The 1,068,982-nt window shown below is 48.0% G+C and overlaps 3 protein-coding genes, 4 long non-coding RNA genes and 50 other non-coding genes across 63 annotated transcripts; 7 read left to right on the top strand and 50 right to left on the bottom strand.

Annotated features, from left to right (window-relative positions):
- Positions 1-7,245: 7,245 nt before the first annotated feature.
- On the bottom strand, positions 7,246-42,119 carry LOC140410238 (uncharacterized). Of its 2 annotated transcripts, none has more exons than XM_072498200.1 (3): positions 41,980-42,119; positions 17,681-17,796; positions 7,246-13,149 (listed from the first exon to the last, which is right to left on the bottom strand). In XM_072498200.1, the coding sequence occupies exons 2-3, from the start codon at positions 17,778-17,780 to the stop codon at positions 10,133-10,135; spliced, it is 3,117 nt and encodes a 1,038-aa protein (XP_072354301.1). In that variant the 5' UTR covers positions 17,781-17,796; positions 41,980-42,119; the 3' UTR covers positions 7,246-10,132. The 2 variants fall into 2 exon arrangements, with proteins under 2 accessions (XP_072354301.1, XP_072354300.1); XM_072498199.1 differs by lacking the exon at positions 41,980-42,119 and adding an exon at positions 22,858-23,000.
- Positions 42,120-155,059: 112,940 nt separating this feature from the next.
- Positions 155,060-1,012,248, bottom strand: LOC140410244 (uncharacterized). Its single transcript, XR_011940588.1, has 2 exons — positions 1,012,063-1,012,248; positions 155,060-155,206 (listed from the first exon to the last, which is right to left on the bottom strand). It is a non-coding gene; the product is annotated as an uncharacterized lncRNA (long non-coding RNA).
- LOC140410237 (NACHT, LRR and PYD domains-containing protein 3-like) lies at positions 307,250-398,860 on the top strand. 6 transcript variants are annotated; one of them, XM_072498196.1, is made up of 15 exons: positions 307,250-307,411; positions 325,756-325,920; positions 327,822-328,031; positions 338,741-338,836; positions 351,180-351,346; positions 358,016-358,187; positions 358,291-358,356; positions 368,345-370,073; positions 374,990-375,037; positions 379,618-379,704; positions 388,853-389,023; positions 394,463-394,633; positions 395,448-395,618; positions 395,752-395,916; positions 396,053-398,860. In XM_072498196.1, exons 3-15 carry the CDS (start codon positions 327,971-327,973, stop codon positions 396,159-396,161), a joined length of 3,213 nt encoding a protein of 1,070 aa, XP_072354297.1. In that variant the 5' UTR covers positions 307,250-307,411; positions 325,756-325,920; positions 327,822-327,970; the 3' UTR covers positions 396,162-398,860. The 6 variants fall into 6 exon arrangements, with proteins under 6 accessions (XP_072354297.1, XP_072354293.1, XP_072354298.1 ...); XM_072498192.1 differs by having other exon boundaries at positions 327,819-328,031; XM_072498195.1 differs by having other exon boundaries at positions 307,261-307,411; positions 325,759-325,920; positions 327,819-328,031.
- On the bottom strand, positions 493,642-493,715 carry trnat-agu (transfer RNA threonine (anticodon AGU)). The gene has a single exon. It is a non-coding gene; the product is annotated as a tRNA-Thr (tRNA).
- Positions 495,300-495,373, bottom strand: trnat-agu (transfer RNA threonine (anticodon AGU)). The gene has a single exon. It is a non-coding gene; the product is annotated as a tRNA-Thr (tRNA).
- Positions 500,330-500,403, top strand: trnat-agu (transfer RNA threonine (anticodon AGU)). Its single transcript has one exon. It is a non-coding gene; the product is annotated as a tRNA-Thr (tRNA).
- trnat-agu (transfer RNA threonine (anticodon AGU)) lies at positions 508,540-508,613 on the top strand. Its single transcript has one exon. It is a non-coding gene; the product is annotated as a tRNA-Thr (tRNA).
- trnat-agu (transfer RNA threonine (anticodon AGU)) lies at positions 509,340-509,413 on the bottom strand. Its single transcript has one exon. It is a non-coding gene; the product is annotated as a tRNA-Thr (tRNA).
- trnat-agu (transfer RNA threonine (anticodon AGU)) lies at positions 522,030-522,103 on the bottom strand. The gene has a single exon. It is a non-coding gene; the product is annotated as a tRNA-Thr (tRNA).
- Positions 523,698-523,771, bottom strand: trnat-agu (transfer RNA threonine (anticodon AGU)). Its single transcript has one exon. It is a non-coding gene; the product is annotated as a tRNA-Thr (tRNA).
- trnat-agu (transfer RNA threonine (anticodon AGU)) lies at positions 525,345-525,418 on the bottom strand. Its single transcript has one exon. It is a non-coding gene; the product is annotated as a tRNA-Thr (tRNA).
- On the bottom strand, positions 527,011-527,084 carry trnat-agu (transfer RNA threonine (anticodon AGU)). The gene has a single exon. It is a non-coding gene; the product is annotated as a tRNA-Thr (tRNA).
- Positions 528,680-528,753, bottom strand: trnat-agu (transfer RNA threonine (anticodon AGU)). Its single transcript has one exon. It is a non-coding gene; the product is annotated as a tRNA-Thr (tRNA).
- On the bottom strand, positions 530,327-530,400 carry trnat-agu (transfer RNA threonine (anticodon AGU)). Its single transcript has one exon. It is a non-coding gene; the product is annotated as a tRNA-Thr (tRNA).
- On the bottom strand, positions 547,721-547,794 carry trnat-agu (transfer RNA threonine (anticodon AGU)). The gene has a single exon. It is a non-coding gene; the product is annotated as a tRNA-Thr (tRNA).
- On the bottom strand, positions 551,040-551,113 carry trnas-acu (transfer RNA serine (anticodon ACU)). Its single transcript has one exon. It is a non-coding gene; the product is annotated as a tRNA-Ser (tRNA).
- Positions 552,706-552,779, bottom strand: trnas-acu (transfer RNA serine (anticodon ACU)). Its single transcript has one exon. It is a non-coding gene; the product is annotated as a tRNA-Ser (tRNA).
- On the bottom strand, positions 557,670-557,743 carry trnat-agu (transfer RNA threonine (anticodon AGU)). The gene has a single exon. It is a non-coding gene; the product is annotated as a tRNA-Thr (tRNA).
- On the bottom strand, positions 560,989-561,062 carry trnas-acu (transfer RNA serine (anticodon ACU)). The gene has a single exon. It is a non-coding gene; the product is annotated as a tRNA-Ser (tRNA).
- trnas-acu (transfer RNA serine (anticodon ACU)) lies at positions 562,655-562,728 on the bottom strand. The gene has a single exon. It is a non-coding gene; the product is annotated as a tRNA-Ser (tRNA).
- On the bottom strand, positions 567,619-567,692 carry trnat-agu (transfer RNA threonine (anticodon AGU)). The gene has a single exon. It is a non-coding gene; the product is annotated as a tRNA-Thr (tRNA).
- trnas-acu (transfer RNA serine (anticodon ACU)) lies at positions 570,938-571,011 on the bottom strand. Its single transcript has one exon. It is a non-coding gene; the product is annotated as a tRNA-Ser (tRNA).
- Positions 575,902-575,975, bottom strand: trnat-agu (transfer RNA threonine (anticodon AGU)). Its single transcript has one exon. It is a non-coding gene; the product is annotated as a tRNA-Thr (tRNA).
- On the bottom strand, positions 580,869-580,942 carry trnat-agu (transfer RNA threonine (anticodon AGU)). Its single transcript has one exon. It is a non-coding gene; the product is annotated as a tRNA-Thr (tRNA).
- On the bottom strand, positions 582,522-582,595 carry trnat-agu (transfer RNA threonine (anticodon AGU)). Its single transcript has one exon. It is a non-coding gene; the product is annotated as a tRNA-Thr (tRNA).
- Positions 584,189-584,262, bottom strand: trnat-agu (transfer RNA threonine (anticodon AGU)). Its single transcript has one exon. It is a non-coding gene; the product is annotated as a tRNA-Thr (tRNA).
- trnat-agu (transfer RNA threonine (anticodon AGU)) lies at positions 585,835-585,908 on the bottom strand. The gene has a single exon. It is a non-coding gene; the product is annotated as a tRNA-Thr (tRNA).
- Positions 587,488-587,561, bottom strand: trnat-agu (transfer RNA threonine (anticodon AGU)). Its single transcript has one exon. It is a non-coding gene; the product is annotated as a tRNA-Thr (tRNA).
- On the bottom strand, positions 598,458-598,531 carry trnat-agu (transfer RNA threonine (anticodon AGU)). The gene has a single exon. It is a non-coding gene; the product is annotated as a tRNA-Thr (tRNA).
- Positions 601,776-601,849, bottom strand: trnat-agu (transfer RNA threonine (anticodon AGU)). The gene has a single exon. It is a non-coding gene; the product is annotated as a tRNA-Thr (tRNA).
- Positions 608,369-608,442, bottom strand: trnat-agu (transfer RNA threonine (anticodon AGU)). The gene has a single exon. It is a non-coding gene; the product is annotated as a tRNA-Thr (tRNA).
- Positions 649,134-649,207, bottom strand: trnat-agu (transfer RNA threonine (anticodon AGU)). Its single transcript has one exon. It is a non-coding gene; the product is annotated as a tRNA-Thr (tRNA).
- Positions 656,930-657,003, bottom strand: trnat-agu (transfer RNA threonine (anticodon AGU)). Its single transcript has one exon. It is a non-coding gene; the product is annotated as a tRNA-Thr (tRNA).
- Positions 669,182-669,255, bottom strand: trnat-agu (transfer RNA threonine (anticodon AGU)). Its single transcript has one exon. It is a non-coding gene; the product is annotated as a tRNA-Thr (tRNA).
- Positions 670,835-670,908, bottom strand: trnat-agu (transfer RNA threonine (anticodon AGU)). Its single transcript has one exon. It is a non-coding gene; the product is annotated as a tRNA-Thr (tRNA).
- trnat-ugu (transfer RNA threonine (anticodon UGU)) lies at positions 686,953-687,026 on the bottom strand. Its single transcript has one exon. It is a non-coding gene; the product is annotated as a tRNA-Thr (tRNA).
- trnat-agu (transfer RNA threonine (anticodon AGU)) lies at positions 688,619-688,692 on the bottom strand. The gene has a single exon. It is a non-coding gene; the product is annotated as a tRNA-Thr (tRNA).
- trnat-agu (transfer RNA threonine (anticodon AGU)) lies at positions 690,272-690,345 on the bottom strand. The gene has a single exon. It is a non-coding gene; the product is annotated as a tRNA-Thr (tRNA).
- On the top strand, positions 691,506-691,587 carry trnas-aga (transfer RNA serine (anticodon AGA)). The gene has a single exon. It is a non-coding gene; the product is annotated as a tRNA-Ser (tRNA).
- trnat-agu (transfer RNA threonine (anticodon AGU)) lies at positions 692,362-692,435 on the bottom strand. Its single transcript has one exon. It is a non-coding gene; the product is annotated as a tRNA-Thr (tRNA).
- trnat-agu (transfer RNA threonine (anticodon AGU)) lies at positions 702,235-702,308 on the bottom strand. Its single transcript has one exon. It is a non-coding gene; the product is annotated as a tRNA-Thr (tRNA).
- trnai-aau (transfer RNA isoleucine (anticodon AAU)) lies at positions 705,542-705,615 on the bottom strand. Its single transcript has one exon. It is a non-coding gene; the product is annotated as a tRNA-Ile (tRNA).
- trnat-cgu (transfer RNA threonine (anticodon CGU)) lies at positions 707,208-707,281 on the bottom strand. The gene has a single exon. It is a non-coding gene; the product is annotated as a tRNA-Thr (tRNA).
- trnat-agu (transfer RNA threonine (anticodon AGU)) lies at positions 708,862-708,935 on the bottom strand. The gene has a single exon. It is a non-coding gene; the product is annotated as a tRNA-Thr (tRNA).
- trnat-cgu (transfer RNA threonine (anticodon CGU)) lies at positions 719,881-719,954 on the bottom strand. The gene has a single exon. It is a non-coding gene; the product is annotated as a tRNA-Thr (tRNA).
- trnat-agu (transfer RNA threonine (anticodon AGU)) lies at positions 721,538-721,611 on the bottom strand. Its single transcript has one exon. It is a non-coding gene; the product is annotated as a tRNA-Thr (tRNA).
- Positions 723,199-723,272, bottom strand: trnat-agu (transfer RNA threonine (anticodon AGU)). Its single transcript has one exon. It is a non-coding gene; the product is annotated as a tRNA-Thr (tRNA).
- Positions 724,854-724,927, bottom strand: trnat-agu (transfer RNA threonine (anticodon AGU)). The gene has a single exon. It is a non-coding gene; the product is annotated as a tRNA-Thr (tRNA).
- On the bottom strand, positions 726,515-726,588 carry trnat-agu (transfer RNA threonine (anticodon AGU)). Its single transcript has one exon. It is a non-coding gene; the product is annotated as a tRNA-Thr (tRNA).
- trnat-cgu (transfer RNA threonine (anticodon CGU)) lies at positions 737,545-737,618 on the bottom strand. The gene has a single exon. It is a non-coding gene; the product is annotated as a tRNA-Thr (tRNA).
- On the bottom strand, positions 739,202-739,275 carry trnat-agu (transfer RNA threonine (anticodon AGU)). Its single transcript has one exon. It is a non-coding gene; the product is annotated as a tRNA-Thr (tRNA).
- On the bottom strand, positions 740,853-740,926 carry trnai-aau (transfer RNA isoleucine (anticodon AAU)). The gene has a single exon. It is a non-coding gene; the product is annotated as a tRNA-Ile (tRNA).
- Positions 742,507-742,580, bottom strand: trnai-aau (transfer RNA isoleucine (anticodon AAU)). Its single transcript has one exon. It is a non-coding gene; the product is annotated as a tRNA-Ile (tRNA).
- Positions 754,804-763,497, top strand: LOC140411031 (probable G-protein coupled receptor 139). The gene is made up of 2 exons (XM_072500000.1): positions 754,804-754,936; positions 762,602-763,497. Exons 1-2 carry the CDS (start codon positions 754,804-754,806, stop codon positions 763,495-763,497), a joined length of 1,029 nt encoding a protein of 342 aa, XP_072356101.1.
- A 139-nt stretch (positions 1,012,249-1,012,387) lies between the features above and the next one.
- On the top strand, positions 1,012,388-1,027,705 carry LOC140410245 (uncharacterized). Its single transcript, XR_011940589.1, has 3 exons — positions 1,012,388-1,012,552; positions 1,025,955-1,026,090; positions 1,026,803-1,027,705. It is a non-coding gene; the product is annotated as an uncharacterized lncRNA (long non-coding RNA).
- On the bottom strand, positions 1,019,078-1,020,313 carry LOC140410231 (uncharacterized). Its single transcript, XR_011940586.1, has 2 exons — positions 1,019,821-1,020,313; positions 1,019,078-1,019,626 (listed from the first exon to the last, which is right to left on the bottom strand). It is a non-coding gene; the product is annotated as an uncharacterized lncRNA (long non-coding RNA).
- Positions 1,027,706-1,048,172: 20,467 nt separating the features above from the next.
- Positions 1,048,173-1,051,193, top strand: LOC140410230 (uncharacterized). Its single transcript, XR_011940585.1, has 2 exons — positions 1,048,173-1,050,341; positions 1,050,451-1,051,193. It is a non-coding gene; the product is annotated as an uncharacterized lncRNA (long non-coding RNA).
- Positions 1,051,194-1,068,982: the final 17,789 nt, after the last annotated feature.

The raw sequence follows: 1,068,982 nt of genomic DNA, 5'->3' as shown, positions 1-1,068,982 counted from the left end.
ACGCCCTTCCAAAATTCCTCCAGCGCTGGGCATGCCCAGAACCTATGGGTGTGATTTGCTGGGCTCCGAGCACCGAACACACCTGTCCTCACCCCCAAAAAACCGGCTCATCCTTGTCCCGGTCATGTGTGCCCTGTGCAGCACCTTAAACTGTATGAGGCTTGGGCTCGCACACGATGAGGAAGAGTTCACCCTCCCTAGGGCATCTGCCCACGTCCCTTCCTCAATCTCCTCTCCCAAATCCTCCTCCCACTTACCTTTCACCTCCACCACCGAGGCCTCCTCCTCCTCCTGCATCACCTGGTAAGTTTCCGAGATCTTCCCCAATCCCACCCACCCCCCAAGAGCACCCTGTCCTGTACTATGTGTGGTAGAAGCCACAGGAATTCCACCACCTGCCGTCTGGCAAACACCCTTACCTGTAAGTACCTGAAGGTGTTCCCCGGGGGGAGCCCGTACTTCTCCTCCAGCTCACCCAGGCTCGCGAACTTCCCGTCCACAAACAGGTCCCCCAACTTTCGTATCCCTGCCCTGTGCCACCCCGAAACCCCTCCACCTATTCTCCCTGGGGCGAACCAGTGGTACCCCCCTATTGGGGTCCACGCCGAGGCCCCAATTTCCCCCCATGCCGCCTCCACTGCCCCAAATTTTGAGGGCAGCCGCCATCACTGGGCTCGTGGTATACCTCCTTGGAGGGAGCGGCAGCAGCGCCATTGCCAGCGCCCCCAGACTCGTACCCACACAAGACACCGTCTCCAGCCTCTTCCATGCAGCCCCCTTCCCCTCCATCACCCACTTGCGCACCATCGTCGCATTGGCGGCCCAGTAGTACCCACAGAGTTTGGGCAGCGCCAGTCCCCCCCTATCTCTACTCCACTCCAGGAACACCTTTCTCACCCTCGGAGTCCCTCGCGCCCACACAAACCCCATTATACTCCTTTTAACCCGCGTAAAAAAAGCCTTCGGGATAAACACGGGGAGGCACTGGAACAGGAACAAAAACCTTGGGAGCACCGTCATTTTGATTGACTGCACCCTACCCACCAAGGACAGCGGCAACGCGTCCCACCTCTTGAACTCTTCCTCCATTTGCTCCACCAGCCTTGTAAAATTAAGCGTATGCAGGGGCCCCCAGCTCCTGGCCACCTGGACCCCCAAATACCTGAAGCTCCTCTCTGCCCTTTTTAGTGGGAGGTCGCCAATCCCCCTCTCCTGATCCCCTGGGTGAACCACGAACAGCTCGCTCTTCCCCATGTTGAGGTTGTCCCCTGAAAAGTCCCCGAAATCCCTAAGAATCCTCATTACCTCCAGCATTCCCCCCACCGGGTCCGCCTCATACAGCAGCAGGTCGTCCACATAGAGCGACACCCTATGCTCCTCCCACCCCGCACCAACCCCCTCCAGTTCCTTGACTCCCTCAGTGCCATAGCCAGGGCTTCAATCGCCAGTGCGAAGAGCAGGGGGGACAGGGGACACCCCTGCCTCATTCCTCGGTGCAACCGTAAGTATTCGGACCTCCTCCTGTTTGTGGCCACACTCGCCATCGGGACCTCATGCAACAGCCTAACCCACCTGACAAACCCCTCCCCAAACCCGAACCTCTTCAGCACCTCCCACAGGTACCCCACTCTACCCAATCGAAGGCTTTCTCAGCGTCCATCGCCACCACTATCTCCGCCTCCCCCTCCCTCGCCAGCATCATGATAACGTTCAAAAGCCTCCGCACATTCGCGTTCAACTGTCTCCCCTTCACAAACCCCGTCTGGTCTTCATGGATGATCTGCGGCACACAATCCTCAATCCTCGTGGCTAAGACCTTCGCCAGCACCTTGGCATCTACATTTAGCAAGGAAATCGGTCTGTAAGACCCACACTGCAGGGGATCCTTGTCCCGCTTCAGGATCAAGGAGATCAGTGCCTGGGACATCGTCGGGGGGCAAGGCCCCCCCTTCCCTTGCCTCATTGAAGGTCCTGACTAGCAACAGGCCCAACAGGTCCATATATTTTTTATAGAATTCGACCGGGAAACCGTCCGGCCCCGGTGCCTTCCCCGCCTGCATGCTTCCTATCCCTTTGATCAGCTCCTCCAGCCCAATCGGGGCCCCCAATCCCGCCACCAGTCCCTCTTCCACCTTTGGAAACCTCAATTGGTCCAGGGAGCGGCCCATCCCTCCCTCCCTTGGGGGCTCGGATCGGTACAATTCCTCGTAAAAGTCCCTGAAGACCCCATCGATGCCAACCCCACTCCGCACCACGCTCCCTCCCGTCCTTAACTCCCCCGATCTCCCTAGCTGAGTCCCGCTTCCGAAGCTGATGTGCCAGCATCCGGCTTGCCTTTCCCTCATACTCGTAAATCGCCCCCTGGGCCTTCCTCCACTGCACCTCCGCCTTCCTGGTAGTCACCAGGTCGAATTTGGCTTGGAGGCTGCGCCTCTTCCTCAACAATCCTTCCTCGGGCACCTCCGCATACCTCCTGTCTACCCTCACCATCTCCCCCACCAGCCTCTCACTCTCCCCCCGCTCCTTGTGGGCCCTATTGGACATTCACCAAGACCACCCGCACCCCCTGCAGCTTACCGCTCACCATCACGTACCTACCTCCATTGTCTGCCACGATGCTCAGCACCTCAAAATACACCCGCTTCCCCACCAAAATCGCCACCCCTCGATTCTTTGCGTCCAACCCCGAATGAAAAACCTGCCCTACCCACCCCTTTCTCAGCGTAACCTGGTCTGCCACCCTCAAATGCGTGTCCTGGAGCATGACCACATCTGCCTTCATTCCCTTCAGGTGCGCGAACACACGGGCCCTCTTGACCGGCCCATCCAGGCCTCTCACATTCCAAGTTATCAGCCGGATCATGGGGCATCAGTCGGATCGGGGGCATCAGCCGGATCAGGGGGCAGCCCCCCCCCCCCCCCCGCCCCCCCCCCCCCCACCCCCCTGCCGATTAGCCATCTCCCTTTCTAGGCCAGCCACATGCCCGCGCCTCCCGCACTCTCCGTTCCCCCCAGCCCCAACTCTCTCTTCAGGCACCAGCTCCCCTTTGGCCAATGCAGCAGCAACCCAGTACCCCCCTCCCCACTAGGTCCCCCCTAGATGCGTTGCTCCCCCATAGCACTCCCGTAAGTCAGCTGACTCCTGCTGACCCCAGCCGCTCCCGCCACTCCATCGACCCCCCCTCAGAGTGAGAATCTCCTCCCCCTGCCCCCCCTCCTGTCCATCAGCGGGCGCTCCTCTCCAGCACCACCCTGACCCCGCCCCCTTCCTTCCCTAGCGCGGGAAAAAGCCCGCGCTTTCCACCAATTTGGCCCCGCCCCCTCTGCGCAGCTCCCTTTCGCGGCCTGATCCCAGCTCCCCCACCTCAGGCTTCCCCTCTCCCCTCCCCCCCCCCCCAATGGGGCCCCCTCTTCCAACCATCGACCCCCACACTCTCACCAAACCCCCAATACGAACCATTTCACTCTACCCCACCCAGCACCCAAAAAAAACCAGTACCAAACAGAACAGAACATCCCTCCCCAAAACACAACAATCACATCAATCCCCTCTCGACATCCCCTCGCAACCAACCCTCAATCCGAGTCCAACGTTTCGGCCTGGATAAAGGTCCACGCCTCCTCCGGCGTCTCAAAGTAGTGGTGGCAGTCCTTGAAAGTGACCCACAGTCGCGCCGCCTGCAACATTCCAAATTTCACCCCCTTCCGATGCAGAGCCGCCTTAGCCCGATTGTACCCGGCCCTCTTCTTGGCCACCTCCGCGCTCCAGACCTGGTATATCCGGACCTCTGCATTCTCCCACCTGCTGCTCCGCTCCCTCTTTGCCCACCTTAGGACACACTCCCTGTCCACAAAGCGATGGAACCGCACCAGCACCGCCCGCAGCGGCTCGTTGGGCCTGGGCCTCCTCGTCAGGACTCAGTGGGCCCCCTCCAGCTCCAGGGGCCCCGGCCAGGCCCCCGCGCCCATCAACGTGTTCAGCATCGTGACCACGTATGCTCCAGCATCCGACCCCTCCACTCCCCCTGGGAGACCCAGAATCCGCAGGTTCTTCCTCCTCGACCGATTCTCCATGTCCTCGAACTTCTCCTGCCATTTCTTATGCAGCGCCCCGTGTGCCTCTACCTTCACCGCCAGGCCCAAGATCTTGTCCTCGTTCTCCGAGGCCTTTTGCCGCACACCCCGGATCGCCGCCCCTTGGGCCTTCTGGGTCTCGAGCAGCTTGTCTATCGAAGCCTTCATGGGCTCCAACAGCACTGCCTTCAATTCCGTGAAGCAGCGCTGGAGAAACGCCTGCTGTTCCTGCGACCACTGCCCCCAAGCTGCCTGGTCTCCACCCGCCGCCATCTTGGTTTTCCTTCCTCGCACTTTACGCTGCTCCAAAACTACTTTTTTCACCGCTCCACTCCTGGTCCAATCCATACAGTGCCGGGGAAATGTTACTGTCACCTTCCCACACTGGGAACCGTCGAACAAATGCCGCTGGGGGCCCTAAAAAGAGCCCAAAAGTCCGTTTCTGGCGGGAGCTGCCGAACGTGCGACTTAGCTCCGCACAGCTGCAACCGAAAGTCATCCTTTTATTTCTAGCATCATGGCATGTGGCACGGGGAGTAATCCCGGGGTTACATCCCTAGAGGTCCTGGGCAGGATTCTCCGACTGCTCTTGCTGAAATTGCGTTTGGCGATCAGCCGGAGAATCCCTGTTTACGCCGAAATCGGAGGCGGCGCTGTTTTTCCCAGACTCCGCCCCTTCTGGAAGGAATACTCGAGGAGCACGCCGCATAACGTTGGGACGACCTCAGGACTTGAGCTGAGGCCCTCCCCTGATGCTCCGCCCCCGATGGGCCGGCTTTCCGATGGCATCGGTCGTGTGTCCTCTCAACGTTCGTAATCCTGGCATGGCGGCCGCGGACTGTGTCCATCGCGCCACAGTCGGGGTGGGGGGCAGCCATTCTGCTGGCCAAGGGGGGTTTCGGTGGGGGCTGGGGGGACTGGTGGAGCGTGGTCAAGGGTAGCAAAGGGGGGTTACAGGGAGGGGTAGATTTGGGCAGGCCGGGGCCGCGCACTGCCGGCGCCATGTTGTATGACGTGGCGGTGGCCACGGACCCGGCCTTCCTGAGTCCGTATCGGCAGGTAAAGCCGGGGGCATTACGTGCCACGGCTGCTAGTCCCCCACTGGACGGAGCATCGGTGCAGGGGCGCCGCCGATTTTTTGGTCGTAAGACCAAATGCATCCTGCAGACATAGCCGCATAGTCCCTGCTCCCGTCTTCTCCATGTCTTTTATCAATAATATTGAATACCCGACGCTTCGTCGAGTGACTTCGACTCACGGAATCTTTTCCCTATTTACTCTCTCCAAACCTCTCATCAATTATGTTCGTATGTCCCCAGCAACCCCTCAAAGATTAAGTAGGTCATCTTTGAAAACCTCTCAGTAAAAGTCTACTATCCCCTTTCTAATGGATTTGTTGAAGTTTGGTGATCAGCATTAACCACAAGAATTCTACTGATGTCAAACTGCAGTTCTTAACCTTCCAGCATGATCAAGATGTCTTTCTACTATTCCTCGACTGATAAACACAAATAATCAATGTGATCATCTGAACATTGGAGATCAATGGGCAGGATTCTCTGATCGTGGGGCTAATTGTTGATGCCGTCGTAAACGCCGGATCGTTTTACGACGGCGTCACCTGGCCCCTAGGATCAGCGATCGTGCACCGCACAGGGGGCCAGCACGGCACTGGAAATGAAATGAAATGAAAATCGCTGATTGTCACAAGTAGGCTTCAAATGAAGTTACTGTGAAAAGCCCCTAGTCGCCACATTCCGGCGCCTGTTCGGGGAGGCTGGTACGGGAATCGAACCGTGCTGCTGGCCTGCCTTGGTCTGCTTTCAAAGCCAGCGATTTAGCCCTGTGCTAAACCAGCCCCTGATGGGAGCCTCACGCTGCTCCAGCTGCCGATACGGGTGTCAGAACAGGCGGCGCGGGTCCGCGCATGCGTGCCACGGCTCACGTGAGTTCAGCATGCGCCCTTCGGCCGGCGCGAGTTTGTGCATGCGCGTGGGTTGCCTTCTCCATGCCGGCCCTGACACAACATGGTGGAGAGCTACAGGTGCCCTGCGCGGAGGAACATAGGCCCCCACCGGGATAAGCCCACCCGCCGATCGGTAGGGCCCGATCGCGAGCCAGGCCACCGTGGAGGCCCCCCTCCCCCCGGGGGTCAGATCCCCCCTCCCCCACACCAGGCTTCTCCCCCGCAACATGAACGCCGAGGTCCCGCCGGGTAGGACCATACGAGAACGGCGGCGGGACTCGGACTAACTCGGCGGGCACGCGGCTCATCGCGCGGGTAGAATCGCCGGGGCTTCGAACGGGCCCCGCCGGCGCCAATGGCACCGATTCTCCGGTCACTGGCGAATCGGCGAACTGGCAGCGAAGAGGCGTTGCGTGAATCGGGCCCCCCCCACCCCCCGCCGATTCTCCGACCCGGCGCAGGGTCGAAGAATCCCGCCCAATGTCTCTCTGACCATCTTCGCTTCATAAAAGTATCGCATTTGCAGTGTAACAACTTTCCATCATAAAGTTCATAATTTCACATCTTTCTTGCTTGTGTTGATCTTTTTTCTATTTTGGCGTATTTATCTTATTATGCTTGGCTTTCTGAACTCACTTCTGTGCGGGTCTTAGAAATGTATTTTTTAATAATTAATGTGTTAATGTCTAACCTTTGTGGGTGTGCGTGTAATTTTGTGAATGAGATGAGTGATTGAGGTATCGCTTGCAAATATCCAGCGCCAGGGCCCAGGTTCGATTCCCGACTCGGGTCACTGTCTGTGCGGAGCCTGCGCATTCTCCCCGTGTCTGCGTGGGTTTCCTCCGGGAGCTCCGGTTTCCTCCCACAAGTCCCAAAAGACGTGCTGTTCGGTGAATTGGACATTCTGAATTCTTCCTCTGTGTACTCGAACAGGCGCTGGAATGTGGTGACCAGGGGTTTTCACAGTAACTTCATTGCAGTGTTAATGTGAACCTACTTGTGACAATAATTAAGATTATTATTATATCCAGGGCATGTTTGTGTGGTAATTAGCAAATTACAAAATGTTGCTTGTGGATTATTTTTCATTCAAGTGCGTACTACTCTGAGGGTAAGGTAATATACATAGCTTACTGACAAATATCCTGGTGCACAAAATTCTTTCTGGAGCACCATTCAGTCCTTGGTCTTAATACACAGGAACATTTGATTTTGATTTGATTTTATTGTCACATGTATCAAAGTACAGTGAAAAGTACTTTTCTGCGGCCAAGGGAACATACACAGTACATACATAGCAGACAAAAAAAGAATAATCAACAGAGTACATTGACAAATTCTACATCGACAAACAGTGATTGGTTACAGAGCGGAACAAGGGGCCAAACAAAGCAAATACATGAGCAAGAGCAGCATAGGGTGTCGTGAATAGTGTTCTTACAGGGAACAGATCAGTCTGAGGGGGAGCCATTGAGGAGTCTAGTAGCTGTGGGGAAGAAGCTGTTCCTATGTCTGGATGTGCGGGTCTCTCCGCGTTCTCTCCGCACCAATCCACGGCTTGGACACATCTGTACTCTACCCTAAACATTAGCACTGGTTCATGGCTACCTACAGGGGCTTTGAGTTGTAGCGTTACAGTGGAATCACTTGTCCCAATAATCTGTGGAATATCAGATTTTTGGGGCTCGAATGCCTTATTTAGGGATCGGGGTTATCAGGAGAATGGGGATTAGAAAATATCAGCCATGATTGAATGGCGGAGCAGACTCGATGGGCCGAGTGGCCTAATTCTGCTCCTATGTCTTGTGGTCTTATCAACATTCCCTGTCCATACAGGAAAATTGATGCCCCAGTAAAGATTTTTCATTTTTTGAAACAATTGCCATTTTGCAGATTTGCAGCCGTTAACTTGACTGTCAGCACTATGTTATGACTTTTCGTGGTGTTCATTTCACTCTCCCAAGTACACTTTTCTTTAAGTAATTGGTTGTTTTGTGTTTTTAGTTGATCAGTTTGTGATCTTAACAGTTGAGCTGTGGAATCCGTTTCTGATTTTAACTGTTGCAATTCACCAATTTGGAATGATAATTGTTGAACTTTGAAGGTTTCATTTTCTAGTAACGTTTTAGTTTGTTCACATTTTTCAAGCTTCGATTTTGTAGCTCCTAATTGGTCAATGACTGCCACTAGTTTTCCTTTGGCAGATTTAAGTTTGCAATTGTGTTTTGTGTTTGTGATTGTTTCTTGCTGCTTATGGAGCTGTGCCATTACTGCAAAAGACCATTTCATATGTTTCCCTCTGGTCAAACGTGTGGTTTTTTCCCCAAGCCTTTTTGCTGTCGTCAAGGGACCACTGTCCTTTGGGGATATCATATTTTGATTCAATTTTTGTGGATGCTTTAGACAGTCCAAAATGTCTATAAATTGAAGATTTAAGGTCACCCAATGTATTGTCAACAGAGACTTCTGGTACAGCACGACCTCCCCTTGAAGTTGTGGGAAACTTTCTCTACCCTTTGAAGGAACCAGGTCTATTTTAGGACTTTTGTCCACCATAAATCCTGCTTTAAAACCAAATTTTTTTGGTCATAAACGGTTGTGTAATTTGACGATTACTCGACAACTTTTTCAGTCGTTTTGGGTTTAGTTATACGACCTGCACCCGATTGAATAGTTGTGTCTTAAAAGGTCCTTTCTAGAGGGGTCGAAGCACTAGCCGGTGTGGCTTTAAGACTTTTAATGGGTGAAAAAAGATTTTCTTACCCCAGTCTAGCCGTTTTTTGGATAGATGTCTTTGGGTCTTCCGTCCTTCTGGTCTTTCCGCTAACGGTACGATCTTCGGTCTTCCGATTTCCTCCGACTCCGTGCTCCTCCACTTTTGCCGTACTACGCCAATTGTAGAAATCTACTTTCGAAGTCTGCCCTTGGTTGTGTGTAGTCTCGTATACACTCAACAAAGTAGAAATTTAACCACACGTCTCGGATGCTTAATGAAATCTTTATTGTCTCTATTGATTATAATTGAGAGTTTGAAATCTTCTTGTGGTTACCAATCAAATGTTCTCAGACAAGCTCCTGCCAGCAGAAGACTCTTAAAAGATATAATTAGCTTAATGACTTACAAACGAATTGAACTTTTAAAAATACAGTAATGCTTTCTTGCTCAAAGCCAAACAGCTTGCACAGACTTGAGAGTTGGAGTAGAAATAGAAATAGGAAAATAAGAAATAAGGATAGCAAGTAGTTAGGTAAATAAAATAGGGTGATTCGTGAATGAAAATGGCTGCCCGGACCTTTATCTTTAAGGAAAATGTTATCAGTCTGATTCCATCTATCCCTACCCTTGTAATGTGCTGATTGGCTTGGATGAGTCTCAAATGTATTTGATTGGATGGTTAGTTGTCAATCATCAATATGCAACATAGCTGTGAATATGTTGCACCTTTGGATGTTTGTTGTATATTGGAATGTGATTTACACTTTTAATCAGTTCTGGTTTCTACTGGTTTTTGCTATACTTTTTCACATTTTGTACAATGGCAGATTCATGTTATCCATGTTAACTTATTGTGACCTTCGTTGAATTGTTTCATTCGCTTCGAGTTAGACCGTAGATTTATAAATGTTTCATATCCCTGCTTTCATTATTGCAAGCTGTACACTTTATAATCTGAAATTGTGTTTGCAGTCTTATGATGGAGTTCATTTTCAAAAGTGAATTTTGACATGGGCTTTTGTATTTACATTAAAATGGCTAAATCAATGATCCTTTTACCTATCAGAAATAGCTGGTTCCCTTCAGAGGCCATTCAATCTCTCTCCTACACATGACGAGGAGGCCATTCGGCTCCTTGAGTCCATCTCATTGAATGGGTTGCATCATTCATTTAAATCATTATTAATTTACATCTTGCCAGCATTAAACATTCAAATAAAATACCTTATCTTTATTTGCCCTATCATATCTAACCATACTGATGTAACACCTTGATTCAAAAGCCCGTGATCTCGTATGCTGGATGAAATATCAATGTAATCGATGATGTGCTCATAATTAAATTCCTTAGCACCAGTTCGAAGCATTCTCCTACTTTATCCACTCCAAGTCTGTGATGAATTTAATTCAAGGAGGAAGCTTTTGAGGCTGTCCTTGGTCATGTCCCACAGGAGTCTCTTCAGTTTATCATTCCATGCACCGGTTCCACACCCACTAACAACTGTGGCAGCTCTCCCAGCACCAGGCCCGTCCCTCGTCTGTCCGCTGCCCTCTGCACAAGGGGAGCTGGCAGAGAATAAGCTCGAAAAGTTAAATTTGAAGTGAATGGGAACGCCTTGGCCATCTCTGGGAAAGTCCATTTTCAAATTCTGAAGTGCCGCCAGTATAGTTGGCGTTTGACCATCGCAGGAAGTGATCATGAGCTGGGGGATGACGCTGCGATTCTCAAAGAATGGTCTAATATAATTGAGGTTAACATTCTCCAGCACAGAAACTGCTGCCGATTCCGCCACCACACACAAACAATTACATTGTCTAAGATTGGGGTGCTTTATCAATAATTTGTCGAACCAGAACATTAACTGTTCATGAAACTCCACAATGGTGAGAGAGTATGGGACACGGAAACCCACTTGGTGATTGATTTCATATCGAACTATTGAGTACTGATTCTCGCTTCCGACACTGCTTTCCACACAGCTTTCAGCTAACTGGAACCTGAACTGATCGGTCCACTCCACGCCCAGGATGTAATTGATCAGCCCATTGATCAGATCATATTTCCCGGATTCTTCATTCCCAATGACAATGATGGTCCTTGAATTGGCCGAGTCCCTATCTTCACCAAAAATGGACTTCCTCCAGTATTTCACCCTCGGCGACTCTATCAGATTGATTATGCCATTGTTACCGAAAGGGAACGCATCTGCAACCGGGGAGGATGGACGGAAAGGGAGTAGGTACTCTTCCTCCATTTCCTCTTTCAGAGGGAGCTGGTAGACTTCTGGACACCCAGCATTTAAAAGTTTGCTCATTTTCTGAGCACGTTCTGCCAATTCGTTCGGAGTCTTCTCGCTGGAGGTCACAACCACTTTGTCCTGACTTGGAGTACCTCTGCCTGCTTCCCCACAAACAGCGGAAACCCAGACCCTGTAGGAAGTGCCAACGTCCAGGTTGCCCAATGTCCATGCACAAACCGAATCATCGGTCCTTTGCTCAGCCCACGTGTCCTCCTGGCTACTGCATTTCTGATAGTTGATTAAGTAATGTCCAATGTTGACACCATCACCGACCCGTACTGGGGCGGTCCAGGTAATGGTGAGTGAGTTGGGTTGAACATTGGAGACTGAAACCTCACCAGGAGGAGCAGCAGGAAGAGTGAGAATACTTGCAGTGGGATCGCTGAACAATCTCGCCCAAGACTTACACACATAGGTCGACCTGAACTGGTACTGATGGTGTGGTTGCAATCCAGAAACTATAAAGGTCTCGGCAGCATCCCGTGTGTTCTCTCCGCACCAATTCACGTCTTGGACACATCTGTACTCTACCCTAAACATTAGCACTGGTTCATGGCTACCGACAGGGGCCTTGAGTTGTAGCGTTACAGTGGAATCACTTGTCCCAATAATCTGTGGAATATCAGCTTTTTGTGGCTCGAATGCCGTATTTATCAACATTCCCTGCTCATACAGGAAAATTGATGCCCCAGTAAAGCTTTTGTCATCTACGGACACGATTGCCATTTTGCAGTTCTCGGTGAGCGTATTTTCCCCACGGGACTTGTTGGATTTGGTGAATTGCAGGAACAGTCTCGCCAGTTTTCTCATTTGTTGGGAGACTGATACGGCATCGAACCAATCCTCACTCGGTTGCCTTGTGTCACCTTGCAGTTTGTAGCCTGGTTCTCTTGAGAGCGCTGAGGCGTTGAGGTAGTTGGACATCTCCTGTAGATAGGTATCTTCATCGCACAATGAGGTGAAGGTAAAGCAGGCAACGTGTTCAACCATTGGATTCACCAAAAGACTGTCCAACTCGCTCCTTGTCAGAATGTCCACTCCTTGCAACATAGCCAGATATGCTCCCACTGTGTTCATTTCCTTCTCTCTCTTCCCAATCCAAGTGGTTAGAGTATGATTGCTAAACGGAGATCGCTCTTTGTGATACAATATATCGGCCAGACCACTTTCCTCATGTCCTGTTCCACGGATGGATGGCAGAATTTTCCCCAGATCTTTCTGAAACACTGTTTGGTATTCCAGGCACATTGCCTTGAATGCTTGAATTTTCGTCTTTAACTCGGGAAATTCTTTGGCAGCAGTAGTTTTGATGAGATCATTGCATCTTATTTCTATGTCATGGAGCTGGTCCAAGAGTAGTTGGCACCGATTGACCAGTCCAATACTGACCTCCCTCACTATTTGAGCAGCTTTCGAATCTAACATCTTCAGGGGGTACAACCATACTCTGAGGGGCACAGCTTTTTCCCCGTTTTCGCCCAATAACTTGGGTAGTGTTGAGTAAACGTAGAAAGCATCCTGGTAGCTCACCGGATTAGTATTGAGTAGGAAATCTCCATGAAATGTGCAACTGAATTTCTCGGATATTTTCCTTTCATCATCGGAAAGATTCAGGGAACCTTTTCCCGCGATGTTCAAGAGTGGGATCTTTTTGATCATCACCTCTAGGCTGCCCTCGATTTCCTGCTTATTGTCACTGGAAGAATATTCTCGATCGAACACGAAGAAGGCCTGTGCTCCATACATCACGGCAGTGACAACGTGAGTTGCGGAGCCCTGGTCAAAGACGCAAGGGTAAGTGATATTCTTGGGTCCTAGTTGACTCATAGTCAGTTGCTCGAACCGGGTTGTGGCTCGGTAGTTGAGGGTGACCCGGGCTTGCTGCTTCGATTTCTTGCTGTCATTCAGATATTTGGCAGAACCGCTCACCTCCACCAGCCCCCCCAGAAAACTGGCCTTCAGCGAGGCTTCTACATCCAAGTAGGACGCCTTTTCCTCAATGGTGTCTGAGCAAATGATGCTAAAGTTGGTGTTCGGTTTGGGCTGAGTGTCGAGGTTCTTCAGGAGCTCATCCAAATCCCATAAGGTGACGCCTGAAAAATAGAATAGATTAGAAGTTAAAATAGAAGTGCTACACTGGCTAATGAGCACCACTGGTGGAGGGCGGTATTGTTGCATGGGCTGTACAGAGTGGATACTGCACCGTCTGACCGGCAGCATTGGAGAGAGTGGTGTACTGAAAGAAGGGTAGTTCTGATGGAGTGCTGAGCATTACTGAGAGTGCAGTGGACTTCCGAAGGGTCACTACTGGTGCAGTTTTACACTGTTGGAGGGAGTGCAATGACATAGTTCTGCATTGTTACGGGGCTGTAAACTGTAGTACTGAAATGTCAGGAAACACTATACTGGATGGTGTCAACAATCAGAAGGGTTGCATTTGGAGTGAAACTACTGAGCGGGCACTCTTCTTCATTCTTGGGGGATAATACCATTATTTCTGGGATGATTGCAACTAGAAATTTTAGGTTATTTTAGTATTAGCAAATGATAAACATGATCAATGCTAGAAACAACTGCACATAGCTAATCATGTCACAATTTAGAATTTTCTCCATAGGCAACAGTGATTGACTCGGCTTGCTGGAACCTGAGCTATTAGAATGCAGTGGGTTAGCGGTAGTCTTAAGCTCGAGAATGAGTGCAGTGGGACCAAACACTTAACTGTGGATATTCTGTAAGTGACGGAGAAGGTGCAGTGAGGGTGGACTGCTGCCATGACATGTTACAATTTAATAGCGACCCAAGAGATGTAGCAAAAGAACATTTATTCTTTTTTTAAAATTTAGAGTACCCAATTATTTATTTTTTTCAATTAAGGGGCAATTTAGCGTGGCCAATCCACCTAACCTGCATATCTTTGGGTTGTGGGGGTGAAACCCACACAGACACGGGAAGAATGTGCAAACTCCACAAGGACAGTGACGCAGGAACGGGATTCAAACCCAGGAAATATTGATATCTCTCAGAAACGAATATATTCCATCGGGAAATATTGAACAGAAAGATGCACCATCTGTGGCTGACTAAGGAGCCTGAGGATGAAACAACAGGATATAGATATATTGGAGACTTGGGCACAGAAATAGAAGATGGATTTTAACCCAGACAAATGTGATGTGATGCCTTTGGGATGAACAAATCTAGGTATGAATTCTACTGAAAATGGCAGAACCCTTAGGAACATTAACATAAAGAGGAATCTGGGCATGCAAGTCTACAGTTCCCTAAACGTGGCAACACAGGTGGCCAAGGTGATTAAGAAGGCATGGCATGGTTGCCTTCATTAGTCAGGGCATTGATTACAGTTCTTTGTTCTTTGTTATCAAATTAAAAGCAAAGATGTACAATTTTGCAAGGCATGATGGTAGCCCAGAAGATTTGAACACTCTTAGATACAGAAAGGCGAAATAATAGGGAAAAAGGTGAAAAAATATATATCACTATGGAAACCTGGCCAGAAAAATAAAGACAAGCAGCAAAATATTTATGTTCATGAATCCAAGGGACATGGACTTTGCGAGACCAGCATTCACTGCACATCCCTAACTGTGGTGGTGCGCTGCCTTTTCGAGCCCCAGCAGTCACTGTGGTGTACATGCAATGACAGACTCGTAAGGAAGGAAGTCGCAGGATTTTGACCCAACAACAATGAAGGAACGATAATTCATGAACATAAATATTTTGGAGAGGACATTCCAGGTAATGGGGTTCCCCATGTATTTGCTGTCACTGCCTTTCTGGGTGGTAGTAGTAATAGGTTTGGACGGGTTGTGTCAAAGGCGGCGTGGTGAGTTCCTGCAGTGCATCTTGTAGATAGTACACATTACAGCTACGTTGCATTGGTGGTGGGGGAAGTAAACCTTTGTGCAACGGTTGTCAAACAAGCAGTCTGCTTTGTCTTGGATAGTGTCGGGCTTCAGGAGTGTTGATGGAGCTGCACTCATCCAGGCAGGTGGCGAGTATTCTCCCTTATCCTTTTTTTAAAAAAAATTTAGAGCACCCAATTCATTTTTTCCAATTAAGGGGCAATTTAGCTCAGCCAATCAACATCCTTGGGGGTGAAACCCAGGCAAACACGGGGAGAATGTGCAAACTCCACACGGACAGTGACCCAGAGCCGGGATCGAACCTGCAACCTCGGCACCGTCAGGCAGCAGTGCTATCCACTGCGCCACCGTGCTGCCCATTCCATCACAATCCTGACTTCAGCCTTGTCGGTTGTGGACAGACTTATTCCTCGTCTCTGAACTGCTCTTGTGGCAACAATACTTATCTGGGTCGTTCAGTTCAGATTCTGGTCAAGGATAATCACGAGGACATTAAAAAATATATCAAAAGTGAGCATTTGATGCGACAGGGCAACTAATATAGAGGAACAAGAAAATTGCAGAGATTTAGAACTTGTCAAATGATCACAACAAATTATAATCGAGGTGGAAATGGCTGCTGATTGATTTGCAAGTCAACTAAATATGGGCCGAATGGTTGCCATGGAGCAAGCAGCGTGCTTAAAACACAGCCTCTGTTTCTGGATAATTCAAAATGCACAAGACCTGAGCATTTTCCCTACACATGCATGCCGCTTCTCCCAAGCATAAATGAGCCATGTGAAGAGGGGCACTGATGAGATTAAATTGGTTGTTAGTAGACCTGTGAGCGCACTCAGTGTTGTTCAGCAAATGCTGTCTAATCACAGAATCATAACTAACTGTAGACATTTTGTTTTGTAGTTTTCAAGGATTGTCTGGTTATGTACAGACGGTATTCTGACTATTACGAACAACTGAAAGGACGTGCTGTTAGAATCAATCAGACAATTGTTCTGATGTACGGTTAATGCACAAGGAATTGTGCTGGAACTGAAATTCATGCACGACTTTGCTCAATAGTATTGTAGCATGACCACTTTTTGGACTGTTGGCAGCACCCAGTTACTAGGAAATTTGAGTGTTATTGCAACTGCAGAGTAACAAGAGTACTGCAGATACTCTCTCGGGCAGCGAACAACACCCACCCAAACAACCAATGAAAATGCACATGGGCACCAGGAAGAGAGTTGACATTTTTTACGTTTTTGTATGCAATGCAAGAACAGAAACTGATGAGACATAGAAAAAGTTTGGGGATGATGGATGTACAGTGGTTAACTTGCATAATTGACATTTACATTTGATAATGCATGCAAATGTGTATTTTGGTCTTAATGATAAGGGGGTTAATTGGTATTGAATGCGGTTATGTATTAAAGGTCATACATGGCTTGCCGTAGTCATATGTCCTTTATTACAAATAGTTCCAACCAAGACATTGTCCTGATAGCAACGCAATTTTGACCTCTTAGCAGGGATTAATCTGCGGGGGGGGGGGGGGGGGGGATGGGGGGGGGGGGGGGGGGGAGAGAACGGGCAGAGGGGAAAGGGGATGGTGGGGAAGTGGAGAGCGGGCGGGGATGGGGAATATAGCAGATATGGAGGGGAGGCTGAGCAGGGAGCTGGGGGAAGAGAAAAGTCGGGGTGAAGCAAAAAATGAGCAGAGAGGGGAAGGAGGGGCAGGGGTAATTGCAAAGCAGCAATTGCAGAGGGAGCAGATGTTGAGCCAGGAGAAACGTGGATGAGCGGTTTTCCAAGAGTGGGGGGGATGGCCATTGAGGAGTGAAGGTGTTGAATGTAATTTACCATTGCCACACTCCAGATTTTATCTACTTTTCCTTTTTGTCCACAATTGAGCAGCGCCATCTTTCTGACAGACCTTACACGTCACTGGCAGACCTTACACGTCACTGACAGACCTTACACGTCACTGACAGACCTTACACGTCACTGGCATTGCATTTGCGCCACCTAGTGGTATTCTTGCCAATAAGCGGAGTATTTAAATTTTCTCATCTGATTCTCAGTTCCCTCGCTTCAGAAATATTCCAACATAATTCTCACTGGCTGTTAGTTGCACTTACATCCTGTTTTTACTGTCATTTGCCACTCTTTTTAATTCTCTGCTCTGGCTCTCATTTCTAAATATTCTCCAGAAAACCTGCTATTCACAAGTCAGCTCAAGCTCTCCAAACCAGAAGTTATTATTTAATATCAGAGTAATAGTCTGGATTTTAATGAAATGAAATGAAAATTGCTTATTGTCACAAGTAGGCTTCACATGAAGTTACTGTGAAAAGCCCCTAGTCGCCACATTCTGGCGCCTGTTCGGGGAGGCTGTTACGGGAATCGAACCGTGCTGCTGGCCTGCCTTGGTCTGCTTTAAAAGCCAGCGATTTAGCCCTGTGCTAAAGCAGCCCCTATTAACTCATGTTTAGTTGTAACATCATATCTTGGAGGGATTGAGTATTCCGGGATGAAATTTGTTTTACTTTCTGGATAACTATTGGTGTTATATCGTTTACGATTGTAGAATTTTCTCTTGCATAGCATTGAGTTTTTGCATAGCATTGAGTTTATGTCCTGGGTAACATTTTATATATACCGTGGATGATCTTTGAGTTATATCTTGGGTGATATTGGGATTATTTGATGAATCACATTCAGGTTACATCCTGGCTAACATTAGTATTACCTGGGATAAAGGTGTCGCTCCGTCGGTCATATAGCATCCCTACGCGAAGGGGTCTCCCAAGAGTTGGCATTTCAAATATGTCATTGCTTCCTTCAGCCATTGTAGCAGATGGGTCACTGAAATGAGGAAGAAAAGTGGCTCTCGCACATACAATTCTATTGATTACTTAAAACAAAACAACACCAATTGCGAGGTGTAACCCTGCTCGCAATTATTTAAGGGCATAATCATGCCGTTTGACTATCATAGAATCACATTATTGTTAATGCGAAGGCCAGTTGGCCCATTGTGTTAGCACCAGCCCTTCCAACGAGCACCTTGACTTTGTGATATTTACCGATCTTTTCCCCATACCCCTGCACATTGTTTCTATTCAAGTGGCACAGTGGAAGAGTAGTTAGCACTGCTGCCTTAATTCCATATACCTGCCTTCTGGGTTCAAGTCCGGCCTTAGGCGACTGTCTGTGTAGAGTTTGTAAATTCCTCGTGTCTGCATGGGTTTTCTCCGGATGCTCCGGTTTTCTGCCACAGTCCAAAGGTTAGGTGACTTGGCATGCTAAATTGCCCTTAGTGCCCAGGGGCGTGCAGGTTAGACTCCGAGGTTATGGGAATAGGGCGGGGTGGACATATGGAGAGTGCTCATCCGAAGGATTGCTGCAGACTCGATGGGCCGAATGACCTCATTCTGCATTGTAGGGATTCTAAGTAATCATCTAATGCCCCCTTGAATGTCTCGATTGAACCGGCCTCCGCCATACTTCCACGCAGTGCATTCCTGATCCGAACCACTCGTTGTGGAGAAAAACGTTTATTTTCTTGCATCGTAATTGCTTCATTTGCATATCACTCTAAATCTGTGTTCATTCTTTCTTGCTCCTTTTCTGAGAGGGAGCTGTTTCTCCCTATTTACTCTGTCCAGCCCTCTGGCGATTTTTAAAATAATAATCTTTATTGTCACAAGTAGGCTTACATTAATACTGCAATGAAGTATTACGGTTTGAACATCTGTTCCAAATATTCCCTCAGAGGTTGAACTGTTTCCCTTGGAGAGAGGAACGCTGAGATGTAACCTCATAACTGAAGTTACTCATCCCTGGGGACATTCTTGTAAACCTATTCTGCACTCTCTCCAATGCACCAATATACCTTCCTATCGTGTGGGGCCCAGAACTGTACACAATATTCCATCTAGGTTCTAACTACTGTCTTGCACAAGTTAAGGACGGCATCCTTGCTCTTGTACTCTATTCCCCTATTTTAAAAAACCTTAAATATTGTATGGTTTTGATGGCTCGCTACACCGTTCCTGCCACTTTCAATTATCTAAGTGCATATCCACTCAGGACGCTTTGTGTCCTGCACCACTTTTAGATTTGACCCCTTATTTTCTATTGTCTCTCCATTTTTCTCCTACCAAAATGCAGCAACTCACACTTCTCTGTATTCAGCTTCCTCTGACATCCAACTGCCCATTCCACCAAGTTATAGGTTCATCGGAACACGAGTAGGCCATTCAGACCTTGGAGCTTATTCCACCATCTAATGAGATCATGGCTGATCTGTGGCTTAATTCTATATACCTGCCTGTGGCCCATATTCCTTAATATCTTTGCTTAACAAATATCTCTCTATCTCAGATTTTAAATGTACAACTGTTCTAGATTCAACGCTCTTTATGGGAGGGAGTTCCAAACATCTACCACCATTTGAGCGAACAAGTGCCTCCCTACAGACGTCCTGAAGGATCTAGTCCTAATTTTTCGTCTATGCCCCCAAGTTTCAGAATCGCCAACCATGGAAATAATTTATATTTATCTACCCTGTTTTGCTCTGTTGGTATCATGAATACTTCAATCAATTCACCCCTTAACCGTCTAAATTCTAGGGAAAACAGGCCTAATTTGTGTAATCTTTCCTCATAACTTAACTCCAGTAGCCCGGTATCATATTGTAAACCTAAGTTGCACTCCTTCCAAGGTCAAAATATCCTTCCTCAGGTGTGTGTTATAACCTGCCTGCTTACCATTGGCTGGGGACTAATGGCAATCCACAATCCTTTGGGAATACGAGCTTCCCCAATGAGGGGGGGCGGAGAAAACATTAGCAGATTCCCTGCATAATTAAAACTGGCCAGTTTGGAATCGGCTAGAGGAGAGTGAGCAGCAAGGGAGTTGCTGCTGCTGTTGTGTGTATATATATATGTTATTGTAAATAAATGTTATTTCTTTCTATCCTTCAACTCGTGCTGGATTCTTCGTGGCCCTCACAAAAGTGTGGTGCCCAGAACTGCTCACAATACTCCAATTGGGGTCCAACCAGTGTTTTGTATAGCTCTAACATAACTTCTGTGCCTTCATACACCAATCCCCTCGATATAAAGGCTAGCATTCTATTCGCATTTTTGATTATTTTCTGCACTTGGTCAAGGCATTTTAAGGATCTAGAGCCGAAAGTCTCTTCGAACATCCACTGTATTTAACTTCTTTACATTTAGAAAGTACTCTGTTCTCTCCTTTTTTGGTCCAAAATTGATAAACTCACATTTGCATACATTTAATTCCATCTGCCACAAATGTGTCCATTCACCTAACCTGTCAATATCTCCATGCAATTCTATGCTATCATCTAAAATGTCTACAATGCTAACTTGGCCACATAACTTTATATCATCATCATTTTTGGATATATGGCTTTCTATGCCATCATCCTAGTCATTAATGAATATTGTGAATAATTGAGGCCCCAACACAGATTCCTGTGGTACACAACTAATCACATTGTGCCAATGAGAGTCATTACACATTATCCCCAATCTCTGTCGCCTGCAATTTCCTAGCCATGTCAATAATTTGCCCTCAACTCTGTGGGCTTCCGTCTTAGTTAACAGCCTCTAATGTGGGACTTTATCAAATACCTTCTGGAAATCCATATGAATAACATCCATAGACATTTCCCTGTACATTACCTTAGTCACCTCTTCAAAATATTCAATAAGATTAGTAAAGGCATTACCTTCCCTTCACGAATCCATGTTGGTTCTCCCTGATCGAGCAATTTCCTGAAGTGTTCAGTTACCCCCATCACTGATTATAAGCTCCAGCAATTTCCCCACCACAGATGTTAGGCTAACCACACTGTAATTCCTTAGTTTTCCACTCTCACCCTTCTAAAAAGTGGAGTGACATGTGCAATTTTGCAGTCCAGAGGGATTATAACTGAACCTAGGGAATTCTAAAATATTATAGGTAGGACATCTACAATGTGCTCCCCTAATCTTTAACACCCTCGGATGGAAACCTGGGGTTCTGGGGATTTGTCACTCTTTAGTTCCATTACTTTCCTGATTACCAATGCTGTACTTAAGTTAATTGTATTAAGTCCCTGTCCCCTATCGACTATTTATTTGTTTGGCATTACCAGCAAGTCATCATCTTTTTTAACTGTAAATATTGAGACAAAGCAATTGTTCAACATTTCCCCATTGTTACTGACAATATCTCCATTCTTATTGATTATGGTGTCCCTTGCAAGTTTCCTTTCACAGTCCATTTTAGTAGCTCTTATAGCTGCTTTGTGGCCCTTTGCTGGTCTTTGTATCTATCCCATTCGTCCGGATCTGTGCTTTGTCTTGCATTTTTGTAATCCCCTTCTTTTAGTTATATGCTGTCCCTCACCTCTTTAGTTGTCCATGGCTCTTTTACTTTTGGAAGTGGAGACTGTTGCTCTCAGGGGTATATGCTCGCTCTGTATCTCGTTAAATGTTTCTTTAAATATTCTTCACTGATCTTCCGTTGTTTGACCCATTAACAGATCTTCCCAGTTTACCGTCGTCAGCCTCTGTCTCATCCCGCTAAAGTCAGCCGTACCAAAACTAAAATCGTGGTATCTGAATCGTGCTTTTCACTTTCAAACGCTACATTTAATTCAATCATGCTTTGATCACTATTTCATAAATATCTGTAAAGATTTAATCACCTGCTAATGGTCGCATTCCAAGCATTGTTTGGCATCTTTGAATTTGTCTACATATATGTTTCTGGAACATACCTCTTCATTCACCTGAGGAAGGAGCAGCGCTCCGAATCCTAGTGACATCGAAACAAACCTGTTGGAGTTTAACCTGGTGTTGTAAGACTTCGTACTATTTCATAAATGTTCATGCACAGTTAGGTTACTAATTAAATTGGGCGCGTTATTCATAACTAAATCTAATAATGCCGGTCCCCTTGTTGCAACTCGAACATATTGCTGCAGGAAACTATCCTGGAAACATTGAAGAAACTCACTACCTTTTCTAATAGGTGCTCCTCACCCAATCTATGTGCGAGTTAAAAGCTACTCTGCCTAATTTCTGCATATATACAATCTAACACCTCGGGCGCGATTCTCCACTCCCACGCCGAAGTGGCCGCGCTGTCGTGAACGCCGTCGAGGTTCACGACGGAACGGCCCCGGTCCCGACCGATTCAGGCCCTGGCAATGGGCCAGTATCGGGGCCGCGTCATCTACCCGCGCCAGGCCTTGTCGCCCGCGTAAAAGCGGTGGCGAATAGATGACGCGGCCAGCGCCGCATAACGGACGTCATCCGCGCATGCGTGGTTGCCGTCCTGTCCAAATCCGCCCCGCAAGAAGATGGGGGACGGATCTTGCGGGGCCGCGGAAGGAAGGAGTTCCTCCTTCAGAGAGGACGGCCCGACGATCGGTGGGCACCGATCGCGGGCCACCCCACATTCAAGGTGAAGCCCGGTGCAGGATCCCCCCTCGCCCCCCCGCAGGCCGCCCCCCCCAGCGTTCACGCACCACCCACGACTGTAGCGACCAGGTGTGGACGGCGCCGGGGGGAACCCGCCGGTTTGGCCTGGCCGCTCGGCCCATCCGGGCCTCAGAATCGCGGGGGTGCCGGAGAATCGCCATTTTGGGGGTCTCCGCCAATTCTCCGGCCTGCGGCCCACAAAACTCGACCGGCCCGTTCCCGCCGCTTGGGAGAATCGCGGGAGGGCGTTGGAACGGCGTCCCCGGAAATTCTGGCGGCCCAACCGGCGTGGGAGTGGAGAATCGCACCCCTCAGACCTGCTACAAGGGGGTCAATACATAACCCCTTTACAGTTTAAAAAAATCCTTTGTTCCTCAGATTCACGCCAGACTTTCAATAAAAATATTTACAGCGATTTTCCTACCTGCAGGGGGCTGGCAGGGCCCCGGAGTTCTTCTCGCACCTTCAGCTGCGTGAACGGGTCCCCGCACCTCCGGTTGCGAGCCCGCGCATGCGGACGGCAGCGGCCTCCAGCGGCTGAGCCGAACGCAATGGCAGACTCAGCCGGCGGACCTGGACCAACAAAGAAGATCCCAATGATCTGCCCCGCGCTGCTCCATCTATCCCCCCCCCCCCCCCCCCCCCCCCCCCGGCTACCCATAAGGCTCACCCCCGGTATTTAATCCCACCCCCCCCCACAAGGGGGGAATCCCGACCGGCTGGTCGTGGTTAGAATCACGCCGTCGGGAATTCGGCCAGTCGGGACTGGAGCATCTGGCAATGGCCCCCCCAACCGCGCCGCGTAACACGGGAGCGGCGCCGGGCCCTATCCTGTTGTAAAAATGGATTCTCCGCCCCCGTGCCAAACGCTATTTCTCCACTGGATGCTTTGCCTTCATTATATCCTCCCTCACCATTCCAGTGATAGTAGTTCAAATCATAAGGCTGCTCCATCCTCTCTGCCATCTGCACTGTCCCTCCTGTGAACTTTATAACCAGGTATATTTAGTTTCCAGTTCCGACCATCCTGCAGCCATGTCTCCATAATAGTTACTACATCCTAATCTTCAATTTGGATTTGCACCTGCAGTCCATCTAGTTTATTCCTTACACTCTGTGCATCGGTATATGGCGGTCCTTTTAAAAATAAATTTAGAGTACCCAATTCATTTTTTCCAATTAACGGGCAATTTAGCGTGGCCAATCCACCTACCCTGGACATCATTGGGTTGTGGGGGCGAAATCCCTGCAAACACGGGGAGAATGTGCAAACTCCACACGGACAGTGACCTCGAGCCGGGATCGAACCTGGGACCTCGGCGCAGTGAGGCAGCAGTGCTAACCACTGCGCCACCTTGTTGCCACTGTACGGAACTCTTAATTGTGCTATTACCCGTGACCTGCCCCTCAGCACTGATGTTTTATTCTCTTGTTTATTATTTTTCTCTTCTGGTTTAACCAGTATACCCTTGTTGTTTTGCCAGCACCTGCATTTCCAGAAGTTGGTTTCCTAACTATTTCATTACTCTCTGCCCTGCTATTTGTTTTTTGGAACTGTACTGACTTCCCCTGAGGCCTTCCCGCTTCCTGCTATTTGCTGTCTTAAAGTCCTTGTGGCCACACAATTTATCCTTTCCGCTGAGACACTGGTCCCAGATCGTTTCAGGTGGAGACCATCCCAACAATATAGCTCCCTCCTGTCTCAATATTGATACCAGAGCCGGATGTAATGGAGCTCCTCTTACCTACCCCACTCCTTTAGCCACAAGTTTACTTCCCTAATTTTCTCCACCCTTTACCAATTTTGGCGTGTCGTGGGTAATAATCCCGAGATTATAACCATTGAACGCCTGTTCTTTAATTCTGTTCTCAGTTCCTGATATTCCTCAAACGGATCCTCTTTCCTATTCTTGTCTATGCTGTTTTTCCCAATGTGGACCATAACAACTGGATCCTCCCCGTTCCTCATCAGTATCCTTTCAAGCCAGTTAGAGATCACCCGGTGCTGCGTAGGCGACATAGCGCCATAGGCACCATCCTGCTCACAAAGGATGCTATCAGGACCCTTCATTGTGGAATTCCCTATCACTGCCACTTTGCGTTTGGCTCCCCTGCTTGATTGGCCGCCTGTATCACGCTGCAGTTGTCAGCTTGCTCATCCTCCCTGCAGTCCTTTTCCTCATCCACACAGGGAGAAAATACCTCGTACCTGATGGACAAGGTCAAGAGCTGAGGCTCCTCCATTTTTGAATCCAGGATTCCTCTACCTTCCTCACTTGAAGTCACACCCAGTTGTCTGTGGCCGAATTTGAGATACTTAATTTACGGGGTGTAACTGCCTCCTTACCCATAGCATCCAGGTAACTGTCCTTCGCCCTGATGTGCAACAGTGTCCGAAGCTCAGACACCAGGTCATCAACTCCGAGCCGAAATTCCTCGAATTGCAAAGACTTGCTATCAAGGTGGTCACGGCAGCCGGCAATGGGATCTACCAGCTCCCACATCATGAAGCTACGGCATCGCATGCTCAGCCATCTCTACTTTGCTTAGTTAAATGTTTTTTCAACAACAGTGCAGATCCCATACCAGTCAATCAGGACATGGTTTTCCTGTGACTTCACATTTTTAAAATGTTCATTTTCAGCAGAGTTCCCAAATTAAGTTATTTATATTTACAGTTGTGATGCTCCATCGCTCTGGGTCAGCTCCATCTCCACTGCCTGGCGACGAGACTGCGAATCCCCAACGAAAGTCATTTCTACACACAGCTCCAATACTCTGCCAGCTCTACTCACCAGTCATTAGGCCGTGAATCCCCATGTTCAGGTTTTTATACTACCAATGCTCTGCCCCAGTGGGTCCACCCCACGTCTGTTCCCTGATTACTGGCTGCAAATCCACGAGGTAATTAATTTTTGCTCACAGCTCTGATGCTATGCTCCTCCATATCTGCTCTACCTCCATGCGCTGGTGACTAGGCCGCAAATCCCCAACGTAAGTAATATATGCTCACAACTATGATGCTCCATCCATTTGGGGGTTGCTCGAGCTCCGCTCACCGCTGACTATGCTGTGAATCCCGTGGTAAGCGAGGGTCCTGTGGGGGGTTGGTCAAGTAACCGGGGGGCGAGTAGGCGTGTTCCGTAGGGGATGATAGGGGGATGTCGCTACTGTAGATAACAATGAGATAGAAGTAGTTTCAAATCTCATATCCATTCCGGAGTAACTAACACTTTTGGACGGTCAAAACTATTTGAAATCTATGATTTAAACTGGAATATTGGATGGTTCCCAGTGTAGGGTAATTTTCCCTTGATGTCTGGAAGTTGCCATGCAGATTCCATGCAAACGATATACATTAACCATCTGGAAGAAGGAACTGAGGGCATTGATGCTACGTTTGCATATGGTACAAAGGCATGTAGAGGGACAGGTAAAGTTGAGGAAGCAGGCAGAATGCAGAAGGACTGGAACAGGCTAGGAGTGTGAGCAAAGAAGTGGCAGATGGAATACAATTTGGAAAAGTGTGAGGTTATGCACTTTGTTCGGAATAATAGAGGCATAGACTATTTTCTAAATGGGAAAAAGGCTTCGGAAATCAGAAGCACAAAGGGACTTGGGAGTCCTAGTTCAGGATTCTCTTAAGGTTAACACGCAGGTTCAGTTGGCAGCTCGAAAGGCAAATGCAATGTTGTCATTCATGTCGAGAGAGCTGGGATGCTCTGTTGAGGCGTTTTAAGGCTCTGGTCAGATCCAGTAGGAATATTGAGAGCAGTTTGGGCCCCGTATTTAAGGAAGAATGAGCAGGCCTTGGAGAGGGTCCAGAGGAGGTTCACAAGAATGATCCCTGGAATGAAGGACTTTTCAACTGAGGAGCGGATGAGAACTCCTGGTCTGTACTCGATGGAGTTTAGAAGGATGAGGGGGGATCTTATTGAAACTTACAGAATACTGAAGGCCTAGATAGAGTGGACGTGGAGAGCATATTTCCACTAGTAGGAGAAACTGGAACTATTGGTCACAACCTCAGACTGAAGGGACGATCGTTTAAAACAGAGATGAGGAGGATGAGAAAAATATCAGCCATGATTGAATGGCGGAGCAGACACAGTGGGATGAATGGCCGAATTATGCTCCTATATCTTCTGGTCTATGATCTAATCCTTCTTTGGATATTTCAGGCGCCGGGGACCCGGAGTACACGTTTGGAGTACATTATCGGTACGACTCCCTGGATCTGGATCTGTTCGATTGAAAGCTTTTCTCATTTTAAATACTGCTTTAACCACTCGCTTTCCTCGCTTAGACTCCTCGCTTTCCAAGAGAAGATATCTTGTAATCACTCATTTTCCAAGAGAAAATAGCTTTTACGTTCCTTTGCAATATTTATACTGATGTCTTTTTGGTATTATCCTCGTGAATCTTCTCTCCATGTTGTCTCGTGTCCCTATATCCATTGTATAGTGTAGCATTCTGAATCACATACAGTACTCTAAATGTGCTGTAACCAAGGTATGATTACAACTTCCTTCTTGTCAAATCTATGAATCCAGAAATAAGGCCTGGTATTGGCTTACTCTTGTGATATTGCCCTTGTAACATCTGGCACAACTTAATTGAATGATATATTCATACTCTAAAATTGCTTTGCTCCTCAACTAGTTAAACTTAAACCTTCTAGGTAATAAATAACTTCCATATCCGCCCTGTTAAAGTGTACTGTGTCATGTCCTTCTCTATTGAACTCCAATTACTGGTCACTAGACCATTCCGCGCGTTAATTAATGTCCTAGTTGATTTCTTTGGAGCCCTTTGTATTAGTGATGTCATCAAAATGTAGTTGTGCAACTTTTTATCCCAATGTCCAAATCCTTAAAGTAAATTGAGAGCTATAGTGGCCCTAACAAGAGTTCTTGTGGAACATCACTTCCCACAATTCCCACTGATTTGCTACACCCTTTACTCCCAACCTGTGCATTCTATTTAGAAGCTGGCCTCAAATCCATTCTTCCAGTTGCTGACTCATTATTGTAAGACAGTCTGGGAAAGTTGTGATTTGTGCCGCAATATCTGATGGCTCCCATTACAGCGCAATGGAAGTTTGAATTTCTTGGGTAATTGCAATGCAATCTTTATCTATGGAGTTCCGTGGTATGGGTTCTGGCTGGGATGTCCCCAGCACACCGTTGGAATCCCTCCAGTTAGAATGCCACAGAGGGGTATCAGCCCAAATTAAATCAAGTTACGAGGAAACTGCATAAAACATTGGTTCAGCTTCAAGAAGGAGGAAAGTGTGGAATAAAGGGCGCAGAACTTCTGAAATGACGAAATAGCTTCAGAGTGGGTGAAGAAATTATTCATGAAAATGGTCCCAGGGCTGATTGACGTTAGTTACATTGATGGGTTTTGGGACATGGAAAAGAGGGGTTGAGAGACGGTTTCAAGAGATGTTTTAAAGAATTAACGGTTTAGACAGAGGAAGGACAGATAAACCGTTACTTTGCTGGAAGAATTGAATATCTTTCTACCCAATTTCACCGAGTTTTCCCAAGAAAACCAAAAGATATTTGATGAAAACAGGGCTCAGGGAAGACGGGATAGTGGGACTAAAGGACTCATGTTGCAGTGCCCGGCAGGGACTTGCTGACCACCTTCAGTGTTGTCAACTTTTCCATGAATCCACTACACAAAAAGCCACGTTGGCTCAGGTTTTCACTATTAAAACACTATAATGGTGGTTAATACATTCCGGGCTCCTACCTTGAGCTGTGGTTCCTGGTTCTGGTTCCAGAGAGTCTCGATAAATTAGTGCAATGGTTCAGAGGTTTGTTGAACACACCTTGAGTAAAGATCAGTTACACATCACAGTCATAAACAAGACCTTTAATCTAGTTAGTGCAATCTCTCGCCCACTTTGTCCACATTTACAGCTGGATCTGAAAGCTTGCCACAAACAGGTCCAGGCAGCGGGCGGCCGAGGGGATCATTCGACCGGACTGTCTGACTCTCTTCCGCGGCTTCATTCGCGGCAGGATGTCCCTGGAGAGGGAGCATGCAGTGTCCACGGGCACACTTGAGACAGTGCTCGGTGGGCACTGGAGGGGTTGGACTGTTTCATTGACCCCAGTTTTCACATTTCGATTTAATCTTTTTAAGTTTCCGTTCCTCTTCGTTCTTTCTGGGTTGTGCTCCGTTTGTCATTTAGGAGCGGCCCCTTTTAATTTATCCCTCAGTTAATTTCCGTTCTTCTATTTAGTTCATTGGGCCCTAAAATACAACAGCTGGATCTGAATTAGACACAGTTTCATGTGTATCGAATTGTTATGACGAATCACTGATTCATTTAGACAAAGTCGTTTGTTCCATGGGAGGGATTCTCCGAAATGGAGGCAGAGTATTCGCGCCGTCGTGAACGCCGTTGAGGTTCACAGCGGCGTGAAACGGCCCCTATCCCGACCGATTATCCAAGGGCCCAATAATGGGCTAGGAGCGGGGCCGCGTCATTTACGCGCGCCTGGCCTTGGCGCCGCGTAAAGGCGGCGCTGCATAGATGACGCGGCCGGCGCCGCATAACTGGCGTCACCCGCGCATGGATTCTAAGGCTTCCCTTCTTGCGATTTATCACACCGTGAATTTTTGTGTCATCTACAAACTTACTGATCAAACAGCAAGGGTCCCAGCACCGATCCCTGCGGTACACCACTGGACACGGCCTTCCATTCACAAAAACAACCTTCGGCCATCCCTGTGCCCACAAAGCCAAATTTGGATTCAATTTTCCAAATTATCATGGATCCAATGGGCTCCTAGATTCTTGACTAGTTTCCCAAACTGAGCCTCCCTTTTTTTGTAAGTTCAATGTTTATGGCCTCAATTGAGGACATTTCTAAGAAACCCCCCTTGCTCTTCACTGTGCGAGGCGGTGGCGCAGTGGTATTGTCAGTGGACCAGAAATCCAGGGTAGTGCTCTGGGGTCTAGGGTTCGAATCCCAACATGGCAGATGCTGAAATCTGGAATTAACCAATGATTGATTGTCGTAATGTTGATTGTCTTGAAAACCCATCGGGTTCACTAATGCCCTTTAGGGAAGGAAATCTGCCCTCCTTGCCTAGTCTGCCCTACATTTGACTCTGGAACCACACAACAAAGTGGTTGATTCTTAATAACCCCCACGACAGTTCAAGGAAACTAGGGATGGGCAACAAATGTTGGCTCAGCCAACTCCACCCACATCCCATGAACGAATAAAGAAAAGTAGTTAACTCCTCGATAATTATGCAAAATTGCCCATTTGTTTACATGTGCTGCCTCGCATGATAACCCATAATATTGAGCTAAGAACGCTACCACTCCCTCAACCATGCCTTTAAAGGAGAGATTCAGCGATCATAATACAGTTGAATGAAAATTAGTGATTGTCAGATCCTCTCTTTTTGGATATGTGCATTGCCTGGTAATTACCCCTATCAGTCTGAACTCGCTTCAGGGGATAGTCTGATTCCTGTAGTCTCTGGATTTCAACCCGAGTGAATGTTACTTGCCACTTGTCAGCCCAACCTTGGATACTGTCCATTTGGATGCATTTGGACACGGACTGCTTCGGTATCTGAGGAATTGCACATTATGCTGAATATTGTGAAGCCATCAATGAATATCCCCGCTTCGATTTTATGATGGAAGTAAGACCATTAATGAAGTAGCAAGGGGCGGCATGTGGGGCAGTCGTTAGCACTGGGACTACGGCGCTGAGGGCCCACTCGAATCCCGGCCCTGGGTCACTGCCCGTGTGGAGTTTGCACAATCTCCCCGTGTCTGCGTGGGTTTCGCCCCCACTACCCAGAGATGCGCAGGGTAGGTGGATTGGCCGAGCTAAATTGCCCCTTAATTGGAAAAAAATAATTGGGTACTCTGAATTTATTTATTTTTTAAATTTAAAAAAAATTTGATGAAGTAGCTGGAGGTTTTGGGGCCTAGGACACAGCCCAGATGAGCTCCTGCAGTGATGCCCTGGAGCTGAAATGATCAACCTACAATATCCATAACCATCTTCCTTTGTGTCAGATATAATTCCAAGAAGCAGTGTGTTTCCCTCTGATTTCCACTGACTCCTGTTTTCTGAGTGATGGTCGATGCCAAACTCGGTCAAATGCACCATTGATGTCAAGGTCAATCACTCTGCCCTCAGCTCTGGAGCTCAGAACATTTGATCATCCTTGACCATGGCTGGAATGAGGTCAGGAGCAGAGTGAGCCCGGAGGAACCCAAGCTGAGCATCAGTAAGCTGGCCATTGGTGAGTAAGTGTTGCTTGATACCTGTTGATGACCACTTCGATCACTCTACTTGGATATGTCCTGATTCTTGTGAACAGCACATAAATGGCCAATTTTCCACATTGCTGGTTTGATGAAGGTGTTGTAAACATAAGGCAACAAATATGCCAGGAGTACGGCAAGTTCTGATACATGTCTTCAGTACTAATGCTGGAATATGGTCAGAGCCCATTGTGTTTGCAGTATTCCCTGCCTTCTGCCGTCACTTGATATCACGTAGATTGAATCCACCGATTACAAATCTTACTCTTTGTTTGTTTCTTCACCCACATCACAGCTTTCTCTGTCGGTTCCATTGATTTAAAAATATTTTGCTAGTTGCTTATTATATACCTGAAGCTCATATACTTAATTCTGGCTTTTAATAAGGGTGGGTTAAATTGGTAGGCTGGCAGCCTGGTTATCAAGACAGGTGAGAAACAGTCTGTAACATGCCACAGGCCCCGATCAGTCTGAACTATGAACATGCTTCAGAGGGTAGTGTAAGTCTGATTCCTGTATTGCCTGGAATCCAACCCAAGTGTGGTTTCCAAACACGGGCCTGTAATTTATCCAAATTCTATCCCAGGACATGGACTGAGTCTAGCCGTGTCCGGGATTGGGTGGAGTAGAGACCTAAGGTTGGGATGGGCCAGGTTGAGGGGAGGAAATGTTTGCTATATCAGAAGGTATTCTGAGTCTCATAAAGGACATTCTACTAGAATACCGCGTGCGACTATCCTAGGAATGACGCGAGTTCAGAGAGAGGGAGAACACAGCAATAGGGATAAAGATACAAGAATTTTTATACTGGCTGTTGGAGATTATAGGGTAATATAGGTTTGTGTGGTTTTGGTAGGGTACAGATATAAGACAATTTTCTACGTTCAGGAGGTGTTTCGAGATGTAGGGTGAGATTCTCCGAAATCCCGGCCATGTGTTGACGCCGGCGTCAAAACGGGCATGGGCGATGCGGGCGTCAACGGGCCTCGAAGCCCAGGCATTCACCCCTTCCTTGGGTGTTAGAACGGCGCCTGAGTGCTGTGCGCTACTCCGGCGACGAAAGCCGGCCCGCCCCGGCCGGCCGAGTCCGCGCCACGCCCAACTCCACGCTGGCCCCCGGGCAATATGGCCGAGCCCTACAGGGGCCTGGCGCGGATGAGCATAGGCCCCCTCGGAATGAGCACGCCCGCTGATCGGTTGCCCCCGATTGCGGGCATGGCTACCGTAGAGGCCCCCCCCCTCCCCGAGTCGATTCCCCCTGCCCCCCATCAGGACCCAGCGCGGGATCGTAGAATCCCGGACGTAATGTTTGCATTGGAAGAATTTGCAAAGATCGGGAGTGTGCTGGGAATGTGCAATGTTAGTGAGATATGGTGTGTGATTGGGTCTGGAGGAGAAAACAAAGTTTCGGATTAGTGTAGTTTTGCCTGCCCCATACCAACTGCATGTTTATCATGGTGCTACACTTCCAGGCCCTTTAATTCCAGGCCTCGGGTAGAGGACTTGGATTTACCCACTGTACCTTTGAACTGCGGTCAGTTCTTTTGTTTATGAACAAATTGTATGATTGCTGTAAACGGATATTTCACCGCCCTCTTCAACTGCTCTCTGAACTTGGACTGTGTCGCCACATAAATAAAGGTGTTGGTGCAGCAACTTAAATTCCGCAGCATGTATGCAACTTTTGAAAAGGTGTAAGCACCATCCTTGCTTAAGTATTCTGACACATCAAAGAAATGCAGAAGATATACGAACCACAGAATTATGAAATTGCCCGATATTGCAAAGAGTAAAATTATAGATTTCTTTCTGTTCTCCATTTCCGGGTCACTGCAGGTCGGTCCCTCCCTCTGACCCCTTAGCCCCTGACGCACTCGACTAGCCACTAAAATATGTTGGACTGTCAGAGCATTGAGCAATAAAATTAAAACGAAAGGCAATAATGGTGTTAGAACCTTTTCAAACATTCTAAATCCAATCCACGCAGGGTCAGTAAAATAGTTTGGATTATTTGAACAGGACCACGGAACATTGTCAATTATCTTTCTCGGTTTAAATCTAAAGTACATTGGAATGTTTTTTAAACAGAGCAGAACGCCACTTGTTGCTAGAACCACAGTCGCAGTTTTCCCGGTGCAATATTTTGTTTTCAGTTTCTGACAACAAATGGCGACAAATCGGTCGAAAGAGAATGCAACAGTGAACCAGACAGAACAGTCTATGGATGCACGCACTAGTACGTAGTCTACACTGCACACGGGGGTGAGGCCCAGGAAGGACCTTGAAAAATAATAAGATTTCATCCGGTTCAGTATAACATCAGTGATAATGAACAATAGATCCGCCGTTGCCATTGCCACCAAGTAGCGAGTGGTGCATGTGGAGAGACCACACTTTCCCCGTGACAGGATCACAATCGATAATAAATTTACTGTAAGAGAGGGAAGATAAAATTGACATGAAATTAATTTTGAAAACATGTTATTATGTGCTATCATTCAATGGATTTGGGCGTTGCTGTCAATGTTCGCATTTGTTGTCCACCCCTAATTGTCGACCTAGTCTCAGAATGAACCATATAGCTGTGGTTGAAAACACACAGCGAGGGCAAACCAGATAAGAATGGCTGTTTTTTTTTTTTCTTCCCTAAAGGACACTCGTGAACCACCTGTGACTTCACAAAAACTAGATGGCGATTCCATGGCATTCTTGGAAGGGCTAGCATTATATTCCATTTTTCAAAATGAATTAAATTTAAGTTCCACGAACCATTGTTGTTTGTGTGTAAGCACATAAAATGTGGGGTAGATATTTGTTTGCGTTTGGGTCAGAGGATAAAGGATTCAAACCACGTTTTGAACCCATCACCAACCCATCCGCTTCTATGTTCGACAGGGACAGGGCATGGATCAAGTAGCAGATCCATCCCGGCAGGCTGGTCGGCATTTAACATATTTCAATAAATTAAAAAGAAACAGGTGAGTCGGTGACCCTTTCCATCCAGCCGGCAACTCATCCTATGACTCCGAACATTTCCCCAGGTTACGATACCTCACCCCCACCCCCCACCCCCAATCTGGGAAAATTCCCAGGAATAGGAGTCCCACAGACTCATACTAATATACAATAAAGTTACCAGGCTTGCTCTTGGCTCGATTCATTTGCCGACCAGTAGAGCATTTTCCCTGACACAGAACAATCTATGAAACAAAATACCATAGACTCGGTTATTCCCCAGACTCGGTAAGGTAAAGTCGTCATAGTGCCAGGTGACCAGAGGCTGCTTTCCCTTGTGAGGGGGAGAGCTGCCTGGTGGTTGTTCAAGCTGAGGATCGCCTCACCTCAGGTGAGAGACACGTTTGAGGAGATGGGCGTTCAAGAATCACAGATTAATCCTCGGTTAGTGGGCCACTGTACAGGGCAGGACACTCCTCTTCTACACGCGGACCAATCCCCCAAATAAGATACGTCCCTTAGCCAACACCACCCCATGTAGCCCTGCAATGCACGTATAAAAAGAAGGTGACGCGGTGTCAGTACACAATAAGAAGTCTTACAACACCAGGTTAAAGTCCAACAGGTTTGTTTCAAACACTAGCTTTCGGAGCACTGCTCCTCCCTCAGGTGACGGAGCAGTGCTCCGAAAGCTGGTGTTTGAAACAAACCTGTTGGACTTTAACCTGGTGTTGTCAGACTTCTTACTGTCCAATGTCGGCATCTCCACATCATCAGTCCACAATGGTGGAGGAGAGCATTTGACATATATCATTCTGCAGGACAGGATATCATTGCATGGAATTGGTCGAATCCTGGATTGGAGATTTATTTTCTGAGCTCTGAGCATCCCCAGAAAATAGCCGACCCCAATCTACATTCCCCCCCACCACTTCACCACCCCAACCCCACTCCCCATAATACTGCCCAGTGCAGGAATTCTCCAGATTTGGACCAATTCCTAAGGTGGGTGTCACTCCTGGATTCTGAACATACCCCACATGAACCGTGGACTGCTCCCTGGGCCGAGAGACACTTCCAGACTCGGAAACTCTCAGTTTGAAATCCCCATTTTTATCCACCAACCCCAAGGAAAGGAAACTGTCCAGTCCTCTGTTAGTGCCCGGGATCGGAGATTGCTCTGCTCCCGGCATTGTTATTCCGACACTCCTGTAGCCAGGAAGGACTCCGCCTATCTCACGCATGCACCACGATTTTCAGACATATGTAGCCCTGCAGCAGGCTCCAGATTTGATCCTTGCCCAAATGGACGTCAAGCCGGTGAATCAGGCTGACATCTAGCGGTGAAAATGGGTATGAGAAAACCATCCTCCTGCTGCAAACTCCACAGTGTGTGGGGAAAGGCACTGTTCAAAACTCCAGCTGCCAACCACTGTTAATATCCCCCTGGAGGAATTTGGGGGAAATTGAACACTGAGCCTCAGCAAAACCTGGTAAAAACAGAAAACTGCAAACCAGCAGGTCAGGCCACATCTGTTGAGAGAAAAACATAATTAAAGTTTCACATCGGCAACTTTCTAGGGGCTGGTTTAGCACACTGGGCTAAATAGCTGGCTTTTGAAGCAGACCACGGCAGGTCAGCAGCACGGTTCAATTCCCGTACCAGCACGATTAATTGGACAAAAGACGATAGTTGAATCCAACTGAGGCTTTATTGCTATCAGATGTGTGGCCTCCCACAGCAGCTGGCGAAATGGCTGTTGGCTGGAGGACACGCATATTTATACAGGCAGGGACTACCGGCGAATCTGTAGTACAGATCCGACCGTACATCACCTAATACAGGTGCAACAGCGGTTTACCACATTCACCCCCTGTTAAAATTGAGTCCGGCGGGATGGTGGATAACTATATACAGCAATGAGTTAATATTTATAAGATTTGAGCAAACAAATTTCCTTTTATGTTCGGTGGACCAGTCACAGGTTTAGCCAGTCTGTGGCCGTGATGTTCCTGTGGGAGCGACGCAGTGGTGTCGGCGATGTTGGTGCTGATCTGGTCGATGGTGACTCCGGGAGCATGCCGAAATCCTCTTCATCGTCGGGCGTGGGCAGGAGGGGGACGGATGGTCCTGGGGGGGGGGGATGCTGTTGGGAGCAACGGGAGAGGGGAGGGTGGCGCCGGGGGCAGACGGGGTGGAACCTGCTGGTGCCAGGTCCCTGAGGGAGACAGTATCCTGGCGGCCGTCGGGGAACGCCACATAGGCGTAGTGGGGAGTTTGCGTGGAGCAAGTGCACCCTCTCCACCAACGGGTCTGCCTTGTGGAGTCGGACGTGCTTACAGAGAAGCACGGTTCCCGGAGCTGCGAGCCAAGTCGGGAGCTACACCTCGGATGTGGACTTCCTGGGAAAGGCAAAAAGACGTTCATGGGGTGTATTGTTCGTGGCAGTGCAGAGTAATGAGCAAATGGAGGGGAGTGCATCAGGGAGGACCTCCTGCCAGCGGGAGGCCAGGAGGTTTCTGGAACGTAGGGCCAGCTGGACGGCCCTCCATACCGTCCCATTCTCCCTTTCTACCTGTCCCTTTCCCCGGGGGTTATAGCTTTTCGTTCTGCTGGAGGCGATACCCCTGCTGAGCAGGAACTGACACAACCGGAGTCAGTTTACCTGTGCGTTGGCACATGTACCTCGGGATAGGGCGTCTGGAGGTTCGTTGAGTTTGCGGAGGCGATACATAATCTCATAATTATAGATGGAGAGCTCGATTCTCCACCGCAAGATTTTATCATAGAATTATCATCATAGAATTTACAGTGCAGAAGGAGGCCATTCGGCCCATCAAGTCTGCACCGGCTCTTGGAAAGAGCACCCTACCCAATGTCAACACCTACACCCTATCCCCATAACCCAGTAACCCCACCCAACACTAAGGGCAATTTTGGACACTGACGGCAATTTATCATGGCCAATCCACCTAACCTGCACATCTTTGGACTGTGGGAGGAAACCGGAGCACCCGAAGGAAACCCACGCACACACGGGGAGGATGTGCAGACTCCGCACAGACAGTGACCCAAGCCGGGATCGAACCTGGGACCCTGGAGCTGTGAAGCAATTGTGCTAACCACCATGTTACCGTGCTGCCCATAATCATTTTTGATCTTGCCCCGTTGTGTGTTGTTGAACATGAAGGCTACCGACCATTGGTCAGTGAGGAGAGTGAATCTCCTGCCGGCCAAATAATGCCTGCAATGCCGCACAGCTTCAACGATAGCTTGGGCCTCCTTTTCGACAGATGAGTGCCGAATTTCTGAGGCATGAAGGGTGCGGGAAAAGAATGCCACAGGCCTGCCTGTATGATTGAGGGTGGCGGCAAGGCTGACGTCTGATGCGTCACTTTCTACTTGGAAGGGCAGTGTCCCATCTACAGTGTGCATCGTGGCCTTGGCAATATCAGCTCTGATCCGGGCGAAGGCCTGTTGGGCCTTGGCCGTCAGGGGAAACTGGGTGGACTGTATGAGTGAGCGGTCCTTGTCCGCATAGTTTGGGACCCACTGAGTGTAGTACGAAAAGAACCCCAGGCAGCGTTTGAGGGCCTTGGGGCAGTGGGGGAGGGGGAGCTCCATGAGGGGGCACATGCGGTCGGGATCAGACCCCAGAACTCTGTTCTGGACCACATAGCCGAGGATGGCTAAGCGGTTTGTGCTGAACAAGCACTTCTCCTTGTTGTAAGTGAGGTTTAGGAGAGTAGCGGTGTGGAGAAATTTAGCAAGATTGGCGTCGTGGTCCTGCTGATCATGGCCGCAGATGGTGACATTGTCTCGGTACGGAAAGGTGGCCCGCAAGCCGTACCGGTCGACCATTCGGTCCATCTCCCTTTGGAAGACCAAGACCCCGTTTGTGACGCCGAAGGGGACCCTAAGGAAGCGGTATAGGCGGCCATCTGCCTCGAAGGCGGTGTATGGGCATTCCGATTTACTGGTGGTAGGCGGATTTCAGGTCTACCATTGAGAAGACCCGGTACTGCGCAATCTGGTTAACCATGTCAGATATGCGTGGGAGGCGGTATGCGTCGAGCTGAGACCGGTTGATGGTCTGGCTGTAGTCCAGTAGTCCACAACCATCCTGTTTTTCTCCCTGGTTTTCACCACTACCACTTGAGCTCTCCCGGGGCTGTTGCTGGCCTCGATGATGCCTTCCCAAAGCAGCCGCTGGACTTCCGACCTGATGAGGGTCCTGTCCTATGCTGTACCGTCTGCTCCTGGTGGCGAAGGGTTTGCAATCTAGAGTTAGATTGGCAAAGAGGGAAGGTGGGTCGACCTTTAGGGTCATGAGGCCGCACACAGTAAGGGGTGATAAGGGCCTGCCGAATTTCAGAGTTAGTCTCTGGAGGTTGCACTGGAAGTCCAGGCCGAGGATTAGAGCAGCGCAGAGGTTAGGGAGGATGTAGAGGTGGAAGCTGCTGAATTCTATGCCCTGGACCGTGAGCGTGACCGTACAGTACCCCCGGATCGCTATGCAATGGGATCCGGAGGCCAGGGAGATTTTTTGGTTGGCGGGGTGTATCATGAGGGAGCAACGCCTTACCGTATCCATGTGTATGAAGCTCTCGGTGCTCCCGGAGTCCAGCAGGCAGGAGGTTACATGTCCGTCAACTTTCACGCTAGTGGATGCGTTGGTCAGGTTATGCGGACGAGACTGGTCGATTGACATGGAGGCGAGTCTTGGTTGGTCGTCGGGTAATGGGCGGCTGGTGAGTCCGGGTCCTGGAACACTGGTGGTGTCCATGTGCTGAGGGGAAGACAAGATGGCGGCACCCGAAGATCTTGAGGGTTACAAAATGGCGGCGCCCATGAAACGCACGTGTTGCGCGGAGGAGAAGATGGCGGCGCCCACTGGCCGCACGTGGTCTGAGGGGGGGGATGGCGGCGCCATTGTCCGTGATAGAGGGGGTGGGGGGGGCGATAGCGGCTACTGAGCGGGCCTGGCACACCGCGACGAAGTGCCCCTTCTTCCCGCAGGCTTTACAAAGAGCAGTGTGGGCCGGGCAGCGTTGGCGGGGGTGCTTCTGTTGGCCGCAAAAATAGCATTGGGGGCCCCCGCGTTCGCTGGCTGGTATTCAGCGCAGGCGTATTGGGTGGGCAGCGCCCCCACAGCGGCGGCTGTCTGTGGGGTCCACAAAGAGTAGGAGGGGTGGGCGCGCGGTTGGGGGTGTAGGACTGGACATTGCGCAGGGCGACCGTCAAGAAGAGCGCTAACATTTTAGTCTCTGCGAGGTCGCTGCCGTATGAGATCTGACCCAATTCCAGTCACAAAAGCGTCCTGCATAAGGAGGTCTGAGTGTTCCGTGGCCGTAATGGACTGACAGTCACAGTCCCGGACTAGTGGGATTAGGACCCGCCAGAAGTCTTCTGTGGACTCACCAGGGAGTTGAGAGCGAGTGGCGAGTGTGTACCTGGCGAAGAGCGTGTTCGTTTCTGTGCGTAGTTGTCCTTGAGAAGCGTCTTGGCTTCGGCGTAGTTCGGCGCGTCCTAGATTAACGGAAAGACTTTGGAGCTCAGACTGGAATATAAAATCTGAATCTTCTGAGCCTCTGGAACAGGGGTTGGTGCCGCGTTGATATACGCTTCGAAGCAAGCTAGCCAGTGCTGTAAGTCCTTTCTGGCACCGCTTGAGTGTGGATCCGGCTGCAGGCGATCCGGTTTGATACGGAGGTCCATCCTTAGAAACTGATAGCAATAAATTGAGGCACGGTCAATTGGACAAAAGACGATAGTTGAATCCAACTGAGGCTTTATTGCTATCAGATGTGTGGCCTCCCACAGCAGCTGGCGAAGTGGCTGCTGGCTGGAGGACACGCATATTTATACAGGCAGGGATTACCGGCGATCCTACCATACATCACCTAATACAGGTGCAACAGTGGTTTACCACACCAGCCTCCCCGAACAGGTGCCGGAATGTGGCGACTAGGGGCTTTTCAGAGTAACTTCATTGAAGCCTACTTGTGACAATAAGCCATTTTCACCGAAACTGAAAAAGACTGGGGTTGAACTGTTCCAAAATATCGCGAGAGGGAGAAAAATGTCAGGGACACGGAAGGAAAGAACCAAATGGAAGACCTGCGATCAGGTGGAGATTTGGTGGAGGCAGAGGTCCGAAACGCTTTTAAAAAGTACCTGCATCTGCACCAGATGTGCTGTAAGATGCAGGGCTATGGGCCGTGGGCAGGAAGACAGGATGAGAAAGGGCACCTAGGTGTCTTTGAGTCGGCATGGAGAAGATGGGCCGAATGTCATGTATCATTTGTTGGTTCTATTTCAATGACATCATGTAAGGCCCTAAAAGCACAAACACATTAGAAGTAATAGACCATTTCTGCCATTAAACCTTCTCCTTCATTCAGTTTGGTCCTAATTGATTTGGTTGTGGCCTGAACTCTACTTTCTTGCCTGTCCTCGGCAACGTGTGAGCCCCTTGTCAATCAGCAAATCACACTCTCTCAATCTTTCATCAATTCAAAGATCCAAAGTGCATAGGGGCCGAAGAAAATGTGTCTATTGCCCTTCAGGGATAAGACTTTCCTCCCCATCTATGTCTTACATGGGAGAGCGTGTGTTTTTATTTTGACGCAGAATACTATGCGCAGTATTGGCATGTTTTATTTCTCGAAGGATGTATATCCGTTGGAGGCGGTTCAGAAAAGGTTTACTGGGTTGACAGCTGGGTTGATAGCGGTGTTGCTATGGGTAAAGGTTGGACAACATGGATGTGTTCCATTGGAGTTCAGAAGAGTGAGGGGTGACTTGATTGAAGTATGTAAAATCCTGAACCCCACTGACAAGTAAATGCCTAAATGATGTTGCCTCTTCTGGATGTGTCCAGAACTCGGGGGCACTGCTTGAAAATGAGGGGTTGCTCTTCTGAGACAGGAGTTTTCTCTCCCGAAGCGGTGTGTCTCTCTGGGTTCCCGGAGCGGAGAAACTATGACATCTTCTTCGCAGCCTTCAACACGTCATCAACGTAGATGAACATCTTGCCAAGGTCATCCCCACACCCCCACTACTTGCCTTCAAACAACCGCGCAACCTCAAACAAACCATTGTTTGCAGCAAACTACCCAGCCTTCAGAACAGTGACCACGACACCACACAACCCTGTCATGGCAATCTCTGCAAGACGTGCCAGATCATCGACATGGATACCACCATTACACGTGAGAACACCACCCACCAGGTAAGCGGTACATACTCGTGCGACTCGGCCAACGTTGTCTACCTCATACGCTGCAGGAAAGGATGTCCCAAAGCGTGGTACATTGGCGAAACCATGCAGACTTAATGACCTGCAAATGCTCACATTCAAAGCATTGTCTTGCACCTTTGACTTTGTCTATATATATGTTTCTGGAACATACCTCTTCATTCACCTGAGGAAGGAGCAGTGCTCCGAAAACTAGTGATTTGAAACAAACCTGTTGGACTTTAACCTAGTGTTGTAAGACTTCTTACTGTGCTCACCCCAGTCCAAGGGCGGCATATTCACATCATGATTCCCATTGAAACAGCAACCCAATCCCCTTCAGTACCGCTATCACTGCTTTCACCATCCTCTTGTGTAAGAGAATGCCGTTTGAGAAAATAAGAGTGATGGTTTAAATCTGAATCTGACATGAGGAGGAATTACCTCATTCAAGGGGTCATGAATCTGTGGAATTCTCTACCCCAGAGTTCAGTGGACGCTGGGACACTAAACAAGTTGAAGGCGGAGGCAGATAGGTTTTTAATTAGTAGTGGGATGAAGCGTTATAGGGAGCAGGTAGGAAGGTGGAGATCAATGATCGTATTGAATGGTAGAGCAGGTTCGAGGGGCTGAATTGCCTCCCCCTGCTCCTGGTTGTTGTAATCTTATGTTATGTTCTATGTGACAGATACTCCCTACTCCCACTAATACACATTCATTGGGACCAGGATTTCTACTCCGGACTCCCAGCAAGATGGTTAGGCAGACTGTTGCCTGGTCACAAAGCTGATTCAGCAGTACACGAGATTCTGCTAAATGCAAGAATTTTCGATCACACAGAACCTTCTCGAAACAGTTAAAGCAACAGAATCAAACGACACGGGCATGTTAGGGAATTTAACTTAATGGCATTACTGATTGCATTACTGTATAACGGCGAGCATCGATCCAGCCTGTATCATAAACTATCGCCCAGCAAAAGGAAAGACCCGTTTATGCACAGATTTAGACAAAGTTATTGGTAATCGAAACTTACCAGGAACACCGACGATAGCAAGGATCGTGTAGAATACTTTTCTGGCCAATTGAATTGGCAGATGCATTTTGTCTGAATTGATGAGTCCCTTCGTGCCCGAGGCAATATCCTGAATGTAACTCTGAGGAGTCACGTTCAAGGTTTCCTCAGTTTATACTTTCCAGCATCTCCACAGGGATAGTGCAATTGCAAAATTGCCGACCTTGTTTTTGTTTCGAACTTTGAACAAACACATTGCAGTAGCTGAGGTAGCTGTACCCTTGATGGTACAGAATTAGCTCTAAAGTTGAACTGGACCCACCCTCAAAAGCTCGATCTGTCAGGTCACATAAAGTACCCAATGGTGTTTGAAACAGCAATGGAGACATTCTGTCGAACAACATTAGCCCCATCTCTAGATTTTTGTCGTATTTCAGTGATGTTTTACATTTAGTGTTGATTCAAACGATGGCTAATGTCACCAAGTTGTCACAGCGCGGGAGCAGATCTTTGGAATACCACCAGAACCAAAGCTGCTGGAAATACATTCAGCCGGCCTGGCAGCATCGGTGGAGAGAGAAAGAGGGTTATCCTGCAGAGTGTCTGTGACTCCTTCATGAGACAGAATGAGAGTCACAGGGACTCGGAACGATAAGGCGCTTTCCCCCCACACATGCTGCCAGCCCTGCTGTCATTTTCCAGCAACTTCTGATTGTTTTTAATTCCAGCATCGAAAACATATTGTTTTTTTTAATCAAAAAAGAAATCTCATATCTGTGTCGGATCCTTGCAGAAACAGCTGACCCCCATTGCGAGCACAGCAATGCAATACCTTCCCCGAACGTCAGTGGCTTATTCAGTTTTCGTCCAGTTGAAATTGAATTCACAGTAATTTTAAACTGTCAATTTCAAAACCTAACCACGCTCTGTGTAAAAAAATAACCTGCCACAGTTTCAAATACTAATCAGACCACGTGTACAAAAATTAAAATGTTAACAAAGCACTGTGTACACAGTTCTATGTCCAAACCAAATGCAAACCATGCACTGGCTACAATATTTGAACCCTAACCATTCACTGTGGACATAATCCTACATCCCAACCACGCACTGTGTACATGGTGTTATATTTTAACTACGCAATGTGTACACGGCCTTAATCCTAACCTCGCACTGTATACACAGCCTTAATCCTAACCTCACACTATGTACATGGTCCTAATCCTAACCTCGCACCGTGTACATGGTTTTAATCCTAACCTCGCACCGTGTACATGGTCTTAATCCTAACCTCGCACTGTGTACATGGTCTTAATCCTAACCTCGCACTGTGTACATGGTCTTAATCCTAACCTCGCACTGGGTACATGGTCTCAATCCTAACCGCGCACTGTGTACATGGTCTTAATCCTAACCTCGCACTGGGTACATGGTCTTAATCCTAACCTCGCACTGTTACACGGCCTTAATCCTAACCTCACACTGTTACACGGCCTTAATCCTAACCTCACACTGTTACACGGCCTTAATCCTAACCTCGCACTGTGTACATGGTCTTAATCCTAACCTTGCACTGTGTACACGGCCTTAATATTAACCTCACACTGTGTACATGGTCTTAATCCTAACGTCGCACTGTGTACATGGTCTTAATCCTAACCTCGCACTGTGTACATGGTCTTAATCCTAACCTCGTACTGTGTACATGGTCTTAATCCGAACCTCACACTATGTACACGATCTTAATCCTTACCTCGCACTGTGCACACAATCTTAATCCTAACCATGCACTGTATACACGGTCTTAATACTAACCTCGCACTGTGTACATGGTCTTAATCCGAACCTCGCACTATGTACACGGTTTTATATCCTACCTATGCAATGTACATGGTCTTATATCATAACTACGTAATGTGTACAATGTCTTATATCCGAACCATGGCATGTGTACAGGATCTTATATCCTAACCACGCACTGTACACACGGTTTCAAATCCAAACCATGCATTGTGTGCATGGCTTCAAATCGTAGTATCTAACTGAGTATAATATTCCGAATCCTAAATAAGTACTGTGTTCTACATTACAAATCCTTACTGACACAATCGGTACAAATCTCCAAATCCTAACCACACACTAGGTACACACTTCAAATATTAATGCGGCACAATGTACAAAATTCAAATCCACAACGAGTTACAATGTAGAAAAAACAATCCTAACGCAACACTAGTATTCATCTTTGCCGCACTCTGTCCCGTTTCCAGTTGAAATTTTGCACATTGTGCAGCATTAATATTTGAAGTTTGTGCATAGATTGAAATTCTAACAACGCACTGTGTATACAGTATCAAATTCTAACAACAAACTGTGTATACAGTATCAAATTCTAACAACAAACTGTGTATACAGTATCAAATTCTAACAACGCACTGTGTATACAGTATCAAATTCTAACAACAAACTGTGTACACAGTTCCAAATTCTAACAATGCACTGGTGTGTACACAGTTTCAAATTCTAACAATGCATTGTTTCCCCGGTTTCAAATTCTAACAATGCACTGTGTACACAGTTCCAAATTCTAACAACACACTGTGTACACAGTTCCAAATTCTAACAACGCACTGTGTACACAGTTCCAAATTCTAACAACGCACTGTGTACACAGTTCCAAATACTAACAACGCACTGTGTACACAATTCCAAATTCTAACAACTAACTGTACACAGTTCCAAATCCTAACAACGCACTGTGTACACAATTCCAAATTCTAACAACACACTGCATACACAGTTCCAAATTCTAACAACGCACTGTGTACACAGTTCCAAATCCTAACAACGCACTGAGTACACAATTCTAAATTCTAACAACAAACTGTGTACACAGTTCCAAATTCTAACAATACACTGTGTACACAGTTCCAAATTCTAACAATGCACTGTGTACACAGTTCCAAATTCTAACAATGCACTGTGTACACAGTTCCAAATTCTAACAATGCACTGTGTACACAGTTCCAAATTCTAGCAACGCACTGTGTACACAATTCCAAATTCTAACAATGCACTGTGTACACAGTTCCAAATTCTAACAATGCACTCTGTACAGTTCCAATTTCGAACAATACACTGCATACACAGTTCCAAATTCTAACAACGCACTGTGTACACAGTTCCAAATTCTAACAATGCACTCTGTACAGTTCCAATTTCGAACAATACACTGCATACACAGTTCCAAATTCTAACAACGCACTGTGTACACAATTCCAAATTCTAAACGCACTCTGAACACAATTTCAAATTCTAACAACACAGTTTCAAATTCTAACAACACAGTGTACACATTTACACATTCTAACAACAAACTGTGTATACAGTTTCAAATTCTAACAACGCACTGTAAACACAGTTTCAAGTTCTAACAACATACTGTGTACACATTTTCAAATTCTAACAACAAACTGTGTACACATTTTCAAATTCTAACAACAAACTGTGTACTGTTCCAAATTCTAACAATGCACTGTGTACACTTTTTCAAATTCTAACAACACACTGTGTACAGAGTTTCAAATTCTAACAACACACTGTGTGCACCGTTTCAAATTCAAGCAGAGTACTGTGTACTCAGTTTCAAATTCTAATAACATACTGTGTACAGTTTCAAATTCTAACAATGCACTGTGTACACAGTTTCAAATCCTAACAACGCACTGTCTACACAGTTTCAAATTTTAACAACCCACTGTGTGCACCGTTTCAAATTCAAGCAGAGTACTGTGTACTCAGTTTCAAATTCTAATAACATACTGTGTACAGTTTCAAATTCTAAAAATGCACTGTGTACACAGTTTCAAATTCTAACAACACTGTGAACACAATTTCAAAGTCTAACAACGAACAGTGTACTCAGTTTCAAAGTCCAACAACAAACTGTGTTTGCAGTTTCAAATTCTGTGTACATAGTTTCAAATTCTAACAACAAACCATGTACATGGTTTCAAATTCTAACAACGCACTGTATACACATTTTCAAATTCTAACAACAAACTGCACACAGTTTCAAATTCGAGCAACGTACTGTGTACACTGTTTCAAAATCTAACAATGCACTGTGTACACGGTTTAAAATTCTAACAGCGCACTGTGTGCACAGTTTGAAATTCTAACAACACACTGTGTACCTGCAGGACATTGTTATCATTGCTCTACTGTTACTTGGAAAATAAGCTATGATGGAAACTACAAATTCAGGGCAGCAAAACCTGTTAAATATGACAGAAGCTTGGATACCGAGAACGACTGAGCCACGATTCAAAAATATCACATTTACTCAGTTAGAACTGGAGCAAAATTAGAGAGAAAAATCTCGTAATCGAAAGCAAAGTAATCGAGCTCAGTGTTTCCTTCTCTGTTGTGAAGGGATGCATTTTGGGAGAACTAACAAGGCAAGGAAATATGCAATGAACAGTAAGAGACTAGAAAGTACAGAGGATCAGAGGTTATTTGGGGTACATGCCCAAAGATCCTTGTAGGGAGCAGGACAGATAGATAACGTGGTTAAAAAAGCATATGGGCAACGTGTCCTTATTAGCTGAGGCATAGAATATATGAGTAGGAACGTCATAATGGAGCTGTATAAAATTCCTGTTTGACCACAGCTAGAATACTGTGTGTATTTCTGTTTGCCGCACTATAGGAAGGGTGCAAAAGGGTGCAGAGAAGATTCAGCAGTATGTTGCCTGGGCTGGAGTATTCCAGCTATGAAGAGAGGCTGATTAGGCTGGGGTTGTTTTGTTCGAGCACAGAATGCTGATGGGGAACCTCATACAGTTATATAAATTTATAAAGGATATAGATAGGGTAAATAGGGTGGAAACAGTCCTCTTAATAGAGGGGTCAATAACCAGGGACAATAGATTTAAGACAAGGAGAAGGAGATTTAGAGGGGATTTGAGGACAAACTATTTGACCCAGAGGGTGGTGGGAATCTGGAATTCACTGTCTGACAAGGTGGTAGAGGCGGGAACGCTCACGACATACAAGAAGCATTTAGATGGGCACTTAAACGCTATATCATATAAAGCCGCGGACCAAGTGCTAGAAAATCGGATTAGAGTAGATTAGTGTTTGATGGCCGGCACAGGCACAATGGGCCGAGTGGTCTCACTATATTACTTTATGTTTCTGAACTCAAGAAATGAACAATGGTCTTTGCACTTGCTCCCTCTAGTCTTTTTTTAGAGTTAAATAATAAAGAAGTTGTTTATTGGGTAATAAAATGAGGAAAACATCAGATCCAGCTACTACATATAGTTTCTGAGGGTCTGATGATCCTCATGTGAAAGAGTCGAGGAAAGGCAGTCACTATCAACAGTCACAATACATTAATGACTTTGTCTAAATGATCAGTGATTAATCAGAACTATTCAGTAAACATAAATGAAATGAAAATCGCTTATTGTCACAAATAGGCTTCAAATGAAGTTACTGTGAAAAGCCCCTAGTCGCCACATTCCGACACCTGTTTGCGGATGCTGGTACGGGAATTGAACTGTGCTGCTGGCCTGCCTTGGTCTGCTTTCAAAGCCAGCGATTTAGCCTTGTGCTAAACCAGCCCCTGATGAGGGTTATAGATAAGGTAGATAGTCGACATCTTTTCCCAAAGGTAGAGGAGTCTAGAACGTGAGGGCATATGTTTAAGGTGAGAGGGGAGAGATATGAAAGAGAGCAGAGGGGAAATTTCTTCACACAGAGGGTGGTGAGCATCTGGAACAGGCTGCCAGAGGCAGTGGTCGAGACGGGTACGATTGTGTCTTTTAAAAAGCAGTTAGACATGGGCAGGGTTGGGCGGCATGGACAAGCTGGGCTGAAGGGCCTGTTTCCATGCGTAAACATCTATGACTCTATGTAACTTTGTGAAATTTACATCCAGCTCTAAATGAGGATAAAGTGGTGCGAGGGACTGTCCGGATCAGGCACAATGTCTTTATTATGACTGCGATGTGTAGCTGATCTTCACCCAAAATGTGTTCAATCATTCGTTGAAACCACTGTACTAATATTTCCGGACATCCTGGAATCAAAATCAGGAGCCGCAGCACAAGATAAGGACCCAGACTATATTGACCGCCATTATGTTGTATTAATCAAGAAACCTGAACCAGAGTGGCTTTTTCTGTCATAGTGCAATTGTTTCATTGACTAGTTAGAGCAGTGAAGGAGTTCAGCAAGTCTGTAAGGACACCAAAACATCAATCCTTCAATTTCCACTATCCCATCCTCTTTGGTGCTCTCTTTCCTTCTATTATCTGTTTGCTTTATTTGGAAAATCTCAGTGAAATTGGATAAAAAAGATTGTTGTGGGAAGGCAAATGATTAGGGTGTACTAACAGCAAGCTATTGGGCAACTAACAATTATTCTTCAGGATTTTGAATTTATATAGTGTACGACAGAACACTGAAGCAAAAAAAAAACAATTCAACAACAATGACAGCTACGAGCTAAAAGCTGACGTGGCATCATCTGCAGCAGCCAGCATAAGGGGCAAGCAACATGCTTCCAGTTTAACTGGTTCTTAGTGACCTTAACGGCATGTTCTTGAGACACAATCTTCAAATAGTGAGGATAAAGATGACCGACATGTTTTCCTAAATTGACCTGAGGACCAGACACATCTGTCGGGTCTGGCACCACGTAGAGAGGTTAGCGGGTTTGGGGAGGAATTCATAGCAAGATGAAGGGTAGATAAGGGTAGATGACACTCATTCTTCCTGGTTGCACGTATGTAACAGGACGCGCGACAACGCAGGATCGCCGAGCAGAAGCTTCTTGCCAAGTTCCGCACACATGAGTGCGGCCTCAACCGGGACCTGGGATTCATGTCGCATTACATTCATCCCCCACCATCTGGCCTGCGAAATCCTACCAACTGTCCTTGCTTGACACAATTCACACCTCTTTAACCTGGGGTTACCCCATCTCTGGATATGTAAAGATTTAATCACCTGCTAATGCTCGCATTCCAAGCATTGTCTGGCATCTTTGAATCTGTCTATATATATGTTTCTGGAACATACTTCTTCATTCACCTGAGGAAGGAGCAGTGCTCCGAAAGCTAGTGACATCGAAACAAACCTGTTGGACTTTAACCTGGTGTTGTAAGACTTCTTACTGTGCTCACCCCAGTCCAACACCGGCATCGCCACATCTTGTTTAATGTAAAGTGCGAAACAGATTTGATCAAATATAAACAATATTATTGCCTACGTAATCAGCACTGTATAAATTATACTTGCTTTCAACCACAACAAAGATTCTCAATGCTTCCCACAGTGGCAAGTTTCTCTGTACTTACTCTGTCCACACTGTTAATTATTTTAAACATCTCTTGAAACTTTTTCTCAACCTCGCTTCTCCATGTTCCTAAACCTACTCATGTAACCTACATCCCTCATGCCTGGTACAATTTCCATAAATACTCTCTTCATTCCCCTTGTCACACTTCCCATTAACTGAAGATGTTACGTATTTTCCTAAGCATGAGGTAAATTTTTCGATACATTATTCCTGCTTGAAACTGAACGAATGTTTTGTGAAGTTTCATCGCAACCTCATAGAATGTGAGTTCTGGGGCCTCCTAACGCGTGATACCCCAGAAATGTTCTGGGGGACACCCCGGTATTCCACGGGTCAGAATTGCATGGCAATTTCCTGGTAATTTCACATTTCCATTGGGCCGTTGCCCTGAAATGGAACCATCAGATACTGTGATATAAATCACAAACTTCCATGATTGTCTTACAATAATGGTCACACCGAGGATGTTAGAAGAATTAAAATCACTTCACATTTCTGGGCAACTAAAGTACTGAAACACTCTTCGACCCTCCTGGGGAATCACCCCACCCACCGACCACGTTCCAGCATTAAATAACTCCCCCATAACCACAGACTATCCCCAACCACACCATCGGAAGCCTTGACTGCCCATTCAGCACCGCCCCCGTGGGGCACCCCGCCTTACCCCCACGAGGATCCATGAGACGCCATGAATGACCTCCTTATCCCTGACTAGGGCACCACAGTAGCATAGTGGTTAGCACATTTGCTTCACAGCTCCAGGATCCCAGGTTCGATTCCTGGCTTGGGTCACTGTCTGTGCGGAGTCTGTACGTTCTCCCCGTGTCTGCGGGGGTTTTCTCCGGGTGCTCCGGTTTCCTCCCACAGTTCAAAGATGTGCGGTTAGGTGGATTGGCTATGCTAAATTGCCTTTAGTGTCCAAAAAGGTTAGGTGGGGTTAGTGGGTTACGGGGATAGGGTGGAGGTGTGGGCTTGGGTAGGGTGCGCTTTTCAAGGGGCGGTGCAGACTTGATGGGCCAAATGGCCTCCTTCAGCACTGTAAATTGTATGACTGCACCCTTGCCCGTCTCTGCCCACCTTCCCATGGCACATTGCAGATGTCCTCCCGACCAAACAACTATCCCACCTCCGAACTTCCAAGTGATCCATCGACTACTATCAGATTCACAGAGGGCTCCTGACTATCGGTCTCACCGTGTGGTCCCCACAAGTACACCGCTGACTATCCTACAACCCCCAAGAGCTCTGATGTGTTCCCTCGATTAACCTTGCAGATGAACCTCCCTTTCCCCATGACAGGTACAACCCCCTTCTCCCCCGTATTGCCTAACCCCCACTAAACAACACCATTCACTGACCACCAACCCCACTGATCATCCATATCTTTGACCACCTACCCTTCTCACTGCAAACCCCTCATTACACCATTAACATCGTCTGTCCCCCTGATCCTCCTACTAACCCCCTCCCCCACCCCCACCACTGCCATCCAAATTCCTGATTGTTCCATTGGCCACTCTGACTGACCGTCTGTCTTACACCCCATAATCTCCTTATTCTCTATCTTGCACAAGACTACAATCCTGACTCCCAGTAAGTCTCACCTCCCACTGACGACCCACAGAAGTGCCCTTCCCTGTGATCAGCTAGCCACCTGACCAATCCGCTGGCCAGCAAACTGCCTGACCGTACCCATGGTGCCCTCTCTACACCCCAACCCCAACCCCATAGGTCTCCCTGAGTAACACTTTGACATCCGTGGGATCACATGGCTGCCCCCACCCCACGGTTACTCCCAAGATCTACAGCAGGGCAACATAACTGCCCTACCCAGTTGTCGACTACCCCCCTGCCCTGCCCACAGCACTCACAACTGAGGGATCCTACGTATTACCATCAGATCTCTCACAGGACTCGGGACTGTCTTCCACAGTCTAACCAAAACGAGAACCCCTGGAACCCCTCATTACACTGCCATGCCCAACTGCAACCTCTTACTATCATCTCCGTGTCTACTCTCCAATACTAAGCCCGCATATTACCACTCACCCCCCATGACTACTCCCTGAATGCCCACTGGCCACACCCCTAACTATCAGCCCTCACACATATGAGCCTCCAAAATTGATGAATGGCTCCACTGTCCACCCCTTGCATCGATCCCTGACCTTCCCAATGACCCTCCCCTCACTGACCATTTGCATTTCCCCCTACCTGAACAACTGGCCCTTCAACTGTCCTACATTGATAATCTCACAACTGATCTCACACAATGACCATCCCACAGCGACCATCTCTCAAGTAGCCTTCAGCCTCACCTGACATCACTCATCCATTTAAATATCCCCCTCGTCACCGACCGCTCCGATTACCACCAATACGATTACCCACAATGAACACCTCACCACTGAACACAAGACCTCCCTGCCCATACCGCCCTCCTTTCCCTCCCCGCCATCCGACCCACACACACACGTACGCTTCTCCATGTCTTGTTCAAGTGACTGTACCTGAAAACGTACTTGATTTATTGAGGTCTTTCAACGCTAGGTTAAAGTCCAAAAGGTTTGTTTCAAATCACTAGCTTTCAGAGCACAGCTCCTTCATTTCCTGATTCGAAACAAAGCTTTTGGACTTTAACATGATGTTGTAAGACTTCTTACTATACCCACCCCAGTCCAACGCTGGCATCTCCACATCATGATTTATGGAAACCAAGTACCTGAGACAAGGCCTCTGGAACCCGTTAGACTCCAAATTTCCATCCAGCCCTGGTTGCAAGTTCGGGTGGGAAATGAATGATTAGATTTCAAGGCAAAAAACAAGGAGAGGATTGGCAAACTGACCATAAATTTCCTGAACAATCCTGACTAATACTGATTTCCTTCAGTTCCTCCTTCTCAATAAATCCTGTGTTCCCCAACATTCCAAATGTTCACCAGCATCCCTTGTTCATGGCAAATGGGGATATTGGAATCTATTGAAGACTGGCGACAGTGATGTTAAAAACTTCAGGATGAGGCCATGCTGGTTCACCCACTGGCACATATGCCTCATGCTACACCCCACATGCCCTTTTGAACACGTTGTTGAAACAATCTTGATGCCCTCTTTTGACAGTGATAGCAAAATGGGTAATACGATGACGTTACAGTTCTTTACTGCATACAATTGTGTTCTTGATCATAGACAACATCACCTCATAGATGTCCAAACTTGAGTTGAAAGACCTGCTCAAAATCTATACCATATAGGACGGTGGTATTGCCACACAACACGATAGAGGATATGTTCTATGTATAGTGGGGAATTATTCCCCACTAGTTCTGAGTGGAGGTCATTGCTTCCAATACGATCGCGAAAAGATCTACCTGCAACTGGCAGGTTGGTGGCAACGTGCTTAAGTAGCCCTTTCTTTCTCTCTTGTTTACCTCACCGGCAGTTGCAGTTCATCTCTGGAAACTCTGGCCGTTAGGACCTGACAACAAGGATAATAGTGCTGCTGCCCAGTCACTGTTGGAATTCAATTGACATTGAGATGCCCCCAGCAGAGTAGATTCTGCCACCTTGTCAACCTCAGTGATGTTTAACATGGAGAAGTGTGGATTGCGGCGGAATGGCGGGAGAATCAGATGGTAATGAGCAGCATGGTGACTTGCCCAGGTTTATCCCGATGTCATGGACGTCACTGGGGCCCACAGTCAATGGTGAAAACTCGTAACAACTCCCTCCTGACCACTGTGTCGGCACGTCTGGTCGATTTGTCTTGTTGGTGGGACAACTACTTGCTGATTCCATCCCACATGAAGTAAATCCATCCCGCAAGCAGCATCACAAAATATTGCCAGAAAATGTTTATGATACGTCTAATTACGGCTTAGATGGTTCCTTATTAACTGCAGACTATCTCCACGGGACTATAACCGCGGTTCTGCCGTTAATGATTAACCAGCCTATTATGGAAAATGTAAACATACTGGGCAGTAGAATCCGGTTAATATTATGGAACGCTGTATATTTAGATGAATAGAGCTAAAATACAAATAGATTACATACAGGGAATTGAGACAAAAAAGCTACTGATCGAATGCAAAGCTGATTCAGCTCGAGAGCACTTTGTGTGCTTCCCTCTGGCGTCTGGACCCAATAAATGAAAAATGGTCTTTGTACCCAGCACTCACCAGTATGTTATAGGCAATAATAAATAGGTTATACAGTAGGCAATAACGTAAGGACAAAATCCGGCAGCATATGTTTTCTCGGTAGTGCCAACTGAATCTTGCATTAAAGTCCCAGGAAAAAATATTCACTGTCACCAGCCACAGAGTCAATGACTTTACCTAAAACCATCAGTGATTAAACATAACAATTCAATTTAAATGTGTGCGTGTAATTCAGATCGAGCTGTAATTGAGATATAACAATGTGGCGAGCGATTGCGCTCATCCGCTAAAGGTCTTGTTTATGACTGTGATCTGTAACTAACCTTTACCCATGGTGTGTTCAGTAAACTGCTGAAGCTGTTACACTAATTGATCCAGACTCTCTGGAAACAGAATCGGGGACCGAAGCAGAAGGTAAGGATCCAGAATATAGAGAGAATTATTCGAGTGTTTTAATATAGAGAAAGTGACCCATCGTGTTTTGTTTTTGTGGCGTGGTTCAATCGGCCGATACAATGCTGGACAATGCTGAAGGAGGTCAACAAGGCCCTTCCGGGCCCTCTGAGATCATTCTTGCCAGTCTTACTACCCCTTGTAGCCCTATAAGTCTCCGTTCTGTTGGAAAATGTTGGTGAAATTGGATACAAAGGTTTTTAATCCTTTCCGTAAAGAAAGCAGCTCCTGTCTATTTACCTCTATAGACTATTGATTATTGTGAACAACTCTTCAACCCTTCTATCATCCTCTCTTTAAATATAACCATTCCAGCTTCTGAAATCTCGTTCCCGTAACAGCCTCCCCGAACAGGCGCCGGAATGTGGCTAGTCGCACAGTAGGGCTTTTCACAGTAACTTCATTTGAAGCCTACTTGTGACAATAAGCGATTTTCATTTCATTTCATTTCATCTATCCTTCTACCTGAACTTCCTCATCCCCGCTACCATTCTGCTCTACATCTGAAATTGTTACATCTTTCCTTAAGGCTTGTGCTAAAACAACACGATACCAGGGTTCTAGAAATGCTCATCAATCGCTTTTCTCATGTTGCCACACCAGCATCAACTATTTGCGCACATATCTTTCCCGTTTAGAATTGCATACTTCATTTTATATTGTCGCTCACCCGCCCTATCCCGTAAACCCACCTAACCTGCACAATTTTGGACATTCAGGGGCAAGTTTTACCATGGCCAATCCATCTCACCTGCAAATGGTTGGACTGTGGGAGGAAATCGGAGCACCCAAAGGAAACCCACGCAGACACGGGGAGAAAGTGCAGACTCAAGGCCCGAATGAAACTCGGGTCCCTGTGCTGTGAGGCAGCAGTGCTAGCCACTGTGTCGCCCCATTCACCGTGTCATTCTCTTCATGATTACACACTTTTTTCACGGGTTTGATAGCATAATCGTCCTTGGTTGATTCAGGTGAAATGTCTTTCTCTGGCATATCAGTCATGGCCTGTTTCATGTGTCGATCTTCTTTATGACCCTAATCTCACAGTCCCTCATCCTGTTTATTATTTTGCAATTTGTAATTGCGATGTCAGCTTTTCAAAACAGATGCCTATCGGCATTTTAGAAGTGATAGTCATAATCTTTCAATTCTTGTTTGATTCAATATTTCTGCTTTAATCTGGAAAGTCTCCTCATTGCATTCTTTAAAATGTGAGATAGAGGAACAAGATAATTACAGGGCTCTCAATTTAATTTAGGATGGAGGGAAACTACCAATGAATTACATTTTACTTGACGTGAAACAGGCTGTTTGTCTTCCAGACCTCACCCACTACCCTCCCGAATATTTACTGTTTAGTGCTTCTTAGAGTTGCGTGTCGGTTATAAAATTATACTGAAACCTAAGTCCAGGGCACTAAGGTATATCCGCAGAAAGGGTAGTCCCAACACCAATCCCTGAGGGAACAACTACAAAATTGCTACCTGCGTATAACAACAACTGTTGCCACTGCTGCTTTCCTTTTGTTACCGACCAATTCGTTATCCACCAAGGCACGTGTCATGATATTCAAACACACACATCATGATGGACACACTAACAGGCAAATCAGAGTACACAACACCACAACCAATCACAGACAAGAACACCAACCATATAAAAAGCACGAGCACGACACCTGGTGGTCAGTAGGTCTGGGGAGAAGGGAACAAGAAAGAGCTGTTAAAACACCACAAGCAGGGAACCCCCCACGTGCAGAGTGCAAAGACCAAACTGTAAATAGTAAGTTTAAATAAAGAAGCGTTGTACCATATGCAACTGTGTTGGCTCATCTGTGTGTCAGAACACCCAACACCAAATGGTACAGGAGTGGATCGATACCTGCCTACTAACCTGCCATTCTGGACATGGACCACACCGGCAAACCGCAGCCGATGCAAGTCACGGGGAACCTAGGTACCAACTGGAAGCTCTACAGGCAGCGATTTGACCTGTACATCCGTGCCACCGAAAAACAGAATGTCTCGGATGTTCGACGATTGCAATGCTCCTCTTCTACGCAGGTCCGCACGCAACCGACGTCTTCAACTCACTGGTGTTCGAAGAAGGCGAAAGCCAAGCCAAATATGACACGGTCATCCTCAAACTGGACCAGCACTTTCAAGTTGAAGTAAATGAAAGTTTTGAAAGATACCTCTTTCAGCAACGCCTGCAAGGTAAGGAGGAGCTTTTTCAACCCTTTTTGACGCACCTCCGGATTCTAGCGCAGTCCTGCGGTTACGGCACCACCACAGAGTCCATGATCAGGGACCAGATTGTTTTTGGCGTTGCCTCTAGTGGCCTACGCCAGCAGCTTCTTAAAATGAAAAGCCTCACCTTAGCGTCTGCTGTGGAAGCCTGTGTCCTCCACGAAAATGCTACCTGCCGTTTTGCCCGATTTCAGGCGTCCGAGTTGGCACGGAGGGGGTCCCCAGCCGTCGAATCGGCAAGCCAGGCCGCCCACGACGTCGAACGCATCCAGGCCGTCGATTACTTCCCGACCCACGGCCCGGACGACAGCGGCCGCTTCCCGCGCTTTTCGCGGTCTCCCGCGCAGGTGCGCGCCAAAAATAACGGCCACAACGAGGGACGCACTGCGCAGGCGCGCCCACCGCAAGATCGCACTGCGCATGCACAGTGGCGCAACGAACGCCGTGACGTCATGACGTGCGGCAATTGTGGAGCTCTACATTTAAAAGGGCAATGTCCTGCAAAAAACCGACAGTGCCTCAGATGTGGCAAGATGGGCCACTACGCAGCCCACTGTCGTTCGGCTCAACCCATGGATCCGGCTCATCCTCGACAACCTCGCAGACGAGTCAGGACCGTCCAGCCCACGCATCAAGACTTCCAGTTAAGTGATGCAGATGACCAGGATGCCTTCCGAGTTTCCGTCATTGATGTCAACAAGGTCAATGCCATCAATCCAGCCGATGAGTGGTGTGCCACCCTGACGGTCAACCGATCTCGCGTCGCCTTCCGTCTGGACACCGGCGCATCCGCCAACCTGATTGCTTACTCTGCAGTCCAGGCCATGAAGGTCAAACCACCCATCACGCCATCCCGGCTCAAGATGGTTGACTATAACGGGAACGTCATCCCGTCCATAGGATCTTGCCAGCTACAGGTGACTCACAAGAGGTACACGGCCACACTCCCCTTCGAAGTTGTCGGCTCATCAAAGGACTAGTTACTGGGCGCACAGGCGTGTAAGGTCCTTCACCTGGTACAGCGCATTATGTCTCTCTCTCCAGATGAGACATCCGACTTCCCGGATGCTGAGTTCCACGCAAATCTCCATTCCCTCCTTGCTCACAACCAGGAGGTTTTTGAAGGCATGGGGACATTGCCATACACGTACAAGATTCGACTCAGACCGGACGCCATCCCTGTCGTTCACGCACCTCGCAGGGTTCCTGCGCCACTCAAAGACCGCCTCAAGGCACAACTGCAGATTCTTCAGGACCAAGGGGTCCTATCCAGGGTCACGGAGCCCACGCCATGGGTCAGCTCCATGGTCTGTGTAAAGAAGCCCTCTGGCGAGCTCCGTATATGTATAGATCCAAAAGATCTGAATAACAATATCATGCGGGAACACTATCCCATCCCGAAACGAGAAGACCTCACCAGCGAGATGGCGCGAGCCAAAATATTCACTAAATTGGATGCGTCCAAAGGATTCTGGCAGATCCAACTGGACCCGGCCAGCCGAAGACTATGCACATTCAACACCCCTTTTGGCAGATTCTGCTACAACCGGATGCCATTCGGCATCATTTCGGCATCTGAAGTATTCCACCGCATTATGGAGCAGATGATGGAAGGCATCGAAGGGGTACGTGTATATGTGGACGATATCATCATTTGGTCCACCACTCCGCAGGAACACATGCATCGTCTACGACGTGTCTTTACCCGCATACGACAAAATGGCCTGCGTCTCAACCGTGCGAAGTGTGCCTTCGGCCAGACGGAGCTGAAATTCCTCGGGGACCACATCTCAAGGTCAGGGGTCCGTCCCGATGCAGACAAGGTTAGCGCCATCACAGCCATGCCACGACCGGCTGACAAGAAGGCTGTCTTAAGATTCCTGGGCATGGTCAACTTCCTTGGGAAGTTCATTCCCAACCTGGCTTCTCATACAACAAATATGCGCCATCTCGTAAAAAAATCGACAGAATTCAACTGGCACCAATCGCATCAGCGGGAATGGGAGGAGCTCAAGCACAAACTGGTCACGGCACCAGTGCTGGCCTTCTTTGACACGACTCGCCCTACAAAGATCTCAACAGACGCCAGCCAATCTGGTATTGGAGCGGTACTCCTGCAAAAAGACAGCACGCCATCATGGGCCCCGGTTGCGTATGCCTCACGAGCCATGACCCCTACCGAACAGCGCTACGCGCAAATCGAAAAAGAATGCCTGGGCTTGTTAACTGGACTGGACAAGTTCCACGACTATGTGTATGGCCTGCCACGATTTACGGTCGAAACTGACCACCGCCCCCTGGTCAACATCATTAACAAAGACCTGAACGACATGACTCCTCGCCTCCAGCGCATCTTACTCAAACTCAGGAGGTACGATTTTGAACTGATCTACACTCCGGGGAAGGAACTCATCGTGGCGGACACTCTTTCCCGAGCAGTGAGCACACCACCAGATGCGGAGGGGTTCGTGCGTCAAATTGAGGCACACGTAACTCTGACAGCAGCAAATCTGCCAGCTGATGATCCTAGTCTGGCCCACATACGCGCAGAGACGGCGACTGACCCCCTTCTGCAGCGAGTGATGCGCCACATGACGGAAGGGTGGCTAAAAGGGCAGTGCCCCCAGTTTTATAATGTGCAAGATGATCTCACCAACATAGACGGGGTCCTTATGAAATCACACAGGATCGTTATTCCGCACAGCGTGCGCCAGATGATTCTTCATCAACTACACGAAGGCCATTTGGGCGTCGAAAAATGCAGACGAAGGGCCCGGGAGGCGGTATATTGGCCGGGTATTAATGAAGACATAGCCAACATGGTGCTCAACTGCACAACCTGTCAGAGGTTTCAGCCGGCGCAACCTCCGGAAACACTTCTACCACACGAGATGGTGACGTCCCCCTGGGCGAAGGTGGGTGTTGACCTATTTCACGCGCTCGGCAGAGATTACATTGTTATTATAGACTACTTCTCAAACTACCCGGAAGTCATGCCTCTCCATGATCTGACGTCGTCCGCAGTCATTGGGGCCTGCAAGGAAACATTTGCTCGCTATGGCATTCCAAGGACTGTCATGTCAGACAATGGACCTTGTTTTGCCAGCCGTGAATGGTCGTCCTTTGCCGCAGCATATGGTTTCACTCATGTGACATCCAGCCCTCTGCATCCACAATCGAACGGGAAGGCTGAAAAGGGTGTCCACATCGCCAAGCGGCTCCTGTGCAAGGCGGCTGCTGCCGGATCGGACTTTAACCTTGCCTTGCTGGCCTATCGATCGGCCCCGTTATCCACGGGTCTCTCGCCAGCGCAGCTACTAATGGGTCGCTCCCTCAGGACGACGGTACCGTCCATCCTGGCACCAACGACAGACCATGAGGCGGTTCTTCGGAACATGCAACTGCAGCGTGATCGCCAGAAAAGTCGGTACGACACACGAGTGACGGACCTGCCCCCCCTGTCCTCCGGAGACAAAGTACGCGTCCATCAACCGTATGGTGGCTGGTCAGCACCGGCCGAAGTCCTCCGACAGGTGGCTCCCCGCTCGTTCCTGTTTCGCATGCCGGATGGTTCCGTGCGTCGCCGCAATCGGCGCGCCCTTCGCCGACTTCCACGCTCACAGCCACACAGCACGCACACGCCAGATCCTCAACAGGCTTCCGAGGATGACTTTGTGGAGCTGCCGCACATCACGCCCTTTCCATCGCCACCCATGGCCAGGCCTGCACAGCAGCCGGTGGTTCTTGATCCACCCTTGAGGCGGTCAACCCGAACTCGTCGCAAGCCCATTAGACTGGACTTATAATACCGTTCATATGTTTAACAAGTTGCACAATTTTACATGATAACCTGTTGTTGTTTATCGTTCCAGAGGTCGTCTGAGTGGACAACTGTTCAAGTTTTTTTTTCTTCTTCTCTCGTTCGCATTTATGTTATGTTATGGTACAACTTGGCTCATGTGACGCACCCGACATCGCCCCATGTACATAGTTCCGTCATATGCACATGCTGCGCACGACACACACACACTCCTAGATGCACTCACGACACGATCATATTTATCACCACGTAGGCACATATCTTTGTAAAAAGGGGGGATGTCATGATATTCAAACACACACATCATGATGGACACACTAACAGGCAAATCAGAGTACACAACACCACAACCAATCACAGACAAGAACACCAACCATATAAAAAGCACGAGCACGACACCTGGTGGTCAGTAGGTCTGGGGAGAAGGGAACAAGAAAGAGCTGTTAAAACACCACAAGCAGGGAACCCCCCACGTGCAGAGTGCAAAGACCAAACTGTAAATAGTAAGTTTAAATAAAGAAGCGTTGTACCATATGCAACTGTGTTGGCTCATCTGTGTGTCAGAACACCCAACACCACAGCACGTAGTCAAAGCAAGTTCAATATTGCTCATATGGATGTTACGTTGTATTTTATCGAACATTGAATAAGGTTTCACGGACACAACTTTTGGTTACTCTGAAATAATCCAATATCTCCGTTATTTCATAAATCAAGTCCATTATGTTCGTTCGATACGAAACTATTTTTAACAAGCATTGACTTTGCAATTATTAATCACATTGGAGCTAATTCATTTCAGCATTGCTTCACGTTGCCGATATTTTTCCCAAACTGGGCTTTAAACTGTTGGACCTGTCATTTCCTGGTGTACCATTGAAAACTTCCTTTGAACAAAATGTTAGTATCAGCATTGTTCCAGCCCGTTGGCAGCAGTCTTCAATCCAAGGAGAATTGGCAAAATGAAGTCCAATAGTCTGTAAAATCCGCCCTCATTTCTTCCCATATCTGATCCCACAAAGATCAAGTACATTTTCTAATTTGAGCAATGCAAACTATTTAAGTGACGCTACCTCTATTTTCATCCTGTCCAATCGCTATATTACATTTACCTTCATTGCAACATTTGAAGAATCTCGTTATTCACCAGAGGTAGATGTAAGTTATTTGACTGTTCTCAAACTACTTTAGCATACTTTCTGTTTAAAAAAAAGAATATATTCTTATTAAGTTTTCAATTCGATGCTGTGAGTTCTTTATGAGTATTTATTTACTCCTGAATATTTAACTCTTTTTCATTTATCAAAAGGCCCTATCCAATGAGATATTTTAATTTCTACATATTTAGTCATCCAGGGACAATGAACTCTGGTTGACTTTATTTTCTCATTTTCTGGACAGTCGCCAAGTCTAAATCCCCTTGAACGCATCACCTTTCAAATTTATTATTCAAAGAACCCATTGATGATTCAATCTGGGCTAAAATCCTGTTCAACAGGATTTGTCCACCGTTCAGATAAACATTTTAATACACCATGTCCAGAGTCAGGAGAAAATTGCTCAGGGAGATCAAAGAGAATTGTAACTCAGGAAGATAGATTCAGTGGGATTGGAAAATGTGCAAACTTGGGAGGATGGAGCCAGTGGATCGGAGAGTGTGCAACCTAGTGTCAGGACTGCATACGCGAATCACAACAATTTGCAATCTGTAAGATTGTGAGGGAAGACTACTAAACCACAGGAGTCATACCACTGACCAATTTTTTTATGGTAAAACAAACGTTAATCTTCAAGCACAAATTAACGAGATTAAAAACAATGCAATAGTTTTAAAATGAACAACTTTAACAGTTGTTAAATAAAAAGGATCTGGGTAGCACAGTGGCATAGTGGTTAGCACGGTTTCTTCACAGCTGCAGGGTCCCAGGTTTGATTCCGGGCTTGGGTCACTGTCTGTGTGGAGTCCGCACGTTCTCTCCGTGTCTGTGTGGGTTTCCTCCGGTTTCCTCCCACAAGTCCCGAAAGATGCGAAAGATGTGCTGTTAGGTAATTTGGACATTCTGAATTCTCCCTCTGTGTACCCGAACAGGCGCCGGAATGTGGCGACATGGGGCTTTTCACAGTAAATTCATTGCAGTGTTAATGTAAGCCTACTTGTGACAATAAAGATTATTATTTAAAAAAATACTTATAACCAACAACTGGCACTATCTATTCCAATTCGGTAATCAATTAAGTGGAATTTAAAATTCTACTTAAATATATATAAAGTTAACCATCATGTTTACTTGCTGTTCTGTGCAGACCTTTGCAGAGAGACCTTTTCAGGACCAACCTGTCTTATCAGACTAATATCCCATGGCAAACTGTAAAACTACAGACAAACCTAGCTCCTTCCATTAAATACTGCACAATCTTGATTCAAAGCAATCACCAGTCTCCTCCCACTAACATTTCCCATGACCTGCTTAGCTCAGACTAAACATAATCCCGCAAAAATAATCTATACTCCAGGGAATCTCCTAAACAATATTCCATTTGCCTTCTATATGTAAAGCCGTAAATGGTTAAAATCAATGTTTACCTTGCTTTTAACGACTCCGTAATCTCATTTTAGCTGACATGTATTTCAAGCCAAGACTTTTAATAGCATTATTGCAACAGATATAAAATATAATATCTCTCAATTTCTTACATCACTCTCACCTCGCCCCCTTAAAAATGAACCAGCAATATGACAAGATGACTGCATTGGCCAAATCCTTTTCAACTTTAAATACTGCTCATTACTAAATAATATTATTGCATTGTAAGAAATGTATCTCATCATATTCATGCATTAAAATTGAAATATCAGCACGGTCAAGTTCAGTCTTTCTTTCCCAACTTTGATTATTCCATTTTTCTCACGCCTCAAATTCGTGATAAAGCATCTGTAATTATGTTTACTCTTCCTTCCACCATGGTAACACAGTGGTTAGCACTGTTGCTTCACAGCATCAGGGTCTCAGGTTTGATTCCCGGCTTGGGTCACTGTCTGTGCGGAGTCTGCATGTTCTTCCCGTGTCTGTGTGGGTTTCCTCTGGGTGCTCCGGTTTCTTCCTACAAGTCTCCCTCTGTGTACCCGAACAGGTGCCCGAATGTGATGATCAGAGGCTTTTCACAGTGACTTCTTTGTAGTGTTAATGTAAGCCTACTTGTGACAATAAAGATCATTATTATTTGCCACCTGTATAATTTCCAAGTTAAATGATCACAGCACTGAACTCTATTGAAAACATCTTGCAATTTGATCTGTACACTTCTCGAGGAACCTCGATGGATCATGTTCTGTATAAACAATTGCGTCTTATGATTTGTCAGCAACATTAATGTCAAAATGTTGGAGCGTCAATACCAAACTCAACGTCTCCTTTTCTGTAATCAAAGAGATCTTTTGATGAAAAGTTTAGTTTTCTGGAAAAATAACCAACAGGTCTTTCTATACCGTTCTCCTCTGCTTGTAATAGTGCAACACCAAGGCACACTTGCACAAATAGCCACCTTCAATTTCTTGGCATTAGAACATAAGAACTAGGAGCAGGAGTAGGCTATCTGGCCCTTCAAGCCTGCTCTGCCATTCAATGAGATCATGGCTGATCTTTTGTGGACTCAGCTCCACTTTCCCGCCCGAACACCTTTATTCCTTTATTCTTCAAAAAACTATCTGTCTTTATCTTGAAAACATTTAATGAAGGAGTCAATTCTGCTTCACTTATCAGGGAATTCCATAGATTCACAACCCTTTGAGTGAAGAGGTTCCTCCTAAGCTCAGTCCTAAATCAACTTCACCTTATTTTGAGGCTATGCCCCCTAGTTCTGCTTTCACCCGCCAGTGGAAACAACCTGCCCGCATCTATCCTATCTATTCCCTTCATAATTTTGTATGTTTCTATAAGATCCCCCCCCCCCACCGCATCCTTCTAAATTCCAACGAGTACAGTCATAATTCAGTGTTATCAAAACCGGTGGGTTGGTTAACATAGTTTACAGACTGTGAAACGTCCCCTGACATTCTGATGTCTAATGACATTTCCTGTGCTTTTTTAGAAATACATTCGATGGGGCAACTAAACTGCTAAAATCTTGTCCGAACTTTCTGTAAAAAACACTCATGTGCAGACTCCCAAAACCAGACTTCTCAGGGACTGTTCAGGCAGCACGCTGAGTTGGAAAAATACAGTTCAATACTGATGTCACAATAATGCGGTAAACTGAGTGGTCTGTGAGTGACTGATGTCCAGGACTGTTACAGAGCTGAAACTCAAATAATTGAATATGGCAACAGTTAGGAACAGTTACTGCAAGTTTATATCCCCCAAGGTAAGCAAAACAGCTGAATGCGTGCAGTTCTATATTACATAGGTATTCTATCATATATGCTATAATAAAAGGGGTAGTGAAGAAGGGCTGTGGTTAATATTAGTTAATACGAGTTAATATTGTTCGATGTCAAAAGATTAATTTAACTTAAAGGGGTCTGACATAGTAACAGAGCTCAAAGCCATGGTGTGCTCTTCTTGCTCCATGTGGGAGACCAGAAACGTTTCCAGTTCCCAGGACCAGCATGTGCGGGGTATGTCTCAAGCTGCATCCCTGGAAGCACAAATTTAAGAGTTGGAGTGATGCCTGGAGACACTGTGGAGCATCCTCGAGGCTCAGATTATTGTGGATAGCACGTATAGAGAGGTGGTAACACCGCAGGCTCAGACTCCAGAGGCAGGAAGGGAATGGGTCAAGACCAGACAGAGCAAGAGGGCCAGGCCAGGCAGGCAGTTCAGGAATCTCCTGTGGCTATTCCCCTGTAAAACAGAAATACCGTTTTGGATACTGTTTGGGGAGATGACCTCTCAGAGGAAAGCAGCAGCCAATTCTGTGGCACCACAGTTGTCTTTGCTGGACAGCACGGGAGGAAAAGGGCAAAGCAAGCTATTGTGGTGGGGAATTAAATACTGAGGAAAGATGATAGGCCATGAGCACATCTCCTGAATGGTTTGTTGCCTTACTGGTGCTAGGATCAGCGATGTCATGGAGCAGTACAGGACATTCGGAAAGGGGAGGGTGATCAGCCAGAGCTCATAGTACAGGTTGGTACAAATGACATAGATAACGTGAAATTAGGGAGTCAGGCAGAAAGTTTAGAAAAATGGCATCTAATGCTGTGATATCGGGATTACTTCCTGTGCCACGGCCGACTGAGTGTAGCAATAGGAAGATAGGTCAGATAAACATGTGGATTGAGGGATGGTGCATGAGGGAGGGCTTTAAATACTTGAACCATTAGGATCATATCCGGGGCAGATGCGATTGTATGGAAGGCTACGGAGCAAGTGCTGGAAAATGGGATTGGAATAGTTAGTTGCTAATGGCCGGTGCGGATGCGACGGTATGCAGGTTCTCATGCTGTGCTGTAAAACACTATGCTCTTCTTGTTGTTGATATTGGGAATATAGAAACATTGAAACATAGAAAATAGGAGCAGGAGGAGGCCATTCAGCCCTTCGAGCCTGCTCCACCATTCATTATGATCATGGCTGATCATCCAACTCAATAGTTTAATTTGGCTTTCCACACATATCCTTTGATCCCCTTCTCCCTAAATGCTATATCTAACTTTCTTGAAAACATGCAATGTTTTGGCCTCAGCTACTTCCTGTGGTAACAAATTCCACAGACTGACCATTCTTTTCCTAGGTGCTCTCACGTACAGCTTTACCTGACTCTAACAGCTCTTCCAGATGACTCTGATTTTCCTCCGGAAGGTAACTCAGTAATTTATCCAAATTTCATCTTTGTTTCATCATTGTCCAATCTAATTTGCGGAATGTCAAATTCGAAACCATCTGGATTTATCACTTCTCCGTGAGTTATAACAAGGAACACATCCTCCTGCTTTTCTTCCCTATAAAAATGACTTTTCAGAATATTAACATGACACTCTATGTCAGTTTTCCTTCGATCCATTGTCTAATTTACCTTGCTAAATTTCCTTTTGATTTGATAGGGCCCAATAAATTTCACTTTTAATGGTTAACTACCACTGAACAATATTAATACTTTCTCCTCACTAATGAAACTCGAGTTTTGTATTGCGTATACGCCTCTTATTTCATTATATGATGTGACAATTTGAAATGCGTTCCAGCCAACTCGTTGCCCCAAATTAATCTCTCCCTAAATCTGACACATAATCCAATAATATCGATTTAGACTGGCCAAGTTCTCCTTAATCAATTTAAGTGGTCCACTTACGTCATAATAATAAAGCAAATGGAACGGACTTTAGTTAATACATTATGTGCATCCCTAATTGCAAATAGTACAAATGGAACACCTTTATCCCTACCCTCTGGATAATCTTCACCATAGGTCCTGAACATGGTTTTGAAAGTGGAGTACCACCTTTCTATTCCCGCTGTGATTGTGGATGATGCACAGTTGATTTAAATTGGTTTACTCCTAAGCTATCCATAATTCCCTGAATAACTTTGACATAAAATTGGATCCTTGATCTGATTGGTTTACTTTTGCTAGCCCATATCTGGTTAAAAAAATAGTTAACTGCTGTACAACCCTCTTAACTGTAATATCCCGTAATGGAATGGCCATGGAATGGATAAACTGATCCAGTATGGTCAAGAAATACAGTTCACATATTTTGTTTAAGGAAGGGGTCCCACGCAATGAATTAGGAAGCTAGTAAAAGATTCCTGAAATGACGGAATGGGTATTGAGGGTGCTGGCTTGACTACTACTTGATATTTTCCTATCAGTTGATGTGTATCAAAAAAATGAATAAGGAAATCAATGAGAGGACATGAAAAAAGATTATAGAAAGCAAAGTTAAAGAAAGCTCAAAGATGTTTTGCCAATGTATTAATGGTAAAAGATTAGTTAGGGAGAAAGTGGGACCCATCAGAGATGAAGAAGGGAACTTTTGTGTAGATGCAGAGGCTGTGGGACGGGTTTTAAATTAATATTTTGTCTCCGTGTTTACAAAGGCAATGGATTATGCAGATATAGAAGTCGAGGAGGACCCCTCTGAAATATTGGATGGTATAATCATAAAGAGAGAGGAAGTATTTGAAGGGTTAGAATCCTCGAAAGTTGATAAGTCGCCAGGGCCAGATGGAATGTTTCTAAGTTTACTAAAGGAGGTCAGGGTCGAGATAGCAGATGCTCTGAGGATGAATTTTCAATCCTCATTAGATACTGGGGAGGTACCGGAGGACTGGAGAGATGCAAACGTGGTTCCGTTGTTTCAAAATGGATTGAAAGAAATGGCAAATGGCCAGTTAGTCTGATGTTGATGGTGGGCAAATTAGTAGAATCAATCCTGAGAGACAGGGTTAACTGTCAGATAGAAAGGCACGGACTAGTCAGGGATAGTCAGCATGGATTTCTGAAAGGATGGTCTTGCCTCACAAATTTGATTGAATTATTTGAGGAAGTGACAAGAAGGGTTGATGAAGGGTGTGAAGTCAATAGTGTGTACATGGATATTAGCAAGGCGTTTGACAAATCCAACTTGGCAGATTGGTTAAAAAAATAAAAGTCCATGGGATACAGTGCAATGTGGAAAACTGGATAAAAAGTTGGATTGGAGACAGGAACCAAAGGTCGATGGCTGTCCTTGAAAATGGAAAGTTGTTTGAAGTGGTGTTCCACAGGGTTCGGTGTTTGGAGCTTACAGTTTGTGTAATATATATTAACTATTTATATGTGAATGTGGGGAGTAGGATTCAGAAACATTTGCAGATGACACAAAGATTGGCCAAGTGGTGGACAATGTAGAGGATAGTTATAATCTCCTAAATATTATAGAACGATTGGTGAAGTGGGCAATAATGTGGCAGATGGAATCTACCACAGAAAACTGTCAGGTCATGTATTTAGGGAGGTCAAAGAGTTATAAGGAGTACACAATAAATGGGATTACACTAAGAGGGATAGATGAAGTGATACGTTTTGGCATAGAGGTACACAGGTCCCTAAAAGCAGCAGTTCAAGTAGACAAGGCTGTAAACAATGTACATGTAATGCTCTCCTTCACTGGCAGAGGTATAGAATGTAAAGTAAATATATAACGTTGGAATTGTATAAAACACTGGTGAGGCCACAACTGGAATATTGTGTGCAGTTCTGGTCGCCACATTACAGGAAGGACGTAATTACTCTGGACAGAGTGCAGAGGAGGTTTACAAGAATGTTGCCAGGGCTAGAAAAGTGTAACTACGAGGTGAGATTGGATAGGTTGGGGTTATTTTCTTTGGACTAAAGAAGGCAGAGGGGTGATTTAATTGAGGTGTACAAAATTATATCGGGAAGTTATGAAGTGAACAGGTGAATATTGTTACCCTTGGTGGAGAATTGTAGTACGAGGGGCCATACATTCAAGATAAGTGGCAGAAAAGTGGCAGACGGTGTAGAGGGAACATGAGGAAATACTTTTTTATGCAGATGGTAGTGGGATTCTGGAATTTTCTGCTCGAGTTGGTGGTGGAGGCAGGGACTCCAAACTACTGCACCTTAAGTGCTGTAAGCTACAGGGCTATGAACCTGGTGCAGGATGGTGTGATTAGAAAAGGCTCCTGGGTGTTCTCGGGCTGTCATGGACAAGATGGGCTCAATGGCGTCCTTCTGTTCTGTCACTTTTCTATGGTTCGATAGTTTCTATGGTGTGACATGCACGGCAATATTCATCTACATCCTTATTCAGTCCATGCCTTTAACAATGTTTTTGTATTTTTGCTTGGCTCTTTCTTACTCTAAAATAGCACACTAAAATTTTGACTAGGAGGGTTTCCTCCTCTCGCTGAAGTTTCCTCAAATTCTGCCTTTATCTGCAACATTTTAAGTTGATATATTTATCCCTTTCCGACTCCCTCACCTACAGTTCTCTTTTCCATTGTTAAAATTTGCTCTCTGCCTTCTTGTTTTCCTTTTCTTCTGCCGTGCCTATCTTTACTTTTCCCGTTCTTCTGCCAAAGCTGCTCTCTCTTAATCATTTCCCTTCTCTTTATCATGGTCCAATGTTTCATTTGTAACTGTGTCCTAGCTAATCCCGATGATTCACTGTGTGTTGCTTTCTAATTTTAATGCTGAGCTTCCTCACCCCTGCAGGTAAAGACAGAGGCAACGTTTCTGCCAAATCCAAAACCTTTGCTTTAACCACACTTTGCAAACCGTCCAGAGTAATTTCTTCAAAACCCAGAAAACTCTAAGCCACTGAAAGAAAGCAGCAACTCCCACATTCGCTGTGTTTAAATTCAATAATCCCAAGCCAATCAAGGAATTATGTTGTTTAAAACACTGGCAAAGGGCCAGCAATTTTTGTTAAGATCCCGTACTAGAATGCCAACAATTTGTAATTGTCAGACAGTGGGGGAGACTACTACACCACAGGTGTGATAACACTGACCGATGGGTATATTTTATGGTAAAACAAACCACATTAACAACAAATAAATAGTTTTAAAATTAACAGTTAAAACAGTTCTTAAATAAAGGGAAAAAACTTTAATTTGCTATCCACAGCTGGCACTATATATACAAGTAAGCAACACAATATAGTTCAAATGCCACTTCTAAATAAAGTTAGCAATTAGGTTTACTTGCTGTTCTATGCAGAAGCTTGAAGAGAGATGCTTTCATGAACGATCCGTCTTGTCAGACTAAAACCTTGTGGCAAACTGAAAAATACAAACAGACCTGGCTTCTCCAATTAATTACATCATCTGTATCACCATGATAAAATATTCTCCAGTCTCCTCGCATTAAGATGCACCATTACCTGCTTAGCTAGGAAAAAATACAATCCATCACGAATTACCCACACAGCAGGGAACCCTGATCCATGAGCCATTTATATGTAAACAGGTAAATGTTTAAATCAATGCTTATAGCACCTCTACGACCACTTAATCACATATTTAGCAGACATACTGATTATTTCAAAGCATTATTTCAATCACATTACAGGAAAAAAATATATAAAATATAAAATGTAAACATGTATTGCATTCATCACATCGTGGAGGTTGGAGCCAGTGAGATTCGACAGTGTATAATCCAGGAAGGATGGAGCCAATTAGATTTGACACTGTGTTACCCGGGGAGGATGGAGCCAGTGAGATCAGACAGTGTATAACCCGGGGAGGATGGAGCCAGTGAGATCAGACAGTGTGTAACCCGGGGAGGATGGAGCCAGTGAGATCAGACAGTGTGTAACCCAGGCAGCATGGAGTCAGTGAGATCAGACAGTGTGTAACCCGGGCAGGATGGAGTCAGTGAGATCAGACGGTGTGTAACCCGGGGAGGATGGAGTCAGTGAGATCAGACAGTGTGTAACCCGGGGAGGATGTAGCCAGTGAGATCAGACAGTGTGTAACCCGGGGAGGATGGAGCCAGTGAGATCAGACTGTGTGTAACCCGGGGAGGATGGAGCCAGTGAGATCAGACCGTGTGTAACCCAGGCAGGATGGAGCCAGTGAGATCAGACAGTGTGTAACCCGGGGAGGATGGAGCCAGTGAGATCAGACAGTGTGTATCCCGGGGAGGATGGAGCCAGTGAGATCAGACAGTGTGTAACCCGGGGAGGATGGAACCAGTGAGATCAGACCGTGTGTAACCCAGGCAGGATGGAGCCAGTGAGATCAGACAGTGTGTAACCCGGGGAGGATGGAGCCAGTGAGATCAGACAGTGTGTATCCCGGGGAGGATGGAGCCAGTGAGATCAGACAGTGTGTAACCCGGGGAGGATGGAGCCAGTGAGATCAGACAGTGTGTAACCCGGGGAGGATGGAGCCAATGAGATCAGACAGTGTGTAACGCGGGGAGGATGGAGCCAGTGAGATCAGACAGTGTGTAACCCGGGGAGGATGGAGCCAGTGAGATCAGACAGTGTGTAACCCGGGGAGGATGGAGCCAGTGAGATCAGACAGTGTGTAACCCAGGGAGGATGGAGCCAGTGAGGTCAGAGAGTGTGTAACCCGGGGAGGATGGAGCCAGTGAGATCAGACAGTGTGTAACCCGGGGAGGATGGAGCCAGTGAGATCAGACAGTGTGTAACCCGGGGAGGATGGAGCCAGTGAGGTCAGACAGTGTGTAACCCGGGGAGGATGGAGCCAGTGAGATCAGACAGTGTGTAACCCGGGGAGGATGGAGTCAGTGAGATCAGACAGTGTGTAACCCGGGGAGGATGGAGTCAGTGAGATCAGACAGTGTGTAACCCGGGGAGGATGGAGCCAGTGAGATCAGACTGTGTGTAACCCGGGGAGGATGGAGCCAGTGAGATCAGACAGTGTGTAACCCAGGGAGGATGGAGCCAGTGAGGTCAGAGAGTGTGTAACCCGGGGAGGATGGAGCCAGTGAGATCAGACAGTGTGTAACCCGGGGAGGATGGAGTCAGTGAGATCAGACAGTGTGTAACCCAGGGAGGATGGAGCCAGTGAGGTCAGAGAGTGTGTAACCCGGGGAGGATGGAGCCAGTGAGATCAGACAGTGTGTAACCCGGGGAGGATGGAGCCAGTGAGATCAGACAGTGTGTAACCCGGGGAGGATGGAGCCAGTGAGATCAGATAGTGTATAATCCGGGGAGGATGGAGCCAGTGAGATCAGACAGTGTGTAACCCGGGGAGGATGGAATCAGTGAGATCAGACAGTGTGTAACCCGGGGAGGATGGAGCCAGTGAGATCAGACAGTATGTAACCCGGGGAGGATGGAATCAGGGAGATCAGACAGTATGTAACCCGGGGAGGATGGAGCCAGTGAGATCAGACAGTGTGTAACCCGGGGAGGATGGAATCAGGGAGATCAGACAGTATGTAACCCGGGGAGGATGGAGCCAGTGAGATCAGACAGTATGTAACCCGGGGAGGATGGAGTCAGTGAGATCAGACAGTGTGTAACCCGGGGAGGATGGAGTCAGTGAGATCAGACAGTGTGTAACCCGGGGAGGATGGTGTCAGTGAGATCAGACAGTGTGTAACCCGGGGAGGATGGAGTCAGTGAGATCAGACAGTGTGTAACCCGGGGAGGATGGAGTCAGTGAGATCAGACAGTGTGTAACCCCGGGAGGATGGAGCCGGTGAGATCAGACAGTGTGTAACCCGGGGAGGATGGAGCCAGTGAGATCAGACAGTGTGTATTCCGGGGAGGATGGAGTCAGTGAGATCAGACAGTGTGTAACCCGGGGAGGATGGAGCCAGTGAGATCAGACAGTGTGTAACCCGGGGAGGATGGAGCCAGTGAGATCAGACAGTGTGTAACCCGGGGAGGATGGAGCCAGTGAGATCAGACAGTGTGTAACCCGGGGAGGATGGAGCCAGTGAGATCAGACAGTGTGTAACCCGGGGAGGATGGAGCCAGTGAGGTCAGACAGTGTGTAACCCGGGGAGGATGGAGTCAGTGAGATCAGACAGTGTGTAACCCGGGGAGTATTGGAGCCAGTGAGATCGGACAGTGTGTAACCCGGGGAGGATGGAGTCAGTGAGATCAGACAGTGTGTAACCCGGGGAGGATGGAGCCAGTGAGATCAGACAGTGTGTAACCCGGGGAGGATGGAGCCAGTGAGATCAGACAGTGTGTAACCCGGGGAGGATGGAGCCAGTGAGATCAGACAGTGTGTAACCTGGGGAGGATGGAGCCAGTGAGATCAGACAGTGTGTAACCCGGGGAGGATGGAGCCAGTGAGATATAAAATAGTTACTTTAGAGTTACTAGTTAATGTAATGTAGAAATAAGCCACTTTGATTTTTGCAGTTAGGGACAAAGGAATTTGAGACCGCATGGAAAAAGCAGGAAGAGGTGTGTCTATGAGGGTGATGCTTCATTGATAGGGGCCAGAGAAAGGGATTGGAAGTGAGCCAATCAGAGTAGATCGAACAGGTCAGGAGGGACATAGGCTGACCTATGTCCGTCGAGTATGTGAAACTTGATACCATTTGAATTGATTTTGCAGAGATCCCTTTGTCTTTTAGTTCAGTCGTTTTCTGGAGTGTAAGAGGCAGGATGTCTCTTACATTTCTGTAAGATGATTCAAGCTTGCAAGCTAAATAAATAACTTCTGTTTACGTGCGAATCCGTCTCAACTTTTATTGAGGCCAGACTGACAGGGAAAGAAATTTGGAGATCAACATTTGGTGCCGAAAACCGGGATTTCTCTGGGCGATCCTGATCCAACTGCGAAATCAGAATTAGACTGATTATGAACAGGAGGACGGGAACAAAGGGCCCTCAATGTAGAAATGGAAAACGACCAGCATTGATTGTTCCCCTCTTCTTATCGTCTGATTAGTCTGGTCACTCGCGGTTGGCACAGAAAGACCGCCTCGACGAAATCACAGGTCAGTCTGGGGATTAGCACTTTAATTGATGGGATTTCATATTGTTGTTTCGGCTTGGGTTAGGGTTTTGGGCTGATGGGACTTTAAATAATAAAGGTTCAGTCTATTATCAGGGTTCAGAGGCTGATGTGACTTAAATAATAAAGGTTCAGTCTATTATCAGGGTTCAGAGGCTGATGTGACTTAAATAATAAAGGTTCAGTCTATTATCAGGGTTCAGAGGCTGATGTGACTTAAATAATAAAGGTTCAGTCCAGTATAACTTTTTAAATCTGAAGATGGTTCAACTCTATGTGTGAGTGTTTTAAATATATAGTTGATTAAGCTAAAATTGTCTCCTTGGACTGTAAAGTTCCGAGGTCTAGTTGAGATTGTGAGGTTGAAGCAGAAGTCTCTCAAAGGGTTAACAGCAGCAGGCGGAGTTGAAAACAGACAGTGCTTCTCACTCAGGCCTTGAGATAACAGCACCAGTCTGCAGTGTAATCGGATACCTTTCCTTTGAGTCAGTGAACACCAGCAAAGTTACGTTTTGAATTAATTAAAGGAAACCAGTGGGTTTCTCCACCTCTTTGATAAAAGTTATTATTTTCGAAAGCAATTGATTGAAATTGCCAGAATCTTAAATTTTACTTACTTGAAATAAGGTTTATCTCATTTTATCTGGAGATTAATAGAAACTTAAAGAAGATCATGGACACCATTTTAAAAAGTGTCAATCTGGAGATGATAATTGATTTTGCTAATACTTATGATAGTTGATTTTGCTAATACTTATGTGTATGTAACAGAAAAAAAACTTGTTAAAAGAAAAATTGTTAAGATAAAGAAATAATTAAGTTGTAAATGTTATACAAGTTTGTGTTAAGCAAATTGTAAATTTAGTTCTGAGTTGAGATCAGAGCTAAGCTTGCAAGTTGCAGTAATTCAATTTGAATTTTCAAACATTTTTAAGTTTTAAAAAAAAAAAGAGAGCAAATAGAGAAAAGAAGGACACAGATCTTGAATGCGTTGAATAGCACATTTCAAAGGCCCATAAATCTTTCTGTTATCTTAGACCTAAAACCTAGGAAGATTGACGAGCCATAGGAATGTCTGGGGCGTTTTAATGAAATCTACCGGGGGCAGTCAGGCGATTTGCTGTATCAAAATGGTCAGAATTCCCCTCAATACTGTGCTATGTTAATGCATTGCCTACCACCTTCTGTGGTTACTGCTGTGAAATGTAATAACATGAATTGGACAGAGAACGACCCTTCCCAGATGGCAAGGGCAGTCAGATTTTACTGGAAGGAGGGTGTAGGCCAAGAAGGAGGCTCAGTTACAAAGGTTAAGACTGAGTATGTAATGAAAAAGGATGATCTGCGATCCCAACAAGCGGCAGAAATGGTAGTTTACCAGCAGGAGCTCCAATATAGTGACTTTGGGTGGGTGGATCAGCGAAGAGGAGGATGAGACAACAGTGCTATATTTCTATCACCCCCCAGTGGTGGACGTTAGACATTGAACAGTCACTGCATCACGTTACCCTGGCCTATGACAGAACTGGACGAAACAGGGAGTTGGAGGACAAATACCGGCCATTACTTGAGACCGAATGGCCAGTCAAGGTTACAGCCACAGTCACGGGAAAAGAAGGTACAGCCGATTTTGTTACAATATCACCACATTTATGGCCACAGTCAGCTTCGGTAAGCCCTCATATTACACGTCAGGTCCATGACCAGTACCATGCCAGGGATATGGGGCGAATGGTCAGCATCTTACCGCAGCTCGTCAGAATAGGTATGAGATATACCTTTTGAACAATCCACGTCTGACATTTAAATACTGTACCACTATCAATCCAGCCTGTTTTCTTAGTGGTCCCCCTGTCCATGAAGACGCACCTGGCCACGACTGTTTAGCCTTGATTCAGGAAACTACCACAATAAGGGGCGATTTGAGTGACATTTCGTCAGAACAACCTGACATGATTATGTGTGGTCAAATATCCCACCGGGGTTTGGTTAATGACCTACTGCAGGCCCTCCTTCTGCCAGGGCAGATTTCCGTTATTAAATGCGCTGCCCACACGAATGGTACAACCCCAGTTGACGTTGGTAATGAACGAGCAGATTGTGCAGCGCGCACAGCCGCACAAATTCAGCAAGTGATGGTGCCTAAAATGTTAAGTCAGACTAAACGATCTACTATGAATGTGTCTGCTTCTGACAAGCCAATGCCAACCATCCAAGACGTCATAAGGTTACAGGAGGACGCTCCTGAGAGTGATAAACAAATGTGGAAACGGTTAGGTTGTACATATGATTCTGTTTCCTCTTTATGGACCACGCCTGCACATCAGACTTGTATGTCTGATGTACTGGCTTTATGGGTCATCGAATGTGTACACTTTGCAACTCATTGTGGGGCTCGAGGGACTAGTGATTTGTTGCTGGACACTTGGTGGCACCCTAAAATGCAGGGGTTGGCCCAAAGTATCAGTAATCGGTGTTTGATTTGTCAGCAATATAACACCGGAAAAGGTATCCCTTGTGGGAAGGGGCAAACCCCGTTGCCCAGTGGTCCCTTTGAGACGCTCCAAATGGATTACATTGAGTTGGAAAGGTGTCAATGTTACAAATATGTTTTGGTCATTGTGGATGTGTTCAGCAGATGGGTCGAGGCGTATCCGACTATCTATAGTAAAGCTGCTACTGTGGTTAAAGTCTTGATGAGGGAAATCATTCCCCGGTACGGTATACCAGCTCAGTTAAGTTCTGATAATGGGTCTCATTTTATTGGACAAATTAACAAGGAGTTTTGCTCCCAGTTGGGCATACGCCAGCAGTTACACTGTGCTTACAGACCGCAGGCAGCCGGGTTGGTTGAAAGACACAATCAGACCCTCAAAACTAAATTGGCTAAATTAAGAGCAGACACGGGACTGACATGGCTTAAGTTGCTCCCCGTTGCCCTCTTCCAGCTGCGGGTTACACCTGCGGGACCAGCCCGGCTCTCTCCCGCCGAGATTCTCTATGGCAGGCCTCTTAGAACTCCTTGGAGCCTGCAGGTTCCCAGACGGGTTCAGTTTCATCAGATGACTGAAGAAATGACCACCTATGTTCTAGCCCTTACGCAAGTGCTCAAGGAACTCCATGGCCCAGTCCGTGCGGCTCACCAGCCATTGCCCCAGTACCTAGCTCACTTTCAGTCCAGCCCGGTAGTTATGTCATGGTCAAAAATTGGACTAGGAAGGGGTCGGAGCCGCAATGGGATGGGCCCTTCCAAGTTCTCCTTACCACCCCCACAGCAGTTAAAGTGGAGGGGCGAAGTGCTTGGGTCCACCTACATCACTGTAAATTGAGTCCATCTCCACTACTGTAAAAGGTCGGATACTAACCTGCCTCCCTTCTCCAGTGCTATTTTACAGGTGTGGAGCATGATGGAGTGGCTACGCATCGTCTGTCTGATATTTGGCCTCACTTCGCTTGGCGTGTTATTGGCGATGGACATGGAAAAGGGGAATATTATGTATCTGTGTAGCCCCAACCAATCTACAAGGATACATCACCTATGCAAAGGTGATGTTCTTCACTGCCCCCATATACGAGGACATGGTATCGACTCATGGAAGGTCATCAAAGTTAAGGAGAATGCGGGAGTCATGAAGCAGCTGCACCGGTCCCGGCGATGGGAAGGGAACATTATATGGACATTGCCTTGTTTTTGGAATACATGTAAATTTGATTTTGGATGTGTTAAAAGTGGTACAATAAAGGTAAAATCAGGCTGTCAGAAGAGTGTAGGAAGAGACCATGAGAAAGAGAAAGGGACTAGAGAGAGGACGGGGCGTGTGAGAAGGGAAGTACAGCTAGAACGTAGGTTACCGGGAGATGCACTTAAGTTAATTAAAGGCCAAACTGAGGAAAACCCGGGTAGTATGAATCTCTTCTACCAGATTTACACCGTCTGTATGGCCAGGGACGGGTTGTCTGCTACCCAAACCCCGCAGCGGTGTCTAGGTTATTTTCTGTTTCACCGCTTTGGGGCACTCCCCAAACGGTGGTTCATTGTCAGCGTTCCGAGCCATTGCCCGAGCACGTCACTCTTCCTTACGATCCGGATTCAGCACCACCGGCTATTTGCCTTCCCCTTCCTCGGGGTAATCCCCACTCACAGTACGATAGGCTGCGACGGTGGAGGGCGTACATACCTAGCCACTTCACTCCCAATAGGGATTCCCGGTCGTACGAGAATTGCTTCAGCAGTGAAGGGTACGGCTGTTTGCTGGTAGAGGTGGACACAAATATAACATGTCTGTTTCCCACCTGTACGGACAGGAGGTGCCATATCACCCAGGCGTCTGGCCAATGCGTTTGTTACAACATCACTTGCGTTCCATTGAACGCTGGCCTCCAGCTCCTTTGTGGCTGGGCGAATGTCTCTCATATCACTGTTGGGAATAGGGCTTTCTGCACTGCTGGGCGGCCCGAATGGGCATTTCAAAATTGGATAAACTGGGCTACTGGGAGGTCCTTACGCAACCGATATGCTGATTGTGATGCTAGTCTCCACACGGAACAAGGATACTACTTTTTATTTAATGGTACGGCGACCAACGTTTTGTCACCCCATTTCCCCGCCGAATTGTTATTGGGACTCTAGTCCCTACCACAGTCCCCTGCCCCTCGGCGTGGATGCTGCATAATCAGTTAGCATGCCGGGCAGTCTCAGCTGAATTTTGCGAGAACTGGAAAAAACCTCAGGTTCTCGCACCCAACCGGGGCCACTCAGCCGGGTGGGGCATTCTGAGCGTATTGACACTGGGAGGTGTGGGGGGTTCCTTGGCTGTTAGTGATCGGAATTATTTTATTTGCGGCCTTACCATCTTGGGAAATGAAACCTTGGGAGCCCTCGGGGCAATAACCAAGGAGTTGTCTCAGCTACGGTTGTTTGCAATGCAGAACCGGTATGCTCTTGACTATCTTCTGGCCCGTGAGGGTGGGGTATGCGCCATAGTACAGGGCAAGTGGATCATGGGTGTTCAGGACTTGACCGCTAACATTACTACATTTATGGATCGCATACGGGATCACTTGGACGGGATGCAGGATCCTGACTCTTGGGGTAACTGGGGATCTGGAGGATGGAAGGACTGGTTGATAAATATGGCCATGTATCTAGTGGTAGCTATCGGCTGCATCTTTGTGGGCCTGGCCATCCTTAAATGTGTGATGGGTAGAATGCGGGGTGCACTAGATCAGATCACCGCCCCAATCACCGAGAAAAAAAATTTAACTGTTAAAATCCATGAGGGTGAGGCAGATGAAGGGGGGCTAAGACAGGAATTGGAAATGCAGCGACGGATCTTTTTAGATGAGGAACCGTAGCTATAGATTGGATAGTTCGGTTATCATGGAATGATAAAAGGAGGGAATGACAAATGTGATATAAAATAGTTACTTTAGAGTTACTAGTTAATGTAATGTAGAAATAAGCCACTTTGATTTTTGCAGTTAGGGACAAAGGAATTTGAGACCGCATGGAAAAAGCAGGAAGAGGTGTGTCTATGAGAGTGATGCTTCATTGATAGGGGCCAGAGAAAGGGATTGGAAGTGAGCCAATCAGAATAGATCAAACAGGTCAGGAGGGACATAGGCTGACCTATGTCCGTCGAGTATGTGAAACTTGATACCATTTGAATTGATTTTGCAGAGATCCCTTTGTCTTTTAGTTCAGTCGTTTTCTGGAGTGTAAGAGGCAGGATGTCCTGTTACATTTCTGTAAGATGATTCAAGCTTGCAAGCTAAATAAATAACTTCTGTTTACGTGCGAATCCGTCTCAACTTTTATTGAGGCCAGACTGACAGGGAAAGAAATTTGGAGATCTACAAGACAGTGTGTAACCCGGGGAGGATGGAGCCAGTGAGATCAGACAGTGTGTAACCCGGGGAGGATGGAGCCAGTGAGATCAGACAGTGTGTAACCCGGGGGGGATGGAGCCAGTGAGATCAGACAGTGTGTAACCCGGGGAGGATGGAGCCAGTGAGATCAGACAGTGTGTAACCCGGGGAGGATGGAGCCAGTGAGATCAGACAGTGTGTAACCCGGGGAGGATGGAGCCAGTGAGATCAGACAGTGTGTAACCCGGGGAGGATGGAGCCAGTGAGATCAGACAGTGTGTAACCCGGGGAGGATGGAGCCAGTGAGATCAGACAGTGTGTAACCCGGGGAGGATGGAGTCAGTGAGATCAGACAGTGTGTAACCCGGGGAGGATGGAGCCAGTGAGATCAGACAGTGTGTAACCCGGGGAGGATGGAGCCAGTGAGATCAGACAGTGTGTCACCCGGGGAGGATGGAGTCAGTGAGATCAGACAGTGTGTAACCCGGGAGGATGGTGCCAGTGAGATCAGACAGTGTGTAACTCGGGGAGGATGGAGTCAGTGAGATCAGACAGTGTGTAACCCGGGGAGAATGGAGCCAGTGACATCAGACAGTGTTTGTAATAGTGGGTGTGAGTGAGTGTATGAGTGAGTGAGTGTGTAAGAGTGTGTGTGTGTGAGGGAATGTGTAAGAGTGAGTGATGGACTGAGTGAGTGTGCAAGTGAGTGTTTGTGAGAGAATGTGAGTGTGTGTAAGACTGAGTGAGTGGTGTGAATGTGTAAGTGAGAGGAAGTGAGTGTGTAATAATGAGTGAGTGTGTAGGAATAAGTGAGTTTCAGTGTGTAAGTGAGTGTGCATGAGTGAGTGAGTGCAATAGTGAGTGAGTGTGAGTCAGGGTGTGTAAGAGTGAGTTAGTTATTAAGTGCGTGATAGTGTGTGTTCATGAGTGAGTGTGTAAGAGTGAGTTAAATCTAACCCCTCGATTTGATTCCAGTCTGTAACTCACTCCTGGGTATCTGTTATTCTATATATAAACCATCCTGAACCCCTCGATTAGATTCCAGTCTGTAACTCACTCCCGGGTATCTGTTATTCTATATATAAACCATCCTGAACCCCTCGATTAGATTCCAGTCTGTAACTCACTCCTGGGTATCTGTTATTCTATATATAAACTGTCCTGAACCCCTCGATTAGATACCAGTCTGTGACTCACTCCCGGGTATCTGTTATTCTATATATAAACTATCCTGAACCCCTCGATTAGATTCCAGTCTGTAACTCACTCCCGGGTATCTGTTATTCTATATATAAACTATCCTGAACCCCTCGATTAGATTCCAGTCTGTAACTCACTCCTGGGTATCTGTTATTCTATATATAAACTATCATGAACACCTCGATTAAATTCCAGTCTGTAACTCACTCCCGGGTATCTGTTATTCTATATATAAACCATCCTGAACCCCTCGATTAAATTCCAGTCTGTAACTCACTCCCGGGTATCTGTTATTCTATATATAAACTATCCTGAACCCCTCGATTAGATTCCAGTCTGTAACTCACTCCCGGGTTTCTGTTATTCTATATATAAACCATCCTGAACCCCTCATTTAAATTACAGTCTGTAACTCACTCCCGGGTATCTGTTATTCTATATATAAACCATCCTGAACCCCTCAATTAAATTACAGTCTGTAACTCACTCCCGGGTATCTGTTATTCTATATATAAACTATCCTGAACTCCTGTCTGTCTGCGTGTGTGTGTGTCTGCGTGTGTCTGTCTGTGTGTGTCTGTCTGTGTGTGTGTCTGTCTGTGTGTGTGTGTCTGTGTGTGTCTGTCTGTGTCTGTCTGTGTGTGTCTGTGTGTGTGTGTGTCTGCGTGTCTGTCTGTGTGTGTGTGTCAGTGTGTGTGTGTGTGTGTGTGTGTCTGTGTGTGTCTGTGTGTGTGTGTGTCTGCGTGTCTCTGTGTGTGTGTGTGTCTGCGTGTCTGTGTGTGTGTGTGTGTCTGTCTGTCTGTCTGTCTCAGTTTGACTTTATTTAGTAACGATTGAAGATAATCAGAGAGAAAGTTTGCCACAGAGCACACACATTGGCAGCCTTGTAGGTGCAAACAATAATGACAGAGACATTGTGAACCCTGAAGAGAGCGCCATACCTAGGCCCAATCCCCTCCCCCGTCGCTGTCACCCCACCTGACCTCAACATTTTTAGATACTATCGGCAATTTTCATTTTGCACGGCCAATCCACCTAACCTGCACATCTGTGGACTGTGGGAGGAAACCGGAGCACCCGGAGGAAACCCACGTAGACACGGGGAGGACGTGTAGACTCCGCACAGACAGTGACCCAAGCCGGGAATCGAACCCGGGACCCTGGAGCTGTGAGGCCGCAGTGCTAACCACTGTAGCGCCGTGCCGCCCTCAGTGCATTCCCTCACACCCAGGTCCCCATCCTATATCCCTTCACAACTCCTCCTCACACTTCTGCTTGATCCTTTTCACCAATGTCTTGCCCTGCTCTCCCAGCCCCCAATATATATCCCCAGTGTGTAATAGTGAGCGAGTATGAGACAGGGTGTGTAAGAGTGAGTTAGTGAGTGAGAGTGTGTGTTAGTGCGTGATTGTGTAAGAGTGTGAGCGAGTGTGTACGAGTATGTGTGTAAGTGTGCGCGCGAGTGTGTAAGAGTATGTGTGTAAGGGTGTGTGCGAGTGTGTGAGAGTATGTGTGTAAGTGTGTGCGCGAGTGTGTAAGAGTGTGTTGAGTGAGTGCAATCTAACCCCTCAATTAGATTGCACACTGTGTCGCACTCCAGTGTATCTGTTAACAGTGAGTGTGTGTTTGGGTGACTGTGTGTAAGAGTGAGCGAGTCAGTGTGTGAATATGTCAGTGTGAGTGATTGTGTAAGTGAGTTTGAGTGTGTGAGTGAGATAGTGTGTAAGAATGGGTGAGTGTGCGCGTGCGTGTTTGTAATAGTGGGTGTGAGGGAGTGTATGAGTGAGTGAGTGTGTAAGAGTGAGTGTGTGTGAGGGAATGTGTAAGAGTGAGTGATGGACTGAGTGAGTGTGCAAGTGAGTGTTTTTGAGAGAATGTGAGTCTGTGTAAGACTGAGTGAGTGGTGTGAATGTGTAAGTGAGAGGAAGTGAGTGTGTAATAATGAGTGAGTGTGTAGGAATAAGTGAGTTTCAGTGTGTAAGTGAGTGTGCATGAGTGAGTGAGTGCAATAGTGAGTGAGTGTGAGTCAGGGTGTGTAAGAGTGAGTTAGTTATTAAGTGCGTGATAGTGTGTGTTCATGAGTGAGTGTGTAAGAGTGAGTTAAATCTAACCCCTCGATTTGATTCCAGTCTGTAACTCACTCCTGGGTATCTGTTATTCTATATATAAACTGTCCTGAACCCCTCGATTAGATACCAGTCTGTGACTCACTCCCGGGTATCTGTTATTCTATATATAAACTATCCTGAACCCCTCGATTAGATTCCAGTCTGTAACTCACTCCCGGGTATCTGTTATTCTATATATAAACCATCCTGAACCCCTCAATTAAATTACAGTCTGTAACTCACTCCCGGGTATCTGTTATTCTATATATAAACTATCCTGAACTCCTCAATTAGATTCCAGTCTGTAACTCACTCCTGGGTATCTGTTATTCTATATATAAACCATCCTGAACCCTTCGATTAAATTCCAGTCTGTAACTCACTCCTGGGTATCTGTTATTCCATATATAAACTATCCTGAACCCCTCGATTAGATTCCAGTCTGTAACTCACTCCCGAGTATCTGTTATTCCATATATAAACTATCCTGAACACCTCGATTAGAGTCCAGTCTGTAACTCACTCCCGGGTATCTGTTATTCCATATATAAACTATCCTGAACCCCTCGATTAGAGTCGAGTCTGTAACTCACTCCCGAGTATCTGTTATTCTATATATAATCTATCCTGAACCCCTCGATTAGATTCATGTCTGTAACTCACTCCCGGGTATCTGTTATTCTATATATAAACTATCCTGAACCCCTCGATTAGATTGCAGTCTATAATTCATTCCCGGGTATCTTGTATTCTATATATAAACTATCCTGAACCCCTCGATTAGATTGCAGTCTGTAACTCACTCCCGTGTATCTGTTATTCTATATATAAACCATTGTGAACCCCTCGATTAGATTCCAGTCTGTAACTCACTCCCGGGTATCTGTTATTCTATATATAAACTATCCTGAACCCCTCGATTAGATTCCAGTCTGTAACTCACTCCCGGGTACCTGTTATCCTGTATATAATCTATCCTGAACCCCTCGATTAGATTGCAGTCTATAATTCATTCCCAGATATCATTTCTTGTATGTATTAACCAACGATATGCCGGACTGAGATGAGGAGGAATTTTGTCACTCAGATGGTGGTGAATTCTGGGAATTCTCTATCCCAGAGGGATGTGGAGACTCCGTCATTGAACCGGCTCTAGACTGCGATTGATGGGTCAGCAAGAGGCACGGGGATAGGGCAGGAACACGGGGTTGAAATGGAAGAATCTCCATGATCATATTGACTGGTGGAGTGAGTTCAAAGGGCTGAATGGTTCAGTCCTGCTCCTATTCCTTGTGGTCTGTTATTGCTAATTATTTCTATGTTTATCTATTTAAGATTACCCGGAAAAGTGGGATGGGAAGGGCAGCACGGTAGCATTGTGGATAGCACAATTGCTTCACAGCTACAGGGTCCCAGGTTCGATTCCGGCTTGGGTCTGTGCGGAGTCTGCACATTCTCCCCGAGACTGCGTGGGTTTCCTCCGGGTGCTCCGGTTTCCTCCCACAGTCCAAAGATGTGCAGGTTAGGTGGATTGGTCATGATAAATTGCCCATAGTGTCCAAAATTGCCCTTAGTGTTGGGTCGGGTTACTGGGTTATGGGGACAGGGTGGAGGTGTTGACCTTGGGTAGGGTGCTCTTTCCAAGAGAAGGTGCAGACTCGATGGGCCGAATGGCCTCCTTCTGCACTGTAAATTCTATGAATTTGATGAATCTCTCTGTTTCTGCTTCTCTTTCTGTCTGTCTGGGAATATTGTCAAAACAAAATCCACGATCAGCAGTCAGCCATTTTAAGTTACTTAATGGTGGCCATTTTAGGTGAGCACAGCACAGTCATTTCTGACATTTGCACACGTTGGTATAACAAAATACTGATGGAAAGCGTCTGATTTAAACAGTGATTTGTTGGGGAATGTGGATGTAGAAAGGGAGCTGGCTGTCCTTGTACACCAGTCACTGAAAGTGGAGAGGGGGGTGCAGCAAGCAGTTAAGAAGGCCAATGATATGTTGGCTTTCATTGAAAGAGGGATTTGAGTTCAGAAGTGGAGATGTCTTACTGCAGTTACACAAGGCCTTGGTGAGAGCACACCTGGAGTATTGCGTACAGTTTTGGTCGCCCTAACTAAGAAAGGAGAGAGTTGCCAGAGAGGGAGTGCAGCGGAGGGTCAATCGGCTGATAGGGAGGTTGCCGGACTGTCCTACAAGGAGAGATTGGTTTGACTGTGGCACAGTGGTTAGCACTGCTGCCTCACAGTGCCAGTGACCCCGGTTAAATTCCGGCCTTGTGTGACTGATTATGTGGAGTTGGCAGTTTCTCCCCGTGTGTGCGTGGGTTTCCTCCGGGTGCTCCGGTTTCCTTCCACAGTCCAAAGATGTGCAGGCCAGGTGGAATGGTCCTGCTAAATTACCCCTTAGTGTCCAAGAAAGATTGTTTAGATTAGGTTAAGGAGTTATTGGGATAGGGCGGGTGACTGAGCTTACATAGAATGCTGTGTCAGAGGGTTGGTGTAGATTCGATGGGCAGAATGGCCTCCCTCTGCATTGTAGGGATTCTATGATTGTGCCTGTATTCACCAGAGCCGAGAAGGATGAGAGGAGATGTTGGCCCTGCTAAATTGCCCCTTAGTGGCCCAAAGGTTAGGTGGTGTTACTGGGGTTATTTGGAGAGGCTGGAGGCGTGGGCTTGGGTAGGGTGCTCTCTCCGAGGGCCAGTGCAGACTCGATGGGCCAAATGGCCTACTCCTGCAATGTATATTCTATGATTCTGTGAGCTCTGATTGAAATGTATTACATTCCGACAGCGCTGTTCAGACTATACACAGGGATGGTGATTTCCACGTTGTACTGCCTCTGCCATGTCTTGGGAGTGATCATGGAGACAGTGTAGAGGAAACTTTACCCAGTATCTAACCCCATGCTGTACCTGTCCTGGGAGTGTTTGATGGGGACAGTGTGGAGGGAGCTTTACTCTGTATCTAACCCCATGCTGTACCTGTCCTGGGAGTGTTTGATGGGGACAGTGTAGAGGGAGCTTTACTCTGTATCTAACCCCGTGCTGTACCTGTCCTGGGAGTGTTTGATGGGGACAGTGTGGAGGAAACCTTCGCCTGTATCTAACCCAGACGGCGCCCTCCCGTCCCGTCCCGACCATCCCATCCCGTATCAGCTCCCCCTTACCCTCAGCAGCAGCAACCCAGTTAATCCCCCCCACCCCCCTTCCTTCCTGCGCCCACTTTTCCCGCCGCAATTTCCATAGCGCGGGAAACAACCTGCGCTTCCCTCTCGGCCCCGCCCCTAGTGGCGCAGCTCCCTCTCCCCTTCCCTGTCCCCTTCCCCACCGGCACCCACATTTCTTTGTGTGTCCCCCCCTCAGGGGGAGTCCTGAGGGGTCCCCCTCCACTTCCTGTCCCCCTCCACTTCCAGGGGGCCCGTCGGGGCCTCAGTTCCCATTAAAATATAGTAACATCCCATCCCGTATCAGCTCCCCCTCTCCCCCCTTTACATTTCTTTGCCACCACCTCGCTACTTCTTTCCAAACATCAATTCCTCAAATCTAGTCCAACTTCTCTTCTTGAATAAATGTCCACGCCTCCTCTGCCGTCTCGAGGTAGTGGTGTTTGCTCTGGTGTGTAACCCACAGTCTTGACGGCTGCAGCATTCCAAATTTTACTTTCTTCCTGTGGAGCACCGCCTTGGCCCGATTGAAACTCGCCCTCCTTCTCGCCACCTCCGCAGTCCAATCTTGATACACGCGGATCACCGCGTTCTCCCACCTGCTACTCCGTGTCTTCTTAGCCCATCTCAGGACCATCTCCCTGTCCTTGTAGCGGTGGAACCTCACCACTATTGCTCGCGGTATTTCCCCTGCCTTTGGTCTTCTCACGAGGACCCGGTATGCTCCCTCCACTTCCAGGGGGCCCGTCGGGGCCTCAGCTCCCATTAAGGTATGGAGCATCGTACTCACATACGCCCCAACATCAGCTCCCTCTGTCCCTTCGGGAAGACCCAAAATGTAGTGCCTCGTGCATCTCCGTCTTCACCACCAAGCCCTGTATCTCGTCTTCATTCTCGGCTGCCTTTGCCTTCACTCCACGGAGCTCCATCGCCTGGGTCTTTTGCGTCTCCTTCAATCCCTCGATTGCCAGCAACATCGGCGCAGAACCTCTTTCTTGAGCTCCTCCACACATCGTCGGAGGAACTCCTGCTGTTCCGGACCCCAGACCATCTGGGCTCCCTCAGCCGCCATCTTGCTTCTCCCTTCTCTTCTCTGCCGCTGCTCCAGAGGATCCTCCGCAATCTGGCCACTACTATCGCTTCTTTCCATCCACACCCGGGGGGACTCCTTCCTTTGTCGCCTCACACTGGGTTTGGCCGTAAAAAATTTCCGTTGGGGCTCCCGATAAGAGCCCAAAAGTCCGTTAAAACGGGAGGTGCCGAAACGTGCGACTTAGCTGGTCATCGCCACAACCGAAGTCTTACGAGTAGATTCCTGGCCACAAGATCAAAGCTCATTGCAAAGTTTCACTTCATATTTTACTTGTCGTTCACAGACAGATTTCTTTAATGAGCTGCGCTATAAATTTGGATTCGATTTGATTTCTCACTGTGAGATGTAAAGTTTATTCCTGAATCAATACACGGTCATTGGTGTGGTAGTATGTATTGGGGGTCATGTGGAACTGGAAGCCCTAATGTCATTGGCTGACAGATCCCGGGTCCTGGTTGGCCGTTGACCTCATACTCCGCCCTGAAGGCGAAGTATAAGAAGCCGGTGCCTTCCCCCGCAGGCCAGTTTACTATCGGGCTGCTGGGGAACAGACACGCTTAATAAAGCCTCATCGACTTCACTCTGTTTGTCTCACGGAGTCTTTGTGCGCCACAATTTATTAAGCGTGTCTGTTCCCCAGCAGCCCGATAGTAAACTGGCAGACTTGCTTTGAGGCCTACATCACATCGACCACAGGCCGAGTCTCAGATGAACAAAAACTGCAGGTCCTGCACTCGAGGGTGAGCACGGAGATTTTCACCCTCATTGAAGACACCCGCGATTTCCAGACGGCGTTCGCAGCACTGAGAAGTCTCTACGTTCGCCCAGTTAACCAAATCTACGCTCGCTACCAGCTCGCGACGAGACGGCAAGCTCCCGGAGAATCGATGGACGAGTTCTACGCCGCGCTGCTGATTTTGGGAAGAGCCTGCAGCTGCCCGTCGGTGAATGCAAACGAACATACGGACATTTTAATGCGCGATGCTTTTGTTGCAGGTATACAATCCTCCCAAATCCGCCAAAGACTTCTAGAAAAAGAGTCACTAGGACTCTCAGAGGCACGGGCCCTGGCAGCCTCGCTGGACGTAGCCGCGCGTAATACCCGCGCCTACGGCCCCGACCGCGCGGCAGGCCATTGGGCCCCGTACGTACCCGCCGCACCAAACCCCCTACCCCCCCCCCCCCGGACACCCCACAGGCTTGCGCAGTCCAAACGCCGAGTCGCACCGGGGGCGCCCGCTGTTATTTCTGCGGCCAGGCGAAGCACCCCCGACAACGCTGTCCGGCCCGCGCAGCCATCTGCAAAAGCTGCGGGAAAAAGGGCCAGTATGCGGTGGTGTGCCGATCCCGCGTGGTCGCCGCCGTCCCGGGAGAACAGGGAGCCCTACAGGCAGTCTATGCCTCCCAACCCCCCCAGCACGCCATGTGCGACCCCCAGGCGCCGCCATTTTGGGTCCCGACCACCGCGGCCCCGGGAGAACTGGGAGCCCTGCACGCCGCCTACGCTCCCCAACCCCCCTCCCCGCAGCCCATGTATGACCCGCCGACCTGGGCCCTCGCCCCCGTCCCGCGCCCCACGCCTGACCCGCCGACCTGGGCCCTCGCCCCCGTCCCGCGCCCCACGCCTGACCCGCCGGAGCCGCCGACCTGGGCCCTCGCCCCCGTCCCGCGCCCCACGCCTGACCCGCCAACGCCGCCGACCTGGTCCCTCACCCCCGTCCCGCGCCCCACGCCTGACCCGCCGGCAATACAACTCACCTGGACCCCGACCTCCGTCCCCGGCGAGGGACCTCCTCACTGTCCCAGCGCTCGCACTGACCTGCCGGTCCCCAGCGAGGGAGCTCCGCGCGGTCCTAGCGCCCGCGGCCCTGGAGCTCGCACCAAAGGAACTCCGCGCGGTCCTAGCGCCCGCGGCCCGGGAACTCCGCGCGGTCCTAGCGCCCCCCAGACCCCCCAGCACTCAATGTGCGACCCGCAGACGCCGCCATTTTGGGTCCCGACCACCACGAGGGGAGGAGGGGACCCGCCATCTTGGACCGCCCCCGACCTGTACGACGCATGGGGGCGGCCATTTTGTCCACCCCCGACGCCATCTTGTGACCCCTCATCTACGGGCGAGGTATGGGGGCGGCCATTTTATCCATCCCCGACGTCCTCTTGGACGGCAACAACGGACCCCACCCCACTACTACAACCACGGCTCGCTTCGGTTACGCTCGATCAGGCTCGGCCCCGGACTCTCCAGACGACGACGACAACGGTCCAAATTAACGGCCACGAGACGCCATGCCTAGTCAACTCCGGGAGCACGGAAAGTTTTATACATCCCGACACGGTAAGACGCTGTTCCTTAACTACCTTCCCCAGCGCACAAAAGATTTGCCTAGCCGCAGGATCCCACTCCGTACAGATCCAGGGATTCTGCATAGTTACCCTAACGGTACAGGGGAGGGAATTCAAAAACTACAAACTTAACGTCCTTCCCCAACTCTGTGCCCCCACCTTGCTGGGCTTAGATTTTCAATGTAACCTACAGAGCCTTACGTTTAAATTCGGCGGCCCCATACCCCCACTCACTATCTGCGGCCTCGCCACCCTCAAGGTGCAACCCCCGTCCTTGTTTGCGAACCTCACCCCGGATTGCAAACCCGTCGCCACTAGGAGCAGACGGTACAGCGCCCAGGACCGGACCTTCACTCGCTCCGAAGTCCAGCGGCTACTAAAGGAGGGCATAATCCAGGCCAGCAATAGTCCCTGGAGAGCGCAGGTGGTAGTAGTGAAGACAGGGGAGAAACAAAGGATGGTCATTGACTATAGCCAGACCATCAACAGGTACACACAACTAGACGCGTACCCTCTCCCCCGCATATCCGATATGGTCAATCGGATTGCCCAGTATAAAGTCTTCTCCACCGTGGACCTCAAGTCCGCCTACCATCAGCTCCCCATCCGCCCAAGTGACCGCAAGTACACAGCCTTCGAGGCAGACGGGCGATTATACCACTTCCTAAGGGTCCCTTTTGGCGTCACAAACGGCGTCTCGGTCTTCCAACGGGAAATGGACCGAATGGTTGATCAACATGGGTTACGGGCCACGTTCCTGTACCTCGACAATGTAACCATCTGCGGCCACGATCAGCAGGACCACGACGCCAACCTCCAAAAATTCCTCCAGACTGCCAAAGCCTTGAACCTCACGTACAATGAGGACAAGTGCGTTTTTAGCACCGATCGGCTAGCCATTCTGGGCTACATAGTGCGCAATGGGATAATAGGCCCCGACCCCGAACGTATGCGCGCACTCATGGAATTTCCCCTCCCGCACTGCCCAAAAGCCCTGAAACGCTGCCTGGGGTTCTTTTCATACTACGCCCAGTGGGTCCCCCAGTACGCAGACAAGGCCCGCCCCCTAATACAGACCACGGCTTTCCCGCTGTCGACAGAGGCTTGCCAGGCTTTCAGCCGCATCAAAGCGGACATCACAAAGGCCACGATGCGCGCCATCGACGAGTCCCTCCCCTTCCAGGTCGAGAGCGACGCCTCCGACGTAGCTCTCGCGGCTACCCTTAACCAAGCGGGCCGACCCGTGGCCTTTTTCTCCCGAACCCTCCACGCCTCAGAAATCCGCCACTCCTCAGTGGAAAAGGAAGCCCAAGCCATAGTGGAGGCTGTGCGACATTGGAGGCATTACCTGGCCGGCAGGAGATTCACTCTCCTCACTGACCAACGGTCGGTTGCCTTCATGTTCGATAATGCACAGCGGGGCAAGATCAAGAACGACAAGATCTTGCGGTGGAGGATCGAGCTCTCCACCTTCAACTATGAGATCTTGTACCGGCCCGGAAAGCTGAACGAGCCGTCTGATGCCCTATCCCGCGGGACATGTGCCAACGCACAAATTGACCGCCTCCAAGCCCTCCACGAGGACCTCTGCCACCCGGGGGTCACTCGGTTTTACCACTTCATCAAGTCCCGCAATCTCCCCTACTCCTTAGAGGAGGTCCGTACAGTCACAAGAGACTGCCACATCTGCGCAGAATGCAAACCGCATTTTTTCAGGCCAGATGGAGCGCACCTGATTAAGGCTTCCCGTCCCTTTGAACGCCTCAGTCTCGATTTCAAAGGGCCCCTCCCCTCCACCGACCGCAACGCGTATTTCCTTAATGTAGTGGACGAATACTCCCGCTTCCCTTTTGCCATTCCCTGCTCCGACATGACCGTGGCCACAGTCATTAAAGCCCTGAACAGCATATTCACACTGTTCGGTTACCCCGCATACGTCCACAGCGACAGGGGGTCCTCTTTCATGAGTGACGAGCTGCGCCAGTTCCTGCTCAGCAAGGGTATAGCTTCAAGCAGGACGACCAGCTACAACCCCCGGGGGAACGGGCAAGTAGAAAGGGAGAACGGCACGGTCTGGAAGGCCGTCCTACTGGCTCTACGGTCCAGGGATCTCCCAGTTTCACGGTGGCAGGAGGTCCTCCCGGACGCTCTCCATTCCATCCGGTCGTTATTATGTACAAGCACTAATCAAACGCCTCACGAGCGTCTCCTTGTCTTCCCTAGGAGGTCCTCCTCTGGAACGTCGCTGCCGACCTGGCTGGCGGCCCCAGGACCCATCCTGCTCCGAAAGCACGTGCGGGCACATAAGGCGGACCCGTTGGTCGAAAGGGTTCACCTCCTCCACGCAAACCCCCAGTACGCCTACGTGGAGTACCCCGACGGCCGACAGGACACGGTCTCCCTGCGGGATCTGGACCCCGCCGGCACCACGCACACACCCCCGGCACCATCAACCCAACCGCCCCCCTTCCTGCCACCGCCGCACCCCGCGACCGCCCCCTTCCCAGGAGGATCAGCCCCCCTCCCCTTTGCACCGACAGCTAAAACCGTGGGGTTCCCGGAGGCGACAACGCTGGTACAAGCACTACCACCACCGCCGGGGCCGAGGCGATCGACACGGACGACCAGACCGCCCGACCGACTCGTGGCGTCGATGTAAAACAAAGATGGACTGTCCAATGAACATTTTGTTTTCATATATCCTCTGTAAATAGTTGTAACAGGACGATACTGTCCAATACGGTCCTACCATGTAACTGTTCTCTCCTCCCAGGACCAGTACTGTAAACCCTTACCACCATACGAAGCATCACCCCGCCGGGTTCATTTTTGACACGGGGTGAATGTGGTAGTATGTATTGGGGGTCATGTGGGACTGGAAGCCCTAATGTCATTGGCTGACAGATCCCGGGTCCTGGTTGGCCGTTGACCTCATACTCCGCCCTGAAGGCGAAGTATAAGAAGCCGGTGCCTTCCCCCGCAGGCCAGTTTACTATCGGGCTGCTGGGGAACAGACACGCTTAATAAAGCCTCATCGACTTCACTCTGTTTGTCTCACGGAGTCTTTGTGCGCCACAATTGGCAACAACATCATTTTATTAGACAAGGGGGTTCAATCCTCTGATGCCAATTCCTGAGATTGGAATTAATAATGAATCAATTTGGATTCAGTGAAAACGGTTAGTTTGGTAACCCCAACTGCTTTCTGTTAACTCGCCCCTCACTCTCCTCACCTTGTTTTTAATTTGGGGAATTCTGCAGGCAGCTTGTGCACAGGAAGAGCCCAAAAATGGGGCACTTTCAAAATTAAGTTCAGAGTCTCTGAAGATGGATTTCTTTCTCTCTTTCTACTTGAACATGTACAAACTGACAGCGGGCATATTGATTGCACAGTAAGATTCCACAATCTGGGGCGCGTTTCTCCGACCCCCCACCGACCGGCATGAATCCCGCCCCCGCCGTGTCGCGGATTCTCCGCCACCAGAGATTCGGCGGGGGTGGGAGTCGCACCGCGCCGGTCGGCAGGAACCCCCCGGCGATTCTCCGGTCCGCGATGGGCCGAAGTCCCGCTGCTGTCAACCCATGCCAGCCGGCGTGGATTGAACCACCTTTGGGACGGCGGCGCAGGCAGGCTCCGGGGTCCTGGGGGGGGGGGGCGCGGGGCGATCTGGCCCCGCAGGGTGCCCCCACGGTGGCCTGGCCCGCGATCGGGGCCCACTGATCCGCGAGCGGGCCTGTGCCGTGGGGGCACTATTTTCCTTCCGCCTTTGCCATGGTCTCCACCATGGCGGAGGCGGAAGAGACCCCCTCCACTGCGCATGCGCGGGAATGCCGTGAGCGGCCGCTGACATTCCCACGCATGCGCCGCCTGGCAAAGTCATTTCCCTGCCAGCTGGCGGGGCACCAAAGGCCTTTCCCGCCAGCTGGCGGGGTAGAAATCAATCCGGCGCGGGCCTAGCCCCTCGAGATGTGGGCTCGGCCCCTCACGATGTGGAGACTTCCGCACCTTTGGGGCGGCGCGATGCTGGACTGATTCGTGCCGTTTTTGGCGCCGGTCGGCGGACATCGCGCCGATATCGGAGAATCCCGCCCCAGAAATGTGATCATGGTGGAAAATTCCCCCACGTCCCCTGTGGAAAGGATGAATTAACTCCCTCATTCCCACGTTTAAGTTTAAGACTTTTAACTCATGACCTTCAAACCCATTCTGCAGTCAGAGAGCTACTTTTTAAAAAGTGTGGTCACTGTTGCTGTGTTTTTTGAAAATATTTTCATTCCGATGAGGACGGACATAACAACATACAAACATTCAGTCAGTCACAACACAAACAAAATACTATTCTCCTCATTTGAGATTTATTCCTTTATTTCCATTAAACCTTTCCTCTCTTCCCTCCCCTTGCCCACTGGTAACAAACAGATCTGCAAATAGAGACAAGAACAGCTTCCATCTCGTCCAGAAACCCCCATCTGAGCCACAAAGGGCTAACTTTACTTTCTCAAGTTTAAGGAATTCCGCAATATCCCTCAACCATGTCGATATTTTTGGTGGATCTTCTGACTTCCCTTCCAATAAAATTAGCCTCCGGGCGATCAATGTGGCAAAGGCCACCACATCGGCCCCGTCCCCATCTATTAGTCCCGGTACTTCCGACACCCCAGAAATTGCCTCATGTGATCCCAGTAATATTTCCACCTCCACAACTTTTGTTTGTGTTTTAAGTAGCGAGAGCCAGAAGCCCACTAATCGTGGACGTGACCAGACGATGTGGACATGATTCACTGGTCCTCCTTTACACTCTCACATTTATCTTCTTCCTCTGTGAGAATCTGCTCATTCGTTCCTGTGTCATATGGGCCCCTGTGTACATCCTTGAATTGTATCAAGCCCATCCGAGCACATGAAGATGTCGCATTGACCCTGTGTATAATCTCACCCCATAGTCCCCATTCCAACTCCACATCCAACTCTTCCTTCCACTTTTGTTTCATCTCTTCAATCGCTGCTTTCTTTCTGTCCATCAGCCACCTGTAAATGTTAGTAATTCTCCCATCACCAACTCAGCTGGGAGGAGCAATTTCTCCAGCAGCTTGTTCTCTGGTAGGCAAACGAAAGAGGACAACTCCTTTTTCACCAAGTTTCATCATTGAAGATAATTAAACTTCACATCCCTCTGCATTTTATGTTTCTCCCTCAATTCTTCAAATCTATTTTAAAACAACAAGTCTTTAACCTGTCTCAACCCAGCTTTATGCCACTGTGATAATATTGTATCAAACTTGCCGCCAGGGTGAATCGGTGGTTTCCATAATGGAAAGGGCAAGGTGTTGGCGATATACCAGGAGATGAAAGAAGATGAAAGAGATGAAAGAAGAGGTGGAGGCTTTGGTAGAGGAGCTGAAGGGTAAATGGGAAGAGGAGCTGGGGGAGGAGATTGAGGAGGGGCTGTGGGGTGATGCCCTAAGTAGGGTTAATTCATCTTCCTCGTGTGTCAGGCTCAGCCTGATACAGTTTAAGGTAGTTCACAGAGCGCACATTACGGGGCGAGGCTGAGTAGGTTCTTTGGGGTGGAGGACAGATGTGGGAGGTGCTCAGGAAGCCCGGCGAACCATGTCCATATGTTTTGGTCATGCCTGGCACTGGAGGGGAGATGCGAGAACAGTATCTAAGGTGGTGAAAGTCCGGGTCAAGCCAAGCTGGGAGCTAGCACGATTTGGAGTAGCGGACAAGCCGGGAGTGCAGGAGGCGAAAGAGGTCGGTATTCTGGCCTTTGCGTCCCTAGTAGCCCGGCGAAGGATCTTGTTAATGTAGAAAGGGGCAAAGCCCCCCAGCGTGGAGGCCTGGATAAATGATATGGCAGGGTTTATCAAGTTGAAGAGGATAAAGTTTGCCTTGAGAGGGTCTGCGCAGGGGTTCTACAGGCGGTGGCAACCGTTCCTAGACTATCTCGCGGAGCGTTAGATGAAGGTCGGACAGCAGCAGCAGCAACCCAGGGGGGGAGGAGGAGGGGGGGATATCTTTCGTGGAGGCGGGGGGGGGGTTTCTGGGGGGCATTTGAGCAAGAAAATACATGAATGATCCGGAAAACTGAAACGTACGGGAGGAATCCAATGTACAAAGGTCTGTATCATATTGACTTGCCGTGTTCATGTCTTGCTATGCGAGCTTTCTTTCTTTTGTGTTACGGTGGGGGGGGGGGTTTGTTTGTAAGGTTGAAAATTTTGTTTAAAAATTCTTAATAAATATATATAGTTTTTTAAAAATTATGTCCCCTTGTAATGGTTTGTTCCACCCGGGGAAAAAGTCTCTGACTGTCTACTCTATCTATTCCCCTGATCATCTTATAAACCTCTATCAAGTCGCCCCTCATCCTTCTCCGTTCTAATGAGAAAAGGCCTAGCACCCTCAACCTTTCCTCGTAAGACCTACTCTCCATTCCAGGCAACATCCTGGTAAATCTCCTTTGCACCTTTTCCAAAGCTTCCACATCCTGCCTAAAATGAGGCGACCAGAACTGTACACTACTCCAAATGTGGCCTTACCAAAGTTTTGTACAGCTGCATCATCACCTCACGGCTCTTAAATTCAATCCCTCTGTTAATGAACGCGAGCACACCATAGGCCTTCTTCACAGCTCTATCCACTTGAGTGGCAACTTTCAAAGATGTATGAACATAGACCCCAAGATCTCTCTGCTCCTCCACATTGCCAAGAACTCTACTGTTAACCCTGTATTCCGCATTCATATTTGTCCTTCCAAAATGGACAACCTCACACTTTTCAGGGTTAAACTCTATCTGCCACTTCTCAGCCCAGCTCTGCATCCTATCTATGTCTATTTTCAGCCAACAACAGCCCTCCTCACTATCCACAACTCCACCAATCTTCGTATCGTCTGCAAATTTACTGACCCACCCTTCAACTCCCTCATCCAAGTCATTCATGAAAATCACAAACAGCAGAGGACCCAGAACTGATCCCTGCAGTACGCCACTGGTAACTGGGATCCAGGCTGAATATTTGCCATCCACCACCACTCTCTGACTTCTATCGGTTAGCCAGTTCGTTATCCAACTGGCCAAATTTCCCACTATCCCATGCCTCCTTACTTTCTGCAGAAGCCTACCATGGGGAACCTTACCAAATGCCTTACTAAAATCCATGTACACTACAACCACTGCTTTACCTTCATCCACATGCTTGGTCACCTCCTCAAAAAATTCAATAAGACTTGTAAGGCAAGACCTACCCCTCACAAATCCGTGCTGACTATCCCTAATCAAGCAGTGTCTTTCCAGATGCTCAGAAATCCTATCCTTCAGTACCCTTTCCATGATTTTGCCTACCACCGAAGTAAGACTAACTGGCTTGTAATTCCCAGGGTTATCCCTAGTCCCTTTTTTGAACAAGGGCATGACATTCGCCACTCTCCAATCCCCTGCTATCACCCCTGTTGACAGTGAGGACGAAAAGATCATTGCCAACGGCTCTGCAATTTCATCTCTTGCTTCCCATAGAATCCTTGGATATATCCCGTCAGGCCCGGGGGACTTGTCTATCCTCAAGTTTTTCAAAATGCCCAACACATCTTCCTTCCAAACAAGTATTTCCTCGAGCTTACCAGTCTGTTTCACACTGTCCTCTCCAACAATATGGCCCCTCTCATTTGTAAATACAGAAGAAAAGTACTCGTTCAAGACCTCTTCTATCTCTTCAGACTCAATACACAATCTCCCGCTACTGTCCTTGATCGGACCTACCCTCGCTCTAGTCATTCTCATATTTCTCACATAATGTGTAAAAGGCCTTGGGGTTTTCCTTGATCCTACCCGCCAAAGATTGTTCATGCCCTGCCTTAGCTCTCCTAATCCCTTTCTTCAGTTCCCTCCTGGCTATCTTGTATCCCTCCAACGCCCAGTCTGAACCTTGTTTCCTCAGCCTTATATAAGTCTCCTTTTTCCTCTTAACAAGACATTGAACCTCTCTTGTCAACCATGGTTCCCTCACTCGACCACCTCTTCCCTGCCTGACAGGGACATACATATCAAGGACAAGTAGTACCTGTTGCTTGAACAAGTTCCACATTTCACTTGTGTCCTTCCCTGACAGCCTATATTCCGAACTTATGCATTTCAATTCTTGTCTGACAACATCGTATTTACCCTTCCCCCAATTGTAAACCTTGCCCTGCTGCACGCACCTATCCCTCTCCATTACTAAAGTGAAAGTCACAGAATTGTGGTCACTATCTCCAAAATGCTCCCCCACTAACAAATCTATCACTTGCCCTGGTTCATTACCAAGTACTAAATCCAATCCCTCCTCTGGTCGAACAATCTACATACTGTGTTAGAAAAGCTTCCTGGACACACTGCACAAACACCACCCCATCCAAACTATTTGATCTAAAGAGTTTCCACTCAATGTTTGGGAAGTTAAAGTCACCCATGACTATTACCCTGTGACTTCTGCACCTTTCCAAAATCTGTTTCCCAATCTGTTCCTCCACATCTCTGCTACTATTGGGGGGGCCTATAGAAAACTCCTAACAAGGTGACTGCTCCTTTCCTATTTCTGACTTCAACCCATACTACCTCAGTCGGCTGATACTCCTCGAACTGGCTTTCTGCAGCTGTTATACTATCTCTAATTAACAATGCCACCCACCCCCCACCTCTTTTACCACCCTCCCTAATCTTATTGAAACATCTATAACCAGGGACCTCCAACAACCATTTCTGCCCCTCTTCTATCCAAGTTTCCGTGATGGCCACCACATCGCAGTCCCAAGTACCGATCCATGCCTTAAGTTGACCCACCTTATTCCTGATGCTTCTTGCGTTGAAGTATACACACTTCAACCCATCTCCGTGCCTGCAAGTACTCTCCTTTGTCAGTGTTCCCTTCCCCACTGCCTCATTACATGCTTTGGCGTCCTGAATATCGGCTACCTTAGTTGCTGGACTACACATCCGGTTCCCATTCCCCTGCCAAATTAGTTTAAACCCTCCCGAAGAGTACTAGAAAATCTCCCTCCCAGGATATTGGTGCCCCTCTGGTTCAGATGCAACCCGTCCTGCTTGTACAGGTCCCACCTTCACTAGAATGCGCTCCAATTATCCAAATACCTGAAGCCCTCCCTTCTACAACATTCCTGCAGCCACGTGTTCAGCTGCACTCTCTCCCTATTCCTAGCCTCGCTATCACGTGGCACCGGCAACAAACCAGAGATGACAACGCTGTCTGTCCTGGCTTTTAACTTCCAGCCTAACTCCTTAAACTCGTTTATTACCTCCACACCCCTTTTCCTACCTACGTCGTTGGTACCAATGTGCACCACGACTTCTGGCTACTCACTCTCCCCCTTAAGGATCCTGAAGACACAATCCGAGACATCCCTGGCCCTGGCACCCGGGAGGCAACATACGTTCCGGGAGTCTCGCTCGCGACCACAGAATCTCCTATCTATTCCCCTAACCATTGAATCTGCTACAACTATTGCTTTTCTATTCTCCCTCCTTCCCTTCTGAACCCCAGAGCCAGACTCAGTGCCAGAGACCTGGCCGCTAGGGCCTTCCCCCAGTAGGTCATCCCCCCCAACAGCATCCAAAACGGTATACTTGTTTTGAAGGGGAACGGCCACGAGGGATCCCTGCTCTGCCTGTTTTTTTTTTCCCCCCGACTGTAACCCAGCTATTCTTGTCCTGTACCTTGGGTGTGGTTACCTCCCTGTAACTCTTCTCAATCACCCCCTCTGCCTCCCGGATGATCCGAAGTTCATCCAGCTTCAGCTCCAGTTCCCTAACACAGTCTTTGAGGAGCTGGAGTTGGGTGCACTTCCCGCAGGTATAGTCAGCGGGGACACCGGTGGTATCCTTCACCACCCACATCCTACAGGAGCATGCAACTGGCCTAGCCTCCATCCCCTCTTACCTTACAGAATGTAGCTGCCCTGTGGACCAACTGGATCTCCGCCCTCCAGCTCTGCTCCCAGTCAGCTGCACTCTCTGTAAACTCCTGGCTCTCTTCTCACTCTTTGCGGAAATGTAGGAAACAAAATGAAAGGAGCACCTTACTCCCTCCTCACCTAACTCCCTCAGTCACCAAACTCTCACTATAGCACTCAAATGTACCACATTCAGCATTCCCTCAGTCACCAAACTCTCACTATAGCACTCAAATTCAGCACTCAGTGCAAACAAAGTCTGCACTGTAGGGGATCACTTTTATACTGTGAATCTAGCCTCTGAAAACTGGCCTAATCCAATTAACTAATTAACAAGCTCCAGCTGCAAGTGCCTACAAGTAGAAGCTTTGTTTAAAGCTGATTGAAAATTCACCTTCTTCTAAACCAAACAGCAACTTTTAAGTTAATTAACTAAATAAAAGAAAGACTAGACTTTAGATAAAAATGAAGCCCTTATACTCCCTCAGTCACCAAACTCTCAGTATAGCACTCAAATTCAGCACTTTATGGCCAGAGCAAACAGTAATGGGGAGAGAGGGGAGCCTTGCCTCGTCCCTCGTTGTAGTTTAAAATACCCCGACCTCAGCCGGATCGTACGCACACTCGCTACTGGTGCCTGATAGAGCAACCGCACCCAGTCAATAAAGCCCTCACCAAACCCAAACCTTCCCAGAGCCTCCCACAGGTAATTCCACTCCACCTGGTCAAAAGCCTTCTCCACATCCATTGCTATCGCCACCTCCACCTCCTCTCCTTCTGAGGGCATCATAATAACATTCAAAAAAGCCTTCGAACATTGGCCTTGAGTTGCCTGCCCTTTACAAATCCTGTCTGGTCTTCCCCTCTCACCCCCAGGACACAGTCCTCTATCCTTGTGGCTCGTATCTTAGTCAGCAGTTTGGTGTCCACATCCAATAGAAAAATTGGCCTGTTTGACCCGCATTGCTCCGGATCCTTCTCCCATTTCAGGATCAATGAAATTGAGGCCTGCAACATTGTTTGGGGGAGGACTCCCTTCTCTCTTGCTTCATTAAATGTCCTCACCAGCAGTGGGCTCAATATCTTTGAAAACCTCTTATAGAATTCCACCGGGTAGCCGTCAGGCCCCGGGGCCTTGCCCGACTGCATGCCCTCCAGCCCCTTGATTATTTCCTCAATCACAATTGGGGCTCCCAGCCCATCCATCAGATCCTCATCTACCCTCGGAAACCTCAACTGATCCAAAAACTGCCTCATCCCCTCCACCCCTGCCGGGGGTTCCGACTCATATAATTTACTATAGAAGTCCTTAAACACCTTGTTCACCCCCGCTGGGTCCAGGACAGTATTCCCACCTCTACTCTTTACTTTACCTATCTCCCTGGCCGCCTCCCTTTTCCTGAGCTGGTGCGCCAACATTCTGCTTGCCTTTTCCTCGTACTCATAAATCGCCCCCCCCCCCCCTTGCCTTCCTCAACTGTTCCACCGCTTTTCCTGTGGTCAACAACCCAAACGCCGCCTGTAACCTCCGCAGCTCCCTCAGTAGCCCTGCATCCGGGGCCTCTGAGTATCTCCTGTCCACCTGGAGTATCTCCTCCACTAACCTATCCCTCTCAGCCCGTTCCGTATTTTCTCTGTGGGCCCGTATCGAGATTAATTCCCCTCTGACCACTGCCTTCAGAGCTTCCCAAACCGTCGCTGCGGAGACCTCCCCCGTATCATTTGTTTCCAAGTAGTTTTGGATGGACTTGTTAACCCGCCCACAGATCGCTTCGTCCGCTAGCAACCCCACATCCAGTCTCTACAGCAGGCGTTGCCCTCTCTCCACACTAACCCGTAGATCCACCCAATACGGGGCATGATCTGACACTGCGATTGTCGAGTACTCAGTATCCACCACCTCCGGTAATAGCGCCCTGCTCAGAACAAAAATATCGATGCGAGAGTATACCTTGTGGACATGTGAGAAAAAGGAAAACTCCTTCGCCCTTGGCAGTGCAAACCTCCATGGGTTTACTTCCCCCATCTGTTCCATATACCCTTCAATTCCTTTGCCGCAGCCGGCCTCCTCCCTGTCCTGGATTTTGACAGGTCCAAGTCTGGATCAATGACTGTATTAAAGTCTCCTCCCATGATCAGGTTATGTGACTCTATGTCTGGGATCTTACCTAAAACCCGCCTCATAAATTCCACATCATCCCAACTCGGAGCATATATGTTCACGAGTACCACCCGAGTACCACGAGCCCCTCCAGCTTCCCACTCACCATTATGTACCTACCCCCCTTGTCTGACACGATTCTCCCTGCCTCGAATGTCACTCATTTGTTGATCAAGATCACTATCCCCTGGTCTTTGAGTCCAGCCCTGAGTGGGATTCTTGGCTAACCCACCCTTTTCTCAATCTCGTCTGGTCTGTAACCTTTAGGTGTGTCTCTTGTAGCAGCCTTCAGCCCCCTCAAATGCGCAAACACACAAGTCCTCTTGACTGGCCCATTCAGCTCTCTGACGTTCCATGTAAGCAACCTGGTCGGGGGCTTCCAGCAGCAGCCCCCCCCCCCCACCCCCACCGCCGACAAACCATCACCCTTTTTAGGCTAGCATCTAGCTCGCGCCCTCCGCCTCTTCAAGCCCCCCCCCCTCGGGCATTCGCCGATCCTGACCTCCCATTTGTCCCCTAGTAACAGTTCCTCTCCTGTCAGCAAAGCAGCTCCCTCCCCTCCCTCCCCCCCTAGCAACAACACTAGAAACCCAACACCCAAGTCAAGCTCCAGCTTAACACTTGCTCACCCCCCACTTTGCTTCCGAGAGTCAGCTGACCCATGTTGACTTGATAGCGCCCGCCCCTGGCACCAAGCAGTCTGTCTCACCATTGTTCTCTCACATCTCCCCCCACTTGGACAAACATGTTAAACGCATCAGATTCCCCAGTAAACAAACATCAGGAAACAGCCACTTTAGAAAGAAAAAAGCAGATCCAACCCCAAAGACCATCCTCACTCTAACCAGCTCCCTGCAAGACAAAGTTACCTTTAGCCATTCAAACAGCCCTTTATTACACATAGCACCACTTATACTTATACCGCCCGACACAACAAATAGCCGCCACAGTACTTCTTCAAAGCTTCAGTGTCTATTAATTTGCCTCCAGCCTATTTTCTTTAAAAGTCCATACTTCATCTGGTGTTTCGAAGTAGAAGTCCCGTTCCTCATGTGTGACCCACAGACAGGTTGGGTACAGCATCCCAAACTACATCCCCTTCTTAAAGAGGGCCGTTTTTGCCCGATTAAACCCAGCTCGCCTCTTGGCCAGATCTGGGCCCAGGTCCTGATAAATGCGCAGCTCACAATTCTCCCACTTGCTGCTCCGTTCCTTCTTGGCTCACTGCAGAACGTGTTCCTTGTCCAGGAATCGGTGAAAGCGTACCACCATCGCCCTGTGGCTCGTTCGCTCGGTGTTTTTAGTACCGTGGACATTGCCTTAGCAAAACCCTGCCAAAACCCTCGAAGATACTTAGCATCCTTGAACGTGGATAAACCACCAAACCTGGATGAAATGCATCCCAGGCTGCCAAGATGAACAAGGGAATAAACAGTAGAAGCTTTAACCATCACTTTTCAGTGTTCTTTGGCTACAGCGTAATGTCACCAGATTGGAGAACTGCTAATGTTGCACAGTTGTTTCAAAAGGCAGCAAGGGATAGATTGAGTAATCACAGGTCAGTCAGTCTGATCTCAATGGGCAAATTCTTTAAATAAATTCTGACAGGCCGTATAAGTCATATCGAAAGAATCATAATCATATAGAATCACATAGGTAAGGTGATATCTGACTAACCTCACTGATTGTTTTGAGAATAGAGTCACTGAGGGTAGCATCTGATGTGTCTATATGGATTTTACTGAGAGTTTTTGATATGGTCCCATGTGACAAGCGGTCAGAAAAGTAAAAGCCCACCGATTCAAGGGAAAAAAAGTGGCCATTTGGATTAAAAATTGGCTCAGTGGCTGGAATCAAAATGCAAAGGCGGATGGATATTTTCGTGATTGAAAGACTTTCCAGTGGGGTTTCACAGGGCCCAGTACTCGGTGCCTTGCTGTTTGTGGTAAATATCAATGATTCAGACATAAATACAGTAGTGATCAGTCCAAAAGAATGTCAGGTATGTATGGGGTTTCAGAGTGTATCAGGATCCTGCCAGGTGTGTACGGGGTTTCAGAGTGTATCAGGATCCTGCCAGGTGTGTACGGGGTTTCAGAGTGTAACAGGATCCTGCCAGGTGTGTACGGGGTTTCAGAGTGTATCAGGATCCTGCCAGGTGTGTACGGGGTTTCACAGTGTATCAGGATCCTGCCAGGTGTGTACGGGGTTTCAGAGTGTATCAGGATCCTGCCAGGTGTGTACGGGGTTTCACAGTGTATCAGGATCCTGCCAGGTGTGTACAGGGTTTCACAGAGTATCAGGATCCTGCCAGGTGTGAACAGGGTTTCAATGTATCAGGATCCTGCCAGGTGTGTACAGGGTGTCACAGTGTATCAGGATCCTACCAGGTGTGTACGGGGTTTCAGAGTGTATCAGGATCCTGCCAGGTGTGTACGGGGTTTCACAGTGCATCTGGATCCTGCCAGGTGTGAACAGGGTTTCAATGTATCAGGATCCTGCCAGGTGTGTACAGGGTGTCACAGTGTATCAGGATCCTGCCAGGTGTGTACGGGGTTTCAGAGTGTATCAGGATCCTGCCAGGTGTGTACAGGGTTTCACAGAGTATCAGGATCCTGCCAGGTGTGAACAGGGTTTCAATGTATCAGGATCCTGCCAGGTGTGTACAGGGTGTCACAGTGTATCAGGATCCTGCCAGGTGTGTACAGGGTTTCACAGAGTATCAGGATCCTGCCAGGTGTGAACAGGGTTTCAATGTATCAGGATCCTGCCAGCTGTGGACAGGGTTTCACAGTGTATCAGGGTCCTGCCAGGTGTGTACGGGGTTTCACAGTGTATCAGGATCCTGCCAGGTGTGTACGGGGTTTCAGAGTGTATCAGGATCCTGCCAGGTGTGTACGGGGTTTCAGAGTGTATCAGGATCCTGCCAGGTGTGTACGGGGTTTCAGAGTGTATCAGGATCCTGCCAGGTGTGTACGGGGTTTCACAGTGTATCAGGATCCTGCCAGGTGTGTACAGGGTTTCAGTGTATCAGGTTCCTGCCCGGTGTGTACGGGGTTTCACAGTGTATCAGGAACCTGCCAGGTGTGTGCGGGGTTTCACAGTGTATCAGGATCCTGCCAGGTGTGTACGGGGTTTCACACTGTATCAGGATCCTGCCAGGTGTGTACAGGGTTTCAGGAACCTGCCAGGTGTGTACAGGGTTTCACAGTGTATCAGGATCCTGCCAGGTGTGTACAGGGTTTCAGGAACCTGCTAGGTGTGTACAGGGTTTCACAGTGTATCAGGATCCTGCCAGGTGTGTACAGGGTTTCACAGTGTATCAGGATCCTGCCAGGTGTGTAGAGGGTTGCACAGTGTATCAGGATCCTGCCAGGTGTGTACAGGGTTTCACAGTGTATCAGGTTCCTGCTAGGCGTTTACAGGGTTTCACAGTGTATCAGGATCCTGCCAGGTATGTACAGGGTTTCACAGTGTATCAGGATCCTGCCAGGTATGTACAGGGTTTCACAGTGTATCAGGATCCTGCCAGGTGTGTACAGGGTTTCACAGTGTATCAGGATCCTGCCAGGTGTGTACGGGGTTTCACAGTGTATCAGGATCCTGCCAGGTGTGTACAGGGTTTCACAGTGTATCAGGATCCTGCCAGGTGTGTACGGGGTTTCAGTGTATCAGGATCCTGCCAGGTGTGTACAGGGTTTCAGTGCATCAGGATCCTGCCAGGTGTGTACGGGGTTTCAGTGTATCAGGATCCTGCCAGGTGTGTACGGGGTTTCAGTGTATCAGGAACCTGCCAGGTGTGTACAGGTTTTCACAGTGTATCAGGATCCTGCCAGGTGTGTACAGGGTTTCAGTGTATCAGGATCCTGCCAGGTGTGTATGAGGTTTCAGTGTATCAGGATCCTGCCAGGTGTGTACAGGGTTTCACAGTGTATCAGGATCCTGCCAGGTGTGTACAGGGTTTCACAGTGTATCAGGAACCTGCCAGGTGTGTACAGGGTTTCACAGTGTATCAGGAACCTGCCAGGTGTGTACAGGGTTTCAGGAACCTGCCAGGTGTGTACGGGGTTTCACAGTGTATCAGGAACCTGCCAGGTGTGTACAGGGTTTCAGGAACCTGCCAGGTGTGTACGGGGTTTCACAGTGTATCAGGAACCTGCCAGGTGTGTACAGGGTTTCAGGAACCTGCCAGGTGTGTACAGGGTTTCAGGAACCTGCCAGGTGTGTACGGGGTTTCACAGTGTATCAGGAACCTGCCAGGTGTGTACTGGGTTTCACAGTGTATCAGGATCCTGCCAGGTGTGTACTGGGTTTCACAGTGTATCAGGAACCTGCCAGGTGTGTACTGGGTTTCACAGTGTATCAGGATCCTGCCAGGTGTGTACTGGGTTTCACAGTGTATCAGGATCCTGCCAGGTGTGTACTGGGTTTCACAGTGTATCAGGAACCTGCCAGGTGTGTACGGGGTTTCACAGTGTATTTGATTGGATTAGTTTATTGTCACGTGTACCAAGGTACAGTGAAAAGTATTTTTCTGCGAGCAGCTCAACAGATCATTAAGTACATGAGAAGAAAAGGGAATAAAATAAAATACATAATATGGCAACACAAGGTATACAATGTAACTACATAAGCACCGGCATCGGATGAAGCATACAGGGTGTAGTGTTAATGAGGTCAGTGCATAAGAGGGTCATTTAGGAGTCTGGTGACAGTGGGGAAGAAGCTGTTTTTGAGTCTGTTCGTGCGTGTTCTCAGACTTCTGTATCTCCTGCCCGATGGAAGACGTTGGAAGAGTGAGTAAGCCGGGTGGGAGGGATCTTTGAATTTGCTGCCCGCTTTCCCCAGGCAGCGGGCGGTGTAGATGGAGTCAATGGATGGGAGGCAGGTTCGTGTGATGGACTGGGCGGTGTTCACGACTCTCTGAAGTTTCTTGCGGTCCTGGGCCGAGCAGTTGCCATACCAGGCTGTGATGCAGCCCGATAGGATGCTTTCTATGATGCATCTGTAAAAGTTGGTAAGGGTTAATGTGGACATGCCAAATTTCCTTAGTTTCCTGAGGAAGTATCGGTGCTGTTGTGCTATCTTGGTGGTAGCGTCGATGTGGGTGGACCAGGACAGATTTTTGGAGATGTGCACCCCTAGAAATTTGAAACTGCTAACCATCTCCACCTCGGCCCCGTTGATGCTGACAGGGGTGTGTACAGTACTTTGCTTCCTGAAGTCAATTACCAGCTCTTTAGTTTTGCTGGCATTGAGGGAGAGATTGTTGTTGCTACACCACTCCACTAGGTTCTCTATCTCCCTCCTGTATTCGGACTCATCGCTATTCGAGATCCAGCCCACTATGGTCGTATCGTCAGCAAACTTGTAGATGGAGTTGGAACCAAGTTTTGCCACGCAGTCGTGTGTGTACAGGAAGTAGAGTAGGGGGCTAAGTATGCAGCCTTGCGGGGCGCCGGTGTTGAGGACTATTGTGGAGGAGGTGTTGTTCTTCATTCTTATTGATTGTGGTCTGTTGATCAGAAAATCGAGGATCCAGTTGCAGAGTGGGGAGCCAAGTCCTATGTTTTGGAGCTTTGATATGAGCTTGGCTGGGATTATGGTGTTGAAGGCGGAGCTGTAGTCAATAAATAGGAGTCTGATGTAGGAGTCCTTGTTTTCGAGATGCTCTAGGGATGAGTGTAGGGCCAGGGAAATGGTATCTGATGTGGACCGGTTGCAGCGGTATACGAATTGCAGTGGATCAAGGCGTTCTGGGAGTATGGAGGTGATGCGCTTCATGATCAACCTCTCGAAGCACTTCATTACGACTGGAGTCAGGGCTACTGGTCTGTAGTCATTGAGGCACGTTGCCTGGTTCTTCTTTGGTACCGGTATGATGGTGGTCTTCTTGAAGCAGGTGGGGACCTCGGAGTGGAGTAGGGACAGGTTAAAGATGTCCGTGAATACCTCTGCCAGCTGGTCCCCGCAGGCTCTGAGTGCACGACCAGGGATCCCATCCGGGCCCGTCGCCTTCCGAGGGTTCACTTTCAGGAAGGCCAATCTGACTTTGGAAGCTGTGATGGTGGGTATGGGTGAATTATGGGCTGCTGGGGCACTCGACAGCGGATTGTTGGTTACCTGCTCGAACCGAGCATAGAATGCATCAAGTTCATCGGGGAGGGGTGCGCTGCTGCCAGAGATACTGTTCGGCTTCGCTTTGTAGCCCGTTATGTTGTTTAGTCCTTGCCACAACCGCCGAGAATCTGTCTGTGACTCTAGCTTGGTTTGATATTCTCTCTTGGCATCTCTGGTGGCTTTGCGGAGGTCGTACCTCGATTTCTTGTGTAGGTCAGGGTCGTCTGCCTTGAACGCCTCAGATCTGTCCTTCAGTAGGGAGTCAATCTCGCGATTGAGCCGTGGTTTCCGGTTGGGGTACGCACGTACTGCTTTCTTTGGCACGCAGTCGTCCACACATTTGCTGATGAAGTCTGTGACGGTGGTGGCATACTCATTTAAGTTGGTCGCTGCAGTCCCCTGTCTCTAAGCAGTCACATAAGAGCTCTTCAGTCTCCTCGGACCAGCACTGCACAACCTTCTTAGCTGGATTCTCCCGCTTGAGTTTCTGCTTGTATGCCTGGAGAAGGAGCACCGTCTTATGGTCTGATTTCCCAAAGTGCGGTCGGGGGATGGAACGGTAAGCGCCCTTGATTTTTGAGTAGCAGTGGTCAAGAGTGTTGTCGCCTCTGGTGGGACAGGAGATGTGCTGGTGGAATTTTGGCAGTACACTCTTGAGGTTGGCCTTGTTGAAGTCCCCGGCCACGATGAACAAGGCCTCCGGGTGTTCTGTTTTGTAGTTGTTTATTACTGTGTATAGTTCGTCCAGTGCCTTCCTCACTTCTGCCTGGGGTGGGATGTAGACCGCCGTGATGATGGCTGAAGTGAACTCACGTGGAAGATAATATGGGCGGCACTTCACGGTCAGGTATTCCAGGTCTGGGAGCAGTAGGTCGCCAGAGTTGCCACATCCAAGCACCAGGAGGAGTTGATGAGGAGACAAACCCCTCCACCCTTCGCTTTGCCTGATGATGCCGTGCGGTCCACCCGGTGAATTGAGAAGCCTTCAGGTTGTATGGCACAGTCCGGTGAGGCGGGGGTGAGCCATGTCTCGATGAAACAGAGCACACCGCAGTCTCTTACTTCCCTCTGAGAGGTAAGTCTGGCGTTAAGTTCATCCAGCTTGTTTTCGATCGCTTGGACGTTTGCCAGGAGTATGCTGGGGAGAGGGGTCTTGAAACCACGTTGCTTCAGTCTAACCTGCAGACCGCCAAGTTTCCCTCGGTCGGCGGATGCTGCTGGATGATCCGGGGATCCGATGGGAGATGTCAGCTCTTGTGGAAGGTAGGTGGTTGCGTCTGGCGGGGTCCAGGGCGCTGACGGGGACCAGGGCGCTGTTTACGTATCTGGGGTCGCGTCTGGCAGGGTCCCGGGCGCTGGTTGAGGTAGAGGGGTTGCTAGGGGGGCATGTTTGCGATCTGGATGGGTCCCGGCGTTCTGCGGGAATACCTTGCAGTGCGTTTGGGTGCTCACGCGGGGTCTCCGCCGTTTTGGGGGTCCTGGGTCGTGGGCAGGGGCTTCCTGAGGCAGGTTGGGCTGGATCCCGTGGTCTGTTCCCTCCCTGGGCGCTCCTGGGGTTGGATCTTGAAGTAGGCCCGGTCGGGCCTCCACGTGGATTTTTCTTTCTTCCATCTCCAGGTAGGTCTGGTTGTTGGGCGGGCCTCTCCGGGTCGGGTCGCTGGGCGGGTCTCTGGGGGTCGCGTTGGGCCGGGTCCTGCTGTCGGGGGTCGGGTCGGGAGCTCCGGGGACTGGGCAAAGCGATTCGGGGGCTGGCGTCGGTAGTTAGGCCGGGTTGGGAGCTCCGAGGTCCGGGTTGGCTCCAAATCGAGGTCGGGGCTTCACTTCCGGTTTGGGCCCGATCTTCTTCCAGGTCGCGGAGGTCAGGTCGGATCGGGTCAAAAGGTCTCCAAGGGCCTCGGAGGATGTTCAAGCCTGCAAGAGGATAAAAGAGAGAGGTTAGTATTAACACACATGCGCGCACACACACACCTACTAGTTCCAAACTGGCCAGCTTTCTTTATACAGGGAGTCTGCTAATGATTTATCCGCCCCCCCTCATTGGGGAAGCTCATACTCCCACAGGATTGTGGGATTGTCATTAGTCCCCAGCCAATGGTAAGCAGGCAGGTTATAACAGAGGCACTTTTTGTTCATTCGCAGGTTCATCAAAGGTAACGTTGCAGGGGATTTTCCAGAGTGTTTGTGTTACTGTCCCCTAGGAAGGCACTGAAATGTTTGGTCCTCCCACTGATGCTGGAGCGTGCAATTCGCAACGTTATTGATGGAGTTTCTCTTGTATTCTTATATGTCGCTGCAATTAAAAATCAAATGAAGACCATGAAACCACTGTCGATTGTTGTAAAAATCTATCTGGTTAGTTCATGTCCTTTAGGGAAGGAAATCTGTCGTCCTGCAGGTGACTCCAGATCCACAGCAATGTGGTTGACTGAAATGGCCAAGCGAACCAGTCAGTTCAAGGGTCACTCAGGGATGGTCAATAAATCCTGCACCAGCCAGAGAGTCATCAAGACTGAATTTTAAAAAGTGACAGAAAGACTTCGTTTTTTTAAAATGCAACAGTCTCCCTTGAAATAAAATCAATATTCAGTGTCCTTCCGAACCGCTTACTGTACCTGTGTGTTAACTGGGTGTGAATCATGCCTCGGGACACCAGATCCCTCTGCACTGCAGCACGCGGCAGCCTCTCGGTTCACGTCACTCCGATTCTGCTTCACGCGCCTCGGCCGTTGAACCGCTCGGGCGCGCGGCGGACGGCGCCAGAGAGAAGCCGCAGCCCTGCACTGCGCATGTGCACAATTTCACCAGCACCTCAGGTCGAAGAGGAGTGCCTGCTCCCAGTGCGCACGCGCCGGGCTGAATTCTGAGCGCGCGCGGATTCAGTTTGGAATGTTCTGGTGCATCCTCGACGGTGAGGAATAATTTAAATGTTGACCATTATAATCGTGACATAGAAACAGTTTGTAACCCGGGGGAGATGGAGCTTGTCAAGACAGTGAGGGAAACACTGCAGCAATATATAACAGATTGTAACAGCTTAGAAATATATTCAAATGAAGAGTGGCTAAAGTGAGCATTGGAGAGAGAGACTGGGGATTAATGTGGCAGCTCCCACAGGCACTCACCTCCTCAACTACCCACCTACCCATTAACTCAACCTTGACTAACATTAAAACTGCACGTTGAAACTTTTCATATGGTAAGTGGCACCTTAAAAAGGCGAGTCCATGACATTGGTCATGGGATGTGGGCGTTGCAGGCGGTGTCAGCATTTGTTGCCCATCCTTATGCCCTTGAAGGGGAAATTAAGAGTCAACCACATTGCCGTGGGCCTGGAGTCACCTGTAGGCCAGACCAGGTAAGGACGGCAAAATCCTTCCCTAAAGGACATTAGCGAATCAGATGGAGTTTCCCGACAGTCAGCAATGGATTCATGGTCACCATTTGACATTTCTTAATTTCAGATTTTTATTGAATTCAAAGGTCGCCACCTGCATCGGCAGGATTAGAACAAGCATTCCTCTAGGTCTCTGGTTTACTAGGCAAGTGACAATACCTCGATGCCGCTTCCTTCCCAACTTCCACGACTACCCCAATCCAATGGTGTTCTCCAATGTATACGGACGGCACTGTGCATTTCTGTCAGAACTGGGCTCGCAAAAACCCTGTCGATAATGCTCAGGAACATCAAATTGGGAGAATTTATGGACACAGTATCAATCCCACAATCGTTGCTGCTGCTCGCAAGATCCAGGCCCTGATCACTAGATAAAAAAGTAATGAGAATACGAATGGAACTGAAGGCTGTGAGGAGTTTACAAAGGATTGTGGACAGGTTGAGTGAGTGGGCACAGTTTGGCAAGACATCTAATGTTTCTGGCTATTTTATTTTACAAGATGTGGGTTTTGATGCCTTGGCCAGCATTTGTTGCCCATCGTTGATTGCCCTTGAGAAGGTGGTGGTGAGCTGCCTTGGACCGCAGCAGAACATATGGTATAGGTGCACCTACTGTGCAATAAGGGAAGGAGTTCCAGGATTTTGAGAGCGAAGGACACAGAGAGCGAGGGACACAGAGAGCGAGGGACACAGAGAGCGAGGGACACAGAGAGCGAGGGACACAGAGAGCGAGGGACACAGAGAGCGAGGGACACAGCGGGAGCGAGGGACACAGCGAGAGAGATGGACACAGCGAGTGAGAGGGACACAGCGAGAGAGAGAGGGACACAGCGAGAGAGAGAGGGACACAGCGAGAGAGAGAGGGACACAGCGAGAGAGAGAGGGTCACAGCGAGAGAGCGAGGGACGCACAGAGAGAGAGAGGGACACAGCATGTGAGAGAGGGACACAACGAGAGAGAGAGGGACACAGCGAGAGAGAGAGGGCCACAGCGAGAGAGAGGGGGACACAGCGAGAGAGAGAGGGACACTGCGAGAGAGAGAGGGACACAGCGAGAGAGAGAGGGACACAGCGAGAGAGAGAGGGACACAGCGAGAGAGAGAGGGACACAGCGAGAGAGAGAGGGACACAGCGAGAGAGAGGGACACAGCGAGAGAGTGAGGGACACAGCGAGAGAGAGAGGGACACAGCGAGAGAGAGAGCGACACAGCGAGAGAGAGAGGGACACAGTGAGAGAGAGAGGGTCACAGTGAGAGAGAGAGGGACACAGCGAGAGAGAGAGGGTCACAGCGAGAGAGAGAGGGACACAGTGAGAGAGAGAGGGACGCAGCGAGAGAGGGGCGCAGCGAAAGATAGAGGGACGCAGCGAGAGAGAGAGGGACGCAGCGAGAGAGAGAGGGACGCAGCGAGAGAGCCAGAGAGCGAGGGACACATCGAGAGCGAGGGACACATCGAGAGCGAGGGACACATCGAGAGCGAGGGACACGGAGATCGAGGGACACGGCGAGAGCGAGGGACACAGCGAGAGCGAGGGACACAGCGAGAGCGAGGGACACAGCGAGAGCGAGGGACACAGAGAGCGAGGGACACAGCGAGAGCGAGGGACACAGCGAGAGCGAGGGACACAGCGAGAGCGAGGGACACAACGAGAGCGAGGGACACACGCAGAACGAGGGAGGCACGCAGAGCGAGGGAGGCCCGCAGAGCGAGGGAGGCTCACAGAGCGAGGGAGGCGCACAGAGCGAGGGAGGCGCACAGAGCGAGGGAGGCGCACAGAGCGAGGGAGGGGCACAGAGCGAGGGAGGCGCACAGAACGAGGGAGGCGCACAGAGCGAGGGAGGCGCACAGAGCGAGGGAGGCGCACAGAGCGAGGGAGGCGCACAGAGCGAGGGAGGCGCACAGAGCGAGGGAGGCGCACAGAGCGAGGGAGGCGCACTGAGCGAGGGAGGCGCACAGAGCGAGGGAGGCGCACAGAGCGAGGCAGGCGCACAGAGCGAGGCAGGCGCACAGAGCGAGTGAGGCGCACAGAGCGAGGGAGGCGCACAGAGCGAGGGAGGCGCACAGAGCGAGGGAGGGACACAGCGAGAGAGGGACACAGCGAGAGAGGGACACGGCGAGAGAGGCAGAGAGAGGGATACAGCGAGAGCGAGGGACACAGCCAGAGAGAGGGACACATAGTGGGAGAGGGACACAGAGCGAGTGACACCGATAGAAAGAGGTACGCAGTGAAAGAGAGGGATAGAGTGAGATAGGAGGACTCAGCGAGAGAGCGGGACACAGAGGGAGAGAGGGATACAGAGAGGAACAGAGAGAGGCGGGCACACGGAGAGAGAGAGGGACACACACAGAAAGAGGTACACAGCGGGTCTGAATCAGAGGTTTCGGGGACGTGAGTGGGTCAGGATGTGAGGGTTAGGGGACATGAAGGTGTGATGGTGTGAGGGTGCCAGGACGTGAGGCAGTCAGGACATTGGGGTTATCAAAATGACCGTTTTCATTGAATCCAAATTGTTTCTTTATAAATTCCAATCTCAGGAATTGACATCAGAGGATTTCAGTGAAAAATCCCATTGAACCCCCTTGTCTAATAAAATGACCGTGTATTGATTCAGGAATAAACTTTACATCTCACAGTGTGAAAAAGTCAAATTGAATCCAAATTTATAGAGCAGCTCATTGAAGAAATCTGTCTGTGAACAACACGTAAAATATGAAGTGAAACTTTGCAATGAGCTTTGTTTATGTGGCCAGGAATCTTCTCTTAAAATGGAGGCAGAAATGAAGTTGTGTTTAACTCACATTCTGTGATTTCTTGCTGGTTTTTACTCATTCTATGGAAAGCCTTCCTAAGGCGACAGACGAATGGTTATTCCAAACAGGTCAGAAACTCAGAGGGAAACATTTGTCAAACAAAGACAGAAATAATGACAGGACATTGCTGAATCTCTTGTTGACTGCTGAATTAACATAACCATAGACAGGACAAGTGTCTTCCTTAGCAGACACAGGAACCACACCGAGGGGGACATTCCTGACAGAACGTCGGGGGTGGGGTCTGTACACAGGTCACTGAGGAGATCTCAGTCCAAATTGTTTCCAATCATTTCCCAAACGTTTGACGTTTGTTGCTCTTCCAAAATTTAAGATACTTTGCTGTCTCTATTCTGTGAATCCAGCTGTGAAATATCTTCACTGCAATGTCTTTTCCCCAACACTATCCCCATGTCCCTTTATGTCAATGGGATTTAGAAATCAGTCAATCTCTGCTTTAAACTTGGTCAATATCTTTCCATCTTTGAGAGTGGAGAAATCACCAGGAATGTGGGATTTGATCTCCAGGGTTAGGTTGGAGAAACAGGGCTCGTTCAGGCCCTATTGAACCAATCTCTCCTCCTAGGACAGTCCGGCAATCTCACTATCAGCCAATTGACCCTCCGCTGCACCCCCCTCTCCACTTTCAGTGACTGGTGTACAAGCTACCTTTGTACATCCACATTGCCCAACATATCACCATTTAAATTTGACTCTTTCCTTCAGTTTTTGTTTGACACTAACTTGGACAACTGTCCGAATTGTCTCAGTGTTGTGCTCACATAAAATGGCCACCATTAAGTAACTTAAAATGGCTGACTGCTGATCGTGGATTTGTTTAGACAGATTCCCAGAGAGAGAGATAGAGAGATGCAGAGACAGAGAAGATGGGGAGAATACAGAATACATTAATTCAATATTCAGAATCTCCATCAAACACTGTTAGCAAAAGTACATCATGGGGTTAGATACAGATTACACATCCCTCTACACTGTCCCCATTCCCAGGGCAGCTACAGTACGATGATGTATACAGAGCAAAGCTCCCTCTACACTGTCCCCATCAAACACTCCCAGGACAGGTACAGCATGGGGTTAGATACTGGGTAAAGTTTCCTCTACACTGTCTCCATGATCACTCCCAAGACATGGCAGAGGCAGTACAACGTGGAAATCACCATCCCTGTGTATAGTCTGAACAGCGCTGTCGGAATGTAATACATTTCAATCAGAGCTCACAGAATCATAGAATATACATTGCAGGAGTAGGCCATTTGGCCCATCGAGTCTGCACTGGCCCTCGGAGAGAGCACCCTACCTATGCCCACGCCTCCAGCCTCTCCAAATAACCCCAGTAACACCACCTAACCTTTGGGTCACTAAGGGGCAATTTAGCACGGCCAACATCTCCTCTCATCCTTCTCGGCTCTCGTGAATTCAGGCACAATCATAGAATCCCTACAATGCAGAAGGAGGCCATTCTGCCCATCGAATCTACACCAACCCTCTGACACAGCATTCTATGTAAACTCAGTCACCCGCCCTATCCCAATAACTCCTTAACCTAATCTAAACAATCTTTCTTGGACACTAAGGGGTAATTTAGCAGGACCATTCCACCTGGCCTGCACATCTTTGGACTGTGGAAGGAAACCGGAGCACCCGGAGGAAACCCACGCACACACGGGGAGAAACTGCCAACTCCACATAATCAGTCACACAAGGCCGGAATTTAACCCGGGTCACTGGCACTGTGAGGCAGCAGTGCTAACCACTGTGCCACAGTCAAACCAATCTCTCCTTGTAGGACAGTCCGGTAACATCCCTATCAGCCGATTGACCCTCCGCTGCACTCCCTCTCTGGCAACTCTCTCCTTTCTTAGTTAGGGCGACCGAAACTGTACGCAATACTCCAGGTATGCTCTCACCAAGGCCTTGTGTAACTGCAGTAAGACATCTCCACTTATGAACTCAAATCCCTCTTTCAATGAAGGCCAACATATCATTGGCCTTCTTAACTGCTTGCTGCACCCCCCTCTCCACTTTCAGTGACTGGTGTACAAGGACAACCAGCTCCCTTTCTATATCCACATTCCCCAACAAATCACTGTTTAAATCAGACACTTTCCATCAGTATTTTGTTATACCAATGTGTACAAATGTCAGAAATGACTGTGCTGTGCTCACCTAAAATGGCCACCATTAAGTAACTTAAAATGGCTGACTGCTGATCGTGGATTTTGTTTTGACAATATTCCCAGGCAGACAGAGAGAGAAGCAGAAACAGAGAGATGGAGAAACTAATAGAAGACATTTATTTGAGATTTTGAAATTCCGTCAAACACGACCAGCAAAGGTACATCATGGGGTTAGACACAGATTCCTCTACACTGTCCCTGGCAAACACTCCCAGGACAGGTACAGCACAGGGTTAGATACAGAGTAAAGCTCCCTGTATACTCTCCCCATCAAACACTCCCAGGACAGGTACAGCACGGGGTTAGATACAGAGTAAAGCTCCCTCTACACTGCCCCATCAACCACTCCCAGGAGAGGTACATAGGAACAGTAATGGGCCATTCAGCTGATCGAGCCTGCCTTAGCGACTAGACCACCTTAATCAATAACCTATTTTAATAATCCGATACAAAGCCCTGGATCAATTTATTTCCTGGCAGCATCAGTTGCTGTAAATGCTGCTCTACACTATGTCTGAAATATTATTGCATTAGAGAATGTCATTGTGAATATTATCTTGTAATATATAACCGTTCTCATCTCTATTTAAACACATTAGCTCCTTTCCCAGTGATCACTGCAGTTAACCCAGTCACTGTTTATACTATAAGCTCTTGTCCCAGTTAATACTACATTACACCATACTGCTGTGGACACTACAATTAACCCTTTTGGAGAGCTGACTACCATGTAGCCAGGGTAAGAGCCTGTGGGACTACCATGTATAATAAGCTTTATTGTCACAAGTAGGCTTACATTAACACTGCAATGAGGTTACTGTGAAAAGCCCCTAGTCGCCACATTCCGCCGCCTGTTCGGGTACACGGAGGGAGAATTCAGAATGCCCAAATTACCCAACAGCACGTCGTTCAGACTTGTGGGAGCAAACCGGAGCTCCCGGAGGAAACCCACGCAGACACAGGGAGAACGTGCCAGGAATCGAACCCGGGACCCTGGAGCTGCGAAGCCACAGTGCTACCCACTGTGCTATCGTGCCGCACAAAGAGTCACACAAACAACCCCCCCCCCACCCCAGACACACAAACACGTATACAGACAAACACAAACTCACACACAGACACAAACTCAGGCAGGCTGGGTCAATACATCTTTCAAATACATCTTTCAGGGCAGCACGGTAGCATTGTGGATAGCACAATTGCTTCACAGCTCCAGGGTTCGATTCCGGCTTGGGTCACTGTCTGTGCGGAGTCTGCACATCCTCCCCGTGTCTGCATGGGTTTCCTCTGGGTGCTCCGGTTTCGTCCCACAGTCCAAAGATGTGCGGGTTAGGTGGATTGGCCATGATAAATTGCCCTTAGTGTTCAAAATTGCCCTTGGTGTTGGGTGGGGTTACTGGGTTATGGGGATAGGGTGGAGGTGTTGACCTTGGGTAGGGTGCTCTTTCCAAGAGCCGGTGCAACTTAATGGGCCGAATGGCCTCCTTCTGCACGGTGACAGCCTCCCCGAACAGGCGCCGGAATGTGGCGACTAGGGGCTTTTCACAGTAACTTCATTTGAAGCCTACTTGTGACAATAAGTGATTTTCATTTCATTTTTTCATTTTCATTTTTCAAATTCGATGATGATCTATGAAATGGAGCGAGATCCATTCTCCACCTTTAACTTGGAGAGGTGTATCTGGCCTGTGTGTGACCCAAGTCACACGCTGACTCTGAACATCCTCACAACAGCTTGCGGACAGACTTTTCTAAAGCACTTTTCATAACCTTTGGGTATCACAAACTGCTACACAGGCAATGGAACCCTTTTGAAATCTAGTCAGTGGTTATTTAGGAAATGGACCAGCTAATTTCAGAGAGAGAGAGACACACAGAAACAGGATGAGATTGTGCTGTGCATGTTTCACAGCTGACACTGAGACACACACGAGACGTACAATATCAATTATTGTTCTGAAGCATGTGATTAAATCACCCCTTAAACTAAATTCCAGTGTTTCAGAGTGAAGCTTCTTCTATACTGTCCATCAAACACTCACAACCCAAATACTGTCTGGGCTTAAATACAGAGTCAAAATCCCTCTGTCCTGTCCAAGGAATTTTTCATTGCAGATAGTTATTTTTATTTTTTGGAAAAACAGAACTCAAATTGCACCGAATCCCAGGGTGGACTCATGTTTATTTCAGCCCTTCACATTTAAACATGAAGTTTAAGCTCCGATTACAGGTGTCTGCTTGTCTCTGTTTGTATATTCTCTGTTACTGTTGTTTTGTTACTTGACTGAAGTATTTGAATAATAGGCCTTGGTTAATCAATCCTTTTTCTCAGCACATGGAAGTTGTGAATCTTCAAGGCTGTCAGTCTGATGAAGATAACAAAAAACGACATGCTTTGATCATCAATCCATTCCCCAACCCTAAATAGACCTCACACATTTCCATAATGCAGGATTATCTCCATCAAAACTTCTAATCAGTTCCCAATACTCTTGTTAACACTTGCCTGTATAACCTAAATTCCACTGACAGATTCCAAAAGCTGCACAGAAAAATGACAGGTTATTTTAAACTTTGAAACAAAACTATTTGAACTTATGCTTCAATCCTATTATACAGAAATGTTGTCCTGTGGGCTGACAGTTTCTCAGTAAGACTGAAACATTGAGGTACGCCTTGCACTGCACTGGACAACATTTGTGGCACTTCCAAAATCTACGACACATTGCTGTCTGTATTGTGTGAATCCAGCTGTGAAATATCTGTCCAGTTTAAACTTCCACTGTTTCTGTCTTCTCATCATTTATAAAGATCACGGTTCTATTCTTTTTAAGTCTAAAATACATCATCTTACATTTCCCGACACAGAAACACGTCCACAGTTCAGTCAACTGCCAAAACGATAATATTTCCCTGCAATTTGATGTTTCCAGCTGTGCTGTTTACAACGCTGTCTAATGTTTGGTGTCATCGGCAAACTAGGATGTGTAGCATTCTATCAAATTGTCTTAAATGGCTAATATATATGTGTCTATGCACGCATGTGTGTGTGTGTGTGTATGTATCTGTTGCCGTGTATGTATCAGTCAGTGTGTGCACGCGCATGTGTGTGTGTATCTGTGAACTTGTGTCTGTGTACGCATTTAAGTCTCAAAGGAAAATATGAGCAGGTGTAGGCGATTTGGCCCATCGAGTCTGCTCCACCATTCAAACAGATCCTGGCACGCACAGACGCACGCACACTCACACACACATTCCTATTTTATTATACACAGTCGAGTTGTGTCTGGAACATGCTCAACAATTGAGCTTCCACAACCCTCTGGATCAGAGAATTCCAAAGATTCTCCACCCTCTGAATTAAGAAATTCCCCCTCATCTCAGTCTGCAATGGTCCACTCCTGATTCTGAGCATTCGCGTCAAGAGGGTGACAATACAAGACCGGGGATGTACTTCTGAGGCTGTATAAGGCTCTGGTCAGACCCCATTTGGAGTATTGTGAGCAGTTTTGGGCCCGGTATCTAAGGAAGGATGTGCTGGCCTTGGAAAGGGTCCAGAGGAGGTTCACAAGAATGATCCCTGGAATGAAGAACTTGTCGTATGAGGAATGGTTGAGGACACTGGGTCTGTACTCGTTGGAGTTTAGAAGGATGAGGGGGGGATCTTATTGAAACTTACAGGATACTGCAAGGCCTGGATAGAGTGGACATGGAGAGGATGTTTCCACTAGTAGGAAAAACTAGAAGCAGAGGACACCATCTCAGAGTAAAGGGACGATCCTTTAAAACAGAGATGAGGAATTTCTTCAGCCAGAGGATGGTGAATCTGTGGAACTCTTTGCCGCAGAAGGGTGTGGAGGCCAAATCACTGAGTATCTCAAAGACAGAGATAGATAGGTTCTTGATCAATAAGGGGATATGGGGTTATGGAGAGAAGACAGGAGAATGGGAATTAGAAAAATATTTCATAGAATTTACAGTGCAGAAGGAGGCCACCCGGCCCATCGAGTCTGCACCAGCTCCTGGAAAGAGCACCACACCCAAGGTCAACACCTCCACCCTATCCCCATAACCCAGTAACCCCACCCAACACTAAGGGCAATTTTGAACACTAAGGGCAATTTATCATGGTCAATCCACCTAACCTGCACATCTTTGGACTGTGGGAGGAAACCGGAGCACCCGGAGGAAACCCACGCACACACGGGAGGATGTGCAGACTCCGCACAGACAGTGACCCAAGCCGGAATCGAACCTGGGACCCTGGAGCTGTGAAGCATTTGTGCTATCCACAAGGCTACCGTGCTGCCCTAATTCTGGCATATCAGCCATGATTGAATGGCGGAGCAGACTCGATGGGCCGAGTGGCCTAATTCTGCTTCTATGTTTATGGTCTTATGGTTTGAGACTGTGCCCCCTCCCCCTGGTTCTAATCTCACCAGTCGGAGATCATCCAACCGACATCTATCTTGTGATGCCCCGTGTGAATTGTGTATGTTTCAAGATCACCTCTCATTTTTCGGCACTCTCGGGAACACAGGTACATTTTCCTCAATCTCTCCTCATCAGACAACTTCACCATCCCAGGGATTCGTCTGGTGAATCTCCGTTACACTCCTTCTACAGCAAGTATATCCTTCCTTAGATATGGAGAACAAAACTCTACACAATGGTCCAGGTGTGTTGTGACCAAGGCTCTGTACAATTGCAGCAAGTCATCTTAAACCCTGTACTAATAACCCCGAGCGATGAAAGTTAACGTACCATTGGCCTTCCTGATTGCTTAATGGACCCACACGCTAGCGTTTAGTGACCCATGAATAAGGAGTTAGATACAGAGTAAAGCTCCCTCTACACTGTCCCCATCAAACACTCCCAGGACAGGTACAGCACGGGGCGAGATACAGAGTAAAGCTCCCTCTACACTGTCCCCATCAAACACTCCCAGGACAGGTACAGCACGGGGTTAGATACAGAGTAAAGCTCCCTCTACACTGTCCCTATCAAACACTCCCAGGACAGGTACAGCGTGGGGTTACAAATGGAATAAATGTTCCTCTACAATTTCCACAACAGAAGCTGCCAGGATATTTACAGCAAGTAGAGGGAATGAGGCAATGTTTCCAAAGGAAGGGTTTAATTTTTAAAGAAGATAGGGAATTATCAACATAACAGAACTTACCCCAAATGATGATTATTCCAATATCCAAATCAAAAACGATGCAGAATTCATTCGCATCCCACTTTTCCGGATAATCTTAAATAGATAAACATAGAAATAATTAGCAATAACAGACCACAAGGAAGAGGAGCAGGCCTGAACCATTCAGCCCTTCCAGCTCGCTCCACCAGTCAATATGATCATGGAGCTTCTTCCATTTCAACACCGTGTTCCTGCCCTATCCCCGTGCCTCTTACTGACCCATCAATTGCAGTCTAGAGCCGGCTCAATGACGGAGTCTCCACATCCCTCTGGGATAGAGAATTCCCAGGATTCACCACCATCTGAGTGACAAAATTCCTCCTCATCTCAGTCCGGCATATCGTTGGTGAATACACAGATTAAATTATATCTGGGAATGAATTATAGACTGCAATCTAATGGAGGGCTTCGGGATAGATTATATACAGAATAAGAGATACCCAGGAGTGAGTTACAGATTGCAATCTAATCGAGGGGTTCAGGATAGTTTATATATAGAATAACAGATACCCAGGAGTGAGTTACAGACTGGAATCTAATCGAGGGGTTCAGGATAGTTTATATATAGAATAACAGATACCCGGGAGTGAGTTACAGACTGGAATCTAATCGAGGGGTTCAGGATGGTTTATATATAGAATAACAGATACCCAGGAGTGAGTTACAGACTGGAATCTAATCGAGGGGTTCAGGATAGTTTATATATAGAATAACAGATACCCGGGAGTGAGTTACAGACTGGAATCTAATCGAGGGGTTCAGGATGGTTTATATATAGAATAACAGATACCCAGGAGTGAGTTACAGACTGGAATCTAATCGAGGGGTTCAGGATAGTTTATATATAGAATAACAGATACCCGGGAGTGAGTTACAGACTGGAATCTAATCGAGGGGTTCAGGATGGTTTATATATAGAATAACAGATACCCGGGAGTGAGTTACAGACTGGAATCTAATGGAGGGCTTCGGGATAGATTATATACAGAGTAACAGATACCCAAGAGTGAGTTACAGACTGGAATCTAATCGAGGGATTCAGGATAGTTTATATATAGAATAACAGATACCCGGGAGTGAGTTACAGACTGGAATCTAATCGAGGGGTTCAGGATAGTTTATATATAGAATAACAGATACCCGGGAGTGAGTTACAGACTGGAATCTAATCGAGGGGTTCAGGATGGTTTATATATAGAATAACAGATACCCGGGAGTGAGTAACAGACTGGAATCTAATTGAGGGGTTCAGGATGGTTTATATATAGAATAACAGATACCCGGGAGTGAGTTACAGACTGGAATCTAATCGAGGGGTTCAGGATGGTTTATATATAGAATAACAGATACCCGGGAGTGAGTTACAGACTGGAATCTAATCGAGGGGTTCAGGATGGTTTATATATAGAATAACAGATACCCGGGAGTGAGTTACAGACTGGAATCTAATCGAGGGGTTCAGGATGGTTTATATATAGAATAACAGATACCCGGGAGTGAGTTACAGACTGGAATCTAATCGAGGGGTTAGATTTAACTCACTCATACACACTCACTCACACTCTTACAAATATACTCTTACGCACTCACTCACTCTTACACAATCACTCACTCACACACACTCACTCACACTTACACACCCTCATTCACTCTTACACACTCACCTGTACACAGAAACTCACTCGTACACAGGCACTCACTCATTCCTACACTCCCTCAGTCTCCCACTCACTCACACTCTTCCACACTCACTCACACTTAAACACTCACTCTTACACATTCGCTCACACACACTCACTCTTACATACTCTTACTCACCTTCACACTCACTCACATGCACTGTCACTCACACACTCATTCACTCACTCTGATACACTCACTCCCATACGCTAACACACACTCACTCTCAGATATTCACTCACTCACTTACACATTCAGTTACTCACACTTACATGCCCACTCACACACTAACTCGCTCACTCTTACACACTCACTCAGGCTCACTCACTGATTCAAACTCACTCTTCCACACACACTCACACTAACACATACTCACTATAATTCACACTCACACTTACACACTTCCACACTCAGTCACTCTTATACTCACTCTTACGCACACATTTTCACACATTCACTCTCACTCTTACACTCACCTACTCTCACTTTTGGACACACATACTCACTCGCACACTCGTACTCACTAAATCTCACTCTTACACTCACTCAATTACACACTGACTCTGTCACACACATCCTTACACACACTCACTAACTCATTCACTCACACTCATGCACTAACTCGAACACTCACTACCTCATGCTCACTCAATCACACACTCAATGGCACACACTCATTCATGCACACCGTCTCCCTCTTACAAACTCACTCTCTTACCCACTCACATACTCAACCACACACTAAATCACTTACTCTTCCACACACACTCTTACACTCACACAGACTTAATCACTCATTCACACTCTTACACAATCACTCACTAACACACTCTCACTCACTTACTAACTAACTGACCCTGACTCACACTCGCTCACTATTATACAGTTACTCACTCATACACACTCATTTACACACTGAAACTCACTTATTCCTACACACTCACTCATTATTAAACACTCACTCTCACACTTAAACATCACTCGCACACTCACTCACACTCCTGCACTCACTCTTACACATTCAATCACACACACTCGCCCTCTTACACACTCACTCACGTGCACACTTATTCTTATACATTCACTCACACACACTCCTACACTCGCACTCACACTCCCTCACACACTCACACACTCACTCACTCTTACAAAATCACTCACACCCACTCTTGCACACACACTTGCACACTCACTCACCTACTCACTCATTCTTACACACTAACTCGCTCACACACTCAAACTCACTTACACAGTCACTCACATTGACATACTCACACACTGACTCGCTCACTCTTAGAGACACTCACCCTTACACACACTCGCCGTTTACAGATACACTGCAGTGCGATACAATGTGCAATCTTATCGAGGGGTTAGATTTAACTCATTCTTACACACTCACTGCAGAATTCACGAAATAACGATAGTGTGGTCACTTTTAAAATGAATCCATTGACTGTAAAGTAATCTCGATTGCCCAGAATTAAAGTCCCTTAACTTGAAGCGGGTTTAATTCTGGAATGAAGCCTGTGTTTTAGGCCAAGACATAAATATGGAGGGTGAAATTAAATTCGCAGGAGGTCATTTGAATTCAGTTTGAATTCACTCACTCTCACTCACACACAGACTGACTCACTCATTCACACTCACTTACACACAATTACTCACTCACTCTTACACACTCTCTCACTCACACTCACTCACTCTTACACACTCTCTCACTCACACATACTCAGACACTCACATCCTCACTCATACACTCACACGCTCACTCACTCTTACACATTCACACACACTCACTCTTACACATTCACACACACTCACTCTTACACACTAACTTACACACAATTACTCACTCACTCTTACACACTCTCTCACTCACACTCACTCACTCTTACACACTCTCTCACTCACACTCACTCACACATACTCAGACACTCACTTCCTCACTCACACACTCACACGCTCACTCACTCTTACACATTCACACGCTAACTCACTCTTACACGCTCAATCACTCTCTCTCAGACAGACACAATCATTCACACTCATTTACACACAATTACTCACTCACTCACGCTTACACACTCCTCTTACACTCACACTTACACAAACACTCACTCATTCTTACACACTGACTCACACACATGATCTGACACACTCACACTTACATACTCACACCCTCACTCACACTCACTATTACTCACACATTCTTACATACGCACACACTCTTACACACACACTCACTCACTTTTACACATTAACTCACTCACTGTTGCACACTCACCCACACTTGCAATCACTCACACTCACATACACACTCCCACACTCACTCCCACAGACTCACACTCATTCACATTCACTCACACGCTCAGTCTTACACACTCAGTCACTCTTATACAAACACACTGTTCACACACTCACTCGTACTCACTCACTCTCACTCTTACACTCACACACACTCGTTCTCACTCTTACACTTACTCTATGACACACTCATTCACTGCTTTACACATTCACTCACAGAGTGAGGGAGGTGCACAGAGCGAGGGAGGCGTGCAGAGCGAGGGACGCAGCGAGAGAGCCAGAGAGCGAGGGACACATCGAGAGCGAGGGACACGGAGATCGAGGGACACGGCGAGAGCGAGGGACAGGGCGAGAGCGAGGGACACACAAAGCGAGGGACAGGGCGAGAGCGAGGGACAGGGCGAGAGCGAGGGACAGGGCGAGAGCGAGGGACACACAGAGCGAGGGACAGGGCGAGAGCGAGGGACAGGGCGAGAGCGAGGGACAGGGCGAGAGCGAGGGACAGGGCGAGAGCGAGGGACAGGGCGAGGGCGAGAGTGAGGGACAGGGCGAGAGCGAGGGACAGGGCGAGAGCGAGGGACAGGGCGAGAGCGAGGGACAGGGCGAGAGCGAGGGACAGGGCGAGAGCGAGGGACAGGGCGAGAGCGAGGGACAGGGCGAGAGCGAGGGACAGGGCGAGAGCGAGGGACAGGGCGAGAGCGAGGGACAGGGCGAGAGCGAGGGACAGGGCGAGAGCGAGGGACAGGGCGAGAGCGAGGGACAGGGCGAGAGCGAGGGACAGGGCGAGAGCGAGGGACAGGGCGAAAGCGAGGGACACACAGAGCGAGGGACACACAGAGCGAGGGACACACAGAGCGAGGGACACACAGAGCGAGGGACACACAGAGCGAGGGACACACAGAGCGAGGGACACACAGAGCGAGGGACACACAGAGCGAGGGACACACAGAGCGAGGGACACACAGAGCGAGGGACACACAGAGCGAGGGAAACACAGAGCGAGGGACACACTGAGCGAGGGACACACAGAGCGAGGGACACAGCGAGAGCGAGGGACACAGCGAGAGCGAGGGTCACAGCGAGAGCGAGGGACACAGCGAGAGCGAGGGACACAGCGAGAGCGAGGGACACAGCGAGAGCGAGGGACACAGCGAGAGCGAGGGACACAGCGAGAGCGAGGGACACAGCGAGAGCGAGGGACACAGCGGGAGCGAGGGACACAGCGGGAGCGAGGGACACAGAGGGAGCGAGGGACACAGAGGGAGCGAGGGACACAGAGGGAGCGAGGGACACAGAGGGAGCGAGGGACACAGAGGGAGCGAGGGACACAGAGGGAGCGAGGGACACAGAGGGAGCGAGGGACACAGAGGGAGCGAGGGACACACAGGGAGCGAGGGACACAGAGGGAGCGAGGGACACAGAGGGAGCGAGGGACACAGAGAGCGAGGGACACAGAGAGCGACACAGAGAGAGCGACACAGAGAGAGCGACACAGAGAGAGGGACACAGAGAGAGGGACACAGAGAGAGGGACACAGAGAGAGGGACACAGAGCGAGGGACACAGAGCGAGGGACACAGAGCGAGGGACACAGAGCGAGGGACACAGAGAGCGAGGGACACAGAGAGAGAGGGACACAGAGAGAGAGGGACACAGAGAGCGAGGGACACAGAGAGCGAGGGACACAGAGAGCGAAGGACACAGAGAGCGAGGGACACAGAGAGCGAGGGGCACAGAGAGCGAGGGACACAGAGAGCGAGGGACACAGAGAGCGAGGGACACAGAGAGCGAGGGACACAGAGAGCGACACAGAGAGAGCGACACAGAGAGAGCGACACAGAGAGAGGGACACAGAGAGTGAGGGGCACAGAGAGCGAGGGACACAGAGAGCGAGGGACACAGAGAGCGAGGGACACAGAGAGCGACACAGAGAGAGCGACACAGAGAGAGCGACACAGAGAGAGGGACGCACAGAGAGCGAGGGACACAGCGAGAGCGAGGGACACAGCGAGAGCGAGGGACACAGCGAGAGCGAGGGACACAGCGAGAGCGAGGGACAGAGCGGGAGCGAGGGACACAGCGGGAGCGAGGGACACAGCGGGAGCGAGGGACACAGCGGGAGCGAGGGACACAGTGGGAGCGAGGGACACAGAGCGCGAGGGACAGTGAGAGCGAGGGACGCACACAGAGCGAGGGACACAGCGAGAGCGAGGGACACAGCGAGAGCGAGGGACACAGCGAGAGCGAGGGACACAGCGAGAGCGAGGGACACAGCGAGAGCGAGGGACACAGCGAGAGCGAGGGACACAGCGAGAGCGAGGGACAGAGAGAGCGAGGGACTCACAGAGAGCGAGGGACGCAAAGGGAGCGAGGTACACACAGAGAGCGAGGGACGCACAGAGAGCGAGGGACACAGCGAGAGAGCGAGGGACACAGCGAGAGAGAGAGAGGGACACAGCGAGAGAGAGAGAGGGACACAGCGAGAGAGAGAGGGTCACAGCGCGAGAGAGAGGGACACAGCGAGAGAGAGAGGGTCACAGCGAGAGAGAGAGGGACACAGCGAGAGAGAGGGACACCGAGAGAGAGAGGGACACAGCGAGAGAGAGAGGGACACAGCGAGAGAGGGGCTCAGCGAGAGAGAGTGGGACGCAGCGAAAGATAGAGGGACGCAGCGAAAGAGCCAGAGAGCGAGGGACACATCGAGAGCGAGGGACACATCGAGAGCGAGGGACATGGAGATCGAGGGACACGGCGAGAGCGAGGGACACGGCGAGAGCGAGGGACACAGCGAGAGCGAGGGACACAGCGAGAGCGAGGAACACAGCGAGAGCAAGCAACACAGCGAGAGCGAGGGACACAGAGAGCGAGGGACACAGAGAGCGAGGGACACAGAGAGCGAGGGACACAGAGAGCGAGGGACACAGAGAGCGAGGGACACAGAGAGCGGGGGACACAGAGAGCGAGGGACACAGAGCGAGGGACACAGAGCGAGGGACACAGCGAGAGCGAGGGACACATCGAGAGCGAGGGACACATCGAGTGCGAGGGACACGGAGATCGAGGGACACGGCGAGAGCGAGGGACACAGCGAGAGCGAGGAACACAGCGAGAGCGAGGGACACAGAGAGCGAGCGACACAGAGAGCGAGGGACACAGAGAGCGAGGGACACAGCGAGAGCGAGGGACACAGCGAGAGCGAGGGACACAGCGAGAGCGAGGGACACAGCGAGAGCGAGGGACACAGCGAGAGCGAGGGACACAGAGCGCAAGGGACAGAGAGAGCGAGGGACTCACAGAGAGCGAGGGACGCAAAGGGAGCGAGGTACGCACAGAGAGCGAGGGACGCACAGAGAGCGAGGGACACAGCGAGAGAGCGAGGGACACAGCGAGAGAGAGAGAGGGACACAGCGAGAGAGAGAGGGTCACAGCGCGAGAGAGAGGGACACAGCGAGAGAGAGAGGGTCACAGCGAGAGAGAGAGGGACACAGCGAGAGAGAGGGACACCGAGAGAGAGAGGGACGCAGCGAGAGAGAGAGGGACACAGCGAGAGAGGGGCGCAGCGAGAGAGAGTGGGACGCAGCGAAAGATAGAGGGACGCAGCGAAAGAGCCAGAGAGCGAGGGACACATCGAGAGCGAGGGACACATCGAGAGCGAGGGACACATCGAGAGCGAGGGACACGGAGATCGAGGGACACGGCGAGAGCGAGGGACACAGAGAGAGCGAGGGACACAGCGAGAGCGAGGAACACAGCGAGAGCAAGCAACACAGCGAGAGCGAGGGACACAGAGAGCGAGGGACACAGAGAGCGAGGGACACAGAGAGCGAGGGACACAGAGAGCGAGGGACACAGAGAGCGAGGGACACAGAGAGCGAGGGACACAGAGAGCGAGGGACACAGAGAGCGAGGGACACAGAGAGCGGGGGACACAGAGAGCGAGGGACACAGAGAGCGAGGGACACAGAGAGCGAGGGACACAGAGCGAGGGACACAGAGCGAGGGACACAGCGAGAGCGAGGGACACATCGAGAGCGAGGGACACATCGAGTGCGAGGGACACGGAGATCGAGGGACACGGCGAGAGCGAGGGACACAGCGAGAGCGAGGAACACAGCGAGAGCGAGGGACACAGAGAGCGAGCGACACAGAGAGCGAGGGACACAGAGAGCGAGGGACACAGAGAGCGAGGGACACAGACAGCGAGGGACACAGAGATCGAGGGACACAGAGAGTGAGAGACACAGAGAGCGAGGGACACAGTGAGAGCGAGGAACACAGCGAGAGCGAGGGACACAGAGAGCGCGAGGGACACAGAGAGCGAGGGACACAGCGAGAGCGAGGGACACAGCGAGAGCGAGGGACACAGCGAGAGCGAGGGACACAGCGAGAGCGAGGGACACAGAGAGCGAGGGACACAGAGAGCGAGGGACACAGCGAGAGCGAGGGACACAGAGAGAGCCAGGGACACAGAGAGAGCGAGGGACAAAGAGCGCAAGGGACAGAGAGAGCGAGGGACTCACAGAGAGCGAGGGACGCAAAGGGAGCGAGGTACGCACAGAGAGCGAGGGACGCACAGAGAGCGAGGGACACAGCGAGAGAGCGAGGGACACAGCGAGAGAGAGAGAGGGACACAGCGAGAGAGAGAGGGTCACAGCGCGAGAGAGAGGGACACAGCGAGAGAGAGAGGGTCACAGCGAGAGAGAGAGGGACACAGCGAGAGAGAGGGACACCGAGAGAGAGAGGGACGCAGCGAGAGAGAGAGGGACACAGCGAGAGAGGGGCGCAGCGAGAGAGAGTGGGACGCAGCGAAAGATAGAGGGACGCAGCGAAAGAGCCAGAGAGCGAGGGACACATCGAGAGCGAGGGACACATCGAGAGCGAGGGACACATCGAGAGCGATGGACACGGAGATCGAGGGACACGGCGAGAGCGAGGGACACAGCGAGAGCGAGGGACACAGCGAGAGCGAGGAACACAGCGAGAGCAAGCAACACAGCGAGAGCGAGGGACACAGAGAGCGAGGGACACAGAGAGCGAGGGACACAGAGAGCGAGGGACACAGAGAGCGAGGGACACAGAGAGCGAGGGACACAGAGAGCGGGGGACACAGAGAGCGAGGGACACAGAGAGCGAGGGACACAGAGCGAGGGACACAGCGAGAGCGAGGGACACATCGAGAGCGAGGGACACATCGAGTGCGAGGGACACGGAGATCGAGGGACACGGCGAGAGCGAGGGACACAGCGAGAGCGAGGAACACAGCGAGAGCGAGGGACACAGAGAGCGAGCGACACAGAGAGCGAGGGACACAGAGAGCGAGGGACACAGAGAGCGAGGGACACAGAGAGCGAGGGACACAGAGAGCGAGGGACACAGAGAGCGAGGGACACAGAGCGAGGGACACAGAGCGAGGGACACAGAGCGAGGGACACAGAGCGAGGGACACAGAGCGAGGGACACAGAGCGAGGGACACAGAGCGAGGGACACAGAGCGAGGGACACAGCGAGAGCGAGGGACACAGCGAGAGCGAGGGACACAGCGAGAGCGAGGGACACAGAGATCGAGGGACACAGAGATCGAGGGACACAGAGAGTGAGAGACACAGAGAGCGAGGGACACAGGGAGAGCGAGGAACACAGCGAGAGCGAGGGACACAGAGAGCGCGAGGGACACAGAGAGCGAGGGACAGCGAGAGCGAGGGACACAGCGAGAGCGAGGGACACAGCGAGAGCGAGGGACACAGCGAGAGCGAGGGACACAGAGAGCGAGGGACACAGAGAGCGAGGGACACAGCGAGAGCGAGGGACACAGAGAGAGCCAGGGACACAGAGAGAGCGAGGGACAAAGAGAGAGAGGGACAGAGAGAGCGAGGGACACAGCGAGAGCGAGGGACACAGCGAGAGCGAGGGACACACAGCTAGGGACACACCGAACGAGGGACACACAGAGCGAGGGACACACAGAGCGAGGGACACACAGAGCGAGGGACACACAGAGCGAGGGACACACAGAGCGAGGGACACACAGAGCGAGGGACACACAGAGCGAGGGACACAGAGCGAAGGACACAGCGAGAGCGAGGGACACAGCGAGAGAGAATGGGACACAGCGAGAGAGAGGGGAACACAGCGAGAGAGAGGGGGACACAGCGAGAGAGAGAGCGGGACACAGCGAGAGAGAGAGAGCGGGACACAGCGAGAGAGAGGGGGACACAGCGAGAGAGAGCGGGACACCACGAGTGAGAGGGGGACACAGCGAGAGAGAGGGGGACACAGCGAGAGAGAGGGGGACACAGCGAGAGAGAGGGGGACACAGCGAGAGCGAGGGACACAGCGAGAGCGAGGGACACAGCGAGAGCGAGGGACACAGCGAGAGCGAGGGACACAGAGCGCGAGGGACAGAGAGAGTGAGGGACGCACAGAGAGCGAGGGACACAGCGAGAGCGAGGGACACAGCGAGAGCGAGGGACACAGCGAGAGCGAGGGACACAGCGAGAGCGAGGGACACAGAGCGCAAGGGACAGAGAGAGCGAGGGACTCACAGAGAGCGAGGGACGCAAAGGGAGCGAGGTACGCACAGAGAGCGAGGGACGCACAGAGAGCGAGGGACACAGCGAGAGAGAGAGAGGGACACAGCGAGAGAGAGACGGTCACAGCGCGAGAGAGAGGGACACAGCGAGAGAGAGAGGGCCACAGCGAGAGAGAGAGGGACACAGCGAGAGAGAGGGACACCGAGAGAGAGAGGGACGCAGCGAGAGAGAGAGGGACACAGCGAGAGAGGGGCGCAGCGAGAGAGAGTGGGACGCAGCGAAAGATAGAGGGACGCAGCGAAAGAGCCAGAGAGCGAGGGACACATCGAGAGCGAGGGACACATCGAGAGCGAGGGACACAGCGAGAGCGAGGGACACAGCGAGAGCGAGGAACACAGCGAGAGCAAGCAACACAGCGAGAGCGAGGGACACAGAGAGCGAGGGACACAGAGAGCGAGGGACACAGAGAGCGAGGGACACAGAGAGCGAGGGACACAGAGAGCGGGGGACACAGAGAGCGGGGGACACAGAGAGCGAGGGACACAGAGCGAGGGACACAGAGCGAGGGACACAGCGAGAGCGAGGGACACATCGAGAGCGAGGGACACATCGAGTGCGAGGGACACGGAGATCGAGGGACACGGCGAGAGCGAGGGACACAGCGAGAGCGAGGAACACAGAGAGCGAGGGACACAGAGAGCGAGGGACACAGAGAGCGAGGGACACAGAGAGCGAGGGACACAGAGAGCGAGGGACACAGAGAGCGAGGGACACAGAGCGAGGGACACAGAGCGAGGGACACAGCGAGAGCGAGGGACACAGCGAGAGCGAGGGACACAGCGAGAGCGAGGGACACAGAGATCGAGGGACACAGAGATCGAGGGACACAGAGAGTGAGAGACACAGAGAGCGAGGGACACAGTGAGAGCGAGGAACACAGCGAGAGCGAGGGACACAGAGAGCGCGAGGGACACAGAGAGCGAGGGACAGCGAGAGCGAGGGACACAGCGAGAGCGAGGGACACAGCGAGAGCGAGGGACACAGCGAGAGCGAGGGACACAGAGAGCGAGGGACACAGAGAGCGAGGGACACAGCGAGAACGAGGGACACAGAGAGAGCCAGGGACACAGAGAGAGCGAGGGACAAAGAGAGAGAGGGACAGAGAGAGCGAGGGACACAGCGAGAGCGAGGGACACACAGCGAGGGACACACAGAACGAGGGACACACAGAACGAGGGACACACAGAGCGAGGGACACACAGAGCGAGGGACACACAGAGCGAGGGACACACAGAGCGAGGGACACACAGAGCGAGGGACACACAGAGCGAGGGACACAGAGCGAAGGACACAGCGAGAGCGAGGGACACAGCGAGAGAGAATGGGACACAGCGAGAGAGAGGGGAACACAGCGAGAGAGAGGGGGACACAGCGAGAGACAGAGCGGGACACAGCGAGAGAGAGAGAGCGGGACACAGCGAGAGAGAGGGGGACACAGCGAGAGAGAGCGGGACACCGCGAGTGAGAGGGGGACACAGCGAGAGAGAGGGGGACACAGCGAGATATAGGGGACACAGCGAGAGAGAGGGGGACACAGCGAGAGAGAGGGGGACACAGCGAGAGAGGGGGACACAGCGAGATAGAGGGGGACACAGCGAGAGAGAGGGGGTCACAGCGAGAGAGAGGGGGACACTGCGAGAGAGAGGGGGACACAGCGCGAGAGAGAGGGACACAGCTCGAGAGTGAGGGACACAGCTCGAGAGTGACACAGCGCTAGAGAGAGGGACACAGCGCTAGAGAGAGGGACACAGCGCGAAGAGAGGGACACAGCGCGAAGAGAGGGACACAGCGCGAAGAGAGGGACACAGCGCGAGAGAGAGGGACACAGCGCGAGAGAGAGGGACACAGCGCAAGAGAGAGGGACACAGCGCTAGAGAGAGGGACACAGCGCTAGAGAGAGGGACACAGCGAGAGCGAGGGACACACAGCTAGGGACACACCGAGCGAGGGACACACAGAGCGAGGGACACACAGAGCGAGGGACACACAGAGCGAGGGACACACAGAGCGAGGGACACACAGAGCGAGGGACACACAGAGCGAGGGACACACAGAGCGAGGGACACAGAGCGAAGGACACAGCGAGAGCGAGGGACACAGCGAGAGAGAATGGGACACAGCGAGAGAGAGGGGAACACAGCGAGAGAGAGGGGGACACAGCGAGAGAGAGAGCGGGACACAGCGAGAGAGAGAGAGCGGGACACAGCGAGAGAGAGGGGGACACAGCGAGAGAGAGCGGGACACCACGAGTGAGAGGGGGACACAGCGAGAGAGAGGGGGACACAGCGAGAGAGAGGGGGACACAGCGAGAGAGAGGGGGACACAGCGAGAGCGAGGGACACAGCGAGAGCGAGGGACACAGCGAGAGCGAGGGACACAGCGAGAGCGAGGGACACAGAGCGCGAGGGACAGAGAGAGTGAGGGACGCACAGAGAGCGAGGGACACAGCGAGAGCGAGGGACACAGCGAGAGCGAGGGACACAGCGAGAGCGAGGGACACAGCGAGAGCGAGGGACACAGAGCGCAAGGGACAGAGAGAGCGAGGGACTCACAGAGAGCGAGGGACGCAAAGGGAGCGAGGTACGCACAGAGAGCGAGGGACGCACAGAGAGCGAGGGACACAGCGAGAGAGAGAGAGGGACACAGCGAGAGAGAGAGGGTCACAGCGCGAGAGAGAGGGACACAGCGAGAGAGAGAGGGCCACAGCGAGAGAGAGAGGGACACAGCGAGAGAGAGGGACACCGAGAGAGAGAGGGACGCAGCGAGAGAGAGAGGGACACAGCGAGAGAGGGGCGCAGCGAGAGAGAGTGGGACGCAGCGAAAGATAGAGGGACGCAGCGAAAGAGCCAGAGAGCGAGGGACACATCGAGAGCGAGGGACACATCGAGAGCGAGGGACACAGCGAGAGCGAGGGACACAGCGAGAGCGAGGAACACAGCGAGAGCAAGCAACACAGCGAGAGCGAGGGACACAGAGAGCGAGGGACACAGAGAGCGAGGGACACAGAGAGCGAGGGACACAGAGAGCGAGGGACACAGAGAGCGGGGGACACAGAGAGCGGGGGACACAGAGAGCGGGGGACACAGAGAGCGAGGGACACAGAGCGAGGGACACAGAGCGAGGGACACAGCGAGAGCGAGGGACACATCGAGAGCGAGGGACACATCGAGTGCGAGGGACACGGAGATCGAGGGACACGGCGAGAGCGAGGGACACAGCGAGAGCGAGGAACACAGAGAGCGAGCGACACAGAGAGCGAGGGACACAGAGAGCGAGGGACACAGAGAGCGAGGGACACAGAGAGCGAGGGACACAGAGAGCGAGGGACACAGAGCGAAGGACACAGAGCGAGGGACACAGCGAGAGCGAGGGACACAGCGAGAGCGAGGGACACAGCGAGAGCGAGGGACACAGAGATCGAGGGACACAGAGATCGAGGGACACAGAGAGTGAGAGACACAGAGAGCGAGGGACACAGTGAGAGCGAGGAACACAGCGAGAGCGAGGGACACAGAGAGCGCGAGGGACACAGAGAGCGAGGGACAGCGAGAGCGAGGGACACAGCGAGAGCGAGGGACACAGCGAGAGCGAGGGACACAGCGAGAGCGAGGGACACAGAGAGCGAGGGACACAGAGAGCGAGGGACACAGCGAGAGCGAGGGACACAGAGAGAGCCAGGGACACAGAGAGAGCGAGGGACAAAGAGAGAGAGGGACAGAGAGAGCGAGGGACACAGCGAGAGCGAGGGACACACAGCGAGGGACACACAGAACGAGGGACACACAGAACGAGGGACACACAGAGCGAGGGACACACAGAGCGAGGGACACACAGAGCGAGGGACACACAGAGCGAGGGACACACAGAGCGAGGGACACAGAGCGAAGGACACAGCGAGAGCGAGGGACACAGCGAGAGAGAATGGGACACAGCGAGAGAGAGGGGAACACAGCGAGAGAGAGGGGGACACAGCGAGAGAGAGGGGGACACAGCGAGATATAGGGGACACAGCGAGAGAGAGGGGGACACAGCGAGAGAGAGGGGGACACAGCGAGAGAGGGGGACACAGCGAGATAGAGGGGGACACAGCGAGAGAGAGGGGGACACAGCGAGAGAGAGGGGGACACAGCGAGAGAGAGGGGGACACAGCGAGAGAGAGGGGGACACAGCGCGAGAGAGAGGGACACAGCTCGAGAGTGAGGGACACAGCTCGAGAGTGACACAGCGCTAGAGAGAGGGACACAGCGCTAGAGAGAGGGACACAGCGCGAAGAGAGGGACACAGCGCGAAGAGAGGGACACAGCGCGAAGAGAGGGACACAGCGCGAGAGAGAGGGACACAGCGCAAGAGAGAGGGACACAGCGCAAGAGAGAGGGACACAGCGCTAGAGAGAGGGACACAGCGCTAGAGAGAGGGACACAGCGCGAGAAGAGGGACACAGCGCGAGAAGAGGGACACAGCGCGAGAGAGAGGGACACAGCGCGAGAGAGAGGGACACAGCAAGAGAGAGAGGGACACAGCACGAGAGAGAGGGACACAGCACGAGAGAGAGGGACACAGCACGAGAGAGAGGGACACAGCGCGAGAGAGAGGGACACAGCGAGAGAGACAGTGAGAGGGGGACACGGAGAGGGACCCAGAGAGAGTGACACAGATAGAAAGAGGTACGCAGTGAAAGAGAGGGATAGAGTGAGATAAAAGGACACAGAGAGAGACAGGGACACAGAGGGAGAGAGGGATACAGAGAGGGACAGAGAGAGGCGGGCACACAGAGAGAGTGACGGACACACACAGAGAAAGAGGTACACAGCGGGTCAGGATGTGAGGGTTAGGGGACATGAGGGTGTGATGGTGCCAGGACGTGAGGCAGTCAAGACATTGGGGTTATCAAACTGACCGTTTTCATTGAATCCAGATTGTTTCATTATAAATTCTAATCTCAGGAATTGACTTCAGAGGATTTCAGTGAAAAATCCCATTGAACCTCCTTGTCTAATAAAATGATGTTGTTGCCGGTGACCGTGTATTGATTCAGGAATAAACTTTACATCTCACAGTGAGGAAAAAATCAAATTGAATCCAAATTTATAGAGCAGCTCATTGAAGAAATCTGTCTGTGAACAACATGTAAAATATGAAGTGAAACTTTGCAATGAGCTTTGTTTTTGTGGCCAGGAATCTTCTCTTAAAATGGAGGCAGAAATGAAGTTGTGTTTAACGCACATTCTGTGATTTCTTGCTGGTTTTTGCTCATTCTATGGAAAGCCTTCCTAAGGCGACAGACGAATGGTCATTCCAAACATTTCAGAAATTCAGAGGGAAACAAATGTTAAACCAAAGACAGAAATAATGACAGGACATTGCTGAATCTCTTGTTGACTGCTGAATTAACATAACCATAGACAGGACAAGTGTCTTCCTTAGCAGACACAGGAACCACACCGAGGGGGACATTCCTGACAGAACGTCGGGGGTGGGGTCTGCACACAGGTCACTGAGGAGTTCTCAGTCCAAACTGTTTCCAATCATTTCCAATACTATTTTAAATTAGGATTCAATCCTATCGGAGGGGAGTGAGTGAGTGAGGTATGGCAGATGCAGTATAACGTGGATAAATGTGAGGTTATCCACTTGGGTAGAAAAAAATAACAAAGTCCCTGTCTAATAATTAATTTAATCCAATTTTTTCAGGCCTGCTCAGCGAACAACACTGGTGTGGGGAAGGCCAAGGTTTGGCTGAAGTCACATTCTGTGTGTGTGGGTCTGAGCAGCAAGGAGATCAGTATCTCTTGTCAGTCATTTACATGTCAATAGAGAGCTGTCCTCTGAGACACACATTCCACACATGGCAGAGACTAGGGGTGGAGTCTGCTCACAGCTCACTGAGGATATATCTGTGTCTGAGGGACTTCAGTTCACAAACCAAAAACCCACTACACTGAAAACATTACCCCTCTGCTTCAGTGTGTGTGTGTGTGTCGCTGGGTGTGTCAATCTGTCTGTTTTGAGCTGTGCATTTTGGGTGTTGACATGTTACTGATTGACTCGAGATTGGAAATGTTGGACTCCTGTTGTGCTGTTTTGTATATATTATTAAAATGTCCCTGTTATTACCTTTATAATCAATTTTATCTCCTTTTTTTCTCCAGAGGCATTTTTATTTGGAAAACTGGAAGGAGGTTAGGAATCCAGTGAGGAGGACGAGGGAGTGTGAATTCTTCCCGAGGGAGCGCTGGCTGAGGCCTGTTCCGCAGGCTTCACCCGGGTTATTACCCTGACTGAGGTTTAATTTTAATATTGGAGGGATCAAAGAGAGGGACGGAGGGAGACATAAATATGTATAAGAGGGATAGAGAGACAGCGAGAAATACAAGAGAAGGGGATTTTCACAATAACTTCATTGCAGTATTAATGTAAGCCTAATTGTGACAATAAAAAGATTTTGAGTATTAATTGTCTCTCAATCGTTTTTAACCTCTGGTTGAAAGCTGTGACTTATTTGTATTTGGATGTTGCTGAGGGGTTGTAAAACTGAAAAGGGCACCCTGGGCTCTCGCTGTATTAAATAGTTTCAATCTTTTCCTGTGGTTCAGTAAATTTTCTCCCCCTTTTCCCCAGGAATTTGAATTTTGAAGACTGCAACGCGACAGGAATCTTTGGACAAGGTATGTTCTCCAGAGGACAAGTGGATGGACTGAGGCCGACTCCACAGGCCGCACTCATGTGAGTTGTCTCTTTATTGCCGCCCCGGCCTTGCACTTAGACACAAACACATTAAACCTTTGGTGGGCGGCAAAGAGTAAAATACAAATCTGGAATATGAAGCTGTCTAATTTTGTTCCAAAATAACAGGGGTTATATTAATTCTGAGCGTCCCAGGGGTGGGGGTGGGGGTGGGGGGTGCGTTGGGGGGGGGACATTTCACTGTTTCAGCCACTCTGCAATCTGGTAGAGAGAGAGAGAGAGAGAGAAATCTCAGATCAGAAACTCTGAACTCAATTTTGAACGTGGTCATCATTTGTTGGGCTCTCCCTGTGCCCAGGTTGCCTGCAGAATTCACAAAATTAACGATAGTGGGGTCACTTTTAAAATGAATCCATTGACTGTAAAGTAATCTCGATTGCCTGGAATTGAAGTCCCTTAACTTGAAGCGGGTATAATTCTGGAATGAAGCCTGTGTTTTTGGCCAACTATCAGGGTGAAATTAAATTCGCAGGAGGTCATTTGAATTCAGTTTCCTGTGGTTGTGAATGTTGGATTCCTGTGTGTGACCCTGTCTCTCTCTCTTTCTCCTTGCCAACTATTAGAATGATAGAGAGAGAGAGAGAGAAGTACAGAAAGAGTGTGGGGCTTGGGGGGGTAATGGAGATTAGAGAGAGGGAGAGGAGAAAGACAGAGGGTGGAGGGAGAGGGAGGTCGTGAAAAAGAGAGGCTTTCTCTCCCTTTCTGTCTTCTTTCCATACTTGCCTCTCTCTCTCTCTCTCTGTCTCCCCAGCTTTCTGCCGCTATCTGTCCATTTCTCTCCAGCTTTTTAGTGTCTCTTTAAACCGTTAATCTCAGAAAACCACCCCACAAACTGCAACGGGGAGTCTCATCACATCTTTCTGGGGAGACCCTGATTAGGGAAATAAATAGAAATAAATGCTGGGAAGGTGATGAGGGATAACGAGGGAGACAGAAATATGAATGAGAGGGATAGAGACCGAATGAGATAGCGAGAGAGAGAGAAAGAGAAACACAAGGGAAGCGGGAACTGTCTCTCAATCTTTTTTATTCTGTGGTTTATAACTGAGATTATTGTAGGTGGATGTTGCTGAGAGTGTGTGTAACTGAGAGGGGGAATCTTGGCCTCTTGCTGTGCGACAAGTTTAAACATTTTCCTGCGTTTTAGTTAATTTCCTCCCTCTTTTCCCCAGGAATTTGAACTTTGAAGACTGCTATGCAACCAGGAATCTTTGGACAAAGGCTATTCTCCAGAGGACAAGTGGATGGACTGAGGCCTACTCCACAGGCTGCGCTCACGTGAGTTGTCTCTTTATTGCTGCCCCGGCCTTGCACTTAGACACAAACACATTAAACCTTTGGTGGGTGACAAAGAGTAAAATACAAATCTGGAATATGAAGCTGTCTAATTTTGTTCCAAAATAACAGGGGTTATATTAATTCTGAGCATCCCGGGTATGTGTGGTGGGAGGGGGGGGGGGGGGGGGGGATTTCACTGTCTCAGCCACTCTCTGCAACCTGGTAGCAAATGTGAACGACACTCAACACTGCCGACTGCACCTTCTGGGATCTTTCTGTGCGCCAATGGATTTCATTTTAAAAAGGTTTTTCTTCGTTTTCAGAGGCTGTTTTACTCTTTCAGAAACTGAAGGGACTTCTCCAGGGATGTTCCAATCCACACATGACACATGGCAGTGGGGGTGGGGTTGTTAGGTGCAGTGGGGAATGGGGCTCCCAGCAGGAGTGAGGGGGGAGGGGTGGGGGGAGGAAGGACAGTGTCCCATCTGGTTACGTCCAGATTGCTGCTGCTGTGGGATCTTGCTGTTCACTCACAGGCCTGTGGCCTTTGCCCGCGCAGCAACAGTGACCACAACTCTTAAAATAAAATAGCTCTCTCCCAGTGTTTGCGTGGGTTTCGTCCCCACAACCCAAAGATGTGCAGGCTAGGTGGATTGGCCACGTGAAATTCTCCCTTAATTGGAAAAAATGAATTAGGTACTGTAAATTTATAAAAATAAATAAATAAATAAAGAGTACCTACTTCTTTAAACAAACAATGAAATAGCTCACGGACTGCAAAGTGGGTTCGAAGGTCTCGAATTTTAAAGTCTTAAACTTGAGGGATTGGGAACGAGGGAGTTAATGAACCCTTTCTGCATGCACTGACGGGATATTCAGCCATGATCTCATCGCTGCTGAGAGAGAAATCCACCATCAGAAACTCTGAACTCAATTTGGAAAGTGTCACCATTTTTGGGATCTCCCCGTGCACAAGTTGCCTGCAGAATTCTTGAAATGAACCAACAGTGGGGTCACTTTAATAGTGAATCCATCGACTGTAAAGTAATCTCGAATTATAGTCCCTTAACTTGAAGCGGGTATAATTCTGGAATAAAACCTGTGTTTTAGGCCGAGACTTAAATGTGAGGGTGAAATGAAATTGACAGGGGGCCATTTGAATTCAGTTTGCTGTGGTCGTGATTGTTGGATTCCTGTGTGTGACCCTCTCTCTCTCTCTCTTCTTCCCAACTACTGTGATGAGAGAGAGAGTAGAGAAAGAGTGGGGGCGTGGGGGGCAGGGGTGGGGGAGGGGGGGTAAGAGGGAGATGTGAGAGAGAGAGGTTGGAGGGAGAGGGAGATAGTGAAAAAGAGAGGCTTTCTCTCCCTTTCTGCCTTTCCATTCTTGCCTCTCTCTCTGTCTCTGTTTTCCCAGCGTTCTGCCACTATCTGTCCATCTCTCCAGCTTTTTAGTGTCTCTTTAAACCTTTCATCAATGAAACCTTCCCACAAACTGCAATGGGGAGTCTCATCACTTCTTTCTGGGGAGACCCTGATTTGGGAAATAAACAGAAATAAATGCTGGGAGGGTGATTGTAAAAAGTCTCCTGACGGACCCGGCAGCTGGTTTCCCAGTTTAAAGAGGGAAGTGTAACTCTTTCTGGGGACAGTGGATGTGTTTCCAGACTCCGAATACCCGTGGTGTTCAGGGGTGGGGGTATTTGGGGGGTAGGGGATGGAAGATAGAATATAGCAGGCAAGGGAAGGAATATGTCCCTCCCCCCATCACCTCCTGCCTGGCCCACCCTGCCAGGATCACATTGCTGGTTGTGGGATCCTGCTGTGCGTCAGTGGCCTGCAGCCTTTCCTGAACTGTCAACTTAGTGACCACGCACAATTTAAAATTAAACTGGCTCACTGAGTGTGAAGCAGTCGGGAGGGGGTGAGGGAGTGGGTCTGAAATGAATAGGCCGCAGCCTGGGTACAGGTTTGTCCTCAATGGTGGTGTTTGTGTTTTAGACAGGGCGGTGGGATAGGAAGGATTTCTGAGGGGGTTTGGGGTTAAATGTCCCTGCCTCAGTCACTCCAGCTTTCTATCTCTCCCTCTCTCTCTCTCCCACTTTGCAGCCATTTCTTTCTACATTTCATCTTGTACTAAATGTAATAGAGAACCCCAATGTGATTTGTCGAGAGATTAGAGAGAGTGGAGGGAGAGAGAGGGTGAAAAAGAGAGGGGGGGAGAGAGAAAGAGAGAGAGAATGGAGGGAGAGATGTGGGGTGGGGTGAGGGGGTGATCAGGCACAGGGTCTGGGGGTGGGGGTTCTGCTGTGCACAGTCACGGCCCAGTTACAGTATCTTTTAGAAGTGCGATTTTACACAATCCTGAGACAGTCGATGTGTAAATGCCCTGAGACAGCCCTGTCCTGTCCTGAGACAGTCAATTTGAAAATGTCCTGAGACAGCCCTGTCCTGTCCTGAGACAGTCGATTTGAAAATGTCCTGAGACAGCCCTGTCCTGTCCTGAGACGGTCGATTTGAAAATGCCTTGAGACAGCCCTGTCCTTTCCTGAGACAGTCGATTTGAAAATGTCCCGAGACAGCCCTGTCCTGTTCTGAGACAGTCGATTTGAAAATGTCCCGAGACAGCCCTGTCCTGTTCTGAGACGAGTCGATTTGAAAATGTCCCGAGACAGCCCTGTCCTGTTCTGAGACAGTCGATTTGAAAATGTCCCGAGACAGCCCTGTCCTGTCCTGAGACAGTCGATTTGAAAATGTCCTGAGACAGCCCTGTCCTGTCCTGAGACAGTCGATTTGAAAATGTCCCGAGACAGCCCTGTCCTGTTCTGAGACGAGTCGATTTGAAAATGTCCCGAGACAGCCCTGTCCTGCCCTGAGACAGTCGATTTGAAAATGTCCTGAGACAGCCCTGTCCTGTTCTGAGACAGTCGATTTGAAAATGTCCCGAGACAGCCCTGTCCTGTCCTGAGACAGTCGATTTGAAAATGCCCTGAGACAGCCCTGTCCTGTCCTGAGACAGTCGATTTGAAAATGTCCCGAGACAGCCCTGTCCTGTTCTGAGACAGTCGATTTGAAAATGTCCCGAGACAGCCCTGTCCTGTCCTGAGACAGTCGATTTGAATATGTCCCGAGACAGCCCTGTCCTGTCCTGAGACAGTCGATTTGAATATGTCCCGAGACAGCCCTGTCCTGTCCTGAGACGAGTCGATTTGAAAATGCCTCCAGAGGGAAAGAAGCCCTGAGAGAGAAAGAGAGGGGGGGTGGGAGAAATTGCCTGTCTCACTCTTCCCCACCGCATCCCCCTCCCCTCACCGAGCCTCTCTCTCCAGCTATTTCCCTCTATATTTCCTCTTCCAATAAAATGATAAAAACACCGATGTGATTTGTCGTTATTTGAATGGGGAGGCTGGTGGGGGTGGGGAATGTGTGTGTGTGTGGGTGGGGGGTGTGGAGGGGGGCGGTTGAGTGGGAGGTTGTTAAGAAAGATGCAGGATATGGACTGGGCTCCTGTATCCATCATGTTTATTTTCTGTGGGATCCTGCTGTGCACACTGCAACATGTAAACATGAACGCATCGACTTTCATAATGTTGCCGAGGTGCTGGAATTGAATTTGTAAATGTGAGGCTGTGTAAGGGATTGTTTCTGATCCCAGAATATCTCCTGTGCTGAAGAAGGACAGATTAGTAAAGTGTTGGTGATGGGGAGGGGGGGGTGATGTGGGGAGAGAGGAGGGGGGGTTAATTCAGCTTACTGAGTTCTCCAAAGTTTCCAGGCTTCCCCCCACTCACCTCCCCCCCCCCCCCCGGCCCCACTGTCAGTTTTAAAGAGGGGCTTCTATTTAATCAGACAATTTCCCAATCGCACAGTGCCCGTGTTGTACTGTGATTAATGTCACGGTTCCTTGTGAAAGCCCAGGGGACCGTTTGAATCGACTTTTACTGAGTTTCTGCTTGTCACATTCTCAGTCTCTCACAGTCTCCATCGTTCTCCCAGAATGAGATAAATTGTTAAAGAGAGAGAGAGAGAGAGAGAGAAAAAGGGGAGAGCGAGGGAAACAGGACTAGACGGCAGAATAGAGGTGGAGTTTGGTGGGTGGGCCGAGGGAGGTGTGTGGCGGGGGGTTAGAGAGACAGTATCTGGGGGTCTCCAGTGTGAAGTCAGTGCCCAGCTCCCAGTCCCAGGCATGGGGGTGGGGGTGGGGGGGGGCTCTGTCACACCCTGTGGGGATTCCCTGATTTGGGAATAGAAATAAATTCTGGGGGGGCGATTTTAAAAAGTCTCCTAAAGGAATTGGCGGCTGATTCCCCCAGTGTAAAGAGGGCAGTGACGTGATGACTTTGCATTTGTCTCTGTGTCTGTCGCTCTCTCTGTCGCTCTGTGTCTGCGTCATTTTCTCGTTCTGTCGATACCTCTCTGACTGCCTAACTCTGTCTCTCTCTTTACCTCTCTCTCTCCCTCTGTCTCTGTGCCAGTTTCTCATTCTGTCTCTCTCTGACTGCCTGACTCTGTCTGTCTCTCTCTCTCTGCCTCTATCTTCTGTCTGTCTCTCTCTCCCTGTCGGTCTGTCTCTACCTCTCTCTGACTGCCTGACTCTGTCTGTCTCTCTCTCTCTGCCTCTATCTTCTGTCTGTCTCTCTCTCCCTGTCGGTCTGTCTCTACCTCTCTCTGACTGCCTGACTCTGTCTGTCTCTCTCTCTCTGCCTCTATCTTCTGTCTGTCTCTCTCTCCCTGTCGGTCTGTCTCTACCTCTCTCTGACTGCCTGACTCTGTCTGTCTCTCTCTCTCTGCCTCTATCTTCTGTCTGTCTCTCTCTCTCCCCGTCGGTCTGTCTCTACCTCTCTCTGACTGCCTGACTCTGTCTGTCTGTCTCTCTCCCTGTCGGTCTGTCTCTACCTCTCTCTGACTGCCTGATTCTGTCTCTCTCTCTCTGCCTCTATCTTCTGTCTGTCTGTCTCTCTCTCTCCCTGTCGGTCTGTCTCTACCTCTCTCTGACTGCCTGACTCTGTCTCTCTCTCTCTGCCTCTATCTTCTGTCTGTCTGTCTCTCTCTCTCCCTGTCGGTCTGTCTCTACCTCTCTCTGACTGCCTGACTCTGTCTCTCTCTCTCTGCCTCTATCTTCTGTCTGTCTGTCTCTCTCTCTCCCTGTCGGTCTGTCTCTACCTCTCTCTGACTGCCTGACTCTGTCTGTCTGTCTCTCTCTGCCTCTATCTTCTGTCTCTCTCTCTCCCCCCGTCGGTCTGTCTCTACCTCTCTCTGACTGCCTGACTCTGTCTCTCTCTCTCTGCCTCTATCTTCTGTCTCTCTCTCTCCCCCCGTCGGTCTGTCTCTACCTCTCTCTGACTGCCTGACTCTGTCTCTCTCTCTCTGCCTCTATCTTCTGCCTCTGTCTGTCTCTCTCTCCCTGTCGGTCTGTCTCTACCTCTCTCTGACTGCCTGACTCTGTCTGTCTCTCTCTCTCTGCCTCTATCTTCTGTCTCTCTCTCTCTCCCCCTGTCGGTCTGTCTCTACCTCTCTCTGACTGCCTGACTCTGTCTGTCTCTCTCTGCCTCTATCTTCTGTCTGTCTGTCTCTCTCTCCCTGTCGGTCTGTCTCTACCTCTCTCTGACTGCCTGACTCTGTCTCTCTCTCTCCGCCTCTATCTTCTGTCTGTCTCTCTCTCCCTGTCGGTCTGTCTCTACCTCTCTCTGACTGCCTGACTCTGTCTGTCTGTCTCTCTGCCTCTATCTTCTGTCTCTCTCTCTCCCCCTGTCGGTCTGTCTCTACCTCTCTCTGACTGCCTGACTCTGTCTCTCTCTCTCTGCCTCTATCTTCTGTCTCTCTCTCTCCCCCTGTCGGTCTGTCTCTACCTCTCTCTGACTGCCTGACTCTGTCTCTCTCTCTCTGCCTCTATCTTCTGTCTGTCTGTCTCTCTCTCCCCCTGTCGGTCTGTCTCTACCTCTCTCTGACTGCCTGACTCTGTCTGTCTCTCTCTCTCTGCCTCTATCTTCTGCCTCTGTCTGTCTCTCTCTCCCTGTCAGTCTGTCTCTACCTCTCTCTGACTGCCTGACTCTGTCTCTCTCTCTCTGCCTCTATCTTCTGCCTCTGTCTGTCTCTCTCTCCCTGTCGGTCTGTCTCCACCTCTCTTTGACTACCTGTCTCTCTCACTTCTCTCTCACTCCCTCTGTCTCTGCCTGCCTGTCTGTGTGTCGTTGTGTCACTCTCTTTCTCTTTCTGTCTGTCTCATGGTTTAAAGTGCTCAACACAGCTGACATTGCAATAAATCCAGGTTCGAGTTAAATGCACAGGAAATATTTGGATTTGAGTTTTAGTGATGTACTGACTTTGCATTTTTCCCTTCTCTCTGTCTGTTTCTGTCTCTGTCTGTTTCTCTCTCTCCCTCCCATCTTTGTCTTCAGCTTGTGAAGTATCAGAGAGAGACAGAGAGAGAGAGACGGAGACAGAGAGAGAGAGTCAGAGAGAGAGAGTCAGAGAGAGAGAGAGAGTCAGAGACAGAGAGAGAGACAGAGAGAGACAGAGTCAGAGAGACAGAGTCAGAGACAGAGAGAGAGACAGAGAGAGAGACAGAGAGACAGAGAGTCAGAGAGAGAGTCAGAGAGAGAGACAGAGAGAGAGACAGAGAGAGAGAGACAGAATCAGAGAGACAGAGAGTCAGAGAGAGAGACAGAGAGAGAGAGACAGAGAGAGAGACACACAGAGAGACAGAGAGAGAGAGAGAGACACAGAGAGAGTCAGAGAGAGAGACAGAGAGAGAGAGAGAAGCCAGAGGGGCAGGGAGCGGGAAGAGGAGATTTTTGGATGAGGGTCTCTGCTGCACAGCCAGGGCAGACCCCCACCTCCCCCCCCATATTCCTCACCCCGCCATGGTGTCCACACTGTAAACCTAAATAGACGGAGGGAAAGGGCGGGGGGAGAAACAGGGTGAGGGAGAACCAAACTGAGAGGGGGTGGGGAACATTGGGGACTCAGTGGGGGAAATCGATGCTGGATCTTGGAGCGGTTGAGTCCTCCTCCGTTGTGGGGCTGCCCGTGGGATCCTGCTGTGCAGAATGGTCTTCATTGTAACTTTAGTCATTAGTACATTGACTGGTGGGGGTGGGGGGTGGGGGGAGGAAGGTTTTGGGTTTTAGTTCTGTAATCATGAAAATTAAACATGTCCAGTGTGATGGGAAAGGAGAGAGAGAGAATGGGAAAGGAGAGAGAGAATGGGAAAGGAGAGAGAGAAAGGAAAAGGAGAGAGAGAAAGGAAAAGGAGAGAATATGGTAAAGGGGGAGGAGGGAGAGAGAGAAGGGGACGGAGATTGGTAACGGTGCCTTGGAGTCTTGCTGGGCAGAGATGACCTCCCGGAAAGTGCCTCCCTAAAGAAGCAGCCGCTGGGTTTTAAATCCATCCTCCACTTGTGAAGCTGGTGGGAGAGGGACGGGAATTGAAAGTTGTTTACGGTGAAGTTTTATTCCTGGATAATTCTGCTGCCAGTTTTCCCCATACGGGGATGAATTGAGGGATTCAGTGCAATGTGCAGGAAGCATTTTGAGTTTATTGAGGTGTTGACTGGATTTCTCTCTCTCTGTCTGCCTGTCCACATTTTGGACCATCTGTGAATTTTGTGTTTATACAGATCCACCCTGGATAATGTTGCTGTCCAGCTTGTTTTAAAGAAGGATACAGCTCTGGGGAGGATCAAAGGATGTGGGGGGGGGGACGGACAGGTTACTGAGTTGGATGGTCAGCCGTGATAATGAATGGCAGAGCAGGTTGGAAGGGCCGAATGGCCTGCTCCTGGTTTCCGTGTTTAAATTGTTCCCCTGTCCGTGAGCAGGTTGTGTGTGTGTGTGGAATCGTGCTGTGTACTCGCCTGGTCTGGCTCCCTATTACTTACAAACACCCGCGAGCTCACTGTAAATGTAAAAGATTGAGGGATAGAGGGAGGCTGGGAGAAGGAGAGGCAGACACAGAGAGAGATAGATAGGGAAATGGAGGGAGGGAAGGGCAGCTGAACAGGGAGGGGCTGGGAGGGGGTGTGTGAGGGGCTCAGGAAGGGTAGTGGAAAAAGAAAGAGTGTAAGGAGGGGGGGGATGTCCACCTCTGCCGTGGGACTGTTACTGGGATCTTGCTGTGCGGAACTGCCTTCATTGCGACTGTAATCGATTCATTGACTGGAGAGGGTTTGGGATGTGATTGTGGAATGTTAAACATTAAAACATGTCCAGTGTAGCGGGACTTTATGAAAATGAAAACCGCTTATTGTCACAAGTAGGCTTCAATGAAGTTACTGTGAAAAGCCCCTAGTCGCCACATTCCGGCGCCTGTTCAGGGAGGCTGGTACAGGATGATAAGACATGAACATTTCGAAGGACATTTCGATCGAGCGTTGACAAGGGCCTGGAATGTAAAAGGCGGTGACTGGAAGCGGGCTTAAATTGCCAATCAGAACGTTAGTAATGTCACATTTACATGGAAAAGGCCAGGGACCATTTTAATTCACTTTACTGAGTTTCTGAGTGCAGAATGTTCTTGTCTCTCTGTCTCTTCCAGATTTCTCTCTGTTGGAGAGAATTGGGCGGTTGCGACACCCAACGTGTGGTGACATTCAAGGCTCTGGGCCTAGTGCTGGGCAGAGGGATGAGAGCAGATTAGAGTATTTACACTTGTCTCTCCAGGCTTGGTGGGTGGAAGGGCCTGTTCTGTACGGTCTGATTCTGTGGAGATCCGGCTCAGAGAGGGATAGGGAGAGAGAGAAATGAAATGAGAGAGAGGGAGAGAAATGAAATGAGAGGGAGGGAGAGAAATGAAATGAGAGGGAGGGAGGGAGAGAAATGAAATGAGAGAGAAATGAAATGGGAGAGAAAGAGAGAGATGGAGGCAGAGGTAAGTGATGGAAGTTGAAGGCTGGGGATGTGAAGGGGATCTGGAGGGCTGGGGGAGAGAGATAGAGAGTGTGGGAGGGGTGTCCTGCACCATCGTGGTACTGCCAGTGGGATCTTGCTGTGTAGAATTGCCTTCATTGCTCATGTACACTGACTGGAGGGGTGATTGGATCTGATTGTGCAATTAGGACGGAGATAGGGGAGAGTGCAAAGCCAGAGGGAGAGGAAAGAGAGACAAGAGTCATGGATGGGGGTTCCTGGTGTAGAGTCAGGGTCCAGCGCACCCGCCCCCCCCTTGCGCCCACTCAACCCACCCCATATTCCTTGCACGGCGACAATGTCCACACTGGGGGGTGGGGGATGTTGGGGGCTGTGTGGGTGAAAGAGAGCCAATGAGGCGATGGGGTGGGAGGTGGGAGGGGGTATCCAGAGACAGCAAAGCAGAGGTGGACATTGGTTGGTGGGTCAAGGGAGGGGGTGATTAAGACACAGAATCTGACGGTCTCCAGTGTGGGATCTTGCTGTGTGAGGCTGAGGGAAATATTGACGTGGGGCGGTGGGACCACTTGGGAGAGGCGAGCTTTGATCAGAAATAGTCAGCGTGGCAGAGGGAGGCCGTGCTGAACCAATGGGACTGAATTATTTGAGGAGGTGACCAGATGAGGGTGGTGCAGTTGATGTAGTTTATCTGGATTGCAGCCAAGCCTCTGACAAGGTCCCACATGGGAGACTGATAAAGAAGTTAAATGCACATGGGAGATGGGGTAACTTGGAAGTAGAACTGAGTTAGTGATAGGAGACAGAGGGTGGTGGGAGAAGCCTGTTTGTGTGACTGGACGCCTGTCGAAAATGAAAATCGCTTATTGTCACAAGTAGGCTTGAAATGAAGTTACTGTGAAAAGCCCCTAGTCGCCACATTCCGGTGCCTGTTCGGCGAGGCTGGTACGGGAATTGAACCATGCTTCTGGCCTGCCTTGGTCTGCTTTCAAAGCCAGCAATTTAGCCCTGTGCTAAACCAGCCCAGTCATAAAGTTAAAGATGTTTACAGCATGGAAACTGGCCCTTCGGCCCAGCGTGTCCATGCTGCCCTGTTTCTATCACTAAGCTAGTCCCACTTGCCTGCATTTGGCCCATATCCCTCTGTACCCACCCTGCCCATGGATGGGAGGGTTCCTGCCCCCCTAGACCCCGCCCCACATTCCTCACCTAACAACTGCGGCACTTCTCACCTCAAACCCTTTTTTATCAAATCCGGCCGATACCACATTGCAGTGTGTGTGTGGGATCCTGCTGTGCGAGGATGAGGGACATATTGAAGTGGAGTAAGAGGGGGTAGTTTGTTTGGAGAGAGGTAAATGTTCTCGGGTGTTTGTGGGATCGGACTGTGCACTGCCACTGTACCATGGAATATACTGACTTCCAAGTGTTTGTGAGAGAGGGAGAGGCGACTGATGGAAGGGGAAGCGTCAGTATTAATACTGAATGAGGAAACAGCAGCAATCCTGGAGCACTGGCTCGGGAGACATTATCTTTGACCTTAATGATTTTGACAGTAAAATTCTCTCGTCCCACATTGTTGTAATGAAGTAAAGATGCTCCATCTGTGCAGTAATTGAGTAGCAGGTGCTACATCGGTGTTGTAATTGGTTAGCAGGTGCCCCATCAGTGCCGTAATTAATAATTGTGCTCGCTCAGTGTTGTAATTGTTTATCGGGTACTCCCTCAGTATCAGTGTTGTAATTGGGTATCGGGTTCTCCGTCAGTGTTGTAATTGGTTAACGGGTGCTCCCTCAGTGTTGTAATTGGTTATCGGGTGCTCCGTCAGTGTTGTAATTGGTTAACGGGTGCTCCCTCAGTGTTGTAATTGGGTTATCGGGTGCTCCCTCAGTGTTGTAATTGTTTACCGGGTGCTCCCTCAGTGTTGTAATTGTTTATCGGGTGCTCCGTCAGTGTTGTAATTGTTTATCGGGTGCTCCCTCAGTGTTGTAATTGTTTACCGGGTGCTCCGTCAGTGTTGTAATTGTTTATCGGGTGCTCCGTCAGTGTTGTAATTGGGTATCAGGTGCTCCGTCAGTGTTGTAATTGTTTATCGGGTGCTCCGTCAGTGTTGTAATTGTTTATCGGGTGCTCCGTCAGTGTTGTAATTGGGTATCGGGTGCTCCCTCAGTGTTGTAATTGTTTATCGGGTGCTCCGTCAGTGTTGTAATTGTTTATCGGGTGCTCCGTCAGTGTTGTAATTGGGTATCAGGTGCTCCGTCAGTGTTGTAATTGTTTATCGGGTGCTCCGTCAGTGTTGTAATTGTTTATCGGGTGCTCCGTCAGTGTTGTAATTGGGTATCGGGTGCTCCGTCAGTGTTGTAATTGTTTATCGGGTGCTCCGTCAGTGTTGTAATTGGGTATCGGGTGCTCCGTCAGTGTTGTAATTGTTTATCGGGTGCTCCGTCAGTGTTGTAATTGGGTATCGGGTGCTCCGTCAGTGTTGTAATTGGGTATCGGGTGCTCCGTCAGTGTTGTAACAGTTTATCGGGTGCTCCGTCAGTGTTGTAATTGGGTATCGGGTGCTCCCTCAGTGTTGTAATTGGGTATCAGGTGCTCCGTCAGTGTTGTAATTGTTTATCAGGTGCTCCGTCAGTGTTGTAATTGGGTATCGGGTGCTCCGTCAGTGTTGTAATTGGGTATCGGGTGCTCCGTCAGTGTTGTAATAGTTTATCGGGTGCTCCGTCAGTGTTGTAATTGGGTGTCGGGTGCTCCGTCAGTGTTGTAATAGTTTATCGGGTGCTCCGTCAGTGATGTAATTGGTTATCGGGTGCACCCTCAGTGTTGTAATTGGTTATCGGGTGCTCCCTCAGTTTTGTAATTGGTTATCGGGTGCTCCGTCAGTGTTGTAATTGGTTATCGGGCGCTCCGTCAGTGTTGTAATTGGTTATCGGGTGCACCCTCAGTGTTGTAATTGGTTATCGGGTGCTCCCTCAGTTTTGTAATTGGTTATCGGGTGCTCCGTCAGTGTTGTAATTGGTTATCGGGTGCTCCGTCAGTGCTGTAATTGGTTATCGGGTGCTCCCTCAGTGTTGTAATTGTTTATCGGGTGCTCCACCAGTGTTGTAATTGTTGATCGGGTGCTCCGTCAGTGTTGTAATTGTTTATCGGGTGCTCTCTCAGTGTTGTAATTGTTTATCGGGTGCTCCATCAGTGTTGTAGTTGTTTATCGGGTGCTCCCTCAGTGTTGTAATTGTTTATCGGGTGCTCCACCAGTGTTGTAATTGTTTATCGGGTGCTCCCTCAGTGTTGTAATTGTTTATCGGGTGCTCCGTCAGTGTTGTAATTGGGTATCGGGTGCACCATCAGTATTGTAATTGTTTATCGGGTGCTCCCTCAGTGTTGTAACTGGTTATCGGGTGCTCTCTCAGTGTTGTAATTGGTTATCGGGTGCTCCATCAGTGTTGTAATTGTTTATCGGGTGCTCGCTCAGTGTTGTAATTGGGTTATCGTTTGCTCCCCGAGCGTTGTAATTGGTTTTCGGGTGCTCCCTCAGTTTGTTATTGACTATCTGGTGCTCCGTCAATGTTGTAATTGGTTATCGGGTGCTCCGTCAATGTTGTAATTGGTTATCGGGTGCTCCGTCAGTGTTGTAATTGTTTATCGGGTGCTCCGTCAGTGTTGTAATTGTTTATCGGGTGCTCCGTCAGTGTTGTAATTGATTATCGGGTGCTCCGTCAGTGTTGTAATTGGTTATCGGGTGCTCTCTCAGTGTTGTAATTTGTAATCGGGTGCTCCATCAGTGTTGTAACTGGTTATCGGGTGCTCTCTCAGTGTTGTAATTGGTTATCGGGTGCTCCGTCAGTGTTGTAATTGTTTATCGGGTGCTCCGTCAGTGTTGTAATTGTTTATCGGGTGCTCCCTCAGTGTTGTAACTGGTTATTGGGTGCTCCGTCAGTGTTGTAAATGTTTATCGGGTGCTCCCTCAGTGTTGTAACTGGTTATCGGGTTCTCCCTCAGTGTTGTAACTGGTTATCGGGTGCTCCGTCAGTGTTGTAAATGTTTATCCGGTGCTCCCTCAGTGTTGTAACTGGTTATCGGGTTCTCCCTCAGTGTTGTAATTGGGTATCGGGTGCTCCGTCAGTGTTGTAATTGGGTATCCGGTTTCCCTCAGTGTTGTAATTGACTATCGGGTGCTCAGTCAGTGTTGTAATTGGTTGCTCCCCGAGCGTTGTAATTGACTATCGGGTGCTCCGTCAGTGTTGTAATTGGGTGCTCCCCGAGCGTTGTAATTGGTTTTCGGGTGCTCCGTCAGTGTTGTAATTGGGTATCGGGTGCTCCCTCAGTGTTGTAATTGACTATCGGGTGCTCCGTCAGTGTTGTAATTGGGTATCGGGTGCTCCCTCAGTGTTGTAATTGCAAAGCAGTGGGGCTGAAAGGGTCGCAGTCCTCAGCAACGGCAGGGAGCTGGATTGACACGATAGGTACAGCTGCTTCAGGAGGGACAGAGGTGCAGGAAAGGGGAGTTGCCTTTTTGATTAAGGGGAACGCCACGGCAGTAGTCAAGAGATGAAATAACCGAGGAATCATCCAGCAATGTTTTGTGGGTGGAACTAAGGATGGGATGGTGACCTCATTGGGATTGTACCCAAATAGTCAACAGGAATTAGAAGATGAAATGTGCAGGGAGATTGGGAAAACTTGCAGGAGTAATGGGGTGGTCACACTGGGGGATTTTAATTTTCATAATATAGTCTCGGTCAAGGTTGGGGGTGAGGGAAAGAGTGAGTGTGCAAGAGGGTAGGGGGAGTCTGAGGGGGAGAGGGCGGGAGGAGTCTGAGGGGGAGTGGGTGGGAGGAGCCTGAGGGGGAGAGGATGGGGGGGAGAAAGAGGGGAAGAGGGTGGGGGGGGGGGGGGGAGTCTGAGGGGGAGAGGGGTGGGGGGAGACAGAGGGGGAGAGGGTGGGGGGAGACAGAGGGGGAGAGGGTGGGGGGAGACAGAGGGGGAGAGGGTGGGGGGAGACAGAGGGGGAGAGGGTGGGGGGGAGTCTGAGGGGGAGAGGGTGGGGGGGGGAGTCTGAGGGGGAGAGGGTGGGGGGGGGGAGTCTGAGGGGGAGAGGGTGGGGGGGGAGAGGGTGGGGGGGGGAGTCTGAGGGGGAGAGGTGGGGGGGGGGGAGTCTGAGGGGGAGAGGGTGGGGGGGGAGTCTGAGGGGGAGAGGGTGGGGGAGACAGAGGGGGAGAGGGTGGGGGGGGGAGACAGAGGGTGGGTGGGAGACAGAGGGGGAGAGGGTGGGTGGGAGACAGAGGGGGAGAGGGTGGGGGGAGACAAAGGGGGAGAGGGTGGGGGGAGACAAAGGGGGAGAGGGTGGGGGAGACAAAGGGGGAGGGTGGGGGAGAGGGTGGGGGGGGAGACAGAGGGCGGGGAGAGACAGAGGGGGAGAGGGTGGGGGAGGTGACAGAGGGGCAGATGTGGGAGGCGGGGAGAGACAGAGTCTAAACACCAGTCCTGGAGTGAGCAGGGAGAGTGGGGGAGGGGAAAGTGTCAGATATTTATCAGGATTTGTTGGAGGCAAAGGAAGACAGAGGGGAAGAGGGTGGGGGGGGAGACAGAGGGTGGGGGGAGACAGAGGGGGAGAGGGTGGGGGGAGACAGAGGGGCAGATGTGGGAGGCGGGGGAGAGACAGAGACTAAACACCAGTCCTGGAGTGAGCAGGGAGAGTGGGGGAAGGGAAAGTGTCAGATATTTATCAGGATTAGTTGGAGGTGGAGGAACTGAAGGGCAAGTGGGAGGAGTTAGGTGGAGAGTTAGAGGCGGGTCTGCGGGCAGACACCCTAAGCAGGGTTAATTCCTCCTCACCATGTGCCAGGCTCAGCCTAATCCAGTTTAAAGTGGTACACCGGGCACACATGGCAGCGGCGAGGATGAGCAAGTTTTTTGGGTAGAAGATAGATGTGCGAGGTGTGCGGGAAGCCCAGCAAACCACGTCCACATGTTTTGGGCATGTCCGAAGCTCAGAGGGTTTTGCTGAAGCAATGTCCAGGGTGCTAGACATGTGGGTGGTGACGAATGCGGAGAGGCAGCGATCTTTGGAGTGTCAGAAGACCCGGGAGTTCAGGGAGTGAAGGAGGCCGACGTTCTGGCCTTTGCCTCCCTGGTAGGCCGTAGATGGATCCTTTTAACGTGGAGGGACTCGGAGCTCCCCCGAGTGTGGAGACTTGGCTCAGTGACATGGCTGGGTTTCTCCAGCTGGAGAAAATAAAGTTTGCCTCGAGGGGGTCAATGCTGGGGTTCTCTCGGAGGAGGCAGCCGTTCGTCGAGTTTCTCGGGGAAAATTAATGTCAGCAGAAGCAGCATTGTGAAGAGGGGGGAGGAGAGGTGCAATATGGTTAAGGGATGTACAGAAGGGGTTGGGTGGGAAATGTCTAGTCTACCATGTTGATGGTTATGTTATTATTGCTTTTGTTATTGTTATAAAAATTATGCAAGTACTTCAATAAAATGTTTTTTTAAAACAACTAAATTGTAGCATCGTCTGGCCGTGTTTATAAAATGGGTTTTATTAAACAGATTGAGGGCAGTCCAGAATGTTGCTGTGCCTTTATTATTTCAATAACGCTTGGCTTTAATCAATTTCCAGCTTTCTCTCCCCGAGGAGAGTTGATTTTGAAGCTTGGACGACGCAAAGAGAATCTTTCCTCGGCGAGGATTTCCTCAGACAGGAGTTCTAACCTGAGAGAAACAGAATAAATGTCAATGTGTGTTTGTCCGGCATTATTGGGGTTTCATTATTCTGATCGGCACTCAAGCGTTGGGCTCGATTTTGTTTTTTTTGGGAGGTGTGGGCTGGAGTCTCAGTGTCTCTGGGGGTGAGTGGGGGGGGGGGGGGGGGGCGGGGAGAAGAGGCAGGAGTCAGTGTCTCTGGGGGGAGTGGGAGACCGGTGACATTTGCACACCAAGGGTTGGGTGAGTTATTCCAGTGAACAAGATGTCGTGTGGGAGCTGGAGGGAACGCAGCCTCAGGAGGGGATTAAGGAGGTGGAGGTTGGGAGCAGGAGGGAACGCAGCCTCAGGAGGGGATTAAGGAGGTGGAGGTTGGGAGCAGGAGGGAACGCAGCCTCAGGAGGGGATTAAGGAGGTGGAGGTTGGGAGCAGGAGGGAACGCAGCCTCAGGAGGTGATTAAGGAGGTGGAGTGTGGGAGCAGGAGGGAACGCAGCCTCAGGAGAGGATTAAGGAGGTGGAGTGTGGGAGCAGGAGGGAACGCAGCCTCAGGAGAGGATTCAGGAGGTGGAGAGTGGGAGCAGGAGGGAACGCAGCCTCAGGAGAGGATTAAGGAGGTGGAGAGTGGGAGCAGGAGGGAACGCAGCCTCAGGAGGGGATTAAGGAGGTGGAGAGTGGGAGCAGGAGGGGAACGCAGCCTCAGGAGGGGATTAAGGAGGTGGAGAGTGGAGCAGGAGGGAACGCAGCCTCAGGAGAGGATTAAGGAGGTGGAGAGTGGGAGCAGGAGGGAACGCAGCCTCAGGAGGGGATTAAGGAGGTGGAGAGTGGGAGCAGGAGGGAACGCAGCCTCAGGAGGGGATTAAGGAGGTGGAGGTTGGGAGCAGGAGGGAACGCAGCCTCAGGAGGGGATTAAGGAGGTGGAGTGTGGGAGCAGGAGGGAACGCAGGAGGGGTCTGATGTGTTTTAATAAATTAAATAGTGGATTTGCACCTTCATTTCATTTGAACTCTCCCAGTGTTGGTCAGGGTTTTGTAAGGGGGGGGGCCCAACCCCCCCCCCAACCCAACCCCCCCCCCCCCAACCCAACCCCCCCCCCCAACCCAACCCCCCCCCCCAACCCAACCCCCCCCCCCCCCAACCCAACCCCCCCCCCCCCCCCAACCCCTCCAACCCCCCCCCCCCCACCCAGCTCTGTATCCACATTGGCAATAAAATGTGTAAACAACCAACCTGACCTGAGGATTGTTTTTTTTCCCAGGGGGGGATTATATTTGGGGGGGGAAAATATTTGGAGGGGGGGAAATAATTGCAGGAAAACGTTTTTGGGTTGTAAAAAAATTTGAGGGGGGGTGGGAATAGTTGGCGGGGGGGGGGGCAAAATAGAGGGGGGGGGAAACCAGTTGGGGGGGGGGAAACAGTTGGGGGGGGGAAACAGTTGGGGGGGGGAAACAGTTGGGGGGGGGGGAAACAGTTGGGGGGGGGGGGGAAACAGTTGGGGGGGGGGGGGAAACAGTTGGGGGGGGGGGAAACAGTTGGGGGGGGGGGGGAAACAGTTGGGGGGGGGGGAAACAGTTGGGGGGGGGGGGAAACAGTTGGGGGGGGGGGGGAAACAGTTGGGGGGGGGGGGGAAAGTTGGGGGGGGGGAAACAGTTGGGGGGGGGGGAAACAGTTGGGGGGGGGAAACAGTTGGGGGGGGGGGAAACAGTTGGGGGGGGGAAACAGTTGGGGGGGGGAAACAGTTGGGGGGGGGGGAAACAGTTGGGGGGGGGAAACAGTTGGGGGGGGGGGAAACAGTTGGGGGGGGGGGGGGGGACAGTCGGGGGGGGGGACAGTCGGGGGGGGGGGACAGTCGGGGGGGGGACAGTCGGGGGGGGGAGACAGTCGGGGGGGGGAGGACAGTCGGGGGGGGGGAGACAGTCGGGGGGGGGGGAGACAGTCGGGGGGGGGGAGACAGTCGGGGGGGGGGAAACAGTTGGGGGGGGAAACAGTTGGGGGGGGGGGGGAAACAGTTGGGGGGGGGAAACAGTTGGGGGGGGGAAACAGTTGGGGGGGGGAAACAGTTGGGGGGGGGGGAAACAGTTGGGGGGGGGAAACAGTTGGGGGGGGAAACAGTTGGGGGGGGGGGAAACAGTTGGGGGGGGGGACAGTCGGGGGGGGGGGGGGACAGTCGGGGGGGGGGGGGCAGACACGGGGGGGGACAGTCGGGGGGGGGGACAGTCGGGGGGGGACAGTCGGGGGGGGGACAGTCGGGGGGGGGGGGACAGTCGGGGGGGGGGGAGACAGTCGGGGGGGGGGAGACAGTCGGGGGGGGGGGAGACAGTCGGGGGGGGGAGACAGTCGGGGGGGGGGAGACAGTCGGGGGGGGGGGGGGACAGTCGGGGGGGGGGACGGGAGTCGGGGGGGGGGACAGTCGGGGGGGGGACAGTCGGGGGGGGGGGAGGGGGGGGGGGGGACAGTCGGGGGGGGGGGGCGGGGGGACAGTCGGGGGCGGGGGGGACAGTCGGGGGGCGGGGGGGGACAGTCGGGGGGGGGGGGGACAGTCGGGGGGGCGGGGGGACAGTCGGGGGGCGGGGGGGACAGTCGGGGGGGGGACAGTCGGGGGGGGGGACAGTCGGGGGGGGGGGACAGTCGGGGGGGGGGGGGGGACAGTCGGGGGGGGGGGGACAGTCGGGGGGGGGGACAGACACGGGGGGGGGGACAGACACGGGGGGGGGACAGACACGGGGGGGGGGGGACAGACACGGGGGGGGGGGGACAGACACGGGGGGACAGACAGTTATCCTGTCCCTCTGAAACAATCCATGGAGTAAAGAGAATGCCAGTTCTGCCATCCTGTCCCTCATGAACAATGTTAACAGGATGTTAGGATGGGGAAAACAACTTAAGATTGACATAAAGCTTTTTGTAAACACAGGTGACAGGATGAGGCTCAATCATGGGTTGATGGCAATTTTATTGGATAGGTTTGGACATGAAGCTTCAGGGATTGGATCGAGTCCAACGGGGTGGGCTATTGATTTCAGGAAATTGTATAATTGATGTGTTTTTATCAGTAGATAGATCTTGGCAAGCATCAAGATCTCATCTCTCGTGTACATGAACTCAAGCTTTGGAAAATAAAACCGTCTTATCCAGATTGTTGATGTGTCTGTTGCTCTCTGTACTGAGTTGAGCCACAGGGAAGAACCCCACGTGAAAGCTGACTCAATACACAGATCTTTAAACCGCTCCTACAATTTTTGGCGCAGCGAGCATTGTCGTCCACAGGATTCTGGCAGAATGATATGCCTCCTATACGGGTGAGTACATTTTAATTTACCACCCAGTCGATAGAGGAGTTGCGTATCAGACGGTCGGATCTATAAGTTGTGCGACCCGAACAAGGGGTGAAAGTTGCGAGTAGGTAGCGGCAGACACAAACAACACTAATATTGGGTCGGCAAAGACGGACTTTTGTACACCAAGGAGCAGTGCAGGATAAACCGCCACGCGTTAAAAAAGACTGGAAAGGGTAGGGCCCCGCGACGATTTCATGGAGCCCAAATCAGGTAACCCCCAGTGGGGACCTGATGGCAGTATGATACAAACCACTGTTATTGAGCATAGGAAGTTGATCAAAAAGATGGTTGAAAAAGGGTATGATTCAGAAGCACTCGAAGCTGAGCAAAAGGCTTGGCGGCTAGGGCAGACTAAAAATAAGTCAGAGATGGCAGTTTTATATTCGCTGCCATGATGAAAAATCGCCTCAAAACTGAGGCAGAGCAGAAACAAGCAGCCTGTATAAGAAAAGCGCAGGGGACTTCCGGTGGATTTGTAGATGGACCACCAAAGTGGCTCGGGATATGGGACAAAGGCACGGATAGGATGTATACGAGGAAGGAGTGGAGGTGATGCGAATGATATAATACTAATTGAGCGCCGGAAGGTGTTTCTTTATACTCATAGGATTCTGTTGCCAGCACACTTTGAGGCTCCACTTCATCTCTGGTTGCAGCCATCAACATCGACCACCTCGCCATGGACACGGGAAGGAGCCGGACATTGCTGAAACAAAAAACAATGATCACATGTATACTAATGTCAAGTGGGTGCGTCGGGATGCTGTAAATGTTATGAGAGCTACAAAGGGGAAGAGTGGTATCGGTTTTTATTATCATGGGACTCAGGATGTATGCACAAATGGGACTCTATACGTCCCTGCAGAGCAGCTTATATGAATTACATGCAATTCCAAAATACATAGGCCCTATATCAGTTGGGAACCCAAGATCAAGGGAATTACAGGTGATATGGAAAGCTGGGAGAGAGGACCTTTGCCCCCAGGCAAGATGACATTGTTTTTTGAAATGACCGATCAGAGAACGTTAAATGCCATCGATGGCCCAAATCGCCCGATTATAGGGGACCGTCTGGAAAGTCACTGCATAGATCCCTGCCAGGCACCTAACTGTACTGAAAATCATGAGATGATATGTGATAGATTAACAGCTTTGTATCAGGGAAGTGTGGTAGGCAGCCAGTCGGCACAGGAGCCCGAGAATCGGGTGGGATATTGTAGGAAGCAAGGACCCCACCGGATAAGGGTGGGGACCAGGCAGAAGCCTACCATCCCACCACTGTGACACCGGTGAGTTCCGGCTCGGTTACAACCATGAGTCCAAGGACAAAGCCCAAGCCCGAATGTGATAAGCATATCACTAGCCACACTATGGGACACGGTTTAGTTCTGACCCCACTGATGACTCAGTGACGATTGTACCAGGATATGAACATGTAAAAGTTATGATTAATCTCGCCAGCCTACACTTACCAGCCTATTGCTGTGGTCAAGGATTGTTTGTAGCCTTGGACAGGGAGATTTTGGATGGGAGTGGATTGAAAACAAGTAAGCGACAACATAGAGACATAGTGGAACTAGCGGTTGGAGGATATGGGGCAGGAGTTTCGACTGTCAACGCCCTTGACATTGCAGAGATAAGTGAAGAGATTGAGGTTATGAAAGGGCAAATGAGAGCTGCATATACCAGGATGTCGAAATGGCTACAGGCCTTAGCCAGCAAGTCAATTAGCTCATGTGGAAAGAATTTAAACAGTTGCAGCCATATTGACAACAATTAATGAGTTCATTGATAGACAGAGTGCTATTTCGAAGGAAGTGTAGGCATTTAATATGTATGCAACACACTTATTACAAAGCCTTCAGGCCAATCTCCTCCAGCTGGATGCACACCGAGTACCTAATTGGGTGAGCAATGGTCAATTGAAGGCTTGGATAAAAACGACCCAACAAGCTCCTGAATGCCGAAGGAGTTGACATTGGACAGTCGTGCTTCCTTTGCCAATGATAATCACACTTTCCTAGTGTGATCAGTAAGCAAGTTTTTATCATTGGCCCCCAATATCCTCTGGAAGTGAAAAGGAAGCCACTTTTGATATCCTGGCTCTCTGAAACAATCCATGGAGTAAAAAGGATGCGAGCTCTGCCATTCTGTCGCTCATGAACAATGAGGATGCTAAGATGGGGAAAACAACTTAAGATTGACGTAAAGCCATTTGTAAACACAGGTCACAGGATGAGGCTCAATCATGGGTTGATCGCTATTTTATTGGATAAAGTTTAAACATGACAGCTTCAGGGATTGGAGCGAGTCCAACTAGGGTGGGCGATTGATTTTTTGAAATTGTATAATTGATGTGTTTTTATCAGTGTTTAGTAGATCGATCTTGGCATTATCCAGGTCTATCTCCGTGTACACGAAACCAAGTTTGGGAAAATAAAAAACGTCTTATCCAGATTGTTGATGTGTCTGTTGCTCCCTGCACTGAGTTGAGCCACAGGGAAGAACCCCACGTGGAAGCTGACTCAATACACAGGTCTTGAAACCGTTCTTACAGGCCCCCGAGGACAATTCTGAATTTGACATTCCTCAAATTAAATTGGACAATGAGGAAGCATTCAAAAATTGGGATAAATTATTGAGTTACCTTCCAGAGGCAAATCAAAATGACCGGAACAAGTTATTGCAGTCACATGGAGCTGTATGTGGGAATAACTTGACAATTACACATGATGTAAATATCGGAAATGCCTTTCCCAGTTAACAGCACCCGTATAGGCTCAATCCACTAAAGTTAACACGGGTGCAAAGGGAGATCGACAACATGCTTAAAGATTGTATTACCAAAGTGAGTTGCAGTGATTGGAGTTCACTGACGGTACCAAAACTGGATGGAACACACCGCTTGTGTATGGACCATAGAAAGATCAATGCAGTTACAAAGTCAGATTTATACCTTATTCCTCGATAGGAAGACAGTGTTGAAAATGTGGCACAAGAACGTTTTATTACCAAACTTGACTTACTGAAAGGATATTGGCAACATAGGAAGCTAGGGATTAGGAGCAGAAGTAGGCAACTCAGCCCTTTGAGCATACTCCGCCATTCAATCCGATCTTGGCTGATCTTTTCCCGGTCTCAAATCCACCTCCCTACCTGTTCCCCATATCCCTTTAACCTGGCATACGCGGAAGCCAAACATAAACAGCGGAAGGAGAATGCAGAATTCAGAACCATGTCATCAAACACCACCGGCCAAACCTGTGGCAGAGTCTGTGGATCCAGGATTGGGGGCTGAGCTGAGCGGGAGAAAACCGTAGAGCAGCCTGGGAAGGTAAGTGATATAAATAACATACCTCGGAGATCTGCTGACTTCACATCAGGAGCTGCGCTGCGCGGGGAAAGAGAGAGCAGCCTGGGAAGGTAAGTGAGACTCTGAGTGATAAGAAAAACTGAAAATTAACATCAAAGGAAGGCTGTGGCTTGATTAGCTAATTGGGAATATGTGCTAAATTTGAAATCCATTTTAATTTACTCATTATTAGTTGCTTTAGATTGACGTAATAAGGAGATACAAAAAAGTTATAATTTTTTTTAAACAAATTAAAAACTATTTAAATAAAATAAGGATGGAGGGCACAGTGAGGTGTTGCTCCTGCATGATGTGGGAGCTGGTGGACCCCATTGTGGTGCCCAATGACCACACTTTATAAAACCACAGGGCCATGAACTGTGAGGGCTTCTTCCATAGTAGAGTAACTGCACTGTACGCTTGTTCTGTTGCATTGAATCTTTTTCCTGTTGATTCAACCTGTTTAGCTTGGTGTGGACTACTTTCCGGACCTTATAATACTGGTGACGAGTAGTAAACTCTGGTCTCTGGTCAACACTGCAGCCTTTGACCTCTGCCACCTCTGATGCCCAGAGTTGCAATTGGGTGCTTCCGTGCCCCAAGATGTCATTGTTTGGTCGGTTGGATCATTTGAGGCAGCTCGGGAGAGTTTGGTCCACTACTCTGAGCGCGTTCGAGAATGAGTGGCAGGTGGTGGTGTTCCTCACCACAGTGGGGGCGGAGTTTACAGTCTGATCTGATACTTGGTTTTTGCCGCTGCCCCTGATTCCCGCACCTCGAACAGCTGATCCAAGGTGGTCAGCAGCCATTTTAGCCCGCCTCCTTCAGTAATAATGCAGCGGTACAACACCGTTCGCAATCCAGGAGTCATTTGACCCAAGTTTCGAGTAGTTCTGAGGAATATAGGAACACCTTTGTGAGCCGCAATCGTGTATTTCAATTCTGTTTATTTGTTTCATTCTAGAAATGCGATCACCACATAAGGGCGAATGTAGCAGGGGGTAAATGCATCAATGGCAGGCTCGAGTCTCTTTGAATGGGCACAGGGATTGCTGCTAGCTGTCACTACATTGAGTTAACCAGCGCCAAGTGAAACATTCCTGTTTTAGATGGGATGGTGGCATGCTGTCCTTCACTGATGACTCTGAAGAATGTCAGATCCTCTTGGGATCAAAGGACGATGTAAAAACAAAAACTATATTGACACAGAGCCACTTGTAGCCCTGAGGGAAATGCTCTCCTCCAAGGAAAACCAGCCATGGAAACTAAAGAGGTAGGATATAAACTAAAATGAAACAAAAAACATAAAGGACACAGGTCCCGGTTAACAGGAAAGATGCAAAGAAAAAAGGGGCAAGATCTGTTGATTAGGCGAATAAAATATAAACTTGCAACAGTTATTAATATGAAACAGAAAGACTTTCATAATTACATTGGTGTAAAAATAATACAGCCAAAAGCAAATTAAGACATCGCAGATGTCTTAAATCTATTTTGAAATAGAAGAGCAGTACGGTGGCGTTGTGGTTAGCACTGCTGCCTCACCGCGCCGAGGACCCAGGTTCAATCCTGGCCACGGGTCACTGTCCTTGTGGAGTTTACACATTCTTCCCATAATTGCGTGGGTTCACCCCCGCAACCCAAAGATGTGGGGCGGCACAGTGGTTACCACTGCTGCCTCGCGGCACCATCACCCGGGTTCAATAGCGGCCCCGGGTCACTGTCCATTGGAGTTTGCGCATTCTCCCCTTGTTTGTGTGGCTCTCATCCCAATAACCCAAAGATGTGCAGGCTCTCCGTGGATTGGCCACGCTAAATTGCCCCTTAATTGGAAAAAAAGAATTGGGTAGTCTAAATTCATATTTTTAAAAATGAAATAGAAAATACTGAAAATATTTGTCAGTTCCGGCAGCATCTATTGAGAATGAAACCAACGGGGCTTCAGTGCGAAATTACCGAGAGGCTTTTGAATTTTAAATTTGCATTTACCCTCTGCTAGGGGTCTTCGTAACCAGACTGTCTCAAAGAGATTGGAATTAGAAACAGTTACACATAGAAGCATTGGCTTCTCAAACTCAGGTTATGGTTGCTTCCAAGTGGCATTTACTTTGTTCCGGATATGTTTCAAAGTAATTAACAATTTCTGAGTCCAAAGCACAGCGCCTGTGAAGACATTATGAAGCAGCAAATATTTTTGGCATAGCCACCAGCTGACTGTCAATTCAGATATTTGTTGATGAATATTCTTTGCTGAAGTCAGCAGCATTTGTGTGAAATTGCTGGGACACGAGTTATTAATGGAGAGGGCTGTTGATACTTTTAATACTTTAAGGTAGGCTGGAATGATCTGTGAGACTGGCTGTTGCAGGACCGTCTCCAGTCAGTTTTCCGGTAACATTGCAGTGAACAAGAGAGATGGGAATAGTTCACCGCAATGTCACTGCTCGTTTGCAAGTGTTCCGCTGTCGAGCAACTAATGTTTAACCACAGGTCACCCACAGACTTGTGGCACAGAGGTTTTGAGAGAAGAATGCTGTTCTCAAAAGAAGAGTCTGAAATTTTCAAGAAACAATAGCTATGACAAAGCAACCCTGCGACGGGAGCACGTGTTCCTGGTGTGACATTAAAAGCATTTCAGCGATTACATTTGTAATAACCCTCAGGAGAGACACGGGGACTCCCGGTGGGGCTCGTGGAACACAAGCTCCCCCGTTGATGGACAGAGGCCCATCAGCTGGGGCTAATAGAATCAACCCTTAAATGATACACCTGACTCAAAGCGGGTTTGGCTTGCTAGCCTTAGCGATTTCCATTGCCCCAATTCAGTCCAGCAGTGAGTGGAGAATTCAGCATCTGAGAAGAACATAAGCACTGGAGTAGATAATTCAGCCCCTCAAGCCTGCTCCGCCATTCAATAAGATCATGGCTGATCTCATCTCGGACCTCAACTCCACTTTCCTGTCCGTTCGCCATAATCCTTCAACCTATTACGAATTAAAACCTGTCCAAATCCTCCTTAAATTTACTCAATGTGCTGGTACCAACCGCAGTCTGCGGCACTGAATTTCAAAGATTCACGACCTTTGAGAGAAGTAATTTCTCTCATCTCCGTTTTAAATTTGTTAACTTTTATCCCAAAGCTATGATCTCTCATTCCAGATTGCCCACAAGAGGAAGCATCTGCTCTACTTCTACTTTGTCAATACATTTACCATCTTGTATACCTCAATTAGATCTTCTATCATTCTTCTAAACTCTAGAGAGTATAGGTCTAAACTGCTCAATCTCTCTTCATAAGACAAACCCCTCATCTCCGGAATCAATCAACTGAACCTCTTCTGAACTGCCTCGAATGCAACTACATCCTTCCTTAAATAAGGGGAACAAAGCTCTAGACAGAGAGGTCTCACCAATGCCTTGTATAGTTGCAGCAACACTCCCCTACTTTAATACTCTATTCCTTTAGCCATAAATGGCAAAATTCCATTTGCCTCCCTATGTCTATAGCAGCCCCTGTCTAAACCAGGCAGGCCAGCAGCGAGGGTTCAATTCCCGTACCAGCCTCCCCGAACAGGTGCCAGAATGTGGCGACTAGGGGCTTTTCACAGTAACTTCATTTGAAGCCTACTTGTGACAATAAGCGATTTTCATTTTTCATTTCATTTTCATATTACCAGCATTCGAGTTTTCAGCATTTCATGCACGAGGATATTCTGAAGTTTCTCACCATTTAGATAATAAGTTACCCTTCCATTTTTTGGACCAAAATGGATAACCTCACACCTGTCCACATTAAACTCCATCAGCCAAATTTTGGCCCACTCTCCCAACTTACCTATATTTATTGTAAATTTATTATTTCATTATTGCAACTTACCATTCCACCTATTTTAGTGTCATCTGAAAATTTGGCTACAGTACCTTCTATCCCGGCATCCAAGCCATTACTATATATTGTAAATAGTTGGGGCTCGAGAACCGAACCCGGTGGCATCCCACGAGTTACTTCTTGCCAACCAGAAAAAGACCCATTTATCCAGACTCTCTGACTTCTGTTGGTTAGCCAAGCATCTATCCAAGTTAATAAATTACCCAACCCCATGTGATCTTACCTTTTGTATTAATCTTTTGTGGGGCACCTTATCAAATGTTTTCTGGAAGACTAGATATATTACTCTCCAGGATACCCCTTATCCACTTAGCTGGTTACATCTTCAATGAACTCTCACAAATTAGTCAAACATGATTTACTCTCCATATAATAATGCTGACTCAGATGGATCCCATTTTGACTTTCAAAATGTCCTGTTATTACTTCCTTAATAATGGATTCTAACAATTTCCCAATGACAGGTGTTAAATTAGCTGGTCTATAATTTCCCATGTTCTGATTCCCTCCCTTTTTGAATAAGGGTGTACATTAGCATTTTTCCAATCCACTGGAACCTTTCCCGCATCCAGAGAACTTTGGAATATTATAAGCAATGGATCCATTATCTCCGCTGCCACTTTCTTAAGACTCTAGGATGTAGGTCATCAGCCCTGGGAACGTGTTTGCCTTCAATCCCAACAGTTTGTTCAGTACTTTTTCCCAATGATGGTTGGTCTAAGTTCCTCCCTTTCTCTTACCTCTGTATTTCCTGTTAATATTGGGATGGTATTAGTGACCATGAACGGAGGCAAGATATTGATTTAGCATCTCATCCATTTCTGCGTTTCCCACTATTAACTCCCTGGTATCATCCCCCAAGGGACCAACATTCACTTTAGCTACTCTTTTCTGTTTTGTTTACTTGTGGGAGCTTTTGCTATCCTTGCTTTATATTTTGTCCTAATTTTCTTTCATAATTTACATTTGCTGTTTTTATTACTTTTCTTAGAACCTTTTGTTGATCTTTAAACGTTTCCCAATCTTCCAACCATCCACTGGCCTTTGCTATATGGTATGCCTTAGTCATGTCTTTATGTTATATTTAGCTTGCTTGCTTAGCCATGGATGTTTCTTTTCCCCCTCTTAATCTTTCTTCCTCACTGGAATATATTTTAGTTGGGAGGAATTGAATATTTCATTAAACAACTGGCACTGCTCATCAACTGTCCTAACTTTTGGTCTTCCTTCCAAGTCCTCTATGGCCAGACCTGTCCTCATGCCTGTGTAATTATCTTTGCTTAACTCCAGAATGCTAGTGTGGGACTCCCGTTTCTCACCCTCAAACTGAATTTGAGATTCTATCATGCTATGATCACTCTTCCCGAGAATATCCTTAACTATGGGGTCATTAATTACTCCTTTCTCATTGCACAATACCAAATCCAGAATTGCCTGCTTTGTGGTTGGTTCCCAAAAAATATTGGTCCTAGAAACCAGTGGTTAGCACTATTGCTTCACAGCGCCAGGGACCCGGATTCAATCACTGTCTGTGCGGAGCCTGCACGTGTGTGTGCGTGGGTTTCCTCCTGGCGCTCCGGTTTCCTCCCACAAGTCCCTAAAGACATGCTGTTAGGTGAATTGGATATTTTGAATTCTCCCTCAGTGTACCAGAGTGTGGGGACTAGAAGATTTTCACAGTAACTTCATTGCAGTGTTAATATAAGCCTACTTAAAATCACAGAATTCTTAACAGTGCAGAAGGAGGCCATTCGGCCGATCGTGTCTGCACCAGCCCTCTGAAAGAGTACTTCACGCAAGCTCACTCCCCCACCCAGTCCCATTAACCCCATAATCTAACCTACACATCTTTTTTGACACTAAGGGGCAATTTAGCATAGCCAATCTCTCTAACCTGCACATCTTTGGACTGTGGGAGGAAACCGGAGTACCCAGAAGAAACGCAGGCAGGCACGGGGAGAAAGTGCAAACTCCACACTCCCCAAGTCGTGGTCCACATAGGTACCAACGACATAGGTAGGAAAAGGGAGAGGGATGTAAGGCAGGAATTCAGGGAGCTAGGGTGGAAACTTAGATCTAGGACAAACAGAGTTATTATCTCTGGGTTGTTACCCATGCCACATGATAGCGAGACGAGGAATAGGGAGAGAGAGGAGTTGAACACGTGACTACAGGGATGGTGCAGGAGGGAGGGTTTCAGATTTCTGGATAATTGGGGCTCATTCTGGGGTCGGTGGGACCTCTACAAACGGGATTGTCTACACCTGGACCAGAGGGGTACCAATATCCTGGGGGGGAATTTGCTAATGCTCTTCGGGAGGGTTTAAACTAGTTCAGCAGGGGCTTGGGAACCTGAATTGTAGCTCCAGTATACAGGAGGTTGAGAGTAATGAGGTCATGAGTAAGGTTTCAAAGTTGCAGGAATGTACCGGCAGGCAGGAAGGTGGTTTAAAGTGTGTCTTCTTCAATGCCAGGAGCATCCGGAATAAGGTGGGTGAACTTGCGGCATGGGTTGGTACCTGGGACTTCGATGTTGTGGCCATTTCGGAGACATGGATAGAGCAGGGACAGGAATGGTTGTTGCAAGTACGGGGTTTAGATATTTCAGTAAGCTCAGGGAAGGTGGTAAAAGATGGGGGAAGGGTGGCATTGTTAGTCAAGGACAGTATTACGGTGGCAGAAAGGACGTTTGATGAGGACTCATCTACTGAGGTAGTATGGGCTGAGATTAGAAACAGGAGAGAGGTCACCCTGTTAGGGGTTTTCTATAGGCCTCCGAAAAGTTCCAGAGATGTAGAGGAAATGATTGCAAAGTTGATTCTGGATAGGATCGAAAGCAACAGGGTAGTTGTTATGGGGGACTGTAACTTTTCAAATATTGACTGGAAACGCGATAGTTCGAGTACTTTAGATGGATCCGTTTTTGTCCAATGTGTACAGGAGGGTTTCCTGACACAGTATGTAGATAGGCCAACGAGAGGCGAGGCCATATTGGATTTGGTACTGGGTAATGAACCAGGACAGGTGTTAGATTTGGAGGTAGGTGAGCACTTTGGTGATAGTGACCACAATTCCATTACGTTTACTTTAGTGATGGAAAGGGATAGGTATATACCGCAGGGCAAGAGTTATATCTGGGGGAAAGGCAATTATGATGCGATGAGGCAACACTTAGGATCCATCGTATGGAGAGGAAAGCTGCAGGGGATGGGCACAATGGAAATGTGGAGCTTGTTCAAGGAACAGCTACTGCGTGTCCTTGATAAGTATGTACCTGTCAGGCAGGGAGGAAGTGGTCGAGCAAGGGAACCGTGGTTTACTAAAGCAGTCGAAACACTTGTCAAGAGGAAGAAGGAGGCTTATGTAAAGATGAGACATGAAGGTTCAGTTCGGGCGATCGAGAGTTACAAGTTAGCTAGGAAGGACCTAAAGAGAGAGCTAAGGAGAGCCAGGAGGGGACATGAGAAGTCTTTGGCAGGTAGGATCAAGGATAACCCTCAAGCTTTCTATAGATATGCCAAGAATAAAAGAATGACTAGGGTAAGAGTAGGGCCAGTCAAGGACAGCAGTGGGAAGTTGTGCTTGGAGTCCAAGGAGATAGGAGAGGTGCTAAATGAATATTTTTCATCAGTATTCACATAGGAAAAAGCCAGTGTTGTCGAGGAGAATACTGAGATTCAGGCTACTAGACTAGAAGGGCTTGAGGTTCATATGGAGGAGGTGTTAGCAATTCTGGAAAGTGTGAAAATAGATAAGTCCCCTGGGCCGGATGGGATTTCTCTTAGGATTCTCTGGGCAGCTAGGGAGGAGATTGCTGAGCCTTTGGCTTTGATCTTTAAGTCATCTTTGTCTACAGGAATAGTGCCAGAAGACTGGAGGATAGCAAATGTTGTCCCCTTGTTCAAGAAGGGGAGTAGAGACAACCCCGGTAACTATACTTACTTCTGTTGTGGGCAAAGTCTTGGAAAGGTTTATAAGAGATAGGATGTATAATCATCTGGAAAGGAATAATTTGATTAGAGATAGTCAACACGGTTTTGTGAAGGGTAGGTCGTGCCTCACAAATCTTATTGAGTTCTTTGAGAAGGTGACCAAACAGGTGAATGAGGGTAAAGCAGTTGATGTGGTGTATATGGATTTCAGTAAAGCATTTGATAAGGTTCCCCACGATAGGCTACTGCAGAAAATACCGAAGCATGGGATTCAGGGTGATTTAACAGTTTGGATCATAAATTGGCTAGCTGGAAGACGACAAAGGGTGGTGGTTGATGGGAAATGTTCAGACTGGAGTCCAGTTACTAGTGGTGTACCACAAAGATCTGTTTTGGGGACACTGCTGTTTGCCATTTTTATAAATGACCTGGAGGAGGGCGTAGAAGGATGGGTGAGTAAATTTGCAGATGACACTAAAGTCGGTGGAGCTATGGACAGTGCGGAAGGGTGTTCCAAGTTACAGAGGGACATAGATAAGCTGCAGCGCTGGGTTGAGAGGTGGCAAATGGAGTTTAATGCAGAAAAGTGTGAGGTGATTCATTTTGGAAGGAATAACAGGAAGACAGAGTATTGGGCTAATGGTAAGATTCTTGGCAGTGTGGATGAGCAGAGAGATCTCGGTGTCCATGTACATAGATCCCTGAAAGTTGCCACCCAGGTTGAGAGGGTTGTTAAGAAGGCGTATGGTGTGTTAGTTTTTATTGGTAGAGGGATTGAGTTTCGAAGCCATGAGATCATGTTGCAGCTGTACAAAACTCCGGTGCGGCTGCATTTGGAGTATTGCGTGCAATTCTGGTCGCCGCATTATAGGAAGGATGTGAAGCATTGGAAAGGGTACAGATGAGATTTACCAGAATGTTGCCTGGTATGGAGGGAAGATCTTATGAGGAAAGGCTGAGGGACTTGAGGCTGTTTTCATTAGAGAGAAGAAGGTTAAGAGGTGACTTAATTGAGGCATACAAGATGATCAGAGGATTGGATAGGGTGGACAGTGAGAGCCTTTTTCCTCGGATGGTGATGTCTAGCACGAGGGGACATAGCTTTAAATTGAGGGGAGATAGATATAGGACAGATGTCAGGGGTAGGTTCTTTACTCAGAGAGTAGTAAGGGCGTGGAATGCTCTGCCTGCAACAGTAGTGGACTCGCCAACACTAAGGGCATTCAAATGGTCATTGGATAGACATATGGACGATAAGGGAATAGTGTAGATGGGCTATAGAGTGGTTTCACAGGTCGGCGCAACATCGAGGGCCGAAGGGCCTGTACTGCGCTGTAATGTTCTATGTTCCACACAGACAGTGACCCAAGGCCGGAATTGAACCCGGGTCTCTGGCGCTGAGAGCCAGCAGTGCTAACCACTTGTGACACTAATAAAAATTATTATTACTATAATACATTCAATGAACTCTCCCTCGAGGCGACACTTGTCAATTTGATTAATCCAGTCTATATGCATATTAAAATCACCGATCCTTTCTTACAAACCCCCAGTAATTCTTGCTCATACTGTGCCCCACTGTGGAACTACTGTTTATGAACCTATAGATTACTCCCACCAGGGGCTTCTTTCCTTTGCTATTTCTTATTTCTTCCAGACTAATTCCAGACGTCTTGATCTCCAGTGCCTATATCATTTCTCACTACAACACTGATCCCTTCCTTTGCCAGCTAAGCTGCACCACCTCCTTTTCCTTTCTGTTTGTCCTGCTGCAATACTGAGTACCCTTGGATATTCATCTCCCAGACCTGGTCTCATTGAAACCATGTCTCAGTAATCACCACCAAATCACACTCCTTTGTTTCTAGTTGCATGGTTAATTCATTGATTTTGTTGTGAAAGCTTTGTGGATTCAGACACAAAGCCTTTGTTTGTTCTGTTATCAAATTTCCCTACTCTTGTATGACTTATTGGTGCAATATGACATTAACATGTTCTATCCATTCCTTTTATGTTATAGTCACAATCCACCTAAAAATAATACTCTTTATTATTGTCACAAGTAGGCTTCCATTAACACTGCAATGAAGTTACTGTGAAAAGCCCCTAGTTGCCACACTACAGAGCCTGTTCGGGTACACTGAGGAAGAATTCAGAATGTCCAATTCACCAAACAAGAACGTCATTCGGGACTTGCGTGAGAAAACCGTTTTTTAAAAATCAATTTTAAGTAACCAGTTCTTTCTTTTTCTAATTAAGGGGCAATTTAGTGTGGCCAATCCACCTACCCTGCACATATTTGGGTTGTGGGGGTGAAACCCACACAGACACGGGGAATATGTGTGAACTCCACACGGAAAGTATCCCGGGGCCGGGATCGAACCCGAGTCCTCAGCATCGTGAGACAGCAGTGCTAACCACTCAGAAAACAAATTAGAATAGGTAGTGCAAATTAGCAGTAACTTACCAGCCAATTAATTTGCTGCTTTCCTGTGACGTCACTCCTGAATGGTTTTTCAAAATCAGTCTGCTGCCCGAGTTGAGGTGGCCCCCGCAGGTCCGGCTGTCTCCACTTCCGGAAGGTAATTGAAGGCCCCAAGCCTGGAGCTGTATTTATCTTTTGCCCGAGTAGAGGTGTTCTCCCACAGGTCCGGCTGGCTCCACTGCCGAAAGGTAAGTGAAGGCCCAGAGCCTCGCACTGTATTTATCTTCTGCCCGAGTAGAGGTGTCTGTCACAGGTCCGGTTGTCTGCGCTCCCAGAAGGTAAGTGAAGGCCCAGAGCCTCGCGCTGTATTTATCCTCTGCCTGAATAGAGGTGTCCCCCGCAGGTCCAGCTGTCTCAGCTCCAGGAAGGTGAGTGAAAGGGGCAATCTCACAACTGGGACTATACCATAGACCCCCAGTCAGAAGGAGGTCAAAGAGCAGAAGTGCTGAAACAATATGGTAGTGAGCAAAGTGGATTTCAACTATCCCAATATTAACTGAGATAAATTCAGTGCAATGAGGAGCAGGTGGTAAAGAATAACTGAAATGTATTTTCCAACAAAATACTTTGTTCATAAGGTTTATAAAAGTACATTACAAGACCGTTTAAAGTTGACAGTAGACAAAGTGCAAAACAAATCAGTTTCTTCCAATTCTGTATGTTACTCCATTGCAACCACAGTCAATATCTGCCATATACATCACTTTCAAACATGTAACCGAGGATTTTTTTTCAGTTTCCATCCCCTCAACCCTCAATGTGCTATGGCTGAGGGGTCTTAAGCAGCAACCTTTCCTCTTTGTGGCAGCTGCCCTAAGCTTTAGATATGCAGCATGCTTTTAAAAAAATACATTTTTATTAAGGTTTTTGAAAATTTCTATAATAACATTAACAATGACATCAACATGGTATAATAAACATTCCCCCCCCCCCACCCCCCCACCCATCATCCCAATCTTCACACACCCCAACCATAAAACAACAATCCGGCCCTCTCTCCACCCCCTCTACCCGCCCCCTTGGAATACTGCATCTGCTGACATTTTAATTTTCCCTGAGAAAGTCGACAAACGGCTGCCACCTCCGGGTGAATCCAACCATTGACCCTCTTAAGACGAACATTATCTTCTCGAAACTGAGAAACCCAGCCATGTCACTAACCCAGGTCGCTACACTCGGGGGCTTTGAGTCCCTCCACATTAACAAGATCCGTCTCCGGGCTACCAGGGAGGCAAAGGCCAAGACTTCAGTCTCTTTCACCCCCTGAACTCCCGGCTCTTCCGACACTACAAAGATCGCTACCTCCGGACTCGGCACCACCCGTGTTTTTAGTACCGTGGACATTGCCTTAGCAAAACCCTGCCAAAACCCTCGAAGATACTTAGCATCCTTGAACGTGGATAAACCACCAAACCTGGATGAAATGCATCCCAGGCTGCCAAGATGAACAAGGGAATAAACAGTAGAAGCTTTAACCATCACTTTCCAGTGTTCTTTGGCTACAGCGTAATGTCACCAGATTGGAGAACTGCTAATGTTGCACAGTTGTTTAAAAAGGCAGCAAGGGATAGATTGAGTAATCACAGGTCAGTCAGTCTGATCTCAATGAGCAAATTCTTTAAATAAATTCTGACAGGCCGTATAAGTCATATCGAAAGAATCATACAGAATCATATAGAATCACATAGGTAAGGTGTGTACAGGGTTTCACAGTGTATCAGGATCCTGCCAGGTGTGTACTGGGTTTCACAGTGTATCAGGAACCTGCCAGGTGTGTACGGGGTTTCACAATGTATCAGGAACCTGCCAGGTGTGTACAGGGTTTCACAGTGTATCAGGAACCTGCCAGGTGTGTACAGGGTTTCACAGTGTATCAGGAACCTGCCAGGTGTGCACAGGGTTTCACAGTGTATCAGGATCCTGCCAGGTGTGTACGGGGTTTCACAGTGTATCAGGAACCTGCCAGGTGTGTACGGGGTTTCACAGTGTATCAGGATCCTGCCAGGTGTGTACAGGGTTTCACAGTGTATCAGGATCCTGCCAGGTGTGTTGGGGGTTTCACAGTGTATCAGGATCCTGTCAGGTCTGTACGGGGTTTCACAGTGTATCAGGAACCTGCCAGGTGTGTACGGGGTTTCACAGTGTATCACTATCCTGTCAGGTCTGTACGGGGTTTCACAGTGTATCAGGAACCTGCCAGGTGTGTACGGGGTTTCACAGTGTATCACTATCCTGTCAGGTCTGTACGGGGTTTCACAGTGTATCAGGATCCTGCCAGGTGTGTACGGGGTTTCACAGTGTATCAGGATCCTGCCAGGTGTGTTGGGGGTTTCACAGTGTATCAGGATCCTGCCAGGTGTGTACGGGGTTTCACAGTGTATCAGGATCCTGCCAGGTGTGTACAGGGTTTCACAGTGTATCAGGAACCTGCCAGGTGTGTACAGGGTTTCACAGTGTATCAGGATCCTGCCAGGTGTGTACGGGGTTTCACAGTGTGTCAGGATCCTGCCAGGTGTGTACAGGGTTTCACAGTGTATCAGGATCCTGCCAGGTGTGTACAGGGTTTCACAGTGTATTGGATTGGATTTGTTTATTGTCACGTGTACCGAGGTACAGTGAAAGTTATTTTTCTGCGAGCAGCTCAACAAATCATTAAGTACATGAGAAGAAAAGGGAATAAAATAAAATACATAATAGGGCAACACAACATATACAATGTAACTACATAAGCACTAGCATCGGATGAAGCATACAGGGTGTAGTGTTAATGAGGTCAGTCCATAAGAGGGTCATTTAGGAGTCTGGTGACAGTGGGGAAGAAGCTGTTTTTGAGTCTGTTCGTGCGTATTCACAGACTCCTGTATCTCCTGCCCGATGGAAGAAGTTGGAAGAGTGAGTAAGCCAGGTGGGTGGGATCTTTGATTATGCTGCCCGCTTTCCCCAGGCAGCGGGAGGTGTAGATAGATTCAATGGATGGGAGGCAGGTTCGTGTGATGGACTGGGCGGTGTTCACGACTCTCTGAAGTTTCTTGCGGTCCTGGGCCGAGCAGTTGCCATACCAGGCTGTGATGCAGCCCGATAGGATGCTTTCTATGGTGCATCTGTAAAAGTTGGTAAGGGTTAATGTGGACATGCGAAATTTCCTTAGTTTCCTGAGGAAGTATAGGCGCTGTTGTGCTTTCTTGGTGGTAGCGTCGACGTGGGTGGACCAGGACAGATTTTTGGAGATGTGCACCCCTAGGAATTTGAAACTGCTAACCGTCTCCACCTCGGCCCCGTTGATGCTGACAGGGGTGTGTACAGTACCTTGCTTCCTGAAGTCAATTAATAGCTCTTTAGTTTTGCTGGCATTGAGGGAGAGATTGTTGTCGCTACACCACTCCACTAGATTCTCTATCTCCCTCCTGTATTCAGACTCGTCGTTATTCGAGATCCGGCCCACTATGGTCGTATCGTCAGCAAACGTGTAGATGGAGTTGGAACCAAGTTTTGCCACGCAGTCGTGTGTATACAGGGAGTAGAGTAGGGGGCTAAGTATGTAGCCTTGCGGGGCGCCGGTGTTGAGGACTATTGTGGAGGAGGTGTTGTTCTTCATTCTTACTGATTGTGGTCTGTTGGTCAGAAAATCGAGGATCCAGTTGCAGAGTGGGGAGCCAAGTCCTAGGTTTTGGAGCTTTGATATGAGCTTGGCTGGGATTATGGTGTTGAAGGCGGAGCTGTAGTCAATAAATAGGAGTCTGATGTAGGAGTCCTTGTTTTCGAGATGCTCTAGGGATGAGTGTAGGGCCAGGGAAATGGTATCTGATGTGGACCGGTTGTAGCGGTATGCGAATTGCAGTGGATCAAGGCGTTCTGGGAGTATGGAAGTGATGCGCTTCATGATCAACCTCTCGAAGCACTTCATTACGACTGGAGTCAGGGCCACTGGGTCGGTAGTCATTGAGGCACGTTGCCTGGTTCTTCTTTGGTACCGGTATGATGGTGGTCTTCTTGAAGCAGGTGGGGACCTCGGAGTGGAGTAGGGACAAGTTAAAGATGTCCGCAAATACCTCTGCCAGCTGGTCCGCGCAGACTCTGAGTGCACGACCAGGGATCCCGTCCGGGCCCGTCGCCTTCCGAGGGTTCACTTTCAGGAAGGCCAATCTGACTTCGGAAGCTGTGATGGTGGGTATGGGTGAATTATGGGCTGCTGGGGCACTCGACAGCGGATTGTTGGTTACCTGCTCGAATCGAGCATAGAATGCATTGAGTTCATCGGGGAGGGGTGCGCTGCTGCCAGAGATACTGTTCGGCTTCGCTTTTGTAGCCCGTTATGTTGTTTAGTCCTTGCCACAACCGCCGAGAGTCTGTCTGTGTCTCTAGCTTGGTTTGATATTCTCTGTTGGCATCTCTGATGGCTTTACGGAGGTCGTACCTGGATTTCTTGTGTAGGTCAGGGTCGTCTGCCTTGAACGCCTCAGATCTATCCTTCAGTAGGGAGTCAATCTCGCGATTGAGCCATGGTTTCCGGTTGGGGAACGTACGTACCGCTTTCTTTGGAAGGCAGTCGTCCACACATTTGCTGATGAAGTCTGTGATGGTGGTGGCATACTCATTTAAGTTGGTCGCTGAGCTCTTAAATGTGGACCAGTCCCCTGTCTCTAAGCAGTCACGTAAGAGCTCTTCGGTCTCCTCGGACCAGCACTGCACAACCTTCTTAGCTGGATTCTCCCGCTTGAGTTTCTGCTTGTATGCCGGGAGAAGGAGCACCGTCTTATGGTCTGATTTCCCAAAGTGCGGTCGGGGGATGGAACGGTCGGCGCCCTTGATTTTTGAGTAGCAGTGGTCAAGAGTGTTGTCGCCTCTGGTGGGACAGGAGATGTGCTGGTGGAATTTTGGCAGTACACTCTTGAGGTTGGCCTTGTTTAAGTCTCCGGCCACGATGAACAAGGCCTCCGGGTGTTCTGTTTCATAGTTGTTTATTACTATGTATAGTTCGTCCAGCGCCTTCCTCACTTCTGCCTGGGGTGGGATGTAGACCGCTGTGATAATAGCTGAAGTGAACTCACGTGGAAGATAATATGGGCGGCACTTCACGGTCAGGTATTCCAGGTCTGGGGAGTAGTAGGTCGCCAGAGTCGCCACATCCAAGCACCAGGAGGAGTTGATGAGGAGGCAAACCCCTCCACCCTTCGCTTTGCCTGATGATGCCGTGCGGTCCACCCGGTGAATTGAGAAGCCTTCAGGTTGTATGGCACAGTCCGGTGAGGCGGGGGTGAGCCATGTCTCGATGAAACAGAGCACACAGCAGTCTCTTACTTCCCTCTGAGAGGTAAGTCTGGCGTTAAGTTCATACAGCTTGTTTTCGATCGCTTGGACGTTTGCCAGGAGTATGCTGGGGAGAGGGGTCTTGAAACCACGTTGCTTCAGTCTAACCTGTAGACCGCCACGTTTCCCTCGCTTCCTCGGTCGGCGGCTGCTGCTGGATGATCCGGGGATCCGATGGGAGATGTCAGCTCTTGTGGAAGGTAGGTGGTTGCGTCTGGCGGGGTCCAGGGCGCTGGCAGGCACCAGGGCGCTGTTTACGTATCTGGGGTCGCGTCTGGCAGGGTCCCGGGCGCTGGTTGAGGTAGAGGGGTTGCTAGGGGGGCATGTTTGCGATCTGGATGGGTCCCAGCGTTCTGCGGGAATACCTTGCAGTGCGTTTGGGTGCTCGCGCGGGGTCTCCGCCGTTTCGGGGGTCCTGGGTCATGGGCAGGGGCTTCCTGAGGCAGGTTGGGCTGGATCCCGTGGTCTGTTCCCTCCCTGGGCGCTCCTGGGGTTGGATCTTGAAGTAGGCCCGGTCGGGCCTCCACGTGGATTTTTCTTTCTTCCATCTCCAGGTAGGTCTGGTTGTTGGGCGGGCCTCTCCGGGTCGGGTCGCTGGGCGGGTCTCTGGGGGTCGCGTTGGGCCGGGTCCTGCTGTCAGGGGTCGGGTCGGGAGCTCCGGGGACTGGGCAAAGCGATCCGGGGGCTGGCGTCGGTAGTTAGGCCAGGTTGGGAGCTCCGAGGTCCGGGTTGGCTCCAAATCAAGGTCGGGGCTTCACTTCCGGTTTGGGCCCGATCTTCTTCCAGGTCGCGGAGGTCAGGTCGGATCGGGTCAAAAGGTCTCCAAGGGCCTCGGAGGATGTTCAAGCCTGCAAGAGGATAAAAGAGAGAGGTTAGTATTAACACACATGCGCGCACATACACACCTACTAGTTCCAAACTGGCCAGCTTTCTTTATACAGGGAGTCTGCTAATGATTTATCCGCCCCCCTCATTGGGGAAGCTCATACTCCCACAGGATTGTGGGATTGTCATTAGTCCCCAGCCAATGGTAAGCAGGCAGGTTATAACAGAGGCACTTTTTGTTCATTAGCAGGTTCATCAAAGGTAATGTTGCAGGGGATTTTCCAGAGTGTTTGTGTTACTGTCCCCTAGGAAGGCACTGAAATGTTTGGTCCTCCCACTGATGTTGGAGCGTGCAATTCGCAACGTTATTGATGGAGTTTCTCTTGTATTCTTATATGTCGCTGGAATTAAACATCAAATGAAGACCATGAAACCACTGTCGATTGTTGTAAAAATCTATCTGGTTAGTTCATGTCCTTTAGGGAAGGAAATCTGTCATCCTGCAGGTGACTCCAGATCCACAGCAATGTGGTTGACTGAAATGGCCAAGCGAACCAGTCAGTTCAAGGGTCACTCAGGGATGGACAATAAATCCTGCACCAGCCAGAGAGTCACCAACATTGAATTTTAAAAAGTGACAGAAAGACTTCGTTTTTTTAAAATGCAACAGTCTCCCTTAAAATAAAGTCAATATTCAGTGTCGTCCCGAACTGCTTACTGTACCTGTGTGTTAACTGGGTGTGAATCACGCCTCAGGACACCAGATCCCTCTGCACTGCAGCACGCGGCAGCCTCTCTGTCCACGTCACTCCGATTCTGCTTCACGCGCCTCGGCCGTTGAACCGCTCGGGCGCGAGGCGGACGGCGCCAGAGAGAAGCCGCAGCCCTGCACTGCGCATGTGCACAATTTCACCAGCGCCTCCGCTCGAAGGGGAGCGGCTGCTCCCAGTGCGCACGCGCCGGGCTGAATTCTGAGCGCGCGCGGATTCAGTTTGGAATGTTCTGGTGCGTCCTCGACGGTGAGAAATAATTTAAATGTTGACCATTATCATCGTGACAGAGAAACAGTTTGTAACCCGGGGGAGATGGAGCCGGTCAAGACAGTGAGGGAAACACTGCAGCAACATATAACAGATTGTAACCCGGGGGAGATGGAGCCGGTCAAGACAGTGAGGGAAACACTGCAGCAACATATAACAGATTGTAACAGCTTAGAAATATATTCAAATGAAGAGTGGCTAAAGTGAGCATTGGAGAGAGAGAGTGGGGATTAATGTGCAGCTCCCACAGGCACTCACCTCCTCAACTACCCACCTACCCATTAACTCAACCTTGACTAACATTAAAACTGCACCTTGAAACTTTTCATATGGTAAGTGGCACCTGAAAAAGGCGAGTCCATGACATTGGTCATGGGATGTGGGCGTTGCAGGCGGTGTCAGCATTTGTTGCCCATCCTTATGCCCTTGAAGGGGAAATTAAGAGTCAACCACATTGCCGTGGGCCTGGAGTCACCTGTAGGCCAGACCAGGTAAGGACGGCAAATATCCTTCCCTAAAGGACATTAGCGAATCAGATGGGGTTTCCCGACAGTCAGCAATGGATTCATGGTCACCATTTGACATTTCTTAAATTTCAGATTTTTATTGAATTCAAAGGTCGCCACCTGCATCGGCAGGATTAGAACAAGCATTCCTCTAGGTCTCTGGTTTACTAGGCAAGTGACAATACCTCGATGCCGCTTCCTTCCCAACTTCCACGACTACCCCAATCCAATGGTGTTCTCCAATGTATACGGACGGCACTGTGCATTTCTGTCAGAACTGGGCTCGCAAAAACCCTGTCGTTAATGCTCAGGAACATCAAATTGGGAGAATTTATGGACACAGTATCAATCCCACAATCGTTGCTGCTGCTCGCAAGATCCAGGCCATGATCACTAGATTAAAAAGTAATGAGAATACGAATGGAACTGAAGGCTGTGAGGAGTTTACAAAGGATTGTGGACAGGTTGAGTGAGTGGGCACAGTTTGGCAAGACATCTAATGTTTCTGGCTATTTTATTTTACAAGATGTGGGTTTTGATGCCTTGGCCAGCATTTGTTGCCCATCGTTGATTGCCCTTGAGAAGGTGGTGGTGAGCTGCCTTCTTGGACCGCAGCAGAACATATGGTATAGGTACACCTACTGTGCAATAAGGGAAGGAGTTCCAGGATTTTGACCCAGTGACATTGAATGAACGGCGATATATTTCCAAGTCAGGATTGTGAGTGAATTGAAGGGGAACCTCCATGTTACCATGGTGTTCCCATGTAACTGCTGCCGACGGTAGTGGTCGTGTGTTTGGAAGGTGCTGCCTTGGTGAATTCCTGCAGTGCATCTTGTAGATTGTACACACTGCCGCTAATGTGTGTCGGTAGTAGAGCTAGGTGAGGAGTTGGAAGCGGGCCTGTGGGCAGAGGTCCTGGGCAGGGTTAATTCCTCATCATCATGTGCCAGGCTCAGTCTAATTCAATTTAAGGTGGTCCACCGGGCACACATGACGGCAGCGAGAATGAGCAAGTTTTTTGGGGTAGAAGACAGTTGTATGAGGTGCAAGGGCAGCCCTGCAAACCGTGTCCACCTGTTTTGGGCATGCCTGGAGCTTAGCGAGTTCTGGCAAGGGTTTGCGAGGGCAATGTCCAAGGTGCTTAACACACGGGTAGTGCCGAGTCCAGAGATAGCGATCTTTGGAGTGTCAGAAGACCCGGGAGTTCAGGGGGCGAAAGAGGCCGACGTCTTGGCCTTTGCCTCTAGTAGCCCGGAGATGGATTTTATTAATGTGGAGGGATTCGAAATCCCCGAGTGTAGAGACTTGGGTGAACGACATGGCTGGGTTTCTCAGCCTCAAGAAAATAAAGTTTGCCTTAAGAGGGTCTACGCTAGGGTTCTCTCGGAGGTGGCAGCTGTTCGTCGACTTTCTCGGGGGAAATTAAAATGTCAGCAGCAGCAATCCGTAGGAGGGGGGGTGCGGTGGGTCGGGTGAGTGCTTCATTGGGATGGTGTGGGAAGACTGAGTCGCGTGGGGTAATGTCTATTTAATTGTTATTGTATATTCTCATTTTGCACTATGTTAATGTTCACTCTAGTTTGTTTTGTTATTATTGTTACTACTGTTTTATTATGAAAAATTCTGCAAAACCTTAATAAAAATACTTTTTTTTTAAAAATGTGTCGATAGTGCAGGGAGGAAATGCTTGTGGACGATGAGCCAGTCAAGCGGCCTGCTTTGTCCTGGATAGTTATGAAATTCTTGAATGTTGTTGGAGCTGCACTCATCCAGGCAAATGGGGAGTGTTCCACCACACTTCTGACTTGTGCTTGGAGGTGGTAGACAGGTTTGGGGGAGTCAGGAGGTGAGTTACACATCACAGTATTCCTAGCCTCTGACCTGCTCCTGTAGCCACAGTATTTAAATGGCTAATCCAGTTCAGTTTATGGTCAATAGTAACCCGCCAGGATGTTGATAGTGGTGCATTCAGTGATGGTAATGCCATTAAATGTCAAGGGGTGATTGTTTGATTTTCTCTTGTTGGAGATGGTCTTGCATGCCGCGAATGTTACTTGTCACTTGGCAGCCCAAGCCTGAATATTCTCCAGGTCTTGATTCATTTGTACATTGATTCCTTCAGTGTCTGAGGAGTCGTGAATGGTGCTGAACATTGTGCAATCATCAGCGAACATCCCCACAACTCACCTTATGTTGGAAAGAAGGTCATTGATGAAACAGCTGAAGATGGTTGGGCCTAGAACCACTATCCTGAGGAACTCCTGCAGTGATGTCCCGGGACTGAGATGACTGACCTCCAACCACCACAACCATCTTCCTTTGTGCTAGGTAGACGCCAACCAGTGGAGTCTCCCCCTGATTCCCATTGACTTCACTTTTGCTCGGGCACCATGATGCCGTACTCGACCAAATGCTGCCTTGATATCAAGGGCAGTCACTCACCTCACCTTTGGAGTTCTGTCTTTTGTTCTTTTTGAACCAAGGCTGTAATGAGGTTAGGAACTGAGTGAACCTGGTGGAACCCAAACTGAGCATCCGTGAGAAGATTATTGCGAATTAGTGCCGCTTGATAGACGGTTGATGACCCCTTCCATCACTTCACTTCACTGATGATTGAGAGTAAACTGATACAGTGGTAATTAGCTGGGTTGGATTTGTCCTGCTTTTTGTATACAGGACATATCTGAGCAATTTTCCACATTGCCGGGTTGTAGCTTTACTGGGGCGCGGCAAATTCTGGAACACAGGTCTTCAGTACTATTGCCGGAATATTGTCAGGGCCCATAACCTTTACAGTATCAATTGCATTCAGATGTCTTTTGATATCACGTGGAGTGAATCATATTGGCTGAAGACTGACAACTGTGATGTTAGGGACCTCCAGAGGAGACTGAGATAGATCATCCATTCAGCACTTCTGGCTGAAGATTGTTGCGAATGCTGCAGCCTTTTCTTTTGCCCAGATGTGCTGGGCTTCTCCATCATTAAGGATGAGAATATTTGAGGAGCCTCCTCCTCCGCTGAGTTGTTTATTTGTTCACCACCATTCACTGCTGGATGTGGTAGGACTGCAGAGCTTAGATCTGATCCGTTGATTGTGGGATCGCTTAGCCCTGTCAATCACTTGCTGATTATGTTGTTTGGCATGCAAGTAGTCCTGTGTTGTAGCTTCACCAGGTTCACACCTCATTTAGAAATATATATTTTTATAAATTTAGAGTACCCAACTCATTTATCCAATTAAGGGGCAATTGAGCGTGGCCAGTCCACCTACTGTGCACATCTTTGAGTTGTGGGGCGAAACCCATGCAAACATGGGGAGAATGTGACACCTCATTTTTCGGTATGCCTGGTGCTACTCCTGTATACCCTCCTGCACTCTTCATTGAACCAGGGTTAATCCCCAGGTCTGGTGGTAATGGTAGAGTGGAGGATATGCTGGGCCATGAGGTTACAAATTGCAGTTGAGTACAATTCTGCTGCAGCTAAAGGTTCACAGCCCTCATGGATGCCCAGTCTTGAGTTGCTAGATCTGTTCTGTATCGATCCAATTTTGCAGTACCATAGTGCCACACAACACGATGGACAGTATCCTCAACGTGAAGATGAGACTTCGTCTCCACAAGGACTGTGCAGTGGTCACTACTACTGATACTGTCATGGGCAGATGCATCTGAGGCAGGCAGGTTGGTGTGCATGACGTCTAGTATGTTTTTCCTTCTTGTTGGTTCCCTCACCACCTGTGGTAGACCCAGTCTAGACATTATGTCCTTCGTGACTCGACCAGCCCAGTCAGGAGTGGTGCTACCGAGCCACACTTGGTGATTGACATTGAAGTCCCACACCCAGAGTACATTCTGTGCCTTTGCTACCCTCAGTGCTTTCTACAAGTGTTGTTCAACATGGAGGAGTGCTGATTCATCAGCTGAGGGTGGACGGTACGTGGTAATCAGTAAGAAGCTTCCTTGCCCAAGTTTTACCTGAGACTTCAGGAGTCGAAGTTGAGGACTCCCACGTCAACTCCCTCCAACTGTATGCCACTGTGCCACTACCTCTGCTGGGTCTGTCCTGTTAGTGGGACAGGACATGGTGATAGTGGTGTCTGGGATGTTATCTATAAAGTATGATTCTGTGAATATGACTATGTCAGACTGTTGCTTGACTAGTTTATGAGACAGCTCTCCCAATTTTGGCACAACCCCCAGATGTTGGCAAGGAAAACTTGACAGGATCGACAGAGCTGGGTTTGCCATTGTTTCCAGTGCCGAGGTCAATGCCGGATGGTCCATCTGGTTTCCTTTTTGTTGTTTGATGAAACTGAGTGGCTTACTAGGCCATTTCAGATGGGCATTTAAGAGTCAACCACATTGCTGTGGATCTGGACCTACATGAGGCCAAATTAGGTGAGGACTGTACTTTTCCTTCCCAAAAGTGAATCAGCTGGGTTTTGTATGACAATCGACAATGGTCTTATGGTCATGATTAGACTTTTGACTCCAGATATTTATTGGATTCAATTTCAACGATCTGCCATAGAAGGATTCGAACCCAGGTCCTCAAAGTATTATCCTGGGCTCTGAATGACCAGTCCAGTGACAATACCACTACGTCACCGCCTCTCCTGGGAAAATGTGTGGTTGTTTACTTTAGCGGGAAGGACAGAAATGATTTACATTGGATTGGATTAGTTTATTGTCACGTGTACCGAGGTACAGTGAAAAGTATTTTTCTGCGAGCAGCTCAACAGATCATTGAGTACATGGGAAGAAAAGGGAATAAAAGAAAATACATAATAGGGCAACACAAGGTATACAATGTAACTACATAAGCACCGGCATCGGATGAAGCATACAGGGTGTAGTGTTAATGGGGTCAGTCCATAAAAGGGTCATGTAGGAGTCTGGTAACAGCTGGGAAGAAGCTGTTTTTGAGTCTGCTTGTGCGTGTTCTCAGACTTCTGTATCCCCTGCCCGATGGAAGAAGTTTGATGAGTGAGTAAGCCGGGTGGGAGGGGTCTTTGATTATGCTGCCCGCTTTCCCCAGGCAGTGGGAGGTGTACATGGAGTCAATGGATGGGAGGCAGGTTTGTGTGATGGACTGGGCGGTGTTCACGACTCTCTGAAGTTTCTTGCGGTCCTGGGCTGAGCAGTTGCCATACCAGGCTGTGATACAGCCAGATAGGATGCTTTCTATGGTGCATCTGTAAAAGTTGGTAAGGGTTAATGTGGACATGCCGAATTTCCTTAGTTTCCGGAGACACATGGGGAGAGACTCAATGTTGTGGTGTGAAGGAATCTGGATGTTCTTCTATATGAATCACAAATAGTTAGCATCCGGGTAAAGCAAGTAATTGGGAAAGTAATTTGAATGTTGGCCTTTATTAAAAAGAGGATGAAATTTAAAAGTAGGAAAACTTTGCTACAACTATACAGGGCATTGGTGAGATCACGTACAGTTTTGTTTCCTTTACTTAAGGCAGGAGAAACTTGCATTGGAATCAGTTTAGAGAAGATTCCTGGGATGAAAGGTTTGTCTTTATGCAGGAAGGTTGAGCAGGTTGGGCCTATGCTCATCGGAGTTTCGTTGAATAAGCGTTGATCATATTGAAACTCTAAGAGGTGGATTGATGCGGTCGATGCTGAGAGAATGTTTCCCTTCATGGAAGAATATTGAAGTCGTGGGCACAGTATAAAATAAGGGTTCTCCCATTTTAGAGAGAAGGAGGAATTTCTTGAGAATTCTCATTCTCAAAGAACAGTGGAGACTGGACCATTGAATACACTCGTGGCTGAGTTAAACAAGTTGAGCTGGGGAGCAGGCAGGAAAATGGAGTTGAGGCCATATGCAGAATAGCCAAGATCCTATTGAATGATGGGCTCAATGGCCTACTCCTGTTCCTGTTTCTTATGATTATCAATGTCACGTTCCTTTAGCAACTCCTCAAAAATCATGAAGTAGTCTGTACCTGCATGAAGGAAGACCTGGGAACATTCAGGATTGAGTTGATAAATGACAAGAAACATTCATGCCACACGAGTGCCAGGTAATGACCATCTTCTGGAAGAAAGTCTATCCACCTTCTCTTGATATTCAACAGCATTTAGTTGCTGACTCATTGGCCATCAACACCCCGGGGGTTACTGTTATTCAGAAACTTAAACAGTCACCTGATTACTGTCGCTACAAGAACTATTCAGAGGCTGGTAATTTAAAGATCTGTAAATTACCCTCCTGCCTCATTGGAGTCTTTCCACCATCAGCAAAGCACAAGTCAGGAGTGTGATGAAATATTCTCCACTTGCCAGGATGAGTGCAGCTCCAACATATTCAAGCAACTCGGTACCATGCAGCATAAAGCAACACTTTTGATTGGTACCCCATCCATCAACTTAAATGTTGAGCTTCTTCACCACCAGTGACTGTGACAGCAATGTGAACCACGACAAGGTGAAGTGTATCAACTCTCCAACCCTTCTTCAACAACACTTTCCAAACCTGCAATCTCTACCTCTTATAAAAGCAAAGGCAGCAGAGGCACGGGGACATCGCCACCTGCAAGTTTCTTCTGGGTCACACACAATCCGGTCTTGGAGATATATCGGAGTACCTTCACTGTTGCTGGGTCAAAATCTGGAACTGCCTCCTGAATAGCACTGTGGCCGTATTGACAAGACGAGGACTGGGCTGTTAAAGAAAGTGGCTCATCACCACCTTCTCAAAGGTCAATCATGGATGGACAACAACTTCCATGAGCAATTTTTGAAAAAGAGGAAAGTTAGTATGATCAAACTGTCGGGATTGAAAGCCTGATGCTGCGCAGGGTTTATTCTGCCCCCATATCAGTCTGGTTCAATTCCAACTTCAGCAGAGGCACAGTTTGGATGCTGGGACTTGTTGTGGGACATTAATCCACGAGAGAGCACTTTTGGAGATTCTTTTAATCAGCAGGTTTCCTATTCGATTGATGCCCTTCAAAATCCCATCACGTCCAATCCCAACCTCTTCTTTAATATCCTTTAAAGTGTATAACCCGTAATCAGTGGTTGTTCCCTTGAGGGTGAAGCCAGGATTTGTCTCCAAGATCCATGTGGTGATCACTCCCAGCACAAGGGACATAATTCTGATTGACTTTCAGGTCTGATGACTGATTAAGATTTTGTGAAATGCCTGTTTAAGCTGCAGCAATACAACTTTGGGAATGTAAGTTGTTGAAAGTTCAGTAACTGTTTCTGTATTCAACAGGACTGAGAGATTCAATCTCTCAGCAAATCCTTCCCTTCTCATTCTCAGTGTTTATCTTTTACTTCGCTCCTCAATATGTTCATTATTATTCTATACAGACCATCACTGAGCTCATGAAGAAGGGAAACCGTACAGACATTTCCAAACTTCTACGAAATCTGATGTTGGAGAAAGACTCTCGGGACCCAAAGGGTGAGGTGGGAATCCTCTGTGGAAAAGCACCATGAGGTACACAGGACAGGATATTGATTCGATAAAATCACAGTGAATTCAATTGCAGGCTCAAACACTGCAGATTTTACTATGATATTGCAGAGTTGATTTCATGAAAGCTGATCGTTTTGAACAGGTTGTGATCCAATTGAGTATCTGAACATCGCACAAGGTTTATCTGAAGTACAAGAGGAAATAGAGATTTTGAAACATTTTCGGGGAACAGGCCTGAGAATGAAAAGGTCTGTTTTACTGTTACTGTTTAGGGTTACAGTTACTGTTTTGTTATAAATCAGAATCTGTGAATCAGAAAGTCAAAGAACACTGCAAAAGGAATGAATGTTGTTTGAATTTGCCCAAATCTATCAATTATTCTGCCTAGATTCAAGTTACAATTCATATAATTTCTCACACTTTTTGTAAATATGTAGATTTTATGTTATTTCACCTTCTCCAGCTGCTGACCCTAACAATTGTGAAGTCTTCAATCTGACAGCATTCGGGTGAACTGGAAACCCGTACACACCTGGTACAAACACAATCCTGTTTAAATCTCTAATCAACCACTTGTTGAGCAGTCGGGCGCTTGACACACACACAAATAAACTGGTTGGAACAGGAAGGCTTTATATGTACATTGCATTGGCTAATGAGAAGGACTGCACTGTATCTGTCGCTCACACACAGAAAAACAACATTCTGAACAAGTGTTATCTTGTCCTGCCAGGTGGGTGGAGGAGAACCACTGGAATTCCTGACTGAGGTGGAGACTCTGAAATGGTGCCAAAGAGCACCCAACACTGAATGTTTATTAATTTAGCAATAAGATTATTTTATCTTCTGGAAGGGATTAGTGTTTGAATTCCAGAATCCTGGACACATCGGTTCAGCTTCTGGATAGGTGATAAATCAACTATTTCAGTATCTTTATCATTAAAATCTTGAAATACAGCAGCTGTTATTCGGAACTTTTGGCCAACTCATTGTTCATTTTGAGCTTCAATGTTTAACTTGATTAAACACAGGACGTTGCATTTAGTGTGCCTTTACTAAATAAAATTTACAAAGTTTTCCCAAACCCATTATTTGATCTTCATCATCCTGGAATTCTGTGAAGTTCACAAAAGATACCATTCAGCCTGAACTAAAAAAGGCCCGTGACGTCCAGTTAAAGGGAATGTTCAAACCTTCCGGTACTGAAGTGATTGCTCAGAAACTCCGGTTGGCTTTAGAATTAATAAATGTTTAAGTTCATTATTCAGCCCATGTTTAAATGCGGGATTGTAGGAACACAAGGCTGCCGTTCAACCCTTTGAGTCCATTTCTCCACTTAATTCAGTTATGCCTGGTATCTATTTAAACTCCACCTACCATAGCCCCAAAATAGAAAGGAAAATGATAGGCATCCTATAATGGTTCGCAGGAAATAGACTGGAGGTTAAAAAGCTGGAACTCTGCTTCAGTATCTCTGGGTCAATCCCAGAGCAAGTGGTTATTGGAAGAGTAGAATAACCCTGCAGGTTAATGCAGGGTTCGAAAAATAATGTAGCAGGGAGTATTTCTGATTCTTGTGGCACTGAGATCAGTAAGGCAGGAGGGTTGCATAGGTTGTAACTCAGTAGAAGTGGGACTAATATCATCATGGATTGGTTAACAAGTTTTGTAGGGGAGGGTTTTAACTGATCTGGCATGAGAGATGGACCAGTACGAATGAATAGATGGAAGAAATAAGCTGCAAAGAAGAGTGGACAAGGTGACTATCACATGTAAAGCATAGTTCAGAAATATGAGCGACCAGAGCAAATGCAATGTTGTCTAAAATGGGTTTGAAGTTAATTTACATAAATAAAGGGATTGTTGTAAAGCTGTTGGTGAGCTGCATGCAAAGGTTGCCACACGCTGGGACTGATTATAGAGCAAGAACAATACAGCACAGGAACAGGCCCTTCGGCCCCCCAAGCCTGCACCGGTCATAATACCATCCTTGGCCAAAACCCTCAGCATATCCTAGTGCCGTATCCCTCTATACCCATCCTATCTGTGTATTTGTCGAGATGCCTTTTGAACGCCAGCAATTTATCTGCTTCCACAACCTCCCCTGGCAACACGTTCCAGGCACTCACCACACTCTGTTTAAAAAAACCTGCCTCGCACATTCCTCTAAACTTTGCCTTACAAATGATAATAACAGACCTAACTGAACGAGAGCATTGGGAACTTAATATTTCTGGCCACAAGATATTCAGAAAAGATAGTCAAAGAGAAAACAAGACATGGGCGCGGCACTATTGATTAAATAACTATTTACAGCTGCAAAGAAGGCTGATGTCGTTCAGATGTAAAAGATTAAAGTTGAATTTATTAGAATTTTTTTATTTTTAATGTTTTTATTCTTTTTCACATTTTCCTTGAAAATGTACACCCCACCAACAGGCAGCAAACGGTAACAATTACAAAGTCAATACCCTTAACATCAACAACGATCCCATCCTACCACCACCCCACCCAACTGTCAATATATGCCTCAAATAAAACAAACCCTCCCACGGTGGGAAAAAAAACAAAGGCGAAAAAGAGAAAGGAGTCCGGAATCGCCCATGGCCACCATTAACCTATCGAGTCCCGTCCCGTCTCCCCCCCCTACCCCCACGACGACGACACTCAATGCCATCCAACCACCAAAAGAGTACTGCAAATGACACCCAAGAGTTGTAAACCCGCCCCCCCCATTCCCCAACTCCTCCCCTCCACTTCCTCTTGTAAAACTCCTCCCCCCCAATCTCGGTTCCTTCCCCCCAACTTTCCACCCCGGCTAGACCCCTCGGACCCTGTTCTGCCAGGCTCCGATGGCCGCAGCCCCTCCCCCCACCTCACCCCCGTAGCCGGCCAGCGTGGAGGCCCCCACCCGGGTCACTTTCCCCCTTGCACGGCCCCAGAAAAAAACCCAGAAGTCCCCTTTAGCACACAAACCCCGCATACACACCCACACCCCAAAGAACCCTCATTCCGACTGAAAGTCCCATTTCTTCCCTTGTCCAAATATACACAATGTTGGCTCCTATAGCCCATACACCAGCACGCAGTGAAACAAAAAAGAAAAAAATACAGTCATGAGGCTACATCGGTGCATGACCATTTCTCAATTCTGCCACAGTCCTTCTGCCTTCGCAAACTCCTCCGCTGCTTCCGTCGTCCCAAAATAAAAGTCCTTGAACTTGTAGGTCACCCTCAGCTTCGCTGGATATACAATGCTGCACTGCACCCTGCTAACGTACAGTGCCCTCTTCACCCGGTTGAAGGCAGCTCGCCAGCTCCACCGTAAAGTCCTGGTATACCGTAAAGCTCCAGCCCACTGCACCACCCACTTCTGCTTAGCCCAGCACAGGACCTTCTCCTTTACACTGTACCTACGGAAGCACAGAGTCACTACTCTTGGCGGCTCACTTGCCTTTGGTACAGGCCTCCATGACCGATGTGCCTGATCCAGCTCATATCGGGAGGGATGCTCCCCCTCCCCCAATAGTTTCGCCAACATCGTGGCAAAATACTCAGTCGGCCTCGGTCCTTCATCTCCTTCGGGCAGCCCCACAATCCTCAGATTCTGTCGCCTGGATCTGTTTTCCAGGTCTTCCATTTTGCCTCGCCGATCCTTGTTGATCTCCATCACCTTCCGCATCTCCTTCCCCATCGAGGTAAGTTGACCAGTGTGCTGCAGTACTGTCTCTTCCACTTCCTTCAGCGCCTCGCCTTGCTCCCGCACCTCCGCCACTGCGCTCGCCACCGCCGTCCTCACCGGGGAATCGCCTCCTCCACCAGCACTTTCAAAATCGCCCCCATCTCCTTCCTCATTGCCTCCATATGTTTCGTAAACTGCCTTTCGAATTCCAGGCTATCACATTAATTATTTCTTCAGCCGTAAGCAATGCGGCCTCCCCTGGTGCTCCAGCCTCCATTTTCTTTACTGACCCCGCAGTGACCTTTCCACTCCCCGATGGACTTTCAGCCGCTTTTTTCACAGCCATTTTTTTGCCGGTCTTCGACATTTCCCTTCTTTGTGCTATCTCCCGACTTTCACTGCCTTCGCTGGCCCTAGGACCGGGCGTTAAACCCCGACAATGGCGTTCCCAAACGGGAGCCCTCCAACGCACGACTGCCTCCCGAATTGATTAGAATTAAGGAACAATATGGAGCTGCTACACTAGACAGTGGGTGCAATAGGTCACCAAATTATGGGGAGGAGCAAAGTCAGTGGGCGCAATTCTCCGATCGGGAGATTAAGTCTCGACGCCGGAGTGAAAACCGGAGTGTTTCACTCCGGCGTCGGAGGTCGCTCTCAGCCCCCTATTCTCCCAGCCCCGGGGGGCTAGGAGCGGCGCCGCGTCATCTATGCACGCCGGACCCTGGCACCGCATAAAAGCGGCGCCGCGTAAATGACGCGGCATGCGCCATGTGAATGACCCCAGGCTGCCCCGCAAGTAGATGTCGAATTGATTTTACGGGGCAGCGGAGGAAAGGAGGTCCTCCTTCAGAGAGGCCGGCCCAGCGATCGGTGGCCACCGATCGCGGGCCAGATCCCCTTTGAGGCCCCCCCCGGTCCAGGAACCCCCCACCACAGGCCGCCCCCCAGCATTCTCGCGCTGTTCCCGCCGCCACCGACCAGGTGTGGACGGCACCGGCGGGAACCTGTCATGTTGGGCCAGCCGTGAATCTCGCCGCGCCAGTTGAGGGGGGGGGTGGGAGGATCGGGTGCCGGGGCGGCGTGGCGGGACTCGCCCGGCGCCCTGGTGATTCTCCCACACGACGTGGGGGGTGGAGAATTCCGCCCAGTAAATATGAGGAGACGCATAAACAGCAGAGTAGTGATCATGGTGGACTTCAGTTATCCTAATATAGACAGGAATAGCAACAATGTAAAAGGCCAAAGAGCGAGAGGAATTCCTGATGAGCAAGAGAACCTTTTTGGTCAGTGTATTTCTCTTCCAATGGTGAAGGAAGCTGTACTGGAACATGTTCTGGGGGATGAAATAGCGGATGTTTCAGTGAGAACTTTTGGGAAGAGTGATCAGAATATCATTAGGTTTGAATAGTTGCAATCAGTTTTGAATCTCACCAACACCTTTAAATTGAAACTCTCAGTCAGATTTAAATCCTTTCAGAATACCATTCCTCTCGGTTTGAGTAATCTCTAGATGAACAATTTCCCAACTCCAAGCTATCTTTGTTCCTCCAACACTGGCCTGATGTGCATTTCATTCTCCTTACCATTCTGGGTGCCCCTAATCCCTGCTATGCAGTTCCCCAACCAACCCACCCCACACTCCCTCTTCCTTTCAGAACCTCCAAAGACTTAGTTCTTTGGCCTGTTTTTGAATCACCCTTCCTTCTTCCTGATTCTTTATTCAACGCCAATCTTTACCTGATTCAGCTTCTCTGAAGCCCATTTGGCATCAAAGTGCTGTGGAAGTGCAAGTTGATTATTTATTAAACCAGTGTCAGAGAGTTGAAACAGCAGGTAACTGAATTTTATGTGTCTCAGATGTAGTTATAAATTAATGGAGGGGAAATACTTTAACCATGGATTGCTGAAAAAGAGATGCCGTTGAAGCTTTTTATCTTGCACTCATCAGGATAGATACAAGAGTGCCAAATTTCAAAGGGAACAACAAATTATACTGCATGAGGTTGGCAAGTTGGCTCTGATTGATGGAGGGATTGCCAAGGAGAATGCACCAGGAAGCTATTGACCCCATGTTTTTGTTTATTTCAAAAAAGGCTCAATGCCCGGACATTTTTCAGTTTCTTGACAGGGACTTGTCCCTGCATATGAAAATATATAGTTTCTAGCAAGCTGAAGTGAGCCACGCTGCAAGTTATTAAAGTAATTCTTAGCATATACAAAATTGTTCAGCAAGTGTTGCCCAGTCGTGGAATCACATCTAATCTTGGGCTAGTTGAGTGCAGTCAGTACTCTGTCTACCGTGAACAACTGGAGGGATGTGCTCTTTGATATATAGTCTACCTGTCTGGCATTGCACCGGCATTGAAATTTATGTACCATAATACTCATTTGTGTGTGAGGCAGAATGTCTTTTTGCTTTGATGACAGCATCCCACAGTAAGTGGAAAATACCACACTTGTTGCTTCTGAATTGTTGCAGCATGTAATGGCTAGCTTCAACCTTTCTCAAATTTTTGAGATGCCTCACTCTCGAGGTAGACTGTGCACTTCTCTGGTCTGAAACTGCTGGAACTCACCCGGCAGGGGCAGATTAATGGAGCCAGAAAATTTGTTTTGACCCACCTCAAAGTTTATCAGTTGAACAGGAATATTGTGGCAAGAGAAAGATGTAATTGCCAGTCTAGTTGTGTGAGGACCCTTGGGGATGAGCGATCATAATATGGAGAGTGACGTGGTTCAGTGTTTTTCAAAATGCAGGTCGCGTCCTGCGGGTGGGTCGCGAGAGGGTCACGGTCACAGGATCGTGATCACAGGTGAAACGTCTGTGGCCACTCTCGACATTTGAAATGACAATGATGGCCATGACTGGATTTAAAGGAGAACAAAATGAGGCTGTGTGCAGTCTTCTGGCTATAAGCATCATGCACCCTGCATGTTCACTTGACGTCAAGCACTCTGCACATAGGTGTCCTACGCACAATATCACGGAGAAGAGCTTCTTCCATTTTTGAGTTGCTAGCAATCAAGGAACTTGGACTATTAAAATGGATAATTTTGCTGTAAGAAAGATATGGCACAGACACAAATAGGCAGTGCACCTACTGGCCAAAATCTCTCATCTGAATTTGTTGCACAGGAGAGTCCACATCATGACAGAGCATTGCTAGTGTTAACGCTGTACAAAGCTCCAGGGCCTCCAGTGAACAAGCTGCAAAGAAAAAAATTAAATTGGGAACAGAGCAGCATGAAGATGATTTCTTGATCTGGTTTTGTTAATGGTGACAGTGCAAATCGGGATGTAAAACCTATGTGTGTTATATGCAGGAAAGTACTGTGAATGAGAGTTTAATACCCTCAAAATCTCAAAGGTGAATTTGTGGACAAACCTCTTGATTTCTTTTCAAAGGTTGCAACAAGAACTTAAATCATTAGCTAAAGTCCTTAGTGGAAATATAACATTGGATGACAAAGCACAATTAGCATCTTATATGGTAGCTTACCGTGGAGCGAAAGAAAAATGCCCCACACTATAGCGGAGCGATTAATTCTCCCTGCACCATTAGGCATGGCTCGTATGGTCTCAGATGAGAGGTTAGTTGAAAAATTGGTATGCATTGAGTGACAATACAGTGGCTCACGGAATTTATGATATTGCTGAGAATTTAAAAGTCTAACTTATTTCTCATTGAAAGTCAGCACAGGACTTTTCAATGCAATTGGATGAAAAGGCAGGCATTTCAGATTGTACAACTTTGCTAGTTTACAATAGGTATATTTGACACAATGAATTTGTTGAGAATGTGTTGTGCTGCCTGACAATGTCCACCAGCATGACTGGCACAGAGATTTCTGAAGCGTTGAGTAGTTACGTGGTTGTGGGCTTGACTGGATCCATTGCAGAGGAATCACAAGCGATGGGGCCGCAAACATAACTGGGAAAACAGCAGACATAAAAAGGATTAATGAGGCAGCTGGTCCGGATATTGTTTGGAATCATTGCTTTATTCATTGTGAGACATTGTGAGTGAAAGGATTTCTATCCGATATTGAAGTGAAAGGAACTGCGAAAGTTGTGAATTTCATTGAATACTGCGCACTCAACGCCAGGCTTTTTGAGACTTTGTGTTTCGATATGGGATACACGTATGTATTGTTCCATATAGAGGTACGTTGGCTGTCAAGGTTGAGTACTTGGCAGTACTTGGTTGAGACCTAGTTGCGGATGATTAAATGTCAGAAGAAAGTGTTAAGAACCCCGCTGGTGTTACCTGCGAGTGTCTCAAACCCCGAAGGATAATTGAAATATTGGTCCAAAAAAGGTACATCACTTAAGATACAATGTGAGGAACAATGGGCAGGATTCTCTCAGCCCAGGCCTGGCCGGAGAATCGCCAGGACGGGCGCGTATTGTGTGATGTCGGTCCACCGATTCTCCGGAGAGCGGAGAATTGGCGCCATTGGCGTCGGTCGGGGCCTGCTCTACGCGGCCCACCCGGCGATTCTCCGCCCGGGAAGGGCCGAGCGGCCACGCAAAAAATCCACGTCCCGCCTGCGCCATTCACATCTAGTCTTACCCGGCGGGGCCTCGGCGTGCATGCATCCGGGGGTGGCCTGGTGGGGAGGGGGAGGGGAGGGGGGTCCGACCCTGGGGGGGGCCTCCGCTGTGGCTTGGCCCGCGATTGGGGCCTATCAATCGGCGGGCCGGCCTCTTGGGCTCGGGGCCTCTTTTGTTCCGTGCCGGCCCCTGTAGCCCTATGCCATGTTGCGTTGGGGCAGACGCAGAGAAGGGAGCCAATGCACATGCACGCATTGGCGCCAGTCCCACTGAGCATGCGCAGCCCTCCCATCTGACGCTGGGATCGGCAGCTGAAGCGGCGTGGGTCGCTCCAGTGCCGTTTTGGCCCCCTGTAGGGGTCAGAATCGCTGCTCCTGAGGCCATGTTGACGCCGTCGAGAAATGCGACGGCGTTTACGACGGCGTCAACACTTAGCCTCAGGATCAGAGAATCCCCCCCCAATGTATAACCCATTGAAGAACCAGTCCAGTCGTTGTGCAGCAATTAGTAAAGAATATTTATTAAAGTAGAAGAAAATTAAAAAAGCACGACAAAGACTAATATACATTATGACACTTAAGTATATGAATAATTAAAAACCGTGTTATCTGAAGTTACCCCTTGTTCCCAAAACATATCCAGGTTCCCTGAACTTACTGGGACACTATTTTTCCCAGCAACATCAATTTTAGTAACGACAGGTCAAATCCAGTGAATAGTTCTGACACAATACATTTAGGTGACTAAGTTTGGGAAAACATCTCTTAAGGGTTCAGCGAAGGCAAAGAACTGCGTCTTTTAGGAGGAAAATATCTGTAATCTGCCATGGCTTTAAATGTTAGCTGGAACAGGAATCTATGCTCAGATCATAGATAGATTTCGCCTGTCTGGATGTTGGGTGGAGAACTATCCCCAAGAAGGGCATTAGCAGTTATACTGTTCAGTCTCTTTGATATTCCATTCTATGGATTATGCTGGCTACTTTCAAATTCCTTGCCTTTAGAAGTTATTATTTGTATGGCCCCACTGACCTCTGGTAAACAATGTTTCTGATATGGCCATACACACCTCAATGTCTAGACTCCTGCTAATCTTGTTACTGGGTGAATTGCATCTGATTATTCTTCTAGGTGCCTGCTAGTCTTATATCCTCAAAACCTTCAGTTACAGGTTGAGCATCTCTTATATGAAATGCTTGGAGCCGAATGTACATCGGATTTTGGAATTTTTAGGATTTCAGAATATTATGTTCGAGGGGGCAAAATATGTTTTGTATTTACCAAAGAACATTTTCAATGCAATAATCACAGCGAGCAATATAATTTAATGCACTAAAGTCTAGCTATGATGAGGTTTTGGTGCCAAAACAGTCGACCTAGGGCTTATAACCGTGTGCGGCACGGTAGGATCTGCACAAAGCCCGGGAACCTTCCCAGAACCTTGTGGGAATTCCCATCATTACGTCATGTTGCCGCTCAATAAAAAGTACGGATATCGGAGCTTTTTGAATTTCGGTAAGGGATGCTCAAACTGTATTTTATTTTCATCTCCAGTTCACTGTTAATCTCGTTAACTTCCCACATTCCTAAACAAAAGGACCAGGAGAAGGTCATTCTGCCTCTCGCGTCATTTGTCCATTTAATTAAATTATGGCGGATCAGTATCAAAATTCCATCCACATGCATTTGATTTGTAAGTTTTAAGTTAGTTCCCTCACTCACATGGGGCGGGATTCTGCGACCTCACGCCAGGTCGGAGAATCGCCGGGGGCTGGCGTGAATCCCGCCCCCGCCGTGTTCCGAAGTCTCCGCCACCAGAGATTCGGCGGGGGCGGGAATTGCGCCGCGCCGGTCGGGGGGGGGGGGGGGGGCCGGGAATCGCACAGCGCTGGTCGGCGGGCCCACCCCCACCGATTCTCCAGCCCGTGATGGGCCGAAGTCCCGCTGCTGGAATGCCTGTCCCGCCAGCGTGGATTAAACCACCTTTTGAACGGCGGGACAAGGGGTCCTGGGGTGGGGCGCGGGGCGATCTGGACCCAGGGGATGCCCCCACGGTGGCCTGGCCCGCGATCGGGGCCCACCGATCCGCGGGCGAGCCTGTGCCGTGGGGGCACTCTTTTTCTTCCGCCTTTGCCATGGTCTTCACAATGGCAGAGGCGGAAGAGACCCCCTCCCTGCGGACGCGCGGGGTTGACGTCAGCAGCCGCTGACGCTCCCGCGCATGCGCCGATCCGCTTCGCCCGGCCAAGACCTTTCGGCCTCGGTTGGCGTGGCGCCAAAGGCCTTTCCTGCCAGCCGGTGGAGCGCAAACTGCTCCGGCGCAGGCCTAGCCCCTCAAAGTGAAGGCTTGGCCCCTAAAGGCGTGGAGACTTCCGCACCATTGGGGTGGCCCGACGCCGGAGTGGTTCCCGCCACTCCATTGCGCTGGAACCCCTCCCGCCCCGCCGGGTAGGGGAGAATTCCGCCCATGGTTCTGGATTCTCCTACCGGATGAGCTGTTTCTCGTCTCTGTTTACCAAATCCTTTTAGCATTTTAAATGCTTCAATTAATGCACACCAGCTGTATGCATTTGTGCCATTTACCTGAATTGCTGAAAACAGAAAATCTCAACCTAAAATAACAAAAAATTGAAAGAAAGTAAATGGTTTGTGATGGGAGAAGGTTTGTTTGGGGCTGTTGCATCAGCTCTGCCTTCACAGGGTTGAATCCTTAATCCTGGTCTAAAAGCAGAAGAAAGGAGAAAAAACAAATATTGCATATTACCCTAGGATTCAACTTCATAATCTGTCCTCACATGTTTTCTCTCTTTGGACACTCTTGTCCTGGGGAGGGGACTGTTATTATTTATGACAGCCACCCTGAAAATGAGGTAAACCTAGCCATAATCACAACTAACACACAGAAATTACCTTTTTAATATCTAACAATGCAGCAGGTATATCTGAAGACACACCTTGTAAAATGTAACTTCACAAAAATATCAGAATTATTCTCCAAATTCTTATACGCCGCAATAGCTGAAATGACTGCAGCTCAGTGTTAGTTAATTTACTGGTTAATCGATTCATGTCCTCACACACAGAAACAGTCTACCCCTCAACTTTCCTCACAACTGCACTCAATCTACTTTTATGTTTCTGTCGTGAAAGGAGCACAGGGCAACCCAGGCATCCCACCCACCACTCCTCTAACCGCCATCTGCCCCACCTGTGACAGAGGTCATGCATTGACCTCCTGAGACACCTGCGACCATATTTATTTTAATGTGGAAGCAAGTCATCCTCAACTCTGAGGGATGGCGTAAGATGTTTAATTAGTATTGACAGTCTTCGATATCGCCAGTTCAGAATGTTGTTCATTTAGGTTGCCTCTTTCAAGTGCTTTCAGAGCCTGTGCTGCTCTTTCATGCTCCCAGATCCAAATATTCCTTTTCCCTTTGAACAGCCCTGTTCTCCTTTTGCCATGATGAGCAATACCCAAAGTACTGAAATCTCCAGGATCTGCACTGCTCTCTTCTGCCAGACCGAAACAGTCCGTCCTGCTATTTGACACCATCCTGCCCACTGTTCCTCATCCCTGGCTAGAGAGAACTGGATATAAGATCAGATTTATACTGCTGTTGGGGCGTGGAATGGTGGGCTAGATAGGGGGTCAGCGATAATGGAAAGCAAAGAAGATGGACAGGGCAAAACGGACAAATGGAAATCCTGTCGGAGAGAAGAGCAGTATTTCGAGGAACAAGGAAATGGCAGTGTAATTAAATAACTATTTCAGTTTAACTTCACGGAGGAAGACACAAGTAAGCTCACAGAAATGGTAAGGTCTAATGAGAAGGAGGAATTAAAGGAAATTAGTATTACGAGAAAAATGGCGCTGGAGAAATTAATGCGACTGAAAGCCGATAATACCCCAGAGCTTGATAATTTGCAGACCAGGGTACTAAAGGAGTTGGCGATAGAAATAGTGGATGCGTTGGTTGTCATCTTCCAAAACTTGGTAGATTCGGGTATAGTCCTGGCAGATTTTGGGATGGTAAATGTAACCCCGCTATTTAAAAAAGGAGGGAGGGAGAAAACAGGGAAATACAGACCGGTTAGCCTAACATCAGTTGTTGGGAAAATACTAGAGTCTATTATAAAGGATACAATTACAGGAAACATCAATGGAATTAGAGAAAGTTAACATGGATTTATGAAAGCAAAGTGTTTTTTGTCAACAGGGTGTAACTGGTAGAATAGATAAGGGTGAACCAGTGGATGTGGAATATTTGGATTTTCAGAAAGCTTTTGGTACGGTCCCACATAAGAGTTTAGCGTGCAAAATTACAGCCATGGAATTGGGGTAATATATTGGCATGGATTGAGAATTGGTTAGCGGACAAGAAACGTAGAAATAAATGGATCTTTTTTGAAGTGACAGGCAGCAACTAGTAGGGCCCCATAAGGATCTGTGCTTGGGCCCAGCTATTTACAACATACATCAATGATTTGGATCAGGGAACCAAAAGTAATATTTCCAACTTTTGTGACGACACAAAACTTTGTGAGAATGTGAGAAGGATGTTAAGAGGCTTTAAGGTGATTTGGACAAGTTGACTGTGTGGGCAAATACATGGCAGATGCAGCATAATGTTAATAAATGTGAAGTTATCCATTTCGGACAGAGAAACAGAATGGCAGAGTATTATTTAAATAGTGATATTTTTGGTAATATTGACGTACAAAGAGATCTAGTACACCAGTCACTGAAAGCTAGCCTGCAGCAATACCAAGCAGTAAGAAAGGCAATGGTATGTTGGCCTTAATTGCAAGAGGATTTGAGTACATGAGCAAGGATGTATTACTACAGCTCTACAGGACCTTGGTGAAACAACACGTGGAATATCATGTGCAGTTTTGGTCTCCAAATCTAAGAAAGGATTTACTTGCTATGGAGGGAGTGCAGCAAAGGTACCCGAAACCGATTCCTGGGATGGCAGGAATGTCTTATGAGGAGAAATTGGATCGACTGGGCCTATAGTCACTAGAATTCAGAAGAATGAGAGGGGTTCTAATTGAAAAGTCTAACATTCTGACATGGCTGGAAAACTGGATGCAGGGATATTGTTTCCTCTTTTGTGTGTGTGTGGGGGGGGGGGTTCTTGAACAGTGTTTTTCTAACTTTTTTTGCCCGGGATCCATTTTTACCAACCGCCCGAACTTCACGACCCATGCTGCCTGACCTTTACGACCCAGGCCGCCTGGGCTTCATGACCCACCATTTTTGCACATTTTTTTATGTGACGGGTGAAATGTTTGGTCCTCATGATCTCACTTGCTTTGTCATTTAATGTTACAATTCTGCTGAGGACTTCAGCTGATGATTTAAGATCTCACTGCATCTGTTGAAAAAACTCAAGAGGCTTGTCTCAAAATGCCTTTGATGCTTTGAGGATTTAAATCTTCATTTGCCAGTACTTCCCTGCATACAACACACATGAACATTGCATCCTGGTTTGCAGTGGGACAATTAATAAACCCATACCTCAAGAAATCAATCTTTATGCTGCTTTGTTCCTGTTTCAGCTTCTTCATGGATTGTTCACCAGAAGCCCTGGAGTTCACACCAGCACTGCTGGCAGCTACAAAATGGAGGAATCTCTTTCGCGCCCAGAGCATGTGACATCAGTGTATGGGGTACGTAATCTGCTTTCTACTGCCGCTTCTGGAGAGAAGACTCCATCGTTTTTTCAAAAAAGAATCTGCTCCTGGGTCAACGCTGTTGCTAATTGTGTTTCTCTTTATTTGGCTCTGAAGATGGCGGCCCATATGGTCGCCTTCCTTAATTCTAATTACGTTTGCTCTAGAGTCGCCAGGTATCTTTCGATACCCCCACAAGGTTCAAACTGAATACTGATCAAAGACTCGATACACCAGTTAGTTAGTTCAAAGTCAAATGCTTATTTATTTACACACACAGTTAAATGTACTCATGCACAAATACTACAGACTAAACTATCACTACTGCGATAGCCTATACTTAGCTTCGGGCGCCCACTCAGTCAGAGGAACAATGGCCGTTGTTCGGTTCTGAGGCTGCTGGGGTCGAAGTGGTAAAGGGGAACAGCTAAGGTTGTCTGTCTGGTAGTGTGCGTTGACCTTGGACTTACTTGTTCTGGTGCAGCTGTTGGGCAGGTCTCTCCTCGGTGAGAGCCGGAGCCAAGAGAACGATTCTCTCTTGGGAGATCCTTATACCCAAAAGGGGCTTCGCACGCTTTTGGGCGGGCCTTGAACTTGGCCCCAATCAATTGGGCCGTTTCTCGATCCTTCCTATCGATTTCCTCCAATAAAGGGGTGGGTGCCCTGATGGCTGGGCATGTCCTGGGTGGCCGTTGGCCTGCTTTGTTCTGGTCTCCTCTGGCGCCGGGGTGTCTGCCTTAGTATCGGTTACTCAAATGTTACTCTTTTGTTCCCAGAGATGGGCCATTAGTATGCTAATGGGTTTACAGTTTTGGTCCTGTCTGGGAGCTGCGGCTCCAATATGCAGACAAACCCTGAACCTGCTTGTTTTCACAGTATTGTCCATTTTGTAATCGGGACGTGGCCATCCTAGATAGCTACAACGCTGACGTCAGGAGGAGGCGGTCTGCCTCGCTGTGTTCTGTGCCTACGCGCTGCTGAGGGGACACAAATGCGCGCGGGATGGCCGGCATTCTGAAAGCCGATTGCAGCCGGCAGTTTTAAAAGCTGATCGTGGCCGTTGGGCCCAAGATCAGGAACGCCATGACCAATGGCCCCGCGCCCGTCCCGACACCCACCCGCAGGTCGCTACCCTGACCTTGAAAATGTCTGGTCCCAATGAGGTCACAGTCTTGGGCCATTTAGGACTGAGATGAGACGTTTCTTCACTCTGAGGGTGGTGAACACATGGAATTGTCTACCACAGAAGGCTGTGGAGGCCAAATACTAAATATACTTAAAATAATAAACAGATTTCTGGAATCTAAAGGTGTCAAGGCGTATGGGGAAAGCACAGGAAGTTGGTGTTGAGATATGGATCAGCCATGATCATATTGAATGGGATGGAGCAGGATCGATGGGCCAAATGGCTTTCTCCCCCTGCTATTTTCTATATTTCTAAACACTGGGCTGGATTCCCAGCTGCGTTTTTCTTGGCCTTGTGCCATTTCTATCTTCTATCTTTGAGATTCTATCTTCCCACCGCTTGTCAATAGGATTTCCCATTGAAACTACCTTGCGTCGCTGCAAAACCTGCAGGCGGGTGAGGCTGCCAGCGCGAGAAATGAATCCCGATGACCGGAGAATTCTGGTCCCTTTGGATAAGCTTCCAAATTGTGCCAGTCCGTAAGACCATAAGGTATAGGAACAGGATTAGGCCATTCGGCCCAACGAGTCTGCTCCGCCATTAGATCATGGCTGATATTTTTCTCATCCCCATTCTCCTGCCTTCTCCCCATAACCCCGGATTCCTTTATTGATCAAGAACCTATCTATCTCTGTCTTAAAGTGTTGCTAACTTGCTGATGTCTCTTAATTTGGCTCTGTTTAATTACGTTTGCTCAAGAGTCACCAGATATCTTTCGATACCGCCACAAGGTTCAAAACCAAATACTGATGAAAGACGCGATACACCAGTGAGTAAGTTCCTCTCTTGGGGAGTCCTTTTTATACTCAAAAGGGCTTGGCACGCTTTTGGGTGGGCCTTGAACTTGGCCCCAATTAATTGGGCCGTTTCCCAATCGTTCCTATCGATTTTCCTCCAATAGAGGGGATGTCTGTCTTGGCATTGTTTACCTAAATGTTCCCTTTTGCTCCCGGGGATGGCTCATTAGTATGTAGATGGTTCTGCAGTACCGGTCCTGTCTGAGAGCTCCAGCTCCAGTCAACAGACAGACCTTGCACCTGCTTGCTTTTTCGGTATTGTCCAATTTTCCCTGCATTCTTTGCAAGTGTCCATTTTGTAATCGGGACGTGGCCATCCCAGATGGCTACAAAAGACACTCAGATTTGGCCTCCACAGCCTTCTACAGCAAAGAGTTCCACAAATTCACCACACTCTGGCTGAATAAATTCCTCCTCATCACAGTTTTACAGGATCAGCCCTTCAATCTGAGGCTGTGCCCTCGGGTTCTAGTTTCTCTAGACCTTTTCCAAGGCCAGCACATCCTTCCTTAGATATGGGGCTCAAAATTGCACAGAATATACTAAATGGGGCCTGACCAGAGCCTTATACAGCCTCAGCAATACACCCCTGCTCTTGTATTCTAGCCCTCGGGAAATGAATGCTAACATCGCATTTGCCTTCCTAACTACTGACTGAACCGGCAAGAGAATCTTGAACTAGGACTCCTAAATCCCTTTGTGCTTCAGATTGCTGAAGCCGATTCCCATTTAGAGAACAGTGTATGGCTCTATTCTTCCTACCAAAGTGCATAACTTCACTTTTCCACATTGTATTCCATCTGCCACTCCTTTGCCCACTCCTAGCCTGTCCTAGTCAATCTGCAGCCTCCCTGCTTCCTCAGCACTACCTGTCCTTTTACACATCTTTGCATCATCTGGAAACTTAGCAACAATGTCCTCAGTTCCCTCTTCCAGGTCATTCATAAATATCGTGAATAGCTGTGGACTCAACACTGACCCCATGGAACACCGCTAGTCACCGGTTGCCATCCTTGATCCCCACTCTCTGCCTTCTACCAGTCAGCCAATCCTCCATCTATGCCAGTACCTTGCACCTAACACCATGGGCCCCTTATGTTATTTAGCAGCCTCCTGTATGGCACTTTGTCAAAGGCCTTCTGGAAATCTAAATAGATCACGTCCACTGGCTCTCCTTTGCCTAACTTCCTCGTTACATCCTCCAAAGAATTCATACAGAATTGGCAGTCATGCTAAGGGGAGGACAAGGCTCCTATATTACCATACACTTCTAAGTACTCTGCAATCTTGCAGCTTCTTGATTGGTGCTGTGGCTTAGGTGGCAAAAGCGCCTGTCTAGTAAACAGCGGTGTCTTCATACTTTTAGGTCAAAGCAACTTGCTTGGGAAAAAATGCTCCCAGTTTCATGTTGAAAGCAGAAAATGTTGGCAAAATCTCAGCACCAACCTTGAAGTTGGGTTGCACAGTGGGGTTAGCACTGCTGCCTCATAGCTCCAGGTTCCCAGGTTCAATTCTGGCCTCGGGTGATTGTGGAGTTTGCAGTTTCTCCTCATGTCTGTGTGGGTTTTCTCCGGGTGCTCTGGTTTCCTTCCACAGTCCAAAGATGTGCAGGTTAGGTGTATTGGCTATGCTAAATTGCCCCTTAGTGTCCAAAAGGTTAGGTGGGGTTACGGGGATAGTGTGGAGAAGTGGGCTTAAGCTGGGTGCTCTTTCCAAGGCCGGTGTAGACTCGATGGGTCGAATGGCCTCCTTCTGCACTGTAAATACTATGATTCTATGATCTCGTCCTTGATATACTTTAAAATCTTACCAATGACCGAAGCCAGGCTTTAATTCTCCGTCTTCTGCCTCCCTTCCTTTATAAACAGGGGTGTTACATTAGCCACTTTCCAGTCTTCTGCGACCATCCCTGACTCCAGTAATTCCAGAAAGATCACGACCAATGCCTCCATAATCTCCTCAGCTATCTCCTTCAGAACTGTGGGGTGCAGTCCATCTGGTCAATTCCCAGTCCTCTGGGGCGCTCCGTGACTCCAGTAATTCCAGAAAGATCACGACCAATGCCTCCACAATCTCCTCAGCTATCTCCTTCAGAACTCTTATCTTTTATATATTGGAAAAAAACTTTTATATTACTAGCTAGCTTACACTCCTATTTCATCATTTCCCCCTTATTGGGTCTTTTGTTGTCCAGTGTGTAGTATCCGAAGGAAGTGACTTCATGGAAAGTACAGTTGGCTCGACGAGAACAAGGTTTATTATCACTATACCTAATTACAACACTACAACTCCTCATCCCGAAGGGACACCCTCCCCGATCTGCTCCCAGGCTAAGGTTTATATACTGTGAAGCTCCTCCCAGTGAGGGGGGAGGCTCCGCCACCTCAATTCCTGGGGGAGTTCATATTCCATGATGGAGGAGAGGAATTGGATACAACATAGTGCTTGGCCCCTGAGGGGATTGTAACACCCGAAATGCTTTCCAATCCTCTGGCTTCCCACTAATCCTCGCCACTTTGGATGCTTTTTCTTTAGCTTTTATGCTGTCCTTGATTTCCCAAGTCAGCTGGTTGCCTCGTCCTCCCCATAGCATGTTTTCTCATCCTTGGGATGAATTTCTGTTGTGCCTCCCGAATAACCCCCAAAAACTCCTGCCATTGCTGTTCCACTGTCTTCCCTGCTGGGCTTCCCGTCCAACCAAAATGGCCCAGCCCCTCCCTCATGCCTTTATAGTTACCTTTACTCAATTGTAATACCGTCACATCTGATTCCAGCCCCTCCTTCTCAAATTGCAGGGTGAATTCTATCATGTTGTGGTTACTGGCCCCTAAAGGTTCCTTCACCTTAAGATCCTTGAACAAATCTGCCTGATTAGACATCACCAAACCCAGAATTGCCTGTTCCCTAGTGGGCTCTACCACAAGCTGCTCCAAAAAACTATATAGTAGACATTCCACAAATTCCTTTTCTTGGGATCTGCTACCAAACTGATTTTCCCAGTCCACCTGCATATTGACATCCTCCTTGATTATTGTAATATTGCCTTTGTTATATGCCTTTTTTATCTCCTGATTTATTTTCCGCCCCACGTCGTGACTACTGCTCTGGGGCCTGTACATCAGTCCCATCAGTCTTTTTCTGTGCCTTTGACTCTATATCGCTTCTTACTATCGATTTAATTTCATTTCTTACTAACAATGCAACCCCGCTCCATCTGCCTGTCCTTTCGATAGGACACATATCCTTGGATATTTAGATCCCAGCCCTGATTTCCTTGCAGCCACGTCTCTGTGATGTCCACAGCATCGTACCGGCAACAAGCTCATTTACCTTGCTTTGTGTACTGCGTGCATTTAGGTACAACACTCTCAGTCCTGCATTGACTGCCCCCCTTTTCATAGTTATCCCTTATTTTGCTCTGCCTGAAGTTAGTTTCCTGCCACTTTCCATACTCTGTTCTATTACTTGTTCTGGAAGCATACCTCTCCTGAGCCCACCCCACTTTAAGTAGTTTAAAGTCCTCATCGTTAACCTGCACACCTACCTTCTCCTTTAACTTTGATTTTCTAATTTTCTGTACGACTGAACGCCACCCCACTCCCTTCCCCCCGTCCCATAAGAACAGCTTCCTCCTTCGCCAACACTGGCGCCAATGCCCCATGAATTCAAACCCATTTCTGCCACACCAACATTTGAGCTATGCAACTACCTCTTTAATCTTATTGACCTGTGCCAATTAGCTTGTGGTTCAGGTTGTAATCCGGAGATGATTACAGTTTTGGTTCTGCTTCTTAATTTAGACCCTAGGTTTTCATATTCCTTCAGCAGAACCTCTATCCTTGTTCTACCCATCTCGTTGATACCAACACTTGCCACAGCAATTGGATCTTTGCCCTCCCACTCCAAGTTCCTACAAATATATAAAACGAAAAAGAATGGCTACGGTCAACATTGGTCCTTTAGAGGATGTGAAGGAGGATTTAATAATGGGAAATGAGAAAATGGCCGAGACATTGAACAGATATTTTGTGTCAGTCTTCACAGTGGAAGACACAAATAACATGCCAATAATTGATGACAAAGAGGCTATGGCAGGTGAGGACATAGAAATGATCATTATCGCTAAGGAGCTTGTGTTGGGTAAGCTAATGGGGCTAAAGGTAAACAAGCCTTCTGGTCCTGCTGGAATGCATCCCAGGGTACTAAAAGCGATGGCGAGGGAAATAGCAAATGCACTCATGGTAATTTACCAAATTTCACTGGCCTCTCAGCTAGTTCCGGCAGATTAGAGGAACTTATTCACCCAAAGGGTTGTGAATCTGGAATTCACTGGCAGTGCAGTTGAGGCTATCAAGTTAAATGTTTTCAAGGCAAAGATAGATAGGATTTTGAACAGTAAAGGAATTAGGGTTGTAGTGAACGGGCGGGTAAGTGGAGCTGAGTCCACAAAAAGATCAGCCATGATCTTATTGAACGACAGAGCAGGCTCGAGGAGCCAGATGGCACACTGCTGTTCCTAGTTCTTATATTCTTTAGGGAAGGAAATCTGGCCTACATGTGACAACAGGTTCACAGCAATGTGATTAGTTCCTAAATGCCGCCTGGAATGGCCTAGAAAGCCATTTGGTTGTATTCAACCATTACAAAAACACAAATAGGGAATAAAACCGGACGTACCACCCACTGTCGACCTTACTAACGTCTGGGCCAAAGTTGGGAGAGCTGTCTCACAGACTAGTCAAGCAACAACCTGGTATTATCATACTCACAGAATCATACCTTACAGATAATGTCCCAGACACCACTATCGCTGTTCCTGGGTATGTCCTGTCTCACCGGCAGGACAGACGCAGCAGAGGTAGTGGCACAGTGGTATACAGTCGGGAGGGAGTTGCCCTGGGAGTCCTCAAAGTCGACTCTGGACCACATGAAGTCTCATGGCTTCAGGTTAGACATGGGAAAGGAAACCTCCTGCTGATGACCATGTACCAGCCACCATCAGCTGATGAATCAGTACTCCTCAATGTTGAACACCACTTGGAGGAAGCAGTGAAGGTGCCAAGGGCACAGAATACGCTCAGGGTGGGGTGGCTTCACCATCCACTCAAGTCTGGGCATCCATGAGACACTATGAGTCATCAGCAGCAGCAGAATTGTTTTCAACCACAATTTGCAACCTCATGGCCCGGCATATCCCCCAGAATTACTCCAGAATTACCACCAAGCCAGGGGATCAACCCTGCTTCAATGAAGAGTGCAGGAGAGCATAATGGAGCAACACCAGGCCTACTGAAAAATGAGGTTTCAACCTGGTGACGCTACAACACAGGACTACTTGTATGCCAAACAGCATAAGCAGCAAGTAATAGATAGAGCTAAGTGAATCCACAACAAACGCATCAGATCTAAGCTTTGCCATCCTGCCACATCTAGTCGTGAATGGTGGTGGGCAATTAAACAACTCACTGGAAGAGGAGGCTTCACAAATATCCCCATCTTCGATGATAGATGAACTGAACACATATGTGCAAAAGTAAAGGCTGAAGCATTCACAACAATCTGCAGCCAGAAGTGCTGAGTGGATGATCCATCTCGGTCTCTTAGGTCCCCAGCATCGCAGCTGTCAGTCTTGAGCCAATGCGATTCACTCCATGTGATATCAAGAAACAGCTGAAGGAACTAAATACTGCAACGGCTATGGGCCCTGACAATATCCCAGCAATAGTACTGAAGACTTGTGCTCCAAAATTTGCCGCACCCCTAGCCAAGCTGTTCCAGTACCGCTACAACACTGGCATTTACCCGGTAACGTGGAAAATTGCCCAGGTGTGTGCTGTACACAAGAAACAAGACAAATCCAACCCAACCAATCCTGTGAAAGTGTACAAACTCAGCAATAGCATGATGGGAAAAATAGCCAACTTATGTAACCAAGTATAAGAAAGCTGTGTCAGCTAAGTGCCAAGACCAGACCCTGACAAACTAGACAAAGCTAAGAATCCACGTAATCGTATCATACAAGGCCAGAAGAGGGAAAATAGTGCCTGACCTTAGTAAAACCTGATAACAAAGCCACGATCTAGGAATGTCCTAATAACACAACCTCCTCATGACCTAGGTCCATCTGCGTCAAGGCATCATGAGGGCAGAGGTGAAGCAAAATAGGACCACGTCTCTAAAGACAAAATACTGCAAATAAGTATACAGGGTCTTTCCATGACAACATATTTGATCAGAAGTTATGACTCCTCTCCCCTTCCTCGGCTAACCCTGGGGACTGTCTCCTCTCCCCTTCCTCGGCTAACCCTGGGACTGTCTCCTCTCCCCTTCCTCGGCTAACCCTGGGGACTGTCTCCTCTCCCCTTCCTCGGCTAACCCTGGGACTGTCTCCTCTCCCCTTCCTCGGCTAACCCTGGGACTGTCTCCTCTCCCCTTCCTCGGCTAACCCTGGGGACTGTCTCCTCTCCCCTTCCTCGGCTAACACTGGGACTGTCTCCTCTCCCCTTCCTCGGATAACCCTGGGGACTTTCTCCTCTCCCCTTCCTCGGCTAACCCTGGGACTGTCTCCTCTCCCCTTCCTCGGCTAACCCTAGGGACTGTCTCCTCTCCCCTTCCTCGGCTAACCCTGGGACTGTCTCCTCGTCACTTCCTCGGCTAACCCTGGGACTCTCTCTCCTTTCCCCTTCCTTGGCTAACCCTGGGGACTGTCTCCTCTCCCCTTCCTCGGCTAACCGTGGGACTGTCTCTCCTCTCCCCTTCCTCGGCTAACCCTGGGGACTGTCTCCTCTCCCCTTCCTAGGCTAACCCTGGGACTGTCTCCTCTCCCCTTCCTCGGATAACCCTGGGGACTATCTCAACAAAGAACAAAGAACAAAGAAATGTACAGCACAGGAACAGGCCCTTCGGCCCTCCAAGCCCGTGCCGACCATACTGCCCGACTAAACTACAATCTTCTACACTTCCTGGGTCCGTATCCTTCTATTCCCATCCTATTCATATATTTGTCAAGATGCCCCTTAAATGTCCCTATCGTCCCTGCCTCCACTACCTCCTCCGGTAGTGAGTTCCAGGCACCCACTACCCTCTGCGTAAAAAAACTTGCCTCGTACATCTACTCTAAACTTTGCCCCTCTCACCTTAAACCTATGCCCCCTAGTAATTGACCCCTCTACCCTGGGGAAAAGCCTCTGACTATCCACTCTGTCTATGCCCCTCATAATTTTGTATACCTCTATCAGGTCGCCCCTCAACCTCCTTCGTTCCAGTGAGAACAAACCGAGTTTATTCAATCGCTCCTCATAGCTTATGCCCTCCATACCAGGCAACATTCTGGTAAATCTCTTCTGCACCCTCTCTAAAGCCTCCACATCCTTCTGGTAGTGTGGCGACCAGAATTGAACACTATACTCCAAGTGTGGCCTAACTAAGGTTCTATACAGCTGCAACATGACTTGCCAATTCTTATACTCAATGCCCCGGCCAATGAAGGCAAGCATGCCGTATGCCTTCTTGACTACCTTCTCCACCTGTGTAGCCCCTTTCAGTGATCTGTGGACCTGTACTCCTAGATCTCTTTGACTTTCAATACTCTTGAGGGTTCTACCATTCACTGTATATTCCCTACCTGCATTAGCCCTTCCAAAATGCATTACCTCACATTTGTCCAGGTTAAACTCCATCTGCCATCTCTCCGCCCAAGTCTCCAGACAATCTAAATCCTGCTGTATCCTCAGACAGTCCTCATCGCTATCCGCAATTCCACCAACCTTTGTGTCGTCTGCAAACTTACTAATCAGACCAGTTACATTTTCCTCCAAATCATTTATATATACTACAAAGAGCAAAGGTCCCAGCACTGATCCCTGTGGAACACCACTGGTCACAGCCCTCCAATTAGAAAAGCATCCCTCCATTGCTACCCTCTGCCTTCTATGGCCTAGCCAGTTCTGTATCCACCTTGCCAGTTCACCCCTGATCCCGTGTGACTTCACCTTTTGTACTAGTCTACCATGAGGGACCTTGTCAAAGGCCTTACTGAAGTCCATATAGACAACATCTACTGCCCTACCTGCATCAATCATCTTAGTGACCTCCTCGAAAAACTCTATCAAGTTAGTGAGACACGACCTCCCCTTCACAAAACCGTGCTGCCTCTCACTAATACGTCCATTTGCTTCCAAATGGGAGTAGATCCTGTCTCGAAGAATTCTCTCCAGTAATTTCCCTACCACTGAAGTAAGGCTCACCGGCCTGTAGTTCCCGGGATTATCCCTGCCACCCTTCTTAAACAGAGGAACAACATTGGCTATTCTCCAGTCCTCCGGGACATCCCCTGAAGACAGCGAGGATCCAAAGATTTCTGTCAAGGCCTCAGCAATTTCCTCTCCAGCCTCCTTCAGTATTCTGGGGTAGATCCCATCCGGCCCTGGGGACTTATCTACCTTAATATTTTTTAAGACACCCAACACCTCGTCTTTTTGGATCACAATGTGACCCAGGCTATCTACACCCCCTTCTCCAGACTCAACATCTACCAATTCCTTCTCTTTGGTGAATACTGATGCAAAGTATTCATTTAGTACCTCGCCCATTTCCTCTGGCTCCACACATAGATTCCCTTGCCTATCCTTCAGTGGGCCAACCCTTTCCCTGGCTACCCTCTTGCTTTTTATGTAAGTGTAAAAAGCCTTGGGATTTTCCTTAACCCTATTTGCCAATGACTTTTCATGACCCCTTCTAGCCCTCCTGACACCTTGCTTAAGTTCCTTCCTACTTTCCTTATATGCCACACAGGCTTCGTCTGTTCCCAGCCTTTTAGCCCTGACAAATGCCTCCTTTTTCTTTTTGACGAGGCCTACAATATCACTCGTCATCCAAGGTTCCCGAAAATTGCCGTATTTATCTTTCTTCCTCACAGGAACATGCCTGTCCTGTATTCCTTTCAACTGACACTTGAAAGCCTCCCACATGTCAGATGTTGATTTGCCCTCAAACATCCGCCCCCAATCTATGTTCTTCAGTTCCCGCCTAATATTGTTATAATTAGCCTTCCCCCAATTTAGCACATTCATCCTCGGACCACTCTTATCCTTGTCCACCAGTACTTTAAAACTTACTGAATTGTGGTCACTGTTACCGAAATGCTCCCCTACTGAAACATCTACCACCTGGCCGGGCTCATTCCCCAATACCAGGTCCAGTACCGCCCCTTCCCTAGTTGGACTGTTTACATATTGTTTTAAGAAGCCCTCCTGGATGCTCCTTACAAACTCTGCCCCGTCTAAGCCCCTGGCACTAAGTGAGTCCCAGTCAATATTGGGGAAGTTGAAGTCTCCCATCACCACAACCCTGTTGTTTTTACTCTTTTCCAAAATCTGTCTACCTATCTGCTCCTCTATCTCCCGCTGGCTGTTGGGAGGCCTGTAGTATACCCCCAACATTGTGACTGCACCCTTCTTATTCCTGATCTCTACCCATATAGCCTCACTGCCCTCTGAGGTGTCCTCTCGCTGTATAGCTGTGATACTCTCCTGAACAAGTAGCGCAACTCCGCCTCCCCTTTTACATCCCCCTCTATCCCGCCTGAAACATCTAAATCCTGGAACGTTTAGCTGCCAATCCTGCCCTTCCCTCAACCAGGTCTCTGTAATGGCAACAACATCATAGTTCCAAGTAGTAATCCAAGCTCTAAGTTCATCTGCCTTACCCGTAATGCTCCTTGCATGAAAACATATGCACTTCAGGCCACCAGACCCGCTGTGTTCAGCAACTTCTCCCCGTCTGCTCTGCCTCAGAGCCACACTGTCCCTATTCCCTAGTTCTCCCTCAATGCTCTCACCTTCTGACCTATTGCTCCCATGCCCACCCCCTGCCATACTAGTTTAAACCCTCCCGTGTGACACTAGCAAACCTCGCGGCCAGGATATTTATGCCTCTCCGGTTTAGATGCAACCCGTCCATCTTATACAGGTCACACCTGCCCCGGAAGAGCTCCCAGTGGTCCAGATAACAGAAACCCTCCCTCCTACACCAGCTGTTTAGCCACGTGTTTGTCTGCTCTATCTTCCTATTTCTAGCCTCACTGGCACGTGGCACAGGGAGTAATCCCGAGATTACAACCCTCGAGGTCCTGTCTTTTAACTTTCTGCCTAGCTCCCTGAACTCCTGCTGCAGGACCTCATGCCCCTTCCTGCCTATGTCGTTAGTACCAATATGTACAACGACCTCTGCCTGTTTGCCCTCCCCCTTCAGGATTCCCTCTACCCGTTCGGAGACATCCTGGACCCTGGCACCAGGGAGGCAACATACCATCCTGGAGTCTCTTTCACGTCCACAGAAGCGCCTATCTGTGCCCCTGACTATAGAGTCCCCTATTACTATTACTCTTCTGCGCTTTGACCCTCCCTTCTGAACATCAGAGCCAGCCGTGGTGCCACTGCTCTGGCTGCTGCTGTTTTCCCCTGATAGGCTATCCCCCCCGACAGTATCCAAAGGGGTATATCTGTTCGAGAGGGGAACAACCACAGGGGATTCCTGCACTGACTGCCTGCCCTTTCGGGTGGTCACCCATTTCTCTGCCTGCACCTTGGGTGTGACCACACTTACATAACTGCGATCTATGACGCTTTCCGCCACCTGCATGCTCCTAAGTGCATCCAATTGCTGCTCCAACCGAACCATGCGGTCTGTGAGGAGCTGCAGTTGGGTGCACTTTCTGCAGATGAAGCCATCCGGGACGCTGGAAGCCTCCCGGACCTGCCACATCTCACAGTCAGAGCACAGCACCCCTCTAACTGACATTGCGTCAATTAATTAAAATTAAAATTTGTCTTTTTTTTTTTAAATACTTTTTTTTTTAATTACAAAGTTACTGTCAACTATCTGTTTCCTAGCACTAGATTTCTAATAGAAATGCGATAGCTAACTATAATATTCTCCGATCTCTGGCTTAGATATCCTCTAAATTATAATTAAGTTATTATGTTTAATTAGTTCCCAAATACTCAAAAAAATTTGGGTTAGAATCCCAACCAGCCACTCAGGTCACAGCTTTTCTGTGATGTCACTTCAGTTTCCCCCCGACACACACAATTTGAAAAAAAGGTATAAAAGTAAAAATCACTTGCTTACCTTCTGAGATGTTCTCAGGTTCTCTCGCTGACAGAGACTGCTCCTCCACCTCCAATCCTTGACCTGCACAATGCTAATAATATAATAATATAATATGGCACTTACCTTACACCAATGGGTCTTATTATTAGGTTAGAGGAGGAGGGTGGGTGGGAGACACTACACGTGTAGTGTCTCGGGTTTCCTCTCCACCAGAATTTATTGGTTGGGGGGGCGGGGGGGGGGGGGGGCGGAAGTTGCCAGAGGTCGAACTTCCGGTTCCCGCCGAAATCCAAAGGGCTGCTCCTGTAAAGGTAAGTGGTTTTAAAGTCGCTACTCACCTCCAAGAAGGCCTCTGCGCACCGCTGCCGCCGAAATCCAAAGGGCTGCTCCTGTAAAGGTAAGTGGTTTTAAAGTCGCTACTCACCTCCCAGAAGGCCCCTGCGCACCTCTGCCGCCGAAATCCAAAGGGCTGCTCCTGTAAAGGTAAGTGGTTTTAAAGTCGCTACTCACCTCCAAGAAGGCCCCTGCGCACCGCTGCCGCCGAAATCCAAAGGGCTGCTCCTGTAAAGGTAAGTGGTTTTAAAGTCGCTACTCACCTCCCAGAAGGCCCCTGCGCACCGCTGCCGCCGAAATCCAAAGGGCTGCTCCTGTAAAGGTAAGTGGTTTTGAAGTCGCTACTCACCTCCAAGAAGGCCCCTGCGCACCGCTGCCGCCGAAATCCAAAGGGAATCCAAATCTCCTCTCCCCTTCCTCGGCTAACACTGGGACTGTCTCCTCTCCCCTTCCTCAGCTAACCCTGGGACTCTCTCTCCTCTCCCCTTCCTCGGCTAACCCTAGGACTGTCTCCTCGCCACTTCCTCGGCGAACCCTAGGACTGTCTCTCCTCTCCCCTTCCTCGGCTAACCCTGGGACTGTCTCTCCTTTCCCCTTCCTCGGCTAACCCTGGGGACTGTCTCCTCTCCCCTCCCTCGACTAATCCTGGGACTGTCTCCTCTCCCCTTCCTCGGCTAACCCTGGGACTGTCTCCTCTCCCCTCCCTCAGCTAACCCTGGGACTGTCTCCTCTCCCCTCCCTAGGCTAACCCTGGGACTGTCTCCTCTCCCCTTCCTCAGCTAACCCTGGGACTGTCTCCTCTCCCCTCCCTGAGCTAACCCTGGGATTGTCTCCTCTCCCCTTCCTCGGCTAACCCTGGGACTTTCTCCTCTCCCCTTCCTCGGCTAACCCTGGGGACTGTCTCCTCTCCCCTTCCTCGGCTAACCCTGGGACTGTCTCCTCTCCCCTTCCTCGGCTAACCCTGGGGACTGTCTACTCTCCCCTCCCTCGGCTAATCCTGGGACTGTCTCCTCTCCCCTTCCTCGGCTAACCCTGGGACTGTCTCCTCTCCCCTCCCTCAGCTAACCCTGGGACTGTCTCCTCTCCCCTCCCTAGGCTAACCCTGGGACTGTCTCCTCTCCCCTTCCTCAGCTAACCCTGGGACTGTCTCCTCTCCCCTCCCTCAGCTAACCCTGGGATTGTCTCCTCTCCCCTTCCTCGGCTAACCCTGGGACTTTCTCCTCTCCCCTTCCTCGGCTAACCCTGGGGACTGTCTCCTCTCCCCTTCCTCGGCTAACCCTGGGACTGTCTCCTCTCCCCTTCCTCGGCTAACCCAGGGGACTGTCTCCTTTCCCCTTCCTCAGCAAACCCTGGGACGGTCTCCTCTCCCCTTCCTCGGCTAACCCTGGGACTGTCTCTCCTCTCCCCTTCCTCGGCTAATCCTGGGACTGTCTCCTCTCCCCTTCCTCGGCTAACCCTGGGGACTGTCTCCTCTCCCCTTCCTCGGCTAACCCTGGGACTGTCTCCTCTCCCCTTCCTCGGCTAACCCTGGGACTGTCTCCTCTCCCCTTCCTCGGCTAACCCTGGGACTGTCTCCTCTCCCCTTCCTCGGATAATCCTGGGACTGTCTCCTCTCCCCTTCCTCGGATAACACTGGGGACTGTCTCCTCTCCCCTTCCTCGGCTAACCCTGGGGACTGTCTCCTCTCCCCTTCCTCGGCTAACCCTGGGACTGTCTCCTCTCCCCTTCCTCGGCTAACCCTGGGACTGTCTCCTCTCCCCTTCCTCGGCTAACCCTGGGACTGTCTCCTCTCCCCTTCCTCGGCTAACCCTGGGGACTGTCCCTTCTCCCCTTCCTCGGCTAACCCTGGGGACTGTCTCCGCTCCCCTTCCTCGGCTAACCCTGGGGACTGTCTCCTCTCCCCTTCCTCGGCTAACCCTGGGACTGTCTCCTCTCCCCTTCCTCGGCTAACCCTGGGACAGTCTCCTCTCCTCTTCCTCGGTTAACCCTGGGGACTGTCTCCTCTCCCCTTCCTCGGATAACCCTGGGGACTGTCTCCTCTCCCCTTCCTCGGCTAACCCTGGGGACTGTCTCCTCTCCCCTTCCTCGGCTAACCCTGGGGACTGTCTCCTCTCCCCTTCCTCGGCTAACCCTGGGGACTGTCTCCTCTCCCCTTCCTCGGCTAACCCTGGGACTGTCTCCTCTCCCCTTCCTCGGCTAACCCTGGGGACTGTCTCCTCTCCCCTTCCTCGGCTAACCCTGGGACTGTTTCCTCTCCCCTTGCTCGGCTAACCCTGGGACTTTCTCCTCTCCCCTTCCTCGGCTAACCCTGGGGACTGTCTCCTCTCCCCTTCCTCGGCTAACACTGGGACTGTCTCCTCTCCCCTTCCTCGGATAACCCTGGGGACTTTCTCCTCTCCCCTTCCTCGGCTAACCCTGGGACTGTCTCCTCTCCCCTTCCTCGGCTAACCCTGGGGACTGTATCCTCTCCCCTTCCTCGGCTAACCCTGGGACTGTCTCCTCTCCCCTTACTCGGCTAACCCTGTACTGTCTCCTCTCCCCTTCCTCGGCTAACCCTGGGACTGTCTCCTCTCCCCTCCCTCGGCTAACCCTGTACTGTCTCCTCTCCCCTTCCTCGGCTAACCCTAGGACTGTCTCTCCTCTCCCCTTCCTCGGCTAACCCTGGGACTGTCTCTCCTTTCCCCTTCCTTGGCTAACCCTGGGGACTGTCTCCTCTCCCCTCCCTCGGCTAACCCTGGGGACTGTCTCCTCTCCCCTTCCTCGGCTAACCCTGGGACTGTCTCCTCTCCCCTCCCTCAGCTAACCCTGGGGACTGTCTCCTTTCCCCTTCCTCAGCAAACCCTGGGACGGTCTCCTCTCCCCTTCCTCGGCTAACCCTGGGACTGTCTCTCCTCTCCCCTTCCTCGGCTAATCCTGGGACTGTCTCCTCTCCCCTTCCTCGGCTAACCCTGGGGACTGTCTCCTCTCCCCATCCTCGGCTAACCCTGGGACTGTTTTCTCTCCCCTTCCTCGGCTAACCCTGGGGACTGTCTCCTCTCCCCTTCCTCGGCTAACCATGTGGACTGTCTCCTCTCCCCTTCCTCGGCTAACCCTGGGGACTGTCCCTTCTCCCCTTCCTCGGCTAACCCTGGGGACTGTCCCTTCTCCCCTTCCTCGGCTAACCCTGGGGACTGTCCCTTCTCCCCTTCCTCGGCTAACCCTGGGGACTGTCTCCTCTCCCCTTCCTCGGCTAACCATGTGGACTGTCTCCTCTCCCCTTCCTCGGCTAACCCTGGGGACTGTCCCTTCTCCCCTTCCTCGGCTAACCCTGGGGACTGTCCCTTCTCCCCTTCCTCGGCTAACCCAGGGGACTGTCCCTTCTCCCCTTCCTCGGCTAACCCTGGGGACTGTCTCCTCTCCCCTTCCTCGGCTAACCCTGTGGACTGTCTCCTCGCCCCTTCCTCGGCTAACCCTGGGGACTGTCTCTTCTCCCCTTCCTCGGCTAACCCTGGGGACTGTCTCTTCTCCCCTTCCTCGGCTAACCCTGGGGACTGTCTCCTCTCCCCTTCCTCGGCTAACCCTGGGACTGTCTCCTCTCCCCTTCCTCGGCTAATCCTGGGACTGTCTCCTCTCCCCTTCCTCGGATAACACTGGGGACTGTCTCCTCTCCCCTTCCTTGGCTAACCCTGGGGACTGTCTCCTCTTCCCTTCCTCGGCTAACCCTGGGACTGTCTCCTCTCCCCTTCCTCGGCTAACCCTGGGACTGTCTCCTCTCCCCTACCTCGGCTAACCCTGGGACTGTCTCCTCTCCCCTTCCTCGGCTAACCCTGGGGACTGTCTCCTCTCCCCTTCCTCGGCTAACCCTGGGGACTGTCTCCTCTCCCCTTCCTCGGCTAACCCTGGGACTGTCTCCTCTCCCCTTCCTCGGCTAACCCTGTACTGTCTCCTCTCCCCTTCCTCGGCTAACCCTGGGACTGTCTCCTCTCCCCTCCCTCGGCTAACCCTGTACTGTCTCCTCTCCCCTTCCTCGGCTAACCCTGGGACTGTCTCCTCTCCCCTTCCTCGGCTAACCCTGGGACTGTCTCCTCTCCCCTTCCTCGGCTAACCCTGGGGACTGTCTCCTCTCCCCTTCCTCGGCTAACCCTGGGACTTTCTCCTCTCCCCTTCCTCGGCTAACCCTAGGACTGTCTCCTCTCCCCTTCCTCGGCTAACCCTAGACCTGTCTCCTCGCCACTTCCTCGGCAAACCCTGGGGACATTCTCCTCTCCCCTTCCTCTGCTAACCCTGGGGACTGTCTCCTCTCCCCTTCCTCGGCTAACCCTGGGACTGTCTCCTCTCCCCTTCCTCGGCTAACCCTGGGACTTTCTCCTCTCCCCTTCCTCGGCTAACCCTGGGACTGTCTCCCCTCCCCTTCCTCGGATAACCCTGGGACTGTCTCCTCTCCCCTTCCTCGGCTAACCCTGGGACTGTCTCCTCTCCCCTCCCTCTGCTAACCCTGGGGACTGTCTCCTTTCCCTTTCCTCGGCAAACCATGGGACGGTCTCCTCTCCCCTTCCTCGGCTAACCCTGGGACTGTCTCTCCTCTCCCCTTCCTCGGCTAATCCTGGGACTGTCTCCTCTCCCCTTCCTCGGCTAACCCTGGGGACTGTCTCCTCTCCCCTCCCTCGGATAACCCTGGGACTGTCTCCTCGCCACTTCCTCGGCAAACCCTGGGGACTTTCTCCTCTCCCCTTCCTCGGCTAACCGTGTGGACTGTCTCCTCTCCCCTTCCTCGGCTAACCCTGGGACTGTCTCCTCTCCCCTTCCTCGGCTAACCCTGGGACTGTCTCCTCTCCCCTTCCTCGGCTAACCCTGGGACTGTCTCCTCTCCCCTTCCTCGGCTAATCCTGGGACTGTCTCCTCTCCCCTTCCTCGGATAACACTGGGGACTGTCTCCTCTCCCCTTCCTCGGCTAACCCTGGGGACTATCTCCTCTCCCCTTCCTCGGCTAACCCTGGGGACTGTCTCTTCTCCCCTTCCTCGGCTAACCCTGGGGACTGTCTCTTCTCCCCTTCCTCGGCTAACCCTGGGGACTGTCTCCTCTCCCCTTCCTCGGCTAACCCTGGGACTGTCTCCCCTCCCCTTCCTCGGCTAACCCTGGGGACTGTCTCGTCTCCCCTCCCTCGGATAACCCTGGGACTGTCTCCTCTCCCCTTCCTCGGCTAGCCCTGGGGACTGTCTCCTCGCCACTTCCTCGGCAAACCCTGGGGACTTTCTCCTCTCCCCTTCCTCGGCTAACCGTGTGGACTGTCTCCTCTCCCCTTCCTCGGCTAACCCTGGGACTGTCTCCTCTCCCCTTCCTCGGCTAACCCTGGGACTGTCTCCTCTCCCCTTCCTCGGCTAACCCTGGGACTGTCTCCTCTCCCCTTCCTCGGCTAATCCTGGGACTGTCTCCTCTCCCCTTCCTCGGATAACACTGGGGACTGTCTCCTCTCCCCTTCCTCGGCTAACCCTGGGGACTGTCTCCTCTCCCCTTCCTCGGCTAACCCTGGGACTGTCCTCTCCCCTTCCTCGGCTAACCCTGGGACTGTCTCCTCTCCCCTTCCTCGGCTAACCCTGGGACTGTCTCCTCTCCCCTTCCTCGGCTAACCCTGGGGACTGTCTCCTCTCCCCTTCCTTGGCTAACCCTGGGGACTCTCTCCTCTCCCCTTCCTCGGCTAACCCTGGGACTGTCTCCTCTCCCCTTCCTCGGCTAACCCTGTACTATCTCCTCTCCCCTTCCTCGGCTAACCCTGGGACTGTCTCCTCTCCCCTCCCTCGGCTAACCCTGTACTGTCTCCTCTCCCCTTCCTCGGCTAACCCTGGGACTGTCTCCTCTCCCCTTCCTCGGCTAACCCTGGGACTGTCTCCTCTCCCCTTCCTCGGTTAACCCTGGGGACTGTCTCCTCTCCCCTTCCTCGGCTAACCCTGGGAGAGAGGGTTTCGGTTATCTGGACCACTGGGAGCTCTTCCGGGGCAGGTGTGACCTGTATAAGATGGACGGGTTGCATCTAAACCGGAGAGGCATAAATATCCTGGCCGCGAGATTTGCTAGTGTCACACGGGAGGGTTTAAACTAGTATGGCAGGGGGGTGGGCACTGGAGCAATAGGTCAGAAGGTGAGAGCGTTGAGGGAGAACTAGGGAATATGGACAGTGTGGCTCTGAGGCAGAGCAGACGGGGAGAAGTTGCTGAACACAGCGGGTCTGGTGGCCTGAAGTGCATATGTTTTAATGCAAGGAGCATTACGGGTAAGGCAGATGAACTTAGAGCTTGGATTACTACTTGGAACTATGATGTTGTTGCCATTACAGAGACCTGGTTGAGGGAAGGGCAGGATTGGCAGCTAAACGTTCCAGGTTTTAGATGTTTCAGGCGGGATAGAGGGGGATGTAAAAGGGGAGGCGGAGTTGCGCTACTTGTTCAGGAGAGTATCACAGCTATACAGCGAGAGGACACCTCAGAGGGCAGTGAGGCTATATGGGTAGAGATCAGGAATAAGAAGGGTGCAGTCACAATGTTGGGGGTATACTACAGGCCTCCCAACAGCCAGCGGGAGATAGAGGAGCAGATAGGTAGACAGATTTTGGAAAAGAGTAAAAACAACAGGGTTGTGGTGATGGGAGACTTCAACTTCCCCAATATTGACTGGGACTCACTTAGTGCCAGGGGCTTAGACGGGGCAGAGTTTGTAAGGAGCATCCAGGAGGGCTTCTTAAAACAATATGTAAACAGTCCAACTAGGGAAGAGGCGGTACTGGACCTGGTATTGGGGAATGAGCCCGGCCAGGTGGTAGATGTTTCAGTAGGGGAGCATTTCGGTAACAGTGACCACAATTCAGTAAGTTTTAAAGTACTGGTGGACAAGGATAAGAGTGGTCCGTGGATGAATGTGCTAAATTGGGGGAAGGCTAATTATAACAATATTAGGCGGGAACTGAAGAGCATAGATTGGGGGCGGATGTTTGAGGGCAAATCAACATCTGACATGTGGGAGGCTTTCAAGTGTCAGTTGATAGGAATACAGGACAGGCATGTTCCTGTGAGGAAGAAAGACAAATACGGCAATTTTCGGGAACCTTGGATGACGAATGACATTGTAGGCCTCGTCAAAAAGAAAAAGGAGGCATTTGTCAGGGCTAAAAGGCTGGGAACAGACGAAGCCTGTGTGACATATAAGGAAAGTAGGAAGGAACTTAAGCAGGGAGTCAGGAGGGCTAGAAGGGGTCATGAAAAGTCATTGGCAAATAGGGTTAAGGAAAATCCCAAGGCTTTTTACACTTACATAAAAAGCAAGAGGGTAGCCAGGGAAAGGGTTGGCCCACTGAAGGATAGGCAAGGGAATCTATGTGTGGAGCCAGAGGAAATGGGCGAGGTACTAAATGAATACTTTGCATCAGTATTCACCAAAGAGAAGGAATTGGTAGATGTTGAGTCTGGAGAAGGGGGTGTAGATAGCCTGGGTCACATTGTGATCCAAAAAGACGAGGTGTTGGGTGTCTTAAAAAATATTAAGGTAGATAAGTCCCCAGGGCCGGATGGGATCTACCCCAGAATACTGAAGGAGGCTGGAGAGGAAATTGCTGAGGCCTTGACAGAAATCTTTGGATCCTCGCTGTCTTCAGGGGATGTCCCGGAGGACTGGAGAATAGCCAATGTTGTTCCTCTGTTTAAGAAGGGTGGCAGGGATAATCCCGGGAACTACAGGCCGGTGAGCCTTACTTCAGTGGTAGGGAAATTACTGGAGAGAATTCTTCGAGACAGGATCTACTCCCATTTGGAAGCAAATGGACGTATTAGTGAGAGGCAGCACGGTTTTGTGAAGGGGAGGTCGTGTCTCACTAACTTGATAGAGTTTTTCGAAGAGGTCACTAAGATGATTGATGCAGGTAGGGCAGTAGATGTTGTCTATATGGACTTCAGTAAGGCCTTTGACAAGGTCCCTCATGGTAGACTAGTACAAAAGGTGAAGTCACACGGGATCAGGGGTGAACTGGCAAGGTGGATACAGAACTGGCTAGGCCATAGAAGGCAGAGGGTAGCAATGGAGGGATGCTTTTCTAATTGGAGGGCTGTGACCAGTGGTGTTCCACAGGGATCAGTGCTGGGACCTTTGCTCTTTGTAGTATATATAAATGATTTGGAGGAAAATGTAACTGGTCTGATTAGTAAGTTTGCAGACGACACAAAGGTTGGTGGAATTGCGGATAGCGATGAGGACTGTCTGAGGATACAGCAGGATTTAGATTGTCTGGAGACTTGGGCGGAGAGATGGCAGATGGAGTTTAACCTGGACAAATGTGAGGTAATGCATTTTGGAAGGGCTAATGCAGGTAGGGAATATACAGTGAATGGTAGAACCCTCAAGAGTATTGAAAGTCAAAGAGATCTAGGAGTACAGGTCCACAGATCACTGAAAGGGGCTACACAGGTGGAGAAGGTAGTCAAGAAGGCATACGGCATGCTTGCCTTCATTGGCCGGGGCATTGAGTATAAGAATTGGCAAGTCATGTTGCAGCTGTATAGAACCTTAGTTAGGCCACACTTGGAGTATAGTGTTCAATTCTGGTCGCCACACTACCAGAAGGATGTGGAGGCTTTAGAGAGGGTGCAGAAGAGATTTACCAGAATGTTGCCTGGTATGGAGGGCATAAGCTATGAGGAGCGATTGAATAAACTCGGTTTGTTCTCACTGGAACGAAGGAGGTTGAGCGGCGACCTGATAGAGGTATACAAAATTATGAGGGGCATAGACAGAGTGGATAGTCAGAGGCTTTTCCCCAGGGTAGAGGGGTCAATTACTAGGGGGCATAGGTTTAAGGTGAGAGGGGCAAAGTTTAGAGTAGATGTACGAGGCAAGTTTTTTACGCAGAGGGTAGTGGGTGCCTGGAACTCACTACCGGAGGAGGTAGTGGAGGCAGGGACGATAGGGACATTTAAGGGGCATCTTGACAAATATATGAATAGGATGGGAATAGAAGGATACGGACCCAGGAAGTGTAGAAGATTGTAGTTTAGTCGGGCAGTATGGTCGGCACGGGCTTGGAGGGCCGAAGGGCCTGTTCCTGTGCTGTACATTTCTTTGTTCTTTGTTGTTTGTCTCCTCTCCCCTTCTTCGGCTAACCCTGGGACTGTCTCCTCTCCCCTCCCTCTGCTAACCCTGGGGACTGTCACCTTTCCCCTTCCTCAGCAAACCCTGGGACGGTCTCCTCTCCCCTTCCTCGGCTAACCCTGGGACTGTCTCTCCTCTCCCCTTCCTCGGCTAACCCTGGGACTGTCTCCTCTCCCCTTCCTCGGCTAACCCTGGGGACTGTCTCCTCTCCCCTTCCTCGGCTAACCCTGGGGACTGTCTCCCCTCCCCTTCCTCGGCTAACCCTAGGGACTGTCTCCTCTCCCCATCCTCGGCTAACCCTGGGACTGTCTCCTCTCCCCTTCCTCGGCTAACCCTGGGACTGTCTCCTCTCCCCTCCCTCGGCTAACCCTGGGGACTGTCTCTCCTCTCCCCTTCCTCGGCTAACCCTGGGACTGTCTCCTCTCCCCTTCCTCGGCTAACCCTGGGGCTGTCTCTGCTCCCCTTCCTCGGCTAACCCTGGGGACTGTCTCCTCTCCCCTTCCTCGGCTAACCCTGGGGCTGTCTCTGCTCCCCTTCCTCGGCTAACCCTGGGGACTGTCTCCTCTCCCCTTCCTCGGCTAACCCTGGGGCTGTCTCTGCTCCCCTTCCTCAGCTAACCCTGGGACTGTCTCCTCTCCCCTTCCTCGGCTAACCCTGGGACTGTCTCCTCTCCCCTTCCTCGGCTAACCCTGGGAACTGTCTCCTCTCCCCTTCCTCGGCTAACCCTGGGGACTGTCTCCTCTCCCCTTCCTCGGCTAACCCTGGGACTGTCTCCTCTCCCCTTCCTCGGCTAATCCTGGGACTGTCTCCTCTCCCCTTCCTCGGATAACACTGGGGACTGTCTCCTCTCCCCTTCCTCGGCTAACCCTGGGGACTGTCTCCTCTCCCCTTCCTCGGCTAACCCTGGGACTGTCTCCTCTCCCCTTCCTCGGCTAACCCTGGGACTGTCTCCTCTCCCCTTCCTCGGCTAACCCTGGGGACTGTCTCCTCTCCCCTTCCTCGGCTAACCCTGGGGACTGTCTCCTCTCCCCTTCCTCGGCTAACCCTGGGACTGTCTCCTCTCCCCTTCCTCGGCTAACCCTGTACTGTCTCCTCTCCCCTTCCTCGGCTAACCCTGGGACTGTCTCCTCTCCCCTCCCTCGGCTAACCCTGTACTGTCTCCTCTCCCCTTCCTCGGCTAACCCTGGGACTGTCTCCTCTCCCCTTCCTCGGCTAACCCTGGGACTGTCTCCTCTCCCCTTCCTCGGCTAACCCTGGGGACTGTCTCCTCTCCCCTTCCTCGGCTAACCCTGGGACTTTCTCCTCTCCCCTTCCTCGGCTAACCCTGGGACTGTCTCCTCTCCCCTCCCTCTGCTAACCCTGGGGACTGTCTCCTTTCCCCTTCCTCGGCAAACCATGGGACTGTCTCTCCTCTCCCCTTCCTCGGCTAATCCTGGGACTGTCTCCTCTCCCCTTCCTCGGCTAACCCTGGGGACTGTCTCCTCTCCCCTTCCTCGGCTAACCCTGGGACTGTCTCCCCTCCCCTTCCTCGGCTAACCCTGGGGACTGTCTCCTCTCCCCTCCCTCGGATAACCCTGGGACTGTCTCCTCTCCCCTTCCTCGGCTAACCCTGGGGACTGTCTCCTCGCCACTTCCTCGGCAAACCCTGGGGACTTTCTCCTCTCCCCTTCCTCGGCTAACCGTGTGGACTGTCTCCTCTCCCCTTCCTCGGCTAACCCTGGGACTGTCTCCTCTCCCCTTCCTCGGCTAACCCTGGGACTGTCTCCTCTCCCCTTCCTCGGCTAACCCTGGGACTGTCTCCTCTCCCCTTCCTCGGCTAATCCTGGGACTGTCTCCTCTCCCCTTCCTCGGATAACACTGGGGACTGTCTCCTCTCCCCTTCCTCGGCTAACCCTGGGGACTGTCTCCTCTCCCCTTCCTCGGCTAACCCTGGGACTGTCTCCTCTCCCCTTCCTCGGCTAACCCTGGGACTGTCTCCTCTCCCCTTCCTCGGCTAACCCTGGGACTGTCTCCTCTCCCCTTCCTCGGCTAACCCTGGGGACTGTCTCCTCTCCCCTTCCTCGGCTAACCCTGGGGACTGTCTCCTCTCCCCTTCCTCGGCTAACCCTGGGACTGTCTCCTCTCCCCTTCCTCGGCTAACCCTGTACTGTCTCCTCTCCCCTTCCTCGGCTAACCCTGGGACTGTCTCCTCTCCCCTCCCTCGGCCAACCCTGGGGACTGTCTCCCCTCCCCTTCCTCGGCTAACCCTGGGGACTGTCTCCTCTCCCCTTCCTCGGCTAACCCTGGGACTGTCTCCTCTCCCCTTCCTCGGCTAACCCTGGGGCTGTCTCTGCTCCCCTTCCTCGGCTAACCCTGGGGACTGTCTCCTCTCCCCTTCCTCGGCTAACCCTGGGGCTGTCTCTGCTCCCCTTCCTCAGCTAACCCTGGGACTGTCTCCTCTCCCCTTCCTCGGCTAACCCTGGGACTGTCTCCTCTCCCCTTCCTCGGCTAACCCTGGGGACTGTCTCCTCTCCCCTTCCTCGGCTAACCCTGGGACTGTCTCCTCTCCCCTTCCTCGGCTAACCCTGGGGACTGTCTCCTCTCCCCTTCCTCGGCTAACCCTGGGACTTTCTCCTCTCCCCTTCCTCGGCTAACCCTAGGACTGTCTCCTCTCCCCTTCCTCGGCTAACCCTAGAACTGTCTCCTCGCCACTTCCTCGGCAAACCCTGGGGACATTCTCCTCTCCCCTTCCTCGGGTAACCCTGGGGACTGTCTCCTCTCCCCTTCCTCGGCTAACCCTGGGACTTTCTCCTCTCCCCTTCCTCGGCTAACCCTGGGACTTTCTCCTCTCCCCTTCCTCGGCTAACCCTGGGACTGTCTCCCCTCCCCTTCCTCGGATAACCCTGGGACTGTCTCCTCTACCCTTCCTCGGCTAACCCTGGGACTGTCTCCTCTCCCCTCCCTCTGCTAACCCTGGGGACTGTCTCCTTTCCCCTTCCTCGGCAAACCCTGGGACGGTCTCCTCTCCCCTTCCTCGGCTAACCCTGGGACTATCTCTCCTCTCCCCTTCCTCGGCTAATCCTGGGACTGTCTCCTCTCCCCTTCCTCGGCTAACCCTGGGGACTGTCTCCTCTCCCCTTCCTCGGCTAACCCTGGGACTGTCTCCCCTCCCCTTTCTCGGCTAACCTTGGGGACTGTCTCCTCTCCCCTCCCTCGGATAACCCTGGGACTGTCTCCTCTCCCCTTCCTCGGCTAACCCTGGGGACTGTCTCCTCGCCACTTCCTCGGCAAACCCTGGGGACTTTCTCCTCTCCCCTTCCTCGGCTAACCGTGTGGACTGTCTCCTCTCCCCTTCCTCGGCTAACCCTGGGACTGTCTCCTCTCCCCTTCCTCGGCTAACCCTGGGACTGTCTCCTCTCCCCTTCCTCGGCTAACCCTGGGACTGTCTCCTCTCCCCTTCCTCGGCTAATCCTGGGACTGTCTCCTCTCCCCTTGCTCGGATAACACTGGGGACTGTCTCCTCTCCCCTTCCTCGGCTAACCCTGGGACTGTCTCCTCTCCCCTTCTTCGGCTAACCCTGGGACTGTCTCCTCTCCCCTTCCTCGGCTAACCCTGGGGACTGTCTCCTCTCCCCTTCCTCGGCTAACCCTGGGAACTGTCTCCTCTCCCCTTCCTCGGCTAACCCTGGGACTGTCTCCTCTCCCCTTCCTCGGCTAACCCTGTACTGTCTCCTCTCCCCTTCCTCGGCTAACCCTGGGACTGTCTCCTCTCCCCTCCCTCGGCTAACCCTGTACTGTCTCCTCTCCCCTTCCTCGGCTAACCCTGGGACTGTCTCCTCTCCCCTTCCTCGGCTAACCCTGGGACTGTCTCCTCTCCCCTTCCTCGGCTAACCCTGGGGACTGTCTCCTCTCCCCTTCCTCGGTTAACCCTGGGGACTGTCTCCCCTCCCCTTCCTCGGCTAACCCTAGGGACTGTCTCCTCTCCCCATCCTCGGCTAAACCTGGGACTGTCTCCTCTCCCCTTCCTCGGCTAACCCTGGGACTGTCTCCTCTCCCCTCCCTCGGCTAACCCTGGGGACTGTCTCTCCTCTCCCCTTCCTCGGCTAACCCTGGGACTGTCTCCTCTCCCCTTCCTCGGCTAACCCTGGGGCTGTCTCTGCTCCCCTTCCTCGGCTAACCCTGGGGACTGTCTCCTCTCCCCTTCCTCGGTTAACCCTGGGGCTGTCTCTGCTCCCCTTCCTCAGCTAACCCTGGGACTGTCTCCTCTCCCCTTCCTCGGCTAACCCTGGGACTGTCTCCTCTCCCCTTCCTCGGCTAACCCTGGGGACTGTCTCCTCTCCCCTTCCTCGGCTAACCCTGGGACTGTCTCCTCTCCCCTTCCTCGGCTAACCCTGGCGCTGTCTCCTCTCCCCTTCCTCGGCTAACCCTGGGGACTGTCTCCTCTCCCCTTCATTGGCTAACCCTGGGACTGTCTCCTCTCCCCTTCCTTGTCTAACCCTGGGACTGTCTCCTCTCCCCTTCCTCGGCTAACCCTGGGACTGTCTCCTCTCCCCTTCCTCGGCTAACCCTGGGGACTGTCTCCTCTCCCCTTCCTCGGCTAACCCTGGGACTGTCTCCTCTCCCCTTCCTCGGCTAACCCTGGGACTGTCTCCTCTCCCCTTCCTCGGCTAACCCTGGGGACTGTCTCCTCTCCCCTTCATCGGCTAACCCTGGGACTGTCTCCTCTCCCCTTCCTTGGCTAACCCTGTACTATCTCCTCTCCCCTTCCTCGGCTAACCCTGGGACTGTCTCCTCTCCCCTCCCTCGGCTAACCCTGTACTGTCTCCTCTCCCCTTCCTCGGCTAACCCTGGGACTGTCTCCTCTCCCCTTCCTCGGCTAACCCTGGGACTGTCTCCTCTCCCCTTCCTCGGCTAACCCTGTACTGTCTCCTCTCCCCTTCCTCGGCTAACCCTGGGACTGTCTCCTCTCCCCTCCCTCGGCTAACCCTGTACTGTCTCCTCTCCCCTTCCTCGGCTAACCCTGGGACTGTCTCCTCTCCCCTTCCTCGGCTAACCCTGGGACTGTCTCCTCTCCCCTTCCTCGGCTAACCCTGGGGACTGTCTCCTCTCCCCTTCCTCGGCTAACCCTGGGACTGTCTCCTCTCCCCTTCTTCGGCTAACCCTGGGACTGTCTCCTCTCCCCTCCCTCTGCTAACCCTGGGGACTGTCACCTCTCCCCTTCCTCAGCAAACCCTGGGACGGTCTCCTCTCCCCTTCCTCGGCTAACCCTGGGACTGTCTCTCCTCTCCCCTTCCTCGGCTAATCCTGGGACTGTCTCCTCTCCCCTTACTCGGCTAACCCTGGGAACTGTCTCCTCTCCCCTTCCTCGGCTAACCCTGGGAACTGTCTCCCCTCCCCTTCCTCGGCTAACCCTAGGGACTATCTCCTCTCCCCATCCTCGGCTAAACCTGGGACTGTCTCCTCTCCCCTTCCTCGGCTAACCCTGGGACTGTCTCCTCTCCCCTCCCTCGGCTAACCCTGGGGACTGTCTCCTATCCCCTTCCTCGGTTAACCCTGGGGCTGTCTCTGCTCCCCTTCCTCAGCTAACCCTGGGACTGTCTCCTCTCCCCTTCCTCGGCAAACCCTGGGACTGTCTCCTGTCCCCTTCCTCGGCTAACCCTGGGGACTGTCTCCTCTCCCCTTCCTCGGCTAACTATGGGACTGTCTCCTCTCCCCTTCCTCGGCTAACCCTGGGGCTGTCTCCTCTCCCCTTCCGCGGCTAACCCTGGGGTCTGTCTCCTCTCCCCTTCATCGGCTAACCCTGGGACTGTCTCCTCTCCCCTTCCTTGGCTAACCCTGGGACTGTCTCCTCTCCCCTTCCTCGGCTAACCCTGGGACTGTCTCCTCTCCCCTTCCTCGGCTAACCCTGGGGACTGTCTCCTCTCCCCTTCCTCGGCTAACCCTGGGACTGTCTCCTCTCCCCTTCCTCGGCTAACCCTGGGACTGTCTCCTCTCCCCTTCCTCGGCTAACCCTGGGGACTGTCTCCTCTCCCCTTCATCGGCTAACCCTGGGACTGTCTCCTCTCCCCTTCCTTGGCTAACCCTGTACTATCTCCTCTCCCCTTCCTCGGCTAACCCTGGGACTGTCTCCTCTCCCCTCCCTCGGCTAACCCTGTACTGTCTCCTCTCCCCTTCCTCGGCTAACCCTGGGACTGTCTCCTCTCCCCTTCCTCGGCTAACCCTGGGGACAGTCTCCTCTCCTCTTCCTCGGCTAACCCTGGGACTGTCTCCTCTCCCCTTCTTCGGCTAACCCTGGGATTGTCTCCTCTCCCCTCCCTCTGCTAACCCTGGGGACTGTCTCCTTTCCCCTTCCTCAGCAAACCCTGGTACGGTCTCCTCTCCCCTTCCTCGGCTAACCCTGGGACTCTCTCTCCTCTCCCCTTCCTCGGCTAATCCTGGGACTGTCTCCTCTCCCCTTCCTCGGCTAACCCTGGGGACTGTCTCCTCTCCCCTTCCTCGGCTAACCCTGGGGACTGTCTCCTCTCCCCTTCCTCGGCAAACCCTGGGGACTGTCTCCCCTAGCTCGGCTAACCCTAGGGACTGTCTCCTCTCCCCTTCCTCGGCTAACCCTGGGACTGTCTCCTCTCCCCTCCCTCGGCTAACCCTGTACTGTCTCCTCTCCCCTTCCTTGGCTAACCCTGGGACTGTCTCCTCTCCCCTTCCTCGGCTAACCCTGGGACTGTCTCCTCTCCCCTTCCTCGGCTAACCCTGGGGACTGTCTCCTCTCCCCTTCCTCGGCTAACCCTGGGACTGTCTCCTCTCCCCTTCTTCGGCTAACCCTGGGACTGTCTCCTCTCCCCTCCCTCGGCTAACCCTGGGGACTGTCACCTTTCCCCTTCCTCAGCAAACCCTGGGACGGTCTCCTCTCCCCTTTCTCGGCTAACCCTGGGACTGTCTCTCCTCTCCCCTTCCTCGGCTAATCCTGGGACTGTCTCCTCTCCCCTTCCTCGGCTAACCCTGGGGACTGTCTCCTCTCCCCTTCCTCGGCTAACCCTGGGGACTGTCTCCCCTCCCCTTCCTCGGCTAACCCTAGGGACTGTCTCCTCTCCCCATCCTCGGCTAAACCTGGGACTGTCTCCTCTCCCCTTCCTCGGCTAACCCTGGGACTGTCTCCTCTCCCCTCCCTCGGCTAACCCTGGGGACTGTCTCTCCTCTCCCCTTCCTCGGCTAACCCTGGGACTGTCTCCTCTCCCCTTCCTCGGCTAACCCTGGGGCTGTCTCCGCTCCCCTTCCTCGGCCATCCCTGGGGACTGTCTCCTCTCCCCTTCCTCGGATCCCCCTGGGGCTGTCTCTGCTCCCCTTCCTCAGCTAACCCTGGGACTGTCTCCTCTCCCCTTCCTCGGCTAACCCTGGGACTGTCTCCTCTCCCCTTCCTCGGCTAACCCTGGGGACTGTCTCCTCTCCCCTTCCTCGGCTAACCCTGGGACTGTCTCCTCTCCCCTTCCTCGGCTAACCCTGGGACTGTCTCCTCTCCCCTTCCTCGGCTAACCCTGTACTGTCTCCTCTCCCCTTCCTCGGCTAACCCTGGGACTGTCTCCTCTCCCCTCCCTCGGCTAACCCTGTACTGTCTCCTCTCCCCTTCCTCGGCTAACCCTGGGACTGTCTCCTCTCCCGTTCCTCGGCTAACCCTGGGACTGTCTCCTCTCCCCTTCCTCGGCTAACCCTGGGGACTGTCTCCTCTCCCCTTCCTCGGCTAACCCTGGGACTTTCTCCTCTCCCCTTCCTCGGCTAACCCTAGGACTGTCTCCTCTCCCCTTCCTTGGCTAACCCTAGAACTGTCTCCTCGCCACTTCCTCGGCAAACCCTGGGGACATTCTCCTCTCCCCTTCCTCGGCTAACCCTGGGGACTGTCTCCTCTCCCCTTCCTCGGCTAACCCTGGGACTGTCTCCTCTCCCCTTCCTCGGCTAACCCTGGGACTTTCTCCTCTCCCCTTCCTCGGCTAACCCTGGGACTTTCTCCTCTCCCCTTCCTCGGCTAACCCTGGGACTGTCTCCCCTCCCCTTCCTCGGATAACCCTGGGACTGTCTCCTCTCCCCTTCCTCGGCTAACCCTGGGACTGTCTCCTCTCCCCTTCTTCTGCTAACCCTGGGGACTGTCTCCTTTCCCCTTCCTCGGCAAACCATGGGACGGTCTCCTCTCCCCTTCCTCGGCTAACCCTGGGACTGTCTCTCCTCTCCCCTTCCTCGGCTAATCCTGGGACTGTCTCCTCTCCCCTTCCTCGGCTAACCCTGGGGACTGTCTTCTCTCCCCTTCCTCGGCTACCCCTGGGACTGTCTCCCCTCCCCTTCCTCGGCTAACCCTGGGGACTGTCTCCTCTCCCCTCCCTCGGATAACACTGGGACTGTCTCCTCTCCCCTTCCTCGGCTAACCCTGGGGACTGTCTCCTCGCCACTTCCTCGGCAAACCCTGGGGACTTTCTCCTCTCCCCTTCCTCGGCTAACCGTGTGGACTGTCTCCTCTCCCCTTCCTCGGCTAACCCTGGGACTGTCTCCTCTCCCCTTCCTCGGCTAACCCTGGGACTGTCTCCTCTCCCCTTCCTTGGCTAACCCTGGGACTGTCTCCTCTCCCCTTCCTCGGCTAATCCTGGGACTGTCTCCTCTCCCCTTCCTCGGATAACACTGGGGACTGTCTCCTCTCCCCTTCCTCGGCTAACCCTGGGGACTGTCTCCTCTCCCCTTCCTCGGCTAACCCTGGGACTGTCTCCTCTCCCCTTCCTCGGCTAACCCTGGGACTGTCTCCTCTCCCCTTCCTCGGCTAACCCTGGGACTGTCTCCTCTCCCCTTCCTCGGCTAACCCTGGGGACTGTCTCCTCTCCCCTTCCTCGGCTAACCCTGGGGACTGTCTCCTCTCCCCTTCCTCGGCTAACCCTGGGACTGTCTCCTCTCCCCTTCCTCGGCTAACCCTGTACTGTCTCCTCTCCCCTTCCTCGGCTAACCCTGGGACTGTCTCCTCTCCCCTCCCTCGGCTAACCCTGTACTGTCTCCTCTCCCCTTCCTCGGCTAACCCTGGGACTGTCTCCTCTCCCCTTCCTCGGCTAACCCTGGGACTGTCTCCTCTCCCCTTCCTCGGCTAACCCTGGGGACTGTCTCCTCTCCCCTTCCTCGGCTAACCCTGGGACTGTCTCCTCTCCCCTTCTTCGGCTAACCCTGGGACTGTCTCCACTCCCCTTCTTCGGCTAACCCTGGGACTGTCTCCTCTCCCCTCCCTCTGCTAACCCTGGGGACTGTCTCTCCTCTCCCCTTCCTCGGCTAACCCTGGGACTGTCTCCTCTCCCCTTCCTCGGCTAACCCTGGGGCTGTGTCTGCTCCTCTTCCTCGGCTAACCCTGGGGACTGTCTCCTCTCCCCTTCCTCGGCTAACCATGGGGCTGTCTCTGCTCCCCTTCCTCAGCTAACCCTGGGACTGTCTCCTCTCCCCTTCCTCGGCTAACCCTGGGGACTGTCTCCCCTCCCCTTCCTCGGCTAACCCTAGGGACTGTCTCCTCTCCCCATCCTCGGCTAACCCTGGGACTGTCTCCTCTCCCCTTCCTCGGCTAACCCTGGGACTGTCTCCTCTCCCCTCCCTCGGCTAACCCTGGGGACTGTCTCTCCTCTCCCCTTCCTCGGCTAACCCTGGGACTGTCTCCTCTCGCCTTCCTCGGCTAACCCTGGGGCTGTCTCTGCTCCCCTTCCTCGGCTAACCCTGGGGACTGTCTCCTCTCCCCTTCCTCGGCTAACCCTGGGGTTGTCTCTGCTCCCCTTCCTCAGCTAACCCTGGGACTGTCTCCTCTCCCCTTCCTCGGCTAACCCTGGGACTGTCTCCTCTCCCCTTCCTCGGCTAACCCTGGGGACTGTCTCCTCTCCCCTTCCTCGGCTAACCCTGGGACTGTCTCCTCTCCCCTTCCTCGGCTAACCCTGGGGACTGTCTCCTCTCCCCTTCCTCGGCTAACCCTGGGACTTTCTCCTCTCCCCTTCCTCGGCTAACCCTAGGACTGTCTCCTCTCCCCTTCCTCGGCTAACCCTAGAACTGTCTCCTCGCCACTTCCTCGGCAAACCCTGGGGACATTCTCCTCTCCCGTTCCTCGGCTAACCCTGGGGACTGTCTCCTCTCCCCTTCCTCCGCTAACCCTGGGACTGTCTCCTCTCCCCTTCCTCGGCTAACCCTGGGACTTTCTCCTCTCCCCTTCCTCGGCTAACCCTGGGACTTTCTCCTCTCCCCTTCCTCGGCTAACCCTGGGACTGTCTCCCCTCCCCTTCCTCGGATAACCCTGGGACTGTCTCCCCTCCCCTTCCTCGGATAACCCTGGGACTGTCTCCTCTACCCTTCCTCGGCAAACCCTGGGACGGTCTCCTCTCCCCTTCCTCGGCTAACCCTGGGACTGTCTCTCCTCTCCCCTTCCTCGGCTAATCCTGGGACTGTCTCCTCTCCCCTTCCTCGGCTAACCCTGGGGACTGTCTCCTCTCCCCTTCCTCGGCTAACCCTGGGACTGTCTCCCCTCCCCTTCCTCTGCTAACCCTGGGGACTGTCTCCTCTCCCCTCCCTCGGATAACCCTGGGACTGTCTCCTCTCCCCTTCCTCGGCTAACCCTGGGGACTGTCTCCTCGCCACTTCCTCGGCAAACCCTGGGGACTGTCTCCTCTCCCCTTCCTCGGCTAACCCTGGGGTTGTCTCTGCTCCCCTTCCTCAGCTAACCCTGGGACTGTCTCCTCTCCCCTTCCTCGGCTAACCCTGGGACTGTCTCCTCTCCCCTTCCTCGGCTAACCCTGGGGACTGTCTCCTCTCCCCTTCCTCGGCTAACCCTGGGACTGTCTCCTCTCCCCTTCCTCGGCTAACCCTGGGGACTGTCTCCTCTCCCCTTCCTCGGCTAACCCTGGGACTTTCTCCTCTCCCCTTCCTCGGCTAACCCTAGGACTGTCTCCTCTCCCCTTCCTCGGCTAACCCTAGAACTGTCTCCTCGCCCCTTCCTCGGCAAACCCTGGGGACATTCTCCTCTCCCCTTCCTCGGCTAACCCTGGGGACTGTCTCCTCTCCCCTTCCTCGGCTAACCCTGGGACTGTCTCCTCTCCCCTTCCTCGGCTAACCCTGGGACTTTCTCCTCTCCCCTTCCTCGGCTAACCCTGGGACTGTCTCCTCTCCCCTCCCTCTGCTAACCCTGGGGACTGTCTCCTTTCCCCTTCCTCGGCAAACCCTGGGACGGTCTCCTCTCCCCTTCCTCGGCAAACCCTGGGACTGTCTCTCCTCTCCCCTTCCTCGGCTAATCCTGGGACTGTCTCCTCTCCCCTTCCTCGGCTAACCCTGGGGACTGTCTCCTCTCCCCTTCCTCGGCTAACCCTGGGACTGTCTCCCCTCCCCTTCCTCTGCTAACCCTGGGGACTGTCTCCTCTCCCCTCACTCGGATAACCCTGGGACTGTCTCCTCTCCCCTTCCTCGGCTAACCCTGGGGACTGTCTCCTCGCCACTTCCTCGGCAAACCCTGGGGACTTTCTCCTCTCCCCTTCCTCGGCTAACCGTGTGGACTGTCTCCTCTCCCCTTCCTCGGCTAACCCTGGGACTGTCTCCTCTCCCCTTCCTCGGCTAACCCTGGGACTGTTTCCTCTCCCCTTCCTCGGCTAACCCTGGGACTGTCTCCTCTCCCCTTCCTCGGCTAATCCTGGGACTGTCTCCTCTCCCCTTCCTCGGATAACACTGGGGACTGTCTCCTCTCCCCTTCCTCGGCTAACCCTGGGGACTGTCTCCTCTCCCCTTCCTCGGCTAACCCTGGGACTGTCTCCTCTCCCCTTCCTCGGCTAACCCTGGGACTGTCTCCTCTCCCCTTCCTCGGCTAACCCTGGGGACTGTCTCCTCTCCCCTTCCTCGGCTAACCCTGGGGACTGTCTCCTCTCCCCTTCCTCGGCTAACCCTGGGACTGTCTCCTCTCCCCTTCCTCGGCTAACCCTATACTGTCTCCTCTCCCCTTCCTCGGCTAACCCTGGGACTGTCTCCTCTCCCCTCCCTCGGCTAACCCTGTACTGTCTCCTCTCCCCTTCCTCGGCTAACCCTGGGACTGTCTCCTCTCCCCTTCCTCGGCTAACCCTGGGACTGTCTCCTCTCCCCTTCCTCGGCTAACCCTGGGGACTGTCTCCTCTCCCCTTCCTCGGCTAACCCTGGGACTGTCTCCTCTCCCCTTCTTCGGCTAACCCTGGGACTGTCTCCTCTCCCCTCCCTCTGCTAACCCTGGGGACTGTCACCTTTCCCCTTCCTCAGCAAACCCTGGGACGGTCTCCTCTCCCCTTCCTCGGCTAACCCTGGGACTGTCTCTCCTCTCCCCTTCCTCGGCTAATCCTGGGACTGTCTCCTCTCCCCTTCCTCGGCTAACCCTGGGGACTGTCTCCTCTCCCCTTCCTCGGCTAACCCTGGGGACTGTCTCCCCTCCCCTTCCTCGGCTAACCCTAGGGACTGTCTCCTCTCCCCATCCTCGGCTAAACCTGGGACTGTCTCCTCTCCCCTTCCTCGGCTAACCCTGGGACTGTCTCCTCTCCCCTCCCTCGGCTAACCCTGGTGACTGTCTCTCCTCTCCCCTTCCTCGGCTAACCCTGGGACTGTCTCCTCTCCCCTTCCTCGGCTAACCCTGGGACTGTCTCCTCTCCCCTTCCTCGGCTAACCCTGGGGCTGTCCCTGCTCCCCTTCCTCGGCTAACCCTGGGGACTGTCTCCTCTCCCCTTCCTCGGCTAACCCTGGGGACTGTCTCCTCTCCCCTTCATCGGCTAACCCTGGGACTGTCTCCTCTCCCCTTCCTTGGCTAACCCTGTACTATCTCCTGTCCCCTTCCTCGGCTAACCCTGGGACTGTCTCCTCTCCCCTCCCTCGGCTAACCCTGTACTGTCTCCTCTCCCCTTCCTCGGCTAACCCTGGGACTGTCTCCTCTCCCCTTCCTCGGCTAACCCTGGGACTGTCTCCTCTCCCCTTCCTCGGCTAACCCAGGGGACTGTCTTCTCTCCTCTTCCTCGGCTAACCCTGGGACTGTCTCCTCTCCCCTTCTTCGGCTAACCCTGGGATTGTCTCCTCTCCCCTCCCTCTGCTAACCCTGGGGACTGTCTCCTTTCTCCTTCCTCAGCAAACCCTGGTACGGTCTCCTCTCCCCTTCCTCGGCTAACCCTGGAACTCTCTCTCCTCTCCCCTTCCTCGGCTAATCCTGGGACTGTCTCCTCTCCCCTTCCTCGGCTAACCCTGGGGACTGTCTCCTCTCCACTTCCACGGCTAACCCTGGGGACTGTCTCCTCTCCCCTTCCTCGGCAAACCCTGGGGACTGTCTCCCCTCCCTCGGCTAACCCTAGGGACTGTCTCCTCTCCCCTTCCTCGGCTAACCCTGGGACTGTCTCCTCTCCCCTCCCTCGGCTAACCCTGTACTGTCTCCTCTCCCCTTCCTCGGCTAACCCTGGGTCTGTCTCCTCTCCCCTTCCTCGGCTAACCCTGGGACTGTCTCCTCTCCCCTTCCTCGGCTAACCCTGGGGACTGTCTCCTCTCCCCTTCCTCGGCTAACCCTGGGACTGTCTCCTCTCCCCTTCTTCGGCTAACCCTGGGACTGTCTCCTCTCCCCTCCCTCTGCTAACCCTGGGGACTGTCACCTTTCCCCTTCCTCAGCAAACCCTGGGACGGTCTCCTCTCCCCTTCCTCGGCTAACCCTGGGACTGTCTCTCCTGTCCCCTTCCTCGGCTAATCCTGGGACTGTCTCCCCTCCCCTTCCTCGGCTAACCCTAGGGACTGTCTCCTCTCCCCATCCTCGGCTAAACCTGGGACTGTCTCCTCTCCCCATCCTCGGCTAAACCTGGGACTGTCTCCTCCCCCCTTCCTCGGCTAACCCTGGGACTGTCTCCTCTCCCCTCCCTCGGCTAACCCTGGGGACTGTCTCTCCTCTCCCCTTCCTCGGCTAACCCTGGGACTGTCTCCTCTCCCCTTCCTCGGCTAACCCTGGGGCTGTCTCTGCTCCCCTTCCTCGGCTAACCCTGGGGACTGTCTCCTCTCCCCTTCCTCGGATAACCCTGGGGCTGTCTCTGCTCCCCTTCCTCAGCTAACCCTGGGACTGTCTCCTCTCCCCTTCCTCGGCTAACCCTGGGATTGTCTCCTCTCCCCTTCCTCGGCTTACCCTGGGGACTGTCTCCTCTCCCCTTCCTCGGCTAACCCTGGGACTGTCTCCTCTCCCCTTCCTCGGCTAACCCTGGGGACTGTCTCCTCTCCCCTTCATCGGCTAACCCTGGGACTGTCTCCTCTCCCCTTCCTTGGCTAACCCTGTACTATCTCCTCTCCCCTTCCTCGGCTATCCCTGGGACTGTCTCCTCTCCCCTCCCTCGGCTAACCCTGTACTGTCTCCTCTCCCCTTCCTCGGCTAACCCTGGGACTGTCTCCTCTCCCCTTCCTCGGCTAACCCTGGGACTGTCTCCTCTCCCCTTCCTCGGCTAACCCTGGGGACTGTCTCCTCTCCCCTTCCTCGGCTAACCCTGGGACTGTCTCTCCTCTCCCCTTCCTCGGCTAACCCTGGGACTGTCTCCCCTCTCCCCTTCCTCGGCTAACCCTGGGACTGTCTCCTCTCCCATTCCTCGGCTAGCCCTGGGACTTTCTCCTCTCCCCTTCCTCGGCTAACCCTGGGACTGTCTCTCCTCTCCCCTTCCTCGGCTAACCCTGGGACTGTCTCTCCTCTCCCCTTCCTCGGCTAACCCTGGGACTGTCTCCTCTCCCATTCCTCGGCTAACCCTGGGACTGTCTCCTCTCCCCTCCCTCGGCTAACCCTGGGACTGTCTCTCCTCTCCCCTTCCTCGGCTAACCCTGGGGACTGTCTCCTCTCCCCTTCCTCGGCTAACCCTGGGACTGGCTCCTCTCCCCTTCCTCGGCTAACCCTGGGACTGTCTCCTCTCCCCTTCCTCGGCTAACCCTGGGGACTGTCTCCTCTCCCCATGCTCTCCCCTTCCTCGGCTAACCCTGGGACTGTCTCCTCTCCCCTTCCTCGGCTAACCCTGGGACTGTCTCCTCTCCCCTTCCTCGGCTAACCCTGGGACTGTCTCCTCTCCCCTTCCTCGGCTAACCCTGGGACTGTCTCCTCTCCCCGTCCTCGGCTAACCCTGGGGACTGTCTCCTCTCCCCTTCCTCGGCTAACCCTGGGGACTGTCTCCTCTCCCCTTCCTCGGCTAACCCTGGGACTGTCTCCTCTCCCCTTCCTCGGCTAACCCTGGGACTGTCTCCTCTCCCCTTCCTCGGCTAACCCTGGGACTGTCTCCTCTCCCCTTCCTCGGCTAACCCTGGGACTGTATCCTCTCCCATTCCTCGGCTAGCCCTGGGACTGTCTCCTCTCCCCTTCCTCGGCTAACCCTGGGACTGTCTCTCCTCTCCCCTTCCTCGGCTAACCCTGGGACTGTCTCTCCTCTCCCCTTCCTCGGCTAACCCTGGGACTGTCTCTCCTCTCCCCTTCCTCGGCTAACCCTGGGACTGTCTCCTCTCCCCTTCCTCGGCTAACCCTGGGACTGTCTCCTCTCCCCTTCCTCGGCTAACCCTGGGGACTGTCTCCTCTCCCCTTGCTCTCCCCTTCCTCGGCTAACCCTGGGACTGTCTCCTCTCCCCTTCCTCGGCTAACCCTGGGACTGTCTCCTCTCCCCTTCCTCGGCTAACCCTCGGACTGTCTCCTCTCCCCTTGCTTGGCTAACCCTGGGACTGTCTCCTCTCCCCTTCCTCGGCTAACCCTGGGACTGTCTCCTCTCCCCTTCCTCGGCTAACCCTGGGACTGTCTCCTCTCCCCTTCCTCGGCTAACCCTGGGACTGTCTCCTCTCCCATTCCTCGGCTAGCCCTGGGACTGTCTCCTCTCCCCTTCCTCGGCTAACCCTGGGACTGTCTCTCCTCTCCCCTTCCTCGGCTAACCCTGGGACTGTCTCTCCTCTCCCCTTCCTCGGCTAACCCTGGGACTTTCTCCTCTCCCCTTCCTCGGCTAACCCTAGGACTGTCTCCTGTCCCCTTCCTCGGCTAACCCTGGAACTGTCTCCTCGCCACTTCCTCGGCAAACCCTGGGGACATTCTCCTCTCCCCTTCTTCGGCTAACCCTGGGGACTGTCTCCTCTCCCCTTCCTCGGCTAACCCTGGGACTGTCTCCTCTCCCCTTCCTCGACTAACCCTGGGACTTTGTCCTCTACCCTTCCTCGGCTAACCCTGGGACTGTCTCCCCTCCCCTTCCTCGGATAACCCTGGGACTGTCTCCTCTCCCCTTCCTCGGCTAACCCTGGGACTGTCTCCTCTCCCCTCCCTCTGGTAACCCTGGGGACTGTCTCCTTTCCCTTTCCTCAGCAAACCCTGGGACGGTCTCCTCTCCCCTTCCTCGGCTAACCCTGGAACTGTCTCTCCTCTCCCCTTCCTCGGCTAATCCTGGGACTGTCTCCTCTCCCCTTCCTCGGCTAACCCTGGGGACTGTCTACTCTCCCCTTCCTCGGCTAACCCTGGGACTGTCTCCCCTCCCCTTCCTCGGCTAACCCTGGGGACTGTCTCCTCTCCCCTCCCTCGGATAACCCTGGGACTGTCTCCTCTCCCCTTCCTTGGCTAACCCTGGGGACTGTCTCCTTGCCACTTCCTCGGCAAACCCTGGGGTCTTTCTCCTCTCCCCTTCCTCGGCTAACCGTGTGGACTGTCTCCTCTCCCCATCCTCGGCTAACCCTGGGACTGTCTCCTCTCCCCTTCCTCGGCTAACCCTGGGACTGACTCCTCTCCCCTCCCTCGGCTAACCCGGGGGACTGTCTCTCCTCTCCCCTTCCTCGGCTAACCCTGGGACTGTCTCCTCTCCCCTTCCTCGGCAAACCCTGGGGCTGTCTCTGCTCCCCTTCCTCGGCTAACCCTGGGGACTGTCTCCTCTCCCCTTCCTCGGCTAACCCTGGGGTTGTCTCTGCTCCCCTTCCTCAGCTAACCCTGGGACTGTCTCCTCTCCCCTTCCTCGGCTAACCCTGGGACTGTCTCCTCTCCCCTTCCTCGGCTAACCCTGGGGACTGTCTCCTCTCCCCTTCCTCGGCTAACCCTGGGACTGTCTCCTCTCCCCTTCCTCGGCTAACCCTGGGGACTGTCTCCTCTCCCCTTCCTCGGCTAACCCTAGGACTTTCTCCTCTCCCCTTCCTCGGCTAACCCTAGGACTGTCTCCTCTCCCCTTCCTCGGCTAACCCTAGAACTGTCTCCTCGCCACTTCCTCGGCAAACCCTGGGGACATTCTCCTCTCCCCTTCCTCGGCTAACCCTGGGGACTGTCTCCTCTCCCCTTCCTCGGCTAACCCTGGGACTGGCTCCTCTCCCCTTCCTCGGCTAACCCTGGGAATTTCTCCTCTCCCCTTCCTCGGCTAACCCTGGGACTTTCTCCTCTCCCCTTCCTCGGCTAACCCTGGGACTGTCTCCCCTCCCCTTCCTCGGATAACCCTGGGACTGTCTCCTCTACCCTTCCTCGGCTAACCCTGGGACTGTCTCCTCTCCCCTCCCTCTGCTAACCCTGGGGACTGTCTCCTTTCCCCTTCCTCGGCAAACCCCGGGACGGTCTCCTCTCCCCTTCCTCGGCTAACCCTGGGACTGTCTCTCCTCTCCCCTTCCTCGGCTAATCCTGGGACTGTCTCCTCTCCCCTTCCTCGGCTAACCCTGGGGACTGTCTCCTCTCCCCTTCCTCGGCTAACCCTGGGACTGTCTCCCCTCCCCTTCCTCTGCTAACCCTGGGGACTGTCTCCTCTCCCCTCCCTCGGATAACCCTGGGACTGTCTCCTCTCCCCTTCCTCGGCTAACCCTGGGGACTGTCTCCTCGCCACTTCCTCGGCAAACCCTGGGGACTTTCTCCTCTCCCCTTCCTCGGCTAACCGTGTGGACTGTCTCCTCTCCCCTTCCTCGGCTAACCCTGGGACTGTCTCCTCTCCCCTTCCTCGGCTAACCCTGGGACTGTCTCCTCTCCCCTTCCTCGGCTAACCCTGGGACTGTCTCCTCTCCCCTTCCTCGGCTAATCCTGGGACTGTCTCCTCTCCCCTTCCTCGGATAACACTGGGGACTGTCTCCTCTCCCCTTCCTCGGCTAACCCTGGGGACTGTCTCCTCTCCCCTTCCTCGGCTAACCCTGGGACTGTCTCCTCTCCCCTTCCTCGGCTAACCCTGGGACTGTCTCCTCTCCCCTTCCTCGGCTAACCCTGGGACTGTCTCCTCTCCCCTTCCTCGGCTAACCCTGGGGACTGTCTCCTCTCCCCTTCCTCGGCTAACCCTGGGGACTGTCTCCTCTCCCCTTCCTCGGCTAACCCTGGGACTGTCTCCTCTCCCCTTCCTCGGCTAACCCTGTACTGTCTCCTCTCCCCTTCCTCGGCTAACCCTGGGACTGTCTCCTCTCCCCTCCCTCGGCTAACCCTGTACTGTCTCCTCTCCCCTTCCTCGGCTAACCCTGGGACTGTCTCCTCTCCCCTTCCTCGGCTAACCCTGGGACTGTCTCCTCTCCCCTTCCTCGGCTAACCCTGGGGACTGTCTCCTCTCCCCTTCCTCGGCTAACCCTGGGACTGTCTCCTCTCCCCTTCTTCGGCTAACCCTGGGACTGTCTCCTCTCCCCTCCCTCTGCTAACCCTGGGGACTGTCACCTTTCCCCTTCCTCAGCAAACCCTGGGACGGTCTCCTCTCCCCTTCCTCGGCTAACCCTGGGACTGTCTCTCCTCTCCCCTTCCTCGGCTAATCCTGGGACTGTCTCCTCTCCCCTTCCTCGGCTAACCCTGGGACTGTCTCTCCTCTCCCCTTCCTCGGCTAATCCTGGGACTGTCTCCTCTCCCCTTCCTCGGCTAACCCTGGGGACTGTCTCCTCTCCCCTTCCTCGGCTAACCCTGGGGACTGTCTCCCCTCCCCTTCCTCGGCTAACCCTAGGGACTGTCTCCTCTCCCCATCCTCGGCTAAACCTGGGACTGTCTCCTCTCCCCTTCCTCGGCTAACCCTGGGACTGTCTCCTCTCCCCTCCCTCGGCTAACCCTGGGGACTGTCTCTCCTCTCCCATTCCTCGGCTAACCCTGGGACTGTCTCCTCTCCCCTTCCTCGGCTAACCCTGGGGCTGTCTCTGCTCCCCTTCCTCGGCTAACCCTGGGGACTGTCTCCTCTGCCCTTCCTCGGCTAACCCTGGGGACTGTCTCCTCTCCCCTTCATCGGCTAACCCTGGGACTGTCTCCTCTCCCCTTCCTTGGCTAACCCTGTACTATCTCCTCTCCCCTTCCTCGGCTAACCCTGGGACTGTCTCCTCTCCCCTCCCTCGGCTAACCCTGTACTGTCTCCTCTCCCCTTCCTCGGCTAACCCTGGGACTGTCTCCTCTCCCCTTCCTCGGCTAACCCTTGGAATGTCTCCTCTCCCCTTCCTCGGCTAACCCTGGGGACTGTCTCCTCTCCTCTTCCTCGGCTAACCCTGGGACTGTCTCCTCTCCCCTTCTTCGGCTAACCCTGGGATTGTCTCCTCCCCCCTCCCTCTGCTAACCCTGGGGACTGTCTCCTTTCCCCTTCCTCAGCAAACCCTGGTACGGTCTCCTCTCCCCTTCCTCGGCTAACCCTGGGACTCTCTCTCATCTCCCCTTCCTCGGCTAATCCTGGGACTGTCTCCTCTCCCCTTCCTCGGCTAACCCTGGGGACTGTCTCCTCTCCACTTCCACGGCTAACCCTGGGGACTGTCTCCTCTCCCCTTCCTCGGCAAACCCTGGGGACTGTCTCCCCTCCCTCGGCTAACCCTAGGGACTGTCTCCTCTCCCCTTCCTCGGCTAACCCTGGGACTGTCTCCTCTCCCCTCCCTCGGCTAACCCTGTACTGTCTCCTCTCCCCTTCCTCGGCTAACCCTGGGACTGTCTCCTCTCCCCTTCCTCGGCTAACCCTGGGACTGTCTCCTCTCCCCTTCCTCGGCTAACCCTGGGGACTGTCTCCTCTCCCCTTCCTCGGCTAACCCTGGGACTGTCTCCTCTCCCCTTCTTCGGCTAACCCTGGGACTGTCTCCTCTCCCCTCCCTCTGCTAACCCTGGGGACTGTCACCTTTCCCCTTCCTCAGCAAACCCTGGGACGGTCTCCTCTCCCCTTCCTCGGCTAACCCTGGGACTGTCTCTCCTCTCCCCTTCCTCGGCTAATCCTGGGACTGTCTCCCCTCCCCTTCCTCGGCTAACCCTAGGGACTGTCTCCTCTCCCCATCCTCGGCTAAACCTGGGACTGTCTCCTCTCCCCTTCCTCGGCTAACCCTGGGACTGTCTCCTCTCCCCTCCCTCGGCTAACCCTGGGGACTGTCTCTCCTCCCCCCTTCCTCGGCTAACCCTGGGACTGTCTCCTCTCCCCTTCCTCGGCTAACCCTGGGGCTGTCTCTGCTCCCCTTCCTCGGCAAACCCTGGGGACTGTCTCCCCTCCCTCGGCTAACCCTAGGGACTGTCTCCTCTCCCCTTCCTCGGCTAACCCTGGGACTGTCTCCTCTCCCCTCCCTCGGCTAACCCTGTACTGTCTCCTCTCCCCTTCCTCGGCTAACCCTGGGACTGTCTCCTCTCCCCTTCCTCGGCTAACCCTGGGACTGTCTCCTCTCCCCTTCCTCGGCTAACCCTGTGGACTGTCTCCTCTCCCCTTCCTCGGCTAACCCTGGGACTGTCTCCTCTCCCCTTCTTCGGCTAACCCTGGGACTGTCTCCTCTCCCCTCCCTCTGCTAACCCTGGGGACTGTCACCTTTCCCCTTCCTCAGCAAACCCTGGGACGGTCTCCTCTCCCCTTCCTCGGCTAACCCTGGGACTGTCTCTCCTCTCCCCTTCCTCGGCTAATCCTGGGACTGTCTCCCCTCCCCTTCCTCGGCTAACCCTAGGGACTGTCTCCTCTCCCCATCCTCGGCTAAACCTGGGACTGTCTCCTCTCCCCTTCCTCGGCTAACCCTGGGACTGTCTCCTCTCCCCTCCCTCGGCTAACCCTGGGGACTGTCTCTCCTCCCCCCTTCCTCGGCTAACCCTGGGACTGTCTCCTCTCCCCTTCCTCGGCTAACCCTGGGGCTGTCTCTGCTCCCCTTCCTCGGCTAACCCTGGGGACTGTCTCCTCTCCCCTTCCTCGGATAACCCTGGGGCTGTCTCTGCTCCCCTTCCTCAGCTAACCCTGGGACTGTCTCCTCTCCCCTTCCTCGGCAAACCCTGGGGACTGTCTCCCCTCCCTCGGCTAACCCTAGGGACTGTCTCCTCTCCCCTTCCTCGGCTAACCCTGGGACTGTCTCCTCTCCCCTCCCTCGGCTAACCCTGTACTGTCTCCTCTCCCCTTCCTCGGCTAACCCTGGGACTGTCTCCTCTCCCCTTCCTCGGCTAACCCTGGGACTGTCTCCTCTCCCCTTCCTCGGCTAACCCTGGGGACTGTCTCCTCTCCCCTTCCTCGGCTAACCCTGGGACTGTCTCCTCTCCCCTTCTTCGGCTAACCCTGGGACTGTCTCCTCTCCCCTCCCTCTGCTAACCCTGGGGACTGTCACCTTTCCCCTTCCTCAGCAAACCCTGGGACGGTCTCCTCTCCCCTTCCTCGGCTAACCCTGGGACTGTCTCTCCTCTCCCCTTCCTCGGCTAATCCTGGGACTGTCTCCCCTCCCCTTCCTCGGCTAACCCTAGGGACTGTCTCCTCTCCCCATCCTCGGCTAAACCTGGGACTGTCTCCTCTCCCCTTCCTCGGCTAACCCTGGGACTGTCTCCTCTCCCCTCCCTCGGCTAACCCTGGGGACTGTCTCTCCTCCCCCCTTCCTCGGCTAACCCTGGGACTGTCTCCTCTCCCCTTCCTCGGCTAACCCTGGGGCTGTCTCTGCTCCCCTTCCTCGGCTAACCCTGGGGACTGTCTCCTCTCCCCTTCCTCGGATAACCCTGGGGCTGTCTCTGCTCCCCTTCCTCAGCTAACCCTGGGACTGTCTCCTCTCCCCTTCCTCGGCTAACCCTGGGACTGTCTCCTCTCCCCTTCCTCGGCTAACCCTGGGGACTGTCTCCTCTCCCCTTCCTCGGCTAACCCTGGGACTGTCTCCTCTCCCCTTCTTCGGCTAACCCTGGGACTGTCTCCTCTCCCCTTCCTCGGCTAACCCTGGGGACTGTCTCCTCTCCCCTTCCTCGGCTAACCCTGGGACTGTCTCCTCTCCCCTTCCTTGGCTAACCCTGTACTATCTCCTCTCCCCTTCCTCGGCTAACCCTGGGACTGTCTCCTCTCCCCTCCCTCGGCTAACCCTGTACTGTCTCCTCTACCCTTCCTCGGCTAACCCTGGGACTGTCTCCTCTCCCCTTCCTCGGCTAACCCTGGGATTGTCTCCTCTCCCCTTCCTCGGCTAACCCTGGGGACTGTCTCCTCTCCTCTTCCTCGGCTAACCCTGGGACTGTCTCCTCTCCCCTTCTTCGGCTAACCCTGGGATTGTCTCCTCTCCCCTCCCTCTGCTAACCCTGGGGACTGTCTCCTTTCCCCTTCCTCAGCAAACCCTGGTACGGTCTCCTCCCCTTCCTCGGCTAACCCTGGGGACTGTCTCCTCTCCCCTTCATCGGCAAACCCTGGGGACTGTCTCCCCTCCCTCGGCTAACCCTAGGGACTGTCTCCTCTCCCCTTCCTCGGCTAACCCTGGGACTGTCTCCTCTCCCCTTCCTCGGCTAACCCTGGGACTGTCTCCTCTCCCCTTCCTCGGCTAACCCTGGGACTGTCTCCTCTCCCCTTCCTCGGCTAACCCTGGGACTGTCTCCTCTCCCCGTCCTCGGCTAACCCTGGGGACTGTTTCCTCTCCCCTTCCTCGGCTAACCCTGGGGACTGTCTCCTCTCCCCTTCCTCGGCTAACCCTGGGACTGTCTCCTCTCCCCTTCCTCGGCTAACCCTGGGACTGTCTCCTCTCCCCTTCCTCAGCTAACCCTGGGACTGTCTCCTCTCCCCTTCCTCGGCTAACCCTGGGACTGTATCCTCTCCCCTTCCTCGGCTAACCCTGGGGACTGTCTCCTCTCCCCTTCCTCGGCTAACCCTGGGACTGTCTCTCCTCTCCCCTTCCTCGGCTAACCCTGGGACTGACTCTCCTCTCCCCTTCCTCGGCTAACCCTGGGACTGTCTCCTCTCCCATTCCTCGGCTAGCCCTGGGACTGTCTCCTCTCCCCTTCCTCGGCTAACCCTGGGACTGTCTCTCCTCTCCCCTTCCTCGGCTAACCCTGGGACTGTCTCTCCTCTCCCCTTCCTCGGCTAACCCTGGGACTGTCTCTCCTCTCCCCTTCCTCGGCTAACCCTGGGACTTTCTCCTCTCCCCTTCCTCGGCTAACCCTAGGACTGTCTCCTGTCCCCTTCCTCGGCTAACCCTAGAACTGTCTCCTCGCCACTTCCTCGGCAAACCCTGGGGACATTCTCCTCTCCCCTTCTTCGGCTAACCCTGGGGACTGTCTCCTCTCCCCTTCCTCGGCTAACCCTGGGACTGTCTCCTCTCCCCTTCCTCGACTAACCCTGGGACTTTCTCCTCTCCCCTTCCTCGGCTAACCCTGGGACTGTCTCCCCTCCCCTTCCTCGGATAACCCTGGGACTGTCTCCTCTCCCCTTCCTCGGCTAACCCTGGGACTGTCTCTCCTCTCCCCTTCCTCGGCTAATCCTGGGACTGTCTCCTCTCCCCTTCCTCGGCTAACCCTGGGGACTGTCTACTCTCCCCTTCCTCGGCTAACCCTGGGACTGTCTCCCCTCCCCTTCCTCGGCTAACCCTGGGGACTGTCTCCTCTCCCCTCCCTCGGATAACCCTGGGACTGTCTCCTCTCCCCTTCCTTGGCTAACCCTGGGGACTGTCTCCTTGCCACTTCCTCGGCAAACCCTGGGGTCTTTCTCCTCTCCCCTTCCTCGGCTAACCGTGTGGACTGTCTCCTCTCCCCTTCCTCGGCTAACCCTGGGACTGTCTCCTCTCCCCTTCCTCGGCTAACCCTGGGACTGTCTCCTCTCCCCTTCCTCGGCTAATCCTGGGACTGTCTCCTCTCCCCTTCCTCGGATAACACTGGGGACTGTCTCCTCTCCCCTTCCTCGGCTAACCCTGGGGACTGTCTCCTCTCCCCTTCCTCGGCTAACCCTGGGACTGTCTCCTCTCCCCTACCTCGGCTAACCCTGGGACTGTCTCCTCTCCCCTTCCTCGGCTAACCCTGGGACTGTCTCCTCTCCCCTTCCTCGGCTAACCCTGGGGACGGTCCCTTCTCCCCTTCCTCGGCTAACCCTGGGGACTGTCTCCGCTCCCCTTCCTCGGCTAACCCTGGGGACTGTCTCCTCTCCCCTTCCTCGGCTAACCCTGGGACAGTCTCCTCTCCTCTTCCTCGGCTAACCCTGGGGACTGTCTCCTCTCCCCTTCCTCGGATAACCCTGGGGACTGTCTCCTCTCCCCTTCCTCGGCTAACCCTGGGGACTGTCTCCTCTCCCCTTCCTCGGCTAACCCTGGGGACTGTCTCCTCTCCCCTTCCTCGGCTAACCCTGCGGACTGTCTCCTCTCCCCTTCCTCGGCTAACCCTGGGACTGTCTCCTCTCCCCTTCCTCGGCTAACCCTGGGGACTGTCTCCTCTCCCCTTCCTCGGCTAACCCTGGGACTGTCTCCTCTCCCCTTCCTCGGCTAACCCTGGGACTGTCTCCTCTCCCCTTCCTCGGCTAACCCTGGGGACTGTCTCCTCTCCCCTTCCTCGGCTAACCCTGGGACTGTCTCCTCTCCCCTTCCTCGGCTAACCCTGGGGACTGTCTCCTCTCCCCTTCCTCGGCTAACCCTGGGACTGTCTCCTCTCCCCTTCCTCGGCTAACCCTGTACTGTCTCCTCTCCCCTTCCTCGGCTAACCCTGGGACTGTCTCCTCTCCCCTCCCTCGGCTAACCCTGTACTGTCTCCTCTCCCCTTCCTCGGCTAACCCTGGGACTGTCTCCTCTCCCCTTCCTCGGCTAACCCTGGGACTGTCTCCTCTCCCCTTCCTCGGCTAACCCTGGGACATTCTCTCCTCTCCCCTTCCTCGGCTAACCCTGGGACTGTCTCTCCTCTCCCCTTCCTCGGCTAACCCTGGGACTGTCTCTCCTCTCCCCTTCCTCGGCTAACCCTGGGACTGTCTCCTCTCCCCTTCCTCGGCTAACCCTGGGACTGTCTCCTCTCCCCTTCCTCGGCTAACCCTGGGGACTGTCTCCTCTCCCCTTGCTCTCCCCTTCCTCGGCTAACCCTGGGACTGTCTCCTCTCCCCTTCCTCGGCTAACCCTGGGACTGTCTCCTCTCCCCTTCCTCGGCTAACCCTCTGACTGTCTCCTCTCCCCTTCCTCGGCTAACCCTGGGACTGTCTCCTCTCCCCTTCCTCGGCTAACCCTGGGACTGTCTCCTCTCCCCTTCCTCGGCTAACCCTGGGACTGTCTCCTCTCCCCTTCCTCGGCTAACCCTGGGACTGTCTCCTCTCCCATTCCTCGGCTAGCCCTGGGACTGTCTCCTCTCCCCTTCCTCGGCTAACCCTGGGACTGTCTCTCCTCTCCCCTTCCTCGGCTAACCCTGGGACTGTCTCTCCTCTCCCCTTCCTCGGCTAACCCTGGGACTTTCTCCTCTCCCCTTCCTCGGCTAACCCTGGGGACTGTCTACTCTCCCCTTCCTCGGCTAACCCTGGGACTGTCTCCCCTCCCCTTCCTCGGCTAACCCTGGGGACTGTCTCCTCTCCCCTCCCTCGGATAACCCTGGGACTGTCTCCTCTCCCCTTCCTTGGCTAACCCTGGGGACTGTCTCCTTGCCACTTCCTCGGCAAACCCTGGGGTCTTTCTCCTCTCCCCTTCCTCGGCTAACCGTGTGGACTGTCTCCTCTGCCCTTCCTCGGCTAACCCTGGGACTGTCTCCTCTCCCCTTCCTCGGCTAACCCTGGGACTGTCTCCTCTCCCCTTCCTCGGCTAATCCTGGGACTGTCTCCTCTCCCCTTCCTCGGATAACACTGGGGACTGTCTCCTCTCCCCTTCCTCGGCTAACCCTGGGGACTGTCTCCTCTCCCCTTCCTCGGCTAACCCTGGGACTGTCTCCTCTCCCCTTCCTCGGCTAACCCTGGGACTGTCTCCTCTCCCCTTCCTCGGCTTACCCTGGGACTGTCTCCTCTCCCCTTCCTCGGCTAACCCTGGGGACGGTCCCTTCTCCCCTTCCTCGGCTAACCCTGGGGACTGTCTCCGCTCCCCTTCCTCGGCTAACCCTGGGGACTGTCTCCTCTCCCCTTCCTCGGCTAATCCTGGGACTGTCTCCTCTCCCCTTCCTCGGCTAACCCTGGGACTGTCTCCTCTCCCCTTCCTCGGCTAACCCTGGGGACTGTCTCCTCTCCCCTTCCTCGGCTAACCCTGTGACTGTCTCCTCTCCCCTTCCTCGGCTAACCCTGGGGACTGTCTCCTCTCCCCTTCCTCGGCTAACCCTGGGACTGTCTCCTCTCCCCTTCCTCGGCTAACCCTGGGGACTGTCTCCTCTCCCCTTCCTCGGCTAACCCTGGGACTGTCTCCTCTCCCCTTCCTCGGCTAACCCTGTACTGTCTCCTCTCCCCTTCCTCGGCTAACCCTGGGACTGTCTCCTCTCCCCTCCCTCGGCTAACCCTGTACTGTCTCCTCTCCCCTTCCTCGGCTAACCCTGGGACTGTCTCCTCTCCCCTTCCTCGGCTAACCCTGGGACTGTCTCCTCTCCCCTTCCTCGGCTAACCCTGGGACTGTCTCTCCTCTCCCCTTCCTCGGCTAACCCTGGGACTGTCTCTCCTCTCCCCTTCCTCGGCTAACCCTGGCACTGTCTCTCCTCTCCCCTTCCTCGGCTAACCCTGGGACTGTCTCCTCTCCCCTTCCTCGGCTAACCCTGGGACTGTCTCCTCTCCCCTTCCTCGGCTAACCCTGGGGACTGTCTCCTCTCCCCTTGCTCTCCCCTTCCTCGGCTAACCCTGGGACTGTCTCCTCTCCCCTTCCTCGGCTAACCCTGGGACTGTCTCCTCTCCCCTTCCTCGGCTAACCCTCGGACTGTCTCCTCTCCCCTTCCTCGGCTAACCCTGGGACTGTCTCCTCTCCCCTTCCTCGGCTAACCCTGGGACTGTCTCCTCTCCCCTTCCTCGGCTAACCCTGGGACTGTCTCCTCTCCCCTTCCTCGGCTAACCCTGGGACTGTCTCCTCTCCCATTCCTCGGCTAGCCCTGGGACTGTCTCCTCTCCCCTTCCTCGGCTAACCCTGGGACTGTCTCTCCTCTCCCCTTCCTCGGCTAACCCTGGGACTGTCTCCTCTCCCCTTCCTCGGCTAACCCTGGGACTTTCTCCTCTCCCCTTCCTCGGCTAACCCTAGGACTGTCTCCTGTCCCCTTCCTCGGCTAACCCTAGAACTGTCTCCTCGCCACTTCCTCTGGTAACCCTGGGGACTGTCTCCTTTCCCCTTCCTCAGCAAACCCTGGGACGGTCTCCTCTCCCCTTCCTCGGCTAACCCTGGGACTGTCTCTCCTTTCCCCTTCCTCGGCTAATACTGGGACTGTCTCCTCTCCCCTTCCTCGGCTAACCCTGGGGACTGTCTCCTCTCCCCTTCCTCGGCTAACCCTGGGACTGTCTCCCCTCCCCTTCCTCGGCTAACCCTGGGGACTGTCTCCTCTCCCCTCCCTCGGATAACCCTGGGACTGCCTCCTCTCCCCTTCCTTGGCTAACCCTGGGGACTGTCTCCTTGCCACTTCCTCGGCAAACCCTGGGGTCTTTCTCCTCTCCCCTTCCTCGGCTAACCGTGTGGACTGTCTCCTCTCCCCTTCCTCGGCTAACCCTGGGACTGTCTCCTCTCCCCTTCCTCGGCTAACCCTGGGACTGTCTCCTCTCCCCTTCCTCGGCTAATCCTGGGACTGTCTCCTCTCCCCTTCCTCGGATAACACTGGGGACTGTCTCCTCTCCCCTTCCTCGGCTAACCCTGGGGACTGTCTCCTCTCCCCTTCCTCGGCTAACCCTGGGACTGTCTCCTCTCCCCTTCCTCGGCTAACCCTGGGACTGTCTCCTCTCCCCTTCCTCGGCTAACCCTGGGACAGTCTCCTCTCCTCTTCCTCGGCTAACCCTGGGGACTGTCTCCTCTCCCCTTCCTCGGATAACCCTGGGAACTGTCTCCTCTCCCCTTCCTCGGCTAACCCTGGGGACTGTCTCCTCTCCCCTTCCTCGGCTAACCCTGGGGACTGTCTCCTCTCCCCATCCTCGGCTAACCCTGCGGACTGTCTCCTCTCCCCTTCCTCTGCTAACCCTGGGACTGTCTCCTCTCCCCTTCCTCGGCTAACCCTGGGGACTGTCTCCTCTCCCCTTCCTCGGCTAACCCTGGGACTGTCTCCTCTCCCCTTCCTCGGCTAACCCTGGGACTGTCTCCTCTCCCCTTCCTCGGCTAACCCTGGGGACTGTCCCCTCTCCCCTTCCTCGGCTAACCCTGGGACTGTCTCCTCTCCCCTTCCTCGTCTAACCCTGTCCTGTCTCCTCTCCCCTTCCTCGGCTAACCCTGGGACTGTCTCCTCTCCCCTTCCTCGGCTAACCCTGGGGACTGTCTCCTCTCCCCTTGCTCTCCCCTTCCTCGGCTAACCCTGGGACTGTCTCCTCTCCCCTTCCTCGGCTAACCCTGGGACTGTCTCCTCTCCCCTTCCTCGGCTAACCCTCGGACTGTCTCCTCTCCCCTTCCTCGGCTAACCCTGGGACTGTCTCCTCTCCCCTTCCTCGGCTAACCCTGGGACTGTCTCCTCTCCCCTTCCTCGGCTAACCCTGGGACTGTCTCCTCTCCCCTTCCTCGGCTAACCCTGGGACTGTCTCCTCTCCCATTCCTCGGCTAGCCGTGGGACTGTCTCCTCTCCCCTTCCTCGGCTAACCCTGGGGACTGTCTACTCTCCCCTTCCTCGGCTAACCCTGGGACTGTCTCCCCTCCCCTTCCTCGGCTAACCCTGGGGACTGTCTCCTCTCCCCTCCCTCGGATAACCCTGGGACTGTCTCCTCTCCCCTTCCTTGGCTAACCCTGGGGACTGTCTCCTTGCCACTTCCTCGGCAAACCCTGGGGTCTTTCTCCTCTCCCCTTCCTCGGCTAACCGTGTGGACTGTCTCCTCTCCCCTTCCTCGGCTAACCCTGGGACTGTCTCCTCTCCCCTTCCTCGGCTAATCCTGGGACTGTCTCCTCTCCCCTTCCTCGGATAACACTGGGGACTGTCTCCTCTCCCCTTCCTCGGCTAACCCTGGGGACTGTCTCCTCTCCCCTTCCTCGGCTAACCCTGGGACTGTCTCCTCTCCCCTTCCTCGGCTAACCCTGGGACTGTGTCCTCTCCCCTTCCTCGGCTAACCCTGGGACTGTCTCCTCTCCCCTTCCTCGGCTAACCCTGGGGACGGTCCCTTCTCCCCTTCCTCGGCTAACCCTGGGGACTGTCTCCGCTCCCCTTCCTCGGCTAACCCTGGGGACTGTCTCCTCTCCCCTTCCTCGGCTAACCCTGGGACTGTCTCCTCTCCCCTTCCTCGGCTAACCCTGGGACAGTCTCCTCTCCTCTTCCTCGGCTAACCCTGGGGACTGTCTCCTCTCCCCTTCCTCGGATAACCCTGGGGACTGTCTCCTCTCCCCTTCCTCGGCTAACCCTGGGGACTGTCTCCTCTCCCCTTCCTCGGCTAACCCTGGGGACTGTCTCCTCTCCCCTTCCTCGGCTAACCCTGCGGACTGTCTTCTCTCCCCTTCCTCAGCTAACACTGGGACTGTCTCCTCTCCCCTTCCTCGGCTAACCCTGGGGACTGTCTCCTCTCCCCTTCCTCGGCTAACCCTGGGACTGTCTCCTCTCCCCTTCCTCGGCTAACCCTGGGACTGTCTCCTCTCCCCTTCCTCGGCTAACCCTGGGGACTGTCTCCTCTCCCCTTCCTCGGCTAACCCTGGGACTGTCTCCTCTCCCCTTCCTCGGCTAACCCTGGGGACTGTCTCCTCTCCCCTTCCTCGGCTAACCCTGGGACTGTCTCCTCTCCCCTTCCTCGGCTAACCCTGGGACTGTCTCCTCTCCCCTCCCTCGGCTAACCCTGTACTGTCTCCTCTCCCCTTCCTCGGCTAACCCTGGGACTGTCTCCTCTCCCCTTCCTCGGCTAACCCTGGGACTGTCTCCTCTCCCCTTCCTCGGCTAACCCTGGGACTGTCTCTCCTCTCCCCTTCCTCGGCTAACCCTGGGACTGTCTCTCCTCTCCCCTTCCTCGGCTAACCCTAGCACAGTCTCTCCTCTCCCCTTCCTCGGCTAACCCTGGGACTGTCTCCTCTCCCCTTCCTCGGCTAACCCTGGGACTGTCTCCTCTCCCCTTCCTCGGCTAACCCTGGGACTGTCTCCTCTCCCCTTCCTCGGCTAACCCTCGGACTGTCTCCTCTCCCCTTCCTCGGCTAACCCTGGGACTGTCTCCTCTCCCCTTCCTCGGCTAACCCTGGGACTGTCTCCTCTCCCCTTCCTCGGCTAACCCTGGGACTGTCTCCTCTCCCCTTCCTCGGCTAACCCTGGGACTGTCTCCTCTCCCCTTCCTCGGCTAGCCCTGGGACTGTCTCCTCTCCCCTTCCTCGGCTAACCCTGGGACTGTCTCTCCTCTCCCCTTCCTCGGCTAACCCTGGGACTGTCTCTCCTCTCCCCTTCCTCGGCTAACCCTGGGACTTTCTCCTCTCCCCTTCCTCGGCTAACCCTAGGACTGTCTCCTGTCCCCTTCCTCGGCTAACCCTAGAACTGTCTCCTCGCCACTTCCTCGGCAAACCCTGGGGACATTCTCCTCTCCCCTTCCTCGGCTAACCCTGGGGACTGTCTCCTCTCCCCTTCCTCGGCTAACCCTGGGACTGTCTCCTCTCCCCTTCCTCGACTAACCCTGGGACTTTCTCCTCTCCCCTTCCTCGGCTAACCCTGGGACTGTCTCCCCTCCCCTTCCTCGGATAACCCTGGGACTGTCTCCTCTCCCCTTCCTCGGCTAACCCTGGGACTGTCTCCTCTCCCCTCCCTCTGGTAACCCTGGGGACTGTCTCCTTTCCCCTTCCTCAGCAAACCCTGGGACGGTCTCCTCTCCCCTTCCTCGGGTAACCCTGGGACTGTCTCTCCTCTCCCCTTCCTCGGCTAATCCTGGGACTGTCTCCTCTCCCCTTCCTCGGCTAACCCTGGGGACTGTCTCCTCTCCCCTTCCTCGGCTAACCCTGGGACTGTCTCTCCTCCCCTTCCTCGGCTAACACTGGGGACTGTCTCCTCTCCCCTCCCTCGGATAACCCTGGGACTATCTCCTCTCCCCTTCCTTGGCTAACCCTGGGGACTGTCTCCTTGCCACTTCCTCGGCAAACCCTGGGGTCTTTCTCCTCTCCCCTTCCTCGGCTAACCGTGTGGACTGTCTCCTCTCCCCTTCCTCGGCTAACCCTGGGACTGTCTCCTCTCCCCTTCCTCGGCTAACCCTGGGACTGTCTCCTCTCCCCTTCCTCGGCTAATCCTGGGACTGTCTCCTCTCCCCTTCCTCGGATAACACTGGGGACTGTCTCCTCTCCCCTTCCTCGGCTAACCCTGGGGACTGTCTCCTCTCCCCTTCCTCGGCTAACCCTGGGACTGTCTCCTCTCCGCTTCCTCGGCTAACCCTGGGACTGTCTCCTCTCCCCTTCCTCGGCTAACCCTGGGACTGTCTCCTCTCCCCTTCCTCGGCTAACCCTGGGGACGGTCCCTTCTCCCCTTCCTCGGCTAACCCTGGGGACTGTCTCCGCTCCCCTTCCTCGGCTAACCCTGGGGACTGTCTCCTCTCCCCTTCCTCTGCTAACCCTGGGACTGTCTCCTCTCCCCTTCCTCGGCTAACCCTGGGGACTGTCTCCTCTCCCCTTCCTCGGCTAACCCTGGGACTGTCTCCTCTCCCCTTCCTCGGCTAACCCTGGGACTGTCTCCTCTCCCCTTCCTCGGCTAACCCTGGGGACTGTCCCCTCTCCCCTTCCTCGGCTAACCCTGGGACTGTCTCCTCTCCCCTTCCTCGTCTAACCCTGTCCTGTCTCCTCTCCCCTTCCTCGGCTAACCCTGGGACTGTCTCCTCTCCCCTTCCTCGGCTAACCCTGGGGACTGTCTCCTCTCCCCTTGCTCTCCCCTTCCTCGGCTAACCCTGGGACTGTCTCCTCTCCCCTTCCTCGGCTAACCCTGGGACTGTCTCCTCTCCCCTTCCTCGGCTAACCCTCGGACTGTCTCCTCTCCCCTTCCTCGGCTAACCCTGGGACTGTCTCCTCTCCCCTTCCTCGGCTAACCCTGGGACTGTCTCCTCTCCCCTTCCTCGGCTAACCCTGGGACTGTCTCCTCTCCCCTTCCTCGGCTAACCCTGGGACTGTCTCCTCTCCCATTCCTCGGCTAGCCGTGGGACTGTCTCCTCTCCCCTTCCTCGGCTAACCCTGGGGACTGTCTACTCTCCCCTTCCTCGGCTAACCCTGGGACTGTCTCCCCTCCCCTTCCTCGGCTAACCCTGGGGACTGTCTCCTCTCCCCTCCCTCGGATAACCCTGGGACTGTCTCCTCTCCCCTTCCTTGGCTAACCCTGGGGACTGTCTCCTTGCCACTTCCTCGGCAAACCCTGGGGTCTTTCTCCTCTCCCCTTCCTCGGCTAACCGTGTGGACTGTCTCCTCTCCCCTTCCTCGGCTAACCCTGGGACTGTCTCCTCTCCCCTTCCTCGGCTAATCCTGGGACTGTCTCCTCTCCCCTTCCTCGGATAACACTGGGGACTGTCTCCTCTCCCCTTCCTCGGCTAACCCTGGGGACTGTCTCCTCTCCCCTTCCTCGGCTAACCCTGGGACTGTCTCCTCTCCCCTTCCTCGGCTAACCCTGGGACTGTGTCCTCTCCCCTTCCTCGGCTAACCCTGGGACTGTCTCCTCTCCCCTTCCTCGGCTAACCCTGGGGACGGTCCCTTCTCCCCTTCCTCGGCTAACCCTGGGGACTGTCTCCGCTCCCCTTCCTCGGCTAACCCTGGGGACTGTCTCCGCTCCCCTTCCTCGGCTAACCCTGGGGACTGTCTCCTCTCCCCTTCCTCGGCTAACCCTGGGACTGTCTCCTCTCCCCTTCCTCGGCTAACCCTGGGACAGTCTCCTCTCCTCTTCCTCGGCTAACCCTGGGGACTGTCTCCTCTCCCCTTCCTCGGATAACCCTGGGGACTGTCTCCTCTCCCCTTCCTCGGCTAACCCTGGGGACTGTCTCCTCTCCCCTTCCTCGGCTAACCCTGCGGACTGTCTTCTCTCCCCTTCCTCAGCTAACCCTGGGACTGTCTCCTCTCCCCTTCCTCGGCTAACCCTGGGGACTGTCTCCTCTCCCCTTCCTCGGCTAACCCTGGGACTGTCTCCTCTCCCCTTCCTCGGCTAACCCTGGGACTGTCTCCTCTCCCCTTCCTCGGCTAACCCTGGGGACTGTCTCCTCTCCCCTTCCTCGGCTAACCCTGGGACTGTCTCCTCTCCCCTTCCTCGGCTAACCCTGGGGACTGTCTCCTCTCCCCTTCCTCGGCTAACCCTGGGACTGTCTCCTCTCCCCTTCCTCGGCTAACCCTGGGACTGTCTCCTCTCCCCTCCCTCGGCTAACCCTGTACTGTCTCCTCTCCCCTTCCTCGGCTAACCCTGGGACTGTCTCCTCTCCCCTTCCTCGGCTAACCCTGGGACTGTCTCCTCTCCCCTTCCTCGGCTAACCCTGGGACTGTCTCTCCTCTCCCCTTCCTCGGCTAACCCTGGGACTGTCTCTCCTCTCCCCTTCCTCGGCTAACCCTAGCACAGTCTCTCCTCTCCCCTTCCTCGGCTAACCCTGGGACTGTCTCCTCTCCCCTTCCTCGGCTAACCCTGGGACTGTCTCCTCTCCCCTTCCTCGGCTAACCCTGGGACTGTCTCCTCTCCCCTTCCTCGGCTAACCCTCGGACTGTCTCCTCTCCCCTTCCTCGGCTAACCCTGGGACTGTCTCCTCTCCCCTTCCTCGGCTAACCCTGGGACTGTCTCCTCTCCCCTTCCTCGGCTAACCCTGGGACTGTCTCCTCTCCCCTTCCTCGGCTAACCCTGGGACTGTCTCCTCTCCCCTTCCTCGGCTAGCCCTGGGACTGTCTCCTCTCCCCTTCCTCGGCTAACCCTGGGACTGTCTCTCCTCTCCCCTTCCTCGGCTAACCCTGGGACTGTCTCTCCTCTCCCCTTCCTCGGCTAACCCTGGGACTTTCTCCTCTCCCCTTCCTCGGCTAACCCTAGGACTGTCTCCTGTCCCCTTCCTCGGCTAACCCTAGAACTGTCTCCTCGCCACTTCCTCGGCAAACCCTGGGGACATTCTCCTCTCCCCTTCCTCGGCTAACCCTGGGGACTGTCTCCTCTCCCCTTCCTCGGCTAACCCTGGGACTGTCTCCTCTCCCCTTCCTCGACTAACCCTGGGACTTTCTCCTCTCCCCTTCCTCGGCTAACCCTGGGACTGTCTCCCCTCCCCTTCCTCGGATAACCCTGGGACTGTCTCCTCTCCCCTTCCTCGGCTAACCCTGGGACTGTCTCCTCTCCCCTCCCTCTGGTAACCCTGGGGACTGTCTCCTTTCCCCTTCCTCAGCAAACCCTGGGACGGTCTCCTCTCCCCTTCCTCGGGTAACCCTGGGACTGTCTCTCCTCTCCCCTTCCTCGGCTAATCCTGGGACTGTCTCCTCTCCCCTTCCTCGGCTAACCCTGGGGACTGTCTCCTCTCCCCTTCCTCGGCTAACCCTGGGACTGTCTCTCCTCCCCTTCCTCGGCTAACACTGGGGACTGTCTCCTCTCCCCTCCCTCGGATAACCCTGGGACTATCTCCTCTCCCCTTCCTTGGCTAACCCTGGGGACTGTCTCCTTGCCACTTCCTCGGCAAACCCTGGGGTCTTTCTCCTCTCCCCTTCCTCGGCTAACCGTGTGGACTGTCTCCTCTCCCCTTCCTCGGCTAACCCTGGGACTGTCTCCTCTCCCCTTCCTCGGCTAACCCTGGGACTGTCTCCTCTCCCCTTCCTCGGCTAATCCTGGGACTGTCTCCCCTTCCTCGGATAACACTGGGGACTGTCTCCTCTCCCCTTCCTCGGCTAACCCTGGGGACTGTCTCCTCTCCCCTTCCTCGGCTAACCCTGGGACTGTCTCCTCTCCGCTTCCTCGGCTAACCCTGGGACTGTCTCCTCTCCCCTTCCTCGGCTAACCCTGGGACTGTCTCCTCTCCCCTTCCTCGGCTAACCCTGGGGACGGTCCCTTCTCCCCTTCCTCGGCTAACCCTGGGGACTGTCTCCGCTCCCCTTCCTCGGCTAACCCTGGGGACTGTCTCCTCTCCCCTTCCTCGGCTAACCCTGGGACTGTCTCCTCTCCCCTTCCTCGGCTAACCCTGGGACAGTCTCCTCTCCTCTTCCTCGGCTAACCCTGAGTACTGTCTCCTCTCCCCTTCCTCGGATAACCCTGGGGACTGTCTCCTCTCCCCTTCCTCGGCTAACCCTGGGGACTGTCTCCTCTCCCCTTCCTCGGCTAACCCTGGGGACTGTCTCCTCTCCCCATCCTCGGCTAACCCTGCGGATTGTCTCCTCTCCCCTTCCTCGGCTAACCCTGGGACTGTCTCCTCTCCCCTTCCTCGGCTAACCCTGGGGACTGTCTCCTCTCCCCTTCCTCGGCTAACCCTGGGACTGTCTCTGCTCCCCTTCCTCGGCTAACCCTGGGGACTGTCTCTCCTCTCCCCTTCCTCGGCTAACCCTGGGGACTGTCCCCTCTCCCCTTCCTCGGCTAACCCTGGGGCTGTCTCCTCTCCCCTTCCTCGGCTAACCCTGTCCTGTCTCCTCTCCCCTTCCTCGGCTAACCCTGGGACTGTCTCCTCTCCCCTTCCTCGGCTAACCCTGGGGACTGTCTCCTCTACCCTTCCTCGGCTAACCCTGGGACTGTCTCCTCTCCCCTTCTTCGGCTAACCCTGGGACTGTCTCCTCTCCCCTCCCTCTGCTAACCCTGGGGACTGTCTCCTTTCCCCTTCCTCAGTAAACCCTGGGACGGTCTCCTCTCCCCTTCCTCGGCTAACCCTGGGACTGTCTCTCCTCTCCCCTTCCTCGGCTAATCCTGGGACTGTCTCCTCTCCCCTTCCTCGGCTAACCCTGGGGACTGTCTCCTCTTCCCTTCCTCGGCTAAGACTGGGGACTGTCTCCCCTCCCCTTCCTCGGCTAACCCTAGGGACTGTCTCCTCTCCCCTTCCTCGGCTAACCCTGGGACTGTCTCCTCTCCCCTTCCTCGGCTAACCCTGGGACTGTCTCCTCTCCCCTCCCTCGGCTAACCCTGGGGACTGTCTCCTCTCGCCTTCCTCGGCAAACCCTGGGGACTGTCTCCACTTCCCTTCCATGGCTAACCCTGGGGACTGTCTCCTCTCCCCTTCCTCGGCTAACCCTGGGGACTGTCTCCTCTCCCCTTCCTCGGCTAACTCTGGGGACTGTCTCCCCTCCCCTTCCTCGGCTAACCCTGGGGACTGTCTCCTCTCCCCTTCCTCGGCTAACCCTGTACTGTCTCCCCTCCCCTTCCTCGGCTAACCCTGGGGACTGTCTCCTCTCCCCTTCCTCGGCTAACCCTGGGACTGTCTCTGCTCCCCTTCCTCGGCTAACCCTGGGGACTGTCTCTCCTCTCCCCTTCCTCGGCTAACCCTGGGACTGTCTCCTCTCCCCTTCCTCGGCTAACCCTGGGGCTGTCTCTGCTCCCCTTCCTCGGCTAACCCTGGGGACTGTCTCCTCTCCCCTTCCTCGGCTAACCCTGGGGCTGTCTCTGCTCCCCTTCCTCGGCTAACCCTGGGGACTGTCTCCTCTCCCCTTCCTCGGCTAACCCTGGGGCTGTCTCTGCTCCCCTTCCTCAGCTAACCCTGGGACTGTCTCCTCTCCCCTTCCTCGGCTAACCCTGGGACTGTCTCCTCTCCCCTTCCTCGGCTAACCCTGGGGACTGTCTCCTCTCCCCTTCCTCGGCTAACCCTGGGACTGTCTCCTCTCCCCTTCCTCGGCTAACCCTGGGACTGTCTCCTCTCCCCTTCCTCGGCTAACCCGGGGGACTGTCTCCCCTCCCCTTCCTCGGCTAACCCTGGGGACTGTCTCCTCTCCCCTTCCTCGGCTAACCCTGGGACTGTCTCCTCTCCCCTTCCTCGGCTAACCCTGGGACTGTCTCCTCTCCCCTCCCTCGGCTAACCCTGGGACTGTCTCTCCTCTCCCCTTCCTCGGCTAACCCTGGGGACTGTCTCCTCTCCCCTTCCTCGGCTAACCCTGGGACTGTCTCCTCTCCCCTTCCTCGGCTAACCCTGGGACTGTCTCCTCTCCCCTTCCTCGGCTAACCCTGGGACTGTCTCCTCTCCCCTTCCTCGGCTAACCCTGGGACTGTCTCCTCTCCCCTTCCTCGGCTAACCCTGGGGACTGTCTCCTCTCCCCTTCCTCGGCTAACCCTGGGGACTGTCTCCTCTCCCCTTCCTCGGCTAACCCTGGGACTGTCTCCTCTCCCCTTCCTCGGCTAACCCTGTCCTGTCTCCTCTCCCCTTCCTCGGCTAACCCTGGGACTGTCTCCTCCCCCCTCCCTCGGCTAACCCTGTACTGTCTCCTCTCCCCTTCCTCGGCTAACCCTGGGACTGTCTCCTCTCCCCTTCCTCGGCTAACCCTGGGACTGTCTCCTCTCCCCTTCCTCGGCTAACCCTGGGGACTGTCTCCTCTCCCCTTCCTCGGCTAACCCTGGGGACGGTCCCTTCTCCCCTTCCTCGGCTAACCCTGGGGACTGTCTCCGCTCCCCTTCCTCGGCTAACCCTGGGGACTGTCTCCTCTCCCCTTCCTCGGCTAACCCTGGGACTGTCTCCTCTCCCCTTCCTCGGCTAACCCTGGGACAGTCTCCTCTCCTCTTCCTCGGCTAACCCTGAGTACTGTCTCCTCTCCCCTTCCTCGGATAACCCTGGGGACTGTCTCCTCTCCCCTTCCTCGGCTAACCCTGGGGACTGTCTCCTCTCCCCTTCCTCGGCTAACCCTGGGTACTGTCTCCTCTCCCCATCCTCGGCTAACCCTGCGGACTGTCTCCTCTCCCCTTCCTCGGCTAACCCTGGGACTGTCTCCTCTCCCCTTCCTCGGCTAACCCTGGGGACTGTCTCCTCTCCCCTTCCTCGGCTAACCCTGGGACTGTCTCTGCTCCCCTTCCTCGGCTAACCCTGGGGACTGTCTCTCCTCTCCCCTTCCTCGGCTAACCCTGGGGACTGTCCCCTCTCCCCTTCCTCGGCTAACCCTGGGGCTGTCTCCTCTCCCCTTCCTCGGCTAACCCTGTCCTGTCTCCTCTCCCCTTCCTCGGCTAACCCTGGGACTGTCTCCTCTCCCCTTCCTCGGCTAACCCTGGGGACTGTCTCCTCTACCCTTCCTCGGCTAACCCTGGGACTGTCTCCTCTCCCCTTCTTCGGCTAACCCTGGGACTGTCTCCTCTCCCCTCCCTCTGCTAACCCTGGGGACTGTCTCCTTTCCCCTTCCTCAGTAAACCCTGGGACGGTCTCCTCTCCCCTTCCTCGGCTAACCCTGGGACTGTCTCTCCTCTCCCCTTCCTCGGCTAATCCTGGGACTGTCTCCTCTCCCCTTCCTCGGCTAACCCTGGGGACTGTCTCCTCTTCCCTTCCTCGGCTAAGACTGGGGACTGTCTCCCCTCCCCTTCCTCGGCTAACCCTAGGGACTGTCTCCTCTCCCCTTCCTCGGCTAACCCTGGGACTGTCTCCTCTCCCCTTCCTCGGCTAACCCTGGGACTGTCTCCTCTCCCCTCCCTCGGCTAACCCTGGGGACTGTCTCCTCTCGCCTTCCTCGGCTAACCCTGGGGACTGTCTCCTCTCCCCTTCCTCGGCAAACCCTGGGGACTGTCTCCACTTCCCTTCCATGGCTAACCCTGGGGACTGTCTCCTCTCCCCTTCCTCGGCTAACCCTGGGGACTGTCTCCTCTCCCCTTCCTCGGCTAACTCTGGGGACTGTCTCCCCTCCCCTTCCTCGGCTAACCCTGGGGACTGTCTCCTCTCCCCTTCCTCGGCTAACCCTGGGACTGTCTCCTCTCCCCTTCCTCGGCTAACCCTGGGACTGTCTCCTCTCCCCTTCCTCGGCTAACCCTGGGGACTGTCTCATCTCCCCTTCCTCGGCTAACCCTGGGACTGTCTCCTCTCCCCTTCCTCGGCTAACCCTGGGACTGTCTCTCCACTCCCCTTCCTCGGCTAACCCTGGGACTGTCTCTCCTCTTCCTCGGCTAACCCTGGGACTGTCTCTCCTCTCCCCTTCCTCGGCTATCCCTGGGACTGTCTCCTCTCCTCTTCCTCGGCTAACCCTGGGACTGTCTCCTCTCCCCTCCCTCGGCTAACCCTGGGACTGTCTCTCCTCTCCCCTTCCTCGGCTAACCCTAGGGACTGTCTCCTCTCCCCTTCCTCGGCTAACCCTGGGACTGTCTCCTCTCCCCTTCCTCGGCTAACCCTGGGACTGTCTCCTCTCCCCTTCCTCGGCTAACCCTGGGACTGTCTCCTCTCCCCTTCCTCGGCTAACCCTGGGACTGTCTCCTCTCCCCTTCCTCGGCTAACCCTGGGGACTGTCTCCTCTCCCCTTCCTCGGCTAACCCTGGGGACTGTCTCCTCTCCCCTTCCTCGGCTAACCCTGGGACTGTCTCCTCTCCCCTTCTTCGGCTAACCCTGGGACTGTCTCCTCTCCCCTCCCTCTGCTAACCCTGGGGACTGTCTCCTTTCCCCTTCCTCAGCAAACCCTGGGACGGTCTCCTCTCCCCTTCCTCGGCTAACCCTGGGACTGTCTCTCCTCTCCCCTTCCTCGGCTAATCCTGGGACTGTCTCCTCTCCCCTTCCTCGGCTAACCCTGGGACTGTCTCCTCTCCCCTCCCTCGGCTAACCCTGGGGACTGTCTCCTCTCGCCTTCCTCGGCTAACCCTGGGGACTGTCTCCTCTCCCCTTCCTCGGCAAACCCTGGGGACTGTCTCCACTTCCCTTCCATGGCTAACCCTGGGGACTGTCTCCTCTCCCCTTCCTCGGCTAACCCTGGGGACTGTCTCCCCTCCCCTTCCTCGGCTAACCCTGGGGACTGTCTCCCCTCCCCTTCCTCGGCTAACCCTGTACTGTCTCCCCTCCCCTTCCTCGGATAACCCTGGGGACTGTCTCCTCTCCCCTTCCTCGGCTAACCCTGGGACTGTCTCTGCTCCCCTTCCTCGGCTAACCCTGGGGACTGTCTCTCCTCTCCCCTTCCTCGGCTAACCCTGGGACTGTCTCCTCTCCCCTTCCTCGGCTAACCCTGGGGCTGTCTCTGCTCCCCTTCCTCGGCTAACCCTGGGGACTGTCTCCTCTCCCCTTCCTCGGCTAACCCTGGGGCTGTCTCTGCTCCCCTTCCTCAGCTAACCCTGGGACTGTCTCCTCTCCCCTTCCTCGGCTAACCCGGGGGACTGTCTCCCCTCCCCTTCCTCGGCTAACCCTGGGGACTGTCTCCTCTCCCCTTCCTCGGCTCACTCTGGGGACTGTCTCCCCTCCCCTTCCTCGGCTAACCCTGGGGACTGTCTCCTCTCCCCTTCCTCGGCTAACCCTGTACTGTTCCCCTCCCCTTCCTCGACTAACCCTGGGGACTGTCTCCTCTCCCCTTCCTCGGCTAACCCTGGGGACTGTCTCCTCTCCCCTTCCTCGGCTAACCCTGGGACTGTCTCCTCTCCCCTTCCTCGGCTAACCCTGGGACTGTCTCCTCTCCCCTCCCTCGGCTAACCCTGGGGACTGTCTCCCCTCCCCTTCCTCGGCTAACCCTGTACTGTCTCCCCTCCCCTTCCTCGGATAACCCTGGGGACTGTCTCCTCTCCCCTTCCTCGGCTAACCCTGGGACTGTCTCTGCTCCCCTTCCTCGGCTAACCCTGGGGACTGTCTCTCCTCTCCCCTTCCTCGGCTAACCCTGGGACTGTCTCCTCTCCCCTTCCTCGGCTAACCCTGGGGCTGTCTCTGCTCCCCTTCCTCGGCTAACCCTGGGGACTGTCTCCTCTCCCCTTCCTCGGCTAACCCTGGGGCTGTCTCTGCTCCCCTTCCTCAGCTAACCCTGGGACTGTCTCCTCTCCCCTTCCTCGGCTAACCCGGGGGACTGTCTCCCCTCCCCTTCCTCGGCTAACCCTGGGGACTGTCTCCTCTCCCCTTCCTCGGCTCACTCTGGGGACTGTCTCCCCTCCCCTTCCTCGGCTAACCCTGGGGACTGTCTCCTCTCCCCTTCCTCGGCTAACCCTGTACTGTCTCCCCTCCCCTTCCTCGGCTAATCCTTGGGACTGTCTCCTCTCCCCTTCCTCGGCTAACCCTGGGGACTGTCTCCTCTCCCCTTCCTCGGCTAACCCTGGGACTGTCTCTGCTCCCCTTCCTCGGCTAACCCTGGGGACTGTCTCTCCTCTCGCCTTCCTCGGCTAACCCTGGGGACTGTCTCCTCTCCCCTTCCTCGGCAAACCCTGGGGACTGTCTCCACTTCCCTTCCATGGCTAACCCTGGGGACTGTCTCCTCTCCCCTTCCTCGGCTAACCCTGGGGACTGTCTCCTCTCCCCTTCCTCGGCTAACTCTGGGGACTGTCTCCCCTCCCCTTCCTCGGCTAACCCTGGGGACTGTCTCCTCTCCCCTTCCTCGGCTAACCCTGTACTGTCTCCCCTCCCCTTCCTCGACTAACCCTGGGGACTGTCTCCTCTCCCCTTCCTCGGCTAACCCTGGGGACTGTCTCCTCTCCCCTTCCTCGGCTAACCCTGGGACTGTCTCTGCTCCCCTTCCTCGGCTAACCCTGGGGACTGTCTCTCCTCTCCCCTTCCTCGGCTAACCCTGGGACTGTCTCCTCTCCCCTTCCTCGGCTAACCCTGGGGCTGTCTCTGCTCCCCTTCCTCGGCTAACCCTGGGGACTGTCTCCTCTCCCCTTCCTCGGCTAACCCTGGGGCTGTCTCTGCTCCCCTTCCTCGGCTAACCCTGGGGACTGTCTCCTCTCCCCTTCCTCGGCTAACCCTGGGGCTGTCTCTGCTCCCCTTCCTCAGCTAACCCCGGGACTGTCTCCTCTCCCCTTCCTCGGCTAACCCTGGGACTGTCTCCTCTCCCCTTCCTCGGCTAACCCTGGGACTGTCTCCTCTCCCCTTCCTCGGCAAACCCTGGGACTGTCTCCTCTCCCCTTCCTCGGCTAACCCTGGGACTGTCTCCTCTCCCCTCCCTCTGCTAACCCTGGGGACTGTCTCCTTTCCCCTTCCTCAGCAAACCCTGGGACGGTCTCCTCTCCCCTTCCTCGGCTAACCCTGGGACTGTCTCTCCTCTCCCCTTCCTCGGCTAATCCTGGGACTGTCTCCTCTCCCCTTCCTCGGCTAACCCTGGGGACTGTCTCCTCTTCCCTTCCTCGGCTAACCCTGGGGACTGTCTCCCCTCCCCTTCCTCGGCTCACCCTAGGGACTGTCTCCTCTCCCCTTCCTCGGCTAACCCTAGGGACTGTCTCCTCTCCCCTTCCTCGGCTAACCCTGGGACTGTCTCCTCTCCCCTTCCTCGGCTAACCCTGGGACTGTCTCCTCTCCCCTTCCTCGGCTAACCCTGGGGACTGTCTCCTCTCCCCTTCCTCGGCTAACCCTGGGACTGTCTCCTCTCCCCTTCCTCCTTCCTCGGCTAACCCTGGGACTGTCTCCTCTCCCCTTCCTCGGCAAACCCTGGGACTGTCTCCTCTCCCCTTCCTCGGCTAACCCTGGGGACTGTCTCCTTTCCCCTTCCTCAGCAAACCCTGGGACGGTCTCGTCTCCCCTTCCTCGGCTAACCCTGGGACTGTCTCTCCTCTCCCCTTCCTCGGCTAATCCTGGGACTGTCTCCTCTCCCCTTCCTCGGCTAACCCTGGGGACTGTCTCCTCTTCCCTTCCTCGGCTAACCCTGGGGACTGTCTCCCCTCCCCTTCCTCGGCTAACCCTAGGGACTGTCTCCTCTCCCCTTCCTCGGCTAACCCTGGGACTGTCTCCTCTCCGCTTCCTCGGCTAACCCTGGGACTGTCTCCTCTCCCCTCCCTCGGCTAACCCTGGGGACTGTCTCCTCTCGCCTTCCTCGGCTAACCCTGGGGATTGTCTCCTCTCCCCTTCCTCGGCAAACCCTGGGGACTGTCTCCACTTCCCTTCCATGGCTAACCCTGGGGACTGTCTCCTCTCCCCTTCCTCGGCTAACCCTGGGGACTGTCTCCTCTCCCCTTCCTCGGCTAACTCTGGGGACTGTCTCCCCTCCCCTTCCTCGGCTAACCCTGGGGACTGTCTCCTCTCCCCTTCCTCGGCTAACCCTGTACTGTCTCCCCTCCCCTTCCTCGACTAACCCTGGGGACTGTCTCCTCTCCCCTTCCTCGGCTAACCCTGGGGACTGTCTCCTCTCCCCTTCCTCGGCTAACCCTGGGACTGTCTCTGCTCCCCTTCCTCGGCTAACCCTGGGGACTGTCTCTCCTCTCCCCTTCCTCGGCTAACCCTGGGACTGTCTCCTCTCCCCTTCCTCGGCTAACCCTGGGGCTGTCTCTGCTCCCCTTCCTCGGCTAACCCTGGGGACTGTCTCCTCTCCCCTTCCTCGGCTAACCCTGGGGCTGTCTCTGCTCCCCTTCCTCGGCTAACCCTGGGGACTGTCTCCTCTCCCCTTCCTCGGCTAACCCTGGGGCTGTCTCTGCTCCCCTTCCTCAGCTAACCCTGGGACTGTCTCCTCTCCCCTTCCTCGGCTAACCCTGGGACTGTCTCCTCTCCCCTTCCTCGGCTAACCCTGGGGACTGTCTCCTCTCCCCTTCCTCGGCTAACCCTGGGACTGTCTCCTCTCCCCTTCCTCGGCTAACCCTGGGACTGTCTCCTCTCCCCTTCCTCGGCTAACCCGGGGGACTGTCTCCCCTCCCCTTCCTCGGCTAACCCTGGGGACTGTCTCCTCTCCCCTTCCTCGGCTAACCCTGTACTGTCTCCCCTCCCCTTCCTCGACTAACCCTGGGACTGTCTCCTCTCCCCTTCCTCGGCTAACCCTGGGGACTGTCTCCTCTCCCCTTCCTCGGCTAACCCTGGGACTGTCTCCTCTCCCCTTCCTCGGCAAACCCTGGGACTGTCTCCTCTCCCCTTCCTCGGCTAACCCTGGGACTGTCTCCTCTCCCCTTCCTCGGCTAACCCTGGGGACTGTCTCCTCTCCCCTTCCTCGGCTAACCCTGGGACTGTCTCCTCTCCCCTTCCTCGGCTAACCCTGGGACTGTCTCTCCACTCCCCTTCCTCGGCTAACCCTGGGACTGTCTCTCCTCTTCCTCGGCTAACCCTGGGACTGTCTCTCCTCTCCCCTTCCTCGGCTAACCCTGGGACTGTCTCCTCTCCCCTTCCTCGGCTAACCCTGGGACTGTCTCCTCTCCCCTCCCTCGGCTAACCCTGGGACTGTCTCTCCTCTCCCCTTCCTCGGCTAACCCTGGGGACTGTCTCCTCTCCCCTTCCTCGGCTAACCCTGGGACTGTCTCCTCTCCCCTTCCTCGGCTAACCCTGGGACTGTCTCCTCTCCCCTTCCTCGGCTAACCCTGGGACTGTCTCCTCTCCCCTTCCTCGGCTAACCCTGGGACTGTCTCCTCTCCCCTTCCTCGGCTAACCCTGGGGACTGTCTCCTCTCCCCTTCCTCGGCTAACCCTGGGGACTGTCTCCTCTCCCCTTCCTCGGCTAACCCTGGGACTGTCTCCTCTCCCCTTCCTCGGCTAACCCTGTACTGTCTCCTCTCCCCTTCCTCGGCTAACCCTGGGACTGTCTCCTCTCCCCTCCCTCGGCTCACCCTGTACTGTCTCCTCTCCCCTTCCTCGGCTAACCCTGGGGACTGTCTCCTCTCCACTTCCTCGGCTAACCCTGGGACTGTCTCCTCTCCCCTTCCTCGGCTAACCCTGGGGACTGTCTCCTCTCCCCTTCCTCGGCTAACCCTGTCCTGTCTCCTCTCCCCTTCCTCGGCTAACCCTGGGACTGTCTCCTCTCCCCTCCCTCGGCTAACCCTGTACTGTCTCCTCTCCCCTTCCTCGGCTAACCCTGGGACTGTCTCCTCTCCCCTTCCTCGGCTAACCCTGGGACTGTCTCCTCTCCCCTTCCTCGGCTAACCCTGGGGACTGTCTCCTCTCCCCTTCCTCGGCTTACCCTGGGGACTGTCTCCTCTCCCCTTCCTCGGCTAACCCTGGGACTGTCTCCTCTCCCCTTTTTCGGCTAACCCTGGGACTGTCTCCTCTCCGCTCCCTCTGCTAACCCTGGGGACTGTCTCCTTTCCCCTTCCTCAGCAAACCCTGGGACGGTCTCCTCTCCCCTTCCTCGGCTAACCCTGGGACTGTCTCTCCTCTCCCCTTCCTCGGCTAATCCTGGGACTGTCTCCTCTCCCCTTCCTCGGCTAACCCTGGGGACTGTCTCCTCTTCCCTTCCTCGGCTAACCCTGGGGACTGTCTCCCCTCCCCTTGCTCGGCTAACCCTAGGGACTGTCTCCTCTCCCCTTCCTCGGCTAACCCTAGGGACTGTCTCCTCTGCCCTTCCTCGGCTAACCCTGGGACTGTCTCCTCTCCCCTTCCTCGGCTAACCCTGGGACTGTCTCCTCTCCCCTTCCTCGGCTAACCCTGGGGACTGTCTCCTCTCCCCTTCCTCGGCTAACCCTGGGACTGTCTCCTCTCCCCTTCCTCGGCTAACCCTGGGACTGTCTCCTCTCCCCTTCCTCGGCAAACCCTGGGACTGTCTCCTCTCCCCTTCCTCGGCTAACCCTGGGGACTGTCTCCTCTCCCCTTCCTCGGCTAACCCTGGGATTGTCTCCTCTCCCCTTCCTCGGCTAACCCTGGGACTGTCTCCTCTCCCCTTCCTCGGCTAACCCTGGGACTGTCTCCTCTCCCCTTCCTCGGCTAACCCTGGGACTGTCTCCTCTCCCCTTCCTCGGCTAACCCTGGGACTGTCTCCTCTCCCCTTCCTCGGCTAACCCTGGGACTGTCTCCTCTCCCCTTCCTCGGCTAACCCTGGGACTGTCTCCTCTCCCCTTCCTCGGCTAACCCTGGGGACTGTCTCCTCTCCCCTTCCTCGGCTAACCCTGGGACTGTCTCCTCTCCCCTTCCTCGGCTAACCCTGGGACTGTCTCCTCTCCCCTTCCTCGGCTAACCCTGGGGACTGTCTCCTCTCCCCTTCCTCGGCTAACCCTGGGACTGTCTCCTCTCCCCTTCCTCGGCTAACCCTGGGACTGTCTCCTCTCCCCTTCCTCGGCTAACCCTGGGACTGTCTCCTCTTCCCTTCCTCGGCTAACCCTGGGACTGTCTCCTCTCCCCTTCCTCGGCTAACCCTGGGACTGTCTCCCCTCCCCTTCCTCGGCTAACCCTGGGGACTGTCTCCTCTCCCCTTCCTCGGCTAACCCTGGGACTGTCTCCTCTCCCCTTCCTCGGCTAACCCTGGGGACTGTCTCCTCTCCCCTTCCTCGGCTAACCCTGGGGCTGTCTCTGCTCCCCTTCCTCAGCTAACCCTGGGACTGTCTCCTCTCCCCTTCCTCGGCTAACCCTGGGACTGTCTCCTCTCCCCTTCCTCGGCTAACCCTGGGACTGTCTCCTCTCCCCTTCCTCGGCAAACCCTGGGACTGTCTCCTCTCCCCTTCCTCGGCTAACCCTGGGACTGTCTCCTCTCCCCTCCCTCTGCTAACCCTGGGGACTGTCTCCTTTCCCCTTCCTCAGCAAACCCTGGGACGGTCTCCTCTCCCCTTCCTCGGCTAACCCTGGGACTGTCTCTCCTCTCCCCTTCCTCGGCTAATCCTGGGACTGTCTCCTCTCCCCTTCCTCGGCTAACCCTGGGGACTGTCTCCTCTTCCCTTCCTCGGCTAACCCTGGGGACTGTCTCCCCTCCCCTTCCTCGGCTAACCCTAGGGACTGTCTCCTCTCCCCTTCCTCGGCTAACCCTAGGGACTGTCTCCTCTCCCCTTCCTCGGCTAACCCTGGGACTGTCTCCTCTCCCCTTCCTCGGCTAACCCTGGGACTGTCTCCTCTCCCCTTCCTCGGCTAACCCTGGGGACTGTCTCCTCTCCCCTTCCTCGGCTAACCCTGGGACTGTCTCCTCTCCCCTTCCTCGGCTAACCCTGGGACTGTCTCCTCTCCCCTTCCTCGGCAAACCCTGGGACTGTCTCCTCTCCCCTTCCTCGGCTAACCCTGGGGACTGTCTCCTCTCCCCTTCCTTGGCTAACCCTGGGGACTGTCTCCTCTCCCCTTCCTCGGCTAACCCTGGGACTGTCTCCTCTCCCCTTCCTCGGCAAACCCTGGGACTGTCTCCTCACCCCTTCCTCGGCTAACCCTGGGGACTGTCTCCTCGCCACTTCCTCGGCTAACCCTGGGGACTGTCTCCTCTCCCCTTCCTCGGCTAACCCTGGGGACTGTCTCCTCTCCCCTTCCTCGGCTAACCCTGGGACTGTCTCCTCTCCCCTTCCTCGGCAAACCCTGGGACTGTCTCCTCTCCCCTTCCTCGGCTAACCCTGGGACTGTCTCCTCTCCCCTTCCTCGGCTAACCCTGGGACTGTTTCCTCTCCTCTTCCTCGGCTAACCCTGGGGACTGTCTCCTCTCCCCTTCCTCGGCTAACCCTGGGGACTGTCTCCACTCCCCTTCCTTGGCTAACCCTGGGATTGTCTCCTCTCCCCTTCCTCGGCTAACCCTGGGACTGTCTCCTCTCCCCTTCCTCGGCTAACCCTGGGATTGTCTCCTCTCCCCTTCCTCGGCTAACCCTGGGACTGTCTCCTCTCCCCTTCCTCGGCTAACCCTGGGACTGTCTCCTCTCCTCTTCCTCGGCTAACCCTGGGACTGTCTCCTCTCCCCTTCCTCGGCTAACCCTGGGACTGTCTCCTCTCCCCTTCCTCGGCTAACCCTGGGGACTGTCTCCTCTCCCCTTCCTCGGCTAACCCTGGGACTGTCTCCTCTCCCCTTCCTCGGCTAACCCTGGGACTGTCTCCTCTCCCCTTCCTCGGCTAACCCTGGGGACTGTCTCCTCTCCCCTTCCTCGGCTAACCCTGGGACTGTCTCCTCTCCCCTTCCTCGGCTAACCCTGGGACTGTCTCCTCTCCCCTTCCTCGGCTAACCCTGGGACTGTCTCCTCTCCCCTTCCTCGGCTAACCCTGGGACTGTCTCCTCTCCCCTTCCTCGGCTAACCCTGGGACTGTCTCCCCTCCCCTTCCTCGGCTAACCCTGGGGACTGTCTCCTCTCCCCTTCCTCGGCTAACCCTGGGACTGTCTCCTCTCCCCTTCCTCGGCTAACCCTGGGGACTGTCTCCTCTCCCCTTCCTCGGCTAACCCTGGGACTGTCTCCCCTCCCCTTCCTCGGCTAATCCTTGGGACTGTCTCCTCTCCCCTTCCTCGGCTAATCCTGGGGACTGTCTCCTCTCCCCTTCCTCGGCTAACCCTGGGACTGTCTCCTCTCCCCTTCCTCGGCTAACCCTGGGACTGTCTCCTCTCCCCTTCCTCGGCTAACCCTGGGACTGTCTCCTCTCCCCTTCCTCGGCTAACCCTGGGACTGTCTCCTCTCCCCTTCCTCGGCTAACCCTGGGACTGTCTCCCCTCCCCTTCCTCGGCTAACCCTGGGGACTGTCTCCTCTCCCCTTCCTCGGCTAACCCTGGGACTGTCTCCTCTCCCCTTCCTCGGCTAACCCTGGGGACTGTCTCCTCTCCCCTTCCTCGGCTAACCCTGGGACTGTCTCCCCTCCCCTTCCTCGGCTAATCCTTGGGACTGTCTCCTCTCCCCTTCCTCGGCTAATCCTGGGGACTGTCTCCTCTCCCCTTCCTCGGCTAACCCTGGGACTGTCTCCTCTCCCCTTCCTCGGCTAACCCTGGGGACTGTCTCCCCTCCCCTTCCTCGGCTAACCCTGGGGACTGTCTCCTCTCCCCTTCCTCGGCTAACCCTGGGACTGTCTCCCCTCCCCTTCCTCGGCTAACCCTGGGACTGTCTCCCCTCCCCTTCCTCGGCTAACCCTGGGACTGTCTCTCCACTCCCCTCCCTCGGCTAATCCTGGGGACTGTCTCCTCTCCCCTTCCTCGGCTAACCCTGGGACTGTCTCCTCTCCCCTCCCTCGGCTAACCCTGGGGACTGTCTCCTCTCGCCTTCCTCGGCTAACCCTGGGGACTGTCTCCTCTCCCCTTCCTCGGCAAACCCTGGGGACTGTCTCCACTTCCCTTCCATGGCTAACCCTGGGGACTGTCTCCTCTCCCCTTCCTCGGCTAACCCTGGGGACTGTCTCCTCTCCCCTTCCTCGGCTAACTCTGGGGACTGTCTCCCCTCCCCTTCCTCGGCTAACCCTGGGGACTGTCTCCTCTCCCCTTCCTCGGCTAACCCTGTACTGTCTTCCCTCCCCTTCCTCGACTAACCCTGGGGACTGTCTCCTCTCCCCTTCCTCGGCTAACCCTGGGGACTGTCTCCTCTCCCCTTCCTCGGCTAACCCTGGGACTGTCTCTGCTCCCCTTCCTCGGCTAACCCTGGGGACTGTCTCTCCTCTCCCCTTCCTCGGCTAACCCTGGGACTGTCTCCTCTCCCCTTCCTCGGCTAACCCTGGGGCTGTCTCTGCTCCCCTTCCTCGGCTAACCCTGGGGACTGTCTCCTCTCCCCTTCCTCGGCTAACCCTGGGGCTGTCTCTGCTCCCCTTCCTCGGCTAACCCTGGGGACTGTCTCCTCTCCCCTTCCTCGGCTAACCCTGGGGCTGTCTCTGCTCCCCTTCCTCAGCTAACCCTGGGACTGTCTCCTCTCCCCTTCCTCGGCTAACCCTGGGACTGTCTCCTCTCCCCTTCCTCGGCTAACCCTGGGACTGTCTCCTCTCCCCTTCCTCGGCAAACCCTGGGACTGTCTCCTCTCCCCTTCCTCGGCTAACCCAGGGACTGTCTCCTCTCCCCTCCCTCTGCTAACCCTGGGGACTGTCTCCTTTCCCCTTCCTCAGCAAACCCTGGGACGGTCTCCTCTCCCCTTCCTCGGCTAACCCTGGGACTGTCTCTCCTCTCCCCTTCCTCGGCTAATCCTGGGACTGTCTCCTCTCCCCTTCCTCGGCTAACCCTGGGGACTGTCTCCTCTTCCCTTCCTCGGCTAACCCTGGGGACTGTCTCCCCTCCCCTTCCTCGGCTAACCCTAGGGACTGTCTCCTCTCCCCTTCCTCGGCTAACCCTAGGGACTGTCTCCTCTCCCCTTCCTCGGCTAACCCTGGGACTGTCTCCTCTCCCCTTCCTCGGCTAACCCTGGGACTGTCTCCTCTCCCCTTCCTCGGCTAACCCTGGGGACTGTCTCCTCTCCCCTTCCTCGGCTAACCCTGGGACTGTCTCCTCTCCCCTTCCTCGGCTAACCCTGGGACTGTCTCCTCTCCCCTTCCTCGGCAAACCCTGGGACTGTCTCCTCTCCCCTTCCTCGGCTAACCCTGGGGACTGTCTCCTCTCCCCTTCCTTGGCTAACCCTGGGGACTGTCTCCTCTCCCCTTCCTCGGCTAACCCTGGGACTGTCTCCTCTCCCCTTCCTCGGCAAACCCTGGGACTGTCTCCTCTCCCCTTCCTCGGCTAACCCTGGGGACTGTCTCCTCGCCACTTCCTCGGCTAACCCTGGGGACTGTCTCCTCTCCCCTTCCTCGGCTAACCCTGGGGACTGTCTCCTCTCCCCTTCCTCGGCTAACCCTGGGACTGTCTCCTCTCCCCTTCCTCGGCAAACCCTGGGACTGTCTCCTCTCCCCTTCCTCGGCTAACCCTGGGACTGTCTCCTCTCCCCTTCCTCGGCTAACCCTGGGACTGTCTCCTCTCCCCTTCCTCGGCTAACCCTGGGACTGTCTCCTCTCCCCTTCCTCGGCTAACCCTGGGACTGTCTCCTCTCCCCTTCCTCGGCTAACCCTGGGATTGTCTCCTCTCCCCTTCCTCGGCTAACCCTGGGACTGTCTCCTCTCCCCTTCCTCGGCTAACCCTGGGACTGTCTCCTCTCCCCTTCCTCGGCTAACCCTGGGACTGTCTCCTCTCCCCTTCCTCGGCTAACCCTGGGACTGTCTCCTCTCCCCTTCCTCGGCTAACCCTGGGACTGTCTCCTCTCCCCTTCCTCGGCTAACCCTGGGACTGTCTCCTCTCCCCTTCCTCGGCTAACCCTGGGGACTGTCTCCTCTCCCCTTCCTCGGCTAACCCTGGGACTGTCTCCTCTCCCCTTCCTCGGCTAACCCTGGGACTGTCTCCTCTCCCCTTCCTCGGCTAACCCTGGGGACTGTCTCCTCTCCCCTTCCTCGGCTAACCCTGGGACTGTCTCCTCTCCCCTTCCTCGGCTAACCCTGGGACTGTCTCCTCTCCCCTTCCTCGGCTAACCCTGGGACTGTCTCCTCTCCCCTTCCTCGGCTAACCCTGGGACTGTCTCCTCTCCCCTTCCTCGGCTAACCCTGGGACTGTCTCCCCTCCCCTTCCTCGGCTAACCCTGGGGACTGTCTCCTCTCCCCTTCCTCGGCTAACCCTGGGACTGTCTCCTCTCCCCTTCCTCGGCTAACCCTGGGGACTGTCTCCTCTCCCCTTCCTCGGCTAACCCTGGGACTGTCTCCCCTCCCCTTCCTCGGCTAATCCTTGGGACTGTCTCCTCTCCCCTTCCTCGGCTAATCCTGGGGACTGTCTCCTCTCCCCTTCCTCGGCTAACCCTGGGGACTTTCTCCCCTCCCCTTCCTCGGCTAACCCTGGGGACTGTCTCCTCTCCCCTTCCTCGGCTAACCCTGGGACTGTCTCCCCTCCCCTTCCTCGGCTAACCCTGGGACTGTCTCCCCTCCCCTTCCTCGGCTAACCCTGGGACTGTCTCTCCACTCCCCTCCCTCGGCTAATCCTGGGGACTGTCTCCTCTCCCCTTCCTCGGCTAACCCTGGGACTGTCTCCTCTCCCCTCCCTCGGCTAACCCTGGGGACTATCTCCTCTCGCCTTCCTCGGCTAACCCTGGGGACTGTCTCCTCTCCCCTTCCTCGGCAAACCCTGGGGACTGTCTCCACTTCCCTTCCATGGCTAACCCTGGGGACTGTCTCCTCTCCCCTTCCTCGGCTAACCCTGGGGACTGTCTCCTCTCCCCTTCCTCGGCTAACTCTGGGGACTGTCTCCCCTCCCCTTCCTCGGCTAACCCTGGGGACTGTCTCCTCTCCCCTTCCTCGGCTAACCCTGTACTGTCTCCCCTCCCCTTCCTCGACTAACCCTGGGGACTGTCTCCTCTCCCCTTCCTCGGCTAACCCTGGGGACTGTCTCCTCTCCCCTTCCTCGGCTAACCCTGGGACTGTCTCTGCTCCCCTTCCTCGGCTAACCCTGGGGACTGTCTCTCCTCTCCCCTTCCTCGGCTAACCCTGGGACTGTCTCCTCTCCCCTTCCTCGGCTAACCCTGGGGCTGTCTCTGCTCCCCTTCCTCGGCTAACCCTGGGGACTGTCTCCTCTCCCCTTCCTCGGCTAACCCTGGGGCTGTCTCTGCTCCCCTTCCTCGGCTAACCCTGGGGACTGTCTCCTCTCCCCTTCCTCGGCTAACCCTGGGGCTGTCTCTGCTCCCCTTCCTCAGCTAACCCTGGGACTGTCTCCTCTCCCCTTCCTCGGCTAACCCTGGGACTGTCTCCTCTCCCCTTCCTCGGCTAACCCTGGGACTGTCTCCTCTCCCCTTCCTCGGCAAACCCTGGGACTGTCTCCTCTCCCCTTCCTCGGCTAACCCTGGGACTGTCTCCTCTCCCCTTCCTCGGCTAACCCTGGGGACTGTCTCCTCTCCCCCTCCTCGGCTAACCCTGGGACTGTCTCCTCTCCCCTTCCTCGGCTAACCCTGGGACTGTCTCTCCACTCCCCTTCCTCGGCTAACCCTGGGACTGTCTCTCCTCTTCCTCGGCTAACCCTGGGACTGTCTCTCCTCTCCCCTTCCTCGGCTAACCCTGGGACTGTCTCCTCTCCCCTTCCTCGGCTAACCCTGGGTCTGTCTCCTCTCCCCTCCCTCGGCTAACCCTGGGACTGTCTCTCCTCTCCCCTTCCTCGGCTAACCCTGGGGACTGTCTCCTCTCCCCTTCCTCGGCTAACCCTGGGACTGTCTCCTCTCCCCTTCCTCGGCTAACCCTGGGACTGTCTCCTCTCCCCTTCCTCGGCTAACCCTGGGACTGTCTCCTCTCCCCTTCCTCGGCTAACCCTGGGACTGTCTCCTCTCCTCTTCCTCGGCTAACACTGGGGACTGTCTCCTCTCCCCTTCCTCGGCTAACCCTGGGGACTGTCTCCTCTCCCCTTCCTTGGCTAACCCTGGGACTGTCTCCCCTCCCCTTCCTCGGCTAACCCTGGGACTGTCTCCCCTCCCCTTCCTCGGCTAACCCTGGGACTGTCTCCCCTCCCCTTCCTCGGCTAACCCTGGGACTGTCTCTCCTCTCCCCTCCCTCGGCTAACCCTGGGGACTGTCTCCTCTCCCCTTCCTCGGCTAACCCTGGGACTGTCTCCCCTCCCCTTCCTCGGCTAACCCTGGGACTGTCTCCCCTCCCCTTCCTCGGCTAACCCTGGGACTGTCTCTCCACTCCCCTCCCTCGGCTAATCCTGGGGACTGTCTCCTCTCCCCTTCCTCGGCTAACCCTGGGGACTGTCTCCTCTCCCCTTCCTCGGCTAACCCTGGGACTGTCTCTCCTCTCCCCTCCCTCGGCTAATCCTGGGGACTGTCTCCTCTCCCCTTCCTCGGCTCACCCTGGGACTGTCTCCCCTCCCCTTCCTCGGATAACACTGGGGACTGTCTCCTCTCCCCTCCCTCGGCTAACCCTGGGACTGTCTCCTCTCCCCTTCCTCGGCTAATCCTGGGACTGTCTCCTCTCCCCTTCCTCGGCTAACCCTGGGACTGTCTCCTCTCCCCTTCCTCGGCTAATCCTGGGACTGTCTCCTCTCCCCTTCCTCGGCTAATCCTGGGACTGTCTCCTCTCCCCTTCCTCGGCTAACACTGGGGACTGTCTCCTCTCCCCTTCCTCGGCTAATCCTGGGACTGTCTCCTCTCCCCTTCCTCGGCTAATCCTGGGACTGTCTCCTCTCCCCTTCCTCGGCTAATCCTGGGGACTGTCTCCTCTCCCCTTCCTCGGCTAACACTGGGACTGTCTCCTCTCCCCTTCCTCGGCTAATCCTGGGGACTGTCTCCTCTCCCCTTCCTCGGCTAATCCTGGGACTGTCTCCTCTCCCCTTTCTCGGCTAACCCTGGGACTGTCTCCTCTCCCCTTCCTCGGCTAATCCTGGGACTGTCTCCTCGCCACTTCCTCGGCTAACCCTGGGACTGTCTCCTCTCCCCTTCCTTGGCTAACCCTGGGACTGTCTCCTCTCCCATTCCTCGGCTAACCCTGGGACTGTCTCCTCTCCCCTCCCTCGGCTAACCCTGGGACTGTCTCTCCTCTCCCCTTCCTCGGCTAACCCTGGGGACTGTCTCCTCTCCCCTTCCTCGGCTAACCCTGGGGACTGTCTCCTCTCCCCTTCCTCGGCTAACCCTGGGACTGTCTCCTCTCCCCTTCCTCGGCTAACCCTGGGGACTGTCTCCTCTCCCCTTCCTCGTCTAACCCTGGGACTGTCTCCTCTCCCCTTCCTCGGCAAACCCTGGGACTGTCTCCTCTCCCCTTCCTCGGCTAACCCTGGGGACTGTCTCCTCTCCCCTTCCTTGGCTAACCCTGGGGACTGTCTCCTCTCCCCTTCCTCGGCTAACCCTGGGACTGTCTCCTCTCCCCTTCCTCGGCAAACCCTGGGACTGTCTCCTCTCCCCTTCCTCGGCTAACCCTGGGGACTGTCTCCTCGCCACTTCCTCGGCTAACCCTGGGGACTGTCTCCTCTCCCCTTCCTCGGCTAACCCTGGGGACTGTCTCCTCTCCCCTTCCTCGGCTAACCCTGGGACTGTCTCCTCTCCCCTTCCTCGGCAAACCCTGGGACTGTCTCCTCTCCCCTTCCTCGGCTAACCCTGGGACTGTCTCCTCTCCCCTTCCTCGGCTAACCCTGGGACTGTCTCCTCTCCTCTTCCTCGGCTATCCCTGGGGACTGTCTCCTCTCCCCTTCCTCGGCTAACCCTGGGGACTGTCTCCACTCCCCTTCCTTGGCTAACCCTTGGGACTGTCTCCTCTCCCCTCCCTCGGCAAACCCTGGGGACTGTCTCCTCTCCCCTCCCTCGGCAAACCCTGGGGACTGTCTCCTCTCCCCTTCCTCGGCTAACCCTGGGACTGTCTCCTCTCCCCTTTCTCGGCTAACCCTGGGACTGTCTCCTCTCCCCTTCCTCGGCTAACCCTGGGACTGTCTCCTCTCCCCTTCCTCGGCTAACCCTGGGATTGTCTCCTCTCCCCTTCCTCGGCTAACCCTGGGACTGTCTCCTCTCCCCTTCCTCGGCTAACCCTGGGACTGTCTCCTCTCCCCTTCCTCGGCTAACCCTGGGACTGTCTCCTCTCCCCTTCCTCGGCTAACCCTGGGGACTGTCTCCTCTCCCCTTCCTCGGCTAACCCTGGGACTGTCTCCTCTCCCCTTCCTCGGCTAACCCTGGGACTGTCTCCTCTCCCCTTCCTCGGCTAACCCTGGGGACTGTCTCCTCTCCCCTTCCTCGGCTAACCCTGGGGACTGTCTCCTCTCCCCTTCCTCGGCTAACCCTGGGACTGTCTCCTCTCCCCTTCCTCGGCTAACCCTGGGGACTGTCTCCTCTCCCCTCCCTCGGCAAACCCTGGGGACTGTCTCCTCTCCCCTTCCTCGGCTAACCCTGGGGACTGTCTCCTCTCCTCTTCCTCGGCTAACCCTGGGGACTGTCTCCTCTCCCCTTCCTCGGCTAACCCTGGGGACTGTCTCCACTCCCCTTCCTCGGCTAACCCTGGGGACTGTCTCCTCTCCCCTTCCTCGGCTAACCCTGGGACTGTCTCCCCTCCCCTTCCTCGGCTAACCCTGGGACTGTCTCCCCTCCCCTTCCTCGGCTAACCCTGGGACTGTCTCTCCACTCCCCTCCCTCGGCTAATCCTGGGGACTGTCTCCTCTCCCCTTCCTCGGCTAACCCTGGGACTGTCTCCTCTCCCCTCCCTCGGCTAACCCTGGGGACTATCTCCTCTCGCCTTCCTCGGCTAACCCTGGGGACTGTCTCCTCTCCCCTTCCTCGGCAAACCCTGGGGACTGTCTCCACTTCCCTTCCATGGCTAACCCTGGGGACTGTCTCCTCTCCCCTTCCTCGGCTAACCCTGGGGACTGTCTCCTCTCCCCTTCCTCGGCTAACTCTGGGGACTGTCTCCCCTCCCCTTCCTCGGCTAACCCTGGGGACTGTCTCCTCTCCCCTTCCTCGGCTAACCCTGTACTGTCTCCCCTCCCCTTCCTCGACTAACCCTGGGGACTGTCTCCTCTCCCCTTCCTCGGCTAACCCTGGGGACTGTCTCCTCTCCCCTTCCTCGGCTAACCCTGGGACTGTCTCTGCTCCCCTTCCTCGGCTAACCCTGGGGACTGTCTCTCCTCTCCCCTTCCTCGGCTAACCCTGGGACTGTCTCCTCTCCCCTTCCTCGGCTAACCCTGGGGCTGTCTCTGCTCCCCTTCCTCGGCTAACCCTGGGGACTGTCTCCTCTCCCCTTCCTCGGCTAACCCTGGGGCTGTCTCTGCTCCCCTTCCTCGGCTAACCCTGGGGACTGTCTCCTCTCCCCTTCCTCGGCTAACCCTGGGGCTGTCTCTGCTCCCCTTCCTCAGCTAACCCTGGGACTGTCTCCTCTCCCCTTCCTCGGCTAACCCTGGGACTGTCTCCTCTCCCCTTCCTCGGCTAACCCTGGGACTGTCTCCTCTCCCCTTCCTCGGCAAACCCTGGGACTGTCTCCTCTCCCCTTCCTCGGCTAACCCTGGGACTGTCTCCTCTCCCCTTCCTCGGCTAACCCTGGGGACTGTCTCCTCTCCCCCTCCTCGGCTAACCCTGGGACTGTCTCCTCTCCCCTTCCTCGGCTAACCCTGGGACTGTCTCTCCACTCCCCTTCCTCGGCTAACCCTGGGACTGTCTCTCCTCTTCCTCGGCTAACCCTGGGACTGTCTCTCCTCTCCCCTTCCTCGGCTAACCCTGGGACTGTCTCCTCTCCCCTTCCTCGGCTAACCCTGGGTCTGTCTCCTCTCCCCTCCCTCGGCTAACCCTGGGACTGTCTCTCCTCTCCCCTTCCTCGGCTAACCCTGGGGACTGTCTCCTCTCCCCTTCCTCGGCTAACCCTGGGACTGTCTCCTCTCCCCTTCCTCGGCTAACCCTGGGACTGTCTCCTCTCCCCTTCCTCGGCTAACCCTGGGACTGTCTCCTCTCCCCTTCCTCGGCTAACCCTGGGACTGTCTCCTCTCCTCTTCCTCGGCTAACACTGGGGACTGTCTCCTCTCCCCTTCCTCGGCTAACCCTGGGGACTGTCTCCTCTCCCCTTCCTCGGCTAACCCTGGGACTGTCTCCCCTCCCCTTCCTCGGCTAACCCTGGGACTGTCTCCCCTCCCCTTCCTCGGCTAACCCTGGGACTGTCTCCCCTCCCCTTCCTCGGCTAACCCTGGGACTGTCTCTCGTCTCCCCTTCCTCGGCAAACCCTGGGACTGTCTCCTCTCCCCTTCCTCGGCTAACCCTGGGGACTGTCTCCTCGCCACTTCCTCGGCTAACCCTGGGGACTGTCTCCTCTCCCCTTCCTCGGCTAACCCTGGGGACTGTCTCCTCTCCCCTTCCTCGGCTAACCCTGGGACTGTCTCCTCTCCCCTTCCTCGGCAAACCCTGGGACTGTCTCCTCTCCCCTTCCTCGGCTAACCCTGGGACTGTCTCCTCTCCCCTTCCTCGGCTAACCCTGGGACTGTTTCCTCTCCTCTTCCTCGGCTAACCCTGGGGACTGTCTCCTCTCCCCTTCCTCGGCTAACCCTGGGGACTGTCTCCACTCCCCTTCCTTGGCTAACCCTGGGATTGTCTCCTCTCCCCTTCCTCGGCTAACCCTGGGACTGTCTCCTCTCCCCTTCCTCGGCTAACCCTGGGATTGTCTCCTCTCCCCTTCCTCGGCTAACCCTGGGACTGTCTCCTCTCCCCTTCCTCGGCTAACCCTGGGACTGTCTCCTCTCCTCTTCCTCGGCTAACCCTGGGACTGTCTCCTCTCCCCTTCCTCGGCTAACCCTGGGACTGTCTCCTCTCCCCTTCCTCGGCTAACCCTGGGGACTGTCTCCTCTCCCCTTCCTCGGCTAACCCTGGGACTGTCTCCTCTCCCCTTCCTCGGCTAACCCTGGGACTGTCTCCTCTCCCCTTCCTCGGCTAACCCTGGGGACTGTCTCCTCTCCCCTTCCTCGGCTAACCCTGGGACTGTCTCCTCTCCCCTTCCTCGGCTAACCCTGGGACTGTCTCCTCTCCCCTTCCTCGGCTAACCCTGGGACTGTCTCCTCTCCCCTTCCTCGGCTAACCCTGGGACTGTCTCCTCTCCCCTTCCTCGGCTAACCCTGGGACTGTCTCCCCTCCCCTTCCTCGGCTAACCCTGGGGACTGTCTCCTCTCCCCTTCCTCGGCTAACCCTGGGACTGTCTCCTCTCCCCTTCCTCGGCTAACCCTGGGGACTGTCTCCTCTCCCCTTCCTCGGCTAACCCTGGGACTGTCTCCCCTCCCCTTCCTCGGCTAATCCTTGGGACTGTCTCCTCTCCCCTTCCTCGGCTAATCCTGGGGACTGTCTCCTCTCCCCTTCCTCGGCTAACCCTGGGACTGTCTCCTCTCCCCTTCCTCGGCTAACCCTGGGACTGTCTCCTCTCCCCTTCCTCGGCTAACCCTGGGACTGTCTCCTCTCCCCTTCCTCGGCTAACCCTGGGACTGTCTCCTCTCCCCTTCCTCGGCTAACCCTGGGACTGTCTCCCCTCCCCTTCCTCGGCTAACCCTGGGGACTGTCTCCTCTCCCCTTCCTCGGCTAACCCTGGGACTGTCTCCTCTCCCCTTCCTCGGCTAACCCTGGGGACTGTCTCCTCTCCCCTTCCTCGGCTAACCCTGGGACTGTCTCCCCTCCCCTTCCTCGGCTAATCCTTGGGACTGTCTCCTCTCCCCTTCCTCGGCTAATCCTGGGGACTGTCTCCTCTCCCCTTCCTCGGCTAACCCTGGGACTGTCTCCTCTCCCCTTCCTCGGCTAACCCTGGGGACTGTCTCCCCTCCCCTTCCTCGGCTAACCCTGGGGACTGTCTCCTCTCCCCTTCCTCGGCTAACCCTGGGACTGTCTCCCCTCCCCTTCCTCGGCTAACCCTGGGACTGTCTCCCCTCCCCTTCCTCGGCTAACCCTGGGACTGTCTCTCCACTCCCCTCCCTCGGCTAATCCTGGGGACTGTCTCCTCTCCCCTTCCTCGGCTAACCCTGGGACTGTCTCCTCTCCCCTCCCTCGGCTAACCCTGGGGACTGTCTCCTCTCGCCTTCCTCGGCTAACCCTGGGGACTGTCTCCTCTCCCCTTCCTCGGCAAACCCTGGGGACTGTCTCCACTTCCCTTCCATGGCTAACCCTGGGGACTGTCTCCTCTCCCCTTCCTCGGCTAACCCTGGGGACTGTCTCCTCTCCCCTTCCTCGGCTAACTCTGGGGACTGTCTCCCCTCCCCTTCCTCGGCTAACCCTGGGGACTGTCTCCTCTCCCCTTCCTCGGCTAACCCTGTACTGTCTTCCCTCCCCTTCCTCGACTAACCCTGGGGACTGTCTCCTCTCCCCTTCCTCGGCTAACCCTGGGGACTGTCTCCTCTCCCCTTCCTCGGCTAACCCTGGGACTGTCTCTGCTCCCCTTCCTCGGCTAACCCTGGGGACTGTCTCTCCTCTCCCCTTCCTCGGCTAACCCTGGGACTGTCTCCTCTCCCCTTCCTCGGCTAACCCTGGGGCTGTCTCTGCTCCCCTTCCTCGGCTAACCCTGGGGACTGTCTCCTCTCCCCTTCCTCGGCTAACCCTGGGGCTGTCTCTGCTCCCCTTCCTCGGCTAACCCTGGGGACTGTCTCCTCTCCCCTTCCTCGGCTAACCCTGGGGCTGTCTCTGCTCCCCTTCCTCAGCTAACCCTGGGACTGTCTCCTCTCCCCTTCCTCGGCTAACCCTGGGACTGTCTCCTCTCCCCTTCCTCGGCTAACCCTGGGACTGTCTCCTCTCCCCTTCCTCGGCAAACCCTGGGACTGTCTCCTCTCCCCTTCCTCGGCTAACCCAGGGACTGTCTCCTCTCCCCTCCCTCTGCTAACCCTGGGGACTGTCTCCTTTCCCCTTCCTCAGCAAACCCTGGGACGGTCTCCTCTCCCCTTCCTCGGCTAACCCTGGGACTGTCTCTCCTCTCCCCTTCCTCGGCTAATCCTGGGACTGTCTCCTCTCCCCTTCCTCGGCTAACCCTGGGGACTGTCTCCTCTTCCCTTCCTCGGCTAACCCTGGGGACTGTCTCCCCTCCCCTTCCTCGGCTAACCCTAGGGACTGTCTCCTCTCCCCTTCCTCGGCTAACCCTAGGGACTGTCTCCTCTCCCCTTCCTCGGCTAACCCTGGGACTGTCTCCTCTCCCCTTCCTCGGCTAACCCTGGGACTGTCTCCTCTCCCCTTCCTCGGCTAACCCTGGGGACTGTCTCCTCTCCCCTTCCTCGGCTAACCCTGGGACTGTCTCCTCTCCCCTTCCTCGGCTAACCCTGGGACTGTCTCCTCTCCCCTTCCTCGGCAAACCCTGGGACTGTCTCCTCTCCCCTTCCTCGGCTAACCCTGGGGACTGTCTCCTCTCCCCTTCCTTGGCTAACCCTGGGGACTGTCTCCTCTCCCCTTCCTCGGCTAACCCTGGGACTGTCTCCTCTCCCCTTCCTCGGCAAACCCTGGGACTGTCTCCTCTCCCCTTCCTCGGCTAACCCTGGGGACTGTCTCCTCGCCACTTCCTCGGCTAACCCTGGGGACTGTCTCCTCTCCCCTTCCTCGGCTAACCCTGGGGACTGTCTCCTCTCCCCTTCCTCGGCTAACCCTGGGACTGTCTCCTCTCCCCTTCCTCGGCAAACCCTGGGACTGTCTCCTCTCCCCTTCCTCGGCTAACCCTGGGACTGTCTCCTCTCCCCTTCCTCGGCTAACCCTGGGACTGTCTCCTCTCCCCCTCCTCGGCTAACCCTGGGATTGTCTCCTCTCCCCTTCCTCGGCTAACCCTGGGACTGTCTCCTCTCCCCTTCCTCGGCTAACCCTGGGATTGTCTCCTCTCCCCTTCCTCGGCTAACCCTGGGACTGTCTCCTCTCCCCTTCCTCGGCTAACCCTGGGACTGTCTCCTCTCCCCTTCCTCGGCTAACCCTGGGACTGTCTCCTCTCCCCTTCCTCGGCTAACCCTGGGACTGTCTCCTCTCCCCTTCCTCGGCTAACCCTGGGACTGTCTCCTCTCCCCTTCCTCGGCTAACCCTGGGACTGTCTCCTCTCCCCTTCCTCGGCTAACCCTGGGGACTGTCTCCTCTCCCCTTCCTCGGCTAACCCTGGGACTGTCTCCTCTCCCCTTCCTCGGCTAACCCTGGGACTGTCTCCTCTCCCCTTCCTCGGCTAACCCTGGGGACTGTCTCCTCTCCCCTTCCTCGGCTAACCCTGGGACTGTCTCCTCTCCCCTTCCTCGGCTAACCCTGGGACTGTCTCCTCTCCCCTTCCTCGGCTAACCCTGGGACTGTCTCCTCTCCCCTTCCTCGGCTAACCCTGGGACTGTCTCCTCTCCCCTTCCTCGGCTAACCCTGGGACTGTCTCCCCTCCCCTTCCTCGGCTAACCCTGGGGACTGTCTCCTCTCCCCTTCCTCGGCTAACCCTGGGACTGTCTCCCCTCCCCTTCCTCGGCTAATCCTTGGGACTGTCTCCTCTCCCCTTCCTCGGCTAATCCTGGGGACTGTCTCCTCTCCCCTTCCTCGGCTAACCCTGGGACTGTCTCCTCTCCCCTTCCTCGGCTAACCCTGGGGACTGTCTCCCCTCCCCTTCCTCGGCTAACCCTGGGGACTGTCTCCTCTCCCCTTCCTCGGCTAACCCTGGGACTGTCTCCCCTCCCCTTCCTCGGCTAACCCTGGGACTGTCTCCCCTCCCCTTCCTCGGCTAACCCTGGGACTGTCTCTCCACTCCCCTCCCTCGGCTAATCCTGGGGACTGTCTCCTCTCCCCTTCCTCGGCTAACCCTGGGACTGTCTCCTCTCCCCTCCCTCGGCTAACCCTGGGGACTATCTCCTCTCGCCTTCCTCGGCTAACCCTGGGGACTGTCTCCTCTCCCCTTCCTCGGCAAACCCTGGGGACTGTCTCCACTTCCCTTCCATGGCTAACCCTGGGGACTGTCTCCTCTCCCCTTCCTCGGCTAACCCTGGGGACTGTCTCCTCTCCCCTTCCTCGGCTAACTCTGGGGACTGTCTCCCCTCCCCTTCCTCGGCTAACCCTGGGGACTGTCTCCTCTCCCCTTCCTCGGCTAACCCTGTACTGTCTCCCCTCCCCTTCCTCGACTAACCCTGGGGACTGTCTCCTCTCCCCTTCCTCGGCTAACCCTGGGGACTGTCTCCTCTCCCCTTCCTCGGCTAACCCTGGGACTGTCTCTGCTCCCCTTCCTCGGCTAACCCTGGGGACTGTCTCTCCTCTCCCCTTCCTCGGCTAACCCTGGGACTGTCTCCTCTCCCCTTCCTCGGCTAACCCTGGGGCTGTCTCTGCTCCCCTTCCTCGGCTAACCCTGGGGACTGTCTCCTCTCCCCTTCCTCGGCTAACCCTGGGGCTGTCTCTGCTCCCCTTCCTCGGCTAACCCTGGGGACTGTCTCCTCTCCCCTTCCTCGGCTAACCCTGGGGCTGTCTCTGCTCCCCTTCCTCAGCTAACCCTGGGACTGTCTCCTCTCCCCTTCCTCGGCTAACCCTGGGACTGTCTCCTCTCCCCTTCCTCGGCTAACCCTGGGACTGTCTCCTCTCCCCTTCCTCGGCAAACCCTGGGACTGTCTCCTCTCCCCTTCCTCGGCTAACCCTGGGACTGTCTCCTCTCCCCTTCCTCGGCTAACCCTGGGGACTGTCTCCTCTCCCCCTCCTCGGCTAACCCTGGGACTGTCTCCTCTCCCCTTCCTCGGCTAACCCTGGGACTGTCTCTCCACTCCCCTTCCTCGGCTAACCCTGGGACTGTCTCTCCTCTTCCTCGGCTAACCCTGGGACTGTCTCTCCTCTCCCCTTCCTCGGCTAACCCTGGGACTGTCTCCTCTCCCCTTCCTCGGCTAACCCTGGGTCTGTCTCCTCTCCCCTCCCTCGGCTAACCCTGGGACTGTCTCTCCTCTCCCCTTCCTCGGCTAACCCTGGGGACTGTCTCCTCTCCCCTTCCTCGGCTAACCCTGGGACTGTCTCCTCTCCCCTTCCTCGGCTAACCCTGGGACTGTCTCCTCTCCCCTTCCTCGGCTAACCCTGGGACTGTCTCCTCTCCCCTTCCTCGGCTAACCCTGGGACTGTCTCCTCTCCTCTTCCTCGGCTAACACTGGGGACTGTCTCCTCTCCCCTTCCTCGGCTAACCCTGGGGACTGTCTCCTCTCCCCTTCCTCGGCTAACCCTGGGACTGTCTCCCCTCCCCTTCCTCGGCTAACCCTGGGACTGTCTCCCCTCCCCTTCCTCGGCTAACCCTGGGACTGTCTCCCCTCCCCTTCCTCGGCTAACCCTGGGACTGTCTCTCCTCTCCCCTCCCTCGGCTAACCCTGGGGACTGTCTCCTCTCCCCTTCCTCGGCTAACCCTGGGACTGTCTCCCCTCCCCTTCCTCGGCTAACCCTGGGACTGTCTCCCCTCCCCTTCCTCGGCTAACCCTGGGACTGTCTCTCCACTCCCCTCCCTCGGCTAATCCTGGGGACTGTCTCCTCTCCCCTTCCTCGGCTAACCCTGGGGACTGTCTCCTCTCCCCTTCCTCGGCTAACCCTGGGACTGTCTCTCCTCTCCCCTCCCTCGGCTAATCCTGGGGACTGTCTCCTCTCCCCTTCCTCGGCTCACCCTGGGACTGTCTCCCCTCCCCTTCCTCGGATAACACTGGGGACTGTCTCCTCTCCCCTTCCTCGGCTAACCCTGGGACTGTCTCCTCTCCCCTTCCTCGGCTAATCCTGGGACTGTCTCCTCTCCCCTTCCTCGGCTAACCCTGGGACTGTCTCCTCTCCCCTTCCTCGGCTAATCCTGGGACTGTCTCCTCTCCCCTTCCTCGGCTAATCCTGGGACTGTCTCCTCTCCCCTTCCTCGGCTAACACTGGGGACTGTCTCCTCTCCCCTTCCTCGGCTAATCCTGGGACTGTCTCCTCTCCCCTTCCTCGGCTAATCCTGGGACTGTCTCCTCTCCCCTTCCTCGGCTAATCCTGGGGACTGTCTCCTCTCCCCTTCCTCGGCTAACACTGGGACTGTCTCCTCTCCCCTTCCTCGGCTAATCCTGGGGACTGTCTCCTCTCCCCTTCCTCGGCTAATCCTGGGACTGTCTCCTCTCCCCTTTCTCGGCTAACCCTGGGACTGTCTCCTCTCCCCTTCCTCGGCTAATCCTGGGACTGTCTCCTCGCCACTTCCTCGGCTAACCCTGGGACTGTCTCCTCTCCCCTTCCTTGGCTAACCCTGGGACTGTCTCCTCTCCCATTCCTCGGCTAACCCTGGGACTGTCTCCTCTCCCCTCCCTCGGCTAACCCTGGGACTGTCTCTCCTCTCCCCTTCCTCGGCTAACCCTGGGGTCTGTCTCCTCTCCCCTTCCTCGGCTAACCCTGGGGACTGTCTCCTCTCCCCTTCCTCGGCTAACCCTGGGACTGTCTCCTCTCCCCTTCCTCGGCTAACCCTGGGACTGTCTCCTCTCCCCTTCCTCGGCAAACCCTGGGACTGTCTCCTCTCCCCTTCCTCGGCTAACCCTGGGGACTGTCTCCTCGCCACTTCCTCGGCTAACCCTGGGGACTGTCTCCTCTCCTCTTCCTCGGCTAACCCTGGGGACTGTCTCCTCTCCCCTTCCTCGGCTAACCCTGGGACTGTCTCCTCTCCCCTTCCGCGGCAAACCCTGGGACTGTCTCCTCTCCCCTTCCTCGGCTAACCCTGGGACTGTCTCCTCTCCCCTTCCTCGGCTAACCCTGGGACTGTCTCCTCTCCTCTTCCTCGGCTATCCCTGGGGACTGTCTCCTCTCCCCTTCCTCGGCTAACCCTGGGGACTGTCTCCACTCCCCTTCCTTGGCTAACCCTTGGGACTGTCTCCTCTCCCCTCCCTCGGCAAACCCTGGGGACTGTCTCCTCTCCCCTCCCTCGGCAAACCCTGGGGACTGTCTCCTCTCCCCTTCCTCGGCTAACCCTGGGACTGTCTCCTCTCCCCTTTCTCGGCTAACCCTGGGACTGTCTCCTCTCCCCTTCCTCGGCTAACCCTGGGACTGTCTCCTCTCCCCTTCCTCGGCTAACCCTGGGATTGTCTCCTCTCCCCTTCCTCGGCTAACCCTGGGACTGTCTCCTCTCCCCTTCCTCGGCTAACCCTGGGACTGTCTCCTCTCCCCTTCCTCGGCTAACCCTGGGACTGTCTCCTCTCCCCTTCCTCGGCTAACCCTGGGGACTGTCTCCTCTCCCCTTCCTCGGCTAACCCTGGGACTGTCTCCTCTCCCCTTCCTCGGCTAACCCTGGGACTGTCTCCTCTCCCCTTCCTCGGCTAACCCTGGGGACTGTCTCCTCTCCCCTTCCTCGGCTAACCCTGGGGACTGTCTCCTCTCCCCTTCCTCGGCTAACCCTGGGACTGTCTCCTCTCCCCTTCCTCGGCTAACCCTGGGGACTGTCTCCTCTCCCCTCCCTCGGCAAACCCTGGGGACTGTCTCCTCTCCCCTTCCTCGGCTAACCCTGGGGACTGTCTCCTCTCCTCTTCCTCGGCTAACCCTGGGGACTGTCTCCTCTCCCCTTCCTCGGCTAACCCTGGGGACTGTCTCCACTCCCCTTCCTCGGCTAACCCTGGGGACTGTCTCCTCTCCCCTTCCTCGGCTAACCCTGGGACTGTCTCCCCTCCCCTTCCTCGGCTAACCCTGGGACTGTCTCCCCTCCCCTTCCTCGGCTAACCCTGGGACTGTCTCTCCACTCCCCTCCCTCGGCTAATCCTGGGGACTGTCTCCTCTCCCCTTCCTCGGCTAACCCTGGGACTGTCTCCTCTCCCCTCCCTCGGCTAACCCTGGGGACTATCTCCTCTCGCCTTCCTCGGCTAACCCTGGGGACTGTCTCCTCTCCCCTTCCTCGGCAAACCCTGGGGACTGTCTCCACTTCCCTTCCATGGCTAACCCTGGGGACTGTCTCCTCTCCCCTTCCTCGGCTAACCCTGGGGACTGTCTCCTCTCCCCTTCCTCGGCTAACTCTGGGGACTGTCTCCCCTCCCCTTCCTCGGCTAACCCTGGGGACTGTCTCCTCTCCCCTTCCTCGGCTAACCCTGTACTGTCTCCCCTCCCCTTCCTCGACTAACCCTGGGGACTGTCTCCTCTCCCCTTCCTCGGCTAACCCTGGGGACTGTCTCCTCTCCCCTTCCTCGGCTAACCCTGGGACTGTCTCTGCTCCCCTTCCTCGGCTAACCCTGGGGACTGTCTCTCCTCTCCCCTTCCTCGGCTAACCCTGGGACTGTCTCCTCTCCCCTTCCTCGGCTAACCCTGGGGCTGTCTCTGCTCCCCTTCCTCGGCTAACCCTGGGGACTGTCTCCTCTCCCCTTCCTCGGCTAACCCTGGGGCTGTCTCTGCTCCCCTTCCTCGGCTAACCCTGGGGACTGTCTCCTCTTCCCTTCCTCGGCTAACCCTGGGGCTGTCTCTGCTCCCCTTCCTCAGCTAACCCTGGGACTGTCTCCTCTCCCCTTCCTCGGCTAACCCTGGGACTGTCTCCTCTCCCCTTCCTCGGCTAACCCTGGGACTGTCTCCTCTCCCCTTCCTCGGCAAACCCTGGGACTGTCTCCTCTCCCCTCCCTCGGCTAACCCTGGGACTGTCTCCTCTCCCCTTCCTCGGCTAACCCTGGGGACTGTCTCCTCTCCCCTTCCTCGGCTAACCCTGGGGACTGTCTCCTCTCCCCTTCCTCGGCTAACCCTGGGACTGTCTCCTCTCCCCTTCCTCGGCTAACCCTGGGACTGTCTCCTCTCCCCTTCCTCGGCAAACCCTGGGACTGTCTCCTCTCCCCTTCCTCGGCTAACCCTGGGGACTGTCTCCTCGCCACTTCCTCGGCTAACCCTGGGGACTGTCTCCTCTCCTCTTCCTCGGCTAACCCTGGGGACTGTCTCCTCTCCCCTTCCTCGGCTAACCCTGGGACTGTCTCCTCTCCCCTTCCGCGGCAAACCCTGGGACTGTCTCCTCTCCCCTTCCTCGGCTAACCCTGGGACTGTCTCCTCTCCCCTTCCTCGGCTAACCCTGGGACTGTCTCCTCTCCTCTTCCTCGGCTATCCCTGGGGACTGTCTCCTCTCCCCTTCCTCGGCTAACCCTGGGGACTGTCTCCACTCCCCTTCCTTGGCTAACCCTTGGGACTGTCTCCTCTCCCCTCCCTCGGCAAACCCTGGGGACTGTCTCCTCTCCCCTCCCTCGGCAAACCCTGGGGACTGTCTCCTCTCCCCTTCCTCGGCTAACCCTGGGACTGTCTCCTCTCCCCTTTCTCGGCTAACCCTGGGACTGTCTCCTCTCCCCTTCCTCGGCTAACCCTGGGACTGTCTCCTCTCCCCTTCCTCGGCTAACCCTGGGATTGTCTCCTCTCCCCTTCCTCGGCTAACCCTGGGACTGTCTCCTCTCCCCTTCCTCGGCTAACCCTGGGACTGTCTCCTCTCCCCTTCCTCGGCTAACCCTGGGACTGTCTCCTCTCCCCTTCCTCGGCTAACCCTGGGGACTGTCTCCTCTCCCCTTCCTCGGCTAACCCTGGGACTGTCTCCTCTCCCCTTCCTCGGCTAACCCTGGGACTGTCTCCTCTCCCCTTCCTCGGCTAACCCTGGGGACTGTCTCCTCTCCCCTTCCTCGGCTAACCCTGGGGACTGTCTCCTCTCCCCTTCCTCGGCTAACCCTGGGACTGTCTCCTCTCCCCTTCCTCGGCTAACCCTGGGGACTGTCTCCTCTCCCCTCCCTCGGCAAACCCTGGGGACTGTCTCCTCTCCCCTTCCTCGGCTAACCCTGGGGACTGTCTCCTCTCCTCTTCCTCGGCTAACCCTGGGGACTGTCTCCTCTCCCCTTCCTCGGCTAACCCTGGGGACTGTCTCCACTCCCCTTCCTCGGCTAACCCTGGGGACTGTCTCCTCTCCCCTTCCTCGGCTAACCCTGGGACTGTCTCCCCTCCCCTTCCTCGGCTAACCCTGGGACTGTCTCCCCTCCCCTTCCTCGGCTAACCCTGGGACTGTCTCTCCACTCCCCTCCCTCGGCTAATCCTGGGGACTGTCTCCTCTCCCCTTCCTCGGCTAACCCTGGGACTGTCTCCTCTCCCCTCCCTCGGCTAACCCTGGGGACTATCTCCTCTCGCCTTCCTCGGCTAACCCTGGGGACTGTCTCCTCTCCCCTTCCTCGGCAAACCCTGGGGACTGTCTCCACTTCCCTTCCATGGCTAACCCTGGGGACTGTCTCCTCTCCCCTTCCTCGGCTAACCCTGGGGACTGTCTCCTCTCCCCTTCCTCGGCTAACTCTGGGGACTGTCTCCCCTCCCCTTCCTCGGCTAACCCTGGGGACTGTCTCCTCTCCCCTTCCTCGGCTAACCCTGTACTGTCTCCCCTCCCCTTCCTCGACTAACCCTGGGGACTGTCTCCTCTCCCCTTCCTCGGCTAACCCTGGGGACTGTCTCCTCTCCCCTTCCTCGGCTAACCCTGGGACTGTCTCTGCTCCCCTTCCTCGGCTAACCCTGGGGACTGTCTCTCCTCTCCCCTTCCTCGGCTAACCCTGGGACTGTCTCCTCTCCCCTTCCTCGGCTAACCCTGGGGCTGTCTCTGCTCCCCTTCCTCGGCTAACCCTGGGGACTGTCTCCTCTCCCCTTCCTCGGCTAACCCTGGGGCTGTCTCTGCTCCCCTTCCTCGGCTAACCCTGGGGACTGTCTCCTCTTCCCTTCCTCGGCTAACCCTGGGGCTGTCTCTGCTCCCCTTCCTCAGCTAACCCTGGGACTGTCTCCTCTCCCCTTCCTCGGCTAACCCTGGGACTGTCTCCTCTCCCCTTCCTCGGCTAACCCTGGGACTGTCTCCTCTCCCCTTCCTCGGCAAACCCTGGGACTGTCTCCTCTCCCCTTCCTCGGCTAACCCTGGGACTGTCTCCTCTCCCCTTCCTCGGCTAACCCTGGGGACTGTCTCCTCTCCCCCTCCTCGGCTAACCCTGGGACTGTCTCCTCTCCCCTTCCTCGGCTAACCCTGGGACTGTCTCTCCACTCCCCTTCCTCGGCTAACCCTGGGACTGTCTCTCCTCTTCCTCGGCTAACCCTGGGACTGTCTCTCCTCTCCCCTTCCTCGGCTAACCCTGGGACTGTCTCCTCTCCCCTTCCTCGGCTAACCCTGGGTCTGTCTCCTCTCCCCTCCCTCGGCTAACCCTGGGACTGTCTCTCCTCTCCCCTTCCTCGGCTAACCCTGGGGACTGTCTCCTCTCCCCTTCCTCGGCTAACCCTGGGACTGTCTCCTCTCCCCTTCCTCGGCTAACCCTGGGACTGTCTCCTCTCCCCTTCCTCGGCTAACCCTGGGACTGTCTCCTCTCCCCTTCCTCGGCTAACCCTGGGACTGTCTCCTCTCCTCTTCCTCGGCTAACACTGGGGACTGTCTCCTCTCCCCTTCCTCGGCTAACCCTGGGGACTGTCTCCTCTCCCCTTCCTCGGCTAACCCTGGGACTGTCTCCCCTCCCCTTCCTCGGCTAACCCTGGGACTGTCTCCCCTCCCCTTCCTCGGCTAACCCTGGGACTGTCTCCCCTCCCCTTCCTCGGCTAACCCTGGGACTGTCTCTCCTCTCCCCTCCCTCGGCTAACCCTGGGGACTGTCTCCTCTCCCCTTCCTCGGCTAACCCTGGGACTGTCTCCCCTCCCCTTCCTCGGCTAACCCTGGGACTGTCTCCCCTCCCCTTCCTCGGCTAACCCTGGGACTGTCTCTCCACTCCCCTCCCTCGGCTAATCCTGGGGACTGTCTCCTCTCCCCTTCCTCGGCTAACCCTGGGGACTGTCTCCTCTCCCCTTCCTCGGCTAACCCTGGGACTGTCTCTCCTCTCCCCTCCCTCGGCTAATCCTGGGGACTGTCTCCTCTCCCCTTCCTCGGCTCACCCTGGGACTGTCTCCCCTCCCCTTCCTCGGATAACACTGGGGACTGTCTCCTCTCCCCTTCCTCGGCTAACCCTGGGACTGTCTCCTCTCCCCTTCCTCGGCTAATCCTGGGACTGTCTCCTCTCCCCTTCCTCGGCTAACCCTGGGACTGTCTCCTCTCCCCTTCCTCGGCTAATCCTGGGACTGTCTCCTCTCCCCTTCCTCGGCTAATCCTGGGACTGTCTCCTCTCCCCTTCCTCGGCTAACACTGGGGACTGTCTCCTCTCCCCTTCCTCGGCTAATCCTGGGACTGTCTCCTCTCCCCTTCCTCGGCTAATCCTGGGACTGTCTCCTCTCCCCTTCCTCGGCTAATCCTGGGGACTGTCTCCTCTCCCCTTCCTCGGCTAACACTGGGACTGTCTCCTCTCCCCTTCCTCGGCTAATCCTGAGGACTGTCTCCTCTCCCCTTCCTCGGCTAATCCTGGGACTGTCTCCTCTCCCCTTCCTCGGCTAACCCTGGGACTGTCTCCTCTCCCCTTCCTCGGCTAATCCTGGGACTGTCTCCTCGCCACTTCCTCGGCTAACCCTGGGACTGTCTCCTCTCCCCTTCCTTGGCTAACCCTGGGACTGTCTCCTCTCCCATTCCTCGGCTAACCCTGGGACTGTCTCCTCTCCCCTCCCTCGGCTAACCCTGGGACTGTCTCTCCTCTCCCCTTCCTCGGCTAACCCTGGGGACTGTCTCCTCTCCCCTTCCTCGGCTAACCCTGGGGACTGTCTCCTCTCCCCTTCCTCGGCTAACCCTGGGACTGTCTCCTCTCCCCTTCCTCGGCTAACCCTGGGGACTGTCTCCTCTCCCCTTCCTCGGCTAACCCTGGGACTGTCTCCTCTCCCCTTCCTCGGCAAACCCTGGGACTGTCTCCTCTCCCCTTCCTCGGCTAACCCTGGGGACTGTCTCCTCTCCCCTTCCTCGGCTAACCCTGGGGACTGTCTCCTCTCCCCTTCCTCGGCTAACCCTGGGACTGTCTCCTCTCCCCTTCCTCGGCAAACCCTGGGACTGTCTCCTCTCCCCTTCCTCGGCTAACCCTGGGGACTGTCTCCTCGCCACTTCCTCGGCTAACCCTGGGGACTGTCTCCTCTCCCCTTCCTCGGCTAACCCTGGGGACTGTCTCCTCTCCCCTTCCTCGGCTAACCCTGGGACTGTCTCCTCTCCCCTTCCTCGGCAAACCCTGGGACTGTCTCCTCTCCCCTTCCTCGGCTAACCCTGGGACTGTCTCCTCTCCCCTTCCTCGGCTAACCCTGGGACTGTCTCCTCTCCTCTTCCTCGGCTATCCCTGGGGACTGTCTCCTCTCCCCTTCCTCGGCTAACCCTGGGGACTGTCTCCACTCCCCTTCCTTGGCTAACCCTGGGGACTGTCTCCTCTCCCCTCCCTCGGCAAACCCTGGGGACTGTCTCCTCTCCCCTCCCTCGGCAAACCCTGGGGACTGTCTCCTCTCCCCTTCCTCGGCTAACCCTGGGACTGTCTCCTCTCCCCTTTCTCGGCTAACCCTGGGACTGTCTCCTCTCCCCTTCCTCGGCTAACCCTGGGACTGTCTCCTCTCCCCTTCCTCGGCTAACCCTGGGATTGTCTCCTCTCCCCTTCCTCGGCTAACCCTGGGACTGTCTCCTCTCCCCTTCCTCGGCTAACCCTGGGACTGTCTCCTCTCCCCTTCCTCGGCTAACCCTGGGACTGTCTCCTCTCCCCTTCCTCGGCTAACCCTGGGGACTGTCTCCTCTCCCCTTCCTCGGCTAACCCTGGGACTGTCTCCTCTCCCCTTCCTCGGCTAACCCTGGGACTGTCTCCTCTCCCCTTCCTCGGCTAACCCTGGGGACTGTCTCCTCTCCCCTTCCTCGGCTAACCCTGGGGACTGTCTCCTCTCCCCTTCCTCGGCTAACCCTGGGACTGTCTCCTCTCCCCTTCCTCGGCTAACCCTGGGGACTGTCTCCTCTCCCCTCCCTCGGCAAACCCTGGGGACTGTCTCCTCTCCCCTTCCTCGGCTAACCCTGGGGACTGTCTCCTCTCCTCTTCCTCGGCTAACCCTGGGGACTGTCTCCTCTCCCCTTCCTCGGCTAACCCTGGGGACTGTCTCCACTCCCCTTCCTCGGTTAACCCTGGGGACTGTCTCCTCTCCCCTTCCTCGGCTAACCCTGGGACTGTCTCCTCTCCCCTTCCTCGGCTAACCCTGGGACTGTCTCCTCTCCCCTTCCTCGGCTAACCCTGGGGACTGTCTCCTCTCCCCTTCCTCGGCTAACCCTGGGGACTGTCTCCTCTCCCCTTCCTCGGCTAACCCTGGGACTGTCTCCTCTCCCCTTCCTCGGCTAACCCTGGGGACTGTCTCCACTCCCCTTCCTTGGCTAACCCTGGGGACTGTCTCCTCTCCCCTCCCTCGGCAAACCCTGGGGACTGTCTCCTCTCCCCTTCCTCGGCTAACCCTGGGGACTGTCTCCTCTCCCCTTCCTCGGCTAACCCTGGGACTGTCTCTGCTCCCCTTCCTCGGCTAACCCTGGGGACTGTCTCTCCTCTCCCCTTCCTCGGCTAACCCTGGGACTGTCTCCTCTCCCCTTCCTCGGCTAACCCTGGGGCTGTCTCTGCTCCCCTTCCTCGGCTAACCCTGGGGACTGTCTCCTCTCCCCTTCCTCGGCTAACCCTGGGGCTGTCTCTGCTCCCCTTCCTCGGCTAACCCTGGGGACTGTCTCCTCTCCCCTTCCTCGGCTAACCCTGGGGCTGTCTCTGCTCCCCTTCCTCAGCTAACCCTGGGACTGTCTCCTCTCCCCTTCCTCGGCTAACCCTGGGACTGTCTCCTCTCCCCTTCCTCGGCTAACCCTGGGACTGTCTCCTCTCCCCTTCCTCGGCTAACCCTGGGACTGTCTCCTCTCCCCTTCCTCGGCTAACCCTGGGACTGTCTCCTCTCCCCTTCCTCGGCTAACCCTGGGGACTGTCTCCTCTCCCCTTCCTCGGCTAACCCTGGGGACTGTCTCCTCTCCCCTTCCTCGGCTAACCCTGGGACTGTCTCCTCTCCCCTTCCTCGGCTAACCCTGGGGACTGTCTCCACTCCCCTTCCTTGGCTAACCCTGGCGACTGTCTCCTCTCCCCTCCCTCGGCAAACCCTGGGGACTGTCTCCTCTCCCCTTCCTCGGCTAACCCTGGGGACTGTCTCCTCTCCCCTTCCTCGGCTAACCCTGGGACTGTCTCTGCTCCCCTTCCTCGGCTAACCCTGGGGACTGTCTCTCCTCTCCCCTTCCTCGGCTAACCCTGGGGACTGTCTCTCCTCTCCCCTTCCTCGGCTAACCCTGGGACTGTCTCCTCTCCCCTTCCTCGGCTAACCCTGGGGCTGTCTCTGCTCCCCTTCCTCGGCTAACCCTGGGGACTGTCTCCTCTCCCCTTCCTCGGCTAACCCTGGGGCTGTCTCTGCTCCCCTTCCTCGGCTAACCCTGGGGACTGTCTCCTCTCCCCTTCCTCGGCTAACCCTGGGGCTGTCTCTGCTCCCCTTCCTCAGCTAACCCTGGGACTGTCTCCTCTCCCCTTCCTCGGCTAACCCTGGGACTGTCTCCTCTCCCCTTCCTCGGCTAACCCTGGGACTGTCTCCTCTCCCCTTCCTCGGCAAACCCTGGGACTGTCTCCTCTCCCCTTCCTCGGCTAACCCTGGGACTGTCTCCTCTCCCCTCCCTCTGCTAACCCTGGGGACTGTCTCCTTTCCCCTTCCTCAGCAAACCCTGGGACGGTCTCCTCTCCCCTTCCTCGGCTAACCCTGGGACTGTCTCTCCTCTCCCCTTCCTCGGCTAATCCTGGGACTGTCTCCTCTCCCCTTCCTCGGCTAACCCTGGGGACTGTCTCCTCTTCCCTTCCTCGGCTAACCCTGGGGACTGTCTCCCCTCCCCTTCCTCGGCTAACCCTAGGGACTGTCTCCTCTCCCCTTCCTCGGCTAACCCTAGGGACTGTCTCCTCTCCCCTTCCTCGGCTAACCCTGGGACTGTCTCCTCTCCCCTTCCTCGGCTAACCCTGGGACTGTCTCCTCTCCCCTTCCTCGGCTAACCCTGGGACTGTCTCCTCTCCCCTTCCTCGGCTAACCCTGGGGACTGTCTCCTCTCCCCTTCCTCGGCTAACCCTGGGACTGTCTCCTCTCCCCTTCCTCGGCTAACCCTGGGACTGTCTCCTCTCCCCTTCCTCGGCAAACCCTGGGACTGTCTCCTCTCCCCTTCCTCGGCTAACCCTGGGACTGTCTCCTCTCCCCTTCCTCGGCTAACCCTGGGGACTGTCTCCTCTCCCCTTCCTTGGCAAACCCTGGGGACTGTCTCCTCTCCCCTTCCTCGGCTAACCCTGGGACTGTCTCCTCTCCCCTTCCTCGGCAAACCCTGGGACTGTCTCCTCTCCCCTTCCTCGGCTAACCCTGGGGACTGTCTCCTCGCCACTTCCTCGGCTAACCCTGGGGACTGTCTCCTCTCCCCTTCCTCGGCTAACCCTGGGACTGTCTCTCCACTCCCCTCCCTCGGCTAATCCTGGGGACTGTCTCCTCTCCCCTTCCTCGGCTAACCCTGGGGACTGTCTCCTCTCCCCTTCCTCGGCTAACCCTGGGACTGTCTCTCCTCTCCCCTCCCTCGGCTAATCCTGGGGACTGTCTCCTCTCCCCTTCCTCGGCTCACCCTGGGACTGTCTCCCCTCCCCTTCCTCGGATAACACTGGGGACTGTCTCCCCTCCCCTTCCTCGGATAACACTGGGGACTGTCTCCTCTCCCCTTCCTCGGCTAACCCTGGGACTGTCTCCTCTCCCCTTCCTCGGCTAATCCTGGGACTGTCTCCTCTCCCCTTCCTCGGCTAACCCTGGGACTGTCTCCTCTCCCCTTCCTCGGCTAATTCTGGGACTGTCTCCTCTCCCCTTCCTCGGCTAATCCTGGGACTGTCTCCTCTCCCCTTCCTCGGCTAACACTGGGGACTGTCTCCTCTCCCCTTCCTCGGCTAATCCTGGGACTGTCTCCTCTCCCCTTCCTCGGCTAATCCTGGGACTGTCTCCTCTCCCCTTCCTCGGCTAATCCTGGGGACTGTCTCCTCTCCCCTTCCTCGGCTAACACTGGGACTGTCTCCTCTCCCCTTCCTCGGCTAATCCTGGGGACTGTCTCCTCTCCCCTTCCTCGGCTAATCCTGGGACTGTCTCCTCTCCCCTTCCTCGGCTAACCCTGGGACTGTCTCCTCTCCCCTTCCTCGGCTAATCCTGGGACTGTCTCCTCGCCACTTCCTCGGCTAACCCTGGGACTGTCTCCTCTCCCCTTCCTTGGCTAACCCTGGGACTGTCTCCTCTCCCATTCCTCGGCTAACCCTGGGACTGTCTCCTCTCCCCTCCCTCGGCTAACCCTGGGACTGTCTCTCCTCTCCCCTTCCTCGGCTAACCCTGGGGACTGTCTCCTCTCCCCTTCCTCGGCTAACCCTGGGGACTGTCTCCTCTCCCCTTCCTCGGCTAACCCTGGGACTGTCTCCTCTCCCCTTCCTCGGCTAACCCTGGGACTGTCTCCTCTCCCCTTCCTCGGCTAATCCTGGGACTGTCTCCTCTCCCCTTCCTCGGCTAATCCTGGGACTGTCTCCTCTCCCCTTCCTCGGCTAATCCTGGGGACTGTCTCCTCTCCCCTTCCTCGGCTAACACTGGGACTGTCTCCTCTCCCCTTCCTCGGCTAATCCTGGGGACTGTCTCCTCTCCCCTTCCTCGGCTAATCCTGGGACTGTCTCCTCTCCCCTTCCTCGGCTAACCCTGGGACTGTCTCCTCTCCCCTTCCTCGGCTAATCCTGGGACTGTCTCCTCGCCACTTCCTCGGCTAACCCTGGGACTGTCTCCTCTCCCCTTCCTTGGCTAACCCTGGGACTGTCTCCTCTCCCATTCCTCGGCTAACCCTGGGACTGTCTCCTCTCCCCTCCCTCGGCTAACCCTGGGACTGTCTCTCCTCTCCCCTTCCTCGGCTAACCCTGGGGACTGTCTCCTCTCCCCTTCCTCGGCTAACCCTGGGGACTGTCTCCTCTCCCCTTCCTCGGCTAACCCTGGGACTGTCTCCTCTCCCCTTCCTCGGCTAACCCTGGGGACTGTCTCCTCTCCCCTTCCTCGGCTAACCCTGGGACTGTCTCCTCTCCCCTTCCTCGGCAAACCCTGGGACTGTCTCCTCTCCCCTTCCTCGGCTAACCCTGGGGACTGTCTCCTCTCCCCTTCCTTGGCTAACCCTGGGGACTGTCTCCTCTCCCCTTCCTCGGCTAACCCTGGGACTGTCTCCTCTCCCCTTCCTCGGCAAACCCTGGGACTGTCTCCTCTCCCCTTCCTCGGCTAACCCTGGGGACTGTCTCCTCGCCACTTCCTCGGCTAACCCTGGGGACTGTCTCCTCTCCCCTTCCTCGGCTAACCCTGGGGACTGTCTCCTCTCCCCTTCCTCGGCTAACCCTGGGACTGTCTCCTCTCCCCTTCCTCGGCAAACCCTGGGACTGTCTCCTCTCCCCTTCCTCGGCTAACCCTGGGACTGTCTCCTCTCCCCTTCCTCGGCTAACCCTGGGACTGTCTCCTCTCCTCTTCCTCGGCTATCCCTGGGGACTGTCTCCTCTCCCCTTCCTCGGCTAACCCTGGGGACTGTCTCCACTCCCCTTCCTTGGCTAACCCTGGGGACTGTCTCCTCTCCCCTCCCTCGGCAAACCCTGGGGACTGTCTCCTCTCCCCTCCCTCGGCAAACCCTGGGGACTGTCTCCTCTCCCCTTCCTCGGCTAACCCTGGGACTGTCTCCTCTCCCCTTTCTCGGCTAACCCTGGGACTGTCTCCTCTCCCCTTCCTCGGCTAACCCTGGGACTGTCTCCTCTCCCCTTCCTCGGCTAACCCTGGGATTGTCTCCTCTCCCCTTCCTCGGCTAACCCTGGGACTGTCTCCTCTCCCCTTCCTCGGCTAACCCTGGGACTGTCTCCTCTCCCCTTCCTCGGCTAACCCTGGGACTGTCTCCTCTCCCCTTCCTCGGCTAACCCTGGGGACTGTCTCCTCTCCCCTTCCTCGGCTAACCCTGGGACTGTCTCCTCTCCCCTTCCTCGGCTAACCCTGGGACTGTCTCCTCTCCCCTTCCTCGGCTAACCCTGGGGACTGTCTCCTCTCCCCTTCCTCGGCTAACCCTGGGGACTGTCTCCTCTCCCCTTCCTCGGCTAACCCTGGGACTGTCTCCTCTCCCCTTCCTCGGCTAACCCTGGGGACTGTCTCCTCTCCCCTCCCTCGGCAAACCCTGGGGACTGTCTCCTCTCCCCTTCCTCGGCTAACCCTGGGGACTGTCTCCTCTCCTCTTCCTCGGCTAACCCTGGGGACTGTCTCCTCTCCCCTTCCTCGGCTAACCCTGGGGACTGTCTCCACTCCCCTTCCTCGGCTAACCCTGGGGACTGTCTCCTCTCCCCTTCCTCGGCTAACCCTGGGACTGTCTCCTCTCCCCTTCCTCGGCTAACCCTGGGACTGTCTCCTCTCCCCTTCCTCGGCTAACCCTGGGGACTGTCTCCTCTCCCCTTCCTCGGCTAACCCTGGGGACTGTCTCCTCTCCCCTTCCTCGGCTAACCCTGGGACTGTCTCCTCTCCCCTTCCTCGGCTAACCCTGGGGACTGTCTCCACTCCCCTTCCTTGGCTAACCCTGGGGACTGTCTCCTCTCCCCTCCCTCGGCAAACCCTGGGGACTGTCTCCTCTCCCCTTCCTCGGCTAACCCTGGGGACTGTCTCCTCTCCCCTTCCTCGGCTAACCCTGGGACTGTCTCTGCTCCCCTTCCTCGGCTAACCCTGGGGACTGTCTCTCCTCTCCCCTTCCTCGGCTAACCCTGGGACTGTCTCCTCTCCCCTTCCTCGGCTAACCCTGGGGCTGTCTCTGCTCCCCTTCCTCGGCTAACCCTGGGGACTGTCTCCTCTCCCCTTCCTCGGCTAACCCTGGGGCTGTCTCTGCTCCCCTTCCTCGGCTAACCCTGGGGACTGTCTCCTCTCCCCTTCCTCGGCTAACCCTGGGGCTGTCTCTGCTCCCCTTCCTCAGCTAACCCTGGGACTGTCTCCTCTCCCCTTCCTCGGCTAACCCTGGGACTGTCTCCTCTCCCCTTCCTCGGCTAACCCTGGGACTGTCTCCTCTCCCCTTCCTCGGCTAACCCTGGGACTGTCTCCTCTCCCCTTCCTCGGCTAACCCTGGGACTGTCTCCTCTCCCCTTCCTCGGCTAACCCTGGGGACTGTCTCCTCTCCCCTTCCTCGGCTAACCCTGGGGACTGTCTCCTCTCCCCTTCCTCGGCTAACCCTGGGACTGTCTCCTCTCCCCTTCCTCGGCTAACCCTGGGGACTGTCTCCACTCCCCTTCCTTGGCTAACCCTGGCGACTGTCTCCTCTCCCCTCCCTCGGCAAACCCTGGGGACTGTCTCCTCTCCCCTTCCTCGGCTAACCCAGGGGACTGTCTCCTCTCCCCTTCCTCGGCTAACCCTGGGACTGTCTCTGCTCCCCTTCCTCGGCTAACCCTGGGGACTGTCTCTCCTCTCCCCTTCCTCGGCTAACCCTGGGACTGTCTCCTCTCCCCTTCCTCGGCTAACCCTGGGGCTGTCTCTGCTCCCCTTCCTCGGCTAACCCTGGGGACTGTCTCCTCTCCCCTTCCTCGGCTAACCCTGGGGCTGTCTCTGCTCCCCTTCCTCGGCTAACCCTGGGGACTGTCTCCTCTCCCCTTCCTCGGCTAACCCTGGGGCTGTCTCTGCTCCCCTTCCTCAGCTAACCCTGGGACTGTCTCCTCTCCCCTTCCTCGGCTAACCCTGGGACTGTCTCCTCTCCCCTTCCTCGGCTAACCCTGGGACTGTCTCCTCTCCCCTTCCTCGGCTAACCCTGGGACTGTCTCCTCTCCCCTTCCTCGGCAAACCCTGGGACTGTCTCCTCTCCCCTTCCTCGGCTAACCCTGGGACTGTCTCCTCTCCCCTCCCTCTGCTAACCCTGGGGACTGTCTCCTTTCCCCTTCCTCAGCAAACCCTGGGACGGTCTCCTCTCCCCTTCCTCGGCTAACCCTGGGACTGTCTCTCCTCTCCCCTTCCTCGGCTAATCCTGGGACTGTCTCCTCTCCCCTTCCTCGGCTAACCCTGGGGACTGTCTCCTCTTCCTTCCTCGGCTAACCCTGGGGACTGTCTCCCCTCCCCTTCCTCGGCTAACCCTAGGGACTGTCTCCTCTCCCCTTCCTCGGCTAACCCTAGGGACTGTCTCCTCTCCCCTTCCTCGGCTAACCCTGGGACTGTCTCCTCTCCCCTTCCTCGGCTAACCCTGGGACTGTCTCCTCTCCCCTTCCTCGGCTAACCCTGGGACTGTCTCCTCTCCCCTTCCTCGGCTAACCCTGGGGACTGTCTCCTCTCCCCTTCCTCGGCTAACCCTGGGACTGTCTCCTCTCCCCTTCCTCGGCTAACCCTGGGACTGTCTCCTCTCCCCTTCCTCGGCAAACCCTGGGACTGTCTCCTCTCCCCTTCCTCGGCTAACCCTGGGACTGTCTCCTCTCCCCTTCCTCGGCTAACCCTGGGGACTGTCTCCTCTCCACTTCCTTGGCAAACCCTGGGGACTGTCTCCTCTCCCCTTCCTCGGCTAACCCTGGGACTGTCTCCTCTCCCCTTCCTCGGCAAACCCTGGGACTGTCTCCTCTCCCCTTCCTCGGCTAACCCTGGGGACTGTCTCCTCGCCACTTCCTCGGCTAACCCTGGGGACTGTCTCCTCTCCCCTTCCTCGGCTAACCCTGGGACTGTCTCTCCACTCCCCTCCCTCGGCTAATCCTGGGGACTGTCTCCTCTCCCCTTCCTCGGCTAACCCTGGGGACTGTCTCCTCTCCCCTTCCTCGGCTAACCCTGGGACTGTCTCTCCTCTCCCCTCCCTCGGCTAATCCTGGGGACTGTCTCCTCTCCCCTTCCTCGGCTCACCCTGGGACTGTCTCCCCTCCCCTTCCTCGGATAACACTGGGGACTGTCTCCCCTCCCCTTCCTCGGATAACACTGGGGACTGTCTCCTCTCCCCTTCCTCGGCTAACCCTGGGACTGTCTCCTCTCCCCTTCCTCGGCTAATCCTGGGACTGTCTCCTCTCCCCTTCCTCGGCTAACCCTGGGACTGTCTCCTCTCCCCTTCCTCGGCTAATTCTGGGACTGTCTCCTCTCCCCTTCCTCGGCTAATCCTGGGACTGTCTCCTCTCCCCTTCCTCGGCTAACACTGGGGACTGTCTCCTCTCCCCTTCCTCGGCTAATCCTGGGACTGTCTCCTCTCCCCTTCCTCGGCTAATCCTGGGACTGTCTCCTCTCCCCTTCCTCGGCTAATCCTGGGGACTGTCTCCTCTCCCCTTCCTCGGCTAACACTGGGACTGTCTCCTCTCCCCTTCCTCGGCTAATCCTGGGGACTGTCTCCTCTCCCCTTCCTCGGCTAATCCTGGGACTGTCTCCTCTCCCCTTCCTCGGCTAACCCTGGGACTGTCTCCTCTCCCCTTCCTCGGCTAATCCTGGGACTGTCTCCTCGCCACTTCCTCGGCTAACCCTGGGACTGTCTCCTCTCCCCTTCCTTGGCTAACCCTGGGACTGTCTCCTCTCCCATTCCTCGGCTAACCCTGGGACTGTCTCCTCTCCCCTCCCTCGGCTAACCCTGGGACTGTCTCCTCTCCCCTTCCTCGGCTAACCCTGGGGACTGTCTCCTCTCCCCTTCCTCGGCTAACCCTGGGACTGTCTCCTCTCCCCTTCCTCGGCTAACCCTGGGGACTGTCTCCTCTCCCCTTCCTCGGCTAACCCTGGGACTGTCTCCTCTCCCCTTCCTCGGCAAACCCTGGGACTGTCTCCTCTCCCCTTCCTCGGCTAACCCTGGGGACTGTCTCCTCTCCCCTTCCTTGGCTAACCCTGGGGACTGTCTCCTCTCCCCTTCCTCGGCTAACCCTGGGACTGTCTCCTCTCCCCTTCCTCGGCAAACCCTGGGACTGTCTCCTCTCCCCTTCCTCGGCTAACCCTGGGGACTGTCTCCTCGCCACTTCCTCGGCTAACCCTGGGGACTGTCTCCTCTCCCCTTCCTCGGCTAACCCTGGGGACTGTCTCCTCTCCCCTTCCTCGGCTAACCCTGGGACTGTCTCCTCTCCCCTTCCTCGGCAAACCCTGGGACTGTCTCCTCTCCCCTTCCTCGGCTAACCCTGGGACTGTCTCCTCTCCCCTTCCTCGGCTAACCCTGGGACTGTCTCCTCTCCTCTTCCTCGGCTAACCCTGGGGACTGTCTCCTCTCCCCTTCCTCGGCTAACCCTGGGGACTGTCTCCACTCCCCTTCCTTGGCTAACCCTGGGGACTGTCTCCTCTCCCCTCCCTCGGCAAACCCTGGGGACTGTCTCCTCTCCCCTTCCTCGGCTAACCCTGGGACTGTCTCCTCTCCCCTTTCTCGGCTAACCCTGGGATTGTCTCCTCTCCCCTTCCTCGGCTAACCCTGGGACTGTCTCCTCTCCCCTTCCTCGGCTAACCCTGGGACTGTCTCCTCTCCCCTTCCTCGGCTAACCCTGGGATTGTCTCCTCTCCCCTTCCTCGGCTAACCCTGGGATTGTCTCCTCTCCCCTTCCTCGGCTAACCCTGGGACTGTCTCCTCTCCCCTTCCTCGGCTAACCCTGGGACTGTCTCCTCTCCCCTTCCTCGGCTAACCCTGGGGACTGTCTCCTCTCCCCTTCCTCGGCTAACCCTGGGGACTGTCTCCTCTCCCCTTCCTCGGCTAACCCTGGGGACTGTCTCCTCTCCCCTTCCTCGGCTAACCCTGGGACTGTCTCCTCTCCCCTTCCTCGGCTAACCCTGGGGACTGTCTCCTCTCCCCTCCCTCGGCAAACCCTGGGGACTGTCTCCTCTCCCCTTCCTCGGCTAACCCTGGGGACTGTCTCCTCTCCTCTTCCTCGGCTAACCCTGGGGACTGTCTCCTCTCCCCTTCCTCGGCTAACCCTGGGGACTGTCTCCACTCCCCTTCCTCGGCTAACCCTGGGGACTGTCTCCTCTCCCCTTCCTCGGCTAACCCTGGGACTGTCTCCTCTCCCCTTCCTCGGCTAACCCTGGGACTGTCTCCTCTCCCCTTCCTCGGCTAACCCTGGGGACTGTCTCCTCTCCCCTTCCTCGGCTAACCCTGGGGACTGTCTCCTCTCCCCTTCCTCGGCTAACCCTGGGACTGTCTCCTCTCCCCTTCCTCGGCTAACCCTGGGGACTGTCTCCTCTCCCCTTCCTCGGCTAACCCTGGGGACTGTCTCCACTCCCCTTCCTTGGCTAACCCTGGGACTGTCTCCTCTCCCCTTCCTCGGCGAACCCTGGGACTGTCTCCTCTCCCCTTCCTCGGCTAACCCTGGGACTGTCTCCTCTCCCCTTCCTCGGCTAACCCTGGGACTGTCTCCTCTCCCCTTCCTCGGCTAACCCTGGGACTGTCTCCTCTCCCCTTCCTCGGCTAACCCTGGGACTGTCTCCTCTCCCCTTCCTCGGCTAACCCTGGGACTGTCTCCTCTCCCCTTCCTCGGCTAACCCTGGGACTGTCTCCTCTCCCCTTCCTCGGCTAACCCTGTACTGTCTCCTCTCCCCTTCCTCGGCTAACCCTGGGACTGTCTCCTCTCCCCTTCTTCGGCTAACCCTGGGACTGTCTCCTCTCCCCTTCCTCGGCTAACCCTGGGACTGTCTCCTCTCCCCTTCCTCGGCTAACCCTGGGACTGTCTCCTCTCCCCTTCCTCGGCTAACCCTGGGGACTGTCTCCTCTCCCCTTCCTCGGCTAACCCTGGGGACTGTCTCCTCTCCTCTTCCTCGGCTAACCCTGTACTGTCTCCTCTCCCCTTCCTCGGCTAACCCTGGGACTGTCTCCTCTCCCCTTCCTCGGCTAACCCTGGGACTGTCTCCTCTCCCCTTCCTCGGCTAACCCTGGGGACTGTCTCCTCTCCCCTTCTTCGGCTAACCCTGTACTGTCTCCTCTCCCCTTCCTCGGCTAACCCTGGGACTGTCTCCTCTCCCCTTCCTCGGCTAACCCTGGGACTGTCTCCTCTCCCCTTCCTCGGCTAACCCTGGGACTGTCTCCTCTCCCCTTCCTCGGCTAACCCTGGGGACTGTCTCCTCTCCCCTTCCTCGGTTAACCCTGGGGACTGTCTGGAATACTTTTAACTCTCTGACACCTCTCACTTTCCCGATTCTGATGAAATCTCCAATCCCTGATCAAGATAACTCTCTTCCCCGGTCCACAAAGATCTGGACCACAATTGTTGCTCTGGACTGAGTACAATTAACCCTGCAGGACGGCAGCCCCACTGACTGCTGGTGGATTTCCCCCATTCCCCAGGAGGGATGAAGAGGCGCCGCCCACTGCGTGACCTTCTGCGCGGGGATTGGGAGGGGTCGGGGGGTCATGTGACTGTGACAGGAGCAACCGCCTCCTGGATCTGAGCAATGCGACCAGTTGGGGGTCAATCAGCGCACCTGCGCGCGATGGAACGGAGGCCATTGACAGTTGGGCGGAGGAGCAGCGCGCCTGCGCCGGTTTCAACAGTGGCCTTTTGGGGTGGGGGGGCGGCGCGGAGATGTAATGGACAGCGCGCCTGCGCCGGATTGATCAGTGTCCATTTTGTTGTGTTGTGGGGTTGGGTCGGGTTCGGCGTGGAGGGGAGAGCGCCTGCGCCGGATTGAACGGCGGTCAGGTGAACAGCAAGTCACGTGAACAGCAAGTCAAGCCGCGCAGGCGCATTGATGATTTCGGTTGTGAAGCCGGACGTTTGTGAGCGACGGCCTTGAGCGGTTTGTAAATAAAGGTAAGAAAGTTACAGCTTAAATATTTCATAATAATATTTATTATTGTCGCGAGTAGGCTTACGTTAACACTGCAATGAGGTTACTGTGAAAAGCCCCTAGTCACCACATTCCGCCGCCTGTTCGGGTACACGGAGGGAGAATTCAGAATGCCCAAATTACCCAACAGCACGTCTTTCAGACTTGTGGGAGCAAACCGGAGCTCCCGGAGGAAACCCACGCAGACACAGGGAGAACGTGCCGGGAATCGAACCCGGGACCCTGGAGCTGTGAAGCAACAGAGCTAACCACGGAGACCGTGCCGCCCAATACAGGCGTAAATATATGAAACTTATAGTGTTCGTATAGTCGGAATATATTGTACTGCGGGTATACTATTAATAGACGGAGAAGTTGAATGAGTTTGAAAACAAAATGGCTAATTTCCACTTTTCACTTGAAATCAAACCCGGGGAGGATGGAGCCAGTGAGATCAGACAGTGTGTAACCCGGGGAGGATGGAGCCAGTGAGATCAGACAGTGTGTAACCCGGGGAGGATGGAGCCAGTGAGATCAGACAGTGTGTAACCCGGGGAGGATGGAGCCAGTGAGATCAGACAGTGTGTAACCCGGGGAGGATGTAGCCAGTGAGATCAGACAGTGTGTAACCCGGGGAGGATGGAGTCAGTGAGATCAGACAGTGTGTAACCCGGGGAGGATGGAGTCAGTGAGATCAGACAGTGTGTCACTCGGGGAGGATGGAGCCAGTGAGATCAGACAGTGTGTAACCCGGGGAGGATGGAGTCAGCGAGATCAGACAGTGTATAACCCGGGGAGGATGGAGCCAGTAAGATCAGACAGTGTGTAACCCGGGGAGGATGGAGACAGTGAGATCAGACAGTGTGTAACCCGGGGAGGATGGAGTCAGCGAGATCAGACAGTGTATAACCCGGGGAGGATGGAGCCAGTAAGATCAGACAGTGTGTAACCCGGGGAGGATGGAGACAGTGAGATCAGACAGTGTGTAACCCGGGGAGGATGGAGCCAGTGAGATCAGACAGTCTGTAACCCGGGGAGGATGAAGTCAGTGAGATCAGACAGTGTGTAACCCGGGGAGGATGGAGCCAGTAAGATCAGACAGTGTGTAACCCGGGGAGGATGGAGCCAGTGAGATCAGACAGTGTGTAACCCGGGGAGGATGGAGCCAGTGAGATCGGACAGTGTGTAACCCGGGGAGGATGGAGTCAGTGAGATCAGACAGTGTGTAACCCGGGGAGGATGGAGTCAGTGAGATCAGACAGTGTGTAACCCGGGGAGGATGGAGCCAGTGAGATCGGACAGTGTGTAACCCGGGGAGGATGGAGCCAGTGAGATCAGACAGTGTGTAGCCCGGGGAGGATGGAGTCAGTGAGATCAGACAGTGTGTAACCCGGGGAGGATGGAGCCAATGAGATCAGACAGTGTGTAACCCGGGGAGGATGGAGCCAGTGAGATCGGACAGTGTGTAACCCGGGGAGGATGGAGCCAGTGACATCAGACAGTGTGTAACCCGGGGAGGATGGAGCCAGTGAGATCAGACAGTGTGTAACCCGGGGAGGATGGAGCCAGTGAGATCAGACAGTGTGTAATCCGGGGAGGATGGAGCCAGTGAGATCAGACAGTGTGTAATCCGGGGAGGATGGAGCCAGTGAGATCAGACAGTGTGTAACCCGGGGAGGATGGAGCCAGTGAGATCAGACAGTGTGTAACCCGGGGAGGATGGAGCCAGTGAGATCAGACAGTGTGTAACCCGGGGAGGATGGAGCCAATGAGATCAGACAGTGTGTAACCCGGGGAGGATGGAGCCAGTGAGATCAGACAGTGTGTAACCCGGGGAGGATGGAGACAGTGAGATCGGACAGTGTGTAACCCGGGGAGGATGGAGCCAGTGAGATCAGACAGTGTGTAACCCGGGGAGGATGGCGCCAGTGAGATCGGACAGTGTGTAACCCGGGGAAGATGGAGCCAGTGAGATCAGACAGTGTGTAACCCGGGGAGGATGGAGCCAATGAGATCAGACAGTGTGTAACCCGGGGAGGATGGAGCCAGTGAGATCGGACAGTGTGTAACCCGGGGAGGATGGAGCCAGTGAGATCGGACAGTGTGTAACCCGGGGAGGATGGCGCCAGTGAGATCGGACAGTGTGTAACCCGGGGAGGATGGAGCCTGTGAGATCAGACAGTGTGTAACCCGGGGAGGATGGAGCCAGTGAGATCGGACAGTATGTAACCCGGGGTGGATGGAGCCAGTGAGATCGGACAGTGTGTAACCCGGGGAGGATGGAGCCAGTGAGATCAGACAGTGTGTAACCCGGGGAGGATGGAGCCAGTGAGATCAGACAGTGTGTAACCCGGGGAGGATGGAGCCAGTGAGATCAGACAGTGTGTAACCCGGGTAGGATGGAGCCAGTGAGATCAGACAGTGTGTAACCCGGGGAGGATGGAGCCAGTGAGATCGGACAGTGTGTAACCCGGGGAGGATGGAGCCAGTGAGATCAGACAGTGTGTAGCCCGGGGAGGATGGAGCCAGTGAGATCAGACAGTGTGTAACCCTGGGAGGATGGAGTCAGTGAGATCAGACAGTGTGTAACCCGGGGAGGATGGAGCCAGTGAGATCAGACAGTGTGTAACCCGGGGAGGATGGAGCCAGTGAGATCAGACAGTGTGTAACCCGGGGAGGATGGAGCCAATGAGATCAGACAGTGTGTAACCCGGGGAGGATGGAGCCAGTGAGATCGGACAGTGTGTAACCCGGGGAGGATGGAGCCAGTGAGATCAGACAGTGTGTAACCCGGGGAGGATGGCGCCAGTGAGATCGGACAGTGTGTAACCCGGGGAGGATGGAGCCAGTGAGATCAGACAGTGTGTAACCCGGGGAGGATGGAGCCAATGAGATCAGACAGTGTGTAACCCGGGGAGGATGGAGCCAGTGAGATCGGACAGTGTGTAACCCGGGGAGGATGGAGCCAGTGAGATCAGACAGTGTGTTTAACCCGGGGAGGATGGAGCCTGTGAGATCAGACAGTGTGTAACCCAGGGAGGATGGAGCCAGTGAGATCAGACAGTGTGTAACCCAGGGAGGATGGAGCCAGTGAGATCAGACAGTGTGTAACCCAGGGAGGATGGAGCCAGTGAGATCAGACCGTGTGTAACCCGGGGAGGATGGAGTCAGTGAGATCAGACAGTGTGTAACCCGGGGAGGATTGAGCCAATGAGATCAGACAATGTGTAACCCAGGGAGGATGGAGCCAGTGAGATCAGACAGTGTGTAACCCGGGGAGGATGGAGTCAGTGAGATCAGACAGTGTGTAACCCGGGGAGGATGGAGCCAGTGAGATCAGACAGTGTGTAACCCGGGGAGGATGGAGCCAGTGAGATCAGACAGTGTGTAACCCGGGTAGGATGGAGCCAGTGAGATCAGACAGTGTGTAACCCGGGGAGGATGGAGCCAGTGAGATCGGACAGTGTGTAACCCGGGGAGGATGGAGCCAGTGAGATCGGACAGTGTGTAACCCGGGGAGGATGGAGCCAGTGAGATCAGACAGTGTGTAACCCGGGGAGGATGGAGCCAGTGAGATCAGACAGTGTGTAACCCGGGGAGGATGGAGCCAGTGAGATCAGACAGTGTGTAACCCGGGGAGGATGGAGTCAGTGAGATCGGACAGTGTGTAACCCGGGGAGGATGGAGCCAGTGAGATCAGACAGTGTGTAACCCGGGGAGGATGGAGTCAGTGAGATCGGACAGTGTGTAACCCGGGGAGGATGGAGCCAGTGAGATCAGACAGTGTGTAACCCGGGGAGGATGGAGTCAGTGAGATCAGACAGTGTGTTACCCGGGGAGGATGGAGCCAGTGAGATCAGACAGTGTGTAACCCGGGGAGGATGGAGCCAGTGAGATCAGACAGTGTGTAACCCGGGGAGGATGGAGCCAGTGAGATCGGACAGTGTGTAACCCGGGGAGGATGGAGCCAGTGAGATCAGACCGTGTGTAACCCGGGGAGGATGGAGCCAGTGAGATCAGACCGTGTGTCACCCAGGGATGATGGAGCCAACATTCAAATGGTTAAAGATGGGTGAGTAGTCAAAGATTTGCAGAAAATCTGTTGTGTGGGGCCTATTTGATTGTGCAGTTGAGTCTGAAAAATAGAAAATTAAACAATTTATGTATTCTCCATCATGCTGTGCTGTGAAGGAATCCTGATTCACTTCTACAGGAATCACAATTTGTTGGAAGCAGGAATGGGAAGTAAATGGAATAAAAACAGGAAGTTCTGTACAAACGCAGTAGGTCTGGCAGCATCTGTGGCGAGAGAAACAGAGTTAACTGGTGAGAATTTGCACCACCCTGTGGCATGTTTCATGGCGGCAGCCTGCCATCGGCTGACGGTAGGATCTTCCAGTCTCCACACTGACAACAGCATTTCCTGTTGTTCGCACTCCCCATGTCTGGGTAACTCCATCAGCCGGTCCTGTTGGCTGGAATGGTCGGATAGACCCTCCTTATTCCCTCCTAATCGGGCGGCACAGTAGCACAGTGGTTAGCATTGTTGCTTCACAGCTCCAGGGTCCCAGGTTCGATTCCTGCTTGGGTCACTGTCATTGCGGAGTCTGCACATTCTCTCCGTGCCTGTGTGGGTTTTCTCCGGGTGCTCCGGTTTCTTCCCACAAGTCCTGAAAGACGTGCTTGTTTGGTGAATTGGACATTCTGAATTGTCACTCTGTGTACCCGAACAGGCGCTGGAGTGTGGCGACTCGGACTTTTCACAGTAACTTCATTGCAGTGTTAATGTAAGCCTACTTGTGACAATAATATAGATTATTATAAATTTTCCGAGTACCTATGACTCTTATGACATGTTTTGCAATTATTTGTTAGGAATCAGGGAGTTGAAACAAATGGGACTGTTTTGAATTGGCAGGCAATGATAGTAGGGTCCCACATGGATTAGTGCTTGGGGCCCAGCTATTTACAACGTACATTGATGATTTGAATGAGGGGAGCAAAAGTAATATTTACAAGGTTCCTGGCGGCAACAACAAGTGGGATTGTGAGTGGTGAGGAGTATGTAGAGAATCTTCAATTTGATTGAGACAAATTCAATCAGTGTGCAAATGCATGGTAGATGCAGTGTAATATGGATTACAGGGTTATCCAGTTTGGACAGAGAAACAGAATGGCAGAGTATTATTTAAATATTCGTAGATTGGCTAATATTGGCATACAAAGGGACCAGGTGTCCGAATACACAGTCATTGAAAGGAAGCATGTAGGTATAGTAAGCAGTTCGGAAGGCAAATGGTATGCTGGGCTTTATTGCAAGAGGACTTGAGAACAGGAGCAGGGATGTATTACTGCAGCTGTAAGGGCCGTGACGAGACCACATCTGGACTATTGTGTGCAGCTTTGGTTTCCTTATCTCAGAAATGATATACTTGCACAGAGGGCGTGCAGCGAAGGTTCACCAGACTAATTCCTGGAATGGCAGGGTTATCCTATGATGAGAGATTGTGTTGCCTGGAATTTTTGAAGAATGAGAGGGGATCTAATGGAAAGGTATAAACTCTGGCAGTAGTAGACAGACTATATGCAGATATTCAGAATACCTAAAAAGGGAATATGTAGATTTCTAGATTGTAAAGCTGTCAAGGGGTATGTGAGGGGCTTGGGAGTATGGTGTTGAGGTAGAGGATCAGCCATGATCACATTGCATTTCGCTGCAGACTCCGAGGGCTGAATGGCCGACTCATGTTAATTTTTCGGTTACTATGACACCCTGTACACACCTGGCAGGATCCTGATACACTGTGAAACCCCGTACACACCTGGCAGGATCCTGATACACTGTGAAACCCCGTACACACCTGGCAGGATCCTGATACACTGTGAAACCCCGAACACACCTGGCAGGATCCTGATACACTGTGAAACCATGTCCACACCTGGCAGGATCCTGATACACTGAAACCCTGTACACACCTGGCAGGATCCTGATGAACACTGAAACCCGTACACACCTGGCAGAATCCTGACACACTGTGAAACCATGTCCACACCTGGCAGGATCCTGACACACTGAAACCCAGTACACATCTGGCAGGATCCTGATACACTGTGAAAGCCCGTACACACCTGGCAGGATCCTGATACACTGAAATCCTGTACACACTTGGCAGGATCCTGATACACTGTGAAAGCCCGTACACACCTGGCAGGATCCTGATACACTGTGACACCCCGTACACACCTGGCAGGATCCTAATACACTGTGAAATCCTGTACACACCTGGCAGGATCCTGATACACTGTGAAACCCCGTACACACCTGGCAGGATCCTGATGCACTGTGAAACCCTGTACACATCTGGGAGGATCCTGATACACTGTGAAACCCTGTACGCACCTGGGAGGATACTGATACACTGTGAAACCCCGTACACACCTGGCAGGGTCCTGATACACTGTGAAACCCAGTACACATCTGGCAGGATCCTGATACACTGTGAAAGCCCGTACACACCTGGCAGGATCCTGATACACTCTGAAACCCCGTACACACCTGGCAGGATCCTGATACACTGTGAAATCCTGTACACACCTGGCAGGATCCTGATACACTGTGAAAGCCCGTACACACCTGGCAGGATCCTGATACACTGTGACACCCCGTACACACCTGGCAGGATCCTAATACACTGTGAAATCCTGTACACACCTGGCAGGATCCTGATACACTGTGAAACCCCGTACACACCTGACAGGATCCTGATGCACTGTGAAACCCTGTACACATCTGGGAGGATCCTGATACACTGTGAAACCCTGTACACACCTGGGAGGATACTGATACACTGTGAAACCCCGTACACACCTGGCAGGGTCCTGATACACTGTGAAACCATGTCCACACCTGGCAGGATCCTGATACACTGTGAAACCCTGCACACACCTGGCAGGAATAGGGTTCAGGATTGTGTTTATAGACCGTTGAGAAGATTGAACCTACTGGACTTTTTTATGTAGCATGTTTTTAGGGCTAAAATTTCTCAGTGTATTTGTTTTCATTATTGAACTGCTAAAGTGTAACGAAAAAGTGAGGCTAGAAAGGAGAGGAAGGAAATATCAGGAAAGCGCAGGCCTTGAAACTCTCCTGCAGAGTCAGATTAATGCCGAAGTTTGTCTAAATACTGGTCTGTACAGTGGTGTCTTTAACATTTCACAGATGAAATGATCAGAGCAGATGTTGATTCCCAAATTTCTTTCTCTGTCAGTCTGGCCTCAATAAAAGTTGAGATGGATTCGCACGTAAAAAGAAGTTATTTATTTAGCTTGCAAGCTTGATTCATTTCATAGAAATATAAGAGACATCCAGTTTCCTATATCCCAGAAAGCGAATGAACAAAGAAACAAAGGGATCTCTGCAAATCAATTCAAATGGTATCAAGTTTCACATACTCGACGCCCATAGGTCAACCTATATCCCTCCTGACCTGTTTGATCTATTCTGATTGGCTCACTTCCAATCCCTTTCTCCGGCCCCTATCAATGCAGCATCACTCTCATAGACACACCTCTTCCTGCTTTTTCCATGCGGTCTCAAATCCCTTTCTCCCTAACTGCCAGAATCAAAGTGGCTTATTTCTACATTACATTAACTAGTATCTCTAAAGTAACTATTTTATATCACATTCGTCACAGAGAGTCTGAATTTATTCATCATAGTGGTTAAAATCTTTGAGAAGCTACACCATACCTGTGACTCACTCTGAGAAACCACATTCCAAGCCAGGGTTCTGTTGTTCTTTACTGGGTGGGGGGAATTGCTGGATCTCACCTGGAAGCTGCTAATGTACGTCCTGTTCCAACCTGTCTCAACATTCATTGACACAGCAACAGGATTACTATTTGGGCTACACGGTTGCACAGTGGTTAGCACTATTGCTTCACAGCACCAGGGTCCCAGGTTCGATTCCCGGCTTGGGTTACTGTGCGGAGTCTGCACGTTCTCCCCGTGTCTGCGTGGGTTTTCTCTGGGTGCTCCGGTTTCCCCTCAAGTCTCAAAAGACGTGCTATGAGGTAATTTGGACGTTCTAAATTCTCCCTCTGTGTACCTGAAGAAGTGCCACAATGTGGCGACTCGGGGATTTTCACAGTAACTTCATTGCAGTGTTTATGTAAGCCTACTTGTGACAATAACGATTATTATTATTTTTTTACCTCATAGGAGGGGTTGTTTTTGGGGTCCAAAAATGTGCAGGTTAGCCGTACTATATTGCTCTTTCGTGTTCAAATGATGTGCCGGTTGGGTGGGGGGGTTACGGAGATAGGGCAGTGCATACCCGATGGGCTGAATTGACTCCTGCACTGTGGGACTTCTATGGATTACGAAATTAACTCATTGAACAGCTTCTGGGTAGGTCATAAATCAATTTCAGAATATTTAAAATTAAAATCTCGAGCTTTTCAAGCACTCTGAAAATTCAGAGTTTCAAAGTTTGACCGAACTAAACTCAGACAGAATATTTGTTTTGTTGTTACTAAATCGTGCTTTTAGAAGTTTTCTCTGCTTGACTAATTTTCTGATCGTCACTGACCTGGATTAAGTAGACCAATGCTATCTGTTAAACGGGGTGTTCAAGCCCTCCAATGCCAAATTGTTGTCCAGAAACTCTGGTTAAACTTTACATTCACCAAATGCTGAAATCCGTTATTGAAACTATGTTTAAATATAAGAGCGATGGAATGGTACTCAACCCATTCAGCCATTCTTCTATTTAATTAAATTATTCCTGATGTATATCTCTATCGACATGATTATAGGGACAGTGTTCACGTCCTACAATCAGGAATATGGAGGTCTGTTTTTCAATATATCTGCACACTTTATTTTCCTTTGTGAAAGTTGGGGGGGGGCGGGGTGGGTGGAGTAATCACTGGATTCTTCCTTGTCCCTTATGCAAAAGTAGAATAAAACGGGTTAATGCAGGCTGGCGACATTTTGGGCGAGGGAAATATTCAGATTGATGCAGCATTGGGAGCAGATCCAAGGAAGTATTTACGATTTGATGTGAAGGGTTCAATCTGGAGCAAGAACCTGCAGCAAACACCGGAAGGGAAACAGGACCCCGGCTGATGGAAAGAGGGAAGTGAGTGATGGAAGTGGGTGGGATCTGTTTCAGAGACCAAGTGTTGATACCAGGACAGAATTGGTGGATTTCTACGACAGCAAAATTGGCGCCGCTCCCAGAGCAATTCAACAACAGTTAACAGGCTAACATCGGCGCCACATGGAACCCAAAGGATTCCAGTGGAAAACGGTGTTGGACTCGCTGGGGTTGGGAGGATGACCAGCTGCAGCCGCATATTAGCACTCCACCTCCCAGCCAACAAGATGGTATTAGGGTGAGTGGCACCCCAGTTTTCAGACGTGGGGCTGGGGACCATGCTGGATCCCGTGGAGGAGAGGAGGGCTACTCTGTACCCCGGGGTGGGCAGGAGGATGCCACATGCTGCCGAGCACCAGGCCTGGGCTCAGGTGGCAGAGCAAGTGAGACTCCTCTCTTGCAGTTCCCCATGCCATGTCACCAATCTGACCTAACCCCCACTGCCACCCCAACCCGCGCTCCAATCATGCATCTTGTGTCTTGCAGGATCACCTGGCGATGAGGAGGGCACTTCTGGTGACCCCCGACCCCAACTGCAATCCCAACCCCAACCCTGAACGGACAGCAGCGAGGAAGAGGACATGGACAGCGACGGCAGCCCTCGAATCGCAATCCGGGGATGACACTGACTTCCTGACACAGCTGTCTCCAACGCCTTCCACCAATCCCAGAGGCACTCACCTCGGTTGGGCACTTTAGTGAAAAGGCATCTGGGGCACTATCTGGTGCATACCACACACGTGATGTGGTACGTCAGGAACCCCCGAGGGGCGGACGATCCCAGGGACGAGCTGCCGTCTAGACTGGTTTGGGGCTTTTGGAAAGGGCTGTCCTATCGATAGTGGCGATGCAGGCGCAGAGCCAGGGACTGCATGAGGGATTTTCAGCAACCATTGAGCATCTGCAGTTGGGGAGTCCAAAACCATCTACAAAGACAGGAGGTAGTGCCGACCATGCATGTCACCCAAGCCCACATCGTACAGGTGGTGTCCGTGGTAGAGGTCTTGGGGATGGGGGGGGGGCGAAGGTATCGGCCATGGGTCAAGATATCCAAGGCCTGGAGCACTCTGTGCATGGGGCCTGTGCAGGTGGTGGATGAGGACAATGATAGGGCTGCCCTCTCAGAGCCATCTGGACATTGCAGCGGCGCTCCAGAGTGTGGCCCACTCACAGAGGGTCATAGCTGAGGACATTGGTGGCATTGCCTGGGCACTGGCTGACCTGGACTAGTCACAGAGGGAGGTGACACAGCCACTGGGTGATGTGGCACAGACCCAGAGGGAGCTGGTCGAATCCCTGTGCTCCGAGGCCGTGAGCATTGAGACTCTGGTCACGACGTGAGCAGGCCTCCAGGACTCGCAGCGCCAGCTGGCGGGAAAGCCTCGGGGGTTTGCTCTGCTCCCGTCTCGAGTAGTAGCCCGGGGTCATCGGGCACCTCGAGGCAGGAGGAGGTCATGGGGCCTGTGCCAGTGACACCCGCAGGGGTGGTGCCAGAACATCTACAGTGCCTCGGACTTATACCCCCCCCTCCCCCGGTGCATCTCATCAGCAGCGGGCGGAACAGGTGGCACTAAGCCACGTGGGACACCTGAGCAGCAGCTGGACCCATTCAGGCCCAGTCGCTCCGGAAAACGGCCGCCATGTCACAGGGTGGGAACTGCAACAGGCTGCCTCCATTCCTGATGTACCGCCTAGGGATCCACCTAGATGTAGTGTTCGGGCCTGGAAAGCCAGAATGGTAGACAACAGGTTGCAGAACCCAGTATAGGGCTAGGGCACAGACTTGCACATATATGTTCGTCATTTCGCAATAAACACCTGTTCACAATGTATCAACCTGCCTCGGGGCTCTGTCAGAAGGGTGTGAGGGATAGCCTGGGCAGGGCTGACTGCAGAGGGGGTGCTGGGGTGTGCTCAGGAGATGGGCGGATATTGGGGTCTTGGCATTCAGACAGTGCTCATCGCTCCAGAGGGATGGGATGTCTGTGCTGCTGATCAGGCCCCCTAGTCGGTGAACCTGCAGGCGATTAGAGCATCGTGTGCGTGCCAGCCCAGCTGCACACTTTGTGTGGCCTTGTGTGTCTGCTCGGGCCCCATGCACTGCCCATCCTCACGTTCCCCCACTTCCTCCTCGTCGGACGAGGCCTGGTGTTCATCCTCCTCCTCCTCCAGCACGTTGCCCCTCTGCTGTGCGATATTGTGAGGGATGCAGCAAGCCTCCCAGCACTGTACTGGTGTCCCAGGAGCCATCCCCTCAGCCGGGAGTCGGCCTCAAAGAGGTCAAGAACCATTGAGTGTGCCAGGATGCAGGCAGCGTGCACACTGCCCGGGTGTAGGGCGCAGATGTGCATCTCATGGTCACACACCAGCTGCACGTTCATCAAGTGGAACCCAGTCCGGTTTGTGAAGACTGGTCTATCATGGGCTGGTGTTTGTGGGTGACATGCATCCCATCGATCACCCCCTGGGCCCAGGCATCTTGGAGATTGGCGACAAACCAGATGCCCAGGTATCTGGCGCCTTGGACCACATTGAATTTGATATATTCTGCTGACCCGGCATATAGACCTGTGATGGAGTGGATGCACTGATTCTGATAGCCATTCTCTGAAGGGCGGTGAAAGTCAGACATTTTAACATGGTGTGTGTACCCCTGCCTAACCAGGTCTAATGGGCTACATGGTGGCCCCAGTCTGTCCTGCAGACCCTTCCCCCGCATGTCCCCCTTCCCTCCTACCCCATCACCACACCCACCCCCAGCCGTACCCCCTAGCATTCTGCCCTCCGCAACTCTGGCCCCAACCATGGGTTGCCTCTGGCCTGGCACCTGTCCCTGCTGCCAGGGGTACCGTTGGCTGGCACTACACATGCCAGCTGTCCACTCCGCAGCCCCTGTCTGGCGCCCTCCTGCAGGGACTACTGTGGACATTGCCGTTGGGTGGGCTGTGTGCTGCAACATTGGAGCGTGGCCGCCGGTTGGGTGGGGGGCCAGTTGGTGGCATTGGGGGCGAGGGCTGGATTGCGTGTGTGGTGGTTGGTCTGCTGGTATGGTAGGGTGGGGTTGGGGCACCCGTATGGTCCCGGGACTGGCAGATGACCCCCCCCCTTCCAACCAGCCCTGCAGGTGACCAGTAGCCCACGGTCGTGCCTCTGCTTGTCCTGCCTCCCCTCAACAGCCACCGTGTCTGTTTCCCGCTTTTTGAAACCAAAAGTGGAACACGCAGTCGGTGATTCCGCCAGGTGATGGCAGAGCATCGCTCAGCCTGTTTAAAGATATGCGGATGGCGATTATGGTACGTGCTGAGTAGAATGCATTGGCGCCACTGTTGAGGCACTGGAGCATGGTATTCCGGTGGGCGCCTGGCGAAGGGCCAAAATTTTGGCTTCACTACCGATTCTCTGCCAACGGCGAATCCTGCCCAGTGACTCAGAACAGGGTCCTCTTGAGTGTAACAGTGTGACACCAGGAAACAGAATGCCCTCCTTCGTGGAGTGGGGATGAGTGTGTGTGTGTGAGAGAGAGGGGGTGAGTGTGTGAGTTTGTGAGAGAGGGGTTGAATGTGTGTGAGAGGGATTGAGTGTGTGTGTGTGTGTGTGTGTGAGAGAGAGGGATTGAATGTGTGTGTGTGTGAGAGAGGGATTGAGTGTGTGAGAGAGGGGTGTTGAGTGTGAGTGTGAGGGGGGGATGAGTGTGAGGGGGGGATGAGTGTGAGGGGGGGGATGAGTGTGAGGGGGGGATGAGTGTGAGGGGGGGATGAGTGTGAGGGGGGGATGAGTGTGAGGGGGGGGATGAGTGTGAGGGGGGGGATGAGTGCGAGGGGGGGATGAGTGCGAGGGGGGGATGAGTGCGAGGGGGGGGGTGAGTGCGAGGGGGGGGATGAGTGCGAGGGGGGGGATGAGTGCGAGGGGGGGATGAGTGCGAGGGGGGGATGAGTGCGAGGGGGGGATGAGTGCGAGGGGGGGATGAGTGCGAGGGGGGTGATGAGTGAGGGGGGTGATGAGTGAGGGGGTGATGAGTGAGGGGGGGATGAGTGTGAGGGGGGGATGAGTGTGAGGGGGGGATGAGTGTGAGGGGGGGGGATGAGTGTGAGGGGGGGGATGAGTGTGAGGGGGGGATGAGTGTGAGGGGGGGATGAGTGTGAGGGGGGGGGATGAGTGTGAGGGGGGGATGAGTGTGAGGGGGGGAGATGAGTGAGGGGGAGATGAGTGTGAAGGGGGAGATGAGTGTGTAGGGGGGAGATGAGTGTGTAGGGGGGAGATGAGTGTGTGGGGGGGATGAGTGTGTAGGGGGGGATGAGTGTGTAGGGGGGGATGAGTGTGTAGGGGGGGATGAGTGTGTGAGGGGGGGATGAGTGTGAGGGGGGGATGAGTGTGAGGGGGGGATGAGTGAGGGGGGGATGAGTGTGAGGGGGGGATGAGTGTGAGGGGGGGAATGAGTGTGAGGGGGGAATGAGTGTGAGGGGGTGAGCGCGTGTGTGTGAGAGAGAGGTAGAGTGTGTGTGTGTGTGAGAGAGAGAGAGGTAGAGGGTGTGTGTGAGAGAGAGGGGTAGAGTGTGTGTGTGTGTGAGAGAGGGGTGGAGTGTGTGTGTGTGAGAGAGAGGGGTAGAGTGTGTGAGAGAGAGGGGTAGAGTGTGTGTGTGAGAGGGGTAGAGTGTGAGAGAGGGGGGTAGAGTGTGAGAGAGGGGGGTAGAGTGTGAGAGAGGGGGGGTAGAGTGTGAGAGAGGGGGGTAGAGTGTGAGAGAGGGGGGTAGAGTGTGAGAGAGGGGGGTAGAGTGTGAGAGAGGGGGGTAGAGTGTGAGAGAGGGGGGTAGAGTGTGAGAGAGGGGGGTAGAGTGTGAGAGAGGGGGGGTAGAGTGTGAGAGAGGGGGGGTAGAGTGTGAGAGAGGGGGGTAGAGTGTGAGAGAGGGGGGGTAGAGTGTGAGAGAGGGGGGTAGAGTGTGAGAGGGGGGTAGAGTGTGAGAGAGGGGGGTAGAGTGTGAGAGAGGGGGGTAGAGTGTGAGAGAGGGGGGTAGAGTGTGAGAGAGGGGGGTAGAGTGTGAGAGAGGGGGGTAGAGTGTGAGAGAGGGGGGTAGAGTGTGAGAGAGGGGGGGTAGAGTGTGAGAGAGGGGGGTAGAGTGTGAGAGAGGGGGGTAGAGTGTGAGAGAGGGGGGGTAGAGTGTGAGAGAGGGGGGGTAGAGTGTGAGAGAGAGGGGGGTAGAGTGTGAGAGAGAGGGGGTAGAGTGTGAGAGAGAGGGGGGTAGAGTGTGAGAGAGAGGGGGGTAGAGTGTGAGAGAGAGGGGGGGTAGTGTGAGAGAGAGGGGGGTAGAGTGTGAGAGAGAGGGGGGTAGAGTGTGAGAGAGAGGGGGGTAGTGTGTGAGAGTGAGGGGGGGTAGAGTGTGAGAGAGAGGGGGGTAGAGTGTGAGAGAGAGGGGGGGTAGAGTGTGAGAGAGAGGGGGGTAGAGTGTGAGAGAGAGGGGGGTAGAGTGTGAGAGAGAGGGGGGGTAGAGTGTGAGAGAGAGGGGGGTAGAGTGTGAGAGAGAGGGGGGTAGAGTGTGAGAGAGAGGGGGGTAGAGTGTGAGAGAGAGGGGGGGTAGAGTGTGAGAGAGAGGGGGGTAGAGTGTGAGAGAGAGGGGGGGTAGAGTGTGAGAGAGAGGGGGGTAGAGTGTGAGAGAGAGGGGGGGTAGAGTGTGAGAGAGAGGGGGGTAGAGTGTGAGAGAGAGGGGGGTAGAGTGTGAGAGAGAGGGGGGTAGAGTGTGAGAGAGGGGGGTAGAGTGTGAGAGAGGGGGGGTAGAGTGTGAGAGAGGGGGGTAGAGTGTGAGAGAGAGGGGTAGAGTGTGAGAGAGAGGGGGGTGTAGAGTGTGAGAGAGAGGGGGGTAGAGTGTGAGAGAGGGGGGTAGAGTGTGAGAGAGAGGGGGGGTAGAGTGTGAGAGAGAGGGGGGAAGAGTGAGAGAGGGGGGTAGAGTGTGAGAGGGGGGGTAGAGTGTGAGGTGTGTGTGAGAGAGGGGGGTAGAGTGTGAGGTGTGTGTGAGAGAGGGGGGTAGAGTGTGAGGTGTGTGTGAGAGAGGGGGGTAGGGTGTGAGGTGTGTGTGAGAGAGGGGGGTAGAGTGTGAGGTGTGTGAGAGAGGGGGGTAGAGTGTGAGGTGTGTGTGAGAGAGGGGGGTAGAGTGTGAGGTGTGTGAGAGAGGGGGGTAGAGTGTGAGGTGTGTGTGAGAGAGGGGTAGAGTGTGTGTGTGAGTGTGTGATAGAGGGGTAGAGTGTGAGAGAGGGATTCAAAGTGGGCTGCTGACATTATGAGAAAGCTTGGGATTCCCTGATAGGCTATGAAGGTCACTCGGGTATCCACCGCTCAACCCTGTAATAAATGATTCCTGGACAGCACAGTGCAAAAACAACCTTTCATTTCACCCCTTTCATAATGTAAAATCTCCTCGAGTGCTTCACAGTAACGTTATCAAACACAATTTGACACTGAGTCACATCGAGAGAGATTAGGGCAGGAACGAAAATCTGGTTAAATGTCCGGTTTTAAGGACGAGACTGAACATTGTTCCAGGGTGATATAGATTCCATATGTACATAGTTCAGTAATAAAAGTGGAAATGGCAGAATATCGGGTCTGTTTTGCAGCTCAGTATGTAGGGCTGGCGTGAGATAGATGTGGAACTGGGAAAAACTAGTTGTGAAGGATGAAGCTTTGGGAAAATACAAAATATTTGTTTTTGTTTGTAAAATAGATGATGGGAGTGAAAGAGTTGGTGGAATAGAGGAGGATGTGTGACCATAAATAAAAGTAACTGAAGAAATGTTTTTAATGATAAAAAATAATTTCAATCTGAACAACATAGCTGAGGATAAGTCATTCGATGGAGAGATAACATACCTCAGGTTGTTAAAGGGCATCTCGAGCAAGGCCAGCATTTGTTGTTCATCCACAATTTGCTGTCCATCCACAATTGACCTTGAACTGGGCTGCCTGTTGGGCCATTTCAGAGAGCAGGTAAAAGTCAGCCACATTGCTGTGGATCTGGAGTCACACGTTGTTCAGACTGTGTAAGGATGGCAGACTTTGGTGAGCTGGATGGAATTTTAACCACAATCTGTGGGGATCAAAAGCTTCATGGTCACGATTACTGAGATTAGCTTGCAATTTCAGATGTTAATAATTGAATTTTAAGTTCCACTGTCATGGTGAGTTTTGAACCCGTGGCCAGAGTTTTACGTTGCCCGGATGGGCTCGCGCATGACCAGAAGCGGGTGAAATCACGGGAGAAGCTGTGGGCGCGAAAACCAATGTCATCAAGCACCCGTGCAGTATTTTGGTTGGTGGGTGTACGCAAGAGTTGGTAGCGTGCCCGCCGACAATTAAGCAGGCAGTTTAGACCATTGAAGGGGCAATTGAATGGAACTTTACATGGCCCGTCTGTTTGACTGGTGGACTGATTGGCCAGGCGGTCTTTATGTTTTAGGCGCAACCTGGATGGAATGAACTGTCAGGGCTGAATGTATCTCTGGACTGAGTATCTGTGTATCTGCCTAGACATCATGGCTTAGTTTTGTCATCAATATTTATTTGTCACGGGTCAGCAGCTCTCTGAGTGGCTGTCCCCCTGAGGGAGCAGATGAGAAACGCCAACCCCACTCTCCCTGTTCTGGGCACCTGCTTTCCCCCAGTCCTTCCCAGCAGTGCTCAGCTTCTCCCAGCACACCTTTCACGCTGGGTGACGGTTAATTGGCCCGCCAGCCTGAAGTAGCTCTTCGAGGCCAAGCACAGCTGCATTCCGGCCCGCTGAGTGCCCATGCTCGATGGGCTAAAAATCCAAGCCCATGTCTCCAGACCATTAACCTGAGTTTCTATATTACTGATGATGTGGAGATGCCAGCGTTGGACTGGGGTGAGCACAGTAAGAAGTCTTACAACACCAGGTTAAAGTCCAACAGGTTGGTTTCGATTCACTAGCTTTCGGAGCACTGCTCCTTCCTCAGGTGAATGAAGAGGTGGGTTCCAGAAACATATATATATATTATATATATAGACAAAGTCAAAGGTGCAATACAATACTTTGAATGTGAGTCTTTGCAGGTAATTAAGTCTACAGGTCCAGACGGAGCAACTGGAGAGAGGGATCATCACAGGTTAAAGAGGTGTGAATTGTCTCAAGCCAGGACAGTTGGTAGGATTTCGCAAGCCCATGCCAGATGGTGGGGGTTTAGGCCGTACTCATGTGTGCGGAACTTAGCTAAAAGTTTCTGCTTGGCGATTCTGCATTTTCGCGCGTCCTGAAGGCCACCTTGGAGAACGCTTACCCGAAGATCAGAGAATGAATGCCCTTGACTGCTATAACGCAGAATCGCCGAGCAGAAACATATAGCCAAGGTTCGCACACATGAGTACGGCCTCAACCGGGACCTTGTATTCATGTTGCATTACATTCATCCCCCACCATCTGGCTTGGGCTTGCGAATTCCTACCAACTGTCCTGGCTTGAGACAATTGACACCTGTTTAACCTGCGATGATACTTCTCCCCAGTTGCTCCGTCTGGATCTGTAAAGACTTAATTCCCTGCAAAGACTCGCATTCAAAGTATCGTCTTGCATCTTTGACTTTGTCTATATATATGTTTCTGGAACATACCTCTTCATTCCTCTGAGGAAGGAGCAGTGCTCCAAAAGCTAGCGATTCGAAACAAACCTGTTGGGACTTTAACCTTGTGTTGTCAGACTTCTTTCTATATTACTGGTCCAGTGATCACCATATCACCGTCTTCCCCGAAAAACGTCAATCTTCATTTAATATCGCAAATATACAGGTGGACTGAAGGGATCTAAACAAATGATTGCAAACCCCACAAATTTCCGTATTTTCAATGTTTCTGCCAATCCTATTTACAAATTTGAAACTATTGACCTGAGTAAGAATCATAGAATTTGTATAGGTTACAAGGAGGCTATCTGGCCCATTGTGTTTGCACTGGCTGCCCGAATGAGCAACTCATTTAATTCCAATCTCCCGCCTTCTTGCCGTATTCATGCACATTCTTCCTTTTTAGCTGAGAGACAATTGAATACTTCAATTGAACCTGTTCCACCACACTGTCAAGCAGAACAGTCCAGCACTTAATGAATTGTTTAGTTTGTTCCTAGTTAAGAGAGTTATTGAACTGGTTTGAATTTCTGTTTTGTGTGCAGCAGTTTCCATTCGGAGGGTGGAGAGGCGAGACAAATCTCAGTTACAAAGATCAGCCCAGTTACTAACCCGTGTTTTGCGGAAAGGAAACTAGGAACAAACTGAGGATAGATGCCAAGTTTACAAGGATAGAACTCCACACGGAAACTGAGAACCTGCAGAGCAAGGTAAGGTTTCCAAAATTGTGTTCTGTGCCTATTTTAAATCTTCCTTTTGACATATCTGCTGTGATTATAGTACACAGTTTAGTGCATTTCTTTGTGGCTAAGGGGCCTTTGCTAAACATTTGTGTAAACTCTTAACGGTCTGTTCACATGCTTTTGTTAATTTCGTCTCAATTTCTCTTTTCTCATACTTCCTTAATTTTCTTTAATTGTTGCACAATGGCTACTTTGACAAGTTGAGGTGTAATTTTCCCAACACTTACCTGAATTCTAACATGATTACATGAACTGCGGAGACTCTAAAGATACACCACTAGCTGCTGTGTCTCTGATGTTTCTGTCAACCTTGTTCAATTTGCAGTGGTAACCCTGCCCGCCTGCCAGCTCCCGACTTGGTTCTTTTCCGTTTAGCTGCACAGTGGTTGGGTTCACAGGCACAGATCCTGCTCATGTGCATTGTTTCCTGCTCATTCACTCTGCTGCTTGCAGCAATACACACAGCTCAAATTCAACAGGCCGTGCAAGTCAGTGAAAGGTTAAGACTGGCTAGAAAACCCTTCGCTGTTGAGGTGCCACACATGAGGCTTCAACACCAATGTTCATTTGCAGTGGCGGCACGATGGTGCAGTGGTTAGCACTGCTGCCTCACAGTGCTGAGGACCTGGGTTAAATTCCGACCCTGGGTCACTGTCCATGTGGAGTTTGCACATTCTCCCCGTGTCTGTGGGGGTCTCACCCCCACAGACCCAAAAAAGATGAGCAGGGTAGGTGAATTGGTCACGCTAAATTGCCTTTGATTGGAAAAAAAATGAATTGAATGCTCTAAATTTATTTAAAAAAAGAATTGTTCATTTGCATAGCTCCATTAAAATTATAAAATGTCCCAAGTCCTTCACTGGAACATAATCAGATATATACGACACTGTCGCACGTAAGAAATATTAGCAAAGATGAGTAAATGATTGGACAAGGAGGTAAATTGAAAACATATCTTATAAGAGGAGGATTGGGAGGCAATGAGGTTTAGAGAATAAACTCTGGAGCTCAGGGTCTCGGCAGCTGAAGACGAGGCTTTCAATTGAGGGGTGAAGAAAATGAGGGATGTAGAAGAATTGGGGGAGCGCAGAAATCTTGGAGGATGGTGGGATTGGAGGAGGTTACAGACGTAGGAAGAGCAACGGCCATTGAAGGAATTGAATACGGTGTTAAGAACTTTAAAACCGAGGTGTTGCTGCGCTGGGCCCCAATGTAGATCAATGAGCAACGGGTGAAGGACTAGCAGGCAGCTGGAGTGAATATGATCCTGGTGCAAAAAGGCCCGAGCATGGGGAAATAGCTTTCTCTCCGTTCAACAGTATTTTCATTCAGCATTTAAATGGTTACGGTGCTTGTCTTTCAAGACACAAATACCTCACTGGAGCACCAGAAACCGGTTAGGAGGTGTTGGATTGAAATTCCAAACATCAGGGAATTGGAGAAGTGCTTGAAAACAGTTTTGGATTGAAACATAACAATTCATTTTTTGCTAAAAGCAAATTACCGCAGAAGCTGGAAACTGAAACCGAAACAAAATGCTGGCCAATTGCAGCAGGTGTGACAACATCTGTAGGGAGCTAATGTTTCGAGTCTGAGTGACTCTAGGTCAAAGCTAGAGAGCACTGGAAATGGGTTGAGATTTACACTGTTTCATACACTGTGTGTGTTTGTGTGTGTGTGTGTTGGGGGGAGGAGTGGGGGGGGGGGGGGGGGGGGTGCGGGTGCTGCTGTGGAGCAGTGGGCCTGGATGGAGAGCCAACGATGGATGGCTGTGAGGCAGTAGTTAGCAACTAATTGTTTGCAGCTAATATTGTTCATAGCTGAAGGAGTTGTTAAACCAATCTGACTGTGTACTTTATAAACAGCAGCTTCCAGTCAAAGGGCGGAGACTGAGTCAGAGCCATTTCAGCATAGCAGGAGACTATTCAACCCATCAGGATGTGACACATGTTACAAAGATCAGCACCAACTGTGATTTGCTCAAAGAAAACCAGGAGCAACCTCAGGATTAGCGGCAATGAGTTTACAAAGACAGGACAGGGAGACTCCAGAGCAAAAAGAACAATCTGTGGAACCAGGTAAGGTTAATATTGTTTCTGAGCCTATATATCTGGCCAGAATGCTCGGGCCAGCATGGGGCCAATGGAACACAATTGCACATGGTCCATCTGCTTTTTACTCTTGGCAGGAGGGCCAATTGGTCAGATGGCCTTTACATTTTAGCTGCAATCTCAATCCGGGGCAGGATGAACTGTCAGGCCTGAAATAAAATGGAAAATGTGTCTTTGGACTGAGTGTATGATTTGTGTTGCCGAGGCATGTGGAATCGATTTGACGTCAGTATTTATTTTTCACAGTTCAGGAGCTCCCTGAGACTGCTCTGCAGTGGTTGGCCCCCTGAGGGAGCACATTAGAAACGGCAATCCGCACTTTTCCTGCTCTGCATGCCCACCCTCTTCCCGCTCTCTCTGGCAGTGCTCAATCTTTCACAGAGCACATTACAGGCTGGGTGGCCGATAATTGGCCAGCCACTGTGAAACGTCACTCCGGGGCCGACCATGGCCGAAATGCATTTCACGTCTGCGTCCAGACCCTCCGGGTGCACATGCCCAATAGGCAAAAAATTCAGCTCTATTTCTTTACTTCATCTTACCTGTTAAAGGCATGTTTTCCCCCAGTGAGATTATGTTGCTCAGTCTGTTGTAACCATTCCTTTTCCATGTAGTTATATTCAGTGACCCTGTCTGTTCTCATACAGTGATAAAGGATGATCTGTTTAACAGTGAAGTCCCAGAAGCAGCCTGCTCCTGTTCTTGCATTTCATTTTTAAGAGGTACAGAGTGAGATGAATCATCCTAGCCAGTTCAGACAGGACTGGGCCCCAGACCTTGCCTTCATATATATCTATCTGGGTGATTACCTTTTGGGGAAGCTTTTATTTTTGGAATTACTGTGCAGGGAAGATTGGCCTTGCTGAGTGCTTCATTATTTTTGATGTTGTCCTGAATATCGAAGACGGGGGGGGGGGGGGGAGATTCTCCGCCGGCGTGATTTGCCGTTTTGCCGATGCCCGGGGGTTTCCCGACGGCGTGGGGCTGCCCCATAATGGGGAAACCCCATTGATCGGCCGGCGTAACGGAGAATCCCGCCGGCGGGTCGGGGCAGAAATGTGGCGCGGCGGAGAATCCAGCCCAGGGTTGTTCCTTACCGCCCACATGAATACCAAGCCAGGTTTCTCAGTAACACTGATATCTTCAACGTTTTCTCCTCCACCTCTGCACCAGATGATTCTCATTCTTAGTGATTTTAAACTCTGCTTTTAATCATCCACAATCCCTTCTCCGAGTTCACTTTTCTCCTTTCCTCCACCTACTAATAACCATGGACTTCCCATTGACGTGATCATCTCCAGCGGTCTCGCTATTCCCGTTGTATTGAACACAGATAAGGTCAGATTTGAACACTTATTTCTTTTACTTCAAAAACATTTCCCTGAAAAAGGAAAAAACTCTCCTAGCTCACAGACCGTTGCATTTTCAAATCGCCAGCTGTCTTAACATTTGGTCATCCATTTATCCGAATATTTCTGTAACTGTTGATTTGCTCAGTCACACCCTCTGCTCCACCTTTGGAGCCTCTGTGTCTATTAAAACCATTACTGTTTCTCACCCTGGTCATCAACTGCTTTTCCTGATTTCCATTCCCTTAAGCCTGTGGAACACTGATTTGAAAGTCTGAGGCAGATAACTGGCTGTGCCAGATCTCTTTGAACCACATAAACACTATCAGGTCCTGGTCCCCTTTTGATTTGATTTGATTTATTGTCACATGTACCGAAGTACAGTGAAAAGTATTTTTCTGCAGCCAAGGGAACGTATACAGTAAGTACATAGTAGACAAAAAGAATAATCAACAGAGCACATTGACAAATGGTACATCAACAAACAGTGATTGGTTACAGTTCGGAACAAGGGGCCAAACAAAGCAAATACATGAGCAAATACGTGAATAGTGTTCTTACAGGGAACAGATCAGTCCAAGGGGGAGTCGTTGAGTCTTGTAGCTGTGGGGAAGTAGCTATTCCTATGTCTGGATGTGCGGGTCTTCAGACTTCTGTACCGTTTGCCTGATGGAAGGGTCTGGAAGAAGGCAATGCCTGGGTGGGAGGGGTCTCTGATAATGCTGTCTGCGTTCCTGAGGCAGCGGGAGGTGTATCGGCTGCCCATAAATCAAAGGTCACATTGGATTCCTAAGATAACCCAAGGCTTCTGCTTCCCACACAAACTACCTTCCTTGCATTCTCCACACTCCTCTCAGTGATACCACTGAGGTACTCATGGAATTTTGTTCTAAAAATAGAACAAGACTGTTCAGCTTCCTCTGCTAAACTGCCCTTCTCCTAGCCCAACTGGTCAAACTTCTTTTAATGTTCCCTGCTGCCCTGGAGCAGAGGGGATGATTCAATAGACGGGTAGCTGCAAAAATATCGCAATAAATGGTCAAATGCTACACAGTTGAGAATTTGAAAATGTAGTTGTCTGATCTCATCTGATTCTGGAGCCTATCTTAACGTTGATCACTCTATCTCTGAGCTCGGCATATCAATGGAAGCAACCACCTGGCCCATCATCGTATTCCCACCAAACTTGATCATCTAACTTGCTTTCTTGGCTCTTGTTATTTGATATTGTCAACAGTTTCAAATTTTCTACTATAACTCCTCTCCTCAGAAAACCCACCCTTGACCCCTCTGTGTTTAGTTAGGTTTGTGCATGTGGATTGGGGACTTGATCAGTGGGGTACAGAGTTCGGGGCTCTATCAGTGGAGTGCAGCCACGGGGCTGGGTCAATGGGACGCAGGTTCCGGGCTGGATCCGTGGGATGCAGGTGTGGGGCTGGATCAGTAGGGTGTGGGTCTTGGTTGCGGGTCGGTCAGTGGGGTACGGAACTCAGTTGCGGGTGTGGGTCTGGGTCAGTGGACGCGGATGCAGGGCTAGGCTAGTGGATGGCAGCCACGGGCTGGGTCAATGGGGTGCATGGCTGGGTCAGTGCTACTGGGTGTGGTTGTTGGGTCAGTGATTACAGGACTCCTAGATTATCATAGATATTCATAGAATTTACAGTGCAGAAGGAGGCCATTCGGCCCATCGAGTCTGCACCGGCTCTTGGAAAGAGCACCCTACCCAAGGTCAACACCTCCACCCTATCCCCAAAACCCAGTAACCCCACCCAACTAAGGGCAATTTTTGGATCAGGTTTGTAATGATGGAGTGCAGGAATGTTGATTGCATCAAGCACTGTGGTATATTACATGGATAGGAAATGAGGGACCATGGATAGATTTGAAAATCTAAGTTGCGGTTTTTCTAATTGATGTATTGTCAGACTGTGAGGCAGCGTGGGTCAGTGAGCACAGATGATAAGAATAATCTTTATTAGTGTCACAAATAGGCTTACATTAACACTGCAATTAAGTTATTGTGAAAATCCCCTAGTTGCCACATTCTGGCACCTGTTCGGGTACACCGAAGGAGAATTCAGAATGTCCAATTTACCTAACAAGCACGTCTTTCAGGACTTGTGGGAGGAAACCGGTGCACCCGGAGGAAACCCAGACAGACACTGGGAGAACGCGCAGACTCCACACAGACAGTGACTCAAGCCAGATGGAAGGAGACTTGGTGTATGTTAGAATATAGGAATGAGAGTTTCAGAGCAATTATGAAATAAAGCTGGGTGTCATCACCTTACATACGGAACATGATGCCAGGTTGCTGAAGGGCAGCGTGTTAATAAGAAAAATAAAAGAACCAACAATATGTAATTGAAGCATTCCAGAGATGACGATGTAGGAAACCATGCCAGTGATTTCTTTTGGTGTGATTTAATAGATGGAAATTGAGCTGGTTATCATTGGTGCATTTCCACCCAACTGGGCAACTGTGGAGAGATGTTGGAGATGGTTAACTGCATCAAAAACTGTTGACCGGTTGAAAAAGGAGAAGCTGCTCCAATTATCCCTGTTGGAGTCAGCTAGGATATTATTTGCGACTTTGATAACAGCAGTTTTGGAACTGTGAAAGGGTTAAAACCTGATTGGAGGGATGCACAAATGGAATTCCAGGAAAGGCAAGGGCATAGATTTGGGAGAGAACGGCAATTTCAATGATTATGGAGAATGGAGGGGAGGCTGTAGATGGAGCAAAGGTTTGCAAGGACAAAAGAGGTCCAGGGTAGATTTAATGAGGAAAGGGATGAGGACGGCTAAGGCATTGTGAAACTGTTGTCAAAACGTTCACTTGTGTCACCATGGCTTTGTGAGTTTATAAAATCCCCAAAGACATCCCAGAACTTAGTGCTATTACGGACCCCTGGTCAGATCCCAAAAGTGGCTAAGATACTGGACAAGACTACAACTGTTTTTATTTTTAATACTGTGCGGAAAGGTCAATTCGCTCGAGGTGTGATTTCATAAGAAATGGGGCTTGGTTATTTTTAACAAATAAAACTTTATTAAAACAAAACAGAAACAATATTTAAACTTTTAAATTCAAATCTAATAAGAACAGCTTACATGAATCTCTGAACCCTAACACACACTTTCCCATTAAACAGCACGTACCATGAACATACAGCTCCATCCTCCACTTACACAGACTGACAGAAATGATACTTGCGTTCACCGAACATACACCTGCTGTTAGTGCAGCTCTTTCAGCCCCTTTTGGAAAAGCCTGTCTCTGTGGCGGCTTTTCATGACCTCTCCCGGTCGCTTTCCAAATACTTCTGCTTCCCACCTATTCGAACAGGATTATTTTTCTCTCTTATGAGCTCTGCCCAGCCCCTCAAACAATGGTTCTGTCCTGGAGTGTCCAGACTTGAACTCATCATCACTATCTGGGCTTTTGATTGCCCACTCCCGTTTACACAGAAGAACAGGGCCATGCTACAAATATGCAATTAACCTCCAATTTATACACAAAAGAGGCCATCAAATTCTGTCCTGGGCTAATTGCTAGCAGATCAGGATGTTCCGGAGGACAATGAATCTTTAAAAAATGTATATTTTTATTAAACATTTTTTAAGAAATACAAAACCATAAAACAAAACAAACAGCCAAACACAGGAGCATCAACCCCCCGCCCCCCCCCTTAACAGCTGATGGTGACTAGATCTTTAGAGAACACAATAAAAAGCTGTCATCTTTTGTCGAATCCCTCAGTTGCACCCCTTAATGCATATTTAACTTTCTCACGCTGCAAAAACTCTCAGATACCTCAACCACACCGAGGCGCTGGGTGGAGAAGCTGACCTCCACTACAACAGAATCCGCCTGTGAGCGATCAACGAAGCGAAGGCTAAGACGTCCTACCCCGCACCGGTCTGCAACACCAGCAGGTCTGACACGCCAAATATGGCTGCTAGGGCACAGGGCTCCAAATCCATCTGGAAAACCTCTTGACATGGTGCTGAACAAGAAGATCCAAAATCTCACGAGCGTAGGACATGCGCAGAAAATGTGCACATGGTTTGCCGAGCACATCCCACAGCGCTCACACTTATTTTCCACCGCCTCAAACAACCAACTCAACCTCGCCCTAGTTAAGTGTGTCCGGTGCACTACCTTCAAATGTATCAACCCCAGTGTCGTGCAGAAAAAAAGTGGCATTCGCCCTACGCAAGGCCCCGCACCATACCCCTCCTCCAATGCCACTCCCAACTCCGCCTCACAGTTGACCTTAATCCTCACCATGGATACAGTATACTCCGCCATTATCCTCCCACAAATTCCCGAGGTACTCCCCTCTTCCAGCCCCGCTAACGTCTAAACCTTTCCAACTGGGGGGATGGCAGCGCTACTGGAAATGTGAAAACCTCCCACACAAAGCCCCTTCCCTTCAGATATCTAAAGTTTTCCGCCTGCGAAAACCCGAAATGCTCTGACATCTCATCCAGGCTCACGAACCACCCCTCCAAAAACAAGTGTTGCACACCATCCAGCCCCTTATCCACCCAGCCCCTGACATCCAGTCTTGCCGGCTCAAACATATGGTTAACATAAATCAGCGCCCGCTTCGACATCCTAACTAATTTAAATGCTGCCAAAATTTATGCCAGATTTTCAAACGTCACAATCGCCACCAGATAACCTTAAAACTTCCCTGGAGAGAACGGCGATGAGGCCATCGCCACACCCGCAGACCCGTCCCTTTAAATGAGCCCGACTCCATCCTCACCCACACTGCCTCCTGATCCCAACACCTTCTCCGCGTTCGCCCAATAATATTACATCAAACTTGGCAGCGGCAAACACCCTGATTTCCGGTCCCTTTGCAGGACCGTTCGACGAATCCTAGCAACCCTACCTACACAAATAAAGGTTAAAATCAGTCTCTCCACCTCCGGAAAAAACACCTTTTGGCAAAAAAACCAGTGCGCATTGGAATAGGATCTGAAATCGTGGCAAAATGTTAATCTTCACGGCCTGTCAAGGACAGAGGGAGGCTATCCCGCCTCTGCACATCTGCCTTAACCCTACCCACCAGAGGTTACTAAGCCAAGCCCAATCCCGCACTACCTGCACCCCTAAATACCTAAAATGAGTGCCTGTCAAACGAAAGGGCAACACCTCCAAATTAGTTCTCTTCTCTTTCTCTGGTGTGGTAACCGATAAACACTCACTCAGCCCCAGGTTTAACTTGTACTCCGATGATGCCCCAAACAGCTTCAACAATGCCATTCAACAATTATAGCCCCCACTGCAGGGAACTGTCCAGAAATGAACAGTAACCAATCATCAGCATGCAGGGGCACTGAGGTCCCAGGTTCGATCCCGGCTCTGGATCACTGTCCGTGTGGAGTTTGCACATTCTCCCCGTGTTTGCGTGAGTTTCGCCCCCTCAACCCAAAAATGTGCAGGCTAGGTGGATTGGCCATGCTAAATTGCCCCTTAATGGGGAAAAAAAAGAATTGGGTACTCTAAATTTCAAAAAAACCTATGAAGACTGAATGTTCAATCCAGTGCACATTCCCATTATGAACAATGGACATTTGAGCACCGTAGGAAGATTCATTGTCAGTGAGAGATGCATATCTGTCTAAATTTGTACATAATCACCTAGAAAAGTAAGAGTTCCTGGTCAAGGCTCTTCAACAAATTATTTCATCTTCACAAATAGTTTATCTACAAAACCACCAAAAGGAAGTGTGACAAAATCATTGGTGATCCACATGTTTGGTACCTGAGTAGATAATAGAAACATTATGATGTTCTTCTTGCTTTGTTTTGGCAATCCAACTCCTACACTAAAACCAATGACAAAATGTTCTTTTATAACAACAAAACTTTCATCTAATATCAACTTCAACATTGTTGCTAAGGCAGCCCAGTGGTTTGCACCTCACAGCTCCAAGGACCCAGGTTCAATTCCGGCTTCGGGTGCCTGTGTGGAGTTTGCACTTTCTCCTGGCGTGGGTTGCTTCTGGGTGTTCCGGATTCCTCCTACAGTCCAAAGATGTGAAGGTTAGGTGGATTGACCATGCTAAATTACCCCTTAGAGTCCAAAAGATTAGGTAAGGGTACGGGGATATGGTGGAGGTGTGGGCTTAAGTAGAGTGCACTTTCCAAGGGCTGGTGCTGACTCGATGGGCCAAATGGCCTCTTTCTGCACTGCAGTAATTCTATGATTGTATAAAACAAAGAAACTACAAAACACATAGCCCTCCAACAGCCCCCCCCCCCCCCCCCCCCCCCCCCCCCCCCCCCCGCTTCACAACAAAGTCCCCCTTCCATCATTCTCAGTTCAGTCCGAAGCCCTCTGCCTTTACGAACGCTTCTGCATTTTCGAAAAAGTGAACCCATGAGTTGTGCGTGACCCTCAGCTTTGCCGGGTATGTTATATACTGTGTCACGGCCGTGGTAAAGATCTACACAGAACATCTAGATGGTTCTTTGACTAGTAAGATAGTTTATTAACAAGATGAACATGTGGAAAAATAACTAATGGACTAAATACGAACGGTAACTAATGATTGAATTCAGTGAATTCTCCTGGAGCTACTTCGAGTGCAACTACCCTCTAATATGACTTATTACCAACTGCCAGATATCTCGAGTCACATGGTGGATCTCCATCACCACCTGCGGGTCGGAGGTCGTACCGATAACTATATACATTGATAGCTAAATATATACATTGCTGTGCACATGCATATCACCACATCTCCCTTCCTTGGAAGTGTTAACATTTACAAATGGAGCTGTGCTTTACAAAACATGATATGCATGATGACTTTAAAAATGTATTGTAAAGAGTTCACTACAAATTCAGTCACTCAAGTTTATGAATGCAATCTGGTTGATCTCCTGAGCAGTGGCTGAATAGACTATTGTGTTCCACCTTAATTTCTTGTTGGTGTTCCTGCTTGTTCTTTGTTCTGTGTTTATTGCTGCGGATGTTTCTCTGATCGCCGGCTCTGATGGGTGGTCTGTATCCTCTTCAAGTGTTTTGGGATTACATACCAACTCTTCTGTTCGACTCAAAAGTAAAGGGCGTTGAACTTTCAACAGTGCTCTTGAGTATCTTCGCAAGACTGAGCCATCCTCCGTGATGAGAAGAAACGAATGTGGACCTGCCTGTTGCAGTACTTTTGCAAGCCTTGACCACCCGTTTCCTTTGGCAGCCTTCAGTCTAACCGTGCCACCTGGATGCAGTGGCTGGAGCTTCCTTGCGGATCTGTCGTAGAACTCCCCTGCCTCCTTTCTGAAGAAGCAGTTTACGCTCCAGTCCCCGATCCACAGGGTGAGTTGCCATGGAAGGCAGGGCCGTTTGTAGCTGACTATTCATTCGCAGCTGGGCTGGTGGCAGCCCATTGAGAAGTGGTGCCGGACGTTAGCTCAAAAGTTCCAGATACATGTCTTCCGGGCTGTCAATAGCTTTCTTTAGCAGCTGTTTAATGTTGTGCACGCCCTTTTCTGCCTTCCCGTTTGACTGAGGGTATAATGTGCTTAAAGGCATTATGAAGGCAAACTCAGTCCACTCATGGTTTTTGACGCAGGGACCATTGTCAGACATGATGGTGCTTGGTGTGCCATGCTGGGCAGAAATCTCTTCAGCAGTCGGGTTCGCTAACTGTGCTATCTCCAGGTAATTAGAGAAGTAGTCAATGACCAGAAGGTAGTCTTTTCCATTGAAGTGAAAAAGATCCATGCCCATCTTCTGCCAAGGAGTTTTAATGATTTCACCCATTTGCATCGGCTCTTTGCTCTACTTGCCCTAGAACTTCTGGCAAGTGTCACAGTTGTCAACCATGACTGCAATGTCTTGGATGATGCCTGACGAATAAACTGTATCCCTGGCCCTGCGCTTGCACTTCTCAATGCCCAGGTGCCCTTCATTGAGCCTGAGCACGAGTGGCCTTCCAGGAATGCAGAATCAGTAGGAGGCCATTCGCCTCACTCAACTCTGCCCTCACATTGTAATAACCTGAGCAGGAACCCTTAGGCCATCCCTCGTGGAGATACTTTATTACTTTTTGCAGGACTATATCCTTGGCTGATTCTTCCTTTATTCGGCGCAACTTCTCATCAGAGACTGCAAGAGATGCAGTGACGAGATTCACATAGACTTGAACGTCCTCATCAACCAGGTGTACCTCTTTAATGCCCGTGGCTCGTGATAGTGTGTCAACAACAATGAGGTGCTTGCCTCGTGTGTAGATTAGGTCGAAATCGCTGCGTTGGAGCTTCATCAACATGCGTTGGATCCCCGGGGACATTTTGCACAAATTCTTCTGTACAATTAAGACGAGTGGCCTGAGGTCAGTCTCCACAAGAAACGTCGGAAGACCATACGCATAATCATGGAACTTGTCCAAAGCATTGACTAACCTGAGGCATTGTTTTTCAGTTTGTGCATACCTGCGCTCCGTCTCTGACATTGCTCTGGATGGAGAGCCTGTCTCCGAAAAAGGTCATGCTGTCAATCCAAATTTGACACTTTGCTTTATGAAGCTTCAGGCCATTATTCTTTATCCTTTGTACGACCCTGAGAAGCCTTCTATCATGCTCGTCGGGTATAGACCCCCAGATCATTATGCCATCCACACGGATTTGGATGCCTGGTAACCCTTCAATTATGTGCTCCATGGCACGATGGAAAATTTCTGACACCGAAATTATGCCAAGTGGCATCTTCAGGCGACAAGAGCGCCCAAAGGGTGTATTAAACGCGCACAGATTTGTGCTCGCTTTGTCCAGCTTGAGCTGCCAGAAGCCTTGTGACGCATCCAATCTGCTGAAACATGTCGCTCCAGCCATCGCGCATGTTATTTTCTCCCTCTTCGGGAATCGGGTAGTGTTCTCTCTTGATGTTAAGGTCCAGGTCATGGGGTCCATGCATATCTGTAGGTCATTATTCTGCTTTTTGACACAGACCATAAGAGTTAACCCAGTCTGTAGGTTCCTCTATGCGTCTGATGACTTCTCGCGCCGTCATTCTGTCTAACTCAGCCTCAGAGAGGGTAGGTGTGCCCTCGATGGGCCAAATGGCCGCCTTCTGCATTGTCGTGATTCTATGATACACCTCTGACTCCGTGCTAGCAGTTTACCCTCAGTCTGTTAACTCCTGAATTGCCCACAACATCTTCAATCCAATTTCCAGAACCAATTTCCTAACATCTCCCTATTGTAACAGTGATGTACTTCACCTCACTGAAGCTCTCAATGTTCCTTTCTCATTTTAATATTGACGCTTAATTCCCCCATTAATATTGTATTTCCTACAGAACATCTGAATCTTGGAATGCCTGTCAACATCATGGTTGAAGGTTCAAATAGGCAAGCAGATCCAGTACCTTCAAAAAGATTGCGAATGGACACAGGTTGGTTCAAAACAGATTTGGAATATAATTGTCTTTTTTAAAAAAATCTTTTTATTGGCATTTTCAAAAAAATTGCCGTTCGTTTTCAGTTATTATACATTGTAAAATGGCTTTGCCTTGCGTTTCTTTATTTTCAATTTGTTGCCGTCTAGTTCGGCATGTCTCCCCTGTGCGTCCTCAATGTTCCTCCTTGACTTTTTGTTTTTTATTTTCCCTTTCTAATCCTTCCAGTTTCCCCCTCTGTTGACTGTTGTTGGCCTTGAACAGGTTTTGGAACAGACCAACAAATTGCCCCCATGCAGTAAGGAAGCCTTCCTCCGACCATCGGATGGCGTATTTGATATTCTCCAGGTGGAGAAATTCCGAAAGGTCAGCGAGCCAGTCTGCAGCTGTGAATGGTGCTCCTGATCGCCAGCCAAGCAGGATTCTCCTGCGTGGGATTAGGGAAGCGAAAGTGAGGGCGTCGGCCCTCTTTCCCCATGTGTAGCTCTGGCTGCTCCGATACCCCGAAGATTGCCACAATTGGGCATGGCTCCACCCTCACCCACACAACCTTGGACATTGCCTCGGAGAGGGCTGTCCAGAACCTAGCAAGTTTGAGACAAGCCCAGAACATGTGGGTGTGGTTGGCCGGGCCCCGCTGGCACCGTTCACATTTGTCCTCTACTTCCGGGAAGAACCTGTTCATTCGGGTTCTGGTCAGTTGTGCTCTGTACACCACTTTGAACTGCATTAGGCTGAGCCTTGTGCAGGAGGAGGTGGGCTTGGCCCTGCTCAGTGCTTAGCCCCAGAGTCCCCACTCCACTTCTGTCCCCAGTTCATCCTCCCATTACTGTCTGGTCTCGTCCAGTGGTATCCAGTAGCTGTCCGTATATTTTTCCACCAGAGTCCCCCTTCCTTATTGTCCGTGTTCATCAGGTCCTCTAATAGTGTGGTCTCCAGGACCCAGGGATATCCTACTGTCTCTTTGCGGAGGAAGTATTTTATTTGCAAGTGTCTAATTTCTTGTCCTGTCGGCAATTCCCATTCCTCCGTCAGTTCGTTCAACGTTACTAGTCTGTGTCCTAAGTAGAAGACCCTCACTGTCAACTTCCCCGTCCTGTCTCCATTTAAAAGTTGGGTCTAGCATGGCTGGTGGGAATCTGTGGTTACTGCAGATGGGGGCCACGGGGACATCTTGGTCAGCCCGAAGTGCTGTCTTAATTGGCCCCTCGTTTTCAGTGTGGTTGCTATGACTAGGCTCGATGTGTGTTTCGCCGAGGGGGATGAGCGTGCTGCTGTGGCTAGGGCCTGGAGGGTCGTTCCCTTGCAGGAGGCCTCCTCCATCTGCACCCACTCCGAGTTGGGTTCGTGTACCCATTCCCTCAGTATTTCTGAACGTGGATGCAAAAATACTCTCAAAGGTCGTGATTAAAAGGCTGGAGAACTGTGTACCAGAGGTGGTGGCTAAAGACCAAACGGGCTTTGTCAAGAGTTGGCAACTCCCCCCCCCCCCCCCCCCCCCCCCCCCCCCCGCCCCAGGGAGAGAACACCAGAGGTGATTGTCCCCCTGGACGCAGAAAAGGCCTTCGACAGAGTCGAATGGAAGTACTTGCTTGAGGTACTGGAACGGTTTGGGCTAGGAGCATCCACATTCAGCAGTGAAATGGGTCTATATGACCCACATTCCATCGGGTCTTTTAGTACATCCAGCTCCCTGGAATATAATTTATGCTCTGATAGTGAGACCATGGGCGGAATTCTCTCTTCCCCCCCCCCCCCCCCCCCCAAAACGCCGGGGGGGGGGGGGGGGGAATAATTGCCGGGGCGCCGCGTGAGTCCCGCCACGCCGTCTCGGCACCCGCACGCGATTCTCCCACCTCCCCCCAAACCGGCGCAGCGAGAATCACGGCTGGCCGCTGGGAGAATCGCCGCTCGCCATTCTCCGGCCCGGATGGGCCGAGCGGCCTGCCCAACGCGACGGGTTCCCGCCACCGCCGTCCACACCTGGTCGCTGCCGGCGGGAACAGTGCGGGAATGCTGGGGGGGGGGCGGCCTGTGGGGGGAGGAGGGGGGGTCCCTGCACCGGGGGAGGGGGGTTCCTGCACCGGGGGGGCCTCAAAAAGCGGTCTGGCCCGCAATCGGTGCCCACCGATCGGCGGGCTGGCCTCTCCGAAAGAGGTCCTCCTTTCCTCTGCCGCCCCGCAAGATCCATCCAACATCTTCTTGCGGGGCGGCCTCGGGGAGGAAGGCAACCGCGCATGCGCAGGTGACGTCATTCACGCGCCGCCAAGGCTCGGCGCGCGTAAATGACGCGACGCCGCTCGTAGCCCCCCGGGGGCGGGAGAATAGGGGGCTGGGAGCGGCCTCCGACGCTGGAGTGAAACACCCCGGTTTTCACTCTGGCGTTGGGACTTAGTCTCCCGATGGGAGAATTGCGCCCCATATCTTGTACAGGATCTCACAACTCACAGGAAAAGGGAACACACCAGGGACTGAGTAGGAAGAGGGAAGTGAGTGATCATCTCCGGGAGGGAGGGGGGGATCACAGTCCCAAGTGGAGGGAGCCCTTGAGCATTTGATCTGTTCCATAGATGGCACAGTGGTTAGCACTGCTGCCTCACAGCACCAGGAACCCGGGTTCAATTCCGACATCTGGTAATTCTGTATGGAGTTTGCAATTTCTCCCCGTGTCTGCGCGGGTTTCCTCCCAAAGCTAAATTGCCCCTTAGGATTGGGTTTAGGTAGGGTTTTTGAAGTGTCGCTGCAGACTTGATGGGCCGAATGGCCTCTTGCTGCTCTGTAGGGATTCTATGATACCTGGTATTACTGTAAGGTGGATAGAGACAGTGACTGAAAGCAGGCTCTTCCTGAACAATAGTGCAGCATCGCAGAGCAGGAGACCACCCTGAGTGGGGCAGGGGTGAGAGGTAGATGGGAGATGAGAATTGGGGAACAATGGTGGTGGAAGATTATATAGTCAGGGGAATACAGAGACTCTTCTACAGCCCTGAGCAGGCTCTGAACGGGAAGTGTCCGAAGCAAACGCATTTTGAAATGGGTGAGACTATCTCTGAGAAGGAATGGCGACCAGAAATTACCCATGGTCAGATCCAGAAACACAGATCGAAATATGTTCATCGAGGGAATGTTAAGATTGAGACACTGGAAGAAAAAAATAGTCCTCAGATTTGTGGTATCTTAGTCTCCCTCTCTCTAGCTGGGTGAGTGCAGTCGGTAAAGATGAATATCCTACCAAGGTTTTTGTTTTTTTGCCGTGCTTTCCGATGTTTCTGCCTAAGGTTTTCTTTGTGAGGGTGGAGCGGATTATTTTGTCATTCATTTGGCCGGGTAAGGTGGCGAGCATTCGGAAGGTGGTCCTGAAGAGGGACTGGCAGTCACGGGGTTTGGCGTTGCCGGACCCGATTTATGATTACTGTGTGGTGAACATGGACAAGGCATTGAGTGGTATGAGTGTCAGGAGGAAATCTGGATGAAGATGGATTCTAGGTCTTGCAAGGGGACAGCGTTGCGGGCACTAATGACCGGCCCGCTTCCATTCTCTCCAGAGGAATTTTCAGGGAATCCGGTAATGGTGGCCACGTTAAAAATATGTTGGCAATGAAGCAGCATTTTAAATTAGGGCAGGGTCGAAGATGGCTCCGATTCGCGCTAACCACCTGTTTGAGCCTGCAAGATTAGACGCCAGGTTTAGAGATTGGGAGGATAAAGGTGTGTTATTGGGGGATTTATTCCGGAAGGGGCGGTTTCCACGTTTGGAGGAGCCAGCGGAGAAGTATAGTTTCACGCAGTCTGAAATGTTTGGATACTTGCAGTTTAGGGATTTTGCTAAGAGGGTTTTTTGGAGTTCTCCGCTGATGCCGACATCATCATTGTTGGAGGGGTCCTGTCGTGGCGGGGGTGGAGGAGGGGAGTATTTCGGGAATTTCTGGGAGGATTCTGGCGGAGGATGTTGCGTCGTTTGGGGGGCGGGGGGGGTGCGGGAATTGAGGTCAAATGGGAGGAAGAGTTGCGAGGGGTGGTGGAGGAGGGGGTGCGGTGTGAAGCCCCGTGGAGGGTCAATGTCACGTCACCCTGTGCGAGGCTCGGGCTCAAACAGTTAAAAGTGGTTCACCGGGCACACCGTAAGAGGGCAAGGATGAGTTGGGTGTTTGAAGGAGTAGAAGACAAGTGTGAGCGGTGTGAGAGGAGCCCTGCAAATCATGTACATATGTCCTGGGCATGTCCTCAGATGGTGAACGTATGGGGCTCCTTCATCAGCACCATGTCGGCCATCTTACAAATGGAATTAGAACTGGTCCTCCAGAGGCCATTTTCAGGGCATTAGACTGGCTGGAGCTGCAGACGGGGGCGGGGCAGATGTTTTGGCCTTCGCGCCGTTGATTGCTCGCAGGCTGGTTTTGTTGGAGTGGAGGTCAGCTTCTCCACCCTGTGCCTCGGTGTGGCTGGGGAATCTCCTGGAATTGTTCTACCATGAGAAAATTAAACATGCGCTGAGAGGCTCAATTGGGAGGTTTAATATGAGATGGCAGCCATTTGTCATGTATTTCAAGGAACTGGTCAATGTTCAGATGTTGGGAGGGGTCGGGGAAGGGGTGTGAAAAGGGTTGGGGAGCGTTTTTCTTTCTTTTAAGGAGTTTATTTGTTTTGTACATGCTAAAATTGTTCAATAAAAATATAAAAAAGAGATTTTTGGTACTTCTGTTGTTTAGTACTGGATCAAAGAAGGAAATATGAGGCTGGTCAATGTGCACCTGCAAGGCTGGAGTGGGAGGAAAGGCACGCACACGCACACGCACACGCACACACACACACACACACACACACACACGCGCACCAGCCCTGTACGAGCACACACCAGCCCTGTGCGCCACACACACATCAGCCCTCTGCGCGCGCACACCAGCCCTGTGCATGCAAACAGACACACCAGCCCTGTGCACGCACACGCCAGCCCTGTGCGTGTGCGTGCACACACACACACCAGCCCTGTGCACAAACACACACACACACACACACCAGCCCTGTGCGCACTCACCCACACACACACCAGCCCTGAATGGAGGATACGGAGAAAAGAGAGGGCTCAGGGCACGACCAGAACAAAGTGCAAGTGTGGGTTGTACATGTGTCCAGAGTCCAGAATTATAAGTATATTGGAATGATTCCTCTGAGGAGAGGTTGAATTAATGTATTATTCGGTCTTTCAGGAGCAAAACCTCCACAATGTGACTGTTTAGTCTTGGAGGCAAATGTTCCAATGTTCCAGAAGTTGGTAGGTTTTTCTTTTGGACAAACATTTTATTAAGGCATTTATGGTTTTATAACAACAAAATATACAAATACAAATGTAAACATAATTCAGTGCATAGCACACCCCTCCATCTCCCACTGATCCCGCCTAAGCTAGACAAAAATAACCAAACTCCCCCTGACCCCTTACTCCCTAACCCCCCTTATTGAGTCTGCTAACCGTTTAGTTTTCCCAGAAGAAATCGATAAACGGCTGTCACCTCTGAACGAACCCTGACACTGATCCTCTCAGAGCAAACTTAATTTTCTCAAGCCTGAGAAATCCAGCCATGTCTCTAACCCATACCCCCGATTTTGGGGGCGCCGAGTCCCTCCACGCTAATAAGATCCGTCTTCGGGCTACCAAGAACAGGTACATCGCCCTCGGCAGCTCATTCATCTGCGGCTTCCTCACAAACGCTCAGTGCGCCTTGTCCACCTCCAAGGGCCGAGTAAAAACACCTTCCCCCAGCAGCTTCTCGAACATATGCGCCACATATGCCCCTGCATCTGATCCCTTGCATCCCTCCGGGAGGCCAACAATCCCCAGGTTCTGTCTGCGCGATCTGTTCGCCAGATCCTCCACCTTCTCTTGCAGCCTTTTCTGGTGGTCCCGCATCAGCCCCATCTCCGCTGCCGTCGCGGTTAGCTGCCCCTCGTGCTCAGCAACCGCCTCTTCCACCTTCTGGATCACCTGGCCCTGGGCTTCCAATCTTTGCTCTCCCTGGTCAAGCCCCGTCTTAATCGGGTCCAGGTACTCCTGTCTTTGCTTGGTGAAGCTCTCCTGAAGGAATTCCACCAGTTGTTACATTGACCACTGGGCCAGCAATCCCAGCCCCTGAGCCTCTGCTATGTTTTGCTGTGCTGCAAATTCCACTTCCTTCTTTGCCCAACAATCGCTCCTTTGCAGACCACTTCTGGTCCACGATTCCATAAACTGGTGGGGAATTCTTCTCCTCTACCTCACCAGTCTCCAATTTTACCGATCAAATCCCCCATAAGTTGGGGAAGAAGGTCTCAAAGGTCCACAATGAGCGGGAGCTACCAAATAAGTGACCACTCACTCCATGGCCGCCAACGGAAGTCCAGTTGGTAGTTTTGATGAGGCCAGATTTCTTTCTGCTGGCACCTACAGCAGAGGCTGTTGCCGAGTGTTTGGTTCACGTTGGATCAAACAATAACTGCCTGAGTTCAGTTCCAGTGGACAATATTACAGTGCAGCGTGGGGAGGGGTCGTCATGTGACATACCTCCCACCACCACTGCTCGATGTTGGGCAAAGGATAGATATTCCTGCGGCTGGAATCTTGAAGTGTTTAATTGGAGTCAGGGTTCCTTTTGCTCTTGGAGACAATGGTTTTGGGTTGATTAAGTGTGCTCCTCTTGTCAAAATGATTGCGTCAGAACAGTTAATGCTTCGGCCATTAGCACCGTTATTGGAGGATTCGGACTTGCACAAGACTTGAACAAAGGATTTGCCTTTGTTCGGAATAGGCTGTGTATGACTTCTCAGCTGTTAGGCATTGTGTTAGCTTGGCTGAATGTCTATGGAATGCAAGGATTATTACATTCCAGATGTTTGAGACGTTAGCATTTATTACTTTGAAACTGCTCAGAAACGCCCCGCGGCCAGCATTCGACCAGCTGGAGCCATCCTGTCAGCTCCGCAATTGTCCATTTTGAAAGCACAAAACAAATGACGTAGGTGATTGTTTTTGACCGGCATAGCGTGGGCTTAAGGGTCTTTTCTGTGCTGCAGACGTGTATGATTCTATAAAGTAATTTAGCTGATGAATATTTGTTTTTTTCACTTCTCGACCCTGAAAAAATAAACAAAAAATAGAAGGTGGGATGTGCTCCCGTTGTCATTGGCGGGGAGGGGTTTAGACGGTGACGATGGTTCTTGTTTGTTTTCCAGAGCCTTCCAATCTTTATCCCCAAGGTGTTTTCAGGAAAATAAATGTGGCGATCTCGGGGTTTGTGCACGGGTGAAGAAGGTGCTGCTGGAGCGGGATCGAAGGGGGAGGGGGAGGGTGGCTGGCCCGTCCGAACTTTCTAAATTATTATTGGGCGGCAAACATAGTGATGGTCAGGAAATGGGTAATGGGGGAGGGGTTGGTGTGCATTTGTTCGTGCAGTGTGGTTTGTTTTGGGGGGCGGCGCGGTGGGGGGGTTGGATGGGGGTGGCAGCACGCGGGGATCGAGCGGTTTGGGTATTTGTTTATAGACGGGGGATTTCCGTCTTTGGAAGAGTTAGAGGAGGGGTTTGAGCTGCCAGATGGGAATGGGTTCTGCTATATGCAGGTGAGGGACTTTGTGCGGAGACAGTGCTGACTTTCCTGCACCTACCGCCCCCTGGGCTACAGGATAAGGGAGTGTCGAAAACGGGAGTAGGGGAGGGGAAGGTATCGGAGATTTATAAGGAGCTGATGGAATGGGAGGGAGCCCCGATAGGGGGGGTGAAGCAGAAATGTGAGGAAGAGCTGGTGGGAAGCTGGAGGCTGGGTTGTGGGAGGATGCTGCGAGGCAAGTCAATGCACCTCGTTGTGTGCCAGGCTTAGCTTGATAAAATTTAAGGAGGTCCACAGGGCGCATATGACTGGCCTGGATGAGCAGGTTCTTTGTAGGGGTGGAGGATCAGTGTGGGTGGTGCGATTGGGGGGTCTGGCAAGTCATGTCCATATGTTTTGGGCATGTCTGAAGCTTTGTGGATTTTCCAGGGGTTTGCTGACGTCATGTGGAGGTGCTGAGGGTAAGGGTGGTGCCGAGTCCAGAGGTGGCGATTTTTGGCGTGTCAGAGGACCCGGGAGTCCAGGGGGCGAGAGAGGCTGCTGTCTTGGGCTTTGCCTCCCTGGTAGCCCGAAGATGGAGTTTATTGACATGGAGGGACTCGGAACCCCCGAAGTCGGGGGTGTGGGTTATTGACATGGCTGGGTTTCTCCGGCTCGAGAAGATTATGTTCGCTCTGAGGGGATCGATGCTAGGGTTTGCCTGGAGCTGACAGACATTTATCAACTTCTTTGGGAAGAATTAAGCTATCAGCAGTGGAGGGGGGGGGGGGGGGGGGGGGGGGGCGGCGGGGGGGGCGGGGGGTGGAGGGGAGAGTTGGGTAAGGTGGGGGAAGGCTAGTGCGGAATTGGGATTGGGGAGTCATTTATGTAAGCCTTGTTGGCTGGGTCTTGTTGGTTGGGTAAGGTGGTTGTTTATTTTGTTGTCTTGTTAAAAATATAATATAAATGCCTGAACAAAAATATTTTTCAAAACTGAGCAGCAAAACTCAAAACTCAAAAGGGCAGCACGGTAGCATTGTGGATAGCACAATTGCTTTACAGCTCCAGGGTCCCAGGTTCGATTCCGGCTTGGGTCACTGTCTGTGCGGAGTCTGCACATCCTCCCCGTGTGTGCGTGGGTTTCCTCCGGGTGCTCCGGTTTCCTCCCACAGTCCAAAGATGTGCAGGTTAGGTGGATTGACCAATGATAAATTGCCCTTAGTGACCAAAATTGCCCTTGGTGTTGGGTGGGGTTACTGGGTTATGGGGATAGGGTGGAGGTGTTGACCTTGGGTAGGGTGCTCTTTCCAGGAGCCGGTGCAGACTCGATGGGCCGAATGGCCTCCTTCTGCACTGTAAATTCTATGATCTATGATATTGAAAACAGAGATGGGATCAAGCTAAATTACCTTGCATCAGTATTTCCAGTAGAGAACAGAATAACATGCCAGATATCTCCATTGATCTGATATTAAATCAGGGATAGGGGCTGAATAAAATTGATGTGATCAAAGTAAGTGTTTAAGAAAATAATGGTATTGAGGAGGGATAGGCCCCAGGACCAGATGCACTGCAGTCCAGGGCTTTAAACAAAATAAATGAGACCCTTTTTCTTATATTCAATATTGTTATGGGCTAGGGCTCAGAAACTCCAAAGTGTTTTATGAAGTTCACCTGATCTATATACAAGAACACACAACAGCTGCAGCAATCTATATTATATATGTGTATATATATATATATATAACGCTTGATGTAAACCCCTTAGTACCTGTTCCAATTCAATACAAAATCCAATAAACCAAAACCCCGATCAAGGGCGTGGCCCAGCACACTGTCATCTCACTATAATGGGACTGGTCCTTTCCCAGAAATTCTGGTCCAAACTCCTTCTGGTCAAAACTCCTTCCTGAAAGCAACCCGATCTTTAAAGTTACCACGGCAGTTTGCCACACCCAATGTGCTTTCAATTCTCTGGAACAGCTTTAAAATGAAAACAGGGAAACACATGCTTTTTGTCTTCTGCAGTCCAAAGCAATAAACTGAAACCCCGGCACTAAACCCCCTCTCACCTGACAGCCACAGCCCAGCTCCACCCACAAATGACATCACTGAAGCCGTGCAACAAGTCATGTGGTAAGACCAAACCTTTCTTCAAGGGACACTCACATGACAATATAGCCATGTATGCATAAGGCCAGCACTTATCCATCATTGTGAAACGTCTTGAACTGCTGCAGGTACACAGTACATTAAGGGAGGGAGGTCTAGGTCTTTCACCCAGTGACAGTGAAGGAACAACAATTCTAGTTCCAAGTCAGGATAGTGCATGACATGGAGGGGATCTTGAAGGTGATGGTGTTTCCAGGTGTCTGCTGCCTTCTTGTGTTTGGAAGGTGCTGTCAAAGGACCCTTTGTACGATCTTGTAGATGGTACCGATTGCAATATCTGTATACATTTAAGGGGATGTGGTGGTGCAGTGGTATTGACCACTAGTAATCCCCATACTGAGGGTAATGCTCTGGGGACCGGGGTTTGAATCTCACCACAACAGATGGTGGAATTTGAAAGGGCAGCACGGTGGCACAGTTGTTAGCACTGCTGCCTCACAGCACCAGGGACCCAGTTTTGATTCCAACCTTGAGTGACTGTGTGGAGTTTGCACATTCTTCCCGTGCCTGCGTGGGTTTCCTCTCGGTGCTCCAATTTCCTCCCACAGTCCAAGGAATTGCAGGTTAGGTGGGGCGATGGGGATAGGGTGGGGAGAGTGGACGTCGGTAAGGTTCCTTTTCCAAGGGTTAGTGCAGACTTGATGGGCTGAATGGCCTCCTTTAACACTGTACAGTTTCTCTGGGGTCTTTGGTTGTGGATCAAATCCGAGTTTAAGCTATTGGAAGGGATGCTATTGGAATCTCACCTGTGTTGAGATTCTTGCATGCTGTTGAAGCTGAACTCATCCAGACAAATCGAGGATATTACGTCACACTCCTGACTTATGCCGAGTAGAACAGATTGTCGAAGAGTCTAGAGGTGAGTCACTGTAGAATTCCCAGCCTCTGACCTGCTCCACAGTATTTAAACAGCTAATCCAGTTTAGTTTCTGGACAATAGTGAGTCTTCAGAATGTTGGGGATTCAGCGATTGCAACGCTGCTGAATGTCATGGGGGATAATTAGGTTCTCCCTCGTTGGGGATGGTCATTGCCTGGCATTTGTCTGGCGCAAATGTTACTTCCACATTTCAGCCCAAGCTTCAATATTGTCCATGTGTTGAATATTGGAATGGACTGCTTCAGCGGAGTCACAAATGGAACAAAACATTGTGCAATCAGTGGTGAGCAGCCCTGCTCTGACCTTATGTCAGGGGAAAAGCCATTGATAGAACAACTGACTATAATTGGCCCTAGGACACTATCTGAAGAACTCTTGTGATGTCTCCAGCTTTCATTTGCTGGTCGGACTCAAACCAGAGCAGATTTCCCCCCAATTCCCATTGACTTCAGTTTTACCAGTCTCCGTGATTCCACACTCCACCAAATGCTGCCAAGGGCTGTCACTCTAACCTCAACACTGGCATCTATTGGCAATTTGTAGAAGAGAGTTCCTGTGTCTAGAAGCTTTTCCTAATTTCATTCCTGAAAGATCTGGCTGTAAATGTTTCATTCTGTCCGCTAGTCACAGAGGCAGAGACTTGACCTGGCACTCCCCAGTGTAAAAATTTGGAGCATGCCTCCATGTGGCTGGGAACCCTCGAGGCAAATGAACGGCTGTGGAGGCACTCATTGGCTCAGGGTGAGACTTAATTCATCACTGGAAGGATGCCCACCTCCAAGAGTGGCCAACTAATCAAATGGAAAGTTACGTTTTTGCCACACAGGTGCCAGGAAATCACCATCTCCAACAAGACTGAATCTCACCTTCGCCTCTTGACATTCAATGGCATTAGATTCACTGAATCCCCCACCATCAAAACCCCAAGCATTATCGTTGCTCAGAAACTGAACTGGACTAGCTGTGTAAATACTGTGGCTACAAGAGCAGGTAGGTGGCTTGGAATTCTGATGGGAACCTCACCTCCTGGCTGCCCACAATCTACCCACCATCAACAAGACACAATTCTGGAGCGTGATGGAATATTCTCACTGACTGATTCCAGTGAAGCTCTACACCATCCAGAACAAAGTAGCTCCTTGACAGGCACTTATCCACCACCTTAACAGTCACCTTCCACCACCAAACCACTGAGGCAGCAATATGCACCATCTGCAGGATGCACTGCGGCAACTCAGGAAGGCTCCTTCAATAGCGCCTTCCAGACACCATGACCTCCGCTACCTACAAGGATCAGGGCAGCAGATACATACGAATGCCACCATTTGGAAGTGCCCCTCGGAGCTACATACCATCCTGACATAGAACGGCGCCGCTGTTTCTGGGCCAAAAAGCTGAAACACCATGGCCAACAGCACTGTGGGTATACCTGCACCAGCTGCGTTGCAGCAATTAGAAAAGGTGGCTCACCACCATCTTCTCAAGGGCAAATACACATGGACAACGAACGCTGGCATTGGCAGTGACCGCCACATGCCAAAAAAGATTTTAAATCTGAAATCTTAGAAGCCATGTTATTAAGGAATTTTGGGCAAAGGTGCGAATATGGATTTGGTTCACAAATCTACGATCACTTTCACTTTATGTTTCAGAAGTTGTTTAAAAATGTGGCTCACAGGAGGATAGAAACTTGATGAATTTTTTTTTTTTTTTTTTCATTTTTATTTGCAGATCTAAACCCCATACTCACTGAGTTCTTGACAAAGTGCGATGATTTCCAGCTGTTCCAGTTGACACAATTCTACCGGGACAGACTAGAACAGGCGATTAAGGAAGGGGTGGATGGACTCAGCTCATTGTTAACATACGAGAGGATTTTCAATGGACAAGAACATCGGGTAAGTGGGAGGGACACAGAATTAGTTTGGATTATTTAAACATTACAGAACATGCAGGATATTTTCACAAAGGATTATAAACGACACAAGTTCTGTCTCGACCATCGTCCATCATCCGGCAATCGCATGCTGCACTGGCAATGGAGTTAGCTGTTGACTAATCGATCACAAGGAATTAGTCTACACCAGACTCTGGCTGAAATTCAAGGCCTCTTGTCAGCCATGGTGAGCAAAGCCTGAGAGGTGGAGAACTTTGGGAACCGTAGATCCACACCAGTTCTTTCAAGCATGCAATACTGGCTACGTCCAGGTTCCGCAGCATAGTGATTGTTATTTGATCAGCAACCTCGAGATCCGTATTCAAAATCCAGAAACCTGAGCTTAGATCTCACTGTGGCAGTTTGTGATTTTGCATTCAGTTAGTTAAATCGTATTGGATTGCCGTCCAAACCCAACTGGTTCATATAGGGGAAGAAACCCTCCATCCTCACTCCTGCTGAAGTCTACGGTATTTTGTATGGCTCACCCGCACAGCCTCCAGGGAACCTAACATGGGGCAGGTGATTTTGGCAACACCGGAAGATCCCACCGACAGGAAGGGTTAGAAAATCTTGCCCATAGCTGACTCTCCACTGCCCTTTGAATTGGCCTAGAAAACCACATTAAAACAGCTACAAAAGCGAGTCACAAGAATAAAACCAGGAAGACCACCTCGCATTGGATTCAGCCACACAGCCCAGTCAACCCTGCTGAGTCCTCATTAACATTTGTTGTCTTGTAACAAATTTGACAGAACTCATCCCACAGACTCATCAAACAAACCTGACCGAGGAATGATCCTTACTGTAAGACCATCCAGCAACTTCCCTGACTCCTCAGTTACTACTCATGGTAATGTCCTTTCCCACAATGGAACCACCAGAGAATATAACAATGTATTATTTTCACAAGTAGGCTTATATTAACACTGCAATGACGTTACTGTGAAAATCCCCTAGTCGCCACATTCCGGCGCCTGTTCGGGTATACGGAGGGAGAATTCAGAATGCCCAAATTGCCTAACAGCACATCTTTTGGGACTTGTGGGAGGAAACCGGAGCACCCAGAGGAAACCCGCGAAGACACCGGGGAGAACGTGCAGACTCCACACAGACAGTGACCCAAGCTGGGAATCGAACCTGGGACCCTGGCGCTGTGAAGCTACAGTGCTAACCACTGCTATCATATGCGCCCTGTTGACTACTTTAAATTGAATGAGGCCAAACCTAGTGCATGAAGAGGATGCATTCACCCTTCTTCGAGCCTCCTCCCATAACCCAGCCTCCAGCACCCTCCCCAGCTCTTCCTCACACTTCTGCTTAACTTCTCCTATTGGGGCGCCCTCCCAGTCCATTAATTCTTTGTAAATCTCCGACACCCTGCCCTCACCAACCCCTGTTTTGACACCACTTTGTGCTGCAACCCCGGGGGCGGCAGGTCAGGAAAGGATGGCACCTGTTTCCTCACATAATCCCGAACCTGGAAGTACTGGAACCCATTCCCGCTGGGCAGTTCATACTTCTATGCCAACCCCATTAAGCTCGAAATGTTGCCTCCACAAACAGGTCATCAAACCGCTCAATCCCCGCGTCCAGCCTCCCGGAACAAACCTGTGATTCCCACAAATCGGAGCCCAAACCTTGGCCCGCTCCAGGCTCAGGTGCTGCCGCCACCACTACGGGACTTGTGGAATACCTGGCCGGTGAGAACAACAGAGGCACTGTCAACAGTGCTCCCAAGCTAGTGCTGTTACACGATGCTGCCTCTATCAGCTCCCATACCGACCCCTCCCCCACTACCCACTTCCTTACCATGGCTGGATTTGCTGCCCAGTCATAGTTCATTACGTTCGGCAAGATTAGCCCGCTGCCCCCCCCACTCCACGTCCCCACTCCAACAGCACTGTTTTCATCCGTGGGGCTTTCCCCACCCACTCAAACCCCGAGCACAATGCATTGATCTTACTGAAGAAGGCCTTTGAAATAAAAATCGGAAGGTTCTGAAACCTGAATAGAAACCTCGGGAGTACTGAGATCTTCACGGACTGCACCTGCTCCGCCGTCTTAAAATCCATCTTCATTTGCTCCACCAACCGGGCCAAATTCAATTTATGTAATTGCTTCCATCCCCCGCCACCTGGATACCCAGATACCTGAAACTCGCCCCCACTACCTTAAACGGCAGCTTGCCCAACCTCCTCTCCTGTCCTGATCGGAAAGACCTCACTCTTACCCATGTTTAACTTATACCAAAAAAACCGGCCGAATTCCACCAAAATGGCCATGGTACCTCCAATACCTTCCAATGGGTCCGATGTGTAGAGTAGCAGGGTCGTCCGCATATAATGAGACCCGATGCTCCACGCTCCCCCTGCCAACCCCTTGTTGCTCTAAGCGCCATTGCCAGTGGCTCTATCTCCAAGGCAAAGAGCAATGGGGAAGTGGGCAGCCCTGCCTCGTTCAAAATGCAACCTAAAATACCCACACTCACCTGGTTCGTCCTTACACATGCCTGATGCGCCTGATACAACAACAGGACCCAGTCCACAAACCCCTGCCTGAACCCAATCTGCCCCAGAACCTCCCTCAAATATTCCCATTCTACCTGATCAAAGGCCTTCTCCGCGTCCAAAGCGACCGCCACCTCCACATTCCGTCCCCCCGAGGGCATCATTATAGCGTTCAACAGATGTCTAACCTTAGCCGACAGGTGCCTCCCCTTTACATACCCCGTCTGGTCTTCCCCTATCACCCCCGGCACACAGTCCTCAATCCGCAAGGCCAAGATCTTTGCCAACAACTTGGCGCCTACTTTCATCAGTGATATCGGGTGGTAGAACCCACACTGCTTCAGATCCTTATCCTTATTCAAAATAAAGATATTGAGACATGTGATAACGTTGGGGGGGGGAGTTGCTCCCACTTCTCCCGCGCCTCATTGAATGCCCTTGCCAGCAGGGCCCCCAGGTCACCCAAAAACATTCTATAAAATTCTACTGGAAAACCATCTGGGCCTCGGGCCTTCTCTGCCTGCATTGCCCCCATACCCTTCATCACTTCCACCAGCCAAATGGGTGCTCCCACCCCCTCTACCAGGTCCTCTTCCACATTGGCACTGCCCCCCCCCCCCCCCCCCAGGCTGGGTCTCCGATTTACGAAGCCTCCTGTAAAACTTCTCATTTACCCCCACCAGGTCCAATACCATTCCACCTTTACCATCCATCACCTTCTGATTAGGGGCTGGTTTAGCACAGGGCTAAATAGCTGGCTTTTAAAGCAGACCAAGGCAGGCCAGCTGCACGGTTCAATTCCCGCACCAGCCTCCCTGAACAGTCGCCGGAATGTGGTGACTAGGGGCTTTTCAAAGTAACTTTCATGAAGCCTACTTGTGACAATAAGCAATTTTCATTTCATTTTTCATTTTTTTTCATCTCCCTCGCCACCTCCTGCTTCCTGAGTTGGTGGGCTTGCATCTTACTAGCCTTTTTTCCCGTACTGATACACTGCCTCTCTGGCCCTTCGCCTTCTTTGTGAACACCAGCCCAAACTCCATCTGAAGCTTCTGCCACTCCTTTAACAATGCTGCCTCCGGGGCCTCCGAATATCTCCTGTCCACCCGCCGAATCTCGTCCATCAGCCTTGCCATCTCTGCCTGCTCCTCCTTCTCCCTGTGCACTCAGATCGATATGAACTCGACCCTTTACCCTCCGCCATTTTGACCTGGGTCGCACGAAGATTCTCTTGCTCCAACTGCTCCCTTCTCGACCCACTTCTGGTCCGTGGATCCATCCTCCAGCCCCACCAGTGGAGTTCAATTTTTCTCTGTCACCCCTGCACCTTTTTGCAAAAGATCCACCCTACAAACGGGGAAAAGGTCCAAAAAAACAACCTCAAGCCGCCAAATGAGCGACCACTCACAACATGGCCGCCACCGGAAGTCTGAAGTGGAAGTTTTAAGTTTAATTTCCTATACAAGGTCAGGATTTGAACGAGTGAACGTGAATTTGGTAAAACTAATATTGAGACTGGGCGGGATTCTCTGCTTGCCGACGGCGATTTCGTAATCGGCGATCGGGCGGAGAATCCCTTTTTGCGACCGAATCGGCGCGGCGCCTGTTTTAGGATACTCTGCCCCCTCCAAAATGACGTCATCGAGGAGTACGCTGCACGCTGTTGGGACGGCCTCAGGCGTTACCTGAAGATCCGCCCACGATGGGCCGAGTTCACTTGTGCTCTCAGTTTTCGTGAACCCGATGTGGCGGCTGTGGACTGTGCCCTGAGCTGCCAAAGTCGGGGGGGAGGGGGGGGAGCCGTGCCTATGGCCAGGGGGGCTTCGGCGAGGGCTGGGGGGACTGGTGGGGGGATGGTCCGGCGGTGGTGAGGGGGTGACACCCCGTCTGGCAGGCTGGGTCTGCGCGTGGCCGACGCCATGTTGTATGGCGCGACTGTTGCAGGCCATTTCCAAAGTAACTATGGAGTATCTATTGTTAATGTGGCATGGATATTTATATATCTAAATGACTCTCTCCATCATTGTATCTAAATGACTCTGCTCCATTCTCAAATCTGTTGTGCCACCAAAGTTCTCCGTTGCTCTTAATCTGGCCTTTTGTGCAGTCCTTCCTTCACACCACCAAGAGTAACTAGGTATTGTCATGAGAGTGTCCCTTTAAGAAAGGTTTTTGTCTTATCACATGGCTTCAGTGATGTCATTGTGTGAGTGGAGCTGGGCTGTGGCTCTGTGAGCTGTTTTTGGTTTCGCTTTCACATTTTTGGCTGCTGTGGACTCAGACAGAGAACAGAAGTGTTTTCGTCTGTCTCTCTCTATTTTCAGTTTAAATATCTGTTCCAGTAAAAACCCATTGGTTATAGCTGCTTGCTGTTTTGGTAACTTAAAAGATATAGTTTGCTTTCCGGAAGGGTTTAAACCTGCTGGTGAGACGGGGTCAGAATCTCAGGAAAAGCCAGTCTTAATCAAGTGAGAATGCAGAGTGCTGGGCCACGCCCTTGAAAATGGTTTCTTAGTTTATGGGATTTTGTTTTTGAATTGGAGCAGTTAAGGGGGAATTCATTAAGTGTAATACATAAATTACTGTAGCTGTGGGGTATCTTTGTTTGTAATTGATAAAAATGTTTGCTGTGTGTTTATATAAACGATACTAAGTTCTTAGAATAAAGTTTATTTTGATTAAATTGTCTAGGAAGACTTGAATCATACTTGAAGTGAAGGCTCTTAAGTTAATTCTAGCCAAAATCAACAAAAAGTTATAGGGCAGGTGAACTCCATCATACACTTCGGAGTTTTAAAATCCTGGCCCATAACAGTATTCAGTTAACTTGTGTCCCACTTTCTGAAACTCATTCCTGAGATCTGTTTACCTCCCCTTTCCTGACCCAGTTTTCTAGTAAATTTGCAAAAACAATGGACTGGATTATCCTTTTTGGAGACAAAGTCCTCATGCTGGCGTGAAAACGCCCACCGCTTCCCCGTTTTGCTGGGGCTAGCAGACAGGCAGCGCAGAGCTCGCAGCTCTAGCTGACGATACGGCCCTCAGCACTTTGGTTCCTAGGCTGCGCATGCGCACGGCGGTGGCCTGCAGACGCCGTGTCAGGCTCCATGGCGTACTCAGCCCGCGGATCTGGACCGCCAAAGTAGTGCCCACCTTCGGCCGCTCACGGGCCCCGGACCGCCCGCCCACAGTGTCCCCAGCCCCGAATTAAGCCCCCACCCCTCCCCCTGCCCGCGGATCGGTCCTCCCCCGTCTGTGGCAACCCCGGACTGAGTCCGCAGCTGCCACGTCGAGTTCACGAATGGTGTGAGCACACACAACCCACGCCGTCGGGAACTTGGCCGGTCGGGGACGTAGCGTCGCGGGGCGGGCCTCAGGCAATGGCCTGAGGCCGTGGATAATCGGCCCAGCGTACCCCTAGACTACACCGCTTTTCAAGGGCCGGAGAATTCAAAAACCGGCTTTGCTCTCGATTTTGGCGCCAAAACGGATTCTCTGCCCCATTGCCGAACGCGATTTCAGCGTCGGAGAGCGGAATATCCAGCCCGGTATCTGAGTTTCCACGGTTTCAGTTACAGACAGGAAAGATTATTGGAGTGATTGCATTTTTCACCATTATAATTGGTAGATTTGCCTGACAGACATATCGACAATGAATATTTGGATTAGTCGGTGGTAATTCCTTGGCCAGCTCTCAGTGTAAAATTCCCTTTCTTCTCTTTAAATAATTTCATGACCAAAATCCTCTTTCCAGCCACCTGAATCGGTTTTATTCCTGAGTAAATCACAAAGCTTGACTGCAGAAAGTAAGGGTGAGAAACAAGTGGATTGTATTGTCAATCAGTAATCTGGTGTCACGTTGGACACTGAAGGACAAAGAAAAAGAAGCACATTAAAATGACTGCAGATTCTCAGTGATTCCTTGCTCTTCTCAAAATATGTTTTTTTATTTGTGGTTCAGTTTATTACATTTTTTTTACTGACTGAAATAGGAGATGTGAAGAGAATTTTCGGTCCATGCTCACTGGGAAATCCCATCACTGAGCAGAACCTTTCCTTCTCATTCTCAGTGTTTATCTATCACTATGCATCTCATCATTATTCATTATTATCCTTTACAGAAAGTCACTGAGCTGGTGGAGAAGGGAAACCGGGCAGACAGTTCCAAACTTCTCCTAAATCTGGTGATGGAGAAGGGCTCTCGGGCCCGAAGGGTGATGTGGGAATCCTTTGTGAAAATGCGTCATGGGGTCCCAAAGCTGGATAAAATACTAAAAGAAATACAGGAACTTGGTATGGTAAAATCATAGTGAATTCAATTTCTAATTGAAACAGAACAGATTTTACTGCAATATTATACAGATTTGATTTAATGGAAGTTAATTGTTTTAAACAGGTTCTGATCCTTTTGGGTACATGAACATCACAGAAGGTTTACCTGAATTACCCAGTAACCTGAAAGGTGAGATAATGGAAATTTAAAACAACTTTTGAGACTCTGAATGATTTTTTGAGAGGTTGTCAGATTCTGCGAATCAGAAAATCAAACATTAGGAAACCGCGTTGAACATGATTAGAATTTGTCATTGGTCCTCAACTAAGCATTGATTCAAGTTGTGACTTAAATGATATGATTTTTGTCATATTCCATAAGTATTTTAACATTACATTTTTCTCTTAATCCAGCTGCTATCACAATTTCTTTTGATGTCTTATACAGATATGCAGAATTCTTCTACGCTGTGAATCTTAATAGAAACTTTCTACATGGTGCACAGACACTCTAGTTCAGAGTAAAGAGCAGGGCATTGAGCCAGATGTTCAGGGTTTCCTGCACCATGAGATATTATTTGTAAAAAAAAATCAAAATGAAGAACAGGAACATGCCATAAGAAGCCAATCCCAGGGCTTAATCATCATGGCTGAACACTTTTTCCCAAATCTGCCTCCTATTCCCCTATCCTGCCATCTTCCAGGATCATACAACCTTCTGGTAGAGGCAAAAATTAACCACTTGCTGCATGAAAAGATTTCTCTTCCAGTGTCCATTGCTTTTTTTGTCAATTATCTGAAATCAGTAGAAGGCTGTGGAGGCCAAATCACTGAGTGTCTTTAAGACAGAGATAGATAGATCATAGAATCATAGAAGTTTACAGCATGGAAACAGGCCCTTCGGCCCAACCAGTCCATGCCGCCCAGTTTTTACCATTAAGCTAGTCCCAGTTGCCCGCACTTGGCCCATAACCCTCTATACCCATCTTACCCATGTAACCATCTAAATGCTTTTTGAAAGACACAATTGTACCCGCCTCTACTACTACCTCTGGCAGCCCATTCCAGACACTCACTACCCTCTGAGTGAAGAAATTGCCCCTCTGGGCCCTTCTGAATCTCTCCCCTCTCACCTTAAACCTATGCCCTCTAGTTTTAGACTCCCCTACCTTTGGGAAAAGATGTTGACTATCTACCTTATCTATGCCCCTCATTATTTTATAGACCTCTATAAGATCACCCCTAAGCCTCCTACGCTCCAGGGAAAAAAGTCCCAGTCTATCCAGCCTCTCCTTATAACTCAAACCATCAAGTCCCGGCAACATCCCAGTAAATCTTTTCTGCACTCTTTCTAGTTTAATAATATCCTTATTAGGTTCTTGTTTTTAATCAAGATAGGTTCTTGATTAATAAGGGGATCAGGGGTTATGGGGAGAAGGCAGGAGAATGGGAATTAGAAAAATATCAGCCATGATTGAATGGTGGAGTAGACTTGATGGGCTGAGTGGCCTAATTCTGCTCCTATGTCTTATGGTCTAGTACCCTGTCATTTTTGATCTTTCCCATTAATTTTCCCGCTTGCAAGGAAAACAGTGCCAAATTTTCCAAACTGTCTATGTAACTGAGGTTTCTCATCACGGGGTCATTCTTGTGAATCTTTTTTTACAATCTAGAATGCATTCACGGTTTTATTGTAGTGTGTTGCCTAGGACTGAATGCAAGACTCCAAAACCATTGTTTTATACAAGATTATGATAACTCATGTGCTCTTGCACTCATTACCCCCATGAATAAAGCCTTGGATACTGTTTACTTTCGTTTACTAATCGCTCTCTCCACCTGTCCTGCCATCCTCAATGTCTCATGTACATATGCATACTGACAGTCCATCTGCTCCTGAACCCTCTTTTGAATTTTATCCTTCATTTTACATTGTCTCTCTTTACTCTTTCTACCAAAATGAATCACTAAACACCTCTCTGCATTGAGTTCCATCTGCCGTTTTTCTGAGCATTTCACCGACCCGTCAGTACCCCATTGGAGTTTTACACTATTTTCCTCACTGTTCACAAAGCTTCCAGGTTTCGCCTCATCTGTAACTTTTGAAATGGCTTCGAGTGGGAACCCCAGGGAAGCTTCAGATACAGCCACCAATGGTAGAGCAGTGAAAATTGAGAATGTGCGTGAGACCCAAATTGCAGGAATACAGATTTCTTGGAGAGCTGGAGGAGATAAAGCAGTGGAGTGACGAGGCTGTGTATTTGTAAAGAATAATTAAACTTTTTAAACAGATATGGGATTGTCTGTGGGGCAGGAATTCAATTTAGATCAACAAGCACAGAGGTGGTGGATGAACAGAAGATAAGAACTAGGAGCAGGAGTAGGTGGCCCCTTGAGCCTGCTCCGCTATTCAATAAGATCACGGCTGACCTTTTTGTGGACTCAGCTCCACTCACCCGTGAGCTCACCATAACCCTTTACTGTTCAAAAATCTACCTTTACCGTAAAAACATTTAACGAGGTAGCCTCAACTGCTTTACTGGGCAGGGAATTCCACAGATTCACAACTCTTTGGGTGAAGAAGTTCCTCCTCAACTCAGTCCTAAATCTACTTCCCCTTAATTTGAGGCTATGCCCCCTAGTTCTAATTTCACCCGCCAGTGGAAACAACCTCCCTGCTTCTAGCCTATCTATTCCCTTCATAATTTTATGCTTTTATAAGATTCCTCCCTCATTCTTCTAAATTCCAATGAGTATGGTCACAGTTTCTCCTCATAGGCCAATCCTCTCAACTCCGGAATCAACCAAGTGAATCTCCTCTGCACCCACTCCAGTGCCAGTACATCCTTTCTCAAGTAAGGAGACCAAAACTGCACACACTACTCCAGGTGTGGCCTCACCAGCACCTACTTCAGCTGCAACATAATCCCCCCCCCCCCCCCCCTGTTTTTAAATTCCATCCCTCTAGCAATGAAGGACAAAATTCCATTTGCCTTCTTAATTATCTGCTGCATCTGCAAACCAACTTTTGCGATTCATGCAGAAGAACACCCAGGTCCCTCTGCATAGCGGCATGCTGTAATATTTTTACCATTTAAATAATAGTCCATTTTGCTGTTACTCCTACCAAAATGGATGACCTCAACATTTACCAACATTGGACTCTATCTGCCAGACCCTTGCCCACTCACTTAAACTATCTGTATCCCTCTGCAGACTTTCAGTGTCCTCTGTACACTTTGCTATATCATTCATCTTGGTGTCATCTGTGAACTTTGATACATTACAATTGGTCTCCCACTCTAGATAATCTATGTAAGATGTAAACAATTGCGGACCCAACACTGATCCCTGAGGCACACCACTAGTCACTGATTGACGAACAGAAAAACACCCATTTATCCCCACTTTCTGCTTTCTGTCAGCTAACCAATCCTCTATCCATGCTCATTCATTACCTTCAACGCCATGCACCTTTATCTTATGCGGCAGCCTTTGTGTGGCACCTTGTTGAATGCCTTCTGGAAATCCAGATACACCACATCCATCGGTTCACTGTTGTCCACCACGCTCGTAATTTCCTCAAAGAATTCCAGTAAATTAGTTAAACATGACCTGACTTTCATTAACCGATGCTGTGTCTACCCAATGAGACAATTTCTATCCAGATGTCTTGCTATTTCTTCCTTGATGATCGAGTCAAGCATTCTCCCCACTACAGAAGGTAAGCTAACCAGCTTACAGTTACCCGCCTTTTGCCCATCTCCTTTTTAAACAGTGGGGTCACATTTGCTGTTTTCCAATCTGCCGGAACCGCCCCAGATTCAAGCAAATTTTGGTAAATTATCACAAGCGCATTTGCAATTTCCCCCGCGGCCTCTTTTGTCACCTGGGATGCATTCCATCAAGGCCCGGAGACTTGTCTACCTTTACCTCCATTAGCTAGCCCAACACTATCTCCTCAGTGATAATGATCGTTTCTAGGTCCTCACCTGTCATAGCCTCCTTGCCATCAATTACTGGCATGTTATTTGTGTCTCCCACTGTGAAGACTGACACCAAATATCTGTTCAATGTCTCGGCCGTTTTCTCATTTCCCATTATTAAATCCCCCTTTGAATCCTCTAAAGGACCAATGTTGATCGTAGCCTCTCTTTTTCGTTTTATATATCTGTACAAACCTTTGCTATCTATTTTTATATTCTGAGCTAGTTTAGTCTCATAATCTGTCTTACTTAACTTTGTAGCTTTTTTTCGTGGCTTTCTGTTGACTTGAAAATTTCCCAATCCTCTAGTTTCCCACTAAACTTTGCCACTTTGTACGCATTTTCTTTCACAATTTGATACCCTCCTTTATTTCCTTAGGTAGCCATGGCTGATTATCCCTTTTCCTGCAGTCCTTCCTTTTCACTGTTAGATACTTTTACTGAGCACTGTGAAAAATCGCTTTGAAAGTCCTCCATTGTTCCTCAATTGTCCCACGATAAAGTCTTTGCTCCCAGTCTACCCTCATCTCATTGTAGTCTTCTTTGTTTAAGCACATGACAGTGGTATTGGATTTTACCTTCTCACGCTCCATCTGTACTTTAAATTCAACCATACTGTGATCCGAGAGGATCCCTAACTATGATATCATTAATTATTCCTGTCTCATTACACAGGACCAGATCTAGGATAGCATGCTCCCTCGTAGGTTCCATTACATACTGTTAGAGGAAACTATTGCAGATATATTCCAAGTTACTATAATGGGCCAGGGTTTAGAGAACACCAAAGTGTATCATGGAGTTCACCTGATCCACAACTTTGAATAGATTTTCATTATGTCAAGCACAAGGGCCCACTTTCCAGGTGTTCTGCACCAGAGACCTTAAGTATTTTTAAACAAAACAATGTTTATTCTATGAATCCAGTTCACATTTTATAAACACACAGTAAACAGTTTATCAACGACCAACACAAATAATCCCCACAGATACAATATTCTATAGGTAACCCTTAATAACTTTCTTGACAACATCCATAAGTCAAATACTCTTTTTAACAAAGACATAAGGTTTGAATTCTCTACAGAAAGCAGTTATCACTTTTAAATTATCAAGTGATCTGAAGACATTCTTTAGCATGCAGAGAGAGAGATATCAAAATACATCTTCTTGTTTGAATGCAGCTCCCAGCTGAAAACAAAACCAAAAACTCAGCTGCAAAACAGCTTCCAGCTCAAAACGAAAGTAAAAGCCAGCAACACAGCTCAGCTCCACCCACACAATGACATCACTGCAGCGATTTGATAAACACACTTTTCTTAAAGGGACCCTCACATGACAGTTACATACGTACTATCCTGGTTTGACCAATCGACATGTAGATTAAAATTCCCCGTGATAATTGCCATTTTCACATGTAACTGTTATATCTTTGTTTATTGCCTGCCGCAATGCGATATTATTTGGTGGCCTATGGACTGCGCCTATTAGTGACCTTTTCTCCTTACTATTTCTAATTTCCACCCAAATGGATTCAACCTTTTTCTCTATAGAACCTATATCATCTCTCACCACTGCCCTGATATCCTTAAATATCAGGGCTACACCATCTCCCTTATCTTCCTGTCTGTCCTTCAGAATAGTCTGACACCCCTGGATATTTATCTCCCAGCCGTGACCACTCTGCACCCATGTCTCTGTAATGGCCACGAAATCATTGCAATGATTTGAGCCGTCAACTCATTTAACTTGTTTCGAATGCCAAGCGCATTCAGTTAAAGTGCCCTTCTGCTAGTTTTTTTTAGCTTCTTTTCGAATCCGAAGACCTCCACTCATAACATCTCCCGAGTTCTTCTTTGCTTTAACTTTCTTCATAATTTTCCATGTAGTTGAACCCACCTCCCCAATGCTAACCTGCTGCTTGGCTTCCCATTAACCATTTTACTTCCCGTAGTATTATCCATCCCTTCCTCCCCCCTTGCTCGTTTCAAGTTCTTGTGACCACCCTATTTATCCTTTCTGCTAGACTACAGGTCTCAGATCGGTTCAGGTGGAGACCGTCCCAACGGCGCTGATCCCTGTTATCCCAATGCCCCATACAATGGAATCCCTCTTTCCCGCACCACTCCTGTAGCCAATTGTTTACTTCCCTCATTTTCTCATCCCTATGCCAATTCGCACGTTGCTCGGGTAGTAATCTAGAGATTATAACCCTTGACCTGTTCTTTAATTTAGTTCCTAGTGCCTGATGATCCCTCAACAGGCCCTCTTTCCTAGTCTGGCCTATGTTGTTTGTCTCAACGTGGGCCACAACAACTGGGTCCTCCCCCTCCCACTCCAATATCCTTTTGAGCCAGTCAGAGATGTCCCTCACCCTGGCACCGGGCAGGCAACATACCATGCGGGGCTCTCGGTCCCTTTTACAAAGGATGCTATCAATCCCCCTAATTGTAGAATCCCCTACAGCTGCCACTTGGCTTTTTGCTCTCCCTGCTTGAATAGCCTCCTGTACAATGTAGCAGCTTCTCATCCCGACTGCCGGCTTGCCAGCTGATTCGCCGGGACCACGGTCGCCACCCCTCCGCCCTCCCCCCACCCAGCTAACAAGGCCGAGCAGCACTTAAGCTGCACTAGCTCATCCTCCCTCCAGCCCTTTTCCTCATCCACCCGGAACAAGTACCTCATACCTGTTGTACAAGGTCAAGAGCTGAGGCTCCTTTGTTCCTGGATTCGGGATCCCTCTACCTGTCTTGTGATGCAAATTAGAAAATGGAAAACAGTTCTGAATGAGCTCAGGCTTACAGGAAGTGCAAGGTCAACCATTGAATGATTCGAGACTGGAATTAACGAAAGTATCGATGCAGATTTCAACAGCAAATGAGATGAGACCAAAGCAGCAATGGATGAGGTTATGAAGGTGGATATAGGCTGTCTTTGTGAGAGTGAGATTATGGGGTCAGAAGTTCAGCAGGTCAGATTGTCTGAAGGTGCAATCTGTGTCAGTTCACAATCTATCCCTCCCTCAGTGCTACCCAGATAACCGGCCCACAGTCTGATACAATAACAGTATCACTTTTCACTCTTCATAACTGTTTCTTTCCCAGTATGCACACAATGGAGCGGGTGGGAATTGTTGCGAGTTTCCCGACGCTCGGCCCAGCGAGGTCGGCAACACTATTCAACGTTAAGTGGTCCATTTAATGAGGCTTCCAAGGCTTCTCGTCCCGAATGCCGTTTCGTTAGTTGATTCGCTGGGACCATGGTCGCCAGCCCCCTGCTAAGGAGGTCAAGCAGCACATAAGCTGCACTTGCTCAGCCAACCCCCGCCAGCTCGCAACAAAGGAGACCGGCCCCAAGATTCGGGGACACTGACCTGGGGAGGCTCCTAGACACGGTGGAGGCCAGGAGGGTTGTCCTCTTCCCCCGAGGGTGCCGGAGGGTGAGGCACAAAGCAGCCAGTGCTGCCTGAGACAAGGTGGCGGCAGCACTGGCCCCAGCTCCCAAAGAAGGTCAATAACCTACACCGGGCAGCACGAGTGAGTAGACATCAACGTCCCGCCCTCCCTCAATACCCCTCGCCCTTCAGCACTCCCTCCACCCACCCTCTCAAACCCTCCCTCCATCCCATTCTCCCTCCATCCCTCCCACTTCAATCCTCTCTCCACCCACCCCTTCACCCCCACAACTATGAACCACGCGTGTGGTTAACAATGCCCTATCTGTGTCACCTCAGAAAAGGCTCTCCCATAATCGGCGGGAGAGGGCCCAGACTGGCGGTGGGGTGCCGGACTTGAGAATCCTCACCACCTTCGAGGGGTGAGCCCTGGAGGTGTCCGGTGTGGCCAAGGCTGGCGGACGCCGCAGGGGTGAGGAACCACCGAGCTCCACCAGGGGGACCTGTCGAACATGAGTAGTGATTGCCTTAGTGACCGATCCATCCATCCCCCTCACAGACCACATGTCCATTCTCCTGCAGATCCAGCAGCCGACGACACCGGCCCATCCCGGAAGGCCCCTTCTCCTGTCCACTAAGGGGAGAGCTCTGAGGATGCAACTGTTATAGTCGCAGCACAGCTGTCATCCCACCCTCCACCAGCGCAGATACACACACCTCAGTGGGAAATGCTAGTGGACACAATCTGGTGAGCACCACACAGCTGCTGATGCACATCTGGTGGAGGCAGGAACCCCCAGGCAGGGGTCAGATTATGGCTTAGATTAAGGAGCACCAGCGCTCAGCTCTCCGCAGATTATGTTCACCCCCCTGCCCTCAACAGTGACCCATGGTCAGTGCCGACACAGTCCCAGCACCCTGGAGAGGTGTGACACATACCCTGGGAATGTGGGAAATGGGGATGGTGGGTGGGTAAGGATGCAACGTTGGACCAGGCCACCTGCTAAATTAATTGGTCGGGTATGAGGGCCTCCCTGACCCTCGGGGTTTGCCGGACCCTCACCCCTGCCGCTTCTCCTCCGGCTGGGCCTCAAGTTCCTCCCCAGCCTCGTCCTCCAGCCCCTGCTGGTCCAGCACCTCCTCATCATCCTCGTCCTCCTCCTCTCCCATCTCCTCCGCCGTGGGCACATGTTCCTCGTCACCAACCTCCAGCTCGTCGCCCATGCTGTGCCAGGTTGTGGAGGACACAGCAGACCACAACAAAGCAGGCGACCCACCGGGCGGTGTACTGGAGGGCACCTCCAGAGCGGTCGAGGCATCAGAACCGCATCTTGAGGAGTCTGATGAACCTCTTCATGACAGCCCGGGTGGCTGCGTGGGCCTCCTTGCACTGGGTTTCTACTTCAGTCTCCGGCCTCCTTACGCCGTCATTTGCCAGGTCCTCAGCGGATACCCCTTATCCCCCAAGTGCCAGCCGCTCATCCTGGGGTGCTCCTCGAAGAGGGCAGCGTTGACTGAGTGCCCCAGGATGTAGCTGTCGTGCACACTCCCTGGTTCACATTTTTAAAAGGAGTTTAAAAATGTACATTATCTTCATCTGGTGGTCACAGATGAGTTGTATGGTGAGGGAGTGGATCTCCTTTTGGTTAACGTAGGGCACCCCCAGATGGCCCGGTGAGCACAGAACAGCATGCATGGCATCTATGACCCCCTGGTCCTGGGGCATCCCGGCGATGGAGGAGAAACCTGCTTGGCCCATGTCAAAGACAATGTAGTTTTCCGCCTGGGTATACAGGGCATTTGTGACCTGCCGGATGCACCTGTGGGTTGCCTTTGGAATAGGTATACATGATCCACGGGTTGACATGGTGGTGCAATGAGTACCACCCTCCCATGGCGGCCCACCCCCAATGGAAGGTCCCACCTCCAACCGAGTGTCCTCCATCCCCCACCGAGCACAGGGGCAGCAAACCCAGCGCCCCGGGCCCTTTGCCAGTGAGCAAAGATGGCTACTCACCTCCCCGGCTCCCCACAGAAGCCCTTCCGTCAGGTTCACATTTTTAAAAAGGAGTCTTTTAATAGGCGCCAGCGTGACCACTTGCTGGGGAGGCTGACAGGAGGCTGTTGGATAAGGGGTGGCTCTCGTTAATTGTATGGATAATTGGCTTAAAAGTGCTAATAATTGGTTTCTTGCCATGCTACGATTCCGATTTCACCTGGGTGAGTGGGCCAGTTGATCGCAAACTGTTTGGCGCCTGGCGGTTTTTGGCTTTTGCTATTTACCGCCTCGTTTCGCTTGAGCTTGAGTGTAGCGAGGCCGGAAGATTGCGCTCCATATCAACGGTAATCTGCTGAAGGCAGGATACCGAATAATTGCTGTCACCCCCCCCCCCCCCCCCCCCAACTTCCTCTCCTCTCCTAGTCATATTTACTATGCCACTTACCATTTCTCTAGATGATTAACATGGATGCACAGATTGATCAACCAGTAAAGCTACGGTTGGATAACAAAGATGCTTGTGATTTCGTAATAGGATGTATGAAGTAAGGGCAGATTGGGAAGTATTCCCTGCAGAGGGAAACTGTCACCATTGCAAAATTTCTATGTTAAGTAAAGATTAGACATTTGCCTTGGAAGTTCCTCACTTTAAGGTGAGGTTTACAATATCTGAATTTTAATTCCTGCACAAAGTTCAACAGAAACTGAATTAAATCTGTCTATTCAGTGAGATAGCATTGATTTTGTCATATTAATAGAACTAACATTGAGAACTACTTTCTGTTTGTTCTAATTGAAGATGTTCAACAGAAACACAAGGAGACACTCCGGGTACAAACTGAAACACTGAGAGTGAACACTATCCTAATAAAGGAGAAGGTTAAGATTTTCCAGCTGGTTGATCGATACGCTGAGCTAACGGTCATTTCTACTGTTCGAGATCGGACACTAGTAGAACATGAATTGCTGGCAAGAGGCCGAGACCATGAAGAGTGGAGAGAGAAAGATCTCCAGAGAGAACTGGAAAAAATCCGACCTGATCAATTGTTCCAGAGCAGCTTTTCCCAGAGAAAATCCAAATCTGGGAGTTCAGCAGCAGTGAGTGGAGTCCCGGGAATTGGAAAAACAACAATGGTACAAAAGATTGTTTATGACTGGGCCACTGGGAAAATATACCCACACTTTCAATTTGTTTTCAGTTTTAAATTCCGGGATTTGAACACAATTAACTGTAGAATAAGCCTGAGGAATCTGATACGGGATCAGTATCCTTACTTTGGGAATGTTCTGGGAGAGCTCTGGAAGAATCGAGAGAGATTGCTGTTTATATTCGATGGTTTGGATGAATTCAAGGGCAGTATTGATTTTGCTGAAAATACAGAACCTCCGTCCATGTGCACAGATCCCGAAAGCTGGTGTGAAGTGTCTGACATTGTGTACAGTTTAATACAGCACAAGCTGCTCCCAGGATGTTCAGTGCTAGTGACCAGCCGCCCCACTGCATTACATTTATTGGAAAAGGCTGGGATCAGTGTCTGGGCTGAAATCCTGGGATTTAATCATGAAGAACAAAAGGAATATTTCAACAAGTTTTTTGAAGATCAGACGGTGGCAGCAGCTGTTTTCAAACATGTGGAGGAGAGCAAGATCCTGTACACCATGTGCTACAACCCTTCCTACTGCTGGATCCTCGGTCTGTCACTGGGTCCCTTCTTTACACAAAGAGACAGGAAACAGCAGCAAGTTCCCAAGACCATCACCCAACTATATTCCTACTATATTTACAACATTCTGAAAAACCATGGCCGAGAGATTGAAAACCCCCGCGATGTGTTACTGAAGCTTGGTGAGATGGCCTTCACAGGAGTCTCCGAGAAGAAGATTGTGTTTAGAAATGCAGATCTGATCAAGTACAATCTGCAACCTTCCCAGTTCCTGTCTGGGTTCCTGATGGAACTTTTGGAGAGAGATGATTCTGTCCAGAGTGTGGTTTACACATTCCCACACCTCACCATCCAGGAGTTTGTAGCTGCACTCGCACAATTCCTGACTCCAGCTCCCGGGGATATCGGGAAACTCCTCAGTGAGGCCCACAGCAAGGAAGATGGGAGATTTGAAATATTTCTCCGTTTTGTTTCTGGCCTCGCCTCCGCACAGGCAGCTTGGCCCCTGGAGGAGATTCTGGGTCGATTTTCTCATCAGACAACCTGTGGAGTGATTGACTGGGTGAAGGCGAAGGTTGAAGGACAGATCGGAAACACAGAGATTGAAACCAGTAAAAGGAACCTGCTGAACACATTCCACTACCTGTTTGAGTCTCAGAATAAAACACTGACTCAGAACACAGTGGGATCTGTGGAAACACTCACCTTCAGTGAATTGCGACTGACTCCGATTGATTGTGCGGTCCTGTCTCATGTCATTGGACTCTGTGATACAGTAAAACACCTCGATCTAAGAGAATGCTCCATTCAGTGTAAAGGACTCCAGCAGTTGATATCCGTTCTGCACAAATGCCAGGAGCTGAGGTAACTGTTTGTTTGGTACCATAGCTGGAATTTCCATTGTAAAGAAACCATTTGCTATGTTGCAGAAGCAAAACCCTTCCAATTCAAGGAAAGTGAAGCAGAGTCAGGAAAACTGCTCAAAGTTCCAAGTTGGAAATTTAAGAATGGTGTCCTTATCAGCAATTTATGGGTTTACTTAGTGGTGACTCTCAAAGAGTTAGATTGTGGAATTGAGATCAAATAAAACTGTATCTATTTACAAGAAACAACATAGTATGCATATTTTGAACATATTAAATACTAGTGCAGATAAAAATAATGTAATACAGTTGGAGACACGCCACCCTAATAAACCAGCAGAAGAGGAGCATTGTAACCTTGTAAAGGGGCAGAATAAACTTTCCTTGTATGAAATCCAGGGAGATGGATTTTACAGCAGCAGTTAGCTCTGTTTCACAATACCTGTATAACTCATTTCAAGGTATTATACCGATGAACGTAATGCACAGAGTTATTGCAGCATAGGAGATGGCTACTTTCTCATTTAACTCTCAGGAAATCGTGGCAGTTCTATAAAATCCCAAATTGAAGCAATAGCAGACATGAGATGAGTCCTCCAAAACTTGATAAGACCAGTCACTGAGCGCAGGCGGGTAATTCTCATCATCGGGGAATGAGACCAGACTGAAGGCCATTTATAGGCTGCACATCGACAACTCTGTAGTAAATACTGAGAGTGGTAAAAGTGGTTTTTACCAGTGCTCAAACAAGTGATAAGAACATAGGAACTGGGAGCAGGAGTAGGCCATCTGGCCCTTCGAGCCTGCTCCGCCATTCAATGAGATCATGGCTGATCTTTTGTGGACTCAGCTCCACTTTCCCACCCGAACACCATAACCCTTTATTCCTTTATTCTTCAAAAAACTATCGATCTTTATCCTGAAAACATTTAACGAAGGAGTCTCAACTGCCATGCTGGGCAAGGAGTTCCATCGATTCACAACCCTTTGGGTGAAGATGTTCCTCCTGAACTCAGTCCTAAATCTACTTCCCCTTATTTTGAGGCTATGCTTTTACCCGCCAGTGGAAACAATTGTCCTATCTATTCCCTTCATAATTTTATATGTTTCCATAAGATCCTCCCCGCGTCCTTCTAAATTCCAACGAGTACAGTCCCAGTGTACTCAACCTCTCCTCGTAATCCAACCTGCTCAACTCTGGGATTAACCTAGTAAATCTTCTCTGCACACCCTCCACGCCAGTACATCCTTTCTGAGGTAAGGAGAGCAAAACTGAACACAATACTCCAGGTGTGGCCTCACTAGTCTTAAACTCCATCCCTGGAATGGACAAAACTCCATTTGCCTTCTTAACCACCTGTTGCTGTAAACTAACTTTTTACGACTCGTGCACTAGCACACCCAGGTCCCTCTGCACAGCAGCATGTTTTAATATTTTATCATTTAAATAATCCCTTTTACTATTATTCCTACCAAAATGGATAACCTCTCATTTGTCAACATTGTATTCCATCTGCCAGACCCTAGCCCATTCACTTAACCTATCCAAATCCCTCTGCAGACTTCTGGTATCCTCTGCACTTTTTGCTTTACTACTTATCTTAGTGTCGTCTGCAAACTTGGACACATTGCACTTGGACCCCAACTCCAAATCATCTATGTAAATTGTGAACAATTGTGGGCCCATCACTGATCCCTGAAGGACACCACTAGCTACTGACTGCCACCCAGAGAAACACCCATTAATCCCCACTCTTTGCTTTCTATTAATTAACCAATCCTCTATCCATGCTATTACTTTACCCTTAACGCCATGCGTCTTTATCTTATGCAGCAAACTTTTGTGTGGCATCTTGATCAAAGCTTTCTGGAAATCCAGATATACCACATCCATTAGCTCCCCGTTGTCTACCGCACTGTTAATGTCCTCAAAAAATTCCTCTAAATTAGATAGGCACGACCTGCCCTTTTATGAACCCATGCTGCTTCCGTCTAATTTCCATCCAGATGCCTCGCTATTTCTTCCTTGATGATAGATTCCAGCATCTTCCCTACTACCGAAATTAAGCTAACTGGCCTATAATTACCCGCTTTCTGCCTACCTCCTTTTTTAAACAGTGGTGTCATGTTTGCTAATTTCCGATCCGCCGGGACCACCCCAGAGTCTAGTGAATTTTGGTAAATTATCACAAGTGCATTTGCAATTTCCCTAGCCATCTCATTTAGTATCCTGGGATGCGTTCCATTAGGGACAGGAGACTTGTCTACCTTTATAGCTCCATTAGCTTGCTCATCACTACCTCCTTAGTGATAACAGTCGTCTCAAGGTCCTCGTCTGTCATTGCCTTATTTCCATCAGTCACTGGCATGTTATTTGTGTCTTCCACTGTGAAGACCGACCCCAAAAAACCTGTTCAGTTCCTCAGCCATTTCTTCATCTCCCATTATTAAATCTCCCTTCTCATCCTCAAAAGGACCAATATTTATCTTAGCCAGTCTTTTTTGTTTTATATATTTGTAGAAACTTTTGCTATCTGTTTTTATATTCTGCGCAAGTTTACTCTCAATCTATCTTCCTCTTCTTTATAGCTTTTTAGTAGCTTCCTGTTGCCCCCAAAAGATTTCCCAATCCTCTAGTGTCTCTCTAATCTTTGCCACTTTGTATGCTTTTTCCTTCAATTTGATATTCTCCCTTATTTCCTTCAATATCCATGGTCGATTTTCCCTCTTTCTACCGTCCTTCCTTTTTGTTGGTATAAATGTTTGCTGAGCACTGTGAAAAATTGCTTGGAAGGTTCTCCACTGTTCCTCAACTGTTTCGCCATAAAGTCTTTGCTCCCAGTCTACCTTAGCCAGCTCTTCTCTCTATCCATTGTAATCTCCTTTGTTTAAGCACAAAACTCTACTGTTTCATTTTACCTTCTCACCCTCCATCTGTATTTTGAATTCCACCAGATTGTGATCACTCCTTCCGAGAGGATCCCTAACTATGAGATCATTAATCAATCCAGTCTCAATACACAGGACCAGATCTAGGACCGCTTGTTCCCTCATAGGTTGCATACGTACTGTTCTAGGGAATTATCACGGATACATTCTGTAAACTCCTCCTCAAAGCTGCCTTGATTATCCTGGTAAAACTATCGATATGTAGATTAAAATCCCCCTGATAACTGCTGTACCATTTCTACATAAGAACATAAGAACTAGGAGCAGGAGTAGGCCATCTGGCCCCTCGAGCCTGCTCCACCATTCAATGAGATCATGGCTGATCTTTTGTGGACTCAGCTCCACTTTCTGGCCCGAACACCATAACCCTTAATCCCTTTATTCTTCAAAAAACTATCTTTATCTTAAAAACATTTAATGAAGGAGCCTCTACTGCTTCACTGGGCAAGGAATTCCATAGATTCACAACCCTTTGGGTGAAGAAGTTCCTCCTAAACTCAGTCCTAAATCTACTTCCCCTTATTTTGAGGCTATGCCCCCTAGTTCTGCTTTCACCCGCCAGTGGAAACAACCTGCCCGCATCTATCCTATCTATTCCCTTCATAATCTTATATGTTTCTATCAGATCCCCCCTCATCCTTCTAAATTCTGAGTACAGTCCCAGTCTACTCAGCCTCTCCTCGTAATCCAACCCCTTCAGCTCTGGGATTAACCTAGTGAATCTCCTCTGCACACCCTCCAGTGCCAGTACGTCCTTTCTCAAGTAAGGAGACCAAAACTGAACACAATACTCCAGGTGTGGCCTCACTAACACCTTATATAATTGCAGCATAACCTCCCTAGTCTTCAACTCTATCCCTCTAGCAATGAAGGACAAAATTCCATTTGCCTTCTTAATCACCTGTTGCACCTGTAAACCAACTTTTTGCGACTCATGCACTAGCACACCCAGGTGTCTCTGCACAGCAGCATGTTTTAATATTTTATCATGCATCAGTTATTTCTTTGTTTACTACTCCTATCAGTGAGTTTTGCACCTTACTATTCCTGATTTCTTGATATTCCTGATAGTGAATTTTCTTACCAATCTACATTGCTCACTGTTTTCTTTTCCATTCAGTTAAAAGAGCAATGGGGTGAGGTGTACTTTATGCGGGTGAGATCCCATCAAACACTATTTAAAAAAAATATATATATATTTATTGAATTTTCACATCTTATATTTCACAATTTATGAGTGACACATTATAAAACCGTACCAAACAGAAAAGGAAAACCAGAAACTAACCCATACATAAACAAGCAGGTAGCTTCTCTCCCGCTTTGGCAGTGAGCCCATTTAGCCGGCATACATATGTTACAATCCCTAAATGGTCAGAGCAGAGAGCACGTATTCACATTCACATTAGGTGCAGCACGGTAGCACAAGTGGATAGCACTGTGGCTTCACAGCGCCAGGTTCCCGGGTTCGATTCCCCGCTGTGTCACTGTCTGTGCGGAGTCTGCACGTTCTTCCCGTATCTGCGTGGGTTTCCTCCGGGGGCTCCGGTTTCCTCCCACAATCCAAAGACATGCAGGTTAGGTGGATTGGCCATGATAAATTGCTCTTGGTGACCAAAAAGGTTAGGAGGGATTATTGGGTTCCGGGGATAGTGTGGAAGTGAGCGCTTAAGTGGGTCAGTGCAGACTGAATGGGCCGAATGGCCGCCTCCTATACTGTATGTTCTATGTGTCTATTTCCAGTTTGGTTTGGGCTTCAGCTTGCCCTCGGACCAGACTCTTGCGGCTTTGTCCCTTGTCCCTCGCATTCTCTTTGTGTGCCTTTGCTCTCTCCTAGCCCTCACCTTTCCGTTTCCTTTTTGTCCCATGGCTCATTCCTGTCTCCTTCCACACCCACCCCACCCCCACCCACCACCACCACCACCACCACTTTGCTGGTTGCTGGCGACGAACCGGTCTTGGAACAAGTTGGCGAACGGCTTCCACGTCCTGCGGAAGTCCTCTTCCGATCCCCAGGTATGCAAATTTTATCTTCACCAGCCTGAGAGATTCATCCAGGTCGGACAGCCAGTCTGCAGCTTTGGGTACTGCTGACCGCCAGTCTAGCAGGATCCCTAGGCAGGGAAATGTGGCCTGGACTTGGCGGCATTGGACGCAGTTCGGAGGGGGTTCACTAGATTGATTCCAGAGATGTGGGGTGGGATTTTCCAATCGCCGAGACCGAAATTGCGTTCGGCGATCGGTCGGAGAATCCACGTTTACGTTGGAATCGGGGGCGCCGCCGTTTTTGCGATGCTCCGTCCCTAGCAAAATGGCATACACGGGGAGTACGCCGCATGCCGTATGGACGGCCTCAGGATGTCACCTGAGGCCCTCCCCAATGCTCCGCCCCGATGGGCCGAGTACCCGCAGCCGCCACTGGCGCGTGCTTACAGCGTTCGGGGTCCTCTCACGGCTGCTGCGGATTGTGTTCAGCGCCACCACAAGGGGGCTGGTCCGGGTGTGGCGAGGCTGGTTGCAGGGGGGCAGTTTTTGGCATGCCTGGTCTGCGCGGGGCCAGTGCCATGTCGTACGGTGCGCATTTGCATGCGCGGCCACAGACCCGGCCATTCTGAGTCCAAATCCGCAGGTAAAGCCGGGCTTTACGCCCCACGGCTGCTAGCCCCCCCCACCGGACGGAGGATTGGTGCTGGGGCGGCGCTGACCTTTTGGTTCTGAGACCAGACGGATCCTGCGGACATAGCTGCAGGATCGGAGAATCCAGCCCGAGAGATTTGTCGTATGAGGAGAGATTGAACAGTTTAGGCCTATACTCTCTGGAGTTTAGAAGAATGAGGGGAGATCCAATTGAGGTATACAAGATGCTAAAAGATATGGATAAAGTACTCGTGGAGATGATGCTTCCTCTTGTGGGGCATTCTAAAATGAGAGATCATAATCTTAGATTAAGAGGTAGCAAATTTACACAAGATTTGAGGAAAAACCACTTCTCCCAAAGGGTTGTGAATCTGGAATTCGATACCCCAGAGTTCTGTGGATGCAGGGACAATGAGAAAATTTAAGGAGGAGTTAGACAGATTTTTGGTTGGTAATGGGTTGAAGGCAGGACAGTGGAGTGTTGAGGTAGGGATGGGATCAGCCATTATCACATTGAGGGCGTTAGGCTCGGGAGGCTAAATTGCCTGTTCCTGCTCCTAGGTCATGTGTTCTAGGGAGGAGATGCTTTGGCTGATTTCACAATTCAGCTCTTGGTCTGTAACATCGTAGGTCGCAGATGAGGAACATATCAGCCATGATAGAATGGCGGAGCACACTCGATGGGCCGAATGGCCTAATTCTGTTCCTATATCTTGTGAACTTATGATCTTCAGTGCCTCCCAGAGGGTGGAGGGTGAGACCTCCCCACTCTTGTTGGTAACGTACCCGTCTGTGGCTCGTGATGTACATTCGCAGAATGCCTTATCGGCCATGAGGGCTGTGTCCAACCATCATGTGGAGGGGGGCGTTGTGCCCGGCCCGTCTCCAGCCTCACATCCACGTAGTGTTTGGCGGAGATTACGATTGTGAAGCACTCTGCTCTTGCTACCCCTGGAAGCCACGCTTTCCTCACGATACAAGAGTCGATCCTGGGATATACTTTGTGTATCTAGGAGAAGAACTCCTTCCCTCCTGGGAGTGTGTACCTCCCATGGGTCCATTACCCCCATCTGTTCCAAGAAAGCGTCCAATTTCTTCCATGTGTGATTTTTTTTTCCCCCCCGACTTGCAGTTTGATCTGTATGTCCGTGGGTCCTGTACGCAGTTAAAGTCTTGTTCCCCCCCCCCCCCCCCCCCCCCCCCCCCAACCCATGATGAGTCAGTGTGTGTCTACGTCGGGGATTTCCACCATAGTTTTCTTCATGAATGCCGCATCGTCTCAGTTGGCGCGTACACGTTTACGAGGACCACTGGTGTTCCTTCCTGGACACCGCTAACCATGACCCTTGTTTCCGTTGTCGCCATGCCCAATCTGTTGTAGGTGCTGTTCTACCCTCTTATCTCTCCCACACCCACACTCCTGGACTTTGCCCCTAGGTCTCTCCACCCCACATCATACATGATTAACAAATTGTCCCCAATCGATTAAATTTTCAGTGACCATAAAATCTCTGCATTGATTTCTGATGTTGCTTCCTGTGATATTTGGCACAACATTTGAATCAGTTCCAAGTTTTGATTTAGTTGCTGGAATGTTGGGCTCTTTGATGGCAGGAACCAAGGTAGATGGGCAGGGCAATTGCAATGAATACTGGCATGGGGAAGTGTATCAATGTCAAGTTGCCAATTTTTGTGTTAGCATTGTACGCCAAACATAGGTGGGGAGGAACATAGATCTTAGTTCAGGTCAATTATGACCGTTGAAAATCTCATTAAGCAAGTGGATACAAAATTAGCTTGGCGACCAAAGCCAAGGGGTGGTTGTGGAGGGTTGTTTTTCAAACTGGAGGCCTGTGACCAGCAGTGTGCCTCGCGGATCGGTACTATATATATATATATATATATATATAAATGATTTGGATGAGAATGTAGGAAGCATGGTTAGTAAGTTTGCAGATGATACCAAGATTAGTGGCATAATGGATAATGAAGAAGGTTATGTAAGATTGCAACAGGATCTTGACCAGTTGGGCCAGTGAATGGCAGGTGCAGTTTAATTTGGATAAATGTGAGGTGGTGCATTTTAGTCGATCAAATCAGGGCAGGACCTATTCAGTTAATGGTAGGGAGTTGGGGAGAGTTAAAGAACAAAGAGATCTAGGGGTACAGGTTCATAGCTCCTTGAAGGTGGAGTCGCAGATGGTCAGGGTGGTGAAGAAGGCATTCAGCATGCTAGGTTTTATTGGTCAGAATATTGAATACAGGAGTTGGGACGTCTTGTTGAAGTTGTACAAGACATTGGTAAGACCACACATGGAACACTGTGTTCCGTTGTGGTCACCCTATTATAGGAAGGATATTGTTAAACTAGAAGGAGTGCAGAAGAGATTTACGAGGATGCTACCAGGACCTGATGGTCTGAGTTATAAGGAGAGGCTGGATAGGCTGTGACTTTTTTCCCTCGAGCATAGGCGGCTTGGGGGTGATCTTATAGAGGTCTATAAAATAGTTAAAGCATAGATAAGGTAGATAGTCGACATCTTTTCCCAAAGGTAGGGGAGTCTAAAACTAGAGGGCATAGGTTTAAGCTGAGAGGGGAGAGAGGTACAAAAGAGACCAGAGGGGAAGTTTCTTCACACAGAGGGTGGTGAGCATCTGGAACGGGCTGTAGAGGCGGGTACAATTTTGTCTTTTAAAAAGCAGTTAGACAGTTACATGGGCAGGGTGGGTATAGAGGGATATGGGCCAAATGCGGGCAAATGGGACTAGCTTAATGATAGAAACTGGGCGGCATGGACACGCTGGGCCGAAGGGCCTGTTTCCATGCTGTAAACATCTATGTCTCTATCCCAAGTTTAAATTTGTTGCTTCTTTCTCCAACATTGACATTTAATGTGCCTCATTTTACCACAATTTTTACATTCATGCATTAGGGTGACATGGTGGCACAGTGGTTAGCACTGCTGCCTCACAGCACCAGCCTGCTCTGCCCAAGACCGCAGGAAACTACAAAAGGTCGTGAATGTAGCCCAGTCCATCACGCAAACCAATCTCCCATCCATTGACTCTATCTATAATTCCCGCTGCCTCAGAAAGGCAGCTAGCATAATTAAGGACCCCACGCACCCCGGACATGCTCTCTTCCACCTTCTTCCGTCAGAAAAAAGATACCAAAGTTTGAGGTCACGTACCAACTGACTCAAGAACAGCTTCTTCCCGACTGCCATCAGACTTTTGAACGGACCTACCTTGTATTAAATTGATCTTTTTTCTACACCTTGCTATTACTGTAACATTATATTCTGCAGTCTCTCCTTCCCTATGTACGGTATGCATTGTTTGTACAGCATGCAAGAAACAATACTTTTCACTGTATACTAATACATGCAACAATAATAAATCAAATCAGGGACCCAGGTTCAATTTTGGACTGGAAGGAAACAGTACATTGGGACAGCAGCAGGTTGTGAGGAAGGATGAGGGGAAGGCAGTGAAGGTAGATGATGCTGAATAAAGTGGAGCCCCTGCTACCCAATGAGGTGGCCTCTTCCTATTGCCCTTGGAGAAGAGGAGCTCCCTCCACTCCCTCATGACCTCCAGTTTAGCATTGATGAAGCGAGGAGGATGCCCTGTCCCAGGTGACAGGTCTCAGGCTTCCCTGTGACATCCCACTTCCCCCTAGTATTGTGGGAAGCTTTGACACAGACCACACCTCAGGACACCCAGCAGCCTCGGTGGTGGCTGCCATGTGAGGCTTTATGAGTCCACACTTCATCTGACCCACCTCCATTCCCACTGACTCTAAGTGAACAGGAAACCTGTCTGCATAACAACTAACGACTTCCCCTCATGAAAATCATAACTAATCAGTTGCCCACTGATGGTGGTTTCTGACCCAAAACTAAACCCAGCTCCTTTTCTCAATGCCCAATTTAATGTTTTTTTAATTCCCTGTTTAGACTGAGCTACAATAATCTGGGAGATTCAGGAGTGGAAGTACTGTCTGCGGCTCTGAAGAATCCAGACTGTAAAATACAGAAACTGAGGTAAGTGCAAGACTGTGAGAGATTATGGGCGCAATTCAATGGAAATTTTTGTGTGCATTTGGCAGAGTGTTTCGCAATGGTCACGTTGGCAAGATCACGGCCTGTATTCAAAGGCACTAAGTGCCAAAATTAAGCCCCCATGAGATTCTTGACAGTACTGGCTCCCTCGCTGTTTGATTCGCCCGACTCGTGCCTCAGTGTCCCATCATTAACAAGAAGGAGCTGGTTTTAAGTACTCTCCCACCACTCATTCCCAGTCAACACACAAGCATGGCAGCACGCAGAACTACTACTCCCATTGGCGATGCTGACCGCATGAGGCTTTTTGACCCCGTCGGGAGCTCTGTTCCCCCCCACCCCTCCCGAGGAGGTCGGAAGACCAGCAGCTGGATCAGCAATGCCACCTGGGAGGCAGTGCCAGTGGCTGTCAGTAGGGGCAGCATGACGAGGAGGACCGCCGTCCAATGTAGGAAGAAGACTTAAGAGCTGCAAGGGTAAGTTACCACCTCTCTCCTAGCATCAGTTCTGCTTGCCACCCCCAAAAGCCAACCCCCCAATCTGCTGGCTGGCATCTCCCACCCTCCCCACATCCGATCGTCGTACTTGTTTCTCAGAAGCCACAACCCCTTATTGTCCAGGTGCAGTGCTCACACATGTCATCTGTTATAGACATCCCTGACCCATCAAGCACACAGCTCACAATGCCCTCTCTTTGTCCCCGCAGGAGAGGATAGGCCATAATAAACTGGAAAGGGGGAGGAATCCCAGAGATTCTAGTCCACACCCCTTATGAAGCAGTAGAGGCTCCTTCATTAAATGTTTTTAAGATAAAGATGGATAGTTTTTTGAAGAATAAAGGGATTAAGGGTTATGGTGTTCGGGCCGGAAAGTGGAGCTGAGTCCACAAAAGATCAGCCATGATCTCATTGAATGGCGGAGCAGGCTCGAGGGGCCAGATGGCCTACTCCTGCTCCTAGTTCTTATGTTTTTATGAGGAACACGCCCTGGAAATCGCAGGTGCATGTGGAGTCACCAACAGAGAGGTGAGGATCCACTGCCCCTTCACCCAGATGACCTGTCTCAACTGAGTTGTTCATCAGACAAAATGATCCTTCCCCCTCACTGACATAGTCTCGCAGACCACCGCCTGATGAGGCCGCGCCGTCCGGAGTCATCCCCTGCCATCCAAGAGAACACCTCAAAGTAGGGCTCCGAGGAGACCACCGGAGAGGAGGCACAACTATTACCCACCCTTTCCACCAGCGCAGAGACACATACCTGGGTGGGCGACATTAGTGGACAGGCTTCTGGGGTACAAATCTGGTGAGCACCACACAGTTGCTGATGCACATCAGGTGGAGGCAGGAGCATCGAAACGGGACAGAGGTTGGAGGTCTGCTGGATCCCAGGACACAGCTGGTCCCAGCTAGAAGCTGAATCTCTGGACAAGGTTCTTCCAGAGCTGATGCAGATGATAGGACACAGCGGTGAGGTTCAGGAGTGGATGTCAGCCACATTCCAGCGACTGCAAGACCAACTGGAAGAGCCCCAAAGGCTGCAGGTGCAGGAGATGGTGCTATCAATACGCGACACTGAGGGCAACATAGGGTGGCAACAGCAGTGTAAACCTTGAGCAGGATCTCCGCTTTTTGAGTAATGCTGTCCAGGGCATAGCTCAGTCTGTGAAGACCACAGCTGAGGGCCTCGGCATCATTGCCCAGTCGCTGAGTAACGTGTCCCAGACGTGGACATTACCAAGTCACTTCAGACCATGGCCCAGCCTCAGGGTGTCGACACCATGGTGCAGACAATGTTGAGTCTCCAGGACTGGCAGCGCCAGGTGACTCAGAGGCCTCTTGAGCTTACTCCAGCTGCCCCTCCATCCGACTTAGTTCCCCAGGGCCCTACGGGCACCGTCGGGGAGGAGGAAGTGCTGTTGGCCAACCCGGGGGTTGCCACCAAGAAGACAACGATGGGCTCCAGTTCTTCCGAATCCTCCTTGCTGACACTGGCGCATCTCGAGGGCAGTAGGCAGAACAGGGTGGCATGGCAATGCCACTGAAACCAGTAAGTCGGACGGGGCCCCTGCCTCCAGAGGCCATCTGCCAAGGCATCAAAGGCCACAGGATGCAGAAAGCAACAGGCTACCTCCACCTCCGATGTGCATCCCGGGGACACACCTAGACCATGAACGATCAGGAAGAGTGAGGAGCACCGTGTGGGCACTGGCCAGGTCCCTATCTGTCACTAGGGGGAATGGAAATCTCACAGTTAAAATGTGTCACATCTCACATATATGAAGCCTCTGTCATGTTAATCTTCACAGTGGACTTCCCTGCTCCCCCACCCCCGGCACAGTGGTCCAAAATCAATGCAGACCCGGTCCAGAGGGTGGGTGGGAGCGCGCTGTCAGCAGGCAGACAGGAATCCGACTTTGGCAGAAAGTGAGGAGCACCAGAGCTTTCCTCACAGTGAGTGATCATCGCTCTCCTGCCTTGTGTGATAACAGTGCCAACTCAGGCCCAGCACTCTGCAGTGATGTTACACACACCCGTGGAGGGGTAACATGCTGGTTGGGGCGGGGAACATCGGAGGGGGAGGGCAGCCAATGGTGGGGGGATTGGGGAGGGAAATGGGAGAGGGAGAGAAACGGGGGGGGGGGGATTGGGATGGGGAGATTGGGATGAGGGAAGGAATGGTGGTGAGGGGATTGGGGGAAGGAATGGTGGTGAGAGGGGATGGGGGGAAGAAATGGTGGTGAGGGGATTGGGAAGGAATGGTGGTGAGAGGGGATGGGGAGGAAGGAATGGTGGTGAGGGGATTGGGAAGGAATGGTGGTGAGAGGGGATGGGGAGGAAGGAATGGTGGTGAGGGGATTGGGGGAAGGAATGGTGGTGAGAGGGGATTGGGGGAAAGAATGGTGGTGAGGGGATTGGGGGAAGGAATGGTGGTGAGAGGGGATTGGGGGAAGGAATGGTGGTGAGAGGGGATTGGGGGAAGGAATGGTGGTGAGAGGGGATTGGGGGAAGGAATAGTGGTGAGGGGATTGGGGGAAAGAATGGTGGTGAGAGGGGATTGGGGGAAGGAATGGTGGTGAGAGGGGATTGGGGGAAGAAATGGTGGTGAGAGGGGATTGGGGGAAGGAATGGTGGTGAGAGGGGATTGGGGGAAGGAATAGTGGTGAGGGGATTGGGGGAAAGAATGGTGGTGAGAGGGGATTGGGGGAAGGAATGGTGGTGAGGGGATTGGGAAGGAATGGTGGTGAGAGGGGATGGGGGATGGAATGGTGGTGAGAGGGGATTGGGAAGGAATGGTGGTGAGAGGGGATGGGGGTAGGAATGGTGGTGAGTGGGGATTTGGGGAAGGAATGGTGGTGAGAGGGGATGGGGGGAAGGAATGGTGGTGAGGGAATGGGGGAAGGAATGGTGGTGAGAGGGGATTGGGAAGGAATGGTAGTGAGGAGATTGGGGGAAGGAATGGTGGTGAGGGGATGGGGGGGAAGGAATGGTGGTGAGAGGGGATGGGGGAAGGAATGGTGGTGAGAGGGGATTGGGGGAAGGAATGGTGGTGAGAGGGATGGGGGGAAGGAAATAGTGGTGAGGGGATTGGGGGAAGGAATGGTGGTGAGGGAAAGGGGGAAGGAATGGTGGTGAGAGGGGATTGGGAAGGAATGGTCGTGAGGGGATTGGGGGAAGGAATGGTGGTGAGAGGGGATGGGGGAAGGAAATAGTGGTGAGGGGATTGGGGAAGGAATGGTGGTGAGGGAACGGGGGAAGGAATGGTGGTGAGAGGGGATTGGGAAGGGATGGTCGTGAGGGGATTGGGGGAAGGAATGGTGGTGAGAGGGGATGGGGGAAGGAATGGTGGTGAGGGGATTGGGGGAAAGACTGGTGGTGAGGGGGGTTTGGGGGAAGGAATGGTGGTGAGAGGGGATTGGGGGAAGGAATAGTGGTGAGGGGATTGGGGGAAAGAATGGTGGTGAGAGGGGATTGGGAAGGAATGGTGACGAGAGGGGATTGGGGGAAGGAATGGTGATGAGATGGGATTGGGGGAAAGAATGGTGGTGAGAGGGGATGGGGAAGGAATGGTGGTGATGGGGGATGGAATGGTGGTGAGAGGGGATTGGGAAGGAATGGTGGTGAGAGGGGATTGGGAAGGAATGGTGGTGAGGGGATGGGGGGAAGGAATGGTGGTGAGGGAATGGGGGGAAGGAATGGTGGTGTGGAGATTGGGGGAAGGAATGATGGTGAGAGGGGTTGGGGGGGAAGGAATGGTGGTGAGAGGGGATTGGGAAGGAATGGTGGTGAGGAGATTGGGGGAAGGAATGGTGGTGAGGGGATGGGGGGGAAGGACTGGTGGTGAGGGGGGATTGGGAAGGCATGGTGGTGAGGGGATGGGGGAAGGTATGGTGGTGAGAGGGGATGGGGGGAAGGAATGGTAGTGAGGGGATGGGGGGAAGGAGTGGTGGTGAGGGGATTGGGGGAAGGAATGGTGGTGAGAGGGGGTTGGGGGAAGGAATGGCGGTGAGGGGATTGGGGGAAGAAATGATGGTGAGAGGGGATTGGGGGAAGGAAATAGTGGTGAGGGGATTGGGGGAAACAATGGTGGTGAGGGGATTGGAGGGAACTGGTGGTGAGAGGGGATTGGGGGAAGGAAATAGTGGTGAGAGGATTGGGGGAAACAATGGTGGTGAGAGGGGATGGGGATGGAATGGTGGTGAGTGGGGATTGGGAAGGAATGGTGGTGAGAGGGGATGGAATGGTGGTTAGAGGGGATTGGGAAGGAATGGTGGAGAGAGGGGATTGGGAAGGAATGGTGGTGAGAGGGGATGGGGGTAAAGGAATGGTGGTGATAAGGGATTGGGGGAAGGAATGGTGGTGAGAGGGGATTCGGAATGAATGATGGTGAGAGGGGATGGGGGAAGGAATGGTGGTGAGAGGGGATGGGGGGAAAGAATGGTGGTGAGAGGGGATTGGGGGAAGGAATGGCGGTGAGGGGATTGGGAAGGAATGGTGGTGAGAGGGGATGGCGGGATGGAATGTTTGTGAGAGGGGATTGGGAAGGAATGGTGGTGAGAGGGGATGGGAGAAGGAATGGTGGTGAGAGGGGATGGGGGGAAGGAATGGTGGTGAGAGGGGATTGGGGGAAGGAATGGTGGTGAGAGGGGATTGGGAAGGAACGGTGGTGAGAGGGGATGCGGGGAAGGAATCGTGGTGAGGGGATTGGGAAGGAATGGTGGTGAGAGGGGATTGGGAAGGAATAGTGGTGAGGAGATTGGGGGAAGGAATGATGGTGAGAGGGGATGGGGGGAAGGAATGGTGGTGAGAGGGGATTGGGAAGGAATGGTGGTGAGGGGATGGGGGGAAGGAATGGTGGTGAGAGGGGATTGGGAAGGAATGGTGGTGAGGGGATGGGGGGAAGGAATGGTGGTGAGAGGGGATGGGGGGGGAAGGAATGGTAGTGAGGGGATGGGGGGAAGGAATGGTGGTGAGAGGGGATGGGGGGAAGGAATGGTGGTGAGGGGATTGGGGGAAAGAATGGTGGTGAGAGGGGGTTGGGGGAAGGAATGGCGGTGAGGGGATTGGGGGAAGAAATGATGGTGAGAGGGGATTGGGAGAAGGAAATAGTGGTGAGGGGATTGGGGGAAACAATGGTGGTGAGGGGATTGGGGGAAACTGGTGGTGAGAGAGGATTGGGGGAAGGAAATAGTGGTGAGGGGATTGGGGGGAAACAATGGTGGTGAGAGTGGATTGGGAAGGAATGGTGGTGAGAGGGGATTGGGGGAAGGAATGGTGGTGAGAGGGGATTGGGAAGGAATGGTGGTGAGAGGGGATGGGGGGAAGGAATGGTGGTGAGAGAGGTTTGGGGTAAAGAATGGTGGTGAGAGGGGATGGGGGATGGAATGGTGGTGAGAGGGGATTGGGAAGGAATGGTGGTGAGAGGGGATTGGGGGAAGGAATGTTTGTGAGAGGGAATTGGGAAGGAATGGTGGTGAGAGGGGATGGGGGATGGAATGTTTGTGAGAGGGAATTGGGAAGGAATGGTGGTGAGAGGGGATGGGGGGGAAGGAATGTTTGTGAGAGGGAATTGGGAAGGAATGGTGGTGAGAGGGGATGGGGGATGGAATGTTTGTGAGAGGGAATTGGGAAGGAATGGTGGTGAGAGGGGATGGGGGATGGAATGTTTGTGAGAGGGAATTGGGAAGGAATTGTGGTGAGAGGGGATGGGGGGGAAGGAATGTTTGTGAGAGGGAATTGGGAAGGAATGGTGGTGAGAGGGGATGGGGGATGGAATGTTTGTGAGAGGGAATTGGGAAGGAATGGTGGTGAGAGGGAGTTGGGGGAAGGAATGGTGGTGAGAGGGGATTCGGAAGGAATGGTGGTGAGAGGGGATTCGGAAGGAATGGTGGTGAGAGGGGATGGAGGGAAGGAATGGTGGTGAGAGGGGATGGGGGTGAGAGGGGATTGGGGGAAGGAATGGCGGTGAGGGGATTGGGAAGAAATGGTGGTGAGAGGGGATGGGGGCATGGAATGTTTGTGAGAGGGGATTGGGAAGGAATGGTGGTGAGAGGGGATGGGGGAAGGAATGGTGGTGAGAGGGGATGGGGGAAGGAATGGTGGTGAGGGGGGATTGGGAAGAAATGGTGGTGAGGGGATGGGGGAAGGAATGGTGGTGAGAGGGGATTGGGGGAAGGAATGGTGAACTGAACTGAAAATCGCTTATTGTCACAAGTAGGCTTCAAATGAAGTTACTGTGAAAAGCCCCTAGTCGCCACATTCCGGCGCCTGTTCAGGGAGGCTGGTACGAGAATTGAACCGTGCTGCTGGCCTGCCGTGATTTGCTTTCAAAGCCAGCGATTTAGCCCAGTGTGCCAAACAGAGAGGGGATTGGGAAGGAATGGTGGTGAGAGGGGATTTGGGGAAGGAATGGTGGTGAGGGGATTGGGGGAAGGAATGGTGGTGAGAGGGGATTGTGGGAAGGAATGGTGGTGAGAGGGGATTGGGGGAAGGAATGGTGGTGAGAGGGGATTGGGGGAAGGAATGGTGCTGAGAGGGGATGGAATGGTGGTGAGAGGGGATTGGGAAGGAATGGTGGTGAGAGGGGATTGGGGGAAGGAATGGTGGTGAGAGGGGATGGAATGGTGGTGAGGGGATTGGGGGAAGGAATGGTAGTGAGAGGGGATTGGGAAGGAATGGTGGTGAGAGGGGATGGAATGGTGGTGAGAGGGGATTTGAAAAGGAATGGTGGTGAGAGGGGATGGAATGGTGGTGAGGGGGGATTGGGAAGGAATGGTGGTGAGAGGGGATTGGGGGAAGGAATGGTGGTGAGTGGGGATGGGGGGAGAGAAGGGGAAATGGCGTAGGGAGGGTGATTGCGTGGAGATGGATAATGGGAGGAGGGGGACTGGGGGAGGGAGCGGTAAAGGGGGGAGGAACAAAATGTAATGAGGGGATTGGGGAGGGAGGGGAAATGGAGGAAGGGAGGGTGAGGGGTTGTTGTGGAATGGAAGGGGATGGGGGAGTGAGAAAATGGGAGGAGGCGGATTGGGGAGGGAGTGAAATGGGAGGGGGGAATGCGGGAATGGGAAAGAGGGGAAAATGGGGGAAGGGGGGTTGGGGGTGAGGGAGGGAAATGGTGTGAGGGTTTGAGCTGATGGGCACAGCCTCATCCTCGGGGGAATCTGGAGATGATGAGGGCCTCCCTGCGCCTCCTGGCATGTCGGACCCTTGCCACCGCCTATCCTCCATCTGCCTGCTCTTCCTTTGGCTTGTCCTCCAGCCCCTCCTGGCCAACCTCCTCCTCCTTCTCAGATGATTCCGCCTGCCCCTCTGCATCTTCCCCGATCACTACCAAGTTCCCCCACTCCTCCCCCTGAAGGGCTTTGGCCCTTTCTCCTTCCCCAGCACACACAACAGGCACACCCCAGGATCTCCAGAGGGCCCGCCCAAACACTGCACCCTGGCACAGCCAATCTGTGGCAGGGGGATTGCCCAGGCATACCCCTTTCTCCCTGGGGCAATACTTACCCCCCCCCCCCACCCACTGGTGGGAACCGCTCGATTGTTCCCGCCTTTAAAAAGCTGTTGTAAACCTCACCGACCGGTTCCAATATTGTGAGGGGATCATGTGGCAGGGAGGCCTATTATACACAGTTGCCCATTTCTCAGCGGCGCACCGTTCGCTGGTGGCAGGGTTCTATACTTCCACCACTTGTCAATAGGATTTTCCATTGAAGCTACCCTATGCCGCTGGGAAATCCATGGGTGGAGGTGTGCTGCCAGCGGGTAAGGAGAATCAGACCATTATGTGGCCTGGATTCTCCATTGCAAGTCTGCCCCACTATCGCTGCCAGTTTGGCGCTCAGGCAAAGCTCTATTCACTGCAACGGGAACAGAGAATTCTGCACAGTATTAATATTTAACAGTGAGAGTATAATTCAGATGGGCAGGAATGTAAATCAGGAAAAATCTGGGGCACGATTTACCGGCCTCGTCGCACCCGACTCGAGATCTAGCGCGAGATCTTGCGCGACGCCACGAGCTGCCATTGAGGGCAGGATCCACAGTTCCATATTCAAGTGAGTAGTTAGTCTCACTTGAATATGTCTACACCGGAGTTACCCAAAGCGCAGGAATGAACGGCCTCACCTCTGAGACCCTGACCGGAGGCCGTTTAGCACTCGTTTCCACAAACATGAACCCGGCGTACTGGCACTTTGGGGGTCTCCTAGGTGATTGGGGGTTCCCAGATGGTATTCTGATGCTCCCGATGTTACACGGGCACAGTGGCATTGGAACGTTGGCAGTGCCACCTGGGTACTAGCCTGGCAATGCTGGTGATTATAGGAACACCTGGTCCAGAATTCCCTGGCTGTTGGGATTCTGTTCCCACCGGCAGCGCACCCCTGCCCACGGTTTTCCCGGCAGCATGGGGTGGCTTTAATAGGAAATCCAGTTGACCATTGGTGGGAAGAGAGAATCCCAGAAAGACGCAGGTGGGGCACTGGAGAATCCCACCCTGATCTGAAGCCTATTGAAGTAGATGTGTATCCTGGGCGACCAATACAGTACAGTCTATCTTTAACCCTTTGCATGTCCAATTTCACCCCTTCCGTACTTATTTCTATTGCTCGCTCTCTGATCTCCAGGCTGGATAATAACACTCTCACTGATCATTGTGCTGAGGATCTCACCACCGCTCTCAATACAAACCAGTCACTGACAAACCTGAACCTGAGTAATAATAAACTGGGAGATTCAGGAGTGAAACTACTGTCTGAGGCTCTGAGGAATCCAGACTGTAAAATACAGAAACTGTGGTATGTATCAAGCTGTGAGAGATTGTGTTTATAATAACTGGATGCCTTGACACTATAAATTATTTGTAGTGACTGCCATTAGTAATCACTACATCTGACCCGTACTATATTAACGTTATTAATGTGGGCTTTTAAGGATCGGCAGATTATACAAAATATCCAGTCGACAAGCGGGATCCTCTGGATCGGCGGCGGCGCACACGCCCAAGAGTTACCCGATGGCATGCGATGGCACAATGAGAAACCCCATTGGCCAGCTGGCGGGGCAGAGAATTCCGCCTCCTATGCTCCACCGTACAGCTGACGATAAAAGGCCTCAAATATCCCGTTTTCCTCCCCCGACTCCGTGACCACCTGACCCCCTCAAATCTTCCATCCGACCAATCTCCCTCTGTGCCACCTGCTGCCTCAACTGATGTGCAAGCACCCTGCTGGCCTTTTCCCCATGTTCGTCCATCGCCCACTGAACAGACACAACTGCCCCACCTCCTTTCCCATAGACATGAGCTGAAACTCCATCCGCAGCTGCTGCTTCTCCTTCAGTAACGCCTCCTCAGAGGCTGCTGAATACCTCTGGTCCACCTCCAGAATGGCCTCCACTAACCTTTGCCTTTCTAGCCGCTCCCCCACCTCTTTATGCACGCAGATCGAAATCAACGCCCCACTGATCATCGCCTTCAGCGCTTCCCACTCGACAGAGGCAGAACCTCGTCCATCCTGTTTAGCTCCCCTTAGTTTTGTGTAGCCACCCTTACCCTTTCACAGATCACCTGATCAGCCAGCAACCCCTCCGCTGTGGCCGCTGCGGAACTTCTTTCCACACGCAAGCCCACCAGATGCGGCGGGTGATCTGAGACCACAAAGGTGTCTGGGTCTTCACCTTCCCCCAGATATGCATCACTATAACTTGAGGCCACCATTCAGTTGATCTCATGCTGGGAGCCATTTGTTGGCCTTAGCGGGTACTTCAATGGATAAGTGGATACAAGACACAAGCTACTGACTTTGGAATGACACATGAAAAGCTGGACCCAGAGGTCTCGTGTTTATTTTTTTTTCCAGAGACAGAAAGCAAGCAGTTTCTCGGCTGAGATGGCTTAATGCTGTGTCTAACCAATTCCTTAAGAATTCTATACTTATTCTGAAAATGATTTACTAAAGGTCCCATTTCTAATACCGCAAATTTACTCTGATTCCTGTAATGTTTCTCTCTCTGATCTCCAGGCTGAATAGTAACAGCCTCACATGTTGTCAATGCAAATCTGTCACTGATGGGTCTGAACCTGAGTTACAATAAACTGCGAGATTTAGGAATGAAACCTTTAAATAGTAATTTAAAATTATTCTCAAAAGCATGCATCAGAGTAAAAAGATGGACAAATCATATGTTTATACAATTACCATGTTTGGTATGTATTCTATAACATTTTCGATTTGATTTAATTATATACTCCGATACCAGAGATTTAAACTTGCAAACTTCTCAGTTTGATTAAAAATAGAAAATGCTGTCAGCATTTTGGGAAGACATGGACGCACCTTCTGTCCCAGTTAAACACATCTGTCGGAAGTCTCCCGGCTGCAGACTTGAGTTTCAAGTTTTGCGACTTGAGCGGCGGTTGGAGTCACTGTTGTACATCTGCTCGGCAGAGAATTCCGTGGATCGCATGTCCAGGAAAGTGCTTACACTGCAGTTTAGGCGTGTGCAGGCAGAGAGGACATGCTTGACCGCCAGGAATTTAAGAGAACTAGGCGAGTAGTGAGGGAGTCCCCTGAGCCGATCTTACTTGCTAATTGATTTTCCATTTTAGATATTGGTGTGGGTGATAGTTCCTCAGGGGAGTGCAGTAAAAGCCGCCTTTGTGGCCCCCACGGTTGGCCCAGTTAACAGGGAGGGAAGCAGAGTGGAAGAGCAATTGTGATAGGGGATTCCATAGTCGGGGATCAGGCAGGGGTTCTTGCAGCTGTACACATGACACCAGTATGTGCTACCTACCTGGTGCCAGGGTCAAGAATGTCACTGAGTGGCTGCAGCGCATCCTTCAGGGTGAACAGCTAAGAGTTGTGGCCCATATTGGTACAAATGACATAGATATGAAGTGGGATGAGGTGCTAAAAGCAGATTTTCGAGCAGGACCTCAAAAGCAGTAATCTCAGAATTATTCCCGGTGCCAATTGCTGATGGGCATAGGAATAGTTGGAGTGAGTGAGCTGTAGAATCGGAGAACACAATTTCAAGAGAAGGGTGAAGCCACTTAGGACCGAGATGAGGAGAAATTCATTTCCTCAGAGGGTTGTGAATGTTTGGAATTCCCCCCCAGAGGACTGTGGAAGCTCAATCAATAAGCATGTTTAAAGCAGAATTTAACAGATTTCCAAATACCAACGATATAAAGGGATGTGGGGATAGTTTGGAGAAAAGCATTGAAGCCAATGATGTGCCATGATTGCCTTGAAGGGAGGAGCAGGCTCAACTGACTGAATTGCCTATTCCTGCAAAAATATCAAAACGAATAAGCTCTCAGACTCTGTAGCTCTGAGGAATCCGAGTGTAAAATACAAAATTGTGAGATTGTCTTTATGACCGCAGGATATCTAACACTGTACAGTATCATCAAGTATCACATCATAGTGTTATTAATAACTAGAGCAAGCTGCATTTATATAGCATCTTCAATCCAGTAAATCAGGATGTCTTGTGTCACAATTGGTGGCATCCCGGCCTCTAAATCAGAAAGTCTTGGTTCAAGGCCCACTCCAGGATTGATGGTGAAGGAAGCTGCGTTGTCGCTCGTCCTGAAGGCCGCCTTGGAGAACGCTTACCCGAAGATCAGAGGCTGAATGCCCTTGACTGCTGAAGTGCTGAAGAATCGCCGAGCAGAAACATATAGCCAAGTTCCGCACACATGAGTACGGCCTCAACCGGGACCTTGGATTCATGTCGCATTACATTCCCTCACCACCTGGCCTGGGCTTGCAAAATCCTACCAACTGTCCTGGCTTGAGACAATTCACACCTCTTTAACCTGGGGTTACCCCATCTCTGGAACTGTAAAGACTTGATTAACTGCAAATGCTCGTATTCAAAGTATCGTCTTGCATCTTTGACTTTATCTCTATATATATATATATATGTGTGTTTCTGGAACATACCTCATCATTCACCTGAGGAAGGAGCAGTGCTCCGAAAGCTAGTGATTCGAAACAAACCTGTTGGACTTTAAACCTGGTGTTGTAAGACTTCTTACTGTGCTCGCCCCAGTCCAACGGCGGCATCTCCACATCACAGATATTAACAACTTCGCCTTGGAGACACCTAAAAATGCGATGTCAGCCTGATGAAACTACAAGGCAGGACTGCGTGGATTCCATATTGTCTGAGGATGCAGCATACGGTAGTTGGAGCATATCCACAACCAATGTGTCAGATCAAAGCTCTGCAATCCTGCCACATTCAATCCTTAATGGTGGTGGACAATTCAGCAACTTTCAGGAGGAGGAGGTTCCACAACGATTTTCATCCTCAATGATACGGGGGGGTGCCGGCACATCAGTGCGAATGACGAGGATGAAGCATTTGCAACCACCTTCAGCAAAAATGAAAAGTGGATGATCCATCTCCGTCTCCTCCTGTCGTCCCCAGCATCATAGGTTCCAATATTCAACCAATTCGATTCACTTTACATCATTTCAGGAAACGGTTGAAGGCACAGGATACTGCAAAGGCCCTTCCAATTTTTAACAACAACACACACAAGATGTGTGCCCCAGAATTAGCTGTGCCCAATCGCCAAGTTGTTCTGGAACAGGGACAACATTGGCAACTGAGTGATGACGTAGAAATGTTGCCCAGGTAATCCCTGTTCAGAAACAGCATGACAAATCCAATCTGGTTCATTACTGCTCCATCCACCTTGTCTCAACTATTCTCAAAGTGATAGAAGGTGACATCAACAGAACCATCAATTGGCACTAACACTGCAATAGCCTGCTCACTAATGCTCAGTTGTGTTTAACAAGGGCCACTCGTACCTGACCTCTATAATAATCAAAACATGGAACTCAAGAGATGAAGTGAGAATGCTGCCCTTGACATTGGAAATGCCTACCCAGCACTGGAAAAGAATAAAGCAAAATGGGAATCAAGGGGAACACTCTCCATGCCTGCCAAAGGGAAGGTGATTCTGGTTGTATTTCGATCTTCTTCATCCCAGGACATATCAAAAAGGTCCCTCAGGATAGTTTCCTCGGCTCAATCTCAGCTGCTTCATCATTAACCTTCCTTCCAGCATAAGGTCAGAGTGGGATATTTGCTGATGATTTCACAATATTGAGCACGATTCACGACTCTTCAGATACTGAAGCAGTCCATGAACACTTGCAGCGACATCAGGATGTTGCCTGGGATGGAGAGTTTTAGCTATGAAGACATTGGGTAGACTTGGACTGTTTTCATTGGAGCAGAGGAGATTGAGGGGGGAACATAATTGAGATGTATAAAATTATGAGGGGCATAGAGTAGACAGGAACAAACATTTCCCGTTGGTGGAGGGATCAATAACCAGGGGGCATAGATTTAAGGTAAAGGGCAGGAGGTTTAGAGGGGATGTGAGGAAAAACCTTTTTACCCAGAGGCTAGTGGGAATTTGGATTTCCCTTCCATGAAAGGGTGGTGGAGGCAGAGACCCCCGAACATTTACAAAGTATTTAGACTTGCGATCACAGGGCTATGGGCCAAGTGCTGGAAAATGGGATTAGAATGGTTAGGTGGTTGTTTTTGACGGGCGCAGACGCAATGGACCGGAGGGCCTTTTCTGCGCTGTATTATTCCACGACTATATGCGGGGATACTGAGTTGGATGATCAGCCATGATCGTATGGAATGTCGGAGCAGGCTCAAAGGACTGAATGGCCTCCTCCTGCTTCTATTTTCCACGTTCCTATGCTCCATCTCAGCAGTGCAGATGTCAACTCTGACTGACTGGGACCCCCCACAGAGAGACTGACATGTTTCTGACAGTCAATGCTGCTGCCTGGGCAATGCCAGTGGCTGAATGGGGATGACGTTTCCACTAATTTTACATTCATCCTTATTCATATGCAAGGCTGTAAGTTTCTAACATTGTACATTTTTATTTTCTTTGATGAAGTAAAGTTGCCATAGTTGCAGGTGACCAGAGGCTGCTTTTCCCTTTGAAGGAGAGAGCTGACTGCTGGTGATTTAACCTGAGGATCACCGCACCTCAGGCGAGGGGCAAGTTTGAGAATACTTGAATAACCTCAGCCGGTACAGGAATTGAACCTGCACAGTTGGCCCTACTCTGCATTACAAACTAACTGTCCAGCAAACTGAGCTAAACTAGCCCATTGCTATGAGCAGTGTTATTTTAAATATTGTGGGTTTCCCTAATTCTTCTTCTTTCTCACTCTGATTTCTAGTTTACGCGATGTCACTCTCACAGATTCTTGTGCCAAGGCTCTCTCCTCCGCTCTCAGTATAAACCAGTCACTGACTGATCTGAACCTGGGGAATAACAATCTGGGAGATTCCGGAGCGAAACTACTGTCTGCGGCTCTGAGGAATCCGGACTGTAAAATACAGAGGCTGAGGCAAGTAGCAGACTTTGTGAGATTGTGTTTTTAAAGTCCTTCCAGCCTCCAGATGGTCCTCACAGGAATCCCGGACAAGGTGCAGAGATTGCCCATGACATTTCAGCTTATGTTGAGCAATTACTGTGTCTCCTCTCCCACCACCAACACTGCCAAACTTTGATTTATAGTTGGAGACTTCAGATGGTTCCGACTTCGCAAAATACTTACCCTGGAAACGTTAGAAGGATTAAAACCCGTTCAAACTCCTGGGTAACTATAATAGGGGACCCCAACCCGACTAAATCCCACCTCCAAACAACAATTATAGCCCGAACAGACTACCCCACAGACTCCCCGGCTACACCCCCGCATTTTACAACTATAACCAAAAAAAACCCCGGAGAACTCTCCCTACACCGCCCCCCCCCTCACTGCCATTTTACCACTCTTTAAAGAAGTCAATGAATAGCCTCCACTTCAAGAAGAACCCCTCACCTGTGCCACTTATTGCAAACTTTACCTTTTCCAGGTGCAAGAAGCTCTGCCAAGTCGCTCAGCCACACTGTCGCATTAGGGCGGCTCTGGGTCCCGCAACCCTAACAATAGGGGTGGCACGGTGGCACAGGGATGGCATGGTAGCACAATGGTTAGCCCTGCTGCCTCACAGCACCAGGGACCCAGGTTCGATTCCTACCCCGGACACTGTGGAGTCTGCACGTTCTCCCTGTGTGTGTTTCCTCCGGGTGCTCTGTTTCCTCCCACAATCCAAAGATGTGCAGGTTAGGTGGATAGGCCTTTCTAAATTGCCTGTTGTTTTTGTCATGATCCTCAGGCTCAATGATAACTCCCTCACAGATTCTTCTGCCGAGGATCTTGCCTCCGCTGTGTGTACAAACCAGTCACTGACGGATCTAGATCTGAATATGAATAAGCTGGGAGATTCGGGCATGAAGCTACTGTCTGCAGCTTTGCAGAATCCAGACTGTAAAATAGAGAGGCTGGAGTAAGTAACAGACTTTGTGAAAGTGTTTTAATAACTGGGTATCTGATGCTGTACATTATCAATAGAAGTAATTGTCTTCTTAATAAGCACTGCACTCACTCTGATTCCTGTTATGTCTCTCACTGATCCCCAGTCTCGGGCAGAATGGTCTCACAGATTTGTGTGCCGAGGATCTTGCCGCTTTCAGTACAAACCAGTCCCTGATATCTCTGAACCTGAATTCAAACTCCTTCACAGACCAATCTGTACCTGCTCTCTGCCACCTCATACAGACTTGCAGGAGCCTGGAGCAGATCGTGTGAGTGTTCCTGTCAATATATATGTGGGTTTTCAACCACGTTGATGATTAATATTTGTCTGTTGTTATTGAGATATTAACTACAGTCTCCAGCTATTTGCACTGCTGTTTAATCTATATATTTAATCTGTTTCAGGCTCGTGAGCAATCGGTTCAGTCCAAATGGAAAAAGACAGTTGGAGTCGCTGCAGGAATTCCGACCTAGACTATGTGTGACATGTGAATATTCCAATTTAGCAACATGACTGATCTGATTCTCTGAACATTTCAATTTACAGACATCCTCGCTCTGATTCTTTGAACATTTTTCTCTGATTCCCTGTCCCTCCCCTTTAACCGGCCGGGCTCCAGGTTGAAATCCTATTGGCCGTTTCCCAGTTTCCAGCTGAGTGAGGGTCATCTCCCATTGTGACATCAGAGGCCCAGCAACAGGGTCACCAGACTCCGCCTCAGTTTGCAGTGATCCTGCTGGGAAGTGAAGCTGCGTGGGTTCAGGATGGGGGCAGAGTGTGTTCAGCTGGGATAGATCCCACTGGCAAATAGGGACAAACACTCGGTGCATGCGGATGTTTCATCAGATCTTTTAACAAGGAAGTTAGATGGAAAACCGCAATGCTTTTCTGTCTCCCTAAGTAAGAAAACAACAGTTTTTGAAACAATGGACTGGATTCTCTGTTCTGGAGACGAAGTGCTGACGCTGGGGTAAAATGTGTCAACTTTCACGACAGGAGATTTGGCGCCGACCCCTCACCGATTCCAGTACCAGTAAGGCGCTAGCACTGGCACCGAGTGAAAGTCCTGCAGATCTTGCCATAAATGGCCATCAATGGCGCCGAGAGCCCAGGTTCGATCCTGACTCTGGATCACTGTCCTTGTGGAGTTTTCACATTCTCCCCGTGTCTGCGTGGGTTTCACCCCACAGGCCAAAGATGTGCAGGGTAGGTGGATTGGCCACACTAAATTGCCCCTTAATTAGAAAAAATGAATTGGGTACTCAAAATTTTTTTTTTTTAAACGGCCACAGAGTGGCCGGGTCCCGGGCCGCGCATGCGCACGGCTGACGACTTGCACCGGTCACGCCGTACAACACGACGCCAGCCGTGTGCGTAACCTAACCCGCAAACCGCAGTCCCACAGCCCACCCCCTGGCACCCCCGCCAGTCCCCTCAGCCCTAGCAGGTGCCCTCCGGCCAGCAGCACGGATCCCGGCGAGTGTGGCGGCGCTGGACACAGTCCGCAGCCGACACGTTAGCTGAGACCACGTGTCCCGCGTCATTGGGAATTCGGCCCGTTGGGGGTGGAGCATTTCGAGTGAGGCGTCAACAGCCTTGCGATTGGGTGCGGTGCACGTCACGCCGGTTTGGAGGGGGCGGAGAATCGCAAACCGCCGTCAAACCGGCCCCGATTCCGGAATCGGTTCTCTGCCCATTCACCGATTATGATATCTGCGTCGGGCAATGGGGAATCCAGCTCATAGTATTTAATGCAGACTCTGCCCTATTGATATTGCGGTCGTGTACACACCGAAGGGCAAGTTTCTAAACAACTGGAATGACACACAGGCCTGTAATTGTCAAATAAATAAGTTTAGCAAGTTGAGTGACCCAGTGTAAAGTACATTGCAGTAAATGGACATGGTCTATATAGGAACTCACAGTCTGAACCACTGTGGGCCTAATGCGGGAGCGTAACCAGCGTGTCTGTGGGGTAGTCTGTTCGGGCTTTCATCATTGTTTGGAGGGGGGATTTAGTCGGGTTGGGGTTTAGTGGGGGGTGGAGTGTAGTCAGATGGTGGGAAGGATAGCCGAGTCGGGGGAAGTGAGGTGTAGTCAGGTCAACGTGTAGTTGCGGGGATAGTTGTGGTCTAAACACAGAGCAGGATCAGCAGCATTTAAACAGAGAAAAGATAGTTTGCTGTTCTGGGTCAGGTTCCTTAGGATGTAATTCTGTTGTATTGATTCTGTTTTGTATTGTGTGCAGTTTTGGTGTCCTTATCTGAGGAAGGATGTTCTTGCTGTGGAGAGAGTGTAGCAAATATTTACCAGGCTGATTCCTGGGATGGTGGGACTAAGTTGGTTAGGATTATATTCATTAGAGTTTAGATGGGGGGAGGGGATATGATAGAAATTTATAAAATTCTAACGGGTAGATTCAGAAAGAATGTTGCCGATGGTGGGGGAGTCCAGAATCACGGGTCATAGTTTGAGGATAAGGGATAAATCTTTTCTGAAGAAATTTCTTCACCCAGAGAGTGGTGAATCTGTGGAATTCACTACCACAGAGAGTAGTTGAGGCCAAAACGTTGTGTAATTTCAAGAAGGAATTAGATTTGGCCCTTGGGCTAAAGAGATCAAGGGATATGGGGGAAGGCGGAATCAGGGAATTGAACTTGATGATCAGCCATGATCGTAATGAATGGCGGAGCAGGTTCGAAGGGCCGAATGGCCTCTTCCTGCTTCTATTTTCCATGTATGTTTCTACAGATACTGATGGACCTGCTGTACATTACATTATTTCCTGCTTTATTTTACATTCCCCACCATCATATACAGTTTGTTTATTCTCTCCTCATTCTGGTATAATACATGGTGAAGTTTCACTGGATTTATCAGACTTCAAAAGTTAGGGAAAGGTACCAACAATTTGTAATCAGCAATGACCAAGTTCAAATAACAATATCACGCAAGAAAGATGACTCGGTCTTTGATATCACCTGGGATCACAGACTGACAGATCAAAGAGCAGAGGGATAAGACTCCATGGCTAAATGTAAATATCACCCTAAAGATATCAAATTAATCAACATACAGTAAAGAGGAATTAAGATTTATATCCTAGAAAGAGCAGGAATAGAAATAATTTTATAGCATCTGTCACATACTTTTGTTGTGATGTGTGACCACTGACTCCCAAATTGCAATGAAATAAATGATTGTTTAATGGAGTAGATTTCTGTTATCGGCGGGGGGGGGGGGGGGTGTATTGGCTACGATGTTGGACTGTCAATCCAGACTGACTGTTCAAATGACAGTTTGAGAATTTTAATTTGGTTCAATAGAAACTGGATTTTAAATAGAAACTGTTGACTGCAGACCCTCTCCAATGTGATTGACTGTTATGTTAGCTGCCTGTGAAATGCCCTAGAAATCTACTTAGTTTTATCAAAAAGTTACATCAACAAGTTAAAGGGCGGCACAGTGGTTAGCACGGCTGCCTCACTGCTCCAGGGTCCCAGGTTCAATTCTGGCCTCGGGTGACTGTCTGTGTGGAGTTTGTACGTTCTTCCTTTGTCTGTGTGATGCCTCCCACCGTTCAAAGATGTGCAGGTTAGGTGGCAACCGAAATTGCCCCATACTGTCCAAAATGTTACGTGGGGTTAATAGGCTACGGGGCGGGGGTAGAGGGGTGCGGGAGGCATGGGCTTGAGTGGGGTGCTCTTTCCAGAGGCCGGTGCAGACTCGATGGGCCAAATGGCCTCCTCCTGCTTCTATTTTCTACGTTCCTATGCTCCATCTCAGCAGTGCAGATGTCAACTCTGACTGACTGGGACCCTCCACAGAGAGACTGATATGTTTCTGACAGTCAATGCTGCTGCCTGGGCATTGCCAGCGGCTGAATGGGGATGACGTTTCCACCAATTTCACTTTCATCCTTATTCATATAGAAGGCTGTAAGTTTCTAATGTTGTGCATTTTTTTTTTCTTTGATAAGGTTGTTATAGTCCCAGGTGACCATAGGCTGCTTTTCCCTTTGAAGGGGGGGAGCTGACTGCTGGTGATTTAACCTGAGGATCACCACACCTCAGACGAGGGGCATGGTTGAGACGGGCCCTTCATGAAATTCCATGAATAAAATAGCTCAACAGCAACATCTCCGAGCATTTTGAGTAGACAATTAGTGACTTTACCAGTGACACCCACAACTGGCATCCTTGGACTGCAAATTGAAAGGTTTCTGTGAGGCTGCCGATTGCTAATGCCAGTTTCTCACCAGAGCAGCAAGTTGAGGGATAAATGTCCTTGCAGACACTGGGGAACTCTCCATATCTCCTTGTGTTGGAGCGGATGGGATCTGTTGTATTCACTTCATAGAATCAGAAAACCCAGACAGTGCAGAAGGAGGCCATTCAGCCCATTGAGTTAGCACCGAGCATCTGAAAGAGGACCCGAACCTAGCCCACATCCCCGTCCTATTCCTATAACCCTTTAATCTAACCTACACACTGGACACTAAGGGACAATTTAGCATGGCCAATCCAACTAACCTGCACATCTTTGCACTTGAGCCAACAAGGTGTTGGCGAGGTGACAGCAAGGTGAGGTGTTAACCATGGATTAACACCTCATCGGTGGAAGCAACAGTCAATGGAAAAGAGAATCGGGCTGAGTACAAAATTCACGGCCCACCACTTTGGGCAAAATTCCAAGACAAACCAAGCCTCTAATCAACAGTATTAGACAGACAGAATACTGAATGGATTAATTAGATTCCTCAATAGTTGATACTAAATGAATCTCCCCAATCTGCAGTAATCTCAGACACTGAACTAAACCATAGTTTGATAATCATTGATCTAGTAAATGGTTTCTGATGGTGACAGACTGAGCTGACAACCCCCCTTATTCATTGTGCTATCCACCTCCCTAAAAATTCTGTTATTAATGTTACTGGATGACCCTGTCTACAACTATTTTTACTGATTGTTTGTATATTCTATTTTTAAGTTATGATAATTGTGATATTGGGTCAATTAAACAGTGCCATTGGATGATTTGTTATCTGACTTGTCCTTTGAGGTTTTGACAGGAAAGGATTAAATCATTCACACAGGAGTGTGTGGGGATTTGAACTGAGGGTTGATGAGGTTAACGCTGACTCAATGGGAACTGGATATAGGACAATTCAGCTGAACAATATGAGGCAGCGTTCACTTCTGGAGCTAATCTGGGAGGTAAAACATAGACAGTTTCTCGACTGTGAGGATAGCTCTCACAGGGACGGCATGGTGGCAGAGCGGTTAGCACTGCTGCCTCACAGAGCCAGGGACCTGGGTTTGATTCTGGCCTTGGGACTTGAATAGGGTTTGCACTTTCTCCTCGTGTCTGCGCCGGTTTCCTCCACGTGGTCTGGTTTCTTCTTACAGTCTTAAGATGTGCAGGTTACGTTGATCAGCCAAGATAACTTGCCCCTTAGTGTAAGATGTGCAGGTTAGGTGAGGTTATGGGAATAGGAGACCTGGGCTCAAAAAGGGTGCTCTTTCCAAGAGCTGGGACAGACCCAATGGACCGAATGGCCTCCTTCTGCACTGTCGGGGTTCTAGGAAAAGCCTATCTGGGGCACAATCTGCAGCAGTCAGCATAAGCGTTAAACAACATGTTCCAGTTAACCTCGTGACCTTAAACAGTTGTTCTTATGACACAACCTACAGCAATCAACAGAAAGGTGTTCGAACTCGGTCTCAGGACCAGACACATCGATCAGGTTTGGCACCAAATGGGGAAGGATACAAAGAAAAATGAAGGGTATATACCACTCAGTCTGCCTGGGTACACATATGTAACTTGTTTAATGTAAAATTTAAAACAGACATAATCTTTATTAGTGTCACAAGTAGGCTTACATTAATACTGCAATGAAATTACTGTGCAAATCCCCGAGTCACCACACTCCGCCGCAGGTTCGGGAAAAGGCATGATCCAATGTAAATGATATTATTGCCTACATGACCGCACTCTGTATAAATTGTACTTGATTCCATGTGTTGAGCAGAGTCAGCTCCGGAGGTCTATCTCTGAAGTTGTGCTCTCGAAGCGATCATTCTGTGCCTGAGACACCTCCGATTATTTTGTGGGAAAGAGAAAAATTACAGCAATACTGTTTTGTTCCCGTGTTAAGTTTCTTCTTTGTAAACTGTTAGCCAGAGGCTCTGGCACAGAGATAACATTGCACTGCCCTGTACTCTCTTGAGCAGCTCTCTCCAGCAGATTCAGCGGTGAGATCCTGGCCATGAGGTACACTGTCTATTTCTGTCACTGGCTGTCTCTTGTGAGAAAATGATTCAGCTTCTCTGTCATCTTTGCTTCCCATCAGCTAGAAAATGGGAGAATCTCTCCTCCGCGATTTGGTGTCAAAAACACGTACGTACTGGATGCTTGACGTCAAGTGTACTTGCAGGGCGCATGGCCTGCTCACTGCTGCCGCTTTTGGTGGGAAGACTCCAACTCGCCTCATTTCCTTCTTATTTAAAAGGCGGTGGCCCCGCCATTCTCAATAAAATTACCAGTAGCAGCCATTGGTCACTTCTCCTGTGATTGGAAATGCTGCGACTGATGTTGCGATATTTATCTGATTATAAATATGGCGGTTAATATGGTCGCCTTCCTTAATCCTATTTATGTTTATGCCTTAGAGTCGCCAGGTATCTCTTGATACCGCCACGAGGTTCGACCCGAATACTGATCAAAGAGCCAATACACCAGTTAGTTAGTTCAAAGTCAATACTATTTATTTACACACGCAGTAAGATCTACACATGCACAAAGTACTACAAACTAAACTACCTCTAACGCTAACGCCTATACTTAACTTCGGGCGCCCACTCAGTCAGAGGAACAATGGCCGTTGTTCGGATCTGAGGCTGTTGGGTTCGAAGGGGTACAGGAGAACAGCTAAGGTCGTCTGTCTGGTAGCGAGCGTTGACCTTGAATTTACTTGCTTCTGGTGATGCTGGTGGATGGGTCTCTCCGCTTTGAGAGCCAAGTCCAAGAGAGCGAATCTCTCGTGGGGGTTCCTTCTTATACTTGGAGGGGCTTTGTGCGCTTTTAGGCGGGCCTTAAACTTGGCCCCAATTAATTAGGCCGCTTCTCGATCACTGTTATCTATTTTGACCAATAAAGGGGTGGTTGCCCTGATGGCTGGGCGTGTCCTTGGTGGCCGTTGGCCTGGCTTTGTTTGTGCTTTTCGGTTGGGGAACTGGCGCCGGGATGTCTGTAATAGTATCGGTTGCTTGAGTGTCTTTCCTTTGTTCCCGGAGATGTGCTAATTGACCTATAGTTTCAATTCCGTCTGGGAGCTGTGTCCCAAATATGCATTCAGGCTCTGTGCCTGCTTGTTTTCTAGCATTGTCCACAGTTCCCTATATTCTTTGCAAGCGTCCATTTTGTATTCTGAAAGTGGCCATCCCAGATGGCTACACCGATCACTGCCTTCTGGCACCCGTCCATGACCCACATTTTGAAAAACCCTGCTATGACAGTGAAAAGTTGAAGCTGCAGTGCAGATCCCTTGGAGACACCACTAGTCGAATCCTCCTAACTTAAGCCAGTTGCACTGGACAGGGTATGTCATTCCTCTATCTGATTCCAGTTTACCAAATCAATGGCTCTATTCGGAACTCAGTCACACTTTAGGGATGTCATCAAAACATCCCTAAAGAGGTCAAATATATCCCCTAACTCATGGGAATCTCTGCTGTGTAGTAACCAACTAAAATGGAGAAAGTTCATTTGGAAACGCATTGAACACATCGAGAGACTTCCTCAGGAATATGCAGAGGCAAATTCAAGGTGACAGAAAGAGAGCAAAAATCTTCAAACAACTCATTTATCTGACACCCCAATCATCGCCTGCAACCCATGTGTGATCGAGTCTGCAAATCTTGCATTGGCATTATCAACCATCTGAGTTCACAATGAATCAGGGTGGAAGCGAGTTAATTTGACACTGAAGGGCTTCCTAAGAAGAAGGAGAACAATAAAGCAATCATAGGTAGCACAGTGGTTAGCACAGTTGGGTCCCAGGTTCGATTCCCGGCTTGGGTCACTATCTGTGTGGAGTTTGCACATTCTCCCCGTGTCTGCGTGTCCCACAGTCCAAAGATGCGTAGGTTAGGTGGACTGGTCATGCTAAATTGCCCTTAGTGTCTAACAAGGTTATGTGGGGTTAGGGTGGAGGTGTGAAGTTTTCTTTCCAAGGGTCGGTGCAGACCCGATGGGCCAAATGACCTCCTTCTGCACTGTAAATTCTATGCCTATGTCTAACTGAGTTATGCAAAAAAAGGCAGACATCTCAGAAACACTATGTTTGAAGGTGGCATCATCAGAACAGTAACACTCACTCCACAGCCCCCACCCAAAGTCTGGAGTTAGATTTCAGATCAACCACATCAATTGCCCTTAGTGTCTAACAAGGTTATGTGGGGTTAGGGTGGAGGTGTGAAGAGCCCCAAGTCGTGGTCCACATAGGTACCAACGACATAGGTAGGAAAAGGGATAAGGAATAAGGATGTATCGCAGGAATTCAGGGAGCTAGGGTGGAAACTTAGATCTAGGACAAACAGAGTTGTTATCTCTGGGTTGTTACCCGTGCCACGTGCTAGCGAGACGAGGAATAGGGAGAGAGAGGAGTTGAACACGTGGCTACAGGGATGGTGCAGGAGGGAGGGTTTCAGATTTCTGGATAATTGGGGCTCGTTCTGGGGTCGGTGGGACCTCTACAAACGGGATGGTCTACACCTGGACCAGAGGGGTACCAATATCCTGGGGGGAAATTTGCTAATGCTCTTCGGGAGGGTTTAAACTAGTTCAGCAGGGGCTTGGGAACCTGAATTGTAGCTCCAGTATACAGGAGGTTGAGAGTAGTGAGGTCATGAGTAAGGTTTCAAAGTTGCAGGAGTGTACCGGCAGGCAGGAATGTGGTTTAAAGTGTGTCTTCAATGCCAGGAGCATCCGGAATAATGTGGGTGAACTTGCGGCATGGGTTGGTACCTGGGACTTCGATGTTGTGGCCATTTCGGAGACATGGATAGAGCAGGTACAGGAATGGTTGTTGCAGGTGCCGGGGTTTAAATATTTCAGTGAGCTCAGGGAAGGTGGTAAAAGAGGGGGGGTGGCATTGTTAGTCAAGGACAGTATTATGGTGGCAGAAAAGACGTTTGATGAGGACTCGTTTACTGAGGTAGTATGGGCTGAGGTTAGAAGCAGGAAAGGAGAGGTCACCCTATAGGCCTCCGAAAAGTTCCAGAGATGTAGAGGAAAGGATTGCAAAGATGATTCTGGATAGGAGCGAAAGCAACAGGGTAGTTGTTATGGGGGTCTTTAACTTTCCAAATATTGACTAGAAACGCTATAGTTCGAGTACTTTAGATGGGTCTGTTTTTGTCCAATGTGTGCAGGAGGGTTTCCTGACACAGTATGTAGATAGGCTGACGAGAGGTGAGGCCATATTGGATTTGGTACTGGGTAATGAACTAGGACAGGTGTTAGATTTGGAGGTAGGTGAGCACTTTGGTGATAGTGACCACAATTCGATTAAGTTTACATTAGTGATGGAAAGGGGTAGGTATATACCGCAGGGCAAGTGTTATATCTGGGGGAAAGGCAATTATGATGCGATGAGGCAAGACTTAGGATGCATCGGATGGAGAGGAAAACTGCAGGGGATGGGCACAATGGAAATGTGGAGCTTGTTCAAGGAACAGCTACTGCGTGTCCTTGATAAGTATGTACCTGTCAGGCAGGGAGGAAGTGGTCGAGCAAGGAAACCGTGGTTTACTAAAGCAGTCAAAACACTTGTCAAGAGGAAGAAGGAGGCTTATGTAAAGATGAGACATGAAGGTTCAGTTAGGGCGTTCGAGAGTTACAAGTTAGCTAGGAAGAACCTAAAGAGAGAGCTAAGAAGAGCCAGGAGTGGACATGCGAAGTCTTTGGCAGGTAGGATCAAGGATAACCCTAAAGCTTTCTATAGATATGTCAGGAATAAACGAATGACGAGGGTAAGAGTAGGGCCAGTCAAGGACAGTAGTGGGAAGTTGTGCTTGGAGTCCGAGGAGATAGGAGAGGTGCTAAATGAATATTTTTCATCAGTATTCACACAGGAAAAAGACAATGTTGTCGAGGAGAATACTGAGATTCAGGCTACGAGACTAGAAGGGCTTGAGGTCCATAAGGAGGAGGTGTTAGCAATTCTGGAAAGTGTGAAAATAGATAACTCCCCTGGGCCGGATGGAATTTATCCTAGGATTCTCTGGGAAGCTAGGGAGGAGATTGTTGAGCCTTTGGCTTTGATCTTTAAGTCATCTTTGTCTACAGGAATAGTGCCAGAAGACTGGAGGATAGCAAATGTCCCCTTGTTCAAGAAGGGGAGTAGAGACAACCCCGGTAACTATAGACCAGTGAGCCTTACTTCTGTTGTGGGCAAAATCTTGGAAAGGTTTATAAGAGATAGGATGTATAATCATCTGGAAAGGAATAATTTGATTAGAGATAGTCAACATGGTTTTGTGAAGGGTAGGTCGTGCCTCACAAACCTTATTGAGTTCTTTTGAGAAGGTGACCAAACAGGTGGATGAGGGTAAAGCAGTTGATGTGGTGTATATGGATTTCATTAAAGCATTTGATAAGGTTCCCCACGGTAGGCTACTGCAGAAAATACAGAGGCATGGGATTCAGGGTGATTTAGCAGTTTGGATCAGAAATTGGCTAGCTGGAAGAAGACAAAGGGTGGTGGTTGATGGGAAATGTTCAGACTGGAGTCCAGTTACTAGTGGTGTACCACAAGGATCTGTTTTGGGGCCACTGCTGTTTGTCATTTTTATAAATGACCTGGACGAGGGCGTAGAAGGATGGGTGAGTAAATTTGCAGATGACTCTAAAGTCGGTGGAGTTATGGGCAGTGCAGAAGGATGTTACAAGTTACAGAGGGACATAGATAAGCTGCAGCGCTGGGCTGAGGGGTGGCAAATGGAGTTTAATGCAGAAACGTGTGAGGTGATTTATTTTGGAAGGAATAACAGGAAGATAGAGTACTGGGCTAATGCTAAGATTCTTGGCAGAGAGATCTCGGATGGATGAGCAGAGACATCTCGGTGTTCATGTACATAGATCCCTAAAAGTAGCCACCCAGGTTGAGAGGGTTGTTAAGAAGGCGTACGGTGTGTTATCTTTTATTGGTAGAGAGATTGAGTTTCGGAGCCATGAGGTCATGTTGCAGCTGTACAAAACTCTGGTGCGGCCGCATTTGGAGTATTGCGTGCAATTCTTGTCGCCGCATTATAGGAAGGATGTGGAAGCATTGGAAAGGGTGCAGAGGAGATTTACCAGAATGTTGTCTGGTATGGAGGGAAGATCTTATGAGGAAAGGCTGAGGGACTTGAGGCTGTTTTCATTAGAGAGAAGAAGGTTAAGAGGTGACTTAATTGAGGCATACAAGATGATCAGAGGATTGGATAGGGTGGTCAGTGAGAGCCTTTTTCCTCGGATGGTGATGTCTAGCACGAGGGGCATAGCTTTAAATTGAGGGGAGATAGATATAGGACAGATGTCAGAGGTAGGTTCTTTACTCAGATAGTAAGGGCGTGGAGTGCCCTGCCTGCAACAGTAGTGGACTCGTCAACACTAAGAGCATTCAAATGGTCATTGGATAGACATATGGACGATAAGGGAATAGTATAGATGGGCTTTAGAGTGGTTTCACAGGTCGGCGCAACATCGAGGGCCGAAGGGCCTGTACTGCGCTGTAATGTTCCATGTTCTATGAGTGCAGTGTTAGAGGAATATACGGGAATTGGGATCTCAGATCGTGCGCCACATTGGTTGGATGTGAGGCTTAGTTTGGGACAGGTCAGAGAGGCTGGGATGGCGGTTGGATTCCGGACTTCTGGCAGACAAGGCGTTTTGTAAGAAGGTGAGAGTGACGATTAAGAACTAGGTGGAGATGAATCAGAATGGGGAGGTGTCGGCAGCCACGTTCTCAGAAGCTTGGAAGGCGGTGGCCCGAGGTGATCTTATTTTGTTTAAGGCTCATAGGGATAGGAGGACAAGGGAGGAGCAACAATGGCTACTAGGCAACATAGTTGAGCTTAGATAGAACATACTCGGCGGCACCCACTGTGTGGAGTTGCCCATGGGGACAGACAACTTCCTGGCAGAGTTTTACAAGCGTTTTGCGACACGAGTTGCTCCCGCCCCACTTGTTGGGGCTGTTCAGTGAGGCAGTGGGGAAGGATGAGTCGCCAGCAATGGTATCTCAGGCATCGATCTCGTTCATCCTGAAAAGTGGGAAGGACCCACTGGAGTGTGGGTCCCAGAGACCCATTTCTTTGTTGAACACGTACATGAAAGTACTGGTGAAGGTGTTGGCATGTAGTTTGCCGGAGATAGTCTCTGAAGATCAAACGGGCTTTGTGATGGGTAGACAGCTCTCCAGTAACATTAGGGGGCTGCTGAATGTAATTACACTCCATCAGCGGGGTCAGCACGTGAGGTTATTGTATCCATGGATGCGGAGAAGGCTTTTGATCGGGGAGCGTGGAGGTATCTGCTTACAATTCTGGGTAGGTTTGGGCTGAATTTTGTGGCATGGGTTCGTCTTTTGTATGTGTCCCCTGTGACTCGTGTGTACACGAATGAGACAAATTGGTACTATTTTGAGTTATATAGCGGAATGAGACAGGAGTTCCCTCTCTCACTATTGTTATTTGCGTAGATGACTGAGCCCTTGGTGATGGCCCTTCAGGGGTCAGCTGAGTGATGAGAGATTGCGAGGAGGTAGGGAGCACCGGGTGTCACTGCATGCAGTTTGAGTCGGAAGCGTTGGAAAGTATGGGCAGAATTATGGACCTGTTGGAGAGATTAATGGCCTTCTCCAGTTGTATGTTGAACAAAGAGCCAAGTGTTTCCAGTGAATGTGGCTGGGCAGGGCCAATTTGGGGATGAGACCATTCAAGGTGGCAAGAGTGTGGTTCAGGTATTTGGGGATTCAGGTAATGTATGAATGGGCGATGATGCACAGGTGGACCTTGACAGGGTTAGTGGAAGACATTAAGGTGGATTTCAAGATTTACACTTGACGTTGGCAAGGGGTGTGCAGGTGGAAAAGATGAATGTGTTGCCAAGGTTCATGTTTGTCTTTCAGACCCTCCCGATCTTTCTCCTTGAGGCCTTTTTCCGTAGGGTGAAGGCATTGATTTAGGAGTTTGTATGGGCGGGGAAGGTACCGAGTGCGAAGAGGGCTCTGACAAAGGCAGAAAAGATGGTTGGCTCTCCAGACCCTGATGTATTATTACTGGACTGCGAATGTGGAGAAGGTGAGGTGTTGGTGGGACGAGGAGATGGCAGAGTGGATTAGGTAGCAGGATGGATCCTGCAGGGGTTCTAGTTTGATGGCCCTGGTGACAGCCCCGTCGCCGTTGGCCCCGGGGAAGTATTCGGGGAGTCCGGCGGTGGACTCGACTGTTAGGATGTGGAACCAGTTTGGGAGTCATTTTGCGTTGGCTAAAATGTTGGTGTTGACGCCACTGTGTGGGTGTCATGTGCAAGTACCTTTAAGAAATGGGTGTTTATCGAATAGCTGTAGTGGGTGTACCTTTAAGAAATGGGTGTTTGTCAGATAGCTGCAGTGATGTCAGAGTGTGGGTGGAGTTGGGCTGTATGTCTCACTTTCGCTTTGAGCAGGCAGCTACAGGGTGTTTTTAGTTTTAGTTTTGAGAGCTGGATAGCTGCAGAAAAAGCAAACAGCTGCATAATGATCTCTGTGCAATCTAAAGACTGTCTCCAGACCATTTGGATGATTTCAAAGTGATAACTGCTCTCAGTAGAGAATTTAAACCCGATCGCTGTGTTAAAAAGGGTCTTTTGTCTTGTGGATGTTGCAAGGAAAGATTAAGGGTTACTTATAGAATATTGTATCTGTAGGGAGGATTGGTGTTGATAGTTGTTAAGACATTTACTGTGGGTTTATAAAGTGTTAACTGGTTTCATAAATAAACATGTTTTTTTCTGTTTAAACATACTTTTAGTTCTCTTGCATCACACCTGTAAGTGGGCCCATGTGCTCCCCATAACAATCTATTAAAAGTTATGGGTCAGGTGAACTCCATGATCCACTGTGGGATTCTCTAAACCCTGGCCCACACTTTGGGGTTCTCTAAATCCTGGCCCATAACAGTGGGAAACAGAGGTTTAAGCCGGTGGGATGTATGGGAAGTGCAGGGAGGAGGAGCTGGAGCGGGTTAGGAATATGTTCTCGGAGGGGAAGTTTGCTGCACTGGATGAGCTGCGGAAGAGGTTTGTGTTACCGAGGGGAAGTGAGGTTAGGTACGAGACTTCGCAAAAAAGGATTTCCTGATGTTCCCCCAAGTACCAGGGTACACGTTATTGGAGCAACTGCTGCTCCCTGATGACTTGGGAGAGGGCAGGATTGGGGACAGATATGGGTGGTTGGGAGATCTGGGCAAGACAATGGTGCTAAGAATAGAGCATAAGTGGGAGGAGGAGCTGGGGAGGGAGATAGGATGGGGTCTCTGGTGTGAGGCGATGCGGCGAGTGAACTCTCTCCTGTGCAAGAATTAGCTTAATTCAGTTCAAAGTGGTGGACAGGGTACAGATGACTGGGGCTAGGGTGAGTGGGTTCTTCCAGGGGGTGACAGATGGGTGAGAGGAGTTTCAGGCAGGAACGATGAATCATGTTCGCATGCTTTGGGACTGGTGAGAAGTTGGAGAGATTTTCGGAGGCACTGTTCCAGACATTATCCGGGATAGTGGGGGCTGAGGTCACGCCGGACCCTATGGTGGCAATGTTTGGGGAAGGGGGCCGATGTTGTGGCCTTCGCCTCTCTGATCTCCCAGCAAAGGATCCTTTTGAACTGGAGGTCGGATGCACCACCGGGAGTGGTGACTTGGCTGGGGGACTTGTTCTACTTCCTCATTCTGCAGAAGATTACGTTTGCTCAAAGGGGTTCAGAAGAGGGTACTGAAGTATTGTGGAGACCTTTCACGACTTTCTTTGAAGAACTGTTTCTGGCGGGTTGGGGGGGCGGGGAGGATGGAGGGGAGGATTAAAAGGATTAAAATGCTGTCTTGTTGGGCTGTTTTTGTTGATATTGGGTATGTTTGCAATAAAATATCTTTGAAAAAATGGAATCTAACTCAATATACATGTATATTTTAAATGAATTTTTATTAGGGTCTTAACATTTCATAACATACTTTGCACAACAAGATAAGACCCAGACAGGCATTTACAAGAATTTTACAACCATTGTAGTTTTTACTATTATACGTGGGGAGCATCAGACTGCAGGGCCTGTCATACAGTGTTCAGAAATCGAGGTGGCAAGGTGATCGAGACAGATACAGAAAGAAGTGGCTTACGCAGAGAGAAAAGCTGTTGTGGAGTGGTAGCTGGACCTCCTCCAGCAGGTCCGTACATGTCCACATGGTTCCCCTCCCCTAGTTCATCCGCAGTCAGTAACCTGTCCAGTAGTGTGCGTCCCAGTATCTAGGGGAATGACTCCGGTTCCTTGCGGAAGAGGTTTTGGACTTGGTTATATCTGAGTTTGTTCCCTTTCGGGAGCTGGAATTTGTCTGTAAGCTTCCCTCGAGCCACTATGCCCTCTGTGCACATGTCTCTATCAATGTCCCCATATCCTGTCTCCACCTTTTGAAGGCAGCGTCCATTGAGGCGGGGGTGAACTTGTGGTTTTTGCAGATGGGCGCCATGGTGCACGTCTCAGTCAGACCGAAGTGATGTAGCATTTGGTTCCAGGTTCAAAGTGTGGCAACGACAAAAGTGGGCCTTTTGAGTGTGTGGCTGGGAGGGAATCGGAGTGCGGTCATGATCAGTTCTCTGAGGGATATCGTGCTCTCTTCCGTTCTGACCCGTTCTGTTTTTGGTTGCTTCGCTGTTCGCTGCCTGCCTTTGACAAAGCCCACCTGATCATCCGTGACTACCTCTGCTACGCACATCTCACCTGCCCCGCCAGAGTCTTTGCCAGGATCTTGGTGTCAGTATTAAGGAGTGAGATGTGTCTTTATGACCCACACTCCATTGGATTTTTGTCTTTTTGGAGGATTAGGCCTGAACCAGCGTTGGTGGTCGGGTTCCCCTACACAGCGAGTCAGCGAACATCTCCCGCAGGTGCAGGGCCAGTGCTGGCGCAAATGTTTTGTCGAGGTCCGCCGGGGATCCTTCAAGTCCTGGCGCCTTCCTCGCCTGCACGGAGTTGATGCACTCCATGACTTCCCCCAGTTCTAACGATGCTTCCAGGCCCCGTCTCCTGTCCTCTCCCATGACCAGCATGTCCAGTCCATGGAGAAACTGCTTTATCATCGAGTCTCCCTCCGGGGTCTCCGAGGTGTGTGAAGTACTCTGTAGAAGGTCGCAAAGGCTTCATTGGCCTCTGGTGCTGACTGGTTGGCCGTTCCGATCTTCCACCTGAATTATTTCCCTCATGGCTGCCTACTTTCTCAGCTGGTGAGCTAGCAGGCCTTATCTCCATGCTCGTAAAACCTGCCCCAATGCAGGCAGAGTTGGTGCACTGTTTTCCCAGTGGAGAGCAGGTCAAAGTCCATTTGTAGCTTTTTCCTCTTCGCACGTAGTTCCACGGTCAATATCATAGACTATCGCCAATCCAGCTCCAGTATGGAGTCAGTCGTCTAGGCCTTGCCACCCGCTCCTTCCTGTTTTAAGTGCAATAATCTCCCCTCTTATCACTGCCTTCAGTGCCTCCCAGAAGGTGAAGGGTGAGACCTCCATGTTCTGGTTGCAAGTTCCTTAACTGTCGATGGCTTGTGATTACCGCTCACAGAACACCTTGTCGGTGAGGAGGGGCTTGCCAGCCCCCGTGGGGGCGTTAAGCCCGGTCCGTCTACAACCTCACAGCCAGGCAGTGTGCAGTGTGGTCAGAGATTACTATTCCAGAGTACTCCACTCCGACTGTCCCTGGGAGCACCGATTTCCCCATTTACGAAGAAGTTGATCCCGATGTAGAATCAGTGGACCTGGGAGAAGGAGGACAACTGTCTGTCCCCTAACCTGTATGTATCCACTGTCCCCATCGAGTGCTGAAAGGCATTTAGTCCCCTCACCATGGTTGACTGTTTCACCGATTTGGGGCTGGATCTGTCTTTGCGTGGGCCGTGTGTGCAGCTAAAGTCCCCCAATCCCCATGCCATAGTGAGTCGGTGGGAGACTAAGTCGTGGATTACTGCAATGGTTTTCTTAATAAAGTCCGTGTTGTCCCAGTTGGGCGGACACAATTAAATTCACGACTGGTGTCCCTTCCATTACACCGGTAGCCATTACATACCATCCCCCTGGGTCTGTAACCGTCTCTGTCGCCATGAATGCTATCCTCCTACTGAGCAGTATGGCCATCCCATCGCCTTCCTCCTTCAGCATGACTGGTCCGTCTGTCCGACCCAGCCCTTTCTTACCCTCAGTCGTCGTTCTCCCGCAGGTATGTCTGTTGGAGGACGATGACATCGGCCTTCAGGCTTTCAGATGGGCAAAGACTCTGGATTGTTTCAGCGGGATGTTAAGTTCCCTGACGTTCTAGGTGGCTATACTGATGTGGGGTTTCTGTTCCCCGTACCTCACGGATGTGCAACTGTAGTCCAGGGTTTCCCTTTGTCCAGGAGCTATCCAAGATGACCATTCTTGAAGCCCTTGTTACTGTTGTCACCAGGCGCTACTTTCTGTAACCAACATTGTGCTCTTATCCCTCCCCCCGCCCATTTCCACCCTGGGTCTGCCTGCCCCTCTTGTCTCTCCCTCCCCGTGGGCCTTCTTCTGACCCCCTCGCCCCCCCCCCCCCCCCCCCCGTTTTCCCACCGTCCTGTCCCCCCTGGCTTGAGTTTTATCCCCTCTTCTACCAGGCCCTCCCCGTCTGGAGCTGTGCCAACGCCACACCACCACTCCATACTTCCCTGTGCTAGCCTGCTCGCTGGTGGGGAGTTGCCCCCAGCCCCCAGAGTGCTCTCTACCTCCATCTGCCGGCTGCTTTCCACCCTCTCACCCCCCCCCCCCCCCCCCCCACACACACACACACTTCCTCTCTCGTTTCTTCACCTTTCTGCACCTTCACCCCCTCTTTCCATGGACTTACATAGGTTTGAAAGCAATTTTATCCTGCGCGAATATTCCTTGATGTTCGTTGTCATTGTTGTTGCTGCTGCTTTTCCAGTGCATGCTTACACACAAGCTCATCTGCTTCAGCTGGTGTAGTAAAATCATGTTCTTACCCTGGAAGGTTACCCTTAGACTGGATGGGCACCAACATCCCAAACCCTGCCTTACATTTTACAGGACTGCCTTAACTGTGTTAAATACAGTCTAGCCTTTGGCCAGGTCTGCCCTAAAGTCCTGAAGTACACGGATCGAGTGCCCTTCCCATCTCTTTCCCAGTTCAGGATCCGCTGTATGTCTTGGTGCTGGTGTAAGTTGGCAATGGTGACACATGGTTTCGCCTCTGCTTTTGGCCTTCACTGGAGTGATTTCTGGGCCCTGTCTATTTCTGGGGGCTTGTCCAGCAGAACCTTGAGGTTTCTGCTCTCAATACCCACCGGCCAGCCCACAATGTTGAGGTTTTGGGGCTGCGATGGGTTCTCCTAGTCCTCCACAATTCCCTTGAGCGTTCCCTGGGTCACTACCAACTTCGCTCCCTCCAATTCCAATGAGGCGATTCGGTCGCCTCGGTCAGTCGCTGCCTTTTAGAGTTCATGTACCGGCACTTTGTGTGCCTACAATCACCACTCCATTTTTCCCAGCGCCTCCCTGTAGGAGGCCAGGGCATCTTCGACCGTCGCTTTCCCTGTCACCATCACTTGCAGTTTGATTGCAACCTTGTGCTTTAGGATCTCCTGTGTTAGGAGCTCCATCCACTGACATGGATGGGTGGTCCGGCGTGAGGGTCAGTGACCCGGATCGGTTAGCTCTGTCCAGCTCTATCTAGCACCGCGTGTCTGTCAACCTGGCTTCCCTCTCCTGGCCTCTATTATTGTTACCGTCTGTTCAGCCCTTTGGACGGTTTGAGGGCATCTCTGTTTATCTGTGATGAGCTTGGAGGAGAGTAGGGGGAGGGGATGGGCTAAATGTGCCAAATTCCAAACTTCCAGAGGGAGAGCCACCTTTCCTCAGAGATAGACCAGTGGGGAGGGGTTTGATAGGGAGAGAAGGGGATGAGAGGGGAGAATAAGAGGAGAGTCATGGGAATGGGATGACAGAAAATCGGTGAAGAGTGTCAAGATGGAAGAGTGTGTGGAATCGATAAAGACGCTGTGTTTCACATTACACTTCCCGTACCAGCCTCCTCGAACAGGTGCCGGAATGTGGCGACTAGGGGCTTTTCACAGTAACTTCATTTGAAGCCTACTTGTGACAATAAGCGATTTTCATTTCATTTCACACTCACTTTCTGCTCACTTTTATAATCTAGAGTACCGTCCACCCCTCAGATCTTCAACTTGTTCCCTTACGTGACACCAGAAGAATGCATTATCCTCTCCCCTCTCGCCATAGAGCCAGTCAGTCTCACCAGGCCCTCGTTCTATTCCTGGCACCCTTGCTGCACGCAGGCTTGTTTCCATCACTCTTCCTCATGATAAAAATGTCTGAGTTCTTGGCTCCAGCCTTCTTTTTTGACAGTGCAACTCCCCGCCAGATTTCCCCTCCCCCACCTTGTCCCAAGTTTCTGCTGTTTCCCAGTGAATAGAACCACTCCAGGATTTTTCTCTCTGATCCAATCCCGTGACAGTAGTTCCTGGTGATCCACTTCCAGCCTTGACTATCTCTCCCTCTCTATGTTTTTGAAGACTGACAAATCCATTTTGTCATTCGGATTGAGATTACCTTGAGTTTTTCTCTCTATTTCTCCCAGTCCAATTCCCTGTCTCCAGTCCAAGTATCCCCCCTGCACTGAGCCCTGAGATCCATTCCAGAATTTACATCTTTCTCAGTCCAAGTACCTGATTCCAGTCTGCCTTTCCCTGGAATTCTAACCCATGTTATCGTTCTTTCTCTCACACGCTGACTCCACGCCTGTTCCTGAATCCAGCCCCACCGAGCTAGGGTTTCACTCGTGATCCCCCCCCCCCCCCCCCCTCCCCCTCCCCCTCAATCCTCCTCTCTGACTGCTGACCAAGTATCTTTGCTGATCCGTTCCCCAATCCAAGTCTCCTTGGACAGCACTTTCTGACCTGTGTTACCTAATAGGACAAAAGTAGCAATGACGTGGCAACACGAGTACATCCCCCAAGAAGCCACACATCATGCTGTGTGTGGACAAAATCATCATTCCTACACTGTCACTGGGAATGTTCGTATTTCCCATTCCAAACTGCGCTGCGGTTTTACCTACACCACATGGGATGCAGCTGTTCTGAAAGAGAGAAAGAACTGGATTTCTATAGCACCTGCCACGGACTCTGAGTCTCAGAATGCCCTTTACAGCAAACTTGAGTAATTTTATTTTAAATGTTGTCAGTGTTGCCATACAGGAACATTCCTCACTGTTAAGACAGTGCTGCCCTCTCTTCAGGCTGATCATCCGATACTGCAGCACGCACTCAGTACTGATCCTCTGAGAGTGCAGCATTCTCTCACTACTGACCGCTTCCTCGGTCCTGACTTCAACATGGCAACACTCCGTCAGTACTGACCCTCTGACAGTGCAATGATCCCTCAGTACTGACCCTGTGACAGTGAGCGCTCCTTTAATACTGACCTTCTGAGTGAAGCACTCCCTCAGCACTGACACCCTGAGAGTGCAATGATCCCTCAGTACTGACCCTGTGACAGTGAGCACTCCTTTAATATGACCTTCTGAGAGTGAAGCATTCCCTCAGCACTGACACTGAGAGTCTGTCACTCAAACGACTCTGGTGGTGTGATCCTGCCCTCAGTACTGACACAACCCACATTGCAATTTCGCTTCGAACTGCCTCTCCGATGGCGCAGTGTTCCCTCAGTACTGACCATACTTCAGTGTTGCTCTACCACAGGACTGACCGTAAGACAGAGCAGTGTTTTTCCCACACTGACTATCTGATGATGTAACACCCATCAGTAATGAGTCTCCAACAGTCGAGCTCTCGTTCACTATTAAGTCACCGACAGTGTAATGTTCCCTCAGTACTGAACTTGTCCTAATGCTGTGTTCTCTCAGAAATGATCTTCCAACAGTGCAGCATGCCCTCATACTGACCCTCCGACAGTGCAGTGTTCCCTCAGTATTTATTCTCCCAGAGCATACTATTCCCTCAATGCTGACCATCAGATGGTGCAGTGCTGCCTCACTTCTGTCCCTCTGACATGGCAGTGTTCCCTCAGTATTGAGCCTCCAACAGTGTTGGACACTTCAGAGTGGAGGGTTACTTCTGTACTGACTCGCCAATAGTGAAACACTCGCTTGTTACTGGCTCTCTGATAGTACAGCACTTCCTCAGCAACGAGCCTCCAACAGTGCAGCCGTCCCTCGGTAATAATCCTCTAACAACTATGTTGCCACAGTTCTGATCTTCTCATACTGGACTATTCACTCAGTACTGAGCCTCCAGCAGCGCTTCCCCAGTACTGAGCCTGACTGTGGCACGATCCCCAGTACTGAGCCTGACTGTGGCACTATTCCCAGTACTGAGCCTGACTGTGTGGCACTATCCCCAGTACTGAGCCTCTGACCGTGTGGCACTATCCTCAGTACTGAGCCTCTGCTATGTGGCACTATCCCCAGTACTGAGCCTCTGACTGTGTGGCACTATCCCCAGTACCGAGCCTCTGACTGTGTGGCACTATCCCCAGTACTGAGCATCTGACTGTGTGACACTATCCCCAGCACTGAGCCTCTGACTGTGTGGCACTATCCCCAGTACTGAGCCTCTGACTGTGTGGCACAATCCCCAGTACTGAGCCTCTGACTGTGTGGCCCTATCCCCAGCACTGAGCCTCTGACTGTGTGGCCCTATCCCCAGTACTGAGCCTCTGACTGTGTGGCACTATCCCCAGTACTGAGCCTCTGACTGTGTGGCACTATCCCCAGTACTGAGGCTCTGACTATGTGGCACTATCCCCAGTACTGAGCCTCTGACTGTGTGGCCCTATCCCCAGCACTGAGCCTCTGACTGTGTGGCCCTATCCCCAGTACTGAGCCTCTGACTGTGTGGCACTATCCCCAGTACTGAGCCTCTGACTGTGTGGCACTATCCCCCAGTACAGAGCCTCTGACTGTGTGGCACTATCCCCCAGTACTGAGCCTCTGACTGTGTGGCACTATCACCAGCACAGAGACTCTGTGTCACACTATCCTCAATAATTAGGGAGGGGGGCCTCGGTCGGGTGCTCTTTCTGAATTTGGTGCAGACTCAATTTGCTGAATGGCCTTATTGTGGATTGTAGGAATTCTTCAGTTCTTTTTTTTTAATAAATATTTTATTGAAAATTTTTGGTCAACCAACACAGTACATTGTGCATCCTTTACACAATATTATAACAACACAAATAACAATGACCTATTTTATAAACAAAAAATGAATAAATAATAAATAACAAAAATGAAAACTAACCCTAATTGGCAACTGCCTTATCACAAGTAACACTCTCCAAAAATATAATTTAACAGTCCAATATATAATTATCTGTCGCAACGACCTATACATATTATACAGTATATATTAACAACCCTGAGAGTCCTTCTGGTTCCTCCTCCCCCCCCCCCCCTCCCCCCCCCCCCCCCGATCCTGGGCTGCTGCTGCTGCCCTCTTTTTTCCATTCCATCTATCTTTCTGCGAGGTATTCGACGAACGGTTGCCACCGCCTGGTGAACCCTTGAGCCGACCCCCTTAGAACGAACTTAATCCGCTCTAGCTTTATAAACCCTGCCATGTCATTTATCCAGGTCTCCACCCCCGGGGGCCTGGCTTCTTTCCACATTAACAATATCCTGCGCCGGGCTACTAGGGACGCAAAGGCCAAAACATCGGCCTCTCTCGCCTCCTGCACTCCCGGCTCTTGTGCAACCCCAAATATAGCCAACCCCCAGCTTGGTTCGACCCGGACCCCCACTATTTTTGAAAGCACCTTTGTCACCCCCATCCAAAACCCCTGTAGTGCCGGGCATGACCAAAACATATGGGTATGATTCGCTGGGCTTCTCGAGCACCTCGCACACCTATCCTCCACCCCAAAAAATTTACTGAGCCGTGCTCCAGTCATATGCGCCCTGTGTAATACCTTAAACTGAATCAGGCTTAGCCTGGCACACGAGGACGACGAGTTTACCCTGCTTAGGGCATCTGCCCACAGCCCCTCCTCGATCTCCTCCCCCAGCTCTTCTTCCCATTTCCCTTTTAGTTCATCTACCATAGTCTCCCCCTCGTCCCTCATTTCCCTATATATATCTGACACCTTACCATCCCCCACCCATGTCTTTGAGATCACTCTGTCCTGCACCTCTTGTGTCGGGAGCTGCGGGAATTCCCTCACCTGTTGCCTCGCAAAAGCCCTCAGTTGCATATACCTGAATGCATTCCCTTGGGGCAACCCATATTTCTCGGTCAGCGCTCCCAGACTCGCGAACTTCCCACCACAAACAGATCTTTCAGTTGCGTTATTCCTGCTCTTTGCCACATTCCATATCCCCCATCCATTCCCCCCGGGGCAAACCTATGGTTGTTTCTTATCGGGGACCCCCCCAAGGCTCCAGTCTTTCCCCTATGCCGTCTCCACTGTCCCCAAATCTTCAGTGTAGCCACCACCACCGGGCTTGTGGTGTAGTTCCTCGGTGAGAATGGCAATGGGGCTGTCACCATAGCCTGTAGGCTAGTCCCCCTACAGGACGCCCTCTCTAATCTCTTCCACACCGCTCCCTCCTCCTCTCCCATCCACTTACTCACCATTGAAATATTAGCGGCCCAATAATACTCACTTAGGCTCGGTAGTGCCAGCCCCCCCCCTATCCCTGCTACGCTGTAAGAATCCCTTCCTCACTCTCGGGGTCTTCCCGGCCCACACAAAACCCATGATGCTCTTTTCAATACTTTTTAAAAAAGCCTTCGTGATCACCACCGGGAGGCACTGAAACACAAAGAGGAATCTCGGGAGGACCACCATCTTAACCGCCTGCACCCTCCCTGCCAGTGACAGGGATACCATATCCCATCTCTTGAAATCCTCCTCCATTTGTTCCACCAACCGCGTTAAATTTAACCTATGCAATGTGCCCCAATTCTTGGCTATCTGGATCCCCAGGTAACGAAAGTCCCTTGTTACCTTTCTCAACGGTAGGTCCTCTATTTCTCTACTCTGCTCCCCTGGATGCACCACAAACAACTCACTTTTCCCCATGTTCAATTTATACCCTGAAAAATCCCCCAACTCCCCAAGCATCCGCATTATTTCTGGCATCCCCTCCGCCGGGTCTGCCACGTATAGTAGCAAATCGTCCGCATACAAAGATACCCGGTGTTCTTCTCCTCCTCTAAGTACTCCCCTCCACTTCTTGGAACCCCTCAACGCTATCGCCAGGGGCTCAATCGCCAGTGCAAACAATAATGGGGACAGAGGGCATCCCTGCCTTGTCCCTCTATGGAGCCGAAAATATGCAGATCCCCGTCCATTCGTGACCACGCTCGCCATCGGGGCCCTATACAACAACTGCACCCATCTAACATACCCCTCTCCAAAACCAAATCTCCTCAACACCTCCCACAAATAATCCCACTCCACTCTATCAAATGCTTTCTCGGCATCCATCGCCACTACTATCTCCGTTTCCCCCTCTGGTGGGGCCATCATCATTACCCCTAACAGCCTCCGTATATTCGTGTTCAGCTGTCTCCCCTTCACAAACCCAGTTTGGTCCTCATGGACCACCCCCGGGACACATTCCTCTATTCTCATTGCCATTACCTTGGCCAGGATCTTGGCATCTACATTTAGGAGGGAAATAGGTCTATAGGACCCGCATTGTAGTGGGTCCTTTTCCTTCTTTAAGAGAAGCGATATCGTTGCTTCAGACATAGTCGGGGGCAGTTGTCCCCTTTCCTTTGCCTCGTTAAAGGTCCTCGTTAATACCGGGGCGAGCAAGTCCACATATTTTCTATAGAATTCGACTGGGAATCCATCCGGTCCCGGGGCCTTTCCCGCCTGCATGCTCCTAATTCCTTTCACCACTTCTTCTACCTCAATCTGTGCTCCCAGTCCCACCCTTTCCTGCTCTTCCACCTTGGGAAATTCCAGCCGATCCAAGAAGCCCATCATTCTCTCCCTCCCATCCGGGGGTTGAGCTTCATATAATTTTTAATAAAATGTCTTGAACACTCCATTCACTCTCTCCGCTCCCCGCTCCATCTCTCCTTCCTCATCCCTCACTCCCCCTATTTCCCTCGCTGCTCCCCTTTTCCTCAATTGGTGTGCCAGCAACCTGCTCGCCTTCTCCCCATATTCGGACTGTACACCCTGTGCCTTCCTCCATTGTGCCTCTGCAGTGCCCGTAGTCAGCAAGTCAAATTCTACATGTAGCCTTTGCCTTTCCCTGTACAGTCCCTCCTCCGGTGCTTCCGCATATTGTCTGTCCACCCTCAAAAGTTCTTGCAGCAACCGCTCCCGTTCCTTACTCTCCTGCTTCCCTTTATGTGCCCTTATTGATATCAGCTCCCCTCTAACCACCGCCTTCAGCGCCTCCCAGACCACTCCCACCTGGACCTCCCCATTATCATTGAGTTCCAAGTACTTTTCAATGCACCCCCTCACCCTTAGACACACCCCCTCATCTGCCATTAGTCCCATGTCCATTCTCCAGGGTGGGCGCCCTCCTGTTTCCTCCCCTATCTCCAAGTCCACCCAGTGTGGAGCGTGATCCGAAATGGCTATAGCCGTATACTCCGTTCCCCTCACCTTCGGGATCAACGCCCTTCCCAGCACAAAAAAGTCTATTCGCGAGTAGACTTTATGGACGTAGGAGAAAAACGAGAACTCCTTACTCCTAGGTCTACTAAATCTCCACGGGTCTACACCTCCCATCTGCTCCATAAAATCTTTAAGTACCTTGGCTGCTGCCGGCCTCCTTCCAGTCCTGGACTTCGACCTATCCAGCCCTGGTTCCAACACCGTATTAAAATCTCCCCCCATTATCAGCTTTCCCATCTCTAGGTCCGGAATGCGTCCTAGCATCCGCCTCATAAAATTGGCATCATCCCAGTTCGGGGCATATACGTTTACCAAAACCACCGTCTCCCCCTGTAGTTTGCCACTCACCATCACGTATCTGCCCCCGTTATCCGCCACTATAGTCTTTGCCTCGAACATTACCCGCTTCCCCACTAATATAGCCACCCCCCTGTTTTTCGCATCTAGCCCCGAATGGAACACCTGCCCCACCCATCCTTTGCGTAGCCTAACCTGGTCTATCAGTTTCAGGTGCGTTTCCTGTAACATAACCACATCTGCCTTAAGTTTCTTAAGGTGTGCGAGTACACGTGCCCTCTTTATCGGCCCGTTCAGCCCTCTCACGTTCCACGTGATCAGCCGGGTTGGGGGGCTTCCTACCCCCCCCCTTGTCGATTAGCCATCCCCTTTTTCCAGCTCCTCACCCGGTTCCCACGCAGCTGTATCTCCCCCAGGCGGTGCCCCCCCGCCCATCCCCTCCCATACCAGCTCCCCCCTCTCCCCAGCAGCAGCAACCCAGTAATTCCCCCCTCCCACCCCCCCCGCTAGCGTGATTACTCCCCCATGTTGCTCCCAGAAGTCAGCAAACTCTGGCCGACCTCGGCTTCCCCCCGTGACCTCGGCTTGCACCGTGCGACGCCCCCTCCTTCCTGCTTCTCTATTCCCGCCATGATTATCATAGTGCGGGAACCAAGCCCGCGCTGCTCCCTTGGCCCCGCCCCCAATGGCCAACGCCCCATCTCCTCCACCTCCCCTCCTTCCCCCCCCATCACCACCTGTGGAAGAGAGAAAAGTTACCACATCGCAGGATTAGTACATAAAACTCCTCTTTCCCCCCTTTTTAGCCCCCCTCTTCGCCCCACCACTTTGTTCAAACATTCTTTTTAATAACCCGCTCATTCCAGTTTTTCTTCCACAATAAAAGTCCACACTTGATCCGCCGTCTCAAAGTAGTGGTGCCTCCCTCGATATGTGACCCACAGTCTTGCCGGTTGCAGCATTCCAAATTTTATCTTCTTTTTATGAAGCACCGCCTTGGCCCGATTAAAGCTCGCCCTCCTTCTCGCCACCTCCGCACTCCAGTCTTGATAAACGCGGATCACTGCGTTCTCCCATTTACTGCTCCGAGTTTACTTTGCCCATCTAAGGACCATTTCTCTATCCTTAAAACGGAGGAATCTCACCACTATGGCTCTGGGAATTTCTCCTGCTCTCGGTCCTCGAGCCATCACTCGGTATGCTCCCTCCACCTCCAACGGACCCGCCGGGGCCTCCGCTCCCATTAACGAGTGCAGCATCGTGCTCACATATGCCCCGACGTCCGCTCCCTCCGCACCTTCAGGAAGACCAAGAATCCTCAGGTTGTTCCTCCTTGCGTTGTTCTCCAGTGCCTCCAACCTTTCCACACATCGTTTCTGATGTGCCTCATGCGTCTCCGTCTTCACCACCAGGCCCTGTATGTCGTCCTCATTCTCGGCTGCCTTTGCCTTCACGACCCGAAGCTCCCGCTCCTGGGTCTTTTGTTCCTCCTTTAGCCCTTCGATCGCCTGTAGTATCGGGGCCAACAGCTCTTTCTTCATTTCCTTTTTGAGCTCTTCCACACAGCATTTCAAGAACTCTTGTTGTTCAGGGCCCCATGTTAAACTGCCACCTTCCGACGCCATCTTGGTTTTTGCTTGCCTTCCTTGCCGCTGTTCTAAAGGATCCACTGCAATCCAGCCACTTTCTCCTCCTTTTTTCATCCGTATCCAGGGGGGATTCCCTTCTGGTTTACCGCACAGTGTTTTTAGCCGTCAAAATTGCCGTTGGGGCTCCTATCAAGAGCCCAAAAGTCCGTTTCACCGGGAGCTGCCGAAACGTGCGACTCAGCTGGTCATCGCCGCACCCGGAAGTCGGAATTCTTCAGTTCTATTGAGCCTCTGACTATGTGCCACTATTCCCAAAATGTAGACTCTGACTGTGGCTCTAATCACTGTACTGAATCCCTGACTGTGTGACACTATACCAAGTACTGTTTATAAAGAAGACCATGGTGGAAATCCCCAACATAGCAACACACCGACTTATCATAGGAAGGGATTTCAACTGCATACATGACCCACGGACGGAAATGTTGAACCCCAAAACAGGGAAGACCTCTAGCACGGCGAAAGAACTCGGCGTATTTATGGAACCGATGAGGCAGTGGACCCATGGAGGTTCACGCACCCAAGGGAGAAGGAGTTCCCCTTCTCTCAGGTACACAAGGTACACAAGCTATACACACATGTTGATTTCTAAGTAGTGGGGAAATCGGTGCTTCAAGGGACAGCATGAGCGGAATAAGCCGTGATTGTGATTTCTGGTCATGCTCCGCACTACATGGACGTGAGGTTGGAGATGAGCCGTGCCCAGTGCCCGCTCTGGAGGCAGGTCACGGCCCTCCATGCCGACAAGACTTTCTGTGAGAACATTTCACAGGCTGTAGAGGTGTATATGATATGAATGATCCCTGGAATGAAGAGCTTGTCATATGAGGATTGGCTGAGGACTCCGGGTCTGTATTTGTTGGAGTTTAGAAAGATGAGGGGGATCTTATTGAAATTTACACAATACTGCGAGGCCTGGATAGAGTGGACGTGGAGAGGATGTTTCCACTAGTAGTAGAAACTAGAACACGAGGGCACAGCCTCAGACTGAAGGGACGTTCCTTTAAAACTGAGATGAAGAGGAATTTCTTCAGCCAGAGGGTGGTGAAACTGTGGTACGTCTTAGCCCAGAAGAACTTGGAGGCCAAATTCACTGAGTGTTTTTAAGACAGAGATAGAAAGGTTCTTGATTAATAAGGGGATCAGGGGTTATGGGGAGAAGGCAGGAGAATGGGGATGAGAAAATATCAGCCATGATTGAATGGCGGAGCAGACTCGATGAGCCCAATGGCCTAATTCTGCTCCTATATCTTATGGTCTTATATTACCAACAACCAGAATGGGGAAGTCTCACCGTCCACATGCTTGTAGGCACTGAAGGCTGTGATTATGGGTGAGATTGTTGCCTATAAAGCACATGGAGACAGGGAAGAGAGTTTTGCTAGGCAACAGGTAGTCAACGCCATACTGTAGATAGGGTACTCCGCGGCCCCGATCATAGAGCTTCTGGACGTAAAGGCTACAAATGGACTATGACCTGCTCTCCGGGAGGAATGCAGTACACCAACTCCACCAGTCATGGACATGGGAGATCTTTTACGAACATGGAGACAAGGCCAGCCGCCTGCTGACAAAGCAGACAGCCACAAGTGAAATACCACAGGTTCGGGAGGACAAAGGCAAACTTGTAGTGGAGCAATAAAAGATCATCAACGCCTTTGAGGCCTTCTACCAGGGGCTGTACACCTCCGAGACCGCAATGGGGGAATAGAGGATGAGGCAGTTCCTCAATGGACTGGACATGCAGTCGTGGGATGAGAGGAAGTGGGGGCTGGAAGCACCACGAGAACTGAGAGAAGTCTCAACTCCGAGTAGCCGGGGGTGTAACTGGAACCCGGTGGACTTCTATAAATGATCTGCGAATGCACTAGCCCCGGACCTGTGGGAGATGTTCACGGACTCACAAGCAAGGGGCACCTTGCCACCTCCGCTAGCACAATCGTCAATCTTGCAGATGCACAAGAAAGTCAAAGTTCTGACAGAATGCAGGGCCTACAGACCCATCTTGCTGGTTAATGTAGACACGGAAATACTGGCCGAACCCCAAGCCTGGCAACTGCGGAACTGCGTACCAGATGTGGTAGCAGAAGACCAGACAGCTTTATTCAGGATAGCTAACGTCAAACGTTTCCAAAATGTGAAAATGAGCCCACCTGGGGAGAGAATAGTGATGTGATCATCTCCCTGGATGCCGAAAAGGCCTTTGACAGAGTCGAATGGAAGTACCTCATAGAGGATTGGAGTGGTCCGGGCTTGGAACAGGGTTCACCACCTGGGTGAAACTCCTGTAATAACGTTCCCATGGCAAGAGTGTGGACAAACACCACCAGCTCTAAGCACTTCTAGCTGTACAGAGGTACAAGGCAGGGATGTCCGCTGTCCCCGCTTCTATTTGCACTGGCAATTGATCTACTAGCAAACGCATTCAGAGCGGCGGAAAACTGGAAGTGGATCCGGAGGGGTGAGAGAGAGCAGAGTCTCGCTCTATGCTGATGACCTGCTCCTCTACATCATATCCCCAAAGTAGAACGGAAGGTATCGTGGGGTGTTGAAAGCGTTTGGAGCCTTCTCGAGCTACAAACTAAGTCCGAACAAAAGTGAAATCTTTGCGGTGAACCTCCAAGGGAGAGGGGCAAAGCTGGAGGGACTGCCGTTTAAACTAGCCGGAAAAGAATACCCTACATTGGAATCCAAATCGTCCACGAAGGACATGGATCACACAAATAGAACCTGGCTAGTCTGGTGGAGGAAGTAAAAAAGGACATGCAGAGATGGAACACACTCTTAATGTCCCTGGCGGGGAGGGTGCAGATGATCAAGATAAATGTACTGCCCATGTCCCCCTTCCTGTTCAGATCCATTTTGATCTACAGCCCCACAGTCTTTTTTAATGCAGTAGAAAAAATGATCATGCCATTTGTTTGGGTGGGGGAAAAATCCAAAGATCCCCAAAAGACCTGCAAACAATGAGATACAGGGGCGGGATTGACCCTTCTCAACCTTTAATATGCCTCTGGGCAGCCACAGCGGAAAGTGTGAGGGGATGGGTAATGTAACCAAAAGCTGACTGGATAGAAATGGAGGAGAGCTCCTGCACATGGATATCCCTTCAGACCCTGGCCACAGCAACGCTAGTTTCCCTGGCGGCCAAGCATTCTACAAGTCCACTGGTAATAGCCACACTACGTTGTGGAAGCAACAAAGACAACACTTTGATCTGACTGAAATGTCCACTATGGCTCCCATCTTCAACAATGTCAAGTTCACGGCAGCGGAAATGGATGCTACCTTTAAAAGTTGGAGACAGCCTGGCCGGGGGGGGGGGGGGGGGGCACTGACAGTTAGGGACTCCGACGCGGACACAGACTGACAACGCTAGAGGAACCGACGGAGAGGCTCCAACTGACCAGGGGTCATAACAGCATCCCCGGAACCAAAAGTCTGTAAATACAGGAAACCAAATAAGGACAACTTACTATGATGTAATATATGTGTCACTATACGACCCTAATATGTACAAGCTTGAAGAACACAATAAATAAAGAAAACATGTTATATAATAAAAAGAGGAGGTGGGTTTGCAGGAGTAATGGGAGCTGGGTTTTGGAGGCTATGTCTAACGTGGAGTATATCGCAATTGGTTTGTACAGATGTGTACTTTCATTTTTGTTGTGTAAGAGAGGAAAAGCTAACAAAAACTCTTTTAAAAATAAATGAATCATAATGATAAATATAATAATATACAGGATTCAGCCCATCGAGCAGCGAAACCGAGATGGCCTGATTGTGATCTTAGTTCCACTTTCCTGACAGTCCCCCTGGTCAGAGCTTCCACTGCTGGCTGGGAAAGGGAATGGAAATACCAGCGACCCTCAGGTTGAACCAATTCCCACTCCGCTCCATCTTAAATTTAACCTCCCCCCCCCCCCCCCCCCCTCTCCTCACTTTGAAGTAGACAAAGTACCGGATTACTGAAACGAGAGGAACATCTTGCCTGCCAGGCCTTCTCGAAATCGGACATGCGTCATTCAGATCATCTCTCATTCTTCAAAGATTTAATGAGTATTGCTCAACATGGGCAACATCTCCTAACCAACACCTTCATAACAGGAAACAGCCCAGTGAACCAATTCTGAGTGTCATCTAATTGGAGCGTATCACTTCTTGAATGAGCTGACCAAAACAGCACACGATATTCTAGGTGTGTTCTCTCCAATGCCATGTCCATCAAGAAATCTCAAGGGACCCTTGTAATAAAGACAAGCATCCAATTTGCATTTTGTGAGTCATGTACACTGAGAGAAAATCCCTCCAAACATACTGCTCAGCCATGTCAAACTAATTCTGCTCTTCTGCAATCCCTGTCCAAGTGAGCAACTCTGTGACCCTGTATGTAAGATTCTGTACAAAGAACAAAGAACAAAGAAATGTACAGCACAGGAACAGGCCCTTCGGCCCTCCAAGCCCGTGCCGACCATACTGCCCGACTAAACTACAATCTTCTACACTTCCTGGGTCCGTATCCTTCTATTCCCATCCTAGTCATATATTTGTCAAGATGCCCCTTAAATGTCCCTATCGTCCCTGCTTCCACTACCTCCTCCGGTAGCGAGTTCCAGGCACCCACTACCCTCTGCGTAAAAAACTTGCCTCGTACATCTACTCTAAACCTTGCCCCTCTCACCTTAAACCTATGCCCCCTAGTAATTGACCCCTCTACCCTGGGGAAAAGCCTCTGACTATCCACTCTGTCTATGCCCCTCATAATTTTGTATACCTCTATCAGGTCGCCCCTCAACCTCCTTCGTTCCAGTGAGAACAAACCGAGTTTATTCAACCTCTCCTCATAGCTTATGCCCTCCATACCAGGCAACATTCTGGTAAATCTCTTCTGCACCCTCTCTAAAGCCTCCACATCCTTCTGGTAGTGTGGCGACCAGAATTGAACACTATACTCCAAGTGTGGCCTAACTAAGGTTCTATACAGCTGCAACATGACTTGCCAATTCTTATACTCAATGCCCCGGCCAATGAAGGCAAGCATGCCGTATGCCTTCTTGACTACCTTCTCCACCTGTGTTGCCCCTTTCAATGACCTGTGGACCTGTACTCCTAGATCTCTTTGACTTTCAATACTCTTGAGGGTTCTACCATTCACTGTATATTCCCTAACTGCATTAGACCTTCCAAAATGCATTACCTCACATTTGTCCGGATTAAACTCCATCTGCCATCTCTCCGCCCAAGTCTCCAGACAATCTAAATCCTGCTGTATCCTCAGACAGTCCTCATCGCTATCCGCAATTCCACCAACCTTTGTGTCGTCTGCAAACTTACTAATCAGACCAGTTACATTTTCCTCCAAATCATTTATATATACTACAAACAGCAAAGGTCCCAACACTGATCCCTGTGGAACACCACTGGTCACAGCCCTCCAATTAGAAAAGCATCCCTCCATTGCTACCCTCTGCCTTCTATGGCCTAGCCAGTTCTGTATCCACCTTGCCAGTTCACCCCTGATCCCGTGTGACTTCACCTTTTGTACTAGTCTACCATGAGGGACCTTGTCAAAGGCCTTACTGAAGTCCATATAGACAACATCTACTGCCCTACCTGCATCAATCATCTTAGTGACCTCCTCGAAAAACTCTATCAAGTTAGTGAGACACGACCTCCCCTTCACAAAACCGTGCTGCCTCTCACTAATACGTCCATTTGCTTCCAAATGGGAGTAGATCCTGTCTCGAAGAATTCTCTCCAGTAATTTCCCTACCACTGAAGTAAGGCTCACCGGCCTGTAGTTCCCGGGATTATCCTTGCTACCCTTCTTAAACAGAGGAACAACATTGGCTATTCTCCAGTCCTCCGGGACATCCCCTGAAGACAGCGAGGATCCAAAGATTTCTGTCAAGGCCACAGCAATTTCCTCTCCAGCCTCCTTCAGTATTCTGGGGTAGATCCCATCAGGCCCTGGGGACTTATCTACCTTAATATTTTTTAAGACACCCAACACCTCGTCTTTTTGGATCACAATGTGACCCAGGCTATCTACACCCCCCTTCTCCAGACTCAACATCTACCAATTCCTTCTCTTTGGTGAATACTGATGCAAAGTATTCATTTAGTACCTCGCCCATTTTCTCTGGCTCCGCACATAGATTCCCTTGCCTATCCTTCAGTGGGCCAACCCTTTCCCTGGCTACCCTCTTGCTTTTTATGTACGTGTAAAAAGCCTTGGGATTTTCCTTAACCCTATTTGCCAATGACTTTTCATGACCCCTTCTAGCCCTCCTGACTCCTTGCTTAAGTTCCTTCCTACTTTCCTTATATGCCACACAGGCTTCGTCTGTTCCCAGCCTTTTAGCCCTGACAAATGCCTCCTTTTTCTTTTTGACGAGGCCTACAATATCACTCGTCATCCAAGGTTCCCGAAAATTGCCGTATTTATCTTTCTTCCTCACAGGAACATGCCTGTCCTGTATTCCTTTCAACTGACACTTGAAAGTCTCCCACATGTCAGATGTTGATTTGCCCTCAAACATCCGCCCCCAATCTATGTTCTTTAGTTCTCGCCTAATATTGTTATAATTAGCCTTCCCCCAATTTAGCACATTCATCCTCGGACCACTCTTATCCTTGTCCACCAGTACTTTAAAACTTACTGAATTGTGGTCACTGTTACCAAAATGCTCCCCTACTGAAACATCTACCACTTGGCCGGGCTCATTCCCCAATACCAGGTCCAGTACCGCCCCTTCCCTAGTTGAACTGTTTACATATTGTTTTAAGAAGCCCTCCTGGATGCTCCTTACAAACTCCGCCCCGTCTAAGCCCCTGGCACTAAGTGAGTCCCAGTCAATATTGGGGAAGTTGAAGTCTCCCATCACCACAACCCTGTTGTTTTTACTCTTTTCCAAAATCTGTCTACCTATCTGCTCCTCTATCTCCCGCTGGCTGTTGGGAGGCCTGTAGTATACCCCCAACATTGTGACTGCACCCTTCTTATTCCTGATCTCTACCCATATAGCCTCACTGCCCTCTGAGGTGTCCTCTCGCAGTATAGCTGTGATATTCTCCTGAACAAGTAGCGCAACTCCGCCTCCCCTTTTACATCCCCCTCTATCCCGCCTGAAACATCTAAATCCTGGAACGTTTAGCTGCCAATCCTGCCCTTCCCTCAACCAGGTCTCTGTAATGGCAACAACATCATAGTTCCAAGTAGTAATCCAAGCTCTAAGTTCATCTGCCTTACCCGTAATGCTCCTTGCATTAAAACATATGCACTTCAGGCCACCAGACCCGCTGTGTTCAGCAACTTCTCCCCGTCTGCTCTGCCTCAGAGCCACACTGTCCCTATTCCCTAGTTCTCCCTCAATGCTCTCACCTTCTGACCTATTGCTCCCGTGCCCACCCCCTGCCATACTAGTTTAAACCCTCCCGTGTGACACTAGCAAACCTCGCGGCCAGGATATTTATGCCTCTCCGGTTTAGATGCAACCCGTCCATCTTATACAGGTCACACCTGCCCCGGAAGAGCTCCCAGTTGTCCAGATAACGGAAACCCTCCCTCCTACACCAGCTGTTTAGCCACGTGTTTGTCTGCTCTATCTTCCTATTTCTAGCCTCACTGGCACGTGGCACAGGGAGTAATCCCGAGATTACAACCCTCGAGGTCCTGTCTTTTAACTTTCTGCCTAGCTCCCTGAACTCCTGCTGCAGGACCTCATGCCCCTTCCTGCCTATGTCGTTAGTACCAATATGTACAACGACCTCTGCCTGTTTGCCCTCCCCCTTCAGGATTCCCTCTACCCGTTCGGAGACATCCTGGACCCTGGCACCAGGGAGGCAACATACCATCCTGGAGTCTCTTTCACGTCCACAGAAGCGCCTATCTGTGCCCCTGACTATAGAGTCCCCTATTACTATTACTCTTCTGCGCTTTGACCCTCCCTTCTGAACATCAGAGCCAGCCGTGGTGCCACTGCTCTGGCTGCTGCTGTTTTCCCCTGATAGGCTATCCCCCCCGACAGTATCCAAAGGGGTATATCTGTTCGAGAGGGGGACAACCACAGGGGATTCCTGCACTGACTGCCTGCCCTTTCTGGTGGTCACCCATTTCTCTGCCTGCACCTTGGGTGTGACCACATTTACATAACTGCGATCTATGACGCTTTCCGCCACCTGCATGCTCCTAAGTGCATCCAATTGCTGCTCCAACCGAACCATGCGGTCTGTGAGGAGCTGCAGTTGGGTACACTTTCTGCAGATGAAGCCATCCGGGACGCTGGAAGCCTCCCGGACCTGCCACATCTCACAGTCAGAGCACAGCACCCCTCTAACTGACATTGCGTCAATTAATTAAAATTTGTCTTTTTTTTTAAATACTTTTTTTTTTTTAAATTGCAAAGTTACTGTCAACTATCTGTTTCCTAGCACTAGATTTCTGATAGAAATGCGATAGCTAACTATAATACTCTCCGATCACTGGCTTAGATATCCTCTAAATTATAATTAAGTTATTATGTTTAATTAGTTCCCAAATACTCAAATTTTTTTAATTTTTTTTTTAAAATTCAGGTTAGAATCCCAACCAGCCACTCAGGTCACAGCTTTTCTGTGATGTCACTTCAGTTTCCCCCCGACACACAATTTGAAAAAAGGTATAAAAGTAAAAATCACTTACTTACCTTCTGAGTGTCTGAGATGTTCTCAGGTTCTCTCGCTGACAGAGACTGCTCCTCCACCTCCGATCCTTGACCTGCACAATGCTAATAATATAATATGGCACTTACCTTACACCAATGGGTCTTATTTGGCACTTACCTTACACGTGTAGTGTTTGGCATATAATATGGCACTTACCTTACACGTGTAGTGTCTCGGGTTTCCTCTCCACCAGAATTTATTGGTTGGGGGGGGGGGGGGGGGGGGGGGGGGGGGGGGACTTGCCAGAGGTCGAACTTCCGGTTCCCGCCTTATATAAAAACAAATAAAACAGAAAAGAAGAACAGACACGGGACCAGGCAAGGGTTTTTAAATACACTACTCACCTCCCAGAAGGCCCCTGCGCACCGCTGCCGCCGAAATCCAAAGGGCTGCTCCTGTAAAGGTAAGGTTTTTAAATACACTACTCACCTCCCAGAAGGCCCCTGTGCACCGCTGCCGCCGAAATCCAAAGGGCTGCTCCTGTAAAGGTAAGGTTTTTAAATACACTACTCACCTCCAAGAAGGCCCCTGCGCACCGCTGCCGGATTTGGTGTATTCTCCTCCTCATCATGACCTTCCCTGTCACCCCTCCGCTCTGTACAGATATTTGTTGTCCCTCATCCCACATCTAGGGTTCCACAGCGAGCTTTTACTTTGTACAGGTGGTTAATCTGTCACTGGAGATGACACCAAGTTACCCTGGAACCAGAACTGGAGATTTCACAATTGTGATCAATCGATTTCTGGTGGGACAGGGAATCAGGGCATGTACACTGAATTAATGTCCACATCAATCACAGCCTCACCGTATATTGGCCAAGGTTCAAGCGGGAATTAATGGCTTCCTCATGTGAACCAGACTCGAGTTGGCTGAAAGTGCATGCCTCAAATATCATGATTTCTCAGGCCATGTGTCACGTGCTGTCCCATCTGAGAGTGTGATAAAAGTAGCATGCAGAAAAGTAAGACATGACTTCCGGTTGCGGCTATGCGGAGCTACCTTCAAACCGGCCTTCCAGTGTGGGAAGGGGATAGCGAGGTCCCCCCCCCCCACACCCCATAGTATATGGAGTGGACCAGGAGTGGAGCGGTCAAAGAAGCGTTTTTGGAGCAGCGAAAAGTGCGAGGGAGAAAAAACAAGATGGCGGCGGGCGGAGATCAAGCGGCATGGGTGCAGGAGCAGCAGGAGTTTCTCAGGCGCTGCTTTGAGGAGCTGAAGAAAGAGGTGCTGGCGCCAATGCTGACGGCGATCGAGGGGTTAGTGGAGACCCAGAAGGCCCAAGAGGCGGCGATCCAGGAGCTGCGGAAAAAAGCCTCGGAGAACGAGGATGAGATCTTGGGCCTGGCGGTGAAGATGGAGGCACACGAGGCGCTGCACAAGAGGTGGGCGGAAAGATTCGAGGACCTGGAGAACAGGTCGAGGAGGAAGAATCTTCGGATTCTGGGTCTCCCCGAAGGAGTGGAGGGGGCCGATGCCGGGGCATATGTGAGCACGATGCTCAACTCACTGATGGGGGCGGAGGCCTCTCCGAGTCCCCTGGAGCTAGATGGGGCTCATCGGGTCCTGGCGAGGAGACCCAAGGTCAACGAGCCGCCAAGGGCGGTAGTGGTGAGGTTTCACCGTTTCGTGGATAGAGAATGTGTTTTGAGATGGGCCAAGAAAGAGCAGAGCAGCAGGTGGGAGAATACGGAGATCCGAATCTATCAGGACTGGAGTGCGGAGGTGGCAAAGAAGAGAGCTGGTTTTAATCGGGCCAAGGCGATGCTCCATCGGAAGGGGGTGAGGTTCGGAATGCTGCAGCCAGCGCGATTGTGGGTCACATTTCAGGATCGACACCACTACTTCGAAACGCCTGAGGAGGCTTGGACCTTTATACAAACTGAAAAGTTGGACTCAAACTGAGGGTTTGTGGTTGTGGGGGGGGGTGGCTGCTGTATATGCGTAGGGAATGTTCCACGGATTGGGTGATAGATGGGGATGGGGGAAGAGATCTGATGGGGAGACTGTGAGAGAGTGTGGGCGCCGGGGCTGGAGGGAGTGAAGGCCCGGGGATGGGGGAATTGGGATACGGCCACAACAGGAGTGGCGCCAGAGGGGCCGGGGCCGGCTCAGGAAAGCGTGGGCTTTTTCCCGCGCTAGGGAAGGACGGGGGTCGGGGGGTGGAGGAGCGCACACTGATTGCTGGGGAGGAGGGGGAGGGGGGATTCCCACACGGGGGGGGGGGTCAATGGGACGGCCGGGGTCAGCAGGAGTCAGCTGACTTATGGGAGTGTTATGGGGGGAGCAAAAGAGCTAGATACGGATCTAGCGGGGGGAGGGGGGAGGGGGGGAAATAGGGTTGCTGCTGCATTGGCCGATGGGGAACTGGAAACAGAAGAGGTGGGCGGGGCGGGTGTCCCCCGTCTGGGGGACTGGAAAGTGCGGGAGGCACGGGCACGGGACTGGCCTAGAAAAGGAGATGGCTAGTCGGCAGGGGGGGTGGGAGTGGGAAGCCCCCCAATCTGGCTGATAACTTGGAATGTGAGGGGCCTGAATGGGCCGGTTAAGAGGGCCCGAGTGTTCGTGCACTTAAAGGGGCTGAAGGCAGACGTGGTCATGCTTCAGGAGACACATTTGAAGGTGGCAGACCAGGTCAGGTAAAGAAAGGGATGGTTAGGACAGGTATTCCATTCGGGGCTGGATGCGAAGAACAGAGGGGTGGCAATACTGGTGGGGAAGCGGGTGTCATTTGAGGCCAAGGATATTGTAGTGGACAATGGAGGTCGATACGTGATGGTGAGCGGTAGGTTGCAGGGGACGTGGGTGGTATTGGTAAACGTATACGCCCCGAACTGGGATGATGCTGGATTTATGAAGCGCATGTTGGGGTGGATTCCAGATCTGGAGGCAGGAAGCTTGATAAGGGGAAGGGGGGGATTTCAACACGGTGTTGGACCCAGCATTAGATCGCTCCAGATCTAGGACGGGGAAGAGGCCGGCTGCAGCCAAGGTGCTTCGGGGGTTTATGGACCAGATGGGGGGAGTAGATCCGTGGAGATTTGCTAGGCCCCTGGCCAGGGAATTTTCTTTTTTTTCTCACGTACACAGAGCCTACTCCCGGATAGATTGTTTTGTTTTGAGTAGGGCGCTGATCCCGAAAGTGGAGGGAACGGAGTACTCGGCCATAGCCATCTCAGACCACGCCCTGCACTGTGTGGAGCTGGAGTTAAGAGAGGAGAGGGACCAATGCCCGCTGTGGCGTCTGGATGTGGGATTACTGGCAGATGAGGAGGTGTGCAGGAGGGTACGGGGGTGCATTGAAAGGTATTTGGAGGCCAACGACAATGGGGAGGTGCAGGTGGGAGTAGTATGGGAGGCGCTGAAGGCGGTGGTCAGGGGAGAGTTAATCTCCATCAGGGCTCACAGGGAGAAGAGGGAGTGCAGGGAAAGGGAGAGGTTAGTGGGGGAGATCCTAAGGGTAGACAGGAGATATGCAGAGGCCCCCGAGGAGGGACTACTTAGGGAGCGGCAAAGTCTCCAGACGGAATTCGACCTGTTGACCACAGGGAAGGCAGAGGCACAGTGGAGGAAAGCACAGGGGGCGACGTACGAGTATGGGGAGAAGGCGAGCGGGATGCTGGCACATCAGCTCCGTAAGAGGATGGCAGCGAGGGCGAGAGGTGGAGTCAAGGATAGCAGGGGAACTACGGTACGGAGTGCGGTGAAAGTACATGAGGCATTTAAGGACTTTTATGAGGAGCTGTACAGATCTCAGCCCCCAGCGGGGGAAGAGGAGATGCGACGATTTCTAGATCAACTGAGGTTCCGAGGGTGGAGGAGCAGGAGGTGGCTGGTTTGGGGGTGCCAATTGGGTTGGAGGAGCATGCAGGCGGGGAAGGCCCCGGGGCCAGATGGGTTCCCGGTTGAGTTTTACAGGAAGTATGCGGACCTGTTAGCCCCGTTGCTAGTAAGGACTTTCAATGAGGCAAGGGAGGGGGGGACCCTGCCCCCGACAATGTCCGGGGCGCTGATCTCTCTGATCCTGAAGCGGGACAAGGACCCACTGCAATGTGGGTCGTATAGACCGATCTCGCTACTCAATGTGGATGCTAAGTTGCTGGCAAAAGTGCTGGCTACGAGAATTGAGGACTGTGTCCCGGGGGTGATTCATGAGGACCAGATGGGATTTGTAAAGGGCAGGCAGCTAAACACCAATGTGCGGAGGCTCCTAAACGTGATTCTGATGCCATCGGTGGAGGGAGAGGCGGTGATAGTGGCAGTTATGGACGTGGAGAAGGCCTTTGACCGGGTGGACTGGGAGTATCTCTGGGAAGTGTTGCCGAAGTTTGGGTTTGGGGAGGGGTTTATCAGTTGGTTTAAGCTCCTATATAGAGCCCCGGTGGCGAGTGTGGCTACGAACCGGCGGAGGTCAGAGTACTTTCGGCTGTATCGAGGGACGAGGCAGGGGTGCCCCCTGTCCCCCCTGTTGTTTGCATTAGCAATTGAGCCTCTGGCCATGGCATTAAGGGAGTCCAGGAAATGGAGGGGGGTGGTCTGAGGGGGAGAGGAGCATCGGGTGTCGCTGTATGCGGACGACCTGTTGCTGTACGTGGCAGATCCAGTGGAGGGGATGGTGGAGGTCATGCGGATCCGAAGGGAGCTTGGGGACTTCTCGGGCTATAAGCTCAATGTAGGGAAAAGGGAGCTCTTTGTGGTGCATCCAGGGGACCAGGGAAGAGGGATAGATGACCTACCGTTGAGGAGGGCGGAAAGGAGCTTTCGGTACTTGGGGATCCAGGTAGCTAGGAGCTGGGGGGCCCTACACGAACTTAATTTGACACGGCTGGTGGAGCAGATGGAGGAGAACTTTAAAAGATGGGATGTGTTGCCACTCTTGCTAGCGGGCAGGGTACAGTCGATTAAAATGATGGTCCTCCCGAGGTTTCTTTTTGTGTTCCAGTGCCTTCCTATTATGATTACCAAGGCCTTTTTTAAGTGGGTAGGTAGGAGCATCATGGATTTTGTGTGGGCAAACAAGACCCCGAGGGTAAGAAGGGGGTTTCTGGAGCATAGTAGGGACAGGAGAGGGCTGGCGTTGCTGAATCTGGGTGGCTATTATTGGGCAGCCAACGTGGCGATGATCCGTAAGTGGGTAATAGAGGGAGAGGGGGCGGCATGGAAGAGGCTGGAGATGGCGTCCTGCAAAGGAACGAGCCTGAGGGCGTTGGTGACGGCACCGCTGCCGCTCTCGCCGACAAGGTACACCACGAGCACGGTGGTGGCGGCAAAGTTAACGATCTGGGGGCAGTGGAGACGACATAGAGGTGAGATGGGACCCTCGGTGTGGTCCCCGATCCGGGAGACCCATCGGTTCGTCCCAGGAAGAATGGGCGGGGGGGTTCGGAGCTGGCATCGGGCAGGGATCAGAAGGATGAGGGACCTGTTTATAGACGGGACGTTTGCGAGCCTAGGGGCACTGGAGGAGAGGTTTGGGTTACCCCCGGGAAATGCGTTCAGGTATATGCAAGTGAGGGCGTTTGTGAGGCGGCAGGTGAGGGGATTCCCGTTGCTCCCGGCACAGGGGATTCAGGACAGGGTGACTTTGGGTGTATGGGTCGGAGAAGGCAAGGTTTCGGCGATATATCAGGAGATGAAAGAAGAGGAGGAGGCTTCGGTAGAGGAGCTGAAGGGCAAGTGGGAGGAGGAGTTGGGGGAGGAGATTGAAGAGGATCTCTGGGCTGATGCCCTGAGTAGGGTTAATTCCTCTTCCTCATGTGCCAGGTTCAGCCTGATACAGTTTAAGGTTATTCACAGAGCGCATATGACAGGGGCGAGGCTGAGTAGGTTCTTTGGGATGGAGGACAGATGCGGGAGGTGCTCGGGAAGCCCGGCGAATCACGTCCACATGTTCTGGTCGTGCCCGTCACTGGATGGGTTCTGGAGGGGTTTCGCGAAGACTATGTCGAAGGTGGTGAAAGTCCAGGTCAAGCCAAGTTGGGGGCTGGCATTATTTGGGGTGGCGGATGAGCCGGGAGTGCAGGAGGCAAAAGAGGCCGGTATTCTGGCCTTTGCGTCCCTGGTAGCCCGGCAGAGGATCTTGCTATTATGGAAGGACGCAAAGCCCCCCAGTGTGGAAGCCTGGATAAATGACATGGCACGGTTCATTAAGCTGGAGAGGATAAAGTCTGCCTTGCGAGGGTCTGCGCAGGGGTTCTTCAGGCGGTGGCAACCGTTCCTAGACTATCTCGCGGAGCGTTAGAATGAGGTCAGTCAGCAGCAGCAGCAACCCGGGGGGGGGGGGGGGGGCGGGGGGTGTCTCTTTCGGGGGGGGGGGGTATTTGGGCGGGCGGGGGAGGGGATTTTCCGAGCGGTACTTGTAAAAATAAAAGCATATGGGAGGGTTAATATGTGCGGGAGAAACCCATTGTATAAGTTCTGTATTATGTTTGATTGATATGTTTATGTTCTGTTTTCTCTTTTTCTTTTCTGTTACGGGGGGGGGGGGGGGTTTTAATTGGTTGAAAATTTTTGTTGGAAAAACTTTGAATAAGAATGGAGGAATTTGGTTTTGAAAGCAGAATACAAGTACATCCGCAGTGTTGTCATTGAATACTCACGGGATGTATTTGCACTTGATTATCCACAGAGTAAATCTCCCTCTGCACCGTCCTTATCAATAAACCCAGGGCCTTAGGGCAGCACGGTGGTGCAGTGGTTAGCACTGCTGCCCCCCGGCGCCGAGGTCCCAGCTTCGATCCTGGCTCTGGAACACTGTCCGTGTGGAGTTTGCACATTCTCCCCGTGTTTGTGTGGGTTTTGCCCCCACAACTCAAAGATGCGCAGGGTAGGTGGATTGGCCATGCTAAATTGCCCCTTAACTGGAATAATGAATTGGGTACTGCGTCGTGAACTTCACGATACAGGGCACCGAGTACGCACATTTTAAACTATATGTACTCCCCGATCTCTGCACCCCTCTCCTGTTGGGACTGGACTTCCAGTGCAACCTCAGGAGCCTGACCCTGAAGTTCGGCGGGTCTAAGGGGTTTCCGGTTCCGGTTGTCAATCCACTCACTCAATGATCAGGCGGGACTAATGAAAGTGGCACATAGAGTATATAGTCCTTCTATAAATAAATAGAATAATAAATAAATAAAATGTTTTCATTCATGAAGGTTTCCACAATGGGCAGCCTGTTGTTTTTGTGAAAGGTCTTTTCTTTCTTCTGAGAATACTGAAGGTGTTGAGAATCGAGTCAGAGGAAGTGCAGTCACTGACATTCTCTCTTTTACTGTGACCCCTTAGTGCCTTCCGGGCTCGACTGGCCCCTAAAATGTGTCTGACTGTCAGAGCGTGGAGCAGCAGAATTAAACCGAATGGCAGCAAAGGAGTTAAAACCTTATCAAACATTCTGAATCCAATCCAAACCGGGTCAGTAAAGTAGCTTGGCTTATTAGAACATCTGAATTCAACATTGTTAATTATCCTTTTGGGTTCAAATCTAAAGTACAGGGGAATGTTTTTTAAACAGAGAAAAATGCCGGTTGTTGCTAGTATCACCTCCGCAGTTGTCTTGGTGCAATATTTAGATTTCAGATTCTGACAACAAATGAGGACAAATCGATCAAAAGTGAAAGTGACGGTGAACCATACAGAACAGTCGATGCCTATACGGAGCAGGACATATCGAACCCGACACGCAGGGGTGAATTCCATTAAAACCATTGGGAAATAATAATTATTGATTCGGTTGACCTCAGTGATAATTGACAGGAGATCTGCCATTGCCATGGCTACCAGGTAATGAACGGTACCAGCGGAGAGGCCACACTTTCCCTGTGACACAATCACAATTACCATTAAATTCGCTGTCAGAGAAAGAGGGAAGACTGAAAATTAACAATAAACATTCCCGGTTTCTGAGCCCATGTAGTAAGGACTGCTTTTGTCACGCAAACATTGGATTTGGGATTGCTTAAGAGGAAAATCATCGCATCAATGACCTCACCTTGCCTCCTACCCACCACTTCCAGACTTAACAGATAAGAAACTGGGACATGCAGCAGACCCCTCGCAGGAGGCAAGTGAATGTCGAGGCATTGAAGCAGGTGCACACGGTATTTTCAGTAATAATGCCATCATTGGAAATGATAGGTGTGGAGAAACATTGAACCAACTGTGGCACTATTCTATGGATAGGAAAAGACTGCGTGATAACCCTATAGATTATGCTAAAATTATAGACTGGCCTGAGAGGTACATGTGTAGAAGTTATTTCCACACGTGAGCATGTCCAGTTCGAAATTCAAGGTAAACTGTTTGTTCCGAGTGGTGTGAATGTGGAATTCTTGGAACATGGAATAGTTCAGATGCGAAACATTTAAAGGACGTGAGCTCAGTTGATGAAGGAGACAGGGATGGAACTGTATTCTGATGGGATTCGATGAGCTGGAACGGAGGGAAGCAGGTGCACAGCACAAAGTCAGACGGAACTCAGTTGGCACAAATGCTAAGTTTCTCTGCTGTAACATCTATAACTTCATAATCATCAGAGTTTTAACTTCATAATATTGAAGTCACTTAAAATGTAATACTGTACACTCCACTCAGCCAATTTCTGGACCGAAGAAGGCAATTATTCAGTAGCAGATGTCACTGTCATTAACTCTACCCAGAGTAAGAATAAGATGGTTCCCCACACCGAACGCAATTGAACGATGAAAGATACTGCGCGAAACATATCCTAACTGTGGTGGTTCCACGCCAGTTAGAGAGCCACACTCAGTGCAATTCAACATTGACAGACAGGTACTCCCAACAATACATGGTAACTGCAGTCAGATATTCCACTCTGGTTAATGACCCACTCACAGTCCAATTGTACACGGACAGGTAGTCCCAATGATACATCTTCACTGGAGTCAGGTATTCCACTCTGAATAGTGACACACACAGTCAAATTATTCCCTGACAGGTACTCCCAGTAATAATTGGTCACTACTGTCAGGTATTCTGATTAGTGGCCCACACTCAGTACATTTTATACTAACAGATAATCCTAGTAATACATCATCACTAGGGTTCGGTACTTCACGATTATTAATAATTCACATTCAGGGCAATTCTACATCGACAATAGAAAACAGAGAAATATCAAACCGTTTCTCTTTATACATGTATTACCACACATCACAAGCCATTAGCAACACTTTTGCTGTTTTTAAACTATTCCATTTGTAAACCACAGAAGGAGCTCCAAAGGTTGGAGAGATAATTCACCAAATAAAGTATCATTTCAAAATAGAGTCAACCTATTCCACATGTATTAGTGTCCCACACTTAGTAAAATTCTACACTGACTGGTGTTCCCAGAAACACATTGTAATTGAGGGTCACGTTTTCCACTATTGTTAGTGACCCACTATCAGTACAATTCTGCATTGACAGGTTGTCTCAGTAACACATGGTAACTGGGGTCAGATATTCCACTATTGTTTGTGACCCTCAATCATTACAATTCTGCATTGACAGGTTGTCCCAGTTGTACATGGTAACTGGGGTCAGGTATTCCACTATTGGTAGTGACCCATACTGAGTACAATTCGCCACTGACAGGTGATCCCAGTAACATAGGGTAGCTAGGTTTGAGGTAGGACATGACTGTTAGGGACCCGCAATCTGTACAATTCTAACCCGACAAATACTCACAGTCACACGGGGTCATTAAGGTCAGGTTAGTGTCAGAAATCAGTCTAATTTTGCATTCGCAGATACTCTGAATGTAGCATGGTTACAAGGGTGAGATGTCCCAAGACAATAATTCGCCCATTTATTACATAATTCAACATGTATAAATAATCCCAGTAATACTTGCAACTCAGAGAGTTCCCTGCATTCACGCTTTTTCAACATTAAAGAGCATTTCACTGAAAGCAGTTACTTTATAATGTAGAGTGCCTGTGAACTAGAAACAATTGAGACAACAGAATAAAACAGCTCAGGCGATTCAGGAAATGTAATTGATGTTTATAGGCTTGAGTGTGTGCCTGTATAACTGAGAATTTAATCCCTTGGAACATTATCACTCACAACATAATAACAGCAACCATTTGAACCACAGATTTTCAAAACTTGATTATTTAGAGACACTTACCAGGTATACCAATTATAGCAAGAATCGTATAGTATATTTTCCTGACGAATCTAAGTGTACCGTACATTTTCCTGTGCGTCGGGAATCTTCTTTTTTGTTCAGGAGATAATTAATATCTCTGAATCAAACTCAGGTTGTGCATCAGCATTGCACTTATTTTAAACACCGACGGTGTCCACAGGGATACTGAAATTGCGACATTGTTCAAAATAGGGGGCGCGATTCTCCGCTCCCGCGCCGAAGTGCCCACGCCGTCATGAACGCCGTCGAGGTTCACGACGGAGCGGAACGACCCCTATCCCAACCGATTCAGGGCCAGATAATGGGCTCGGAGCGGGGTCACGTCATTTACACGCGCCAGGCCTTGTCGCCACATAAAGGCGGCGCCGCAACATGACGCGGCCGGCGCCGCATAACTGGCGTCACCCGCGCATGCGTGGTTGCCGTCCTCTCCAAGTCCGCCCCGCAAGAAGATGTCAGACGGATCTTGCGGGTCTGCGGAAGAAAGGAGGTCCTCCTTCAGAGAGGACGGCCCGACAATCGGTGGGCACCGATCGCGGGCGGCACCCCATTTGAGGCCCCCCCGGTGCAGGATCCCCCCCCCCCCACAGGCCGCCCCCCCCAGCATTCCCACGCTGTTCCCGTCAGCAGCGACCAGGTGTGGACGGCGCCGGGGGGAACCCGCCGTTTTGGGCTGGCCGCTCAGCCCATCCGGGGCTGAGAATAGCAGGGGTGCCGGAGAATCGCCATTTTGGGTGTCTCGGGCGATTCTCCAGCCTGCGCCGCGCGGAACTCGACGGGGCCGTTCTCGCCGCTTGGGAGAATCGCGGGAGGGCGTCGGACCGGCGTCACGGGAAAATTTGGCGACCCAGGTGATTCTCCCAACCGGCGCGGGAGCGGAGAATCGCGCCCGTGATTCTTCAAGTTCGGATAAACAGATGATGACAACTATGTTAATTCCCCATTGTTGGAATACCCAAAAGCTGACCTAATTGGAACAATCAAGTCTGATTATGTGTAGTAACAGATCATCATTGGCAACTGCGCTAAACAGCCAAGGAAATGTTTCTTCAAACATCGGCGCAATTCTCCCATCAGGAGACTGTCCCGACGCCGAGTGAAAACCGGAGTGTTTCACTCCTGCGTCAGAGGCCATTCCCAGCCCCCTATTCTCTCGCCCCCGGGGTGCGAGGAGCGGCGCCGCGTCATTTACGCGCGCCTGCCTTGGCGCCGAGTAAAAGCGGCGCTGCGTAAATGACGTGACCGGCGCCGCGTGCGCGGTTGCCATCCTCACTGTGGCCGCCCCGCAAGATGATGGCGGATCGATCTTGTGGGGCAGCGGAGGAAAGGAGGTCCTCCTTCAGAGAGGCCGCCCCCCCCCCCCCCCCAGCGTTCCCACGCTGTTCCCGCCGGCAGCGACTAGGTGTGGATGGCGCTGGCGGGAACCTGTCGTGTTGGGCAGGCTGCTCGGCCCATCCGGACCGGAAAATCGCCGCTCGCCCATTACCAACAGCAAGCGGCGATTCTCCCAGCGGCCAGCCGTGATTCGCGCTGCGCCGATTTGTGGGGGTGGGAGAATCGCGTGCGGGCGTCGAGACGGCGTGGCGGGACTCGCGCAGCGTCCGGGCGATTCTCCCACCCGGTGTGGGGGGGGGGGGGAATTCCTCCCCGTACGTCCCCTCCCTGGTTCTCATTTTGTTTCAAGGAATGCGCCCTTCATGTCCCTCAATAATTGTGTTCCTAACGTCAGAGATTTTGTTGATATTCAATCTTACTCTTGGACATGGTTGTTCTCTTTTAACAGAGTAACTCGTTTCAAACAAATTAGAGAAACCAAAATATCATACAATGGTTGTAACTCTGCCCATATCAGCGCGCTGCAAGAACATCTCTCATTTATCCGTCTTTTCATAGTCTCCTTTTCACGGCTTAATTTTCTTGTTAGTTGCTAATCCAATTCTCTTCTGATGAAGCCTGGTCTCTCCGCATATTCGGCATTTTATTTCAGACCTAAACCATGTACTGTCTAAAAATAAACCAGTCCACAACCAATGGTCCATATCTAAGTTCAAGACCAAGTCTGGAATGGCAGTGGGCAATTAAACAACTAACTGGAGGAGGAGGAGGCACCGACAATATTTCCCCATACGCTGTGATGTCAGAGCTAGTCTTTGCAAAACAACATACTGAATCCTTCGTAAAAATGTTCAAACAAAGTGTTGCGTGAATGATCCGTCTCGGCCTCCTTCCGAGGTCCTCAGCATCACAGATGCCAGTCTACAGTCCATTTGCTTCACACTATATGATATCAAGACACGGGATACTGGAAGGTCAATGGGCCCTGACAATATTTTGCCCAATAGCGCTGAATACTTGATCTCCAGAATTAGCAGAACGACGAGTCAAACTTTTCAAGTATTGCGGCAATCTTGACATCTGCCCAGCAATATGGGAAATTGCCCAGGTATGTAAAATTCTCAGAAAGTATGTGAAATCCAAGCAGGATGTATGTGAAAGTATGTGAAATCCAATCCAGCCACCTTATCACTCTACTCTCGATCATTAGTTAAGTGATGGAATGTGCCACCAATAGTGCTACAAGGAGACACTTACACAGCAATAACCTGCTCAATGATGCTCAGCTGAACTCAAGAGATTGGGTGAGAGTGTTTGCCTTTGACATCAAGGCAGCCTTTGACCGCGTGTCACATCAAAGAGCCCGAGCAAACCTGAAGTCAATCGTGGTTAGGAGAAACAGCAAACTGTCAGTTGGCACCTGGCACAAAGGAAGATGGTTGTGTTGGATATCAAACCTCTGAGACCCGGTGGATCACTGAACGGGGTTCTCACTGTAGCGATCATCCAACCGCCTTCAGGAGCTTCACCAATGATATTCCCTCTACCATATGGTTGCAATTGGCATTTTCACTGATACTTGCAGAAGTTTAAACCTCATTTGTGGCTCCTCAGATGCTAATGCATTGTGTGTCCCTCTGATGCAAGACTTGGATGGTATCCAGTCTTGGCTGACAAGTGGCAAACAATATTAGCACCAGACAAGTGGGAGGCAATAACTATACAGAACAGGAGATAATCTGACACTATCCCCTTGATACATAATAATATTTCCATCGTTGAATCCTTCACGATCAATGGTAGTTACCATTGGCCAAAAATTGAACTGGACTCATGAAAAAATAATGATCCTGCAAGAGCAGGTCAGCTGCTGGGAATTGTGCAGTGCCCAAGCTCTGTCCACCAACTAAAAGGTACACATCAGTAGTATGTTGGGATACGATCCACTTGCCTGGATGAGTGCAGATCCAACAACACTCAAGAAAATCAACACTGTCCACAACAAAGCAGCCCTCTGGGCTGGCACTCCATCCACCAACTGAAACATTCGTTCTCTGCATCATCAGTGGCAACAGTGTGAAACATTTACAAGATGCACTGCAGAAACTCACCAAGGTTCCTTCAACCGAACCTTTGAAACCTGCGATCACTGCCACCTGAAAGGACAATGACAGCAAAGGCATGGGAACAACAAGGTCTCCTCCAAGTTACATAATATGTTACCTTGGACATCTATCGCGTTCCTCCATTGTCGCTGGATTAATATTGTGTTGTTCCTAACTGAACTGTGGGTGTGCCTATTACACCTGTAAGATTCAAGAAATTGGTTGTGCACCAACATCTCAATCGGAATTTGGGATGGGCACTAAGTGTTGGCCTAGCCAGCGGTGTCCATAATCCCGTGAAAGAATAAATTAAAATATATGTTTCTTACTGTCGCTGCTGATTATATTGCCAATCATCTGAAAGCTGTGCCCTGTGGTTTTTGACATGTCTGCCAGCGGAAAGGATATTCTCTACCTTCCCCTTTTAAAGCAAGCTCACTGATTTTCAATACAATTCAATTTCCTCTCAATCATCCCTTCCAAAAGGAAAACAAACGTAGTTTCTCTAATATATCTGCACAACGGAAGTCTCTCAAAACTAGAAAGAAACTGAAGCCTTTTCTGCAACTCCTTGAATGCCCTCACATTGTTCCTCAAGTGTAAATATCTCCGTCTCTGAAAGGATCTGCGATATTCTCCGCGAAAGCACGGAACTTGTGAAAGACTGAACAGTTTTGTTGACTGCTCTCTGACTTCAAGTTTCAGCCATTACTGCATGCAGTTTTCGACAATAAAGCTTGTTATTCTGTCTTAACGAGTGTGTTGAATTTTTCTACTACCGAAGTGGGAAAATATTGACTTTGACATTTTGGCGCAAGCGAGCAGTTACCAATATCCTGAATGAATTCCGTGGGGGACTGAAGAAGTGATCGAGCCAGACCCGGAGGAAAGAGACAGATGCTGGCACAAGGTAGGATTAACCTTGGTCTCTCTCTCTCTCTCTCTCTCGGATTGGTGGTTCGACCCCTCATTCCTGACGGAAGTAACTAAACAGGTGATGGTGCTCGAATCTAAATTGTACTTATTAAATTGTTAGTCGAGTACTCCGGGTCAGGGACCCCAATTGTGGTTAGCCTTAGGTCAGGGACCTCTTGCGTGTTTTACAGGTTTAAGTTTGGGTCAGGGACCTCTATACAGTTTGGGTCAGGGATCCTGCAATTTGATTTGGTACAGGGATTTTTTTTGATTGCCAGGGGCACATTTTATTGACATTATGGGACAGAGTTTGGACAAAACCGGGGGCAACTCCCCTCTATTTTTATGTGCTCTGAAAACCCTTCTCATGAACGTAATTTACGAAGATTATCTGCAGCGCTGAACAATAAATTGGGTAACGATATTTGGCCACTAGGGGGCACTTGGAACTACAATAATTGCATTTCTGCTGAGAAAATCATTTGGCAGAGAAACGCCACGAACAATCATTATTAATGAGTTGGAGAGATAACGCCCGTAGAAAAGGGATTGATGATTGTGTGGATGGTAAAGCAAAAAATTGGGAGACTTAAAATTGGAATGTGAACTTTGGGATAGAAAGCATAACCAACAAGGTGAACATCAAAAACCTGCAACCAATAGGCAAAGAGGGCTAGCCCAGCAGATTAAACGAAAGGAGGATCCTCCCAGTTGCTCTGGCATGCCGATGTTTCCCTATTCAGGCGATACGGAAGAGGAGGAGGATTTAACCCCTGGACCCCACCCTCATCCTGCACACACCGATTCTACAATTCCACCGTCCCAAGTCCAGACTCCCCCTTATGGTCCCACTGCCAATGAAACTCCTGCTAACGCATCCCCTGTAGCAACATGCACTCGGTCACATACGCAAGCCGTTAATATGGAACAACCCTTCACCTCTGTTAATCAGGCTTTTCTTGATTTATCACTCCAACCTAAGGAGGAGGAAACTTTTCCGCCGCCACCTCCCCCCCGCAAATTATCCCATTAGGAGTGTTATTAACCCCCACGCTGGTGATAATGACGACCCATTCATTGAGGTGTGGCAGGCTATTAAACCCCATGAGCTATGTTTGATCATGGCCCAATGTCCCTCCTGCAAAGAGGACCCAGAGGGGTTCACTGAGTTTTTGAAGAGAACTGCGACCATGCACGGTGCTACCGCACGTGATCAATATTCACTGATTGATTCATCCCTTCCCCCAGAATTAGGGGAAAGATGGAAAAATGAATTAGGACTTCATGGGGGACACGTGGATGGCCTTCAGCGCCGCTCACCAAACGGAGGACGATCAGCGTACTTTAATGTTCCCCGTACTAAAACGGGCTCTCCGTAAACCCGTTGACATCGCCAAACTCCTTGAATGTACCCCCATTTCTAAGGAAGATGGTCCAGAATTTTGTGACCACTTTTGTGGCGTGTACACTCTTTACTCCGGGGACATTGCTTTCAATGCAGGCACACAGTCTCCCCAATTTAATGCACTATTAATACAGGTTTTGCCTGACCGCGTAGCATCCAGTATTAAAACTAATAACATGGACTGGTCTGACAATTCTAAACCTCAACTGAAACATGCTGTGTCTTATTATTGGAGCAATGGCCGCAACGGTGAGACCTGTTACAAAGACACTTCGCCCAAAATTAAATCCGAATTCATCCAACGGCCCTCTCAAAGAAGAGCTCCTGAAGGTCAGAACTCTCAGACCGATTCACGTTACTATCGCCCAGATTGCACGGACCCTCCTGAATTTGGTTACCGCTCACAGGCTCCTTACTCCTTCACTCCACACATGGAGGATTTCGACAGGGCTCTTCCACGTCGACCTCCTGCCAAATATAATGTCACTTGCTTCAACTGTTTGCTTGTTTGCTTCGGAATCACTTCCTTACCGCGCTTCGCCCAGATTTAACAGACCGGCCTATTGATAATCCAGATCTAATTTTTTATGTTGATGGCAGTTCCTCCATTTCTCTCACTGGCATCCCACAGTCGGGATATGCTGTGGTAACCGACACTGACGTTGCAGGAAGCAGCAGCCTTCAAGACCCCTGTCTCCGCACAAAAAGCCAAGCTATTTGCCCTTACTCGAGCATGTATTTTGGCCACAGATAAAAGTACTAATGTTTACACTGATTCTAGGTACGCCTTTGGCGTGACCCATGATTTTGGTCGCCTCTGGCAACAGCGAGGCTGTCTCTCTGCGGGTGCTCCCATTCAAAATGCTCTTTGGGTTAAAAATCTCCTCGATGCTATTCAGCTTCCCCATCAATTGGCAATTATTAAATGTGCTGCGCACACAGAGGGGGACACTCCTGTTCAATTAGGAAATGCCCGTGCTGATTCGGCTGCGAAGGCTGCGGCTATATCAGCCTCTCTGATTGTTCCCAGTGGGACTAATCAGGCTCTAAACCAGGTACCTGCATTAGGAACGAAGGGCATGCCAGACATAACTGAAGTTCATAATTTACAGAGGGACGCCTCTGATTCCGAGCGCACACGATGGAAGTCAATGGGGTGTTCACTCTCCTTGGCACGAAACCTCTGGCTTACTCCCATTGGTCAAGTTTGTATTCCGAATACTTTATTGCCGGTACTTATTGATTATTTGCATTCTTGTACCCATCTTGGCAAGGAGGGAATGGTACAGCTACTCCTGAAAACTTGGTGGCACCCAGATCTGAATCCAGCAGCGCAAACGCGGCTGGATCGATGCGTTATTTGCATGAAACATAATAAGGGTTACATTAAATGCCCTCCAGGAACATTAAATGCCCTCCAGGAACCACTCCCTTGCCAGATGGCCCTTTTGCCTGTATACAGCTTGATTTTATCGAATTGCCAAAAGCACAGTGCTATAAATATTGTTTAGTAATAATCGATGTGTTTAGGAAATGGATTGAAGCCTTCCCCACCACTAATTGTACAGCACATACGGTGGTGAAGTTGTTGTTAATGGAAGACATTCCTCGTTTTGGAGTACCCAAAATGATGAGCTCGGACAATGGACCACATTTTGTAGCTCGGACCAATACTGAATTGTGCGAAGCACTCGTAATTAAACAGCAACTGCACTGCGCGTATCACCCGCAGGCACCAGGAATTGTGGAAAGAGCCAACGGGACTTTAAAAGAAAAATTATCTAAATTAACTGAAGAAACTGGGTTAAATTGGCTAAAAGTATTACCCTTGGCACCGTTTCACATGCGAGTGACTCCCCATTCGCGGGCCGGACTGTCAGCTGCAGAGATAGTCTATGGTCGACCAATGAGGACTCCCTGGGATGCCCATGAAAAACCCCTAGAGGGAGTAGACCTCCATGTGATGGTGGAACAAATGCAAAACTATTTGAAGCAATTAACACTTTCTCTGAAGTTTCTCCACTCACGGGTAAAACAGGCACATCTCCCAGTAACAGCAGGAACAGCCGTCCCTCGATATCCAGTGATCAAACCCGGAGACCACGTGTTGGTGAAAAACTGGGACAGAAAGAAACTAGGACAACGCTGGAGCGGACCCTTCCTCGTACTGCTGACTACACCAACTTCCGTCAAACTTGAAGGACGCTCAAGTTGGATACATCTATCCGATTGCAAGAAGATAGTCTCCAACCCAGACGAGAACACAGGATGAAGATTTTCATTATAATTTTTGGACTCTCTGGACTATTTAGCCTTAATGGCCACTCGGTAGTAAAAAAACGACCTAAACGAGACCTGCCTTCCAATACCTATTTATATATGTCATATCTTTATGCCGAAAAATTGAATGTAAGCAAGTGTTGGGTTTTTACCCACATTCCCGTCCATTCAAGGGAAGGAATACCTCTCCAATCCCTCCCCTTTCATATCGCAGAGATGGTTGAATGGATTTTACGACAAAATCAAACAGGGAGCAGGGGAGATAGGGGGGATATGGAAATATGGAGATCTGCTGGCTATGACATGACTAAATTTTCAGCTTCCGTATCAACCTACCTATAATCATGCCTTGACTCCACCCTCTCTCACTGTCCACTCGTATAATGTTCAAGGTTCGATGTGTTTTAATAAATCAGGGAAAGGAAAGTTAATGGGGCAAAGTAGGTGCAACCTTACAGTTGACTGGCAAGGACCAGTACCAGGCATATCCAGCAAGGGCATGTTTAACTGTGATTGGTCCAAGGTATGGAATATAACCTCGAACATTTCATGGGGACAGACATCCCCAATCCTCTGGATGACATCAGCTGATGATTTTACGGCCTATAATGGAACCTATTTCATATGCGGCACTAAAGCATATCCATGGCTCCCCATTGATTGGACAGGATCCTGCTTTTTGGGATATGTTGTACCTCAAATGCGTCACCTACCCACCCTTATGCACCCCCCCTCACAAACAAAAAGGCCTATTTCTAAAACCGAACAGTTCTTTATGATGGCTTTTCCCTTGTACGGAACGGGCAAAGCATCTGACGAACTGATCCACATGGCCACAGCATTGGAACAACTGGCGAACGTAACGGCAGCAGAAGCCAGGGAAACTGGACAGGCACTGGCTGAGGTCTCAGCTGAGCTAGTAGCTGTCCGGACCGTGGCATTACAAAATCGACTGGCTTTGGATTATCTGTTAGCCTTGCAGGGAGGAACGTGCGCTATCATAGGTCAGGAGTGCTGTACTTATATTCCAGATGGCTCTGAAAATATCACTAACCTGGCCGACCATATTAAGAGACAGGCTGCTCAAATTCAAGAGATTGGCAGTGAATTTCATGACTATAACCCGCCGGGTTGGCTAGGGTGGTTGGGTCACGGATTATTTGATTGGATCTTTAAGGCCTTCATTTTATTACTCCTAATTCTACTAGGGGTAGGATTGCTTGGCTGCTTGTGTAAATGCATTTTCAAATAAGTCATGGATATACCTATTTAACTAGTTGTCATGATATGACAAAAGGAGGGAATGTGATATGGTACGAATTAAGTAATGGCATAATGGGAAAACTGGTCAATGGGAAGACTGGTCAAAAGGTTTGATACAATACCAGAAAGACTGAAACTACTCATTCCAGCTCACCAGGCCCAGGTAAAGAATGCTACCCTAACCATTTTCAGACTAGTATGGCCGTAGGCCAACTCTGCATAACTTGAAGTCTGAAAATATCAGCGAAGGTCGAGCCATTCCAAAACACCGGACCTCGGCAACTCCTGATAAAACTAACTCGTCATAACCCAGGGCTGTAGGAATTTAAAACAAAGATAAGTTCAGGAAGAAACAAGCCTATTGTGACCTTTCAATGTTCCCTCCGACGACTAAATAATGGTATGAGTGATATGACCAAACATGGTCTGGTCTTTGCTTCCGTTTCTATTTCCGATCAAACTCCTGTTGTCACATAATCTTGATAAAGATAATGTATAAATATTGAATTAATTCTCCGCGAAAGCGCGGAACTTGTGACAGACTGAGCAGTTTTGTTGACTGCTTTCTGACTTCAAGTTTCAGCCATTACTGCAGGCAGTTGTTTTCGACAATAAAGCTTATTATTCTGTCTTAACGAGTGTGTTGAATTTTTCTACTACAGAAGCGGGAAAATATTGACTTTGACAGATCAGGGTACCTGTTTGACATCTTTATCCTATACAGTGATGATTGTGTGTGTATCAATTCATTCTTTCACACTGATTTCAAAAACATCATGAATTATATCTCCTCTAGTATTTCTAAATGTCGGTGACTATAGGCCCAGTCGAACAGCCTCTCCTTAAAGGACGGTTGCACCAATCCCAATATCAAGTCTACTGGAACTCTGCTGCATGCTCTCCCTAGTGATTATATCCTTTCTTAGGTAGGGAGATAGGGCAATACTCCAGGTGTGGTCTCACCAAGGTCCTGTATTACTGAAGAAAGGCGTCCCTATTTCTGAACTCAAACCCTCATTGGATGCAGGCTCACATACCATTTGTCTTTTTAATTGTTTACTGCATCGACATCTCCACTTTCATTGACTGGTTTCAGGGAAACCCTTTGTGTATCCAAATTTACCAATAGATCACCATATAAATAATACTGTTCTTTTCTTTTTTTTTCACACCAATGTGGATCATTTCACATTAAGGCACCTGCCAATTGCTTCCCACTCACTCAACTTGTCCAAATCACCTGGAAGCCTCATTGTATCCTCCCATATCGAGACATGGTTTCATTGATCCATCCGGTTTCCTGACGGGCCAAATCGGTGCGTTGTTTGTGGAGGCTCCTGATCTGAGTACGCCTTGATCCAACAAACTCTCTATTACTTTGGAGATTTCTCCCTCTGCTTCCTGGGGAAATCCGTACTGCTTCTGGGGTTTAGGGTCGAGACCTGTAATGTTCACAAAGCCAGCCAAACTGCCACAGTCGTGCTTGTGCTGTGTAAATGCTGCTTTGTGTTCCTGCAGGACTGCCCTAACCTGTTTGTCTGCACTAATGGCTCGAGGGTCGAACCAGAAGTCTCCTACTGAGCTAATCCTGTTTACGTACTCTCCTACTGTGAGTGTGGCGGGGGCTCGTGCTGCCTTTGCCATTTTCCATACACACTTGTTCACTGGGTCGAAAGAAAGGTTATGGTAGCTCATGAAATTGATCCCAAGGATATGTTCTGCTGTCTGGGGCAGATCAACTAAAACTACGGGGTGCTTGGTCGTGATTCTATCTATCTGTATTGCTATAGGGGCTGTGATGTGCCCCTATTGTAAATGGCCTGTAAAGCCGCTGAGTGTGATGGTGTCTGTTGTGGGCCACGTGTCTCGCTGAAACATCGTGGAATTGAGTGTGGTGCGGGACCCTCCTGTGTCCCAAAGAAATTCTACGGGTTGTCCCCGGACTTTGCCTGCTACTACCGGTCTACCGGACTTGTCCCAAAGGGTGTCGCAGACCCAAGTTGGGGAGTCCGAACACCGTCAGTCGGTGCCGTTCATGTCTGCATTCTCTGAACGGGCGCTAACGCTATGGATCGGCTTTGCCCTATTCTTGTTTAGGGTGCCTGTCTGTTGGTTTCTCTGCTGCTTCTGGGGTGCGTTGCACTCTCGTGCAAAGTGTCCTAGCTGTCCACAATTATAACATTCTTGAGGTTTTGGCTGGGATGGGCTGTTCCTGCCCTCATTTACCCATGCGGGGTTCTGGTGTGCCTTAACTGGGTTCATTTCTACCTGCTCTTCATCGGGTGTTATAAATGCAGTTTTGTCTGCAATTGATTGCTACCAAGCGCAGGACAATCTCTTCAAAACCCATTTTTCATGTTGGGCCTCATCTGAGGGGTCATAATTTGCGCAAGATTTTCGTCCTGCTTCTGTGGCGTGGGAGATTAGAATTCGGGTCCATTTGACCATATTATCTGGGGACAAATGGGCGCGGGCTAACTCTCCAAAAACTGCGGTAAAGTGAATCCACAAATATCCAGCAAACACTGTGGGGTGCTCTGTCTTCTTTTACCTACACTTATTTAGGCCTTCTATGGGATCTCCTCTGTTAAAGCCGATCGCATCAAGGATCGCAGTGTGCATCTCTTGGAGTGTGCCTCGTCCTACATTCTGTGGGTCGGGAAGGGCTGCCACGACTGAAGGGTCGAGGCTTAAAACTGTGAGCTTCACTTGCTCCTTTTCATCCAGGCCGTACATTGTTGCCTGTTGTTTGACTTTCGCGGAAGATTGGTGGGAGTCTGAAGTGGGAAGGAACCGTGTAATTTTTCCACACACGTCCCGTAATTGGGTCACTGTTAGCGGGGTTGTGTAAAGGAAATCTGCTTCTCCTTCTCCTGCGGCCCTGCGGTGTGTGGTCACAGGATTCCTGGGGGTGTGTTCTGCCTGTTCGGTTGGGGGTTGGGGCGCTTTCCTTTTCTGGGTTTTTTCCTGCGTACATGTACTATCTGTGGGCAGTCTCGTTCAATTCCTGCCAGTCGGGGCCGTTTTCTTGATCTAATTGGGGTCCGAATGTACTTTGAAATCCATTTTGCACGGATAGCAGAGATTGCAATTCTGCATTTTGCTTCCGGCATTTTGCGTGGTCTACTAAGCTCTGCCTTTGCTCCGTCGTGGAAGTATGGAATGCTCGTAGGGCTGCTTTTAAATCATTGCACTGTTTCTGCAATTTCTCAACTTGCTGTTCTGTTTCTTATCTTACCAAGACCGCACGTTACGTGTCCTGGTAGGCCTTATCGTATTGTGTCTGAAAGCTGTTCAAATGCGCGAGACAAGACTGATGTGCCCGCTTGGCATCATCCACCTCTCTGTCCCTTGCTGCTAACTGCTCTTTCAGATCTCGATTCTCTTTCTCTCCCTCACTCACGTCTACCTCACTGGTTCTGTCTCTCTCCTCTATCTCTCTACGGAGCGTCCTAACGACCTCCTCTGTGCCTCGCAATTGTACCAAACAGGACACGATTGCCATCGGCTTGCGAGCTTTTCCCAAGCTCTTCTTGTGGATCTCTGACAGGTTCTCCCACCAAGTATGTCCTATACTCCCGGGTCCTGTTTCCTCATTGTCACAGAATTCACTCCAAAGGGGCCATCCTTTCCCTTTGAGATATTTCCTGATCTCATCTGCCCAAATGGGACACCGTCCTACTCTACTAGTCGCTGCGACCTCAAATTCCTGGGAGTTCATAAGGCATTCCATTGCCTTCATTGCCATTTTCTCTACTAGGATCTCTACTGAATTTGGAACAGGGGGTGATAAAGTGGTGATGTAAACACGGGTATGGCTTATGCTAATATCCGGCCTACAAAACTCCCAACAGTTTTACGCAACAAAATCTCTCAGGTTTACCTTATATCCCTGTTAGTACACATGCATTAGCACACTTCCGAATCTCAGAGACTTGATCAGTACTGTTTTGACGCTTGTGGTTTTTCTTTCTGTTCCCAACTGGATTCTCAATTCAAATTTTGGGTTCTCGCGGAGTGGTTAGGCCCCTTCTAAGTCGAGTCCTATCAGGTGTTGCCAGTAAATGTTGCTAACTTTTGGGTGGCTCTTAATTTGGCTCTGTTTAATCATGTTTGTTCAAGAGTCGCCAGGTATCTTCCGACACTGCCACAAGGTTCAGAACCGAATACTGATCAATGACTCGATACACCAGTGAGTAAGTTCAAAAGCAATGCTCATTTTTTACACACAGTCAAATCTACTAATGCATAAACTCTACAACCTAAACTACCCCTATTACTAAAGCCTATACTTAGCTTCGGGCACCCATTCAGTCAGAGGAACAATGGCCGTTGCTCGGTTCTGAGGCTGCTGGGTTGAGCTGTTTACAGGGTAGCAACTAGGAGCGTCTATCTCGTAGCGTGCATTGACTTGGGACTTACTTGGTCTGGTGCAGCTGCTCGGCAGGTCTCTCTATTCGGTGAGAGCCAAAGCCAAAAGGAGGGCGTTCCCCCATGGGGGGGATACCTTTTATACGGAAAAGGGGCTTTGCGCGCTTTTGGGCGGGCCTTGAACTTGGCCTGAACTAATTGGGTCTTTCCCAATCATCGGTATCGATTTTCCTCCAATAGAGGGATGGTTCCCTGATCGCTGGGCGCGTCCTGGAGACTGTCAGTCTGCTTTGTCTTAGCTTCTTCTGGCGCTGGGGAGTCTGCCTTAACATTGTGTGTCTAAATGTTTCCCTTTTGTCCCCGGAGATGGCTCATTAGCATGTAGATTGTTTGGTAGTTTCTGTCCTGTCTGAGAGTTTAAGGTTCTAATCAACAGACAGAGCTTACACCTGCTTGTTTCTTAGCATTGTCCAATTTTCCCTGCATTCTTTGCGGGTGTCCATTTTGTAATCGGGACGTGGCCATCCCAGATGGCTACAATGTCCCCAGATGTTAGCGAGGTGACTATGCAGGTTAGCCTGGAATAGGAATGTGTATGTTCCATCTGGTTCATTCCGGTTGGTTCAAACATTGATGTCTTTATTTGACTCCCTTATTAAAGCGTTGATGTCACCAAAGGGTTTCTTGCCTACTTCAGAAGTCAGAGGGCTCAACCACAATGTTATATGTCCAGCGTTATTTGTAGATCAAGTTACGTTCTGGTGCTTGACCCATCGGAATAAGTACACCAGAGAACGTCTAGTTCGTGACTAGTTAAAGTGAATGTCATTCCTGTCATTATTTACAATATTCCAGACGTCCTATTGGTTAATGTTCTCCAAAATTATTTTTTCCTATTTTAAACTAACAGATAATATGTGCCATTAAGTTTGTTTCGTCTCTTTTCATAATTGATTACAGCAGTTCACTCAGGTTATTTCTGATCTATTTCTAATACAATTGACCGTGTTTTATTAAAATTACATTTGCTGTACTAACTAAATTATTGCTGCGTTCTTTAAATTCCTATACCTACCGGTTTCAGATCAACAGCTACCGATTTCTGTTTCAGCTTCCTTTATTTCCGTTAGAAGAAAGCAATTGTTCTATTCCCCTGAATTCACTTTCCCTCTCACTTTAAGGAGCCCCTGTATTACCAGGTGCACTCCATTTTCTCTATTTTCTGTGTTTATTCTCCAAGTTCATTCTATCCAACACGAGCTCTCTCAATCCTAACCCTGATTGATTATTCCAAGCCCCAGGCTAGCTGATGATGTCAACGGTGTATTATATCTGTCTCCTTTCTAAGTTTGCCAAATTCACCCACCTCCGACCAAATCTATTTTTGACCTGTGTTTCTTATCTACCGGCCCAGCTCCATCCTCCTTTCCCTGCCCACACTCCTTCAATGTTCTCTTGTCTCTACAAACCATGGCCAACTCTCCTCCTCCCCATGTTCCAATCTGAAATCACTTTTCTACGTTTGATAAGCAGTGAAAGAACCTGTAAGAAACATTTGAAAAAGGCGATGGATTCATTCATCCTGTCTTTGACATTCCACTCTAAACTCAAGGCTCCAGTTAGCAGATGGGTGGAACTGCCCTCGCCTGGTCCCACTCTTACCTCTGTGGTCAGATACAGAGAGAATATCCTGGAATGATTCACCATCGAGTGCTGGCACTGCTACCTCCGCCCTTTCCACTGGTTGTCCCGCTCACGTTGTTATTCTTCATTGTCAAGGCTAACTTTGGTGAAGTTATTGAGAAACACCTGATCAGATTTCAGGGACACAATGCAAGTAGTCCTCGGCACCACTTTTCTCGGCGCCTCCATTGCCTCTTTGTGGTCAAATTCCTTGAGCATTTTCTCCTTGTTCAGAGAACGATTGTTCTGTTCTAAAAGTAAACCCCGGAAATGCACACATTCCTGCAGTGTAGAGAGTCCAGAAGTGGCTGTAGAATACGGTGCACACACTTTCAGTGAGGGTAACATTAATCCGGTTCCTACCTAAACTCAGACCCTGGGTCAGAGAGGCGGATGAAGCTAAGGTTGTCCATGTAACCTGGCAGCCATGCAGGGTTATGGAATTAAAGATTAATGTTTTAGATCATACAAATGAGAGGGCCCTTTCATTGTTGCAGTCAAGTGTCCATTTATATCTGAGGGTTTGTGTCTCAAAGATTCATTCTTTGGCCCTCGGCTCCATTTGGGATGTCAGCTGGAGACGAGATTCAGCCCCTAGTTACAATTCATTACCTGGAGTTACCCTGGGCACGGAGTGGAATTACTATCACACCTAAATAAGTGCAATCGTTCGACGTGACGTGGGTCCTTGCATTATCCGTCGATGTCTGCTCTCGCTCCATCGCAGTGAAGCATCTGGGACTGTAACCTGCAGAACCATTTTAACCGCGGGGAAATGAAGGGGCAGTGGAGACGCAGGGTGTCTGCCAGCAGACTTAGCTCGGTGGAGGCCCATTTGGAAGTGTGCATGGGGAATAGGCCAGGAACTCTGCCTCTCTTTCACAGCGGGACTGTCAGCAACGTGATGGAGGCTCGGTAAGGATATGGAGCCTGTTTAGCACAACAGGAATTCGTGAGATATTCTGGGTGGGATATAAACAGCCCTCAGGTGTACCTTCAATCCCGAGGATGGTGTCAGGTGTTTGTAAAGGTGAACAATTCACACTTGTCAGTCTCCATGACAACTGAAACCAGGAATCCAAGCACCAGAGTGCAATAGATCAGATTCCCTGTGAAACGCATCTAAGTCCTTCTCCACATAGTTCCCGCTCCTTTTCTTGGCAATGAATGATCTTCCCTACATCCTAGTTCTGAATTGTATATGGATAATCTGTGTTTTTTCCATTATTCCAAGATTGACATTTTTCAGTCCATTCCGAGAGGGAGTTGGATCCATTACGTCTCTATTCCTTTCTGTTCTCATGTTGCTGATCTGAATTCTCAACACACATTCAATGAAAGAACAGAGGTTTAAGCAAAATATCTTTAAAATCTTTTCACCTCTCCGTGGTGGTAGCAATTGTTCTTTGGGTAAAATGTCTCCTTCTTGGTTTGAATTGGCAGCCCCTTTCATTCACCGATTACTTTCAGGGGTGTTGGAAAGTAGCAAACGTGACACCGCTGTTTAAAAAAGGAGGTCGGCAGAAAGCGGGTAATTATAGGCCGGTAAGCATAACTTCGGTTGTAGGGAAAATGCTGGAATCTATCATTAAGGAGGAAATAGCGGGGCACCTGGAGGGAAATTGTCCCATTGGGCAGACGCAGCATGGGTTCACAAAGGGTAGGTCGTGTCTGACTAATTTGGTAGAATGTTTTGAGGACGTTACCAGTGCAGTAGATAACGGGGAGCCAATGGATGTGGTATATCTGGATTTCCAGAAAGCTTTTGACAAGGTGCCACACAAAAGGTTGCTGCATAAACTAAAGATGCATGGCATTGAGGGTAAAGTAGTATCATGGATAGAGGATTGGTTAGCTAACAGAAAGCAGAGAGTGGGGATAAATTGGTGTTTCTCTGGTTGGCAACCTGTAACTAGTGGGGTCCCTCAAGGATCAGTGTTGGGCCCGCAGTTGTTCACAATTTACATAGACGATTTGGAGTTGGGGACTAAGTGCAATGTGTCAAAGTTTGCAGACGACACTAAGATGGGTGGTAAAGCAAAAAGTGCACAGGATACCGGAAGTCTGCAGAAAGATTTGGATAGGTTAGGTGAATGGGCTAGGGACTGGCAGATGGAATTCAATGTTGCCAAGTGTGAGGCTATCCATTTTGGGAGGAATAACAGCAGAATGGATTATTATTTAAACGGTAAGATGTTAAAACATGCTGCTGTGCGGAGGGACCTGGGTGTGCTGGTGCACAAGTCGCAAAAAGTTGGTGTGCAGGTGCAACAGGTGATTAAGAAGGCTAATCGAGTTTTGTCTTTCATTGCTAGAGGGATGGAGTTCAAGACTAGTGAGGTTATGCTGCAATTGTATAGGGTGCTGGTGAGGCCGCATCTGGAGTATTGTGTTCAGTTTTGGTCTCCTTACCTGAGAAAGGACATATTGGCACTGGAGGGAGTGCAGAGGAGATTCACTAGGTTGATCCCAGAGTTGAGGGGATTAGATTATGACGAGAGGTTGAGTAGACTGGGACTGTACTCATTGAAGTTTAGAAGGATGCGGGGGGATCTTATTGAGACATATAAAATTATGAAGGGAATAGATAGGATAGATGCAGGCAGGTTGTTTCCACTGGTCGGGGAAAGCAGAACTAGGGGACATAGCCTCAAAATAAGGGGAGGTAGATTTAGGACGGAGTGTAGGAGGAACTTCTTCACCCAAAGGGTTGTGAATCTCTGGAATTCCTTGCCCAGTGAAGCAGTTGAGGCTCCTTCTTTATACGTTTTTAAGAAAAAGATAGATGCCTTTCTAAAGAATAAAGGGATTCGGGGATATGGTGTACGGGCCGGAAAGTGGAGCTGAGTCCACAAAGATCAGCCATGATCTCATTAAATGGCGGAGCAGGCTCGAGGGGCCAGATGGCCTACTCCTGTTCCTAGTTCTTATGTTCTTATGTGTTATTACCCTGAAATCGGGCATATTCCACACACCTACAGATATCTGCTCAAGATGCCAGAACGTCCCAGTCATAGGAGCTGATCCTGAAAACTACTTGCAGGTCCGTGAGCTTCCTCTAGCCCTGTATTGGTACACTGTACTTTATGATTTTCCTGCAGATTCTGATACAACGTAGCGTGTCTGTGACATCAACCTTGTCAAGTGTTCCACATTTAGTTCCTTCAGGTGTTTTATTTCAGTTCATGTTACAATCATGCCAATCCTGCAAACACGACAAACTCCCTGACAGGGTATTTGCAGCACTGTCAATTATAAAGGAAGCAGGACGTTCTGAGTCACGGTCATTAAGATGCAGCTCGTTCACCCATTTTCAAAGGCAGCAACGGTCATCGAAGAATTTCCTCCACCAGTTCCTGATGGTAGTTTGACAGGGTAGTTGTCACCCTGTGGCATTGACCCTGCAACCTGCCCTCCAGTCATGTGAGCCTGCACCAGGAGAAGAGCCTGTTCACGTGCCCCTGTATTCCCCTGATTGGACGGGACCAGCTCTGGCTGATATGCGATTGGCTCCCATTCTGATGTCACCTGGAGAGAGGTTTTATCCCCTAAGTCTGTAAGACCATAAAACACAGGAGCAGAATTAGGCCACTCGTCCCATCGAATCTCCTCCGCCATTCAATCATGGCTGATAAATCTTTCATTCTCATTAACATTCATATTGAGAAGGCGAGAATACAAGACCGGGGATGTACTTCTGAGGCTGTATAAGGCTCTGGTCAGACCCCATTTGGAGTATTGTGAGCAGTTTTGGGCCCGGTATCTAAGGAAGGATGTGCTGGCCTTAAAAAGGGTCCAGAGGAGGTTCACAAGAATGATCCCTGGAATGAAGAACTTGTCGTATGAGGAATGGTTGAGGACACTGGGTCTGTACTCGTTGGAGTTTAGAAGGATGAGGGGGGATCTTATTGAAACTTACAGGATACTGCAAGGCCTGGATAGAGTGGACATGGAGAGGATGTTTCCACTAGTAGGAAAAACTAGAAGCAGAGGACACCATCTCAGATTAAAGGGACGATCCTTTGAAACAGAGATGAGGAGGAATTTATTCAGCCAGAGGGTGGTGAATCTGTGGAATCCTTTGCCGCAGAAGGCTGTGGAGGCTCCTGAGTATCTTCAAGACAGAGATAGATAGGTTCCTGATTAAAAAGGGGATCAGGAGGACTTCCGGTTGCGGTGATGCCTTGCAAGCCGCACGTTTCGGCGGCTCCAGCTCCGACGGACCTTCGGGCTCTTTTAAGAGCCCCAACGGGAAATTTTTAGGCGACGCAACCCGGTGTGGGGTGAGTGAGTAGGGAGTCCCCCCCCCAACGAAGGAGGAAAATATCGGCGGCGGCGGCTGCAGCGCGAGGAATCGTCGACCAAAGGGACAGAAAGGGAGAAGCACAAGATGGCGGCGGAGAAAGCTCAGGCGACATGGGGGCCCGAGCAAGACAAATTTTTGAGACGGTGTGTGTAGCTACTAAAGAGGGAGGTGCTGACCCCGATGCTACAGGCAATTGAGGGGCTCAAGGGGGCACAAAGGACCCAGGAGACAGAGCTCCGCGTGGTGGGGCAGAAGGTGACGGATAATGAGGACGAGATCCTGGGCCTGGCGGTCAAAACACAGACGCACGAGGCACTTCATAAAAAGTGTATTGAGAGGATCGAGGCCCTAGAAAATGGAGCGCGAAGGAAGAACCTTCGGATACTGGGTCTCCCTGAGGGAGTGGAAGGAGCGGACTGTGGAGCGTACGCAAGTACGATGCTGAGCTCACTGATGGGTGCTGAGGCCCCTACGGGCCCCTTGGAGTTGGAGTGGGCACATCGGATCCCGGCGAGAAGACCAAAAGCGGGAGAACCACCCAGGGCGATAATCGTGCGATTCTACCGCCTCAAAGATAGAGAAGAGGTCCTGAGATGGGCTAAAAAGGTGCGGAGTAGCAGATGGGAGAATGCAGTGGTACGGGTGTACCAGGATTGGAGTGCGGAGGTGGCGAGAAGGAGGGCGAGTTTTAACCGAGCCAAGGAGGTGTTGCACAAAAAGAAGGTGAAGTTCGGGATGCTGCAGCCGGCAAGACTATGGGTCACGTACCAGGAGAGACACCATTATTTTGAGACGGCGGAGGAAGCATGGTCCTTTATTAAAGAGGAGAAATTGGATCGGAACTGAGGGACTGATACTGCAGGAAATGTTATTGTTAATGTTATGGTTGATGTTAATAGAGAAGTAAATTGGGATGGGGGGAGACACTCGGAAATGTGGGCGCCGGTGAGGGGGGAAGGACGGGACATAGATGGAGAATGAGGAATGGGAGGGGGAGGGGAAAGGGAGCTGCGCCACAAGAGGCGGGTCAGACAAAGGGATGTTCCCGCGCCAGAAAGAATATGGCGGGAAAATAGGCGCAAGGCGGATGGGAGTTCCCCACACGGGGGGGTCAAGGAGTGAGCAGGAGTAGCCGGGGTCAGTTGAAGTCAGCTGACTTACGGAAGTAATATGGGGGGAGCAATCACGCTAGAAAGGGATCTAGCGGGGGGGGGGGGGGGACAACTGGGTTGCTGCTGTGAAATCCAAAAGGAAATGGCTAAAGAGTGGGTGGACGGGGATGGAATGCGACGCTGGGGGAGCGAGTGGGAGCGCGGAGGCGGGATATGGGACTGGCCTAGAGAAGGTAATGGCTAGTTGGCACGGGAGGGGGGCAGGTAGCCCCCCAGTGAGGCTGATCACGTGGAACGTGAGAGGCCTGAACGGACCAATTAAAAGGGCCCGAGTGCTCGCGCATTTGAAAGGACTAAGGGCAGACGTGGCTATGCTCCAAGAGACGCACCTGAAGGTGGCGGACCAAGTTAGGTTAAGGAAAGGATGGGTGGGATAGGTGTTCCACTCAGGACTAGACGCAAAGAATAGAGGGGTGGCCATATTGGTGGGGAAACGGGTAGCATTTGTAGCAAAGAACATCGTAGCAGATTGCGGAGGTAGATATGTAATGGTGAGTGGCAGGCTGGAGGGAATGGAGGTCGTGTTGGTAATGTATATGCCCCGAATTGGGACGATGCGGGATTTATGAGACGGATGCTGGGGCGTATACCGGACCTGGAGGTAGGAAACTTGATATTAGGAGGGGACTTTAATACCGTGCTGGACCCGGGGCTAGATAGATCCAGCTCAAAGACCAGAAGAAGGTGGCAGCGGCCAAGGTGCTCAAGGGGTTTATGGACCAAATGGGGGGAGTGGATCCATGGTGATTTCTTAGACCAAGGGCTAGGGAGTTCTCCTTCTTCTCCCATGTCCATAAAGTGTACTCCCGGATAGATTTTTTTGTTTTGGGAACGTCGTTGATCTCTAGGGTGGAAGAAGCTGAGTATTCAGCCAAAGCAGTTTCAGACCATGCCCCACACTGGGTGGACCTGGAACTAGGAGAGGAAAGGGAGCAGAGAACACTCTGGCGATTAGATGTGTGATTGATGGCGGACGAGGGAGTGTGTGGAAGAGTGCGGGGGTGTATCGAGAGATACCTGGAGGTCAATGACGACGGCGAGGTCCCTGTGGGAGTGGTATGGGAAGCACTAAAAGCGGTGGTCAGAGGAGAGCTGATCTCCATTGGGGCCCACAAAGGGAAAACAGAGGCCAAGGAAAGGGAAAGATTACTGGGGGCGATTTTAAGGGTGGATAGGGAATTTGCAGAGACCCCGGAGGAGGGACTGTACAGGGAGAGGAGACGACTCCAGATGGAGTTTGACCTCCTGACCACCAGAAAGGCGGAGGTGCTGTGGAGGAAGGCACAGGGCAGGAGGTATGAATATGGGGAAAAGGCTAGTCGCCTGCTGGCTCATCAGTTGCGAAAGAGGACAGCGGCGAGGGAGATAGGGGGAATTAGAGACGAAAAGGGAGCCACGGTGTGAAGAGCAGGGAAGATAAATGAGGTGTTCAAGACCTTTTATGAGGGACTGTATAGGTCCCAACCCCCAGAAGGAGAGGAGGGAATGCAGCAGTTCCTGGATCAATTGAGGTTCCCGAGGGTGGAGGAGCAGGAGGTGGAAGGCCTGGGGGCACCGATTGAGCTGGACAAGGTTATTAAGGGACTGGGGAGCATGCAAGTAGGGATGGCTCCGGGACCAGACGGGTTCCCGGTGGAATTTTACAGAAAATATGTGGACTTGTTGGCCCCGTTGTTGGTGAGGACGTTCAACGAGGCCAGGGAAGGAGGGACTTTACCCCCGACAATGTCGGAGGCGACGATATCGCTAATTTTGAAGAGGGATAAAGATCCGTTGCAGTGCGGGTCCTATAGACCTATTTCATTATTGAATGTGGACGCCAAACTGCTGGCAAAGGTACTGGCATCGAGGATAGAGGATTGTGTCCCAGGGGTGGTGCACGAAGACCAGACAGGGTTCGTAAAAGGGAGACAACTAAATGTTAACGTGCGACGACTGTTAGGGGTGATAATGATGCCCCCAGTGGAGGGGGAGGCAGAGATAGTGGTGGCAATGGATGCAGAGAAGGCATTTGATAGGGTGGAGTGGGAGTATTTATGGGAGGTGTTAAGGAGGTTTGGGTTCGGGAACGGGTTTATTAGCTGGGTCAAACTTCTTTATGGGGCCCCAACGGCAAGTGTAGTCACGGGTCGACAAAGAGCGGAGTATTTCCGACTATATAGGGGAACAAGACAGGGATGCCCGCTGTCTCCACTGTTGTTCGCGTTGGCAATTGAACCTTTGGCCATGGCGTTGAGAGACTCCAGGAAATGGAGAGGGGTGATTAGAGGGGGAGAAGAACACCGAGTCTCGCTATACGCGGATGACCTTTTATTGTACGTGTCGGACCCAGCGGGGGGGGGGGGGGGGATGATAGAGGTTATGCGGATGTTGAGAGTGTTCGGGGATTTCTCGGGATATAGGCTAAACATGGGGAAGAGTGAACTATTTGTGATACACCCAGGGGACCAGAGTAGAGAGATAGAAGGCCTGCCTCTAAGGAAAGTGGAAAGAAACTTCCGATACCTGGTGATTCAGATCGCTAGGAGCTGGGGAACCTTGCTCAGACTTAATCTGACACGACTGGTAGAACAAATGGAGGAGGACTTCAAGAGGTGGGACATGCAGCCTCTGTCGCTGGCGGGCAGGGTGCAGGCAATTAAGATGATGGTCCTCCCGAGGTTCTTATTTGTATTTCAATGTCTCCCTATACTAATCACTAAGACCTTTTTCAATAAAATAGACAGGAGCATCACGAGCTTCGTGTGGACAGGGAAAGTTCCGAGAGTAAGGAGGGGGTTCCTACAGCGTAGCAGGGACAGAGGAGGATTGGCACTACCGAACTTGGGCGATTACTATTGGGCCGCCAATGTGGCGATGATGCGTAAATGGATGATGGAGGGAGAGGGAGCGGCGTGGAAAAGACTGGAAAGAAAGTCCTGTAAAGGGACGAGTCTCGAGGCGCTGGTGACGGCGCCGCTACCGTTCTCGCCAAAAAAGTTTACCACGAACCCGGTGGTGGCGGCAACATTGAATATCTGGGGACAGTGGAGGCGACAGAGAGGTGTGCGGGGAGCCCTGGTGGGGTCCCCAATCAGGAACAACCATAGGTTTGCCCCAAGAAGAATGGATGGAGGATTTCAGAGCTGGCACCAGTTGGGAGTTAGGAGGGTGGGAGATTTATTTATAGATGGGACGTTTGCGAGCTTGGGAGCATTGGAGGAAAAGTTTAAGTTGCCCCGGGGAAACTTCCTGAGATATATGCAGGTGATGGCGTTCACTAGACAACAGGTGAGGGAATTTCCGCTGCTCCCGGTACAGGGGATTCAGGACAGAGTGCTTTCGGGGGTGTGGGTCGGAGAGGGCAAGGTGTCAGAGATATACCGAGAGATGAGGGAAGAGGGGGAGGAGTTAGTGGGCGAACTAAAAGGAAAGTGGGAAGAAGAGCTAGGGGAGGAGATAGAAGAAAGTATGTGGGCTGATGCCCTAAGCAGGGTAAACTCCTCTTCCTCATGCGCCAGGCTTAGCCTGATTCAATTCAAGGTGCTACATAGAGCACACATAACGGGAGCAAGATTGAGCAGGTTCTTTGGAGTGGAGGATAAGTGTGGGAGGTGCGGCGGAAGCCCGGCAAACCACGCACATATGTTTTGGGCGTGCCCGGCATTGGAGGGGTATTGGGGGGGAGTGGCAGGAGTGATCTCAAAGGTGGTGAAGGCCCGGGTCAAACCAGGCTGGGGGCTAGCTCTATTTGGAGTTGCGGATGAGCCGGGAGTGCTGGAGGCGAAAGAGGCCGACGTTGTGGCCTTTGCGTCCCTAGTAGCCCGGCGTAGGATCCTACTCATGTGGAAGGAGGCAAAACCCCCAGGACTGGAGGCCTGGGTAAACGATATGGCTGGGTTCATTAAACTGGAGCGGATAAAGTTTGCCCTGAGAGGATCGGCTCAAGGGTTCACCAGGCGGTGGCAGCCATTCCTCGACTACCTAGAGGAACGTTAGAGGGAAGACAGATGACCTGCAGCAGCAACCCAGGGGGGAGGGGGGGGGGGGAGGTTTTAGTTTATGTTAAACGATTATGTGGTTTTGTTATTTGTTTATTGTTAAAATATCTTTACTGTTATGTATGCTCTGTAAGGGGAAAAAATTTTGTTTGAAAAAATTTCAATAAAATATATTTTTTTTAAAAAGGGGGATCAAGGGTTATGGAAGAAGGCAGGAGAATGTTATACGTTTTAGTTACCGTTGTATGAAGAGTCAAAAGTCCTGTTCCTTTTCACCAAACACCATTTATTTCACTTCCACAGCCTCTGCACCAAACTCTAACAACACACCACCTGACAGAGGCCACCTGAAGTCCCTTTACATATCAGTGTCAATTAATGGATACTTAACATAAATGAGACAACTAATTGAAATGTCTCTTAACCCATTATTTAACAGTCTCCCCTTCCTTGGAGAAAAAAATAATAATTAGGTGAAAACAAAATTTCAAAAACACACACATGATTTCCCCCCTTTTTTTGTTTTGTTTTTGTTTGGATGAGAAAGAAAAAAAAAAACAGTCACAGAAACAAGCGCCCTTCATTAACAATATCCAAAAGTTTCTGTGAACTCGCCCCTCTTTTCGTAAAACAGTCTGACAGTTGATAGCTCCTGTCGACCCATTTAACACATCTGCTTCATATTTGCCATGTCTATCCGTAACCTCTTTTCATTGACACTTTCTGTAGAGTGCACATTTTCCCACAGGGATTTATTGTCAATGTGACAGTCAATAGGTATATTACCCAAATCCCCTAATCCCCAAATTTCTGTCAATATCATACTTATATAAAAGGCCATATCCACCGCCTCTACAAGGCTTAATGTCACAGCAGCCAAAGTGCTTTTTACCACTCTCCTTATTTTCTTTGTTTCCCACACAAGCGGGCAACATTTACCATTATTCCCCAAAAGAAAAATTATAAAACCTCCTGCGCTTGAAACCCCATCACATAAGTTTGCGTAGGAAATGTTTCACTATGAGTTTCAAGCGCCTAAGGTCACCTAAAACTGGGAACTTCAAAACACACTCCTGCATTTTTAGTTTGGCCAACGCTTTATTTGCTCTTATTATGTCTTCCACTTTGGGTTCATTCATTTTTGTACTCAACTCTAAGACATCAAAACTCACGTCCGGTCTAGTCTGTCTACCTAACCAGTTCAGTTGCCCAATTAAACTTCGCAGTTGCTCTTTTTCTATCTTTGAAACCATTGCGTCTTTTTGTGAAACTCGGCCACGATTAATTGCTATTGGGCTGATGTTTCCAAATAAGATTGCTGACGTAAAGTTGCCCCTAACTTAGTCTGTCCAATTTCCAGTCCAATATATTTAAATGCACCGGAAGCCTGACTTCCAACCCTGAATTCTTTCCTCAAATCAGAGATTACAATAGCTTCAAAATCACTAGACCCACCCCACAAAAAATCATCGACATGCATCATAAAGATGCCAGAAAGATTTCCTTTATACTGCCAGTAAAACATTGCAGGATCTGCTTTCAACTGGCAACAGCCTAACTTTAACAAAACTGACCTTACCTAAAAAATACCAGACTCTAGGTGCATCATTTAATCCATATACACATTTGTTCAACTTCCAGAGTACCCCTTCTGTGTTAGCTGCTTCTTTAGGAGGACGGAAAAAAATGTCTCTCTTTTTGCCCTGCAAAAAGGCAGCTTTTATATCTATAGATTTGCATTCCCATACCTTTGTGGCTAATAGAGCCAAGAAGATCTTTAAAATAACCTTTCCTGCTGTAGGTGAATCTACCCTTAAATCCTGATCTTCTAAGTTTTCTTCAAATCCTCTTGCCACAAGCCTGGCCTTTGCCTTATAAGTTCCACCCTGAAGAACCTTTTCCATGCAAATCCATCTGTGGGATAGAGCTCTTTCTCCCTTATCCGGTACTTTCGTGTATACCCCAAATTCACTCCAACTATGCAGTTCTTGCTGTTTAGCATCTTTGATAACTTTTCATATAATTTATTGGAAGCCACCAAAATCTCACGTGCATGTGGGCTTCTACTCCGATTAGTATTCGTAGTCTTACTCATGTTCCGAGATTTTGATAAACTACCTCTCTCGCCTGGTAACTTGTTCTATACTGCTACTGCTTGATCTTTCCTATCTGCTGTGGGATGTCCTTTCAAAATTCTCGACCTTTTCCTGCGGACCTGTTCACTAACCGATGTACTATCTGAACTGGCACTGCGTTTCTGTGCCCTCCATTTTTGAACTTCGTGTTCCCAATCCATTGTCTTAACTCCCTCCCCTGAATGCTTATACTTTCCAGTGGCTTTCCCTTCTCTAATAACAGTTGTATCCTTCCAATGACTCAACCCCTCAGGCAAGTATGTCACCGTTGCACCAACTTTTGGCAGTTGTCCTTTTGGAAAGATGGCCTTATCCCAGATTTTAAGGTCCACAGCCACAATGTCGTTAAAAGCCCTGGCCAAAGGCAGGGTTACTATCTGCCATGCTGGTATCCTTCTGTACTTCCTAGTTCTGTACTTCATAGCAATCACTAACCTGTTCTATCAGTTTAATATAGTCTTCATCCCTTCCTCCTGCATCCTTTAATACATTTTTCAGCCTCTGAGGAGACGGATGTGCAAATTGCCTATGCAGTTTTAATACCACAAGCTTTTTATCAGCGAAAGTCCCATTTTCAACTGCCATTAACACATCCTTAACCACTCTACTTGAAATATTATTTTTCAGTAATGGAATACAATAGTGTCCCGACTCTGTAAATTGTAAGTCCACCGTCTTTCCAAAAACTGTTGCCTTATCCTGTTCCATATCCAGTTTCATGTGTGCTTTCTTCATCGTTGGTCTGCTCAGAAGCAAAGGTATCTCACTTGATACAACATCCGTGCTAATGAAATGATTCACTCCGGCAAGGGATCACCACTCTTTTCAGCGACTTCAGAGTATTATCATGCCCAAACCTTAAACTTGTAGAATTTTCAAATTCCTCAACCTTGTTACGATTTCCAGCATTCAAGGAGTCCAGGTACCATTTTAACCAGTCAATTCCACACACAGTAGATGTGCAGCCACTGTCCAATACAGCACAATTGAAGGATTCTGCAACCAACACCCTCATTACCGGCGTAAAACTGCTTGTTAATAGGACAATGTCTTCTCTCTGAACATTATCTTTCTCCTCTTCTGACTCTTCCATGTCATGTGTCGCTTCAAACACTCTATCATAACATTTTGGACAGTTGAAGACATAATGTTATTAAGAGTCACATCGAAAACATCGATTTATCATGCCCCGTGCATTTCTGGGGTTCATCTTCCTACTGTAAGTTCTAAGTGGGTTTCTGTCTTCATAACTTCCTTGCCTCGATCTCCTTCTATAGTCTTGGGCCGTGTTTGTAGCCGTACAATTTTGCCATCCTGTTAGTAGTGTATCTTCCATATTCTGCTTTATAGCAGACTGACCTATTTGAGTCATCAGAGCCATCGGAATCGAATGTTTCCCCAGAAACTTCTTTAAAGCTTTTGTCATCTGATCGAATAAGGTATCCTCATCCGTAAACTGAACTCCTGTCAAAACCAGGAGCCTATCCATGTTGCTCACTCTAGCACAGTCAAGTAATTTAAAGGCCGACACAGACTGTGGAAATCCCAGGTTGTGTTTCTGCAGCCTTTTATATAGTCAGCCAAATTCCATTATATAGTCTTCCATGGAGAATTCCTCTATTTTCCGGAACTTATCAAATTCCGACCATGCTTCATACGCACTTAACAAGTCATCTTTCTTGTAAATCTTATCCATGTATTGTAATAGAGTCTCCAGACCTTCTTCTGAGTCTAACTCTTCCAATTCCAGCTCAGAAAGCACTTTGTTTCGGATTTTACTGTCATAAGGTAGAGAAAGAGGCAATGCCATACCTTGTTTTCTCATTCCCAAGTCCACATAAGTACTGCACTTCTCCATTGGTCGTGCGATTACCTTTCAGAAAATAAGGGGGGAATAGTCATATCCAGCCATCTTTATCCTGGGTTCAGCCATGTATCCTTTTTAAAATTTCTCACACAGCCTTGGTTTGATCAGGAACAGTTGTATCTTTCAAAACTTCACATTTGCACAGCAACCATCCTCTGCTACCATTTGTTATACGTTTTACTTACCGTTGTATGAAGAGTCAAAAGTCCTGTTTGTTTTACCAAACACCATTTATTTCACTTCCACAGCCACTGCACAAAACTCTAACAACACACCACCTGACAGAGGCCATCTGAAGCCCCTTTACATATCAGTGTCAATTAATGGATACTTAACATAAATGAGACAACTAATTGCAATGTCTCTTAACCCATTACTTAACAGAGAATGGGGATGAGAAAAGTATCAGCCATGATTGAATGGTGGAGCAGACTCGATAGGTCGGGTGGCCTAATTCTGCTTCTATGTCTTATGGTCTTGTGGAAAGGAAAAAGGAAATGATGGAAAATCTCAGCAGGTCTGACAGAATCTGTGCAAGGAGAACTGAGCAAACGCTTGCAGTTTGGGTCACTCTTAGGCTGAATAAATCATTTAATCATTCAATTGTTGCCCTCAGCTGTCGCTGACAAGCATTCAAAATTTTCCTCCAAGTTTTCCTCAGGTAAATCCTGTCCTGCATTCAAAGGAAAATACTGCGGATGCTGCAAATCTTCAAGAGAAACTAAAAATGAGAGGATTAAAGCTTGGTTCTTCCACTTTCCCTGAAGCATCCTGCATTCTTCATTCATTTTCTGATCCTTCATTGGGATGCAGACATCCTGAGCCAAAATAAGAGCCCTGACAGGGACTTGAATCGTATGAAAAAACTGCGGATGTTGCACATCATCAAGAGTAACTAAAAAGGAGAGGATTAAATCTCAGAAATTCTGAGGATATCTGAGGAGCAAAATTGAAGTTTAGAGGAAAATGGGAGCTAAAAAGTTTGAAAAAAATGTGACAGAAAACAAGCTTCAAGGTTGCCTTTGCAACTTTCACCATGAGGCATTGAGCACCTCTTCCCAAGCTACTTGCTTTGACCTAAAGGTACTGCTGAGATTCAAACTCAGGATCTACTGTTCACTAGAAAGGCACTTTAAACATTTAAGCCAGTGTTCTTCAAACTCGGGGGTGCAACCCGCGGGTGGGTCGCGGGCGGGTGTCGGGAGTGTTGCGGCGCTCCTGATCGCGCAAATTCCTGCGCAGCAGCTTTTAATAACGGCGGCTGCAAGTGGCCTTTAAAGTGGCCGCAAACATGTAAAAGAAATACGGCCGCATTCCGCATGCGTGCACGATCATCGGCACGCATGCGCAAAACTATGCGCATGCCGCCGATGATCGGGCGCGCATGCCCGGTGCGGCCGCTATTTTTTAAAACGGTAGCAGTTTTTTGTTTTACAAGTTCGGGGGGGGGGGGGTTGTTCATTTTATTCATTTAATTTTTTTTTACAAGTTCAGGGGGGTTTTATGCAGAACTTTGAACAGATGAAGTGAGTGAAAATGACCAGAAAACTATGGGGTTGTAATGTAGGACAAGGTCAGGAGAGAGTTTTAACATTAACTGAAAGTATAGCAAAATTGTTGAAAATTCTCAATGGGTGTACCTTTAAGAAATGGGTGCTTATTACTGCAGTGATGTCAGAGAGTGGGTGGAGCTGGGCTGCCTGTCTGCTTTACTTTCGTTTTTGAGCAGGCTGTTTTCGAGTTAGTTTGTAGTTTCATTTTCAGAGAGAAGAGCTGCAGTGAAAGCCAGCAGATATGCTTGGATCTCGCTACAAGCTAAAGAGTGTTCATTTGGATGATTTCAAAGGATAACTGCTCTCATTAGAGAATTTAAACCCGATCTCTGTGTTAAATGGGTCTTTTGTCTTCTGGATGTTGTTTGGGAATTTATTAAGGATTGCTTAGTGTTATATTCTTTGGGAGTTGTATTTCAATTGATGGTTGCTAAGATGTTAACTGTATGTTTTAAAAAGGTGAACTTGAGTACATAGAATAAACATTGTTTTGCTTTAAAAAATACTTCCACTTAAATTGATTAAGGAAAAATGGTGAGTGAGAAATCGGAAATTACATTATTGGATTATGTGTCAAATTTCAGGGAACAATTAAATGGAGCAGGTGAATTGGCTAGACAACATTTAAAAGTTGCACAAAATGTGATGAAACGGGTAGCGGACAAGAAATCCAAAGTTCGTAGTTTTGCCAGTGGAGATCGAGTTTTAGTATTGTTACCAGTGGTCGGTGAACATTTAAAAGCAATGTTTTTTGGACCGTATCAAATTGAAAGGAAATTAAGTGAGGTGAATTATGTGGTAAAAACACCAGGTAGAAGGAAGACTCACCGAGTGTGTCATGTGAATATGCTTAAAAGGTACTTTGAAAGGGAAGGAGAGAAAAAGGAGGAGGATTTAAGGATTCTAACTCAAAGTGACGAACCAAATCCAGATGACTGTGAATTTACATACCTCAAATTAAATTGGAAAATGAGGATGTTCTTAAAAATTGGGATAAATTGTTGAGTTATCTTCCAGAGGAAAAATGGACTGACCTGAAAGAGTTATTGATATCACATGGGCATATTTGTAGAGATAAATTGGGAAGCACTAAAATGGCTATACATGATGTAGATGTGGGAAATGCTCTTCCAATCAAACATCCATACAGACTTAACCCTTTAAAATTGGCACAGCTTAACAAAGAGATTGAGAGTATGCTTAAAAAAGGCATAACTGAAGTGGGTTGCAGTCAATGGAGCTCACCCATAGTGATGGTACCTAAACCAGACGGCATTCAATAGTTGTGTGTGGACTATAGAAATGTCAATGAAGTTACAAGAACGGACTCTTATCCTATTCCACGTTTGGACATTGAGAAAGTGGAACAATCAGCTTTTATTTCCAAACTGGATGTACTTAAAGATTACTGGATTACCTTTTTCCGAAAGGGCGAATGAGATTTCAGCTTTTGTGACTCCAGCTGGCAAATACCAATTCAAAGTTATGCCATTTGGCATGAAAACATCCCAACCACATTTCAACGGTTAATTACCTCAGGATTACCCAATTGTCCGGTATACATCGACGACCTGGTCATTTTTAGCCAGACATGGAAAGAACATTTAAAACATCTGATGGAGTTATTTGATCGACTTCAGGAGGCGGGTTTGGTGGTAAACCTAGCCAAAAGCGAATTTGGAAAAGCCCGAATCACTGTCCTTGGCCATACAATTTGACGGGGTCGAATGGTCCCACGGGATGTGAAAACAAAAGTTATTGGGGAGTTTCCGATACCCTCAAGACGAAGGGAAATAATGTGATTTCTTCGCATCAGTGGATTTGATTGAAAATTTGAGCAAATGTTTTGTAGCGTGATTGCTCCGCTGATGGACTTGCTGAAGAACCGTCAAGAATGTCAGTGGACAGCGCAGTTTCAACAGGCATTTGACTGCCTGAACGCTGTGATAACCAATGCTACTGTGTTGAAGAATTACAAGGGACTCTGATCAGATTGAACGAAAGTATCTGACTTTAAAGAGAAGTGCCGAGGCGTAGAGAACAAAGAACAAAGAACAAAGAAATGTACAGCACAGGAACAGGCCCTTCGGCCCTCCAAGCCCGTGCTGACCATGCTGCCCGACTAAACTACAATCTTCTACACTTCCTGGGTCCGTCCCCCTCTATTCCCATCCTATTCATGTATTTGTCAAGGTGCCCCTTAAATGTCACTATCGTGCCTGTTTCCACCACCTCCTCCGGTAGCGAGTTCCAGGCACCCACTACCCTCTGCGTAAAAAACTTGCCTCGTACATCTACTCTAAACCTTGCCCCTCTCACCTTAAACCTATGTCCCCTAGTAATTGACCCCTCTACCCTGGGGAAAAGCCTCTGACTATCCACTCTGTCTATGCCCCTCTCATAATTTTGTCGACCTCTATCAGGTCGCCCCTCAACCTCCGTCGTTCCAGTGAGAACAAACCAAGTTTATTCAACCGCTCCTCATAGCTAATGCCCTCTATACCAGGCAACATTCTGGTAAATCACTTCTGCATCCTCTCTAAAGCCTCCACATCCTTCTGGTAGTGTGGCGACCAGAATTGAACACTATACTCCAAGTGTGGCCTAACTAAGGTTCTATACAGCTGCAACATGACTTGCCAATTCTTATACTCAATGCCCCGGCCAATGAAGGCAAGCATGCCGTATGCCTTCTTGACTACCTTCTCCACCTGTGTTGCCCCTTTCAGTGACCTGTGGACCTGTACACCTAGAAATGGACGGATCGTGTAGAGACCTTCTTGTTCAAAGAGACTGTCAATCGAGAAGGATTCCAGTTGGAGGAAGAACAAAAAATGGACTATATTATTTTACCTCTTTGCGTGTGTTGTTTTTTTTTAAACAAAGTAGTATATTTACTCTGTGTATTTCTTAAAGGATAGTGAAAAGGTGAAAAATGAAACCATCTTGAAGTTGATTGTTTATTTATTTTTCTTGGGGGAGGTGTCATGTGAGAGTAGCTTTAAGAAATGGGTGTTTTTATAGAATGACCGTAGTGGGTATATCTTTAGGAAATGGGTGTTTATTACTGCAGGGATGCCAGAGAGTGGGTGGAGCTGGGCTGCCTGTCCGCTTTACTTTCGTTTTTGAGCAGCATGGTATAGAATGAGTTTTTAGTTTTGTTTTCAGAGAGAGAGCTGCAGTGAAAGCCAGCAGATGTGCATGGATCTCTCTACAAGCTAAAGAGTGTTCATTTGGGTGATTTCAAAGGGATAACTGCTCTCATTAGAGAATTTAAACCTGATCTCTGTGTTAAAAGGGTCTTTTGTCTTCTGGATGTTGTTTGGGAATTTATTAAGGATTTATTAGTGTTGTATTCTTTGGGGGTTGTATTTGAATCGATGGTTGCGAAGATGTTCACTGTATGTTTTAAAAAGGTTAACTTGAGTTCATAGAATAAACATTGTTTTGCTTTGAAAAATACTTTTCCATTTCTGCCGTACCACACCTGTAGAGTGGGCCGTGTGCTCCCCATACCACAATCTATTAAAAGATGTGGCTCAGGTGAACTCCATGATACACTTTGGGGTTCTCTAAACCCTGGCCCATCACACAATATAAAAGCAAATGACTGCGGATGTGAAATCTTAACCCTTAAATGTCACTATCGAGTTATAATGCAGGACAAGCCCAGGAGAGAGTTTTCACATAAAATGTAAACAAAGCAAAATTGATGAAAATTCTCGATGGGCGTTGCATTTTGGCGAAGATGATGTTGTCACGATTCTTCCACTTTCCCTGAAGAATCCTGCATTTTTAATTCATTTTCCTATATTAAGGAAATGTCCAGAGCCAAAATAAGAACCCTAACAGGAACTCAAGGACATTCAGATTAAAAGGCTGATCCTCTCACGACTGAGCTGTAAAGGCCCAATGATGGAGTTTTCTCATAGGTTATTTCAAAGTCTTGTGAGGGATGTTTTGAATTTCCTTGTTTGGTAATGCAGCCTCTCCAGCTTATTTCCCTCGCAGACAAACCGGCAGGCTCCCTTTGGCTTTTACAAATTGTTCAGCTTTCACCAACTACTCACCTCTTACCAGTGACTTGTGATGTGATAACTGTTGTTACCCACGGACCTGCACTGGGAACTCAAGGCTCTGAAGATGACATTTAGTTCGGTGAGATATTACTGGGAAGCTTCAAAGACACAGATTGTATTGTGAGAGAGTAAAGGGTGTCACCTGGTCTTTGTTGCGACAGAGTGTCAGCTCATCAGGTAAAGTAGCAAATTGTGTGAATCGCAAAGCTTCAGGGTACAAATAGATCTGTCAGCACCATATATTTATGCAAAACACTCCATCATTTCTCCCGCCCGACTCATTCTTGCAAACCTGCAGCAACATTAGACCATAAGACCATAGGACAGAGGAGCAGAATTAGGCCACTTGGCCCATCGAGTCTGCTCCGCCATTCAATCATGGCTGATATTTTCTCATCACCATTCTCCTACCTTCTCCCCATAACCCCTGATCCCCTTATTAATCAAGAACCTATCTATCTCTGTCTTAAAAACACTCAGTCAATTGGCCTCTACAGCCTTCTGCGGCAAAGAGTTCCACAAATTCACCACCCTCTGGCTGAAAAAAATTCCTCCTCATCTCAGTTTTAAAGAATCGTCCCTTAAATCTGAGATGGTGTCCTCTGGTTCTAGTTTTTCCTACAAGTGGGAACATCTTCTCCACGTCCACTCTGTCCAGGCTTCGCAGTATCTTGTATGTTTCAATAAGATCCCCTCTCATCCTTCTAGATTCCAATGAGTAAAGACTCAGAATCATCAAATGTTCCTCAAACGACAAGTTCTTCATTCCAGAGATCATTCTTGTAAACCTCCTCTGGACCTTTTCCAAGGCCAGCACATCCTTCCTTAGACATGGGGCCCAAAACTGCTCACAATACTCCAAATGGGGTCTGACCAGAGCCTGATACTGCCTCAGAAGTACATCCCTGGTCTTGTATTCTAGCCCTCTTGACATGAATGCTAACATTGATTTGCCTTCTTAACTGCCAACTGAACCTGCACATTAACCTTAAGAGAATCGTGAACAAGGACTCCCAAGTCCCTTTGTGCTTCTGCTTTCCAAAGCATTTCCCCATTTAGAAAATAGTCTATGCCTAGATTCCTCCTTCCAAAGTGCATAACCTCACACTTTTCCGCATTGTATTTCATTTGCCACTTCATTGCCCACTCTCCTAGCTTGTCCAAGTCCTTCTGCAGCCCCCTTGCTTCCTCAATACTACCTGTCCCTCTACAGATCTTTGTATCATCTGCAAACTTAGCAACAGTGCCTTCAGTACCTTCTTCCAGATCATTAATGTATATTGTAAAAAATTGTGGTCCCAGCACAGACCCCTGAGGCACACCACTAGGCACCAGCTGCCATCCTGAAAAAGGCCCCTTTGTACCCACTCTCTGCCTTCTGCCAGTCAGCCAATCCTCTATCCATGCCAGGATCTTACCCTGAACACCATGAGCCCTTAACTTATTTAACAGTCTCCTGTGCGGCACCTTGTCAAAGGCCTTCTGGAAATCTAAATATATCACATTCACTGGTTCTCCTTTGTCTAACTTCATTGTTACCTCCTCAAAGAACTTGAACAGATTTGTCAGACACGACCTCCCTTTGACGAAGCCTTGCTGACTCAATCCAATTTTATCATGCACTTCCAAGTACTCCGCAATCTCATCTTTATAACAGATTCTAAAATCTTACAATGACCGAAGTCAGGCTAACCGACCTAGAATTTCCCGTCTGCTGTCTCCCTCCCTTCTTAAGCAGCGGTGTTACATTTGCCACCTTCCAGTCCTCTGGGACCCTTCCTGCCTCCAGTGATTCCTGAAACATCACCACCAATGCCTCCACAATCTCCTCAGCTAACTCGTTTAGGACCCTGGGTGTAGTCCATCCGGTCCAGGTGATTTATCCACCTTCAGACCTTTCAGTTTCCCCAGAAACTTCTCCTTAGCAATGGTCACTGCACTCACCTCTGCCCCCAGGTTCTCCTGGAGCTCTGGCATTCCACTAGTATCTTCCACCATGAAGACTGATGCAAAGTAACTATTCAGGTCGTCTGCCATTTCTTTCTTTCCTATTATTACCTCTCCAGCCACATTTTCCAGTGGTCCAATGTCAATTTTTGCCTCCCTCTTACCTTTTATATGTTGAAAAAATCTCTTCCTATCTTCCTTTATATTACGAGCTAGCTTGCACTCATACTTCATCTTCTCCCCCTTATTGCTTTTTGAGTTGTCCTCTGCTCGCTTTTAAAGGCTTCCCAATCCTCTGGTTTTCCACTAAATCTCGCCACTTTGTATGCTTTTTCATTAGCCTTTATGTTGCCCTTGACAACCCTCATCAGCCATGGATGCCTTGTCCTCCCCTTAGCATGTTTCCTCCTCCTTGGGATGAATTTCTGTTGTACCTCCCTTAAAACCCCCCAAAACCCCTGTCTTTGCTGTTCTATGACTTCCCTGCTCAGTTCCTTTTCCAATCAACTCTGGCCAGCTCCTCCCTCATGTCTTTGTAACTACCCTTATTTAATTGTAATACTGTTACATCTGATTGCAGCTTCTCCCTCTCAAACTGCAGGGTAAATTCCATCATATTGTGGTCACTGCTCCCTAAGGGTTCCTTCACCTTAAGTTCCTTAATCAAGTCGACCTCATTACACATCACCAAATCCAGAATTGCCGTGTCCCTAGTAGGCTCTGTCACAAGCTGCTCCAAAAAAACATCTCTTAGAAATGAAAATGAAATGAAAATCACTTATTGTCACAAGTAGGCTTCAAATGAAGTTACTGTAAAAAGCCCCGAGTCGCCACATTCCGGCGCCTGTTCAGGGAGGCTGGACATTACACAAATTCCATTTTTTGGGATCCACTACCAACCTGATTTTCCCAGTCCACCTGCATGTTGAAGTCCCCCATGATTATTGTAATATTGCCTTTTTTATTGCCTTTTCTATCTCCTGATTTATTTTCGGCCCCACATCCTGACTACTGCGAGGGGGCCTGTACATAACTTCCATCAGGGTCTTTTTACCTTTGCAATTCCACAACTCTACCCACAGAGATTCTATGCCTTCTGATCCTATATCGCTCCTTGCTATCGATTTAACTTCATTCCTTACGAACAATGGAACCCCACCTCCTTTGCTCATCTGCCTGTCCTTTTGATAGGACATATATCCTTGGATATTTAGATCACAGCCCTGATCCCCTTCCAGCCACGTCTCTGTGATGCCCAGAACATCGTACCGGCCAATTTCAATGTGCGCAACAAGCTCATTTACCTTGTTCCGTATACTGCGCGCATTTAGGTACAACACACTCAATCCTGCATTGGCCACCTCACTTTTCACACTCTCCTCAGTCACAGTAACTTGTACTGTGGTCCCTTTTGATTTTTGATTTTGGCTTCTCTCTGCCTTACACTTTCCCCCTTACTTCTTTTTGTTTCAACCCCGTTTTACTTCCCTCCGATTTCCTACATCAGACCCACTCCAGCTAGTTTAAACCCTCCTTAACAGCACTAGCAAACAACCCCCGAGGACATTGGTTCCAGTCCTGGCCAGGTGCAGACCGTCCGATTTGGACTAGTCCCACCTCCCCCAGAACCGGTTCCAATGCACCAGGAATTTGAATCCCTCCCTCTTGCACCATCTCTCGAGCCACGCAACCATCCTATCTATCCTGACATTACTACTCTGACTAGCTCGTGGCACTAGTAGCAATCCTGCGATTACTACCTTTGAGGTCCTACTTTTTAGTTTAACTCCTAACTCCCTGAATTCAGCTTGTAGGACCTCATCCCGTTTTTACCTTTTTCTTGGTGCCTATGTGCACCATGACAGCTGGGTGTTTACCCTTCCACTCCAGAATGTCCTGCATCTGCTCTAAGACACCCTTTTTACAATATAAAAGCAAATTACTGCGGATGTGAAATCTGAAAGAAAAACAGGAAATGATGGAAAATCTCAGCCGGTCTGGCAGCACCTGTGAAGAGAGAACCGAGCTAACGCTTGGAGCCTGGGTCACTCTTAAGCGAGTAAATCATTTAATCATTCAACCGTTGCTCACAGATATCGCTGACAAACATTCAAAATGTTCCATCTGGATTTCCTTCGGTAAATCCTGTCATGCATTCAAAGCAAAATACTGCGGATGCTGCAAATCTGCGTGAGAAACTAAAAATGAGAGGATTAAAGCTCAGAAAATCTGAGGATATCTCTGCAGCCAGCCACAAACTTAAGGTTGCACATCCTTGTGATCCCTTTTCAGAGCTGAAGCGAGGAGGAAATGCGATGGAGTAGGTGAGCAAAATTGAAGTTCAGCGGGAAACGGGAGCTGAAAGGTTTGGAAATAGTGTGATAGAAAATAAGCTTCAAGGTTGGTGTTGCAGAGATTCTGCCAGAGTTTGCTACTTTCACCATGAAGCGTTGAGCATCTCTTCTCAACCTACTTGCTTTGATCTAAAGGTTTGAAGGCACTGCTGAGATTTGAACTCAGAAATTCCTATTTACAAGCAGGCACTTTAACCATCTAAACCAGAGCACCAAACTATAAGCGAGCTTTGCAGGTTTAGACCAGGTTCCCATTATTTTAATTCAACATCACTTTTGTTGATTTCTCATGCGGGCTTTGAGAGGGCAAATTAAAATATTCATCGGCACTGGGCTTTTGAAACTGTACAAGTTGCATTTATTTCTGGAAGATATGAATTTATAGCAGTTCTGCAGAGGAGAAGTAAACAAACAGGAAATACTTGGTGAGATGGGATGCGAGAGCAAATGACCAGAAAACTACAGAGTTCTAATGCAGGACAAGCCGAGGAGAGAGTTTGAACATAGAACAAAGAACATAGAACAGTACAGCACAGAACAGGCCCTTCGGCCCTTGACATTGCGCCGAGCTTTAGCCAAAACCAAGGTCAAGCTATCCCACTCTCTGTCATTCTGCTGTGCTCCATGTGCCTATCCAATAACTGCTTGAAAGTTCCTAAAGTGTCCGACTCCACTATCACAGCAGGCAGTCCATTCCACACTCTAACCACTCACTGAGTAAAGAATCTACCTTGGACATCCCTCCTATATCTCCCACCCCAAACCTTATAGTTATGCCCCCTTGTAAAAGCTACATCCACCCGAGGAAATAGTCTCTGAACTCCACTCTATCTATGCCCCTCATTATCTTATAAACCTCTATTAAGTCGCCTCTCATCCTCCTTTGCTCCAATGAGAAAAGCCCTCGCTCCCTCAACCTTTCCTCATAAGACCTACCCTCCAATCCAGGCAGTATCCTGGTAAATCTCCTTTGCACCCTTTCCAATGCTTCCACATCCTTCCCATAATGAGGTAACCAAAACTACACACAATACTCCAAATGTGGTCTCACTAGGGTCCTGTACAGTTGCAGCATAACCCCATGGCTCTTAAACTCAAGCCCCCTGTTAATAAACGCTAACACACTATACGCCTTCTTCACGGCTCCATCCACTTGAGTGGCAACCTTAAGAGATCTGTGGACATGAAACCCAAGATCTCTCTGTTCCTCCACATTCCTCAGAACCCTGCCGTTGACCCTATAATCCGCATTCAAATTTGTTCTACCAAAATGAATCACCTCGCACTTATCAGGGTTAAACTCCACCTGCCATTTTTCAGCCCAGCTCTGCATCCTATCAATGGCTCTTTGCAGTCGACAACAGCCCTCCGCCTCATCCACTACTCCACCAATCTTGGTGTCATCAGCAAATTTCTTGACCCACCCTTCAGCCCCCTCCTCCAAGTCATTTATAAAAATCAAAAATAGCAGAGGACCCAGCACTGATCCCTGTGGTACACCACTGGTAACTGGTCCCCAGTCTGAAAATTTTCCATCCACCACCACCCTCTGCCTTCTATGTGATAGCCAGTTACTTATCCAATTGGCCAAATTTCCCTCTATCCCACACCTCCTTACTTTCTTCATGAGATGACAATGGGGAACCTTATCAAATGCCTTACTGAAATCCATGTATGTGACATCAACTGCTCTACCTTCATCTACACACTTCGTTACCTCCTCAAAGAATTCAATCAAATTTATGAGGCAAGACTTACTCTTCACAAATCTGTGTTGACTATCCCGGATTCAGCTGCATCTTTCCAAATGGTCATTATTCCTATCCCTCAGGACCCTTTCCATTAACTTACCGACCACCAAAGTAAGATTAACCAGCCTATAATTACTAGGGTCATTCTTATTCCCTTTCTTGAGCAGAGGAACAACATTCGCCACTTTCCAGTCCTCTGGCACTATCCCCATGGACAGTGAGGACCCAAAGATCAAAGCCAAAGGCTCTGCAATCTCATTCCTTGTCTCCCAAAGAATCCTAGGATATATCCCATCTGGCACAGGGAACTTGTCGACCCTCAGGTTTTTCAAAATTGCTAATATATCTTCCCTCAGAACATCTACCTCCTCCAGCCTACATCACACTCTCATCCTCAAAAACATGGCTCCTCTCCTTGGTGAACACTGAAGAAAAGTATTCATTCAACGCCTCTCCTATCTCTTCTGACTCCATGCACAAGTTCCCACTACTGTCCTTGACCAGCCCTAACCTCACCCTGGTCATTCTTTTATTTCTCACATAAGAGTAAAAAAGCTTTGGGGTTTTCCTTGATCCGGCCCGCCAAAGACGTTTCATGCCCCCTCTTAGCTCTCCTAAGCCCTTTTTTTTTAGCTCATTCCTTGCTACCTTGTAACCCAACTGAACCTTGTTTTCTCATCCTTACATACACTTCCTTTTTCTTCTTGACAAGACATTCAACCTCTTTTGTGAACCACGGATATTTCCTCCCTGCCTGACAGGGACATGTCTATCAAGGACATGCAGTATTTGTTCCTTGAACAAGCTCCACTTTTCATTTGTGCCTTTCCCTGACAGTTTCTGTTCCCATCTTATGCTTCCTAATTCTTGCCTAATCGCATTACCCCTCCCCCAATTATAAACCCCGCCCTGCGTATGGCCCTATCGCTCTCCATTGCAATAGTGAAAGACACCGAATTGTGGTCACTATCTCCAAAGTGCTCTCCCACAAACAAATTTAATACTTGGCCCGGTTCATTGCCCAGGATCAAATCCAATGTGGCCCCACCTCTTGTCGGCCTATCCACATATTGTGTCAGGAAACCCTCCTGCACACACTGTACAAAAACTGCCCCATCCGAACTGTTCGAACTATAGAGGTTCCAATCAATAGTTGGAAAGTTAATGTCACCCATGACAACAACCCTGAGATCTCCACACCTATCCATAATCTGCTTCACAATTTCTTCCTCTGCATCTCTATTACTATTTGGGGGCCGACAGAAAACATCTAACAACGTGACCGCTCCTTTCCTATTTCTAGCTTTAGCCCATATTACCTCAGTAGGCAGATCCTCCTCGAACTGCCTTTCTGCATCCATTAAACTATCCTTGTCAACAATGCTACTCCTCCACCTCTTTTACCACCTTCCCGACTCTTACCAAAACATCTATATAGCGGAACTTCCAACAACCATTCCTGTCCCTGTTCTAACCAAGTCACCGTATTGGCCACAACATCGTAGTCCCAAGTACCAATCCACGCTCCAAGTTCACCTACCTTATTTCGGCTGCTCCTTGCATTAAAATAGACACACAAACTGAACATAAACTGAAAATGGAGCAAAATTGATGAAAATTCTCGATGGCTGTTGTAATTTGACGAAGATGATGTTGTCACGATTCTTCCACTGAGGAGATCTTTTAAGACAGACCCAAACTTAAGGTGGCAAATCCTTGTGATCCCTTTTCAGAGTGAAGAGGGGAGGAAATGCGATAGAATAAAATTAAAGTTTAGCGGCAAATGGGAGCTGAAAGGTTTGAAAAAAGTGTGATAGAAAACATGACTCAAGGTTGGTACTGCAGAGATTCTGCTAGAGTTTGCTGTTTTCACCAAGGAGCATTGAGCATCTCTTCTCAATCTACTTGCTTTGATCTAAATGTATGAAGGCACAGTTGAGATTTGAACTGGCAAATTGGGAAGTGAATGAAAATCACCTGAAAACTATAGGGTTATAATGCATGACAAGCCCAGGAGAGAGTTTTAACATTAACTGAAAACAGAGCAAAATTGATAAGAATTCTCGATGGGCGTTGCAATTTGGCGAAGGTGATGTTGTCACGATTCTTCCACTTTCCCTGAAGCATCCTGCATTTTATATTCATTTGCTATTGTTCATTGGGAAGCAAACGTCCTCATCCAAAATAAGAGTCCTGACAGGAACTCGAATCCTGGTCTCTCAGCTTAAAGGTCTGATGCTCTATCGACTAGGTTATTTCAATGCCTTGTGAGGGATGTTTTGAATTTCCTTGTTTGGTAATGCAGCCTCTCCAGCTTATTTTCCTAGCAGACAAACCGGCAAGCTCCCTATGGCATCCTTTTACAAATTCATCAGGTTGCATCAACTACTCGCTTCTTACCAGTGACTTGTGATGTGACAACTATTACCCACCGAATTGCACTGGGAACTCAAGGCTTTGAAGATGACGCTTAGTTTGGTGAGATCTTAGTGCAAAGCTAAGTTTGCTACTTTACCGGGTGAGCTTACTTGCATTCACACTCTGCTGCAACAAACAACAGATGACACCCTTTACTCTCTCACAATACAATCTGTGTCTTTGAAGCTTCCCACTAAGATCTCACCGAACTAAACGTCATTTTCAAAGCCTTGATTAATGTTGCTGTACGTTAGCAAGAACGCGTTGGGCGGGAGAAATGATGGAGTATTTTGCAAAAGATACAATGCTCACAGATCTATTTGCACCCTGAAGCTTTGCGATTCACACAATTTGTTACTTTACTAGATGAGCTTACTTGCATTCACACTCTGCCACAACAAACACCAGATGACACCCTTTACTATCTCAAAATATAATCTGTGTCTTTGAAGCTTTCCACAAATATCTTACAGAACTAAATGTAATCTTCAAAGCCAGTTCCATCATTGGGCTTTGATAGCTCAGTTGGTAGAGCATCAGACTTTTAATCTGAGGGTCAGGGCTCTTATTTTGGCTCAGGATGTTTGCTTCCCAATGAACGATAGGAAAATGAATAAAAAGTGCAGGATGATTCAGGAAAAGTGGAAGAATCGTGACAACATCACCTTCGCCAAATTGCAACAGTAATCGAGGATTTTCACCAATTTTCCTCCATTTTCAGTTTTTCTCAAAACTCTCTCATGGGTGTCTCTTGCATTATAACTCTATAGGTTTCTGGTCATTTCCATCACTTCCTAATTCGCCAAGCATTTCCTGTTTGTTTACGTCTTCCCTGCAGAACTGCTATAAATTCATATCTTCCAGAAATAACTGCAATTTGTACAGTTTCAAAAGCCCAGTGCCGATGAATATTTTAATTTGCCCTCTCAAAGCCCGCGTGAGATATTAACATAACTAATGTTGAATTAAAATGATGGGAATCTGTTCTAAACTTGAAAAGCAAACTTGCAGACTGGTGTTGTTGCTAGGATGGTTAAGTCGTCTGTCTTGCAACGAGAAGATCCTGAATTCAAATCTCAGCAGTGCTTTCATACATCTAGATCAAAGCAAGTACATGAAGAAGAAATGCTTCATGGTGCAAGTAGCAAACTCTGACAAAATCTCGGCAGCACCAACCTTGAAGCTTGTTTTCTGTCACACTTTTTGCAAACCTTTCAGCTCCCATTCCCGCTAAACTTCAATTTTCCTCAACTACTCCATCGCATTTCCTCCTCGCTTCAGCTCTGAAAAGGGATCACAAGGATTTGCAACCTTAAGTTTTTGTCTGGCTCCACAGATATCCTCAGATTTTCTGAGCTCTAATCCTCTCATTTTTAGTTTCTCACTCAGATTTGCAGCATCTGCAGTATTTTCCTTTGAATGCATGACAGGATTTACCTCAGGAAATCCAGAAGGAACATGCAATGTTTGTCAGTGATCTTAGTGAGCAACGATTGAACGATTAAATGATTTACTCTCTTAAGAGTGACCCAGACTCCAGGTGTTTGCTCGGTTCTCTGTTCACAGCTGCTGCCAGACCCGCTGAGATTTTCCACCATTATATATCTTTCCTTCAGATATCACATCCGCAGTAATTTGCTTTTCTATTGTACGATTTATGTTGCTGCACGTTAGCAAGAACGATTTGGGCGGGAGAAATGATGGAGTGTTTTGCATGAAGATGTGGTGTTGACAGATCTATTTGCACCCAAAAGCTTTGCGATTCACACAATTTGCTACTTTCCCAGATGAGCTTACTTGCATTCACACTCTGCCGCAACAAACACCTTTACTCTCTCTCACAATACAATCTGTGTCTTTGAAGCTTCCCACTAAGATCTCACCGAACTAAACGTCATCTTCAAAGCTTTGAGTTCCCAGTGCAGGTCCGGGGGTAACAATAGTTGTCACATCACAAGTCACTGGTAAGAAGCGAGTAGTTGGTGCAAGCTGAAGAATTTGTGAAAGGTAGGTAAATGGAGCCTGCCGGTTTGTCTGCGAGGGAAATAAGCTGGAGAGGCTGCATCACCAAACACAGAAATTCAAATTATCCCTCACAAGACATTGAAATAGTCTATGAGAAAACTCAATCACTACGTCTTGATAGCTCAGTCAGTAGAGCATCTGATGTTTAATCTGAATGTTCAGGGTTCGAGTTCCTGTCAGGCCTCCTTTTTTGGCTCAGGACGTTTGCTTCCCAATGAACAATAGGAAAATGAATAAAAAATGCAAGATGCTTCAGGGAAAGTGGAAGGATCGTGACAACATGATCTTCGCCAAATTGCCACGCCCATCGAAAATTTTCATCAATTTTGCTCTGTTTTCAGTTTATGTTAAAACTGTCTCCTGGGCTTGTCCTGCATTATAACTCTATAGTTTTCAGGTCATTTTCACTCAGTCCCCAATTCGCCAAGCATTTCCTGTTTGTTTACTTCTTCCCTGCAGAACTGCTATAAATTCATAACTTCAAGGAATAAATGCAGTTTGCACAGTTTCAAAAGCCCAGTGCACATGAATATTTTAATTTGCCCTCTCAGTGCCCACATGAGAAATCAACTAAACTAATGTTGAATTAAAATGATGGGAATCTGATCTAAACTTGCAAAGCAATCTTGCAGGTTGGTGTTGTGGCTTCGAAGGCTAAATCACCTGTCTTGTGAATAAATATCTTGAATTCAAATCTCAGCAGTGCCTTCATACTTTTAGATCAAAGCAAGTAGATTGACAAAAGATGCTTCATGGCGAAACTAGCAAACTCTGGTGAAATCTCTGCAGCACCAACCTTGAAGCTTGTTTTCTGTCACACTTTTTGCAAACCTTTCAGCTCCCATTCAATTTTGCTCATCTACTCCATCGCATTTCCTCCTCGCTTCACCTCTGAAAAGGGAACACCAGTATTTGCAACCTTAAGTTTGTGTCTGGCTCCACAGATATTCTCAGACTTTCTGAGTTCTAATCCTCCCGTTTTTAGTTTCTCACGCAGATTTGCAGCATTTTGCTTTGAATGCTTGATAGCATTTACCTCAGGAAATCCAGAAGGAACATGTTGAATGTTTGTCAGTGATCTTAGTGAGCAATGATTGAATGATTAAATGATTTACTCTCTTAAGAGTGACCCAGACTCCAAGCATTTGCTCGGTTCTCTCTTCACAGCTGCTGCCTGACCCGCTGAGATTTTCCATCATTATATATTTTTCCTTCAGATATCACATCCACAGTAAATTGCTTTTCTATTGTATGATTTATGTTGCTGCACGTTAGCAAGAACGAGTCGGGCGGGAGAAATGATGGAGTGTTTTGCATAACGATATGCTGCTGACAGATCTATTCGCACCCTGAAATTTTGCGATTCACACAATTTGCTACTTTACCGGATGAGCTTACTTGCATTCACAATCTGCCGCAACAAACACCAGATGACACCCTTTACTCTCTCACAATACAATCTGTGTCTTTGAAACTTCCCACTAAGATATCTCACGCGGGTTTTGAAAGGGCAAATTAAAATATTAATCGGCGCTGGGCTTTTGAAACTAGACATATTACATTTATTTCTGGAAGATATGAATTTATAGCAGTTCTGCAAGGAAGAAGTAAACAAACAGGAAATGCTTGGCGAATTGGGAAGTGAGTGAAAATGAGCAGAAAACTAGAGAGTTATAATGCAGGACAAGCCCAGGAGAGAGTTTTAACATAAACCGAGCAAAATTCATGAAAATTCTCGATGGGCGTTGCAATTGGGCGAAGGTGATATTGTCCTGATCCTTCCACTTTCCCTGAAGCATCCTTCATTTTTCATTAATTTTCCTATTGTTCATTGGGAAGCAAACGTCCTGAGCCAAAATAAGAGGCCTGACAGGAACTCGAACTCTGGACACTCAGATTAAACATCTGATGCGCTACCGACGGAGCTATCAAGACCCAGTGATGCGGTTTTCTCATAGGTTATTGCAATGTCTTGTGAGGGATGTTTTGAATTTCTATGTTTGGTGATGCAGCCTCTCCAGCTTATTTCCCTCGCAGACAACCCGGCAAGCTCCCTTTGGCTTCCTTTCACAAATTCCTCAGCTTGCACCAACTACACGCTTCTTAGCAGTGACTTGTGATGTAACAACTGTTACCCACCGACCTGCACTGGGAACTCAAGGCCTTGAAGATGACGCTTAGTTCGGTGAGATCTTAGTGGGAAGCTTCAAAGATAGTTTGTATTGTGAGAGAGAGTAAAGGGTGTCATCTGGTGTTTGTTGTGGCAGAGTGTGAACGCAAGTAAGCTCATCTGGTAAAGTAGCAAATTGTGTGAATTGCAAAGCTTCAGGGTGCAAATCGATCTTACAGCACCATATCTTTATTCAAAACACTCCATCATTTCTCCCGCCCGACTCGTTCTTGCAAACGTGCAGCAACATAAATCGTACAATAGAAAAGCAAATTACTGCGGATGTGATATCTGAAGGAAAAATAGGAAATGATGCAAAATCTCAGCGGGTCTGGCAGCAGCTGTGAAGAGAGAACCGAGCAAACGCTTGGAGTCTGGGTCACTCTTAAGAGAGTAAATCATTTAATCATTCAACCGTTGCTCATTAAGATCACTGACAAAGATTCAACATGTTCCTTCTGGATTTCCTGAGGTAAATCCTGTCATGCATTCAAAGGAAAATACTGCTGATGCTGCAAATCTGCGTGAGAAACTAAAAATAAGAGGATTAGAGCTAGGGAAATCTGAGTATATCTGTGGAGCCAGACACAAACTTAAGGTTGCAAACCCTTGTGATCACTTTTCAGAGCCGAAGCGAGGAGGAAATGCGATGGAGTAGGCGAGCAAAATTGAAGTTTAGCGGGAATGGGAGCTGAAAGATTTGCAAAAAATGTGACAGAAAACAAGCTTCAAGGTTGGTGCAGCAGGGATTTTGCCAGTTTACAACCTTCACCATGAAGAATCTCTTCTCAACCTACTTGCTTTGATCTAAAAGCATGAAGGTACTGCTGAGATTTGAATTCAGGACATCCTGTTTACAAGGCAGGGACTTTAACCATCAAAGCCACAACACCAATCGGCAATTTAGATTTGCAAGTTTAGAACAGATTCCCATCATTTTAATTCAACATTAGTTTTGTTGATTTCTCATGTGGGCATTGAGAGGGCAAATTAAAATGTTCATCCTCACTCGGCTTTTGAAATTGTACAAATTGCATTTATTTCTGGAAGTGATGAAGTTATAGCAGTTCTGCAGGGAAGAAGTAAACAAACAGGAAATGCTTGGCGAATTGGGGAATGAGTGAAAATGTCCAGAAAACTGTAGGGTTATAATGCAGGACAAGCCCAGGAGAGAGTTTTAACAGAAACTGAAAACGGAGCAAAATTGATGAAAATTCTCGATGGGGATTGCAATTTGGCGAAAGTGATGTTGTCACGATTTTTCCACTTTCTCTGAAGCATCCTGCATTTTATATTCATTTTCCTATTGTTCATCGGGAAGCAAACGTCCTGAGCCAAATTAAGAACCCTGACAGAAACGCGAACCCTGAACATTCAGATTAAACATCGGATGCTCTACCGACTGAGCTAACAAGACGCAGTGATAGAACTTTCTCATGGGTTATTTCAATGTCTTGTGAGGGATGTTCCGAATTTCCTTGTTTGGTAATGCAGCTTCTCCAGCTTATTTCCCTCGCAGACAAACCGGCAAGCTCACTTTGGTTTCCTTTTACAAATTCTTCAACTTTCACCAACTACTCGCTTCTTACCAGTGACTTGTGATGTGACAACTGTTTACCCAGGGACCTGCACTGGGAACTCAAAACTTTGAACATGACGTTTAGTTCGGTGAGATCTTAGTGGGAAGCTTCAAAGACACAGATTGTATTTTGAGAGAGTAAAGGGTGTCATCTGGTGTTTGTTGCGGCAGAGTGAAAACGCAAGTAAGCTCACCCGGTAAAGTCGCAAATTGAGTGAATCGCAAAGCTTCAGGGTGCAAATCGATCTTACAGCACCATATCGTTATGCAAAACACTCCATCATTTCTCCCGCCCGACTCGTTCTTGCTAATGTGCAGCAACATAAATCGCACAATAGAAAAGCAAATTACTGCGGATGTGATATCTGAAGGAAAAATATATAATGATGGAAAATCTCAGCGGGTCAGGCAGCAGCTGTGAAGGGAGAACTGAGCAAACGCTTTGAGTCTGGGTCACTCTTAAGAGAGTAAATCATTTACTCATTCAATCGTTGCTCACTGACAAACATTCAACATGTTCCTTCTGGATTTTCTGAGGTAAATCCTGTCATGCATTCAAAGGAAAATACTGCGGCTGCTGCAAATCTGTGTGAGAAACTAAAAATAAGAGGATGAGAGCACAGAAAATCTGAGGATATCTGTGGAGCCAGACAGAAACTTAAGGTTGCAAACCCTTGTGATCCCTTTTCAGAGCTGAAGCGAGGAAGAAATGCGATGGAGTAGGTGAGCAAAATTGAAGTTTAGCGGGAAATGGGAGCTGAAAAGTTTGCAAAAGGTGTGACAGAAAACAAGCTTCAAGGTTGGTGCAACAGAGATTTTGCCAGAGTTTGCTACTTCCAACATGAAGTATGTCATCTCAATCTTCTTGCTTTGATCTAAAAGTATGAAGGCACTGCTGAGATTTGAACACAGCATCTCCTGTTCACAAGAGAAGCTCTTTATCCATTTAAGTCACAGCACAATCTGTAAGCCCATCTTGCAAGTTTAGAACAGATTCCCATCATTATAATTCAACTTTAGTTTTTTTGATTTCTTATGCGGGCATTGAGAGGGTAAATTACAAGGTTAATCGGTGCTGGGCTTTTCAAATTGTACAAATTGCATTTATTTCTGGAAGAAATTAATTCATAGCAGTTCTGCAGGGAAGAAGTAAACAAACAGGAAATACTTGGCGAATTGGGAAGTGAGTGAAAATGACCTGAAAACTATAGGCTTATAATGCAGGACAAGCCGAGTTTTACCAGAAACTGACAACGGAGCAAAATTGTTGAAAAATCTCGATGGGGGTTGCAATTTGGCAAAGATGATGTTGTCACGATTCTTCCACTTTCCCTGAAGCATCCTGCATTTTTAAATTAATTTTCCTATTGTTTCTTCGGAAGCAAACGCCCAGAGGCAAAATAGGAGCCCTAACAGGAACTCGAATCCTGGACCCTCAGATTAAAAATCTGGTGCTGGACCGACTGAGCTATGAAGACCCAGCGATGGGGTTTTCTCATAGGTTATATCAATGTCTCATGAGGGATGTTTTGAATTTCCTTCTTTGGTGATGCAGCCTCTCCAGCTCATTTTACTCGCAGGCAGAGCTGCAGCCTCCGTTTGGCTTCCTTTCACAAATTCTTCAGCTTGCACCAACTACTCGCTTCTTACCAGTGACTTGTGATGTGACATCAGTTGTTACCCCCGGACCTGCACTGTCACTTCAAGGCTTTGAAGATTACGTTTAATTCGGTGAAATATAAGTGGGAAGCTACAAAGACACAGATTGTATTGTGAGAGAGAGTAAATGGTGTCATCTGGCGTTTGTTGTGGCAGAGTGTGAATGCAAGTAAGGTTAACCGGTCAAGTTGCAAAGTGTCAAAATCTCAAAGTTTTTGGGTGGAAATAGATTTGTCAGCACCAAATCTTGATGCAAAACGGACCGCTATTTCTCCCGCCCGAATTGTTCTTGCGAACGGATAGCAACAGAAATTGTTCAATATTAAAGCAAATTACTGCGGATGTGAAATCGCAAAGAAAAAGGGGAAAAGATGGAAAATCTCAGCGGTTCTGGCGGCATCTGGGAAGAGAGAACTGAGCAATTTTTTCGACTCAGGGTCACTCTTAGGCAGAGCAAATCAGTTAATCATTCAATCGTTACACTCTGTTGTCGTTGCTATACTTTTAAAATGTTCCTCCAGGTTTTCTTGAGGTAAATCCTATTATGCATTCAAAGGAAAATACCGCGGATGCTGCAAATCTGCAAGAGAAACTAAAAGTGAGAGGATAAAATCTTTAAAATTCTGAGGTTATCCGTGGTGCCAGACACAGAGTTAAAGTTTCAAATGCGCGATATCCTTCTACAGGGCTGTAACGAGGAGGAAATGCGATGGTGTACGTGAGCAAAATTGAAGATGAGCGGAAAATGGGAGTTAAAAGGTTTGAAAAAAGTGCTTCAGCACACGAGGAAAAGCGAGTTTTAAGGTTCGCATTGCAGGGATTGTGCCAACATGTTCTGCATTTACACTGAAATGTTCAGCATTACTCCAGCTGCTAATTTCCATTGAAGGCGCTGCTGAGATTTGAACTCAGGATCACCTGTTTACTAGACAGGCGCTTTAACCATCTAAGCTACAGCACCAGCATGCAAGCTTAGCGTGCAAGTTTAGAACAGATTTCAATCATTTTGATTCAACATCAGTTTTCCTGACATCTCATACGGGCCTTCCGAGTGCAAATTAAAATATTCATTCGCACTAGTCTTTGAAAATGTAAAATTGCATTTATTACTGGAAATGCTGGATTTGTAGCAGTTCTGCATGGGATAAGTAAACAAACAGGAAATGCTTGGTCGAACTGGGAAGTGAGTGAACATGACCAGAAATCTATTGTGGTTTAATACAGGACAATGTCAGGAGAGAGTTTTAACATGAACTGAAAATGTAGCAAACTTCTTGACAATTCTCCATGGCTGTTGCTCTTTAGCAAAGATGATATTGTCACCGTTCTTCCATTTTCCCTGACCCGTTCTGCATTCTTTCTTCGTCTTTTTTGTTGTTCATTGGGAAGCAAACGTCTTGAGCCAAAGTAAGAGTCCTGATAGGGACTTGAACGCTGGACCCTCATATTAAAAGTCTGAAGCTCTACCGAATGAGCTACCAAGGCCCAATCTTTGCTGGTTCTCATAAGTTACTTCAACGTCTCATGAGGGATGTTTTGAATTTCCTTCTTTGGTGATGCAGCCTCTCCAGCTCATTTTACTCGCAGGCATTGCAGCAGCCTCCGTTTGGCTTCCTTTCACAAATTCTTCAGCTTGCACCAACTACTCGCTTCTTACCAGTCACTTGTGATGTGACATCAGTTGTTACCCCGGACCTGCTCTGTCACTTCAAGGCTTTGAAGATTACGTTTAATTCGGTGAAATATAAGTGGGAAGCTACAAAGACACAGATTGTATTGTGAGAGAGAGTAAAGGGTGTCATCTGGTGTTTGTTGTGGCAGAGTGTGAATGCAAGTAAGGTTAACCGGTCAAGTTGCAAAGTGTCAAAATCTCAAAGTTTTTGGGTGGAAATAGATTTGTCAACACCAAATCTTCATGCAAAACGGACCGCTATTTCTCCCGCCCGAATTGTTCTTGCTAACGTACAGCAACATAAATTGTTCAATATAAAAGCAAATTAGTGCGGATGTGAAATCTCAAAGAAAAAGGGGAAAAGATGGAAATTCTCAGCGGTTCTGGAAGCATCTGTGAAGAAAGAACTGAGCAATTTTTTCGACTCAGGGTCACTCTTAGGCAGAGGAAATCAGTTAATCATTCAATCGTTCCACTCTGTTGTCGTTGCTATACTTTTAAAATGTTCCTCCAGGTTTTCTTGAGGTAAATCCTATTATGCATTCAGAGGAAAATACCGCGGATGCTGCAAAGCTGCAAGAGAAACTAAAAGTGAGAGGGTAAAATCTTTAAGAATCTGAGGATATCCGTGGTGCCAGACACAGAGTTAAAGTTTCAAATGCGCGATATCTTTCTACAAGGCTGAAGCGAGGAGGAAATGCGATGGTGTAGGTGAGCAAAATTGAAGATGAGCGGAAAATGGGAGTTAAAAGGTTTGAAAAAAGTGCTTTAGCACACAAGGGAAAGCAAGCTTTAAGTTGCATGGATTCTGCCAATATTTCCCTCATTCACCATGAAATGTTCAGCATCACTCCAGCTTTTAATTTCCATTGAAGGCACTGCTGAGATTTGAGCTCAGAATCTCCTGTTTACTAGACAGGCGCTTTAACCATCTAAGCCACAGCACCAGCATGCAAGCTTAGCGTGCAAGTTTAGAACAGATGTCAATCATTTTGATTCAACATCAGTCTTCTTGCCATCTCATACGGGCCTTCCGAGTGCAAATGAAAATATTCAGTAGCACTGGTCTTTGAAACTGTAAAATTGCATTTATTACTGGAAATGCTGGATTTGTAGCAGTTCTGCATGGGATTAGTAAACAAACAGGAAATGATTGGTCGAACTGGGAAGTGAGTGAACATGACCAGAAATCTATTGTGGTATAATACAGGACAATGTCAGGAGAGAATTTTAACATTAACTGAAAATAAAGCAAACTTCTAGACAATTCTCCATGGCTGTTGCACTTTAGCAAAGATGATATTGTCACCATTCTTCCATTTTCCCTGACCCGTTCTGCATTCTTTATTCTTCTTTTTTGTTGTTCATTGGGAAGCAAACGTCTTGAGCCAAAGTAAGAGCCCTGATAGGGGCTTGAACGCTGGACCCTCATAATAAAAGTATGAAGCTCTCCCGAATGAGCTACCAAGGCCCAATCTTTGCTGGTTCTCATAATTTACTTCAACGTCTCATGAGGGATGTTTTGAATTTCCTTCTTTGGTGATGCAGCCTCTCCAGCTCATTTTACTCGCAGGCAGAGCAGCAGCCTCCGTTTGGCTTCCTTTCACAAATTCTTCAGCTTGCACCAACTACTCGCTTCTTACCAGTGACTTGTGATGTGACATCAGTTGTTACCCCCGGACCTGCACTGTCACTTCAAGGCTTTGAAGGTTACGTTTAATTCGGTGAAATATAAGTGGGAAGCTACAAAGACACAGATTGTATTGTGAGAGAGAGTAAAAGGTGTCATCTGGCGTTTGTTGTGGCAGAGTGTGAATGGAAGTAAGGTTAACCGGTCAAGTTGCAAAGTGTCAAAATATCAAAGTTTTTGGGTGGAAATAGATTTGTCAGCGCCAAATCTTCATGCAAAACGGACCGCTATTTCTCCCGCCCGAATTGTTCTTGCTAACGTACAGCAACAGAAATTGTTCAATATTAAAGCAAATTACTGCGGATGTGAAATCTCAAAGAAAAAGGGGAAAAGATGGAAAATCTCAGCGGTTCTGGCGGCATCTGGGAAGAGAGAACTGAGCAATTTTTTCGACTCAGGGTCACTCTTCGGCAGAGCAAATCAGTTAATCATTCAATCGTTACACTCTGTTGTCGTTGCTATACTTTTAAAATGTTCCTCCAGGTTTTCTTGAGGTAAATCCTATTATGCATTCAAAGGAAAATACCGCGGATGCTGCAAATCTGCAAGAGAAAATAAAAGTGAGAGGATAAAATCTTTAAAATTCTGAGGTTATCCGTGGTGCCAGACACAGAGTTAAAGTTTCAAATGCGCGATATCCTTCTACAAGGCTGAAGCGAGGAGGAAATGTGATGGTGTAGGTGAGCAAAATTGAAGATGAGCGGAAAATGTGTGTTTAAAGGTTTGAAAAAATTGCTTCAGCACACGAGGAAAAGCGAGTTTTAAGGTTCGCATTGCAGGGATTGTGCCAACATGTTCTGCATTTACACTGAAATGTTCAGCATTACTCCAGCTGTTAATTTCCATTGAAGGCACTGCTGAGATTGAAACTCAGGATCGCCTGTTTACTAGACAGGCGCTTTAACCATCTAAGCCACAGCACCAGCATGCAAGCTTAGCGTGCAAGTTTAGAACAGATTTCAATCATTTTGATTCAACATCAGTTTTCCTGACATCTCATACGGGCCTTCCGAGTGCAAATTAAAATATTCATTCGCACTAGTCTTTGAAAATGTAAAATTGCATTTATTACTGGAAATGCTGGATTTGTAGCAGTTCTGCATGGGATAAGTAAACAAACAGGAAATGATTGGTCGAACTGGGAAGTGAGTGAACATGACCAGAAATCTATTGTGGTATAATACAGGACAATGTCAGGAGGGGGTTTTAACATGAACTGAAAATGAAGCAAACTTCTAGACAATTCTCCATGGCTGTTGCACTTTAGCAAAGATGATATTGTCACCGTTCTTCCATTTTCCCTGACCCGTTCTGCATTCTTTATTCTTCTTTTTTGTTGTTCATTGGGAAGCAAACGTCTTGAGCCAAAGTAAGAGCCCTGATAGGGACTTGAACGCTGGACCCTCATAATAAATGTATGAAGCTCTACCGAATGAGCTACCAAGGCCCAATCTTTGCTGGTTCTCATAATTTACTTCAACGTCTCATGAGGGATGTTTTGAATTTCCTTCTTTGGTGATGCAGCCTCTCCAGCTCATTTTACTCGCAGGCACAGCAGAAGCCTCCGTTTGGCTTCCTTTCACAAATTCTTCAGCTTGCACCAACTACTCGCTTCTTACCAGTCACTTGTGATGTGACAACAGCTGTCAGCACCGGACCTGCACTGTCACTTCAAGGCTTTGAAGATTACGTTTAATTCGGTGAAATATAAGTGGGAAGCTACAAAGACACAGATTGTATTGTGAGAGAGAGTAAAGGGTGTCATCTGGTGTTTGTTGTGGCAGAGTGTGAATGCAAGTAAGGTAAACCGGTCATGTTGCAAAGTGTCAAAATCTCAAGGTTTTTGGGTGGGAATAGATTTGTCAGCACCAAATCTTCATGCAAAACGGACCGCTATTTCTCCCGCCCGAATTGTTCTTGCTAACGTACAGCAACAGAAATTGTTCAATATAAAAGCAAATTACTGCGGATGTGAAATCTCAAAGAAAAAGGGGAAAAGATGGAAAATCTCAGCGGTTCTGGCGGCATCTGGGAAGAGAGAACTGAGCAATTTTTTTATCTCAGGGTCACTCTTCGGCAGAGCAAATCAGTTAATCATTCAATCGTTACACTCTGTTGTCGTTGCTATACTTATAAAATGTTCCTCCAGGTTTTCATGAGGTAAATCCTATTATGCATTCAAAGGAAAAGACCGTAGATGCTGCAAATCTGCAAGAGAAACTAAAAGTGAGAGGATAAAGTCTTCAAAAACCTGAGGAGTGGTGCAGACACAGAGTTAAAGTTTCAAATGCGCGTGATCCTTCTACAGGGCTGAAGCGAGGAGGAAATGCGATGGTGTAGGTGAGCAAAATTGAAGATGAGCGGAAAAATATAGTTAAAAGGTTTGAAAAAAGCACTTCAGCGAAAGCGAGCTTTAAGGTTCGCGTTGCAGGGATTGTGTCAACATTTAATGCATTCACCTTGAAATGTTGAGCATCACTCCAGCTGTTAATTTCCATTGAAGGTACTGCTGAGATTTGAATTCGGGATCTCCTGTTTACTAGACAGGGACTTTAACCATCTAAGCCACAGCACCAGCATGCAAGGTTAGCGTGCAAGTTTAGAACAGATTTCAATCATTTTGATTCAGCTGTGCCTTCAATTGAAATTAACAGCTGGAGTGATGCTCAACATTTCAAGGTGAATGCAGTAAATGTTGGCACAGTCCCTGCAACGCGAACTTTAAAGCTCGATTTCTCTTGTGTGGTGAAGCACTTTTTTTAAACCTTTTAACTCCCATTTTCAATTCATCTTCAATTTTGCATTTCCTCCTCGCATTAGCCCTGTAGAAGGATCACGCGCATTTGAAACTTTAACTCTGTGTCTGGCACCACGGATATCCTCAGAATTTTAAAGATTTTATCCTCTCACTTTTAGTTTCTCTTGCAGATTTGCAGCATCCGCGGTATTTTCCTTTGAATGCATAATAGGATATACCTCAAGAAAACCTGGAGGAACATTTTAAAAGCATAGCAACGACAACAGAGTGTAACGATTGAATGATTAACTAATTTGCTCTGCCGAAGAGTCACCCTGAGTCGAAAAAATTGCTCAGTTCTCTCTTCCCAGATGCCGCCAGAACCGCTGAGATTTTCCATCTTTTCCCCTTTTTCTTTGAGATTTCACATCCGCAGAAATTTGCTTTAATATTGAACAGTTTCTGTTGCTGTACGTTACCAAGAACAATTCGGGCGGGAGAAATAGCGGTCCGTTTTGCATGAAGATTTGGTGCTGACAAATCTATTTCCACCCAAAAACTTTGAGATTTTGACACTTTGCAACTTGACCGGTTAACCTTACTTGCATTCACACTCTGCCACAACAAACGCCAGATGACACCCTTTACTCTCTCTCACAATACAATCTGTGTCTTTGTAGCTTCCCACTTATATTTCACCGAATTAAACGTAACCTTCAAAGCCTTGAAGTGACAGTGCAGGTCCGGGGGTAACAACTGATGTCACATCACAAGTCACTGGTAAGAAGCGAGTAGTTGGTGCAAGCTGAAGAATTTGTGAAAGGAAGCCAAACGGAGGCTGCTGCTCTGCCTGCGAGTAAAATGAGCTGGAGAGGCTGCATCACCAAAGAAGGAAATTCAAAACATCCCTCATGAGACGTTGAAGTAAATTATGAGAACCAGCAAAGATTGGGCCTTGGGAGCTCATTCGGTAGAGCTTCATACTTTTATTATGAGGGTCCAGCGTTCAAGTCCCTATCAGGGCTCTTACTTTGGCTCAAGACGTTTGCTTCCCAATGAACAACAAAAAAGAAGAATAAAGAATGCAGAACGGGTCAGGGAAAATGGAAGAGCGGTGACAATATCATCTTTGCTAAAGTGCAACAGCCATGGAGAACTGTCAAGAAGTTTGTTACATTTTCAGTTCATGTTAAAATTCTCTCCTGACATTGTCCTGTATTATACCACAATAGATATCTGGTCATGTTCACTCACTTCCCAGTTCGATCAATCATTTCCTGTTTGTTTACTTATCCCATGCAGAACTGCTACAAATCCAGCATTTTCAGTAATAAATGCAATTTTACAGTTCCAAAGACAAGTGCCAATGAATATTTTCATTTGCACTCGGAAGGCCCGTATGAGATGTCATGAAAACTGATGTTGAATCAAAATGATTGAAATCTGTTCTAAACTTGCACACTAAGCTGGCATGCTGGTACTGTGGCTTAGATGGTTAAAGCGCCTGTCTAGTAAACAGGAGATCCTGAGTTCAAATCTCAGCAGTGCCTTCAATGGAATTTAGCAGCTGGAGTGATGCTCAACATTTCATGATGAATGCAGTAAATGTTGGCACAATCCCTGCAACACGAACCTTCAAGCTCGCTTTCCCTTGTGTGCGAAAGCATTTTTTTCAAACCTTTTAACTCCCATTTTCCGCTCATCTTCAATTTTGCTCACCTACACCATCACATTCCCTCCTCGCTTCAGCCTTGTAGAAGGATATCGCGCATTTGAAACTTTAACTCTGTGTCTGGCACCACGGATATCCTCAGATTTTTAAAGATTTTACCCTCTCACTTTTAGTTTCTCTTGCAGATTTGCAGCATCCGCGGTATTTTCCTTTGAATGCATAATAGGATTTACCTCAAGAAAACCTGGAGGAACATTTTAAAAGTATAGCAACGACAACAGAGTGTAACGATTGAATAATTAACTGATTTGCTCTGCCTAAGAGTGACACTGAGTCGAAAAAATTGCTCAGTTCTCTCTTCACAGATGCTGCCTGAACCGCTGAGATTTTCCATCTTTTCCCCTTTTTCTTTGAGATTTCACATCCGCACTAATTTGCTTTTATATTGAACAATTTCTGTTGCTGTACGTTAGCAAGCACAATTCGGGCGGGAGAAATAGCGGTCCGTTTTGCATGAAGATTTGGTGTTGACAAATCTATTTCCACCCAGAAACTTTGAGATTTTGACACTTTGCAACTTGACCGGTTAACCTTACTTGCATTCACACTCTGCCACAACAAACACCAGGTGACACCCTTTACTCTCTCTCACAATACAATCTGTGTCTTTGTAGCTTCCCACTTATATTTCACCGAATTAAACGTAATCTTCAAAGCCTTGAAGTGACAGTGCAGGTCCGGGGGTAACAACTGATGTCACATCACAAGTCACTGGTAAGAAGCGAGTAGTTGGTGCAAGCTGAAGAATTTGTGAAAGGAAGCCAAACGGAGGCTGCTGCTATGCCTGCGAGTAAAATGAGCTGGAGAGGCTGCATCACCAAAGAAGGAAATTCAAAACATCCCTCATGAGACGTTGAAGTAAATTCTGAGAACCAGCAAAGATTAGGCCTTGCTAGCTCATTCGGTAGAGCTTCTGACTTTTATTATGAGGGTCCAGCGTTCAAGTCCCGATCAGGGCTCTTACTTTGGCTCAAGACGTTTGCTTCCAAATGAACAACAAAAAAGAAGAATACAGAATGCAGAACGGGTCAGGGAAAATGGAAGAGCGGTGACAATATCATCTTTGCTAAAGTGGAACAGCCAGGGTGAATTGTCAGAAGTTTGCTTCATTTTCAGTTCATGTTAAAATTCTCTCCTGACATTGTCCTGTATTATACCACAATAGATTTCTGGTCATGTTCACTCACTTCCCAGTTAGACCAATCATTTCCTGTTTGTTTACTTATCCCATGCAGAACTGCTACAAATCCAGCATTTCCAGTAATAAATGCAATTTTACAGTATCAAAGACTAGTGCCACTGAATATTTTAATTTGCACTCGGAAGGCCCGTATGAGATGTCAGGAAAACTGATGTTGAATCAATATGATTGAAATCTGTTCTAAACTTGCACGCTGTGCTTGCATGCAGGTGCTGTGGCTTAAATGGTCAAAGCGCCTGTCTAATAAACAGAAGATTCTGTGTTCAAATCTCAGCTGTGACTTCAATTGAAATTAACAGCTGGAGTGATGCTCAACATTTCAAGGTGAATGCAGTAAATGTCGGCACAGTCCCTGCAACGCGAACTTTAAAGCTCGCTTTCCCTTGTGTGGTGAAGCACTTTTTTTAAACCTTTTAACTCCCATTTTCAACTCATCTTCAATTTTGCATTTCCTCCTCGCATTAGCCCTGTAGAAGGATCACGCGCATTTGAAACTTTAACTCTGTGTCTGGCACCACGGATATCCTCAGAATTTCAAAGATTTTACCCTCTCACTTTTAGTTTCTCTTGCAGATTTGCAGCATCCGCGGTATTTTCCTTTGAATGCATAATAGGATTTACCTCAAGAAAACCTGGAGGAACATTTTAAAAGTATAGCAACGACAACAGAGTGTAACGATTGAATAATTAACTGATTTGCTCTGCCTAAGAGTGACACTGAGTCGAAAAAATTGCTCAGTTCTCTCTTCACAGATGCTGCCAGAACCGCTGAGATTTTCCATCTTTTCCCCTTTTTCTTTGAGATTTCACATCCGCACTAATTTGCTTTTATATTGAACAATTTCTGTTGCTGTACGTTAGCAAGAACAATTCGGGCGGGAGAAATAGCGGTTCGTTTTGCATGAAGATTTGGTGTTGACAAATCTATTTCCACCCAAAAACTTTGAGATTTTGACACTTTGCAACTTGACCGGTTAACCTTACTTGCATTCACACTCTGCCACAACAAACACCAGATGACACCCTTTACTCTCTCTCACAATACAATCTGTGTCTTTGTAGCTTCCCACTTATATTTCACCGAATTAAACGTAATCTTCAAAGCCTTGAAGTGACAGTGCAGGTCCGGGGGTAACAACTGATGTCACATCACAAGTCACTGGTAAGAAGTGAGTAGTTGGTGCAAGCTGAAGAATTTGTGAAAGGAAGTCAAACGGAGGCTGCTGCAATGCCTGCGAGTAAAATGAGCTGGAGAAGCTGCATCACCAAAGTAGGAAATTCAAAATATCCCTCATGAGACGTTGAAGTAACTTATGAGAACCAGCAAAGATTCGGCTTGGTAGCTCATTTGGTAGAGCTTCAGACTTTTAATATGAGGGTCCAGCGTTCAAGTCCCTATCAGGACTCTTACTTTGTCTCAAGACGTTTGCTTCCCAATGAACAACAAAAAAGACGAAGAAAGAATGCAGAACGGGTCAGGGAAAATGGAAGAACGGTGACAATATCATCTTTGCTAAAGAGCAACAGCCATGGAGAATTGTCAAGAAGTTTGCTACATTTTCAGTTCATGTTAAAACTCTCTCCTGACATTGTCCTGTATTATACCACAATAGATTTCTGGTCATGTTCACTCACTTCCCAATTCGACCAAGCATTTCCTGTTTGTTTACTTATCCCATTCAGAACTGCTACAAATCCAGCATTTCCAGTAATAAATGCAATTTTTCAGTTTCAAAGACCAGTGCCAATGAATATTTTAATTTGCACTCGGAAGGCCAGTATGAGATGTAGGAAAACTGATGTTGAAGCAAAATGATTGAAATCTGTTCTAAACTTGCACGCTAAGCTTGCATGCTGGTGCTGTGGCTTAGATGGTTAAAGGGCCTGTCTAGTCAACAGGAGATTCTGAGTTCAAATCTCAGCAGTCCCTTCAATGGAAGTTTACTGCTGGAGTGATGCTCAACATTTCGCTGTGAATGCTGGCACAATCCCTGCAACGCAGACATTAAAGCTTGCTTTCCCTTGTGTGCTGAAGCATTTTCAACTCATCTTCAATTTTGCTCACCTACACCATCGCATTTCCTCCTCGTTTCAGCCTTGTAGAAGGATCACGCGCATTTGGAACTTTAACTCTGTGTCTGGCACCACGGATATCCTCAGAGTTTTAAAGATTTTATCCTCTCACTTTTAGTTTCTCTTGCAGATTTGCAGCATCCGCAGTATTTTCCGTTGAATGCACAATAGGATTGACCTCAAGAAAACCTGGAGGAACATTTTAAAAGTATAGCAACGACAACAGAGTGTAACGATTGAATGATTAACTGATTTTCTCTGCCTAAGAGTGACCCTGAGTCGAAAAAATTGCTCAGTTCTCTCTTCACAGATGCCACCAGAACCGCTGAGATTTTCCATCTTTTCCCCTTTTTCTTTGAGATTTCACATCCGCAGTAATTTGCTTTAATATTGCACAATTTCTGTTGCTGTACGTTAGCAAGAACAATTCGGGCGGGAGAAATAGCGGTCCGTTTTGCATGAACGTTTGGTGCTGACAAATCTATTTCCACCCAAAAACATTGAGATTTTGACACTTTGCAACTTGACCGGTTAACCTTACTTGCATTCACACTCTGCCACAACAAACACCAGGTGACACCCTTTACTCTCTCTCACAATACAATCTGTGTCTTTGTAGCTTCCCACTTATATTTCACCGAATTAAACGTAATCTTCAAAGCCTTGAAGTGACAGTGCAGGTCCGGGGGTAACAACTGATGTCACATCACAAGTCACTGGTAAGAAGCGAGTAGTTGGTGCAAGCTGAAGAATTTGTGAAAGGAAGCCAAACGGAGGCTGCTGCTATGCCTGCGAGTAAAATGAGCTGGAGAGGCTGCATCACCAAAGAAGGAAATTCAAAACATCCCTCATGAGACGTTGAAGTAAATTCTGAGAACCAGCAAAGATTAGGCCTTGCTAGCTCATTCGGTAGAGCTTCTGACTTTTATTATGAGGGTCCAGCGTTCAAGTCCCGATCAGGGCTCTTACTTTGGCTCAAGACGTTTGCTTCCAAATGAACAACAAAAAAGAAGAATACAGAATGCAGAACGGGTCAGGGAAAATGGAAGAGCGGTGACAATATCATCTTTGCTAAAGTGGAACAGCCAGGGTGAATTGTCAGAAGTTTGCTTCATTTTCAGTTCATGTTAAAATTCTCTCCTGACATTGTCCTGTATTATACCACAATAGATTTCTGGTCATGTTCACTCACTTCCCAGTTAGACCAATCATTTCCTGTTTGTTTACTTATCCCATGCAGAACTGCTACAAATCCAGCATTTCCAGTAATAAATGCAATTTTACAGTATCAAAGACTAGTGCCACTGAATATTTTAATTTGCACTCGGAAGGCCCGTATGAGATGTCAGGAAAACTGATGTTGAATCAATATGATTGAAATCTGTTCTAAACTTGCACGCTGTGCTTGCATGCAGGTGCTGTGGCTTAAATGGTCAAAGCGCCTGTCTAATAAACAGAAGATTCTGTGTTCAAATCTCAGCTGTGACTTCAATTGAAATTAACAGCTGGAGTGATGCTCAACATTTCAAGGTGAATGCAGTAAATGTCGGCACAGTCCCTGCAACGCGAACTTTAAAGCTCGCTTTCCCTTGTGTGGTGAAGCACTTTTTTTAAACCTTTTAACTCCCATTTTCAACTCATCTTCAATTTTGCATTTCCTCCTCGCATTAGCCCTGTAGAAGGATCACGCGCATTTGAAACTTTAACTCTGTGTCTGGCACCACGGATATCCTCAGAATTTCAAAGATTTTACCCTCTCACTTTTAGTTTCTCTTGCAGATTTGCAGCATCCGCGGTATTTTCCTTTGAATGCATAATAGGATTTACCTCAAGAAAACCTGGAGGAACATTTTAAAAGTATAGCAACGACAACAGAGTGTAACGATTGAATAATTAACTGATTTGCTCTGCCTAAGAGTGACACTGAGTCGAAAAAATTGCTCAGTTCTCTCTTCACAGATGCTGCCAGAACCGCTGAGATTTTCCATCTTTTCCCCTTTTTCTTTGAGATTTCACATCCGCACTAATTTGCTTTTATATTGAACAATTTCTGTTGCTGTACGTTAGCAAGAACAATTCGGGCGGGAGAAATAGCGGTTCGTTTTGCATGAAGATTTGGTGTTGACAAATCTATTTCCACCCAAAAACTTTGAGATTTTGACACTTTGCAACTTGACCGGTTAACCTTACTTGCATTCACACTCTGCCACAACAAACACCAGATGACACCCTTTACTCTCTCTCACAATACAATCTGTGTCTTTGTAGCTTCCCACTTATATTTCACCGAATTAAACGTAATCTTCAAAGCCTTGAAGTGACAGTGCAGGTCCGGGGGTAACAACTGATGTCACATCACAAGTCACTGGTAAGAAGTGAGTAGTTGGTGCAAGCTGAAGAATTTGTGAAAGGAAGTCAAACGGAGGCTGCTGCAATGCCTGCGAGTAAAATGAGCTGGAGAAGCTGCATCACCAAAGTAGGAAATTCAAAATATCCCTCATGAGACGTTGAAGTAACTTATGAGAACCAGCAAAGATTCGGCTTGGTAGCTCATTTGGTAGAGCTTCAGACTTTTAATATGAGGGTCCAGCGTTCAAGTCCCTATCAGGACTCTTACTTTGTCTCAAGACGTTTGCTTCCCAATGAACAACAAAAAAGACGAAGAAAGAATGCAGAACGGGTCAGGGAAAATGGAAGAACGGTGACAATATCATCTTTGCTAAAGAGCAACAGCCATGGAGAATTGTCAAGAAGTTTGCTACATTTTCAGTTCATGTTAAAACTCTCTCCTGACATTGTCCTGTATTATACCACAATAGATTTCTGGTCATGTTCACTCACTTCCCAATTCGACCAAGCATTTCCTGTTTGTTTACTTATCCCATTCAGAACTGCTACAAATCCAGCATTTCCAGTAATAAATGCAATTTTTCAGTTTCAAAGACCAGTGCCAATGAATATTTTAATTTGCACTCGGAAGGCCAGTATGAGATGTAGGAAAACTGATGTTGAAGCAAAATGATTGAAATCTGTTCTAAACTTGCACGCTAAGCTTGCATGCTGGTGCTGTGGCTTAGATGGTTAAAGGGCCTGTCTAGTCAACAGGAGATTCTGAGTTCAAATCTCAGCAGTCCCTTCAATGGAAGTTTACTGCTGGAGTGATGCTCAACATTTCGCTGTGAATGCTGGCACAATCCCTGCAACGCAGACATTAAAGCTTGCTTTCCCTTGTGTGCTGAAGCATTTTCAACTCATCTTCAATTTTGCTCACCTACACCATCGCATTTCCTCCTCGTTTCAGCCTTGTAGAAGGATCACGCGCATTTGGAACTTTAACTCTGTGTCTGGCACCACGGATATCCTCAGAGTTTTAAAGATTTTATCCTCTCACTTTTAGTTTCTCTTGCAGATTTGCAGCATCCGCAGTATTTTCCGTTGAATGCACAATAGGATTGACCTCAAGAAAACCTGGAGGAACATTTTAAAAGTATAGCAACGACAACAGAGTGTAACGATTGAATGATTAACTGATTTTCTCTGCCTAAGAGTGACCCTGAGTCGAAAAAATTGCTCAGTTCTCTCTTCACAGATGCCACCAGAACCGCTGAGATTTTCCATCTTTTCCCCTTTTTCTTTGAGATTTCACATCCGCAGTAATTTGCTTTAATATTGCACAATTTCTGTTGCTGTACGTTAGCAAGAACAATTCGGGCGGGAGAAATAGCGGTCCGTTTTGCATGAACGTTTGGTGCTGACAAATCTATTTCCACCCAAAAACATTGAGATTTTGACACTTTGCAACTTGACCGGTTAACCTTACTTGCATTCACACTCTGCCACAACAAACGCCAGATGACACCCTTTACTCTCTCTCACAATACAATCTGTGTCTTTGTAGCTACCCACTTATATTTCACCGAATTAAACGTAACCTTCAAAGCCTTGAAGTGACAGTGCAGGTCCGGGGGTAACAACTGATGTCACATCACAAGTCACTGGTAAGAAGCGATTAGTTGGTGCAAGCTGAAGAATTTGTGAAAGGAAGCCAAACGGAGGCTGCTGCTCTGCCTGCGAGTAAAATGAGCTGGACAGGCTGCATAACCAAAGAAGGAAATTCAAAACATCCCTCATGAGACTTTGAAGTAACTTAGAGAACCAGCAAAGATTAGGCCTTGGTAGCTCATTCGATAGAGCTTCAGAATTTTATTATGAGGGTCCAGCGTTTAAGTCCCTATCAGGGCTCTTACTTTGGCTCAAGACGTTTGCTTCCCAATGAACAACAAAAAAGAAGAATAAAGAATGCAGAATGGGTCAGGGAAAATGGAAGAACGGTGACAATATCATCTTTCCTAAAGTGCAACAGCCATGGAGAATTGTCAAGAAGTTTGCTTCATTTTCAGTTAATGTTAAAATTCTCTCCTGACATTGTCCTGTATTATACCACAATAGATTTCTGGTCATGTTCACTCACTTCCCAGTTCGACCAATCATTTCCTGTTTGTTTACTAATCCCATGCAGAACTGCTACAAATCCAGCATTTCCAGTAATAAATGCAATTTTACAGTTCCAATGAATGTTTTAATATGCACTCGGAAGGCCCGTATGAGATGGCAAGAAAACTGATGTTGAATCAAAATGATTGAAATCTGTTCTAAACTTGCACGCTAAGCTTGCATGCTAGTGCTGTGGCTTAGATGGTTAAAGTGCCTGTCTAGTAAACAGGTGATCCTGAGTTCAAATCTCAGCAGTGCCTTCAATGGAAATGATCAGCTGGAGTGATGCTGAACATTTCATGGTAAATGCTGAAAATGTTGGTGCAGTCCCTGCAACGCGAACCTAAAAGCTTGCATTTCTGTGTGTGCTGAAGCAATTTTTTCAAACCTTTAAACTCACATTTTCCGCTCATCTTCAATTTTGCTCACCTACAGTGTGGATGTGAAATCTAAAAGAAAAAGGGGAAAAGATGGAAAATCTCAGCGGTTCTGGCAGCATCTGTGAAGTGAGAAGTGAGCAATTATTTCGACTCAGGGTCACTCTTATGCAGAGCAAATCAGTTAATCATTCAATCGTTACACTCTGTTGTCGTTGCTATACTTTTAAAATGTTCCTCCAGGTTTTCTTGAGGTAAATCCTCTTCTGCATTCCAAGGAAAATACCGCGGATGCTGCAAATCTGCAAGAGAAACTAAAAGTGAGAGGATAAAATCTTTAAAATTCTGAGGATATCCGTGGTGCCAGACACAGAGTTAAAGTTTCAAATGCGCGTGATCCTTCTACAGAGCTGAAACGAGGAGGAACTGCGATGGTGTTGGTGAGCAAAATTGAAGATGAGCGGAAAATGGGAGGTAAAAGGTTTGAAAAAAGTGCTTGAGCACACAAGGGAAAGCGAGCTTTAACGTTCGTCTTGCAGGGATTGTGCCAACATTTTGTGCATTCACAATGAAATTTTGAGCATCACTCCAGCTGTTAATTTCCATTGAAGGCACTGCTGAGATTTGAACTCAGGATCTCCTGTTTACTAGACAGGCGCTTTAACCATCTAAGCCACAGCACCAGCATGCAAGCTTAGCGTGCAAGTTTAGAACAGATTTCAATCATTTTGATTCAACATCAGTTTTCCTGACATCTCATACGGGCCTTCCGAGTGCAAATTAAAATATTCATTGGCACTGGTATTTGGAACTGTAAAATTGCATTTATTACTGGAAATGCTGGATTTGTAGCAGTTCTGCATGGGATAAGTAAACAAACAGGAAATGATTGGTTGAACTGGGAAGTGAGTGAACATGACCAGAAATCGATTGTTGTTTAATACAGGACAATGTCAGGAGAGAGTTTTAACATGAACTGAAAATGTAGCAAACTTCTTGACAATTCTCCATGGCTGTTGCACTTTAGCAAAGGTGATATTGTCACCGTTCTTCCATTTTCCCTGACCCGTTCTGCATTCTTTATCCTTCTTTTTTGTTGTTCATTGGGAAGCAAACGTCTTGAGCCAAAGTAAGAGCCCTGATCGGGACTTGAACGCTGGACCCTCATAATAAAATTCTGAAGCTCGACCGAATGAACTACCAACGCCTAATCTTTGCTGGTTCTCATAAGTTACTTCAAAGTCTCATGAGGGATGTTTTGTATTTCCTTCTTTGGTGATGCAACCTCTCCAGCTCATTTTACTCGCAGGCACAGCAGCAGCCTCCGTTTGGCTTCCTTTCACAAATTCTTCAGCTTGCACCAACTACTCGCTTCTTACCACTGACTTGTGATGTGACATCATTTGTTACCCCCGGAACTGCACTGTCAATTCAAGGCTTTGAAGATTACGTTTAATTCGGTGAAATATAAGTGGGAAGCTACAAAGACACAGATTGTATTGTGAGAGAGAGTAAAGGGTGTCATCTGGTGTTTGTTGTGGCAGAGTGTGAATGCAAGTAAGGTTAACCGGTCAAGTTGCAAAGTGTCAAAATCTCAAAGTTTTTGGGTGGAAAGAGATTTGTCAGCACCAAATCTTGATGCAAAACGGACCGCTATTTCTCCTGCCGAATTGTTCTTGCTAACGTACAGCAACAGAAATTGTTCAATATAAAAGCAAATTATTGGGGATGTGAAATCTCAAAGAAAAAGGGGAAAAGATGGAAAATCTCAGCGGTTCTGGCGGCATCTGGGAAGAGAGAACTGAGCAATTGTTTCGACTCAGGGTGACTCTTCGGCAGAGCAAATCAGTTAATCATTCAATCGTTACACTCTGTTGTCGTTGCTATACTTTTAAAATGTTCATCCTGGTTTTCTTGAGGTAAATCCTATTACGCATTCAAAGGAAAATACCGTGGATGCTGCAAATCTGCAAGAGAAACTAAAAGTTAGAGGATAAAATCTTTAAAAATCTGAGGATATCCGTGGTGCCAGACACAGAGTTAAAGTTTCAAATGCGCGTGATCCTTCTACAGGGCTGAAGCGATGAGGAAATGCGATGGTGTAGGTGAGCATAATTGAAGATGAGCCGAAAATGGGAGTTAATATGTTTGAAAAAGGTGCTTCAGCACACAAGGGAAAGAGAGCTTTAAGTTACATGGATTCTGCCGATATTTCCCTCATTCACCATGAAATGTTGAGCATCACACCAGCCGTTAATTTCCAGTGAAGGCATTGCTGAGCTTTGAACTCAAGATCACCTGTTTACTAAACAGGTGCTTTAACATTCCAAGCCACAGCACCACCATGCAAGCTTAGCATGCAAGTTTAGAACAGATTTCAATCATTTTGATTCAACATCAGTTTTCATGACATCTCATAAGGGCCTTCCGAGTGCAAATGAAAATATTCATTGGCACTGGTCTTTGGAACTGTAAAATTGCATTTATTACTGGAAATGCTGGATTTGTAGCAGTTCTGCATGGGATAAGTAAACAAACAGGAAATGCTTGGTCGAATTGTGAGTTGAGTGAAAATGACCAGATATCTATTGCGGTTTAATACAGGACAACGTCAGGAGAGAGTTTTAACATGAACTGAAAACGTAGCAAACTTCTTGACAATTCTCCATGGCTGTTGCACTTCAGCAAAGATGATATTGTCACCCTTCTTCCATTTTTCCTGACCCGTTCTGCATTCTTTATTCTTCTTTTTTGTTGTTCATTGGGAAGCAAACGTCTTGAGCCAAAGTAAGAGCCCTGATAGGGACTTGAACGCTGGACCCTCATATTAAAATTCTGAAGCTCTATCGAATGAGCTACCAAGGCCTAATCTTTGCTGGTTCTCTAAGTTGCTTCAAAGTCTCATGAGGGATGTTTTGAATTTCCTTCTTTGGTGATGCAGCCTCTCCAGCTCATTTTACTCGCAGGCATAGCAGCAGCCTCCGTTTGGCGTCCTTTCACAAATTCTTCAGCTTGCACCAACTACTCGCTTCTTACCAGTGACTTGTGATGTGACATCAGTTGTTACCCCCGGACCTGCACTGTCACTTCAAGGCTTTGAAGGTTACGTTTAATTCGGTGAAATATAAGTGGGAAGCTACAAAGACACAGATTGTATTGTGAGAGAGAGTAAAGGGTGTCATCTGGTGTTTGTTGTGGCAGAGTGTGAATGCAAGTAAGGTTAACCGGTCAAGTTGCAAAGTGTCAAAATCTCAAAGTTTTTGTGTGGAAATAGATTTGTCAGCACCAAATCTTCATTTCAAACGGACCGCTATTTCTCCCGCCCGAATTGTTCTTGCTAATGTACAGCAACAGAAATTGTTCAATATAAAAGCAAATTACTTCGGATGTGAAATCTCAAAGAAAAAGGGGAAAAGATGGAAAATCTCAGCGGTTCTGGCGGCATCTGTGAAGAGAGAACTGAGCAATTTTTTCAACTCAGGGTCACTCGTTGTCAGAGCAAATCAGTTAATCATTCAATCGTTACACTCTGTTGTCGTTGCTATACTTTTAAAATGTGCCTGCAGGTTTTCTTGAGGTAAATCCTATTATGCATTCAAAGGAAAATACCGCGGATGCTGCAAATCTGCAAGAGAAACTAAAAGTGAGAGGGTAAAATCTTTAAAAATCTGAGGATCTCCGTGGTGCCAGACACAGAGTTAAAGTTTCAAATGCGCGTGATCCTGTCAAATCCCAAATTTCTTTACCCGTCAGTCTGGCCTCAATAAAAGTCGAGATGGATTTGCAGGTACAGCATTAGTTATTTTATTTGACTTGCAAGCTTGATTCATCTCAGAGGCATAAGACACATCCAGTCTCCTACACCCCGGAAAGCGAATGAACAAAGAGACAAAGGGATCTCTGCAAATCAATTCAAATGGTATCAAGTTTCACATACACGATTCCCATAGGTCATCCGATACCCCTCCTGACCTAGTCAGACATTCTGATTGGCTCACTTCCAATCCCTTCCTCTGGCCCCTATTACCCAGCATCCTTTTCTCCTCCTTTGGTGGACACACCTCCTCCTTGCTTTGCCATGCGGTCAGAAATCATTTGTCTGTGAACTCACCAGAATGAGACTGGCGTATCTCTACATTACAGTAACTAATATCTCTAAAGTAACTATTTTATATCAAATTCGTCATTCCCTCCTTTTATCATTCCATGATAACCGAACAATCAAATCCATAGCTATGGTCCCTCATCTAAAAAGTTCTGTCACTGCATTTCCAATTCCTGGCGTAGCTGCCCCCTCATGGATTTTGACAGCTAAGATTTTAGGGGCGTTGATCTGTTCCAGTGTACCCCACATTCTACCCATCACACATTTAAGGATGGCTGGGCCCACAATGATGCAGCCGATAGCCACCACTAAATGCATGACCATATTTATCAACCAGTCCTTCCAACCTCCAAACCCCCAGTTTCCCCAAGCGCCAGGATCCTGCATTCCGTCTAGGTGATCCCGTATGTGATCCATAAATTTAGTGATGTTAGCGGTCAAGTCCTGAACTCCCATGATACACTTGTCCTGCACTATGGTGCATACCCCACCCTCACGGGCCAGAAGATAGTCAAGAGCATACCGGTTCTGCATTGCAAACAACCGTAGCTGAGGCAATTCCTTGGTTATTGCCCCGAGGGCTCCCAAGGTTTCATTTCCCAAGATGGTAAGGCCACAAATAAAATAATTCCTATTGCTGACAGCCAAGGAACCCCCCAGTAGCCCAGTTTATCTAGCTTCGAAACGCCCATTCGGGCCGCCTAGCAATGCGGAAAGCCCTCGTCCCAACAGTGATATGAGAGACATTCCCCCAGCCACAAAGGAGCTGGAGGCCGGCGTTCACTGGAACGCAAGTGGTGTTGTAACAAACGCATTGGCCAGGCGCCTGGGTGATATGGCACCTCCTGTCTGTACAGGTGGGGAACAGACATGTTATATTTGTGTCCACCTCTACCAGCAAACAGCCGTATCCTTCACTGCTGAAACAATTCTCGTACGACCGGGAATCCCTATTGGGAGTGAAGTGGCTAGGTATATATGCCCTCCACCGTTGCAGCCTATCATACTGTGAATGGGAATTATCCCGAGGAAGGGATAGGCAAATAGCCGGTGGTACGGAACCCGGATCGTAAGGAAGAGTGACTTGCTCGGGCGGTGGCTCGGAACGTTGACAATGAACCACCGTTTGGGGAGTTCCCCAAAGCGGTGAAACAGAAAATAACCTAGACACAGCTGCGGGGTTCGGGTAGCAGACAACCCGTCCGTGGCCATACAAGCGGTGGTAAATCTGGTAGAAGTGATTCATACTACCCGGGTTTTCCTCAGTTTGGCCTTTAACTAAATTAAGTGTATCTCCCGATAACCTACGTTCTAGCTGTACTTCCCTTCTCACACGCCCCGTCCTCTCTCTCGTCCCTCTCGCTCTCTCACAATCTCTTCCTACGCTCTCCTGACGGTCTGATGTTACCTTTATCGCACCAATCTTAACACATCCAAAATCAAACTTACATGTACTCCAAAAACGAGGCAATGTCCATATAATGTTCCCTTCCCATCGCCGGGACCAGTGCAATTGCTTCATGACTCCTGCATTCCCCTTAACTTTGACGACCTTCCATGAGTCGACACCATGTCTTCGTATATGGGGGCAGCGAAGAACATCACCTTTGCATAGGTGATGTATCCTTGTAGATTGGTTGGGGTTACAAATATAGATAATATTCCCCTTTTCTATGTCCGTCGCCAATAACACTCCAAGCGAGGTGAGGCCAAATATCACACAGACGGTGCGTAGCCACCCCATCATGCTCCACACCTGTAAAATAGCACTGGAGAAGGGAGGCAGGTTAATCTGTCCAAGAAAATGAGGCCCATTATCAGAACTCAACTGAGCTGGTCTACTGTACCGGGGAATGATTTCCCGCATCAGAACTTTAACCACAGTAGCAGCTTTATTATCGGTAGTCGGATATGCCTCAACCCATTTGCTGAACCCATCCACAATGACCAAAACATATTTGTAACATTGACACCTTATCAACTCAATGTAATCCATTTGGAGCGTCTCAAAGGGACCACTGGGCAATGGGGTTTGCCCCAACCCACAAGGGATACCTTTTCCGGTGTTATATTGCTGACAAATCAAACACCGATTACTGATACTCTGGGCCAACCCCTGCATTTTAGGGTGCCACCAAGTGTCCAGCAACAAATCACTAGTCCCCCGAGTCCCACAATGAGTTGCAAAGTGTACGCATTCGATGACTCATAAAGCCAGTACATCAGACATACAAGTCTGATGTGCTGGCGTGGTCCATAAAGAAGAAACAGAATCATATGTACAACCTAACCGTTTCCACATTTGTTTATCACTCTCAGGAGCGTCCTCCTGTAACCTTATGATGTCTTGGATGGTTGGCATTGACTTGTCAGAAGCAGACATATTTATAGTAGATCGTTTAGTCTGACTTAACATTTTAGGCACCATCACTTGCTGAATTTGCGCGGCTGTCCGCGCTGCACAATCTGCTTGTTCATTACCAACGTCAACTGGGGTCTAACCATTTGTGTGGGCAGCGCATTTAATAACTGAAATCTGCGCGGGCATAAGGAGGGCCTGCAGTAAGTCATTAACTAAACCCCGGTGGGATATTTGACCACACATAATCATGTCAGGTTGTTCTGACGAAATGTCACTCAAATCGACCCTTATTGTGGTAGTTTCCTGAATCAAGGCTAAACAGTCGTGGCCAGGTGCGTCTTCATGGACCACTAAGAAAACAGGCTGGATTGATAGTGGTACAGTGTTTAAATGTCAGACGTGGATTGTTCAAAAGGTATATCTCATACCTATTCTGACGAGCTGCGGTAAGATGCTGAGTCTGCAGTTGCCTCAGTAGTGCGATGACCGAGTGGGAGCTATACACCGTAATATCCTGTTGGAGGTTGAGAGCAAACAACGGCTATGCGATGGCATTGATTGAACGTAAATCCTGTACTAATCGGTACTGGTCTGGTTTGGCTGGTTTAGGCACAGCAAGTATGGGGGTGTTACATTCTGATTGGCAAGGGACCAAAATACCCTGTTGCAACAGCTCTTGGGTTAATTTGTCAAAAGACGGAGCAGCTTGGGATTTCAGGGGGTATTGCCGAATGGAAGGTAGCTTTACATGATCCTTAATCGTTACCTTTATAGGTGTAACATTTGTCTTTCCCACTTGTGATCATTATTTCGCCCAGACCAGTGGATTGACATATTCCAAAACATCATGTCCTCAGTGATGCTGCAGTCGAGTGTTAATTGTTTCAGGGACCTCAGAATATTTTATGGCAGTGCCGTCCGGCATGACTTGAAGTGCGTACTCTGTTGGATCCGAATGATCCACTGCCCTCCTTACCATTTGCCCCAGATCCCTGGCATGGTACTGGTCGTGGACCTGACGTGTAATATGAGGGCTTACCGAAGCTGACTGTGGCCATAAATGTGGTGGTATTGTAACAAAATCGGCTGTACCTTCTTTTCCCGTGACTGTGGCTGTACCTTTGACTGGCCATTCGGTCCCAATTAATGGCCGGTATTTGTCCTCCAACTCCCTGTTTTGTCCGGTTCTGTCATAGGCCAGGGTAACGTGATGCAGTGACTGTTCAATTTCTAACGTCCACCACTGGGGGTGATAGAAATATAGCACTGTTGTCTCATCCTCCATGATTGGACCGTTACCCCTTCGTCTCCGTACTCTAGCTGCAGCTGGAAGATACACAGTAAATCTCGGGCCAACAAATTACTGTCCAATCCAGTAGTCACTACAAACTGATGATCTGCAGACTTATTCTCGCAAGTGACTGTCACAGGTTCAGAAATAGGATACTCACACACCTGTCCTTGGAACCCCGACAATTGCTGCGTGTGGTCGGATAATGGTAGTCGAAGTTCTGATTGCACAGAAGACATGGCTGCTCCAGTGTCGATTACAAATGAGTGACGTTAATCTCCAATCTGCAGAGAGATAATAGGTTCCCTGTCCGATTGGAGAGTCCTTATGACTAAATTAGCTAGTCAATCCTGTGTTGGGAAAGGGTTTGCCTGGGAGAAGTCAGTGTATCTCGTCTGTACTCCCCTTGGTGGGTACCCCCTCCTTTGGGTCGGATAATCTCCTTCTGCTGCCTGTCTTTTAAAGGGGCATTCCTGTTGCCAGTGATCTGCACGGCCGCAATTAAAACATGCATTGCTCCCTCTATATCTGCCCCGTCCTCTTCTCCCAGTAGACCAATGGCCCCTCAGAGGGGGCGTCGGTTGTAAAGCTGTTGGTGCATACGGTGGGCCATAAAAAGGAGCTGAGGGTCCCTTTGGGTGGGTTTGATATCCTCCCCCTCGCTGATCCACCCACCCAGAGTCACAATATTGGGGCTCCTGCTGGTAAACTACCATTTCTGCCGCTTGTTGGGGTCGCAGATCATCCTTTTTCATTACATACTCAGTCTTAACCTTTGTAACCGAGCCTCCTTCCTGGCCTACACCCTCCTTCCAATAAAGTCTGACTGCCCTTGCCATCTGGGAAGGGTCGTTCTCTGTCCAATTCATGTTATTACATTTCACAGCAGTAGCCACAGAAGGTGGTAGGAAATGCATTAACATAGCACAATATTGAGGGGAATTCTGACCATTTTGATATGGCAAGTCGCCTGACTGCTCACGGTAGATTTCATTAAAACGCTCCAGAAATTCCTCTGGCTCTTCAGTCTTCTTAGGTTTTAGGTCTAAGATAGCAGAAATATTTATGGGCTTTTGAAATGTGTTATTCAACGCATTCAGGATCTGTGTCCGTCTATCGTCGTCTAACGCATGGGCTTGCTGAAGTGCGGCGTGGCTAGCATAATGCAGGTGATTGGTATCTTCCTAATCGGCAACTGTCTCCGAGTCCCACCAGGGGGCACTCTAGCTATTTCCTCTGGTTCTTCCAAGACTTCGACGTCCCTCCCTGTCACTAGAGGGAGTTCTTTCTCTTCAAAATCATCTGTTGCAGCTCCCTTTGTTCTCAAAATTTGCAGTTTCCCCTTGGTTTGGAGGGATTTAGGTGGTATGCTTAATTGTTTCTGGTTAGGATCAAGCCCGTCTCTCGCTGTCCGAGATCTGGTCCTCGAGCTAACTGGGCTTGCGGAACAGAGCTCCTCTTTCTCTACTGATCGTGAAGATGGTAAATTGGGACCCACACTATCAACCAAAAAGGGCTGGAGTTACTGGCATGATTAGAATCTGGGGAGCAGTGACTGGATATAAATTATTATACTCTGGTGGTTCTGGAATTAGTGCAGACAATGCTACAGGTGCAGTCAAAACTTTTACTGACATTTTTAAATTATTGAATTAATCATTTTCTGTCAATTCAAGGCCAGCCATTGAACTACGTAGCTCATCTTTTGTTTGACCCGAGCCTTTCCTGTCTCGACTTGCGCTTTTTGTTTTCTTGGCAAAACGATTGAAAAGGTTCTAACAGTGTTCTTTTAAAACTTAAAAATGTTTGAAAATTCAAATTGAATTACTGCAACTTGCAAGCTTAGCTCTGATCTCAACTCAGAACTAAATTTACGATTTGCTTAACACAAACTTGTATAACATTTACAACTTAATTAATTCTTTATCTTAACAATTTTTCTTGAAACGAGTTTTTCTTACATTCACAAAAATGTTGGCAAAGTCAACTATCATCTCCAGATTTACACTTTTTAAAATGGTGTCAATGATCTTCTTTAAGTTTCTATTAATTCACAAATAAAATGAGATAAACATTATTTCAAGTAAGTAAAACTTAAGATTCTGGCAATTTCAATCAATTGCTTTCGAAAATAATAACTTTTATCAAAGAGGTGGAGAAACCCACTGGTTTCCTTTAATTAATTCAAAACGTAACTTTGCTGGAGTTCACTGACTCAAAGGAAAGGTATCCGATTACACTATAGGCTGCTGCTGTTATCTCAAGGCCTGAGTGAGAAGCACTGTCTGTCGTCTTTAATTTTGGCTGCTGCTGTTAACCCTTTGAGAGACTTCTGCTTCAACCAATATGCAGCATTCCCCACAATCTCAACTAGTCCTCAGAACTGCGCCCTTCGTCGCTACAGCCCAAGGCTATAATTTTTTAGCTTAATCAACTATAGATTTAAAACACTCACACATGGAATTGAATCATCTTCAGATTTAAAAACACTTATACTTGACTGAACCTTCATTACTGAAGTCACATCAGCCATAAAAACACTTATACTTGACTGAACCTCCATCTACTGAAGTCACATCAGCCATAAAAACACTTATACTTGACTGAATCTCCATCTACTGAAGTCACATCAGCCATAAAAACACTTATACTTGGAATTGAATCATCTTTTAGATGTCCCATCAACCCAAAACCTAACCCAAGCCTAATCAACAATATGAAATCCCATCAATTAAATTTCTAATCCCCAGACTGACCTTTGATTTCATCGAGACAATCTTTCTGTACCAACCGCGAGTGACCAGACTAATCAGACGATAAGAAGAGGGGAACAATCAATGCGCGGTCATTTTCCATCTGTACATTGTGGGCCCTTTTTCCCCATCCTCCTGTTCATAATCAGTCAAATTCTGATTTCGCAGTTGGTCAGAACCGTCTTGAGAAATCCCGGGTTTCGGCACTAATTGTCAAATCCCAAATTTCTTTACCCGTCAGTCTGGCCTCAATAAAAGTCGAGATGGATTTGCAGGTACAGCATTAGTTATTTTATTTGGCTTGCAAGCTTGATTCATCTCAGAGGCATAAGACACATCCAGTCTACTACACCCCGGAAAGCGAATGAACAAAGAGACAAAGGGATCTCTGCAAATCAATTCAAATGGTATCAAGTTTCACCTACACGATTCCCATAGGTCATCCTATACCCCTCCTGACCTAGTAAGACATTCTGATTGGCTCACTTCCAATCCCTTCCACTGGCCCCTATTACCCAGCATCATTTTCTCCTCCTTTGGTGAACAATTGTTCAATATAAAAGCAAATTACTGCGGATGTCAAATCTGAAAGAAAAAGGAGAAAAGATGGAAAATCTCAGCGGTTCTGGCAGCATCTGTGAAGAGAGAACTGAGCAATTTTTTCGACTCAGGGTCACTCTTAGGCAGAGCAAATCAGTTAATCATTCAATCGTTACACTCTGTTGTCGTTGCTAAACTTTTAAAATGTTCCTCCAGGTTTTCTTGAGGTAAATCCTATTATGCATTCAAAGGAAACTACCGCGGATGCTGCAAATCTGCAAGAGAAACTAAAAGTGAGAGGATAAAATCTTTAAAAATCTGAGGATATCCGTGGTGCCAGACACAGAGTTAAAGTTTCAAATGCGCGTGATCCTTCTACAAGGCTGAAGCGAGGCGGAAATGCGATGGTGTAGGTGAGCAAAATTGAAGATGAGCAGAAAATGGGAGTTTAAAGGTTTGAAAAAAGTGCTTCAGCACAGAAGTAAAAGCGAGCTTTAAGGATTGCGTTGCAGGGATTGTGCCAACATTTTCTGCATTCACCATGGGATGTTGAGCATCACTCCAGCTGTTAATTTCCATTGAAGGCACTGCTGAGAGTTGAACTCAGAATCACCTGTCTATTAGACAGGTGCTTTAAACATCTAAGCCACAGCACCAGCATGTAAGCTTAGCGTGGAAGTTTAGAACAGATTTCAATCATTTTGATACAACATCAGTTTTCCTGACATCTCATACGGGCCTTCCGAGTGCAAATTAAAATATTCATTGGCACTGGTCTTTGAAACTGTAAAATTGCATTTATTACTGGAAATGCTGGATTTGCAGCAGTGTTGCATGGGATAAGTAAACAAACAGGAAATGATTGGTCGAACTGGGAAGTGAGTGAACATGACCAGAAATCTATTGTGGTTTAATACAGGACAATGTCAGGAGAGAGTTTTAACATGAACTGAAAATGTAATAAACTTCTTGACAATTCTCCATGGCTGTTGCTCTTTAGCAAAGATGATATTGTCACCGCTCTTCCATTTTCCTTGACCCGTTCTGCATTCCTTCTTTGTCTTTTTTGTTGTTCATTGGGAAGCAAACATCTTGAGCCAAAGTGAGAGCCCTGATAGGGACTTGAACGCTGGACCCTCATATTAAAAGTCTGAAGCTCTACCGAATGAGCTACCAAGGCCTAATCTTTGCTGGTTCTCATAATTTACTTCAACGTCTCATGAGGGATGTTTTGAATTTCCTTCTTTGGTGATGCAGCCTCTCCAGCTCATTTTACTCGCAGGCATTGCAGCAGCCTCCGTTTGGCTTCCTTTCACAAATTCTTCAGCTTGCACCAACGACTCGCTTCTTACCAGTGACTTGTGATGTGACATCAGTTGTTACCCCCGGAACTGCACTGTCACTTCAAGGCTTTGAAGATTACGTTTAATTCGGTGAAATATAAGTGGGAAGCTACAAAGACACAGATTGTATTGTGAGAGAGAGTAAAAGGTGTCGTCTGGTGTTTGTTGTGGCAGAGTGTGCATGCAAGTAAGGTTAACCGGTCAAGTTGCAAAGTGTCAAAATCTCAAAGTTTTTGGGTGGAAATAGATTTGTCAGCACCAAATCTTCATGCAAAACGGACCGCTATTTCTCCCGCCCGAATTGTTCTTGCTAACGTACAGCAACAGAAATTGTTCAATATTAAAGCAAATTACTGCGGATGTGAAATCTCAAAGAAAAAGGGGAAAAGATGGAAAATCTCAACGGTTCTGGCGGCATCTGGGAAGAGAGAACTGAGCAATTTTTTCGACTCAGGGTGACTCTTCGGCAGAGCAAATCAGTTCATCATTAAATCGTTACACTCTGTTGTCGTTGCTATACTTTTAAAATGTTCCTGCAGGTTTTCTTGAGGGAAATCCTATTATGCATTCAAAGGAAAATACCGCGGATGCTGCAAATCTGCAAGAGAAATTAAAAGTGAGAGGATAAAATCTTTAAAATTCTGAGGTTATCCGTGGTGCCAGATACAGAGTTAAAGTTTCAAATGCGCGTGATCCTTCTACAAGGCTGAAGCGAGGATGAAATGCGATGGTGTAGGTGAGCAAAATTGAAGATGAGCGGAAAATGTGAGTTTAAAGGTTTAAAAAAATTGCTTCAGCACACAAGGAAAAGCAAGCTTTAAGGTTCGCGTTGCAGGGATTGTGCCAACATTTTCTGCATTTACCATGAAATGTTCAGCATGACTCCAGCTGTTAATTTCCATTGAAGGCACTGCTGAGATTTGAACTCAGGATCTCTTGTTTACTAGACAGGCGCTTTAACCATCTAAGCCACAGCACCAGCATGCAAGCTTAGCGTGCAAATTTAGAACAGATTTCAATCATTTTGATTCAACATCAGTTTTCCTGACATCTCATACGGGCCTTGCGAGTGCAAATTAAAATATTAGTTGGCACTGGTCTTTGAATCTGTAAAATTGCACTTATTACTGGAAATGCTGGATTTGTAGCAGTTCTGCATGGGATAAGTAAACAAACAGGAAATGATTGGTCGAACTGGGAAGTGAGTGAACATGACCAGAAATCTATTGTGGTTTAATACAGGAGAATGTCAGGAGAGAGTTTTAACATGAACTGAAAATGAAGCAAACTTCTTGAAAATTCTCCACGCCTGTTGCACTTTAGCAAAGATGATATTGTCACCGTTCTTCCATTTTTCCTGACCCGGTCTGAATTCTTTATTCATCTTTTTTTGTTGTTCATTGGTAAGCAAACGCCTTGAGCCAAAGTAAGAGCCCTGATAGGGACATGAACACTGGAGCCTCAGATTAAAAGTCTGAAGCTCTACCTAATGAGCTACAAAGGCCTAATCTTTGCTTGTTCTCATAAGTTGCTTCAAAGTCTCATGAGGGATGTTTTGAATTTCCTTCTTTGGTGATGCAGCCTCTCCAGCTCATTTTACTCGCAGGCATTGCAGCAGCCTCCGTTTGGCTTCCTTTCACAAATTCTTCAGCTTGCACCAACTACTCGCTTCTTACCAGTGACTTGTGATGTGACATCAGTTGTTACCCCCGGACCTGCACTGTCACTTCAAGGCTTTGAAGATTACGTCTAATTCGATGAAATATAAGTGGGAAGCTACAAAGACACAAAGATTGTATTGTGAGAGAGAGTAAAGGGTGTCTTCTAGTGTTTGTTGTGGCAGAGTGTGAATGCAAGTAAGGTTAACCAGTCAAGTTGCAAAGTGTCAAAATCTCAAAGTTTTTGGGTGGAAATAGGTTTGTCAGCAGCAAATCTTCATGCAAAACGGACCGCTATTTCTCCCGCCCGAATTGTTCTTGCTAACGTACAGCAACAGAAATTGTTCAATATAAAAGCAAATTACTGCGGATGTGAAATCTCAAAGAAAAAGGGGAAAAGATGGAAAATCTCAGCGGTTCTGGCGGCATCTGGGAAGAGAGAACTGAGCAATTTTTTCGACTCAGGGTCACTCTTAGGCAGAGCAAATCAGTTAGTCATTCAATCGTTACACTGTGTTGTCGTTGCTATACATTTAAAATGTTCCTCCAGGTTTTCTTGAGGTAAATCCTATTCTGGACTCAAAGGAAAATACCGCGGATGCTGCAAATCTGCCAGAGAAACTAAAAGTGAGAGGATAAAATCTTTAAAATTCTGAGGTTATCCGTGGTGCCAGACACAGAGTTAAAGTTTCAAATGCGCGATATCCTTCTACAAGGCTGAAGCGAGGAGGAAATGCGATGTGTAGGTGAGCAAAATTGAAGATGAGCGGAAAATGTGAGTTTAAAGGTTTGAAAAAATTGCTTCTGCACACAAGGGAAAGCAAGCTTTAAGGTTCGCATTGCAGGGATTGTGCCAACATTTTCTGCGTTCACAATGAAATGTTCAGCATCACTCCAGCTGTTAATTTCCATTGAAGGCACTGCTGAGATTTGAATTCAGAATCTCCTGTTTACTAGACAGGCGCTTTAACCATCTAAGCCACAGCACCAGCATGCGAGCATAGGGTGCAAGTTTAGAACAGATTTCAATCATTTTGATTCAACATCAGTTTTCTTGCCATCTCATACGGGCCTTCCGAGTGCATTTTAAAACATTCTTTGGAACTGTAAAATTGCATTTATTACTGGAAATGCTGGATTTGTAGCAGTTCTGCATGGGATTAGTAAACAAACAGGAAATGATTGGTCGAACTGGGAAGTGAGTGAACATGACCAGAAATCTATTGTGGTATAATACAGGACAATGTCAGGAGAGAATTTTAACAATAACTGAAAATGATGCAAACTTCTTGACAATTCTCCATGGCTGTTGCTCTTTAGCAAAGATGAAATTGTCACCGTTCTTCCATTTTCCCTGACCCGTTCTGCATTCTTTATTCTTCTATTTTGTTGTTCATTGGGAAGCAAACGACTTGAGCCAAAGTAAGAGCCCTGATAGGGACTTGAACGCTGGACCCTCATAATAAAAGTATGAAGCTCTACTGAATGAGCTACCAAGGCCCAATCTTTGCTGGTTCTCATAATTTACTTCAACGTCTCATGAGGGATGTTTTGAATTTCCTTCTTTGGTGATGCAGCCTCTCCAGCTCATTTTACTCGCAGGCATAGCAGCAGCCTCCGTTTGGCTTCCTTTCACAAATTCTTCAGCTTGCACCAACTACTCGCTTCTCACCAGTGACTTGTGATGTGACATCAGTTGTTACCCCCGGACCTGCACTGTCACTTCAAGGCTTTGAAGGTTACGTTTAATTCGGTGAAATATAAGTGGAAAGCTACAAAGACACAGATTGTATTGTGAGAGAGAGTAAAGGGTGTCATCTGGTGTTTGTTGTGGCAGAGTGTGAATGCAAGTAAAGTTAACCGGTCAAGTTGCAAAGTGTCAAAATCTCAAAGTTTTTGGGTGGAAATAGATTTGTCAGCACCAAATCTTCATGCAAAACGGGCCGCTATTTCTCCCGCCCGAATTGCTAACGTACAGCAACAGAAATTGTTCAATATTAAAGCAAATTACTGCGGATGTGAAATCTCAAAGAAAAAGGGGAAAAGATGGAAAATCTCAGCGGTTCTGGCGGCATCTGGGAAGAGAGAACTGAGCAATTTTTTCGACTCAGGGTGACTCTTCGGCAGAGCAAATCAGTTCATCATTAAATCGTTACACTCTGTTGTCGTTGCTATACTTTTAAAATGTTCCTCCAGGTTTTCTTGAGGGAAATCCTATTATGCATTCAAAGGAAAATACCGCGGATGCTGCAAATCTGCAAGAGAAATTAAAAGTGAGAGGATAAAATCTTTAAAATTCTGAGGTTATCCGTGGTGCCAGATACAGAGTTAAAGTTTCAAATGCGCGTGATCCTTCTACAAGGCTGAAGCGAGGAGGAAATGCGATGGTGTAGGTGAGCAAAATTGAAGATGAGCGGAAAATGTCAGTTTAAAGGTTTGAAAAAATTGTTTCAGCACACAAGGAAAAGCGAGCTTTAAGGTTGGCGTTGCAGGGATTGTGCCAACATTTTCTGCATTTACCATGAAATGTTGAGCATCACTCCAGCTGCTAATTTCCATTGAAGGCGCTGCTGAGATTTGAACTCCGGATCTCCTGTTTACTAGACAGGCGCTTTAACCATCTAAGCCACAGCACCAGCATGCAAGCTTTGCGTGCAAGTTTAGAACAGATTTCAATCATTTTGATTCAACATCAGTTTTCCTGACATCTCATACGGGCCTTGCGAGTGCAAATTAAAATATTAGTTGGCACTGGTCTTTGAATCTGTAAAATTGCACTTATTACTGGAAATGCTGGATTTGTAGCAGTTCTGCATTGGATAAGTAAACAAACAGGAAATGATTGGTCGAACTGGGAAGTGAGTGAACATGACCAGAAATCTATTGTGCTTTAATACAGGACAATGTCAGGAGAGAATTTTAACATGAACTGAAAATGAAGCAAACTTCTAGACAATTCTCCATGGCTGTTGCACTTCAGCAAAGATGATATTGTCACCGCTATTCCATTTTCCTTGACCCGTTCTGCATTCTTTCTTTGTCTTTTTTGTTGTTCATTGGGAAGCAAACATCTGGAGCCAAAGTAAGAGCCCTGATAGGGACTTGAACGCTGGACCCTCATATTAAAAGTCTGAAGCTCTACCGAATGAGCTACCAAGGCCTAATCTTTGCTGGTTCTCATAATTTACTTCAACGTCTCATGAGGGATGTTTTGAATTTCCTTCTTTGGTGATGCAGCCTCTCCAGCTCATTTTACTCGCAGGCATTGCAGCAGCCTCCGTTTGGCTTCCTTTCACAAATTCTTCAGCTTGCACCAACTACTCGCTTCTTACCAGTGACTTGTGATGTGACATCAGTTGTTACCCCCGGACCTGCACTGTCACTTCAAGGCTTTGAAGATTACGTTTAATTCGGTGAAATATAAGTGGAAAGCTACAAAGACACAGATTGTATTGTGAGAGAGAGTAAACGGTGTCATCTGGTGTTTGTTGTGGCAGAGTGTGAATGCAAGTAAGGTTAACCGGTCAAGTTTCAAAGTGACAAAATCTCAAAGTTTTTGGGTGGAAATAGATTTGTCAGCACCAAATCTTCATGCAAAACGGACCGCTATTTCTCCCGCCCGAATTGTTCTTGCTAACGTACAGCAACAGAAATTGTTCAATATTAAAGCAAATTACTGCGGATGTGAAATCTCAAAGAAAAAGGGGAAAAGATGGAAAATCTCAGCGGTTCTGGCGGCATCTGGGAAGAGAGAACTGAGCAATTTTTTCGACTCAGGGTGACTCTTCGGAAGGGCAAATCAGTTAATCATTTAATCGTTACACTCTGTTGTCGTTGCTATACTATTAAAATGTTCCTCCAGGTTTTCTTGAGGTAAGTCCTATTATGCATTCAAAGGAAAATACCGCGGATGCTGCAAATCTGCAAGAGAAACTAAAAGTGAGAGGATAAAATCTTTAAAATTCTGAGGTTATATGTGGTGCCAGACACAGAGTTAAAGTTTCAAATGCGCGATATCCTTCTACAAGGCTGAAGCGAGGAGGAAATTTGATGGTGTAGGTGAGCAAAATTGAAGATGAGCGGAAAATGTGAGTTTAAAGGTTTGAAAAAATTGCTTCTGCACACAAGGGAAAGCAAGCTTTAAGGTTCGCATTGCAGGGGTTGTGCCAACATTTTCTGCATTCACAATGAAATGTTCAGCATCACTCCAGCTGTTAATTTCCATTGAAGGCACTGCTGAGATTTGAACTCAGAATCTCCTGTTTACTAGACAGGCGCTGTAACCATCTAAGCCACAGCACCAGCAAGTAAGCTTAGCGTGCAAATTTAGAACAGATTTCAATCATTTTGATTCAACATCAGTTTTCCTGACATCTCATACGGGCCTTGCGAGTGCAAATTAAAATATTAGTTGGCACTGGTCTTTGAATCTGTAAAATTGCACTTATTACTGGAAATGCTGGATTTGTAGCAGTTCTGCATGGGATAAGTAAACAAACAGGAAATGATTGGTCGAACTGGGAAGTGAGTGAACATGACCAGAAATCTATTGTGGTTTAATACAGGAGAATGTCAGGAGAGAGTTTTAACATGAACTGAAAATGAAGCAAACTTCTTGAAAATTCTCCACGCCTGTTGCACTTTAGCAAAGATGATATTGTCACCGTTCTTCCATTTTTCCTGACCCGGTCTGAATTCTTTATTCATCTTTTTTTGTTGTTCATTGGTAAGCAAACGCCTTGAGCCAAAGTAAGAGCCCTGATAGGGACATGAACACTGGAGCCTCAGATTAAAAGTCTGAAGCTCTACCTAATGAGCTACAAAGGCCTAATCTTTGCTTGTTCTCATAAGTTGCTTCAAAGTCTCATGAGGGATGTTTTGAATTTCCTTCTTTGGTGATGCAGCCTCTCCAGCTCATTTTACTCGCAGGCATTGCAGCAGCCTCCGTTTGGCTTCCTTTCACAAATTCTTCAGCTTGCACCAACTACTCGCTTCTTACCAGTGACTTGTGATGTGACATCAGTTGTTACCCCCGGACCTGCACTGTCACTTCAAGGCTTTGAAGATTACGTCTAATTCGATGAAATATAAGTGGGAAGCTACAAAGACACAAAGATTGTATTGTGAGAGAGAGTAAAGGGTGTCTTCTAGTGTTTGTTGTGGCAGAGTGTGAATGCAAGTAAGGTTAACCAGTCGAGTTGCAAAGTGTCAAAATCTCAAAGTTTTTGGGTGGAAATAGGTTTGTCAGCAGCAAATCTTCATGCAAAACGGACCGCTATTTCTCCCGCCCGAATTGTTCTTGCTAACGTACAGCAACAGAAATTGTTCAATATAAAAGCAAATTACTGCGGATGTGAAATCTCAAAGAAAAAGGGGAAAAGATGGAAAATCTCAGCGGTTCTGGCGGCATCTGGGAAGAGAGAACTGAGCAATTTTTTCTACTCAGGGTCACTCTTAGGCAGAGCAAATCAGTTAGTCATTCAATCGTTACACTGTGTTGTCGTTGCTATACTTTTAAAATGTTCCTCCAGGTTTTCTTGAGGTAAATCCTATTCTGGACTCAAAGGAAAATACCGCGGATGCTGCAAATCTGCCAGAGAAACTAAAAGTGAGAGGATAAAATCTTTAAAATTCTGAGGTTATCCGTGGTGCCAGACACAGAGTTAAAGTTTCAAATGCGCGATATCCTTCTACAAGGCTGAAGCGAGGAGGAAATGCGATGGTGTAGGTGAGCAAAATTGAAGATGAGCGGAAAATGTGAGTTTAAAGGTTTGAAAAAATTGCTTCTGCACACAAGGGAAAGCAAGCTTTAAGGTTCGCATTGCAGGGATTGTGCCAACATTTTCTGCGTTCACAATGAAATGTTCAGCATCACTCCAGCTGTTAATTTCCATTGAAGGCACTGCTGAGATTTGAACTCAGAATCTCCTGTTTACTAGACAGGCGCTTTAACCATCTAAGCCACAGCACCAGCATGCAAGCTTAGCGTGCAAGTTTAGAACAGATTTCAATCATTTTGATTCAACATCAGTTTTCTTGCCATCTCATACGGGCCTTCCGAGTGCATATTAAAACATTCTTTGGAACTGTAAAATTGCATTTATTACTGGAAATGCTGGATTTGTAGCAGTTCTGCATGGGATTAGTAAACAAACAGGAAATGATTGGTCGAACTGGGAAGTGAGTGAACATGACCAGAAATCTATTGTGGTATAATACAGGACAATGTCAGGAGAGAATTTTAACAATAACTGAAAATGATGCAAACTTCTTGACAATTCTCCATGGCTGTTGCTCTTTAGCAAAGATGAAAGTGTCACCGTTCTTCCATTTTCCCTGACCCGTTCTGCATTCTTTATTCTTCTATTTTGTTGTTCATTGGGAAGCAAACGACTTGAGCCAAAGTAAGAGCCCTGATAGGGACTTGAACGCTGGACCCTCATAATAAAAGTATGAAGCTCTACTGAATGAGCTACCAAGGCCCAATCTTTGCTGGTTCTCATAATTTACTTCAACGTCTCATGAGGGATGTTTTGAATTTCCTTCTTTGGTGATGCAGCCTCTCCAGCTCATTTTACTCGCAGGCATAGCAGCAGCCTCCGTTTGGCTTCCTTTCACAAATTCTTCAGCTTGCACCAACTACTCGCTTCTCACCAGTGACTTGTGATGTGACATCAGTTGTTACCCCCGGACCTGCACTGTCACTTCAAGGCTTTGAACGTTACGTTTAATTCGGTGAAATATAAGTGGAAAGCTACAAAGACACAGATTGTATTGTGAGAGAGAGTAAAGGGTGTCATCTGGTGTTTGTTGTGGCAGAGTGTGAATGCAAGTAAAGTTAACCGGTCAAGTTGCAAAGTGTCAAAATCTCAAAGTTTTTGGGTGGAAATAGATTTGTCAGCACCAAATCTTCATGCAAAACGGGCCGCTATTTCTCCCGCCCGAATTGCTAACGTACAGCAACAGAAATTGTTCAATATTAAAGCAAATTACTGCGGATGTGAAATCTCAAAGAAAAAGGGGAAAAGATGGAAAATCTCAGCGGTTCTGGCGGCATCTGGGAAGAGAGAACTGAGCAATTTTTTCGACTCAGGGTGACTCTTCGGCAGAGCAAATCAGTTCATCATTAAATCGTTACACTCTGTTGTCGTTGCTATACTTTTAAAATGTTCCTCCAGGTTTTCTTGAGGGAAATCCAATTATGCATTCAAAGGAAAATACCGCGGATGCTGCAAATCTGCAAGAGAAATTAAAAGTGAGAGGATAAAATCTTTAAAATTCTGAGGTTATCCGTGGTGCCAGATACAGAGTTAAAGTTTCAAATGCGCGTGATCCTTCTACAAGGCTGAAGCGAGGAGGAAATGCGATGGTGTAGGTGAGCAAAATTGAAGATGAGCGGAAAATGTCAGTTTAAAGGTTTGAAAAAATTGCTTCAGCACACAAGGAAAAGCGAGCTTTAAGGTTGGCGTTGCAGGGATTGTGCCAACATTTTCTGCATTTATCATGAAATGTTGAGCATCACTCCAGCTGTTAATTTCCATTGAAGGCACTGCTGAGATTTGAACTCAGGATCTCCTGTTTACTAGACAGGCGCTTTAACCATCTAAGCCACAGCACCAGCATACAAGCTTTGCGTGCAAGTTTAGAACAGATTTCAATCATTTTGATTCAACATCAGTTTTCCTGACATCTCATACGGGCCTTGCGAGTGCAAATTAAAATATTAGTTGGCACTGGTCTTTGAATCTGTAAAATTGCACTTATTACTGGAAATGCTGGATTTGTAGCAGTTCTGCATGGGATAAGTAAACAAACAGGAAATGATTGGTCGAACTGGGAAGTGAGTGAACATGACCAGAAATCTATTGTGGTTTAATACAGGAGAATGTCAGGAGAGAGTTTTAACATGAACTGAAAATGAAGCAAACTTCTTGACAATTCTCCACGGCTGTTGCACTTTAGCAAAGATGATATTGTCACCGTTCTTCCATTTTTCCTGACCCGGTCTGAATTCTTTATTCATCTTTTTTGTTGTTCATTGGTAAGCAAACGCCTTGAGCCAAAGTAAGAGCCCTGATAGGGACATGAACACTGGCGCCTCAGATTAAAAGTCTGAAGCTCTACCTAATGAGCTACAAAGGCCTAATCTTTGCTTGTTTTCATAAGTTGCTTCAAAGTCTCATGAGGGATGTTTTGAATTTCCTTCTTTGGTGATGCAGCCTCTCCAGCTCATTTTACTCGCAGGCATTGCAGCAGCCTCCGTTTGGCTTCCTTTCACAAATTCTTCAGCTTGCACCAACTACTCGCTTCTCACCAGTGACTTGTGATGTGACATCAGTTGTTACCCCCGGACCTGCACTGTCACTTCAAGGCTTTGAAGATTACGTCTAATTCGATGAAATATAAGTGGGAAGCTACAAAGACACAAAGATTGTATTGTGAGAGAGAGTAAAGGGTGTCTTCTAGTGTTTGTTGTGGCAGAGTGTGAATGCAAGTAAGGTTAACCAGTCAAGTTGCAAAGTGTCAAAATCTCAAAGTTTTTGGGTGGAAATAGGTTTGTCAGCAGCAAATCTTCATGCAAAACGGACCGCTATTTCTCCCGCCCGAATTGTTCTTGCTAACGTACAGCAACAGAAATTGTTCAATATAAAAGCAAATTACTGCGGATGTGAAATCTCAAAGAAAAAGGGGAAAAGATGGAAAATCTCAGCGGTTCTGGCGGCATCTGGGAAGAGAGAACTGAGCAATTTTTTCGACTCAGGGTCACTCTTAGGCAGAGCAAATCAGTTAGTCATTCAATCGTTACACTGTGTTGTCGTTGCTATACATTTAAAATGTTCCTCCAGGTTTTCTTGAGGTAAATCCTATTCTGGACTCAAAGGAAAATACCGCGGATGCTGCAAATCTGCCAGAGAAACTAAAAGTGAGAGGATAAAATCTTTAAAATTCTGAGGTTATCCGTGGTGCCAGACACAGAGTTAAAGTTTCAAATGCGCGATATCCTTCTACAAAGCTGAAGCGAGGAGGAAATGCGATGGCGTAGGTGAGCAAAATTGAAGATGAGCGGAAAATGTGAGTTTAAAGGTTTGAAAAAATTGCTTCTGCACACAAGGGAAAGCAAGCTTTAAGGTTCGCATTGCAGGGGTTGTGCCAAAATTTTCTGCATTCACAATGAAATGTTCAGCATCACTCCAGCTGTTAATTTCCATTGAAAGCACTGCTGAGATTTGAACTCAGAATCTCCTGTTTATTAGACAGGTGCTTTAGCCATCATAGCCACAGCACCAGCATGCAAGCTTAGCATGCAAGTTTAGAACAGATTTCAATCATTTTGATTCAACATCAGTTTTCTTGCCATCTCATATGGGCCTTCCGAGTGCATATTAAAACATTCTTTGGAACTGTAAAATTGCATTTATTACTGGAAATGCTGGATTTGTAGCAGTTCTGCATGGGATTAGTAAACAAACAGGAAATGATTGGTCGAACTGGGAAGTGAGTGAACATGACCAGAAATCTATTGTGGTATAATACAGGACAATGTCAGGAGAGAATTTTAACATGAACTGAAAATGATGCAAACTTCTTGACAATTCTCCATGGCTGTTGCTCTTTAGCAAAGATGATATTGTCACCGTTCTTCCATTTCCCTGACCCGTTCTGCATTCTTTATTCTTCTTTTTGTTGTTCATTGGGAAGCAAACATCTTGAGCCAAAGTAAGAGCCCTGATAGGGCCTTGAACGCTGGACCCTCATAATAAAATGCTGAAGCTCTACCGAATGAGCTACCAAGGCCCAATCTTTGCTGGTTCTCATAATTTACTTCAACGTCTCATGAGGGATGTTTTGAATTTCCTTCTTTGGTGATGCAGCCTCTCCAGCTCATTTTACTCGCAGGCAGAGCAGCAGCCTCCGTTTGGCTTCCTTTCACAAATTCTTCAGCTTGCACCAACTACTCGCTTCTTACCAGTGACTTGTGATGTGACATCAGTTGTTACCCCCGGGAACTGCACTGTCACTTCAAGGCTTTGAAGGTTACGTTTAATTCGGTGAAATATAAGTGGGAAGCTACAAAGACACAGATTGTATTGTGAGAGAGAGTAAACGGTGTCATCTGGCGTTTGTTGTGGCAGAGTGTGAATGCAAGTAAGGTTAACCGGTCAAGTTGCAAAGTGTCAAAATCTCAAGGTTTTTGGGTGGGAATAGATTTGTCAGCACCAAATCTTCATGCAAAACGGACCGCTATTTCTCCCGCCCGAATTGTTCTTGCTAACGTACAGCAACAGAAATTGTTCAATATTAAAGCAAATTACTGCGGATGTGAAATCTCAAAGAAAAAGGGGAAAAGATGGAAAATCTCAGCGGTTCTGGCGGCATCTGGGAAGAGAGAACTGAGCAATTTTTTCGACTCAGGGTCACTCTTCGGCAGAGCAAATCAGTTAATCATTCAATCGTTACACTCTGTTGTCGTTGCTATACTATTAAAATGTTCCTCCAGGTTTTCTTGAGGTAAATCCTATTATGCATTCAAAGGAAAATACCGCGGATGCTGCAAATCTGCAAGAGAAACTAAAAGTGAGAGGATAAAATCTTTAAAATTCTGAGGTTATCCGTGGTGCCAGACACAGAGTTAAAGTTTCAAATCCGCGATATCCTTCTACAAGGCTGAAACGAGGAGGAAATGCAAAATTGAAGATGAGTTGAAAATGGGAGTTAAAAGGTTTGAAAAAAGTGCTTCAGAACACAAGGGAAAGCGAGCTTTAAAGTTCGCGTTGCAGGGATTGTGCCAACATTTACTGCATTCACCTTGAAATGTTGAGCATCACTCCAGCTGTGAATTTCCAATGAAGGCACTGCTGAGATTTGAACTAAGGATCTCCTGTTTACTAGACAGGCGCTTTCACCATGTAAGCCACAGCACCAGCATGCAAGCTTAGCATGCAAATTTAGAACAGATTTCAATCATTTTGATTCAACATCAGTTTTCCTGACATCTCATACGGGCCTTCCGAGTGCAAATTATAATATTCATTGGCACTGGTCTTTGAAACTGTAAAATTGCATTTATTACTGGAAATGCTGGATTTGTAGCAGTTCTGCGTGGGATAAGTAAACAAACAGGAAATGATTGGTCGAACTGGGAAGTGAGTGAACATGACCAGAAATCTATTTTGGTATAATACAGGACAATGTCAGGAGAGAATTTTACCATGAACTGAAAATGAAGCAAACTTCTTGACAATTCTCCATGGCTGTTGCACTTTAGCAAAGATGATATTGTCACCGTTCTTCCAATTTCCCTGACCCGTTCTGCATTCTTTATTCTTTTTTGTTGTTCATTGGGAAGCAAACGTCTTGAGCCAAAGTAAGAGCCCTGATAGGGACTTGAACGCTGGACCCTCATAATAAAAGTCTGAAGCTCTATCGAATGAGCTAGCAAGGCCTAATCTTTGCTGGTTCTCTAACTTACTTCAAAGTCTCATGAAGGATGTTTTGAATTTCCTTCTTTGGTGATGCAGCCTCTCCAGCTCATTTTACTCGCAGGCATAGCAGCAGCCTCCGTTTGGCGTCCTTTCACAAATTCTTCAGCTTGCACCAACTACTCGCTTCTTACCAGTGACTTGTGATGTGACAACAGTTGTTACCCCCGGACCTGCACTGTCACTTCAAGGCTTTGAAGATTACGTTTAATTCGGTGAAATATAAGTGGGAAGCTACAAAGACACAGATTGTATTGTGAGAGAGAGTAAAGGGTGTCATCTGGTGTTTGTTGTGGCAGAGTGTGAATGCAAGTAAGGTTAACCGGTCAAGTTGCAAAGTGTCAAAATCTCAAAGTTTTTGGGTGGAAATAGATTTGTCAGCACCAAATCTTCATGCAAAACGGACCGCTATTTCTCCCGCCCAAATTGTTCTTGCTAACGTACAGCAACAGAAATTGTTCAATATAAAAGCAAATTACTTCGGATGTGAAATCTCAAAGAAAAAGGGGAAAAGATCGAAAATCTCAGCGGTTCTGGCAGCATCTGCGAAGAGAGAACTGAGCAATTTTTTCGACTCAGGGTCACTCTTAGTCAGAGCAAATCAGTTAATGATTCAATCGTTACACTCTGTTGTCGTTGCTATACTTTTAAAATGTGCCAGCAGGTTTTCTTGAGGTTAATCCTATTATGCATTCAAAGGAAAATACCGCGGATGCTGCAAATCTGCAAGAGAAACTAAAAGTGAGAGGATAAAATCTTTAAAAATCTGAGGATCTCCGTGGTGCCAGACACAGAGTTAAAGTTTCAAATGCGCGTGATCCTGTCAAATCCCAAATTTCTTTACCCGTCAGTCTGGCCTCAATAAAAGTCGAGATGGATTTGCAGGTACAGCATTAGTTATTTTATTTGACTTGCAAGCTTGATTCATCTCAGAGGCATAAGACACATCCAGTCTCCTACACCCCGGAAAGCGAATGATCAAAGAGACAAAGGGATCTCTGCAAATCAATTCAAATGGTATCAAGTTTCACATACACGATTCCCATAGGTCATCCTATACTCCTCCTGACCTAGTCAGACATTCTGATTGGCTCAATTCCAATCCCTTCCTCTGGCCCCTATTACCCAGCATCCTTTTCTCCTCCTTTGGTGGACACACCTCCTCCTTGCTTTGCCATGCGGTCTGAAATCTTTTGTCTGTGAACTCACCAGAATGAGACTGGCGTATCTCTACATTACAGTAACTAATATCTCTAAAGTAACTATTTTATATCACATTCGTCATTCCCTCCTTTTATCATTCCATGATAACCGAACTATCAAATCCATAGCTACGGTCCCTCATCTAAAAAGATCTGTCACTGCATTTCCAATTCCTGGCGTAGCTGCACCCTGATGTATTTTGACAGCTAAGATTTTAGGGGCGTTGATCTGTTCCAGTGTACCCCACATTCTACCCATCACACATTTAAGGATGGCTGGGCCCACAAAGATGCAGCCGATAGCCACCACTAAATGCATGACCATATTTATCAACCAGTCCTTCCAACCTCCAAATCCCCAGTTACCCCAAGCGCCAGGATCCTGCATTCCGTCTAGGTGATCCCGTATGTGATCCATAAATTTAGTGATGTTAGCGGTCAAGTCTTGAACTCCCATGATACACTTGTCCTGCACTATGGCGCATACCCCACCCTCACGGGCCAGAAGATAGTCAAGAGCATACCGGTTCTGCATTGCAAACAACCGTAGCTGAGGCAATTCCTTGGTTATTGCCCCGAGGGCTCCCAAGGTTTCATTTCCCAAGATGGTAAGGCCACAAATAAAATAATTCCTATTGCTGACAGCCAAGGAACCCCCCAGTAGCCCAGTTTATCTAGCTTCGAAACGCCCATTCAGGCCGCCTAGCAATGCGGAAAGCCCTCGTCCCAACAGTGATATGAGAGACATTCCCCCAGCCACAAAGGAGCTGGAGGCCGGCGTTCAATGGAACGCAAGTGGTGTTGTAACAAACGCATTGGCCAGACGCCTGGGTGATATGGCACCTCCTGTCCGTACAGGTGGGGAACAGACATGTTATATTCGTTTCCACCTGTACCAGCAAACAGCCGTATCCTTCACTGCTGAAACAATTCTCGTACGACCGGGAATCCCTATTGGGAGTGAAGTGGCTAGGTATATATGCCCTCCACCGTTGCAGCCTATCATACTGTGAATGGGAATTATCCCGAGGAAGGGATAGGCAAATAGCCGGTGGTGCTGACCCCGGATCGTAAGGTAGAGTGACTTGCTCGGGCGGTGGCTCGGAACGTTGACAATGAACAACCGTTTGGGGAGAGCCCCAAAGCGGTGAAACAGAAAATAACCTAGACACCGCTGCGGGGTTTGGGTAGCAGACAACCCGTCCATGGCCATACAAGCAGTGGTACATCTGGTAGAAGTGATTCATACTACCCAGGTTTTCCTCAGTTTGGCCTTTAACTAAATTAAGTGTATCTCCCGATAACCTACGTTCTAGCTGTACTTCCCTTCTCACACGCCCCGTCCTCTCTCTCGTCCCTCTCTCTCTCTCACAATCTCTTCCTACGCTCTCCTGACGGTCTGATGTTACCTTTATCGCACCAATCTTAACACATCCAAAATCAAACTGACATGTACTCCAAAAACGAGGCAATGTCCATATAATGTTCCCTTCCCATCGCCGGGACCGGTGCAATTGCTTCATGACTCCTGCATTCTCCTTAACTTTGCCGACCTTCCATGAGTCGATACCATGTCTTCGTATATGGGGGCAGCGAAGAACATCCCCTTTGCATAGGTGATGTATCCTTGTAGATTGGTTGGGGTTACAAATATAGATAATATTCCCCTTTTCTATGTCCGTCGCCAATAATACCCAAGCGAGGTGAGGCCAAATATCACACAGACGGTAGCCACCCCATCATGCTCCACACCTGTAAAACAGCACTGGAGAAGGGAGGCAGGTTAATCTGTCCAAGAAAATGAGGCCCGTTATCAGAACTCAACTGAGCAGGTCTACTGTACCGGGGAATGATTTCCCGCATCAGAACTTTAACCACAGTAGCAGCTTTATTATCGGTAGTCGGATATGCCTCAACCCATCTGCTGAACCCATCCACAATGACCAAAACATATTTATAACATTGACACCTTTCCAACTCAATGTAATCCATTTGGAGCGTCTCAAAGGGACCACTGGGCAATGGGGTTTGCCCCAACCCACAAGGTATACCTTTTCCGGTGTTATATTGCCGACAAATCAAACACCGATTACTGATACTCTGGGCCAACCCCTGCATTTTAGGGTGCCACCAAGTGTCCAGCAACAAATCACTAGTCTCCCGAGCCCCACAATGAGTTGCAAAGTGTACACATTCAATGACCCATAAAGCCAGTATATCAGACATACAAGTCTGATGTGCTGGCGTGGTCCATAAAGAAGAAACAGAATCATATGTACAACCTAACCGTTTTCACATTTGTTTATCACTCTCAGGAGCATCCTCCTGTAACCTTATGATGTCTTGGATGGTTGGCATTGACTTGTCAGAAGCAGACATATTTATAGTAGATCGTTTAGTCTGACTTAACATTTTAGGCACCATCACTTGCTGAATTTGCACGGCTGTCCGCGCTGCACAATCTGCTTGTTCATTACCAACGTCAACTGGGGTCCAACCATTTGTGTGGGCAGCGCATTTAATAACTGAAATCTGCGCGGGCATAAGGAGGGCCTGCAGTAAGTCATTAACTAAACCCCGGTGGGATATTTGACCACACATAATCATGTCAGGTTGTTCTGACGAAATGTCACTCAAATCGACCCTTATTGTGGTAGTTTCCTGAATCAAGGCTAAACAGTCGTGGCCAGGTGCGTCTTCATGGACCACTAAGAAAACAGGCTGGATTGATAGTGGTACAGTGTTTAAATGTCAGACGTGGATTGTTCAAAAGGTATATCTCATACCTATTCTGACGAGCTGCGGTAAGATGCTGAGTCTGCAGTTGCCTCAGTAGTGCGATGACCGAGTGGGAGCTATACACCGTAATATCCTGTTGGAGGGTGAGAGCAAACAACGGCTATGCGATGGCATTGATTGAACGTAAATCCTGTACTAATCGGTACTGGTCTGGTTTGGCTGGTTTAGGCACAGCAAGTATGGGGGTGTTACATTCTGATTGGCAAGGGACCAAAATACCCTGTTGCAACAGCTCTTGGGTTAATTTGTCTATAGACGGAGCAGCTTGGGATTTCAGGGGGTATTGCCGAATGGAAGGTAGCTTTACATGATCCTTAATCATTACCTTTATAGGTGTAACATTTGTCTTTCCCACTTGTGATGGGTATTTCGCCCAGACCTGTGGATTGACATATTCCAAAACATCATGTCCCCAGTGATGCTGCAGTCGAGTGTTAATTGTTTCAGGGGCCTCAAAATATTTTATGGCAGTGCCGTCCGGCATGACTTGAAGTGCGTACTCTGTTGGATCCGAATGATCCACTGCCCTCCTTACCATTTGCCCCAGATCCCTGGCATGGTACTGGTCGTGGACCTGACGTGTAATATGAGGGCTTACCGAAGCTGACTGTGGCCATAAATGTGGTGGTATTGTAACAAAATCAGCTGTACCTTCTTTTCCCGTGACTGTGGCTGTACCTTTGACTGGCCATTCGGTCCCAATTAATGGCCGGTATTTGTCCTCCAACTCCCTGTTTTGTCCGGTTCTGTCATAGGCCAGGGTAACGTGGTGCAGTGACTGTTCAATGTCTAACGTCCACCACTGGGGGTGATAGAAATATAGCACTGTTGTCTCATCCTCCACGATTGGACCGTTACCCCTTCGTCTCCGTACTCTAGCTGCAGCTGGAAGATACACAGTAAATCTCGGGCCAACAAATTACTGTCCAATCCAGTAGTCACTACAAACTGATGATCTGCAGACTTATTCTCGCAAGTGACTGTCACAGGTTCAGAAATAGGATACTCACACACCTGTCCTTGGAACCCCGACAATTGCTGCGTGTGGTCGGATAATGGTAGTCGAAGTTCTGATTGCACAGAAGACATGGCTGCTCCAGTGTCGATTACAAATGAGTGACGTTAATCTCCAATCTGCAGAGAGATAATAGGTTCCCTGTCCGATTGGAGAGTCCTTATGACTAAATTAGCTCGTCAATCCTGTGTTGGGAAAGGGTTTGCCTGGGAGAAGTCAGTGTATCTCGTCTGTCCTCCCCTTGGTGGGTACCCCCTCCTTTGGGTCGGATAATCTCCTTCTGCTGCCTGTCTTTTAAAGGGGCATTCCTGTTGCCAGTGATCTGCACGGCCGCAATTAAAACATGCATTGCTCCCTCTATATCTGCCCCGTCCTCTTCTCCCAGTAGACCAATGGCCCCTCAGAGGGGGCGGCGGTTGTAAAGCTGTTGGTGCATACGGTGGGCCATAAAAAGGAGCTGAGGGTCCCTTTGGGTGGGTTTGATATCCTCCCCCTCGCTGATCCACCCACCCAGAGTCACAATATTGGGGCTCCTGCTGGTAAACTACCATTTCTGCCGCTTGTTGGGGTCGCAGATCATCCTTTTTCATTACATACTCAGTCTTAACCTTTGTAACTGAGCCTCCTTCCTGGCCTACACTTTCCTTCCAATCAAACTGACTGCTCTTGCCATCTGGGAAGGGTCGTTCTCTGTCCAATTCATGTTATTACATTTCACAGCAGTAGCCACAGAAGGTGGTAGGAAATGCATTAACATAGCACAACATTGAGGGGAATTCTGACCATTTTGATATGGCAAGTTGCCTGACTGCCCACGGTAGATTTCATTAAAACGCTCCAGAAATTCCTCTGGCTCTTCAGTCTTCTTAGGTTTTAGGTCTAAGATAGCAGAAATATTTATGGGCTTTTGAAATGTGTTATTCAACGCATTCAGGATCTGTGTCCGTCTATCGTCGTCTAACGCATGGGCTTGCTGAAGTGCGGCGTGGCTAGCATAATTCAGGTGATTGGTATCTTCCTAATCGGCAACTGTCTCCGAGTCCCACCAGGGGGCACTCTAGCTATTTCCTCTTGTTCTTCCAAGACTTCGACGTCCCTCCCTGTCACTAGAGGGAGTTCTTTCTCTTCAAAATCATCTGTTGCAGCTCCCTTTGTTCTCGAAATTTGCAGTTTCCCCTTGGTTTGGAGGGATTTAGGTGGTATGCTTAATTGTTTCTGGTTAGGACCAAGCCCTTCTCTCGCTGTCCGAGATCTGTTCCTAGAGCTAACTGGGCTTGCGGAACAGAGCTCCTCTTTCTCTACTGATCGTGAAGATGGTAAATCGGGACCCACACTATCAACCAAAAAGGGCTGGAGTTACTGGCATGATTAGAATCTGGGGAGCAGTGACTGGATATAAATTATTATACTCTGGTGGTTCTGGAATTAGTGCAGACAATGCTACAGGTGCAGTCAAAACTTTTACTGACATTTTTAAATTCTTGAATTAATCATTTTCTGTCAATTCAAGGCCAGCCATTGAACTACGTAGCTCATCTTTTGTTTGACCCGAGCCTTTCCTGTCTCTACTTGCGCGTATTTTTTTCTTGGCAAAACGATTGAAAAGGTTCTAACAGTGTTCTTTTAAAACTTAAAAATGTTTGAAAATTCAAATTGAATTACTGCAACTTGCAAGCTTAGCTCTGATCTCAACTCAGAACTAAATTTACGATTTGCTTAACACAAACTTGTATAACATTTACAACTTAATTAATTCTTTATCTTAACGATTTTTCTTGAAACGAGTTTTTCTTACATTCACAAAAATGTTGGCAAAGTCAACTATCATCTCCAGATTTACACTTTTTAAAATGGTGTCAATGATCTTCTTTAAGTTTCTATTAATTCACAAATAAAATGAGATAAACATTATTTCAAGTAAGTAAAACTTAAGATTCTGGCAATTTCAATCAATTGCTTTCGAAAATAATAACTTTTATCAAAGAGGTGGAGAAACCCACTGGTTTCCTTTAATTAATTCAAAACGTAACTTTGCTGGAGTTCACTGACTCAAAGGAAAGGTATCCGATTACACTATAGGCTGCTGCTGTTATCTCAAGGCCTGAGTGAGAAGCACTGTCTGTCGTCTTTAATTTTGGCTGCTGCTGTTAACCCTTTGAGAGACTTCTGCTTCAACCAATATGCAGCATTCCCCACAATCTCAATTAGTCCTCAGAACTGCGCCCTTCGCCACTACAGCCCAAGGGTACAATTTTTAGCTTAATCAACTATAGATTTAAAACACTCACACATGGAATTGAATCATCTTCAGATTTAAAAACACTTATACTTGACTGAACCTTCACTACTGAAGTCACATCAGCCATAACAACACTTATACTTGATTGAACCTCCATCTACTGAAGTCACATCAGCCATAAAAACACTTATACTTGACTGAATCTCCATCTACTGAAGTCACATCAGCCATAAAAACACTTATACTTGGAATTAAATCATCTTTTAGATGTCCTATCAACCAAAACCTAACCCAAGCCGAATCAACAATATGAAATCCCATCAATTAAATTTCTAATCCCCAGACTGACCTTTGATTTCATCGAGACGATCTTTCTGTACCAACCGCGAGTGACCAGACTAATCAGATGATAAGAAGAGGGGAAAAATCAATGCGCGGTCATTTTCCAGCTGTACATTGTGGGCCCTTTTTTCCCCATCCTCCTGTTCATAATCAGTCAAATTCTGATTTCGCAGTTGGTCAGAACCGTCTTGAGAAATCCCGGGTTTCGGCACTAATTGTCAAATCCCAAATTTCTTTACCCGTCAGTCTGGCCTCAATAAAAGTCGAGATGGATTTGCAGGTACAGCATTAGTTATTTTATTTGGCTTGCAAGCTTGATTCATCTCAGAGGCATAAGACACATCCAGCCTACTACACCCCGGAAAGCGAATGAACAAAGAGACAAAGGGATCTCTGCAAATCAATTCAAATGGTATCAAGTTTCACCTACACGATTCCTATAGGTCATCCTATACCCCTCCTGACCTAGTCAGACATTCTGATTGGCTCACTTCCAATCCCTTCCACTGGCCCCTATTACCCAGCATCATTTTCTCCTCCTTTGGTGGACACACCTCCTCCTTGCTTTGCCATGAGGTCTGAAATCCTTTGTATGTGAACTCACCAGAATGAGACTGGCCTATCTCTACATTACAGTAACTAATATATCTAAAGTAACTATTTTATATCACATTCGTCAATCCTTCTACAGGGCTGAAGCGAGGAGGAAATGCGATGGTGTAGGTGAGCAAAACTGAAGATGAGCGGAAAATGGGAGTTTAAAGGTTTGAAAAAAGAACTTCAGCACACAAGGGAAAGCGAGCTTTAAGGTACGCGTTGCAGGGATTGTGCCAACATATTCTGCATTCACCATAAAATGTTGAGCATCACTCCAGCTGTTAATTTCCATTGAAGGCACTGCTGAGAGTAGAACTCAGAAATTCCTGTCTATTAGACAGGCGCTTTAACCATCTAAGCCACAGCACCAGCATGCAAGCTGAGCGTGCAAGTTTAGAACAGATTTCAATCATTTTGATTCAACATCAGTTTCCCTGACATCTCATACGGGCCTTCCGAGTGCAAATTAAAATATTCATTGGCACTGGCCTTAGAAACTGTAAAATTGCATTTATTACTGGAAATGCTGGATTTGCAGCAGTGTTGCATGGGATAAGTAAACAAACAGGAAATGATTGGTCGAACTGGGAAGTGAGTGAACATGACCAGAAATCTATTGTGGTTTAATACAGGACAATGTCAGGAGAGAGTTTTAACATGAACTGAAAATGTAGCAAACTTCTTGACAATTTTCCATGGCTGTTGCCCTTTAGCAAAGATGATATTGTCACCGCTCTTCCATTTTCCTTGACCCGTTCTGCATTCTTTCTTTGTCTTTTTTGTTGTTCATTGGGAAGCAAACATCTTGAGCCAAAGTAAGAGCCCTGATAGGGACCTGAACGCTGGACCCTCATATTAAAAGTCTGAAGCTCTACCGAATGAGCTACCAAGGCCTAATCTTTGCTGGTTCTCATAATTTACTTCAACGTCTCATGAGGGATGTTTTGAATTTCCTTCTTTGGTGATGCAGCCTCTCCAGCTCATTTTACTCGCAGGCATTGCAGCAGCCTCCGTTTGGCTTCCTTTCACAAATTCTTCAGCTTGCACCAACTACTCGCTTCTTACCAGTCACTTGTGATGTGACATCAGTTGTTACCCCCGGACCTGCACTGTCACTTCAAGGCTTTGAAGATTACGTTTAATTCGGTGAAATATAAGTGGAAAGCTACAAAGACACAGATTGTATTGTGAGAGAGAGTAAAGGGTGTCATCTGGTGTTTGTTGTGGCAGAGTGTGAATGCAAGTAAGGTTAACCGGTCAAGTTGCAAAGTGTCAAAATCTCAAAGTTTTTGGGTGGAAATAGATTTGTCAGCGCCAAATCTTCATGCAAAACGGACCGCTATTTCTCCCGCCCGAATTGTTCTTGCTAACGTACAGCAACAGAAATTGTTCAATATAAAAGCAAATTATTGCGGATGTGAAATCTCAAAGAAAAAGGGGAAAAGATGGAAAATCTCAGCGGTTCTGGCGGGATCTGGGAAGAGAGAACTGAGCAATTTTTTCGACAAATGTGTCACTATTCTGCAGAGCAAATCAGTTAATCATTCAATCGTTACACTCTGTTGTCGTTGCTATACTTTTAAAATGTTCCTCCAGGTTTTCTTGAGGTAAATCCTATTATGCATTTAAAGGAAAATACCGCTGATGCTGCAAATCTACAAGAGAAAGTAAAAATGAGAGGATAAAATCTTTAAAAATCGGAGGATATCCGTGGTGCCAGACACAGAGTTAAAGTTTCAAATGCGCGTGATCCTTCTACAGGGCTGAAGCGAGGAGGAAATGCGATGGTGTAGGTGAGCAAAATTGAAGATGAGTTGAAAATAGGAGTTAAAAGGTTTGAAAAAAGTGTTTCAGCACACAAGGGAAAGCGAGCTTTAAGCGAGGTTTGCATTGCAGGGATGGTGCTAACATTCACAGCATTCCCCTTGAAATGTTGAGCATCACTCCAGCTGTGAATTTCCATTGAAGGCACTGCAGAGATTTGAACTCAGGATCTCCTGTTTACTAGACAGTCACTTTAACCATCTAAGCCACAGCACCAGCATGCAAGCTTAGCGTGCAAGTTTAGAACAGATTTCAATCATTTTGATTCAACATCAGTTATCCTGACATCTCATACGGGCCTTACGAGAACAAATTAAAATATTCATGGGCACTGGTCTTTGAAACTGTAAAATTGCATTTATTACTGGAAATGCTGGATTTGTAGCAGTTCTGAATGGGATAAGTAAACAAACAGGAAATGCTTGGTCGAATTGGGAAGTGAGTGAACATGACCAGAAATCTATTGTGGTATAATGCAGGACAATGTCAGGAGAGAATTTTAACATGAACTGAAAATGAAGCAAACTTCTTGACAATTCTCCATGGCTGTTGAACTTCAGCAAAGATGATATTGTCACCGCTCTTCCATTTTCCCTGACCCGTTCTGCATTCTTTATTCTTCTTTTTTGTTGTTCATTGGGAAGCAAACGTCTTGAGCCAAAGTAAGAGCCCTGATAGGGACCTGAACGCTGGACCCTCATATTAAAAGTCTGAAGCTCTACCGAATGAGCTACCAAGGCCTAATCTTTGCTGGTTCTCATAATTTACTTCAACGTCTCATGAGGGATTTTTTGAAATTCCTTCTTTGGTGATGCAGCATCTCTAGCTCATTTTACTCGCAGGCACAGCAGCATCGTCCCTTTGGCTTCCTATCACAAATTCTTCAGCTTGCACTAACTACTCGCTTCTTACCAGTGACTTGTGATGTGACAACAGCTGTCACCCCCGGACCTGCACTGTCACTTCAAGGCTTTGAAGATTACGTTTAATTCGGTGAAATATAAGTGGGAAGCTACAAAGACACAGATTGTATTGTGAGAGAGAGTAAAGGGTGTCGTCTGGTGTTTGTTGTGGCAGAGTGTGATTGCAAGTAAGGTTAACTGGTCAAGTTGCAAAGTGTCAAAATCTCAAAGTTTTTGGGTGGAAATAGATTTGTCAGCACCAAACCTTCATGCAAAACGGACCGCTATTTCTCCCGCCCGAATTGTTCTTGCTGACGTACAGCAACAGAAATTGTTCAATATTAAAGCAAATTACTGCGGATGTGAAATCTCAAAGAAAAAGGGGAAATGATGGAAAATCTCAGCGGTTCTGGCGGCACCTGGGAGGAGAGAACTGAGCAAATTTTTCGACTCAGGGTCACTCTTCGGCAGAGCAAATCAGTTAATCATTCAATCGTTACACTCTGTTGTCGTTGCTATGCTTTTAAAATGTTCCTCCAGGTTTTCTTGAGGTAAATCCTATTATGCATTCAAAGGAAAATACCGCGGATGCTGCAAATCTGCAAGAGAAACTAAAAGTGAGAGGATAAAATCTTTAAATTTCTGAGGATATCCGTGGTGCCAGACACAGAGTTAAAGTTTCAAATGCGCGTGATCCTTCTACAGGGCTGATGCGAGGAGGAAATGCAAAATTGAGGATGAGTTGAAAATGTGAGTTTAAAGGTTTGAAAAAAGTGTTTCAGCACACAAGGGAAAGCGAGCTTTAAGGTTTGCGTTGCAGGGATTGTGCTAACATTCACAGCATTCCCCTTGGAACGTTGAGCATCACTCCAGCTGTTAATTGCCATTGAAGGCACTGCTGAGATTTGAACTTAAGATCTCCTGTTTACTAGACAGGCGCTTTAACCATCTAAGCCACAGCACCTGCATGTAAGCTTAGCGTGCAAGTTTAGAACAGATTTCAATCATTTTGTTTCAACATCAGTTTTCCTGTCATCTCATACGGGCCTTCCGAGTGCAAATTAAAATATTCAGTGGCACTAGTCTTTGATACTGTAAAATTGCATTTATTACTGGAAATGCTGGATTTGTAGCAGTTCTGCATGGGATAAGTAAACAAACAGGAAATGATTGCTCTAACTGGGAAGTGAGTGAACATGACCAGAAATCTATTGTGGTATAATACAGGACAATGTCAGGAGAGAGTTTTAACATGAACTGAAAATGTAGCAAACGTCTTGACAATTCTCCATGGCTGTTGCTCTTCAGCAAAGATGATATTGTCACCGCTCTTCCATTTTCCCTGACCCGTTCTGCATTCTTTCTTCTTCTTTTTTGTTGTTCATTGGGAAGCAATCGTCTTGCGCCAAAGTAAGAGCCCTGATAGGGACTTGAACGCTGGACCCTCATAATAAAAGTTTGAAGCTCTACCGAATGAGCTAGCAAGGCCTAATCTTTGCTGGTTCTCAGAATTTGCTTCAACGTCTCATGAGGGATGTTTTGAATTTCCTTCTTTGGTTATGCAGCCTCTCCAGCTCATTTTACTCGCAGGCATAGCAGCAGCCTCCGTTTGGCTTCCTGTCACAAATTCTTCAGCTTGCACCAACTACTCGCTTCTTACCAGTGACTTGTGATGTGACATCAGTTGTTACCCCCGGACCTGCACTGTCACTTCAAGGCTTTGAAGGTTACGTTTAATTCGGTGAAATATAAGTGGGAAGCTACAAAGACACAGATTGTATTGTGAGAGAGAGTAAACGGTGTCATCTGGCGTTTGTTGTGGCAGAGTGTGAATGCAAGTAAGGTTAACCGGTCAAGTTGCAAAGTGTCAAAATCTCAAAGTTTTTGGGTGGAAATAGATTTGTCAGCACCAAATCTTCATGCAAAACGGACCGCTATTTCTCCCGCCCGAATTGTTCTTGCTAACGTACAGCAACAGAAATTGTTCAATATTAAAGCAAATTACTGCGGATGTGAAATCTCAAAGAAAAAGGGGAAAAGATGGAAAATCTCAGCGGTTCTGGCGGCACCTGAGAGGAGAGAACTGAGCAATTTTTTCGACGCAGGGTCACTCTTCGGCAGAGCAAATCAGTTAATCATTCAATCGTTACACTCTGTTGTCGTTGCTATGCTTTTAAAATGTTCCTCCAGGTTTTCTTGAGGCAAATCCTGTTATGCATTCAAAGGAAAATACCGCGGATGCTGCAAATCTGCAAGAGAAACTAAAAGTGAGAGGATAAAATCTTTAAAAATCTGAGGTTACCCGTGGTGCCAGACACAGAATTAAAGTTTCAAATGCGCGATATCCTTCTACAGGGCTGATGCGAGGAGGAAATGCAAAATTGAAGATGAGCTGAAAATGTGAGTTTAAAGGTTTGAAAAAAATGCTTCAGCACAAAAGAAAGCAAGCTTTAAGGTTCGCGTTGCAGGGATTGTGCCAACATATACTGCACTTAGCATGAAATGTCAGGCATTACTCCAGCTGTTAATTTCCATTGAAGGCACTGCTGAGATTTGAACTCAGGATCTCCTGTTTACTAGACAGGCACTTTAACCATCTAAGCCACAGCACCAGCATGCAAGCTTAGCGTGCAAGTTTAGAACAGATTTCAATCATTTTGATTCAACATCAGTTTTCCTGACATCTCATACGGGCCTTCCGAGTGCATATTAAAACATCTTTGGAACTGTAAAATTGCATTTATTACTGGAAATGCTGGATTTGTAGCAGTTCTGCATGGGATAAGTAAACAAACAGGAAATGATTGGTCGAACTGGGAAGTGAGTGAACATGACCAGAAATCTATTGTGGTATAATACAGGACAATGTCAGGAGAGAGTTTTAAAATGAACTGAAAATGTAGCAAACTTCTTGACAATTCTCCATGGCTGTTGCTCTTTAGCAAAGATGATATTTTCACCGCTCTTCCATTTTCCTTGACCCGTTCTGCATTCTTTCTTCGTCTTTTCTGTTGTTCATTGGGAAGCAAACATCTTGAGCCAAAGTAAGAGCCCTGATAGGGACTTGAACGCTGGACCCTCATATTAAAAGTCTGAAGCTCTACCGAATGAGTTACCAAGGCCTAATCTTTGCTGGTTCTCATAATTTACTTCAACGTCTCATGAGGGATGTTTTGAATTTCCTTCTTTGGTGATGCAGCCTCTCCAGCTCATTTTACTCGCAGGCATTGCAGCAGCCTCCGTTTGGCTTCCTTTCACAAATTCTTCAGCTTGCACCAACTACTCGCTTCTTACCAGTGACTTGTGATGTGACATCAGTTGTTTCCCCTAGACCTGCACTGTCACTTCAAGGCTTTGAAGATTACGTTTAATTCGGTGAAATATAAGTGGAAAGCTACAAAGACACAGATTGTATTGTGAGAGAGAGTAAAGGGTGTCATCTGGTGTTTGTTGTGGCAGAGTGTGAATGCAAGTAAGTTTAACCGGTCAAGTTGCAAAGTGTCAAAATCTCAAAGTTTTTGGGTGGAAATAGATTTGTCAGCGCCAAATCTTCATGCAAAACGGACCGCTATTTCTCCCGCCCGAATTGTTCTTGCTAACGTACAGCAACAGAAATTGTTCAATATAAAAGCAAATTATTGCGGATGTGAAATCTCAAAGAAAAAGGGGAAAAGATGGAAAATCTCAGCGGTTCTGGCGGCATCTGGGAAGAGAGAACTGAGCAATTTTTTCGACAATTGGGTCACTATTCGGCAGAGCAAATCAGTTAATCATTCAATCGCTACACTCTGTTGTCGTTGCTATACTTTTAAAATGTTCCTCCAGGTTTTCTTGAGGTAAATCCTATTATGCATTCAAAGGAAAATACCGCGGATGCTGCAAATCTGCAAGAGAAACTAAAAGTGAGAGGATAAAATCTTTAAAAATCTGAGGATATCCGTGGTGCCAGACACAGAGTTAAAGTTTCAAATGCGCGTGATCCTTCTACAGGGCTAAAGCGAGGAGGAAATGCGATGGTGTAGGTGAGCAAAATTGAAGATGAGCGGAAAATAGGAGTTGAACGGTTTGAAGAAAGTGCTTCAGCACAAAAGGGTAAACAAGCTTTAAGGTTTGCGTTGCAGGGACATTGCCAACATTTTTTGCATTCACCATGCAATGTTGTGCCTCACTCCAGCTGCTAACTTCCATTGAAGGCACTGCTGAGATTTGAACTCAGGACCTCCTGTCTGCAAGACAAGCACTTTAACCATCGAAGCCACAGCACCAGCATGCAAGGTTAGCGTGCAAGTTTAGAACAAATTTCAATCATTTTGATTCAACATCAGTTTTCCTGACATCTCATACGGGCCTTCCGAGTGCAAATTAAAATTTTCATTGGCACTGGTCTTTGAAACTGTAAAATTGCATTTATTACTGGAAATGCTGGATTTGTAGCAGTACTGCATGGGATAAGTAAACAAACAGGAAATGATTGGTCGAACTGGGAAGTGAGTGAACGTGACCAGAAATCTATTGTGGTTTAATACAGGGCAATGTCAGGAGAGAATTTTAACATGAACTGAAAATGAAGCAAACTTCTTGACAATTCTCCATGGCTGTTGCTCTTTATCAAAGATGATATTGTCACCGATCTTCCATTTTCCCCGACCCGTTCTGCATTCTTTATTTTTCTTTTTTGTTGTTCATTGGGAAGCAAATGTCTTGAGCCAAAGTAAGAGCCCTGATAGGGACTTGAACGCTGGACCCTCATAATAAAAGTCTAAAGCTCTACCGCATGAGCTACCAAGGTCTAATCTTTGCTGGTTCTCATAAGTTACTTCAAAGTCTCATGAGGGATGTTTTGAATTTCCTTCTTTGGTGATGCAGCCTCTCCAGCTCATTTTACTCGCAGGCATAGCAGCAGCCTCCGTTTGGCTTCCTTTCACAAATTCTTCAGCTTGCACCAACTACTCGCTTCTCACCAGTGACTTGTGATGTGACATCTGTTGTTACCCCCTGATCTGCACTGTCACTTCAAGGCTTTGAAGATTACGTTTAATTCGGTGAAATATAAGTGGGAAGCTACAAAGACACAGATTGTATTGTGAGAGAGAGTAAACGGTGTCATCTGGCGTTTGTTGTGGCAGAGTGGGAATGCAAGTAAGGTTAACCGGTCAAGTTGCAAAGTGTCAAAATCTCAAAGTTTTTGGGTGGAAATAGATTTGTCAGCACCAAATCTTCATGCAAAACGGACCGCTATTTCTCCCGCCCGAATTGTTCTTGCTAACGTACAGCAACAGAAATTGTTCAATATTAAAGCAAATTACTGCGGATGTGAAATCTCAAAGAAAAAGGGGAAAAGATGCAAAATCTCAGCGGTTCTGGCGGCATCTGGGAAGAGAAAACTGAGCAATTTTTTCGACTCAGGGTCACTCTTCGGCAGAGCAAATCAGTTAATCATTCAATCGTTACACTCTGTTGTCGTTGCTATACTTTTAAAATGTTCCTCCAGGTTTTCTTGAGGTAAATCCTATTATACATTCAAAGGAAAATACCGCGGATGCTGCAAATCTGCAAGAGAAACTAAAAGTGAGAGGATAAAATCTATAAAACTCTGAGGTTATCCGTGGTGCCAGACACAGAGTTAAAGTTTCAAATGCGCGATATCCTTCTACAAGGCTGAAGCGAGGAGGAAATGCGATGGTGTAGGTGAGCAAAATTGAAGATGAGCGGAAAATGTGAGTTTAAAGGTTTGAAAAAATTGCTTCAGCACACAAGGGAAAACGAGCTTTAAGGTTCGCGTTGCAGGGATTGTGCCAACATTTTCTGCATTTACCATGAAATGTCATGCGTTACTCTAGCTGTTAATTTCCATTGAAGGCACTGCTGAGATTTGAACTCAGGATCTCCTGTTTAGTAGACAGGCGCTTTAACCATCTAAGCCACAGCACCAGCATGCAAGCTTAGCGTGCAAGTTTAGAACAGATTTCAATCATTTTGATTCAACATCAGTTTTCCTGACATCTCATATGGGCCTTCCGAGTGCAAATTAAAATATTCATTGGCACTGGTCTTTGAAACTGTAAAATTGCATTTATTGCTGGAAATGCTGGATTTGTAGCAGTTCTGCATGGGATAAGTAAACAAACAGGAAATGATTGGTCGAACTGGGAAGTGAGCGAACATGATCAGAAATCTATTGTGGTATAATATAGGACAATGTCAGGAGAGAATTTTAACATGAACTGAAAATGTAGCAAACGTCTTGACAATTATCCATGGCTGTTGCACTTTAGCAAAGATGATAATGTCACCGTTCTTCCATTTTCCCTGACCCGTTCTGCATTCTTGATTCTTCTTTTTTGTTGTTCGTTGGGAAGCAAACGTCTTGAGCCAAAGTAAGAGCCCTGATAGGGACTTGAACGCTGGACCCTCATAATAAAAGTATGAAGCTCTACCGAATGAGCTACCAAGGCCCAATCTTTGCTGGTTCTCATAATTTACTTCAACGTCTCATGAGGGATGTTTTGAATTTCCTTCTTTGGTGATGCAGCCTCTCCAGCTCATTTTACTCGCAGGCATAGCAGCAGCCTCCGTTTGGCTTCCTTTCACAAATTCTTCAGCTTGCACCAACTACTCGCTTCTTACCAGTGACTTGTGATGTGACATCAGTTGTTACCCCCGGACCTGCACTGTCACTTCAAGGCTTTGAAGGTTACGTTTAATTCGGTGAAATATAAGTGGGAAGCTACAAAGACACAGATTGTATTGTGAGAGAGAGTAAACGGTGTCATCTGGCGTTTGTTGTGGCAGAGTGTGAATGCAAGTAAGGTTAACCGGTCAAGTTGCAAAGTGTCAAAATCTCAAAGTTTTTGGGTGGAAATAGATTTGTCAGCACCAAATCTTCATGCAAAACGGACCGCTATTTCTCCCGCCCGAATTGTTCTTGCTAACGTACAGCAACAGAAATTGTTCAATATTAAAGCAAATTACTGCGGATGTGAAATCTCAAAGAAAAAGGGGAAAAGATGCAAAATCTCAGCGGTTCTGGCGGCATCTGGGAAGAGAAAACTGAGCAATTTTTTCGACTCAGGGTCACTCTTCGGCAGAGCAAATCAGTTAATCATTCAATCGTTACACTCTGTTGTCGTTGCTATACTTTTAAAATGTTCCTCCAGGTTTTCTTGAGGTAAATCCTATTATACATTCAAAGGAAAATACCGCGGATGCTGCAAATCTGCAAGAGAAACTAAAAGTGAGAGGATAAAATCTATAAAACTCTGAGGTTATCCGTGGTGCCAGACACAGAGTTAAAGTTTCAAATGCGCGATATCCTTCTACAAGGCTGAAGCGAGGAGGAAATGCGATGGTGTAGGTGAGCAAAATTGAAGATGAGCGGAAAATGTGAGTTTAAAGGTTTGAAAAAATTGCTTCAGCACACAAGGGAAAACGAGCTTTAAGGTTCGCGTTGCAGGGATTGTGCCAACATTTTCTGCATTTACCATGAAATGTCATGCGTTACTCTAGCTGTTAATTTCCATTGAAGGCACTGCTGAGATTTGAACTCAGGATCTCCTGTTTAGTAGACAGGCGCTTTAACCATCTAAGCCACAGCACCAGCATGCAAGCTTAGCGTGCAAGTTTAGAACAGATTTCAATCATTTTGATTCAACATCAGTTTTCCTGACATCTCATATGGGCCTTCCGAGTGCAAATTAAAATATTCATTGGCACTGGTCTTTGAAACTGTAAAATTGCATTTATTGCTGGAAATGCTGGATTTGTAGCAGTTCTGCATGGGATAAGTAAACAAACAGGAAATGATTGGTCGAACTGGGAAGTGAGCGAACATGATCAGAAATCTATTGTGGTATAATATAGGACAATGTCAGGAGAGAATTTTAACATGAACTGAAAATGTAGCAAACGTCTTGACAATTCTCCATGGCTGTTGCACTTTAGCAAAGATGATAATGTCACCGTTCTTCCATTTTCCCTGACCCGTTCTGCATTCTTGATTCTTCTTTTTTGTTGTTCGTTGGGAAGCAAACGTCTTGAGCCAAAGTAAGAGCCCTGATAGGGACTTGAACGCTGGACCCTCATAATAAAAGTATGAAGCTCTACCGAATGAGCTACCAAGGCCCAATCTTTGCTGGTTCTCATAATTTACTTCAACGTCTCATGAGGGATGTTTTGAATTTCCTTCTTTGGTGATGCAGCCTCTCCAGCTCATTTTACTCGCAGGCATAGCAGCAGCCTCCGTTTGGCTTCCTTTCACAAATTCTTCAGCTTGCACCAACTACTCGCTTCTTACCAGTGACTTGTGATGTGACATCAGTTGTTACCCCCGGACCTGCACTGTCACTTCAAGGCTTTGAAGGTTACGTTTAATTCGGTGAAATATAAGTGGGAAGCTACAAAGACACAGATTGTATTGTGAGAGAGAGTAAACGGTGTCATCTGGCGTTTGTTGTGGCAGAGTGTGAATGCAAGTAAGGTTAACCGGTCAAGTTGCAAAGTGTCAAAATCTCAAAGTTTTTGGGTGGAAATAGATTTGTCAGCACCAAATCTTCATGCAAAACGGACCGCTATTTCTCCCGCCCGAATTGTTCTTGCTAACGTACAGCAACAGAAATTGTTCAATATTAAAGCAAATTACTGCGGATGTGAAATCTCAAAGAAAAAGGGGAAAAGATGGAAAATCTCAGCGGTTCTGGCGGCACCTGGGAGGAGAGAACTGAGCAATTTTTTCGACGCAGGGTCACTCTTCGGCAGAGCAAATCAGTTAATCATTCAATCGTTACACTCTGTTGTCGTTGCTATGCTTTTAAAATGTTCCTCCAGGTTTTCTTGAGGCAAATCCTGTTATGCATTCAAAGGAAAATACCGCGGATGCTGCAAATCTGCAAGAGAAACTAAAAGTGAGAGGATAAAATCTTTAAAAATCTGAGGTTACCCGTGGTGCCAGACACAGAATTAAAGTTTCAAATGCGCGATATCCTTCTACAGGGCTGATGCGAGGAGGAAATGCAAAATTGAAGATGAGCTGAAAATGTGAGTTTAAAGGTTTGAAAAAAATGCTTCAGCACAAAAGAAAGCAAGCTTTAAGGTTCGCGTTGCAGGGATTGTGCCAACATATACTGCACTTAGCATGAAATGTCAGGCATTACTCCAGCTGTTAATTTCCATTGATGGCACTGCTGAGATTTGAACTCAAGATCTCCTGTTCACTAGACAGGCGCTTGAACCATCTAAGCCACAGGACCAGCATGCAAGCTTATCGTGCAAGTTTAGAACAGATTTCAATCATTTTGATTCAACATCAGTTTTCCTGACATCTCATACGGGCCTTCCGAGTGCAAATTAAAATATTCATTGGCACTGGTCTTTGAAACTGTAAAATTGCATTTATTACTGGAAATGCTGGATTTTAAGCAGTTCTGCATGGGATAAGTAAACAAACAGGAAATGATTGGTCGAACTGGGAAGTGAGTGAACATGACCAGAAATCTATTGTGGTATCATACAGGACAATGTCAGGGGAGAATTTTAACATGAACTGAAAATGAAGCATACTTCTAGACAATTCTCCATGGCTGTTGCACTTTCGCAAAGATTATATTGTCACCGTTCTTCCATTTTCCCTGACCCGTTCTGCATTCTTTCTTCTTCTTTTTTGTTGTTCATTGGGAAGCAAACGTCTTGAGCCAAAGTAAGAGCCCTGATAGGGACTTGAACGCTGGACCCTCATATTAAAAGTCTGAAGCTCTACCGAATGAGCGACCAAGGCCTAATCTTTGCTGGTTCTCATAATTTACTTCAACGTCTCATGAGGGATTTTTTGAAATTCCTTCTTTGGTGATGCAGCATCTCCAGCTCATTTTACTCGCAGGCACAGCAGCATCGTCCCTTTGGCTTCCTATCACAAATTCTTCAGCTTGCACTAACTACTCGCTTCTTACCAGTGACTTGTGATGTGACAACAGCTGTCACCCCCGGACCTGCACTGTCACTTCAAGGCTTTGAAGATTACGTTTAATTCGGTGAAATATAAGTGGGAAGCTACAAAGACACAGATTGTATTGTGAGAGAGAGTAAAGGGTGTCGTCTGGTGTTTGTTGTGGCAGAGTGTGATTGCAAGTAAGGTTAACTGGTCAAGTTGCAAAGTGTCAAAATCTCAAAGTTTTTGGGTGGAAATAGATTTGTCAGCACCAAACCTTCATGCAAAACGGACCGCTATTTCTCCCGCCCGAATTGTTCTTGCTGACGTACAGCAACAGAAATTGTTCAATATTAAAGCAAATTACTGCGGATGTGAAATCTCAAAGAAAAAGGGGAAATGATGGAAAATCTCAGCGGTTCTGGCGGCACCTGGGAGGAGAGAACTGAGCAAATTTTTCGACTCAGGGTCACTCTTCGGCAGAGCAAATCAGTTAATCATTCAATCGTTACACTCTGTTGTCGTTGCTATGCTTTTAAAATGTTCCTCCAGGTTTTCTTGAGGTAAATCCTATTATGCATTCAAAGGAAAATACCGCGGATGCTGCAAATCTGCAAGAGAAACTAAAAGTGAGAGGATAAAATCTTTAAATTTCTGAGGATATCCGTGGTGCCAGACACAGAGTTAAAGTTTCAAATGCGCGTGATCCTTCTACAGGGCTGATGCGAGGAGGAAATGCAAAATTGAAGATGAGTTGAAAATGTGAGTTTAAAGGTTTGAAAAAAGTGCTTCAGCACACAAGGGAAAGCGAGCTTTAAAGTTCACATTGCAGGGATTGCGCCAACATTTACTGCATTCACCTTGAAATGTTGAGCATCACTCCAGCTGTTAATTTCCATTGAAGGCACTGCTGAGATTTGAACTCATGATCTCCTGTTTACTAGACGGGCGCTTTAACCATCTAAGCCACAGCACCTGCATGTAAGCTTAGCGTGCAAGTTTAGAACAGATTTCAATCATTTTGTTTCAACATCAGTTTTCCTGTCATCTCATACGGGCCTTCCGAGTGCAAATTAAAATATTCAGTGGCACTAGTCTTTGATACTGTAAAATTGCATTTATTACTGGAAATGCTGGATTTGTAGCAGTTCTGCATGGGATAAGTAAACAAACAGGAAATGATTGCTCTAACTGGGAAGTGAGTGAACATGACCAGAAATCTATTGTGGTATAATACAGGACAATGTCAGGAGAGAGTTTTAACATGAACTGAAAATGTAGCAAACGTCTTGACAATTCTCCATGGCTGTTGCTCTTCAGCAAAGATGATATTGTCACCGCTCTTCCATTTTCCCTGACCCGTTCTGCATTCTTTCTTCTTCTTTTTTGTTGTTCATTGGGAAGCAATCGTCTTGCGCCAAAGTAAGAGCCCTGATAGGGACTTGAACGCTGGACCCTCATAATAAAAGTTTGAAGCTCTACCGAATGAGCTAGCAAGGCCTAATCTTTGCTGGTTCTCAGAATTTGCTTCGACGTCTCATGAGGGATGTTTTGAATTTCCTTCTTTGGTTATGCAGCCTCTCCAGCTCATTTTACTCGCAGGCATAGCAGCAGCCTCCGTTTGGCTTCCTGTCACAAATTCTTCAGCTTGCACCAACTACTCGCTTCTTACCAGTGACTTGTGATGTGACATCAGTTGTTACCCCCGGACCTGCACTGTCACTTCAAGGCTTTGAAGATTACGTTTAATTCGGTGAAATATAAGTGGGAAGCTACAAAGACACAGATTGTATTGTGAGAGAGAGTAAAGGGTGTCATCTGGTGTTTGTTGTGGCAGAGTGTGAATGCAAGTAAGGTTAACCGGTCAAGTTGCAAAGTGTCAAAATCTCAAAGTTTTTGGGTGGAAATAGATTTGTCAGCACCAAACCTTCATGCAAAACGGACCGCTATTTCTCCCGCCCGAATTGTTCTTGCTAACGTACAGCAACAGAAATTGTTCAATATTAAAGCAAATTACTGCGGATGTGAAATCTCAAAGAAAAAGGGGAAAAGATGGAAAATCTCAGCGGTTCTGGCGGCACCTGGGAGGAGAGAACTGAGCAATTTTTTCGACGCAGGGTCACTCTTCGGCAGAGCAAATCAGTTAATCATTCAATCGTTACACTCTGTTGTCGTTGCTATGCTTTTAAAATGTTCCTCCAGGTTTTCTTGAGGTAAATCCTGTTATGCATTCAAAGGAAAATACCGCGGATGCTGCAAATCTGCAAGAGAAACTAAAAGTGAGAGGATAAAATCTTTAAAAATCTGAGGTTACCCGTGGTGCCAGACACAGAATTAAAGTTTCAAATGCGCGATATCCTTCTACAGGGCTGATGCGAGGAGGAAATGCGATGGTGTAGGTGAGCAAAATTGAAGATGAGCGGAAAATGTGAGTTTAAAGGTTTGAAAAAATTGCTTCAGCACACATGGGAATGCAAGCTTTAAGGTTCGCGTTGTAGGGATTGCCCCAACATTTTCTGCATTTACCATGAAATGTTCAGCATCACTCCAGCTGTTAATTTCCATTGAAGGCACTGCTGAGATTTGAACTCAGGATCTCCTGTTTACTAGACAGGCACTTTAACCATCTAAGCCACAGCACCAGCATGCAAGCTTAGCGTGCAAGTTTAGAACAGATTTCAATCATTTTGATTCAACATCAGTTTTCCTGACATCTCATACGGGCCTTCCGAGTGCATATTAAAACATCTTTGGAACTGTAAAATTGCATTTATTACTGGAAATGCTGGATTTGTAGCAGTTCTGCATGGGATAAGTAAACAAACAGGAAATGATTGGTCGAACTGGGAAGTGAGTGAACATGACCAGAAATCTATTGTGGTATAATACAGGACAATGTCAGGAGAGAGTTTTAAAATGAACTGAAAATGTAGCAAACTTCTTGACAATTCTCCATGGCTGTTGCTCTTTAGCAAAGATGATATTTTCACCGCTCTTCCATTTTCCTTGACCCGTTCTGCATTCTTTCTTCGTCTTTTCTGTTGTTCATTGGGAAGCAAACATCTTGAGCCAAAGTAAGAGCCCTGATAGGGACTTGAACGCTGGACCCTCATATTAAAAGTCTGAAGCTCTACCGAATGAGTTACCAAGGCCTAATCTTTGCTGGTTCTCATAATTTACTTCAACGTCTCATGAGGGATGTTTTGAATTTCCTTCTTTGGTGATGCAGCCTCTCCAGCTCATTTTACTCGCAGGCATTGCAGCAGCCTCCGTTTGGCTTCCTTTCACAAATTCTTCAGCTTGCACCAACTACTCGCTTCTTACCAGTGACTTGTGATGTGACATCAGTTGTTTCCCCTAGACCTGCACTGTCACTTCAAGGCTTTGAAGATTACGTTTAATTCGGTGAAATATAAGTGGAAAGCTACAAAGACACAGATTGTATTGTGAGAGAGAGTAAAGGGTGTCATCTGGTGTTTGTTGTGGCAGAGTGTGAATGCAAGTAAGTTTAACCGGTCAAGTTGCAAAGTGTCAAAATCTCAAAGTTTTTGGGTGGAAATAGATTTGTCAGCGCCAAATCTTCATGCAAAACGGACCGCTATTTCTCCCGCCCGAATTGTTCTTGCTAACGTACAGCAACAGAAATTGTTCAATATAAAAGCAAATTATTGCGGATGTGAAATCTCAAAGAAAAAGGGGAAAAGATGGAAAATCTCAGCGGTTCTGGCGGCATCTGGGAAGAGAGAACTGAGCAATTTTTTCGACAATTGGGTCACTATTCGGCAGAGCAAATCAGTTAATCATTCAATCGCTACACTCTGTTGTCGTTGCTATACTTTTAAAATGTTCCTCCAGGTTTTCTTGAGGTAAATCCTATTATGCATTCAAAGGAAAATACCGCGGATGCTGCAAATCTGCAAGAGAAACTAAAAGTGAGAGGATAAAATCTTTAAAAATCTGAGGATATCCGTGGTGCCAGACACAGAGTTAAAGTTTCAAATGCGCGTGATCCTTCTACAGGGCTAAAGCGAGGAGGAAATGCGATGGTGTAGGTGAGCAAAATTGAAGATGAGCGGAAAATAGGAGTTGAACGGTTTGAAGAAAGTGCTTCAGCACAAAAGGGTAAACAAGCTTTAAGGTTTGCGTTGCAGGGACATTGCCAACATTTTTTGCATTCACCATGCAATGTTGTGCCTCACTCCAGCTGCTAACTTCCATTGAAGGCACTGCTGAGATTTGAACTCAGGACCTCCTGTCTGCAAGACAAGCACTTTAACCATCGAAGCCACAGCACCAGCATGCAAGGTTAGCGTGCAAGTTTAGAACAAATTTCAATCATTTTGATTCAACATCAGTTTTCCTGACATCTCATACGGGCCTTCCGAGTGCAAATTAAAATTTTCATTGGCACTGGTCTTTGAAACTGTAAAATTGCATTTATTACTGGAAATGCTGGATTTGTAGCAGTACTGCATGGGATAAGTAAACAAACAGGAAATGATTGGTCGAACTGGGAAGTGAGTGAACGTGACCAGAAATCTATTGTGGTTTAATACAGGGCAATGTCAGGAGAGAATTTTAACATGAACTGAAAATGAAGCAAACTTCTTGACAATTCTCCATGGCTGTTGCTCTTTATCAAAGATGATATTGTCACCGATCTTCCATTTTCCCCGACCCGTTCTGCATTCTTTATTTTTCTTTTTTGTTGTTCATTGGGAAGCAAATGTCTTGAGCCAAAGTAAGAGCCCTGATAGGGACTTGAACGCTGGACCCTCATAATAAAAGTCTAAAGCTCTACCGCATGAGCTACCAAGGTCTAATCTTTGCTGGTTCTCATAAGTTACTTCAAAGTCTCATGAGGGATGTTTTGAATTTCCTTCTTTGGTGATGCAGCCTCTCCAGCTCATTTTACTCGCAGGCATAGCAGCAGCCTCCGTTTGGCTTCCTTTCACAAATTCTTCAGCTTGCACCAACTACTCGCTTCTCACCAGTGACTTGTGATGTGACATCTGTTGTTACCCCCTGATCTGCACTGTCACTTCAAGGCTTTGAAGATTACGTTTAATTCGGTGAAATATAAGTGGGAAGCTACAAAGACACAGATTGTATTGTGAGAGAGAGTAAACGGTGTCATCTGGCGTTTGTTGTGGCAGAGTGGGAATGCAAGTAAGGTTAACCGGTCAAGTTGCAAAGTGTCAAAATCTCAAAGTTTTTGGGTGGAAATAGATTTGTCAGCACCAAATCTTCATGCAAAACGGACCGCTATTTCTCCCGCCCGAATTGTTCTTGCTAACGTACAGCAACAGAAATTGTTCAATATTAAAGCAAATTACTGCGGATGTGAAATCTCAAAGAAAAAGGGGAAAAGATGCAAAATCTCAGCGGTTCTGGCGGCATCTGGGAAGAGAAAACTGAGCAATTTTTTCGACTCAGGGTCACTCTTCGGCAGAGCAAATCAGTTAATCATTCAATCGTTACACTCTGTTGTCGTTGCTATACTTTTAAAATGTTCCTCCAGGTTTTCTTGAGGTAAATCCTATTATACATTCAAAGGAAAATACCGCGGATGCTGCAAATCTGCAAGAGAAACTAAAAGTGAGAGGATAAAATCTATAAAACTCTGAGGTTATCCGTGGTGCCAGACACAGAGTTAAAGTTTCAAATGCGCGATATCCTTCTACAAGGCTGAAGCGAGGAGGAAATGCGATGGTGTAGGTGAGCAAAATTGAAGATGAGCGGAAAATGTGAGTTTAAAGGTTTGAAAAAATTGCTTCAGCACACAAGGGAAAACGAGCTTTAAGGTTCGCGTTGCAGGGATTGTGCCAACATTTTCTGCATTTACCATGAAATGTCATGCGTTACTCTAGCTGTTAATTTCCATTGAAGGCACTGCTGAGATTTGAACTCAGGATCTCCTGTTTAGTAGACAGGCGCTTTAACCATCTAAGCCACAGCACCAGCATGCAAGCTTAGCGTGCAAGTTTAGAACAGATTTCAATCATTTTGATTCAACATCAGTTTTCCTGACATCTCATATGGGCCTTCCGAGTGCAAATTAAAATATTCATTGGCACTGGTCTTTGAAACTGTAAAATTGCATTTATTGCTGGAAATGCTGGATTTGTAGCAGTTCTGCATGGGATAAGTAAACAAACAGGAAATGATTGGTCGAACTGGGAAGTGAGCGAACATGATCAGAAATCTATTGTGGTATAATATAGGACAATGTCAGGAGAGAATTTTAACATGAACTGAAAATGTAGCAAACGTCTTGACAATTATCCATGGCTGTTGCACTTTAGCAAAGATGATAATGTCACCGTTCTTCCATTTTCCCTGACCCGTTCTGCATTCTTGATTCTTCTTTTTTGTTGTTCGTTGGGAAGCAAACGTCTTGAGCCAAAGTAAGAGCCCTGATAGGGACTTGAACGCTGGACCCTCATAATAAAAGTATGAAGCTCTACCGAATGAGCTACCAAGGCCCAATCTTTGCTGGTTCTCATAATTTACTTCAACGTCTCATGAGGGATGTTTTGAATTTCCTTCTTTGGTGATGCAGCCTCTCCAGCTCATTTTACTCGCAGGCATAGCAGCAGCCTCCGTTTGGCTTCCTTTCACAAATTCTTCAGCTTGCACCAACTACTCGCTTCTTACCAGTGACTTGTGATGTGACATCAGTTGTTACCCCCGGACCTGCACTGTCACTTCAAGGCTTTGAAGGTTACGTTTAATTCGGTGAAATATAAGTGGGAAGCTACAAAGACACAGATTGTATTGTGAGAGAGAGTAAACGGTGTCATCTGGCGTTTGTTGTGGCAGAGTGTGAATGCAAGTAAGGTTAACCGGTCAAGTTGCAAAGTGTCAAAATCTCAAAGTTTTTGGGTGGAAATAGATTTGTCAGCACCAAATCTTCATGCAAAACGGACCGCTATTTCTCCCGCCCGAATTGTTCTTGCTAACGTACAGCAACAGAAATTGTTCAATATTAAAGCAAATTACTGCGGATGTGAAATCTCAAAGAAAAAGGGGAAAAGATGCAAAATCTCAGCGGTTCTGGCGGCATCTGGGAAGAGAAAACTGAGCAATTTTTTCGACTCAGGGTCACTCTTCGGCAGAGCAAATCAGTTAATCATTCAATCGTTACACTCTGTTGTCGTTGCTATACTTTTAAAATGTTCCTCCAGGTTTTCTTGAGGTAAATCCTATTATACATTCAAAGGAAAATACCGCGGATGCTGCAAATCTGCAAGAGAAACTAAAAGTGAGAGGATAAAATCTATAAAACTCTGAGGTTATCCGTGGTGCCAGACACAGAGTTAAAGTTTCAAATGCGCGATATCCTTCTACAAGGCTGAAGCGAGGAGGAAATGCGATGGTGTAGGTGAGCAAAATTGAAGATGAGCGGAAAATGTGAGTTTAAAGGTTTGAAAAAATTGCTTCAGCACACAAGGGAAAACGAGCTTTAAGGTTCGCGTTGCAGGGATTGTGCCAACATTTTCTGCATTTACCATGAAATGTCATGCGTTACTCTAGCTGTTAATTTCCATTGAAGGCACTGCTGAGATTTGAACTCAGGATCTCCTGTTTAGTAGACAGGCGCTTTAACCATCTAAGCCACAGCACCAGCATGCAAGCTTAGCGTGCAAGTTTAGAACAGATTTCAATCATTTTGATTCAACATCAGTTTTCCTGACATCTCATATGGGCCTTCCGAGTGCAAATTAAAATATTCATTGGCACTGGTCTTTGAAACTGTAAAATTGCATTTATTGCTGGAAATGCTGGATTTGTAGCAGTTCTGCATGGGATAAGTAAACAAACAGGAAATGATTGGTCGAACTGGGAAGTGAGCGAACATGATCAGAAATCTATTGTGGTATAATATAGGACAATGTCAGGAGAGAATTTTAACATGAACTGAAAATGTAGCAAACGTCTTGACAATTCTCCATGGCTGTTGCACTTTAGCAAAGATGATAATGTCACCGTTCTTCCATTTTCCCTGACCCGTTCTGCATTCTTGATTCTTCTTTTTTGTTGTTCGTTGGGAAGCAAACGTCTTGAGCCAAAGTAAGAGCCCTGATAGGGACTTGAACGCTGGACCCTCATAATAAAAGTATGAAGCTCTACCGAATGAGCTACCAAGGCCCAATCTTTGCTGGTTCTCATAATTTACTTCAACGTCTCATGAGGGATGTTTTGAATTTCCTTCTTTGGTGATGCAGCCTCTCCAGCTCATTTTACTCGCAGGCATAGCAGCAGCCTCCGTTTGGCTTCCTTTCACAAATTCTTCAGCTTGCACCAACTACTCGCTTCTTACCAGTGACTTGTGATGTGACATCAGTTGTTACCCCCGGACCTGCACTGTCACTTCAAGGCTTTGAAGGTTACGTTTAATTCGGTGAAATATAAGTGGGAAGCTACAAAGACACAGATTGTATTGTGAGAGAGAGTAAACGGTGTCATCTGGCGTTTGTTGTGGCAGAGTGTGAATGCAAGTAAGGTTAACCGGTCAAGTTGCAAAGTGTCAAAATCTCAAAGTTTTTGGGTGGAAATAGATTTGTCAGCACCAAATCTTCATGCAAAACGGACCGCTATTTCTCCCGCCCGAATTGTTCTTGCTAACGTACAGCAACAGAAATTGTTCAATATTAAAGCAAATTACTGCGGATGTGAAATCTCAAAGAAAAAGGGGAAAAGATGGAAAATCTCAGCGGTTCTGGCGGCACCTGGGAGGAGAGAACTGAGCAATTTTTTCGACGCAGGGTCACTCTTCGGCAGAGCAAATCAGTTAATCATTCAATCGTTACACTCTGTTGTCGTTGCTATGCTTTTAAAATGTTCCTCCAGGTTTTCTTGAGGCAAATCCTGTTATGCATTCAAAGGAAAATACCGCGGATGCTGCAAATCTGCAAGAGAAACTAAAAGTGAGAGGATAAAATCTTTAAAAATCTGAGGTTACCCGTGGTGCCAGACACAGAATTAAAGTTTCAAATGCGCGATATCCTTCTACAGGGCTGATGCGAGGAGGAAATGCAAAATTGAAGATGAGCTGAAAATGTGAGTTTAAAGGTTTGAAAAAAATGCTTCAGCACAAAAGAAAGCAAGCTTTAAGGTTCGCGTTGCAGGGATTGTGCCAACATATACTGCACTTAGCATGAAATGTCAGGCATTACTCCAGCTGTTAATTTCCATTGATGGCACTGCTGAGATTTGAACTCAAGATCTCCTGTTCACTAGACAGGCGCTTGAACCATCTAAGCCACAGGACCAGCATGCAAGCTTATCGTGCAAGTTTAGAACAGATTTCAATCATTTTGATTCAACATCAGTTTTCCTGACATCTCATACGGGCCTTCCGAGTGCAAATTAAAATATTCATTGGCACTGGTCTTTGAAACTGTAAAATTGCATTTATTACTGGAAATGCTGGATTTTAAGCAGTTCTGCATGGGATAAGTAAACAAACAGGAAATGATTGGTCGAACTGGGAAGTGAGTGAACATGACCAGAAATCTATTGTGGTATCATACAGGACAATGTCAGGGGAGAATTTTAACATGAACTGAAAATGAAGCATACTTCTAGACAATTCTCCATGGCTGTTGCACTTTCGCAAAGATTATATTGTCACCGTTCTTCCATTTTCCCTGACCCGTTCTGCATTCTTTCTTCTTCTTTTTTGTTGTTCATTGGGAAGCAAACGTCTTGAGCCAAAGTAAGAGCCCTGATAGGGACTTGAACGCTGGACCCTCATATTAAAAGTCTGAAGCTCTACCGAATGAGCGACCAAGGCCTAATCTTTGCTGGTTCTCATAATTTACTTCAACGTCTCATGAGGGATTTTTTGAAATTCCTTCTTTGGTGATGCAGCATCTCCAGCTCATTTTACTCGCAGGCACAGCAGCATCGTCCCTTTGGCTTCCTATCACAAATTCTTCAGCTTGCACTAACTACTCGCTTCTTACCAGTGACTTGTGATGTGACAACAGCTGTCACCCCCGGACCTGCACTGTCACTTCAAGGCTTTGAAGATTACGTTTAATTCGGTGAAATATAAGTGGGAAGCTACAAAGACACAGATTGTATTGTGAGAGAGAGTAAAGGGTGTCGTCTGGTGTTTGTTGTGGCAGAGTGTGATTGCAAGTAAGGTTAACTGGTCAAGTTGCAAAGTGTCAAAATCTCAAAGTTTTTGGGTGGAAATAGATTTGTCAGCACCAAACCTTCATGCAAAACGGACCGCTATTTCTCCCGCCCGAATTGTTCTTGCTGACGTACAGCAACAGAAATTGTTCAATATTAAAGCAAATTACTGCGGATGTGAAATCTCAAAGAAAAAGGGGAAATGATGGAAAATCTCAGCGGTTCTGGCGGCACCTGGGAGGAGAGAACTGAGCAAATTTTTCGACTCAGGGTCACTCTTCGGCAGAGCAAATCAGTTAATCATTCAATCGTTACACTCTGTTGTCGTTGCTATGCTTTTAAAATGTTCCTCCAGGTTTTCTTGAGGTAAATCCTATTATGCATTCAAAGGAAAATACCGCGGATGCTGCAAATCTGCAAGAGAAACTAAAAGTGAGAGGATAAAATCTTTAAATTTCTGAGGATATCCGTGGTGCCAGACACAGAGTTAAAGTTTCAAATGCGCGTGATCCTTCTACAGGGCTGATGCGAGGAGGAAATGCAAAATTGAAGATGAGTTGAAAATGTGAGTTTAAAGGTTTGAAAAAAGTGCTTCAGCACACAAGGGAAAGCGAGCTTTAAAGTTCACATTGCAGGGATTGCGCCAACATTTACTGCATTCACCTTGAAATGTTGAGCATCACTCCAGCTGTTAATTTCCATTGAAGGCACTGCTGAGATTTGAACTCATGATCTCCTGTTTACTAGACGGGCGCTTTAACCATCTAAGCCACAGCACCTGCATGTAAGCTTAGCGTGCAAGTTTAGAACAGATTTCAATCATTTTGTTTCAACATCAGTTTTCCTGTCATCTCATACGGGCCTTCCGAGTGCAAATTAAAATATTCAGTGGCACTAGTCTTTGATACTGTAAAATTGCATTTATTACTGGAAATGCTGGATTTGTAGCAGTTCTGCATGGGATAAGTAAACAAACAGGAAATGATTGCTCTAACTGGGAAGTGAGTGAACATGACCAGAAATCTATTGTGGTATAATACAGGACAATGTCAGGAGAGAGTTTTAACATGAACTGAAAATGTAGCAAACGTCTTGACAATTCTCCATGGCTGTTGCTCTTCAGCAAAGATGATATTGTCACCGCTCTTCCATTTTCCCTGACCCGTTCTGCATTCTTTCTTCTTCTTTTTTGTTGTTCATTGGGAAGCAATCGTCTTGCGCCAAAGTAAGAGCCCTGATAGGGACTTGAACGCTGGACCCTCATAATAAAAGTTTGAAGCTCTACCGAATGAGCTAGCAAGGCCTAATCTTTGCTGGTTCTCAGAATTTGCTTCGACGTCTCATGAGGGATGTTTTGAATTTCCTTCTTTGGTTATGCAGCCTCTCCAGCTCATTTTACTCGCAGGCATAGCAGCAGCCTCCGTTTGGCTTCCTGTCACAAATTCTTCAGCTTGCACCAACTACTCGCTTCTTACCAGTGACTTGTGATGTGACATCAGTTGTTACCCCCGGACCTGCACTGTCACTTCAAGGCTTTGAAGATTACGTTTAATTCGGTGAAATATAAGTGGGAAGCTACAAAGACACAGATTGTATTGTGAGAGAGAGTAAAGGGTGTCATCTGGTGTTTGTTGTGGCAGAGTGTGAATGCAAGTAAGGTTAACCGGTCAAGTTGCAAAGTGTCAAAATCTCAAAGTTTTTGGGTGGAAATAGATTTGTCAGCACCAAACCTTCATGCAAAACGGACCGCTATTTCTCCCGCCCGAATTGTTCTTGCTAACGTACAGCAACAGAAATTGTTCAATATTAAAGCAAATTACTGCGGATGTGAAATCTCAAAGAAAAAGGGGAAAAGATGGAAAATCTCAGCGGTTCTGGCGGCACCTGGGAGGAGAGAACTGAGCAATTTTTTCGACGCAGGGTCACTCTTCGGCAGAGCAAATCAGTTAATCATTCAATCGTTACACTCTGTTGTCGTTGCTATGCTTTTAAAATGTTCCTCCAGGTTTTCTTGAGGTAAATCCTGTTATGCATTCAAAGGAAAATACCGCGGATGCTGCAAATCTGCAAGAGAAACTAAAAGTGAGAGGATAAAATCTTTAAAAATCTGAGGTTACCCGTGGTGCCAGACACAGAATTAAAGTTTCAAATGCGCGATATCCTTCTACAGGGCTGATGCGAGGAGGAAATGCGATGGTGTAGGTGAGCAAAATTGAAGATGAGCGGAAAATGTGAGTTTAAAGGTTTGAAAAAATTGCTTCAGCACACATGGGAATGCAAGCTTTAAGGTTCGCGTTGTAGGGATTGCCCCAACATTTTCTGCATTTACCATGAAATGTTCAGCATCACTCCAGCTGTTAATTTCCATTGAAGGCACTGCTGAGATTTGAACTCAGGATCTCCTGTTTACTAGACAGGCACTTTAACCATCTAAGCCACAGCACCAGCATGCAAGCTTAGCGTGCAAGTTTAGAACAGATTTCAATCATTTTGATTCAACATCAGTTTTCCTGACATCTCATACGGGCCTTCCGAGTGCATATTAAAACATCTTTGGAACTGTAAAATTGCATTTATTACTGGAAATGCTGGATTTGTAGCAGTTCTGCATGGGATAAGTAAACAAACAGGAAATGATTGGTCGAACTGGGAAGTGAGTGAACATGACCAGAAATCTATTGTGGTATAATACAGGACAATGTCAGGAGAGAGTTTTAAAATGAACTGAAAATGTAGCAAACTTCTTGACAATTCTCCATGGCTGTTGCTCTTTAGCAAAGATGATATTTTCACCGCTCTTCCATTTTCCTTGACCCGTTCTGCATTCTTTCTTCGTCTTTTCTGTTGTTCATTGGGAAGCAAACATCTTGAGCCAAAGTAAGAGCCCTGATAGGGACTTGAACGCTGGACCCTCATATTAAAAGTCTGAAGCTCTACCGAATGAGTTACCAAGGCCTAATCTTTGCTGGTTCTCATAATTTACTTCAACGTCTCATGAGGGATGTTTTGAATTTCCTTCTTTGGTGATGCAGCCTCTCCAGCTCATTTTACTCGCAGGCATTGCAGCAGCCTCCGTTTGGCTTCCTTTCACAAATTCTTCAGCTTGCACCAACTACTCGCTTCTTACCAGTGACTTGTGATGTGACATCAGTTGTTTCCCCCAGACCTGCACTGTCACTTCAAGGCTTTGAAGATTACGTTTAATTCGGTGAAATATAAGTGGAAAGCTACAAAGACACAGATTGTATTGTGAGAGAGAGTAAAGGGTGTCATCTGGTGTTTGTTGTGGCAGAGTGTGAATGCAAGTAAGTTTAACCGGTCAAGTTGCAAAGTGTCAAAATCTCAAAGTTTTTGGGTGGAAATAGATTTGTCAGCGCCAAATCTTCATGCAAAACGGACCGCTATTTCTCCCGCCCGAATTGTTCTTGCTAACGTACAGCAACAGAAATTGTTCAATATAAAAGCAAATTATTGCGGATGTGAAATCTCAAAGAAAAAGGGGAAAAGATGGAAAATCTCAGCGGTTCTGGCGGCATCTGGGAAGAGAGAACTGAGCAATTTTTTCGACAATTGGGTCACTATTCGGCAGAGCAAATCAGTTAATCATTCAATCGCTACACTCTGTTGTCGTTGCTATACTTTTAAAATGTTCCTCCAGGTTTTCTTGAGGTAAATCCTATTATGCATTCAAAGGAAAATACCGCGGATGCTGCAAATCTGCAAGAGAAACTAAAAGTGAGAGGATAAAATCTTTAAAAATCTGAGGATATCCGTGGTGCCAGACACAGAGTTAAAGTTTCAAATGCGCGTGATCCTTCTACAGGGCTAAAGCGAGGAGGAAATGCGATGGTGTAGGTGAGCAAAATTGAAGATGAGCGGAAAATAGGAGTTGAACGGTTTGAAGAAAGTGCTTCAGCACAAAAGGGTAAACAAGCTTTAAGGTTTGCGTTGCAGGGACATTGCCAACATTTTTTGCATTCACCATGCAATTTTGTGCCTCACTCCAGCTGCTAACTTCCATTGAAGGCACTGCTGAGATTTGAACTCAGGACCTCCTGTCTGCAAGACAAGCACTTTAACCATCGAAGCCACAGCACCAGCATGCAAGATTAGCGTGCAAGTTTAGAACAAATTTCAATCATTTTGATTCAACATCAGTTTTCCTGACATCTCATACGGGCCTTCCGAGTGCAAATTAAAATTTTCATTGGCACTGGTCTTTGAAACTGTAAAATTGCATTTATTACTGGAAATGCTGGATTTGTAGCAGTACTGCATGGGATAAGTAAACAAACAGGAAATGATTGGTCGAACTGGGAAGTGAGTGAACGTGACCAGAAATCTATTGTGGTTTAATACAGGGCAATGTCAGGAGAGAATTTTAACATGAACTGAAAATGAAGCAAACTTCTTGACAATTCTCCATGGCTGTTGCTCTTTATCAAAGATGATATTGTCACCGATCTTCCATTTTCCCCGACCCGTTCTGCATTCTTTATTTTTCTTTTTTGTTGTTCATTGGGAAGCAAATGTCTTGAGCCAAAGTAAGAGCCCTGATAGGGACTTGAACGCTGGACCCTCATAATAAAAGTCTAAAGCTCTACCGCATGAGCTACCAAGGTCTAATCTTTGCTGGTTCTCATAAGTTACTTCAAAGTCTCATGAGGGATGTTTTGAATTTCCTTCTTTGGTGATGCAGCCTCTCCAGCTCATTTTACTCGCAGGCATAGCAGCAGCCTCCGTTTGGCTTCCTTTCACAAATTCTTCAGCTTGCACCAACTACTCGCTTCTCACCAGTGACTTGTGATGTGACATCTGTTGTTACCCCCTGATCTGCACTGTCACTTCAAGGCTTTGAAGATTACGTTTAATTCGGTGAAATATAAGTGGGAAGCTACAAAGACACAGATTGTATTGTGAGAGAGAGTAAACGGTGTCATCTGGCGTTTGTTGTGGCAGAGTGTGAATGCAAGTAAGGTTAACCGGTCAAGTTGCAAAGTGTCAAAATCTCAAAGTTTTTGGGTGGAAATAGATTTGTCAGCACCAAATCTTCATGCAAAACGGACCGCTATTTCTCCCGCCCGAATTGTTCTTGCTAACGTACAGCAACAGAAATTGTTCAATATTAAAGCAAATTACTGCGGATGTGAAATCTCAAAGAAAAAGGGGAAAAGATGCAAAATCTCAGCGGTTCTGGCGGCATCTGGGAAGAGAAAACTGAGCAATTTTTTCGACTCAGGGTCACTCTTCGGCAGAGCAAATCAGTTAATCATTCAATCGTTACACTCTGTTGTCGTTGCTATACTTTTAAAATGTTCCTCCAGGTTTTCTTGAGGTAAATCCTATTATACATTCAAAGGAAAATACCGCGGATGCTGCAAATCTGCAAGAGAAACTAAAAGTGAGAGGATAAAATCTATAAAACTCTGAGGTTATCCGTGGTGCCAGACACAGAGTTAAAGTTTCAAATGCGCGATATCCTTCTACAAGGCTGAAGCGAGGAGGAAATGCGATGGTGTAGGTGAGCAAAATTGAAGATGAGCGGAAAATGTGAGTTTAAAGGTTTGAAAAAATTGCTTCAGCACACAAGGGAAAACGAGCTTTAAGGTTCGCGTTGCAGGGATTGTGCCAACATTTTCTGCATTTACCATGAAATGTCATGCGTTACTCTAGCTGTTAATTTCCATTGAAGGCACTGCTGAGATTTGAACTCAGGATCTCCTGTTTAGTAGACAGGCGCTTTAACCATCTAAGCCACAGCACCAGCATGCAAGCTTAGCGTGCAAGTTTAGAACAGATTTCAATCATTTTGATTCAACATCAGTTTTCCTGACATCTCATATGGGCCTTCCGAGTGCAAATTAAAATATTCATTGGCACTGGTCTTTGAAACTGTAAAATTGCATTTATTGCTGGAAATGCTGGATTTGTAGCAGTTCTGCATGGGATAAGTAAACAAACAGGAAATGATTGGTCGAACTGGGAAGTGAGCGAACATGATCAGAAATCTATTGTGGTATAATATAGGACAATGTCAGGAGAGAATTTTAACATGAACTGAAAATGTAGCAAACGTCTTGACAATTCTCCATGGCTGTTGCACTTTAGCAAAGATGATAATGTCACCGTTCTTCCATTTTCCCTGACCCGTTCTGCATTCTTGATTCTTCTTTTTTGTTGTTCGTTGGGAAGCAAACGTCTTGAGCCAAAGTAAGAGCCCTGATAGGGACTTGAACGCTGGACCCTCATAATAAAAGTATGAAGCTCTACCGAATGAGCTACCAAGGCCCAATCTTTGCTGGTTCTCATAATTTACTTCAACGTCTCATGAGGGATGTTTTGAATTTCCTTCTTTGGTGATGCAGCCTCTCCAGCTCATTTTACTCGCAGGCATAGCAGCAGCCTCCGTTTGGCTTCCTTTCACAAATTCTTCAGCTTGCACCAACTACTCGCTTCTGACCAGTGACTTGTGATGTGACATCAGTTGTTACCCCCGGACCTGCACTGTCACTTCAAGGCTTTGAAGGTTACGTTTAATTCGGTGAAATATAAGTGGGAAGCTACAAAGACACAGATTGTATTGTGAGAGAGAGTAAACGGTGTCATCTGGCGTTTGTTGTGGCAGAGTGTGAATGCAAGTAAGGTTAACCGGTCAAGTTGCAAAGTGTCAAAATCTCAAAGTTTTTGGGTGGAAATAGATTTGTCAGCACCAAATCTTCATGCAAAACGGACCGCTATTTCTCCCGCCCGAATTGTTCTTGCTAACGTACAGCAACAGAAATTGTTCAATATTAAAGCAAATTACTGCGGATGTGAAATCTCAAAGAAAAAGGGGAAAAGATGGAAAATCTCAGCGGTTCTGGCGGCACCTGGGAGGAGAGAACTGAGCAATTTTTTCGACGCAGGGTCACTCTTCGGCAGAGCAAATCAGTTAATCATTCAATCGTTACACTCTGTTGTCGTTGCTATGCTTTTAAAATGTTCCTCCAGGTTTTCTTGAGGCAAATCCTGTTATGCATTCAAAGGAAAATACCGCGGATGCTGCAAATCTGCAAGAGAAACTAAAAGTGAGAGGATAAAATCTTTAAAAATCTGAGGTTACCCGTGGTGCCAGACACAGAATTAAAGTTTCAAATGCGCGATATCCTTCTACAGGGCTGATGCGAGGAGGAAATGCAAAATTGAAGATGAGCTGAAAATGTGAGTTTAAAGGTTTGAAAAAAATGCTTCAGCACAAAAGAAAGCAAGCTTTAAGGTTCGCGTTGCAGGGATTGTGCCAACATATACTGCACTTAGCATGAAATGTCAGGCATTACTCCAGCTGTTAATTTCCATTGATGGCACTGCTGAGATTTGAACTCAAGATCTCCTGTTTACTAGACAGGCGCTTGAACCATCTAAGCCACAGGACCAGCATGCAAGCTTATCGTGCAAGTTTAGAACAGATTTCAATCATTTTGATTCAACATCAGTTTTCCTGACATCTCATACGGGCCTTCCGAGTGCAAATTAAAATATTCATTGGCACTGGTCTTTGAAACTGTAAAATTGCATTTATTACTGGAAATGCTGGATTTTAAGCAGTTCTGCATGGGATAAGTAAACAAACAGGAAATGATTGGTCGAACTGGGAAGTGAGTGAACATGACCAGAAATCTATTGTGGTATCATACAGGACAATGTCAGGGGAGAATTTTAACATGAACTGAAAATGAAGCATACTTCTAGACAATTCTCCATGGCTGTTGCACTTTCGCAAAGATTATATTGTCACCGTTCTTCCATTTTCCCTGACCCGTTCTGCATTCTTTCTTCTTCTTTTTTGTTGTTCATTGGGAAGCAAACGTCTTGAGCCAAAGTAAGAACCCTGAAAGGGACTTGAACGCTGGACCCTCATATTAAAAGTCTGAAGCTCTACCGAATGAGCTACCAAGGCCTAATCTTTGCTGGTTCTCATAATTTACTTCAACGTCTCATGAGGGATTTTTTGAAATTCCTTCTTTGGTGATGCAGCATCTCCAGCTCATTTTACTCGCAGGCACAGCAGCATCGTCCCTTTGGCTTTCTATCACAAATTCTTCAGCTTGCACTAACTACTCGCTTCTTACCAGTGACTTGTGATGTGACAACAGCTGTCACCCCCGGACCTGCACTGTCACTTCAAGGCTTTGAAGATTACGTTTAATTCGGTGAAATATAAGTGGGAAGCTACAAAGACACAGATTGTATTGTGAGAGAGAGTAAAGGGTGTCGTCTGGTGTTTGTTGTGGCAGAGTGTGATTGCAAGTAAGGTTAACTGGTCAAGTTGCAAAGTGTCAAAATCTCAAAGTTTTTGGGTGGAAATAGATTTGTCAGCACCAAACCTTCATGCAAAACGGACCGCTATTTCTCCCGCCCGAATTGTTCTTGCTGACGTACAGCAACAGAAATTGTTCAATATTAAAGCAAATTACTGCGGATGTGAAATCTCAAAGAAAAAGGGGAAATGATGGAAAATCTCAGCGGTTCTGGCGGCACCTGGGAGGAGAGAACTGAGCAAATTTTTCGACTCAGGGTCACTCTTCGGCAGAGCAAATCAGTTAATCATTCAATCGTTACACTCTGTTGTCGTTGCTATGCTTTTAAAATGTTCCTCCAGGTTTTCTTGAGGTAAATCCTATTATGCATTCAAAGGAAAATACCGCGGATGCTGCAAATCTGCAAGAGAAACTAAAAGTGAGAGGATAAAATCTTTAAATTTCTGAGGATATCCGTGGTGCCAGACACAGAGTTAAAGTTTCAAATGCGCGTGATCCTTCTACAGGGCTGATGCGAGGAGGAAATGCAAAATTGAAGATGAGTTGAAAATGTGAGTTTAAAGGTTTGAAAAAAGTGCTTCAGCACACAAGGGAAAGCGAGCTTTAAAGTTCACATTGCAGGGATTGTGCCAACATTTACTGCATTCACCTTGAAATGTTGAGCATCACTCCAGCTGTTAATTTCCATTGAAGGCACTGCTGAGATTTGAACTCATGATCTCCTGTTTACTAGACGGGCGCTTTAACCATCTAAGCCACAGCACCTGCATGTAAGCTTAGCGTGCAAGTTTAGAACAGATTTCAATCATTTTGTTTCAACATCAGTTTTCCTGTCATCTCATACGGGCCTTCCGAGTGCAAATTAAAATATTCAGTGGCACTAGTCTTTGATACTGTAAAATTGCATTTATTACTGGAAATGCTGGATTTGTAGCAGTTCTGCATGGGATAAGTAAACAAACAGGAAATGATTGCTCTAACTGGGAAGTGAGTGAACATGACCAGAAATCTATTGTGGTATAATACAGGACAATGTCAGGAGAGAGTTTTAACATGAACTGAAAATGTAGCAAACGTCTTGACAATTCTCCATGGCTGTTGCTCTTCAGCAAAGATGATATTGTCACCGCTCTTCCATTTTCCCTGACCCGTTCTGCATTCTTTCTTCTTCTTTTTTGTTGTTCATTGGGAAGCAATCGTCTTGCGCCAAAGTAAGAGCCCTGATAGGGACTTGAACGCTGGACCCTCATAATAAAAGTTTGAAGCTCTACCGAATGAGCTAGCAAGGCCTAATCTTTGCTGGTTCTCAGAATTTGCTTCGACGTCTCATGAGGGATGTTTTGAATTTCCTTCTTTGGTTATGCAGCCTCTCCAGCTCATTTTACTCGCAGGCATAGCAGCAGCCTCCGTTTGGCTTCCTGTCACAAATTCTTCAGCTTGCACCAACTACTCGCTTCTTACCAGTGACTTGTGATGTGACATCAGTTGTTACCCCCGGACCTGCACTGTCACTTCAAGGCTTTGAAGATTACGTTTAATTCGGTGAAATATAAGTGGGAAGCTACAAAGACACAGATTGTATTGTGAGAGAGAGTAAAGGGTGTCATCTGGTGTTTGTTGTGGCAGAGTGTGAATGCAAGTAAGGTTAACCGGTCAAGTTGCAAAGTGTCAAAATCTCAAAGTTTTTGGGTGGAAATAGATTTGTCAGCACCAAACCTTCATGCAAAACGGACCGCTATTTCTCCCGCCCGAATTGTTCTTGCTAACGTACAGCAACAGAAATTGTTCAATATTAAAGCAAATTACTGCGGATGTGAAATCTCAAAGAAAAAGGGGAAAAGATGGAAAATCTCAGCGGTTCTGGCGGCACCTGGGAGGAGAGAACTGAGCAATTTTTTCGACGCAGGGTCACTCTTCGGCAGAGCAAATCAGTTAATCATTCAATCGTTACACTCTGTTGTCGTTGCTATGCTTTTAAAATGTTCCTCCAGGTTTTCTTGAGGTAAATCCTGTTATGCATTCAAAGGAAAATACCGCGGATGCTGCAAATCTGCAAGAGAAACTAAAAGTGAGAGGATAAAATCTTTAAAAATCTGAGGTTACCCGTGGTGCCAGACACAGAATTAAAGTTTCAAATGCGCGATATCCTTCTACAGGGCTGATGCGAGGAGGAAATGCGATGGTGTAGGTGAGCAAAATTGAAGATGAGCGGAAAATGTGAGTTTAAAGGTTTGAAAAAATTGCTTCAGCACACATGGGAATGCAAGCTTTAAGGTTCGCGTTGTAGGGATTGCCCCAACATTTTCTGCATTTACCATGAAGTGTTCAGCATCACTCCAGCTGTTAATTTCCATTGAAGGCACTGCTGAGATTTGAACTCAGGATCTCCTGTTTACTAGACAGGCACTTTAACCATCTAAGCCACAGCACCAGCATGCAAGCTTAGCGTGCAAGTTTAGAACAGATTTCAATCATTTTGATTCAACATCAGTTTTCCTGACATCTCATACGGGCCTTCCGAGTGCATATTAAAACATCTTTGGAACTGTAAAATTGCATTTATTACTGGAAATGCTGGATTTGTAGCAGTTCTGCATGGGATAAGTAAACAAACAGGAAATGATTGGTCGAACTGGGAAGTGAGTGAACATGACCAGAAATCTATTGTGGTATAATACAGGACAATGTCAGGAGAGAGTTTTAAAATGAACTGAAAATGTAGCAAACTTCTTGACAATTCTCCATGGCTGTTGCTCTTTAGCAAAGATGATATTTTCACCGCTCTTCCATTTTCCTTGACCCGTTCTGCATTCTTTCTTCGTCTTTTCTGTTGTTCATTGGGAAGCAAACATCTTGAGCCAAAGTAAGAGCCCTGATAGGGACTTGAACGCTGGACCCTCATATTAAAAGTCTGTAGCTCTACCGAATGAGTTACCAAGGCCTAATCTTTGCTGTTTCTCATAATTTACTTCAACGTCTCATGAGGGATGTTTTGAATTTCCTTCTTTGGTGATGCAGCCTCTCCAGCTCATTTTACTCGCAGGCATTGCAGCAGCCTCCGTTTGGCTTCCTTTCACAAATTCTTCAGCTTGCACCAACTACTCGCTTCTTACCAGTGACTTGTGATGTGACATCAGTTGTTTCCCCCAGACCTGCACTGTCACTTCAAGGCTTTGAAGATTACGTTTAATTCGGTGAAATATAAGTGGAAAGCTACAAAGACACAGATTGTATTGTGAGAGAGAGTAAAGGGTGTCATCTGGTGTTTGTTGTGGCAGAGTGTGAATGCAAGTAAGTTTAACCGGTCAAGTTGCAAAGTGTCAAAATCTCAAAGTTTTTGGGTGGAAATAGATTTGTCAGCGCCAAATCTTCATGCAAAACGGACCGCTATTTCTCCCGCCCGAATTGTTCTTGCTAACGTACAGCAACAGAAATTGTTCAATATAAAAGCAAATTATTGCGGATGTGAAATCTCAAAGAAAAAGGGGAAAAGATGGAAAATCTCAGCGGTTCTGGCGGCATCTGGGAAGAGAGAACTGAGCAATTTTTTCGACAATTGGGTCATTATTCGGCAGAGCAAATCAGTTAATCATTCAATCGCTACACTCTGTTGTCGTTGCTATACTTTTAAAATGTTCCTCCAGGTTTTCTTGAGGTAAATCCTATTATGCATTCAAAGGAAAATACCGCGGATGCTGCAAATCTGCAAGAGAAACTAAAAGTGAGAGGATAAAATCTTTAAAAATCTGAGGATATCCGTGGTGCCAGACACAGAGTTAAAGTTTCAAATGCGCGTGATCCTTCTACAGGGCTAAAGCGAGGAGGAAATGCGATGGTGTAGGTGAGCAAAATTGAAGATGAGCGGAAAATAGGAGTTGAACGGTTTGAAGAAAGTGCTTCAGCACAAAAGGGTAAACAAGCTTTAAGGTTTGCGTTGCAGGGACATTGCCAACATTTTTTGCATTCACCATGCAATGTTGTGCCTCACTCCAGCTGCTAACTTCCATTGAAGGCACTGCTGAGATTTGAACTCAGGACCTCCTGTCTGCAAGACAAGCACTTTAACCATCGAAGCCACAGCACCAGCATGCAAGATTAGCGTGCAAGTTTAGAACAAATTTCAATCATTTTGATTCAACATCAGTTTTCCTGACATCTCATACGGGCCTTCCGAGTGCAAATTAAAATTTTCATTGGCACTGGTCTTTGAAACTGTAAAATTGCATTTATTACTGGAAATGCTGGATTTGTAGCAGTACTGCATGGGATAAGTAAACAAACAGGAAATGATTGGTCGAACTGGGAAGTGAGTGAACGTGACCAGAAATCTATTGTGGTTTAATACAGGGCAATGTCAGGAGAGAATTTTAACATGAACTGAAAATGAAGCAAACTTCTTGACAATTCTCCATGGCTGTTGCTCTTTATCAAAGATGATATTGTCACCGATCTTCCATTTTCCCCGACCCGTTCTGCATTCTTTATTTTTCTTTTTTGTTGTTCATTGGGAAGCAAATGTCTTGAGCCAAAGTAAGAGCCCTGATAGGGACTTGAACGCTGGACCCTCATAATAAAAGTCTAAAGCTCTACCGCATGAGCTACCAAGGTCTAATCTTTGCTGGTTCTCATAAGTTACTTCAAAGTCTCATGAGGGATGTTTTGAATTTCCTTCTTTGGTGATGCAGCCTCTCCAGCTCATTTTACTCGCAGGCACAGCAGAAGCCTATGTTTGGCTTCCTTTCACAAATTCTTATGCTTGCACCAACTACTCGCTTCTTACCAGTCACTTGTGATGTGACAACAGCTGTCACCCCCGGACCTGCACTGTCACTTCAAGGCTTTGAAGATTACGTTTAATTCGGTGAAATATAAGTGGGAAGCTACAAAGACACAGATTGTATTGTGAGAGAGAGTAAAGGGTGTCATCTGGTGTTTGTTGTGGCAGAGTGTGAATGCAAGTAAGGTAAACCGGTCATGTTGCAAAGTGTCAAAATCTCAAAGTTTTTGGGTGGGAATAGATTTGTCAGCACCAAATCTTCATGCAAAACGGACCGCTATTTCTCCCACCCGAATTGTTCTTGCTAACGTACAGCAACAGAAATTGTTCAATATAAAAGCAAATTACTGCGGATGTGAAATCTCAAAGAAAAAGGGGAAAAGATGGAAAATCTCAGCGGTTCTGGCGGCATCTGGGAAGAGAGAACTGAGCAATTTTTTCGACTCAGGGTGACTGTTCGGCAGAGCAAATCAGTTAATCATTCAATCGTTACACTCTGTTGTCGTTGCTATACTTTTAAAATGTTCCTCCAGGTTTTCTTGAGGTAAATCCTATCATGCATTCAAAGGAAAATACCGCAGATGCTGCAAATCTTCAAGAGAAACTAAAAGTGAGAGGATAAAATCTTTAAAATTCTGAGGTTATCCGTGGTGCCAGACACAGAGTTAAAGTTTCAAATGCGAGATATCCTTCTACGAGGCTGAAGCGAGGAGGAAATGCGATGGTGTAGGTGCGCAAAATTGAAGATGAGCGGAAAATGGGAGTTAAAAGATTTGAAAAAAGTGCTTCAGCACACAAGGGAAAGCGAGCTTTAAAGTTCGCATTGCAGGGATTGTGCCAACATTTTCTGCATTCACCATGAAATGTTGAGCATCACTCCAGCTGTTAATTTCCATTGAAGGCATTGCTGAGAGTTGAACTCAGGTTCTTCTGTCTATTAGACAGGCACTTTAACCATCTAAGCCACAGCACCAGCATGTAAGCTTAGCGTGGAAGTTTAGAACAGATTTCAATCATTTTGATTCAACATCAGTTTTCCTGACATCTCATACGGGCCTTCCGAGTGCATATTAAAACATTCTTTGGAACTGTAAAATTGCATATATTACTGGAAATGCTGGATTTGTAGCAGTTCTGCATGGGATTAGTAAACAAACAGGAAATGATTGGTCGAACTGGGAAGTGAGTGAACATGACCAGAAATCTATTGTGGTATAATACAGGACAATGTCAGGAGAGAATTTTAACATTAACTGAAAATGATGCAAACTTCTTGACAATTCTCCATGGCTGTTGCTCTTTAGCAAAGATGATATTTTCACCGTTCTTCCATTTTCCCTGACCCGTTCTGCATTCTGTATTCTTCTTTTTTGTTGTTCATTGGGAAGCAAACATCTTGAGCCAAAGTAAGAGCCCTGATGGGGACTTGAACGCTGGATCCTCATAATAAAAGTATGAAGCTCTACCGAATGAGCTACCAAGGCCCAATCTTTGCTGGTTCTCATAATTTACTTCAACGTCTCATGAGGGATGTTTTGAATTTCCTTCTTTGGTGATGCAGCCTCTCCAGCTCATTTTACTCGCAGGCATAGCAGCAGCCTCCGTTTGGCTTCCTTTCACAAATTCTTCAGCTTGCACCAACTACTCGCTTCTTACCAGTGACTTGTGATGTGACATCAGTTGTTTCCCCCGGACCTCCACTGTCACTTCAAGGCTTTGAAGATTACGTTTAATTCGGTGAAATATAAGTGGAAAGCTACAAGGACACAGATTGTATTGTGAGAGAGAGTAAAGGGTGTCATCTGGTGTTTGTTGTGGCAGAGTGTGAATGCAAGTAAGGTTAACCGGTCAAGTTGCAAAGTGTCAAAATCTCAAAGTTTTTGGGTGGAAATAGATTTGTCAGCGCCAAATCTTCATGCAAAACGGACCGCTATTTGTCCCGCCCGAATTGCTAACGTACAGCAACAGAAATTGTTCAATATTAAAGCAAATTACTGCGGATGTGAAATCTCAAAGAAAAAGGGGAAAAGATGGAAAATCTCAGCGGTTCTGGCAGCATCTGTGAAGAGTGAACTGAGCAACTTTTTCGACTCAGGGTGACTCTTCGGCAGAGCAAATCAGTTAATCATTCAATCGTTACACTCTGTTGTCGTTGCTATACTTTTAAAATGTTCCTCCAGGTTTTCTTGAGGTAAATCCTATTATGCATTCAAAGGAAAATACCGCGGATGCTGCAAATCTGCAAGAGAAACTAAAAGTGAGAGGATAAAATCTTGAAAAATTCTGAGGTTATCCATGGTGCCAGACACAGAGTTAAAGTTTCAAATGCGCGATATCCATCTACAAGGCTGAAGCGAGGAGGAAATGCGATGGGGTAGGTGAGCAAAATTGAAGATGAGCGGAAAATGTGAGTTTAAAGGTTTGAAAAAAATGCTTCAGCACACAAGGAAAAGCGAGCTTTAAGGTTCGCGTTGCAGGGATTGCGCCATCATTTTCTGCATTTACCATGGAATGTTCGGCATCACTCCAGCCGTTAATTTCCATTGAAGGCACTGCTGAGATTTGAACTCAGGATCTCCTGTTTACTAGACAGGCGCTTTAACCATCTAAGCCACAGCACCAGCATGCAAGCTTAGCGTGCAAGTTTAGAACAGATTTCAATCATTTTGATTCAACATCAGTTTTCTTGCCATCTCATACGGGCCTTCCGAGTGCATATTAAAAAATTCTTTGGAACTGTAAAATTGAATTTATTACTGGAAATGCTGGATTTGTAGCAGTTCTGCATGGGATTAGTAAACAAACAGGAAATGATTGGTCGAACTGGGAAGTCAGTGAACATGACCAGAAATCTATTGTGGTATAATACAGGACAATGTCAGGAGAGAATTTTAACATTAACTGAAAATGATGCAAACTTCTTGACAATTCTCCATGGCTGTTGCTCTTTAGCAAAGATGATATTTTCACCGTTCTTCCATTTTCCCTGACCCGTTCTGCATTCTGTATTCTTCTTTTTTGTTGTTCATTGGGAAGCAAACATCTTGAGCCAAAGTAAGAGCCCTGATGGGGACTTGAACGCTGGATCCTCATAATAAAAGTATGAAGCTCTACCGAATGAGCTACCAAGGCCCAATCTTTGCTGGTTCTCATAATTTACTTCAACGTCTCATGAGGGATGTTTTGAATTTCCTTCTTTGGTGATGCAGCCTCTCCAGCTCATTTTAATCGCAGGCATAGCAGCAGCCTACGTTTGGCTTCCTTTCACAAATTCTTCAGCTTGCACCAACTACTCGCTTCTTACCAGTGACTTGTGATGTGACAACAGTTGTTACCCCCGGTCCTGCACTGTCACTTCAAGGCTATGAAGATTACGTTTAATTCGGTGAAATATAAGTGGGAAGCTACAAAGACACAGATTGTATTGTGAGAGAGAGTAAAGGGTGTCATCTGGTGTTTGTTGTGGCAGAGTGTGAATGCAAGTAAGGTTAACCGGTCAAGTTGCAAAGTGTAAAATCTCAAAGTTTTTGGGTGGGAATAGATTTGTCAGCACTAAATCTTCATGCAAAACGGACCGCTATTTCTCCCGCCCGAATTGTTCTTGCTAACGTACAGCAACAGAAATTGTTCAATATAAAAGCAAATTGCTGCGGATGTGAAATCTCAAAGAAAAAGGGGAAAAGATGGAAAATCTCAGCGGTTCTGGCGGCATCCAGGAAGAGAGAACTGAGCAATTTTTTCGACTCAGGGTGACTCTTCGGCAGAGCAAATCAGTTAATCATTCAATCGTTACACTCTGTTGTCGTTGCTATACTTTTAAAATGTTCCTCCAGGTTTTCTTGAGGGAAATCCTATTATGCATTCAAAGGAAAATACCGCGGATGCTGCAAATCTGCAAGAGAAATTAAAAGTGAGAGGATAAAATCTTTAAAATTCTGAGGTTATCCGTGGTGCCAGATACAGAGTTAAAGTTTCAAATGCGCGTGATCCTTCTACAAGGCTGAAGCGAGGAGGAAATGCGATGGTGTAGGTGAGCAAAATTGAAGATGAGCGGAAAATGTGAGTTTAAAGGTTTGAAAAAATTGCTTCAGCACACAAGGAAAAGCGAGCTTTCAGGTTCGCGTTGCAGGGATTGTTGCCAACATTTTCTGCATTTACCATGAAATGTCAGGCATTACTCCAGCTGTTAATTTCCATTAAAGGCACTGCTGAGATTTGAACTCAGGATCTCCTGTTTACTAGACAGGCGCTTTAACCATCTAAGCCACAGCACCAGCATGCAAGCTTAGTGTGCAAGTTTAGAACAGATTTCAATCATTTTGATTCAACATCAGTTTTCCTGACATCTCATACGGGCCTTCCGAGTGCAAATTAAAATATTCATTGGCACTGGTATTTGGAACTGTAAAATTGCATTTATTTCTGGAAATGCTGGATTTGTAGCAGTTCTGCATGGGATAAGTAAACAAACAGGAAATGATTGTTTGAACTGGGAAGTGAGTGAACATGACCAGAAATCGATTGTTGTTTAATACAGGACAATGTCAGGAGAGACTTTTAACATGAACTGAAAATGTAGCAAACTTCTTGACAATTCTCCATGGCTGTTGCACTTTAGCAAAGGTGATATTGTCACCGTTCTTCCATTTTACCTGACCCGTTCTGCATTCTTTATTCTTCTTTTTTGTTGTTCATTGGGAAGCAAACGTCTTGAGCCAACGTAAGAGCACTGATAGGGACTTGAACGCTGGACCCTCATATTAAAATTCTGAAGCTCGACCGAATGAACTACCAACGCCTAATCTTTGCTGGTTCTCATAAGTTACTTCAAAGTCTCATGAGGGATGTTTTGTATTTCCTTCTTTGGTGATGCAACCTCTCCAGCTCATTTTACTCGCAGGCACAGCAGCAGCCTCCGTTTGGCTTCCTTTCACAAGTTCTTCAGCTTGCACCAACTACTCGCTTCTTACCACTGACTTGTGATGTGACATCATTTGTTACCCCCGGAACTGCACTGTCACTTCAAGGCTTTGAAGATTACGTTTAATTCGGTGAAATATAAGTGGGAAGCTACAAAGACACAGATTGTATTGTGAGAGAGAGTAAAGGGTGTCATCTGGTGTTTGTTGTGGCAGAGTGTGAATGCAAGTAAGGTTAACCGGTCAAGTTGCAAAGTGTCAAAATCTCAAAGTTTTTGGGTGGAAAGAGATTTGTCAGCACCAAATCTTGATGCAAAACAGACCGCTATTTCTCCCGCCCGAATTGTTCTTGCTAACGTACAGCAACAGAAATTGTTCAATATAAAAGCAAATTACTGCGGATGTGAAATCTCAAAGATAAAGGGGAAAAGATGGAAAATCTCATCGGTTCTTGCGGCATCTGGGAAGAGAGAACAGAGCAACTTTTTCGACTCAGGGTGACTCTTCGGCAGAGCAAATCAGTTAATCATTCAATCGTTACACTCTGTTGTCGTTGCTATACTTTTAAAATGTTCCTCCAGGTTTTCTTGAGGTAAATCCTATTATGCATTCAAAGGAAAATACCGCGGATGCTGCAAATCTGCAAGAGAAACTAAAAGTGAGAGGATAAAATCTTGAAAAATTCTGAGGTTATCCGTGGTGCCAGACACAGAGTTAAAGTTTCAAATGCGCGATATCCATCTACAAGGCTGAAGCGAGGAGGAAATGCGATGGTGTAGGTGAGCAAAATTGAAGATGAGCGGAAAATGTGAGTTTAAAGGTTGGAAAAAATTGCTTCAGCACACAAGGAAAAGCAAGCTTTAAGGTTCGCATTGCAGGGATTGTGCCAACATTTTCTGCATTCACCATGAAATGTTCAGCATCACTCCAGCCGGTAATTTCCATTGAAGGCACTGCTGAGAATTGAACTCAGGATCTCTTGTTTACTAGACAGGCGCTTTAACCATCTAAGCCACAGCGCCACCATGCAAGCTCAGTATGCAGGTTTAGAACAGATTTCAATCATTTTGATTCAACATCAGTTTTCTTGTCATCTCATACGGGCATTCCGAGTGCATATTAAAACATTCTTTGGAACTGTAAAATTGCATATATTACTGGAAATGCTGGATTTGTAGCAGTTCTGCATGGGATTAGTAAACAAACAGGAAATGATTGGTCGAACTGGGAAGTGAGTGAACATGACCAGAAATCTATTGTGGTATAATACAGGACAATGTCAGGAGAGAATTTTAACATTAACTGAAAATGATGCAAACTTCTTGACAATTCTCCATGGCTGTTGCTCTTTAGCAAAGATGATAGTGTCACCGTTCTTCCATTTCCCTGACCCGTTCTGCATTCTTTATTCTTCTTTTTGTTGTTCATTGGGAAGCAAACATCTTGAGCCAAAGTAAGAGCCCTGATAGGGTCTTGAACGCTGGACCCTCATAATAAAAGTACGAAGCTTTACCGAATGAGCTACCAAGGCCCAATCTTTGCTGGTTCTCATAATTTACTTCAACGTCTCATGAGGGATGTTTTGAATTTCCTTCTTTGGTGACGCAGCCTCTCCAGCTCATTTTACTCGCAGGCATAGCAGCAGCCTCCGTTTGGCTTCCTTTCACAAATTCTTCAGCTTGCACCAACTACTCGCTTCTTACCAGTGACTTGTGATGTGACATCAGTTGTTTCCCCCGGACCTCCACTGTCACTTCAAGGCTTTGAAGATTACGTTTAATTCGGTGAAATATAAGTGGAAAGCTACAAGGACACAGATTGTATTGTGAGAGAGAGTAAAGGGTGTCATCTGGTGTTTGTTGTGGCAGAGTGTGAATGCAAGTAAGGTTAACCGGTCAAGTTGCAAAGTGTCAAAATCTCAAAGTTTTTGGGTGGAAATAGATTTGTCAGCGCCAAATCTTCATGCAAAACGGACCGCTATTTGTCCCGCCCGAATTGCTAACGTACAGCAACAGAAATTGTTCAATATTAAAGCAAATTACTGCGGATGTGAAATCTCAAAGAAAAAGGGGAAAAGATGGAAAATCTCAGCGGTTCTGGCAGCATCTGTGAAGAGAGAACTGAGCAACTTTTTCGACTCAGGGTGACTCTTCGGCAGAGCAAATCAGTTAATCATTCAATCGTTACACTCTGTTGTCGTTGCTATACTTTTAAAATGTTCCTCCAGGTTTTCTTGAGGTAAATCCTATTATGCATTCAAAGGAAAATACCGCGGATGCTGCAAATCTGCAAGAGAAACTAAAAGTGAGAGGATAAAATCTTGAAAAATTCTGAGGTTATCCATGGTGCCAGACACAGAGTTAAAGTTTCAAATGCGCGATATCCATCTACAAGGCTGAAGCGAGGAGGAAATGCGATGGGGTAGGTGAGCAAAATTGAAGATGAGCGGAAAATGTGAGTTTAAAGGTTTGAAAAAAATGCTTCAGCACACAAGGAAAAGCGAGCTTTAAGGTTCGCGTTGCAGGGATTGCGCCATCATTTTCTGCATTTACCATGGAATGTTCGGCATCACTCCAGCCGTTAATTTCCATTGAAGGCACTGCTGAGATTTGAACTCAGGATCTCCTGTTTACTAGACAGGCGCTTTAACCATCTAAGCCACAGCACCAGCATGCAAGCTTAGCGTGCAAGTTTAGAACAGATTTCAATCATTTTGATTCAACATCAGTTTTCTTGCCATCTCATACGGGCCTTCCGAGTGCATATTAAAAAATTCTTTGGAACTGTAAAATTGAATTTATTACTGGAAATGCTGGATTTGTAGCAGTTCTGCATGGGATTAGTAAACAAACAGGAAATGATTGGTCGAACTGGGAAGTCAGTGAACATGACCAGAAATCTATTGTGGTATAATACAGGACAATGTCAGGAGAGAATTTTAACATTAACTGAAAATGATGCAAACTTCTTGACAATTCTCCATGGCTGTTGCTCTTTAGCAAAGATGATATTTTCACCGTTCTTCCATTTTCCCTGACCCGTTCTGCATTCTGTATTCTTCTTTTTTGTTGTTCATTGGGAAGCAAACATCTTGAGCCAAAGTAAGAGCCCTGATGGGGACTTGAACGCTGGATCCTCATAATAAAAGTATGAAGCTCTACCGAATGAGCTACCAAGGCCCAATCTTTGCTGGTTCTCATAATTTACTTCAACGTCTCATGAGGGATGTTTTGAATTTCCTTCTTTGGTGATGCAGCCTCTCCAGCTCATTTTACTCGCAGGCATAGCAGCAGCCTCCGTTTGGCTTCCTTTCACAAATTCTTCAGCTTGCACCAACTACTCGCTTCTTACCAGTGACTTGTGATGTGACAACAGTTGTTACCCCCGGTCCTGCACTGTCACTTCAAGGCTATGAAGATTACGTTTAATTCGGTGAAATATAAGTGGGAAGCTACAAAGACACAGATTGTATTGTGAGAGAGAGTAAAGGGTGTCATCTGGTGTTTGTTGTGGCAGAGTGTGAATGCAAGTAAGGTTAACCGGTCAAGTTGCAAAGTGTAAAATCTCAAAGTTTTTGGGTGGGAATAGATTTGTCAGCACTAAATCTTCATGCAAAACGGACCGCTATTTCTCCCGCCCGAATTGTTCTTGCTAACGTACAGCAACAGAAATTGTTCAATATAAAAGCAAATTGCTGCGGATGTGAAATCTCAAAGAAAAAGGGGAAAAGATGGAAAATCTCAGCGGTTCTGGCGGCATCCAGGAAGAGAGAACTGAGCAATTTTTTCGACTCAGGGTGACTCTTCGGCAGAGCAAATCAGTTAATCATTCAATCGTTACACTCTGTTGTCGTTGCTATACTTTTAAAATGTTCCTCCAGGTTTTCTTGAGGGAAATCCTATTATGCATTCAAAGGAAAATACCGCGGATGCTGCAAATCTGCAAGAGAAATTAAAAGTGAGAGGATAAAATCTTTAAAATTCTGAGGTTATCCGTGGTGCCAGATACAGAGTTAAAGTTTCAAATGCGCGTGATCCTTCTACAAGGCTGAAGCGAGGAGGAAATGCGATGGTGTAGGTGAGCAAAATTGAAGATGAGCGGAAAATGTGAGTTTAAAGGTTTGAAAAAATTGCTTCAGCACACAAGGAAAAGCGAGCTTTCAGGTTCGCGTTGCAGGGATTGTTGCCAACATTTTCTGCATTTACCATGAAATGTCAGGCATTACTCCAGCTGTTAATTTCCATTGAAGGCACTGCTGAGATTTGAACTCAGGATCTCCTGTTTACTAGACAGGCGCTTTAACCATCTAAGCCACAGCACCAGCATGCAAGCTTAGTGTGCAAGTTTAGAACAGATTTCAATCATTTTGATTCAACATCAGTTTTCCTGACATCTCATACGGGCCTTCCGAGTGCAAATTAAAATATTCATTGGCACTGGTATTTGGAACTGTAAAATTGCATTTATTTCTGGAAATGCTGGATTTGTAGCAGTTCTGCATGGGATAAGTAAACAAACAGGAAATGATTGTTTGAACTGGGAAGTGAGTGAACATGACCAGAAATCGATTGTTGTTTAATACAGGACAATGTCAGGAGAGACTTTTAACATGAACTGAAAATGTAGCAAACTTCTTGACAATTCTCCATGGCTGTTGCACTTTAGCAAAGGTGATATTGTCACCGTTCTTCCATTTTACCTGACCCGTTCTGCATTCTTTATTCTTCTTTTTTGTTGTTCATTGGGAAGCAAACGTCTTGAGCCAACGTAAGAGCACTGATAGGGACTTGAACGCTGGACCCTCATATTAAAATTCTGAAGCTCGACCGAATGAACTACCAACGCCTAATCTTTGCTGGTTCTCATAAGTTACTTCAAAGTCTCATGAGGGATGTTTTGTATTTCCTTCTTTGGTGATGCAACCTCTCCAGCTCATTTTACTCGCAGGCACAGCAGCAGCCTCCGTTTGGCTTCCTTTCACAAGTTCTTCAGCTTGCACCAACTACTCGCTTCTTACCACTGACTTGTGATGTGACATCATTTGTTACCCCCGGAACTGCACTGTCACTTCAAGGCTTTGAAGATTACGTTTAATTCGGTGAAATATAAGTGGGAAGCTACAAAGACACAGATTGTATTGTGAGAGAGAGTAAAGGGTGTCATCTGGTGTTTGTTGTGGCAGAGTGTGAATGCAAGTAAGGTTAACCGGTCAAGTTGCAAAGTGTCAAAATCTCAAAGTTTTTGGGTGGAAAGAGATTTGTCAGCACCAAATCTTGATGCAAAACAGACCGCTATTTCTCCTGCCGAATTGTTCTTGCTAACGTACAGCAACAGAAATTGTTCAATATAAAAGCAAATTATTGGGGACGTGAAATCTCAAAGAAAAAGGGGAAAAGATGGAAAATCTCAGCGGTCCTGGTGGCATCTGTGAAGAGAGAACTGAGCAATTTTTTCGACTCAGGGTCACTCGTAGGCAGAGCAAATCAGTTAATCATTCAATCGTTACACTCTGTTGTCGTTGCTATACTTTTAAAATGTTCCTCCTGGTTTTCTTGAGGTAAATCCTATTACGCATTCAAAGGAAAATACCGTGGATGCTGCAAATCTGCAAGAGAAACTAAAAGTTAGAGGATAAAATCTTTAAAAATCTGAGGATATCCGTGGTGCCAGACACAGAGTTAAAGTTTCAAATGCGCGTGATCCTTCTACAGGGCTGAAGCGATGAGGAAATGCGATGGTGTAGGTGAGCATAATTGAAGATGAGCCGAAAATGGGAGTTAATATGTTTGAAAAAGGTGCTTCAGCACACAAGGGAAAGCGAGCTTTAAGTTACATGGATTCTGCCGATATTTCCCTCATTCACCATGGAATGTTGAGCATCACTCCAGCCGTTATTTTCCAGTGAAGGCACTGCTGAGCTTTGAACTCAAGATCACCTGTTTACTAAACAGGTGCTTTAACCATCCAAGCCACAGTACCACCATGCAAGCTTAGCGTGCAAGTTTAGATCAGATTTCAATCATTTTGATTCAACATCAGTTTTCATGACATCTCATACGGGCCTTCCGAGTGCAAATGAAAATATTCATTGGCACTGGTCTTTGAAACTGTAAAATTGCATTTATTACTGGAAATGCTGGATTTGTAGCAGTTCTGCATGGGATAAGTAAACAAACAGGAAATGCTTGGTCGAATTGGGAGTTGAGTGAAAATGACCAGATATCTATTGCGGTTTAATGCAGGACAACGTCAGGAGAGAGTTTTAACATGAACTGAAAACGTAGCAAACTTCTTGACAATTCTCCATGGCTGTTGCACTTCAGCAAAGATGATATTGTCACCGTTCTTCCATTTTTCCTGACCCGTTCTGCATTCTTTGTTCTTCTTTTTTGTTGTTCATTGGGAAGCAAACGTCTTGAGCCAAAGTAAGAGCCCTGATAGGGACTTGAACGCTGGACCCTCATATTAAAATTCTGAAGCTCTATCGAATGAGCTAGCAAGGCCTAATCTTTGCTGGTTCTCTAAGTTACTTCAAAGTCTCATGAGGGATGTTTTGAATTTCCTTCTTTGGTGATGCAGCCTCTCCAGCTCATTTTACTCGCAGGCATAGCAGCAACCTCCGTTTGGCGTCCTTTCACAAATTCTTCAGCTTGCACCAACTACTCGCTTCTTACCAGTGACTTGTGATGTGACATCAGTTGTTACCCCCGGACCTGCACTGTCACTTCAAGGCTTTGAAGATTACGTTTAATTCGGTGAAATATAAGTGGGAAGCTACAAAGACACAGATTGTATTGTGAGAGAGAGTAAAGTGTGTAATCTGGTGTTTGTTGTGGCAGAGTGTGAATGCAAGCAAGGTTAACCGGTCAAGTTGCAAAGTGTCAAAATCTCAAACTTTTTGTGTGGAAATAGATTTGTCAGCACCAAATCTTCATTTCAAACGGACCGCTATTTCTCCCGCCCGAATTGTTCTTGCTAATGTACAGCAACAGAAATTGTTCAATATAAAAGCAAATTACTTCGGATGTGAAATCTCAAAGAAAAAGGGGAAAAGATGGAAAATGTCAGCGGTTCTGGCGGCATCTGTGAAGAGAGAACTGAGCAATTTTTTCAACTCAGGGTCACTCGTAGTCAGAGCAAATCAGTTAATCATTCAATCGTTACACTCTGTTGTCGTTGCTATACTTTTAAAATGTGCCTGCAGGTTTTCTTGAGGTAAATCCTATTATGCATTCAAAGGAAAATACCGCGGATGCTGCAAATCTGCAAGAGAAACTAAAAGTGAGAGGGTAAAATCTTTAAAAATCTGAGGATCTCCGTGGTGCCAGACACAGAGTTAAAGTTTCAAATGCGCGTGATCCTGTCAAATCCCAAATTTCTTTACCCGTCAGTCTGTCCTCAATAAAAGTCGAGATGGATTTGCAGGTACAGCATTAGTTATTTTATTTGACTTGCAAGCTTGATTCATCTCAGAGGCATAAGACACATCCAGTCTCCTACACCCCGGAAAGCGAATGAACAAAGAGACAAAGGGATCTCTGCAAATCAATTCAAATGGTATCAAGTTTCACATACACGATTCCCATAGGTCATCCTATACCCCTCCTGACCTGGTCAGACATTCTGATTGGCTCACTTCCAATCCCTTCCTCTGGCCCCTATTACCCAGCATCCTTTTCTCCTCCTTTGGTGGACACACCTCCTCCTTGCTTTGCCATGCGGTCTGAAATCATTTGTCTGTGAACTCACCAGAATGAGACTGGCGTATCTCTACATTACAGTAACTAATATCTCTGAAGTAACTATTTTATATCAAATTCGTCATTCCCTCCTTTTATCATTCCATGATAACCGAACTATCAAATCCATAGCTATGGTCCCTCATCTAAAAAGATCTGTCACTGCATTTCCAATTCCTGGCGTAGCTGCACCCTCATGGATTTTGACAGCTAAGTTTTTAGGGGCGTTGATCTGTTCCAGTGTACCCCACATTCTACCCATCACACATTTAAGGATGGCTGGGCCCACAAAGATGCAGCCGATAGCCACCACTAAATGCATGACCATATTTATCAACCAGTCCTTCCAACCTCCAAACCCCCAGTTTCCCCAAGCGCCAGGATCCTGCATTCCGTCTAGGTGATCCCGTATGTGATCCATAAATTTAGTGATGTTAGCGGTCAAGTCCTGAACTCCCATGATACACTTGTCCTGCACTATGGCGCATACCCCACCCTCACGGGCCAGAAGATAGTCAAGAGCATACCGGTTCTGCATTGCAAACAACCGTAGCTGAGGCAATTCCTTGGTTATTGCCCCGAGGGCTCCCAAGGTTTCATTTCCCAAGATGGTAAGGCCACAAATAAAATAATTCCTATTGCTGACAGCCAAGGAACCCCCCAGTAGCCCAGTTTATCTAGCTTCGAAACGCCCATTCGGGCCGCCTAGCAATGCGGAAAGCCCTCGTCCCAACAGTGATATGAGAGACATTCCCCCAGCCACAAAGGAGCTGGAGGCCGGCGTTCACTGGAACGCAAGTGGTGTTGTAACAAACGCATTGGCCAGACGCCTGGGTGATATGGCACCTCCTGTCCGTACAGGTGGGAAACAGACATGTTATATTCGTTTCCACCTGTACCAGCAAACAGCCGTATCCTTCACTGCTGAAACAATTCTCGTACGACTGGGAATCCCTATTGGGAGTGAAGTGGCTAGGTATATATGCCCTCCACCGTTGCAGCCTATCATACTGTGAATGGGAATTATCCCGAGGAAGGGATAGGCAAATAGCCGGTGGTACGGAACCCGGATCGTAAGGAAGAGTGACTTGCTCGGGCGGTGGCTCGGAACATTGACAATGAACCACCGTTTGGGGAGTTTCCCAAAGCGGTGAAACAGAAAATAATCTAGACACCGCTGCGGGGTTTGGGTAGCAGACAACCCGTCCGTGGCCATACAAGTGGTGGTAAATCTGGTAGAAGTGATTCATACTACCCGGGTTTTCCTCAGTTTGGCCTTTAACTAAATTAAGTGTATCTCCCGATAACCTACGTTCTAGCTGTACTTCCCTTCTCACACGCCCCGTCCTCTCTCTCGTCCCTCTCGCTCTCTCACAATCTCTTCCTACGCTCTCCTGACGGTCTGATGTTACCTTTATCGCACCAATCTTAACACATCCAAAATCAAACTTACATGTACTCCAAAAACGAGGCAATGTCCATACAATGTTCCCTTCCCATCGCCGGGACAAGTACAATTGCTTCATGACTCCTGCATTCTCCTTAACTTTGACGACCTTCCATGAGTCGATACCATGTCTTCGTATATGGGGGCAGCGAAGAACATCACCTTTGCATAGGTGATGTATCCTTGTAGATTGGTTGGGGCTACAAATATAGATAATATTCCCCTTTTCTATGTCCGTCGCCAATAACACTCCAAGCGAGGTGAGGCCAAATATCACACAGACGGTGCGTAGCCACCCCATCATGCTCCACACCTGTAAAATAGCACTGGAGAAGGGAGGCAGGTTAATCTGTCCAAGAAAATGAGGCCCATTATCAGAACTCAACTGAGCTGGTCTACTGTACCGGGGAATGATTTCCCGCATCAGAACTTTAACCACAGTAGCAGCTTTATTATCGGTAGTCGGATATGCCTCAACCCATCTGCTGAACCCATCCACAATGACCAAAACATATTTGTAACATTGACACCTTATCAACTCAATGTAATCCATTTGGAGCGTCTCAAAGGGACCACTGGGCAATGGGGTTTGCCCCAACCCACAAGGGATACCTTTTCCGGTGTTATATTGCTGACAAATCAAACACCGATTACTGATACTCTGGGCCAACCCCTGCATTTTAGGGTGCCACCAAGTGTCCAGCAACAAATCACTAGTCCCCCGAGTGCCACAATGAGTTGCAAAGTGTACGCATTCGATGACTCATAAAGCCAGTACATCAGACATACAAGTCTGATGTGCTGGCGTGGTCCATAAAGAAGAAACAGAATCATATGTACAACCTAACCGTTTCCACATTTGTTTATCACTCTCAGGAGCGTCCTCCTGTAACCTTATGATGTCTTGGATGGTTGGCATTGACTTGTCAGAAGCAGACATATTTATAGTAGATCGTTTAGTCTGACTTAACATTTTAGGCACCATCACTTGCTGAATTTGCGCGGCTGTCCGCGCTGCACAATCTGCTTGTTCATTACCAACGTCAACTGGGGTCTAACCATTTGTGTGGGCAGCGCATTTAATAACTGAAATCTGCGCGGGCATAAGGAGGGCCTGCAGTAAGTCATTAACTAAACCCCGGTGGGATATTTGACCACACATAATCATGTCAGGTTGTTCTGACGAAATGTCACTCAAATCGACCCTTATTGTGGTAGTTTCCTGAATCAAGGCTAAACAGTCGTGGCCAGGTGCGTCTTCATGGACCACTAAGAAAACAGGCTGGATTGATAGTGGTACAGTGTTTAAATGTCAGACGTGGATTGTTCAAAAGGTATATCTCATACCTATTCTGACGAGCTGCGGTAAGATGCTGAGTCTGCAGTTGCCTCAGTAGTGCGATGACCGAGTGGGAGCTATACACCGTAATATCCTGTTGGAGGGTGAGAGCAAACAACGGCTATGCGATGGCATTGATTGAACGTAAATCCTGTACTAATCGGTACTGGTCTGGTTTGGCTGGTTTAGGCACAGCAAGTATGGGGGTGTTACATTCTGATTGGCAAGGGACCAAAACACCCTGTTGCAACAGCTCTTGGGTTAATTTGTCTATAGACGGAGCAGCTTGGGATTTCACGGGGTATTGCCGAATGGAAGGTAGCTTTACATGATCCTTAATCGTTACCTTTATAGGTGTAACATTTGTCTTTCCCACTTGTGATGGGTATTTCTCCCAGACCTGTGGATTGACATATTCCAAAACATCATGTCCCCGGTGATGCTGCAGTCGAGTGTTAATTGTTTCAGGGACCTCAAAATATTTTATGGCAGTGCCGTCCGGCATGACTTGAAGTGCGTACTCTGTTGGATCCGAATGATCCACTGCCCTCCTTACCATTTGCCCCAGATCCCTGGCATGGTACTGGTCGTGGACCTGACGTGTAATATGAGGGCTTACCGAAGCTGACTGTGGCCATAAATGTGGTGGTATTGTAACAAAATCGGCTGTACCTTCTTTTCCCGTGACTGTGGCTGTACCTTTGACTGGCCATTCGGTCCCAATTAATGGCCGGTATTTGTCCTCCAACTCCCTGTTTTGTCCGGTTCTGTCATAGGCCAGGGTAACGTGATGCAGTGACTGTTCAATGTCTAACGTTCACCACTGGGGGTGATAGAAATATAGCACTGTTGTCTCATCCTCCACGATTGGACCGTTACCCCTTCGTCTCCGTATTCTAGCTGCAGCTGGAAGATACACAGTAAATCTCGGGCCAACAAATTACTGTCCAATCCAGTAGTCACTACAAACTGATGATCTGCAGACTTATTCTCGCAAGTGACTGTCACAGATTCAGAAATAGGATACTCACACACCTGTCCTTGGAACCCCGACAATTGCTGTGTGTGGTCGGATAATGGTAGTCGAAGTTCTGATTGCACAGAAGACATGGCTGCTCCAGTGTCGATTACAAATGAGTGACGTTAATCTCCAATCTGCAGAGAGATAATAGGTTCCCTGTCCGATTGGAGAGTCCTTATGACTAAATTAGCTAGTCAATCCTGTGTTGGGAAAGGGTTTGCCTGGGAGAAGTCAGTGTATCTCGTCTGTCCTCCCCTTGGTGGGTACCCCCTCCTTTGGGTCGGATAATCTCCTTCCGCTGCCTGTCTTTTAAAGGGGCATTCCTGTTGCCAATGATCTGCACGGCCGCAATTAAAACATGCATTGCTCCCTCTATATCTGCCCCGTCCTCTTCTCCCAGTAACCAATGGCCCCTCAGAGGGGGCGTCGGTTGTAAAGCTGTTGGTGCATACGGTGGGCCATAAAAAGGAGCTGAGGGTCCCTTTGGGTGGGTTTGATATCCTCCCCCTCGCTGATCCACCCACCCAGAGTCACAATATTGGGGCTCCTGCTGGTAAACTACCATTTCTGCCGCTTGTTGGGGTCGCAGATCATCCTTTTTCATTACATACTCAGTCTTAACCTTTGTAACCGAGCCTCCTTCCTGGCCTACACTCTCCTTCCAATAAAATCTGACTGCCCTTGCCATCTGGGAAGGGTCGTTCTCTGTCCAATTCATGTTATTACATTTCACAGCAGTAGCCACAGAAGGTGGTAGGAAATGCATTAACATAGCACAATATTGAGGGGAATTCTGACTATTTTGATATGGCAAGTCGCCTGACTGCCCACGGTAGATTTCATTAAAACGCTCCAGAAATTCCTTGGGCTCTTCAGTCTTCTTAGGTTTTAGGTCTAAGATAGCAGAAATATTTATGGGCTTTTGAAATGTGTTATTCAACGCATTCAGGATCTGTGTCCGTCTATCGTCGTCTAACGCATGGGCTTGCTGAAGTGCGGCGTGGCTAGCATAATTCAGGTGATTGGTATCTTCCTAATCGGCAACTGTCTCCGAGTCCCACCAGGGGGCACTCTAGCTATTTCCTCTGGTTCTTCCAAGACTTCAACGTCCCTCCCTGTCACTAGTGGGAGTTCTTTCTCTTCAAAATCATCTGTTGAAGCTCCCTTTGTTCTCAAAATTTGCAGTTTCCCCTTGGTTTGGAGGGATTTAGGTGGTATGCTTAATTGTTTCTGGTTAGGACCAAGCCCTTCTCTCGCTGTCCGAGATCTGTTCCTAGAGCTAACTGGGCTTGCGGAACAGAGCTCCTCTTTCTCTACTGATCGTGAAGATGGTAAATCGGGACCCACACTATCAACCAAAAAGGGCTGGAGTTACTGGCATGATTAGAATCTGGGGAGCAGTGACTGGATATAAATTATTATACTCTGGTGGTTCTGGAATTAGTGCAGACAATGCTACAGGTGCAGTCAAAACTTTTACTGACATTTTTAAATTATTGAATTAATCATTTTCTGTCAATTCAAGGCCAGCCATTGAACTACGTAGCTCATCTTTTGTTTGACCCGAGCCTTTCCTGTCTCTACTTGCGCGTTTTGTTTTCTTGGCAAAACGATTGAAAAGGTTCTAACAGTGTTCTTTTAAAACATAAAAATGTTTGAAAATTCAAATTGAATTATTGCAACTTGCAAGCTTAGCTCTGATCTCAACTCAGAACTAAATTTACGATTTGCTTAACACAAACTTGTATAACATTTACAACTTAATTAATTCTTTATCTTAACAATTTATCTTGAAACAAGTTTTTCTTACATTCACAAAAATGTTGGCAAAGTCAACTATCATCTCCAGATTTACACTTTTTAAAATGGTGTCAATGATCTTCTTTAAGTTTCTATTAATTCACAAATAAAATGAGATAAACATTATTTCAAGTAAGTAAAACTTAAGATTCTGGCAATTTCAATCAATTGCTTTCGAAAATAATAACTTTTATCAAAGAGGTGGAGAAACCCACTGGTTTCCTTTAATTAATTCAAAACGTAACTTTGCTGGAGTTCACTGACTCAAAGGAAAGGTATCCGATTACACTATAGGCTGCTGCTGTTATCTCAAGGCCTGAGTGAGAAGCACTGTCTGTCGTCTTTAATTTTGGCTGCTGCTGTTAACCCTTTGAGAGACTTCTGCTTCAACCAATATGCAGCATTCCCCACAATCTCAACTAGTCCTCAGAACTGCGCCCTTCGCCACTACAGCCCAAGGGTACAATTTTTTAGCTTAATCAACTATAGATTTAAAACACTCACACATGGAATTGAATCATCTTCAGATTTAAAAACACTTATACTTGACTGAATCTTCACTACTGAAGTCACATCAGCCATAAAAACACTTATACTTGACTGAATCTCCATCTACTGAAGTCACATCAGCCATAAAAACACTTATACTTGGAATTGAATCATCTTTTAGATGTCCCATCAACCCAAAACCTAACCCAAGTCGAATCAACAATATGAAATCCCATCAATTAAATTTCTAATCCCCAGACTGACCTTTGATTTCATCGAGACGACCTTTCTGTACCAACCGCGAGTGACCAGACTAATCAGATGATAAGAAGAGGGGAACAATCAATGCGCGGTCATTTTCGAGCTGTACATTGTGGGCCCTTTTTCCCCATCCTCCTGTTCATAATCAGTCAAATTCTGATTTTGCAGTTGGTCAGAACCGTCTTGAGAAATCCCGGGCTTCGGCACTAATTGTCAAATCCCAAATTTCTTTACCCGTCAGTCTGGCCTCAATAAAAGTCGAGATGGATTTGCAGGTACAGCATTAGTTATTTTATTTGGCTTGCAAGCTTGATTCATCTCAGAGGCATAAGACACATCCAGTCTACTACACCCCGGAAAGCGAATGAACAAAGAGACAAAGGGATCTCTGCAAATCAATTCAAATGGTATCAAGTTTCACCTACACGATTCCCATAGGTCATCCTATACCCCTCCTGACCTAGTAAGACATTCTGATTGGCTCACTTCCAATCCCTTCCACTGGCCCCTATTACCCAGCATCATTTTCTCCTCCTTTGGTGAACAATTGTTCATATAAAAGCAAATTACTGCGGATGTGAAATCTCAAAGAAAAAGGGGAAAAGTTGGAAAAGCTCAGCGGTTCTGGCGGCATCTGGGAAGAGAGAACTGAGCAAATTCTTCGACTCAGGGTGACTCTTCGGCAGAGCAAATCAGTTAATCATTCAATCGTTACACTCTGTTGTCGTTGCTATACTTTTAAAATGTTCCTCCAGGTTTTCTTGAGGTAAATACTATTATGCATTCAAAGGAAAATACCGCGGATGCTGCAAATCTGCAAGAGAAACTAAAAGTGAGAGGATAAAATCTTTAAAATTCTGAGGTTATCCGTGGTGCCAGACACAGAGTTAAAGTTTCAAATGCGCGATATCCTTCTACAGGGCTGAAGCGAGGAGGAAATGCGATGGTGCAGGTGAGCAAAATTGAAGATGAGCGGAAAATGTGAGTTTCATGGTTTGACAAAATCGCTTTAGCACACATGGGAAAGCAAGCTTTAAGGTTCGCGTTGCAGGGATTGCAACAACATTTTCTGCATTTACCATGAAATGTTCAGCATCACTCCAGCCCTTAATTTCCATTGAAGGCACTGCTGAGATTTGAACTCAGGATCTCCTGTTTACTAGACAGGCACTTTAACCATCTAAGCCACAGCACCAGCATGCAAGCTTAGCGTGCAAGTTTAGAAAAGATTTCAATCATTTTGATTCAACATCAGTTTTCTTGTCATCTCATACGGGCCTTCCGAGTGCATATTAAAACATTCTTTGGAACTGTAAAATTGCATTTATTACTGGAAATGCTGGATTTGTAGCAGTTCTGCATGGGATTAGTAAACAAACAGGAAATGATTGGTCGAACTGGGAAGTGAGTGAACATGACCAGAAATCTATTGTGGTATAATACAGGACAATGTCAGGAGAGAATTTTAACATTAACTGAAAATGATGCAAACTTCTTGACAATTCTCCATGGCTATTGCTCTTTAGCAAAGATGATATTGTCACCGTTCTTCCATTTTCCCTGACCCGTTCTGCATTCTTTATTCTTCTATTTTGTTGTTCATTGGGAAGCAAACGTCTTGAGCCAAAGTAAGAGCCCCGATAGGGACTTGAACGCTGAACCCTCATAATAAAAGTATGAAGCTCTACCGAATGAGCTACCAAGGCCCAATCTTTGCTGGTTCTCATAATTTACTTCAACGTCTCATGAGGGATGTTTTGAATTTCCTTCTTTGGTGATGCAGCCTCTCCAGCTCATTTTACTCGCAGGCACAGCAGCAGCCTCCGTTTGGCTTCCTGTCACAAATTCTTCAGCTTGCACCAACTACTCGTTTCTTACCAGTGACTTGTGATGAGACAACAGTTGTTACCCCCGGTCGTGCACTGTCACTTCAAGGCTATGAAGATTACGTTTAATTCGGTGAAATATAAGTGGGAAGCTACAAAGACACAGATTGTATTGTGAGAGAGAGTAAAGGGTGTCATCTGGTGTTTGTTGTGGCAGAGTGTGAATGCAAGTAAGGTTAACCGGTCAAGTTGCAAAGTGTAAAATCTCAAAGTGTTTGGGTGGAAATAGATTTGTCAGCACCAAATCTTCATGCAAAACGGACCGCTATTTCTCCCGCCCGATTTGTTCTTGCTAACGTACAGCAACAGAAATTGTTCAATATAAAAGCAAATTACTGCGGATGTGAAATCTCAAAGAAAAAGGGGAAAAGATGGAAAATCTCAGCAGTTCTGGCGGCATCAGGGAAGAGAGAACTGAGCAATTTTTTCGACTCAGGGTGACTCTTCGGCAGAGCAAATCAGTTCATCATTCAATCGTTACACTCTGTTGTCGTTGCTATACTTTTAAAATGTTCCTCCAGGTTTTCTTGAGGGAAATCCTATTATGCATTCAAAGGAAAATACCGCGGATGCTGCAAATCTGCAAGAGAAATTAAAAGTGAGAGGATAAAATCTTTAAAATTCTGAGGTTATCCGTGGTGCCAGATACAGATTTAAAGTTTCAAATGCGTGTGATCCTTCTACAAGGCTGAAGCGAGGAGGAAATGCGATGGTGTAGGTGAGCAAAATTGAAGATGAGCGGAAAATGTGAGTTTAAAGGTTTGAAAAAATTGCTTCAGCACACAAGGAAAAGCAAGCTTTAAGGTTCGCGTTGCAGGGATTGTGCCAACATTTTCTGCTTTTACCATGAAACGTCAGGCATTACTGCAGCTGTTAATTTCCATTGAAGGCACAGCTGCGATTAGAACTGAGGATCTCCTGTTAATTAGACAGGCGCTTTAACCATCTAAACCACAGCACCAGCATGCAAGCTTAGCGTGCAAGTTTAGAACAGATTTCAATCATTTTGATTCAACATCAGTTTTCCTGACATCTCATACGGGCCTTTCGAGTGCAAATTAAAATATTCATTGGCACTAGTCTTTGAAATTGTAAACTTGCATTTATTACTGGAAATGCTGGATTTGTAGCAGTTCTGCATGGGATAAGTAAACAAACAGGAAATGATTGGTCGAACTGGGAAGTGAGTGAACATGACCAGAAATCTATTGTGGTATAATACAGGACAATGTCAGGAGAGAATTTTAACATGAACTGAAAATGAAGCAAACTTCTAGACAATTCTCCATGGCTGTTGCACTTCAGCAAAGATGATATTGTCACCGTTCTTCCATTTTCCCTGACCCGTTCTGCATTCTTTATTCTTCTTTTTTGTTGTTCATTGGGAAGCAAACGTCTTGAGCCAAAGTAAGAGCCCTGATAGGGACTTGAATGCTGGACCCTCATAATAAAAGTGTGAAGCTCTACCGAATGAGCTACCAAGGCCCAATCTTTGCTGGTTCTCATAATTTACTTCAACGTCTCATGAGGGATGTTTTGAATTTCCTTCTTTGGTGATGCAGCCTCTCCAGCTCATTTTACTCGCAGGCATGGCAGCAGCCTCCGTTTGGCTTCCTTTCACAAATTCTTCAGCTTGCACCAACTACTCGCTTCTTACCAGTGATTTGTGATGTGACATCAGTTGTTACCCCCGGACCTGCACTGTCACTTCAAGGCTTTGAAGGTTACGTTTAATTCGGTGAAATATAAGTGGGAAGCTACAAAGACACAGATTGTATTGTGAGAGAGAGTAAACGGTGTCATCTGGCGTTTGTTGTGGCAGAGTGTGAATGCAAGTAAGGTTAACCGGTCAAGTTGCAAAGTGTCAAAATCTCAAAGTTTTTGGGTGGAAATAGATTTGTCAGCACCAAATCTTCATGCAAAACGGACCGCTATTTCTCCCGCCCGAATTGTTCTTGCTAACGTACAGCAACAGAAATTGTTCAATATAAAAGCAAATTGCTGCGGATGTGAAATCTCAAAGAAAAAGGGGAAAAGATGGAAAATCTCAGCGGTTCTGGCGGCATCTGGGAAGAGAGAACTGAGCAATTTTTTCGACTCAGGGTGACTCTTCGGCAGAGCAAATCAGTTCATCATTCAATTGTTACACTCTGTTGTCGTTGCTATACTTTTAAAATGTTCCTCCAGGTTTTCTTGAGGGAAATCCTATTATGCATTCAAAGGAAAATACCGCGGATGCTGCAAATCTGCAAGAGAAATTAAAAGTGAGAGGATAAAATCTTTAAAATTCTGAGGTTATCCGTGGTGCCAGATACAGAGTTAAAGTTTCAAATGCGCGTGATCCTTCTACAAGGCTGAAGCGAGGATGAAATGCGATGGTGTAGGTGAGCAAAATTGAAGATGAGTGGAAAATGTGAGTTTAAAGGTTTGAAAAAATTGCTTCAGCACACAAGGAAAAGCGAGCTTTAAGGTTCGCGTTGCAGGGATTGTGCCAACATTTTCTGCATTTACCATGAAATGTCAGGCATTACTCCAGCCGTTAATTTCCATTGAAGGCACTGCCGAGATTTGAACTCAAGACCCCCTGTTTACTAGACAGGCACTTTAACCATCTAAGCCACAGCACCAGCGTGCAAGCTTAGCGTGCAAGTTTAGAACAGATTTCAATCATTTTGATTCAACATCAGTTTTCCTGACATCTCATACGGGCCTTCCGAGTGCAAATTAAAATATTCATTGGCACTAGTCTTTGAAACTGTAAACTTGCATTTATTACTGGAAATGCTGGATTTGTAGCAGTTCTGCATAGAACATAGAACAATACAGCGCAGTACAGGCCCTTCGGCCCACGATGTTGCACCGAAACAAAAGCCATCTAACCTACACTATGCCATTATCATCCATATGTTTATCCAATAAACTTTTAAATGCCCTCAATGTTGGCGAGTTCACTACTGTAGCAGGTAGGGCATTCCACGGCCTCACTACTCTTTGCGTAAAGAACCTACCTCTGACCTCTGTCCTATAACTATTACCCCTCAGTTTAAAGTTATGTCCCCTCGTGCCAGCCATATCCATCCGCGGGAGAAAGCTCTCACTGTCCACCCTATCCAACCCCCTGATCATTTTGTATGCCTCTATTAAGTCTCCTCTTAACCTTCTTCTCTCCAACGAAAACAACCTCAAGTCCGTCAGCCTTTCCTCATAAGATTTTCCCTCCATACCAGGCAACATCCTGGTAAATCTCCTCTGCACCCGCTCCAAAGCCTCCACGTCCTTCCTATAATGCGGTGACCAGAACTGTACGCAATACTCCAAATGCGGCCGGACCAGAGTTCTGTACAGCTGCAACATGACCTCCCGACTCCGGAACTCAATCCCTCTACCAATAAAGGCCAACACTCCATAGGCCTTCTTCACAACCCTATCAACCTGGGTGGCAACTTTCAGGGATCTATGTACATGGACACCTAGATCCCTCTGCTCAGCCACACTTTCAAGAACTTTACCATTAGCCAAATATTCCGCATTCCTGTTATTCCTTCCAAAGTGAATCACCTCACACTTCTCTACATTAAACTCCATTTGCCACCTCTCAGCCCAGCTCTGCAGCTTATCTATATCCCTCTGTAACCTGCTACATCCTTCCACACTATCGACAACACCACCGACTTTAGTATCGTCTGCAAATTTACTCACCCACCCTTCTGCGCCTTCCTCTAGGTTATTGATAAAAATGACAAACAGCAACGGCCCCAGAACAGATCCTTGTGGTACTCCACTTGTGACTGTACTCCATTCTGAACATTTCCCATCAACCACCACCCTCTGTCTTCTTTCAGCTAGCCAATTTCTGATCCACATCTCTAAATCACCCTCAATCCCCAGCCTCCGTATTTTTTGCAATAGCCTACCGTGGGGAACCTTATCAAACGCTTTGCTGAAATCCATATACACCACATCAACTGCTCTACCCTCGTCTACCTGTTCAGTCACCTTCTCAAAGAACTCAATAAGGTTTGTGAGGCATGACCTACCCTTCACAAAGCCATGCTGACTATCCCTGATCATATTATTCCTATCTAGATGATTATAAATCTTGTCCCTTATAATCCCCTCCAAGACTTTACCCACTACAGACGTGAGGCTCACCGGTCTATAGTGGCCGGGGTTGTCTCTGCTCCCCTTTTTGAACAAAGGGACCACATTTGCTGTCCTCCAGTCCTCTGGCACTATTCCTGTAGCCAATGATGACATAAAAATCAAAGCCAAAGGTCCAGCAATCTCTTCCCTGGCCTCCCATAGAATCCTAGGATAAATCCCATCAGGTCCCGGGGACTTATCTATTTTCAGCCTGTCCAGAATTGCCAACACCTCATCCCTACGTACCTCAATGCCATCTATTGTATTAGCCTGGGGCTCAGCTTTCTCCTCCACAACATTATCTTTTTCCTGAGTGAATACTGACGAAAAATATTCATTTAGTATCTCGCCTATCTCTTCAGACTCCACACACAATTTCCCATCCCTGTCCTTGACTGGTCCTACTCTTTCCCTAGTCATTCGCTTATTCCTGACATACCTATAGAAAGCTTTTGGGTTTTCCTTGATCCTTCCTGCCAAATACTTCTCATGTCCCCTCCTTGCTCGTCTTAGCTCTCTCTTTAGATCCTTCCTCGCTACCTTGTAACTATCCATCGCCCCAACCGAAACTTCACACTTCATCTTCACATAGGCCTTCTTCTTCCTCTTAACAAGAGATTCCACTTCCCTGGTAAACCACGGTTCCCTCGCTCGACGCCTTCCTCCCTGTCTGACCGGTACATACTTATCAAGAACACGCAGTAGCTGATCCTTGAACAAGCCCCACTTATCCAGTGTGCCCAACACTTGCAGCCTACTTCTCCACCTTATCCCCCCCAAGTCACGTCTAATGGCATCATAATTGCCCTTCCCCCAGCTATAACTCTTGCCCTGCGGTGTATACTTATCCCTTTCCATCATTAACGTAAACGTCACCGAATTGTGGTCACTGTCCCCAAAGTGCTCTCCTACCTCCAAATCCAACACCTGGCCTGGTTCATTACCCAAAACCAAATCCAACGTGGCCTCGCCTCTTGTTGGCCTGTCAACATATTGTTTCAGGAAACCCTCCTGCACACACTGTACAAAAAACGACCCATCTATTGTACTCAAACTATATCTTTTCCAGTCAATATTTGGAAAGTTAAAATCTCCCATAATAACTACCCTGTTACTTTCGCTCATATCCAGAATCATCTTCGCCATCCTTTCCTCTACATCCCTAGAACTATTAGGAGGCCTATAAAAAACTCCCAACAGGGTGACCTCTCCTTTCCTGTTTCTAACTTCAGCCAATACTACCTCGGAAGAAGAGTCCCCATCTAGCATCCTCTCCGCCACCGTAATACTGCTCTTGACTAGCAGCGCCACACCTCCCCCTCTTTTGCCTCCTTCTCTGAGCTTACTAAAACACCTAAACCCCGGAACCTGCAACATCCATTCCTGTCCCTGCTCTATCCATGTCTCCGAAATGGCCACAACATCGAAGTCCCAGGTACCAACCCACGCTGCCAGTTCCCCTACCTTGTTTCGTATACTCCTGGCATTGAAGTAGACACACTTCAAACCACCTACCTGAACGCTGGCCCCCTCCTGCGACGTCAAATCTGTGCTCCTGACCTCTATACTCTCATTCTCCCTTACCCTAAAACTACAATCCAGGTTCCCATGCCCCTGCTGCATTAGTTTAAACCCCCCCAAAGAGCACTAACAAATCTCCCCCCCAGGATATTTGTGCCCCTCAGGTTCAGATGTAGACCATCCTGTCTGTAGAGGTCCCACCTTCCCCAGAAAGAGCCCCAGTTATCCAAAAATCTGAAACCCTCCCGCCTGCACCATCCCTGTAGCCACGTGTTTAAATGCTCTCTCTCCCTATTCCTCATCTCACTATCACGTGGCACGGGCAACAACCCAGAGATAACAACTCTGTTTGTTCTAGTTCTGAGCTTCCATCCTAGCTCCCTGAAAGCCTGCCACTAATCCTTGTCCCCTTTCCTACCTATGTCGTTGGTGCCAATGTGGACCACGACTTGGGGCTGCTCCCCCTCCCCCTAAGGACCCGGAAAACACGATCCGAGACATCACGTACCCTTGCACCTGGGAGGCAACATACCAAACATGAGTCTCTCACGCTCCCACAAAATCTCCTATCTGTGCCCCTGACTATAGAGTCCCCAATTACTAATGCTCTGCTCCTCTCCCCCCTTCCCTTCTGAGCAACAGGGACAGACTCCGTGCCAGAGGCCCGTACCCCATGGCTTACCCCTGGTAAGTCCCCCCCCCCACAAGTATCCAAAGCGGTATACTTGTTTCTCAGGGGAACGACCGCAGGGGATCCCTGCACTGACTGTTTTTTCCCAGTCCCTCTTACAGTTACCCACCTATCTCCAATCTTTGGTGTAACTAATTCCCTGAAGCTGCTATCTATGACCCCTTCTGCCTCCCGAATGATCCGAAGTTCTTCCAACTCCAGCTCCAGTTCCCTAACTCGGTCTTGGAGGAGCTGGAGATGGCAGCACTTCCTGCAGGTAAAATCAGCAGGGACACTAACTGCATCCCTCACCTCAAACATCCTGCAGGAGGAACATTGCACTCCCTTCCCTGCCATTCCTCTAACTTTCTACCAAGATCTGGCTAACAACTAAATTAAATTTTTATAAAAAATAATAATAATATAATAAAAATATGGTACTTACCTCAGACCAATGGGTTTTATTATTAGGTTAGAGGAGGAGGGCGGGTGGGAGACACTACACGTGTAGTGTCTCGGGTTTCCTCTCCACCAGAATTTATTGGTGAGGGTCTTCCCAGACGTCCGCGGGTCGACTTCCTGATCCCGCCTAAAAAACTAATTTAAAAAAAAAAAAGAAAAATTCTCAGCTCCTGCTGAAACTGACTCACCACTCACCAGCTGTTCTCCCGCCGAAATCGACTGGCCTGCCCCTGCAAAGAGAAGTGCTTTTAAAGGTTGACTTACCTCCCAGCAACCTCCTTCCGCAATGCTCCCGCTGAAACTGACTAACCAGCTGCTCTCACGCCGCCGAAATCGACTGGCCTGCCCCTGCAAAGAGAAGTGCTTTTAAAGGTTGACTTACCTCCCAGCACCCTCCTTCCGCAATGCTCCCGCTGAAACTGACTAACCAGCTGCTCTCACGCCGCCGAAATCGACTGGCCTGCCCCTGCAAAGAGAAGTGCTTTTAAAGGTTGACTTACCTCCCAGCAACCTCCTTCCGCAATGCTCCCGCTGAAACTGACTAACCAGCTGCTCTCACGCCGCCGAAATCGACTGGCCTGCCCCTGCAAAGAGAAGTGCTTTTAAAGGTTGACTCACCTCCCAGCAACCTCCTTCCGCAATGCTCCCGCTGAAACTGACTAACCAGCTGCTCTCACGCCGCCGAAATCGACTGGCCTGCCCCTGCAAAGAGAAGTGCTTTTAAAGGTTGACTTACCTCCCAGCAACCTCCTTCCGCAATGCTCCCGCTGAAACTGACTAACCAGCTGCTCTCACGCCGCCGAAATCGACTGGCCTGCCCCTGCAAAGAGAAGTGCTTTTAAAGGTTGACTCACCTCCCAGCAACCTCCTTCCGCAATGCTCCCGCTGAAATTGACTAACCAGCTGCTCTCACGCCGCCGAAATCGACTCAATTGCATGGGATAAGTAAACAAACAGGAAATGATTGGTCGAACTGGGAAGTGAGTGAACATGACCAGAAATCTATTGTGGTATAATACAGGACAATGTCAGGAGAGAATTTTAACATGAACTGAAAATGAAGCAAACTTCTTGACAATTCTCCATGGCTGTTGCACTTTAGCAAAGATGATATTGTCACCGTTCTTCCATTTTCCCTGACCCGTTCTGCATTCTTTATTCTTCTTTTTTGTTGTTCATTGGGAAGCAAACGTCTTGAGCCAAAGTAAGAGCCCTGATAGGGACTTGAACGCTGGACCCTCATAATAAAAGTATGAAGCTCTACCGAATGAGCTACCAAGGCCCAATCTTTGCTGGTTCTCATAATTTACTTCAACGTCTCATGAGGGATGTTTTGAATTTCCTTCTTTGGTGATGCAGCCTCTCCAGCTCATTTTACTCGCAGGCAGAGCAGCAGCCTCCGTTTGGCTTCCTTTCACAAATTCTTCAGCTTGCACCAACTACTCGCTTCTTACCAGTGACTTGTGATGTGACATCAGTTGTTACCCCCGGACCTGCACTGTCACTTCAAGGCTTTGAAGGTTCCGTTTAATTCGGTGAAATATAAGTGGGAAGCTACAAAGACACAGATTGTATTGTGAGAGAGAGTAAACGGTGTCATCTGGCGTTTGTTGTGGTAGAGTGTGAATGCAAGTAAGGTTAACCGGTCAAGTTGCAAAGCGTCAAAATCTCAAAGTTTTTGGGTGGGAATAGATTTGTCAGCACCAAATCTTCATGCAAAACGGACCGCTATTTCTCCCGCCCGAATTGTTCTTGCTAACGTACAGCAACAGAAATTGTTCAATATAAAAGCAAATTACTGCGGATGTGAAATCTCAAAGAAAAAGGGGAAAAGATGGAAATTCTCAGCGGTTCTGGCGGCATCTGTGAAGAGAGAACTGAGCAATTTTTTCGACTCAGGGTGACTCTTCGGCAGAGCAAATCAGTTAATCTTTCAATCGTTACACTCTGTTGTCGTTGCTATACTTTTAAAATGTTCCTCCAGGTTTTCTTGAGGTAAATCCTATTATGCATTCAAAGGAAAATACCGCGGATGCTGCAAATCTGCAAGAGAAACTAAAAGTGAGAGGATAAAATCTTTAAAAATCGGAGGGTATCCGTGGTGCCAGACACAGAGTTAAAGTTTCAAATGCGCGATATCCTTCTGCAAGGCTGAAGCGAGGATGAAATGCGATGGTGTATGTGAGCAAAATTGAAGATGAGCGGAAAATGTGAGTTAAAAGGTTTGAAAAAAGTGCTTCAGCACACAAGGGAAAGCAAGCTTTAATGTTTGCGTTGCAGGGATTGCGCCAACATTTTCTGCATTTACCATGAAATGTTCAGCATCACTCCAGCTGTTAATTTCCATTAAAGGCACTGCTGAGATTTGAACTCAGGATTTCCTGTTTACTAGACAGGCACTTTAACCATCTAAGCCACAGCACCAGCATGCCAACTTAGCCTGCAAGTTTAGAACAGATTTCAATCATTTTGATTCAACATCAGTTTTCTTGCCATCTCATACGGGCCTTCTGAGTGCAAATTAAAATATTCAGTAGGACTGGTCTTTGAAACTGTAAAATTTCATTTATTACTGGAAATGCTGGATTTGTAGCAGTTCTGCATGGGATTAGGAAACAAACAGGAAATGATTGGTCGAACTGGGAAGTGAGTGAACATGACCAGAAATCTATTGTGGTTTAATACAGGACAATGTCAGGAGAGAATTTTAACATTAACTGAAAATGAAGCAAACTTCTTGTCAATTCTCCATGGCTGTTGCTCTTTAGCAAAGATGATATTGTCACCGTTCTTCCATTTACCCTGACCCGTTCTGCATTCTTTATTCTTCTTTTTTGTTGTTCATTGGGAAGCAAACATCTTGAGCCAAAGTAAGAGCCCTGATAGGGACTTGAACGCTGGACCCTCATAATAAAAGTCGGAAGCTCTACCGAATGAGCTACCAAGGCCCAATCTTTGCTGGTTCTCATAATTTACTTCAACGTCTCATGAGGGATGTTTTGAATTTCCTTCTTTGGTGATGCAGCCTCTCCAGCTCATTTTACTCGCAGGCACAGCAGAAGCCTCCGTTTGGCTTCCTTTCACAAATTCTTCAGCTTGCACCAACTACTCGCTTCTTACCAGTCACTTGTGATGTGACATCAGTTGTTAACCCCGGACCTGCACTGTCACTTCAAGGCTTTGAAGATTACGTTTAATTCGGTGAAATATAAGTGGGAAGCTACAAAGACACAGATTGTATTGTGAGAGAGAGTAAAGGGTGTCATCTGGTGTTTGTTGTGGCAGAGTGTGAATGCAAGTAAGGTAAACCGGTCATGTTGCAAAGTGTCAAAATCTCAAGGTTTTTGGGTGGGAATAGATTTGTCAGCACCAAATCTTCATGCAAAACGGACTGCTATTTCTCCCGCCCGAATTGTTCTTGCTAATGTACAGCAACAGAAATTGTTCAATATAAAAGCAAATTACTTCGGATGTGAAATCTCAAAGAAAAAGGGGAAAAGATGGAAAATCTCAGCGGTTCTGGCGGCATCTGTGAAGTGAGAAGTGAGCAATTTTTTCAACTCAGGGTCACTCGTAGTCAGAGCAAATCAGTTAATCATTCAATCGTTACACTCTGTTGTCGTTGCTATACTTTTAAAATGTGCCTGCAGGCTTTCTTGAGGTAAATCCTATTATGCATTCAAAGGAAAATACCGCGGATGCTGCAAATCTGCAAGAGAAACTAAAAGTTAGAGGGTAAAATCTTTAAAAATCTGAGGATCTCCGTGGTGCCAGACACAGAGTTAAAGTTTTAAATGCGCGTGATCCTGTCAAATCCCAAATTTCTTTACCCGTCAGTCTGGCCTCAATAAAAGTCGAGATGCATTTGCAGGTACAGCATTAGTTATTTTATTTGACTTGCAAGCTTGATTCATCTCAGAGGCATAAGACACATCCAGTCTCCTACACCCCGGAAAGCGAATGAACAAAGAGACAAAGGGATCTCTGCAAATCAATTCAAATGTTATCAAGTTTCACATACACGATTCCCATAGGTCATCCTATACCCCTCCTGACCTAGTCAGACTTTCTGATTGGCTCACTTCCAATCCCTTCCTCTGGCCCCTATTACCCAGCATACTTTTCTCCTCCTTTGGTGGATACACCTCCTCCTTGCTTTGCCATACGGTCTGAAATCATTTGTCTGTGAACTCACCAGAATGAGACTGGCGTATCTCTACATTACAGTAACTAATATCTCTAAAGTAACTATTTTATATCACATTCGTCATTCCCTCCTTTTATCATTCCATGATAACCGAACTATCAAATCCATAGCTACGGTCCCTCATCTAAAAAGATCTGTCACTGCATTTCCAATTCCTGGCGTAGCTGCACCCTCATGGATTTTGACAGCTAAGATTTTAGGGGCGTTGATCTGTTCCAGTGTACCCCACATTCTACCCATCACACATTTAAGGATGGTTGGGCCCACAAAGATGCAGCCGATAGCCACCACTAAATGCATGACCATATTTATCAACCAGTCCTTCCAACCTCCAAATCCCCAGTTACCCCAAGCGCCAGGATCCTGCGTTCCGTCTAGGTGATCCCGTATGTGATCCATAAATTTAGTGATGTTAGCGGTCAAGTCCTGAACTCCCATGATACACTTGTCCTGCACTATGGCGCATACCCCACCCTCACGGGCCAGAAGATAGTCAAGAGCATACCGGTTCTGCATTGCAAACAACCGTAGCTGAGGCAATTCCTTGGTTATTGCCCCGAGGGCTCCCAAGGTTTCATTTCCCAAGATGGTAAGGCCACAAATAAAATAATTCCTATTGCTGAGAGCCAAGGAACCCCCCAGTAGCCCAGTTTATTCAGCTTCGAAACGTCCATTCGGGCCGCCTAGCAATGCGGAAAGCCCTCGTCCCAACAGTGATATGAGAGACATTCCCCCAGCCACAAAGGAGCTGGAGGCCGGCGTTCAATGGAATGCAAGTGGTGTTGTAACAAACGCATTGGCCAGACGCCTGGGTGATATGGCACCTCCTGTCCGTACAGGTGGGGAACAGACATGTTATATTCGTTTCCACCTGTACCAGCAAACAGCCGTATCCTTCACTGCTGAAACAATTCTCGTACGACCGGGAATCCCTATTGGGAGTGAAGTGGCTAGGTATATATGCCCTCCACCGTTGCAGCCTATCATACTGTGAATGGGAATTATCCCGAGGAAGGGATAGGCAAATAGCCGGTGGTACGGAACCCGGATCGTAAGGAAGAGTGACTTGCTCGGGCGGTGGCTCGGAACGTTGACAATGAACCACCGTTTGGGGAGTTCCCCAAAGCGGTGAAACAGAAAATAACCTAGACACAGCTGCGGGGTTCGGGTAGCAGACAACCCGTCCATGGCCATACAAGCAGTGGTAAATCTGGTAGAAGTGATTCATACTACCCAGGTTTTCCTCAGTTTGGCCTATAACTAAATTAAGTGTATCTCCCGATAACCTACGTTCTAGCTGTACTTCCCTTCTCACACGCCCCGTCCTCTCTCTCGTCCCTCTCGCTCTCTCACAATCTCTTCCTACGCTCTCCTGACGGTCTGATGTTACCTTTATCGCACCAATCTTAACACATCCAAAATCAAACTTACATGTACTCCAAAAACGAGGCAATGTCCATATAATGTTCCCTTCCCATCGCCGGGACCAGTGCAATTGCTTCATGACTCCTGCATTCTCCTTAACTTTGACGACCTTCCATGAGTCGATACCATGTCTTCGTATATGGGGGCAGCGAAGAACATTACCTTTGCATAGGTGATGTATCCTTGTAGATTGGCTGGGGTTACAAATATAGATAATATTCCCCTTTTCTATGTCCGTCGCCAATAACACTCCAAGCGAGGTGAGGCCAAATATCACACAGACGGTGCGTAGCCACCCCATCATGCTCCACACCTGTAAAATAGCACTGGAGAAGGGAGGCAGGTTAATCTGTCCAAGAAAATGAGGCCCGTTATCAGAACTCAACTGAGCTGGTCTACTGGACCGGGGAATGATTTCCCGCATCAGAACTTTAACCACAGTAGCAGCTTTATTATCGGTAGTCGGATATGCCTCAACCCATCTGCTGAACCCATCCACAATGACCAAAACATATTTATAACATTGACACCTTTCCAACTCAATGTAATCCATTTGGAGCGTCTCAAAGGGACCACTGGGCAATGGGGTTTGCCCCAACCCACAAGGGATACCTTTTCCGGTGTTATATTGCTGACAAATCAAACACCGATTACTGATACTCTGGGCCAACCCCTGCATTTTAGGGTGCCACCAAGTGTCCAGCAACAAATCACTAGTCCCCCGAGCCCCACAATGAGTTGCAAAGTGTACACATTCGATGACCCATAAAGCCAGTACATCAGACATACAAGTCTGATGTGCTGGCGTGGTCCATAAACAAGAAACAGAATCATATGTACAACCTAACCGTTTCCACATTTGTTTATCACTCTCAGGAGCGTCCTCCTGTAACCTTATGATGTCTTGGATGGTTGGCATTGACTTGTCAGAAGCAGACATATTTATAGTAGATCGTTTAGTCTGACTTAACATTTTAGGCACCATCACTTGCTGAATTTGCGCGGCTGTCCGCGCTGCACAATCTGCTTGTTCATTACCAACGTCAACTGGGGTCTAACCATTTGTGTGGGCAGCGCATTTAATAACTGAAATCTGCGCGGGCATAAGGAGGGCCTGCAGTAAGTCATTAACTAAACCCCGGTGGGATATTTGACCACACATAATCATGTCAGGTTGTTCTGACGAAATGTCACTCAAATCGACCCTTATTGTGGTAGTTTCCTGAATCAAGGCTAAACAGTCGTGGCCAGGTGCGTCTTCATGGACCACTAAGAAAACAGGCTGGATTGATAGTGGTACAGTGTTTAAATGTCAGACGTGGATTGTTCAAAAGGTATATCTCATACCTATTCTGACGAGCTGCGGTAAGATGCTGAGTCTGCAGTTGCCTCAGTAGTGCGATGACCGAGTGGGAGCTATACACCGTAATATCCTGTTGGAGGGTGAGAGCAAACAACGGCTATGCGATGGCATTGATTGAACGTAAATCCTGTACTAATCGGTACTGGTCTGGTTTGGCTGGTTTAGGCACAGCAAGTATGGGGGTGTTACATTCTGATTGGCAAGGGACCAAAATACCCTGTTGCAACAGCTCTTGGGTTAATTTGTCTAAAGACGGAGCAGCTTGGGATTTCAGGGGGTATTGCCGAATGGAAGGTAGCTTTACATGATCCTTAATCGTTACCTTTATAGGTGTAACATTTGTCTTTCCCACTTGTGATGGGTATTTCGCCCAGACCTGTGGATTGACATATTCCAAAACATCATGTCCCCAGTGATGCTGCAGTCGAGTGTTAATTGTTTCAGGGACCTCAAAATATTTTATGGCAGTGCCGTCCGGCATGACTTGAAGTGCGTACTCTGTTGGATCCGATTGATCCACTGCCCTCCTTACCATTTGCCCCAGATCCCTGGCATGGTACTGGTCGTGGACCTGACGTGTAATATGAGGGCTTACCGAAGCTGACTGTGGCCATAAATGTGGTGGTATTGTAACAAAATCGGCTGTACCTTCTTTTCCCGTGACTGTGGCTGTACCTTTGACTGGCCACTCGGTCCCAATTAATGGCCGGTATTTGTCCTCCAACTCCCTGTTTTGTCCGGTTCTGTCATAGGCCAGGGTAACGTGATGCAGTGTGTAAGGTTTTCGGGCAATTCGGCCCTTTTTGGACTGCCCAAGAATAAAACTCAGAGACTGTAAACTGACTTTTCAGCCAAGAGAACGTAACCAGATTTCCCAGCAGGCTTGGTCCGCTGAGCTGAGTAGGGGCATAAGTATTTACAAACCCCCCCCTAGGAGCTACAAGGAAGAAGGAGCCAGACAACGAGATAAGATCAAAATACAGACAAAGGGGCACGGGAATACACAGGGGGCCTGCCTGCAAGCAGGACAATGGGATGGTCATAGCCCCATGCAGATGTAAATGACCTGGCCTCCAACAGAGCAGAATCCAATTAACACCCCATCAACATAGCAAGGTGAGAATAGCAGCCATCTCCGGAGCAGCTGGAAGACCTTTTGAAAATCTTCACAAGAGAGCCTAACCTTGTTATCCTAAAAAGCAGACTGTCTGGGCTCAGTATATTGCGCTGGAAAAGCCCCTTGAAGATAAGCGGTAGAAAAAACCAAGTTGGAGGCGGACCTGGGGGAGGTACTCCAATCTTGACAGAAGCCACCGGCAGGAACTCACTGGAAGGAGGGGGCGGAGTCGGCGCCAAATTCAAATCGCGGACGGTAGAAAAAACCAAGTTGGAGGCGGACCTGGGGGAGGTACTCCAATCTTGACAGAAGCCACCGGCAGGAACTCACTGGAAGGAGGGGGCAGAGTCGGCGCCAAATTCAAATCGCGCAGGTCTGCCTGGCTGGAAGGAGCGGACCTGCGAGGAATACCCGGAAGCAAACAGCTCTGTCCGGCTCAAAGGGGGCGGGACCAGCGGGAACTTTAAACTTGGACTGATACAACGCAAAGGAGGAGGAAAACCCGGAAGTCGACAGCTCTGACCGGCTCAAAGGGGGCGGGACCAGCGGGAACTTTAAACCTTACCAATTCAATGCAAAAGGGGCTGGCCGAACACAGGAAAAGCCTGGTAAAATGGGTATAAAAGGGGCTGTGTTTCGATTGAGGGGCTCTTGGCTCGACCTCTCCACCTTTGACTTGACCTCTGCAGCCTGTGACCGTAAGTACCCTGCAGCAGCTTGCGAAACTCCCTTGACTTTGATAGTGGTTGAGGCTCTGGGGAAGGGGACTTGATTTGTGTTCTGTGTCATTGCTAAAACTGTGTAACAATAAGATTTTTCGTTGTGTCCGTTATAGTACTTTCTGAATAGACTTAGTTGTGTTAGAGTTTAAGATTTTATTATAATTTCTTCTGTTTGATGATTTTGACCTGGGTTTTGCAATAAACCTTGATTTGCTGATAATTGGAGTCGTTTAAATTCTTCAATCTCTCACCAGCGATCTCTGACCAAGTCATTGTTAAAATATTCCTCACCTTAATTCCGGGTTCAAGAATCTAGGGTCATCTTGAGCGATTCACTCAGGACAGGCTGCTGGTTAGGTAATAAACAGCAGTGTCCTATTCTCTCTCTTGGGAAAGCTACTCCAGCGAAGTAGGAACCGGGTGGGTGTTGCACCACCGGCAAGAGAGAGAGTCACCTGGGCATTGGTAGGGGTCTGGAGATCTGTGTGATATAAGCCTCAGGCTTCCGGTTAGGGATAAACGGCAGGCTTGATTCAGTGCTCTCTTCAGTGGAGGTGTCCCAGTGCGGCATCCCCTGGCCTCTGAAGTTTCAGTGCCAGCTGGAGAGAGACACACACAGATACTCAAACCCCAGATATCGGCCCAGTAGTGGAGTAGCAGAGATGGCACCCTCTACAATGGCGACCGCGGCAGGACCCCGGTGGCGTGGAGTATGTGACTTGGCAGAGGGGGTGAGGGAACGAAGTAAAATGGAGGAGAGAATCTGCTCGTATATGTGGCAAAAGGTCAACCTCACCAAACCTTGGATCTCAGAACTAATCAATGCGGAGCAACCGGTAATGGCAGCGGCTGCATGGACAGAAAGTAAGGCGCACAAAAAGCACTTGGAGAAGGCAGTTTGGCTGGTTTGCCTGTCCGAGCAGGTAGTCAAAACAGAGCAAAGGGTCGTAGAGTTGGAGCAGGAGTTGAGAGAAGTGAGGGCCAGCGCAGGGGACAGCGCTAGCGCAGCGGAACGACTGCGGGAGGAATTGGCAGAAAGTAAACAGGAAAGCGAGTCTAACCGGTGCGAGAAGGACTATCTCCACTGCCAGATAGTGGAGGGTAAAGAAAAGGAACGGAGGCTCCAGGAACTCTATGCTCGGAGTACAGAGCAGTGTAGCAAGCTGGAGGGGAAGTTCCGGGACATCCAGGCAGCGTACCGAGTGGCTCGCGAGGAAGTAGGGGACTGTGCCCATGGGCCGTGCCAGGCACGAATAACGGAGTTGGAGGAGACCTTGTCCAAGGTCAGGGGACAGGTACACCTGGTAGGTGCAGGGGGGTTCCCTAGGGGCAAAGTGTTCCTCGCAGCGGATGATTCCCCAAAGGCCAAGGGGAATAGACCGCCTCCTGAGGCACCGGGATCGTGCCCGGGTCGGCAGGCGGGGAACGGGGAGTCCAGGAAGGGACGGGCCCACAGGGGAGCAGAGAGGGATTCCCAGGTAACAGCATCTCCTGTGTGGGTAGTTAACCCAGGGGTGGTAGGGCGAGAGGACACAGGAGAAGAAGAATCAGACAGTGAGGCGGAGGAGCAGGAACCCCAGGTAGGGCGGATGTGCCCTGTCAGGCAGAGAAGGTATGGTCCCCCGGCGGGGCTGGCAGATAGGGGACTGGTTGAGGGCGACATTGTCGTTCCCCATGGGGCATCCGCGCTCAGGGGGATGGTGGCCCACGTTCCCAGGCTAACTCCAAAAGGGGATCCGTCGCTTCATTTTATGGAGGTGGAGCAGGCAGCCAGCATTAATGACTGCGACGAGGGGGAGCAAATAAGGATGCTCCTGATGACCCTAGATCCCCAACTATGCAGGGCAGTGACCTCCGGGAATGGGGGAAGACCTGACACATGGGTGGCAGCACGGACTGCTGTTCTGGAGGCAATGGGCTTGAATCTGGGTAGCCCTTTCATGAGGGTGGGGGAAACCAAGCAGCAGCTAGGGGAATCGCCAAATATGTTCGCAGACAGGCTGTGGACTGTCTATGTGGAGGCGTGTGGGACTCCCGCGGATAGGCAGAATTTAGATGAGAGAACAGCCCACTGGCTGAAGACCCTCGTAGCTAACTGTCTCCCTCACGTTAGGGCAAAGGCCGAATACTGGTTCGACCCGCAGAGTCCGGACCTTAATGAGGCAGAGGTCCTTAGAAAACTCACCCTTGCATACCGCAATGGGGAAAGGAGTGAGGAAAAGCCCCTTAAGGGTAAGGTGCATGAAATCGTGCCAGCAGCCCCTAAGAGAGAGTGGAAGCATGAGGGCACCCGGACCTCCGACAAGAAACCGGTATGCTACGGGTGTGGGAAGGCCGGGCATTTCAAGAGGGAATGTAAAAACCCTAGCAAGCAGGAGAGGGCTCCCGCAGTAGAGAGTCAGACCCCGGCGGTAGGAGCAGCTGCCCCGGGAACCATCGAGATAAGTAAAATTTTAGCCCTTTTGCAAGGCTCAGGACAGGTGGCAATGGCAACGGGCCAGGGTCAGCCCGCTCCCGCACCCAGGGAAGCCTCCGAATGACTAGCCCCTCAGCAGCCCACCTTTCTATGCCCACTGGAGTATGGCCCGTGCGGGAGACCCTGGGTCAAGATGGAGGTCCAGGATACGGTCGGGAGTTACCTACTGGACACAGGTGCTTCCAGTACTATAGTCCACACGGACAATCCCCGAGCATCCCCTCTGTCTAGCGGGGTACCCTATAGTCTCATCGGATTTACCGGGAACGAAAAAAATGGGTTTTTTCTCTGTTCCCCTGTCTATCAGGTTAGGGGCACTCCAGGCGCACTGGAAATGCGTCCTGATGAGATGGGAACAGGAGGGGAAAGGGATCCTAGGAGCTGATTTTATAGTGGCTCATCAGATCCTGGTGGACCTAAGAAATCACTGCCTGTGGGGTGCAGCAACGGAAGGGAGTGAAAGGGAGTTGAGGGTAATTGACAGAGCCCAGGAGAAGGGAGCTTTGTGCGTGGTACAGCCAAAGGAAGGGTACGATTTAGAAGCCCTGGAGAGGAATACCCCGGAAGAGTTCAGGGAATATGTCCGCAGGAATCTGGCTGCTTTTGCCACCCACAAGCATGATTGTGGGAGAGTTACTGGGACAGAGGTCAGGGTAGATGGGGACCCCATGTCCCAGCCCCAGAAACAGTACCGCTTCCCCCGGGAAGCAGAGGCAGACTTGGAGGTGGCCCTCAACTCACTGGTGCGGCAAGGGGTGTTGAGGACAATTGCCACCCATGTGAACTCACCGCTCTGGCCGGTGAGGAAGCCGGACAACTCCTGGAGGGCCACCGTGGACTACAGAGTCCTGAATAAAAACATCCCGGCCTGCGCCCCAACGGTGGCGGCCGTGGCAGACTTGCTAGGAGAAATTCCAGCATCCGCCTCAATTTTTACGGTGCTGGATATTTCGAATGGATTTTGGTCCGTCTCGGTCAGACGGGAGGACCAATATAAGTTTGCCTTTACCTTTAAGGGGCAACAGTATACCTGGACCTGTCTCCCGCAGGGATTCCATAACAGCCCGAGCATTTTCTATCAATGCATGGCCGAATGCTTAAAGGGTTTCAGTGAGCCACACAAGCTGGTGCAGTATGTGGACGACATCCTGTTGTTCACCAGTAATAGTGAGGAGCATGGGCCCCTGGTGGACGAGCTGTTGGGGTTATTGTACAAAGGAGGGCTGAAAGTTAACCCTAAAAAGGCACAGATCGGGTTAGGAGAGGTGAAGTTCCTGGGGTTAACCCTGAGAGCTGGAGAGAGAGGGATTGACACTGCCAGGAGACAAACAGTGCAGGAACTCCCAGTCCCCGTAGATGTAAAGGGGATACGGTCCTTTTTAGGAATCACCGGCTACTGCAGGGATTTCATTGAGGACTATGCCACCACAGCAGCGCCTCTGCTTAGGCTGCTGCACAAGGGGGTGGAGTGGGACTGGGACAGTAAGTGTGAGACGGCGTTCGTCCGACTCAAGGAGGACTTGCAGAAAGCCCCAGCCCTGGGAGCCATTAACCCCCGGGAGGGGTTTTTCCTGGAGGTGGCTGCAGGCAGTGATGGCCTGAGTGCTGTGCTCCTCCAGACCCGGCATGGCAAGTTGAGGCCGGTGGTATACTCCTCTCGGGTCCTCACAGACGTGGAGCGGGCATACTCCAACTGTGAGAGGCATCTGCTGGCCACCCACTGGGCGGTAAAGCGGATGCAGGTATTTGTCAGGATGGGCCCCATCACCCTCCTGACACATCACACCCCGACCCAAATGCTGCTGGACGGCAGGATTAAGGACGGCACGGTCAGCAGCGCCAGAATCACCAGGTGGACCCTCCTGCTGTCACAAATGGCCCTTCAGGTAAAAGGGCTGAATGAGCCACAGCTCGCAGCCAACCTGATATACCCCGGGGAGCCACACCACTGTTCCGTAGAAGGGGTATGGGAGGTAGGGTTCGGACTCCGGGCAGGGCTGCACCCCACAGGGAGGGAGATCTATGTGGATGGGTCCAGTACTGTAGCAGAGGGCGTCAGGTTCACGGGCTGTGGGATCTGGGACCCCGATGCAGAGATAGCCCTGGCCCTTAAACTCCCCCATACACTCAGCGCCCAGCAGGCAGAGCTGGCTGCAGTGATGTATGTGGTGACCCACCCCGACCGTTTTCCCACGCCGTATACCATCTGCTCAGATAGCATGTTTACATGCAACTCCTGCACGGAGTACCTGGCTATCTGGTCCCGCCGAGGATACACCTCCTCGGATGGAAAGCCACTGGCCACAAAACCCCTCCTCGAGAAGATCGTGGCAGCAGTTGGGCAGGGGGAGGACAGGTATATCCTTAAGGTGAAAGCTCACTCCAAAACAGAGCCACGGGGCGAGGGGAACCAGAGAGCAGACAGCCTGGCTCGAGAGGGGGCTAAAAATGGGATAGCGTGGGACCCGTACGAAGAGGGACAGGTAGCGGCCGTTACAAGACAGCCCCAGAGGGGGGATGGAACGAGTTTGGCCCCAGATCTAGCCACTGCCCAGGGACAGGACCCCGAGCTAAAGAAAGTCATAACGGCCATGGGTAGGCAGGAAAGGATAGAGGGGCCCTATGGGGGAAAGGACATCACCCTGAAGGAGGGCATGCTCTTCAGGGGGGACCAGTGGATAGTGCCTTCCCAGCACCATAGGGAATTTATTGAAATGGCCCATGAGAGCCCCGGAGCGGGACATCCCGGCCCTGAGACCACCTGGCAACGGGTGGAGAGGGTGGGGTGGTGGCCGAGCCTCCGGGAGGATGCTCGCGATTTCTGTGCGAGTTGTTTGGTGTGTGCTACTAATAACCCGGATCCCAAGAAAAGAAAGGTCTCGTTGGGGCACATCCGCAGGGTGGAGGGGCCCTGGCAGTCGATACAGATCGACTATATTGGACCCCTTCCCCCAGCGGCAGGGGGTTACAAGTACTGTCTGGTGCTGGTGGATATTTTCACAAAGTGGGTAGAAGCCTTCCCCTGCCGAACAGCCACCGCAGCAGGCACAGCCAGGATATTGGTCAGGGAGGTATTCTCGAGGTGGGGACTCCCACAGTTTGTGGAGTCAGATCAGGGGAGTCACTTCACGGGACAGGTGATGCAAGCGACCCTAAAAGTCCTGGGGATTAAGGCAAAGTGGCATGTGGCCTATAACCCTCAATCCTCAGGTCCTGTGGAAAGGTTAAACAGGACCATAAAGGAGAGGATCAGGAAAGAAACAGGCAACTCGCCCAACCGGTGGGTAGAAATCTTACCCCTAGTTTTAATGGGGATCCGAGCAAGCCAGTCCAGGAGCATAGGGTACTCCCCGCACGAGCTCATGACAGGGAGGGTTATGAGAACCCCGATCCATGTCAGGGTGCCTTCCCTGACAGAGGGACAGCTTAGGGAGGTAAACCGGGACAGGTTCGCTAAAAAGCTGATGGAGCAGCTGAAGGAAATTAATTGGCAGGCAGCATTTAACATGGGAACCCAGCACCGGAGGAACAAGCTGCTGCTCGAGCCCCACACTACCCAGGAATGGGCCATAGGGGAACAAGTAATGGTCCGGAATTTTGCACGGGTAGGAGCCTTTGAGCCACTGTACGCGGGACCGTACAGTATAGTGGACAAGACCAGCCCCATGGTTTACGGAGTACAGCTCCCCCGGAAGATTAAATGGTTCCATGTGAACCAGTGCAAACTTTTCGACCCCACCAGGGCCGGTAAGAGCAAGTTGGGGGGGGGGGCTGGGGGTGATAGTGGAGAAGCCGCCTGCAGAATTAACGACGGTGGGGGAGGTCCCTGACTCCACGATCACACAACCGGTGACAAGGTGCTGTCCCGAAGGGGCAGTCCCAAAGAGACCAACAGTGCTGCAAGCACCCAGCCCAGGGGCAGTAACGATTCCCAAGCCCTTACCTGTGGATCAGGTGGCCTGCCTTAGTATAGAGGCTAAGGAGGCGGAGGAAGTGGAGGTATCACCTTGGGCTTGGGAACCAGTCAGGGGACGAAGGAGCAATCGGGTCTCCAAGCCCCCGGTAAGATGGTCCCCATCACACCTCCCTAGAACCCGGTCCCGCAGTAAGGGGGCCCGAGTAGAAGGGAACGCTGAGGGATCCCCGAACCCTGTTGGGAAAGGAGAGGCAAGGGGCAGCCCGAACCCCCGGGAGGGGACGGTCTGGCCCGAGCCGTTGGACCAAACAGGTGAACTGCCCCAGTTTAGCGGGGCACAGTTTTAATTTGGCCACCCGGAGACGGGTGGCATTGTATATATCATTTTCCCCCTCCTAGTTCTAATTAGTGTGTAGTGGTATGTGGATTATTTAGGATCGTGGGATCACAGAAGCGCCTAGTGCAATGGTAGAATGATGAAGCAGCAGGCACTAGGACCCTGGTGGAACCGGGCTGTGGACACAGAACCACAGGCAGGCTGCGGCAACTTCAAAGCGGGAGCTGCTGCTGCCGCCGGATAGCAGCAGGCACTAGGACCCTGGGGGAGCCGGGCTGTGGACACAGAATCACAGACAGGCTGCGGCAATTTCATGTTGATTTCACAACTTCAAAGCGGAAGCTGCTGCTGCCGCTGGATAGAACCCATGCACTTTAAGGTAGGTAGGGCTGTAGAGGCAAGGATGTGTTTTGTCTGTTTTACAGATGGGGCACCCGACGATGTGGAGCTTGCTGATGATCTTGGCGATGGTGGGACCGGGAGAACTCCGCAGAGGCGAGACAGAAGAGTCCTTCGACTGACCGGGTTAGGGTGACTGAGGGCAGGCGGGTGTGTTTAACCTGTGAGGGGGACGTTCCTTTGGGGAGATGGTGGTGGCCCAGGAAGCTGAGGCTGGACATGAGGGATCGGTCCTCGGACTGGGAACGCCTGGACAACAACACCTACCGGACCATCACGGGGTCACCGGGTAGGATCACCGTTTGCTGGGATAAGTGGTGGGCTTCTGACCAGGGCATTTATTTGTGTTTATGGGGATCTACCAAGGCATGTCCACAAGGGGCATTAATCACTTTTGTAAGGTGGTGGCAGAACCCAGGGAACGGGATAAATTGACCGCAGTGGGGAGGGATGTGTAACGCCCAGGGAAGGGATGACTGTAAAAGCTACCGAACTGCTGGTTCAGGTAAAGCGACCCCTGCCCACAGCCCAACCGATCGACCCTCACAACTGTCCGATCACCACCAGGGGGGGCCTGAGAATGGTTTAGTGTTTGCCCCCACAAAGAAAATGTTGTACAGGGGGTACATTATGCTGTCGCCTCAGTTGGACTAAACCTCTCAGCTGCAGGTATCGACGACGGAGGAAAAATGAAGAGCCTTCAACGGGAAGAAGCGAAGTGCAGCCAAGAAAGGAGGATCCTTGGTGAAATAAAGAGATGCAATTGTAAATAGTTGTATGGATTCGCGGGTTTCAGTTACTTGATTGTGATATATGTACAGGGACCCTTACGTTTGGGGTTCCGGTGAAATGTGTGTATGTTACTGTGTTGAAATTAAGTATGGTCTTGTCTTTCCCTTTCAATGAAATTAGGGGTAGCCTAGATTAAGGGAACTGTCTTGGGACTTGTAGTTTCGCATGTTGTTGAGGGGGGGCCTACGGTCCACACAAAAGGAAATGATTGCCCTTCACCTGTGTCGATACGGTCCAAGCAGGTAGGGACGTATCGAAGGGGCATCTGTAAGGTTTTCGGGCAATTCGGCCCTTTTTGGACTGCCCAAGAATAAAACTCAGAGACTGTAAACTGACTTTTCAACCAAGAGAACGTAACCAGATTTCCCAGCAGGCTTGGTCCGCTGAGCTGAGTAGGGGCATAAGTATTTACAAACCCCCCCCTAGGAGCTACAAGGAAGAAGGAGCCAGACAACGAGATAAGATCAAAATACAGACAAAGGGGCACGGGAATACACAGGGGGCCTGCCTGCAAGCAGGACAATGGGATGGTCATAGCCCCATGCAGATGTAAATGACCTGGCCTCCAACAGAGCAGAATCCAATTAACACCCCATCAACATAGCAAGGTGAGAATAGCAGCCATCTCCGGAGCAGCTGGAAGACCTTTTGAAAATCTTCACAAGAGAGCCTAACCTTGTTATCCTAAAAAGCAGACTGTCTGGGCTCAGTATATTGCGCTGGAAAAGCCCCTTGAAGATAAGCGGTAGAAAAAACCAAGTTGGAGGCGGACCTGGGGGAGGTACTCCAATCTTGACAGAAGCCACCGGCAGGAACTCACTGGAAGGAGGGGGCGGAGTCGGCGCCAAATTCAAATCGCGGACGGTAGAAAAAACCAAGTTGGAGGCGGACCTGGGGGAGGTACTCCAATCTTGACAGAAGCCACCGGCAGGAACTCACTGGAAGGAGGGGGCAGAGTCGGCGCCAAATTCAAATCGCGCAGGTCTGCCTGGCTGGAAGGAGCGGACCTGCGAGGAATACCCGGAAGCAAACAGCTCTGTCCGGCTCAAAGGGGGCGGGACCAGCGGGAACTTTAAACTTGGACTGATACAACGCAAAGGAGGAGGAAAACCCGGAAGTCGACAGCTCTGACCGGCTCAAAGGGGGCGGGACCAGCGGGAACTTTAAACCTTACCAATTCAATGCAAAAGGGGCTGGCCGAACACAGGAAAAGCCTGGTAAAACGGGTATAAAAGGGGCTGTGTTTCGATTGAGGGGCTCTTGGCTCGACCTCTCCACCTTTGACTTGACCTCTGCAGCCTGTGACCGTAAGTACCCTGCAGCAGCTTGCGAAACTCCCTTGACTTTGATAGTGGTTGAGGCTCTGGGGAAGGGGACTTGATTTGTGTTCTGTGTCATTGCTAAAACTGTGTAACAATAAGATTTTTCGTTGTGTCCGTTATAGTACTTTCTGAATAGACTTAGTTGTGTTAGAGTTTAAGATTTTATTATAATTTCTTCTGTTTGATGATTTTGACCTGGGTTTTGCAATAAACCTTGATTTGCTGATAATTGGAGTCGTTTAAATTCTTCAATCTCTCACCAGCGATCTCTGACCAAGTCATTGTTAAAATATTCCTCACCTTAATTCCGGGTTCAAGAATCTAGGGTCATCTTGAGCGATTCACTCAGGACAGGCTGCTGGTTAGGTAATAAACAGCAGTGTCCTATTCTCTCTCTTGGGAAAGCTACTCCAGCGAAGTAGGAACCGGGTGGGTGTTGCACCACCGGCAAGAGAGAGAGTCACCTGGGCATTGGTAGGGGTCTGGAGATCTGTGTGATATAAGCCTCAGGCTTCCGGTTAGGGATAAACGGCAGGCTTGATTCAGTGCTCTCTTCAGTGGAGGTGTCCCAGTGCGGCATCCCCTGGCCTCTGAAGTTTCAGTGCCAGCTGGAGAGAGACACACACAGATACTCAAACCCCAGATATCGGCCCAGTAGTGGAGTAGCAGAGATGGCACCCTCTACAATGGCGACCGCGGCAGGACCCCGGTGGCGTGGAGTATGTGACTTGGCAGAGGGGGTGAGGGAACGAAGTAAAATGGAGGAGAGAATCTGCTCGTATATGTGGCAAAAGGTCAACCTCACCAAACCTTGGATCTCAGAACTAATCAATGCGGAGCAACCGGTAATGGCAGCGGCTGCATGGACAGAAAGTAAGGCGCACAAAAAGCACTTGCAGAAGGCAGTTTGGCTGGTTTGCCTGTCCGAGCAGGTAGTCAAAACAGAGCAAAGGGTCGAAGAGTTGGAGCAGGAGTTGAGAGAAGTGAGGGCCAGCGCAGGGGACAGCGCTAGCGCAGCGGAACGACTGCGGGAGGAATTGGCAGAAAGTAAACAGGAAAGCGAGTCTAACCGGTGCGAGAAGGACTATCTCCACTGCCAGATAGTGGAGGGTAAAGAAAAGGAACGGAGGCTCCAGGAACTCTATGCTCGGAGTACAGAGCAGTGTAGCAAGCTGGAGGGGAAGTTCCGGGACATCCAGGCAGCGTACCGAGTGGCTCGCGAGGAAGTAGGGGACTGTGTCCATGGGCCGTGCCAGGCACGAATAACGGAGTTGGAGGAGACCTTGTCCAAGGTCAGGGGACAGGTACACCTGGTAGGTGCAGGGGGGTTCCCTAGGGGCAAAGTGTTCCTCGCAGCGGATGATTCCCCAAAGGCCAAGGGGAATAGACCGCCTCCTGAGGCACCGGGATCGTGCCCGGGTCGGCAGGCGGGGAACGGGGAGTCCAGGAAGGGACGGGCCCACAGGGGAGCAGAGAGGGATTCCCAGGTAACAGCATCTCCTGTGTGGGTAGTTAACCCAGGGGTGGTAGGGCGAGAGGACACAGGAGAAGAAGAATCAGACAGTGAGGCGGAGGAGCAGGAACCCCAGGTAGGGCGGATGTGCCCTGTCAGGCAGAGAAGGTATGGTCCCCCGGCGGGGCTGGCAGATAGGGGACTGGTTGAGGGCGACATTGTCGTTCCCCATGGGGCATCCGCGCTCAGGGGGATGGTGGCCCACGTTCCCAGGCTAACTCCAAAAGGGGATCCGTCGCTTCATTTTATGGAGGTGGAGCAGGCAGCCAGCATTAATGACTGCGACGAGGGGGAACAAATAAGGATGCTCCTGATGACCCTAGATCCCCAACTATGCAGGGCAGTGACCTCCGGGAATGGGGGAAGACCTGACACATGGGTGGCAGCACGGACTGCTGTTCTGGAGGCAATGGGCTTGAATCTGGGTAGCCCTTTCATGAGGGTGGGGGAAACCAAGCAGCAGCTAGGGGAATCGCCAAATATGTTCGCAGACAGGCTGTGGACTGTCTATGTGGAGGCGTGTGGGACTCCCGCGGATAGGCAGAATTTAGATGAGAGAACAGCCCACTGGCTGAAGACCCTCGTAGCTAACTGTCTCCCTCACGTTAGGGCAAAGGCCGAACACTGGTTCGACCCGCAGAGTCCGGACCTTAATGAGGCAGAGGTCCTTAGAAAACTCACCCTTGCATACCGCAATGGGGAAAGGAGTGAGGAAAAGCCCCTTAAGGGTAAGGTGCATGAAATCGTGCCAGCAGCCCCTAAGAGAGAGTGGAAGCATGAGGGCACCCGGACCTCCGACAAGAAACCGGTATGCTACGGGTGTGGGAAGGCCGGGCATTTCAAGAGGGAATGTAAAAACCCTAGCAAGCAGGAGAGGGCTCCCGCAGTAGAGAGTCAGACCCCGGCGGTAGGAGCAGCTGCCCCGGGAACCATCGAGATAAGTAAAATTTTAGCCCTTTTGCAAGGCTCAGGACAGGTGGCAATGGCAACGGGCCAGGGTCAGCCCGCTCCCGCACCCAGGGAAGCCTCCGAATGACTAGCCCCTCAGCAGCCCACCTTTCTATGCCCACTGGAGTATGGCCCGTGCGGGAGACCCTGGGTCAAGATGGAGGTCCAGGATACGGTCGGGAGTTACCTACTGGACACAGGTGCTTCCAGTACTATAGTCCACACGGACAATCCCCGAGCATCCCCTCTGTCTAGCGGGGTACCCTATAGTCTCATCGGATTTACCGGGAACGAAAAAAATGGGTTTTTTCTCTGTTCCCCTGTCTATCAGGTTAGGGGCACTCCAGGCGCACTGGAAATGCGTCCTGATGAGATGGGAACAGGAGGGGAAAGGGATCCTAGGAGCTGATTTTATAGTGGCTCATCAGATCCTGGTGGACCTAAGAAATCACTGCCTGTGGGGTGCAGCAACGGAAGGGAGTGAAAGGGAGTTGAGGGTAATTGACAGAGCCCAGGAGAAGGGAGCTTTGTGCGTGGTACAGCCAAAGGAAGGGTACGATTTAGAAGCCCTGGAGAGGAATACCCCGGAAGAGTTCAGGGAATATGTCCGCAGGAATCTGGCTGCTTTTGCCACCCACAAGCATGATTGTGGGAGAGTTACTGGGACAGAGGTCAGGGTAGATGGGGACCCCATGTCCCAGCCCCAGAAACAGTACCGCTTCCCCCGGGAAGCAGAGGCAGACTTGGAGGTGGCCCTCAACTCACTGGTGCGGCAAGGGGTGTTGAGGACAATTGCCACCCATGTGAACTCACCGCTCTGGCCGGTGAGGAAGCCGGACAACTCCTGGAGGGCCACCGTGGACTACAGAGTCCTGAATAAAAACATCCCGGCCTGCGCCCCAACGGTGGCTGCCGTGGCAGACTTGCTAGGAGAAATTCCAGCATCCGCCTCAATTTTTACGGTGCTGGATATTTCGAATGGATTTTGGTCCGTCTCGGTCAGACGGGAGGACCAATATAAGTTTGCCTTTACCTTTAAGGGGCAACAGTATACCTGGACCTGTCTCCCGCAGGGATTCCATAACAGCCCGAGCATTTTCTATCAATGCATGGCCGAATGCTTAAAGGGGTTCAGTGAGCCACACAAGCTGGTGCAGTATGTGGACGACATCCTGTTGTTCACCAGTAATAGTGAGGAGCATGGGCCCCTGGTGGACGAGCTGTTGGGGTTATTGTACAAAGGAGGGCTGAAAGTTAACCCTAAAAAGGCACAGATCGGGTTAGGAGAGGTGAAGTTCCTGGGGTTAACCCTGAGAGCTGGAGAGAGAGGGATTGACACTGCCAGGAGACAAACAGTGCAGGAACTCCCAGTCCCCGTAGATGTAAAGGGGATACGGTCCTTTTTAGGAATCACCGGCTACTGCAGGGATTTCATTGAGGACTATGCCACCACAGCAGCGCCTCTGCTTAGGCTGCTGCACAAGGGGGTGGAGTGGGACTGGGACAGTAAGTGTGAGACGGCGTTCGTCCGACTCAAGGAGGACTTGCAGAAAGCCCCAACCCTGGGAGCCATTAACACCCGGGAGGAGTTTTTCCTGGAGGTGGCCGCAGGCAGTGATGGCCTGAGTGCTGTGCTCCTCCAGACCCGGCATGGCAAGTTGAGGCCGGTGGTATACTCCTCTCGGGTCCTCACAGACGTGGAGCGGGCATACTCCAACTGTGAGAGGCATCTGCTGGCCACCCACTGGGCGGTAAAGCGGATGCAGGTATTTGTCAGGATGGGCCCCATCACCCTCCTGACACATCACACCCCGACCCAAATGCTGCTGGACGGCAGGATTAAGGACGGCACGGTCAGCAGCGCCAGAATCACCAGGTGGACCCTCCTGCTGTCACAAATGGCCCTTCAGGTAAAAGGGCTGAATGAGCCACAGCTCGCAGCCAACCTGATATACCCCGGGGAGCCACACCAATGTTCCGTAGAAGGGGTATGGGAGGTAGGGTTCGGACTCCGGGCAGGGCTGCACCCCACAGGGAGGGAGATCTATGTGGATGGGTCCAGTACTGTAGCAGAGGGCGTCAGGTTCACGGGCTGTGGGATCTGGGACCCCGATGCAGAGATAGCCCTGGCCCTTAAACTCCCCCATACACTCAGCGCCCAGCAGGCAGAGCTGGCTGCAGTGATGTATGTGGTGACCCACCCCGACCGTTTTCCCACGCCGTATACCATCTGCTCAGATAGCATGTTTACATGCAACTCCTGCACGGAGTACCTGGCTATCTGGTCCCGCCGAGGATACACCTCCTCGGATGGAAAGCCACTGGCCACAAAACCCCTCCTCGAGAAGATCGTGGCAGCAGTTGGGCAGGGGGAGGACAGGTATATCCTTAAGGTGAAAGCTCACTCCAAAACAGAGCCACGGGGCGAGGGGAACCAGAGAGCAGACAGCCTGGCTCGAGAGGGGGCTAAGAATGGGATAGCGTGGGACCCGTACGAAGAGGGACAGGTAGCGGCCGTTACAAGACAGCCCCAGAGGGGGGATGGAACGAGTTTGGCCCCAGATCTAGCCACTGCCCAGGGACAGGACCCCGAGCTAAAGAAAGTCATAACGGCCATGGGTAGGCAGGAAAGGATAGAGGGGCCCTATGGGGGAAAGGACATCACCCTGAAGGAGGGCATGCTCTTCAGGGGGGACCAGTGGATAGTGCCTTCCCAGCACCATAGGGAATTTATTGAAATGGCCCATGAGAGCCCCGGAGCGGGACATCCCGGCCCTGAGACCACCTGGCAACGGGTGGAGAGGGTGGGGTGGTGGCCGAGCCTCCGGGAGGATGCTCGCGATTTCTGTGCGAGTTGTTTGGTGTGTGCTACTAATAACCCGGATCCCAAGAAAAGAAAGGTCTCGTTGGGGCACATCCGCAGGGTGGAGGGGCCCTGGCAGTCGATACAGATCGACTATATTGGACCCCTTCCCCCAGCGGCAGGGGGTTACAAGTACTGTCTGGTGCTGGTGGATATTTTCACAAAGTGGGTAGAAGCCTTCCCCTGCCGAACAGCCACCGCAGCAGGCACAGCCAGGATATTGGTCAGGGAGGTATTCTCGAGGTGGGGACTCCCACAGTTTGTGGAGTCAGATCAGGGGAGTCACTTCACGGGACAGGTGATGCAAGCGACCCTAAAAGTCCTGGGGATTAAGGCAAAGTGGCATGTGGCCTATAACCCTCAATCCTCAGGTCCTGTGGAAAGGTTAAACAGGACCATAAAGGAGAGGATCAGGAAAGAAACAGGCAACTCGCCCAACCGGAGGGTAGAAATCTTACCCCTAGTTTTAATGGGGATCCGAGCAAGCCAGTCCAGGAGCACAGGGTACTCCCCGCACGAGCTCATGACAGGGAGGGTTATGAGAACCCCGATCCATGTCAGGGTGCCTTCCCTGACAGAGGGACAGCTTAGGGAGGTAAACCGAGACAGGTTCGCTAAAAAGCTGATGGAGCAGCTGAAGGAAATTAATTGGCAGGCAGCATTTAACATGGGAACCCAGCACCGGAGGAACAAGCTGCTGCTCGAGCCCCACACTACCCAGGAATGGGCCATAGGGGAACAAGTAATGGTCCGGAATTTTGCACGGGTAGGAGCCTTTGAGCCACTGTACGCGGGACCGTACAGTATAGTGGACAAGACCAGCCCCATGGTTTACGCAGTACAGCTCCCCCGGAAGATTAAATGGTTCCATGTGAACCAGTGCAAACTTTTCGACCCCACCAGGGCCGGTAAGAGCAAGTTGGGGGGGGGGGGGCTGGGGGTGATAGTGGAGAAGCCGCCTGCAGAATTAACGACGGTGGGGGAGGTCCCTGACTCCACGATCACACAACCGGTGACAAGGTGCTGTCCCGAAGGGGCAGTCCCAAAGAAACCGACAGTGCTGCAAGCACCCAGCCCAGGGGCAGTAACGATTCCCAAGCCCTTACCTGTGGGTCAGGTGGCCTGCCTTAGTATAGAGGCTAAGGAGGCGGAGGAAGTGGAGGTATCACCTTGGGCTTGGGAACCAGTCAGGGGACGAAGGAGCAATCGGGTCTCCAAGCCCCCGGTAAGATGGTCCCCATCACACCTCCCTAGAACCCGGTCCCGCAGTAAGGGGGCCCGAGTAGAAGGGAACGCTGAGGGATCCCCGAACCCTGTTGGGAAAGGAGAGGCAAGGGGCAGCCCGAACCCCCGGGAGGGGACGGTCTGGCCCGAGCCGTTGGACCAAACAGGTGAACTGCCCCAGTTTAGCGGGGCACAGTTTTAATTTGGCCACCCGGAGACGGGTGGCATTGTATATATCATTTTCCCCCTCCTAGTTCTAATTAGTGTGTAGTGGTATGTGGATTATTTAGGATCGTGGGATCACAGAAGCGCCTAGTGCAATGGTAGAATGATGAAGCAGCAGGCACTAGGACCCTGGTGGAACCGGGCTGTGGACACAGAACCACAGGCAGGCTGCGGCAACTTCAAAGCGGGAGCTGCTGCTGCCGCCGGATAGCAGCAGGCACTAGGACCCTGGGGGAGCCGGGCTGTGGACACAGAATCACAGACAGGCTGCGGCAATTTCATGTTGATTTCACAACTTCAAAGCGGAAGCTGCTGCTGCCGCTGGATAGAACCCATGCACTTTAAGGTAGGTAGGGCTGTAGAGGCAAGGATGTGTTTTGTCTGTTTTACAGATGGCGCACCCGACGATGTGGAGCTTGCTGATGATCTTGGCGATGGTGGGACCGGGAGAACTCCGCAGAGGCGAGACAGAAGAGTCCTTCGACTGACCGGGTTAGGGTGACTGAGGGCAGGCGGGTGTGTTTAACCTGTGAGGGGGACGTTCCTTTGGGGAGATGGTGGTGGCCCAGGAAGCTGAGGCTGGACATGAGGGATCGGTCCTCGGACTGGGAACGCCTGGACAACAACACCTACCGGACCATCACGGGGTCACCGGGTAGGATCACCGTTTGCTGGGATAAGTGGTGGGCTTCTGACCAGGGCATTTATTTGTGTTTATGGGGATCTACCAAGGCATGTCCACAAGGGGCATTAATCACTTTTGTAAGGTGGTGGCAGAACCCAGGGAACGGGATAAATTGACCGCAGTGGGGAGGGATGTGTAACGCCCAGGGAAGGGATGACTGTAAAAGCTACCGAACTGCTATTTCAGGTAAAGCGACCCCTGCCCACAGCCCAACCGATCGACCCTCACAACTGTCCGATCACCACCAGGGGGGGCCTGAGAATGGTTTAGTGTTTGCCCCCACAAAGAAAATGTTGTACAGGGGGTACATTATGCTGTCGCCTCAGTTGGACTAAACCTCTCAGCTGCAGGTATCGACGACGGAGGAAAAATGAAGAGCCTTCAACGGGAAGAAGCGAAGTGCAGCCAAGAAAGGAGGATCATTGGTGAAATAAAGAGATGCAATTGTAAATAGTTGTATGGATTCGCGGGTTTCAGTTACTTGATTGTGATATATGTACAGGGACCCTTACGTTTGGGGTTCCGGTGAAATGTGTGTATGTTACTGTGTTGAAATTAAGTATGGTCTTGTCTTTCCCTTTCAATGAAATTAGGGGTAGCCTAGATTAAGGGAACTGTCTTGGGACTTGTAGTTTCGCATGTTGTTGAGGGGGGGCCTACGGTCCACACAAAAGGAAATGATTGCCCTTCACCTGTGTCGATACGGTCCAAGCAGGTAGGGACGTATCGAAGGGGCATCTGTAAGGTTTTCGGGCAATTCGGCCCTTTTTGGACTGCCCAAGAATAAAACTCAGAGACTGTAAACTGACTTTTCAGCCAAGAGAACGTAACCAGATTTCCCAGCAGGCTTGGTCCGCTGAGCTGAGTAGGGGCATAAGTATTTACAAACCCCCCCCTAGGAGCTACAAGGAAGAAGGAGCCAGACAACGAGATAAGATCAAAATACAGACAAAGGGGCACGGGAATACACAGGGGGCCTGCCTGCAAGCAGGACAATGGGATGGTCATAGCCCCATGCAGATGTAAATGACCTGGCCTCCAACAGAGCAGAATCCAATTAACACCCCATCAACATAGCAAGGTGAGAATAGCAGCCATCTCCGGAGCAGCTGGAAGACCTTTTGAAAATCTTCACAAGAGAGCCTAACCTTGTTATCCTAAAAAGCAGACTGTCTGGGCTCAGTATATTGCGCTGGAAAAGCCCCTTGAAGATAAGCGGTAGAAAAAACCAAGTTGGAGGCGGACCTGGGGGAGGTACTCCAATCTTGACAGAAGCCACCGGCAGGAACTCACTGGAAGGAGGGGGCGGAGTCGGCGCCAAATTCAAATCGCGGACGGTAGAAAAAACCAAGTTGGAGGCGGACCTGGGGGAGGTACTCCAATCTTGACAGAAGCCACCGGCAGGAACTCACTGGAAGGAGGGGGCGGAGTCGGCGCCAAATTCAAATCGCGCAGGTCTGCCTGGCTGGAAGGAGCGGACCTGCGAGGAATACCCGGAAGCAAACAGCTCTGACCGGCTCAAAGGGGGCGGGACCAGCGGGAACTTTAAACTTGGACTGATACAACGCAAAGGAGGAGGAAAACCCGGAAGTCGACAGCTCTGACCGGCTCAAAGGGGGCGGGACCAGCGGGAACTTTAAACCTTACCAATTCAATGCAAAAGGGGCTGGCCGAACACAGGAAAAGCCTGGTAAAACGGGTATAAAAGGGGCTGTGTTTCGATTGAGGGGCTCTTGGCTCGACCTCTCCACCTTTGACTTGACCTCTGCAGCCTGTGACCGTAAGTACCCTGCAGCAGCTTGCGAAACTCCCTTGACTTTGATAGTGGTTGAGGCTCTGGGGAAGGGGACTTGATTTGTGTTCTGTGTCATTGCTAAAACTGTGTAACAATAAGATTTTTCGTTGTGTCCGTTATAGTACTTTCTGAATAGACTTAGTTGTGTTAGAGTTTAAGATTTTATTATAATTTCTTCTGTTTGATGATTTTGACCTGGGTTTTGCAATAAACCTTGATTTGCTGATAATTGGAGTCGTTTAAATTCTTCAATCTCTCACCAGCGATCTCTGACCAAGTCATTGTTAAAATATTCCTCACCTTAATTCCGGGTTCAAGAATCTAGGGTCATCTTGAGCGATTCACTCAGGACAGGCTGCTGGTTAGGTAATAAACAGCAGTGTCCTATTCTCTCTCTTGGGAAAGCTACTCCAGCGAAGTAGGAACCGGGTGGGTGTTGCACCACCGGCAAGAGAGAGAATCACCTGGGCATTGGTAGGGGTCTGGAGATCTGTGTGATATAAGCCTCAGGCTTCCGGTTAGGGATAAACGGCAGGCTTGATTCAGTGCTCTCTTCAGTCGAGGTGTCCCAGTGCGGCATCCCCTGGCCTCTGAAGTTTCAGTGCCAGCTGGAGAGAGACACACACAGATACTCAAACCCCAGATATCGGCCCAGTAGTGGAGTAGCAGAGATGGCACCCTCTACAAGTGACTGTTCAATGTCTAACGTCCACCACTGGGGGTGATAGAAATACAGCACTGTTGTCTCATCCTCCATGATTGGACCGATACCCCTTCGTCTCCGTACTCTAGCTGCAGCTGGAAGATACACAGTAAATCTCGGGCCAACAAATTACTGTCCAATCCAGTAGTCACTACAAACTGATGATCTGCAGACTTATTCTCGCAAGTGACTGTCACAGGTTCAGAAATAGGATACTCACACACCTGTCCTTGGATCCCCGACAATTGCTGCGTGTGGTCGGATAATGGTAGTCGAAGTTCTGATTGCACAGAAGACATGGCTGCTCCAGTGTCGATTACAAATGAGTGACGTTAATCTCCAATCTGCAGAGAGATAATAGCTTCCCTGTCCGATTGGAGAGTCCTTATGACTAAATTAGCTAGTCAATCCTGTGTTGGGAAAGGGTTTGCCTGGGAGAAGTCAGTGTATCTCGTCTGTCCTCCCCTTGGTGGGTACCCCCTCCTTTGGGTCGGATAATCTCCTTCTGCTGCCTGTCTTTTAAAGGGGCATTCCTGTTGCCAGTGATCTGCACGGCCGCAATTAAAACATGCATTGCTCCCTCTATATCTGCCCCGTCCTCTTCTCCCAGTAGACCAATGGCCCCTCAGAGGGGGCGTCGGTTGTAAAGCTGTTGGTGCATACGGTGGGCCATAAAAAGGAGCTGAGGGTCCCTTTGGGTTGGTTTGATATCCTCCCCCTCGCTGATCCACCCACCCAGAGTCACAATATTGGGGCTCCTGCTGGTAAACTACCATTTCTGCCGCTTGTTGGGGTCGCAGATCATCCTTTTTCATTACATACTCAGTCTTAACCTTTGTAACCGAGCCTCCTTCCTGGCCTACACTCTCCTTCCAATAAAATCTGACTGCCCTTGCCATCTGGGAAGGGTCGTTCTCTGTCCAATTCATGTTATTACATTTCACAGCAGTAGCCACAGAAGGTGGTAGGAAATGCATTAACATAGCACAATATTGAGGGGAATTCTGACCATTTTGATATGGCAAGTCGCCTGACTGCCCACGGTAGATTTCATTAAAACTCTCCAGAAATTCCTCTGGCTCTTCAGTCTTCTTAGGTTTTCGGTCTAAGATAGCAGAAATATTTATGGGCTTTTGAAATGTGTTATTCAACGCATTCAGGATCTGTGTCTGTCTATCGTCGCCTAACGCATGGGCTTGCTGAAGTGTGGCGTGGCTAGCATAATTCAGGTGATTGGTATCTTCCTAATCGGCAACTGTCTCCGAGTCCCACCAGGGGGCACTCTAGCTATTTCCTCTGGTTCTTCCAAGACTTCGACGTCCCTCCCTGACACTAGTGGGAGTTCTTTCTCTTCAAAATCATCTGTTGCAGCTCCCTTTGTTCTCAAAATTTGCAGTTTCCCCTTGGTTTGGAGGGATTTAGGTGGTATGCTTAATTGTTTCTGGTTAGGACCAAGCCCTTCTCTCGCTGTCCGAGATCTGGTCCTAGAGCTAACTGGGCTTGCGGAACAGAGCTCCTCTTTCTCTACTGATCGTGAAGATGGTAAATCGGGACCCACACTATCAACCAAAAAGGGCTGGAGTTACTGGCATGATTAGAATCTGGGGAGCAGTGACTGGATATAAATTATTATACTCTGGTGGTTCTGGAATTAGTGCAGACAATGCTACAGGTGCAGTCAAAACTTTTACTGACATTTTTAAATTATTGAATTAATCATTTTCTGTCAATTCAAGGCCAGCCATTGAACTACGTAGCTCATCTTTTGTTTGACCCGAGCCTTTCCTGTCTCTACTTGCGCGTTTTGTTTTCTTGGCAAAACGATTGAAAAGGTTCTAACAGTGTTCTTTTAAAACTTAAAAATGTTTGAAAATTCAAATTGAATTACTGCAACTTGCAAGCTTAGCTCTGATCTCAACTCAGAACTAAATTTACGATTTGCTTAACACAAACTTGTATAACATTTACAACTTAATTAATTCTTTATCTTAACAATTTTTCTTGAAACGAGTTTTTCTTACATTCACAAAAATGTTGGCAAAGTCAACTATCATCTCCAGATTTACACTTTTTAAAATGGTGTCAATGATCTTCTTTAAGTTTCTATTAATTCACAAATAAAATGAGATAAACATTATTTCAAGTAAGTAAAACTTAAGGTTTTCAATCAATTGCTTTCGAAAATAATAACTTTTATCAAAGAGGTGGAGAAACCCACTGGTTTCCTTTAATTAATTCAAAACGTAACTTTGCTGGAGTTCACTGACTCAAAGGAAAGGTATCCGGTTACACTATAGGCTGCTGCTGTTATCTCAAGGCCTGAGTGAGAAGCACTGTCTGTCGTCTTTAATTTTGGCTGCTGCTGTTAACCCTTTGAGAGACTTCTGCTTCAACCAATATGCAGCATTCCCCACAATCTCAACTAGTCCTCAGGACTGCGCCCTTCGCCACTACAGCCCAAGGGTACAATTTTTTAGCTTAATCAACTATAGATTTAAAACACTCACACATGGAATTGAATCATCTTCAGATTTAAAAACACTTATACTTGACTGACCCTTCACTACTGAAGTCACATCAGCCATAAAAACACTTATACTTGACTGAACCTCCATCTACTGAAGTCACATCAGCCATAAAAACACTTATACTTGACTGAATCTCCATCTACTGAAGTCACATCAGCCATAAAAACACTTATACTTGGAATTGAATCATCTTTTAGATGTCCCATCAACCCAAAACCTAACCCAAGCCGAATCAACAATATGAAATCCCATCAATTAAATTTCTAATCCCCAGACTGACCTTTGATTTCATCGAGACGATCTTTCTGTACCAACCGCGAGTGACCAGACTAATCAGACGATAAGAAGAGGGGAACAATCAATGCGCGGTCATTTTCCAGCTGTACATTGTGGGCCCTTTTTCCCCATCCTCCTGTTCATAATCAGTCAAATTCTGATTTCGCAGTTGGTCAGAACCGTCTTGAGAAATCCCGGGTTTCGGCACTAATTGTCAAATCTCAAATTTCTTTACCCGTCAGTCTGGCCTCAATAAAAGTCGAGATGGATTTGCAGGTACAGCATTAGTTATTTTATTTGGCTTGCAAGCTTGATTCATCTCAGAGGCATAAGACACATCCAGTCTACTACACCCCGGAAAGCGAATGAACAAAGAGACAAAGGGATCTCTGCAAATCAATTCAAATGGTATCAAGTTTCACCTACACGATTCCCATAGGTCATCCTATACCCCTCCTGACCTAGTAAGACATTCTGATTGGCTCACTTCCAATCCCTTCCACTGGCCCCTATTACACAGCATCATTTTCTCCTCCTTTGGTGAACAATTGTTCAATATAAAAGCAAATTACTGCTGAAGTGAAATCTGAAAGAAAAAGGAGAAAAGATGGAAAATCTCAGCGGTTCTGGCAGCATCTGTGAAGAGAGAACTGAGCAATTTTTTCGACTCAGGGTCACTCTTAGGCAGAGCAAATCAGTTAATTATTCAATCGTTACACTCTGTTGTCGTTGCTACACTTTTAAAATGTTCCTCCAGGTTTTCTTGAGGTAAATCCTATTATGCATTCAAAGGAAAATACCATGGATGCTGCAAATCTGCAAGAGAAACTAAAAGTGAGAGGGTAAAATCTTTAAAAATCTGAGGATATCCGTGGTGCCACACACAGAGTTAAAGTTTCAAATGCGCGTGATCCTTCTACAAGGCTGAAGCGAGGAGGAAATGCGATGGTGTAGGTGAGCAAAATTGAAGATGAGCGGAAAATGGGAGTTTAAATGTTTGAAAAAAGTGCTTCAGCACACAAGTAAAAGCAAGCTTTAAATTTTGCGTTGCAGGGATTGTGTCAACATCTTCTGCATTCACCATGAAACGTTGAGCATCACTCCAGCTGTTAATTTCCATTGAAAGCACTACTGAGATTTGAACTCAGGATCACCTGTTGACTAGACTGGCACTTTAACCATCTAAGCCACAGCATCAGCATGCAAGCTTAGCCTGCAAGTTTAGAACAGATTTCAATCATTTTGATTCAACATCAGTTTTCTTGCCATCTCAAACGGGCCTTCCGAGTGCATATTAAAACATTCTTTGGAACTGTAAAATTGCATTTATTACTGGAAATGCTGGATTTGTAGCAGTTCTGCATGGGATAAGTAAACAAACAGGAAACGATTGGTCGAACTGGGAAGTGAGTGAACATGACCAGAAATCTATTGTGGTATAATACAGGACAATGTCAGGAGAGAATTTTAACATGAACTGAAAATGAAGCAAACTTCTAGACAATTCTCCATGGCTGTTGCACTTCAGCAAAGATGACATTGTCACCGTTCTTCCATTTTCCCTGACCCGTTCTGCATTCTTTATTCTTCTTTTTTGTTGTTCATTGGGAAGCAAACGTCTTGAGCCAAAGTAAGAGCCCTGATAGGGACTTGAACGCTGGACCCTCATAATAAAAGTATGAAGCTCTACCGAATGAGCTACCAAGGCCCAATCTTTGCTGGTTCTCATAATTTACTTCAAAGTCTCATGAGGGATGTTTTGAATTTCCTTCTTTGGTGATGCAGCCTCTCCAGCTCATTTTACTCGCAGGCATGGCAGCAGCCTCCGTTTGGCTTCCTTTCACAAATTCTTCAGCTTGCACCAACTACTCGCTTCTTACCAGTGACTTGTGATGTGACATCAGTTGTTACCCCCGGACCTGCACTGTCACTTCAAGGCTTTGAAGATGACGTTTAATTCGGTGAAATATAAGTGGGAAGCTACAAAGACACAGATTGTATTGTGAGAGAGAGTAAAGGGTGTCATCTGGTGTTTGTTGTGGCAGAGTGTGAATGCAAGTAAGGTTAACCGGTCAAGTTGCAAAGTGTCAAAATCTCAAAGTTTTTGGGTGGAAATAGATTTGTCAGCAACAAATCTTCATGCAAAACGGACCGCTATTTCTCCCGCCCGAATTGTTCTTGCTAACGTACAGCAACAGAAATTGTTCAATATAAAAGCAAATTACTGCGGATGTGAAATCTCAAAGAAAAAGGGGAAAAGATGGAAAATCTCAGCGGTTCTGGCGGCATCTGGGAAGAAAGAACTGAGCAATTTTTTCGACTCCGGGTGACTCTTCGGCAGAGCAAATCAGTTAATTATTCAATCGTTACACTGTGTTGTCGTTGCTATACTTTTAAAATGTTCCTCCAGGTTTTCTTGAGGTAAATCCTATTCTGCAATCAAAGGAAAATACCGCGGATGCTGCAAATCTGCAAGAGAGTCTAAAAGTGAGAGGATAACATCTTTAAAAATCTGTGGAAATCCCAGGTGCCAGACACAGAGTTAAAGTTTCAAATGCGCGATATCCTTCTACAGGGCTGAAACGAGGAGGAACTGCGATGGTGTAGGTGAGCAAAATTGAAGATGAGCAGAAAATGGGAGTTTAAAGGTTTGAAAAAATTGCTTCAGCACACAAGGGAAAACAAGCTTTAAGGTTGGTATTGCAGGGTTTGCGACAACATTTTCTGCATTCACCATAAAATGTTCAGCATCACTCCAGCTGTTGATTTCCATTGAAGGCACTGCTGAGCTTTGAACTTAGGATCTCCAGTATATTAGACAGGCACTTTAACCATCTAGGCCACAGCACCAACATGCAAGATTAGCGTGCAAGTTTAGAACAGATTTCAATCATTTTGATTCAACATCAGTTTTCCTGACATCTCACACGGGCCTTCCGAGTGCAAATTAAAATATTCATTGGCACTGGTCTTTGAAACTGTAAAATTGCATTTATTACTGGAAATGCTGGATTTGCAGCAGTTCTGCATGGGATAAGTAAACAACCAGGAAATGATTGGTCGAACTGGGAAGTGAGTGAACATGACCAGAAATCTATTGTGGTATAATACAGGACAATGTCAGGAGAGAGTTTTAACATGAACTGAAAATGAAGCAGACTTCTTGACAATTCTCCATGGCTGTTGCACTTTAGCAAAGATGATATTGTCACCGTTCTTCCATTTTCCCTGACCCGTTCTGCATTCTTTATTCTTCTTTTTTGTTGTTCATTGGGAAGCAAACGTCTTGAGCCAAAGTAAGAGCCCTGATAGGGACTTGAACGCTGGACCCTCATAATAAAAGTCTGAAGCTCTACCGAATGAGCTACCAAGGCCTAACCTTTGTTGGTACTAATAATTTACTTCAACGTCTCATGAGGGATGTTTTGAATTTCCTTCTTTGGTGATGCAGCCTCTCCAGCTCATTTTACTCGCAGGCAGAGCAGCAGCCTCCGTTTGGCTTCCTTTCACAAATTCTTCAGCTTGCACCAACGACTCGCTTCTTACCAGTGACTTGTGATGTGACATCAGTTGTTACCCCCGGACGTGCACTGTCACTTCAAGGCTTTGAAGATTACGTTTAATTCGGTGAAATATAAGTGGGAAGCTACAAAGACACAGATTGTATTGTGAGAGAGAGTAAAGGGTGTCATCTGGTGTTTGTTGTGGCAGAGTGTGAATGCAAGTAAGGTTAACCGGTCAAGTTGCAAAGTGTCAAAATCTCAAAGTTTTTGGGTGGAAATAGATTTGTCAGCACCAAATCTTCATGCATAACGGACCGCTATTTCTCCCGCCCGAATTGTTCTTGCTAACGTACAGCAACAGAAATTGTTCAATATTAAAGCAAATTACTTCGGATGTGAAATCTCAAAGAAAAAGGGGAAAAGATGGAAAATCTCCGCGGTTCTGGCAGCATCTGTGAAGTGAGAACTGAGCAATTTTTTCGACTCAGGGTCACTCTTAGTCAGAGCCAATCTGTTAATCATTCAATCGTTACACTCTGTTGTCGTTGCTATACTTTTAAAATGTGCCTGCAGGTTTTCTTGAGGTAAATCCTATTATGCATTCAAAGGAAAATACCGCGGATGCTGCAAATCTGCAAGAGAAACTAAAAGTGAGAGGATAAAATCTTTAAAATTCTGAGGATCTCCGTGGTGCCAGACACAGAGTTAAAGTTTCAAATGCGCGTGATCCTGTCAAGTCCCAAATTTCTTTACCCGTCAGTCTGGCCTCAATAAAAGTCGAGATGGATTTGCAGGTACAGCATTAGTTATTTTATTTGACTTGCAAGCTTGATTCATCTCAGAGGCATAAGACACATCCAGTCTCCTACACCCCGGAAAGCGAATGAACAAAGAGACAAAGGGATCTCTGCAAATCAATTCAAATGGTATCAGGTTTCACATACACGATTCCCATAGGTCATCTTTTACCCCTCCTGACCTAGTCAGACATTCTGATTGGCTCACTTCCAATCCCTTCCTCTGGCCCCTATTACCCAGCATCCTTTTCTCCTCCTTTGGTGGACACACCTCCTCCTTGCCTTGGCATGCGGTCTGAAATCATTTGTCTGTGAACTCACCAGAATGAGACTGGCGTATCTCTACATTACAGTAACTAATATCTCTAAAGTAACTATTTTATATCACATTCGTCATTCCCTCCTTTTATCATTCCATGATGACCGAACTATCAAATCCATAGCTATGGTCCCTCATCTAAAAAGATCTGTCACTGCATTTCCAATTCCTGGCGTAGCTGCACCCTCATGGATTTTGACAGCTAAGATTTTAGGGGCGTTGATCTGTTCCAGTGTACCCCACATTCTACCCATCACACATTTAAGGATGGCTGGGCCCACAAAGATGCAGCCGATAGCCACCACTAAATGCATGACCATATTTATCAACCAGTCCTTCCAACCTCCAAATCCCCAGTTACCCCAAGCGCCAGGATCCTGCATTCCGTCTAGGTGATCCCGTATGTGATCCATAAATTTAGTGATGTTAGCGGTCAAGTCCTGAACTCCCATGATACACTTGTCCTGCACTATGGCGCATACCCCATCCTCACGGGCCAGAAGATAGTCAAGAGCATACTGGTTCTGCATTGCAAACAACCGTAGCTGAGGCAATTCCTTGGTTATTGCCCCGAAGGCTCCCAAGGTTTCATTTCCCAAGATGGTAAGGCCACAAATAAAATAATTCCTATTGCTAACAGCCAAGGAACCCCCCAGTAGCCCAGTTTATCTAGCTTCGAAACGCCCATTCGGGCCGCCTAGCAATGCGGAAAGCCCTCGTCCCAACAGTGATATGAGAGACATTCCCCCAGCCACAAAGGAGCTGGAGGCCGGCGTTCAATGGAACGCAAGTGGTGTTGTAACAAACGCATTGGCCAGACGCCTGGGTGATATGGCACCTCCTGTCCGTACAGGTGGGGAACAGACATGTTATATTCGTTTCCACCTGTACCAGCAAACAGCCGTATCCTTCACTGCTGAAACAATTCTCGTACGACCGGGAATCCCTATTGGGAGTGAAGTGGCTAGGTATATATGCCCTCCACCGTTGCAGCCTATCATACTGTGAATGGGAATTATCCCGAGGAAGGGATAGGCAAATAGCCGGTGGTGCTGAACCCGGATCGTAAGGAAGAGTGACTTGCTCGGGCGGTGGCTCGGAACGTTGACAATGAACAACCGTTTGGGGAGAGCCCCAAAGCGGTGAAACAGAAAATAACCTAGACACAGCTGCGGGGTTCGGGTAGCAGACAACCCGTCCATGGCCATACAAGCAGTGGTAAATCTGGTAGAAGTGATTCATACTACCCAGGTTTTCCTCAGTTTGGCCTTTAACTAAATTAAGTGTATCTCCTGATAACCTACGTTCTAGCTGTACTTCCCTTCTCACATGCCCAGTCCTCTCTCTCGTCCCTCTCTCTCTCTCACAATCTCTTCCTACGCTCTCCTGACGGTCTGATGTTACGTTTATCGCACCAATCTTAACACATCCAAAATCAAACTTACATGTACTCCAAAAACGAGGCAATGTCCATATAATGTTCCCTTCCCATCGCCGGGACCGGTGCAATTGCTTCATGACTCCTGCATTCTCCTTAACTTTGACGACCTTCCATGAGTCGATACCATGTCTTCGTATATGGGGGCAGCGAAGAACATCACCTTTGCATAGGTGATGTATCCTTGTAGATTGGTTGGGGTTTCAAATATAGATAATATTCCCCTTTTCTATGTCCGTCGCCAATAACACTCCAAGCGAGGTGAGGCCAAATATCACACAGACGGTGCGTAGCCACCCCATCATGCTCCACACCTGTAAAATAGCACTGGAGAAGGGAGGCAGGTTAATCTGTCCAAGAAAATGAGGCCCGTTATCAGAACTCAACTGAGCTGGTCTACTGTACCGGGGAATGATTTCCCGCATCAGAACTTTAACCACAGCAGCAGCTTTATTATCGGTAGTCGGATACGCCTCAACCCATCTGCTGAACCCATCCACAATGACCAAAACATATTTATAACATTGACACCTTTCCAACTCAATGTAATCCATTTGGAGCGTCTCAAAGGGACCACTGGGCAATGGGGTTTGCCCCAACCCACAAGGGATACCTTTTCCGGTGTTATATTGCTGACAAATCAAACACCGATTACTGATACTCTGGGCCAACCCCTGCATTTTAGGGTGCCACCAAGTGTCAAGCAACAAATCACTAGTCCCCCGAGCCCCACAATGAGTGCAAAGTGTACACATTCAATGACCCATAAAGCCAGCACATCAGACATACAAGTCTGATGTGCTGGCGTGGTCCATAAAGAAGAAACAGAATCATATGTACAACCTAACCGTTTCCACATTTGTTTATCACTCTCAGGAGCGTCCTCCTGTAACCTTATGACGTCTTGGATGGTTGGCATTGACTTGTCAGAAGCAGACATATTTATATTAGATCGTTTAGTCTGACTTAACATTTTAGGCACCATCACTTGCTGAATTTGCGCGGCTGTCCGCGCTGCACAATCTGCTTGTTCATTACCAACGTCAACTGGGGTCTAACCATTTGTGTGGGCAGCGCATTTAATAACGGAAATCTGCGCGGGCATAAGGAGGGCCTGCAGTAAGTCATTAACTAAACCCCGGTGGGATATTTGACCACACATAATCATGTCAGGTTGTTCTGACGAAATGTCACTCAAATCGTCCCTTATTGTGGTAGTTTCCTGAATCAAAGCTAAACAGTCGTGGCCAGGTGCGCCTTCATGGACAGGGGGACCACTAAGAAAACAGGCTGGATTGATAGTGGTACAGTGTTTAAATGTCAGACGTGGATTGTTCAAAAGGTATACCTCATACCTATTCTGGCGAGCTGCGGTAAGATGCTGAGTCTGCAGTTGCCTCAGTAGTGCGATGACCGAGTGGGAGCTATACACCGTAAAATCCTATTGGAGGGCAGCACGGTAGCATGGTGGTTAGCACAATTGCTTCTCAGCTCCAGGGTCCCAAGTTCGATTCCCAGCTTGGGTCACTGTCTGTGCGGAGTCTGCACATATTCCCCGTGTCTGCGTGGGTTTCCTCCGGGTGCTCCGGTTTCCTCCCACAGTACAAAGGTGTGCGGGTTAGTTGGACTGGCCATGCTAAATTGCCCTTAGTGTCCAAAATTGCCCTTAGTGTTGGGTGGGGTTACTGGGTTATGGGGATAGGGTGGAGGTGTTGACCTTGGGTAGGGTGCTCTTTCCAAGAGCCGGTGCAGAATCGATGGGCCGAATGGCCTCCTTCTGCACTGTAAATTCTATGATTCTATGATTTTATGAGGGTGAGAGCATGTAACGGCTATGCGATGGCATTGATTGAACGTAAATCCTGTACTAATCGGTACTGGTCTGGTTTGGCTGGTTTAGGCACAGCAAGTATGGGGGTGTTACATTCTGATTGGCAAGGGACCAAAATACCCTGTTGCAACAGCTCTTGGGTTAATTTGTGTATAGACGGAGCAGCTTGGGATTTCAGGGGGTATTGCCGAATGGAAGGTAGCTTTACATGATCCTTAATCATTACCTTTATAGGTGTAACATTTGTCTTTCCCACTTGTGATGGGTATTTCGCCCAGACCTGTGGATTGACATATTCCAAAACATCACGTCCCCGGTGATGCTGCAGTCGAGTGTTAATTGTTTCAGGCACCTCAAAATATTTTATGGCAGTGCCGTCCGGCATGACTTGAAGTGCGTACTCTGTTGGATCCGAATGATCCACTGCCCTCCTTACCATTTGCCCCAGATCCCTGGCATGGTACTGGTCGTGGACCTGACGTGTAATATGAGGGCTTACCGAAGCTGACTGTGGCCATAAATGTGGTGGTATTGTAACAAAATCGGCTGTACCTTCTTTTCCCGTGACTGTGGCTGTACCTTTGACTGGCCATTCGGTCCCAATTAATGGCCGGTATTTGTCCTCCAACTCCCTGTTTTGTCCGGTTCTGTCATAGGCCAGGGTAACGTGATGCAGTGACTGTTCAATGTCTAACGTCCACCACTGGGGGTGATAGAAATATAGCACTGTTGTCTCATCCTCCATGATTGGACCGTTACCCCTTTGTCTCCGTACTCTAGCTGCAGCTGGAAGATACACAGTAAATCTCGGGCCAACAAATTACTGTCCAATCCAGTAGTCACTACAAACTGATGATCTGCAGACTTATTCTCGCAAGTGACTGTCACAGGTTCAGAAATAGGATACTCACACACCTGTCCTTGGAACCCCGACAATTGCTGCGTGTGGTCGGATAATGGTAGTCGAAGTTCTGATTGCACAGAAGACATGGCTGCTCCAGTGTCGATTACAAAAGAGTGACGTTAATCTCCAATCTGCAGAGAGATAATAGGTTCCCTGTCCGATTGGAGAGTCCTTATGACTAAATTAGCTAGTCAATCCTGTGTTGGGAAAGGGTTTGCCTGGGAGAAGTCAGTGTATCTCGTCTGTCCTCCCCTTGGTGGGTACCCCCTCCTTTGGGTCGGATAATCTCCTTCTGCTGCCTGTCTTTTAAAGGGGCATTCCTGTTGCCAGTGATCTGCACGGCCGCAATTAAAACATGCATTGCTCCCTCTATATCTGCCCCGTCCTCTTCTCCCAGTAGACCAATGGCCCCTCAGAGGGGGCGTCGGTTGTAAAGCTGTTGGTGCATACGGTGGGCCATAAAAAGGAGCTGAGGGTCCCTTTGGGTGGGTTTGATATCCTCCCCCTCGCTGATCCACCCACCCAGAGTCACAATATTGGGGCTCCTGCTGGTAAACTGCCATTTCTGCCGCTTGTTGGGGTCGCAGATCATCCTTTTTCATTACATACTCAGTCTTAACCTTTGTAACCGAGCCTCCTTCCTGGCCTACACTCTCCTTCCAATAAAATCTGACTGCCCTTGCCATCTGGGAAGGGTCGTTCTCTGTCCAATTCATGTTATTACATTTCACAGCAGTAGCCACAGAAGGTGGTAGGAAATGCATGAACATAGCACAACATTGAGGGGAATTCTGACCATTTTGATATGGCAAGTCGCCTGACTGCCCACGGTAGATTTCATTAAAACGCTCCAGAAATTCCTCTGGGTCTTCAGTCTTCTTAGGTTTTAGGTCTAAGATAGCAGAAATATTTATGGGCTTTTGAAATGTGTTATTCAACGCATTCAGGATCTGTGTCCGTCTATCGTTGTCTAACGCATGGGCTTGCTGAAGTGTGGCGTGGCTAGCATAATTCAGGTGATTGATATCTTCCTCATCGGCAACTGTCTCCGAGTCCCACCAGGGGGCACTCTAGCTATTTCCTCTGGTTCTTCCAAGACTTTGACGTCCCTCCCTGTCACTAGAGGGAGTTCTTTCTCTTCAAAATCATCTGTTGCAGCTCCCTTTGTTCTCAAAATTTGCAGTTTCACCTTGGTTTGGAGGGATTTAGGTGGTATGCTTAATTGTTTCTGGTTAGGGCCAAGCCCTTCTCTCGCTGTCCGAGATCTGGTCCTAGAGCTAACTGGGCTTGCGGAACAGAGCTCCTCTTTCTCTACTGATCGTGAAGATGGTAAATCGGGACCCACACTATCAACCAAAAAGGGCTGGAGTTACTGGCATGATTAGAATCTGGGGAGCAGTGACTGGATATAAATTATTATACTCTGGTGGTTCTGGAATTAGTGCAGACAATGCTACAGGTGCAGTCAAAACTTTTACTGACATTTTTAAATTATTGAATTAATAATTTTCTGTCAATTCAAGGCCAGCCATTGAACTACGTAGCTCATCTTTTGTTTGACCCGAGCCTTTCCTGTCTCTACTTGCGCGTTTTTTTTTCTTGGCAAAACGATTGAAAAGGTTCTAACAGTGTTCTTTTAAAACTTAAAAATGTTTGAAAATTCAAATTGAATTACTGCAACTTGCAAGCTTAGCTCTGATCTCAACTCAGAACTAAATTTACGATTTGCTTAACACAAACTTGGATAACATTTACAACTTAATTAATTCTTTATCTTAACAATTTTTCTTGAAACGAGTTTTTCTTACATTCACAAAAATGTTGGCAAAGTCAACTATCATCTCCAGATTTACACTTTTTAAAATGGTGTCAATGATCTTCTTTAAGTTTCTATTAATTCACAAATAAAATGAGATAAACATTATTTCAAGTAAGTAAAACTTTAGATTCTGGCAATTTCAATCAATTGCTTTCGAAAATAATAACTTTTATCAAAGAGGTGGAGAAACCCACTGGTTTCCTTTAATTAATTCAAAACGTAACTTTGCTGGAGTTCACTGACTCAAAGGAAAGGTATCCGATTACACTATAGGCTGCTGCTGTTATCTCAAGGCCTGAGTGAGAAGCACTGTCTGTCGTCTTTAATTTTGGCTGCTGCTGTTAACCCTTTGAGAGACTTCTGCTTCAACCAATATGCAGCATTCCCCATAATCTCAACTAGTCCTCAGAACTGCGCCCTTCGCCACTACAGCCCAAGGGTACAATTTTTTAGCTTAATCAACTATAGATTTAAAACACTCACACATGGAATTGAATCATCTTCAGATTTAAAAACACTTATACTTGACTGAACCTTCACTACTGAAGTCACATCAGCCATAAAAACACTTATTCTTGACTGAACCTCCATCTACTGAAGTCACATCAGCCATAAAAACACTTATACTTGACTGAATCTCCATCTACTGAAGTCACATCAGCCATAAAAACACTTATACTTGGAATTGAATCATCTTTTAGATGTCCCATCAACCCAAAACCTAACCCAAGCCGAATCAACAATATGAAATCCCATCAATTAAATTTCTAATCCCCAGACTGACCTTTGATTTCATCGAGACGATCTTTCTGTACCAACCGCGAGTGACCAGACTAATCAGATGATAAGAAGAGGGGAAAAATCAATGCGCGGTCATTTTCCAGCTGTACATTGTGGGCCCTTTTTCCCCATCCTCCTGTTCATAATCAGTCAAATTCTGATTTCGCAGTTGGTCAGAGCCGTCTTGAGAAATCCCGGGTTTCGGCACTAATTGTCAAATCCCAAATTTCTTTACCCGTCAGTCTGGCCTCAATAAAAGTCGAGATGGATTTGCAGGTACAGCATTAGTTATTTTATTTGGCTTGCAAGCTTGATTCATCTCAGAGGCATAAGACACATCCAGTCTACTACACCCCGGAAAGCGAATGAACAAAGAGACAAAGGGATCTCTGCAAATCAATTCAAATGGTATCAAGTTTCACCTACATGATTCCTATAGGTCATCCTATACCCCTCCTGACCTAGTCAGACATTCTGATTGGCTCACTTCGAATCCCTTCCACTGGCCCCTATTACCCAGCATCATTTTCTCCTCCTTTGGTGGACACACCTCCTCCTTGCTTTGCCATGCGGTCTGAAATCCTTTGTATGTGAACTCACCAGAATGAGACTGGCCTATCTCTACATTACAGTAACTAATATATCTAAAGTAACTATTTTATATCACATTCGTCAATCCTTCTACAGGGCTGAAGCGAGGAGGAAATGCGATGGTGTAGGTGAGCAAAATTGAAGATGAGCGAAAAAATAGAGTTTAAAGGTTTGATAAAAGTGCTTCAGCACACAAGGGTAAGCGAGCTTTAAGGTTCGCGTTGCAGGGATTGTGTCAACATTTACTGCATTCACCTTGAAATGTTGAGCATCACTCCAGCTGTTAATTTCCATTGAAGGTACTGCTGAGATTTAAACTCAGGATCTCTTGTTTACTAGACAGGTGCTTTAACCATCTAAGCCACAGCACCAGCATGCAAGGTTAGCGTGCAAGTTTAGAACAGATTTCAATCATTTTGATTCAACATCAGTTTTCCTGACATCTCATACGGGCCTTCCGAGTGCAAATTAAAATATTCATTGGCACTGGTCTTTGAAACTGTAAAATTGCAATTATTACTGGAAATGCAGGATTTGTAGCAGTTCTGCATGGGATAAGTAAACAAACAGGAAATGATTGGTCGAACTGGGAAGTGAGTGAACATGACCAGAAATCTATTGTGGTATAATACAGGACAATGTCAGGAGAGAATTTTAACATGAACTGAAAATGAAGCAAACTTCTTGACAATTCTCCATGGCTGTTGAAATTTAGGAAAGATGATATTGTCACCGTTCTTCCATTTTCCCTGACCCGTTCTGCATTCTTTATTCTTCTTTTATGTTGTTCATTGGGAAGCAAACGTCTTGAGCCAAAGTAAGAGCCCTGATAGGGACTTGAACGCTGGACCCTCATAATAAAAGTCTGAAGCTCTACCAAATGAGCTACCAAGGCCTAATCTTTGCTGGTTCTCATAATTTACTTCAACGCCTCATGAGGGATGTTTTGAATTTCCTTCTTTGGTTATGCAGCCTCTCCAGCTCATTTTACTCGCAGGCATAGCAGCAGCCTCCGTTTGGCTTCCTTTCTCAAATTCTTCAGCTTGCACCAACTACTCGCTTCTCACCAGTGACTTGTGATGTGACATCAGTTGTTACCCCCGGACCTGCACTGTCACCTCAAGGCTTTGAAGGTTACGTTTAATTCGGTGAAATATAAGTGGGAAGCTACAAAGACACAGATTGTATTGTGAGAGAGAGTAAAGGGTGTCGTCTGGTGTTTGTTGTGGCAGAGTGTGAATGCAAGTAAGGTTAACCGGTCAAGTTGCAAAGTGTCAAAATCTCAAAGTTTTTGGGTGGAAATAGATTTGTCAGCACCAAATCTTCATGCAAAACGGACCGCTATTTCTCCCGCCCGAATTGTTCTTGCTAACGTACAGCAACAGAAATTGTTCAATATTAAAGCAAATTACTGCGGATGTGAAATCTCAAAGAAAAAGGGGAAAAGATGGAAAATCTCAGCGGTTCTGGCGGCATCTGGGAAGAGAGAACTGAGCAATTTTTTCGACTCAGGGTCACTCTTCGGCAGAGCAAATCAGTTAATCATTCAATCGTTACACTCTGTTGCCGTTGCTATACTTTTAAAATGTTCCTCCAGGTTTTCTTGAGGTAAATCCTATTATGCATTCAAAGGAAAATACCGCAGATGCTGCAAATCTGCAAGAGAAACTAAAAGTGAGAGGATAAAATCTTTAAAAATCTGAGGAGTGGTGCAGACACAGAGTTAAAGTTTCAAATGCGCGTGATCCTTCTACAGGGCTGAAGCGAGGAGGAAATGCGATGGTGTAGGTGAGCAAAATTGAAGATGAGTTGAAAATGTGAGTTAAAAGGTTTGAAAAAAGTGCTTCAGCACACAAGTAAAAGCGAGCTTTAAGGTTCGCGTTGCAGGGATTGTGTCAACATTTACTGCATTCACCTTGAAATGTTGAGCATCACTCCAGATGTTAATTTCCATTGAAGGTACTGCTGAAATTTGAATTCAGGATCTCTTGTTTACTAGACAGCTACAAAGAAACAGATTGTATTGTGAGAGAGAGCAAAGTGTGTCATCTGGTGTTTGTTGTGGCAGAGTGTGAATGCAAGTAAGGTTAACCGGTCAAGTTGCAAAGTGTCAAAATCTCAAAGTTTTTGGGTGGAAATAGATTTGTCAGCACCAAATCTTCATGCAAAACGTGTTGATCTCCAAATTTCTTTCTCTGTCAGTCTGGCCTCAATAAAAGTTGAGACGGATTCGCACGTAAACAGAAGTTATTTATTTAGCTTGCAAGCTTGAATCATCTTACAGAAATGTAACAGGACATCCTGCCTCTTACACTCCAGAAAACGACTGACTAAAAGACAAAGAGATCTCAGCAAAATCAATTCAAATGGTATCAAGTTTCACATACTCGACGGACATAGGTCAGCCTATGTCCCTCCTGACCTGTTCGATCTATTCTGATTGGCTCACTTCCAATCCCTTTCTCTGGCCCCTATCAATGCAGTCTCACTCTCATAGACACACCTCTTCCTGCTTGTTCCATGCGGTCTCAAATTCCTTTGTCCCTAACTGCAAAAATCAAAGTGGCTTATTTCTACATTACATTAACTAGTAACTCTAAAGTAACTATTTTATATCACATTCGTCATTCCCTCCTTTTATCATTCCATGATAACCGAACTATCCAATCTATAGCTACGGTTCCTCATCTAAAAAGATTCGTCGCTGCATTTCCAATTCCTGTCTTAGCCCCCCTTCATCTGCTTCACCCTCATGGATTTTAACAGTTAAATTTTTTTTCTCGGTGATTGGGGCGGTGATCTGATCCAGTGCACCCAGCATTCTACCCATCACACATTTAAGGATGGCCAGGCCCACAAAGATGCAGCCGATAGCTACCACTAGATACATGGCCATATTTATCAACCAGTCCTTCCATCCTCCAGATCCCCAGTTGCCCCAAGAGTCAGGATCCTGCATCCCGTCCAAGTGATCCCGTATGCGATCCATAAATTTAGTAATGTTAGCGGTCAAGTCTTGAACTCCCATGATACACTTGCCCTGCACTATGGCGCATACCCCACCCTCACGGGCCAGAAGATAGTCAAGAGCATACCGGTTCTGCATTGCAAACAACCGCAGCTGAGACAACTCCTTGGTTATTGCCCCGAGGGCTCCCAAGGTTTCATTTCCCAAGATGGTAAGGCCGCAAATAAAATAATTCCGATCACTAACAGCCAAGGAACCCCCCACACCTCCCAGTGTCAATACGCTCAGAATGCCCCACCCGGCTGAGTGGCCCCGGTTGGGTGCAAGAACCTGAGGTTTTTTCCAGTTCTCGCAAAATTCAGCAGAGACTGCCCGGCGTGCTAACTGATTATGCAGGTTCCACGCCGAAGGGCAGGGGACTGTGGTAGGGACTAGAGTCCCTATAGCAATTCGGCGGGGAAATGGGGTGACAAAACGTTGGTCGCCGTGCCATTAAATAAAAAGTAGTATCCTTGTTCCGTGTGGAGACTAGCATCACAATCAGCATATCGGTTGCGTAAGGACCTCCCAGTAGCCCAGTTTATCCAATTTTGAAATGCCCATTCGGGCCGCCCAGCAATGCGGAAAGCCCTATTCCCGACAGTGATATGAGAGACATTCGCCCAGCCACAAAGGAGCTGGAGGCCAGCGTTTAATGGAACGCAAGTGGTGCTATAACAAACGCATTGGCCAGACGCCTGGGTGATATGGCACCTCCTGTCCGTACAGGTGGGAAACAGACATGTTATATTTGTGTCCACCTCTACCAGCAAACAGCCATATCCTTCACTGCTGAAGCAATTCTCGTACGACCGGGAATCCCTATTGGGAGTGAAGTTGCTAGGTATGTACGCCCTCCACCGTCGCAGCCTATCGTACTGTGAATGGGAATTATCCCGAGGAAGGGGAAGGCAAATAGCCGGTGGTGCTGAATCCGGATCGTAAGGAAGAGTGACTTGCTCGGGCAATGGCTCGGAACGCTGACAATGAACCACCGTTTGGGGAGTGCCCCAAAGCGGTGAAACAGAAAATAACCTAGACACCGCTGCGGGGTTTGGGTAGCAGACAACCCGTCCCTGGCCGTACAGACGGTGGTAAATCTGGTAGAAGAGATTCATACTACCCGGGTTTTCCTCAGTTTGGCCTTTAATTAACTTAAGTGCATCTCCCGGTAACCTACGTTCTAGCTGTACTTCCCTTCTCACACGCCCCGTCCTCTCTCTAGTCCCTTTCTCTTTCTCATGGTCTCTTCCTACACTCTTCTGACAGCCTGATGTTACCTTTATTGTACCACTTTTAACACATCCAAAATCAAATTTACATGTATTCCAAAAACAAGGCAATGTCCATATAATGTTCCCTTCCCATCGCCGGGGCCGGTGCAGCTGCTTCATGACTCCCGCATTCTCCTTAACTTTGATGACCTTCCATGAGTCGATACCATGTCCTCGTATATGGGGGCAGTGAAGAACATCACCTGTGCATAGGTGATGTATCCTTGTAGATTGGTTGGGGCTACACAGATACATAATATTCCCCTTTTCCATGTCCATCGCCAATAACACGCCAAGCGAAGTGAGGCCAAATATCAGACAGACGATGCGTAGCCACTCCATCATGCTCCACACCTGTAAAATAGCACTGGAGAAGGGAGGCAGGTTAGTATCCGACCTTTTACAGTAGTGGAGATGGACTCAATTTACAGTGATGTAGGTGGACCCAAGCACTCCGCCCCTCCACTTTAACTGCTGTGGGGGTGGTAAGGAGAACTTGGAAGGGCCCGTCCCATCGCGGCTCCGACCCCTTCCTAGTCCAATTTTTGACCATTACATAACTACCGGGCTGGACTGAAAGTGAGCTAGGTACTGGGCAATGGCTGGTGAGCCGCACGGACTGGGCCATGGAGTTCCTTGAGCACTTGCGTAAGGGCTAGAACATAGGTGGTCATTTCTTCAGTCATCTGATGAAACTGAACCCGTCTGGGAACCTGCAGGCTCCAAGGAATTCTAAGAGGCCTGCCATAAAGAATCTCGGCGGGAGAGAGCCGGGCCGGTCCCGCAGGTGTAACCCGCAGCTGGAAGAGGGCAACGGGGAGCAACTTAAGCCATGTCAGTCCCGTGTCTGCTCTTAATTTAGCCAATTTAGTTTTGAGGGTCTGATTGTGTCTCTCAACCACCCCGGCTGCCTGCGGTCTGTAAGCACAGTGTAACTGCTGGCGTATGCCCAACTGGGAGCAAAACTCCTTGTTAATTTGTCCAATAAAATGAGGCCCATTATCAGAACTTAACTGAGCTGGTATACCGTACCGGGGAATGATTTCCCTCATCAAGACTTTAACCACAGTAACAGCTTTACTATAGATAGTCGGATACGCCTCAACCCATCTGCTGAACACATCCACAATGACCAAAACATATTTATAACATTGACACCTTTCCAACTCAATGTAATCCATTTGGAGCGTCTCAAAGGGACCACTGGGCAACGGGGTTTGCCCCTTCCCACAAGGGATACCTTTTCCGGTGTTATATTGCTGACAAATCAAACACCGATTACTGATACTTTGGGCCAACCCCTGCATTTTAGGGTGCCACCAAGTGTCCAGCAACAAATCACTAGTCCCCCGAGCCCCACAATGAGTTGCAAAGTGTACACATTCGACGACCCATAAAGCCAGTACATCAGACATACAAGTCTGATGTGCAGGCGTGGTCCATAAAGAGGAAACAGAATCATATGTACAACCTAACCGTTTCCACATTTGTTTATCACTCTCAGGAGCGTCCTCCTGTAACCTTATGACGTCTTGGATGGTTGGCATTGGCTTGTCAGAAGCAGGCACATTCATAGTAGATCGTTTAGTCTGACTTAACATTTTAGGCACCATCACTTGCTGAATTTGTGCGGCTGTGCGCGCTGCACAATCTGCTCGTTCATTACCAACGTCAACTGGGGTTGTACCATTCGTGTGGGCAGCGCATTTAATAACTGAAATCTGCGCTGGCAGAAGGAGGGCCTGCAGTAGGTCATTAACTAAACCCCGGTGGGATATTTGACCACACATAATCATGTCAGGTTGTTCTGACGAAATGTCACTCAAATCGCCCCTTATTGTGGTAGTTTCCTGAATCAAGGCTAAACAGTCGTGGCCAGGTGCGTCTTCATGGACAGGGGGACCACTAAGAAAACAGGCTGGATTGATAGTGGTACAGTGTTTAAATGTCAGACGTGGATTGTTCAAAAGGTATATCTCATACCTATTCTGACGAGCTGCGGTAAGATGCTGACCATTCGCCCCATATCCCTGGCATGGTACTGGTCATGGACCTGACGTGTAATATGAGGGCTTACCGAAGCTGACTGTGGCCATAAATGTGGTGATATTGTAACAAAATCGGCTGTACCTTCTTTTCCCGTGACTGTGGCTGTAACCTTGACTGGCCATTCGGTCTCAAGTAATGGCCGGTATTTGTCCTCCAACTCCCTGTTTCGTCCAGTTCTGTCATAGGCCAGGGTAACGTGATGCAGTGATAGTGGCTGTTCAATGTCTAACGTCCACCACTGGGGGGTGATAGAAATATAGCACTGTTGTCTCATCCTCCTCTTCGCTGATCCACCCACCCAAAGTCACTATATTGGAGCTCCTGCTGGTAAACTACCATTCTGCCGCTTGTTGGGATCGCAGATCATCCTTTTTCATTACATACTCAGTCTTAACCTTTGTAACTGAGCCTCCTTCTTGGCCTACACCCTCCTTCCAGTAAAATCTGACTGCCCTTGCCATCTGGGAAGGGTCGTTCTCCGTCCAATTCATGTTATTACATTTCACAGCAGTAACCACAGAAGGTGGTAGGCAATGCATTAACATAGCACAGTATTGAGGGGAATTCTGACCATTTTGATACAGCAAATCGCCTGACTGCCCCCGGTAGATTTCATTAAAACGCCCCAGACATTCCTATGGCTCATCAATCTTCCTAGGTTTTAGGTCTAAGATAACAGAAAGATTTATGGGCCTTTGAAATGTGCTATTCAACGCATTCAAGATCTGTGTCCTTCTTTTCTCTATTTGCTCTCTTCTTTTTTAAAACTTAAAAATGTTTGAAAATCTCTTACACTCTTACACTATTACACTCTTACACTCCAGAAAACGACTGACTAAAAGACAAAGAGATCTCAGCAAAATCAATTCAAATGGTATCAAGTTTCACATACTCGACGGACATAGGTCAGCCTATGTCCCTCCTGACCTGTTCGATCTATTCTGATTGGCTCACTTCCAATCCATTTCTCTGGCCCCTATCAATGCAGTCTCACTCTCATAGACACACCTCTTCCTGCTTTTTCCATGCGGTCTCAAATTCCTTTGTCCCTAACTGCAAAAATCAAAGTGGCTTATTTCTACATTACATTAACTAGTAACTCTAAAGTAACTATTTTATATCACATTCGTCAAACGGACCGCTATTTCTCCCGCCCGAATTGTTCTTGCTAACGTACAGCAACAGAAATTGTTCAATATAAAAGCAAATTACTGCGGATGTGAAATCTCAAAGAAAAAGGGGAAAAGATGGAAAATCTCAGCGGTTCTGGCAGCATCTGTGAAGAGAGAACTGAGCAATTTTTTCGACTCAGGATCACTCTTAGGCAGAGCAAATCAGTTAATAATTCAATCGTTACACTCTGTTGTCGTTGCTATACTTTTAAAATGTTCCTCCAGGTTTTCTTGAGGTAAATCCTATTATGCATTCAAAGGAAAATACCGCGGATGCTGCAAATCTGCAAGAGAAACTAAAAGTGAGAGGATAAAATCTTTAAAATTCTGAGGTTATCCGTGGTGCCAGACACAGAGTTAAAGTTTCAAATGCGCGATATCCTTCTACAAGGCTGAAGCGAGGAGGAAATGCGATGGGGTAGGTGAGCAAAATTGAAGATGAGCGGAAAATGTGAGTTTAAAGGTTTGAAAAAATTGCTTCAGCACACAAGGGAAAGCAAGCTTTAAGGTTCGCGTTGCAGGGATTGTGCCAACATTTTCTGCATTTACCATGAAATGCTCAGCACCACTCCAGCTGTTAATTTCCAATGAAGGCACTGCTGAGATTTGAATTCAGGATCTCCTGTTCACTAGACAGGCGCTTTAACCATCTAAGCCACAGCACCAACATGCGACGTTAGGGTGCAAGTTTAGAACAGATTTCAATCATTTTTATTCAACATCAGTTTTCTTGCCATCTCATACGGGCCTTCCGAGTGCATATTAAAAAATTCTTTGGAACTGTAAAATTGCATTTATTACTGGAAATGCTGGATTTGTAGCAGTTCTGCATGGGATTAGTAAACAAACAGGAAATGATTGGTCGAACTGGGAAGTGAGTGAACATGACCAGAAATCTATTGTGGTATAATACAGGACAATGTCAGGAGAGAATTTTAACATTAACTGAAAATGATGCAAACTTCTTGACAATTCTCCATGGCTGTAGCTCTTTAGCAAAGATGATATTGTCACCGTTCTTCCATTTTCCCTGACCCGTTCTGCATTCTTTATTCTTCTTTTTTGTTGTTCATTGGGAAGCAAACATCTTGAGCCAAAGTAAGAGCCCAGATAGGGACTTGAACGCTGGATCCTCATAATAAAAGTCTGAAGCTCTACCGAATGAGCTACCAAGGCCCAATCTTTGCTGATTCTCATAATTTACTTCAACGTCTCATGAGGGATGTTTTGAATTTCCTTCTTTGTTGATGCAGCCTCTCCAGCTCATTTTACTCGCAGGCAGAGCAGCAGCCTCCGTTTGGCTTCCTTTCTCAAATTCTTCAGCTTGCACCAACTACTCGCTTCTTACCAGTGACTTGTGATGTGACAACAGTTGTTACCCCCGGTCCTGCACTGTCACTTCAAGGCTATGAAGATTACGTTTAATTCGGTGAAATATAAGTGGGAAGCTACAAAGACACAGATTGTATTGTGAGAGAGAGTAAACGGTGTCATCTGGTGTTTGTTGTGGCAGAGTGTGAATGCAAGTAAGGTTAACGGCCAAGTTGCAAAGTGTCAAAATCTCAAAGTTTTTGGGTGGAAATAGATTTGTCAGCACCAAATCTTCATGCATAACGGACCGCTATTTCTCCCGCCCAAATTGTTCTTCCTAACGTACAGCAACAGAAATTGTTCAATATAAAAGCAAATTACTGCGGATGTGAAATCTCAAAGAAAAAGGGGAAAAGATGGAAAATCTCAGCGGTTCTGGCAGCATCTGTGAAGTGAGAACTGAGCAAATTTTTCGACTCAGGGTCACTCTTAGTCAGAGCAAATCAGTTAATCATACAATCGTTACACTCTGTTGTCGTTGCTATACTTTTAAAATGTGCCTGCAGGTTTTCTTGAGGTAAATCATATTATGCATTCAAAGGAAAATACCGCGGATGCTGCAAATCTGCAAGAGAAACTAAAAGTGAGAGGATAAAATCTTTAAAATTCTTTGGATCTCCGTGGTGCCAGACACAGAGTTAAAGTTTCAAATGCGCGTGATCCTGTCATGTCCCAAATTTCTTTACCCGTCAGTCTGGCCTCAATAAAAGTCGAGATGCATTTGCAGGTACAGCATTAGTTATTTTATTTGACTTGCAAGCTTGATTCATCGCAGACGCATAAGACACATCCAGTCTCCTACACCCCGGAAAGCGAATGAACAAAGAGACAAAGGGATCTCTGCAAATCAATTCAAATGGTATCAGGTTTCACATACACGATTCCCATAGGTCATCCTATACCCCTCCTGACCTAGTCAGACATTCTGATTGGCTCACTTCCAATCCCTTCCTCTGGCCCGTATTACCCAGCATCCTTTTCTCTTCCTTTGGTGGACACACCTCCTCCTTGCTTTGGCATGCGGTCTGAAATCATTTGTCTGTGAACTCACCAGAATGAGACTGGTGTATCTCTACATTACAGTAACTAATATCTCGAAAGTAACTATTTTATATCACATTCGTCATTCCCTCCTTTTATCATTCCATGATAACCGAACTATCAAATCCATAGCTATGGTCCCTCATCTAAAAAGATCTGTCACTGCATTTCCAATTCCTGGCGTAGCTGCACCCTCATGGATTTTGACAGCTAAGATTTTAGGGGCGTTGATCTGTTCCAGTGTACCCCACATTCTACCCATCACACATTTAAGGATGGCTGGGCCCACAAAGATGCAGCCGATAGCCAGCACTAAATGCTTGACCATATTTATCAACCAGTCCTTCCAACCTCCAAATCCCCAGTTACCCCAAGCGCCAGGATCCTGCATTCCGTCTAGGTGATCCCGTATGTGATCCATAAATTTAGTGATGTTAGCGGTCAAGTCCTGAACTCCCATGATACACTTGTCCTGCACTATGGCGCCTACCCCACCCTCACGGGCCAGAAGATAGTCAAGAGCATACCGGTTTTGCATTGCAAACAACCGTAGCTGAGGCAATTCCTTGGTTATTGCCCCGAGGGCTCCCAAGGTTTCATTTCCCAAGATGGTAAGGCCACAAATAAAATAATTCCTATTGCTGACAGCCAAGGAACCCCCCAGTAGCCCAGTTTATCTAGCTTCGAAACGCCCATTCGGGCCGCCTAGCAATGCGGAAAGCCCTCGGCCCAACAGTGATATGAGAGACATTCCCCCAGCCACAAAGGAGCTGGATGCCGGCGTTCAATGGAACGCAAGTGGTGTTGTAACAAATGCATTGGCCAGACGCCTGGGTGATATGGCACCTCCTGTCCGTACAGGTGGGGAACAGACATGTTATATTCGTTTCCACCTGTACCAGCAAACAGCCGTATCCTTCACTGCTGAAACAATTCTCGTACGACCGGGAATCCCTATTGGGAGTGAAGTGGCTAGGTATATTTGCCCTCCACCGTTGCAGCCTATCATACTGTAATGGGAATTATCCCGAGGAAGGGATAGGCAAATAGCCGGTGGTACGGAACCCGGATCGTAAGGAAGAGTGACTTGCTCGGGCGGTGGCTCGGAACGTTGACAATGAACCACCGTTTGGGGAGTTCCCCAAAGCGGTGAAACAGAAAATAACCTAGACACCGCTGCGGGGTTTGGGTAGCAGACAACCCGTCCATGGCCATACAAGCAGTGGTAAATCTGGTAGAAGTGATTCATACTACCCAGGTTTTCCTCAGTCTGGCCTTTAACTAAATTAAGTGTATCTCCCGATAACCTACGTTCTAGCTGTACTTCCCTTCTCACACGCCCCGTCCTCTCTCTCGTCCCTCTCGCTCTCTCACAATCTCTTCCTACGCTCTCCTGACGGTCTGATGTTACCTTTATCGCACCAATCTTAACACATCCAAAATCAAACTTACATGTACTCCAAAAACGAGGCAATGTCCATATAATGTTCCCTTCCCATCGCCGGGACCAGTGCAATTGCTTCATGACTCCTGCATTCTCCTTAACTTTGACGACCTTCCATGAGTCGATACCATGTCTTCGTATATGGGGGCAGCGAAGAACATCACCTTTGCATAGGTGATGTATCCTTGTAGATTGGTTGGGGTTACAAATATAGATAATATTCCCCTTTTCTATGTCCGTCGCCAATAACACTCCAAGCGAGGTGAGGCCAAATATCACACAGACGGTGCGTAGCCACCCCATCATGCTCCACACCTGTAAAACAGCACTGGAGAAGGGAGGCAGGTTAATCTGTCCAAGAAAATGAGGCCCGTTATCAGAACTCAACTGAGCTGGTCTACTGTACCGGGGAATGATTTCCCGCATCAGAACTTTAACCACAGTAGCAGCTTTATTATCGGTAGACGGATATGCCTCAACCCATCTGCTGAACCCATCCACAATGACCAAAACATATTTATAACATTGACACCTTTCCAACTCAATGTAATCCATTTGGAGCGTCTCAAAGGGACCACTGGGCAATGGGGTTTGCCCCAACCCACAAGGGATACCTTTTCCGGTATTATATTGCTGACAAATCAAACACCGATTACTGATACTCTGGGCCAACCCCTGCATTTTAGGGTGCCACCAAGTGTCCAGCAACAAATCACTAGTCCCCCGAGCCCCACAATGAGTTGCAAAGTGTACACATTCGATGACTCATAAAGCCAGTACATCAGACATACAAGTCTGATGTGCTGGCGTGGTCCATAAAGAAGAAACAGAATCATATGTACAACCTAACCGTTTCCACATTTGTTTATCACTCTCAGGAGCGTCCTCCTGTAACCTTATGATGTCTTGGATGGTTGGCATTGACTTGTCAGAAGCAGACATATTTATAGTAGATCGTTTAGTCTGACTTAACATTTTAGGCACCATCACTTGCTGAATTTGCGCGGCTGTCCGCGCTGCACAATCTGCTTGTTCATTACCAACGTCAACTGGGGTCTAACCATTTGTGTGGGCAGCGCATTTAATAACTGAAATCTGCGCGGGCATAAGGAGGGCCTGCAGTAAGTCATTAACTAAACCCCGGTGGGATATTTGACCACACATAATCATGTCAGGTTGTTCTGACGAAATGTCACTCAAATCGACCCTTATTGTGGTAGTTTCCTGAATCAAGGCTAAACAGTTGTGGCCAGGTGCGTCTTCATGGACAGGGGGGCCACTAAGAAAACAGGCTGGATTGATAGTGGTACAGTGTTTAAATGTCAGACGTGGATTGTTCAAAAGGTATATCTCATACCTATTCTGACGAGCTGCGGTAAGATGCTGAGTCTGCAGTTGCCTCAGTAGTGCGATGACCGAGTGGGAGCTATACACCGTAATATCCTATTGGAGGGCAGCACGGTAGCATGGTGGTTAGCACAATTGCTTCTCAGCTCCAGGGTCCCAGGTTCGATTCCCAGCTTGGGTCACTGTCTGTGCGGAGTCTGCACATCCTCCCCGTGTCTGCGTGGGTTTCCTCCGGGTGCTCCGGTTTCCTCCCACAGTACAAAGGTGTGCGGTTTAGTTGGACTGGCCATGCTAAATTGCCCTTAGTGTCCAAAATTGCCCTTAGTGTTGGGTGGGGTTACTGGGTTATGGGGATAGGGTGGAGGTGTTGACCTTGGGTAGGGTGCTCTTTCCAAGAGCTGGTGCAGACTCGATGGGCCGAATGGCCTCCTTCTGCACTGTAAATTCTATGATTCTATGATTTTATGAGGGTGAGAGCATGTAACGGCTATGCGATGGCATTGATTGAACGTAAATCCTGTACTAATCGGTACTGGTCTGGTTTGGCTGGTTTAGGCACAGCAAGTATGGGGGTGTTACATTCTGATTGGCAAGGGACCAAAATACCCTGTTGCAACAGCTCTTGGGTTAATTTGTCTATAGACGGAGCAGCTTGGGATTTCAGGGGGTATTGCCGAATGGAAGGTAGCTTTACATGATCCTTAATCGTTATCTTTATAGGTGTAACATTTGTCTTTCCCACTTGTGATGGGTATTTCGCCCAGACCTGTGGATTGACATATTCCAAAACATCATGTCCCCAGTGATGCTGCAGTCGAGTGCTAATTGTTTCAGGGACCTCAAAATATTTTATGGCAGTGCCGTCCGGCATGACTTGAAGTGCGTACTCTGTTGGATCCGAATGATCCACTGCCCTCCTTACCATTTGCCCCAGATCCCTGGCATGGTACTGGTCGTGGACCTGACGTGTAATATGAGGGCTTACCGAAGCTGACTGTGGCCATAAATGTGGTGGTATTGTAACAAAATCGGCTGTACCTTCTTTTCCCGTGACTGTGGCTGTACCTTTGACTGGCCATTCGGTCTCAAGTAATGGCCGGTATTTGTCCTCCAACTCCCTGTTTTGTCCGGTTCTGTCATAGGCCAGGGTAACGTGGTGCAGTGACTGTTCAATGTCTAACGTTCACCACTGGGGGTGATAGAAATATAGCACTGTTGTCTCATCCTCCATGATTGGACCGTTACCCCTTCGTCTCCGTACTCTAGCTGCAGCTGGAAGATACACAGTAAATCTCGGGCCAACAAATTACTGTCCAATCCAGTAGTCACTACAAACTGATGATCTGCAGACTTATTCTCGTAAGTGACTGTCACAGGTTCAAAAATAGGATACTCACACACCTGTCCTTGGAACCCTGACAATTACTCTGTGTGGTCGGATAATGGTAGTCGAAGTTCTGATTGCACAGAAGACATGGCTGCTCCAGTGTCGATTACAAATGAGTAACGTTAATCTCCAATCTGCAGAGAGATAATAGGTTCCCTGTCTGATTGGAGAGTCCTTATGACTAAATTAGCTAGTCAATCCTGTGTTGGGAAAGGGTTTGCCTGGGAGAAGTCAGTGTATCTCGCCTGTCCTCCCCTTGGTGGGAACCCCCTCCTTTGGGTTGGATAATCTCCTTCTGCTGCCTGTCTTTTAAAGGGGCATTCCTGTTGCCAGTGATCTGCACGGCCGCAATTAAAACATGCATTGCTCCCTCTATATCTGCCCCGTCCTCTTCTCCCAGTAGACCAATGGCCCCTCAGAGGGGGCGTCGGTTGTAAAGCTGTTGGTGCATACGGTGGGCCATAAAAAGGAGCTGAGGGTCCCTTTGTGTGGGTTTGATATCCTCCCCCTCGCTGATCCACCCACCCAGAGTCACAATATTGGGGCTCCTGCTGGTAAACTACCATTTCTGCCGCTTGTTGGGGTCGCAGATCATCCTTTTTCATTACATACTCAGTCTTAACCTTTGTAACCGAGCCTCCTTCCTGGCCTACACTCTCCTTCCAATAAAATCTGACTGCCCTTGCCATCTGGGAAGGGTCGTTCTCTGTCCAATTCATGTTATTACATTTCACAGCAGTAGCCACAGAAGGTGGTAGGAAATGCATTAACATAGCACAATATTGAGGGGAATTCTGACCATTTTGATATGGCAAGTCGCCTGACTGCCCACGGTAGATTTCATTAAAACGCTCCAGAAATTCCTCTGGCTCTTCAGTCTTCTTAGGTTTTAGGTCTAAGATAGCAGAAATATTTATGGGCTTTTGAAAAGTGTTATTCAACGCATTCAGGATCTGTGTCCATCTATCGTCGTCTAACGCATGGGCTTGTTGAAGTGCGGCGTGGCTAGCATAATTCAGGTGATTGGTATCTTCCTAATCGGCAAGTGTCTCCGAGTCCCACCAGGGGGCACTCTAGCTATTTCCTCTGGTTCTTCCAAGACTTCGATGTCCCTCCCTGTCACTAGAGGGAGTTCTTTCTCTTCAAAATCATCTGTTGCAGCTCCCTTTGTTCTCGAAATTTGCGGTTTCCCCTTGGTTTGGAGGGATTTAGGTGGTATGCTTAATTGTTTCTGGTTAGGACCAAGCCCGTCTCTCGCTGTCCGAGATCTGGTCCTAGAGCTAACTGGGCTTGCGGAACAGAGCTCCTCTTTCTCTACTGATCGTGAAGATGGTAAATCGGGACCCACACTATCAACCAAAAAGGGCTGGAGTTACTGGCATGATTAGAATCTGGGGAGCAGTGACTGGATATAAATTATTATACTCTGGTGGTTCTGGAATTAGTGCAGACAATGCTACAGGTGCAGTCAAAACTTTTACTGACATTTTTAAAGTATTGAATTAATCATTTTCTGTCAATTCAAGGCCAGCCATTGAAGTACATAGCTCATCTTTTGTTTGACCTGAGCCTTTCCTGTCTCTACTTGCGCGTTTTTTTCTTGGCAAAACGATTGAAAAGGTTCCAACAGTGTTCTTTTAAAACTTAAAAATGTTTGAAAATTCAAATTGAATTACTGCAACTTGCAAGCTTAGCTCTGATCTCAACTCAGAACTAAATTTACGATTTGCTTAACACAAACTTGTATAACATTTACAACTTAATTAATTCTTTATCTTAACAATTTTTCTTGAAACGAGTTTTTCTTACATTCACAAAAATGTTGGCAAAGTCAACTATCATCTCCAGATTTACACTTTTTAAAATGGTGTCAGTGATCTTCTTTAAGTTTCTATTAATTCACAAATAAAATGAGATAAACATTATTTCAAGTAAGTAAAACTTAAGATTCTGGCAATTTCAATCAATTGCTTTCGAAAATAATAACTTTTATCAAAGAGGTGGAGAAACCCACTGGTTTCCTTTAATTAATTCAAAACGTAACTTTGCTGGAGTTCACTGACTCAAAGGAAAGGTATCCGATTACACTACAGGATGCTGCTGTTATCTCAAGGCCTGAGTGAGAAGCACTGTCTGTCGTCTTTAATTTTGGCTGCTGCTGTTAACCCTTTGAGAGACTTCTGCTTCAACCAATATGCAGCATTCCCCACAATCTCAACTAGTCCTCAGAACTGCACCCTTCGCCACAACAGCCCAAGGGTACAATTTTTTAGCTTAGTCAACTATAGATTTAAAACACTAACACATGGAATTGAATCATCTTCAGATTTAAAAACACTTATACTTGACTGAACCTTGACTCCTGAAGTCACATCAGCCATAAAAACACTTATTCTTGACTGAACCTCCATCTACTGAAGTCACATCAGCCATAAAAACACTTATACTTGGAATTGAATCATCTTTTAGATGTCCCATCAACCCAATACCTAACCCAAGCCGAATCAACAATATGAAATCCCATCAATTAAATTTCTAATCCCCAGACTGACCTTTGATTTCATCGAGACGATCTTTCTGTACCAACCGCGAGTGACCAGACTAATCAGACGATAAGAAGAGGGGAAAAATCAATGCGCGGTGATTTTCCAGCTGTACATTGTGGGCCCTTTTTCCCCATCCTCCTGTTCATAATCAGTCAAATTCTGATTTCGCAGTTGGTCAGAACCGTCCTGAGAAATCCCGGATTTCGGCACTAATTGTCAAATCCCAAATTTCTTTACCCGTCAGTCTGGCCTCAATAAAAGTCGAGATGGATTTGCAGGTACAGCATTAGTTATTTTATTTGGCTTGCAAGCTTGATTCATCTCAGAGGCATAAGACACATCCAGTCTACTACACCCCGGAAAGCGAATGAACAAAGAGACAAAGGGATCTCTGCAAATCAATTCAAATGGTATCAATTTTCACCTACACGATTCCCATAGGTCATCCTATACCCCTCCTGACCTAGTCAGACATTCTGATTTGCTCACTTCCAATCCCTTCCACTGGCCCCTATTACACAGCATCATTTTCTCCTCCTTTGGTGGACACACCTCCTCCTTGCTTTGCCATGCGGTCTGAAATCCTTTGTCTGTGAACTCACCAGAATGAGACTGGCCTATCTCTACATTACAGTAACTAATATATCTAAAGTAACTATTGAATATCACGTTCGTCAATCCTTCTACAGGGCTGAAGCGAGGAGGAAATGCGATGGTGTAGGTGAGCAAAATTGAAGATGAGCGGAAAATGGGAGTTAAAAGGTTTGAAAAAATTGCTTCTGCACACAAGGGAAAAGAAGCTTTAACATCCGTGTTGCAGGGATTGTGCCAACATTTTCTGCATTCACCATGAAATGTTCAACATTACTCCAGCTGTTAATTTCGAATGAACGAACTGCTGAGATTTGAACACTGGATCTCCTGTTTACTAGACAGGTGCTTTAACCATCTAAGCCACAGCACCAGCATGCAAGCTTACTGTGCAAGTTTAGAACAGATTTCAATCATTTTGATTCAACATCAGTTTTCCTGACATCTCATACGGGCCTTCCGAGTGCATATAAAAACATTCTTTGGAACTGTAAAATTGCATTTATTACTGGAAATGCTGGATTTGTAGCAGTTCTGCATGGGATAAGTAAACAAACAGGAACTGATTAGTCGAACTGGGAAGTGAGTGAACATGACCAGAAATCGATTATGGTTTCATTCAGGACAATGTCAGGAGAGAGTTTTAACATGAACTGAAAATGTAGCAAACTTCGTGACAATTCTCCACGGCTGTTGCACTTTAGGAAAGATGATATTGTCACCTTTCTTGCATTTTCCCTGACCCGTTCTGCATTCTTTATTCTTCTTTTTTGTTGTTCATTGGGAAGCAAACGTCTTGAGCCAAAGTAAGAGCCCTGATAGGGACTTGAACGCTGGACCCTCATATTAAAATTCTGAAGCTCTATCGGATGAGCTACCACGGCCTAATCTTTGCTGCTTCTCATAAGTTACTTCAAAGTCTCATGAGGGATGTTTTGAATTTCCTTCTTTGTTGATGCAGCCTCTCCAGCTCATTTTACTCGCAGGCATAGCAGCAGCCTCCGTTTGGCTTCCTGTCACAAATTCTTCAGCTTGCACCAACTACTCGCTTCTTACCAGTGACTTGTGATGTGACATCAGTTGTTACCCCCGGACCTGCACTGTCACTTCAAGGCTTTGAAGATTACGTTTAAATCGGTGAAATATAAGTGGGAAGCTACAAAGACACAGATTGTATTGTGAGAGAGAGTAAAGGGTGTCATCTGGTGTTTGTTGTGGCAGAGTGTGAATGCAAGTAAGGTTAACCGGTCAAGTTGCAAAGTGTCAAAATCTCAAAGTTTTTGGGTGGAAATAGATTTGTCAGCACCAAATCTTCATGCAAAACGGACCGCTATTTCTCCCGTCCGAATTCTTCTTGCTAACGTACAGTAACAGAAATTGTTCAATATCAAAGCAAATTATTGCGGATGTGAAATCTAAAAGAAAAAGGGGAAAAGATGGAAAATCTCAGCGGTTCTGGCGGCATCTGTGAAGAGAGAACTGAGCAATTTTTTCGACTCAGGGTCACTCTTAGGCAGAGGAAATCAGTTAATCATTCAATCGTTACACTCTGTTGTCGTTGCTATACTTTTAAAATGTTCCTACAGGTTTTCTTGAGGTAAATCCTATTATGCATTCAAAGGAAAATACCGCGGATGCTGCAAATCTGAAAGAGAAACTAAAAGTGAGAGGGTAACATCTTTAAAAATCTGAGGATATCCGTGGTGCCAGACACAGAGTTAAAGTTTCAAATGCGCGTGATTCTTCTACAAGGCACAAGCGAGGAGGAAATGCAATGGTGTAGGTGAGCAAAATTGAAGATGAGCGGAAAATGTGAGTTTAAAGGTTTGAAAAAATTGCTTAAGCACACAAGGGAAAGTGAGCTTCAAGGTTCGCATTGCAGGGATTGTGCCAACATTTTCTGCATTCACCATGAAATGTTGAGCATCATTCCAGCTGTTAATTTCCATTGAAGGCACTGCTCAGATTTGAACTCAGGATCTTCTGTTTACTAGACAGGCGTTTAAACCATCTAAGCCACAGCACCAGCAAACAAGCTTAGCGAGCAAGTTTAGAACAGATTTCAATCATTTTGATTCAACATCAGTTTTCCTGACATCTCACACGGGCCTTCCGTGTGCAAATTACTGCGGATGTGAAATCTCAAAGAAAAAGGGGAAAAAATGGAAAATCTCAGCGGTTCTGGCAGCATCTGTGAAGAGAGAACTGAGCAATTATTTCGACTCAGGGTCACTCTTAGGCAGAGCAAATCAGTTAATCATTCAATCGTTACACTGTGTTGTCGTTGCTATACATTTAAAATGTTCCTCCAGGTTTTCTTGAGGTAAATCCTATTCTGGACTCAAAGGAAAATACCGCGGATGCTGCAAATCTGCAAGAGAAACTAAAAGTGAGAGGATAAAATCTTTAAAATTCTGAGGTTATCCGTGGTGCCAGACACAGAGTTAAAGTTTCAAATGCGCGATATCCTTCTACAGGGCTGAAGCGAGGAGGAAATGCGATGGTGTAGGTGAGCAAAATTGAAGATGAGCGGAAAAATAGAGTTAAAAGGTTTGAAAAAAGTGCTTCAGCACACAAGAAAGCAGAGCTTTAAGGTTCGCGTTGTAGGGATTGTGCCAGCATTTACTGCATTCACCTTGAAATGTTGAGCGTCACTCCAGCCATTAATTTCCATTGAAGGCACTGCTGAGATTTGAACTCAGGATCTCCTATTTACTAGACAGGCGCTTTAACCATCTAAGCCACAGCAGCAGCATGCAAACTTACCCTGCACATTAAAACATTCTTTGGAACTGTAAAATTGCATTTATTACTGGAAATGCTGGATTTGTAGCAGTTCTGCATGGGATTAGTAAACAAACAGGAAATGATTGGTCGAACTGGGAAGTGAGTGAACATGACCAGAAATCTATTGTGGTATAATACAGGACAATGTCAGGAGAGAATTTTAACATTAACTGAAAATGAGCGGAAAATGTGAGTTTAAAGGTTTGAAAAAATTGCTTCAGCACACAAGGGAATGCAAGCTTCAAGGCTCGCGTTGCAGTGATTGTCCCAACATTTTCTGCATTCACCATGAAATGTTGAGCATTACTCCAGCTGTTAATTTCCATTGAAGACACTGCTGAGATTTGAACTCAAGATCTCCTGTTTACTAGACAGGCGCTTTAACCATCTAAGCCACAGCACCAGCATGCAAGCTTAACATGCAAGTTTAGAACAGATTTCAATCATTTTGATTCAACATCAGTTTTCTTGCCATCTCATACGGGCCTTCCGAGTGCATATTAAAACATTCTTTGGAACTGTAAAATTGCATTTATTACTGGAAATGCTGGATTTGTAGCAGTTCTGCATGGGATTAGTAAACAAACAGGAAATGATTGGTCGAACTCGGAAGTGAGTGAACATGACCAGAAATCTATTGTGGTATAATACAGGACAATGTCAGGAGAGAATTTTAACATGAACTGAAAATGATGCAAACTTCTTGACAATTCTCCATGGCTGTTGCTCTTTAGCAAAGATGATATTGTCACCGTTCTTCCATTTTCCCTGACCCGTTCTGCATTCTTTATTCTTCTATTTTGTTGTTCATTGGGAAGCAAACGTCTTGAGCCAAAGTAAGAGCCCTGATAGGAACTTGAACGCTGGACCCTCATAATAAAAGTATGAAGCTCTACCGAATGAGCTACCAAGGCCCAATCTTTGCTGGTTCTCATAATTTACTTCAACGTCTCATGAGGGATGTTTTGAATTTCCTTCTTTGGTGATGCAGCCTCTCCAGCTCATTTTACTCGCAGGCAGAGTAGCAGCCTCCGTTTGGCTTCCTTTCACAAATTCTTCAGCTTGCACCAACTACTCGCTTCTTACCAGTGACTTGTGATGTGACAACAGTTGTTACCCCCGGTCCTGCACTGTCACTTCAAGGCTTTGAAGATTACGTTTAATTCGGTGAAATATCAGTGGGAAGCTACAAAGACACAGATTGTATTGTGAGAGAGAGTAAAGGGTGTCATCTGGTGTTTGTTGTGGCAGAGTGTGAATGCAAGTAAGGTTAACCGGTCAAGTTGCAAAGTGTCAAAATCTCAAAGTTTTTGGGTGGAAATAGATTTGTCAGCACCAAATCTTCATGCAAAACGGACCGCTATTTCTCCCGCCCGAATTGTTCTTGCTAACGTACAGCAACAGAAATTGTTCAATATTAAAGCAAATTACTGCGGATGTGAAATCTCAAAGAAAAAGGGGAAGAGATGGAAATTCTCAGCGGTTCTGGCGGCATCTGGGAAGAGAGAACTGAGCAATTTTTTCGACTCCGGGTGACTCTTCAACAGAGCAAATCAGTTAATCTTTCAATCGTTACACTCTGTTGTTGTTGCTATACTTTTAAAATGTTCCTCCAGGTTTTCTTGAGGTAAATCCTATTATGCATTCAAAGGAAAATACCGCGGATGCTGCAAATCTGCAAGAGAAACTAAAAGTGAGAGGATAAAATCTTTAAAATTCTGAGGTTATCCGTGGTGCCAGACATAGAGTTAAAGTTTCAAATGCGGGATATCCTTCTACAAGGCTGAAGCGAGGAGGAAATGCGATGGTGTAGGTGAGCAAAATTGAAGATGAGCGGAAAATGTGAGTTTAAAGGTTTGAAACAATTGCTTCAGCACACAAGGGAAAGCGAGCTTTAAGGTTCATGTTGCAGTGATTGTGCCAACATTTTCTGCATTTACCATGAAATGTTCAGCATCACTCCAGCTGTTAATTTCCATTGAAGGCACTGCTGAGATTTGAACTCAGGATCTCCTGTTTACTAGACAGGCGCTTTAACCATCTAAGCCACAGCACCACCATGCAAGCTTAGCGTGCAAGTTTAGAACAGATTTCAATCATTTTGATTCAACATCAGTTTTCCTGACATCTCATACGGGCCTTCCGAGTGCAAATTAAAATATTCATTGGCACTGGTCTTTGAAACTGTAAAATTGCATTTATTACTGGAAATGCTGGATTTGTAGCAGTTCTGCATGGGATAAGTAAACAAACAGGAAATGATTGGTCGAACTGGGAAGTGAGTGAACATGACCAGAAATCTATTGTGGTATAATACAGGACAATGTCAGGAGAGAATTTTAACATGAACTGAAAATGAAGTAAACTTCTAGACAATTCTCCATGGCTGTTGCACTTTAGCAAAGATGATATTGTCACCGTTCTTCCATTTTCCCTGACCCGTTCTGCATTCTTTATTCTTCTTTTTTGTTGTTTATTGGGAAGCAAACGTCTTGAGCCAAAGGAAGAGCCCTGATAGGGACTTGAACGCTGGACCCTCATAATAAAAGTATGAAGCTCTACCGAATGAGCTACCAAGGCCCAATCTTTGCTGGTTCTCATAATTTACTTCAACGTCTCATGAGGGATGTTTTGAATTTCCTTCTTTGGTGATGCAGCCTCTCCAGCTCATTTTACTCGCAGGCATAGCAGCAGCCTCCGTTTGGCTTCCTTTCACAAATTCTTCAGCTTGCACCAACTACTCGCTTCTTACCAGTGACTTGTGATGTGTCATCAGTTGTTACCCCCGGACCTGCACTGTCACTTCAAGGCTTTGAAGGTTACGTTTAATTCGGTGAAATATAAGTGGGAAGCTACAAAGACACAGATTGTATTGTGAGAGAGAGTAAACGGTGTCATCTGGCGTTTGTTGTGGCAGAGTGTGAATGCAAGTAAGGTTAACCGGTCAAGTTGCAAAGTATCAAAATCTCAAAATTTTTGGGTGGAAATAGATTTGTCAGCACCAAATCTTCATGCAAAACGGACCGCTATTTCTCCCGCCCGAATTGTTCTTGCTAACGTACAGCAACAGAAATTGTTCAATATTAAAGCAAATTACTGCGGATGTGAAATCTCAAAGAAAAAGGGGAAAAGATGGAAAATCTCAGCGGTTCTGGCGGCATCTGGGAAGAGAGAACTGAGCAATTTTTTCGACTCAGGGTGACTCTTCGGCAGAGCAAATCAGTTAATCATTCAATCGTTACACTCTGTTGTCGTTGCTATACTTTTAAAATGTTCCTCCAGGTTTTCTTGAGGTAAATCCTATTATGCATTCAAAGGAAAATACCGCGGATGCTGCAAATCTGCAAGAGAAACTAAAAGTGAGAGGATAAAATCTTTAAAATTCTGAGGTTATCCGTGGTGCCAGACACAGAGTTAAAGTTTCAAATGCGCGATATCCTTCTACAAGGCTGAAGCGAGGTGGAAATGCAATGGTGTAGGTGAGAGAAATTCAAGATGAGCGGAAAATGTGAGTTTAAAGGTTTGAAAAAATTGCTTCAGCACACAAGGGAATGCAAGCTTTAAGGATTGCGTGGCATGGATTGCGCCAACCTTTTCTGCATTTACCATGAAATGTTCAGCATCACTCCAGCTGTCAATTTCCATTGAAGGCAGTGCTGAGATTTGAACTCAGGAACTCCTGCTTACTAGACAGGCACTTTAACCATCTAAGCCACAGCACCAGCATGCAAGCTTAGCGTGTAAGTTTAGAACAGATTTCAATCATTTTGATTCAACATCAGTTTTCTTGCCATCTCATACGGGCCTTCCGAGTGCATATTAAAACATTCTTTGGAACTGTAAATTGCATTTATTACTGGAAATGCTGGATTTGCAGCAGTGTTGCATGGGATAAGTAAACAAACAGGAAATGATTGGTCGAACTGGGAAGTGAGTGAACATGACCAGAAATCTATTGTGGTTTAACACAGGACAATGTCAGGAGAGTGTTTTAACATGAACTAAAAATGTAGCTAACTTCTTAACAATTCTCCATGGCTGTTGCTCTTTAGCAAAGATGATATTGTCACCGCTCTTCCATTTTCCTTGACCCGTCCTGCATTCTTTCTTTGTCTTTTTTGTTGTTCATTGGGAAGCAAACATCTTGAGCCAAAGTAAGAGCCCTGATATGGACTTGAACGCTGGACCCTCATATTAAAAGTCTGAAGCTCTACCGAATGAGCTACCAAGGCTTAATCTTTGCTGGTTCTCATAATTTACTTCAACGTCTCATGAGGGATGTTTTGAATTTCCTTCTTTGGTGATGCAGCCTCGCCAGCTCATTTTACTCGCAGGCATTGCAGCAGCCTCCGTTTGGCTTCCTTTCACAAATTCTTCAGCTTGCACCAACGACTCGCTTATTACCAGTGACTTGTGATGTGACATCAGTTGTTACCCCCGGACCTGCACTGTCACTTCAAGGCTTTGAAGATTACGTTTAATTCGGTGAAATATAAGTGGAAAGCTACAAAGACACAGATTGTATTGTGAGAGAGAGTAAAGGGTGTCATCTGGTGTTTGTTGTGGCAGAGTGTGAATGCAAGTGAGGTTAACCGGTCAAGTTGCAAAGTGTCAAAATCTCAAAGTTTTTGGGTGGAAATAAATTTGTCAGCGCCAAATCTTCATGCAAAACGGACCGCTATTTCTCCCGCCCGAATTGTTCTTGCTAACGTCCAGCAACAGAAATTGTTCAATAGAAAAGCAAATTATTGCGGATGTGAAATCTCAAAGAAAAAGGGGAAAAGATGGAAAATCTCAGCGGTTCTGGCGGCATCTGTGAAGAGAGAACTGAGCAATTTTTTCGACACATGGGTCACTATTCGGCAGAGCAAATCAGTTAATCATTCAATCGTTACACTCTGTTGTCGTTGCTATACTTTTAAAATGTTCCTCCAGGTTTTCTTGAGGTAAATCCTATTATGCATTCAAAGGAAAATACCGCGGATGCTGCAAATCTGCAAGAGAAACTAAAAGTGAGAGGATAAAATCTTTAAAAATCTGAGGATATCCGTGGTGCCAGACACAGAGTTAAAGTTTCAAATGCGCGTGATCCTTCTACAGGGCTGAAGCGATGAGGAAATGCGATGGGGTAGGTGAGCAAATTTGAAGATGAGCGGAAAATGGGAGTTAAACGGTTCGAAGAAAGTGCTTCAGCACAAAAGGGAAAGCAAGCTGAAAGGTTCGCGTTGCAGGGATTGTACTAACATTTTCTGCATTCACCATGCAACGTTGAGCATCACTCCAGCTGTTAATTTCCATTGAAGGGACTGCTGAGATTTGAACTTAGGATCACCTGTTGATTAGACAGGCACTTTAACCATCTAAGCCACAGCACCAGCATGCAAGCTTCGCCTGCAAGTTTAGAATAGATTTCAATCATTTTGATTCAACATCAGTTTTCTTGCCATCTCATACGTGCCTTCCGAGTGCATATTAAAACATTCTTTGGAACTGTAAAATTGCATTTATTACTGGAAATGCTGGATTTGTAGCAGTTCTGCATGGGATAAGTAAACAAACAGGAAATGATTGGTCGAACTGGGAAGTGAGTGAACATGACCAGAAATCTATTGTGGTATAATACAGGACAATGTCAGGTGAGAATTTTAACATGAACTGAAAATGATGCAAACTTCTTGACAATTCTCCATGGCTGTTGCATTTTAGGAAAGATGATATTGTCACCGCTCTTCCATTTTCCCTGGCCCGTTCTGCATTCTTTATTCTTCTATTTTGTTGTTCATTGGGAAGCAAATGTCTTGAACCAAAGTAAGAGCCCTGATAGGGACTTGAACGCTGGACCCTCATAATAAAAGTCTGAAGCTCAACCAATTGAGCTATCAAGGCCGAATCTTTGCTGGTTCTCAGAATTTACTTCAACGTCTCATGAGGGATGTTTTGAATTTCCTTCTTTGGTGATGCAGCCTCTCCAGCTCATTTTCCTCGCAGGTAAAGCAGCAGCCTCCGTTTGGCTTCCTGTCACAAATTCTTCAGCTTGCACCAACTACTCGCTTCTTACGAGTGACTTGTGATGTGACATCAGTTGTTACCCCCGGACCTGCACTGTCACTTCAAGGCTTTGAAGATTACGTTTAATTCGGTGAAATATAAGTGGGAAGCTACAAAGACACAGATTGTATTGTGAGAGAGAGTAAAGGGTGTTATCTGGTGTTTGTTGTGGCAGAGTGTGAATGCAAGTAAGGTTAACCGGTCAAGTTGCAAAGTGTCAAAATCTCAAAGTTTTTGGGTGGAAATAGATTTGTCAGCACCAAATCTTCATGCAAAACGGACCGCTATTTCTCCCGCCCGAATTGTTCTTGCTAATGTACAGCAACAGAAATTGTTCAATATAAAAGCAAATTACTTCGGATGTGAAATCTCAAAGAAAAAGGGGAAAAGATCGAAAATCTCAGCGGTTCTGGCGGCATTTGCGAAGAGAGAACTGAGCAATTTTTTCGACTCAGGGTCACTCTTAGTCAGAGCAAATCAGTTAATCATTCAATCGTTACACTCTGTTGTCGTTGCTATACTTTTAAAATGTGCCAGCAGGTTTTCTTGAGGTAAATCCTATTATGCATTCAAAGGAAAATACCGCGGATGCTGCAAATCTGCAAGAGAAACTAAAAGTGCGAGGATAAAATCTTTAAAAATCTGAGGATCTCCGTGGTGCCAGACACAGAGTTAAAGTTTCAAATGCGCGTGATCCTGTCAAATCCCAAATTTCTTTACCCGTCAGTCTGGCCTCAATAAAAGTCGAGATGCATTTGCAGGTACAGCATTAGTTATTTTATTTGACTTGCAAGCTTGATTCATCTCAGAGGCATAAGACACATCCAGTCTCCTACACCCCAGAAAGCGAATGAACAAAGAGACAAAGGGATCTCTGCAAATCAATTCAAATGGTATCAAGTTTCACATACACGATTCCCATAGGTCATCCTATACCCCTCCTGACCTAGTCAGACATTCTGATTGGCTCACTTCCAATCCCTTCCTCTGGCCCCTATTACCCAGCATCCTTTTCTCCTCCTTTGGTGGACACACCTCCTCCTTGCTTTGCCATGTGGTCTGAAATCATTTGTCTGTGAACTCACCAGAATGAGACTGGCGTATCTCTACATTACAGTAACTAATATCTCTAAAGTAACTATTTTATATCACATTCGTCATTCCCTCTTTTTATCATTCCATGATAACCGAACTATCAAATCCATAGCTACGGTCCCTCATCTAAAAAGATCTGTCACTGCATTTCCAATTCCTGGCGTAGCTGCACCCTCATGGATTTTGACAGCTAAGATTTTAGCGGCGTTGATCTGTTCCAGTGTATCCCACATTCTACCCATCACACATTTAAGGATGGCTGGGCCCACAAAGATGCAGCCGATAGCCACCACTAAATGCATGACCATATTTATCAACCAGTCCTTCCAACCTCCAAATCCCCAGTTACCCCAAGCGCCAGGATCCTGCATTCCGTCTAGGTGATCCCGTATGTGATCCATAAATTTAGTGATGTTAGCGGTCAAGTCCTGAACTCCCATGATACACTTGTCCTGCACTATGGCGCATACCCCACCCTCACGGGCCAGAAGATAGTCAAGAGCATACCGGTTCTGCATTGCAAACAACCGTAGCTGAGGCAATTCCTTGGTTATTGCCCCGAGGGCTCCCAAGGTTTCATTTCCCAAGATGGTAAGGCCACAAATAAAATAATTCCTATTGCTGACAGCCAAGGAACCCCCCAGTAGCCCAGTTTATCTAGCTTCGAAACGCCCATTCGGGCCACCTAGCAATGCGGAAAGCCCTCGTCCCAACAGTGATATGAGAGACATTCCCCCAGCCAAAAAGGAGCTGGAGGCCGGCGTTCAATGGAACGCAAGTGGTGTTGTAACAAACGCATTGGCCAGACGCCTGGGTGATATGGCACCTCCTGTCCGTACAGGTGGGGAACAGACATGTTATATTCGTTTCCACCTGTACCAGCAAACAGCCGTATCCTTCACTGCTGAAACAATTCTCGTACGACCGGGAATCCCTATTGGGAGTGAAGTGGCTAGGTATATATGCCCTCCACCGTTGCAGCCTATCATACTGTGAATGGGAATTATCCCGAGGAAGGGATAGGCAAATAGCCGGTGGTACGGAACCCGGATCGTAAGGAAGAGTGACTTGCTCGGGCGGTGGCTCAGAACGTTGACAATGAACCACCGTTTGGGGAGTTCCCCAAAGCGGTGAAACAGAAAATAACCTAGACACAGCTGCGGGTATTGGGTAGCAGACAACCCGTCCATGGCCATACAAGCAGTGGTAAATCTGGTAGAAGTGATTCATACTACCCAGGTTTTCCTCAGTTTGGCCTTTAACTAAATTAAGTGTATCTCCCGATAACCTACGTTCTAGCTGTACTTCCCTTCTCACACGCCCCGTCCTCTCTCTCGTCCCTCACGCTCTCTCACAATCTCTTCCTACGCTCTCCTGACGGTCTGATGTTACCTTTATCGCAACAATCTTAACACATCCAAAATCAAACTTACATGTACTCCAAAAACGAGGCAATGTCCATATAATGTTCCCTTCCCATCGCCGGGACCAGTGCAATTGCTTCATGACTCCTGCATTCTCCTTAACTTTGACGACCTTCCATGAGTCGATACCATGTCTTCGTATATGGGGGCAGCGAAGAACATTACCTTTGCATAGGTGATGTATCCTTGTAGATTGGTTGGGGTTACAAATATAGATAATATTCCCCTTTTCTATGTCCGTCGCCAATAACACTCCAAGCGAGGTGAGGCCAAATATCACACAGACGGTGCGTAGCCACCCCATCATGCTCCACACCTGTAAAACAGCACTGGAGAAGGGAGGCAGGTTAATCTGTCCAAGAAAATGAGGCCCGTTAGCAGAACTCAACTGAGCTGGTCTACTGTACCGGGGAATGATTTCCCGCATCAGAACTTTAACCACAGTAGCAGCTTTATTATCGGTAGTCGGATATGCCTCAACCCATCTGCTGAACCCATCCACAATGACCAAAACATATTTATAACATTGACACCTTTCCAACTCAATGTAATCCATTTGGAGCGTCTCAAAGGGACCACTGGGCAATGGGATTTGCCCCAACCCACAAGGGATACCTTTTCCGGTGTTATATTGCTGACAAATCAAACACCGATTACTGATACTCTGGGCCAACCCCTGCATTTTAGGGTGCCACCAAGTGTCCAGCAACAAATCACTAGTCCCCCGAGCCCCACAATGAGTGCAAAGTGTACACATTCGATGACTCATAAAGCCAGTACATCAGACATACAAGTCTGATGTGCTGGCGTGGTCCATAAAGAAGAAACAGAATCATATGTACAACCTAACCGTTTCCACATTTGTTTATCACTCTCAGGAGCGTCCTCCTGTAACCTTATGACGTCTTGGATGGTTGGCATTGACTTGTCAGAAGCAGACATATTTATAGTAAATCGTTTAGTCTGACTTAACATTTTAGGCACCATCACTTGCTGAATTTGCGCGGCTGTCCGCGCTGCACAATCTGCTTGTTCATTACCAACGTCAACTGGGGTCTAACCATTTGTGTGGGCAGCGCATTTAATAACTGAAATCTGCGCGGGCATAAGGAGGGCCTGCAGTAAGTCATTAACTAAACCCCGGTGGGATATTTGACCACACATAATCATGTCAGGTTGTTCTGACGAAATGTCACTCAAATCGACCCTTATTGTGGTAGTTTCCTGAATCAAGGCTAAACAGTCATGGCCAGGTGCGTCTTCATGGACCACTAAGAAAACAGGCTGGATTGATAGTGGTACAGTGTTTAAATGTCAGACGTGGATTGTTCAAAAGGTATATCTCATACCTATTCTGACGAGCTGCGGTAAGATGCTGAGTCTGCAGTTGCCTCAGTAGTGCGATGACCGAGTGGGAGCTATACACCGTAATATCGTGTTGGAGGGTGAGAGCAAACAACGGCTATGCGATGGCATTGATTGAACGTAAATCCTGTACTAATCGGTACTGGTCTGGTTTGGCTGGTTTAGGCACAGCAAGTATGGGGGTGTTACATTCTGATTGGCAAGGGACCAAAATACCCTGTTGCAACAGCTCTTGGGTTAATTTGTCTATAGACGGAGCAGCTTGGGATTTCAGGGGGTATTGCCGAATGGAAGGTAGCTTTACATGATCCTTAATCGTTACCTTTATAGGTGTAACATTTGTCTTTCCCACTTGTGATGGGTATTTCGCCCAGACCTGTGGATTGACATATTCCACAACATCATGTCCCCAGTGATGCTGCAGTCGAGTGTTAATTGTTTCAGGGACCTCAAAATATTTTATGGCAGTGCTGTCCGGCATGACTTGAAGTGCGTACTCTGTTGGATCCGAATGATCCACTGCCCTCCTTACCATTTGCCCCAGATCCCTGGCATGGTACTGGTCGTGGACCTGACGTGTAATATGAGGGCTTACCGAAGCTGACTGTGGCCATAAATGTGGTGGTATTGTAACAAAATCGGCTGTACCTTCTTTTCCCGTGACTGTGGCTGTACCTTTGACTGGCCATTCGGTCCCAATTAATGGCCGGTATTTGTCCTCCAACTCCCTATTTTGTCCGGTTCTGTCATAGGCCAGGGTAACGTGATGCAGTGACTGTTCAATGTCTAACGTCCACCACTGGGGGTGATAGAAATATAGCACTGTTGTCTCATCCTCCATGATTGGACCGTTACCCCTTCGTCTCCGTACTCTAGCTGCAGCTGGAAGATACACAGTAAATCTCGGGCCAACAAATTACTGTCCAATCCAGTAGTCACTACAAACTGATGATCTGCAGACTTATTCTCGCAAGTGACTGTCACAGGTTCAGAAATAGGATACTCACACACCTGTCCTTGGAACCCCGACAATTGCTGCGTGTGGTCGGATAATGGTAGTCGAAGTTCTGATTGCACAGAAGACATGGCTGCTCCAGTGTCGATTACAAATGAGTGACGTTAATCTCCAATCTGCAGAGAGATAATAGGTTCCCTGTCCGATTGGAGAGTCCTTATGACTAAATTAGCTAGTCAATCCTGTGTTGGGAAAGGGTTTGCCTGGGAGAAGTCAGTGTATCTCGTCTGTCCTCCCCTTGGTGGGTACCCCGTCCTTTGGGTCGGATAATCTCCTTCTGCTGCCTGTCTTTTAAAGGGGCATTCCTGTTGCCAGTGATCTGCATGGCCGCAATTAAAACATGCATTGCTCCCTCTGTATCTGCCCCGTCCTCTTCTCCCAGTAGACCAATGGCCCCTCAGAGGGGGCGTCGGTTGTAAAGCTATTGGTGCATACGGTGGGCCATAAAAAGGAGCTGAGGGTCCCTTTGGGTGGGTTTGATATCCTCCCCCTCGCTGATCCACCCACCCAGAGTCACAATATTGGGGCTCCTGCTGGTAAACTACCATTTCTGCCGCTTGTTGGGGTCGCAGATCATCCTTTTTCATTACATACTCAGTCTTAACCTTTGTAACCGAGCCTCCTTCCTGGCCTACACTCTCCTTCCAATAAAATCTGACTGCCCTTGCCATCTGGGAAGGGTCGTTCTCTGTCCAATTCATGTTATTACATTTCACAGCAGTAGCCACAGAAGGTGGTAGGAAATGCATTAACATAGCACAATATTGAGGGGAATTCTGACCATTTTGATATGGCAAGTCGCCTGACTGCCCACGGTAGATTTCATTAAAACGCTCCAGAAATTCCTCTGGCTCTTCAGTCTTCTTAGGTTTTCGGTCTAAGATAGCAGAAATATTTATGGGCTTTTGAAATGTGTTATTCAACGCATTCAGGATCTGTGTCCGTCTATCGTCGTCTAACGCATGGGCTTGCTGAAGTGCGGCGTGGCTAGCATAATTCAGGTGATTGGTATCTTCCTAATCGGCAACTGTCTCCGAGTCCCACCAGGGGGCACTCTAGTTATTTCCTCTGGTTCTTCCAAGACTTCGACGTCCCTCCCTGTCACTAGTGGGAGTTCTTTCTCTTCAAAATCATCTGTTGCAGCTCCCTTTGTTGTCAAAATTTGCAGTTTCCCCTTGGTTTGGAGGGATTTAGGTGGTATGCTTAATTGTTTCTGGTTAGGACCAAGCCCTTCTCTCGCTGTCCGAGATCTGGTCCTAGAGCTAACTGGGCTTGTGGAACAGAGCTCCTCTTTCTCTACTGATCGTGAAGATGGTAAATCGGGACCCACACTATCAACCAAAAAGGGCTGGAGTTACTGGCATGATTAGAATCTGGGGAGCAGTGACTGGATATAAATTATTATACTCTGGTGGTTCTGGAATTAGTGCAGACAATGCTACAGGTGCAGTCAAAACTTTTACTGACATTTTTAAATTATTGAATTAATCATTTTCTGTCAATTCAAGGCCAGCCATTGAACTACGTAGCTCATCTTTTGTTTGACCCGAGCCTTTCCTGTCTCTACTTGCGCGTTTTGTTTTCTTGGCAAAACGATTGAAAAGGTTCTAACAGTGTTCTTTTAAAACATAAAAATGTTTGAAAATTCAAATTGAATTACTGCAACTTGCAAGCTTAGCTCTGATCTCAACTCAGAACTAAATTTACGATTTGCTTAACACAAACTTGTATAACATTTACAACTTAATTAATTCTTTATCTTAACAATTTTTCTTGAAACGAGTTTTTCTTACATTCACAAAAATGTTGGCAAAGTCAACTATCATCTCCAGATTTACACTTTTTAAAATGGTGTCAATGATCTTCTTTAAGTTTCTATTAATTCACAAATAAAATGAGATAAACATTATTTCAAGGAAGTAAAACTTAAGATTCTGGCAATTTCAATCAATTGCTTTCGAAAATAATAACTTTTATCAAAGAGGTGGAGAAACCCCACTGGTTTCCTTTAATTAATTAAAAACGTAACTTTGCTGGAGTTCACTGACTCAAAGGAAAGGTATCCGATTACAATATAGGCTGCTGCTGTTATCTCAAGGCCTGAGTGAGAAGCACTGTCTGTCGTCTTTAATTTTGGCTGCTGCTGTTAACCCTTTGAGAGACTTCTGGTTCAACCAATATGCAGCATTCCCCACAATCTTAACTAGTCCTCAGAACTGCGCCCTTCGCCACTACAGCCCAAGGGTACAATTTTTTAGCTTAATCAACTATAGATTTAAAACACTCACACATGGAATTGAATCATCTTCAGATTTAAAAACACTTATGCTTGACTGAACCTTCACTACTGAAGTCACATCAGCCATAAAAACACTTATACTTGACTGAATCTCCATCTACTGAAGTCACATCAGCCATAAAAACACTTATACTTGGAGTTGAATTATCTTTTAGATGTCCCATCAATCCAAAACCTAACCCAAGCCGAATCAACAATATGAAATCCCATCAATTAAATTTCTAATCCCCAGACTGACCTTTGATTTCATCGAGACGACCTTTCTGTACCAACCGCGAGTGACCAGACTAATCAGACGATAAGAAGAGGGGAACAATCAATGCGCGGTCATTTTCCAGCTGTACATTGTGGGCCCTTTTTCCCCATCCTCCTGTTCATAATCAGTCAAATTCTGATTTCGCAGTTGGTCAGAACCGTCTTGAGAAATCCCAGGTTTCGGCACTAATTGTCAAATCCCAAATTTCTTTACCCGTCAGTCTGGCCTCAATAAAAGTCGAGATGGATTTGCAGGTACAGCATTAGTTATTTTATTTGGCTTGCAAGCTTGATTCATCTCAGAGGCATAAGACACATCCAGTCTACTACACCCCGGAAAGCGAATGAACAAAGAGACAAAGGGATCTCTGCAAATCAATTCAAATGGTATCAAGTTTCACCTACACGATTCCCATAGGTCATCCTATACCCCTCCTGACCTAGTAAGACATTCGGATTGGCTCACTTCTAATCCCTTCCACTGGCCCCTATTACCCAGCATCATTTTCTCCTCCTTTGGTGAACAATTGTTCAATATAAAAGCAAATTACTGCGGATGTGAAATCTCAAAGAAAAAGGGGAAAAGATGGAAAATCTCAGCGGTTCTGGCGGCATCTGGGAAGAGAGAACTGAGCAATGTTTTCGACTCAGGGTGACTCTTTGGCAGAGCAAATCAGTTAATCATTCAATCGTTACACTCTGTTGTCGTTGCTATACTTTTAAAACGTTCCTCCAGGTTTTCTTGAGGTAAATCCTATTATGCATTCAAAGGAAAATACCGCGGATGCTGCAAATCTGCAAGAGAAACTAAAAGTGAGAGGATAAAATCTTTTAAATTCTGAGGTTATCCGTGGTGCCAGACACAGAGTTAAAGTTTCAAATGCGCGATATCCTTCTACAAGGCTAAAGCGAGGAGGAAATGCGATGGTGTAGGTGAGCAAAATTGAAGATGAGCGGAAAATGTGAGTTTAAAGGTTTGAAAAAACTGCTTCAGCACACAAGGGAATGCAAGCTTTAAGGTTCGCGTTGCAGGGATTGTGCCAACATTTTCTGCATTCACCATGAAATGTTGAGCATCACTCCAGCTGTTAATTTCCATTGAAAGTACTGCTGAGATTTAAACTCAGAATCTCTTGTTTACTAGACAGGCGCTTTCACCATCTAAGCCACAGCATCAGCATGCAGGGTTTGCGTGCAAGTTTAGAACAGATTTCAATCATTTTGATTCAACATCAGTTTTCCTGACATCTCATACGGGCCTTGCGAGTGCAAATTAAAATATTTATTGGCACTAGTCTTTGAAACTGTAAAATTACATTTATTACTGGAAATGCTGAATTTGTAGCAGTTCTGCATGGAATAAGTAAACAAACTTAGGTGGATTGGCCATGATAAATTGCCCTTAGTGTCCAAAATTGCCCTTAGAGTGTTGGGTGGGGTTACTGGGTTATGGGGATAGGGTGAGGTGTTGACCTTGGGTAGGGTGCTCTTTCCAAGAGCCGGTGCAGACTCGATGGGCCGAATGGCCTCCTTCTGCACTGTAAATTCTATGATAATCTAGGAAACAGGAAATGCTTGGTCGAATTGGGAAGTGAGTGAACATGAACAGAAATCTATTGTGGTATAATACAGGACAATGTCAGGAGAGAATCTTAACATGAACTGAAAATGTAGCAAACGTCTTGACAATTCTCCCTGGCTGTTGCAATTTAGCAAAGATGATATTGTCACTGTTCTTCCATTTTCCCTGACCCGTTCTGCATTCTTTATTCTTCTTTTTTGTTGTTCATTGGGAAGCAAACGTCTTGCGCCAAAGTAAGAGCCCTGATAGGGACTTGAACGCTGGACCCTCATATTAAAATTCTGAAGCTCTACCGGATGAGCTACCAAGGCCTAATGTTTGCTGGTTCTCATAAGTTACTTCAACGTCTCATGAGGGATGTTTTGAATTTCCTTCTTTGGTGATGCAGCCTCTCCAGCTCATTTTACTCGCAGGCATTGCTGCAGCCTCCGTTTGGCTTCCTTTCACAAATTCTTCAGTTTGCACCAACTACTCGCTTCTTACCAGTGACTTGTGATGTGACATCAGTTGTTACCCCCGGACCTGCACTGTCACTTCAAGGCTTTGAAGATTACGTTTAATTCGGTGAAATATAAGTGGAAAGCTACAAAGACATAGATTGTATTGTGAGAGAGTAAAGGGTGTCATCTGGTGTTTGTTGTGGCAGAGTGTGAATGCAAGTAAGGTTAACCGGTCAAGTTGCAAAGTGTCAAAATCTCAAAGTTTTTGGGTGGAAATAGATTTGTCAGCGCCAAATCTTCATGCAAAACGGACCGCTATTTCTCCCGCCCGAATTGTTCTTGCTAACGTACAGCAACAGAAATAGTTCAATATAAAGCAAATTATTGCGGATGTGAAATCTCAAAGAAAAAGTGGAAAAGATGGAAAATCTCAGCGGTTCTGGCGGCATCTGGGAAGAGAGAACTGAGCAATTTTTTCGACTCAGGGTGACTCTTCGGCAGAGCAAATCAGTTAATCATTCAATCGTTACACTCTGTTGTCGTTGCTATACTATTAAAATGTTCCTCCAGGTTTTCTTGAGGTAAATCCTATCATGCATTCAAAGGAAAATACCGCGGATGCTGCAAATCTGCAAGAGAAACTAAAAGTGAGAGGATAAAATCTTTAAAATTCTGAGGTTATATGTGGTGCCAGACTCAGAGTTAAAGTTTCAAATGCGCGATATCCTTCTACAAGGCTGAAGCGAGGAGGAAATGCGATGGGGTAGGTGAGCAAGATTGAAGATGAGCGGAAAATGTGAGTTTAAAGGTTTGAAAAAATTGCTTCTGCACACAAGGGAAAGCAAGCTTTAAGGCTCGCGTTGCAGGGATTGTGCCATTATTTCCCTCATTCACCATGAAATGTTAAGCATCACGCCAGCTGTTAATTTCCATTGAAGGCACTGCTGAGAGTAGAACTCAAGATCGCCTGTCGATTAGACAGGCGCTTTAACCATCTAAGCCACAGCACCAGCAAGTAAGCTTAGCGTGGAAGTTTAGAACAGATTTCAATCATTTTGATTCAACATCAGTTTTCCTGACATCTCATACGGGCCTTCCGAGTGCAAATTAAAATATTCATTTGCACTGGTCTTTGAAACTGTAAAATTGCATTTATTACTGGAAATGCTGGATTTGTAGCAGTTCTGCATGGGATAAGTAAACAAACAGGAAATGATTGGTGGAACTGGGAAGTGAGTGAACATGACCAGAAATCTATTGTGGTATAATACAGGACAATGTCAGGAGAGAATTTTAACATGAACTGAAAATGAAGCAAACTTCTTGACAATTCTCCCTGGCTGTTGCACTTTAGCAAAGATGATATTGTCACCGTTCTTCCATTTTCCCTGACCCGTTCTGCATTCTTTATTCTTCTTTTTTGTTGTTCATTGGGAAGCAAACGTCTTGAGCCAAAGTAAGAGCCCTGATAGGGACTTGAACGCTGGACCCTCATAATAAAAGTCTGAAGCTCTACCGAATGAGCTACCAAGGCCTAATCTTTGCTGGTTCTCATAATTTACTTCAACGTCTCATGAGGGATGTTTTGAATTTCCTTCTTTGGTGATGCAGCCTCTCCAGCTCATTTTACTCGCAGGCACAGCATAAGCCTCCGTTTGGCTTCCTTTCACAAATTCTTCAGCTTGCACCAACTACTCGCTTCTTACCAGTCACTTGTGATGTGACAACAGCTGTCACCCCCGGACCTGCACTGTCAGTTCAAGGCTTTGAAGATTACGTTTAATTCGGTGAAATATAAGTGGGAAGCTACAAAGACACAGATTGTATTGTGAGAGAGAGTAAAGGGTGTCATCTGGTGTTTGTTGTGGCAGAGTGTGAATGCAAGTAAGGTTAACCGGTCGAGTTGCAAAGTGTCAAAATCTCAAAGTTTTTGGGTGGAAAGAGATTTGTCAGCACCAAATCTTGATGCAAAACGGACCGCTATTTCTCCCGCCCGAATTGTTCTTGCTAACGTACAGCAACAGAAATTGTTCAATATAAAAGCAAATTATTGCGGATGTGAAATCTAAAAGAAAAAGGGGAAAAGATGGAAAATCTCAACGGTTCTGGCAGCATCTGTGAAGAGAGAACTGAGCAATTTTTTCGACTCAGGTCACTCTTAGGCAGAGCAAATCAGTTAAACATTCAATCGTTACACTCTGTTGCCCTCCAGGTTTTCTTGAGGTAAATCCTCTTATGCATTCAAAGGAAAATACCGCGGATGCTGCAAATCTGCAAGAGAAACTAAAATTGAGAGGATAAAATCTTTAAAATTCTGAGGATATCCGTGGTGCCAGACACAGAGTTAAGTTTCAAATGCGCGTGATCCTTCTACAGAGCTGAAACGAGGAGGAACTGCGATGGTGTTGGTGAGCAAAATTGAAGTTGAGCGGAATATGGGAGTTAAAAGGTTTGAAAAAAGTGCTTCAGCACACAAGGGAAAGCGAGCTTTAAGGTTCGCGTTGCAGGGCTTGTGCCAATATTTTCTGCATTTACCATGAAATGTCAGGCATTACTCCAGCTGTTAATTTCCATTGAAGGCACTGCTGAGATTTGAACTCAGGATCTCCTGTTTACAAGACAGGCGCTTTAACCATCTAAGCCACAGCACCAGCATGCAAGCTTAGCGTGCAAGTTTAGAACAGATTTCAATCATTTTGATTCAACATCAGTTTTCCTGACATCTCATACGGGCCTGCCGAGTGCAAATTAAAATATTCATTGGCAGGAGTCTTTGAAACTGTAAACTTGCATTTATTACTGGAAATGCTGGATTTGTAGCAGTTCTGCATGGGATAAGTAAACAAACAGGAAATGATTGGTCGAACTGGGAAGTGAGTGAACATGACCAGAAATCTATTGTGGTATAATACAGGACAATGTCAGGAGAGAATTTTAACATGAACTGAAAATGAAGCAAACTTCTAGACAATTCTCCATGGCTGTTGCACTTCAGCAAAGATGATATTGTCACCGTTCTTCCATTTTCCCTGACCGGTTCTGCATTCTTTATTCTTCTTTTTTGTTGTTCATTGGGAAGCAAACGTCTTGAGCCAAAGTAAGAGCCCTGATAGGGACTTGAACGCTGGACCCTCATAATAAAAGTATGAAGCTCTACCGAATGAGCTACCAAGCCCCAATCTTTGCTGGTTCTCATAATTTGCTTCAACGTCTCATGAGGGATGTTTTGAATTTCCTTCTTTGGTGATGCAGCCTCTCCAGCTCATTTTACTCGCAGGCATAGCAGCAGCCTCTGTTTGGCTTCCTTTCACAAATTCTTCAGCTTGCACCAACTACTCGCTTCTCACCAGTGACTTGTGATGTGACATCAGTTGTTACCCCCGGACCTGCACTGTCACTTCAAGGCTTTGAAGATTACGTTTAATTCGGTGAAATATAAGTGGGAAGCTACAAAGACACAGATTGTATTGTGAGAGAGAGTAAACGGTGTCATCTGGCGTTTGTTGTGGCAGAGTGTGAATGCAAGTAAGGTTAACCGGTCAAGTTGCAAAGTGTCAAAATCTCAAAGTTTTTGGGTGGAAATAGATTTGTCAGCACCAAATCTTCATGCAAAACGGACCGCTATTTCTCCCGCCCGAATTGTTCTTGCTAACTTACAGCAACAGAAATTGTTCAATATTAAAGCAAATTACTGCGGATGTGAAATCTCAAAGAAAAAGGGGAAAAGATGGAAAATCTCAGCGGTTCTGGCGGCATCTGGGAAGAGAGAACTGAGCAATTTTTTCGACTCAGGGTGACTCTTCGGCAGAGCAAATCAGTTAATCATTCAATCGTTACACTCTGTTGTCATTGCTATACTTTTAAAATGTTCCTCCAGGTTTTCTTGAGGGAAATCCTATTATGCATTCAAAGGAAAATACCGCGGATGCTGCAAATCTGCAAGAGAAATTAAAAGTGAGAGGATAAAATCTTTAAAATTCTGAGGTTATCCGTGGTGCCAGATACAGAGTTAAAGTTTCAAATGCGCGTGATCCTTCTACAAGCCTGAAGCGAGGAGGAACTGCGATGGTGTAGGTGAGCAAAATTGAAGATGAGCGGAAAATGTGAGTTTAAAGGTTTGAAAAAATTGCTTCAGCACACAAGGAAAAGCGAGCTTTAAGGTTCGCGTTGCAGGGATTGTGCCAACATTTTCTGCATTTACCATGAAATGTCAGGCATTACTCCAGCTGTTAACTTCCATTGAAGGCACTGCTGAGATTTGAACTCAGGATCTCCTGTTTACTAGACAGGCGCTTTAACCATCTAAGCCACAGCACCAGCATGCAAGCTTAGCATGCAAGTTCAGAACAGATATCAATCATTTTGATTCAACATCAGTTTTCTTGCCATCTCATACGGGCCTTCCGAGTGCATATTAAAACATTCTTTGGAACTGTAAAATTGCATTTATTACTGGAAATGCTGGATTTGTAGCAGTTCTGCATGGGATAAGTAAACAAACAGGAAATGATTGGTCGAACTGGGAAGTGAGTGAACATGACCAGAAATCTATTGTGGTATAATACAGGACAATGTCAGGAGAGAATTTTAACATGAACTGAAAATGAAGCAAACTTCTAGACAATTCTCCATGGCTGTTGCACTTCAGCAAAGATGACATTGTCACCGTTCTTCCATTTTCCCTGACCCGTTCTGCATTCTTTATTCTTCTTTTTTGTTGTTCATTGGGAAGCAAACGTCTTGAGCCAAAGTAAGAGCCCTGATAGGGACTTGAACGCTGGACCCTCATAATAAAAGTATGAAGCTCTACCGAATGAGCTACCAAGGCCCAATCTTTGCTGGTTCTCATAATTTACTTCAACGTCTCATGAGGGATGTTTTGAATTTCCTTCTTTGGTGATGCAGCCTCTCAAGCTCATTTTACTCGCTTGCATTGCAGCAGCCTCCGTTTGGCTTCCTTTCACAAATTCTTCAGCTTGCACCAACTACTCGCTTCTCACCAGTGACTTGTGATGTGACATCAGTTGTTACCCCCGGACCTGCACTGTCACTTCAAGGCTTTGAAGGTTACGTTTAATTCGGTGAAATATAAGTGGGAAGCTACAAAGACACAGATTGTATTGTGAGAGAGAGTAAACGGTGTCATCTGGCGTTTGTTGTGGCAGAGTGTGAATGCAAGTAAGGTTAACCGGTCAAGTTGCAAAGTGTCAAAATCTCAAAGTTTTTGGGTGGAAATAGATTTGTCAGCACCAAATCTTCATGCAAAACGGACCGCTATTTCTCCCGCCCGAATTGTTCTTGCTAACTTACAGCAACAGAAATTGTTCAATATTAAAGCAAATTACTGCGGATGTGAAATCTCAAAGAAAAAGGGGAAAAGATGGAAAATCTCAGCGGTTCTGGCGGCATCTGGGAAGAGAGAACTGAGCAATTTTTTCGACTCAGGGTGACTCTTCGGCAGAGCAAATCAGTTAATCATTCAATCGTTACACTCTGTTGTCATTGCTATACTTTTAAAATGTTCCTCCAGGTTTTCTTGAGGGAAATCCTATTATGCATTCAAAGGAAAATACCGCGGATGCTGCAAATCTGCAAGAGAAATTAAAAGTGAGAGGATAAAATCTTTAAAATTCTGAGGTTATCCGTGGTGCCAGATACAGAGTTAAAGTTTCAAATGCGCGTGATCCTTCTACAAGCCTGAAGCGAGGAGGAACTGCGATGGTGTAGGTGAGCAAAATTGAAGATGAGCGGAAAATGTGAGTTTAAAGGTTTGAAAAAATTGCTTCAGCACACAAGGAAAAGCGAGCTTTAAGGTTCGCGTTGCAGGGATTGTGCCAACATTTTCTGCATTTACCATGAAATATCAGGCATTACTCCAGCTGTTAACTTCCATTGAAGGCACTGCTGAGATTTGAACTCAGGATCTCCTGTTTACTAGACAGGCGCTTTAACCATCTAAGCCACAGCACCACCATGCAAGCTTAGCATGCAAGTTCAGAACAGATATCAATCATTTTGATTCAACATCTGTTTTCTTGCCATCTCATACGGGCCTTCCGAGTGCATATTAAAACATTCTTTGGAACTGTAAAATTGCATTTATTACTGGAAATGCTGGATTTGTAGCAGTTCTGCATGGGATAAGTAAACAAACAGGAAATGATTGGTCGAACTGGGAAGTGAGTGAACATGACCAGAAATCTATTGTGGTATAATACAGGACAATGTCAGGAGAGAATTTTAACATGAACTGAAAATGAAGCAAACTTCTAGACAATTCTCCATGGCTGTTGCACTTCAGCAAAGATGATATTGTCACCGTTCTTCCATTTTCCCTGACCCGTTCTGCATTCTTTATTCTTCTTTTTTGTTGTTCATTGGGAAGCAAACGTCTTGAGCCAAAGTAAGAGCCCTGATAGGGACTTGAACGCTGGACCCTCATAATAAAAGTATGAAGCTCTACCGAATGAGCTACCAAGGCCCAATCTTTGCTGGTTCTCATAATTTACTTCAACGTCTCATGAGGGATGTTTTGAATTTCCTTCTTTGGTGATGCAGCCTCTCAAGCTCATTTTACTCGCTTGCATTGCAGCAGCCTCCGTTTGGCTTCCTTTCACAAATTCTTCAGCTTGCACCAACTACTCGCTTCTCACCAGTGACTTGTGATGTGACATCAGTTGTTACCCCCGGACCTGCACTGTCACTTCAAGGCTTTGAAGGTTACGTTTAATTCGGTGAAATATAAGTGGGAAGCTACAAAGACACAGATTGTATTGTGAGAGAGAGTAAACGGTGTCATCTGGCGTTTGTTGTGGCAGAGTGTGAATGCAAGTAAGGTTAACCGGTCAAGTTGCAAAGTGTCAAAATCTCAAAGTTTTTGGGTGGAAATAGATTTGTCAGCACCAAATCTTCATGCAAAACGGACCGCTATTTCTCCCGCCCGAATTGTTCTTGCTAACGTACAGCAACAGAAATTGTTCAATATAAAAGCAAATTGCTGCGGATGTGAAATCTCAAAGAAAAAGGGGAAAAGATGGAAAATCTCAGCGGTTCTGGGAAGTGAGAACTGAGCAATTTTTTCGACTCAGGGTGACTCTTCGGCAGAGCAAATCAGTTCATCATTCAATCGTGTAGTCGTGGCCGAGTGGTTAAGGCGATGGACTAGAAATCCATTGGGGTCTCCCCGTGCAGGTTCGAACCCTGCCGACTACGTATGTTCTTTTGGGGCAGCACGGTAGCATGGTGGTTAGCACAATTGCTTCACAGCTCCAGGGTCCCAGGTTCGATTCCCGGCTTGGGTCACTGTCTGTGCGGAGTCTGCACGTTCTCCCCGTGTGTGCGTGGGTTTCCTCCGGGTGCTCCGGTTTCCTCCCACAGTCCAAAGATGTGCAGGTTAGGTGGATTGGTCATGCTAAATTGCCCTTAGTGACCAAAATTGCCCTTAGTGTTGGGTGGGGTTACTGGGTTATGGGGATAGGGTGGAGGTGTGGGCTTGGGTCGGGTGCTCTTTCCAAGAGCCGGTTCAGACTCGATGGGCCGAATGGCCTCCTTCTGCACTGTAAATTCTATGAAATCGTTACACTCTGTTGTCGTTGCTATACTTTTAAAATGTTCCTCCAGGTTTTCTTGAGGGAAATCCTATTATGCATTCAAAGGAAAATCCCGCGGATGCTGCAAATCTGCAAGAGAAATTAAAAGTGAGAGGATAAAATCTTTAAAATTCTGAGGTTATCCGAGGTGCCAGATACTGAGTTAAAGTTTCAAATGCGCGTGATCCTTCTACAAGGCTGAAGCGAGGAGGAACTGCGATGGTGTAGGTGAGCAAAATTGAAGATGAGCGGAAAATGTGAGTTTAAAGGTTTGAAAAAATTGCTTCAGCACACAAGGAAAAGCGAGCTTTAAAGTTTGCGTTGCAGGGATTGTGCCAACATTTTCTGCATTTACCATGAAATGTCAGGCACTACTCCAGCAGTTAATTTCCATTGAAGGCACTGCTGAGATTTGAACTCAGGATCTCCTGTTAACTAGACAGGCGCTTTAACCATCTAAGCCACAGCACCAGCATGCAAGTTTAGCGTGCAAGTTTAGAACAGATTTCAATCATTTTGATTCAACATCAGTTTTCCTGACATCTCATACGGGCCTGCCGAGTGCAAATTAAAATATTCATTGGCACGAGTCTTAGAAACTGTAAACTTGCATTTATTACTGGAAATGCTGGATTTGTAGCAGTTCTGCATGGGATAAGTAAACAAACAGGAAATGATTGGTCGAACTGGGAAGTGAGTGAACATGACCAGAAATCTATTGTGGTATAATACAGGACAATGTCAGGAGAGAATTTTAACATGAACTGAAAATGAAGCAAACTTCCAGACAATTCTCCATGGCTGTTGCACTTCAGCAAAGATGATATTGTCACCGTTCTTCCATTTTCCCTGACCGGTTCTGCATTCTTTATTCTTCTTTTTTGTTGTTCATTGGGAAGCAAACGTCTTGAGCCAAAGTAAGAGCCCTGATAGGGACTTGAACGCTGGACCCTCATAATAAAAGTATGAAGCTCTACCGAATGAGCTACCAAGCCCCAATCTTTGCTGGTTCTCATAATTTGCTTCAACATCTCATGAGGGATGTTTTGAATTTCCTTCTTTGGTGATGCAGCCTCTCCAGCTCATTTTACTCGCAGGCATAGCAGCAGCCTCCGATTGGCTTCCTTTCACAAATTCTTCAGCTTGCACCAACTACTCGCTTCTCACCAGTGACTTGTGATGTGACAACAGTTGTTACCCCCGGACCTGCACTGTCACTTCAAGGCTTTGAAGGTTACGTTTAATTCGGTGAAATATAAGTGGGAAGCTACAAAGACACAGATTGTATTGTGAGAGAGTGTAAACGGTGTCATCTGGCGTTTGTTGTGGCAGAGTGTGAATGCAAGTAAGGTTAACCGGTCAAGTTGCAAAGTGTCAAAATCTCAAAGTTTTTGGGTGGAAATAGATTTGTCAGCACCAAATCTTCATGCAAAACGGACCGCTATTTCTCCCGCCCGAATTGTTCTTGCTAACGTACAGCAACAGAAATTGTTCAATATTAAAGCAAATTACTGCGGATGTGAAATCGCAAAGAAAAAGGGGAAAAGATGGAAAATCTCAGCGGTTCTGGCAGCATCTGTGAAGTGAGAACTGAGCAATTTTTTCGACTCAGGGTCACTCTTCGGCAGAGCAAATCAGTTAATCATTCAATCGTTACACTCTGTTGTCGTTGCTATGCTTTTAAAATGTGCCTGCAGGTTTTCTTGAGGTAAATCCTATTATGCATTCAAAGGAAAATACCGCGGATGCTGCAAACCATCTAAGCCACAGCACCAGTATGCAAGCTTAGCGTGCAAGTTTAGAACAGATTTCAATCATTTTGATTCAGCATCAGTTTTCCTGACATCTCATACGGGCCTTCCGAGTGCAAATTAAAATATATTGCCTTTAGTGGCCTGGGAGATCCCCTCGGGTGCCATTAAGACTGGTCCACTTTGTGGAAACCAATACCAAATGGCATCCTGGCGAGGTCTCCCAGGTGTGGCCGTTAGGTTTCTGGTGCTGGGAGAATCCCACGAATGCATATGGCTCATTTTAATATGCAGGTCTGGATCACGCCCAGTGAATCCAGATCGTGATGTTTCATTAAATCCTGCGAGGCATTCCGAGTATCGTAAATGTCGCGAGAGGCCTTTGCGAGATTCAATGACCTCATCCCGTCGCTAAATTGGGCACGACGAGGCTGCTAACTCGCACCTTGAAACCTATTCTCAAAACATTGCGACTGCATTATAAATACAGGATTACTTTTCTTAATTTACAGTTTCGCAATAATATTCATTGAATTCTTCCGTTGCCAGTAACTAATCTGGTTTCTGTCGACCTTTGTCATTTTGTTTTGTCTTTAGACTACTCCCTGTGTCAGTTCAGCAGGGTAGAAGTGCTTTTTTATTTCAGACAAATTGGGCAATGCTTTGATTTTTTTTTTTCTAACCAGTGCATTAGTTCATTGAACACAGTCTTATTGTACTGGTAGACCTGAGATTGCCCTCGGGCACAGAGGATGGCACATGATCTTTGCCCTCAGCAGTGTCACACTATTTTGTGTTTTAATTAGTTTAATGAAGAAGTCGCCAGACAACTGGTTACTGGGAAGTCTTGAAAATCATATTTTAGCAGTGGTGGTTTTGAAATGTTTATACATGTTGCTGTAATGCGGATGTTAACATTGCATATTCTACTTCTAGTTACTTGAAGCAGTTACTTCTCAATTTTGCTGTTACAAAAATTAAACCCCATCCTGAATTATCCCAGACAAAGTTTGTCCCAAAATTCCAACAATGATTATTGCATGTGAAATGTCCAGGTATGAATGTCCCCTTGGAGTAATTCCTCACTCTCCTCTAGAAGATGCTGTGGCCCTTGGTCAATGTCTCCCCACTCAATCAGTTCACAATAGGGCATTGAACACCGGAAGACTGAAATCCATTCCCAACCTGAGCAATAGTGCCCAGAGGTCTGCAACCCCTACTTACTGGTTCTAAAAGATAATTACAATGACAATTAATCAGCATTTGTTTCCAGTGCTTGTAGTGATATCACTTTAAAAATAAATATTGGGTGCGATTTAACGGAAATGAAATAGAATCCCATTTTGAGCGCGACTAGCCGGGTGTTTCCCCGCACTGGCAGCGCTGAGAGCAACCCCGCTATTTAACGAGGATATCCAACCAAGGACACTATTGCTCAGTCCTCTCTTAGTCCCATTTCCTACAATAACGAGCTCCTATCGCCAGTGCTGGAAAAAAATCAAGGTGCCATTTTTCAATGACATCCCAATACCTTGAACCCCTCATCGCGACCTCCAGACCCCACAACTCCAATACAAGGGGTCATCGAGCCTCCCACCTCAAAAGGGCAGACACCCCCAGGCCCGATCCCTGGCACAGGCAAAATTCCAACCAGGCACCTTGGCACTGCCAACTTTGAACCTTGGCAGTGTCCCTGTCAGGTGTAGTGATGGCACCCAGGTAGAACTACCAGGATGCCCAGATGGAGTGCCAGGCTGGCAGTGTTAAGGTGCCCATTTGACAGCAGTGCCAGGGTACCATTCCGCCCAGAGGCTGACCACCCAGGAACCTCCGATCACCTTGGGGACCCCCCTGAAAATGCCATTCCGCCGGACCCACGTTTTTGGAGACCAGTGCTAAATGGTGCCCGCCCGGGGTCTCCGAGGCGAGGGGATTCAATCCCGGACACTTGGTAGATCTGGCTGTAAACATTACTATATTTTTAAAAATTTCCAATTAAGGGGCAATTTATCATGGTCAATCCACCTACCCTACACATCTTTTGGGTTGTGGGGGTGAGCCCCATGCAGACACGGGGAGAATGTGCAAACTCCACACGGACAGTGGCGCAGGGCTGGGATCGAACCCGGTTGCTCGACGCCATAAGACAGCTAATAACTGTTGGAATCTGGGGGGCTGGATTTTATGGTTTCCTCCCTACCCTTAAGCTGTCCACAATTATATAGGGGCGGGCTAGCTTAGGCCACACGCTAGTGAGGCCATTAAGTGGTGGGAGAGTTCAGGAGCAGGAGGGGGAGCTAGGCAGAACAATTTGCTTGGACCCTGGCAGGAATGTGAGATGGAGAAGTTGCGCTCTCAATGGCCCCCTTTCCATAACCGGCACCTTCCACTATGACGCCCCCCCCCATGTCGCCAGGTCTGACTTCCAAGGTTGCTTTGTCGCCCTGGGCTTTGCCTCCCTCCCACCGCCGCACTTACCTGGTTCTGAGCTCCAGAATTAGGTTTTGGGGACTGCTGGTAATCCCAATCCTGGCCACCATTGTTACTGGCGATGCTAGGACTAAGCTGTGGGCTAAGCAGATTGGCTGGCAGCTCTTTGAGGTAGGACTTCCATCTGAGGGAGGAGAAACCCCACCACCTGAAAAATCCCATTGAAGGTCTTTAATATCCGCTTGAACTAAGTGCAAGCAAAGAGTGGTGGCTGGGGGCGGGGGCGGGGGGGGGGGGGGGGGGGGGGCGGGCGGGAAACAAATCCTGGCCTTGTCGGTGATGCAAACATCCCATGAAAGATAAAAAGTTGGCACCTGCACACAAGGCAGCACTCCGCATTGGACTGTTGGCCTAGACTTGTGTTCAGTTCTTCATGTTTCTTCATGGGGCAGTGCGGTGGCACAGATGTTAGCACTGCTGCTTCACTGTGTCAGGACCCGGGTTCAATTCCGGCCTTGGGTGACTATACGCTTTTTGCTATGTCTCTGTGGGTTTCCTCCGGGCGTTCCGGTTTCCTCCCACAGTCCAAATATGTGCAGGTTAGGTGCATTGGCCATGCTAAAGTTGCGCCTTAGTGTCCAGGAATGGGCAGGTGGAAACCAGAATGTTAACTTAGAAGGTATAATAACTGAATATAAGAATTGGCAAGTCATGTTGCAGCTGTATAGAACCTTAGTTAGGCCACACTTGGAGTATAGTGTTCAATTCTGGTCGCCACACTACCAGAAGGATGTGGAGGCTTTAGAGAGAGTGCAGAAGAGATTTACCAGAATGTTGCCTGGTATGGAGGGCATTAGCTATGAAGAGCGGTTGAATAAACTCGGTTTGTTCTCACTGGAACGAAGGAGGTTGAGGGGTGACCTGATAGAGGTCTACAAAATTATGAGGGGCATAGACAGAGTGGATAGTCAGAGGCTTTTCCCCGGGGTAGAGGGGTCAAGGTTTAGAGTAGATGTATGAGGCAAGTTTTTTACACAGAGGGTAGTGTGTGCCTGGAACTCGCTACCGGAGGAGGTGGTGGAAGCAGGGACGATAGTGACGTTTAAGGGGCATCTTGACAAATACATGAATAGAATGGCAATAGAGGGATACGGACCCAGGAAATGTAGAAGATTGTAGCTTAGTCGGGCAGCATGGTCGGCACGGGCTTGGAGGGCCGAAGGGCCTGTTCCTGTGCTGTACATTTCTTTGTTCTTTGTTCTTTGTATTCATGGGCACTGGTCATTGGAACTGTAAAATTGCATTTATTACTGGAAATGCTGGATTTGTAGCAGTTCTGCATGGGATAAGTAAACAAACAGGAAATGATTGGTGGAACTGGGAAGTGAGTGAACATGACCAGAAATCTATTGTGGTATAATACAGGACAATGTCAGGAGAGAAGTTTAACATGAACTGAAAATGTAGCAAACTTGTTGACAATTCTCAATGGCTGTTGCACTTTAGCAAAGATGATATTGTCACCGTTCTTCCATTTTCCCTGACCCGTTCTGCATTCTTTATTCTTCCTTTTTCTTGTTCACTGGGAAGCAAACGTCTTGAGCCAAAGTAAGAACCCTGATAGGGACTTGAATGCTGGACCCTCATATTAAAAGTCTGAAGCTCGACCGAATGAGCTACCAAGGTCTAATCTTTGCTGGTTCTCACAAGTTACTTCAAAGTCTCAAGAGGGATGTTTTGTATTTCCTTCTTTGGTGATGCAGCCTCTCCAGCTCATTTTACTCGCAGGCACAGCAGCAGCCTCCGTTTGGCTTCCTTTCACAAATTCTTCAGCTTGCACCAACTACTCGCTTCTTACCAGTGACTTGTGATGTGACATCAGTTGTTTCCCCCGGACCTGCATTGTCACTTCAAGGCTTTGAAGGTTACGTTTAATTCGGTGAAATATAAGTGGGAAGCTACAAAGACAGAGATTGTATTGTGAGAGAGAGTAAACGGTGTCATCTGGCGTTTGTTGTGGCAGAGTGTGAATGCAAGTAAGGTTAACCGGTCAAGTTGCAAAGTGTCAAAATCTCAAAGTTTTTGGGTGGAAATAGATTTGTCAGCACCAAATCTTCATGCAAAACGGACCGCTATTTCTCCCGCCCGAATTGTTCTTGCTAACGTACAGCAACAGAAATTGTTCAATATTAAAGCAAATTACTGCGGATGTGAAATCTCAAAGAAAAAGGGGAAAAGATGCAAAATCTCAGCGGTTCTGGCGGCATCTGGGAAGAGAGAACTGAGCAATTTTTTCGACTCAGGGTCACTCTTCGGCAGAGCAAATCAGTTAATCATTCAATCGTTACACTCTGTTGTCGTTGCTATACTTTTAAAATGTTCCTCCAGGTTTTCTTGAGGTAAATCCTATTATGCATTCAAAGGAAAATACCGCGGATGCTGCAAATCTGCAAGAGAAACTAAAAGTGAGAGGATAAAATCTTTAAAATTCTGAGGTTATCCGTGGTGCCAGACACAGAGTCAAAGTTTCAAATGCGCGATATCCTTCTACAAGACTGAATAGAGGAGGAAATGCGATGGTGTAGGTGAGCAAAATTGAAGATGAGCGGAAAATGTGAGTTTAAAGGTTTGAAAAAATTGCTTCAGCACACAAGGGAAAACGAGCTTTACGGTTCGCGTTGCAGGGATTGTGCCAACATTTTCTGCATTTACCAAGAAATTTTCTGCATTACTCCAGTTATTAATTTCCTTTGAAGGCACTGCTGAGATTTGAACTCAGGATCCTCTGTTTTCTAGACAGGCATTTTAACCATCTAAGCCACAGCACCAGCATGCAAGCTTAGCGTGCAAGTTTAGAACAGATTTCAATCATATTGATTCAACATCAGTTTTCCTGACATCTCATGCGGGCCTTCCGAGTGCAAATTAAAATATTCATTGGCACTGGTCTTTGATACTGTAAAATTGCATTTATTCCTGGAAATGCTGGATTTGTAGCAGTTCTGCATGGGATAAGTAAACAAACAGGAAATGATTGGTCTAACTGGGAAGTGAGTGAACATGACCAGAAATGTATTGTGGTATAATACAGGACCATGTCAGGAGAGAGTTTTAACATGAACTGAAAATGTAGCAAACTTCTTGACAATTCTCCATGGCTGTTGCTCTTTAGCAAAGATGATATTGTCACCGCTCTTCCATTTTCCCTGACCCGTTCTGCATTCTTTCTTCTTCTTTTTTGTTGTTCATTGGGAAGCAAACGTCTTGCGCCAAAGTAAGAGCCCTGATAGGGACTTGAACGCTGGACCCTCATAATAAAAGTCTGAAGCTCTACCGAATGAGCTAGCAAGGCCTAATCTTTGCTGGTTCTCATAAGTTACTTCAAAGTCTCATGAGGGATGTTTTGTATTTCCTTCTTTGGTGATGCAGCCTCTCCAGCTCATTTTACTCGCAGGCACAGCAGCAGCCTCCGTTTGGCTTCCTTTCACAAATTCTTCAGCTTGCACCAACTACTCGCTTCTTACCAGTGACTTGTGATGTGACATCTGTTGTTACCACCGGACCTGCACTGTCACTTCAAGGCTTTGAAGATTACGTTTAATTCGGTGAAATATAAGTGGGAAGCTACAAAGACACAGATTGTATTGTGAGAGAGAGTAAAGGGTGTCATCTGGTGTTTGTTGTGGCAGAGTGTGAATGCAAGTAAGGTTAACCGGTCAAGTTGCAAAGTGTCAAAATCTCTAGGTTTTTGGGTGGAAATAGATTTGTCAGCACCAAATCTTCATGCAAAACGGACCGCTATTTCTCCCGCCCGAATTGTTCTTGCTAACGTACAGCAACAGAAATTGTTCAATATAAAAGCAAATTACTGCGGATGTGAAATCTCAAAAAAAAGGGGAAAAGATGGAAAATCTCAGCGGTTCTGGCAGCATCTGTGAAGAGAGAACTGAGCAATTTTTTCGACTCAGGGTCACTCTTAGGCAGAGCAAATCAGTTAATCATTCAATCGTTACTCTCTGTTGTCGTTGCTATACATTTAAAATGTTGCTCCAGGTTTTCTTGAGGTAAATCCTATAATGCATTCAAAGGAAAATACCGCCGATGCTGCAAATCTGCAAGAGAAACTAAAAGTGAGAGGATAAAATCTTTAAAAATCTGAGGATATCCGTGGTGCCAGACACAGAGTTAAAGTTTCAAATGCGCGTGATCCTTCTACAGGGCTGAAGCGAGGAGGAAATGCGATGGTGTAGGTGAGCAAAATTGAAGATGAGCGGAAAATGGGAGTTAAAAGGTTTGAAAAAAGTGCTTCAGCACACAAGGGAAAAAAAACAAGCTTTAACGTTCGCGTTGCAGGGATTGTGCCAACATTTTCTGCATTCACCATGAAATGTTGAGCATCACTCCAGCTGTTAATTTCCATTGAAGACACTGCTGAGATTTGAACGCAGGATCGACTGTTTACTAGACAGGCGCTTTAACCATCTAAGCCACAGCACCTGCATGCAAGCTTAGCGTGCAAGTTTAGAACAGATTTCAATCATTTTGATTCAACAACAGTTTTCCTGTCATCTCATACGGGCCTTCTGAGTGCAAATTAAAATATTCAGTGGCACTATTCTTTGATACTGTAAAATTGCATTTATTACTGGAAATGCTGGATTTGTAGCAGTTCTGCATGGTATAAGTAAACAAACAGGAAATGATTGGTCTAACTGGGAAGTGAGTGAACATGACCAGAAATGTATTGTGGTATAATACAGGACCATGTCAGGAGAGAGTTTTAACATGAACTGAAAATGTAGCAAACTTCTTGACAATTCTCCATGGCTGTTGCTCTTTAGCAAAGATGATATTGTCACCGCTCTTCCATTTTCCCTGACCCGTTCTGCATTCTTTCTTCTTCTTTTTTGTTGTTCATTGGGAAGCAAACGTATTGCGCCAAAGTAAGAGCCCTGATAGGGACTTGAACGCTGGACCCTCATAATAAAAGTCTGAAGCTCTACCGAATGAGCTAGCAAGGCCTAATCTTTGCTGGTTCTCATAAGTTACTTCAAAGTCTCATGAGGGATGTTTTGTATTTCCTTCTTTGGTGATGCAGCCTCTCCAGCTCATTTTACTCGCAGGCACAGCAGCAGCCTCCGTTTGGCTTCCTTTCACAAATTCTTCAGCTTGCACCAACTACTCGCTTCTTACCAGGGACTTGTGATGTGACATCTGTTGTTACCCCCGGACCTGCACTGTCACTTCAAGGCTTTGAAGATTACGTTTAATTCGGTGAAATATAAGTGGGAAGCTACAAAGACACAGATTGTATTGTGAGAGAGAGTAAAGGGTGTCATCTGGTGTTTGTTGTGGCAGAGTGTGAATGCAAGTAAGGTTAACCGGTCAAGTTGCAAAGTGTCAAAATCTCAAAGTTTTTGGGTGGAAAGAGATTTGTCAGCACCAAATCTTCATGCAAAACGGACCGCTATTTCTCCTGCCCGAATTGTTCTTGCTAACGTACAGCAACAGAAATTGTTCAATATTAAAGCAAATTACTGCGGATGTGAAATCTCAAAGAAAAAGGGAAAAAGATGGAAAATCTCAGCGGTTCTGGCGGCATCTGGGAAGAGAGAACTGAGCAATTTTTTCGACTCAGGGTGACTCTTCGGCAGAGCAAATCAGTTAATCATTCAATCGTTACTCTCTGTTGTTGTTGCTATACATTTAAAATGTTGCTCCAGGTTTTCTTGAGGTAAATCCTATTATGCATTCAAAGGAAAATACCGCGGATGCTGCAAATCTGCAAGAGAAACTAAAAGTGAGAGGATAAAATCTTTAAAAATCGGAGGGTATCCGTGGTGCCTGACACAGAGTTAAAGTTTCAAATGCGCGATATGCTTCTGCAAGGCTGAAGCGAGGATGAAATGCGATGGTGTATGTGAGCAAAATTGAAGATGAGCGGAAAATGTGAGTTAAAAGGTTTGAAAAAAGCGCTTCAGCACACAAGGGATAGCAAGCTTTAAGGTTCGCGCTGCAGGGATTGCGACAACATTTTCTGCATTTACCATGAAATGTTCAGCATCACTCCAGCTGCTAACTTCCATTGAAGGCACTGCTGAGATTTGAACTCAAGATCTCCTGTTTACTAGACAGGCGCTTTAACCATCTAAGCCACAGCACCAGCATGCAAGCTTAGCGTGCAAGTTTAGAACAGATTTCAATCATTTTGATTCAACATCAGTTTTCTTGCCATCTCATACGGGCCTTCCGAGTGCATATAAAAACATTCTTTGGAACTGCAAAATTGCATTTATTACTGGAAATGCTGGATTTGTAGCAGTTCTGCATGGGATTAGTAAACAAACAGGAAATGATTGGTCGAACTGGGAAGTGAGTGAACATGACCAGAAATCTATTGTGGTTTAATACAGGACAATGTCAGGAGAGAGTTTAAAATGAACTGAAAATGTAGCAAACTTCTTGACAATTCTCCATGGCTGTTGCTCTTTAGCAAAGATGATATTTTCACCGCTCTTCCATTTTCCTTGACCCGTTCTGCATTCTTTCTTCGTCTTTTTTGTTGTTCATTGGGAAGCAAACATCTTGAGCCAAAGTAAGAGCCCTGATAGGGACTTGAACGCTGGACCCTCATATTAAAATTCTGAAGCTCTACCGAATGAGTTACCAAGGCCTAATCTTTGCTGGTTCTCATAATTTACTTCAACGTCTCATGAGGGATGTTTTGAATTTCCTTCTTTGGTGATGCAGCCTCTCCAGCTCATTTTACTCGCAGGCATTGCAGCAGCCTCCGTTTGGCTTCCTTTCACAAATTCTTCAGCTTGCACCAACTACTCGCTTCTTACCAGTGACTTGTGATGTGACATCAGTTGTTTCCCCCGGACCTGCACTGTCACTTCAAGGCTTTGAAGATTACGTTTAATTCGGTTAAATATAAGTGGAAAGCTACAAAGACACAGATTGTATTGTGAGAGAGAGTAAACGGTGTCATCTGGTGTTTGTTGTGGCAGAGTGTGAATGCAAGTAAGGTTAACCGGTCAAGTTGCAAAGTGTCAAAATCTCAAAGTTTTTGGATGGAAATAGATTTGTCAGCGCCAAATCTTCATGCAAAACGGACCGCTATTTCTCCCGCCCGAATTGTTCTTGCTAACGTACAGCAACAGAAATTGTTCAATATAAAAGCAAATTATTGCGGATGTGAAATCTCAAAGAAAAAGGGGAAAAGATGGAAAATCTCAGCAGTTCTGGCGGCATCTGGGAAGAGAGAACTGAGAAATTTTTTCGACTCAGGGTGACTCTTCGGCAGAGCAAATCAGTTAATCATTCAATCGCTACACTCTGTTGTCGTTGCTATACTTTTAAAATGTTCCTCCAGGTTTTCTTGAGGTAAATCCTATTATGCATTCAAAGGAAAATACCGCGGATGCTGCAAATCTGCAAGAGAAACTAAAAGTGAGAGGATAAAATCTTTAAAAATCTGAGGATATCCGTGGTGCCACACACAGAGTTAAAGTTTCAAATGCGCGTGATCCTTCTACAGGGCTGAAACGAGGAGGAAATGCGATGGTGTAGGTGAGCAAAATTGAAGATGAGCAGGAAATGGGAGTTGAACGATTTGAAGAAAGCGCTTCAGCACACAAGGGTAAACAAGCTTTAAGGTTTGCGCTGCAGGGACAGTGCCAACATTTTTTGCATTCACCATGCAATGTTGTGCATCACTCCAGCTGCTAACTTCCATTGAAGGCATTGCTGAGATTTGAACTCAGGACCTCCTGTCGGCACTTTAACCATCTAAGCCACAGCACCAGCATGCAAGATTAGCGTGCAAGTTTCGAACAAATTTCAATCATTTTGATTCAACATCAGTTTTCCTGACATCTCATACGGGCCTTCCGAGTGCAAATTAAAATTTTCATTGGCACTGGTCTTTGAAACTGTAAAATTGCACTTATTACTGGAAATGCTGGATTTATAGCAGTACTGCATGGGATAAGTAAACAAACAGGAAATGATTGGTCGAACTGGGAAGTGAGTGAACATGACCAGAAATGTATTGTGGTATAATACAGGGCAATGTCAGGAGAGAATTTTAACATGAACTGAAAATGAAGCAAACTTCTTGACAATTCTCCATGGCTGTTGCTCTTTAGCAAAGATGATATTGTCACCGATCTTCCATTTTCCCTGACCCGTTCTGCATTCTTTATTCTTCTTTTTTGTTGTTCATTGGGAAGCAAACGTCTTGAGCCAAAGTAAGAGCCCTGATAGGGACTTGAACGCTGGACCCTCATAATAAAAGTCTAAACTCTACCGCATGACCTACCAAGGTCTAATCTTTGCTGGTTCTCATAAGTTACTTCAAAGTCTCATGAGGGATGTTTTGAATTTCCTTCTTTGGTGATGCAGCCTCTCCAGCTCATTTTACTCGCAGGCATTGCAGCAGCCTCCGTTTGGCTTCCTTTCTCAAATTCTTCAGCTTGCACCAACTACTCGCTTCTTACCAGTGACTTGTGATGTGACATCAGTTGTTACCCCCGGACCTGCACTGTCACTTCAAGGCTTTGAAGGTTACGTTTAATTCGGTGAAATATAAGTGGGAAGCTACAAAGACACAGATTGTATTGTGAGAGAGAGTAAAGGGTGTCATCTGGTGTTTGTTGTGGCAGAGTGTGAATGCAAGTAAGGTTAACCGGTCAAGTTGCAAAGTGTCAAAATCTCAAAGTTTTTGGGTGGAAATAGATTTGTCAGCACCAAATCTTCATGCAAAACGGACCGCTATTTCTCCCGCCCGAATTGTTCTTGCTAACGTACAGCAACAGAAATTGTTCAATATAAAAGCAAATTATTGCGGATGTGAAATCTCAAAGAAAAAGGGGAAAAGATGCAAAATCTCAGCGGTTCTGGCGGCATCTGGGAAGAGAAAACTGAGCAATTTTTTCGACTCAGGGTCACTCTTCGGCAGAGCAAATCAGTTAATCATACAATCGTTACACTCTGTTGTCGTTGCTATACTTTTAAAATGTTCCTCCAGGTTTTCTTGAGGTAAATCCTATTATGCATTCAAAGGAAAATACCGCGGATGCTGCAAATCTGCAAGAGAAACTAAAAGTGAGAGGATAAAATCTTTAAAATTCTGAGGTTATCCGTGGTGCCAGACACAGAGTTAAAGTTTCAAATGCGCGATATCCTTCTACAAGGCTGAAGCGAGGAGAAAATGCGATGGTGTAGGTGAGCAAAATTGAAGATGAGCGGAAAATGTGAGTTTAAAGGTTTGAAAAAGGGCTTCAGCACACAAGGGAAAGCGAGCTTTAAGGTTCGCGTTGCAGGGATTGTGCCAACATTTTCTGCACTTACCATGAAATGTTGAGCATCACTCCAGCTGTTAATTTCCTTTGACGGCACTGCTGAGATTTGAACTCAGGATCTCCTGTTTATTAGACAGGTGCTTTAACCATCTAAGCCACAGCACCAGAAGGCAAGCTTCGCGTGCAAGTATAGAGCAGATTTCAATCATTTTGATTCAACATCAGTTTTCCTGACATCTCCTCCGGGCCTTCCAAATGCAAATTAAAATATTCATTGGCACTGGTCTTTGAAACTGTAAAATTGCATTTATTACTGGAAATGCTGGATTTGTAGCAGTACTGCATGGGATAAGTAAACAAACAGGAAATGATTGGTCGAACTGGGAAGTGAGTGAACATGACCAGAAATCTATTGTGGTATAATACAGGACAATGTCAGGAGAGAATTTTAACATGAACTGAAAATGAAGCAAACTTCTTGACAATTCTCCATGGCTGTTGCACTTTAGCAAAGATGATATTGTCACCGTTCTTCCATTTTCCCTGACCCGTTCTGCATTCTTTATTCTTCTTTTTTGTTGTTCATTGGGAAGCAAACGTCTTGAGCCAAAGTAAGAGCCCTGATAGGGACTTGAACGCTGGACCCTCATATTAAAAGTCTGAAGCTCAACCAAATGAGCTAGCAAGGCCTAATCTTTGCTGGTTCTCAGAATTTGCTTCAACGTCTCATGAGGGATGTTTTGAATTTCCTTCTTTGGTGATGCAGCCTCTCCAGCTCATTTTACTTGCAGGCATAGCAGCAGCCTCCGTTTGGCTTCCTTTCACAAATTCTTCAGCTTGCACCAATTACTCGCTTCTTACCAGTGACTTGTGATGTGACATCAGTTGTTACCCCCGGACCTGCACTGTCACTGCAAAGCTTTGAAGATTGCGTTTAATTCGGTGAAATATAAGTGGGAAGCTACAAAGGCACAGATTGTTTTGTGAGAGAGAGTAAAGGGTGTCATCTGGCGTTTGTTGTGGCAGAGTGTGAATGCAAGTAAGGTTAACCGGTCAAGTTGCAAAGTGTCAAAATCTCAAAGTTTTTGGGTGGAAATAGATTTGTCAGCACCAAATCTTCATGCAAAACGGACCGCTATTTCTCCCGCCCGAATTGTTCTTGCTAACGTACAGCAACAGAAATTGTTCAATATAAAAGCAAATTACTGCGGATGTGAAATCTCAAAGAAAAAGGGGAAAAGATGGAAAATCTCAGCGGTTCTGGCGGCATCTGGGAAGAGAGAACTGAGCAATTTTTTCGACTCAGGGTGACTCTTCGGCAGAGCAAATCAGTTAATCATTCAATCGTTACACTCTGTTCTCGTTGCTATACTTTTAAAATGTTCCTCCAGGTTTTCTTGAGGTAAATCCTATAATGCATTCAAAGGAAAATACCGCGGATGCTGCAAATCTGCAAGAGAAACTAAAAGTGAGAGGATAAAATCTTTAAAATTCTGAGGTTATCCGTGGTGCCAGACACAGAGTTAAAGTTTCAAATGCGCGATATCCTTCTACAAGGCTGAAGCGAGGAGGAAATGCGATGGTGTAGGTGAGCAAAATTGAAGATGAGCTGAAAATGTGAGTTTAAAGGTTTGAAAAAATTGCTTCAGCACACATGGGAATGCATGCTTTAAGGTTCGCGTTGCAGGGATTGCAACAACATTTTCTGCATTTACAATGAAACGTTCAGCATCACTCCAGCCGACAATTTCCATTGAAGGCACTGCTGAGATTTGAATTCAGGATCTCCTGTTTACGAGACAGGCACTTTAACCATCTAAGCCACAGCACCAGCATGCAAGCTTCGCGTGCAAGTTTAGAACAGATTTCAATCATTTTGATTCAACATCAGTTTTCTAGCCATCTCATACGGGCCTTCCGAGTGCATATTAAAACATTCTTTGGAACTGTAAAATTGCATTTATTACTGGAAATGCTGGATTTGTAGCAGTTCTGCATGGGATTAGTAAACAAACAGGAAATGATTGGTCGAACTGGGAAGTGAGTGAACATGACCAGAAATCTATTGTGGTTTAATACAGGACAATGTCAGGAGAGAGTTTTAAAATGAACTGAAAATGTAGCAAACTTCTTGACAATTCTCCATGGCTGTTGCTCTTTAGCAAAGATGATATTTTCACCGCTCTTCCATTTTCCTTGACCCGTTCTGCATTCTTTCTTCGTCTTTTTTGTATTTCATTGGGAAGCAAACATCTTGAGGCAAAGTAAGAGCCCTGATAGGGACTTGAACGCTGGACCCTCATATTAAAAGTCTGAAGCTCTACCGAATGAGTTACCAAGGCCTAATCTTTGCTGGTTCTCATAATTTACTTCAACGTCTCATGAGGGATGTTTTGAATTTCCTTCTTTGGTGATGCAGCCTCTCCAGCTCATTTTACTCGCAGGCATTGCAGCAGCCTCCGTTTGGCTTCCTGTCACAAATTCTTCAGCTTGCACCAACTACTCGCTTCTTACCAGTGACTTGTGATGTGACATCAGTTGTTTCCCCCGGACCTGCACTGTCACTTCAAGGCTTTGAAGATTACGTTTAATTCGGTGAAATATAAGTGGAAAGCTACAAAGACACAGATTGTATTGTGAGAGAGAGTAAAGGGTGTCATCTGGTGTTTGTTGTGGCAGAGTGTGAATGCAAGTAAGGTTAACCGGTCAAGTTGCAAAGTGTCAAAATCTCAAAGTTTTTGGGTGGGAATAGATTTGTCAGCGCCAAATCTTCATGCAAAACGGACCGCTATTTCTCCCGCCCGAATTGTTCTTGCTAACGTACAGCAACAGAAATTGTTCAATATAAAAGCAAATTATTGCGGATGTGAAATCTCAAAGAAAAAGGGGAAAAGATGGAAAATCTCAGCGGTTCTGGCGGCATCTGGGAAGAGAGAACTGAGCAATTTTTTCGACAAATGGGTCACTATTCGGCAGAGCAAATCAGTTAATCATTCAATCGCTACACTCTGTTGCCGTTGCTATACTTTTAAAATGTTCCTCCAGGTTTTCTTGAGGTAAATCCTATTATGCATTCAAAGGAAAATACCGCGGATGCTGCAAATCTGCAAGAGAAACTAAAAGTGAGAGGATAAAATCTTTAAAAATCTGAGGATATCCGTGGTGCCAGACACAGAGTTAAAGTTTGAAATGCGCGTGATCCTTCTACAGGGCTGAAACGAGGAGGAAATGCGATGGTGTAGGTGAGCAAAATTGTAGATGAGCGGAAAATGTGAGTTGAAAGGTTTGAAAAAATTGCTTCAGCACACATGGGAATGCATGCTTTAAGGTTCGCGTTGCAGGGATTGCGACAACATTTTCTGCATTTACCATGAAATGTTGAGCATCACTCCAGCCGACAATTTCCATCGAAGGCACTGCTGAGATTTGAACTCAGGATCTCCTGTTTACTAGACAGGCGCTTTAACCATCTAAGCCACAGCACCAGCATGCAAGCTTAGCGTGCAAGTTTAGAACAGATTTCAATCATTTTGATTCAACATCAGTTTTCTTGCCATCTCATACGGGCCTTCCGAGTGCATATTAAAACATTCTTTGGAACTGTAAAATTGCATTTATTACTGGAAATGCTGGATTTGTAGCAGTTCTGCATGGGATTAGTAAACAAACAGGAAATGATTGGTCGAACTGGGAAGTGAGTGAACATGACCAGAAATCTATTGTGGTTTAATACAGGACAATGTCAGGAGAGAGTTTTAAAATGAACTGAAAATGTAGCAAACTTCTTGACAATTCTCCATGGCTGTTGCTCTTTAGCAAAGATGATATTTTCACCGCTCTTCCATTTTCCTTGACCCGTTCTGCATTCTTTCTTCGTCTTTTTAGTTGTTCATTGGGAAGCAAACATCTTGAGCCAAAGTAAGAGCCCTGATAGGGACTTGAACGCTGGACCCTCATAATAAAAGTCTGAAGCTCAACCAATTGAGCTACCAAGGCCGAATCTTTGCTGGTTCTCAGAATTTACTTCAACGTCTCATGAGGGATGTTTTGAATTTCCTTCTTTGGTGATGCAGCCTCTCCAGCTCATTTTCCTCGCAGGTAAAGCAGCAGCCTCCGTTTGGCTTCCTGTCACAAATTCTTCAGCTTGCACCAACTACTCGCTTCTTACGAGTGACTTGTGATGTGACATCAGTTGTTACCCCCGGACCTGCACTGTCACTTCAAGGCTTTGAAGATTACGTTTAATTCGGTGAAATATAAGTGGGAAGCTACAAAGACACAGATTGTATTGTGAGAGAGAGTAAAGGGTGTTATCTGGTGTTTGTTGTGGCAGAGTGTGAATGCAAGTAAGGTTAACCGGTCAAGTTGCAAAGTGTCAAAATCTCAAAGTTTTTGGGTGGAAATAGATTTGTCAGCACCAAATCTTCATGCAAAACGGACCGCTATTTCTCCCGCCCGAATTGTTCTTGCTAATGTACAGCAACAGAAATTGTTCAATATAAAAGCAAATTACTTCGGATGTGAAATCTCAAAGAAAAAGGGGAAAAGATCGAAAATCTCAGCGGTTCTGGCGGCATTTGCGAAGAGAGAACTGAGCAATTTTTTCGACTCAGGGTCACTCTTAGTCAGAGCAAATCAGTTAATCATTCAATCGTTACACTCTGTTGTCGTTGCTATACTTTTAAAATGTGCCAGCAGGTTTTCTTGAGGTAAATCCTATTATGCATTCAAAGGAAAATACCGCGGATGCTGCAAATCTGCAAGAGAAACTAAAAGTGCGAGGATAAAATCTTTAAAAATCTGAGGATCTCCGTGGTGCCAGACACAGAGTTAAAGTTTCAAATGCGCGTGATCCTGTCAAATCCCAAATTTCTTTACCCGTCAGTCTGGCCTCAATAAAAGTCGAGATGCATTTGCAGGTACAGCATTAGTTATTTTATTTGACTTGCAAGCTTGATTCATCTCAGAGGCATAAGACACATCCAGTCTCCTACACCCCGGAAAGCGAATGAACAAAGAGACAAAGGGATCTCTGCAAATCAATTCAAATGGTATCAAGTTTCACATACACGATTCCCATAGGTCATCCTATACCCCTCCTGACCTAGTCAGACATTCTGATTGGCTCACTTCCAATCCCTTCCTCTGGCCCCTATTACCCAGCATCCTTTTCTCCTCCTTTGGTGGACACACCTCCTCCTTGCTTTGCCATGTGGTCTGAAATCATTTGTCTGTGAACTCACCAGAATGAGACTGGCGTATCTCTACATTACAGTAACTAATATCTCTAAAGTAACTATTTTATATCACATTCGTCATTCCCTCTTTTTATCATTCCATGATAACCGAACTATCAAATCCATAGCTACGGTCCCTCATCTAAAAAGATCTGTCACTGCATTTCCAATTCCTGACGTAGCTGCACCCTCATGGATTTTGACAGCTAAGATTTTAGCGGCGTTGATCTGTTCCAGTGTATCCCACATTCTACCCATCACACATTTAAGGATGGCTGGGCCCACAAAGATGCAGCCGATAGCCACCACTAAATGCATGACCATATTTATCAACCAGTCCTTCCAACCTCCAAATCCCCAGTTACCCCAAGCGCCAGGATCCTGCATTCCGTCTAGGTGATCCCGTATGTGATCCATAAATTTAGTGATGTTAGCGGTCAAGTCCTGAACTCCCATGATACACTTGTCCTGCACTATGGCGCATACCCCACCCTCACGGGCCAGAAGATAGTCAAGAGCATACCGGTTCTGCATTGCAAACAACCGTAGCTGAGGCAATTCCTTGGTTATTGCCCCGAGGGCTCCCAAGGTTTCATTTCCCAAGATGGTAAGGCCACAAATAAAATAATTCCTATTGCTGACAGCCAAGGAACCCCCCAGTAGCCCAGTTTATCTAGCTTCGAAACGCCCATTCGGGCCACCTAGCAATGCGGAAAGCCCTCGTCCCAACAGTGATATGAGAGACATTCCCCCAGCCAAAAAGGAGCTGGAGGCCGGCGTTCAATGGAACGCAAGTGGTGTTGTAACAAACGCATTGGCCAGACGCCTGGGTGATATGGCACCTCCTGTCCGTACAGGTGGGGAACAGACATGTTATATTCGTTTCCACCTGTACCAGCAAACAGCCGTATCCTTCACTGCTGAAACAATTCTCGTACGACCGGGAATCCCTATTGGGAGTGAAGTGGCTAGGTATATATGCCCTCCACCGTTGCAGCCTATCATACTGTGAATGGGAATTATCCCGAGGAAGGGATAGGCAAATAGCCGGTGGTACGGAACCCGGATCGTAAGGAAGAGTGACTTGCTCGGGCGGTGGCTCAGAACGTTGACAATGAACCACCGTTTGGGGAGTTCCCCAAAGCGGTGAAACAGAAAATAACCTAGACACAGCTGCGGGTATTGGGTAGCAGACAACCCGTCCATGGCCATACAAGCAGTGGTAAATCTGGTAGAAGTGATTCATACTACCCAGGTTTTCCTCAGTTTGGCCTTTAACTAAATTAAGTGTATCTCCCGATAACCTACGTTCTAGCTGTACTTCCCTTCTCACACGCCCCGTCCTCTCTCTCGTCCCTCACGCTCTCTCACAATCTCTTCCTACGCTCTCCTGACGGTCTGATGTTACCTTTATCGCAACAATCTTAACACATCCAAAATCAAACTTACATGTACTCCAAAAACGAGGCAATGTCCATATAATGTTCCCTTCCCATCGCCGGGACCAGTGCAATTGCTTCATGACTCCTGCATTCTCCTTAACTTTGACGACCTTCCATGAGTCGATACCATGTCTTCGTATATGGGGGCAGCGAAGAACATTACCTTTGCATAGGTGATGTATCCTTGTAGATTGGTTGGGGTTACAAATATAGATAATATTCCCCTTTTCTATGTCCGTCGCCAATAACACTCCAAGCGAGGTGAGGCCAAATATCACACAGACGGTGCGTAGCCACCCCATCATGCTCCACACCTGTAAAACAGCACTGGAGAAGGGAGGCAGGTTAATCTGTCCAAGAAAATGAGGCCCGTTAGCAGAACTCAACTGAGCTGGTCTACTGTACCGGGGAATGATTTCCCGCATCAGAACTTTAACCACAGTAGCAGCTTTATTATCGGTAGTCGGATATGCCTCAACCCATCTGCTGAACCCATCCACAATGACCAAAACATATTTATAACATTGACACCTTTCCAACTCAATGTAATCCATTTGGAGCGTCTCAAAGGGACCACTGGGCAATGGGATTTGCCCCAACCCACAAGGGATACCTTTTCCGGTGTTATATTGCTGACAAATCAAACACCGATTACTGATACTCTGGGCCAACCCCTGCATTTTAGGGTGCCACCAAGTGTCCAGCAACAAATCACTAGTCCCCCGAGCCCCACAATGAGTGCAAAGTGTACACATTCGATGACTCATAAAGCCAGTACATCAGACATACAAGTCTGATGTGCTGGCGTGGTCCATAAAGAAGAAACAGAATCATATGTACAACCTAACCGTTTCCACATTTGTTTATCACTCTCAGGAGCGTCCTCCTGTAACCTTATGATGTCTTGGATGGTTGGCATTGACTTGTCAGAAGCAGACATATTTATAGTAAATCGTTTAGTCTGACTTAACATTTTAGGCACCATCACTTGCTGAATTTGCGCGGCTGTCCGCGCTGCACAATCTGCTTGTTCATTACCAACGTCAACTGGGGTCTAACCATTTGTGTGGGCAGCGCATTTAATAACTGAAATCTGCGCGGGCATAAGGAGGGCCTGCAGTAAGTCATTAACTAAACCCCGGTGGGATATTTGACCACACATAATCATGTCAGGTTGTTCTGACGAAATGTCACTCAAATCGACCCTTATTGTGGTAGTTTCCTGAATCAAGGCTAAACAGTCATGGCCAGGTGCGTCTTCATGGACCACTAAGAAAACAGGCTGGATTGATAGTGGTACAGTGTTTAAATGTCAGACGTGGATTGCTCAAAAGGTATATCTCATACCTATTCTGACGAGCTGCGGTAAGATGCTGAGTCTGCAGTTGCCTCAGTAGTGCGATGACCGAGTGGGAGCTATACACCGTAATATCGTGTTGGAGGGTGAGAGCAAACAACGGCTATGCGATGGCATTGATTGAACGTAAATCCTGTACTAATCGGTACTGGTCTGGTTTGGCTGGTTTAGGCACAGCAAGTATGGGGGTGTTACATTCTGATTGGCAAGGGACCAAAATACCCTGTTGCAACAGCTCTTGGGTTAATTTGTCTATAGACGGAGCAGCTTGGGATTTCAGGGGGTATTGCCGAATGGAAGGTAGCTTTACATGATCCTTAATCGTTACCTTTATAGGTGTAACATTTGTCTTTCCCACTTGTGATGGGTATTTCGCCCAGACCTGTGGATTGACATATTCCACAACATCATGTCCCCAGTGATGCTGCAGTCGAGTGTTAATTGTTTCAGGGACCTCAAAATATTTTATGGCAGTGATGTCCGGCATGACTTGAAGTGCGTACTCTGTTGGATCCGAATGATCCACTGCCCTCCTTACCATTTGCCCCAGATCCCTGGCATGGTACTGGTCGTGGACCTGACGTGTAATATGAGGGCTTACCGAAGCTGACTGTGGCCATAAATGTGGTGGTATTGTAACAAAATCGGCTGTACCTTATTTTCCCGTGACTGTGGCTGTACCTTTGACTGGCCATTCGGTCCCAATTAATGGCCGGTATTTGTCCTCCAACTCCCTATTTTGTCCGGTTCTGTCATAGGCCAGGGTAACGTGATGCAGTGACTGTTCAATGTCTAACGTCCACCACTGGGGGTGATAGAAATATAGCACTGTTGTCTCATCCTCCATGATTGGACCGTTACCCCTTCGTCTCCGTACTCTAGCTGCAGCTGGAAGATACACAGTAAATCTCGGGCCAACAAATTACTGTCCAATCCAGTAGTCACTACAAACTGATGATCTGCAGACTTATTCTCGCAAGTGACTGTCACAGGTTCAGAAATAGGATACTCACACACCTGTCCTTGGAACCCCGACAATTGCTGCGTGTGGTCGGATAATGGTAGTCGAAGTTCTGATTGCACAGAAGACATGGCTGCTCCAGTGTCGATTACAAATGAGTGACGTTAATCTCCAATCTGCAGAGAGATAATAGGTTCCCTGTCCGATTGGAGAGTCCTTATGACTAAATTAGCTAGTCAATCCTGTGTTGGGAAAGGGTTTGCCTGGGAGAAGTCAGTGTATCTCGTCTGTCCTCCCCTTGGTGGGTACCCCGTCCTTTGGGTCGGATAATCTCCTTCTGCTGCCTGTCTTTTAAAGGGGCATTCCTGTTGCCAGTGATCTGCATGGCCGCAATTAAAACATGCATTGCTCCCTCTGTATCTGCCCCGTCCTCTTCTCCCAGTAGACCAATGGCCCCTCAGAGGGGGCGTCGGTTGTAAAGCTATTGGTGCATACGGTGGGCCATAAAAAGGAGCTGAGGGTCCCTTTGGGTGGGTTTGATATCCTCCCCCTCGCTGATCCACCCACCCAGAGTCACAATATTGGGGCTCCTGCTGGTAAACTACCATTTCTGCCGCTTGTTGGGGTCGCAGATCATCCTTTTTCATTACATACTCAGTCTTAACCTTTGTAACCGAGCCTCCTTCCTGGCCTACACTCTCCTTCCAATAAAATCTGACTGCCCTTGCCATCTGGGAAGGGTCGTTCTCTGTCCAATTCATGTTATTACATTTCACAGCAGTAGCCACAGAAGGTGGTAGGAAATGCATTAACATAGCACAATATTGAGGGGAATTCTGACCATTTTGATATGGCAAGTCGCCTGACTGCCCACGGTAGATTTCATTAAAACGCTCCAGAAATTCCTCTGGCTCTTCAGTCTTCTTAGGTTTTCGGTCTAAGATAGCAGAAATATTTATGGGCTTTTGAAATGTGTTATTCAACGCATTCAGGATCTGTGTCCGTCTATCGTCGTCTAACGCATGGGCTTGCTGAAGTGCGGCGTGGCTAGCATAATTCAGGTGATTGGTATCTTCCTAATCGGCAACTGTCTCCGAGTCCCACCAGGGGGCACTCTAGTTATTTCCTCTGGTTCTTCCAAGACTTCGACGTCCCTCCCTGTCACTAGTGGGAGTTCTTTCTCTTCAAAATCATCTGTTGCAGCTCCCTTTGTTCTCAAAATTTGCAGTTTCCCCTTGGTTTGGTGGGATTTAGGTGGTATGCTTAATTGTTTCTGGTTAGGACCAAGCCCTTCTCTCGCTGTCCGAGATCTGGTCCTAGAGCTAACTGGGCTTGCGGAACAGAGCTCCTCTTTCTCTACGGATTGTGAAGATGGTAAATCGGGACCCACACTATCAACCAAAAAGGGCTGGAGTTACTGGCATGATTAGAATCTGGGGAGCAGTGACTGGATATAAATTATTATACTCTGGTGGTTCTGGAATTAGTGCAGACAATGCTACAGGTGCAGTCAAAACTTTTACTGGCATTTTTAAATTATTGAATTAATCATTTTCTGTCAATTCAAGGCCAGCCATTGAACTACGTAGCTCATCTTTTGTTTGACCCGAGCCTTTCCTGTCTCTACTTGCGCATTTTTTTTTCTTGGCAAAACAATTGAAAAGGTTCTAACAGTGCTCTTTTAAAACTTAAAAATGTTTGAAAATTCAAATTGAATTACTGCAACTTGCAAGCTTAGCTCTGATCTCAACTCAGAACTAAATTTACGATTTGCTTAACACAAACTTGTATAACATTTACAACTTAATTAATTCTTTATCTTAACAATTTTTCTTGAAACGAGTTTTTCTTACATTCACAAAAATGTTGGCAAAGTCAACTATCATCTCCAGATTTACACTTTTTAAAATGGTGTCAATGATCTTCTTTAAGTTTCTATTAATTCACAAATAAAATGAGATAAACATTATTTCAAGTAAGTAAAACTTTAGATTCTGGCAATTTCAATCAATTGCTTTCGAAAATAATAACTTTTATCAAAGAGGTGGAGAAACCCACTGGTTTCCTTTAATTAATTCAAAACGTAACTTTGCTGGAGTTCACTGACTCAAAGGAAAGGTATCCGATTACACTATAGGCTGCTGCTGTTATCTCAAGGCCTGAGTGAGAAGCACTGTCTGTCGTCTTTAATTTTGGCTGCTGCTGTTAACCCTTTGAGAGACTTCTGCTTCAACCAATATGCAGCATTCCCCACAATCTCAACTAGTCCTCAGAACTGCGCCCTTCGCCACTACAGCCCAAGGCTATAATTTTTTAGCTTAATCAACTATAGATTTAAAACACTCACACATGGAATTGAATCATCTTCAGATTTAAAAACACTTATACTTGACTGAACCTTCATTACTGAAGTCACATCAGCCATAAAAACACTTATACTTGACTGAACCTCCATCTACTGAAGTCACATCAGCCATAAAAACACTTATACTTGACTGAATCTCCATCTACTGAAGTCACATCAGCCATAAAAACACTTATACTTGGAATTGAATCATCTTTTAGATGTCCCATCAACCCAAAACCTAACCCAAGCCGAATCAACAATATGAAATCCCATCAATTAAATTTCTAATCCCCAGACTGACCTTTGATTTCATCGAGACGATCTTTCTGTACCAACCGCGAGTGACCAGACTAATCAGACGATAAGAAGAGGGGAACAATCAATGCGCGGTCATTTTCCAGCTGTACATTGTGGGCCCTTTTTCCCCATCCTCCTGTTCATAATCAGTCAAATTCTGATTTCGCAGTTGGTCAGAACCGTCTTGAGAAATCCCGGGTTTCGGCACTAATTGTCAAATCCCAAATTTCTTTACCCGTCAGTCTGGCCTCAATAAAAGTCGAGATGGATTTGCAGGTACAGCATTAGTTATTTTATTTGGCTTGCATGCTTGATTCATCTCAGAGGCATAAGACACATCCAGTCTACTACACCCCGGAAAGCGAATGAACAAAGAGACAAAGGGATCTCTGCAAATCAATTCAAATGGTATCAAGTTTCACCTACACGATTCCCATAGGTCATCCTATACCCCTCCTGACCTAGTAAGACATTCTGATTGGCTCACTTCCAATCCCTTCCACTGGCCCCTATTACCCAGCATCATTTTCTCCTCCTTTGGTGAACAATTGTTCAATATAAAAGCAAATTACTGCGGATGTGAAATCTGAAAGAAAAAGGAGAAAAGATGGAAAATCTCAGCGGTTCTGGCAGCATCTGTGAAGAGAGAACTGAGCAATTTTTTCGACTCAGGGTCACTCTTAGGCAGAGCAAATCAGTTAATCATTCAATCGTTACACTCTGTTGTCGTTGCTAAACTTTTAAAATGTTCCACCAGGTTTTCTTGAGGTAAATCCTATTATGCATTCAAAGGAAACTACCGCGGATGCTGCAAATCTGCAAGAGAAACTAAAAGTGAGAGGATAAAATCTTTAAAAATCTGAGGATATCCGTGGTGCCAGACACAGAGTTAAAGTTTCAAATGCGCGTGATCCTTCTACAAGGCTGAAGCGAGGCGGAAATGCGATGGTGTAGGTGAGCAAAATTGAAGATGAGCGGAAAATGGGAGTTTAAAGGTTTGAAAAAAGTGCTTCAGCACATAAGTAAAAGCGAGCTTTAAGGATTGCGTTGCAGGGATTATGTCAACATCTTCTGCATTCACCATAGAATGTTGAGCATCACTCCAGCTGTTAATTTCCATTGAAGGCACTGCTGAGAGTTGAACTCAGAATCTCCTGTCTATTAGACAGGTGCTTTAACCATCTAAGCCACAGCACCAGCATGTAAGCTTAGCGTGGAAGTTTAGAACAGATTTCAATCATTTTGATTCAACATCAGTTTTCCTGACATCTCATACGGGCCTTCCGAGTGCAAATTAAAATATTCATTGGCACTGGTCTTTGAAACTGTAAAATTGCATTTATTACTGGAAATGCTGGATTTGTAGCAGTTCTGCATGGGATAAGTAAACAAACAGGAAATGATTGGTCGAACTGGGAAGTGAGTGAACATGACCAGAAATCTATTGTGGTTTAATACAGGACAATGTCAGGAGAGAGTTTTAACATGAACTGAAAATGTAGCAAACTTCTTGACAATTCTCCATGGCTGTTGCTCTTTAGCAAAGATGATATTGTCACCGCTCTTCCATTTTCCTTGACCCGTTCTGCATTCCTTCTTTGTCTTTTTTGTTGTTCATTGGGAAGCAAACATCTTGAGCCAAAGTGAGAGCCCTGATCGGGACTTGAACGCTGGACCCTCATATTAAAAGTCTGAAGCTCTACCGAATGAGCTACCAAGGCCTAATCTTTGCTGGTTCTCACAATTTACTTCAACGTCTCATGAGGGATGTTTTGAATTTCCTTCTTTGGTGATGCAGCCTCTCCAGCTCATTTTACTCGCAGGCAGAGCAGCAGCCTCCGTTTGGCTTCCTTTCACAAATTCTTCAGCTTGCACCAACTACTCGCTTCTCACCAGTGACTTGTGATGTGACATCAGTTGTTACCCCCGGACCTGCACTGTCACTTCAAGGCTTTGAAGATTACGTTTAATTCGGTGAAATATAAGTGGGAAGCTACAAAGGCACAGATTGTATTGTGAGAGAGAGTAAAGGGTGTCATCTGGCGTTTGTTGTGGCAGAGTGTGAATGCAAGTAAGGTTAACCGGTCAAGTTGCAAAGTGTCAAAATCTCAAAGTTTTTGGGTGGAAATAGATTTGTCAGCACCAAATCTTCATGCAAAACGGACCGCTATTTCTCCCGCCCGAATTGTTCTTGCTAACGTACAGCAACAGAAATTGTTCAATATTAAAGCAAATTACTGCGGATGTGAAATCTCAAAGAAAAAGGGGAAAAGATGGAACATCTCAGCGGTTTTGGCGGCATCTGGGAAGAGAGAACTGAGCAATTTTTTCGACTCAGGGTCACTCTTCGGCAGAGCAAATCAGTTAATCATTCAATCGTTACACTCTGTTGTCGTTGCTATACTTTTAAAATGTCCCTCCAGGTTTTCTTGAGGGAAATCCTATTATGCATTCAAAGGAAAATACCGCGGATGCTGCAAATCTGCAAGAGAAACTAAAAGTGAGAGGATAAAATCTTTAAAATTCTGAGGTTATCCGTGGTGCCAGACACAGAGTTAAAGTTTCAAATGCGCGATATCCTTCTACAAGGCTGAAGCGAGGAGGAAATGCGATGGTGTAGGTGAGCAAAATTGAAGATGAGCGGAAAATGTGAGTTTAAAGGTTTGAAAAAATTGCTTCAGCACACGAGGAAAAGCGAGTTTTAAGGTTCGCGTTGCAGGAATTGTGCCAACATTTTCTGCATTTACCATGAAATGTTCAGCATTACTCCAGCTGTGAATTTCCATTGAAGGCACTGCTGAGATTTGAACTCAGGATCTCCTGTTTACGAGACAAGCGCTTTAACCATCTAAGCCACAGCACCAGCATGCAAGCTTAGCGTGCAAGTTTAGAACAGATTTCAATCATTTTGATTCAACATCAGTTTTCCTGACATCTCATACGGGCCTTCCGAGTGCAAATTAAAATATTCATTGGCACTAGTCTTTGAAAATGTAAAATTGCATTTATTACTGGAAATGCTGGATTTGTAGCAGTTCTGCATGGGATAAGTAAACAAACAGGAAATGATTGGTCGAACTGGGAAGTGAGTGAACATGACCAGAAATCTATTGTAGTATAATACAGGACAATGGCAGGAGAGGGTTTTAACATGAACTGAAAATGAAGCAAACTTCTAGACAATTCTCCATGGCTGTTGCACTTTAGCAAAGATGATATTGTCACCGTTCTTCCATTTTCCCTGACCCGTTCTGCATTCTTTATTCTTCTTTTTTGTTGTTCATTGGGAAGCAAACGTCTTGAGCCAAAGTAAGAGCCCTGATAGGGACTTGAACGCTGGACCCTCATAATAAAAGTATGAAGCTCTACCGAATGAGCTACCAAGGCCCAATATTTGCTGGTTCTCATAATTTACTTCAACGTCTCATGAGGGATGTTTTCAATTTCCTTCTTTGGTGATGCAGCCTCTCCAGCTCATTTTACTCGCAGGCATAGCAGCAGCCTCCGTTTGGCTTCCTTTCACAAATTCTTCAGCTTGCACCAACTACTCGCTTCTTACCAGTGACTTGTGATGTGACATCAGTTGTTACCCCCGGACCTGCAATGTCACTTCAAGGCTTTGAAGGTTACGTTTAATTCGGTGAAATATAAGTGGGAAGCTACAAAGACACAGATTGTATTGTGAGAGAGAGTAAAGGGTGTCACCTGGTGTTTGTTGTGGCAGAGTGTGAATGCAAGTAAGGTTAACCGGTCAAGTTGCAAAGTGTCAAAATCTCAAAGTTTTTGGGTGGAAATAGATTTGTCAGCACCAAATCTTCATGCAAAACGGACCGCTATTTCTCCCGCCCGAATTGTTCTTGCTAACGTACAGCAACAGAAATTGTTCAATATTAAAGCAAATTACTGCGGATGTGAAATCTCAAAGAAAAAGGGGAAAAGATGGAAAATCTCAGCGGTTCTGGCGGCATCTGGGAAGAGAGAACTGAGCAATTTTTTTGACTCAGGGTCACTCTTCGGCAGAGCAAATCAGTTAATCATTCAATCGTTACACTCTGTTGTCGTTGCTATACTTTTAAAATGTTCCTCCAGGTTTTCTTGATGTAAATCCTATTATGCATTCAAAGGAAAATACCGTGGATGCTGCAAATCTGCAAGAGAAACTAAAAGTGAGAGGATAAAATCTTTAAAATTCTGAGGTTATCCGTGGTGCCAGACACAGAGTTAAAGTTTCAAATGCGCGATATCCTTCTACAAGGCTGAAGCGAGGAGGAAATGCGATGGTGTAGGTGAGCAAAATTGAAGATGAGCGGAAAATGTGAGTTTAAAGGTTTGAAAAAATTGGTTCAGCACACAATAGAAAGCAAGCTTTAAGGTCCGCGTTGCAGGGATTGCGCCAACATTATCTATGAAATGTTGAGCATCACTCTAGCTGTTAATTTCCATTGAAGGCACTGCTGAGGTTTGAACTCAGGATCTCCTGTTTACTAGACAGGCGCTTTAACCATCTAAGCCACAGCACCAGCATGCAAGCTTGGCGTGCAAGTTTAGAACAGATTTCAATCATTTTGATTCAACATCACTTTTCTTGCCATCTCATACGGGCCTTCCGAGTGCAAATTAAAATATTCAGTAGCACTGGTCTTTGAAACTGTAAAATTGCATTTATTACTGGAAATGCTGGATTTGTAGCAGTTCTGCATGGGATTAGTAAACAAACAGGAAATGATTGGTCGAACTGGGAAGTGAGTGAACATGACCAGAAATCTATTGTGGTTATAATACAGGACAATGTCAGGAGAGAATTTTAACATTAACTGAAAATGATGCAAACTTCTTGACAATTCTCCATGGCTGTTGCTCTTTAGCAAAGATGATATTGTCACCGTTCTTCCATTTTCCCTGACCCGTTCTGCATTCTTTATTCTTCTTTTTTGTTGTTCATTGGGAAGCAAACATCTTGAGCCAAAGTAAGAGCCCTGATACGGACTTGAACGCTGGACCCTCATAATAAAAGTCTGAAGCTCTACCGAATGAGCTACCAAGGCCCAATCTTTGCTGGTTCTCATAATTTACTTCAACGTCTCATGAGGGATGTTTTGAATTTCCTTCTTTGGTGATGCAGCCTCTCCAGCTCATTTTACTCGCAGGCACAGCAGAAGCCTCCGTTTGGCTTCCTTTCAGAAATTCTTCAGCTTGCACCAACTAATCGCTTCTTACCAGTCACTTGTGATGTGACAACAGCTGTCACCCCCGGACCTGCACTGTCACTTCAAGGCTTTGAAGATTACGTTTAATTCGGTGAAATATAAGTGGGAAGCTACAAAGACAGAGATTATATTGTGAGAGAGAGTAAAGGGTGTCATCTGGTGTTTGTTGTGGCAGAGTGTGAATGCAAGTAAGGTAAACCGGTCATGTTGCAAAGTGTCAAAATCTCAAGGTTTTTGGGTGGGAATAGATTTGTCAGCACCAAATCTTCATGCAAAACGGACCGCTATTTCTCCCGCCCGAATTGTTCTTGCTAACGTACAGCAACAGAAATTGTTCAATATAAAAGCAAATTACTGCGGATGTGAAATCTCAAAGAAAAAGGGGAAAAGATGGAAAATCTCAGCGGTTCTGGCGGCATCTGGGAAGAGAGAACTGAGCAATTTTTTTGACTCAGGGTGACTCTTCGGCAGAGCAAATCAGTTAATCATTCAATCGTTACACTCTGTTGTCGTTGCTATACTTATAAAATGTTCCTCCAGGTTTTCTTGAGGTAAATCCTATTATGCATTCAAAGGAAAATACCGCAGATGCTGCAAATCTGCAAGAGAAACGAAAAGTGAGAGGATAAAATCTTCAAAAACCTGAGGAGTGGTGCAGACACAGAGTTAAAGTTTCAAATGCGCGATATCCTTCTACAGGGCTGAAGCGAGGAGGAAATGCGATGGTGTAGGTGAGCAAAATTGAAGATGAGCGGAAAAATAGAGTTTAAAGCTTTGATAAAAGTGCTTCAGCACACAAGGGAAAGCGAGCTTTAAGGTTCGCGTTGCAGGGATTGTGTCAACATTTACTGCATTCACCTTGAAATGTTGAGCATCACTCCAGCTGTTAATTTCCATTGAAGGTACTGCTGAGATTTAAACTCAGGATCTCTTGTTTACTAGACAGGTGCTTTAACCATCTAAGCCACAGCACCAGCATGCAAGGTTAGCGTGCAAGTTTAGAACAGATTTCAATCATTTTGATTCAACATCAGTTTGCCTGACATCTCATACGGGCCTTCCGAGTGCAAATTAAAATATTCATTGGCACTGGTCTTTGAAACTGTAAAATTGCACTTATTACTGGAAATGCTGGATTTGTAGCAGTTCTGCATGGGATAAGTAAACAAACAGGAAATGATTGGTCGAACTGGGAAGTGAGTGAACATGACCAGAAATCTATTGTGGTATAATACAGGACAATGTCAGGAGAGAATTTTAACATGAACTGAAAATGAAGCAAACTTCTTGACAATTCTCCATGGATGTTGAAATTTAGGAAAGATGATATTGTCACCGTTCATCCATTTTCCCTGACCCGTTCTGCATTCTTTATTCTTCTTTTTTGTTGTTCATTGGGAAGCAAACGTCTTGAGCCATAGTAAGAGCCCTGATAGGGACTTGAACGCTGGACCCTCATATTGAAATTCTGAAGCTCTATCGAATGAGCTACCAAGGCCTAATCTTTGCTGGTTCTCTAAGTTACTTCAAAGTCTCATGAGGGATGTTTTGAATTTCCTTCTTTGGTTATGCAGCCTCTCCAGCTCATTTTACTCGCAGGCAGAGCAGCAGCCTCCGTTTGGCTTCCTGTCACAAATTCTTCATGTGCACCAACTACTCGCTTCTTACCAGTGACTTGTGATGTGACATCAGTTGTTACCCCCGGACCTGCACTGTCACTTCAAGGCTTTGAAGATTACGTTTAATTCGGTGAAATATAAGTGGGAAGCTACAAAGACACAGATTGTATTGTGAGAGAGAGTAAAGGGTGTTATCTGGTGTTTGTTGTGGCAGAGTGTGAATGCAAGTAAGGTTAACCGGTCAAGTTGCAAAGTGTCAAAATCTCAAAGTTTTTGGGTGGAAATAGATTTGTCAGCACCAAATCTTCATGCAAAACGGACCGCTATTTCTCCCGCCCGAATTGTTCTTGCTAACGTACAGCAACAGAAATTGTTCAATATTAAAGCAAATTACTGCGGATGTGAAATCTCAAAGAAAAAGGGGAAAAGATGGAAAATCTCAGCGGTTCTGGCGGCATCTGGGAAGAGAGAACTGAGCAATTTTTTTGACTCAGGGTCACTCTTCGGCAGAGCAAATCAGTTAATCATTCAATCGTTACACTCTGTTGTCGTTGCTATACTTTTAAAATGTTCCTCCAGGTTTTCTTGATGTAAATCCTATTATGCATTCAAAGGAAAATACCGTGGATGCTGCAAATCTGCAAGAGAAACTAAAAGTGAGAGGATAAAATCTTTAAAATTCTGAGGTTATCCGTGGTGCCAGACACAGAGTTAAAGTTTCAAATGCGCGATATCCTTCTACAAGGCTGAAGCGAGGAGGAAATGCGATGGTGTAGGTGAGCAAAATTGAAGATGAGCGGAAAATGTGAGTTTAAAGGTTTGAAAAAATTGGTTCAGCACACAATAGAAAGCAAGCTTTAAGGTCCGCGTTGCAGGGATTGCGCCAACATTATCTATGAAATGTTGAGCATCACTCTAGCTGTTAATTTCCATTGAAGGCACTGCTGAGGTTTGAACTCAGGATCTCCTGTTTACTAGACAGGCGCTTTAACCATCTAAGCCACAGCACCAGCATGCAAGCTTGGCGTGCAAGTTTAGAACAGATTTCAATCATTTTGATTCAACATCACTTTTCTTGCCATCTCATACGGGCCTTCCGAGTGCAAATTAAAATATTCAGTAGCACTGGTCTTTGAAACTGTAAAATTGCATTTATTACTGGAAATGCTGGATTTGTAGCAGTTCTGCATGGGATTAGTAAACAAACAGGAAATGATTGGTCGAACTGGGAAGTGAGTGAACATGACCAGAAATCTATTGTGGTTATAATACAGGACAATGTCAGGAGAGAATTTTAACATTAACTGAAAATGATGCAAACTTCTTGACAATTCTCCATGGCTGTTGCTCTTTAGCAAAGATGATATTGTCACCGTTCTTCCATTTTCCCTGACCCGTTCTGCATTCTTTATTCTTCTTTTTTGTTGTTCATTGGGAAGCAAACATCTTGAGCCAAAGTAAGAGCCCTGATACGGACTTGAACGCTGGACCCTCATAATAAAAGTCTGAAGCTCTACCGAATGAGCTACCAAGGCCCAATCTTTGCTGGTTCTCATAATTTACTTCAACGTCTCATGAGGGATGTTTTGAATTTCCTTCTTTGGTGATGCAGCCTCTCCAGCTCATTTTACTCGCAGGCACAGCAGAAGCCTCCGTTTGGCTTCCTTTCAGAAATTCTTCAGCTTGCACCAACTAATCGCTTCTTACCAGTCACTTGTGATGTGACAACAGCTGTCACCCCCGGACCTGCACTGTCACTTCAAGGCTTTGAAGATTACGTTTAATTCGGTGAAATATAAGTGGGAAGCTACAAAGACAGAGATTATATTGTGAGAGAGAGTAAAGGGTGTCATCTGGTGTTTGTTGTGGCAGAGTGTGAATGCAAGTAAGGTAAACCGGTCATGTTGCAAAGTGTCAAAATCTCAAGGTTTTTGGGTGGGAATAGATTTGTCAGCACCAAATCTTCATGCAAAACGGACCGCTATTTCTCCCGCCCGAATTGTTCTTGCTAACGTACAGCAACAGAAATTGTTCAATATAAAAGCAAATTACTGCGGATGTGAAATCTCAAAGAAAAAGGGGAAAAGATGGAAAATCTCAGCGGTTCTGGCGGCATCTGGGAAGAGAGAACTGAGCAATTTTTTTGACTCAGGGTGACTCTTCGGCAGAGCAAATCAGTTAATCATTCAATCGTTACACTCTGTTGTCGTTGCTATACTTATAAAATGTTCCTCCAGGTTTTCTTGAGGTAAATCCTATTATGCATTCAAAGGAAAATACCGCAGATGCTGCAAATCTGCAAGAGAAACGAAAAGTGAGAGGATAAAATCTTCAAAAACCTGAGGAGTGGTGCAGACACAGAGTTAAAGTTTCAAATGCGCGATATCCTTCTACAGGGCTGAAGCGAGGAGGAAATGCGATGGTGTAGGTGAGCAAAATTGAAGATGAGCGGAAAAATAGAGTTTAAAGCTTTGATAAAAGTGCTTCAGCACACAAGGGAAAGCGAGCTTTAAGGTTCGCGTTGCAGGGATTGTGTCAACATTTACTGCATTCACCTTGAAATGTTGAGCATCACTCCAGCTGTTAATTTCCATTGAAGGTACTGCTGAGATTTAAACTCAGGATCTCTTGTTTACTAGACAGGTGCTTTAACCATCTAAGCCACAGCACCAGCATGCAAGGTTAGCGTGCAAGTTTAGAACAGATTTCAATCATTTTGATTCAACATCAGTTTGCCTGACATCTCATACGGGCCTTCCGAGTGCAAATTAAAATATTCATTGGCACTGGTCTTTGAAACTGTAAAATTGCACTTATTACTGGAAATGCTGGATTTGTAGCAGTTCTGCATGGGATAAGTAAACAAACAGGAAATGATTGGTCGAACTGGGAAGTGAGTGAACATGACCAGAAATCTATTGTGGTATAATACAGGACAATGTCAGGAGAGAATTTTAACATGAACTGAAAATGAAGCAAACTTCTTGACAATTCTCCATGGATGTTGAAATTTAGGAAAGATGATATTGTCACCGTTCATCCATTTTCCCTGACCCGTTCTGCATTCTTTATTCTTCTTTTTTGTTGTTCATTGGGAAGCAAACGTCTTGAGCCATAGTAAGAGCCCTGATAGGGACTTGAACGCTGGACCCTCATATTGAAATTCTGAAGCTCTATCGAATGAGCTACCAAGGCCTAATCTTTGCTGGTTCTCTAAGTTACTTCAAAGTCTCATGAGGGATGTTTTGAATTTCCTTCTTTGGTTATGCAGCCTCTCCAGCTCATTTTACTCGCAGGCAGAGCAGCAGCCTCCGTTTGGCTTCCTGTCACAAATTCTTCATGTGCACCAACTACTCGCTTCTTACCAGTGACTTGTGATGTGACATCAGTTGTTACCCCCGGACCTGCACTGTCACTTCAAGGCTTTGAAGATTACGTTTAATTCGGTGAAATATAAGTGGGAAGCTACAAAGACACAGATTGTATTGTGAGAGAGAGTAAAGGGTGTTATCTGGTGTTTGTTGTGGCAGAGTGTGAATGCAAGTAAGGTTAACCGGTCAAGTTGCAAAGTGTCAAAATCTCAAAGTTTTTGGGTGGAAATAGATTTGTCAGCACCAAATCTTCATGCAAAACGGACCGCTATTTCTCCCGCCCGAATTGTTCTTGCTAATGTACAGCAACAGAAATTGTTCAATATAAAAGCAAATTACTTCGGATGTGAAATCTCAAAGAAAAAGGGGAAAAGATCGAAAATCTCAGCGGTTCTGGCGGCATTTGCGAAGAGAGAACTGAGCAATTTTTTCGACTCAGGGTCACTCTTAGTCAGAGCAAATCAGTTAATCATTCAATCGTTACACTCTGTTGTCGTTGCTATACTTTTAAAATGTGCCAGCAGGTTTTCTTGAGGTAAATCCTATTATGCATTCAAAGGAAAATACCGCGGATGCTGCAAATCTGCAAGAGAAACTAAAAGTGCGAGGATAAAATCTTTAAAAATCTGAGGATCTCCGTGGTGCCAGACACAGAGTTAAAGTTTCAAATGCGCGTGATCCTGTCAAATCCCAAATTTCTTTACCCGTCAGTCTGGCCTCAATAAAAGTCGAGATGCATTTGCAGGTACAGCATTAGTTATTTTATTTGACTTGCAAGCTTGATTCATCTCAGAGGCATAAGACACATCCAGTCTCCTACACCCCGGAAAGCGAATGAACAAAGAGACAAAGGGATCTCTGCAAATCAATTCAAATGGTATCAAGTTTCACATACACGATTCCCATAGGTCATCCTATACCCCTCCTGACCTAGTCAGACATTCTGATTGGCTCACTTCCAATCCCTTCCTCTGGCCCCTATTACCCAGCATCCTTTTCTCCTCCTTTGGTGGACACACCTCCTCCTTGCTTTGCCATGTGGTCTGAAATCATTTGTCTGTGAACTCACCAGAATGAGACTGGCGTATCTCTACATTACAGTAACTAATATCTCTAAAGTAACTATTTTATATCACATTCGTCATTCCCTCTTTTTATCATTCCATGATAACCGAACTATCAAATCCATAGCTACGGTCCCTCATCTAAAAAGATCTGTCACTGCATTTCCAATTCCTGGCGTAGCTGCACCCTCATGGATTTTGACAGCTAAGATTTTAGCGGCGTTGATCTGTTCCAGTGTATCCCACATTCTACCCATCACACATTTAAGGATGGCTGGGCCCACAAAGATGCAGCCGATAGCCACCACTAAATGCATGACCATATTTATCAACCAGTCCTTCCAACCTCCAAATCCCCAGTTACCCCAAGCGCCAGGATCCTGCATTCCGTCTAGGTGATCCCGTATGTGATCCATAAATTTAGTGATGTTAGCGGTCAAGTCCTGAACTCCCATGATACACTTGTCCTGCACTATGGCGCATACCCCACCCTCACGGGCCAGAAGATAGTCAAGAGCATACCGGTTCTGCATTGCAAACAACCGTAGCTGAGGCAATTCCTTGGTTATTGCCCCGAGGGCTCCCAAGGTTTCATTTCCCAAGATGGTAAGGCCACAAATAAAATAATTCCTATTGCTGACAGCCAAGGAACCCCCCAGTAGCCCAGTTTATCTAGCTTCGAAACGCCCATTCGGGCCACCTAGCAATGCGGAAAGCCCTCGTCCCAACAGTGATATGAGAGACATTCCCCCAGCCAAAAAGGAGCTGGAGGCCGGCGTTCAATGGAACGCAAGTGGTGTTGTAACAAACGCATTGGCCAGACGCCTGGGTGATATGGCACCTCCTGTCCGTACAGGTGGGGAACAGACATGTTATATTCGTTTCCACCTGTACCAGCAAACAGCCGTATCCTTCACTGCTGAAACAATTCTCGTACGACCGGGAATCCCTATTGGGAGTGAAGTGGCTAGGTATATATGCCCTCCACCGTTGCAGCCTATCATACTGTGAATGGGAATTATCCCGAGGAAGGGATAGGCAAATAGCCGGTGGTACGGAACCCGGATCGTAAGGAAGAGTGACTTGCTCGGGCGGTGGCTCAGAACGTTGACAATGAACCACCGTTTGGGGAGTTCCCCAAAGCGGTGAAACAGAAAATAACCTAGACACAGCTGCGGGTATTGGGTAGCAGACAACCCGTCCATGGCCATACAAGCAGTGGTAAATCTGGTAGAAGTGATTCATACTACCCAGGTTTTCCTCAGTTTGGCCTTTAACTAAATTAAGTGTATCTCCCGATAACCTACGTTCTAGCTGTACTTCCCTTCTCACACGCCCCGTCCTCTCTCTCGTCCCTCACGCTCTCTCACAATCTCTTCCTACGCTCTCCTGACGGTCTGATGTTACCTTTATCGCAACAATCTTAACACATCCAAAATCAAACTTACATGTACTCCAAAAACGAGGCAATGTCCATATAATGTTCCCTTCCCATCGCCGGGACCAGTGCAATTGCTTCATGACTCCTGCATTCTCCTTAACTTTGACGACCTTCCATGAGTCGATACCATGTCTTCGTATATGGGGGCAGCGAAGAACATTACCTTTGCATAGGTGATGTATCCTTGTAGATTGGTTGGGGTTACAAATATAGATAATATTCCCCTTTTCTATGTCCGTCGCCAATAACACTCCAAGCGAGGTGAGGCCAAATATCACACAGACGGTGCGTAGCCACCCCATCATGCTCCACACCTGTAAAACAGCACTGGAGAAGGGAGGCAGGTTAATCTGTCCAAGAAAATGAGGCCCGTTAGCAGAACTCAACTGAGCTGGTCTACTGTACCGGGGAATGATTTCCCGCATCAGAACTTTAACCACAGTAGCAGCTTTATTATCGGTAGTCGGATATGCCTCAACCCATCTGCTGAACCCATCCACAATGACCAAAACATATTTATAACATTGACACCTTTCCAACTCAATGTAATCCATTTGGAGCGTCTCAAAGGGACCACTGGGCAATGGGATTTGCCCCAACCCACAAGGGATACCTTTTCCGGTGTTATATTGCTGACAAATCAAACACCGATTACTGATACTCTGGGCCAACCCCTGCATTTTAGGGTGCCACCAAGTGTCCAGCAACAAATCACTAGTCCCCCGAGCCCCACAATGAGTGCAAAGTGTACACATTCGATGACTCATAAAGCCAGTACATCAGACATACAAGTCTGATGTGCTGGCGTGGTCCATAAAGAAGAAACAGAATCATATGTACAACCTAACCGTTTCCACATTTGTTTATCACTCTCAGGAGCGTCCTCCTGTAACCTTATGATGTCTTGGATGGTTGGCATTGACTTGTCAGAAGCAGACATATTTATAGTAAATCGTTTAGTCTGACTTAACATTTTAGGCACCATCACTTGCTGAATTTGCGCGGCTGTCCGCGCTGCACAATCTGCTTGTTCATTACCAACGTCAACTGGGGTCTAACCATTTGTGTGGGCAGCGCATTTAATAACTGAAATCTGCGCGGGCATAAGGAGGGCCTGCAGTAAGTCATTAACTAAACCCCGGTGGGATATTTGACCACACATAATCATGTCAGGTTGTTCTGACGAAATGTCACTCAAATCGACCCTTATTGTGGTAGTTTCCTGAATCAAGGCTAAACAGTCATGGCCAGGTGCGTCTTCATGGACCACTAAGAAAACAGGCTGGATTGATAGTGGTACAGTGTTTAAATGTCAGACGTGGATTGTTCAAAAGGTATATCTCATACCTATTCTGACGAGCTGCGGTAAGATGCTGAGTCTGCAGTTGCCTCAGTAGTGCGATGACCGAGTGGGAGCTATACACCGTAATATCGTGTTGGAGGGTGAGAGCAAACAACGGCTATGCGATGGCATTGATTGAACGTAAATCCTGTACTAATCGGTACTGGTCTGGTTTGGCTGGTTTAGGCACAGCAAGTATGGGGGTGTTACATTCTGATTGGCAAGGGACCAAAATACCCTGTTGCAACAGCTCTTGGGTTAATTTGTCTATAGACGGAGCAGCTTGGGATTTCAGGGGGTATTGCCGAATGGAAGGTAGCTTTACATGATCCTTAATCGTTACCTTTATAGGTGTAACATTTGTCTTTCCCACTTGTGATGGGTATTTCGCCCAGACCTGTGGATTGACATATTCCACAACATCATGTCCCCAGTGATGCTGCAGTCGAGTGTTAATTGTTTCAGGGACCTCAAAATATTTTATGGCAGTGCTGTCCGGCATGACTTGAAGTGCGTACTCTGTTGGATCCGAATGATCCACTGCCCTCCTTACCATTTGCCCCAGATCCCTGGCATGGTACTGGTCGTGGACCTGACGTGTAATATGAGGGCTTACCGAAGCTGACTGTGGCCATAAATGTGGTGGTATTGTAACAAAATCGGCTGTACCTTCTTTTCCCGTGACTGTGGCTGTACCTTTGACTGGCCATTCGGTCCCAATTAATGGCCGGTATTTGTCCTCCAACTCCCTATTTTGTCCGGTTCTGTCATAGGCCAGGGTAACGTGATGCAGTGACTGTTCAATGTCTAACGTCCACCACTGGGGGTGATAGAAATATAGCACTGTTGTCTCATCCTCCATGATTGGACCGTTACCCCTTCGTCTCCGTACTCTAGCTGCAGCTGGAAGATACACAGTAAATCTCGGGCCAACAAATTACTGTCCAATCCAGTAGTCACTACAAACTGATGATCTGCAGACTTATTCTCGCAAGTGACTGTCACAGGTTCAGAAATAGGATACTCACACACCTGTCCTTGGAACCCCGACAATTGCTGCGTGTGGTCGGATAATGGTAGTCGAAGTTCTGATTGCACAGAAGACATGGCTGCTCCAGTGTCGATTACAAATGAGTGACGTTAATCTCCAATCTGCAGAGAGATAATAGGTTCCCTGTCCGATTGGAGAGTCCTTATGACTAAATTAGCTAGTCAATCCTGTGTTGGGAAAGGGTTTGCCTGGGAGAAGTCAGTGTATCTCGTCTGTCCTCCCCTTGGTAGGTACCCCGTCCTTTGGGTCGGATAATCTCCTTCTGCTGCCTGTCTTTTAAAGGGGCATTCCTGTTGCCAGTGATCTGCATGGCCGCAATTAAAACATGCATTGCTCCCTCTGTATCTGCCCCGTCCTCTTCTCCCAGTAGACCAATGGCCCCTCAGAGGGGGCGTCGGTTGTAAAGCTATTGGTGCATACGGTGGGCCATAAAAAGGAGCTGAGGGTCCCTTTGGGTGGGTTTGATATCCTCCCCCTCGCTGATCCACCCACCCAGAGTCACAATATTGGGGCTCCTGCTGGTAAACTACCATTTCTGCCGCTTGTTGGGGTCGCAGATCATCCTTTTTCATTACATACTCAGTCTTAACCTTTGTAACCGAGCCTCCTTCCTGGCCTACACTCTCCTTCCAATAAAATCTGACTGCCCTTGCCATCTGGGAAGGGTCGTTCTCTGTCCAATTCATGTTATTACATTTCACAGCAGTAGCCACAGAAGGTGGTAGGAAATGCATTAACATAGCACAATATTGAGGGGAATTCTGACCATTTTGATATGGCAAGTCGCCTGACTGCCCACGGTAGATTTCATTAAAACGCTCCAGAAATTCCTCTGGCTCTTCAGTCTTCTTAGGTTTTCGGTCTAAGATAGCAGAAATATTTATGGGCTTTTGAAATGTGTTATTCAACGCATTCAGGATCTGTGTCCGTCTATCGTCGTCTAACGCATGGGCTTGCTGAAGTGCGGCGTGGCTAGCATAATTCAGGTGATTGGTATCTTCCTAATCGGCAACTGTCTCCGAGTCCCACCAGGGGGCACTCTAGTTATTTCCTCTGGTTCTTCCAAGACTTCGACGTCCCTCCCTGTCACTAGTGGGAGTTCTTTCTCTTCAAAATCATCTGTTGCAGCTCCCTTTGTTCTCAAAATTTGCAGTTTCCCCTTGGTTTGGTGGGATTTAGGTGGTATGCTTAATTGTTTCTGGTTAGGACCAAGCCCTTCTCTCGCTGTCCGAGATCTGGTCCTAGAGCTAACTGGGCTTGCGGAACAGAGCTCCTCTTTCTCTATGGATTGTGAAGATGGTAAATCGGGACCCACACTATCAACCAAAAAGGGCTGGAGTTACTGGCATGATTAGAATCTGGGGAGCAGTGACTGGATATAAATTATTATACTCTGGTGGTTCTGGAATTAGTGCAGACAATGCTACAGGTGCAGTCAAAACTTTTACTGGCATTTTTAAATTATTGAATTAATCATTTTCTGTCAATTCAAGGCCAGCCATTGAACTACGTAGCTCATCTTTTGTTTGACCCGAGCCTTTCCTGTCTCTACTTGCGCATTTTTTTTTCTTGGCAAAACAATTGAAAAGGTTCTAACAGTGCTCTTTTAAAACTTAAAAATGTTTGAAAATTCAAATTGAATTACTGCAACTTGCAAGCTTAGCTCTGATCTCAACTCAGAACTAAATTTACGATTTGCTTAACACAAACTTGTATAACATTTACAACTTAATTAATTCTTTATCTTAACAATTTTTCTTGAAACGAGTTTTTCTTACATTCACAAAAATGTTGGCAAAGTCAACTATCATCTCCAGATTTACACTTTTTAAAATGGTGTCAATGATCTTCTTTAAGTTTCTATTAATTCACAAATAAAATGAGATAAACATTATTTCAAGTAAGTAAAACTTTAGATTCTGGCAATTTCAATCAATTGCTTTCGAAAATAATAACTTTTATCAAAGAGGTGGAGAAACCCACTGGTTTCCTTTAATTAATTCAAAACGTAACTTTGCTGGAGTTCACTGACTCAAAGGAAAGGTATCCGATTACACTATAGGCTGCTGCTGTTATCTCAAGGCCTGAGTGAGAAGCACTGTCTGTCGTCTTTAATTTTGGCTGCTGCTGTTAACCCTTTGAGAGACTTCTGCTTCAACCAATATGCAGCATTCCCCACAATCTCAACTAGTCCTCAGAACTGCGCCCTTCGCCACTACAGCCCAAGGCTATAATTTTTTAGCTTAATCAACTATAGATTTAAAACACTCACACATGGAATTGAATCATCTTCAGATTTAAAAACACTTATACTTGACTGAACCTTCATTACTGAAGTCACATCAGCCATAAAAACACTTATACTTGACTGAACCTCCATCTACTGAAGTCACATCAGCCATAAAAACACTTATACTTGACTGAATCTCCATCTACTGAAGTCACATCAGCCATAAAAACACTTATACTTGGAATTGAATCATCTTTTAGATGTCCCATCAACCCAAAACCTAACCCAAGCCGAATCAACAATATGAAATCCCATCAATTAAATTTCTAATCCCCAGACTGACCTTTGATTTCATCGAGACGATCTTTCTGTACCAACCGCGAGTGACCAGACTAATCAGACGATAAGAAGAGGGGAACAATCAATGCGCGGTCATTTTCCAGCTGTACATTGTGGGCCCTTTTTCCCCATCCTCCTGTTCATAATCAGTCAAATTCTGATTTCGCAGTTGGTCAGAACCGTCTTGAGAAATCCCGGGTTTCGGCACTAATTGTCAAATCCCAAATTTCTTTACCCGTCAGTCTGGCCTCAATAAAAGTCGAGATGGATTTGCAGGTACAGCATTAGTTATTTTATTTGGCTTGCATGCTTGATTCATCTCAGAGGCATAAGACACATCCAGTCTACTACACCCCGGAAAGCGAATGAACAAAGAGACAAAGGGATCTCTGCAAATCAATTCAAATGGTATCAAGTTTCACCTACACGATTCCCATAGGTCATCCTATACCCCTCCTGACCTAGTAAGACATTCTGATTGGCTCACTTCCAATCCCTTCCACTGGCCCCTATTACCCAGCATCATTTTCTCCTCCTTTGGTGAACAATTGTTCAATATAAAAGCAAATTACTGCGGATGTGAAATCTGAAAGAAAAAGGAGAAAAGATGGAAAATCTCAGCGGTTCTGGCAGCATCTGTGAAGAGAGAACTGAGCAATTTTTTCGACTCAGGGTCACTCTTAGGCAGAGCAAATCAGTTAATCATTCAATCGTTACACTCTGTTGTCGTTGCTAAACTTTTAAAATGTTCCACCAGGTTTTCTTGAGGTAAATCCTATTATGCATTCAAAGGAAACTACCGCGGATGCTGCAAATCTGCAAGAGAAACTAAAAGTGAGAGGATAAAATCTTTAAAAATCTGAGGATATCCGTGGTGCCAGACACAGAGTTAAAGTTTCAAATGCGCGTGATCCTTCTACAAGGCTGAAGCGAGGCGGAAATGCGATGGTGTAGGTGAGCAAAATTGAAGATGAGCGGAAAATGGGAGTTTAAAGGTTTGAAAAAAGTGCTTCAGCACATAAGTAAAAGCGAGCTTTAAGGATTGCGTTGCAGGGATTATGTCAACATCTTCTGCATTCACCATAGAATGTTGAGCATCACTCCAGCTGTTAATTTCCATTGAAGGCACTGCTGAGAGTTGAACTCAGAATCTCCTGTCTATTAGACAGGTGCTTTAACCATCTAAGCCACAGCACCAGCATGTAAGCTTAGCGTGGAAGTTTAGAACAGATTTCAATCATTTTGATTCAACATCAGTTTTCCTGACATCTCATACGGGCCTTCCGAGTGCAAATTAAAATATTCATTGGCACTGGTCTTTGAAACTGTAAAATTGCATTTATTACTGGAAATGCTGGATTTGTAGCAGTTCTGCATGGGATAAGTAAACAAACAGGAAATGATTGGTCGAACTGGGAAGTGAGTGAACATGACCAGAAATCTATTGTGGTTTAATACAGGACAATGTCAGGAGAGAGTTTTAACATGAACTGAAAATGTAGCAAACTTCTTGACAATTCTCCATGGCTGTTGCTCTTTAGCAAAGATGATATTTTCACCGCTCTTCCATTTTCCTTGACCCGTTCTGCATTCCTTCTTTGTCTTTTTTGTTGTTCATTGGGAAGCAAACATCTTGAGCCAAAGTGAGAGCCCTGATCGGGACTTGAACGCTGGACCCTCATATTAAAAGTCTGAAGCTCTACCGAATGAGCTACCAAGGCCTAATCTTTGCTGGTTCTCACAATTTACTTCAACGTCTCATGAGGGATGTTTTGAATTTCCTTCTTTGGTGATGCAGCCTCTCCAGCTCATTTTACTCGCAGGCAGAGCAGCAGCCTCCGTTTGGCTTCCTTTCACAAATTCTTCAGCTTGCACCAACTACTCGCTTCTCACCAGTGACTTGTGATGTGACATCAGTTGTTACCCCCGGACCTGCACTGTCACTTCAAGGCTTTGAAGATTACGTTTAATTCGGTGAAATATAAGTGGGAAGCTACAAAGGCACAGATTGTATTGTGAGAGAGAGTAAAGGGTGTCATCTGGCGTTTGTTGTGGCAGAGTGTGAATGCAAGTAAGGTTAACCGGTCAAGTTGCAAAGTGTCAAAATCTCAAAGTTTTTGGGTGGAAATAGATTTGTCAGCACCAAATCTTCATGCAAAACGGACCGCTATTTCTCCCGCCCGAATTGTTCTTGCTAACGTACAGCAACAGAAATTGTTCAATATTAAAGCAAATTACTGCGGATGTGAAATCTCAAAGAAAAAGGGGAAAAGATGGAACATCTCAGCGGTTTTGGCGGCATCTGGGAAGAGAGAACTGAGCAATTTTTTCGACTCAGGGTCACTCTTCGGCAGAGCAAATCAGTTAATCATTCAATCGTTACACTCTGTTGTCGTTGCTATACTTTTAAAATGTTCCTCCAGGTTTTCTTGAGGGAAATCCTATTATGCATTCAAAGGAAAATACCGCGGATGCTGCAAATCTGCAAGAGAAACTAAAAGTGAGAGGATAAAATCTTTAAAATTCTGAGGTTATCCGTGGTGCCAGACACAGAGTTAAAGTTTCAAATGCGCGATATCCTTCTACAAGGCTGAAGCGAGGAGGAAATGCGATGGTGTAGGTGAGCAAAATTGAAGATGAGCGGAAAATGTGAGTTTAAAGGTTTGAAAAAATTGCTTCAGCACACGAGGAAAAGCGAGTTTTAAGGTTCGCGTTGCAGGGATTGTGCCAACATTTTCTGCATTTACCATGAAATGTTCAGCATTACTCCAGCTGTGAATTTCCATTGAAGGCACTGCTGAGATTTGAACTCAGGATCTCCTGTTTACGAGACAAGCGCTTTAACCATCTAAGCCACAGCACCAGCATGCAAGCTTAGCGTGCAAGTTTAGAACAGATTTCAATCATTTTGATTCAACATCAGTTTTCCTGACATCTCATAAGGGCCTTCCGAGTGCAAATTAAAATATTCATTGGCACTAGTCTTTGAAAATGTAAAATTGCATTTATTACTGGAAATGCTGGATTTGTAGCAGTTCTGCATGGGATAAGTAAACAAACAGGAAATGATTGGTCGAACTGGGAAGTGAGTGAACATGACCAGAAATCTATTGTAGTATAATACAGGACAATGGCAGGAGAGGGTTTTAACATGAACTGAAAATGAAGCAAACTTCTAGACAATTCTCCATGGCTGTTGCACTTTAGCAAAGATGATATTGTCACCGTTCTTCCATTTTCCCTGACCCGTTCTGCATTCTTTATTCTTCTTTTTTGTTGTTCATTGGGAAGCAAACGTCTTGAGCCAAAGTAAGAGCCCTGATAGGGACTTGAACGCTGGACCCTCATAATAAAAGTATGAAGCTCTACCGAATGAGCTACCAAGGCCCAATATTTGCTGGTTCTCATAATTTACTTCAACGTCTCATGAGGGATGTTTTCAATTTCCTTCTTTGGTGATGCAGCCTCTCCAGCTCATTTTACTCGCAGGCATAGCAGCAGCCTCCGTTTGGCTTCCTTTCACAAATTCTTCAGCTTGCACCAACTACTCGCTTCTTACCAGTGACTTGTGATGTGACATCAGTTGTTACCCCCGGACCTGCAATGTCACTTCAAGGCTTTGAAGGTTACGTTTAATTCGGTGAAATATAAGTGGGAAGCTACAAAGACACAGATTGTATTGTGAGAGAGAGTAAAGGGTGTCACCTGGTGTTTGTTGTGGCAGAGTGTGAATGCAAGTAAGGTTAACCGGTCAAGTTGCAAAGTGTCAAAATCTCAAAGTTTTTGGGTGGAAATAGATTTGTCAGCACCAAATCTTCATGCAAAACGGACCGCTATTTCTCCCGCCCGAATTGTTCTTGCTAACGTACAGCAACAGAAATTGTTCAATATTAAAGCAAATTACTGCGGATGTGAAATCTCAAAGAAAAAGGGGAGAAGATGGAAAATCTCAGCGGTTCTGGCGGCATCTGGGAAGAGAGAACTGAGCAATTTTTTTGACTCAGGGTCACTCTTCGGCAGAGCAAATCAGTTAATCATTCAATCGTTACACTCTGTTGTCGTTGCTATACTTTTAAAATGTTCCTCCAGGTTTTCTTGATGTAAATCCTATTATGCATTCAAAGGAAAATACCGTGGATGCTGCAAATCTGCAAGAGAAACTAAAAGTGAGAGGATAAAATCTTTAAAATTCTGAGGTTATCCGTGGTGCCAGACACAGAGTTAAAGTTTCAAATGCGCGATATCCTTCTACAAGGCTGAAGCGAGGAGGAAATGCGATGGTGTAGGTGAGCAAAATTGAAGATGAGCGGAAAATGTGAGTTTAAAGGTTTGAAAAAATTGGTTCAGCACACAATAGAAAGCAAGCTTTAAGGTCCGCGTTGCAGGGATTGCGCCAACATTATCTATGAAATGTTGAGCATCACTCTAGCTGTTAATTTCCATTGAAGGCACTGCTGAGGTTTGAACTCAGGATCTCCTGTTTACTAGACAGGCGCTTTAACCATCTAAGCCACAGCACCAGCATGCAAGCTTAGCGTTCAAGTTTAGAACAGATTTCAATCATTTTGAGTCAACATCAGTTTTCCTGACATCTCATACGGGCCTTCCGAGTGCATATTAAAACATTCTTTGGAACTGTAAAATTGCATTTATTACTGGAAATGCTGGATTTGTAGCAGTTCTGCATGGGATAAGTAAACAAACAGGAAATGATTGGTGGAACTGGGAAGTGAGTGAACATGACCAGAAATCTATTGTGGTATAATACAGGACAATGTCAGGAGAGAATTTTAACATGAACTGAAAATGTAGCAAACTTGTTGACAATTCTCAATGGCTGTTGAACTTTAGCAAAGATGATATTGTCACCGTTCTTCCATTTTCCCTGACCCGTTCTGCATTCTTTATTCTTCTTTTTTGTTGTTCATTGGGAAGCAAACGTCTTGAGCCAAAGTAAGAGCCCTGATAGGGACTTGAACGCTGGACCCTCATAATAAAAGTCTGAAGCTCTACCGAATGAGCTACCAAGGACTAATCTTTGCTGGTTCTCATAATTTACTTCAACGTCTCATGAGGGATGTTTTGAATTTCCTTCTTTGGTGATGCAGCCTCTCCAGCTCATTTTACTCGCAGGCAGAGCAGCAGCCTCCGTTTGGCTTCCTGTCACAAATTCTTCAGCTTGCACCAACTACTCGCTTCTTACCAGCGACTTGTGATGTGACATCAGTTGTTACCCCCGGACCTGCACTGTCACTTCAAGGCTTTGAAGGTTACGTTTAATCGGTGAAATATAAGTGGGAAGCTAAAAAGACACAGATTGTATTGTGAGAGAGAGTAAACGGTGTCATCTGGCGTTTGTTGTGGCAGAGTGTGAATGCAAGTAAGGTTAACCGGTCAAGTTGCAAAGTGTCAAAATCTCAAAGTTTTTGGGTGGAAATAGATTTGTCAGCACCAAATCTTCATGCAAAACGGACCACTATTTCTCCCACCCGAATTGTTCTTGCTAACGTACAGCAACAGAAATTGTTCAATATTAAAGCAAATTACTGCGGATGTGAAATCTCAAAGAAAAAGGGAAAAAGATGGAAAATCCAGCGGTTCTGGCGGCATCTGGGAAGAGAGAACTGAGCAATTTTTTCGACTCAGGGTCACTCTTCGGCAGAGCAAATCAGTTAATCATTCAATCGTTACACTCTGTTGTCGTTGCTATACTATTAAAATGTTCCTCCAGGTTTTCTTGAGGTAAATTCTATTATGCATTCAAAGGAAAATACCGCGTATGCGGCAAATCTGCAAGAGAAACTAAAAGTGAGAGGATAAAATCTTTAAAATTCTGAGGTTATCCGTGGTGCCAGACACAGAGTTAAAGTTTCAAATGCGCGATATCCTTCTACAGGGCTGAAGCGAGGAGGAAATGCGATGGTGTAGGTGAGCAAAATTGAAGATGAGTTGAAAATAGGAGTTAAAAGGTTTGAAAAAAGTGCTTCAGCACACAGGGGAAAACGAGCTTTAAGGTTCGCGTCGCAGGGATTGTGCCAACATTTACTGCATTCACCTTGAAATGTTGAGCATGACTCCAGCTGTTAATTTCCATTGAAGACACTGCTGAAATTTGAACTCAGGACCTCCTGTTTATTGGACAGGCGCTTTAACCATCTAAGCCACAGCACCAGCATGCAAGCTTAGCGTGCAAGTTTAGAACAGATTTCAATCATTTTGATTCAACATCAGTTTTCCTGACATCTCATACGGGCCTTCCGAGTGCAAATTAAAATTTTCATTGGCACTGGTCTTTGAAACTGTAAAATTGCACTTATTACTGGAAATGCTGGATTTGTAGCAGTTCTGCATGGGATAAGTAAACAAACAGGAAATGATTGGTCGAACTGGGAAGTGAGTGAACATGACCCGAAATGTATTGTGGTATAATACAGGACAATGTCAGGAGAGAATTTTAACATGAACTGAAAATGATGCAAACTTCTTGACAATTCTCCATGGCTGTTGCTCTTTAGCAAAGATGATAGTGTCACCATTCTTCCATTTTCCCTGACCCGTTCTGCATTCTTTATTTTTCTATTTTGTTGTTCATTTGGAAACAAACGTCTTGAGCCAAAGTAAGAGCCCTGATAGGGACTTGAAAGCTGGGTCCTCATATTAAAATTCTGATGCTCTACCGAATGATCTACCACGGCCTAATCTTTGCCGGTTCTCATAAGTTACTTCAAAGTCTCTTGAGGGATGTTTTTAATTTCCTTTTTGGTGATGCATCCTCGCCAGCTCATTTTACTCGTAGGCATAGCAGCAGCCTCCGTTTGGCTTCCTTTCACAAATTCTTCAGCTTGCATCAACTACTCGTTTCTTACCAGTGACTTGTGATGTGACATCAGTTGTTACCCCCGGACCTGCACTGTCACTTCAAGGCTTTGAAGATTACGTTTAATTCGGTGAAATATAAGTGGGAAGCTACAAAGACACAGATTGTATTGTGAGAGAGAGTAAAGGGTGTCATCTGGTGTTTGTTGTGGCAGAGTGTGAATGCAAGTAAGGTTAACCAGTCACGTTGCAAAGTGTCAAAATCTCAAAGTTTTTGGGTGGAAATAGATTTGTCAGCACCAAACCTTCATGCAAAACAGACCGCTATTTATCCCGCCCGAATTGTTCTTGCTAACGTGTAGCAACAGAAATTGTTCAATATTAAAGCAAATTACTGCGGATGTGAAATCTCAAAGAAAAAGGGGAAAAGATGGAAAATCTCAGCGGTTCTGGCGGCATCTGTGAAGAGAGAACAGAGCAATTTTTTCGACTCAGGTTCACTCTTCGGCAGAGCAAATCAGTTAATCATTCAATCGTTACACTCTGTTGTCGTTGCTATACTTTTAAAATGTTCCTCCAGGTTTTCTTGAGGTAAATCCTATTATGCATTCAAAGGAAAATACCGCGGATGCTGCAAATCTGCAAGAGAAAGTGAAGGTGAGAGGATAAAATCTTTAAAAATCTGAGGATATCTGAGATGCCAGACACAGAGTTAAAGTTTGAAATGCACGTGATCCTTCTACAGGGCTGAAACGAGGAGTAAATGCGATGGTGTAGGTGAGCAAAATTGAAGAGGAGCGGAAAATGGGAGTTAAAAGGTGCTTCTGCACACAAGGGAAAGCGAGCTTTAAGGTTGGTGTTGCAGGGATTGTGTCAACATTTACTGCATTCACCATGAAATGTTGAGCATCACTCCAGCTGTTAATTTCCATTGAAGGCACTGCTGAGATTTGAACTCAGGATCTCCTGTTTATTAGACAGGCACTTTAACCATCTAAGCCACAGCACCAGCATGCAAGCTTAATGTGCAAGTTTAGAACAGATTTCAATCATTTTGATTCAACATCAGTTTTCCTGACATCTCATACGGGCCTTGCGAGTGCAAATTAAAATATTCATTGGCACTAGTCGTTGAAACTGTAAAATTGCATTTATTACTGGAAATGCTGAATTTGTAGCAGTTCTGCATGGGATAAGTAAACAAACTTAGGTGGATTTGCCATGATAAATTGCCCTTAGTGTCCAAAATTGCCCTTAGAGTGTTGGGTGGGGTTACTGGGTGATGGGGATAGGGTGAGGTGTTGACCTTGGGTAGGGTGCTCTTTCCAAGAGCCGGTGCAGACTCGTTGGGCCGAATGGTCTCCTTCTGCACTGTAAACTCTATGATAATCTAGGAAACAGGAAATGCTTGGTCGAATTGGTAAGTGAGTGAACATGACTAGAAATCTATTGTGGTATAATACAGGACAATGTCAGGAGAGAATTTTAACATGAACTGAAAATAAAGCAAACCTCTTGACAATTCTCCATGGCTGTTGAACTTTAGCAAAGATGATATTGTCACCGTTCTTCCATTTTCCCTGACCCGTTCTGCATTCTTTATTCTTCTATTTTGTTGTTCATTGGGAAGCAAACGTCTTGAGCCAAAGTAAGAGCCCTGATAGGGACTTGAACGCTGGACCCTCATAATAAAAGTCTGAAGCTCTACCGAATGAGCTACCACGGCCTAATCTTTGCTGCTTCTCATAATTTACTTCAACGTCTCATGAGGGATGTTTTGAATTTCCTTCTTTGGTGATGCAGCCTCTCCAGCTCATTTTACTCGCAGGCACAGCAGCAGCCTCCGTTTGGCTTCCTTTCACAAATTCTTCAGCTTGCACCAACTACTCGCTTCTTACCAGTGACTTGTGATGTGACATCAGTTGTTACCCACGGACCTGCACTGTCACTTCAAGGCTTTGAAGATTACGTTTAATTCGGTGAAATCTAAGTGGGAAGCTAAAAAGACACAGATTGTATTGTGAGAGAGAGTAAAGGGTGTCATCTGGTGTTTGTTGTGGCAGAGTGTGAATGCAAGTAAGGTTAACCGGTCAAGTTGCAAAGTGTCAAAATCTCAATGTTTTTGGGTGGAAGTAGATTTGTCAGCACCAAATCTTCATGCAAAACGGACCGCTATTTCTCCCGCCCGAATTGTTCTTGCTAACGTCCAGCAACAGAAATTGTTCAATATTAAAGCAAATTACTGCGGTTGTGAAATCTCAAAGAAAAAGGGGAAAAGATGGAAAATCCCAGCGGTTCTGGCAGCATCTGTGAAGAGAGAACTGAGCAATTTTTTCGACTCAGGGTCACTCTTCGGCAGAGCAAATCAGTTAATCATTCAATCGTTACACTCTGTTGTCGTTGCTATACATTTAAAATGTTCCTCCAGGTTTTCTTGAGGTAAATCCTATTATGCATTCAAAGGAAAATACCGCGGATGCTGCAAATCTGCAAGAGAAACTAAAAGTGAGAGGATAAAATCTATAAAAATCTGAAGATATCCGTGGTGCCAGACACAGAGTTAAAGTTTCAAATGCGCAATATCCATCTACAAGGCTGAAGCGAGGAGGAAATGTGATGGTGCAGGTGAGCAAAATTGAAGATGAGCGGAAAATGGGAGTTAAAAGGTTTGAAAAAAATGCTTCTGCACACAAGGGAAAAGAAGCTTTAACGTTCGTGTTGCAGGGATTGTGCCAACATTTTCTGCATTCACCATGAAATGATGAGCATCACTCCAGCTGTTAATTTCGATTGAAGGCATTGCTGAGATTTGAACTCATGATCTTTTTTCTATTAGACAGGTGCTTTAACCATAGAACATAGAACATAGACCAATACAGCGCAGTACAGGCCCTTCGGCCCACGATGTTGCACCGAAACAAAAGCCATCTAACCTACACTATGCCATTATCATCCATATGTTTATCCAATAAACTTTTAAATGCCCTCAATGTTGGCGAGTTCACTACTGTAGCAGGTAGGGCATTCCACGGCCTCACTACTCTTTGCGTAAAGAACCTACCTCTGACCTCTGTCCTACATCTATTACCCCTCAGTTTAAAGTTATGTCCCCTTGTGCCAGCCATATCCATCCGCGGGAGAAGGCTCTCACTGTCCATCCTATCCAACCCCCTGATCATTTTGTATGCCTCTATTAAGTCTCCTCTTAACCTTCTTCTCTCCAACGAAAACAACCTCAAGTCCATCAGCCTTCCCTCATAAGATTTGCCCTCCATACCAGGCAACATCCTGGTAAATCTCCTCTGCACCCGCTCCAAAGCCTCCACGTCCTTCCTATAATGCGGTGACCAGAACTGTACGCAATACTCCAAATGCGGCCATACCAGAGTTCTGTACAGCTGCAACATGACCTCCCGACTCCGGAACTCAATCCCTCTACCAATAAAGGCCAACACTCCATAGGCCTTCTTCACAACCCTATCAACCTGGGTGGCAACTTTCAGGGATCTATGTACATGGACACCTCGATCCCTCTGCTCATCCACACTTTCAAGAACTTTACCATTAGCCAAATATTCCGCATTCCTGTTATTCCTTCCAAAGTGAATCACCTCACACTTCTCTACATTAAACTCCATTTGCCACCTCTCAGCCCAGCTCTGCAGCTTATCTATATCTCTCTGTAACCTGCTACATCCTTCCACGCTATCGACAACACCACCGACTTTAGTATCGTCTGCAAATTTACTCACCCACCCTTCTGCGCCTTCCTCTCGGTCATTGATAAAAATGACAAACAGCAACGGCCCCAGAACAGATCCTTGTGGTACTCCACTTGTGACTGTACTCCATTCTGAACATTTCCCATCAACCACCACCCTCTGTCTTCTTTCATCTAGCCAATTTCTGATCCACATCTCTAAATCACCCTCAATCCCCAGCCTCCGTATTTTCTGCAAGAGCCTACCATGGGGAACCTTATCAAACGCTTTGCTGAAATCCATATACACCACATCAACTGCTCTACCCTCATCTACCTGTTCAGTCACCTTCTCAAAGAACTCAATAAGGTTTGTGAGGCATGACCTACCCTTCACAAAGCCATGCTGACTATCCCTGATCATATTATTCCTATCTAGATGATTATAAATCTTGTCTCTTATAATCCCCTCCAAGACTTTACCCACTACAGACGTGAGGCTCACCGGTCTATAGTTGCCGGGGTTGTCTCTGCTCCCCTTTTTGAACAAAGGGACCACATTTGCTGTCCTCCAGTCCTCTGGCACTATTCCTGTAGCCAATGATGACATAAAAATCAAAGCCAAAGGTCCAGCAATCTCTTCCCTGGCCTCCCAGAGAATCCTAGGATAAATCCCATCAGGTCCCGGGGACTTATCTATTTTCAGCCTGTCCAGAATTGCCAACACCTCTTCCCCACATACCTCAATGCCATCTATTCTATTAGCCTGGGGCTCAGCATTCTCCTCCACAACATTCTCTTTTTCCTGAGTGAATACTGACGAAAAATATTCATTTAGTATCTCGCCTATCTCTTCAGACTCCACACACAATTTCCCACCCCTGTCCTTGACTGGTCCTACTCTTTCCCTAGTCATTCGCTTATTCCTGACATTCTTTCCCTAGTCATTCGCTTATTCCCGCCATCTAAGCCACAGCACCAGCATGCAAGCTTAGCGTGCAAGCTTAGAACAGATTTCAATCATTTTGATTCAACATCAGTTTTCCTGACTTCTCATACGGGCCTTCCGAGTGCATATTAAAATATTCATTGGCACTGGTCTTTGGAACTGTAAAATTGCACTTATTACTGGAAATGCTGGATTTGTAGCAGTTCTGCATGGGATAAGTAAACAAACAGGAAATGATTGGTCGAATTGGAAAGTTAGTGAACATGACCAGAAATCTATTGTGGTATAATACAGGACAATGTCAGGAGAGAGTTTTAACATGAACTGAAAATGTAGCAAACTTCTTGACAATTCTCCATGGCTGTTGCACTTTAGCAAAGATGATATTGTCACCGTTCTTCCATTTTCCCTGACCCGTTCTGCATTCTTTATTCATCTTTTTTGTTGTTCATTGGGAAGCAAACGTCTTGAGCCAAAGTAAGAGCCCTGATAGCGACTTGAACGCTGGACCCTCATAATAAAATTCTGAAGCACTACCGAATGAGCTACCATGGCCTAATCTTTGCTGCTTCTCATAAGTTACTTCAAAGTCTCATGAGGGATGTTTTGAATTTCCTTCTTTGGTGATGCACCCTCTGCAGCTCATTTTACTCGCAGGCAGAGCAGCAGCCTCCGTTTGGCTTCCTGTCACAAATTCTTCAGCTTGCACCAACTACTCGCTTCTTACCAGTGACTTGTGATATGACAGCAGTTGTTACCCTGTTGCTAACTTTGCCTTAGTTTAATTGCTCTGTTTTATCACCTTTGGTCTTGAGTCGCCAGGTATCTTTATGATACTGCCACGTGGTTCAAGTCCGAGTAATGATCAATAATCCAATGCACCGCTTAGTAAGATTTAAATCAAAGCACATTTATTTTACACAGTAATCACTACTCATGTACAAATTCCATGTCTAAGCTACTTCTACAGCTAACAGGCCAATACTTAACTTGGAACTGGCCCCCCAGGTCAGGGAAACGAATGCCTTTTGTTTGGGTTCTGAGCCTGCGGGTTTCGAAGTTGGTACAGATTGGTAGCTAGGAGCGCCTATCTCGTAGCGAGCGTTGAAGTAAGGCTTACTGGATGGACAGCGGCGGCGGCTGAACCGGTCACTGTCATTGGTTGGTTCGCGTTGCTGAGTGACCCGGTCAAGAAGAACAATTTGAACTTGGGGCTCAATTCTTATAGTCCCCAGGGGCTTCCCACCTTTCGGGTGTGAACCCTGTACCTGGTTCCAAGTGAGTGTACTTTGTCCCAATCACTTGGTTCGATTTTCTCCAATGCTGGAGCGGTTCCCTGATCGATGGGCGGTCCTGTGGTGGTCGTTCACCTCCTTTTGTGTAGGCCTCTGCTGTCGCCGAAGATTCTGGATTTGCTTTATTTGTCTAAATGTTGCTCATTGTTCCCAGGGATTTCTCATTAGTATGCAGATGGCTGGTGTTTTGTTATGCTGATGGTTGCTGGTATCGATCATCTTGTCTGGTCTTTCCAGAGGTAAATACACAGTCAACCTGCAGCTGCTTGTTTGTGTCCTGTTGGTTGACTTTCCCATCAGCCTTTGCCGTTCGCCATTTTAAATCCGGAGTTAGCCATTTTAAGTGGCTACAAATCCTCCTTGTGATCCTAACGCGAAGCGTGTAGGATCACATAACTCTGTTGCTTTCCATTCCTTGACCTGGCGGGGGACACTTCCTTTATGGCCTCTGCACTGACCATAGCTATGCAAAAATTTTTAACTAACAATTCTAAGGGCGCTATGTCAAACAGGGACATGCATTACAAAACAATAAACTGGGAACCTCTAACTATTCTTAATACGCTACACTCACTTAAACATTTCATCATCCCAACTTCCTCAACCATACAAACAAAATCATAGCATTTTATACATCTGTTTTCCTGGCTTGGCAGTCAAGCTCAGGATCGTACAATTTGCTCATGAACAGTTCTTTACATTTCTTTATTTACAATAAACGGAAGTGAATGCACTTTATTATAGATCGCGGGCTTCTGGGGCCTGGTCATATCCGAAAATAGGGGATCTGATCCTATATACCGTCTCTCTTTCTCCATTTCTGTAGACGCATAGTCTGCACTATGCAGCAGAGTATCGCTAATACCAGTAATGTTTCTATTACATAGGACAGAGGGTACCAGGTTATAAACCTGGCACACCAAGATGATGCGGTGTCGCTGGTGACTGGGCTCTGGGTACTGCGGGGAAGTGAGACATTAACGGCTGGGGGGCTTGAAGTCATGAGGTTCGTGTTCACGTGCAACCAAATGTCTATAAAGATGATGCTGATCCATGTGAAGGAAGTCCTCATGGCTCTTCTCTTTCCTTTTCTTTCTTCTCTTCTCCGGTCCTGGAGCTTCTGGAGTTCTGTAGAAACAAGCATAGTGTCTGTAACTATCTTTGTTTAATATCTTGTACGATAGTGTGTCTGTCCTGTAGTGCCAAATACTCCCTTTATAATTGGTCACTATGTGTGACTCCCTCATTGTATTTCAAAAACCGAATTTTAGGACAAGACACGCTTCCAACTAATGAACCAGTGCGAGCCGTCTCGCAGACTGTGCAATTTACCATCCAAATGTTTCAGGATGTAAATAGCATGTGGTTGGCAACCTAAAGGTTACCTAAACAAAACAAAACGTTTTGAACGAAAAGTGCCAAAATGAGGTGCGTATGGGCCGCGACGGGTAAGATTTGGATGGAGTCCCCGGGTAGGACGGCTACCAATGTCGTGTCTCTCCTACCCGAGCGTAGTTGACCAGAGGTGGGGGGGGGGGGGGGGTCCCAGGCAGGGCGGGTCCCAAGCCATTTCTCCACTGCCTGAGAAACCGACAAGAACGGGCAAGAAATGTAGTCATCATGGTGGGGCTGCCGTAGTGGTTTTACCTTCGAACCAGAAGGGCAGTTACGAACGGGCATCTGGTTCCTTAACCAGTCTCTGCAGACAAGCTCTCAGAGGCTTCTGCTGAACTAGTGTCTGGCAATGGTGAGTCTCTGTAGGCAAGTCCTCAGAGGTTTCGTCCGAATAGGCTTGGGGCAGTGAGAAGAAATTCTCCTGTCGGTCATGCAACGTTTAACAAACTTACAAACAACATAAAAGATTCTGCAGGTTCCATCAGAAAGGACAACACTTCTCCCAAGCGGTTCCTTTTAAAACATCATCTGGACACCTCAGTTCTCGGTTGCGAACAGGGTCGCAAAGGGGTTCTCGGTTTGGGAGTCAGACCCAAGGTCGTCCTCTTCTCCCGGGTGCCAAACTCTTGAGTGTATCAGGGCTGAAAGGGCTGCATAGTGTGAGGTGGGGTCGCTCTCGTCGTTGCGGACGAGTCGGAACGAGTTATCATGGTGCCAATAGTTGGTGTCTAGTTGTGTGGGGACAAAATCGGGGTCGCCATGGAAGTTCGGTGGTCGGTGGTGGGGTTTATTTAGGAAAGTGATCACTTGGATCATAGTCGGAATCGCTGGGTGTGGGTCCTGTTGCATGGAGATAGTAGGAGGCGTGCTGTGGCTATCATCCGAGTCACAGTCGCTGTCTCTGCTGCTTCAGTCTGTGGGCGAACCGGGGCGGAGTGTATATTTCGGGGGTGGAGTCGAGGTCGAGTCCGTGGCTGGGCTGGATGTGTTGGGGGATGGTAGGGTTACGTTGGCGGTGGGCGGGGTGTGGTGTGCTGCGTCGAGCATGACGTGGTTTGCGTGGTTCGACTGGGTTCCATATGCCTTCAGCTGGTTTATATGGAACCACGCAGTCTTACCGTTGGGGTACTTTATTTTATACATGGAAGGGCTTACTTTATCCACAATGGAGTAGGACCCGAGTATTTTGGTGACAGGAATGTGCTGGGGTTATATACAGAAAGCATCACTTGCTGCCCTATACTGTCCTCAGTCGCATGCACTGTCTTGTCGAAACAAGCCTTGCTCTTTTTCTTCATTGTGCCCAATTTTACTGCGGCTGCTAACTGAGCAGTTTTAACATTCTCCACTAATTGCTCTACTGCTTTCTCGTGTGTGAGGGCCGTCATTTTGGGGCTGGTCAAGTCCAAACTTAACAAAAATTCTGTGCCTTTCATAGGGCGTCCGGTCTTGAGTGTGTGGGGTGTAACCTGTGGAAGTAGAAATTGCATTACGCAAAAACATCAGCGCAAAAGGGAGGACTGAGTCCCCAAGTGGTGTTGTTCTGCTGGACCATTTTTCTGAGGGTGGATTTTAGGGTCCGATTCATGCGCTCCACGATACAACTCGACTGTGGGTGGTATGCTATGTGGAATTTTTAGGTGATGCCAAATATCGTGAGGACGTTTTGCATGACATGTCGCGTAAAGTGGGAACCTTGGTCGGATTCAATGCTGTGGGGGAGTCCCCATCTTGTAAAAATGTGGTGGGTCAAAATCTTTGCCGTGGTTTTTGCAGTGTTTGTGCGGGCTGGGAATGCTTCCACCCATTTCGTAAATGTGTCAATTACCACAAGTACATATTTATAGCCATTCCTGCAAGGGGGCAATGGTCCTATAAAATCAATCTGGAGGTTAGTCCAGGGGCCATTAACGTGTCGGGTGTGGCTGAGTGGAGCCTTTTTGGCACATCTGTCTGGATTATTCTGGGCACAGATAAGACAATTCTCGATGTAGTGGTTTACATCGTCCTTTAAATTCGGCCACCAACAAAGCTGCTTGAGATGGGCTGTAGTGGGATCGATTCCCTGATGTCCATGACTGTCATGGAACAAACAAATCAGTTGATTCCTGTTCTGTTCAGGAACCACATAAAGGGTGTCTTTTAACACCACACCGTCATGTGTGGTCAGTGCATTTCTAAACCTCTCATAGGGAGCTGGATATTTGCTTTTTACAATCTCCCTGAGATTGCTGTCCTGCTTCTGGGCTTCCACTAGATCCTCGATCTTTGTCTGTGAGACCTGAACTGCACTCACTGGTGCGCGTTCGGGCGGTGTCCAAAAAATATCCGTGTCTGGAACCTGCTTTGGCCAGTGCGTCGGCTTTTACATTTCCAGGGGGGGAGGAATGATGGTGACTGCGGACTTTGATTATCCCAAAAGCCCTGTTCTGGTCTCTTTCTAAAATATGACGGAGCAATGGGGCTGAGGGGAGGGGTTTTCTGTCTGCGGAAACAAATCCTCTTACTTTCCACAGGGGCAGAAATTCCGTGAGGCTGTTGCAGACATAGAGGCTGTCCGAGTATATGTCTACTGGGCTGGGGAAGGAATCTGGGTGTTCCACTATATTCGCGATGGCCGCGAGCTCTGCTGCCTGCGAGCATAAGTGGCCTGGAAGTTTTAACAATATTTCCTCAAGGGCACGTCCCTGCGCGTCCTTGAAATATACACCGCAACCTGTTATGCGCCTCCCATCCAAGACTGTGGAAGATCCATCCACATAGATCTTTATGGGCTCACACGTGTCCGTGTGCTGGGGGCTCTGGGTTGAACTACCTATCTTTCTGGGGGTTGTTTTATCAAAAAAGGGGCCTGTGTTGTGGTGTGGAGAGATAATTTCACATTCATGGGGGTTCCGGGGTACTGTGAGTTGTCGGCTAAGTAGGTGTGCGTCTTTGTCCTTTTAACAGTAATGTCCCGTCCCTGCAAGAGAAGGGTCCATCTAGCTGCTCTAATCTGGATGACTGTATTGTCCTTGAGTCGTCCGTCCAGTAAAATGTTGGGTGGGGGTGTGTTCGGTGAGAATTGTGATGGGGTTCTGTCCGGTAATATATGAAAAATACTGCACTGCCCAAAATACTGTGAGCTGGTGCATCTCTCAGGCTGAAAATCACTGCTCCACAGCATCTAAAATTCTGGAGGCGTTAGCTACCGGCCTTAACTGTCCGTGCCGTTCCTGGAGGAGCACGGCCGAAAGGGTGCGGTCTGTGGTTGCTACCTCTATGGCGTAAGGGGAAAGCGGGTCTGGAACTTTTGAAACTAAAAATTGCAATTATTTCTGCAAGATATTGATTTATAGCAGCTCTGCAGGGAAGAAGTAAACAAACAGGAAAGGTTTTGCGAATTGGAACGATATTGAACCTGACCAGAAAATTATTGTGGTATTTGTAGGACAAGCCCAGGAGAGAATTTTAACATGAACTGAAAATGAAGCAACGATTCTTGAAAATTCTCGATGGCTGTTGCAATTTGGTGAAGCTGATGTTGTCACGGTTCTTCCCTTTTCCCCAAGGCATCCTGCATTCTTTATTCATTTTTCCTGCTGTTCATTTGGAAGCAAACACCTTGAGCCAAAATAAAATCTCTGACAGGGACTTGAAGCCTGGACCCACAGATTAAGTTTCTGATGCTCTGCCGGCTGAGCTGCCAATGCCCAGTCAGAAACGTTTCTCATACCTCACTTCAGTGTCTGATGAGGCATCTTTTGAATTTCCTGCGTTGGTAATTCAGCCTCTCCAGCTCATTTTGATGAGGTATGAAGACACTGCTGAGATTCGAATTCAGGATCTCCTGTTTACATTGTGGTATCGGCACGTTCTCTATATGGGTTTCTTGCCACAGTCCAAAGATGTGTAGGTTCGGTGGATTGGCCAAGCTAAATTGCCCTTGGTGTCCATTAAGGTTAGCTGGGGTTGCGGGGATCGGCTGGAGGTGGGGGCTTGTGTAGGGTGCCGTTCCAAGGGTTGATGCAGACTCGATGGGCCAAATGGCCTCCTTCGGCACTGTAAATTCTATGTGCCCACCAAAGACGTTGGATTACCATTTGTAATAACTGACAGCCTCTTTTCAAATGTGGTCTTCATCTGTTTTTGCTCCTTCACTTCTCCTCCGTACCTTTATATTTAGCCTAAACATAGCTTATGTTTGCAGACACTTTTTCCAATCGAACAATGATTCCAGTTGGATGTGACCAGACCGAGTCTCACCCAATTCCCCAAGGCCATTGATTTTTGGAAGATTTGTTTGTCCTTTCCATCCAGCATCTTAAATCCCATGTTAAATCATCGCTGTCCCTTAAATTTTCCTCAATTATCACCTTGGCTCCCCTCATTGTCAAGAAACAAGTGCTGCAATGCCCCCTGTCTCGGCAGCACGGCAGCACAGTGCCAGGGTCACAGGTTCGAATCTCAGTTTGGGTTACTGTCTGTGAGGAGCCTGCACGCCCTTTCCACGTGGATTTTCTCTGAGTGCTCCGGTTTCCTCCCGCAGGTCCTAAAAGATGTGCTGTTAGGTAATTTGGACATTCTGAATTCTCCCTCCATGTACCTGAACAGGCGCTGGAATGTGGCGACTAGGGTATTTTCACAGTAACTTCATTGCAGTGTTAATGTAAGCCTGCTTGTGAGACCAAAAATTAATTTAAAAAAAAAATGTATGGCTGAAAATACTTATGCCGAGCATTCTCTGGGAACTCTTGCCCATCTCTGACAATTCCGCAACTGTTAATCACATAAATCAAATCGCATATTGTAAGTATCTTACAATTCTTGTAAATCTTTGTAATTTTCTTGTAAACCTGTGCATCTACATCTATGATATTAACTGATGGCCTCGACGCACCACTGAGTAAAATGTATGGTGGAAAGTGTCAAGACGACAAACGTTGAACAATACAAGGCATGAGAACACCAAGTTCCCTGGATCTGAAGGCTTATATTCGAATGTCGCAGCAATAGTGGCTGCGGAGAGAGACGATGTGTTGATTTAAAATTATGAAATGATCCAGATTCTGGAAATGCCGCAGTGTTTTAGAGAATGACAATATTACACCTCTCTTCATGAACAAGGAGAAATAGAACCTAGGGCACACTAGACCAGCGAGCCTAATACCTATCATTGAGAAAATACTGGAAATCATGGTTAACGATTGAGCAGCTGGAAGTTTGGAAAATCAGAACACCATTGATAATGGGCAACATTGGCTGGCCTCCGTCCCTATGGATTCTTTGCTCCTGTCGGCAGCGCCCTCACGCCGCGGAGCCCCCAACAGTGTGGGGTCGCTTCAATGGGAAATTTTCCATTGACAAGCAGCTGTAGTATAGAATCCCGCTGCGAGCAAACTGTGGGGGGGAAATGCGATTGGGTGTCCGGAGACCACGCAATGGAAAAATGGGCCGAATGGCCAACTTTTCTGTTGATACCATTTCACGTTCTGTTTTGAATTCAATGAATTATCCAACTGAATTTCTACAGGTGACGATAGAAACCACATGCCAGAGTGTAAAGAAAGAACCTTAAGAATGCCCACTGACATTAGGATTACCACAAATTCGCTAAAAGGAAGGTCATTTACTGAAATGATACGGATTCTGAACATACGGCTCATAATATTTGCATCAATGATTGTAAAGATGTTTAATACTGCTTCCAAGTCTGTTTTGTTAGTGAACATGATGAGACTTTCCAGTCTCAGGGGAAGGAAGTAGTTGGGAATACAATGAAATCACAGTTTTCATATTCAGTCAACAGGGAATGAATTCAGCTGTCGTAATCTGTTTGTGCAAATAATACAAAAAAAACAATTTGAACCATTTTCCAACCTCAGTTTCCCTCTGGGCTCTTGGAGAGTATAAAATGAATGCAGTTTTATTAGAAGATATTGTCTGCTGCACGCAGGAAGAGATTTACTTCACACAGAAAATGCTTCTGCCGATTCAGTGGGTCAGGAAAATATACTACTTGATACTTGCTATAATTGGTGTTCCAGGTAAGAGTCTACAACAAATGAGGTTCTGAAATTCTGAACATGCGTTTTTTTTTGTAATTCTGCACAGTAGCACTGTTGCTCCACAGCTCCTGACTCCTGCCTTGGATCACTGTCTGTGCGGAGTCTGCACTTTAACCCGGTGTCTGCATGGGTTTGCTCTGGGTGCTCCGGTTTCCTCCCGCAGTCAAAAGGTGTGCAGGTTAGCTGCATTGGCCATGATAAATTGCCCTTAATTCCAAAATGGTTGATGGGGTTGCTGGGTTACGTGATAGGTGGATGTGTGTGCTCACGTAGGATGCTCTTTGCAATGGCCAGTGCAGGTTCTGTGGGTTGAATGGCCTCCTTCTTCACTTTTAATCCTATGATCACATGATTCCTGGCCGCTTTATTGACAGAAAAGTTTTCATCGCCAAGAAGTTAGGACATTCTCGAACAATTTAAGTTATTTTATAGATCACTATCGATTTGGAGTTTGCACATTATCCCCGTGTTTGCGTGGGTTTCACACCCACAACCCAAAGATGTGCAAGCTAGGTGGATTGGCCATGCTAAACTGCCCATTAATTGGAAAAAATGAATTGGGCGCTCTAAATTTATTTTTAAAGAGTTATTTTCCAGATAATGTCCTTTAATTGTTTAAATCAAGGACAGTGGCTGCTGCTGTTCCTGGAAAATACAATAATATTTTGGGGGCTGGTGCCTCGTCTTAGCTAGGCAGGTTGTGGAAATTAGTGTGTTACACAACATGTAGTTAATAGGAGGAGTCAGGTCTGTCTGTAGTTTTGCAGTCTGTCAGGAGTTAAGTAGAATAGCTGTTTTTCCAAATGTAATTTTGTTAATGAAGAGAAATAATTCAGCATTATTACCAATGATAGCTGAACTCTTAAAAGCTATAATCAATGTGTCTTATCATAGCGCAAGGAAAGGTAGTAAGGTGTATCATTTGATAAGAATGACTAATATAAGAGAAACCCACAGAGGGTGACATGTCAAAATATACTTTCATAGGGAAGGAAAGCAGAAGGAGGGTGTTTAAGCAGTTGTATCTCAGAGAGAAGGCATCCAGGTGATTTTGAATGTGATATTTTCTCAAATTACATTGGACAATGAGGACGGAACAAGAAATTTGGCTAAGTTATTATTTAACTTCTGGAGGAAAATCAAAGTGACCTGAAGAAGTTGTTGGAATCACATAGAGCTATATGTTGGAATAAACTCGGAAGTACAAAGTTAATGATACATAATATCGGGGGAGGAAGTTCTCTTCAAATTAAGCAACATCCATATTGACTGTGTCCACTAAAGTTAGGGCAGATACAAAAGGAAATTAAGCACGTGCTTTATAATGATATAATTGAAGTGAGGAACAGCGATTGGAAATCATCTATTGTGATGGTACCAAAACCAAATGGAACAAAATGATTGGGCATGGGCTACAGGAACGTCAATACACCTATGAAGGCTGAACGTATCCTAGTCCTCACTTTGAAAATTGTATTGAAGAGGTGGGACAAGCAAAGTCCATCACCAAAGTTGATTCACTAAACGGATACTGGCATGTACCTTTTTCAGAAAGGGTGAAGGATGTTTCGGCTTTTGTATCACTGTACCAGTGTAATGTTTTTGTAGTTTGGAATGAAGAATGCACCAGCAACATTCCAACGACAAAACAACAAGGCCATTGCTGGATAACACAATTGTGCAGTACACACAGATGATCGAGTAGTGTTCCGTCAAACGTGAAAGAAACATCTGGAACACCTCAAGGAATTGTCCAATCTCCTACAAGAGGACGGCTTCATGGTAAACCTGACTCAAAGTCAATTTACAAAAACCCAAGCCACAATCTAGGTAGTTCCATTCGTTTGCTTTTCAAAGAGCTTTTAAATAAAGCGAAGCCTGTCATCCACCTGAAGAAAACTCTTAGCAGCCTCCAGAGCCATTGTGTTATAATACAACAAATCTGGTGTATCTTCCTAATTTAAATGTTGCTGTGTACCATTACAAAGATCTCGGGCAAGCCCCGAAATTATGTTGCAACAACCTGTGCGAGTATGCGGTCAATTACTGTCCCACGTGTCACCGAATCGTAACATATTTGAAATTAACAATTAAGTCTTAGAAGAAGCCCGACGTCTCTGATCTTTGACTCACAAATAATTACAGTCAGCAGGTTTGTAAATTTAAACAATATTAAATTTCATTTTCGCAATAACTATAATTCAGTTTGCAGCAGATACAACAGGTTATATAACTCCTAACCCCACCCCCTCCCATTTTACTCATCCCCACAAGGCAGACAAACAAACACAGAGGTAAAATACGGGTGTAGTGTAATGATGACAATTAAAAGATAAGACTCTTTCTTTCAGATAGTTGAATTCCAGCCCTTTTCTTGGTTCTCTGAAAACGACCTCACTCACGTTGGACCCAATCACTGACCGGCGCTGGGCAGAATGCAGCCTTTTGACGATTCATTGGCTGCAAGCCAATGAATCGAATCAACTCCCTCCGAGCTCTCGTGTGCAAAAAGTCAATTGTCTTATGTTTAAAAGTCAGAAGAGTGCACAACTTTGCAACTTTTGAGTTCCTCACTTCCTGTGCTCAGCTTAAACGCATACGTACATTACATACCATGGATGAAAAATGACAATGCAAAAGTAAAATAAATGGGAAATAAGGAATCAACAGGAAGAACGTTATAGCCGACTGAACTATTAAGAAAGAACAGGAAATTTCTATGGACGTCAGATTGTGAGGATCCATTTGGAAATCTAAAATCTAACCACTGCATCAGGTTAGGAGACACCAAATTATGATAGGCAATTTCAGGTGGCCATTGATGCGAGAGATGTGGGCGTTGTTGCTGTAGTGTTATAAGAAGACAAAATAGCTATAGAAAGACCAGTTGGTTATTTCTCCCGAAAGCTAGAGACCCATGAAAGGAAGTATTTGTCCATCGAGAAGGAGGCATTGTGTTTGGTATTGGCGTTGTTGCATTTTGACAATTATTTGTCATAGAATGTTTCTTTTACACAGACCGTAATCCATTGAGGTTAGAGAAGTTTAAATATTGAAATGAAAGACTGTTTAGATGGAATTTATTGCTACAACAATCTAACTTGAAAATTATACATGTGAAAGGAAGAGAGAATCTGATTGCGAAAGCTTTATCACCATTCGAGATGAAAGGAGAGGGGAACATCAAAGTTGGGAAACAAGGACTGAAATGTTCTATCCTGATGATTAAATTTGCATGCATAAATATGTATCATACAGAGCAATTTTACTATGTAGTAATAAATAGTGTTTAAAGTTTAAAGGCTTTGAAAACTGAAGCCATCTTTTAATTTTGATGGTTCATTTTGTTTAGGTGGAAATGTGGCGATGAACAAAACTGGTATATATTGCATTTTGTAACAGTTGCAGCAATGTTATCTAAAGGCTGGTTAAGATATATATTTGTTGCAGTCATATTATTAAAGAACGCAGGTTACAGGATCCAGACTGTGTGTCTGTTAAATCTTTTATTAAGGTAATCGGCGTAACCATAGTTTCCAACCATTTATGTGTTTACATATAGAGGGCGAATGGAACATTGTTATTATTTCTGCAGATACCCTGTAGAATAGATAATGTATGAAGGATTGCATTTTGTGCAGGCTAAACGGTTGATGGGATATCATAGTAGGATAAAGATGATGTAATTAATGATGGACCCAAGTATGTCTTTAGTTTTGCAGCCTGATATTAGATTTTAGCCTGAACAGCAGTTTTGCAAATTCTGCCAGGCTGGGCAGAAGAATCTGTCAAGGCCGCCCTGTACTGGAAATGCTCTAGAAAGGGCCTCCCTCTCCAAAAAAGATAAGTAAGCAAACTGTTTTATTAACTTTATTTACAAGTGCTACTCTATAGCTTCATTGGACTGAGTGGCGCAGGTACAGGCAGTAAGTCAAAGTTTTTGTTTTTAATTCAGCACTGTTGAACTCTTAATTATGAAGCTATTTATTTGATGTTAATGTAGTTCATTCTGTTTTGAAATGCAAATGTGTTTTAACATAGAAGTTACATATTGTTCGGAATGATCACTGCTGGGATGAAGTATGCTTTCCTGTGGAAATATTGCTTTGGGTTCTCATCCGGCTCATGGAAACAAAAGTTGGAGTCTGGTCCAGTTTCCGAATACTACCAGGTTTAAATGACGTTTCGAAACAGTTCACTGTAAGTTGAGAAAATTGCAGATGAATATTTGTTTGGGGAAAGAGGCAGAGCTTGCGTGAAATTGTTGGAAAGTGGGTTGTTAATTCATATAGAGCACTGGTGATCATTTGAATTCAGTCATTTGAACAAAGGCTAGTTGGATTTGTTTCGCTGGCTGTTGCAAGTTTGGGTTGAAAAATGAAGCCATCATTTCATATTGCTGTTCTTCTTTAAGGTAGAGGTGTGAAGATTGTATAAATTGTATTTTATATTATGATTTTGGCAGAAACGTTTTAAAAGCTTGGATAAGGTATGTGTTTGTTGCAGTAATATTCTTAAATAATCAATGTTAATATATCCAGACGTATGTCTGCTAAAGCTGTAATTAGGAGTCATAAAAGGTGGAGTCATGATTGATTCCAAACATTTATTTTGTTACAGATGAAGGGGCTAATAGAATTCCGTTTTTATTGCTAGAGATACCCTGGAATGTGGATAATTAATGGGGGAGTGCTGTTTAGCTGTAGCTAAGCAGTTCATGCAACATAGTGGCATGCCAGTGATGCAATTAATGGGAGCCAGGTCTGCACGTAGTTTTGCTGTCTGCTGGATATATTTAAGTTGAACAGCACTTCTCCCAAATGCTGTCCGGTTGGGCAGAATGTAGGAGCATAGGAACAGGAGTAGGTCATTCAGCCCCTCGAGCCTGTCTCACCATTTAATGAGGTAATTGCTGATCTGGAGCCTAACTCTTTCAGTCCATATCCCTTAGTATATTTGCTTAACAAAAATCTAAATATCCCAGACCTAACATTAACAATTGTTCTAGCTTCAACTGCTGGTTATGGGAGAGAGTTCCAAACCCCTACCACCCTTTGAGTGAAGAAGTGTTTCCGAATATATCTGCTGAATGGTCTCGCCCTACGTTCTAGACTATGTCCCCGAGCTTTAGAATCTCCAACCAGTCGAAACAATGTATCTTAGTCTACCCTGACTTTCCCTGTTATTATCGTGAATACTTCGAACAGATCACCCGTTCACCTTATAATTCGAGCGAAAACATGCATAATCTATGTAATCTCTCTTCATAATTAAGCCCTGTAGTCCAGGAATATTTTCTGTAAACCCAAGTTGCGCTCTCTCCAAGGCCAAAATATCCTTCCTAAGGTGTGGTGGCCAGAACTGATCACAATACTTCAACTGGTGTCTAACTAGAGTTTTGTATAGCTGCAGCAAAACATCTGTGTCTTTGTACAACTATCCTCTTGAAAAAAGCTTAGCATTACATTAACCTTTTTGAGTATTTCCTGCCCTTGTTGGTGGCACATTAATGATTGTGACCCCGAACCTCCAAATCGCTTTTGACATCAACTGTGCCTAACGTCTTTCCATTCAGATGTGTCTGACAAGACAGAATGATTTTAATGTTATTCCTGAAACGATCTTTCTCTCTAAAGATCTGCACAGATATGCAAGTAAACCAATTCCATTAACTTTATTTATCAGTGGCATTCGACATTTATTGGATTACTTTCATTGAATATCTATAGTGCAGGCGGATGGCATGAGTTTAAGTTTTCCCTGTGTATAGGATTTGTTCAACGAGGGCAACACGGCGATGCAATGTTTAACACCGCTGCCTCACGGCGCCGAGGTTCCAGGTTCCATCCCGGCCCTGGGTCACTGTCCGTGTGAAGTTTGCACATTCTCCCCGTGTTTCCGTGAGTTTCGCCCCACAAGCCAAAGATGTGCAGGGTATGTGGATTGGCCATGCTAAACTGCCCCTTAATTGGAAAAAATGAATTGAGTACTCTAAATTTTAAAAGAATGAATTGTTTAACTGATAATTATTAAGTTATTTTCACAGATGTTAATAAGGTTCATTCTGTGTTGAAATTTGGCGTTTTTATCCGAAATCCTAACGATGGTTGGGATCTGTTCCAGGACCATAACATCTGGAAGAAAAGAGAAGGGTCAACTGTCTGCAAAAAGTCACAGCTCTTTGCATTTCAGAGCCTGTCCATATTGGGATGTGACTAGAAGCTGCAATAAGTTTGACCATAAGACAAAAGACATAGAAGCAGAATTAGGCCAGTCGGCCCATCGAATCTGCCCCACCACTCAATCGTGGCGGATAAGTTGCTTTATGTTCTGCCACTGAGTGTCTGCAAGTTGTCCTCCTGTCTGCCTGAAAAGCAATGCGAAGAGTCATGGATTTTTATTCTGCAGTGTTGAGAAAGCAACTAGAAACCATTTTAAGGGTGCCATCATCTATTTGATTTTCCTTGGAACAAAGATTTGTAACCTGTTGGTGTAATTTTATGTTGCTTTATTTTTGTGCGTGTGTCTACGTTAGAGTCAGGGTATTTAGAAATAACAGTTATTATACTTTCATAATGTATAATAACAAACTTTGCTTTTTTTTCACAAATACTCATTTTAGTATAAACTAATAATTTTGGCTGTGTATTGAAGAAACCTGGGCCAATTAGCTTTCCAGCTTATTTATCCCTGAGGGTACAACAGTCCATTCCTGGCTCACTCAAGTGCTTACCTCTCTTCACTCCAAATGTTGTTCATATCACCTACTGCATGTGGCATAAATTACATATTGGCAGCACTACTGAGGTAAATTGTGCTTCTTGCAATATTTTCATTCATTTATTGCTGCCGGCATTGCATTGATGATATTGAAAAATGCACAACCTCACATGTGAGGCAATAACCTTCTCCATCTTTCAACCCTTAAGCCCCTTTAGAATTTTAATGGCCTCAATTGTACCATGCTTCAGCATTCTCCTATCCACAGGAGAGAGGTGAGGTATTACCCCATCATTCTAAACCATCAGGTATTACATTATTTGTCAACAGCATATGTACACCTGCTCCATGAGTCGAAATGTTTTGTGATGTGAAGACAAGGACTGTACAAAGTATGTTAAGTGGTCTAAAATAATTGCAATATGTAGGTTAAGATAACCTCTCTTGTTTGAGTGGTCTTCCAATCAGAATGGCCTTTTAGGTCGCATTTGCAGAAGCCCATTAACTTCCTTCTAAATTGAACTGATTCATACATCTACAGCCCTGGCTGCACAAATACAGGAATTGTTCAGAGATTTTGGCGGATTGTCTATCTCATTGAATAGTTATGGTCATCGATGAGGGTCTCGTCCTGATCCAAATCCAAAATAAGTATCTACCAGAGGCGTGGGAAGAGAGAAGGTATAAGTCTCCAATGGCCTAGTCTGCTGGTTCCTTTAGAAACATATTTTACATTGCGACCTTTCAAATGAGCGAAATCTGCTGCTTCCCCCATTCCAACCTGCGGTCATGGTTCAGATTCGTTGATGCCTTTCCTGATTCTTTGCCACCCATTTTTGATGGTAAAATGCTTGCTGTCTGGTCCCAGGAACAGGCAATATTTGTTAGCAATTTCAAGTCTATTTTCCTTTTGATTTCTTACAGTGAATTTGGTGTCAATTTTGATTCTTTCCCGTGGAAAGTGCAGCCTCTCCACCTGCACCACACGCTACTTGGTGGCTATGGCAACAGCGGATCTTCTGGTCATTATCACTGAGGTCATACTGAACCGAATCAATGATTATTATTTCCCATTGAATTTCCTAAAAATCACCACTGTGTGTAGTGTTCGCTACGTCCTGCTCCGTATAGCTACAGACTGTTCTGTCTGGTTCACTGTGGCTTTCACTTTTGATCGATTTGTCGCCATTTGTTGTCAGAAACTGAAATCGAAATATTGCACCAAGAGAACTGCAGCTGTGGTCCTAGCAATTATCGGCATTCTGTTCACTGTGAAAAACATTCCCATCTACTTTCGATTTAAACCGAGATGGATTATCGATAATGTACCATTTATCTGTTCAAATAAGCTGAGCTATTTTACTGACCCTGTTTGGATTGGATTTAGAATCTTTGAAAAGGTTTTAACGCCACTGATACCATTCGCTTTAATTTTGCTGCTGAACGTACTGACAGTCAGACACATTTTGGTGACCAGTCGGGTCCGTGAGCAACTGAGAGGTCAGAGCATGGGGGATAATCACAGTGACCCGGAGATGGAGAGCAGAAGGAAGTCGATGATTTTACTCTTCACCATATCCGGCAGCTTCATTCTCCTGTGGTTTGTTTATGTTTTGTATTTCTTTGATGTAAATGACCTCTTAGATGCTGATTCATCTTACATCTTTCGAAATATTGCATATATGCTGCGGAACTTAAGTTGCTGCACAAACACCCTGATTTATGTCCTGACTCAGTCTAAGTTCAGAGAGCAGTTAACGAACATGGTGAAATATCCAGTTACATCAATCATTAAATTAATTAATAAACAACACATCTGAGACTTAATCAGTTGCAGTTGTTATGGGGCAGAGTTTATAGAACCCCAAAGTGTATCATGGAGTTCACCTGACCCATAACTTTTAATAGGTTGTGGTATGGGGAGCACATGGCCCCTATAGAGGTGTGGTACAGCAGAAATGGAAAAGTATTTTAAAAAACAAAACAATGTTTATTCTTTGAATTCAAGTTAACCTTTTTAAAACAAACAGTGAATATCTTAGCAACCAGTAAATCAAATACATCCCCCAAAGAATGCAACACTAAGTAAGCCGTATGCTGTCCTTTTCCACCCAAAAGACTTAACAAACCTTTAAACATAAGCACATCAGAGTTTACAGTCACTACTGGAAACATTTATAATTCTTCTGAATTCAACAAATGATTAAGAGATAGTCCTTCATGGCAGAGAGCCCAATAATACAGCTGCTTTGACTGACTTCAGCTGCAACACCCTGCAAAACGAAACCAAAAGGACAGAGACACACCCAAGCTTTTCTCAAAGTGAAACTAAAAAGCAGAACCAGAGCTCAGCTCCACCCAGACTCTGACTTCACTGCAGTAACATGAGCAGCCAAACATTTCGTAAAGCGACATTCTCGTGACAGCTCCCCCCAAGAAAAAAAAAAGTAAACCATCAACTTCAAGATGGTTTCATTTTTCAACTTTTCACCATCCTTTAAGAAATGCACACAGTAAATACACTTTTTTGTTTCAAAAAACAGCACACGCAAACAGATATAATAATATAGTCCATTTGTTTTTCATTCTTCTTCCTCCAACTGAAATTGCTTCCGTTCATCACATACGTGACAAAGCATCGGCTATCACATTTTCGCGTCCTGCCACATGTACTATTTTAAAAATGAAATGGCTGTAACTGTAAACTCCAGCGAAACAGCCTTGCAATGTTATTCCAGAATCACTCCAATAACGTCAACGGATTACGATCAGTATATATAACGGTGTCAGACGGATTGCTGGTCAATAAATGTGAAAATGTTGCAAAGCCAGCACCAAACTCAAAGTCTCCTTCTCAATCGTGGAATACTTTTTCTGGTGAGAATTCAATTTCTTTGAAAAATAACCAATAGGCCACTCTAGCCTTTCGTCGTCGTCTTGTAGAAGCACCGCACCTACACCCACATTACTCGCATCAACCGCCACTTTGAATGGTTTTGTATAATTGGGATGGCTAATACAGGAGCAGTGGTTAACATAGCCTTCAGGCCGTCAAATGTCTGTAGACACTCCGCTGTCCACTGGAATTTGTTACGCTTATTGAGCAAGTCCGTCAGTGGAGCGACCACACTGCTAAAGTTGGGTACAAATTTCCGGTAAAATCCACTCATACCAAGAAATCGCATCATTTCCCGTTGTGTCGAGGGTATCGCAAACTCCCCAATAACTTTTGTTTTCACAAACCGTGGGACCATTCGACCCTGTCCAATTGTATGGCCAAGGAAAGTGACTTAGGCCTTTCCAAATTGACTTTTGGCTAGGTTTATCACCAAACCCGCCTCCTGAATTACTCCATCAGATGTTTAACTGTTCTTTCCATGCCGTGCTGAAAATGATCCGATTGTCGATGTATACCGCACAATTAGGTAATCCTGAAACAACTTTGTTAGTTAACCGTTGAAATGTGGCTGGGGCGTTTTTCATGCCAAATGGCATAACTTTGAATTGGTATATACCATCTGGAGTCACAAAAGCTAAAATCTGCTTCGCCCTTTCGGAAAAAGGTACGTGCCAGTAACCTTTAAGTAAGTCCAATTTGGAAATAAAAGTGGCCTGTCCCACTTTATCAATGAAAAATGAAATGAAAACGCTGATTGTCTTCAAAGCTTCAAATGGAGTTACTGTGAAAAGCCCCTTGTCGCCACATTCCGGCGCCTCGGGGAGACTGGTACGGGAATTGAACCATGCTGCTGGCCTGCCGTGCTTTGCTTTAAAAGCCAGCGATTTAGTCCAGTGTGCTAAACCAGCCCCTAACCATGCAATGCCCCAAACGTGGGATAGGATAAGAGTCCATTCTTGTAACTGCATTAACCTTTCCAGAGTCCACAACCGTTGGGTACCGTCTGGTTTAGGTACCATCAGTATGGGTGAGCTCCATTGTCTGCAACCCACCTCAATTATGCCATTTTTTAGCATACTCTCAACCTCTTTGTTAACCTGTGCCAATTTTAAAGGATTAAGTCTATATGGATGTTGTTTGATTTGAACAGCATTTCCCACATCTACATCATGTCTAGTCATTTTAGTACTTCCCAATTTATCTCCACAAACTTGCCCATGTGATCTCAATAACTCTTTCAGGCCAGTTCGTTTTTCCTCTGGAAGGTAACTCAACAATTTATCCCAATTTTTAAGAACATCCTCATTTTCCAATTTAATTTGAGGGATGCCAAATTCACAGTTATCTGGATTTGGTTCGTCACTTGGAGTTAGAATCCTTAAAACCTCCTCCTTTTTCTCTCCTTCCTTTTCAAAGTACCTTTTAAGCATAACAAGACACATTCGATGATTCTTCCTTCTGTCTGGTGTTTTTAACCACATAATTCACCTCACTTAATTTCCTTTCAATCTGATAAGGTCCACAAAACCTTGCTTTTAAAGGTTCACCTACCACTGCTAACAACACTAAAACTCTATCTCCACTGGCAAAACTACAAACTTTGTTTTTTTGTCCGCGATCCGTTTCATCGCATTTTGTGCGACTTTTAAATGTTGTCTAGCCAATTCACCTGCTCTATTTAATTGTTCCCTAAAATTTGACACATAATCCAATAATGTAATTTCCGATTTCTCACTCACCAATTTTAACTTAATCAATTTAGATGGTCCTCTTACCTTACGGCCAAAAATTTGTTCAAAGGGACTGAATTTGATTGACTCATTAGCTGCATCCCTAATTACAAACAGTACGAATGGAATTCCTTTATCCCAATCCTCTGGATAATCTTGACAATAAGCCCTCAACATTGTCTTTAATGTCTGATGCCACCTTTCTAACGCTCCCTGCGATTCTGGATGGTACGCAGTTGATTTCAATTGTTTTATTCCAAAGCTATCCATAACTTTTTTGAATAACCTGGAGGTACAATTTGATCCTTGATCCGATTGTATTTCTGTGGGTAGTCCATATCGAGTAAAGAATTAAAGTAATTCCTCCACAATCTTTTTAGCTGTAATATTAAGTACTGGAATGGCCTCTGGAAACGTAGTAGACACATCCATTACAGCCAAAAGATATTTATTCCCACTTTTTGTTTTAGGAAGCGGTGCTACGCAATCAATTAGGACCCTTGTAAATGTTCCTCAAAGGCTGGAACGGGTATTAAGCGCGCTGGTTTTATCACTGCTTGAGGTTTCCCTATCACTTGACATGTGTGACATGATTGACAAAATTTAACTACATCTTTATGTAGTCCAGGCAAATAAAAATGTTTCTGGATTTTAGCTTGAGTTTTCCTTATCCCGAAATGACCTTCCACTGGTACCTCACGTGCAACTCGCAATACCTCCTTTCTATACCCTACCGGCAATACTACTTGATGAACTTCTGTCCACTTTTCATCCGCCTGCATATGTAAAGGTCTCCATTTTCTCATCAAGACATCACTTTTACGGTAATAACACTCTGGTATACACGCAGATTCCTCTTCCATGTATGCTTTCTCAAACATCCGTTTTATTTCTCTATCTTTTTGTTGTAACTCTGCGAATTTTCCTGAACTAAAAATATCCGCCTCACCCTCCACCTGTTCTTGTTCTTTTCCAACCATCTGATCAAAAATCGTTTCTGATAATTGCACTTCAACTTCATCTTCACTCTTTGATTTCTCCTCTTGTCTTAACATGTGACTTTGCGACCTTGTTACTACACAATCCGGAAAAATCCCAGGATATTCGTCCTTCAACACTTCAGTTGTCCGATTCTCCACTGGATTTTCAACCACAGTAGGCATCACTCCCACTTGCGATCCAGCTATATCATTACGCAAGATAAACTGTATTCCTGGACAAGATAGTTTCTCTATTATTCCTACTACCACTTCACCACTCTTCACTGGACTTTCCAACCTTACCTTATATCATTGAACACTACTCCTCTCACCCCGAATTCCACATATTACCACCTTTTCTGGCAACATTCGTCCCAAACTACATAACTCCTCATCACTTACCATTAAAGATTGATTGCTCCCGTATCTCTTAAAATTGTGACTTCTTTACCTGCTCCTCCTGATACACATGTGTAAACTTTACCCACACAAGTAAATTATTGAAAGAGATCTGGCACCTTCTTATCAATCACCTCTCGATCAGGCTGTACGATCTTTCGCACCTCCTTCGCTTCACTTGGGGTTTTCCTTTACCACTTTAACAAACCCCACTGACTTATCCTGTTTTACCACATCAGCCTTCCCAGTGCTTTTCTTCAACCACCAACACTGTGACTTTACATGGCCTATTTTATTACAGTGACAACATTTGAAACTTTTCATTTCTTTTCCACCCTCCTGGATTTCTTTTTAAATCTGAAGTACACTCTCCTTATTATCTCCCATCAGATCACCTTTACCGTTACCACTTGAGTATTTCTGATGCCCCACTTTCTATCCCTTACAGGCTGAAACTGATGTTGGAAACCAAGCTTTGACTTATGAATTAATTCATAATCATCTGCCATTTCTGCTGCTAAACTCGCAGTTTTAACCCTCTGCTCTTCCACATGAGTTCTCACTACATCAGGATTTTAATTTTTAAACTCCTCCAAAAGTATAATTTCTCTGAGAGCTTCATACGTTTGGTCTATTTTCAAAGCCCTTATCGACCTATCAAAATTACTCTGTTTGAGCCTTTCAAACTCCATGTATGTTTGACCAAATTATTTCCTTAAATTTCTAAATCTTTATCTGTAGGCTTCAGGCACCAGTTCATATGCACCTAAGATGGATTTATTCATCTCCTCATACGTCCTCATCTCCTCCGGTAGTGATGCAAACACTTCACTAGCACTACCCACCAGCTTTGTTTGAATCAGTAATACCCACATGTCCTGTGGCCATTCCATTTGTTTAGCTACCTTCTCAAATGAAATGAGAAAGGCTTCCACTTCCTTCTCGTCAAACCTTTGCAATGCTTGGACATATTTAAATAAATCCCCACCACGCCTTCGACTATGACGCTCTTTTTCACTATCCTCATCACTATCATCCAACTGTACGTTTCCCTTTACGTCTGCCAATTTTAACTGACTGTCATGTTTCGTGGCCATTTTCTGAAGTTCAAATTTTCTCTCTTTATCTTTTTCCCTGATCGGTATCTTCCTTTCTTTTTCTTTTTGGTTTGCTAGGACTATTCTTTCTTTGTTCCTTTCTTCTCTCTCCTTTTTGTTTTCTCTCATTGCATATTCAAGCTGCTTTAATTATTTTTCATGTTCAAGTTGCTTAATCTGCAACTGGATCTTTACCATTTCTAATGAGTCAGACTGTATCTCTGGCAACTTTAAATGCTTAGCCACCGCCATAATTACCTCACCTATTCGCATTTTGTCAGGTAATGTTAACTGCAATGTGTTTGCCAAATGTAACAGTCTGATTTTCGTCTCTCTCCGTAAGGTTCTGCATGTGACCGTCTCCACCCCCAAAAACTTATGAGCCTCTGAAAGAGCCATTGTTCACAATACACACCCCACTAAACCTAAAATACCACACCTGAAAAGCAACCACAACATGCTCATCCACACTCTGACTTCACTGCCGTAACATGAGCAGCCACACATTTCTTAAAGGGACATTCTCATGACACAGTGCTGAAGTCCAAAAGGGTAAAGCAGGTTGATCGTATAGAAAAGGCCAGGAAGAGTAGGAAATACAAAATAACTATTCGGGATGGACAACAGTGAACATGAAGGTTTTAGAAATGTATCAGCAAACACCATCTTCCCTTTGCCTCTTCTGGCTCGATTCCCAACTCTTCACATTTTCCCAAAAGTAAAATTAAACGAGTTCTCAGAAAATCAAAATCATGCACATGTTATAAATATCCATGTGAAGATGCATTATTATTTGTCGATCGGTATATTTATTAACTAATAAAAACATTATTAAATCTTCGTCCCTTGCATTCCTAACGTGGGACTGGGTAATTGGAAATTGCGGGGTAGTCTCGGAGAGGAGAAGAGGCCGTGTGACATGTCGATCAGGATGGTCAGTGTCTGAAGTAGCAAATCCTGCACGTAGGTCATTCTAACTGACAGGATAATTGAACAATGATCGCTAATGTTCTGTGCAACAGAGATCATTGATCGAGAAGTAGGTGATGCGGGATTCCATTCTCACATTGTAAATTCCAATATTGCCCTGGTCATCGTTTAGTTTTGCTTAATCAGACTTCAGATCTGGATGGAGAGAAACAACTTTATGTCAACTGTTTCGGGGCGAGTACCCCTCACAGTAACATCGTATGCCCCTCAAATTCCTACCTCTGTCCCTTGTAAAGTGCTGGAAAGTGCACTCCTCTTCGCGTTTAAAGTTGTCCTTTCCAATCCTCAATTTACTGGAGCCAACTGTTGGTAGTTGGGCCATTTTGAGATTTAAAACCCGCTACCTCTTCCTCTAACCCTGACACCAGATGCCTGCCCTATTCTGCTGGTAGCAGATGGCGAATTGGGTGGTACCAGGCAAGGGAGCAGTGCCGGCAGGAGGCAGCTAGGCCAAACAACTCGAGGCCCCCAGACTTGGTCATAAATGTAAGCCGAGTCTACCTGCAAGGTCCTTCCAGTGAGGTGGCACAAAAGGTGCTAAATTCAACTTTGGAAGTCTGGTCATCATTGAAATCTTTTCCAACCCTTGTACGTTGTTGCTTTTGTCAGCAATTCCAGGTCCCTAATGAAAATTTAATTTGGCATAAAATCGGGTGTAGGTATTTTTCATGTCGCTTGTCAATGGATATTCTCATTGATGGCCATCCCACCAGGAAAACCACAGGTGGGGATCCGCTGCCCGCGGGAAAAGTGAATCCCAACAGTCGGAGAATTCCCACCTCGACTGATAGCTGGAATTAACAGGTTAGTTTATGAGGATCGTTTGAACAGGCTGGACTTGATTCCACGAGTGTTTAGAAGAATGAGGGGTGACTTAATTGAAGTGCATAAAAGCCAGACTGGTATTGCCAAAGTGTACGTGCAGAGCATGGGCGGGATTCTCTCAACCCTGGCCGGGCCGGAGAATTAACAGAACCGGCGCGAATCGCATGACCGGTCGCCGGTCCGCCGATTCTCCAGAGAGCGGAGAATCTGCGCCATTGGCGCTGGCGCGGTCGTAGCGGCCCCATTGTTAGCAGACCCCCTGGCAATTCTCCGGCCGGGATGGGCCGAGCAGCCGTGCAACAAACCCCAGTCGCGCTGGCGCCATCCATATGTGCTCATACCCGGCGGGACCTCGCCGAGCATGCATTTGGGGGCGGCCTGCTGGGGGGGGGGGGGGGGAAGGAGGCTCTGACCTTGGGAGGGGGGGCCTACGGTATGGCCTGGCCCGCGATCCGGGCCTATCGAACGGTGGGCCGGCCTCAGGCTGGGGGGCCTCTTTTGTTCCTCGCGGTTCCTGTTGCCCGACGCCATGTTGCCATGAGGGCATGTTGACACTGTCGTGAGACGCGTCTCCGTTTACGGCGGCATCAACACTTCGCCTCAGGAGCAGAGAATGCCTCCCGACGTTTCCTCTTGTGGGAGAGCCGAGAACTCGGGTGCACTGATTTTAACATCGCGAGCACCCTTATACAACAGAGATGAGGAGATTTGTTTCTGTCTCTCAATGGGTTATGAGACTTTGAGACTTTACCTCAGAAAGCAGTGGGGTGACTGAATATTGTTATGTCAGCGATAACTTATTTCATGTAGGACATCAACGTTTATTGAGAGGATGTGGGAATTTAGAAATCGAAACACAAACTCATTATCTATAATCTGTTTGAATGTTAGGCAGTCCCGAGGGGCCGATTGACCTACTTCTGCTCCAGTTTCATCTTTCGAATGGAACCACTTTTAAAACAAATAACTTTGTACAGCACAATGTAATAACGTGAATAAAATGGCAACGTTCCATGGCCAAATCGTCTTCAGCCAGAGAATGTAAACGGGGCAAGCTTGGAGCCTTCAAAACAAATCAATTGAAAATTGCAGCTCGGGATGTTAAAATTTTCGAATCAAATCAAACAAAATGCTCTGATTCAGTCATCTGTATGAAGTCACGATCTCACATGACCAGCAGACCGATAAATAGTTCAGTCCTGAATCCAAATCCCCTCATATCGTCAATTAAATTGCAGCTACAATTAAGAGGTTTGACACGAAAGAGGGAGCGGAAAACTCCAAAGGGATACAGGGAGGGAAGTTCAAGAAAAGGAAAGATCGAGAGAAGAACGTTTAAGAGAAGGAAAGTGAGAAAGAGAAGGAAGAGTCCAAGTAAAGGAAAGATAACTTCAGCTCCGAAAACTGGAAATGGAGCTGGCAACTCAAAGACAAGGAGAGTACACACAACGAGTCGCTGTAAAGTAAAACCTCTCTCGATCCAGAACCACCCATCCATTCCCTTAACACAGATCTACTTCCTGAGACCACCAAATATGTGAGATTCTTTACATGCTTGAGGAGAATGATATGAAAACATTTTTAGCACCTTCGAGAACAGAGCGGGATTTCTAAAATGGCCCTCAGATATCCGGACATTTTAGTTCATGGACAAGTCTCCGAAAGAATCCAAGAGGGCGGCTCCATGCTGCCTTCTGATGTACCCCTGAAATATGGGCAGACTGAGCCTGCCAGTTAAAGGGCCTGGGAGTTAATCCCGGAGAAATACCACACGCGATTCTGGAAACCTTAAAGAAAGCCAACGCAAACATATATTTAGTTCGAACGTGTAAAACCAATCGTGGTCGATGAATGGCTAAGATCGCTAAAAATCTCAAACATATAAAGTGGGTCCATGAACTAGTGCCGATGGAGAAATTTGAAATTGCAAACTCCCCAAACTCGAGGACCAAATAATTCACACAGCCAGAGACACATGAGTGGCATCAGGCATCTGGAGCCTCACCAGTGAGTTCTCCCAGTGAGCCAGAGAGAAGACAGAGCCAGGAGTGAGACACAGCTAAGAGTGAGGTGGGGAATTTGAATCGAGGTGGGAATTGAATTGAATTGAATTGAATCAGTATGGCAGCTCCTTTTAAATTTCAGGAGTTTAAATTAATTTAAATTAAGCTAGTATTGTGCAGTGTAGGTTAACAAGGGCTACCCCACGCACTCACATAACTGGTTGGCAGTTAAGTGTCAGTCACTTTAATCTACTTTGATCTAAAAGCAGGTGGGGGAGGGGAGTCAATTCAGGACAGTTTAAAAAGAGCCACTTGTAAACTCACTCCCAGTGAGTTCTCCCAGTGAGCCAGAGAGAAGACAGAACCAGGAGTGAGACACAACTAAGAGTGTGTTTGGGAATTTGAATCGAGGTGGGAATTCAAAGCTGGGTGGGGAGGAAGTGCTTTTTGTGACTGGTAAGTAGTGTTTCTGTTTTTCTGTTTCTTTTCATTGGTATATTTATTTATTTTTTTCTTCGTTGTTTATTTATTTATTTAAATTGTTTGGGGGGAAATTGAAATTGTTGAAGTTAACCAAAGGTTTAAGACATGGCAGGAGATCTCAGACCCGTGTCATGCTCCTCGTGTGCGGTATGGGAGCTCAGGGACACGTCCAATGTCCCAGGCTCCTTCACGTGCAAGAAGTGTGTCCAGTTGCAGCTCCTGTTAGACCGCTTGACGGCTCTGGAGCTGCGGATGGACTCACTTTGGAGCGTCCGCGATGCTGAGGACATCGTGGATAGCACGTTTAGCGAGTTGGTCACACCGCAGGTGAAAAGTACTGAGGGAGATATTAAATGGGTGACCAAAAGACAGAGCAAGAGTAGGAAGGCAGTGCAGGTGTCCTCTGCGGTCATCTCCCTGCAAAACAGATATACCGCTTTGGATACTGTTGAGGGAGATGGTTCACTAGGGGAAGGCAGCAGCAGCCAGGTTCATGGCACCGTGGCTGGCTCTGCTGCGCAGCTGGGCAGGAAGAAGAATGGCAGGGCTATAGTGATAGGGGACTCAATTGTAAGGGGAACAGACAGGTGGTTCTGCGGACGCAATCGAGACTCCAGGATGGTATGTTGCCTCCCTGGTGCAAGGGTCAAGGATGTCTCGGAGCGGCTGCAGGACATTCTGGGGGGGGGGGGGGGGGCGGTGGGGAGGGTGAACAGCCAGCTGTCGTGGTGCACATAGGCACCAACGATATAGGTAAAGAACGGGATGAGGTCCTACAAGCTGAATTTAGGGAGCTAGGAGTTAAACTAAAAAGTAGGACCTCAAAGGTAGTAATCTCAGGATTGCTACCAGTGCCACGAGCTAGTCAAAGTAGGAATGTCAGGATAGAGAGGATGAATACGTGGCTCGAGAGATGGTGCAAGAGGGAGGGATTCAAATTCCTGGGACATTGGAACCGGTTCTGGGGAGGTGGGACCAGTACAAACCGGACGGTCTGCACCTGGGCAGGACTGGAACCGATGTCCGGGGGGGGGCTGTTTGGTAGAGCTGTTGGGGAGAGTTTAAACTAATTTGGCAGGGGGATGGGAACCGATGCAGGAAGTTGGAAGGGAGTAAAGCAGGGACAGAAATAAAAGGCAGTAAGGGGGAAAATGTAAGGCAGAGAAGCCATAGTCAAAAATCAAAAAGGGCGACAGTACAAGGTACAGTGACTGAGGGGAGCTCAGTGAATAGGACCAGGAATACTAAAAGAAATAAAACGGGAAGTGAAAACATTAATGGTAAGTGACGCGGCAGGTTGTTACAGGAAGATATGGGTTCGACGACAAGGAAAATTAGAAGAAAGGTTAAGAGGAAATATAACTCAGGAGAGGTTACTGATCGAGGTGTTAAGATTCAGAACAGAGGTAAAAAAGCCAACATAAGTGTACTTTACCTGAATGCTCGTAGTATTCGGAATAAGGTAAATGAGTTGATGGCGCAAATCATCGTGAATGACTATGATTTAGTGGCCATTACTGAAACATGGTTAAAGGATGGTCACGACTGGGAGTTAAATATCCGAGGGTATCAAACCTTTCGCAAGGACAGAGTGGATGGTAAGGGAGGTGGTGTAGCTCTGTTATTTAAGGATGACATCCGGGCAACAGTAAGGGATGACATCGGTGCTATGGAGGATAAGGTTGAATCCATTTGGGTGGAAATCAGGAATAGTAAGGCGAAAAAGTCATTGATAGGAGTAATCTATAGGTCACCAAATAGTAACATTATGGTGGGGCAGGCAATAAACAAATAAATAACAGATGCATGTTGAAATGGTACAGCAGTTATCATGGGGGATTTTAATCTACATGTCGATTGGTTTAACCAGGTCGGTCAAGGCAGCCTTGAGGAGGAGTTCATAGAATGTATTCGCGATAGTTTCCTAGAACAGTATGTAATGGAACCTACGAGGGAACAAGCAGTCCTAGATCTGGTCCTGTGTAATGAGACAGGATTGATTCAGGATCTCATAGTTAGGGATCCTCTCGGAAGGAGCGATCACAATATGGTGGAATTTAAAATACAGATGGAGGGTGAGAAGGTAAAATCAAGCACTAGAGTTTTGTGCTTAAACAAAGGAGATTACAATGGGATGAGAGAAGAACTAGCTAAGGTAGACTGGGAGCAAAGACTTTATAGTGAAGCAGTTGAGAAACAGTGGAGAACCTTCCAAGTGATTTTTCACAGTGCTCAGCAAAGGTTTATACCAACAAAAAGGAAGGGCGGTAAAAAGAGGGAAAATCGACCGTGGATATCTAAGGAATTAAGGGAGAGTATCAAATTGAAGGAAAAAACATACAAAGTAGCAAAGATCAGTGGGAGACTAGAGGACTGGGTAACCTTTAGGGGGCAACAGAAAGCTACTAAAAAAGCTATAAAGAAGAGTAAGATAGATTATGAGAGTAAACTTGCTCAGAATACAAAAACAGACAGTAAAAGTTTCTACAAATACATAAAACAAAAAAGAGTGGCTAAGGTAAATATTGGTCCTTTAGAGGATGAGAAGGGAGATTTAGTAATGGGAGATGAGGAAATGGCTGAGGAACTGAACAGGTGTTTTGGGTCGGTCTTCACAGTGGAAGACACAAATAACATGCCAGTGACTGATGGAAATGAGGCTATGACAGGTGAGGACCTTGAGAGGATTGTTATCACCAAGGAGATAGTGATGGGCAAGCTAATGGGGCTAAAGGTAGACAAATCTCCTGGACCTGATGGAATGCATCCCAGAGTGCTAAAAGAGATGGCTAGGGAAATTGCAAATGCACTCGTGATAATTTACCAAAATTCACTAGACTCTGGGGTGGTCCCGGCGGATTGGAAATTAGCAAACGTGACACCACTGTTTAAAAAAGGAGGTAGGCAGAAAGCGGGTAATTATAGGCCAGTTAGCTTAACGTCGGTAGTAGGGAAGATGCTGGAATCTATCATCAAGGAAGAAATAGCGAGGCATCTGGATGGAAAGTGTCCCATTGGACACACGCAGCATGGGTTCATAAAGGGCAGGTCGTGCCTAACTAATTTAGTGGAATTTTTTGAGGACATTAACGGTGCAGTAGATAACGGGGAGCCAATGGATGTGGTATATCTGGATTTCCAGAAAGCCTTTGACAAGGTGCCACACAAAAGGTTGTTGCATAAGATAAAGATGCATGGCATTAAGTGGAAAGTAGTAGCATGGATAGAGGATTGGTTAATTAATAGAAAGCAAAGAGTGGGGATTAATGGCTGTTTCTCTGGTTGGCAATCAGTAGCTAGTGGTGTCCCTCAGGGATCAGTGTTGGGCCCACAACTGTTCACAATTTACGTAGATGATTTGGAGTTGGGGACCAAGGGCAATGTGTCCAAGTTTGCAGACAACACTAAGATAAGTGGTAAAGCAAAAAGTGCAGAGGATACTGGAAGTCTGCAGAGGGATTTGGATACGCTAAGTGAATGGGCTAAGGTCTGGCAGATGGAATACAATGTTGACAAATGTGAGGTTATCCATTTTGGTAGGAATAACAGCAAAAGGGATTATTATTTAAATGATAAAATATTAAAACATGCTGCTGTGCAGAGAGACCTGTGTGTGCTAGTGCATGAGTCGCAAAACGTTGGTTTTCAGGTGCAACAGGTGATTAAGAAGGCAAATGGAATTTTGTCCTTCATTGCTAGAGGGATGGAGTTTAAGACTAGGGAGGTTCTGCTGCAATTGTATAAAGTGTTGGTGAGGCCACACCTGGAGTATTGTGTTCAGTTTTGGTCTCCTTACTTGGGAAAGGACGTACTGGCACTGGAGGGTGTGCAGAGGGGATTCACTAGGTTAATCCCAGACCTGAAGGGGTTGGATTACGAGGAGAGGTTGAGTAGACTGGGACTGTACTCGTTGGACTTTAGAAGGATGAGGGGGGGATTTTATAGAAACATATAAGATTATGAAGGGAATAGATAGAATAGATGCGGGCAGGTTGTTTCCACTGGCGGGTGAAAGCAGAACTAGGGGGCATAGCCTCAAAATAAGGGGAAGTACATTTAGGACTGAGTTTAGGAGGAACTTCTTCACCCAAAGGGTTGTGAATCTATGAAATTCCTTGCCCAGCGAAGCAGTAGAGGCTCCTTCATTAAATGTTTTTAAGATCAAGATAGATAGTTTTTTGAAGAATAAAGGGATTAAGGGTTATGGTGTTCGGGCCGGAAAGTGGAGCTGAGTCCACAAAAGATCAGCCATGATCTCATTGAATGGCGGAGCAGGCTCGAGGGGACAGATGGCCTACTCCTGCTCCTAGTTCGTATGTTCATATGTTCCTATGTATCTGCCTGCTAACCCATGCAGATCTTATCCAAAGCATTTAGAGAAAAATTTGAAAGAGAAACAGTGCAATCTCAACATGAAAGGGTCACTGTCCGGAAAAGAAAACTGAACGCGTTTGTGTGATCTCCACGACTGCCTGACAGGAGAATGACTGGAGGCTGGTGTGATCTCAATGCAACAGAATAGAACATTCCAGACCTGAATTCAGATGGGCGTGTGGCAAAACATTTGGCCTTGTTGCTTCTCCAAGGATGGATAGTGCGTCTCCCATTGAAATCTACTCTTTGGAGGGCAGGACACTACACTTATAGGAACCATGAAAAGCTCACAGAGGTTCCAGAGTTTCACTCTTTCAGACACGGTGTCTGCCTGCCTCGCCCAAAGTGTGAACAAGTTCATTATATTGTGCTGGGACAGAGAGGCCACAAAGTCCTTAATGATAGACACAAAATTAAACCTACCTTCTTCCCTTAGTTTTCCATGAAGTTCAAAGGCCTGATCAGTGGGATGGGAGGTAGGATCTGTGTTTGCACACCTCCACAGGATCCATATAAAGTGTGACCTTGTTTCAGGCCCTGTTACTGTAGGAACTGCTTCTATGTTAGTAGCAGAAACCGATATCCCCCTTGGGTAGATTTGGCTGGCAAGCAAGTGCTACCCAGTGAAAGCAATGCAGCCAATGCCAAGTAGCAGAACATTTCTGAAGTGTAGAAGGCTGAAGAAGCTCTTGACGGCTAGGAGAGACTTTGAGTGAGAACCGCTCCAATATCACAAAGCGGAATTCTGCCCCCCAAAAGTGAAAGAGGTCCACGTAATCTACAATGCACTCCCAAAATATCCCTAAATGAAATGGAGACCAGAGTAGGACTAATGCAGGAAGGGAAATAGTGAGGCAGAAATCCCACGTGGCCTCAGACCCTGAAGGGTGGTAAATTATTAGTCATGCAAAGGAAAAGTGTACAAACTTGCCTGAACTATGGATGACAGAATCCTCCCTTCCAGCACTAAAGATAGAAAATGTGAGTCCCTAAACTAAGCAAATGAGGAGTGAGATGCCTCCGCTAGTCGAAAAGCCACGAGGGAGCTTAGCTGGAACAGAATATTCACCTGGGGTTCTGAAGGCCAAGGCTGTGGCCAGGAAACCAGTGGTTGAATTAATTCACCACACTGTACCGAATTTAAATATGGAGCAGAAAAGTTCGAAAATGAGCCCAGAAATAAAGGCTGACGGCGATGCCTGACCGAACTTTTTTAAGTGAGTTGAGTGGAATGTGGTGCCCATTTTGAATGAATGGTTTGCTAGATCATTTTGAGGGCAATTAATAGTCAAGCACATTGCTGCGTGTATTGGATCACGTACAAGGACGGCAGGTTGCCTTTCCTCAGGCCATTTGTGAACCAGACGAGTTTTTTAAAAAATGACAATTGACACCGGTTCAATCGTTACGCTTTTAGTCCATAATTATGTTGCTGTAGCAGGTTTCAAATCCGGGTCGCTAGAACAGTTCTCTGGGTCTCTGGATTAGAAATATATTAGACAATAAATCTGCATTAGCCAGCCATGAACAAAGGCAGCTATCTGTAACTTTTAATTTCTAATGAGACTCTAACCGAGACTTGAACAATCACAACTCCTTCAATTACAGAGCTTTTGAATTGTATCTTCAGTTCTTGTTTGACCTCAGAAGAGAAACCGGTCTCCAGGCAACCAGGCTGTCTCTGCCATTTTGCTGCCGAGAAAGTAGCAGCAGAAAGAACTCTGTACAGGTAGATTGCCTGGCCGTCGCCTGCACCGTGGAGTACTCTAACACTGGGACTTCTATGACTGTGTTTTCAAGACTAATTCATCTCCCGCGCCTTCTCTCATCGGGAAATTCAATGCTTCAGGAAAGGCGCCTCACCTGCATCAATCAGCGTGCTGATTTCTAAAGGAAAATATCATTGGTCCTTTGATTGTGGACTCTGGATATAGTGAATTCATTATTGATCTTTTAAATCGTGGTCATGCCCTTTCACCTTCCATTCCCTTCCCTCGTTTTTTGTACAAGTGCAAAAGGGGCAGCCGTTGCAAAACCTCTTCCCGCGTTTTATGTGTGCCTAAACTAACCAACTCTCTGAGCTGATGTCGAGTTTGCTGTGGCCTTTTTAATAGCGAATTCTTCACTGCAAATCTTATTAGAGAAACAGGTCTCCAGGCAAACAGGCTGCTTCTGTTATATTACCATCAAGAAAGTAGAAGCAGAAAGAGGTTTGGGGAAACGGCGTCATCACGAATAAAGGGATATTTCAGAAAGGTGACACGCCTTTCTGTTTAAGGACGTGTGCAATGAGAGGAAAAATTAGGTCTGTTTAAATTAATCCCCCTTCTGTCCGTAACAAAACAAATGAGCCAGGTGGGATCCTCTGATTCCACCTGGCGCGCTGCTCCTCACGCGGGTTTGCTGGCGGCGTGGGGTGACTTCAGTGGGATGTCCTGTTGACAAGCGGCGGGGGGGATAGGATCCCGACGCCAGCGATCGCAGGGCCCCGAGACACTCGCGGCTGGGGAAACGGTGATTCCAACCCATGAAGGAGATGGCAGAATCCAGAGATGATAGGCCGATGAAAGGCATCTTCAATAGCTGTCTTCCGAAAACCAGGAAATATAAATACGAGTGAAATACAGATAGCAATTCGATGGAAATGGTGGCAGATGTTACAATGTAAGTTACTGTCTCGTTTGCTAGTCATTGTGTGACAGCATAATAGCCTTCGAAGCAGTTGACAGGTTCCAATCGCCAACCAACGCATTTCATTGATTTAAACCCATATTGCTGATAATGATGGTTTTCCCTAAACTGTAGTGTGGATCCGGGATAGAAATACAGGGATTCAGTAAAAATCACTGATTCTCTGAATCTTTTCCCTCTGCTGCTTTCCATTTCTAATTTGAAAATCGATTCCCGCACAGGGATTGATGTATTGTTAAATATGAGGTACTGCTGACCTTGGGAATCTGGAATTATTTCAGAAGTTTCTGGAAACACTCAACCGGTCGGGGAACATCAGTGGAAAGAGGAAGAGAAGATTCACATTTCAGATCTATATCTCGATGGTTTCAAGAACAGAACTATTAAATGAAGCTTGCAAACTGCCAGAGCTGATGTGTTTTGCACCATTTCCTTTTCTAGATTGTTTGATTCTTTCTGAATTGCATCCCATTCCTATTTTAATGGTTTCAATATTTTTTCAATGTGGCTTTCAGCTCTTTGCGTATTTTGTGTTTGAAGCAATGGAGATCCTATCCGGGGGAAAACAGCAGACATCCTGTTCAATCTAAAGTAAAATATATCTGTGTAAATTTCAAATGAATAAAGTAATGTCAATAATAAGTGTTTGATAATGATTGAGAATGTGCAGTTTAGGGTTTCAATTCAAATGTGGATCAATCTGAGTAGAGTTGCAAATACAATCAATGTCCTGACATTGCGCACTTGATTCGCCCTGACAGACTGAATTTCTGCGGTTATATTGGAGATCCTACCTCCGGTCAGTGGTCTTCACGAACCTCCAGAACAGAAATGTTCACAGATCGGAGAGATGGACACACGAGATAATAATGGTTCAGTTCAGGTTGGACTGATGTGATTTAGACAGAATACGAAGGGAGACGAGCTGCTATTAAATTTACGATGGTGGGAAGCTCATTCGGAAAAGAAATTCCAGCTGTAATGTAATTGATCACTTTGAAATGACACCGATTGTTCAATTACATTTAGCCTGGATTTGTTGTGAGATGGTCGAGACTAATAGATTAGACATTTCTTTAGGAGTGAACCAGGTTGATCTATAAGGGTGTTTGTTGTTTGTGGTGCGAGTACATGGATTTTAGGCAGGTGTTTGACATACCTTCATATTTCAATCTCTTCAGTCAATGAAAACCTCATGAGAACCATGAAAAAGTGTCGTCTAGGATCCCAAACTGGTTGAAAGGTGGGAAGCGGATCTTCCTGAAATTGTAACTTGTTTCCGATGGAGTCTCTCACGGTTCAGCACTGGTCCCTTACTTTGTGTGGTGTTGGGAGCGAGGATTTAAACAGCGTTCATTTCTGCTCTGACTGCCGACTGTAAAAAGAAAGGCGCTTTCTGATTCCTGTTTCCCTTTTCTGTAAGTATTAATTTTCCCGCAGCGAACTCGGGATGAGATGATCTCAAAAGTTTAGTTTATTACACACATTTAAAATCAGTAAAGTCGCCTCTAAAGCCGGACAGTAAAGATATGGAAGGAGAAAAGAAGCAGAGGCAGTTTACGTGCGGCCAGGTGCCCAGACCGGGTGGAGAACATTTCTTTGTGACTGGTCGTCAGATCTCAAAGAGCAGCTCAGCGGGACAATATTATTGGTTCCACAAGCCAGACATGTCAGGTACATGACCCTAACACCCCACCAGATCTTCTGTGTCTGTTTAATTCAATTCTCATGGGCCTCGAAGATCGCTAAATGTCCCAGATATTTTGTCTTAGCAGATCCTCTGTCACCTGTTCGGTAACAAGTGGTGTCAAATCCAGATGGTCTTTACATTGCTCGCTTTGAAATCGGGTAATCGCACATTACCCAAAGGATTATTTAAAAAGCTCGTTAGAAATAAAACTATTTGAGAGCCATCCCGAAACGACAACGTGGCTTATTTTGTTATGGATTCATGGACATAACTCGTAGACACAAGTTCAGCCATGCTCACGATCTTTGTTCAGTTTTTTTAAACTTGTGAAATTACTATATATTTAAACAGATACACATACATGGATATCGAATAACGATATGCAAGCTGAGGTCTTAGTCAGTGATATATATGAATGGTTTGGATTTGAAAATCGCAGGAGTGCTTTGCAGATAACACTAACTTTGTCACTTTTTTGATAGTGAGGAGGACTTCTGTAATCTGAGGGAATATTCAAATCAACTGTTCGGGTTCGGCCAGGAAGTGGCAAATGGAATCCAAACTGGAGAGGATGGAGGTGACCTATTTCGGAGGGCAAACAGGGCACAAGAAATCACAATAAATTGTCGAATTGGGGGAAAATGTTAAGGAACTGAAGGACCTTGAAGCTGATGAGCAGTGATTCCTGTAGCTCTCGCGACAGGGACATAAGGTGATGCAGGGGCATAGAGTATCACCCCGAGCGATATCGAACTCGGCCTTCAATTTCCCTTCGTGAACTATGGCGCCTTCTGCAACTACCCTCTTACGACAATGATCCCCATGGAACTCTCAGTCATATCGATCACTTCTGTGAAATATGCGAGCATCCACGCCTTTACCTTCGGCAGAATTCAAAATGCCACTTCAATGAAGGCATTTTTCTGATCTTGGAAATTATGACTTCTGAGACTCTCACCACCATTGCTCCAACCCAGACCCTTAGGAAACATATTTCCAACATCTACCCCGTCAAGGCCCAACAGGATGAGCTTACCTCTGAGTCTTCGAATCTCGAGAGTACGTAGGATTAAAATAGGAAAATGCGGAAAATAATATGCGCATCCGTTGTCACATGTCGAATGATTAAGCGATTTTAAAATGGCAGCTCAATTGTTCCTGTTTCAGATGCTTCGCTTTCCTACAAGGCAACAACGCATGAGATCACCTGATCTCAAGAACCAGGCAGGAGTGAACGGGCCCATCGTCCAAACAGTATCGTTGTCGACCAGAGGCACAGACACGTGAACATGAAGCAAACCATATTTGCTTCTTGAAATTGCGGGTCACACGCAGAGCACCATAAAAATCAAGAAGAATATCACCACAAGTTCACAGATTGCAATATAGCAGGACCCGCGCTAAGGAAGAACGCTGTCATTGAAATTGCCCTTCTGAAAGCGGTTCGACCGCAACGGTGGACGCTGGTTACTTGAAACTTTCCCCTCTAATTCTCTTCAACGGAAGCTCAGTTTGCAGCGTACCATTGGGATGCGATTCAAAAATTCGCAATTAAGATAATATCGCATTTGGTGCCATGGCTGGATGCTTTAAACCAATTGTCCAGTAAACAGGAGTTCGAAATGTCCCTCTGTCAATGGGACCTCGACATTTGTATTCAAGGCAAGTCTTTAAATCAAGGAGGAAGAATTTTGATTTGATGTGTATATACACAGCAGCATTACTGAATCAAAGTTACCTGTCGACGGTGGGTGCACAAAGAAGCATTTTGAATGATTGAGGCGGTAGCTGCGAGAAAAGGGAGAGTTTGATTGATTATTTCACTGTACGCTATGAAGGGATACATGCTGGAGCTTTTTAAGGAAGGAGTTGAGCTGACAGATCTACTTGCATCTCTTCACACAATTTAAATGGATATTCCGAATGAACTTTCTTGCTTTCTAGGAGGTGGGGGTTACATTTCCTATATAGGAGAGTTCTGAAATTAAGCCAAAGAGAGGCTGACGGTCAGTATCCCTGTGAGGGAAATGCGTTGCAGAGGATGAATTAGCAACGAAGGAAAAGCCAAATGAAAAATAAAGATGCGTTGCCTCTTATCAGACAGTTTGAACAGCTATGGAAAAACTGTGGAGCTGGGCATGGTAGCTCAGTTGGTAGAACATCAAATATTTAATCTGGGTATCCAGTGTCCAAGTGCTAGATTTGGTCCCGCCTTTGGTAAAGGTTGTTCAATTCCCATGAAATCGTGGAATACCAACAGTGCACTAATGACTATTCCATTCTCTCAAAGGCAGCAGGGAATTGCTTCTTTTGTTTGCACATGACCATTTTCTCGAAATGTCACTGGAGCAGGAATGGTATTTGTTCCATCCAGTCTTCGTGTAGAAAGTATTTCCTGACTTTTCACTTGGTTAAGACTATTGCTGTGGGTCAGGGTCAAAACATTGCAAGATTCAACCCTATTCTTAGCGCCGGGGGAAACTGTTTATCCTTGTTTAACCAAACAATTAATTTTAATTGCAGAGGAACCTCGACCATTTCACCCTTTGTTCCCCCATATTCAAGTACATGGAAAGCAAACGTTCCGAAAAGGAGGATAACGATCAAATGGACCAGGAGACGTAGGAGCAGAAGTGGGGTGGGCCATTCAGCCCATCGCCATTCAATGAGACTATCATAGAAATCATAGAATTTATAGTGCAGAAGGAGGCCATTCGGCCCATCAAGTATAGACCGGTCCCTGAAAGAGCACCCTAACTGAGCCCACACCTCCACTCTATCCCCTCAACTCAGCAACTCCACCAAACGTTTTGACACTACGGAGCAATTTAGCACAGCCAATCCACCTAAACCGCACATCTTTGGACTGTGGGAGGAATCCTGAGCACCCGGAGAAAAACCACGCAGACACGGGAGAACGTGCAGACTCCGCACAGTCAAGGACGCCACCTCTACAGCTATTTGCGATAAGAAATACAATCCACAGATTCAGCCCCAGCTGAGAAAACAAATTCCTTCTGCTCTGCGTCATAAATTAGTGATCACTATCTCTGAGATTAGATGCTTCAGCAAGGGAAAACAACATCTCAGCATCTGTCCGGTTAACATGCCTGAGAGGCCTACATGTCTCAATAATGTCTGTCATTGTTCGAAACTCTAATGAATACATATGTAATCTACTATACCTGATGTCATATGAAACTCTCTACAAACACCAGTTCAAACTTGCGAGCATTCTCCAGACTTCCTCCAATCCCTGTATATCTTTCCATAGGATTGGCACAGTGGACCAGTGGTTAGCACTGCTTCCTCACAGCTCCAGGTACCCGGGTTCAATTCCGACCTTGGATGACTGTCGATGTGGCGTTTGTATGTTTCCCCTATGTCTGTGTGGGTTTCCTCCGGCTGCTCCTGTTTCCTCACACAGTCTCAGGATGTACTGGTGAGATGGATTGGCAGTGATAAATCACACCTTAGTGTTCAGAGATATGCAGGTAATGTTATGGGGATAGGGTAGATTGGACATGTGCAAAGTGCCCTTTCGATGGGTTGGTGCAGGTTCGATGGGTTGAAAGGCCTCCTTCTGCACTGTAAGGATTCTGTGATTCCTCTTGGGCAGCACGGTAGCATTGTGGATAGCACAATTGCTTCACAGCTCCAGGGTCCCAATTTCGATCCCGGCTTGGGTCACTGTCTGTGCGAAGGCTGCACATCCTCCCCGTGTTTGCGTGGGTTTTCTCTGGGTGCTCCGGTTTCCTCCCACAGTCCAAAGATGTGCAAGTTAGGTCGATTGGCCATGCTAAATTGCTCTTAGTGTCCAAAATTGCCCATAGCGTTGGGTAGGGTTGCTGGGTTATGGGTGGAGGTGTGGACTTTGGGTAGGTTGCCCTTTCCAAGAGCCGGTGCAGACTCGATGGGACGAAGGGCCTCCTTCTGCACTGTAAATTATATGACATCTATGGCAATCTGTATGAAATAAGGGGAACAAAACTTTTCACAGTATTCCAGCTGTTGTCTAAATAGTGTGTTGTGTAGATTGAGCATGACTCCCTATTTTTACAGTGCAGTCCCTTTAATTAATGGGCCAACATTCCATTTGCCTGCTGATCCTGCATGCTAACTTTCTGTCATGTATAGACGAGAGCCCGACAATCCATCTTAGCATCAGAATTGTGCAGTCTTTCTCCATTTAGAATAATATTCACCTCCTTTATTCTTTCTGCCAAAGTGCATAAGTTCACATTTTGCTTCATTATACTCCAGTGACCAAGGTTTTGCACACTCACCCACCCAATCTAAATCCCGCTGCAGACTGTTTATGTAATCCTCACCAGGACACTTGGTAATCGATGGTTGACAGGGATTTGGAGAAGACATACATAAGGAACCAAAATGCTGAATCGGAAAACGCAGGAGCTACCTGTGACCTCGAACGATGGTGGTCGCAAAACACAACTGGGATGCCATATATGAAAGAAAAATGACGTAAAAGGAGCAAAGCTTTTCCAAGCGAGGCACTAGCCAACCGAATTAATCATTGGTCATTGGCAGAACTAACTGCAAGTGATACAAAATGGGTAAAGACAATAGATAGAGAGATCATTGGGTGAGCAAGTTCAAAGATGTACAAGTGAAGAAGCTATTCAATGAGAAAATGGGGAGAAAGCTAAAAAAAATACAAGAACTAACAACGCACACCGGGGAAAATTGTGCAACTCTGTGGCTCACTCTGTTATACAAAGCTAGGGAACAGGGGTTACCAGCGATCTTCAGGGAGGACAGAACAGCTGAGCAAATGGTGGTGGAATGAAAAGATACAAAGTTCAATGAAGGTAAAGAACAGACTTACGACTATTACATTACGTGCTCACGGAGGTGAGAGTCAATAATAAGAAACTGAGTGGGGGCAATGACTGTTTCTAAGCAAAAGTTGGATTGTACCAAGGATCAGCACTGAGTCCTTTCCTCTTCTTGATTTTCCTGGTTGTTCTCACTTAGCAAACAATAAATGATGGGCAGTGGTCAATATGTTGCAGATGTTAGTGAATCTTGCAAGAGGGATGATGAGAACATGGCCGATGCTCTGGAGAATTGAGGAAATACTTTGTGCGAATATTGTAACAAGATCAGTTAACCAGAATATCACTGTATTGGCGTCTCAGTTCGAGCCTACAGAATCAGAATGAACTGAAGGTTTAAATATTGTGCCTGAAGACCAATGCAAATCACATGGTTTCACGTTCATAGGGCCACAGCTGTCAGAAGGTAGAAGTCAGGACATTTATATTAAGCTACTAATTAGCTCTGGGCAGTGCATTTGGAACAATTGAAGTGGAGTGTTGTGTAAATGAAAAGTAGTACTGGAACTGAAAGAAAGAATCTGCAAGACGTGTAGAAGCCGACCTTGTCATATCGTGCAGATACAGAGAAAGCGAAAAGACATATCAAAGGCTGGGTGGTGATGATTTGTGGATGATGATATGAACATGTGAGGTGACCAATGATAACAAAATTAGGACTAATCTTTCGGTGTCCACAAAGATTATGGTGGTATCAAAGAAGCTGTCTGAAAATATATTGAAATAGTATGGCCATCTGTTCTGGCGGGAGAAGAGAACCATGATGAGATGAGTGATGGATGAAAAACTCGGCGAGGGAAACCTAAGACTAAATGGAAACTGCAGTGGTGAAGGCTTTGCATTTAGCAGAATTCAGAAAAGAATCATCGGATGAGATGGAGAGGTATGCTCAACCAGGAGATAACATGTAAATCTCCAAAATATGCGAGAATTTGACGACGTTACAGCAATAGATTTTAAGATGCGGGTCAAGGTCAGCAACATCTTCATTTAACATTTCATAAACAGGGAAAAGGGTTTCAGTCTTTTTACAATATGATGTGGTAAATATGATAGCCGATTTGTATAGAATTTGCCAATGATTAGGCACTTCACTCGGGGTGTGTAATAAATTTCCTGTTGATTATGGCGAAAGTCGTTGGGGAATGTCATTGACAAGTTTAGAGACATGTGCGTAAATGTGAATATTGGAGTGATGAACGCTGCAGCTCAAAATCTTTTTAGGAATGGGGGAAAGAATACACAGTGATTGGCGAGGTGCTCTACAACATCTTAGCCGTTCAATCAAACTGCAATTTCACAACTGCCTGATGTGGCCGGGGCATGGAAGATATTCACCACAAATCGTCGAGCGCTCTAATCTGCATCAGTTGATCGATGAGAGGAATCTTGAAATACTCCGCGAGCTGTGTGTTCGCCCCAGCCATAGCTCCACTTTTTCTGTGCAATTGAATTCTTAACACAGAGGGAGAAGGATATTCGTCAAGGAAAAAGTCCCCTAGAAAACTCAGCAAGCTTGAAAGCATCACAGAATTCCAACAGAAATAAGTGCTCGGGACCTAATATACCATAAAGGAGGAAAGCTAAGAACGTCGGTGACCTGATCTAGTATGATGGGAAGACAGCAATTTCCCAATAGGGTAGTCAATCGATTCGTGTATGTTCATCTCTGTTAACGGGGATTAATGAAAAGCTTGTCCAATCTGAGGAATGATTAGAAGTGGATGAGTCCCCTGTACCTCACACACTCCTATTATCAGGAGCAGAATATGGTAAATAAGGGGTTAGTGACGGTGTACGAAGTGAGAACGATGTGTAGTGTGGAGAATTTAAGCCAAAGTAGAGGTGCCCAAAGTCAATGTCAGAGTAACGTGCGTACTGGAAGCGCACCGCGCGGTACGAACATTGTTACATGGGTAAACAGCGAAACGATGGCAGTTAAAGTTGTAGCGATTAAAATTCGGGATGCACGAGAGACAGGAATTTAAAGAGCACCAATACCTCAGGAGACTGTGGGATGGAGTGGATTATCGGTCTTTAATTGTAGTGTGGTGTGGAAGAAGTTGGGGCACAAGGAGGTTCGGCAAGAACGTTGTCAGAACGATTTGGAAGAGGTTAGGATTATTTAGCCTGGAGTCTGGAAGAATGGAAGACCAATCTCCAGGACATTTCAGTGTGCAACCCCAGAGAAAAACGGTGGGCAGATTGAAAAGGTTGTTTAAAAAAAAGCTTTCATTCTTGGCCAGACGGAACAAATATTGAAAATTGGGAGAAAAAAAGATTACTTATCTGGCAGGCATGCGCCATTCAATTTGTCAATGGCTATTTGCACTTCCAAAATACCTGGGAAGGCACTATGATGTCTCATGTATGTGTTTAGCTGATTAGTAGCTGGGGAGTGCGGCAAGTCACGTGATGAATCCTCCGGAAATTCAATTCAGCGCAGTTGGCTCCAAGGGCTCCCAATAACATCTCCATACATTGGGCTCCCCACCAGAACTTCGAAGTTTCACCTTCCATTTGTATGTGTAAATAAAGATAATTATCTAAAATTAATGCCTGCTTTGAATTTTGATCTGATGTATTGTAAAATGATGGCAAATAATGCGAGTGAGGATTTAACCTGTTGACTCCCTGGAGGTTTGATGCGTGTATATATAGATTTCCTTCCATTGCTGCGGCCAGATGCAAGTCAGTGTCTTTCAACACCTGCAGAACTCATCAAACTCTCCAAGAAAATGGAGAAACCGGCCATTCTGCTGGTGAAAGAGGTTTACTACCCGATTCTCGCAGTTGTTGGTCTTCCAGGTGCGTTAATATAACCCGTCTGTTGTTAATAGATGCAAATTATCTTCTTGTTTGTCTGTCATATTGGATAAGGGAGCATTTTGCCCCTGTCAGCGTTCCATGCTGGATATTTGGCGGAACAAATTCATGAATAGTGTTTTCGCAATTTCCATCTTTCCCTTGATCAGAAAATCTAGAATGTTCCTTAAATGCCTTGTACAACGTTTAGAGTTGATTTCGGATTCCCTTGTCATCCAGCACTGAGCAAAATCGACTGCCGCCGATTACATGGGCGATTAGGTTTCCAATTGTTTTTAAATCGCAAGGAATCGATTCAAATAGTCTCAACAGATATCTCCATGTCTATTTCACTCGGACATTGGAATAATAATTAATTTTCCCATCTCTCTTACAGCAAACCTCATGACAATTTTTATTGTCCATCGAAGAAACTGTGGCCTTTCCAAATGCATCTCGACCTACATGATGGCCATGGCAACAGCAGATATCCTCGTCATTATCAACAATATAATAATATATTAGATATGAAGTTATCATTTCCCATTTTCATTTCTCTCGCACACTCTTGTGAGCAGGGGCATTATATATAGGACTACCGTCACCCTCGATTTGTCTGTTTGGTTCACCGCCTGCTTCACATTTGACCGATTTGTAGCAATCTGTTGCCAGATGTTTAAGGCAAAGTACTACACGAAAACAGCTGCAATCACAGTTGCGACAACCGCCTCCGCCCTCATCGTATTGAAGGACATCCCGGTTTTATTTGCATATGAATCTCAGCACATAATTAACAATGTGGACTGGGGCTGTCGGTGAAGTCAGTCTTTTTTTTCTTCATCTCCGGGTATAGCGTACGTCTGGTTTCACAGCGCCTGGCTTCCCTTTACCCTAATTGCCTTGTTCAATTATTTAACTGTCCACCGTATCATAGTAGCCAATAGAGCCCGCACGGGACTCCGTGGTCACAGGAGTGAGAATCACAGCGATTTTGAGACGGAGAACCGAAGGAAATCCATTATTTTATTGGTCACCATATCCGTCACTTTCATATTGCTCTGGTTGACACGCGCCGTGACTTCAGTAACGACCAGACTGACAAACAGCATTTATTACCGAGGTGACCGCACAAGCCCTGCATATATCGCCACTGAATCCGGGGCTTTCCTGAAGTTGTTGAGTTGTTTTCAGAACCCATGTATTTATACAGCGACTCAGAACAAATTCAGAGAGCAGCTCAAGAATGTGGTGAAGTATCCATGGAAACTAACTCAGAGATTAGTTGAAAAAATGCGGATATAAAGAATCTAGTTTAACAAAGCCTCCTTGTAAATTTAAATTCCTGACAATTTGAGGAGAGGTAACGGTTATGTTCTGCTTTATTCCATTATCTACCGCTATTTTGATGTGGGCATTATTCCCAGTGGGCCGGATGGACAACGGGGGATTTCGTCGCAGATGCTGGGATTGAACAGGTCAATTTCTAATGATCGATGAAGTTTCATGCGGTGATACAGCAAACGCAGATTTTGTGGTTGTGGATCTTTGTAATGCTGGAAGTTTAGAATGAATATTGCAGGCGAGGTACTCAAGTTAAAACATCATTTGTCATTGAGAAATAGCAGGGGTCTCGTGGCACGTGCTGAATGTTCTGAGTGAGGATACAGTCCATCCTCTATCCATCCATCTGACGATTGATTCCGTCTGTCCCAGCTAGTTCGCTGTAGTGGTGAGTTGATGCTGACTGGTCTCTTTCACTCCTTAAACGATAAAGTGCACTGTCTGCACTGGTAAAGTGGACATTATTATTGTTATTTTGTCTTATTAAATCGCACAAAGTGGCGAAGAAATGCCACTAAATGAATGGTTTCGCTTAAAGTTATGAACTGTTACATTTCATGCAAATAAAAACTCCGTTCAAACCAAACCGATATTTATAGCTTTGCGTTCAGCTGAATACCTGCACCAAGGTAAAACATTTTAAGCTATCATCTCGTGGGGCGCTTGTCCAATCTCTAAAAATAAATGAACATATGTTCTAACTTTGAGAAGTTTTTTCTCGATCATCTGGCCTGAATCAGCCAGGAACGTCAAGGAGCCGGAGTAAGTTCCCATTTGAAAGTAAAGATTATCATAGAATTTACAGTGCAGAAGGAGGCCATTCGGCCCATCGAGTCTGCACCAGCTCTTGGAAAGAGCACCCTACCCAAGGTCAACACCTCCCCCTATCCCCATAACCCAGTAACCCCACCCAACACTAAGCGCAATTTTGGACACTAAGGGCAATTTATCATGGCCAATCCACCTAACTTACACATCTTTGGACTGTGGGAGGAAACCGGAACACCCGGAGGAAACCCACGCACACACGGGGAGGATGTGCAGACTCCGCACAGACAGTGACCCAAGCCGGAATCGAACCTGGGACCCTGGAGCTGTGAAGCAATTGTGCTATCCACAATGCTACCGTGCTGCCCGAAAGTAATCAGATGTTGGATATGAACATCTAACACTAAAGATACAGATACCCCACACTTAGAACGTGCAATTACCAGGGGATAATTCCATAATAACAACATAAAATTTCTGTTTCATATAAATAGGCATAGATCTGAACGATAAGAAGGTTACGATAAACCATTAAAAATCAGTAATAAAGGCAGTGTCAAGAATGTAACATGGAGCTGGGGTCTTCTATGCTGTCAAACAACTGAGAAACTAGATAGATGCTGTTGCCTGGCTTCGCGGAGAAGAAGTACAGAGGAAAATATCGAGAACCTGGGATCAACACTGTGAATATTGGACACATCGGATATAATGTAGGTATTGGACGGTCAACATGGATTCATGAAAGGGAAATTATGTTTGAAAAGCATGTTGAAGATTTCTTTTTGGGGATGTAACAACGAGAATAGACGACCGAGGACCATTAGATTTCCAGCACCTGTGTTTTCAGAAGGCCTTCGACAAGATCCCACACAAAAGGTTGGTAAAGACAATTATAGGTAACAAACTGGCATGGGTTGACAATTTGTTGGATGACAGAAAGCAGAGAATTGGATTAAACAGATCTTTCTCAGAATGGCAGCCTGCGACGAGTGGGGTGCTGTTAGGGTCAGTGCTTTGGACCAAACTCTTCACATTCTAGACCAATGATTGCGATGTGGGGTCAAATGTACTCATTTCAAGTTTGCTGATGACACAAAACTTGATTCTGAAGCAGAATCAGTCACACTAACTGAGTGGGCAAGAAGAAGCAAATTGGAATATTATCTGCAAAATATTGTTACCCACCTTGGTAGGAAAAACCGAGGACCAGAGGACGTCTTGGGAGACAATGGGAGGGTTTGACGTCCAAAGGGATTTGGTTGCCATCGTCTCTGGGTCACTTGAAGCTAACATGCTGGTTCAGCAAAGAATTCGGAAGACACGTCATAGTGTCGCCTTTATTTCAAGAGGCTTAGAGGACAGGAGTCAAGAAGTGATTCTGTAGTGTTTCAGAGCCTTGGTGTGACATCAGGTGGAGTGTGCAGTTTTTATCCCTTTAGCTAAAATACAATATTCTTGCCACATAGGGATTACACCGGATGAACAGCAGACTGCTTCGGTTGTCCGTGGCGAAACCCATTCAGGTCCATTCTCCGACTCGATCACTGTAGTCCTGACAGTTTAATTGCTTCAGCTGCGAATACAATTTCTACTTCAAAATGTTGATCGCCTCTCTTTGCACCAACTAACTAACGAGCTAACCTATTCAGGAACGAATGGAAGAAAATTATCGAATGGTAGCGTTGGTGTCTTTGGAACTGGTTGGACCAGCTGGACGTTAATAATTGTGACACACAACGCCCTGCTTCCTTCCTCATTGACTTGTCTCTTGCACAGTGCTGCATGTATGTCAGGAAGTGTGTGGTGTTTGCAGGATCGGTCTGATTATAATATAAATCGAAATAAAACAACAAATGGAATGACATGTTCAACGGTTGACAAGGTTGACATCACAGACGCATTTACTTAGAACATAGAAAAATACAGCACAGAACAGGCCCTTCGGCCCACGATGTTGTGCCGAACCTTTGTCCTAGATTAATCATAGATTATCATAGAATTTACAGTGCAGAAGGAGGCCATTCGGCACACCGAGTCTGCACTGGCTCTTGGAAAGAGCACCCTACCCAAGGTCAACACCTCCACCCTATCTCCATAACCCAGTAACCCCACCCAACACTAAGGGCAATGTTGGACACTAAGGGCAATTTATCATGGCCAATCCACCTAACCTGCACATCTTTGGACTGTGGGGGGAAACCGGAGCACCCGGAGGAAACCCACGCACACACGGGGAGGATGTGCAGACTCCGCACAGACAGCGACCAAAGCCGGAATCGACTCTGGAGCTGTGAAGTAATTGTGCTATCCACAATGCTACCGTGCTGCCCATTATGTCCAGTTGCTATCGTAAATGTGCCACTTCAAAAGACTTTCTCCGAGAGACTCGTGCTCAAGTTGTGCTTTATTTCAGCATGGAGGTTATGGCGAAACACTGGGCGGGATTCACCGAGCCTGAGCCGGGTCGCATAATCGCCGTTCACGACGGAAAGTCGGACGACGCCGGTTCGACACCGTTTCGCTATTCTCCGCACAAGCGAAAACGGCGTGGCCGTGAAAGGCGCTGTGTGGCCTGGGGGATCGCCTGAGGTGGTCCCACGAGCGATTCCCCGGTGTCCGGGCCATACTGCGGCCCTCCAGGTTCGGGTGGGGGCGTGGGGAGGACAGCCCCCATGAATGACGTCATTACAGCAGCCAGGCTGATGGGACCGAGCCCGGGCGCTGGCTGAGCGCAAACCCCCGGTCGTGAGGATGGGTTCCGGACCCCCCAGGGGGCGTACCTCCAAGCCAGTGGCACCCAGCGGCCGGTACGTCCAGGGCTTCCCTGCATGAGCCCTGTGACAGCGTCGGCGCAGGCGGCTCAGAGAGGCAGCTGAGGATGCAGCATAGGGACGGGCTGCAGAGAGGCAGGTGGCAGCCGCTTAGCCGGGAAGGCCGCCCACCCGGCAGGAGGAGGAGGAGGAGACCAACGAGGGTGAGGCACAGGATGAGGATAGCAATGAGGAGGAGGAGGACGAGGAGAGGGGGAGGAGGACGTGGTGCCACGGTGCCGGAGGCCTCCGATGAGGCCTCATGTGTACTGGCGCCGCATGTCCTTCGATGACCTCCCGGACAGGGTATGCAGGAGGAGACTCTGGAAGAGCTGGGAAACCGTCACCCATATCTGTCACCTGATGGCACACATCGCAGAACATGGGACTGGGGGAGGACACCCTCTCCCAGTGGCCATCCAGGTGATTGTGGTCCTGAACTTTTATACCACGTGGTCATTCCAGTCGCCGAGTGGGGACTGTCCGGCATCTCCCAGGCATCGGCACTCAGGTGCATCCGTGCAGTGATGGGCGCCCTGTATGACATTGCAGTGCGCTACATCCAGTTCCCTGTGGACCCACCCACCAGGATGCCCGGGCAGCGGGCTTAGCTGGCCAGGATACTCATGGTACGGGGGTGAATGATGGGGTGCATGTCGCCATCCAGCCACCAGCGGATAACAGGGATGTGTTCATGAACAGGAAGGGGTCCTACTCTATGAACGTGCAGGTGGTTTGCGGCAACCAGGTGAAGACTCTGCACGGCTGCGCCCGTTACCCGAGCAGTCTGCATGACTCGTTTATCCTGGCGCAATTGTTCATCCCCGGCATGTTCGATGGAACCCCACCCCCGGCAGAGGGGATGGTTGCTGGGAGTCAGTGGTTACCGGTTGCGGTTGTGGCTGATGATGCCTATACGAAGGCCACAGACCAACGCAGAGACCCGCTACAACGATGCCCATTGTGTGACCAGGGGTGTGGTCGTGAGGTGCTTTGGGCTGCTGAAAATGCGTTTCAGGTGCCTGGACCACTCTGGAGGCCCTACACGCCCTGAGAGGGTAGGCCGCATCGTTGTGGTCTGCTGCGCCCTCCACAATATAGCCCAGCAGAGGTGCGATGTGCTGGAGGAGAAGGAAGGGGAGGCAGAGGGGCAGGAGGAGCACGAAGAAGGGCACGCCTCACCACATGAGGAGGAGGGAGGGGAAATTAATGGGACATGGGGGCTGTACATGGACGGGAGACTGCACAAGGCCACCGGCAGGGACAGCGAGCATGGGAGGCATTCATCGCCGCACGTGTCACCAACTAGGTGTGTGGGGGCTCGCTGAGCAGGGGCACTGACACCACTGCACTGCACCACCTCACCACCCCGCACCCCCACCTCCCATAACACCAATGAGACGCACTCCCAAAGCACCGCATGTACACCACCCCTCCATTACACATCCACCTGCGCCACAATGGGCCGTGCTCACACGGTTGCTTGTGGAAACGAGTGTGGTCCATGCCATGGAGGATGATGACAACCCGCTCTGCGATGAGCTCTGATCTCCAAATTGTAAGACAATATCTGACTCATGGCCACAGTTACTCCCTCCACCTGGGGGGTCCCTGTATGCGTGCTGAATACTCCATCACATAGCCCTGTCGAATCGCTGGCGGGGGGGGGGGGGGGTGGGGGTGTTGACGTCCGGGGGCCACACGTTACACCCACCGGGGATCAACGTTCCATCACCCCTCGACCACATTGGCACACAGTCCCCTACTCGACCCCACAGCCATCGGACATGGCACAAGTCAGCTTGCATTGTTGTAAAAGAGTGTTTAATTAGAAAGGTTATATACATGTGCTTTCGCCCCCAAAAACAAAGCTGTGCCCTGCACCCGTGCCAACTTACTAGGTGTCTAACTTCCTGGCCTTACGGGTCCTATGGCATCATCTTTGTGGTTCCCCAGACGGTACAGCAGGAGTGGAGGCGGACCTCTGAGACTCCTGCCCTGCGACCTGATCCCCGTACACGCTCGCTTCCTAGGGCTGCCGTGCTGGATGGGCCAGGCTGCTCCTCAGGCATCCTCGATGGCGTGGTGCCACTCTGTTCTTCCCGCTCACCACCAGGTGCACCAGGGACAGAACAGGGGGAGTCCGAGGTGCCACGGCGTTCCGGGACCTCCCCTGCAGGAGTCACCGGCATCATCACATCCTCCTCCCTCGCGGTGCCCGTTGGCTCCCGGGCCTCTTCATGGGATGGGGGTGCGAGCAGGGACAAGCCCCGAGGTACCACCAACACCTCGCGCTCCCAGTCCTGGAGGCCCGAAACGGCATCGACCAGGGTCTGAACGTGAGCAGCGTTGGAGGTCAGGGTGTAGGCCATCCCTGTCTGGGACTGCGCCACCTGTCTCTGGGTCTGTGCGACGCCATCCAGCACCTGGCCAAATCCGGGCGATGCTCTCAGCGATGGCCTGCTGAGACTGGGCCAGCACCTGGGCAATGCCGCCGATGATCTCTGGGATGGCCTGCTGAGACTCGGCCACACTGCAGAGCAGGTCAGCTGGCTCTGGCACATGGCTGCCTGTGAGAGGGCAGCCCTTTCCTGGGGCACGGATGACGCATGCACATGAAGCCCCATGCCTTGCATAACCTGACCCATGTCCGACACCGTTACCCCATCGCCTCCACCGCGGACGCCACCCATGCCGTGTCAGCCTGGGTGGCAGCCATGTCCGGCACCACTCCCTGCTCGTGGATGCGGATGGACTCCTCCACCTGCACCTGCTGCTGCTGGAAGCCAGCCATCATCCCGTTGTCTAGTCCCCGGGTGTCTGACTGTATCGGGTCTCTGGGTGGGTCTGGTAATTCCAGGAACCCAGGACCCGTCTGGGCGTAAGGTGGTTGCTGGGGCCGGTCTGCCCTCCGCCCTTCCGGCCCCTCGGCTTCTCCTACCTCCACCTGCTGTACCGTTATGGCTATGTGATGACCACCAGTGAGTGTCACTGAAGCCTCATCACTAAATTGCCCAACCGAGGTGAGAGTCTCTGCGATGGTGGAGGGTACGGGAGACAGCAGTGACGAAAACTCCATGTCATCATCGGAACCAAACTCCGGGGCCTCCTGCGCTGACCCTTTGCCCGATTGTCCCTGTGTCACCCCCATTTGTTTGTCAGTGTCTGGTCTGGCCGTCCTCTGTGTGTCCGTCTTCTGTGTGTCCGTCCTCTTTGTGTCAGTGTCCGGTCTATCCATCCTCTGTGTGTCCGACCTCAGTGTGTCAGTGTCCTGGGTGTCCGTGTCCTGGGACTCTGTATCGGTGGCAGGGCTTCTGTGATGGCTGCCCACCCCGCCATAGCCTGCATTCCTGAGGGCCACTGGACCTGGCACTGGCCATGGACTTGGCACGCCAGAGAGACCGCGATGACCTGCGGCTGGTCCTGTAAGACACAAAACAGCATCTATCGTCAGACAGGTGGACGGGGGTGAGGATGTGGAGTGGGGGGCTGGGGTGAGGGTGTGGAGTGGGGTCTGGGGTGAGGGTGTGGAGTGGGGGGCTGGGGTGAGGGGGTGCAGTGGGTGGCTGGGGTGAGGGGGTGGAGTGGGTGGCTGGGGTGAGGGTGTGGAGTGGGGGGTTGGGGTGAGGGTGCGGAATGGGAGGTTAGGGCGAGGGTGTGGAGTGGGGCGCTGGGGTGAAAGTTTAGAGTGGGGGGGCTGGGGTGAGAGGGTGGAGTCAGGCAGGGGAGTGTCACTTGGTGGTGCGCCTCTGATCTGGCAACTGGCAACGTCCTGGTCCTCAGGTCTGTCTGCGAGGCCCAGTGCCCTCTGCTCATGAACAGTGAGGGGGTGCAGTACGGGTCGACACCTCCCTGTGGTTGTGGGCGCTCTTATCCTGGGGGGAGGGGGAACAAACATCAGTGTTAGGCGGTCCGACGCATGCAGCGCAGCTGTTGTGTTTATGATGGCATGGGAGCATGGGGCACCCGGCCAATGCAGCTGGCATGGGTGGATGCAGCCCATGTGGGTGAGGGAGGGGGTTGTGCCGTTCTCCGGTTGGGGGGGGGGTGTTGACTTGAGGTTGGTGATGCCAGGGGCACGTCTCTGTGCACTCACCCTGGCTGCCATCGTCAGGTCGTGCAACTTTTTGCGGCAGTGTTCGCCGGTCCGTGGGGTGTGCCCCACGCGCTGACGTCCTGGCCCACCTCCCTCCACATACACCGGACGGTGCTGCATGGATTGTGATGGCCCGGTCCAGGGTACATGCCCACCCTCCTTTCCCCCACCGTGTAGAGGTCGTGGTCTCTAAACATCGGGGCATCTATGCACTGCGTCGCCACGTCATGCTCATGGCCCGCGTATCCGACGCCAGTTTGGGGCCACTCCACCCCCGCTTCTTGCGGCGGCCGTGCTGGCCCCTTGTGCGCCGCAGAATCGCTGCTCCTAGCAGCCCGCTGACACCATCGTAAAATGCTCTGTCGTTGACGATGGCATCATAAGAACACAGAACATAAGAACTACGAGCAGGAGTAGGCCATCTGGCCCCTCGAGCCTGCTCCACCGTTCAATGAGATCATGGCTGATCTTTTGTGGACTCAGCTCCACTTTCCGGCCCGAACACCATAACCCTTAATCCCTTTATTCTTCAAAAAAACTATCTATCTTTATCTTAAAAACATTTAATGAAGGAGCCTCTACTTCTTCACTGGGAAAGGAATTCCATAGATTCACAACCCTTTGGGTGAAGAAGTTCCTCCTAAACTCAGTCCTAAATCTACTTCCCCTTATTTTGAGGCTATGCCCCCTAGTTCTGCTTTCACCCGCCAGTGGAAACAACCTGCCCGCATCTATGCTATCTATTCCCTTCATAATCTTATATGTTTCTATAAGATCCCCCCTCATCCTTCTAAATTCCAACGAGTACAGTCCCAGTCTACTCAACCTCTCTTCGTAATCCAACCCCTTCAGCTCTGGGATTCACCTAGTGAATCTCCTCTGCACACCCTCCAGTGCCAGTACATCCTTTCTCAAGTAAGGAGACCAAAACTGAACACAATACTCCAGGTGTGGCCTCACTAACACCTTATACAATTGCAGCAGAACCTCCCTAGTCTAGCAATGAAGGACAAAATTCCATTTGCCTTCTTAATCACCTGTTGCACCTGTAAACCAACTTTTTGCGACTCATGCACCAACACCCAGGTTTCTCTGCACAGCAGCATGTTTTAATATTTTATCATTTGAATAATAATCCCTTTTGCTGTTATTCCTACCAAAATGGATAACCTCACATTTGTCAACATTGTATTCTATCTGCCAGACCCTAGCCCATTCACTTAGCCTATCCAAATCCCTCTGCAGACTTCCAGTATCCTCTGCACTTTTTGCTTTACCACTCTGCCCCTATAACGGAGAATCCTGCCGACTCTATTCCAGTTCCTCGCTTTCTCCTTACACGTATTTCAGTTTTCTGCCCTCTGAAACTCGCTTTGTCTCTTTAACTTTCTCCAAAGTCTCATCAATTCCATTCATTAAATGAAAAGCTCAGTCTCTGCACGTACGACATTTAACAAAGTTCTTCCTCATGGTTGAAGATCCATTCCAATCGAGTTTCGAGTTGAGAAACAGAACATATGAACACAGAGGAACAGGAATTTGAAACCATCTCGTGGAGACATAGGCCAAAGTATCGCTCAGATTCTAACTCTCGGTTTCCTGTTCATTAGACTGGCACCTCTACCCATTAACTCACGGAGTATTGTAGTGCAGTATTTTAAATTATTATCCCACTATTTGCTGCAATATCTCCATCTGTTATTGTCTGCGTGACAGTGAGAAATCACAATTAACCGAAAGGTGGAATTGAGGTGGAAGATCAGGCAGCAGGTTCTTGAATGTTTGAGAAGCTGCTAAATACATGGGCCGAAATTCTCCAAGCCCACGCCGGGTCAGAGAATCGCAGGGGTGGATCGAGAATCCCCCCAACACCACTCCGAGGCTGGGCCGCCGAATCACCGGCGACCCAAGAATCGGTGACAATCGCGCCCGCGAGGTTGCTGCGGCGTCAGTCAGGGGCTGTTGAAATATGCCCCCACGATGATTCTCCGCGTGTGACTGGCCGAACACGCGCTGAGTTCCGCCATGTCGCGCCTGCTTGGGTCAGGCCTGGCACTGCGATCGGGGGCTTCCGATCGGCGTGCAGCCACGATTTGGAGGGGTGCCTACCTCCTGCCACGCGGGGCAACTGTGGTCGCCGATATGTTGCTCCGCTCCGGCGCGGAGACGGCCGTCGCATGCATGCGTGGACCCGCGCCGGCTTGGTGCGCATGCGAAGAGCCGCGCCTGTCGTGTCGGGCCAGCATTCGGCGCCGGAGCAGTGCTCAGCACTCTGGCACCATTCTAGGCCCCGAAGAACAGTAGAATTAATGGGCCTGGAGGGCCGTTGACGTCGGCGTCGCTCGCGCCGGTTCTGACGCCAGCGTCAACACTTGGTCGCGATATCGGTGAATCCCGGCCATGATCTGCCTGCTCCTGATTTTTCATGACCTCACAGACACTACTCAGAGGAAGGAACAGGGTTACACTGACCTTGGAGCGTTTTACCTGTGGCACTCCGGAGTTTTGTTCATTTTGTTACTTTCGGATCGCAAGTTTCATAATCCAAGAATTGTATCGGTCAGAGAATAGATGCAGGGCAGAAGGGGGTAGTTTGGCCCGCCTGTATGCGAGGGCACTCTCAAGGAGTAATTTACTCAGTGTCAATCCACCCCTTCGCTCTTACCCATGCACATTTGTTTTACAGTTCAGCGGCTCTCCATTTTTCTATTCTCTTCAGTATAATCGAATGGAGGGTGATGTGATCGCGGTTTCTATCCCGTCAAAATCAAGTGTTAGTTTAAAAACTAATAAACTGTTCAGAATGGGTAAATGTGGTTGAACCTTCACATCATTTTACCGCTGATCCACAGTGGCAGAGGCGAGGACAAAGTCAGGAAACAATTTTCACATCAGCTGGAAATCCAGAAAAAATATTGAAAATGCCGAGGCTGCCGCAATTTAGTGAAGATGATGTATCTTTTCTTCCATTTCTCTGAAGAATTCTGCATTCATTACTTGCTATCCCTGCCGTTTCAGGGGGACTGAACACCTTCAGATTGAAAGTCCGATGCTCGACCGACTGAGCTACCCAGGCCCGTTTTAACAGCTTCGCCATTGCTGTCTTCAATGTCTTTTGAGGCCTTTTCCATTTCCTCCTTTGGTAATTCAGCCTCTCCAGCTCATTTCCCTCGCAAGCAGACCGGAAGCCTCCCTCTGGCTTCCTTTCACAAATTCTTCAGCTTGTACTCGCTTCTTACCAGTGACTTGCGATGTGACAACTGTTGTTACCCCGGGACCTGCACTGACACTTCAAGGCTTTGGAGATTTCAGTTTAGTCGAGGGGATAGTAAGTTGCAGAAATTCGTGCGGGAAGACACAGACATGGATTTCAGGAGGGAGTAAACTATTTAAAATGGTATTCATTGCAGAAAAACACACATTGGCAATGACGTTCTACACATTGTGAGGCATAAATTGTGGGGGTAAAAATAGATCTGTCAGCCAAACATCTTGATGAGAGCTCCATCCTTTTTTCCTCCCAAATCTGTGCTGTAAAACACGCAGTGGCATAAACCAGTTAATTCTTGCTCTCAGGAATCGAAGACAACCATTCAAATTTGTTGGCTCAGCATGAAGCTCCGGAGGTAACGTGGGTCATTTCTGGGTAAAATTGCATTCGCCTCTATCCCCAGACGACTTTGCATTGACCAAACGGACAGAGGCACTGGTGAATCTCGATTTGAGATTCTCCTTATTCTCCAGACAGGCGCATTAACCAATTGACAATGAGGATTGGTCTATTTAACTTGAAAGAGAGCGTAGCTGTTGCCGAGCAACTTTGTGAAGATGGGAACATTCACACAGCTCTGGGGAAAACAAATGCTTACAGCTCACTGCCAACCTGAAGCTTTGAATTTGCAAATAGGAGAGTTCAAAATTTCAGCTTGTGCGCGAACAGTCAGAAAGAAGATTCAGAATTATCCGCTCACTTTGAAAAGTCCTTGCACATGGGGGGGGGGGGGGGGGGGGAGACAATTTCAAATCGTTAATTTAAAAGAAAACAGTTTTTTCCCCCAGAGCTCAGCAGATCAGCCAGCATCTGTGGTGAGAAACAGATATTACGTCTTTATGAATCTTCTTCAAAGCTGCAGTCAGACCTGTTGGATATTTTCAGCATTATCTGTTTTTATTTCAGATTTCCCGAATCCGCAGTATTTTGCTTTTCCATTAGTAAAAGACTACCGAACTATGATCAGGATTGTGAATAACGTTGTAGTATTAAATCAGATATTGTGGGATAAAAAGTATATCGTTCGATCTGTTATTCAATTAAATGCTATGGGTTCCTATTGTGAAGTTGACACTTTCCCGTTCAATCATTTAGTCGATGTGATTTGGAGGTGGGGTGTCTGTATGAACACGTCAGCGGAACTGAGTTGGAATGAAGTGGAAACTATTTATTTCTCTCCTGCTCTGTTTAACTGTTAGATAAAAAAGTATGTCCCTGGAAGATGGGATCAGTGTGGGACTGAATACTTCTGCTGTCTGAGCATTTCGAACTGATGAACTGTCTGTGTCTCTCTGTCTCTGTGAGTGATAATGTAGCTACCGTGTGTGAGAAGGAGTTGCCTACGTTGTTGCCTGTAACTTAGGTGGAGGGTGGAAGGAGAACAGAAGTGGTAGTCAGTGCTGGGGTGGGAGGCCAGGAGAGATTAAATGATAAAACTGACAAATATGGGGCGGTGAAAGCACCAAATTTGAACCACTGACTGGACGGTACTGGATACTGAACAAAATTCCGAAAATTCCAACAGCACATCTCCTGTCCCACCAGGAGTGACAACACTCTCGACCACTGCTACACAAAGGTCAAGGGCGCCTACCGTTCCAACCCCCGACGGCACTTTTGAAATTCAGGCCATAAAACGGTGCTCCTTCTCCTGGCATAGAAGCAGAACCTTAAGCAGGAGAGTCCGTCTAAGAAGGTTGTGCAGTGCTGGTCCAAGGAAACAGAAGAGCTCCTACGTGACTGCTTGGCGACAGTGGGCTGGTCCATATGTAAGAACCCAGCGACCAACCTAAATGACTATGCCACCACCGTCACAGACTTCATCAGCAAATATGTGGACGACTGCGTGCCAAGGAAAGCAGTACGTATGTTCCCCAACCGGAAACCGTGGCTTAATCGAGAGATTGACTCCCTACTGAAGGACAGGTCTGAGGCGTTCAAGTCAGGCGACCCTGACCTATGCAAGAAATCCAGGTACGACCTCTGCAATGTCATCAGGGATGCCAAGAGAGAATCTCAGCCCAAGTTAGAATGACAGACCAGCGTTACAGACTCTCGTCGGTTGTGACAAGGTCTAAACAACATAACATGCTACCAAGCAAATCCGAGCAGTATGTCAGGCAGCAGCGCGCCCCTCCCCGATGAACTCTATGCTCAGTTCAAGCAGGAAACTGTCAATCCGCTGTCAAGTGCCCCAGCAGCCCAATACACACCCATACCCACCGTCACTGCTTCCGATGTCAGATCGGCCTTCCTGAAAGTGGACCCTCGGAAAGCGATGAGTGCAGATGCGCTCCCTAGTCGTGCACTCAGAGCCTGTGTGGAGAAACAGGCAGATGTATTCATGGACATTTTTAACCTGTCCCTACTCCTCTCCAAGGTCCCCACCTGCTTCAAGAAGACCGCCATCACCGGACTGAACGGTAGCACAGTGTTTAGCATTGTTGCTCACAGTGCCAGAGTCCCAGGTGGGGTTACTATCTGTGCGGAGTCTGCACGTTCTCCCCGTGTCTGCGTGGGTTTCGTCCGGGTGCTCTGGTTTCCTCCCGCAAGTCTGAATTCTCCCTCAGTGTACCCGAACATTCACGCCGGAGTTTGGCGACCAGGGAACTTTCACAGTAACTTCATTGCAGTGTTTTTTAAAATAAATTTAGCGTGCCCAATTATTTTTTCCAATTAAGGGGCAATTTAGCTTGACCAAACCACCTAACTTGCGCATCTGTGGGTTGTGGGGGTGAAACCCACACAGGCACGCGGAGTACGTACAAACTCCACAAGGACAGTGACCCAGGGTCGGGACTCGAGCCCGGGTCCGCAGCGCCGTAGGCAGCAATGCTAACCACTGTGCCACCATGCTGCCCTTTGATTGCAGTGTTAATGGAAGTCTACTTGTGACAATAGTAAAGATAATAACGATTATCATACCACTGCCAAAGAAGAACCATGAAATGTGCCTCAATGACTACCGTCCGGTGAACCTGACAACAATTGTAATGAAGTGCTTTGAGAGTTTGATCATGAAGCGCATGAACTCCATACTCCGAGAATACCTAGATCCATTGCAATTTGCATACCTCCAGTTCACAGCAGACTCCATCTCCCTGGCCCTACACTCACCCCTGGACATCTCGACAACAAGGACTCCTATTTATTGACTACAGCTGGGCCTACAACACCATAACCTCAGCCAAGCTCATATCAAAGCTCCAAAACCTAGGACTTGGCTCCTCACTCTGCAACTGGATCCTCGACTTTCTGACCCACAGACCACAATCAGTAAGAATAAACAACAACACCTCCTGAACAATATTTTTCAACACCGGGGCCCCGCAAGGCTGCGTACTTAGCCCCCTTCTATATTCCCTATGCACACACGACTGCTTGGAAAAATATGGTTCCAACTTCATCTACAAGTTTGCTGACAACGCAACCGTAGTGGGTCGGATCTCGAACAAGATGAGTCAGAATACAGGAGGGAGATAGAGAACCTAGTGGAATGATGTAACGACAGCAATCTATTCCTCGATGCCAGCAAAACAAAAGAGATGGTCATTGACTCCAGGAAGAAAAGTACTGTACAAAACCCTGTCTGCTGGGGTGGAGATGGTTGACAGCTTCAATTTCCTCGGTGTAAACATCACCAAAAATCTGTCCTGGCACACCCACGTCGACGCTACCACCAAGAAAGCACAACAACCCCTATACTTCCTCAGGAAACTAACAAAATTAGGCATGTCCACACTGACCTGTACCAACCTTTACAGGTGCACCATAGAAAGCATCCTTTCTGGCTGCATCACAGCCTGGTATGGCAACTGCTCGGCCCAAGACCGCAAGAAACTTCAGAGAGTCGTGAATACAGCTGAGTCCATTGACTCCCATCCATTGACTCTATCTACACCTCCCGCTGCCTTGGGAAAGCGGACAGCATAATCAAAGATCCCCTCCCACCAGACTTACTCACTCTTCTAACTCCTTCAATCGGGCAGGAGATATAAAAGTCTGAGAACTTGCACGAACAGATTCAAAAATAACTTCTTCTCCGCTGTTACCAGACTCCTATGTAGACTCCTGATGAAGGGAATAGATAGGATAGATGCAGGGAGGTTGTTTCCACCGGCGGGCGAAAGCAGAACTAGTGGGCATAGCCTCAAAATAAGGGGAAGTAGAGTTAGGACTGAGCTCAGGAGGAACTTCTTCACCCAAAGGGTTGCGAATCTATGAAATTCCCTGCCCAGTGAAGCAGTTGAGGTTCCTTCATTGAATGTTTTCAAGATATAGATAGATATTTTTTTGAAGAATGAAGGAACAAAGGGTTATGGTGTTCAGGCGGGAAAGTGGAGCTGAGTCACATAAGATCAGCTATGATCTTATTGAATGGCGGAGCAGACTCAAAGAGCCAGATGGTCTACTCCTGATCCTAGTTCTTACGTTCCTAAACGACCCTCTTATGGATTGACCTGATTAACACAAAACTCCTGTATCCATCACCCGATACCGGCGTCTATGTATTTACACTGTGTACCTTGTGTTGCCCTTTAATGTATTTTCTTTTTATTTTATTTTTTCTTCATGTACTAAACGGTCTGTTTGAGCTGCTCGCAGAGAAATAGTTTTTACTGTACCTGAGGACACATGACAATAAACAAATCCAATCCAATCGTACTGATCCGCCCAGAAACAATAGAATAGAATCCCTGCAATGCAGAAGGCAATTCGGCCCATCGACACTTGGAAAGAGCCTCTTCCTGGGAAAGCGTACCCTGCTGACCGGCAGAAATGCACAAAAAATATTAACTCGTTAAAATAGACACAAATCAATACGAGGAAGTAAGAACTGATATTATGAAATTTGGGATGACTCATGGGACGTTTGTACATTGTACGAAAAGTTCTTAATGCAGTTAGAAGATTATATCAGTTACATCGGTTTCCAATGTCGGAAATCGTCCATTAAAGCATCGGAACCGAGCGAGAATCATAGAACGTCTACAGTGAGAAGGAGGCCATTCGGCCCATCGCGTTTCAGCGACTCTCTGATAGAGCACCCCACCTCAGACTACTGCATTGCCAAATGTGATGTTGTCATAGAATAAGTATAGATCAGGAATTCAATCCGGCTCTCCCACATTGCAGTTGCATATGGTATTGCTGAAACACCAAAGTACAGATTTGAATTGAGTTCACAATATCACAATAGAGGGACTAAAACGCAGATGCTGTAAGTTCTAAGTGAGTTGAAAAACGCTGGAAATAATCCTCCGTTCCGGGAGTATCTGTTGAGAATAAAACCGACGGGTTTTTAAATTGACGAGAACCTGTTGAAATTTAAATTTGCGCTTGCCCTCTGCTTCATAACCAGATTGTCCAGGTGAGATAGAGTTAGAAATAGTTGCACGGGAAACCATTGGCTTCTCAACTCCAGGTTTGGTCGTTTGCCAGCAGCTCAGCAATGCAATACACATCCGCAGATAAGTACTGACTTTGGTCCGGACTTGTTTCAAAATAATTAGAACAATGTATGAGTCCAAAGCACAGTATCTGTGAAGACATATCGAAGCACCGAGTATTTCTGGCCGAGCCAGCAGCTGTAATTAAATTTGCTGATGAATAAATTGTGCTGAAAGAGGCAATATTTGTGTGAAATTGTTGGGAATCGGGTTATTAATTCGAGCAGAGGTCTATTTATGATTTCAATGCATCTTTAAGGTTGGCGGAATGATTTGTGGGACTGGATGTTGCAAGTCTGTCCACAATGAATTTTCCTGTCACGATGCAGTGAACGAACGGCACGGGGGTCGTTAACGGTGATGTCAATGCTCGTCTGCAAGTGTTCCGGTGTAGAGTAGCAAATGTTCGATCACATGTCACTGACAGACTTGTGGGGCAGTGGTTTTGTGAGAAGAATAAATTTATCAGAGCAGGAGGCAGAAATTTTCCAAGATGCAACTGGTATGAAAAAAACAATAAATCTGCAACAGGAGCTCGCGCACAGCGTGGAACGCGTCCGCCATTCAGGGATGGTAAATAAACGGCAATAAGTTGCACTAGTCTCCCAGCACAGGAATCCAAACCACATCCTTGGTGTTATTGGCGCCACGCTCGAACCATCCAAACCGACCTGTCACGCGTTTGTGAAATGCCAGCCAGTGTTTTCCAACCACATTCCAGCAGTAAGTAGATATTTTAGCGTTCAACATTGCAAAAAATCAATGACTTTAGGCTAACAAGTTAGGCAAGCAATAAATGGCAGATTAATAACTGGTCAACTCAGGTTGTGACTTATTAATATATCTTAGTAGCAGTCAGACCAGTGCGCCATTTCACAGGCCGCGGGATATCTTTGATAACTCACCCTTTCCAATGTCTTTCCTCCTGGACAGGACCGACAGCCTCCCTTTCGCTTCATTTCGCCAAACTTCAGTCAGGATGTTTTTTGTGAAATGCACCTGTTCCTGTCGCTCATGATCTTACAGACACTGCTCAGCGAAAACACCAGCATTATATTGACCTTCGACTGCTGCACCACTGAGATCACGGTTGCACAGTGGTTAGCACTGTTGCTTCACAGCGGCAGGGTCCCAGGTTCGATTCACGCTTGGGACACTGTCTGTGTGGAGTCTGCACGTTCTCCCTGGTGTCCGCATGGGTTTCCTCCCGGTGCTCCGGTTTCCTCAAACAAGTCCCAGAAGATTGACAGCTGAATTGGACATTCTGAATTCTCCCTCTGTGTACCCGAACAGGCGCCGGAATGTGGCGACTAGGACATTTTCACAGTAACTTCATTGCAGTGTTGATGTCAGCCTACTTATGACACTAATGAAGATTGTTATTATTATTTAGTTACTTAGTTACCTTCGGGTCTCAATTCCACGATCCTATAACCAGAGAGGGTGCAGAAGGAGGACATTCTCCCCGTCCTCTCTGCGACGGCTCTCTCAAGGAGTAATTTACCCAGTGTCAATTCTCCCTGCACATGTTTCCCTTTCAGCGACTCTCTTTATTTCTATTCCCTTCAGTCTTGAGGTTCCTCGTGGTTTCTATCCTGTTAACATGAGTTGGCTGGTTGGTTAAAAGCTGCTTAACGGTTAATAATGGTTAGGAATGGGTAGACTCTGAACATGAATTTGCCGCTGTTCCACAGCGCTAGAATCCAGGTCAAAGTCAGGAAACCATTGAACCAGAGAATTGCTACAGTGCAAAAGGAGGCCATTCGCTCATCCAGTCTGCAGCGACCATGCGAAAGATCACCCTACCTCGGCCTACTCCCCCCGCTCTATTCCCTAACCACATAACCCCACCTAACCTACACATATCTGTACTACACCCACAAAGTGTTGAGCAAGTGCTTTCACTTCGGTTGGCCACTTGGACTTTCCGATCTGACTGGTTCAGAGGTCAATGATAGCGATTTCAGGGAGCCGGTCGAACTGAAGTGAATGCAGTTCCTTGGCCTTTTTACTTCCAGAATACCTACGTGTGGAGTTCAAAGCAAAATGTGTTCCATACCCACTCATTTTCCATTTAAAAATTAACTTAGGATTCTTTATAATTCACAATAATTATGATTTACCCTGAATTGTAGTAGGCAGCCAGAATGGAATTACCGAAAAAATGCAGCACATTAGCAGACACCTTTGGTCCGAGGAACAAAGTTAACATTTTAAGGCCAACTTGGGTGTGATTTAAAACCAGGAACAGGTAGAACTATGGAATTGTTACAGCACAGAAGGACTTGTGTCTGCCACACCTTTCCCAATGAGTATTGTGACTGAGTGCCATTGTCCTGCCCGTTCACCGCTCCCCTGCAATTTGTTCCAGTTCAAATCAAAGCGCTCACGAATGCCTCGACTGAACTGCCTCTACCACACCTTCAGGTAGTGCACTTCAGACCCCAAACCACTCGTTGTGTGAAAGTTTGGTTTTATCAGGCCACATTATTTCTTTTGAAAATCACCTTAAATCCGTGCCCAATCGTTCTTGATCCTTTGACCGAGTGGGGACTTACTTCCCATCTACTCTAACCACCTCCGGATTTTGAACACGTCTATGAAACATCCTCTTAAGCTTCTCCTCTCCAAGATAGAGGGATTTGGGAATGTTGTGTATGAGCTTTATTGGCTGGGTATGATTGTTGGTTTGGGGGGCGGGGGGGGGGGGGGCGGGGGTTACGTTCTGAACTAAGTTTACATTTGTGTTTGCCTCTTTTGTTGTTTAAAAAATCTTAAATGCCTTAATAAAATGTTTGTTAAAAAAAAACCTTCACCTCTCCATGGTGAACTTACGCAAATTCTCGAATACATTTCTCATCCCGAAAGCAATTATTCTCTTCTGCATTCTATCCAAGCCACTCACATTCTTCCTGTAGTGTGGCGCCCAAACTGTACACCACACATGAGGTCTAAATATTAATAATCTTTATTATTGTCACAAGTAGGCATACATTAACACTGCAATGAAGTTACTGTGAAAAGCCCTAGTCGCCACACTCCAGTGCCTGTTTGGGTACATGGCGAGAGAATTCAGAATGCCCAATTCACCTAACAAGCATGTCTTGCGGGACTTGTGGGAGGAATCCGGAGCACCCGGAGGAGACCCACGCAGACACGGAGAGAACATGCTGACTCTGAACAGACAGTGACCCATAAGACCATAAGACCATAAGACATAGGAGCGGAAGTAAGGCCATTCGGCCCATCGAGTCCACTCCACCATTCAATCATGGCTGATTTCAACTTCATTTACCCGCTCTCTCTCCATAGCCCTTATTTCCTCGAGAAATCAAGAATTTATCAGCTTCTGTCTTAAAGACACTCAACGTCCCGGCGTCCACCGCCCTCTGTGGCAATGAATTCCACAGACCCACCACTCTCTGGCTGAAGAATTTTCTCCTCATCTCTGTTCTAAAGTGACTCCCTTTTATTCTAAGGCTGGGCCCCCGGGTCCTAGTCTCCCCTGCTAATGGAAACAACTTCCCTACATCCACCCTATCTAAGCCATTCATTATCTTGTAAGTTTCTATTAGATCTCCCCACAACCTCCTAAACTCCAATGAATATAATCCCAGGATCCTCAGACCCAAGCCGGGAATCGAACCTGAAACTCTTGCGCTATGAAGCAACAGTGCTAACCATTGTGCTACCGTACCACCCACGAGTGTGTGTTGTAAGTTCAGCATGACCACCTTGTTTTTGTTCTCTATGGCACGATTAATAACGTTTTTGATACCGTGTGCTTTATTGACTGCTCTCTTCACCTGCCTTGCCACCTTCATTGACGTATACACATATACATCCAGTTCTCTCTGCTCCTGCACATCCTCTGGAGTTGTGAACCTTGTTTTATATTGTCTCTTGATGTTCTTCCTACCAAACAGAATCAACTTACACTTATTCTTATTGGCCTCCATTTTTCATCTATCTGTCCATTTAACCAATTTGTGTTTGTCCTTTTGAAGCTTTCCACTGTCCCCCTCACAGTTTACGATACGCCCATGTTTGGTATCATCAGCAAACTTTGAAATTATCTCCTGAGCACCGACATCAAGATCATTAATATATATCAGGAAACACAGGAGTCCCAATACCGACCCTTGGGAACCCAACTCTAAACTTTCCTCCATTTCGAAAAAATTCCAAATACCATTAGTCTCTGCTTCCTATTACTCAACCCATTTCGTCTCAACGTTATTAATTTCCCTTTTATTCCATGAGCTATGCCTCTTTCACATAAGCCCATCGGGTGGCAAAGTATTGATTCGGAAATTCGTGTACACCACAACAACAGCATTACCTTGATCAACTCTCACTGTTAGTTCTTGAAAAATCTAAGCAATTTTAGGAGAAAGAGCTTTCCCTGATCGGCCCGCAATTTTCCATATGACTATTAACACTATCTGGATGTGTTTCTTGTGAAGTTTCCCCACAGCCGATGTTAAAGTATTTAGTCTTATTGCTGTGCTTATCCTTTCAACCATTTTTGAATAAGACTGCTATTCTTATAATGATCCTGTCTCCCGGCATCTACCTGATTCGAGGGAGACTAAAATATTCTGGCCAGTGCCCCTGCAATATCCTTTTATTTAAATACATTTAAAGTACCCAATTCTTTTTTTTTCTAATTAAGGGGCAATATAGCATGGCCAATCGACCTACTCTGCATATCGTTGGGTTGTGGGAGTGAGACCGGCGCAGACACGGGGAGAATGTATAAATTCCACACTGCCAGTGGCCCGGGGTCTGGATCAAAACCGGATCCTCAATGCCGTGAGGCAGCAGTGCTAACCAGTGCACCACCGTGCCGCCCGGCCTCTGCAGTTTCCAAACATACTTCCGTCAATGTCCATCTTATCCATTTCCAGTCCCGTTTCAACTTTAATTACCGTCAGGTTATCGATTATGTCCTCAGTATTCATTTTGAACGCATCTGATTACAGAGTTTCCTCCTCCGAGTAGAATGTATCTCCTGAGCAAAGACAGAGGCACGGTAGGCAATGAATAACTCAGCCATGCTCCATGGCTACATGTTGTTGGGAAACCAAAGGTAGTTTTAAGTGGTTTATAGTTGTGTTGGTACACATTTGAAATAAGGTATAATTTTAGGTTCGATTTGCTGAGTGAGAAAGATAGCCAACATACTGCCGTAAGACATGATAGGAAAAGAAGGCATTTGCTAACATTATTCCGGAAGGCATGATGGGAAAAGAGGACAATGACTAAAAATCTAAAAATCAGCAGAGACAACTGCAGCACTTTGCAAAATGGATTTGATGGGAACAGACAGAACGGCGACTTGCAGCATGATTCATCACTGAATTTTTGCACAAGTCTTTCTCTCTCAAGGACAGGCTCGACTGACGTCTGAAGTTGGAAGGATTTGATTAACTTAAACCTTATAAAATAACAATACCATCGAAATGTCACCAACGATCATCTCGAATCAATCGTCGTCCGTTCAGACCTGAATTTTAAGGCCCACCAGCACATGTACCATAGGCTGAACCTGGCCAAGCTCTCTCTAATCAGGTACTTTATTTTAATTCAAGCTGTGAGTCTTGAAAATTATGGAACTGCTTCAATAAGCACATAGCTGAAGTCTTGGAGAAATAATAAAAGCTATATTGAAAGGTAGATCGACCTGGCTGTGAGTATTTAATTCTGTCTGCAATCGTCAGTTGATGTCCCACGTTGGACAACAACAATTTAATTTGATGTTTCTGTGCCAGGAATGAACCTTTAGTTAGATACAAGCTGAACAAGGGTGTCTGTGTGTGTAGGAGTTGGTTTCAATTAGAACTGGGATTCTACTGTTCTTAGCGAGGTTTACTCCATGTATAATAAATAATTGCAGGCGTTGATTAGTAACCAGTGGCCCTTCCGAGGTACAACGTTTTTCTTTGTCCTTAGTTTTTACCTGAAAGTGGAGTTAACAGCTCTCTGAATTCAGCCCAGAGAAGCTGGACAGGGCCAAGGTGTTGTAAAGATGCAGGCGCCTAAGGCACACGATGCAAGCGAGATATCCAGGCAACTGGGACAGCCAGAAAGTTTCAGACAACTGAAGTTGAGAGAACAGAGACCAAGGTATGTTTCAGAAGAAATCAAGAAAGATTAAACAGAGGGCTCTCAGTGAAGGAGCCAATTGTGTTTAATTAGATTTGAAGTGGGATAATAGACATTGAGAAGTATCTAAAACATAATATGTAATTTTGATAAGAACTTAGGATTCCAGATTTAAAGCAATTGTGACCGTTTGAGTAGCACATAGGACAAATAAATCTTGAAAGCAATCGGTGCAAAATTCTGGAGTTCATCCATTACAAAAGTGGAGCTGAAGCTCTGTGTAAAAGAGTCAATTGTAAAACCTGGACTGGATATCGGAATGCAACTTGCTGACCCATAGAATCCATACCGACCATCCGAAAGAGCACCCTACCTCAGTCCACCCGCCCTATCCCTGAAACTTCACATAACCTGCATGTCTTTGGACACTAAGAGGTCATTTAAGCGTGGCCAATCCACCTCTACCGGCATATTTTTGGACTCTGGGGAAAAACCAGAGCATGCGGAGGAAACCATGCATACATGGGGAGAATGTACAAACTCCTCAGAGACAGTCACCCAAGGCCATAATCGACCTGGGTCCTTCGCGCTGTGAGGCAGTAGTGCTAACCAGTGTGCCACTAATGGAAAACGATTTTACAAAAGAAGATTTTAATCGTGTTTTTGGCAGTGGTGTATGGAAACTCTCATATGACATTAATCTGGGGATATACTGAGGAGAAATCCACGGACGTTAGCTTGGGTTCAGGATATTGTGTATTTGACCGTCGCCATCTTGCATGCTTCAAAGGAACTTTGTGTCTTCATGAGACCATTGGAGCTTTGAAGAGACTTGTATTACAATCAATGTTTTTCTTTTGTTTGTTAAAATAAATTAACTATTTTTGACGATTTTGATGACGTGACAAGGAGGTGTCATGTGAGAGTACCTTTAAGAAATGCATGTTTAAGCAATGTACCTTTAAGAAATGGAGCTGATCATATTACTGAAGTGATGTCAGAGGGTGAGGGCTGCTGCGCTCACTTGTGTTTTTTGAATTTCAGTTTGAGAAGGCAGCTGTGAGTGTCTGTGTGTTTTGCTGAGAGCTGCAAGGAGAAACACAGAGCTGGTCTGTTGATTTCTGAAATCCAAAGACTATGAATATATTGAATATAACCTAATGTGTTCCGATTATTGAAGGTTTGAAGTCTTTTGGAGCTTTAAAGGAAGAGTTTGGAGGATTATTTAGTGTTGTAGTCTTTTGGGGTTATGTTTGAAGTAATGGGTGTTAAGATTTTCAATGTTTGTTTTTAAATGGTTAACTTGAGTTCATAGAATAAACATTGTTTTGTTTAAAAAAACATTTGTCCATTTCTGCTGTATCACACCTGGAGAGTACGCCGTGTGCTTTCCACACCACAATCTATTAAAAGTTGTGGGTCGGTTGAACTCCATGAAACACTTTGGGGTTCTGTAAACCCGGACCTATAACAATAGGGGGCTCGAGAGGGATAAAAGTCGATTGATTGGATTGGCTTAACGAACTTCAAGACAGTGAGAGGTGAGCATATCGTGGTTGCTTTTCAGGTGTGGCATTTTAGTTTAAGTGGGGAGTGTGTTGTGGACGATAGCTCTTTCAGATGCTCAGAAGTAATACGCAATACCTTACGGACAGACACTAAAACAGACTGTTTGATTTGGCGAAAGCATTGCAGTTACATTGCCTGGCAAAATGCGAAAAGATGAGGTACTTACCGCGGCAGCTGAGCATTTAAATTTGCCTGAGATACATTCTGACTCATTAGAAATGGCAAAGCTCCAGTTACAGATTGAGCAATTTGAACATGAAAAAGAATTAAAGCAGCTTGAAAATGCAATGAGAGAAAAAGAAAAGGAGAGAGAAGAAAGAAACAAAGAAAGAGATAGAGAGGAAAGGGAAAAAGAGAGAGAGTTTGAACTTCATAAAATGGCTATGAAACACAAAAATCAGTTAAAATTGGCAGTCGCAAAGAGAAACATACAGTTGGATGAGATTGATGTGGATAGTGAGGCAGAGCGTTATAGTCGAAGACGTGGTGGGGATTCTATTTAAATATGTCCAAGCATTGCCATGGTTTGACGAGAAGGAGGTAGAAGCCTTTTTCATTTCATTTGAGAAGGTAGCTAAACAAATGAAATGGCCACAGGACATGTGGGTATTATTGATTCAAACAAAGCTGGTGGGTAGTGCTAGTGAAGCGTTTGCATCACTACCGGCGGAGGAATCTGGAACATATGAGGAGGTGAAAAAACCCATCTTAGGTGCATATGAGCTAGTGCCTGAAGCTTACAGACAAAGGTTTAGAAATTTAAGGAAAGAATTTGGTCAAACATACATGGAGTTTGAAAGGCTCAAACAGAGTAATTTTGATAGGTGGATAAAAGCTTTGAAAATAGACCAAACGTATGTAGCTCTCAGAGAAATTATACTTTTGGAGAAGTTTAAATTGCAATCCCTGATGTAGTAACAACTCATGTGGAAGAGCAGAGTGTTAAAACTGCGAGATTAGCAGCAGAAGTGGCAGATTATTATGAATTAATTAATAAATCAAGGTTTGGTTTCCGACATCAGTTTCAGATGGTGAGGGATAGAAACTGGGACATGAGAAATTCTCAAGTGGTAAACGTAAAGGTGACCTGATGGGAGATAATAAAGAGAGTGTACTTCAGATTTAGAAAGAAATCAAGGAGGGTGGAAGGGAAATGAAAAGTTTCAAATGTTTTCACTGTAATAAACTGGGCCATGTAAAGTCACAGTGTTGGTGGTTGAAGAAAAGCACTGGGAAGGCTGATGTGGTAAAACAGGATAAGACAGTGAGGTTTGTTAGAGTGGTAAAGGAAACCCCAAGGGAAGCGAAGGAGGTGCAAATGACTGTACAGCCTGTTCAAGAAGTAATTGATAAGAAGGTGCCTGACGTCTTTAAATAATTTACTTGTGTGGGTAAAGTTTACTCATGTGTATCAAGAGGAGCAGGTAAAGAAGTCACAATTTTAAGAGATACAGGAGCTAGTCAATCTTTAATGATAAGAGATGAGGAATGATGTAGTTTGGGAAGAATGTTGCCAGAAAAGGCGATAGTATGTGGAATTCAGGGTGAGAGGAGTAGCGTTCCATTATATAAAGTAAGGTTGGAAATCCAGTGATGAGTGGTGAAGTGGTAGCAGGAGTAACAGAGAAACTATCTTGTCCAGGAATACAGATTATCTTGGGTAATGATATGGCTGGATAGCAGGTGGGAGTGATGCCTACTGTTGTTGATAAGCCAGTGGAAAATCAGACAACTGAAGTGTTGAAGGACGAATATCCTGGGATTTTTCCGGATTGTATAGCAACAAGGTCGCAAAGTCACAGGTTAAGCCAAGAGGAGAAATCAAAGAGTGAAGATGAAGTTGAGGAGCAATTATCAGAAACGATTTTTGATCAAATGGTTGAAAAAGAACAAGAACAGGTGGAGGATGAGGCGGATATTTTTAGTTCAGGAAAATTGGCCGAGTGACAACAGAAAGATGTAGAAATAAAACGGATATATCAGAAAGCATATACGGAAGAGGAATCTGAGAGTATACCAGAGTGTTATTACCGTAAAAGTGATGTCTTGATGGGAAAACGGAGACCTGTACATATGCAGGCGGATGAAAAGTGGACAGATGCTCATCAAGTAGTATTGCCGGTAGGGTATAGAAAGGAGGTGTTGTGAGTGGCACATGAGGTACCACTGGGAGGTTATTTGGGGATAAGGAAAACTCAAGCTAAAATCCAGAAACATTTCTATTGGCCTGGACTACATAAAGATGTAGTTAAATTTTGTCAATCATGTCACACATGTCAAGTGATAGGAAAACCTCAAGCAGTGATAAAACCAGCGCCCTTAATACCCATTCCAGCATTTGAGAAACCTTCTACAAGTGTCCTAATTGATTGTGTAGGACCGTTTCCTAAAACAAAAAGTGTGAATCAATATCTTTTGACTATAATGGATGTGTCTACTAGGTTTCCAGAGGCCATCCAGTACGTAATATTACAGCTAAAAAGATTGTGGAAGAGTTACTGAAATTCTTTACTAGATATGGACTACCCACAGAAATTCAATCGGATCAAGGATCAAATTTTACCTCAATGTTATTCAAAGACGTTATGGATAGCTTAGGGATAAAACAATTTAAATCAACTGCGTACCATCCAGAATCGCAGGGACGGTTGGAAAGGTGGCATCAGACATTAAAGACAATGTTGAGGGCTTATTGTGAAGATTATCCAGAGGATTGGGATAAAGGAATTCCATTCGTACTGTTGCAATTAGGGATGCACCTAATGAGTCAACCAAATGTAGTCCTTTTGAACTAATTTTCGGTCATGAGGTAAGAGGGCCACTTAAATTGATTAAGGAAACATTGGTGGGTGAGAAATCGGAAATTACACCAATGGATTCCGAGTCAAATTTTAGGGAACGATTAAATAGAGCAGGTGAATCGGCTAGACAACATTTGAAAGTTGCACAAAATGTGATGAAACGGGTAGCGGACAAGAAATCCAACGTTCATAGTTTTACCAGTGGAGATAAAGTTTTAGTGTTGTTACCAGTGGCAGGTGAGCCTTTAAAAGCTAGGATTTGTGGATCTTATCAAATTGAAAGGAAATTAAGTGAGGTGAATTATGTGGTAAAAACACCAGATAGAAGGAAGACTCACCGAGTGTGTCTTGTGAATATGCTTAAAAGGTTACTTTGAAAGGGAAGGAGAGAAAAGGGAGTTCTTAATGATTCTAACTCAAAGTGACGAACCAAATCCAGATGACTGGGAATTTGACATACCTCAAATTAAATTGGAAAATGAGGATGTTCATTAAAAATGGGATGAATTGTTAAGTTACCTTCCAGAGGAAAAACGAACTGACCTGAAAGAGTTATTGATAGCACATGGGCAGGTGTGTAGAGATAATTTGGGAAGTACTAAAATGGCTATACATGATGTAGATGTGGGAAATGCTGTTCCTATCAAACAACATCCATATAGACTTAATCCTTTAAAATTGGCACAGGTTAACAAAGAGATTGAGACCATGCTTAAAAATGGCATAATTGAAGTGGGTTGCAGCCAATGGAGCTCACCCATAGTGATGGTACCTAAACCAGACAGTACCCAACGTTTGTGTGTGGACTATCGAAAGGTGAATGCAGTTACAAGAACGGACGCTTCTCCTATCCCACGTTTGGAGGATTGCATTGAGAAAGTGGGACAATCCGCTTTTATTTCCAAATTGGATTTAATTGAAGGTTACTGGCAGGTACCTTTATCCGAAAGGGCAAAGGAGATTTCAGCTTTTGTGACTCCAGGTGGTATATACCAATTCAAAGTTATGCCATTTGGCATGAAAAACGCCCCAGCCACATTTCAACGGTTAACTGATACAGTCGTTTCAGGATTACCCAATTGTGTGGTACATATCGACGATCTGGTAGTTTTCAGCCAGACATGGAAAGCACATTTAAAACATCTTATGGAATTATTCGACCGACTTCAGGAGGCGGGTTTGGTGATAAACCAAGCCAAAAGTGAATTTGGAAAAGCCCAAGTCACTTTCCTTGGCCATACAATCAGAGAGGGCCGATTGGTCCCACGGGATATGAAAACGAAACTTATTGGCGAGTTTCCGATACCTTCGACACGACGGGAAATAATTCGATTTCGTGGAATGAGTGGATTTAATCGACCATTTGTGCAAGAGTTTTGTCGCGTGATTGCTCCACTGACGGACTTGCTCAAGAAACGTAACAAATTTCAATGGACAGCGGAGTTTCAACACGCATTTGACTGCATGAAAGCTGTCGTAACCGATGCTCCTGTATTGGAGAATTCCAAGGGACTCTGTGATCAGATTGAACTGAAGTATCTAACTTTAAAGAGAAATGCTGAGGCGTAGAGGAATGGATGGATCCTGCAGAGACTTTCCTGTTCAAAGAGACTGTCAATCGAGAAGGATTTCGGTTGGAGGAAGAAGAACGGGGGAAAAGGGACTATATTATTATACCTGTTTGCGTGTGTTGTATTTATTTGAACCGGTAAAGTGTTTTTACTATGTGCATTTCTTAATTGATGTTGCAAAGGTGAAAAATGAAACCATCTTGAAGTTGATGGTTTATTTTTTTTTCTTGGGGGGAGGTGTCATGTGAGAGTATCTTTAAGAAATGTATGTTTCAGCAATGTACCTTTAAGAAATGGAGCTGTTCATATTACAGAAGTGATGTCAGCGCGTGAGGGGGGGGGAGGGGGCGGTGGGGGTGGGGGGGTGGGGAGCTGAGCTCACTTATGCTGTTTGAGTTTCAGTTTGAAAAGGCAGCTGGGAGTGTCTGTGTGTTTTGCTGAGAGATGCAGGAAGTAACACAGAGCTAGTCTGTTGATTTCTGAAATCGAAAGACTGAAACATATTGAATGTAACCTAATCTGTTCCAATGTTTGAAGGTTTGAAGTCTTTTGAAGTTTTAATGGAACAGTTTGAAGGATTATTTAGTGTCGTAGTCTTTTGGGGTTATCTTTGAAGTAATGGGTGTTAAGATATTCAATGCTTGTTTTTAAGAGGTTAACTTGAGTTCATAGAATAAACATTGTTTTGTTTTAAAAACCATTTGTCCATTTCTGCTGTATCACACCTGGAGAGTACGCCGTGTGCTTCCCACACCACAATCTATTAAAAGTTGTGGGTCGGTTGAACTCCATGAAACACTTTGGAGTTCTGAAAAACCCGGAACCATGACAGAGGATTGATGAGTGTAATGGTTGTGGATGTTGTGTACATGAATTTTCATCGACGAAGACGATCATCTTGCCAGTGTCAACCCCCCCCCCCCCCCCCACACACTACTTGCCTTCAAACAACCGCACAACCTCAAACAAGCCATTGTTTGCAGCAAACTACCCAGTCTTCAGAACAGCACTCGCAACACCACACAACCCTGCCATGGCAGTCTCCGCAAGACTTGCCAGATTATCGATATGGGTATCACCATTACACGTGGGAACACCACCCACCAAGGACGTAGTACGTACTCGTGCGACTCTGCCAGCGTTGTCTACTTCATACGCTGCAGGAAAGGATGGCCCACGGTGTGGTACATTGGCAAGACCATGCAGAACCTGCGACCACAGATCAACGGACATCGCGCAACAATCGCCAGGCAGGAATGTCCCCTTCCAGTTGGGGAACACTTCAGCAGTCAAGGGCATTCAGCCTCTGATCTTCAGGTAAACGTTCTACAAGGTGGCCTTCAGGACGCGCGACAATGTAGAATCGCCGAGCAGAAAGCTATAGCCAAATTCCGCACACATGAGTATGGCCTCAACTGGGACCTTGGATTCATGGCACATTACATTTACCTCCCACCATCTGGCCTGGGCTTACGAAATCCAACCAACTGTCCTGGCTTGAGACAATTCATACCTCTTCAACCTGTGATTACTCTCTCTCCAGTGGCTCCGTCTGGACCTGTAGACTTAATTATCTGCAAAGTCTCACATTCAAAGTATCGTCTTGCATTTTTTACTTTGTCTGTATATATGTTTCTGGAATCTACCTCTTCATTCACCTGAGGAAAGAGCAGTGCCCCGAAAGCTAGTTATTCGAAACAAACCTGTTATACTTTAACCTGATGTTGTAAGACTTCTTACTGTGCTCACCCCAGTCCAACGCCGGCATCTCCACAACATATGAATTTTAGTAAGGCATTTGACAAGGTCCCACATGGCAGACTGGTCAAAAAAGTAAAATCCCATGGGATATAAAGTAATGTGGCTAATTCGAACCAAAGTTGACTTTGTAACAGGAAACAAAGGGTTATGGTCGATCGCTGTGCTTGCGAATGGAAAGATGCTTCAAGTGGCGTTCAGCAGGGCTCGGTATTGGGACCCCTGCAGTTTGTTTTCTATATTACCGGTATGGGTTTGAATGTGGGTGGCAAGATTAGGACATTTGCAGATGATACAAAGGTTATAGTGGATAGTGTAGCGGAGAGCCTTAAGCTCCATCATGATATAGATGGGTTGGTGGAGTGGACAAAAAAGTGGCAAGTGGAGTTCAACTGTGATAAGTGTGAGATAATGCATTTCGGGAGATCAAACACAAAAAGTGAATACACAATAAACAGGAATATACTGAAAGAAATTGGTGAACTGAGAGATCTTGAACACGTGCACAGGCCCTTAAAGGTAGCTGTACAGGTGTACAAGTTGGAAAGAAGGGATAAGGAATATTCTCCTTCAATGTCAAAGGTATGGAATACAAAACTATGTATATAACAATGGACCTGTAAAAGACACTGGTGCGGCCACAACTGGAGTATTTTATGCAGTTCTGGGCATCACGGTATAAGAAGGATGTAATTGCTCTGGAGAGATTGCAGAGAAGTTTAATAAAATGTTGTCAGGGCTGGAGATTTGCAGCTGCAAAGAGAGATTGAAGACATTGGCTTGTTTTCCTTGGAACAGAAAAGGCTGAGGGGTGACATGATTAAGGTATACAAAATTGTGAGGAGTAGAGATAGAATAGACAGGATGAACTTGTTTCCCTTGGCAGAGTGTTCATAGGTTCAAGCCAAGTAGCAGAAGGATTAGAGGGTTCATGAGGAAAAAGGTTTTTTCACAGAGCGTGGTGGGTGTCTCGAATTCGCTGGTGGTGGAGTAGAGAACCTAAACTCTTCTTAAAAGCACCTGGATCTGCACCGTAAGTGCTGTAAACTGCAGGGCTACGGCCGTATGTAGGAAGCGGGGATTAGAAAGGGCACCTGGGTGTTTTTGCGCTGGCATGGACAAGATGGGTCAAATGGTCCACTTATGTGCTGTATAATTTCTATGGTTCTCTGTACCTGCACGTTTGAAAAAAATAATAAAGGTTTTGGGCGGGATTCTTTCCCTTGACGGAAAAAGGATTCTCCGGTCCCGTTGCAGTGAATGTGGGATTTGGCTGAGCAAAACATTTTGCATCCTCGTTAACAACGGCAATGGGGCGGACTCGCAGCGGAGAATCCTGGCCATAGTCATTTGAGCCAAGGTTCTATTCTAGGATCTTCTAGTCCAGTTAAAACAGCAACTGGGATCGTAACAATGTATAAAATCCCTTTTAGGTCCCCATTGGAGTTGTCTCCAATCACTCTTTTTAGCTGCACATCTCTAGCCCTGACAACATTTTATTAAATCTTCTCTGCATCTCTCCAGAGCAATTACATCCTTCCTATAACGTGATGCCGAGAACTGCATAAAATACTCCAGTTTGGCGGCACCAGTGTCTTTTACAGGTCCGTCATTATATACATACCTTTATAAGAACATAAGAACATAAGAACTAGGAGCAGGAGTAGGCCATCTGGCCCCTCGAGCCTGCTCCACCATTCAATTAGATCATGGCTGATCTTTTGTGGACTCAGCTCCACTTTCCGGCCCGAACACCATAACCCTTAATCGCTTTATTCTTCAAGAAACTATCTATCTTTATCTTAAAAACATTTAATGAATGAGCCTCTACTGCTTCACTGGGCAAGGAATTCCATAGATTCACAACCCTTTGGGTGAAGAAGTTCCTCCTGAACTCAGTCCTAAATCTACTTCCCCTTATTTTGAGGCTATGCCCCCTAGTTCTGCTTTCACCCGCCAGTGGAAACAACCTGCCCGCATCTATCCTATCTATTCCCTTCATAATCTTATATGTTTCTATAAGATCCCCCCTCATCCTTCTAAATTCCAACGAGTACAGTCCCAGTCTACTCAACCTCTCCTCGTAATCCAACCCCTTCAGCTCTGGGATTAACCTAGTGAATCTCCTCTGCACACCCTCCAGTGCCAGTACGTCCTTTCTCAAGTAAGGAGACCAAAACTGAACACAATACTCCAGGTGTGGCCTCACTGACACCTTATACAATTGCAGCAGAACCTCCCTAGTCTTAAACTCCATCCCTCTAGCAATGAAGGACAAAATTCCATTTGCCTTCTTAATCACCTGTTGCACCTGAAAACCAATATTTTGCGACTCATGCACTAGCACACCCAGGTCTCTCTGCACAGCAGCATGTTTTAATATTTTATCATTTAAATAATAATCCCTTTTGCTGTTATTCCTACCAAAATGGATAACCTCACATTTGTCACCATTGTATTCCATCTGCCAGACACTAGCCCATTCACTTAGCCTTTCCAAATCCTTCTGCAGACTTCCAGTATCCTCTGCACTTTTTGCTTTACCACTTATCTTAATGTCGTCTGCAAACGTGGCCACATTGCCCTTGGTCCCCAACTCCAAATCATCCATATAAATTGTGAACAGTTGTGGGCCCAACACTGATCCCTGAGGGACACCACTAGCTACTGATTGCCAACCAGAGAAACACCCATTAATCCCCACTCTTTGCTTTCTATTAATTAACCAATCCTCTGTCCATGCTACTTCTTTCCCCTTAATGCCATGCATCTTTATCTTATGCAACAACCTTTTGTGTGGCACCTTGTCAAAGGCTTTCTGGACATCCAGGTATACCACATCCATTGGCTCCCCGTTATCTACCGCACTGTTAATGTCCTCAAAAAATTCCACTAAATTAGTTAGGCACGACCTGCCCTTTATGAACCCATGCTGCATCTGTCCAATGGGACAATTTCCATCCAGATGCCTCGCTATTTCTTCCGTGATGATAGATTCCAGCATCTTCCCTACTACCGAAGTTAAGCTCGCTGGCCTATAATTATCCGCTTTCTGCCTCCCTCCTTTTTTAAACAGTGGTGTCACGTTTGCTAATTTCCAATCCGCCGGGACCACCCCAGAGTCTTAGTGAATTTTGGTAAATTACCACTAGTGCACTTGCAATTTCCCTAGCCATCTCTTTTAGCACTCTGGGATGCATTCCATCAGGTCCAGGAGACTTGTCTACCTTTAGCCCCATTAGCTTGCCCATCACTACCTCCTTGGTGATAACAATCCTCTCAAGGTCCTCACCTGTCATAGCCTCAGTTCCATCAGTCACTGCCATGTTATTTGTGTCTTCCACTGTGAAGACCGACCCAAAATACCTGTTCAGTTCTTCAGCCATTTCCTCATCTCCCATTACTAAATCTCCCTTCTCATCCTCTAAAGGGCCAATATTTACCTTAGCCACTCATTTTTGTTTTATGTATTTGTAGAAGCTTTTACTATCTGTTTATTTATTCTGAGCAAGTTTACTCTCATAATCTATCTTACTCTTCTTTATAGCTTTTTTAGTAGCTTTCTGTTGCCTCTAAAGATTTCCCAGTCCTCTAGTCTCCCACTGATCTTTGCTACTTTGTATGTTTTTTCCTTCAATTTGATACTCTCCCTAATTTCCTTAGATATCCACGGTCGATTTTCCCTCTTTTTACCGTCCTTCCTTTTTATTGGTATAAACCTTTGCTGAGCACTGTGAAAAATCACTTGGAAGGTTCTCCACTGTTTCTCAACTGCTTCACTATAAAGTCTTTGCTCCCAGTCTACCTTAGCTAGTTCTTCTCTCATCCCATTGTAATCTCCTTTGTGTAAGCACAAAACTCTAGTGCTTGATTTTACCTTCTCACCCTCCATCTGTATTTTAAATTCCACCATATTGTGATCGCTCCTTCATAGAGGATCCCTAACTTTGAGATCCTGAATCAATCCTGTCTCATTACACAGGACCAGATCTAGGACCGCTTGTTCCCTCGTAGGTTCCATTACATACTGTTCTAGGAAACTATCGCGGATACATTCTATAAACTCCTCCTCAAGGCTGCCTTGACCGAGATTGGTCAAACCAATCGACATGCAGATTAAAATCCCCCATGATAACTGCTGTACCATTTCTACATGCATCTGTTATTTCTTTGTTTATTGCCTGCCCCACCATAATGTTACTATTTGGTGGCCTATAGGTTACTCCTATCAGTGACTTTTTCGCCTTACTATTCCTGATTTCCACCCAAATGGATTCAACCTTATCCTCCATAGCACCGATGTCATCCCTTCCTGTTGCCCGGATGTCATCCTTAATATATCCTTTATATTCCATACCTTTGACATTAAAGGAGAATATTCCTTATCCTTTTTTCCAACTTATATACCTGTCCAGCTACCTTTAAGGACCTGTGCACTTGTCCTTTCTAGCTCTATTATACTATTGCTGTACCTATAGACCTTGGGATTCCCTTTTATGTTGGTTACCAGGCTTTTCTGATAATCCCTCTTCGCTTCTGGCATTTGCTTGTTCACGTACCACCTGAAGCTTCTGTATTCAGCTTGGACCTCACAAAAATGCACCCCTTGTAAAATGTTCTGCCAAACAAAATATAAGTCTAATTGTTACTAACTTCCTGACGGTTTTGTTTTTGCAAATGCATTGCACCGATGTTAGTAGTTAATACATAACAAAAAGCTATTCGTTCTTCATTCCCTTAACATTTGGTTTGGGAGACTGTTTGAGATTGAATACCAATCATATTGCTCAAGACACTTTCATCGACATCACAGAGCAAGAACAGACCGTAATCACTACTGAGAGACATCAGTCATAGAACAATGGGGATTACAAATCAGTAACTGGGACAGAAGAGCTCAAATATCACTCCAATCGGTGGAACCTTGATTATTTCCGTCATCTGAATAATTATTATATGACCAGATTTAGCAATGAGTGTTTTATCTAATAATGAAACTGTCGCCTACAGGGATCACAGCAAAGTTTCAGGAAAGACAGCCACATTGACAATCGCGTGACCTTTAGTTCATTTTAACTGGCATCGACTGATACAGACATTCAAGGTGATTGTTAAACTGACGGTGATCGCACTTTGTGCAGTTTAAGGCAGAGTTATCTGATGGCCATATCTCTGACGCCACTGCTGAGCTGTCGCATTAGTATCATCGATCCGCGAATTAAAAATGTGTTAAATGTGTGTCTTTTAGCTCACATTCACACAAAAATGTATTCTCATTTTATCCTAATTTCTTGCATAATCTCTGGACTAGCGTCCAGGGAGATTTCACGACATTCTTCAGCTCTTCTCGAAACTTCCTCTGGGTCGCTGCATAAATACACGGATTTTGTAAACAGCTCAAAAACTTCAGAAAAGTTCCGGTTTCAGTGGCGATATAGGCAGGGTCTGTGCGGTCGCCTCGGTAATAAGCGGTGTTTGTCATCCTGGTAGTTACAAAGCTCAGGGCAATTGTCAACCACAACAGTATAAACATGCCTGATATAGAGAAAAGTAAAATACTGGATTTCCTCCTGCTCTCCATTTCTGTACCACTGTGATCTTCACTTCTGTGACCCTGTAGTCTCCTGCGAGCTCGATTGGCCATTAAAATACGTCGAACCGTTAATAAATTAAAGACAGTCATTAGAATAAAAGGAATCCAAACAAGCCAGGCGCTGTGAAACCAGACGGACACTGTGCCCAGCGGTGAGGAAAAAAAGGCCACATTTGCCCGGCAGCCCCGATGCACCTTGTTAATTATTTGCTGAGTTTCATATGCAAACAAAACAATAATGTCCTTAAAAAAGATAAACACAAAGAACGCTGTTATAACTATTGTCGCAGTTCTCTGCGTGCAATATCTCGTGTTATACCTCGGACAGCAGAGAGCGACAAAACGGTCGAATGTGAAAGAGACGGTGAACCAAACAGACAAGTCGAAGGTGATAAAAGTCATGTAGAGAATGAACTTGCAAACGGGAGTGAGGGTGAGGAAAGAAAAAGAAAAGCGATTGCTGAAAGTGTGATATATTAGTACATTGATGATCATGACCAGTAGATCTGCTGTTGCCATGGCCGCCATGTAAACCGTGATACACTTGGAAAGGCCGCAGTTTCCTCGGCGGAGAATCATAATTGTCAGCAGGTTCGCTGTAAGGAAAAGAGGACAGAAGCAATGTTGCAGTGTCAGATTAAATACATATGGGGAAATTGGTACATTTTAGTCCATTCTTACTTTCTCGGTTCAAACATAATTGGAAAACAACGGGACAAGAGGAACAACATTGGAGCCATTATCAGAGAAATCTGCTCACAATTTTACGAATGGCTGCAGCGCGCACACGGATCAGAATGACACGGCGATCAGAAAATGCGTTAAAACCCTTGTGTTGGATATTCAAAGAACATTGAAAACTCAATCAAACTTCGGAATAAAGGAGCGAGTAAAATGTGTACACATGGCTCAAGAATTTGTTTCAGTAACTGCCAACTCTATAATGTTGGCACTAGAGAAACATGCTGCCTTATCCGTCGTGCAGTATGACGGGTACACACTTACCACGGATTAACAATAAAGAGATTACAGTGGTTTACCTGGGACTCCAAACGCGGCAAGAATTGGATAATAAAACTCTTTCAACAGCAGAATTGTTGGTAGCCCCATTTCCTTGAGAATGGATATATACTTTAGGAGCTGAATGGCTGGCACATGGATTCGGCAATGAAAGGGGACTTGCGTTTATACACAAATCATTCCTCCAGGGAATCAATCAGATTAAATCATACGGATCATTCAGTGAGGCCCAGTTGCTATGGCAAATTGAGCTTTTACATGGAGGTTGTCGTCTGCAATTTTGTCAGAGATGCTGGAGGTTCCAACTCTCTTTCTATGAAATGGTTGATCGGGAATCCCTATCACTCTTACTGCCTGACTTCAGACTGCGTTGGAAATATTTGCAGAGTGATAAGGAACCAGTTTGGTTTCGGAGTTAAAGATTTTGTATTGAAACGTTTTAGGTAAACTCACTTTTCGCACTAAATGTAGTTTGTTCTTCCCCCGGGACCATTTGCACCGTTGATATTATCTGGGTTACTTCCCATAAGCATTCTGAATGGAATTGTACTACTGCCAATGTAAGCTACATATTCGCCAACTGCAAGGAATTTTTTTTATTCATTTACGGGATGTGGGCTTCCCTGGTTAGGCCTACGTTTATTGTTCATCCCTAGTTGACCTTAAGAAGTTGCTGGCGAGTACCGTTCTTGAGCCGCTGCAGTCTTTGAGGTGCAATTACAGCACAGTGCTGGTAGGGAGGGAGTTCCAGGATTTTGGCCCAGTGAGCGTGATGATAAATGTCTCAGTCAGGACGGTGAGTAACCTGGACGGAACCTCCTGGTGGTGGGGTTCCCAAGTATTTGCTGCTCTTGTCCTTTAGATGGCAACAGTCGTGGGTTTGGAAGTTGCTGCCTAAGGAATCTTGGTGAGTTACTGCAGTGCACCTTGCAGATGGTGCAGAAGGCTGCCATTGTTCATCGGTGGTGGAGGGTTTGAATGTTTGTGCAAGGGGGAGCAATGAAGTGGATTGCTTTGTCCTGGATGGTGCCAAGCTTCTTGAGAGTTCTTGGTGCTGCACTTATCCAGACAAGCAGGGAGTATTCCATTACACTCCTGACTTGTTTCTTGTAGATGGTGGATTGGCTTTTGAGGGTCAGGATGTGAGTTATGCGCCACATGATTCCTAGCCTTTGATCTACCCTGGTAGCCACAGTATTAATGTGGCTAGTCCAGTTCAGTTTCTGATCAATGGTAACGCCCAGGAAGTTGATTGTGGGGTATTCAGCGATTCATTTAGAATCAACTTTTTAGGAATCAAATTAATCCATTCAGTATTCTGTTGATTAGAGGATAGGTTGGTATGGGATTTTGCCCAAAGTAGTGGACCGTGATCTTTGTCCTCGGCCTGATTCTCTTTTCCATTGACCTGCTTACACCTATGATATGTTGATGCATGCGTTCTCTGTCGGTTCAAGTGGATATCTGGTAATCCGGCGACACAAAGTTAAAGGTAAATTCAAATTTATTTTAACTCAAAAGTAAATCCGCATCCATGGCATACGTAACTGGTGACCCAGCACTGGACTAACAGGAACTCCCAGTCCGGCTCTGCGAAAATGTTTAGAAGGCTTGACAACGTGTTCAATATGAATGGGCCCCAGCCTGTTACCATGGGAACCCATACTCAATGAGCTCCACAACGAGATCATGATCCTCGTGAGGGTCATCACATGTCTCCCCCTGCCCGAGGTCCAGATCCTCCCCCTAGCTCCCACGACATAAAGCATCCTGCACCAAATGGCCTTGAGTCCATAGTCAGTGGAGCCGGATCTGGGGGCATGTAGTGGATGGGTGCTTGACGCTCCCTCTCTGAATGTCAAAGGGTCACTGGTGGGGTTCTACCCCAACGTTGATTTCTGGCTGCTAGTCCGTCACCTCAGTTTCAATGGCGGAACCTGAGTATTCATCCTCCTGGGGGACGATGCTTGCGTGTAGATGGGCTTAATCCCTTGTCCATTGGTAGGTTCCAGATATGTTAAGGGCGTCACACCGCCCGTAGTAGTCTCTGCAGTTGAGAGTTTCCTATTCTGAAGATGGTCCAGTTGCCTTTTTACAGTCCTCTCACTTGTCTTGAACTTGTATATCACACGGCCACCCTTCTCAGCTACCACTCCCGGATACAAGGGGACCTGTCTCAAAATTCTGAATATGGACATTATCTGCAGTCCTGAAAGTCCTATCGGGTTGTCGGGTGCCATAATTTTTCCTTTGTGCCACCTGTTTTCACTCTACTTTCCCAATTAGGTTAGGACACAGTATGCAGAGTCTGTTCCAAAGGCATCGGTCCATTAGCAGTTCTGCTCGCACAACCCCCATTGTCACATGTGGTGTGGCCTTGTAGTTGAAAAGGAACTGAGCCAGTTTGGTGTCGAGTGAGCCAGTGGTCTGTTTCTTCATACCGTTTTTAAACATTTAGACTGCCCACTCTGCCAAGCCATTAGAGGATGGGTGGTAGGGTGCCGTCTGAATGCCTGGAATTCTGCACTGATGAAAGGGGTCCCGTTGTCGAACACGAGGACCTCCGGTCTCCCACAAGTGCAAAACGATTGCCGGAGTTTTCCCATACTGGTGCTCGATATTGTGGAGGACATCCAATGTATGTCCATCTGTTTAAAATGACAGTTGGCCAAGATCGAAAGCATTGATCCAATAAATGGTCCACGGAAGTCCGCATGTACCCATACCCAATGCGTTCCTGCTCATTACCATCGATTTAACGAGGCTGACAGTGATTCTCCTGACACGACAGGCACTATTTTACCAATCGTTCAATGTCAAAATCAAGCCCGGGCCATCAGAAATAGCTCATGATGAGAATCTTCATCTCGTTGACTCCTGGGTGACCACTGTAGAGCTCATTTAAGATTGGGCGCTGTCCAGGATGAGGGCCAACTACTCAGGCTCCCCACAGGAAGATGCTTTCATGCGCTGAATTCTTGGCGTTTAGATAGGAAGAGTTTCAGGTCGCCCTTAGGGCATCCTTCGATTCAATGGCTTAAGATTACGGTGTAATTCTGCCAAACTGGGGTCATCATCATCGAATTTACAGTGCAGAATGAGGTCATAAGGCTCATCGAGTCTGCACCGGCCCTCGGAAAGAGCACCCTACCCAAGCCCACACATCCACCCTATCCCCATAACCCAGTAACCCCACCCCACCTTTTTGGACACTAAGGGCAATTTAGCATCCACCTAACCTGCACATCTTGGACTCTGGGTGGAAAGCGGAGCACCCGGGGGAAACCCACGCAGACACGGGGAGAACGTGCAGACTCCGAATAGACATTAACCCAAGCGGGAATCGAACCTGGAACCCTGGCACTGTGAAGCAACAGTGCTACCCACTGTGCAACCGTGATCTCAGTGGTGAAACAGTCCAAGGTCAATATATTCTGGTGTTTCCGCTGAGCAATATCTGTAAGATCATGAGCGACAGGAGCAGGTGGATGATGGATTTCACAAATAACGTCTTGACTGATGTTTGGCGAAATGAAGTGACAGGGGGATGTCGGTCCTGTCCAGGAAAGACATTGGAGAGGGCGAATTATCAAAGATATCCCACTGCCTGTGAAATGGTGCTGTTGTCTGACTGCTAGTGAGATATATTACTAAATCACAAACTGAGTTGACTAATCTACCATTTATTGCTTGCCTAACTTGTTAGCCTAAAGTCATTGATTTTTTGAGTGATACAGAATTATGGTCACTTCACCTTTGGACTGTGGGAGGAAACCGGAGTACGCGGAGGAAACCCACACAGGCACGTGGAGAACGTGCCGACTCCGCACTGACAGTGACCCAAGCAGCAAATTGAACCTGGGACATTGAAGCTGTGAAGCACAGAGCTAACCACTGTGCAACCATGCCATCCACTTATCAGTTCCTCTAACTCCCGCTGGCTGTTGTGAGGCCTGTAGTAAACCTCCAACATTGCAATTGCACTCTTCCCATTCCTGAGCTCTCCCCATATTTCCTCGTTACATGCGCCCTTCAAGGTGTCTTGCCACAGTACAGCTGTCATATTCTTCATACCCAGGAATGCAAATCCCCCCATCTCCTTTTGCACACTTTCATATCCTGCCTGAAGCATCTAAATCCTGGAATGTTTCGCTGCCAACCCAGTCCTTCCCTGAACCAAGTCTGTGTAATAGCAACAACATCATTGTTCCAAGTACTAATGCAAGCTCCAAGTTCATCTACCTTACCTGTTATACTTCTCGCATTTAAACAAATGTATTTCAGACCACTAGTCCGACTGGAGACTAGGCTGTGCATCCCTACGGTCACCTAGGTACCCTGACACCCTAGACAGCCCTAGAACGATATTTTCGATTACATGCCAAAAATTGGAGCAAACAATGGGACTCCAAATGGCAGCCAGCTGTTTGATACAACCCCTTATGTGTGATGAAGGTGACGAAGTTCTGGATGCCGCATCAAGCTCCAGCTGGAGGTATGCATGGTTCCTGTCCAGCTTGCTAAACATGCACCCTCAAGCCAGGTTTACGCAGAGATCTTTGATAAGTGGCATTGGGTAACGGTTAAGGTGGGAGACTCTGTTGACATCAATTTATAGTCTCCCCAAAGGTGGACAAACTGTCCGGTTTTAGCACTGGAGCCACTGGTGCGGCCTATTTCGCAATTTGTACTGGGCGTATCGTGCCAAGGCATTCCAGATCTCCAAGTCCAGCCTCTACAAGGGTGAGCAAGGCATAGGGGACCAGTCATCCTCTGAAATATTTAGGCAGGGCCTCTGGGTCCACGAAGACATTTGCCCTTTCTCCTTGGACCTCTGCCAAAGCCGTCATGAAAAACCTAGAGATAATTTCCGATGTGACTTGATGGCCTGAGTTATAAGGAGGGGCTGGATAGGCAGGGACATTCTTCCCTGGAGGGTAGGAGGCTTAGTGGGGACCTTATAGAGGCCTATAACATAATAAGAAGCATAGATAAGGTATAGGCGACATCTTTTCCCAAAGGTAAAGGAGTCTAGAACTAGAGGGCATTGTTTAAGGTGAGAGAACAGAGATACAAAAGAGACCATAGGGGAAATTTCTTCACACATAGGGTGGTGAGCATCTGGAAGGGGCTGCCAGAGGCAGTGGTAGAGACGGGTACAATTTTGTCTTTTAAAATGCAGTTAGACAGTTACATGGGCAGGGTGGGTATAGAGGGATATGGGCCAAATGCAGGCACGTGGGACTAGCTTAATGATAGAAACTGGGCGGCATGGACAAGCTGGGCCGAAGGGCCTCTTTCCATGCTGTAAACATCAATGACGCTATGATTTCATATAGGCCCCTGGTTTGCATACTGAAGATCTGCTACCAATCCAGTCCGATTTGTTTGCAGCCAGTCTCTACCCAATAGACTTGGCCCTGGTCCTTGCATGACTTTTGGGGGAAGTCAGACCATCGTTTTCCCATGGGTGACCGGTGTGATGGTAGTTCCTATGATTCGTAAAGGCTCCCCTGTGTCCGTGGTCAATCTGGCCCCGGTGGCCTACAGGTGCAGGGTCATGGTGCTGGCTTGGAGGCATCTCAATGTCTGATTCCCCCCACAATGGGAAGAGTGGCTCACGTGTCCACTTCCATCTCCAAGGGGTGATTACTGACCCGGAGTTTAATCTTGATATGGGCAAATGTGCATGGCGGTGCAACTGCATTCGTTCGTCCTGTTCGGGCTGGTGGATTTCCTCCTGGCCTGAGCTAGCTTTGACTCCTGGTCTGGGTGGTACATGTACTGATGATTCTGGCAGCCTTGCCTTGGGCATATCCTTCAAGTGCAGAGTCAGCACTCTCCAGATTGCGAGCAAAAGTCCCTGGGTACGTTTTTTCAGTATTTTCCAGGGACATCAGCAGTTGTATGGCTCTCTTACAATCCAGGATTGGTTGTGAAACCGGTTTTCTCTGTGTCGCAATGTTGTTTATCCCACATAACAGCGGGTGCCACAATATCTCCAGCAGGGATGCCCATACTCAGAGTTGTCGGTGAGCTTCCTGAGCCTGGTTAGGAACTCCATTACAGGCTCGCCATCTTTCGGCTGTATGAAACCTGTAGCGCTGCACAATAACTGATGGTCTTATGACGGAATGGTTTGCCACAAAGTCCACCAGCTCTGTAAATATTTTTGGCGGGATTCTCCATTTCCGAGACTACATGTTGACGCCGGGCCAGAATTGGTGGACTTTCACGACAGGAAAACTGGAGCCGACTTGGAACGACTCAGCAACTGTGGAGGAAGCTACATGTAACAAAATCGGTTCCAAATGAAAAACAGTGAGCAATTCGCCAGGTCCGTGATTGACACCGAGGAGGCTGACAAGCTGCAGCCGCAGAGACATACCACTCTCCTCACACACCACCCCAGCCAACAAAATGGCACTGGTTCTGATGTAGCATGCCCACACAGCTGAAGGGTTGGCCTTGACCAGAGGTCACGTCGGGAGTGGCCTGCGGGGACACCCACATGACCGTGGGCTTACGTTCACAGTCGGCAGTCAGCGGCGTGCGCACCTGCACGACTGCCTTGCCGGTTGCCGCAATGGTGTTCTGTACCTGTCCAACCCGGAATCCAGAGCCCACTTCCTGACCACGTTCGCTACTCCCCCGGCCCTGGCAGAAACCACCGGCCAGTGGCACAACTGACAGCACACTAGAGCAATGTTGGATACTTTCCATACACCTTCTCTCTTCCTCAGTAGTTACAAAGGCGGTTTCACGATTTTTAATGCACAAGTGAACCGTGTTGTCGGGAGCCTGGCCCATCAGAGGTGGAGCATCGGGGAGGCCCTGGAAAATACTAGGTCCGGCCCGCTAATGACATGAAAACGTTGTTTACTGTACTTGCATTCTGACCGCATTGACGGCGCTGTCAACCCGACGGAGAATTGTGATTTGGCACCAAATCGGCGCCTGTTGCGATTTTGGTGTCAGAACCGATTCTCTGCCCAAGAACATTTCACGATTTCGGCATCAGCCAATGGAGAATCCCACCCTTTGGGTCTGGGGCCGCTGCGAAATCAGACTCTTAATGATGCCGAGTGCCTGGGCTCCACAGGCAGTCAAAGGATTACCTTCTGTCGGCTGTCACCCTCTATGCCAAGTGTGGAGTTTGCACATTCTCCCCGTGTTTGCGTGGGTCTCACCACCATAACTCAAAGATGTGCAACGTAGGTGGATTGGCCACGCTAAATTGTCCCTTAATTGAAAAAAAATAATTGGTTACTCCAAATTAAAAATAAGTGAAATAAGTAACACATCACTCAGGACGGGAGGGCTGTGCCAGGGTGGTGCCAGCTTGATGCCAGGGGGTGCACTTGGATGACAATTGTTTCCCGGCTTGCTGGGCTGCATTTAGATAGGGCACCTGAACTGAGTCACTGATGTGATGGCAGGACGGGCAAATCAGAGACCCATACGCAGACGAAACCGGTGACTGCATTTTGTCCCAAATCTCGGAAGAAGCTGCCATTGTGCTTTTTCCACCTGACATCCGCCTTTGACGACATCGGAAAAAATATCAACCACAGACTTAAAACATTCACGCTGTTCTTCTCTCCACAGATGTTGCGAGACTTTCTGAAATTTTCCAGTGTTTTCTGTTTTTATTTCACATTTCAAGCATCAACAATATTTTGTCATTAACTAAACATTTATTATCCCAGAACGAGGAAAGAATAAACAACTGCATGTGATAGGGAGTGTAAAATAAAGCAGGAAATAATATAATTACAGCAGGTCCATCAGTATCTGGAAAATAGTATTAAAACGGAGATAAATCATAAGAAACCTGACCCAGAACATCAAACTACCTTCTCTCTGTTTAGATGCTGATGATCCTGCTCTGTGTTTAGACAACGATCCATACATTAGGCCCACAGTGGTTCAGACTGCGGGTCCATTCATGGATCATTTACTGCAGTGTAGGTTACATTGGGTTACTCAACGTCCACAACTTGTAACTCTTTGAGCAGGCGGGTGAATTTAAAATTCAGGTCAACTTCTTTACTTGACAAGCTCCAGTCCCGATGTGTCATTCCAGCTGTTTAGAAACTCATCCATGAGTGTTAATGACAGTAACATCAATAGGACAGAGTATGTATTAAATATGTTGTTTCAAACCTATTGTATTGGTAGAAGGAAGACAGAAAAGCATTCACAGAATCAAAGAATCACAGAGGGCATCAGAGGCCCTTCAGCCCATCAAGTCTGAACCAACATGTGAAAGACAACTGGCCTGCCTTTCTAATCCCATTTTCCATCACTTGGCCCACAGCCTTGAATGTTATGATGTGCCAAGTGCTCATCCAGGTACTTTTTAAAGGATGTGAGGCAACCTGCCTCTACCAAACTTCCAGGTTGTGCATTACAGACCCTAACCACCCTCTGGGTATAGGTTTATCCTCACATCCCCCTCTAAACCTCCTGCCCCTCACCTTAAACGTGTGTCTCCTCATGAGTAACCCTTCAACTAGCTGCACCCTATCCATCTTGTCCATACCCCTAATAATGTTTTTTTAAATGATTTTATTGAGGTTTTTGTAGCAAGAGTAAGCGTGGACTTACTTTTAAAGCCAAAAGAAAAAATGAAGAGAAATATTTTCACATTCTGCTTCTGTTATTTACATCGGGTGCCTTACGTTATTTACAATGGTTAGTTTTCTGATTTTGATTTTCGAGTAGGCTTTTTATTCAGGCTGGGTCCCCTGCCCCCCTCTCCCCCCCTTTCGTCCTGACCGCCTCTTCTGGCCATTAAGCGAACCTTCTTCGCTCGTTTGCTCTTGTGCTCCATGGGCGGCACGGTAGCACAGTGGTTAGCACTGCTGCTTCACAGTGCCAGGGTCCCAGGATCGATTCCCGGCTTGGGTCACTGTCTGTGCCGAGTCTGCATGTTCTCACCGTGTCTGCGTAAGCTTCCTCCGTGTACTCCAGTTTCCTCCCACATGTCCTGAAAGACGTGCTGTTAGGTGAATTCGACATTCTGAATTCACCCTCAGTGTACCCAAACAGGTGCCGGAGAGTGGTGACTAGGGGATTTTCACTGTAACTTCATTACAGTGTTAACATATGCCTACTTGTGACAATAATAAAGATTATACACATTCCAGTTGCATTGTTTGGATGCCGTATGTCTTGCTAATTGTTGGACATGGTTGGGTTCCATGCCTCTTTGTTTCCACCCCACCCCACTTCTCCTTGCTGCATCATGACTACCCTCTCGTTTTCTTTGGTTTATTGGGTGTTGGCTACAAACAGGTCTTGGAACAACTGGGTGAATGGCTCCCATGATTTTTTGAAAGCCCTCTTCCAACCCCTGGATGATAAATTTAATTTTCTCCTTCTGGAGAAATTCGGATACGTTGGACAGCGAGTCTGCAGCTTTGGGTGGTGCTGCTGCCCGCCAGCCAAGCAGAATTCTCCAGCGGGCGCTTAGGGGGGGCAAAGGCAAGTGTGTCGGCCCTCCTCCCCATGAAGTGATCTGGCTGTTGTGATACCTCGAAGACTACCACTTTTGGCATGGCTCTACCCTCAACCTCACCACCTTGGTCATTGACTCAAATAAGGCTATTCAAAACCCAACAAATCTGGGGCAAAACCAGAACATGTGCACGTGGTTAACCGGGCCTCCTTGGTACCGTTCATTTGTCCTCTGGGAAGAACCTGCTCATTCAGGGTCTAGATAATTGTGCTCCATGTACCACTTTTAGCTGCATGTGGATGTGGATTTGACCCTGTGCAGTGCTTTGCTCCAGAGTTCCCCCCTTATTTCAAACTCCAAGTCCTCCTCCCACTTCTCTCTCATCTTGTCCAGTTGGGTTTTGGCCCTCCTGAGTAGTCACCCATATATGTCGCCGCAGTTCACTTTCCCTTGGGTGTCTGCATCCAATAGGTCCTCTAACAGTGATTGTTGTGGTGATTCTAGGTATTTCCTCATTTCCCTGCCTAACTGGTTTTTGACCTGCATATATCTTAGTTCATCCCTCCCGTCAGCTGGAACTTCTCTGGCAGTTTCTCCAATATTGTCAGTCTGTTGTCAGTGTAGAAGTCCTTAACTGTCAGTGTTCCATGCCCCTCTTAATGTTGTACACCCAAATCAGATTGCTCCTCAGTCTTGCCTGCTCCAGCAAAAACAACCCAAGCCTATCCACTTTCATTCTAGGGAAAATCCTGGTGAATCTCGTCTGCACCCTGTCTAGTGCAATCATATGCGTCCTATAATGAGAGGGCCAGAGCTGCACACAGCACGCCAGCTGTGGCCTCAAAGTTCTATACAACTTCAACGTGCCCCCCTGCTTTTTTAATCTATGCCTCAATTGATGAAGGCAAGTGTTCCATATGCCTTTTCACCACCCCATTAACCTTCTGTTCTGCCTTCAGTGTTCTATGGACAAACACGCCAAGGTCCCTTTGTTCCTTAGAACTTCCCAGTGTCATGCCATTCATTTAATACTTCCTTGTCAAATTTATGTTTCCAAAGTCTATCACGTCACACATTTCAGGGTTAAATTTATCTGCCACTTTTCTGCCCATTTCAAAATCCCATCTATATCTTCCTGTCACCCAAGACATTCAATCTCACTGTTAACCACCTGGGAAATCGTTGTGTTCCCCCACCATCCTACCTCCCACATAGAAATCTATGTTGTTTATCTAAATTACAAATAACAAGGAACACCACTGGACACTGGCTTCCAGTCACTAAAGCAGCTGTCTGTCATCATCTCTGTCTTCTACAACAAAGCCAATTTTGAATTCATCTTATCAAATTACCCTACATCCCATGTGCATTTGCCTTATTTATAAGTCTCCCATTTGGGACCTTGTCAAAGGCTTTGCTGAAATCCATATAAGCCACATGAACTGCATTACTCTCGTCTACAAAACTGCTCAACTCCTCAAAATGCACAATCAAGTTTGTTAGGCATGACATCCCTCTGACAAAGCCATGCTGACTATCTTGACCAAACCTTGCCTCTCCAAGTGGAGATAGATTCTCTCCTTCAGAATTTTCTCTCATGGTTTCTCTACCACTGAAATGAGACTCACTGGTCTGTGACCTAATTTTCCGGTTACACAATCCATTGGAGCGTCCCCACCAGGATACGTTGCCTCGGTCTCGCCGTGCAGTAGGTGTTTGTCGCTACTGGATGGTGGGATCTTTCGCAACTGAACAGATCCTATCCCTATCCTGAACTCACACAGGTTAATAATAATAAAGTTTATTAATGTCACAAGTAGGCTTACATCAACACTGCAATGAGGTTAGTATGAAAATACCCTGGTCGCCACATTCCGTCGCCTGTTCGGGTACACTGAGGGAGAATTCAGAATGTCCAATTCACCTAACAAGCCCCTCTTTCGGGACTTGTGAGATGAAACCAGAGCACCTGGAGGAAACCAATGAGGCACAGGGAGAACATACAGACTCCACACAGACAGTGACCTGTGATGATATGTAGACTAACATCTGTGAATAAGATTAATAGATCATCATCGTCTCTATGCGTATTACAAGTTGCATGTTTTACTGTTGTAGTTCTAGCATGCGACCAGCAGGCGGTGCGAGTATGCAGGCACGTGGCCCGGACGCACCAGGCATGTGTTTTTCCGTCCCACCGCACCAGATGTCTGGTGCAGCATGAGGTAGGGATTTGTTTTCCCGGATGGTAAATGGGGTTTCCCATTGTGGGGCAGCCCCACGCCGTCGGGAAACCCCCGGGCTGTCGGAAAAATAGAGAATCCCGACGGTGGAGAATCCAGCCCCATGTGTTCGGGAACAATGTGTTAGTAAGGAGTTGATAGCAGTCGCATATTAGAGTAGCTCTGCAGTATCTTAGTGCAAGCTCGTGTTAGACCATTATTTCCAAATGTATTCATCTGAGACACTTCGCAATCCTTTAGAATAGTGAAGGAGTTTGATTCCAGGTACAGACCTGTTAGTGACTGGTTTGTGCTCAGAGTAATAAATCGTTTCATTGTAAAACAAAGTCTAATGTTCTTTGTTAACTCTACCACATCAAGATTCAACATCAACATAATCAAAGAACGTTACATGACCCAAGCTGGGAATCGAACATGGGAGCCTGACGCTATGAAGCAACAGTGCTAACCACTGTGCTACCATGCCACCCATACTACCCAGTAGGGTCACTGGATTCTGATACTGACAGGAACCCTGAGTACTTTACTCCAAACCAAGAACCACTCTAAGTATTTCCTGTCTTTATATTTCCCCAGTGTCCCATTGGGAACACTCAGCCCGGCATATCCTGCAGAAGCAGCCCTGTGGGGCCGGGAGGCAGAGTCCCGTGACCCTGTTGCTGGGCCTCTGACGTCACACTGGGAGATGACACGCACTCAGCTTCAGCTGGAAACTGGGAAACGGCCAATAGGATTTCAACCTGGAGCCCGGACGGTTAAAAGGGAGGGACAGGGAATCAGGGAAACATGTTCACAGGATGAGAGCAGGAAGGTTTGTAATTTGAAATGTTCACACTGCCACTCTCAGTCCAGGTCTCAATTCCTGCAGTGATTTCAAGTGTCTTCTTCCAGTTGGACTGAATGAATTCCACCTCAGTCTGAAACAAATTAAAGATTAAAGGAGGCAAGAAACGCATTGAACAACAGTGTAAATAAGAGGGAATAGAACAATCAAAAACAAATATTAACCATAAATGTAACTAAATCTATTTATGCGTTATGTTAATTAAAAATTAATGCAAACACTTACTCAATCTCCATTAGACTCTTGCAGGTCTGTATGAGACAGTTGAGAGTGGAGTAAGATTTGTCTGTGAAGGAGTTTGATTCCAGGTACAGACCTGTTAGTGACTGGTTTGTGCTCAGAGCAGAGATCCTCGGCACAAGAATCTGTGAGGCCAACCTGGCATTGACTAGGAACCAGAGAAAAGTCATAACGATCAGGCTAAATCCACAGTGTTTTTAAGTTTGTTATTAATGACAATAATAATGCACATTGTGAGGCATTCAGGAACATAATTCCCACTTATATAGCATGAGAAGTGCTATTGATGTAAATAAAGCTACATTTCAGTTCAAAGAGCGTTGGTTAGAATTGGGAAAAATTAGTGCCTTAACCGTTTTTAAGTAACAAGGAAATGGGGTATGGGAGGCCAAGGGATGGACAAAATGGAAATGAAGCAGCGATTAGATGACAGAAGGGATGATAGTGCAAGACTAAAGCGCAGGATCCCTATCTCCTTACCCAGAGTCACTCGGGAGGGGCATTTGATGATCAGTGGCTGAGGAATAGAGTTTGAGGTGGGGCTGAAGATAATGGCTATGATTTTACTGGGAATTTAGAAGTCCAGACATCAAGTTTGGAAGAGGATGGCATGGCATTGTGGACAGAGTAAGCAGAGGTACAAACAGAACACTGTCAGAGCAGAAGAATTAACGGTCAGCAGGCAAGGGAAGCTGTCCACTGAGGCAGCGCGGGCAGGGCAAGTCCAGTCCAGGCAATGCTGGCACAATCCTTAAAGGTAGCCAGCAGTACTTTCAAACACAGTGGGAAAAATCCCGCTCCAGTGGGTTTGTAGGCAGGTGGTGAGCACCCAATTTCTCGGATTGCTTACCTGCTAGATGGCTGCCACCTCCACCTCTCTGAAATTTTACAATTGGGCCCTTAAGTTGCCAAATATTCATAACTTAAGAGCCATATCCAGCCAGAATCACGTTTCAGTATGGTACGTTGAGTTCTGTGACACGTGGGAACCCCAAAAACTGGGCTCAGTCCTCGGGCCAAATGTTGGGGATAGAGAAGGGGTTGGAAGCGGGGGCCTTCATCAATAGTATCCTTTTAACATTGGATACCTCCCTAGAAGGTTCCTGCAGGTCCTCCCTCTACCCACATCCACCCTCTGTTCACCCTCCCGAGGCGTCACCTCCCTTCCCCGCCCAAAGACCCTCAAAACCTACTTAGTGGTGGAAACCTGGGACTTAGTACCTGGGACTGCATGCAATCCTCGTCCTGTTCACTGCAGCTTTTGATATTGTAGGGACTGGAGTGCTGCTGGGCAACAGATTCCTCCTGACTAAGGAGTGGAAGTCCCATCTCCAGTCAATTACCGCTCATTGAAGCGTGCAATGGCTGTGGGGCAGCGGGTATGGGCATAGATGCATTTCCTTCCGGCGGCAGCCATGATCTGAGTGGTCGAACAAAAGGTGGCTCTCACCTGGAAACTTCTTTTTGTTCCTTTTTAACCCGAGGAACCAAACTAGCAGAAAACAACACGAACTGACCCCCCATCAATAACCCACCCTATTTGAGATGCCGGCGAACCGTCAGGCAAACCTCACGGGGACAAAAAGCAAGGAGAGAAAAATCCCCAAACTCGGAGCCGGGGACCCACGTGGTGACATGAACATTAACACGGCAGACACAGCAGAGTCACCAACGCCGACGCAGTCATCGACGGAGAAGGTGATGGACCTCTTATCGAGTGAACTCCAAAAGCATAGGGAGGCAGTAAAGGAGGACCTCATGTTGGCAATCGACACCGTGCTGGCCCACATATCGGGAAAGATGGAGGCGGTGGTGCAACAGCTGGAGGCTCAAAGGGCAATGATCCTGACCTGGAAAAAACGGTTACCGACCAGGATGAGTGGATCACCTTGCTGGAGGCTGAGATAACAAGGTTGACTGCAACCCAAAAGACGCTGAAGGTAAAAGGAGAACAGACCGCACCGTTAAAACCTCCAGATCGTCAAGCTACCAGAGGTTACAGAAGGTAGGAGCCAAACCGAATTTGTGTCGAAGATGTTCAGAATACTGGTCAGGCAGAAGGGCTTCAACAAACCCCCAGAAGTAGATCGGGCCCACAGGTCGCTCCACCAAAAACCAAAATAGGGGAAACTACCGCGGACAATCAGCGCCAAACTGCACAGGTACCAAGGTAAGGAGGGGATCCTGTGTTGGACGAGGAGCGCGTGGTCATGTAAATAGGAAGGAAGCACCATCTGGATTATTCCGGACACTAGGACTGACCTGGCCAAGTGCCAGGCAGAGTTCAATGGGGCCAAAGCTGCACGGCTTAAGAACAAGGTGAGATTCGACATGCAATACCTGACGAGACTTTGGGTCACAGATAATGACAGGGACCATTTATTTAACACGCCAGAAGAAGCAAATGAAATTGTGCAAAGGAACGGACTTGGGAAGAAGTAATCGAGAATGGATGAGATGATGTACCTCTAAAAACGGTTAAAGGCTGTATCTGGGAATATTTGCTCTTCGACTTTTCGACAACTTTCTCTCTTTCCAACGATTGGCTTTGCGTTGAGTCTGGTTTCGTGGCTGGTTGTGTCTTTGCCTCACTCATCCATATCAGCTGGGTTGTTTCTATTCCTGTGACTCTCGGCCCCAATGGGCGGGCAACCCGGCCACATTTCACTCCGCGATGGGAGAATGGGAAAACAACACAGGTACTGTCACTATGAACTCAAGCACGGAGCTCGAGAAACACCGGCGGGGTATAGCCATGTGGCCAGCGGGGCGAATAGGGTACCTTTCTCCGCTAACCTCAGACGGGGCGACGCTAAAGGCGGAGGGCAAACGACCAAGATCGGTGGGGGCGGGGGGGGGGGGGGGGGGCGGTGTGGGGGAGGCTGAATTCAGATGGGTCGGGACTAAAGAAGTTCATTTTCGGGGAGGCGGGAGGGGCGGGGGGTGGGGGGGACACCACAATAGCGGACAAGCTGGGCAATGGGAGTAAAGTAAGCGGGGCATCAGGCTGCGGTGGATCTCCTGAGAGGGAGGGACCGTCTGGTGGGAGGTGGAGGTCAGACAGCTGGGGGGGGGGGGGGACTCACTGGCCCAGTGAAACGATCCCCAATTTTCGCCCACCTCAGGTTTGACTAGTATTTCTCCAGAAGACGCACCTGAGAGTGAAGGACCAAATGAGGGTGAGGAAAAGTTGGGTGGGACAGGCACATCAGGCTTCAACACAAGAGAGGGGTGGCAATACTATTCCACAAAAGGTAGCCTTCACAGTGACGAACCTGGTAACTGAACCAGGGGGACGGTATATAATGGTAAGTGAGGTCCTGGAATGGGCTCTTCTGGTATTAGTAAATGTGTACGTCCCAAAAGACCATGGCAAGTTTACACATTCTCCGCGTGTCTACGTCGGTCTCACCCCCACAATAAATAGATGTGCAGGATAGGTGGATTGGCCACGTTATATGTGCCTTTTAATTGAAAATATATATTTTAAAAAATTTAAACATAAAAGGCCATGGCAGAGATCCCCAATCTTTACTCGCACGACAGAACATGGAGGGGGGGGGGGGGGAAGGGGGGAGACTTTTGTAAGTAAAAGTAAAGTTGCTATAGTCCAGATGTACATAGGTAGCTTTCCCTTTTGAGGGGGGAGAGCTGGCTGGTGGTGGTTTAACCTGAGGATCACAACACAGGGGAGGGGGAAGGTTGAGAAGGCAGGGCCTTCATGAATCACCTTAACTGGCACGCGAATTGAAACTGCACTGTTGGCTTCAATCCCAGGGGGAGACTTTAACTATGTACTGCATCCAAAGAGTGATAGGTCTAGCCCTAGATCAGCAGGTAAATTCGGAATTGACCATCTTCATGGGACAGATAGGGAGGTGGGCCTGTTGAGGTTCACCCACCCGAGGGAGAAGAAGTCCTCCTTCTTCTCCCACTTACATAAAGCCTACTCCCGGATAGACTCCTTCGTGAGAGGAAAGTCGGTGCTTCCAGGAATGGTAGGGACCGAATACTCTGCAACAGCAATCTCGGACCACGCACCACACTACGTGGATATAAGGTTGGAGACAGGCCAGGCCCATCGCACCCCCCCCCCCCCCCTCATGGAAGCTGGACACAGCACCCCTTTCCGAAAAGGCTTTTTGCGAAAGGATTACATTAGACATCGACAACCAGAATGGGGATGTCTCTCTCCTCACATTCTGGGAGGCACTGAAGAAAGTGATCAGGGGAGGAATAATAGTCCAGAGGGACAAGGGGAAAAGACGGCCAAGCAGCGGCTGATCGGCTATATCCCCAAAATAGATCAGCGGTACTGTACGCACTGACCATAGCGCTGCAAGCAGAGGGGAAACAATTACAAACGGAATTCGACCTGACCTCCACTGGGAATGCAGTGAATCAACTCTTCCAGACACGGGGGACGTTTTAGAAACACTGGGAGAACCCCAGCCACCTACTGGCACACTAGCTGAGGTAACAGGTGGCCACACGGGAGATAGCACAGATCAGGGACAAGAAGGGAAGGCATCATGGATGGATGAGTACCCGATGGACTTCTACAAAAAAGTAGTGGCAGCATTGGCCCTGCATCTGCGTGAGATGTTCATTGAATCGCGGTCGAGGGGGACCCTTTCCCCCGTGCTGCCACATGCCTCAATCTCACTGATTCCAAAGAAAGACAAAGACCGAACAGAGTGTGAGTCTTAAAGATCCATCTCACTCCTGCACACTGACGCCAAAGACCTGGCGAAAGCTCTGGCGAGGCGACTGCAGAGTTGCTTGCCAGGAGTGATCGCAGAAGATCAGACCAGGTTTGTCAACATCAGACGCCTACTGGGTGTGGTCATGTCTCCACCCGAGGTGGAGATGCCAGAAGTGATCATCTCCCTGGTGCAGAGAAAGCCGTCAACCGGGTCGAGTGGAAGTACGTCATAGGTATTGAAACGGTTTGGATTTGGGCCAGTGTTCACCTTGTGGGTGAATGTGTTGCACAGCACCCCTATGGCGAACATACAGACAAACACCACACTCTCATGCTATCTCCGGCTGCACAGAGGCACGAGGCAGGGATGCCCGTTGTCCCCGCTGCTGTTCAATTGAGCCGCTGGCTATTGAGTTCAGATCAGCGAAGGGGGAGAGGCAGTCAGAGATTAGACTGGGAGCACAGAGTCTCTCTCTATGCGGATGAACTGCTTCTCTATGTCTCGAACTCCGTAGCCAGCATGGGTAAGATCATGGAACTCCTGAGATAGTTTAGAGAGTTCTGTGGATACAATCTCAACCTGAGCAAGTGAGAAATGTTAGGGGAGTGGGGAAAGCAGATTTTGGAAAGCTGCCATTCAAACTGGTCCGAACAAAGTTCAGATATATGGGGATCTAGAATGCCCACAACTGGACGCAGCTCCACAAGTGGAACCTGTCTAATCTGGTGGAAGAGGTGAATAGGGATCTGTGGAGGCGATACTCACTCCCCGTCTCAAAGGGAGAGTGCAGACAACAAAAATGAATGTTCTGCCAAGGTTCTTCTTCATATTTAGATCATTCACGATCTTCATCCCCAAATCCTTCTTCACTAAGGTGGATAAACTAATCTCAGAAGTTGTGTGGGCAGGAAAGAACACAAGGAGCCACAATAGCATCCTTCAGATAGGGCACCGCGTGGGGGGGGGGGGGGGGGGGCTTAGCACTCCCAAACCTCCTATTCCAACACTGGGCAGCAAATATGGAAAGGGTACGAAGTTGGTTGGGGGAGTCAGAGGCTGAATGGGTACAGATGGAAGAAACCCCCAACATTGGAATGTTCCTGCGGGCACTGGCCACTGCCCCACTCCCATTTCCCCCAGCCAAGTACTCGACAAGCCCGGTGCTGTTAGCCACACTGAGAAAGACATATCCAGCTCAGCCCCTATCTTCAAAAACCGTAGGTTCATCCTAGCCAAAATGAATGCCACACGTAAAACCTAGTGAGAGGGGTGGGGGTGGGGGTCGGGGGGGGGGGGGAGGGGTGTCAAGGTGCAGACGGTAGAGTAGAAACCCTGGGGGAACTAATGGAGGAGCTCCAGCTCTCGTAACGGAATGAGCACCGACATCTTCAAAGACAGGACATGCTCCGCAAATAGGCCACATTCATTCCCTCAGTTACACAGACACATGTTGTTGGACAGGCTCTTAATATAGGATGAATTAGGAGAGAGTAATTCCGCGGACATATAAGGACGACTGCTGGAGAGGTAAGGACGCACATAATGAAATGAGAGAAAGGTGGGAGGAAGAACTGGGCATCGAGATAGGGGGAGGACTCTGGAGCGAGGTACCACACAGGGTGTACTCCACTTCCTCGTGCACAAGGTTGAGCCTGACACAGCTGAAGGTGGTGCACAGGGCACACTTGACCAGGAAACGCATGAGAGAGTTCTTCCCGGAAGTGGAAGACACATGCAAGCTGTGTCAGGGGGATCCAGCCAACCGCTTCCACATGTTCTGGTCCTCCACAAAGTTGACCAGATTCTGGACCCCCTTCTATTAGGCCAGTTCCGAGGTCCTGGGGGTTAGCGTGGAGCCATGCCCATTCGTGGCGGTCTTCGGGGTGTCAGAGCAGCCAGAACTCTTCGAAGGGAGGGGAGCTGACCCTCAGGCCTCCGCCTATCTGATAGCCTGGTGACGACTCCTGCTCGGATGGCGATCTACAATGTCACCCAAGGCTTCAGACTCGCTGGCCACCTGGTGGAATTCCTGAGGTTCGACAAAATGAAATCTGCCATCAGGGCGTTGGATGAACGCTTCCACCTCAGTTGGAAGCAGTTCACCAACATCTTCAGGGACCTGTTCATGACCAGCAGCTAGTGGGGAGAGGGTGTTTGGGGGGCGGCTAGGGGTATGCATGGGGGTTATGAGGGGAAAGGGCGGGGATGAATAGCGAGAGGAGGGATGAGTGGGTGGAGGGGGTAGCGTCCACACCACTCCGAAGAAAATAGTATTTGCACTTTACCTGTGTCAAGCGTGCTTACAAGCAAGAGTCCGGCAACATCGCCTTGCAAATTGTTGAATTTCCATCTTTTTTTCTTTTGTATTTATCCCTAGTATTTTAATTTGTAAACATCCGTTTCTTCATGTTACTTTTGTGTATTTTGATTATATTTTATTTTGTTTGTTATAAAAGAAACACTTCAATAAAAATACATTTTTTTAAAAATGGAGTGTTTGCTACCCAATCCTGGGATGGTTGGAAGGGAAGAATCCTCGCCAGCAGCCTGGAACGCAACAGTGGGGAGGCTGGTTACTCAGCATCGGGTGAAATGGCAGGTGGGAAATTGTGCTCCCTGTCTCATTGATGCCTCGCTGGAAATGCTCCTTCAGACTGCTCAGGCTCAGGGAAAGGTCCTGTTCATTCAGGACCGGAGGAGGAGGAGACGCCCCCATCCATCCGAATAAGTGTGGATGGAGATTGTCGAGGGGATGAGCAGGATTGGGCACCTGGTGCAGTGTCGCAAAGGGATCAATGACCCGATGAGAGATGACAAGGTAATTGTAGCACGCAATGTTAAACTTACAGCATTCTGTGTGACTGAGGATGAAAGTGAAATTTGAAGGACCGTCATCACCAACAAGCCATTGGTAATGGCCAGGCAGAATCATGGTCTGTCAGAGACATGTCAGCCTCTTTGTGACGGTCTGTGTGTGTCAGAGTTGACTCCTGCACTACCATAAGCTAGTGGCTGGGTATAGGAGGCATCCCTATGACTCCATGATGGGGATTTGGTCTGTCACCAGCATAGCCTAGTGCACAGCTTTGATGGGTGAGTGACGATGGCTATGGGCTTGTGGAAGAGAACACACAATGACAAAGTGTGAGATAAAAAGTATGTCAATGTCCAGATCTTACCATCTTGATGCAAATGGCAGGTGAAGCGCTGGAGCTGGGAGACCTAGAGACAAGGCAGGAAATTGCTGATAGTGAGATGCGTAATGGAGCTGAGAGAATGAGTGGACTAATGGATGCTCTGGTGACAACAAAACATGGTGCTCGTGTGTCCATCACTGGTCACATGGAGTAGTCTGAAGGACATGTTGGAATGTACATTTTCTTCTAATCTCTCACAAATCAAGAGCTGCTGTGACCAGGGGACAGCCGTTCAATGCAAAGGATGAGAAGGGACATTATTTCCTCCCAACACCAGTGCAGGCAGTAATTAGCAAATCATCACAATTTGGTGAGCATAGCACAGACACGCTCAAGCAGCTGATGGAGGCAGTGATAATCCAGTTTACTCACACTCAGGTTTACAGTTGGAGGGCAGGCAATTCCCCAACTTAACTTTGTCTATTGCTGGTTGCTTTCACTGTGTGGCATGTAAGTAGCTGTGTGTTGTAGCATCTAGGTTGGCATTACATTTAGATATGTCTGATGCTGCTCTTTGCGTGTTATTCCAAATTCTTCCATCATTTTGCTGCAATAGCCACAAACATGTGTGACAGGTAGATTGTGGGAAGATTTTCCCTCTCGCTGGATCCCTTAGTCTCTTACACATTTCCAACCTGCGGGTAAGTCCTTCAGGAATCCACCAGCTTGATCAGTGGCGGTTTCATTGAGCCATTCTTGCTGATATCCATTGAAGCCCTCCATCAAGAGTAGCTGCTGTGCCCATCTGTGCTTCTTTTGTGATGAATGTAGGGTCCTCAGATGTAGTGTATTATAAGTATTTGGCGCAGTTAGGGTTAAAAGATTGGGTTAATGTGTGCATCCCTGCTATTTTCATGTTTCAAAAGTATCCTTGTTAGAACATCGTAAGACTTGGGATAATGCAGTTTTTTGGGGGATTAAGGGGTGTTCCGTGTGTAGCTAATTACATTTCAGTTTGGTAAGATGACTGAGTTCCTAGGTGGGCTACGGTATCAGGCATTTTGCTGGGAAGCAGTGTTTCGGTTGAGGGTTAGATGGAGCTGTGAGCAGAAGTCAAGTATTCTGCTCTCACTGAACTTTAGCTGAAGATATGTCTTTAGACAGATCACCAGTCTATCCAAACAGTTCAGACGTGTCTGATTAGAAGGTGGGCTGAAACAAGTTGAGAAGCATCTTCTGGAGAAATACAGACAGAGTTTCTGCATAGTTCTGATAGGATTCATGTATTTTCTTTAAAGCATTTTCAAAAGATCTCTCTTTCACAAAGAGCATCTCTGTAATGCAGATATGCCTGAGTACTAAATGCATTTTAGCAGTGGATTGAGCGTGAGATGGATATTCTGTTGTTTGAGTGGTAATATTTATAGCAGCTAAGAGTTACTGTGCCACTGCATTGATTAACACTGTTTAAGGGATAATTGCAAGTTATTTTCTGGAGTGATGTTAAAGGTATTTAAACGTTGTGAGGAATAAAGTTTGTTTTAATATACCATATCCTTATTTCTTCGTGAAATCGCTCCTGAAGTGAGGTATCCCTTCCTCATAGTCATACAAAAGTAAAATAAATTATTGGGGTTTCCTGTCCAAAATCCTAACCACTGTTGGTGTCGGGTCTTAATCGTAATAAAATTGTGAGCTGATTACCGGTATTTTAAAGTGTAATTATTTTTCTGGCTTTGGATTATTGAACATAAAGATAGTGAATGTGTGTGTTTTCTTCCAGGTTTTGGAGGTTTAATAGGGAGTGACTGGAGATGGCTCTTTCAGTTGCAAAAAGTTGCCTGAGTGCGGAAGAGATAACTCGGGCTGGTTTACAAATGGTCACAAAAATAAAACTTTTGGATTTGGCGGAAAAGCTGCAGTTAACTTTATCTGAAGGGGTGAGGAAGGTAGAGATAATACAAGCAATAGCTCAGCAAATATAAATTTCCAAGAGACCCTGCCTGTATCATTAGAATCAGCTGGAATTCAATTACAAATGAAACAATTAGAAATGCAGGAAAAAGATTAACAGAAATAAATAGAACTGAAGAAATTGGAAATGAAAGAAAAGGAGAGATTGGAAAAGGCAGAAAAAAAGGAAAGAGAGAGAGCAGAAAAGGAAAACGTGAGGTGTTGAAGGATATGGAAAGGAGGAAGTTTGAGGTATAAATGGAAAGATTAGCAAAGGAAGAAAGGGATAAGGAAAAAGAGAGAATTTGAACCTCGGAACTGGAAATGCAAATAGAACATCAATGTGGGGGCTTTACTGGGGGCTGACTTTGGTATAAAGGGTCCTGTATTATGCTTTGTGGTGATGATCTCACACTCATGTGGGGTACGTGTGTATTGTAAGTTATCGGCTAGGAAAGTGTGGGTCTTGGTTCTCTTAACTGTGATGTCTCATCCCTGTAAGAGAAGGATCCAACGGGCTGCGCGGATTTGGCTGTCTGTGCCTTCCTTAAGTCGACCATTTTGTAGCAGCTGTGTTGGGGTGTGTTCAGTGCGAATGGTGACGGGTTTGAGTCCTGTAATGTAGGCGAAGTATTGTACTGCCCAAAAAACTGCAAGCAGGTGCCTTTCGCAGGCAGAAAATCCTTGCTCGACTGGATCTAATACGCGCGAGGCATATGCCACGGGGCCTAATCGATCATGTCGTTCTTGGAGGAGCACGGCCGAAAGGGTTCGGTCGGTCGTGGCAACCTCAATTGCGTATGGGGAAAGTGGATCTGGGACCTGTAATGTGCTGAGGGCTCTTTTTAAAGCATCCACGGCATCCGTGTGCTGTGGAAGCCATTCCCAAGGTGCTTGTTTCTTGAGATGTTCGGATAGGAGCGCTGTTTTTGTGGCGAAACCGTCGATATGGTTTTGGCAGTATCCAACCAGTCCTGGAAATGACCGGAGGGCTGAGACATTATGGGGCAGGGGTAATTTGATGAATGAGTCGATTCTTTTCTGCTCGATCTCGCGTTTGCCATGTGTGATTACTGTTCCTAAGTAAATCAATTTCCCCTGTAAAATCTGGGACTTCTTGGGGTTTACTTTACAGCCAATTTGTTGTAGGAGTCCTAAAAGTTCGGTGGGAAGCGAAATGTGCTCTCCCTTTGTGTCCGTCTGTAGTAGCAGATCATGTACATATTGGACCAAACAATCGGGTCTGGAAAATGTTGCTAATCCATTTGCCAGCTGTCGGTGGAAAATGGAGGGGGAGTTGTGGAAGCCTTGTGGAAGGCACGTCCACGTATACCGCTGTCCCTGGAATGTGAATGCGAATTTTTATTGGCACGCTTTATCCAATGGAATGGATCAAAAGCCGTTGCTAATGTCCAAAACCGAAAATATTTTTGACTGTAGTCCCTGTTTGAGCATGATCTCGGGACTCGTGGCTACGGTGGTGGCTGCTACTGGGGTTACTTTGTTCAGTTCCCGGTAATCAATGGTCAGTCGCTATGATCCATCGGGTTTCCTGACGGGCCAAATTGGTGCATTATTCGTGGAGGCTACTGATCGGAGTACGCCTTGATCAAGCAATCTCTGAACAACTGTTGAGATTTCTCCCCCTTGCTTCTTTGGGAAAACCGTACTGCTTTTGGGGTCTGGGGTCGGGACCTGTAATATTCACCAAGCCAGCGATCTTGCCACAGTTGTGCTTGTCCTGTGCAAATGCTGCTTTGTGTTCCTGCAGGGACTTCCCTAACTTGTTTGTTCTGACTAATGGCCCGAGGGTCGAACCAGAAGTCTCCTCCTGCGCTGATCCTATTTTCATACTCTCCAACTGTGAGCGTGGAGGGGGTTCGTGCTCCCTTTGCCATTCTCCATACACATTTATTTACTGGATCAAATGAGAGGTTGTGGGAGCTCATGAAGTCAATTCCTAAGATGTGTTCGGCTGTCTGGGCTAGATTGACCAGAACTACAGGGTGTTTAGTTTCAATTTTCCCTATCTGGATTGTTACAGGGGCTGTGATGTGTCTCTGCTGTAAATGGTCTGCAAAACCGCTGAGTGTAATGGTGTCGGTGGTGGGCCACGTGTCTCTCTGAAACATCGTGGAGGAATTGAGCGTGGTGCGGGACCCCCCTGTGTCCCAGAGGAATTCTACGCGGTGTCCCCGGACGAGCCTGCCGCTACCGGTTTACCAGACTTGTCCCAAAGGGTGTTGCAGTCCCAAGTTGGGGAGCCCAAACACCGTCAGTTGGTGCCGTTCATATCTGCGTTCTCAGAACGGGCGCTAACACTGTGAATTGGCTTTGCCCTATTCTTATTTAGGGTGCCTGTCTGTTTGTTTCTCTGCTGCTTCTGGGGCGCATTGCATTCTCGTGCATAGTGTCCTAATTGTCCATAATTGTAACACTCCTGGGATTTGTGTTGCTGTGGGCTGTTCCTGCCCTCATTTACCCATGCAGGGTTCTGGTGCGTCCTAGCTGGATGCATGTCTGCCTGTTCTTCCTCTGTCTTAACAAATGCGGATTTGCCTTGGATGGACTGTTCCCAAGCACGCGACAATCTTTTCAAAACCCATTTCTCGTTGTGGGCCTCGTCTGAGGGGTCGTAATCTGCGCCAACTCTCTGTCCTGCCTCTGTCGCATGGGAGACTAGGATGCGAGTCCATTTGGCTATATTATCTGGGGACAAATGGGCGCGGGCTAATTCTCCTAACACTGCTGTGAAATGTATCCATAAGCTTCCAGCAAACTCTGTGGGGTGCTCTGTTTTCTTTTGCCTACACTTGTGTAGGCCTTCTACGGGGTCTCCTTTGTTATAACCGATCGCATCTAGGATCGCTGTGTGCATTTCTTGGAGTGTGCCTCCTCCTACATTCTGTGGGTCGGGAAGGGCTGCCACGACTGAAGGGTCTAGGCTTAAAACTGTGAGCTTCACTTGCTCCTTTTCATCCAGGTCGTACATGGTCATCTGCTGTTTCACCCTTGCAAAGAATTGGTGGGGGTCCGATGTGGGTATGAACGGTGTAATCTTATCACACGTGTCCCGTAATTGGGTGATGGCTAACGGGGTAGTGTATAGGAAATCTGATTCTCCTTCTGCTGCGGCCCTACGATGTGTGTTTACAGGGTTCATAGGGTTGTGTTCTGCCTGTGCAGTCGGGGGTTGGGGTGCTTTTCCTTTCTGGGGTTTATCCTGTGTACATGTCCCATGTACATATCTATGGGCAGTCTCATTTAATTCCGGCCAATCGGGGCCATTTTCTTGGTCTAATTGGGGTCCAAACTCACTCTGAAACCAATTTTGAACTGAAAACAGAGATCGCAATTCTGCAATTTGCTTCCGGTGAATTGCGTGATCTACCGAGCTCTGCTTTGTTCCGTTCTGGAATAGTGGTGAATGAAATGAAATTAAAATGAACATCGCTTATTGTCACAAGTAGGCTTCAAATGAAATTACTGTGAAAAGCCCCTAGTTGCCACATTCCAGCGCCTGTTCGGGGAGGGTGATACGGGTGTGCTCGTAGGGCTGCTTTTAAGTTGTTGCATTGTTTCCGCAACTGCTCAAACTGTTCGGTTTCGTCTCTTACCAACACCGCGTGTTGCGTGTCCTTATAGGCTTTGTCATATTGGGACTGAAAGCTGCTCAAATGGGCCAGACAAGACTGGTGTGCATCTCTTGGCATCCTCCACCTCCTTGTCCCCTGCCGCTAACTGCTCTCTCAGTTCCTTCTTCTCTCTCTCGTATCCGTTCACATCTCCTTCACAACTCTTGTCTCTCTCCTCAATATCTCTACGGAGGGTCCTCACGACCTCCTCTGTGCCTCACAATTGTGCGAAGCAGGACATGATTGCCATCAGCTTGCGAGTATTCCCTACGCTCTTCTTATGGATCTCTGTCAAGTTCTCCTACCAAGTATACCCTATACTCCCGGGACCTGTTTCATCATTGGCGCAGAATCCACTCAAAAGGGGCCATCCTTTCCCTTTGAGATATTTTCTGATCTCTTCTTCCCATACTCTACTGGTCGCTGCGACCTCTAATTTCTGGGGGTTCATAAGGCGTTCCATTGCCTTCATTGCCATTTTTCTCTATCCCTGTGGTCTACTGAATTTGGAACAGGGGGTGATAAAGTGGTGATGTAATCACGGGTACGGCTTACACTAATTTCCGGCCTACAAAACTCCCGATAGTTTTACGCAACAAAATCTCTCAGGTTTACCTTATATCCCTGTTAGTACGCCTGCATTAACACACTTCCGAATCTTGAAGGTTTGATCAGTATCGTTTTTACACGTGTGGTTTTTCTGTTTCCAATTGGATTCCAATTGAAATTTGGGTTCTGTCGGAGTGACTAGGCCACTTCTAGGTTGAGTCCCGGTGGAGTCGCCAGTAAATGTTGCTGTTTTCGGTTGTTTCTAAATATGGCGGTCAATATGGTCGCCTTCCTTAATTCTAAATACGTTTGTTTTAGAGTCGCCAGGTCTCTTTCGATACCGCCACAAGTTTCAAACCCGAACACTGATCAAAGAGCCGGTACACCAGTTAGTTAGTTCAAAGTCAATACTATTTATTTACTTACACAGCAATATCCACTCACGCACGAAATACTACAGATTAAACTATCACTACTGCTAAAGCCTATACTTAGCTTCGGGCGCCCACTCAATCAGAGGAACAATGGCCGTTGTTCGGTTCTGAGGCTGCTGGGGCCGAAGTGATAGAGGGGAGCAGCTAAAGTCGTCCATCTGGTAGCCAGCCTTGACCTTGGACTTACTTGCTTCTGGTGTAGCTGGTGGAAGGGTCCCTCCGCTTTGAGAGCCGATTCCAAGAGAGCGATTCTCTCTTGGGGCCGTCTTCCGATACCCGAAGGGGGCTTCGCGCGCTTTTGGGCGGGCCTTGAACTTGGCCCCAATCAATTGGTCCATTTCTTGATTATTCGCATTGATCCTGACCAATAAAGAGGTGAGTGCCCTGATGGCTGGGCGTGTCCTAGGTGGCCGTTGGCCTGCTATGTTTTCTGTTTTCGGTTTGGGGAACTGGTGCCGCGAGGTCTGGGGCCAGGTCGGTTACTTAAGTACCTTCCTTTGTTCCCGGAGATGGGCCATCCATATGCTAATGGGCCAACAGTTTCAGTCTCGTCTGGGAGCTGTATCTCCAATATGCAGACAGGCTCTGTGCCTGCTTGCTTTCTTAACATTGTCAATTTTTCCCTGCAATCTTTGCAAATGTCCATTTTGTATTCTGGAAGTGGCCATCCCAGATGGCTACACTGGGAGCTTTATTGGCTGCAACCACTTCAATTATGCCAATTGCAAGTATACTCTCAATTTACTTGTTAACCTGTGCTAATTTCAAAGTCCATATGGATGTTGTTTAATTGTAACAGCATTTCCCACATCTCCATCAGGTAGAGCCATTTTAGTGCTTCCAACCTATCTTTGCAAACTTGCCCATGTGATATCAGTAACTCTTTCAGGTCAGACCGTTTTTCCTCTGGAAGGTACCTCATCAATTTATCCCAATTTTTAAGAACATCCTCGTTTTCCAATTTAATTTGAGGTATGTCAAATTCAAAGTCATCTGGATTTGGTTTGTCACTTTATTAGAATCATTAAAACCTCCTGCTTTTGCTCGCCTTCCCTTTCAAGGTACCTTTTAAGCATATTCACATGACACACACGATGAGTTTTCCTTCTATCTGGCGTTTTTCTCACTTAATTCACCTCACTTAATTTCCTTTCTGTCTGATACGATCCACAAAACCTTGCTTTTAAAAATTCACCTACCACTGGTAACAATACTGAAACTTTATCTCCACTGGCAAAACAACGAACTTTGGATTTCTTGTCCACTACCCGTTTCATCACATGCTGTGCAATTTTTAAATGCTGTCTAGCCAATTCACCTGTTCTATTTAATCGTTCCCTAATATTTGACACGTGATCCAATAATGTAATTTCCAATGTCTCACTCACCTATTTTCCCTTAATCAATTTAAGTGGTCCTCTTACCTCATGACCAAACATTTGTTCAAAAGGACTGAATTTGGGTGACTCATTAGGTGCATCCCTCATTGCAAATAATACGAATGGGATTCTTTTATCCCAAACCTCTGGCTAATCTTGACACTAAGTCCTCAACATTGTCATAGTATCTGATGCCACCATTCTAACGCTCCCTGTGATTCTGGATGGTACGCAGTTGATTTCAGTTGTTTTATTCCTAAGCTATCCATAACTGCTTTGAATAACCTTGAGGTAAAATTTGATCCTTGATCCGATTGTATTTCTGTTGGTAGTCCATATCTAGTAAAGAATTTAAGTAACTCCTCTGCAATCTTTTTTGCTTGAATATAACTTACTGGAAGGCCTCAGGAAACCGAGTAGACACATCCATTAGAGTCAAAAGATATTGATTCCCACTTTTGTTTCAGGAAGCGGTCCTACGCAATCAATTAAGATCCTTGTAAAAAGTTCCTAAAATGCTGGAATGGGTATTAAGGGCGCTGGTTTAATCACTGCTTGAGGTTTCCCTATCACTTGACATGTATGACATGATTGACAAAATTTAACTCCATCTGTATGTAGTCCAGGCCAAGAAAAATGATTTTGGATTTCAGCTTGAGTGTTCCTTACTCCCAAATGACGTCCCACTGGTACCTCATGTGCTACTCGCAACACCTCCTTTCTATACCCTACCGGCAATACCACTTGGTGAACTTTGGCCCACTTTTCATCCGCCTGTACACGTGAAGGTCTCCATTTTATCATCAGGGCACTATTTTTACGGTAATAACATTCTGGTATACACGCAGATTCCTCTTCCGTGTATGCTTTCTGATACATCCGTTTTATTTCTATATCTTGCTATTGTAACTCCGCCACTTTTTCTGTACAAAAAAGTTCGCCTCACCCTCCACTTGTTCTTATTCTTTCCCAACCACATGAACAAAAATCGATTCTGACAATGGCACTTCAACTTTATTTTCACTATCTGATTTCTCCTCTTGTCTTAACCTGAGACTTTGCGACCTTGTTACTGCACCATCCGTAAAACCCCCAGGAGACTCGTTCTTCAACAATTCAGTTGTCTGATTTTGCACTGGCTTATCAACCACAGTAGGCATCACTCCCACCTGCGATCCAGCGATATCATTACCCAAGATCGTTTCTGTATTACTCCTACTACCACTTCACCACTTTTCACTGGACTTTCCAACCTTGTCTTATATAATGGAACACTACTCTTCTCACCCTGAATTCCACATATTAGCACCTTTTCTGGCAATATTCTTCCCAAACTGCAAAACTCCTCATCTCATACCATGAAAGATTGACTAGCTCAAGTATCTCTTAAAAGTGTGACTTCTTTACCTGCTCCTTCTGGTACACATGCGTAAACTTTACCCACACAAGTAAATTCTTGAAAGAGATCTGGCACCTTCTTATCACCCACCTCTTGATCAGGCTGTACAATCTTTTGCACCTCCTTCCCTTCACTTGGGCTTTTCTTTCCCACTTTAACAAACCCCACTGTCTCATCCTGTTTTACCACATCAACATTCCCAGTGCTTTTTTTCAACCACCAACACTGTGACTTTATATGGCCTAGTTTATTAGAGTGAAAACGTTTGAAACTTTTCATTTCTCATTCACCCTCCTGGATTTCTTTTTTAATCGGAGGTGCACTCTCCTTATTATCTCTCATCCGATCTACATTATCTCTACCACTTGAGTATTTATCTTTTCCCCAATTTCTATCCCTCACAGGCTGAAACTGATGTCGGAAACCAAGCTTTGATTCATGAACTAATTCAGAATCATCTGCCATTTCTACTGCTAAACTCGCAGTTTTAACCCTCTGCTCTTCCACATGAGTTCTTACTACATCAGAAATTGAATTTTTAGACTCCTCCAATAGTATAACTTCTCTGAGGGCTTCATACGTTTCCTCTATTTCCAAAGCCCTTATCCACCTTTCAAAATTACTCTGTTTGGTCCTTTCACAATCCATGTATGTTTGACAAGGTTCTTTCCTTAAATTTCTAAACCTTTGTCTGTAGGCTTCAGGCACTAGTTCATATGCACCTCGGATGGATTGTTTCACCTCCTCATATGTCCCAGATACCTCCTCTGATAATGATGCAAACACTTCACTAGCCCTACCTACCAGCTTTGTTTGAATCAGTAATATCCACATGTCCTGTGGCCATTCCATTGGTTTAGCTACCATCTCAAATGAAATGAAAAAGGCTTATACCGCCTTCTCATCAAACCTTGACAATGTTTGGACATGTTTAATAGATCCCCACCAAGCCTTCGACTATGACATTCTTTCTCTTTACCCTCATCACTATCCTCCAACTGTACGTTTCCTGTTACATGCGCCAATTTCAACTGACTGTCATGTTCCGTGGCCATTTCCTGAAGCTCAAACTCTTGCTCTTTTTCCCTTTCCTCCCTTTCTCTTTCTTTTTTCCCTGATCTGCACCTCCCTTTCTCGTTTTTTTCGTTCTGCTGGGACCATTCTTTCTTTTCTCCTTTCTTCTCTTTCATTTTCTTTTTCCTCTCTCCCTCTTACTCTCTCTTTTTCTTTTTCCTGTCTATCTCTCTCTCTCTATTTTTCTTTTTCCTCTCTACCTCTTTCATCTCTTTGCCTCTTTCCTCTCTATCGTATCCAAGCTGCTTTAATTTTTTTCATGTTCAAGTTGTTTAATCAGCAACTGAATCTTTGCCATTTCCACTGAGTCAGGCTGTAGCTCAGGTAATTTTAAATGCTCAGCTACCGCTGTAAGAACCTCTTCTTTTTACATGCTGGCAGATAACGTTAACTGCAATGTTTTTGCCAAATCTAAAATCCTTTTTTTTAGTCTCTGTTCGGAAGGTACGGAGTGTAACCTTATCCACCCCCAAAAACGTCCGAGCCTCTGAAAGAGCCTGTGTCGGGAACACACTCCCTACTTAAACTGAAATACCACACCTGGAAAGCAACCACAAGTAGGCTCACCCTCACTGTCTTTAAGTTCACGAAGCCACCCAGTAGATAAACGTTTATCCCGGATGAGCCCCTAATTTGTCTTGGGCCATGGTTTCGAGAACACCAAAGTGTATCATGGAGTTCATCTGACCCACAACTTTTAATAGATTGTGGTTATGGGGCGCACACGGGCCTACTTTAGAGGTGTAGTGCAACAGAGTTAAATAACTTTTAAATTAAAACACAGTTTATTTATGAAACCAGTTGACACTTTATAAACCCACTGTGAATATCTTAACAACTATTAACACCAATCATACCCCCAGATACAATATTCTATAAGTAACCCTTAATGTTTCATTGCAACATCCAAAAGATCCACTGAGTGCTGGGGTTTGCACTGAGTGCTGGATTTGGTGCATTTGAGTGCTATAGTGAGAGTTTGGTGACTGAGGGAGTATAAGGCTTCATTTTTATCTAAAGTCTAGTCTTTCTTTTATTTAGTTAATTAACTTAAAAGTTGCTGTTTGGTTTAGAAGAAGGTGAATTTTCAATCAGCTTTAAACAAAGCTTCTACTTGTAGGCACTTGCAGCTGGGGCTTGTTAATTAGTTAGCGTCAGGGTTTGGTATTTTCCTCATCGGCAACTGTCTCAGAGTCTAACTAGGAGACGCTCTAGCTGATTCCTGTGGCTCATCCAAGACTTCAGCGTCCTTCCCTGTCACTAGAGGGAGCTCCAGCTCCTCGGAACCATCCCTATCCTCTTCCTTTGTTCTCGTACTTTTCTGACCTATCATATCGGTCTGAAGGGATTTAGGTGGTATGCATGATTGTTTCTGGATAGAATCAGGCCCTTCTCTCGCTGTCCGAGATCGGGTCCTAGAGCTAACTGGGCTTGTGGAACAGAGCTCCCCTTGTCTCGCAGACAGTGAAGATGGTAAAATAGGACCCACGCTATCAACCGAAGGGGCTGGAGAGGCTGGCATGATTTGAATCTGGGGAGCAGGGACTGCCTATAAATTATGATACTCTGGTGGTTCCGGAATTAGTGCAGACAACGCTACTGGTGCAGTCGGAACCCGAGCCGACCTTGTCAAATTTTCAAAATCTTCATCCTCTCTCTCTGTCAATGCAAGGCCAGCCATTGAACTACGTAGCCCATTGTTTTGCTTTTTTTCCCCCACACTCTCTTTACTTCTTTCTCAAGATGTCGATCGTTTTCTTTTGTACCCTCTTCACTAATTGGAATCCCCATTTTAAGGGCATTTTCTTGCCAACTTAATAACATGATCTTATCCCTCTCATGTTGACAGTATTGTCTTCATAAGCTAATTAACTCTTTAGCTTTCATACTTTGGCATTTTAAAAAATTATTATTTTTTAAATGTTTTTTATTTGCCTATTTCGAACCAACGGCAATTTTTTGCTACTTGGCAAAATGATTGAAAAGGTTTTAACAGTGTTCTTTTAAAACTTAAAATGTTTGAAAATGCAAATTGAATTACTGCAACCTGCAAGCTTAACTCTGATCTCAACTCAGAACTCAATTTACGATTTGCTTAACACAAACTTGTGTAACCTTTACAACTTAATTAATTCTTTACCGTAACAATTTTTCTTTTCACAAGTTGTTCTTACATTCACAATACTGTTGGCTGCTGTCAAAGAGGGAGCAGTTTGCTGCGGTGATTTATACCGGAGCAAAGTCAACTGTCATCTCCAGATTTACACTTTTTAAAATGGTGGCAGTGAGTTTCTTTAAATTTCTATTAATTCACAAATAAATGAGATCAACATTATTTCAAGTAATTAAAATTTAAGATTGTGGCAATTTCAATCAATTCCTTGCGAAAATAATAAACTTTTATCAAAGAGGTGGAGAAACCCACTGGTTTCCTTTAATTAATTCAAAACGTTACGTTGCTGGAGTTTCACTGACTCGAAATAAAGGTATCCAATTACACCACAAGCTGCCTATTATCTCAAGCTGCTGTTAACCCTTTGAGAGACTTCTGCTTTAACTAACATGCAGCATCCAGTTTGTTTTAAAATTTATCGTTTCTCGCCACTACAGTACAACGAGAAATTTTAGCTTAATCAACTATAGATTTAAAACACTCATTGAACTAAACCCTCGTAAACAGAGGTCCCATCAGTCCTCACAAAACACTCACATATGGAATTAAACCATCATTCTTGATGGCACATTAATCCCAAAACCTAACCCAAAACCGAATCATAGCTCACACATGGAATTAAACCATATTTTTTTAGATGTCCCATTAATCCCAAAACCTAACCCAAAACCGAATCATCAATTATGAAATCCCATCAATTAAATTTCTAATCCCCAGACTGACCTTTGATTTCGTCGAGACGATCTTTCCGTACCAACCACGAGTGACCAGACTAATCAGAGCATAAGAAGAGGGGAAAAATCAATCCGCGGTCATTTTCCAGCTATACATTGTGGGCCCTTTTCGACTCTCTTTGTTCAAAATCAGTCTAATTCGGATTCGCAGCTGGCCGGTGACCGACTGGAGAAATCCCGGGTTTCGGCACCAAATGAGAATTCTTCAATTCTTTACCCGTCAGTCTGGCCTCAATAAAACTCGAGATGGATTTGCAGGCATAGCATTAGTTATTTTTATTTGACTTGCAAGTCTGACTCGTTTCACACAGACACAGAACGCATGCTGCCTCCTGAGTCTCCAGAATCAAGTGATTCTGTAGAACAAACAAATCTCTGCCAACACATTCAAATGGCATCAAGTTTCCCATACACGATTCCCATAGGTCATCCTATACCCCTCCTGACCTGGCCATACATCCTAATTGGCTCACTTCCCATTCCTTCCTCTGGCCTCTTATTACCCAGCATTCTTTTCTCCTCATTCTCTAAGCACCCCATTCCCCCCTCCTTTGCCATGCTCTCTGAAATCCGTTGTCTGTGAACTAACATGAATTAGGACGGTCTATATCTACATTACAGTAACTAATATCTTTAAAGTAACTATTTTTCTCACATTCACCACCTACAGAGCTCTCCCCCCCCCCCCCAATGCTGAGCAACCTGCACACCCAGGTATCTAAAGTGAGTCCCTGCCCTACGCAATGGCAGCCTCCCCCCCCCACCCCACCGCCGGCCGAGAGACCTCAAAATATTCACTCTTGTCTGGATCTAATTTGCACCCCGAGAAAAACCCAAACCCCCGAAGCAGCTCCAGTATTCCCCCCACTGACACACTCGGTTCCGACACGTATAACAACAAGCCATCAGCATACAAGGACACCCTATGCTCTATCCAACACCCCCCTCTCCCACCACTACCGCACTATCCCTTTCCATACCCCCGAACGTTTTAACGCGATGGTCAACGGCTCAATCGGAGAGCAAACAGCAGGGTAAACATAGGACATCACTGCCCACTCCCACGGTGGAGAGAAAAATATTCCGAGCTGGTCTCATTTGTGCAGACACTCGCCCTCAGCTCCTTATACAGTAATTTTACCCAGTGCACAAATCGTGGTCCAATCCCAACCTGCTCCACAACTGCATTCAAGTACTCCCATTCTACCCAGTCAAACGCTACCTAGACATCCAATCCCACAACCACCTCTGTTTCCTTCCCCTCCGCCTGTGCCATAACCACGTTCAATACCCTCCTAATCTTCGAAAAGAGCTGCCTCCCTCTCACAAACCACGTCCGATCTTCGCCTATCACCTTCGGGAGGCACTCCTCAAGCCTACACCAGTACGTCCGTCAATATCGTCCATATTTAACAATGATATGGGCCTATGCAACCCACACTCCGTCGGATCCTGATCTCTTTTAAGCAACAGGGAAATCGATGCCTGCCCCAAGGTCTGTGGTAACACCCCCTTCCCTATCACCTCCTCAAAGATCCCCACCATCTGCGGTACCAGCTTATCCCTAAACTTTTTATAATATTCCACCGGAAAATCATCCGGCCCTGCACTTTCCCCAACTGCATCCTCCCAATCACATTTTTTATCACCTGCTTCACTCTCACCCCTCCTAATGTAGCCATGCCCCCCACTCCCCTAACCGTGGGTACTCCAGCCCATCTAGAATTTCCTGCATGACCCGGTCTCCCCCAGGTGGCTATGAACCGCACAACCTCTCATAGAATTCCTTAAAGACCTTGTTGATCTGATCTGTAGCTACCACCAACTTCCCTGCCCTGTCCTGCACCTGAACAATTTCCATTGACGGAGCTTCCTCCGAAACTGGCCCGCTAATATACCCGCCTTCTCTCCATGCTCGTAAACTGCACCCCTTCCTCGCCTCAATTGTTGTACTGCCTTCCTGGCAGATAGTTGGTCAAAGCTCGCCTGTAGTTCTTTCCTCTTTTCCAACTTCACTGGGTCCCCACCTTCTGCATATCACCTACCTTCCTCCAGTATCACATCTATTACCCTCTGACGCTCCAATCTCTCCTCTTTGTCTAGTCTAGCCTGAAACAAGGTCACCTCGCCCCTCACGGCCTTTAGAGCCTCCCAGACAACCGCCTCCGACACCTCACCAGTGCAGTTGAACATATTCCTCGACTACTTTTTCAATTTTGTTACAACCCTCGGTCCCCCAACAGTCCTCCATCTAATTTCTACCCTGGTATTTGTACCATCCCGTTCTTTATTACTATATCTACCCAATACGAGGATGCCCTGATATTGCAATTGCTGAGTACTCCTACCCCTTAATCCCAGCCAACAGCACCTTCCCAACCATGAAAAAGTCGATCCACGAGTATAGCTTATGGACCGCTGAGAAAAACAAGTACTCTTGCTCCCACGGGTGCAGAAACCTCCAAGGGTCCACCCCTCCCATTTCCACCATTAGCCCAGTCAACGCCTTCGCCGCCCCCCCCCCACCCCCCGCCCCTCTGTTGGGACCAGCAAACACGGCTGTGACCTCTCCAACCTTGGCTCCTGCAGCAAGTTCCATACATAGAACATACAACATAGAACGATACAGCGCAGTACAGGCCCTTCGGCCCACGATGTTGCACCGACATGGGAAGTCAAAAAACAAAAGCCATCTAACCTACACTATGCCATTAGCATCCATATGCTTATCCAATAAACTTTTAAATGCCCTCAATATTGGCTTGTTCACTACTGTTGCAGGTAGGGCATTCCACGGCCTCACCACTCTTTACGTAAAGAACCTACCTCTGACCTCTGTCCTATATCTATTACCCCTCAGTTTAAGGCTATGTCCCCTCGTGCTAGCCATTTCCATCCGCGGGAGAAGGCTCGCACTGTCCACCCTATCTAACCCCCTGATCATTTTGTATGCCTCTATTAAGTCTCCTCTTAACCTTCTTCTCTCTAACGAAAACAACCTCAAGTCCATCAGCCTTTCCTCATAAGATTTTCCCTCCATACCAGGCAACATCCTGGTAAATCTCCTCTGCACCCGCTCCAAAGCTTCCACGTCCTTCCTATAATGAGGTGACCAGAACTGTACGCAATCCTCCAAATGCGGCCATACCAGAGTTTTGTACAGCTGCAACATGACCTCATGACTCCGGAACTCAATCCCCCTACCAATAAAGGCCAACACTCCATAGGCCTTCTTCACAACCCTATCAACCTGGGTGGCAACTTTCAGGGATCTATGTACATGGACACCGAGATCCCTCTGCTCATCCATACTTCCAAGAACTTTACCATTAGCCAAATATTCCGCATTCCTGTTATTCCTTCCAAAGTGAATCACCTCACACTTATCTACATTAAACTCCATTTGCCACCTCTCAGCCCAGCTCTGCAGCTTATCTATGTCCCTCTGTAACCTGCAACATCTTTCCGCACTGTCGACAACACCACCGACTTTAGTGTCGTCTGCAAATTTACTCACCCACCCTTCTGCGCCCTCCTCTAGGTCATTTATAAAAATGACAAACAGCAACGGCCCCAGAACAGATCCTTGTGGTACGCCACTTGTAACTGAACTCCATTCTGAACATTTCCCATCAACCACCACCCTCTGTCTTCTTTCAGCTAGCCAATTTCTGATCCACATCTCTAAATCACCCTCAATCCCCAGCCTCCATATTTTCTGCAAAAGCCTACCGTATGGAACCTTATCAAACGCTTTACTGAAATCCATATACACCACATCAACTGCTCTACCCTCGTCTACCTGTTCAGTCACCTTCTCAAAGGACTCGATAAAGGTTGTGAGGCATGACCTACCCTTCACAAAGCCATGCTGACTATCCCTAATCATATTATTCCTATCTAGATGATTATAAATCTTGTCTCTTTCATCCCCTCCAAGACTTTACCAACAACAGACGTGAGGCTCACCGGTCTATAGTTGCTGGGGTTGTCTCTACTCCCCTTCTTGAACGAAGGGACCACATTTGCTATCCTCCAGTCCTCTGGCACTATTCCTGTAGCCAATGATGACATAAAAATCAAGGCCAAAGGCTCAGTAATCTCTTCCCTGGCTTCCCAGAGAATCCTAGGATAAATCCCATCAGGCCCCGGGGTTTTATAGGGTGGACAGTTTCTTATCTGTTTTCAGCCTGTCCAGAATTGCCAACACCTCTTCCCTTCGTACCCCAATGCCATCTATTCTAATAGCCTGGGTCTCAGCATTCTCCTCCACAACATTCTCTTTTTCCTGAGTGAATACTGACGAAAAATATTCATTTAGTATCTCGCCTATCTCTTCAGACTCCACATACAACTTCCCATCCCTGTCCTTGACTGGCCCTACTCTTACCCTAGTCATTCGTTTATTCCTGACATACCTATAGAAAGCTTTTGGGTTTTCCTTGATCCTACCTGCCAAATACTTCTCATGTCCCCTTCTTGCTCGTCTTAGCTCTCTCTTTAGATCCTTCCTCGCTACCTTGTAACTATCAAGCGCTTCAACTGAAACTTCACACCTCATCTTCACATAGGCCTCCTTCTTCCTCTTAACAAGTGATTCCACTTCTTTGGTAAACCACAGTTCCCTCGCTCGACGCCTTCCTCCCTGCCTGACCGATACGTACTTATCAAGAACATGCAGTAGCTGTTCCTTGAACAAGCTCCACATATCCAGTGTGCCCAACACTTGCAGCCTACTTCTCCAACCTATCCCCCCCCCCCCCCCCCGCCCCCCCATCCCAAGTCATGTCTAATGGCATCATAATTGCCATTCCCCCAGCTATAACTCTTGCCCTGCGGGGTATACTTATCCCTTTCCATCACTAACGTAAACGTCACCGAATTGTGGTCACTGTCCCCAAAGTGCTCACCTACCTCCAAATCTAACACGTGGCCTGGTTCATTACCCAAAACCATGTTAGATTTATAATGATGGCAAATACACATGGGATATAGGGGAACTTGATAAGGTGGATGCAACCCATGCTGAGCTGTAGAAAACAGAGGGTGATGAAGACGGATGCTTTATTGACTGGAAGCTAGTGTTCATTGAGTAACATAGAGATCTGTGCTGGGTCCCCTATTATTCGTCATTTACATAAATGATGCAAATGATTATGTGGGGTGTACGATCAGTAACTTTGCGCAAAGATAGGCTGGGTTGTTAACGGTGTGGCTGAGAGTCTTGGGTTACAACGGGAAGATATAAATGGGATGGTCAAATGGGCAGAAAACTGGCAGATGGCGTTTAATCCTGAAAAGTGTGAGGTGATACACTTTAGAACGAGAAATTTGTCAAGGAAATTGGAGTACTGTGCAGTTCTGATCGCCACAGTACAGCAAAGATGTGATTACGCTGGAGCAGGTGCATAGAAAACACAAGTTCAAGTGAGGGGCGGGACTTGTGCAAAAGTCTTTTTATCCAGAGAGTGATGAAGGTCGGGAATGCACTGCTTGGGAGGGTGGTAGAGGTGGGTTGCCTCACATCCATTAAAAAGTACCTGGATGAGCACTTGGCATGTCTTACCATTCGAGACTATGAGCCAAGTGCTAGCAAATGGGATTAGGATTACTAGATCAGGTGCCTTTCATGTGGTGGTGCTTTTTATGCACTGTATTTTTTTATGATTCTGTACCAGATTCTTCATCCTCGTATAATCCGATACGTTTGACACTGTCTCACAAAAGAAGTATTAGGACCAGTGAGTTAAAGCTTGGTCAAAGAGACGGACCGTCAATGGAGGGATGAGAAACTTAGGGTAGGTCCGATCAAGGACAGTAGCGGGAGATTGTGTATTGAGTCTGAAGAGATAGGAGAGGTCTTGAACGAGTACTTTTCTTCTGTGTTTACAAATGAGAGGGGCGATATTGTTGGAGAGGACAGTGTGAAACAGATTGGTAAGCTCGAGGAAATACTTGTTCGGAAGGAAGATGTGTTGGGCATTTTGAAAAACTTGAGGATAGACAAGTCCCCCGGGCCTGACGGGATATATCCAAGGATTCTATGGGAAGCAAGAGATGAAATTGCAGAGCCGTTGGCAATGATCTTTTCGTCCTCACTGTCAACAGGGGTGGTACCAGGGGATTGGAGAGTGGCGAATGTCGTGCCCCTGTTCAAAAAAGGGACTAGGGATAACCCTGGGAATTACAGGCCAGTTAGTCTTACTTCGGTGGTAGGCAAAGTAATGGAAAGGGTACTGAAGGATAGGATTTCTGAGCATCTGGAAAGACACTGCTTGCTTAGGGATAGTCAGCACGGATTTGTGAGGGGTAGGTCTTGCCTTACAAATCTTATTGAATTCTTTGAGGAGGTGACCAAGCATGTGGATGAAGGTAAAGCAGTGGATGTAGTGTACATGGATTTTAGTAAGGCATTTGATAAAGTTCCCCATGGTCGGCTTATGCAGAAAGTAAGGAGGCATGGGACAGTGGGAAATTTGGCCAGTTGGATAACGAACTGGCTAACCGATAGAAGTCAGAGAGTGGTGGTGGATGGCAAATATTCAGCCTGGATCCCAGTTAACAGTGGCGTACCGCAGGGATCAGTTCTGGGTCCTCTGCTGTTTGTGATTTTCATTAATGACTTGGATGAGGGAGTTGAAGGGTGGGTCAGTAAATTTGCAGACGATACGAAGATTGATGGAGTTGTGGATAGTAAGGAGGGCTGTTGTCGGCTGCAAAAAGACATAGATAGGATGCAGAGCTGGGCTGAGAAGTGGCAGATGGAGTTTAACCCTGAAAAGTGTGAGGTTGTCCATTTTGGAAGGACAAATATGAATGCGAAATACAGGGTTAACGGTAGAGTTCTTGGCAATGTGGAGGAGCAGAGAGATCTTGGGGTCTATGTTCATACATCTTTGAAAGTTGCCACTCAAGTGGATAGAGCTGTGAAGAAGGCCTACGGTGTGCTCGCGTTCATTAACAGAGGGATTGAATTTAAGAGCCGTGAGGTGATGATGCAGCTGTACAAAACATCGTCCAGATGCTGTGTAAGCTGGTCGGTGGAGTGGGGGGGGGGGGGGGAAACTTCCCCAAATCCCCAGAAGATAGACAGAGCCCATAGGTCACTGCGGCCGAGGCCCAAAACGGGAGAGCAGCCGTGGGCCATCGTCGCAAAGCTGCACCGGGAACCACGACAGGGAGAGGATCCTGAGTTGGCCCAGACACACACGGTTCTATCAGTGGATGGGGCACTTGATCCCTGTGTACCAAGACAATGGAGCAGAGCTGGCCAAGCGCTGGGCTGAATTCAACACAACCAAGGCGGCCCTGTACACGGCCAAGCTCTGTAACTTTCCAGGAAAAGGAATTTACGTCACGGCACCGGCCGAGTGGACAGATCCGTGTGCAGGCAGCGGCTGGGCAGGCAGCAGCAGCAGTGAACACGAACTTTTAAAAAAAGACAATTGCACGTGAGAGAAGTGCCTCATTTTCAATCTGTCAGGAGTCTCAGGGAGGAGGAGGTGAGAATGGTATGGTGCAGAAACAGGGAAGGAGAGAGAGGGGGTGGGAGACAACGGATAGGGGGAAGGTGAAAATCATTACCGGGATGGGGCGCTGGTACAACACTAGCGAGGGAAGCTGGGTCCGCGGAAGCTCCCGACAGATGTGGGGGAGAAAATTCTAGAAAGGAGGGAAGTAGGGAGGAAAGGTGGGGGGGGAAGGATGGGGAAGGGTTGGAGGCCCACAGGGGTGTGGGGGGGGGGGGCAGGAGGGGTAGACCGGCCCAGGGGGACAATCGGGGGGTAGGAGGTGAGGGGTGGGTAGAACGCTGGCTCCGCACATGCGATAGCAGAAACAGGAGCACCAAGAACGGACTTTTTGGATGGCCCCCAGAAAAGGGAAATCCCGGAGTGCAGGGGCAAATCCACAAGATACGTGGTTGACCCGACAGGAGGCAGCGCAATACAAACCCCCCATCAGGATAGTGAGTTTGAGCTTTCAGGAGACTTAACCGCCCTGTGAAATGACCCAGCGCCTTCCCTTCAACTAAAATGTTTGAAGCCGATGTTTCCATCCTCCAAGAGACACATCTGAGGGAGAAGGACGAACGGGGGGAAGAAGGAGCTGGGTGGGACAGACTTACCAATCTTCCTATGGGACGAGGGCCTGGGAGGAGGCCACATTGCTGAATAAGGGGACAGCTTTCACAGCGACAAAGACGGTTACGGACCCAGGGGGACGGTATGTCATGGTCAGTGGCGTCCAGGAAGGGATAGCAGTGGCCCTCGTAAACGTTTACGCTCCCAACTTGGACGATGAGGAATTAATAAAGAAAACCATGTCAGAAATCCCCGATATAGACTCCGACCGAGTCATTATGCAGGGGTCTTTAACTGTGTACAGGAGCATGGACGAACAGATCCAGCCCCAAATCAGGGAAATTAAAAAACATGGCGAGTACGTTGAACAGCTGCATGGAACAGATGGTGGCAGGGGACCCCTGCAGGTTCACGTACCCAAGCGAGAAGCAGTTCTTCTTCTCCCAGGTCCACAGGGTCTACACAAGGATTGAGTTCTTTGTAGTGGTGAAAGCAATGCTTCCAGGGATAGTGGGAGCGGAGTGCTCCATGATAGTATTCTCCGGCCATGCCCCACACTATGTGGATACGAGATTGCACTAGGGCCAGGCACAATGCTCCCCATGGAGGCTGCACACGGCCTCCTCGCCAGTAAGGCACTCTGCAAATGGATATCACAAGCCACTGAAGGATACGTTACCAACAACCAAAATGGGGAGATCACACCTTCCACATTCTTGGAGGCACTGAAGTCGGTGATAAGAGGTGAATTAATTGCATACAAGGTACATACGAATAGGAAGGAGAGGGCGGCGTGGCAACAGATGATTGACTCCATAATGGAGGTGGATCGGCGGGATTCCCCTGTCCCGACTTTGAACTACTGAAGGAGAGGAAAAAGCTACAAATGGGCTTTGACCTGCTCTCCACTGGGAAAGCAGGCACCAGTTCCGCCAGAGATGGGGGACTTTTAATTAGCATGGAGACAAAGCCAACCACCTGCTGACCCATCAACTGAGAATGCAGGCAGCCAGGAGATAGATAATGCAGCTAAAAAACAGGAGCGACAAACCAGTCACAGCGCCAGAGCATATCAATGAAGCCTTCACAGGTGCCCTGCTTCTCTACATATCCAAACCTTGGCCAACATGGAAGGAATAATGAAACGCCTGAAGGAGTTTGGAGCCTTTTCAGCTTACAAACTTAACCTGAGTAAGAGCAACCCCCCCCCCCCACCCCCCCCCCCCCCCCCCACCCTCGACCAACTCGAAAAGTGCAGTGCTAAAAGCCCGGTTCCGTATGTGGAATGAAATGAGACAGCACTTCGGACTAACCGAAATGTCCGCCATAGCCCCCATCTGTAATCATCACAGCTTCACTCCGCAATAATTGATGCCTCCTTCAAACGATGGTAACAGGACGAGGCGACACTGACGGTTAGGGACATATACACGGCTGGAGAGTAGCGACACTTGAGGAACTCACGGAGAATTCCTGGCTGCCGAGACGGATGATCTGAAGTATATGTAGGTCAAAATTATCCTCTACAAAGAAATGACGACGTACCCCCAGATTCCAAGACAGTCGTTCCGGGACTAGAACGACTTCTGAATGTGGGCGACCGAGGGGAGGGAATTGTGTGGACATGTCTGTACAACTGTGAGAAGAGGTACGCTCACCCTGCACGAAACAAAGGAAAAATGGGAGGCAGAACTAGGCAGGGAGTGTTAAGGAATGGGTTAAGAAACATTCCAATTCAATGTCTCATTGTTGCTAAGTATCCACTAATTAACACGAATATGTAAAGAGGTTGCAGGTGGCCCTTGGAACTTGTGTGTGGTGATAGAGGATTGTATAACGTGTGTTCAATGAAAAATAAAGGTATTTAGGAAAAGAGCAGACCTCTTGACGTGTTACTCAACAACAGCCGGAGGGTAACAGTGGTAGTAGAGAATGGTTGCTGTGCAAATGTGAAGGATTGAAAAATACAACTTTTCCCAAAAAAAACAACATTCTGCATCAACCAAGGAGTGAGTGAGAAGAAAAGGAAATATGGCTGAACCTAGGAAAAAGATGGTCGGATATGACTATCCACCATTATTTTCTGAAAGTTGATCGTACGACCAATGGAGAAGTGCAGTTGTTATGTGGACAACAGTAACTGCCTTGGGAAAGAGGAAACAAGGTCTGGCATTGGCTCTTTCTCGACCTCATGTGAGTAAAATCCGAAGCAAAGTGTTTTCTGAACTTGAATTGGAACAATTAGACCCAGAAGAAGGTCTGGAGACTCTATTAAGTTTTATGGATAAGCTCTTAAGTGCATATGAAGCCTGGTCAGAATTTGATAGATTCAAGAAAATAAAGGATATCTCTATTGAGGACCATATAATAGAATTTAGCAGACTATACAGAAGGCTGCACAAACACCGCCTGAAATTTCCACAGTCTGTGTTGGCATTTAAATTACAGGACTGTGCTAGAGTGTCCAACATGGGTAGGCTCCTGGTTTTGACAGGAGTTAACTTTGCGGGTAATGATCCCTTATTCGATCAGATGATAGAGGACTTAAAGAAGTTTCTGGGGAAACATTCAATTCCTATGGTTCTCATGACACAAATGGGTCAGTCAGCAATAAAGCAGACTATGGAAGCTATACTACTGGCAGGATGGCGAGATCGTACAGCTCCGATCAGGTTCCGAGAGTATGGAAATAGATTGGGATCCAGAAATTATGAAAAGAGAAACCCATTTAAAACCTATAATAGGAGGAGGGACATGGAGAATTGAAATAGGAAAATAAACCCCAGAAATACCCGGGGTAACATAAATAGATGTTTCCGGTGTGATTCTCAATACCATTATGCTTTCAACTGCCCAACACGTTATGATAGAGTGTTTGAAGTTATACATGACACAGAAGAGTCGGAAGAGGAAAAAGATATGACCAAAAAGAAAGCATTGTCCTATTAACAAGCAGTTTTACTCCGCTAATGAGGGTGTTGGTTGCAGAATCCTTCAATTGTGTTGAATTGGACAGTGGCTGCACATCTACTATGTTTGGAATTGATTAGTTAAAACGTTATCTGGACTCTTTGGATGCTGAATATCGTAATAAGGTTACGGAATTTGAAAGTTCCACAAGTTTCAGATTTGGGGATGAAAATACTCTGAAGAGGTTGAAAGGAGTGGTGAATCATTGCAATATTGCCCGAGTGAATCATTTCATTTGCACGGATGTTGTGTCAAGTGAGATACCTTTGCTTCTGAGCAGACCGTCGATGAAGAAAGCACACATGAAACTGGATATGGAACGGGATAAGGCAGCTGTTTTTGGAAAGACGGTGGACTTACAATTTACACAGTCGGGACACTATCATATTCCATTACTGACAAATAATATTTCAGCACAGTTGTGAAGGATGTGTTATTGGCAGTTGGAAATGAGACATTAGCTGATAACAGCTTGTATTAAAACTGCATAGGCAATTTGCGCATCCGTCTCCTCGGAGGCTGGAAAATGTATTAAAGGATGCCGGGGTAAGGGATGAAGATTATACTAAGCTGATAGAACAGTTTTTGGAAACTGTTGGAAACAGGCTAGTGATCACTGCGCGGTTAGTAGGAAGTAGAGAAAGACGCCATTACGACCGATAGTAACCCTATCTTTGGCCAGGGATTTTAACCATGGACCTTAAGATCTGGGATAAAGCTACCAATATATTTATTTTGCATTTTGTAGATTTAGCAACCTGATTTAGTCAATCAACCATTGTATGGTGTAACGAAAAGAGAGTAATTCTGGATCATAGCATGGAAAAATGGATAGGGATAGGAATGGGTCCACCCGCAAAATTCCTTACAAACAACGGGAGAGACCTGGAGTCACCATCACCAACAGTCTGTCCTGGTCGACTCACGTTGATCCAACAGTCAAAAAGCCCAACAACGTCTCTACATCCTACGGAAGCAAAGGAAATTTGACATGGCTACATCGACTCTCACAAACCTCTACCTGTGTGATAGAGAGCATCCTATCCGGCTGCATCACAGTCTGCTATGGCAACCTCTCGGTCCAAGATCGCAAGAAACTGCAGAGTGTGGTGAACACAGCCCAACGCATCACACAAGCTTGCCACCCCCACATTGATTCTGTATACACCTCCTGCAGCCCCAGGAAGGCAGACAGAGACCTCTCCCACCCAGGCATTGCCTACTTCCAGGCCCATCTATCGTCAGTCTGAAATGTATGAATGTCTACGTTATACGTACTCAGTTAGTGAGCTTCCACAGCCCTATGGGGGTAGACAATGTCAAAGATTAACAATCGTCTATGTGAAGAAAAGTGCCATTCATTATATTTTGAACTTATGCCCCTCGACTCACCAAACTTGAAAAATATCTTACCTGCATCTTCCCTATCCATTCATCTGAGCACTCTTTTGGTTTCAATGTGGTTACCTCCGATTCTTCGAAACTCGAGAGAATACAGGCCGAGTTTGCCCAATCTGTCTTTGTAAAACAGTCATCTCCGGAACAAGTCTGGTGAACCTTTGTTGCAGTCCCTCTATGATGATTTACAAGGCGCTTGGTTAGAATCTTAAATGAACGGCATGAGAATGTGGCGAAGCCATATTGAATCAGAATTAAATTGAATAAGCAACTGAGGAGACAATTCGCAAAACAGCGATGAGGAATTTGAAAAGTGAGTTGAGCTGAGTTGGTTTTGCAGGGAGCCGACGTTGACAAACGGACAAAATGGCCAACAGCAGAGTTACAAACACAATGTGATTTGTTTCTATTCAACTAATGATTGAAACGATTTGGGCCTGGTAAATAGAACAGCGACATTTCCGAGTACAGAGTATGTGTAAAGAGACTCTGATGTTCTGGATTTAATTACACAATGGTAAGTCAGAATGAATGCCACCTCTGAAACAGTACACATTCTCCACGTGGTTGGCTGGGTCTCACCCTCAAAACACAAAGATGCAGGGATAGGCCAGGCTAAATTTCTCCTTAATTGAAAACAATTTGGGGATAAAAAGTATATTTATATAAATTTTAAATTTATTAAAACAAAAAAATAAATCTCTGAGACAGTATGAGATCAAGCGATGGAAGTCATGATGTTTACTGGAAAATTCCCTTCGCTGTTTAACACAGCTTCCAATTATTAAAATGTGTCCAGTCAATGAGGTAGGATCTGGTTCAATTAGATCTCGACGCCTCGTATATTCCCTCAACAGAGAATTGTCACAGATGTCGTAATCTGTGTGTTAAACGTTTCAGAAAAAAACCCAATTTGAATAATTTTGCAATGTCAGTATCTCCATGGAGATTCTGGAGTGTATAAAGTTAGGGCAAAGGGAATGTATCACCCAGACTTTAATGTAAAACACAGTCGACTGCTCAAAGGGACAGATTAATTTCGCACAAAAATGCATCTACTAATTCAATGGGTCAGAAAAATATTCTACCTGATTCTTGCAATTGTTGGTGTGCCTGGTAAGTACCTAAGACATATGTTGTTAAGTAAACCCGTGTATGAGGCCTTTGTGCTATTATTCTGTGGATGAATTATTATTAATATACTAAATTTGGTCGAATTATTATAGTTATAGACTCACACTTCAATAATATGAATACAATACATTTTGGGAATTCTCCGTGTGATTATATTCTGCTGCATCAACTGCTCCAAGTTACAGGTTCCCTATGTGATACAATTGTTGCATTCAGCGTAATGTGATGTCCCGTTGAATCAAACAGCGAAGCAGGTAACCAATGGGAAGAACATCGTGGCTATGAGAAGAAGGCATTTCCTAGGTTCCCTGTCGCTGTAGAATTATACTGAATGAGGTGACTAAATGTAGTGGATCACCTAGACACAGTGCCTATGTCTTATTATGTATCAGTGTTTGTCTATCTAAAATTCCACCCAGTGTGATTATTAACTTGGACTCGGCACAAGAAAACAATGATATGCGTTCCATTGGCGATCTGACATTGTACAATTGTATTCAGTGTTTGACACCGTCTTACACTTACTGCAAGTGGAGTTAATGAACTCCAAGTAGAGTTAATGACAGCACTTTCTGGTACTGATCAATGTCGTTCTGAAAGGATACTGCTGAGCACATTATGCAATCTTTTTATAAATAATCAATTAGAATATCACACAAACATACACTGATAATTATAATTAATTTAAACTCAAGTTACAGGTTTTAAAGCAAGGAAATCCGTCCGAAATGTTTTAAATGTGTCTTCAGGATCCATTCGAGCTCCTCTGACCTCCATTTCTTTCACACCCAAGTAAAATCGTTGCTTCTTCTGAAATGCTTTTCCCCAATTAGTAGTATATCCACATTCTCACCATTTTCGCAGTAAAACATTCTCTCTTGATCAATTTTTTGGATTTATGTGGAGTTTAGCCTCATATTTCTGTCAGTCAGAAATGGACACACGCACAGAATCTCAGGTAACCTCTCCATATTTTCATTCTCAAACCTCTTTGGAATTGTAAAGACCACCATTAGATCTAACATCAGCCTTCTCTATGCATAGAGCAAGGCGCATATTTCCCGTTAATTCTCGCCTCATCGTTCTGTTATTTTGTTCATTCAGACGATGTGTACGTGATCACATTCTCAACAATTTGTATTGCGATGGGAAGCAGGTTGAGTGGCTTTAATCACAGGTCGATAAAAATAATTCAATCTCTCGTCTTCTTGTGAACGTCCAGCAGCAATGAACTCCAGTGCTTTTAAAACATTTAGATTTACAGCGATATGTTTGCAGGCGTACTTCTTTCGAAGTGTAATAACTAATGCATCTGTTACCACGTGCCACTATCACAATCAATGATCCGAGATGAAGGTCATTTCTCTATCTGACGAACTGCCACTAATCTGGGGGTTGGTGTCCGGGTTGAGGGACGGATTTCGACTAGAATCTGAATGCCAACTGAAGTCATGGTTGAAATTTGTTAACCTCTGACATTTATAACTCACAATTATTGAATATCAAATTCCATGCTGTGTATACTCAGAAACGGCGATGTTTTTGTCACGAATTTTGCTTGCCTTTCCATGCAGTTAACGTAGTTGCAATCGTGATCCTGTCCCATGGAAATATTGGCCTCTCCACCTGCACCACTCGATACTTGGTGACAATGGCAGTGGCGGATCTAATGGTAATTATCACTGAAGTTATTTTCAACCGAATCAACAGTTATTATTTTCCAATAACTCTCCTCAGAATCACCCCTGTGTGCAGTGTTATCCATGTCCTGAACCGTGCTGCCCTAGACTGTTCTGTTTGGTTTACCGTCGCATTCACTTTTGATCGATTTGTCGCCATTTTCTGCCTGAAGCTGAAATCTAAAATTTGCACCAAGAAAACTGCGGGGGTGATACTGACAACAACCGGCATTTTCCTCTGTTTAAAAAATATTCCCATCTATTTCAGATTTAAACCCAAGGTGATCGTCTACAATGTACCATTCTACTGTTCCAACAAACGGAGCTATTTTACTGACCCGAGATGGATTGGTTTTAGGAAGTTTGAAAAGATACTAACCCCATTGATTCCATTCGGTTTAATTCTGTTGCTTAATGCTTTGACAGTCAATCACATTTTAGTGACCAGTCGAGTCCGTAAAAGCCTGCGGAATCAGGGCAAGGCAGATAATCACCGTGACCCCGAGATGGAGAGCAGAAAGAAGTCTATTGTTTTACTCCTCAGCATCTCCGGCAGCTTCATTCTTTTGTGGTCGGTGTACATTTTATATTTTTTTGATGCTGCAAACGGATTTGATGACGATGCTTTTTATATCTTTGAAAACATCGCTTATATGCTGCGGAATTTAAGTTGCTGCACAAACACGTTTATTTATGTGACAACTCAGTCCAAATTCAGAGAGTATTTGAAGAGGGCGGTGATATATCCGTTTGCAACAATTATTGAATTAATTAATAAACACAAAAATGGAAAGTAGCTCAAAGATCCAGAGATATGGAGCAAGAGGTGACTGCTGAAGGGCAAAAAGAAAAGGTCTGTTTAATTAAAAACATCAAAGTGTTTTCAGGGTAAGTGGAACAGAGTGACAGAGGATGAGTAGAAGATTAGCAGCAGCTATGTCAAACACCGAGCAGCCGTGAGTCAGAAGGAGCTCAGACACTCAGAGGACCTGAAATAAAGGAGCCAAATTGATCAGACACAGGGTTGAACAGTGGTCCAAACACACAGGACGATTTCGGACCATCTGCAGCAACTCTGCAGCGGAGTCACAGACACCAGAATGCAGAGCAACGATGGTAACAGGCGACATGTGGATTCCTGGTTATAAGTTAACAGGAGTAGCCAGGCGGACCAGGAAGCAGAAACAAAGCGTGGGAGATGAACGTTGGCATAGTGCACATAAAGGGGCCACGAGGATAACTAGAAAACTTCCCCAACGGACAGGAGGTAAAACAGCGAACAGGGTCTCCGCAACTCCTCCTCTGGCTCCATTCTCATCCCTTGATACCTTCTCAACATACAATAAAAATCATCCGTACATAGGTAAAAAGGGTGAAGCTGAATAAAGCTTGCTTGGGCAAAATATTACTTTAATTACATGTCTCCTACTTCTGCCCACCCGTCTGTCCGTCCATCGATTCATCCCTCCGTCCCTCTCTTTTTCCGCCCATCACACCCTCCGTCCGTCCGTCTGTCCCTCCGTGCCTTTCTCCCACCCTCTCGCCCTCCCTGTGCCTGTCCGTCCGTCTGTCCATCAATCACCTTGCCCTCCAAGTCATGCAGGGTATCGGTGAGAACACCTCTGGGGTGGATAGCATTGCTCTCATTATCTAAGGAACGATGGAACTGCATTAGAAGCAGTTTGGAGACTTTTCACTGGACGAATAACAGGACTGGGCGGATTGTCCGATGAGGAAAGCTGAGAGAGGTTAGGTGTGTATCCAGTAGAGTTTAAAACACTGAAGGACGACTTGATGGAATATTTTAAGATCCTGAGGGGTATTGACAGGTTCGATTTGGAAAGGATGTTTTCTCTTGTGGGAGAACCTAGAGCAAGAGGCCACTGTTTAAAAATAATGGAGTAGGCCTGCTCCACCCTGCCAGTGAAGCATGGTTTATCTGATTTGAACCTAACCATACAATCTTGCCATTCCCCTTGTAAATCATAGGTGTATCCAGCTCAGCCTTAAAAAACACTCAAAGACCACCCCCATTGCCTTTTGAGGAGAGAGTTGAAAGACTCACATCCAAATGAGCTACCCCTTAGATTTAAGCAGTAACCCCGAGATGCAGATTCTCAGACAAGAGGAAACATCCTGTCCACATCCACACTGTCAACACCCCACTGGATCTTTAAAAGATTTGATAATGTCGGCTTTTCTAAACTCTAACGGATAGCAACCTAACATCTCAAAGCATTCCTGATCAGGCACGCCACACATTCCTGTTATTAATCGAATAAAGCCTCTCTGAGCTGTGTCTAATGAATTTACACTTTTCCTAAAATATGGAGACATATACCGTACACTCCAAATTCGTTCTCACCGATGCCTTCACAAGTGGCGCATAACACCCTGGCTTTTGGATACAACCGCCTCGCAACAAGCAATCGCATTCTTTAGCTTTCCTCATAACTTCCTGTACCCATTGTTATGGACCAGGGTTTAGAGAACCCCAAAGTGTATCATGGAGTTCATCTGACCGACAACCTTTAATAGATTGTGGTATGGGGAGCACAAGGCCCAATCTACATGAGTGGTACAGCAGAAATGGAAAAGTATTTTTTAAAGCAAAACAATATTTATTCTATGACCTCAAGTTAACCTTTTTAAAACATACAGTGAACATCTTAGCAACCATTAATTCAAATACAACCCCCAAGCAATACAACACTGAGTAATCCTTAAGCTATCCTTTTAACATCCATAAGACTTTTAAAAAAGCACACCAGGTTAAAGTCACTACTGAGAGCAGTTATTCGTTTTATAATGACCAAAGGATCAATTTACAGTCTTCAGATTAAAGCGAGAGAGACTAATACACCTCCGCTGTGACTGCAGCTGACCAGCTCTGAAAACGAAACTAAAACACATCCTGCAGCAAACAGCCGAAAACGAAAGTTAAAAAGCTGACAGACAGCCCAGCTCCACACATACTCTGACATCACTGATAAACATCCATTTCTTAAAGGTACATTTTTTAAACACCCATTTCTTACAGGTACTCTCACATAGTAACCTTTTGTGATTCATGCACTAGGACACCCAACTCCCTCCGCATCTCAGTGTTCTGCAATCTCTCACCAATTAGATGATTAACCTAATTTCTATTTGTCTTCAAACATGGAAAACTGTTTTTCTTCCACATTGTACCCATCTGACAGATCTTTGCCCACTCACTTTACCTAACCATGTCTGGCTGTAGACTCCCTGTGTCCTCTTGTGAAATTACTTCCTTACCTATCTTTGCGTGGTTAGCAAATTTCACAAAAGTACCTTCAGTCCATTCAAGTCCGTTAAAAAAAATCTAAAAATCACCAGCTCTGATCCTTGTGCACACATTCTGCCAACCAGAAAATGATCAATTTATGTAAAATCTCTATTTCCTGTCAGGCAATCAATCTTCTATCCACGATGAAAGGTTACTTCATCAAGAGCTTCTATTTTCCATAATGACCTTTAAAGAACACCTTATCCGATTTCTTCCAAGAATTAAAGTGCAGCACAGTTACTCCCTATCCACAGCACGTTCTTCCATAATAAACGCAATAAGCTGTTGAAATGCGATTTCTCTTTCATAAAACCGCACTGACGGTCTCGATTATTTCTTTTTTAAAAAAATATATTTTATTCAAGATTTTTTGGCCAAACATAACAGCACATAGCGTTTCCTTTACACAGCAATAAAACAATATAAATAACAATGGCCAGTTTTAAACAAGTAAATAAATAATATATGAACAAAATCAAAAATAAAACTAAATGGCAACTGCCTTATCCAAGATAAATACTCTCCAAAAATACAATCCAACAATCCAATATACAACTACATATACCAAATACCTATACATATACAACAACATCCCTGAGAGTCCTTCTGATTCCCCCCACCCACCCCCCCCCCCCCCCCGCCCCCGGGTTGCTGCTACTGTCTTCTTCCTTTCCATTCCCTCTATCTTTCTCGTAGTCGACGAGCGGTTGCAACCGCCTGGTGAACCCTTGAGCTGAATCCCTTAGGACGAACTTAATCCGTTCTAACTTTATAAACCCTGCCATGTCGTTTATCCAGGTCTCCACACCCGGGGGTTTGGTTTCCTTCCACATTAACAATATCCTGCGCCGGGCTACTAGGGACGCAAAGGCCAAAACATCAGCCTCTCTCGCCTCCTGCACTCCCGGCTCTTCTGCAACCCCGAATATAGCCAACCCCCAGCTTGCTTCGACCTGGACCCCCACCACCTTCGAAAGCACCTTTGCCACCCCCACCCAAAACCCCTGTAGTGCCGGGCATGACCAGAACATGTGGGTATGATTCGCTGGGCTTCTCGAGCATCTCGCACACCTATCCTCTGCTCCAAAAAATTTACTGAGCCGTGCTCCAGTCATATGCACCCTGTGTAACACCTTAAATTGTATCAGGCTTAGCCTGGCACACGAGGACGATGAATTTACCCTACTTAGGGCATCAGCCCACAGCCCCTCCTCAATTCCACCCCAGCTCTTCTTCCCATTTCCCTTTCAGCTCATCTACCATGATCTCCCCCTCGTCCTTCATTTCCCTATATATGTCTGACACCTTACCGTCCCCCACCCATGTCTCTGAGATCACTCTGTCCTGCACCTCCTGCATCGGGAGCTGCGGGAATTCCCTCACCTGTTGCCTCGCAAAAGCCCTCAGTTGCATAAACCGAAATGTATTCCCTTGGGGCAACCCATATTTTTCCGTCAGCGCTCCCAGACTCGCAAACGTCCCAACAGATCTCCCAATTGTGTTACCCCTGCTCTTTGCCATGCTCCAAATCCCCCATCCATTCTCCCCGGAACAAACCTATGGGTATTTCTTATCGGGGACCGCACCGAGGCTCCCGTCTTTCCCCTGTGCTGTCTCCACTGCCCCCAGATTTTCAGTGTAGCCACCACCACCGGGCTTGTGGTGTATTTCTTCGATAAGAACGGCAACAGCGCCGTCACCACAGCTTGTAGGCTAGTCCCCCTGCAGGACGCCCTCTCCAAACTCTTCCACGCCGCTCCCTCCTCTTCTCCCATCCACTTACACACCATTGAGATATTGGCGGCCCAGTAGTACTCACTTAGGCTCGGTAGTGCCAGCCCCCCCCCCTCCCCCGTCCCTACTACGCTGCAAAAATCCCCTCCTCACTCTCGGGTCTTCCCGGCCCACACAAAACTCATAATACTCTTCTCAATTCTTTTGAAAAAAGCCTTCGTGACCACCACCGGGAGGCACTGAAACACAAAAAGGAATCTCGGGAGGACCACCATTTTAACCGCCTGCACCCTCCCTGCCAGTGACAGGGACACCATGTCCCATCTCTTAAAGTCCTCCTCCATCTGTTCCACCAACCGCGTTAAATTTCGCCTATGCAATGTACCCCAATTCTTGGCTATCTGGATCGCCAAGTACCGAAAGTCCCTTGTTACCTTCCTCAACGGTAAGTCCTCTATTTCTCTGCTCTGCTCCCCTGGATGCACCACAAACAACTCACTTTTCCCCATGTTCAATTTATACCCTGAGAAATCTCCAAACTCCCCAAGAATCCGCATTATCTCTGGCATCCCCTCCGCTGGGTCCGCCACATATAACAACAAATCATCCGCATACAGAGATACCCGGTGTTCTTCTCCTCCCCTGAGTACTCCCCTCCACTTCCTGGAACCCCTCAATGCTATTGCCAGGGGCTCAATCGCCAGTGCAAACAATAATGGGGACAGAGGACATCCCTGCCTCGTCCCTCTATGGAGCCGAAAATATTCAGACCCCCGTCCATTCGTGCCCACGCTCGCCATTGGGGCCCTATACAGCAGCTGTACCCATCTAATATACCCATCTCCAAAGCCAAATCTCCTCAGCACCTCCCACAAATAATCCCACTCCACTCTATCAAATGCTTTCTCGGCATCCATCGCCACCACTATCTCCGCTTCCCCCTCTGGTGGGGAAATTATCATTACCCCTAGCAGCCTCCGTATATTCGTATTCAGCTGTCTCCCCTTCACAAACCCAGTTTGGTCCTCATGGACCACTCCCGGGACACAATCCTCTATCCTCATTGCCATTACTTTGGCCAGAATCTTAGCATCCATGTTCAGGAGGGAAATAGGCCTATAGGACCCGCATTGCAGCGGGTCTTTTTCCTTCTTTAGGAGGAGCGATATCATTGCCTCTGACAAAGTCGGGGGCAGCTGCCCCCTTTCCCTCGCCTCATTAAAGGTTCTCATCAGTAGCGGGGCCAGCAAGTCCACATATTTCCTATAAAATTCAACTGGGAATCCGTCTGGTCCCGGGGCCTTCCCCGCCTGCATGCTCTGAATTCCTTTCACTACTTCCTCCATTTCAATCTGTGCTCCCAGTCCCACCCTCTCCTGCTCCTCCACCTTAGAAAATTCCAGCTGGTCCAGAAAACACATAATTCTCTCCTTCCCATCCGGGGGCTGAGCTTCATATAATCTTTCATAGAATGCCTTGAACACTCCATTCACCCTCTCCGCTCCCCGCTCCATATCTCCTCATCTCTCACTCCACCTATCTCCCTCGCTGCTCCCCTTTTCCTCAGTTGGTGGGCCAGCAACCTGCTCGCCTTCTCCCCATATTCGTACTGTACACCCTGTGCCTTCCTCCACTGTGCCTCCGCATTACCCGTAGTCAGCAAATCAAATTCTACATGTAGCCTTTGCCTTTCCCTGTACAGTCCCTCCTCCGGTGCCTCCGCATATTGCCTGTCCACCCTCAGAAGTTCTTTCAGCAACCGCTCCCGTTCCCTACCCTCCTGCTTTCCTTTATGTGCCCTGATTGATATCAGCTCCCCTCTAACCACTGCCTTCAGCGCCTCCCAGACCACTCCCACCTGGACCTCCCCATTATCATTGAGTTCCAAGTACCTTTCAATACACCCCCTCACCCTTAAGCACACCCCCTCGTCCGCCAATAGTCCCATGTCCATTCTCCAGGGTGGACGCTGTTCTTTTTCCTCCCCTATCTCCAAGTCCACCCAATGTGGAGCGTGATCCGAAATAGCTATAGCCGTATACTCCGTCCCCGTCACCTTCGGGATCAGCGCCCTTCCCAAAACAAAAAAGTCTATGCGTGAATAAACTTTGTGGACATAGGAGAAAAAGGAAAACTCCTTACTCCTAGGTCTACTAAATCTCCAGGGGTCTACTCCTCCCATCTGCTCCATAAAGTCCTTAAGCACCCTAGCTGCTGCCGGCCTCCTCCCGGTCCTGGACCTCGATCTGTCCAGCCCTGGTTCCAGCACCGTGTTAAAATCTCCACCCATTACCAGCTTCCCCGCCGCTAGGTCCGGGATACGTCCTAGCATGCGCCTCATAAAGATGGCATCATCCCAGTTCGGGGCATATACGTTCACTAAGACCACCGCCTCCCCTTGTAATTTGCCACTCACCATCACGTATCTGCCCCCACTATCCGCCACTATGGTCTTTGCCTCAAACATTACCCGCTTCCCCACTGGTATGGCCACCCCCCTGTTTTTTGCATCTAGCCACGAATGAAACATCTGCCCCACCCATCCTTTGCGTAGTCTGACCTGGTCTATCAGTTTCAAATGCGTCTCCTGCAGCATGACCACATCTGCCTTAAGTTTCTTTAGGTGTGCGAGTACCCGTGCCCTTTTTATCGGCCCGTTCAGCCCTCTCACATTCCACGTGATAAGCCGGGTTGGGGGGCTCTTTACCCCCCCCCCTTGTCGACTAGCCATCCCCCCTTTTTATCCAGCTCTTCACCCGGTTCCCACGTAGCTGTGTCCCCCCCAGGCGGCGCCCCCCCGCCCCGCCCACCCCACCCCATACCAGCGCCCGCTTCTCCCCAGCAGCAGCAACCCAGTTAACCCCCCCCCACCCCTCCCCCCGTCCCCCCCCACCCGCTAGATCCCTTACTAGCGTAATTGCAACCCCCATGTTGCTCCCAGAAGTCAGCAAACTCTGACCGACCTCGGCTTCCCCCCGGGACCTCGGCTCACACTGTGCGACGCCCCCTCTTTCCTGCTTCCCTCTTCCCGCCATAATTATCATAGCACGGGAACAAAGCCCGTGCTTCCCTTTTGGCCACGCCCCCAATGGCCGACGCCCCCAGCTACTCCACCTCCCTCCCTCCCTCCCCCATAACATGGGGAAGAGAGAAAAGTTACAGGGTCGCAGGATTAACAACTTAAAAATCATCTCTCCCCCCTTTTCCCCCCTCTTCGCCCCCCATATTCGCCCCACCACTTTGTCTCAAACGTTCTTTTTTATAACCCACTTATTCCAATTTCTCTTCGACAATAAATGTCCACGCCTCATCTGACGTTTCAAAGTAGTGGTGTTTCCCTTGATGTGTGACCCACAGTCTTGCCGGCTGCAGCATTCCAAATTTGACCTTCCTTTTATGAAGTACCGCCTTGGCCCGATTAAAGCTCGCCCTCCTTCTCGCCACCTCCGCACTCCAATCTTGATATACGCGGATCACCGCGTTCTCCCACCTACTGCTCCGACTTTTCTTTGCCCATCTCAGGACCATCCCTCTGTCCTTATATCGGAGAAACCTCACCACTATGGCTCGGGGAATTTCTCCAGCCCTCGATCTGGGCGCCATAACTCGATAGGCTCCCTCCACCTCCAACGGACCCATCGGGGCCTCTGATCCCATTAACGAGTGCAGCATCGTGCTCACATATGCCCCAACGTCAGCCCCCTCTGCACCCTCGGGAAGACCAAGAATCCTTAAATTCTTCCTCCTCGCATTATTCTCCAGCACCTCCAGCCTTTCCACACACCTTTTATGGTGTGCCTCGTGCACCTCCATCTTCACCACCAGGCCTTGTATATCGTCCTCGTTCTCAGCAGCCTTTGCCTTCACGACCCGAAGCTCCTGCTCCTGGGTCTTTTGCTCATCCTCTAGAACTTCAATCGCCTGTAATATCGGGGCCAACAGCTCCTTCTTCATCTCCTTTTTAAGTTCTTCCACGCAGCGCTTCAATAACTCGTGTTGTTCAGGGCCTCATATTAAACTGCCACCTTCCGACTCCATCTTGGTTTGTGCTTGCCTTCCTTGCCGCTGCTCTAAAGGATCCACCGCAATCCGGCCACTTTCCTCTCCTTTTTCCATCCGTGTCCAGGGGGGATTCCCTTCTGGTTTACCGCACAGTGTTTTTAGCCGTTAAAATTGCCATTGGGGCTCCTATTAAGAGCCCAAAAGTCCGTTCCACCGGGAGCTGCCGAAACGTGCGACTTAGCTGGTCATCGCCGCACCCCGAAGTCTTGTCTCGGTTATTTCTAGGTGCTATGCGATAACATATTAATTATAGTTTGTAATCTGTTCCCTCTGATTTATTTTAAGCTATCTGATCTGCAGTTTCCTGTGTTCTGTCTCACGATATATCTGAATAAAGGCGTTATATTTGTTATCTTCCAATATAATGGAAACTTTCCCTAATTTAGGGGAGTTTGTAAAAAATTAACAGCAATGCGTCAACTATCTCACTGGTCACTTCTCGCTATACGTTCGTATGTGGTGCATTTGGGTCCCAGGATGTATCTGCCCGTAGACACAACAATTTTCTCAATTCCACTTCCCTGGTGAGAGTGATTTTTATGAGTCCCCTATCTATGGACTGAAATAGTCAATTTGTTTGTTAGTGATAAGGTAGATCTGGAGCATTACTGAACAAATAAAGGCAGCGGAAGTTTTTGTCATGAGGACCTTTCACAAGAATACCTGTAAGGACAAAACAGCAATTTATACAGAAAGAAAACATAATACTGATTGGTTGCGCAGTTTGCTCTTGTCACTTCGTCACCAATTTTCAAGAAACTACAAATCAATGCTTTGACCCTTGTAAATCTGGAATCTCTTTGATGCCCACCTCCGAACACAACCTCCCTCCCCCCGCCCCTGCCCAACCTCCCTTCCCCGTCTCAGTGGCAGAACCTGGCTGCGTGGTAAGGTCCGCAGTCCAAGTGGCATGTGAGAGCTCCAGGGCTGGGAGTGGCGGGCAATGAGAGGTAATGGTTTCCCTCAGCCTTTGTTGTTAGCTGTGCACCATCCCCATGCCTCTCCCGGGAATACATTTCCAATTACGCTGTACGTAAATCCTCCCTATTTCTTTCACGTCCCCGAGTACTACAGAAATGAATGTCATTGGGAGGTCTTCCAGATCATAGAATTCAAACGAGCTGTATTAGTTCCTCTCGTCCCCACAGCCCTGCCTACCTCCGCAACACCGTCCAGCACCTATAATCCTCCGTTTATTTGCCTATGTCTATCGACTTTCATTCGCAAGTAAACTGACAAAATATTCAACATTACCATTCTTACTGTGGGCATTTGCACTCTGGCCTTTTATCTCCTCAACATCTCTGAAGTCTCCGGGTCACTATTCTACACTTGGCCTTATATGTTCCACTGTTAGGATGTTTGCTGTGCAGATCCATCAGTGTGATTATGTTGGCTGGCCCCCACTGGGGATATCTGACTACACCAAAAATAACCTCCAGCAGCCGATGTCTTTCTGTTTAGCCACCTTCACCCTAATTTCTGACAGCTACAAAAACATTGCAACCGTGTTGACTCTAGCTTCTATTCCTTTGTCTGGATAGTCTTGCTTTCTCTATTATGATGTGTCGTCTTTTCCCACCTTGACTCCACCCGTCTATTGAAGTGTGTCCAGGCGAGGAATAGTAAATCGCCTGAATACACTATCTTAGGCCAGAATACCAAAAGGCACGGAAGCAGAATTAAGCCATTCAGCCGATCGTGCCTGTTCCGCCAGTCATCAATCCATCGAATCCCTACAGTTCAGAAGGAAGCCAGTTGTCCTATCGAGGCTGCACTGGCCCTTCGAAAGAGCACCCTAACTTCAGCCCACGCCTCCACCCAACCCTTTATCCCACCTATCCTTTTGGACACAGGGCTAATTTGTCATGGCCAATCCATCTAACCTGCACATCTTTGGACTGTGGGAGGAAACCGGAGCACCCTGAGCAAACCCACGCAGACACGAGGAGAAAGAGCAAACACAAAGCAGACAGTCACCAGAGGCCAGACTTGAACTGGAGTCCCTTAAGCTGTGAGGCCTTTTAATCGAGCTGTGAACCCTCAACACGTTCATTCTATCTACGCCTCTCAGTATTCTGTAAGTTTCAATGAGATCGCCCCTCATCCTTCCAAACTGCATCGAGTACAGACCCAGAATCCACAACTGCTCCTCATATAACAATGCCGTCATTCCGGGAATCATTCTTGTGAAACTCATCCGGACCCTCTCCAAGGCCAGCACAGCCTTAGATACGGGTCGAAAAATGCTCACAATACTCCAAATGGGGTCTGACCAGGGCTAAACAGCCTCAATAATACATCACTGCTCTTGTATTCTAGCTCTCTCGGCATGAAGGCTAACACTGCATTTGCCTTCCTAACGGCCATCTGAACCTGCATGTCAATCTCAAGAGAATTCTGAACTAGGACGCCCAAGTTCCAGTGTGCTTCTGATTGCAGAAGCCTAGAAAACAGTCGATGCGACTCTTGTTCTGAACAATGTGCACAACATCACGCGTTTCTACATTGTATTCAATCTTCCACTTCTTTGCCCAGTCCCCAGACCTGTACACGTTCTTCTGAAGATTCTTGGCGAATCATATAACTAGGGCTGGAGATAAGGCTTTAAGCTAAATAGTGGTGATGTGTGTGTGTGTGTTGGGGGGAGGTAGTCAGTTGTATGGAAGATTAGAAAAGCTCTGCTTCATCAACACAACCTGTCCCTCTACGTATCTTTGAATTGCCTGCAAACTTAGCAACAATGCCCTCAGATCCTTCTTCCAGATCATTCATGTAGCTCCTGATTGTCTGGCCTCAGCACTGACCCCTGCGGAACACCACTATTCACTGGCTGCCATCCTGAAAAGGAGCCCTTTATCCCAAGTCTCTGTGTTCTGTCAATCAGCCAATCTGCTATCCATGCCAGTACCTTGTGTCTAACACCATGGGCTCGTTTCTTATTCAGCAGCCTCTCGTATGGCACCTTGTCAAAGGCCTACTGGAAATCCAAATGGATAATGTCTACTGGTTCTCCTTTGTCCAACTTCCTCATTACCTGCTTAAATAATTTTTTTCAAATAAAAAAAATGTAGAGCACCCAATTCATTTTCTTATCAGTTAAGGGCCAATTTGACGTGGCCAATCCACCTAAGCTGCACATCTTCTGTGTTGTGGAGCCGAAATCCACGCAATCACGAGAGAATGTGCGAGCTCCACACGGATAGTGACCCAGAGCCGGGATTGAACCTGCGACCTCGGTGCCGTGGGGCCGCGGTGCTAACTCACTGCACCACCGTCCTGCCCTCTCTTTAACGAATTCTAACAGAATTGAAAGACATGACTTCCTTTGACGAAGCCGTGCTGACTGAGTCCTATTTTACCATGAACTTCTAAGTAACCCGCAACCTCAATTTTAATAATAGACTTTAAAATCCTACAAACAACCGAAGTCAGGCTAAACTGTTTATAATTTCCTCTCGTCTGCCTCTGTTTTTAAATGGGGCGTTACATTAGCCATTTTCCAATCATTTGGGTCCCTGCCTGCATTCGGTGATTCCTGGAAGATCACCAGCAATGTCTCAATCATCTCCTCAGCCATGGCCTCCAGAGCCCTGCGGCGATTTATCCAACCTCACACCTTTCAGATTCCCGTTGACCTTCTCTTTAGTGATGGCCACTTTACTCATCTCTTCCACTGACTCTTTTGAAGTTCAGACATGCCACTGGTGTCTTTAACTGTTAAGAATGACTCAGAGTGCCTATTCAGTTCTTCTCCCGTTTCTTTGCTCCCTATTCCTACTTCTACCGCCTAATTTGTCAGTGGTCCAATGTCCATCTTTTCCTTTCTCTTACCTTCTATCCTTCGAGAAAAAAAACCTCTTGCAATCTTCGTTTGCAAGACTAGCATATTTTACCTTCTACCCCCCCCTCCCACCCCCCATATTGCTTTCTTAGTTGTCCTCTGCTTGTTTATAAAGGTTTCCCAATCCTCTGGCTTCCCTCTAATTCCCGCCACATTGCATGTTTTTTCCTTTGCTTTTATGCTGTCCTCGACTTCCCTTGTCTCCCATGGTTGCCTTTTTCTCCCCTTAACAGGTTCTCTCCTCCTTGGGATGATTTAATTTGTGCCTCCCGAACAAACCCTCAACACTTCTGACATTGTCGTGCAAGTGACTTCCCTGCTAGTTTTCCCTTCCAATTAACTCTGGGCTTTATTCAATTGTGACATCGAATTCCAGCTTCTCCCTCTCAAACTGTCGGGTGAATTCTATCATTGTGGCCACTGCCTCCTCAGGGGACGTTCCATCATCACGTCTTCCTCATCGCACATAACCAAATCCAGAATTGCTTGATCCCTGGTAGGCTCTGTCACAAGCTGCTCCAAAAATACATCTCATGGACATGGCACCAATTCATTTTTCTTGGGATCTGCTACAAACCAGATTTTCCCAGTTCACCTGCATTTTGAAGTCCCCCATGATTATTATAATATTACCTTTCAGAAATGCCTTTTCTATCTCCTGTTCATTTTCTGCCCCTCAACCTGACTACAATTCGGTGTGTGTGTGGGGAGGGGGGGGGGGGGGGGACATAACTCCCATCCTTTGCGACTTCTCCACTCACCAACACAGACACTATGCCTTCCAATCCTATCTTGCTATCGATTTAAGTCAATTTCTTACTGATAATTCAACCCTGCTCCATCTCACCATCTGCCTGGCCATTCAATAGGACAGATATCCTTGGATATTTAGATCCGGGCCCTGAGCCCCTTACTGCCATGTCTATGTGATGCCCACAACATCGTACTTGCCAATTTCAATTTGCCCAACAAGCTAAATTATCTGAATTTGTATATTTGTATACTGTGCACATTTAGGAACAACACCCTCAGTCCTGTGCTGACCGCCCCCTAGCTGTCCCCTTTTTTGCCGTGCCTGAATTTGGACTCCTGCCGCTTTCTGGACTCTCTGATCTATGGCGTGTTTTGGAATCTACACTAACCTCACCTGAGCCCTCGGCCCTGTAACTCGTTTAAGATCCTAATCATTAACCTACACTCTCACCTTCTCCTTTAACTTTAGTTTTGTAATCATTCATTCAGCTGAAACCCCCTCCCCCACTATTCAGTATAAAGCCCTATCTGCAGCCATAGGTATCTGATTCGCCTGAACACTGGTCCCAGCTTGATTCAGGGGGAGGCCGTCCCATTGGAACTGCTCCCTGCTTCCCCAGGACTGATGAAAAGTTCCATGAATGCAAAGACATTTTCCCACTCCAATATTTGAGCCATGTATTTACTTACATAATCTTTTTGACACTGTGCCAATTGGCACGTGCCTCAGGCAGTAATCTAGAGGTTATTATACTTTTGGTTCTGCATCGTAATTTATCTTTTCGCTGCTTATATTCCTTCAGCAGAACCTCTATTTTTGCTCTACCGATGTCGCCGGTACCTACGTGTACTTGGACAACTGCATCTTTACCCTTCCGCTCCAAGTTACTCTGCAGCTGAGATGAGACACCCCGAACCCCAGCACCAGGCAGGCAACACAAACTTCTGGACTCTCGATGCTGGTCACAGAGAACAGAGGAGGAGGTGGAAGCCCGTTGGATAGTGACCTTTCAGGGCGGTCTTGAAAAATACGTGAATAGATGGGAATAGAGGGATATGGACCACAGAGGTGTAGAAGGTTTTAAGTTAGAAGGGCAACATTTCTGGTGCTGGCTTGGAGTGCTGCATGGCATGTTCGTGCGATGTACGTTTCTTCGTTCTTTGTTCAATGAACGGTAAGTTGAGACGTCGGTGAGGAATCACGACAACAATCAAAAATGTCAGAATCAGAAGAGTAGCTATGATCGCTTGTCTGTCGACAAACTTGTTCCATTAACTGCCAGTGGGCGTTAAAAGAGTGGTGGCATGGGGCCATAAAAACATTAAATTGACAAATAACATTTAATATTCACAATAACGAACACATATACATTACAAACATGGTGCAGGTTCCATCAGAAAGGACACCGTTACTCTCCATCGGTTCCTTTTTACCATCATCTGGACACCTCATGGCTCAATCGCTAACAGAGTCGCAAAGGAATTCATGTGGTGGGAGTCAGACTCTATGTCATCATCTCCTCCCAGCTGCCATACACTTGACTGGAGTAGGTGCGCTAATGCTGCTTGGGGCGAATTGGGGTCCATCTCATCATTCTGGATGAGCCTGAACGAATTGTCTTATGCCACAATCTTATGTCGAGGTTGAAGCTGCAAGGGTTTAATCCGTAATCGTCGGGTGGTGGGTCTGGGTCAGGGGATTTAATGTATGTAATCTCGAAGAGGTCGCTGGAATCATGTTCGGAATCGTTGGGAGTGGGGCCTGGTGCAGGGGCATAATCGTAGCATGGTATCCTGGGGCTGTCGCTATCGCTATCGCTGTTGCTGCTGGTTGAAGGGAGGGAGAGGAGGAGTCGTGCCTCTGGGGGTGGAATCGGAGTCGTGTCTTCGGATGGGCTGGACAGGTTGGGGAAGGGTAGGAGTACGTCGTTCGAGGGCGGGCCGTGCTCATCTGCTGCGCAAGCGAGATGTGGTGTGAATGGTTGTTCTGCGAGCCATGAGCCTGAAGCTGGTTTATGTGGAATCACGCAGACTGGCCGTTCGGATAGGTGATCTTATACACAGAGGGGCTGACTTTATCTGTGATGGAGTAGGGTCCGGGAAATTTGGGGGAAAGGAATGAACTGGGGTTGTAGAGGGATAGCATCACTTGCTGCCTTACTGCAAACTCGGTGGTGTGTACCGTTTTATCAAAGCAAGCCTTGCTTTGCTTCGTGCGGGTTCCAAGCCTGACGGCTGCTGCAAGCTGGGCGTCCTTCACATTCTCAATAACTTGTTGTACTGCTTTCTCATGCGTGAGGACGGTGACTGTGGGGCTGGCCAAATACAGTCCTAATAAATATTCTGTCCCGTTCATGGGGCGTCCGGTCATGAGGGTGTGGGGGGTGTATCCTGTGGACGTGGATACTGGGTTTCGAATAAACATTAATGCAAATGGAAGAACGGTGTCCCAGGTGCTGTAGGGCTGTTGCACCATTTTTCGCAGGGTGGCTTTTAGAGTTTCTACAATGCCGTTTGATTGGGGGTGGTATGCTATATGAAACTTTTGCTTTATTCCGAAAATTGTGAGGACGTTTTTCATCACTCGTCCTGTAAAATGGGAGCCTTGATCGGACTCTATATTGCGTGGGAGGCCCTATCTTGTAAAGATGTGCTGGGTTAGGATTTTAGCTGTCGTTTTGGCAGTGTTTGCGCTGGATGGAAAAGCTTACACACATTTTGTGAAGGTGACGATGGCCACCAACACATACTTAAAAACCTTTCTGCAGGGACGTAGGGGTCCTAGAGAGTCGATGTGCAAATTCGTCCAGGGGCCGTTAACGGGCCGGGTGTGACTAAACTAAGCCTTGCTTGCATATCTGTCCGGATTATTCTGGGCACAGATTAAGCAATTCTCAATGTAATGGGTAACATAGGCTTTTAAATCAGGCCACCAGCAGAGGGGTCTGAGGTGGGCTAGGGTGGGTTCAATGCCCTGGTGTCCATGATTGTCATGGAACTGACAAATAATTTGATTCCTGTCCTGGCTGGGGCCGACATAAATGCCGTCTTTTAGAATCACACCTTCATGTGTGTTATCGCGTTTTTAAACTTATCACAAGGGGCTGGGAAGTTGCCTTTTAAAACTTCCGTGAGCTGCTCATCTTCCTTTTGAGCCTTTGCCAAATCTAGAATGTTGGTCTGTGAGACCTGAACCGCGTGCACTGGGGCGCTTTCGCGGGGGAAGGGGGGGGGGTGTTCCAAAAGTGACCATGTCTCGAACCTGCTTTCGCTAGGGCGTCTGCTTTAACGTTACAGGGGAGCGGAGGGGAAGAACGATGATGACTGCGAACTTTGATGATACCTTATTTCCTATCTTTGGCCATTTTCAGAATATGTTGGAGTAATGGGGCTGAGGGTAGGGGCTTTCCGTCTGCGGAAACGAATCCTCTAGTTTCCCATAGGGATAGGAATTCTGTTAAACTGTTGCAGATATATAAACTGTCCGAATATATGTCGGCTGGGGTCGGAAACGAGTCGGGGTGGCCTACAATACACGCTATGGCTGCCAGTTCTGCTGCCTGCGAGCTTAAATGTCCTGGCAATTTTAACGAAATCTCTTCTCTGGCGCATCCCTGCGCGTCCTCTACATAAATACCTCAACGGCTGATTTTATTTCATTTAAAACTGTGGAGGGGCCATCCACATAGATTCTAAGTGGTGCGCATGTGTCTGTGAGCTGGGGTTTCTGGGGTGTAGTACCTGCTTTCCTGGGGGCTGACTTTGGTATAAAGGGTCCTGTATTATGCTTTGTGGTGATGATCTCACACTCATGTGGGGTACGTGTGTATTGTAAGTTATCGGCTAGGAAAGTGTGGGTCTTGGTTCTCTTAACTGTGATGTCTCATCCCTGTAAGAGAAGGATCCAACGGGCTGCGCGGATTTGGCTGTCTGTGCCATCCTTAAGTCGACCATTTTGTAGCAGCTGTGTTGGGGTGTGTTCAGTGAGAATGGTGACGGGTTTGAGTCCTGTAATGTAGGCGAAGTATTGTACTGCCCAAAAAACTGCAAGCAGGTGCCTTTCGCAGGCAGAAAATCCTTGCTCGACTGGATCTAATACACGCGAGGCATATGCCACGGGGCCTAATCGATCATGTCGTTCTTGGAGGAGCACGGCCGAAAGGGTTCGGTCGGTCGTTGCAACCTCAATTGCGTATGGGGAAAGTGGATCTGGGACCTGTAATGTGCTGAGGGCTCTTTTTAAAGCATCCACGGCATCCGTGTGCTGTGGAAGCCGTTCCCAAGGTGGTTGTTTCTTGACATGTTTGGATAGAGGCGCTGTTTTTGTGGCGAAACCGGCGATATGTTTTCGGCAGTATCCAACCAGTCCTGGAAATGACCGGAGGGCTGAGACATTATGGAGCAGGGGTAATTTGATGAACGAGTCGATTCTTTTCTGCTCGATCTCGCGTTTGCCATGTGTGATTACTGTTCCTAAGTAAATCGCTTTCCCCTGTAAAGTCTGGGACTTCTTGGGGTTTACTTTACAGCCAATTTGCGGTAGGAGTCCTAAAAGTTCGGTGGGAAGCGAAATGTGCTCTCCCTTTGTGTCCGTCTGTAGTAGCAGATCATGGACATATTGGACCAAACAATCGGGTCGGGAAAATGTTGCTAATCCATTTGCCAGCTGTCGGTGGAAAATGTAGGGAGAGTTGTGGAATCCTTGTGGAAGGCACGTCCACGTATACTGCTGTCCCTGGAATGTGAATGCGATTTTTTATTGGCACGCTTTATCCAATGGAATGGACCAAAAGCCGTTGATAATGTCCAAAACCGAAAATATTTTTGACTGTAGTCCCTGTTTGAGCATGGTCTCGGGACTCGTGGCTACGGTGGTGGCTGCTACTGGGGTTACTTTGTTCAGTTCCCGGTAATCAATGGTCAGTCGCTATGACCCATCGGGTTTCCTGACGGGCCAAATTGGTGCATTATTCGTGGAGGCTACTGACCGGAGTACGCCTTGATCAAGCAATCTCTGAACAACTGTTGAGATTTCTCCCCCTGCTTCTTTGGGAAAACCGTACTGCATTTGGGGTCTGGGGTCGGGACCTGTAATATTCACCAAGCCAGCGATCTTGCCACAGTCGTGCTTCTGCTGTGCAAATGCTGCTTTGTGTTCCTGCAGGGACTTCCCTAACTTGTTTGTTCTGACGAATGGCCCGAGGGTCGAACCAGAAGTCTCCTCCTGCGCTGATCCTATTTTCATACTCTCCAACTGTGAGCGTGGCGGGGGTTCGTGCTCCCTTTGCCATTCTCCATACACATTTATTTACTGGATCAAATGAGAGGTTGTGGGAGCTCATGAAGTCAATTCCTAAGATGTGTTCGGCTGTCTGGGGTAGATCGACCAGAACTACGGGGTGTTTAGTTTTAATTTTCCCTGTCTGGATTGCTACAGGGCTGTGATGTGTCTCTGCTGTAAATGGTCTGCAAAACCGCTGAGTGTAATGGTGTCGGTGGTGGGCCACGTGTCTCACTGAAACATCTTGGAGGAATTGAGTGTGGTGTGGGACCCTCCTGTGTCCGAGAGGAATTCTATGCGGTGTCCCCAGACGAGCCTGCCACTACCGGTTTACCAGACTTGTCCCAAAGGGTGTTGCAGTCCCAAGTTGGGGAGCCCAAACACCGTCAGTTGGTGCCGTTCATATCTGCGTTCTCAGAACGGGCGCTAACACTGTGAATTGGCTTTGCCCTATTCTTATTTAGGGTGCCTGTCTGTTTGTTTCTCTGCTGCTTCTGGGGCGCATTGCATTCTCGTGCATAGTGTCCTAATTGTCCATAATTGTAACACTCCTGGGATTTGGGTTGCTGTGGGCTGTTCCTGCCCTCATTTACCCATGCAGGGTTCTGGTGCGTCCTAGCTGGATGCATGTCTGCTTGTTCTTCCTCTGTCTTAACAAATGCGGATTTGCCTTGGATGGACTGTTCCCAAGCACGCGACAATCTTTTCAAAACCCATTTCGCGTTGTGGGCCTCGTCTGAGGGGTCGTAATTTGCGCAAGCTCTCTGTCCTGCCTCTGTCACATGGGAGACTAGGATGGGAGTCCATTTGGCTATATTATCTGGGGACAAATGAGCGCGGGCTAATTCTCCTAACACTGCTGTGAAATGTATCCACAAGCGTCCAGCAAACTCTGTGGGGTGCCAGTTTTCTTTTGCCTACACTTGTGTAGACCTTCTACGGGGTCTACTTTGTTATAGCCGATCGCATCTAGGATCGCTGTGTGCATTTCTTGTTGTGTGCCGCCTCCTACATTCTGTGGGTCGGGAAGGGCTGCCACGACTGAAGGGTCGAGGCTTAAAACTGTGAGCTTCACTTGCTCCTTTTCATCCAGGTCGTACATGGTCGGCTGCTGTTTCACCCTTGCAAAGAATTGGTGGGGGTCCGATGTGGATATGAACGGTGTAATCTTATCACACGTGTCCCGTAATTGGGTGATGGCTAACGGGGCAGTGTATAGGAAATCAGAGTCTCCTTCTGCTGCGGCCCACGATGTGTGTTTACAGGGTTCATAGGGTTGTGTTCTGCCTGTGCAGTCGAGGGTTGGGGTGCTTTTCGTTTCTGGGGTGTATCCTGTGTACATGTCCCATGTACATATCTATGGGCAGTCTCATTTAATTCCGGCCAATCGGGGCCATTTTCTTGGTCTAATTGGGGTCCAAAAGTACTCTGAAACCCATTTTGAACAGAAAACAGAGATTACAATTCTGCAATTTGCTTCCGGTGAATTGCGTAATCTACCGAGCTCTGCCTTTGTTCCGTTCTGGAAGTGTGGTGAATGAAATGAAATGAAAATGAACATCACTCATTGTCACAAGCAGGCTTCAAATGAAGTTACTGTGAAAGGCCCCTCGTCGCCACATTCCAGCGCCTGTTCGGGGAGGCTGATACGGATGTCTCGTAGGGCTGCTTTTAAGTCGTTGCATTGTTTCTGCAACTGCTCAACCTGTTCAGTTTCGTCTCTTACCAACACCGCGTGTTGCGTGTCCTGATAGGTTTTGTCATATTGGGACTGAAAGCTGCTCAAATGGGCGAGACAAGACTGGTGTGCCCTCTTGGCATCCTCCACCTCCTTGTCCCCCGCCGCTAACTGCTCTCTCAGTTCCTTCTTCTCTCTCTCATATCCGTTCACATCTCCTTCACGACTCTTGTCTCTCTCCTCAATATCTCTACGGAGCATCCTCACGACCTCCTCTGTGCCTCGGAATTGTGCGAAGCAGGACACGATTGCCATCGGCTTGCGAGTATTCCCTCCGCTCCTCTTATGGATCTTTGTCATGTTCTCCCACCAAGTATACCCTATACTCCCGGGACCTGTTTCATCATTGGTGCAGAATCCACTCCAAAGGGGCCATCCTTTCCCTTTGAGATATTTTCTGATCTCTTCTTCCCATACTCTACTGGTCGCTGCGACCTCTAATTCCTGGGGGTTCACAAGGCGTTCCATTGCCTTCATTGCCATTTTTCTCTATCCCTGTGGTCTACTGAATTTGGAACAGGGGGTGATAAAGTGGTGATGTAAACACGGGTACGGCTTACACTAATTTCCGGCCTACAAAACTCCCGACAGTTTTACGCAACAAAATCTCTCAGGTTTACCTTATATCCCTGTTAGTACGCCTGCATTAACACACTTCCGAATCTTGAAGGTTTGATCAGTATCGGTTTTACACGTGTGGTTTTTCTGTTTCCAATTGGATGCCAATTGAAATTTGGGTTCTGTCGGAGTGACTAGGCCACTTCTAGGTTGAGTCCCCGTGGAGTCGCCAGTAAATGTTGCTCTTTTCGGTTATTTCTAAATATGGCGGTCAATATGGTCGCCTTCCTTAATTCTAATTACATTTGTTTTAGAGTCGCCAGGTCTCTTTCGATACCGCCACAAGGTTCAAACCCGAACACTGATCAAAGAGCCGGTACACCAGTTAGTTAGTTCAAAGTCAATACTATTTATTTACATACACAGCAATATCCACTCATGCACGAAATACTACAGATTAAACTATCACTACTGCTAAAGCCTATACTTAGCTTCGGGCGCCCACTCAATCAGAGGAACAATGGCCGTTGTTCGGTTCTGAGGCTGCCTGGGCCGAAGTGATGGAGGGGAGCAGCTAAAGTCGTCCGTCTTGTAGCCAGCCTTGAACTTGGACTTACTTGCTTCTGGTGTAGCTAGTGGAAGGATCCCTCCGCTTTGAGAGCCGATTCCAAGAGAGCGATTCTCTTGGGGCCGTCTTCCGATACCCGAAGGGGGCTTCGCGCGCTTTTGGGCGGGCCTTGAACTTGGCCCCAATCAATTGGTCCATTTCTTGATCATTCGCATTGATCCTGACCAATAAAGGGGTGAGTGCCCTGATGGCTGGGCGTGTCCTAGGTGGTCGTTGGCCTGCTATGTTTTCTGTTTTCGGTTTGGGGAACTGGCGCCGCGAGGTCTGGGGCCAGGTCGGTTACTTAAGTACCTTCCTTTGTTCCCGGAGATGGGCCATCCATATGCTAATGGGCCAACAGTTTCAGTCTCGTCTGGGAGCTGTATCTCCAATATGCAGACAGGCTCTGTGCCTGCTTGCTTTCTTAACAGTGTCCATTTTTCCCTGCAATCTTTGCAAATGTCCATTTTGTATTCTGGAAGTGGCCATCCCAGATGGCTACACTGGGAGCTTTATTGGCTGCAACCCACTTCAATTATGCCATTTGTAAGTATACTCTCAATTTCCTTGTTAACCTGTGTTAATTTCAAAGTCCATATGGATGTTGTTTAATTGTAACAGCATTTCCCACATCTCCATCAGGTCGAGCCATTTTAGTGCTTCCAACCTATCTTTGCAAACTTGCCCATGTGATAGCAATAACTCTTTCAGGTCAGACCGTTTTTCCTCTGGAAGGTACCTCATCAATTTATCCCAATTTTTAAGAACATCCTCGTTGTCCAATTTAATTTGAGGTATGTCAAATTCAAAGTCATCTGGATTTGGTTCGTCACTTTATTAGAATCATTAAAACCTCCTGCTTTTGCTCGCCTTCCCTTTCAAGGTACCTTTTAAGCATATTCACATGACACACATGGTGAGTTTTCCTTCTATCTGGCGTTTTTCTCACTTAATTCACCTCACTTAATTTCCTTTCTGTCTGATACGATCCACAAAACCTTGCTTTTAAAAATTCACCTACCACTGTTAACAATACTAAAACTTTATCTCCACTGGCAAAACAACGAACTTTGGATTTCTTGTCCACTACCCGTTTCATCACATGCTGTGCAATTTTTAAATGCTTTCTCGTCAATTCAACTGTTCTATTTAATCGTTCCCTAATATTTGACACGTGATCCAATAATGTAATTTCCGATGTCTCACTCACCTATTTTCCCTTAATCAATTTAAGTGGTCCTCTTACCTCATGACCAAACATTTGTTCAAAATGACTGAATTTGGGTGACTCATTAGGTGCATCCCTCATTGCAAATAATACGAATGGGATTCCTTTATCCCAAACCTCTGGCTAATCTTGACATTAAGTCCTCAACATTGTCATAGTATCTGATGCCACCATTCTAACGCTTCCTGTGATTCTGGATGGTACGCAGTTGATTTCAGTTGTTTTATTCCTAACCTATCCATAACTGCTTTGAATAACCTTGAGGTAAAATTTGATCCTTGATCCGATTGTATTTCTGTTGGTAGTCCATATCTAGTAAAGAATTTAAGTAACTCCTCTGCAATCTTTTTTGCTTTAATACAACTTACTGGAAGGTCTCAGGAAACCGAGTAGACACATCCATTAGAGTCAAAAGATATTGATTCCCACTTTTGTTTCAGGAAGCGGTCCTACGCAATCAATTAAGATCCTTGTAAAAAGTTCCTCAAATGCTGGAATAGGTATTAAGGGCGCTGGTTTAATCACTGCTTGAGGTTTCCCTATCACTTGACATGTATGACATGATTGACAAAATTTAACTCCATCTGTATGTAGTCCAGGCCAATAAAAATGATTTCAGCTTGAGTTTTCCTTACTCCCAAATGACGTCCCACTGGTACCTCATGTGCTACTCGCAACACCTCCTTTCTATACCCTACCGGCAATACCACTTGGTGAACTTCGGCCCACTTTTCATCCGCCTGTACACGTGAAGGTCTCCATTTTATCATCAGGGCACTATTTTAACGGTAATAACATTCTGGTATACACGCAGATTCCTCTTCCGTGTATGCTTTCTGATACATCCGTTTTATTTCTATATCTTGCTGTTGTAACTCCGCCAATTTTTCTGAACTAAAAATGTCCGCCTCACCCTCCACTTGTTCTTATTCTTTTCCAACCACATGAACAAAAATCGATTCTGATAATGGCACTTCAACTTTATTTTCACTATCTGATTTCTCCTCTTGTCTTAACCTGTGACTTTGCGACCTTGTTACTACACAATCCGTAAAACTCCCAGGAGACTCGTTCTTCAACAATTCAGTTGTCTCATTTTCCACTGGCTTATCAACCACAGTAGGCGTCACTCCCACCTGCGATCCAGCGATATCATTACCCAAGATAAACTGTTTTCCTGGACAAGATCGTTTCTCTATTACTCATACTACCACTTCACCACTTTTCACTCGACTTTCCAACCTTGTCTTATATAATGGAACACTACTCTTCTCACCCTGAATTCCATATATTAGCAGCTTTTCTGGCAATATTCTTCCCAAACTGCATAACTCCTCATCTCTTACCATGAAAGATTGACTAGCTCAAGTATCTCTTAAAAGTGTGACTTCTTTTCTTGCTCCTTCTGGTACACATGAGTAAACTTTACCCACACAAGTAAATTCTTGAACGAGATCTGGCACCTTCTTATCATCCACCTCTTGATCAGGCTGTACAATCTTTTGCACCTCCTTCCCTTCACTTGGGCTTTTCCTTCCCACTTTAACAAACCCCACTGTCTCATCCTGTTTTACCACATCAGCATTCCCAGTGCTTTTTTTCAACCACCAACACTGTGACTTTATATGGCCTAGTTTATTAGAGTGAAAACGTTTGAAACTTTTCATTTCTCATTCACCCTCCTGGATTTCTTTTTTAATCGGAGGTGCACTCTCCTTATTATCTCCCATCCGATCTACATTACCTCTACCACTTGAGTATTTCTCTTTTCCCCAATTTCTATCCCCCACAGGCTGAAACTGATGTCGGAAACCAAGCTTTGATTCATGAACTAATTCAGAATCATCTGCCATTTCTACTGCTAAACTCGCAGTTTTAACCCTCTGTTCTTCCACATGAGTGCTTACTACATCAGAAATTGAATTTTTAAACTCCTGCAATAGTATAACTTCTCTGAGGGCTTCATACGTTTCCTCTATTTCCAAAGCCCTGATCCACCTATCAAAATTACTCTGTTTGGTCCTTTCACAATCCATGTATGTTTGACAAGGTTCTTTCCTTAAATTTCTAAACCTTTGTCTGTAGGCTTCAGGTACTAGTTCATATGCACCTCGGATAGATTGTTTCACCTCCTCATATGTCCCAGATACCTCCTCTGATAATGATGCAAACACTTCACTAGCCCTACCTAGCAGCTTTGTTTGAAACAGTAATATCCACATGTCCTGTGGCCATTCCATTGGTTTAGCTACCATCTCAAATGAAATGAAAAAGGCTTATACCGCCTTCTCACCAAATCTTGACAATGTTTGGACATGTTTAATAGATCCCCACCAAGCCTTCGACTATGACATTCTTTCTCTTTACCCTCATCACTATCCTCCAACTGTACGTTTCCTGTTACATGCGCCAATTTTAACTGACTGTCATGTTCCGTGGCCGTTTCCTGAAGCTCAAACTCTTTCTCTTTTTCCCTTTCCTCCCTTTCTCTTTCTTTTTTCCCTGATCTGTACCTCCCTTTCTCGTTTTTTTTCGTTCTGCTGGGACCATTCTTTCTTTTCTCCTTTCTTCTCTTTCATTTTCTTTTTCCTCTCTCCCTCTTACTCTCTCTTTTTCTTTTTCCTATCTATCTATCTCTCTCTCTCTATTTTTCTTTCTCCTCTCTACCTCTCTCATCTCTTTGCCTCTTTCCCCTCTATCGTATACAAGCTGCTTTAATTTTTTTCATGTTCAAGTTGCTTAATCTGCAACTGAATCTTTGCCATTTCCAGTGAGTCAGGCTGTATCTCAGGTTATTTTAAATGCTCAGCTACCGCTGTGAGGACCACTTCTTTTTACATGCTGGCAGATAACATTAACTGTAATGTTTTTGCCAAATCTAAAATCCTTTATTTTAGTCTCTGTTCGGAAGGTACGGAGTGTAACCTTATCCACCCCCCAAAACGTCCGAGCCTCTGAAAGAGCCTGTGTCGAGAACACACTCCCTACTTAAACTGAAATACCACACCTGGAAAGCAACCACAAGTAGGCTCACCCTCACTGTCTTTAAGTTCACAAAGCCACCCAGTAGATAAACTTTTATCCCGGATGAGCCCCCAATTTGTCTTGGGCCATGGTTTCGAGAACACCAAAGTGTATCATGGAGTTCATCTGACCCACAACTTTTAATAGATTGTGGTTATGGGGCGCACACGGGCCTACTTTAGAGGTGTAGTGCAACAGAGTTAAATAACTTTTAAATTAAAACACTGTTTATTTATGAAACCAGTTGACACTTTATAAACCCACTGTGAATATCTTAACAACTATCAACACCAATCATATCCCCAGATACAATATTCTATAAGTAACCCTTAATGTGTCCTTGCAACATCCAAAAGATCCACTGAGTGCTGGGGTTTGCACTGAGTGCTGGATTTGGTGCATTTGAGTGCTATAGTGAGAGTTTGGTGACTGAGGGAGTATAAGGCTTCATTTTTATCGAAAGTCTAGTCTTTCTTTTATTTAGTTAATTAACTTAAAAGTTGCTGTTTGGTTTAGAAGAAGGTGAATTTTCAATCAGCTTTAAACAAAGCTTCTACTTGCAGGCACTTGCAGCTGGAGCTTGTTAATTAGTTAGCGTCAGGGTTTGGTATTTTCCTCATCGGCAACTGTCTCAGAGTCTAACTAGGAGGCGCTCTAGCTGATTCCTGTGGCTCATCCAAGACTTCAGCGTCCTTCCCTGTCACTAGAGGGAGCTCCAGCTCCTCAGAACCATCCCTATCCTCTTCCTTTGTTCTCGTACTTTTCTGTCCTATCATATCGATCTGAAGGGATTTAGGTGGTATGCATGATTGTTTCTGGATAGAATCAGGCCCTTCTCTCGCTGTCCGAGATCGGGTCCTAGAGCTAACTGGGCTTGTGGAACAGAGCTCCCCTTGTCTCGCAGACAGTGAAGATGGTAAAATAGGACCCACGCTATCAACCGAAGGGGCTGGAGAGGATGGCATGATTTGAATCTGGGGAGAAGTGACTGCCTATAAATTATGATACTCTGGTGGTTCCGGAATTAGTGCAGACAACGCTATTGGTGCAGTCGGAACCCTAGCCGACCTTGTCAAATTTTCAAAATCTTCATCCTCTGTCCCTGTCAATGCAAGGCCAGCCATTGAACTACGTAGCCCATTGTTTTTCTCCCCCCCCCCCCCCACCCCCCACAACCCAATCTTTACTTGTGCATTTTTTTGAATGCACACTCCTTTCTCAAGATGTCTAGCTTTTTCTTTTTTACCCTCTACACTAATTGGAATCCCCATTTTAAGGGCATTTTCTTGCCAACTTAATAACATGATCTTATCCCTCTCATGTTGACAGTATTGTCTCCATAATCTAATTAACTCTTTAGCTTTCATACTTTGGCTCTTTTTTAAAATTATTATTTTTAAAATGTTTTTTATTTGCCTATTTATAACCAACGGCAATTTTTTGCTACTTGGCAAAATGATTGAAAAGGTTTTAACAGTGTTCTTTTAAAACTTAAAATGTTTGAAAATGCAAATTGAATTACTCTAACCTGCAAGCTTAGCTCTGATCTCAATTCAGAACTCAATTTACGATTTGCTTAACACAAACTTGTGTAACCTTTACAACTTAATTAATTCTTTATCGTAACAATTTTTCTTTTAACAAGTTTTTCTTACATTCACAAAACTGTTGGTTGCTGTCAAAGAGGGAGCAGTTAGCTGCGGTGATTTATACCGGAGCAAAGTCAACTGTCATCTCCAGATCTACACTTTTTAAAATGGTGTCAGTGAGTTTCTTTAAGTTTCTATTAATTCACAAATAAATGAGATAAACATTATTTCAAGGAATTAAAATTTAAGATTGTGGCAATTTCAATCAATTGCTTGCGAAAATAATAAAATTTTATCAAAGAGGTGGAGAAACCCACTGGTTTCCTTTAATTAATTCGAAACGTTACTTAGCTGGAGTTTCACTGACTCGAAATAAAGGTATCCAATTACACCACAAGCTGCCTGTTATCTCAAGCTGCTGTTAACCCTTTGAGAGACTTCTGCTTTAACTGACATGCAGCATCCAGTTTGTTTTAAAATTTATCGTTTCTCGCCACTACAGTACAACGAGAAATTTGTACTCTCCTTGTTCAAAATCAGTCTAATTCGGATTTCGCAGCTGGCCGGTGACCATCTGGAGAAATCCCGGGTTTCGGCACCAAATGAGAATTCTTAAATTCTTTACCCGTCAGTCTGGCCTCAATAAAACTCGAGATGGATTTGCAGGCATAGCATTAGTTATTTTTATTTGACTTGCAAGTCTGACTCGTTTCACACAGACACAGAACGCATGCTGCCTCCTGAGTCTCCGGAATCGAGTGATTCTGTAGAACAAAGAAATCTCTGCCAACACATTCAAATGGCATCAAGTTTCCCATACACGATTCTCATAGGTCATCCTATACCCCTCCTGACCTGGCCATACATCCTAATTGGCTCACTTCCCATTCCTTCCTCTGGCCTCTTATTACCCAGCATTCTTTTCTCCTCATTCTCTAAGCACCCCATTCCCCCCTCCTTTGCCATGCTCTCTGAAATCCGTTGTCTGTGAACTAACATGAATTAGGCCGGTCTATATCTACATTACAGTAACTAATATCTTTAAAGTAACTATTTTTCTCACATTCACCACCTACAGAGCTCCCCCCCTTCTCCGCCCCCACCCCCCAAAGCTGAGCAACCTGCAATCCCAGGTATCTAAACTGAGTCCCTGCCCTACGCAATGGCAGCCTCCCCCCCGCCCCCCCCCCCCCCCACCGCCGGCCGAGACACCTCAAAATGTTCACTCTTGTCTAGATCTAATTTGTACCCCGAGAAAAATCCAAACCCCCGACTCAGCTCCAGTTTCCCCCCCCCCCCCCCCCACTGACACACTCGGTTCCGACACGTATAACAACAAGTCATCGGCATACAAGGACACCCTATGCTCTACCCAACACCCCCCTCTCCCCCCCCCTCCCGCACTATCCCTTTCCATACCCCCGAACGTTTTAACGCGATGGTCAACGGCTCAATCGGAGAGCAAACAGCAGGGGAAACATAGGACATCACTGCCCAGTCCCACGGTGGAGAGAAAGGTATTCCGAGCTGGTCACATTTGTGCAGACACTCGCCCTCAGCTCCTTATACAGTAATTTTACCCAGTGCACAAATCGTGGTCCAATCCCAACCTGCTCCACAATTGCATTCAAGTACTCCCATTCTACCCAGTCAGACGCTACCTCGGCATCCAATCCCACAACCACCTCTGTTTCCTTCCTCTCCGCCTGTGCCATAACCACGTTCAATACGCTCCTAATCGTCTAAAAGAGCTGCCTCCCTCTCACAAACCACGTCCGATCTTCGCCTATCACCTTCGGGAGGCACTCCACAAGCCTACACCAGTACGTCCGTCAATATCGTCCATATTTAACAATGATATGGGCCTTTGCAATCCACACTCCGTCGGATCCTTATCTCTTTTAAGCAACAGGGAAATCGATGCCTGCCCCAAATTCTGTGGTAACACCCCCTTCCCTATCACTTCCTCAAAGATCCCCACCATCTGCGTACCAGCTTATCCCTAAACTTTTTATAATATTCCACCGGAAACCCATCCGGCCCTGCACTTTCCCCAACTGCATCCTCCCAATCACATTTTTTATCACCTGCTTCACTCTCACCCCTCCTAATGTAGCCCTGCTCCCCTAACCGTGGGTACTCCAGTCCATCTAGAATTTCCTGCATCTCCCGGTCTCCCCCAGGTGGCTATGAACCGCACAACCTCTCATAGTCTTCCTTAAAGACCTTGTTAATCTGATCTGTAGCTACCACCAACTTCCCTGCCCTGTGCTGCACCTGAACAATTTCCATTGACGGAGCCTCCTCCGAAACTGGCCCGCTAATATATCCGCCTTCTCTCCATGCTCGTAATCTGCACCCCTTCCTCGCCTCAATTGCTGTACTGCCTTCCTGGCAGATAGTTGGTCAAAGCTCGCCTGTTGTTCTTTCCTCTTTTCCAACTTCACTGGGTCCCCACCTTCTTCATAACACCTATTTAACTCCAGCATCTCATCTATTACCCTCTGACGCTCCAATCTCTCCTCTTTGTCTAGTCTAGCCTGAAACAAGGTCACCTCGCCCCTCACGGCCTTTAGAGCCTCCCAGACAACCGCCTCCGACACCTCACCAGTGCAGTTGAACATATTCCTCGATTACTTTTTCAATTTTGTTACAACCCTCGGTCCCCCAACAGTCCTCCATCTAATTTCTACCCTGGTATTTGTACCATCCCGTTCTTTATTACTATATCAACCCAATACGAGGATGCCCTGATATTGCAATTGCTGAGTACTCCTACCCCTTAACCCCAGCCAACAGCACCTTCCCAACCATGAAAAAGTCGATCCACGAGTATACCTTATGGACCGCTGAGAAAAACAAGTACTCTTGCTCCCACGGGTGCAGAAACCTCCAATGGTCCACCCCTCCCATTTCCACCATTAGCCCAGTCAACGCCTTCGCCCCCCGCCCCCCCCCCCCCCGCCCCTCTGTTGGGACCAGCAAACACGGCTGTGACCTCTCCACCCTTGGCTCCTGCAGCAAGTTCAATACATAGAACATACAACATAGAACGATACAGCGCAGTACAGGCCATTCGGTCCACGATGTTGCACCGACATGGGAAGTCAAAAAACAAAAGCCATCTAACCTACACTATGCCATTAGCATCCATATGCTTATCCAATAAACTTTTAAATGCCCTCAATATTGGCTAGTTCACTACTGTTGCAGGTAGGGCATTCCACGGCCTCACCACTCTTTGCGTAAAGAACCTACCTCTGACCTCTGTCCTATATCTATTTCCCCTCAGTTTAAGGCTATGTCCCTTCGTGCTAGCCATTTCCATCCGCGGGAGAAGGCTCTCACTGTCCACCCTATCTAACCCCCTGATCATTTTGTATGCCTCTATTAAGTCTCCTCTTAACCATCTTCTCTCTAACGAAAACAACCTCAAATCCATCAGCCTTTCCTCATAAGATTTTCCCTCCATACCAGGCAACATCCTGGTAAATCTCCTCTGCACCCGCTCCAAAGCTTCCACGTCCTTCCTATAATGAGGTGACCAGAACTGCACGCAATACTCCAAATGCGGCCGTACCAGAGTTTTGTACAGCTGCAACATGACCTCATGACTCCGGAACTCAATCCCTCTACCAATAAAGGCCAACACTCCATAGGCCTTCTTCACAACCCTATCAACCTGGGTGGCAACTTTCAGGGATCTATGTACATGGACACCGAGATCCCTCTGCTCATCCATACTTCCAAGAACTTTACCATTCGCCAAGTATTCCGCATTCCAGTTATTCCTTCCAAAGTGAATCACCTCACACTTATCTACATTAAACTCCATTTGCCACCTCTCAGCCCAGCTCTGCAGCTTATCTATGTCCCTCTGTAACCTGCAACATCCTTCCGCACTGTCGACAACACCACCAACTTTAGTTTCGTCTGCAAATTTACTCACCCACCCTTCTGCGCCCTCCTCTAGGTCATTTATAAAAATGACAAACAGCAACGGCCCCAGAACAGATCCTTGTGGTACGCCACTTGTAACTGAACTCCATTCTGAACATTTCCCATCAACCACCACCCTCTGTCTTCTTTCAGCTAGCCAATTTCTGATCCACATCTCTAAATCACCCTCAGTCCCCAGCCTCCGTATTTTCTGCAATAGCCTACAGTGGGGAACCTTATCAAATGCTTTACTGAAATCCATATACACCACATCAACTGCTCTACCCTCGTCTACCTGTTCAGTCACCTTCTCAAAGAACTCGATAAGGTTTGTGAGGCATGGCCTACCGTTCACAAAGCCATGCTGACTATCCCTAATCATATTATTCCTATCTAGATGATTATAAATCTTGTCTCCTTCATCCCCTCCAAGACTTTACCAACAACAGACGTGAGGCTCACCGGTCTATAGTTGCCGGGGTTGTCTCGACTCCCCTTCTTGAACAAAGGGACCACATTTGCTATCCTCCAGTCCTCTGGCACTATTCCTGTAGCCAATGATGAGATAAAAATCAAGGCCAAAGGCTCAGCAATCTCTTCCCTGACTTCCCAGAGAATCCTAGGATAAATCCCATCAGGCCCCGGGGTCTTATCTGTTTTCAGCCTGTCCAGAATTGCCAACACCTCTTCCCTTCGTACCCCAATGCCATCTATTCTAATAGCCTGGGTGTCAGCATTCTCCTCCACAGCATTCTCTTTTTCCTGAGTGAATACTGACGAAAAATATTCATTTAGTATCTCGCCTATCTCTTCAGACTCCACACACAACTTCCCATCCCTGTCCTTGACTGGCCCTACTCTTACCCGAGTCATTCTTTTATTCCTGACATACCTATTGAAAGCTTTTGGGTTTTCCTTGATCCTACCTGCTAAATACTTCTCATGTCCCCTCCTTGCTCGTCTTAGCTCTCTCTTTAGATCCTTTCTCGCTACCTTGTAACTATCAAGCGCCCCAACTGAAACTTCACACCTCATCTTCACATAGGCCTCCTTCTTCCTCTTAACAAGCGATTCCACTTCTTTGGTAAACCACAGTTCCCTCGCTCGACGCCTTCCTCCCTGCCTGACCGGTACGTACTTATCAAGAATATGCAGTAGCTGTTCCTTGAACAAGCTCCACATATCCAGTGTGCCCAACACTTGCAGCCTACTTCTCCAACCTACCCCCCCCCCCCCCAAGTCATGTCTAATGGCAACATAATTGCCCTTCCCCCACTTATAACTCTTGCCCTGCGGGGTATACGTATCCCTTTCCATCACTAACGTAAACGTCACCGAATTGTGGTCACTGTCCCCAAAGTGCTCACCTACCTCCAAATCTAACACCTGGCCTGGTTCATTACCCAAAACCATGTTAGATTTATAATGATGGCAAATACACATGGGATACAGGGGCACTTGATAAGGTGGATGCAACCCATGCTGAGCTGTAGAAAACAGAGGATGATGAAGACGGATGCTTTATTGACTGGAAGGTGGTGTTCATTGAGTAACATAGAGATCTGTGCTGGGTCCCCTATTATTCATCATTTACATAAATGACGCAAATGACTATGTGGGGTGTACGATCAGTAACTTTGCGCAAAGATAGGCTGGGTTGTTAACGGTGTGGCTGAGAGTCTTGGGTTACAACGGGAAGATATAAATGGGATGGTCAAATGGGCAGTAAACTGGCAGATGGCGTTTAATCCTGAAAAGTGTGAGGTGATACACTTTAGAACGAGAAATTTGTCAAGGAAATTATCAATGCATGGCACCATACTGGGAGGTCCTGAGGAACAACGAGACCTTGGCATGTTTGTAAATAGATCTCTGAAGGCAGGTTTATCGGCTGGTGAAAAATGCATATTGTACGCTTGCCTTTATGAATGTGACATAGATGACAAAGGTAGGAAGTCATGTTGGAGTTATATAGAACATTGGTGAGGCCTCAGTTGGAGTGCTGTGCAGTTCTGATCGCCACAGTATAGCAAAGATATGATTACGCTGGAGCAGGTGCATAGAAAACACAAGTTAAAGTGAGGGGCGGGACTTGTGCAAAAGTCTTTTTATCCAGAGAGTGGTGAAGGACGGGAATGCACTGCTTGGGAGGGTCTTAGATGTGGGTTGCCTCATATCCATTAAAAAGTACCTGGATGAGCACTTGGCATGTCTTACCATTCGAGACTATGAGCCAAGTGCTGGCAAATGGGATTAGGATTAGAAGATCAGGTGCCTTTCATGTGGCGGTGCAGACAATATGGGCCGGAGGGCTTTTTATGCACTGTATTTTTCTATGATTCTGTACCAGATTCTTCATCCTCGTATAATCCGATACATTTGACACTGTCTCACAAAAGAAGTATTAGGACCAGTGAGTTAAAGCTTGGTCAAAGAGACGGACCGTCAATGGAGGGATGAGAAACTTCAGGGACATAAAAGAGGCCAGAATTGGAGGAGCTCAGAAATATTTTGCGGTTATCAGATTGGAAGAAGTTAGAGAGAGTGGAAGCGGTGAAACCATAGAGAGAATTGAACACAAGAATGATAACTTTACAATCTAGCTGATGCTGGACTGCGACTCAACGTGAATGAAGGGTCAATAGTCAACTGAAAGGATGATGATATTGTTGCAAAATAGCAGTGAGTGTGGAAGGATAGTTTCATCTACGTTAAACACCACTTTCACTCAGCAATGGTTAATGTGTTCACGTTTCAAGGCAGGAAATGATGTATTGAAATATCAGACACTGGCTCTGAGGTGGTAGTTTGATTGTCCAAACATCGAGGAATTGTTTGAGTGCTTAATACAGTTTCAGCCAGAAATATAACAATTCGTTTCTAGTAATTTGCCTCTTATTGAACTGCCTGTGAGAGTAATTACTAAATTGTTCCTAAATATCTTCATAGAATTTATAGTGCAGAAGGAGGCCATTCGGCCCATCGAGACTGCAGCGACCCTTGAAAAGAGCACCCTACGTAAGCCCCACGCCTCTACCTGTAACCCAGGAAATACACCTAACCTTTATGGACACTAAAGTCAATTTAGCGTGGACTATCCACCTAACCTGCCCATCTTTGGACTGTGGGAGGAAACCTGGGGACCCGGAGCAAGCCTCCACGCAGGCACGAGGAGAATGTGCAGACTCTGCACAGAAGTGAGCCAAGCCGGGCATCCAACCTGGGACCCTGGAGATGTGAAGCAACTGTGCTAACCACTATGCTACCGTGCTGCGCACAAACATTTGACAAAGGGTCATCTGGACTAAAAACGTTAGCTCTTTTCTCTCCCTGCAGGTGCTGCCAGACCTGCTGAGATTGTCCAGCATTTTCTCTTTGGTATCTTTGTTCATCGTTGAATGAATTGCTAAACGAGTTTGATTTTAAGTTTTTTTTAAACAGCAGCTTCTAGGAAGAGGACAGAGTCAAGGGTCAGAGTTATTTTAGCGCAGCAGGAAATTATTCTGCCCATTATGATGTGACATAAATCTCAAGTGATTTGGATCAGCTCCAGTTACTAAATAGTGCTATTCTGAAGAAAGAGCAGTCATAAGTTTCGAATCGATGACAGAACGGGCAGGGTCCACACTTAAACAGAGAATCTGATGAACAAGGTAAGTCTAATACCATTTCTGAGCCTGTATTTTGTCTCTTTATTCCTGTTAAATAGATATTTTTCCCATTGAGATTATGTTGTGTCGGCTCTGTTGACAGTCATTTTCCATTAATTGCGCCCAGTCACTGTGCTCGGACTGTGATGAAGGTGATTGGTTTAACTATTAGGGTCCAAGAATAAATCCACTCCTGTTCTCTGCCATCTTCTTTCATTTTTAAGAGGGATGGAGTGAGTTGAATCATTCACATCCCAGTTCAGACAGGGCTGAGCCCCGGGCCTTCCTCAAAATGGGTTTTACTGCAATACAACGGAATCAGATTCACACCCAGAAGGGGAGTGAGCCTGATTACCATGGCATTTAAAAACATTTTAATGTTCCTAAATGGCTTAATTCCATATCTTCTGGGGTCGTCATATGTACACCACCCCTGCCCCCTCACGCTGGCGGGAATCACGACTGCCTTCTAAAAACGGAAACCAGTCTTGAAGACCATTCGGGTGTTTGGAGGTGAGTATGGCCACTGGGTGATGAGCGACATGGCTGCGCAGTGCCCTGGCACCCTGACGGGGCGAGGAGTTGGGTCCAGGGGCTGGGCTCCAAGCAACACTATGGGGAGTTGGGGGGGGGGGGGGCGGGGAGGGTGCACCAATGATGGTGTGATGGATGGGTGGTGGGGCCTTTACTTTGATTTTGTGATCGGGCCACACTTTAAAAATTGCGCCCCTATGCTCTGTGAAAGAGGGTTTATAGGCTCCATCTGGCTAGAATGATGTTTTTTGTTGGCAAAGTATCAGAAAATCTGGAATGAAAACCAGGCTGTACTTCTGGGCAGAAACACACCGGTTTTCAGTGAGAACCTGCCATTTTTCGGAAACTTCCACCTGTGTCCATTGGGGAAGTTTTCATTTTTGAAATGACAGGAAACCATGTTCAGGAACTCGAGTGACCTCGACCCACAGACTTTTTAGCTTCACCTATTCCCCTTCACCAGTCACTACTCGGGTGATGAACGCACTCTCAAATGTTTGTCTAAAAGTCAAAACACCAGAGGATCAGTGTGAATTTCGAATTGTTCCAGGTAGAAATCCTGTTCAAGGGCTTCCGGTGAGAGGGATGTGCTGGGCGGATGCATGGAAGGTGGCTGTCCTGTGGAAATTTAAAATTTCGCACTTTTATCCATAAATAGGCCACTAAACTAGGAAAGCACCCCCCCCCCCCACCCCCACAACCCCAGATCCAAGATCACCACAGCCAACAAGACATGCCCTCAGTCAATTCTAAGAGCCGAAGTGAGGGCAGAATCAGCAGGAGTCGGGAAAGGAACGAGACGGTGACGAGCACGTGAAGTAAGACGGAGCAGGGCACAACCGAACAGGCAGGATTGCCGAGGCACATGCCGGACTACCCGCTGATAAGTCAGTGGATGATGCCCTGGCCCCCTTCAAAGTCGCAGTCATGGCAGGTGGTGCAGGAAACACCGACCAGGGAGCTGGAGAAAGCAACTACCGATCACGCACACTGGATTGCCTCATTGGAGACGGAGATGGCAAGGATGGCGGCAACCCAAGGAATGCTTATGTAGACCCTGTGGACCTGGGAGAAGAAGATCGCATCGCCAAAACCTCCGGATTGTGGGTCTACTGGAGAGTATCGAAGGCAGGTGCCCCACAGAGTACGTCGTCCAGATGCTGTGTAAGCTGGTCGGGGGAGGGGGGGGGGGGAGAACTTCCCCAAATCCCCAGAAGATAGACAGAGCCCACAGGTCACTGCGGCCGAGGCCCAAAACGGGAGAGCAGCCGTGGGCCATCGTCGCAAAGCTGCACCGGGAACCAGGACAGGGAGAAGATCCTGAGTTGGGCCAGGCACACACGGTTCTATCACTGGATGGGGCACTTGATCCCTGTGTACCAAAACACTGGAGCAGAGCTGGCCAAGCGCTGGGCTGAATTCAACACAACCAAGGCGGCCCTGTACACGGCCAAGCTCTGTAACTTTCCAGGAAAAGGAATTTACGTCACGCCACCGGCCGAGTGGACAGATCCGTGTGCAGGCAGGGGCTGGGTAGGCAGCAGCAGCAGTGATCACGAACTTTAAAAAAAAAGGACAATTGCACGTGAGAGAAGTGCCTCATTTTCAGTCTGTCAGGAGTCTCAGGAAGGAGGAGGTGAGAATGGTATGGTGCAGAAACAGGGAAGGAGAGAGAGGGGGTGCGAGACAACGGATAGGGGGAAGGTGAAAATCATTACCGGGATGGGGCGCGGGTACCACACTAGCGAGGGAAGCTGGGTCCGCTGGAGGTCCCGACAGGGAGAGAGTGTCTGTAGTTGTGGGGCAGAAAAGTCAGTGGATGCAACCACTTGCCAAAGTAGCGGCAACCCAAGTAATGCTTATGTAGACCCTGTGGACCTGGGAGAAGAAGATCGCATCGCCAAAACCTCCGGATTGTGGGTCTACAAGGAGGGAAGAAGGGACAAAAGGTGGGGGGAAGGATGGGGAAGGGTTGGAGGCCCACAGGGGTGTGGGGAGGGGGGGGAAGAGGGGTAGAACGGCCTAGGGGGACAATCGGGGGTAGGAGGTGAGGGGTGGGCGGTGGGTAGAACGCTGGCTCCGCACATGCGATAGCAGAAACAGGAGCACCAAGAACGGTCTTATTGGATGGCCCCCAGAAAAGGGAAATCCCGGAGTGCAGGGGCAAATCCACAAGATACGTGGTTGATCCCACAGGAGGCAGCGCAATACAACCGCCCCCCCCCCCCCCAGGATAGTGAGTTTGAGCTTTCAGGAGACTTAACCGCCCTGTGAAATGACCCAGCGTCTTCCCTTCAACTAAAATGTTTGAAGCCGATGTTTCCATCCTCCAAGAGACACATCTGAGGGAGAAGGACGAGCGGGGGGAAGAAGGAGCAGGGTGGGACAGACTTACCAATCTTGCTATGGGACGAGGGCCTGGGAGGAGGCCACATTGCTCAATAAGGGGACAGCTTTCATGGCGACAAAGACGGTTACGGACCCAGGGGGACTGTATTTCATGGTCAGTGGCGTCCTGGAAGGGATAGCAGTGGTCCTCGTAAACGTTTACGTTTCCAACTTGGATGATGAGGAATTAATAAAGAAAACCATGTCAGAAACCCCCGATATAGACTCCGACCGAGTCATTGTGCAGGAGTCTTTAACTGTGTACAGGATCATGGACGGACAGATCCAGTCCCAAATCAGGGAAAAGAGCAGACCTCTTGACGTGTTACTCAGCAACAGCAGGAGGCTAACAGTGGTAGCAGAGAATGGTTGCTGTGCAAATGTGAAGGATTGAAAAATACAACTTTTCCAGAAGAAAAAACAACATTCTGCATCAACCAAGGAGTGAGTGAGAAGAAAAGGAAATATGGCTGAACCTAGGAAAAAGATGGTCTGATATGACTAGCCACCATTATTTTCTGAAAGGTGATCGTACGACCAATGGAGAAGTGCAGTTGTTATGTGGACTACAGTAACTGCCTTGGGGAAGAGGAAACAAGGTCTGGCATTGACTTTTTCTCGACCTTATGGGAGTAAAAGCCGAAGCAAAGTGTTTTCTGAACTGGAATTGGAACAATTAGACTCAGAAGACGGTCTGGAGACTCTATTACGTTTTATGGATAAGTTGTTAAGTGCATATGAAGCCTGGTCAGAATTTGATAGTTTCAAGAAAATAAAGGATATCTCTATTGAGGACCATATAATAGAATTGAGCAGACTATACAGAAGGCTGCACAAACACCGCCTGAAATGTCCACAGTCTGTGCTGGCATTTAAATTACAGGACTGTGCTAGAGTGTCCAATATGGGTAGGCTCCTGGTTTTGACAGGAGTTAACTTTGCGGGACCCTTATTCGATCAGATGACAGAGGACTTAAAGAAGTTTCTGGGGAAACATTCAATTCCTATGGTTCTCATGACACAAATGGGTCAGTCAGCAATAAAGCAGACTATGGAAGCTATACTGCTGGCAGGATGGCGAGGTCGTACAGCTCCGATCAGGTTACGAGAGTATGGAAATAGATTGGGATCCGGAAATTATGAAAAGAGAAACCCATTTAAAACCTATAATGGGAGGAGGGACATGGAGAATTGAAATAGGAAAATAAACCCCAGAAATACCCGGGGTAACATAAATAGATGTTTCCGGTGTGATTCTCAATACCATTATGCTTTCAACTGCCCAACACGTTATGATAGTGTTTGAAGTTATACATGACACGGAAGAGTCGGAAGAGGAAAAAGATAGTGACCAAAAAGAAGGCATTCTCCTATTAATAAGCAGTTTTACTCCGGTAATGTGGGTGTTGGTTGCAGAATCCTTCAATTGTATTGAATTGGACAGTGGCTGCACATCTACTATGTTTGGAATTGACTGGTTAAAACGTTATCTGGACTCTTTGGATGCTGAAAATCGTAATAAGGTTATGGAATTTGAAAGTTCCACAAGTTTCAGATTTGGGGATGGTAATACTCTGAAGAGGTTGAAAGGAGTGGTGAATCATTGCAATATTGCCCGACTGAATCATTTCATTTGCACGGATGTTGTATCAAGTGAGATACCTTTGCTTCTGTGCAGACCGTCGATGAAGAAAGCACACATGAAACTGGATATGGAACGGGATAAGGCAGCAGTTTTTGGAAAGACGGTGGACTTACAATTTACACATTTGGGACACGGTCATATTCCATTACTGACAAATAATATTTCAGCACAGTTGTGAAGGATGTGTTATTGGCAGTTGGAAATGCGACATTAGCTGATAAAAGCTTGTATTAAAACTGCATAGGCAATTTGCGCATCCGTCTCCTCGGAGGCTGGAAAATGTATTAAAGGATGCCGGGGTAAGGGATGAAGATTATACAAAGCTGATAGAACAGTTTTTGGAAACTGTTGGAAACAGGCTAGTGATCACTGCGAGGTTAGTAGGAAGTAGAGAAAGACGCCATTACGAACGATAGTAACCCTATCTTTGGCCAGGGATTTTAACCATGGACCTTAAGATCTGGGATAAAGCTACCAATATATTTATTTTGCATTTTGTAGATTTAGCAACCTGATTTAGTCAATCAACCATTGTATGGTGTAACGAAAAGAGAGTAATTCTGGATCATAGCATGGAAAAATGGATCGAGATAGGAATGGGTCCACCCGCAAAATTCCTTACAAACAACGGGAGAGACCTGGAGTCACCATCACCAACAGTCTGTCCTGGTCCACTCACGTTGATTCAACAGTCAAAAAGCCCAACAACGTCTCTACATCCTATGGAAGCAAAGGAAATTTGACATGGCTACATCGACTCTCACAAACTTCTACATGTGTGATAGAGAGCATCCTATCCGGCTGCATCACAGTCTGCTATGGCAACCTCTCGGTCCAAGATCGCAAGAAACTGCAGAGTGTGGTGAACACAGGCCAACGCATCACACAAGCTTGCCACCCCCACATTGATTCTGTATACACCTCCCGCAGCCCCAGGAAGGCAGACAGAGACCTCTCCCACCCAGGCATTGCCTATTTCCAGGCCCATCTATCGTCAGTCTGAAATGTATGAATGTCTACGTTATACGTACTCACTTAGTGAGCTTCCACAGCCCTATGGGGGTAGACAATGTCAAAGGTTAACAATCGTCTATGTGAAGAAAAGTGCCATTCATTATATTTTGAACTTATGCCCCTCGACTCACCAAACTTGGAAAATATCTTACCTGCATCTTCCCTATCCATTCATCTCAGCACTCTTTTGGTTTCAATGTGGTTACCTCCGATTCTTCGAAACTCGAGAGAATACAGGCCGAGTTTGCCCAATCTGTCTTTGTAAAACAGTCATCTCCGGAACAAGTCTGGTGAACCTTTGTTGCAGTCCCTCTATGATGATTTACAAGGCGCTTGGTTAGAATCTTAAATGAACGGCATGAGAATGTGGCGAAGCCATATTGAATCAGAATTAAATTGAATAAGCAACTGAGGAGACGATTCGCAAAACAGCGATGAGGAATTTGAAAAGTGAGTTGAGCTGAGTTGGTTTTGCAGGGAGCCGACGTTGACAAACGGACAAAATGGCCAACAGCAGAGTTACAAACACGATGTGATTTGTTTCTATTCAACTAATGATTGAAACGATTTGGGCCTGGTAAATAGAACAGCGACATTTCCGAGTACAGAGTATGTGTAAAGAGACTCTGATGTTCTGGATTTAATTACACAATGGTAAGTCAGAATGAATGCCACCTCTGAAACATTACACATTCTCCACGTGGTTGGCTGGGTCTCACCCTCAAAACACAAAGATGCAGGGATAGGCCAGGCTAAATTTCTCCTTAATTGAAAACAATTTGGGGATAAAAAGTATATTTATATAAATTTTAAATTTATTAAAACAAAAAAATAAATCTCTGAGACAGTATGAGATCAAGCGATGGAAGTCATGATGTTTACGGGAAAATTCCCTTCGCTGTTTAACACAGCTTCCAATTATTAAAATGTGTCCAGTCAATGAGGTAGGATCTGGTTCAATTAAATCTCGGCGCCTCGTATATTCCCTCAACAGAGAATTGTCACAGATGTCGTAATCTGTGTGTTAAACGTTTCAGAAAAAAAAACAATTTGAATAATTTTGCAATGTCAGTATCTCCATGGAGATCCTGGAGTGTATAAAGTTAGGGCAAAGGGAATGTATCACCCATACTTTAATGCAAAACACAGTCGACTGCTCAAAGGGACAGATTCATTTCGCACAAAAATGCATCTACTAATTCAATGTGTCAGAAAAATATTCTACCTGATTCTTGCAATTGTTGGTGTGCCTGGTAAGTACCTAAGACATATGTTGTTAAGTAAACCCGTGTATGAGGTCTTTGTGCTATTATTCTGTGGATGAATTATTATTAATTTACTAAATTTGGTCGAATTATTCCAGTTATAGACTCACACTTCAATAATATGAATACAATACATTTTGGGAATTCTCCGTGTGATTATATTCTGCTGCATCAACTGCTCCAAGTCACAGGTTCCCTATGTGATACAATTGTTGCATTCAGCGTAATGTTATGTCCCGTTGAATCAAACAGCGAAGCAGGTAACCAATGGGAAGAACATCGTGGCTATGAGAAGAAGGCATTTCCTAGGTTCCCTGTCGCTGTAGAATTATACTGAATGAGGTGACTAAATGTAGTGGATCACCTAGACACAGTGCCTATGTCTTATTATGTATCAGTGTTTGTCTATCTAAAATTCCACCCAGTGTAATTATCAACTTGGACTCGGCACATGAAAACAATGATATGCGTTCCATTGGCGATCTGACATTGTACAATTGTATTCAGTGTCTGACAACGTCTTACTTACTCCAAGTGGAGTTAATGAACTCCAAGTAGAGTTAATGACTGCACTTTCTGGTACTGATCACTGTCGTTCCGAAAGGATAGTGCTGAGCACATTATGCAATCTTTTTATAAATAATCAATTAGAATATCACACAAACATACACTGATAATTATAATTAATTTAAAGTCAAGTTACAGGTTTTAAAGCAAGGAAATCCGTCCGAAATGTTTTAAATGTGTCTTCAGGATCCATTCGAGCTCCTCTGACCTCCATTTCTTTCACACCCAAGTAAAATCGTTGCTTCTTCTGAAATGCTTTTCCCCAATTCGTAGTATATCCACATTCTCACCATTTTCGCAGTAAAACATTCTCTCTTGATCAATTTTCTGGATTTATGTGGATTTTAGCCTCATATTTCTGTCAGTCAGAAATGGACACACGCACAGAATCTCAGGTAACCTCTCCATATTTTCATTCTCAAACCTCTTTGGAATTGTAAAGACCACCATTAGATCTAACATCAGCCTTCTCTATGCACAGAGCAAGGCGCATATTTCCCGTTAATTCTCGCCTCATCGTTCTGTTATTTTGTTCATTCAGACGATGTGTACGTGATCACATTCTCAACAATTTGTATTGCGATGGGAAGCAGGTTGAGTGGCTTTAATCACAGGTCGATAAAAATAATTCAATCTCTCGTCTTCTTGTGAACGTCCAGCAGCAATGAACTCCAGTGCTTTTAAAACATTTAGATTTACAGGGATATGTTTGCAGGCGTACTTCTTTCGAAGTGTAATAACGAATGCATCTGTTACCACGTGCCACTATCACAATCAATGATCCGAGATGAAGGTCATTTCTCTATCTGACAAACTGCCACTAATCTGGGGGTTGGTGTCCGGGTTGAGGGACGGATTTCGACTAGAATCTGAATGCCAACTGAAGTCATGGTTGAAATTTGTTAACCTCTGACATTTCTAACTCACAATTATTGAATATCAAATTCCATGCTGTGTATACTCAGAAACGGCGATGTTTTTGTCACGAATTTTGCTTGCCTTTCCATGCAGTTAACGTAGTTGCAATCGTGATCCTGTCCCATGGAAATATTGGCCTCTCCACCTGCACCACTCGATACTTGGTGGCAATGGCAATGGCGGATCTACTGGTAATTATCACTGAGGTTATTTTCAACCGAATCAATAGTTATTATTTTCCAGTAACTCTCCTCAGAATGACCCCTGTGTGCAGTCTTTTCCATGTCCTGAACCGTGCTGCCCTAGACTGTTCTGTTTGGTTTACCGTCGCATTCACTTTTGATCGATTTGTCGCCATTTTCTGCCTGAAGCTGAAATCTAAAATTTGCACCAAGAAAACTGCGGGGGTGATACTGACAACAACCGGCATTTTCCTCTGTTTAAAAAATATTCCCATCTATTTCAGATTTAAACCCAAGGTGATCGTCTACAATGTACCATTCTACTGTTCCAACAAACGGAGCTATTTTACTGACCCTAGATGGATTGGTTTTAGGAAGTTTGAAAAGATACTAACCCCATTGATTCCATTCGGTTTAATTCTGTTGCTTAATGCTTTGACAGTCAATCACATTTTAGTGACCAGTCGAGTCCGTAAAAGCCTGCGGAATCAGGGCAAGGCAGAGAATCACCGTGACCCCGAGATGGAGAGCAGAAAGAAGTCTATTGTTTTACTCCTCAGCATCTCCGGCAGCTTCATTCTTTTGTGGTCGGTGTACATTTTATATTTTTTTGATGCTGCAAACGGATTTGATGACGATGCTTTTTATACCTTTGAAAACATCGCTTATATGCTGCGGAATTTAAGTTGCTGCACAAACACGTTTATTTATGTGACAACTCAGTCCAAATTCAGAGAGTATTTGAAGAGGGCGGTGATATATCCGTTTGCAACAATTATTGAATTAATTAATAAACACAAAAATGGAAAGTAGCTCAAAGATCCAGAGATATGGAGCAAGAGGTGACTGCTGAAGGGCAAAAAGAAAAGGTCTGTTTAATTAAAAACATCAAAGTGTTTTCAGGGTAAGTGGAACAGAGTGACAGAGGATGAGTAGAAGATTAGCAGCAGCTATGTCAAACACCGAGCAGCCGTGAGTCAGAAGGAGCTCAGACACTCAGAGGACCTGAAATAAAGGAGCCAAATTGATCAGACACAGGGTTGAACAGTGGTCCAAACACACAGGACGATTTCGGACCATCTGCGGCAACTCTGCAGCGGAGTCACAGACACTAGAATGCAGAGCAACGATGGTAACAGGCGACATGTGGATTCCTGGTTATAAGTTAACAGGAGTAGCCAGGCGGACGAGGAAGCAGAAACAAAGCGTGGGAGATGAACGTTGGCATAGTGCACATAAAGGGGCCACGAGGATAACCAGAAAACTTCCCCAACGGACAGGAGGTAAAACAGCGAACAGGGTCTCCGCAACTCCTCCTCTGGCTCCATTCTCATCCCTTGATACCTTCTCAACATACAATAAAAATCATCCGTACATGGGTAAAAAGGGTGAAGCTGAATAAAGCTTGCTTGGGCAAAATATTACTTTAATTACATGTCTCCTACTTCTGCCCACCCGTCTGTCCGTCCATCGATTCATCCCTCCGTCCCTCTCTTTTTCCGCCCATCACACCCTCCGTCCGTCCGTCTGTCCCTCCGTGCCTTTCTCCCACCCTCTCGCCCTCCCTGTGCCTGTCCGTCCGTCTGTCCATCAATCACCTTGCCCTCCAAGTCATGCAGGGTATCGGTGAGAACACCTCTGGGGTGGATAGCATTGCTCTCCTTATCTAAGGAACGATGGAACTGCATTAGAAGCAGTTTGGAGACTTTTCACTGGACGAATAACAGGACTGGGCGGATTGTCCGATGAGGAAAGCTGAGAGAGGTTAGGTGTGTATCCAGTAGAGTTTAAAACACTGAAGGACGACTTGATGGAATATTTTAAGATCCTGAGGGGTATTGACAGGTTGGATTTGGAAAGGATGTTTTCTCTTGTGGGAGAACCTAGAGCAAGAGGCCACTGTTTAAAAATAATGGAGTAGGCCTGCTCCACCCTGCCAGTGAAGCATGGTTTATCTGATTTGAACCTAACCATACAATCTTGCCATTCCCCTTGTAAATCATAGATGTATCCAGCTCAGCCTTAAAAAACACTCAAAGACCACCCCCATTGCCTTTTGAGGAGAGAGTTGAAAGACTCACATCCAAATGAGCTACCCCTTAGATTTAAGCAGTAACCCCGAGATGCAGATTCTCAGACAAGAGGAAACATCCTGTCCACATCCACACTGTCAACACCCCACTGGATCTTTAAAAGATTTGATAATGTCGGCTTTTCTAAACTCTAACGGATAGCAACCTAACATCTCAAAGCATTCCTGATCAGGCACGCCACACATTCCTGTTATTAATCAAATAAAGCCTCTCTGAGCTGTGTCTAATGAATTTACACTTTTCCTAAAATATGGAGACATATACCGTACACTCCAAATTCGTTCTCACCGATGCCTTCACAAGTGGAGCATAATACCCTGGCTTTTGGATACAACCACCTCACAACAAGCAATCACATTCTTTAGCTTTCCTCATAACTTCCTGTACCCATTGTTATGGACCAGGGTTTAGAGAACCCCAAAGTGTATCATGGAGTTCATCTGACCGACAACCTTTAATAGATTGTGGTATGGGGAGCACAAGGCCCAATCTACAGGAGTGGTACAGCAGAAATGGAAAAGTATTTTTTAAAGCAAAACAATATTTATTCTATGACCTCATGTTAACCTTTTTAAAACATACAGTGAATATCTTAGCAACCATTAATTCAAATACAACCCCCAAGCAATACAACACTGAGTAATCCTTAAGCTGTCCTTTTAACATCCATAAGACTTTTAAAAAAGCACACCAGGTTAAAGTCACTACTGAGAGCAGTTATTCGTTTTATAATGACCAAAGGATCAATTTACAGTCTTCAGATTAAAGCGAGAGAGACTAATACACCTCCGCTGTGACTGCAGCTGACCAGCTCTGAAAACGAAACTAAAACACATCCTGCAGCAAAAAGCCGAAAACGAAAGTTAAAAAGCTGACAGACAGCCCAGCTCCACACATGCTCTGACATCACTGATAAACATCCATTTCTTAAAGGTACATTTTTTAAACACCCATTTCTTACAGGTACTCTCACATAGTAACCTTTTGTGATTCATGCACTAGGACACCCAACTCCCTCCGCATCTCAGTGTTCTGCAATCTCTCACCAATTAGATGATTAACTTAATTTTTATTTGTCTTCAAACATGGAAAACTGTTTTTCTTCCACATTGTACCCATCTGACAGATCTTTGCCCACTCACTTTACCTAACCATGTCTGGCTGTAGACTCCCTGTGTCCTCTTGTGAAATTACTTCCTTACCTATCTTTGCGTGGTTAGCAAATTTCACAAAAGTACCTTCAGTCCATTCAAGTCCGTTAAAAAAAATCTAAACATTACCAGCTCTGATCCCTGTGCACACATTCTGCCAACCAGAAAATGATCAATTTATGTAAAATCTCCATTTCCTGTCAGGCAATCAATCTTCTATCCACGATGAAAGGTTACTTCGTCAAGAGCTTCTATTTTCCATAATGACCTTTAAAGAACACCTTATCCGACTTCTTCCAAGAATTAAAGTGCAGCACAGTTACTCCCTATCCACAGCACGTTCTTCCATAAAAAACGCAATAAGCTGTTGAAATGCGATTTCTCTTTCATAAAACCGCACTGACGCTCTCGATTATTTCTTTTTTTAAAAAATATATTTTATTCAAGATTTTTTGGCCAAACATAACAGCACGTAGCGTTTCCTTTACACAGCAATAAAACAATATAAATAACAATGGCCAGTTTTAAACAAGTAAATAAATAATATATGAACAAAATCAAAAATAAAACTAAATTGCAACTGCCTTATCCAAGATAAATACTCTCCAAAAATACAATCCAACGATCCAATATACAACTACATATACCAAATACCTATACATATACAATAACATCCCTGAGAGTCCTTCTGATTCCCCCCCCCCCCCCGCCCCCGGGTTGCTGCTGCTGTCTTCTTCTTTTCCATTCCCTCTATCTTTCTGTGAGGTAGTCGACGAACGGTTGCAACCGCCTGGTGAACCCTTGAGCTGAATCCCTTAGGTCGAACTTAATCCGTTCTAACTTTATAAACCCTGCCATGTCGTTTATCCAGGTCTCCACACCCGGGGGTTTGGTTTCCTTCCACATTAACAATATCCTGTGCCGGGCTACTAGGGACGCAAAGGCCAAAACATCAGCCTCTCTCGCCTCCTGCACTCCCGGCTCTTCTGCAACCCCGAATATAGCCAACCCCCAGCTTGCTTCGACGTGGACCCCCACCACCTTCGAAAGCACCTTTGCCACCCCCACCCAAAACCCCTGTAGTGCCGGGCATGACCAGAACATGTGGGTACGATTCGCTGGGCCTCTCGAGCATCCCGCACACCTATCCTCTGCTCCAAAAAATTTACTGAGCCGTGCTCCAGTCATATGCGCCCTGTATAACACCTTAAATTGTATCAGGCTTAGCCTGGCACACGAGGACGATGAGTTTACCCTACTTAGGGCATCAGCCCACAGCTCCTCCTCAATTCCACGCCCAGCTCTTCTTCCCATTTCCCTTTCAGCTCATCTACCATGATCTCCCCCTCGTCCCTCATTTCCCTATATATGTCTGACACCTTACCGTCCCCCACCCGTGTCTCTGAGATCACTCTGTCCTGCACCTCCTGCGTCGGGAGCTGCGGGAATTCCCTCACCTGTTGCCTCGCAAAAGCCCTCAGTTGCATAAACCGAAATGCATTCCCTTGGGGCAACCCATATTTTTCCGTCAGCGCTCCCAGACTCGCAAACGTCCCAACAGATCTCCCAATTGTGTTACCCCTGCTCTTTGCCATGCTCCAAATCCCCCATCCATTGTCCCCGGAACAAACCTATGGGTATTTCTTATCGGGGACCGCACCGAGGCTCCCGTCTTTCCCCTGTGCTGTCTCCACTGCCCCCAGATTTTCAGTGTAGCCACCACCACCGGGCTTGTGGTGTATTTCTTCGATGAGAACGGCAACAGCGCCGTCACCATAGCTTGTAGGCTAGTCCCCCTGCAGGACGCCCTCTCCAAACTCTTCCACGCCGCTCCCTCCTCTACTCCCATCCACTTACACACCATTGAGATATTGGCGGCCCAGTAGTACTCACTTAGGCTCGGTAGTGCCAGCACCCCCCCCCCCCCCGTCCCCGTCCCTACTACGCTGCAAAAATCCCCTCCTCACTCTCGGGGTCTTCCCGGCCCACACAAAACTCATAATACTCTTCTCAATTCTTTTGAAAAAAGCCTTCGTGACTACCACCGGGAGGCACTGAAACACGAAAAGGAATCTCGGGAGGACCACCATTTTAACCGCCTGCACCCTCCCTGCCAGTGACAGGGACACCATGTCCCATCTCTTAAAGTCCTCCTCCATCTGTTCCACCAACCGCGTTAAATTTAGCCTATGCAATGTACCCCAATTCTTGGCTATCTGGATCGCCAAGTACCGAAAGTCCCTTGTTACCTTCCTCAACGGTAAGTCCTCTATTTCTCTGCTCTGCTGCCCTGGATGCACCACAAACAACTCACTTTTCCCCATGTTCAATTTATACCCTGAGAAATATCCAAACTCCCCAAGAATCCGCATTATCTCTGGCATCCCCTCCGCTGGGTCCGCCACATATAACAACAAATCATCCGCATACAGAGATACCCGGTGTTCTTCTCCTCCCCTGAGTACTCCCCTCCACTTCCTGGAACCCCTCAATGCTATTGCCAGGGGCTCAATCGCCAGTGCAAACAATAATGGGGACAGAGGACATCCCTGCCTCGTCCCTCTATGGAGCCGAAAATATTCAGACCCCCGTCCATTCGTGACCACGCTCGCCATTGGGGCCCTATACAGCAGCTGTACCCATCTAATATACCCATCTCCAAAGCCAAATCTCCTCAGCACCTCCCACAAATAATCCCACTCCACTCTATCAAATGCTTTCTCGGCATCCATCGCCACCACTATCTCCGCTTCCCCCTCTGGTGGGGGCATTATCATTACCCTTAGCCGCCTCCGTATATTCGTATTCAGCTGTCTCCCCTTCACAAACCCAGTTTGGTCCTCATGGACCACTCCCGGGACACAATCCTCTATCCTCATTGCCATTACTTTGGCCAGAATCTTAGCATCCATGTTCAGGAGGGAAATAGGCCTATAGGACCCGCATTGCAGCGGGTCTTTTTCCTTCTTTAGGAGGAGCGATATCATTGCCTCTGACATAGTGGGGGGCAGCTGCCCCCTTTCCCTCGCCTCATTAAAGGTTCTCATCAGTAGCGGGGCCAGCAAGTCCACATATTTCCTATAAAATTCAACTGGGAATCCGTCTGGTCCCGGGGCCTTCCCCGCCTGCATGCTCTGAATTCCTTTCACTACTTCATCCTTTTCAATCTGTGCTCCCAGTCCCACCCTCTCCTGCTCCTCCACCTTAGGAAATCCCAGCTGGTCCAGAAAACACATCATTCTCTCCTTCCCATCCGGCGGCTGAGCTTCATATAATCTTTCATAGAATGCCTTGAACACTTCATTCACCCTCTCCGCTCCCCGCTCCATCTTTCCCTCCTCATCTCTCACTCCACCTATCTCCCTCGCTGCTCCCCTTTTCCTCAGTTGGTGGGCCAGCAACCTGCTCGCCTTCTCCCCATATTCGTACTGTACACCCTGTGCCTTCCTCCACTGTGCCTCCGCATTACCCGTAGTCAGCAAATCAAATTCTACATGTAGCCTTTGCCTTTCCCTGTACAGTCCCTCCTCCGGTGCCTCCGCATATTGCCTGTCCACCCTCAGAAGTTCTTTCAGCAACCGCTCCCGTTCCCTACCCTCCTGCTTTCCTTTATGTGCCCTGATTGATATCAGCTCCCCTCTAACCACTGCCTTCAGCGCCTCCCAGACCACTCCCACCTGGACCTCCCCATTATCATTGAGTTCCAAGTACCTTTCAATACACCCCCTCACCCTTAAGCACACCCCCTCGTCCGCCAATAGTCCCATGTCCATTCTCCAGGGTGGACGCTGTTCTTTTTCCTCCCCTATCTCCAAGTCCACCCAATGTGGAGCGTGATCCGAAATAGCTATAGCCGTATACTCCGTCCCCGTCACCTTCGGGATCAGCGCCCTTCCCAAAACAAAAGTCTATGCGTGAATAAACTTTGTGGACATAGGAGAAAAACAAAAACTCCTTACTCCTAGGTCTACTCAATCTCCAGGGGTCTACTCCTCCCATCTGCTCCATAAAGTCCTTAAGCACCCTAGCTGCTGCCGGCCTCCTTCCGGTCCTGGACCTCGATCTGTCCAGCACTGGTTCCAGCACCGTGTTAAAATCTCCACCCATTACCAGCTTCCCCGCCTCGAGGTCCGGGATACGTCCTAGCATGCGCCTCATAAAGTTGGCATCATCCCAGTTCGGGGCATATACGTTCACTAAGACCACCGCCTCCCCTTGTAATTTGCCACTCACCATCACGTATCTGCCCCCACTATCCGCCACTATGGTCTTTGCCTCAAACATTACCCGCTTCCCCACTAGTATGGCCACCGCCCTGTTTTTTGCATCTAGCCACGAATGAAACACCTGCCCCACCCATCCTTTGCGTAGTCTGACCTGGTCTATCAGTTTCAAATGCGTCTCCTGCAGCATGACCACATCTGCCTTAAGTTTCTTTAGGTGTGCGAGTACCCGTGCCCTTTTTATCGGCCCGTTCAGCCCTCTCACATTCCACGTGATAAGCCGGGTTGGGGGGCTCTTTACCCCCCCCCCTTGTCGACTAGCCATCCCCCCTTTTTATCCAGCTCTTCACCCGGTTCCCACATAGCTGTGTCCCCCCCAGGCGGCGCCCCGCCCACCCCACCCCATACCAGCCCCCGCTTCTCCCCAGCAGCAGCAACCCAGTTAACCCCCCCCACCCCTCCCCCCCCTCCCCCCCCCCGCCACCCCTCCCCCCCTCCCGCTAGATCCCTTACTAGCGTAATTGCGCCCCCCATGTTGCTCCCAGAAGTCAGCAAACTCTGACCGACCTCGGCTTCCCCCCGGGACCTCGGCTCACACTGTGCGACGCCCCCTCCTTCCTGCTTCCCTCTTCCCGCCATAATTATCATAGCACGGGAACAAAGCCCGCGCTTCCCTTTTGGCCCCGCCCCCAATGGCCGACGCCCCCAGCTCCCCCACCTCCCTCCCTCCCTCCCCCATAACATGGGGAAGAGAGAAAAGTTACAGGGTCGCAGGATTAACAACTTAAAAATCATCTCTCCCCCCTTTTCCCCCCTCTTCGCCCCCCCATATTCGCCCCACCACTTTGTCTCAAACGTTCTTTTTTATAACCCACTTATTCCAATTTCTCTTCGACAATAAATGCCCACGCCTCATCTGCCGTTTCAAAGTAGTGGTGTTTCCCTTGATGTGTGACCCACAGTCTTGCCGGCTGCAGCATTCCAAATTTGACCTTCCTTTTACGAAGTACCGCCTTGGCCCGATTAAAGCTCGCCCTCCTTCTCGCCACCTCCGCACTCCAATCTTGATATACGCGGATCACCGCGTTCTCCCACCTACTGCTCCGAGTTTTCTTTGCCCATCTCAGGACCATCTCTCTGTTCCACCGGGAGCTGCTGAAACGTGCGACTTAGCTGGTCATCGCCGCACCCGGAAGTCTTGTCTCGGTTATTTCTAGGTGCTATCGGAGAAACCTCACCACTATGGCTCGGGGAATTTCTCCAGCCCTCGATCTGCGCGCCATAACTCGATAGGCTCCCTCCACCTCCATTAACGAGTGCAGCATCGTGCTCACATATGCCCCGACGTCAGCCCCCTCTGCACCCTCGGGAAGACCAAGAATCCTTAAATTCTTCCTCCTCGCATTATTCTCCAGCACCTCCAGCCTTTCCACACACCTTTTATGGTGTGCCTCGTGCACCTCCATCTTCACCACCAGGCCTTGTATATCGTCCTCGTTCTCAGCAGCCTTTGCCTTCACGACCCGAAGCTCCTGCTCCTGGGTCTTTTGCTCATCCTCTAGAACTTCAATCGCCTGTAATATCGGGGCCAACAGCTCCTTCTTCATCTCCTTTTTAAGTTCTTCCACGCAGCGCTTCAATAACTCGTGTTGTTCAGGGCCCCATATTAAACTGCCATCTTCCGACGCCATCTTGGTTTGTGCTTGCCTTCCTTGCCGCTGCTCTAAAGGATCCACCGCAATCCGGCCACTTTCCTCTCCTTTTTCCATCCGTGTCCAGGGGGCATTCCCTTCTGGTTTACCGCACAGTGTTTTTAGCCGTTAAAATTGCCGTTGGGGCTCCTATTAAGAGCCCAAAAGTCCGTTCCACCGGGAGCTGCTGAAACGTGCGACTTAGCTGGTCATCGCCGCACCCGGAAGTCTTGTCTCGGTTATTTCTAGGTGCTATGCGATAACATATTAATTATAGTTTGTAATCTGTTCCCTCTGATTTATTTTAAGCTATCTGATCTGCAGTTTCCTGTGTTCTGTCTCACGATATATCTGAATAAAGGCGTTATATTTGTTATCTTCCAATATAATGGAATCTTTCCCTAATTTAGGGGAGTTTGTAAAAAATTAACAGCAATGCGTCAACTATCTCACTGGTCACTTCTCGCTATACGTTCGTATGTGGTGCATTTGGGTCCCAGGATGTATCTGCCCGTAGACACAACAATTTTCTCAATTCCACTTCCCTGGTGAGAGTGATTTTTATGAGTCCCCTATCTATGGACTGAAATAGTCAATTCGTTTGTTAGTGATAAGGTAGATCTGGAGCATTACTGAACAAATAAAGGCAGCGGAAGTTTTTGTCATGAGGACCTTTCACAAGAATACCTGTAAAGACAAAACAGCAATTTATACAGAAAGAAAACATAATACTGATTGGTTGCGCAGTTTGCTCTTGTCACTTCGTCACCAATGTTCAAGAAACTACAAATCAATGCTTTGACCCTTGTAAATCTGGAATCTCTTTGATGCCCACCTCCGAACACAACCTCCCTCCCCCCGCCCCTGCCCAACCTCCCCTCCCCATCTCAGTGGCAGAACCTGGCTGCGTGGTAAGGTCCGCAGTCCAAGTGGCATGTGAGAGCTCCAGGGCTGGGAGTGGCGGGCAATGAGAGGTAATGGTTTCCCTCAGCCTTTGTTGTTAGCTGTGCACCATCCCCATGCCTCTCCCGGGAATACATTTCCAATTACGCTGTACGTAAATCCTCCCTATTTCTTTCACGTCCCCGAGTACTACAGAAATGAATGTCGTTGGGCGGTCTTCCAGATCATAGAATTCTAACGAACTGTATTAGTTCCTCTCGTCCCCACAGCCCTGCCTACCTCCGCAACACCGTCCAGCACCTATAATCCTCCGTTTATTTGCCTATGTCTATCGACTTTCATTCGCAAGTAAACTGACAAAATATTCAACATTACCATTCTTACTGTGGGCATTTGCACTCTGGCCTTTTATCTCCTCAACATCTCTGAAGTCTCCGGGTCACTAATCTACACTTGGCCTTATATGTTCCACTGTTAGGATGTTTGCTGTGCAGATCCATCAGTGTGATTATGTTGGCTGGCCCCCACTGGGGACATCTGACTACACCAAAAATAACCTCCAGCAGCCGATGCCTTTCTGTTTAGCCACCTTCACCCTAATTTCTGACAGCTACCAAAACATTGCAACCGTGTTGACTCTAGCTTCTATTCCTTTGTCTGGATAGTCTTGCTTTCTCTATTATGATGTGTCGTCTTTTCCCACCTTGACTCCATCCGTCTATTGAAGTGTGTCCAGGCGAGGAATAGTAAATCGCCTGAATACACTATCTTAGGCCAGAATACCAAAAGGCACGGAAGCAGAATTAAGCCATTCAGCCGATCGTGCCTGTTCCGCCAGTCATCAATCCATCGAATCCCTACAGTTCAGAAGGATGCCAGTTGTCCTATCGAGGCTGCACTGGCCCTTCGAAAGAGCACCCTAACTTAAGCCCACGCCTCCACCCAACCCTTTATCCCACCTATCCTTTTGGACACAGGGATAATTTGTCATGGCCAATCCATCTAACCTGCACATCTTTGGACTGTGGGAGGAAACCGGAGCACCCTGAGCAAACCCACGCAGACACGAGGAGAAAGAGCAAACACAAAGCAGACAGTCACCAGAGGCCAGACTTGAACTGGGGTCCCTTAAGCTGTGAGGCCTTTTAATAGAGCTGTGAACCCTCAACACGTTCATTCTATCTACGCCTCTCAGTATTCTGTAAGTTTCAATGAGATCGCCCCTCATCCTTCCAAACTGCATCGAGTACAGACCCAGAATCCACAACTGCTCCTCATATAACAAGGCCGTCATTCAGGGAATCATTCTTGTGAAACTCATCCGGACCCTCTCCAAGGCCAGCACAGCCTTAGATACTGGTCGAAAAATGCTCACAATACTCCAAATGGTGTCTGACCAGGGCTAAACAGCCTCAATAATACATCACTGCTCTTGTATTCTAGCTCTCTCGGCATGAAGGCTAACACTGCATTTGCCTTCCTAACTGCCATCTGAACCTGCATGTCAATCTCAAGAGAATTCTGAACTAGGACGCCCAAGTTCCAGTGTGCTTCTGATTGCAGAAGCCTAGAAAACAGTCTATGCGTCTCTTGTTCTGAACAATGTGCACAACATCACGCGTTTCTACATTGTATTCAATCATCCACTTCTTTGCCCAGTCCCCAGACCTGTACACGTCCTTCTGAAGATTCTTGGCGAATCATATAACGAGGGCTGGAGATAAGGCTTTAAACTAAATAGTGGTGGTGGTGTGATTGTGTGTTGGGGGGAGGTAGTCAGTTGTATGGAAGATTAGAAAAGCTCTGCTTCCTCAACACAACCTGTCCCTCTACGTTTCTTTGAATCGCCTGCAAACTTAGCAACAATGCCCTCAGATCCTTCTTCCAGAACATTAATGTATCTCCTGATTATCTGGCCTCAGCACTGACCCCTGCGGAACACCACTATTCACTGGCTGCCATCCTGAAAAGGAGCCCTTTATCCCAAGTCTCTGTGTTCTGTCAATCAGCCAATCTGCTATCCATGCCAGTACCTTGCGTCTAACACCATGGGCTCGTTTCTTATTTCGCAGCCTCCCGTATGGCACCTTGTCAAAGGCCTTTTGGAAATCCAAATGGATAATGTCTACTGGTTCTCCTTTGTCCAACTTCCTCGTTACCTGCTTAAATATTTTTTTTTAAATAAAAAAAATGTAGAGCACCCAATTCATTTTTTTTTCAGTTAATGGGCAATTTGACATGGCCAATCCACCTAAGCTGCACATCTTCTGGGTTGTGGGGCCGAAATCCACACAATCATGAGAGAATGTGCGAGCTCCACACGGATAGTGACCCAGAGCCGGGATTGAACCTGCGACATCGGTGCCGTGGGGCCGCGGTGCTAACTCACTGCACCACCGTCCTGCCCTCTCTTTAACGAATTCTAACAGAATTGACAGACATGACTTCCTTTGACGAAGCCGTGCTGACTGAGTCCTATTATACCATGAACTTCTAAGTAATCCGCAACCTCAACTTTAATAATAGACTTTAAAATCCTACAAACCGAAGTCAGGCTAAAATGTCTATAATTTCCTCTCTTCTGCCACTGTTTTTAAATGGTGCGTTACATTAGCCATTTTCCAATCATTTGGGTCCCTGTCTGCATTCGGTGATTCCTGGAAGATCACCAGCAATGTCTCAATAATCTCCTCAGCCATGGCCTCCAGAGCCCTGCGGTAATGTATCCAACCTCACACCTTTCAGATTCCCGTGGACCTTCTCTTTAGTGATGGCCACTTTACTCATCTCTTCCACTGACTCTTTTGAAGTTCAGACATGCCACTGGTGTCTTCAACTGTTAAGAATGACGCAGAGTGCCTATTCAGTTCTTCTCCCGTTTCTTTGCTCCCTATTCCTAATTCTACAGCCTAATTTGTCAGTAGTCCAATGTCCATCTTTTCCTTTCTCTTACCTTCTGTCCTTCGAAAAAAAAACCTCTTGCAATCTTCGTTTGTAAAACTAGCAAGATTACACTCATATTTTACCTTCTCCCCCCCCCCCCCCATATTGCTTTCTTAGTTGTCCTCTGCTTGTTTATAAAGGTTTCACAATCCTCTGGCTTACCACTAATTCCCGCCACATTGCATGTTTTTTCCTTTGCTTTTATGCTGTCCTCGACTTCCCTTGTCTCCCATGGTTGCCTTTTTCTCCCCTTAACAGGTTCTCTCCTCCTTGGGATGATTTAATTTGTGCCTCCCGAACAAACCCTCAAGACTTCTGACATTGTTGTGCAACTGACTTCCCTGCTAGTTTTCCCTTCCAATCAACTCTGGGAAGCTCCTCCCTCACGTCTTTGTAGTTACCTTTATTCAATTATGACATCTAATTCCAGTTTCTCCCTCTCAAACTGTAGGGTGAATTCTATCATTGTGGTCACTGCCTCCTCAGGGGACGTTCCATCATCACGTCTTCCTCATCACACATAACCAAATCCAGAATTGCTTGTTCCCTTGTAGGCTCTGTCACAAGCTGCTCCAAAAATACATCTCATGGACATGGCACCATTTCATTTTCTTGGGATCTGCTACAAACCAGATTTTCCCAGTTCACCTGCATTTTGAAGTCCCCCATGATTATTGTAATATTACCTTTCAGAAATGCCTTTTCTATCTCCTGTTCATTTTCTGCCCCTCAACCTGACTACAATTCGGGGTGTGTAGCGGGGACGGACGGGGGACGGGACGGAACGGGTGGGGGGGGGGGGGGGGTGACGACGACACATAACTCCCATCCTTTGCGACTTCTCCACTCTCAAACACAGACACTATGCCTTCCAATCCTATCTTGCTATCGATTTAAGTCAATTTCTTGCTGATAATTCAACCCTGCTCCATCTCACCATCTGCCTGGCCATTCGATAGGACACATATCCTTGGATATTTAGATCCGGGCCCTGAGCCCCTTACTGCCATGTCTCTGTGATGCCCACAACATCGTACTTGCCAATTTCAATTTGCCCATCAAGCTAATTTATCTGAATTTGTATACTGCGCACATTTAGGAACAACACCCTCAGTCCTCTGCTGACCGCCCCCCCCCCCACCCCCACCCCCCCCCCCCCCCAACCCCCCCACATCTTCTAGCTGTCCCCTTTTTTGCCGTGTCTGAATTTGGATTCCTGCCGCTTTCTGGACTCTCTGTTCTATGGCGTGTTTTGGAATCTTCACTAACCTCACCTGAGCCCTCGGTCCTGTAACTCGTTTAAGATCCTAATCACTAACCTGCACTCTCACCTTCTCCTTTAACTTTAGTTTTGTAATCATTCGTTCAGCTGGACCCCCACCCCCACTATTCAGTATAAAGCCCTATCTGCAGCCATAGGTATCTGATTCGCCTGAACACTGGTCCCAGCTTGATTCAGGTGAAGGCCGTCCCATTGGAACTGCTCCCTGCTTCCCCAGGACTGATGAAAAGTTCCATGAATGCAAAGACATTTTCCCACTCCAATATTTGAGCCATGTATTTACTTACATGATCTTTTTGACACTGTTCCAATTGGCACGTGGCTCAGGCAGTAATTTAGAGGTTATTATACTTTTGGTTCTGCATTGTAATTTATCTTTTAACTGCTTATATTCCTTCAGCAGAACCTCTATTCTTGTTCTACCGATGTCGCCGGTACCTACGTGTACTTGGACAACTGCATCATTACCCTTCCGCTCCAAGTTACTCTGCAGCCGAGATGAGATATCCCGAACCCCAGCACCAGGCAGGCAACACAAACTTCCGGACTCTCGATGCTGGTCACAGAGAACAGAGGAGGAGGTGGAAGCCCGTTGGATAGTGACCTTTCAGGGTGGTCTTGAAAAATACGTGAATAGATGGGAACAGAGGGATACGGACCACAGAGGTGTAGAAGGTTTTAAGTTAGAAGGGCAACATTGCTGGTGCAGGCTTGGAGTGCTGCATGGCATGTTCGTTTGCGATATACGTTTCTTTGTTCTTTGTTCAATGAACGGTAAGTTGAGAAGTCAGTGACGAAACGCGACAACAATCAAAAATGTTATGGTAAATCTTTCTCAAACTCTTCAAACTCTGGTGCTTTTCCTCAAGCAGCTTCAGTAGCTCTAAGGAGCGAGGATTTCACTCTGAGCTGGAATTTGGGAAAAAGTTAATTCTAATGTTCCACCTGGAACCTAATGTTGTATCTCCTTCATTATTGACAATCCGCAGAATCAGTGTGCAGGGAACTTTGAATATCTTCAACTTTTCTCGGAATTTCCTTTTCGTCAGTGCATAAATACACGCATTTTGAGAGGAAATAAATAACTTCAAAATAGTTCCACTTCTGTAGCGATATATCCGGGGTTTGAGTGGTCACCTCTGTAAGAATTGATGTTGACCAGTCTAGAAGTTATAACACCAATGACAGACGGCAACCACATCATTAAAAAGGTGTCCGTCACAGTGAAGGGTAAGATGATGGATTTCCCCCGGTTCCCTGGGGCGCGATTCTCCACTCCCACGCTGGTTGGGAGAATCGCCTGGGCCACCGAAATTTCCGGGGACGCCGGTCCAACACCCTCCCGCGATTCTCCCAAGCGGCGGGAACGGGACGGTCGAGTTTCGCGGGCCGCAGGCCGGAGAATCGCCGGAGATACCCAAAATGGTGATTCTCCGGCACCCCCGCTATTCTGAGGCGCGGATGGGCTGAGCGGCCAGGCCAAAACGGCGGGTTCCCCCCAGCGCCGTCCACACCTGGTCGGTACAGTCGTGGGCGGTGCGTGAATGCTGGGGGGGGGGGAGGCCTGTGGGGGGGGCAAGGGGGGATCCTGCACCGGGCTTCACCTTGAATGTGGGGTGGCCCACGATCGGTGCCCACCGATCGTCGGGCCGTCTCTCTGAAGGAGGACCTCCTTTCTTCCGCGGCCTTGCAAGATCCGTCCCCCATCTTCTTGCGGGCGGATTTGGACAGGACGGCAACCACGCATGCGCTGGTTGGCGCTGGCCAACCCGTGCATGCGCGGATGATGTCCGTTATACGGCGCCGGCCGCATCATCTATGCGGCGCCGCTTTTACGCGGGCAACAAGTCCTGGCGCGGGTAGATGACGCGGCCCCGATACTGGCCCATTGTCAGGGCCTGAATCAGTCAGGACCGGGGCCATTCCGCGCTGTCGTGAACCTCGGCGGCGTTCACGACGGCGCGGCCACTTCGGCGTGGGGGTGGAGTATCCCGCCCAGGCCTATCTTTGGATCAGGCTTGTTCTCAGTTTTGTTAGACCAGAGTTTCAGTCCGGCTCTGCTTGCCACTGTAATACATCGGATAGTCAAACACTTAAACAAAACAATTTAAGTAAAATAAAGCCACAAATGCCAAGCTGTGTGAAACCAGAAAAATGACACATTGAAGGGTGAGGAAACAATATTACACTTGAATGGCAGCCCCACTACGCCTTGTCAATTATCTGCTGATGGGAAGTTGTGGCGTTGTGGTATTGTCACAGGACTAGTAATCCAGAAACACAGAGCAATGCTCTAGGGAGCCAGGTTCAATTCCCGCTGCAGCAGATTTGAATTATGAAATTGCGATTTGAATTATAATTCTGGAGTTAAAGTCGACAAGAAACCATTGCCGATTGTCGCAACTGGTCCATTTATGTCCTTTAGAGAAGGAAATCTGCCACCCTTACTTCAGGCCCCCAACAATGTGGTGGACTCTTAACTGGCCCATCAAGGGCAACGTGGGATGGACAATAAATGCCGGCAAAGCCCGCGTCCCATTAATGAATAACAATAAAAATAAAATAAATATTGAAATAGACACACTCCTGCAGTTTTTGTTTATCTTAGTCTAATAGTACCCCAATAGCAATAACACGGATGCTCATCATCCTATGGTGCTAGAGTTACACAACACTTACAGTCGATTGGAGCATGTTCATTCAGGATTCCCCTCTATTTACACTAGTGGTGATGGTGTCCCTCTGATAACAGCTTACCCTTACACTTACCCTTCAGGCGACAATGATTCTTTGCAACAAATGTCCCATGCATTAAGGGGAAAGTAGTAGCATGGATAGAGGATTGGTTAATTAATAGAATGCAAAGAGTGGGGATTAATGGGCGTTTCTCTGGTTGGCAATCAGTAGCTAGTGGTGTCCCTCAGGGATCAGTGTTGGGCCCACAATTATTCCCAATTTACATAGATGATTTGGAGTTGGGGACCAAGGGCAATGTGTCCAAGTTTGCAGACGACACTAAGATAAGTGGTAAAGCAAATAGTGCAGAGGATACTGGAAGTCTGCAGAGGGATTTGGATAGGCTAAGTGAATGGGCTAGGGTCTGGCAGATGGAATCCTTCATTGCTAGAGGGATGGAGTTTAAGACTAGGGAGGTTCTGCTGCAATTGTATAAGGTGTTAGTGAGGCCACACCTGGAGTATTGTGTTCAGTTTTGGTCTCCTTACTTGAGAAAGGACGTACTGGCACTCGAGGGTGTGCAGAGGAGATTCACTAGGTTAATCCCAGAGCTGAAGGGGTTGGATTACGAGGAGAGGTTGAGTAGACTGGGACTGTACTCGTTGGAATTTAGAAAGATGAGGGGGGATCTGATAGAAACATATAAGATTATGAAGGGAATAGATAGGACAGATGCGGGCAGGTTGTTTCCACTGGCGGGTGAAAGCAGAACTAGGGGGCATAGCCTCAAAATAAGGGGAAGTAGATTTAGGACTGAGTGTAGGAGGAACTTCTTCACCCAAAGGGTTGTGAATATATGGAATTCCTTGCCTAGTGAAGCAGTAGAGGCTCCTTCATTAAATGTTTTTAAGATAAAGATAGATAGTTTTTTGAAGAATAAAGGGATTAAAGGTTATGGTGTTCGGGCCGGAAAGTGGAGCTGAGTCCACAAAAGATCAGCCATGATCTCATTGAATGGTGGAGCAGGCTCGAGGGGCCAGATGGCCTACTCCTGCTCCTAGTTCTTATGTTCTTATGTTCTTATGAACTAATATTAATTGTAATCGTACAGCAACCCCTATTACAGCTCCTTATACTCTGTTCCGGGGAGCGACTACATCCCATTCTCCACGTTTCCCACCACCGACACATCTACTCTGATGATGCCACCTTCTGATCTGTCTGCTTTATTCCTTCACCGACTTTCCCCCCCCAACCTGGTGTTCACATGGCACTCAATGTGTTTCGACCCATCTCCTGCATGTCTATCCTCAGCAATTTCCTTTCCCTCCGAGAACAATAACAGGGTCTCTGTGTCCTCGTACTTCATCCTACGAGCTTCCACCTTCAAATGATCATCCTCTGCCTTTTCTGCCAGCTCCAGCATGATGCGAACGCGAACAATATTTTCCACAGCACCCTCACTGTAAGTATTCCCCAGAGACAGCTACATTATTGACACCCTGGTCCACTCTTCCATCACATCCAACTCCCCATCCCCTTCCCACGGCACCTTCCCTCGCAATTAGAAAGGGTGAAACACCTTCCCCTTTACATCCTCATTGTTCAGGCCCCAAGTGATGCTTTCATGTTCAGTAGCTTTCTACTTGCATTTCTCTCAATTTGATTTATTGTATTCATTGCTCCCAATTATGTTTCCTCTGCAAAGGTAGACCAAATGTAGACTGGATGCTAACATTGCGCAACATCTTCACTCAGTCCGTAAGCATGGCCCCAAATTTCATGTTGCCTTCCATTTATCTAGGCACCTTGCTCTCCTGCCTACATATCCATCCTTTGCTTGTTGAATTGCGCCATTGAATCCCAGCACAAACTGGAGGAGCCGTATATCATCTTCCGGTTGGGCACATTGCAACTCTCTGGACTCAACGTTGTTTTTCGCATCTTTAGATTTGGACCTCCTCTTCTATCTTAAACCCCCGATTTCCTTTTTTAAAATATATTTCATACATATTACTTCAATGCAAACACCCCTTCCTCTCTTGTGATATTCTCTGTTGGGTCTATTCGGATGTTTTGCTAACGTAGTGTTAACAAAGAACATCAAGTTGTGTTATTTAACAAAGTTGATTTAGTTACTCTGCTAAATTAAAGATTCCAACCAGTCAACAAGGAATAAGTTATGAAAAAAACAATGCACTATCCCTTACAACAGAACACTACGCTATACACTTTACCACTCCAACGCCTTACAACCTTCTCCGAGAATCCCAGAAGTCACATGATATTTATATCACTGCTCCTCGTCTCCATCTGGTGGTGAGAGAAGTATTATTATCTTACTGTTAACCCCCTGTATTCTTTATAATGCACAGATTGTTACACCTCTCATACCTCTCCATCTGTCCTCTATTCTTAAAGTTGCTACTGTTTGTGAATTTTATAGATTCTTTCAGTCCTGACAAAGTACCAAAGGAATCGAAATGTTCATTCTGTTTCTCTTCTGATGGATACTGGCAAACCTGCAGACTTTCCCTGCGTCCTCTGTTCTTCTTTCAGATTCCAGAATCTACAGTATTTTGACTATTTTAGTTGTGATCTTGTTCATCTGGTGTTAGTGGGATCACGACACTTACAGTTGACGCTCCCATGTTCCGCTATATAAAGTGATTCCTAATTGTACTATTGTGACCCTCTCTATCAGCAGCACTTCTTCTGTATTGCCTCCACTAGAGGTGACCCTGTTTCATCATGAGTAACGGTTCTGTGACACCTACACTGGAGGTTACCATACTTCAACAGGAATAACGGGTTTGTAACACTGACACTAGATGTCGCCATGTTTCCTGAGCAGCGGTGGTACCCTCACATTTACGTTGGATGTCACGGTGCTTCTTTAGCAATCATGCTGCTGTTAGCCTCACACTGGAGGTGACTATGATTCTCCAATAAGATAATCTTCCTACGTTTACACTGGAGGACGTTGTGGTAAAACTTATTTTAACTTTCTGTTCAGTGGTTTCAAAGCTGAACTCATTTGATTTCTTTGAAGCGCAAATGAAAATTAGCATGCACATTAGTTCAGTAGCATCTTGCAATGTACAAATGCTAATGGTATTACCCACCCTTTAGTGTTCTACATGGTAAATTTCTCGTACTTTGTATTACCAGCCTCATTTACAATGGCGATGATCAGTAACCCCCGAGAGCAGACTGCACAGAGGATATGCTAAAGGTTTTGGAATAGGCCACAAGTACAGGGAATACAAATATATTCACCCAATCATGTATGTTTCTTTATATCACTATATTTGCTGCACAATTATGAACCTAGAAAGATTCTTGTGGACTTTACTGAAACAACCAATTCACGCTGACATCATTATATTATATCGACCAACAACTGACGGCATAAATATAGAAGAGCAAATTTGGAAGGAATTTGCAGATGGGAGAAATAATATAAATACAAACAAGGGATATTAATTATCTCAGCATATGTTGGTGTATTAACTATATAACATGGTGTTAAAAATAAGAATTTTAATTTTAATGGTAAGTTAACCGGCTTTCTAGACCAAGTTGCAAGCGGAATCTGTCCAGTGATTAACTGCGCCATCTCAAACTAGGTGGAACAAATTGTTTCCGGTTAATTGATGTAATGGTATGAGGGAGAGAGTCAACTAATTTTCCACAGTTTTTGGACACCAATATGTAGCATCGAAAAGTAGAACAAAACGGACAAATGACAGAGAACAGTTAATTTTAGAAAATATACAACGAGATGATGTTACGTTAGCGAGAATGAACCTGCTCAGTCACACTCTGTTTGGGTTCCGCCAGGATCACTCAGTTTATGACACCAGTAAAAGCTTTGGTTTAAACATGGACAAAAGAGCTGAAAACTTGTTCTCCGTTGTTTAAGTCCGGGGTTTCCTGCGGGCTCCGATTGCCACTGCAATGCGTTTGATTGTCAATGAAATAAACAAGACAATGAAAGTGACATTAAGCCAAACCACCCAAGCTGGATGAAACCAGAGAAACACCGCGCCGAAAGGTGAGGAGAAGAAAACATCACACTTGACAGGCAACCCAACCTCACCTTGTTAAATAGTTCCTGATGCTCACATGGAAATAAAAATGGGCTATTCTTGAATAAGGTCAGAGCAGAGAACAATGTTATAACTACAGCTGCAGTTCTCTCAGTGCAATGCTTAGCATTGAACTTTTGGCAGCAGGGGGCAGTCACACCCCCTTAAATTCGGCCAGCAGTCAGGGACAGGAAGGTGTGGCTGCGAGTGAAATTGGTACTTGGATCCAGGAGGTAGGGTTGCAGGAGCCTCAGCCTTTATGGCTGTCAAACAGCTTGGAGATTCTTGCCCCCTGTGTGGACGAGAACAGGGACAGCAGGGAGGATAAGCAAACTGGCCACAGCACCGTAGTAAAGGGAGCCATTTACGTGGGGAGAGAAATGAAATGTAGTCATAATCGGGAATAGTATAGCTAGGGGTATTAACACTGTTCTCAGTGACTAGGAACGAGAATCCCGAGCGTTGTAATGCCTCACTGGTGCACGGGTTCCGAATATCTCATTTGGGTTGCAGTGGAACTTGGGGTGGAAGGGCAAAGATCCAGATATCGTGACGTACAAGCGACATAGGGAGAACAAGGGCAGAGTTTCTTCTAAGGGAGTATGAACATCTAGGCACTAAACTAAAAATCAGAAGGCAGTGTGTGGCGTAGTGGTTAGCACTGGGACTGCGGCGCTGGGGACCCAGTTTCGAATCCCGGCCCTCAATTACTCTCCATGTGGAGTTTGCACATTCTCCCCATGCCTGCTTGAGTTTCACCCTACAACCCAAGATGTGCAGGTCAGATGGATTGGCCACACCAAGTTGCCCCTGAATTGGACCAAAAAAATTGTGTTCTCTAAATTTGTTAAAAAGCAGAACCAAAAATGTAATTACGACCTGCGCCATGAACTAATTGACATAAAGTCAGTGAGATTAAGGAGGTCAATGCGTGGCTCAAATGGGTTTGAATTCATGGAACATTGGCACCAGTACTGGGGAAGACGGGATCTTTTCCGAAGCAATGGTCTTCATCTGAACCATGCTGAGTCTGCGCGAATTGCATCACTCGCTGTAGATAGGGCTATATCTAAAGAAGGTGGGCATGAGGGTTCAGTTGTAAACCCAATTTAAAGGAGCAGTAAGAGTGCAGGTGAGCAATGTGGTGGATGGTTGCCAGAAAATAAATGTGTGGGACAGAAAAGTTGAATGCCTTTATGCAACAACGAATTATAGAAAAGTAGGGAAACGTTACATAAAACAAATTTGAAAGCTACATATATAAATGCATAAAGCTTTTGCAACAAAACAAATAGAAACAAATAGCAAATAGAAACAAAAGGTTATGAAATGGTGGGGATTACTGAAACGTCGTTACAAGGAGACCAGATCTGGGAATTGAATATCCAAGGGTATGCAGTATTTCAGATGGATAGATTAAAAGGAAGAGGAGGTGACGCAGCCCTGCCTGATAGTGAGGAAAGGGATCAGTGCTGTAATGAGAAATGATATAAGCACAAGAGGTAAAGATGTGGAATCAGTCTGGGTAGAAATAAGAAATAGTCCTTGGTAGGAGTACCTATAGGTCCCCAAAACGTAGTTCTACAGTGGGGCACTGTATACACCAGGAAATACTGGGGCTTGCAAGAAAAGTACGACAATAATAACGGTTGATTTCAATATGCATATAGACGGGAGGAATCAAATTGGCAAGGGTAAAATTGGCAGAGTTCAGTGAATATATTAGAGATTTTTTTCCTGGCACAGTATGTTGAGAAGCAATCCGACAGGAGACTTCCCGAGATTTGGCATTCTATAATGAGGAGGGATTAATTAATTACCTCATAATTAAACATATAATAAGGAGTAGTGACCATAGTATGTTCGAAAGCAAGATTGAGTTTGGGGGCAAGAGAGTAGAGTCCCGCATTTGTGTTTTGGAATTAAACAAAGGAAACTACATAGGCATGAGGACAGATTTGGCAAGAGTAGAGTGGGCAGGGCGGCTAAATGTAGGACAAGTGATGAACAGTGGCAGTTGTTGAAGGAGATACTCAATTCCTTACAACTAAAATACATACGGGTGATGAAGAAGGGGTAAAAGAGGTAAAAAACCATTCATGGCTAAAGAAGGCGGTCAAGGACATTATAAAGAAAACAACTAAGGTAAATCATATTGCAAAGGCCAGCGGCGGGCTAGAAGATTGAGAAACTTTCAAACATAAACAATGGGCTACTAAAAAGGCAATAGAAAGGGCTAAGGTAAATTGTAAAAAAAAGACTATCACAGAAAATAAGAAGATAGCAAAAGATTCTACATGTACATAAAAGGGAAGGGAGTCGCTGAGGTGAATGTTGGTCCCTTGGAAGATGAAACTGGTGAGTTAATAGTGGGCAACACAGAAGTGTCAAAAATGAGAAATCAATACTTTGCCTCATTTTTCACGGTGGAGGACACAAGGACATTCCTATTGGAACGGGCAATTCAGAGGTAATAAAAATGGTGGAACTTTTAACACTCACCATCAATAGGGAAACGGTACTCAAAGAAACTCTTGGGTTTGAGGGGAGACAAGTCACCAGTGGCTGATTGTTTACATCTCAGTGTTAAAGGAAGTGGCAGCAGAGTTTGTGGATCCATTGGTTATACTATTCCAACATTTTCTGGAGGCAGGGATTGGAAAAATGTGAACGTAACACCCTTATTTAAATACGGAGGGAAGGAGAATGTGGGAAATTACAGATCAGTTAGTTTAACATCCGTTGTTGGGAAATTATTAGAATTAATTACAATGTACGCAATATCGAGACAGTTGGAAAGCCAAAGCGCTATCCGTCAGAGTCAGAATACTTTTTATGAAGGGCTAATCATGTTTGTCTAATTTTCTAGAGATCTTTGAAGATGTAACAAGCAAAGTGGATAATGGGGACCCTGTAGATGTAGTATATATGGACTTCCGTAAGGCGTTTGAGCAGGTGCCGCACAGAAGGTTAATTCACAACATGAGATCACATGGGATTAGTGATAACTTGATAGCTTGGATACAGAATTGGCTGACGGACAGGGGACTGAGAGTCAAGATAAATGGATGTGTTTCTGGATGGCAAAATGTAACTGGTTGGGTCCACTGGTTTCGGTCTTTGGACCCCAGCTGTTTAAAATCGATATTGATGACATGGATACAGGAATTTAAGGTTCCATAGTCACATTCGCAGATGACACAAAAATAGCTGGGACAGTAAGTTTCAATGATGAAATAAGAACCTAACAAATGGATATAGATAGGTTGGGAGAGTGGGCCAAAATATGGCAGATGGAATTTAACGTGGATAATTGTGATGTGATGCATTTTGGTCGAAGAAATGGAAAGGCAATTTATTATTTAAATGAGGAGAGAATTCGGGGTACTCCGATGCAGAGGGTTTCCTCGTGCATGAGTCACAGAATACGACCATGCAGGTGCAGCAGATAATAAGAAAATCAAATGGAATGTTGGCATTTCTTTCAAAAGGAATTGAGTATAAGTATAACACAGGAAGTGTTTTCGCAAATATACAAGGTATTGCTAAGACCGCAACTGGAGTTTTGTGCATAGTTTTGTCCTCGTATTTGAGGAATGATTTAGCGGCATTGGAGGCAATTCAGTGGAAGTTCACTACGTTGATTCAAGATATGAGAGGTTTCTAGTATGAGGAGAGGTTCCACAGTTCATGCCTCCACTCTATAGAGATTAGAGGAATGGGGGAGATCAAATCGAGGTATACAAATTGCCAAAAGGTATGGATAAAGTAGTCGTGGAGCAGATGTTTCCTCTAGTGGGCGTTCTAAAACGAGAGGTCATAATCTTATAAGATGTTGTAAGTTTAAAACAGATTTGAGGAGAAACTACTTCTCCCAAAGGGCTCTGAATCTGTGGAATTCACTACCCAGAGTGCGGTAGATCCAGGGCAATGAGGACATTTAAGGAAGATTTAGTAGCTTTTTGATTGGTAATGGAATTAAGAGTCATGGAGAACGGTCAGGACAGCGGAGTTGAGGTTATGATGGGATCGGCCATCGGGATTTAAGAGATACGTTCAAGGTGTTTACGCTCGGGAGGCTAAATTGCCTACTCCTGTTCGTGGATCATGTATTCTGGGGAGGAGATGCACTGGCGGATTTGTTAATTCAGCTCTTGCCTGTTGCATTGTAGGTAACAGATGAGGAACATATCAGCCATGATCGCAGAGTGGACCAGACTCGATATGCCGAATGGCGTAATTCTGCTCCTCTATCTTATGAACTTATGACTTTGTTCAAATGTGAAGAAAACACTGAACCAAATAGACAAATCGAGCACAGCTGCTTTCATGTACACAACTGACTTACACACGGGATTTTGGTACAGAAATGAAAGTGTAAAATTATAAATGGAAATATGGTATACGATTACATTGATAATCATGACCAGGAGCTCTGCTGTTCCCATGGCCAACATGACTTAAGAGTTACAATTGGAGCGATCACACTTTCCTTGGCAAAGACTCACAATGGACACCAAAGAATGAAAGATAAGATAGATTTCACTCCGACGCCTGATTAACATATATCTAGACTTATTTTATTCAATGTACTGGAAAAACATTGAGATGGTTAATACTACTGGAAACAGGTGGAGAGTGAAAAGAAGGACAAAAGGAAACATCTGGGATGGGCTGGAAGGCAGGAGAGATTCAATGATAAATGTGAGAAAAGCGGTGCAAGGTCCGAATTGATCCCTGACATGTTGCGTGTCAGGTGGCAATATCAATCACCACACTAAAGAGTATTACAAGAGTTACATAACAAAGTACATAAATTCATGCTTAAGGCGGCTAATCCTATCAGACATTGACCACGAACTGTGGGTCTGATCTTCCTTCAGTTATCTCGGATTGAGACGAGAATTATGACAGGACGTCTTGTCTCAAAGTGACTTTGTTTCAGTTCCAATCTGGATTGAGTGACACATATTAAGCCACAAATGAACATATTTGCTGAATTGTAGAAATTGAATAATCCCATGATCAGAACACTCACGTTCTCCAAGTGTTCCTCTTCACTATAGTGGTCGGTGTCCCCACCTGTCATATCGGAAACTGGAGTTTAATTTTCCTCCGATGTGGAGAAGAACCTCATTAGAATGAACGAGGAAAATACTGTAGATGTTTTAAATCTGAAAGAACACATAACATGCTGGAAAATATCAGAGTGCCTGGCAACATCTACGCAAAGAGAACCAGAGTTAATATGAAAATAGAAGTCGACATCGGAACTCCTTTGGAAATAGTTTCATTCCAGAGCTGCACCAGCAAAGTAGTAGCAAAAATAGCCAAAGCAAAAGGAGGTTGTGCACTTTGGAAAAGGAATTTAGGCATAGACTATTTTCTAAATGGGGAAATGCTTCGGAAAGCAGAAGCACAAAGCAACTTAGGAGTCCTTGTCCACGATTCTCTTAAGGTTAATGTGCAGGTTCAGTCGGCAGTTAAGAAGGCAAATGCAATGTTAGCATTCCTGTCAAGAGGGCTAGAATACAAGACCAGGGATGTACTTCTGAGACTGTATAAGGCTCTGGTCAGACCATATTTGGAGTATTGTGAGCAGTTTTGGGCCCCGTATCTAAGTAAGGATGTACTGGCCTTCGAAAGGCTCCAGAGGAGGTTCACAAGAATGATCCCTGGGATGAAGACCTTGTCGTATGAGGAACGTTTGAGGACTCTGGGTCTGTACTCGTTGGAGTTTAGAAGGATGAGAGGGGATCTTATTGAAACTTACAAGATGCTGCGAGGCCTGGATAGAGTGGACGTGGAGAGGATGTTTCCACTAGTAGGAAAACCTAGAACCAGAGGACACCATCTCAGACTAAAGGGACGATCCTTTAACACAGTGATGAGGAGGAATTTCTTCAGCCAGAGGGCAGTGGATCTGTGGAACTCTTTGCAGAAGGCTGTGGAGGCCAATTTACTGAGTGTTTTTGAGACAGAGATAGATACGTTCTTGATTAATAAGGGGACCAGGAGTTGTGGGGAGCTGGCAGGAGAATGGGGATGAGAAAACATCAGCCATGATTGAATGGCGGAGCAGCCTCGATGGGCCAGATGGCCTAATTCTGCTCCTATGTCTTATGGTCTTATGGACTGTCACTGTATCCATTTATCCCCCAATACTTCTGAGTAAACTGCATGATATAAAACAGTCTGACACAATGTTATCAGATGAACACACTGTACTCCCACATCCTAACTATTGTACAAATCCGAACCTGCCTCAGCTCATCAGCGGGTGAAACCCTCACCTGTGCATATATTCACTCTGGACTAGACTATTCCCGTGTTCGATTGGCAGGCCTCTCACCTTCCACCCTACATATACCTGTGCTCATCCAACATTCTGCTGCGTGGAACTGCACCTGAACCATATCCAGTTCACCAATCAGTGTTTTCTGACATACACTGATTCCTGGCCCGCAAGTGCCTCAATTTTAAAAGCCACATCTTTATTTAAAACCCCTCCATTACCGCTCCTCCCTTTTCCTGTAACCCCCTCCCTTTCCCTGTAACCTCCTCCAGCCCAACACTTTTTTTTCCAGATTTCTGCTTTTCTACCATTTTGCACATTCTCGATTTTAATCTGTCTGCACTGACAACCGTGCTTTTAGCTGATCTGGTCTAGGATTCTGGACGCCCTCTCTGACCCTCTCCACTTCTCTCACTGATTATCCTGTGCGCAATACAGCAAATAGTCTAAAGGCGATATGAGGTCAGGTGACAGCACATTGGTGAAAGTGGACGATCTCGGATAGTCAGGGGAGTTGGATAGATTATGTGGGAGTGAATTAAGTGCAAATCGGACCCCTACCCCTTGATTCTTACACACCCTTGATGAACCCTTGAGTGAGTGACAGAGTTAGACATGGCCAGCCGTGTCAAATGGGAGGAAATCCATACGAGTTGTTGAATAAAAATTGGCCCAGATGGATAGAGTGGTGCAACACTCTGATATCAGATCTGGGATCTGAAGGCAAAGTTTTTTGGGCCACCGACCACGAAGAGGTGGGCAGACGGTCTTCCAAGGTAGGTAAAGTGCTTGTGATCCATAATGTTTGGAACAGCTCTGTGGGATATAAGCAGAGATTTTGAAACCTAAATTTGGTGACGCTGCACAGCTTATAGAGAGACTGAAATAGGAATTTAGAATTAAATAGGAGAGGAACTAAGTCAACTTGTTGCATATGAACCAGTTTCAGGCTCAGTCGAGAAGGCTTATGAGAAAGAGCAGAACGCAATCGGGATCTGGATGCGGCCCTCCAAAAGGTAGAGGAATTCAAAGAGAAACACAGGGACTTGCAGGCTGCAATAAAGGTCCTGCAGCAGGCAGGGGAAGAGAATAGAGCTCCCGCAAACCATCGTTCAAAGTGCCTGCGTGAGGTCGAGCAAATGAAATTTCAACTGAGCATAGAGAGGGGAATAATGTGCTGATTTACAGATGAATCCGGGGATAGTGACCCCATAGGCAGAATGGGAGGAGGTAGAAGGGGACCCTGATAATGGGTGCGGACCCCCGCCCCGTTACAAACGATAGAATCAATGCCACCCCGAGATAATATTCAGTCCTCATGAATCTGCTCACCACCAGCCGGCGAGACGGACTGAATGCCAATGTTACCCCATACACCGTTGAACAGCTCGACGGCATCGCTAAAAGCATTGGAGTGTTTGAACCAACCGGGAATCCAGATGCTTTCTTCGAAACTACAAGCCAACAGAGGGCCTTTAATGGGTTAGATGATGTGGAGGATGTCAATCTCATCTTACTGTGCTGGAGCCCAGACATGCACTCTGCCTTTCCCGATCCCCAGGATGTAGCCGGGGGTATGCTTAAAGAAATAAAGGCAGCAGTATTAAACTCCGTGGAATGTGATAAAGGGTAGCCAGTGAACGCTCTAAATAAATGTAGGCCGAAGAAACGGATAGACCTGCCGACATATGTCAGTCTCGTATGTTCACAGTTCATGGCTGTTTTGAGGCAGTTAAACCGATCCCAGATGGACGAGCACCATCGATTCTCGTGGATCCGGCCACTTGTCTCGCATGTCACTGAAGGGAGTCAGAAGACATGCGAGAACTGTGACCCAGCCCACAACACACAATGAGACATGGGCAGTCAGCAGGATGACCCGCGCTTGGGAGAGGGACGTACACGAGGTAGACAATCCCACGAAGGCGGGGATAATGAACCCTGTCCACTCAAACTCAAACACCGGCCTGGTATGGCAGAATGAGGGGGAGGGGGGGGGGGGATAGAGACAGAAATGGAGGACATGATCACAGAGGATAGCCCCCATACCTTCCTCCCACTCCCAGAAGCAGATATCAGCCCTGAGCGGTCCCCAGGTATTCGCCTAGCCAGGGGCGGTGCTACAATTTTGGCCAGACAGACGACTTTGTTAGAGAGTGTACGGCACCCAGCCAGCTGCTGCAAGCATGCCCGCAATTCCCTGACCAAAGGCTTCGACCCATACCACTGGACAGACCCATTCCATTATCCATTTCTGATGTTAAGGGCTGAAGCGATTCTCCCGAATGTTGTTTAACAATCCAGTCCCGCTGACTCCTTTGCTGCTCCATTGCACACAAGCAGCACCGAGTATGTTCCAAAAGCACCACAATCAGATTGCTCATTTTCTACCCAAGGTCGGGAGGATCATCGGCCTCTGACAGTGACAGGAAGACTCTGAGCTTCTGTCAGTTCACACATTTCTCTTTTTACTTCAGATTGTTGTGTTTGCTGTCTTCTGCCCTTTACTGAATTGCTCGTTCTTTTCTTCTTGAGATTCCTGCTTTTACAAGATTTTCTAATTTGGTCAGGCCCGTTTATATTTTAAGTGCTGCAAATTTTGCATTGGCGATAAACTCTTCAGATTTCAAAAACGCAATGCTCCATTGGTTGACATCTCTCTCCCTTTGATCAAGGGGCTGCAAATAAATAACTTTGAAGTTTAAGACTTTTTTTTTTACCTGGAGGAGGAATACCTCCGTGTTATGAGGAGAGACTGACAAAAACGAGTCTATACTCTCTGAACTTTATAATAATGAGTGACGAAGAGACATTTCTTCAATCAGAGATTTGTGAATCGTTGACATCCTCTACTTCAGAGGGGTCGGAGCGCTGAAGATATTCAAATATGAGATCCAAAGAGAAGTAAATGCTGAGGACATCACGGGGTATGGGAAGAGTCCCGGTTTAATTCTGGTTTGAAGGTGTATTTATTACACAGAGAGATCAAGGAGAGAAAAACAGAGAGTAAACAAACAGACCTTTAAAAAGTGTCAGGTAGAGAATACAAGACAGAGAAATGGGTCACAGTTCTATCTCTTCGTTAGCTGCAAGTGACAAATGGAAAAGAATCCAGAATAACAAAGATCCGCTGAGAAATGAATCCAGAAAGTGAGACACACACAAAATAACCCGGTAAAATATACAAAATTCAACACAAAAATGAAATAAACGTTGGGAGGACGAATATGGAAAGTCAGTACACTATAAGTGGGGATTTCCGTAAAGTGTAGATGGGGCAGAGGTACTTTTCAATTTTAAAGGACGTGGGTGGCCCTGGTTAGGCCAGCATTTATTGCACATCCTTACTTGCCCTTCTGAAGGTGATGGTGATCTGCCTTCTTGAAGCGCTGCAGTTCCTGAGGTGTTGGAAGAGAGGGGTCATAAGATTTGGACCCAGTGACAGTGAATGGATGGCGTTATTTCCAAGGGGCTGGTGAGTGACTTGGAGGGGAAGGTCCAGTTGTTGGGGTTCCCAAGTACCTGCTGCTGTTGTCTTTCTAGGTGGTATTGGCCGTGAATTTGGAAGTTGCTGTCTAAAGAGCCTTGGTGAGTTCCTGCTGTGCATCTTGTGGATGGTACACGTGTCTCCCACTGTTAATCGGAGTGGGGAGATTAAATGGTTGTGGAAGGGATAGCAATTAAGCCAGTTGCTTTGTCTTAGGTGATGTTGAGCTGGATGGTGTTGTTGGAAATGCACTCATCCAGGCAATTGGAGGTTATTTCATTGCACTCCTGAATTGTGCTTTGTAGATGGTGGACAGGCTTTGAGGGGTCAGCAGGTGAGTTACTCGCCGTCGGATTCCTAGCCTTTGATTTGATCTGGTAGCCAAAGCCTTTATATGGCTACTCCAATTTTTTTAGATGTCATAGAATTTACAGTGCAGAAGGAGGCCATTCGGCCCATCGAGTCTGCACCGGCTCTTGGAAAGAGCAACCTACCCAAGGTCCACACCCCCACCCTATCCCCATAACCCAGCAACCCTACCCAACACTATGGGCAATTTTGGACACTAAGGGCAATTTAGCATGGCCAATCCACCTAACCTGCACATCTTTGGACTGCGGGAGGAAACCGGAGCACCCGGAGGAAACCCACGCAGGCACGGGGAGGATGTGCAGACTCCGCACAGACAGTGACCCAAGCCGGAATCGAACCTGGGACCCTGGAGCTGTGAAGCAATTGTGCTATCCACAATGCTACCGTGCTGCCCCAATTTAAATTGGGATCAATGGTAATCCCCCAGTATGTTGATGTGGATGATTCCGCGATGTTAATGCCAATGAATGTCATGGGGCGATAGTTAGAGCCCCTCTTATAGGATATGGTCATTGGCTGGCACTTGTGTGGTGCGAATGTAACGTGCCACTTGTCAGCCCAAGCCTGGATATTGACCAGGTCTTGCTGCATTTCGGACATGGACTGCTTCATTATCTGAGGAGTTGCAAATGGTGTTGAACATTGTGCAGTCATCTGCGAACATCTCCACTCTGACCTTATGATGGGAGGTAGGTCATTGATGAAGCAGCTGAAGATGGACAGTCCGAGGACACTACCCTGCGGAACTCCTGCAATGATGCCCTGGAGCTGAGATGATTGACTTTCAACCAGCACAACCATCTTCCTTTGTACAAGGGATGACTCCAACCAGTGGAGAGTTTTCTCCTGATCCCCATTGACTGCTGTTTAGGTAGGGCTCCTTGAAGCCAGAACCAGCCAAATGCTGCCTTGGTGTCAATGCCTGTCACTCTCACCTTACTTCAGAAATTCAGCTCTTCTGTCCATTTTTGGATGAAGGCTGCAATGAGGTCAGGACTGAGTGACCTGGCAGTAATAGTCTGGGCGTCTGTGAGCAGGTTATTGATAAGTAAATACCGCTTGATCGCCCTGTTGCTGGCTCCTTCCAACACTTTGCTGATGGTGGAGAGTAGACTGATAGGGAGGTAATTGGTTGGGTTCAATTTGGCATGTTTCTTATCTACATGTCACACATGAGCAATTTTCGACATTGTCGGATAGTTTACTGTGTTGTAGTTGTATTAGAACAGCTTAGCTAGTGGTCCGGCAAGTTCTGAGCACAGGTCTATTGCCGAAATATCGTCAGGGCCCCAAAACTTTGAGTATCCACAGCCTTCAGTCGTTTCTTGATAGCATGTGGAGTGAATCGTCTCAGTTGTCGGCTGACATCTGTGATGTTGGGGACCCACACCTGGCCTGAGTCCCTTTCATGCTTAAAATCATTAAAACGGAATTAACAGGATAACTGTTTTCAGCTGAAGTGATTCAGTAAAGATCCATTGTCCTCCGCTACACTCTCCTCTAACCAGCCATTAGCCCATATGGAGTCTGACAACCTCTGTTGCCCATAGATTGTGGTTGTTTGAATATTTATATCATAGCCCTGGAGTTTTGTTTGGACATGGAAGTGGGTAATCAGAAGACCAGATCGCGATGGTGGGTTCACATCTGGACACCTCTGGACACATCTGACTTTGAGGGCAAAAGAGAAAATGCCCGAAAATCTCAGCTGGTCTGGCAGCATCTGTAGAGAGAGAGAAAATAGCTTTTCTCAAAACTTTGACAAAGGATAATATGGACTCGAAACGTTAGCTCTTTTCTCCCCCCCCCCCCCCCCCCCCCCCATAGGTGCTGCCAGACCAGCTGAGATTTTCCAGCAGTTTCTCTTTTGATTTCAGATTGCAGCATCCGCAGCAATTTCCTTTTATCCAACTTTGAGGGGCTGTTCGGAAGTCAGAGAGATAAAAGAATCCTGTTCAATCAGATGGAGCGCAGTATACTTTGGAGAACGGTCGGGAGACACCATGAAAGACCACCACAGAGACTGGCTCTCGGAAAAGGTCTGAAAGAGACTTAATGCCAGCTGAAATACGTTCTGTAATAGCATTACCAATTGTGTCTTCCTATGAAAGTGGACTGAGAGATGTATGTTCATTTTACGTGCTGTTTAATGGGAAATTATGTGTTAGATTTAAGCGATTCTTATTAGGTTGGAAGTTTGACATTTGAAATATTGTTTGTCTGTTACTATAATAAAGTCCTGTTAGTAAAATAACCAAACACTGTTTCTCATGCAATCACTCCTGGAGTGAATGAAACTTTCCGTGCTATCTGCAAATATAAAAAATGCTGCAGGCCTCATCCAGTATCTTAGCCACTGTTGGGACCTGGTCGGCGTCCATAACGCATGAGACTTCATGAGGTCGAGAGTCGCTGTGGGCTCCCAGGCATCATCTCCATTTACACAAGGACCATCGTGTAGTTTGATAGTTGCTTGGGTTCTTTGGGTTCATAAATCGAGAAACGGTGTATAAAGGATCTGGGATCATGGTAGACATTTCGATCTCAGTAAGGAGTCTTGTGGTTAATGTACACCGAAGGCCATGAGAAAAAACGTTTGTACGGTAAATCGCCCTGCTTTTTTGCGCATTAACGTATCTGTGAAAAACATCAGCACAGGACACAAATCTGCAACCTTCTGATGACATGATGATTGCCATCAAAATCAGATGCTTTGATGGACCTGATGTCAATGATGAGCAAGCACCATGATTATCTTTCACTTCACGTTTCTCCCCTTTGCTCCGGGAAAAGTCTAATCAGATTTGATATATGCTTAAAGACAATTAATTTGCAAGGTGATAACCAAGGTGGATAATCAAACAGCTTTTTCCAGAGCTGGTACAGATCACATGAGCCGACGCTGCTTTGAGGCTCCATGATTAAAATGATAATTTAATCAATGGACACAAAGCTTAGAAAGGCAAATACATGATTTTTTAAAAACTTATGAACAGGAGCAGTCCATTCAGTCCATCAAGGCTGCTCCGCCTTTCTATACTATCATGGCTGATCGGATACTTCAATGCCTCTTACACCCACTACCCCACAATCCTTTACGTTACCGTCAGTCTGAAATGTAGGAATGTCTATGTTATACTTACTCAGTTAGTGAGCTTCCACAGCCCTCTGGGGGTAGACAATTTCAAAGATTAACAATCTTCTATGTGAAGAAATTTCGACTCACCTTGGTCCTAAGAGCCATTCATTATATTTTGAAATTGTGCCCCTCGACTCGCCAAACTTGGGAAACATCTTACCTGCATCTACCCTGTCCATTCATCTAAGAACTCTTTTGGTTTCAATGAGGTTACCTCCGATTCTTCGAAACTCGAGCGAATACAGGCCGAATTTGCCCAATCTGTCTTCCTAAAACAGTCATCTCCGGAACAAGTCTGGTGAACCTTTGCTGCAGTCCCTCTATGATGGTTTACAAGGTGCTTGGTTAGAATCTAAAATGGACGGCCTGAGAATGTGGCGAAGACAGATTCAATCAGAATTAAATTGAATAAGCAACTGAAGAGACAATTCACAAAACAGCGATGAGGACTTTGGAAAGTGAGTTCAGCTGAGTTGGTTTTGCAGGGAGCCGACGTTGACAAACGGACAAAATGGCCAACAGCAGAGTTACAAACATGATGTGATTGGTTTCCATTCAAATAAATATTGAAATGGATTGGGCCTGGTAAATAGAACAGCCACATTTCCGAGTGTAGAGTGTCTGGAAAGAGACTGATATGAGGGATTTAATTACAGAATGGTCAGTCGGAATGAATGCCACCTTTGAAACAGTACACATTCTCCAGGTGTCTACGTGGGTCTCACCCTCAAAATACAAAGATGCAGGGATAGGCCAGGCTGAATTTCTCCTTAATTGAAACCAAATTGGGTACATTAAATTTATATTTCTATAAATTTTAAATTTATTAAAAAAAAGAAAAAATTCTCTGTGACAGTATGAGGTCAAGCGATGGGAGTCATGATGTTTACTGGAAAATTCCCAGCACTGTTTAATACAGCTTCCAATTATTAAAATGTGTCTAGTCAATGAGGTACGATGTGGTTCCATTAAACCTCGGTGCCTCGTTAATTCCTTCAATTGTCACAGATGTCAGAATCTATGTGTTAAACGTTTCAGAAAAAAACTCAATTTGAATAATTTTGCAATGTCAGTATCTCCATGGAGATCCTGGAGTGTATAAAGTTAGGGCAAAGGGTGTGTATCACCCAGACTTTAATACAAAACACAGTCGACTGCTGCAAGGGACAGATTCACTTCGCACAAAAATGCTTCGACCAATTCAATGGGTCAGAAAAATATTCTATATGATTCTTGCAATTGTTGTTGTGCTTGATAAGTACCTCAGACAAATGTTGTTAAGTAAACCCGTGCATGGGGTGATTGTGATATTTTTCTGTGGATGGATTCTTATCATTATGGTAAATGTGGTCGAATTATTACAGTTATACACTCACACTTCAATAATATGAATACAATAAATTTTGGGAATTCTCCGTGTGGTTATATTCTGCTGCATCAACTGCTCCAAGTTACAGGTTCCCTGTGTGATACAATTGTTGCATTCAGCGTAATGTTAAGTCCCGTTGAATCAAACAGCGAAGCAGGAAACCAATGAGAAGCACATCGTGGCTATGAGAAGAAGGAATTTCCTAGGTTCCCTGTCACTATAGAATTATACTGAATGAGGTGACTAAATGTAACGGATCACCTAACCACAGTGCCTATGTCTTATTATGTATCAGTGTTTGTCTATCTAAAATTCCTCCCAGTGTAATTATTAACTTGGACTCGGCACAAGAAAACAATGATATGCGTTCCATTGGCGATCTGACATTGTACAATTGTATTCAGTGTTTGATACCATCTTACACTTACTCCAAGTAGAGTTAATGAACTCCAAGTGGAGTTAATGACAGCACTTTCTGGTACTGATCAATGTCGTTCCGAAAGGATAGTGCTGAGCACATTATGCAATCTTTTTATAAATAATCAATTAGAATATCACACAAACATACACTGATAATTATAATTAATTAAAACTTAAGTTACATGTTTCAAAGCACGGAACTACGTCCGAAATGGTTTAAATGTGTCTTCAGGGTCCATTCGTGCTTCTCTGACCTCCATTCCTTTCTCACCCAAGTAAAAACGTTGCTTCTTCTTAAATGCTTTTCACCCCAACTACCCCAATTAGTAGTATATCCACATTCTCACCATTTTCGGAGTAAAACATTATCTCTTGATCAATTTTGTGGATTCATGTGGATTTTAGCCTCATATTTCTGTAAGTCTGAATGGACACATGCACAGAATCTCAGGTAACCTCTCCACATTTCCATTTTCGAACCTCTTTGGAATTGTAAAGACCACCATTAGATCTAACATCAGCCTTCTCTATGCGCAGAGCAAGGCGCATATTTCCCGTTAATTCTCGCCTCATCGTTCTGTTATTTTGTTCATTCAGACGATGTGTACGTGATCACATTCTCAACAATTTGTATTGCGATGGGAAGCAGGTTGAGTGGCTTTAATCACAGGTCGATAAAAATAATTCAATCTCTCGTCTTCTTGTGAACGTCCAGCAGCAATGAACTCCAGTGCTTTTAAAACATTTAGATTTACAGGGATATGTTTGCAGGCGTACTTCTTTCGAAGTGTAATAACGAATGCATCTGTTACCACGTGCCACTATCACAATCAATGATCCGAGATGAAGGTCATTTCTCTATCTGACGAACTGCCACTAATCTGGGGGTTGGTGTCCGGGTTGAGGGACGGATTTCGACTAGAATCTGAATGCCAACTGAAGTCATGGTTGAAATTTGTTAACCTCTGACATTTATAACTCCCAATTATTGAATATCAAATTCCATGTTGTGTATACTCAGAAACGGGGATTTTTTTGTCACGAATGTTGCTTGCCTTTCCATACAGTTAACGTAACTGCAATCGTGACCCTGTCCCATGGAAATATTGGCCTCTCCACCTGCACCACTCGATACTTGGTGGCAATGGCAATGGCGGATCTACTGGTCATTATCACTGAGGTTATTTTCAACCGAATCAATAGTTATTTTTTTCCAATAACTCTCTCAGAACCACCCCTGTGTGCAGTGTTATCCATGTCCTGAACCGTGCTGCCCTAGACTGTTCTGTTTGGTTTACCGTCGCATTCACTTTTGATCGATTTGTCGCCATTTGCTGGCTGAAGCTGAAATCGAAATATTGCACCCAAGACAACTGCGTCGGTGACACTGACAACAACCGGCATTTTGCTCTGTTTAAAAAATATTCCCATCTATTTCAGATGTAAACCCAAGCGGATCGTCTACAATGTACCATGGCACTGTTCTAACAATCTAAGCTATTTTACTGACCCTAGATGGATTGGTTTTAGAATGTTTGAAAAGATACTAACCCCATTGATGCCATTCGGCTTAATTTTGTTGCTTAATGCTTTGACAGTCAATCACATTTTAGTGACCAATCGAGTACGTAAAAACCTGAGGAGTCAGAGCAAGGCAGAGAATCACCGTGACCCGGAGATGGAGAGCAGAAAGAAGCAGGGGCGGATCAACTATGAAACAAATGAAGCTTAAGTTTCAGGCCCCTAATCCCGGAGGGGCCCCAGAAGCGACTTTATTCCACATTGCTTAAAAATTTTGAGTCTACTGTATGAGAAGGGGTTTTAAAAAAATAATAATAATAATAATATAGTGTAATTCAAAACAAAATAATAGTTAAAATTAAAATAAAAAGGTTATTAAAGTATCATGTAGGCTAGCCGGAAAGGAAAAAACGTTCAAATTAAGGATGTTTCATTCTAAATATATTTAATATAAAATAATTATAAATAATTTAAAACACTATTAACATTTATGACAGAAATACAAACAGTAGATGACGTGTCATAACACAAAAGTGGAGCCGTTGAAAAGGCAATCACAATGCTAACGTGAATTTTCAATGTGATAGCACTCGTGATAGCGATCGAGACTTATTTTTCAATAAAGTGTTCAGAAGGATACAATATTTTAATTACCCCTACACAAAAATAAGTGTTATGTTTAGAAAAGTAATGTAAGTAATAAAGGTGAAATAGTGTTTGATTAGCCTCAGCCTATTGGTTTTGTGAAGAGGTGAACGGAAGGTCGACTACGACCGCATAAGAAGTCTATTGTTTTACTCTTCAACATATCCGGCAGCTTCATACTTTTGTGGTCGGTGTATATTTTATATTTTTTTAATGCTGCAAACGGATTTGATGATGATGATTTTTATACCTTTGAAAACATTGCTTATATGCTGCGGAATTTAAGTTGCTGCACAAGCACGTTTATTTATGTGACAACTCAGTTCAAATTCAGAGAGTATTTGAAGAGGGCGGTGATATATCCATTTGCATCAATTATTAAATGAATTAATAAACACAAAAATGCAAAGCAGCTCAAAGATCCAGCGTTATGAAGCAAGAGGTGACTGCTGAAGGACAAAAAGAAAAGGTCTGTTAAATTAAAAACATCAAAGTGTTTTCAGGGTAAGAGGAACAGATTGACAGAGGATGAGTAGAAGATTAGCAGCAGGTATGTCAAACACCGAGCACCAGTGAGTCCGGAGGAAGCCAGGCACTCAGAGGACCTGAAATAAAGGAGCTAAAGTGATCAGACACAGGGTTGAGCAGTGGTCCAAACACACAGGAAGATTTCGGATCGCCTGCGGTAACCCTGCAGCGGAGTCACAGATACCAGAAAGCAGAGGAACGATGGCGACAGATGACATGCGGTGTTCCGGGTATAAATTAACAGGAGTAGCCAGGCGGGCGAGGAAGCACAAACAAAGAATGAGAGCTGATCTTTGGAGGAGTGGACATAAAGGGGCCAGGTGTATATCCTGAAACCTCCCCAAATGGACAGAAAGCAAAACTGCGAACAGGGTCTCCCCTACCCCTCATCTGGCTCCATTCTCATCTTCTCAAAATACAAGAAAAATAGTTAATTACACAGGCAAAAGGCCGAAAATGTTTAAATCCTGCTTGGGCAAGATATTACTTTAATTATTTGTCTATCATCCTCCGTCCACCTGCCCCTCCCTCCCTCCCTGACACCCTACCTCCCTTCCTCTGTCGCCCATCTCTCTATTCATTCGTCCGTCCATCTCTCCTTCCCTCCCTCTGTCCATCCATCCATATGTCCATCCATCACCCAGCCCTCCCAGTCATGCAGGGCATCGGTGTGACCACCTCTGGTGAGTAAGGAACGACGTAAATGCATTAGAAGCATTTGGGAGAAATTTCACTGGACGAATTCCAGGACTGGGCTGATTGTCTGATGAGGAAAACTGGGAGAGGTAAGGCATGTATACACTAGAGTTGAGAAGACTGAAGGACGACTTGATGGAATATTTTAAGATCCGGAGGGGTATTGACAGGATGGAAAGGATGTTTCCTCTTGTGGGACAATCTGGAACCAGAGGCCACTGTTTCAGGATAAGGGAGTAGGCCTATTCCACCCTTCCAGTAAATCGTGGCTTCTCTGATTTGAACCTTACCCTACATTCTTCCCATTCCCTTGTAAATCAATGATGTATCCAGCTCAGATTTAAAACAAACACGCAGAGACTATTTCCACTGCAATTTTCGGACGAGAGTTGAAAGATTCACCATCCAAATAAGGTACCCCTGAGATTTAAACAGTGACCTCTCGATCCAGATTCTCCGACAAGAGGAAACATCCTCTCTACATCCACCCTGTCAACATCCCTCTGGTTCTTAAAAAGATTAGATCAAGTCGCCTCTTAGTCTTCTAAACTCTAATGGATACAAATCTAACATCTCAAAGCTTTCCTCATCAGAAAACCCACGTGGCCCTGGTATTAGTCCAGTAAAACATCTTGAACTGCGTCAAAGGCATTTACATTTTTCCTTAATTACAGAACCAATGCCGTACACTGAAGATGTGGTGTCACCGATGCCTTCCGCAAGGCAGCACAGCAGCCGGGCTTTTGTAAGCAACTGCCTCGCAACAAGCAATAGCATGCTATTAGCTTTACTAATAACTTCCTGAACTCGTACACTAACCTTTTGTGATTTATGCACGAGGACACCTATCTCCCTCCGCATCTCAGTGCTCTGTAATCCCTCACCAATTAGATAATTAGCTTACCTTTTCTTCGTCTTGTAAAATGGAAAACTTCATATCTTCCCACATTGCACCGCATCTGGCAGTTCTTTGCTCACTCACGTCACCTGATCATGTCTGTCCGTGGCCTCCTTATGCCCTCTTTTCCTTGTCTATCTTTGTGTGATTAACAAATTTCACAAAATTACCTTCCTCGAAGTCAGGTAAAAAATTACAAAAAGTACCAGCACTGATCCCTGTGGCACCCTACTCATCACATTCTGCCCAATAGAAAAAGACCAATTAATGTAACATCTCTATTTCCTGTTCGGTAATCAATCTTCTACCCACCCTATTATGTCACTACCTACATCATGAGATTATATTTTCTCCAATAACCTTTACTACACCTTATCAAATTTCTTTCAGAAATCTAAGTGCAGTACTTCCACAGGTTCCTCTCTACCCACAGCACGGTATTCCTTCAAAAGCAAAGCACTATGTTGTTTTAATATAATCGAGTGGAAGTACCTCGTGGAGGTGCTGGAGCAGTTTGAGCTCGGGACAGGCTTCACCACATGTTGAAACTTCTGTACAGTGTTGCCATGGTAAGTGGATGGATTAACACCACCAGCTCCAAATGCTTCCAGCCCCAAAGAGGCACAAGGCAGAGATGCCCGCTGTACTCGCTGATATTCACCCTGGCAATCTAACCACTAACGATCACGTTCAGATCGGCAAAGAACTGGAAGGAGATCCAGAGTGGAGACAGACAGCACAGAGTCTGATTCTACGTGGATGACCTCTCCTCCATGTCGCAGACCCCCAAAGTAACATCGGAGGGATAATGCCATTCCTGAAAGATTTTGGAGACTTCCTGGTCTACAAAATCAACCTGAGCAAAAATGAAATCTTCCTGGTGAATCTGCAAGGGAGAGGGGCAGAGCAGGTGGGACTGCTATTTAAAAAAGTCCGAAAAAAAATTCTCTACCTGGCGATCCAAACAGCCCACGACTGGACATGGACACAGAAATTGTATCTGGCAAATCTGGTGGAGGATGTGAAGAATGACCTGCAGAGGTCTGATACACTCCCACTCTCTCTGGCCGGGTGGGTGTAAACGATGAAGGTGAACATACTGACCAGCTTCCTCTTCCTGCTCTGATCCATTCCGATCTACAAACCCAAGACCTCCTTTAACACAGTAAACAAAATGATCATGGCGTTTGTGTGTGTGTGTATGGGGGCGGGAAAGAATCCAAGGATCCCCGACAAAGTCTTGCCAAGATTGAGAAGCATGAGAGGCCTGGCCCTTCCAAACCTCCAACACTACCACTGGGTAGCCACAGCAGAAAGAGTGAGAGGATGGGTAAATGAACCAGAAGCGGAATAGGTAAGAATAGAGGAGATCGCCTGCACAGGGATGTCAGCGCTCCCATCGCCACCAGCCAAACACTGAACCAACCCAGTGGTACTACGCATGCTCTGGACATGGAACCAACTAAGACAACACTTCAGTCTGGCAAACATGTCCACTGTGGCCCCCATCTGAAACAATCACAGGTTTGCGTCAGCCAAAATGGACGCCATCTTTTAACGGTGGAAACAGCAGCAGGGACAATGATAGTTAGTGACTTCCCCATGTAAAATATTCTCACAATGCTAGCGGAACTGATCGCGAGGTTTCAACTGACATGGGAAACGGGTTATGATACATGCAACTCCAAACCTTCCTCCGTAGTGAAACAACAACATACCCATGGGCACTGAGACAGGCAGGCAATGGTATAGTTGTATTGTCACTGGACTTGTAATCCAGAAACCCAGGGTAATGCTTTGGGGACATTGGTTCAAATCTCGCCAGGGCAGATGGTGGAATTTGAATTTAACAAATAAATCCCGAATTAAAAGTCTAATGATGTAATTGACAATTGAGGTAAAAACCCATCTTGTTCACTCATGTCCTTGAGGAGAGGAGAGCTGCCATCATTACTTATATGTGACTCCAGACCCATCACAATGTGGTTGACTCTTCAATGCCCACAGGGATGGGCAATAAATATTGGCCCAGCCAGGGACTACCATGAACGAATAAAGAAACAAAAACTTATTATGAAAATAGACCACACAGTGCAAAAGGAGGCCAATCGGCCCATCGAGTCTGCACCAACCCACTTAAGCCCTCACTTCCACGCAATCCTCATAACCCCTCACAAACCTTTTGGCCACTATGGCCAATCCACCTGCACGTCTTTGGACTGTGGGAGGAAACCAGAGCACGTGGAAGAAACCCACGCAGACACGGGGAGAAAGTACAGACTCCGCACAGACAGTAGCCCAGCGGGGAATGGAATCTGGGACCCTGGCGCTGTGAAGCCACAGTGCTATCCACTTGTTCTACCGTGCTGCCAAAGAGAATGAATTGGTGGATGTTGAGTCTGGAGAAGGATCTGTAGATAGCATGGGTCACATTGAGATCCAAAAAGACGAGGTGTTGGGCGTCTTGAGAAATATTACGGTAGATAAGTTCCCAGGGCCTGCTGGGATCTATCCCAGAATACTGAAGGAGGCTAGAGAGGAAATTGCTGAGGCCTTGACAGAAATCTTTGGATCCTCATTAACTTCAGGTGATGTCCCGGAGGACTGGAGAATAGCCAATGCTGTTTCTTTGTTTAAGAAGGATAGCAAGGATAATCCAGGGAACTACAGGCCGGTGAGCCTTACATCAGTGGTAGGGAAATTACTGGAGAGAATTCTTCGAGACAGGATCTACTCCCATTTGGAAGCAAATGGACGTATTAGCGAGAGGCAGCATGATTTTGTGAAGGGGAGGTCATGAATCACCAACTTGATAGAGTTTTTCGAAGAGGTCACAAAGATGATTGATGCAGGTAGGGCAGTGGATGTTGTCTATATGGACTTCAGTAAGGCCTTTGACAAGGACCCTCATGGCACACTAGTACAAAAGGTGAAGTCACATGCTCCTCGTGTGCGATGTGGGAGCTCAGGGACACGACCACTGTCCCTGGCTCCTTCACGTGCAAGAAGTGTGTCCAGTTGCAGCTCCTGTTAGACCGCTTGGAGCTGTGGATGGACATCACTTTGGAGCATCCGCGATGCTGAGGACATTGTGGATAGCGTGTTTAGCGAGTTGGTCGCACCACAGGTGAAGGTTACTGAGGGAGATAGAAAATGGGTAAACAAAAGACACAGCAAGAGTAGGAAGGCAGTGCAGGTGTCCCCTGCGGTCATCTCCCTGCAAAACAGATATACTACTTTGGATACTGTTGAGGGAGATGGCTCACCAGGGGAAGGCAGCAGCAGCCAGGTTCATGGCACCGTGGCTGGCTCTGCTGCGCAGCAGGGCAGGAAGAAGAATGGTAGGGCTATAGTTATAGGGGACTCCATCGACAGGGGAATGGACAGGCGGTTCCGCGGATGCAATCGAGACTCCAGGATGATATGTTGCCTCCCTGGTGCAAGGGTCAAGGATGTCTCAGAGCGGCTGCAGGACATTCTGGGGGGGGGGGGGGGGGGGAGAGCCAGCTGTCATGCTGCACATAGGCACCAACGATATAGGTAAAGAAAACGGGACAAGGTCCTACAAGCTGAATTCAGGGAGTTAGGAGTTAAACTAAAAAGTAGGACCTCAAAGGTAGTAATCTCAGGATTACTATCAGTGCCACGAGTTCGTCAGAATAGGAACATCAGGATAGATAGGATGAATGCGTGGCTCGAGAGATGGTGCAAGAGGGAGGGATTCAATTTCCTGGGGCATTGGAATTGGATCTGGGGGAGGTGGGACCAGTACAAACCGGACAGTCTGCTCCTGGGCAGGACTGGAATCGATGTCCTGGGGGGAGGGTGGGGGTTTGCTAGAGCTGTTGGGGAGGGTTTAAACTTATGTGGCAGGGGGGTGGGAACCGATGCAGGAAGTTGGAAGGTAGTAAAACAGGTAGAAACTAAAGTCAGTAAGAGGGAAAGTGTAAGGCAGAGAAACCATAGTCAAAATCAAAAAGGGCAACAGTACAAGGTACAGTGACTGAGCGTAGCTCAGTCAATAGGCCCAGCAATACTAAAAGGAATAAAACGGGAAGTAAAAATATAAATGGTACGCGACGCGACAGGTTGTTACATGAAGATGTGGGTTCAACATCAAGGAAAATTAGGAAAAAAGTTAAGAGCAAATATAACTTAGGAGAGGTTACAGATCGAGGTGTTAAGATTCAGAACAGAGGTATAAAAGCCAGCATAAGTGTACTTTACCTGAATGCTCGTAGTATTCGGAATAAGGTAAATGAGTTGATGGCGCAAATCATTATGAATGACTATGATTTAGTGGTCACTACTGAAACATGGTTAAAGGACGGTCACGACTGGGAGTTAAATATCCGAAATATCAAATAAGTATCAAACTATACGGAAGGACAGGATGGATGGTAACGGAGGTGGTGTAGCTCTGTTATTTAAGGATGACAATGACATCCGGGCAATAGTAAGGGATGACATCGGTGCTATGGAGGATAAGGTTGAATCCATTTGGTTGGAAATCAGGAATAGTAAGGCGAAAAAGTCCCTGATATGAGTAGTCTATAGGCCATAAAATAGTAATATTATGGTGGGGCAGGCAATAAACAAAGAAATAACTGATGCATGTTGAAATGGTACAGCAGTTATCATGGGGATTTTAATCTACATGTCAATTGGTTAAACCAGGTCGGTCAAGGGAGCCTTGGGGAGGAGTTTATGGAATGTATCCGCGATAGTTTCCTAGAACAGTATGTAATGGAACCTACGAGGGAACAAGCTGTCCTAGATCTGGGCCTGTGTAATGAGACAGCATTGATTCATGATCTCATAGTTAGGGATCCTCTCGGAAGGAGCGATCACAATATGGTGGAATTCAAAATACAGATGGCGGGTGAGAAGGAAAAATAAAACACTAGTGTTTTGTGCTTAAACAAAGGAGATTACAATGGGATGAGGGAAGAACTAGCTAAGGTAGACTGGGAACAAAGACTTTTCTGGTGAAACAGTCGAGGAACTGTGGAGAACCTTCAAAGCGATTTTTCACAGTGCTCAGCAGTGGTTTATACCAGCAAAAAGGAAGGACGGTAGAAAGAGGGAAAACTACCGTGGATATCTAAGGAAATAAGGGAGACTATCAAATTGAAGGAAAAAGCATACAAAGTAGCAAATATTAGTGGGAGACTAGAGGACTGGGGAATCTTTAGGGGGCAACAGAAACTACTCAAAAGCTATAAAGAAGAGGATGACAGATTATGAGAGTAAACTCGCTCAGAATATAAAAACAGATAGTAAAATTTTCTGTAAACATACAAAACAAAAAGGAGTGGCTAAAGTAAATATTGGTCCTTTAGAGGCTGAGAAGGGAGATTTAATAATGGGAGATGAGGAAATGGTTGAGGAACTGAACAGGTCTTTTGGGTGGGTCTTCACAGTGGAAGACACAAATAACATGCCAGTGACTGATGGAAATGAGGCTATGACAGGTGAGGACCTTGATTGTTATCACAAAGGAGGTAGTGATGGGCAAGCAAATGGGGCTAAAGGTAGACAAGTCTCCCGGCCCTGATGGAATGCATCCCAGAGTGCTAAAAGAGATGGCCAGGGAAATTGCAAATGCACTCGTGATAATTTATCAAAATTCACTAGACTCTGGGGTGGTCCCGGCAGATTGGAAATTAGCAAACGTGACACCACTGTTTAAAAAAGGAGGAAGGCAGAAAGGGGGTAATCATAGGCCAGTGATCTTAACTTCGGTAGTAGGGAAGATGCTGGAATCTATCATCAAGGAAGAAATAGCGAGACATCTGGATGGAAATTGTCCCATTGGGCAGACGCAGCATGGGTTCATAAAGGCCAGGTCGTGCCTAATTAATCTAGTGGAATGTTCTGAGGACATTACCAGTGCGGTAGATAACGGGGAGCCAATGGATGTGGTATATCTGGATTTCCAGAAAGCCTTTGACAAGGTGCCACACAAAAGGTTGCTGCATAAGATAAAGATGCATTAAGGGTAAAGTAGTAGCATGGATAGAGGATCGGTTAATTAATAGAAAGCAAAGAATGGGGGTTAATGGGTGTTTCTCTGGTTAGCAATCAGTAGCTACTGGTGTCCCTCAGGGATCAGTGTTGGGCCCACAATTATTCACAATTTACATAGATGATTTGGAGTTGGGGACCAAGGGCAATTTGTCCAAGTTTGCAGACGACACTAAGATGAGTGGTAAAGCAAAAAGTGCAGAGGATACTGGAAGTCTGCAGAGGGATTTGGATAGGTTAATTGAATGGGCTAGGGTCTGGCAGATGGAATACAATGTTGACAATTGTGGGATTATCCATTTTGGTGGGAATAACAGCAAAAGGGATTATTATTTAAATGATAAAATATTAAAACATGCTGCTGTGCAGAGAGACCTGGGTGTGCTAGTGCATGAGTTGGAAAACGTTTGTTTACAGGTGCAACAGATGATAAAGAAGGCAAATGGAATTTTGTCCTTCTTTGCTGGAGGGATGGAGTTTAAGACTAGGGAGGTTATGCTGCAATTGTATAAGGTGTTAGTGAGGCCGCATCTGGAGTATTGTGTTCAGTTTTGGTCTCCTTCCCTGAGAAAGGACATACTGGCGCTGGAGGGTGTGCAGAGGAGATTCACTAGGTTAATCCCAGAGCTGAAGGGGTTGGATTACGAGGAGAGGTTGAGCAGACTAGGACTGCACTCGTTGGAATTTAGAAGTATGAGGGGGGGATTTTATAGAAACATATAAAATTATGAAGGGAATAGATAGGATAGATGTGGGCAGGTTTTTTCCACTGTCGCGTGAACGCAGAACTAGGGGGCATAGCCTCAAAATAATGGGAAGTGGATTTAGGACTGAGTTTAGGAGGAACTTCATCACCCAAAGGGTTGGGAATCTGTGGAATTCCTTGTCCAGTGAAGCAGTTGAGGCTCCTTCATTAAATGTTTTTAAGATAAAGATGGATAGTTTTTTGAAGAATAAAGGGATTAAGGGTTAAGGTGTTCGGGCCGAAAATGGAGCAGAGTCCACAAAAGATCAGCCATGATCTCATTGAATGGCGGAGCAGGCTCAAGGGGCTAGGTGGCCTACTCCTGCTCCTAATTCTTATGTTCTTTTGTTCTTATTAGGGGTGAGCTGGCAAGATGGATACTTAACTGGCTACGTCATGGAAGGCAGAGAGTAGCAATGGAAGAGTGATTTTGTGATTGGAGGATAAGACTCCAGTCTGCGTTCCGCAGCGATCAGTGCTGGGACCTTTGCTGTTTGAAGTCTATATAAATGATTTTGAGAAAAATGTAACTGGTATGATTAGTAAGTTTGCAGACGACACAATGGTTGGTGGAATTGCGGATAGCGATGAGGACTGTCAGAGGATACAACAGGATTTAGATCGTTTGGAGACTTGGGCGGAGAGATGGCAAATAGAGTTTAATCTGGACAAATGTGAGGTAATGCATTTTGAAAGGTCTAATTCAGGTAGGGAATATATAGTGAATGGTAGAACCCTCAAGAGTAGTGACAGTCTGAGAGGTCGAGGTGTACAGGTCCACAGGTCACTGAAAGGGGCAACACAGATGGTGAAGGTAGTCAAGAAGACATACGGCATACTTGCCTTCATTGGCCTGGGCATTGAATTTATAATTGGCAAGTCATGTTGCAGCTGTATAGAACCTTTGTTAGGCCGCACTTGGAGTGTAGTGTTCAATTCTGGTCCCCACACTACCAGAAGGATGTGGAGGCTTTAGAGAGGGTGCAGAAGAGATTTACCAGTATTTTGCCTGGTATGGTGGGCATTAGCTATGAGGAGAGGTTGAATAAACTCGGTTTGTTCTCACTGGAACGACGGAGGTTGAGGGGAGACCTGATAGATGTCTTCAAAATTATATGGGGTATAGACAAAGTGGATAATCAGAGACTTTTTCCCAGGGTTGAGGGGTCAATTACTATGGGGCATAGGTTTATGGTTCCAGGGACAAGGTTTAGAGCAGATGTACAAGGCAAGTCTTTTACAGAAAGGGTAGTGGGTGTCTGGAACCCACTGCCGGTGGAGGTGGTGGAAGCAGGGACAATAGTGACAAGTAAGGGGCATCTTGACAAATACATGAATAGGATGGGAATAGAAGGATGCGTACCCCGGAAGTGTAGAAGATCTTAGTTTAGACGGGCAGAATGGTCAACACAGGCTTGTAGGGCCGAAGGGCCTGTTCCTGTGCTGTACTTTTCTTTGTTCTTATTATTAGAAGAACTGTTGGATGCTGGCAATGTGGTGGCGTGGGTGGGATGGGCAACTGGTGGGAAAGGCACCACCCCCACCCCGACACTGTACGAGACAAGAAAAAACTGGATGAAGAGCTAGGGATTGAAATAGGGTGGGGGTCTGAAGCTAAGCATTGTACAAGGTCATCTCCTCCTCGACCTCCACATGCGCAAGGCTAAAGGTGATACACAGAGTGCACCTAATCAGAACCCGAATGAGCTGTTTCTTCTCGGAGGTGAAGGGCAAATGTGAACGGTGCCAGGTAGGCCTGGCCAACCACAGCCTGGGCATGTCCCAGACAGATTGGGTTCTGGACAACCTTTTTCGACGTTGTTCAAGGTTGTCGGATGTGGGTGGAGTCATGGCCAAAAGTGGCAGTCTTTGGTCTATCAGACCAGTCAGAATGCTTAATGAGTTGAGGAGTCGACACCCTAGCCTTTGCTTCCCATGTCGCCAGCCGAAGAATCCTGGTTGGGTGGCAATCAGCACTCTCCTCCTGCCCCCCCCCCCAATTAATAAAAATAAATTGTGTGTACCCAATTATTTATTTTCCAATTTAGCGTGGCCAATCCACCTAGCTTCAACATTGTTGGGTTGTGAGGGTGAGACACACGCAAACACGGGAAGAATGTGCAATCTCCAGACCGATAGTGTCCAGGGACCAGGATCAAAACCATGTCATCAGCGCTGCGAGGCAGCAGTGCCATCCACTGTGGCACAACACTGCCCTGGCTGGCTGACCGGTTGGCGAAATAATCTAATTCTTACAGCCCCAATGGCGCAGGTGGAGACCATTCGGCCATGCAGTCTGCACCGATGCTCTGACAGAACACCATAGCCTAGGCCCAATCCTCTTTCCTATCCCTGTAGCCCTACTGAGGGACAATTTAGCATATCTTGCCCACCTAACTTGCACATCTCCGGAGGAAACCGGAGCAACCAGAGAAAGCACATGCAGATACATGAAGAATGGGCAAGCTCCCCGCAGACAGTCGCCCGAGGTCAGAATCGAACCCTGATCCCTGGTGCTGTGGTGCAGCAGTGCCATCACTGTACCACCGTGCCGACCAATTCGCCTTCCGTGAGCCGAAAGTGTGCTTCCACAATACGTGGAGGCCATTCACCACCATGTTCCAGGATTACCCAATTCAAAGATCGTAAATACGTACAGCTGACTAGGACTGGCTTATCACTATGTAATATATGTGCCACTATACAACCTTGCTATGTATGAAAATGAAAAAAACAATAAAAACATTTTATCCAAAGAAGGAAGAGAGTTCGGGGGGAGCTAAGGGGGTTTGAGTTTTGTGGGTTATTTATAATGTTTATTGTTCGTAAATTGTATTTGGTTTTGATAGGTTTGTTGATTTTGCATTTTCTAAAATGAAAACCTCTAATAAAATCTTTAAAAAAGACAATGATCATTGTACTGATCGTATGAAATCATAATTGGTCACATAGAAGTAAGTAAAAAGAAAGAGAAAGCTATTGAACGGCGAAAACACTTTTTACACTTAAAAAGGACTTATATACTTACTTCCTCTATTTACGTGTTTGGGCGACATGGTGGCACAGGGACACTGCTGCCCCACAGCACGAGGGACCCATGTTCAATTCCGACTTTGGGTCACTGCCTCTGTAAAGTTTACTCTTTCCCCCCATGTCTGCGTGGGCTCCGGTTTCCTCCCACAGTCCAAAGATGTGCGGGCTAGGTGTATTGGGCGTGATAAATTGCTCCTCCGTGTCCATGGTTGTGCAGGTTCGGTTATGGCGTGATGGGAATTGGGCGGATGGACATGAATAACCTTATAGCAGGAAGGCACCGCGCTTGGTCACTTGGTTACTGGCCGTTCCTCCTGTAGTCTCCTAATTCCAGCTTTTTGAGCCTTGTCCAGACTTTCTCAAAACAAGTCTGGTAAATGTACGTCCTTTCAAATGCCGCTCACAGACTTTACAATCGAAGTTGTTTCAGCATTTTGATGGTGTTTGCTCAACGGCCATTAATCAGGTTGTGGGTCCATCAATCAAATGTCATCTCCTGATGGCCTACCATAGTTGACTAGCCCCTGTAAGGCCATTCAATATCCTGGCTTGTAGTCCAAGACTAATCAAATGCGGTAAGAAAACTGACTTCTGAATAAATATATTTAAAAATATATTTATTTTATTAATAATAATTGTCACAAGTGGACTTCGATGAAGTTACTAGCCCGACTCTTAGAAAGGGAGAAAAGTAATACAGAGCAACCAGCAGATGGCCGATATGGGGGAATAGCCTTTGGAAAGCACATCACTACTGATTATTATTGATTAATTAATCAAAGCACTTTCACAGTTCCGGAAAAATGTCTACAATGTCTACAAAGTAAGATTCAGTGCAAAATGACTTTCAACTTTCAATATCAGCTTAAATTCAGGAACGAGCAAAGCAGACATAAAAATACAAAATTGCAAACATTAGCATCAGCTGATGCCAAATTAAGTCCCATGGGTTCTATAACCACTGTCAAATTAATGGGATTCGTTAGTTGATAACCTTCTTTCGTTTTAATTTTTCATTATGGTGCTAGTTTTCCAACCGTATTCCATAATTCTCCACAATTGTAAGTGTGGATTCTTGCCCTCTGTTTTGCTACAAACTGTGTGGGTCATTCCAATTACAAATCCTCCACCTTGCAGGTCAGCGATTCCAGTAGATTAGTTACATATTATGCATCATCCTTGAAACCAATATCGATTCCTTTGCCTTTGTAGCCATCTAAGATGGCCACCTGCAAAGGACCATGGGAAAAATACACATACAGTGCCTATGTACAGGCACGAATCCTCGCTGAGGACCCCAAATGCATTCGGTCAGTTAAGCTCGGGTAGTGGAGTAACGGCACTGACTCCCGCCCTACCCAGGGATTCCACCCATTCTTATCCCGCAGCAGCCCCACACGCACCTCATGTTCCCGTCTCTTCATACGCTCTGAAATGGTTCTCTACACTGCGTTGCCTTTGGCAGGCCTTAGTTTCACCTCCTCTACTCTCCCTTTGGCTATGGTATAAAGAATGCATTTTGCCACGTTCCGTCCACTCACCCTCTCTTTTCTATACCTCCCGCGACCCCCTGGTCGCTCCCCACCTGCTATTTACACATATCGCACAATTGGCTGCTCTACACGCTGCTACATGTGAACCACCTCTGAACCTTGGGACGAAACTCTATAAAACTGGCTGCCCTGACATTCGGCTGGTTAAGATAAGCCTCAACCACCACTGGTTGCAAGTAAAGAAAAGACTGGTGGAAGAAATTGTCCGCCCACTCCCTGCATCGACCACAAGCTGCGAGAGTCTCTGTACTTTAAAAATTTGCATTTCTTGTCTCTCCAAAATGGTATGACGAAACAAAAATGAGGGAGTCGCACATGGTGACAATCATAATTGGAGTAGGGAGAGAAAGACTAATAAAACGAGATATTAACCGAAGATAATAACAGATACTATGCTTGCACCCCCAGGATTACCCTGAAAACAGAAAACAGAGGATGAAGCAAGGACTGCTGACATGCGTTTGGATCATCGCTGGACTTCTGCAACTGCGCGTGCAACGGACTGTTTTGACAAACCACACACCAGCCCCGAACACTACCACACAACAGGCCACCACCAACCCGGACACTACACCACACAGAAAGACAGACCTGGAATGTGCGAAAACATTGCCAAATGGAACCCCCTTTCATACATAATAGAGGCCCTTCTAGTAATTGCAATAATCTGCAGTGCTATTCCGATACTCTGACTCCGTAAATGGTGAGCAAAATCCTCCCGCTCCCCGATATATACAGTCCGATCCCCCTTATTTGGAATTGAACAAAATCGAACTCATGTAACAATCGCTGCTAAAAATAAACCATGTACCTCTTTAACTTTATTAGGATTAAGTAGAAATGTGAAGCTGCTGTTTTAAATTTTGTACCGAATATACGTTCTTGTGATATTCACCAGCAGCATGAGAGTAGCTTAGATAGCGGTAGCTAGAGAACAACTGTGGGGATAAATTAAATGTTATAGTGGCCTGGATTATAGTCATCGTTAGAGATGAATTAATGCATGAATGTATTCATGAAATATTAGGTAAATGTCCCAATCCATAAGATAGAGTAGAGTAGAACCTTGCCTTGACCAAGGGTAACCGGTCCACCAAGGATGAACAGGGATGAATAGTGCAATCCACCATGCTTCGCGTTCAGGATCAAAAGGACGGACTGTAGCCACCTAAGATGGCCATCTGCAAAGGACCAAGGGAATTATGGCCAACACAGGACTCAGACACATATAGAGCCTATGTGTATCTGAAAGACAGGTAACCAGACCTGATCGAAACCCCCGCTCGTTTGCATTTTAATGGCCCATTTTCCCAGGACAATAGAACTCCAATCAAGCAACCGGTACAGCCACAGACTGATCCGCGCCACTCCCCTTACTCAGAAAGCCCAACTGCCAAGGTCAATGGCCACTAAGGACCCGCCCAGCTACCAAGTCACCCGCCCCTTTATTGGCCGAAATCGAAGACAGTGATCAGAGCCCTGTTGAACTATTGCATCCACGGTTAAGGACAGCCCAAAGAGTGCGAAATCCCAGGGGGATAAAAGAGGACGCAGCCAGGTGTTCTGTCCCTTTTGGATCTGGCCTGTGCCAGTCCAATTGCAGCAGCAACAGCCAGCAAAGTTCAAGACCAACGATCACTATCTGATGGATGAGCCCAGCAGAGTCAGAGCCACTTTCTTCGAACCAGTCAAGTGATCAAGATAAAGGCCTTATCCATTTGCACAGTGGCGGTCGCCCTGAAGTTAAGTATAGGTTATTGTAGCTGATAGGTGTAGTTTAACTCGTAGTAGATATTGTGTTTGCATGTTGAGGTAATTCTTGTGTATGCAAATAAACCATCTTTTGAACTAACTAAATGGTTTTGTGGTCATATGATCGCTGTAAGGGAAGGCTTGTGGTTCAACAACATTATTATAGAGCAGCACACTTTTACCATGATACACTCCCAGACACTCAACCATTAAGTTTCTTCCAAACTTTCTTTCAAAACCTGAATTATTGGACACTCAGAAATATTCTTTAATTGAGGAAACGTGCAACAGCGTCAGAAACTGTTGACCAATATCAGTCTACATCCTTCGATGTCACCATGAATCTGACTTTGGATCCCTGATTCCCATTTTATGAGGATGACCCTTGCAGCCACAATCAGGTTCAAAGCTCGAGAGTGTTAGGTGACCAATCATCAGCGCCAATCATTTGACCAAAACGATCCAACAAGTCTTGCAACGATACCTGATGTCAGAGGCGAATGTATTATGTGATCAGTACATTGCGTGTTCTGGGGAGACCAAGCCATCCCACCAACTGAACAGCACACTGTGTTTTTCAGCGGTGTGCACTTGCTGACAAGCACAGTTGTTATGCCAAGTTCGTAATACGTAGTGGATTGGAGAGTTCGAGTCAGACAAAGGATTGAGAATAATTGCTGGAATCCACAATAAATTAATCAAGGGAGGGCTAAGGTGGAATTTTGAAGCAGGTGGACAAGCACCCATCTTACTTGCCTGCATGCATCACCGAATGTTTAAAAAACTAGAGGACACGAACGACGACCACTATCGCTCACGGTCAACAAGGAAAATTGCACAGGGAAGACAGAATCAGAGGTACGCCAAATGGCTGAATGAATGTATATAAATTGATTCCCTTCAGTGTGACTGTAAGTAAAATGGACTTTCAGCTAATGGAAGCCATCAATCCTGTCACTGCAGACTAATATTTGAGCAAAAAATTGAATTTAGTAGGGCAGCACGGTGGCGCAGTGGATAGCACTGCTGCCTCACGGCGCCGAGGTCCCAGGTTTAGTCCCGGCTCTGGGTCACTGTCTGTGTGGAGGCAACCCACACAGACATGGGTAGAATGTGCAAACTCCGCACAGTGACCCAAACGGGCATTGGACCTGGGACCCTGCTGCTGTGAAGCAACAGTGCTAACTATTTGCCGCCCGTGTCGGTGGTCCATTGAGTTATTTCCTTTTTATTGACTTTGTAGTGGTTTTCATTCAATTGAGTGGCTTGCTAGGCCATTGTGAAGAGGAATTAAGAGCTGTGAAGCTGAAGTCACATGTCTGCCAGACCAGGTAAGAATGGCAGAAACATCAGAAGTGAACCTGCTGGGCTTTGTATGACAGTGAACAATGGCATCATGACTATCATTCGACATTTAATTCCAGATAATAATGGGATTCAATTTCCATCACTTTCCATGATGGGATTCAAACTTGTCTCCTCAGACTATTACCCGGTCTTTGGATCACCAGGCCAGTGACTATACCATTGATTGTTAGCGTAAGGCACAGAGGAAAAGGACCAACGTGGTAACCTAGGCAACCATGAACAATTAGTGTTAGTTAACTCCGACTCCTCCCGTCACCATCGACGATCTTACACATGCCAATTGAAGGAATACATTTACCATAATTTATTCAACTTATTGTTAAAGCAAAGTGATGTTCGCAAACACCTAACAATAAAACAACAAATTTGAGGAAGAAGCTAAACGTATGGAAATATTTGACATTAAATTAAAATTCTGTCAGTTTTTGTGTCCAGCAAAGATTTTTCAAGAAACATAGTTTAAAATGTCACTTTCAGCTGTCAAAGGTCTCTGCAGTGAATTCAAAAAAATGGAAACATGCACGTGAAATTCAATTCGAATTTTACAAATAATTTGCACCAGAGGTTAGGTGGAGCTGCTAAGGTTCAAATTATTAACACATACAGATCTTTCGAGAAGGGAATTTTAAAGTTTGTTTAAAGGAGTAAAACCATAAACAAAAGAGCAAAGCTGACATCCATCTTTAAATGCTATCGTCTTACAACCCTGAAAATTCTGATGAGAAACATCTTACAAAATACTGAAGGGATCAGCAACAAATGGAATTTAAAATGTCGGCAAACTTGAATAAACGAGAACAAAATAATTTCACAAATCAAGAATGAAAATGCAGTTGTTTTGCGATAAATACGTAAAGTGACGCAGTGAGTGTATTTGGTAATAGTTTGCTCCATTCTTTGGAAAAGCAAATTAAAAAGTTAACCCTTTCGTTCAGCGCTTTTCCCGCCATCGCTCACTGCTTCCGACACCTTCGCGCGACGCCGCTGACATCACAGTTGGGCACAGGTTGCAGCTCCCTCCAATTGGTCGCTCCTCCCGCTGTCGCCGCACCGCTGGCCTCTCCTTTCGCCGCATCACTCGACCCTCCGCTCATCGCTTCTCACCCCTATACTTGCTCCTTCCGCGGCACCGCTCAGTACTCCGCTCCAGCATTGAATGTGATATCCGAACATTGGAGACAAATATAGAAAGAATATAGATTTTACACTGTGTTACTGTGTTGTTTCAAGTTATAAATTTAATGAACAGGGCGGCACGGTGGCGCAGTGGTAGCACTGCAGTCTCACGGCTTCGAGGTCCCAGGTTCGATCTCGGCTCTGGGTCACTGACCGTGTGGAGTTTGCACATTCTCCTCGTGTTTGCGTGGGTTTCAAAGATGTGCAAAGTAGGTGGATCGAACATGCTAAATTGCCCCTTAATTAGAAAAAATGAAATGGGTACTCCATATTTATTTTTTAAAGTTAAACAAACATAACAACTTTCTTTTTCACATATTTTCAGCTGGTCTCAAATGCATTTCAATCCAGTTTTGATCTACACGAAGTTTGTGCAAGAAAATTGTCAAAAGTAACCTTCTGAATCAATTCATAGAATACATTCAGAACACTTTCTTACTGCAATCAGTTCTGTAAGCACTATGGAGGGGCAAGTTTTAGTGCGGCTAACATATAATGGAAAGGATTATGTAGTCTACTCTGAATGATGGCATACACAGCCATATAATTATACTACTTTGTATTGTGGTTTTAGTACTACAGTTTTAATGTGGAGACAACGTTACAAAAAACACAATATTATGAGTAGAAATAAACAATCACCACGCCTGAAGGCAAGACGGACAGAGTGGAGTGGAAAAAATGACTGAAAGACGAGAAAATAGAGACCGAATGGTCGTAGTCGATTTTATACATCTCAAAGAATATATATTGTATTTTTTAAAATAACTAGCCGATAAAAATGCACCATCAGTGGCTAACATATGACGCTGATGATGTTGTCGAATTAAAAGCAGAGTAGGCTAACTCTGCAAAGATTAATGGTTGGACAGAAAATTGAGAATTTCTAACAGACCTCGACATGGGTAATAAAATAACAGCTTTGACAAAGGGTCATCTGGACTTGAACGTTAGCTCTTTTCTCTCCCTACAGATGCTGCCAGACCAACTGCGATTTTCCAGCATTTTCTTTTTGGTTTCAGATTCCAGCATCCGTAATATTTTGCTTTTAATAAATTAACAACGGGGTGAAATTGGAACATGAAACTAAATTAGGAATAAGAATAAAAGCGGAAACGATTCTACAGGTATCCTAAAAGGAAGAGAGTAGCGAAAGTGACATTGATCATATATGAGCATTGAGCCATGTGTTACACAACAGATTACCATGCAAAATCAGAACTCATGATGTAGTAGTGGTATTTTAGGATGCAGAGAGCAGCTAACAAGCAGTACGTGGTGACTTCGGATAAATGGGTCCTTCTCGGGATTGCAAACAGTTACAACTGGAGTGGCAGAAGAATCAATCCTTCAGCTTCACTGGCTTACAAGATGTCGGAATGACATGGATGAAGTGAGCTAATGTGTTCCTGCCAATATTGCTGACCATACCGAAATCATGATGAAAAGTCTGTATCCGGAAACTGACCTTGATAAGTGAAGTGAATGTGCAAAAAAAATGTTGAGTTGATTTATGTGGGAATTTTGAGACCGTTCACAACGTTGTGAAGAATAATAGCAGACATATTACTAAATTCAGAACACAAAGGTACAGAAAGATGCAGAAACAGGAATTCATTTGGATGCAAATTAAATGCTGATCTTTAGTGCAATGGAGTGGTGTATAAAAGCAGCGACATATAACTGTGCAGAAGATTGGCGAGGCAACACCAAACATCATGTGTCGAGCTTTAGTCTCCTTCATTGGTCAAATACGTCCCCTGGAGCAATTCCGTGAAGGCTCGCTACCTATATTCAAAGATCATAAGGGCATTTTTGATTTGCAGATTTGGAGGGTGGGCTGGACTCCGTCCCAGAGAAGATGAAAGGAGTGTTTAGGGCTTTTGATAAGAGGTTGTGCAGGTCACACAGCCGCTGGAATAATAACGAGAGATGGCAGAGTTCCTGGAGAGAGGGGGTGAGGTAGAGTTGGAGCTTCCCAAGGTGGGGTGGAATTGCAGGAGCAGCTGGAGTCCCCCCCTGGGCTTGAAGGACATTCAGATATTGCTCAAGAATATGCAGGCAGGGCAGGCACTGAGGCCGGATGGAATTTGAGAAGAGGTTTTCAAATCAGTTGGCTCCATTGTTGCTGTGCATGTTTAGGGGTGTTTAGCGCGTCCTCACGGAGACCTTGGGACAGGCGGCCATCTCGCTGCTTCTGAAAAATGATAACGAGCACACATAAACACACATGCCCAAGTTATTGGCCAATGTGTTTGCATTACGGTTGAAGTAATGCCTTCCTGCGATAGTAGCAGAAGGCCAGATGGGGTTTGTGAAGGGACGGAAATTGTCATAGACGGAGTGTCGGTTGCTAAATGCGGGCCCACATCTGCGGCCAGGCGGTACCGGAGATAATGATATCATTGGACGCAGAGAAGGCGTTGAACCGGGTGAAGTGGCCCTGCCTTTTCGCAGCGATGGAGAAGTTTGCTTTTGGTGCTGGGTTTGTGCCACGGGTGCAGTTGCTGCATGACAGTGTTAGCCAGTTAGAACATAGAACATACAGTACAGAAGGACACTGGGCCCATCGAGTCCGCACCGACCTACTTAACCCCTTACTTCCAACCTACCCCGTAACCCAATAACTCCTCCTAACGTTTTAGACAGTAAGGGCAATTTAGCATGGCCAATCCACCTAACCTGCACATCTTTGGACTGTGGGAGGAAACCGGAGCACCCGGAGGAAAACCACGCAGACACGGGGAGAACGTGCAGACTCCGCACAGACAGTGACCCAAGCCAGGAATCGAACCTGGGATCCTGGCGCCGTGAAGCCACAGTGCTAGCCACTTGTACTACCGTGTTGCCCTTGTAGTGTTTGAACCAAGACCAGGAGCGCCTGGCACTGTTGTTGACATCGGGTTACGATGCAGGAGTGTCTCATGTTTCCGTTATTGTTCGCATTGATAATCTAGCCATTAGTCATTGGTAACAGCGTCACTTCCATTGACGCCGCCAAAGTACCCAAAGAATCCAGTAGTGGCATCCACGCTAAAATATGGAGGCACCTCCACTAGCATTTTAAGTTGAGCAGTTTTAAGGCAGGCTCCCATTAGCGCTAACCACGTGTTGGAGCCTGCATGGTCAGAGGTCACTTTTGGTGTATGTCGAGAGAGCGGGCTGTAGGGAGCGGGGAGTAGTTCATTCCCGGGGCGGATTGCCTGCTTGGAGGAGTTGAAGCAGAAATTTGGGCTGTTGGGCTCGGACGTGTTTAGGTGCCTCAAGGTGAAGGGCTTTGTTAAGAGTTTATATTTCCGGATTTTCCAGTGGTGCCACCATCATCCTTATTGGAAAAGATTCTCTGCTGTTCGGGGTTGGAGGAGGGCAGTACCTCCAGCAGTATGAGCGGAACCTGAGAAGTGTGAATTTCGGTGGAAGGATTAGGAAGCCAAATGGATGGAGGCGGTTGGTCCAACACTGGAGGAAGAGGTGTGGAGTGAGGGGTTGCAAAGGGTGAATGCTACGTCGTCGTGTGTGAGACTGAGCCTTATCCATCTAAAGGTGGTGTTGCGAGTGCGCCTCACTAAGGTGAGGATGAATCGGGTTTTTGAGGGGGCCTCGGTGTAGCTAAGAGATTTGAAGGACTTTTTCACATTGTAAAGGTCGAACATACCTTGAGGAGTTCGATTAAAGGGTTCTACCCGAGATGGCGACCGCTTATATTGTATTTCAGGTAATTGGTCACTGGTAGTTCTCAGAGGTGAGGGGGGGGGGGGGGGGGAGGGGAGTAAGTAGGGGGTTTCTTTTCATTTTTGTTTTTGTTGATTCACGGTTTGGAAGGCGGTGGTGGGGATGTGTCAAGCGGTTTTGTTTGTATGTTTTGTAATTTTGTATGAAATGTTACAAAAAATTAAGTCAAACATTTCCCCCGGAAAATGTGATTTGCAGTGGAGCCAAGAGGCATCGTGGGCAGGCTGCGAAGTGGAGTTTCGTTCCCATAAGGTCAGCCAGGGTTATGTTTAATGGTAAAATACACTGAATGGGCCGAAAGGTTTCAGTCCCGGATCTGTTCTCGATGGCGTTGTGATCTTGGAATCATGAATTGGAAAGGGTTTCCTCTCATCTGATGGTAAGGCAAGGAGCCAGGACGCCAAGGCGAAGCACATCTGATGGTAAGGCAAGGAGCCAGGACGCCAAGGCAAAGCACATCTGATGGTAAGGCAAGGAGCCAGGACGCCAAGGCAAAGCACATCTGTTGGTAAGGCAAGGGGACAGGGCGCCAAGGCAAAGCACATCTGATGGTAAGGCAAGGAGCCAGGACGCCAAGGCAAAGCACATCTGATGGTAAGGCAAGGAGCCAGGACGCCAAGGCAAAGCACATCTGTTGGTAAGGCAAGGAGCCAGGACGCCAAGGCAAAGCACGTCTGTTGGGAAGGCAAGGGGCCAGGGCGCCAAGGCAAAGCACATCTGATGGTAAGGCAAGGGGCCAGGGCGCCAAGACAAAGCACATCTGATGGTAAGGCAAGGAGCCAGGAGGTCAAGGCAAAGCACATCTGACGGTAAGGCAAGGAGCCAGGGCGCCAAGGCAAAGCACATCTGATGGTAAGGCAAGGAGCCAGGGCGCCAAGGCAAAGCACATCTGATGGTAAGGCAAGGAGCCAGGGCGTCAAGGCAAAGCACGTCGGATTGTAAGGCAAGGAGCCAGGGCGCCAAGGCAAAGCACGTCTGATGGTAAGGCAAGGAGCCAGGACGCCAAGACAAAGCACATCTGTTGGTAACGCAAGAAGCCAGGGCGCCAAGGCAAAGCACATCTGATGGTAAGGCAAGGAGCCAGGGCGCCAAGGCAAAGCACATCTGATGGTCAGGCAAGGAGCGAGGGAGCCAAGGCAAAGCACATCTGATGGTAAGGCAAGGAGCCAGGACGCCAAGGCAAATCACGTCTGATGGTAAGGCACAAAGCCAGGAGGTCAAGGCAAAGCACATCTGATGGTAAGGCAAGGAGCCAGGCCAAGGCAAAGCACATCTGATGGTAAGGCAAGGGGCCAGGGCGCCAAGGCAAAGCACATCTGATGGTAAGGCAAGGAGGCAGGAGGTCAAGGCAAAGCACATCTGTTGGTAAGGCAAGGGGCCAGGGCGCCAAGGCAAAGCACATCTGATGGTAAGGCAATGAGCCAGGAGATCAAAGCAAAGCACATCTGATGGTGAGGCAAGGAGCCAGGACGCCAAGGCAAAGCACGTCTGACGGTAAGGCAAGGAGCCAGGGCGCCAAGGCAAAGCACGTCTGATGGTAAGGCAAGTAGCCAGGGCGCCAAGGCAAAGCACATCTGATGGTAAGGCAAGGAGCCAGGACGCCAAGGCAAAACACGTCTGATAGTAAGGTAAGGAGCCAGGGCGCCAAGGCAAAGCACGTCTGATGGTAAGGCAAGGGGCCAGGGCGCCAAGGCAAAGCACATCTGATGGTAAGGCAAGGAGCCAGGGCGCCAAGGCAAAGCACATCTGATGGTAAGGCAAGGAGCCAGGGCGTCAAGGCAAAGCACGTCGGATTGTAAGGCAAGGAGCCAGGGCGCCAAGGCAAAGCACGTCTGATGGTAAGGCAAGGAGCCAGGACGCCAAGACAAAGCACATCTGTTGGTAACGCAAGAAGCCAGGGCGCCAAGGCAAAGCACATCTGATGGTAAGGCAAGGAGCCAGGGCGCCAAGGCAAAGCACATCTGATGGTCAGGCAAGGAGCGAGGGAGCCAAGGCAAAGCACATCTGATGGTAAGGCAAGGAGCCAGGACGCCAAGGCAAATCACGTCTGATGGTAAGGCACAAAGCCAGGAGGTCAAGGCAAAGCACATCTGATGGTAAGGCAAGGAGCCAGGCCAAGGCAAAGCACATCTGATGGTAAGGCAAGGGGCCAGGGCGCCAAGGCAAAGCACATCTGATGGTAAGGCAAGGAGGCAGGAGGTCAAGGCAAAGCACATCTGTTGGTAAGGCAAGGGGCCAGGGCGCCAAGGCAAAGCACATCTGATGGTAAGGCAATGAGCCAGGAGATCAAAGCAAAGCACATCTGATGGTGAGGCAAGGAGCCAGGACGCCAAGGCAAAGCACGTCTGACGGTAAGGCAAGGAGCCAGGGCGCCAAGGCAAAGCACGTCTGATGGTAAGGCAAGTAGCCAGGGCGCCAAGGCAAAGCACATCTGATGGTAAGGCAAGGAGCCAGGACGCCAAGGCAAAACACGTCTGATAGTAAGGTAAGGAGCCAGGGCGCCAAGGCAAAGCACGTCTGATGGTAAGGCAAGGGGCCAGGGCGCCAAGGCAAAGCACATCTGATGGTAAGGCAAGGAGCCAGGGCGCCAAGGCAAAGCACGTCTGATGGTAAGGCAAGGAGCCAGGGCGCCAAGGCAAAGCACATCTGATGGTAAGGCAAGGAGCCAGGGCGTCAAGGCAAAGCACGTCTGATTGTAACGCAAGGAGCCAGGGCGCCAAGGCAAAGCACGTCTGATGGTAAGGCAAGGAGCCAGGACGCCAAGGCAAAGCACATCTGTTGGTAAGGCAAGGAGCCAGGGCGCCAAGGCAAAGCACATCTGATGGTAAGGCAAGGAGCCAGGGCGCCAAGGCAAAGCACATCTGATGTAAAGGCAAGGAGCAAGGGCGCCAAGGCAAATCACGTCTGATGGTAAGGCAAGGAGCCAGGACGCCAAGACAAAGCACATCTGGTGGTAAGGCACAGAGCCAGGAGGTCAAGGCAAAGCACATCTGATGGTAAGGCAAGGAGCCAGGCCAAGGCAAAGCACATCTGATGGTAAGGCAAGGGGCCAGGGCGCCAAGGCAAAGCACATCTGATGGTAAGGCAAGGAGGCAGGAGGTCAAGGCAAAGCAAATATGTTGGTAAGGCAAGGGGCCAGGGCGCCAAGGCAAAGCACATCAGTTGGTAAGGCAAGGAGCCAGGGCGCCAAGGCAAAGCACATCTGATGGTAAGGCAAGGAGCCAGGGCGCCAAGGCAAAGCACATCTGATGGTAAGGCAATGAGCCAGGAGATCAAAGCAAAGCACATCTGATGGTAAGGCAAGGAGCCAGGACGCCAAGGCAAAGCACATCTGACAGTAAGGCAAGGAGCGAGGGAGCCAAGGCAAAGCACATCTGATGGTAAGGCAAGGAGCCAGGACGCCAAGGCAAATCACGTCTGATGGTAAGGCACAAAGCCAGGAGGTCAAGGCAAAGCACATCTGATGGTAAGGCAAGGAGCCAGGCCAAGGCAAAGCACATCTGATGGTAAGGCAAGGGGCCAGGGCGCCAAGGCAAAGCACATCTGATGGTAAGGCAAGGAGGCAGGAGGTCAAGGCAAAGCACATCTGTTGGTAAGGCAAGGGGCCAGGGCGCCAAGGCAAAGCACATCTGATGGTAAGGCAATGAGCCAGGAGATCAAAGCAAAGCACATCTGATGGTGAGGCAAGGAGCCAGGACGCCAAGGCAAAGCACGTCTGACGGTAAGGCAAGGAGCCAGGGCGCCAAGGCAAAGCACGTCTGATGGTAAGGCAAGTAGCCAGGGCGCCAAGGCAAAGCACATCTGATGGTAAGGCAAGGAGCCAGGACGCCAAGGCAAAACACGTCTGATAGTAAGGTAAGGAGCCAGGGCGCCAAGGCAAAGCACGTCTGATGGTAAGGCAAGGGGCCAGGGCGCCAAGGCAAAGCACATCTGATGGTAAGGCAAGGAGCCAGGGCGCCAAGGCAAAGCACGTCTGATGGTAAGGCAAGGAGCCAGGGCGCCAAGGCAAAGCACATCTGATGGTAAGGCAAGGAGCCAGGGCGTCAAGGCAAAGCACGTCTGATTGTAACGCAAGGAGCCAGGGCGCCAAGGCAAAGCACGTCTGATGGTAAGGCAAGGAGCCAGGACGCCAAGGCAAAGCACATCTGTTGGTAAGGCAAGGAGCCAGGGCGCCAAGGCAAAGCACATCTGATGGTAAGGCAAGGAGCCAGGGCGCCAAGGCAAAGCACATCTGATGTAAAGGCAAGGAGCAAGGCGCCAAGGCAAATCACGTCTGATGGTAAGGCAAGGAGCCAGGACGCCAAGACAAAGCACATCTGGTGGTAAGGCACAGAGCCAGGAGGTCAAGGCAAAGCACATCTGATGGTAAGGCAAGGAGCCAGGCGAAGGCAAAGCACATCTGATGGTAAGGCAAGGGGCCAGGGCGCCAAGGCAAAGCACATCTGATGGTAAGGCAAGGAGGCAGGAGGTCAAGGCAAAGCAAATATGTTGGTAAGGCAAGGGGCCAGGGCGCCAAGGCAAAGCACATCAGTTGGTAAGGCAAGGAGCCAGGGCGCCAAGGCAAAGCACATCTGATGGTAAGGCAAGGAGCCAGGGCGCCAAGGCAAAGCACATCTGATGGTAAGGCAATGAGCCAGGAGATCAAAGCAAAGCACATCTGATGGTGAGGCAAGGAGCCAGGACGCCAAGGCAAAGCACGTTTGATGGTAAGGCAAGGAGCCAGGGCGCCAAGGCAAAGCACGTCTGATGGTAAGGCAAGTAGCCAGGGCGCCAAGGCAAAGCACATCTGATGGTAAGGCAAGGAGCCAGGACGCCAAGGCAAAACACGTCTGATAGTAAGGTAAGGAGCCAGGGCGCCAAGGCAAAGCACGTCTGATGGTAAGGCAAGGGGCCAGGGCGCCAAGGCAAAGCACATCTGATGGTAAGGCAAGGAGCCAGGGCGCCAAGGCAAAGCACGTCTGATGGTAAGGCAAGGAGCCAGGGCGCCAAGGCAAAGCACATCTGATGGTAAGGCAAGGAGCCAGGGCGTCAAGGCAAAGCACGTCTGATTGTAACGCAAGGAGCCAGGGCGCCAAGGCAAAGCACGTCTGATGGTAAGGCAAGGAGCCAGGACGCCAAGGCAAAGCACATCTGTTGGTAAGGCAAGGAGCCAGGGCGCCAAGGCAAAGCACATCTGATGGTAAGGCAAGGAGCCAGGGCGCCAAGGCAAAGCACATCTGATGTAAAGGCAAGGAGCAAGGGCGCCAAGGCAAATCACGTCTGATGGTAAGGCAAGGAGCCAGGACGCCAAGACAAAGCACATCTGGTGGTAAGGCACAGAGCCAGGAGGTCAAGGCAAAGCACATCTGATGGTAAGGCAAGGAGCCAGGCCAAGGCAAAGCACATCTGATGGTAAGGCAAGGGGCCAGGGCGCCAAGGCAAAGCACATCTGATGGTAAGGCAAGGAGGCAGGAGGTCAAGGCAAAGCAAATATGTTGGTAAGGCAAGGGGCCAGGGCGCCAAGGCAAAGCACATCAGTTGGTAAGGCAAGGAGCCAGGGCGCCAAGGCAAAGCACATCTGATGGTAAGGCAAGGAGCCAGGGCGCCAAGGCAAAGCACATCTGATGGTAAGGCAATGAGCCAGGAGATCAAAGCAAAGCACATCTGATGGTAAGGCAAGGAGCCAGGACGCCAAGGCAAAGCACATCTGACGGTAAGGCAAGGAGCGAGGGAGCCAAGGCAAAGCACATCTGATGGTAAGGCAAGGAGCCAGGACGCCAAGGCAAATCACGTCTGATGGTAAGGCACAAAGCCAGGAGGTCAAGGCAAAGCACATCTGATGGTAAGGCAAGGAGCCAGGCCAAGGCAAAGCACATCTGATGGTAAGGCAAGGGGCCAGGGCGCCAAGGCAAAGCACATCTGATGGTAAGGCAAGGAGGCAGGAGGTCAAGGCAAAGCACATCTGTTGGTAAGGCAAGGGGCCAGGGCGCCAAGGCAAAGCACATCTGATGGTAAGGCAATGAGCCAGGAGATCAAAGCAAAGCACATCTGATGGTGAGGCAAGGAGCCAGGACGCCAAGGCAAAGCACGTCTGACGGTAAGGCAAGGAGCCAGGGCGCCAAGGCAAAGCACGTCTGATGGTAAGGCAAGTAGCCAGGGCGCCAAGGCAAAGCACATCTGATGGTAAGGCAAGGAGCCAGGACGCCAAGGCAAAACACGTCTGATAGTAAGGTAAGGAGCCAGGGCGCCAAGGCAAAGCACGTCTGATGGTAAGGCAAGGGGCCAGGGCGCCAAGGCAAAGCACATCTGATGGTAAGGCAAGGAGCCAGGGCGCCAAGGCAAAGCACGTCTGATGGTAAGGCAAGGAGCCAGGGCGCCAAGGCAAAGCACATCTGATGGTAAGGCAAGGAGCCAGGGCGTCAAGGCAAAGCACGTCTGATTGTAACGCAAGGAGCCAGGGCGCCAAGGCAAAGCACGTCTGATGGTAAGGCAAGGAGCCAGGACGCCAAGGCAAAGCACATCTGTTGGTAAGGCAAGGAGCCAGGGCGCCAAGGCAAAGCACATCTGATGGTAAGGCAAGGAGCCAGGGCGCCAAGGCAAAGCACATCTGATGTAAAGGCAAGGAGCAAGGCGCCAAGGCAAATCACGTCTGATGGTAAGGCAAGGAGCCAGGACGCCAAGACAAAGCACATCTGGTGGTAAGGCACAGAGCCAGGAGGTCAAGGCAAAGCACATCTGATGGTAAGGCAAGGAGCCAGGCCAAGGCAAAGCACATCTGATGGTAAGGCAAGGGGCCAGGGCGCCAAGGCAAAGCACATCTGATGGTAAGGCAAGGAGGCAGGAGGTCAAGGCAAAGCAAATATGTTGGTAAGGCAAGGGGCCAGGGCGCCAAGGCAAAGCACATCAGTTGGTAAGGCAAGGAGCCAGGGCGCCAAGGCAAAGCACATCTGATGGTAAGGCAAGGAGCCAGGGCGCCAAGGCAAAGCACATCTGATGGTAAGGCAATGAGCCAGGAGATCAAAGCAAAGCACATCTGATGGTAAGGCAAGGAGCCAGGACGCCAAGGCAAAGCACGTCTGACGGTAAGGCAAGGACCCAGGGCGCCAAGGCAAAGCACGTCTGATGGTAAGGCAAGTTGCCAGGGCGCCAAGGCAAAGCACATCTGATGGTAAGGCAAGGAGCCAGGACGCCAAGGCAAAACACGTCTGATAGTAAGGCAAGGAGCCAGGGCGCCAAGGCAAAGCACGTCTGATGGTAAGGCAAGGGGCCAGGGCGCCAAGGCAAAGCACATCTGATGGTAAGGCAAGGAGCCAGGACGCCAAGGCAAAGCACGTCTGATGGTAAGGCAAGGGGCCAGGTCGCCAAGGCAAAGCACGTCTGATGGTAAGGCAAGGAGCCACGACGCCAAGGCAAAGCACGTCTGATGGTAAGGCAAGGAGCCAGGGCGCCAAGGCAAAGCACGTCTGATGGTAAGGCAAGGGGCCAGGGCGCCAAGGCAAAGCACATCTGATGGTAAGGCAAGGAGCCAGGGCGCCAAGGCAAAGCACATCTGATGTAAAGGCAAGCAGCCAGGGCGCCAAGGCAAAGCACATCTGATGGTAAGGAAAGGAGCCAGGACGCCAAGGTAAAGCACATCTGATGTAAAGGCAAGGAGCCAGGACGCCAAGGCAAAGCACATCTGATGTAAAGGCAAGGAGCCAGGGCGCCAAGGCAAAGCACATCTGATGTAAAGGCAAGGAGACAGGGCATCAAGGCAAAGCACATCTGATGGTAAGGCAAGGAGCCAGGACGCCAAGGCAAAGCACATCTGATGTAAAGGCAAGGAGCCAGGGCGCCACGGCAAAGCACATCTGATGTAAAGGCAAGGAGCCAGGGCGCCAAGGCAAAGCACATCTGATGGTAAGGCAAGGAGCCAGGACGCCAAGGCAAAGCACATCTGATGTAAAGGCAAGGAGCCAGGGCGCCACGGCAAAGCACATCTGATGTAAAGGCAAGGAGCCAGGGCGCCAAGGCAAAGCACATCTGATGTAAAGGCAAGGAGCCAGGGCGCCAAGGCAAAGCACATCTGATGGGAAGGCAAGGAACCAGGGCGCCAAGGCAAAGCACATCTGATGTAAAGGCAAGGAGCCAGGGTGCCAAGGCAAAGCACATCTGATGGTAAGGCAAGGAGCCAGGACGCCAAGCAAAGCACATCTGATGGTAAGGCAAGGGGCCAGGGCGCCAAGGCAAAGCACATCTGATGGTAAGGCAAGGGGCCAGGGCGCCAAGTCAAAGCACATCTGTTGGTAAGGCAAGGAGCCAGGGCGCCAAGGCAAAGCACATCTGATGGTAAGGCAAAGATCCAGGGAGCCAAGGCAAAGCACATCTGTTGGTAAGGCAAGGAACCAGGGCACCAAGGCAAAGCACATCTGACGTAAAGGCAAGGAGCCAGGGCCATCTGATGATAAGGCAAGGAGCCAGGGCGCCAAGGCAAAGCACATCTGATGGTAAGGCAAGGAGCCAGGAGGTCAAAGCAAAGTACATCTGATGGTAAGGCAAGGAGCCAGGACGCCAAGGCAAAGCACGTCTGACGGTAAGGCAAGGAGCCAGGGCGCCAAAGCAAAGCACGTCTGATGGTAAGGCAAGTAGCCAGGGCACCAAGGCAAAGCACATCTGATGGTAAGGCAAGGAGCCAGGACGCCAAGGCAAAACACGTCTCATGGTAAGGCAAGGAGCCAGGGCGCCAAGGCAAAGCACGTCGATTGGTAAGGCAAGGGGCCAGGGCGCCAAGGCAAAGCACATCTGATGGTAAGGCAAGGAGCCAGGATGCCAAGGCAAAGCACGTCTGATGGTAAGGCAAGGGGCCAGGGCGCCAAGGCAAAGCACGTCTGATGGTAAGGCAAGGAGCCACGACGCCAAGGCAAAGCACGTCTGATGGTAAGGCAAGGAGCCAGGGCGCCAAGCCAAAGCACGTCTGATGGTAAGGCAAGGGGCCAGGGTGCCAAGGCAAAGCACATCTGATGTAAAGGCAAGGAGCCAGGGCGCCAAGGCAAAGCACATCTGTTGGTAAGGCAAGGAGCCAGGGCGCCAAGGCAAAGCACATCTGATGGTAAGGCAAGGGGCCAGGGCGCCAAGGCAAAGCACATCGATTGGTAAGGCAAGGGGCCAGGGTGCCAAGGCAAAGCACGTATGATGGTAAGACAAGTAACCAGGGCGCCAAGGCAAAGCACAACTGATGGTAAGGCAAGGGGCCAGGGCGCCAAGGCAAAGCACAGCTGATGTAAAGGCAAGGAGCCAGGGCGCCAAGGCAAAGCACATCTGATGTAAAGGCACAGGGCCAGGGCGCCAAGGCAATGCACATCTGTTGGTAAGGCAAGGAGCCAGGGCGCCAAGGCAAAACACGTCTGATAGTAAGGCAAGGAGCCAGGGCGCCAAGGCAAAGCACGTCTGATGGTAAGGCAAGGGGCCAGGGCGCCAAGCAAAGCACATCTGAAGGTAAGGCAAGGAGCCAGGACGCCAAGGCAAAGCACGTCTGATGGTAAGGCAAGGGGCCAGGTCGCCAAGGCAAAGCACGTCTGATGGTAAGGCAAGGAGCCACGACGCAAAGGCAAAGCACGTCTGATGGTAAGGCAAGGGGCCAGGGCGCCAAGGCAAAGCACATCGATTGGTAAGGCAAGGGGCCAGGGCGCCAAGGCAAAGCACATCTGATGGTAAGGCAAGGAGCCAGGACGCCAAGGCAAAACACGTCTGATAGTAAGGCAAGGAGCCAGGGCGCCAAGGCAAAGCACGTCTGATGGTAAGGCAAGGGGCCAGGTAGCCAAGCAAAGCACATCTGATGGTAAGGCAAGGAGCCAGGACGCCAAGGCAAAGCACGCCTGATGGTAAGGCAAGGGGCCCGGTCGCCAAGGCAAAGCACGTCTGATGGTAAGGCAAGGAGCCACGACGCAAAGGCAAAGCACGTCTGATGGTAAGGCAAGGAGCCAGGGCGCCAAGGCAAAGCACATCTGATGGTAAGGCAAGGAGCCAGGACGCCAAGGCAAAACACGTCTGATAGTAAGGCAAGGGGCCAGGACGCCAAGGCAAAGCACGTCTGATGGTAAGGCAAGGGGCCAGGGCGCCAAGCAAAGCACATCTGATGGTAAGGCAAGGAGCCAGGACGCCAAGGCAAAGCACGCCTGATGGTAAGGCAAGGGGCCAGGTCGCCAAGGCAAAGCACGTCTGATGGTAAGGCAAGGAGCCACGACGCAAAGGCAAAGCACGTCTGATGGTAAGGCAAGGAGCCAGGGCGCCAAGGCAAAGCACGTCTGATGGTAAGGCAAGGGGCCAGGGCGCCAAGGCAAAGCACATCTGATGTAAAGGCACAGGGCCAGGGCGCCAAGGCAATGCACATCTGTTGGTAAGGCAAGGAGCCAGGGCGCCAAGGCAAAGCACATCTGATGGTAAGGCAAGGAGCCAGGACGCCAAGGTAAAGCACATCTGATGTAAAGGCAAGGAGCCAGGATGCCAAGGCAAAGCACATCTGATGTAAAGGCAAGGAGCCAGGGCGCCAAGGCAAAGCACATCTGATGTAAAGGCAAGGAGACAGGGCATCAAGGCAAAGCACATCTGATGGTAAGGCAAGGAGCCAGGACGCCAAGGCAAAGCACATCTGATGTAAAGGCAAGGAGCCAGGGCGCCACGGCAAAGCACATCTGATGTAAAGGCAAGGAGCCAGGGCGCCAAGGCAAAGCACATCTGATGGTAAGGCAAGGAGCCAGGACGCCAAGGCAAAGCACATCTGATGTAAAGGCAAGGAGCCAGGGCGCCACGGCAAAGCACATCTGATGTAAAGGCAAGGAGCCAGGGCGCCAAGGCAAAGCACATCTGATGTAAAGGCAAGGAGCCAGGGCGCCAAGGCAAAGCACATCTGATGGGAAGGCAAGGAACCAGGGCGCCAAGGCAAAGCACATCTGATGTAAAGGCAAGGAGCCAGGGTGCCAAGGCAAAGCACATCTGATGGTAAGGCAAGGAGCCAGGACGCCAAGCAAAGCACATCTGATGGTAAGGCAAGGGGCCAGGGCGCCAAGGCAAAGCACATCTGATGGTAAGGCAAGGGGCCAGGGCGCCAAGGCAAAGCACATCTGTTGGTAAGGCAAGGAGCCAGGGCGCCAAGGCAAAGCACATCTGATGGTAAGGCAAAGATCCAGGGAGCCAAGGCAAAGCACATCTGTTGGTAAGGCAAGGAACCAGGGCACCAAGGCAAAGCACATCTGACGTAAAGGCAAGGAGCCAGGGCCATCTGATGATAAGGCAAGGAGCCAGGGCGCCAAGGCAAAGCACATCTGATGGTAAGGCAAGGAGCCAGGAGGTCAAAGCAAAGTACATCTGATGGTAAGGCAAGGAGCCAGGACGCCAAGGCAAAACACGTCTGACGGTAAGGCAAGGAGCCAGGGCGCCAAGGCAAAGCACGTCTGATGGTAAGGCAAGTAGCCAGGGCACCAAGGCAAAGCACATCTGATGGTAAGGCAAGGAGCCAGGACGCCAAGGCAAAACACGTCTCATGGTAAGGCAAGGAGCCAGGGCGCCAAGGCAAAGCACGTCGATTGGTACGGCAAGGGGCCAGGGCGCCAAGGCAAAGCACATCTGATGGTAAGGCAAGGAGCCAGGACGCCAAGGCAAAGCACGTCTGATGGTAAGGCAAGGGGCCAGGGCGCCAAGGCAAAGCACGTCTGATGGTAAGGCAAGGAGCCACGACGCCAAGGCAAAGCACGTCTGATGGTAAGGCAAGGAGCCAGGGCGCCAAGGCAAAGCACGTCTGATGGTAAGGCAAGGGGCCAGGGTGCCAAGGCAAAGCACATCTGATGTAAAGGCAAGGAGCCAGGGCGCCAAGGCAAAGCACATCTGTTGGTAAGGCAAGGAGCCAGGGCGCCAAGGCAAAGCACATCTGATGGTAAGGCAAGGGGCCAGGGCGCCAAGGCAAAGCACAGCTGATGTAAAGGCAAGGAGCCAGGGCGCCAAGGCAAAGCACATCTGATGTAAAGGCACAGGGCCAGGGCGCCAAGGCAATGCACATCTGTTGGTAAGGCAAGGAGCCAGGGCGCCAAGGCAAAACACGTCTGATAGTAAGGCAAGGAGCCAGGGCGCCAAGGCAAAGCACGTCTGATGGTAAGGCAAGGGGCCAGGGCGCCAAGCAAAGCACATCTGATGGTAAGGCAAGGAGCCAGGACGCCAAGGCAAAGCACGCCTGATGGTAAGGCAAGGGGCCAGGTCGCCAAGGCAAAGCACGTCTGATGGTAAGGCAAGGAGCCACGACGCAAAGGCAAAGCACGTCTGATGGTAAGGCAAGGGGCCAGGGCGCCAAGGCAAAGCACATCGATTGGTAAGGCAAGGGGCCAGGGCGCCAAGGCAAAGCACATCTGATGGTAAGGCAAGGAGCCAGGACGCCAAGGCAAAACACGTCTGATAGTAAGGCAAGGAGCCAGGGCGCCAAGGCAAAGCACGTCTGACGGTAAGGCAAGGGGCCAGGTAGCCAAGCAAAGCACATCTGATGGTAAGGCAAGGAGCCAGGACGCAAAGGCAAAGCACGCCTGATGGTAAGGCAAGGGGTCAGGTCGCCAAGGCAAAGCACGTCTGATGGTAAGGCAAGGAGCCACGATGCAAAGGCAAAGCACGTCTGATGGTAAGGCAAGGAGCCAGGGCGCCAAGGCAAAGCACATCTGATGGTAAGGCAAGGAGCCAGGACGCCAAGGCAAAACACGTCTGATAGTAAGGCAAGGGGCCAGGACGCCAAGGCAAAGCACGTCTGATGGTAAGGCAAGGGGCCAGGGCGCCAAGCAAAGCACATCTGATGGTAAGGCAAGGAGCCAGGACGCCAAGGCAAAGCACGCCTGATGGTAAGGCAAGGGGCCAGGTCGCCAAGGCAAAGCACGTCTGATGGTAAGGCAAGGAGCCACGACGCAAAGGCAAAGCACGTCTGATGGTAAGGCAAGGAGCCAGGGCGCCAAGGCAAAGCACGTCTGATGGTAAGGCAAGGGGCCAGGGCGCCAAGGCAAAGCACATCTGATGTAAAGGCACAGGGCCAGGGCGCCAAGGCAATGCACATCTGTTGGTAAGGCAAGGAGCCAGGGCGCCAAGGCAAAGCACATCTGATGGTAAGGCAAGGGGCCAGGGCGCCAAGGCAAAGCACATCTGATGGTAAGGCAAGGAGCCAGGGCGCCAATGCAAAGCACATCCGATGGTAAGGCAAGGAGCCAGGGCGCAAAGGCAAAGCACATCTGATGTAAAGGCAAGGAGCCAGGGCGCCAAGGCAAAGCACATCTGATGGTAAGGCAAGGAGCCAGGACGCCAACGCAAAGCACATCTGATGTAAAGGCATGGAGCCAGGACGCCAAGGCAAAGCACATCTGTTGGTAAGGCAAGGAGCCAGGGCGCCAAGGCAAAGCACATCTGATGTGAAGGCAAGGAGCCAGGGCGCCAAGGCAAAGCACATCTGATGGTAAGGCAAGGAGCCAGGGCGCCAAGGCAAAGCACATCTGATGGTAAGGCAAGGGGCCAGGGCGCCAAGGCAAAGCACAGCTGATGTAAAGGCAAGGAGCCAGGGCGCCAAGGCAAAGCACATTGATGTAAAGGCACAGGGCCAGGGCGCCAAGGCAATGCACATCTGTTGGTAAGGCAAGGAGCCAGGGCGCCAAGGCAAAACACGTCTGATAGTAAGGCAAGGAGCCAGGGCGCCAAGGCAAAGCACGTCTGATGGTAAGGCAAGGGGCCAGGGCGCCAAGCAAAGCACTTCTGATGGTAAGTCAAGGAGCCAGGACGCCAAGGCAAAGCACGTCTGATGGTAAGGCAAGGGGCCAGGTCGCCAAGGCAAAGCACGTCTGATGGTAAGGCAAGGAGCCAGGGCGCCAAGGCAAAGCACGTCGATTGGTAAGGCAAGGGGCCAGGGCGCCAAGGCAAAGCACATCTGATGGTAAGGCAAGGAGCCAGGACGCCAAGGCAAAGCACGTCTGATGGTAAGGCAAGGGGCCAGGGCGCCAAGGCAAAGCACGTCTGATGGTAAGGCAAGGAGCCACGACGCCAAGGCAAAGCACGTCTGATGGTAAGGCAAGGAGCCAGGGCGCCAAGGCAAAGCACGTCTGATGGTAAGGCAAGGGGCCAGGGTGCCAAGGCAAAGCACATCTGATGTAAAGGCAAGGAGCCAGGGCGCCAAGGCAAAGCACATCTGTTGGTAAGGCAAGGAGCCAGGGCGCCAAGGCAAAGCACATCTGATGGTAAGGCAAGGGGCCAGGGCGCCAAGGCAAAGCACAGCTGATGTAAAGGCAAGGAGCCAGGGCGCCAAGGCAAAGCACATCTGATGTAAAGGCACAGGGCCAGGGCGCCAAGGCAATGCACATCTGTTGGTAAGGCAAGGAGCCAGGGCGCCAAGGCAAAACACGTCTGATAGTAAGGCAAGGAGCCAGGGCGCCAAGGCAAAGCACGTCTGATGGTAAGGCAAGGGGCCAGGGCGCCAAGCAAAGCACATCTGATGGTAAGGCAAGGAGCCAGGACGCCAAGGCAAAGCACGCCTGATGGTAAGGCAAGGGGCCAGGTCGCCAAGGCAAAGCACGTCTGATGGTAAGGCAAGGAGCCACGACGCAAAGGCAAAGCACGTCTGATGGTAAGGCAAGGGGCCAGGGCGCCAAGGCAAAGCACATCGATTGGTAAGGCAAGGGGCCAGGGCGCCAAGGCAAAGCACATCTGATGGTAAGGCAAGGAGCCAGGACGCCAAGGCAAAACACGTCTGATAGTAAGGCAAGGAGCCAGGGCGCCAAGGCAAAGCACGTCTGACGGTAAGGCAAGGGGCCAGGTAGCCAAGCAAAGCACATCTGATGGTAAGGCAAGGAGCCAGGACGCCAAGGCAAAGCACGCCTGATGGTAAGGCAAGGGGTCAGGTCGCCAAGGCAAAGCACGTCTGATGGTAAGGCAAGGAGCCACGACGCAAAGGCAAAGCACGTCTGATGGTAAGGCAAGGAGCCAGGGCGCCAAGGCAAAGCACATCTGATGGTAAGGCAAGGAGCCAGGACGCCAAGGCAAAACACGTCTGATAGTAAGGCAAGGGGCCAGGACGCCAAGGCAAAGCACGTCTGATGGTAAGGCAAGGGGCCAGGGCGCCAAGCAAAGCACATCTGATGGTAAGGCAAGGAGCCAGGACGCCAAGGCAAAGCACGCCTGATGGTAAGGCAAGGGGCCAGGTCGCCAAGGCAAAGCACGTCTGATGGTAAGGCAAGGAGCCACGACGCAAAGGCAAAGCACGTCTGATGGTAAGGCAAGGAGCCAGGGCGCCAAGGCAAAGCACGTCTGATGGTAAGGCAAGGGGCCAGGGCGCCAAGGCAAAGCACATCTGATGTAAAGGCACAGGGCCAGGGCGCCAAGGCAATGCACATCTGTTGGTAAGGCAAGGAGCCAGGGCGCCAAGGCAAAGCACATCTGATGGTAAGGCAAGGGGCCAGGGCGCCAAGGCAAAGCACATCTGATGGTAAGGCAAGGAGCCAGGGCGCCAATGCAAAGCACATCCGATGGTAAGGCAAGGAGCCAGGGCGCAAAGGCAAAGCACATCTGATGTAAAGGCAAGGAGCCAGGGCGCCAAGGCAAAGCACATCTGATGGTAAGGCAAGGAGCCAGGACGCCAACGCAAAGCACATCTGATGTAAAGGCATGGAGCCAGGACGCCAAGGCAAAGCACATCTGTTGGTAAGGCAAGGAGCCAGGGCGCCAAGGCAAAGCACATCTGATGTGAAGGCAAGGAGCCAGGGCGCCAAGGCAAAGCACATCTGATGGTAAGGCAAGGAGCCAGGGCGCCAAGGCAAAGCACATCTGATGGTAAGGCAAGGGGCCAGGGCGCCAAGGCAAAGCACAGCTGATGTAAAGGCAAGGAGCCAGGGCGCCAAGGCAAAGCACATTGATGTAAAGGCACAGGGCCAGGGCGCCAAGGCAATGCACATCTGTTGGTAAGGCAAGGAGCCAGGGCGCCAAGGCAAAACACGTCTGATAGTAAGGCAAGGAGCCAGGGCGCCAAGGCAAAGCACGTCTGATGGTAAGGCAAGGGGCCAGGGCGCCAAGCAAAGCACTTCTGATGGTAAGGCAAGGAGCCAGGACGCCAAGGCAAAGCACGTCTGATGGTAAGGCAAGGGGCCAGGTCGCCAAGGCAAAGCACGTCTGATGGTAAGGCAAGGAGCCACGACGCAAAGGCAAAGCACGTCTGATGGTAAGTCAAGGGGCCAGGGCGCCAAGGCAAAGCACATCGATAGGTAAGGCAAGGGGCCAGGGCGCCAAGGCAAAGCACATCTGATGGTAAGGCAAGGAGCCAGGACGCCAAGGCAAAACACGTCTGATAGTAAGGCAAGGAGCCAGGGCGCCAAGGCAAAGCACGTCTGACGGTAAGGCAAGGGGCCAGGGCGCCAAGCAAAGCACATCTGATGGTAAGGCAAGGAGCCAGGACGCCAAGGCAAAGCACGCCTGATGGTAAGGCAAGGGGCCAGGTCGCCAAGGCAAAGCACGTCTGATGGTAAGGCAAGGAGCCACGACGCAAAGGCAAAGCACGTCTGATGGTAAGGCAAGGAGCCAGGGCGCCAAGGCAAAGCACATCTGATGGTAAGGCAAGGAGCCAGGACGCCAAGGCAAAACACGTCTGATAGTAAGGCAAGGGGCCAGGACGCCAAGGCAAAGCACGTCTGATGGTAAGGCAAGGGGCCAGGGCGCCAAGCAAAGCACATCTGATGGTAAGGCAAGGAGCCAGGACGCCAAGGCAAAGCACGCCTGATGGTAAGGCAAGGGGCCAGGTCGCCAAGGCAAAGCACGTCTGATGGTAAGGCAAGGAGCCAGGGCGCCAAGGCAAAGCACGTCTGATGGTAAGGCAAGGGGCCAGGGCGCCAAGGCAAAGCATATCTGATGTAAAGGCACAGGGCCAGGGCGCCAAGGCAATGCACATCTGTTGGTAAGGCAAGGAGCCAGGGCGCCAAGGCAAAGCACATCTGATGGTAAGGCAAGGGGCCAGGGCGCCAAGGCAAAGCACATCTGATGGTAAGGCAAGGAGCCAGGGCGCCAATGCAAAGCACATCCGATGGTAAGGCAAGGAGCCAGGGCGCCAAGGCAAAGCACATCTGATGTAAAGGCAAGGAGCCAGGGTGCCAAGGCAAAGCACATCTGATGGTAAGGCAAGGAGCCAGGACGCCAACGCAAAGCACATCTGATGTAAAGGCATGGAGCCAGGACGCCAAGGCAAAGCACATCTGTTGGTAAGGCAAGGAGCCAGGGCGCCAAGGCAAAGCACATCTGATGTGAGGGCAAGGAGCCAGGGCGCCAAGGCAAAGCACATCTGATGGTAAGGCAAGTCGCCAGGACGCCAAGGCAAAGCACATCTGATGTAAAGGCAAGGAGCCAGGGCGCCACGGCAAAGCACATCTGATGTAAAGGCACAGGGCCAGGGCGCCAAGGCAATGCACATCTGTTGGTAAGGCAAGGAGCCAGGGCGCCAAGGCAAAGCACATCTGATGGTAAGGCAAGGGGCCAGGGCGCCAAGGCAAAGCACATCTGATGTAAAGGCAAGGAGCCAGGGCGCCAAGGCAAAGCACATCTGATGGTAAGGCAAGGAGCCAGGACGCCAACGCAAAGCACATCTGATGTAAAGGCATGGAGCCAGGACGCCAAGGCAAAGCACATCTGTTGGTAAGGCAAGGAGCCAGGGTGCCAAGGCAAAGCACATCTGATGTGAAGGCAAGGAGCCAGGGCGCCAAGGCAAAGCACATCTGATGGTAAGGCAAGGAGCCAGGGCGCCAAGGCAAAGCACATCTGATGGTAAGGCAAGGGGCCAGGGCGCCAAGGCAAAGCACAGCTGATGTAAAGGCAAGGAGCCAGGGCGCCAAGGCAAAGCACATCTGATGTAAAGGCACAGGGCCAGGGCGCCAAGGCAATGCACATCTGTTGGTAAGGCAAGGAGCCAGGGCGCCAAGGCAAAGCACATCTGATGGTAAGGCAAGGGGCCAGGGCGCCAAGGCAAAGCACATCTGATGGTAAGGCAAGGAGCCAGGGCGCCAATGCAAAGCACATCCGATGGTAAGGCAAGGAGCCAGGGCGCCAAGGCAAAGCACATCTGATGTAAAGGCAAGGAGCCAGGGCGCCAAGGCAAAGCACATCTGATGGTAAGGCAAGGAGCCAGGACGCCAACGCAAAGCACATCTGATGTAAAGGCATGGAGCCAGGACGCCAAGGCAAAGCACATCTGTTGGTAAGGCGAGGAGCCAGGGCGCCAAGGCAAAGCACATCTGATGTGAAGGCAAGGAGCCAGGGCGCCAAGGCAAAGCATATCTGATGGTAAGGCAAGGAGCCAGGGCGCCAAGGCAAAGCACATCTGATGGTAAGGCAAGGGGCCAGGGCGCCAAGGCAAAGCACAGCTGATGTAAAGGCAAGGAGCCAGGGCGCCAAGGCAAAGCACATTCATGTAAAGGCACAGGGCCAGGGCGCCAAGGCAATGCACATCTGTTGGTAAGGCAAGGAGCCAGGGCGCCAAGGCAAAACACGTCTGATAGTAAGGCAAGGAGCCAGGGCGCCAAGGCAAAGCACGTCTGATGGTAAGGCAAGGGGCCAGGGCGCCAAGCAAAGCACTTCTGATGGTAAGGCAAGGAGCCAGGACGTCAAGGCAAAGCACGCCTGATGGTAAGGCAAGGGGCCAGGTCGCCAAGGCAAAGCACGTCTGATGGTAAGGCAAGGAGCCACGACGCAAAGGCAAAGCACGTCTGATGGTAAGTCAAGGGGCCAGGGCGCCAAGGCAAAGCACATCGATAGGTAAGGCAAGGGGCCAGGGCGCCAAGGCAAAGCACATCTGATGGTAAGGCAAGGAGCCAGGACGCCAAGGCAAAACACGTCTGATAGTAAGGCAAGGAGCCAGGGCGCCAAGGCAAAGCACATCTGATGGTAAGGCAAGGAGCCAGGACGCCAAGGCAAAGCACGCCTGATGGTAAGGCAAGGGGCCAGGTCGCCAAGGCAAAGCACGTCTGATGGTAAGGCAAGGAGCCACGACGCAAAGGCAAAGCACGTCTGATGGTAAGGCAAGGAGCCAGGGCGCCAAGGCAAAGCACATCTGATGGTAAGGCAAGGAGCCAGGACGCCAAGGCAAAACACGTCTGATAGTAAGGCAAGGGGCCAGGAGGCCAAGGCAAAGCACGTCTGATGGTAAGGCAAGGGGCCAGGGCGCCAAGCAAAGCACATCTGATGGTAAGGCAAGGAGCCAGGACGCCAAGGCAAAGCACGCCTGATGGTAAGGCAAGGGGCCAGGTCGCCAAGGCAAAGCACGTCTGATGGTAAGGCAAGGAGCCAGGGCGCCAAGGCAAAGCACGTCTGATGGTAAGGCAAGGGGCCAGGGCGCCAAGGCAAAGCATATCTGATGTAAAGGCACAGGGCCAGGGCGCCAAGGCAATGCACATCTGTTGGTAAGGCAAGGAGCCAGGGCGCCAAGGCAAAGCACATCTGATGGTAAGGCAAGGGGCCAGGGCGCCAAGGCAAAGCACATCTGATGGTAAGGCAAGGAGCCAGGGCGCCAATGCAAAGCACATCCGATGGTAAGGCAAGGAGCCAGGGCGCCAAGGCAAAGCACATCTGATGTAAAGGCAAGGTGCCAGGGCGCCAAGGCAAAGCACATCTGATGGTAAGGCAAGGAGCCAGGACGCCAACGCAAAGCACATCTGATGTAAAGGCATGGAGCCAGGACGCCAAGGCAAAGCACATCTTTGGTAAGGCAAGGAGCCAGGGCGCCAAGGCAAAGCACATCTGATGTGAAGGCAAGGAGCCAGGGCGCCAAGGCAAAGCACATCTGATGGTAAGGCAAGTAGCCAGGACGCCAAGGCAAAGCACATCTGATGTAAAGGCAAGGAGCCAGGGCGCCACGGCAAAGCACATCTGATGTAAAGGCACAGGGCCAGGGCGCCAAGGCAATGCACATCTGTTGTTCAGGCAAGGAGCCAGGGCGCCAAGGCAAAGCACATCTGATGGTAAGGCAAGGGGCCAGGGCGCCAAGGCAAAGCACATCTGATGTAAAGGCAAGGAGCCAGGGCGCCAAGGCAAAGCACATCTGATGGTAAGGCAAGGAGCCAGGACGCCAACGCAAAGCACATCTGATGTAAAGGCATGGAGCCAGGACGCCAAGGCAAAGCACATCTGTTGGTAAGGCAAGGAGCCAGGGCGCCAAGGCAAAGCACATCTGATGGTAAGGCAAGGAGCCAGGGCGCCAAGGCAAAGCACATCTGATGGTAAGGCAAGGGGCCAGGGCGCCAAGGCAAAGCACAGCTGATGTAAAGGCAAGGAGCCAGGGCGCCAAGGCAAAGCACATCTGATGTAAAGGCACAGGGCCAGGGCGCCAAGGCAATGCACATCTGTTGGTAAGGCAAGGAGCCAGGGCGCCAAGGCAAAACACGTCTGATAGTAAGGCAAGGAGCCAAGGCGCCAAGGCAAAGCACGTCTGATGGTAAGGCAAGGGGCCAGGGCGCCAAGCAAAGCACATCTGATGGTAAGGCAAGGAGCCAGGACGCCAAGGCAAAGCACGCCTGATGGTAAGGCAAGGGGCCAGGTCGCCAAGGCAAAGCACGTCTGATGGTAAGGCAAGGAGCCACGACGCAAAGGCAAAGCACGTCTGATGGTAAGGCAAGGGGCCAGGGCGCCAAGGGAAAGCACATCGATTGGTAAGGCAAGGGGCCAGGGCGCCAAGGCAAAGCACATCTGATGGTAAGGCAAGGAGCCAGGACGCCAAGGCAAAACACGTCTGATAGTAAGGCAAGGAGCCAGGGCGCCAAGGCAAAGCACGTCTGATGGTAAGGCAAGGGGCCAGGGCGCCAAGCAAAGCACATCTGATGGTAAGGCAAGGAGCCAGGACGCCAAGGCAAAGCACGCCTGATGGTAAGGCAAGGGGCCAGGTCGCCAAGGCAAAGCACGTCTGATGGTAAGGCAAGGAGCCACGACGCAAAGGCAAAGCACGTCTGATGGTAAGGCAAGGAGCCAGGGCGCCAAGGCAAAGCACATCTGATGGTAAGGCAAGGAGCCAGGACGCCAAGGCAAAACACGTCTGATAGTAAGGCAAGGGGGCAGGACGCCAAGGCAAAGCACGTCTGATGGTAAGGCAAGGGGCCAGGGCGCCAAGCAAAGCACATCTGATGGTAAGGCAAGGAGCCAGGACGCCAAGGCAAAGCACGCCTGATGGTAAGGCAAGGGGCCAGGTCGCCAAGGCAAAGCACGTCTGATGGTAAGGCAAGGAGCCAGGGCGCCAAGGCAAAGCACGTCTGATGGTAAGGCAAGGGGCCAGGGCGCCAAGGCAACGCACATCTGATGTAAAGGCACAGGGCCAGGGCGCCAAGGCAATGCACATCTGTTGGTAAGGCAAGGAGCCAGGGCGCCAAGGCAAAGCACATCTGATGGTAAGGCAAGGGGCCAGGGCGCCAAGGCAAAGCACATCTGATGGTAAGGCAAGGAGCCAGGGCGCCAATGCAAAGCACATCCGATGGTAAGGCAAGGAGCCAGGGCGCCAAGGCAAAGCACATCTGATGTAAAGGCAAGGAGCCAGGGCGCCAAGGCAAAGCACATCTGATGGTAAGGCAAGGAGCCAGGACGCCAACGCAAAGCACATCTGATGTAAAGGCATGGAGCCAGGACGCCAAGGCAAAGCACATCTGTTGGTAAGGCAAGGAGCCAGGGCGCCAAGGCAAAGCACATCTGATGTGAAGGCAAGGAGCCAGGGCGCCAAGGCAAAGCACATCTGATGGTAAGGCAAGTAGCCAGGACGCCAAGGCAAAGCACATCTGATGTAAAGGCAAGGAGCCAGGGCGCCACGGCAAAGCACATCTGATGTAAAGGCACAGGGCCAGGGCGCCAAGGCAATGCACATCTGTTGGTAAGGCAAGGAGCCAGGGCGCCAAGGCAAAGCACATCTGATGGTAAGGCAAGGGGCCAGGGCGCCAAGGCAAAGCACATCTGATGTAAAGGCAAGGAGCCAGGGCGCCAAGGCAAAGCACATCTGATGGTAAGGCAAGGAGCCAGGACGCCAACGCAAAGCACATCTGATGTAAAGGCATGGAGCCAGGACGCCAAGGCAAAGCACATCTGTTGGTAAGGCAAGGAGCCAGGGCGCCAAGGCAAAGCACATCTGATGTGAAGGCAAGGAGCCAGGGCGCCAAGGCAAAGCACATCTGATGGTAAGGCAAGGAGCCAGGGCGCCAAGGCAAAGCACATCTGATGGTAAGGCAAGGGGCCAGGGCGCCAAGGCAAAGCACAGCTGATGTAAAGGCAAGGAGCCAGGGCGCCAAGGCAAAGCACATCTGATGTAAAGGCACAGGGCCAGGGCGCCAAGGCAATGCACATCTGTTGGTAAGGCAAGGAGCCAGGGCGCCAAGGCAAAACACGTCTGATAGTAAGGCAAGGAGCCAAGGCGCCAAGGCAAAGCACGTCTGATGGTAAGGCAAGGAGCCAGGGCGCCAAGGCAAAGCACGCCTGATGGTAAGGCAAGGGGCCAGGTCGCCAAGGCAAAGCACGTCTGATGGTAAGGCAAGGAGCCACGACGCAAAGGCAAAGCACGTCTGATGGTAAGGCAAGGGGCCAGGGCGCCAAGGGAAAGCACATCGATTGGTAAGGCAAGGGGCCAGGGCGCCAAGGCAAAGCACATCTGATGGTAAGGCAAGGAGCCAGGACGCCAAGGCAAAACACGTCTGATAGTAAGGCAAGGAGCCAGGGCGCCAAGGCAAAGCACGTCTGATGGTAAGGCAAGGGGCCAGGGCGCCAAGCAAAGCACATCTGATGGTAAGGCAAGGAGCCAGGACGCCAAGGCAAAGCACGCCTGATGGTAAGGCAAGGGGCCAGGTCGCCAAGGCAAAGCACGTCTGATGGTAAGGCAAGGAGCCACGACGCAAAGGCAAAGCACGTCTGATGGTAAGGCAAGGAGCCAGGGCGCCAAGGCAAAGCACATCTGATGGTAAGGCAAGGAGCCAGGACGCCAAGGCAAAACACGTCTGATAGTAAGGCAAGGGGGCAGGACGCCAAGGCAAAGCACGTCTGATGGTAAGGCAAGGGGCCAAGGCGCCAAGCAAAGCACATCTGATGGTAAGGCAAGGAGCCAGGACGCCAAGGCAAAGCACGCCTGATGGTAAGGCAAGGGGCCAGGTCGCCAAGGCAAAGCACGTCTGATGGTAAGGCAAGGAGCCAGGGCGCCAAGGCAAAGCACGTCTGATGGTAAGGCAAGGGGCCAGGGCGCCAAGGCAAAGCACATCTGATGTAAAGGCACAGGGCCAGGGCGCCAAGGCAATGCACATCTGTTGGTAAGGCAAGGAGCCAGGGCGCCAAGGCAAAGCACATCTGATGGTAAGGCAAGGGGCCAGGGCGCCAAGGCAAAGCACATCTGATGGTAAGGCAAGGAGCCAGGGCGCCAATGCAAAGCACATCCGATGGTAAGGCAAGGAGCCAGGGCGCCAAGGCAAAGCACATCTGATGTAAAGGCAAGGAGCCAGGGCGCCAAGGCAAAGCACATCTGATGGTAAGGCAAGGAGCCAGGACGCCAACGCAAAGCACATCTGATGTAAAGGCATGGAGCCAGGACGCCAAGGCAAAGCACATCTGTTGGTAAGGCAAGGAGCCAGGGCGCCAAGGCAAAGCACATCTGATGTGAAGGCAAGGAGCCAGGGCGCCAAGGCAAAGCACATCTGATGGTAAGGCAAGTAGCCAGGACGCCAAGGCAAAGCACATCTGATGTAAAGGCAAGGAGCCAGGGCGCCACGGCAAAGCACATCTGATGTAAAGGCAAGGAGCCAGGGCGCCAAGGCAAAGCACATCTGATGTAAAGGCAAGGAGCCAGGGCGCCAAGGCAAAGCACATCTGATGGTAAGGCAATTAGCCAGGACGCCAAGGCAAAGCACATCTGATGTAAAGGCAAGGAGCCAGGGCGCCACGGCAAAGCACATCTGATGTAAAGGCAAGGAGCCAGGGCGCCAAGGCAAAGCACATCTGATGTAAAGGCAAGGAGCCAGGGCGCCAAGGCAAAGCACATCTGATGGTAAGGCAAGGAGCCAGGACGCCATGGCAAAGCACATCTGATGTAAAGGCAAGGAGCCAGGGCGCCACGGCAAAGCACATCTGATGTAAAGGCAAGGAGCCAGGGCGCCAAGGCAAAGCACATCTGATGTAAAGGCAAGGAACCAGGGCGCCAAGGCAAAGCACATCTGATGGTAAGGCAAGGAACCAGGGCGCCAAGGCAAAGCACATATGATGTAAAGGCAAGGAGCCAGGGCGCCAAGGCAAAGCACATCTGATGGTAAGGCAAGGAGCCAGGACGCCAAGGCAACGCACATCTGATGGTAAGGCAAGGGGCCAGGGCGCCAAGACAAAGCACATCTGATGGTAAGGCAAATGGCCAGGGCGCCAAGGCAAAGCACATCTGTTGGTAAGGCAAGGAGCCAGGGCGCCAAGGCAAAGCACATCTGATGGTAAGGCAAAGATCCAGGGAGCCAAGGCAAAGCACATCTGATGGTAAGGCAAAGATCCAGGGAGCCAAGGCAAAGCACATCTGATGGTAAGGCAAAGATCCAGGGCACCAAGTCAAAGCACATCTGGCGTAAAGGCAAGGAGCCAGGGCCATCTGATGGTAAGGCAAGGAGCCAGGGCGTCAAGGCAAAGCACATCTGATGGTAAGGCAAGTAGCCAGGGCGCCAAGGCAAAGCACATCTGATGGTAAGGCAAGGAGCAAGGACGCCAAGGCAAAACAAGTCTGATGGTAAGGCAAGGAGCCAGGGCGCCAAGGCAAAGCACGTCGATTGGTAAGGCAAGGGGCCAGGGCGCCAAGGCAAAGCACATCTGATTGTAAGGCAAGGAGCCAGGACGCCAAGGCAAAGCACGTCTGATGGTAAGGCAAGGGGCCAGGGCGCCAAGGCAAAGCACGTCTGATGGTAAGGCAAGGAGCCACGACGCCAAGGCAAAGCACGTCTGATGGTAAGGCAAGGAGCCAGGGCGCCAAGGCAAAGCACGTCTGATGGTAAGGCAAGGCGCCAGGGCAAAGCACATCTGATTGAAAGGCAAGGAGCCAGGGCGCGAAGGCAATGCACATCTGTTGGTAAGGCAATGAGCCAGGGCGCCAAGGCAAAGCACATCTGATGGTAAGGCAAGGGGCCAGGGCGCCAAGGCAAAGCACAGCTGATGTAAATGCAAGGAGCCAGGGCGCCAAGGCAAAGCACATCTGATGGTAAGGCAAGGAGCCAGGGCGCCAAGGCAAAGCACAGCTGATGTAAAGGCAAGGAGCCAGGGCGCCAAGGCAAAGCACATCTGATGTAAAGGCACAGGGCCAGGGCGCCAAGGCAATGCACATCTGTTGGTAAGGCAAGGAGCCAGGGCGCCAAGGCAAAACACGTCTGATAGTAAGGCAAGGAGCCAAGGCGCCAAGGCAAAGCACGTCTGATGGTAAGGCAAGGGGCCAGGGCGCCAAGCAAAGCACATCTGATGGTAAGGCAAGGAGCCAGGACGCCAAGGCAAAACACGTCTGATAGTAAGGCAAGGGGCCAGGACGCCAAGGCAAAGCATGTCTGATGGTAAGGCAAGGGGCCAGGGCGCCAAGCAAAGCACATCTGATGGTAAGGCAAGGAGCCAGGACGCCAAGGCAAAGCACGCCTGATGGTAAGGCAAGGGGCCAGGTCGCCAAGGCAAAGCACGTCTGATGGTAAGGCAAGGAGCCAGGGCGCCAAGGCAAAGCACGTCTGATGGTAAGGCAAGGGGCCAGGGCGCCAAGGCAAAGCATATCTGATGTAAAGGCACAGGGCCAGGGCGCCAAGGCAATGCACATCTGTTGGTAAGGCAAGGAGCCAGGGTGCCAAGGCAAAGCACATCTGATGGTAAGGCAAGGGGCCAGGACGCCAAGGCAAAGCACATCTGATGGTAAGGCAAGGAGCCAGGGCGCCAATGCAAAGCACATCCGATGGTAACGCAAGGAGCCAGGGCGCCAAGGCAAAGCACATCTGATGTAAAGGCAAGGAGCCAGGGCGCCAAGGCAAAGCACATCTGATGGTAAGGCAAGGAGCCAGGACGCCAACGCAAAGCACATCTGATGTAAAGGCATGGAGCCAGGACGCCAAGGCAAAGCACATCTGTTGGTAAGGCAAGGAGCCAGGGCGCCAAGGCAAAGCACATCTGATGTGAAGGCAAGGAGCCAGGGCGCCAAGGCAAAGCACATCTGATGGTAAGGCAAGTAGCCAGGACGCCAAGGCAAAGCACATCTGATGTAAAGGCAAGGAGCCAGGGCGCCACGGCAAAGCACATCTGATGTAAAGGCACAGGGCCAGGGCGCCAAGGCAATGCACATCTGTTGGTAAGGCAAGGAGCCAGGGCGCCAAGGCAAAGCACATCTGATGGTAAGGCAAGGGGCCAGGGCGCCAAGGCAAAGCACATCTGATGTAAAGGCAAGGAGCCAGGGCGCCAAGGCAAAGCACATCTGATGGTAAGGCAAGGAGCCAGGACGCCAACGCAAAGCACATCTGATGTAAAGGCATGGAGCCAGGACGCCAAGGCAAAGCACATCTGTTGGTAAGGCAAGGAGCCAGGGTGCCAAGGCAAAGCACATCTGATGTGAAGGCAAGGAGCCAGGGCGCCAAGGCAAAGCACATCTGATGGTAAGGCAAGGAGCCAGAGCGCCAAGGCAAAGCACATCTGATGGTAAGGCAAGGGGCCAGGGCGCCAAGGCAAAGCACAGCTGATGTAAAGGCAAGGAGCCAGGGCGCCAAGGCAAAGCACATCTGATGTAAAGGCACAGGGCCAGGGCGCCAAGGCAATGCACATCTGTTGGTAAGGCAAGGAGCCAGGGCGCCAAGGCAAAACACGTCTGATAGTAAGGCAAGGAGCCAAGGCGCCAAGGCAAAGCACGTCTGATGGTAAGGCAAGGGGCCAGGGCGCCAAGCAAAGCACATCTGATGGTAAGGCAAGGAGCCAGGACGCCAAGGCAAAGCACGCCTGATGGTAAGGCAAGGGGCCAGGTCGCCAAGGCAAAGCACGTCTGATGGTAAGGCAAGGAGCCACGACGCAAAGGCAAAGCACGTCTGATGGTAAGGCAAGGGGCCAGGGCGCCAAGGGAAAGCACATCGATTGGTAAGGCAAGGGGCCAGGGCGCCAAGGCAAAGCACATCTGATGGTAAGGCAAGGAGCCAGGACGCCAAGGCAAAACACGTCTGATAGTAAGGCAAGGAGCCAGGGCGCCAAGGCAAAGCACGTCTGATGGTAAGGCAAGGGGCCAGGGCGCCAAGCAAAGCACATCTGATGGTAAGGCAAGGAGCCAGGACGCCAAGGCAAAGCACGCCTGATGGTAAGGCAAGGGGCCAGGTCGCCAAGGCAAAGCACGTCTGATGGTAAGGCAAGGAGCCACGACGCAAAGGCAAAGCACGTCTGATGGTAAGGCAAGGAGCCAGGGCGCCAAGGCAAAGCACATCTGATGGTAAGGCAAGGAGCCAGGACGCCAAGGCAAAACACATCTGACAGTAAGGCAAGGGGGCAGGACGCCAAGGCAAAGCACGTCTGATGGTAAGGCAAGGGGCCAGGGCGCCAAGCAAAGCACATCTGATGGTAAGGCAAGGAGCCAGGACGCCAAGGCAAAGAACGCCTGATGGTAAGGCAAGGGGCCAGGTCGCCAAGGCAAAGCACGTCTGATGGTAAGGCAAGGAGCCAGGGCGCCAAGGCAAAGCACGTCTGATGGTAAGGCAAGGGGCCAGGGCGCCAAGGCAAAGCACATCTGATGTAAAGGCACAGGGCCAGGGCGCCAAGGCAATGCACATCTGTTGGTAAGGCAAGGAGCCAGGGCGCCAAGGCAAAGCACATCTGATGGTAAGGCAAGGGGCCAGGGCGCCAAGGCAAAGCACATCTGATGGTAAGGCAAGGAGCCAGGGCGCCAATGCAAAGCACATCCGATGGTAAGGCAAGGAGCCAGGGCGCCAAGGCAAAGCACATCTGATGTAAAAGCAAGGAGCCAGGGCGCCAAGGCAAAGCACATCTGATGGTAAGGCAAGGAGCCAGGACGCCAACGCAAAGCACATCTGATGTAAAGGCATGGAGCCAGGACGCCAAGGCAAAGCACATCTGTTGGTAAGGCAAGGAGCCAGGGCGCCAAGGCAAAGCACATCTGATGTGAAGGCAAGGAGCCAGGGCGCCAAGGCAAAGCACATCTGATGGTAAGGCAAGTAGCCAGGACGCCAAGGCAAAGCACATCTGATGTAAAGGCAAGGAGCCAGCGCGCCACGGCAAAGCACATCTGATGTAAAGGCAAGGAGCCAGGGCGCCAAGGCAAAGCACATCTGATGTAAAGGCAAGGAGCCAGGGCGCCAAGGCAAAGCACATCTGATGGTAAGGCAATTAGCCAGGACGCCAAGGCAAAGCACATCTGATGTAAAGGCAAGGAGCCAGGGCGCCACGGCAAAGCACATCTGATGTAAAGGCAAGGAGCCAGGGCGCCAAGGCAAAGCACATCTGATGTAAAGGCAAGGAGCCAGGGCGCCAAGGCAAAGCACATCTGATGGTAAGGCAAGGAGCCAGGACGCCATGGCAAAGCACATCTGATGTAAAGGCAAGGAGCCAGGGCGCCACGGCAAAGCACATCTGATGTAAAGGCAAGGAGCCAGGGCGCCAAGGCAAAGCACATCTGATGTAAAGGCAAGGAACCAGGGCGCCAAGGCAAAGCACATCTGATGGTAAGGCAAGGAACCAGGGCGCCAAGGCAAAGCACATATGATGTAAAGGCAAGGAGCCAGGGCGCCAAGGCAAAGCACATCTGATGGTAAGGCAAGGAGCCAGGACGCCAAGGCAACGCACATCTGATGGTAAGGCAAGGGGCCAGGGCGCCAAGACAAAGCACATCTGATGGTAAGGCAAATGGCCAGGGCGCCAAGGCAAAGCACATCTGTTGGTAAGGCAAGGAGCCAGGGCGCCAAGGCAAAGCACATCTGATGGTAAGGCAAAGATCCAGGGAGCCAAGGCAAAGCACATCTGATGGTAAGTCAAAGATCCAGGGAGCCAAGGCAAAGCACATCTGATGGTAAGGCAAAGATCCAGGGCACCAAGGCAAAGCACATCTGGCGTAAAGGCAAGGAGCCAAGGCCATCTGATGGTAAGGCAAGGAGCCAGGGCGTCAAGGCAAAGCACATCTGATGGTAAGGCAAGTAGCCAGGGCGCCAAGGCAAAGCACATCTGATGGTAAGGCAAGGAGCAAGGACGCCAAGGCAAAACAAGTCTGATGGTAAGGCAAGGAGCCAGGGCGCCAAGGCAAAGCACGTCGATTGGTAAGGCAAGGGGCCAGGGCGCCAAGGCAAAGCACATCTGATTGTAAGGCAAGGAGCCAGGACGCCAAGGCAAAGCACGTCTGATGGTAAGGCAAGGGGCCAGGGCGCCAAGGCAAAGCACGTCTGATGGTAAGGCAAGGAGCCACGACGCCAAGGCAAAGCACGTCTGATGGTAAGGCAAGGAGCCAGGGCGCCAAGGCAAAGCACGTCTGATGGTAAGGCAAGGCGCCAGGGGGGGGTGGGAATAGTTGGCGGGGGGGGAGGGGCAAATAGAGGGGAGGGGCAAATAGAGGGGGGGGGAAACAGTTGGGGGGGGGGAAAACAGTTGGGGGGGGGGAAAACAGTTGGGGGGGGGAAAACAGTTGGGGGGGGGGAAAACAGTTGGGGGGGGGAAAACAGTTGGGGGGGGGAAAACAGTTGGGGGGGGAAAACAGTTGGGGGGGGGAAAACAGTTGGGGGGGGGAAAACAGTTGGGGGGGGGGAAAACAGTTGGGGGGGGGAAAACAGTTGGGGGGGGAAAACAGTTGGGGGGGGGAAAACAGTTGGGGGGGGGAAAACAGTTGGGGGGGGGAAAACAGTTGGGGGGGGGAAAACAGTTGGGGGGGGGAAAACAGTTGGGGGGGGGAAAACAGTTGGGGGGGGGGGAAAACAGTTGGGGGGGGGGAAAACAGTTGGGGGGGGGGAAAACAGTTGGGGGGGGGGAAACAGTTGGGGGGGGGAAAACAGTTGGGGGGGGAAAACAGTTGGGGGGGGAAAACAGTTGGGGGGGGAAAACAGTTGGGGGGGGAAAACAGTTGGGGGGGGAAAACAGTTGGGGGGGGAAAACAGTTGGGGGGGGAAAACAGTTGGGGGGAAAACAGTTGGGGGGGGGGAAACAGTTGGGGGGGGAAAACAGTTGGGGGGGAAAACAGTTGGGGGGGGAAAACAGTTGGGGGGGGAAAACAGTTGGGGGGGGAAAACAGTTGGGGGGGGAAAACAGTTGGGGGGGAAAACAGTTGGGGGGGGAAAACAGTTGGGGGGGGAAAACAGTTGGGGGGGGGACAGACACGGGGGGGGGGACAGACACGGGGGGGGGGGACAGACACGGGGGGGGGGACAGACACGGGGGGGGGGGGAGGGGACAGACACGGGGGGGGGGGACAGACACGGGGGGGGGGGACAGACACGGGGGGGGGGACAGACACGGGGGGGGGGGACAGACACAGAGAGAATGACACAGAGAAAGACAGAGAGAGAAAGACAGAGAGAGAGAAAGACAGAGAGAGAGAAAGACAGAGAGAGAGAAAGACAGAGAGAGAGAAAGACAGAGAGAGAGAAAGACAGAGAGAGAGAAAGACAGAGAGAGAGAAAGACAGAGAGAGAGGGAGACAGAGAGAGAGGGAGACAGAGAGAGAGGGAGACAGAGAGAGGGAGACAGAGAGAGGGAGACAGAGAGAGGGAGACAGAGAGAGGGAGACAGAGAGAGGGAGACAGAGAGAGGGAGACAGAGAGAGGGAGACAGAGAGAGGGAGACAGAGAGAGGGAGACAGAGAGAGGGAGACAGAGAGAGGGAGACAGAGAGAGGGAGACAGAGAGAGGGAGACAGAGAGAGGGAGACAGAGAGAGGGAGACAGAGAGAGGGAGACAGAGAGGGAGACAGAGAGGGAGACAGAGAGGGAGACAGAGAGGGAGACAGAGAGGGAGACAGAGAAAGAGACAGAGAAAGAGAGACAGAGAAAGAGAGACAGAGAAGGACAGAAAGAGAGAGAGAAAGAAGGACAGAGAGAAAGAGAGAGATAGAGTGAAAGACAGAGAGAGAAAGAAGGACAGAGAGAAAGACAGAGAGAAAGAAGGACAGAGAGAGAAAGGACAGAGAGAAGACAGAGAGAAAGAAGGACAGAGAGAGAGAGAGAGAGACAGAGAAAGACAGAGACAAAGAAGGACAGAGAGAAAGGTCAGAGAGAAAGAAAGTCAGAGAGAAAGAGAAGGACAGAGAGAAAGATAGCGAGAGAAAGAAGGACAGAGAGTCAGAGAGAGAAAGAAGGACAGAGAAAGACAGAAAGAGAGAGAGAGAAAGACAGAGAGAGAGAGAGATGGAGACAGTGAGAAAGTCAACGTGGAGAAAAGCTAGATCATACATCGTTATGGAATGAAAGACAGAGATTGAGATAGGGAAAAGACAGGGAGAGAGAGATTGGGTGGAATGCAGTAAGAAAGAGAGAGAGAGAGAGAGAGAGAGAGAGAGAGTGGATTGAAAAGAGACAGTCAGTAGCAGAATGAGGCAGGAATCAAAGAGACAGAAATTGGAGTTTCATACTCACCGTTCCACATATCTCCAGGGCTTGATTCACCCTCAGCTCAGCCTCGGTGTTGGGGAGAGAGATCCCAGGTCAGAATTGTACTGTGGGGTGCAAAATATCAGAGCTGCGACTCCATGCTCACACACACACATTCACACACAGAGCTCAGACACTTATACTTACGAGGTCCACATGGTAAAGAGAGAGAAGATGGATTCCTACTCTTTAAATACCCCCAATGAGTCACAAAAAGAATCCCCACCTCCCCACTAATGATACCCAACCAGCTCACGGTTATCCTCACCTGAACACACCTCCTCCAGGTCTGGGCCAGACCAAGAGAAACCTCAGAGATTGGGGGGGTGGCTTGTCGACCCCTGCTCGAAGGATTATCCCAGGGCTGTGTCTCTCTCTCTCTCTTGCCCCAATCCACACCTCGGCCACAACGCAGATCCCAATGAACACCATCTACAACTGGCCATTGCAGCTTGATCATCTCCGACTACAGAAGGTAGAGCCACTCCTGATTTGCTGCTTTATGTTAAGTTTCCACATTTCTTCCAAACATTCTTGCTGTTTTTACAGTGGGAGCTCACGCTTAGAAACTGACCTCTTTGTTTAACGTGCCTGTGTGTGTGTGTCCCTGTGTGTGTGTTTGTGTCCCTGTGTCTGTGTGTGTGTGAGTCTGTGTGTGTGTGTGTGTTTGTGTCCCTGTGTGTGTGTGTGTGTGTGTGTGTGTGAGTCTGTGTGTGTCCCTGTGTGTGTGCCTGTGTGTGTGTGTGTGCCTGTGTGTGTGTGTCCCTGTGCCTGTGTGTGTGTGTCCCTGTGCCTGTGTGTGTGTGTGTCCCTGTGCCTGTGTGTGTCTCTTCGTGTCTGCCTGGACATTCACATTTAGGCAGTCGCTACAGTTTAGAGCTGGAAAACGTGACACATTTCAGAATCTTAGCACTCGCTGAGCAACGGGGAGAGATCTGATGCTGCAAATGTGCCTTTGACAAGTAGCCTCAGAGAGATACAGGAGGCTCAGCTCTCTGTAACCTGTACCTCACACACACTCAGCTCCTGTGTCACAGGCATTCCAGGCCCAGCTCTCTGTAAACTGTACCCCACACACACACTCAGCTACACAACAACTCCTGTGTCACAGGCATTCCAGGCTCAGCTCTCTGTAAACTGTACCCCACACACACTCAGCTACACAACAGGTCCTGTGTCACTCGCAATCCAGGTGACTCATTTGAAAAATTTAAATGAAAATCGCTTATTGTCACAAGTCGGCTTCAAATGACGTTACTGTGAAAAGCCCGTTTGGGGATGCAGGTACGGGAATTGAACCGTGCTGCTGGCCTGCCTTGGTCTGCATTCAAAGCCAGCGATTTAGCCCTGAAATCTGTGAGGCTTTATTCCATGACGATCACATTACCCCAAAAGTTGACTCCCATGTGAATACAGTGTGTGTGGCACTGCAAGGGACTCCAATACACTGACCCATTGGTTACGTTAACAATCTTCATTTACTACCCAACATTCTCCCATGTGTGTTGTGTGACACACATCATACTGACAGCTCTCCATCCACAGCAACTTGCAGCCACCTCCCGGAGACTTTGGCAGCGAGTGAACGAGTGTCAGCTCCACTCAGCTTCGGGTGTCTTTGGAGTTTAATTTGAAAATTTTATATCCCTCACTTCCCTGCCTCCCAGACTGTGTGCTGACAGCTCGGATATGTGTGGACCCCTGTCACTGTAGCAAAGTCACTCTGCTGGACTCCCCCTGTGGGAGAGTCATCCTCACTCATTTCCATTTAAACATGCTGCTGCGAACATAACTCAGTAGAAACAGAGTCTTCAGCCCTCTGCTCAGGAGCTGGGCTGGTCACACACAGCCTCAATATACTCAACAGACACAGCAGCAGGAGACAGGACTCTAACCTGCTTTTTATTGTAAGAAGTCTTACAACACCTCTTCATTCACCTGAGGAAGGAGCAGTGCTCCGAAAGCTAGTGAATCAAAACAAACCTGTTGGACTTTAACCTGGTGTTGTTAGACTTCTCACTGAGCCCAGGCCAGTCCAAAACCGGCATCTCCACATCATGGCTGCTTTTTATTATTCATTTCTCCACTGGTTGCAGGCCCCTCTGTTTGGGACAGGGACAGCATTTTATAATCCATCCCTATTTGCTGCTGGCTATGGTTAGAATATCACACACACTCACAGATCTTCAACGACACAGTCACACAAACATATTCACACACACAGCCACACACACACACACAAACATATGCTCACGTGCCCTGACATGCTGGCCAGACACATACATATTCACACACACACACACACACAAACACTCACATACACAAACATATGCTCACGTGCACTGACATGCTGGCCAGACACATACATATTCACACACACAAGCAGTCCTATCCTCACATAAGCAGATGGACACAAGCTCTCACACACACACTTACACACACTCACATAAATCTTCACACACAAGCTCTCACACACAGACTCACACACACACATGCTCACGTACCTTACCCACATTTGCTGATTACTATTACATTAAAGCTGACTTTAACTTGAATCAATTTCTTCCAAAAGTTCTGATTGCTTTTACAAATGGAGCTGACATTTGCAAGCTGACCTATTTGTTGTGTGTGGGGGCGAGAGTGTGTCTGGGTTACATGTTTCGTCTGTCCACAGACATTACCGGCAGGAACCTTTACACATTTCAGAATCATAAACAACTCGGTGGCAAGAGATTCAGAAGATCAAATGCTGCATTTTTCTGCCTCTGACAAGCAGCTCTGCAGAGGCAGAGAGAGAGAGACCCTCTGGTGGGGAATGTCTGAATCACACACACACCTTTACCAATCTCCACCTAGTGGGGAATGTCTGAATCACACACACACCTTTACCAATCTCCACCTAGTGGGGAATGTCTGAATCACACACACCGTTACCAATCTCCACCTAGTGGGGAATATCTGAATCACACACACACCTTTACCAATCTCCACCTAGTGGGGAATGTCTGAATCACACACACACCTTTACCAATCTCCACCTAGTGGGGAATGTCTGAATCACACACACACCTTTACCAATCTCCACCTAGTGGGGAATGTCTGAATCACACACACACCTTTACCAATCTCCACCTAGTGGGGAATGTCTGAATCACACACACACCTTTACCAATCTCCACCTAGTGGGGAATGTCTGAATCACACACACACCTTTACCAATCTCCACCTAGTGGGGAATGTCTGAATCACACACACACCTTTACCAATCTCCACCTAGTGGGGAATGTCTGAATCACACACACACCTTTACCAATCTCCACCTAGTGGGGAATGTCTGAATCACACACACACCTTTACCAATCTCCACCTAGTGGGGAATGTCTGAATCACACACACACCTTTACCAATCTCCACCTAGTGGGGAATGTCTGAATCACACACACACCTTTACCAATCTCCACCTAGTGGGGAATGTCTGAATCACACACACACCTTTACCAATCTCCACCGAGTGGGGAATGTCTGAATCAAACACACACCTTTACCAATCTCCACTTAGTGGGGAATGTTTCGACAAGACAGTGCTTGCGACTGAGTACAGTATCGGACAGCAAGTGATGCTTTCTGTATATAACCCCAGCACATTCCTGTCACCAAAATTACTGGGTCCGTACTCCATTGCGGATAAAGTGAGCCCTTCCGTATATAAAATAAAGTATCCCAATGTGGGAGGAAACCGGAGCACCCGGAGGAAACCCACGCAGACAAGGGGAGAACGTGCAGACTCCGCACAGTCACCCGAGGCCGGAATTGAATCCGGGACCCTGGAGCTGAAAGACGTGCTTGTTTGGTGAATTGGACATTCTGAATTGTCACTCTGTGTACCCGAACAGGCGCTGGAGTGTGGCGACTCGGACTTTTCACAGTAACTTCATTGCAGTGTTAATGTAAGCCTACTTGTGACAATAATATAGATTATTATAAATTTTCCGAGTACCTATGACTCTTATGACATGTTTTGCAATTATTTGTTAGGAATCAGGGAGTTGAAACAAATGGGACTGTTTTGAATTGGCAGGCAATGATAGTAGGGTCCCACATGGATTAGTGCTTGGGGCCCAGCTATTTACAACGTACATTGATGATTTGAATGAGGGGAGCAAAAGTAATATTTACAAGGTTCCTGGCGGCAACAACAAGTGGGATTGTGAGTGGTGAGGAGTATGTAGAGAATCTTCAATTTGATTCAGACAAATTCAATCAGTGTGCAAATGCATGGTAGATGCAGTGTAATATGGATTACAGGGTTATCCAGTTTGGACAGAGAAACAGAATGGCAGAGTATTATTTAAATATTCGTAGATTGGCTAATATTGGCATACAAATACCTGTATAACTCATTTCAAGGTATTATACCGATGAACGTAATGCACAGAGTTATTGCAGCATAGGAGATGGCTACTTTCTCATTTAACTCTCAGGAAATCGTGGCAGTTCTATAAAATCCCAAATTGAAGCAATAGCAGACATGAGATGAGTCCTCCAAAACTTGATAAGACCAGTCACTGAGCGCAGGCGGGTAATTCTCATCATCGGGGAATGAGACCAGACTGAAGGCCATTTATAGGCTGCACATCGACAACTCTGTAGTAAATACTGAGAGTGGTAAAAGTGGTTTTTACCAGTGCTCAAACAAGTGATAAGAACATAGGAACTGGGAGCAGGAGTAGGCCATCTGGCCCTTCGAGCCTGCTCCGCCATTCAATGAGATCATGGCTGATCTTTTGTGGACTCAGCTCCACTTTCCCACCCGAACACCATAACCCTTTATTCCTTTATTCTTCAAAAAACTATCGATCTTTATCCTGAAAACATTTAACGAAGGAGTCTCAACAATAAAATGCAGCAAATAGCGTCAAAGGGGAAATATGGTAAAAAACAAAACAAAATTAATGGCCCTTTACATAAATTCATGTTGCACTTGGCACAAAATTAAGGGCACACTTTGACACTGAAGACATTGAAATGGGCTTCAGAGAAGCAGAATCAGGTAAAGATTGGTGTTGAATAAAGGAATCAGGAAGGAAGGGTGATTCAAAAGTAGGTCAAAGAACTTTGGAGGTTGTGAAGGGTAGAGGGCGTGTGGGTGAGTTGGTTGGGGAACTGCAGAGCAGAGCAATAACGGTAAGGAGACTGAAATAAACATCATGCCAGAGTTGGAGGAACAAAGATAGCTTGGTGTTGGGGAATTGTTAATCTAGAGATTACTCAAACTAGGAGGAATGATATCCAGAAAGGATTTAATTCTGACTGAGTTTCAATTTAAAGGTGTTGGTGGATTCAAAACGGAGTACAACTATTCAAACCTAATGATATTCTGATCACTCTTCCCAAATGTTCTCTTACTGAAACATCCGGTATTTCATCCTCCAGAACCTGTTACAGTACAGCTTCCTTCACCATTGGAACAGAAATACACTGACCAATAAAGTTTTCTGGCTCACATCGCAGGAATTCCTCTCACTCTTTGGCTTTACACTGTTGCTATTAAGTTTATATTCAGATAATTGAAGTCCACCATGATCACTACTCTGCTGTTCATGCGTCTGCTTATAATTACTGACTTTGCTCCTCCCCACAATTTGATGACCTATTGTACAAAGAAACAAAGAAATGTACAGCACAGGAACAGGCCCTTCGGCCCTCCAAGCCCGTGCCGACCATACTGCCCGACTAAACTACAATCTTCTACACTTCCTGGGTCCGTATCCTTCTATTCCCATCCTATTCATATATTTGTCAAGATGCCCCTTAAATGTCCCTATCGTCCCTGCCTCCACTACCTCCTCCGGTAGTGAGTTCCAGGCACCCACTACCCTCTGCGTAAAAAACTTGCCTCGTACATCTACTCTAAACTTTGCCCCTCTCACCTTAAACCTATGCCCCCTAGTAATTGACCCCTCTACCCTGGGGAAAAGCCTCTGTACCCACTGTCTAGTGTAGCAGCTCCATATTGTTCCTTAATTCTAACCTTTTAGATCTCAACATCAGCCCTCTATGCAGCTGTAAATAGTTACTCAATCAATAGTGCCGCTCCTAGGTCTTGTTTTCTCTTCGACTCACTTTTATGAATATCTTGTGGCCAGAAATGTTATGTTCCTAATTCTCCCCTTCAGTTAGCTCTCTATTATTTGCAGTATCTAACAGTCCCAGCGTGTGGCAACCTTTGTATGCAGCTCACCAACAGCTTCACAACATTCCCTTTATTTATGTAAATTAACTTCAAACCCATTTTTGACAACACTGCATTTGCTCTGAACCATTATAGGATGCCAATCATTTTCCTTTCTATTTTGGGGCTATGATAGATGGAGTTAAGATAGATACCAAGCATAATTGAATTAAATGGATAAATGGGCTCAAGGGGTTGAATGTCCACCTTGTGTTCCCACAGTCCCGCATTTAAACATGGCCTGAATAATGAACTGAAACATTTGTTAATTCTAAAGCTAACCAGGGTTTCTGAGCAATCACTTCAGTACAGGAGAGTTTTTTAAATGTTATATTTAAAATTATCTTTCTTTATTTTTTTTAGAAATTTAGAATACGCAATTATTTTTTTCCAATTAAGGGGCATTTTAGCACAGCCAATCCACCTATCTTGCACATCTTTGGGTTGTGGGGGTGAGACCCACACAGACACAGGGAGAATGTGCAAACTCTACACGGAAAGGGACCCAGGGCCAGGACCAAACCTGGGTCCTTGGCGCCGTGAGGTAGCAGTGGTGACTTCAGTGCAGGAAGTTTTAAACATCCCCTTTAACTGGACATCACGGATCTTTTTCAATTAAGGCTGAATGGTATCTTTTGTGAAGTTCACAGAATTCCAGGGCTATGAAGATCAGATAATGGGTTAGGGAGAGGAAACTTTGAAAAATATAGTTTAGTAAAAGCACACCAAATGCACCGTCCTCTGTTTAGTCAAGTTAAACGGCAAAGCTCAAAAGGAACAATGGTTTTTATTCAGTTGGTTAAAAGCTCTGAATAATAGGTGTTATATTTCAAGATTTTAATGACAAAGATACTGAAATTGTTGATTTATCACCTATCCAGAAGCTGAACCGATGTGTCCAGGATTCTGGAATTCAAACACAAATCCCTTCCAGAAGATAAAATAATCTTATTGCTAAATTAATAAACACTCAGTGTTGGGTGCTCTTTGGCACCATTTCAGAGTCTCCACCTCAGTCAGGAATTCCAGTGGTTCTCCGCCACCCACCTGGCAGGACAAGATAACACTTGTTCAGAATGTTGTTTTTCTGTGTGCGAGCGACAGATACAGTGCAGTCCTTCTCATTAGCCAATGCAATGTACATATAAAGCCTTCCTGTTGCAACCAGTTTATTTGTGTGTGTGTCAAGCGCCCGACTGCTCAACAAGTGGTTGATTCGAGATTTAAACAGGATTGTGTTTGTACCAGGTGTGGACGGGTTTCCAGTTCACCCGAATGCTGTCAGATTGAAGACTTCACAGTTGTTAGGGTCAGCAGCTGGAGAAGGTGAAATAACATAAAATCTACATATTTACAAAAAGTGTGAGAAATTATATGAATTGTAACTTGAATCCAGGCAGAATAATTGACAGATTTGGGCAAATTCAAACAACATTCATTCCTTTTGCAGTGTTCTTTGACTTTCTGATTGACAGATTCTGAGGACTTAAGTAAAACACAAACATCCAAACCTTTTTGATTCTCAGGCCTGTTCCTGGAAAATGTTTCGAAATCTCCATTTCCTCTTGTACTTCAGATAAACCTTGTGCGATGTTCAGATACTCAAATGGAGCAGAACTTGTTTAAAACGATCAGCTTTCATGAAATCAATTCAATGCTAACGTCGCAGTAAAATCTGCGTCTAAATGCGCGTCTGCTCACTGTCCGATCCCACCGGCTCCATCTCCCCCGGGTTACAAACTGTTATATATTGCTGCAGTGTTTCCCTCACTGTCTTGACCGGCTCCATCTCCCCCGGGTTACAATCTGTTATATGTTGCTGCAGTGTTTCCCTCACTGTCTTGACCGGCTCCATCTCCCCCGGGTTACAAACTGTTTCTCTGTCACGATGATAATGGTCAACATTTAAATTATTTCTCACCGTCGAGGACGCACCAGAACATTCCAAACTGAATCCGCGCGCGCGCAGAATTCAGCCCGGCGCGTGCGCACTGGGAGCAGGCGCTCCTCTTCGACCTGAGGGGCTGGTGAAATTGTGCACATGCGCAGTGCAGGGCTGCGGCTTCTCTCTGGCGCCGTCCGCCGCGCGCCCGAGCGGTTCAACGGCCGAGGCGCGCGAAGCAGAATCGGAGTGACGTGGGCCGAGAGGCTGCCGCGTGCTGCAGTGCAGAGGGATCTGGCGTCCCGAGGCATGATTCACACCCAGTTAACACACAGGTACAGTAAGCGGTTCGGGACGACACTGAATATTGATTTTATTTCAAGGGAGACTGTTGCATTTTTAAAAAACGAAGTCTTTCTGTCACTTTTTAAAATTCAGTCTTGATGACTCTCTGGCTGGTGCAGGATTTATTGTCCATCCCTGAGTGACCCTTGAACTGACTGGTTCGCTTGGCCATTTCAGTCAACCACATTGCTGTGGATCTGGAGTCACCTGCAGGATGACAGATTTCCTTCCCTAAAGGACATGAACTAACCAGATAGATTTTTACACAGTGGTTTGATGGTCATCATTTGATGTTTCATTCCAGTGGCTCATAAGAATACAAGGGAAACTCCATCAATAACGTTGCGAATTGCACGCTCCAGCATCAGTGGGAAGACCAAACATTTCAGTGCCTTCCTTGGGGACAGTAACACAAACACTCTGGAAAATCCCCTGCAACGTTACCTTTGATGAACCTGCTAATGAGCAAAATGTGTCTCCCTGCCACATCCTCTTTTCTCATCAGTTCAAGGGGAGGTTGACTTGAACTGATAAATGACAACTAACATTCATGCCACACAAATAGAATGTCATTCACCTGAGGAAGGAGCAGCGCTCCGAAAACTACTGACATCGAAACAAACCTGTTGGACTTTAACCTGGTGTTGTAAAACTTCTTACTGTACACAAATAGAAGACCATCTTTAAGAAGAAAGAGTCAAAATACTTTCCCTTAACATTCAAGAACAACAACATTTCTGAGTCATTGACCATTATTATTATGGGGAGTTACCATTAAGCAGAAACTTGACCAGCTGTCTGAATACTGTAGCTGCAACCATCAGTTAAAGGCAACTTATTTATTATACCTATTAGGATCATGATACAGTGTGAAACCCCGTACACAGCGGGTAGGATCCTGATACACTGCTGTTGTCATTTTACAGATAAATATGATCCAATCGAGTTAACGCACAACATGTTTTGTTGCAAAACATTTGCCAGTTATTCAAAAACAGTTTCAAGCTATGTTTGCTGCATTCGGTGAAAACTCATTTTTATAGTTTGTTCAGTTTCAAACAGAAATTGGTTATTTAATGTGCTGGATATGGAATTTACTGTAGCTCACATTCAACCATGAATTAGATTTATATCATAACTGGAATTATTCTTCACAAGAACAACTTGCGTGTATAGTGCCTTTAAACTGCCCCAAGGTTCTTCCCGTGAAGGTTATCAACATTTAAATGATCTGGAGAACGATTGACTCTTTGAAATCTGTGCTGTCTCGTGGAAAGAGCTGTCAGTTTTATTCCACAGTCCAACTTCCTCCACCGCCCTGTAAATAAATTCTCTTTAAGCTCCTGTGGAATTTGATTGTACCACCCTGTCAGATTGAAAAGTAAAAGAACGTGAATACTGGAAGGGAAAGAAATGCTGGAAATTCTCAGAAGGTCAGCAAAATCTGGGGAGACAAACAGAATGAAGAATTCAGACCCATGGGGTTGCATCTGAATTGAAGAAAGATAGAAATATAACAGGTTTTAAACCAGTGGAGCGAAGCAGGGAGCAGGATGTGCAAAAGCTGGACATTTGTAAGTGAGGAGGGAATAAGAGTAGGTTTAATTATACAAATTCCAAACTATCAAATTCCCACACTGCAGGAGGCCATTTGGCCCATCGAGGCTGCACGGACACTTTGAAAGAGCACCCTATCTAGGCCCACTCCCCTGCCCTATCCAGTAACTCTACCTAACCTTTGGGGACTTGGGGGTAATTTAGAATGGATTATCCATCTAAACTGCACATCTTTGGACTGTGGGATGAAACCGGAGAGCCCGGAGGAAACCCACGCAGACACAGGAAGAAATTTGCAAACTCCACACAGACAGTTCCCCAAGGCCGGAATTGAACGCAGGTCCCTGGCGCTGTGAGGCTGCAGTGCTAACCACGGTGCCACTGTGCTGTCTCTTGTTAGAATGTTTATAGTAAATAAACAAAGGATGTGTCCAACCGTCCCAATGTAACATGAAGGAATAAAAAAATGGCAAAATCAAACCAGCAAAAAACAACATGGAAGCAGCAGAAATTGTTTATTTAATGTGCTGGATATGGACTTTACTGTAGCTCACATTCAACCATGAATTAGATTTATCTCATAACTGGAATTATTCTTCACAAGAACAACTTGCGTGTATAGTGCCTTTAAACTATCCCAAGGTTCTTCCCGTGAACGTTATCAATGGAAAATGGTGTTAAAATGTTGGCTCTGCCCCATGGAAAGAGTTATTACGACAAAAGCTTGGTCAAAGACAAAGTTTTAAATGGTCATCTTAAAGGGAAGAGGCAGTGATAGATAAGGGAATTTTAGGCCAAGTCAGCTGAAAGCTCGGATGTCGATGTTCTTGAGACTAAAATTCAAAACCTCCAGGATATCAGATGGTCAAACCAGATGGTCAAACGGTAAACTGGACACGAATTCAGACAACCTCCATCCGATAAAATCAACTTCAATGGATGAAGCAACTTGTGCACATGGTTGGAAACTGTCCAGGTCCTTATCTGAAATCTCAAATAATCAATGTCCCAGGTGAGGTGAAGGATATGCTTCAAAGTAACTCTGAAGTTCTCTCTTTGAAGCTCGGCAGCATTGAGATCAATAAATGGCAGGAGCTTGATGCCAATTGTTCAGAATAATACAAATTGTCCATCAATCTGCCTGAAGCTTTAGGTCTCAATGTCTTCCTGCTGAGGCAGAACAGCAGCAGAGAAATACATCAAAAATAAACTAATATGTTCTTCAAGTATCTGCGGATCGAGGAGAGCCAAGTCAGTCACATAGAGGACCATGGCAGAAAAACATTAACCTGAATAGAGGTCAATCTTGGAATCGAAGGACATCTGACGATGCAATTACTGAGTCAAGAATGAATTATTGTGACCCTTGTTGAATTGAGTAAATGCCGAGCCAATTATCTTCTTGGTAGCCACCCAGTCAAATCCCCTTGGGATTTTATACTTTCCAATATAGATAATGTCTCCTTCTTCAGATTGGGCTATAGTTCCAATCTGTTCGATCTTCAGTGGGATGCAAAATAGGTGATGGCCCATTGGTGAACCTGAGTTACATTAACTCAACTGGTGTATGACCACGCCCCCTCCAACAAACACAACACACATTTCAGCATTTCAGGAACTTTCGATCTTCAATTCCTAACGTATTCGGAGTTAGCTGACCCCACCAACTTGTGCATCGATTCCCATATGGACATTGCAGAAAGGAGCTTTATTCAATCTCCAGTCATATTTCATTAAGTTAACGGTTCTCATCTGGCTTTGTGCCAAGCTCTACACATGCGGTCAATACTGACAGAGTTCACGGCTCTCGCCCACTGTAAGGCCAATTCCTCACATAGAGCAAGGAGTCACAGACTCAGCACCGTAGCAATGCTGTTCACTAATTTCATCTGTGGAAGTTGGTACAAATGCAAAGTTTTCCCTTTATAAACAAGAAATTACAGATAATTGACAGACTAGCGGGATTTCATGCAAATTCATTAAAAAGACACTGATTTGAGCCCACAGTTTAGGAACATGGTTTGCATGTCACATATTACAATAGTTCTCAGCAGTCTATTAAATCTTGGATATAATTCCACTCGCACACAGCAAACTCTAAGCAAACTTCCAATAGATCATGAATCGCCTTCATAAATCTACAAGATGCTCAGTCACTTTGGGAGTGGAACTGGCTGTCAGGTGGAGTACCAAACGGGCGACACAATTAACATCACCAATATTGTGTTGCAGCAGACCTAATTTAATCCCAGCAATATATGCCGAACAATATATGCCTGACAACAAAGTTAATCTGGGAACTTTTTACCCTGTATGTGAATGCTGTATATTGACCTGTAGGCTGACTCTGCCTTGACTCAGTGATGCTGCCGCTCATGCCTCACAATCATTATTCAAACTGGGTAGAGGGATAGCAATAAATATTTTTGAACAAGACTTCCAACAGACATATATGTACCACACACGGTACCTCAAAATTTGTGTTACAGTTCAGAAGTGTGGAAATTGAGCTCATTTTGCACTGCTGTTGAAGAGAAATGTATAACCCATGATGCTTTGTACTTGAATGCACAGCTTGTGAAACTAGATCAGAATGACAGGAGTTTATGTAATCATAGAATTTACAGTGCAGAAAGAGGCCATTCGGCCCATCGAGTCTGCACCAACCCTTGGAAAGAGCACCCCACTTAAGCCCACACCGCCACTCCATCCCCGCAACACAGTAACTCCACCCAACCTTTTTGGACAATTAAGGGCAATTTAGCATGGACAATACACCTAACCTGCACACCTTTGGACTGTGGGAGGAAACCGGAGCACCCGGAGCAAACCTACGCCACACGGGGAGAACGTGCAGACTCTGTACAGACAGTGACCCAAGCTGGGAATCAAACCTGGGATCCTGGAGTTGTGAAGCAACTGTGCTAACTACTGTGCTACCGTGCTGCCTGGAATAATTTTAGCCCTGGGGTAATGGTAGATTATAATCAACCATTGGTTTCCCACCTCACCGATTATATTCATCATTGACTTTAGTGGAATAAAACTGGTCGGAAAGTTGCTTTTTAGTGTGTGTCTGGTTCCATGTTTTACCTTAAACCAACATTTTTATTCATCAAGTCATAGAATTAAGCTGCACATAATGAGGTCATTCGGCCAATTGAGACGGTACTGGCTCTTTTGAGTGCCTATTCAATTTGACCATCTCCCCACCTCTCCCCAAGTGTTTGTCCTTCAGGTGTTTACCCAATTCTCTTGAAAGTTGAGATTGAATTTGCTTCCAACAGTCTTTCAGCCTGTTAATCCTCGATCATAACAACTTGCTGTATAAAATATATTTTAAAAACTCCTCGTCTCATCTTTCGCTTATGTCATTTGTCCAAAACCTATGCTCTTTACACAGGGTCCCTTTGGTATATAACATAATTGTAAAGATAAAGGTCATCCATTCATTCAGTGGCGATTTCAGAAAACACGTCTTCACACCAGAGTATTGCAAATATGGGAATTGTCAACCACAAAAGCTGTTGAGACTAGGGGTCAATTGGCTATTTAAAATAGAGATTGGTACATTCTAGATTAGGTGAATTGGACATTGAATTCTCCCTCAGTGCACCCAAACAGGCGCCGGAATGTGGCGACTAGGGGCGTTTCACAGTAACTTCATTGCAGTGTTAATGTAAGCCTACTTGTGACAATAAAGATTATATAAAAAAGATAGAGATAGGCTATCACCCAGGTTAAGGAATGAACACATGTTGATGGAGCCAAGGTAGATTATTCCTTGTCAAGTTGAATGACAAAAGCAGCGGAAGGGCCCAAGTCCTTTTTATATCTATGTATTTTCTGTTTTTGTTTCAGATTCCAGGATCCGCAGTAATTTGCTTTTATCTTCGTATTTGACAATACTCTACCTGGACAGAAATAAATTCACAGGCTATTGTGTTCCTGGTTTGCGACATCTCTTAATGAGCAGCAAAAACAGGGAGCTGTTTCAGTGAGTACAGCTGTTAGTGTTCAGTTACTAAATATAGCGATCGTGTTATGGACAGCGATCCTGTTATGGACAATGTTAGGAATTAATATGAACAACACATTCTTCTGCGGTGCTTCGCCAATAGGATGATATGTTGCACCTAGTGCCTGTGTATTCCTCTTGCGCGATATTCAGATCCTATTGATTTACACAGAACAATGTTAACATAATACACTGGCTGCATATCCAATGAATAAATGAAACATACCGCCACATCTAATATTGCTCTCCACCAAAAGCAACATCTAAACTTGCGTTGGATATCAAATCAACATTGCCTTTAATTACACCGATTGTACAGTTAATTTTGCTGACAGTGGAACTGAATTTCGGGTGGAGCATCTCATTGGCGCCATTGTACCTCTATCAATGATTTCATGGCTTGTGGGCACTGCTGGCAAGTTAATTTGTGTTGACTTTGTTCCCATTTAGATTGGCCCTTCGTTAATTCCCATTTAGATTGACCCATTTAGGGGCTGTTTAGCACAGGGCTAAATCGCTGGCTTTGAAAGCAGACCAAGGCAGGCCAGCAGCACGGTTCAATTCCCGTAACAGCCTCCCCGAACAGGCGCCGGAATGTGGCGACTAGGGGCTTTTCACAGTAACTTCATTTGAAGCCTACTTGTGACAATAAGCGATTTTCATTTTCATTTCATTTCATCTCATTTTTCAGATTGTGTAGAACCGCCTTCCTTGAAAAGTCCATCTGGTGTATATACACCCAAATTTCTGTGAGAAATTCTGTGAGAAGGGAGTTCAAGACATGAGATCCAGTGGCAGTGAAGGGACGCAATATAGTTCTGAATTAGGATCTTGTGTGACTTGGTTATACATGAAGGCCCTCATGGTTATACATGAATGCCTTCTCAACCTTGCCCATCGCCTGAGGCATGGTGATCCTCAGGTTAAATCACCAACAGTCAACTCTCCCCCTCAATGGGGAAAACAGCCTATGGTCATGAGGAACGATGGCAACTTTACCTGTGTGACTTGGAGTGGAGCTTCCAGGTGGTGTTGTTCCTATGCGTTTTGCTGCCCTTGGCCTCCCAGTGGTAGCGGTCACATATTTGGAAGGTATTATCAAATAAAGCTCGGGGAGTTGCTTGTATACATCACACAATGCTGCTCTGCCACTTTGAGCCGGCGGTGGGGGTGGGGGAAATGAATTCTTGAAGTGCAGCATTGGATGCCAATCAAATGGGCTACTGTGTTCATACATGTTGCTACATCGGCACTCATCCAGACGAGTGGAGACTGTGCTATCGCACTGCTGCATGATGCTTTGTAGATCAAGGAAAGACTTTGTGGAGTCAGGACATGAATTACTCGCCACAAAATTTCCAGCCTCTGAATAGCGCTTGTAGCGATAGAACTTATAAAACTAGTCCAGCTACGTTTTCTGGTTTATGGTGACTCTCGGGATCCATATTTTGGACACTTCAGTGATGGTTAAGTTGTTAACTGTCAAGGGGGATGGTTAGATTTTATTTGGTTGGAGATGACTGGCATTTGTTTAGCATGAATGCTACTTATCAGCCCAAACCTGAATATTGTCCAGGTACTACTGAGAATGACACAGAGGGCTTCAGTTTCTGAGGAGTTGAGAATGGAACTGAACATAATGCAATCATCAGTGAAAATTCAGGCTCCTGATCTGTGATGGAGGGAAGGTCATTGATGATGCACCTGAACATGGTTGAGAAGGATACTACCCTAATAAATGCATGCAGCTTAGATAGTTGGACGCAAACAAGCACAACTATCATGCTTTGTGCTCGGTATCACAACACCCAATGGAGATTTTCTGTCTTTCCTCCCCCTTCCCCCCCGCACTTTGAGTGGACCAAGGTGAATATGACCCTGCTAATTTGACTACCTGAATGACAGTTCTTCCAAATTTAGCACAAATCCCTGGATGTTAGTAAGGAGGACTTGCAGATACACAGTCCATTTGGACTCTGCATGGAGCACAAGAGGACAGATCAGAGTCAACTAGATATCAGGTTCTGGAGTCACTTAGAGGTCAGACTGGGTAAGATTGGCAGCTTTTCTTCCAAATAGGACATTTGTGAATCAGATTTTTTATGACAATCAAGGATGGCTTTGAGGTCATCATTTCTGAGACTATCTTTACATTCCAGATTTATTAATTAATGTAATTTAAGTTCCACTGTATTGTGGAATTTGAATTCTTGGCCTCTGGATTACTACTCAGTGAGATTACTACCATGCCTTCATATTGTACACCCATCCATGAATGTGAGTCCGTGACTGTCGACCTATGAGGTTCTGGCAGCACTGATTAGGTCATGGCAGAAGTTTAAATCAGTTTGATCCCCGTCTGCTGTTTTCCTATAGTCCTTTAGATTGAGTTTCATTAGGAAAATATAACATTGCTTTTTCTTTGCAATGTTACACATGGCTTTGTCAATTTGGGCTATGAATTAGTTGTCTATTTAGTTATTTATCTCTGTCTCCGCTGATGGAGGAACAAGTTTAGTTCAGATTGACAAAAGCAGCTCAGATCACTGAGAGAATCAAGGGCTGGACTACGAATTTTTGTTTGATCACAGGCTCAAGGAAATTATTGTTGTTTAGACCCACTATGAAAGTCTGAAATGTATTTTCTAAAGTTCATTGTAAATAAAATGTGATATTAAATTGAATCTAAAAAGCAATTTATTGAAATCCAAAATAAAACTGGAAATCTTTGAAGTAGAAGTGGAGCAATAATGATTATCAAAGAGATAAAAGCAATATTAATCTAACACTTCCTGCTGGAAAATGAGAATAAGGCACATTTTACAACCGTCGAATTTTACTCCACATTATGGGAAAGAAAATGGGCAAAATATAAAGCCTGTGCTCCAGTTGATCTTTTCAGGATCCTGTCCATTGATTTACCTTAACATTAGAATCATTTCCATACACATTTTGGATTTGTATCCTTCAAAAATTTCAGACAATTACATGCTTTGATACTGGACCAGGCCCCTCCCCACCTGCACGTTCTTGGTGTGATTCAGTTGATTTTTGTTTCAAGTAGACATTAAAGTTTTAGATTCAAGATATTTCCTAAGAGAATAAAGCTATAAGATTCCAAAGTTTTTCAACAAACAATCTAAACTTTACTATACAAGTTCATAAAGATACAACAATTTACAACATCTATCTTGAACTCCAATGTTCAGGGTTAACATGAGGCAAATATGAATTAACAGGCAAACTGTGGTCTAACACCCACATTATGCATTTAATAGCAGACGTGACCAAAACCAATCCCATGAATTTCTAAGCAAACAATCCAGACGTTCCAGTAAACACAGTCACTAATCTCACTAAAACTCTGTCGCTCTCAAGAATGATTTCAGTCTCCAGCTTTGAAGATCAAATTTGGAATTCTCTCTGAATAGGGTTGCTTCAATAGCTACTCAGCTCGTAGGGTTTTATTTTCTCCTCTGGAGACTCTGATCTCCTGGATTCCCAAACCTGCATTCCAGCACCAATTCACAGGCATGACTTTAGCACCCTAGCTGAACTGATCAGAACAGTATCGCTTCAAACTCTGCTCTGCAGCACAGAGTCACCAACCTTCTGCTACTTTCTTCAATCTCCTGGGCTTCTACCTTGAACGGCAGGGTAGCACAGTGGTTAGCACTCTTGCTTGTAGAACCAGGGTCCCACGTTCGATTTCCAGCTTGGGTCACTGTCTGTGCAGAGTCGACACATTCTCCCGTGTCTGTGGGTTTCCTCCGGGTGCTCTGGTTTCCTCCCACAAGTTCCGAAATACGTGCTAAGTGAATTGGACAAGCTGAATTGTGATGACTAGGGGAGCTTCACAGCAACTTCATTGCAATGTATGTAAGTCTTGTGATAATTATAAAGATTATGATTATCAGAACCATCACTTCTTATCGTTTGCCAACCGCTGTCCTTTTTCTGCTCGGAGCCTCTCTCTCTTCCTCTCTTTCTTCTGAACTTGGACTTCTTCCTGTCCTCTTTCCCCACCCAATGTCTGGCACTCATGTCAATTATGGCATGCTGCTGGGGACAATGATTATGATTTTCACATCATATTTAAATTTTTATACAAGCAGACTGGGCCTGACCCCCAGCCCAAAGAAATATAAAATGACAGATTGTGCGTGCACCATGCACTCCCGACCCACACGGCACAACAACTCTCCATGTGAGGACTGGCTAAGGACTGGATTTCCCAGCCCCTCCGTGCTATGTTTGGATCTTGTAACAAATGTCTTCTATGATGAACATGCAGAAACATTCCCTTGTCCATTACTTCAGACACCTCTTGAAAAGAAAATCAAACCGGATAGTCAGGCACCGCCGATTCTTTACAAATCGATGCTGGTTCTATCTGATCAGCTGAAGAATTTCAAGCTGCTTCCTGACCAAATCCCAAATTTTGGAATCTAGTCATTCAGATTAAAAGATGTTTAGGCTAACTGACTGATTTCTGATCAGAAACTGATCAGATTTCTCCCCCCCCCCCCCTCACCTTTCTCAAATGGCAATGCTTTGGTAACCGGGCTCACTTTTACTTGGAGGAACTGCTTTTAATGTAGGGTGGCACGGTGGCACAGTTAACACTGTTGCACAGAGCCAGGGACCCAGGTTCGATTCCCGGCTTGATCACTGTGCGGAGTCTGCATGTTCTCCACGTGTCTGCGTTGGTTTTCTACGGGTGCTGGTTTCCTCCACAAGTCCCGAAACACGTGCCGTTAGGTGATTTGGACATTCGGAATTCTCCCTCAGTGTACCCAAACAGGCGCCAGAGTGTGGCGACCAGGGGATTTTCACAGTAACTACATTGCTGTGTTAATGTAAGTCTACTTGTGACACGAATAAAGATTATTATGATTATAATCCACAGTTTTATCTGGGAAGGCACTGCTGAGAGGTCTTCTGACTAAAATCACTCACAAACTATTTTCCAATTTTAAGTGGGTAAGAAGCCCTGCGTTTTACATGTTTAAGATATAGTTCAACTTTGCACAAGAACAATTCTGAGTTCCCTTCCCAGGAGGCAACAATAGAGGTTCAGTGTCACAAAGTCATGAACATTTCCAAGTGTAGGTCATTATACAAAGCCACATGAACTACAGGTAAGAACAAGGCCAGTCATTGGTCCCTCTGCAATTTCAATCGCAAGATTTGCATTCTCCACTCGTTTTGTTTTAAAAATTGTGTCCACAGTATCTACTTAATGTTTAATTTCCACAGTGACACCAGACATGTCCCCATGTTGGTGTCAGAAAGAGGGATCATTTAGAGTCAGTAAACACTGCAAAAGCTCATAAACAGCAGAATGTCCACTGACACTTTCCCCACTTCTTCTTTCGGTGTGTCATCCATCCTGGTGCACCAACCTCTAGAACCTTGTCTCTGGAGTCTCTCTGAGTGACTCCAGAGACTTAACTGTGGGCCCCATTGGATGGTTGGATCTATCAACTTGTAAAGACCTTGTCCCCATCTTGAACACCACTGCTTCCCTTGACAGAAGGGCCACTAGGCACAGATATGGAGTAACAACCCAGGAATAAAGAGTGCAATTATCAGTGTCCCACTGCAGTCCAGACTGAGTTCCACCTTGGGTCCTTCCTGTCTGTACATTTTCCCAGTGCCCCATTGGGGATCATTCAGCCGCGGATCTCCTGCAGAAGCAGCGCTGTGGGGCCGGGAGGCGGAGTCTGGTGACCCTGTTGCTGGGCCCCTGATGTCACAATGGGAGATGACCCTCACTCAGCTCCAACTGGAAACAGATTTCAACCTGGAGCCCGGCCGGTTAAAGGGGAAAGACAGGGAATCAGAGAAAAATGTCCAGAGAATGAGAGCGGGGATGTTTATAAATTAAAATATTCACATTATTACACTCAGTCTGGATCTGGGTTCCCGCAGTGCCTTCAGGTGCCTCTTTGTGGTTGGACTGAACAGATTCTCCAGAAGCCTGAAACAGATTAAAGATTTAATAGGAATGAAATAGAGTGACCATAAGTGCAAATAACAGGAATGACAAATATTAACCATAAACATTACTTGATCCATTTTATGTTTTATGTATTACATTAATACAAACACTTACAAGATCCGCTCCAGACTCTTGCAGGTCAGTGTGAGGTGGTGAAGAGCAAGAGCACATTGGTCTGTGAATGAGTTTGATCCCATGTTCAGATCTTTCAGTGACCGGTTTTTACTGAGAGCAGAGGCAAGATCCTCGACACAAGAATCTGTGAGACCTGCATTCCATAGGCTGGGGGTCAGAGAGAGAAATAACAGCAATCAGGGTATATACACAGAGTTTATTACTAACATGACTGATACTATTAATAACATTACAATGCAGATATTCAGTTATTATATACACAATATCGCACAGTCTTGTATTTACCTCAGTTTCTGTATTTTACAATCTGGATTCCTCAGAGCCATAGACAGTAGTATCACTCCTGAATCTCCCAGATTACTAACACTCAGGTCCAGATCTGTCAGTGACTGGTTTGTACGGAGAGCATCGACAAGACTTTCAGCACAAGAATTTGTGAGAGCGACAGCTCCCAGTCTGGGGATTGGAGAGAGAAATAACAGGAATTATAATAATAGTCTTTATTGGCATCACAAGTAGGCTTACATTAACACTGCAATGAAGTTATTGTGAAAAGCCACATTCCGGCGCCTGTTCGAGTACACCGAGGGAGAACTCAATGTCCAAATTACCTAACATTCGAGTAAATGAAATGAAAATGAAATGAAAATTGCTTATTGTCACAAGTAGGCTTCAAATGAAGTTACTGTGAAAAGCCCCTAGTCGCCACATTCTGGCGCCTATTCGGGGAGGCTGTTACGGGAATTGAACGGTGCTGCTGGCCTGCCTTGGTCTGCTTTCAAAGCCAGCGATTTAGCCCTGTGCTAAACAGCCCCTGCCCTAGTGATCATCCACAACATGATTACTGAAACTATGAATAATGCAGTGTTTATTGATAACACTATTATTGACACAATGGTAGTATTACGATCCAGGACCAGACCCCAACAGTTGCTCAGATACCAGACAGAGACCCCAATATTTTTAGACTGTGAGGAAAGGATACTTTGTTTCAGGACTGATTCCATGCACAGATAGGGATACCATCTATATTTTAAAAATAAATTTAGAGGACCCAATTTTTTCCCAATTAAGGGTCAATTTAGCATGGCCAATTTGCCTACCCTGCACATCTTTTTGGGGTGTGGGGGGTGACGCCCACGCAGATACGTTGAGAATGTCCAAGCTCCACACGGATTGTGACCCGAGGCTGGAATCAAACCCAGGTCCTCGGCGTCATGAGGCAGCGGTGCTAACCACTGCGCCGCCGTTATTAATAATCCTAACACAGTGTTAATAACTTCAACATTATAAATACAAATATCTTTCGATTAATAGTTAAACAATACTTATCAATACAATTGAGTATACGGGCGCGATTCTCCAGAAAAATCTCTAAGTGTGCTGAGGAGTGGGAATTGTCACGGGTTTCCCGGCGCTCAGCCCAGCGAGGCCGGCAACACTGTTCAACGTTAATTAGTCCACTTAATGAGGCTTCACGGGTTTCTCGACCCGAATGCCGGTTTGCCTACTGATTCACCGGGACCGCGCCCGCTAGCCCACCACTAACGAGGTCACGCAGCACTAAAGCTGCACTTGCTCAGCCAACCCCAGCCAGCTAACAACAATGGCCCCAAGGAAACCAGCCCCAATATTCGGGGATGCTGACCTGGGGATGTTCCTGGATGCGGTGGAGGCCAGGAAGGATGTCCTGTTCCCCAGAGGGTGAGCCACAAGGCAGCGGCAGCAGTCACTTGGGCAGTGTGATGAGAAGGACTGGCCTCCAGTGTGAGAAGAAGGTCAATGACCTACACTGGGCAGCATGAGTGAGTAGACACCGATGCCCCACCCACCCCCCCAAAGGAGCATTCCCCCAGACGACCCCGAACCCTCCCTCGATCCCCCCCTCCCCCTCCAGCACTCACCCCTCACACATCTTCAACCCTCCCTCCATCCCAAACCTCCCTTCATGCTCCCCCCCACCCCAACTGTAAAGCATGCATGTGGCTAATGATGCCCTCTCGGTGTCTCCTCAGGCCAAGCTCTCCCATAATCAGCGGGAGAGGGTCCAGACTGGAGGCGGAGTACTGGACTTGAGAATCCTCACCTCCTTCAAGGAGCGGGCCTTGGAGGTAACTGATGTGGCCAAGGACAGGGCGGTCACCAATGTGGAGGCTAGTGGACGCAGCAAAGGTGAGGAACCACCGGACTCCACCCAAGGACCTGTCGAACATGAGTAGTGATTGCCTTACTGACCGACCCATCCCTCACACTGACCACATGTCCATTTTCCGGCAAGTCCAGCAGCCGACAGTACGGCACTCTCTCCTGATCTCCAGGAGAACACCTTGGAAGAGAGCTCCGAGGATGCAACTGTTGTAGTCGCGGCACAGCTGTCATCCCCACCCTCCGCCAGCGCAGATACACACACCTCGGTGGGAAATTTTAGTAGACAGGCTTCTGGGGCACAATCTGGTGAGCACCACACTGCTGATGATGCACATCTGGTGGAGGCAGGAACCCCCAGGCGAGACTGCAGTTGGTGGTCTGCTGGACCCAGCTGATCCCAGCTTGATGCTGAGCCTCTGGAACAAGGTTACCCAGAGCTGATGGAGATGATAGGGAACGGCCAGGACATTCAGAGGAAGATGTCAATGTCACTCCAGCAGATCCATAGATGATTGGAGGAGCTCCAGAGGCTACGGGTGCAGGAAATGGTGCCGGCAATGAGTGACACCGAGACCAACACTGCTGGGTGGCGACTGCAGTGGAGAGCCTGGTGCGTGACGACGGCACCATGAATGAAGGTGTCCAAGGGGTTGCGCAGTCAGTGACGGCCATGTAGTGAGGTCATGAGTAAGGTTTTAAAGTTGCAGGAGTGTACCGGCAGGCAGGAAGGTGGTTTAAAGTGTGTCTTCTTCAATGCCAGGAGCATCCGGAATAAGGTGGGTGAACTTGCGGCATGGGTTGGTACCTGGGACTTCGATGTTGTGGCCATTTCGGAGACATGGATAGAGCAGGGACAGGAATGGCTGTTGCAGGTGCCGGGGTTTAGATATTTCAGTAAGCTCAGGGAAGGTGGTAAAAGAGGGGGAGGGGTGGCATTGTTAGTCAAGGACAGTATTACGGTGGCAGAAAGGACGTTTGATGACGACTCGTCGATTGAGGTAGTATGGGCTGAGGTTAGAAACAGGAAAGGAGAGGTCACCCTGTTAGGGGTTTTCTATAGGCCTCCGAAAAGTTCGAGAGATGTAGAGGAAAGGATTGCAAAGATGATTCTGGATAGGAGCGAAAGCAACAGGGTAGTTGTTATGGGGGACTTTAACTTTCCAAATATTGACTGGAAACGCTATAGTCCGAGTACTTTAGATGGGTCTGTTTTTTGTCCAATGTGTGCAGGAGGGTTTCCTGACACAGTATGTAGATAGGCCAACGAGAGGCAAGGCCGTATTGGATTTGGTACTGGGTAATGAACCAGGACAGGTGTTAGATTTGGAGGTCGGTGAGCACTTTGGTGATAGTGACCACAATTCGATTACGTTTACTTTAGTGATGGAAAGGGATAGGTATATACCGCAGGGCAAGAGTTATATCTGGGGGAAAGGCAATTATGATGCGATGAGGCAAGACTTAGGATGCATCGGATGGAGAGGAAAACTGCAGGGGATGGGCACAATGGAAATGTGGAGCTTGTTCAAGGAACAGCTACTGCGTGTCCGTGATAAGTATGTGCCTGTCAGGCAGGGAGGAAGTGGTTGAGCAAGGGAACCGTGGTTTACTAAGGCAGTTGAAACACTTGTCAAGAGGAAAAGGAGGCTTATGTAAAGATGAGAAATGAAGGTTCAGTAAGGGCGCTCGAGGGTTACAAGTTAGCTAGGAAGGACCTAAAGAGAGAGCTAAGAAGAGCCAGGAGGGGACATGAGAAGTCTTTGGCAGGTCGGATCAAGGATAACCCTAAAGCTTTCTATCGATATGTCAGGAATAAAAGAATGACTAGGGTAAGAGTAGGGCCAGTCAAGGACAGTAGTGGGAAGTTGTGCTTTGAGTCCGAGGAGAGAGGAGAGGTGCTAAATGAATATTTTTCGTCCGTATTCACACAGGAAAAAGACAATGTTGTCGAGGAGAATACTGAGATTCAGGCTACTAGACTAGAAGGACTTGAGGTTCATAAGGAGGAGGTGTTAAAAATTCTGGAAAGGGTGAAAATAGATAAGTCTCCTGGGCCGGATGGGATTTATCCTAGGATTCTCTGGGAAGCTAGGGAGGAGATTGCGATGCCTTTGGCTTTGATCTTTAAGTCATCTTTGTCAACAGGAATAGTGCCAGAAGACAGGAGGATAGCAAATGTTGTCCCCTTGTTCAAGAAGGGGAGCAGAGACAACCCCGGTAACTATAGGCCAGTGAGCCTTGCTTCTGTTGTGGGCAAAATCTTGGAAAGGTTTATAAGAGATAGGGTGTATAATCATCTGGAAAGGAATAATCTGATTAGACATAGTCAACACGGTTTCGTGAAGGGTAGATCGTGCCTCACAAACCTTATTGAGTTCTTTGAGAAGGTGACCAAATAGGTGGATGAGGGTAAAGCAGTTGATGTGGTGTATATGGTTTTCAGTAAAGCGTTTGATAAGGTTCTCCATGGTAGGCTACTGCAGAAAATACGGAAGCATGGGATTCAGGGAGATTTAGCAGTTTGGATCAGAAATTGGCTAGCTGGAAGAAGACAAAGGGTGGTGGTTGATGGGAAGTGTTCAGACTGGAGTTCAGTTACTAGTGGTGTACAAGGATCTGTTTTGGGGCCACTGCTGTTTGTCATTTTTATAAATGACCTGGAGGAGGGCGTAGAAGGATGGGTGAGTAAATTTGCAGATGACACTAAAGTCGGTGGAGTTGTGGACAGTGCGGAAGGATGTTACAAGTTACAGAGGGACATAGATAAGCTGCAGCGCTGGGCTGAGAGGTAGCAAATGGAGTTTAATGCAGAAAAGTGTGAGGTGATTCATTTTGGAAGGAATAACAGGAAGACTGAGTACTGGGCTAATGGTAAGATTCTTGGCAGTGTGGATGAGCAGAGAGATCTCGGTGTCCATGTACATAGATCCCTGAAAGTTACCACTCAAGTTGAGAGGGTTGTTAAGAAGGCGTTTGGTGTGTTAGCTTTTATTGGTAGAGGGATTGAGTTTTGGAGCCATGAGGTCATGTTGCAGCTGTACAAAACTCTGGTGCGGCCGCATTTGGAGTATTGCGTGCAATTCTGGTCGCCGCATTATAGGAATGATGTGGAAGCATTGGAAAGGGTGCAGAGGAGATTTACCAGAATGTTGCCTGGTATGGAGGGAAGATCTTATGAGGAAAGGCTGAGGGACTTGAGGCTGTTTTCGTTAGAGAGAAGAAGGTTAAAAGGTGACTTAATTGAGGCATACAAGATGATCAGAGGATTGGATAGGGTGGACAGTGAGAGCCTTTTTCCTCGGATGGTGATGTCTAGCACGAGGGGACATAGCTTTAAATTGAGGGGAGATAGAGAAAAGACAGATGTCAGAGATAGGTTCTTTACTCAGAGAGTAGTAAGGGTGTGGAATGCCCTGCCTGCAACAGTAGTGGACACTAAGGGTATTCAAATGGTCATTGGATAGACATATGGACGATAAAGGATTAGTGTAGATGAGCTTTAGAGTGGTTTCACAGGTCGGCGCAACATCGAGGGCCGAAGGGCCTGTACTGTGCTGTAATGTTCTATGTTCTATGTTCTACCAGGCTGACCTTGATGAGGTTCTGCCAGACATGTCTCGCTCTCACATGGGAATGACCGAGGAGTTTGTCCAAGTCTTAGGTGGGCATTACCGAGGCACTGCAGAGCATGGTCCAATCACTGAGGAACATCGCCAGAGGGCGTCGACACAATGGTGCGGGCCATGGGGATCCGCCAACCCTGGCGGAGACAGATTATGCAGGAGCAGCTAGGGCTCAAACCAGCTTCCCGTCAGTCCAAAGGTGAACAGCAGGGCCATAAGGGCATCGACCGGGAGGAGGGGGCACTGAGTACGAACCCAGACCCATCCCATGGGGCGACGGCGGTGGCCACCACCTCTCCCAAGTTACACCTGACTGATGAGGCCGCGTCTCGACATGGCGACACGGCTGTGCATGTGCTCTTGACAAGTGAGGCGGGGCCCTCCGACACCAGAGGGCGCCTGCCAGGGGCATCGAAGGCCAGAGGATGTGGTAAGCAGCTGGCTGCCTCCACCTCAGATGTGCATCTTGGGGAGACACCTAGACATAGTGGTAGAGCTAGGAGGGCCAAGCACAACGAGGATCACTGAGGGCACCGGGGGAGAGGGGATGGAGCAGGTAGGGTGCGTGGGGGGGGGGGGGGGGGGGGGGTCAGGGGCCTGCACCATCGGGAGAGTGGGGACCTATATAGAACAATAAACATCCTTGTGCACAACCAGTAGCATGCCTCTGTCACTTTCTTCCGCAATGCATCACCCTGTGCAGGTGATAGGTGTGAGCGAGCACTCAGCAGACAGGCAGGGGTTAGACTATGGCACAGATTAAGGAGCACCAGTGCCCAGCCTCTATGGGTTATCATCACCCCCTGCCCTCGCCAGTGATCCACGGACAGAGCTGACACAGTCCCAGCACCCTGGAGTGATGTGACACACACCCTGGGAGGGTGGAAAATGGGGTGTTGAGTGGTACGGATGCGTCGATGGACCAGGCCACGTACTAAGTGAATCGGGCGGGTATGAGGGCCTCCCTAGCCCTCTGGGTTTGCCGGACCCTCACCGCTGCCGCTTATCCTGCAGCTTCCAGCTGGGCCTCAGGTTCCTCCCCCGCCTCGTCCACCAGACCGTGCTGGTCCAGCACCTCCTTATCATCCGCGTCCTCCTCCTCCGAGGTGGCCACAGGTTCTTCGTCACCAACCTCCAGTGCGTTGCCCCACTGCTGTGCCAGGTTGTGGAGGACACAGCAGACCACAACAAAGCAGGCGACCCACCGGGCGGTGTACTGGAGGGCACCTCCAAAGCGGTCGTGACATCGGAACTGCATCTTGAGGAGTCTGATGCACCGCTCAATGACAGTCTGGGTGGCTGCATGGGCCTCATTGCGCTGCGTCTCCGCTTCGGTTTCCGGCCTCCGTATTGGCATCATGAGCCAGGTCCTCAGCAATTATCCCTTATCCCCTAAGAGCCAACCGGCCATCCCGGGGTGCTCCTCGAAAAGGGCAGGGATGACCGACCGCCCCAGGGTGTAGCTGTCGTCCACACTCCCTGGGAAGCAGGCACACATGTGCATTATCTTCATCTGGTGGTCACAGATGAGTTGTATGTTGAGGGAGTGGATCCCCTTTTGGTTAATGTAGGGAACCCTCAGATGGCCCGGTGGGCACAGAACAGCATGCGTGGCATCTATGACTCCCTGGTCCTGGGGCATCCCGGCGATGGTGGAGAAACCTGCTGCCCAGGCATCCTGTTGGGCCTGATCCATGTCAAAGTGGATGTCGTCTTCCGCCTGGGCATATAGGGCATTCGTAGCCTGCCAGCTGCACCTGTGGGCTGTGGGCTGTGGCCTGTGAGATACCACACAGGTCCCCACTCGAGCCCTGGAATGATCCCGTGGCATAAAGGTTCAGGGCTGCAGTGACCTTGATGGCCACCGGGAGCAGGTGTCTTCCTCCTCCACATGGTGCCAAATCCATGAGGACATGGCACAGGTGTCACAACCTCTCCTTGTTGAGACGGAGCCTCCTGCAACACATGCTGTCTGTCATTTGTTCCAACGACCAGGGATGCCTGTACACCCTGGACCGTCGCTGGACTCCTCCTCTGGGTTCCTCCCTACCCTGATGGGCGGCCGGGACCTCAGGGTGTGGGGCGGGGTCCGGCACATGGGCCGCTGCCTCGAGCATCTGCAGACACTGCTGCCGCCGCCTTCTCCGGCGTCTGGCTGCATCATGTAGCACCAGCACCACTCGGGCAACCTCTCCGTCCATCATCCCGATCATAACGTTGAATATCTGTAAGGCACTGGGAGAGGGTGTTAGAACGACAGACAGCAGTGGTTCCCACCCCGGGACCCTCCATTCCCCCACTGATCCTCACCACCCCCTATACAGAATGCCCTGCCCACATACTCCAGGCCACAGCAGGGCCCCCTCACTGGACCCCAGACCCTGTACCCCGGACACACGCTCACAACATCAACCGAACCAGACGCTGCCCCCCTCCCCGTGGCACTCACCCACCCTCCGGCCGTGGACATGTCCCCCAGAGCTGTGTCCCATCCCGTGGGTGTTCGGATGTTGGCTGCTGTGTCCGTGGTGTTGCCTCCCGCAGTGTTCCGGCACACTGCACAGGCATTGCGGTCTGAATGGGATGCTAGGCAATGACTCCCACATGCTATATGGCCAGCCCCCCCCAAGGAAATACACTTGGGTGATGTGAAGATCTCACTTAACCACGATTGCCATTTCCCTAGAGGCTATCGCTTTCGGTCGTGTAGCCAGAGGCCTCGGCAGTCGGTGGAGGTTATGGGTGGTCCTGGGGCATATAGGTAGGGACAAGGGTTGTCCCCGGAACGGGTCCACACAATCCAGGGGTTGGCATGGTGGTGCAGTGAGCGGTTGCCCCCCCACCCTCCCATGGCGGCTCATCCCTGTGGAGGATCCCGAGCCGAGGGTCCCCCATCCCCCACCGAGCACTGGGGCAACAAGCCCAGCACCCCAGGGCTCTTTGCCTGTGAGCAACGATGGCTACTCACCTCCTCAGCTCCTCACAGAAGTCCTTCCGCTCGGTTCACGTTTTTCAAAAGGAGTACTAATCGGCTCCAGCATGACCACTTGCTGGGGAGGCCACTGAAGGATGGGAGGCCTTTGGATGAGGGGTGGCTCTGGTTAAGTGTATGGAAATGGGGCTTAAGTGGTGATAATTGGTTTGTCACCAAGGCGAGATTCCAATTTCCCCTAGGAGAGCGGGCTGGTTGCATCGCAATCTGTTTGCCGCCTGGCGCGGTTCCTGTTTTTGGCCTCTCCTGCTATTTACCGCCCTTGTTTCGCTTGTGAGCGAGTGTAACAACGCTGGAAGATCGCCCCCTCTCACCCTTTACTGCTTTCTTCATTTCCACTAAAACAATACCCATCTCAAGCCAAAATCGATTTTAACTATAGTTAGCAGACTCAGGAATACTTGCTGTAAGGTGAGGTCTTAGATAATTCACTTTTAGACAGAGAGATCTTTTGAGACTGCTTGAAAGAAAGAGACCTGACACCCTGTCAGAATAATTCAGAATCTCTGGATGTTTCCTTCATTAACCTTCTCTCCTCACCTTCCAGCCAAAAACTAACTCTGAAAACCTCAACACTGACTGCTTCAACCCTTGGCTCCTCCCATTAACTACATCATTTTACGAGACTGAACACAATGTCTCTAATCATCTCCTCCCCATGGAACACTCTTAATATAAACAAAAGTCCATTACCCCAAACTGTTACAATGCTTCAATTGCACCTCTTGTAGTAACAAAGCCTGGCTGCCTTGCAAACCAGGATTGTTTAAAACGCTACTGCAACAGTTATACACACACTAACCCGGGCTTTTAACCCTTACTGCACAGATACCTATAATACAATATATCAGAAATTCACACATCCATCCTTGTAGATTTGATAACTTTGTTACCAATACTGTCGTGTTTATTAAAAACATTATTACTCAAATTAATAATATATGATGCCTAACAGCGAGTTATCATAAACATAATCTCACGCAATCTGTTCCTTACCCCAGTTTTTGTATTTTACAGCCAGGATTCCCCAGAGCCAGACACAGTTGTTTCACTCCTGAATCTCCCAGTTTATTATTACCCAGGTTCAGATCCGTCAGTGACTGATTTGTGCTGAGAGCACAGGCGAGATCCCCAGTGCAGCAATGTGTGAGAGCGTTATTATAGAGCCTGAGGATCAGATACAAAGATTAAAATGGAGAAAGGGAAAAAAATAGCTGGAATGATAGTGAATCCCCAGTCAATACTAATAACACTATTACTGATACAAATAATAATATGCAGGCCAGACCCAGTTATTATAAACATAATCTCGCACAATTTGGTACTTACTCCAGCTTCTGTATTTTACAGTCCGGATTCCTCAGAGCCGCAGACAGTAGTTTTATTCCTTGGTCTCCCAGATTATTGTAACCCAATCTATACAAAGAGAGTGGGTAACAAACCAATTCAAAACCAAGATCTAATTTTTGTTTCCTGGAACATCAGAGAAAACAAGAAAAGATTTCAGGAAATTAACGGCACAGATTCTCCAACTCGTTACACATTCATTGAATTGGGGTGGCACGGTGGTGCAGTGGTTAGCACTGCTGCCTCACGGCGTCGGGGACACGGATTCGATCCCGGCCCTGGGTCACTGTCCGTGTGGAGTTTGCACGTTCTCCCCGCGTCTGCGTGGATCTCACCCCCACAACACAAAGATGTGCAGGGCAGGGGGATTAGCCACCCTAAATTGCCCCTTCATTGAAAAAATTAATTTGTTACTCTAAATTTTTTTTAAAATATTCATTGACTGACGGTGAATACATTTATTAAAGAATGCACGGCCTCTGTGTAGCCGTTAAATGAGCCCCAGTCCTGCCTCATTCCCTGTAAATTCAAATTATTATTCTGGTCCTGCTGCTCCTTAAATCCTATATTGTGTGGGAATGGGGTTCAATTCCTGTAATTAAAAAATAATGTGTGGCAATTTCCTTCACTTTATATCCTGTACTATTTCTTAATCTGTATAAAAACTCAGGGTGAGTAATATTGCGAAACAGTGTTAAATGCTGTTGTAAACTCTGCACCTCACACCAAGGATTTCATGTGACAAGGGGAGCTGATTTTGTCCCATTCAAAGTTTCCCATGTACCTGCTCCCTTAGTTCATAGGGATTAGTGAGCTTCTCAGTTTGCTGCTCATTAAATGGGCTCTTCACTACAGTGATTTCAGGTTGAATTGTCTGGGAGGTTTTTGTAAAATTTCTGGAAATTACTTTTCCAGCAGTACCTCAAACATAGAACGGACCATAAGTTGTTCCTTGGTTCACTGCCCCTGCTTTACTCAGGAGCCGCTTGCTGTCTGCGCAAGGCCTTCCCACTGACTGGTGTGTGTGTGAGCATCTTCCTGCTGATGGCGCGTGTGTGTGAGGCTTCACCACTGACTGATGGTGTGTGTGAGTGAGCTTTCACCTCTGATGGTGTGTGTGTGTGAGGCTTCATCACTGATTGGTGCTTGTGCGTGTGAGCGACTTCACCACTGATGGTGTGTGTGTGAGAAGCTTCCCGCTGACTGACTTGTGTGTGTGTATGAGGCTTCACCACTGACTGGTGTGTGTGTGTGTGAGAAGCTTCCCGCTGACTGGTGTGTATGTATGTGTGTATATGTGTGTGAGGTTTCACCACTGCCTGATGTGTGTGTGAGAGACATCACCACTGACTGGTGTGTGTGCGAGGCTTCAGCACTGACTGGTGTCTGTGTGTGTGAGAGACTTCACCACTGACTGGTGTATGTGTGTGTGTGTGGCGTCACCAGTGCTGAAGTGTCACACACACACACACACCAGTCAGTGCTGAAGTCTCTCACGCACACACACCAGTCAGTCACCACTATGTGTGTGAGGCTTCACCACTGATTGTGTGTGTGTCGCTTCACCACTGACTGGTGTGTGTGTGTTTCACCACTGGTGTGTGTGTGAGGATTCACCACTGACTGGTGTGTGTGTGTGAGAGGCGTCACCACTGACTGGTGTGTGTGTGAGGCTTCATCATTGACTGGGGGGGGTGTTTGTGAGAGACTTCACTGACTGGTGTGTGTGTGTGTGAGGCATCACCACTGACTGGTGTGTGTGTGAGAGGCATCACCACTGACTGGTGTGTGTGTGAGGATTCACCACTGACTGGTGTGTGTGTGAGGATTCACCACTGACTGATGTGTGTGTGTGTGAGGCTTCACCTCTGACTGGTGTGAGTGTGAGGCTTCACCACTGACTGATGTGTGTGTGTGAGGCTTCACCACTGACTGATGTGTGTGTGTGTGAGGCTTCACCACTGACTGGTGTGTGTGTGAGGATTCACCACTGACTGATGTGTGTGTGTGTGAGGCTTCACCTCTGACTGGTGTGAGTGTGAGGCTTCATCAATGACTGTTGTGTGTGTGTGAGGCTTCACCACTGACTGGTGTGTGTGTGTGAGAGACTTCAGCACTGACTGGTGTGTGTGTGAGGCTTCACAACTGACTGATGTTTGTGTGTGTGTGTGGCGTCACCACTGACTGCTGTGTGTGGGAGACTTCATCATTGACTGGGGGGGTGTTTGTGAGAGACTTCACCACTGACTGGTGTGTGTGTGTCTGTGTGTGAGGCTTCACCACTGACTGGTGTGTGTGTGTGAGAGAGGGTTCACCACTGACTGGTGTGTGTGTGTGTGAGGCTTCACCACTGACTGGTGTGTGTGTGAGGCTTCACCACTGACTGGTGTGTGTGTGAGGATTCACCACTGACTGGTGTGTGTGTGTGTGAGGCTTCACCACTGACTGGTGTGTGTATGAGAGGCTTCACCACTGACTGGTGTGTGTGTGGCTTCACCACTGACTGGTGTGTGTGTGAGAGGCTTCACCACTGACTGGTGTGTGTGTGAGAGGCTTCACCACTGACTGGTGTGTGTGTGTGAGGATTCACCACTGACTGGTGTGTGTGTGAGAGGCTTCACCACTGACTGGTGTGTCTGAGTGAGGATTCACCGCTGACTGGTGTGTGTGTGTGAGCATTCACCGCTGACTGATGGGTGTGTGTGTGTGAGACTTCATCACTGACTAGTGTATGTGTGTGAGGCTTCACCACTGATGGTGTGTGTGAGACTTCACCACTGACTGATGTGTGTGTGAGGTTTCACCACTGATGGTGTGTGTGAGACTTCACCACTGACTGATGTGTGTGTGAGGTTTCACCACTGACTATTGTGTGGTTGTGTGTGTGCAAAGCTTCACCACTGACTGGTGTGGGTGTGTTACTTTTTTTTTTCATAGAATTTACAGTGCAGAAGGAGGCCATTCGGCCCATCGAGTCTGCACCAGCTCTTGGAAAGAACACCCTACCCAAGGTCCACACCTCCACCCCATCCCCATAACCCAGTAACCCCACCCAACATTAAGGGCAATTTTGGACACTAAGGGCAATTTATCATGGCCAAACCACCGAACCTGCACATCTTTGGACTGTGGGAGGAAACCGGAGCACCCGGAGGAAACCCACGTAGACACGGGGAGGATGTGAAGACTCCGCACAGACAGTGACCCAAGCCGGGAATCGAACCTGGGACCCTGGAGCTGTGAGCAATTGTGCTATCCACAATGCTACCGTGCTGCCCACTGACGCTTCACCACTGACTTGTGTGTGTATGTCTGTGTGAAACTTCACCATTGACTGCTGCGTGTGTGTTTGAGGCTAAACCACTGACTTGTGTGTGTGTGTGTGAGAGAGGGTTCACCACTGACTGGTACATGTGTGTGTGTGTGTGAGGCTTCACTGAGAAATGTGTGTGTGAGGCTTCACCACTGACTGGTGTGTGTGTGAGGCTTCACCACTGACTTGTGTGTGTGGTGGCATGTATTAGGGGTAATACGGTACCTGTGAAGCCGAGAGGCTATTGGCTGACGGGTCCCGGGTCCTGGTTGGATCTGTCGCCTGCTGGCTCCGCCCAGAAGGCGGAGTATAAGAGCTCGAGTTCTCCCAGCAGCCTCATTCTGTAATTGAGCTGCTGGGGAACAAGTCTTGCTTAATAAAGCCTCGATTGACTTCATCACTTCTCGACTTGAGTGAGTAATTGTTGCGCTACAATTTATTAAGCAAGCTTAAAAAGACAATGGAGCTCTGGATCGCCCCGGTGTGTCTGCGAATCAGCCCCCATGCAGCAAACTCGGCGGCCGTGTTTAAACACTGGCTAGCATGGTTCGAAGGTTACCTTCGAACGGCCCCCGGCCGGACATCGGAAGATCAGAAAATGCACGTCCTGCATTCCAGGGTGAGCCCGGAGATCTACACGCTCATCGAAGACTCGGAGGATTTCCTGACGGCGCTCGCCATGCTGAAAGGAGTCTACATTCGGCCCATAAACCAGGTCTACGCACGCCACCAACTCGCGACGAGACGGCAAATCACCGGAGAATCGCTCGACGAGTTCTACAGCGCACTGTTGATTTTGGGAAGGAACTGCAACTGCCCGTCGGTGAGCGCGATCGAGCACACGGAGCTACTAATCAGAGTTACGTTTGTGGCAGGTATGACCTCTTCTCAAATTCGCCAGGTAACCTGCAAGACACAAGACATGATTGGAGTGAGTGGTGGAGGAGCGGTATGAAAGTAGAGGGATGCTGGGGGGGGGAAGGGGGGGACAGTGGGTGGTGCCACATGCTGTAGGGACACCACAACTCAGCGGAAGCTCATTGCCTCTCTGCATCCACCTCCCAGCTCACCCACCCACCAACTTTGTATATCTGCAAATTTGGAGATACTACATTTAGTTCTCTCGTCCAAATTCCCTGATGCCGACCTCCACCTCAGCGACTGCCCACTATCCAGGCCCATGGACAAGGTCCAATGCCCGCTGCTTCACGACGGTGATGGACCTCCGGGCCCCTCCAGTCTGCTCTCTCTCTCTCTCTGATTGTGCACCACCATCTCCTGGTGGGGGGGTTCAGAAAATGAACAGTGAAAATGCACAGTGTGAGGCTGTCAGATGCGGGCAGCACAGTGGGTGGATAGCTAGTGGCCTGTGTATGCAGGTCACCCGGCCATGGTGGGCGGTTTGGGTGTTGGCATGTGGTACAGGGTTGGGTGTGAGCAGACTGCGGTGGGTTGGGTTTGAATGCCTTCTGGGTGGAAAGGGTAGTAGGGTGTGGGACAGGACTTGGTTCCAGGGGCATGGTGCTGATTATAATAATAATCTCTATTAGTGTCACAACTAGGCGTACATTCATACTGCAATGAAGTTACTGTTAAAATCCCTGGGTCGCCACATTCTGGCGCCTGTTCGGATACACTGAGGGAGAATTCAGAATGTCCAATTCATCTAACAAGCACGTCTTTCGGGACTTGTGGGAGGAAACCGAAGCACCCAGAGGAAACCCACACAGACGCAGGGAGAACGTGCAGACTCCACACAGACAGTGACCCAAGCTGGGAATCGAACCCAGGTCCCTGGTGTTGTGAAGCAACAGTGCTAAACACTTTGCTACCGTGCTGATTACTCATCCTGGCCGCCCTGAGGAGGTCGTGCAGCTTTTTGCGGCACTGCTGGCCGATTGTGGCGGTTTGGCCTCTTTCCACCTGCGCCCTGGCCCGGTGTACAGCAGAAGTTGGCAGTCTCCTTCCCACCGCAAGGAACAGGGTGCCCTGCCTCTCTTCAATGACATCTAGCAGGGCCTCAAGCTCCGCATGTGAAAAACAGGGTGCCGGTCTACGTGGTGCCATCTTGCTGGAATAAGTGTGTGTGAGGGGAATGGAGTGCTTATATGCAGTTGCAGCTTGTCAGTCTTTCGAGTGCCAAACCGTAGAACACCACCGATTTTGGGACTGTAGAATCCGGCTCAATGGGCACGATTTAACTAAATGGGAACAAAGTACCATAGCAAGCAGGTTTAGCCGCGTGTTTCCCAGCGCTCGTTTGATAAGGGGCCTCAACAGGGAATACGCCGTTTTGTGCAGCGAGAAATCGGGACACCGTTTTTAAATGGCTTCCCAATCTCCAAGGCTCCGAAAGCAACCCCAGAACTGCCCACGCCCCAATACACTATGGGAAGGTTCCCGGCCTGATCCCACCCACACTACAAATGCCAGCTTGGCACCTTGGCAGTGCCATTTGGGCACCTTGGCAGTGCCAGGCTGACACCCAGATGGCATTGTCAGGGCAGCACTGCCAGGGTGCCTCAGTGGCACCAGCAGTGCCAGGGTACCACCCTGCTCAAAGGGCATGCCCCAGGTGGTCTCCAATCCCCTGGGAGAGCCCCAAGAATGCCTCTCCCATCTGCTCCCTGTTTGTGGAGACCAGTCCTGAGCGGCACTCGCCCGAGTTCTCCAAGGCAAGGGAGATTGATCCCACACCTGGGTAACACAGGAATCTGCACGTTACTCCCACGCCTCGAGTAACTCAGGAATCTGCACATTAATGTGAGACTAGTTGGCTGCCTTAATATGCTGATTTGCTTAAAAAGTGATCCCGCCCGCAATTCCCAAGGTTCAAATCGCAACGTCCCGCAAGATTGCGTTAAATTTCACGAGGCGTTGCAAGCTGGGTAAATTCCAGGAGTCTCCGATAAACTACTCTGCAGGGAACCCTCTCAATATAAATGAAAATCCATTCGTCCACTCGTTTACGATGCTTTAATTGCACTTCCTGTAGCCTCAAAGCCTGGCTGCCTTGCAAACCAGGATTCTTTTTGAAACACTACTGCAGCAATCATACACACACAAACCCAGGCTTTTAACCCTTACTGCACCAAGTACATATAATACAATGGGCTGGGTTCTCCATCGACAGGTTCCTCCGTTTCGCCGGAAGCAGACTTCCACCTGTGGATTTCCAGGCGGCATGGGGGTGCCCACAATGGGAAACACCATTGGCTGGCTGCTGGGACGGAGAATCCCGCTGCCGGTGGGGGCATACCACACCAGAAAATGGGATGGCAGGATGGAGAATCCTGTCCCATGTATCTGAAATTCCTACATTTTTTACAATATGCATATGCGTGCGCGCACACCCTCACACAGACACATGCTTATCCTCATGCACAGCCGCACACATATCCTCATGCATAGGCACACACACATCCTCACACTCCTTTCTCCAAGCCTCAAACGTCACTGCTGCCGCATCTCCTCGTCATCACGTCCACCTCCCTTCCACTTCTCGCTGCCGCTTCTTCGCTTCTGCCTGGTTTGCCTTCTGCCGGCTCCCACCTCACCTTCGATCTTTGGTTTTGGCTGAGGGTATTTCTGTCCAGCAACAAGAGGCTTGTTTGATTGGTCTATTTGATCTTTCTAATTAATTGAACTTTGTGCATTCAAGCAGGCATTTGCCAGTCATGTGGCGAGCCGTAGTTTTGTGGACCCCCTGGAGAACCACCCCCTCCCCCCTCAACATCCTTTCTGCATTTAGAACATACAGTGCAGAAGGAGACCATTTGGCCCATCGAGTCTGCATTGACCCACTTAAGCCCTCACTTCCACCCTATCCCCGTAACCCAATAACCCCTCCTGACCTTTTTGGCCACTAAGGATAATTTATCATGGCCAATCCACCGAACCTGCACATCTTTGGACTGTGGGAGGAAACCGGACCACCCGGAAGAAACTCACGCAGACACGGGGAGAACGTGCAGACTCTGCACAGACAGTGACCCAGCGGGGAATCGAATCTGGGACCCTGCGCTGTGAAGCTTTAGTGCTAACCACTGTGCTACCACGCTGCCTGCTTTATCCTACCTCGCCCATTGGGAATTTCAATGAGATCATCTCTCATTCTTCTAAACTATAGGGAATACAGGCCCAGTATCCTGATGGTTGGTTGGCAAGTCAGCTCTGATGAGTCAAGGCATTTAAAATTTAATTCAGATTGAACTTAAGAATGGGGAAAATAGGTCCCTGGTGCATTCTCCAAGGCAAGCAGACTTGCCAACAAATCAGCACCCTTTTCTCATGCAGTATAAATGTTGTTCCCTTTGAAATTTGGCATTTTTGCATCTGTCCTCATGATTGAGAGACTCAAAGCCTGGACAGCATTTTGGCAAAACTCAGGTTTGTAAAATTAAGCAACTCATTATTATCAGTATTGATGTTATTAATAAACACTGGAAATTGACTCTGATTCCTTTAAAGTTTTTTCTCTCCCTCTCTCTGATACCAAAGCCTATGGGGTACCGGTCTCTCAGATTCCATTTGTGATGGTCTCGCTTCCACTCTCAGCACAAACACATTATTGAAGGTTCTGAAACTGGGGGGAAACTCATTCACAGATCAATCTATCCCCGCTTTTAGCAAGCTCATCTTGTCTTGCAAGAGTTTGGAGCGGTTTGTGTGAGTATTTATGCTAATGTTCAACGTCATGAATAAAATAGAAACTGGATTCATTCCCTTTTATGCGCAGTGTTTAACTATGATTATTGTTATCTTTAATCTGTTTCAGCGTCTGGCAGAATCAATTGAGTTCAAATGGAAAGAGACACCTGGAGGCATTGCAGGAATGCAGACCTGGACTGAGTGTGGCAGTGTGAACATTTCAATGTCTGAGCATTTCAGCTCTGATTCTCTGAACATTGTTCTCTGATTTCCTGTCCCCTCCCACCTGGCCGGGCTCCAGGTTGAAATCCTATTGGCCGTTTCCCAGTTTCCACCTCGAGTTGAGTGAGTGTCATCTCCCATTGTGACATCAGAGGCACAGCAACAGGGTCACCAGACTCCGCCTCCCAGCCCCACAGCGCGGCTTCTGCAGGAGATCCGGGGCTGAATGTTCCCCAATGGGGCACTGGGGAAATGTACAGACAGGAAGGACCCAGGGTGGGCCTCAGTCTGGCTGCAGTGGTACACTGACAATTACCCTCAGTATTCCTGTGTTTGGGGATAAAGTACCCAAATTCCTGTTCAGTATCAGTGCCCAGTGACCCTGCTGGTAAGTCAAACTGTGTGGGTTCACACCCAATGCTGTATCATTGGTTTTCCAGCAAGTGGTGAAAGTGGAAATTTTCCTGAAGGAATAGGAATTAGAATTTGAGGAATGGGCATATGTTGGGAATCTTTAGGACTGTATCAGGCTGAATGTATAGTTACGAGACATGGTAATGATAATGACAAGTGGAGCAGGAAGAGTGAAAAAAGAAACGAAGTGCAAAAAATTATTTAATAAAACGTAAATCAAATTGAGAATTTCTACAGTGATTGCAGAATTGTTAAATCAAGAGAGATACAATTGTTCAGAGGACATTGATTTAAGTCCTGACGGGCATTGCTTAAATCAGGGGATCTCAAACATTTTGCTTCTGAATTCCCCTCCAATTTTATAGAGAGAGACGGAGATTGCAGGCGGAACCGGGGGTGCTATCCACGAGTAGGGCCATGGAACAACTTAGGAAGGCGAGAGGAGTGGTGTATGAGCATGGGGGGAAGGCCAGCAGATTGCTAGCGCAGCAACTCAGGAAGAGGGAGGCGGCCAGGGAAATAAGTAGAGTGGTTGATGGGGAGGGGAGCAGAAGTGGAGGACCCGGCAGAGGGGGGTGGAACATAGGGTCTCTCTCTATGCGGACGCTGGCGGGGAGGGTGCAGACTGTAAAGATGACAATCCTCCCTAGATTTCTGTTCATCTTCCAGCGCCTCCCGATCTTTATCCCACGGTCCTTCTTCAAAAGGACTGGCAAAATCATCATGAGCTTTGTCTGGGCGGGAAAATCCCCGCGGGTGAAGAAGGTGATGCTTGAAAGGAGCCGCAGCAAGGGGGGACTGGCATTGCCGAGTCTGATCAACTATTACTGGGTGGCTAACATAGCCATGATGAGGAAGTGGATGGTGGGTACGGGGTCTATCTGGGAGCGAGTGGAGGCGGCTTTGTGCAGGGGCACCAGTTTGGCAGCCCTGGTCACGGCTCCCCTACCGCTGTCGCCGGCCAGGTACTCCACCAGCCCGGTAGTGGGGTCGGCCCTGCGGATATGGGGCTTTTGGCGAGAACCTTTAATGAGGCTAAGGAAAGGGGGATATTACCCCCGACAATGTCGGAGGCGACGATATCGCTAATTCTGAAACGAGACAAAGACCCGCTGCAGTGCGGGTCATACAGGCCCATCTCCCTCCTAAATGTAGATGCCAAGTTACTGGCCAAAGTGATGGCGACAAGGATAGAGGACTGTGTCCCAGGGGTAGTACATGACGACCAGACAGGGTTTGTTAAAGGGAGGCAATTGAATGCCAATATACGAAGGTTGCTGGGGGTGATGATGATGCCCCCACCGGAGGGGGAGGCAGAGATAGTGGTGGCGATGGATGCAGAGAAGGCATTTGATAGAGTGGAGTGGGACTACCTGTGGGAGGTACTGAAGAGATTTGGATTTGGAGAGGGGTTCATCAGATGGGTTCAGCTCCTGTACGGGGCCCCGGTGGCAAGCGTGGTTACAAATAGGCAACGATCCGACTATTTCCGATGACATATGGGCACAAGACAGGGGTGCCCCCTGTCCCCGTTACTGTTCGCGTTGGCAATCGAGCCATTGGCCATAGCGCTCTAAGAAGTGGAGGGGGGTGCTCAGAGGAGGAGAGGAACATCGGGTGTCATTATATGCGGATGATTTGCTGCGACATGTGGCGGACCCAGTGGAGGGGATGCCAGAGGTAATGCAGACACTCAGGGAGTTTGGAGAGTTCTCGGGATACAAATTGAATATGGGAAAGAGTGAACTTTTTCTGATGCACCCCGGGGAACAGGGCAGGGGGATAGACGATCTGCCGCTGAGGAGAGTAGCAAGGGATTTTCGATATCTAGGGATCCAGGTGGCCAGGAACTGGGGAACCTTGCATAAACTTAACTTGACGCGACTGGTAGAGCAGATGGAGGAGGACTTTAAGAGGTGGGACATGGTGCCCCTGTCATTGGCGGGTAGAGTACAGGCGGTTAAAATGGTGGTCCTCCCGAGGTTTCTTTTCGTGTTTCAGTGCCTCCCCATACTGATCACAAAGGCCTTTTTCAAGAAAGTGGACAGGAGCATTATGAGCTTTGTGTGGGCTGGAAAGCCCCCGAGGGTAAAGAGGGGGTTCCTGCAGCGCAGTAGGGACAGAGGGGGACTGGCACTGCCGAGTCTGAGCGACTATTATTGGGCCGCCAACGTGTCTATGATATGTAAGTGGATGAGGGAAGAAGAAGGGGCGGCGTGGAAAAGGCTGGAGATGGCGTCCTGTAGGGGAACTAGTCTAAAAGCACTGGCGACGGCGCTGTTACCGTTCTCCCCGAAAAAATACACCACAAACCCAGTGGTGGTGGCGACTTTGAAGATTTGGGGGCAGTGGAGACGACATAGGAGAGTGACGGGTGCCTCAGTGTGGTCCCCGATAAGGAACAGTCACAGGTTCGTCCCAGGGAGGATAGATGGGGGATATCAATCTTGGCAGCGAGCAGGAATTGGGAAGTTGAAGGACTTCCTTGGACGGGACATTCGCAAGTCTGGGAGCATTGGTAGAAAAATACGAGTTGCAACCTGGGAATGCCTTCCGATATTTGCAAGTGAGGGCATTTGCGAGGCAACAGGTGAGGGAATTTCCGCAGCTCCCGGCGCAAGGGATCCAGGACAGAGTGATTTCGGGGGCATGGGTCGGTGAAGGTAAAGTGTCCGATATATACAGGGAAATGAGAGACGAGGGGGAGACGATGGTAGAAGAGCTGAAGGGTAAATGGGAGGAGGAGCTGGGGGAAGAGATTGAGGAGGGGCTGTGGGCAGATACCCTAAGTAGGGTAAATTCCTCGTCCTCATGTGCCAGGCTTAGCCTGATCCAATTCAAGGTTCTACACAGGGCGCATATGACGGGAGCAAGGCTGAGTAGATTTTTTGGAGTGGAGGATAGGTGCGCGGGAAGCCCGGCGAACCACACCCACGTTTTGGTCATGCCCGGTATTGCATGGGTTCTGGGTGGGTGTGGCAAGAGTGATCTCAAAGGTGGTGGGGGTCCGGGTCGAACCAAGCTGGGGTTAGCTATATTTGGGGTTGCAGAAGAGCCGGGAGTGCAGGAGGCGAGAGAGGCTGATGTTTTGGCCTTTGCGTCCCGAGTTGCCCGGCGAAGGATTCTACTTATGTGGAAAGAAGCTAACCTCCCGGGCGTGGAGACCTGGATAAACGACATGGCAGGGTTTATAAAATGGGAGCGAATAAAATACGCAACAAGAGGTTCGGCTCAGGGGTTCACCAGGCGGTGGCAACCGTTCCTTGACTATCTCGCAATGCGATAAGGGAAAACAGGAAAGACAGCAGCAGCAACCCAGGGTGGAGGGGGGGGGGGGTGTATTCTGTATTTGGGGTTTTTTGTTTTTTTCTTTCTATGCTAGTTGTTTATATTTATTTTTTCAGTATTATTATTTCTTTTTTCTTGTTCTTTTTCTGCACTTGTTGTTAGTTTAATATATTGTTTAAATAACGGTCAATGTACATTTTGTTACTAAGTTGTAAAAATGGAAAATTCTTTTTGATCGAAAAACTTTAGTAAAATATATTTTTTTAAAAAAGGAATCTTCTCGTAAAATGGAGGCAGAAATGAAGTTGTGTTTAACTCACATTCTGTGATTTCTTGCTGGTTTTTACTCATTCTATGGAAAGCCTTCCTAAGGCGACAGACCAATGGTCATTCCAAACAGGTCAGAAACTCAGAGGGAAACATTTGTCAAACAAAGACAGAAATAATGACAGGACATTGCTGAATCTCTTGTTGACTGCTGAATTAACATAACCATAGACAGGACAAGTGTCTTCCTTAGCAGACACAGGAACCACACCGAGGGGGACATTCCTGACAGAACGTCGGGGGTGGGGTCTGTACACAGGTCACTGAGGAGATCTCAGTCCAAATTGTTTCCAATCATTTCCCAAATGTTTGACATTTGTGGCTCTTCCAAAATTTAAGATACTTTGCTGTCTCTATTCTGTGAATCCAGCTGTGAAATATCTTCACTTCAATGTCTTTTCCCCAACACTATCCCCATATCCCTTTATGTCAATGGCATTTAGAAATCAGTCAATTTCTGCATTAAACTTAATCAATAGCTTTCCATCTTTGAGAGTGGAGAAATCACCAGGAATGTGGGATTTGATCTCCAGGGTTAGGTTGGAGAAACAGGGCTCGTTCAGGCCCTATTGAACCAATATCTCCTCCGAGGACAGTCCGGCAATCTCACTATCAGCCAATTGACCCTCCGCTGCACCCCCCTCTCCACTTTCAGTGACTGGTGTACAAGCTCCCTTTGTACATCCACATTGCCCAACATACCACCATTTAAATTTGACTCTTTCCTTCAGTTTTTGTTTGACACTAACTTGGACAACTGTCCGAATTGTCTCAGTGTTGTGCTCACATAAAATGGCCACCATTAAGTAACTTAAAATGGCTGACTGCTGATCGTGGATTTGTTTAGACAGATTCCCAGAGAGAGAGATAGAGAGATGCAGAGACAGAGAAGATGGGGAGAATACAGAATGCATTAATTCAAGATTCACAATCTCCATCAAACACTGTTAGCAAAAGTACATCATGGGGTTAGATACAGATTACACATCACTCTACACTGTCCCCATTCCCAGGGCAGCTACAGTACGATGATGTATACAGAGTAAAGCTCCCTCTACACTGTCCCCATCAAACACTCCCAGGACAGGTACAGCACGGGGTTAGATAGAGAGTAAAGCTCCCTCTACACTGTCCCCATCAAACACTCCCAGGACAGGTACAGCACGAGGTTAGATACAGGCTAAGGTTTCCTCTACACTGTCCCCATCAAACACTCCCAGGACAGGTACAGCATGGGGTTAGATACTGGGTAAAGTTTCCTCTACACTGTCTCCATGATCACTCCCAAGACATGGCAGAGGCAGTACAACGTGGAAATCACCATCCCTGTGTATAGTCTGAACAGCGCTGTCGGAATGTAATACATTTCAATCAGAGCTCACAGAATCATAGAATATACATTGCAGGAGTAGGCCATTTGGCCCATCGAGTCTGCACTGGCCCTCGGAGAGAGCACCCTACCCGCCCTATCCCAATAACTCCTTAACCTAATCTAAACAATCTTTCTTGGACACTAAGGGGTAATTTAACAGGACCATTCCACCTGGCCTGCACATCTTTGGACTGTGGAAGGAAACCGGAGCACCCGGAGGAAACCCACGCACACACGGGGAGAAACTGCCAACTCCACATAATCAGTCACACAAGGCCGGAATTTAACTCGGGTCACTGTGAGGCAGCAGTGCTAACCACTGTGCCAGTCAAACCAATCTCTCCTTGTAGGACAGTCCGGCAACCTCCCTATCAGCCGATTGACCCTCCGCTGCACTCCCTCTCTGGCAACTCTCTCCTTTCTTCGTTAGGGCGACCGAAACTGTACGCAATACTCCAGGTATGCTCTCACCAAGGCCTTGTGTAACTGCAGTAAGACATCTCCACTTATGAACTCAAATCCCTCTTTCAATGAAGGCCAACATATCATTGGCCTTCTTAACTGCTTGCTGCACCCCCCTCTCCACTTTCAGTGACTGGTGTACAAGGACAACCAGCTCCCTTTCTATATCCACATTCCCCAACAAATCACTGTTTAAATCAGACACTTTCCATCAGTATTTTGTTATACCAATGTGTACAAATGTCAGAAATGACTGTGCTGTGCTCACCTAAAATGGCCACCATTAAGTAACTTAAAATGGCTGACTGCTGATCGTGGATTTTGTTTTGACAATATTCCCAGGCAGACAGAGAGAGAAGCAGAAACAGAGAGATGGAGAAACTAATAGAAGACATTTATTTGAGATTTTGAAATTCCGTCAAACACGACCAGCAAAGGTACATCATGGGGTTAGACACAGATTCCTCTACACTGTCCCTGGCAAACACTCCCAGGACAGGTACAGCACAGGGTTAGATACAGAGTAAAGCTCCCTGTATACTCTCCCCATCAAACACTCCCAGGACAGGTACAGCACGGGGTTAGATACAGAGTAAAGCTCCCTCTACACTGCCCCATCAACCACTCCCAGGAGAGGTACATAGGAACAGTAATGGGCCATTCAGCTGATCGAGCCTGCCTTAGCGACTAGACCACCTTAATCAATAACCTATTTTAATAATCCGATACAAAGCCCTGGATCAATTTATTTCCTGGCAGCATCAGTTGCTGTAAATGCTGCTCTACACTATGTCTGAAATATTATTGCATTAGAGAATGTCATTGTGAATATTATCTTGTAATATATAACCGTTCTCATCTCTATTTAAACACATTAGCTCCTTTCCCAGTGATCACTGCAGTTAACCCAGTCACTGTTTATACTATAAGCTCTTATCCCAGTTAATACTACATTACACCATACTGCTGTGGACACTACAATTAACCCTTTTGGAGAGCTGACTACCATGTAGCCAGGGTAAGAGCCTGTGGGACTACCATGTATAATAATCTTTATTGTCACAAGTAGGCTTACATTAACACTGCAATGAGGTTACTGTGAAAAGCCCCTAGTCGCCACATTCCGCCGCCTGTTCGGGTACACGGAGGGAGAATTCAGAATGCCCAAATTACCCAACAGCACGTCTTTCAGACTTGTGGGAGCAAACCGGAGCTCCCGGAGGAAACCCACGCAGACACAGGGAGAACGTGCCAGGAATCGAACCCGGGACCCTGGAGCTGCGAAGCCACAGTGCTACCCACTGTGCTATCGTGCCGCACAAAGAGTCACACAAACAACCCCCCCCCACCCCAGACACACAAACACGTATACAGACAAACACAAACTCACACACAGACACAAACTCAGACAGGCTGGGTCAATACATCTTTCAAATACATCTTTCAGGGCAGCACGGTAGCATTGTGGATAGCACAATTGCTTCACAGCTCCAGGGTCCCAGGTTCGATTCCGGCTTGGGTCACTGTCTGTGCGGAGTCTGCCCATCCTCCCCGTGTCTGCATGGGTTTCCTCTGGGTGCTCCGGTTTCGTCCCACAGTCCAAAGATGTGCGGGTTAGGTGGATTGGCCATGATAAATTGCCCTTAGTGTTCAAAATTGCCCTTGGTGTTGGGTGGGGTTACTGGGTTATGGGGATAGGGTGGAGGTGTTGACCTTGGGTAGGGTGCTCTTTCCAAGAGCCGGTGCAACTTAATGGGCCGAATGGCCTCCTTCTGCACGGTAACAGCCTCCCCGAACAGGCGCCGGAATGTGGCGACTAGGGGCTTTTCACAGTAACTTCATTTGAAGCCTACTTGTGACAATAAGTGATTTTCATTTCATTTTTTCATTTTCATTTTTCAAATTCGATGATGATCTATGAAATGGAGCGAGATCCATTCTCCACCTTTAACTTGGAGAGGTGTATCTGGCCTGTGTGTGACCCAAGTCACACGCTGACTCTGAACATCCTCACAACAGCTTGCGGACAGACTTTTCTAAAGCACTTTTCATAACCTTTGGGTATCACAAACTGCTACACAGGCAATGGAACCCTTTTGAAATCTAGTCAGTGGTTATTTAGGAAATGGACCAGCTAATTTCAGAGAGAGAGAGACACACAGAAACAGGATGAGATTGTGCTGTGCATGTTTCACAGCTGACACTGAGACACACACGAGACGTACAATATCAATTATTGTTCTGAAGCATGTGATTAAATCACCCCTTAAACTAAATTCCAGTGTTTCAGAGTGAAGCTTCTTCTATACTGTCCATCAAACACTCACAACCCAAATACTGTCTGGGCTTAAATACAGAGTCAAAATCCCTCTGTCCTGTCCAAGGAATTTTTCATTGCAGATAGTTATTTTTATTTTTTGGAAAAACAGAACTCAAATTGCACCGAATCCCAGGGTGGACTCATGTTTATTTCAGCCCTTCACATTTAAACATGAAGTTTAAGCTCCGATTACAGGTGTCTGCTTGTCTCTGTTTGTATATTCTCTGTTACTGTTGTTTTGTCACTTGTCTGAAGTATTTGAATAATAGGCCTTGGTTAATCAATCCTTTTTCTCAGCACATGGAAGTTGTGAATCTTCAAGGCTGTCAGTCTGATGAAGATAACAAAAAACGACATGCTTTGATCATCAATCCATTCCCCAACCCTAAATAGACCTCACACATTTCCATAATGCAGGATTATCTCCATCAAAACTTCTAATCAGTTCCCAATACTCTTGTTAACACTTGCCTCTTTCACCTAAATTCCACTGACAGATTCCAAAAGCTGCACAGAAAAATGACTGGTTATTTTGAACTTTGAAACAAAACTATTTGAACTTGTGCTTCAATCCTATTATACAGAAATGTTGTCCTGTGGGCTGACAGTTTCTCAGTAAGACTGAAACATTGAGGTACGCCTCGCACTGCACTGGACAACATTTGTGGCACTTCCAAAATCTACGACACATTGCTGTCTGTATTGTGTGAATCCAGCTGTGAAATATCTGTACAGTTTAAACTTCCACTGTTTCTGTCTTCTCATCATTTATAAAGATCACGGTTCTATTCTTTTTAAGTCTAAAATACATCATCTTACATTTCCCGACACAGAAACACGTCCACAGTTCAGTCTACTGCCAAAATGATAATATCTCCCTGCAATTTGATGTTTCCAGCTGTGCTGTTTACAACGCTGTCTAATGTTTGGTGTCATCGGCAAACTAGGATGTGTAGCATTCTATCAAATTGTCTTAAATGGCTAATATATATGTGTCTATGCATGCATGTGTGTGTGTGTATGTATCTGTTGCCATGTATGTATCAGTCAGTGTGTGCACGCGCTGTGTGTGTGTATCTGTGAACTTGTGTCTGTGTACGCATTTAAGTCTCAAAGGAAAATATGAGCAGGTGTAGGCGATTTGGCCCATCGAGTCTGCTCCACCATTCAAACAGATCCTGGCACGCACAGACGCACGCACACTCACACACACATTCCTATTTTATTATACACAGTCGAGTTGTGTCTGGAACATGCTCAATGATTGAGCTTCCACAACCCTCTGGATCAGAGAATTCCAAAGATTCTCCACCCTCTGAATTAAGAAATTCCCCCTCATCTCAGTCTGCAATGGTCTACTCCTGATTCTGAGCATTCGTGTCAAGAAGGCTAGAATACAAGACCGGGGATGTACTTCTGAGTCTGTATAAGGCTCTGGTCAGACCCCATTTGGAGTATTGTGAGCAGTTTTGGGCCCGGTATCTAAGGAAGGATGTGCTAGCCTTGGAAAGGGTCCAGAGGAGGTTCACAAGAATGATCCCTGGAATGAAGAACTTGTCGTATGAGGAATGGTTGAGGACACTGGGTCTGTACTCGTTGGAGTTTAGAAGGATGAGGGGGGGATCTTATTGAAACTTACAGGATACTGCGAGGCCTGGATAGAGTGGACATGGAGAGGATGTTTCCACTAGTAGGAAAAACTAGAAGCAGAGGACACCATCTCAGAGTAAAGGGACGATCCTTTAAAACAGAGATGAGGAGGAATTTCTTCAGCCAGAGGATGGTGAATCTGTGGAACTCTTTGCCGCAGAAGGGTGTGGAGGCCAAATCACTGAGTGTCTCTAAGACAGAGATAGATAGGTTCTTGATCAATAAGGGGATATGGGGTTATGGAGAGAAGACAGGAGAATGGGAATTAGAAAAATATTTCATAGAATTTACAGTGCAGAAGGAGGCCACCCGGCCCATCGAGTCTGCACCGGCTCTTGGGAAGAGCACCCTACCCAAGGTCAACACCTCCACCCTATCCCCATAACCCAGTAACCCCACCCAACACTAAGGGCAATTTTGAACACTAAGGGCAATTTATCATGGCCAATCCACCTAACCTGCACATCTTTGGACTGTGGGAGGAAACCAGAGCACCCGGAGGAAACCCACGCACACACGGGAGGATGTGCAGACTCCGCACAGACAGTGACCCAAGCCGGAATCGAACCTGGGACCTTGGAGCTGTGAAGCATTTGTGCTATCCACAAGGCTACCGTGCTGCCCTAATTCTGGCATATCAGCCATGATTGAATGGCGGAGCAGACTCGATGGGCCGAGTGGCCTAATTCTGCTTCTATGTTTATGGTCTTATGGTTTGAGACTGTGCCCCCTCCCCCTGGTTCTAATCTCACCAGTCGGAGATCATCCAACCGACATCTATCTTGTGATGCCCCGTGTGAATTGTGTATGTTTCAAGATCACCTCTCATTTTTCGGCACTCTCGGGAACACGGGTACATTTTCCTCAATCTCTCCTCATCAGACAACTTCACCATCCCAGGGATTCGTCTGGTGAATCTCCATTACACTCCTTCTACAGCAAGTATATCCTTCCTTAGATATGGAGAACAAAACTCTACACAATGGTCCAGGTGTGTTGTGACCAAGGCTCTGTACAATTGCAGCAAGTCATCTTAAACCCTGTACTAATAACCCCGAGCGATGAAAGTTAACGTACCATTGGCCTTCCTGATTGCTTAATGGACCCACACGCGAGCGTTTAGTGACCCATGAATAAGGAGTTAGATACAGAGTAAAGCTCCCTCTACACTGTCCCCATCAAACAAAGGACAGGTACAGCACGGGGTTAGATACAGAGTAAAGCTCCCTCTACACTGTCCCCAGCAAACACTCCCAGGACAGGTACAGCACGGGGTTAGATACAGAGTAAAGCTCCCTCTACACTGTCCCTATCAAACACTCCCAGGACAGGTACAGCGTGGGGTTACAAATGGAATAAATGTTCCTCTACAATTTCCACAACAGAAGCTGCCAGGATATTTACAGCAAGTAGAGGGAATGAGGCAATGTTTCCAAAGGAAGGGTTTAATTTTTAAAGAAGATAGGGAATTATCAACATAACAGAACTTACCCCAAATGATGATTATTCCAATATCCAAATCAAAAACGATGCAGAATTCATTCGCATCCCACTTTTCCGGATAATCTTAAAGAGATAAACATAGAAATAATTAGCAATAACAGACCACAAGGAAGAAGAGCAGGCCTGAACCATTCAGCCCTTCCAGCTCGCTCCACCAGTCAATATGATCATGGAGCTTCTACCATTTCAACACCGTGTTCCTGCCCTATCCCCGTGCCTCTTACTGACCCATCAATTGCAGTCTAGAGCCGGCTCAATGACGGAGTCTCCACATCCCTCTGGGATAGAGAATTCCCAGGATTCACCACCATCTGAGTGACAAAATTCCTCCTCATCTCAGTCCGGCATATCGTTGGTGAATACACAGATTAAATTATATCTGGGAATGAATTATAGACTGCAATCTAATGGAGGGCTTCGGGATAGATTATATACAGAATAAGAGATACCCAGGAGTGAGTTACAGATTGCAATCTAATCGAGGGGTTCAGGATAGTTTATATATAGAATAACAGATACCCAGGAGTGAGTTACAGACTGGAATCGAATCGAGGGGTTCAGGATAGTTTATATATAGAATAACAGATACCCGGGAGTGAGTTACAGACTGGAATCTAATCGAGGGGTTCAGGATGGTTTATATATAGAATAACAGATACCCAGGAGTGAGTTACAGACTGGAATCTAATCGAGGGGTTCAGGATAGTTTATATATAGAATAACAGATACCCGGGAGTGAGTTACAGACTGGAATCTAATCGAGGGGATCAGGATGGTTTATATATAGAATAACAGATACCCAGGAGTGAGTTACAGACTGGAATCTAATCGAGGGGTTCAGGATAGTTTATATATAGAATAACAGATACCCGGGAGTGAGTTACAGACTGGAATCTAATCGAGGGGTTCAGGATGGTTTATATATAGAATAACAGATACCGGGGAGTGAGTTACAGACTGGAATCTAATGGAGGGCTTCGGGATAGATTATATACAGAGTAACAGATACCCAAGAGTGAGTTACAGACTGGAATCTAATCGAGGGATTCAGGATAGTTTATATATAGAATAACAGATTCCCGGGAGTGAGTTACAGACTGGAATCTAATCGAGGGGTTCAGGATGGTTTATATATAGAATAACAGATACCCGGGAGTGAGTTACAGACTGGAATCTAATCGAGGGGTTCAGGATAGTTTATATATAGAATAACAGATACCCGGGAGTGAGTTACAGACTGGAATCTAATCGAGGGGTTCAGGATGGTTTATATATAGAATAACAGATACCCGGGAGTGAGTTACAGACTGGAATCTAATCGAGGGGTTCAGGATGGTTTATATATAGAATAACAGATACCCAGGAGTGAGTTACAGACTGGAATCTAATCGAGGGGTTCAGGATGGTTTATATATAGAATAACAGATACCGGGGAGTGAGTTACAGACTGGAATCTAATGGAGGGCTTCGGGATAGATTATATACAGAGTAACAGATACCCAAGAGTGAGTTACAGACTGGAATCTAAATAGGGATTCAGGATAGTTTATATATAGAATAACAGATTCCCGGGAGTGAGTTACAGACTGGAATCTAATCGAGGGGTTCAGGATGGTTTATATATAGAATAACAGATACCCGGGAGTGAGTTACAGACTGGAATCTAATCGAGGGGTTCAGGATAGTTTATATATAGAATAACAGATACCCGGGAGTGAGTTACAGACTGGAATCTAATCGAGGGATTCAGGATAGTTTATATATAGAATAACAGATTCCCGGGAGTGAGTTACAGACTGGAATCTAATCGAGGGGTTCAGGATGGTTTATATATAGAATAACAGATACCCGGGAGTGAGTTACAGACTGGAATCTAATCGAGGGGTTCAGGATGGTTTATATATAGAATAACAGATACCCGGGAGTGAGTTACAGACTGGAATCTAATCGAGGGGTTAGATTTAACTCACTCATACACACTCACTCACACTCTTACAAATATACTCTTACGCACTCACTCACTCTTACACAATCACTCACACACACACTCACTCACACTTACACACCCTCATTCACTCTTACACACTCACCTGTACACAGAAACTCACTCGTACACAGGCACTCACTCATTCCTACACTCCCTCAGTCTCCCACTCACTCACACTCTTCCACACTCACTCACACTTAAACACTCACTCTTACACATTCGCTCACACACACTCACTCTTACATACTCTTACTCACCTTCACACTCACTCACATGCACTGTCACTCACACACTCATTCACTCACTCTGATACACTCACTCCCATACGCTAACACTCATTCACTCTCAGATATTCACTCACTCACTTACACATTCAGTTACTCACACTTACATGCCCACTCACACACTAACTCGCTCACTGTTACACACTCACTCAGGCTCACTCACTGATTCAAACTCACTCTTCCACCCACACTCACACTAACACATATTCACTATAATTCACACTCACTCTTACACACTTCCACACTCAGTCACTCTTATACTCACTCTTACGCACACATTTTCACACATTCACTCTCACTCTTACACTCACCTACTCTCACTTTTGGTCACACATACTCACTCGCACACTCGTACTCACTAAATCTCACTCTTACACTCACTCAATTACACACTGACTCTGTCACACACACACACATCCTTACACACACTCACTAACTCATTCACTCACACTCATGCACTAACTCGAACACTCACTACCTCATGCTCACTCAATCACACACTCAATGGCACACACTCATTCATGCACACCGTCTCCCTCTTACAAACTCACTCTCTTACCCACTCACATACTCAACCACACACTAAATCACTTACTCTTCCACACTCACTCTTACACTCTCACAGACTTAATCACTCATTCACACTCTTACACAATCACTCACTAACACACTCTCACTCACTTACTAACTAACTGACCCTGACTCACACTCGCTCACTATTATACAGTTACTCACTCATACACACTCATTTACACACTGAAACTCACTTATTCCTACACACTCACTCATTATTAAACACTCACTCTCACACTTAAACACTCACTCGCACACTCACTCACACTCCTGCACTCACTCTTACACATTCAATCACACACACACTCGCCCTCTTACACACTCACTCACGTGCACACTTATTCTTATACATTCACTCACACACACTCCTACACTCGCACTCACACTCCCTCACACACTCACTCACTCTTACAAAATCACTCACACCCACTCTTGCACACACACTTGCACACTCACTCACCTACTCACTCATTCTTACACACTAACTCGCTCACACACTCAAACTCACTTACACAGTCACTCACATTGACATACTCACACACTGACTCGCTCACTCTTAGACACACTCACCCTTACACACACTCGCCGTTTACAGATACACTGCAGTGCGATACAATGTGCAATCTTATCGAGGGGTTAGATTTAACTCATTCTTACACACTCACTGACTCTGACACACTCACTGACTCTCACACACTGACTCTCACACTCACTGACTCTCACACACTCACTGACTCTCACACAGACTCTTACACACTGTCACTCTGACACACTCACTCCCACACGCTAACACATACTCACTCTGCAATCTGGTAGAGAGAGAGAGAAATCTCAGATCAGAAACTCTGAACTCAATTTTGAAAGTGGTCATCATTTGTTGGGCTCTCCCTGTGCCCAGGTTGCCTGCAGAATTCACAAAATTAACGATAGTGTGGTCACTTTTAAAATGAATCCATTGACTAAAGTAATCTCGATTGCCCAGAATTAAAGTCCCTTAACTTGAAGCGGGTTTAATTCTGGAATGAAGCCTGTGTTTTAGGCCAAGACATAAATATGGAGGGTGAAATTAAATTCGCAGGAGGTCATTTGAATTCAGTTTGAATTCACTCACTCTCACTCACACACAGACTGACTCACTCATTCACACTCACTTACACACAATTACTCACTCACTCTTACACACTCTCTCACTCACACTCACTCACTCTTACACACTCTCTCACTCACACTCACTCACACATACTCAGACACTCACATCCTCACTCATACACTCACACGCTCACTCACTCTTACACATTCACACACACTCACTCTTACACATTCACACACACTCACTCTTACACACTAACTTATACACAATTACTCACTCACTCTTACACACTCTCTCACTCGCACTCACTCACTCTTACACACTCTCTCACTCACACTCACTCACACATACTCAGGCACTCACTTCCTCACTCATACACTCACACGCTCACTCACTCTTACACATTCACACACTAACTCACTCTTACACGCTCAATCACTCTCTCTCAGACAGACACAATCATTCACACTCATTTACACACAATTACTCACTCACTCACGCTTACACACTCCTCTTACACTCACACTTACACAAACACTCACTCATTCTTACACACTGACTCACACTCACTCTTACATACTCACACCCTCACTCACACTCACTATTACTCACACATTCTTACATACGCACACACTCTTACACACACACTCACTCACTTTTACACATTAACTCACTCACTGCTTTAAACTTGGTCAATATCTTTCCATCTTTGAGAGTGGAGAAATCACCAGGAATATGGGATTTGATCTCCAGGGTTAGGTTGGAGAAACAGGGCTCGTTCAGGCCCTATTGAACCAATATCTCCTCCTAGGACAGTCCGGCAATCTCACTATCAGCCAATTGACCCTCCGCTGCACTCCCTCTCTGGCAACTATATCCTTTCTATGTTAGGGAGACCGAAACTGTACACAGTACTCCAGGTGTGGTCTCACCAAGGCCTTGTGTAACTGCAGTAAGACATCTCCACTTCTGAACTCAAATCCCTCTTGCAATGAAGGCCAACATGTCATTGGTCTTCTTAACTGCTTGTTGCACCTCCTTCTCCACTTTCAGTGACTGGTGTACAAGCTCCCTTTGTACATCCACATTGCCCAACATACCACCATTTAAATTTGACTCTTTCCTTCAGTTTTTGTTTGACACTAACTTGGACAACTGTCCGAATTGTCTCAGTGTTGTGCTCACATAAAATGGCCACCATTAAGTAACTTAAAATGGCTGACTGCTGATCGTGGATTTGTTTAGACAGATTCCCAGAGAGAGAGAGAGAGAGAGAGAGATGCAGACAGAGAAGATGGGGAGAATACAGAATACATTAATTCAAGATTCAGAATCTCCATCAAACACTGTTAGCAAAAGTACATCATGGGGTTAGATTCAGGTTACACATCCCTCTACACTGTCCCCATCAAACATTCTCAGGGCAGCTACAGTACGATGTTGCAGAGTAAAGCTCCCTCTACACTGTCCCCATCAAACACTCCCAGGACAGGTACAGCACTGGGTTAGATACAGAGTAAAGCTCCCTCTACACTGCCCCAACAAAAACTCCCGGACAGGTACATCACGGGGTTAGATACAGAGTAAAGCTCCCTCTACACTGACCCCATCAAAAACTCCCGGACAGGTACATCACGGGGTCAGATACAGAGGAAAGCTCCCTCTACACTGTCCCCATTCCCAGGGCAGCTACAGTACGATGATGCAGAGTAAAGCTCCCTCTACACTGTCCCCATCAAACACTCCCGGACAGGTACATCACGGGGTCAGATATTGAGCAGGGCTCTCTCTACACTATACGGTTTCCATTTTCTCTCATCATATTTGCTTCTTTGCCAATTCACTTTAATTCTGTGTCTTCTCGTTCTTGAGCTTCTTAATAGTGGGAACAGTTTCTCCCTGTCTACTCTGTCCAGCACCCCCATGAATTTGAACACCTCTATCTAATCTCCTCTTGGACAGTTCTCTGCGTGGAGAACAGACCCAACCTCTCCAATCTAACCTCATCACTGAAGTTTCTCATCCCTGAACCATTCTTGTGAACCTCCTCTGCACTCGCTCCAGTGTGTTCACATCCTTCCTATAGTGTGGTGCCCAGAACTGTCCACAATATTCCAGCTGAGGTCTAACTAGTGTCTTGTATAAGTTCAGCATTACCTCCTCGCTCTTGTACCAATGCGGGAAAATACTGAGCAGGTCAGGCAGCATCTGTGGAGAGAGAAACAGAATCTTGGACCAGGGCGACTGGCAGATAGACAGATAGAGAAAAGTCCACACACACAGTAACACACTTACCCTCACACAGACACCCTGCTCTAAACAGATAGAAAATGCGGCAGATCACTTCTCCATCAGTCAATGGAAGGAGATTAATTGGATTTCTCTTCAAAAGGTCCAGCACAATTTTAAAAGAATGGGTGGGTGGGAGAGTTGGTGCTTCCCAATCTTTTGTACTGGGCTGTGAATTTGGAGAAGATTGGGCAATGGTGGGGAGAGGAAGAAGCGGAATGACACAGGTGGAGGAAGCATCGTGTAAGGTGCTAGTTTGCAGACTTCCGCTGCGGCTCCACTCCCATTTCCCCCGGGGAGGTTTACAGAAAGCCCGGTGCTGGCATCTTCCTTCAGCATCTGGAGCAAGCGGAGACGCCATTTTGCTTTGGTAAACTTGACGGTGCGAGCCCCTATTTATGGAAACCACCGATTCACCCTGGCGGCAAGTTTGATACAATATTATCACAGTGGCATAAAGCTGGGTTGAGACAGGTTAAAGACTTGTTGTTGGAAAGTAGATTTGAAGAATTGAGGGAGAAACATAAAATGCAGAGGGAGGTGAAGTTTAATTATCTTCAATGATGAAACTTGGTGAAAAAGGAGTTGTCCTCTTTCGTTTGCCTACCAGAGAACAAGCTGCTGGAGAAATTGCTCCTCCCAGCTGAGTTGGTGATGGGAGAATTACTAACATTTACAGGTGGCTGATGGACAGAAAGAAAGCAGCGATTGAAGAGATGAAACAAAAGTGGAAGGAAGAGTTGGATGTGGAGTTGGAATGAGGACTATGGGGTGAGATTATACACAGGGTCAATGCGACATCTTCATGTGCTCGGATGGGCTTGATACAATTCAAGGATGTACACAGGGGCCCATATGACACAGGAACGAATGAGCAG

This window comes from Scyliorhinus torazame, chromosome 4 (assembly GCF_047496885.1).
Source record: "Scyliorhinus torazame isolate Kashiwa2021f chromosome 4, sScyTor2.1, whole genome shotgun sequence".
NCBI lineage: Eukaryota > Metazoa > Chordata > Chondrichthyes > Carcharhiniformes > Scyliorhinidae > Scyliorhinus > Scyliorhinus torazame.
This window is presented reverse-complemented; position numbering and strand designations above follow the sequence as displayed.

Coding starts and splice junctions, on each gene's coding strand:
- LOC140410238 (XM_072498200.1), bottom strand. CDS start 17,780: ATGGCTGAAGGAAGCAATGACATATTTGAAATGCCAACTCTTGGGAGA. Junction 13,150..17,680: donor GAGCGACACCTTTATCCCAG/GTAATACTAATG, acceptor TCTATTTTTCAG/GCGTCACCTTATGGGATTTG.
- LOC140411031 (XM_072500000.1), top strand. CDS start 754,804: ATGAATGCAGTTTTATTAGAAGATATTGTCTGCTGCACGCAGGAAGAG. Junction 754,937..762,601: donor TGCTATAATTGGTGTTCCAG/GTAAGAGTCTAC, acceptor GATTTCTTACAG/TGAATTTGGTGTCAATTTTG.
- LOC140410237 (XM_072498196.1), top strand. CDS start 327,971: ATGAGTTTACAAAGACAGGACAGGGAGACTCCAGAGCAAAAAGAACAA. Junction 351,347..358,015: donor TCAATGGACAAGAACATCGG/GTAAGTGGGAGG, acceptor TATCCTTTACAG/AAAGTCACTGAGCTGGTGGA. Junction 358,357..368,344: donor ATTACCCAGTAACCTGAAAG/GTGAGATAATGG, acceptor TTCTAATTGAAG/ATGTTCAACAGAAACACAAG.